The sequence below is a fragment of the Microcaecilia unicolor genome, chromosome 1 (genome assembly GCF_901765095.1).
Source record: "Microcaecilia unicolor chromosome 1, aMicUni1.1, whole genome shotgun sequence".
Lineage (NCBI taxonomy): Eukaryota > Metazoa > Chordata > Amphibia > Gymnophiona > Siphonopidae > Microcaecilia > Microcaecilia unicolor.
Window position 1 is genome coordinate 107,693,574 of NC_044031.1, and position 1,153,433 is coordinate 108,847,006.

A 1,153,433-nucleotide genomic window follows, 5' to 3' on the forward strand; every position below is an offset into this window, starting at 1 on the left:
ATCTGATCTACAGTCTCCACTCATTATTTTATAGATCTCTGTCATATCTCCCCTCAGTCATCTTTTCTCCAAGCTGAAGAGCCATAGCCTCTTTCACCGTTCCTCAGAGGGAAGTCGTCCCATCCCATTTATCATTTTTGACACCCTTCTCTGTACCTTTTCTAATTCCACTATATATTTTCTTTTTTTAACTTTTTATTTATAAGATTACATATTACAGATTCCAAGAAATATTCTTTTCACAGAAAAAGACGAAATTAGGAAAAAAGTTACAAATAAGTAACAAAGGAAAAACGTAATCAAATCCATCTTCCAGTCCTCAATTACCAAAGGGGGGTCAAGACAGATTCAAGGAAATATACTTTTACAGGAAAATATAGAGAGATTGCTCCATACATTATTAATTATGGAGTAGAAGTGGACACTCCTAGAGAGTGGCAAAAAACAATAACAGGTGATTTAGAATTCAAAAAAGTTGACCAAATGTTCTGGATCAAAGAGAGCATATTTTATAGAATTAAGCTTAACACATTTACACGGATAATTCAACCAAATGATAGCACCCAACTGTTGAACATGAGATATCAAAGGCAGAAATTGTTGGCGACGCCTCTGTGTTGCCCTTGCAACATTGGGAAAAGCCCAAACTTTACATCTAAGATGGTAAAAGAAGAACCCAGTCCCAATCAGGATCTAATACCAAGGAGACAGTGTTGCTAGCTTAACAACTGGCAAATCAGTTTCTGTAACTTGAGTCAGATTTAACAAATCATATGAAGCATCTAAATTAGTCCCTTCATGTGATGGTTTAGCAGATTCCTTCTTGGAGAAAGGCGGAACAAAATAAATCCTTATAATTGGTGAATAAGAATTTTTCTTCAACACCTCCCCCAGATATTTCTTGAAGGTAATTAAAGGAGCTTCTGCTGAAACCCTTGGGAAATTTATAAAATGCAAAGTTGTGTGTCTGATATTGTCGCAAGTTCTCAATTCTTCAGTGCAATAAAGTATTATCCTTAACCAAAAAAGTATGAGGTGTATTTTCAAAGCACTTAGACTTACAAAGTTACATAATAACCTATGAGGTTTCAGAGACAGAGAGAGAGAGAGAAAGAATCCAAGAGAAAGCTGTGGGGATGTGTGTGCCAAGAGGTTGGCTGAAAAGGAGAGAAATGGAGAAACAACTGTGGTGGGGAATGCTGGAGAGTGGTGGATTTTCATCCTAGAGAGGGGACAGAGAAAGTTGAGAGTTGAACCTGCAGGAGGAGAGCAGTCAAGTCTTAAGGAAGGTTTCAAGCTGAGCCAGGTAAGTGGGGGAAGGGTTTTAGCCTGAGCAGAAAGAAAGCTGGGGGTGTCAGACCCGAGAGAGGAAGGACCTAGACCTTTATGATGAAGGAATTTTACCTTAAAAAGGTAGTATAAATTAAAAATGCAGAATTTTCAACAAAAAAAGTTGCCGAATTTTGAGAATTTTTGTACAGAATATTTAAAATTTTTATATTTGTTTATTTAGTACTTGATTACCTGCCAATTCTATTACAAGTCTCAGCAATTTACAAACTAAAATTATAATCAATAGAAAAGCACACCATAATTTATAGGACAGAGCAAAATGATCAAACCACATTCACACCAAGAGTACAGCTTACTCCTAATTTTCACTACCGATTGTGAAAGTGTTGCAGAAACGCTGGATCCATCCAACGGTAATTGAATACTGAAAGCCAATTCAGAATTCCTCCAGGAGTAGCAAGGCCAGCATATGTCCGAAGGGGGAAAAGCCTGTTGCCATCTACACAAGCTTTATTCTGCATCCTTGGCTCACATCTTTCTTCTGCATAAAGAAATGCATTCACAGACCTCTAGCCATTTCCCCTTACTCTTCCCAATTAAGCCTCGGTCACTGCACTGCTGTCATGCCTTGTCTCTCAACCCCTTCTCTGCAAGGCAGCAAGGTTAGGATCAAAGTTGTCATTTTAGTAGACTAGAAAGTATTAATTATAAGGTTTTAGCTATTTAAACTAGGTCTGCAGGTTAATTGCAATTAACACTGCAATTAATGCATTAATTGTGATAAAAAAATTTATGTTTCAATCATTTTTATTATCAGAATACAGTTCGAGTTTTGCTTGTAACATGTCTCTTGTCTCATTAAAGTAATAACACGTGTTCATTTTACAATATTAAACATTGTCTGTTTTCCATTTTCCCCCTCTCTCTATCCTTCCCCTTCCCCCTCCCCCCCCCTCCCCCCTACTTCAAGACTATCATGATCTTGTTAATGTCCAGAACAGTCTATTTTGTCTGAGATCCATATTTCTCCAACTGTCTTAGTCTGATGCGTAGCCGCTGGTAAATCCTCTTTTGAGTGCTTGGATGCAGAGTATACAAAAATCTTCTCCATATCTTTCTAAAAAGGCTGATATCTTGTGTTGTAGCCTCCATCAACCCACACAGTTCAATATGCAAGAGTTCTATCATCTTAGATCTCCATAGATCTTTAGATGGGGGATTCTCCTCTCTCCATAGTAGTAATATTACTTTCTTCCCAGTCATGGAGGCTCTCTGTAAAAACCCTGATAGTCCCGCTGGGGCAGGTTGTTGTATGCTGAATGTATCAAATAAAATTAAAGGGTCCGCCAATATCTGTATACTCCAGTACCTTGTAATTTCTTTTAAGATTAAAGTCCAAAAGTGACGGATGTGAGGACAGGTCCAAAACATGTGACCCAGTGTAGCTTGGGCAGCACCACATTTCATACATTCTCCCGTACCAAATCCAGCTTTCCTTGCCCGGGCTGGCGCAATATAAAATCGCACCGCGAACTTATACTGTTGTTCCCAGTCTCTAACATATTTTGATCTGTGTAGGATTGAATGAAGATAACCCTGTATTGTGTCTGCTGATATCTCTCCTCCAATATCTTCCTGCCATTTACTGGCTAGTCCACCATAGTCTATATCCTCTGTGGAGTCAAGTAAGTATCTGTGATGATACCGTAGGGGCACTATATTTTGTGATCCTAGCGTTAGTGCCGTGGCTAAGACCTCCTGTACATCTTCACATAAGTTAACTGCTCCTAGAGATGTCGCATAGTGCCTCACCTGCAAGTAGGCATAAAAGTCTGCCTGCGTCCACTTGAATTCTTGTTGTAATTCCACAAACGACTTTATTTGTCCTTCTTCATTTAAAAGTTGATAAAGATAATGTATCTCCTGCTGTCTCCACCGCACAAAGGTCTTCTGCAGGGTTCCTGCTGGGAAATCTGGGTTCAAGTTTAAAGACAAAAAGGGAGTGGCTCTCGCGGAGAATCCGTGCCTGCGGCACAGCCATCGCCACATTGCCCGAAGTGAGTTAACAAACAGGTTTTTCTTTGGGCGGCTGCCAGGCTTTGTTCCAGTTGTGTGTAATAGCCAGCTGGGGTGTACATTAGGATACATGGAGTTCTCAAGCTGTACATTTGTAAAGTGTTGGCTTCCTACCAGCCAGTCTCTCGCATGACGCATGGCACATGCCACAGTGAGATATCTTAAATTAAGCAGTCCCATTCCTCCATGTGCCTTTGGTTTATACATAATGTTTAAAGCCAGCCGGGGGCGTCTATTGTTCCAGAAAAACTTCCTTAACACAGCCTGTAATTTCCTCTCTTCCCGCCTTCCCAAGTATATAGGCAACATTTGAAATTTATAAAGCCATTTGGGCACCACCACCATGTTATAAAGTGCTATTCGCCCCGTAAGAGACAACGGGCACGACCCCCACAAACCCAGCATCCGCGCCGTATCCGCCAACAGGGGAGACACATTTTCATCATATATCTTATCTAACTGAATTGGTATTGTAACTCCCAGATATTTTAATCTCTCTGCGGCCCACTCAAACGGAAACGAGCCCTTCCATTGCACCCTTGTGGTTTCTGATATTGGGAGTGCCAGAGACTTGCTATAATTTAGTTTAAATCCCGATATTTCGCCATATCTTTTTATTTCTATTAGCAAATGTCTTACCGATGTTTGTGGCTTATCTACTAATAGCAACAGATCATCTGCATAGGCTAATATTTTCAGTACCTCTTTTCCCACCTCTATTCCAAGGATACCCGAATGTTCTCTTATTGCATTTATCAAGGGTTCTAGTGTTATCACAAACAGCAAGGGGGACAGCGGGCATCCCTGCCTCGTGCCTCTTTCTATCTTAAATCCTTGTGTTTTCACCCCATTTACCAACAGGCATGCTATTGGGTCTGTATAAAGTATCTGCACTGCATGTATAAACCATCCCTTCAAGCCTATCCAGTTTAGTGTCTCCCACATGAAAGACCATAGCACCCTGTCAAAGGCGCGCTCTGCATCCAAGCTTATCACCAAGCTCAAAGGCGCTCTGGTGGGAGCTTCAGTTAAGGCCGCCACTAATCGTCGCACATTCATCACGGATTGTCTTCCACGGACAAATCCCACTTGCTCCGCCCCCACTATAGACGGCAATATCAGCGCCAAGCGCTCCGCAAGAACCCGTGATAGGATCTTGACATCTATGTTGATGAGCGATATGGGTCTATACGAGGCTGGGTCTAATAGGTCTCTCCCTGGTTTTGGTATTAAGCTAATCATTGCCTCATTGGTATATCTAGGGAATCTGCCGTCTTCTACAGCCTCTTCATAGAGATTTATCAAGGGCCCCACTACTTGATCTTTTAGGATCTTATAAAATTCGCTAGAGAATCCATCTGGGCCGGGCGCAGAGTGTAATTTTAACTTCTGTATCGCCACCCCCACCTCTTTTGCTTTTAAAGGTAGATTTATTTCTTGTAGTTGTGCCTCTGTAAACTTTGGCATTTTGGATTTTAGCAAGTACTCCCGAATTTTCTCTGTCACATCTCTTTCAGATGCTCCTTTATATAATTCTTCAAAATGTTTCCTAAACACTTCTGCAATGTCTGCTGGGTGGGTGGCTATCACCCCCGCCCTCCCACGGATTCGTGTTATATAATGTGGTTTACGGGCTCCTTTTACCATGCGTGCCAGCATTCCCCCAGGTCTATCCCCATATCTCTTTAAAGCATATTTCCGCATTATTGAGGATCTCATGGTTCGTTCATGGAGTAAACTATTTAATTCTGTTCTTGCATTCATCAGATTCTCAAAAGACCCCTGTTGGGAATCCCTGCTATATTGTCTTCTCAGGAGCCTAACCCGCCTTTCTAATACTATAATTTTTTGCGCTATTTTTCGATTTCTGAGACTAGTGTAGGCTATCACGTCTCCCCTAATCACCGCCTTTGCAGTCGACCAAAATAGGCCAGGGTCTTCCTCATGTTGTATATTATTTGCTGCAAAGTCCTCCCATTTGCCTATTAGAAAGGATTTGAAATCAGGCGCGGTGAACAGGTAGGCCGGGAAGCGCCACCCTCTCCGCTCTTGGTAATATGGCTGCATCTCCAGATCCACCCATATTAGTGCATGATCTGACACTCCCTCTACCCCTATTTCTGCTTCACGAATCTGGGGGATCACATCCTGTGTCACCAAAATATAGTCTATTCGCGATTGGGTTCGGTGGGCCCGCGATGTGTGCGTGTAATCACGCTCCTCCTCATGCAAAAGCCTCCACGGGTCCACCAAACCCAGCGAATCACAAAACCCTGCCAGTAACGTGATCTCATCTGTTGCTCTCCCATCTCTGATTTTTGACCTATCCAACTGAATGTCCATTACTTGGTTCATGTCTCCCGCCATTATTATAGGGTCTTTTCCGTGTCTCTGGCACTCCGCCATTATTTGGCTATAAAATTTTTTCCCCCCTGTTTGTGGGGCATAAACCGCCACCAGTGTACGTGTCTGTCCCTGCAGATTCAGGCTTATCCCCACATAGTGGCCTTCTGTGTCTGCAAATAGCATTTTAGCTTTAGCCTTTAGGTTTTTATGTAGCAAAATTACTACTCCCCCTCTTCTACCCCTAGAAGGGGATCCAAAAATTTCTCCTACCCAGTGTCTCTTAAGCTTATCTTGTTCCCCTGTTGGCAAACGGGTCTCTTGTATACAGGCTATATCTACCCTCTGTCTCTTCAGAGTATCTAATATCTTTGTTCTTTTTATCGGGGACGTGATTCCTCCTACATTCCAGGAGGCTATTCGTATCCCGGGGTTTGTCCCCCTACCCATATTTATGCTTTATAACTTTCCTTACAGTTAAATCCATTCCAACATCCCTCCGGGAGCCCAGCCTCCCCCTTCGGGTTGCTACCACCTCCAAGCATTCTCTCTTATGGATTTGAGCGGCATGTTCTCTTGTTCTATGCCACTGCCTATATGTTCTTTCTAGATCCTGGATCTCAAACTTCTCCCTTCTTTCAGTCTTCCCCCCCTCCCCACTATTCCCTTCCCCCCTCCCTCCGCCCTTCTCTTCTACCCTTCCCTGTATCTTCCCTAGTGCCCCGCCCATCACACAAGGATAGGCTCTGGGGGTTTTCAGTGTCCCCGGGCCCCTGCTCTTACAATTAACAATTTCACCTGCAGTTTTACATTATATATGTTAACAACATCTTACCATAACTTTTTAACCATCACTTCTATTCTTTTATAGAGGTATCAGACGCCCCCTTCCTCTTGCTCTATATTTGATCTGTTCTCTATTAGTGTTTGTACACATTGTTGCGCGTCAGTAGGATTTCCAAACTGCTTCCATGTTCCCTCGAATTTAATCTTTAGCAATGCTGGATATAATAACATAAATGGAACATGTTGGTCATGTAGTTGCTGGCAAATAGGTGTGAATTTTTTCCTCTTCTCCTGTAGCGCAGCAGAGTAGTCCTGAAATATTCTAATTTGATGACCATCATAGCGCACTTCATTACGCTTTAAGCGGTATCCTCTCAAGATTTCAGTTTTGTGCACATAATTATGTACCTTGATGATTACTGTGCGGGGCGTCCGGCGGCCATCTTGGAATCTTCCAATTCTGTGTGCCCTTTCTAAACAGATTTTCCCGGCGTGATCCGATAATGCAAATTCTGCTGCCAGCCATGTTTCCAATACAGAGGCAAGCACACGATCACTCACAGATTCCGGCAGTCCCACCAGCCTTAAATTTCCACGCCGCGATCTGTTTTCAATATCATCAAGTTTTGCTGTTAGCGCCTGTACTGTGTCTTCAAGCACGCGTACTTTCCTCGTGGCGGGGCCTATCTCATCCTCCGCTGCAGATACTCATGTCTCTAGTTCAGTTGTTCTTCTTACTGTGTCTGTAAGCAGCGCTTCGAATTCCGCACTACGTTCACTTAATTTTTCTAATTTCGGCGCCAATGCTGCTCCGACCGCCTCTGTTAGTTGTCTCAGCTGTTCTTCTGTGAACTGCACGCTGCCATTTTGCGTCGGGCCCTCTCCTCCAGTGCACACAGCTTTCGCTTTGTCTTTTTCTTTTTTTGCGTTTCTACTTGCCATATTAGTCGCTGGCGTGCCCAGATATTTTTCCATGTACTCTCTTCTATCAGGCAAGATGTTTTAAAAGCGTCTCCTTGCAGGTTTTACAGGTAAGTAGATGTTTTATTCGAGCAGGGGCCTCACAGAATCACGTCTTCTCCGTTCAGAGCATCACGTGACCCCCTCGATAAAAAAATTTAATTGGATTAATAATTTAGTGCCCTCCCTCACATACCACAAGCATGCATGATCAGTCCGGCATCTCTCTCTCCCGTCCCCTCCCAGTTTACATTTTCTTTTTCTGTAAGTCTTCGTCCTGCAGCAGCAGCCATTGAAACACTGCCTCGGCCTGCAACAGGCCCTTTCCCTCTGTCTGATCCATCTCACCCTCTTCTGAGGCAACTTCCTGTTTTCAAAAGGCCCAGTGCAGGCCAAGGCAGTGTTTCAGTGCAGCTGCAGGATGAAAACTTACTGAAAAAGAAAAGGTAAACTAGGAGGGGAGGGAGACATGCTGGACTGATTGGGTGGGCGGGGGAGGGCACTGAGAGAGAACCATGGAAGGGGATGGGAGGCACATTTGAGAGCGAGAGAATGGGTTGAAGGCAAGAGAAAGTGAATGGTTGAAGGCACAGGGGAGCACATGAGATAGAGAATGAGTGGGGGAGGGGCACATGAGAGAGAGAGAATGGGTGAAGGCATGGGGGGGTGCATGAAAGAGAGAATGGGTGAAGGCACGGGGCGGCACATGAGAAAAAGAATGGGTGAAGGCACGGGGGCACAGAAGGCACAGGGGGCACATGAAAGAAAGAATGGGTGAAGGCACAGGGGAGCACATGACAGAAAGATTGGGTGAAGGCACAGGGGAGCACATGACAAAGATTGGGTGAAGGCACAGGGGGGCACATGACAGAATGGGTGAAGGCACAGGGGGCACGAGAGAGAATGGGTGAAGGCACAGGGGGGGCACATGACAGAATGGGTGAAGGCACAGGGGGGCACATGACAGAATGGGTAAAGGCACTGGGGGGCACGAGAGAAAGAATGGGTGAAGGCACAGGTGCACAGAAGGCACGGGGGCACATGACAACGAATGGGTGAAGGCACAGGGGGCCATATGAGAGTGAGAACGGGTGAAGGCATAGGGGAGCACACGGGAGAATGAGTGAAGGCACAGGGGGGCACATGACAGAAAGATTGGGTGAAGGCACAGGGGGGCACATGAGAGAGAGAGAATGGGTGAGGGCATAGGGGGCCATGAGAGAGAGCGAGAAAATGGACTTAGGTCCCCTCCAGAGCTGCAGTACCTGTACAGTGGCTGGTGGGGTAGCTGAAGCCCCGCCAAGAGAAGAAATCTGCCTGAGTGACCCCCTTCTTCCTCGTACTGTCTCAGGTGTGAGAAAGTCAGTGGGGTGCCTCCAGCCGCTGACACGTGCTTGGTGAGTTCCAGCATCAGTGGTTGGAGGCACCCTGCTGATGTCCTCACTCCTGAAGCAGCACAGTGAGGAAGGGGGCTGTTTTGGTTGTGGGTTTCTGAGACTGGGTGTGTGGGCAAGAAAGGCTGTACCCTCTCCCCAGTCCATCCCTCTGCCCCGCCCCCATGGACCCCTGGCAATGCCCCGGCTTTAATTGCGATTAAAACATTTTTAATCAAACTGCGTCCTTAGTTTAACCTTGGTCCATCTCTCTTGTCGTCCTCCTTCTCCTCCACTGCTAACTCCAGGCTTCGCTCCTTTTCTCTCGCAGCACCTTATGTCTGGAATAGACTTCCTGCACCTATACGTTTAGCTCCATCTCTACCTGTTTTGAAATCTATGCTGAAAACCCACCTTTTCACTGCTGCTTTTAGCTCCTAGCCACAATTGCCCTTCCCTTGTCCCTTCCTCCCTTCTCACCCATTACTTCCCTCACCCGTAACTGTCTTGTCTGTCTGTATTATTTAGATTGTAAGCTCTTTTGAGCAGGGACTGTCTCTTTGTATCAGGTGTTCAGCGTTGCGTGCGTCTGGTAGCGCTATACAAATGCTAATAATAATAATAATTGACACTACAAGTCTTCTAATTTACAAAGTTTGTCTTATCTCTTAAGTGATAAGCTCATGAGATTCTATCAAACCTTTAGCAATTGGTCTAGCACCGCTGTGTTGTATTAGTTTGATTGTACATAATTGCCACTATCGAATCGCTCCCTTATCATAGCAATTTTCTATATAGAAATACAGCAAACATTCAAATCTGGTACTCTCCAGTCAGTAAAGTGTTTTACATAAGGGACTTCTAATAGCTTTTCAAAGTCCCAAACAGTTTTTTGGCTTTAATTAAAGAAGAATAGAAATTAATTCTGGCTATCAAATTAAAGCAGCATGATATAGCCTTTTTGCTGAGTTATCTGCCATTCTCTCACTTCTTTCCTCCTGCCTACTCGTCCATTTTCACATCCACAGGTCTTCTGTAATTTTAGTGACAATGCAATAAAGGTAACTTGTGATCTGAGCTGGGGTTAGCACTGTTTCATAGCTGGTTTGTTATGCAATAGATTACATAATCGGGGTTTGAAATCTTCCCCCAAGCCTTGCTTGCTGGATGCCAAAATTAATACGCAATAGAAGTATTGTGTTCAGTTTTGGAGGCCGTATCTTGCTAAGGATGTAAAAAGAATTGAAGCGGTGCAAAGAAAAGCTACGAGAATGGTATGGGATTTGCGTTACAGGATGCATGAGGAGAGACTTGCTGACCTGAACATGAATACCCTGGAGGAAAGGAGTAACGGGTGATATGATACAGATGTTCAAATATTTGAAAGGTATTAATCCGCAAATGAACCTTTTCCGGAGATTGGAAAGGCGGTAGAACTAGAGGACATGAAATGAGATTGAAGGGGGGCAGACTCAAGAAAAATGTCAGGAAGTATTTTTTCACGGAGAGAGTGGTGGATACTTGGAATGCCCTCCTGCGGGAGGTGGTGGAGATGAAAACGGTAACGGAATTCAAACATGCGTGGGATAAACATAAAGGAATCCTGTTCAGAAGGAATGGATTCTCAGAAGCTTAGCCGAGATTGGGAGGCGGGGCTAGTGCTGGGCAAGACGTCTACGGTCTGTGCCCTGAAAATGGCAGATACAAATCAGGTAAGGTATACACAAAAAGTAGCACATATGAGTTTATCTTGGGCAGACTGGATGGACCGTGCAAGTCTTTTTCTGCCGTCATCTATTATGTTACTATGTTACCTTTACATTAACGCTGTCCCATTCAGTTAATACAGAGGTACTATTACCCTGCATAGCTGCACTACAGACAACGCAGTGCAGTTAGCTACACCGATTTGGGTGGTAGTAATTGCGCTGAATCGTCTGCCATGTTACATTAATTCCTGGTAACTACCTCCACGTTAACAGGAATGCAGGTCCTTTCTCTCCCCCCCCCCCCCCCCCCAACCATTTCGCCATACATTCCATGCCCCTTTGTACATTAACTATTTAGAGCAGCAGTTAGATTTATCATAAGGAAACCCAACGTGACTTTAAGCTCAAGAAAAACAATTTTTTTTTGTGGACCATCAGGAGGTGAAGACCCTAGTAATTCAATTTTGCATTAAGATCTATATAGTTGTCACCATAAATTTTCATTGGTCCCAAATTTTGCATAAGTCCATTCAACATTTAAATGTAAAATGAAACTCTTCAATCAACTCAATTTATTAATAATTTAAAAAGATAACGCAGCTTCAGAAAATCCGGGATAATGACATCAATCAGGTTTTGCAAGTTCTGCATCAGGGAAGATAGCCACCTTAATAGAATCTTTAAAGCTGGCTGCATGAAGTAGCCTAATGGTTAGCACTGTAGGCTGAGAACCAGAGGAAGTGGGTTCAAGTTGCACTTCAGCTCTTTGTGACCCTGGGCAAGTCACCTAACTCTCCATTGCCCCCAGGTACAGAACTTAAACTGTGAGCCAGGGACAGAAAAAGTACCTGCATATAATATATTTCAATCATTTTTATTAAGTGAACATATTCAGCTGTAACATTTCACATTACATAAGCAAGTTCCATAACAGCAATTGGCATATCTTCACATTTTGTCTTTTTATTGATATTAGTATTTCCCCCCCTAAACTACTCCCCCTCCCCTCCCTGTTCCCTACCCCCCTTCCCTCCCCAAAGCCTCCCCCCCTTTTTCCCTTATATCCTGCATATAATATAATATAAACTTTTTTTTTTGTACCACAGAAAGGCAATATATCAAATCCATGACCCTTTAAGTTTGGATTATATTAAGTAGAACAACATACCATCTAAGTGTGGCAGCACACATTAATAGTTATCAGCAAATGCAGCTTAGTAAGTAGGCTCCAGTATGTGACTTGCTATCCCTACTTGTCCTTGCCCACTACCAGGACAGAGTCCTAGCCAGAAACATACCCCTCTGATGGCCCCTCCCTACCCACTGTTCCGCAGCCAAGAAGAAGTAGCAATGGGCAGAGAGCAGTTTTGGCTCTTTCACCTCCCTTGAGCCCTGTGTGGTTGCATCATTCGCACAGCCCTCAGTAGGGCTCTGTCCACTATAGTTCCTATTGTGCAACATTAACAGTGGTAGCAATCACCGCACATTAAGTTTGTGGCAGCGAAAACACCGTATTATTCTTCTGGTTCCTTTTGTTAAAATATTATACCATGGTTGGAAACAGAATTAAAAAATTTTACAAACGGCAAAAATGCTATTTCACAGCTGTCCCGACCAAATATCTATCATTTAATTCAAGAGGCATATGTAAAATTAAATAGTGCTTAATTTCAATGGTTTTACTGGTAGAATAGGCCAATGGAGCTAAATTCTGGTTAAACAACTTTTGGATATGCACAGAGCAGAGATTGTACAGGGCCGGTCGCCTTTGGCATTTTCATGCTAAAATGAGCTTTATTCTGGATACATATAGTAGCACTTTTTTTTAAATCATTGGGCAGGATATCCATTTAGATCCTTGATTAAATACTGTGTACTGTATAATCTATACATGGGCCATCCATGATGCTACTACACCTGTGTTATGACTAAAGCTAGTTGACTTGGTTATTTTTGCCCTTTCGGTGAGTGGTACACAGAGAAGAGTGTAATGGAGAATGGATGATCATGCAGCAGCAGCTGGAGTCACTGGAACTGCAGCTTTGGAGCCTGAGTGGATTTATTTATAGAAATCCTTGTTTCACATTACAAAAGAGACAATTGTACCAGGGCTGAACACTCCGGCGCTGGAGTAATTGTAGGCTAAGCAGTCCCAGTCCACAGAAGGGAATGTAAAAAGTGTTTGTTTAAAAAAATGTGCATATCCTGTAAAGCAGATTATTGTAGTACTGTTTTGAGTATTTTCTTTTTGAAAAAGAGCAGTTAAGGTACAGGAAAGAAATGCATTTTCAGTATTAAATTGCATTGGGATCATTGGACTGTCATGTTCTGAATCTGGAATAGGTGACTGTTGCTGCCATTACAGCTTTTTAAAGTATTAAATGCCGTAAGGCTGTATTAACAATTTCACTGTGATGAAATTATCCTGCAGGAATGTCTCTGCTGGAAGGATTTTTTTTTTTTTTAATTTGAGACAATTCCTAATCCTGGTAGAGATTTTGTCATTCAAATATTATCACTTTTTTTGAATGATAACAGGGCAGCCTTTTGGTTTATTTATTTAGAGAGAGAAAATACGTTGGCCATATAAATGATTTGTGACGGTGTCACAAGAATTTAATAGTGCAAGTAATGGTCAGCTTGGTCTGTTTTGAACAGAGCTATAACTAAATCATTTGAAAGGCAGCAGCCAGCAGCAGCACACACAGTTAAGACAACACAAGCAGAGGATAAAGCGCCGTTTGTGAGCGTTCACAAATTTCAATAGGCTTTTGAGAAGCTTTGTGTGCTAAATTCACAGTACCTAGAAAGTAAGATGCTCACCCTCTCTCTCCTCGGCGCCTCTGTGTTTTTATAATCCGATGTTTAACAGTGGGGACATTTAGGAGATCATTTCAGTCAGTGTATCAAAACGCATGGAGATGCTCAGGCACGTCTGGGAAAATGCAGGATGACCCTTGTGGCTCTAGAACCAGGGAGATGTTGGTTATGTATGGACTGCCATGACTTATACGAGCAGTTAATTGCTGATACAGCTGGTAGGTAGTGGTGCTAACATTTCCTCTATAACTTCAAATATTTCTTTTTCACCAGATTCTTAGAGGGGTTTTCTTGGTAACTTTTTTTTTTTTAAAGGATTTATGTATTTTAAAGTATGTTTCTCAGTATTGAATGTATAACAGGTCAGTCTAGGGCAATAGTGTGTGTGGGCACAAATATATATATATATATATATATATATATATGATTAGAACTAGTGATATTAGTGCAGAGTCTTGAACTGCTAATAATTTGTATTTCTTATGGGCCATCTTTTATAAAGGTTAAAAAGCAGAATGGAATCATTTTCAACTTTCAATAAATAACATGTATTGTGATTGAATATTGAAAAGGAAACAAATGAATCGGACCTTTGTCGTTTTATTACAGTGATTGTGTACTCTCTGAGCTCATTTGCTTCTGTTCCCAGCTTGATACTTAGAACAACAGCCATATAAATTGTCATGATGTTCCCAGTGAACTATTTCCAGTAACCATACAAATGAAGTACGCATGTGTGGAAAGATCGGAGGCACTGGGTTGCGTGGACCCTTAAAATTAGATGCCTGGGCCTGAGAGGATCTGCTGCCGCTGGTCAGAAGAGAAGCAAGTGCTAGCGCAGGCTTGAGTAAAGATAACTGCAAGCATGTTAGGACAACGGGGGGTCAACAAGGAGGGGAGAGAGGTTGACAGTTCAGAATGACGCAGGAAAGAGGATAAAAAAGTGTGGAAGGGAGGGAAAGAAGCTAGAGTAACTGGGAGGAAGATGTGGTAGGAAATAGAGAAAACTTGGGAGGGGGGGAGAGGAGCAGGGAGCAAAGAGAGGCAAAAATTTAAACTGAACTGGGGGGGGGGGGGGTATAAAGCCCATAAAGTTGAATTTTTTTTTATCCCTGGCTTCCAAAATTTTACTAAAAAGCACTGTGAAATGGGCTTAGCACATTTTAACGAGGAATTTTTTTCCTACACATTAAGCCCATTTCTAACCTGGCCCACAAATAGAGCTTTTTTTTCTTTATTTTTGCAGATCCTGCACTAATTTTTCCATTAGCGTACAAGGCCTACAAAAATCTTGACATGTGAGCACTTGACGCCTCCTAAGCCCATGACATGACCCCTCCTGAAAAAAATAACAAAGAAAAAGACATGTGATTTGCGTGCGCTGACAGACAAATTATTGCAAAATGCTTTAATGCATTGTGGTAAGCCTTTTTTCCACGTTAAGCATGTATTAGCACTTAGGGCCCCCCTTTACTGCAGTGGGTAAAAGGTAAGTCTTTTTTTTTTTTAATTAAATGGCCATGCGGCAAGTAAAGCACTTGCCGCATGGCCATTTCGGGGGGAATCCTTACTGCTGCTCATTAAGGTGGCAATAGGGGATCCCGCACTAACCTGGTGGTAACTGGGCAGCATGTGGCACTGCCCGATTACCGCTGTGTACACACCAGTGCTACAAAAATAAATATATTTTTGTAGTGCCGAATATGACTGCTCACTGGGGGTGGGAATTCCTGCAGGGCTGCTGCGGTAACCCGGCAGTACTTCCTTTTTAGCAAGCCACTTTGTAAAAGGGCCCTTTAATGCAGTTAAGTAAAAGGGCCGCAGAGTTCAGGGAATTTTTAACATTGTATTATTTATTTGGATTTGACTCTGGCTCATGCCTTTAGTTGTAGCTCAAAGTGACTTAGACTCATATACAGTAAGTATTTGTCTCTGGAGGCTTCACAATTTGTACTTGAGGCACTGGAGGATTAAGTGACTTACCCAAAATCACAAGGGGCCCCAGTGGGATTTTGAACCCTTGCTTCCCTGGTTCTGAACCTGCTGCTTTAACCATTAGGCTGCTTCTCCCTGATTTATAGATCCTTGAAGAAGGGACTGATGTAGTCTCAAAGACTTGTACACTACAAGAACTTTGTGTTGGTCCAATAAAATGTCACAACTTCCTAAGATTTCCATTTTCTCTAGGACCAGTACAGCCACTGGAACCCTGCTCCCTGCTTCAACCCTAGTATTTCAAACTTTGTTTTCAAATAAGTTGATTCTGCTGTGGCTGTATGAGAATTTGTAAATTAAGTTATGCTGCATGTTTAATATTGTTAATGAAGTGTCCTGTTATCTGCTTCTGGTTCATATTTCTGCACACAACCCTTCTGTGCTTGCAGTGTGCATAAAACAAAGTGATCCCTTAATATTTGACTTTGAATGTTTAAATTCTTATAACCTCTAATTACTGACACAATTCCAGCTTTGTGGATGTTTTTTGTTTTTGTTATCCCAGGCTTTTTAACATCTTAACCTGCTGCTTATTTTCTTCTTCACAGATGAGCCAGCTAGTCCTAGCATTGACCATGAGATTGCCCACATTCCTGCTTCTGCTGTCATTTCCACATCTGCATCCCGAGCACCAACTATTACAACTGTTCCTCCCAGTCCCACTTCTCCAGTCCCTTTACTTCGACGCCAACTGTCACATGACCATGGTAAGTGGAAACAAAATTGTGTTTCTGTGTTCGACTATACCAAATTCATTCAAATCAACAGTTGTATGAATGCCGTCATTGGCTTGATAAATCTGTGGCGCTCAATTTTGGTCACCCAGTGAATCAAGACAAGGAAATACTCAATTTTCTAAATGTAGCACAGTTTTATTAAGTGCTGCTTTAAAATTTCTGCATTACAAACAAGCCACACTGAGGGCCTTGTTTACCAAGGCGCTACCGTTTTTAGTGCGCACTAATGCTCTAGCATTAGTGTGCTCGAAAAACAATAGCATGCCTACAGCGTAGCTTAGTAAACAAGGCCATGAGGGTGCTAGAGACAAAAACTGCCACTGAGCCATATGTTGGGTTTTCAATTATAAATAGCAGTGGCATTAGTTTTGATTGTATACTTATTTCTAGATTGTTAGTCTGCTCTGTCTTAAATGCCTTACGAATTTTCACTGTTCTAACATAGCTGTTTTCTCTAAGCAGAGCATTTCACTGTCGTCACAAATGTGGGTAACCTGATCCCTGTCTTTACCAGTATTCATTATTTTTCCAGAACTTCAGGAATTTCATACCATGATCTCTAATCATACATGTTAGTTCTTTGAAGACCTCTTATTCTGATTTTGTTCCAGTAAAAGCTAAGGCCATTACACTCGAGTTGAAGGTCAAGGGAGAGTTGAAAATGCACCGTTTTGGCCTCTGCAACTACTTGAATCCCTAAAGGCAGGACTTAATTTGTGGAAGAGCAGCCTGGAATGCTTTTCAGACTCGAGAGTGGCAGAGGAGTTCTGATTCAGCCGTATGCACCAACATTTCAAAATGATTAGGGTGCCATAGACAATACAAATAACCCCTCTCTGGTTACAGTGAAGGAGTTGCCCAATACTGGGTAGTCAGCATACATTGGCACTCACAGAGATGGCTGCTATGGCTATCCCCTCCATTTCAGACAGCTTGCAGGGAAGAGGAGGGTAGGGGGTGAGCCTCAAGCAGGGCAGAGAGAAGACACTCTGCTCTGTAATCCAGCCTCTCTTCCCCTGTTGTTTCTTCCTCTGGTCCACCCACCCCATCCCCCAGTTCCACTCTTTTTTTTTTTCCCTCTACAAATTAAGCCCTGTCCAAAAGTGTTGGTGGTAGTTCCTATTGTATATGAGGTACCCTAACTGTGTACTTCTATTGGTAAGAACGTAGGTAGATTTCATTGCTCTGTTTTATAAGAAAACATGAAGAAAGCTTGAATAGTCAACTGCTTGGTAACTAAGTTTTAATACTGGAAAAATGCAATGTTGTGCATTTTGGGCACTGAAATCCAAAGAAGCAGTATACAAAGTATGAGACGCTGATGTTTACAAAACAGGAGGAAGCCCTTTAGGTCATATCTGCTGATTTCAGGGTAGAGAAACAACATAATAGGGTCATAAGAAAGGGTATTACTGGTAGAAAAAAAAGAGGTGATTATGCCATTGTAGAGGTTCTTAAACCTTACCTTAAATACCAACTGGTCCTGGAGACCTTACTTCTGGAAGGGTATAGACAAGAGGCAGTCTAGAGAAGGGCTACCAAAATGGCATGGAGCCTGCATCAGAAACCCTATGAAATGGGCTTTTGAAATCTAAAAATCAGAAGACTACCAGGAGAATATGATAGAGGTGTTCAAATACCTGAAAGCAAGCCTATTTCAGTTCTAGTATAAGAGGTTGTCATATGAGGCTCCAAGTTTGTAGACTGAAGAGCAGTGTCAGGAAATATTCCATTCACAGAAAGGGTGGTAAATACATCGGATCCTCCCAGGATAGGTGGTGGAGGCATAAACATTAACAGTTTGAGGACATTGGATAAGTGTAGAGGATCCTTATTTACTAAAAATAAGAACTCGGAAAGCAAACACTAGTTGCCCAAGTTTAAATCTTATAATGCCATGATTGCCTGAGTCATCAATGATTTATTAGGGCTGCCAGAATGAATGACAAGGTGTTTTAATATGAAAGGTAAAGGTTAATGGGTTTGATATATCGCCTTAAGAAATCGTAATGGAATTACAGGCATCCATGTTATCAACAGGGCTGCCGAGAGACTGAGCAGGGCCCGGGGAAGGCCGCCCCCGGGGCCCGCCCTCGTCTCCCCCCCCCCCCTGAGGTCGCCGCTGCCACTCCCCCCTCACTCCCCCTGAGGTTGCTACCGCTCCCCCTCCTAAGATCGCCGTTGCCACCGCCGGTCTCCCCCCCCCTCCGAGGTCTCCCTCCCCCCCTCCGTCCGCCACCAGGCCAGGCCCCCTGCATTGAAATCGCTGTCTCACCTCCGTGAAAGCAGCGCTGCAGGCAGCAGAATACCTCCCTTCGGCCCGCCTTCCCTCCTTGTGTCCTTGCGGAAGTTACGTCAGACGAGGGCGGGACACGGGAAGGAAAGGGAGGCATTCTGCTGCCTGCAGTGCTGCTTTCACGGAGGTGAGACTGCGATTTCAATGCAGTGTACAGACGGTCGACGACGGAGGGCGGGTGGGACTGCAGCACCAGGTCCCCCTTGGAGGCCCGGGCCCAGGGAATTTTGTCCCCCCTGCCCCCTCCTCTCGGCGGCTATGGTTATCAGGAGTATCTGGCATTCCAAAAACCCTTCCTCGTGGAGCACTCCCACCATATGTGCTCATACTCTGCTTACTACCACACTTTCTACTACTACTTAACATTTCTAGAGCGCTACTAGGGTTACGCAGCGCTGTACAATTTAACAAAGAGAGACAGTCCCTGCTCAAAGAGCTTACAGTCTAATAGACAACACTCCCCTTCTTGGCGTCCTTGTTACTGAGCATGTGCTTTTCTTTTTCCTCTAGGGTCCAATACAACCTGATCAAAAGCATATATTGTAGTTGTTTTTAATTTGTCACTGCCGAGCAGAAGTGTGCATACTAATATGCCTGTTTCCAAAACTTAATGCTTAACTCTTTACCTGATCATTTTTTCCACACTTCTTCATTTGATTTAAAGATTGACCTCTATATTGAACCTATATCCTGTGTATTCCTGTCCCTTGCCCCTGGAGAGGGGAAAACACTTCAGCCCTAGAGGCTGGAATAAGAGAGACAATCAAACTTAGGTATAGGCGCAACCAGTAAAAATCTTTATTGATATCTCACTATTCCAATACAAAATAATTGTTCTCTCTGAGGCAGGTTGTCACACAGAAAACCCAGGCGCAAAGACTGAATAACAAAAACTGCTCAGCAAAAACTTTCTCAGTTTTTGTATATATACTGTTATAAGTTTCGTTTCTCCTAAATCATGTGATTTCTCCTAAAATAACTTATGATCATATATGGATTTTCCTGTTTCCTTCCATTACACAATATAGTACTATACAAAAATGGCAATTTCCTCCATTCTATCATCCTCTCCTGCTTGTGTTCACATGTACACCAAGGGGGGCATTTTCGAAAGAAACGTCCAAGTTGCGATTTGGACGTCTATGCAAAACGTCCAAATCCAGGGGCGGGGAAAACCATATTTTCAAAAAAAGATAGACGTCCATCTTTTGTTTCGAAAATACCGTTAGAGACGTCCAAATCCTTAAATTTGGACGTCCCTAGACATGGACGTTTCTGACTTTAGGTGATTTTCAAAACCAAAGACATCCATATCAAAAACGTCCAACTGCAAGCCATTTGGACGTGGGAGGAGCCAGCATTTGTAGTGCACTGTTCCCCCTGACATTCCAGGACACCAACCGGGCACCCTAGGGGGCACTGCAGTGGACTTCATAAAATGCTCTCAGGAACATAGCTCCCTTACCTTGTATGCTGAGCCTCCCCAACACCCCCCCCCCCCCAAACCCACTACCCACAACTGTACACCACTACCTTACGGGTGAAGGGGGGGGCACCTATATATGGATACAGTGGGTTTTGGAGAGCTCGCTGTTTACTCCACAAATGTACAAGGTTGAGAGGGTATGGGCCTGGGTCCACCTGTCTGAAGTACACTGCAGTACCTACCTACTAAAACTGTTCCTGGGACCTTCATGTGCTGTCATGGACCTGAGTATGACATTTGAGGCTGGCACGAAATATTTTGAAAGATGTTTTTTGAGGGTGGGAGGGGGTTAGTGACCACTGGGGGAGTAACGGGAGGTCATCCCTGATTCTCTCCAGTGGTCATTTCGGGCACCTTTTTGTTGCTTTATTTGTAAAAAAAAAAACACGTCTGGGTGAAAATGGCTAAGTGTTCGTCAGGGACGTCCTTGCTTTTTTCGATTGAGTCAAAGATGTCCAAGTGTTAGGCACGCCCAAGTCCCGCCTTCACTACGCCTCCAACATGCGCCCTTGAAATTTGGACGTCCTTGCGACGGACTGCATTTGGAGACGTCCAAAATCGGGTTTCGATTGTACCTATTTGGGTGTCTCTGGGAGAAGGACATCCATCTTCCAATTTGTCAAAAGATGGACGTCCTTCTCTTTCGAAAATGAGCCTGTTAGTGACGTTTGGCTAATGCCTTATCAGTAAAGCGTGCTCCCAGCGTGCCAAAACCATGTAGCAAACTAGTATGAAACACCTGGTATCTTTCCTCTCTGAACACACATTTCTGTTGGAACATCTTGGACTTTGCAAGGTCCTCAGTCTCTCATCACCATCAAAGTTATATCCGTGTGTGTCTGCCATATATGGCCCGCATAGCCTCAGTTCCTCCTGAGTTTGCACTCGGCTTACATGCAGCTGCAGGAAGAAAGTAAAATTATGCTGATGACAGCAAAACTAGGAAATCTGAGGGCTAGCAGGGCCATGTTGCGGGCCTGGTATTGGGAGGAATATACAACCTTACATAGTCTAGTTACCTTTTTTTTTTTTCTTTTTTTTGTCCGAGGGATTTATAAATATAGTTTTTTCCATCATGATTATCTCCCTATGTAGCTTTGCTTTCATATCTGTCCCCATAAGCAAATCTCATATGTGAAAATATTTTTAAAAAGAGGACAACATGCAATAAGTTCTTGCATCTGCTGTAGGCTCCTGTGAGGGATGAGGTCTTGAGTATCATTCTAGGCCTAACTGTTGTAACTTCTCCCCAAGTGTCACCAGGAACTCCATAGTAAAAGGCCTGAAGTGTCTCAACTGACTATATAGGTTGAGTCCACCCATTATCCCCATCTTCTGAAGAATGTCCTAGCAGTGGAAGCTGCACCAGATCCAGAACATCTAGGTCCTGTCCAGGTTGAAAGACAGTGTTCGACTCCAGAAAATCCCTCTCCAGTGCATCTGTTTGTCTTTTGCTGTATCATGATGATCCCTTGGCGTTTCTCACTGCGTCTTTAAAATATTGCCATAGGCTAGGGGGACCCACCCCATCCTCCTCCTGAGCAAGCAATAGCCACCCGATAGGCCGCTAAAATGACACTTAAGCGTCTATCCGGCAATCCGATGCTGATTATCGCTGGATAGCAGCTTAAAGATAGCCGGTTTTATCATGCGATATAACCTGCTAAATAATTTTTAATACCTGACCGGCCAAGTTTGTTGGCCATATTTGGTACCACAATAGCTGGAATTACTTTGGCTGGTCTCACTTTACAACACTCAGTGCTGAATATCAGCATTGCCAGTTAAAATTGGACCGGCCAAAGTTAAACTGGATATTCAATGCTGGTCACCGAAAACAGACCGACATTGAATATCCAGGTTTAGACAGCCCAGCTATGTCCCCTGGTCTGAATATTGGGACCCAGGTGTTTCAGACTTATTTTATGCCCATTCCAGATGAACCTCCTCACCATTATGTCACAACTCTTAAAGAAATTCTTTGGAATCGCTATAGTCAACTGGATAAATAAAAACAAAATGCATGGAAGAATCATCATTTTAAACACCACAATCCTACCCTACTATGTCAGCATTAAATTATGTCACTCCTCCAAGTTCTTAACAGATTCTACCAATGGGATGTAATTTAGCTTATAAAGGTCTTCCAGTTTACAGATATGCAAATTCCCAAGAATCTAAAAACGTTGAGGCACCTTCTAGAATAGGAAGTCCTTTGGGAGCTCATTTTTAGCAGTGTTAAATAACATTTTTTCAGTCTTATTCTTATTAATTTTATATCCCAAGTATCTTGCTAATTTCTCTATCTCCCAGACCAGAAAAGTTAGAGATTCCCTAGGATTGTTATCAAATAGTAAGGTGGTATCCTATATAATAATTCTCACCTCCAACGTTCTAATGTGCCTGGTACCTTGGTACGGAGGTGGTCTGCTAGGCAGTTTAGAATGCACTGGCGTCAGTGATGTCACTGACAGCTGATTCCCTGCTTGGGAAACAGCTGTCAGTGCCCCCCCTCGGCGCAACACCCAAGTCCCTGCCCTCAAAACCACGAGCTAGGTCCCTACTCATCCCCCTGCCTACCAATCAGCTCTCAGTGCCCCCCCCCCCTCGGCGCAGCACCCAAGCCCCTACCCCCCCTCGACGCATCACCCAAGACCCTCCCCCCGGCGCATCACCAAAGCCCCTACCCCCCCCCCCTCTCGGGCACATCAACTCCCTCGCCACCCGCAGCCGCCAGTACTAACGCCTAAATGCCTAATGCCAGTACTGAAGAGTGCCAGAGGGCCTATAGCACAGACTATATTTGGGATCGCTTGACATGGAGTCAGAGGAGCCGGAAAACAACGTTCCTGTCACCATCTGGGACGTGGGCGAACAGGACAAGCTGCGGCCCAGCTGGAAGGATTACCCGCGACCCAGCCAACAGCAAACAGCGACCAAGGAAGGGGGAAGAGTAGGGAAACACGCGGAGCGTGTTTCCCTACTCCTTCCCTGCCTAGGAATCGCTGGAGACTGGCTGCCAAACTAACGAAACGACCGCACACCGACGCACCACCTCCATCATTCAAAAGGCATCCACTCTTTCTTCAACAGAAATGCAAACTAATAATACAAAACAAACAAAGAATACATGGTTTCTCAGGCGGCTGCAGGTAACTCCCCACCCCCTTCCTCTTCCCCTTTTGCCGAAGCGGCCAAGGACATGCCCAACCATCCCCAGCCTCAGGCAAGCTGTCTCCCACCTTGGGGATTCCCCGAGCACCTGGAAAAAAACAGCGCTGATTCCTGCAGCGCATAAGTGTTCCAGCATTCCCCTGCAGCTGGCCTGAAATGGACCAAACATACCAGATCACCCCCCGACGGCCCGAGACCGTGCTCTTCTCCCTTCCGCCAACTTAAAACAACCATCCCCGTCCTCAGGCAAGCCGTCACCCACCTCCAGGATGCCCAGAACCCCAGCCCAATGGAAAAAGATGGCGCTGCTTCCAACAGCACATTTCTCTTCCAGCATTCCCCTACAGCAGCCCTGAAACGGCCAAAAAATACCAACAGACAAAGAACGTGCTCCTCTACCTTCCGCCCATCTAAAACAACACTGCTGCCTCAGCACAACACAAAAAAAAAACCATGGAAAAAAAAAACAACACTCAACAAAGGCTGACCCCCCCCTACAACCACATTTACATTTCACCAACAGAAAGACCCCCCTCCACAAACCTCCTTGACAGACAAAACCACACACACACAATACAACAGAAACACACCCTCAAAACCACACACCAATCCAACCCACTTTGCCAGCACAGCACATCCCCCAACCCCAAGCAAAAAACAAAACAAAACAAAAAAAGACACACATCAACAACCTGCACACACACCGCACCCTCACACACACACACACACACAAAAACCACATGCTAGCGCCCGTTTCATTGGTTTCGGAAACGGGCCTTTTTTACTAGTATATATATATATACATATACACACACACACACTATGAGTATTATGTATGTTGATGGCATAATCCGTCTAGAATGCTGGTGATAGAGTGGAATAGAAATGTTTAAATAATATTTACAAATACCGAATACGAAGAATGAGCATTGAGCTTTAACATAAATAATAAAAGAAGCAACGTGAAATTGGAGATCATGTTTATTTCAGTAGGATTTAGCACAGTAGAGTCCCAGATTATTTGTATTTGAATTTAAATCACTATTTGGCCAAATACAAATCATGTATTCAGGGCACTATTCAGGGCCAAATTGAATCAAATACGAATATTCGGTACAGCCTTACTTTTTGTATTAAAAGTCCTTGCATATATGCTTTCTCCACTTCCTACACAGAATGTAACTAAACCTCTCCTGTGTCATTGTGAGCGGAAAACTCCTTCCACTCCCATTGTAGCCAGAGGTGTATATTCACATTAGCAAAGAGGTGTTTGTTCTCCAACATGTCTCTTGAGTGGTGTGGCCTGTCCCCCGCCAGAGACCTGTTAACCCTGGGGAGTTAAGTGTATGTCCCGCTCACTGGTGCATTCCAAGAACTCATTCCAGCATCCCTTTCCCTTTTTATATCTCCCCTGCCGCCTTCTCGACCAGATGATTAAAATACCCTTATTCTTCAGTGCACCCTGTTATTGCAATATCAATTCAGTCTTTTCACAATGAAAAGTTAGTATCTAGTCATGTATAGATCCTCCTCCACTGGAAAGACCTGAATGCAGACCATCCAAGACTTGGTCACATTAGGTAGCCTACTCTGTCTTTAGGTGCTTTCCTTCTTAAATCCCTCACAGGGATAACCGGCAAAGCATTCCATTATCTCAGCCGTATGTCCATCATCAAGTCTTGATTCTCTCAAGTCTTTTTTTGTTTTGTTTCATCTTTGCCCAGTTTAATCTGACTGATTATTCAGGCTTTCCGTGTCCAAAGATTTTTGTATTTGCTGTTATGCACTTGTTATCTGGCATTTTCTGTCCTTTAGTCCATTTAGCCAGTATCTTTGGGCTGGATTCACACAACTGTCAGTAGCTAGACTCCGCTTTTAAAGTTCTCCAGGCTTCCACTGTTTGCCCGAAAGAGTAAAAGTGAACCAGAATGGGAAATTCAGCAGTATTTAATTTGCTCTTTTGGTATATCTATCACCGATTTCAACTCTTTTTTGTGAGCGTGAATGCTGGTTTGTCTTGAATAATTTGATCGTGTATTCTATTATACTCCAACTAACTGTTTTTTTGTGAGCGTGAATGCTGGTTTGTCTTGAATAATTTGATCGTGTATTCTATTATACTCCAACTAACTGTTTTTTTGTGAGCGTGAATGCTGGTTTGTCTTGAATAATTTGAACGTGTATTCTATTATACTCCAACTAACTGTTTTTTTGTGAGCGTGAATGCTGGTTTGTCTTGAATAATTTGATCGTGTATTCTATTATACTCCAACTAACTGTTTTTTTGTGAGCGTGAATGCTGGTTTGTCTTGAATAATTTGAACGTGTATTCTATTATACTCCAACTAACTGTTTTTTTGTGAGCGTGAATGCTGGTTTGTCTTGAATAATTTGAACGTGTATTCTATTATACTCCAACTAACTGTTTTTTTGTGAGCGTGAATGCTGGTTTGTCTTGAATAATTTGATCGTGTATTCTATTATACTCCAACTAACTGTTTTTTTGTGAGCGTGAATGCTGGTTTGTCTTGAATAATTTGAACGTGTATTCTATTATACTCCAACTAACTGTTTTTTTGTGAGCGTGAATGCTGGTTTGTCTTGAATAATTTGAACGTGTATTCTATTATACTCCAACTAACTGTTTTTTTGTGAGCGTGAATGCTGGTTTGTCTTGAATAATTTGATCGTGTATTCTATTATACTCCAACTAACTGTTTTTTTGTGAGCGTGAATGCTGGTTTGTCTTGAATAATTTGAATGTGTATTCTATTATACTCCAACTAACTGTTTTTTTGTGAGCGTGAATGCTGGTTTGTCTTGAATAATTTGAACGTGTATTCTATTATACTCCAACTAACTGTTTTTTTGTGAGCGTGAATGCTGGTTTGTCTTGAATAATTTGAACGTGTATTCTATTATACTCCAACTAACTGTTTTTTTGTGAGCGTGAATGCTGGTTTGTCTTGAATAATTTGATCGTGTATTCTATTATACTCCAACTAACTGTTTTTTTGTGAGCGTGAATGCTGGTTTGTCTTGAATAATTTGAACGTGTATTCTATTATACTCCAACTAACTGTTTTTTTGTGAGCGTGAATGCTGGTTTGTCTTGAATAATTTGAACGTGTATTCTATTATACTCCAACTAACTGTTTTTTTGTGAGCGTGAATGCTGGTTTGTCTTGAATAATTTGAACGTGTATTCTATTATACTCCAACTAACTGTTTTTTTGTGAGCGTGAATGCTGGTTTGTCTTGAATAATTTGATCGTGTATTCTATTATACTCCAACTAACTGTTTTTTTGTGAGCGTGAATGCTGGTTTGTCTTGAATAATTTGAATGTGTATTCTATTATACTCCAACTAACTGTTTTTTTTGTGAGCGTGAATGCTGGTTTGTCTTGAATAATTTGAACGTGTATTCTATTATACTCCAACTAACTGTTTTTTTGTGAGCGTGAATGCTGGTTTGTCTTGAATAATTTGAACGTGTATTCTATTATACTCCAACTAACTGTTTTTTTGTGAGCGTGAATGCTGGTTTGTCTTGAATAATTTGATCGTGTATTCTATTATACTCCAACTAACTGTTTTTTTTGTGAGCGTGAATGCTGGTTTGTCTTGAATAATTTGAACGTGTATTCTATTATACTCCAACTAACTGTTTTTTTGTGAGCGTGAATGCTGGTTTGTCTTGAATAATTTGAACGTGTATTCTATTATACTCCAACTAACTGTTTTTTTGTGAGCGTGAATGCTGGTTTGTCTTGAATAATTTGATCGTGTATTCTATTATACTCCAACTAACTGTTTTTTTTGTGAGCGTGAATGCTGGTTTGTCTTGAATAATTTGAACGTGTATTCTATTATACTCCAACTAACTGTTTTTTTGTGAGCGTGAATGCTGGTTTGTCTTGAATAATTTGATCGTGTATTCTATTATACTCCAACTAACTGTTTTTTTGTGAGCGTGAATGCTGGTTTGTCTTGAATAATTTGAACGTGTATTCTATTATACTCCAACTAACTGTTTTTTTGTGAGCGTGAATGCTGGTTTGTCTTGAATAATTTGAACGTGTATTCTATTATACTCCAACTAACTGTTTTTTTGTGAGCGTGAATGCTGGTTTGTCTTGAATAATTTGATCGTGTATTCTATTATACTCCAACTAACTGTTTTTTTGTGAGCGTGAATGCTGGTTTGTCTTGAATAATTTGAACGTGTATTCTATTATACTCCAACTAACTGTTTTTTTGTGAGCGTGAATGCTGGTTTGTCTTGAATAATTTGAACGTGTATTCTATTATACTCCAACTAACTGTTTTTTTGCTACCTGTATGACTTTTTCAATCAAAGAATTTTTCTGGAAGGGAGAGAGAGAAGGAGGGACTTAACTATTCTATTTTCTTGTTATCCTGCTGTTGCAGATGTCCATGCCAAGGCCCTGGCTCCACTTCTCTGTATGCCCTCTTTCCTTTCCACTAATTTTACCTTCCTCACCACTCTGTGGATGCTCTGGGTATCTCCACAGATACTTTTATCATTCAGGGCATGCTAAAAGACTAGTATTTTAGCAGCTTTTCATTAGGATGGGATGAAGTGTTTAGTTCAAGCCACCATTCAGGGTAGTGCTTCTCAAACCAGTCCTCAGGGCACACTCAGCCAGTCAGGTTTTCAGGATATCCACCAATGGATATGCGTGAGATAATTTGCAAGAAAACAGGGCAGTCTGTGCATCGTTGGTTGAATAAATTAATCTTCATAAAGATTTCTTCGTCTGTTCTGCTTTTTGTGTCACCATCTGAGATAATTTGCATGCACTGCCTGCTTGGTTTGCAAATTTATTTCATGTATTTTCAATACCAGTGCATCTCTTATGTACTGCATACACTGATACTGGATCATTGCAGTTAACAAAAAGAGAACTAGGAATACCTAGGAATTACAATATAATCTTTCTCTAAAGTAACATGAGTTACTAAACAGATATAATCTCAAACTTCATGTTTTACATTTCTCTAGAACAGTGGTTCCCAAGCCTGGTCCTGGAGGCACCCCAGCCAGTCTCAGGTTTTCAGGATATCCACAGTGAGTATTCATGAGAGAGATTTGCATGCAGTAGAAGCAGTGCATGCAAATATCGCTCATTAATATTCATTATGGATACCCTGAAAACCTGACTAGCTGGGGTGCCTCCAGGACCAGGTTTGGGAACCACTGCTCTAGAATATATTTTCGAAAAAGATAAGGGTCCCCCTCCCCCCCCCCCCCCCCCCCAAAAAAAAATCCTGTAGTTCACTTCAGATCTTATTTTTGCAGCCTGAAAACTAAGTAATTTCTAATATGTGTGAATAACATAAGACTGCATTGGCTGGGAAATGTAATCTAAAGTGATCTCTCAGACATACATTATTCTTCGTTGATGGAAACTTTAACAATCCAGGTATATAGTACGCTCTCTTCTCAGTTTATCTGAGAATCCAACATATGACAAACTGCAGTTATCCAAGTGTGACAAAATTAAGGATTGAACTATAAATTGAAATTGAGCAAAATCTAAATCTCTAATCTGACTTAGTTTCCTTAGAATTAAAAAAAAAAAAAACACCACCTTTTTGGTTAGATGATTAATATCAGACTCAAAAGATATGGTGCTGTATCACAAACTCAATTGGAGTACATAAGACAATGGCTGGGTGGGACTCAAAAGCAGAACTTACATTTTTTTTCTTCAATTTTAATGAATGTAGAGAGACCCAGTCTTCCACTTGACTTATGTATATAGGATTATGAATGATTGCAAAGTTTGTGGAAGTTTGACTATTTTAGTAATGTCATCTACATAGGTGAAAATGTGCAAATCAAGGTTTGTTAGCTTTTTGCCCAATGATAGTGGAGCGTTCTAATGCTACTCCACTTCTCATGCCACAAATCAGACAAAATCCTCATCATTTTGACTTGGTAAGAAAGATTAGATAGAAAAAAAACCAACAACAAAGTACTAAGATAATACCCTACCACAAATTCTAATTTTATTAAATTTTAATGACAATATCTCATGATCTATTATATCAAAAGCGGATGCTAAGGAGTAGCGTAGTGGTTAGTGCAGTGGACTTTGATCCAGGGGAAATGAGTTTGATTCACACTGCAGCTCCCTGTGACTCTGGGCAAGTCACTTAACCCTCCATTGCCCCTGGTACAAAAAAATAAGTACCTGAATATATGTAAACTGCTTTGAATGTAGTTGCAAAAACCTCAGAAAGGTGGTATATCAAGTCCCATTTCCCTTTCCCTTCCTTTCCCCCTTATTTAATGTGCTCCTAATCTTGGAGGACAGTGTCCCTAAAACTATCTCTGGGCTAAAGTGTTTTTTTCTGAAGCTTGATTGTGATGCATGCAAAGTATTGTATATTATGTCTTTCCTGACTGGCTTGGTGTGTGTCCCAAGGACTGAGTTGAGAAGTACTGATTCTCAGGGAGGTGACATCACTTCCTCTGGGATAGTCCATTCTTAAGAGGCTTAGAGCCCAGCTCTAGCGGGCCCTTTCTGTTGGTAGGGCTGTTTTACTGTTGAATACATACATTAAAAAAAAAAATTTAAGCTTTATAAGTCATCTGCTTTTACAGTAATCTTTGAGAAGCTGTCATGGCTGCTGTTCAGCTTATTGTCACAAGAAGTGGTAATTGCTTTCTTTTTAGAACTCACCATGAAAATATATTATGAGCTTTTTCATAAGTATTTCTAAAAGCCATATAAATGTCAATATAAATTCAGGAGCCCAGCTGAGCAGCATTATTCCCTCAGGTGCAGTCAGCATGGCCACCTTGTTGAATATGCCTGTTTGTTTTTTCTCTGTGCTTATCACCTCCCTTATCTGTAGGTAACTACACAGCACAGCCATAGTGTTGTTCTCTTAGCTCTCTGTGGTGGTCCAGCAGGGGATTAATCTTCAGAGCATTCTGGCTCTTTCTGTCAGGGTTACCTCAAGCTTTCACTTGGCACAGAGCATTTCTTATTTCTATCACCCTCAGTTTCTGGTAGATTTCTATTTGGATGACCATTGAACAGTTCTTTTGTATCCATGTCAGCCGCAAACTCCTTTCTCTCCTGGGTCTCATTCACCATTTCATTAAACTGCCTATATCTGGCACTGCCTCTCCCATGGGGTAAATGCCCAGGGTCCCTGTTTTGGTTCTGGAATATCCTTCCCTATTCTCAGAATATTCTGGAATTGTTTATTTTTAATTCTCCTCCAGTTCTCCAATTGTTCTTGCCTGTAATTTCTGTCATGTGAGGTTGCTTGTTCTGCAGCTCTCTGTAGGCTTCAGGTTTGGCTTAGATGATGGGTTGAGATTGAAACATGGTCTTATGAACTGTTCGGCTCTTTACTAGATTTTGTGTTACACCTTTTAGGTACAGTGTTGCCACTTCGAAGACAATCTATTGATCAGGTGCATTTTCGATTCTTGTATCATCTTCCGCAGTGATTCCTGGTTTCTCTTTGCTGTATATGTCTGAAATCCTGTTCCCCCTTGGGATAGCTCCTGTCCTCTTGTGAGAGAAATATCTGTCTGCAGTAATGACTTAGAATCCTTTTGAATCTGTTGCAAGTGGCAGAAGCTATTCTGTTGAAGGCTGAACTTTAATTTTTGCCTAAAGCAGTCATGAAATGCCTGCAAATTTGAATTTATGTTGCAATTGGGCAAGGTGCTCTTTTCTTCCATAGTTCTAAACTTGCTGGAGCCTTATTTCTCTTCCCTTAAGACTCCTTTTGTCTTGTTTGTTTTTTCCTTTGTATCACTTCAGCTTATTGATAATACACATGATGCTCAAAATCTGAAGGTAATGCCACATCATATCCGATCTTTTCTCATTGTTTGTCCTAAGCAGAGTGAGGATGCAAACAAACTGAAAGAGAAGTCTGTGTTGGGTCTCTCTTCTTCCAATAGAGTGAGGTTTTACCAATTATGAACAAATACATTTATGGACTTCATTTTTTGCCTGTTGACTTTCATTTAGTTTGAAGTCTTGAACATTTGTGTGTTTAGTGACTTCCACTTTTGTTGCTCCTTTATTTACATTGCCACCTGGTTTCAGCTGTGGTTGACATTATTGTTTTAATATTATTGTAGAAGTTTCTAAGAAAATCTTTCTAAAAAGCTACTACTGACCTTTTTCTTCCATCCTCTTGCCTTAACACTCCTCTGACTTAGCAGTAGAACCTATTAATTTATTTTTTCCAGCCCAACAGAAGCTGAAAAGAATTATATAACAAAAGAGGTTGTGAATGTCTGTCTGGGGCAAAATAACTCTCTGGAAATTGAACAATATGGATGAAACCTGGCTTTTGGGGAAAACTGGTAAAAGTGCACAAGTTTGAAAATAGCCAAATTGGACTGAAATAAGGCCCCCCAAAATGGTCAAATGCCATTTCTATGGGAAAAGGAGTTCCAGCTTCTGCAGCATAATTTAGAGTGAAATGTAGCAGTTAGAAAACAGGGCAAGGCAGTTCAAAGGATGGAATTCCCTACTCTTCCATCCCCCCCCCCCCCAAAAAAAAAAACTGCTCTTCCCCCTCCCCAAATGTCTGTACAGCCCAAAACCTATCCTCCAAGTGCCTCACCACCCCAAAACTAACTCTCTGCAGCTGTATGCTATCATCCTGCAAACTACCCCACATCCCCAAACCTACCCCACTTGCAACTGAGACAACAATTCCTCAAACTATAATTATAGGCCAATCACCTCACTGCCTTTTCTGGCAAAAGTGATGGAGAAGATAGTGTATGATTGGTTGAGTAATTTTTCTGGAGCAGCACGATATTTTGGATGCGAATCAGTTTGGATTCCATCTGAATCATGACACTGAGACTTTACTATCCTTATTTGATTTCATTAGAGTGGACTTTGATAAGGGTTAGAGATTTTTGCTGGTTGCTTTAGATATCATGGCGGCCTCTGATACTCTGATCATAATATCTTGATTCAGAGACTGCAATCTATTGGGGAGGGTAGGCACTGTCTTAGGGTGGTTTACTTCATTTGTACGAGGCAGACAGTTTGGGTCATGCAAACATTAGGGAAGTCGTATTTCATTAACATTACCACAGGAGTACCTCAAGGTTCCTATCTATCAGCTGTGTTGTTTAATACAGTGGTTCCCAAACCTGGTCATAGAGGCACCCTAGTCAGTAAGGTTTTCATGATATCCACAATGGATATTCGTGAGAGAAATTTGCATGCACTGCCTCCTTGGTATGCAAATCTCTTATGAATATTCATTATGGACATCCTGAAAACCTGACTGGCAGGGGTGCCTCCAGGACCAGGTTTGAGAACCACTGGTTTAACATCTTCCTTTTATCTTTTTGTACAGTGCTGCATGAGCTGGATTTGCAATTTTGAAATTATGCAGATGACATTCAGTTTTTAGTCCCAATTGATGATGTTCCTGAGAGAGGATTTGATAAACTAAGAGGGGTATTATCTGTGATTCAGAAATGGATGTTTGATAATCACTTAAAATTGAATGTCGTCAAAATGCAAATTTTATTTTTGGCCAACCAGTTGGATTCTAGTTTTCCGAAGTAGTTTGTTTTTGAGGGAGAATCTATCCCTATTGTTAACAAAATGTGCAACTTGGGGGTGATAATGGATACCACTCTGTCAATGAAATATCATGTACTAAATGTGATTAGAAATGTATTTTGTAAACTGAAGACAGTGCAACTTTTGAGAGGTCTACTGAGTCCGGACAATTTTCGTGTAGTAGTACAGAGTATGGCTGTTCCTAGCTTAGATTATTGCAATGGTTTGTTCCTGGGTAGCAAGAAATGTCAGCTCAGGGCGCTGCAAGCACCCAAAATGCTGTGTCAAGGATGGTAGGGAGATGTCGCTTCGAGCACATTACACCTGTGCTCAAGCGAGTATTGGCTGCCAGTGGAATGTAGAATTTGATTCAAGATCTTGTACCTGATTTTCAAAGGGTTACATGATAGGTTTCTGACTATTCTTACTGCCAGACTGTGTGTTTATCAGCCAAAGCGATTGTTATGTTCCATGAATTCTGCTGTTCTAGATGTACCCAATTATTGGGATGTTAGGTTGGAGGAATTTTAGCACTTAATTTTTTTATATCACAGGGCCGCAACTTTGGAATCGGCTTCCTTCATGGATTAGAGAATTGCAGGAGATGAGTTGATTCAGGAAATTGTTAAAAACATTTGTTTTGTCAGGCATACAATGCAGACTGATGTTTATTGAGAAGGGGGGGTTGTGGTGGGGACTTATTTGTATTTACTTTATACTTTAATTATGAAGTATATTTCTGTCTAGTTTAGGTCAGGTTTATGTTAATAGTTTAATTGTTGTGTATTAGATCTTCTTATTGTGCCTGTTTGTTGGACTCCGCGTAGAAGACTATGGATAGAGCAGAATATACATTTTTAAATAAACCCCAACTTCAAAAATTACCCCTTTAACTGCCCCACAACCCCACAAATTGCCCCCTCCCTCAAACCTAGATCCTCAACAACTACCCGTATATGTTCCAAACTACTCTCTCACCCTTTAAACTTTGCTGCCCTGTAAGTGACCCCATCCCCCACTACTCCTCCCCACACACACACATAGACACTTCCACAGATAAACACACAAGGAATGTAAATAAATTGCCTATCCCTTTTTGTTTTAATTCCATTGTGTTATCAATAGAAATCAAACAAAATAAAACATGGAAAAGAAAATAAGATGATACCTTTTTTATTGGACATAACTTAATACATTTCTTGATTAGCTTTCGAAGGTTGCCCTTCTTCGTCAGATCGGAAATAAGCAAATGTGCTAGCTGACAGTGTATATAAGTGAAAACATTCAAGCATTACTATGACAGTCTGACAGGGTGGGAGGATGGGGGTGGGTAGGAGGTATGCATGGGGACATCAAAGCATATCATTGATATTCTAACAGGAGGGGTGGGGTGATCCAGTGGCGTACCTAGGGTAGTTGACACCTGGGGCCGGTCATTTTTTAACACCCCCCCCCCCCCAAAATCCAGTACTAGGCATACCGAGAATACAAAACATCAGGACCTATAGAGAGATTCTACCATACCATAAGCAGTAATTTCTACGAGTCACACAAGGAAAAGGAAAGCATCTTAAACACTACAGTGAGCACTAGAACATCAATTCACCTATTGTAAAACGAAACCAGACAGAATAGTACAGATCGTAGATCCTGCACAGTCAATGCCAACTGAAAGCCATGTCTTTTTCACAAACACAGATACACCCTAATCCACTATAGTATAAGTAGTAATATTTAAACTTTCTATTTAGACAAAAATTAAACTGAACCCTCAAGATGCCAGACTCTGCATACAATGCAACACCACAGAAACAGAAAACGTCCCCTAGTACTGTGCAAAATATAAAGACAGCAGATGTAAATTTGAAAAAAACTAACAAGTACCAATCACCACTTTACAAATTAACAAATAGAAATAAAACAAATAATATCATTTTATTGGACTAATACATTTAGCTTTCAGAGACCAAAATCTCCTTCCTCAGGTCAATACAGTATAGTGCTGTTACATTATCCTATCCTGACCTGAGGAAGGGGGTTTTGTTCTCTGAAAGTTAAGTCAAAATGTATTAAAATTAGTCTAATAAAAAGATGACCTTATTTACATGTTCTACTTATAAACATTTATTAACACAGCTACAATACTATATCCTGAAGCAAAATAATTAAAATATATATTTACAGTTTGTTGTCTCTGGTTTCTGCTTTCCTCATCTTCTTTTCACTGTCTTCCTTCCATCCAGCATGTCTTCGCTCACTCTCTGCCATCCAGTGTCTGCCCTCTCTAATGTCCCTTCCATCCAGTGTCTGCCCTCTCTCTCTGCCCCTTCCATCCACTGTCTGCCCCAGTCTGCCATCTCTCTTCCTTCCATCCACATCTGCCCTCTATTTCTGCCCCTTTCATCCACCATCTGCCCCATTCTGCCATCTCTCTCTCTCTCTTTCATCCACATCTGCCCTCTATCTCTGCTTCTTCCATCCACCATTTACCCCAGTCTGCCCTCTTTCTCTCTCCCCCTTCCACCCACCATCTGCCCTTTCTCTCTGCCCCTTCAATCCGTCTGCCCTCCCTCTCCCATCCATCCAAGGTCTGCCCTCCCTCACGCTCCCCACTTCCATCCAGGGTCTGTCCCCTCTCTCTCTGCCCCCTCTTTTCAGCCCCCTTATTCCACCTGCCCCTAGTTCCAGCCCCAGCCCACATCTCCCACCTGCCCCCCTTTTCAGCCCCACTATCCCACCAGTCCCCAGCCCTTTTCTCCCATCAGTCCCGAGCTTCAGCCCCAGCCAGTTCTCCCTGTCCCCTTTAAAGCCCCCAGTTTCAGCCCCTGCCCCGTATCAGCCCCCAGTTCCAGTACTAGCCCCCTTATCCCAAATACCCTCCTTTTCAGCCCCCAGTTCCAGCCCCCTTCATCCACCACATGCCTTGCATCCCCCCTTTTCAGCCCCAGACCCATTCTCCCACCTGCCCCAGGCATGGACCCATTTTCCCTCCTGCCCCCTTGTCAGACCCCCAGACCCCTTCTCCCATCTGAGCACTCCCCTCCCCAATCCCCTTCTCCCCTATGACCACCCCCACCCTCCCCAATCCCCTTCTTCACTCTGAGCACCCTCACCCTCCCCAATCCCCTTCTTCCCTCTGAGCACCCTCACCCTCCCCAATTCCCTTCTTCCCTCTGAGCACCCTCACCCTCCCCAATCCCCTTCTTCCCTCTGAGCACCCTCACCCTCCCCAATCCCCTTCTCCCCTCTGAGCTCCCCAATCCCCTTCTCCCCTATGAGCACCCTCCCCAATCCCCTTCTTCCCAATGAGCACCCCCACCCTCCCCAATCCCCTTCTCCCCTCTGAGCACCCCCACCCTCCCCAATCCCCTTCTCCCCTATGACCACCCTCCCCAATCCCCTTCTCCCCTATGAGCACGACCACCCTCCCCAATCCTCTTCTTCCCTATGAGCACTCCCACCCTCCCCAATCCCCTTCTCCCCTATGAGCACTTCCACCCTCCCCAATCCCCTTCTCCCCTATGAGCACCCTCCCCAATCCCCTTCTCCCCAATGAGCACCCCCACCCTCCCCAATCCCCTTCTCCCCTCTGAGCACCCTCCCCAATCCCCTTCTTCCCTCTGAGCACCCTCACCAATCCTCTTCTCCCCAATGAGCACCCCCACCCTCCCCAATCCCCTTCTCCCCTCTGAGCCCCCCCTCCGTCAAGAGGCCTGAGCTCTCTTCACCGTAAAGCCACCACCCTGCTTTTTTTTTTTTAATCCGTGCAGCGATGCAGGCAGCGCCTCGCGTGTGCCCTGCATGAACTGAAAAGAGGAAATCGCTTTGCTGACGTCGGGCCTTCCCTCGCTTGTTGTCCCGCCCACTTTTGAGGTAACTTCCTATTTCCTCGAGGGCGGGACAACAAGCGAGGGAAGGCCCGACGTCAGCAAAGCGATTTCCTCTTTTCAGTTCATGCAGGGCAGACGCAAGGCGCTGCCTGCATCGGCGATCGCTGCATGGATTTAAAAAAAACTGTCTGCTCTCGCGGAGCACCCCCCACCCGCTGACACCCGGGGCGGACCGCCCCCCCCCCCCCCCCTTGGTACGCCACTGGGGTGATCAACAGAGACATACAGCTTTATGGTTTATAATGGGCTAGGAACCCCAGATCCTTGTTAAGTCCTTTCTGTTGGGTGTTAAAATATTCAATCATTCTGACTTCAAAGGTTTTACATTCTTGTATGGTTTTAAAGTTACCTTTCAGGATTCTCACTGTGAAGTCACTGGTACAGTGAAAACTACTTCAACAATCCTGCAGTTGTCTTATTGATTGCTACATGTATTACCAAGTAGCATCTGTGCCATGGAACAAGGCTAGATTATGCTGTTGACAAACTTTGCACGTAGTTTGCACAAGTTCAGGACTCGGAGGTCAGCAGAATTCTGCATTAATGCCCAGAAGGTAGAAGGATGGGTAATATGTCTGGACATTTTTCAGTTTAACCCTCCACCCCCACCCAGTGAGCCTGCAGAGGAATGTAAGTCGGATCCAGCCAAAGGGAGGGAGGGCAGTGGGGAGCAGATGTAATCACAGGAAGGGAGGAGGTGGCCTGGAGGAAGTTTCTGTGCTTTAGAAGTGAGATTTCTGCATTTGTTTAGGGGGAGAGGGGTGGAAGAGAAAAGAACCCATAGCAAAAAGTGCCCCAGTACATTTCTGTAGTAGAAGCAGTTCCAGCAACTGCAATATTCATACACTGATTCACTGCAACATTGTGATTAAGGAATTGCACCTTTCAAACTGCCTTCCCCTCTAATATCATCTGGTCACAAATACATAGCGCACATGTCAGGAAGTATTTTTTCACAGAGAGGGTGGTGGACGCTTGGAATGCCCTCCCGCGGGAGGTGGTGGAGATGAAAACGGTAACGGAATTCAAACATGCGTAGGATATGCATAAAGGAATCCTGTGCAGAAGGAATGGATCCTCAGAAGCTTAGCTGAAATTGGGTGGCGGAGCAGGTGGGGGGAAGAGGGGTTGGTGGTTGGGAGGCTAGGATAGGGGAGGGCAGACTTATATGATCTATGCCAGAGCCGGTGATGGGAGGCGGGACTGGTGGTTGGGAGGCGGGAAATACTGCTGGGCAGACTTATGCGGTCTGTGCCCTGAAAAAGACAGGTACAAATTCAAGGTAAGGTATACACATATGAGTTTATCTTGGGCAGACTAGATGGACCATGCAGGTCTTTTTCTGCCGTCATCTACTATGTTACTATGTTACATGGCGCATATGTATTTGCACACACACATCGGACCCGCCCCGCCCCACCCCACCCCCAAGATACACATGTGTTTATATACAGATGAGTTTGAAAGAGTTCCTTGAGCCGTGCTCTGCATGCTTGTTTTATTCTCCAAGAGGGTTTGTTAGTAGAATAGCTGTTTTTCTGGTTTTACTGTTGAAGGCACCTCTTAGAGTATCCAGTAGGTATGACTATGGTGAACTGCTAGTCTTCAGAGAAAGTAAAGTTGCTTATTTATAACCGGATTTCTCTTAAAAAGACAGCAGTTCACCAGTCAATCAAAACCCTTCCTCTTCCTTTCCTAGAGTTGAACTTATTAGCTTAATTAAAGAACTGAGGCATGCTGTGTGGCCGAGGGAATGGGGAAACAACTTCCCACAGAGAATGCTAGGAAATGACCTGGAACGCTCTGGAATAATGTGTCCATCTGTGATTCATCAGGACATCACCTATGTGTGTCTGGAGAACACCTGTTACAAGTAAGCTTTTTTTTCAAGAATTTTCTTTGGGTTTTTTTTTTTTTTTTTTTTTTTTAAGTACACAGAAATCTTTAATTAGAAATGCTGTGTCAAGCTTGTGATACATCCTGGCAGTTCTCTCAAATATCTGTTCAGTTGTATTTATTGATATTTACTTTGGGGGTCTTTTACAAAGGTGCGCTAGAGTTTTTAGCGTGTGCTAATGATTAAGAGCGCACTAAACGCTTAGAGGCACCCATAGGAATATATAGATGTTTCTAACATTTAACGCACGCTAAAAATGCTAGCATGCCTTTGTAAAAGGACCCCTTAGTTATTATAGGGTTATTGTTATTTTCTGATGATTCCTGTTCTGTGTACCAATTTTTAAACTGGTTTTAGTAAGCAGAGGTAGCGATCAGGCATTACTGATATTTGGCTGTTAATTTGCACACATTCCATTCTCTGTTTTGTGGGTGCAAAGGTTTGTTTCTTGTTATAATCTGTTTTTATGTCCTAGGGTTTGGCCAGCATTAATATTTTTAGTTGGGCTTATAGTCTGTCTTTAGGTTTCTTTGTTTGTTTTTACTTTTCACCATATATTATGACTATCTGTGCTATTTTTAATTTGTTTCATATTTTGTATGAATAGATTATTTTAGTGTTCTTTCATAGTTTTTGTTGTTGTTGTTGTTCATTTTTATCATTGTTCCATGTTATGAGACTTCCATGGGGAAGGTGGGCTATGAATAAAATATTGATTGATTTTGAAAAATATCTGTCACTCATTTTTAATTATAGAACCTGTTAGACCTACCATTCTTGACGTTCAACCCAGCTCCAAAACAGAGCGATCAAAATCTTGTGATGAGGGACTGGATAATTATAAAGAAGAAGAAGAATCGTAAGTTAAGAACATAGTGTTATTTATATGTGTAATTTTAAAAAAATGATGTATAGATTGATATTTTCAATATAAGTGTGTATTTCTGTAGCGATAAAAGAGAGATTTTGAGTGTGTACTATGTGTATTTATCACAAATTATTTTTTTCCCAACAGATCCATCAAACACGTTTCTAGCCTGAAGGGAATCAAGGTTAGTAGTTTGTCTGTTTTATGTCTGTGGTTTCTGAATTTTCCTATACCTTTACGACTTCAATGTGTCCTTTATTGGCAATGAATTCTGTTATAACTTCATTGATTATATTGTTTGTAATCAACTTCTGTCTAAAGTGCTTTATAGTCAAAATGGCAAGTGTTTTCCAAGTCTTACTTAGTTGTTTGATGAAACAATCTGACTTGACAATATTCATTCTGTGCAGAGTGTACAACGTGACAGTGTGATTAATATCCATATTCTTGTGAATAGCAGTTCCCCACACTGCACAAAGGACATCCATTTAACACCCCAACACAGCATGCTCCCAGCAATGTAATATCAGTGATCACAGCGCTAGGAAACTATTTCTGAGCTAAATTTAAAGAGAGCGTCAAGTTATGTTTCAGCGTAGCATATACTTTATGCTAGCAATGAAGAATGATTTTGCTTTTAGTCCACTGCAGCGTTTCTGAAGTCCTGTATATTAAGACACTAATTATTTTTCTCACTCAGAGCTGAATTCCCTTTATTGCAACTGGGAAACAGCACATTTTTATACCTTATATATATACTGCATGTAGTGTGCAAGCCCATTGATGAGCAAAGGATTTCTCATTTAAGAAATGAGAAAGATTTGACTTTATACTACTATTTCCACATTAGAGTGTTTGCCATGCCAGCATGGTTGACGAAAGAAGAAATTGTTGAGGTGCTAAATACAGTTTGATTGGATAAGGACTGTTAGTTACTGACTCTCAGAGCAGAGTAAACCAGTTATGTTTGTTGAACTCGGTCGCACGACTTACTGTAATAGCTTTCTTCTCCTTTGTTTTTCATGGGGCTTCCACCAGCCTTCTGCTGGAAGGTCTGAGGTGGTACAGCTCCTCAACAGGCAGCCTGTTTCAGGTGTATCAAATGACTTTTTAGACAAGCCAGCCTCTGTGACTTTGTATGAATGCTGTACTTAGTGCTGGCAGCTTGTGTAAGGCCCTGACTTCAGGTTGCTTTAGGCACACCACATGGTCACTCCCTTTCACACACGTGTGCCATCTTGACTCTTATTTTTTTGGAAACAATAACCAGTAGCTGTAACTTTTCCCCCTCTCGGTTTGGGTCTGTGTCCCAAGAGAAGCAGACCTTGGTTCATGTTCCCAAGCAAAATGTATACTGAGAGTGAGGAATAAAATTCTAATAAAGCTCCCATCCCCATTCTCTACCTACCAGACACAGGCAAAGATACCTCAAAAGGCTCCATTACTCAGCAGAATAATTGCTTTACTAGCTGAACCACAGTCAGTCTCACCACAGCTTTAGCAAGGGAAGTAATGCATTTCTTGCCATAGCCTTCTGCATTTACAGCAGTTGGTACATGAGCTGAGAGAAGGATCTTCAAGACCTCTTAGTGATAGCACTGCTGTCACTGCCTGTGTGTCTAACTGATTTTAAATGATGTAACTTGCATTTACTCCCATGTTTTTAGGCCCCAGAGAGCGTAAAGTCTTCCGAAGATTCTGAGTCCAGAAAAGATTCTTCTTCTGACGTTTTCAGTGATGCAACCAAGGAAGGATGTCTTTATTTTCGACAGCTGATCACAGAGAAGGGAAAGGTAGACCTCGTTTTAAACTGCATGAATCACGGTGTCTTTAGATTGTGGCCAAGCAAAAGGGATGGCTGTAGGAAACCACCATTTCAAGGAATGTTGCTACATTTGGTCCTTCTGTCTAAGGCATGATGAATCTGCAAATCCCCCTACTGTTGATCATGAGATAAGGAGTAATGAGAGGGTGCACACCAGGGGCGTAGCCAGACACCCAATTTTGGGTGGGCCTGGGCCCAAGATGGGTGGGCAGAAGAACCTCGTCCCGTCCCACAGGTGATTTGGTCTCTCCTTCTCTCGCCTGCATGCCATATAGTCTCTCAAACATCCCCCCTCTCCCGTATACCTTTTAAATAGCAGATTTTCACCAGCAGCGAGCAGCAACTAATACACACTGCTCATGCTGGCCCCACACACTTCCCTCTGATGCAGCTTCCTGTTTCTGCCTAGGCAGAAACACATCAGAGGGAAGGCTGTGGTGCCGGTGTGAGCAGTATGTATGTCACTGCTCACTGCAGGCGAAGACCTGCTACTTACAAGGTATGCAGGAGGGACACTTGTTGGGAGTTTTTGGCTGGTGGGGCTTGGGGATCCCTGCCAGCCACATCATAGGTATGCTGCTACTGGGTGGGCCTGAACCCAAAGTGGGTGGGCCTGGGCCCACCCAAGCCCACCCTTGGCTATGCCACTGGTGCACACAAAAGCGGTTAGGCACTGTTCTAGAATGTTCACCTTGCATCTTAAAAACATTGTTTGAAGCCTCTTACTCAAGCTTGCAGTGCAGTGATAGCTAAATGCTTTCTTGGATGTATATCAGATGTCTTGTCTATTTTGTGTATCCTAAACTCAGGAGTAACTCAAACCCATAGGTCTAAGTTGCAAACCTGAATTTGGTTGATAGTAAATTGGTACCAAAGGAAATCTTTAAAACCTGACCATCAGAAATTTATTTTTGCCTCTAATTATTCCAGAACTCTATTTAGGATTTTTAAATGACTATTTCAGACCTGCAAAGACCTTCTGATGGAATCTGAGGGCACTGAAGACTCTTGAGAGAGATTGTGTTGGCAGAGCACTGTATTGCCACACATTACAAATATTTTGCATGGAAGAGAAAATTAGTACCAGTCTTATTAATTAAATTTAACTAGACCAACTTACAAACAAGGAAGACAACGCTACCATTGCTGTAATACTGGCCTGACATAGATGTTGTGGTCTCTACCTTCTGAGAAAATTAGTTCTGACCTTAAAAAAGGCAATAGGCATTTATACAGGGTACAAGAAAGGTGGTCTGTCCTAATCCCTCAAGACATAACAGTCAAGAAATACCACTGACATTTTGATTATGCAGGAATATGCTCATTATTTTAAAAATATCCACTTTGAATGGTAAAACTTTTCCATTCGTGTACAGCCTTAGCAAAAATTACTATTCATGCAAGGAGGAGTTGAGCTCTGAATTCATAGGATTGTTTTTCTTCTCATGAATTCATTATAGTTTTACTGTTCTACAGTTGAATTTGTAAGAAGGGAAGCAGCAGAAGGCAGAATATCTACCTCTCTTTTGTTCAGTATTAAGAGTGAGAGGCAATGCATGGGTAGCTTGCAGCTCTGCCAAAGACCATCATGGCACTAACCAGATAGTGCCATGGTGGTCAGAAAGGCACTGTCCAGTTATGTCCTGCTGAATATCGTGTGGGTATATGGTCAGTGCTGGTTAACCGTGTAGGAGCCTCTAATTACTGATGTGACTCTGGGCAAGTCACTTAACCCTCCATTGCCCCATGTAAGCCGCATTGAGCCTACCATGAATGGGAAAGTGCGGGGTACAAATGTAACTAAAAAAAAAAAAAAAAAATCTAACACTGAGTATCGACCCCATTGTTTTGCATCATGGTACAGTCAAAGGTAGTCAGTGAATAGTTCTGCTCTTTTGTTTTTTTTTGTTGTTGTTTGTTTTTTGTTTTTTTTAAACCTATCAGAAGGAGGTGGACCTGCTCCTTGAACTTGTTTCATTCTGTGGTATCCTTTTTCTATTTTCTTTTTAATTAGTATTATTGTAAAACAAATTCTTACACGCAGCTGTTCATATTTTCCAGCGAGTAGGTGGCAGTATCCGCCCATGGAAGCAAATGTATGTTGTTCTTCGAGGTCCTTCTCTTTACTTGCACAAGGATAAAAAAGACCAAATGGTTCATCCGTCATCTCAGGCTGAAGAAGAACAACCAGTTAGTATCAAGGCCTGTTTGATAGACATCTCGTACAGTGAAAGCAAAAGAAAAAATGTATTTCGTCTTACAACATCCGACTGCGAGTACCTATTTCAAGCCGAAGACAGGGATGATATGTTGGCATGGATTAAGGCTATACAGGACAACAGCAATCTGGATGATGAGGTATGTGCAAAATATTTGTAAGACAGTTTTTTAAAGATGATTTTATTCCAGTTTTGTTTTGTTTTTCTTTAAATTTCCTGTTCTGTCAGAATCTACCCTTACTAGGCCTATGGGGTGCTAAGTCACTTAACCCTCCATTGCCTCAGGTACAAACCAATGATGTAGCCACAGGTGGGCCTCCCAAAATTTCATCTCCCTTTTTGTGGCTAGCAGGGACTCCCTCAAGCCCTGCCAACTGAAGATCTCCTTCCCACCAAACAAGCTTACTTCTTGGGCGGCCACCAACACTGTCCCCAAGCCGCAGGCTCCTCCACTGTGCACATGCTCAGTTTTCATGCATTTGCGGAATTGAGCATAGGCAGAGGCTGGCATCTGGCAGCAGCGGTTTGGGGACAGTGTTGGCGGCCGACCAAGAAGTAAGCGTGTTTAGTGGGAAGAAGGTGATCAACTGGCGGGGCTTGCGGGATCCCTGCCAGCAAAGGTATTTCATTTACTTTGGGAGGGAGGGGGAGCTGGGAGGGGATGCGGAAGTTAAATTTGGGTTTTGCTTTGGGTGGGGGGGGGGGGGGTGGCAGCAGTGGACTTGAAATTTTTGGCCCGCCACTTTGATCTTGGGCCCTCCCTAAATCGTCTGTCTGACTACGCTACTGGTACAAACTTGGAATGTAAGCGCTCTGGGGACAGAATGCTTCCTGTACCCGACTATAACTCTCCTTGCATTACTATTGAGAAAAGTGTATTTTAAATCCTAAACCCCTTTCCATATTTTCCCTCTAATTCTGTAAATTTTTATTTATTAAGATTTATATACCGCCTTTTTGGAAATATTTATGGCAGCACAGTTCCACCTGTAGTTATAGACTAGTACCACTTACGAGTGTAAATTATTTAATTAGACCTAGATTGGCACTTAATTGGTGATAATTGGCCCTTCACTAACACTGATTGTCACTGATTTGCAGTTAAGGTGTATCATTGAGTTATCCTATTCTATAAAATGATTTGATTTAATTAATATACTGCTTAATACAGTTACATTTTAAAGCAGTTTACAATAAAACAGGAACAAGTACAATGAATGTTCTAACAAGTGAAAAACAGTGTAATTGTTCAATCAAAATCACAGTAAATAATCAGCAATCCTCACAATCAGAAATTGACTTAATGTGTCTATGATCTGCAAAAGACATTTTCAAAAACCCTACTGCTCAATTGTGCAAGTAGAGGACCAACGTAACAAAAAGTGCACACACACACTTTCTAGTGCATAACTTCGAAGAGGACATTCACTAGACAGGATTTTCACAGAAGAAAATCCTGGAGAAGGACCGCGATTGACTGGCAAAAGCACAAATGAGAATGGAGTGGATAGAGCACCGTTCACTGAAGAGAGTGTGTATGAACAACTTGAAAATTTAAAGGTGGACAAAGCCGTGGGACCGGACAGAATCCACCCCAGGATATTGAGGGAGCTCAGACAGGTTCTGGTGGGTCCTGTTAAAGATTTGTTTAATAAATCCTTGGAGATAGGAGAGGTTCCGTGGGATTAGAGAATGACGGATGTGGTCCCTCTTCACAAAAGTGGTGATAGGGGAAGAAGCTGGAAACTACAGGCCGGTAAACCTCACTTCAGTTATTGGAAAAGTAATGGAAGCGATGCTGAAGGAAAGGATAGTGAATTTCCTGGAAGCCAATAAGTTACAAGATCAGAGACAACATGGTTTTACCAAAGGTAAATCCTGCTAAACGAATCTCATTGAATTCTTTGACTTGGTGACCGGAGAATTGAATCATGGACGTGCTATAGATTTAATCTACTTAGATTTCAGCAAAGCTTTTGACACGGTTCCCCACAGGAGGCTCTTGAATAAACTTGACAGGCTGAAAATAGGACCCGACGTGGTGAACTGGATTTTGAACTGGTTGACGGACAGACGCCAGAGGGTGGTGGTTAACGGAATTCGCTCAGATGAGGGAAAGGTGAGTAGTGGAGTGCCTCAGGGATCGGTGCTGGGGCCGATTCTGTTCAATATATTTGTGAGTGACATTTCCGAAGGGTTAGAAGGTAAAGTTTGCCTTTTTGCGGATGATGCAAAGATTTGTAACAGAGTGGACACCCGGGAGGGAGTGGAAAACATGAAAAAGGATCTACGGAAGCTAGAAGAATGGTCTAAGGTTTGGCAATTAAAATTCAATGCGAAGAAATGCAAAGTGATGCACTTAGGGAGTAGAAATCCACGGGAGACGTATGTGTTAGGCGGTGAGAGTCTGATATGTACGGACGGGGAGAGGGATCTTGGGGTGATAGTATCTGAGGATCTGAAGGCGAAGAAACAGTGTGGCAAGGCGGTGGCTGTAGCTAGACTGTTGCTAGGCTGTATAGAGAGAGGTGTGACCAGCAGAAGAAAAGAGGTTTTAATGCTCCTGTATAAGTCATTGGTGAGGCCCCACCTGGAGTATTGTGTTCAGTTTTGGAGGCCATATCTTGCTAAGGATGTAAAAAGAATTGAAGCAGTGCAAAGAAAAAGCTACATGAATGGTATGGGATTTGCGTTACAAGACGTATGAGGAGAGACTTGCTGACCTCAACATGTATACCCTGGAGGAAAGGAGAAACAGGGATGATATGATACAAACGAACCTTTTCCGGAGATGGAAAGGCGGTGGAACCTAGAGGACATGAAATGAGATTGAAGGGGGGCAGACTCAAGAAAAATGTCAGGAAGTATTTTTTCACGGAGAGAGTGGTGGATACTTGGAATGCCCTCCCGCGGGAGGTGGTGAAGATGAAAACAGTAACGGAATTCAAACATACGTGGGATAAACATAAAGGAATCCTGTTAAGAAGGAATGGATCCTCAGAAACTTAGTGGAGATTGGGTGGCAGAGCCGGTGGTGGGAGGCGGGGCTGGTGGTTGGTAGGCGGGGCTAGTGCTAGGCAGACTTCTACGGTCTGTGCCCTAAAAATGGCAGATACAAATCAAGGTAAGGTATACACAAAAAGTAGCACTTATGAGTTTATCTTGTTGGGCAGACTGGATGGACCGTGCAGGTCTTTTTCTGCCGTCATCTACTATGTTACTATGGGCGGGTCACGAGCATTCCAACTATTCTAGCGAACGCTTTATAGAATACTAGCAGTTACATGTGCAAGATGGTACAGTTAGGTGTGTGCATTTCTACCTGCCATAGGCATTGCTTAAGTGCTCACTCCTACACTAGTATTCTATAATGGTAATTAACATGCTTAATTGTCATTATAGAAGTCACACTTAGGGCCCTGTTTACTAAGGTTTGTTAGCGTTTTTAACGCGCCTACAATTAGTGCATTCGCTAACCGTGTAGGCGCCTATAGGGATATTGCAGGTGTGTACGTGGCTAACGCGTGTTAAAAACATTAACGTGCCTATAATGCGGCTTAGTAACCAGGGCCCTTAGTGCACAAAATTTTGGCCCCTGACTTTTGGCGACCTTTCTCAAATTGTCTCTTTCTACTCTATTTTTTCCTTCTATCTAGGCAGTCTTCTCAGTGTTAGTCAGTAGCCAGGGGCCACAAATGGCCACTGTTCCTTCCACAGCTTTCTATACAGACAATCCTGATCAGGTTTCTTGTGCCATGGCTGGAGCAATGCCTCACTTGAGGATGGTGAAAACAGGCACTGCAACAGTCTTAGACTTGCCTGGGCACCGAGGAGCAGAAGCCATGCTCAAAAATTTAACAGAATATTTGTGTTCTTGCAGTGCATCGGTTTGATGCGTGTGTTCCGTGTGCACTGGCAGATAACAGAATCTCTTAGATGGCACAGAGTTTCACTCGTATTTTTAAAGGATTATGTGCAATTTTATTTATACACTAGTAAAAAAGGCCCGTTTCTGACACAAATGAAACGGGCGCTAGCAAGGTTTTCCTCGGAGTGTGTATGTTTGGGAGAGTGTATGTGAGAGTGACTGTTTGAGAGTCAGAGTGAAAGTGTGAGTCCAATCCATGCTCCTCTGTCACTTGGGCCCCTCCATTCATCCCTATCGAGCAATTCCCCTCTTCCTGAGTCCTGCCCTTCCAATCCATGCCCATCCATGCTCCTTTGTCACCTGCCCCCTCCATTCATCCCTATCCAGCAATTCCCATCTCTCCCTGAGGCCTGCCCTGCAATCCATATCCATCCATGCCCATCTGTCCCCTCCATTCATCCCTATGCAGCAATTCCCCTCTCCCTGAGTCCTGCCCTTCCAATCCATGCCCATCCATGCTCCTTTGTCACCTGGCCCCTCCATTCATCCCTATCCAGCAATTTCCCTCTCTCCTTGAGGCCTGCCCTCCCAATCTATGGCCATCCATGTTTGTCTGTCACCTGCCCCCTCCATTCATCCCTATCCAGCATTTCCCCTCTCTGCCTGAGGCCTGCCCTGCAATCCATATCCATCCATGGCCATCTGTCCCCTGCCCCCTCCATTCATCCTTTTCCAGCAATTCCCCTCTCTCCCTGAGCCCTGCCCTCCCAATCCATGGCCATCCATGTTTCTCTGTCACCTGCCCCCTCCATTCATCCCTATCCAGCATTTCGCCTCTCTGCCTGAGGCCTGCCCTGCAATCCATATCCATCCATGCCCATCTGTCCCCTCCATTCATCCCTATCCAGCAATTCCCCTCTCCCTGAGTCCTGCCCTTCCAATCCATGCCCATCCATGCTCCTCTGTCACCTGGCCCCTCCATTTTTCCCTATCCAGCATTTCCCCTCTCTGCCTGAGGCCTGCCCTGCAATCCATATCCATCCATGCCCATCTGTCCCCTCCATTCATCCCTATCCAGCAATTCCCCTCTCCCTGAGTCCTGCCCTTCCAATCCATGCTCATCTGTCACCTGGCCCCTCCATTTTCCCTATCCAGCAATTGCCCTCTTTCCCTGAGGCCTGCCCTGCAATCCATATCCATCCATGCCCATCTGACCCCTCTATTCATCCCTATCCAGCAATTTCCCTCTCTCCCTGAGTCCTGCCCTCGCAATCCATGCCCATCCATGCTCCTCTGTCCCCTGCCCCCTCCATTCATCCATTTCCAGTAATTCCCCTCTCTCCCTGAGCCCTGCCCTCCCAATCCATGGCCATCCATGCTCCTCTGTCCCCTGCCGCCTCCATTCATCCTTTTCCAGCAAGTCCCCTCTCTCCCTTCCATGACCCCCCCTCGCATCCATGCTCCTCTCTCTCCCATGTGGCAGCCTGGGCCGGCCTCTTCTCCCCCCCCCCCCCCTTCGCATCCATGCTGTGGTTTCTCCCCTGCCCTCCCGCTCCCATTGTTGTAGTTTACTGGCCACCCTCTTCTCTCCCCCCCAACATGCGTTTTTTTTTTTTTGTTTTGTTGTTTTTAAATTTACCTCCGTGGCGGTTCCGGCAGCGAAGCGTCAGGGAAGGAGGCAGTGCTCTAGACGTCTAGCCTTCCCTTCGCTGTGTTCCGCCTTCTTTTGACGTCATCCTTGACGTCAGAAGAAGGCGGAACACAGCGAAGGGAAGGCTAGACGTCAAGAGCGCCGCCTCCTTCCCTGATGCTTCGCTGCCGAGCGATGCGATTGGTTGTGTCATAGCTCCGCCCTCGACGTCATCACGTTTGACGCGTGGGCGGGGCAGACACAATGGGATCTCACCCCCTTCACTTTGCTAAGAGAGGCTTCAATAGAACGTTGGAGGTGCGTTTTATATAGAGAGATAAGGGGAAGATAAGGATGAGGTTTTAAGGAATTTCACAGAATGCTGTTATGGGGTTACTTTGCTGAAAAAGAAGATATAATACCATCCATATTTTTTCATCACCCCAGAGCTATTGACTGGGTGATTGGGCTGACGAGAGGCCCTGGGTTTTATAGAATAATAATATCTGAGGCTTCTAATCCTTTTTAATAAATCATCTCATACTGATTTCCTTCATCTTCCCCTTGCTCCCTCTCTAACTTGTTCTTCCTTGAAATCTTATTACATAAAATATGCTTCCTGCTTTTGCTTTATCGCACAAATCAAAGTTGTGGTTTAATGTAGTTAAATTCACTGCCTGCAGCCTGTCTTGTCCTCTCCTTATAGCTTATTTGCTTTCATTTTCTTTTCTTTGCCCAACTCTTTTCATCACCTGACCTGGAAAACTAAAGGTTTTATTTACAAAACATTTACTGAGACATAATTCATCCTGGATTGTGACAGTGGTCTGTCTCTCGTAAGAGCGATAGGCATCCAGTCAGTTGCTCTTACTGTGCACGTGGCATTAATATCTTGGTCTGATTTTCTGTAAAGAACTTTTAATTTCTCCAGGTGAGGGCTGCAGAGTTAGCTGCAAGTTACTGTAAGAAAATGGTTTTGTGTTTTTGTGTTTACTTAAAAATATATCTTACATTTTGAAAGACAGTGAGACTATGTTTAATACCTAAGTAATACAACTGCCATTGAATGCAAGGAATGGGGCTGATAGAAACATACAACATTAACTCATAGGTTGTAGTATATTGCCTTTAAGGTAGAGCTTCCCAGACTGTGTCGGGGCCCCCCAATGGTGTCCCATTACCCACATTTGAGTTGATGACCCGGGGTTGGTTCTCTATAGGTGCATTTTATTCTACATATTTGGGGAGGGGGGTGATCACAAAATTTAATTTGGCCACTATCATGTTTCAGCCTTTCCTCATAGGGAAGTCGTCCCATCCATTTTATCATTTTTGTCGTCCTTCACTGTACCTTTTCTAATTCCACTATATCTTTCTTGAGATACTGTGACCAGAATTGAATACAGTATTCAAGGTGTGGTCTCACCATGGAGCGATACAAAGGCGTTTATAACATCCTCATTTTTATTTTCCATTCCTTTCCTTATAATACCTAATATTCTATTTGCTTTCTTTGCTGCCGCTGCATGCTTCATGGTTGCCGTTTACTGGCTATTTTGGGGGGTTAATTTCCTTTACATTTGCTGTCATTTCACTATTAGATCACATTTGCCGTTTACTGTAGTGTAGTCTCTCTCCTGTAATCTGTTAGCAGTCTCAATTGCAGGTTCACAGGTAGTCCATTGTTGTCATACAAGAGGGGAGGCCAAACTGGACGAGACAACTACCTGCCACTGCTGCATAATTACATAAGCGCCGCCATACTGGGAAAAGACCAAGGGTCCATCAAGCCCAGCATCCTGTCTCCGACAGCGGCCAATCCAGGCTTCAAGAACCCGGCACCCCCCCCCCCCCCCCCCCCAAAAAAAAAAAAATAATAATAATAATGTTCAATGGACTTTTCCCTCAGGAATCTGTCCAAACCCCCTTTAAATTCCATAAGGCCAGCTGCTGTCACTGCATTCTCCAGCAACGAGTTCCAGAGTCTAACTACACGCTGAGTTAGATCAGTGAATCTCATTGCTGTCAATGGTCCATTGCTAGCATCAATCTTGTACACTCTCCTGCCTCCCAGATCACATTCAGCATCTCCCAGTCACATAGCATCTGGCAAGGAGAAGGAACAAAGGCAGAGGAAGCTGGTATCTGAGGGAACAATAGAAGCATTAAGTTTCGTCAATGGTTATCACCTCATCGATGGATTTAGAGAAGGGGAAGTCTTGCCTCACCAGTTTATTATATTGTTGTGAATAAACGTGGTTAAGGCTGAGGCAGTTGATATAGGCATATTTTCACTTAGACTTACAAAGTTACATAGCTATGTAAGTTTGTAAGTGCTTTGAAAGTGAGCCCCCATTAGGGTATCTAGATTTTCACAACACTTTTGACAGAGTCCCTAATGAAAGACCAAGGAAGTTTGAAAAAGCCATGGGATATGATGTAATATCCTGTTGTGGACTTGTGAACTGGTTAAAAGATAGAAAACAGGGAAGGATTAAATAGCCAGTTCTCTTAATGGAGGAAAATAAATAGTGGAATAACACAAGAATCTGTACTGCGACCAGTGCTTTTTAGCATATTTAGGGCCCCGTTTACTAAGATGCGTTAGAGTTTTTAACGTGCTTACAATTAGGGTGCATGTTAACTGTGTAGGCACCTACAGGAATATTGTAAGCGTATACACAGTTTACGCACACATGGTTAATACACGTTAAAAATGTTAACGCGCCTGTAACGCGGCCAGGGCCCTTAGTGAGGTGATAAAATTTGCCAGTGACACAAAATCATTAAAAGTTGTTCGATTGTATGCAGATCGGGAGACATTAAAGGAGGAGATAAGGAGACTAGAAGACTGAGAATTGAAATGGCAGATGAACTAGTGCAAAGTGATGCACATAGGGAAGAAAAACCCAGATTATAGCTCCATGATACTAGTAGGTTCCACATCAAGAGTCACCAACCAGGAAAGGATTTAGATGTCATCGTTGAGAACTTACTAAATTCTTCTGCTTAGTGTGCCCAGTGGCCAAAAAAAAAAAAAAAAAGGCAGCTAATCTTTGGAATTATTAGGAAACAAGTAAAGAATAAAACAAAATCATAAATTGAAGAAAACTCAAAACATGATTAGCTCCTAGTCCAAACCCCAACGAGAGAATAAATAACTCAGACAAAAGGGTATATTATGATTGATTAATCAAGAAAAAGATTCAACAAAAAGTATGCTCCTGTGAAATAGTATGTGAACCCTTCATTCACTACCTGGTTGGTACCAGCTTCAGGAGCAGTAACTTCAACTAAACGTTTTCTGTAACCTTTAATCAAACTTGCACAGCAGCCTGGGGTAATTCTGAAACATTCTTCTGTACAGAACTGTTGAAACTATGTGCCCTCTGGGGGCTACTTGACATGAAAATCCCAATTCAGGTCTTGAACCAACATTTCAATAGGGTTTAGACCAGAGCTTTGACCTGGCTAATTCAAAACATGAAATCTCATCTTCAGCCACTCTGTAGTAGATTTGAATGTTTTTGGTTTTTACTGGTTTAGTGTCAGCTCACAGACAAACCATCTAGGCAGAGCCAGCTCAACCTGTTGACCAGGTGAGGCACTGGCCCAGGGCACCGGTCTGTCTGGTCTACCTTCAGACTCCTAAAGGGATAGATGCTGAACTGTGATTTTGGCAACCTTTATCATCAGCACCCTGAGCCACTGCCTTAGCTGGTCCAGCAGGGTGGACGGAACTTGAGAGAGAGAGAGAGAGAGAGAGGAGGAGATACCGGATTACAGACAGGGTAGGAGGGGTAATGGAGGGAGAGAAATCAGATTGCAGATGGGGGAAGGATGCCAATGCAAAGGTTTGTTCCGAGTACCACAGTCCCTTAAGCCGGCCCTGCATGTAGGTCCTGATATGGCAAAGTAGCACCACACCATGATAATTCCATCACTATGCTTGACTGGGATGAGATTCTTACTTCCAAAAGCAGTATTTGGTTTTTACCAAACAGTACATTTTGTTACTGTGACAGAAAAACTCAGTTTTTGACTCACCTGTCCAGAGCATATTATTCCAGATGCTCTTTGGCAATCCTGAGGTGAACAGCAGCGTTCTTTTTCAAGAGGAGTGGCTTATTTCTAGCCATCAACCGAAGAACACCATTCCCACCAAGTTTTTTTTTTCCTGATGGTTGATGCATATCTACCAGATTTGAGAGACCTGCAGATATTAAGATGTTAGTTTGGAGATCTTTGTGACTTTGTGGATGATATTCTGGTTTGCTTTTGTGGTGATCAATACACAACAGCACAATGACCTCTCCTGGGTAGAGTCTTCATAGTCTTCGGTTTTTTCCCGTTTATAGATGGTCTGTCTGTCAGCAGATGGATGGGAGCACCAAATGTTTAGAAATGGTCTTGCTCATCTGTGTGAACAGGATTATATCAGCTACTCTCTTATGTAGGCCCTCTGAAATTTCTTTTGTTCTTTGATGAGTTCCTTTTAACCTTTATGGTGAAGACTGTACTTAAGTCCATTGGGATCTTAATGTAGAATGGTATATTTGTTATTTAAACACCTGATTCTGAATTACTTACTGTTGCTAATTTGTTCATTGTTTCTGAAGAAACGGAAAATTGTTTAATTTATACCCTTTTTATTACAAAAGTAAAGACTGATTTCAATTAAATCAGGATATCATGGTAAGAATTTGAAATTCTCATTATACTTAAGATTTATAAATTTTTTCTGAGCACAGGTTAATTATTGTGGTGCAAGAAATTAATGCCACAGGCTATGGCAAGGTTTACCAGGCAATTAGATCAAATAAGTTTGACATTCTGCCATTTTGGTCTGCAGTAATAACACAGGCTGCCTTTTTTGTTCATTCTTTCTCACCTGTACATACTCTGAGGGCTAAAAATCTATCTGTGTATGTATATTATATGATGATAACTTTTTTATTGGACTCCTTGTAATCCAAACCAATTTTGAGAAGCTAACATTCCCTTCCTTAGGTCACAACAAAATAAAATATTATCAGAAAATGTAAGTAAATCTGTTTAGGGGAGCACTTCAAGAACCAGACCACTGCATTAATGACCTTATGATCAAGATACTTAAAGGAAAGTTTTAGAAACCATCTGCAAATGTGAGACACTTGAGGTTAAAATGATTAGACACTTTGGAACTGTCAAAGGGCTGTATGGAGATCTGTGATATATAGCTCATAATGAGACACAAAATTCTCCTGCTTGTCACCTCTTCACCTGCTAACCTTCGCCCTCCCTCTCCTGCCACCTTTCCCGTTCAATTTATCATTGCAACACTTCATATGATTCACTTAGATTTTCTGGTAACGTCATAGTTTTGAACTGGTGAGTGTGCATCCTGTGTTTTGTAAGCATCAGGTATTTAAGTAAAAAAATGTAGTATACTGTTTATTACTAAAGCATAGTTTTCTGAGTGTGCTATCCAGTTATCTTAATGTGGCCAAACAAAGTAAAGTGATGACAAAAGTTAGAAGGATGCTTGGGTGCATAGGACGAGGGATGGCCTGCAGGAAAAATGAGGTGATAGTAGTGTCACTATATGTCTCTGGTGAGGCCTCATTTGGGGTGTTGTGTACTGTTCTGGTGACCATACCTTTGAAAGGCTATAAACAGGATGGAAATAGTCCATTGGGCAACTATTAGAATGGTTGCCTTCATCATAAAGCAGTTGAGGACAGACGACTTATAGTCTGCATTTAAAAGTACTAAATAGAAATAAAGAAAAGAAGATACCTTTTTTTATTGGACTAACAATACATTTTTTGATTAGCTTTCAAAGGCAATACCATCTTCAGATCAGAAGATTTCTGGTGATGAGAATTGTATCTGAATTTGAGAAAGCATTGGACAAGTTTAGAGGATCCCTGAGGAAGGGAGTGTAGAGCTGAGCACTTGGAGTGGGTGAACAGACTGAGTTGGTGGATATATAATCTTTTTTTTTTTTTCTGCCATCATATCCTGTTTTTCCTGATTTAGTCACCAACTATTTCTGATAGCTACTGGAATTAGTCAAGCTTTCTCTTATTCTTTTTATTTTGTTGGACCCTTTACTCTGAAGCAATCACTTTCACAACACCCACTCGTCTCATTTCTTCTGTTTACTTTTTGTCTCAAAAAGTGTATGTTTAAGCAGGTGTTTTCCAGCCTCAACTTGGAAGGTTTGCCCCCTCCCTTTGCTCCTCTTCACTTCCTTATCCCCATTCATCAGTAAATTGTACAGGGCTGTGGTGTGAAATAAGAAACACACAATAATCTTGTTAAGTGTAAAAATAACTCTGATGTACACAGCAAATCCATAAAGGTAATGCAGGAACAAAACATGAGTTGCCAGTTACACCATGGCAATACCATTACTGTGTTGTTGAAAGGAGTTTTTATTAGCTGAGTGGTGCACTCTTGATTTATAATATATTTTTACACAATAGGCCTTTGTTTTATTAGCTAACCAAAAATACAAACATTTACCCCAATAATATTTTTATTTAAAGTAGATGAATGGAAAATTTCAAAAGGGGTTGCATATTTTTTTGTGTTTTACAGGAGACTGGCGTGACTAGTAGGGATTTAATTAGCCGAAGGATTAAAGAATACAACACCTTGATGAGGTAAGCAGCATGCAGATCATTGTAGCACTGTAAGTAACCAGGCATCATAACTGTTCTCATCTAAATAAGATATTGCCTCAGTTCTAACAGCAGCAAAACAGAGCCATCACCCAAGACATCTCGCCAGAGCCTCAGTATCCGACAGACATTCCTGGGTACGAAAGAACAAAGAAGCCAAAGTCCACATTCTCCAAAAGACCCTGAAAGGAAACTGCTCAGTAAGGGTAGGTATCGTGCAGTAGGTAGATTGATCTTTTGAATCTAAAAACCTACATATGAGTTTTTTACAGTGCCGCTGAAGAAACACATGCAAGGAATGAATCGGCAAGAGCAAAGTGGTACTATTTGATTCCATAGGTTCTTTATGCCACAGCCAGGATGCTGCTTTGTTTCGAGCCAGATTCTTGAATGTACCTGAACCGGGAGTGATGTTAACATAATAAAAGATTTTCTTTTTGGGGGTTTTTTCTTTGTTTTTTTTTAATACCATCTCAGAATGGTTTACAAAGTGAACCAAAAACCTTACATAATCGTAAAACAATCAACACAAAAATAAATTGTAACATTTCATGGTCCAAAAACTATCGCAAATAACCTAGCCTATATATCCTTTGGGCCTTTATTATTAGACACTTAGGGGTCCTTTTACTAAGGTACACTAAAAGGTGGCCTGCGCTTCCTCTAGCGTGTGGGTTTCCCATGCGCTTTGGCCACCTTTAGCATGCCGCGTTTGTGGGTTTAAAAAAAAAATAATGGCCAACATGCGCTAATTTCTCCATTAGCTTGTTGCCATTACTGTGGGAGCCCTTACTGGCACCTGTTTAAGAGGCAGTAAGGGCTCCTGTGATAATTGGATAGTGCGTGGTAATGTTTCCACACTATCCAATTTGCACATACACGCTTTCTCTCCGCCCCCCAGACAAGCCTTCCACACTGGAAAATTAAAAAAAATATTTTCCAGTGTGGGTTTAGCATTCGCTAAGCAGAACACTACCATTGGATGCCTCAGTGTGTCCCACAGTAGTGCTCTTTTAGCAAACAGAAAAATTAGAGGGGGGAAGAAAAGTTATTGGTGGAGGTTGGTTTGCTCAGAATTTAGTACATCTGTTTTTTTTTTTTTTTTTTTTTTGGGGGGGGGGGGGGGGGGGGGTGGAACTAATATTATTTTTTTAGATTGCAAAGTCCTGCCATTTGACACAATGAAAGCTGTGCAACTGTTCTGTGAGAAATGTCCCCACACAATGGGGCCAGCCCCTAGCTTCAGTTGGTCAGAGCTGCTAAGTTAGTTACCAAATTACAGGATGGAGATTTTAGACCAGTATCAGATTTGACTACTGTATCTTGATGCATTATGGGATCTGCAGCACTGCAGTACTGCACCACAATTCAAAACTAGAAGTGGTTAAAGTGTCTCTCTGCTGGAACTAGATAACTTGGCAGTTCTGGTTTATAGACGTGTCTCTGCATCGTAGAGAAAACTGAAAGCAAAATATAATATTCACGCAGAAGCATCTGCTTTAGAATTCATTTCCTCCAGTTCTCTGAGTATAACTTAAAACTTAAATTAATCTACACACAGATGTAATTATGTTTAGTTCCCAGCCCTTGCTCTTAGACTACATTTGCAAGCTTACTTTTTCTTAACATCTTTGTTTGCCTCTGTGATGCACATTAAAGCTATTGGCATGGAATGACTAGTTTGACTCCGCAAAAACACTAAAAAAAATAACCATGGCTTACCTTGGCAGTGTACCGTACAGCAAGATCTCACACTTACAAATTTATAGCCCCCCAAAAAAGGTAAGGGGTCATTAAAATAGCCTTATGTAAATAATGGTTGGATGCTGATCATCCGTTTCAGTAGTTGCTCTTCCATAAATGCCGACCTGAATGATGTCCACAGAGAAAGACTGTACGTGAAGTGAATATTTTCTTTCTTCTTTTTCTCTATTAAAAAATAGATGAGACTAGCCCGCCTAAAGACAAAGGAACGTGGCGGAAAAATATTCCAAGCATCATGAGGAAGACGTTCGAAAAGAAACCGACCACTGGAGGAACCTTTGGTGTTCGTCTTGATGACTGCCCCCCTGCTCATACAAACAGAGTACGCAAACTACAACCGTCTTTGTGGTAAATGTTTATTGTACCAGATGATTCTTTGAGAAATGATTCATATCTCCTCTTTCTGTTCTGCAGTATGTTCCCTTGATAGTTGATATATGCTGCAAGTTGGTTGAAGAGAGGGGCCTGGAGTATACAGGTATCTATAGAGTTCCTGGAAATAATGCAGCTATCTCAAGCATGCAAGAAGAGCTCAACAAAGGAGTGAGTGACATTGATATTCAAGATGAGGTAGGCTAACTGAAAAAAAAAAGTGGTGTCTGGATTTTGAATAACTTCTAGTATGTTTTGGTTACTGAAATGTTGCTTGGTTTCAACTCTTAGAAATGGCGAGATCTGAATGTAATAAGCAGCTTGCTGAAATCCTTCTTCAGGAAACTTCCAGAACCTCTGTTCACTAATGGTGAGTGGGCTCGCATGCTGTTTTTAATGCTGTCTAAAGCTAGATATTTTCTTTGAAGCCTTGCCTTACCTGTTGATTAGCTATTTCTCCTCATTTCTGAAATTTAACTTTTTTTTTTTTAACTCAAACACTTTTTTAATATGACTTTGGGTTCCATATTCAACTTTGAGAATTAATTGGCCTCTTTGAAAATTTACTAGTGCCGTGTGCATAAATATTTACTCAAAATGTCACTAAACTTAAATTTAAGAGCAGAAAAATTGGGTGGTAATGGGCAGATTTAGGGTGGGGAAAAGAAGTTAGGAGCTTATCACTGATTTTCAGTACTAGGATCATAAATTAGGCTGATAAATCCAGGCAAATGAATAGCAGATACAACATTTATAAGTATAACTTTTAACCTCCTAAGTGGTACTTTTACTAAGCTGCACTTATCACAACTTAAAATGATATACTTTGGGATGCACTCAGGCATCCTGCGGTAATTTTCTGATCTGTGTGGTAATTTTCTGATCTGCGTAGTTAGCTCGTGTGATAAAAGTAGTTTGTTTTTTTTTATTATTGTGGAGGGAGAATGTCTGGGGATGGAGAGTAGTGCTCATGCGCTACACGTCAGTGTAATAAAAAGTATGGGAGGCTTACATCGAGTTCTGTGTGGAATTTTCTACACTCTATGGCTGCCCTGTGCATAAGGAGGTTTAGCACACAAGAAAACTGTACACAAAGACTCGTGTAGATATTAGTTAAATCCAGTGGTGGTAAAAGTACTAGCTATTAAACCCAGAGGTGAAGAAGTACATACACAATCCAAAGGCTTTTTTTCTCCTTAGGCTGGGGTGGTTTAAAAAAATTAGGTCACTGTTCTTTGGCTAGTGTTGGGGGTTTTGTTCTACTTTCTTTTCTTTTGTGTTAGCATGAACTACCTGCAATTTTTCTCTGGTTTTAGTGAAGAAAACAACAACAAACAAATTGCAGAGGGATGTGGGGCTGAGGTGAATCGCATTGCCCAAATGCCTGGTTAAGCTGTGGCTATGAAATGGTGGGCCGTATACTCAACTGCAGAAATTTACGTGATACCTTTATAAACAGAATATACATTCCAGACAGTGGCGTTCCTGGCCTAAATGGCACCCGGGGAGGAGCGCCGATGCGCCCCCCCCCCCCTGCTAGATAACACCTCTCTCCCCCCCCCCCCCCCCCGGCGAAATGACACCCCCCCCGGGTGCACGCTGCTGGGGGGGGGGGTACCGCGGCGCGCGCCTGCTCCTCCAAGTTCGCTAAACTTCGTTTGTTCGCTGCAGCTCCCTCTGCCTCGGAACAGGAAGTAACCTGTTCCGGGGCAGAGGGAACTTCAGCGAACGAACGCAGTTTAGCGAACTCAGAGAAACAGGCGCGCACCGCGGCACACCCCAGCGGCATGCACCCGGGGTGGACCGCCCCCACCGCCCCCCCCCCCCCCCCCCCCCCCCCCTTGGTACGTCACTGATTCCAGATATACAGGGTGAGACAAAAAAAAAAAAAGTAACTCTCCAGAGTTTTTTGCTGTTTTCTCAGCAACTTCTTGGAATTCAACGTGAAATTTCACAGCTTTATTTGTTACTAGCTACATTTATGTGATGAATGGAATGAGATTTTCTTTAAACACGGCAAAGTTACCGACTTCTTAGCGTGATCACCCAGTGATTTTTGTGCATTCAAAAATGTTTGCACCGTAAAACTACCATTATTTGAAAAGAAAACAAAAAAGTAAAATTGGGTACCAGCTTACTGTTAATGACATCACGGTGACATAGTCTTTAGTCTGGGGAGCAATGTAGGAGGCCTGTTACAAGCTCCACCCAAAGCCGCAAACAGTCGCCGAACTCAAGGAAGCACTGCAGATGATCTGGGACAGCCTGGCACAGGGACCAATCGACAAGGCTGTTAAGAACTTCCAAAGTGACTGAAGGCTTGTGTTAAAGCTGCGGGTGAACACTTTGAACGTTCACAATGACTGTGTTTGCATATTTCTGTGGCGATTGCATACGATTTCTTTACTGCTTCAGGCATTAACATTTTTTCTTGTGTGCATTGGCATTCTGTTTTTTATTAGCTTAACAAACTATTTGTGTCTTTCCTTGGTATCTTTTATTCGAAACCTTATAAATAATGTCCATTGATTTCTCTTTGTTAATAAAATTAATTAAAAGAAACCCAACAATGTAATTGAGTAGAGGTGATTCTTTTATAAGGCTAACAAATGTTTTAAGATAGGAAGCTTGGGGACTAAGAGGCAGATACAGCAAGCCTTTCAGGAGAGCTACAGCTCTTCCGCAAAGTAGCTCACAAAATGTACCACAGCACGCTGTAATCAATGAGAATACAAATTATTGCCACATTTAAATCGCAGCAGTAATGTGCAGCTCATTGATAAATGTTACCTTTCCTGTTGGTGCCTGAACAGTGATTGACTCATGCTCTGACAGAAAGGGTGACATTTAAAAACAAAACAAAAAGGCTACAGGCACGGCATTGACCCAACCCCCCCCCCCCCCCCAAAAAAAAAAACAAACATCCCTGGTGTCTAGGGCACCACCCCCACATTACCCCTCCATACCCTCCCCCCCCAAAAAAAAAATTCACTAGTGTCTAGTGGCACCCTTCCCTCCCACTCCTATCCCCATCTCTGCCTGACCTGTCTTCAAATTTTAAGAAAAAGTCCCTTGTACCTAATGGGCCCCCTCCCCCACCCCAGATCCCTTGTAGGTGGGGGGGGGGGGGGGCTTGGAAAGGGGGTCAGGTATGTGCCACTAGACAACCAGGGACTTTGTTTTCTGTTTTTCATTGTGGTTGGGTGGAGGGAGGGTTGCCATAGGGGGAAATATTTTTTATATCAGGGGGGGGGGTGTGGGGGGAAACTGGGCTGATTAATTTGGGGGGAATGGACAGTGCTAGAGTGGGGCAGAGGGGAAGGAGATGGGGCTGATGCCACCCGCGGGGTCTCTAGGCCAGCCTCAGACCTGGCGGTAGGTTTCTGCTTTGAAGCCCCCACATTAGATGTCAGTGCACACCCTGTATGCTGCAGAGTAGCTAATCAGCTCATTAGCATGCATTTTTAATATGCTGTGCACTGATGGCTACTGCGGGAGCACAGAAACCCTTTTAGCATACAGTGACCACTGAGCAGGTAAACTGCTTGTTAAGGGTGAGCTGTAGCCTGCGGTAGCTTTTTGCATCGGCACCTGAGAAGATCCCCTCCTCAGGCTATGTGTGAAACAATACACGTTATAACTTTTGGGACTTGATTATCGTTATCTCTACCCAGCTGCATTTCTTTTGAAGAGGGTTTTTTTTTTTCTTGTGGGTTACATTTATTTTTTTTAGTATTTACTGTAGCTTATGCTTTTCCTGTGATACTTCAAGGTGAGTTGCATCATAGAAATCTTCTCTGCTTCCTTTTCTACCTCTTTTAGGAATATGCTGAAGGCAAAAATGATTTGTGTTAGACTATTTTCATGATTTTCAGACTGTTTCAGTTAATTTCACATATTTGGTTTTAATTCAATATTTTTTAAACCTGCATTACAACTTTTTTAACATCTATGACTTAATATGTATTAAAATGATTTAGCATGCACTAGATCTTTTAAGGAACACTACTAAATCAGATGTGCCCGTTCGTTCTGATTAATTTAGGTGCCCTTTAACTAAGCTGCATTAACAGAGTAGACAGTGGTGTGGGCCAGCAGTACTGTCTCCATGTACTAAAAATGGAGCCTTTGCATTAAAAATCCAGTATTAGCTGCCTAATGTGGGAGTGGGTGGGATCTGGGTGGGTGAAGGTGTGGCCGGGCTGCGACAGCTAGTGCTCAGCTCGGCATGGTGCGCTAGTTGTCATTACTATTGATAGTACAGCTGAACTTGCATCACCTCATGAAAAGGGGGTAAGTACAGATGCACTACCAGCAGTCTGGCAGTGCAACTCACTATTAGAGAAGGTGCGGTGGCACAGATCCTGATCCACCTAATCTCATTCCCACCTCCTCATCAGGACCAGACCAGACCCAATCCAACCCCCCATGTCAGTTCCAACCTTCCCTCATCAGTCTCTGCCCCCACCCCAATCACATTCCCAACCTCCCAGTCCAGGCCCCAACCCTCTATGCTGAAGTTCCAAACGTCCCAACCCCTCTGATCGGGTCCATGATCCTACCCCCCTTCCAGATCAATAGCGCCTCCCCATTCATGTGAGTATTTATATACCGCTTAGACCGAAGCAGTTTACAGCTTCACTTTACAGGTACTGGGTCTATCCCTTTTGGGCTCATAGTCTAGGTAGTACATTGTACTACTGTTGTACCTGGGGCAACAGAGGGTTTAGTGACTTGCCCAGGGTCACACGGAGCTGCAGAGGGACTTGTACCTGGTTCCCCAGGATCTGAATTCACTGCTGACCCTCAGGCAGCAACGGGAATCGAAACCAGTTCCCCAGGTCTGCTACCCACTACACTAACCATTAGGCCACTCCTCCACACCATGACAGCAAACCTCTGCCCCCCCCCCCCACCATACACACATCCGCTGACTTACTCAGGGGTCCTCCTCTGCTGCCACCCAAGTCAGTGCCTGATTCCAAAATGGTGCTGATGACCCCTAGTGGTAGTCTTGCAGTACTGTCTTAGGGGGTCATTGGTACCATTTTGAAATCAGGTGTCAACCTGGGCAGCAGTAGTACCATTGTACCGACAATGTAGACCACCAGGTAAATGCTGGTGTTGGGGAGTTTGGGGGGAGGAGTTTGCTGATGGGGCAAGGTGGTTGTTTTGGGGGGGGGGGGGGCTTGGGATCATAGGCTGATGGGGGTCATTGCCTGGATCGGTGGGGGTGGATTGGTACTTTGACTTGGAGGGGCAGAACATTCATCAGGAGGTTGGGAATGTGATTGGGAGGAGAGTGGGGGACTGGACCTCAAACCCATTATACTGCCTTAGCCAGATGTCTTTGTCACTGTTAGCAGCAGGACTGCATTATACTTAGAGGGCCTGCGCTATCGGCCCAGCCATGTAACATGGCTCCCCTGTGTTTGTTTTGTGTGGTAAATGCAGGATAAATAAAATAAATATGCTTCCTACATGTACTGCACAGCCTGTGCTCTTACAGCACGATAATTTTTGCCTTAACTGTGCAGTAAGTGCAATATTTTTTTCTGTGTAGTAAAAAGACCCCTTAATGTCCAGCATATGAGATCACTGTTTTTTTTTTTTTTTTTTTTTGCTTGGGGGGGGGGGGGGGGGGGTCCATTCATTTCCTGGTGTTATCTGCTAGTACAGACCTGTGTGAGGATATCAGGCATCAGATATGTGATCCATTTACCTCAGAATGCACACCACCCTATTTAATTGCAAGATAAAGCTTTTGTAATACAGATTATCATCTTTTCTTATCGTTGACCTTGTTCTGGCCTTGGAGCAGTAATACATTTCCTTTTAGAGATTTAAAACCAGAAAAAGTGGGAGCATGTTCGCATGACATTGTCATTATTTTTGTTATATTTAAGTGCTCTTAGTTTTGTTAGCAGTTTTAAATGTGCTTAATAATACTCTTATCAGACAAAATCTTCAAATTCTGTGCAGTTCTATGGCTCAGAATATCAGGTCCCTCTCTAACACCATGATATAGAACAAAAGGGACCTGATATTGTGAGCCATAGAACTGCACTGTGTTCCACAAAAAATGACACCAGGCTGCAGTATTTTGTCTCTTTATTGCTTTGTTGAAAGAAAATAATTGGTTTTGTATTTGCTTTGTCTGCCTGTAAGCATATCTCCTGAATCATTTAACCCATAACAACCAAATTTAAGGATAGGTGCATCTGTACAAAAATTGGGACCCAAAGTAATGTTTTTCCAGAAAACCCATGGATGCAGCTCAGACTTGGAAAAGGGTTTATTTTGTTCCTTCATTAAACTGAAGAGGAAACGTGTTTGTATGAATTGCGCTGCAGCTCTGTTCGTGTTCACTTTTTTATGTGGACAGTACAGGCCGTAAAATTATGTGTTTATCTTGTCAAATAGATAGATATGCAGACTTTATAGAAGCCAACAGAAAAGAAGATCCTGTAGAACGCCTCAAAACACTCAAAAGATTGGTAAGTTTGTTCGCTTCTGTCTTCTATGAGTAGTAAACTGGTCCAAAAATCTGCCATTGATGTGACTTTTCTTGGGCATGTAGATGTGATGGTTGTGATGTGTGACATAAAATGAATTACAGTGGTCTTCACCAGTTTTCTTACCAGTTCATCATCTGGGCTTCTGGCTGGTTTCTCTTACCTACTGGGCACTGTTCCCTCTAAGCTGAGCAGGACTCTTCCACCTACAGTCCTGCCAGTGGGGGGTGCTGTTTCACTATCTCATTTTCAATAACGAGGGGCAAGCAAGCTCTGCAAGACTCCAGGGAACCTGCTTGTCCTTAGCAATTGAAAATACAGTATTGAAGCACCACCTCAGGGTTGGACTCACAGTGCTTTTGGCCCCCGGGCAGTAAAGGTTATTGCCCCCCCCCCCCCCTCACACACACACACACACACACACTAGTGTGCCCTCCCTGGTCCTACCTTGAAGGGCCCTAGTGGCCTCTTTGGGTGCAGGAAAGAGCCCTACTCTTTCTTGTCCACTGCCGCTACTCTGCCCAGCGTTGCTGTGTTTTCAAAATGGCTTCCGAGACTTCCTATGGTAGTCTCGCAGGTCTCGGCAGTCTCCACAGCCATTTTGAAAATGCAGTGGTGCCGGGCAGAGTAGCAACAGCGGGCAGGAAAGAGGGTTTTTTTTCCTGCTTCCCAAGAGGCTGCTAGACCACCAGGGCCATTCAAGGTGGGGCAAGGGAGGGCCCACTGAGGCTTGGTGGGGGGGAGAGCCGTGGGCCCTTGGACACTGCCTGGTTGCTCATATGGTCAGTCCACCCCTGAATCCCCTGATAGACTAAAATGTTTGTGCCCCATGCCAGCTACATAGAGATGCATAACATTTTAATTCTCAATTCCTGTTTAATGCTATAAACACACATGTCAAGAGCACTTCATCAGATCTGATGCAGTGCAAGCCTTTTTAAAACTGAATTATTACTTTTCTGATAACCTCTTTTGAATTATAATTTTGTCACTTTTAGCTATTGTACTCATGGAAATAAAGTTTAACACAAAGTAACATAAGGTTGTACCTTGTGTTGGACTAATTTCATATTTAGTTGGTTATACCAATTTGTTAATAGTCTCTAATACCTGACCCACAGCAATATGCAATAAAAAAAATACTTTTTGGTACAAAATTTATATTGTGAGCCCACTAGAGACAGAGAAAGTGCCTGAATGCAATATGTAACCTGCTTTGCTTGTACCACAGAAAGGCAGTATATAAAAATAATATAATAATAAAATGTAAATAATTACCAATAATCAACCAATAAAACTACACATGCCCCCTTATTTCAACATATTAAAACTCACATCCCTAAAAATTCCCCTCCCATACCTTAAAATCTGCAGGCACAACCCAAAAATCTACCATCGTCCCTGATCCCACCTGCAATCACACACCACTCGATATAAAATACCAGTTTACTGAAAGAAACCCACTGTCACTTATGCTTATCCAAATAACCACATTTTCACATCCTCTCTAAACTGTGAATAATCTGAACAGCCATGAATTTCCTTCTACAATGCATTCCAACAAATAGGGACAGTAAAAGAAAAGGCTGCCTGCCTGTCTGCAGTTTCCTCTAACTACCAACAGGCCTTGACCTCCCAAATGGAGGGACCTTCCTGGAGCATACCCTTCAAATCAGACTTGCAAGTATTTTGGAGCGCATCCTTGTACTTCGTTAAAACAGTGGGCAGTCAGTGTAGGAAATGAGCACTCTTACCAGTCATGCTGCCATGTTTTGTATCAACTGAATATGATGAAGGATCTGCTGTGACAATACCTAATAAACCAACTCACTGTAACCAAATCTTGCTAGTATAATAGCTTGGGTAAACTGCAGCTAGATTCCCAGCTGTAATATGTTTGTTTTTATGGAAACCGCTTAGGGTATAAGCGGGGTAAAAGTGGTTCTCCGAGGACAAGCAGGCTGCTTGTTCTCACGACTGGGTGACGTCCGCGGCAGCCCCCACCAACCGGAAAGAAGCTTCGCGGGACGGTCGGCACGCAGGGCACGCCCACCGCGCATGCGCGGCCGTCTTCCCGCCCGTGCGCGACCGCTCCCGCCAGTTCCTTTTTTTCCGCGCCTGGAGAGAGTCGTGCCTTGCCGCTCTCTCTGTTCAGCCGCCGGATTGTTCGATCGCGTGTACGCTGATCGTGTTTTTTTTTCTACTTTTACTAACGGTTCGTTACCGCCCGGTTTCCTTTTACCAAAAAAAAAAAAGAAAAAAAAAAAAAAACCCTGCGCGTGTGGGGCACGCGCTCCCTTTTTTCCCTCGCTTCCAGCGGGGCCGCCGCGTTGCGGCCTAGTGGCCGCACGGTCGTTTTGCTTTTTCGTGGTGTGATTTCAGCCACCATTGATGACTTTGACTTCGCCGACGCGATTTTTCCGTCGATGTCCTCGAAGGTCCCGAGTGGATTTAAAAAGTGTGGTCGCTGCGGCCGGCCGATCTCGCAGACCGACACCCACGCTTGGTGCCTCCAGTGCCTCGGGCCGGAGCACAATCTCAAGTCGTGTGCTTTGTGTCTCGGTCTCCGGAAACGGACTCAGGTTGCGAGGCAAGTTCTACGGGACCGTCTTTTTGGAACTTGCGCCGGCCCCTCGACGTCGACCTCGAAGGCATCGGTATCGACGCCCGGTCCTTCGGTACCGGTATCGATGCCCGAGACATCGGCACCGATGGCAGCGACCCCAGGAGAACAGGTCCCGTCGGCCCGCCGGTTCTCCGGTGAGAGTGGGGGTGAGAGGCCGCGTGGGCAGTCGGCCCCGGTCACTCCCTCAGCTCGTGGGCCACGGGACCGAACCCTGTCTGACCCGGTACCTCGAGACCGAGGGGGATCGACCTCCTCCTCCTCCATGCCCTCCGGCGCCGGTGACGGGCATCGGAAAAAAGACAAGAAGCGTCGTCACCGGTCGCCCTCGGTGCAACCCGATGTCGGAGAGGAGGCGACGCCGAAGCGTCACCGTCGAGAGGAGCGGTCTCCGTCGGTTGTGGAGGTACCGACGCGTCGGGGTTCCAGCACCTCGGTGCCGTCTCCTGGCTCCCAGCAGCTTCTGGCACCGACACCCCTACCGGCCCCACCGCCTTTCCCGGCAGCGGGCCTGGACGAGTGCCTCAGAGCCATCCTTCCGGGGATCCTGGAAGGGCTGATGCGCCAGGCTGTGCCGGCGCCGGGGGTGCTTGCGCCCTCGGCGCCGATGACTGTGGCGCCGGCGAGCTCTAGCCCGGCGCCGGGGCCGTCGACACCGCCGCCGCTTGCGGTGCCGGTCTCGACCGCCACGCAGGTGGAGTCCCCGTCGACGTCGATGGAGGGAGCTCCGTCCCCGCCGGCGCGGGAGTCCACCGCTCGACGACACCGAGACCCTGGTGCCTCGACGTCGAGCCGGGCCCGGTTCAGGACTCAGCTACATGAGCTTATGTCCGACACCGAGGATGAGGACTCGTGGGGGGAAGAGGAGGACCCTAGATATTTCTCCTCAGAGGAGTCTACGGGCCTTCCCTCGGACCCCACGCCTTCACCGGAGAGGAAACTCTCACCTCCCGAGAGTCTCTCTTTTGCCTCCTTTGTGCGGGATATGTCTATCAGCATTCCCTTCCCCGTGGTCTCTGTGGAAGAGCCGAGGGCCGAGATGCTCGAGGTCCTCGACTATCCATCACCACCTAGAGAGTCCTCCACGGTGCCGCTGCACAATGTCCTAAAGGAGACGCTGCTTCGGAACTGGGTGCGACCATTAACTAACCCCACCATTCCCAAGAAAGCAGAGTCCCAGTACAGGATCCACTCTGACCCAGAGCTAATGCGGCCGCAATTGCCCCATGACTCGGCGGTCGTGGATTCTGCTCTCAAGAGGGCACGGAGTTCGAGGGATACCGCCTCGGCGCCCCCGGGGCGGGAGTCTCGCACTCTGGACTCGTTTGGGAGGAAGGCCTACCAATCCTCCATGCTCGTGACCCGCATCCAATCATACCTGCTCTATATGAGCATTCACATGCGGACCTATGTGCAACAACTGGCGGACCTGGTCGAGAAGCTCCCGCCGGAGCAGTCCAGGCCTTATCAGGAGGTGGTCAGGCAGCTGAAGGCGTGCAGAAAGTTCCTGTCCAGGGGTATTTATGACACCTGTGACGTGGCATCTCGTGCTGCGGCCCAAGGTATAGTGATGCGCAGGCTCTCATGGCTGCGCGCCTCTGACCTGGACAACCGCACCCAGCAGAGACTGGCCGACGTCCCTTGCCGGGGGGATAACATTTTTGGTGAGAAGGTCGAGCAGATGGTGGACCAACTGCATCAGCGGGAAACCGCTCTCGACAAGCTCTCCCACCGGGCGCCTTCAGCATCCACCTCCACAGGTGGACGTTTTTCCCGGGCCCGGCAGGCTGCACCCTATTCTTTTGCGAAGCGTAGGTACAACCAGCCGGCCCGAAGGCCTCGTCAGGCACAGGGACAGCCCCAGCGCGCTCGTTCTCGTCAACAGCGTGCGCCCAAGCAGCCCCCTGCGCCTCCACAGCAAAAGCCGGGGACGGGCTTTTGACTGGATCCACGGGAACATAGCCGCCCTCAAAGTGTCCGTACCGGACGATCTGCCGGTCGGAGGGAGGTTAAAATTTTTTCACCAAAGGTGGCCTCTCATAACCTCCGACCAGTGGGTTCTCCAAATAGTGCGGTGCGGATACGCCCTGAATTTGGCCTCCCTGCCACCAAATTGTCCTCCGGGAGCTCAATCCTTCAGCTCCCATCACAAGCAGGTACTTGCAGGGGAACTCTCCGCCCTTCTCAGCGCCAATGCGGTCGAGCCCGTACCACCCGGGCAGGAAGGGCAGGGATTCTATTCCAGGTACTTCCTTGTGGAAAAGAAAACAGGGGGGATGCGTCCCATCCTAGACCTGAGAGGCCTGAACAAATTCCTGGTCAAAGAAAAGTTCAGGATGCTTTCCTTGGGCACCCTTCTGCCAATGATTCAGAAAAACGATTGGCTATGTTCCCTGGATTTAAAGGACGCATACACTCACATCCCGATACTGCCAGCTCACAGACAGTATCTCAGATTCCGCCTGGGCGCACGGCACTTTCAGTATTGTGTGCTGCCCTTTGGGCTCGCCTCTGCCCCACGAGTGTTTACAAAGTGCCTCGTGGTGGTGGCGGCGTATCTACGCAAGCTGGGAGTGCACGTGTTCCCATATCTCGACGATTGGCTGGTCAAGAGCACCTCGGAGGCAGGAGCCCTCCGGTCCATGCAGTGCACTATTCAACTTCTGGAGCTGCTGGGGTTTGTGATAAATTACCCAAAGTCCCATCTCCAGCCTACTCAGTCTCTGGAATTCATAGGAGCGCTGCTGAATACCCAGACAGCTCAGGCCTACCTTCCCGAAGCGAGGGCTACCAATCTCTTGGCCCTGGCTTCGCAGACCAGAGCGTCTCAGCAGATCACAGCTCGGCAGATGTTGAGACTTCTGGGTCATATGGCCTCCACAGTTCATGTGACTCCCATGGCTCGTCTTCACATGAGATCTGCTCAATGGACCCTAGCTTCCCAGTGGTTTCAAGCCACCGGGAATCTAGAAGATGTCATCCGCCTCTCCACCAGTTGCCGCACTTCACTGCTCTGGTGGACCATCCGGACCAATTTGACCCTGGGACGTCCATTCCAAATTCCGCAGCCCTCGAAAGTGCTGACGACGGATGCATCTCGCCTGGGGTGGGGAGCTCATGTCGATGGGCTTCACACCCAGGGTCTGTGGTCCCTCCAGGAAAAGGATCTGCAGATCAACCTCCTGGAGCTCCGAGCGATCTGGAACGCACTGAAGGCTTTCAGAGATCGGCTGTCCTACCAAATTATCCAAATTCGGACAGACAATCAGGTTGCAATGTATTACGTCAACAAGCAGGGGGGCACCGGATCTCGCCCCCTGTGTCAGGAAGCCGTCGGGATGTGGCGTTGGGCGTGCCGGTTTGGCATGCTCCTCCAAGCCACGTACCTGGCAGGCGAAACAACAGTCTGGCCGACAGACTGAGCAGAGTCATGCAACCGCACGAGTGGTCGCTCCATTCCAGAGTGGTACGCAAGATCTTCCGAGAGTGGGGCACCCCCTCGGTGGATCTTTTCGCCTCTCAGACCAACCACAAGCTGCCTCTGTTCTGTTCCAGACTTCAGACACACGGCAGGCTAGCGTCAGATGCCTTTCTCCTTCATTGGGGGACCGGCCTCCTGTATGCTTATCCTCCCATACCTTTGGTGGGGAAGACCTTACTGAAGCTCAAGCAAGACCGCGGCACCATGATTCTGATAGCGCCCTTTTGGCCCCGTCAGATCTGGTTCCCTCTTCTTCTGGAGTTGTCCTCAGAAGAACCGTGGAGATTAGAGTGTTTTCCCGACTCTCATTTCGCAGAACGACGGAGCGTTGCTGCACCCCAACCTTCAATCCCTGGCTCTCACGGCCTGGATGTTGAGGGCGTAGACTTCGCTGCGTTGGGTCTGTCTGAGGGTGTCTCCCGGGTCTTGCTTGCCTCTAGGAAGGATTCCACTAAAAAGAGTTACTTTTTCAAGTGGAGGAGGTTTGTCGTTTGGTGTGAGAGCAAGGCCCTAGAACCTCGTTCTTGCCCTGCACAGAACCTGCTTGAATACCTTCTGCACTTATCAGAGTCTGGCCTCAAGACCAACTCAGTAAGGAATCACCTTAGTGCGATTAGTGCTTACCATTATCGTGTGGAAGGTAAAGCCATCTCTGGAGAGCCTTTAGTCGTTCGATTCATGCGAGGCTTGCTTTTGTCAAAGCCCCCTATCAAGCCTCCCACAGTGTCATGGGATCTCAACGTCGTCCTCACCCAGCTGATGAAACCTCCTTTTGAGCCACTGAATTCCTGCCATCTGAAGTACTTGACCTGGAAGGTCATTTTCTTGGTGGCAGTTACTTCAGCTCGTAGGGTCAGTGAGCTTCAAGCCCTGGTAGCTCATGCTCCGTATACCAAATTTCATCACAACAGAGTAGTGCTCCGCACCCACCCAAAGTTCCTGCCGAAGGTGGTGTCGGAGTTCCATCTTAACCAGTCAATTGTCTTGCCAACATTCTTCCCCAGGCCGCATACCCGCCCTGCTGAACGTCAGTTGCACACATTGGACTGCAAGAGAGCATTGGCCTTCTACTTGGAGCGGACACAGCCCCACAGACAGTCCGCCCAATTGTTTGTTTCTTTCGACCCTAACAGGCTAGGGGTCGCTGTTGGGAAACGCACCATCTCCAATTGGCTAGCAGATTGCATTTCCTTCACTTACGCCCAGGCTGGGCTGGCTCTTGAGGGTCATGTCACGGCTCATAGTGTTAGAGCCATGGCAGCGTCGGTGGCCCACTTGAAGTCAGCCACTATTGAAGAGATCTGCAAGGCTGCGACGTGGTCATCTGTCCACACATTCACATCTCATTACTGCCTCCAGCAGGATACCCGACGCGACAGTCGGTTCGGGCAGTCGGTGCTGCAGAATCTGTTTGGGGTGTAAATCCAACTCCACCCTCCAGGACCCGAATTTATTCTGGTCAGGCTGCACTCTCAGTTAGTTGTTCTTCGTAGGTCAATTTCTGTTGTACCCTCGCCGTTGCGAGGTTCAATTGACCTGGGTTCTTGTTTTGAGTGAGCCTGAGAGCTAGGGATACCCCAGTCGTGAGAACAAGCAGCCTGCTTGTCCTCGGAGAAAGTGAATGATACATGCCTGTAGCAGGTGTTCTCCAAGGACAGCAGGCTGATTGTTCTCACCTACCCTCCCTCCTCCCCTTTGGAGTTGTGTGTTTCATCTTTTGCTAGTCATTCAACTGGCGGGAGCGGTCGCGCACGGGCGGGAAGACGGCCGCGCATGCGCGGTGGGCGTGCCCTGCGTGCCGACCGTCCCGCGAAGCTTCTTTCCGGTTGGTGGGGGCTGCCGCGGACGTCACCCAGTCGTGAGAACAATCAGCCTGCTGTCCTCGGAGAACACCTGCTACAGGTATGTATCATTCACTTTATAATAAGTAATAAGGGCATAACGTTCTAACGTATTATTCTAAGGAGCTTGAATGAAAAACTTGCCCAAAATCACTGAGTCCTGTTGACAAAGTACCATTAATCTTCACTCCTAAATCCTTTACCTCCTGAACCCATGCTAATTCAGCCATTTCTGACTTTACCAATCCTTCTGTCCTAACTTCTCCACTCCTTTTGATCCATAATACTTTTCTCTTGATTGGTTGTCGGTTTGGAACCACTCTGCAAACTTTATCAAGAGACTATTCAAAGTTCCCAGCTCTTCCCCTCCTTCCCTTGCCACTGGGATAAAATCTAGATGTCATTCCATAAACCCCTGCTTCTTTAAAAATCTTATATAATGATCTTACATAGATAATTAAACAAAAACGAGGCAACACTGAACCCTGGTGAATACGACTTAACACGTTCCGTGGGCCTGACTCCAGAAACCCAGTGCTATCCTTTGAGGTTGTAACTCCAAAATTGACCAAACCCATCTTGACATAGTTCCTTCTACACCGTAGCCTTCAGTTGTTGTAACAAAAAATTAAAGGCTGCTGTCAAGTCAAACTTCACCAGGAGGACTACCCCTCTCCTTAACTATTCCTCTTTGAAAACTCAGATTGATGATACTGTGTTAGACTCTAAAAGCTCTATTGATCCATGATCACCTTTTCTAACCCCCCCCCCCCCCCAAAAAAAAAAACAAATAGCACTTTAGAGGCGGTCCAAAAATTTTCCAGCCCTACCTCATCTAATCCCTTCTCCTTCAAGAATGGCCTCTCTATCGTTATCTTCAATAACTTAGGAAAAACACCTCTGTTTTTAAACTTGTCCACACAATTTCTAATATGTCAGTACTTTAAACTCGTCTGCCTTCAACAGCCAAGAGGAATATGGATCCTGTGTACAGTACTTTGGCTGCAAACTATTAATTATCACCTGTAACCTTCTACATCGGGTACCAAAAACTTTTCCCACTGGGTATCAACTCTTTCCTCATCACAATCCTAATACCTCCTCTTCCATGTAGCTTAAATATTCACAAACCTTTCTTGAAAAGCATGTGCAAAAGCTTCATATAGTAATACAATATTGTAAGTTAAAATGATCAGAGATTTTGAAACTAATGAGAGGATTTAGCAGAGACCTGGCTTTGGAGCATAACCTTGCACTATCGCCTTTAGATCGCCCTAGCATATCAATCTCTCCCCCTCTTCACATTATCACAGGAATGTACTTTGAGTCACTGATTTTCTGGCAGTTATTTTTTGCTTATTCAGCTCTGTTCTGAGGGAATATCTGCTCCAAAAAGCTAGTCAAGAAATGTATTATGTTTAATAAAATGATATCTTTTTTTTAATCTCTTTAATATCCATGCATTTAACTAGGCTAACACACCAACCATACTACTTTATCCACTACATAATCATCAAACTTTCCAAAATGTTGCAAAGCACATGTATTGCTGTTTTTATTGTGGGTCAGTGGTGTGGTATAATAATGACCAGGGCAGTTAAGAGATCAGAGATCCAAAATAAAGAAGAAAATCCTCACTTAGGTATATTAGAGAAAGGCAAAACTAAAAGAGGGATAAGAATGATAAAGAGGAAAAGTGGGAAGAGAAGAATCTGCAAAAGGCAAATGTTAGGTGAGTTCTTTAGCTTTGTATTTATAGAGAAAGGAGGAAGTAATAGACCTAAGATGGGAAGTGGAATTTTTAAATGTGAAATGACTGATTAAAAATCAAACTACCGAGGAGAAGGTAGCTTGAGATATTTACACAGATGAGTGAATATGACCGTAAACCTGATGGTGTATACCTCATTATACCAAAAAGGCTCCCAACTGTGTCCAGCTTTTCCTTGGAGATGGAAGAGATTTATCCTACTGCTCAAGTGGGAACAGGGAGAAGGGAAGAAAGTACAGACCTGTTAATCTAACTTTATGAAAGGGCGATGCTATGAAAATACTATTAAAGTAAAAGTTAATGCAGGACCTTGAAGTAAAGAGAATACAGATGTGACTTTCTCTGAACATCTGCTGGATAGCTAAAAACAATATGATAAATGCACTTGCAGAAACCACCATCTTATTTTTTTGGATCCTTGATGGCTGTCTTCTGTCACCCTCTTCTGGTTTCCAGACTTGGCAGCGAATATGAAGAGAAACTTGCTGCAGAGACAAAAACTCACAAAAAACTTTTTCAGGTACATCAGAAGCAGAAAGCCTGTGAGGGAATCCATGGGACCATTAGATCATGAAGGAGCAAAAGGGGCACTCAGGGAGGTCAAGGCCATAGCAGAGAAACTGAATGAATTCTTTGCCTCAGTCTTTACAGAAGAAGATGTAAGAAATCTACCTGTACCAGATATGGTTTTCAAGGGTGACATCGTGGAGGAACTGAGTAACTCACCTGGACCAGATGGCCTGCACCCTAGTGTACTGAAAGAACTCAAGCATGAAATTTCTGATCTGCTGATACTTACCTGTAACCTGTTGTTAAAATCATCTGTTGTACCTGAAGATTAGATGGTGGCCAATGTAACACCGATTTTTAAAAATGGTTCTAAGGATGATCCGGGAAATAACAGACCGATAAGCCTGATGCCAGTGGAAACTATTATAAAGAATAAAATTATAGAACACAGATAAACATGGTCTAATGGGACAGAGTCAGCCTGGAGTCAGCTAAGGGAAGTCTTGTCTCACCAATTTGCTTCACTTCTTTGAAGATGTGAATAAACCTGTTGATAGATGATCCACTTGATGTAGTGTTTCTAGATTTTCAGAAAACTTTTGACAAAGTTCCTCATGAGAGATTCCTGAGAAAATTAGAGTCATGGGATAGGAGGCAATGTTCTGCTTTAGATTAGGAACTGGTTATTGGACAAAAAAAACAGATGGTAAGGTTAAATGGTCATTTTTCTCAATTAGAGGAGGGTGAATAGAGGAGTGCCTCGGGGACCTGTACTGGAACTGGTGCTATTTAACTTTTTTTTTTTAATTATTTATACTTTTACCAATAATGTCAAGTATACATAAATCATAAACCTGAAAAGGATCAGAAAAATTCCAGTGCAGTTAAAAAGGAAAAATAAATCCATATTTAGTCCACAATAAGTAAGGGTCAAAACAGAAATTTAAATGAAGAAAAAAAAAAGAATATCTAAAGGAAGTAGCATGAACTAAACAGTAAGCTGCAGCCGGTTCACATCTCTCTCTAAGGTGGCACATCAGAGCTACTTAATACACCAGTTCCTTCCCTGGCCACAATAATTTAAAATGTTTATAAATGATCTGGAAATCAGAAACACAGTGAGGTGATTAAATTTATAGATGACACAAAACTATTCAAACTGTTAAAGTACATGTGGACTGTGAAAAATTACAGGAAAACCTTTAGAAATTGGAAGACTTGGCATCCAAATGGCAGCTGAAATTTAATGTTGACAAATGCAAAATGATGCACATTGGGAAGAATAATCCAAATCATAGTTACCTGATGCTAGGATTCAGCTTGGGGGTCAGCACCCAAGAAAAAGATCTAAGTGTCATTTTAGACAATGCGCTAAAATCTTCTGCCCAGTGCATGGTGGCGGCCAAAAATGCAAACTGGATGCTAGGAACCATTAGGAAAGAGATGGTACAATAAGGCCAAAAATACTTTATCACTCCATGGTGCAACCTCAGCTTGAGTTCAGTTCTAGTTACCTTATCTCAAAAAAGATATAGCGGAATTAGAAAAGTTTCAAAGAAGAGCGACCAGAATGATAAAGGGGATTGAACTCCTCTCATATGAGGAAAGGCTTAAAGAGGTTAGGACTCTTCAGCTTGGAAAAGAGACGGCTGAGGGGAGATATGATTGAGGTCTACAAAATCCTGAGTGGTATAGAATGAGTAGAAGTGAATCAAAATTTTTTTTTTTTTACTCTTTCAAAAAGTACAAAGACTAGAGAACACTCAATGAAGTTACATGGAAATATTTTTCACTCAGCAAATAGTTAAGCTCTGGAACTCATTGCCGGAGAATGTGGTAACAGCAGTTAGCATATCTGGGTTTAAAAAAAGGGTTGGACAAGATCCTGGAGGGAAAGTCCATAGTCTGCTATTGAAAAAGACATGGGGAAGCCACTGCTTGCCCTGGGATTGGTAGCATGGAATGTTGCTACTGTTTGGGTTTCTGCTAGGTACTTGTGACCTGGATTGGCCACTGTTGGGAACAGGATACTGGGCTAGATGGACCACTGGTTTGACCCAGTATGGCTATTCTTACGTTTTTATGGCAGTTCCCATACTGGGTTATACCCACCTAGTGTAGTAACTCTTGGCCAACCACAGCACAGCTGTGACTAGCCCTTTCTTCTTTGGCTGTGCTGTGCCTTTTATTTCTATTTTATACTGGTTTATCACCTTTTTTCCCAAAAGGGGACTGACTCAGTGCGGATTATACCATAAAAAGCAGTGTAATGCAATACACTAGAACAGCATAATATAACAAACATAATAATAAGTTGACATTTTCTTTCTCTGTTTCTTTAACTGAGGATTTGTTGTCTCACAATCAACACAGTTCTAATAGGAGGATTGGTTTGATGGTCTTCTAAGTTGATCATGGTGCTGTGGAGATCAAGATATTTCCCAGATTCTCAATATGTTTGTCTTTTTGAAGCCTCCACGTGGGAGCGCTCTTAAGTCTGTACTGTAGTTTTCAATAGACTTGCGAAATGATCTGTCCGGCAATTGATGTGGCACCGGAAGATGACTTGTCAATTAAAGTCTAAGGTCGTTGCCAACAGATACTGGGGGCAACTTTTAAATAAAGTACATATATGTAAAGTTTGTGGGTACTTTTTACTTGCAGACATTGTATAAATTTTCAAAGGCAAAAATTGACTTGGGAAAAAAATATGTGTAATTTTGCACCTACTGTTTCTTTGCACACTTTCATTTTTCTTTGCACATAGTGCAGTCTTTTGGGAAAAAATATGCATGTAAGTGCAGTCATTCAGCCCCCCCCCCCCCCCCCCCGGAATGTCTCCCCAGTAGATGAGCACACTTAATCACATATTTAGGTTTTGTGTAGAAATTCCTTTGAAAATTGCTCCTAGACAGTGGCTTATACTCTGGCAATAATTGCAGTGAAGAATCCAGCCTGTGCTCATACTTGGGTAGACCGAAGGTCCACCAAGCCCAGCATTCTGTTTCCAACAGTGGCAAATCCAGGTCACAAGTACCTGGCAAGATCCCAAAACAGTGCAATACATTTTATGCTGCTTAGCCTGGAAATAAGCGGTGGATTTTCCCCATGTCCATCTTAATAATGGCTTATGGACTTTTCTTTTAGGATGTTATCCAAACCGTTTTTAAACCCTGCTAAGCTAACTTTTTACCACATTCTCTGACAGTGAATTCCAGAGTTTAATTACATGTTGAGTGAAGAAATATTTTCTCTGATTTCGTTTTCAATTTACTACTTTCTAGCTTCATTGTGCGCCCCCTGGTCCTAGTATTTTTGGAAAGAGTAAACAACCGATTCACATTTACCCGTTCCGCTCCACTCATTATTTTATAGACCTCTATCACATTTCCCCTCAACCGTCTTTTCTCTAAGCTGAAGAGCCCTAGCCGCTTTAGCCTTTCCTCATAGGGAAGTCGTCCCATCCCCTTTATCATTTTCGTCGCCTTCTCAGTACCTTTTCTAATTCCACTGTAATCCCATGACCACTCCATACCTCAGAAAAAAAGCCAGGGCACCCAGTCTCACCCTAGCTATATCATGCTCCTGGTACAACTTATACATATTCAATCTGTGGAAGAAGGAATAATTTATGCATCATAAATTTCCAAAACCTATACAATCCGAAAAAGCCCCAAACACTGCCCCCCTCCCTGATACCCACCCCACAGAAATTCTACTAATCCACAACATCTCACCCACTACAATAGCAGGATCGAGAGGAGAACACCTTAATGCTAGGACCCTTTCCCCACCGACCACCTTCTTAAGTGCTCACAACAGCAGGCATGAGAAGACAGCAGAAAATGACTTGGAGAAGACATGATATGCCACAAGCAGTTGAGCTTCTACAGCTAGTAGCTGGATATATTCTTAGCAATGAAGATAAAAATAACTGGGATTCTCCCGTTCTTTTCTGCTGTGTTACTAGTTTTATCATGAAATTCTCTGACACTATTGACACACTGGCCAAAAATATTTGTGTCTGTGCAATTTAACAATTTAAATCACTTTTATTTTCAGATTTATGATTTACCAGAACATCATTATGAAACACTGAAATTTCTCTCCACACATTTGAAGACCGTGGCAGAAAACTCAGAAAAAAATAAGGTACAGAAATTTGATAATCAAGACAATATTTCATAATGATGCAAATGCTTAATGAATCCCAAGTTCTTAATCATTACCAACATCACTTCATGCATCTCTCTCAGGACATGGTAGGCAGATTCACAGCTTTTCTGGTAATCTTTCAGCAACCATGTTGTAGTTTCTAGGTAAAAGATATGAGAGAATTGAATATACTTGGGTTAATTTTAGAAAGACGTTTTTACGTGTAAAGCAAGCATTTTTTTATGCATAGAAAAGGGCTTTTATAAAATTCTGCAGAAGTATCCACATGTAAAAAGTAGGCATATGGAAAGTTTGAGCTTTTTATGCAATCTCTGCATAAAGGTTCTAGAGGCATAATTTGGACAGAGCTGGGACGGTGCTGTCCTGTGTATGCTTATTTGATAAAATACATGTTCACGCACACATTCACACCTTCAAAGCAGATTTGAATTTGTGTGCACTGGAGGACTGTTATACAAAGGTACATATCACCCACGTCACCTTTATACAGTAGGATGTTTCATATAGGCACAAAATAAAGCCTACCAAGTTCTATCCAGCCCACTTAAAACTGAAACTAATTGCTGTATATCTAGTTCGGGGCCCCTTTTACCAAGCTGCGGCAAAAGGGGGCTGGTGTGTGTTTTACACGCGTGCCCGAGGCTCCCTTTTACTGCAGCTGGAAAAAGGGATGTCTCGCCTTCCTGCAGGAAATGGCCGTGTGGCAAATAAAGCACTTGCTGCACGGTCATTTTTTGGGGGGGGGGGGGGGGGAGGGGGGGGCCTTACCGCCATCCATTGAGGTGGTAGTATGGGCTTCCGCGTTAACCAAGCAGTAACCGGACAGCGTGCAGCACTGTCTGATTACTGTCAGGTACACACCGGCGCTACAAAAATAAATTTTTTTGTGCCAGAAATGACGGCACACTAAGGGTGGGAAGTACCATCAGCTGCTATGGTAGCCCAGCAGTACTTCCTGTATAGCAAGCGGTAAGCCTGCATTGGGCTTACCACCGCTTAGTAAAAAGAGCCCTCAAATCTTTAGTTCAAGATTCCACCAAAAGTTTGGCTGAAAACATAGGGGAAAAATATGTGGGATGTGTCTCCATTTGAAATTACGTGGGAAATATCAATGATATTTCTCATCTTTCATGTTGCAAACTGAGAATGACGGCAGAAAACACAAAATGTTTGGTGGGGGGGGGAGGTCTGAGTCAGTGGTGCAAGCTAGGGTTCAACTATTGCACTATATTAAGACAAACCTTTGAAGAATAGTTTGCACTGTTCACAATTGTGTCCCCGAAATAGAAAACAAGAATTAAAGGAAAAACAAAATGAAAAGTCCTGTAAACAACCAGGAAATCCAACAATAAAAAGATTTTCTGGCCTCTTCCCTTCCCCCCTCCCAGAAAATATATAGGGGTCCTTTTACTAAACTGCGGTAAGCACTAATGCACGCTTACTGCAACTTAAAAGGACTTACTGCAGGGCATGCTGCGGCATCCTGTGGTAAGTTTCATATTTTTTAATTTTTGGCTGAGGGGACGTGTTTGGGGGGGGGGGGGGGTGAATTGGTGTTTCTGCACTATTCAGCGCATTGGCATTGTACTAACTGATTAGTGCAGGATTAATGCACGAGACCTTATTGCCTACAAAATAGGTGGCGTTAAGGGCTCACGCCCTGATTTTTGTTAATGGCCACACAAGGTTTTTACATTAATAATTAATGGAAAGACTGAACATGGTCATGCAATACAAGGTTTACTGCAAGCAGTTGATAATGATACACTTTATCTTCCTCAGATGGAACCAAGGAACCTGGCAATAGTATTTGGCCCAACGCTTGTGAGAACATCTGAAGATAACATGACCCACATGGTTACTCATATGCCAGACCAGTATAAAATAGTAGAGACACTTATCCAACATGTAAGTCAAATCAGGCGTCTCAAAGGAGTATAACCAAGATGTAGTGCTTCTTGGGACCTCTTGTTACCTAGCTGTAGATCTCAATATTCTACATCAGTTGCTTCACCCAACAGTTTTGCCACAATAGTGCCTTTTAACTTGTGTTTTGTTTCCCCCCCCCCCCCCCCCCCCCCCCCCATTATTTTTAGCATGACTGGTTTTTCGCAGACGAAGGTGCTGAAGAACCAATTGTAAGTAGTGTTTCCAGTTTATAAGCGAATTGAAGAGACATTTACTTTCTAAGTTAAATTTGATAGGAGGTCATAATCCAAACATACCAGTCTCTTCCATCTGAATTATTGATTCTGATTGTGCTGCATTGAACATATTGGCAGTGGTTACTGCCTTTCTGGTTTCTTGTAACTGTAATGACGTGGAGAACTGATGTTTCCTGCTGAAGTTTTGTTAGGTTTGTAATAGCACCTTAGTAGATGCTTGTGAATCATAGTGAACTGCTTGTGGAATGACGAAGAGATCTTTGTTTATTAACTGTAGACAGCTGTTCAGGAGGAAAACACTGTAGAGTCTCAACCAGTGCCAAACATAGATCATTTACTTACCAACATTGGAAGAACTGGAGTGTCTCCCGGAGATGTATCAGGTAACTCTTGTCTGGGCAGCGTTAGTCCGAAGGCTCAATTTAACCTGTCCAGTATCCCTTCTTGAACTACACTGTCTACTCATGGATCTCAGTCCCATGAACAGATTTCTTATTATTAAACTAGTTCTTTCTCTCTCTCTCTTTCTTATTTTTTATTTTGGTTGACCTGAGTGTACTGATTCTCACATTACTTGGGTACACAAGCATGCACACCACCATTCCCTTCATTCACAATTCTTCATACAGTAGTCATCACAAGGTAAAACAAATTTGTTCCACTGTCTATATGGTTGCTGTGATGGCAGACGTTTTTATACTTACAGAAATAGTGTCACCCAAAGTACAAAAACAAAATAAATGCACATTATAAAATAGTTATGAGGTACATTTCTGTGGTGGTAAGCCAAATGCAAATTCACACACTGTTTTCCTGAACAAAATATATAAGTATGTATGATTGTGTTAAAGTTAATTCTTTTTACATTTGCCACTCTGTTTGAAGAAGTGGCAGGTGGGCAGGCACAAGTTTCCAGTAGGAATTCTCCTGTTCCCTCTTGCTGTCTTGCCCCAGCATGCGTGCCTGGCAATTGCTGTCCCTTTGTCTCTAGTTCTTGTAGCTTTAAAAGGGTGTTTTTTTCCGCTCTTTACCGATGTTGAAACAGGAGAAGTGGGAGGAGTCTATCACACGGTGATGTCATTAATGGATTCTGTGATGTCACTGATGGACAGCTGGAACTGTAGGAAGAAGGAGGACTGTTGTCCACACTGTAGCTGCCTTGTCTGCAGAAACCCCCGTTTCTTGTAAATGCAAAACTTAGATGATCTGTGCTGTAAATTTTCTGTTAAGAGTATTTTAAACAGATCGATGCTACTTTCTTAAAGTCTTTCTGCTGTTTCTTGTTATTTCTGAAGCAGACCCTGAGGAGAAATAGCATGGTATGATCTACCAGTTTTTCTAGTCATAAAACATTAGCCATGTGTTCAAAGGGGTGTGGCAGGGGGCTGAGCGTTATAGTTCCAGAAAAAGAATAAGTTTAAAAACAGAATGTCAGAGAACATTCTTTAGCTATTTTGCTAGCCCCTTTCTGCCCTCTTTATACCTGTACAGTCTCAGTTTTTGCCCCACAGTAAAGCTCTGGTGTCCATTTCATTTCATAACGCTTGCTTAAACACTAGCAAAGCTGGTAGCTTCTGAAATGTAACCAACAAAAAGTAACAATACATAAGTTAAAAAAGTCAGTGAGGCCAGTTTAATCTTTTCAAGACATAAAGCATGATGCATAATAACTGCCTAAGCAGTCATTGGAGCAGGGTACTGGTAGCCCCGAATAAGCCCAGAAATCACCTGTCTTGATTGTGAGATCATTGGCAGGATGATTTAGAATGTGTCTGGCATAATAGAAACTTCCTGATAACTTGAATTCCTTTCAATTCAAATAGTGGCCTGCACTTGCCCATTGGCCTGTGCCATGTTTCCACCCAAGTATGTGCACATAATGACACTAGAGTGCATAAAATGGGAGTTAGTGTGAAACCTGTTAAGGATTGACGAGGTTTCTTAAAATAAGTTGGGGCTTAGGACCTGATTTGCTAAGATTTCTCCCATTCTATTTCTAAAGGGGGGAGGGGGCTTGATTTAGCAAGGCCCGGAAGCCAGGATTCTAACCTGTACAGTTTCCTGCTGGATTGTGTGCAGTATTTCTGTGGATGCAAATGAGCTCCGTTGAACTGCTTTGCATGCTTTAGCATTCCAGAAACACATTATTTATGAATTGCATAAAATTTCATGCGTAGCAAACTGTGCAAAAGTTTATTATGAGGACAGGCCTAGTTTTTCAATTTAAAAAAATCTTTTTTGAAAGCAGGCCCTACCTGAAAAAAATAACATGCAAAAGCCAGAAATGCTGACATATTTTTGCACATTTCTAGTATTTTGCATATTCCTATGTACTTTAGACTACCCCTTACCCCTTTCAAAGAAAATGTTCACAGTTCTGTACATCAGCCTCTGAAGTTTAACAGCTAGGCCAGCTAAAATAAGATTCTAACTGTCTTTATCAGCCAGTTCAAACCCAGGGCAGCACACTATTCCAGAATGAAACACACTAAACTGATATTTTGTGAGCTCTCTATTTAAAAAGAAATAATAAACCTCAGTGTTTCTGTTTTCTGTTTAGAAGAACAGGGTTCCTTTGCCATTCCTCTCATTGAGCTGGTTCTGCCTACAATTCACAGCATCCTTTCATGGCGGTGGCTTTCTGTGGTGCGGCTTGCATCTTTGTGAGCTCTGACTATCCACTCTGTTTTGTTCTTTTGCTTTTCACATTTCCTGTGCCTGTCTTTTCCACAAGTGTAGCGCTATCTGTCGTACAATTGCTGCTAATTACGAAAAGCTAACCATGTTTTCTTTTATTCAATTCCCCACAGATTCAGCCACTAGTGATTCAGCAAAATCAAAGGTAAATGCATTGCAAATAAAAAATATACAGACTCTTCATTTCTGGTAGCTGTGAATGTGCTTTCTGTTGACACTTGATGTCCACTGAGTCATTGCATTCCCTTCTTTCTAATGAGTAGCATGTTTGTGTGATAGCTAGGGCTAGGTTTGCAAATTGTGGACAAGTCACAGTACATTGTAAGGGCGATTCTAGAATCTAGACACTCTCATTTCTGTATGGTATGAGTGTAAATGTCTTGAATATGAAAACTTAGCATATTGTGCAGTATCCATGTAAATTATAATAGGGCACCTACGTGCTATTTTGAAATACCCATTTAAATTGCGCAGAATGTATTTGCAAGGGTGGGACACAGGTAACTAAGAGAATAGTAAGGTACTCATGTTGCTGCCGCAGTTCGGCATCCCCACTTATGCCTGCTCTGCGGATGTGTAAGCGTAGACACTACGATACCGGGTTACGCTTGTATTCTCTAGTGGAACATTAGTGTCCAGGTTTTGTGATACAGTAGACTCCTACTGCACGGCCTCAGGGTCCCTATTGGAAGCACTCCGTTATAAAATTACCTTTTGTGTATATGACGCAGTGCTAAAAAGTGGGGTATGGGAAGGAAGGGGGTGAAGGTGCTGAGGTAAAGAATAAATAGAAGGGTCCATGTCTTCTACATAGGAAACTCCACTGTAAGCATGGTCTGGACAGAATGTCAACAAAAGGTTTGGGGGTTTATATCACTAATACACATGCTACAGTGCACAAATGTGCTCTTATCTGGGAATTAAAGTGCTGTAATATTGGATGCTCCAGCCAGCCATTTTTCAGATGTACACCACAGAGGTTTGCAAGGTCAAGGCTCTGTAATCATTTGCCCTGTTGTAGTAGCCAACAAAGCAAATTTAGTAGCCAATTTTAACTACATAGTAAACATGTAAAATTGACTAGGAGGCAAGTCTATAAGTGAGCGCGTCCTTTTAGGAGCCTCGATGCTGTGCGGTGAGAGGCTATTCCATAATGGCATCTGGGCTCCCCGATCACATTATAGAATACTGTTGTAAACTGGATTTGGTGCGCCTACAGGGTATGTGACCACATTTACACCAGCTACAGACCCAGTGCAACTGCAGTCGCATAAATGCAGCAGGGATATCGGCAACTGACAGTACTCTGTAAGTTACACACACAAGTGGCAGCCCTGCCATGTGCATGCCCCCTGCATTTACACACTATGCCGCTTGCATGCGCCATTACAGATTTATGCGCAAGAGAGACCGTATTCTGTACATTTATTTACCCATTCAAGTGCTACATAAATATAGTGCCCAGTTTTATTTATTTTATAGCATTTGTATCCCACATTATCCCACCTTTTTGCAGGCTCAATGTGGCTTACAATTCATCGTGGATACTGAACATAGAAAAGAATTTACATTTGGTTTTACAACAGGTATTGGTGCATGGTGGAGAAATACATGGTAATGGAAGTAGAAAAGAATAGACATATGTGTTAGCAGAGGTTTTGTGTGTATGATGGTGAGATACTTGATAGTGTTTAAGTTAAGGGCATTAGGTACATGATAGTGAGAGCAAAAGGCATTAAAGAACGTTCCTAGGTCTCTTAAAGAGTGTAGTGTTACGCATGTTGTCCATTGTGATATATTTTGTCGAAGAGAGAGGTTTTCAGGAGTTTGCGGAAATTAGTCATTTCATAGACCGTTTTTAGATTTCGTGGCAGTGTGTTCCAGAGCTGTGTACTTGTATAAGAGAAGGTTGATGCATGCATTGATTTGTATTTCACACCTTTACAATTGGGAGGGTGAAGGTTGAGGAATGTGCGGGAGGACTTTTTTTGCATTTCTGGGTGGTAGTTCTATTAGGTCTGACGTGTAGGCTGGGGCGTCGCCATGGATGATTTTATGGATCAAGGTACAGAGTTTGAACGTGACACGTTCTTTGAGTGGGGGCCAGTGTAGTTTTTCGCGAAGGGGTGTTGCGCTTTTGTATTTTGGTTTGCCAAATATAAGTCTGGCTGCCATGTTCTGGGCTGTCTGGAGTTTTTTGAGTATTTGCTCTTTGCAGCCGGCATAGAGTGAGTTGCAATAGTCCAGATGACTAAGTACCAATGATTGTACCAGGTAGCGGAAGACATTTCTTGGGAAAAATGGTCTGACTCTTTTTAGTTTCCACATTGAATGGAACATCTTTTTAGTTATGTTTTTTGCGTGGTTCTCAAGTGTCAGATGTCGATCAATGGTGACACCAAGGATTTTCAGGGTGTCTGAGATTGGTAGACTTAGGTTGGATGTGTTGATGGTGGTGAAATCCTTTTGTTGTATTGCGAGGTGAGAACTAAGCATTGGGTTTTTTCAGCATTTAGTTTCAGTCAGAATGCATCTGCCCAGGAGTTCATTACGTGTAGGCTTTGGTTGATTTCATCGGAAATTTCACTTAGATCGTGTTTGAAAGGGATAAAGATTGTCACATCATCAGCATATATATATGGGTTTAGATTCTGATTCGATAGTAGCTTAGCCAAGGGCGTCATCATTAAGTTGAATATGGTCGGTGAGAGGGGGGATCCCTGTGGAACTCCGCATTCAGGTGTCCATGTGGCAGATATAGTCTAATTTGATGTCACTTGATATGAGCGGGTGGTTAGGAAACCCTTGAACCATTTGAGAACGTTGCCTCCAATTCCGAAGTATTCGAGGATATGTAGTAGGATTCCATGGTCAACCATATCGAAAGCGCTTGACATGTCAAATTGTAACAGTAGAATGTTGTTGCTGTTTGCTATCAGTTGTTTGAGTTTGGTAATAAGCGTGACTAGTATGGTTTCCGTACTGTGATTAGAGCGGAATCCTGATTGGGAATCGTGTAGTATCGAGAACTTGTTTAGGTACTCTGTGAGTTGTTTGGTCACCATGCCTTCTGTTAATTTGGTGAATAGAGGGATGGATGCTATTGGTCTGTAGTTCGTTAGTATTTTTCTTTGTATCTTTGGGTATGGGAGTGAGTAGGATTTCCCTTCTCCTTTGGGAAGTGTCCATTTTGTAGCATGAAATTCACATAGTTTGTTAGGTCCCTTATAAATTGTTGGGGGGCCGACTTCATGAGGTTGTTTGGGCATATATCTAATTTGCAGCGAGATTTGGCGAATCTTTTAAGTGTCTGTGAGATGAGATCTTCTGGTAGTATAGTGAATTCGGTCCAGATCCTGTCTGCTGGGTAGATTCCAGGTTCTGGGTCTAGGCATTCTAGGAGTGTAGTATATTCGATTGGGCTGGTTGGTATCTTGAGTTGTAATTTTATGATTTTCTCGTTGAAGTATTTCGCCAGGTCATCGGCTCCTGGGGTGTCTTTGTTGGTGGTGGTGACTGGGGTTGTGTCTAATAGTTTGTTAGAGTTTGTGTGTGTCTTTGTAATTTGGTCCGATTTCAGTTTTGAAGTATTGTCTTTTGGTTTGTCTTATGGCATATTTGTATTTCCTTCGGAGTAGTTTCCAAGTGTTGAGGGTGGGATCATCTTTTTTTTTTGTTCCACGTGCGTTTTAGTTTCCTAACTTGTGTTTTGAGTTTTTTCAGTTCTTCGTTGAACCATGGTGTTGTGTTTTTCCTGTGCGAGGTTCTGGTTTGGATTGGAGCGATGTTGTCTAGTATCAGTTTACATCTGTTGTCCCAATTAGAGAGGAATTGGATTGTGTCTGCATTTGTTGTCCATTCGTCATTGTAAATCTGTTCCCAAAATTTAGCTGGGTCTATTTTCCCTCTTGTGGTGTATGTTTTTCGTATTTGCTTGTTTGGTAGGTTTTTCCGTCTCCATTTGAGGGTGATGTTTGCTGTGTAATGGTCTGACCATAATACGGGTGTCCAATTGGTATTAGTTAGTATAAAGTTAAGGTGGTCGAATTTATGTGTTATGATGTCTAATGTGTGTCCTTTTTCGTGTGTCGGTTGGGTCTTTGGTACTTGTAGGTCCCAGAGCTGTAAGAATTCTTTGCAGTCTTGGGTGCTTGTTATGGTATGATCTTCCAGGTGTAGGTTGATATCTCCAATTATGATGAGGTTTGAGGAGGAGATGCAGGTGTTCGAGATAAAGTCCATGAGGTGTGTTTGACTGTCTCGCCAGTTTCCTGGGGGACTGTAGAGTACAACTGCGTTTAGGTGTTCCTGTAAGTTTGGGTGGCTTATTCTTATGGAAGCGATTTCAAGTTGTGGTAGTATGGATTCTGCTGTGTTTGTGATACTAAATTCGGATTTGTATATAATGGCTATTCCTCCACCTCTTTTTCCATTTTTTGTCCAGTGTGTGATTTTGTATCCCGGTTGTAGAATTACCCTTTAAAGCAGGGGTTCTCGACCCTGTCCTCAGGACGCACCTAGCCACCAGCCCCTACTCTGCGTTCACTTGTCAATAATCACCTTCCAATGTGAAATGGGAATCTACTCACGCATCGGCTTTTTACTTCCTTTCACCAGCACTGTGGAACTTGTTGTCACAACCAATCAGATTGAAAAAATCTTATCCCCCTTTCCATGCTGCTTAAAGACATATATTATTTTAAATTAGCATTTGCTGTCGATTTAACCTCCCCATTCAACATAGAACCATGCAACTACATTTTAAACTGCAATATTTGTTTTGTTTGGTATGATTGCTTGGATGTTTTTATTTGTTTTTCTTGTATGAAAGGTATGTCAGTCTCCTTTCCTATTTTAAATGGATTTCTTAATTCATTGTTGTTTTACTGTATAATTATACTTTGTGAACCATTGTGATTTGCTTTCTAATAAGTTACGGTATAGTAATAATAAACAAACGATATCCACAATGAATATACATGCACTACCTCCATTCTATGCAAATTTCTCTCATGTATATTCTTCGTGGCTATCCTGGAAACCTGATTGACTGGCCTGAGGACAGGGTTGAGAACCCTTGATTTAAAGTACGAAATACATTTTTACCTATATTCTCTTCCACTTTGATAAGCCATTAAGTTTGATTTTATGACTTGCTGCTGTGGTGTGTCCTTAGTGATATTTTTTTGCATGAGCTAATTGTAACATTTGCAGATCTACTAATATTAGTGATTTTTTTTTAAACCACACTTATGATATATTTTATTACTGTTGGTCATTAATTTATAGGAACATATGGTATAGAGCCATTAAAAGTTAATTCTAATAATGCAGAAGTACAAATTATATTTTAAGATAACAGTTCTCATGGGTTACTCAAAGTGACAGCAGTATCATCTCCAGAGGGTACGGATCTAAAGGGTTATTTTCTGTTTGTATCTTCGAAAAATGCTTAGCGTGTTAGGCCCTATTTATCATACCTTCCATGCAGGTGTATGAAATCAGTGGAAAGTGACAGAGTGCCCATTTTTAGTACCTTGATTGTGCCATCCGTAGCTCTGTTTGACAGTCTCAGGGAAGAGAAACCAAGGAGTAATGAATGCTTCCATCTCATCCTTCGATGTGATCCCTGTAAAACAAAGGGATTGGTGGAGCGGGGTCTGGGAAAGTTAACACTTATTTTGTTTTTGCTCAGAGATAAAGAGAAGGATCTTAGGTTTGTTTTACAGCGCTACATTTGCTGTTAGTTTTATGAAAATGCTTCAGTACTCTAGCTTACCACTGAAATCAAATTGCTGTATTTTCAGAGAGGTTATAAGAATATTGTCACATTTACTGTGGTACCTGCAGTACCAGGGGCGGGCCAAGACAATCTTCAACCTCAGGCGAGGGATGAGCTGGCACCCCGGCTCCTCCTCCACAGCCCCCCACCATGATCTGACATCTCCCCCCTTCCTTCCCCAATCCCCTTCTCTGAATTTATCTTTTCTTTTCTTGTTTTTCGAAAGGCAGAGGTGACAGCGGCAGCAGTTATTCCCATGGGCTGCCCTGCTGCTGGTCCCAGCCCCTTCCCCCACCTCCTAGGAAACAGGAAGTTATATCAAAGAGGCACAGTGCAGTAGAGAGAAGGGGCTGGGACTGGCGGCAGGGCAGCCTGTAGGAATTGCTGCTGTCGCCGCCCCCTTTATAAACAAGAAAGGTAAGTTCGAGGAAGGGTTAGGGAAGGAAGGGCGGGGGGGGGGGGGTGAGGCCACCTCAGAAGAGTGCCACCTGAGGCCCCCGCCTCAGGTGGCCTAATGGTAGGGGCGCCACTGTGCAGTACACACATGAGATCATGTGGAAAGTTTTCCCTGAGACACTCAAAATTAGCAGAGTCCTTGGGATACCCTGTACCATGACTTTCCTAAACTAAAGTGAGCTGTCGAGTATCTTTTTAATTTGGTATACTATAGACAAGGAGTTCCCAACTCAGTGCTCGGGACACTCAGCCTGTCAGGTTTTTAGGAAATGCATAAAGAATATGCATGACATTGGAATGTGACTCACTCACTCATATGCAGATCTACCTTATGCATATCCATTGTGGATATCCTGAAAACCCAGCTGGCTGTGTACTGAGGACCATTGCTGTAGAGGAATGCACAAAGTGGAATAGTTTTTTGGACTGACAACTTTTCTGGTTCTTTTGTTTCCCTGCAGGGTTCTTGGGGATCTGGAAAGGATCAGTATAGCAGGGACCTACTTGTGACCTCCATCTTTGCAGCAGCTAGTCGCAAAAGAAAGAAACAGAAAGAGAAGCCACAGCCAAGTAGCTCGGAGGACGAGTTAGATAATGTCTTTTACAAAAAAGAAACTATGGAAGAATCTCAGAGTGACAAACAAGGCACCAATAAAGGGGACTCTGAGAAAGAGAGTGACATGTCCAGTAGAAAACAAAGGAGCTTTGTTTTAAAGGAGAAAGAGAACATTAAGAAGGAGAACAGCACTACAAAAGAAGAGAAGAAATCACTGAGGCAAGATAGCACACCCTCAGCAGAGCCCTCACCATCTCTTCATCACAAATTTACTCAATCCCCTAATCCCAGCCGTAGACTAAGCACCAAATTGGAGGGAAACAAAACGCCTGTTTCGCAAACATCTTTCCTGACTGAGGAGGCGGTATCTGATTCAGGGACAGTGCTAAGCACTTCTTCCCAGGCATCTTTGCACAAGCTAAAATCAAAAAAGCTGGCTAACCCTGAACTCAAAGGCAATGAGCTTTTAGCAGCTGATGTAAGTTCTATCACGTCGGACTACTCTACGACCTCATCTACTACGTATCTCACCGGTCTGGATTCCAGTGTGCTTAGCCCGGAGGTGCAGTCGGTGACGGAAAGCAAAGGAGACGAGGCCGATGACGAGAGAAGTGAACTGATTAGCGAGGGGCGTCCCATGGAAACGGACAGTGAAAGTGATTTCCCTATTTTTGCTTCAAGTTCTGCTTCTGAAAGGTTCTATCGAGGCAAAACCCAAGAACTGGCAAAGATAGGCCGAAGAAAACTCAGAAGGGAGTACGAGCTGCACAGAAGGGAGTTTAACGCCGAAACTTGATAGCCGCAGACTGTTCAGTTCACACAAACTTATCGAATGTGACACGCTATCCAGGAGAAAGTCTTCCCGGTACAAGACAGAGAGTGAGGGTTCCACAGACAGCAAGAATGAGAAGGAGTTGACAACTTTATCCAAAATGTTTGATGTGGTAACAAAAGGAAGATCAACAAGCAGCACAAGTCAGTTACCCAAAAGTGAGCCTGAAAAGCAGGAGCTTGCTTGGAAACTTAAAATAACAGAGAGGTTAAAGTTGCGCTTGAAGGCATCTGCGGATGATATGTTTGGGATAGGGAGTCAAAAAGCTTGTGTTCCCGAGAACCGCAAGAAAAAAAATATTCGTCGAAGACACACTCTGGGTGGGCAGAGAGACTTTGCTGAAATAAGTGTGTTGAATGCTTGGAAAGTTGAAACCCAGGAGAACCCTTTGAAAAGCAAGGATCTGGAAACTGAGTTATCAGCTGTGGACCGATTAAAACCAAAATGTCCTTCACAGGGCCTCTCCATTTCTGAGTGGCTTGCTCGAGAACGTTTGCGCACTAGTATGTCTGACCTTCACACAGGGGAGTCTGGAGAACCTGCTATGGAAAAGGCTAGTTTAGGGGAAGTGTCGAACACAGATCCATCATTCTCGCCACCAACTCAGGTGAATGAAGGCAGTTCAAGCTGTTCAGTTCAACTGAGAGGCCCCCTTTTGCTTCAGCCCTGGAGTCAGGTGACCAAGTAAATGGTGAGGGCTACCAGAGCAAAAACAAAATCAGTTTTCGTCCTGCAGTGGATGCCCATCCACATAAACTTTCTGGCACCCAAGTGGTTAGGTCTCGATTCTACCAGTATCTTTAAGAAAAAATACTCAAAATGTCCCCGCTGTAATAATCATATACTGTTACAGTTCCTAGCTGCCCTGTGTATATTTTGTATGTGACCTGTTTTATCATGCAGCCTTTATTGCGGCTGTTTTAATTTATGCCCTGTGGAACAACTTCACAGTGTGTTATTTCAGCCGGAAGAACATAAAGACGACAAGTGTGTTGGATAGCAGTATGTGCAAATATTGATCAAAGCATCTGATGCAATATGTTATGTAATGTATATGGGTTTTCTGACTGGAATTTGCTGCACACCTTACAGCAGCTGGCATTAGTACATTTTAAACATATATTTTGTTTTAGCCACTAACAGAAGTGCCTCATCATAAGACCATTTGAGTTGGTAGGGTGCCATATTGTTAGATGTTGAATTAGAAAAATGTGATGCGATCAGAGATTTTTTTTTTTTTTGTCAGAAACTTTCCGTACTTTTTTGTGGATTTTAAACACCAGTGGATACAGAGCTTCCATTCTTTAGGCATTCCAGTTGGATCTCCAAGTTTTATATTTGAACTTTTAATACAGATTTTTGTTTTATGTGACTTGAATTTTTAATCTTTCTGTAAAAAAAAAAAAAAAAAGTTAAAAAAGGTAACTTAAATGTATATATTTCATGTGTATCTTTTCTTCAGATACCAGATTTGATATAAATGTTGTAACATAGGCATGTAGATAGAGGATCCTGGAGAAACTGGTTTCTTTTATTGAAGAGAGTATAATTTCTGCATGAAGACCTAATAAATTCAACCTTGTATCATGCCTGTGCACATACCCACTTAAACACTGGAAATAAAATTGTTTTGGTGATATTTTGGTGCCTGAAATTTCTTGTTCAATTGAAAATGAAGGGAATGTTGTATCTAATAATGTTTACTTGCAACTGCAGTCAACAGCTGTGCCCAATAAATTAATACCAAAAGTAAAGACATCGTTTGGGTGGTTTTCTCAAGCCTTTCTTTGGAATTTGGCTAGGTTAATGTTAGCGACAATGGAAATTTCTGAATCGTACTGGACCTTTGTTGGAACTGGTGGCCCAGGTTATAGTTTGCACATCTGCCTTCCCTCAAGGGATAAGCCATTGGAGTGGAGGAGTAGCTTAGTGGTTAATACAGTGGACTGAGAACAAGGGTTCAAATCCCAGTCACTAAACCCTCCTTTGTCTCAGGCTTGTCCAGAATACAGAGTCAGATTGTAAGCCCTCTGGTAACAGGAAAGAACCGAAACTGCCTGAATGTAAACCTCTGCTGAAAATCCATGAACCAAAACTTATAAATAAATAAAATATTGGTGATAATAAGCTGAGATGTAAAACATAGGGCGACTGCGCACTTTTCTTTTCAGTCAAATAGGAATGTTTCCACCAGAGGGCAGCATTGTATAACAAAAAAGAAAACACAGAGCACCAGACTTCCACTGTACCATGGAGGAGAAGAAAAGGCAAAGATGTTTTGCTTCAGCATTATATAATGAGCCAGTTTTGTGTGGCAATACAAATACCTAAATATTAGGTATACTTAACACTTAATACGCTCTCCTATAAGAAAATATTTAACATTTATGTATTTGCTGTTACATATTACATCCCATATTAATACTACTTTAGATCTTGGTAAAAGAGGAAATATTCAGCTGTACAAAGAAAATGACTAATAGTTTCCTAACACCAACAAATATTTTCCCCGTTTGTGATCAGTATGGTAGAATCTGAATTGTTGTATGGTCCTGTGTTGTATAATGTGGTAATCTAATGCCGAGTCTGTGTCGCATATCAAAGGTGTCGGTGCATACTTTTTTTTGTTTGTTACATTTGTACCCTGTGCTTTCCCACTCATGGCAGGCTCAATGTGGCTTACATATTGTATACAGGTACTTATTTGTACCTGGGGCAATGGAGGGTTAAGTGACTTGCCCAGAGTCACAAGGAGCTGCTTGTGCCTCAAGTAGGACTTGAACTCAGTTCCCCAGGACCAGAGTCCACCACCCTAACCACTAGGCCACTCCTCTCTGATAATCAAGTTGGATCAAAACAAACTGTAAAAATACTTTTAGAAAAATGAGATTTCTGTGTAAATGCAAACATTTTAAATATTTTCCTTATTTTAGAGACCATTTTCAATCCAATCTTGAGGGGTACAAAAGGGCCAGTCCAGTGGTTTTGTATCAATGGTGAATATAGCCATGTGGCAGGACCTGGATTTGATGGCCGGCTTATGTCTTCCAACCCATTTTGGACACGGATAGGGGATGCTGGGTGTCCTACATCCCCTGGGGAAGATGGTTTTCCAGTCATGTATGCAATAGTGGCGAACAGAAGAGAAGCAGACGTTTCAGAAGGCAGGCTTTATCAACTATTTAAAACTCCCAGGTATCATATAGCCATGCCAGTCATGGCCATGATTCGCCAGACAGCTGTGTCGGGGACAAAAGATACTAAAGTGATAGAAAACTAGTAATAATAGGTGATAACACCAAAAAGCAATAAAGCAGTTCCAGAAAATATAGTAACACCACATGTGAGTAAAATCATAATTTACATTTTAAAAAATTATAAATAATAAAACTTAAAAGCATACATCTTGGCACCTTTATCTTAAACATAAATAGGAACATATCCAAGGTTCCTACAATAAATTTTAAACTTTAAAAGAGGAGATGGCTACATGAACATTAAAACAATTCCTATGTAATAGAATAAAACCATATAAAATCATAGTTCACATTTAGAATTAAAGGTTTTCTTTGTTAACTTAAAGCATACATCTTTGCATCTTCATCTTAAATGAATCAAGTATAGGAATTTATCAAAAGTTCACAAAGAAAACCTTTTTTAACTCCAAAGGAGGAGATGGCTTATCCAGCTTATCTAAAATCACAGGTTCCACCAGAATGGATAAAAACCTGCTGGCATGAAATAAACTACAAAAATACATTTAAAAGGAGAGGCATTACTCACCAGTTCCTCAGCCTGGGTTCATTGAAAAAGTCTGGCAAACTTAACTTATATATTGTTACCTATGTCATGCATGCATAGTCAGGTGAGAGAGCAGAAAAAAGTAATACATAAAAGCAATCTTATGAGTTACAAAACCGTACACCTTCTCTTCAAAACATCACTAAGATGTTAAGAAATATAAAACCTGGATAAACATGTATAGAAACATTTGTTGTCATCATTTAGGGGCCCTTTTACTAAGCCGCATAGGCACCTACGTGCGCCAAAATGAAGTTACTGCCCAGGTACCGCATGGTCCTTGCAGTAATTTCAATTTTGGCGCATGTCTGAAAAATATTTTTTATTTTCTGATGCGCGTCAAGTGGCTGTCTGTGCATAGGTCATTACTGCCCAGTTAATGAGTAAGAGACCTTACCGCTAAGTCAATGGCTGGTGGTAAGGTCTCGGACCCAAAATGGACATGAGCCAGTTTTGATTTTGCCGCACGTCCATGTAAGGCAAAAATTTAAAAAGGCATTTTTTTTATAGGTGCGCTGAAAAATGAATCTGCGTGCGCCCAAAACCTGCGCCTACACTAGAGCAGGCCATTTTTCAGTGCACCTTAGTAAAAGGACCCCATAAAGTCCATTTGACTATCTGGTTATGCGGCTTATCCAATGAGTAATTGGAATTTAAAAATCAAAAAGAAAACAATGAAATGCATTCTTAAGATGTTTAGTAAACTAATCCTAATTGCATCATAAAACCTTCAAGAAAGTTCTTAAAACATCTCAAAGCATGAAACAGTGGTGCAACGCTGTGTAACTGATGCTGTGCATTCCAATGATGTCACAGTAATTCCAATGATGACATTGAGGCATTCCAATCATGGATGAATCCTGAAAATACTGTAGAACCCATAAAACATATGAGGAACATATTCTGAAGGCACAAAAATAGGTAAAACTTTTTTTTAAATGATATAAACTTATGAAGGGTGATATCTACAGAGCCATAAAATACAAATAAAGTAAAAATGAAAAAATAATCCCAAATCAATAAAATCATCCCTCTGATGGTAAAACTTGCAGAGCAATGATAGATAAAACCCCAAAATATAAACTGAACAACATTTTTAAAAAGAGCTAGAAAGCTGAAATGTCTGCTTTTTTTCTGTTCTCCACCTTGGATATTGTAGACAGTTTGCCTTGTTTTCTGATTTGTGCAACAGTGACTTTTAGAGACTGATCACGGTCCATGATTACAGATATATGGTGAATGGTCCCCAGCCAAGAACCAGCATTGCAGTGACTGGATTAAGGTAAGTGAAATTGTGTGTAAAATATTGGTGGGGGAGGAGGGGGAAATCCCCAGGTAGTTGTGAATCAAGCCACATAATTCCAGATTTCCAGACTGGATTCAAATTAAGCTGTAAAACCAAAGAGGGCTGTTGAGTCAAATCAGTAGTTGTACCTAATCCTACATATACAAGACCAGTGCTTAGCAAAGCATCACATTTGATGTACTATTTATATCCATAGAGCTTTCATTCTTGATTTTTGTACAGTGTGTCCGTTCCTTCATGACTTCAATAATCTCACTTCTCCCACTGATGCTTCTTGTGATCTTGAGCCAAGTTACACTGTCTTGGACATAAACTTGTAAAGGCCCATTTTATATAGGTTGTTGAGATCAAAATTGAGATGTCTAGCTTTGAGTGACTTCTAGCTGTAATCTCACTATTCTTACATCGTAACATAGTAGATGATGGCAGATAAAGTCCTGTACGGTCCATCCAGTCTGCCCAACAAGATAAACTAATTACATATGGTATGCAATACTTTATATGTATACCTGGTCTTGATTTGTCCTTTCCATTTTCAGGGCATAGACTGTAAAAGTCTGCCCAGCACTGCCTTTTTTCTAAAAAAATTTAATTTCATGTCGAAGCCTCTGAAAAGCTCCACTCCTGCCCATCCAAATCTATTCAGCCACAATTAGGGCACAAACCATAGAAGTCTGCCCAGTACTGGTCTTTTTCTCCAACTTTTGAAGCTGAATCTGTCCAGCCACAATCAAAGCGCAGACTATAAAAGTTTGCCCAGTACTGGCTTTGCTTCCTAAATGCCAGTGTTCTTTTAAACCTCCTTTAAGCTTCTTTGGATCATTCCCTCTAAACAGGATTCCTTTGTGTTTATCCCATGCCTTTTGAATTCCGTTACTGTTTTCATCACCACCACCTCCCGCGGAAGGGCATTCCAGATATCTACCACCCTTTCTGTGATAAAAGCCTTCCCATCTCTGGAAAAGGTTTTTGTTTGCGGATTAATACCTTTCAAATACTTGAACATCTGTTTCTCCATTCCTCCAGGGTATGCATGTTCAGGTCAGTAAGTCTCTCCTCATACATCGTGCAACACAAATCCCGTACCATTTTTGTCAAATTTCAACTGCTTCAAGTCTTTTTACATCCTTAGATACGGCCTCCAAAACTGAACACAATACTCCAAATGGGGCCTCTCCAACAACTTGTAGAGGGGCATCAACAACTCCTTTCTTCTACTGGTTATACCCCTCTCTATGCAGCCTGGCATCCTTCTGGCCAGGGCCACCGCCTTGTTGCATTGTTTTGTCATCTTCAGATCCTTGGACACCATCACCCCAAGGTCCCCTCTCCTGAACCGAGCTTACCAATCTCTTCCCACCTATCTGGTACATCTATTTTGGATTTCTGCACCCCAAGTGCATCACTCTGTGCTTCTTAGCATTAAATTGTATCTACTATCCTGGCCCCAGTGAATAAATTCTGATATACGCTAAATATAAAAGCATATATATATTATTTATTACAAAATTTTTATATAAATGTTTTGGTGCTCAGTGTGTATTAAGTGCAAACCACATGAGGTGCCATCACCTATCATTGCATTGTATAGTAATTACATCATTGCACCAGCCCCTTGCTTCCTAGTATATGTCCAAAATTGCCATTGAAATATCACTGTTCTGTTTATTTATACAGTGCAAATATGTTGTCAATTGGATTATTTTGGTGTATTAGACTAACTCCACCAAAATAATTTAGAGAGTCACTTTTCTCAAAAATCCAGTGGGGTTGGTATGTCAGCTGTTAACGTGATTTAATCCTCTTGTGGAATCGTGGTGCTTAACGACAATTTCTCAATCTTGTAGCTTCCAGTTTTGTAATTCCTTCTTGTTCTTAACGCAGTACCATGTTTTGCCATCCACTAGCGTCTTCAGGAGAAATGATATTCTGGGATGGTAACAAATTGCTTAATTTCTGCATTAGCACTCTTTTTTTACAAAGTCCATATCATTACCAACTTTAAATTATTTTACTTAATGTATTATTAACAATACTTGCGGCCTACTTGGATGGGCTTCACCGAACTTTCTGCCCAAAAAACGCCGACATTTGCACTATTATCACATGCGCTTCCTCATTTCTTTCAATCTCCAAAGTCCTCTACCTGATTGGTTCGCTATTCCTTCAACTTATCCATTCAATTTCTCGATTTAAACCTTTGGGTGAAACCGTCATCCAATCAAATATGAAACATTGTTTCTTCTGCATTAGTAAAGCTGTCAAATTGCCTCCCCATCGTAAATGAATTCTTGTCAATACTACATATCGCAATTCATTGTCTAAATGGTTCTGTTCCACCCAGTGATCCACAAGCGGAGCATCCTTTTTGTGAGTTCTAAGATTACTCAAGGGCTCCCCTATTCTCTGTTTGATCTTCCAGCGAGTTTGCCCAATATGCCACTTGGAACAAGGGCACTGAATGCCATATATCACTTGATCTGAGACACAATTAGTGTTGTTATACAGATAATATTTCTTCCCTGTTTGTGAGTATACTACGTATTGAGTAACTATGGCATACTGACAATATACACACTGTTGGCAAGTAGTTTTCCCACTCTTATTGAGGTGGATTGATTTTTCATCCCTGTTTTTGGACAACAGCGCTCCCAAATTACTAGTCCTTGTAAAAGCTATTTGTGGTTCTGTCAATTGAGGATGAAGCTGGACCAATGTTTTGAATAATAAGTGTCAAGTCTGCCCCTTGAGTATTATAAGGTAATATGCATTGCATTGATAGTGCTGATTTTTGTTGATCAGACCTGTCTTATATTAGCCAGCATCTGTGAGCATTCACTCTTTTCAAAGAGCTGCATTAGAGGCTTTAAGCAATGCACTATTAGCTCTGCTTCGCTTTTACAACGAGGAATTCTTATAATTACTCTGTATGCACACATACACTTAAAATGTCTTTGTCATTAGAATCCACTGAGTTATTGCAAGAATTTTCACTCTGTGTTAGCAAGATTTTTCACTGCATCAAATTTTCACTGAGGTAACACATTAGAACATTTAAAGTAATGCACTTGAACTGGAATATACTCTGTTACCCGCACATGGGATACTTTGAGAATTTCCACTATAATCTTTATTAGAAGAACCCAATGGATAATTCCAGAATTCTTCACTGTGCTGTTCTAGGTAAACAATAGAATAGATTCAACAGCCAGCTTAAACCATTCCCAAGTAGAAGCTTTACCAGTAGACTAAATTCTTAAGCAAATCTTCTTATTGTAGTACTCAGAACAAACTTAAAAAAATCCAATTTACAGTTCAATTGCTTAGAAGAGAATTGTTGCCTTCTGCACATAGTCTGTATCTAACCACCCCAGAGGCAAGTTGATGGCCAGACCCTCAGCCCAGCTGAGAGGCACTCAAAGGAGAATAAAGGGGAGAAATTTGGGGGAAATAAATGGGGAGTAACTTGGGAAGATGGTGAAAACTCTTGATGGAATTACAGTAGATCAAGGAGGCATCAGCCCCTAGAACAGTGCTGATTACAAAAGCATGCTAGTAAGACTGGACTCTCTCACAAAGCCCGCAGGAGTAGAGAGGGATAACTGGCCCTAGCTCAGAGCTACTAGGGAAATCTCATAAGGCATCAATCACAGGATACTGCAAACTTTAGGGGGTGGGGAAGCCCCAGTACACAGTGCTATCTATACACAGACAATGCAACTGAATACAAATAATACTCATATTAAATATATATAACATGCACCCTGCCTCCATGAATATGGGGGCAGAACATGATCCACAGAATTAGTCACAGCCTACAGAGTGGCAGGAAGCAAAGTATTCCCCTCAGAAAGCCCCAACTGGTGTAGTTCCCTGGGAAGGGAGTCAGAAGAGTTGCTTATAAGAATCGGTATCTGAGAAATCAGAGGCCAAGTATGTGGGAGGAGCAGGCAACAACTATGAGCATTGGGGAGGAGAAGATTCAGGAGCACTCAGCAAGGCAGCCAAGCCTAGTGAAGATGGGAGGTGTGGGGAGCTTAAGGATGCTAGGAGATGTAATCTTTGACCCCTTCACTGATAGAAGAAGAGGTTGGCTCTGGGATGCAGCTTAAACTACAAGAGACCGGCTGGAGCTACAAACAGCAGTTTCCAGTAGAGCAGGGAGGGGGGCAGGAGCTCCCGCTGAAAGTAGATGGCCTCTTTGAGCTTGAAGACATGGAAGTTAACTTGTTCTGCTCCTGAATCTGCTTCTCCAGATGAGGTGGACATTGAAACCCCATGAATAGAGAGTGAAAACTATTTCTGCTATTTAAGAGCTTTTTCTAATTATTTGTGATTAGTTTTGGGAAAGGTCTGAGGGAGGATCCAGGGAAGGTAAAGGTAAGGAAGGAGAATAAGTGAAAAAGAGAAGAGTGTTTTCAATGTTGGAACTGCAGTAGAGCAGATTTTACCAGCAGTGCTGGAGCACAGCAGCTAATGAAAGTAGCTGAGAGTAGGCTGAGATAACAGCTCTGGAACAAAGGGGGCATGAAGCTAGCAGGCTCAGCAAAAGAACCATTTAAGAGAACTTTGTGATTGTTGCTTACTATTACCTAGCTTTGATCGATTGGTTTATGTTTGGATAAGGATTAATCATTGAAGGGAATATAGGCTTCTTTGAAATTAAGCCAAAGAGCAGCAGCATATCCAGGAATTTTTTACGCATCTGCCCCCTGCACCCATACCTTTAAATCACCTCCACTCCAGTCTTGCCTGGGCAGTGGCACTGGCACTCATAGGCTACCTGCACCAGGATTTTCAATCTTAATCATCTCGCCCTTCACAAAATAGGAAGTTGCATCAGAAAGGATGGCTGAGTGAAAGTCCTGGTGCAGGTAGCCTATGAGTGCCACTGCTTGTGCCCAGGCAAGACTGGACCAGAGGTGATTTGAATAGTGTGGGGGGGGGGGGGGGGGGAATTGTAGAACTGTGTGGGCTGGGAAGGGAAATGAGAGCAGGCAGAGGGAGAATGCAGATAAAATGATGGGTGCATACACAACACATGCACCTTGAATTGATACACAACTGCCTAGTGTGAAAGGGAAATGGGACTTGATATACCGCCTTTCTGTGGTATTTTGCAACTACATTCAAAGCAGTTTACATATATACAGGTACTTATTTTGTACCTGAAGAAGCTTGAAAAATCATCTATGAGCTAAATAAAAAAAAAAAAATTCTCCAAGCTGTGAAACTGTGACATGCCTGAAGCATGGGTCCATTTGAGGAGACCCATGTTCTCCCTCCTCTATTGGAGTGTAGGTGCTAAACTATTATCAATATTATCCACAGTGACTGTAGCTGTAATAAGGACTATTTTTATGTTTCTATTTGAAATCTGACCTACAGCATTGGAAGAAAAAGCTACAGTGTGCCTAATGGGCTACCGCCCCATGATCAGAGCCCCCGAGTGTGTGAAACAACACGCTAGCGGGTTCTGACTGCAATTAGCATGCAAATGCATGCTAAACAGGACTCAGCGCAAGTAGCATGCAAATGCATGCTAAACCTATACCTCCCCAATGATCAAACAGTGCACCAAACATTGGTGCGCTGTCCACAGCCAAATGTATGCCAGCTCAGAGTTGGTGTTAGGGTTTGCAGACCATTGAGGAGGAATGGTGAGCCCTGTCCAGCATGTATTTGCATGCTAGCAGGCCCCTCCTTAATGCAGCTTCCTGCAGGAGCAGGAACCCCGACCCCCCCCCCCCCCACCCCAAGCCAGCAACATGGGGCTAGAGGTCTGGCAAACTTCCAGTCCCCCTGACCCCCCCCCCCCCCCCCGACACAAGTTCACGGGGGGGGCCTGGAGCAGGGGCGTAGCTACGGGTGGGCCTGGACGGGCCCAGGCCCACCCACTTTTGCTCTAGGCCCGCCCCAACCCAACAACATCGCTGCCGGGAGTGTTGCCTGCCTGAAATTCTTCTCCCCGCTGCTGCCTCGGTCCCTGCAGTATTCTTTTTTTTCGCCCGTGGCCAGCAGCGCTACGATTCACAGAGGCCGCTCCGCTCCCCACTGCAGCGTCCATTCGGCCTTACAAAAACAGGAAGTGTATCAGAGAGGGCCGGATGGACGCTGCAGGGGGGAGCAGAGCGGCCTCTGTGAATCGTAGCACTGCTGGCGACGGGTGAAAAAAAAGAATGCTGCAGGGACCGATGCAGCAGCGGGGAGAAGAATTTCAGGCAGAAGTTCTTCGAGAGTTGCTGCACAGGGGGGTAAGGAGTGAGGGAGAAAGTTGGATATGGGATGGGAGGGAGAGATGCAGAAGAAGAGAGAGAGAGAGAGAAAAAATGTTGGACATAGAAGTAGGAGAGAGGGTGACATGTGGGAGTAGGACAGGGGCAGAAAAAAATGTTGTGCCCATCCAATTTGGGCTCAGGCCCACCCAAAATTGGCTGTCTGGCTACGCCACTGGCCTGGAGATCCACCAATCCCCCCCTTGCATCCCCCCCAAAAAGCCCTCTGTGAATCAAGCTCCCCCCAACCTGGTGGTCTAGCAGCCCTCTTCCCTGCCCCCCCCGTACTTTTGTTGGAGGAGGGAAATAGTATACTCCCTCCTCTTCCAGCAGCACCACCTTGAAAATGGCAATGCCCAGCCCTGCCCAGTGCATCCTGGGATGTATTGGGCGGGGCTTCACACCATATAAGGAAGAAACTTCCTTATATGGTGTGAATCCCTGCCCAGCGCATCCCAGGATTCACTGTACAGGGCTTGGGTGCTGCCATTTTCAAGGCGGTGCTGGAAGAGGAGAGAGTGTCTTGGGTTTGGGGTTCGGTGAGGGCACTAGGCCACCAGGACCTTGCTGTTTGGGGTCTTGTGGTCCCATGGACCACCAGCCCCTGGCACAATCCTCCCGCACTTTACCCTATGATCAGAGATAATAGCATTCATAAATTTGCATGCTATTATCTCTGATCATAGGGGCGGTATAGCCCCGCGCTGTTCCAGTGCTATTCTTAGAGCACTGTTTGGAATAGCGCGGGGCTTTCCATCATTTGGGCATATGAGTTGGAACCAGCTATCCTCAACCCCTACAAACTGAACTTACAGGACCTTTACATAGACCCACCACTAGGGGGCTTTAATATGTATGTGTGTGTATAACATATGTATTTAATATACATCCATAACTATATCTGTCTAGAGAGAGAGATACATATATATCTATATATAAAATCTGTGTATGAGGAATTGATGGGCTACTTACACAGGGCTAAGATTAGGAAGCCTAAGCAGGATGGCATGGCCCAAAGCAGAAGGTATAAAAATTCTGAGTAAGGGAAAGTCAGGGACGTCCCGGGAGTAGCTGAACAAAGCCTCTAAATCCTGCTGGCAATAGTTGAGGGACAGCGAAGATGAGAAGGTTGAAGCATTACAGCTTGCAAGGTAGGACAGGCTTCTATATATGGTGGCCAAAACTGCTAGAGAATCTTTTGAGACTGAACTGTTAGGCCTGTTGGGGTGCAGGGCTCCGTGTTTGCATTGAACGTGCGGCTCCCCCACAGCCAGGAGGAGGAGGCATGGTATCGGAGCCTGCCGTTCAGCTCTCCAAAGAAGAGGAGCCGACTGAGCAGGGGGGGAACCTGACTGTGCCTGGTATAGAGGTGGAGAGAGGTCTGTTAGGACAACAATTTTCTAACATTTCCACTATAATGGTTAATTTGAACCAGATCCTCAACACCCCCCCCCCCCCCCCCCCGACTTTACATTGGGCTTAACAAGTAAACCAGCCGTAGTGACTATGGAGTCACTCTGGGATCTAACATTCAACTTGCATTCTTCTTTGCAAACACTGATTTAAAAATATACATTGAAAATTAAAGTTTTATCTGAGGCAATCCTGACCCAGAAACGAATAAACACCCAACAGTACTCTGAAGTTAAACAGATTGTGGAAAAGCTTTGTAAATTGGAAAATTTAAGCCAAGTCTCAAATAAGGAAAAGAACTTTACCTTATGTAGGATAGAATATGTAGAAAACCAATCAAGGAAACTTAATTTGACACTAATTTTCCAAGATCTCCATTGATATCACCTGTGGATATGGTTAAAAGATACATGGTTGAGGTCCTGGGGATGTCAAGTGAATCACTGCCTCCTATAGTTTGTGTATATTATCTTCAGAATGTAAAATCTGGAAATGGAATAGATTTACCTCAAATGGGAGATGGTATGAACTTAACATCCTTTTTTGAATCATCAATAGAAGTTATTACTCAAAGAAGTGCTGCTGTAGTGACTTTTGCCCTGGAGATGGATAGAGATGCCGTTATGAACTTTGGTGCTAAGATAAGAATTTACCCAGATTTATCTAGGGAGACGCAGAAGAAGCGCAAGGCCTTTTTGGCATTGTGTCAACAGATGTCAGTTTTAGGGGCTAATTTTGTCCTTAAATTTCCATGTATATGTCGACTATTATATCAATCAAAAAATTTTCAATTCTTTGACCTGAGGCAGCTTGAGGAATTTTTGGTTTCTAAAGACGTAAGTGTAAACGTGAATGTGTGATCAACAGAAAGGGCACTGCACAAGATAGCTTGGAGGAATGAAATAGAGTGGTGGCAATTCCCGTGTAGATTAGTCTAACTTTATATATTATATAATTGTATAATTATATGATTTTATTTCATTTTCCTTTCTTGGATCTGGTAGGGTTGTTTTCCTTTGTTGTGGTCGATGAGATTTAGATTATTTCACCGTATATAAAGGGAACTGTTTCAATGTAATATTACAAATTTCCAGTTATTCATCTCTGAGTTGTATAAGTAATTAAAATTTAATAAAAACAAAATTAAAAAAAAAATTGAGTGCCCTCTATGAGCCCTAAAGTGACTAACTGGATTAGGAACTGGTTGAGTAGAACGTGACAAAGGATTAGTGGTAAATGGAGCCCACTCTGAGGAAAGGGATAAGTGATGTGCAGCAAGGATTGGTTATGGTTCTTTTTTTTTTACAATTTTGTAAGCAATATTACAGAAGAGCTATCTGATAAAGTTTGCTTCTTTGTGGATAACCAAAATCTGCAATAGGGTAGATGCCTCTGATGGTGGTGGTAGCATGAGGAGAGACCTAGCAAAGCTTGAAGAATGGGCCAGAATTTGGTAGCTAAGCTTTAATGCTAACATAATCAGGGTCCTGCATTTGGGCAACAGAAACCCAAAGGAGTAGTACAGTAAAGGAAGTGAAGTACCTCTGTGCGTGAAAGAGGAGTGGGACTTGGGTGTGATTGAATGTGATGATCTTAAGGTGGCCAAACAGGTAGAAAAGGAGACAACAAAATTCAGAACAATGCTATATAAATGCTATTAGTAGTAGTAGTACTCAGGTGCATAGGAAGAGGAATGGCAGTCAGGAAAAGGAAGTGATGATGCCTCTGTATAAGATTCTGGTGAGACCTCATTTAAAATATTGTGTACAATTCTGGTGATCACATCTTCAAAAAGATATTAACAGGATGGAGTTGGTCTAGAGGGCTGTTATTAAAATGGTCAGTGGTCTTCATCATAAAATATATGGAATAACATTTAGACATCAATATGTAAACTTTGGAAGAAAGGTGGGAGAAGGAAGACATTTATTTATTTATTTATTTATTTATTTGTATCCCACATTTTCCCACCTATTTGCAGGCTCAATGTGGCTTACATAGTACCGTAAAGGCGTTCGCCAATTCCGGTATGAACAAATACAGTAATATTGTGGTAGAATAAGGTTTGTGTATACAGACACATTAGGGAATCGTAGAGAGGAAGAGAATCGTACAGAAGAAGAGTTATTATATGTCCATTATGAGCTTTGGTTTCGTTGTGTTGCAGGGTACAGGCATTTAAGTTGGGTCGGTAGGGTATGCCTTTTTGAACAGGTTAGTTTTTAATGATTTCCGGAAGTTTAGGTGATCATAAGTTGTTTTCACGGCTTTTGGTAATGCGTTCCATAGTTATGTGCTTATGTAGGAAAAGCTGGATGCATAGGTTGATTTGTATTTGAGTCCTTTGCAGCTTGGGTAGTGGAAATTTAGGTATGTTCGTGTTGAACCTGTTGTGTTTCTGGTTGGTAGGTCTTTGATGTCTGTCATGTATCCCGGGGCTTCGCCATAGATAATTTTATGAACCAGCGTGCAGATTTTGAAAGCAATACGTTCTTTGATTGAGAGCCAGTGCAGTTTTTCTCAGAAGGGTATGGCGCTTTCGAATCGCGTTTTTCCAAATATAAGCCTGGCTGCTGTGTTTTGAGTGGTCTGAAGTTTCTTTATAATTTGTTCTTTGCATAAATTCCGTTGCAGTAGTCTACATGGCTTAGTACCATTGATTGTATCAAGTTGTGAAATGTTTCCCTCGGGTAGAATGGTTTCACTCATTTGAGTTTCCACATCGAGTGGAACATTTTCTTTGTTGTAGATTTCACATGGTTCTCTAGTATGAGGTTACGGTCGATTGTAACACCGAGAATTTTCAGGCTGTCTGAGATAAGGAGGGTATAATCTGGGGTGTTTGTTAATGGGTTTGTTTATATTGTATTGGGATGAGAGGATGAGACTGTGTTTTTTTTTCTGTGTTGAGTTTTAGTTGAAATGCGTTTGCCCATGAGTCCATGATATTCAAGCTGAGCTTGATTTCGTTGGTGATTTCTGTCAGATCACGTTTGTAAGGTATGTATATTGTGACATTGTCTGAATAGATGAAAGTGTTAAGGCCTTGGTTGGATAAGGATTTATTTGGCTAGTGGGGGTCATCATTAGGTTGAAAAGGATCGGTGATAGTGGTGATCCTTGAGGTTCTCCGCATTCTGCTTTCCATGGTGGTGATATGTTTGAGCTTGATTTCACTTGATATGTTCTAGTGGTTAGGAAACCCTTGATCCAACTAAGTATGTGTCCACCAATCCCGAAGTAATCTAGGAGTCTTAGTAGTATTTTATGGTTTACCATGTCGCATGATAAGAGACATTTAAATATCTCCATGACTTAAATGCACAGGAGCAGTGGTGTGCTGGAGCCGGCTCGCAAGAGCCAGTTAAATTTTTTGGCATCTTGCGAGCCGGTTGCTGTGGGAGTGCGAGCCGGCTTGCCTCTCCTCCCCCCACCCTGCGAGCTGCAGGGTCACAGACTCCCAGCACCGGTTCACCCGCCCTCAGCTCCCCGATAGCCCTCCTTTTCTTCCTGCTGCCGCCCTGCCTTTAAATATTTTATTTTACCTCGAGTTGCGGCAGCGGCACTGAAAGCAGTAGGCTCAGCTGGCCTCCAGCCTTCCCTTCCCTCTCAGTGTCCTGCCCTCGCGGAAACAGGAAATACATCAGAAGAAGGCGGGACACTGATAGGGAAGGGAAGGTTGGAGGTGAGCTGAGCCTGCTGCTTTCAGTGCCGCTGACGCAACTTGAGGTAAAATAAAATATTTAAATGCAGGGCGGTGGCAGGAAGGAAAGGAGGGCTATCGGGGAGCTGAGGGCGAGCAGGTGAGCCGGCACTAGGGGCTGGAACTGGAACTCGTCTCGGGGGCTGAAATGGGGGGCAGGTGGAGTCTGGGGTGAGTCATTGCATATGGATGGGAGGGGAAGATAGGGGGCAAAGGAGAATCGCTGGACATGGAGGGGAGAGTAGGGGAGGGGAGAGAGGAGAAATCGCTGGACATGGATAGTTAGGGGAGAGCAGAGGAGAATCGCTGGACATGGATGGGAGAAAAGGGCAGGGGTAAGAGGAGAAATCGCTGGACATTGATGGGAGAAGAGGGCAGGGGGAGAGAGAATCGCTGGACATGGGAGAGGAGGGCAGAGGAGAATCACTGGACATGGATGGGAAGGGAGGACAGGGGAGACAGGAGAGTTGCTGGACGTGGATGGATGGAGGAGAGGGCAGGAGAAATGCTGAACCTGGATGGAGGAGAGAGAAGACAGGAAGGAGATGCACATGGATGGAGGGGAAGGGAAAAAGGAGAAATGCTGGACATGGATGGAGAGGAGGGAGGGAAGACACAGGAAGTAGAAAGGCTGGACATGAATGGAGTGGAGGGGAGGGAAGACAGAGTAGGAGAAGCACATGGATTTAGGGGAGAGAGGAGAAATTCTGGACATGGAAGGGAGAGCAGACAGAGGAAGGAGATGCACATGGATGGAGGGGAGAGAGTTGAAATGCTGGACATGGAGGGGAGGGAAGAGAGAGTAAGTGAGATGAACATGGATGGCGGGGAGGAGAGAAGAGAAATGCTGGACATGGATCATGGAGGGGGAGAGGAAAAAAGCTGGACATGGATAGATGAGAGGGAAGAGAGAGGAAGGAGATGCATATGGATGGAGGGGAGGGAAGAAAGAGAAAGGAGATGTCTTGTGAGGCTGCCTTTGTAAGTCTTGGCAGCCATTTTAAAGAAGATGCGGCAGGAGGAGGGTTAACGCTGGCAGAATCCAGTAGACCACCAGGGACGCTGCCTTCAGGTATGTACTGGGACTGGGACCTTTCGGCTCTGGGGATTGGGGAGGAGGTCTGTAATAGGGAGGTGGGGTGGGGAGGATACTGTAAATTAAAAAAAAAAAAAAGTTCTTAAAAATGCCACCGTCTTGTGCATAAGGATGTACACAGAGGAAGTATAATAAGGGAATAACTTTTCATAGGTAAAAGTAAAAATTTGTTATAAATCGTAATCAGTGTGTCATTTGAGAGGCACCTAACCCTGTTATTGGTGCAGAGATTTTTTTCTCCTGGTAAAGTGTTTCTAAAACAGACATCATGTTATGGGAATCAGGTGCTAAACGTTCAGCGTTTCTATCTATTTATTTACTTATTTATGGCATTTTATCCCACATGAATTAGATTGGAGCCTTGGAGCATTAAAAAAAAAATTTGTTCTCGGAGAGATTAATGCATTGCCCCCCCCCCCCCTCAGGCTCTCTCCCCGGGTATAGCCAGCTCTGCAATTTGAGGGGGGGGGGGGCGCAGAGGTGGACCGGGGAGAGAGCCTGTTGTTAAAAATTTACCAGCACACCACTGCACAGGAGGCAAGTCTCTTTCAATTGAAAGGAAACTCATAAATGAGGGGGCATAGGATGAAGTGAAAGGGGACAGACTCAGGTAAGCTAAGGAAATAGTTCTTTATGGAAAGGGTGGTGAATTAATGGAACGGCCTCCCAAGTTTCCAAGTTTATCAAATTTGATATACCGCATAACAGAAATGGAACACCATAAAAACAATAGGATAAACATAAAGAGTCCTGCAAAATTGTGCCCATTGCAGAAACAGCCATGCATCAGCCCACCTACACCTCACAATGACTGTTAAAAAAATAGGTCTTAAGACCCATCTTAAATTTAACATACAACGTCTTGAACCTCAAATATTGTAGCAAAACATTCCACAATATAGGCCCAACAACATGAAAAATGGAATTATGAGTAATAGTAAGACGAATCTGTTTCAAAGTAGGAACCAACTAAAGATTCCACTGAGAGGAATGGATAAGAAAGAAGGGAAGACCAGTCACTTGAATGCTATGAACAGGGCACAAGATTTTAAACTTTATCTTCATCACAATTTGCATGGAAGTGGATGTGGTGGTGGTGGTGGTGAAGACAGACTATATCTGAGTTTAAGAAAGCTTGGGACAACTACATAGGATCTGTAATGGGGAGGAAGTGGGTAGAAGGTGGTATGGATAGGCCATATGGCTTTATCTTCTGTATATGTGTTTATTATATTCTCATTTTTAGTAACTTCGAAACTGTCCTTGGAATGTTTGGTTAGGATTATAACAAATAAGTTTAATTGCTGATAGAATGCTTACAAATAGTTTAAAAGGGAATAAAAACAAGGAAGATATCTTTGGAATTGAATTTTCTTCTTGACCTAGGAAATCCACAAGTATTTTCTATCAGGGACTGCTCAATTAATCCAGAATTTATGTGGCCCACAAGACCATGATTTATATCCACAGAATAGATCATTAACCAGAATGTACATAAGTACATAAGTAATGCCACACTGGGAAAAGACCATGGGTCCATCAAGCCCAGCATCCTGTCAATGACAGTGGCCAATCTAGGCCAAGGGCACCTGGCAAGCTTCCTGAATGTACAAACATTCTATACATGTTATTCCTGGAATTGTGGATTTTTCCCAAGTCCATTTAGTAGTGGTTTATGGACTTGTCCTTTAGGAAACCATCTAACCCCTTTTTAAACTCTGCCAAGCTAACCGCCTTCACCACGTTCTCCGGCAACGAATTCCAGAGTTTAATTATGCGTTGGGTGAAGAAAAGTTTTCTCCGATTTGTTTTAAATTTACTACACTGTAGTTTCATCGCATGCCCCTCCAGTCCTAGTATTTTTGGAAAGCGTGAACAGACGCTTCACATCCACCTGTTCCTTTCCACTCATTATTTTATATACCTCTATCATGTCTCCCCTCAGCCATCTCTTCTCCAAGCTGAAAATCCCTAGCCTCCTTAGTCTTTCTTCATAGGGAAGTTGTCCCATCCCCACTATCATTTTAGTCGCCCTTCGCTGCACCTTTTCCAATTCTGCTATATCTTTCTTGAGATGCGGCGACCAGAATGTGGTTTTAAATTGAATTTTGAAAATATTTTCAGAATAGCCACTCCAGCAGTTTTTTTTATATCATTTAAAATTTTTTTACTTATCTATCACAGGTCGTCTATGGAGCATTGTGCATATCTGGTTAAGACATCATGTAACATTGTGGCCTGCTAGAGATGGTACTGACATTCATGTGGCCTTCTAAGTACAAAGGTTGCCCTCCGCTGAATTAAACTATTTGGAGAACAAATAATTTTCAGTCTGCTGTCTGGGGGAATTTTATTGAGTGATATATAGTGTCAGGTTTTGTAATTTTGTGTAAGTTGATTCTTGACTTTAACATCTGTCCTGTCTCTCCAGCAGAACACCTGTCTTCACGTCTTCTGCAGTATGAACCATTTATGTTAAAAAGCTTTTTCCATGAAGTAACTGTGGGTAATGTGAAATGTGTTGGCACAGTTTGCAGCTTGGTATATTGCCGTGACATGCATTCTCTTCTTTCTGAGCTTCTGGGAGCTGGCTTTTCACTAATTTTTGCTTCAGATTGGGCGGGTGTTCGAAGGCCAGCAAAGATAAAGTTAGTCAGACCCTTAGTTTCCATTTTTTGTTTTCATTAATCTTTAAAGTGAATTTACCCAGCTACTACTTTATCTGTGGATTGTAAAGTTACTCCACTCCATTAGTGCAGTTTTTACAAGGTACTTACCAGCAGGGTCATTTTTACCTATGGGCAAAATGGACAGCTATCCCAGGTGCTGCATAACAAAGGGATCATAAGTGAAAGTGACCACCAAAATAAAACTGTGATCCAGTGGGGTAAATTTAGTATGTTTGCCTTCTGTTTTATCCTCTACAACTGGCAGCAAGAGATGAGCTTAATGGTACATCATTCCCTCTGCAGCAGACCCAGTCTCGCGATGATCCAGGAGGTCTTCGTAGCTCATCCTGTACAACTGGCTCTGTGGACCAACCCAAAGAGTGAAATACAATGCCCAGACAACAAAGGTAGGCAAATAAGAGATGCTGGGTTGATATTAAAAGCCACTGATAGAGATAACTGCCGCTGCTATCTGATTAAATGGCTTAGGTGGCACTTGTCAGATAGTGCTGGGCTGACATTCACTAATCCAGTTAGTGGAAACATCCAGTCTGCTAACCAGATAATTATCCAGATGAAGTAGCAAAAATGCTATCCTCATTTTGTCCAGGTACCTATCCATGTTAGCAGGCTGAGTATCGCTGGTGGTCAGCGCTGAATACAGAGATTCCACACTGACCACTGAGCTTAGTTCAGCTGTGGTGGCTGGTGTTGGTGGGGGTGCAATTATGAAGGCCTAGACCATGCAGTTCCAGTGCTGGTAATGTTTAATATAAGAATAATCATAATCCACAGATGGTGAAGTGTGGAGACATTTGTTTCTTCTGTGGATTACAAAAACAAACAAACAAACAAACAAGGCCATTTGGTGCCCACAGTAAGCACCCACTTCCTCTCCTCTTCTGGCCATGTAATTGAATGAGTCATGCAATTCACTGTTTTCCATAGGTGTGTTCAAAGAGGCCATTTGGAGACCACTTGGCTGCAGCAGGTTTCCACCTGTTGAGAACTAATTACCATTTGAAGGGGGCAAGGCAATGGACATGGAAGGAGAGAGACAAGATTCTTGTAGCTTAAAGACAAGGAAGGAGAATGACATATTGCAAGAGTGGGGACTCTGTGAGACCTGGATCCTGACCCTTTGAAGTGAGGTAAGGATTCTTTTACTTAGGATGTGTTTATTTAACAAAAAGACTGAAATGTATCTTTTAAGGAAATGCTAATTTTTTTTATGTACCTTTTGGCAATTGTAACAAACAAATGACATATCCTATATGATGTATTCCTGGAGAAACCAGCTCTTTGTACTTTGGGCTAAGAAACCCTATATAATGCCTGGTCTGAAAGGCAGGACGGAACGCTGATAGTCTTCCTCTGTTTGTCTCAGCATACTAAGGAATAGGCGTCCATTTCCATGACAAATCCCTGTTGTTTATGTTCCCTTATTACCCTGCTTTTTATTTGCTGCTACTAATTTCTTATTTTTTAATATTCTTGGGTAAGAATAAACTTTATTAACACGAGAATCTTCTTTTCCCAGTGTGGCATTACTTATGTACAGTTGGTTTTGGTACTTATCAGGCTGGTGGTCCTAAGAAATTAGTTGGGGAATCTGTCTGGGTAAGGTGCTGTGTTTTTGGTTCTGAGGCGCAGCACCAACAGGCCCCAAACACTGGCATTTTAAAAAACATACTGACTTGCCCTGGCTGAATATCGACCCGTTTACTTTCAGTGTTTAGGGACTGGATTATGACAGGTTTGATAGATTTTCATCGCTTCTGTTTTACATTTCCTTCTTTTACTTGATAAAAATATGTCTGTTTCTTTTCCTGATATTGCATGGCTCATAATGTGGCTTCTTGGGGTTTCCATCTCAGATTTTGCCTGCCTGGTTCTGTTTTTCATTGGTGGTCTCTTATTCTGTAAAGGTCGTGTTCAACATGTGACTAAGATAGAGGATTCTGCTAACCTATAGTGTGGCATCTGTAGCATTCCAGCTCGGATACACCTCCTTCTAGACTTTGGATCATGTTATTTTATTTATTTTATTTTAAACATTTAGATTCCGCATGGTCCCACAGTTCCCAGCAGATTATAATAAAATATACATAATAAAATGTCTGAAACAACACAATGAAATAGCACACCTAACAAGACAATAACATCTGAGAACTAGTTCTCTTTAAACATCTTAATACTGATGTCACAAATGGAAATGTAGCTTACAGAAATGCCTCTTGAAATTAAAAAAAAAAAAAAGCCTTGAACTGTTTCCTAAAAATAAGATAAGACTCTAATTCTAGTTTATGTAATTCAACAGGCAAAGAATTCCATAAAGTAGGTCTGATTACTTGAAAAATAGATGGTCAAAGACACAATAAACGAACAGAATGAAAGGTAGGAAATTCCAATTCCAATTTGTTAGCAGACCTCAAAGTTCTGACTGGTTTATACAGTTTCAAAGTGGAAGACGTTATTAAAGGTACATCTGGGAGGTTATGTGGCAGTGAAAGTTTGGCTCCTGAAGAAGTGGTTTTAGTTAAACAGATGGTTCCGTTGAGCTATAAAAGGTAAGTGTTTTGCCACTATACTTGTGCTGCATTATAAAACATTTAGCAATAAAGAATTTTGGGGGAGTATAGCAGTTGTATGTATAAAGAATTAAAAAGCAATATATGAGTGATCTATGTTAAGACATAGTAAATTAAGTTAGTATGGGAGGTTTTTCAGACCTATGATGATGTGTTGATTGTAAGGCTATTTTTATTTCCTTTTTAGAGAGATATAGGGCAACTGAAGTCTCTTCCTCCCAGAATAAGGATATAATGTTATATGGTGCAAATTCAGGCTTATAGTTGTGAGCTGGTATGTTATAGTAGTGTAATACCCCATGGAATGGGTATTACTAGAGTGTTAGATTTTTCCAGAGCCCAGGGGGAGGGAGGTCCCTGCTAGAAGGTTGGAGTGGTAGATGTCACTGGGGGGTGGGAGGAGGAGATTGAAAGGATATAAAGCTAGAGTTATGCCCTTTTAAGGGGGGTGGGGTCTTTGGTTGCCTGCAGATCTGGAGTTGCCTATATATCCCCTGCCATTGACAAGGCGGAGAGGGGAGTCCTGAGAATTGGAGAGATCCACTGGCTATGACAAGCAGGTTGTAGCTCCAAGTGGCAACCGGAAGTCAGTGTGCGACCCAGCCTGGGAGCAAGGGACTGGAGCTAGAGAGAGCTCGTCCCAGAACCAGGGTGGACCAAAGGTGGAGTCAGCACTGGAGGAGGGCCAGATCAAAGTGGGTCTGAGTCTGCAAAAGTGAATCAGATTAAGGAGTACAGCCTTTTGGAGATAACATCTCTCTACAGGATGGGCATGGAGAGTAGAAATTGTATATATGTAAACAGCCCTGAATGAAAATTCCCTGTAGATACACCTGAGGAGGATAGTGGCAGAAGTTGGAAGATAAGGTTGTTTTGGAGTTGATTATCGAGTGGCTGTACTGGAAAGGAGGTTAAAGTTAGTCTGTTTGTTGCAGCAGTTTTCAAATAAAAGTCTTGTTATTAAACCTTTGGAGTGCTGTGTGGTTCCTGGGCTGGAACCACACCCCCGAGTTGCTATTCCAGACCGTAAACCCACTCCCAAGCTTGATTGCATGTGCACTGGAATTGACGAGTGAGAGGAGAGTGGCCCTGAATGTAAAACTGAACTCGGCTTTGTGGCCTGGGGCCGGAGCTAGTGCACGGGTGACACCTGGGTTACAGTAGCCATATAGGTCTCTTTCTATCATATTACCTGTAGGGGGTTTCTACCGATGTCATCACCCATCTTGTACAGACCCCAGGCATTACTTCCATATAGGGCTTGGTGGCACACTTAGAGGGAATTCTATAACACAAGCACCTCCTTTCTTTTATAGAATACTAACATAATGGTGAAAATATGCACCTATGTTAGTCACAAGCACTTATCACCTGCCACAAAGCTGAGGTGTGTATGCCTTAACTGCTGGAGATATGCGGGTAACAAGTTATATGAGCGTGATTCCTACCCAGGGTCCATCTATATGTGCACCCACCTGTAAAATACCCACTATGCACGCAGCATTGTGGCCTTAATGTGCATATGGGCGAGTATTCTAATGAATCACCTACATAACTGGCACACAGCTGTTAGTGTGTACTTTGAAGAATCGCTCTGTTACTGCTTCACATTGTTTGTCTTGGGAATTTGGCATCTTTAGACTGGGTGGTTCTGTATCCCAAGATGTTCAATATGACAAAGCAAAGAAAAGAAGGTGAGTCACTATTTACTGGATGCTTAATTTTGGGGAGGGGCAATTTGGGGAAAAAAAAAAAGAAAATAAGAGGAACCATGAACAGAAGCTTGCCCTTAGCCTCATACACTATTAAAATGGTCCTGATTCTCAGTGAAGGGTGTGGAGAATGGGTGGCTTATAGGCATGGACGGTGCACTTGCAACAGAGTTCCAGCTCTTACTGGAGGTTTCTCTGGTGTCAAAGAGGGACAGAAGCAATCCCTGGATGCTCCTGCCCTGTCAGCACCTGGGTGTAAAATGGCTTCTCAGACTCACTAGCAGGATTTTGCTAGAGGCAAGCTACCAAAATGGGGGCATCTAAAAGCTGCTGACAGGTGGGCAAGGGTAGGGGGTTGATCTTTATACCTCCACTTGCCATGGAAATAGCATTTTATGCACTACCAGCAATGCACTTACCATATGGTAAAATTATGTCTTCTGTGGTAACTGCATGGGAAGTCGCTGGCCATGCCCCCCCCCCCCCCCAATCCACAACAGTTACTGCACAGACTTTACATGTTAACTTTATTTTTGCAATTAGTGCACAATAACTGTAAAACTATATCATACTTTGTAAATAGGCCCTTCAGTGTGAGGAAATAAGTCTCCTAAATATGTAACCTACTGACTGTTTTCTACTGGAGCTAGGAGCATGCAACAACGTTCTGCCTGTTTGTACTGCACTGCTCTATGTCCAGAGATCTGGACGGAATGAGTTTAGAAAGACCGTGCAATCTAAAACGTTTGTTGAAAAATGCAAGTAGTACACCTAACGAGAGCTAGAATTGTAAAGGATTCCTTAAAATTATTTTTAATTGTTATAGGGGGAGGCAGGGGATAGGCATCACACACTTCTACTTCAGGCTTATAAGAACATAAGTATTTCCCATACTGGGACAGACCAAAGGTCCATCAAGCCCAGCATCCTGTTTCCAACAGTGGCCAATCCAGATTACAAGTACCTGGCAAGATCTCAAAACAGTACAATACATTTTATGCTAATTATCCCCAAGTCCATTTTAATAATGACTTATGCACTTTTAGGAAGCTATCCAAACCTTTTTTTAAACCATGCTAAGCTAACTGCTTTTACTACATTCTCTGGCAACAAATTCCAGAGTTTAATTACACGTTGAGTGAAGAAAATTTGTTTTAAATTTACTATGTTGTAGCTTCATTGCATGTCTCCTAGGCATCCTCTATTGCAGTAGGTTCTAGGATCTGCTAGCAGGAGCCTTCCTGCACATGTACCTGGGAATTTCTTTCCCTACCTTTAGCCCTTTAGTCAAAAATGGAAATAGACACTAACGGGGATAATTCTATAAGGCACCTAGTATAGGAGACAGGAGCACACATAATTGGCAGTATTCTAAAATGTCTACCAACAAAAAACCCCCGATTGTGTGTTATATATATACTAGTAAAAAAGGCCTGTTTCTGTAGGTAAGGAAACGGGCCTTAGGCAGGCAATCCCCCCCCCCCCCGTGCCAGCGAAAAGTGCCGCCGCCGCCGTTGTTGTGCTACCTGTGCTTACAGCTGAAGTGTTGTTCTTCCCTTCCCGTAGGTTCTTCAATCATCTTGTCTGGAAGTTCCTCTGCGTGCGTCTGACGTCAGATGCACGGAGTTAAACTTTCTGAGATGATTGAGGAACCCACCCGAAGGTAGTGCACAGCGGGGGGGGGGGGGGGGGGCTCCGGTTTTCGGCGTTCCGGGGGGAGGGATCGACAGGTTCGCGGGAGGGGGTGGGTTTTGAGGGGGCCGTAGCGCAGGGGGGTGACAGCTGATTCCGAGGCAGTAGGAGGAGCAGCGTGTTTCCCTACTCCTCCCCTTGCCTTGGAATCAGCTGTGTTGACATCAGTGACGTCCGTGCGTGTCTGCCTCGCAGACCACTTGCAGCCAGGGAGCCACGGTCCCAAGCATAGAACGTTGGAGGTGAGAATTATTATATAGGATATATATAGCCTTAACTAAAACTAAATATATGTTAAATATTGTGATAAGTGCTCAGTTTTTGGTGCATTACACTAACCAAAGTCACCTATTAGTAATACCACCAATCCACCATCATATGTAACAGCACCATTGTCCATTTCTGCCTACCACTGTTTGTTCTCCTTCAACAAGCCTTATTGCAAGATTGAACTTTCAAAATTATAAAGGATTCCACTTAATTTAGAATGATTTTTTTCACCCTAGTGCAGTGGTAAAATGTTCCAGATTGCTGTTCGTTCTAATGTAACACTTTTTAGTGATTACACCTCCCACAGTCCATCGTGATGAACTTCCTAATAGCTCAACTCTTCATTCCTTATATTCTCATTCTCAACATGCTCCACATTTCGCTATGTACTGGCATCCTCAGGAGAACTTAGCTTGAAAAAGTCTAACGCCACCCGAGACTCACTTGTTGAGAATGAAAACACCAATGAAAGTTCAATATTGCAGTGAGGCTTGAAGGAGAACAAACTGTGGTAGGCAGGAATGGACAATGGTGCTATGATGGTGGGTTGGTGGTATTACTAATAGATGACTTTGGTCAGTGTAATGCACCAAAAACTGAGCACTTAACACAATCAGGGTTTCTTTTGTTGGTACACTGAAAGACAATGAGGCATATTTTCAAAGCACTTAGCCTTCCAAAGTTCCATAGAAACCTATGGAACTTTGGAAGGCTAAGTGCTTTGAAAATATGCCTCAATAGGAACCAAAAAGGACTATAACCCAGGATAATTTATGAGTATTCTAAAATGTCCATATAAGAATGACTAGTATACCCGTTAGCTGAAAAGTATGCACAATGTACTTTTCTGATGGATGTACCTATTGGCAAAGTTTGGATGGAGCATGCAAATATGCATATAAACTATATATTAACAGAAAATAAAAGAGGCAAATATGGGCATAGTCGTTCTCCCAAGGTTGCCCAAATCGGCATAATCGAAAGCCGATTTTGGGCGTCCTCAACTGCTTTCCATCGCGGGGATGACCAAAGTTCCCGGGGGTGTGTCGGCAGCGTACCAAAGGCGGGATGGGGGCATGCTTAAGAGATGGGCGTCCTTGGCCGATAATGGAAAAAAGAAGGGTGTCCCTGACGAGCACTTGGCCAACTTTACTTGGTCCATTTTTTTTTCACGGCCATGCCTCAAAAAGGTGCCTGAACTGACCAGATGACCACCGGAGGGAATCGGGGATGACCTCCCCTTACTCCCCCAGTGGTCACCAACCCCCTCCCACTAAAAAAAAAAAAAAAAAATTAAAAAACTTTTTTCCAGCCTCTATGCCAGCCTCAAATGTCATACCCAGCTCCATCACAGCAGTACGCAGATCCCTGGAGCAGTTTTTAGTGGGTGAAGTGCACTTCAGGCAGGTGGACCCAGGCCTATTCCCCCCCCCCCCCCCCCCCCACCTGTTACACTTGTGCTGGTAAATGTGAGCCCTCCAAAACCCACCACAAACCCACTGTACCCACATCTAGGTGCCCCCTTCATCCCTAAGGGTTATGGTAGTGGTGTACAGTTGTGGGGAGTGGGTTTTGGGGGACTCAGCACACAAGGTAAGGGAGCTATGCACCTGGAAGCAATTTGTGAAGTCCACTGCAGTGCCCCCTATGGTGCCTGGTTGGTGTCCTGGCATGTGAGGGGGACCAGTGCACTATGAATGCTGGCTCCTCCCACGACCAAAGGGCTTGGATTTGGTTGTTTTTGAAATGGGCGTCCTCAGTTTCCATTATCGGCGAAAACCGAGGTCGCCCATCTCTAAGGTCGATGATCTCAACATTTAGGTCGACCTAAATGTTGGGATTTGGGCTTCCTTGACCGTATTATCGAAACAAAAGATGGACGCCCATCTTGTTTCAATAATACGGGATGTCCTGCCCCGTCGCGGCGCCATCCTTAGAGATGGGCATCCCCATTCGATTATCCCCCTCAAATGGTCTACATAAAGGAAATGTCACTCAAGAAAGCTCATAATATCTATGAAACAAAAATGTGTTTATAAATTTGTTTAAAATCCACCCATAACAATCTTAAATGAAAACTGTTTTGTGCTCAGTAACAAACACGCCTCAAGACATATAGCTTGGGCAGGCAACATTTTATATCACACTGACATATATATTCCCCAAAAGGTTTTTCAACTGCAGTCTGTTTTTATCAATAAATATATCAATTATGCACTTATGTGTCTATCGAATTGGGCCTTCTTGCAGGAGTAGCCTAGTGGTTAGTGCAGTGGGGAACTGAGTTTGATTCCCACTGCAGCTCCTTGTGACTCTGGGCAAGTCACTTAACCCTCCATTGCCCCTGGTACAAATAAGTACCTGAATATACTATGTAAACCGCTTTGAATGTAGTTCCAAAAACCATAGAAAGGCGGTATATCAAATCCCATTTCCCTTTTCCTATAATCCTACTGAATTTGTTGGCAGGTGTCCTCTAGTATGCATTGCAAACCCAATGCTAATCCATAACCATCCAAAAACTTATTTCCTTTAAACTGAAAAACCTTTTGAGGAATATCCATTCCTACAGCAAAATGACTTTTTCAGATTGGACCCCTTTTACTAAATGTTGTTAGTGATTTCCAGCGTGCCAAACGAAAGGAAGCTCGTTCAATTCTTTTGGGCTTCCTCTCATTTGCTGCGTGGGAATCTCTATTGTGGCTTTGTCAAAGAAGCCCATTGTGTTGAATGTGGACTATCAAGATGACAGTCCTTAGCTGGGGCCAGGCACCACTCATCCTTCAAGAGTTCTGCAATCATGGGCCTCAAATCCAACTTCTAGGTGTCTAATTAAACTGTACCATGATAAATCAATTTAAAATAGTCAACAATTCCACAGCGGGGGTATTAGATTATAAGACTGACAATAACCTAGCACTTAGGCTTTTACTATAGATTAGCTCGAGTTGTCAGCAGTGGGGCTCATTTTAATTCCTGTGGGCCCTGCTGCAGATAACACAAGCTAATCTTTAGTAAAAAGACCCCCTGAATTATTTGATACACATAAAGTGTTGGGGTACTATCCCATAGACCTCACCAGTGACTCTTTTCACACTGGAACACAGCTCAGTGACTCACTGTAATCGTCATCGGTCTATACAACCTTTAATCATTATCTTACAAACTTTTTATGATTTTTTTTTTTTTTTTTAGCTAGGTTAGTCAGTCTTTAAACTGTAAACAGCACTGCAGAATGACTGGCCAGCTGAGAACAGAGCCCAGGCCTCTTATTCAACAATGCACAAGAACTGCCCCTAAACAGCTTCTTCACATCTGTGGATCTCTGAGACTGATGATGTTTTGAACCAAATAAATCTTCATGGAAAAGACTATTAGGACCTGCCTGGGTGGCCAGCTGAGGCAGGAGTAAATATAGTCAGGATTAATAATTCTCAGATGTTCAAAATATCCTAAATTGGGTAAATGGCAATATAGTTGTTAAAAGTTGTTTAAAAAATGGTACAGACGACATAACTAAGCATGCAGCCCTTTATTTATTTTTTTTGAAAAGTTCTCTGTTTATCATAGTTCTGTATATTACAGTAGGGTGTTATACAAATACATTATTTACAAATACACTCTGTGCAAACATTTTTCTTTTTTTTCCATTCATTTTTATTCATCGCTTCCCATCAGACATTTTCTATAAGCATCTGCAAAAATTCAGGTGGGTGCTGTGAAGTTTCATTAATGCTTAGTCACACGACACACACTCTGTACTGGGTGTATATGTATGTGTCTATACTGACATCCATATACCCACACATGTTCTTCACTATAAGAAACTGGGCAGAGGAGTACACTTTAGAATCATGATATAGCACAGGAAAACATAGTAAGAGGGGAGGCAGTTGGATGTAGCTCAGAAAAATTACATATCTTTCTAATCAATAAATGTCAGTGTTCAGAACAGTTCCTTTTTTTTTTTTTTTTGATTGAACGTGTCCATTATTTTATGTCCGTCTATATAACTCTCTCTCTATAGGTGCACATATAGAGATCTCTCTGGCAGTGCAACAGGTGAAAGTGCCCTGTGCACACATTTGTATCACTTCTAGTCTGGTTGTGGGGTGGAGTAATACTATACTGTTCAACAAACACTATATCAGTATCAAAATATTTTGGCAAAACATCTTGAAAGGAACAATGAAGTATCATTGACAAAAATAGAAATCTGTAACAAAGCTAAATAACACAAAAATAAAAGGGAAAAAATATTTTAACTGTCCATTTTGACAGTTTATATAATCATACTTTAGTATATCTCTGTTCAGACTCCTTAAGGAAAAATACTTTTTATACAAATGAACTTACTAAAATTGTGATATTTTAGAGTTTTAATCATGCTTGATAACATTTCCAGCAACACTCATTAGCTGTTCATGTACATGCTGCAATTTTTCTTACTAAAGGGGGGTGGGGGTGGTTATGTAATAACAAAGTTTTGCAATCTAGAATTACTCAAATCTATTCTGCACATAGCACACATTTATTACACTTTCATGAATACATGAAAATCTTACGATGCCCCTGCTAACCCTCTGTGGCAGACTGAAAACTGTTATAAGCCTTGCTGGCTGTGCAGGTCAGTGTATAGTAGCCTTTAAGATGTGTCTTTTCCTGTGGTTGGGGTGGATTTGCTTGCGTTTCCATTCTGTGACTTGTAGCTGGTGAAGCTAGGCGTATGGATTGTCCGGACGCTCTTCATACCTTGATTTGGTGAGGTGGAAGAAGTAGGGGAAGGAGAAGAAGGACAGGAGGAGGAAGAAGGTGATCTGCCATTTGAAGTCTGCAGTGAGAACGAAAGATGGTGACCTTTACCTGTGTGAGTGGGGTTTTGAAACTTCAAAGAGCCATTAGGTACAGCAGGAATGAGAGATGAAGAGTTAATAGAGCGACCTGTTTGAGAACCGTGCGAGTTAGAAGAAATAGGTGATTTAATAGGTGGGTTATGGGGGTTAGAGCTGTCACCACTATGAGCAGGCACAGAGGGGGGAGAAAAGGCTGGAATCTTAGACGTAGATAAGGTAGGGGAAGTAACCTTACAGTCCCCACCAGCTTTCTTAGTACCTCCATTAGCCTGCAAATAAAGATGTTGGGAGACATTTTGTCAGAAAGCTAACAACATGGTACATGAACAGAGCCTGGGAGAACAGTCCAAAATAGAACTAGAAAAGTAACAGACCCAAGACCTCAACTGAGTCTTGCAGAAAGAGATATACTGGACCTGGCAGAATCTGCAAGTTACATAACAGACAGAAAAAGTAAAAACGAAGAGAAAGGAGGAAACGTACAAAGCTTAGGAAAGCCACATCAACCCATCTGTTTACTACAATAGCCATGCTCTTTGATTATTACGAGTGAAAGGAAACATTTTGATAAGTTAATCCACTTCTAATGCAATGCAACAAATACAAGTCAGTTAGTACTGATGATTTTTTTGTTATCGAATTGACAGTGTATTTTCAAGTGTCCTTATATACACCGCTATTTTGCCAAAGGTTTAGCGGTGCTGTATTTCACATTTCAGTTGAATAATGTAGGTTTTGGCAAAACCAAAGGTGTGTTATTGCTGCCATGCACAAGCACTGTGAAAGTATAAGTGAAGTCGTTAGGATTTTCATGCCACCAGATCCAGAATGAAGTTAGGCAACATTTGAAAGAATCCAGTATTTGGTATAAAGTATTTTAGTTACTTGGCTGGCTTTTTTTTTTAATATATAGCTTTAACGTCCATCCTGTGGTTTGGTTTAGGGTAAAACTACCTGTCGATATTGGCGTGAGTCTTGTAGCTTTGGCTGCTTGCCTGGCTTCTCCAAACTTCCTGGCTGTCTACTTTTTGAAGCTACAGGTACTGGCATCCTGCTGGTTTGTGAAGATCCACTGGAGCCCTGCAGTTATTGGGGGGGGGGGGGGGGGAGGGAGAAAGAGAGAGTAAAAGTTTTAAGCAATGAATTTTAAGGGTCTCCTACACACCATGTGAAAACCATCCATTGGACAAGAAGCCATTGGCCTACATGCAGAAGAAGTTTACCAGGCACACCAACCATGTTAATTTCAAGAAGCAAACAGTGGAAACTACTCAGCAACTAATCAAACAGAATTTAATGAAAATGCTAGAAGCAATTATTTCACACATAGCAGATTGTTCACCCAGATTTTCCCATCACCACGTCATAGTAGAAATGACATCATTTGCAATTAGCTGTTAGACACGGGGACAAAAAAAAGCCCAAGCCACCTGACAGGAAGCATATAAATTGTAAGAGACACCTGTGATTCCAGAGGATTTAAAATGCTGATTTTTGATATTGAGGTACCTTACGTGGAATAGAAGGTATTGATGAAGAGGTGTCTACAACCGATTTAGTTTCATCCGTGCAAGAGGATGATACACGCTCTTCTTCAGTGCTAGCCACTGCTTCAGGCGCTGCTTTTGGAGTCATTTCACTGATAGTATTTTCCAGTTGTTTAATAGTCTGCTCAAGACTGTCCAATGTTCTGTATGTGTTTTTTCTGAGCTCATCAGTTCTGTAAGCCTGTGTGATATTCTCAGAATTGTGTTGTTCCTGCTGTTTCTCTGGGACAATTTTAGTGAGGTCCTCTTGACCCTTGGATCTTGTAATTTCAAATCTCTTTGCTTCCTTGTGCTGTTTCACTGTTCCATCTGGCTCTTCCTCCTCTTCATAGACCACCACTTGTAAAGTCTTCTTTCCAGTTTTGGTCCCTGTACGAATAGCTTGAGTTAAGGCCGCTAGCTGTTTCTTGGGGAACTTAAATTTGAATTTTTTTTTAGTATCTTGTCTATTTCCAAAGTGGTAATCTGATGAATCGGACTTGATTTCTGAGCTGGTCTTCTCTTCAACGGTGAAATCTGTCTTGCTGGTTTCCTCCTCTTCAGAAATATTGGTTTCCATGGAACTGGAGAAAGACTGACATTTAAAATTGAGCTGCTCATCTGTCTTAAGATCGGAGAAATAGTTTGACCTGCCATCTTCATTCAGCATTTGAGATGTGCCTTTATGGATAGTAGATTCTTGTGCTTCATCATCTTCCTCTTCTTCTTCCTCCTCCACTATCTTATTTTCTGTCATCATTCTCTCTAGCTCTTCTTCACATTCTTCAAATATTGTTGAAAGTCTCTTGTAAGCAGATCGAATATCCATGGGTTCATCAAATATGATGATGACAGGTTTTTTGTCCATGCCAACCACTGGATCTTCCGTTCCAGAATTGTGCAACACACCTTCTTGTGCTACGACATCACTTCTGCTATCAATGTTAATCGTATGTACATCATCTCCCTTTCTGCTCACAATATCCTGCACTTCTCCACTAGACAAGACTTGTACCTTTGTTTTTGTTATCATAAAAGCAATATTGTCTGTTGGTGAATTTTCTTCACTTGCAGATGTACCTGTTGAATCTGTAAGCTCCATATAGTTAACATTAGCATTTCTAGATACTTTAGGCCTTAGGACAACTTGCTGATCATAGTCTAGAAAGGGCGAGTCTCGTTCCCGGAGTAATCTAGAAGCTAACAAAAGATCGTCGACTTGTGTATCCTCACACTGTTTATCATCAGGTGCAGTGTCACTAGCTGAAGCAAACTTGTCCCGATTTTTCATTTCATTTTGAGGAATTCTTTGTTCTCCTTCTAACATCTCAAAAATGAGCTTCTGTGGCTCTGTTTCATTAACAGGATGATTAATTCTCAAGCCAACATCTAAATCTTTGTGTTTAACATTGTCTTCTGATGAACTTGAACAACTTTCCTTGATGTCAGGCATGTTTGTTAGATATTTGTCACTGTCCATGAACATGCCTTTATTAAATGCAGAATTTTCATTGGCTAAACAATCTCCGCTTGCAAAAATTCCAGAAGCATTAGAAACATCCAATTTTCTTGTCCTCTGATTTTGCAGACTATCTATGGGTTTTGAATGGTGTTCAGTTGACAACCCCATGGAGACACAATAAGCAACCTAAGAGAGAGAAGAAAATGTAAATTATAAATGTAATATTGATAATGAAAGAAGGGCTTTTATCATTTTTAATTGTTGCAGGATCTCGCAGGATAGTAATCTTACCTTTTTATCCTCTGCTGTGGCATTATTTCTGTGTTCATCCAATTTATCTGCTTCTTCATTGAAAAATTCCAATTTCTAGTAGAACAGTGCATTGATATATTGCTGCACAAAATTATATGCAGACCAATATGGATTGTAATTGACGCAGAGTTATCAGTCAATTCATAAGGTTTTCAGAAAGCTGTGCAAAAGCATCCTTATTACACACCATGAACATTGTATGCCATACAGTGTGAGATACACATTAAAATAAGTTTGTTCCCTACACGAAACATTTTTTTCTTTCATTTAAAGTAGCAGCCTCATATGGTCACTGAAGAATGTAAAAGTGCAAGAAGTATATTTTGATGTGTACATTACCGAATCACTTAGCTCTGTTGATTTTGCAGTGACAATTTCCACTGCAAATATTTTCATACTGATCTGCAAAACAGACAACAGCTGTTCTTCTGAATCAGTCTTATAATGCCCCCTCTCATCAACATAATCCGCCCTAAAGTGGATGTAGGTGGCAATATTGATGTGTAGGACATGGCAAGAGTACTCCAAAAGGTGAACTGAGCATCCGTTATTTGCAACAGAATTTACTGAGCTGTAAATCTGAATTCCATTGACTTTTCAATGCACTAGCACTGTTAACAGTCTTAACATTTAGTCTGGGTTCTTTCTGTAAAACTAACAGTTCAGAATATAGTTTTATTTGTGATCCGGGTGCCTTCTAAGGCCACAGCTGTCTGAATTCCTGCAGGTGTTCTCTCAGCTAGGCTTAGCCTTAGTCCCTAGCACAACCCCACTGATCACGATAAAACAAAGCAAACTGGGCATCATCGGAGAACAGGAAAGGGAGACGGGTATAAGTCTTCACACGTTCCCAAAAGATATATTTGCCAATGCTGTTTTATTGTCATAAAAGCAATAATCAGTGTGCCATAATTTACTATGATGGCAATACAGTTCAGATGCATACATGACAACATCTTTCCCCTTGATCTTCAGCCCACAGCGGTTGGCATTTCTTAAACGCTGGCCACCACAGGCAAAAATACCCAGACAGTGGCAGTATCCAGATAGTGGCTGCTGCTGAATATCTGAATACTGAGGTAATTGCCTGGTGCCATCCAGGTGGTGGTGACAACACTCAGCCTCTATCTGTATAGTTTAGGACACTTAGGAGAAGTTTTTTTTGTTCTCCTAAGTTAAGCCAGATAGTCATCTGGGTAGTGGCATTGAAAATCTCTGCTATCCGGCTAACTTTGGTCTGTGCCCTGATTCTGGTCCATACTATTTGGACTATACTGCAGTAGTCTGTAAAGATATTCAGTGGTACTATCCGTATTGTGCACTGACCCCTGGATTCTATATAGTGCACCTAGGAGATCCGCGCCGAAATCCAAGGGGATTCTATAGCAACGCATGTAACTTAATTGGTTTAACATGCTAATTAGCATTGATAACTGCACTTAAGCAATAATGAGCACTAATTGGCAATTAGAATTTATGTGCACAACTCACTAAGCATATTCTGTAATGCACTGCGTCTAACTTCTAACATGTGCATCCAAAAAGGGGTGTGGTTGTAGGCAGGGAAATGGGTATTTCATGGGCATTCTGAAATTTAGTTATATAATATGGCCCTCTGCGCCTAAATCTACACGCCAGGATTTAAGCCATGTTTTCACTGGTGTAAGTAGACATGCGTAGTTTTATGCGCTGGGATATCAACTAAGCATATTCTATATACTGTGCCTAAATCTAGGCGCCACTTATGGAATACACTTAGGCAAAAATGTTTTCCTTGTGGATGTTTTAGGTGCTACATATAGAATACCCCCCTGAATGTCTTTCTCATCAGGATTTATCCAGGTAGCAGGTGTTGTTACCTAGTTTAAATGCTTTTGAAACCTAACACCTTTGTTTATGGGATTTCTTGGATGTGTCCATGCTGTAAGAGCTTGCCACCATTACAGAATCAATAGACATGACAAAAGCAGCAATTTATATTAGCAGGCCTCCTTCACTGATACTGCCCTTATGTGAATATAGTGCTACTATATACTAAGCAGCACTAATTGCCTTCTAGAACAAGGGTGGGCAACTTTGGTCCTCGAGGTCAACAGACCGGTTGGGTTTTTAGGATTTCCCCAATGAATGCCTCCATTGTATGCAAATAGATCTCATACATCTGCATTAGGGAAATCCCAACAAACTGGCTGGGGTGCAGCCTTCGAGAACCAAGGTTGCTCACCCTTGTTTTAAAGGATATGAAGGGACATTTTTGAAAGGATATCAAAGTCAGAATGTCCCAAATGAATGTCCATCTCACATGAATTTTCAAAAAGAATACAGCCTGTTCGAAACAGGTGAGGTGAATGTCCATGTGCTGGAAATATCCAGCATGAATATCCAATTTACAAACTGAAACGTCTACATTTTGATCGAGGGAAAACAAGGGACATGGCTAGTTGTATAGCAGCACTCTTAGAAAATGGCCACGCAGATGTCCATGCAGAGCAGAGGGGCAGCCTACTGGGTTAGTGTAGACTGTGGACCAATCAAAGCACCTGTCTGTAACCTGGATGTTCCTGAAACAGGTCTAAAGAAGGATGTCCTTTTTAGACCTGGACATTTCTTCCCCTTCAGTAATTGCTGTTGGACTTCCAGATTTCAGGCTCTCCCTAGTCACGCCCAGAACACGGTCCCTTGCTATTTGAACATACTGCAGAATTGGATGTCCCTATTCTGCCTTTGCAAAATTGGGATTTGGACGTTTCAAGCACATGGACATCCATTTTGGCCATTTGAGGTGTCCATATGCTTTGAAAATGAGTGCCATGTTACAGCAGCTGGAACATTTTTATAAGTGATAGGAACTGCTGTAAGCCAAAGGCGAGACAATTATAATCTAAAACTTGAAATTAAAATGTAAAATTAGATACAAAAAAAATCCATGAAGAATAGGCCCAACAGAGTTGTCTTTAAAAGGCACCTCATCCACAACAGGTAGAAGAATCAACAAATTTATGAGGCTACCTAGGAGCTGGTGTGGACAAGAATTGCCTCCACTTATTTTTCTTTCCTACCATCCAATATACCACTCGATTTTCCCCTCTGCATTTTGATCAACCTTTCACTGTCCATTCTCTTTCTTGCTTAGCTTCCTGCCTCCATTACCTCTTCCAGCTTTATCTCTTGTCCCTTCTAGCCTTCCACCTTCCTGTCACCACCTCTCTTATCACCCTCCCACCTACCCCCATGTTCACTCCTTAGATCTCCCTCCCCACAGAGGCAGAATAGTGAGTTATAAGGATTCTGGCATGCTGCTGGGGACTGGGGATCCTGCAGCAGTAGCACCAAGTATATGTGGAAGGCTTATGGAAGAGTTACTAGAGGGGCAACTTTAGCAGTAATTGCAATAATCTGGCCACACCTTGTGTGGCATAATCAGTGTGTTTTTTTTTCTAGCAAAAAAGGCGCTGGTACTCAAATGCTAGGCCACCCTTCAGGAGTGGGGTGATCACTGAGGGACCCACCCCATTATAGCCAGGTCCCTGCAACCAGTCACAGAATCTATGACAAGACAGAATTGGTGTGTAGAGTCTAAGCTCTATCAATAAAACTTAGGTTCCATGGGTCAATTTTAGTAGACAATTGAAAAGGTGCTGGTACTCACTACCCCCTCAAAAAAAGCCCTGGGCATAACTGCAAGTGGGTGCTTAAAGTTTTCCTTATAGCTTTGAAGATTAATTTAGCACCTTGCTGCTATGATATTTATGTGCTGGCCGGAATGTTTATCCCACTAGCAATGTATGTATTAAGTGGGTGTGTCTATGTAGATGGTTTCCCCTACTTTGAAGACCATGGGAGAATATAGTAAAATGGGATGATATCTTGTAAAACCCAGAAAGTTGGAGGAATTTTTTTTTTTTGCTTATCCTCCTTTTTTGCCACTCTAGCAAACAAAGCACAGAACCCAAGAGAAGAGCTCCTAGCCTGATGGGCATCAGGACCTGATGTACCAAATGGGTCCAAGGCCATGGGGGAAAAAAAAAAGGATTTGTTGAATTTTCCCCTTCTCCCTCCAGGGGCAGGTTAGAGCTCACCATTGCAGTGGGGAGGGGGTGGGAGGGTTGGTTGGTTGTAGGGTAATTACAAAACTGCTTCAGAGGCGATGATGTCTGTTCTTTTATTTTCCTCCACCTTTGATTATTTGATTCCAATCTGGTGGCAATACCGAACCACTGAGTGGGGGATGCTGGCCTCTGGGACTTTGGAATGGGGGGGGGGGGGGGGTGCATCTTTAAGCTACTGCTGTTCTTGGTACTTGTTACAGTACTGTACCTGAAGTTTAATAAACACAGTTTAAAAAAAGGGGGGGCAGGGGTACCAGCTTACTATTTATATCACAGTGACATAGACTTTTGTCTGGGAAGCAATGTTGGAGTCCTGTCACAAGCTCCACCCAAAGCCATAAGCAATCACTGAACTCAAGGAAGTGCTGCAGATGATCAGGGGCAGCCTGGCACAGGGACCAATCGACAAGGCTGTTAAGAACTTCCTAAAGCAACTGAAAGCCTGTTATTTTATTATGCTTTAGCTCAAACATTTTTAATGAGCAAAAATTGCTAGGTGGTTAACACAAAAATGTTAACATCAATATATTTTATTTATTTGGATTTTGCTCACATCTTTAGTAGCTCAAGGTGAGTTACATTCAGGTACACTGGCCATATATATATCTTGATAATTAAATGTTGTAAATATAATCCCATTGCTTAAAAATGGCTAGAACTAAAGGCCACTAAACAAACCAGGAAGGAAATGTAGCTCTGAAATAAGTAATTTTGCAACAATGTTAGAAAGATTATTACATGAGGGACTAATTGTGGGTGGGTCATGCATTATATAGGGACAGTGGGGAACATCTGACAATGAGCTGTCTTGGGTAAAGTGATCAGTTCAGTACTATAAAGTGGGGGTAGTTGGGGATTCCTAAGTATTAGTTGACCCTCGATGCTCTGTGAGTGAAACCTGGGTCTGAGAAAAAAAATGGGGTTTAGGTACTGATGCCTGAAGAAAAAAAGGATATGTAGGGTGCAGACTAGGACTGTGGTGGGTGAGGTTATGGCCTGCAGCCAGGGAGAAAAATGGTGTGGAAGGGAAGCAGAAACACATGTGTGGGCAGAGAGGAGCAGTCTAGAAGGAGTCAGAAGAGGGGTGGATGGAGGTTAGTATAGGCGTAGTAATAGTAGCTGTTGAGGTAGGGTCCCACAAGAGTCATCTGAAACGAGTAACAGGAGGGGAAAAAAAGGCCCATAAGTGATGCACACTTCTCAAATGGAGTGAAGGCACATACTTGAGAACCACAGTGCACCCTTCCCAGGCACAGTCAGCCAGGAGAAAAATTTGGGACACCAACACCATCTCAAAGGATGGCAGCAGCCTGGCAGTGAAGACCAGAACCATACAGCAACTAAGTACCAATGGTGTGACATTCAACAGGCCACGAGGGAAAATTAGGAGAAACCAAAGTTTTCAGTGTTGAATGGGAGAAGGCACACCATGCAGCCTGGAGCAGCTTATCAGAACAACTTTTCTGCCATCAGAGGTTTCCCTATGGTCACTGGCATGGCTTCATGATGAACTCTGCCCCTGAGCATCAGCATGAGGCAACTTGGGGACTGGGGAGCAGTGTTCCTCAAAGTTAAAAAAAAAATTTTTTTTTAAGGAGGAGACATATCATAAATATGTTTCAATATGCTTTATTTTTGTCTTATTTTACGGGGGATGGGGAATGCAGTCAGCCACAATAGGAATGTCTGGAGATTCAGATCTTCCATCTAGGGGCTAATGTCCCAGTCCCCTCCCAACCCCCTAAAAAGAGAAAAAAATAATTCTGTCTGAAGATGCAGTCCGCTGACCTTTGTTTCCTGGACTGAATTTTCAATGGGTAGAAAGCCAGAATCCAAAGCTCTCTTTCGGGGAACCGTCGTGCCCCAACATCGAGGACCTAGGAGAACCACTGAAAGCTGCACTGTTGGTCAAGGAGCTGCACTATGTTAGCAGTGTGATAGAGGGATGACGTCTCACAGAAATACGATGGAGAAGAGGCCCACCAGTCCTTTCTTTACATGCACGGAGGAATGGCTTTAGCTAGCCTACACAATAATGATCACTGCATACAGTATCTGACCAGGATACTGAACAAAGCAATTGGCCTTATGCTTGCCCTGGGAGCAAGCTCTTCAGCCCACTCAAAAATGAGGCAGTGCAGCAGCTCCCTCTTGCTACGTTGAGATTGAGGTAAAAGGGAGCTATGGCCGGAAGAAACTTCTGCCAGTAGACACTTCCTGCACTGGGCCGAGCTAATAAAATCTCAGAGAATCCAATATTACTGAATCCTCACTTGGATTCCAGGGCTCTGTCTTTTCCTGGTTCTCTTCCTACCTCTCCCTCCGCACCTTTAGTGTTCACTCTGGTGGATCCTCTTCTACTTCTATCCCTCTGCCTGTCGGCGTAACGCAGGGTTCTGTTCTTGGTCCCCTCCTCTTTTCTATCTACACTTCTTCCCTTGGTTCATTAATCTCATCCCATGGCTTTTTCTACCATCTCTATGCTGATGACTCCCAAATCTACCTTTCTACCCCTGATATCTCACCTTGCATCCAAACCAAAGTTTCAGCGTGCTTGTCTGACATTGCTGTCTGGATGTCTCAACGCCACCTGAAATTAAACATGACCAAAACCGAGCTTCTCATTTTTCCCCCCAAACCCACCTCCCCACTCCCCCGGTTTTCTATTTCTGTTGATGGCTCTCTCATTCTCCCTGTCTCCTCAGGTCGAAACGTTGGGGTCATCTTTGACTCTTCTCTCTCCTTCTCTGCTCATATCCAGCAGATTGCCAAGAGCTGTCGTTTCTTTCTTTACAACATCCGTAAAATCCGCCCCTTTCTTTCTGAGCACTCTACCAAAACCCTCATCCACACCCTTGTCACCTCTCGCTTAGACTACTGCAATCTGCTTCTTGCTGGCCTCTCACTTAGTCACCTCTCCCCTCTCCAATCGGTTCAAAACTCTGCTGCCCGTCTCGTCTTCCACCAGGGTCGCTTTACTCATACTACCCCTCTCCTCAAGTCGCTTCACTGGCTCCCTATCCGTTTTCGCATCCTGTTCAAACTTCTTCTACTAACCTATAAATGTACTCACTCTGCTACTCCCCAGTATCTCTCCACACTAGTTCTTCCCTACACCCCTTCCCGTGCACTCCGCTCCATGGATAAATCCTTCTTATCTGTTCCCTTCTCCACTACTGCCAACTCCAGACTTCGCGCCTTCTGTCTCGCTGCACCCTACGCCTGGAATAAACTTCCTGAGCCCCTACGTCTTGCCCCATCCTTGGCCACCTTTAAATCTAGACTGAAAGCCCACCTCTTTAACATTGCTTTTGACACGTAACCACTCGCCTCCACCTACCCTCCTCTCCTCCTTCCTGTACACATTAATTGATTTGATTTGCTTACTTTATTTTTGTCTATTAGATTGTAAGTTCTTTGAGCATGGACTGTCTTCTATGTTTGTGCAGCGCTGCGTATGCCTTGTAGCGCTATAGAAATGCTAAATAGTAGTAGTAGTAGTAATCCAATATTACTATCAGTCTCTTCTTGCCTCATTCATAAAGGATGAAGAGCATGCCTGAAGCTGAATACTTGTGCTCACTCCTGCCTGTGCAAGCACACACCATGTTCAATAAGTGATGGCTTAAGCTGAACCATCAATGTGCAAGCATATCCTCTTGAAACACAAATATCATTGTTCAAATCTTCTCCTAGGGGAAGAGTATCTCTGAGCTGAGACAGAAATACGAGTTACCTCTGACCCCTGAACTAAATTTCTATCATAAAAAGACATATGTTAAGCATGCAGGACTTTAATGCATCTCCCTGCAATAGTAAGTAATAGGTAATTCTTTCATTAACTTGGAATTTGCATGGAAATGTGCTAATCTTTGTGCAATTAATACTTACATTTTAGCATGCATTTTTAAGTACTAAATTGTCAGTTGTCAGTGTTGAATAATTGGGTGCTAAAACGTGAATAAAAATGTGTTCTCTAATTAGTGCATTTTATTATATCAGCCCCTATATATACAGTTGTATAATGCTGCACAAATGTATGATGGTACTACAGAAATTAGTAATACCAAGGGTGGACCGACCATACTGGCAACTAGGCAGTGCCCGAGGACCCAGAGGCTCTCTCCACCCCAGTCTCATTCGACCCTCCCTGGTCCCCACTTTGAAGAGCCCTGGTGGTCTCTTAAAAATGGCAGCTGAGACTACTGCTGGAAGTCTCGGCAGCCATTTTGAAAACACAGCAGCACCGGGCATAGTAGTGGTAGTGGGCAGGAAAGAGGGGGGGGGGGGTCTTTCCTGTCCCCGTAAAAGCCACTAGACCACTAGGGCCCTTCAATGTAGGATTAGGGAAAGGCCCACTGAGGCTGAGGCTCAGGGTTCTGCAGTGTGTGTGGGAGGGGTGGGGGTGGCAGTTGCAACGGTAGGGGGGACCTGATGACCTTCATTGACTGGGGGCCCAGATCACTGTCAGTCCACCCCGAGTAATACTACTGCCCCCTCCCACTTCAGATTCTCCTTCTTTCCTTACCACCTCTTACAGTCTTCCTTTCTTTTACCTCTTTCCCTTTCATGTACCTCTTGGTTCTCTCTCCCAGGCTCTGGCAGTGAAAGAGGAAACAGGATGCCAGCAGCACAAGCACACAATAACTTCAGATTTTTCATCCTCATGTCAAATTTATGACTAAGCGGTCTATAAATTTTATTAAATAGTTTTGATGATATCAAGTTTTATTGTATACGCAGTTGAGTGTTCTGTAAGTGGACCTGTTATTAGAGTTGTCAGCTAAGTGTATGTGGGGTTTGTATTATGGAATATGTATGTTTTAAATTGTAAACTGCTTAGGACCAGATGGTCTATAAATTTTATTAAGTAAATACATTTAAATAAAGGGGGGAAGGGAATGGGGCTTGATATACCGCCTTTCTGTGGTTTTTGTAACTACATTCAAAGCGGTTTACATAGTGTATACAGGTACTTATTCATACCTGGGGCAATGGAGGGTTAAGTGACTTGCCCAGAGTCACAAGGAGCTGCAGTGGGAGTCAAACCCAGTTTCCCAGGATCAGAGTCCGCTGCACTAACCACTAGGCCACTCCTCCACTCGTGTATTTTAATCAAATACACAAAATGTTGAATAGGCTGGTTTTAAATGCTGTGTAACCCTGTGCATTTCATTCACTCTTCCATGGATAGCTCTCCATAAAAACTGATTGTGGTCATGATGCAAATCGCAGAATGATTTCAGTTTTCATATGCTACTACTGAATGAATAATTTGGAATATTCAGAAACTAGGAAAAAAGGCCCGTTTCTGAGCGCAATGAAACGGGCGCTAGCAAGGTTCTATAATGGTAGGGGCCCCCTCCCTCCGTCCCTCCGAGCTGCTTGCCTGCTTCCGTGTGACCGTTGGACATTGTTCGTGGTTCGCTCTGTGTGGGGGAGGTTTTTTTGCTGCGCCTCCGTACCTGTGCCGTTTCCATTTCGGCCCTCGAGTGTCATTGCTCCGCCCTTGACGTCATCAAGTTTTGACGCGAGGGCGGTGCAGACACTCATGGGCACACCGGATATCTCGGGCGCCTCAACTTCCGAGGAGGCTTCATTAGAACGTTGGGGTTGCCTTTTATATAGAGAGATTAGGGATTCTTGAGCAGGTATCTGGTGTCAGTGAGAGTCCCTGTGGTTTGTGAAAGTGTATCAGTAAATTCCAGTGTATACTTCTGATGGGTTGGATTACCAGCATTTGCACTTGTGGCTCTCTCATGGTGAAAAGGTACTAAGATGAGCTGAGAGAAAAACAACACACCCAAATTCCCTTTTGCAATTACTACATGATTCTAGACCAGCTGGGAAGCTGTAGTATTTCTTGAAGAGACTGACATTTGTTCCAGTGTTCCCAAACAAACTTCATACTCACTACATCACAAAACCAGACTGCATGAACGCCTTCTAAAAGCAAGGCAAGGTTGAAACGCAAGAAAGAAAGCCAGATAAAAGTGGTAATGGAATTATCAAAAAATGAAGCACTAGAATGCTCAAGATACAACTTAATGTGTATATATCAAGGAAAGCAAAGGAAACTGTTTTATTAACAGACCATAACTAAATTAGCCCTAGAAAATGTTAACACAGAGCAAGCTGCAGGGGAAGACGCTAAGAAAAGAGTGCCATTGTTATTAACCAGTTGGGTACAAGTAGGTTACATTTTGTAACCTAATATTTAGATGCTGCTTTATGTCCATGCACATAACATTGGTTACAGCCCATACCACAGTGTCTGATATTCCTAGGGTACTTCACAATGTTCCTTCCACCCCTGTGAGAGCTCTACATATTTTGCACTAAGGTAAGATGAATAGTAATTTATGATTCTCCCTATAGAGTAAGCTTGGTATGGCGGGGTGGACCTTGAAGTCTAGGGGAGTGTTTTCTCACAGAGGTTTGATGGTCACGAGTTTGAGGAATGGACTAGAATACTGATGAGCCAATGGCACCATCTTATCTAGCCTGATAGCCACTGTGATCCAGAATCAGGCTCGCTCTAGTCAGAGGAAAGCCTCCCATGGGCCATAATTTTCCCAGCTCTGATTTAAAGTGGGGTTTCAACCCTGAATCTTGTTTATAACCATTCTTTCCTATTTCCCACAATGACTCCAGCAGCCGTCTTTCTCCCTCGGCTTCCATACCCAGAAGACAACAGAATCTGCTGGGAAAAATTATAATTCTCTACCCCTTTACAACAGGCCCTTTTAAACAATCAGTCTCTATCTTGCCTAAAAGTTTTTCACTGTTTCTGAGAGCTGCCCATGCGACTGAATGCTTATGAGAAACGAGTGAGGATACAATAAGTCATAGGAGGGGTGGCACAGTATTAATTGAAGTGGTATTTTTCCACTAAACAATTATTTTTTTTAAGTTTTTTTTTCCATTGGGAATGTTTTATCCGTGTTCTGCAGTGAAAACCTAAAATTAGAAATTGCAAATAGTCTATTCAGTGTAATCTCTCTATTTTCAGGGCTCAGTACAATCAATAAGTAGCAGTAGCGTACCCATGGGAGGCCTGGGCTCTCCCACTTTTGGTTCAGGCTCCCCCCAACCCCCCCCCCCCCCAAAAAAAAAAAAAAAATTGTGGCACAGTCTGCTTCTATGGCTGGCAGGAGGCCCCAAGGCCTGCTACTGAAAGCAGCCCTTCGCCTACAGCCTGTCAGTTGGTGGATCTTTCACTGGACCACTAGCACCACTCCTCCCCATATGCCCAGTTTTCACTAATCGGAGCATGCATGGTGGAGGAAAGGTGGCAACCCAAGGATAGCTGACTGCGAATGGAAGACCACTTCTGCTGGCAGGGTTTGGTATCTGGAAGTTGTTGGGGAGGGGAGGTGCAGAACTTAGGGTGGGGGTGAAGAGTGGGGCAAAATTTTGTGCCCCCTCCTTTAGGCTCAGGCTTCCCCAAAATTCAAGGTCTGGTAGTAAGGTGGATCCAAATGAGGTAATTTTCCCCTGCAGACTTGGGCATAAATAAAGAAGTCAAGCCAAAGAGCGACACAGATAAGTGCTGAAGTGTATGCGGAAGAGAGAGAGAGATTTAGTGGTTATGTGAGGAAAGAAGGTTATGGCACATTTATTCCTGCCACTGTTACCTTCTTTTCTTTGGGATGTACTAAGAGCCCAGGCCTTGCATCTTTGTCCTGAGTATCAGTTCTGGACTGTTCAAGATAAGTTTTTGAATTTGCATCCACCACTGAACACTTCTGAAAAGCCTAAGAAATTAAAATGTGTAATTAGCATAATTTGTTGCTCTCAGTAAAAATATAGGAAGACATTTGCTTTGCAAACTATAACAACAATATACCATCTAAGCTGAGGACTGTTTTTTAACGAGCTATATTCAGCATCAAACGCATTGTTTCTGAGACTACAAAATTGAATATTGTAGCATATTTTAATGTGGCACTTTTGATAAATAAAATGTTTATTACGAAATATACACATTTCAGTTCCATATCATCATGCTGATCAATCCATAGACTGGTGGGTTGTGTCCATCTACCAGCAGGTGGAGATAGAGAGCAATCCTTTTGCCTCCCTATATGTGGTCATGTGCTGCCAGAAACTCCTCAGTATGTTCTCTATCTCAGCAGGTGGTGGTCACACACAGCAGCAGCTCTGGCTAGGTCTCCAAGCCTAATTTTTAGGTTTTGTTGAGTACCTGGGGTTGAGGGCTCTTCTTGAGCAAGTGCAAACCTGGTGGTGCCAGGTCCCTCCTTTTCTCCTCCCTCCCGCTGGCTCCGTTAAAAAAAAAAAAAAAAAAAAAATTTGGACGTCCTTAAGGGCGTTTATTTCAACGTTTATTGCAGCTGCTCACTGGGACACCAGTTCGTTACAGCTCGGAGCGAGAAGCAGGTAATTTTTACCTTTTTATAGCGGGCAGGGGGTTCCCCGTTCGGTCTCCACGTGGCTTATGGCGTCGGAGGGCGAGGGCGCGAGGATTCGCTCCCCGGACCACGTGGGTGCGTCTAGCGGGGATTTCAAAACCTGAATCGCCTTTGTTAGGCATCAGTTTGGAGTCCGGTCAGTGTCCCGGTTCCTCCTCCGGTGCGGCGGTTTTTCCTGCCATAAGCGCCCATCCCCCGCTGCTCGCCCACTCCATGTTGGCCGGCCACTCAGCTCGGACAGCTTCTTCTTGGGCCGCCCTCGAGCTGGGAGACGTTAATACTATGGTCGCCCTTGATTCGGGCGACGGTAAGAAAGCGGCCAAAGTTAAGCGCCGTTCTTCCCGCGTGGCTCTTCTCGGAGTTTCGCGCCGGACGCCATTTTGGATGCGCAGCACGTTTCTCCCCCGCTCTTGCGAGCGCCGGTTGAGGGTGCGGCTAGGGCCGTGGCCCAAGCTGCAGAAGTGCACAGTTCGGGGGGGGGGATTCTCCCCTGAGTTCATTTTGCTGCTGCATCCGGCTTTTCTTATGCAAAACGCTGCCCCTGCCCCCCTGTCAGATAAAGGGGTTGAGGCCTCCGGAAGTAAACGCCCTCGGGTGGATTTCCAGGCCCTAGAGGACTCTGTCTCCTCTGATGTAGATGAGGGCAGCGTATCTGAGTTCTCCCAACGGTCCTTTGGGGATTCCTTGGAGGAGACGGATTCCTGCTCGGATGGAGCGGATGACCCCTCTGCAGCGCGGATCTTTCGCTCAGAGGATTTGCCCAACCTGTTAGTTCAGGCCATGAGCATTTTGAAGATTTCCTCTCCGGAGGACGTCTCTCCCTCAGCCTCTGTTGGCTCTGCCATTATGCTGGGGACGAAGCGCCCGCCTAGAACCTTCCACGTGCATGAAGCCATGCGCACCTTGATTTCGGCTCAATGGGATGTCCCAGAAGCGAGCCTCAAAGTGGCTAGGGCTATGTCCCGCCTCTATCCTCTGCCTGAAGGTGAATGGGAGGCCTACAGTGGATTCTTTAATCACTGCGGTGACTAAGAAAACGGCGTTGCCGGTGGAAGGTGGCACGGCCCTAAAGGACGCCCAAGACAGAAGATTGGAGGCGGCCTTAAGGTCGTCCTTCGAGGCGGCTGCTTTAAGTTTGCAGGCCTCAGTTTGTGGCTCCTATGTGGCCAGGGCGTGCCTGACGATTGTGCAGCGGGCTTCCCCCTCGGATCCTTCCTTGAGGGCTGATTGGCCGGCCCTGGAATCGGGCTTGGCTTATTTGGCAGACTTGCTGTATGATGTCTTGAGAGCCTCAGCTAAAGGTATGGCTCAGACAGTCTCTGCGCGGCGGTGGCTTTGGCTGAAGCATTGGTCTGCGGACCATGCCTCTAAGTCTCGCCTGGCTAAGTTGCCTTTTAAAGGCAAGCTGCTTTTTGGGGTCGAGCTGGACAAAATTGTGACCGATCTCGGCATGTCTAAGGGCAAGAGGTTACCAGAGGTCAGGGCTCGGGCCAGTGGTGCTCGCCCCGGGTCCTCCAAAGGACGGTTTCAGGAAGCCCGTCGGTATCGCCCGGGCAAGTCGGGCTCCTCTGCCCCCTCTTCCTTCAAGAGGAACTTCTCCCCCAAGCAACATTCCTTTCGCAGAGACCGGAGGTGCTTCCTCCGGTCCTCCCCCGGGGTCTCGTACGCAATGACGGGGCCCTGGTCCATGGCCCAGGGCAGATTGGAGGACGCCTGTCCTCGTTTCTGGGCGAGTGGACCAGGGTAACTTCAGACGCTTGGGTCCTGGAAGTCATAAGAGACGGCTACAAGCTAGAGTTCTGCCGACCCTTAAGAGACGGGTTTGTACTCTCTCCCTGCAAGTCTCCGGTCAAAGCTGTGGCAGTGCAGCAGACTTTGGACAATCTGATCCGCCTGGGTGCAGTCGTTCCGGTGCCAGAAGATCAGCTTGGCAAGGGACATTACTCCATTTACTTTGTGGTACCAAAGAAAGGAGGTTCTGTACAGCCTATCCTCGACCTCAAAGGGGTCAATCGGGCCTTGAAAGTTCGGCCCTTCCGAATGGAGACTCTCCGCTCTGTTATAGCGGCAGTGAAGGCAGGGGAGTTCCTGGCATCCTTGGACATCAAGGAAGCTTACCTGCCTATTCCCATCTGGCCTCCTCATCAACGCTTTCTGCGTTTTGCAGTCCTGGGCCGACACTTCCAGTTCAGAGCCCTCCCGTTTGGGTTGGCTACTGCTCCGCGGACCTTCTCCAAAGTAATGGTGGTCATCGCGGCCTTCCTTCGAAAGGAAGGAGTACAAGTCCATCCTTATCTGGACAACTGGTTGATCCGAGCCCCCTCTTATGCAGAGTGCGGCAGAGCTGTAGACCGGGTGATTGCTCTTCTGAGCTCCCTGGGGTGGATCATCAACTGGGAGAAAAGCCAGCTGCGCCCGACTCAGTCCCTGGAATATCTGGGAGTTCGTTTCGACACCCAAGTGGGCAGAGTGTTCCTGCCGGACAATCGAATTGTCAAGCTTCAGGCTCAGGTGGACCAGTTCCTAGTAGCCTCTTCTCTTCGGGCTTGGGACTATGTGCAGCTGTTGGGCTCTATGACGGCCACGATGGAAGTAGTGCCCTGGGCCAGGGCTCATATGAGACCACTACAACTCTCTCTGCTGCAGCGCTGGAGGATTACGCTGTGCGCCTTCCCTTGGACCTAGCGGTGCGCAAGGCGCTGAGCTGGTGGCTGAGGACAGACAAGTTGTCCGCAGGGATGCCTCTTTTGACCCCGGAGTGGGTTGTCGTCACGACGGACGCCTCTTTGATGGGCTGGGGAGCCCATTGCTTGGGAAGGACAGCGCAGGGGCTCTGGTCTCCTGCAGAGGCAAAGTGGTCTGTCAACCTCCTGGAACTCAGAGCCATTCGATTGGCGCTTTTGGAGTTTCTCCCGGTACTGGTGTTGAAGCCAGTACGGGTCCTGTCGGACAATGCCACGGCTGTGGCCTATGTCAATCGCCAGGGAGGTACCAAGAGCGCCCCTCTAGCCAAGGAGGCCATGAATCTATGCCAGTGGGCGGAAGCGAACCCGGAACAGCTGTCGGCAACCCACATTGCTGGAGTCATGAATGTCCAGACGGACTTTCTCAGTCGCCATACCTTGGATCCCGGAGAGTGGCAGCTATCGGCTCAGGCGTTCTTGGACATCACGAAGCGCTGGGGCCAACCGAGCCTAGATATGATGGCGTCATCGGCCAATTGCCAAGTGCTGCGCTTTTTCAGCGGAGGACGGGACCCTCGATCTCTGGGAGTAGATGCTCTTCTCCAACAGTGGCCGACACAGGAGCTTCTCTATGTGTTCCCGCCCTGGCCCATGTTGGGCAGGGTGCTAGACCGGGTGGCAAAGCATCCGGGCCGGGTAATCCTGGTGGGTCCGGACTGGCCCAGACGTCCCTGGTATGTGGACTTGATCAGGCTCTCAGTGGACGGACCTCTGCGACTGCCAGCAGAGCAGGGCCTGTTGCATCAGGGTCCCGTGGTGATGGAGGATCCCTCCCACTTTGGTCTTACGGCCTGGCTATTGAGTGGCAGCGTCTGAGGTTGAAAGGCTTCTCAGACTAGGTCATCGCCACTATGCTGAGAGCGAGGAAGCGCTCTACTTCTACTGCTTACGCCAGGGTTTGGCGTACCTTTGCATCGTGGTGTGAGGCAGGCTTACTTTCTCCCTTCACTGCTCCAATTTCTTCAGTGTTGGCATTCCTGCAAGAAGGTCTGGAGAAAGGCCTGTCGCTCAGTTCCCTTAAAGTCCAGGTAGCGGCTCTGGCTTGCTTCAGGGGCCGCCTGAAGGGTGCTTCCCTGGCTTCACAGCCAGATGTGGTGCACTTTCTCAAGGGAGTTAATCACCTGCGCCCTCCTCTGCACTCAGTGGTACCTGCGTGGAATCTCAATCTGGTGCTAAGAGCCTTGCAGAAGCCGCCTTTTGAACCCTTGTCAAGGGCATCTCTGAAAGACCTGACGTTGAAAGCAGTCTTTTTGGTGGCTATCACTTCAGCCAGAAGAGTTTCCGAGCTCCAGGCGCTATCATGTCGAGAGCCCTTTCTGCAGTTCACTGAGGCAGGAGTGTCTATTCGCACAGTGCCTTCCTTCCTGCCCAAGATAGTTTCTCGCTTCCATGTGAATCAGCAGCTCTGTCTCCCATCCTTTCGTAGGGAGGACTACCCAGAGGAGTATTCTGCTCTCAATATCTAGATGTGAGACGAGTCATCATCAGATACTTGGAAGTGACCAATGATTTCCGGAAGTCGTATCATCTGTTTGTCCTGTTTGCAGGTCCTCGTAAGGGTCTGCAGGCTGCTAAGTCTACAGTGGCAAGATGGGTCAAGGAAGCCATTGCAGCGGCTTATGTGGCCGCGGGGAAGGTGCCGCCTATCCGGCTGAAGGCTCACTCCACTAGAGCTCAGGCGGCCTCGATGGCGGAGGCCGGGTCCGTCTCCTTGGAAGAGATTTGCAAGGCGGCAACTTGGGCATCGGCTCATACCTTCTGCAGGCATTACCGCTTGACTGTGGCTGCTCGGGCGGAGGCCCGGTTTGGAGCTTCAGTGTTGCGGTCAGGGATTTCTATGTCCCGCCCTGGGTGAGTACTGCTTCGGTACATCCCACCAGTCTATGGATTGATCAGCATGATGATATGGAAGGTAAAATTATGTATCATACCTGATAATTTTCTTTCCATTAATCATAGCTGATCAATCCATAGCCCTGCCCAGGATATCTGTACTGTTTTTATTCTAGTTGCATTTCAGGTTCAAGTTTAGTCTTCAGTTCCTGTTCAGGAGGACTTCGTGTTCAAGTTTTTTCAATTGGATTCTTCAGGAGTTGAGACGATTTTGTGTTACAGTGAGCTGCTGCATTCCTCTCCCCTCCGTTTTACGGGGCTGGATTGAGACCTAAATTCTGCTGGCGTGCCCTCCCGCTTCGTGCGGCTGTAGGGCAGCATTGTACCCCTTCCGCTTCGGCGATGGTAGGGTCAGTCAGCTCCTCCCGCGGTTGCAGGATAAGCCAGATCCCCCCGCATTGGCGGGTGTGGTGTCCCTCACCCGCTCCGCGGGGATGAGCTGGACGGATTCCCCTCCCCCACTTGTGTGGGGATGAGCTGGGTTAATTCCCCTCCCCTGTTTCGGCGGTGGTGAGCTGGGCAGAGTGTCCCTTGTGGGTGTAATTCTCTAAGTGCTGAGTCCTGCGGATGGAGCTTTGATATCGACATACTGAGGAGTTTCCGGCAGCACATGACCACATATAGGGAGGCAAAAGGATTGCTCTCTATCTCCACCTGCTGGTAGATGGACACAACCCACCAGTCTATGGATTGATCAGCTATGATTAATGGAAAGAAAATTATCAGGTATGATACATAATTTTACCATAGTTCATAATGAGATAAAATAAAAGGGTATTTAATGATCTAGTACCTTTATCAATAAATGCAGTGTAGTGGGCTTCCAAAATACTCTGCCATTGTTGCTGCAGAAAAGGAATACTCTAGGCTCCTGCTCGACTCTGATCCCCCAACAGGAGCTAACCATGAGCTTTTAGAGAGAAGTATAAAGCCCTAAATTAAGGAAGGAGCCTTATCTTTCCTCCCTCAGAGGGATTCCAGCTAAAAAGGATATAGAGGCGCAGTAGGTAGGGAACCATACCCATGGGGTCCACCAGAGTCTTAGTTCAAAGGAGGAAGAGAGATAGAGAACAGGGACTGTCAGCCTGTTAGTCATTTGTCCCCTGGACTCATAAGGAGTAGGGTCAAATTTTTCCCACCTGCACCAAACTGATACACAGCTGCCCCTTTGAGGCACAGTGTGCCCTAAGGCAGAAGGTCAGTTCTGGGAAGAGTGGATCCTAAACCTTAGAGACAGCAAGGCTGACAACTGTAAGTCTCAATCAGGAAAGGGACTGAAAGCTGAAAGCAGTGGAACCAATGAGTGACCATCACCTTAAGTATCAGAACATAAATCACCCAACACCAGTGCTTATCCTTAACCTCTTCATGTTGCTTAGTACTTTTCATTATCCTTACGCTATACATACTTGTTAAAAACTGGTGTGCCCATTAAAGTGCCTTTCTATTTAAAGTTATCCTGGTCTCAAGTACTCTTTTTGCCTCTTTGCTACTCTGCTGTGCCCAACTCTTGCTATTTGCTTTAGTGAGTTCACTAACTGAAGGGGCCACCTTCACTAGTCTCTGTGTGCGTTGGGAAATAACGAGAGCAGTACTAGAGTACAGTTGTGGCTGTAGACCCTACAAATTGATTATGTACCCATTATGTACGTAGCAACTTGGCCCCAATGATCGAGTGGTTGCTTACAATAGCACTGGTAAGAGTGGACAAAATTAGGAGAAACTGAAGACTGATCATGTAGTAGTTACAATTTGGGCTACTAAGGTTTAAGGTATAGCAATCCAAGAAAATAATACATGAAGGGACCAAGGTGCAATGTACTAATGTGCAAAAATTAGAAAACAAATCTTGGGATGGTCATATCTGGTGATCTCAATCCTGCTATAGAATACGCTTGTTTGAACATCCAAGAACAGGTTACAGCAAGTAGATGAAATAGAACTTTCAGTACATAGGGCTTCTCTTCTGTGAAAGTATCAGTAGTTGAGCAGAAAAAACTTGTATACAGGTTCAGTAGAAAGGAGAAGCAATAAGAGAAAATATTTATTTGAACCCCTAAAGCAATACAGCGAGGCCTGGTCATCAAACATATAAATGGCAAGAGGCGTACTCACTCGCAAATGCGCAGTAGAGACCCTCTCTGTCCCGCCCCCGTGTCAATCCGTGATGACGGGGGTGTGACAGAGAGGGAACCTGCGCACCTGCGAGTGAGAGAACAGCCGTCGTCACCGCTCCCCCCACCCACCCGGAGTCGCCGCCGCCGCCACCCACCCTCCACCCGGCCTGGGTACCTGGCTTCACTATTCAAACCGCCGGAACACAGCACACAGCTCATCTGAGCTACCGTTGGCCTTCCTTATCTGCCTGTGTCCCGCCCTCGCCGACGTTACGTCACATGAGAGTGGAACACACGCAGAGAAGAAGGAAGGCCGACGGCAGCTCAGATGAGCTGTGTGCTGCGTTCCGGCGCTTTGAATAGTGAAGCCAGGTACCCGGCCCGGGTGGAGGGGACTCCGGGGGGGGGGGGGGGGGGGGGGGGGCGGCGACCTATCCGGGGGTGGGCTTTCAAACCCCCCCCCCCTTCCTTTACTAGCCCGTTTTTACGGGCTCAACGGCTAGTCTTAACATAGACAGTGGGTTTAATTGATGGATGTTATTTCTCAACAAACACAATTAAAGAAAGCAGTGGTAAGAGTTCGAAGAATTTTAGGGTGTATAAGGAGAAGGTATTATATAACTATGACTGAAGAAGAAGAATGTTTAACCCCTGTTAGATCATCAATGAGAAGTGTCTATGACAGTTCGCGTAGAAGACATTGGAGAACTCTTAGATATTGGGCTCTTGAAGATGGTGCTGTTAATATTGAGTATAATTTTCAAGAGTTCCTGGACATATTAAATTCACCATCTAAATAAACTTAGCTGTTCATTTGCTGTTAATATTGAGTGGTATTTTCAAGAGGACATCCAAGTCAGAATGTCTCAAACAGACGTCCTTCCCATATGTATTTTCGAACAGGAGGCAGCCTTTTTGAAAATAGATAAGATGGACATCCATGCGCTGGAAACATCCAGCATGAACATCCATTTTACAAACAAACATCCAAATTTTGAATGGGGGAAAACAAGGGACATGGACATCTGTATAGCAGCATTCTTAGACAGAATAGGTGGTCAGCCTAGTGGTTAGTGCAGTGGACTGTAAGCCAAGGAATCCAGGTTCAAATCCCACTTTAACTCTGTTTTTGTACTGTGAGTCATCCAAGAACAGAAAAATACGTACTGTACCTGAATGTACACCACTTCAATAGCCTTCAGGCTTGCAGGTGTCTCATATATTTAGGTATAGTAGATATTTTTCTGTTTCTGGAAGGCTAAAAAAAGAGTGGGGTTTGAAAATAGGTCCCTTGGTTTACAGTCAATTGCACTAACCACTAAGCCACTCCTCAGACCTGCTTTCTGCACTGAAGAATACCCATAATACCTGAAGCTCTCATACAGCCTGGTATCCCCTTCTGGTTTCACTTTCAAGGGAAGAGGGAAGGAGATAGTAGGAGATGTCATGCCTTAATCCCTCTAGTGGACAGCTGCTCAATCAGTGAAACTTTCTGTAACCTGGGCGTTCCTGAAACAGGTTTAAATAAGGACTTTCTCCAGGCTAAAACCCATACTACTCTGGAAGCAAGATTAGTTTGACAAAACTGGAAGTGAATTAGCATGCAAAAGGATAGCGTATCTTGTTACATCTGCCCCACAGAGTGGTGGGTACATCCAGTGCTTTACCGGCACCTTTTTTCTCAGGGCTGGCTCACCTGCCTGCCCTCAGCTCCCTGACTTTCCGTTTGTGCTGCCCTGTGTTGAAATCTTTTATTTTACCTCATCACAGCAGTGAAAGGAGCAGGCAGGCTCACCTCCAGCCTTCCCTTCCCTCTCAGCGTCCCGCCTTCTTCTAATGTAATTTCCTTTCTGGAAGGGAAGAATGCTGAGGGAAGGGAAGCAAGGAGGCGAGCCTGCCTGCTGCAACTTGAAGTAAAATAAAAGATTTCAATGCAGGGCAGCAGGAACAGAAAGTTGGGGAGCTGAGGACGGGCAGGTGGGGGCTGGGGTTGGAACGAACTCGGGGGCAGGTGGAGGCTGGGGCGAGTCACTAGACATGGATGGGAGGGGAGGATAGGGGACAAAGGAGAATAGCTGGACATGGATGGTTAGGGGAGGGCAGGGGAAAATTGCTGGGCATGGATGGTTAGGGGAGGACAGGGCAGGGGAGAGAGGAGAGTTGCTGGACATGGATGGATGGAGGGGAGGAGATGCATATGGATGGGAGGGGATAGAGAAGAAATGCTGGACATGGATGGAGGGGAGGGAAGAGAAGAGAAATGTTGGAGGGAAGGAAAGACAGAGAAAGATGCACACAGATGGAGGGGAAGGGAGAGAGGAGAAATGCTGGACATGAATGGAGGGGAGGGAAGACAGGAAGAGATGCACATGGATTTAGGGGAGAGAGGAGAAATTCTGGACACGGATAGAGGGGAGGGAAGACAGAGAAGATGTACATGGATTTAGGAGAGACGAGAAATTCTGGACACGGATGGAGGGGAGGGTAGAGAGTTGAAATGCTGGACATGGATGGAGAGGAGGGAAGAGAGAGGAACATGGATGGATGGGAGGAGAAAGGAAAAATGCTGGACATAGATGGAGGGGGAGAGGAAAAATGCTGGACATGGATGGATGGATGTGAGGGAAGAGAGAGGAAGGAGATGCATATGGATGGAGGGGAGGGAAGAATAGGAAGGAGATGTATACTGACGGAGATGAGGGAAAGGGAAAAAAGGAGAAAAACTGCACATGGATGGAGAAAATAGGCTAGCCTGGATCCACTCTATACCTCCTCCAGTCAAGTCTGCGGAGGACCCAGCTTTTATTTATGGATGTAGGGCAAAAAATGAAGGAGAAAGGAGGAAAGTAAAGAAATAAATGGAAAGGAAGCCCTGGAAACAGAGTTAAGGAAACAGATAGTGAGAAGCAGATTGGGACCAACATGATCAGAAAAACAAAGTCACCAAACAACAAAGGTACAAAAATCATTTTATTTTCATTTAGTGTTTGGAATATGTCCAATTTGAGAATTTACATCTGCTGTCTTATTTTGCACTGGGTATATTGGAGCTGTAACAGCTTACAGAAATTATTTATAATGAAAAAAAATCACAAGTTATTTTTTTCTCCTATCCTGGTATAGTATTTTCAATGATACCTGTTTATATGCGCCATGGCAGGTATAAGGGGTGTGGCTACCGTGGGTGTGGCTATCATAGGGGCATAGCCATAGATGGTGACCCCGCCCATAATGAGAACCGGTACCTTTTTTCCTACAAAAAAAAAGCACTGGCTACATCCCACAGCTTTCTAGAGCAGGATGCAATGAAAACCCAATGATGCAGTTTATGAAAATATGGGACTGGTACACAGGATCCTCAGGGGTGGGAAAGTGAAGTCACAGCTAGAAAACACATAGCGCCTGCTGAATTTCAGTACCTGCTCAAAGCAGGCAATCGAGATGGAGCTTGTGTGAAGTTCTGTGTCTCTGAGATATACTCTCTGCTTTTCATTCTGTAAGCAAATTCTACAACCCCACCTGGTGAGCTGCAGGCTAAATCTAAACCAATAGTTACCTGTAATTCTGCCATTATTCGCTCCCCTTCTTCATCTTCATCCTTTATGGACGATCTGAGAGGAGACTTTGGACCCTCTGTTTGAGATTTTGTTGTCTTTGACTGCAGAACAAGACCAGTCTCCTCATTAGGCTCCTTGAGAGTTAAAAAAAAAAACAACCCACAAATCAAATAGTGTATACATATATCTATTTTATTATTTCCACTAAATAACACTTATAGTAACATAGTGTATGAAGGTAAAGACCCGAACAGTCTACCTAATAAGTTGGCCGGAGCTGCACCTGCCACTCAGTGCAGACTACACTCCATCATGATCAAGTATTGGCACAACTGTAGAGCAGTCACACAATCATGGAAGAGTGGTTTTCTCATTTTGGTTCTTCTCCAGCGCTACTAGGTGTATAAAGTGCTTTCCAAAAGTCTTCACACCATTGTACTTTTTTAATCATTCTACTAGCCAATATTTAAAACTAAGTAACGGAAATGGCTCCTGGCGTGGTTAAATAGACTTAAGCCGGCTAAGTGCTAATGTTCAGCGCGAGATAGCTGGCTATCTCGGCTGAATATTATGCTTAGCGGCTAACACGGTCACTGGCTATGTCACACAATTATAGCCAGTTATAGCCAATATTCATTGGCTGACTGGCTTAAGTTTAGCAGCCACACAGACCCATGTAAATAGCGGGTGTACTTTGGCTGCTAACTTAGTGGGTCACCCGATGAATGTCGGGGTTAACCGGCTATGTTTTTAGCGGCCAAAAAAAGCTCGAAATTCAATGCCGGTTGCCGGATACAACCCTGGCACTGAATTTCCGGTTCGCCGCTGGCCATGGGAGTTAGCCGGGCTCCCTCTCATGGTTCAATATCAGCCCTCTACTGTCTAAAAAATATAATTGTGAAATGATCTAAACTAGTTGTTTCACTAATCTGTATATTGTGCTCCTCCAATGATAATAGTCACTTTATGTACAAGCAGGAACGTGCTCAGGGGTCTGTGGTGCCCCGAGACAACTTTTGTATCGGCGCCCGCCCCTGCCCGCATTCTGGTCTCTTCCTTACATTCTCTCCCACCCCTCCCCCACTGGTGATCCAGTATCTCCTTCTCTCAAGTTCCCCCCTCAACACAGTGATTGTAAAGTGTGTCAAAGTCCCTCCCCCTCAAACACAGTGATAATAGACATCAAAATCCCCTCCCCCCCACACAGACATACACACAGTGATGATAAAGGGCATCAGAATCCTAGTTCATAATCTCTCCTCTCTTCCCATATTCCTATGCTGCAAGGCAGAGGAAAGGGAAGAGAGACGGAGAGATGGTAGACTGGAATTTTAGAACCCTTATCACGGGCATCCTGGGCCAGTGCCTCATCTGATCCACAGATGGAATCAACCCTATGTACGAATCTGCTATTCAATATGTTGCATAAGATCCCCCCCACCTTTTTTTTTTTTAAAGATGAAGTTGTTTCCTATATACAACACCACCAAGCTTAGAATGTAATTTTTCCATAACTAAGAGCCAGATAATTAGGAAATACTGCTCAACAATGACTGTCCTACGGGGGAGTTGGGAATTTCCACAGCGAGCTTAACTGACGAAGATACATTTAGCATTCTTTCCTGAGCATCGAGGGAAGAACTGGGTTAAGCAACTGCCTCTGAGTTCTTTAAAACTTCTTGAATAGCAGTGCTGGCACTGAAAGACACTTTATGACAATGACATTTTGGGGGCCACTGTGCTCTTAAATCGTTCCAGCTTATTTAGCAGATTAGTGAGGAATCAGTTTTTTTGCCACTTGTAGAAATTGGTGACTCTCTCAGAAGCTAATCCTACCGGACATTGCCAACTAATTGCTTTAGGACATTGGTCCTTGAGAGAGAGAGAGAGAGAGAGTCATTCTGCTCTTTGCTGTTGACAGAGGTCACTATTCCACATCGGATAGATTAGCAGAAAACTTTCCATGAACAGAGTAGTAGAAAACAGAAGAAAAATCTCAACTGGGCATACCAAATGGGTCAGTTAGCCATCGTTCACATCTTAGTATAAGATTAATGTAGGGATGTGCACAGGACAAACATTTGGTATAGAATACCAGTGTACATCAGCAGCAATGTGCCTACATTTAAGGTGTGCCCACCAATGCACTGTCAACAGTGGGTGGAAGTGGACGTGCCTACGTATGGCAATCATCGAGCACGTACCTGGCACTAGACGCTCAAACATACACTTACCTACATAAGTGCTTATATTCTTTAAATGACATGAGGTGCCATATTACAGAATGAGGGGGTTAGCGTACATTAAATTTAAGGAACATCAATGAACCAAATGCTCACTAATGAATGCATTATCCTGAGGATGTGGACTCGGATTATTATTCTGGGTAACATTGTGTAAGGCCAGGATCATACATGTTCCTATTTCTCATTACATTATACAATAAAGATTTTTTTTCCCATAGGACACAATGGAGATAAAAAAAGTTCTTATGAACAAGGAGGCACAAGGAAATTTTAAAGCTCAGATTTAAAGATCAAACCCACTGAAAGCCCTGATAAATCGGTTTGTGTGTATACTTGAAATAAACTTAGGAGCACTGTTCCGTCTAAGCTGAGCGGGAGTCCTACATTCCTAACAGTGTAGCATGCTGTTTCACTATCACATTTTCAATAGTGAGGGGAAGGCAAACTGTGCAAAACTCCAGGGAACCTGCCTATCCCTAGCAATTGAAAGCACAATAGTGAAGCAGCACCCCCTAGTGGCAGCAATTGAGCTGGAGGACTCCTGCTTAGCTTAGAGGGAATAGTGCTTAGGAGTCCTTTTACAAAGGTGTGCTAATGGATTTAGCTCACGCTAAATAATACACACATTATATTCCTACGGGTGACATCATTTAGCGCACACTAATCTGTTAGTGCACCTTAGTAAAAGGACCCCTTAGACTTCTACAGCTTTTGAAAAGAAAATTGTATAAAGTCTTGTGCAAAATAAAAGTCATGACATTTTTGCTCAACTCCTACATTTAGCACTTTGGAGAAACTATCAAACACATCACTCCAATATAGTGTCACACTGGGGATTCAGAATCTGAAAGATAAAATATTTTAAATTTTAAAAATAGCCTCAGTGTAACAGGGAGCCTGACTTTTATGCTCCACTGTAGATATTACCATCACAGGCTTCCAATAAAGTGTCCAATTTATATTATCCTTCTGGCAAAAATGTCCAATTTCCTTGTTTCTTGACAGTAGGAAATCCTTCTGTTTCGCTATCTTCATCAGGAGAAATACATAGCAGTGCATAAAAGTGCACTGCTATGGAGTGATGTCACTTATGGGTGGAGTTTCTCTGAAGGCGTCTCATACAAACGTTAGCCACTTTGAGCACATTGTTTGCTATGGATAACTTGTAAAGCAGTTTTTATGCACTGCTATGTATTTCTCCTGATGAAGATAGCGAAACAGAAGGATTTCCTACTGTCGAGAAACAAGGAAATTGGACATTTTTGCCAGAAGGATAATATAAATTGGACACTTTAATTTTGGAGAAACCCCACAGACTGTGAAAATCTTATGAGGCTGTACTTCTGTCAGGACAATTGGATGTTCTGAGCTAAGTAAAGTTTACTTTTTGTTAGAATTAGAATCCATTCATTAGTAAGGATGGAAGTTTAAGCAATTCTAGTAATGTTATAAGAGTTTTTTGCTCTATTTTGAGTTTTCTTTACTTGCAGGAAGGCTTCTCTTTTTGAATGAGGATTTCAGTCTAGTGAGGGATTGCTAATTAGTGTCTATTTGGGTGATTTATATTCATAGCGAGATTTAGTGTTGTGGGTATTTGGATCTGTATTGTGTTAAATTGTGTTACCCTCCCTTCTGTTTTTTAAACACAAGGACCTTTTCTCCCGCTTCTTACTAAATTTTTGAAATATTCTGGGAGTTTTTCTCTGTTTTTTATTTTTCTCGGAAGGTGGTGAAGCCTGTGATGGTAATATCTACAGTGGAGGATAAAAGTTAGGCTCCCTGTTACACTGAGGCTATTTTTTAAAATTTAAAATATTTATCTTTCAGATCTGAATCCCCAGTGTGACACTATATTGGAGTGATGTGTTTGTTAGTTCCTTTGGTTATAATACACACTCGTTGCAAGATTGTTTATTTGTGAGAATGCACTTTTGGAGAAAAAAATTAGTGTGTGTTCTTTTTTTTTTTTTTGTAGAACATTTACTTGCACAGTTGTGAGTGTGGAAATATTTTCCTCTTTTAAATTGTTGCAGTAAAGTACATCTTTAGTAGAAGATGTCTGTTTCAAAGCTTTGCAACCTAACTTGAAGGCCCTTTCTCACATTCCCTCCCCCCCTCCCCCCCTATTTTTGCATTTTCCTTAAACCTGGCTCTAAACTATTTCTCAAACAGACAAAGCCCTTCTAAACTGCATTTTCTCCTCATTACGTTTATGGTCTAGATACCATAAATCTTGTGTGAGAATGAGTCAGGCTGCAGTTCTTAGCTAGCATTTCAGTGAACTGTTTATTGCTTGTATCATCCAACCTTTGAATTCTCCTTTTTTTGTTGTGTAGGTGACGTCTCCTGCTCTTGCAGCTGGGCCAGATCCTGGTGGATAAATGCGACGTGGAGGTGGTGGTGGTGGAGACTTCCCAATTTTATCATTATCTTGATCTATAGCAGGACTCTCCTCTGTAAAATTCATTGCATAAAAAATATAAATAAATAAATGACAAACTCTTAAGCACTCCTGAGGTGCCAAAGCAGCCACCGAGGACTCTAAGGTCAGTTTATAAAGATTTCTCCACCTGTAAAGCCTGACTTACACACAAAAAGAGCTTTCAAAAATCTGCACAATGACATATGGATGGAAAGTGTGTGCCAAGTTTTATGTGACCTGCAAACAGACACAGTTGGGGAGGAGCAGATGTAGAGTTACAACATATATGTGTATTTTATACCATATTTTGTTTGGGGCTTCTGTCTTTATGAAGGTCCTCTAACACTTTTTGGGGTACTTTTAAATCAGTATGCTTCTAATTTAGTAATGTTTTGAACTATAAGATTTGCTGTTTTAGTTGGCATTACTCTATGCTATTGATCAGCTTTGAGTGACTGTTTTATAAAATAACAATATAAAAACTTCAATAAGAGTCCACAGTTCAGTAATCCAAAATAGACATTTACATATACAAATTTAGACCTCGTATGTAGAGAAGGACATGGGGAACAAAGTTTCTCCCCATGTCCACCCTGTCACTGCAAAACTCCTTCCTCACCCTATTCCCACAACAGTACAAAATCTCACTGGTAGATAAAGCGAGCAATAAAGCTGCAGTTTCGTCATGTGCAAGAGAGGATGGAGTCTGAGTTTGAGGGGACGGGGTGGGGATGGTGTCAAAGCCCATTGGTGGGCTTCCTCCCATCACAGCTCTACCCTGATACCATCCAATAGCTCCCCCCCCCCATCATCAGACCCTGACAGGCACTCTAACCTCACCCCTACACCTGCACTCGACCCCCCCCCCCCCCCCCAAGACATCCCCATGTTGAAACCATGATACGTGTGGGCCTCTCCCAGAGATCTTGCCCCCAGGCTTAAAGCCCTCAAAAACAGATGTTTCACTGCAAGGCCCCAACCCCCACCCCAACTTAGTCCCTGGGCTTACTGGGGCCCTGGTGGATAGTGAGTGGGAGAAATGCCCACTCATTTCTGTCTTGTGGTTGCCTGGGTCTAATAAAGCTGCAATTACCACCACTAGGGACCAGGCTTCCAGCAATCTGTATTGTTGTCCCATCTAGTTCACATTCTCCCCCCCCCCCCCCCTTTCTATTTAAACCTAGGAGCTTCCACATGTCTGAATGGGCTCCTCTTTTGAAATGGCATTTAAACACCTAGGCTTCTCCAGATGTTTAAAGGCTATCATTTGGATGTGTGAATGCTTCTAAAATAACTACCTTAATGGTATAAAATTATTTTCTGGGAGTAAAGATTCAGGCAAGGAGCCTGAAAGCAACCACAGAAAAACCCAGAGAAATCAAAAGCAGCAGCCCAGTGAGGGATGGACTGTAGTGTTTGGAACTAACCACGGGGACAGCAAAGTTGTGTGTTTTCTGGTTTTCATATCTTGCAAGGCTACACAAAAGGAGTCAGAGGTTAACTGAATAGGTATAACTGAGGTGACTAATGTGGAACAGTCAACATTCAAGAGCAGTTCCAAGAACTAGGAGAAACTCTAATTACTTTTACTTAATTGCCGATCCCTCAGGCTCTGAGTACAACAGGTCAGTATAATTATTTATTTATTTATTTATTAGGATTTATTTACCACCTTTTAATAGCAACATGGAGCATATCAGCATAAAACAGAATTGAAAAGAAATACAACAATAATAAAATAAAATTACTGTACAATGAAATAAGATACTACTATGAATACATTTAAAAGAAAACAATCAACAAAAATTACATTTAAAACATAATGATAAGCAATAAAAGCATTTTAAAATCACTGTTTCAGGGACTTTAATGTTCAGTGCCATATATCACACAATAGTAACATTATCAGTAGCAACAGACCTGCTCCTACTGTTACAATAAAATATCTCTGCCTAAGAGATAAGGACTTTCTTAATTAAGTCTTTAAAATCTACCTAAATGTTAGATCAGTTCCCTCTGTCTGGACTTTCTTTGGAAAGGCACTGCATAGGATTTGAGATTATTCAAGAAAAAGCTTGAGATCAAATCCTCACCATCCTGCAGCCCTTAATCAGGGAAAAACATAGCTGAAAATTATCCCCAGACCTTAAAGCAGGGTGGGGCAGATGCAGTCTGGACCATCTGCAGGCCATGCAAGCTGTGGAGTCCCACAGTAAAGAACTATCCATCTGTGGATGAAAAGATGTGAATGTGATACAATCTTTGGTGCGTGACCAAAAAAGGCTTTAATAAGTGCACTACCCCTAGAGCTTAAGCCAAGCCTTCTTGTGGACATAAGAAATATTTTTAGCCAGTTCAAGATAAAAATATAGGAGTACTCCTAAGCTTGTCACATGTGCTTTTTCTGAATGAATTACCCCATCTAAACTGGCCTGGAAGTCTGAGACAGCCATTCTTTCTTACTGACTCATAGTATTTCAGTTAATCACAGCCAGCTAAAAACAGCAGCCAAACATTCCTTGATCTTACAAGAGTTCTCTGTACTGGAGCCAAACGAGCAGTGGATTTGCAGATCATCTGCATGACCCTAAAACCTGAAACTGAAGAACCGAACGCTGAGGAAATGACATAAGTAAATATTTATTTAAAGGGCTGATATTCATAGCTAGTTATGAGTTTGCCAGGAAGTGGTGAATGCATAACCTGTTTATCCATGTTTTTTTTAGTTATTATGAGGGCATTTCTATAACTGGGCATCTAGAATTAGGTATCTTGAGTGCCTGCTTATGAGCCTCTTCTATCAAGGTACATAGGTCCCTACTTTCCTTTATAGAATACTAGCATAAAAGTTAGGTCCTGGCATTTGCGCTAGTTACAGAGCTATTGTGAGAGTTGTCACCTAAATTCTGCAGATATGTGTGTAATTTACTGTGTTTGATAAGTACTGATATAATTGAAAAATGAAGTTGCAGAACTATCATTAAAAATGTGTAATTTATCTTTAAAATCAAGCATGGTACCGGAAGATTGGAGGGTGGCCAATGTAACTCCGATTTTTAAAAAAGGTTCCAGAGGTGATCCAGGAAATTATAGACTAGTGAGCCTGACGTTGGTGCAGGGCAAAATGGTAGAGACTATTATAAAGAACAAAATTACAGAGCATATTCAAAAGTATGGATTAATGAGACAAAGCCAACATGGATTTAGTGAAGGGAAATCTTGCCTCACCAATCTATTACATTTCTTTGAAGGGGTGAACAAGCATTTGGATAAAGGTGAGCGGGTCGATATTGTGTATCTGGATTTTCAAAAGGCATTTGACAAAGTATCTCATGAAAGACTCCAGAGGAAACTGGAAAGTCAAGGGATAGGAGGTAATTTCCTATTGTGGATTAAAAACTGGGTAAAAGATAGAAAACAGAAAGTAGAGTTAAATGGTCAGTATTTTCAATGGAGAAGGGCAGACAGTGGGGTTCCCCAGGGGTCTGTGTTGGGACCGTTGCTTTTTTAACATTTCTAAATGATCTAGAGATGGGAATAACAAAGTTATTCAAAGTTGTTAAATCACAAGAGGATTGTGAAAAATTGCAAAGAGGACATTATGAGACTGACTGGGTATTCAAATGGAAGATGACATTAAACTCCTAGTTCTAAAAATGGCATTTTAAATTGCACGCACAAATTTGGGTGCGCACCCAATTTGCACATGAAATTTAACTGGAGCCAATTAGCACTGATAATTGGATGCTATCAATTATCAGTGCTAATTGCATTAATTAAAAATTACGCACATATATTTACGAAAGTCTATGGGAGGGATATGGGCGGATCAGGGGTGTTCCCACAATTTATGCATTTTGTTATAGAATAAGGGGGTTCCATGCCTAATTTAGGCATGCAAATTTACACCAAGGTTTCGTTGGTGTAAATTGTCATGCCTAAATGTAGTTGTGGTTCTTGGCGCTATTCTATAAATGGTGCCTAACTTTGAGCGCTATTTACAGAATTTTGTTTGGTGCCAATCTTTAATTGCCACTTACTGAATTTACCCCTTAATGTGAGCAAGTGCAAAGAGGAACTCGAATTATAGCTATGTGATGCAAGGTTCCACATTAGGAGTCACCAGGAAAAGGATCTAAGTGTCATCGTTGATGATATGTTGAAACCTTCTGCTCAGTGTGCGGCGGTAGCTAAGAAAGCAAATCAAATGTTAGGAATTATTAGGAAAGGAATGGAAAACAAAAACGAGGACATTATAATGCCTTTGTATTGCTCCATAGTGTGACTGCACCTCGTATACTGTGTGCAATTCTGGTCACCGCATCTTAAAAAAGATACAGTGGAATTAGAAAAGGTACAGAGAAGGGTAAGAAAAATGATAAAGGGGATGAGAAGACTTCCCTATAAGGAAAGGCTAAAGCGGCTAGGGCTCTTCAGCTTGGAGAAGAGATGATCCTAAATTTACAGACTAGCACCTAAGTGTAGTGACTTGTGTAAGTGCAAATTGGTATCAATTATTGGCAGTTAAAAACAATTAGCTTCTGTTTAAACAAATAAGTTAGACCTATGTGCACAATTTTGTGCACTAGTGACACAACTGTGCACCCAAGTTTATAGAATTAGGGGGTACTGGGTATTTTCCAATGTGGTCAAAACTTATACATAAATTTTGTAGCACTTCTTATGTTTCAACAATTTTTATTGATGACATATCACATACAACCACATAAGCATGATAAATTGACAAATAATGCAAATTACCATTTATCGAATGAGCTAGTAATGTAGAAAAGAGAAAAATCTGTCATCAAACTTTCCATTAAGATTGCATCAATGTCCCAACTCTGGTCGTCGTCGTTCCCCCCTTGGAAAAAAAAACCCTCAACAAATCTGGAATGCGTGCGGCATGAGGTCTCCAATCGAAACAAATCTAAACAAAACTGGGGTGTCTCGCTTTGTCCAACAGATGTGCACCTAGTCAAGAAGAATTTAGAATTAAGCTCCTGGTCCTATGCGAAAGGGACCGAATGTACACATCCCACATTGAATCACCTTCTATCAGATGCAGGAATATATGCTCTCTTATGCAGATGGTATTTTTCTATTACTAGAAGAAGGGGGGTCCAATGCTTCCACAAACAAATCAGAAGGATCAGAAAAACACACAAGGTTGGAAGAACGCCAACAAGTCCAAAAATGACCACTTCTGAAACCACGGTAGTAAGAGCTTCAATTGAAAGTTTATTGGGACCCAATAAACTTTCAATTGGTGCTCTTACTACCGTGGTTTCAGAAGTGGTCATTTTTGGACTTTTTGGTGTTCTTCCACCCTTGTGTTTTTCTGGTTTTCTATTACTTCCAGTTTTAGATTGTTTTGTTGAAACTGCTTTTGCTAAACAAGAAGACTGAAATAGTTGATCAATGGACTCAAAAGAATCATCTTAAACAATAAACAAAAAACTAAATTTGTTTGGTTTGGCAAAGCCAGACCCCCAGTGACCCCACTAGGACCACCAGAGAGAGAGGTAGACCTAGGGTAGCCTACCTAGACCTCGAGGAGGGGCTCTGATGCTCATGGGCTGAGGGGAGGGGGTAGAAGAGGAGCAAATTTGGAGGCCAGGAGGCGGATCGGGGGGGCTTTTTAAGGACAAAAATAGTTAAGTGGGTCCCGGCTCATATTCAGCTGGCGTCTGCGTAACTTTCTTGTGCGGAGCCCAGCTGAATATTGGCTAGGACCGCAGAGGCTCTGGCAGCCATCCCCATCTTATTTAATCCTCAATAATCAGAGCGAGTGCCTGGACATGGCCTGGCAATAAATATTAACTCACCGTTGCCAGCTGAATATTGGGGGGGGGGGGGGGGGGGGAAAGAGAGGATTCTTCTTACTAGGCTCAATTCACTAAGAAACAAGTGCAGTTTATCATGCTTTAGAAATTCAGCCCTGTGTTTAAAGATCCCAACCCGAAGAAAAATGTGAGTTTATTGTATATGCAGGCTCCTTCCATTCTAATGTGCCCGCATTGTGTTGAAATTGTAAGTAGTACACTATCCCATAAAGTGTATTGTTACTTGAATGTGTATACGGCTATAATTGTCTACTGCCTATGTTTGACCTGTACACTGCATAGAGAAAGGCAGTTAAATATCCTAATAAATACGATAGGGGCATGACATGATAATGACCTCGCTAGTCATTATGTAGTAAGGCCCCCAAGCAGAAACTAGATTTAGCATGCTTGTCTAAACTTGGTAAATTTAGTTTCTGGCAAGAAGTTGTTGTATACTGCTTGTGTGCTGATTAGTGCGGTGGCAGTTTAATACTGGTAGGATGCTATGTTTTTAGCCACCCCACCCCCAAACAACATAAGCACCCTATGAAACTAAACATCCCACAACTTAATCCAAACAATTGTAGTTTTCCACCCTCCAATACTTAATGGACATACCAAAAAGTGACCACCTCATTCCTTTCCCCCCCCCCCCCCCTCTCCCTGATCTCTAGAAATTTAAGCACACCCCCATCTGCATGTGTTCAAAGACTAAGGGCCTGATGCAAAAAAAGTTGCCGTTCAATACCTTGTGGGTCTATATCCGAGGTTGAACGTACCGATTTTGAAACAGTGATCGGTGCTCAAAGGAAAATCAGATGCACTTGAGATGCACTGAAATTCTGCACGTGGCTCAGTAGGCAAAGCACCTAGCACATATGTAGAACAGTCTCATGGTAAGCATCTATGTTATACACGTGCCCAGGGGAAAAAAGGCGACAACCACGTCATAGAGTTTCACGACTGTAGCAGTGCTATGTGTAAGACATACACACACATATAATATACGCTCATGGCACATATCACACACCTGTGAAGATTCTATTAACAAATGTTCCATGACAAATTTTTGACACTATTACATGCAGCACTCACGCACATGGTACATTTAATACACACATGCAAATACTATTAAAAAATGCAAGCAGACTGTTCCACCATGAAGCTGCCTTCATGCAACAACAGCTCCAGACCTGCTGGAATATTTTGAATGTTAAAGGCAGGTGCTCCTTTCTGTGTATTGTACGGAGTGCTCATTTTAATAACAACCTAACCATCCAGTGGACCAATAGAATCCCGCCCATAAATTTGACAATCTATACGGAAAAGACACAAGCTTACAACAATCAACCTGAGCCAAACATTCAATGCACCCATCCAAGACTCTCAACCCATACTTCCAACATACTACGCATCCACAACCCGTCGGTTCTGGAACCTCCTTGACCAATGATGCAAAACTACCCAAATATAAAGCGCTCTTTTTCGACTTGTCTTTTTATAACTTTCTAACTATAGTCATGTAATACGCAACCCTTCTCGACTTTACAATGTTCTTTATCAACTTTGTTTTTTTATAACTTTCTAATATATAGTCATGTAATACACATAGAAGCTCCTATGTACTTACCCTGGCTCACTTCTTCAACGAGAAAGCTCTACAGACTCTCTGTCTCTACCGACCTGTAACCTCATGCGATACCTTGTAAACGTCCCCCTTTGTTCTATGTAAGCCACACTGAACCTACCAATAGGTGGGAAAATGTGGGCTACAAATGCAATAAATAAATAAATGAGCTTGTTGTAATATATTTGCATAGGATTATTGGTAGCTGCTACTGCAAACAGTAAAAGCAATGAAGAACCCCTTTGTGCATATGACGCTGAATAACACGTGTGCTAGACTGGCTACAACCAGTCTAAATCAAACGCTGCAAGCATGGTAAACTTTGCGCATCGGGGCCTGAAGGTGAGATTAGATCAGCAATGGATGATGGGCTGACAGGACGTAACAAACTGTCCTCCCGCTGGATTGGCAGAACCCTTTGGGTGGGCTTTTGGGGGTCCAAGAGCCAGAGGCTTAACCTTTTAGATGTCCAGACATAGGAGCACTTAAACTTTCAGATGTTGGGAAGCAAGATGGCGGCCTGAAGGGAGTAATGAGAAGTCGCTCCTAAACCCACCTTTGCTTCCCTGGAGAGTTGAAAAGTTTTTTCTTTTCTTATGCCTAAGAGGAGGGGCAGACAACGTGCTAGTCCCGCAGCATCAGTCACGCTAATGGCAGGAATATCATCGGGATCCACATCTTCGCAGCTGGAGGGCGCGGGGAGAGGTCTGCTGCGCCCCCAGCTTGAAGCAGAGACATCACTGAGTCCCGAGGTACGGATTGCACCTCCTATGCTGGCGGATGAACTGAGAAGGGGTCAGGAAACCCTTAGTTCCCAAGAGGCGATAGGGTTTCCTGGCGCGGGATCCAACTCGAGTAGTGCAACGCTGAGTATTTCTGCACAGACAGCCGCGGATCAATGTGGAGAGAGTGCCCTGGATAAAAACAGCGCGTCGAAGGGGACACAGCCGTCAAAGGAATCTTTAGCTGATCTTGGTTCACTAAGTAAGTCTTTTTTGCCAAAAAAACCCAGTTACAATTACCCTAGCCGCCATTTGGGAGGCCCTTTTGGTTCTAGAAACTTCCTTTTCACAAAAGCTTTTACCCTTAACCTAGCAATCTCAAACCCTATCAGAAAAAAAATACCTAAATTCGAGGAAAGAATATTAACAATGGATAAAAAGATTGTATATCCTTAATATTAGTCCCAAACTCTTCAACAAACGCAAGAAAATCTGGTAAAAGAGAATATGTTTCTTCAGAATAAGTTTGAAATTTTGGAAAACCAACAGAGATCCAATACACTGTGATTAATAAATTTTCCTAAACAGGTTTCAATTGCCCCTCTTCTAACATTCAAAAAATATTTGACTGAAATTCTGAAGATTCCAGAACAAGCATATCCTTCCATCTCAAAAATGTATTACTTGTTACCTTATGTGAAAAAGGAGACTGATCAATTTGCTGATGAAGGGACTGAAGTACCCTTTGGGACTTTGAATTTGAACTTAACACAGACACTTGAAGATGATAACTTGGGTTTAACACCAGCAACACTAATAGTGACATTTGTATTACAGCCTGATAGAGATTGGATATTGAAGCAATGTTTCCACCATAGGGAACAGCTTTTCTTGAATTGTAAAGTTAGAATGTTTCCGGACGTTTCTAAAGTGACCCAAAAGAGATGCCAAGAGTTTCTTAAATTGCGCCCAAGAGTTATACAATTGGGCGGTCTTTTCTGGTTGAATTTCCCCTGTAAATGTGTACTGAAGCTAAATTCAGTTAAATATGTATTTTTTGATCCTAAACAATTAAGTTCTTTCTTCGATTCTAAGATAGTTGTGACCCCTTCAGCACATCCAAGAGTTATAATTACATCGACTCCATAAATTTAATAGTAGTAATTCTGGAATCGCCTTTCTAGCATCCTAATTCTTATTTGGTAGAGTTGTTCTTTATCTATCCACAGATATTGTGATATGCCTCCCTTATTGTGGACTAAAGATGAGTAAATTGATAAGTTATATTTTTTATTTATGATATGGAAATTTGTTTTGGTAATAGTCATCTTTTCTGTATCAAGATGTGTTCTTGAATTAATTTGTAAATTTCTTAAAATATAAATAAAAAAATAATAATTAAAAAAAAAAAAAACTTTCAGATGTTGGAATCTTTAACCATTTGGGGTTCCAAGGACTGGGGGCCTCAACTTTTTTGATAGTTCAGGACCTATCTGCTAATTTCTGAGCTTATGCATTCCATTACTTGAGCATATTTTGTACTAAAGTCGTATATGTATATATACGTATATGCTACAAAACGATGTGCTAATTTTTAGCACACACTTAGTATAGGGGCACATTAACGCCATCAAAGCTTACAGTACAAGTGACTCCTAGCAACACATACAAAACCGCCAGTAAGAATCTCTTCTGCCCCTCCAAAATATTTTATAAGTTCCTTTCTTTTTGATACGTCTATTCTTAAGCTACCTTTTAGCACTGTGGGGGGCTACAAGGCACTAATGTGAAAAGTCCAAAAAGGTGTCTATTTTAACGCTCTTCTATAAAAGCACTGTACACGCATGTGCCTTTAAAAACAGGCTCACTCAATGACCCCTAGTAGTACACAAATATATATCTGCTTCAAAGGTGTAAATCCTATGCCTGTACTCGTGGAGGGCATCTGGAAGGAGCCTATTCCATAAAGAACAAAAGCACCTACTTTCTTATATAGAATACTAGTGGAACTGCATATACGTGCTTAACATTTAGGCAGGAGCATTAAAGCCAGCCATGATACTGGTGTAATGCTCACACCTAAATCTGGGAGCGAGGGAGTAGCAAGATCAACAGGTCTCTTCCAAAGACCAAGAGAGACAGGAGGATGATGTAAACAACGGGTCCTTTATTATTCCTTGGAAGAGTCCTGTTGATCTCACTACTCCCTCGCTCCTGTATTGCATAACTAAATCTCAAATACTATGTTATGTGCATATCTCTATCAGTTATGCGAGTATGTTTGAGTTTTGCCCATGAAATATGTGCTAAGTAAAAATGGGTATTTTACAGACTAGTGCTTAGATGGAATTTTAGCAATTACATGCATACCATTATTCTAACATTTAGGCTTTATATGTGGAAAACGCTTATAAAACTACTTCCCTACTTCTACTCCAACATCTGGAGGTTACATGTTTCTTTTTCTGCCTGCTACATCACCAATAGCCCAAATTTCTCTCCTCGTCTTTTGTGTAGCTAACATGAACTATGTTACCTAATGACTACAAAGTAGAAAATGTTTGATGTGTGCACTGGCAGCCATATTTAAACAGGAGCCTCAAAAATATGCTGAAAACTGCTTTTCTACTAGCTCATAGTTGGACCATCTAAAAGATCAATGTGTTCCTCACTCAACACGTGCCCAAAACGTAAAAAGGTAGTGTGCTACCTTATAAAGGGGAACAGCATGATCCTGTTTCATTTGATATGTGCTGTGCGATTGGCATGATTTCTACATATGAAATACCAGTCTTGGATTTTTGGCAATCTACTGAAAGTATCTTACTCTATTCCAAGCTCACTTTAGAGCATAAAATACCTTAAAAATAGTACAAACTTACCTACAACTTCTAATTTGTCCACAGCATCCCTTTTTGGAGGCTTTGGTGGCACTTCCAGACTTGGGATTGACTTCATGATATTGGCCTGCGCTTCTTCCAACAGCTTCTCAAACTCCTTTCCGTTGTAGTGATCGAGATTTTGCCTCTTCTCTTCCCATTTCTTTTCTGCTTCCTGACCCAAAATAGTAGATGTTCAGTTGTACAATTCTTTATAACTAATGAGATTTCACAGGCACAGTTTAGTTCCATCCTGTGCACATCGCATGCATCGGTACTTTCAACAGCAGGATGTGTAAGCACTCTCACAAGAGTTGGTACAGATGCTTTGCCTTTTAGTTTTAAATGAGATCATAGCACATAACGTTTCACTCTAAAAGGCTCACTATGTCCAGTTCTGCATACTCCACTGATTGCTGATCACAGTAATGCAGAAATTATTATTTTTAATTTTTTTTTTCAAATCCTAAGCTGAGATAATTAGACTAAGCCAGTCCAAATGTGCTGATTCAGAATTGGCGCATAGACACAAAGTTTTGAGTGTGGTCAGATGATTCTGTTTAGATCAGGCCCCTCTTGAGTGGCCAAGGAAGAGGCAGGAGTCCTGCAAAGATATTAAAGGATGGAATCACCAAGAAGTAACTTGGCCTGATCATACCCAGCAGCATCTCCCTGACTCTGAGGCTTTTGAACCTAAACAATGGATTAATAAATCCAATCCAATCAACATTCCAAAACTCCAGTTGCAGAGGAAACCACATCTCTCAGTCATGCAGCCTTGGCACATTCCCCCTTTTCCCATCCTTCTTGGTCAGTATGATTACCACCATGAAAACAAAGATATAGGAGAGGCACCAACTTCACCTGTGACAGGATTCTGTGGCTTTTAAAAAAATTGTAAGAGCTGGAAGGTCAAAGGACAGAGGGAACAGAAGAGTATGAAAAAGTAGAAGGAAGGGGAGAAGGTCAGAGTGATGCAAGAGAGAGGTAAGGGTGAAAGACAAAGGGGAATCTATTTTTATTTATCTTTAAAATAAACCATGGTACCGTAAGATTGGAGGGTGGCAATGTAATGCCAATTTTTAAAAGGGGTTCCAGAGGTGATCTGGGAAATTATAGACTAGTGAGCCTGACGTTGGGGCCGGGCAGAATGGTAGAAACTACAGATCATATACATAAGCATAGATTAATGAGACAAAGCCAACAATGATTTAGTCAAGGGAAAATCTTGCTTCACCCATCTGCTACATTTTTTGAAGGAGTGAATAAACACGTGGATAAAGGTGAGCCAGTCGATATTGTGTATCTGGATTTTCAAAGGAGGAGTGGCCTAGTGGTTAGGGTGGTGGACTTTGGTCCTGGGGAACTGAGGAACTGAGTTCGATTCCCGGCACAGGCAGCTCCTTGTGACTCTGGGCAAGTCACTTAACCCTCCATTGCCTGCCGCATTGAGCCTGCCATGAGTGGGAAAGCGCGGGGTACAAATGTAACAAAAAAAAAAAATTTGACAAAGTACCTCATGAAAGAATCCTGAAGAAATCAGAAAGTCATGGGAAAGGAAGTAATTTCCTATTGTGGATTAAAAACTGGTTAAAAGATAGAAAACAGAGTAGGGTTAATTGGTCAGTATTCTCAGTGGAGAAGGGTAGATAGTGGGGTTCCCCAGGGGTCTGTGCTGGGACTGTTGCTTTTAACATATTTATAAATGATCTAGAGATGGGAATAATTAGTGAGCTAATTAAACTTGCTGATGACACAAACTTATGCAAAGTTGTTAAATTGTAAGAAGACTGTGAAAAATTGCAAGAGGCCCATCGAGACTGGGCATCAAATGGCGTTTAATGTGAGCAAGTGCAAAGTGATGCATGTGGGAAAGAGGAATCCAAACCATAGCTATGTGATGCAAGGTTCTACATTAGGAATCACCGCCCAGAAAAAAGGATCTAGGTGCTATCACTGATGATATATTGAAACCCTCTCCTCAGTGTGCAGCAGTGGCTAAGAAAGCAAATAGAATGTTAGGAATTATTAAGAAAGGAATAGAAAACAAACTGAGAATATTATAATACCTTTGTATCGCACCATGGTGCAACCACACCTCGAATACTGTGTGCAATTCTGGACGCCACATCTCAGAAAAGATATACTGGAATTAGAAAAGGTACAGGGAAGGGCGACGAAAATGATAAGGGGATGGGACGACTTCCCTATGAGGAAAAGCTGAAGAGTCTAGGGCTCTTCAGCATGGAGAAAAGACAGCTGAAGGGAGATATGATAGAGGTCTATAAAATAAAGAGTGGAATGGATAGACGTAAATCATTTGTTTACTCTTTCTAAAAATATTAGGACTAGGGGGCATGCACTGAAGCTACAAAGTAGTAAATTTAATACGAATAGGAGAAAATATTTCTTCACGCAATGGACCAAGTAAACTATAGACTCATAAACGAACTCTTCCCCACGGAAAATGGAAACATCCTACTCACTCCGCTGCCTAAAGATGCCAAGAAAAGCACAATGGACTTAACCAACTACCGACCAGTCGCTTCTATCCCACTCACAACAAAATTGATGGAAGGCATAGTAACGAAACAACTCACAGAATACCTGACCAAACACTCAATTCTACATGAGTCTCAATCAGGATTTCAATCAAATCATAGTACTGAAACTGTACTAGTGTTGGCAATGAACTCATTCAAAAAAAACGATCGCTACCGGCAAAAACATACTCATACTACAATTCGACATGTCTAGTGCCTTCGACATGGTGGATCATGGAATATTGTTACACCTACTAGAATACTTCGGAATCGGAGGCCCAGTTCTCAAATGGTTCGAAGGATTCCTCACCACCAGATCCTACCAAGTAATAACGAATACGGACAGATCGCCACCTTGGATACCGGAATGCGGAGTTCCTCAAGGATCCCCCCTCTCACCAGCTATCTTCAACCTAATGATGATACCATTAGCCAAACTCTTAGCCAATCAAAAGCTTAACCCCTACATATATGCCGATGACGTTACGATCCATATCCCGTTCAAAAGTGAATTAAACGAAATAACCAATGAGATCAACCAGAGCTTCCAGATCATGCACTCTTGGGCGGACTCATTCAAGTTAAAACTCAACGCAGAAAAAACTCAGTGTCTAGTTCTCACCTCCCAATACAACACAAACAACTACCCCACAATAACGACACCCTATTGCACACTTCCTATCTCAGAAAATCTGAAAATCCTGGGAGTCACCAGTGATAGAAACCTCACGCTTGATACCCACGCGAAGAACACAACAAAAAAAATGTTCCAATCGATGTGGAAACTCAAAAGAATAAAACCTTTTTTCCCGAGAAACATCTTCCGCACCCTAGTACAGTCATTGGTGATAAGCCACTTGGACTACTGTAACGCTCTGTACGCAGGCTGTAAAGAACAGACCATCAAAAAACTCCAAACAGCCCAGAACACCGCAGCCAGACTCATTTTTGGAACACCCAAATACGAAAGCGTGAAGCCCCTAAGAGAGAAACTGCACTGGCTACCGCTCAAGGAACGAATTGAGTTCAAGATCTGCATGACTGTACACAAAATCATTCACGCAGATGCCCCACTCTATATGTTAAACCTAGTGGACTTACCGCCCAGGAATGCCATAAGATCAGCCCGCAAATTCCTCAATTTAAACTAGCCCAGCTGTAAAGGAATGAAATACAAACAGGCCTATGCTACCACCTTTGCGTACAAAAGCACAGTCTTGGAACGCATTACCCATGGCCCTGAAAACCTTGACCAACCTAACCAGATTTCGCAAAGCTCTGAAAACACATCTCTTCAACAGAACCTACAAAAGTCATCCTCAATGAAACAAATCATTCCTAAACCACCCAAATACACCAAAGAACACCTTTCTCACGACCTTACCTAACACCCTTCCATCTTAATCCTCTTTCACTTCAGCTTATGATCAACTATTTTTGTTAAACATGTAATGACGTTCTCATATCTATACTCTGTAAGCTACATTGAGCCTGCAAAAAAGGTGGGAAAATGTGGGGTACAAATACAATAAATAAATAAATAATTAATTAAATTCTGCAATTCATTGCCAGAAAATGTGGTAAAAGCAGTTTGTTTAGCAGGGTTTTAAAAAAAAGTTTAAAGAAAATCCATAAGCCAATGTTAAGATTTACTTGGGAAAATCCATTGTTTATTTCTAGGATAAATAGCATAAAATCTGCTTTACTGTTCTGGATCTTGCCAGGAACTTGTGTCCTGGATTGGCCACTGTTTGAAACAGGACACTGGGCTTGACAGACCTTTGGTTTGTCCCAGTATGACAAAGCTTATGTTCTTATAATCAGGAACTATGGATAAAGGAGCACAAAAGATGGATGGATGCAGGATAAAGAGCTGGAAGGTGGAGGTAGAAAAGGGGGGGGGGGGGGAGAGGGCAGAGGGGAAGAGGAGGAAAGGACAGAGTCACGGGAAAGATGGCACAGGAATAAGTGATTGTTGAGATGGTCAGAGGCACACCAGAGAGGGCGGGAAAGATGGACACAGGGAAGGGAGAGCAGAATGGCACAAGGGAAGGGAGAAGGAAGGAAGAAAGAACAAGGAAAATGAAGTGAAAAAAACCAGAGGTGCTTAATAAGGAATGAAGAGAGGACAGAGGGAGGAAGGGGAGGAGAGAGAAGCTTGAAAATGTAGAAACTGAAGAAGCAAGGACCATAAGCCAGGAGGAGAACAAGACGACAAGTGTGGGAACGACAAGTGTGGGAACGTTAAGTCCTTGCACAGAGGCATACAGGAAGAGGAATACAAATAGATCTGAGAAAAGTAAGAGAGACTTCAAAAGGGATGAGGAGAGTAAAAGGGGGAGAGGGTTAGGAGCAGGAGAAAGAGGGAGGGAAGAAATCAGGGAAAACAGACTTTTTGGACTCAGTGGTAATTTTGTGGATTGGGCCCCAGCTAAGAGTGCAAATCAAGAATTCCCTAAACTTTGGGGGGGGGGGGGGGGGGGCGGGGAGAAGGTCAAGAAGAATGAGGAAAATATTTAGCATCAATATTCTTGCTTTTTTAACGTTCATTTCTGTTAGAATAGTAATACCGATTTTGTATAAATATTTCAGATTTTCTTTGTTGCCTCTCAATACAGGAGATATTTACTCCTTTGCACATTTGGACAAATAAGAGATGATAGCCTGAATACACTTTACAACTAACTCAAATCAACAAGCATATTGCATGTAACTACACCTACCAAATTGTTCTTTACCATAAATAACATAGCTATAAATGGTATACCAAAAACTTTGATGTAAACAAATAAGAGAAAGTTAGGAGTGAGTATGTTGATTACATCACAAGGCCAAAAGTAAAAAAAAAACCCAAAAAACACCATACCTCTATTGAGACAGCTCTGTTTCTGTAGCCTGCATGGTGAATTTCTTCAATAAAAAGGCTTTGTACGGTGGACCCATTTACCGCTGCCGTAGGTGACTGAGGAGATTCTATCTCCTGTGTTGTGGTTGTCGAGTTCAGTACTTGATGGCCTCCCATCAGAACGCCAACTGAGTGGCTGGTCAATGAGGGGGAATTAGGAGGATGGTTCAACAGTGCTGAGGAGTGTTGGGACTGATGCATGACAACTGGAGAACTCTGTGCGTGGTGAACCGTCATTGAAGGGCAAGGCAGGATTTCCGATTTAACAGAGGAAGTCTGCGATTCAGCAGTCTGCAGGGAGTGACCCTGGCCAGGAATTGCTGTCTCCTGGTCATATAGTCCTTCTGCTGGTGTAGCTTTTTCTGTGGTAGTGTAGTGAACTGTGTGGGTCGAATTGGTGCCCTTTAGAAGCCCCTCAGTAACCTGTCTATAAAACAAAGAGTGCATGGTAGTAAATAAAACAAACAAAATTGCAGGCTTCGTGGCAGGTGTTATGGTTCTTGCAGCTGTCCAGGTGGTGCAGCATCCAGGTTTGCTTGATCAAAGTTTCAGCCATCTTACCGTGGCTTTCTTCAGGGTGATGCTGAAGCAAGATGGCTGAAAAGTCAATTAAACAAACTCGGACATGACGCCACCCAGACAGCTTCAAGAACCATAACTGCAAGACATTCTACCTCACAACCAGCTGCTCCATGGGGTTTCGAGACTTTCTAAACCTATGTAAGAGGTACTCAAGTTTCTATGATGGTGATTCCATTAAATGTAGAGAGGTTAATTATGACTGGGTGATTAACTTCTATGAAGGATACTAACATTATGATAAGTCTCAGTCAAAAATTAAAGTTACAAGTTACCGAAAATTAAAAACTAAACGTCCAATATTGAAAGGGTTTGTCTAACTTTTGGAGTGTAAAATTCCACTCCCTTTCATTCCCTGTCAAATTCTGTCCAGGGAAATCGCTGCCTACCAAAAATTTAGCTGCCCAAAAGACGCAATGCTGGATGTGTGACAATCTCCAGACAGTGTTAATAATCAGTGCTGCCCGAACAAAGCTAAGCAGGTAACTCAGCATCAAAATAGAAAACTCACATTTCATTCCACTGACTGATGATCATAGATATTCAGCTGGGTCCATTTTGGGCTGAATATTACAGATGAGAGAGAGAGATCTGTATACAATGGATCCAGGCAGTCGACATGCAAATTTATCTCATTCATTACAGATAAGCTGAAAATCAGACTAGTTTGCATCCAGTTTGAAACTTCTATCTTAGGTAAAACAGTAAAACGAAATTTGAACTGACCCAATATTGATCAGAGAAAAGATCTAGAACAATGAAAAGTATCTATCAAGAAAACAGGAGATGCTAGAAAACCTTTAGGGTGGACCAGACTAATATTTAGCTTCTCGGGTGATTGATTATCACTAAAGTCAACTGCCGCAAGCTCTATTTTCACAACAGTCTCTTGGAAGTTTGCCAGGGAGTATGTTTTTGGCAAATGAAAACAATTTGGCTGTTAATTAAAGAGCTGCTCAGAGATTTAGGAGAAACAGTCACCTTCTTAAGGTGGTAAGAACATCTGTCATGCTCCGAATTCTTTTCAGTAAACTGTCCAGCTTATGAGGTTCCTCTTTAAGAAATTTCACAGCTTCCACTTCCACACGAAGAACTGCCCGCATTTTATTCTGTAAAGGTGGAAACTCTCCTATAATAAGAAAACACCCCAAAGTAAATTTTCAATAATGCAACCAACTTGCAATGTTATACACTAAGGGCCACATTCTATACATTTTAGCACAAAAGTTATAAAATAATGTCAATTATGCCCTTAACTTAACATATCCAGTTAGGTACTGAATATCAGCGCCTAACCGGATAAATTGTGCAATATAGCTGGTTTTGCGCACGGCGCTAACTGACAATATTCAGCAGGAGATAACTGCTTATTTCCCACTGAATATTGCCGACTAGACCCCGATATGTTATTTAACCGGTTAAATAGCAATGAATATCGGGGGGGGGGGGGGGGGGGGGGGGGGGTTAGTGCCTAAATTCTATAGCACACAACTACAAAGGTGGCATGTCTTGCAGTTTTACATGTTATGTTATGTTATCAGGTGCTTGTAACCTACCAACTCTTCCACAAAGAATTCAAGGCGAGGTAACACAAAGTAAAACTGAACATACATCAGGATATAACAAAAATGAAAAAATAAATAAACAAATGGAGAATTAAAACAGCATACTAAGTAAGTACATTAAATACTATTCAAGAAAATAAATACATCATTAGAACCTTTTGAAAAACAAAGAAATTCTTCAAACAATAAATCATAACGGGAAGACTATTCCAAAGACGAACAGCTAAAAAACAAAACGTATGCGAAAAGGTTGCTTTAAAGCAAACAAATTTAACAGATGGAAAAGCCAATACTAAGCAGTTACAATCGAAATATTACTTAAAATCTTGAATTCGTCTGAAAAATCTTCAGGACAAATACCATACAAAGACTTAGAAACTAAACGAATTAATTTAAAATAAATCCTCGCCTGAACTGGTAACCAACGCAACCTAGTCAGCAGGGGAGAAGCCCTCTTACATCTAGACCTACAAAAAAATATCAGTCTAGCTGCTGAATTTTGAACCTTCTGAAGTTTAGAAATATATTTTGCCGCTACACCTAAATATAAAGAATTACCGTAATCTAACAATGCTAAAATTGACAACTGAACAATTAACCTGAAATGATAATATAGAAAATATGAACGTAGTAATCGGAGTTGCTTGAGTTGCACGTAAGTTCCAGAATTCTACCACTCACCAGCCTTTGACATGGAATCACCTAATGTGCCAACTTATGCTCTAGTCTACAACAGCAATTCCATGGGCAATTGCCATTACAGGACTGGGGCTTATTTACTTATTTAGATTTTGCTCACACCTTTTTCAGTAGTAGCTCAAGGTGAGTTACAGTCAGGTACACTGGATATTTCTCTGTCCCAGGAGGGCTCACAATCTAAGTCTGTACCTGAGGCAATGGAGGGTTAAGTGACTTGCCCAAGATCACAAGCAGCAGCAGTGGGATTTGAACCGGCCACCTCTGGATTGCAAGACCGGTGCTGTAACCACTAGGCCACTCCCAGTTTTTGGTGCACTTTCTTGAATCTACACCTTAGAGGGTAATTCTGTAACAATCAGTGCACCTATAAACAGGCACCTGGAAAGTGGTTGATTGGTGCAGATTCAAGGAAAGCAGGCATCTGCCAGGTGGTCAGATATATACATGCACATATGCACTCAAGACACAACACCAGCCATAGAGCTGGTGTAAATAACAGATACACACATAACTTACAAGTATTCTACAAGCTACGCATGTGAGTCCTGCCCAGACTCCACCTATGCGAATGCCAATCTCTGAAAAATGCATATATTTACAGACTTCTTTTGTTGGGGACCCTTTTACAAAGTAGTAAAAGGGAGTGGGGGCATGCGCAGTATCATTTTTCAATGCACCTGGAAAAAATGTGTTTAAAAATTTTTTGCCGAAAATTGCCGCGTGTCCATTTTGGGTCTGAGACTTTACTGCCAGCCATTGATCAAGCAGTAAGGCCTCACACGGTAATGGTGTACGCACATAAAATGCAGATTACCGCCCAAGCGCCAGAAATTAAAAATATTTTCCAGCAAGCATAACGGACGCGTGTCAAAAATGAAATTACCTCAAGGGTAGCCGGGCGGTAACTCAAAATTGACATGCGTTGGGCACGTGTAGGTGCCTACGCGGCTTAGTAAAAGGGCCCCTAGATTTGTTAAATTGATTTTTGTAAACTGCTTTGACAGTACTCTCTCTTAAGCGGTATATCAAGATTTGCAATAAACTTGAAACATCGCACGATATAGCCGGTTAGCCGCTATGCACTTACCGCGAATATTCAGCAGAGATAACCAGTTATCTCCCACTGAATATTTGCGGTTCGCCAGTTAAATGCTATTTAAGTGGTCAGCAGCCGCTGCCAACCGGTTAAATAGAGCTGAATGGGGGGGGGGGGGGGGGGGCATGTGAGTACTGGGCACTGATGTGACTCAATACATACACATGACTTGTAAAATGAAACATAAATTTATGTATGAAATGCTAGAAACCACAACTTTTAAAGATCTCATTTTTTCAGGCAAATTCACAACACTCCTGCAAAGCCTTTCTTTTTATGTAGCCAAACTTAAGAATGCTAACAAATTCCTTGCATATTTTAAGGCAGTTGAAAGTCTTTGTAAGCTGAGACAGGCATGTTATATGTACATAAACTAACTGAGCTTTTGAAAATGTACCTCCTCAGTATGTTTAGGTAATACTGCTGTTGATGTGTAGAAATCAATTGGTGAAAAAAATGCTCTGGTATTCAATCCTCAAAACAATATTGCATTTTTTAAGCTCTAAAATCCTGCTTTTCACTTCGAAAACAGACTGCAGCAGCTGAGGATAGAGCTATGTCACCGAGAAGAAAGAGTTAATTCACCTTTTAAGTTTGCTACAGATTCGCCTATTTGCCGCAGAAGGAAAGCTCCATCTTCAACATCTTTCAGCGTAACCGTTCTGTTAAAGGCTGTGGAGTTCTTTTTAAGTTCTTCAACAAAACCCTCCAGTTCACTAAATGGAAAGAACAGAAATAGTGCAAGCTAAATATTATGGTTACTAACTGATAGAAACCAAGACCACACTGATACAAGAAACATGAGCGAAAAAATGTGGCCAGCAGGTGGCAGAAGAGCACAATGTATCACTCCATGAATAGAAGAATTTAGGATCATGGCCACATTCACTGAGTGTTAGTCGTACCCCCCCCTCCCCCCCCCCACCAGTTGACTAAGAAATCTGGCTTACAAAGAGTTTTGCTACTGACACAGACAAGATTTTTCTTTCTTGGTAATATTCAGGCAAAATAGTAAATAATACTTTTATTAGGCTCAGTAGCATATTAAAGGCTAGATTTACTACAGTACCAGTATGTTACTGCATTAATATTTGTTATTAATAAATAGGTCCTATTACAAAAAAATGGGACCTGTAACGGCACACATTTATATGATCACTTTTGAGAAAATCTACCAAAATGTTACTTTATCTCATCCATGCACCAGTTTTCCTGTTTTGAATCTTTACTAGTTTGGTTTGCACATCTGAATAGCCAATACTTTTCAGCCAGAGTAGGACACACAAAAGTTTGAGCTTGAAATGTACAGCACTATTGAAGGTGTGTTGGTGCAGGTCAAGGAACATTTTAAGACATACCCCTGACTTTTATCCTGAGTTTAATTAGGTACCTACAAAGGAAAGTGATCATAAACAAAACCTTTGCATATGCATCTAATTAAGCTCAGATACCTGCAATGATCAAAGCAGCCTACATTCAGGTACAGTACTTCATAGAGGTTTAAAGTACTCATTGATGCATTGAACTGCTTGCTGAAAAGAATACTGATTTCCGGTTCTCTTACTTTTCAGCTCCATTTGCTTGTCATGTTCTAGATGGTAACAATGAACACAATTTAGCAGTTCACTGTCGTGTTTAATAACTCTAATGACGCTCCAGGTCAAAACTAAAAATTGAACATTTATTGATTGTTGAACATGACTCGACACAGCTGTGTTTCGGCCCGAGGGGCCTGCATCAGGAGTCTTGTGTGATCTGGAGTTACATTTTCGATTTCGGGTTTACTCTCGGAAACTTCGAAGAGCAAAACTTCAAATTAAGATACAAGATGCTACAGCTCCATGTCAACACTATCTACTGGATTACGAACAAAACAAGTGAACTCTAGATCACACAAGACTCCTGATGCAGGCCCCTCGGGCCAAAACACAGCTGTGTCGAGTCGTGTTCAACAATCATAAATGCTCAATTTTTAATTTTTAGTTTTGACCTGGAGTGTCATTATTTTTAGTCCACTTCGCTGTTTGTTCCATATTCTATATCCTTACCAAGATTTGTTTTCTTCTGTTTTTGCATAGGTTTAATAACTCTACACAGCATATCTTAAATCTGTACCAAAACAGAACACATTCAACGACAATCTTGTACATACTGGATATGTCTAAGAGATTCCTAGAATTGTGGCCATGTGACCAGTGGAGCTGCAGAGGATGCCAGCATTTAAACTGGAAATTGAAAGGTAGTAATTGTGCTGTTTCTGAGATTCAATTTAACCTATACAAGCTCTTTCAGAACAGAAAGGTGCCCGTTTCTCATCCCATTGTTTCCTTTTGTGCTTACTTTTACATCTTTCTTTACTTGGTATATTCAATTTCTTCTGTATTTGTTTTAACAAGGTGTGCATCTTTTACTAGGGCTAAGGAGAAATTAGGTCTTACCTGGTAATTTTCTTTCCAATAGTTCTTCCCATTGTTCCAGAACCTGTGGGTTAGTTGTGCCCATCAACCAGCAGGTGAAGACAGAGAACCGAAAACTGAGCTGAAACATCTTTTTTTTTGTATCAAGTCCAGATCCTTAGTATTTAGGTAGGTAAGCAATAAGAATAAACTCAGAATAAACACAACAACCTTAAATAACTAAACATGTGGACCTCTCTCATCTCTGGACAACTTGTAGAGAACAAGAGCTGTGAGAAAGCACCATGCAAGGTGAGAATCATTATTTGACCAATTACTTCGCACCAACTAAACATCTCAGAAATCTTGGACAGGCCTCTGGAATAGTGAGAAGGAGTAAGAGAAGGAAAATGATCAGGTAAGACCTAATTTCTCCTCCCATTATATAGCTTCCAACTATTCCAGAACCTGTGGAATCCCTAGAGTGGCTGGCATCCTGGTGCCACCGCCCTGAGGACCAAAGCCCTAAAACTGTCTTCCGAGCATGCCACAATGTCCACCCTGAAATGCTTGGAAAAGGTATGCAGCGTTGATCATGTCACCACCTTGCAAATATCCCACTGGAGACAGTAAGATAGTTTCTACCCAAGATGTTGCTGTACATCTCGTAGAATGAGCCCGTAAGGCCTGAGGAGCCTGCTTCCCTGCAAGCAAATAAGCTGACACAATAGTCTCCTTCAGCCATCTAGCAATTACGGCCTTGGAAGCCATGAGACCAAGCCTCTGTTTACCAAAATGCACAAACTGTCCAGTTTGCAAAACTCATTTGTGACTTTCAGATATCTAATAAGGATTTTACGCACATCGAGAAGCTTCAAGGAAGAATACTAAGCCTCCTTGCCTTCTGTGCAAAAGAATGGAAGCTCCACAGATTGGTTGAGATGAAATGCTGATACCACTTCCAGAAGAAAGGAAGGAACTGTGTGCAACGAGACCCCCCTCCAAAAAGCAGAGAAAGGGATTCCAACAAGAGAGAGCCTGAAGCAACGAAATCCTAAGTGCCAATGCGGCAGTCACCAAGAAAGCTGTCTTAGCGTAATATATTTCAAGGAGGCCTTCTAGAATGGCTGAAGAGGAGGCTTAAGAAGAGCCTGAAGGACTAAATTAAGGTTCCACTCTGGACACTGCGTATGAAAGGGAAGCCACAAGCGGCCCGCTCCTCACAAGAACAGAATGATATACACCGCTATTATGTTTTCTCCTTAGCGGTATATCAAACAAAGCTAACCTGGACCTGATTGATATCCAGGTAAGCCGCATGAGACATCTTCTGTAGTTGGCCCTGAAACAGTCCAAAGCCGCAACCTGAAGTTTTAGAGAGCCCAATGCCAATCCTTTCTGAAGACCTGCCTGGAAAAATCCTAGGATGTGTGTGATCTGAGCAGAGAATGGAGAAAATCCGTGCTCAGAACACCAGCCCTCAAAAGTCCCCCACATACCCTTAAATACGTCATTGATGTACAGCATTTCCGAGCCTGAAGCAAGACCAAATCAGAATAACCTTTTCATCCAAACCGAGCCCTTTCAACGGCCAAGCCATAAGACCAAAAGGGCACAGACCCATCGGTCCACTATCAGCTGATAGCCTTGGCTGGATAGTTCCTATTCTCCAGGGTTCAAGGAGTCCCTGCTGAGCAAGTCCACATCCACATTCCAGGACCCAGTGATGTGAGCTGTCGACAAGCAGAGATATTTCTCTGCCCAACTCATGAGGGAGGCCGCCTCCACCGCTATCATATGGCTGCGGATCCTGCCTTACTTGTTGATATAAGCCACTGCTATCGCATTTTCAGAGAAAGTTTGGACTGAGGCCCCTGCCAGAAAGGGACAGACCACGTAAGACATTCCACACTGCCCTGAGCTCCAAGCAATTTATCAATCACTTAGACTCCTGTTCCGTCCAGGTGTCCTATGCCAGATGAACTTATTTATTTATTTGGCTTTATTAACCACCTTTATGAAGAGATTAACCCAACGTGAAGTACAGCAGGTACAGTTTAACATAAAACTTACAATTTTGTTAACAGCATAACAATAGTAAAATGGCCAAGAATAAACATAAATAAAATAAATGAGGCAAACTTGAAAACAGTAAATTGAAACCTAATACAACTACTGTGAAACAGTATCAAAAATATACACATTTAACAGCACTGGAATTCAAATACCAGAGATCAGTGTTAGCATAATACTAATGATACACATTGGAACATTCAACTAACATAAATATGATGCTAAAGATTTTCTACAATATGGCTTACCATATAGCTGAGTGACCAAGATCAGATATATGATGGGAACAAGATGTGTGGTACAGAGCCAGTTGGGATAATTTGATGGTTAGCTAAACTCAAGACAAGTACTTTGTATAGTTAAGCAAGAGATAAGAAAGTTATAGTATGTGTAGCAAGCTAGTTCAGGTGCAGAATGAGTGTATAATCAGTCACCCTATGTATTAAAGGCTTGGGAGAAAAGCCAGACTTTCACCTGCTTCCTGAAGTAGAGGTAGTCTTGAGTTATAAGTAGCTCCTCTAGGAGTAAATTCCAAAGCATGGGAGCTACTTCTGAGAAGGCTCACTGGCAGGTATCACATCGCACAATTTCTTGTAATGAGCTCCCCAACCTGACTTGCTGGCATCCATTGTCACTACCTCCCACTGTATTATCGGAAAGGGATTTCTGACAGTCAGATTCCTGGGCGACAACCACCACTGCATACTCCATCTGGCAAACAGCATCCAAGGAAGAAAGTGGTTATACTTCTATGGCACTGGAAACCAGTGGCTGAGAAAAGACTCCTGTAATGGCCACATATGCACCCTTGCCTATGGCATCACTTCCATTGTCACCGTCATTGACCCCAAAACATGGACATAGTCATCCCAGACCCTAGGCCTGCCTTTCCTGAGAAGACAAGTCTGTTGAACCAGCTTCAACCTCCTGCATTCTGTGAGGAAGATCTTCTCTCTTGCTGTGTCAAGTAGAACGTCCAGATACTGCAGCATCTGCGACAGAGTTAACCCATTAGTGCCCAATGTTCCCATAATAAGCCATATGGAAACATCGGGCACTAACGGGTTAATCTGCTCTTCCCCAAATTGATCAGCCAACTCAACAACTGCAGAAGATGGACAATTTTGTCTGTCACCTACACGCTGTCCAAATAGGCTGCACAAATGAGCCAGTCATCGAGATACAGGTGAACTCTGATTCCCTGGTGCCAAAGGAAGGCCATCACCACCACCACCATAACCTTGGTAAGCATTCTTGGTGCCGTGGGGAGATTGAAGAGCAAAACCCTGAACTGCAAAATGTAGAAGCCTCTGATGTGGCATCCATATGGGTATATGCAAGTACGACTCTGAGATTGAGGGCGCTGAGAAATTATCCCGCTTGTACCGAGGCTATGAATCCTCTTTAGTGTTTCCATATGAAAGCGGGACACTCGGAGGCTGCGGTTTAGACCATTGAGCTCTAAGACCAGATGAAAGTTGCCTTCCTTCTTTGGGACAATGAAGTAGACAGAGTATCTGCCTTGTCCCTGTTTGGTCTAGAAAACTGGAACAATGTTCTGGAGTGCCAGCACAGCTTCTACAGTGACATGAATCTCGACTGCTGGTTCCCATTCAACAAGGAGCCTGCAAGAACACAGGAGTGACCGGGTGGGAGAACTCCATGTAACCTTACGTAAGAATATACAGAACTCACTGGTCTGATGTGATCTTGGCCCGCTGCTCCTAAAACTCCTCCCACCAGAGGAAGAGGACCAGCTTCACATTATTGCAAAGCTCAGGAGTCATTGGGTGCTCTAGCTGAGAGAAAACCTTCCTGTCCACACAAAAGGAAGATAGGTGTGCCTGAAAGCAGGACTTCTGATCACATAGCAGTTACCGTCCTGGTCGTCAGCAGTCTTGAAATCGAGATAGAGAGCCCATGGCTTTCGGTTTATCCTCAGGCAACCACTGTGGCTTAGTTTCCTCCAGCTCTTTCATCAAGTTATTGAGATCTTCTCCAAACAGCCACTTGCCCCAAAAGGGCAGTTTACATTACTTTAATGCTGCATCCACTGCCCAATGCCGCAACCAGAGTTGATGACGTGTCATGACAGCCAAAGACATACTGCGGCCCATAACCTGTAACATGTCATAAATAGCATCTGCCAACTAGGCCAACCTTGCTTCCAGCTGGGTGTTATGGAACCCATCTTATGTTACAGACTGCTGATGCCACTTCAGGCATGCTCTTGCCACGAACTAGCTACCCAAGTTGCTTGAAAGCCCAAACAGGCCACTTCAAATGCTTGTTTCAGAGAGCCTACTAGCTTCCTATCCTGTAGGTCATTTAGGACAATGTCCCTTTCCACCAACAAGGTGGTCTTCTTAGTCACTGCCATAACAAGGGAGTCTACCCTAGGAAGCTGCCATTCCATTCTCCTCCAGAACAAAGGAAGAGGTGAGTTATGGCTCTTTCCCACTCTCGGCCCCTCATCCTGTAAGACCCATTCTGTTGTAAACAGGTCCTGAATGTCTGGATGCATCGGGAACGCCTTAGAAGGACCTCTAAGCCTCTTCATGATTGATGAATATGGAACTCTTGACACCGAAGCAATGGTTCCTCAATGGAAAACCCCGTAGGTGCCTCAGAAATAAAAGCACTGAGCTACTCTTTATGAAACAACCTCAGCACTTTCTGCTCACTCCCTTCCTCAGGAGGGAGCTCTCCTCCTCTAGCATCTCTGAATGGCTCCTCTGAACAGACCGAGGCCACATCAGATAAGGAGGGAGAAGCAAAGATATAGACCCATCTGCCCACTCCTAGATGTGTAAATGAGATCTTTTAGGAGTCAGAGGTGTAGCGAGGTCAGAAACTGAAGCACCTTGCAGCAATTCTGACAGTACCTGTTTCAGTAAATAGGCTTGGTGTAAGAGCAATATAAACTCCGGAGAAAACAGAGATACCAATGCATTTGAATGCTCTGTTGGGCTCTGAGGCTGTAAAACGGCGGCTGTGCTCTGCTCGAGATCAGAGGCTACTCCTCTCTGCCAGTCAGCCCCAACAAAATGGAGTCCAGTCCCATCCTCTCCTGCATCAAACTGCACACTCTACCGGAGAGCCCGAAGTCCTCGGCACATTCAGATGCTGCACCAAATCTGAAGACATGCTGCTGTTGACCATTTCCTCTGTGTCCCGTGGGATTCCTGGCTTGCACACACTGCAATGCCCTGATGATTGCCGGTGGTTCCCACAGTGGGAGTCGCTATTCACCCTATCTGTCACAAGCGCAGCACAATGCAGTTCTAAACTGTGAGTCAGGATCCCTCCCCTGCACCAATTAGAACTTGCAGCCTTCCAAGTGGTTCTGAGTCAAACTTTAGTCAGATTTACCACTGCCAGCTGCTTCGCCTAAGTTCACAGTCTCCACAAATATTCCTCAGAAGAAAGGATCAGGACTGTTCCAAGCTCACGGGTAAACCTCTTTCCTTGTCCTTTCTTCTTCATTTTATTTTTTAAGGTTGTTGTACTGGAAAAGGAAAGCTGCATAGGAAATGGGAAGAGGTGAAGAGAGGGAAAAAGTAAATTCAAAGGGCACCAGAGACAGGAATCTGAAGACCTCCAGAAATGACTCTGCAGACTCAAGTCATCTGCAAAGCGCAACTCAAATATAGCAGAATTAGAAAAGGTACAGAGAAGGGCGTTGAAAATGATAAAGGGGATGGGATGACTTCTCTATGAGGAAAGGCTAAAGCAGCTAAGGCTCTTCAGATTGGAGAAGAGACGGCAGAGAGGAGACACAATAGAGGTCTATAAAATACTGAGTAGAGTGGAACAGGTAGAGGTAAATCGCTTATTTACTCTTTCCAAAAATTCTTGGATTAAGGGGCAAGCAATGAAGCAACTAAGTAGTAAATTTAAAACAAATTGGAGAAAATATTTCTTCATTCAACATGTAATTAAACTGTGGAATTTGTTGCCTGAGAATGTGGTAAAAGCAGTTAGCTTAGCAGGGTTTTAAAAAGGTTTTGCTAATTTCCTAAAAGTCTATAAGCCATTATTAAGATGGACTTGGGAAAATCCACTTCTTATTTCTAGGATAAGCAGCATAAATCTGTTTTATTGTTTTGAGATCTTGCCAGGTACTTGTGATCTGGATTGGCCACTGTTGGAAACTGCATACCAGGCTTGATTGACCTTTGGTCTGTACTGTCCCAATATGGCAACACTTATGTTCTAACTGGGGACCAGTTGACCAACTGGACCAGGAGCAAATCACTCAGAACCAAAGGCTGAAAAGTGTGTCCATCCACCTGCTGGAGAAGGAGTTGGACTGGATGCCACGGAGTCTGTTTACTAAGCTGCGCTAGTAGCTTCCATGCGGCATTGCCAACACAGCCCATTCAAAGTGAATGGGCTGTGTCAGCACTAATGCACAGCCAGCCACGCTACCAGCTTTGTAAACCCAATTTCAAGTGTGATAAGTCTCAGTTCAGTTTTCCGTTCTCTATCTCCACTTGCTGGTTGATAGACACAATTATCTCACAGGCTCTGAAACAGTGGGAAGCTACGTAATGGAAGGCTTGTTTTTAAAAATTCTTGTTTCATTCATCCCCTTTTCTGTTCATTGTGTTATACCCATGCTACAGAGGAGTGTGATCTATGCATGAGGTTTGCACCACAATCAGCTCAGCACCAAATTAATTTACCTTGCTTCAAAACGGTGGGACAGACTATGTGAAAAATACTTAAAAATATATAAACACTAACGCCTCCACAGGACTTCAATCTAATGACTGAAATCTAGTTTAACTGTCAGGTACATATTCTTTTGCATAATTACTGATTGCTGTTTAGTATGCGTGACAGAAGCCACCTCCCAAGGTGCTCAGTCTATTCCACCTGAGCAGTTCCTTCAGTGACTGACAGCCCTGTGCCTGCACTCAAATTAAATTTCTGATAATCCATTAAAACTAACATGTGCCTTGACTCTTATTTTAGCACACACTAACAAGAAAAAAAAAATGAAGCCAAACTTAAAACAGCAATTTTCTGCTTGCACATTCCTAGTTGTAGTCAGTTAACTGAAATTATCTCCCCATCCCCTCTTGCCAAGGTGCCAGGGAGCTTACTAATTCTACCTGATAAACACTGCAATCTGATCCCTACTGCATCTTCTCCCCTCTCTCCTACCCACTGGCTCTGAGCTGCAGCATCTGTTTCCTTTATGGCTTCCTCACTACCCAGGTCCCTTTGCAACTACTAGTGAGATTATTTTGCTTTTGGGGGGGGGGGGGGGGGAGGTCACAGCTGATACTCCTAAATCATAGGTCTGTTGATCAGTTGAGACTCCAATTCAAGCGTGGCTCAAGGTAAGCATTTCATCAGCACCTGCATCCCTGTGTCTGACCAGCAGGTGGCAGAACAGGTGGCAGAATGGTGGGAATGAATGATGGGCCTATTTGCTTTTGTGCTAGGCTGGGGGGACGGGACAGGAACTGTGAAAGCTTTGTCTTTTTAATGCTTTTCATCACATAAAATGTTGGAAACAATTATGCAAAAATGAATTGATGTCTGTCTGTTCATCATTCTGTCTATATGCACAACAATTCTCAAAAAAAATAAAAACATGGAAAAATCACCAGAGCAGCAATTCTGTAAAGGGCGTAAAAGTTAGGTGTCAAAAATCTGGGTGCTAAGATAGTATTCTATAACAGCAAATTTGTATGTCACAGCCATTATAAAATGCTAGCTAAGGGCAGAGCTGCCAAGTGACCCACTCAGCGGGAGATAAAGTGGTTTCACAAGTTAGTACTTTTTTTGGAGGAAACAAATAAGTTGGAAAAAGGTCTGCCTGGCTTTAGAAGGGGCTCAGGCAATACAGATCTGAGGAATAACCTAATGGTTAGTGCAGGGAACCCAGGTTCAAATCCCACTTCAGCTTTTTTTGTTTATTATTATTTTAATTATGACCCTCCCTTCCAAGGACAGAAAAACACCTACTGTACCTGAATATATAAGACATCTGCAAGCCAGAAAGCTATTGAACTGATGTACGTTCCGGTACAATACGTATTCTTCTGTTTGGGGGGGGGGGGGGGGGGTCACAATTTTAAAACAAATCCCAAACTATACATGGAAGTCTACGTAGCCATTTTATACTATAGATGTTCCTATGCTGCCACATAGACATCCATGTGTCTTGTTTTCCCCTGTTCATAATTTGGATGTTTCAGCACACGGACGTCCATCTCACATGTACTTTAGAACAGCCTGTATCCTGTTCTTATATGTGAGATGGACATCCTTTGTGATGTTCTGACGCCCATATTCTGAGTTGGACATCCTTCTAAAATACTCCTTCACGCCTCTTTCTAAAACAGACAAAAAATAGAGGCCTTCCTGTTAACCTAGATGCCCTGTATACAATTAACCTATTTTATAAAATACCCAAGCACATTGCAACTGTGCCCCAGCTGTACCCAAATTGTGCACTGATTGGGTTACCACTCATCCGGATTTCCCTAGACATGTCCTCTTTTTGAGGGCATGTCCGGGGCATCCGGTGGGTTTTGCCCCGCCCGCCTGTCCAGATTTCTGGGCGAGCGGCGCCGTGGGTCTCCCCTCCCTTTCCTTAATATCTGCCCTGGTGGTCTAGTGACCTCTTCGGGGCAGGAAAGAGCCCCCCTCTTTCCTGCCCGGAGCGCTGCCTTGCCCTTCATCCTTCTCGGTCTCAGCTGGGGATTCAAAATGGCCGCCAAGAGTTGAAGTCTCGCGAGGCCGCTTCAACTCACGGTGGCCATTTTGAATCCCCAGCTGAGACCGAGAAGGATGAAGGGCAAGGGCAGGCTGCGCTCCGGGCAGGAAAGAGGGGGCTGTTTCCTTTCCCCGAAGAGGTCACTAGACCACCAGGGCAGTAGATAGTAAGTAAGGGGAGGGGAATATGTGACAAGGGGGATGGGAGGTGATGGGAGGGAAGGTGACGGGGGGCAGGGGAGGGGAATATGTGACCTGGGGGAGGGGAGGAGAGGGGGGGGGGAATATGTGACGAGGCGGGATGAGGATCCGAAAGGGACGTGGTGTGGGCGGGGCAGGGGTGGGTGTGTGGTGTGGGCGGGGCAGGGGCATGGTGTGGGTGAGCAGGGGTGGGGCAGGGGGCGTGACATGTGTCCTCTTTTTCAGAGGACAAAATATGGTAAACCCTATGCACTGAAGAATGCCCACACATGCAGATTTTGTAAAACAGGCATAATCTGGGGTTTCTTAGATTTAGTCTTGATCAGGTGTATTTTATCCTGTTTCAGATCTTATCATTTCGTGCAAAATGAGAACCCGTTCTAGTCTTAAGTTATGAAAATATTAAAGCGAACTAGCCCAGGCCTAACCTCTGACACCCTCCTTTCTTTGGTGTGGACTACATCGATCACTGTCCTCGACTGCTTATTATTCAAGCAGCTGTTAACCAAATTTATTTCTTTAAGGGGAACCCTTAATCCCCCCCCCCCCCCCCCAATGATCATACTGACAATATGCCTGCTTTAGACTTAGCCTGGCCTCAGAATGACAACCTATAGTATATCTCCTATCAAACTGAGCTCTCTTTTTCATCAAGCACTGCCATTTCCTCCCCTCACCCTCCCCACTGACAGTTTGAACTTCGTGGGTGTGGCTTGGATCTCTTTCAGGGAGAGAAAACTAACAACTTATAGCAGCAGCTTCAGAGACAGTGTTGCCAGGTGGGCGGTTTTACCGCCCAATTGGGCGGTTTTCCGCGACCCGCCGCGGGAAATTTTTGCCCGCGGCGGGTTGCGGTTTTTTGGGCTGTTTTTGGCCTTCAGTGCGGTCTTTTCGGCCGCGGGGGGGCGGGGTTAGTGACGTTTTTGGGTGGGGTTAATGACGTTTTGGGCGGGGTTAGTGACGTGGGAGGCGGGGCCGATGACGTAGGAGGCGGGGCCGATGACGGGGAGGCGGGGCCGATGACGTGGGAGGCGGGGCCGATGACGGGGAGGCGGGGCCGATGACGTGGGAGGCGGGGCCGATGACGGGGAGGCGGGGCCGGTGACGTGGAAGGCGGGGCCAGTGACGGCGGGGGCGGGGTTGATGACGGCGGGGGCGGACGTGATGACGCGGGGGTGGGGGTGTCAGGGGCGGGGTTTGTGTTTGGGCGGGTTTTGGGCTGTTTTTTGGGCTCGATCGGGCTGGAAAAAAATTTTCCACCTGGCAACCCTGTTCAGAGAGCATTTTCCATCTCACAGATAGGCTGCAGAGAATACCTTCTCCTGCTTTAGACTTAGCCTGGCCTCAGAATGACATCCTATAGTATATCTCCTATCAAACTGAGCTCTCTTTTTCATCAAGCACTGCCATTTCCTCCCCTCACCCTCCCCACTGACAGTTTGAACTTCGTGGGTGTGGCTTGGATCTCTTTCAGGGAGAGAAAACTAACAACTTATAGCAGCAGCTTCAGAGAGCATTTTCCATCTCACAGATAGGCTGCAGAGAATACCTTCTCCTGCTTTAGACTTAGCCTGGCCTCAGAATGACATCCTATAGTATATCTCCTATCAAACTGAGCTCTCTTTTTCATCAAGCACTGCCATTTCCTCCCCTCACCCTCCCCACTGACAGTTTGAACTTCGTGGGTGTGGCTTGGATCTCTTTGAGGGAGAGAAAACTAACAACTTATAGCAGCAGCTTCAGAGAGCATTTTCCATCTCACAGATAGGCTGCAGAGAATACCTTCTCCTGCTTCCACCCACCCTACCCCTCTACCCACCCACCCCTAGAGTGACATGTCTTATATAACCTCCCTATCAACCCACTCATTACTTTACCTCACCCATTTCTATTCTTCTATCACCTTCTCCCACTACTCCAACCAGAGTTACACCTAATCACACTGACCACCCTTCAACATCTTCTGTCCTTCTGTGACTGTTCTCTTGTGCTTGACTGCTTAAATATTTTAAATTTAAATGCTTTACTTTTTGTCTATTAGATTGTAAGCTCTTTGAGCAGGGACTGTCTTTCTTCTGTGTTTGTACAGCGCTGCGTACACTTTGTAGCGCTCTAGAAATGTTAAATAGTAGTAGTATATATATATAAAGGTAATACAGACAGACAGACACAGTGCTTCAGGGAAATTCTTTATGGAAAAAAGTGACATGTTTGTTACAAAACAGTCTTATCTGTATAGACAGCCGGTGGTGCCAACTGTCTTGCCGTCTGAGGGTTGTATATAGGGGTCTTGGGTTTAATGGATTTTTATTTGGGAGCTAATAGGTTATTTTTGTGCTGACAAGTATGTAATGTATGCATCACTGTGCATTACAAATGTTAAGCTATTCTGAGTGGGGCTTCATATCTATTAAGAGAGCTGCTCTTTCTTGAATTTAGGTAGTAATGGTTATTTTGGTGGGATTTATTTTCTGAGTAGATTTTAAATTCATAGTTGTGAATTTATAAATTTTTGGGCACAGCCCCTGGTGGTCAGTGGTTTTTAAGCTGCCGACAAACAATGGCCAGATTTATTCTCAGATATTCAAGGCCGGGCCATGTTTACAATCAGCACAGAATACCCGAGGTCAGGCAGTGAGCTGCAAGTTCTGTGGGTGCCAACCGATATTTAGTGCTGGAACCTACATAGTTAACTGGTCAAAGATAGGACTGCATTTTGTGCAGTCCTGTCTGCCCACTTAACTACGTGGGCACTGGCACCAAACATGACTGGTGCCTACTGGCTCCTCCCTGACTCCACCTCTACACTGCCCGGACACAACACAGGCAGCGGATTTATTAATTTTTGGGGTTTTTTTTGTTTTGAGGTGGTGGGGAGTGGGTTCTATGGCAGGATGTATATTTTTTTGTACTTTTAAGCCTACAATTTTAGACTATTGTTACAAAGCATAGATAATCAAAAAAATATATATGTTTTGGGGGTTATTATATCCAGTGTACCTGAATGTAACTCACCTTGAGCTACTACTGAAAAAGGTGTGAGCAAAATCCAAAAAAAAAAAAAAATTATAGTTAGCATTAACTGGTTTGTGTTAAGACTTCACTCTTGAGTTATTATATACGTTTATCTTGGTAATGTGTGCATTTTTATATTTGATTTTATTATTTTACATATCTTGCTATACAGCACATAATATAGTACTTTGCTCCTTTCCAAAATCCATAAATAGAAATTTTAAAATCCATAAATAAAATATAAATACATATATTTAAGGTATATTTGAACGATTACCAAAACCAGTCCTTGTGGACGTATATTTATGTATAATTCTATGATAAACAGCAGGAACTCTGATAAAGGGACTGCAGGTGGCCCTGAAAGTTCCTAAAGAACCCCCACTTCAGATAAATCCTACAACAGCGTGTCCTGATCCTGGGGACCTGGGTTCGATTCCCACTGCAGCACCTTATGACTCTGGGCAAGTCACTTAACCCTCCATTGCCCTAGGTACAAATATCTGTATATACTATGTAAACTGCTTTGAATGTAGTTGCAAAAACCACAGAAAGGCAGTATAACAAGTCCCATTCCCTTTCCCCCTTATATTCACCTACCACAGCTTCTTCATAATTTTCTCCTCCTCATTAAGGTACCGCTGCCGCTCTTGTTCCACCAGGGTGCGCTGTCGCTGCACAGGGTCTTCCATCCTCTTGATGGCTTCAATCACCTTGGTATTGATTTCCAACTCTGTTTTCTTCACTATCGCCCGTAGCACCTCTTGGTTCTGCAGCTGTCACACAAAAACAAAATCAACTTCAGTCTCCCTGCCCTGACTAATGTTCTTGGCAACAGATTGTGCCGTGGCTACTCAGAAGTAGGTTTGCAAAATCAAAATAATAAAACAAAAAGCCCTTGAGCTAAGCGTGCTTCGTTTCATATTATTTCATCCAGAAATGTTACTTCAAGGAAAAAGGGCAGAATTATCCCAGATCCTATTAACTTCTAAACAGCGCACCTGACTTCCAGCAATGCTCTGACAAACAAAATATGTTGACTTCATTATGCTGGACCTCGTTGGGAAACAGTGGCTTTGACTGTGTCTGTCACAGAAGCCGAACACTTTCTATTATGTTCATGACAGGAATAGACATCCTTGGGAGAATATCAATGATGAGTTCCAAGTATTACTCTAAAACCTGTTGTATTACCGATTGATTTTACTTGCTGATGCTTCTCAATACATGTCTCTCCTGTTTCATTTGCTGCATTCTACACTTGAATATTATGGACAAATACAGAGTTAGTGTGGCCAAGAGCGCTCATAATGTAGGTTGACATTCACAGGCACAGAGGAGTACAGCACAGACCACAGAGGGAAACCACAGAAGCAGAGACCAGTTGGAACAAGAAAGTCATTTCAGAAGAAATACTGAAGACCAGAGATTATAAGTGTATTATAGAGGTCAGGATAGCAAATGGCTGCATTTCGTTGCACCTTCAAAGTTGTTGTTGATTTTCTGTAAGTCGTCCCTGCATCTGGCAAGATTTAGAACCTTGTTACAAAGTTTGCCCCCTCAGCTGCCTGTTATGATGTTCATAATGTCAGTATGATACAACTAAACATCTTATCTATGTTATCTGAATACTCAAATACATTGCCATCCACATTCTCTGTCTCTGCAAGACTATTTCTCCTTACGGACTGAAGTTTTGGTAAACTTGCAATCAGTAGTAACAAAAAATAGATTTACAACAACAACAACAAAAATCAATTTACAGATTGCAAAGTGATTAAATATTCTCCCTGTACTTTTCAAACTTCATAAAGCAAAACCACCAAAGACCCTTTAGAAATATTTAATACTTGAGAGAGACCGGCAGAGGGCGCTATCTGAAAGCTAACACTAGAAGCCTGAGCAAGAAGTTACAGGGAACACAGCAGCCATAATGTTAGTTAGTAAATAAAGGCTGTTTGTGTGCTCTAAAGGTTTCTCTTTGTTTAAGAAAAGAGGAAAAGGAAGCCTGTCTAAATTAAAAGCCTTATGTTGAAAAGGAAAGCAACAAAACTGTAAATTGGATTAGCAAACCCACACTGGGATTTCATAGTCCAATTTTTCTTTGTATTGTGTAAATGTGCTAAAACTGCCCTGATCAGATCTGGAAGACAGGTACCTGCTCCCATCAGTTTATATCAGTGCAGTTCTAGCTGTTCCCTGCGAGTAAGGAATGGGATACTGGTCTATACCGTCAATTCTTTAGAGAGTTACATCATCTGAGTACAGCCCTATTAAGATCCTGTAAGATACGTAGGAAACATGTATATGTGGTTGGGTTACTTTAAGATACAAGTGGCTAATTATTCTGTTAAATCAATTTGTACCCTCTAAAGCTAAAACATGATTAACCACACAATCTATTAAATGCCAAGCTTTATAATAACATTCAATTATATGGTAATGGGGGGTAATGGACTTATGCACGTGATGAATGAAAAAATGAGAACAATCAGAAAAACACTGTCACAAAGCATTAAATGTATAATTATTAATAGCATTCACTGTAATAAGCAAGAGGTTTTCATAAGGAACAAAGACACTGTGAAAATGTACACATGAAAGAAAGCTCATTATTAATACTCAGTAAAATGTAAATGACTAACACTGGTTTCTTGTTTGAAAGCAAAGTTTGTAGTCATTAAACCCACTTTAAGCTGTCCAGGTCAGCTTTTACAAATCTTTCTCATGGACACAACATGGGATTACCTTTCCCTCCCAATAGCGTACCTTTACACTTTTTAAATAGAGGCCAATGGATTTTATTTTTAGATTTATTGGTTGTGAGCTCAGTATCAGCAATTTACATATACTTTGAGATACATATTTCTTCATCTCTTTTACAATAATCTGTATCTAGCATGTTCTCACTCACTCCGATCCTAATCTATGTCTAGTCTATGATCTCTTCTTCCTCTAGTACAACATTTTTACTGTTCTTAATCTGTCAAATTTTTTCAACCTCCACCCTTAACTCAACCATTGTTTTCTAAGAACAACAAATATTTCAAAACCCCTCCCTTCCCAACTTATCCCCAACAGACCCTGCTCCTCCCCCCCCCCCCCCCCCCCAATTTTGGTATGCTTTACCAGTCACTCATAATGTGTCTTTCCACTCCGGTCACATATATAGAGGCCAATATAGGGTATGATACATACCTGTAGCAGTTGTTCTCCGAGGACAGCAGGCTGATTGTTCTCACGACTGGGTTGACGTCCGCGGCAGCCCCCACCAACCGGAAGAAGCTTCGCGGGACGGTCGGCACGCAGGGCACGCCCACCGCGCATGCGCGGCCGTCTTCCCGCCCGTGCGCGACCGCTCCCGCCAGTTGAATGACTAGCAAAAAATGAAACACACAACTCCAAAGGGGAGGAGGGAGGGTAGGTGAGAACAATCAGCCTGCTGTCCTCGGAGAACAACTGCTACAGGTATGTATCATACCCTTTCTCCGAGGACAAGCAGGCTGCTTGTTCTCACGACTGGGGTATCCCTAGCTCTCAGGCTCACTCAAAACAAGAACCCAGGTCAATTGAACCTCGCAACGGCGAGGGAACAACAGAAATTGACCTACGAAGAACAACTAACTGAGAGTGCAGCCTGACCAGAATAAATTCGGGTCCTGGAGGGTGGAGTTGGATTTACACCCCAAACAGATTCTGCAGCACCGACTGCCCGAACCGACTGTCGCGTCGGGTATCCTGCTGGAGGCAGTAATGAGATGTGAATGTGTGGACAGATGACCACGTCGCAGCCTTGCAGATCTCTTCAATAGTGGCTGACTTCAAGTGGGCCACCGACGCTGCCATGGCTCTGACACTATGAGCCGTGACATGACCCTCAAGAGTCAGCCCAGCCTGGGCGTAAGTGAAGGAAATGCAGTCTGCTAGCCAATTGGAGATGGTGCGTTTCCCGACAGCGACCCCTAGCCTGTTAGGGTCGAAAGAAATAAACAATTGGGCGGACTGTCTGTTGGGCTGTGTCCGCTCCAAGTAGAAGGCCAATGCTCTCTTGCAGTCCAATGTGTGCAACTGACGTTCAGCAGGGCGGGTATGCGGCCTGGGGAAGAATGTTGGCAAGACAATTGACTGGTTAAGATGGAACTCCGACACCACCTTCGGCAGGAACTTTGGGTGGGTGCGGAGCACTACTCTGTTGTGATGAAATTTGGTATATGGAGCATGAGCTACCAGGGCTTGAAGCTCACTGACCCTACGAGCTGAAGTAACTGCCACCAAGAAAATGACCTTCCAGGTCAAGTACTTCAGATGGCAGGTATTCAGTGGCTCAAAAGGAGGTTTCATCAGCTGGGTGAGGACGACGTTGAGATCCCATGACACAGTAGGAGGCTTGATAGGGGGCTTTGACAAAAGCAAACCTCTCATGAATCGAACGACTAAAGGCTCTCCAGAGATGGCTTTACCTTCCACACGATAATGGTAAGCACTAATCGCACTAAGGTGATTCCTTACTGAGTTGGTCTTGAGGCCAGACTCTGATAAGTGCAGAAGGTATTCAAGCAGGTTCTGTGCAGGGCAAGAACGAGGTTCTAGGGCCTTGCTCTCACACCAAACGACAAACCTCCTCCACTTGAAAAAGTAACTCTTTTTAGTGGAATCCTTCCTAGAGGCAAGCAAGACCCGGGAGACACCCTCAGACAGACCCAACGCAGCGAAGTCTACGCCCTCAACATCCAGGCCGTGAGAGCCAGGGATTGAAGGTTGGGGTGCAGCAACGCTCCGTCGTTCTGCGAAATGAGAGTCGGAAAACACTCCAATCTCCACGGTTCTTCGGAGGACAACTCCAGAAGAAGAGGGAACCAGATCTGACGGGGCCAAAAGGGCGCTATCAGAATCATGGTGCCGCGGTCTTGCTTGAGCTTCAGTAAGGTCTTCCCCACCAAAGGTATGGGAGGATAAGCATACAGGAGGCCGGTCCCCCAATGAAGGAGAAAGGCATCTGACGCTAGCCTGCCGTGTGTCTGAAGCCTGGAACAGAACAGAGGCAGCTTGTGGTTGGTCTGAGAGGCGAAAAGATCCACCGAGGGGGTGCCCCACTCTCGGAAGATCTTGCGTACCACTCTGGAATGGAGCGACCACTCGTGCGGTTGCATGACTCTGCTCAGTCTGTCGGCCAGACTGTTGTTTACGCCTGCCAGGTACGTGGCTTGGAGAAGCATGCCGAACCGACACGCCCAACGCCACATACCGACGGCTTCCTGACACAGGGGGCGAGATCCGGTGCCCCCCTGCTTGTTGACGTAATACATTGCAACCTGATTGTCTGTCCGAATTTGGATAATTTGGCAGGACAGCCGATCTCTGAAAGCCTTCAGTGCGTTCCAGATCGCTCGGAGCTCCAGGAGGTTGATCTGCAGATCCTTTTCCTGGAGGGACCACAGACCCTGGGTGTGAAGCCCATCGACATGGGCTCCCCACCCCAGGCGGGATGCATCCGTCGTCAGCACTTTCGTGGGCTGCGGAATTTGGAATGGACGTCCCAGGGTCAAATTGGTCCGTATGGTCCACCAGAGCAGTGAAGTGCGGCAACTGGTGGAGAGGCGGATGACATCCTCTAGATTCCCGGTGGCTTGGAACCACTGGGAAGCTAGGGTCCATTGAGCAGATCTCATGTGAAGACGAGCCATGGGAGTCACATGAACTGTGGAGGCCATATGACCCAGAAGTCTCAACATCTGCCGAGCTGTGATCTGCTGAGACGCTCTGGTCTGCGAAGCCAGGGCCAAGAGATTGGTGGCCCTCGCTTCGGGAAGGTAGGCCTGAACCGTCTGGGAATTCAGCAGCGCTCCTATGAATTCCAGAGACTGAGTTGGCTGGAGATGGGACTTTGGGTAATTTATCACAAACCCCAGCAGCTCCAGAAGTTGAATAGTGCACTGCATGGACCGGAGGGCTCCTGCCTCCGAGGTGTTCTTGACCAGCCAATCGTCGAGATATGGGAACACATGCACTCCCAGCTTGCGTAGGTAGGCCGCTACCACCACGAGGCACTTTGTAAACACTCGTGGGGCAGAGGCGAGCCCAAAGGGCAGCACACAATACTGAAAGTGCCGTGCGCCCAGGCGGAATCTGAGATACTGTCTGTGAGCTGGCAGTATCGGGATGTGAGTGTATGCGTCCTTTAAATCCAGGGAACATAGCCAATCGTTTTTCTGAATCATTGGCAGAAGGGTGCCCAAGGAAAGCATCCTGAACTTTTCTTTGACCAGGAATTTGTTCAGGCCTCTCAGGTCTAGGATGGGACGCATCCCCCCTGTTTTCTTTTCCACAAGGAAGTACCTGGAATAGAATCCCTGCCCTTCCTGCCCGGGTGGTACGGGCTCGACCGCATTGGCGCTGAGAAGGGCGGAGAGTTCCTCTGCAAGTACCTGCTTGTGATGGGAGCTGAAAGACTGAGCTCCCGGAGGACAATTTGGAGGCAGGGAGGTCAAATTCAGGGCGTATCCGCACCGCACTAGTTGGAGAACCCACTGGTCGGAGGTTATGAGAGGCCACCTTTGGTGAAAGAATTTTAACCTCCCTCCGACCGGCAGGTCGTCCGGTACGGACACTTGTAGGGCGGCTATGTTCCCGTGGATCCAGTCAAAAGCCCGTCCCCGGCTTTTGCTGTGGAGGCGCAGGGGGCTGCTTAGGCGCACGCTGTTGACGGGAACGAGCGCGCTGGGGCTGTCCCTGTGCCTGACGAGGCCTTCGGGCCGGCTGGTTGTACCTACGCTTCGCAAAAGAATAGGGTGCAGCCTGCCGAGCCCGGGAAAAACGCCCACCCGCGGGGGCGGGTGCTGAAGGCGCCCGGTGGGAGAGCTTGTCGAGAGCGGTTTCCCGCTGATGCAGTTGGTCAACCATCTGCTCGACCTTCTCGCCAAAAATATTATCCCCCGGCAAGGGACGTCAGCCAGTCTCTGCTGGGTGCGGTTGTCCAGGTCAGAGGCACGCAGCCATGAGAGCCTGCGCATCACTATACCTTGGGCCGCAGCACGAGATGCCACGTCACAGGTGTCAAAAATCCCCCTGGACAGGAACTTTCTGCACGCCTTCAGCTGCCTGACCACCTCCTGATATGGCCTGGACTGCTCCGGCGGGAGCTTATCGACCAGGTCCGCCAGCTGTTGCACATTGGTCCGCATGTGGATGCTCATATAGAGCAGGTAAGATTGGATGCGGGTCACGAGCATGGAGGATTGGTAGGCCTTCCTCCCAAATGAGTCCAGAGTGCGAGACTCCCGCCCCGGGGGCGCCGAGGCGGTATCCCTCGAACTCCGTGCCCTCTTGAGAGCAGAATCCACGACCGCTGAGTCATGGGGCAACTGGGGCCGCATGAGCTCTGGGTCAGAGTGGATCCTGTACTGGGACTCTGCTTTCTTGGGAATGGTGGGGTTAGTTAGTGGTCGCACCCAGTTCCGAAGCAGCGTCTCCTTCAGGACATTGTGCAGCGGTACCGTGGAGGACTCTCTAGGTGGTGATGGATAGTCGAGGACCTCGAGCATCTCGGCCCTCGGCTCTTCCACAGAGACCACGGGAAAGGGAATGCTTATAGACATATCCCGCACAAAGGAGGCAAAGGAGAGACTCTCAGGAGGTGAGAGCTTCCTCTCCGGTGACGGCGTGGGGTCCGAGGGAAGGCCCGTAGACTCCTCTGAGGAGAAATATCTCGGGTCCTCCTCTTCCCCCCACGAGTCCTCATCCTCGGTATCGGACATTAGCTCATGTAGCTGAGTCCGGTACCGGGCCCGGCTCGACGTCGAGGCACCGAGGTCTCGGTGTCGTCGAGCGGTGGACTCCCGCGCCGGCGGGGACGGAGCTCCCTCCATCGACGTCGACGGGGACTCCACCTGCGTGGCGGTCGAGACCGGCACCGCAAGCGGCGGCGGTGTCGACAGCCCCGGCGCCGGGCTAGAGCTCGCCGGCGCCACAGTCATCGGCGCCGGGGGCGCAAGCACCCCCGACGCCGGCACAGCCTGGCGCATCAGCCCTTCCAGGATCCCCGGAAGGATGGCTCTGAGGCACTCGTCCAGGCCCGCTGCCGGGAAAGGCGGTGGGGCCGGTAAGGGTGTCGGTGCCAGAAGCTGCTGGGGGCCAGGAGACGGCACCGAGGTGCCGGAACCCCGACGCGTCGGTACCTCCACCACCGACGGAGATCTCTCCTCTCTGCGATGACGCTTCGGCGTCGACTCCTCTTCAGGGTGCACCGAGGGCTCCCGGTGACGGCGCTTCTTATCTTTTTTCCCGGTGCACGTCACCGGCGCCGGAGGGCATGGAGGAGGAGGAGGTCGATCCCCCTCGGTCTCGAGGTACCGGGTCCGACAGGGTTCGGTCCCGTGGCTCACGAGCTGAGGGAGTGACCGGGGCCGACTGCCCACGCGGCCTCTCAACCCCACTCTCACCGGCGGACCGGCGGGCCGACGGGACCTGTTCTCCTGGGGTCGCTGCCATCGGTGCCGATGTCTCGGGCATCGATACCGGTACCGAAGACCCGGCCTTCGATACCGATGCCGTCGAGGTCGACGTCGAGGGGCCGGCGCAAGTTCCAAAAAGACGGTCCCGCAGAACTTGCCTCGCAACCTGAGTCCGTTTCCGGAGACCGAGACACAGCGCGCACGACTTGAGATTGTGCTCCGGCCCGAGGCACTGGAGGCACCAAGCGTGGGTGTCGGTCTGCGAGATCGGCCGGCCGCAGCGACCACACTTTTTAAATCCACTCGGGACCTTCGAGGACATCGACGGAAAAATCGCGTCGGCGAAGTCAAAGTCGGCAATGGTGGCTAAAATCACACCACGAAAAAACTAGCCGACCGAGCGGCCACTAGGCCGCAACGAGGCGTCCCCGCTGGAAGCGAGGGAAAAGGGGAGCGCGTGCTCCACACGCGCGAAATCTTTTTTTTTTTTTTTTTAACAATACAAAGAAAGAAAAGAAAGAGGAACCGAACGGGAATCCAAAGCAACGATCCGCGTAAACGCGGTCGAAAAATCCGGCGGCTGAACGGAGAGAGAGGCAATTGCACAACTCTCTCCAGTCGCGGAAAAAAAGTAACTGGCGGGAGCGGTCGCGCACGGGCGGGAAGACGGCCGCGCATGCGCGGTGGGCGTGCCCTGCGTGCCGACCGTCCCGCGAAGCTTCTTCCGGTTGGTGGGGGCTGCCGCGGACGTCAACCCAGTCGTGAGAACAAGCAGCCTGCTTGTCCTCGGAGAAATAACATTCCATTTCTAGGAAAACTTATTAGAAGAGACAGTCTGCATTCAATCCAGTGACTGATTAGAAGACAGAACACTGCCTGGGTCCGACCCGTTTACAGCATGGAGAGAGTCCTCACACCACCGCCAGGCAGAGACTGTGACAGGGGGGATCCACTTCAGTGTTATTAATGTTGGATTTCTTAGGAGCGTTTCACATTGTGGACCACAATATCATGCTAGCATGGCTGGCACAAACAGCATTTGCCTGGGCCAGACCCTATCCATAATATTTGGCATCACCTCATTATCACCTTAGGCACTGGCCTCTGTGTTTATTATCTACCTCAAGACACTAGCTGGGATGATTTGATCGATGGATAGAAGTTCTACATCTACACAAATGATATACAGCTACTCATACCCACTGAACCAGAGTCATTTACTGTTCTGAATAAATTCACTAACAGTAACTGAAGAGTGGGCAAAATCCACCAAATTCTGTCCAAACACAAGTACAACAATGCTCCTTTGAGTCCCTAATACAAGTAGTCAGATGTCCAAAATTAAAATCCCTTTTGGGAGTTTAAGCCCGCCCCCTCCCCTTAAATCACAGATCAGGACCTCGGGATACAGCTGAATTTGGCATTTCTGATGCCCCAGATCTAGACAACTTTCATGAGTTGCTTCATAAGTCTAGTCAAAGTGGTCTATGCTGTGATAATGTGGAGGCTGGATTACTGAAATGCATCAGTCTGACTGCAAAAGATTTACACTAGTGTCAATTCATTCAGAACGCTGTGTACAACTAACAGAAGCATAGAGACCCTTAAAGTTTTAGGGGTTCTGGGAAGCAGAGGCCTCTAGCCGTTCTACTAATTATTGTATCTGAGCTTTGTTAATTAGAAATAAATTTAAACACTTCGGGCCTGATATTCAGCTGCTGGTGATTAGCGTTTTGTTGGCCGGCAGTGGTGCTAAACCCAGAAATTTCATGCTTGGCCATGTCTGAGCACCGGCATTGAACTTCCAGGTTTCCAGAGACGGCAATGGGTTACCGCATAGAGACAGGACTGACTTTTATGCAATCCTATTTAAGCAGTTAATGTAGCTGGTTAAGTTCTGAATGTCAGTTGGCCAAGTGCTGCCTCTGGAATGCAACTAATGCGCAAATTTTGAGTTTGGTATGTGAGGAACTTGGGGGGGGGGGGGGGGGGGGGCTCAGAATCCCTAATGTTTGTATATGCAGAGCACTCCTCTGGAAAATAAAACAAGGGTTACCTGTAAGATTTATTTCATCCCCTCCTAATTATTCTGTGTGCTCTTTTCAATCCTTGCCAACTAGATCAGGCTGCAAGGTGGCCTTTTGAAATTGTGCAAAGACACCCATGTGACCCACACGCCTTCTAACTAATCTGGACCCAAAAACATGTTTACACATTTAGTGTGATTTGTTGGGCAAGCAGTGGGATAACGGGAAGTGGACCCTTTTACTGAGACAGATGTGTGTGGGTGAGAGACAGTTATGCAAGATCTTGGGGTGGGAGATGTGTCACAGAATGGAAAAAAACCCTGATTTTCCTGTATTTTTGCTGACCAATGTTAAGGTCACTTCTAGGGCAAGATACTATACAAGACAGCTTAAGAATTTATTGACTGTGAACTTTGATACAAGCTTTTAGAAGATAAGTATATGCATATAGAACGGTCCAATGTAATTAAGATAACTTTAATGGACATTTGGATTTGAATTAATTCATGGGTCAAGATTTCCTATGTTTCATGCAGTTTGAAAGCACATTGTATCTGGATAGTGTAAAAGGGAAGATGGGAACAGTCTGCTAGCTTAACCACAAGCTCAGTTGGTATATAGTTTGAATATGTGATATAAAAAACTGCTGAAGTAGCATGAGGAGGTGGGCTTGGAATTTGTGACAAGGTAAGGTGGGAGAGAAGTTACTAGTAGGTGGATGAAGATAGCATGACTGTGACTCAGAGCCAGATGGAATGGCATAACTGCTATTCTAAGAATTGAGGTATGAACCATAGGTGGGGCCACAGGGGCATGGGCCCCCACAGATTTAGCCTTGGTCCCCCCTGCTTTCTACTACTACTACTTAACATTTCTAAAGTGTTACTAGGGTCACGCAGTGCTGTACAATTTTAACGAAGAAGGACAGTCCCTGCTCAAAGGAGCATACAATCTAATGCTTTCACCCCCCCCCCCCCACTGCTGACCCTCCCCGCCACATTCGACCCCCTCCCACCGCCGCCAACCCTCCCCCGCTGTCAGGTACCTTTGCTGGCGGGGGTCCCAAACCCCTGCCAGCCAAAGTCCTCTTCAGCGCTGGTCTCTGGTGCGTTGCTGTGCAGGACGTCAGGACTCACAGAAACAGAATCCAGATCAGCAAACGCGCCGGACTCGGAGACCGGCGCTGAGGGGGACTTCGGCTGGCAGGGGTTGGGGACCCCCGTCAGCAAAGGTACCTGGTGGTGGCGGGTTGACAGCAGCGGAAGGTCAAAAGTGGTGGTGGTGGGGGGGGGGGGGGGGGCTAAAATGTGCCCCCTGGACCCCCCATCCTGCTGAAGTCTGGCTATGCCCCTGGTATGAACTGATAATTGATAGAAGTCAGATCTGTTGGATTAGGAAAGTAGACGACTGGTTAGTGGGATGTGCTAAGATGGTAATTAGTTTCCGGATTATTGTATAACATGTACTAAATCAATTATATAAAAATGAGGGAAATCTATGTAGGCTGGGCCTCCTTGTTCCCAGGGCAGTGAACTGGCATGGAAATAAGGCAGTCTATCTAATAATTTCTTTTCTGTATTTCAGCCTTGCTATAAGCCTCTGTTTGAGCTACTATTTACTTGTTTCCAGAATAAACTTTTCTTTTTATTTCACTTCTGAGTAAGTATTTGTTTTATTAGAAACTAAACCTAGAACGTGGGTGTTCAAGCAGTAATCAGTTGGGGTTTGGCTAACAACGGTACAGATCCCAACAGCTACTAACCAGTTATTTTCAGCAGGCAATTTAACAAGCTAGGAGCTGTTTCTGGCCGGTTAAATCACATTGATTATCGACCCCTAAATTGTCAGATGAAAGCCTGTTTATCTTTTAGAAGGCAAGCCAGTAAATACAGCACACATGCACACTCCTTCAACATTACATAAGGCTGTGTGCATATTTATAAAGGATCTCTCAGCTCAGGATTCATTTGGACCCTATCAGGACCTTCTGTTTTGGAGTGATGGTTTCCACCCTTTGGAATAAACTTACCCTCTATCTAAGACATGAACATTCCAAAAATAAATTTAAGGCTCTCCTAAAAGCATTTCATTTTTCTATTGCTTTTCAGACCATGGTTGATAGATAACTTGGAGGGGTGATTGATTTAACTGGTTGCTTGCTGAAGTGATGGTGCTGGTTGAACGTCCCTTCTGTTCGTTCCTATCCCCATTTTCCTTACGTTAAAATATTGTAAATTCTCCATTCTCATGTCATACGTTGTGTTGTTCTAGTTTATCTCATGTTAGATTGTGTCTCTGAGACCCTTTTCCGTATTTTTATATTGTAAACTGCTTAGATTGCCTAGGATATACAGCAGTATATCAAATAAAATTGAACTTGAATAGCAGTATCAGGAGACAGAAGAGCTTTGCTCTACCCTAAGGCAGGGGATAAGAACAGTAAACTGTAGCTTTAACTATTTTTCACTCCGCATCTTAATTCCTTTTTGTTCTGAATTCTTAAAGATGTTCAGCAAATTTTAATGATTCAGAACAAAGCCTTGAGTTTGTGGAAGCAGAAGCAACTGGCAGAGTTGAGTGATCCCTAGGGACAACAGCCTCCCAAGCCTTAGCTGGTCCTGTCCCAGAACCCTGAAATCCCACGGGCAGTAGATCTGACAGCTCTGCTACCACAAATTTATGTGCCCCTCTCTGTCTGCAGATGAAGAGTCTCCAGTGAAGAATTCCACACAGAAGGTTGCCAACAGCATGATCGTATCATACCATTTCTGCAAAATCTTCACTGGCTACTAGTATGCTACAGAGCCACATTTAAAACTCTTACCACAAGGCTCTGAAAGGAAAAGCGTCACAGTACTTGAACAGGATTTCTCCTTCCATGGAGCACTCCTAACCATATTGTCACCACAAGAAATCAGGCAATGAAAAGCCTACCAACATGCCTTCTCAACAGCAGCCCCACATTCTGGATCTCAATCTCAGAAGGGCTTTGACTAATGTTCTTGTCCCAAAACTTTAACGAGTGAGGCGGCTGACTAGCTAGCTACTCACATCCAGAGTAACATGAACAGCACATACTGCAGAAGGACAAGCTTGCTACATGAGCTCGGAGATCAGTTACGTGCACCTTCTCCAAATGCCCATACAAATTTTTATTTCAAGTTAACATAAGAACATAAGAATAGCAATACTGGGTCAGACCAATGGTCCATCTAGCCCAGTATCCTGCTTCCAACAGTGGCCAATCCAGGTCACAAGTATCTGGCAGAAACCCAAATAGTGGCAACATTCTATGCTACCAATCCCAGGGCAAGAAGGTCTCCCCCATGTCCATCTCAATAGTAGACTTTGGACTATTCCTCCAGGAACTTGTCCAAACCTTTTTTAAACCCAGATACTCTAACCGCTGTTACCACATCCTCTGACAATGTTCCAAAGTTAACTATTCACCTTCTTTTATTCATCCCAACTCCTTTGTTATATTGTATCTTACTTCATGTCCCCTTTGCTATGTTTTAATGTATATTTTGCTATCATGCTTCAAATTACATGAATGTTTTTCTATGTTTTAATGTCTACTGCTGTATGAATGCTTTACTGCATTGCAATGTGTCGTATACTGATACTATTGTGATTTAATTTGAATATTTTCAAGTTTACTTACTGTTCTTTTTACACATTCTTTATTGAATGGCTTGAGGGGGATATATAAGCATATCATAATATCAACAATAGCTTGCTCTCCTTTATCCTATTCCATGGCACATTTTTTTTGTCTTGTCTCCCATAAAAAAACATTCCTTATTCTTACCCAACAATCATTCTTCACAACAATCACTCCACCTACTCGATCATCCCTGTTCCTCTCTCCTCTTCCTCAAAACACCAGGAGAAATTGTGTTCGCTCTGGTTGTTGAACTATTTCCACTGAATCAACTGGCGTCGACTAAAAGCACGCTAAGTGCGATTTGGTAAAGGTTGTGTTGCCTTGCATCATGGTTTTTGTGCATCATGCAATCCACCTAAAAATCTGCGCTGTTTATAGAATACGCCTATGATATATAGGATCACTAACATTTCCATGCACTGTATAGAAACCAATCAGCGCCGATTTGACGTCAACACGTAAAGACGTCATGATGTGATGCACCTGGGGACACTGGCAAAAATGGCTTTGCACAGAAGGCAGTCTAATTTTTCTCATGCCAATACTGTATTATTGGCTACCCTTTTTGTCTGCAAGGAGAAATGATATTTTGTCCTTCCAGGCCACAGAGAATCTTATCTTGGGTACAGGAGGACCTGGGAGAGATTAACTGTTTCCTACAACTCCCAAGCCTCCTTCCCCAGGGATGAAAGTATACAAATTACTGTGCACAAGTTATATTCATGATGATTGTAGTGGTTAGCTGGCCCTGAGGAGGGATGTTCAAAATCCTAGCAGCTCAGGGGTACAGGGATTTCTGCCTCTTAGAATGGGAAAGCCTGCATCCCTGAAGAAGGAAGTGCAAAATGCTAGCAATCAGGTGAGCAGGCACCAGTAAAGATGCCCACTTGGAGGGGGCATGCCCTTCCAAGTACATGTGCCAGTGAACACAGCCCTGGCCTTCCTGGCAACCAACACCTTTCAAAGGCCTCTGGGAGTTGCAGCAGGAGTGAGCCAGCTAACTGCCTCACGCATCGTAAACCACTTTCTTCAGGCCTTTTTGAAGAAGGGACACCCTTTATATCCAGTTCCCCATTTGTATGGCAGAACAACAACAGACACTGATGGCCTGTTATCAGCTAGCCAACTCCCTTATGTGCTGGGTGCAATCGATTGCACAAATGTGGCCCCCTCAGGCCACCTGCAACTACTGAGAGTACCAAAACTGCAGAATCTAACACTTGCTCAACATGCAAGTGATCTGCAATGGAAATCACAGACGTGTGTGCGAACCTCCCAGGATCATGACATGATTCATATATCTTTTCAAGGTCTGGCATCCATGATGCTTTCCAGAGGGGAGAGATCCAAGGCGGCTGGATATTAGGCGAGGAACATCCTACAATCTCAACACCCTTGTCTTCATTGACTACATCTCTCTTTCACCACAGGTGCGTGGCCAGTGTGGGCCCAGTGGTCTGGAGGTTGAAACAGAACACACTTGTGGAATCTGACAACATGCAACAATACACCATTCAAAATGATTCTCATTCAACTTAAATCAAGCCTACCTATACACAACCCTCCTGTGCTACCTTGTGTCTTAAAACGTCTAGCCAGAAGGATGCTAGGCTGCATAGAGAGATATAACCAGCAATAGAAAGAAAGTGATGATGATGCTGCCCAAGTTGTAAAGACGGCCCCACTTGGAGTATTGTGTTCAGTTTTGGAGGCCTTATCTTGCTAAGACATAAGACTTGAAGTGGTTCAAAGGAAAGAGACAAAAATGAAATGGGGTTTGTGCCAAAAAGGTCTATGAGAAGAGACCTGAATAAGTATACTCTAGAGGAAAGGAGGGATGGGATATGATACACAGACATTGAAATATTTGAAATGTGTTAATATGCAAAGAAAACTTTTCCAGAGAAGGGTAAGAAGTAGAATTAGAGGACAAACAGAGGATACAGGGGTTGGCTTAGGAGTAATGTTAGGAAGTACTTTGTTATGGAGATAGTGGTACATGCCTGAAATGCCCTCCTGCGGGAGGCAGTGGTGATGAAAACAGTAATGGAATTCATAAGCACAAAGGATTCCTATACGGAAAGAGAATGGAATAAAAACAACTTAGCCGTGCTTAATTAGCAAATCGAGTATATGATAAGTAAGAGTACTGCCAGGCAGATTTCTTTGGTATATATCCTGATCATGGCTAGATAGATCTGGTTGGAGTGGAGCGGGTTTTGAAGGCAACTCCACAAGTTGAAAATTAAGCCAGTGCTGGGCACACTTCTATAGTCTGTCACCGGAAAATGGCAAGGACAGCACAAAAATTAAGTATGTATATATTATTATATGATATATAATAGGAATTATCTTGTTGGGCAGACTGGATGGACCATGCAGGTCTTTATTTGCCATCATCTACTATGTTACTTTGAGCTTCTATCCGGATGTGTTGTGAATGATAATTTCATGAAGTAGGGACTAAAATTCTCTTGTACAGTTCAGTCTTGCTCGTGATAAAAATGGAAAAACCAGGCAATTCTGTGCTTGAGATCATAGTACTTTATTCTGATTCTTCAGCTCCAAGATCCTAGTTTCATGAGTTCTCCATGTAATCTTCTTGGCAGGAGATATGGTCTTCTGCATGTTGCAGGTCCACTGCATGTAACTCCAGTCCCTCCTTGATTGAGTCAATGAAGGATTGAACCTTTGAAATTTTATCTATGAAGGTATAAGTCAACTCCCAGAAGGCCTTATCCTGTAGCATGAGCTCTGTTTGCATGATCTACAGTGGCCATCTTGGATTCAACTTGCTTGCTCTTTTCTCTCAGCGTCTTTTGTGCTTTAGCACACTTGCTCAAGTTGCCTATTCTACACTATGATATCATTCAGGGGTTTCACCAAACTCCATAGTCAGTATGTTGATTGATCATTTATTGTAAGACAATAGCTCGTAACTCTCTATTTAGGCATCTGCTCAGCAGTCATCACATGACCAATAATTTGCTGTTCTAAACATGTACTATACTGACACTTGAATGATTTATTATGGTCACATTCTCAGTATAATTGTAAATTGACTATGTTCAGTTTACACTTGATGTACACTGCCTTGGGTGAATTTCTTTAAAAAAGCAGTTAATAAACCTTAAATAAACAATTCTGCAAGAAATAAGCACCGTGCTCCAACTCCTATCAGGAGTTTTGTACTGCATTTTGTTACTCAGCCATTATCCTTCATGTCGTGGCCTTTTTATCACATGAACACAGATACATTATCAGCACCCATGGCAGGGGGTACACAGGTGCATTTTTCTCTACTGAAAAATGGGTTGACTGCCAAGTGGTAAAGGATTTTAACGAAAGAATTCTACAACAATGTTGAGGAACAGACACTGCAGGCAGTTAATTTCCTCGGCGTCAGCTCTAGAAATGAAATGTACATCCACAGCTGTGAATATTTTCTACTGCTTGGCATTTTCATGTGATTTCATTGTATAATTATTCCCATTTACTGGCAAGCATAGCAGATTTTCCATAATTTCACTATTTTATCGTAGGTCACAGCAGAACAGAATTTCTAACACAGTTTTATAATTTTTATACTAATTATTATAGTAAGATCAAATATATCACCAATGACTGCAGGATTATTAAACTTACTATCTTTCTGAAGAAGTATTTGATTTATATAATTTAATTATATGGTGTACCCACTAAAAGAATGCTACCCTGTGCCAGATGTAATCATAGAGTGATCCATATACTAATTTCCCTCCTTACCTGATATAATATACTTAGAGAATGTGGCCATGAATGGAGGGATAAGATGCCTGCACTCTAACTGGTTAAGTAGATGATCTCCCCATGTGGGTGGATCTCAATGTCCTGGGCTTCCTTACAATTGAAAATATGACTGTTTTTAATTACTTATTATGTTGCTATTGTTTTATTGATGTATTAATTTTAGCATATTATAAACTGCCTTGAATGATCGATATATCACACTGGCAGGACATACGATTTCTTAATATATAAATACATTATACACATATCAGTCTCTCCCACAATAAATGGAAAATGGTTGACCAGAGCCAATGTTACACATGCTGTGGCCAAGGGGGCACGGCAATATGGCAGACTGAGCCGTGATGGCATTACCTGCTCCCGAAGAGGCTGTGCATGGTTTTCTGCTCTTGGCATTTTTCCTCTCGAGCTTGTTTGGTTTTTTTTCTTTGATGCCTAACACTAAACGGAAGGGGAGCGTAAAGGTGCAGCTGCTGCTGGCCCAAACTTCCTCCCCTGCACAGCAGACCCTTGACCAGTTTGCTGCCAGTCCTTGAGGACTGCAGGAGCACCCCCAGAAAATTTGGAAAATGCAGACCAGGCCCAGGACTTCCTGAGCCATTACGTCAAGCTCCATCCCTGGCCGCCTTCAAATCCGGGCTAAAGGCCTACCTGTTTGATGCTGCTTTTAATTCCTAACTTGTCACCTGCTCATAACCTTATCTTGTCTTCCTCTCTTCAATAGTCCCTTTTCCCTATGTGTCCTATCTGTCTGTCCTGATTTAGATTGTAAGCTCTTTTGAGTAGGGACTGTTCAATTGTGAAGTGCTGCATATGACTGGTAGCGCTATAGAAATGATTTGTAGTAGTGTAGTAGTAGGATAGGGGTAATAGTTAGCAAGATTTATCAGCAATACTGGAAGATTCGACGTCTGAGGTCAACCAACAAGCAACACTTTTCATCTCCTTTGTCTTTGAACAAGACTTAAAACACTGTGATTAAATTGTTTTTTTTTTTTTTTTGTAATTCCCAGAAACTTCTTTGTTGTCAAAAAGTATGGTTCTATCCTGATTTGACCAGAGTCTACTCAGGATCGACGAAAACAATTTCTGGCTATGAGAGAAGATACACATAGTTTGGGTGCCTCATTTCTGAGTATACTACTGTAAATGTATTGCAAAGTGTCTGGGATTAAAATGTATTTTCTTTGAACCACAACACATGAAGGCCTTCATAGAGTTAAAAAAGGTCTTCAGGGGGACTTAATATCTTGATTATGACTTGGAAGAACTGGTAGACGTTATGTTCGGTTAGAAGGCCTTTCCTTTTATTCTTCCCACTGTTTTTCTCAGCCGTACTCTCCCCTTAGCTTAATTGTGGTCTAAGGAAGAGACTTTTTGCCTTGTCTCTCTGAATTTCATGAACAAGTGTGTACTTGTACTTTGTTCTATTAGATATGAATAAATAATAAATTAAAATAAAAAAACATGCAGCGGCCCCGCCTCCTCTGACCAGCCTTCCTGCTTCCACGAGGGCTGGACGTATCATAAGGAAGGCTGGTCAGAGGAGGCGGGGCACGTCATGCCGTCAGCGTCAGGCCGAAGCCCCGAAGCAAGCTGTAGAACGATGTTGGCGTGCGGCGTGCCTGTGCCGCTACCGGCAGCAATGAGTGATGTAAATCAAATTAAAGGGACCAACCACAGGGAGGGAGTGAGAGGGATAGATGCCGCATCAGGAGCTAAGTGGGGGGATGAGAGAGAGATGCTTGGGGCTTGCGGCTGGGGAGGCTTAGCCTCCCCAAGCCTCTTATACCGGGCGCCTATGGAGCAAGGTACATGAGGTCTTTGGTTGCCTGTACCCCCGGCTAGGACCATTGGGAGTATTGAGGGATCCTGGATTGAGAGAAATAAATACAGGCTGATTACAAGAGTAGTTGTTGCCCCTCTAAGTGGAAACTGAGAAGGAGAAAGAGCTTCAGGTGGATAAGGGGAATCCAGCCTGGAAGAAGGAACCAGAGCAGGGGAAGCCTGTTCAAGGCCAGAGTGTAGCTGTGCGAGGTGCACTGCTGGAAGAAGGACAACCTAAAGGGTCTGTGCCTGAAAGAGTCTGGATTGATTTCAAGAGTAACAGAAACAGCCTTGGAAATTCCTATGTGAATGGAGTCAGGCTCTTCAAAACAGACCAGAGACACTGGATGAGGATAGTGAACTTTAATGGATAATGACTCAACAAGGTGCCTTCTTCAGGAATCTGAATATACACGTCAAAAGATAGAGTCTTCAATGTACGAACTGTGAAAAGACGTGGTCTTTAGAAAGACCTTTGGGGTCGTGGTGAATTCTGCTGCTTGTGTACAGTACTTGAAAGCTCTAAAAAAAAAAAAAAAAAAACTCTGAAAAAAGTACCTTGTTGAGTCATTATCCATTAAAGTTCACTGTCCTCATCCAGCGTCTCTGGTCTGTTTTGAAGAGCCTGACTCCATTCCCACTCCATGTTCTCACTGAGTGACTCCTCATGGGATATTGGTGTTCTTTCATTTATGGTTTTCGTTGTGTCTTGGCATTATTCCTGACACAACAGGATGGGTGAAGGACATGAGTCTGTGTAAATATGTACAGTATTGGCTTAAACCAAGAGTAAAGGAAAGGGACCGAGAAGATCAAAGATAGTCTTGGATGTAACATATACATAAAGGGTTTGAGGAGTTTAATTGCCGGTTACAAAAGTTCCGGTAAAGTTATTTGCATTCTACACAGTCCGGGAGTGCAGAGTGATCTTTGGCATGAAAGATGAATGCCTGGTCTTAGACTAAAAGGAGAGTGTATCCAAGAAGTAGTACTTCCCAACTCCTAATATCCTGGATCTCTATTCCGGACCATTTACTCATTCCCAAGCTCGACTGCAGGCGAACTGGGACTTGAGTGCGGTGTGTGATCTCCTATGACACCATAACCAGAGACAGAATAAATTGTGTTTTCCCAGTAACTCGGGTCGGGTTTTTGCGGATCTGAGCTAGTCAAGGGGCGAGAGCCGGGTTACATCTTCATAGTGGGATGTACACACAATTGAGGAGGGGTTTCATACTTTAGTCAGTTTTCCCATAGCAACGTCTGAATGATGCTTTAAAATCCTACTTCATTTTTGGGGCATACATTTCATTCCGTATGAATAAATGTTTAACCAAAAGAATGCTGAAAATGAAGATGTGAATGGAGTCATTTTAATGTCTACAATGGTATGATGATGCCCAAATGTAATACAAACACTGCATCTGTCTGTGATAGAGGACAATGTCACTCACCGTCTGGCACAGAAGAACCTCTCAGCTGGGATCAACCTCAGCAGAGGCTAAAAGGGCAGGTTCTGTACTATTCCATACCTGTAGCTGTCTCATCTTATGCAACTGCTGCCGGAGGTCGGAGATGTTGTGTTTCAGATCGTACAGGCTGATCTGCATCATGGTGGCACCGGTGGGCAGAGGAGGATGGCTATACTCAACAGTAGTTAATGAATTCTTTCCACCTGGGGCCTGAGCAGCTCCTACAAACAAAAGCCAAGAGAGTTAAGTGAAAGGAAGAGGTGAATAATATACTTTTATTTGGATCTGGCTCACATTGACTTAAATTCAAGTACTCTACATACTTTTGTGTCGAGCTTATAATCTAATAGCTCCTTTTACAAAGCAGCGCTACCAATTAGAGTGTGCTAAATGCGAAAAACCCATTTGATTCCCATATTCAGTGCATGCTAATTCGTGTCGCCGCTTTGTAAAAAGAACCCTAAGTTTGTACCCGCGGCAATGGAGGTTTAAATGATTTGCCAAGACCACAAGGAGAACCAGTAGGATTTAACCCTGGTTGTTAGTTCACTGCTCTAACCAACAGGCTACTTTTCAAGAGGGTTAAGAAAAACAAAGAGCACAATAATATTACTTTTCCTTGCAACATGTCTGCTGTAATTACAACACAGGTCTGGCACATTTTTCATGTTATTACTTAAACTATCTTTTTTTGGTTTTGTGTTTTTTGGAGGAAGGGTTTTTTTAAATTTATTTTTGTAGCCTGGTGATTTCTTGCTACTCCTTTGGGCTTCCAGAACATTTATTTATTTATTAAGATTTCTTTACCGCCTTTTTGAAGGAATTCACTCAAGGTGGTGTACAGTAAGAATAAATCAAACATTAGCAATAGGCAATTACAGCAGTAAAAATATTCAAATAAGAATACAAAGTATGGCACAGTATACTACTTGCAATATCAACACAATATGTAATAGTACATTTTAATTGACAGCATAGGGTATAATGTCAACACAATACATAATAGAACATTTTAATTCACAGTGTAGGGTATAAGCAAGTAAGAGGAGTTAAAAAATAAGGTGATTAATTTAAAGAAAGTTGCACATGAGATCAGAGAGATGGTTAACATATAGGGCTAGGTTTACTAAGCGCCACTATGGGTGCATTAGCGTTTTTAATGCCCATAAATGGTTTACGTGCGTTAAATGCTAACGCCTTTCTTCCAAAACATACACATTTAGATCTTTGTCTGTCCCCATACGTTTTATGACAAAAGAGCACCGATCATTTTAGTAGCCACCCTCTGGACCAATTTATCCTGTTTTTCTTTCTAAGGTATGGACTGCACTGTACACAATATTCCAAATGGGGCCTCACCAGAGACTTACACAGAGGTACTGTCACCTTCTTTTTCCTGCTAGCTGTTCTTCTCCCTATGCACCCAAGCATCTTTTTGGTTTTTGCTATTGCCTTTTCGACCTGTTTGGACATCTTAACATCAAATACGATCACCCTCGGAGCCTGCTATTCTCTACTGCACAGCAGCACAGCATCCTTGCATTATTCCACTGAGTTTCTGCAGCCCAGATGAAGGACCCTGTATTTTGTAGCATTGAACCTTAGCAGTGAATGAAACTTATAAGCCCCCTAGGGTCAGAGTTCCTTCTTTCTGATTCATCTCCTTTCTTATGAAGGTGGTTGGTGACCAGGATCAAAGGTGCTCAGGCTTTCTAGATTACAGAGATATCCTGATGTCCTCACTTGGACTGCTGAGTTATGGAAGGATCAAGAAGACAAAATTGGTGAAGAGGAGTTAACTTCATACTCTAATTTGAGATGGACCTCAGGACTTATCTAGAGAATTTTTCTGTTGGAAGTCATTGGAAAGACAGCTCTGCAAGGAAGCATTCTACTGAATTGTGTTTTGAAGAGTCAACAGGAGAAACTTACTGTTATGTTTCTTAGTGACTGATCTGTACTCAGGATTGCAAGTACCAGAAAGAGGAAACAAAAGGACGGCCTTACTCCATAAAAAGCATATTATAGGTACAAGTGGTCCCAGCGGAGGGGCACAAATGATCTCTAGTAATCTCCGTATAGGTTCATGACACAGCTGCACCTTGAATACTGTGTGCAGTTCTTGTTGTCTCATCTCAAAAAGGATATATAGCAGAAGAAGAGGTTCTGAGAAGGGCAACAAAAATGATCAAGTGGATAGCACACCTTCCTTATCAAGGAAGGCCATAAAAGTTATGGCTCTTTAGTCAGGAAGAGAGATGACAGAGAAAGGACATGACAGAAGTTTCTAGAATAATGAGTGGGATGGAATGGTTGAAGATTATTTAATCTTTCAAACAGCATTAAAACAAGTTTACTCCTCAAGAAAACAATCACCTGCAGATAGAAAGCATTTTTTCATGCATGTCTTAGTGTGTTATTGGTCAATTAGCACAGGTTTTTGGCCAGCAGCACACATTAATCTGTGTTAACGTGGCTATTATATGAAACAATCTTGGCGCAAGGCAGGCAAAGGAGCTGTGCTGCATGCTGATCAGCTAATTATGTTAACATTTAATAAGCTTATACCAACTCTTTTTTCATACATTATACCCAGAGACATAGATAATGCTTCCAGGACTTTTCGAAAAGGATCAGATTTTCCCCCAAAAAGCAGCCCAATGAACTGCCTCTCATTTTGTTGAACAAAACCATGGTAAGCTAGTTGTAAGCCTCACATCTCACCCAACTCCCACCATATCCCTACCTGGCGCTGCTAGGTGGTAAAAAGTGTTTTCCCCCTAAAGGTTTGCCCCTTTCTGAAAATAGTTAGAGCAAGCACTGTCTGACCCTCACCACCACCTCCTGACAGTTCAATATCCCTGGTGGCCGGGAGAGGGGGGGGGGGCAGGAGTGATCTTCAGTCAGTCTTGCCCTGGTGGTGCCATTCTTCAAAATGGTAAGAACACAAGACAAGCCATGCTGAGTCAGACCAAGGCCCACTAAACCCAGCATCCTATCTCTAACAGTGGCCAGTCCAGGTCACAAGTTATCTTGCAGATCCCGAAAAACAGATTAATTCCTCAAAGCTTTCCCAAGTCCATCTACCCTGCTAATCATTCCTTGTGGACTTCTCCGTCAGGAACTTGTTCAAACCTCTGAACCCCACTATGTTAGCCACAACCACATTCTTGGGAAATAGATTCTATAGTTCATTCCCTATTTAAATGTTCCAACCCCCTCATTGGACCTCCTCAGTTGTCTCTTTCCCAAACGAAGAGCCCTAATCTATTTACATTTTCTTTATAACAGAAGTGGTTTATGCCCTTTATAATCTGTTAGAAGTCTCTAAAACTTTTCTATTTCTGCTATATATATCCTGTTTGACAAGGAACTGTACACAATGCCAGAGATAGGGTCATTACTTTTTAAAAGTGCTTAAGTAAAAAGCAAAACTTCTAGATTCAAAAGTAGTGAAATAAAAGTAGAAAGTTTTATCTTAAAAAAAAAAACCCAAGTAATAATGTACAGCTCTTAAAACTGTTTTTTCACTAAAAAGTAAAAAGTATTCTTAACAAGTTGGACCACAGAATCTAGTATGTTTACAAGCTAACTTCCAGGAGGTCCAATAAGGTCCTTCCTACTACTACTAATCATTTCTATAGCGCTACTAGACGTACACAGTGCTGTACATGTCATATGCAGGTACTTTCTCTGTCCCCAAGGGGCTCACAATCTAAGTTCCTAGAAAAAGACCACCATCCTGAGCATTGCAGTGGGCAGAAGAACATTAATACACCTACTGGAAAACAAAACAAGCTAGATTAGTACAGATTAGTCCTACACAGACACTTGATGCTAACAGAAAACCTGGCCTTTTTCACACATTAACAGAGGTAGCCCCTTGTGCAATACAGAATAAGTAACCACACACTAAAAATAGAAATATGTAAACAATCTGAACCCCCCCAAGAAGACATACTTTGCATACAGTGCAAAATATAAAGACAGCAGATGTAAATGTCAAAAATTTACATATTCCAATTGCTACATTAAAAACTAACAAATAAAACAAAAACAGAAAATAAGGTGACTAACTTATTAAATTCTTTTATTAGTTTTTGGAGGCAAAAACCTCCTTTAAGACAAGTCAGAACAAGCATACTATTACACCAGTATACTGTCCAGACCTGAAGAAGTAGATTTTGGTCTCTGAAAGTTATTCAAAAAATGTATATAGTCCAATATAAAGATATCATATTATTTTTTTGTTTTTTTTCTTTTCTTTATATTTATTAACTTTTTTTCTTTATATTTATTAACATTACTTCATCCTAAATTAAAAATAACATTCTTTTTTCTACCTTTGCTGTCTGGCAACTGCCTTCCTGTCTTCTTTTAACTCTCTTTCCAAGAGTCTCCTGTCCATGTGTCATTTTTTCTCTTCTTCTTCACCTCTTCTACTATAAACAACTCCAACACTGATCTGTTCCAGCTCTGTGTGTGCTTGAGCATTCCCAATATTGAGCAAACCCTTTGTGTCCAGGGAGGGGTAATTTCTACTGCATTTAGAACCCCCAATTGTTTAAAAAAAGTTGACTCCACCTATTCAGTCTTGCCCATTTTCTCTCACTCTCCCCAGCCCCCCGTCTCTCCCATCCTTTTATCCAGTATCACCCCATCTCTCTCTCTGTCACTCTCTCTTTCTCCCCATCCATTCAATCTTGCCTAATTTCTCTCTTTCTCCTCCCATCCACTGCAGCCCCACAGCACAGTCTCTCTTCCTCCGTCCCATGCACCTCCGCCAGGCATGAGCTAATAAACTAGTGTGGGAGACATGCTCTCTGTAGTATCGCTACTGCGTCCTGTGCCAGGCCTGCCTCCTCTGATGTAAACTTCTGGGACTGACACAGCAAGCACTAGCAGCAGAGGTGCAACGGGAGGGAGCAAGACTTTGCTGCAGGGCCATGGTGGATGGGAAGGGAGAGGGAGTGGGCCCTGCACGCAGTGAAGGTATGGTTCAGGCTGGGGAGGCAGCTGAGCCTGACAACAACAAAGTAATAGCCATTCAACAAATGTTCTGGGCAGGTATAAAGGGTGGGGACTAGGGTTTTCAGGTGATATCATACCCTGGCTTGCATCTGATTGGGCAAGTCAAACACAGCGAGGGTGACAAATGATAGAACCGCAGACGATGTCCGATATATTGTAGCTTTATTGCAACATCTGAGCTACAATGTATCGGACATCGTCTGCGGTTCTATCATTTGTCACCCTCGCTGTGTTTGACTTGTGTGTTTGACTGCAAGGGTTGCTGCTCTTCTGTTTTTTGCCTTGCATCTGATTGGGCCTGAACTTCCAGCCCCAGTTCAGCTGTTTTGGGGACCAGAAGTTCTGGCCCAATCAGCTACAAGCCGCGTCCGACATTGCTTGGAAAAGCAGAGGGATGGAAAATACTTTTATTTTAAACTACTTTCCAAATTTGTACTTTGTTACTATGTACAAAATACAGCTTAAATGTAACGAGTTACAAGTAAAAAGTATGGCAAAAAAATTGTAACTCGTTACATTTAAAAGTACTGCCAATTGTTCTTAAGTATTTTAATAAAGTACAAGTACTTCATTACTACCCATCTCTGCACAATGCCCAAGGTGCGACTGCATTACTACCTGGCTGAGTCACTAACATTTCATAGCCTGTGATAAGAATTAATGTGTGCTTATTTACCACAGGCCCTATTATTTATAAAGAGAGGCTAGTCAGTAATAAAGTGTGTTAACATTTACCACAGGTTACCATATTGATGAATCAAGTCATTAGCAGGCCTGAATTGGATGAAAGAATTTCAAGCCTACAAAAGCCCTTGTTGATGCCTCTTTCCTGGCTGGGGGGGGGGGGGGGGGGGGGGGGGGGGAGGAATAGTTTTCCTGCTTCCACAACTGTTTTCTATGGCTGTGGGACATGAGTGTTCATGGGTCATGAAGATCCGTCCTCCCTGCAATGTGTACTTGTAAATCTTCACATCCAACTGCTAACATCCACAGGAACAAATTCTTGCTGAAAAGTCAGTAGTCCCAGAGACAGAAATGCCAGAATACTTTTCCCCATTGCCATAGCAACTTGATTAAAGGTTGTGTGGGTGCAATTTATAATACGTTAATGGGATGATATGACTAGAAAAAAATAATTTCCCTGTAGAAACTAAGAAATGGATTTATAGATTTAATATGTACTTTTACAAAACAAACAAAAATATCTTGATCCATTCCAGAAGTGATTTTAAAATAAGTAAATAGTTCTAACCAGACACAATGATACTAACCTTTTAAACTTATGAAGAAGTGAAATCTGCTGCAGATGTAAAATAAAACCAAACCCATTACTAATTGCCAGTGCAATAACCTGAGGCTCTGCAGTCTTCTGCGCATCTGGGTTTAATAGTGCAATGTAATGAGCAGGACACTGATATCTACATGATTCTTTGTACACAGTTTACTCGTACATTAAACTCCTTTCTGCATAAGATGGTTATAATAGTGCAGAACCCATGCAAGCTATGCACCAGGCCTCCCAGACTTCATCACATCGAACTGTCTATGGATTAAACGGGACACATAAGGAGTAGGCATACAGGTGGTTGTAGATCTCTTATTCACATTTGATTGAGGAATCTAGTAGGAGCAGGGCCAGTCGTCGCAATTGCAGGGCCCTGTGCAGACCAGTTCAGTGGGCCCCCTCACCCATGCCCGCCCCCCACCATAAGCCACAATTTATCAGCGTTTAAAAGGCGATTTGGAGCTCTCGGAACCCCACCTCACCCCATACCTTGATGTTCATCCACCACATTTCAGTAGAAAGCGGAAGACAGCAGCAGTGATTTTCATATCCTGTCAGCTGCCAAGCCCAGGGCCTCCTCACTGCTGCATCCCACCCTTGTAGAAGCAGGAAGTGACATCAAAAGGCGGGGGGACGCAGCAGCGAGGAGGCACTGGGCTCGGCAGCTGATGGGATATGAAAAATCGCTGCTGCTGCCTAATGCTCTCTACTGAAATGTATGTGCACATTAAGGTACGGAGCGGGGAGGTGTTCCGAGACAGAAGAACAGACGTGCCAGAAATGCGGGGCCCCTAGGAGCGTAGGGCCCTGTGCAACCGACCCTGTCGCCCCTGCCTAAGACCGGCCCTGAATAGGAGAGTTGGACAGAATTTTGAAAATGCTACCCATGAAAAATATGATGAAGGCAGTAGGCTCATTAAAATAAATGTTTCTGAGCATCTAAGAGGGTAATTTTGAAAGACATTTCACAGGTAAAACAATGTCTTATGTGTGCAAATACCAGTGGAATTGCTGAACAGTTTCCACGATGGGGGTACCGGTGGTGCTGCACAAACAAAAAAACGTTCCTGATGAAGCTAGCATGAAACAGCTATTGAGTGTTACAATGTTGTCTCAAATAAGTACCTGGGAGATTTCAATAATTAAATAAAAACAAATAGCAAAAAAAATGCTTTAAAAATATGCTGATAATATGCTCAACTAAAGCAGGTTTTTCTGGACTGGTGAAAAGTACGGCAGGTCATTAGTCCGAGCTTGTCTCTAGACGTGACTTTAGCCACTGAAGTCCTTTTCCTCCTTATTGTTTCAAATTGTTCAGCAATTCCACTGCTACTTGCTAGTTGGGTATAGTGACATTGGTTGAAGAGCAAGTAAAGCCAACAAGTATAGTTATGTGTGCAAATAGCCATTTATAATATTGTCCAAACCATATGCCTGTAAACTTAGATGCATACATGCTCTATGAGGTAATTCTATGAAGTAGGTGCTAACAGTTGCATGTGGATTAAAACCATCAATCATCACAATATAAAGGCATATGCGCCTATGTGTGTGAGAACTTAAATGCCAAACTTCCAGCTGCTATTCTGTAAATAAAATTCATATCTTACAAAGGGCATATTTTTACAGGTTGGCAGCTGAAAACAGTGTGGTCCCGATGGACCCATTTCGCATTAGCTTCATCAAGAAACTCACTGGTGGTGGCTGTAATGCTGCTGGAGGATAGTCACGCCCTTGTCGATCATGAGCTGCACGGCTGGGGTTGAGCTAAATTCTATACGAACGTTACATTATTCAGATAGGTCCATGTTTCAATTTTTAATGATGTATTTTTGGGACAATATCTGATGCGATTCATATCACTGAGCAATGTTTGATTGAATGGATAACTACTGTAAAAAATTTTCTGAGGGGGTTTTTGATCCATGATTACTTTTTAACTGTGAGCAGAAAAGAAACTGTGGAAAGTATGGTGTGCTGTGATCAATGAGAAGAAACCGTTAGAAGCCCAGTGTGTTGTGATCATTGCCACAGTATGATGAGATCTTTTTTCCTCCGCTAATTGAGAGAGTGTTGTGTTTTCCCTCCCTTTTCATAATAGAGTTATCTCGTATTACCAGTGAAGTGGATCTTTGTGTGTTCCTACCATGTGCTAATGATGCCATTAGCGTACGGCCATTTTTTAAAAATTACTGCAGGAGTACTTAACTGCCTCCTATTTTGCAGGTGGTAAGAATTCCTTATTATCCATGCGCTAACCAGTTAGCACATGACAATGTAGATGCGCTAACTTAACTGGTTAGACAAGGAACACCCATACTCCATCCCCGACATGCCCCTAAAAAAAATGTTTTTTTTAAGCAAGCAGTTAACACATGCAGAGCCCTGTTTACTAAGGTGCACTAGGGTTTTTAACATGCACTAAAAATTATCACATGCGAGACACCCTCTAGCGTTAGCATGTGCTAAAAACGCTAGCACCTACAGTGTGGCTTAGTAAACAGGGCTCGCAGATTGCAAAGTTACCACAGGACGCCTGAACGTGTCCAGCGGTATCATTTTTCCGTGCGCTAAGCCCATTTTAAGGCTAAGCAGACCTTAATAAAAGGCCTCCTTAGATTGTGAGCCCTCTGGGGATAGTGAAATACCTAACAGGGCATAATCAAAAGAGACGCCCAAGTTTTGCTGAGGACATCCTCAGAAAACATTCCGATGGAGGGGCGGGGAAACCCGTATTATCGAAGCAAGATGGCTGTCCATCTTTTGTTTCAATAATATGGATGCCCAAATCTTGAAATTTAGGTCGTCCCTAGACTTGGTCGTTTCTGATTTTCGGCAATAATGGAAACCAAGGACGTCCATCTCAGAAACGACCAAATGCAAGCCCTTTGGTCATGGGAGTAGCCAGCATTTGTAGTGCACTGGTCCCCCTGACATGCCAGGATACCAACCGGGCACCCTAGTGGGCACTGCAGTGGACTTCATAAATTGCTCCCAGGTACACAGCTCTCTTACCTTGTGTGCTGTGCCTCCCAAAACCCACAACTGTCACCACTACCATAGCCCTTACGGATGGAGGGGGGCACCTAGATGAGGGTAAAGTGGGTTTGTGGTGGGTTTTGGAGGGCTCACATTTACCACCACAAGTGTAAGAGGTAGGGGGGAGGATGGGCCTTGGTCCGCCTGCATGAAGTGCACTGCAACTACTAAAACTGCTCCAGGGACCTGCATACTGCTGTGATGGAACTGAGTATGACATTTGAGGCTGGCACACATTTTTAAAGATTTTTTTTGAGGGTGAGAGGGGGTTAGTGACCACTGGGGGAGTACGGGGAGGTCATCCTCGATTCTCTCCGGTGGTCATCTGGTCAGTTCGGGCACCTTTTTGTGTGTTGGTCGCAAGAAAAACAGGGCCAGGTAAAGTCGACCACATGCTCATCAGGGGCACCCTTTTTTTTTCAATTATGGGTCGAGGACGTCCATGTGTTAGGCACGCCCAAGTCCTGCCTTCGCTACACCTCCGACTCCCCCCCCCCCCCCGTGAACTTTGGCCGTCCCTGTGACGGAAAGCAGTTGGGGACGTCCAAAATCAGCTTTCGATTATACCGATTTGGACGTCCCTTTAAGAAGGACGCCCATCTTCTGATTTGTGTCGAAAGATGGGTGTCCTTCTCTTTCGAAAATAAGCCTGATGGTGTACCCAAAAGTAGCTCACCTTGAGCTACAACTGAAAAAGGTTTGAACAAAAATCCAAAATCTCCCTTTCCTCCTCATTAGTTTCTAAGTCATTTTTCACCTCTAATTCTTCAATCACAGTGGTAGTTTATTCAAACTTGGAAAAGATACACGGAGACCTGTTCCTGCTGGGGATCATTAGCTGTCATTTGCTACATTCCTTTCCAAAATTTGGGAGCTAGATATTCAGTTTTAGTTGAATTACATATTTTGATTCTAGTAGGTTTCTTTACCCATTTTATTAAACCCCGTACCAATAATACACACAGTACTTGTATCTAAGTTTAATATTACTTCTAATTTATAAACACAAATCTTCCATTTGTTGGTTCCTCTACATGTCATTGATCTTTTCAAGTCTTGGTTCACAGTTTCTGCTGCTCTGCATCTTTTATTTATACTCATTCTTGATATTATTGTGGCACTTTCTCTTTTGAGTTTAAAATGTTCACAGATGGCTTGTAAATAATATGTTTTAATTCCTGATTTCAGTCTCGTTGACTTTCTGAAGTCACTATTTGGATGTTACCTCATTGTCTTAGGTTTAACATTCCGAGAAGTGTCCCCAGACATAAGGTTACATCTTCCTTTTCTTCCAGACTGTTGCTGTGGGATGATATTCTATTAGCACTTTCACTTACATACAAAAATTCTAACATACTTTTTTGATTCTAGATTTTTCTTCATCTTCTCAAGATGTTACATTGACCACAACTTGCAGATTTCAGTACCCAAATAACTTCAAATTTGAAAACATCTACCTCGAAGAAGTCTGAAGGTTCCTTTTTGAAACTTGACCATACAATCTCAACTCTGGTTGACATTCCTTACTTAATATAATAAGCTACTTCAGGCACTGCAAACCTTGCTGCTTATCACTTTTCCAACATCTTGGATAACTGCACTCTTCATTTTTGACAAAAAACATACTGTCTTTGGTTCACCTAATAGATCATTGTCAAAATACTGCCACTGATATACAAATTGATACCACGTGCACAGCTCTGGTTTACATTTAGCCACAAGACCAAACGTGAAAAAAAGGGGGAAGAAACAGAAACAACTCAAATTCCTACCTCAGTCCCAAGAAAGTTTGTTCTTGTTCCGAAAAAACTGTTCTGTTCATCAGCCCCCTTCCATGGGAACATTCTCTTCCCTTTCCAGCTAGTTAGCTGAAACTCCAATAATTCTGATACTAAGCCAAAAACCACCCACCTATCTCCTAAGGCAATTGCCAAGTCTATAGACCCTGTATTTGCTTTTTAGGTTGCTCTATTCTTGCTTTTTTTTAGCCATACTGGGTCAGACTAATGGTTCATCTAGCGCAATATCCTGTTTCCAACAGTGGCCAATCTAAGTCACAAGTACCTGGCAGAAACCCAAATCGTGGCAACATTCCATGTTACCAATCCTGGGGCAAGCAGTGTCTTCCCCATGTCTGTCTCAATAGCAGACTATGGACTTTTCCTCCAGGAACTTGTCCAAATCATTTTGCTGTTACCACATCCTCCAGCATTTAAATGTTTATTCTGTGGTTTATGCTAGAGTATTTTACATATGTGGCCTCTCATGCTGGGGTTTCACGTTGGATTAGGGGTCAACTTAGTCCATGGGACTGGGATGTGAGACTATCTTCAAAATCTAGGTGAATTCAGGGTATAAAGGCATACTCATATGGGGGTCAATTTTCAAAAAAAGTTCTATTACCAGTCGCCAGTAAACTTATAACTTCCTTATGAGCAGATGCAAAACAGAATCTACAAGACAGATTTGCACTCCAGGCTAAGCAGCTATCTAAGAGCTGAGAATAAACTCTTTGGCTATTGTGAAAGAAAGGTATAATACCTCCAAATTCTAATTTTCACCAAAGAGCACATGACGCGATACCAAGATGCAAATTAAATGTTGTTACCAAGGGCATCCTGAGTGATTTGCTAGGAATCTAAAGAAGTCACCACGATGCTGTGAAAAACATGCTTGAAAGCTCTTACAAGTCGCTATTCAAAAGCACGTGCGTGCTCAGCATTAGGCATTAATGGGCCCTTTTACAAAAGCGTGGGAGGGCTAACACGCGGGTAACAGGCACGTGCCCAGTGGTAATTCTGATTTTGGTGCACGCCGAGTCCCGTGGTAGAAAATAATTTTCTATTTTCTACCACAGGGGCATTCCCGGAGGTAACCGGCAGCACTCCCACGTTGGTGCACACTGCATGGTTACTGTGTGGACAGCGCATAAGCCCTTACCACTAGGTGAATGGGTGACGGTAAGGGCTCAGGCAGTAAACAGGCACGTGTTTGTTTTAGTATTAGAAGAGACCCATTTTCCGGCCCATTAAAAAAAGTTGCCTTTTTCCTAGCCATGGTAAAAATAAATGGCCCAAAATGCACCTAAAAAGATGTGCCCACACTACCGCAAGTCATTTTATGCCACGGCTTTGTAAAATGACCCCTTACTGCATAAATGTTTTTTTCTAAAATAACTTTGTGCCAGCTAATGGATTACTTTTGCTTAGAAAACTCTATGTCCTGCCCAAATGTATCTGTATAAACGTAAGGATCCATGCAGGGCCCTCACTAGCCCAGAGTCATTCAGGACCATATCAGGTCAGACTAGAGAGGTGGAGTACACCATCTGACTATGGCATCACCCTTCTGGGATGGCTGCAATGGTATTGTCTGTCATTACAGAAGCCAGAGACCCCTCAGAGAGTATGTGGTGTGGTGGAATTTGGTGCGTGTGAAGCTCAGTCCTGGGCCCACTTTAGTTTGAGTCTTGTGGGAAGACTCCCTTGACTCTTTTAAGTTTGTGTCCAGTGTGAAGTCAATGTGAAGGACAGAGGTTTTACCCACCTCTTTGCCTGCTGTTTAACTGAGGAGTAGAGCAGCAGCTTGGCCTTCAAACTGAAGGGACAAGGAGATAGAGAAACCCTACTCATGAGCTGGATTACTGGAGGAGGTACTAAGGTATCAGATTATTGCTGTTAGGAAAGATTCGTGTGGAACTGGTTCTCTGAGAGACCATGTGTCTTTCCTATTTTAATTTGTGTTCTTTTTTCCATTCCTTTATTATGTACAGTACCTTGTGATGCCTTTCGGGAAAGGCAGTATATCAAATTTAAAAAACCATAAGGGAAGAGATTTGCACCAGAACCTAGGAAACCCTCTGTCCCTAACTAGATTATTATTTAAAGGGACCACAGATACATTATAAAGGAAGAGTGTGGAGCATCACAGTGTTTATTCAATGCTGTACAATCTCAAAACAGAAAGACTACTTCAAAGCAGTGAACTTCAGTAAAGTGAGGTACAGCACTGTGGTATCTATCTCTGATGGCCCGATGATCAAAGGTAAATGCGGGCACTAGAAGCCACTAGTGCCGGACTAGCGACCGCATTTATTTGCGTCACCATGATCATTGGGCTCAAAGCGCCCAAGTGAAGCAATAACACAGAGCTCATTTAAATTAGATTTAAATAAGCTCTTCTTGTATTCTGCCCCTATGATCAGAGAACAGCGCTCTGATTGTAGAGGAAGAATAGCACCTTAACCCTACGCCCCCTAACCCCTCCACACCCAAAAAATATACCTTGTGGCCCAAGTGCGCTGCCGACACAACCCCCCTACCTGCTGGTTTAGTGCTAAATTGCCCCCCCTGTACCTCTTGTTGGAGGAGGGAGCAACACTCCCTCCTCTTCCAGCCAGCTCTGACTACAAAATGGTGGTGGCCCTGCCCTGCCTGGTGCATCCTGTGGGCAGTGCTGACTAGAAGAGGAGGGAGAGTTTATTTATTTATTTTATTTGTTGCATTTGTATCCCACATTTTCTCACCTATTGTGGCTTACATAGTACCGTAAAAGCGTTCGCCAATTCTGGTATAAAGAGTTACACAGTGATGTTATGGTAGAATAAGGTTCATGTGGAACAAACATATTAGGAAATCATATAGAGGAAGAGTTAAGTTATATCCATTACGTTCTTTGGTTTCGTAGTGTTTCAGGGTTCAAGTATTTAAGTAGGGTCGGTAGGGTATGCCTTTTTGAACAAGTAGGTTTTTAGTGATTTCCAGAAGTTTAGGTGGTTATAGGTTGTTTTCACGGCTTTTGGTAGTGCGTTCCATAGTTGTGTGCTTATATAGGAAAAGCTGGATGCATAAGTTGATTTGTATTTGAGGCTTTGCAGCTTGGGTAGTGGAGGTTTAGATATGTTCGTGTTGATCCAGTTGTATTTCTGATTGGTAGGTCGATGAGGACTGTCATGTATCCCGGGGCCTCGCTGTAGATAATCTTATGAACCAGGGTGCAGATTTTGAAAGCAGTACGTTCTTTGATTGGGAGCCAGTGCAATTTTTCACGGAGGGGCTTGGAGCTTTCAAATCGCGTTTTTCCAAATATAAGCCTGGCTGCCGTGTTTTGAGCAGTCTGAAGTTTCTTTATGAGTTGTTCTTTGCATCCCGCATAAATTCCATTGCAGTAATCTAGGTGGCTTAGTACCATTGATTGTATCAGGTTCCGAAATGTTTCCCTCGGGAACAATGGTTTCAAGCGTTTGAGTTTCCACAATCAGTGGAACATTTTCTTAGTTGTGGATTTCATGTGGCTCTCTAGTGTTAGGTTGCGGTCAATTGTAGCGCCGAGGAGTTTCAGGCTGTCTGAGATGGGGAGGGTGTAATCTGGGGTGTTTATTGGGTTGTTCACATTGTATTGGGATGAGAGGATGAGACAGTGTGTTTTAGCTGTATTGAGTTTTAGTTGAAATGCATTTGCCCATGAGTCCATGATGTTCAAGCCGAGCTTAATTTTGCTGGTGATTTCTGTCGGATCATGATTGTAAGGAATGTATATTGTGACATCGTCCGCATAGGTGAAAGGGTTAAGACCTTGGTCGGATAAGGACTTGGCTAGTGGGGTCATCATTAGGTTGAAGAGGATCGATGATAGTGGTGATCCTTGAGGTACTCCGCAGTCTGCTTTCCACGGTGATGATATGTTTGAATTTTAGTGGTTAGGAAACCCTTGATTCAACTAAGTATATTTCCTCCGATCCCGAAGTATTCTAGGAGTCTTAGTAGTATATTATGGTTTACCATGTCGAATGCACTGGACATGTCGAACTGGAGGAGTATGCTTTTACCTGTTGCTATTTCTTGCTTGAATTTCGCTAAGATATAGTAGAATTGGAAAAGGTGCAGCGAAGGGCGACTAAAATGATAGCGGGGATGGGACGACTTCCCTATGAAGAAAGACTAAGGAGGCTAGGGCTTTTCAGCTTGGAGAAGAGACGGCTGAGGGGAGACATGATAGAAGTATGTAAAATAATGAGTGGAGTGGAACAGGTGGATGTGAAGCGTCTGTTCACGCTTTCTAAAAATACAAGGACTAGGGGGCATGCAATGAAACTACAGTGTAGTAAATTTAAAACAAATCGGAGAAAGGTTTTCTTCACCCAATGCATAATTAAACTCTGGAATTCGTTGCCGGAGAACGTGGTGAAGGCGGTTAGCTTGGCAGAGTTTAAAAAGGGGTTAGACTGTTTCCAAAAGGACAAGTCCATAAACCACTACTAAATGGGCTTGGGAAAAATCCACAATTCCAGGAATAACATGTATAGAATGTTTGTACGTTTGGGAAACATAGAGGCATATTTTCAAAGCACTTTGGGAGGCTAAGTTCCATAGGTTTCTATGGAACTTTGGGAGGCTAAGTGCTTTGAAAATGAGCCTCATAGTAACATAGTAGATGACAGCAGATAAAGACCTGCATGGTCCATCCAGTCTGCCCATGACAAACTCATATGTGTATACCTTACCTTGAATTTGTACCTGTCCTTTTCAGGGCACAGACCATATAAGTCTGCCCAGCAGTATTTCTCGCCTCCCAACCACCAGTCCCGCCTCCCATCACCGGCTCTGGTACAGACCGTATAAGTCTGCCCTCCCCTATCCTCGCCTCCCAACCACCACCCCCTCTTCCCCCCAACTGCTCCGCCACCCAATTTCAGCTAAGCTTCTGAGGATCCATTCCTTCTGCACAGGATTCCTTTATGCATATCCCACGCATGTTTGAACTCCGTTACCGTTTTCATATCCACCACCTCCCGCGGGAGGGCATTCCAAGCGTCCACCACCCTCTCCGTGAAAAAATACTTCCTGACATCTTTCCTGAGTCTGCCCCCCTTCAATCTCATTTCATGTCCTCTCGTTCTACCGCCTTCCCATCTCCGGAAAAGGTGCGTTTGCGGATTTATACCTTTCAAATATTTGAACGTCTGGAAGCTTGCCAGGTGCCCTTGGCCTGGATTGGCAGCTGTTGTGGACAGGATGCTGGGCTCGATGGACCCTTGGTCTTTTCCCAGTGTAGCATTACTTATGTAGTACTATTTCAGTGCTATGGAGGGGGCGAAATCCTGATTGTGATTCATGTAATATTTGTTTAGATAGTCAGTAAGTTGCTTGGTTACCATGCTTTCCATCAATTTGATTACCAGTGGGATAGATGCTACTGGCCGGTACTTGATGATTTTGTTTATATTTTTCTTGGTGTCTTTTGGTATTGGGGTGAGTAATATGTTGCTGTTTTCCTTGGGGAAGAGACCTTGTTGAAGCATGCAGTTTAGATGGGATGTGAGGTCAGTTATGAAGTGGTCAGGGGCAGATTTTATTAGGTAGCTGGGGCAGGTATCCAATTTACAGTGGGTGTTAGAGAACCTTTTGATCGCCTGGGTGACTGTTTCGACGGTGAGAAGAGTGAAGTTTGACCAAGTTTGGTTAGCTGGTTATTATCCGGGGGTTGGGACCAGATTATTGATGAAGTTCTCAATATCAGTATTGTCCTGAGGTAGCCTGTTGCGAAGGTTTGTAATTTTTTCATTGAAATATTTAGCAAGTTTGTCTGCAGATGACATATCTGTATTGGTTGTAGTGGCCGCCGTAGTGTCTAGTAGTTTGTTACAAGTTGGTATAATTTCTTCGTGCCTTTGTGATCAGGCCCTATTTTAATTTTATAGTATGTCCTTTTGGTTTTTCTTACTGCGTATTTGTATTTTCTTTTTATCTGTTTCCATGCATTGAGTGCGTGTTCATCTTTTATTTTTTTCCATGCTTGTTCGAGTTTCCTGGATTGTGTTTTTAATGTTTTCTGTTCATCGTTGAACCATGGTATAGCGTTATTTCTACTTGAGGTTCTTGTTCGTAAGGGTGCTATTTCATCTAGTATACTTCTGCATCTTTTATCCCATTCTGAGAGATAGTGTGTGGAGTCCGTTTGTGCTGTCCATTCGTTATTGTATATCTGTAGCCAGAATGTTTTTGGGTCTATTTGGCCTCTGGTGCTGTAGGTTGTGTGTTCTTGTGTGCGGTTTGAGCCCTTCTCCCGCCATTTTAGGGATAGGTTTAGTTTGTAGTGATCAGTCCATGGTGTTTCTGACCATTTGATATCTGTTATTATTAGGTTCTAGTCTGTTGACAGTTTGTGTGAGATGAGGTCGAGTGCATGCCCTTTGACATGAGTTGCTTGCATTTGAGGCCATTTGAGATGGAGGAATTCCTTACATTCTCGTGTGTTTGTGGAGTTTGGGTTTTCTAGGTGGAGGTTAATGTCTCCTAATATTAGTATATTGGCGTTGGTTGCAGATGTGTTTGAAATGAAGTCAGTGAAGTGTAGGGATATTTCCCTGTGTATCTCACCTTGCTGGTCTTAGCCTGTATAATCCTAATACATCAAGATGGACTCTGCAACCTATATGACCTGCATCAGTGAGACAGCAAATTCAGCTTTCTGCTTGTGGAAAATCACTGGCAGTCATGGAACATCCAAGGACATGCTGTGGGCAACCAACCCCCCTTTATCTCCCTGAGAAGCTGAAAAGGGAGTGAGACATGGCTCCAACAAGCTGGGTGAGAAGCAGAAATGCATACCAAGAAGTAACAGTTTCATGGTCATGAACAACGGCCGTTTCTTGCTCATGGAATGAGATGGACAAGATCAGGATTGGTCCACGCTGGTCACCTGAGGAAAAGGGGCTAAGAAAGCGGGAAGAAGGAAGTTAGTTAGTCGGAATCCATAGAAGAAGTTGGAGCTGGCAAGAGGACGAGTGAGACCTGATGTGGTCCACAACCTTGTGAACTGCCTATCTAGAGAAAGTACCAGTTGGTTCAGCTTTACCCAGACGGAGTGACCCTGCTTGCTGCAGAGACCCTATCCTACTTCTGAGACTAAGACTCGCTGGGAGAGACAGCTCGAGTCTGAGAAGGAACCTGTGCAACCTCATCTGAGAGACTGCCGAGAAACAGCCTGGTGAGATAAACAGTGATTTACTTCTTATAGCCGGAAATTAGTGATTGGTGTTTACCTAAGCAAAGGCTGGTTAGAGTCATAACCCGTGGTCAGGAGATTGCTGCTAATAACCGTATTTACCTCAACATAGTTTCAGTATTACAAATCAGGTTGTGTAATTTACCTAGTAACCAGTAAGAATCAGAGTGTTTAGTTAGTGACAATATCTTTTTGTAATTCTTTTACCAGCAAGTTATTTTTGTATTTAGCTAAGCTTTGCTACAGAGTGGTCTATTTTGTATATCATATTATCTATAATAAATTCTAATATATATATCAGCTGGCTTCTTCAGTTTCGTTTCTCTCTATCGGAAGTATTGGCTTGGTGTCAATCCACGTTCCCTCCTTCCCTAGACAGAGAACAGAGTATTTTGCTTGCAAATAATTCTGTATGGGAATCTGGGTGCAGATGAGACTGTTGGGAGTTGTTTTCCTATAAGCATCATTTGTGATTTACCTACAGAAGATTGTCTGGCCTTCGTTCCAATTTCCTGGTGATCTATAAAACAAGACACAATTCAGGTGATCAAGCAGGGTTTTGTTGTGGATTCTGATTGAGGCAATTTCAAGTTGGGGTTTTATGGACTCGACAGTGGTTTTGATGGTAAACTGGGATCGATAGATTAATGCTATGCCTCTGCCTCTCTTTTCCTTTCTGGTCCAGTGAGCGATTTTACATCCTGGAGGGCAGAGATCTAGGATTTTGGGGTCCTTTAGATCATGGATCCAGGTTTCAGTGATGAAAAGTAGATCAAGGTTTTCTGACGTGATCCAATCTGTTACTATTGTTGTTTTGTTTACTACGGATCTGGCGTTGATGTAGTCCATTTGAATTTTTTGGTGTGGGTCGTTTGTGTTTGGTGTTGTGTGGATTTTTGTTAGTTGTCGTTTCTTTGTTATTGTGGTTGTCCGCATGTTGGTGTTTTTCCTTTGTTTTGGTTGTTGTCAGTTTGATGAAGTGGAGTGTATCTAATCAGTCTTTGGTGATTATGTAGTATGGGGATGGTGTTACATTCTACGAGTGGGGTAGTTAGTGTTAGATGGATCAGTGATAAGGAGTAAATTGCTAGGAGTAATTTGTTGGTATTCATTTTGGTATTAGTTCAATTTGGGCTCTTGGTATGCCGTGTTCGATAGCGTACGTGGTTGGACTTGGGTCTTTTTGTTTGGCTTTTTTTTATAAATAGATACAGATAATTTACTCACAGTCAGGTGAATTGGAGGTGTTGCTCCAGGACGCACAGTCTCCGTGACTCTGAGAGCTGTAACAATGGTTGGAGGTAGGAAATTGTTTAGACATATTCCGGTACATGTTTTTACGTCCTTTGTGCGTCTTTCCAGGAATGTCCTTCCATATACTCGGGCTCAGGTGCGCTGTCAGGTCACGGAGGGTTTGCAGCTCCGGCACGGCGTTTATGGGTGGGCAGGAGCTGGGAAGAGGAAAAGGCAACAGCCTGGGTCACTCCGGGATCTCGCGGTCGTGTGGACCCTGGTATGGAGAGGGCCGGTCGTCTCTTGTTGCTGCAGGAGGGCAGTGGGTGCAGCATGCTTGGTTGCCCGTCGCCAGTGGCATAGCGAGGGTGGGTGACGCCCGGGGCGGGTCGCCGCTGCGCCCCCCCCCCCCGCTGGGTGCAGCATGGCGCACCCCCCCCCCCAGAGCGTATTCTTACCACTGGCGCTCCGCCCCGAATGCACGTCGTCATTGGGAGCTGCGTCGGCTCCGCTGGTTCCCTGCTCTCTCTGCCCCAGAACAGGAAGTAACCTGTTCTGGGGCAGGGAGAGCAGGGAACCAGCGGAGCCGACACCCCCCCAGCGGTGTGCACCCGGAGCGGACCGCCCCACCGCCCCCCTTCCTACGCCACTGCCCGTAGCTATCCGCTCTCTAGCCAGTACCTTTCACACAGTTCGTCACCCACCGCCCTCTGACCGGCGCTGCTCCTCCGAGGCCCAGAGCTCACGTGGGCACTGCGAGGTGCTGCCCATGGCTCCTGGATGCGGGAGGTCAAAGGAGGCAATCCCGAGGGCAGACAGGAGAGAGCCCCTGTTAGGTGTTGGGGAGGCCGCTGGGAAACCGGAGCGCCCCGCCGGCACCACGCCAAACCCCTTCCGACTCCGATCCGCTTCGGGACTGGAGGACCTCAGCTAGAGAGCTGAAGAGAGGGGGTGCCGGTCCATCTCCTCCCCGATTCCGAGCCCGGAAAGGTTAGCGCAGCCGCATGTCTCGATCCCCAGCTCTGATCAGACTCGGGTGTGGCGCATCCGGTCCAATCCTCCAGCCCAGTGAGGGTTCAAGTCCGACCGTCTGGATCCAGTCGGTGGGGAGTTAGCATTAGCGAGCGCTAAAAAGGCTAGTGCACCTTAGTAAACAGGGCCCTTAGTCCTTAATCTATATAATGTTCTAATGCATGTTAAATGCTTTTTTAAATTAAAGAAAATGTGTGAAACAACCTAAACAAACAACCCCAAATTTTCTGTGGATATCCCAATATCTAACTGCTGCATCACTCTTCATAGTATATCACACAACTACAAGATGGTTAAAAATAAAGTGACCAGTTATTATTCATTCGGATTTAGCTTACGGTTTTTCCAGTAATACCTCAGGGTGAGTTATGTTCAGGTGCACTGGGTATTTCCCTGTCCTCAGAGGACTTACAATCTGTACCGGACACAATGGAGAGATAAGGGGCCCTTTTACTACGCCGCGGTAGGGCTAACACTTGGGTAGCGTGCGTCAAGTCGACACTACCGCTGGGGGGGGGGGGGGTTTTCCCAGTGGTAATCGGCAATGCGGCCACATTGTTGTGAGTTGCCTGATTACCGCACGAGTAGCGCATCAGCCCTTACCGCCAAGTAAATATGTAGTGGTAAGGGCTCAGGCAGCAAATAGCCACACGCTGCTTTTAATATTAACCCACAGCCATTTACTGTCCCATTAAAAAAGGCCTTTTTACCCACAATGGTAAATAAAATGACCAGTGCATGCCAATTTCACACACTCAAACTAGCACAGGTCACATTTTACAGCAGCTTAGTACAAGGTCCCTTAAGTGACTTGCTTAATAACACACGGAGCATCAGTGGGATTTGGACCCTTGGTTCTCAACCCAGTAGACCATTCCTTAACTCCTGACAATTTAATCTTTCTTATTGTATTACCACAATACTAACTGTAGTACAGACCACGCCTCTTCTGTGCATGTCGGATAAGCACATACTCTATCTGCACCACAGGGCGCTAATTCCATTTTTCTAGCATCAATTTTAATGAGCAACAACTTCAGTTTAGAACACCAGCTTTAACCACATGCTTCACTTCCATGCATAAACAGGACTGGTCCAGCTGGCAACAGCACTCCATTTAGGTGTACCCTCGATCATTCAATGCATAGCATATCTGGTGTCCTTTCATTGGTATGCCAGCGTCACTGCCAATTCTCCTCTGGTACTCAAAAAAGGTTGAGGAGTGAGGCAGGATTGCGCCACTCTCCCTCATTGACTCCCAGCTCTGTGATGTAAAACTGGCTAGACCAGGTAGTATCTGGGTTTCACAAAGTTGACATTCAGTGGGGGAGGGCAGCACTGTTCTGGCTCATTCCTCAACCTTTCTTTGAGAGTTAAGAGTGATTAAGTGGCTGCAACACATCAATGAAAGGAAATGGGGTAGACTGAGCAATTGAACAATTGTCTGTGCATCTAAACAGCATGATCCTTAGAGAGCCAAAGGGATTGAATGGCTGGGCCCAGGAGCAGAAGCAAGGGCACACTGGAATGGGCATGCCATAATTACAGCAGTGTAATTTTCAACTTTGATAGCATGTTCTACTCAGTGGAAATGGTGGGCAACATGGATGGAAGTGAAACATAGTTGGGAAAAGCAGACATGTTGGCTCAAGAATATGAAAATGGTTTTCATGGCATTTGAAGCAAACCAAAATGCTTGAATGACACAAGAGATTTGGCTTCAGTGGCTAAAGGGGTTGGATAACTTGATGCAAAGGCAGAAGTATAAAAGTCTGATGTTGTACAACAGCTGCGTAGCACACAGCAATGATGTTAGACTACCAAATGCTAAGCTTGTGTTCTTACCACCCAACACAACTTCTCTGGTTCAGCTCATGGATCAGGATATCATAGCCAAGTTCAAGAAGCATAATAAAGTGCTCGTGCTGTGCCATCTGATGGGCACAATGGACAATGATGTGAACATGATCAAATGAGCAGCTGAAATGGCTTGTAAGCTAATACTGCTGGACTCACTACACATGCAGAAGGTGACTGGTGTCATGTTACCTAAAGTATGATTGAAAACTCCTACAGGTGGGCTACCTTTTTGAAAGAACTTAATGATGCTATTGATTTCCCAGTTGGAGTGACAACCAAATTAATTAATCACTACATGGTACTTGATAATGACCTTCATACAGCTGCTGACCTTTGTGCTGAACTGTAGTCAGCAGCCAAAGGTGCTGGATGCTCAGATGATGAACTGGTGATGTAGGAAGTAGGTAACAAGTGGGATATGATAAGCCCCATTATGAGTGCTGCAGCATTAGATTCACAGTTTAAACACTGTGCAGACTTATTTGGAAGGTAATGGGTGTAAGATCTATAAACGTTTTTGTGACCTGCTTGACAACACAAATAGAACACTGTACAGAAAACTATTTCTGATTTCTACCATTTAACATACTTTGAGTGGTTTGACTACATTTATGTATAATAGGAGTAATTCTCAAAAGGTCGCTTAAAGTTAGACACCGGGATGACGTGTGCTAAGCACAAATTCTGTATCAGCAATTAACGTTATAGAATACTAGTGTAAGTCATCAGTTATGCGCACAACTTTAAGTGCAAGCACTTAAGATGGTGAAGTAAATGCTTACACCTAACTGCTGACAGTTACACATATTAACTTGATAGTATTCTGCAGTGCTTTTTTTGTAGAAAAAAAGGTGCCGGTACTCATTGTGGGCAGGGTCACCACACATGGCACCACCCCTATTATAGCCACACCCACATTAGCCACACCCCTTATACCAGCCATAGCGCATATAAACAGACATCAATGAAAATATTATACTAGTATAGGAGAAAAAAATAATGTGATTTTTTTTCATTATAAATAATTTCTGTAAGCTGTTACAGCTCCAGTATACCCAGTGCAAAATAAGACAAATTCCAAACACTAAAATGAAAATAAAATTATTTTTTTCTACCTTTGTTGTCTGGTGACTTTGTTTTTCTATCCATATTGGTCCCAGTCTCTGATTCTGCTGCTCTCTATCTGTTCTCTTAACTCCGTTTCCAGGGCTTCCTTTCCATTTATTTCTTTACTTTCCTCCTTTCTTCTTCTTTTGTTGCCCTGCATCCATAAGTAAAAGCTGGGTCCTCCTCCATGGAATTGACTGGAGGAGGTATAACATGGATCCAGCTTTTGCCTATTTTCTCCATCCATGTGCAGTTTTTCTCCTCTTCCCTTTCCCTCATCTCCATCCATGCGCATCTTCTTTTTTCTTTCCTCCCCTCCATTCATGTCCAGCACTTCTCCTCTCTCTTCCCCTCCATCCATGTCCAGCATTTCTCATCTCTCTTCCCTCCTCTGTATCCATATAAAGCAATAATTCTCTCTCCCCTCTCCTCCATCCAAGTCAGCATTCTCCTCTCTCCTACCCAACTCCTCCATCCATCCATGTCCAGCAATTCTCTTCTATCTCCTGCTCTCCTCTCCATCCATTTCTAGCATTTCTCCTCTCTCCCCTCTCATCCATGTCCAGCAATTCTCTCTTCCCTGTCCTCCCCGTCCAGCGATTCTCCTCTCTCCCCTCCATGTCCAGCAATTCTCTCTTCCCTGTCCTCCCCTCCCCGTCCAGCGATTCTCCTCTCTCCCTTCCATGTCCAGCAATTCTATCTTCCCTGCCCTCCCCTCCATGTCCAGCAATTATCTCATCCCTGCCCTCCCATCCCATGTCCAGCAATTCTCTCTCCCCTGCCCTTCCCTCCCATCCCATGTCCAGCAATTCTCTCTCCCCTGCCCTTCCCTCCCATGTCCAGCAATTCTCTCTCTTGTCCTTCCCTCCCATGTCCAGCAATTCTCTCTCCCCTGCCCTTCCCATGTCCAGCAATTCTCTCTCCCCTGCCCTTCCTTCCCATCCCATGTCCAGCAATTCTATCTCCCCTGCCCTTCCCTCCCATCCCATGTCCAGCAATTCTCTCTCCCCTGCCCTTCCCTCCCATCCCATTGATTTCCAGCAATTCTCTCTCCCCTGCCCTTCCCTCCCATTATTTCCAGCGATTCTCCGCCTCTCCCCTGCCCTCCCATCGACGTGCAGCGATTTTTCCGTCCCTCCCCTGCCCTCACCTCTCCCATATCCAGCGATTCTTCGTCCCCCTGCGTCCTCCTTCACTGCCTGCCAGCCAGCGTCGGACTCAGAAGCAAACGGTGCAGGCAGCGATTGGCTGGCAGCGTCGTAGCTTCTCTTTGCAAGTCCCGCCTACAACTTCCTGTTTACGCATAGGCGGGACTTGCAGAGGGAAGCTACGACGCTGCCAGCCAATCGCTGCCTGCACCGTTCGCTTCTGAGTCCGACTGGCTGGCAAGCAGTGAAGGAGGACACTGGGGGACGAAGAATTGCTGGATATGAGAGAGGTGAGGGCAGGGGAGGGACGGAAAAATCGCTGCACGTCGATGGGAGGGCAGGAGAGAGGCGGAGAATCGCTGGAAGTAATGGGAGGGGAGGGGAGGGGAGGAGGAGAAAAAGGTGCCGGTACGGCGTACCGTTGCATACCGGCACAAAAAAAGCACTGGTATTCTGTAACCTGCACATGTAAGTGCTAGGCACGCCCTTAACTCTCCCCTACCCAGTCCCGATGTCCATGCCCCCTTTGGAGTTGCATGCTATGGATTTTACATGCACAATTTATGGAATCTCAACTATGGGCAGTGGCATGCGTAACTGCTAATTAGAACCAATTAACAATGAGTATTGGTTAATGCCAATTAGCAGCTAATTATTAAGAGCATAAGCGTTGCCATACTGGGACAGACCAAAGATCCATCAAGCCCAGTATCCTGTTTCCAACAGTGACCAATCCAGTTCACAAGTACCTGGCAAGATCCCAGAACAGTAAAACTGATGTTATGCTGCTTCTCCTAGAAATAAGAAGTGGATTTTCCCAAGTCCATCTTAATAATGGTTTAGGGACTTTTATTTTAGAAAGTTATCCAAACCTTTTTTAAACTCTGCTTTAAGCTAACTGCTTTTACCACATTCTCTGGCAATGAATCCCAGAGTTTAATTACACATTGAGTGAAGAAATATTTCCTCTGGTTTGTTTGAAATGTACTACTTAGTAGCTTTATCGCATGCCCCCTAGTCCTACTATTTTTCGAAAGAGTAAACAAGTGATTCACCTCTACTTGTTCCACTCTACTCAATATTTTATAGAACTCTACCATATCTTCCCTCAGCCATCTCTTCAGCTTGGAGAACAGATGGCTGAGGGAGGCTGAAGCTGCATAACTTAATTTCTCCAAGCTGAAGAAATTAATTTATGCACATAACTTTTATACTATTCTATATCTTGCACACTGTGGACTAGAATATGGTGCCGAAAAAGTCATGCTTACCGCTATTCTATAAACCACTCTTACAGTTAAGTGTGATTTATAGAACAGTGCTTAGCGCCGGGAAATGCGACTAAATTTATGTTTCACAATATACACCAAATAAAACCTGGTGTAAATGCCCCCCTAATTCTATAACACTCATACATTTTAGGAGTGCCCCTGACCTGCCCCTCCCATGGCCATGCCCTCTTTTCAGATCTGTGCATTAGAATTTACACACACATCTTAATAGAATACACCTAAAAAGACACATGCATAAATTTTAATTATTGCCACCTAGTGCCGATAATTGCTTGTTGTTGCCCAATTATCATTATTCAATTAAGTTGTGTGCGCAAATTAGATGCACATCCGAGGCTGCGAACACAACTCAAAGTACCATATATAGTATCTGGGGGCAAGCGTAAAATTGCATGCGTAAGTTTATAGAATTAGGGTGGAGAAGTCTAATGGATATTTTTATGAAATTGTCTACTGTCCTATAAATGATGCTGCCCTAGCTTGACTATATTTATATCTGATTAGTCTAACTGATGTATTAGAAAACTGTCTACTGTTCTGTTCATAAATAATTAGTGCTACACTGGCTGGGATGTTAACAAAGGGTCACGGCCAATTATGTGCACACTCCATTTATATGACATTGAACTTTGGACCTGAGGTCATGCACTTAACCAGAATGCACTGTAGTCATAGCTATAATGAATTACACAGGAAACCTTGTGGATTACAGACATACAGGTTGATATTCAACACATTTTAGACAGTTAACTTTGGAATCAATCACAAATTATTTGGACGGAAACTTCTGGGCAACCTGCCACATAACTTTTGGCGAGACACTTCAATATCTGGCCAAATGTTTAGGAGGAGAATTGCCAGGTGACATCCTGGGGTGAGGAAAACCTGAGCTAAAAGTTATCTGTATACTGCTGATGTTCAGCGCTATCATTTTAAGTTTGTCACTACATATTCAGTGGCCCAATTTAATACCAAAAATCCTCTTACAATTATGTAGATAATATGTTAAATTCTAAGCAGATTTTTTCCCACTTAATACTGGCTCCATGGTGGGCAGACCTTCCTCTTGTCTGTCTATGTACATATGCAGGAAGTGCTCTTCCCATCACAGACTCAAGAAAAATGTCAGGAAGTATTTTTTCACGGAGAGAGTAGTGGATGCTTGGAATGCCCTCCCGCGGGAGATGGTGGAAACGAAAACAGTAACGGAATTCAAACATGCGTGGGATAAACATAAAGGAATCCTGTTCAGAAGGAATGGATCCTAAGGAGCATAGCCGAGATTGGGTGGCAGAGCCAGTGGCGGGAGGCGAGACTGGTGGTTGGGAGGTGGGGATAGTGCTGGGCAGACTTATACGGTCTGTGCCAGAACCAGTGGTGGGAGGCGGGGCTGGTGGTTGGGAAGCGGGGATAGTGCTGGGCAGACTTATACGGTCTGTGCCCTGAAAAGGACAGGTACAAATCAAGGTAAGGTATACACAAAAAGTAGCACATGTGAGTTTATCTTGTTGGGCAGACTGGATGGACCGTGCAGGTCTTTTTCTGCCGTCATCTACTATGTTACTATGTTACTTTAGTAAACAATTTAATTGAAGTACTTAATTAAAAAATCTACACCAGCTTAATATTTTTAAAAATTTCGGTAAGGCCAGGAATCAGGTTTATTTTATAGTAGCGGATGGTTGAAGAACAGAGAAGTGACTTGTCTTCATCATTAGGGCACTGCATGGGGACAGTCTACTGGCAAAAGAGATTTGTGCATCTAGTATAAAATGTGAGGCTGCCCCTCCACTTGACAATGAAGAATTTTAAATCTCTCCTTCCCTTTTAAACATACAGAAAAACATGTTATGCAACACTGCAAACTAAAGGAAAATAGTGACAGCTGCTCTATCTACTGTAAGGTTCAGACATGGAGCTAGACTGTTTACCTGCTCGACTGCAAAAAAATCAAAACTTATAGAAATAATAAATTTAAGCAGACTTTTTTTCTTCTTTTAATAGAACTTCCCATCCAAGTTCCCATTCTTGCAATGTCTTGTAACCAGTGGCTGTACACCAGAGCTTCTTCTGGAGCTGTGCATCTACTGTATACTCAGGGGTAGCGGAATGTCTTTTTGTTGGGGTGGGGGGCAAGCTCTGCCCCATCCTCACCCCTCCCTCAGCTCTGCCCCAACCCAGCAACACCCTTCCCTTTCCTATCATTCCATAGACCTTGCCCCATGGTATCCAGCATTTCTCTCCTTCCCTACTGCTCAACCCCCTGTGATGTAACCACTTGTATCCACTCGCCTCCACCTACCCTCCTCTCCTCTTTCCTCTACACATTCATTGATTTGTTTGCTTTATTTTTTGTCTACTAGATTGTAAGCTCTTTGAGCAGGGACTTTCTATGTTTGTGCAGCGCTGCGTACGCTTTGTAGCACTGTAGAAATGCTAAATAGTAGTAGTGATGTCCAGTATCTCTCCCCTCCCCCCGCCTCCTCTCCTCCAAGGTGTCATCTCTCTCTCCTTCTATCTCCCCTCTCACCGATTTCCAGCATCTCTCCTCTCCCACCCCGTGATGTCCAGTATGGGAAAATTAGGTTCTTACCTTGGTAATTTTCTTTCCTTTAGTCATAGCAGATGAAGCCATTACGTATGGGTTGTGTCCATCAACCAGCAGGGGGAGATAGAGAGCACTCAACTTTTCACAGCACCTCATGGCCAGCCAGCTCCACTGCCTCTTCAGTATTTGAAGCTTCCAAAGCAGTATGGCAAACCGCAATGGGAATAACATGAACTTTCCTCACAGCGAACGATGGCCCCTTAACAAGGGCATGACCTCAAAAGGAGGGAATGAACACATCCTCCTGGAGGGAATAAACTCATCTTCCTTATTGTATAACTGGAGGGGATACATGCAACCTCCTGGAGGGAATAAACTCATCCTCCAAAACATAAACTGGAGGGAATGGACTCATCCTCCTATAAGTGAACATGAATCCTGAAGACTGTTTTCCAACTTTCTCCCAAGGAAGGAACTTCAGGAAACAAGAACAGAACCTGAAACAGATTCACAGCATACAGACAATCATACAGGGAGGGCTCATGGCTTCATCTGCTATGACTAAAAGAAAGAAAATTACCAAGGTAAGAACCTAATTTTCCCTTCCTTGTCATCAAGCAGATGAAGCCATTACGTATGGGATGTAACAAAGCAATCCCTATATAGGGTGGGAACAGGTCACACCATGCGTTAGCACTTGTGCTCCAAAATGCGCATCCCTCCTAGCAGCCACATCCAGCTTGTAATGTCGGGCAAAAGAGAGCTTAGAAGCCCATGTTGCTGCACTGTATATCTCTTGACACGAGAGTGCTCCAGTTTCAGCCCAAGAGGAAGAAATCACTCTGGTAGAATGCGCCTTAAAGGCTACAGGCGGAGACCGGCCGGCAAGCAGATAAGCTGAAAAGATAGTTTCTTTGAGCCAGCGGGCAATAGTGGCTTTAGACGCTGGAGACCCTCTGCGAGGACCTGATAGCAAAACAAACAGACGATCATAGATCCTGAAAGAGATAGTAACTCGCAGATACTGCAGCAGAGTCCTGCGCACATCCAACAAGTGCAACTGCCCAAAAGATTCTGGAAACTCCTCCTTATCAAAGGAGGGCAAGAAAATAGGCTGGTTTAGGTGAAACCACCTTAGGCATGAAGGAAGGCACAGTCCGAACCGTGACCCCGGACTCTGAGAATTGCAGAAATGGGTCTCTACAGGACAGCGCCTGGAGCTCTGACACCCGTCTTGCCGAAGTAATGGCCACAAGAAAAACGGCCTTTAGTGTCCAATCTTTCTCCGATGCTCGCCGAAGCGGCTGGGGAGATAGAGAATACTGAAGAGGCAGTGGAGCTGGCTGGCCATGAGGCACTGTGAAAAGTTGAGTGCTCTCTATCTCCCCCTGCTGGTTGATGGACACAACCCATACGTAATGGCTTCATCTGCTTGATGACAAGGAACTTTCTCTTTCTTTCCACCTCTCCCTCCCCATGACATGTTTCTTTCCTTACCTCCTTTCCTGACACTACAATCAGCAGAACAGACATGCGGTCTTGAGCGCCTGCGCATGCTCAAGACCTGCCATCCCCTCCAAACATCCTGTCTGGGAGGGGACAAAAGCTGGCAGGCCTTGGAGCTTGTCATGATGTTTCTGCAGTTCTGTCATTTATAGTGTCACCAACCTGGGACAGGAGGTAAGAAAGGAATCCCTTTGCAAGGGGAGGGGAGGCATGGAGGGAGGGAGAGATGAAAAATTTTGGGAATTCCAAGGCACCCATGGCTCTCCCTGTTCCGATGCCTATGTTTACACTGCCCTACCTAATGGTTAGCAGGCTGAGAAACAGAGAAGACTGGTTGAAATGCTATTGGCTGCGCTTGGAATGCCCTCCTGCGAGAGGTGGTGGTGATGAAAACAGTAACGGAATTCAAAAATGTGTGGGATAAACATAAAGGAATCCTGTTCAGAAGGAGTGGATCCTCAGAAGCTTAACAGAGATTGGGTGGCAGAGCCGGTGGTGGGAGGCGGGGCTAGTGGTTGGGAGGCGGGGCTAGTGCTGGGCAGACTTCTACAGTCTGTGCCCTGAAAATGGCAGATACAAATCAAGGTCAGGTAATACACATAAAGTAGCACATATGAGTTTATCTTGTTGGGCAGACTGGATGGACTGTACAGGTCTTTCTCTGCTGTCATCTACTATGATTGTGATCTTGGGCAAGTCAATTAACCCTCTATTGCCTCAGGGAGAAACTTAGATTGTTAGTCCTCTGTGAAAGGGAAATATCTACTGTTCCTGAATGTAATGCACCACAAGATACGACAGAAAAAGCTGTGAGCTAAATTCAAATTCACTTCAATAGTCGAAGAGACTCATTACAAGTTCATGGGTCACCAGCACAAGATATTTAGAAGATACATAAGGCCTCAATTGCTGTATCTGGTGCATCCACATAAGGAAGCCTGGACAACCAAAGACATCTGGAGAGCTACTTACAACTTGCCATCCAACTGCATCCCTAACCTTTTTAGTATGTCACGGAGAACCAGATCTACACTTTCAACTTGCAGGGGAAACCCATACACACACACACACACACACACAAAATCCTACCTCTCTGACTATCCCAAAGAATCACTGACTAAGCTGGGTTAGGCTTTATATGCCTCCTTTCCAAGCAGTTGGAGACAGAATCCACCTGCTCTGTATCTACTCATCCATTAGAATTATTTGAAGGTGTGGGTTGTCTGCAGCTTCACTGGCAGTTCTGCATACTGTCAAGTGGAAGGTCTCTGGTTTGATTCCAAGACCCAGTTTTCTGCACTCCAGGTTGGCTAGGACAGGGGATGTTGCTGAGGCAATGTTTGTGGACAGGGAGTCTGTCTTTGTATGGGTGACACCTACTGGTTGTATTCAGGCCAAATTTAAGGGATTATTAGATATGCTTATCTAAATAGTTGGCCTGGAGTAAAAAGAGTCCAGACAACATTCCATCTTCGTTGTATTTTCAAAGGATGAAGGTTAGGGGTTAGGAGGTAGTAGCATGTTCACAAAATTGGAATCATCAGTTTCTTCTGTCTTATACTGTATGGTGCTTTGTTCACTGTTTTTTCACTGCACCCTACTTATATCACAGACTATGGACTTTGTTTAGTATTACTGGTCAGTAGTTTGTTGTATGGTTAATGTGATCCTTAATAAAAACTGTTAGATCTTAAAACATTTTGGGCAAGATTCTTGAGGGTGGGTCCATTAACACAACCATTAAACACTCAGAAGTAGCAATTCCTTGCTTCTGAGAGTGCACAACAAGAAATAAACTTCCCTCATTAGCATCTGTCAGGTACTTCCTATTCATTGGATTGGCCACTGATGGAAACAGGATGCTGGGCTCGATGGATCATCAGTCTGTCATGATGTTCTCATTGGATTATAATTTCACCCTGTGGGATTTTGCTGGCTAACTCTATAGTCACTCAGCTAATTATCTTTGAATAGTATCCTCCATATTTTGTTAATATCTTCTACTCTGTGATATACTACATGAAAAGTCTGTATTCACAATCTACCCTTATTCCACACACATGCACACTTGCAAGGATATCCATGAGTTATTTTTAAAACTGGATTGGTGTTATGGGGCAGTGGCTCAATTTTCGTGGACTAACAGGGCCCAGTATTCAAAAAGAAATATTTGGATAACTGCAGCAGCCATCTGGATAGTTCATTTAGCTGTAGCTATATGGGGATATTGAGCAGCACTAACCAGATAATATAAGACTACTCCAACTTTAACTGGATAGCTATCCAGTTAACGGACCGCTATACGGGCTTGCCGCTCTATCCATATATTCAATGGCAGCCAGAATCTCTTCAACAAGGCCTACAAAGAGAACCCATAACCTTACTAAACCACTTCTCCAACCCACCCAATACGACAGTCCATCTTATACACTCACCCTAAATACTCTCTTTTTCCCTACTTATTCTTTCTACATCACTAATTGTATTTGACATCCTGGAATGACAATGCCATAACAGGACTCTGTAAGCCACATTGAGCCTGCAAATAGGTGGGAAAATGTGGGATACAAATGCAATAAAATAAAAATAAATAAAATAAAATCCAAGTCCGGTGCTGAATATCTGTATTTGTTTTGGCAGTCGTAGCTGGCATTAAAATAATGCACCAACCATGTTGGCTGAATATCAGGCAGTTAGTGGCTGAAAATAAGTTTACATTATCGTAAAGTTAACGTGCTTTTTCAACAACAACAAAAAAATCTTACCTCCACTCTCACTACTGGCAGTCATATTTGCTGCAGCTTTTAGTTTCTCACTGCGAACAGAAAACAAAGGTCAAACATGTTCTTCCAAACAGCAAGGTGTTTTTTTATCACTTAATATATATAATTTTTTATTTATTATAAATGTTCTTAATAAATGGGGCCTTTCATTTTTGAGCAACTATAAACAGGTAGTATTTTTATAGGATGTTGCACAACTAGGTATTAATTCAGGCTTTGAACCTGGAAAGGAATGATGTGAAAACAAGCAATGATAAAGCATACTCTGTCATTGAAAACATCCATGAATTCACATGGAGTACCATGTGCTTGACACGAGGGTGTGACTCGGACATGGTTAATCAAGGTTATCACACTCATAATATTTGTTACTGCTGTTGCTCAATTTACAATGCAGATTTCACACTGTCTGACCTGCTGCTGTAAGAACAGAATATTCAGGTAAGCATGAAAGAGGTAATTTTCCATGCTGAATTCCAGCTTCCAAAGCTGCTTACAGAAATGTTACACACAGTGGCGTAGGAAGGGGGGGTGGTCCGCCCCAGGTGCACGCCGCTGGGGAGTGTCGGCTCCGCTGGTTCCCTCGCTCCCTCTGCCCTGGAACAGGATACTTCCTGTTCCGGGGCAGAGAGAGCAGGGAACCAGCAGAGCCGACGCAGCTCCCAGCGACATGCACTGGGGCGGATCGGCCCTCCCGCCCATCCTTTGCCGCTTTACCGATGTGAGTACGCGCTGGGGGGGGGGGGGGGAGTACACGCTCGGGGGGGGGGGGGGGTGCACAGCGGCAACCCGCCCCGGGTGTCAGCTGCCCTCGCTACGGCACTGGTTACACATACATAAGAAGCAAAGGGCCCCAGATTTAGGACTCCTCTGGAGGGACAGAATGCTTTTTGGCTGACACACTGATTCTTTGCCTAATACATTTTTTCAGTACGTGATGTATCAGTACCTGTAACTGTTTCTCGTACGTGTAAATAAGGCATGCTTTAAAAATATGTGCAGGTTTATTTTACTTCTCCCCCTCCAATCTGGCACCTATACACAGGACACCAGGCCACACCACACATTTCTTTTTTGTTATTACCTAGAAACATCCTTAGGATTGCTTGAATTTGGCCCTTTAAACAGAGCAGACTGAACCAGACCAGTTAAACTGGCGATCTGCTTCTCCATGGCTTGCATCCTCTCTCTGTAAGACAAGAGAACAGATCAAATGACAGCCAGATGCCCTTGCTTCCAGAATTGCTTTTCCAGCTGAGTAATCTATTAGCGATTTTACAAAGATAACAAGTAGTGTGCTCAGACTAGCAGAAATCCAACCTCTTAGATTAGAAATATGAAAGGTGCATGCACAGATGCGGCATTCTTAGATACATTTACCACTGGACTTTATACCAGTTTTCAACAGGTAAATTTGAAGAGCACTTTTCAAAAATTCACTCAGGCCATTTTTATCAGTTTTGAGCTATGCAATTAATGTTGTTCATCAAGGCCAAGATTCATTTACTGTAGACTATTCTTTGCCTTGATTAACGAAATTAATCATATAGATCAAAGGTGACAGAAAAAAAGCACCGAGTGAGTTTTGGAAAAGTGCTCTTCAATTGTGAACATGTTTTAGATTTTCACTTCTTTTATCTGCCTGGACTCTTTCACACATAAAACAAATGTGCGTAGATTTGAAACTGTACCCCTTGATATTCCATTTTAAAACCGTTGACTGCCAACATAAGAGTAGCCATACTGGGCCAGATCAATGGCCATCTAGCCCAGTATCCTGTTTTCCAAACAGTGGCCAAGCCAGGTTACAAGTACCTAGTAGAAACCCAAATTGTGGCAACACTACAAATCCGAGGGCAAGCAGTTGCTACCCATGTCTGTCTCAATAGCAGACTATGGACTTTTCCTCCAGGAATTTGTCCAAACCTTTTTTAAACCCAGATACGCTAAACACTGTTACCACATCCTCCAGCAAAGAGTTCCAGAGCTTAACTATTCATTGAGTGAAAAAATATTTCCTCCTATTTGTTTTAAAAGTATTTCCATGTAACAGGCTGAATCTAACCCAGATGACTGTTGTCTATCCTGTGGAATATTGTAGTTCCTTTTCTTCTTTAAAACTTGTTATTATAAACTGTTTTGGCCTGCGAGTCAGTGAAGTGCTGTATATTAGACAAAGATAGCCTAACCTAACATATATATCTGGGTCAGAAGCTATGCCAGTACTGGCCAATATTCAGTGCAGGCACCTGCATAGCTAAGTGGGCCAAAACAGGATTGCCTTTTGTGCAAGCAGCAGCATGTGCCTATAACTGCTGGCTCCTCCCTGACTCCGCCCATAGACTGTCCCCAGTCCTGACAGCACAGTGCCACAGTGGTCACAGGGAGATATTCTGCAGCACTGTTAAGTGCCGGCCTGCTGAGTAGGGTTTAAGCGGGCAGGATATTGACCCCCCAGTTTATACACGTTATTTCTCTCCCTGCACCTAAATACACCCCCAGACCTGCTAGAATAATGCACATTATTCATCCCCACATGTATTTCTAAGCCAGGTATGAGCTAGGTAATTTGCAGACAGCCAATTAAGCTTCAGAAAGTTGCTCTATGTTTAAGTGTGCTAGATTTAATTGATTGTTACTGACATGCACAACCACCCCAATTATATCATCTGGAAATATGTTTTAGTATTTCAATATTTTGTAGCTCAGCCTGAGCTACTCTGTAAACAAATAATAAGCAATAATAATTTTTAAAATAGCACTTGAAGGCTAGCCACAAATATATTACATTAGCCCAGTAAAATGATTTCACATGCAACTCTGTTGTGCCCTATTTCTAAGTAACCTCTAGAAAAGAATAACTATAAGAAAAATTCTCTCTCTTATCTGACTCTCAGTGACAAGAGAGTTTGCTCACAGGAAGATGTGAGACCCTTCTATCACTTTCAGAGGAACCACATAATTAATAAGGTTGTACAGGACAAAAAGTTTCATCTTATGGGGGTTCGGTTTCTTAAAATAGCTGTGACCATCTTTTCTAGTTTCATAATTCTCTATTGAACTTGCTTCCTAATAACATTAGAACTGATATTAATTACCTATTTTTTCATACAAAACTTCAATGTTGACTGTTTTGACCATTTTTATTGTATTAATGAGTTATAACTGTGTGATCACATGCTGTAAACTGCACTGGATTCTTATTGCCGGGAATGTAACAGTATACAAGAAATGTATTACATTAGATTTTTTGTTGTTGTTTCCCATGTTGTTTTTGATAATTTTTTTTGCTCTGTACAGTTTACTATTAATTTTTCTCCCCAGTTAGGGGCGATGTCGTCCTTTTTGCTCCAATAGTGAGAGCATTATTGCCAACACAGAAAACGAAAATCACATTTTGGGATTTTCCCTGTCAATTCAGGTTAAAAATGACATGAAACATCCTAACATTTCCTACAAATGCACATCCCTAATGCTTAATTATCAGAGCTCTTTAGTGGGACCACACAAAATGACAAAAATCAGTGACTCAATCATTTTAAAGCAAGAGAGAATTATTTATGTTCTAATATAACTGAAAGTTCAGGCAATATTGTCTCTAAATGAAAAAAAGATGCATCAGGCAGATCTCACTGAACAAAGACTGAGTAAGTAATAAATTTACTAACACGCTGTTAACATATGTGTTACACATGACTACTGAACACTGACTCTGCTCTCTGACACATTTAAATGGAGAGCTGGGGAAGGGTGGGAAGATAGAAGTTGGGGAGGAGCTGCAGAAAGGAAGTTGTACTGATTTGAGAGCACTTACTCACACCTTTGATATCAGGGAATTTCTTAACCGGAAAAAGACTGCCACAGTAACCTTAAGGGCAGGGCGGTGAAAGGGAGAGGTATTAGAAACCTAGGCACCTGGAGTCTCACATCCTCAAAGCAAAAGCCACCATCTCCACTATTATCTTCCTTCCTGTGGCATCGAGATCCCATGACTTTACTAAGTGTTGCTTTATGTCTTATTTACCACTGGTGATGTAAGCAGGTACTAATTCCCCTTACCGGTGGTAGATTCAGAAGCACAACAGGCTCTACTAAAAATTAGTAACAGTGGGAGGTGGCATTTTATATTTTAATGACATTACCCAGGAGATGAGTGTCTAGAGTTGAGTACAAAACCCCTCGTAAGGAGAGAGTCTGGGTCTTTTCTTTCTCCCCTTACTTGGGGTTCAAAGCGACAGGGACCTGGGGCTTGGGATGCCTTGAAAGAGGAAAACCACCAGGATATGTTAGCAATTTTTGTTGGGTTTAGCATCCCAGTCATTTTGAAAAGTTGGCTCCTATGCCTCAAGTCCTGCAGGAAACTCCTGTTTATTTTAACAGCACCTCAGACTAGACATTTGATGTTTTAGACTGAGTAAGCAGGTTGTTAGAAGGCTGCAGAAGGGAAGTAGTCAATGTGGACTACAGTTAAGACAGGTTATTTTACCATTAGCCCTAGTTATTAGTAACTAGGTCTCATTGCTTAAAATGGCATGAGTTAGTGGTAAAATAACCCATCTTAATGGTAGCCTATGTTGATAACTTCCTTCCTGTATGAATGAGAGGGGAAACCCACAGAGGCCAGGCCTTGAGTTTCTTGGGTGTGGACTGCCACTCCCTATCCACGTAGAAAACCTGGCTACTATTCAGGAGCTACCTCAGGTCTACACTACATTAATGTTAGTGTGTAGCTGTACCATCATATAGGACAATGTGAGCAATCAAACTCCTTATGTGTCGGTAGGAATTTATCAAAAAAAGTAAACATATATAACGCGCAGACATTCCTACCCAAATGTGATTAATTTAAAGGCACACATTGCCCCTAAAAGAGAGTACAGCTACATACCAACACTCACATTGCACCAGTCACCACATATGAAACAAAAAGCAGAAGGGCAAAATGAGGGGAGTACCTTGGTTTGTTTTGTTTATTAGGATTTATCGACCGCCTTTATGAAGAGAGTCACCCAAGGCAGTGAACCACAGGTACAGCTCAGCATACAACTTACAATTTTGTTAACAGATCAATGGTGAAATGATCAGATATAAGCATAAATGTAATCAATGAAGTAAACTTGAAGAAAGCAAACTGAATCCTAGAAACAGGAGCAACATGACGTGGAGGCAGATTTTAGAAAAGACGTCCAACTCAGAATAAGGACAGCCAAGTCAGTACATTGTATATGGACGTTCATTTCTCATGTAGTTTAGAACAGGATCTGTTGACATACAGCCTGTTCTAAAATACATGAGAAAAGGACATCCAAGTGCTGGCTCCATCGAGCATGAACATCTATTTTACAAACGGAAATGTCCAAAGTATGAACGGGCAAAACAAGTGACATGAGCAGCAATGAAGCTGCACAGGAACATCCTAGCCAATACTCAATTGCCCTCCCCTTGTCCCTTCCTTCCTTCTCACCCATTACTTCCCTCACCCGTAACTGTCTTGTCTGTCTGTATTATTTAGATTGTAAGCTCTTTTGAGCAGGGACTGTCTCTTTATGTCAGGTGTTCAGCGCTGTGTGCGTCTGGTAGCGCTATACAAATGCTAATAATAATAATCCATATTATAAAATGGCCACAGAGACAGCCATATGGATGAATAGTCTAATGGTAAGAGCAGCCAGTAGAGAACAAGAGGATGATGGTTCAAATCCCACTGCAGCTCTTTGTAATTTTCTCTCTTTCACACAGAAAAATGCCTGCTGTGACTTTCTTTACTCTCTTCAGTGGAGAAATAGATGTGTTTAAACTACATCCGTGCATAAAATTGATATACATGTGTTTGGCAGATGGGGCAGAGATATATCACCAGCACTCATAGCAGGATTGAACTGAGGCAGGAAAAAGGATACTGAGAGGATGTCATATATGGACAGGGCATATATGGCCCAGCAGTACTCACAAGGGCACATCCCCCTTCACCTGCCCAACACAAGTTCTCGCGTGCAGTCGCTGCTTATATGGAGGGCATGATAGCAATCCTAAAACATGGATCACAATACTCTCTGCCCTCACAATCATGTAAGCGGCTCACATGGTCATCATAAAAGCAGTACACACTGAGAGCGATGGACTAGGATGTGCAAGTGTGAGGACCGTAGCAATACTGCTTGCCATATCAGTGCTCCACGGACAGCCTAGCAGAACCATCCCCGTGCCTCACAGGCACATATTAATCCCTAGAAGTTAGCACTAGGAGGATGAGGCTACAGACATGCTATGATGAGCAGTCTCTGACATTTATGGTGGGCCTAGCAAGGTAGCATAAAGGAAACTCTGTGTACCGACTGTGACTCAACCTCTCTCTCTCCCTTTTCATGCAGATTGAGGACCTGAAGAGGAAGGCTAAGTTCTTGCACCACAGAAGACCAAAATGTCTCCAGAGGATTCATGTCCAGATGCAAGAGCAAGCAGCTCATTACCAACCATGGAGTGGAGGAGTAGCCTAGCGGTTAATGCAGCGGACTTCGGTCATGGGGAACTGAGATCGATTCCCGCTGCAGCTCCTTGTGACAATGGGTAAAGTCACTTAACCCTTCGTTGCCCCAGGTAGGTTGCTTTGGATGTGGTTGCAAAAACTGTAGAAAAGCGGTCTATCGAGTCCCATTCAAAACAAACAAAAAAAAAAAAAAAACCATTCACATCCTTGCATGATTTCTGTAACCACAGCAGACCCAACCTTAATGCCAGCTATTACAGGTACATTGACCAGTGTCCTACCACAAAATAGAGTCCACATCTAGTGTATGCCAGTTGAAAAAAACATGCAGACACAACACACTTTATGCTGCCACCTCATCCCACAGCCTCTCTAGGGTTCCCTCAGCACAGTTCCCCCCCCCCCCCCCCAACGTGTGTCTCATCTATTGGAAACTCTGTAAGCAGAGCACTGTACCAGAAAAGTATTGGGATCACAAGAGAAATGTGGAAAATGAAGAGGTTATGATCACCTGGGACATTCCAATTCCAGCCAATAAAAAAACTTGATGCAGGAAAACCAGACATCATGGTAAAGGAGAAAAACATGAGAACAGCACTGATAATAGAGGTGTCAGCGCCATGTTATTATTCTGTGAATTGTAAGCACCAAATAAATACAGTCAGAGACCAAGAAAATTTGGCAGAAAGATATAGCAATGCTCCCTATTATATTGGGTGCCATAGGTTTGATTAAAAGGAATTTTCAAACAACCTGGATAAGTTGCCTATATATACTACATCTGAACGCCAGAAGGAAGCTGTCTTTGGTATGGTGAAAATATAACAAGCGTTAGCAATAAATCTGAGACTGAGATCACATTCCATATACCCTGGCTTAGTAGTTAGGAGTAAGATTCATTCCTGTCATGGCATGCACACAAAACAAACTCACTTGGAGATAACTACTTCAAAAGAAACCTTTGTGTCTTGATGACACTAGAAAACAAGTGGAGGTGATAGCTTTGAGACTCAAGGTAATAGAGAACAATGTCTGCAAAGATATGGTAATTAACTGGAACTAGGTTGTTTAAAATCCAGATGACTTGGATCTGTAGTTCTACACAGAGCGTGAGGTCATAAGGAAAGAAGAAAACTGTGCATCTCCACTGAATTCAAAGGCCTCTGTGCAATGTACTACCAGCATACCAGAGAAAAAAAAAGTAGCTCAGAAACTTTAAAGCGGTTTCCTCAGCATTCAGTAATATAAATGTTCCTCCATTTATTCATCAGCAAGCCTTTCGAATAGGTTACCTGCTACATAAATTCATAAATAAGATTGTCTTTCTATTTCACGGTTTATAATCTGGAAACAATTTTATAGGTTAATAAATTAGGGTCACACAGAGCTAATCTTGGCTTCTGTCTAGCACCTGCAAGATAAAGGGAGAAAAACTTTTCTTTTGCCAAAAATGAAACACACCTTTTTTTTTTTTTTAGATGGGCTCAGTGGTGTGCTGGAGCCAGCTCGCACCGGCTCACAAGAGCCGCTTGTTAAATTTTGACAGCTCTTGCGAGCCGGTTGTTGTACGGGGCGAGCCGGCTCCATTGCACGAAGTAAGCATGGCAGGAGGGCGCCATGCTTACCTCCCCTCCCGCTCCCATCCATGTGTAGCGATGTCCTTCGCCCCCCCCATCCTCCCCTGCCGCTCCCATCCATCAGTTTCAAATACCTGCCTCGAAGCGCCGCCTTATTTAAAGCCCTGCTGCCCGTCTCCAACTGCCTTCCCTGCTTGCTTCTCAGGAGTTCGGTTCGCGCCCTTAGTCCCGCCTTCTGACGTCATTGTGACGTCATTTCCTTTTCCCGCAGCGGGAGTAAGGGCGCGAACCGAACTCCTGAGAAGCAAGCAGGGAAGGCAGCTGGAGACGGGCAGCAGCCAGGCCTTAAATAATGTGGCGCTTCGAGGCAGGTAATTGAAACTGACGGATGGGAGCGGCAGGGGAGGATGGGGGGGGGGGGCGAAGGACATCGCTAGACCTGGATGGGAGCGGGAGGGCAGGGGAGAGAATTGCTGGGCATGGATGAGCAGAAGGGGGCAGGGGAGAGAACTGCTGGGCATGGATGGGCAGAGGGAGGCAGGGGAGAGAATTGCTGGGCATGGATGGGCAGAGGAGAGAATTGCTGGGCATGGATGGGCAGAGGGGGCAGGGGAGAGAAGAGAATTGCTGGGTATGGATGGATAGAGGGGCAGGGGAGAGAGGAGAGTTTCAGGACATGGATGGCGGGGAGAGCAAGAGAAATTCTGGACATGGATGGAGGGGAAGGGAGAGAGAAGAAATGCTGGACATGGAGGGTAGATAGAGGAAGGAGATTAGATGCCTGTGTCTGAAGTGGGAATCGAATTCAGTTCCTCAGTTCCCCAGTACCAAAGTCCACCACCCTAACCACTAGGCCACTCCTCCACTCCTTGCAGGTGTATATAAGAATTTAAAATAAGTAAAAAAAAAAATTAATGCATCTGAATATTTCAGACCTTTTATTTATTTGTTTTTTTTTTTTATTTTTTTTAGACAGAGGTGTCTGGTTCTGGAAGTAAATAAGCATTTCTTACCCATTAATGCCCTAGTGCTAAAACACACAGTCAAGCAAGGTTACGGGAAAGCCTATTTCAGAATTCTGACCACATCCCTTGAGCTTTATAATTACGCATTACAGCATATGAATTATTTACACTCTTTTTCAAGCTAAAATATCACAAAAAGAAAAGGAACGCTCTTAAGGACCTGTGAATAACTAAATTATTGGCATCCTCTGAATGACATTAATAGGTCCTCAGCCTAGCAAGAGCAACGAGCGCCTTCAGTAGGAGAAAGCACTAGATAAAGACTACAAGACAGGAGACAATCAGTCTGAGTTACATGTATGACACTATCTGGTTGATACTCAGCTGCTGGCAGTTTTTTTAAATGCTCACTGTGGCTGGATAATTTACACTCAGATAATCAATGCCAGACCAGGGCACCGACACTGAATATCCGGGTCATCGGCATGACCCGGAAATGATGCAGTTGCAGCTGATATCATACCCACATAAGCTAAATCAGGCAAAGTTGGGATTGCTATTTAAATGGTCCTACTTGCCGGATTAGCCCTGCAGGCACAGGCATTGAATATTGTCAGTGCTTGCATAACTCCCGAGACTGTGCTGACTCTGCCCCGGACTGTGCCATGGTGATCAGAGATGATATTGAGCCGCACTGTTCTATTAAGTGCAGCTGATTTTCACCTCCCAGCCCCCCTCAGCATGATTTAAACTGGACAGGAGCCTGACCTGCCTGGATAATTGGGCCCTATGGAGGCAATTCCTTAAATAGATGCTCACATTTACCTGGAAAATACACACTTAAATTACTAGAATACCAGCATATACATGTGTAAATGCTAAATCCACTTACACGCTATCCTGTAAATATACACATATCTTAAGGTATTTTACAGGTGGGTGTATATATGGGTGGAGTTTGGGTGATGTGTAGAAAGGACTCCACATGCATATAACTTATAAAACACTATGGACCTGATATTCAAAATGATTTAAACGGCCAGGAGTGGCTCCTGGCTGTTAAATTGCTTAGTCGAGGCTGATCAGCAATATTCAGCGGCACAAGTCCCTGGTGCTCTAGGGGAACATCAGGCAGGGTTTTAAAATGGCTGCCGTGACATCTAGCATCAGCTTCGCGGTATTTCAAGTACTGTGGCACCTAAAGTACTTGAAGCATCGCAAGGCTGCCACTAGAGGTCACGGCAGGCATTTTGAAATGGAGGCTGGTGCCGGGCAGGAACGAGTGGGTATCGCTCTTTCCTGATTTCCCCCTAGATCACCAAAGACTTCTCCAGGTACGTAGGCCTGGGGGGGGGGGGGGGGCTACAGAGGTGAAGGTGTGGGGGACTGGGGCAGCTTTATAATTCTCTTTGGGGGTGGGTGGGAAGGGAGATCATGAGGGGGGGGGGGGCTGCCTGACTTGTTTGTTTGTTTAAAATTTATATGGGTCCTGACCAATTTTCAGTTGGGACTTACACAAGTGTCATATGCGGGTTCCGGCTGAATATCAGCTGGGTCCCACATAAGCTCCAGCAGCCAGGACATGCGTAATTGGCCCCCGATATTCAGTGCTAGTGTTCAGACATGCCTGGCACTGAGGTTAATTTAGCTGGGGTCAGTCAGCGTTTTTAAAAAATGGGTCCGCCGCTGGCTGAATATTGGCTGGTATAAGTTACACATGTATCTCCAGCACCTAGGTCAGTGGTTCCCAAACTGGAGGCACCACAGCCAGTCAGGTTTTCAGGATTTCCACAATGAATATTCATGATAGAGATTTGCATGCACTGTCTCCGCTAAATGCAAATCACTCATGAATATTCATTGTGGAAATCCTGAAAACCTGACTGGCTGGGGTGCCTCTAGGATAAGGTTTGGGAATCATTGACCTAGGTATTACCATTTTTACTGGCTCTATGAGTGGCATAAGTACTCGCACCCAGTCACTTATGTTTTCAACACAGGAAAATAGGCACCTACTTTCCTTTACAGAACAAGCTTCTAATAGGTACCTCTTTATAGAAGTGCACTCCACAGGGGTGATTTTATAAGAGATATGAGCACATAGAGCCATGTTTTACCTGCTCTGGAGGCTTTTGTAATATTGCCTGGCAGTCTATGCGTTTATGTACAATAGGCAAACAGATGAATAGAGAACAATGTGAGAACAGATCTCCTATGTATGAAGCCATGCAGGCAGTTATCTGTACTCTGTTTTATACAGACACATAGGTGCCTTAGGTGTCTCTACAAAAATACTAGGAGTAAACCGGAAGAAACTGCAGCAAGATTGAAGCTACAGATCTGCTCAAGAACCGGCAAAAATGCTAGCTTGTAAAGTACACATGCTTTTCATAAAATATGCACATAAATTACAACTCTACCCCAAAACATGCCAGCAGGCAGGTCACAGAACTACACACCCTCCTGTCACCGTGTATACATTAATGCAAATAACCCCTGGGATAATTTTATAAACGCTTTTTAAGGACAATTCTATAACAGGGTGCCTTCAGTTGGGTGTCCGATAACACGCGATAGGAACATATTCTATGACAACACCTGGGTACTCAGATGTCATTAAACAATATTGGTGTAACCTAGTATTGGCGGCACACCTAATGTTATTCCAGCCATAGACTTGGTGTAACTGCTGCCACCTAAATGTGGCAAGGGAGAGCGTAACTTACAATACTCTGAAAGTTATTCGGAAAATTCTATAAATAGTGCTGAAAAGATCAGCACTCAGCCTGTATTCTATAGAGGACGCCCAACCTGGCACAGCGTGCAGATCATGCCTAACTTTATAAATCTCAGTGGCATAGCTATGTGGGGCCACGGGGGCCTGGGCCCCAGTAGATTTGGCCCTGGACCCCCCCCATGCCGACGACCCTCTCGACCCCCCCCTCCCACCGCCAACCCTGCCCCGCCGCCATGGGCTACCTTTGCTGACAGAGGACCCCAACCCCCACCAGCCGAGGTCCTCTTCTTTCGGCGCAAGGCTTCGTTCTGTTTCTGAGTCTGACATCTTGCACTTATGTGCAGGACGTCAGACTCAGAAACAGAACAAAGCCTTGCGCCAGAAGAAGAGGACCTCGGCTGGCAGGGGTTGGGGTCCCCCGCCAGCAAAGGTAGGCGACGGCAGCGGCGGAGGAGGGTTGGCGGCAGGAGGGGGTCGTCAGCAGGGGGGGGCAAAGTTGTTGTTGTTGTTGACGGCAGCAGGGGGTCGGCAATGGCGGGGGGGGGGGTCGGCGGCACTGGGGGGGGGGGGCTAAAATTTGCCCCCTCACCTTGGGCTCTGGACCCCCATCCCGCCAAAGTCTGGCTATGCCCCTTATAAATCTGCTGCCCAAAATTAGGTGCAGATCAGCCAAATTCTATAACTTGGCATTTAACCTTTGGGAACCCCCATGACCTGCCTATGCCCCTCCCATGACAATGCCCTCTTTTGACTGTATACAAGAAAAAGCTGGGGGCCAAATTACAGATAGCAAGTAGGGGAGATCTGCACAAAACTTCAATTAGGAACAAATTAACAAACGTAGAAACATACAAAAATGTAGGCAGATAAAGACCAGCATGCCATCTCCCCTCCCTATCACTCCCTTAGAGATCTGATGTACTTGTCCCAAGCGCTCTTGAATTCAGATACTGTTTTCGTCTCCACTACTTCCACAGGGAGGTCATTGCAAGAATTCACCACTCTTTCCATGAAAAAGTATTTTCTCAGGTTACTTCTGAGTCTCTCACCTTCATCCTATGCCCCCTCGTTCCAGAGCTTCCTTTCAATTGAAAGAAACTGACCTCCTTTCTGCCATGAAGGGATTTAAATGTCTCTATCATATCTAGTGGTCTAGTGGTTAGGGTGGTGGACTCTGGTCCTGGGGAACTGAGGAACTGAGTTCGATTCCCACTTCAGGCACAGCTCCTTGTGACTCTGGGCAAGTCACTTAACCCTCCATTGCCCCAGGTACAAATAAGTACCTGTATATGTAAGCCGCATTGAGCCTGCCATGAGTGGGAAAGCACAAGGTACAAATGTAAATAAAATAAATAAATAAATCAATCTCTCCTCTTCCGCCTTTCTTCCAAAGTATACATATCGAGAACTTTTAAGTCTGTTCCCATACACTTTATAACAAAGACCACTGACCATTTTAGTAGCTGCCCTCTGTATCAACTCCATCCTGTTTATATCTTTTTGAAGGTGTGGTCTCCAGAATTGTTATGTGGCCAATTGACGCCTATGACCTCGTTAAGCTGTATGGGGATTTTGGATCTGCACTTAAAATTCTGGCACCTAACAATCGGTGCTATATACTGAATCTGGGAGTAACTGCCTAAGTAGCAGTATCATCCATGTCCTGCCTATGCTTCACCCACATTTATGTCCTCTTGCATGCACAACCTTAGAGAGGTTTATGTACGCCAATACTAATTTTCCCTGCATTTGCACACGCAAGGGGTTAAAACCACGGGTACTTCATTATACAATGTCCTTTTTTGTGTGTGAAAATGAGAGTGTGAATGCTTAGCAAATACGCCCAGTTTTTTCCAGTTACAATAAAACTTGATTCCTCTGTGGAAACCATACTCTAATGTATGTTTATAACACAGGGGCACATTTTCAAACTGTGTATTATTTACCTAAATTCCATTTTATACTTTGCACTAACATTTGAGAATAAGAGTACCTGTGCTATAAACACTGATCAGTATTTCTCTTCCAGGATGATGTACTATCAATGCAAAATGTCTGTAGCAGGTGTCTCAAGAGGTGAGTTTCAGTGGGAAAGGAAAAAAGCAAACTACAGAGACATCCATGCATTTCAAGCGCTATAAAATAGGATTCACTGAAGGCTGAGATAGACTTTACAAGACCTAAATTGAGAGTTCTCTAAACGTGATGAGCTCTGGACTGTGTTGTCTTGAAAAATTAATTTACATCCGATCATCTTTGAATTAATTCTTACTTTTACCCAACAAAAAGTATCCTACCATGGAAAACAAAATTGTTAAATCAGAATGGAGAGAACACCGTAATCCACTACATATAGGGCTGCATTCAGTAAATGGCACTCAAAATTCAGCAGGAAAAAAAAAAATTTGATGCTACGCATGATTCTATAAAGGGCACGTGCCCTTTATAGAATCACGCTTAGCATCGATTCCCGCACCTAACTTTAGGTGCTGAACCTGCGCCCACTGAAACCTGGTGTAAATGCTGGTGTCCAAGTTAGGCATGCTGAGGTCATATTTTATAATGCTGCGTGAAACCTTTTGGAACGCCCCTTACACGCCCCCTTTTGAGTTATGCACTAGTAGAGCCAGGCACCAGAATAGCGCACAGTCAGATATGGCTGCAAATTTTAATGAATGCCAATTAACAGTAATTGATTCTTAGCACCCAATTATTGATAATTGGCTTGTTAAATAATTTGCACGCACATCTTGGGCACTCACACAAATTTGGGCGTGCAATTCTGTGCACCATATATAGAATCCAGGGAACAACATGGGAGCTCAGTCAGCTGAAAAATATAGGAAGTCCAACTTGTACACCTGGAATTCCATCAACAACTATAACAACGAATAATTCTGGTCTTGGGGAAAAAATGTCATAAGGGGCCCTTATAAAATAGTGATGCCCCACAGCGAGTCAAAAGGGTGAGTTTTATTGGCAGGCACCTTTGCTATCTAAATTTAATTGTGTGCAGGCAGCCTTGTCTCCACTTGCTGGCAGTAATAGTTCTTCTACTAATAGATATGCATAAATCTCAATGCAAAGCTGGATCAGTTCATCGCGGTTTTCTCATATGAATAAAGTGAACTCAGTTATTGAACTTGCCACAGATTCATGATCTCATCTATGTCTCATTTAAACCTAACTTCTGATGCTATGCCATTTTGCCACCTGAATGACATGCGACATCTCATTCCCCACTGCATAAAAAGTACAGTGATACTGCATCCATGGCTTTCCAATTTCCCTCTTTATTCCTGGGACCTCCATTTCATTTCCACTTTTTATCCTCTCCAGAGCCAGAAACATTTTCAGTCGCACGATAGTTGCCTCCTTTCCTCTTGCTATTATAATATTGACAGCCTGGTTCTCTCCTACCAGACAGTCCCACTTCTCCAGGGCACAAACCAGTCTGGTTGTCAGGATGTTCTCAATGGACATGTGTGATACATATTTGCATGCACTGCCTCTCTCTCTCTCTCATGCTGTTCACTGTGAGCATGCTGACTGCTGAAGCATTTTATTAGTCCTCAAGGAGTGAAATTGCCCAGCTCTTGTCAAGCACTCTGCTTGGTTTGCACTAACAGCTTATATCTTTTCAGTTGAATTACTATAATAGATATTCTGGGTTTCTTCACTTGCATTTCTTTCTCTGCTTACATTACATTAACTTGTGTCTTTGTGCTGCAATTACAGGTCCCCCGAGTGTTATTATCAAGACCTGTTATTGCCAACCCCAGTTCTCCACACTACTGTGCTACAGTTCAGGGTGTTCAGATGTCTCCTGTTCTGAATCCTGGACTTCCCCTCAGCTTATCATTCTCCCCAGAGTTGCTTACTTGTAATAGCTGTTCTTTGTGGACAACATAATTATGGGGAATGGGACTTGATATACCACCTTTCTGTGTTATTTTGAAACTACATTCAAAGCAGTTTACCTCAGATTGATGTGAATGGGCTCAGCTCAAAAATCAACGACACTGCCTCCTCCTCCTCCTCCGATGCTGACCATGTGCTCTCACTGCTAACGCTGCAACCTGCTCTCCTCCAGTGTTTTGACTTTGTGCTCAGCTCGCTGCCTCCTCTCCTCTGGCGTTGACCATGGGCTTACACTGCTCTGCTCAAAACTCGCTGACCCTTTCTCCTCCTCTTCAGTGCTGTTGACCATGTACTCCAATGCTAATGCACACTTATAATTGCCTTCTTCACTCCCATACTGCTGACCATGCACTTACTCCACATTGTGGGCCTATATATCCTGTGTGCTGCTGCTGCTCTCTCACCTCAGTCAGTCAGCAAAAAAGAGAGGGTCCAAAAGTACACTAGACAAAGCAGCAAACAAAGCACAAAATGGCCTCCAGAACTGGAACAATGATACAATCTTTAATGAAATGGACCCGAAACAGGCTGTATTTTGGTACTGAAAGGTTACTGCCTCAGGGGTCAAACTGATATTCCTTTAAGTTGGAAATAATGAAAAAGGTCCTTTTAAAAGAATGTTTTAGTCACTCACAGATTGTACCAGACGCTCCCGAATACACTGTTTGGCGTTTTTTTTCTGACCCTCACCACTGTATTCGGAAGCGTCTGGTACAATCTGACGAGTCGGAGAAACTGAATGAAATCTCAATAGACCTAGAGGATGTAATGGGGCAATTTGAGAAATTGAAGAGTAGCAAATCTCCTGGACCGGATGGTATTCATCCCAAAGTACTGATAGAACTGAAAAATGAACTTGCGGAGCTTTTGTTAATAATATGTAATTTATCCTTAAAATCGAGTGTGGTACCGGAAGATTGGAGGGTGGCCAATGTAACGCCGATTTTTTTTAAAAGGTTCCAGAGGAGATCCGGGAAATTATAGACCAGTGAGTCTTACGTCGGTGCTGGGTAAAATGGTAGAGACTATTATAAAGAACAAAATTACAGAGCATATTCAAAAGCATGGATAAATGAGACAAAGTCAACATGGATTTAGTGAAGGGAAATCTTGCCTCACCAATCTATTACATTTCTTTGAAGGGGTGAACAAACATGTGGATAAAGGTGAGCCAGTTGACATTGTGTATCTGGATTTTTAGAAGGCATTTGACAAAGTACCTCATAAAAGACTCCAGAGGAAATTGGAGAGTCATGGGATAGTGTCACGGAACCCGGGATGGTGAGCCCTTGGGCTGCAGCCAGGCTGCAGCAGACAAGTCCTCTGGGGAGATGCAGAGCAGAGGCAAACCAGGCACTGAATACAAACAGGATACCAGACATGGCAAATAGACAAAGATCACTCAAGACAAGCAACAAGCACCACCAGAAAAGGGAGATAGACCACTCAGGCGGACCTCACGGCCGATCCGGAACCCACTCTTACAGAGTCCAAACGTATGGGCCTCACGGCCGAACTGGAACCGAATCATACCAGAGGGAAGGGGGAAGAAATAGAACAGAATCTCTTGAGCAAATACTACTCAAGCAGTGCACACACACTGCACTTAACAGAGCCACAAACAAGGGGTCAAAAGACCCTACACACAGGCAGAAATAAACTGAAGGGGAAACCACACAGGAAGGCAGCACAGGACTGGACTTAGAACCCTAGATATAAATAAATAGTCCTAACCAAGTCAAACAGACATCACACAGAGAGGTAGCACTGGGCTGGGCTAGTAGTCCCAGCTAAACAGAAGAACCACCCACTCAAGCTCAAACAGAACCAAACAGAGAGGGCACTCAGGGCTGTGCTAGATCCACAGCTATAAACGAATAACCCTAACCAAGTCAACAGAAATCACACAGAGAGGTAGAACAGGGCTGGGCTAGTAGTTCCAACTAAACAGAAGAACCACCCACTCAAACAGAGAGGATGCACAGGACTGTGCTAGTAGACACAGCTAAACGGAAGAATGGCCCACTCGTACCACACAGAGAGACCGCTCAAGGCTGCGCTAGTAGTCACAGCTAAATGAATAAGCAATCCACTCAAACATAACCAGAAACCTCACAGACAGAACTCAAACAGAAAGCACACAGGAAAAACTCAAGACAAGGCCACACAAAGGAACACTCACGGCTATGCCACACAGCACTCAAGGATAAGGGAAGCCATTCATGAAGGAACACTCTAAGCTGTACCATACAGCACTCAGGGAAAAGGGAAGCCACTCAAAGGAATACTCAAGGGTGTGCCACTAGGCACTCAAGGAGAAAAGGGAAGCCACTAATAGGAATACACTATGCTGTGCCACACAGCACTCAAGGGAAAAGGGAAGCCACTCATAAAACTACACAAGGCTGGCCACGCAGCACTCAAGGGTAAAGGGGAGCCAACTATAGGAATACAATCTAGGCTGTACCATACAGCACTCAGGGAAAAGGGAAACCACTCAAAGGAATACACAAGGCTGGCCACACAGGACTCAAAAGTAAAGGGAAGCCACTCATAAGAATACACAAGGCTGTGCCACAGAGTCAAATAACAGACACTAGAGACAAAGGGAAAAAACAAGATAATAGGGAAAGCTGCCTTTACGTACACAAATCAGATAAGGAGCAATGCTCACAAGAATCAGGAGACAGACAAAGCAGACAAAGAGTTAAATCAGGCTAAAGGGAAAGGCTGCTTCTAAAACACAAATCAGCAAGAAGCAGGGCTTACACTGTAGTCAAACGTTTAAAGCAAATAAAGGGAAAAACAAACAATGTTCTTACCAGAACTCAGCCAGCACACAGCTGGGTAGGAAAAGGAAAGGCAGGCTGAGACAGAGCACACCCAGCTGCATGGAAGCAAGGTAATCAAAGAAAGCAGTTGGGCTGGCAACAATCGGCTCTCTAACAGTGAAAGGTAACAAGGAAAACCACACAAGCAAACAGAACAGGCATGCTGGAGAGCCTAGATAACAAGGAAGGAATCTATTCAGGTTGAAACCAGAACCACACACAGAAAAACAGAACAGGGCTTTGCTTGGAAGTAAAGTTAACAGGCTAGTAATCCATACATGTTTAAAGCGGAACAACACACATGGAGAAACAAAAGAGGGCTTTGCTTGAGAGCAAACCTAACAGGAAAGTAATCCATACAGATTCTAACCAAAACCACTCACACACGGCTCAGGGCTGTGCCACAGAGACACAGCTTAACAAGAAGTCTAGTTCCCTCAGAATCAAACAACAGTACAAAAGAAAAGGAAAATAGACCTGTTGCAAAGGCAAGGCAGGAAAGCTCCCTGGGTTCTTATAAAGGAGTAGGCTGATGATGTCACAAGTAGGAAAAGAAACAGAAGCAGGGAGACCAAAGTGAGGCTTGGCTACAGGAAGAACAACAGAAAAAAAGGTAGACAGGAGAGGTCACAGAGCTAGATACAGAGAAACAGTAGGTCTGAACATAAGGGCACGGCCACAACCGTGACAGATAGGAGGTAGTGTCCTATTGAGGATTAAAAACTGGTTAAACGATAGAAAACAAGAGAGTAGGGTTAAATGGTCAGTATTCTCAATGGAGAAGGGTAGTTAGTGGGGTTCCCCAGGGCTCTGTGCTCGGACCGTTGCTTTTTAACATATTTATAAATGACCTACACTATAAATAACTAGTGAGGTAATAAAATTTGCTGACGGCACAAAGTTATTCAAAGTAGTTAAATCGCCGGAGGATTTTGAAAAATTACAAGAGGATCTTACGAGACTGGGCGTCTAAATGGCAGATGATGTTTAATGTGAGCAAGTGCAAAGTGATGCATGTGGGAAAGAGGAACCCAAATTATAGCTACGTCATGCAAGGTTCCACATTAGGAGTCACGGACCAAGAAAGGGATCTAGGTGTCGTCGTTGATGATACGTTGAAACCTTCTGCTCAGTGTGCTGCTGTGGCTAAGAAAGCAAATAGAATGTTAGGTATTATTAGGAAAGGAATGGAAAGCAAAAATGAGGCTGTTATAATGCCTTTGTATCGCTCCATGGTGCGACCGCACCTCGAATATTGTGTTCAATTCTGGTCGCCGCATCTCAAAAAAGATATAGTGGAATTAGAAAAGGTGCAGAGAAGGGCGACAAAAATGATAAAGGGGATGGGATGACTTCCCTATAAGGAAAGGCTAAAGCAGCTAGGGCTCTTCAGCTTGGATTAAACTCGGCTGAGGGGAGATATGATAGAGGTCTACAAAATAATGAGTGGAGCTGAATGGGTAGATGTGAAGTGTCTGTTTACGTTTTCCAAAAATACTAGGACTAGGGGGCATGCGATGAAGCTACAATGTAGTACATTTAAAACGAATCAGAGAAAATTTTTCTTCACTGAACGTGTAATTAAACTCTGGAATTCATTGCCAGAGAATGTGGTAAAGGCAGTTAGCTTAGCGGAGTTTAAAAAAGGTTTGGATGGCTTCCTAAAGGAAAAGTTCATAGACCATTATTAAATGGACTTGGGGAAAATCCAGTATTTCTGGGAGATGCACCAGCCTACATGTCAGACCTGATAGACTTACCATCTAGGAATGCCAGATCATCCCGCACATTCCTTGATCTACACTTCCCTAAGTGCAAAGGTGTAAAATACAAACTAATGCACGCATCAAACTTTAACTACGTGAGCACACAGCTATGGAAAGCACTGCCGCGCAACTTAAAAGTGATCTACGAATTAACGAACTTCCGCAAACTACTGAAAAACCATCTCTTTAACAAGGCATACCTCAAAGACCAACCAATGTGAATATACACAACTCCTACACATATTAGAACTGTCTTACAATATCTGATTGTTATATTATTTTTATGTTTTATCATTATCATGTTGCCCAATATCCTTCTGTAACACTAAATGTCTATTTTTTAGCATATTCCCTCTACACATGATGTATTGTAAGCCACATTGAGCCTGCAAAGAGGTGGGAAAATGTGGGATAAAATGCAATAAATAAATAAATAAGCAGTATAAATGTTTTGTACTTTTTTGGGATCTTGCCAGGAATTTGTGACCCAGATTGGCCACTGTTGGAAACAGGATGCTGGGCTCGATGGACCTTTGGTCTTTCCCAGTATGGCAATACTTATGTACATCTTTCAACATAAATGGGAAGATGGACGTCCTTCTCACAGGGTCATCCAAATCGGTATAACCGAAACCCAATTTTGGATGTCCCTAACTGCTTTCCGTCGCAGGGATGGCCAAAGTTCAAGGGGATGTATCGGAGGCGTAGCGAAGGTGGGACATGGACGTGCCTAACACTAGGACGTCCTCAACTCATAACTGAAAGAAACAAGGACGTCCCTGTCAAACACTTGGATGACTTTACCTGGTCCTGTTTTTCTTACAGCCAAGGCACAAAAAGGTGACCGAAATGACCAGAAGACCACTGGAGAGAATCGGGGATGACCTCCCCTTACTCCCCCAGTGGTCACTAACTCCCTCCCACCCTCAAAAAACATCTTTAAAAATATTGAGTGCCAGCCTCTATGCCAGCCTCAGATGTCATACTCAGGTTCATGAGAACAGTATGCAGGTCCCTGGAGCACTTTTAGTGGGTGCAGTGCACTTCAGGCAGGCAGACGCAGCCCCCCCCCCTCACCTGTTACGTTTGTGGAGGAAACAGCGAACCCTCCAAAACCCACCACAAACCCACTGTACCCACATCTAGGTGCCCCCCTTCACCCGTAAAAGCTATGGCAGTGGTGTACAGTTGTGGGTAGTGGGTTTGGGGGGGGATTTTGGGGGGGCTCAGCACACAAGGTAAGGGAGCTATGTACCTGGGAGCAATTTATGAAGTCCACTACAGTGCCCCCTATGGTGCCCGGTTGGTGTCCTGGCATGTCAGGGGGACCAGTGCACTACAAATGCTGGCTCCTCCCATGACCAAATGGCTTGCATTTGGTAATTTCTGAGATGGAAATCCTTGGTTTTGATTATTGCCAAAAATCAGAAACAACTAAGTCTAGGGATGACCATCTCTAAGGACGACCAAATTTCAGGATTTGGACGTCCCTGACTGTGTATTATCGAAACGAACGATGGATGTCCATCTTGTTTCGAAAATACGAGTTCTCTCGCCCCTGGATGGGGACATTTTATGAGGACATCCTCATCAAAACTTGGACGTCCCTTTCGAAAATGCCCCTCCACGTGTGTTCTCTATACTTGTACCAACATATTTTACAAAATAAACACATACATTGCAACTCCGCCCTTGCTCCAATCAAGCTACACCCCCTAAATACCTAAGCACAGCACATGTATCAGTACATGTGATAAACACATGAAAACGGCTGCACAATTTCGTATATATAACTGCTTTAACAAATGGAAAAACCTTTATAAAATTACCCCACGGTAAAATACGAATCTTCACAATATGTTTTCCAATGGAATTTAAGACTCCAGATGAATTTCACTTCTTCGCAAGATGGTATTCCTATATTTTATTATTGATATCTTCATCTCCGCCCTTTTCTACTTCGATTCCAAACACCATGTGGGGTATGGCTCAGTAAACAGTCTTGAAACAAAGCTATTTTAAGAGCAGGTGGAAAGTAGTGCCACTCCAGGTAGGCAACAAAATTAAAAACAAAGTTTGTGAGATCTTCTTATTGGACTAGCTCAATGTATTCACAACCCGCGTTAAAGTGATATCTTCCCTTGCAAGCTAGTCAACAATACATAAAATTAGTCCAATAATAAGGTATAACCTGAAACCTGTTAACCTTTTTTTTGTTTGTTTTACATATTGCAGTACACTAACTTGCAAGCACACCACTTTATCCAAGCTAACCAGGAGAGCTTGAAACGAAACTCCTAACCTGATCTTAAAGACTTCAGCTCTCTGGAACCTTCTATTAACAATTTTTTTTCAGCAGTTGTCATACAGTACATGAAATTACATTCTGCTCAAGACTTCCACTAGGCAACTTTTGTGCTCACATTGTGGTCTGCCTTGTAGCACTACATTCTTTCCATTGTAAGCTGGCATTACTGGACAAATATTGCATAATGTTACACATTTCTCATCAAGAAAGACAGGCTTTATTTTCTGCTTCCTCTGAGAAACTCTTATGCCCATTAAAAAGGACAGTGTTTCATGTTGATTCAAGCATAAACAAGAGACTCATTCAGTCATAGATGCTCACACTCCGATTTCAACATAATTACAAATCCAAAGGGACAAGTTTGCAAGTACCCAGTTTCTATACTGGATCAGATCAAAGGTTCATCAAGCTCAATATCCTGGTTTCCAACAGTGGCCAATCCAGATCACAAGTATCTGGCAGGATCACAAAAAGTAGATAGATTCCATGCTATTTATCCCTCAGGGATAAGCAGTGAATTTTCCCAAAGTCTACTTTAATAATGGTTTATATACTTTAGTTAGTTATTTATTTAGGTGCATTTGTACCCCACATTTTCCCACAGGAGCAGGCGCAACCTTTTTTAAACACTTTTACCAGGACCTGTGGCAATGTATTCTAGAGCTTAAGCATTGAGGACCTAATTCTATTTATGGCGCCTAAAAAAAATATTGGCATTGATCAAATCATACTTATGTGTATTCTATAAGCCACATCTACGTTAGAATATGCTTAGCAAGTTGTGCGTGTAAATTCTAATTAGTGGCAATTAGTACTGACAATTGCTTGTTAACATCCAGTTGTCAGTGCTGACTGGCTTGTTAACCAATTGAGTTGAGTGCAGAAATCAGAATACACCCAGATTTGCGCACGCAATTCTAATCGCACTACATAGAATCTGGGATGAATGGTTACATATTTTCTCAGTTTTACATGTGCTATTTATCAATTTCATGGAGAAGTCTTTGAACTTTTTGAAAGAGTAAACAATTGATTCGCACTTACTTGTTCCACTCCACTCAGTAGTTTATAGACCACTATCATATTCCCCTTCAGCCATCTCTTATCCAGGCTGAAGAGCCCTAATCTCTTTAGCCTTTCCTCATATGAAAGTCCTTCCATCTCTTTTATCATCTTGGTCACCCTTGTTTGTACCTTTCTAATTATATCTTTTTTGAAGCTATGCTAAGGCCAGAACTGCATACAATGCTCAAGGTGCAGTTGCACCATGAAGCAATACAGAGGCATTAGGATATTTTCCATTCCTTTTCTAGCAATTCCTAATATTTCATTTGCTTTTTCAGCTGCCATTGCACACTGAGCCAAGGATTATCAATGTATCATCCACAATAACTCCAAGACTTTTCCTATGTGGAGCCTCTAAATGTAGAGATTGGTCTGCCTCCACAATTTCTTTCCTTCAGAACCTAGCAGCGCTTGCCTACCTGCTTTTTTGGGACTCCAAATGAGGAGCAAAACATTGTGTACCTATAGTTCAGTTTATTTTTTCCTATGTGCATCACTTTGTAGTTTTCACATTAAATTTAATCTGTCATCTCAGTGCCCAGTATTCCAGTCTCACAGGGTTCTTCTATATTTTCTCACAATCTAGCTAAAAAGTATATGCAACTTTACCATTTTAACTTTCTAGACAATTTTAGCATGGAAAATAAGCTAGTGTAAGTATGCATGCTAAACGTGCCTTCCAGGCAATGTTAGTACATAAGTATTGCCATACTGGGACAAACCAAAGGTCCATCAAGCCCAGCATCCTGTTTCCAACAGTGACCAATCCAGGTTCTATAGTAACTTAAAAGATTTGTCACTTTTACTTGTAAAGAAGTAAAGGAAATATTTGTTACTTTTACCAAAGTAATAATTTCACCAATTTTTACTACTTTTACTCATCTGATGCTTGCAGTTAAAAGTAAAAAGTAAAAGCAAAAGCAAGACAAATGAGAATTTCTCAGTAAACCAAATGGAGCAAAAACCAGAAAAGGATTTTGCCATGACAAACCTCATCACACAAACAGTAAATCATCTCGGGAAAGTCGTAAGAGTGCATGGAGTGCGTAGCAGGCACTGGTATGGACGCCTGCTTTGCCTTGTGACATCAGAAGGAAGTCCTACCTGTTTCTTTAACTAGCCTCCACTACCGCAGAATGAGACCACAGACACCTGCCTGAAGGGGTGTAACCAAAGGAGCAGCTCCCACCCCTTCAGAGCTTCTGAGCAGCGTGGAGCATGGGACCCTACTCCACATTAATGGGGGAAGTAGAAAAGTAGAAAAAGCAAACTGGTTAAGGTAGGAAGAAATAAGGGACCAATGGACCAGCATGTTATTCCAACAATGGGTCCTGTTTCATAGCGAACAGTAAGTACTGCTTTTTCCCTGGAAGTATTGCCATCCCTCGAATGAACAAACCTCACCTATACCAGTTTTAAAATGAGAGAAGCTAGCTTCCTTGCAAATCGAGGTAAAATTACCCTTACAGAAATTAGCTCTGGAGAGGGTTCTTCTCCTGATTCTTTAACCAAGTCAGGATCTATATTGCCGACAATTAAAATTTCTACTCCTGTTTCATTTCCTGTAATTGAACCTGAGCTACCGCTAGTGCGACAGCTATTACAAATATTACTTTAGGTAATGTTTAGTTGGTAGTAACCAGGATTGATACAGTTTTGTAGAATAATTTGTCTTTGTTGAGTAAATTTAAAGAAGAATCTTCTGCAAAAATTGCTGAACATGATGAAAAGGTTCATAGCCTGGAACAATCGATACCCAGATTCCTTCCTTTCAGTTGGCTCTGGCCACAGTTAATAAAGACAGTCTGAAGATTCACTTACAATTAGAGACTCTGGAGAATACGTGTCCAAGGCTCGTAGTCTACGTTTGTTAATTTTCCTAAAACTTATTACTTGGCAATTGCAGAGTTGTTCAAAATGTATGCGAGTAATGTTTTATAGCTTTCTTATGAAACATTGATGGTCAGTAATCTAAATTATTTACTTAGAGACGTTAGAGTGACTGGCCATAACAGAAACCTGGATACAATTAATTCTCCTGATAGTTTGGACATTTATAACTTTAGGCACTGTTTCCTCTAAGCTGAGTGGGAGCCTGCCACATACAATCCTGCCAGTGGGGGTGCAGTTTCACTATCACATTTTCAATATTGAGGGACAAGCAAGTTTTACAGGGAACCAGCCTGTCTATAGCGACTGAACACACACCACCCCCTACTGGTAGCAATGAAGTTGGAGACACCCACTCGGCTTAGAGGGAACAGTGCTCACAGGATAATATTTCAAAAAGGGCAACTTTGCTTGTTACTTTTCATAGTGAGGATTCTAAAATGTTGGTTCTGAAAGCTTATATATTTCAAAGAAGAATGTACCTTTTTGTGGTCAATCAATAATGATGTTCCCAGATGTTTCCAGAGCTATACTTTTAAGGCATAAAGCTTAGTGATAGGAGCTTCTTTTTACCTCACATTCCCTTGTAAGTGTCTGAAACAATGCCTATGTTTTCTTGGATCCTGTACATTTGGAGAAATTTCTTTTAGAACAAACTGTTCTCAGCAAGGTGATGTTAATGTGTCTTTTTTTCCTTTGATTAAAATGGGTTCTAGTAAGATATATACTGCCCGATATTTAAAACCACTTAACCAGTCAGGAACAGCTCCTGGACAGTTAAATGGCACTTAACCGGCAATCTGGAAATATTCAGCCATTATCTCCGGCTGAATATTGCCGGTTAATGTTTAGCAGATAACCAGTTATACTGCACGATATAACTGGCTATCCGATATTCAGCGCATCACCAGGCTAAGTTTGGTGACCAAATTAGGCCGTTGAAATAGCAGACCTATATTTGGTTGGTTTCAACTTAACTGGCCAGCACTCAATATCAGTTTGACCAGTTAAGTTGAAACCGGCCAAAAAAACACCAAAAACGGCCCAGCGTTCATTATCTGGGCTCAGCGCGGACCACAGGATTCAGCCCGACTAACTCCTGCAGTCTGAATATCAGGCCCATATTGTCTGCAGCATACTCTTTTCTTTGTTAGTTTGATTCCTCAGTTATATAATGTTTTGGTTACGCTCTGATCCTCTCCTCTTGAAATAGACAGGGACATGATTTTTGTTTGTATTGTATTTCCTTTTCTGGTTTTTCCTGAGAATGCTATGATGTATTCTTAAAAATTGCAAAACAAAACAAAAAAACCTAACAACAACAAAAAAACAGTGGATCACCTTGTCTTAAATTTTGGTGTTCAGTGAATATAGCCTATAAGAACAGTGGTGTTGCCTGTGTTTACTGAACTGGTTACTGGTTTCCAGCTATATAGAACAGTGATGTTGGATCACTTAGAAGTGGAGATGAAGCTGGTTGCAATTCTTGGTGAGAACCCATACCACAGTTGTCAAGTGGATCACCAAGTCATTTATTCATGCAAAGTCTGATGACTGAATATTTCCCAATTCCGACAGCTTGCCCTGCCCTCCCATCCCATCTAGTGATTTGCCTATGCCCTGCCCTCCCATCCCATCCATGTCCAGCGATTCTGCCCTCTCATCCCATCCATGTCAAGCGATTCTCCCCTCCCCTCCATGGCCAGTGACTCTGTCCTTCCTGCTGCCCTGCCTTTAAGCCGTTCATCTTACCTAAGGTTGAAGTGGTGGCAGGCTGGGCTCGCGTCACCTCCAGCCCTCCCTTGCCTTCCCTCTCAGTGTCTCACCCTTTTGTAAAAACGAAATGAGGGAAGGGAACGATGGAGGCGAGCTGATGTCAGCATGCTGTTACGATCTCAGCTAGCCAGCCATCCAGGGAAGCAGAGTTACAATTTATTATATAGATAAGCTTTTGAGGACCAGAGAACATTTTATCAGGTAAACAGGAAGAAATGCATCTCTTTCTATTTCTCTGATTTTATACTGCATGTGAAGCCTGACTGCTTGGAGTTTAAGGTTAGCTTCTGTCTGCATATTTTCTACTTTTATTGTGTGGTCACTTATCCTGCATCTGGAGAGGATCTATCTGTGTTCTGCATGTGTGACTGAGGCCAGGTATTCTGTTAGCACTGAGTGCCTGTAGAGATCTGTAGCAATCTCGCATTTTCTCAATAGCTGCATTGATGTCTTAGAACTCACTGCAATATTTACGATGCTGCCTTTCCTGGGAATGTCCTTGTTGATGCTGTTATGGAATGGTAAATTTGTTCTGTAGGTCCTGAGTGACTCCTGTAAGGTTCTGTATTACTTCATAATATGTGTGCTACTGAAGAGAGGTTATGTTGCTGCTACTGAGAAGAAACCAGAATCAGATTTTTTGTATAGTGAATTTTATAGGGAAATACTTAGTTTTGCTCTGCGTGGAAGGCTTCTCTACACTTTTTCCAAACAAAACTATACAAACCTTGTTTTATTCATAACTCTGGCAAAACATGACCAATTTTAATAATATTTGGGATATACCATCCTGAATAAATTTGCAATATGCCAGTCACCTCAACTAAACAGCGTTGCCACCACCTAGAGACAACATTTTGCTTTAAACATAAAAAGATACCATGCTTTTCAGTCAAGAGGATCTGATCCTTATTAAAAATTTATATCTGGAGTTGCAAGATTTTCCAAAAAAGAGGTGGAAGAGGGTGAGCATAGAATATGTGTTAAAGAAATTCTGAGAAACAGGCTCAACTGATCACCAGTCAGGAAGCAGCAGGGCCCAATTAGTTTGCACTGAAGAAAACAACTGAACAACCACGTAGTGAAGTGACTTCATTTAGCTAAGATGGCTGGTGTGAGTGAAGGCTTATTGCAAATTTATTCTGGACAATTTATCCCAAATTTTACTGAAAGTGGTCAAATTTTGACAGATGTACAACACTGAGAGGGGGAGGCAAAACTTAAAGATATCATATTAGCAGTGGGGGGGGGGGGGGAGGGGGGTCAATGCAGCATAAGCATCTGCAACATTTAGGGGGAAATTCCCCACCACAAACTATACCTATGTATAAATGCCTTTTCTACCTGACATTCAAACTTTTTGCCCTTGCCCATGGGAAGGTCTCTTGGAAAGTGTAATATGTAAAGCAGCGAACATAACACTCCTGGTGTATGTAATAGTACTCACATTTTTCCACGCACACTGAAGCTGAGTAATGTTTAGAAGTCATCTTTATATCCCATGAGAGAAATAATTACATCTGTATTAAGACTTCAATTAAGGTTTCTGAGGGACAATTTTTGGTAAGATACCAAAAAAGTGCCGTAAGGAAACAAAATTGATTAGTAAATGTCCTGAAATGTTAGTGCAAATTGGTTTTTGAAGCATGACTGACAGAGGAACCAACACACAAATGTAGCAAATTAGAGAGAGAGTGACAGTGACAACAGTAGTTATGAAAAATGAAGCCTGTCGAATACAGAAAACCTTGAGCCAGATTTGACGACTGGGCAGGAGTCCCGCAGTACTTTCTGTACATCTTTTAACGAGATCAAAGGAGTTTTAAACAAATATTTTTGTCACAAATCAGATGAATGACAAGCTGAACTTGGATAGTTTATGTTATATACAGACTCTTTAGTTGTATGACCATTCAGAAAGGGGACATTTCTGTCCATACCACCCATGCTACAGCCAATATTTGTCCTTGTGCAAAAAGCTGAACACTGGATTTTAACAAGAAACAGAACAATCTAAAAGCTCCAGGCAGCCCTGGCTTAACCCTTAGGGAAACTAGTCAGTCACCTAGGGTAGCAGCTGCTGGAGGAACAACAAAGAGGAATCAGCATGTACTTGTACCTGCAGAGAAATAAGATGGGAGAGTTAGAATATATTGCAGTAAATGAAAAATTAGATGTAATAGGCATCTCTGAGACCTGGTGGAAGGAGGATAACCAGTGGGACACTGTTATATCAGGGAACGAATTATATCGTATTGATAGGGTGGATCGAATTGGTGGGAGGGGTGGAATTGTATGTTAAGGACGGCCTTGAATCAAATAGACTGAAAATTCTGCATGAAACAAAACACATCTTGGAATCCCTAAGGATTGAAATTCCATGTATAAAGGGGAAAAGGATAGCGATAGGAGTGTACTGACATCCAACTGGCCAGGATGAACAGACGGCTGTAGAAATGTTATCAGAAATTAGGGAGGCTAACAAACTGGGCAACACAATAATAATTGTTGATTTCAATTACCCAGAAACTGACTGGGTAGATGTAACATCAGAGCATGCTAGGGAGGTAAAATTCCTTGATGACATCAAGGACTGCTTTACGGTACAGCTGGTACCGGAGCTGACAAGAAAAGGAAAAATTCTAGACCTAGTCCTTAGAGAAGGGCATGATCTGGTGTGGGAGGTAATGGTGCTGGGGCCACTTGATAACAGTGATCATAATATGATCAGATTTGATATTGACTTTGGAGTAAGTATACACAAGAAATCCAATATGTTAGCATTTAACTTTCAAAAAGGAGACCATGATAAAATGAGAAGAACGGTGAAAAACAACTTAAAGGATCAGATGCGAAGGTCAAAAATTAACATCAGGCGTGGATGCTGTTCAAAAATACCATCCTGGAAGCCCTGGCCAAATACATTCTCTGTATTAAAAAAGGAGGAAGGAAGACCAAACGATAGCCAGCATGGTTAAAAAGTGAGATGAAGAAAGCTATTAGAGCTAAAAGAAAATTCTTCAGAAAATGGAAGAAGGAACCAACTGAAAATAATAAGAAACAGAATAAGGAATGGCAAGTCAAATGCAAAGCGCTAATAAGGAAGGCAAAGAGAGACTTTGAAAAAAAGATTGCGTTGGAGACAAAAACACATAGTAAAAAATTTTTTTAAGTATATTAAAAGCAAGAAGCCAGCAAAAGAATTGGTTGGACCACTAGATGACCGATGGGTAAAAGGGGCAATCAGGGAAGACAAATCCAGAGCGGAAAGATTAACTCTTTGCTTCGGTTTTCACCAAGGAAGATTTGGGAACGATACCGGTGCCAGGAACGGTATTCAAAGCTGACGAGTCAGAGAAACTGAATGAAATCTCTATAAACTCGGAGGATGTAACATAGTAACATAGTAGATGACGGCAGAAAAAGACCTGCGCGGTCCATCCAGTCTGCCCAACAAGATAAACTCACATGTGCTACTTTTTGTGTATACCTTACCTTGATTTGTACCTGTACTTTTCCGGGCACAGACCGTATAATTCTGCACAGCACTATCCCCGCCTCCCAACCACCAGCCCCGCCTCCCACCACCGGTTCTGGCACAGACCGTGTAAGTCTGCCCAGCACTATCCCTGCCTCCAAACCACCAGTCCCGCCTCCAATCATCGGCTCTGGCACAGACCGTATAAGTCTGCCCAGCACCATCTCCGTCTCCCGCCACTGGCTTTGCCACCCAATCTCGTCTAAGCTCCTTAGGATCCATTCCTTTGGAGCTTAGACGAGATTGGGTGCGCTAGAAAATAATTCTGCATGCGCCCAAAACACGCGTCTACACTACCGCAGGCCATTTTTCAGCGTACCTTAGTAAAAGGAACCCTATATTGGGCAAATATACATTTGTGAGCTTCTATCATGGGCCCCCATTTACCTCTTTTTTTTTGACTCACCCCAAACAGTCTCATTCCCTCTTTTCCAGCTTCCCTTTCCTAGCAAAGATCTTTGTTCATTAATGGCGCAATTTGACAAATTAAAGAGTAGCAAATCTCCTTGACCAGATGGTATTCATCCCAGAGTACTAATAGAATTGAAAAATGAACTTACGGAACTATTGTTAGTAATATGTAACTTATCTTTAAAATCAAGAATGGCACCGGAAGATTGGAGGGTGGTCAATGTAACGCCAATTCTTTAAAAAGGTTCCAGAGGAGATCCGGGAAATTATAGACCGGTGAGCCTGACGTCGGTGCCGGGTAAAATGGTATTATAAAGAACAAAATTAAAGAGAGCATTCAAAAGAGTGGATTAATGAGACAAAGCAAACATGGATATACTGAAGGGAAATCTTGCCTCACCAATCTATTATATTTCTTAGAAGGGGTGAACAAACTTGTGGATAAAGGTGAGTCGCACGATATTGTGTATATGCATTTTCAAAAGGTGTTTGACAAAGTAGTTCTTGAAAGACTCCAGAGGAAATAGGAAAGTCATGGGATAGGAAGTAGTGTCCTCCTGTGGAATAAAAACTGGTCTATAGAAAACAGAGAGAAGGGTTAAATGGTCAGTATTCTCAATGGAGAAGGGTAGTTAGAGGGCAAGGCAGGAAAGCTCCCTGGCTCCTTATAAAGGAGTAGGCTGATGATGTCACAAGTAGGAAATGAAACAGAAGCAGGGAGACCAAAGCGAGGCTTGGCTAACAGGAAGAAGAACAACAACAGGAAAAAAGGCAGACAGCAGAGGTCACAGAGCTAGATACAGAGAAACAGTAGGTCTGAACATAAGGGCACAGCCACAACCGTGACAGATAGGAGGTAGTGTCCTATTGTGGATTAAAAACTGGTTAAAAGATAGAAAACAGAGAGTAAGTTTAAATGGTCAGTATTCTGAATGGAGAAGGGTAGATAGTGGGATTCCCCAGGGGTCTGTGCTGGGACCGCTGCTTTTTAATATATTTATAAATGATCTAGTGATGCGAGTAACTAGTGAGGTAATTACATTTGCTGATGACACAAAATTATTCAAAATTGTTAAATAGCAAGAGGATTGTGAAAAATCACAAGAGGACCTTATGAGACTGGGCGATTGGGCATCTAAATGACAGATGATGTTTAATGTGAGCAAGTGCAAAGTGGTGCATGTGGGAAAGAGGAACTGAAATTATAGCTACATAATGCAAGGTTCCATTTAGGAGTCACCGAACAGGAAAGGGATCTAGGCGGTGTCGTTGATGATACATTGAAACTCTCTGCTCAGTGTGCGGTGGCGGCTAAGAAAGCAAACAGAATGTTAGGTACTATTAGGAAAGGAATGGAAAACAAAAATGAGGACGTTATAATGCCTTTGTATTGCTCCATGATGCGACCGCACCTCGAACATTGTGTTCAATTCTGGTCACCACTTCTCAAAAAAGATATAGTGGAGTTAGAAAAGCTATAAAGAAGGGCGACGAAAATGATAAAGGGAATAGAACGACTTCTCTATGAGGAAAGGCTGAAGTGGTTAGAGCTTTTCAGCTTGGAGAAAAGACAGCCGAGGGGAGATACGATAGAGGTCTACAAAATAATGAGTGGAGTGGAACTGGTAGACTTGAATCGCTTGTTTACTCTTTCCAAAAATACTAGGACTAGGGGGCACACAATAAAGCTGTTTCACCTCTACAGGCTGCTTTAGGGGAAAGATATTTTATAATTCATTTCAGCCAAGAAACTGGCAAAAAACTTATACAGCAACTTTCAAAAAAAGAAGAGCTTCTCAGTGCACTATACAAAATGGCGCCATATATATATGCACATATTTTTAAGAAATTTGATGACAACCCTAGAGATACAGAATCTTTTCAGGTAGTGTTACGTCTATGTGCACCTCGCCCTCTGGTGGCCAGAACCGGTGGCTGCTGTGGACCGTCACCCGTTCCAAATTTCAGCCTAGTCTGGTCCGGATCTTCCGGGCTGCCAGACTTGCTTTCTTGGATTGAACCTACACAGCACCCGTAGTTTCCTGGTGATTGTTGCAGTGAGCTCCAGGTGCTGCTGGGCTTATTAGCCATTCTGAAACCTTGCTGCTTTGCCTTTGCATTGCGTCTAAGGCCCTGGTATGTTGGTGCTTTTGCACTTCAGCCTGAGTTTGTTTCCTTGCTCTAGTTCTTGCCTGTTCTAGTATTGCTTGTTTCCTGTATTGCTTGTTTCCCAGTCTTGTGTCTTGTTTGTATGTCTTGCCTAGTTCTGGGTTTAGCTGTGTTTGTTCCCTGTTTCAGTGGCTGCTTGCAGCTTTCAGTCCTGTCCTTTGGCCTATCCTTTCCCTGCCTTGCTGTCCCTGTGCTGCCTAGCTGTTAACCAGTCCTGCCCTGTCCAGTAAGTCCTGCCAGCCACCTGAAGCCTTGAGCTCAACTCTTGGTGGAAAGTGGCCAGGTGCAGGAGAAGCCTAACTGTTTGTCAGAGATCTGCCATGTCTCTAGCGTGGGGTGGTTTTGCCTGCCACTGGCGCTCCTCGGCAGTGGCCCAAGGGCTCACAAACCCAGTTTCCAGCTTTGAACACTTGACAGGTAGAAACTAAGTGTTGATATATGATATTGAGTTCTACAGATTCATTTCAATAAAAGGGTAATTGAAATCATCCATTATTATAGTGTTGCCCAGTTTGCCTAATCCCTGTAAATATTTCTTCATCCATCTGTTTGTTCTGTCCTGGTGGATGGTAGTAGAGCCTTAAAAGAATACTCCTTCCCTTCACTCATGAAATTTCTATCCATAATGATTCATGTGAAATGCTTATTTTATTTGAACCAATTCCCTCTTTAACATATAGCGCAAACCCCCACCCCCAATTTGATCCTCTCTATTATTGCGATACAATTTGTACCCCGTTACACAGTGTCCGATTGATTGTCCTCTTTCCACTAAGTCTCTGAGATGCCTATTATAGCTACCTCATCATTTAGTGCTATATTCTCTAACTCTCCCATCTTATTTTTTAGGCTTTTAGCATTTGTATACAGGCACTTCAAATTGTGTTTTTTCCTTGGATCTACTTCTGCTTAGAAGTTCAAGGGGTTAATGTGCATCCTTTATCCTGCTCTCTCATTAAGCACACCTGGCTTACTTTCAGCATTGTTGAAACCTCTCTATTGGGATTCCCTAAATGTCCTGTTTCAACAGTATCCTTCAAGGATACTCCATACTGAACCATGCTCTTCCAGGCAACTGTCTGCTTCCCATCCCCCCATTCTAGTTTAAAAGCTGCTGTATCTCCTTTTTAAAAGTTAGCACCAGCCAGGGGCGTATCTGGACTCCGGCGGTAGGGGGGGCCAGAGCCAGAGGGAGGGGGCACATTTTAGCCCCCCCCCCCCCGCCGCCGAGCCCCCGCCGCCGAGCCCCCACCGCCACCAATGACTCTCTCCACCCCCCTCCCGCCGCCAACCCTCCCCCGCTGCCGTTCTTACTTTTGCTGGCGGGGGACCCCAACCCCCGCCAGCCGAGGTCTGCTTCCACCTGCCGCTGCCATAAAAACTTCTTCTTCAGCCGGCAGGGGACCCCAAACCCCCGCCAGCCGCCCCGCGGTGTTTAAAATTCATCTTCGGCCTCCGTGGCCGTGTTGCTGTGATAGGCGCTGTTGAAATCCACTTCGGAGTCTGACGTCGCAGCACGTACAACGTGCAACGACGTCAGACTCCGAAGTGGATTTCAACAGCGCCTATCACAGCAACACGGCCACGGAGGCCGAAGATGAATTTTAAACACCGCGGGGCGGCTGGCGGGGGTTTGGGGTCCCCCGCCGGCTGAAGAAGAAGTTTTTACGGCAGCGGCAGGTGGAAGCAGACCTCGGCTGGCGGGGGTTCGGGGTCCCCCGCCAGCAAAAGTAAGAACGGCAGCGGGGGAGGGTTGACGGCGGTAGGGGGGTCCAGGGCAAAATCTGCGGGGGCCCAGGCCCCTGAGGCCCCACGCAGATACGCCCCTGGCACCAACAGACTGGTTCCATCTCGGTTAAAGTGGAGCCCATCCTTTCAGAACAGTCTCGCCCTTTCCCAGAATGTCACCCAGTTCCTAACAAATCTAAATCCTTCATCACTGCACCATCGTCTCTACACTGACTTCAGAACTCTGCCTGCCTTTTGGGTCCTGCACGTGGAACGGGGAGCATTTCTGAAAATGATAACCTGGAGGATCTGGACTTCAACTTTCTACCTAAGAACCTAAATTTGGCTTCCAGAACTTCCCTCCCACATGTACCAAGACAGCTGGATCCTCCCCAGCATTATCTAATATCCTATCTAGGTGATGTGTGAGGTCCGCCACCGCACCAGGCAGGCAAGTGACCAGGTGATCCTCACATCCACCAACCACCCAGCTATCTACATACATAATGATCAAATCACCAACTACAACAGCTCTCTTAACCCTTTCCGCCTGGGTAGAAGTTCTTGGAGACATATCCTCAGTGCGAGAGGATAGTGCATCTCCTGGTGGGCAGGTACTAGCTACAGGAGTACTTCCTACTTCACCAGGGTGATGCTCTCCTTCTAGGAGCTGCCAGACTGGAGGTGGGATTTCTCTACAACATTCCTGTAGGTCTCCTCTTTGTACCTCTCTTGTCTCCCTCATGTCCACCAAAGTCTGCTACTCTAGCCTCAAGAGAACAGACCCGTTCTCTGAGATCTAGGAGCTCTTTGCATCGGGAACACACATCTAACTGTTCACCAACTGGGAGATAATCATTCATGTGACACTCAATGCAAAAGACTGGATAGCACCCCTCTCGTTGCTGGACTGCTGTCCGTATCTTAGTATTTTTGAGTTTTTAAATAATTTAAAACTTGCTAAGATATTAAGGATATTAGTCTAATATAAAAAAGTGTTCAGCTTATATGGTATATTGTGAGATTTATTTAGTGATTTCTTCTTACAAATTAATGAAATGTAATTAAAGCTCTGTAAGAGCACTTTGCCATTGTTATCTTAATTAGAATAATTGACTATAAATGAAGAGTTGTGGTAGGGATGGGTGGAGTTGGGGAGGGTAAGTGGGATTGAAGACTAAACTAGGTCTTGCTGTGTCTTATAAAGGTTATCTGTTAATGTTGTAGGCTGTGGCAAAAAGTTCAAACTAGCTCAGTAATCAGATTGCCCTTAACCTTTGCAAATATTCTACTTCCTCACACCTTAACACCTACTTTAGGTCAGTAGCAGTGCTACCGCTCCAGCAGCTAAAGAACAGAAATAACTGTCTTTTAGAACAAAATTTGAGCCTTGCTACTTCCTTTTTAATGTTCTTTGGCTGTTTCTACCTCTAGAAAAAGTCTCAGTTTATGGGAAAAGTTTCTACCGCTAGAGAAAGTTTCCGTTTAAATCTAAGGGAAAAGGGTTATACACTATGGAAACTAGTTAATGCTGCTTGCTTCTCTCTTTTTTGCTGTGCCTGCTAGAGGCTCTCTGTTAATGCTGTGGTACAAAGATAAAGTTTTAAAACTAGGGGGAAAAGGTATGAAGACTAGTTAATAAAGTTTTCTTTTTTTCTTTGTTAAAGAATTTTGATTTCTTCAGGTTGTCAGTTTCTGTGTCTGACCAAAACCTGGTTGAAGCCTGGTGAGGAATTATTTCTTTACCAGTGTCTTCCACCAGGGATTGATGTGCTGTCTCTTTCACATTCAACGCAGAAAGGTGGAAGTTTAGCACTTATTTATTCTACTTCTCTACAGGTTACTGAGTTGTCAGACTGTTAGAATACAAGCATGCAATTCCTTTTATCTTTCTCCATTCTACTGTCTACCTTGTCAGCATATTACTGAGACTGCTGCTATCAGGCTATTGTGGACCTAGGTACACGTTACTCTGAATTGATTATTGTTGGTGACTTTAATATTCATGTGGACTATCTGCGTAATTATTGCTCATGTCAATTTTGTTCCCTTCTTCAGGATCTGGCCTTACATCAATGAGTTTCGTTCCTGATACACAGAGTGGGTCATATTCTTGACCTAGTTATTTCCTCACCATCTTCTAGTTTTAATTGTTATTCTTTTTCTGGTCATCCAGTTTCCTGGTCTGACAATTCCATAATTCGCTTTATCTTGCCTATTTCAGAATTATATTGTAGACATTCTGGTCTGCACTGCATAACTAGATGTTCTTTCCCAAAGGATCTTCAGTCATTACCGTCTTTGGGCTCAAGTTTTCAACCTGATTTTTCTATATTACCACTATTGGAACAATCTTCCTTATGGTATTCCACATTCAGTGCAGCTTACAATAAATTTGCCCCTTTGGTAAACATAATCAATGCTGAATCATTTAGTCAGCCTTGGTACCACAGTGGTTTGAAACTGCTGAATATCAGTTTCGGCAGACAGAATGTCAATAGAGGAAATCTAAACATTTATCTGATTTATATCTGTGTCGCATTAGACAATGCCACATAATTATCATCTTTGAAAGACAAAGCAGACTTACTATTCTAACAGAATTAATATATCTATTAACCCAGCAAGGGAACTCCATTCTATTTTTGGTTCACTGGTTCATAAGAATCCTATCTGTTCACAGTCAGTTAATATTTCTTCATCTAATGTCTTGGAAGATTTCTTTGTTGAAAAGATAGATAAACTGCGTTGTTCTTTTACTAATTCTTCTACTTTAATGTCTCCTAGTCAGAATTCGTTAGATGATACTGAGTTAATTTCTGGTCTTTCATCACAGTGGCATACTTTCACATTCAGACCCTATTTACTCTGGATAAAGTCTTAACTGCTACGAGAACTACCGTCTGTCCTTTGAACCTGCTCCCTTCATCTTGGCTTAAGTTGTCGAATTTGCATCTATCTCCTTACCTGTTGACTACTGTTAAATTCCAGTCTGACATCTGGTTTGGTTCCTTCGGACTGGAAAGTAGCCTCAGTGCGACCAGTCTTGAAGAAGACAACTTTGGATCCAGCTATTCCTATTAATTATAGACCTCTATCAAACTTGTGTTTTATTTAAAAGGTAGAGGAAAAAGTTGTCTTTTTACAGTTACACCAATTTGCAGAGCAGAAGCTGGTGTTACACCCTCAGCAATCAGGATTTCGGACACCTTGTAGTATGGAGACTATTTTAGAATCGGTCCTCAGTGAAGACCACAGTTAGATACACATTTTTTCACCTTAGCTATCTCACTTGATCTTTCAGCAGCCTTTGACTTGGTGGATCATTTCATATAACTATCACAGCTTCAGTCACTAGGGATATCAGGTGTGGTTCTTCAGTGGTTTCAGTCTTTTCTTGATGATCGTACTTTTCATGTTATTTCTAATCATTCTACTTCTTCTGATAAAGCTTTAACATGTGGAGTACCTCAGGGTTCTATACTTTCACCTCTTTTACCATCCTTATTCAAGACCTTTGCATCTCTTTTCACATATATGCTGATGATATTTTGCTGTTATATAAAGTCAGTCCTTCAAACTTAATCTTTCACCACTCCAACACTGTTTACAAGCAGTTGTTTTGTGGCTCACAGACCATCATTTCGTTTTGAATTGTAACAAGACGGTGGCCTGTTGGCTGACTGGCCATTAATCTGTTCCAACTACTTCTCTTCTATTATTTGATACCTTAATTACTCCAGTACTGAGTTTTCAGTACTTGGGTGTATTTCTAGATTCCAGTCTTTCATTTGAGCCACAGGTTTCCGTTTTGTGTAAATCACAGTTTTTTCTTTTACGACAATTAAGATTGGTTTGATCATTCTTTGACCATGATGCTTTCCACTCCCTTATTCTATCCCTTTTCATGACCCATATGGATTACTATAATATCTACTTAGGTATCTCTAAATCTTTACTTACAAGACTTCAAATGTTACAGAATATAGCCATTTGTCTCGTTCAGGGCTTTTTTTGAGGGGGTACTGAGTATTGTCACCTTTTCCATTGTCTGCTAAAATTAACCCATAGTCCCAATTTTTAATGAAAGTGCTCAGGCTCTACACACCAATTCTGCCTTGTCATAAATTCTGTTTGGTTGCAGGTGGCCTGGCTATTGTGGGGTTGGTCCCTCAGTGATCACCCCACCCCCTGAAGAGTGGCCTAGCATTTGAGTACCGGCATCTTTTTTGCTAGAAAAAACACACTGGTCTCGTTATACCTGCTCTTCAGGATCACCACTGACTACCAATTTCTTACTGCATTAAATTTAAAGCATTAGTACTGGGTGTAATAGTGTGGGCTAGTAGCCAGGCATGGACCCTTCACAGACACAGGCAGTAGACAAGTTAAACCTAAAGAAAAGTCTTTATTGTGAAAGAAATTTACCAAAAAGTCTATTACTCTCACAGATGCAAGTGGCATTCATTTCACACAAAAAGAGACTTCATCTTAGATATGCTGAAGTCCAATTCCATCAGCTCATACTTGCTAGTACTCCTAGGGACTGTTCCTAGCAGGCTCACTTCAATACTCTACTTGTATTCTGTATCTTCCACGTGGACTCTACTCCAAATTCTAACATCACAGCTTAAGTAAACACTGTAAAATGTGACCCTCCTATCTTGAGCACACTATAATTCTCATGAGAGACTCTTCCTCCTTACCTTCTTCTCTGGGCTTCTGTGTCAGGGCATTCTTCTCGCACCTTCTCCTGAAGCTTCTGTATCAGGGCCTCCCATCTGCTCTGGCCTCAGGGCTTTTAATGTTCCCCTGACCTGAGCCCCACCCCCTTGGCAGGCTAAGCTTCAACAGTCCAGCACCACCTGGCTGAACGCAGAAGACTTGGCAGGTCTGCATCTGGAGGATCGTCTTCTAAAATGTCCAAATACTACCTGGTTCCATGCGCTGCCTCCCCCAATGCTCCTCCTGCCACACCACACTACTTCTTCTTAGCATTTGTGTTAAACTTAACAAACCTGTTAGATTCTCAAGACATTCATGGTTATATGGTTTGATACATTTGCATGCATTTGGAGACTTAGTATGTGCAATCTCAACTCAAGCATATTCAGGGTGGATAACCTGACTGTGGGGTGAAAAAAACAGCTTTGAGAAGCCCTGTTTCAGCACACAAGCCTCATAATCAGGTATGGAGCAGGTTTATCGCACTTCACCAAAAATTTAAAAAGCTACTTCATATCAGGCCAAACTAATCAAGCACATATCAGCCAACTTTTCAAAATTATTGAGGGTGCTAAACCCAATGGAAATTACCTCTCCTTAGACACAGAAAGTTCATTCAATATTGGGGGTGCTTAAGCACCCACAGAGCTGGTTCCTATGATCAAGCAGACCGTACTCTGGACCACTTATGTTTCCAGTTTGTTTTGGGGAGTACAGCAGCCCAAAGTGAAGTGCATTTTTTATTCTGAAAGGCAAAGCTAATTGGAAACATGTGCGTTAAGAACAGATGGCTGCTTGAGTCTGTTATTGATGGGCTGGGGATTAAAATTTTCTTTGGAACTTATAGTAAAATAGCTGGAATCTGCACTTTTTAAAACCCCTTTGTTATTCATACACGTTTTCCTTGGACATTAAAACCACATTAGAATGTCATTAGAATAAAAAGTGAGGGAAACAATAAAACCCGGATGGTGGCTGTATATTTCTAAAACTGGAAAACATTAACCTGAGAGTTTTCTCTTTGTTCTTTTTGCAGCATATTGGAATGAGTTCTGGGAGCCCGTTACAAGTAACTATAAGTGTGGCTGTGTGTATTCCTTAAGGTAAAATCATGGTTTTTCAATATATTTTATGGTGTTATAGGTTTTGGATTCCTGTAATAAAAGTTTTTAATTTTGATTTTTAACTCTAATTTATTACATAATTTATCACGTCACATACAGTCTATATATGTCCATGCCCTCTATGTGGGTTGTGTACTTCATATCCTGGTCACTATATTGTCTAATTGCACCTGATATAGGCACAAAAGTGCCAAAACATGTTGGGCTATTGAATGAACATTAAGAGAGACTGGACGTTTGTGAAGTTTTATGACTATGCTGTATGGTTACCACTGAAAAAATGTTTGCACCTACTGGTTTGTTGTTTACTGCTTTTTGGTAACAGAAATACTACTACTTCTCATTTCTATAGTGCTACTAGACATATGCAGCACTGTTCACTAAACACATAAGAGACAGTCCCTGTTCGACAGAGCTTACAATCTAATCAGGACAAAAAGGACAAATAAGGGATAAGGACAAACAGTAGCAAGATTCCGGAATCCAAAGAGTAGCAAGATTCCGGAATCCTGGGATTTTGGAATTCCAAAGACTACTACTACTTACCATTTCTATAGCGCTACTAGACGTACACAATGCTGTACACTGAACATGAAGTTTCTCGACAGAGCTTACAATCTAATCAAGACAGACAAACAGGACAAATACAGGGTAAGGGAATTACTAAGATGGGAATGATAAAACAGACATTCAATGAATAGTTAAGCTCTGGAACTCTTTGCCGGAAGATGTGGTAACAGCGGTTAGCGTATCTGGGTTTTAAAAAGGTTTGGAACAAATTCCTGGAGGAAAAGTGCACAGTTTGCTATTGAGACAGACATGGGGAAGCAACTGCTGTCCTCAGGATTGGTAGCATAGAATGTTGCTACTAATTGGGTTTCTGCTTGGCCACTGTTTGGAAACAGGATTCTGGGCTAGATGGATCATTGCTCTGACCCAGTATGGCTACTCTTAAGTTCTTATGACAGTGCTGGGCAGACTTTTGCAGTTTGTGTTCCAAAAATAAGAAGCACAGATCAACAACAAGTAGGCGTATTTTATATCACATTCGTATTATATGCAGTGGATGCATCTCTGAGGGGGAGAGGAAGACACCTCAAGGTTGATAGCGAGTAAAATGTTGTCAGCTTGCATCATTGTTAGATTGTTGGATTAATCAAGTACTGATAATGACTGTGACTATGCTACAACCAAAATTATAAAACCACTCTTCCAGGACTGTGTCCAATATAACTGGTTGGTATTGAGGCAAATTGCCGACCGCCCTATTTGTGATGCCGGTTTTGATCATGAAGGGGTGTAACCTGTACAGAGTGGCAGGTGCTCTGGCCACTTTGCTGGGCAGACTGGATGGAAAATGCGGGTCTTTATCTGCCATCATTTACTATGTTACTATAAATGGTGTATTTCATAAACTATAGCCCTCATTTTGCAAGTCCTATTTGCATTCGATACATGCATAAACTGGCACTTAAATGTTTCTCTTGAATGAATGTCTCTAAGTTTCTATTTTACAAAGCCAGGATATGCACATATCAAATCCAAGTGCAAGAAAATGGCAAGGGGCAGTATGGGCGTATTTTGGGCAGAACAAGGGTGCGATGAATTCACAGACCTTTATTCCCCATTTAGAAGAGGACAAAACATCTACATCCAAAATGACATCAGGTGGCACACCTGCTACAAAACATGTTTAGGATTTGGTAAACACTCCACTTGAGGAATTAGGAAAGGTTGTCACCTTAATCCCACAAAAATCACAAATCAAACAAAAAAGGAGGATAAGTACTTCCATAGCAATCAGACAGATAAGCACAGAATGGAAGGAAGAAGTTCCATGAACTGCCAGGAATTCAATGTCTTCAAGAAAAATATTTTACTCTCCGATAAAGGTTGCATAAACAGTCCAGACCCAACACGTACCGTTTTTCAGCAAAATTCCTTCCTCAAGGATCACAACTGTATGTAAAAACAAAATAATCGCTGTGCTGCTGCTGATTGCTGCATTATCTGCTATTCATTGCGGCTATTCTCTGTCCCCTTAATCCCCCAGTGGTTTTGTTCCCCTCCCCCCCCCCCCAAAAAAAAAAAATTCCAAACTGGCAAGGGAAACTGGCCATTGTGAGGACATCTGGATAATAGGATGACAATGTTTCTAAGGTGGGTTATGTACTGGCTTTCACATCGTCATTATTTTCTACAATTTTTTGCTAAACTGAATGTTTATGCTGCATGCACCCCACACATAAATGTTCATTTCTCCTGTATTTTAATACAGGCTCTACGATGGAGAGATTCTGTTCTAAAATACTGGTGAAACAAGAGGCACAGCCTGCATGTCTCAACTTCAACTTCTACGACCCGTTTAAAATGGGGCTGCGTAAATCACGACTCCTCCCATGCAACACCCAAATCCTACCCCTGAATAAACTTACATGCAAGATGCGAATAAGCACACTCTTTCTCATCAACATCTGCACTGTTGCACATGTTACCTCCGAGACAGTTCTATAAGAGCCCTGTCATATGTGTAAAATCCTTTATAAAAATATCTCCTACTAGAGGTACAGGAATAACGAGTAACAAGAACTGAAGACTTGACAAAGGTTTTCAAATTGCGCTACGTCAATCATTTTTGGTGTAACCTCTGCCCATGAATCATCTTCAGCTTTCAGTTTTCTCCACTCTTGAATGCTTTTAAATGTGCAGAATGAAATTATTTTCCTGGTTTCCTACGGACTTTTACAGGTCAAAAGCCACTCTACACAAATGACTGCAACATGCTTAGATTGATCTGCCACTCTGTTTTACACTGATGCTAGAGCAACATTTCATTAGAGGTCTAGATCAATAATAAAAAAAAAAAAAGTCAACCTCCTATGTTTTAAATCTCATTTCTATTCTTTATTTACTCTAGACTTTAACCAACTGAAAAGCAGCAGAGGCTGTGTTTTTTCAGATGTATTCTCAACAGAAATATTCACATTCATGACTCTGTGTATCCAAACGCACTGGTTTAGATAGGGATTTATATTTAATGTGAACTGGGGGATATGCATCATACTTCTCCTAACCATCTCCCCCCCCCCCCCCCCCCCCCCCACTGTTGATACATTTTTTCTAGCCTAGTGCAATGTGTCTGTAGTTTCCAACTCTTGCTTATACAGATAGGTTTTCAACTCTTCCTTAAATGCCTCTATTTGTCGAATATTCCTTAAGGAAATGGGAAGAGTATTCCATAATCTTGGCCCTCCAATCTGAAACACTGTGCCTCGATATTCTTCAAGCCTCACAACACGGAAGGATGGAACCTCCAGCAGCGCCCTCTCAGCTGATCTAAGTACTCTAAAAACTGGTTGGTACAAGAGACGTGGTCTTAGTCAACACAGAGGCAAGCACAACTGCCCCCCTCTCCCCAGTCACTGCTGGAGACCCCAGGTCCAAATGAGCAGCTAGATGAAATTCATGCCTGCCTCACAGCAGGAGGAAATGCCAATGGGCACATTTTTTAAAAAACAGACATGTACATTTTTGCACTGCCTTAACTGTGCCTGAAACACGAACCTTTCCAATCTGTGCTTCATGCATCTTCTACACATGTAAAGAGTGGCAATACAAAATCAGAATGTTTGCACATAGCAGATTTACATGAGCAGAAGCTGTGCAAGCCTTCTAAAATGACCTGCTTTATGGCAGAAACAACCTGGAGGTCTGCACATGCTATAAATACCATTTACAGAGACATTCAGGGCAGGTCTGCACATTTACAGAATATAAAAAGACAAAAGGGGGAAAATTAATCTCTCAAGTAGTTAGTTACCTAAACAGCAAAGTAATTAGTCGCATTACATGGTAATCTATAAAGTGACAAAACAAGTAATTTAATTCTACACAACTCTAATTAACAATGCAAGCAAGAATAGGATTAGTTCAAGCTCTCTGGAGAGTATTGATTTTCTCTGCAAAATACCATTTGCTGTGTTAAAATTAGAGTTCAACATTTTATCCACCTTATTTTTCAGTTTCAGCTTTAAAAAGCTCATCAGCAGTTATGAATATGTTGTCATTTATTGTTTGCACAGATGAAAGTATGGTACACGCACATCTTTACCTATATTTTACCCTTTCAGCAGGAGTGCGCCGACAGTGGTCTGTGCCCCCAGGCAATAAAGGTCATGGGCCCCTAACCACCTATTAAAAGTGACTAAACAATTTAGTAAATTTAAAACAAATCGGAGAAAATATTTCTTCACTCAACATGTAATTAAACTCTGGAATTCGTTGCCAGCGAATGTGGTAAAGGCAGTTAGCTTAGCGGAGTTTAAAAAAGGTTTGGACGGCTTCCTAAAGAAAAAGTCCATAGACCATTATTAAATGGACTTGGGGAAAATCCACTATTTCTGGGATAAGCAGTATAGAATGTTTTGTACTTTTTTTGTGCTCTTGCCAGGTATTTGTGACCTGAATTGGCCACTGTTGGAAATAGGATGCTGGGCTTGATAGACCTTTGGTCTTTCCCAGTATGGCAATACTTATGTAACTAAATGGAGGCTAGGGGAAAGGGGCCCCCTACTACTACTGTGGACCCTCAGGAACTGCCCTATTGTCCCAATGGTCAGTCTGCCCCTGCCTTTTAGAGACTTAGCAGAGGGTACAAGACATGCCTTGCTGGGTCAGACCGATTTCTATTGTGCCCACTATTCCATCTACCACAGTGGCCTGTCCAGGCATTTGGTCAGACCCCGCAGATCCTGGTTCCTCACAAAACCAAGGCTTTGTTGATTTTAACTTGAAGCATCTTATGTGTTTTGTCTGTGTGGTTTGACTATATTGTAAGCTCCACAGAAAAAGCCTAGCTCTTGTGTATCTGCACAACGCTGCATAATGATTCAGAATAATGAGAGATCCCAACGGGAAGATTCATTCCCTATCACTCACTCGCAGAAGAAACAGTGCTCCCAAAGTCTATCTTGCTAATAATTGTTAACAGACCTGTGCTCCAGAAGTCGTCCTAACCTCTTTTTCAACCAGCTATACTATCAACCTTCACTATATCCTCTGAGAACAAAATTCCATATGCTAATTGTGCTGTTTACTTTAAGTTTATTTTCAATCTGCCACCAGTTAGATTACTGTTATTTGAAAAGGTAAATTAACTTGCTCCACCCCAGTCCTGACTTTGTAAACCTCTATCGTATCCTCTCTCAGTTGTCTCTTCTTCAAGCCGAAGAGCTCCTAACCTGTTTAGCTTCTCATCATAGGGAATCTGTTTCATTCCCTCTTACATTCTGGTAGTCCTTCTCTGAACCTTTTCTCGTCCCCCTATATCTTTTTGAAGATAGGGTGACCGAAACTGTGAACAGTACTGAAGGTGTGGATCCTTAGAAATATTATATTTTCAGCTTTATTCTCCATTCTCCTAACATTCTGTTTGCATTTTTGGCCACAGCTGCACACTGAGCTAAGGATGTCAACTTTTTATCCAAATAACTCCAAATCCACTTTATGAATGGTAACTCTTAATGTGAAACCCTGTATTATGTACACGTATTTAGGATTATTTAGCATGTGTCCACTTTAAACATCATCTGCCATTCAGATAGCTATCCTCTGAAATTCTTCACAATCTGCTCATGGTTTAGCTACTTTGAATAATTTTGTTTCATCTGAAAATTTGATCACCTTGCTCCTTGCTCCCTTTTCCATATTATTAATAAATATGATAAACAATGTCTGTCCCACAAGAGATCCTCCGGACACTTCATTAGTTACCTCTTCCATAAGGAAAACTGCCCATTTAGGGAACAATGCACAAAGATCGCAGCTATGAGTGAACTTACCGACTCGCAAAATGCGACCAATGTACGAAGGGGATGGCATGCAAATGAGATGCACAGAAATTTAACAGCGCCCTTTATGCATCGGCCACTGGAAGCGCTAGCACATATGCAGAACAGTTGTTTCCAGGACAAGGGGGGTGGGGGGGAGGGAGAGAGCTCCTGCACTGAACTTCATCTTCGGGACAAACAGGGCTCCTCCTGTGGCTACCTGTGGTAGTGGGGGGACCTGCACAGCCATCCGGTTTGTAAAGACGGCGGCAGGGGCGCGGGTGCACTTTGAAACTGAAGCTCTGGTGTGCATGCAGCTCACAGGGTACCAAGAAAGGGAACCAGGAAAAATAAAAGTCAGGAGGGCTCCCTGCACCAAGCTGTGGGGGTGATCAGGAGACAGAGGCTGAAAAGAGAAGGGAACTGGCGTTGCCATCGTGGATGAGGAGGGCTCCTCTCCGATAACTCCTGACCTGCCAGAGAATCTAGGACGTTAAAGGTAGGCGCTCTTTTCTGTGCATCACACGGAATGTTCATTTTAATACTGATGTACTGCTTGTAATACATTTGCATAGGGTTATCGGTAGCTGCTAAGGCGAACGGTAAAAGTAACGCATAACCCTTTTGTGCATTAAACGCTAAATAACGTTTGCTTTAGACTGGCTACAACCAGTCTAAAGCAAACGTTGCAAGCATGGTAAGCTTTGTGCACTGGCCCATTAGTCCTAACTCTGTTTCTTTTAACCAGCTGCCAGTCCATAATAACACATTGCATTCTATTCCATAGCATTTTCATTTCTTGAGGAGTCTCTCATGAAGAAAAGTGCAATCAGGTACATCTGAGCATGAACATAAACAGGTTCTAATTCTGCCTCTGCTATTTGAACTGGGCCAAATTCTATAAACGGTGCCTTAGAAATTGGCACCAAAAAATCACGCTCTTAGCGTGATTCTATAAACTATGCCTAAAGTTAGGCGTAGTTTACAGAATATGCTCACGTGCCATTCTCGCAACTAAAATTTACATGCACCTATTTAGGCCATCTAAAATCAGGCCTAAAGAGACCGGGTGTAATTTTGAAATGCCCATTCTACGCCCATGGCCACTTGTTGGCTGCACGCATTAGAATTTACATTCATCACACTGCCTAGAAAGGTGTGTGTGTAAATTCTAATTAAAGACAATCAGTACCACTAATTGGTTGTTAAGCACCAATTATCAGTGCTGATTAGCTTGTTAATTAAGTTGTGTGCGCAATTTGGCCGCATGTGCACACAACTTAAGATGCCATTTATAGAATTTGGGGGTCTGTGTGTAATTTTGAATTCCTGTATCTCTATTTACTTAAAGTTTAACTTGAACCAACAATTATTAATTCCTTTCCAGTTCTGAAGCTGTGATATAGTGTTGACTAGATCACATCTAACCACCCCCTGTTAAGAAATGCCTACATGAATGATTGTTAGATTGGGATATTGTATTCATGAAAGAAAGCATAGAAATGGAAATCCATTATTACACTTAGTAGTGTTTTCATTTAATAAATGTAACAATCATTCTAGCAAACAAGATGCACATTCCAGACGGAATTACCGATGCTAGAAGCTTGCTGAAACATCACCATTTATGCTTCAGCCCAACAAGAGATACTTTAAAAAATAAATGTTTATGTCAAATTCCTTTGCTTTTTGTTTTTTTTTCCTAAGTCTCCTTGGCAGCTGGCTTTGTCTTCAGAGTAACTGGCCTCTAACATCCCTTGTTTTGAGCTTGGAATATTTAAGTTGGGAAGCAGATAATTACCTGAAAACAGAGCCCTCCATAACGGAGGTTTTGACTTAAGTCTAGATACACGCATCAACCACTGTAGCCAGCGTATGCATCTGTATGAATGAAAAATAATTAACTAAACACATGAACGTACAGCCCTCTAAAACAACTGCCATCTTATTCCCCTAGAGCTTTCACTCACTTGACTCACTTCTACCTAAGATCCAAGGACACCAATTCCATTTAGCACATCTGTTAAAATTCCATCAGTTACTTTTAATGTTGCTCTTACTTTTGAGCTTTCTTTCTATTTTAAAGTCATTCCTCACATTAAGACAACTGCATCAAGGAAAACTGCACTTATATTAGGATGCGCGTCATCTATTGCTACAACTAGTCTTATCCCGACCATTACTGTAACTCTTTCTTCATAAAATAAAACTATCAGAACTCAGGAGACTTCAAACAATTCAAAACACATCAGTGAAGCTATTATTTGGGGCTAAGAAATTTGACAGTCACTCCTCTGCCATCTTCTGAACACTGTCTATTTCATACGGCATCCTCTTTATGACCCTTGTCATAGCTCACCCAGTCTATTATTCTAGATTACCTCTTTTTCGCTTTAGAAAAATGGTTAAAAAGAAGCTGAAAGGGTCAACAGCAAAGGTTAGGTCTTTAAATCAGGCATGGAAGTTGTACCATCATACAAGCCCAGACCAGACATATTCCACTTATTAACAAAGGTGGAAAGACGAGCAAACGAAAGCCAGCATGGTTAAAAGGCAAAGTGAAAGAGCCTATTAGAGCCAAAAGAGAATCCTTCAAAGAATGGAAAAAGGATCCGATTGAAGAAAATAAGAAGCAACATAAGCAGTGTCATGCTAGATGAAAAGCCTTGATAAAGAACGCCAAGAGAGAATATGAAGAAAAATTTTCTGTGGAGAAAAAAAAAACTCATACTAACACCTTTTTCATGTACATCAGAAGCAGAAAGCCTGTGAAGAAATCTGTGGGGCCATTAGTTCATGAAGGAGCAAAAGGGACATTCAGGGAGGACAAGGCCATAGCGGAGAGATTGATTGAATTCTTTGCTTCAGTCTTTACGGAAGAAGATGCACGAGACCTACCTGTACCACAAATGGTTTTCAAGGGTGATGATGCAGCGTATTGAGCCAAATTGGCAAGTTAAAGAGTGACAAATTACCTCGACCGCATAGTATACACCCCACAGGGTACTGAAAGAACTCAAACATGAAATTGCTGATCTGTTGTTAGTGATTTGTAACCTGTTGTTAAAATCAGCTGTACTACCTGAAGATTGAAGGGCCGGCCAATGTAACACCAATTTTTAAAAATGGTTCTAGGGATGATCTGGGAAATTACAGACTGGTAAGCCTGTCTTCAGTGCCGGGAAAATAGTGGAAACTATTATAAATAATAACATTACGGAATACATAGACAAACAAGGTTTAATGGGACACAGCAGGGGTTCAGCCAAGGGAAGTCTTGCCTTACCAATTTGCTTCATTTCTTTGAAGGCGTAAATAAACATGTGGATAAAGGTGAGCCAGCGGATGTAGTTTATCTACATTTTCAGAAAGCTTTTCATAAGATTACTCATGAGAGACTCCTGAGAAAATTAAAAAGTCATGGGATAGAGGCAATGTCCTTCTGTGGATTAGGAATTGGTTATTGGACAGAAAACAGAGGGTAGGGTTAAATGGCCATTTTTCTCAATGGAGGAGGGTTAACAGTGGAGTGCCACAGGGATCTGTACTGGGACCAGTGCTATTTAACATATTTATAAATTATCTGGAAAACAGAACTAATGAGTGAGGTGATTTGCAGATGATACAAGACTATTCAAAGTTGTGAAAATGCACCTTAGGAAACTGGAAGCCTGGACATCCGAATGGCAGATGAAATTTAATGTGGACAAATGAAAAGTGATGCACATTGGGAAGAATAATCTGAATCACAGTAACCTGATGCTAGGGTCCACCTTAGGAGTCAGCATTCAAGTAAAAGATCTAGGTATTACTGTAGACAATACACTGAAATCTTCTGCCCAGTGTACAGTGGTGGCCAAAAAAGCAAACAGGAGGTTAGGAATACTGTGATGCTTCTGTGTATCGTTCCATGGTGTGACCTCAACTTGAGTATTGTGTTCAATTCTGGTCACTGTATCTCAAAAAAGGTATAACGGAATTAGAAAATGTTCAAAAAAGAGCGACCAAAATGATAAAGGGGGTGGAACTCCTCCCATATGAGGAAAGACTAGGGCTCTTCAGCTTGGAAACTGAGGGTGGAGGGGGGATATGATTGAGGTGTATAAAATCCTGAGTGGTGTAGAATAAGTAGAAGTGAATTGATTTTTCACTCTTTCAAAAAGTACAAAGACTAGGGAACACTCTAAGAAATGGCATGGATGTGGTAACAGCAATTAGTGTATCTGGGTTTAAATAAGGTTTGGACAAGCTCCTGTAGGAAACGTCTATAGTCTGTTATTGAGTTGGACATGGGGGAAGCCACTGCTTGCCCCTGGATTGGTAGCATGGATTGCTGCTACTAACTGGGTTTCTGTCAGGTACTTGGGACCTGGATTGGCCACTGATAGAAGCAGGTTACTGGGTTAGATGGACCATTGATATGACCCAGTATGGCTATTCTTATGTTCTTTTTATTTCCATGCAAGCCCTCCTGTTCTCTTAGATCATCATCTCACTAGTTCATTTATTTAGACTGCACTCATGAATCCTGTTTTACTGTTGTGGCTCCCACACTGTGGAATAGCTTACCGATTGATATTCATACTGAAATTTCACTCAGCAAATTAAAAAAAATATATCACAGAAAATTTATTTTACTCCTGCTTTCCTTCTGATAACCTATAGTAACTCCACGTTTTTCCATCGGACTTATTCTATTCTACCCCACCTCATTCTGCTCGTTCATCGGTGACCCAGCTGCATTGTTCATTACCCTTTCCTAGATATCCTTGTCCTTCCCCCTTTTTGTCTTAAAGAATTGCCCCTTGTATCTTAGTAGCTTAGTTTTTTATGCTTTTTTTACAGCTATATGTTTTTTCTTCAATTGTAACCTAGGCCTGTTCTCAAACTCCCCCCACTCAGCTTACTTTTTTTGTACACCGCTTAGATAAGCAACTTTATAGGTGGTACATAAAAAAAAAAGATGGACTATCATTTTATCTTATACTCTTTGGTCTTACCTGGTGTATGTATCTTTTGGTGATCCTGGTGGCCCGTAAACTCCCAATGCCTGCTTGTCAATCAGAGGCGGACCCATATCTGCCATGCCAGGTAATCCACTAACATTGCGAACTTTATTTCCTGCTGTGTCCACAAAAACAGGGACTCCTGATTCTTTCTTAAATGACTGGCGGATAGGAGACGATCTATCAGGCTGGATAGCATGAGGTGGTATATGTGTATTATGAGAATGAATATCTATCATTCTGATGTCCGCTGCTCTGTGCGGAGAAGGTGGCGGAGTTTTAGAACCCAATGTTGGAAGATGACTATCAGTGTATTTTCTTGATTTTTGTCTGTACAGTGATTGCTCCATCATCTCAGCCTGCATAGCAGGATTTGAATATGTGCTCGTGGATCTCACTGTGCTACGATGATATGCTAGCACATGATCTGGGATGTCAAGAGGATGTCCACTATGTGAAGACGCCACACTCATCCGTCCCTCGTGATACAAGTAAGGGTCAGCATACATGCTCTCATTTCTCAACAACTGAACATTTTTGTTGCTCATATCCTCATCTGGTTTGACATCCCTTCTTTCCAAAATGGCACTGGGACTTGGAGATATGGATCTAGAGACAGGCACACTTGAAAGTCTGTCTCTGGGGATTGTCGCATTGCCTGGTATGCCCATGGGACGAGGTCCTCCATAAGGAATTCTAGATGGAGAAGCGGGCATAGAATGAGGAATAGGTGTAGGGGGTGGCGAGTTTGGACCTCCATGAGAAGGGTGTGTGGCAGATCCTGGTCGATGGGTAATTGCAACTGGATAAGAATTTTCTCTTTGCATCTGAAAATTAAGAGAAAAAAATTATTTAATTCCTATGCAACTTGAAGAGTTCTTTCTTATTAAATCTGAAAGCAATGTGTTTGAGCAGAGCACAAAACTCAGCCAGATTTCATATCTGGTGTTTTTCCTTCCTTCGCTGAGCATCTTCTCAGATTGATTTATATTGTCTGTCTAACTAGAAGTTAAAATAACTTCATCAATACCACAGCAGGCAACCATCCTCCCTCTCCAAGAGTTCATGCACATCACCTGCAAGGTATTCCTGTTCCCAGCAAACAGGAAACAAAGCTATGTCTGTTGTATTCCAGCACAGTCTGCACCTTGTCACAATGACAGCAACCTCAGCTAATTTTAATATTATATGCTATAAAACAATTGATACATGCCTATTCTATTTGTATTTCCTCTGTGATTTCTGGTCTATAGGAAGCACATTTCTACTTTTTAGAATAAACACAAATTACATTGTAAAACCTGTGAATCCTGGTTACACATTCATGCCAGATGGGGAACTTTAAGAGACGACTCACTCATTCACTTAAAGTGTAGCACAGGAATGAAGAGCACATAGGTGCAGGAGACATGGGAGCTCCCATTCATTCAATTCTAAATTGTACGTTTTACGATGATACCCTTTGTTCTAGACCAACTGAGTACAGCTGTGATTGCTGTGTTAGTCGATTTAAATATGTTGCAGGTAGGTTGTCTAATAAAAAGCTATTACTGCTTACTTGATCCTTACTTCTACATGTTCTAATGGAATAACATGCCAACCCCATTTTACCTGATTTAAAACATTGCTGTGGTATTGGTAACATTTATGGACTTTCGGAAGACACGCTGTAGATCATTTAGGGGCTCATTTTTGAAAGAGAAAAAACGTCCAAAAAGTGGCATAAAGTGGCAGGTGGACGTTTTTCTCACAAAATTCAAATCGCTATTTTTGAAACCCGTTTTTTAGACTTTTTCTATGCTGTTCATTTGCAATGCGTCCAGATCACAAGGAGATGTGTTAAGGGTGGGACTCAGACGATTTTCTGCCATAATGAAACAAAACAAAATTGTCCATGGCTAAAAGTTGGATGGTTTGGTCTAGACCTGTTTTAATAATGACTAAGCCACAAAAAAGTGCCCTAACTGACCACAGGACCAATGCAGGAATAAAGAAATGACACCCCTTACTCCATCAGTGGTCAATAACCCCCTCCCTCTCCACAAAGATGTGAATGAAACAGTACATACCAGCCTCTATGACAGCTTCAGATGTTATGGCCAGTCCTATTAGAGCAGCAAGCATGTTCCTGGTGGTTGGTGCACTGCACTGTGGAAGCAGGCCCATAATCCACTTTGTTACAATTGTGAAAAGTGTCAGCCCCCCAAAGCCCTACTGTACCCACATATAGGTGACACCTGCAGCCATAAGGGTTATTGTAGTGGTGTATAGTTGGGTACAGCAAGTTTTTGGTAGGTTTTGGAGAGCTCACCATACAATATAAGGGGAGGGGGGTGACATGTTTACCTAGGACCTTTTATGTGAAGTGCACTGCAGAAACCCCCTAGGATGCCCACTGCTCTGCTGGGATGTCTGTGTAGCCAGTCTACTAAGAATTCTGGCTCCTCCTACATTCCAATGGCTGGATTTTGTATGTTTTTCACTTGGACTTTTTTTTTTGAATGGCCCCAAAAAATAGACATACTAAGTACAAAACATCTAGAAAACATCTTGGAGTTGACCGTTTTTGAAACAAGTAGATAAAGACGTTTTTCAGGTTCGTTTTTCAGGTTCACCACTTTACTTTTGAATGTTTTATGCAAAACGTCCAAAGTTGGATTTAGACATCATATCGAAAATACCCTCTTAATGTTACAATACTCACCATATTATGTCTAGTTATGCCTTTAGAGTAAGAATTTCTCTTTCATGCAGGTCTCCATTGTGTATCATAGCTTTTTTTTTTTTCTGAAATATGTCTCCTGAGAACCTACCTTTTTAGCTACTAAGGGCCCTCTGGAGATATCTCCTTCGAATGGGGATTAAATGGAATCTGTTTACTTACAGTGGTGGAAATAAGTATTTGATCCCTTGCTGATTTTGTAAGTTTGCCCACTGACAAAGACATGAGCAGCCCATAATTGAAGGGTAGGTTATTGGTAACAGTGAGAGATAGCACATCACAAATTAAATCCGGAAAATCACATTGTGGAAAGTATATGAATTTATTTGCATTCTGCAGAGGGAAATAAGTATTTAATCCCTCTGGCAAACAAGACCTAATACTTGGTGGCAAAACCCTTGTTGGCAAGCACAGCGGTCAGACGTCTTCTGTAGTTGATGATGAGGTTTGCACACATGTCAGGAGGAATTTTGGTCCACTCCTCTTTGCAGATCATCTCTAAATCATTAAGAGTTCTGGGCTGTCGCTTGGCAACTCGCAGCTTCAGCTCCCTCCATAAGTTTTCAATGGGATTAAGGTCTGGTGACTGGCTAGGCCACTCCATGACCCTAATGTGCTTCTTCCTGAGCCACTCCTTTGTTGCCTTGGCTGTATGTTTTGGGTCATTGTCGTGCTGGAAGACCCAGCCACGACCCATTTTTAAGGCCCTGGCGGAGGGAAGGAGGTTGTCACTCAGAATTGTACGGTACATGGCCCCATCCATTCTCCCATTGATGCGGTGAAGTAGTCCTGTGCCCTTAGCAGAGAAACACCCCCAAAACATAACATTTCCACCTCCATGCTTGACAGTGGGGACGGTGTTCTTTGGGTCATAGGCAGCATTTCTCTTCCTCCAAACACGGCGAGTTGAGTTCATGCCAAAGAGCTCAATTTTTGTCTCATCTGACCACAGCACCTTCTCCCAATCACTCTCGGCATCATCCAGGTGTTCACTGGCAAACTTCAGACGGGCCGTCACATGTGCCTTCCGGAGCAGGGGGACCTTGCGGGCACTGCAGGATTGCAATCCGTTATGTCGTAATGTGTTACCAATGGTTTTCGTGGTGACAGTGGTCCCAGCTGCCTTGAGATCATTGACAAGTTCCCCCCTTGTAGTTGTAGGCTGATTTCTAACCTTCCTCATGATCAAGGATACCCCACGAGGTGAGATTTTGCGTGGAGCCCCAGATCTTTGTCGATTGACAGTCATTTTGTACTTCTTCCATTTTCTTACTATGGCACCAACAGTTGTCTCCTTCTCGCCCAGCGTCTTACTGATGGTTTTGTAGCCCATTCCAGCCTTGTGCAGGTGTATGATCTTGTCCCTGACATCCTTAGACAGCTCCTTGCTCTTGGCCATTTTGTAGAGGTTAGAGTCTGACTGATTCACTGAGTCTGTGGACAGGTGTCTTTCATACAGGTGACCATTGCCGACAGCTGTCTGTCATGCAGGTAACGAGTTGATTTGGAGCATCTACCTGGTCTGTAGGGGCCAGATCTCTTACTGGTTGGTGGGGGATCAAATACTTATTTCCCTCTGCAGAATGCAAATAAATTCATATACTTTCCACAATGTGATTTTCCGGATTTAATTTGTGATGTGCTATCTCTCACTGTTACCAATAACCTACCCTTCAATTATGGGCTGCTCATGTCTTTGTCAGTGGGCAAACTTACAAAATCAGCAAGGGATCAAATACTTATTTCCACCACTGTACCTGGATCCTTTCTACTGCTAGTTAATTAATACTTTTCCTTAGCTTTTTTCCTTTAGGGGCCCTTTTACTAAGCTGCACTAAAAAATGGCCAGTGGTATTAGTAGCGCAGGGCTTTCACACGCACTGAGGCCATTTTTAGCATGGCTGTAAAATGGCCACATGCTAATTTCCAAATTATCGCGTGGTCATTAGCATTTGAGCCCTTACCACCACCTATTTACTGGGCAGTAAGGGTTCACAAACTAACCCCTAGAAATAAGCAGCTGATTTTCCCAAGTTCATCTTAATAATGGCTTATGGACTTTTTTTTTTAGTGTGTAACTTACAGTATTCTGTAAGATACATTCATAAATGTTAGTCTCATTCATGCCATGTCCATGCTTCTTCCTTGTGAATGACCACCTTCCTTATGCTTCTTCCTTGTGAATGCCCCCTTGCCCATGCTTCTTCCTTGTGAATGCCCCCCTTCCCCATGCTTCTTCCTTGTGAATGCCCCCCTTCCCCATGCTTCTTCCTTGTGAATGCCCCCCTTCCCCATGCTTCTTCCTTGTGAATGCCCCCTTCCCCATGCTTCTTCCTTGTGAATGCCCCCCTTCCCCATGCTTCTTCCTTGTGAATGCCCCCCTTCCCCATGCTTCTTCCTTGTGAATGCCCCCTTGCCCATGCTTCTTCCTTGTGAATGCCCCCCTTGCCCATGCTTCTTCCTTGTGAATGCCCCCCTTCCCCATGCTTCTTCCTTGTGAATGCCCCCTTGCCCATGCTTCTTCCTTGTGAATGCCCCCCTTCCCCATGCTTCTTCCTTGTGAATGCCCCCCTTCCCCATGCTTCTTCCTTGTGAATGCCCCCCTTCCCCATGCTTCTTCCTTGTGAATGCCCCCTTGCCCATGCTTCTTCCTTGTGAATGCCCCCCTTGCATTTAAACTCCAAGTCATTTATAGAACAGCGTTGAGCGCTCGTCTAGCACTGATATGTGCAAATGGACACTTGCGCAAGTAAGTGTTAGTATTCTAAAAATGTAAGCAAATGGCAAGCATAAATTATTTGAATAAGTATACATTACATGTATAGACTAGCCAAATATTGAAGCTTCAATGTATTAGCTAGAAGACTCTGAATAGTGGCACAATGGGGATAATTTTATAATGAGCCACATAGACTTAGGCAGCAAGCATGTGTGTAAATGCTACTATGCTAGTCATTTACATACGTAAATGATAATAACCTGGCTATGCGCTACACGGTATGTGCATGCCTATCTTCTATGGTGCTTACTCAGTAAGTGGGCGTATATTTAAACGCATAACTTTCAGACTACATGTAGCAACTGCACATATACTCCCTAATTCTACAAGTGTGCCCAAGTTTACGCTTAGCTTGCAAGGTTGCATGTGCAATTTCTAGAATAAGGTCAATTGTGCGCAAAACTGAATGTAATAATTGGCTGTTAATTGGAGTTAACTGGTGTTAATTGGCACCAATTAGCATTCTTGGGTTGCTATTCTAGAAGTTGCAAGTGCAATTTCTATCACACACAACTTCTACGGATATGGACATGGGAAGGTCATAGGCGGGTCAAAGGCATACCTAGGAGTAAAGCGCGCAGGTTATAGAATACTACTACTACTACTAATAGCATTTATACAGCGCTACCAGACGCATGCAGCGCTGAACAACTGACATAGAGAGACAGTCCCTGCTCAAAGAGCTTACAATCTAGGTAAAATGGACAGACAAGACATTACGGGCAAGGGAAATTACAGGGTAAAGAGGAACAGGGGGGAGGAGGGCAAATGAGTAGCGGTTAGGAGCCAAAGGCAGTAGTGAAAAGGTGAACTTTCAGCATAGATTTAAAAACAGGTAGAGATGGACCTAGATGTATGGGTTCGGGAAGATGGTTCCAGGCATAAGGTGCTGCAAGACAAAAGGAACGAAGTCTGGAGTTAGCGGTGGAGGAGACGGGGGACGACAAGAGAGATTTTTCAGAGAGCGGAGTTCACGAGGAGGAATGTAGGCAGAGATGAGAGAGGAGAGGTAGTGAGGGGTCATAGAGTGGATGCATTTAAAGGTCAGCAAGAGGAGTTTGAACTGTATGCGGATATATAGAATACTAGAGGTTATGTGCCTAACTGCCAATAGACAGACGCAAGCACTCAGCATTTGGTGCTGAACTGCCATTATAGAATTCACGCTTAGTAAATATCATCCTGGCGCCTAAAGTTTGGCACTCTTTCTTGAATCTACCCCTTATGGGACTCCGAGGCTACACAGTAAGAGCCTAATCTGTACTGGCATCTGGGCGCCCAGATTCTGCTACAGAAAACTAGTGTAACCTGGTATCAGCGTACCTAATATGTACATGCCCACAGCTGCACTAGCCATAGATATGGCATAAGTGTGGAATCTTAAATGTGGGAGGGACTTGCGTAATTTACAGTAAGTAAAATCCCCGCCCATGCTCCACCCCTCTTGCATTTCCACACTATGTAAGTTCAGTGCACCATTACAGAATAGCACTTAGGCATTTTCATGGGCAAATGTACAATTATATGAATATAGATTACAGAATGGTCCTTATGTGGCTTTAGGGGGGGGGGGGGAATTCTATAAATGGCACCCAAAAACAGAGGCTGGAAGAGATCTGTGCTAAAAGCTGTTCTATAAAGGGTAAATCCTGGTACCCAAGTTGGGTGCAGAGACCCATTATTCTATAACACTGCATGCAGTTTTTTTCAAATGCCTCTGACCTGCCCCTCCCATGACCACGTCCCCTTTCGGGTTGGACTCTATAGGATTTAGGTGCCCTGCGTTATAGAATAGTGTGCAGCCAGATGCACACGCAAATCCTAATTGGTGCCAATTAACATCAATAACCGACTGTTAGCATCCAATTATTGATGGTTAACAGCTAGTTAGCCAATTAAGTTGCCTACACATCTCAGAAGCACACCCAAATCTGGGCACCATATATACAATCTGGGGGTATATGTTTAGCACTAATCCCAAGATTCTATGTATCGTGCCTCGCAATCCGTGCCAAATTCTAGACGTATTCTATAACGACGTGGGTAACTTAATTGGCTTAACAAGCTCATCAGCATTGTTAAAAGCACTTAAGCAATAATGAGCACTAATTGGCAATAATTAGAATTTGCACGCAAAACTCGCTAAGCGTATTCTGTAATGAACTGCGCCTAAATTCTAATGCGCGCAGTTCAAAAGGGGCATAGGCAGAGAAATGGGCGTTTCGTGGGCGTTCCAAGATTTACGTGCGCAGTTATAGAATATGGCCCAGCGTGCGTAAATCTATGCGCAGGGCTTTAGGCCCCATTTTCATTGGCCTAAATGTTCCCGCGTAGTTTTAGGTGCTAGGATTTCCGCCTAAGCGTATTCTATGTAGCACACCTAATCTATAGGCACCATTTATACAATACGCTTATCTGTAAATCTTTACTGCATGGATTTTTTTAGCTGCCATAATCTAGCCGTAAGAAAATAACTTTATAAAAGGATGCCTACATTTGGGCAGCTAGAGGGTCTATTATATAAAGAGAAGTAGGTGCCTGCTAGAAAACCAGCACAACTGGAGAAGTATCTGTTTAGGTGCAACACTTACACCAGCCGTAGAACTGTAAATGCTTCACCTAGACTCAGGCGATACATGTATAAGTAACAGCATTCTGTAAGCTACACGCGTGTGTGCCCTGCCCAGATTCTGCCCATGTGATCCCCTATCTGCAAAGTACACGCTTATGAAGGTATCTACGCACTTACAGACTAACATGCAGAAATGGCTAGATTGTTGGCATTTGCCTGCGTCCATGCGTCTGAGGTGGCTCTTTATAGAATCACCATCTGTACATACAAGGCCTCTGAATATTTAAAAAAAGCTGCTACACGTTTGGCACAGCACAAAATGTATAACTGTTTGAATGTTTACCTCATGGTTTTGCAGGTAATTAGCATTGTGGCTTTATTTATTGATGTGAAGGAGGTCACAGAACCACGCACTAAACCCTGCACATGCTCAGAAAGCCTTTTAAATGCCATCACCAGGAAGCAGCTGTTCATGGTGGATGGAATCAATTTCTATTGCATTTTTAAAGCCCCCTCCACTAAAATTTAAGTTAGACAAAAAACAGGTCTTATGTTTCAGCTTTCCAAATAAACACATAGAGCATGTTGGGCTTCAACTACTAAAAACATCCTGCACAAGAAAATTGACACTTGATACTGGTGCATTGATAAAGCAGGGAATTACACAACGATCTTGTGCACCATTTCAGGTCCAGGTTAAGACCCTCTACTGGTAGTCTGTGGTGATGTTTCTGATTCTGTGAACCACGGTTGCTTTCACATTTTGGGGTTGTTAGTGACTAATACCGCTTTAAACATTCCAGCACAGCAGCCATGTGTCCACCCCAAAACAAAATCTAAAAGTCACTAGTAGGGGCTTCCATAGGGAAAGAAATGACTTGCAGCCCACACAAGTGCTTTCAGAGGGGGGCAGTAATTGTTCATAAACAATGCTTGCCTAGCTGCTATATTCCCACTGCAAATGTGATTAGCCTGAAATTTTTAGCCACATGTGGCATCTTGTGTCCAGGACCAAATTTCAGGCTAATCACATTTGCAGTGGGAATATAGCAGCTAGGCAAGCATTGTTTATGAACAATTACTGCCCCCCTCTGAAAGCACTTGTGTGGGCTGCAAGTCAGTGACTATAATACATCTGGTCATTCTCTGATACATCAATTTAAGGTGTCTTTTTACAAAGGCGTGCTAGTGTCTTTAGTGCGCGCTAAACGTAAGCACATGCTAAACGTTAGAGTCACCCATATAATTCTATGGGCATCAATAGCGTTAGCATGTGCTAATGATTAGCATGCCTTTGTAAAAAGACCCCTACGTTTATAACACGATGGAGTAAGAAAAATATATGCAGTGTCTCTTGAAGCCTACTGATGCATCATGCTGGAGAGCAAAACAAAATAGTTGCTCTCCAGCATGATGCATCAATAGGCTTCAAGAGACACTGCATACATTTTTCTTACTCCATCGTGTTATAAACGTAGGGGTCTTTTTACAAAGGCATGCTAATCATTAGCACATGCTAACGCTACTGATGCCCTTATATGGAACGGCTGGGTTCTAGCAGGACAGTCACCATGTAGAAACATGGATTCTCTGCAGGCTGTGGTATCTTAGCAGGACACGCTAACAAGCAGCCAAAGAAGTTGATGTGCCTAAACTTTAGAGACCACCCTAGTTCCCTTTTACAGGCTTGAAGTAAGGACCTTGGGCTTTCATGCATACTTTTCATCACTTAGTTCATCACATATCCGTACAAAAGGGCCTATACAATGTGCACCAAAACTAGGCATCTAATCTGAAAATACAATTTTAGATGTGTATTTACTCTCCTGATTATCAAACATTCCTGGAATGCCTGTTTTTAATGAGGTTAACTGCACACATTGTTAAAACATATGTAACTCTTGTTTGCCCAGTGAGCATTGGGTGTGTTACTTAAAATACCATTTCGGACTGTTATTGGGGTCAGGGCTGGGGCTAGCAAAGCTCAAAGGCTGGATAGCATAATAAATCCACCCATACTCCACATTCCTCTCACCCAATAACATAGTCCAGGCCAGTGTACGTAAACTCCAACCAAATATTTACTGAACCCAGGTGATGCAAAATATCAACAAATCACTTCTTTCAGCAACTATTTACAGACAAAGTATTCACTATAAACTTCTTTGCAAAGCTGGTAATGAAAACTAGGTAGCACTTACAGTTACTTTAGCAAAAGTTAACTGAACTTCAAATGTATTAAGAGTTTGCTGTAGACAGCTCGTACTGGTTCTCTCTCTCTTTCTGGGATCCAGTTCCACAAAGTGCAGTGGTGAGATAGATGGATATACCTCTCAAGAGGCTGAGCTCCCTGAGCCTGTGGGGTACATAGTCCTGATAAATGTTCCCTTCCTCTCTGGGAACTCACTACTGGGTTTTTTGCCCTGGTGCTTCTCCTGGATAGATGGTTCTCCCACTGCTCCTTTCCTTAATGTCTCCTCTGAAGGTCCCAACTTTATAGGTTTTGCCATTGCTCCACACTTCCTTCCTTCCCCTATGCACTGGCTGTTTTAATCAGTCACAAGGTCCTCCTTGCATTTAGCGGTACAGTGGCCAGGAGAGCAGAGAACCAAAGACAAAGCTCCTCCATTGGGCTAAGGTTTTATCATCCTTCAGTTTCCCTCCAAATGGTACCTTCTCCTACTGCTGTTACTGGGCAGATGATCAACCCTATTCTTTTTGAAAACAGCAAGTCTTCAAAGTCAAAATGTCACCCACTTCGCTTTAGTAGAGGCATGGAGATTACTGCTAAGCATTCACATACCCTCTATAAATGCATGCTGCGTTCGGCACCTAACTCTTACCGTTCAGTAAATCCAGATGGCCCCAATTTGACTGCCCCTATCGGACTGACCGTTCACTTGTCTTTTAGATTGTAAGCTCTTTGAGCAGGGACTGTCCCTCTATGTTAAATTGTACAGCGCTGCGTAACCCTAGTAGCGCTTTAGAAATGTTAAGTAGTAGTAGTATTTTAGCAGTCCTGAGAGGTGTAATTCTCATGCCAGGGGATCAAGCAAGTAGAGATGCTCATGGTTAAACTTTGGGTCAGTTTCAGACTATTTTCAGATTTTTGGATATTTTTTTGGTTTGTTTAAAACTAGCAGCATAACCAGATGGCTAATTTAGGGTGGGCCTGAGCCCAAACTGAGTGAGAACAAAACGCTGTCTCTGTCCCTGCTCTCCCGTTTCACCTTACGCTAAAAACAGAAATACCTGGGCTGGCAGGGATCCCCAAAACTCCCCAGCTAAAAGGCCTCCTTCCGACTGGAACTCTTGTAACCTAGGAAGCCTTCACGTATAAAACTCAGCACGCATGGGGGAGGGGGCTGGAGGCAACAGCTTGGGAATGCTGTTTCCAACTGCTCAGATCACCAGGGATCCTCACCAGCCAATTTTAGGTGGGTCTGTCTGAGCCCAAGGTGCTAGGTATTTTTAGGGCTCCTTTTACTAAAGTTTGTTAACTAACTAATGTGAACATTATACAAAGTTATTAGCACATAAGCATGGCAACTGTTACAGCGGTGGCAGGACAGCACATGCTAATTCATGCATGAACTGCATGCTGTGTTGGGGTGGGAACCGGGCAGGTCATGGGCATAGAACGGGAATGGACTGCACACTGCAGTTAGCACAGGTACACTTACCGCCTGCGAACAAACAGTAAAGGTTGTTTCAGCATAGTAACTGCAGAGGACATGCTGGGCACCCCCCCCCCCCCCCAACAATTTCCACACAGTATTCATTTTTTGCTGCTAAAGCAGGGTAACATGAAAACCTTATTGTATTTTAGTAAACAAGCCCCTTCATATGCAAAAATTTGCTTAACCTGCAAATTAAGACACAAAAAAGCTGACAATCAATTTTGTTTACACAATTTTTTGTTACGACAAATAATAAACCAAATGTATATCCCTACAAGAAAGCTAAGACAGTAGTGACCCTCCTAGACCTTTTAAAAATATCTTTCTGCTTTACTTTTTGACAGAGTACATTTTTGCTTTTCGACTTGGACCTCTGTGCTCTCTCTCTCTCACACACATACACGAATATATACATATGGCATGTTGAAAGATCTCATGCTTCAAGACAGTTCACAGAATAATTCTGGCAACAGTCAATTACTGCCTTCTACACAAGATACCGAAATACAGCAATTATAATCATAGGGGAAAGAGTGACTGAGCAGGAAAACCGCAAAAAAGCACTTTAAAAATGTGTGGGTTTGCCTACAAAACACAGATAAATATTAAATCCATGAATTTCATTAGTAGGGTGTGGGGGGGTGTTTGCATGTCGGAGAAAGTTTCCGGATATATAATTGATGGCAAATCAACTTCTTGGCCTGCAGTTTTGGCTTTTACCCTCTCTTGTGCTAATTAAGCAACAGGCTCTGTTTCCATACACCATAAATTCTGAAATCCTGGTCTATTTAATTCTTGTCATTTTAATCTTGACTGGGGTTTTCTCTCAAGGTAACCCATATCTACACTAGAGATAGTATGAGGGTCAAATTTCCACCACTTCCTGTTTCTTCATCAGAAGCTGTGATTCATTTGAAATGTAGAAGATAAAAGATTAACTGACCCATCTAGTCTTCCAGATGTTCTAGTCTACACTGCTAAAGACATAGCCCAGTTGGCAGACACAGAAGTTTCATCACTTGTATGGTCTTATCAGATGCAGATTTTGTTGCCTTTCTGTTTTGTTCCCTACCATACTGAGGGGCTGATGCAGAAAGCCTTGTGATAGAGGCATGTTCTAGTCTAAGCAATGAGCATGCAAATTACTGCCACTTGCAAAATGTCAACCTTCCTGTAGGTGATATGCTGATGATCTACAAGGGCCCCTGATCTCCCATCCTACCTGACTCAGCCTGTCTCCATTCCCTCTGATCCCTAACCCCCCCCCCCCCCCCGATATTTACAAAAAAACAAAAAACATTCTCTGGTGTCTAGTGGTGCTCCCCTACCCAAAAGTGTCAGCAACCACCCCTTAGCCCATTCCAAACCCCCGAAAGGATCGATTATCCCCCTCCTGTTTTAAAAATACTGCCCTGGTGTCTAGTGAAACCCCTCCTTCCCACCCTCCCCAACTTGATTTTAAAAATAGTTTCAGATGTCTAGTGGCACCCCAATCCCTCCCCAAGCCCAGACCCTTGTACCTCAAAAGAGGCAGGAGAGATATACACTCACTCCTGCCTCTGGCACTGCCTTCTTCAAAATGGTAGCGCCCTGTCCCATGTGGTGTATCCTGGGATACACTAGGCAGGGACCAGTCTGCCATATAAAGGAATTTCTCCCATGTATGGTAGACTGGCCCCACCCAATAGGCATTGCTCCTGTCTCTTTTGAGGGACAGGGGTCTGGAGGGCTCAGGGTGGGTGCCACTAGACACTAGGGATTATATTTTCTTTAAATCAGGGTTGGGGGATCAGATCAAGAGTAGGGCCCTTACACAACGGGGGGGGGGGGGGGGGGGAGGTGAAGGCAGGAAGAGAGGGAGCACCACTAACTACTAGGGATTTTTGGTTAGGGGGGGGGGGAGGATCAGATAGGTTTGGGGTGGAAGGAGGTACGGAAGACCTGAATGTGTATACCCTAGAGGAGAGGAGGGACAGGAGAGATACGATACAGACATTTAAATGTTTGACAGGTATTAATATAGAAACAAATATTTTCCAGAGAAGGGAAAATGGTAAAACTAGAGGACATGAATTGAGGTTGTGGGGTGGTACTTAGGGAGTAATATCAGGAAATTCTTTTTCACAGAGAGGGTGGTTGATGCCTGGAAAATCCTTCCGAGGGAGGTGGAGAAAAAAACGTGATGGAATTCAAAAGGGCATGGGATGAACACAGAAGACCTCTAATTAGAAAATGAATGGTATAAAAACAAAACTTAAATGGTTGCATGTGTGTTTGCATGTTGAGTGGTGCTTTAGATGGTGACTCTGGCTGTAAAGAACTAAGGCTGGTGCTGGGAAGGTTTGTACAGTATATAGCAATCCGATTTAGGATGGGCTGGAGAGGGCTTTGACGGAAACTCCAGTAATTTAGAACCGGAGGACACAGTGCTGGGCAGACTTTTACAGTCTTGTGTCCCGCAATTGACAAGATGGATCTGGATAGGCTGGAGTGGGCTTCGATGGCAATTTCAGTAGTTGGGAACTAAGGACAAGGCCAGGTGGACTTCAATACCAAAAAGAGACAATGATCAAGTATTTTATATCACTGTTATTGCTGGTTTGATCATGACTTGATAATGGGCAGACTAGATGGACTGTTCAGGTCTTTATCTGCCTTCATTTACTATGTTACTGTTTTACTAAACTACCAGGCAACAAATGGAGAAAGCTGCCTCCAGTTGCCCCAAAGCAGCTTGTGAAGATGGCTGCTGTGCTGGGGCCCCCCTGAGAAGGGAAATACATTTTTAAAGAAGATAGCAAGGTGATGGGAAGGGAAGAGGAGATGAACCATGGTGGGGAGAAGGGGAAGAGATGACCGAACTGTGTAGTAGCAATGCAGGTGGGGAGATTGGGGGTGGGGGGTGGGGAGGAGATTAGATAAAGGGCCCCTCCTTAATTTCTGCCCTGGGCCCCACCATGTCTAAAACCGGCTCTGAGGAAGATCAAGCAAAATATTGCCTTACATGTAAGTAATATTCCAATATTCACTGGGAAATCCTTGCTCTTTCTTCCATTTTTTTCTCAGGAAGTGTTTGCAATAAAGTTTCTAGATATAAGCTTAATGGAAATAAATCCATTGTGTTGCAATTTAATTTATCAGAGGATTTGGTAAAGAGAATTAGGTCACAATATTATTTCCAGTGGCCTGAGAGACAAATTCAATACTTGGGGGTCACTGTATATTTAAAATTGAAGAATTTATAGACCCTAAATTATTCTCTCTTATTGAAATGCTTTAAGAATGATTTGGAGAGGAGATCTGTGTTGGGGTCATTAACAATTCAGATTAAATGTTACTAAAATGAATATAACACTCAGGCTTCTTTTTGCATAGGTATAAGCATCACCATACTAAGACTGACCAAGTAACTTTTTTCCAACAGTGGCCTATCCAGTCCTAGGTGATGCTTGTTTATCCCAGGAATAAGTAGCAGCTTTTTCAAAGTCCACTTTATAATGGTTTATGGACTTTTCTTTTAGGAACACGTTCAAACCTTTTTTTAAACCTTTATATGCTAACCACTTTCACCACCTTCTCTGGCAACAAATTCCATAAATAGATAGTATTGCCATACTTGGAAGGACCAAAGGTCCATCAAGCCCAGCATCCAGGTCACAAATACCTGGCAAGATCCCAAAAAAGTACAAAACATTTTATACTGCTTATCCCAGAAATAGTGGATTTTCCCCAAGTCCATTTAATGGTCTATGGACCTTTCATTTAGGAAGCCATCCAAACCTTTTTTAAACTCCACTAAGCTAACCGCCTTTACCACATTCTCTGGCAACGAATTGCAGAGTTTAATTACACGTTGAGTGAAGAAACATTTTCTCTGATTCATTTTAAATTTACTACTACATTGTAGCTTCATCGCATGCCCCCTAGTCCTAGTATTTTTGGAAAGCGTAAACAGACACTTCACATCTACCCGTTCAACTCCACTCATTATTTTATAGACCTCTATCATATCTCCCCTCAGCCGCCTTTTCTCCAAGCAGAAGAGCCCTAGCCGCTTTAGCCTTTCCTCATAGGGAAGTCGTCCCATCCCCTTTATCATTTTCATCATCCTTCTCTGCACCTTTTCTAATTCCTCTATATCTTTTTTCAGATGCGGCGACCAGAATTGAACACAATATTCGAGGTGCGGTCGCACCATGGAGCGATACAAAGGCATTATAACATCCTCATTTTTCTTTTCCATTCCTTTCCTAATAATACCTTTCTATTTGCTTTCTTAGCCACAGCAGCACACTGAGCAGAAGGTTTCAACGTATCATCAACGACGACACCTAGATCCCTTTCTTGGTCCGTGACTCCTAATGTGGAACCTTGCATGACCTAGCTATAATTGGGGTTCCTCTTTCCCACATGCATCACTTTGCACTTGCTCACATTAAACGTCATCTGCCATTTAGACGCCCAGTCTCCCAGTCTCATAAGGGCCTCTTGTAATTTTTCACAATCCTCCCGCAATTTAACGACTTTGAATAACTTTGTGTCATCAGCAAATTTAATTACCTCACTAGTTACTCCCATCTCCAGGTCATTTATAAATATGTTAAAAGGCAACGGTCCGAGCACAGACCCCTGGGGAACCCCACTAACTACCCTTCTCCAGTGCGAATACTGACCATTTAACCCTACTCTCTGTTTTCTATCTTTTAACCAGTTTTTGAATCCACAATAGAACACTACCTCCTATCCCATGACTCCCCAATTTCCTCTGGAGTCTTTCATGAGGTACTTTGTCAAACGCCTTCTGATCTTAATTACATGTTGAGTGAAGAAATATTTTCTCCAACATGTTCTAAAAGGTACTACATAGTAATTAATTAATTAATTAATTTCATGCCCCCCCTAGTCCTTGTACTTTTGGAAAGAGTAAACCAGCAATTCTTGTCTATTTGTTCCATCCCACTCATGATTTCTATTTACAGTGCTACCATATTGGGTGCCATAAGATTTTTTTCTGTGCTCATAATAGAATAAGTATTTGACTTTGTGTCGAATCGTAACTGCCCCAGAATTCTGTTGGTTCTGCTGTCCAAGCCATGAGATGCCAGGAGGGATGTCCCTTTTGAATTTTAAATGTTATTTTCAAGCTGGCCGATATTCAGAGTGAGTAAACTGACCAGAAGCTGACACCGACTGATTAACTGGGTCACGGCTGTCCAGTCATTTTACCAGCACTTAACCGGTCAGCACTAAAATTAAAGCAGGTGTGTTCTGGGGACCTAACCGGCCAGGTTTAGCGCATAAATAGCTGTCTTATCATTATGCGCTAACCCATGGCTAGACAAGTCTGAACATTAATTTAACTGGTTATGTGTTAGCCAGCTTTAAAAAAAAAAAAAAAAAAACTTAAATTCAATGCTGAAGCCCACAGAGGGCCGGGCAGTAAATTTCCGGCTTTAGCACCAGTGGTGGACAAAAAAAACCAAAAACACTGTCTGCCACCGGCTGAATATTGGCCAAAAGCTGTACATTTGAAGGTGGCACAAAATTGGTATATGTTTAACCAGGAACAGCACTGTGAAGTAGTCAAAACCTTAAAGTACTGGGTCTCTTTTATTCAGGAACAAGCAAATGTAGAGGAAAAAAAGTTCAGAATCATGCAACGATATCTCCAGTGATTAGGGCTGGGGGGGGGGGGGGGGGGGGGAATTGAAACAGACATGAACGCCCTGGGCTATCCCCATTAATGCTGATACTGGGGAACCATATTTTTCTGCCAGGGTGCAACAATCCAGGTAGATTTGGCTACACAATTGAGATGGGTTGCATCAGGGTTATGGATTATATTAACAAGAGCCAACTTAATAAAAATAGCAAATCTGCAAGAGTGTTAGCTGGAGGTGCATGTTATTTCTGTCAACCTGTTTGTGACTTTGAGTAAGAGCATAAAAGCTTGGTCTCAAAGCCATATTGCTGCCTGACCGTGGAGCAAAGAAAAAATAACCATCATGCCTTATAGGACTATCAGTGGGGATGGATATGGCAGTATGTTAAGAAGGTGTCTATCTGTACTTCATAACTTGCTGCTCAGTTTAAAATTATGTTTCAGGTCTATATCACACTGAGCCAGCTGTTGAAAAAATGATCGGAAAATACAGGTGCTTTTTGGTGGGGGTGTGGGAGCAAGGGTAACTTCAAGTATAAGTGATGGGATTCTCTGAGAGGGCTGCCTTCTGGCAAGACGCATATTAATTGCAGGGCTGTGGAATATATAATGGCACTTTTGTAGCTGGGTAGTACAGACTCCAGAGAATCTTTTACTAGGAAAGACCTAGCTAGTTATGTATTCAGCTGCCCGAACTGCAGCAAAGTGGAAACAAAGTGATTCACCCTCCCAGAAAGTAAGGCTCAAAGTATTACTGGCCTTTTGAAGAAGTCAACTGCAACTTTCATAGTTACTTGGCCTCCCTTTCTGGCTTTTTTTTTTTTTTTTTGCAGAGAGATTATATTTCAAGTTGGGTGATAACTAGCATTTCTTAATCCATAAGATCCTATGTGATGACGGCGTACTGCAACTGTTATGAAAAATTGGAAATAAAGTTACCAAATAAATCACTGAAACAAAAAATGAAAGGAGATTAAAGCCAGATCCAAACACGGACCTATAAAAACAAATATTATGCATATGTGGTCTGTTGTACAACAAACATCCTGTAAGGTTTGGAAAGACATTATGCTCCGATATTCACAAGACCATGTGTGAGAATCATATGGGGGGGGGGGGGGGGGGGGGGGAGAAGAAAGAAAAGAAAAGGGTAAGAGTGTTTCACTAAAAGCACAAGGCACGACCGCATGGGGTGGAGTTGGTGAGGGGAAAATGGAAGATGAAATGATCATATCTCCAAGAAATTATTATAGGCTTTAAACTTCCTTCATCCTCATGCTTATCCCTCCTACCACCCCTCCGATGTTTTACATGTGGTTAAGCTACTGACAGACACTAAGTAACCAGACATGCAAAGTTAACTACAGAGTTCTCTCTTTTATTAGACTAAGACTTAAGCAGTTGGATCATATTTCTTGTCTTAGATTTTTTTTTCCCATGAAGCGGAAAGCACATTTCATATAGGCACTGTAATCTCTTCCGACTTTCCAGAGTCTCTGCTGAGGTTTTTTTTTGATCATATAGTCTGTGTGTGTATAAATCAAGAGGAGAAAGTATGGAAAGAGAGAACTCAGACAAATAAAAGTACCAGATGGAGTCTTGCACCTTCAGTTTCTTTCAGGCTTTTCAATTAAGAGTTATAAATAGTATTTTGTGTGGAACTACTTATGTCTATACTCATCAGAAGCTTCCGATGTAAAATATGTGAGCTCCCTCTGATGTTAGCATTGCTGTGATGGAAGAAAAGGGTGAGAGAGGCAAGACACTAGAGTGCTTACTGCCAGACAGATTTTGATGCTCCTTCTGAAAGGCAACCCAAATATCAGAAAACGTTGCAAATAAAATGGCTCTTTTCCACATACTTCCAAGAGATAACCATCTTAGCAAGTACTAACTTAAGCAAAATAGGAGTGCCTTTCCTGGCACCGAATAGTGTCAAGAGGTCCAAGTACGCACACCATCACCACAGAAAATGGTGACTGGCGAGGAAACGTAAACCTCTCTTATACTAATTACAGAGAAATCATGATGCAGCTCAAGAAGTTAAAAACAGAGCTGGCTTCCTTTACAGCACAAGTCTTCCTATTTCAAGAGAGAATGGATGAACTAAGGACAGGACTTCTTTACATAACGCACACACACACACAAACACATGTACTGTGACACTGCTGCATAACTCTAAAAAAATACAAACAACAGATACAATATGAAAGGAGAAACAGGGGTGATATGATACAGACGTTCAAATATTTGAAAGGTATTAATCCGCAAATGAACCTTTTCCGGAGATGCGAAGGCGGTAGAACGAGAGGACATGAAATGAGATTGAAGGGGGGCAGACTCAAGAAAAATGTCAGGAAGTATTTTTTCACAGAGAGAGTAGTGGATAATTGGAATGCTCTCCTGTGGGAGGTGGTGGAAATGAAAACGGTAACAGAATTCAAACATGCGTGGGATAAACATAAAGGAATCCTGTTCAGAAGGAATGGATCCTAAGGAGCTTAGCCGAGATTGGGTGGCAGAGCCGGTGGCAGGAGGCGGGGATGGTGCTGGGCAGACTTATACGGTCTGTGCCAGAGCCGGTGGTGGGAGGCGGGACTGGTGGTTGGGAGGCGGGGATAGTGCTGGGCAAACTTATACGGTCTGTGCCAGAACCGGTGGTGGGAGGGGGGGCTGGTGGTTGGGAGGCGGGGATAGTGCTGGGCAGACTTATACAGTCTGTGCCCTGAAAAGGACAGGTACAAATCAAGGTAAGGTATACACAAAAAGTAGCACATATGAGTTTATCTTGTTGAGCAGACTGGATGCACCGTGCAGGTCTTTTTCTGCCGTCATCTACTATGTTACTATGTAATATGAACATTTTGGGAATTCCATAGAGAACTGGATGATCCAATGAAGATACAGAAATATTTCTCCAAAGTTCATGGAAATTGAGCATATGAAGGCTTTGGAGAATGAAAAAGCTCGGCCTGAATAATCATTTGACCAGCCACACAAAACACTGCAGACCAGTGGTCATTTCTGTCCTGAAGGATAGGGCCAGTCTTAGGCAGGGGCAACAGGGGTGGTCATACAAGGCATTGTGCTCCCAGGGGCCCTGGTCCAGCCTCGGCATGTCCCTCTCTTTCCCTCTCCCCCCACCTGAAATCCAGCTTATCAACCTCCCTCCCAGCGGGATCTGGTACTAGTCTTTCCCTTCCCGCTTCCCGCTCTCTGCATCGCTGCCCTCATTTAATCTTTCATGCCGTTGCCCAATGGTAATAAGAAGACTGCCTTCGGCGGCTCTTGAAGCTTTCCCTCTGCTACAACTTCCTATCCTGCATAGGTGGGACACATTGTAGCAGAGGGAAAGCTTCTGGGCCCACCAAAGTCAGTCTGCTTACTTCACTGATGGCAGCAACGCAGGGCGCAAGAAGTGCGAGAATAGTACCAGATCCTGCAGGGGGAGGAGTGGAGGAAACAAGATACAGTGCACCTGCCGATTGGGGGGGGGGGGGGAGGAGAGGACCACCACATCGCCAGGAGTGGGAGGGAGGGAAGGATAGAGATACCAGACTGCGAGGGGGGGGGGGAAAGGGAAGGAGAGAGATCATAGACCATGTGAGAGGGGAGGATGGAAGGGGAAGAGGAAGGATATTGATGCCAGAATATGGGGTGGGGTGGGATAGGGCAGGGGAAGGAAATAAATGCCATAAGGACATTGATATCAGACTGGGGGGAGGAAAGGGTACTGATGCCAGACTATGGGATGAGGTGGATAGGAGAAGGGAAGGAGATAGATGACAGGTCATGGAGAGGGGTAAAGGGAAGAGAGAGATGCCAGATTGTGAGGGAGAAGGGAAAAGGAAAGGGAATGAGAGAGATGCCAGTCCATGGAGGGAGAGGAGGGGAAAAGAGAAGGGAAGGAGATTGATGCCAGACTGGGAGGAGAGAAGGGAAGGAGAGAGATGCCAGACCAGGATGGGAGAGGGGGAAGGAGCAGGAGATGGAAGGGGGAGGGGAAAAAGTAAAAGGTGGAGCTAGGAGGTGTGGGGGGGGGGGAAGAGATGGAGTTAGGGGATATGGGGAGGAAGGAGCAGGAGGGGTGGGGTGGGATAGGGAAAGGAGCAGGAGATGGATTGGGCTACGGGGTATGGGTAGAGAGACAGAATGGAAGAGGATGGGGCTAGGCAGTGTGGGTAGAGGGGAGAAGAAGAGGAAGAGCAGGAAATTACGGATGGGGGAGATGGAGTGGGAATTTGAGAGGATAGTGAATTCTTGGCAGTTTTAGATATGAGGAGGGGTATATTGATGGGTTGGTAGAATGAGTGAGGGTGTGAAATGAGAGATATGAGAAGAGGGGCAAGGAAAGGGATGATGTAGGGAAAAGTTGAGACAAAGTGAATGACCTGGAAGACTAGAGAAAGGACCAGAGGCGCTGAAAAGTGATGGGGGTGTACTGGAATATGGAAGGAAGGGGATGGGTTTCTGAAGGGATTGAGTGAGAGTGGAAGTGAGGTTAAAAGGATAGTGACAGAGAGGCTATTGGGTATAGGGTAACAGAAAAAAGAATGGCCTTGGAGGCAAGGGAAGGAAGGAGAGACAGGGATGGAGCTGGGACTGATAGGGTGATGAAATGCAGTGGAGGGTAGATGAGGGCTAAGAGGGTGAGAACAGAGGATGGGAATAGGGGACTAAAGAAGTGGGTAAAAGATGGAGAGGGGTTTAGGAGACTGGTTGACAAAGGGATACAGGGGGCAATGGGAGTGCTTGAAATGCAATGAGAGGGAGATGGTAAAAGCCACTAGATAGATGTGGGTGAGAGAAAAGTGGGGGTAGGGTGGGGGGAACATACAATGAAAGATCAGAGCCAGACAGATATAGAGAAGAAAAGAGGAGAGAAACAAAATTGAAAAGCCACCCTGAAAAAACATTTAGAAGAAGACAGGCAACATGGAGAGTGGAAAAGAGAATAGGCAGATGCTGAACAGAAACACAGAGGAGAGATGCTGGACAGGACAGATGGGATGCAAAGAGAAGATGGATGGCAAACATGGAGACAGAAGAAATGTGAAATGTATAGGAGATCCAGGAAAAGCAGAAGAGACACAGACCGAATCAAATGTATAAATAAAATGCTCAGACTACAAAGGTAGAAAAATGTATTTATTTTTGAATTTATCAGCTGGAACATGTCAAACTTTGGAAAATATGCATCTCTGATCAGGGCCCGTCGTAGTAACTGTAGGGCCCTGTGCAGACCAGTTTAGTGGGGCCCCCCACCCTACCCTGCCTGTAAAAATTGGCACATGTATGCATATTTGATGATTATTTCACAAACTCTGTCTGATGTTATAACCAAACTAAAATTAAAGTTTTGAAGTCACCTCAGTAAGGCCAACACACAATCCCTCCACTGCAAAACACTAAGCATAAACTCGTGCAGAAACACACTCAGAATTTTATTGTACCATAAAATAACAGCACTAACTCCCAGGATATAAGAGAAACAACCTTATCTGTGAAAAGGCAGCTCTGTAAATATTACACAATACCTTAAAACCCCAATAAACTATCTAGTGAGAAAAAAAGAACAAATGGGACTGCTACATATCTCTACACAAAAAACTACATGCTAGCCTAGCAGAATAACACACATAGTAACACAGTAACATAGTAGATGACGGCAGAAAAAGACCTGCACGGTCCATCCAGTCTGCCCAACAAGATAAACTCATATGTGCTACTTTTTGTGTATACCTTACCTTGATTTGTACCTATCCTTTTCAGGGCACAGACTGTATAAGTCTGGCCAGCACTATCTCCGCCTCCCAACCACCAGCCCCGCCTCAGACTGTATAAGTCTGCCCAGCACTATCTCTGCCTCCCAACCACCAGCCCCGCCTCCCATCACCGGCTCTGGCACAGACCGTATAAGTCTGCCCAGCATTATCCCCACCTCCCAACCACTAGCCCCACCTCCCACCACCAGCTCTGGCATAGACCGTATAAGTCTGCCCAGCACTATCCCCGCCTCCCAACCACCAGCCCCGCCTCCCATCACCGGCTCTGGCACAGACTGTATAAGTCTGCCCAGCACTATCCCCGCCTCCCAACCACTAGCCCCACCTCCCACCACCAGCTCTGGCACAGACCGTATAAGTCTGCCCAGCACTATCTCCGCCTCCCAACCACCAGCCCCGCCTCCCATCACCGGCTCTGGCACAGACTGTATAAGTCTGCCCAGCACTATCCCCGCCTCCCACCACCGGCTCTGCCACCTAAACTCGGCTAAGCTCCCAAGGATACATTCCTTCTGAACAGGATTCATTTATGTTTATCCCACATGCTCACACATGCGAAACACAGAAAGTCTATCAACAAATATGAAATGAGGAATCACAGACCAGTAATAGAGATACAAAGGCAAAAATCAGAACTGGAAAACAAGGTGTCGGCCTACATACACAGCAATGCTAAAGAAACAGAAATGGAAGGCAGTCTTCTTACTTCACTGACCCTGCTGGTGGGCAGCGGCACAGAAGATTAAACGAGGGCACAGATGCAGGAAGAGGGAAGGAAGAGAACAGTACCAGATCCCGCAGTAAGGGAGGTTGATAGGCTGGATTTCAGGTGGGGAGGAGAGAGAGAGGGACATGCCGAGGCCAGCGCAGGGCCCATGGGAGCGCAAGGCCCTGTATGACCGTCCCTAAGACTGGCCCTCTCCCTGATATTTTTTGTGTAGAGATCTGTAGCACCTAACTACTACAGCTCTACTCAGGAAATCTAGACTGCCCCAATTTGACATTTCGTCCTTTAGATTGTAAGCTCCTTTGAGCAGGGACCGTCCTTCCTTGTTAATTTGTACAGCGCTGCGTAACCCTAGTAGCGCTCTAGAAATGTTTAGTAGTAGTAGTAGTAGTTCTTTTTTTCCTCACTAGATAGTGTATTGGGGTTTTAGGGTAAATGACAGTAGATAAAGACCTGAATGATCCATCCAGTCTGCCCTACTGTCACTTTCATTATCAATTCATGATTACATCAGCAATTAATGTGATGTTAAAACTGTGTGTTTTTCTTTATAGCTCCTTTTCATTGGAATAATCTCCCTAGTTTTATTTGAGGAGAATTATTTTTTCAAGGTTTTAAAACTTAGCTCAAAACTTTATTGTTCAATCTTTATTTCATTTATTTTACTGTAGGGGGTTAATAAAAAAAGTAAAAAATATATATTTTAAACTGCCTTGACCTGTAATGTCAGTAAAGGTGGTATAGCAAATATAATAAACTATACTGTTTTTATAGGGGCCCTGTGGATAGTGTGACTTGGTAAGGAGACATGGAACCCTCAGAAAACACATCAGAGGGCAGTGTAAGGTCAAAAAGAAAAACTTTATTACTATTTTACCTAGATTGTAAGCTCTTTGAGCAGGGACTGTCTTTTTGTGTATGGTGTATTGCGCTGCGTATGCCTTGTAGCGCTATAGAAATGATAAATAGTAGTTGTAGTATGTACAAGGGAAATAAACAAGCCTGTTCCCTGACAGGTTCAATACTCTTTGTGGAAGTCTCTCAAACACAACCTCATTTTCAATTGTCCACCTCAGGCATGACCACTCTCTTCCATATACAGTGTCTTAATTACTCATAACCACTGCTCTAACCACTCCTCCAATTTGTCAGCTCGCAGAGTTTGCCCGTTTTTTCTTTCTTTCTTTCTTTCTTTTTTTTTTGTGAACTTCGCTGAACCCTCTGGGCTGTTGCAGTCAATAAGAACTCTATGTAATGTAAAGATCTTTCATGACATAAATGCTGAACAGCACATTCCTATGACAGGCCTTGATTCAACTCATTGGGCTAAATATTTGCTCAAGGGGAATTTTACAGTTCATGAGTTTTTTTCTAGGAGGATTAAAACTTAGAAATCATAAAAGATGTGCTGCTTGGTGACACTAAAACGATGCCGTATAGGTCAACTGTGCCATACAATATGGTGGAAGTTTCCTCCCAGACAAGATAATGCTGTTTTGTTCAAACTACATAGCAAAAAGATTCCAGTGAATTCAATCAAAATAGAAAACACAAAAAGCAGTGCCTGTGCAACGCAGTGAAGCTGTTAACCTTACAAAAATGACTCTTGTCCTCTCTTGGAAAGTACTTTTCCATCTACTTATGATTATGCATATTCTATGCACAAAGGGCACGACATTGGATTGATTTTACTTAGAAACACACAGTAGATGTTTTCTTATGTAATTGACAAAATGACCATAAATGACCGGATTGTTTTCTCTTGAATAAAGGCAGCCTATGGTGATTCTACTGGAAAAACCTCTCAGTGTAACTCTTGTGAATTTAAAAGATGCAGTTAAGCTTTTGGCCCCCACTTCTCCTCCTTGGATGGGCCTTTCACCTTTCCCATCCAGCTCACACACCAGGAGGTCAGCACATAACACCACTTGCATTTTTCTCAATGACTCTCATATATTACAGGAAGCAATGGGCTATGGCTGCTTTCTGGGACAATTTACTGCTACTCCCAATTCTGACCACTTCCTGCTAACCTGATATGTGCATTATTTGGGAAGCACTCTCAGTGCTAGAGGGCAATGGGAAGCTACAGGCAGAACTGCTAACTAAGGGCCAGATGCATCAACCAAACGTTAAAAAATCTAAAACGTTAAAGTCCCTAACGAATTTTAAAAAACGAAGAATGCACCAAAAAAACAAGCCGCACATGTTCAGTGCGGTATTGAAAAGTACAAAGTATTAAACATTCGTAATCTCCGTCAGTAATCGGCCCCTAAAGCATGTGCAGAGCAGCCAAGCATTATGCTGGCTGCTCTGCGCATGCCACAAACGTCAAAAAAACAAACAAACAAAAAAACCAAAACACAAACACGTGGATCGGGAGGGGGCAAAGGCGCTTATCAGGAGCGTCCTGTATGGACGGCCTTGCCACCCCTCCGCCGCCCGAGTTTGCCGCTGCTCCCCACTTCCCCCCTGCATCAAAACCAAAATCAAAACATTTAAGGCTGCCCCGGCACCCCTCCCTTCCTCTCTTTCCCAGCTCCTCCCCGCATCCTCCGCCCCCATGCCCCGCCCCCGCCGCCCCCTCTGAGGTCTTCGCCGCTGCTCCCTCCTCCACCAGGCCCCCCTCCTTCTTACCAGGCCCGCGCAGCGCCTCTCACCTCTGTGTGAAGGCGCTGCACCGGCAAGAACACCACCTCAGCTGATGCCTCTTCCAGTCTTCGCGTCTCTCCTTTGCTCCTGGGCCCGCCCCCGTCTGACATAAGTAACCAACGTAGGTTACTTACATCAGACAAGGGTGGGCCTTTGCTCCTGTGCCCGCCCTTGTCTGACGTAAGTAACCTACGTTGGTTACTTACGTCAGACGGGGGCGGGCCCAGGAGCAAAGGAGAGACGTGAAGACTGGATAAGAGGCATCAGCTGAGGTGTTCTTCTTGCCCGTGCAGCGCCTTCACACAGAGGTGAGAGGAGCTGCGCGGGCCTGGTAAGAAGGAGGGGGGAGCGGCGGCGACAACCTCAGGGGGGGCACGGGGCAGGGCACGGGGGCGGAGGATGCGGGGAGGCGGAGCTGGGAAAGAGAGGAAGGGAGGGGGGCAGTTTTGATTTTGGTTTTGATACAGGGGGGAAACGGGGAGCAGCGGCAAACTCAGGCGGGGCGGGGGCAAGGCCGTCCGTTTGTTTGTTTGTTTTTTTTCCAAGTAATTTTGTGAGGGACACAACAGACTGAACAGAGCCATTCTCATATGGCTGGGGGCTTTTTGGTGAACTGTCTTTCAGCTGTAAGATTCTTTCAACTGGTCTAAGATTTGACAGAGAAGCTACTGGGTTGATTTTACTGTGCTGTCAGTGTTACAGATCTGCTGATTGGGGGGGGGGAGGGGAGTCAAGGGTGCAGGAAGCCACAACGAGAGGTACAGACCTCTTGTTAAATTTCACGGCGTTTCGTTTGTTTTTCCTGCATTAAACCAACGCCACCTGAAATTAAATATGACCAAAACCGAGCTTCTCATTTTCCCCCCCAAACCCACCTCCCCGCTCCCCCCGTTTTCTATTTCTGTTGATGGCTCTCTCATTCTCCCTGTCTCCTCAGCTCGAAACCTTGGGGTCATCTTTGACTCTTCTCTCTCCTTCTCTGCTCATATCCAGCAGACCGCCAAGACCTGTCGTTTCTTTCTTTACAACATCCGTAAAATCCGCCCCTTTCTTTCCGAGCACTCTACCAAAACCCTCATCCACACCCTTGTCACCTCTCGTTTAGACTACTGCAATCTGCTTCTTGCTGGCCTCCCACTTAGTCACCTCTCCCCTCTCCAGTCGGTTCAAAACTCTGCTGCCCGTCTCATCTTCCGCCAGGGTCGCTTTACTCATACTACCCCTCTCCTCAAGACCCTTCACTGGCTCCCTATCCGTTTTCGCATCCTGTTCAAACTTCTTCTACTGACCTATAAATGTATTCACTCTGCTGCTCCCCAGTATCTCTCCACACTCGTCCTTCCCTACACCCCTTCCCGTGCACTCCGCTCCATGGATAAATCCTTCTTATCTGTTCCCTTCTCCACTACTGCCAACTCCAGACTTCGCGCCTTCTGTCTCGCTGCACCCTACGCCTGGAATAAACTTCCTGAGCCCCTACGTCTTGCCCCATCCTTGGCCACCTTTAAATCTAGACTGAAAACCCACCTCTTTAACATTGCTTTTGACTCGTAACCACTCGCCTCCACCTACCCTCCTCTCTTCCTTCCCGTTCACATTAATTGATTTGATTTGCTTACTTTATTTATTTTTTGTCTATTAGATTGTAAGCTCTTTGAGCAGGGACTGTCTTTCTTCTATGTTTGTACAGCGCTGCGTATGCCTTGTAGCGCTATAGAAATGCTAAATAGTAGTAGTAGTAGTAGTAGAATAGGGTTTCTACACTAATTGCTCATCTGCATTCCGTTTTCATTAGCTGCTACCGTTGTTGGAAAATGGGCTTTAGTGCATGCAACTGTTAAAAAATTCTTCGTTAAAGGCTCATTTAAGGCTCGTTAAAGTTTAGTGCATCTGGGCCTAAATCCAATAGCAAAAGTGGTTGTCTTTGATTTAAATATAGAACATGTTGTGTACTGAGGTTAGTAACATGATCAGGTATTCAATCCGGAACTAGGATGTATCGTACCTAGTAAACAAGCACAGTAGTCCCTAATGAAGAGGCAGCTTTCATATACAGATCTGAGAAACCTTCTGCTGAACAGCAATAATGCTAACTTTTATTCAATTGTTTATCCCTCAATTTTTGGCGTATGAAGGCGGAGCTCCCGATGAAGCGTTTGGGAAACAGAAGCTTTCTGTTGAGCATACCCTCCAGACAACGCTGTAGCCCAGATAGGTGTTATTACCTTGTTTATTTGGTGCATAACAAAGCATAATACCATAACCAAAGTTTTGGTTAAGTTAGTGGAGGTTTTGACTGATGAGGAACCTGTATCATGGTCTCTAATGCCAAATGTGCACGAGATCTATGACAGTCTATAATTCACGTTTGCTTTATAGTGAATACAGAGTTTCTGAAGTCTTTCTTCCTTAAAGATAACACTCAGCATACTCTTTCTTGCCTATATTTGTACCTTAGGGGCAAGTATCAGCAATCTTCAAATTTTAAGTTGCACATCACTTATAATAGTAAAATAGTGTATAACTGAGTTAGGGATCAGTAGTCAGCTACCACGTGTCCCGGGCAGCAATTCCATTTTCTACGTGCACCCGCAAATATTTTTTATTTTCTAATGCACGGCGCTAACTGGGCAGTAATCGGCATTGTACGCGCACTGACAATTACCGCCAAGCCAATGGGTGGCAGTAAGGTCTCAGACCCAAAATGGACGCACGCCAATTTTTATTTTGCTGCACGTCCATTTTTGGACACAAAAAAGGCCTTTTTTTACAGGTGCACTGAAAAATGGATCTGCACGCATACAAAAGATGCACCTACACTAGCGCAGGCCATTTTTCTGTGCACCTTAGTAAAAGGACTTTTTTGGGCCAAAAATGGACGTGCTGCAAAATAAAAATTGGCGTGCGTCCATTTTGGGTCTGAGACCTTACTGCCACCCATTGGCTTGGCGGTAATTGTCAGTGCGCGTACAATGCCGATTACTGCCCGGTTAGCGCCGCACATTAGAAAATAAAAAATATTTGCGGGCGCACATAGAAAATGGAATTGCTGCCCGGGCCACGTGGTAGCTGGACAGTAGTTCTAAACTGATGCACGCTGTACATGCGTAGGCACCACGTGGCTTAGTAAAAAGGCCCCTTAGTGAACAAACCTCTTTGCTCATATTCATTCGTTCAGAGCCATCTGACTACTGATCCCATCAAGTTTTCTAGCCGAATCAGAACTGGCTTCTACTGTTTGACAATAACCTTGAATTATATTATGTGCAATTAATCAGCAATATTTTTAATAACTTTATTTATATAATTGTACGATAACAGCTTCAAGAGAACACATCTTGAGAAGCAAGCAAAGTCAGTTAGATGGAAAGTAAAGACACATACACCTAAGTACAATTTTAAAAAAGGCAAAAAAAGAAAAGCCAGAAAGGCCTTTTACTGTATGAATTTGCACATGACAACTATTAATACCCTGGAAGCAACAAAAAAAAAGTAGAGAAGAGAACAGAAGTATCAGCTCTGGGAGTATAAATAAGAAGATCCCACACAGGTGATTGTCCAGGAAGAAAACCTTTATTGGAACCAAAATGGACCCAAAACGGAACCCGCCTGCTTCAGGGGTCACAGAAACACTTGTAGATTATAGGATACTAGGAAAACAGGCCCGTTTCAGGAGCAAATGAAACGGGCGCTAGCAAGGTTTTACTCCCCAACCCCCCCTCTCCCTCCCTCCCTCCCGACCCCTTCTCCCTCCCTACCTACAGACCCCTTCGTCGTTCTGACGGCATTGCTCCGTATTCCGCACCTGCCTCTTGGACGCACTGAACGCCATTGCTCCGCCCTCAACGTCATGGCGTTTGACGCGAGGGCGGGGCCCCTAGCCTGGGCGATTTCGGTGGCTTCACCACCATGGTCTTACGAACCGTTCTGGAAGGAAGTGACAGTGACGTCACTGTCCTCAGAACGTTGAGGGTGAGTTTTATTATATAGGATGGTACAAGCATATAATTCTGGAGCGAAAGACACATATGAATGTGGACAAGTGTAGTGGTTTCCTGCAGTGGGTCCGTTGTTTACTACAGCTTTTCAAAGCCTTGCCATTTTCTGCACTATTTTGTGAGCTACACTTGTCCACATTCGTATGTGTCTTTCACTCCAGAATTATTTGCTTGTACCATATCCTATACCTACAAGTGTTTCTATGACCCCTTAACTTGCATCTCTGCAATAATTCATATCTGTCTCTCTAGTCACTCCACATTCACTCCTTCATTCTGGCAGCCAACTGATCAGTATCCAGGTGAAAAGACTCATCCTGTCTGGGCAGAACTACTGGAGTAAGTCACTTGTTTCAACTACTTCAGTAAGCTACAGGTACTTGTTTTACTTATTTAAGTATTTGGATTTTGCTCACACCTTTTTCAGTGATTTAGGTGCACTAGGTATTTCCCGGTCCCTGGAGGGCTCACAGTCTAATTTTTATTAGGGCTACATTTCCATAAAAGTTTTTTTAATCGTGATTAATTGCACAGATAAAGGCAAGGCATAGTCAGTAGTCCATGGGGGGGGGCATGATGTGCAAGTCAGCCACTTTTTAGCATGTCGGTACTGTGCACTAGAAAAGCGTGGCTTACCACGCAGTACACCCCCGTTCCTATGAGCCGTCTCACTGTAAAAAAGACCACAAATATATTGCCTTGTGTGGCACAGATCTCATAAAGATGTTTTCTCTGCTCAGGCATATATTTGTCTCAATTTTCATATATCTATATATATCTATATATATATATATATATAGATATATATATGTTATTTTGATGAAGCATCTTCATAGTAAATCTCTTCTCATTGCTACATAGTTAATTAGGCTGAAAGAAGACTGTAGATTTATTAAGTTCAACTTCTGATGGCCCTGACAGCTCCCTGTTCGAGATATCTAATCCAGAGCAGGTGTAATAGTACAGTGCAAAACTCCTTTGTAATCCCAGATAAAGCGAAAGGCTCAGAAATTGCTGGATTCTCAGTTTTCCCCTAGTGTGTTGCTATATCTTTTTCCCTATTTAAAATTTTCTCCTATTTACTGTAGAGATAATTTAGTACTGTGGCCTCAACTATTTCCACTGGTGAAATACTTTCGAATGGTGGCATCAGGTACGAGTGCCTCACAAAACAGCCCTATGAGGAATGTTGCATGAAGAAACCAAAACTGACAGCTATTCATTCTTTTGGACAGAGGCAATAAAGTATGAATAAGCATAGCCGGGGGGGGGGGGGGGGGGGGGGGGGGGGAAGAGTTCTCCAGCCACATAGATCTGATGTTTCTTCTAGAATGTTCTAGGAAAAGGTTTTCATAAATAATGCCAATTTTAGGTTACATAAAGGGAATTCTATAACAGGGCACATGCATTTACACTCACTTTGAGCACACAAAATTACAAGAACAGTAACATTTACACATATAAATGTGCATCTGCGAGTGCGTAAATGTAAGGCACGCCCATACTGGGTTACACTGGTATTCTATAAATGTGGGTGCCCAGATGCTATAGAATAAGGTAATACTGGGTCATGGACTTGATATACTGCCTTTCTGTAGTACAACCAAAGCAGTTTACATTAATTGAGTCCCTAGTGGACTCACAATCTAAAGTTTTGTACCTGAGACAATGCACTTTTAACTGACTTGCCTAGAGTCACAAGTAGTTGCAGTGGGAACTGAACCCAGTTCCCCTGTTTCTCAGGCCAGTGCACTAACCATTAGGCTACTCCTTCACTCCACAATATGGCATCAGGGAGCCTAAATGGTGACGCCCGTTATAAAATTGCCCCCATAGTGGATATACTACGTAGTTCATTATTTGCTTTTGAACATACCTAAATCTGCACTAACCAAGCTTCAAAGGACTCAAATACAAATCAACTTACACATCCAGTTTCTCCTACATAAGCACAAAACCGTGGAACGCATTACCAAAAGCCTTGAAAACTTTGTACAACCACCTAAACTAAAATCTAACCTGTTTAAAAAAAGCTTACCCTACCGATCCAACATAAATGCCTGATCTCTACAACACCACAAAACCAAAGTACGTAATGGACATAACACAATTCTCCCGAAGTACGATTCCCAAGTGTGGCTGTACCACATGAACTTTAACCTACCATATAATCAGTTTGTATTTGTTTACACTGGAGTCGGCAAACGCCGCTCCGGCACTATGTAAGCCACACTGAATCTACAAATAGGTGGAAAAATGTGGGGTACAAATGTAACAAATAAATAAACCATTGGGGTTTTTTGTTTGTTTTTTTAAGGTACTGTATTACCAATTTCTGCTGACCTGGTACAAGATAAAAACAGGGGTGAAGTCTCCCTGCCAATTTTTAAAGAGAAAGAGAAAGAGAGAGAGAGAGAGAAATTTACCATTTTGCTTTCTCTGCATGCAATCACCTGCACTGCATCTGTCACAAGGACATCGAATTCTGATCCAAGTCGGGCACGTCTTCCGATTTCAAATTAAAATGTAGAAGCTCAAACTAAATGTTATTTTGCATCCTTTGTCCTATTCCCTACAAAGAAGGCTGAACAAAGTTGAACATTTTCTTCTCTGCCTGCTAAAGGCAATGCAGTGCCACTTGCTTCTGCTCAGTTCTCCCAGTCGGGCTGCTTTAATAAGTTGAAGCAGTTTTCCAGACAGCACTCCAGTTTCTCCTCCCATTGGAATTTGGTTACTATCTAACCTCATTGGTTTGATGCTGAACCACAGGCTGCATCACAGATGATTCAACTGCTGAACTATTTTTCCCCCTATGCAAAGAGAAGATTCACAACTGGAGAATAAAATAACTCTAAGTGGGACACCCACAAAAACCAAAAGATCACAAAAGTTGATTTTGGTTTTTAAGTTCAAAGTAGAAACAGGCAGATTTTTTTTGTCTAAAAATAGATAGCAAAAGAAAGTTTAAAACAGAAGACCCTGAATGAATGTTTCTATCAATTCTGACTGGAATTTCACTAAGAAAATGCACGTTTAACACCTTTACTAAAACTTTTGAAACCATCTAGCACTCATCCCTTAGAATAAAATCTGAAAATGTTAACAAACTCATTATCCCTTCATAAAGAACGCCATGAACAGAGAAAGAGACTGGGTACTGATTAACCAGCAGCTGCAAATTAGCAGAATTGTGGCAGAACTCCTAAATCAACACCAGAGCTGCCTTATCATAATATTGAATGAGCAAGCAAGAACTCTCGGAAAACAACACTGGTGACCGGGAAAGGTTCAGACCAACTTACAAACTTTGTTTAGGAACACAGCAAGGAATTCTGCATCACATTTCAAGCAATATAGGGTGTGCACGGTAAGGAATTTTGTCTAGTGATTAGTTATGAAGTCTTTGCACATTCACAGAATTACCAGGCTCAACTCCACCTGCCATATCAAAGTATTAAGAAAAATGGACGTTTTGATATTATACAGAGAGCTATATTGACCAATGATGAGGTAGGTGGATCATGAGAAGCTGCAGCTCCTGTGAAACGAGTCACCATCGAGGTCGTATCTAGCTATCTGTCTAACAATAGCAAAAGGGACAAACCACTTAACCTCCTCATATCTATACTTCGGGATCAATACACTCTCATTTGGGGCTTAGAAAAATGTGTTGAAAAATTATTCACGGCTGGATCAGGCTGGGCCTTATAGAAACTTCAACTATAACCAAGACAGCTACCATGTACAGATGCTTCTAAACCCTGCTCGTCTGACTTGATGGTTAAAACAAAAAGGGAAAGATGAGCATTTTCCCTTCCCAGGAGGATGAACCTGACCGTACTAAAATAACTGCTGGATATGCAGCAAAAATTAGCTGCTGAATCTCCAGCTAAAGACTTCTCAGGCTTGCAAGTATTAGATAATCAGCCCTTCAACTCACATATGATTCAGCCTATCAAGTTTGTATGGGGGTTTGCTAGGGAAATTGCCAGAGCTGCTGAGCTAGATTCAGAGGTGGTTATCAATCATCCCATATTAGATCACTGCCTCAATTTGGATCCATTTGGAACAGGCACTGTGATGACTGCAGGCATGACTGAATAAACACTATTGTTGGTGAATCACAGGGGCTTGGGACTAGTGGTTCTGAAGCTGCTGGGACGCAGACTGTACCTCTTATGCAAATAGACACCATCCTGAGTTTCCAGGATGTTGCTTTGTCCTGCAGTTACACAGGATAAATCTTTGGCTTCCATAGAACTGTGTGGTCATAGGACCTCCTACTTCAGTGAAGACTGTTGTGCTCATACCTTCGGAGGATGCTACGTTGAATATCACTCCCAAAGTGATGCATATAGGGAAAAATAATTCTAACTATAGGTACAAGAGGATGTGTTCTGAAAGGATTCACTAGCCAGGAAAAGAATCATGGAGTCACAGTGGACAACACATTGAAAGTGTGTATGTGTGTGTGATTTTAGAAAATTATTCTTAAAGGGATGGAAAATAAAAATATTATAATGCCTGTGTAACAATCTATGGTGTGAACGCACCTTGCATATTGTGCGCAGTTATAGTTGCCCATCTTAAAAAAAAAAAAAGAAACAAACATAGCAGAACTAGTAAAAGGTAAAGAGAAGGACGACCAAAATGATAAGAACATAAGGATAGCCATACTGTGTCAGACCAATAATCCATCTAGCCCATATTCTGCTTCCAACAGTGGCCAATCCAGGTCACAAGTACTTGGAAGAAACCCCATTAGTAGCAACATTCCATACTACCAATCCCAGGGATAAACTGTGGCCTCTCCATGTCTAATCTCAATAGCAGACTATAGACTTTTCCTTCAGGAACTTGTCCAAACCCTTTTTAAACCCCATGAACATGGGGCTGGAATGGCTTCCCTATAACGAAAAACTAAACAGGTTAGGGCTCTATAGCTTGGAGAAGAGATGGTAGAGAGGAAATATAATAAGTCTATCAGGGCAATTCTATAAGGTGGTGCCTAGAGATACGTGCCGCTTATGCATGTCAAAGGCACCACGGATGGGCATTATACTACAAGGTAGCTTGTAAGACCCATGAACGCAAAGCGTGAATTACAGTTCTGTGCATTGTTTTCAGAATACTATAAATTACGAGGGTGTGCGTAAACATGGCTGCACCAATGCTGAGTTATGCTACTATTTTATAAACTTACAGAATTTGCGTTAAGCACTTGGGGCACCTAAACTGAGGTGCTAATTTAGAATTGCCTTGTATAATATCGTGAGTGACGTGGAACAGGTAAATATTGAAAGATTATTTATCCTTTCAAATACAAGACAGGGGAATACTCCAGGAATTTAAAGGTAGAACATTTAAAGTAAATTAGAGAACACCTTTTTTTTTTTTTTTTTTACTCAGCATACAATTAAACTGTGAAATTTGTTGTTTTAAGATGTAGTGAAGGTAGTTAAGATAGGGGGTTTAGATTAGTTCTGTTGGAAAAATCAATAAACCGTTATTAGCAGCCATGTAAGGCTTGGAAAAGCAACTGCTTTTCTCTGGGTATGAATGATAAGGAATGGATCCACTCCTGGGGATCCTGGATTGTCCATAATCACAGATGGTATGGCTCGGCATGATGGACCTTTGCTCTGACCTAGTAAGGAACATCTCATGTTTTTAATGTTCAGTACTCTGAATGCATGGCTAGAAGAGATTTGTAAAGTTCCATAACATTGAACAAATGGCTGCTTAGGAACTGGAAACTTCGGCACTTTTACAAAATGCAAAAACTAGAAGACTAATTGACGTGTTGCCTTCTGAAAATCTTATTAAATCTACAGGCTTCTAGATGTTTGTGTTTACAAAGTAACATAGTAGATGACAGCAGAGAAAGACATGTATGGTCCATCCAGTCTGCCCAACAATGTTTATGTTTACTTAGAGATATGATATACCACTTTAGCTAAAAGAAGGTCAGAGTGGTTTAAAATAATATAAAACAACACAAAAATCAAGAAAAGAATTCCATTAAAAATAGGAAAGAGACAATCATTCAAACATCAAGAAACAAAACAAACGATAAGAAAAGGTTTGGGGGGGGGGGGGGGGAGGGAAGGGTTAGGAAAGTACCGAGAACAATGTAGCACAATACTTCAGTACAAACTCACAAGGCTAACTGGAATCCAATTCAAAAGCTGTTGAAAAGAAGAAAGGACTTAAGCTTTGCCTTGAATTTGGGTAGGGAAAGCTCAGATTTTAAATCAGCAGGAAAGCTATTCCAAAGGCAAGGAGATACAAAGAAGAAAACAGAGTTCTAGGTTGTCTCCTAATGGGCTTGCTTAGGAGAAGGTGGAACTGACCAGTTAGCGTCCAAAGATCGTAAAGCCAGGGAAGGGGTATATGGAGGGGCATAATTGAACAAAAACGTCTATCTCCATGGGCGTTTATCTCCGAGAACGGGTCCGTGAAGGGGCGGACCGAACCGTATTGTCGAAAAAAATAGACGTCCATGTTTTATTCAACAATGTGTGAGCTGGGCGTTTTTGTTTTTCAGCGATAATGGAAAATGAAAGCGCCTAGCTCAAAAACGAATAAATCCAAGGCATTTGTTCGTGGGAGGGGCCAGGATTCGTAGTGCACTGTTCCCCCTCACATGCCAGGACACCAACCGGGGCACCCTAGGGGGCACTTTTACAAAAACAAAAAAAAAAGGTAAAAGAGCTCCCAGGTGCATAGCACCCTTCCCTTGTGTATTGAGCCCCCAAAATCCCCCTCAAAACCCACTGCCCACAAGTCTACACCATTACTATAGCCCTAAGGGGTGAAGGGAGCACCTACATGTGGGTAAAGTGGATTTGGGGGGTTTGGACGACTAAGCATTAAGCAGCACAATTGTAACAGGTAGGGGGGATGGGCCTGGGTCCACCTGCCTGAAGTCCACTGCACCCCCTAACAACTGCTCCAGGGACCTGCATACTGCTGCCAGGGAGGTGGGTATGACATTTGAGGGTGAAAAAAAAAATTGTGAAACCATTTTTTGTGGTGGGAGGGGGTTAGTGACCACTGGGGGAGTTAGGGGAGGTCATCCCCGATTCCTTCCGGTGGTCATCTGGTCATTTAGGGCACTTTTTGGGGCCTTATTCGTGAAAAAACAGGGTCCAGGAAAAGTGTCCTAAATTCTAGCTAAAAACGCATACTTTTTTTCCATTATCAGTGAAATGTGCCCATCTCTGTTCAGCCGATAACCACGCCCCAGTTCTGCCTTCGCCACACCTCTGACACGCCCCCATCAACTTTGTCCGCATCCGCGACGGAGTGCAGTTGAAAACGTCCAAAATCGGCTTTCGCTTATACCGATTTATTCGTTTTGGGGAGATAAACGTCTATCTCCCGATTTGGGTCGCAATATAGGCGTTTTTCTCTTTAGATTATAAGCTGGATGGTATTTATTTTATTTGTTACATTTGTACCCCACATTTTCCTACCTATTTGCAGGCTCAATGTGGCTTACATAGTGCCATGAGGCGTTAGCCACCTCTGAGGACGAAACAAATGCAGAGTGGTGTTATTGTCAATGAGATAAATGTGTAACAGACTCATTAGGGGATCATAGAGAAGAGAAGTTATATAGTGTTCATTACAAGTATTGGTTTCTTTGTATTGCTGGGTTCAGGCATTAAGTTGGGTCAGTAGGGTATGCCTTTTCGAACAGGTTGTTCTTTAGTGATTACCGGAAGTTGAGGTGGTCATACGTTTTTTTTACCGCTTTTGGTAGTGCATTCCAGAGTTGCGTGCTTATATAGGAGAAGTTGGATCCATAAATTGATTTGTACTTGAGACCTTTGCAGCTAGGGTGGTGAAGATTTAGGTATGTTCGTGATGATCTGGTAGAGTTTCTGGTTGGCAGGTCTATGAGGTCAGTCATATATCCTGGGGCATCGCCATAAATAATTTTGTGGACCAGGGTGCAGATTTTGAAAGTAATACGTTCTCTGATTGGGAGCCAATGTAGTTTTTCTCGAAGGGGTTTGGCGCTTTCGAATCGCGATTTTCCAAATATAAGCCTGGCTGCCATGTTCTGAGCGGTCTATAGCTTCTTTATGAGTTGTTCTTTGCATCCCGCATAAATTCCGTTGCAGTAGTCGGCATGGCTTAGTACCACTGATTGTATCAGTTTGCAAAATGTTGCCCTCGGGAAGAATGGTTTCACATGTTTAAGTTTCCACATAGAGTGGAACATTTTCTTGATTGTAGAGTTAACTTGGCTCTTAAGTGTGAGGTTCCTGTTAATTATGACACCGATGCAATACAGGATGGAGTACCATGGATGAGAATGAGAATTTTAAATTGTGTACCGTATATCACTGGGAGCCAGTGAACCTGAACCAAAAGGGAACTGAGAGAATTGAATAATTTATCTTTAAAAAGTAAATAGCTGAATTTTGTAAGGTTTGTAGACAAAGTTGGGACTGTGGTAGATCAGCACAGACTAGTAGTTGAATCGAGATATAATGAAGGCACATATTAAGGTATACAAGGAGGCAAAATCAAGAAAGTGTCAGATGGAACGTAGTCTGTGAAGCCAACCCCCCCCCCCCCCCCCCTTTTTCACAACTTGGGAGATCTGAATATGAAATGTAATAATGTTGCCAAGGGGCTAATGAAGAAGTTGAAAAGAAGCAGAGAACCAATCCCTGGGGCACCCCACAATGAAGGGGGATTTTAGAGGACTTTCTGCAGGGGGTAACAACTGAAAAACTACAATCAGAGAGAAATGAGCTATGCCAAGCAAGAGTTTGATTATTCAGTCCTACAAGTGTGCACGTCCTTTGTATACAGTCTATGTATAAGAATTTTCGGTGTACAGTTTGGACAGACTGCAGGCAAAGTCCACTGCTTATTTCTAGGATAAGAAGCATAAAATGTGCTGTACTGTTTTGGGATCTTGCCAGGTACTTGTGACCTGGATTGGCCACTGTTGGAAACAGGATACTGGGCTTGATGAACCTTCAGTCTGTCCCAGTATGGCAACACTTATGTTTTAAAACTCATGAAGTTTGTGCCTGGTTTATAACACACATTGATCCATGTACTTAAGCCACATGCATTTATACCTGCTCCCGAGGTGTCTGTGTATCTCTATAAAATAGTCCCAAAATATTGTAGGTGCTTACTTGGACTTCCGGCTAGAGGTGTGCAGAAGGACGGGGACAACGGGAAATCTGTCTGAATGATGAGGGGATGTAGCAATATGATGGAGAAGAATTGGGTGAAGATGGGATGGGATGAGGATCGGGAACCAGATTATGTCCCCATGCATACCTCTACTTCCAGCCTACATCACCTGTTACTAAATTACCCTCCACAAGGAGTTTAGTGTTTTATATAATGGACTGGGAGGTAGTACAGACTGATGATGGAAATACAAAGCAGGCTTCTTCCTCATCACGTTTACCTCATATAGAGGGGTCCTTTTACAAAGGCGTGCTAGCATTTTTAACGCACACTAAAAATAAGCATGCACTAAACACTACATACGCCCATAGGAATATATGGGTGTCACTAGCATTTAACGCACACTTATTTTTAGGGCGTGCTAAAAACACTTGCGCTAAACTCTTTAATAATGGCTTTTACATTCCTCAGCTGAGCAACTTACATTGCAGGTGTTTAAATATTCCTTTTAATGCTCATTCATTAAATTTTTCTTTTTGTGTTCTGTGATAAATTTGTAAGCGGTATTAATTTCCTCCACTCATAGTGACCTTAAGCTTAACCAGGGAGGAGGGAGTCAACAAGTCTTGATGAACATTCTGGAATTTGTCAGCTAAGATTTAATGCAACATGATCCCGGAAGTTCTACTGCTGGCTCACAACCCTGGATTGGAGCCTCCATACCACCCAAGTCCTGATGATTTCAGGACTGGGCTGCCAAGGCACAGATACCTGGTTATTGACAGCACCATCCATCTATCACCAAATTCATTAAAGAAAGACAATATAAAAAGCACAGGTGAAATAAAAGTATCTGTATGAACACTGGAATGCAATACAGCATTGAAACATGGACAAAAGCAGTTGATCTTTCATGGAATCAGGTCATATTACTTCTGAGGAAGTGTAGAAAGTACACACTGTCCGCCTCAGAGACATCTGTTTTATATTTGGCAGTTTCAGATGACCAAAATCAAACTTGTACTTTCCATGAACGGGAACACAGATAACTTCTGAATGACTTTCTTCATATTTAAATGCAACAAAGTCTAAAGCAATCTGTTCACCTCATTCCTTAGAAAGAATATCAGACACACAGATACCCAAATAGGTTGTTGAAGTCCAAGCTCAGTTTTAATTTATATTCCGTGAGGGCCTCAATAAAAGGTTCCAATCCCTTTTAGTTTATTAAGACCCGAGTATTAGCCCTGCCAGTTCCGGAGCCTTCTTTGCCTGTTTGGAGTAAAACCAGAAATAGAGGTACTGCTGCTTTGTAGTGGGTTATGAAGGAAGTATAACTCAAACAAACCCTTCAAGAATCTAAAAACAAAACCTGGATTCAATTCATCTAAACCATGCCAGTGGACCTCAAAGGAAATTGCTAGACTCATTCTGTCCCTGCCAGCAGTGACAGGGTTAACTTCCGCATAGTGTTAGAACTCTGGTATGCCTCTGATTCCACTACAGTGAGGAAAAGAGAGACCAGGTGGAGACCAGAAGTGGCATGGCAACCAGACCTGAGCCTCAGCAAACAACAGGAGGGGTTCTTGATTTCCTGGGATTAAAGCAGCAAAAGGATTTCTATAAAGGAAAAACGATTTGGACTCCCAGCAGGCTCCACCAGGGACAGAAATGAGCCTGCCTGAGATCAAGGACAGATAGAAGGGCATCCAAAGGTAAAAAAAATCCTTACCACTAACCGGAGGTAACCTGCACACAGATTTTATCGACTTGGAGAAGGGGTGAGGTAGACATGGAGACCAGAATAAATTCGAGCCAACCAGAGCTCTGAAAGGATTGTTTCAGCAAAGAGTACCAAAGGACCCCTCTATATGAGGTAAAGGTCATGAAGAAGAAGCCTGCTTTGTAATTCCATCAGGCGACCCTCAGGGGGAGGAATGCTGGCTTCGGCCTAACCCCTGGAATGCCTTTCCTCGGCTGAGAGGTGCCCAGCTCTACCACCGGCTGCCTTTCAGGTGCTGTGGAGAACTTGCAGCTCATCTGCATATCCTTTACAGCCTTCTCCGGGGTGACTTCCAGGTCCACTCCGATCCATTCAGGGACTCTGCTCTAGGTGCCGCGCGCCTAATGGCGTGCGGGGCATTTTTCTCTTTACATTTAATTTTCTCCCAATTACTACTTATGGCTCCAGTACACTTTTTCTTCTTGGTACTGTCCCTTCCTAATCTGTTTCTCCATCTGAAACCACTGTACACTGCAGGAACACGTTGTCCACCCTCTGTATTCATCATCACACCATCTCTTTTTTCCTCTTCCTTTTTCTCAGCTCTCAACCTTCAACATTTCCTTCCTTCCATTCATCCATCTCCTTTCTATCTGAGTACATCTCACCTTCGTCGCTGTCGTCATACCTCTCCTACTCTTCTCCGTACTCTCTTGCTCCTTCTCCTGCTCTCCGCTGGGACATTAATCCCAATCCTGGTCCTCCACATCAGCTCTCATCCTATTTGTGCAGGTCACACTGTGATATTTCCAATCTAATTTCTGCTCCTCTCCTCCCCACTTCTTCCCTGCCTCTCTCTTGTGCTCTGTGGAATGCCCGCTCTGTCTGTAACAAACTTTCCTACATCCATGACCTCTTTATCTCTCGTACTCTCCATCTGCTTACCCTAAGTGAAACTTGGCTTTACCCTGAAGACTCTGCTTCAGTCGCGGACCTATGCCATGGAGTTATCTTTTCTCCCATACTCCTCACCCGGTTGGACGTGGAGGTGGTGTCGGGCTAGTACTTTCACCCTCTTGTAGATTTGAACCTCTTCTTCCACCTCAGTCTCACTGTTTTTCTTCCTTCGAAGTCCACTCCATCCGTCTATTTGCTCCTCTGCCTCTCCGAGCAGCAGTCATTTATCGACCCTCTGATAAGTCCCTTTCTTCCTTTCTCACTGACTTTGATGTCTGGCTTTCCTTCTTTCTTGAACCTTCATCTCCTTCCCTCATTCTTGGGGATTTTAACATTCATGCTAATGATCCCTCCGACTCATATGCTTCTCAGTCTCTTGTTTTAACATCCTCTTTCAATCTTCAACTGTGCTCCACTGCCCCCACTCACCAGAATGGCCACTGTCTTGATCTTATCCTCTTCTCAAACTGCTCACTCTCCAGTTTCTGTGCCTCAACTCTTCCCCTCTCTGACCATCATCTGATAACTTTCACACTTAAACACCATCCTCCCCAGTCCCGCCCAATCTTAACCAATACATTTAGGAATCTTCAGGCTATTGATCCTTCTACTCTGTCCTCCAGTGTTTCAAATCTCTTCTCTACCACTATGTTAGCCAAGTCTGTCAATGAGGCTGTCTCTTCCTATAATACTATTCTCTCCTCTGCTCTGGATACTCTCACTCCTCCCATTCCGGGCTCTGTAAAACGTACCAAACCCCAGCCTTGGCTGACCTCTAGAATCCGCTACCTAAGTTCCTGTGCCCGCTCTGCTGAACGCCTTTGGCTGAAATCCCATGCCGACTTCATACATTTCAAATTCTTGCTGACCTCCTTCCAGTCTGCTCTTTTACTTGCCAAACAGGACTGTTACATCCAGTTGAGAAATTCTCTTGGCTCAAACCCTCGATGTCTCTTTGCCACACTGAACTCTCTCCTCAAGTGCCTTCACCTCCAACTCCCCCTTCATTTTCCCCCCAGACTCTGGCTGAGTACTTTCATGATAAAGTTCACAAGATTAAACTTGAATTCTCAACCAGGTCACCTCCACCTGTCCTTCCCTTAGTCCATTCTCTCAACCCTCCAACCCCTGCCTCCTTTTCTGAAATCACTGAAGCTGGAAACTACACATCTTATTTCCTTCTCGAAACTAACTACCTGTTCCTCTGATCCTTTTCCCACCCATCTACTTAACACTCTCTCTCCTACTGTCATCCCTTTTATCTGTCATATCCTCAATTTTTCACTTTCCACTGCGACTGTTCCTGATGCCTTCAAATATGCCGTAGTCACACCACTCCTTAAAAAACCTTCATTGGACCCTACCTGTCCTTCCAACTATCGCCCCATCTCCCTCCTCCCTTTCCTGTCCAAGATACTTGAATGTGCTGTTCACCGCCGTTGCCTTGACTTTCTTTCATCTCAAGCTATTCTTGATCCACTTCAATCTGGCTTTCACCCTGCAGCTCCTCAGTACCTCTCCACTCTCATCTCTCCCTACATTCCTCCCCGGGAACTCCATTCACTGGGTAAATCTCTCTTATCTGCACCCTTCTCCATTGCTAATTCCAGACTCCGTTCCTTTTATCTTACTGTACTATATGCCTGGAATAGACTTCCTGAGCCGGTACGTCAAGCTCCATCTCTGGCCGTCTTCAAATCTAAGCTAAAAGCCCACCATTTTGACGCTGTTTTAAACTCCTAAGCACTTGTTCAGAACCCTTATTTTATCATCCTCACTTTAATATACCCTTATCTCTTGTTTGTCCTGTTTGTCTGTCCTAATTAGATTGTAAGCTCTGTCAAGCAGGGACTGTCTCTTCATGTTCAAGTGTACAGCGCTGCGTACGTCTAGCAGCGCTATAGAAATGATAAGTAGAACCTACAGACAGTGTGGTTGGGAAGTTTCTCACCCTAAGTTAAAGATATATCCACTATTACAGCACACAGGAAATGCCTGGGGTGAACTAAAATCCCTAAAATCTCACAGTAGCCACAAACTGGACCTTCTGTACACCCTGCAGTGGATTGTAAAAAATTACAAGTGGACCTTACGAGACTAGGAGACTGGGCATCTAAATGGCAATGACTTTTAATGTGAGTAAGTGCAAAGTGATGCACGTGAGAAAGAGGAACCTGAACTATAGCTATGTGATGCAAGGTTCCACATTACGAGTCACCGACCAGGAAAGAGATCTAGCTGTCATCATTGATGATATGTTGAAACCCTCGGCTCAATGTGCAGCGGCAGCTAAGAAAGCAAATAGAATGTTAGGTATTATTAGGAAAGGAATGAAAAACAAAAATGAGGATGTTATAATAACTTTGCATAGCTCCATGGTGTGGCAGCACCTTGAATACTGTGTGCTATTCTGGTCACTGCATCTCAAAAAAAGATATAGTGGAATTAGAAAAGGTACAGAGAAGAGTGACGAAAATGATAAAGGGGATGGGACGACTTCCCTAAGAGGAAAGGCTAAAGCGGCTAGGGCTCTTCAGCTTGGAAAAAAAATGGCTGATGGGAGAAATGATAGAGGATTATAAGATAATGAGTGGAGTGGAACGGGCAGATGTGAATCGCTTGTTCACACTTTCCAAAAATACTAGGACTAGGGGGCACGCAATGAAGCAAAATCAGAGAAAATATTTCTTCACTCAATGTGTAATGAAACTCTGGAATTCATTGACAGAGAATGAGGTAAAATGAGTTAGCTTAGCAGGGTTTAGAAAAGGTTTGGATAGCTTCCTAAAAGAAAAGTCCATAAGTCATTATTAAGATGGACTTGGGGTAAATTCACTGCTTATTGACTGTGTGACAGTATGAGACATCCCCTCATTAAAACATAAATAAGTGTGAGCTGCTCCACTGACAGTTTGTTGTGTATGGTTCAAATTATAAGTGGTGGAGGGTTGCCATTTTTTGTTATATTTTTTGATTATTTCTAGGATAAGCAGCATAAAATGTATTGTACTGTTTTGGGATCTTGCCAAGTACTTGTAACCTGGATTGGCCACTGTAAGAAACAAGATACTGGGCTTGCTGGACCTTCGGTCTGTCCCACTATGGCGACACTTATGTTCTTATTATGTTCGTTAATGTTTTTGAACATTTCATCTCTTTTGTTGTTGGGAAATTTGACCTGGTACTGCAACTGCAGTCTTATCATAGCACTACCTGGAAGGGTTTCCTTGTGTTAGTAACACTGAATGCTTCAAATTAACGTCTGCTTAATGGTTAACCTGATAATTCATTTTCTTATAAGTATACAGTTAATTAGTATATGCAGATAAAGTTGTTTGTTGCTGAACAATTCTCTGGTGAACTCTAGAGTGCAACATGGCTTATCACAGGGAGCAGAGGGCAACCTTCTCTGGATGTAAGCCATCCCTGTTTTATCTGGTTCAAGTCCCAGAACCCTAATCCACGTACTGGAGGGTTCAGCCCAAGGAAAACTCCAGAAGTATAATAGAGTAAAGGACTTGTCTCCTGAAGTACACAAGTAACTACAAGGCAGATAGGGCAGGGCCCCAGTTACACATATGTACCAGCCAATTTTAAAATAATATCATGAAAACACTAAGAAACAACAGAAAATGTACTACAAATACAGTATAAATTCAAATCACATAAATAAGCCCCAAATTAAAAAACAAACAAACAATGAGATAATAAGCAAACACGTAACTATACAATGAGTCTACAAAACTACTAAACCACCTCCAGAATACAGTGAGATATATAAATATAGAACTCCACTGTATGCCATTAAAAGAACAGAGCAAAGAATTTGTTGCCAGAGAATGTGGTAAATGCAGTTAGCTTAGCAGAGTTTAAAAAAGGTCTGGACGGCTTCCTAAAGGAAAAATCCATAGACCATTATTAAATTGACTTGGGGAAAATCCACTCCTTATGTCTGGGATAAGCAGCATAAAATGTATTGAACTTTTTTGGGATCTTGCCAGGTCTTTGTGACCTGGACTGGCCACTGTTAGAAACAGGATGCTGGGCTTGATGGGCCTTTGGTCTGTCCCAGTGTGGCAATACTTATGTAAGCCTCTTTTACCCATTATCGCCTGCTGAACATGGGTCCCAAAGGCTTCCCCCACCCCCATATACATCTTTCCGCACATAAGAAAGGCAGGTGCGCTGTTAGAAACTGATGCCCAATTTTTTAGTATTGTGAACAAAATCAACAGTAAAGTTTTGTAAGCAGCACATACTGTAGAGTTCTAGATGCTGCCACATAAAATCCTCTTCAGGAAAGCTAATAAACAGCTGAAACAATTGCCAGTGAGTTGCAGCAGAAAAGATCTGACTTTTGAAATTTTGTAGTGGGTTATGAGGGAAGTATAACTGTTAAAAAAATTGTATCAAGGATTCAATAATGAGGGTAAATAGCAATAATAACACCATGTTTTAGATTGCGGAGGGATAATATTAAATATTTAGGAGTTAAAATACCTGTTCAGATCCCTCAGCTATATCAGCTAAATTATATACCGTTATTCCATCAAATACGTAAGGACATGGAGGGTTGGATGGGAAAGTGGGTGTCCTGGTGGGGAAGGATAGCATCGATTAGGATGAATGTATTGCCTAGACTTTTGTTCTTGTTTCAGACACTGCCGGTAGCGGTCCCTGGGAGGGAGTTGAGGATCCTACAACAAGCTATATTGAAGTTTATTTGGGGGGGCAGAGCTCCGAGGCTCAGTAGGAAGCTGCTTTGGCGGTCGACAGAGTTGGGTGGGAGAGGGGTTCCGAACCTTGAGTGGTATTATTGGGCAGCACAACTGAAATTTATATCCACATGGGGTCAGGAGAAATGGTCAGTGGTAGCATACATGGATCAGGAGATGGTGCAGCAGCATAGCCTGCAGTCAGTAATATGGGCATCTTCAACTTACCCCACTATTGGCAGGCTCACTACCAATCCGTTTGTTGGGCATTTATTGACACTATGGGGTTCCCTTAGGACACGCTTTTGGAAAACTAGAAATACATCTACATACGCTTATATTCGGGGGGAACCTACATTTAGGGTGGGGTTGGGAAATCCGGTAGCAAAGAGGTGGGCTGAGAGGGGCTTATTGAGGTTTCGAGATTTATTAGAAGATGGGAAAATGAGATTGTTCACAGAGCTCAAGGAAGACTATGGGGTCTTGGATAGGGATAGATTCTTTTACTTACAGGTCCAACATTACATTTATACACAAGGATGGTTACGAAAGGATCCAGAGGATCATGAAGAATTAGAGAACTTGTGGGGCTCTCTGGGAACAATGAAGGGAGTTATATCTAAGTTGTATAAATTTATAAGGGGTAGGAGTTTTGAGAAATGTTTGTATATGACTAGATGGGAAAGGGATTTGCAGAAGGAATTAACAGTACATGAGTGGAAGGCCATTATTTTGGAAGTTAACAAAGCATCGACATGTGTGTTGCTGAAAGAAAATGCCTTCAAGGTACTCTCGAGATGGTATTTTACCCCACATAGACTGCATGTGATGTTTCCAGGGGCCTCACAGTATTGTTGGAGATGTTTAACGGATGTGGGAACTTTTTTGCATATTTGGTGGTCCTGTGGGAAATTACAAGTGTATTGGCAAACTATTACTGCAAAGATAACTGCCCACACAGGCAAGAACTTTTTGTGTGAGCCTCAGTGGTGCCTGTTGGGCTTAGGGAACAGACGAGGAGCTAAATGGCAAAGACGTTTGAAGAGGATGTGCTTGACAGCTGCAAAGAGTGTCATTGCTCGGTTTTGGAAACAGCAAGAGGCACCAACAGAGCAAGACTGGCTTCTAAAACTTTCCCTAATTGAGGAGATGGAGAAACTAACTGACAAAAGGTTAGGAAATTATAATATGAATGATGAACTCTGGACACACATAAGAGCCATGACCCAAGTGAGTTAGCAATAGGTGTGTGATGGGAGAGGGGAGGGAGGGTAAGGGGGGGTTGGGGAAGGGTGGGGGGGGGGGAGAAATAACAAATTAAAGTTTGTATTTGTTCATTTGCAGATTTTTAGTTGCTTAATAAGAGAGAATGTTTAAAATGAGAGATGTATAGAATTGTATACCATTGAGGAAGTATTCAAATGTCTGCTTTGAATTGTGGAAGTAATGTTATTCTGTTGTTCATCAATAAAAAACTATTGAAACAAAAAAAAAAAAATAATAACACCATGTTCAGACACAGGATTTCTGGGCAGGGGTGTGTGGCAGCAGGTGCCCCATTCTCCTCTTAGGCTGGGAAACAAGTGTCCTCTTGATAGAAAACAGACAGGCTATTTATATGCTCTAATATTTATGGCTAATTCAGATTTCAAAGTCAAATCAGATGCTCTGTAAAAATCCTTTTAGAGTCATACTCATACTGAAAATCAATTTCCACAGTTTCAGCCTAAAAGCCTCCACCCTGCTCATCTGGTATGAAGCCTGATCCCATTGTGAGACCAAAGTGTTTTCCAGCAATGCTCATATGTGGCGATCAGATGCTATATATCCCTTGCAGCAAGTGTGTCACTTGTGTCGTACAAGTCTGCAGGATTTATAGCTTTCTGGCTTTGCAATTGATGCTTCTGTTTGCCCTGGAATATCATCTTCACACCGAGGGAACTTCTCACCAGCTGCTTTATGGCAAATTTGGATATTGCAAACATGGTAGTGCTTCATGCTTTCTGATTTAGCATGGCTGTAAGTATCCAAAAAACAAACCAATGAATTCAGCAACTTTCTGCCTTCCACTGCTCACACATTTTCCATATGGATGGGTTTCAATTCACTGGTCCTTATCGTAAACAAAACAGTGCCAACATCACTCTGAAGAAATGGAAGAAGAAGTATAAAAGTTGAGCCTATAAAACCATTAATTTAGGCTCTTCTACTTAAAGTGCGTTCTCTTTCCTTGGGTGCCTTTCACAGCCGAGTTTATTTGCAGTAAAAAAAAAAAACACACTGGGCCCAATCTCCAAAGGGATTTAATCGGGCAGGAGAGGCTCCTGCTCTGTGAAACCTCGCTGAGCTGACTGGCCACCAATATTCAGTGGCACTTAACTGGGCAGTGCCACTGAATATGTCCACTAACCAGCTAGGTGAAGGGCAGTCCAGGGCCAGAGTTTTGGTGGAGCCACAGCTGTCACAGGTCAAGGAAGGTGAACCCTTGGGCAGCAGCCGAGTTAACGCTGCCTTAACTAACCCGGAGGCTAGGTAGGCTTTGACTGGCAGCAGGCGAGTCACACATCCAGGAAGAACCAGGACTGGCCAAGTCTAAAGATTTAGCAGGAGAATAGGAGTACTGGAACAGAGGCTACAGCAGGCCCACATACCAACAATGGTACTGAAGAGGCTCAAGAAAATCTAAACAATCCCAGAGGTTAGGGCAGGCAGCAGGCAGACAAAGTCAGGAACAGGCCAGAGGTCAGCAGGTGACTCTTATAAAAGCCCTTGGGTAGAGGAAACCAGCAGGATGGCACACTGGAGCAAGGCGGGAATACTGGAACAGGGCTAGGCAAGGCAAGCTGGAGATACAAACAGGAACCAGGGCAGGCATAGCAACACACACTAGGCCAAAGCTAGGAGACCTGTTGCAAAGGCACTTGTTACGAGTTAGGAACTTTCTTATATACCGCTAGACAGGAAGCAATGTCAGCGCCCTCTTGCAGGGCTATAAAAGGAAGTACAGAGTTCCAGGAAGTAGAACAGATTCTTCTGGCACAGAATGCTGCTTGAGACCATGGAAAACAGGTAAGGAGCATGACAGTACCCCCTCCCTGAAGCTCCCTCCCCAGACCCATGGGTTCGGGATTGAGGGAATAAAGGTGATGAAAACATCTTATAAGTGCAGGGGCATAAACATTGACAGCAGGTTCCCACGTATTACCCTCAGGTCCAAAGCATTTCCAAGCAAGAATATAGTGTAGTCTCCCCCTAATCCTTATGGCGTCTAGAATATCTTGCATATCACGAGGCATTTTGGGGCCATCAGTGTTGATGTACCCCCAGTTGAAGGATCTTCTTTTTTTCCCCCATTCACCCTGTAGGTTTAAAGTTGCGTGTCCAGCAGAAGACCCTCTTCCTTGATCTCTTAGAGACCGGAGTTTCCCCCCGGACGTACAGTGATCTCTGAGACAGCAAGAATCTTTGCAGGGTCCATGATGAGTTGGATTTGGAGATGGAAGGTGAGGAAACCTTGCCCTGGGGTGGCATCTTCCCCAGCTGGAGGTTGATAGGGCAGTCACACTCCCGGTGAGGCAGTAGTTTCACAACTTGTTTCTGGTCATAAATGTCTGTGTTGGAGGCAGAAGTGGCTAGCAGATCGAGGCAGAGGTGAATCAATCTTAGGTAGGGTTAGCCAATGTTGAACAGGTATTAATAAGCAAGACTGAGGACAAGTTGGACCCCAGGCTAGAAAATCTACGAAGCACCAGTCGATTCGAGGTTCATGCTTCTGTAACCAAAGAAGTCCCAAAATGACCTGATTGACAGATCTGGAGAGTATCTGGGGAGTACATAAAATTCTATCATTTCTTCATGCTGAGGGCCCACCTGAAGAGAAATAGGTCTAGTCATTGCCACAAATGCCCTAGCAGTGGGTCTCCATAGATCGAGGAAATACAAAGAGGTTCTCTGAAGGGATTCACAGAAATGTCATACTGGTGTATCAGCCATTAGTCCACAAAGTTCCCAGTAGCTCCAGAATCAAGAAAGGTTTGGATAATGATTTATCTCCCTATAGATGAGTGACTAGTAGAGTAATGAGGGAGGTCAGAGCAACTTGGAATGGACCTAGGGAAGTCTCCCTTACCAATCCTAGGCCCTGACATTTTCCCAGTTTCCTGTCCTAGGTTAGCACAGTATAAACATAGATATTGTTTCTCCTCATCCGAAAGTCAAGAATTTCTTATCTGCATGGGAACCTCCTCCTCCAGCATGGCAGGAGGAGCTAGCATCTGTGGGTCTATGGGGTTCTGAAACTGGGGTGTCAAACATGTAGAGCAGCATCTGCCTCCATGTTATTTAGCCCTCTGTTGAAAGTGGATGTCAATCTTGATGCATAGGGAAACAAGGTCATCCAAACTGGTGGGAAGATAACGCCCCGCAAGTTCATCTTTAATGTGCCCTGCCAGTCCCTCCCAAAAAACGGCCACATTGGTTTCAGAACTAAAATGGAATCAAGAAGCCTGAGTCTGGAATTGAATGGCATACTGGCCAACAGTTAGTGTCCCTTGTTGTAGGCGCAGGAGCTCAGACATTACTGAGGAGAAATGCTCATCAAATACCTGCCAGAAGCACGCAAGGAAGCCCATCAGCTTGGACGTAAGCGAGTCATCCTGCTCCCACAGGGGAAAAGCCCAAGCCCCAGCGCTTGCCCAGAAAGGAGTGAGAAAATGAAGGTGATCGTGACTGGATCAGATGGAAAGCAGGAGGGCTGTAGTTCAAAGTTCATCAGGCACTGGTTAATAAATCCTCAGCAAGCCTTGGGGTTCCCATCAAAGCACAGCAGTGCCAAGAATTGAGGCTGATACACTGAGTAAGCAGGAGGTGGTACTGCTGGATCAGATCCTGGAAGTGGATTTGGAACTGGGGGGCCTGAGGTTTAGACACCCTGAAGGGTTTCCATAATCTGTTGAAGTTGAATCTGTTGTTGCTGGACCTCCTGGGTGAGGTCCTGGAGAAGATGGAGGTGGTCCTTGCAGGTAGTCAGGTCCTGGACTGAACCAGAAAGTTGCTGGAGTTGGAGGGTGGGTGACTCGCCTGAGATCATGGGCTTTCTAATCTGTCACAGGCCAAGGACGATGAGCCCTTGGGCCGCAGATGAGTTGACACTGTCTTAACTAACCTGGAGGCTAGGCAGGCCCACTGGAACAAAGCAGGGACAGACAGGCAAGACTCTGAAACAAGGCAAGGCAAAGCAAGAATACTGGAACAGGGCTAGGCAAGGCAGGAACACTAGAAAAAGGCAAGGCAAGGCAGGAACAATGGAACAAGGGAAGGCAGACTGGAGACACAAACCAGAACCAGGACAGGCGTAGCATCATACACCAGGCAAAAGTTAGGAGATCTGTTGCAAAGGTGCTGGTTAAGAGTCAGAAACTTCCTTATATACCACTAGATAGGAAGTGATGTCATCAGTCAGTGACCTCTTGCAGGGCTCTAACAGGAAGTACAGAGTTCCATGAAGTACAATAGATTCTTCTGGCAAGGAATGTTGCTGGAGATCACAGAAAACAGGGCGTTACAAAAGCTCAGTCGAGTAGTGGTGATATTCGGTTTGCTACCTGATAAATAATTGCATAACGTTAGGACACCAAAAAGAATGTTCTATGTGCCAAATTAAATGGGCACTGGCCTAAATATCAGCTGGTACCCCGTTAACGTCTGGGTCAACGCACATAACCGAATATTCAATGCCAGGAGCCGTGCATGTCCTGGCATTGAACACGCAGGGTTAGTTCTTCTGGCTGTCAGCAACTTACAAGGCACAGGTTAAATGTCGGCCCCTCTATGGATTAGAGAAAGACAAACTCTAGCATCCAAAGCTATGCTTGTGCTTCCATCTGTATATATGCCACATTTCAATTACATGTTCATGGATAAAGACCTTGTGACCCATCAAATCCACCCAGTTGTTCCTCCCCATTATACGCCAAAAATGCTTCTCAATCAACAGTCTTCTCCCTTCCACTATCTCTTCTAAGCATGCTTGAATGACGCACTTTGTTTTTTGACTGTAAATACCTCAGCTGGTAAACAGTTTCAAGCGTCTATACCAATTTGAAAAAGAAGAATTTCCTCCGAGTCTCCCTTCTTCCTACTTCACATCACGACCTCTTGTTCTTCTACAAAAAACGCTATGCTGCCAGATATTTGAGAGGTTCTATCGTATCTCCCTTTCATTCTTCCTTCTACAGAGTATCATTTGAGTTCCTCTGGGTAGGGTTTGCATTACAAGTCATGTAATATTTTGGCAGAATGCCTCTGAACCGCCTCTTTTTTTTTTTCTTCAATATCCTTACTAAGAAGCTGAAGCGCTGGAGAGAGAAATTTTCACCAAAATGATTCAGCACTTCAGGAGGTTTCTCTCAAAGTACTGGCTCACTTAAATAAATTTGTAAAGTACAGTCTTCAAATTTTTCTTGTGATACAAATCCATACAAAATCAGACACTGCAAAAAAATTAACTACAAGTCTACAGGGTACAGTCAAGGTTTAGAATGATTTCCCTTCTGTGAAATTCTGCATGTTGAATTTAACTGTTGCTGAATTCCTAATGAACTAATTGCATGAGTTTTCAACTCACTTGCTAAACTGACAGTCCTGTAGCCTCCTTATTCCCATTTATTTCTGAAGCAAGACTACATTTTCTTAGCATAAAAAATAAAGACTTATACGAAGGTCCAAGACCCTTTTTGCTGCAGCAGTTTGAAGACTGCAAAGCACTGGCCTGCATCGGATAAAGACCATTATTGTGATTTAAAAGCACATTTAATTTCACTGTTTTTTCCCCCCTCTACAACTGGACATGTTGAGCACTAAAAATTAAGAGGGTTCCCATGAGACATTTTGAGGCTTTTTCCTTCAATAGCATAAATATTTCTTCAGTCACGATTAGTGTATTATAGGGCAGAGGAGGTGCTATATATATAGCTTTGTGAGATATGCTCCAAATTCCTCATTTAGGGGTCCTTTTACCAAGCAGTGGTAAAATGACCCCTGTGGTGGTGTCGGTGCCTGGGTTTACTGCACGCCAAGGCCTCCTTTTACAACCGCTGGTATAAGGACTTTTTTTTAAAATAGAAATAGCAGTGTAGTAAACGTAACACTTGCTGCACAGCCATTTCCTGGGGGGGGGACTGATGGCTCCTGTGCTAACCCTGCACACATAGATTTTAGATAAGCAAATGATCCGCCCATGGCCAAGCCCATTTTCAACTATGTGACTTAGAATTTATGTACACCACATTACAGAATATGTTTAGCAAGCAGTGCACGCAAATTCAACTTAATGCCAATTAGTGCTAATTGGTTAACATTCAATTATCAGCACTGATTAGCTTGTTAACCAATTAGCTTCTGCGCATTATGGGATACGCCTCAATTTCCGCGTGGAATAAAAATACAATTCTTTATAAATTATTCATACTTAATTGAAAATCTTGAACAAAATGTTGACTGGATTGTTTTAAATCTCACCAAACCTTGGCAGCCACCATCTTTTTGATGGTACAAAGGGGATGATATTCAGCTAGCACCACTCAGTGTTTTGCTGTCTGCTACTACCGTTACACCTAGAAATTCAATGCTGGGCTATGTCTGGGCTCCAGCACTGAATATCCATGTTTCTGGGTCTGGCTACCCCATATCCGGTTAAGTTATGGGGCACGGCATAGAGACCACTTAAAGTCAGTCCTATTTATGCGGTGACCTTCACTGGTTAAGTGCTGAATATCAGCACTTAACTGACCAAGTGCTGCCTCCATTCCTATAGCGGAGAGATTAAACGCTTTGCTTCGGTCTTCACCAATGAAGATGTGGGGGAGATACCAGTGCTAGAAATGATATTCAAAGCTGAGAAATTGAATCAAATCGCTGTAAACCTGGAAGATGTAATAAGGCAATTTGACAAACTGAGGAGAAGCAAATTTCCCTGCACCGGATGGTACATACCCCTGAATATTGACAGACTTGAAAAATAAACTTGCTGACGTATTGTTAGTAATATGTAACGTCAGTGCCAGGCAAAATTGTACAGACTATTATAAAGAACAAAATTACTGAGCATATATGTAGGCATGGATTAATGAGACAAAGTTAACATGGATTTAATCAAGTGAAATCTTGCCTTGCCAATCTACTACCTTTCTTTTGAAGGGGTGAATAAATGTGGATAAAGGTGAGTCAGTCAATATTGTGTATCTGAATATTCAGAAGGCAAGTGACAAAGTACCTCATGAAAGGCTCTTGAGGAAATCAGAGAGTCATGGGATAGGAGGTAATGTTCCATTGTGGATTAAGAACTGGTTAAAAGATAGAAAACAGAGAGTTAAATGGTCAGTATATTCTCAATGGAGAAGGGCAAGACAGTGGGGTTCCCCAGGTGACTGTGATAAGACTGCTGCTTTTTAATATATTTATAAATGATCAAGAAATGGGAAAAACTAGTGAATTAAATTTGCTGACGACACAAAGTTATTCAAAGTAGTTAAATCGCAGGAGGATTGTGAAAAACTACAAGAGGACCTTATGAGACTGGGTGTCTAAATGACAGATGACGTTTAATGTTAGCAAGTGCAATGTGATGCATGTGGGAAAGAGGAACCCAAAATATAGCTACATCATGCAAGGTTCCACATTAGGTGTCACAGACCAAGAAAGGGATCTAGGTGTCGTCGTTGATGATACGTTGAAACCTTCTGCTCAGTGTGCTGCAGTGGCTAAGAAAGCAAATAGAATGTTAGGTATTATTAGGAAAGGAATGGAAAACAAAAATGAGGACGTTATAATGCCTTTGTATTGCTCCATGGTGCGACCGCACCTCGAATATTGTGTTCAATTCTGGTCGCCGCATCTCAAAAAAGATATAGTGGATTTAGAAAAGGTGCAGAGAAGGGCGAAGAAAATGAAAAAGGGGATGGGACAACTTCCCTATGAGGAAAGTCTAAAGCAGCTTGCTCTCTTCAGCTTGGAGAGACAGCTAAGGGGAGATATGATAAGAGGTCTATAAAATAATGAGTGGAATGGAATAGGTAAACGTGAATCGCTTGTTTACTCTTTCCAAAAATACTAGGACTAGGGGACATGCAATGAAGCTGCTAAGTAGTCAATTTAAAACGAACAAGAGAAAATGTTTCTTCACTCAACGTGTAATTAAACTCTGGACTTTGGTTCCAGAAAATGTGGTAAAAGCAGTTAGCTTAACAAGGTTTAAAAAAGGCTTGGCTAATTTCCTAAAGGAAAAGTCCATAAGCCAAATGGACTTAAGAAAATCCACTACTTATTTCTAGGATAAGCAAATCTGTTTTACTCCTTTTGGTACTTGTGACCGGGATTGGCCACTGTTGGAAACAAGATACTGGGTTTGATGGATCTTCAGTCTGTCCCAGTATGGCAGCATTTATGTTCTTATGTAATGCCCCCAAATAGCCGATTTTGTGTTAGGCGCAAACTGGACATTTTCAACAGTACCGATTAAGTGCTGCAGAAAATGACTAGTTAGCCCCGAACAAGTGATTTAACCAGCCAGGAGTTATTTCTGGCAGACTAAATCACTTTGGATATTGACCCCAAAATGTTTAATATGGCCAAACATAGTCCCTTTGTTACTGTTGAAGGCTGTGCCATTGTCTACCTGAACTGTCACACCTGCTTTCTTGCACTTTGTCTATAGAATATCTACAAAACTTCTGGCATTTGGCAAGTTTACAACAGGTATTGTATTTCACAATATTTGCAAGCCCTGTGTCAATCAGCCATCCACAGTAATTAGCACACTGAAGCTCCCTGTGACAGGGGAGTAGCCAGAGTGCCACATATTCAATTTTGGGTGGGACTGAGCCCAGGCTATCAAAGGAGTCTCTTAACTGCACTTCCCTAATCCCCTGCTGCCTTTTAAATTCTTCAGTTCTTCACTGGCAGTGACTCAAACCTGCTGTTCACACCAGCTCAGAGTCTTCCCTTTGACATAGGAGTGGAGGAGTGGCCTAATGGTTAGTATAGCGGGTTGCAGACCTGAGGAACTGGATTTGATTCCTGCCGCTACCTGACGGTCAGCAGTGAGTTGAGATCCTGAGAAACCAGGTTCAATTCCCTCTGCAGCTCCGTGTGACCCTGGGCAAGTCACTCTCTGTTGCCCCAGGTACAACAGTAGTACAATGTACTACTTAGACTATGAGAGCCTACTTGGGACAGACTAAGTACCAGTAAAAATGAAACTGTAAACTGCTTAGGTCTAAGCGGTATATAAATACTTAAACTAGTCCCGTGAACAGAAAGTTACATCAGCATGAGTCACTGTTCATTGTCAGCTAAGAACTAAAGAACTTTAAGGTACCAGGGGGGTTGGGGGAGTGCAGCTGAGATCCCCGAAGGAGAGGGAGAGATGCCAGGAGTCTTCAACTGGTGGGTGCTTGGGGCTCCCTAACAGCCATATCGCAGCTGTTCCGCTGCTGGATGGGCCTAAATTCAAAGTGGGAGAGAATCTTCAATAGGGCAGACATTTAAACTGCTAATGAGCAAACATTATGCCATAATTGAGAGCCAGCAGGTGACCGACCAGACAATACCACATCTTTGGGTGGGGAGAAGAAATACGTAAAACCCTCAGTTTGCTACAATTCTGTTTTCTCTGCACATATTTAAATTCAGCACTTTTTCTATCAGACCAATATTTGTTTTATTTTTAGAACCACCCACCTCACTCAGAAGCATGTGCCCAAATTGCGCAGATCCTGGTTTGGCTTCATTGGTGTACAGCGCTGCGTACGCCTTGTAGCGCTATAGAAATGATAAATAGTAGTAGTAGTAGATAGGACAATTATGGAAGATAACAATCCTCAACTGAAAGGAATTGCCAAAGGTGAAGGTTTATTCATTGACCACAACAAGAATGCTCAACTCTATGGAAAAGGACTGCATTGATTGTGCTAAGCAGCCATTTTTGTTTTCATAAGGAAGTTCTATTGCCTTTTTCCCATTTTTACTAACTGTTTTTTTTTACGCATGAGAGAGCTAGGTTGTAGAGAATGCTATATGGTTTGCTCTAATAGTATTTAGGTATTCACTCTTCATGGCATTACTGGTCACACGGTTAATGAAACAGTATGGACTGACCACAGATGTAATTACATGAACTGCAGGAATCCAAGCTAAGGACAGTAGCAGTAAACATGAGGCTTCCTTCAAAACGTATACTATCCTAGGGGACCTCAACCTTTGGGTGAGGCATCAAGCGAGATGCCAGAACACCCAAGTAGTTTAATCTTTTGATTCAATTACTAAACTGCAAATTTATGATCTAGAGATCATGTATTTTGATTGTAGCAAGGAAACCATTGCCTGACCATATTTAAACAGTTAAAGGAGAAGATTAGAAAAGGCTTTTTGGCTAGCACTGCTGAGGCTGTATTGTGGTAACTGAAAGGAGGCCCTTTGAAGCAAAAATAAAGCATACAAGAAGAATCTGCAAATCTCTCACTAATCCCTCTCTTCTATAGCCACATAGTACTGAATTTTAGCTGACACAGACCCTTCAAGCAGAACTAAAAAAAAACCCAAAAACCCTTCCATTAAATTCTCTACAAAAGCCACAATGCCCAGTGGCTATGGAACCTTTATGCAGCCCATATCTCCACAGTCGTTAATAGACAAGAATTGTTGAACTGATAGAACATTATGCCTTGGATTGCGATTTTTGTTGGCTTATAGCAAACATGGGGAAAGTCACAGCATGATAATTTAAAGAAAAAGTCACAAATATGATCCCCCCCCCCTTCTTTTTTTCCCTGCCAACCTCTTCCTTCATTTTCTCCTTGCCCTGATGCATGCCCGGGCACTGCTAGGAACTCCTTCAAATTGATCCCTCAGAGCTACTTTTTTTTCCAGCGGCAGCAGGCCATCACAGTGTTGGTAGCACTCCCTCCCTGGGATCAAGCGTGTTGTCTATTCAACCCCAGTGCCCCCAGCTTTAGATGCCTCTGATGCGGTGTGAATAAAGAAACCCTTCTGTGACTAATCTATTTCCATTTCAGAATATCTATCATTGAAACAGATGATCAATTAAGGCAACATTTTGAAAATCACCGAGTATTCAGAAGCAAACCGATAGCAGATGTGCAAGCTACATGGCCTTTATGATTTTCATATATTTCACAAGGCCTTAGATCCTGTGCGTTCACCACTGAAGGGGATAATTAGGGGAAAATGTAAAATATCATAGGATTTCTATGCTATAAAGAAAGTTGCCTGAAAGCAAGAAATGACCACAGATGCCAACGAAGCAGTAGTTTGAGAAGGATAAAAAATATATTTTTAAAAAACACAGAAATATATTACAAATATCATCAGACCAAGATAAACATATTCATAACTTCTATGAAAACTATTACATGTATATTACCCTAAAGGTTTTAAGGACAATCTATAGCTGTGTGCCAGCTGGTGACTAAACGTCATGCATCATAAAATGTATTGTACTGTTTTGGGATCTTGCCAGGTACTCATAACCTGGATTGGCCACTGTTGGAAACAGGATGCTGGGCTTGTTGGACCTTCGGTCTGTCCCAGTATGGTAACACTTATGTTCTTATGCACGTGTGAATGGCACCTTAATTGATAAACCATATGGGTGTGACATTGCATGCATCTGCGAAGGGGGTGTACACATGGTCAGGATATAGGCGTGTCTCCTAATGACACGTGCAGCTTACAGAATACTATAAGATGCATGCATAAATAATGTCTGCTGCTGACTTGCCATAAATGAGTGCATGTACATTTTGGGGCACAAAAGCCGGTATTCCATAACTGGATTAAGGAACCCACATGCTGATATAGAATTGGTACTAATCATACAGCCTCAGGGCACCCAAATGGAGGTGCCAATTTATAGACTTGCTACCTTTATGTACTGTTACATCTTCCAAAACTGGATATGGCATTTGCAGCCTCTTAGACACACCAGCGAATCAGATCATTGAAGTATGTGGCCTTGTCCCATCTCAGCTATAAGCTAAGAAGTTCTGGTTTGGTTCCAGTTCAGGCCAACAAAGGCTTTGTTACCAGTTCAACACACGTCAATCCCTGTTCACATACAATGAACACAGAAGGACCCTCCTCAGATATTATTAGTTTGTGCTCATTCCGTTTTAAGCCAGTGACTATACCATATCAAAAAACTTTTTTTGCTCAAACGTTTACATTAAACCAGTACACAGATTTTATTTATGTATTTATTTATTTTGTATGTCTGTTCCAGTGCAGGTTCAGCAGAGATTCTAAATAACAGGACTGGTCTGGATCTAGTTTAGCACAAAAGAAAGATTTGGCCTCCTTTAAAGTTAGAGTTGATTTTGATTTGACTCTTTCAGGGTCCCAAGTCTGCCATGACTCTTGGTCTGCAGAAACTGCCATCTTATTTGCCTTCCGCTGTACTGTTTTTCTTGGATCTCAGAATCATAAAAATAGTCCCCGTTGCCTGCAGCTGCTCCAACCCATCATCTCCTACATGGACTCAATCTCCCTGGTGCCCACTTTCTCCCTTGCAGCTGCCAAATGCTTTTTGGCACCTCCCCTTTCCTGTCTCTCACACTGAGGCCAATGCAGAAAGCAACTGCAGGCTCCAGTGTTCAATTAACAAGGGGTGGGCCCGCGTGTTAGGATGATGCAGCAATGGGTCCAGTGTGGAAGTTAGCTTGTGGGGTAACCATCAGTGCATTTTACATTAAAATAAATGTTAAGCAGGCTGTTAGCTATTCCGCCCTAATACAGAGAAGTTTTTTTAAAGTCTGAGGCAGCATAGAAGGGTTCGCTCGCCTTCTGTACTGGGGCAGAAAAGTTAATAAGCCACCCCCTTAGCCCCCAGACCCCAAGGCAGTAGCACCTTCGTTAAGCTCAGCGGCCCCTGTCCTGATCCCCCCCAACTTACCCATCCTGACCTCTCCCCTAGGACCTCCTGACTGCCCTTTAGAGCATGTCTGAAAAAGGCAGGAGCGATGCCCATTTACCAAGAAAAATATTTCTCTGGTGTCTAGTGCAAGTCGGGGGGAGGGTAGGGAAGGGTAGGTGACGTTAGTTCTCATTAAGGAGGAAAAAATGCAAAAGTATGTCGTTACTTGCCTTTTTTTTATGTCACCCTACCGGTCATGAACTGGCAAGAAGGGTGACATTTTGCAATGAACTGCAGATTATTGCCGCATTTTTAATGCATAAGATGTTTTGCATGCTTATCACTTATAGCATGCTGCAGTACTTTTTGGTTGCTAATTTTGTGGTAGAAACCACACACACTGAGCCAGCTCTACTGCAAGGCTTTCCACTTCAGTCCCCACTGTCCCTCTCTTTTGCCATCAGTTGCTCTCCTTGCTCCATCTTCCTGCCACTGACCGTGGCTTTTCTTACCCTGCCCCAGTGCCACCAGTGCCTTTGCCTTTTCCTTTCACCACTGACTGAATGCCACAGGAAAAGGTTCACAGTGGAGACTGTAGGCAAGAGAGTCTGGGAACAGGCAATGCATGATGGGAAGCAGGAGGGTGAAAGATAGACATCAAGAGAAGAACTATGATGAGGAGGAAAGTGGAGGAGAGACACAGAGGCTCATTTTCAAAGCATATAGACTTAGAAAGTTGCACAGGTTACTATCAGAGGCATTTTCGAAAGAGAAAGGCGCCCATCTTCCAACACAAATCGGGAGATGGGTGTCCTTCTCTTAGGGTTGCCCAAATCGGCATAATCGAAAACTGACTTTGGGCGTCAACTGCAGTCCATCACGAGGACGACCAAAGTTCAAGGGGGCGTGTCGGAGGTGTAGCGAAGGTGGGACGGGGGCGTGCTTAAGAGATGGGCATCCTCGGCCCATAATGGAAAACAGAAGGGCGTTCCTGAAGAGAATTTGGTCGACTTTACTTGGTCCATTTTTTTTTCACGACCAAGCCTCAAAAAGGTGCCCACACTGACCAGATGACCACCGGAGGGAATCGGGGATGACCTCCCCTTACTCCCCCAGTGGTTACCAACCCCCTCCCACCCTAAAAAAAAAAAATAATTTTTTTTTTTTGCCAGACTCTATGCCAGACTCAAATGTCACACCCAGCTCCATGACAGCAGTATGCAGGTCCCTGGAGCAGTTTTAGTGGGTGCAGTGCACTTCAGGCAGGTGGACCCAGGCCCATCCCCCCCACCTGTAACACTTGTGGTGGTAAATGTGAGCCCTCCAAAACCCACCAGAAACCCACTGTACCCACATCTAGGTGCCCCCCTTCACCCCTAAGGGCTATGGTAGTGGTGTACAGTTGTGGGGAGTGGGTTTTGGGGGGGGGTTTGGGGGGCTCAGCACACAAGGTAAGGGAGCTATGTACCTGGGAGCAATTTGTGAAGTCCACTGCAGTGCCCCCTAGGGTGCCCAGTTGGTGTCATGGCATGTCAGGGGGACCAGTGCACTACAAATGCTGGCTCCTCCCATGACCAAAGGGCTTGGATTTGGTTGTTTCTGAGATGGGCGTCCTTAGTTTCCATTATTGCCGAAAATCAGAAACGACCAAGTCTAGGGACGACTATCTCTAAAGACGACCTATTATGTCAAAATTTGGGCGTACTCAACCATATTATCGAAACGAAAGATGGACGTCCATCTTGTTTCGATAATACAGGTTTCCCTGCCCCTCCACCGGGACGCTTTGCGAGGACATCCTCAGCAAAACTTGGGAGTCCCTTTCGATTATGCCCCTCCACGAAACCTTAAAAAGTATGCCATAGGCTTTTTCTACTATACAGCATAATAAAGACCTATGCCCTCGTCAAAAGAAATTATTTTCAAAAACTTAAAAGAATGCTATAACCACATTGTAGAATTCCGGTTTCTCTGCTTTCAGCTGGTCTCTACCCTCCTCCATCCCAACATGTCTTGAGCAGCAAGGCACTCAGGGGTCCTTTTACTAAACCGCGGTAAAAAGTGGCTAGCAGTAGTGTAGATGTGAGTTTTGCCTTTTTAAAATTTTGTCCGAAAATGGATGTGCAGCAAAATCAAAATTGCCATGCTTCCATTTTGGTGTCTGACCTTACTACCAGCCAAAGACCTAGCGGTAAAGAATCTGCGCTGTAACAACCTGCGCACGCCCAAAAATAAAAAATATTGTGCGGACACGCGCCAAAAATGAAATTACTGCAAGAGGCATGTGGTAGTTGGGCGGTAAGTTCATTTTGGCATGCATTGGGCATGCATAGACGCTTATGCAGCTTAGTAAAAGGGAAAGGGAAATGGGACTTGATATACCGCCTTTCTGAGGTTTTTGCAACTACATTCAAAGCGGTTTACATATATTCAGGTACTTATTTTGTACCAGGGGCCTTCAAAGTGTTAACTGTATGGTAGGACCAAGGAGGGATTAGAATCAGGCACTTGAACTGTATTTTTAGTACCCCCTGTTAAATGTGTAAGTCCCCTATCTGTGACTGTTCAGCAGTATTATATGGATAATGCTCGAGAAAATTCCTTCTAAACACTTTGGAACTATCTAGCTAGTGCTTGGCTTACGCGAGGGTGCGCTAACTATACATACAGAGCAGCATTTTAAAAAGGAAACCCAAAATCGGAACGGCTGACGTTCTGTTAGTTATCTTAGAACAGGACCTGCTGATATAGAGCACATTCTAAAATATAAGTAAAATGGATATTCATGGGCCAGTGACATGTACAATGAACAGCCATTTTAGCAAAACAGATGTCTAAAATATGAATGGGGCAACACAGGAACTTAAGACACATAGAAACATGATGGCAGATAAAGGCCATATGACCCATCCAGTCTGCCCATCCTCTGTAACCTCTAATTCTTCCTGTTCCTAAGCGATCCCACATGCTTATCCCATGCCTTTTTAAATTCTGGAACAGTCCTCGACTCCACCGCCTCCACCACCCTTTCTGTGAAATAATACTTCCTTAGGTTACTCCTAAGTCTATTCCCTCTTAACTTTGTCATATGCCCCTTCATTCCAGAGCTCTCTTCTTCATTTGGAAAAGGCTCTCTTCCTGTACATAAATGCCCTTGAGACATTTAAACGTTTCTATCATGCCTCCTCTCTCCCTCCTCTCTTCCAGCGTATACATGTTGCGGTTCATAAGCCTGTCCAATATAAATATCCATGTTATGACAAAGGCATTTATTTCTGCCAAGGGTGTCACAGAGCCCAGTATTCCTTACCAGTTTCTTTCGAGGGAAGGGGGCACCAACCATTGGGTGATGAAGGCGACCCCCCCCCTAATTCTTCCAGTGTAACACTGCTCATTATGAGCACTTAATCTGAAACCTGGAGGTCCCGGATAGCAGGTCTAACTCTCGAAACCCTCTTTTTTGGACATCAACGTTTATTCCCCCTCTGAAATGGGGTATAAAGGTCTATTTTTTGGGCCAGCCCTAGTCCCGCCTGAAACATGCCCCCTGGCTAGATGCATGTTCTTCAGTTTTTTGGTGTCCATATGCCTGCTTTGTAAAATTGGAACTTAAAACATCTTTGCATGATAGATGACTCTGTGTCAGTTTATGGATGTCCAAAATGTGAATGACACTTCTGTAATTAGCCACCTTAGCTGTCGCAGCAAGTGCACTTCACCTATGTTCAGTGGCACTACCTAGCCATATAGAAGTTCTGAATACATGGGTTTGAATTTTATTTTTGTTTTTTAACTGGAACAAAAAATGCTTCCCACTGAATTTCAATAGAAACCCAGTTTTGTCTTTTTGTGTGGACTTTTTTCTTTTTAAATTTTTAATGGTACTTTCAATTAGAACGTGAGAAAATATTTTTCCAGTTGTTTACAACACTGATCACGGAATGACAGTGAAAAACTGGCACTAAGCTAGTCTGAACACAACATTACCAAGTCTTGAACATTCAGATGACAGTCACATGTGGGTATTGTTCCAAGAGAGATCATATGAGATCTTCAGCACTTCCAGGTTTCCCTGGCCCTCTAGCCTGTTACCATCAATTTGGGTTTTTTTTCCCCCCAAAACAAAAGAGAAAAAGAAAACTTTGTAAATCTGAAAACAATGGAAACAGGATATCTGTGCTAAGCCTGCACACCTGTGTTTAATGCAGACATGCTTATACAGTTCTCATTACGCATTCTTCCATGCATTACTCAACAGTAAGCCAAACTAGATCAACATCTAAAAAGGAGGCTTGCTTTCTTAGGGGCCCTTCACGTGCTAACGGAATTAGTGCACGCTAAATGCTGAGAAGTCCAAAGGTATAAAATGGATACATTAATTCTGTTAGAACGCACTAAGCTTGAGTAAGAGCGCCCCTTAACTTCCAACTGTTTACTACAAATAAGTAAACAGGTAATTTACTGTAGATCAGTGGTTCTCAACCAATGCGTCAGGACACATTGGTGTGTCACCGTGAGCTGGGAACTTTCTCATTAAGAAGCCCTTTTACGAAGGCATGCTGAAAAATGGCCTGCGGTAGTGTAGACGCATGTTTTGGGCGTGCACAAAATCATTTTTCAGCGCCCCTGTAAAAAAATGGCTTTAACATTTTTGCCTAAAACGGACATGCGGCAAAATGAAAATTGCTGCGCGTCCATTTTGGATCTGAGACCTTACTGCCAGCCATTGACCTAGCAGTAAGACCTCACATGGTAACCGGCCGGTAATGGTCTATGTGCATAGAATGACGATTACCGCTCAATTACCGCCTGCACGCCAGAAAATAAAAATGAAATTACCGCAAGGGCCACGCGGTAGGCAGGCGGTAACTCAAAATTGATGCGCATTGGGCGTACACAGGCGCCTATGCAGCTTTGTAAAAGGACCCCTAAAAATTTGACAGACACATGAACTGTGTTTTCCTTAACAATTATGTGTGCAGTAGGTTGTGGAGAATTGAGAACCAGGAAGTCAGGTACTAGGAATCTCCATAACTAGTCCTTATTTTGGTCACCAGCCCCAATTGGAAACGCTGTAGGCCTCTGACCCACCCTTCTCCTGTAACCTGACAGTCACCACCATTGTTTCTTTACTTCCCTTGCATCATTTTTAGCAACAATGAAAAGATATACAGGGTTTTTAATTTGTTCAGCTGTAAACTATAGTATCCAACGAGTCACACTTTTGAACAGTCTGTCAGGTGTGTCACAACAGTAGAAAGGTTGAGAACCACTACTGTAGATAATTGAAACAAGAGTGCTGCACTAACTCTGGTTCAATACAAGCAAGGCAAGTCTCTTGTGGCTGGATGGTGATCAATTGACTAACAGGTAGAGGCACAAACAGACCTCGATTTTTTTTTTTTTGGGGGGGGGGGGGGGGGGAAGCTGAGCACAAAGTGGGGAGTGACACATTTTGTCCCGCCTCCCCTGCCGCAATCCACCATACCTGGGCTGGTGGGGGTCTCCAAGCCCCGCCAGCAGAAGCCTTTCTGCGGCGATACTCGGCACCACGCTGCCTGCCCTGCTTTCCCACCCCAGCGCACATGCTCAATTTTAGTGAAATTAAGAATAGGCGAAGCTTGCACATACTCAATATCATTAAAACCAAACATGCACATGAGGGAGGGGGAATAAGGGCAGGCAACATGGCGGCAAATATAGCCGCAGAAATGCACTTGTCTTTTTTTTTTTATTACTACTATTTCACAGAGAAGGTAATGAATAATGAGGGAAGGGTTTCCTTCCTGCAGAACTGTCCAGAGTCAGTTTAAATGTGCCAACATCGTCCAGTTCAGCTCACTATTAGCTCAGGCTGCTTGCTGTGTGAATATTCAATCACTGTTTCATTACTGCTACCAAGTATTACATATTAAGGGCATTTGTTTTTAATTCATTTATCCAGTCCTTACATGCACATGGTTTTGCTTTTTAAACCCAAAGGTTTTCTATGATAGCACTGTGCTTATTTGAATTAATTTTTCTGTAAAAGTTTTGCTTGATTTGTCGTTATTTGAAATAAAAAATTTTAAAAACACATCTTGTCAACAAGGGGTGGGGCTAGGTGGGGACAGGAGGCCCCACCAAACTGGTCTGCACAGGGCCCTACAATTGCTAAGGCCAGTCCTGCATATTGAAACTGCCATAACTGCATTCTGCTGCAAGGACAGTTTCCACAGGATCTTTCTCCTCACCCCTCCTCTCTTTCTTGTACATGTTAAGGTAGCTGTTTTCCTCATCCAATTGATTTTGCCAGTAACAATCTTTAACATCCATGTCTGAAAATACTTAATTTAGCCAAGTCTGGTAGCGTTTCTTCCATTGTAGGCACCTGGTAACGAGTGTCGACCAGTGCCTTATAAGTTTAAAAACCACTTTTATTAGTGAACTAGTAAAAAAGGCCCGTTTCCGAAACCAATGAAACAGGCGCTAGCATGTGTTTTTTTTTGTGTGCGTGTATGTGTCACAGAGTTATTTTGTGTGTGTGTGTGAGGGTGTGGTGTGTGTGCAGGTTGTTGATGTGTGTCTTTTTTTGTTTTGTTTTTTGCTTGGGGGTTGGGGGATGTGCTGTGCTGGCAAAGTGGGTTGGATTGGTGTGTGGCTTTGAGGGTGTGTTTCCGTTGTATTGTGTGTGTGTGGTTTTGTCTGTCAAGGAGGTTTGTGGAGGGGGGTCTTTCTGTTGGTGAAATGTAAATGTGGTTGTAGGGGGGTCAGCCTTTGTTGAGTGTTTTTTTTTTTCCATGTTTTTTTTTTTGTGTTGTGCTGAGGCAGCAGTGTTGTTTTAGATGGGCGGAAGGTAGAGGAGCACGTTCTTTGTCTGTCGGTATTTTTTGGCCGTTTCAGGGCTGCTGTAGGGGAATGCTGGAAGAGAAATGTGCTGTTGGAAGCAGCACCATCCTTTTCCGGGTGCTTGGGGAATCCCCGAGGTGGGAGACAGCTTGCCTGAGGCTGGGGATGGTTGGGCACGTCCTTGGCCGCTTCGGCAAAAGGGGAAGAGGAAGGGGGTGGGGAGTTACCTGCAGCCGCCTGAGAAACCATGTATTCTTTGTTTGTTTTGTATTATTAGTTTGCATTTCTGTTGAAGAAAGAGTGGATGCCTTTCGAATGATGGAGGTGTTGCATCGGTGTGCGGTTGTTTCATTAGTTTGGCAGCCAGTCTCCAGCGATTCCTAGGCAGGGAAGGAGTATTCCTCCCCCTTCCTTGGCCACTGTTTGCTGCTGGCTGGGTCGCGGGTAATCCTTCCAGCTGGGCCGCAGCTTGTCCTGTTCGCCCACATCCCAGATGGTGACGGGCACGTTGTTTTCCTGCTCCTCTGACTCCATGTCAAGCGATCCCAAATATAGTCTGTGCTATAGACCCCTCTGGCACTCTTCAGTACTGGCATCAGGCATTTCCATATCATCAAGCTGATCAATCCATAGACTGGTGGGTTGTGTCCATCTACCAGCAGGTGGAGATAGAGAGCAAACTTTTGCCTCCCTATATGTGGTCATGTGCTGCCGGAAACTCCCCAGTATGTTCTCTATCTCAGCAGGTGGTGGTCACACACAGCAGCAGCTCTGGCTAGGCCTCCAAGCCTAATCCTTAGGTTTTGTTGAGGCCTGGGGTTGAGGGCTCTTTTGAGCAAGTGCAAACCTGGTGGTGCCAGGTCCCTCCTTTTCTCCCCCCTCCCGCTGGCTCCGGTAAAAAAAAAAAAAAATTTTTAAACGTCTTTAAAGGCGTTTATTTCGACGTTTATTTAAACATTCATTGCAGCTACTCACTGGGACACCAGTTCGTTACAGCTCGGAGCGGCAAGCAGGTAATTTTACCTTTTTATAGCGGGCAGGGGGTTCCCCGATTCTTCTCCTCGTGGCATATGGCGTCGGAGGGCGAGGGCGCAAAGGGTCGCTCCCCGGATCGCTGGAGCGCTTCTAGAGGGGATGCGGGGGTATTAAAGCCTGATTCGCCCTTGTTGGGTGACAGTTTCGTGACCGATGAATGTCCCGGTCCTTCCTCCGGCGTGGCGGTTTTTCCCGCCATAAACGCCCATCCCCCGCTCCTCGCCTCCGCCATCTTGGCCGGCCACGCGGCTCGGACGGCTTCTTCGTGGGACGCCCTTGAGGTTGGAGACATTAATGCCATGAACGCCCTTAATTTGGGCGACGGCACAAAAGCGGCTAAAGTTAAGCGCCGTTCTTCCCGCGCGGCTCCTTCGTGGAGTGTCGCGCCGGACGCCATTTTGGATGCGCAGCATGTCTCTCCCCCGCTCTTGCGAGCGCCGGTTGAGAGTGCGTCTAGGGCTGTTGCCCAGGCTGCGGAAGTGCACAGTCTGGGGGGTTTCTCCCCCGAGTTTGTTTTGCTGCTGCATCAGGCTTTCCTCAGGCAAAACGCTGCCCCTGCTCCCTCTTCTGGAAAGAGGTTGAGGTTCCCAGAGGTAAACGCCCTCGGGTTGATTTCAAGGCCTTGGAGGACTTTGTCTCCTCCGATGTAGATGAGGGCAGCGTGTCTGAGGTCTCCCAACGGTCCTTTGCGGATTCCTTGGAGGAGACGGATCCCCGCTCGGATGGAGCGGATGACCCCTCTGCAGCGCGGCTTTTTAGCCCAGAGGATTTGCCCAACCTGTTGTTACAGGCCATGGACACTTTGAAGATTTCCTCTCCGGAGGACGTCTCTCCCTCAGCCCCTGTTGGCTCTGCCATTATGCTGGGGACGAAGCGCCCGCCTAGAACCTTCCACGTGCATGATGCCATGCACACCTTAATTTCGGCTCAATGGGATGTCCCGGAAACGAGCCTTGAAGTGGCTAGGGCTATGTCCCGCCTCTATCCTTTGGCTGTGAGTGAACGTGAGGCCTATCTGTGGCCTACCGTGGATTCTTTAATCACTGCGGTGACTAAGAAAACGGCGTTGCCGGTGGAAGGTGGCACGGCCCTAAAGGACGCCCAAGACAGAAGATTGGAGGCGGCCTTAAGGTCGTCCTTTGAGGCAGCTGCTTTAAGTTTGCAGGCCTCAGTTTGCGGCTCCTATGTGGCCAGGGCGTGCCTGACTATGGTGCAGCGGGCTTCCCCCTCGGATCATTCCTTGAGGGCTGATTGGCCGGCCCTGGAATCGGGCTTAGCCTATTTGGCAGACTTACTGTATGATGTCTTGAGAGCCTCAGCTAAAGGCATGGCTCAGACAGTCTCTGCGCGGCGGTGGCTTTGGCTGAAACATTGGTCTGCTGACCACGCCTCTAAATCCCGCCTGGCTAGATTGCCTTTTAAAGGCAAGCTGCTCTTTGGGGTCGAGCTGGACAAAATCGTGACCGATCTCGGCACGTCTAAGGGCAAGAAATTACCAGAGGTCAGGGCTCGGGCTAGTACTCGTCCCGGTACCTCCAGAGGACAGTTGCAGGAAGCCCGTCGGTCGGGCAAGTCGGGTTCCTCTGCCCCCTCTTTCTTCAAGAGGAATTTCTCCCCCAAGCAGCATTCCTTTCGCAGAGACCGCCGTCCCGGAGGTGCTCCCTCCGGTCCTCCCCCAGGGTCTCGTACCCAATGACGGGGCCTTGGTCCACGCCCCAGTGCAGATTGGAGGACGGCTGTCCTCGTTTCTGGGCGAGTGGACCACAATAACTTCAGACGCTTGGGTGCTGGAAGTCATCAGAGACGGCTACAAGCTAGAGTTCTGCCGACCCTTAGGAGACGGGTTTGTACTCTCTCCCTGCAAGTCTCCGGTCAAAGCTGTGGCAGTGCAGCAGACCTTGGACAACCTGATCCGCCGGGGTGCGGTCGTTCCGGTGCCAGAAAATCAGATTGGCAAGGGACGTTACTCCATTTACTTTGTGGTACCAAAGAAAGGAGGTTTTGTCCGGCCTTTCCTCGACCTCAAAGGGGTCAATCGGGCCTTGAAAGTGCGGCACTTTCGCATGGAGACTCTCCGCTCTGTTATAGCGGCAGTGAAGGCAGGAGAGTTCTTGGCTTCCTTGGACATCAAGAAAGCGTACCTGCATATTCCCATCTGGCCTCATCCTGCGTTTTGCAGTCCTGGGACGACACTTCCAGTTAAGAGCCCTCCCTTTTGGGTTGGCTACTGCTCCGCGGACCTTTTCCAAAGTAATGGTGGTCATAGCGGCCTTCCTGCGAAAGGCAGGAGTACAAGTCCATCCTTATCTGGACGACTGGTTGATCCGAGCCCCCTCTTATGCAGAGTGCGGCAAAGCTGTGGACCAGGTAGTTGCTCTTTTGAGCTCCCTGGGATGGATCATCAACTGGAAGAAGAGCCAGCTGCGCCCGACTCAGTCCCTGGAGTATCTGGGAGTTCGATTCGACACCCAAGTGGGCAGAGTGTTCCTGCCAGACAATCAGGCTCAGGTGGACTAGTTCCTAGTAGCCTCTCCTCTTCGGGCTTGGGACTATGTGCAGCTGTTGGGCTCTATGCCGGCCACGATGGAAGTAGTGCCCTGGGCCAGGGCTCATATGAGACCACTATACTCTCTCTGCTGCAGCGCTGGACTCCGTTGTCGGAGGATTATGCTGTGCGCCTTCCCTTGGACCCAGCAGTGCGCAAGGCGCTGAGCTGGTGGCTGCAGACAGTCAAGTTGTCTGCAGGAATGCCTCTGGTGACCCCAGAGTGGATTGTCGTCACGACGGACGCCTCTTTGTCGGGCTGGGGAGCCCACTGTTTGGGAAGGACAGCGCAGGGGCTCTGGTCTCCTGCAGAGGCAAAGTGGTCTATCAACCTCCTGGAACTCAGAGCCATTCGGTTGGCGCTTTTGGAGTTCATCCCGGTACTGGCCTTGAAGCCAGTACGGGTCCTGTCGGACAATGCCACGGCTGTGGCCTATGTCTACCGCCAGGGAGGTACCAAGAGCGCCCCTCTAGCCAAGGAGGCCATGAATCTATGCCAGTGGGCGGAAGCGAACCTGGAGCAGCTTTCAGCGGCCCACATTGCCGGGGTCACGAATGTCAAGGCGGTCTTTCTCAGTCGCCATACCTTGGAGCCCGGAGAGTGGCAACTATCTGCTCAGGCGTTCTTGGACATCACGAAGCGCTGGGGCCAGCCGAGCCTAGATCTGATGGCGTCACCGGCCAATTACCAAGTGCCACGCTTTTTCAGCAGAGGACGGGACCCTCGATCCCTGGGAGTAGATGCTCTTCTCCAACAGTGGCCGACACAAGAGCTCCTCTATGTGTTCCCGCCCTGGCCCATGTTGGGCAGGGTGCTAGACCGGGTGGCAAAGCATCCCGGCAGGGTAATCCTGGTGGGTCCGGATTGGCCCAGACGTCCTTGGTATGCGGACTTGATCAGGCTCTCAGTCGACGATCCTCTGCGGCTGTCAGTGGAGCAGGGCCTGTTACATCAGGGTCCCGTGGTGATGGAGGATCCCTCCCCCTTTGGTCTTAAGGCCTGGCTATTGAGCGGCAGCGTCTGAGGAAGAAGGGCTTCTCAGACAAGGTCATCGCCACTATGCTAAGAGCGAGGAAGCGCTCTACTTCTACTGCTTACGCCAGGGTTTGGCGTATCTTTGCAGCGTGGTGTGAAGCAGGCTCACTTTCTCCCTTCACTGCTCCAATTTCTTCAGTGTTGGCGTTCCTGCAAGAAGGTCTGGAGAAAGGCCTGTCGCTCAGTTCCCTTAAAGTCCAGGTGGCGGCTCTGGCTTGCTTCAGGGGCCGCCTGAAGGGTGCTTCCCTGGCTTCGCAGCCAGATGTGGTGCGCTTTCTCAAGGGAGTTAATCACCTGCGCCCTCCTCTGCACTCAGTGGTGCCTGTGTGGAATATCAACCTGGTGCTAAGAGTATTGCAGAAGCCGCCTTTTGAACCCTTGTCAAGGGCATCTCTGAAAGACCTGACGTGGAAAGCAGTCTTTTTGGTGGCTCTCACTTCAGCCAGAAGAGTTTCCGAGCTCCAGGCGCTCTCATGTCGAGAGCCTTTTCTGCAGTTCACTGAGGCAGGGGTGACTATTCGCACAGTGCCTTCCTTTCTGCCCAAGATTGTTTCTCGCTTCCATGTGAATCAGCAGCTCTGTCTCCCTTCCTTTCGTAGGGAGGACTACCCAGAGGAGTACTCTGCTCTTAAATATCTGGATGTGAGGCGAGTCATCATCAGATACTTGGAAGTGACCAATGATTTCCGGAAATCGGATCATCTGTTTGTCCTGTTTGCAGGTCCTCGTAAGGGTCTGCAGGCTGCTAAGCCTACAGTGGCAAGATGGGTCAAGGAAGCCATTGCAGCGGCTTATGTGGCCGCAAGGAAGGTGCCGCCTATCCAGCTGAAGGCTCACTCCACGAGAGCTCAGGCGGCCTCGATGGCAGAGGCCGGATCCGTCTCCTTGGAAGAGATATACAAGGCGGCAACTTGGGCTTCGGCTCATACATTCTCCAAGCATTACCGTTTGACGGTGGCTGCACGGGCGGAGGCCCGGTTTGGAGCTTCAGTGTTGAGGTCAGGGATTTCAATGTCCCGCCCTGGGTGAGTACTGCTTCGGTACATCCCACCAGTCTATGGATTGATCAGCTTGATGATATGGAAGGTAAAATTATGTATAATCATACCTGATAATTTTCTTTCCATTAATCATAGCTGATCAATCCATAGCCCCTCCCAGATATCTGTACTGTTTTTATTCTGGTTGCATTTCAGGTTCAAGTTTAGTCTTCAGTTACTTCAGAAAGACTTCGTGTTCAAGTTTTTTCACTTGGATTCTTCAAGAGTTAAGACGAGTTTGTGTTACAGTGAGCTGCTGCATTCCTCTCCCCTCCGTTTTACGGGGCTGGATTGAGACTTAAAATTCTGCCGGCACTCCCTCCCGCTTCGTGCGGCTGTAGGGCAGCTTTGTACCCTTCCCGCTTCGGCGGTGTTAGGGTCAGTCAGCTCCTCCCGCGGTTGCAGGATAAGCCAGATCCCCCCGCATCGGCGGGTGTGGTGTCCCTCCCCCGCTCTGCGGGGATGAGCTGGACGGATTCCCCTCCCCCACTTGTGTGGGGATGAGCTGGGTTAATTCCCCTCCCCCGTTTCGGCGGTGGTGAGCTGGGCAGAGTGTCCCTTCGTGGGTGTAATTCTCTAAGTGCTGAGTCCTGCGGATGGAGCTTTGATATCGACATACTGAGGAGTTTCCGGCAGCACATGACCACATATAGGGAGGCAAAAGTTTGCTCTCTATCTCCACCTGCTGGTAGATGGACACAACCCACCAGTCTATGGATTGATCAGCTATGATTAATGGAAAGAAAATTATCAGGTATGATTATACATAATTTTACCTTAAAAATTTCTCCCCCCCCTCCCCCGGTCTATTCTTGCACATACCCACAGCAGGAATATTCTTCTCTCGTTCCAGCGGTGGTTCTGTGCTCTCCGTGCTGCACAGATAATGAGCCATTCTGCTGGGGAATGCTCCTCCCTTATTGTCACGTAGTTTCCTCTGATTGGTCCGTCTTACGTTGCCTAGTGTTGCCTGGGAACGGTGTTGTGATGGTCCTTTGTGTTTCAGCATGTTGAGGGTGTTTTTTCTGATTGGTCCGTCATGCGAGGGCGGGGCAGAGAGACATGGTCAGTGTTGTGGCTTCACCACCATGAATCCATGAACCCTTCAGTGAGTGACTGAGTGACTTCAGAATGTTGAGGGTGAGTTTTATTATAGTAGATAAGCAACAAACAACAAGCATTTAAATCATGGGTATGACAATGTGGAGCTTTACTGGTTTCTCTATGGTCACCAAGCTGCATATCCTTTCTATGGACGGTCGATTTGATAAAGCTGCCACCCTTTTCCATTTATTTTACAGCCTTTCGTATTTTGTATTTCAGTGCTTCAGGGCCCCAGCACAGCAGATGCTGCACAGGCTGAGTAGATCTGTCTATTTGAAGGTATAATATGAACAAGAGATTTCCCAGGCCTTCAATAACATCCTTCTGTTCAGTTATGTCACGGACAGTCTCCCTGCACAAGGTGAGACATTATTTTATGAATTTCTGGCCACCGCCCAAGATTTAATTTTACAAGATTCATGAATTTATTAGAGTTGGCTGACAGAAGTGGTTTCTGTTTAGAGTGCATAGTGTGCGATTCCAGCTGGCTTGCACAGTATGCGATTCCAGCTGGCTTGCACATTGCTTGTAGCACAGGTTGCTCTACTGGTATGATGATTGCGCCATCATGCAGTTCAGGTTTGGAGCAGAGCAGGTAGAAGTGAATTGATTTTTCACTCATCAATCTATATATCAATCTATATAAATGAGCTTGGACCGACTCACCCGCAAATGCACAGCAGAGCCCGAACGTTGAGCGAGCAAAAGTCCAAGCCCCGCCTCCACTAGCAGTACAGGCTGAACGTTCAGAGAGCAACGTTCCACGCATGTGCAACAGGTCACAATGAACCATTGCCGGCATTGCTGTCCCGGCCCTTCCACCAATGGAGGCTATGTGCGTTGCTAAGGGGAGGGAGACAGCAGAAAGAGCAGCAGCAGCAGCCCCCTCTCTGAGAACCGGATGGCCGCAGAATCCACCGTGGGAATCGCCTTTGACAGCCCGGTGTCCCGAGGTCGCCGGCGCACCAACCTTCACCCCCCCTCCCGACATCGCCGCCACCGCTCCCGCCCCCCTCCGTGCCGGGCCCCCTAACTATGCCGCCGCTCCCACCCCATCACCCCTACGAGGTCGCCGGCGCTACCCCCTCCACCCCCTCCCCGATGTTGCCGCCGCCATTCCCGCCCCCCTCCGTGCTGGGCCCCCTGCACTGACATGACAGCGCCTCTCACTTCCGTGTGAAAGCGCTGCAGGTAGCAGAAGATCGATCTTCTGCTGCCTGCAGCGCTTTCACACGGAGGTGAGAGGCGCTGACATGTCAGTGCAGGGGGCCCGGCATGGAGGGGGGAGGGAGCGGTGCAAGGAGGGTAGCTGGACATGGGGGGAGGGAAGGACAGAGGAGGTCTGCTGGACATGGATCGATGGAGGGGAGGGGAGGGCAGGGGAGAGAGGAGGGTTGCTGGACATGGATGGATGGAGGTGAGAATTATTAAATTTACAACAACAAAAAACTCGCCCCTCAACTTTCATTTCTTCCTTTCGCACTTTCATTACATTTTTAAAAACAAAAAGCTTGCACGTTTTAACGGGCTTAATGGCTAGTAAAGTATAAAGACCAGGGGACACTCAATGAAATTACATGGAAATACTTTTAAAACAAATAGGAGTAAATACTTTTTCACTCAATGAATAGTTAAGCTCTGGAACTCTGTCAGAGGATGTGGTAACAACGGTTAACGTATCTGGGTTTAAAAAGGTTTGGAACAAGTTCCTGGAGGAAAAGTCCATAGTCTTCTATTGAGATAGGCATGGGGAAGCCACTGCTTGCCCTGGGATTGGTAGCATGGAATGGTGCTAATAACTGGGTTTCTACCAGGTACTTGTGACCTGTATTGGTCACTGTTAGAAGCAGGATACTGGGCTAGATGGACCATTGGTCTGACCCAGTATGGCTATTCTTATTTCTAATTTTGCTGTTTCAGCTTAGATAATGTTGAGAAAACTTTTGTAGCCCATCACATTCAGTGATGCTCCAGTATTTGGCTCTGGATTTCCTTTTGGAACTCAAACTGCAAGTTTTACAAACCTTTTTGAATTTTGTCCCTGTATTGCATGGATGTTATCTCCCCACTAAGGTTGCTGCTTGGGTCATTATTTCCAATGAACCATGTGACACGTCTAATTCCTTTGCTATTTTGTCTGCAAACTCTGACACAGTGGTATCTCTTACCATTTTCTACATTCAGCACTTGCCAGCTTCTGGTCATTTCTACTGTAACCACAGTTCTCAGTGCCAAGTCTGCTGGTTCTCCCATTTTGCTGCTTTATGTTCACATGATGCTCTGTTTTGGGCTCCAGTGCTTCATCGGTGAAGCTCAACCACTTTGCACATGTCTATGGCTACTTGCAGAGAGTGTGGAGGGTTCTCAACATTCTCAGCTTTGAGGCCTGAAACTGATCATGGGTCAAGTCCTCTTCTAAAATCACAAACTCTCAGGAATCAGCCATTTTCACATTATAACGGTCTCCTGTCTCTGCAGAAGCTTGTGCGCATTTATTAAAGAGAAAACATTCATAATAGCATGTTTCTGGTAGGCTGAAAATGCTTCTGGAGTGCATTAAAATGTTTCCTCTATTTACATATTTATTTTCCAATTTTTTTATACCACTTAAATCAAACTGGTTCACAAAAAAACAAAGCATAAACCTCCAGATTCTATATAGTGCGACTTACGTTACGCACGCAAATCTGGACGTAATCTGGATTTGCATGTGCAACTTAATTAGTTAACAAGCCAATGTCAATAATTACCAATTAACAAGCAATTATTGACACTTATTGGCATTAATTAAATTTACATGCACAACTCTCTTAAGCGTATTCTGTAAAGTAATGCGTGTAAATTCTAAGGTGCATAGTTGAAAAAGGGGCATGACCATCGGCGTGGAATGGGCAGGTCGTGGGCGTATCTAAAAAGTGTGCGCATTGTTACAGAATACACCTGGTCCGTGCCCAATCTTAGGCACAGGCAGTTACACCAAATTTTAACTTCCTGCAACTAAACTTAGTTGCGCAGATGGGCGCTAGGCGTATTCTATAAACCGCACCTAAATTCAGGTGTACTTTATAGTATACACCTAGGTGTATTTTTTTTGGCACAGATTTTTTTAGGTGTGATATATAGAATCCAGCCCAAAATACATATATCAACCGAACATTAAAACTAACTCTCTTAAAAAAGCTGCCACATAAAATGCTAATTCTTACAAACACTGAATACCTACCACAAAAGCTGCACCCACAGATTCAATCCCTCCTTACATAAAGGCTTCCATATGAAGATGGTGCTGCAGCATACAGCTTTCTTTGCCCATTACACTCAGCAGAGTCACAACTTTTCATTTCTTATCCTTTTTATTCAGTCCTCTTGCAACTTAATAATTCCCCTGCCATTTCCATGGGCTAAAGGATAGGAAACAGAGTTGTAGCCACCATGGAGACATGCAGGGCTTCTTTTACAAAACCGTGCTAGCGATTCCCACTCAGTAAATGAGCGGAAGACCATAGGAATTAAATGGGCTTCCTCTCTTTTGCCACACTGAGAATCGGTAGCGTGGCTTTGTAAAAGAAGCCCGCAGTTTGTTAAATGTGTTGTTGTTGTTTTTTTTAAATCACGAGGGGTCCTTTTACTAAGGCACGCCAAAATATAGCCTGGCTTAGTGTAGGCACGTGTTTTGGATGTGTACAGGTCCATTTTTCAGTGCGCCTGCAAAAAAGGCCTTTTTTTTTTTAGCCAAAAATGGACGCGTCAAAATAAAAATTGGCACGTGTCCATTTTGGGTCTGAGACCTTACTGTCACCCATTGACTTAGCGGTAAGGTCTCACGCATTAACCAGGAAGTAATTATCAGCGCAAGTACAATGCCGATTACCGCCTGTTTAGCGTTGCGTGCCAGAAAATAAAAAATATTTTCCTGTGCGTGTATCGGACACACGTAAATATTAGAATTACCGCCCGGGGCACGTGGTAGCCAGGCGGTAGTTGTAATTTGACACGCATTGTAGGTGCATAGGTGCCTACACGCCTTAGTAAAAGAGCCCCTGAGTCTTCTGACTCCATGTTCACATGGCACAGACAAATGAAGTCATACATAGACTAACAACTTAGCCCTTGATATTCAACCCACAGCAGTTTTTAAGCTGCTGACAGCCGTGGACAGAATTTAGCTGGATATTCAATGCCAGGCCATATCCAGCCAGTGACACTTAAAATTAAGAGCCAGCCACCGTCCCAGAAGTTATGCAGGTACTGGGTGATATTCAGTACTGCTGCCTGGATATGGTATCGGTACAGGAAATGAGTTATGAGAAATTGGATCTACTTTTTATGTTCTGCCAGGTAACTTTGATCTGGACTGGCCATTTGGAGAGTTTCTGGACTCGGTACTGGAGCAGGAAAAGACTGAACTGCCTTTTGTGTGCTCCCATGGAAAGACAGCACTATAAACATTACACTAGAGTCTAAAGCACCAATACATTAGAGACATAGAAACATGACGGCAGATAAAGGCCATATGACCCATCCAGTCTGCTCATCCTCCGTAACCCCTAATTTTTCCTGTTCCTAAGCGATCCCACATGCTTATCCCATGCCTTTTTAAATTCTGGAACAGTCCTCGACTCCACCACCTCCACCGGGAGGCCATTCTACGCCTCCACCGCCTTTTCTGTGAAATAATACTTCCTTAGGTTACTCCTAAGCCTATTCCCTCTTATCTTTGTCATATGCCCCCTCATTCCAGAGCTCTCCTTCATTTGAAAAAGGGTCTCTTCCTGTACATAAATGCCCTTGAGATATTTAAACGTTTCTATCATGTCTCCTCTCTCCCTCCTCTCTTCCAGCGTATACATGTTGAGTTTCGTAAGCCTGTCCCTATAATTTTTGCGTTCAAGACCGCTTATTAATTTTGTAGCCACCCTCTGGACCGACTCCATCCTGTTTATATCTTTCCGTAGGTGCAGTCTCCAGAACTGCACGCAGTACTCCAAATAGGGCCTCTCTAGAGACTTATACAATGGCACTATCACCTCCTTTTTCCTGCTGGTCATGCCTCTCTTTATGCATCCAAGCATCCTTCTGGCTTTGACGGTCGCTTTTTCTACTTGTTTGGAAGCTTTAAGGTAATCGGAAACGGGACATCTAAATGGCAGGTGAAACTTTATGTGGACAAATGCTAAGGGATGCAAACAGGGAAAAATAATTCCAACTACCGGTATAAAATTTTGGGCTCTGAGTTAGGAGTTATTACCTAAGAAAAGATCTTGGAATCATTGTAGATGTTACACTGAAATTTTCAGGCTAGCTGCCAGGGCTACCTAAAAAAGGAATTAGAATGTTAGGGATTATCCAAAAGAAGATGGAAAAAACTGAGAATGTCATTATGCTTTTGTATAGGTTCTTGTTGCAACCACACCTTAGAGTACTGTGGCCCAGATGCATCAACCAAACGTAAAAAAAGCAAAAACGTAAAAGCTGTTACCGAATTTAATAAAACAAACAATGCAGCAAAAAAACAAGTCACACATGTTCGGTGCGGTATTGTAAAGTACAATGCATCAATCTGGTGGAATCCCCGTCGGTAATCGGCCCCTAAAGCATGCGCAGTGCAGCCAAGCGTTATGCTGGCTGCTCTGTGCATGCCACAAACGTAAAAAAAAAAACCCCCAAAAAAACACAAACACATGGATCGGGAGGGAGCAAAGGCGCTCGTCAGGAGCGTCCTGTATGGACGGCCTTGCCCCCCCGCCCGTGGTCGCCGCTGCTGTTCCCCGCTTCCTCCCCCAGCATTAAATAAAAACACAAAACTCAAAGCTTTAGGAGCCCTGGCCCCCTTCCCTTCCTATCTCTAAACTCTTTCTCCACACAGCTTCACCTCCCTCCGCCCCCCTGCCCTGCCGCCGCTCCCCCCCCCCCCCCCCCGCATTACCGGGCCCGTGCAGTGCCTCTCACCTCTGTATGAAGGGGCTGCACGGGCAAGAAGACCATCAGATCGCTGCAGTCTTCAGGACATCTCTCTACTTCGTCTTCCCTGACCTGGGCCTACCCCTGTCTGACGTAGGTTTCTTACGTCAGACGGAGGTGGGGCCAGGTCAGAGAAGGAGAGAGACGTCCTGAAGACTGCAGCGATCTGATGGTCTTCTTGCCCGTGCAGCGCCTTCATACAGAGGTGAGAGGCACTGCACGGACCCGGTAATGCGGGGGGGGGGGGGCCCGGTGGAGGGGGGAGCGGCGGCAACGACCTCAGGGGGGTGGCAGGGGCGGGGCACGGGGGCGGAGGGAGGCGGAGCTGTGTGGAGAAAGAGTTTAGAGACAGGAAGGGAGGGGGGCCAGGGCTCCTAAAGCTTTGAGTTTTGTTTTGTGTTTTTATTTAATGCTGGGGGAGGAAGCGGGGAACAGCAGCGGCGACCACAGGCGGGGGGGCAAGGCCTTCCATAAAGGGCGCTCCTGACGAGCGCCTTTGCCCCCTCCCGAACCTTTTTTTTTCTTTTTCACTTTTATAGTGATGCAGGGGGGAGCGGGGAGCAGCAGCAACCTTGGGCGTCAATAAAAGACGCCCCTGACGTGCGTTTTCGCCCCCCTCGCTTTTTTTTTTTTTGTTTTTTACATTAAAGTTTTTAGTTGGATAGTCCTAACGACAGGTACAGACCTGTCGTTAGCTTTCTGGCAGTCTTCCTGCGTTAGGGTAGTCGGAAAACTTTGATGCATCTCGTTTCAATGGGGTTTCTACACAATTTGCTCATCTGCATTCCGTTTTCGTTTTCTGCTACCGTGGTCGGAAAATGGCCTTTAATGCATGCCACGGTTCAAAACTTTTTCATTAAAGGGTTGTTAAAGGGTCGTTAAAGTTTAGTGCATCTGGGCCTGTGTGCAGTTCTGGTCACCCCCCCCCCCCCCCCTTAGAAAAAGTTCAGAGAAGGGAGACAAAAATCATAAAAGAGATAGAACACCTCCCTTGTTAAGAAATGCTAAACAGAAGAAAGCAACAACTGAGAGGGGATTTGATAGACTTTTATAAAATTATGAATGGGGAGGAATGGTTAAAGAGGGAATGGTTCTTATGCAAACATTTGATGAAACTAATCAACTAGGAGACATAAAAGAAAATTGTGGAAAGCATAGGAGCGAAGTTCTCAAAATGATTGGGGATGCTAAACCCATTGAAAATTGCCTCTTCATGGACACAGTCAAGGAGTTGCTCAATACTGGGGGTGTGCAAGCACCCACAGAGCTGGCTCCTATGGCTAGAAAGTATTTTTTCCATGCACCACACAACTAAGTTGTGAAATCTGTTGATGGAGAATGTGGTAGGGATCAAAAGAGGTTTGGACAAGTGCCTGGAGAAACAATTCATAAAACATTATCTGCCAGGTAGGTCTGGGCCCTGGGGAAGCCGCTACTTATCCCTGGACATGAGCTATGAGAAACTGGATCTACTTTTTATGTTCTGCCGGGGTACCTTCGATCTGGACCGGCCATTGACATGAAAAGTTTCTGAGCTTGATGAACCCTTGTATGATTCAGTGTGTTTTTTTAATAGAACAAGCAGGACGGTTTTAGTAGATCCCTACACAGATGCCACACATGAGAAAAATCCATCACCTCAGTCACACAAGCAGAACATGGATATCTTCCACCTAATACAAAATAAAGGCCCATAAATTAAAAACAAACAAAAAAAATGCAAAACCTGAAAATGGATACTATAAGATGCCATGAAAACACTCTCTCTCTCTTGGTTGCACAGGAATGGGCAGTAGTACCCTCTAATCCTCATACCACCAGTACAGTGGTAGGCTGGTGTACAGCTATAACTTTGCCTGTGCAGCTGTGCCGAAAAGAAATCATCTGTTTTGTCAGACATACATATCAGCACAGCATGATGAGGGGGTGGGGTGAGGTGGTGGCAAGTTCTGACATCTGCTTCATCTACTTATTCCTCCCATTTGCTCATCCTCTACGCTCTTCCCTATTCCCACCCTACTCACCCACCTTTTATGATCAGTCTCCACCCACATCACCTCCTCATGAACTCTTCTCCCTCACTCATCCCAAGCATGGTCAGCCCAAGGGTAACTTGCAATGTGATGCGAAAGCTCAGCTATGACACTCCCCAGGCCATCTCATACCCATAGTCTCCTCTCCTCACTACCTCTCTCTTGTATCTAGCTTCTCTTCTTCCCTACTTATCTTCCCTCAGGTGGCACTCACTACCCCCCTTTCCTCTCACGGGACTTCAGTATGCCTGTTGCCACTACTGCTCCCCTACTTTCACCAGGATCAGAAGGATCAGCACAACATGGGCCTTCCAACATGAGCCTGCCATGTCCTGCCCCTTCTGGCACAGACCTGTGCTCAGGGATGGTGAGACCTAGCAACACATGAGTGCAGGCCTCTGTCTCAGTCACCTGCTGCCGTGAAGGATGAGGTGGGACTTTCTGGCATCCCAAGTTGGTGCCTTACCGACTCACCCTTCAACTGGATCTGCTTAATCTTCTCTCTGAAAATTAATTAAGACTGCATTCCTAAATTTATCTCAGAAATCTCATTTTATAAGAATGATAAATGCAGTATCCTAAAGAGTAGGCAGGGCCAGGAAAAAAGTTAGGCCTTAGAACTGATTTTTAGCACTACAACCTAATTTAGGATTCTAAAGCTAGGCATATGAACTGCGCAGACCAACTTTTCAGACTTTAAGGGGCCCTTTTACTGAGCCGTGTAGGCACCTACGCCTGCCCAGCGTGCTCCAATTTGGAGTTACCGCCCCGCTACCGCATGGCCCTTGCCGTAATTTCGTTTTTGACATGCGCCAGCTATGCGCATCCAAAAAATAATTTTTATTTTGACACATGTAGCAGACATGTGTCAAGTGGCATTCTACACGTGTAGGTAATCACCGCCCAGTTAACACGTGAGACCTTACCACTAAGTCAATGGCTGGTGGTAAGGTCTCAGATCCAAAATGGACACGCGCCAATTTTGATTTTGCCGCACATCCATTTTCGGCAAAAATAAAAAAAGGCATTTTTTAAAGGTGCACTGAAAAATGGATCTACGCGCACCCAAAACCCACGCCTACACTACCGTAGGCCATTTTTCAGTGCACCTTAGTAAAAGAACCCCTAAATTTAGCTAAATTTTCAATTGAAAAACAGCCACCTAGCAAAGGTTCCGATATTTAGGAGTGGGCTTTTTCTGAATACCAGTCTCCGAATGCAATCAGTGAAATTCTGTTTGCATTTCAAATTATATTTCACCTGTAAATTTGGGTGTATCACAAATCTTCACTAACACCTTCACCACTTTCCAACTGCATAAAAAGTAACAGTTGGGTCAGTGCTTGTTTTTAGCTCTGACTGCAGACTTTAAACTGTCCACAGAAGCAATGGAAACAGATCTATGGATTCAGTGGTGAACAGCGCTAGCTCGGTGGATAGACATGAAATTTTTACTATCCTAAATTGATCCACATAGCTATCCGGATAGCAGCTGAATATCGCCAACTATATGAAGAGTTAGGAGGATTGCCCCTGCTCCACCCTCACCCTGCCTCAGAACTGTCCAGACAGTGCCGGGGGTCTTTAATCTAATTCCTAAACACTTATAACCTACTTACCACCCAGATTCTATAAATGATGACTACTACTACTACTACTATTTAGCATTTATATAGCGCTATAAAGCTTACGCAGCGCTGCACAAACATAGAAGAAAGACAGTCCCTGCTCAAAGAGCTTACAATCTAATAGACAAAAATAATAAAGTAAGCAAATCAATTAATGTGTAGAGGAAAGAGAGGAGGGTAGGTAGAAGCGAGAGGTACAAGTGGTTACAAGTCAAAAAAAAGTTGTATGCACAAATCTGCACGTGTAGCCAATTTGCACGCACAACTTAAGCTAATCAGCATCAATAACTGGCCAATAACAAGCAATTATCAACACTAATTGGCACCCAAGCAGCAAAGGACTCAAATACAAATCCACTTATGCATCCAGCTTTTCCTACTTAGGCGCACAACTACAGAACGCACTACCAAAAGTAGTAAGAACTACGGTCGACCAACTAAACTTCCGGAAAGCACTAAAAACAGACCTGTTCAGAAAAGCATATCCCACCGACCCAACATAAAAAACCTGGATACCTGCGACATAACGAAACCAAAGGCCGGAATGGACATATCCTAATTCTTCCTCCCCCTCTCTAATGTTCCCCCAATTGTATTTACCACACATGTACCTCTCTCTACCACAATATCACCTTGTAATTGTTCATACTTGTATTAGTTCATATCGGAATCGGCTAACGCCGTTTACGGTACTATGTAAGCCACATTGAGCCTGCAAATAGGTGGGAAAATGTGGGATACAAATGTACCAAAATATAAATAAATAATTAAAATTTACGCATGCAACTTTCTAAGTGTATAGCGGTCCACATAAATTCTAACGTGCAGATCACAAAAAGAGGCGTGGCCATGGGAAGGGCATGGACGGGTCATGGGCATTCCTGACAATTACGTGCAGTGTTACAGAATATGCCCAATTCGCACCTAAATAAGATGTGGGTATTTACACCAGGTTTTAGGTGTCATAAATGACTGTGCGGGTCAGGCGCTATGCATAGTCTATAAACCACGCTTAACTTTAGGCGAAGTTTATAGAATACCGCCTAAGTGCATTTTTTTTGCACTGATTTTCTTGGCACCATATATAGAATCTGGCCCTTAATCACTAAGTAGGTCCAAAGTGGCTTACAAGAAGTACAATAGATGTGGCAAAAATCAAACAATCATAGAAAGATAATTCCAACAGTGAAAAAAATAAAACCCAAGTTTGAAATAAGCGAGTTTTTAAACACTTTCTAAACAAATAATAGAGAGATTGGTGTTTTATGTGTTTATGGTAAATTATTCCAAATTTGGACTGCCTGGAAGAAAAAAAGAGCCTTCTAAAACTTTCTTCACATGTACACCCTTAGAGAAAGGGAAGTTCAATAGGTAATGATCTGTGAACCTAAATTTTGCTTTCCAGAAAGAACTGAAATCAAACTGGACAGACAGGTGCAAGACCATAAAAAAACAAAAACAAGATAAATTAAAAAGCCCAAACCAAAAGTCAATGAACCATGGCAGCAGTCTGATTCTTGAATGACAACCTGGAATAAATAGCATTACAATAGTCTAATTGTGATAGCATCATAGTCTGGAACAACAGGGCAAAATGGTTCCACTCTAGATAGCAGCTGCTGCTGATCAGACAACTGCTTTTCAATATTGAGCCAAACAGAAACATCACATGTGATTTCACGGGAGATGAGACCTCATTTATCCAATGAAAAGGTAAAAATATATTAAATAATCAGATGAGAGACTGGGGGAAAAAGAAAGATTGACAGAGGAAGAACAGTACAAAGAAGCAAACAACTCTGGTATTTTGAAATTAGTCTGAATTTCACAGCAGCAGTGCTAGAAGATTCCTCAAAATATTTAGCTGTACCGAGTTTTCTTTGGGTCTTATATTTGCCTTGCATATTTTAGAGAATTGTGAGTTGTTTACCACATGTAACTGCTGTGGATCTGAATTGCATTACCTCCTACATGGGTATTTAAAAACTTGTTAAAATGACTTTTCCTGTATTTCTGTTTGATTTTTCAAGTATTTTTCTGGTCTCTGTTCTCCCTGCAGCGCTAGGGAGTGGAATACTTCTGTTCTCTATGTGTGTCTTTTAGGGGGTGTCATTTTTTTTTTTTAAATAAAAATAAATGTTCTAATGACATACAAGAGACAGAGCTCTCAAGGGAACTTCCATACAACTTGACAGAACCATCATACACCATTGTATGAAGCAAAAAAGCTATGAAAAGAAATCAAGGAATAATGGCTAGAAAAGGAGTTGTATAACAACTTCAACAGCTTGTCAACAAATCCATAACATGCCTACTTGCTTCAAAGAGCACTCGCATCACGCAAGTCTAAGAAAATGGCAACCTGCAATTTTTATAGGATGCTGCCTGCTTGTCTGGCCTCAGGAGTTTCACAAGTATTACAAATGGTCTATATATATATATATATTTTTTTTTTTTTTTTAATCAGCCAGGAAAGAAAGTATGAACTACCAGAGTCCTTCTCAATCTTACTTTAGCCTTAAGCTAGCGCCTTAGTTTTGAGCTTTTTCAAGTCTACATATACAAACTCATATTCTGGCTTTCAACCTCTTTTTTTTACTCCTGTTGGAATTCTGCACGACTGTGCAGTGCAGAATTTCCGCAGAATTCCCCAGCCATGAAGGATTTACCATTTTTCCTGCAGAATCTACTGCAGGAACGCTGGCTGGCTCGTCACCCCCCACCCCCAAGTGAGCCCTCTCTGGACCTACCTTAACAACCCTGGTAGTCTAGTGGCCTCGTCAGGGCACAAAAGAACCCCACTCTTTCCTGCCCGCTGCAGCTGCTCAGAGCTAGTACCGACGCTTCTTCAAAATGGCCATCAAGCCTTCAAGCGGTAATCTCATGAGGCTGCTGCGGAAAGTCTCGGCGGCCATATGGAAAAAGAAGCAGTACCGGCCCAGAGCAGCTGCAGCAGGCAGGAAAGAGTGAGGTTCTTTCCAGCCCCAAAGATGTACTCCAGATGCAGCTTCTCACCATAGGTCACTGGTGAGTACGGGTGGCTGGTATGTGTGGGTGCAGGACTGGAAAAAAAAAACAAAACTATGGATGGTGTGTGGGTGCAGGGGGGCTGGAAAAAAGGCCAAGGTGGATGCTATGTGTGAGTGCTGGGAAGGAGGCTGATAAAAAGGTGGATGCTATGGGTGCAGGGAGGGGGAATGGAAAAAATATGGATGGTATCTGTATACAGGGAGGGGGCATAATATTGTTTAAATTATGACAAATAAACTTGCAGATTTTGTTTGCAAAAAATTTTTTTTTTTTTTTTTGGGGGGGGGGCGCAGAATTCTGCCAGGAGTAAGAAGACATTGGTATCTTTATGACAGCTTTAAAGTCCATTGCTTTACCATCTCCCTGTCTAGATCATATATATATATATATAGTTTGTGAAGTTGTTCATGATGTAATAGTGATTTTGGATACGTTTTGTTATTTTTCAAAGACTCTTGACGCAGGCTTTGTAACGCCGAAATATAGTTCGTGTTGGGTCTTTGAATATACCCTAGTCTTGAAGGCCCTTTGTGCTGTGTACTTTGATCCTCTCTGCTGTGCTGTTCAGATCATGTTTATGTCACAAGTTTTGCCCTTTCAGTCAGTGGGACCAGTAGCCTAATGGTTAGTGCAGTGGGCTGAGAACCCACTGCAGCTCCGTGTGACCCTGGGCAAGTCATTTAACTCCCCACTGCCCAGGTCCAAACTTAAGATTGTGAACCCACAAGGGACAGAGAAAGTACCTGCATATAATTTCTGTAAACCGCTTCGGTTGTACCCACAGAAAGGTGGTACATCAAATCCACAACCATTGACGCTTCACTGCACAGGAGCCGGCTCTGTGTGTACTGTGGGTGCTTGAGCACCCCCAATATTGAGAAAATTCCTTGTATGTGTCCAGGGAGGGGTTATTTCCACTGGGCATAGCACCCCCAATCATTTTAAAACGTTGGCCCCTATGCCACTGTATTGCAAATCTGAATTCACACACAAAATGCATGACTTCTCAGGGGCATCCGAAAAGCCTTTCTCTCCCTCTCTCTCAGCTAATAGAATACCAGCTGGTGCATTTCATGCTCCTTCCACTTGGCTCTGCTTCTCTAAAATGTCATCCTGCCCCACCCCCTCTCTTAACACATCAGAGGTCCTTCCACTGGATGGAAGTAGCTGAAATTTGGAAAAAGTTATGGTTCTTCTTTAGTAAGGAGACTCTTCTAAACCTCAGTCAAATCCATCCAGGAGGGGGAAAATTGGACCAGTGATATGAGTATAGACTGATTACAGTTTTTATATGAAATTTTTTTATTGCATTTATGAGGTCCATATAATAACATGACAGAAATTGTATTGCAGTGTATGGAACAAACTGCTTAACTGCACTAACAGCAACATCCACTTAAACTCCCCTTAGCCCCTCCCCCACCCCCATGACTTATCTGATCACAGTTTTACGTAGCAGTTTAACAAAAGACTCAAAACAGTTTACAATAAAAATGCCACAAGATGAGCCTTTGACAGAGAATGCTTATATACATTCCTAAAAAGGTAGCAGGAGGGAATATCCTATATAATAAAACTCACCCTCAACGTTCTAAGGACACTGACGTCACTGTCAGGTCCTCCAGGCACTTCCTTCTGGTTCGAAGCCTTCGTGGTGGTGAAGCCACCGAAAGCACTGTGTTGGGGCCCCGCCCTCGCGTCAAACGTGATGACGTCGAGGGCGGAGCAATGTCAGCACATTGAAGGTGGCGTGCCGAGGTCCGCAACAATGGCGGACGAACGCCGACGGGGTGAGTAGGGGGGGGAGGTCCGGAAGGAAACCGTGCTAGCGCCCGTTTCATTGCCGCGAGAAACTGGCATGTTTTACTAGTATATATATATCTCCAAGGGCAAGGTTTCTTTACCATCTGCCACTAAGAGCAGGACCAGAGTAGATGTCCCATCACTCTGTCCCTGAGGAGGCAATGAAAACCCCAATGCTATGGTTGGAAAAATATTACAGCCTATGTATTTTTCTACATAACAGAGGCTTGCAAAGTAAATTAAAGGCTGCCCTTTGGCAACGAAAGGAAAGCGTTCTCTTAGCACGGTAACTGCTTCAATGTGACCATAACATCTCGCTTAACCTTCACTGTTACACCAGACAACAGAAAGTGCATAAGAATCACACACAGACAACTTTCCTTTCAGCCCTCCCCCAGGCAGAAATGAACATTCAAGAGTTAAAACAATCTGGGCCTGGGAACTTATTCGGCTGTTGGCCCAAAGTTTTTGGAACCCTAATTACGAATTACCAAATTATAGCTCAATTCTGAAATAGTATGTTTGTAACTTCTCTGCCTGTATAAACGACGTAATTGCATGATTTGCTTGCCAGTAATTGTAATTATGCTTTTGCAGTCCTTCGGCTTCAGAGTGACCCCGATCAGAGGGTCCAACTTCCCCAAATGATTTGGGATCCTAAACACAATTAGCCCTCCCAGGACAGAGTGAAGGGAGCTGCTCAATACTAGGGGTGCTTGAGCACCCCACTGAGCTGGCACTGAAGCTGAAAGAGATAACCAGCATTGATATCCCAGCCTGAAATATCTAGCAACTTAATTTATTTTATTTTATTTCAACATGGATGCTAAAAAAATATATTTTTAGACAGGATTTTATGGAAGGCATAAGCACAAGAACCATGCAGGGTCTAAGGCAGTGATCCCTAAACCTGTGTTCAGGTTTTCAGGATATCCACAATGAATATTCATTAGATTGATCTACATACACAACCTTCTTGGTATGCAAATCTCTCATTCCTATTCATTGCGGATATCCTGAAAACGTGACCGGCTGGGGTTCCCCCAGGACAGGTTTGGGAACCACTGGTCTAGGGCCTCTGTCATGCACAGAGCAGCTCATAGCCTGTATCTCCAGACACCAATGATAGCCATTGTCACAGCCCTGACTTAATTCCTGCTGCTGTTGAACCTCTTTGATGTATGCTTCAAAATATAAGGTCCAGTCTTCAAACTTTACAAATATAAATACACACCTATGTATGTCTGTGTGTATTTCTAAAGAATTAAAGTAGCAGTCTGCTCTTACAGGTACATACATTCAACTGTATTTTTATTTATTTGGATTTTGTTCACACCTTTTTCAGCAGTAGCTGAGGTGAGTTACATTCAGATACACTGGGTATTTCCCTGTCCCTGGAGAGCTCACAATCTAATTTTGTAGCTGAGGCAAAGGAGGGTTAAGTGACTTGCCCAAGTTCACAAGGAGCAGCAGCACCTCTGGATGTCAAGATTTTGTTCTAACCACTAGGCTACCTCTTCACAACATATTTGGATGAGAGATAGGTCTTCCACTTGTTTTTTATGCTTGTTGATAGCCTCTGCCTTCCACTTGAACCCTCTGGCGCCTGCTAACAGTCAGCAGTTACACAGAGGTCTCTGGAGCTTTCAGGAGGGCTTTGGTCCCACAGGGCGAGACTGAACTCGAGTTGGCCTTTCTTTTAGTGCAGAGTTAAAAGGTTTGCCCTTCTAGAGCAGTTGTTGCATTTTGCTTTTTACTCCGCAGCTGCCCCTGCTGCTTTAAAAGTGAAACAGGCAGGAGCAGCTTCTTCTGATTAAACACAAAATGAAAAGAAAACATGACCTTCTGTCTCACTTAGAGGGACGGGGAGAGGGGGGGAACATAAAAGCTTGTACATATGAAGTGATCAACTCAAAATATGCTTTCTATTACAGCAGTATGGAATGTATTAGGGCATGAACAGCATTACCTGCCAGAGATATTTTCATAGCTTAAATCACAGCACTGGAGTCCATTCACACCTACACCCAGCTGTGCAGGCTAACCATAACCTCAGCAGATACATGAGGAGGCATTAGAGAACTGCCCCTATCGCCACCTCCCACCCCCCTTCTGCATGCCATGAAAATCATAACCTCAGCAGATAAATAGGGAGGCATTAGAGAACTGCCCCTATCGCCACCTCCCACCCCCCTTCTGCATGCCATGAAAATCATAACCTCAGCAGATAAATAGGGAGGCATTAGAGATCAGCCCCTATTGCATTCCATGAGAACAGCTCTCTTTACCACAACATTCTCCACAGCCCACTTTACCTACAGCAAAGTAACTTACAAAAACACAGAACTAGGCTGCAGATTAAGTTGAAACAACTTATATGAACTACCGATCATTTTTTTGTTTTGTTTTTAAACCTGCCTTCCCTCTAACAAGCTTAGGAAGTTGCAGGGTCCTGTTGTGACCCGTGAGATGGTATATAACGATGTTAGATAAACCTTAAAATCTGTCTAAGCTTGAATGTTCCACTGATCTTGCAGGAAAGCCATCTCTGGTTGTCTGAGGTTCGCCTAGGAATAAACACTTACCTTACATCTTATGTGAAAGATTCCTTTATTTTCAAACACGGTGATTTATAGTGTGGCTGGCCGGACAAAATCGGAGCGTGTCCTGTGCTCGTCTTTTCCTTAAGTCCCAGCCCACGGCTCTTTGTTCAGCTCGCAGGAAGGGCTGACTTTGAAAGAATTCGTGGTCTCGGCTAGCTGTGCATCCTCCGCTCTGCACTCACTACATTAAAAGTTCAATCTGAGTAGGAAGGTATTTTCCTGTGCCGGAAATCAGCCTAACGAAACCCAATGCTGAGCTAATGAGAAATGCGTCTTGCATGTGTTCTGTTTTGGCAGACACTGGAAGCCCTACCGAGGAAACACGTGATGTTTATAAATACAGTACAGCTCGTGTTCCTGTAACCTCTCAATGACAAAAAAAGAAAAAGCCAACACACAACAATAAAAACCCCCATGCTGAAAGCAGCTCAGCAGGACCGATTTCATTTTTATAGTTTAAGAAAGTCTATGCTCACTATGTATCATTACGCGCTCATTTTTAACTGCACAGCGGGCAGCGGTCTTATTCGCTACGTGTTATGCACATTGGTGGAGCTCGTTAGGAAACGTTATGTTTTCTTTCCAAATTCAAGAGCGGAATTCCAACTAATAGCCCCGCCTTGCCAGCAAACGCTCTTCACTAAATATAAACATCCTAACGGAAGGTGATCTTTGCCAAACTTTTGCGTTGCACTGATTTCTAAACTAGTAGCTAGCAACAAGGGCAAAATATTATAGCATACTTGGAGCACGATTCGGTAACGCCGCCCCCCCACCCCACCCCACGGTAGATGTAGCATGGGAGAAAAGCATAAGAACATTTTAAGTCAGCTTTTATGGAACAGCAGTACTACTACCACTCAGTGCGTTTTTTCTAGCAAAAAAGGTGCCAGTCAGGGTTGCCAGGTGGAAAATTTTTTCCCACCCAAAACCCGCCCAAAGTCAAACCCCGCCCCTGACACCCCGCCCCCGCCATCATCAACCCCGCCCCCAACATCAGCCCCACCCAGAACGTCACTAACCCCGCCCAAATCGTCACTAACCCCGCCCCCCCACAGCCGAAAAAAACGCTTTAAAAACCGCCCAAAAGACCCAAAAAAAGCCCAAAAAACCGCAACCTGCCGCGGGCAAAAATTTCCCGCAGCGGGTCGCGGAAATCCGCCCACCTGGCAACACTGGTGCCAGTACTGAAATGCCTGGCCATCCTTCGGGGGTGAGGTAATCACTGAGGGACCCACCCCACAATAGCCAGGCCCCCTGCAACCAGTCACAGAATCTATGACAAGGCAGAATTGGTGTGTAGAGGTTGATCTCTTTCATTAAAACTTGGGGACCATGGGTCAATTTTAGCAGACACTGGAAAAGGTGCTGGTACTCAGTACCCTCAAGTACCCCCTCAAAAAACTACTACTTATCATTTCTATAGCGCTACTAGATGTACGCAGCGCTGTTGAAATCCTCAAAGAATTCTTTCCCCCCCCCCCCCAAAAAAAAAGTTTATGCGAACTCTGTGTTCAACTTCGTCTTTTCTTTAACTAGAAAGATTTCTGTCCATCGGCACAGCACAAAGTCCAGAGCGCCGAATCGCATTTTAAGAATGACCAATCCGACTTTTTAAACAAGTCTTTTGCGCTCTGTGACTAGGGTAAACTACCTCCGATACTATCGACGCTGCACAGGCATTTATTAAAACAACAATTGAACATGTCATTGTCGGGGGTGTTGGGTAAGGGAGCTATACTAGGTATCTCTTTGGTGTGATTTTTTTTTTTTAAATAAATAGGGTGATCGCAAATCAGCAAGGTGTTATAACTCAGCACAACTGCAGGGGGCCCGATATTCAAAGGAGTTTAACTGGGCAACCAAAAAGGCTTCCCAGTCAATCCATTTCATGTGAAATCAACACCCCCCACAGGTAGAGGCATTTGTTGCATTACCCTACTAACATACTGTGACAATCTTCCCCACCATCATTAAGGGACCCATTCACTAAGCTGAGTTAGACACTAACACATGCCTAATGCAGTAAAAGTGACCTAAAGTGGAACATGTTAAGCATAAAAACATAAGCGTTATCACACTGGGACAAACAGAAGGTCCTGTTTCTAACAGTGGCCAAATTCAGGTCACAAGTACCTGGCAAGATTCCAGAACAGCAACACAGATTTTATGCTGCTTATCCAAGATAAGTCATTCAGATAATTTAACAGTGACAGTCTAAACAGATATCTTCCTACTGTTATAAGTGTGTGCCCTAAGTACTTTCACATTAATAATTATTTTCACCAAATTTGGATGAGGGGGTAGTCAATGATTAAAGACTGTTATGGCTGACAGACAAGAGTATTTTGTCATACACACAGCCAAATGATAATATATGAGACATCCCCAAAATTCAATTTGTATTGTACTGTGTGACACTCACTTTTCTACTTTTTATTTGCATATGTTTGCTGAGTTTTGATATCCTAGAAATAAGCAGTGGATTTTCCCATCTATCTTAATAATGGCTTATGGACTTTTCTTTTAGGAAATTATCCAAACTTTTTTAAAACCCTGCTAAGCTAACTGCTTTTTAACACATGCTTTTGGCAACGAATTCCAGAGTTGAATGGAGGTGTGGCCTAGTGGTTAGGGTGGTGGACTTTGGTCCTGGGGAAGTGAGTTCGATTCCCGGCACAGGCAGCTCCTTGCGACTCTAGGCAAGTCACATAACCCTCCATTGAGCCTGCCATGAGTGGGAAAGCACGGGGTACAAATGTAGCAAAAAAAAAAAAAAATCACTCAGTTGAGTGAAAAAATATTTTCTCCGATTTGTTTTCAATTTACTAATCAGTAGCTTCTTTGCATGCCCCCTAGTCCTAGTATTTTTGGAAACAGTACACAAGCGATTCACGTCTATCCACAGGAGCCATCTTTTCAGAGTTATTGGGGGTGCTAAGCCCATTGAAAATAACTCTTCCCTGGACACAAAGAATTCTCTCAATAATGGGGGTGCTCAAGCACCCACAAAGACAGTTCCTGTGCGTTTACCCATTCCACTCCACTCGGTATCTTATAGACCTCTATCTCCCCTCAGCCTTCTCTTCTCCAAGCTGAAGAGCCCTAGCTGTTTTAGCCTTCCCTCACAGGGAAGTCATCCCATCCTCTTTATTTATTTATTTGTTACATTTGTATCCCACATTTTCCCACATATTTGCAGGCTCACTGTGGCTTACATAATACCGTAAAGGCATTTGCCAGTAGGGGATAAGTACAAAAGATGTTATAGTGGGATGGGGAAAATAAGATTCAGTCAAGTTGGGTTAGAGGTAGAAGGGTTTGTTAATGTCCAATACGATCTTTGATAGTGAAGTGCTGCAGGGTTGAGGCATTTAAACTGGGTCAGTCGGGAATGCCTTTCCGAATAGGTGAGTCTTTATCATTTCGTAGACATTAGGACTGTCATCTGTGTGCGTTAAGCACACGGTATTTATTTTTTAGAGGGGGTGTGTTGTTAGGGCAGAGAATGGACATGGATGCACTAACCAGCAGGGCCGTGCCTAGGGTCTCTGGTGCCCCCCTGCAGACCATCAGTTGGCACCCCCCCCCCCCCAGGACCTGCCTGGCTCCAAGGCACGTCTGGGGCGCGATGGAGGAAACGGCTGGGTTTGGCCTGAGCCTCTTCTGCTCCATCCCCGATTCCCCGGCGCTTTAAATTTACCTCTCTCCGCCTCTGGCTCCAACGTCTGCGCAGCGTCAGTGAAAGTGCTGCCTGTCTGACGTCTCTCCACCAGCCTTCCCTTCGCTCGTTTGTTCCCTGTGTCCCGCCCTCAAGGAAATGACGTCAGAATAAGGCGGGACACAGAGGGAACAAACGAGCAAAGGGAAGGCTGGTGGAGAGACGTCAGACAGGCAGCGCTTTCACTGACGCTGCGCAGACGTCGGAGGCGGAGCGAGGTAAATTTAAAGCGCCGGGGAATCGGGGATGGAGCGGAGGAGTAAGTTTTTTTTTAAAAATACAGCTCGACGGTGCGGCGCCCTTGAAGGCAGGCTCCCCCCTGCGGCGCTTACCGCGCTTACTGTGTTGGCACGGCCCTGCTAACCAGCTAGTGCCATCACTGCTGCGCTAATTAGTTATCATATCCATTATGCAGGAGTCCTTAGTGCCTCCTACATAAGAGGTGGTAAGTGCTGCTGCAGTAATTTTTTTTTTTTTTAATGGCCATATGCTAATGCTAATATTAACACCCAGCAGTGTTGAAGTTATGGCCCAACCTGCCTGGCTCACCAAAAAAGTTCAGCTGCAGCCACCTCGCTCTCTCCTGCCCTCAGATCTAGCATTTGATTCCTCATCCATGGCCCAGCAACCCCCCCTTGATCTACTTCAGCATTTTCACTGGAGACAGCAGCAGCAGCACACATCCGCTGCTTACGTCAGCTCCGCAGGCTCCTCGCTGCCATGTCCTGCAGACAAGACAGAGGAAGTGATGTCAGCAAGGGCAGGACACTGCAGAGGGAAGCCTATGAGGCTGGGGCAGGTAGCAGATGTGTGTCGCAGGTGCCGCTGGCAAAGATGCTGAGGTAGAAGGGGGAAGTTGCTGGGCCACAGAGGGGGGAGGGGTGGACAAGCAAATGCCAGATATGGGTACAGAGAAGAGAGATGCAGGACAAAGAGGGTAGGGAGGGGAGTTTTGGAAGGTCCACCCACCTTAACTGTACTGAGGGCAGGGCAGTCTACCCGTCAGGCAGCAAGGGGGTGCATGGAGCCGGTTCCCTGCAGAGCCGACAGCCGAGGACTGCTCCGTGCACCCCCAGGTGGTAAGGATTTTGTGCTTTGGAGGAGGAGGGGGTAATGTGCCAGGGAGGTGTAGAATTGACCCATCCCGGGTGGCAGCCAACCAAGGTATGCCACTGCTGTGGGCCCACCCAAAATGAAAGGTCTAGCTGTGCCACTGATACACAGCCAGAAATAAAACAGGAAAAAGCCCTTTTTTGATAGCCATGCTAAACATGGGCATAGCACATAGGAAAAACCCACAGAAGGGATGCACAAGGCCCCATTAACACAGTTTAGTAAAAGGATCAATAAATGATGAGGCAGGTCAAAAGGCATAGCAGAGCATTCCCACTGCTTCAGTACATTGCGCACACGTTTATAATAACCATTTTCTGCATGTAAAAACATGCTCTACATGTGGGAAAGGCTTTAGAAACATCACTCTCTGGGGGTTAATTTTATAACAAGGTGCCCATATAGTTTGCAACTCCTCCTCCATCCAAACTATGCTTCAGGGAATGCCTACGCACAAAATATGGAAAAAGTACACATAGGCTTGTCAGCACATGTATTTGAGCATATAAGAGGTCTTTTCTACTGTAAAATATGGTTCACGCATGGAAGATGCTTTGAAAAACTGCCCATCCAGTAGGGGAGTATGCGGAGGAAAGAACAGCAGTGAAAAATGTTGCTATTTCACAAGCCCCTACACTAGATTTATAGGGGAGTTCGTGCAGGACGTCAGACTCACAGAAACAGAAGTCTTGCAGATCAGCAACGTGGCCGCACCGGAGGACTTCGGCTGGCAGGGGTTGGGGACCCCCCGCCAGAAAAGGTACCCGACAGTGGCGGAGGGTTGGCGGCAGCGGGAAGGGGGGGGGGGGTCAAAAGGTGGTGGTAGCAGTGGTGCCAGCGGGGGGGGGGGGGGGGACTAAAATGTGCCCCCTCACCTCGGGCTCTGGACCCCTCTTCCGCCGAAGTCTGGCTACGCCCCTGCTAACTTTTAGGGGTGTGCCCAGTGTCATGGAGTAAATGCAGAGACAGCACATTAATGGCATTACAGTTAACATGGATGCACTTAACACTGTGCACTGAGGTTATGTTAACTGCTCTACATTACCTGCTAAGTTAACAGTTAACATGCAGTTATCATAGCACACGTTTATTTTATTTGGATTTAACTCACAACTAGGAGTGCAAGTGGACACCACATTATCTATGAAAAAAACATATACAGAAGGTGATCTTGAAAGCCTTCTATAAACTTGTGAGACAGATTAGAACTTTTTGTCCATAGACCATTATTAAATGGACCTGGGGGAAAATCCACTATTTCTGGGATAAGCAGCATAAAATGTATTGTACTTTTTGGGGATCTTGCCAGGTATTTGTGACCTGGATTGGCTACTGTTGGAAACAGGATGCTTGGTCTGTCCCAGTATGGCAATACTTATGCACTTATGAACCTTTTCAGTTCTTTCTCAAGGTGAGTTACATGCAGGTATACGAAGTGCTTCCATGTCCACAGAGAGGCTTACAATCTGTTTAACTCTCCAGTGTCCCAGGTATAGGTGACTTGCCCCAAAATCACAAGGAGCAGCACTGGGACTTGAACAAGGCTTTGCTGGTTGCCAACCCAATGATCTAAGCCAGTGGTTCCCAAACCTTTTTGGTTCACAGCACCCTTAGTGTGAGCAATTTTTCGCGGCACCTCCCCCCCCCCCCATACAGGTCCTACTACTACTACTTAACATTTCTAGAGCGCTACTAGGGTTACGCAGCGCTGTACAAATTAATAACTAAGGACGGTCCTTGCTCTCTCTCTCTCATGCACCATCTCCCCCCTCCAACCCATGCCCCCTTGTAATCCATTATAATCCATTTTTTTACCTTGTTCCCGGGAAGAAGATGAAGAGCCTAGAGCTAAGCACAGGAGGGAGGCAACATAAAGTCCCGCAGCCCCGGCCTCCCTCCCCAACAGCTGAGTAATGAATAGCCAGGGTCCCGGGGCGGGAACAGGCCTCCAAACTTCCAGGCCATCGGCATCAGCAGCAATGTATAAGCGCTGCCTTCAGCCTGCCCCGGAAGCTTTCTTTGTACAAGCACTTCCTGTTCCTGCGTAGGCGGGATGCTGTACAAAGAAGGCTTCGGGGGCAGGCCAAAGGCAGCGCTTATATCGCTGCTGGCAGCCTGCAGCGGGCAGTGGAGAGAGGAAGGTGAACGACACCACAGCAATCTTTGTTCCGGACCCTCGGTGTGTGAACTCCCTCCCATCTGCCTCACGGCACCCCTGTGAGTTTGCCACGGCGAACTGGGGTGCCGTGGTGCACAGTTTGGGAAACGCTGATCTAAGCATTAGGTTACTCCTCCACTCCTGCCCAGACCCCTCCCCCACCCCATACTCTGCTTGACAGTTAATGCAGGAATCAGCCTGCACTGTGTATCAAGTCACTGGGTTAACTGTTAAGGAGGCCATAAGCTAGCAGCTTGCACCAACTCCCATGTTAACTGCTTAACATGTTTTAATAAAAGCGGTATAATGAATCTCCAGGTGAACAGAGGCTAATACAGCCTCTACATGGGACGAAGTCAAACACATCTTAGTTTTTACACAATTTTAATGCATAATAAACTTGCAGGTTTTTGTTTTTTTACAAATTCAGAAACCAGTGAATATGCCAAGTGTAAAAGTTTTGGATATAACAAAAGAGAGGGAACAAAGTACAAACTAAAGTCCAAACAAAAAAAAAAAAACAGCACCACGGGCCTTTAAAAATGGAACACAGTTCTTTAATGAATGAGCCTTGACAAAAAGACCCGACACGGGCCGTGTTTCGGTGACTAGCACCTGCGTCAGGGGTCACAGTGATGACGTGGAAAACTTGGGGAATAACTCGAATATATTCCTCTACAATATATTATTCCTTACCCCACGTCTCATGTAGTGAAAGCTACAAAGCACCAAGGCACTTTCACTTTTTGAGCCCAGTCTCCTTACAGCTTTCAATACTATTCAAGTCTGGAGACTGAAAGCTGTTCCAAAACCCTCATCTTTCATTCTTGTAAGTACTTGATGGTTGATAGTTATTTTTGACTGTTTTGCTGACAGTCATACCCAATCTCTTTTCAGCTTCAGTTTATTCACTGTGGGACATTAGCTTCTAGTTGGGTTCGTTCTTCCTTCCATCCATACAATATTTGTGTGCCATCAGCCGCCATGCAACCTTAACAGATCCACTTCTATGTTTAATGGGTACCATGATGTTCTCTTTCTTCAAATGCTCCACCCTTTTTCTTCCAAATGTATCTTGTGTGGTTGTAGCTGAACACATTAATTTTCATTTCATCAGTCCAAAGCACTTTGTCCTAAAAAGGTTCAGGCTCACCAAGATTTGCTTTTGCATACTATGTGGGTGTAGAAAACGTTTCTCTCTTTTTTCCCCCCAAATAATTGTATTTATCATAATAATCAGAATAATAACAATGCAGCATACCTCTTATTGTATAAACACTGTACTGTGGAACTGGGAACAACTACATTAGTGCCAGTTAACGTTTTTTTTTTTTTTGCAGGTCCTTTGCAATAATTTGTTTTTCAACAATGTTTCCAATAGTTGAAATTGCTAGCTGGAAGTAGATAAAGATTCTGCTGCTTTGAGGAGTGAATTGCTTTCCTTTTCAAATGCTCAAACAGCTGCTTCAAGGACAAGGTGGTTGTTGAAAGTAGACAGAACAACAATCACAACCAGAGAGACTGGAAGACTCACAATATTCGTTCAACCATGGAATTGTCTCTTCACCTGATTAACTCCTCCCCTCCCCCCTTCTTTTACAAAGCCAGGCTAGCTACTGCCACTTAGCAATGCCAACACAACCCATTCACTTTGAATGGGCTGTTGGCATTACCGCACCAGCAGCCGCTAGCCTGGCTTTGTAAAAGGAAGGGGGGCGGTAAATGAGGGCCTAGCAAGTCAATCTACTTTTTCAGCCTTATTGAAAACTTTAAAAATAAGTTGTAATGAATTAATTAGAAAGATATCCAAATTTTTGCATGTAATATTCAATTTATTATTTATTTATAAAGGTTTTTATATACTGCCTACGTGCCTCCAGAGAAGCAATCAAAATGGTGTACATCAATAAAGACTACACGACCCAACTACATCAACGCAGAATACATCATTCAAACAATAATAAAATGACCCAAAAAACGCAACCCCGTCTCCTCACTACCAACCAACCCACTCCCAATCTCCAATCCCTGATAAACCAGGGACCCAGCAGCCTTCAATTTACTCCAAACTCTATCTTCTCCAGCTCATGGAAACTAGCTAAGTTTTTAGTCCCTTTCTGAAACACTCATACTACTCTGCTATTCTGAAATCCTGTGGAAGTTTATTTTAATGTTTCAGTCTGTTCAAATCAGCAAATAAACAGTAAGCTTTGTGCTTAACTTCGTACCATGTACAGATTGTGACAGCTTCTGTTCACTTAGGGTCCCTTTTACAAAGTGTCGGTAAGCACAAAACGGGCTTACCGCAAGCTATACTGGAACTACCGTCGGCCCAATGCAGCCACTGGTGGTAGTTTCGGCTCGAGCGTGCGCCATTTCCAGTGCTCCATACAATTATTTTTTTTTAATAGCGCAGCGCTAACCTTGCGATAATCGGGCATTGACACGCACTGCTCGGTTATCACTGGATTACCGCAGGAACCCCGACAGCCACCTCAATGGGTGGCGGTAAGTGCTCCCCGTCACATGACCATGCGGTAAGAGTCAGCTTACCTCATGGGCATTTTTTTAGGAGCTTTTTTTACCCACTGCGGTAAAAAGGGCCCTGGCACGTGGGAAAAACAGCTACCGCAGGGTCCTTTTTCCCTGCAGCTTAGAAAAAGGACCCCTTAGAGATTCACTGAATTTGACTAGGGACAGCTAAACATTTGCACAGAGCTATAACCACAGCAAGAAGGAAGATGACAGCATGATTAATCTTATCACTGAGAAACTACAACCAAATAAAATATAAATGACAAGATGACAAAAATCATAGAAAACAAATGGATTAGTCCAATAAAAATACAATTAAAAAGATGCGTGTCCACCTCTTATCGCAAGCATAAATCATCAAACCAAATACAACAGTTGGTATATTCACACTCACTCTGCTGCTCCCCAGTATCTCTCCACACTCGTCCATCCCTACACCCCTTCCCGTGCACTCCGCTCCATGGATAAATCCTTCTTATCTGTTCCTTTCTCCACTACTGCCAACTCCAGACTTCGCACCTTCTGTCTCACTGCACCCTACGCCTGGAATAAACTTCCTGAGCCCCTACGTCTTGCCCCATCCTTGGCCACCTTTAAATCTAGACTGAAAGCCCACCTCTTTAACATTGCTTTTGACTCGTAACCACTTGTAACCACTCGCCTCCACCTACCCTCCTCTCCTCCTTCCTGTACACATTAATTGATTTGATTTGCTTACTTTATTTTTTGTCTATTAGATTGTAAGCTCTTTAAGCAGGGACTGTCTTTCTTCTATGTTTGTGCAGCGCTGCGTACGCCTTGTAGCGCTATAAAAATGCTAAATAGTAGTAGTAGTAGAAATCTCCTGCATTGGATTTATTTGACACTCTTGCTATCCAACTTCAGGATACGGGGAAGCTGTTTCTTTCCAGGGAAACAGTAGCATAATCTCACAATAAAAATAAGGGTTTCCACTCATGATACATTAGTAGATACATTCTGCAAGATTCCCACTGTTACACATTAAGCAACAGCTCGTTACATAATTTCTCATCACTACCTACAAAACAGGAGGAACATTTTAAATGTTGTCAATTTAAAGCTGTACTTTTTTTTTTTTTTATATATAAGTACAGTTTATTTATTCCTAGGGCTGTACCAAATATTCATACCTGATTCAATTTGGCCCCGAATACATTATTCGTATTTGGCCGAATAGTGATTTAAATTCAAATACAAATAATCCGGGGTTCTACTGTGCCAAATCCTACTGAAATATACATTTGATCTCTGATTTCACATTGCTTCTTCTATTATGTTAAAGCTCAATGCCCGTTATTTGTATTTGGCGGAATAATATTTTTTGGTATTTGTATTTGGCCGAATAGTAAAATATGCTTTTCGGTACAGATCTATTTACAACTTAATATACCACTAATAGGGGTCCTTTTAGTAAGCGGTGATAAGCCCACTGCGGGCTTACCGTGCGCCAATTGGGGCTACCGCTGTCCAACGGGTAGTTCCACCCCAGCGTGTGGCATTTCCAGCACTAGAAGAAATATTTAACAAAAAAAATAGTTCTGTGTGTGTGTGGGGGGGGGGGGGGGGGGGTTACCCGGCGGTAAGTGAGCAGCGCCGCGCGCTACCCGGTTACTGCCGGAGCCCTTACCACCACCTCAGTGGGTGGCGGTAAGTGCTCCCCCCTGAATGGCCATGCGGTAAGAGCAATCTTACCACACAGCCATGTCTATTTTTGGCCTTTTTACCCACTGCAGTAAAAACGGCCTCAGCGTGCGGCCCTTGTTACCACAGCTAAGCAAAAGGGACCCTTTAGGCAGTAACCAACATTGTGGTTTACAAAAGTTTACAAAACTAAAATAAAATAGTTTTGTTTTTTTTTAAAGAGAAACAATAATAAAAGGAAAAGATTACAATTTATTATTTCATAGTGATGCAGAAGCTTAGTTGCTCTGAATCAGGCCATAGCTTATTGTAGTCCGTCATCCAACAGTTTCTCATTATTAGGATCTAAATTAAAAGCCATTTGAAATAAAGTCTTCGATTTAGTTTTAAATGAAGAGCAAGATTCTAATCGTAAATGATTAGGTAGGTGATTCCATAAAGTTTGTATAACATTAAAAATAGAAATCTAGATGAACTGGAGAAGTGTATGAACACAGGTCACAGACTGCGATGAGGCTTACTGAAGAAATCAATTATTTTTCATTTATCACTCACCTTTCCATTATAAATGCCCACGCCAAGGTACAGGAGCTGGTCCCTTGTGTTGGGTACAAGAAAACAGCTGCAGGTCTTTAACTAAGATCTGCTGTTCCCTCCAGCTTGTCTTCTTTAGCTCATCTTTGAAACCCCCTCGACTGCTCCAGCAGGCTGCAATGCCCTTGTTCATCGCCTGCTAAAGATGACCTCTGATAGACACCGGTGCAACAATAATAGCTACCCTCCAGGTAGCTCCTGCCTATATGTTATGTGGCCAGCAGGATGGCTCTTTTTTTATGCACTGTCACAGTCCTTCCCATAGCCAGGACCAGCTTAACTATTAGACACTAGAAAGTCTCCCTAGTCAACAATTTTTTTTTTTTTTTTGGGGGGGGGGGGCAACAAAGAACAGCTGCACTATTAACACGTACTTTTACCCACAAGGAGGGTGGGCAATTTTCAAATAAACTATTTACCCAGGCAAATGGTTTTTGAAAATTACTATCACTTGGGATAATTTCAGAAGTAACTTCAGTGCGCAGACCAATGCTTTCCACGCTCAAGTACACACTTATGAAACGGCCCTGGGGATACACAAAGCAAATGGAAGAGTAAAAAATAACACACTGGCTTCCACGCGGGGAGTGTCCAAAAATAGATCTTTATTGTGGCACAAACAAAAGACCCGACGCGGGCTGTGTTTCGGCAGGTGTGCCCGCCTGCCTCAGGGGTCAGATACTGTTAAAACAGCAAAGCCATGTCAAATGCCTTGAGTAAAAACAGCTCTGTGTTGACGTAATCATTCATTTTGAACAGTGGCGGTTTTGGCGCCAAGGTGTTTTCACAGAGTGTCTCTTGCTAACTATGGAGCCCTTTTACAAAGGCGCGCCAAAACCTGGCTTGCAGCAGTGTGGGTGCATTTTTGGCAAGCGTCGGACCCTTACTGTACCGCGTTGGGAAAAAAGGGATTATTTTAATGGGCCGGAAAAAGGACGTGCAGCAAAATGAAAAGCAGCGCACGTCCATTTTCAGCCTGAGACCTTACCATCATCCACTGACTTAGCGGTAAGGTCTCATGCGCTACCCGGGCAGTAAGCATGCAGTGCATGCCAACTGCCATTTAGAACTCGGTAGGCGCCCTGCGGTAGAAAAATGTGTTTTCAGTATGTGCCAAATTCACAATTAATGCCCGGGGTACGCGGTAGCCGGGCAGTAATGCTGATTTGGCGCACGCTGGATGCGCACAGACCCTTACGCACCTTTGTAAAATGGCTCCTTTGTTTGATTAAGTCAACATAGAGCTGTTTTTACTCCAGGCACTTGACATAGCTTTCCTGTTTTAGTGTATCTGACCCCTGAGGCAGGTGGGTTATAGAATAGCGCTTATCAACAGGAACCGCAACTACTTTGAGGAACGACCATTTACACCAATGAAGGAGTGGCCTAGTGGAGGAGTGGTCTAGTGGTTAGCGTGGTGGACTTTGGTCCTGGGGAACTGGGTTCAATTCCCACTGCAGGCACAGGCAGCTCCTTCTGACTCTGGGCAAGTCACTTAACCCTCCATTGCCCCAGGTACAAATAAGTACCTGTATATAATATGTAAGCCGCATTGAACCTGCTCTGAGTGGGAAAGTGCGGGGTACAAATGTAACAAAAATAGTAAAATAAAAATGAAACCATAGTGTAAATCCCCGCACTTAATTTAAGCGCAGACCCCCTTTATTCTACAATGAATGCCCATGACTCTTCCATGGCTGCATCCCCTTTTTGGATCTGTGCGTAAAATTTAAGTGCCTACATTTTAATTAATGCCAATTAGCACAATAAATGAATGCTATCAATTATCAGCGCTAATTGGCTCGTTATTCCACTACATTGCATGCTAAGGGGCCCTTTTACTAAGGCACATTGAAAAATGGCCTGTGCTGGTGTAGGCGCATGTTTTGGACGCGCGCAGGTCCATTTTTCAGCACGCCTGGAAAAGGCATTTTTTTGTGGCTCAAAATGGATGTGTGGCAAAATTATAACCAGCGCGCATCCATTTTTAGCCTGAGACCTTACCGCCACCCACTGACTTAGCGATAAGGTCTGTTAACTGGGTGGTAATCGCCAGTGTGCATAAACTGCTGATTACTGCCGGGTAAGCGCCACATGGTAGAAAATAGAAAATATTTTCTACCACATGTTTTGGACGCACGCCAAAAATGGAATTACTGCCCGGGGCATACAGTAGCTGGGCACTAGTTCCATCTGATGCGCGTTGTACACGTGTAGGCACCTACACGCCTTAGTGAAAGGTCCCCTCAATTTTTAAGAACTTTTATAGAATTCGGAGGTTAGCGCATAGCATCTCAGTGTTTACCTTCAGGTGACCTATACTGAATTACCCTCATAGGACTAGATTCTATATATGGCACCATAAAATCAACACTGAAAAAAATATATATACCTAGGTGTATTCTATAAATTACACCTAAAGTTACACGCAGTTTATAGAATATACCTAGCACCTGTCCACCTGACTCAATTCAGTTACAGGTGTTTATGCCAAGTAAAACTTGGTGTAAATGCCGGCAACTAAGTTAGGCGTGAAGCGGGTGTATTCTATAACACTGAACATAGATTTTAGAAATGACCATGACCTGCCCATTCCATGCTCATGGCCATGCCCCCTTTTTGGTTCTGCCAAGTGTCAATAATTGCTTGTTAAGTGGCAATTATCAGCGCTGACTGGCTTAAGATAAGTTGTAAGCGCTAATCAGAATCCGGGGGATAATGCTAATTTTACATAATATACATGTAGACATTCTCAGAAATGTATTTATTTACTTACACAAAGTTACTCCTGCCTTTGGGTGCCATCTTTCAGGGAGAAAATTAATTTCTTTAAGGCACACAAGCCAGTCCTTAACAAAATGTCTTTGAAGCTAGGAGCCAGCCAAAAACTGAGAAGCCAGCACCTCTCACATTTCCCTCTGCAATCCTCTCACAGTTTTTTTTTTCCTCTCTCTCCTTCTCTTATACACACTTCCAAGTAACAAGCCTTTCCTCACCCTCTGACAACCAGCAGGGTTGGTGCATCCTGCTATCTTCTGCCTCATCCAGCTGTCTACAGCTCCTTTAATCACTGCTGAAGAAATAGTGCTGCTGCTACATTCTGCAGGGCTTGGTTTGACGTCAATTAAGTTTGAACTGCACATTGCAGCTGATTCATGAGTATGTAGAAGCTGATAAAGGTAAAGGCTGAACTGCTAAACAAATATTTCTGTTCAGTGTTCATGGACGAAAGGCCAGGGGCGGGACCGCAGAAGACAAACGCTAATGAGGATGGGTGTATGGTAGACCAGGACCGATACTCAGAAGACTGTGTTCACATGTAGCTGGTTAAACTAAAGTAGACAAAGCAATGAAGCATGATGGGATGCATCCGAAGGTACTCAAGGAACTTGGAGAACTTCTGGCGGTTCCACTGTCTGTTCTGTTCAATGCTTTCCTAACATCTGGAGCGGTCCCAGAGGACTGGAGAAGGGCTGATGTGGTCCTCTGCACAAGAACAGAAGCAAAGAGGAGGCTGCAAATTACAGACCAGTCAGTCAGTCAGATCTCAACGGTGAGTAAATTAATGTAAACACGTCTAAAGTGGAGGATTGTGAGGTTTCTCAAATTGAATGGGCTGCAGGACCTGAGGCAGCATGGTTTCACTAGAGGCAGAAATTGTCAGACAAATCTGATTGACTTCTCTGACTGGGTGACCAAACAGTTGGACGTGGGAGGGGAACTAGATGTGGTGTACTTACATTTTAGCAAAGCCTTTGACACGGTTCCACATAGGCGACACGGTTCCACATTGGCTCCCACTCAAAGAACGCGTCACGTTCAAAATATGCACTCTAGTTCACAAAATCATCCACGGTGACGCTCCAGCCTACATGGCAGATCTGATAGACCTACCACCCAGGAATGCTAAAACATCATCCCACACATTCCTTAATCTTCACTTCCCTAATTGCAAAGGTCTAAAATACAAACTAATACATGCATCAACCTTTTCCTACTTGAGCACACAATTCTGGAACGCATTACCACGCAAACTTGAGGGCGGTTTATGAACTAACTTCCGCGGACTGCTGAGGACCCACCTCTTTGACAGTTCATACCACAATGATTAACACATGTGAACTCTTCCACATGGAGCCAGAACTGTCCTACTCTATTACTTGCTAAGATATTATCATGTTTTATTATTATCACCTTACCCTTAGATCCTTTTGCTATACTAAATGTATTTTGTCAGATAGATTTCCAGAACTCATGATGTACTGTAAGCCACATTGAGCCTGCAAAAAGGTGGGAAAATGTGGGATACAAATGCAATAAATAAATAAATTGAGAGCCCTCAGTATGGGACCCAAAGTGACTGACTGGGTTAAAAACTGGTTAAACGGAAGGAGACAGAGGGTAGTGGTAAATGGTGTTTGCTCTAAGGAAAAGGATGTTACAAGTGGTGTACCGCAGGGGTCAGTCCTTGGGCTGGCTCTTTTTAACATCTTTGTGAGCAATATTACAGAAGGGCTGTCTGGTAAGGTTTGTCTCTTTTTGCAGATGATACCAAACTCTAATAGAGTGGACACCACAGAGGGTGTGGATAACATGAGGAAGGATCTGGCGAAGCTTGAAGAATGGTTCGAAAATTGGTAACTAAGATTTAATGCTAAGAAATGCAGGGTCATGCAGTTGGGTCACAAAAACCCAAGGAAATGGTACAGTATAGGGGGTGAAGAGCTTCTGTGTACGAAGAGTGGGACATGGAGGCGATTGTGTCCGGTGACCTTAAGGCGACCAAACAGGTAGAAAAGGTGACCCTCAAAGCCAGAAAGATGCTTTGGTGCATAAGGAAAGGGATGAACAGCAGGAAAAAAAGAGGTGATAGTGCCCTTGTACAAAAGTCTCTGGTGAGGCCCCATTTAGAATACTGTGTGCAACTCTGTAGACCGCACTTATGGAAAGATATAAACAGGATTTAGTCGGTCCACAGCGGTTTCAAAACTGTTCAGTGGTCTCAGTCATAAAACATATAGGGACAGGCTTATGAACCTCAAAATGTATATGATGGAAGAGAGGCGGGAGAGAGGGGATATGATAGAGACGTTTAAATACCTCAGTAACGTTAATATATAGGAGGTAAGCCTTTTCCAAATGATGGAAACCTCTGGAACAGGAGGGCATAAGATGAAGTTAAGAGGAAATAGGCTTAGGACGAACCTGAGGAATCACTTTCACGGAAAGGGTGGTGGATGCGTGGAATGACCTCCCAGAGGATGTCGTGGAGACGAAGACTGTGTCAGTTTAAGAAGGCATGGGACAAACACCTGGGATCTCTTAGGAAAAGGAATTAGTGGTTATTGAGGTTGTGCAGAGTGGTTACTGAGGATGGGCAGACGAGATGGGCCATACAGCCCTTATCAGCTGTCATGTTTCTCTGTTTCTAGCTGAATCACACAGTGCTGACTGCAGGGACACTAGCAGTGGCAGCCAGTTAAATACAAGAATACTGGAGGCATGAAATCTCAGGGAGTAAGATGCGATTTCTAGGCACCACGGCAACCTGGCAGGCAGGATATGTTGAACCCTGACAAAGATACAGTACATATGTTGTGTCTGAAAATATCTATAGAAAAAATGTTCCCTTAAAAATGGCAATCAATATAAATTCCCAAAACAATCTACATTCCAAAATTCATAACTTAATAAATAATGTTATTCATTTTCATTTTTTAATGAAAAATTTAAATCACCAGGAACTATACTGGATTCAAAGGCTGAGACCTATCCAAGCAGAGGATCTGAATGAAGGGATTGAATGGTTGTCCCTTCTTTGATTGGCTAACAAGGAATTCCAACCCATCTGATTGGTACAATTATATTGAATGTTTGTATATAAAGTGGGGCACCATTTTGTTTTAGGTATTAGGCTGAACTAGGGTTACCATTCGTCCGGATTTCCCCGGACATGTCCTCTTTTTGAGGGCATGTCCGGGGCGTCCGGCGGGTTTTGGCCGCACGCACGTTTGTCCGGATTTCTGGACAAACGTGCGTGCGGGAGGGCGTGCACAGCCTGCACAGACCGGCAATAGCGCTCCCCAGTCCGTCCTCCCCACCGCTGTCGTAGAGAACGCCGCTAACGTCAAGTAGGAGCCTGCACAGGCCTCGCGCTCCAACAGCCCACTTAGCTACAGCCTACAATGATTCCCCCAGGACCTTGGAGAAGCTGCTCCTATTGGTGGCCTTGAACATTGCGTCCAATCAGAGGAGAGGAAGGCGGGAGCTGTTGTGTGATTGGCCGGCTGCTGTAAAGTTTGTGTAGTCGTCGCGATGCTAGCGGGTCCGACTCCCGGACTTTGGACGCTTTTAGGCTGCAGCAGTGCATTCTAAAACGCTTCAGAGAGGCAGGCAGTGTGAGAGCTCCGGGGTTAGGGTGAACTGTCTGAGGGGTGTCGGTAACGTCAGTAATCAACAGCAATAAAACATAGAAACGAAAATTAAAAGACACCTTTTTGTTGCTAAAATAACACCGTTACTGCAAAGCTGCCAAGTTACCCAGTAAAGAAGTGATACTTCTTGGAGATGACTGGGGAGGGAAGGTGATGGGGGGAGGAGGGGGGTGACCGGGGGAGGGGAATATGCGTCAGGGGCGGGGCGAGTGTGTGAAAGGGGCGGGACAGGGGGCGTGAAAGGGGCGGGGCAGGGGCGTGAAAGGGGCGGGGCAAGTGTCCTCTTTTTATGAGGACAAAAAATGGTAACCCTAGGCTGAACAACCATGGGCTAATATAGATCATATATTTTTGGATAAAGTCAGAACAGGATGAATTAAATTATAAGTATTGATATTATTTATAAAAGATATATTAAAAAGAGGTGTTTGTTTTTCAGAGTTATTTCACCCTGACACAAAGCACTGTTTGAAACACAATCGTTTTGGTGACTCCTGTTCCGGAAAATATTCAGAATGAAAGCTAAGAAGCACTTTCCTTCTATTTTGTACACATAGATATTAAAGATCTTACAAGCATCCACTTGATTCAGAAATACAGTACAATCCACCACAGGTAAAAATAATTATAATTAATTAGTATACAAGTTAAAGAAAAATGTTATTACCCCAGAAAAATTCATTAGATCACAATCAATATAGGGGAGAGAGAAAAGGAAAAAAAGGTAGACTAATTATAAAGATAATGATTAATAACAGAAAATCAGTACATTTAAAATTTATTTGAAAGCTACAAGGACTTGTGATTATAAAAGAGGCAAGCATTATCAGCATATCCTCCGAATGCCAAAAGTATGAATCAGAAGTGTAGCCAGCCAGGTTTCAATGTCAGGGGGAGTAGACCTTTTGTAAAACAGGTGTCAGTGTGAAGCTGAATGGCTGATCAACATAGGTGCCAGTAAATTCAAAGTCTGCATGTGGGAGCAGACACTCCCCTAGCTATGCTTCTGGTATGAAGGTCCAAAAAACAAACAAAAAAATGAAAATGAACAACATTATTAAGAATCGTATGCATTTTGGAAAGTAAAGATTGTTTTGCCTTTGTAAAAAGGCACATCTGCACAGATTTTGCACCTAGGTACCCTCTAATAAAAATTACCCTCACATGAAAGCTCAAAAAGCCCCCTTTACAGAGGCAATATAGGCATCTATGCGCATTTATAAAATAAGTTTCTACAATGACCCCCCAGTAGCACACTTCTTGCTACCTGCTCCAAAAAGTGTTAATTGTGTACATGTACTATATCCTTGAACTCATATATTTTATAACAAAATATACATGTATCACAATTCTAGCCAAATTACAGTCTTGGGGATGTGTAGACATAGCCTGCATATAAGCACGCAGCATGCTCTGTCCATGAAGCTAAAGTGCTCATTTTCAAAGCAGATGGGTATCTTAAAATGACCCCAAAAATATCTGCCAAAAATGTCTAAACCTTGATTTTCAAAAGACAGAATTTGGACGTTCTACACTGAAGTTCATCCAAATAGCAAAGGGTATGTTGTGGGCATTTTTCGAGTGGGACTAGGCAGGGCCCCAAATTTAGGATGTCCAACAGCGATAATCGAACAGGAAGAAACGTCCAAGTCCAAAAAAAGAAGGGCATCCTAAATTAGACCTGTTTCAATCACATCCAGTGTATAAAAAGTTGCCCTGATTGAGTAAGCAGACCACTGGCGGGATTAAGGCATGACCCCTCATGAATCCCCCAGTGGTTACTGTCCCCTCCCTCACCCCTGAAACTGATACTGGAAAGGGAAACTAGGCTCCCTGACATCAGGTATTATGGACATTCTGAACCAGAAGGTACTATGGTGGAGGGCAAAGGAGGGCCTATTACTCTACAAGGAGTGGGAGGTGGTGGAGATGAAAACGGTAACGGAATTCAAACATGCGTGGGATATGCATAAAGGAATCCTGTGCAGTAGGAATGGATCCTCAGAAACTTAGCCAAAATTGGGTGGCGGAGCAGGTGGGGGAAGAGAGGTTGGTGGCTGGGAGGCGAGGATAGTGGAGGGCAGACTTATACGGTCTGTGCCAGAGCCGGTGATGGGAGGCGGGAAATACTGCTGGGCAGACTTGTACGGTCTGTGCCCTGAAAAAGGCAGGTACAAATCAAGGTAGGGTATACACATATGAGTTTATCTTGTTGGGCAGACTGGATGGACCATGCAGGTCTTTTTCTGCAGTCATCTACTATGTTTCCTACCCCTGAATATTTGGAGCTCTCGTCAAGGCAGCAGAGGGCTCAAAAGTCCAAGTTAACGCCCCCAGTTAGAACAGGGGATGAGCTTTTGACTGGCTACTCCCTACAATTGGAAACAATCCCACCAAATTGCTGAGAAGTTAAGCTCTCAACATCAGGAAAGCACAGCAGCAAACAGATCTAAAGGGTAGCCTAGTGGTCAGTGCAGCGGAGTCTAAACCAGGGAGCCCAGTTTCAAATCTGACTCTGTTATTTTACCTTCAAATTGTGAGCCCTCTAGAAACAGAGATATATGTTGCATCATTGTGAGACACTGAGCTCTTTAGGAGGAGGTCCGCACCAGAGGTCTTTGCCTGCACCTTTACCTTATTATCTGGCCGCAGTAGGGCGTTCTTTATGCAGACGTTCTGTCCAGACAGTCTAAATGTGCCAATATTGTCCAGTTCAGCCCGCTATTAGCCACCAAGTTCATACAAAGTTAATTATGTTCAGTGGAAAATAAATCTGTTGGCTCAGGCTGCTTACTACTGAATCATTGTTTCATTATTGCTACTAAGTATTACATATTAAGGAAATTTGCTTTAAACTTTATTTTAATTCATTTATTCAGTCCTCACATGCACATGGTTTTGCTTCTTAAACCCAAAGGTGAATCCTAAGAGCGGTTGAACAATTAGGTATAAACTGTTTGTTTCTGACTTTACTTGTTTTAGACTGCTTTGGGTCCTACTAATCTGTACATCTGCTGTCTAAAATTTTGCAAGATGGGAATGAGAATATAAAAAATAAGTTTTGGATGCACTCTGTAGAAGTTGTTGTTTTGCAGTGTGTGTATGGATGCCTGTTCTAGTGTGTGCATCTGATAATATTTGAATAATGGTCTATACTTATGGCTATGATTTCTGAACATGCAGCATTATTAAAGGACAGACTTTTAAATCCAAGTTGGGTATATATGCTAATCTCAAGTTTGTCAAATGTTTCAGACATGTCCACGTACTTGCTCCCATGATATAACTGAATTCTATGGTGATGGCACAAGGAAAGGAAGTATGGTCCAGTGAAGACTAACTCAAAATAAATACATAAGTAATGCCACACTGGGAAAAGACCAAGGGTCCATCGAGCCCAGCATCCTGTCCACGACAGCGGCCAATCCAGGCCAAGGGCACCTGGCAAGCTTCCCAAACGTACAAACATGTTATTTTTATATTATACATGTTATTCCCGGAATTGTGGATTTTTCCCAAGTCCATTTAGTAGCGGTTTATGGACTTGTCCTTTAGGAAACCGTCTAACCCCTTTTAAAACTCTGCCAAGCTAACCGCCTTCACCACGTTCTCCGGAAACGAATTCCAGAGTTTAATTACGCGTTGGGTGAAGAAAACTTTTCTCCGATTTGTTTTAAATTTACTACACTGTAGTTTCATCGCATGCCCCCTAGTCCTAGTATTTTTGGAAAGCATGAACAGACGCTTCACATCCACCTGTTCCACTCCACTCATTATTTTATATACCTCTATCATGTCTCCCCTCAGCCGTCTCTTCTCCAAGCTGAAAAGCCCTAGCCTCCTTAGTCTTTCTTCATAGGGAAGTCGTCCTTCGCTGCACCTTTTCCAATTCCATTATATCTTTCTTGAGATGCAGCGACCAGAATTGAACACAATACTCAAGGTGCGGACGCACCATGGAGCGATACAATGGCATTATAACATCCTCACACCTGTTTTCCATACCTTTCCTAATAATACCCAACATTCTATTCGCTTTCCGAGCCGCAGCAGCACACTGAGCAGAAGGTTTCAGCGTATTATCGACAATGACACCCAGATCCCTTTCTTGGTCCGTAACTCCTAACGTGGAACCTTGCATGACGTAGCTATAATTTGGGTTCTTTTTTCCCACATGCATCACCTTGCACTTGCTCACATTAAACGACATCTGCCATTTAGCCGCCCAGACTCATAAGGTCCATCTGTAATTTTTCACAATTCTGTTGCGAGTTAACGACTTTGAATAACTTTGTGTCATCAGCAAATTTAATTACCTCACTAGTTACTCACATCTCTTAATCATTTATAAATATATTAAAAAGCAGCGGTCCTAGCACAGACCCCTGAGGAACCCCACTAACTACCCTTCTCCATTGTGAATACTGACCATTTAACCCCACTCTCTGTTTCCTATCCTTCAACCAGTTTTTAATCCACAATAGGACTTTTCCTCCTATCCCATGACCCTCCAATTTCCTCTGTAGTCTTTCATGAGGTACCTTGTCAAACGCCTTTTGAAAATCCAGATACACAATATCAACCGGCTCCCCTTTGTCCACGTTTGTTTACTCCTTCAAAGAATTGAAGTAAATTGGTCAGGCAAGATTTCCTCACACAAAAGCCGTGCTGACTCGGTCTCAGTAATCCATGTCCTCTGATGTGCTCTGTAATTTTGTTTTTAATAATAGCCACTACCATTTTCCCCGGCACCGACGTCAGACTCACCGGTCTATAATTTCCCAGATCTCCCCTGGAACCTTTTTTAAAAATGGGCGTTTAATTGGCCACCCTCCAATCTTCCGGTACCACGCTCGATTTTAAGGCTAAATTGCATATCACTAGCAGTAGCTCCGCAAGCTCATTTTTCAGTTCTATCTGTTCCTTAGTTGGGCTCTAGTATTACCATAGTGAGAATGCAACAATACCATGCCTCTGTGGTTATGTTCCACTAATAAGTTAAACGATTAACTGACTTTCTTAGAAGGATTATATAAAGTTTGGATGCATGACTAGGGACACAAACATACACTTATTTATTCAACATCACAATTCCTCATGTACAGCCACAAAACAACCTTTTATGTTGGATAGTGTTCATAATGAACTCCTTTTATTATTGACCAGATAGAGATAAGTGTTTTCAGTATTGGCACAGTATAAGTCATCACAAGAACAAAACATAAGAATACCAGTAGACTGGGTTTATAGCCCATTTAGTTATGTTCAAACAGAAGAAATCTGTTTATTTTTATTTTTATATTTATTTTGACTTATAAAACCACTTGTCCCTGAAACATGCTTCAAAACAGAATAATCTAATTGTGTATCTACAATGTAAACTTCTACAAAACTGATGAAGTGAAGATGTGATCCCATGTGCCCCAATGAAAGGAGAGTTTAATTTAATTTTACTTCCATTTAAATTCAATATATTCCATTTTTATAACACCAGCTCTGGAACTCTTTGCCAGAAGATGTGGTAACAGCTGTTAGCGTATCTAGATTTAAAAAAGGTTTGGACAAGTTCCTGCAGGAAAAGTCCATAGTCTGCTATTGAGACAGACATGGGGAAACAACTGCTTGCCCTGGCCTGGGATTTGTAGCATGGAATGTTGCCATGATTTGGGTTTCTGCAGGTCCTTCTGACCTGGTTTGAGCACTGTTGGAAACAGGATACTGGGCTAGAAGGACCATTGGTCTGACCCAGTATGACTACTCTTTATGTTCTAAGTTAGCTGTTGATGAAAAAAATACAGAGGTACACATCTGGTAGTGGGGACATAAAGTGAAAGATCAATGCCAGACAGATGTAGAGAAGGAAAGAAAGAAGACAAGAGGCGAGAGAAGAAATGGAAAGGCCAACCTGGAAAAGAATTTGGAACACTGACTCACAGAACGTGCAAAAAAAAAAAAAAAAAAAAGACTGGGACCAACCCAATTAGAACATTAAATTCTCAGACAACAAAGGTAGAAAAGAAAAAATATATATTTTTATGTAATACTTTGTAAGGACTGAGATGTACCTGCTTTGTAAAATATACATTTTTTTCTTTTTTTCTATTTTTATTTTGAAAAGTACAGAAGAAAATGCATTTCTGTTTCTCTTTCACCAGTATTTCACTGAGTCTGGCTTTCTTGGGCAGAATGGAGGGAGTCACTATTTCAACTTTTGTGGCTCCCTATTCTGTATTAGATAAGAGTCTGTCCATGTGCGACTGAGATGACGGATTCTGCTAGCATGTAGTGTCTGTGTAGGTATATTACTACTACTACTTATCATTTCTATAGCGCTACTAGACGTACGCAGCGCTGTACACTTGAACATGAAGAGACAGTCCCTGCTCGACAGAGTTTACAATCTAATTAGGACAGACAAACAGGACAAATAAGAGAAAAGGGAATATTAAAGTGAGGATGATAAAATAAGGGTTCTGAACAAGTGAATAAGGGTTAGGAGTTAAAAGCAGCATCAAAACGGTGGACTTTTAGCTTAGATTTGAAGACAACCAGAGATGGAGCTTGACATACCGGCTCAGGAAGTCTATTCCAGGCATATGGTGCAGCAAGATAAAAGGAACGGAGTCTAGAGTTAACGGTGGAGGAGAAGGGTGCAGATAAGAAAGATTTACCCAGTGAACGGAGTTCTCGGGGAGAAGTGTAGGGAGAGATGAGAGTGGAGAAGTACCGAGGAGCTGCAGAGTGAATGCACTTATAAGTCAATAAGAGGAGTTTGAACTGTATGCGGAAACAGATAGGGAGCCAGTGAAGTGACTTGAGGAGAGGGCTAATATGAGCATAGTGACATTGGCGGACTATTAGTCGTGCAGCAGAATTTTGAACAGATTGAAGAGGAGAGAGATGGCTTAGTGGGAGACCTGTGAGAAGCAAGTTGCAATAGTCTAAGTGAGAGGTGATAAGAGTGTGGATGAGGGTTCCGGTAGTGTGCTCAGAAAGGAAAGGGCGAATTTTGGTGATATTATAGAGAAAGAAACAACAGGTTTTAGTAGTCTGCTGAATATGTGCAGAGAAGGAGAGGGAGGAGTCGAAGATGACCCCAAGGTTATGAGCTGATGAGACAGTAAGGATGAGAGTGTTATCTACAGAAATAGAGAATGGGGGAAGAGGAGAGGTTGGTTTAGGGGGAAAGATAAGAAGCTCAGTCTTGGTCATGTTTAGTTTCAGATGGCGCTGAGACATCCAGGCAGCAATGTCAGACAGGCAGGCTGATACTTTGGCCTGGATTCCTGCTGAGATTTCTGGTGTGGAGAGGTAGATCTGGGAGTCGTCAGCGTAAAGTTGATACTGAAAACCATGGGATGAGATCAGAGTGCCAAGGGAAGAAGTATAGTTGGAGAAAAGAAGAGGTCCCAGGACAGATCCCTGAGGTACACCAACTGACAGTGGGATAGAAGTAGAGGAGGATCCACCAGAGTATACACTAAAAGTATGCTGGGAGAGATAAGAAGAAAACCAGGAAAGAACAGAGCCCTGAAATCCAAGTGAGGACAGCGTATCAAGGAGTAGGCTGTGATCAACAGTGTCAAAAGCAGCAGATAGATTGAGAAGGATGAGGATAGAATAGAGGCCTTTGGATCTAGCTAAGAACAGGTCATTGGAGACTTTAGCAAGCGCTGTTTTGGTTGAATGAAGAAAGCCAGAATGAAGTGGATCAAGAATAGCTTGAGATGAAAGAAAATCAAGGCAACGACGGTGAACAGCACGTTCAAGTATCTTGGATAGAAAAGGGAGGAGGGAGATGGGGTGATAGTTGGAAGGACACGTAGGGTCCAATGAAGCTTTTTTAAGGAGTGGTGTGACTACGGCGTGTTTGAAGGCATCAGGAACAGTCGCAGTGGAAAGTGAAAGATTGAGGATATGACAGATAAAAGGGATGACAGTAGGAGAGATAGTGGGAATAGGATCAGAGGAACAGGTAGTTAGTTTCAAGGAGGTAAGAAGATGTGTAGTTTCCTGTTCAGTGATTTCAGAAAAGGAAGAAAAGGAGGCAGCGGTTGGAGGGTTGAGAGAATGGACTAAGGGAAGGACAGGTGGAGGCGACCTGGTTGAGAATTCAAGTTTAATCTTGTGAACCTTATCATGAAAGTACTCAGCCAGAGTCTGGGGGGGAAAGTGAAGGTGGGGTTGGAGGTGAAGGCACTTTGAGGAGAGAGTTCAGTGTGGCAAAAAGATGTCGAGGGTTTGAGCCAAGAGAATTTCTCAACTGGATGTAATAGCCCTGTTTGGCAAGTAAAAGAGCAGACTGGAAGGAGGTCAGCAAGAATTTGAAATGTATGAAGTCAGCATGGGCATGGGATTTCAGCCAAAGGCGTTCGGCAGAGCGGGCACAGGAATGTAGGTAGCGGATTCTAGAGGTCAGCCAAGGCTGGGGTTTGGTATGTTTTACAGAACTGGGAATGGGAGGAGCGAGAGTATCTAGAGCAGAGGAGAGAATAGTATTATAGGAAAAGACAGCCTCATTGACAGACTTGAATAACATAGTGGTAGAGAAGAGATTTGAACAGTGCAGCGTGTTCCAGTTTCCCAATAGTAGCTATATTGGTGCTCTAGAGCCCAGTGTAATATATATAGCACTGTCTTTTCATAGGTGGGTTATGGCTGTTAAGGTATGGTAAGTTTGGTGTTCCAGGGCAGTGTTTTCCAAGTTGGGCTGGAGTACCCCCTTGCCAGTCAGGTTTTCAGGATATCCACAATAAATATGCATGAAATTGGATTTGCATATACTGCAAATTTGTGTGCATAGCCTGAAAACCTGAATGGTAAGGGGGTACTCCAGGACCACCTAGGGAAACACTGCTCTAGGGCCCAGTGTAATATTTGTAGCACTGTCTTTTCATAGGTGGGTTAGGGCTGTTATGGTGTTGTAAGTTTTCAGTATAGGTTCTGGGTGTCATTTTGCAGGATTTTGTGTTATTTCACAAAGTGGCCCTATTTGAAAGTAGGCTCTGGGGCAAGGGCCGTCTTTCGTGGCCCTTGTGTTCCAAAATAAAAATGTTCAGGACTAGTGGTCTCCACATCCTGTAGAGTCACCACACAAAGGCCCATCTGATTTAATCAAAGTGTCCAGCACTGGAAGGAGTATGTGTGCTGTTCCTGAGATGATGGTCACCTTGAGTATTGTGTTCAATTCTGGCTGCCGTATCTCCAAAAAGATATAGCGGAATTAGAAAAGGTTCAAAGAAGAGCGCCCAAAAGAATAAAGGGGATGGAATGCCTCCCGTATAAGAAAAGGCTAAAGAGGTTAGGGCTCTTCAGCTTGGAAAAGAGACGGCTGAGGGGGGGGGGGGGGATATGACTGAAGTCTATAAAATCTTGAGTGGTGTAGAACGGCCAACCTAATTGAATCAGAGAACCAAGGTGCTGAATGAAATTTTTGTTTCACACTAAGTTCCATAGGAGCAACAGAATCAAGACTATAAATTAAAGAGGAATCCCACAAGAACATAAGGATAGTTATACTGGGTAAGACCAATGGACCATCTAGCCCAGTATCCCACTTCCAACAGTAGCCAATCCAGGTTACAAGTACCGGGCAGAAACCCATTTAGTAGCAACATTCCATGCTACCAATCCTGGGGCAAGCAGTGGCTTTCCCCATGTCCATCTCAATAACAGACTATGGACTTTTCCTCCAGGAACTCGCTCAAACCTTTTTAAAATCTAGATATGCTAACCGCTTTTATCACATCCTCCAGCAACAAGTTCCAGAGCTTAACTATTCTTTGAGTGAAAAAAATATTTCCTCCTATTTGTTTTAAAAGTATTTCCATGTAATTTCATGGAGTGTCCCCTGGTCTTTGTTCTTTTTGAATGAGTGAAAAATCAGGGGACACTCCATGAAATTACATGGAAATACCTTTAAAACAAATAGGAGGAAATAGCAGTTTATACATTTTTTAAATAAATGAGTACTGTACCTACATATTAAAGACACCTGAAAGCCTGAGAGCTACTGAGGTGGTGTCCAGTCATGTAGAGTAGGTGTTTCCATGTCTCTGGAGGGCTTACTCTTTAAAATAATAGAGTTGCAGTGAATATGAACCCGGGTGCCCTGGATTAAAGTCCACTGCACTGACCACTAGGCTGCCCCTCTGCTCTGCATGGTCTGTATGGCCATTTGTGTACAAACGCTGCCAGACAGACAGTCTTATCCCTGGGTTGCTTTTTTTTTTTTTAATTCATACCTTTGATGTTTTACTTGGGGAAAATGGTTGTTCATTTTGGACTTTCTTACAAATTTTTGTAAAGGAAACCCAACATTTTTCCTGTACAAAAATGGCTGTGAGATTTGGATTTAGATGTTCTTTTGAAAATGCCCCTCTATATGTAACTATTCAGCTGCACAATGTTATAAGAGCCACTTTACATATGTAAAACACGTGTAAAGAACATGCGTTATAAAATTATCCCCACTAATATTTACAAGTATGATGTCCAATTATGTGTTCTGACAGGATCATTTTTGAAGGGATGCTGTTGGATTGAGCATGATTGTTGAGTTGAATTATCAGAATCTCAGACAGGGAGCCCTGACTTGATGAGGACACACGGTAAAGGTTTCCTTAGGACACCTAATACCCTTGCACCAGCTCCAACCTGAAGTACATGCACAAGACCAAATACAGAAAAGAAATATATGCCCTCTCCTTAGCTACTAGTGAGTTGGGTATCCCTGCCAACCCTCTCATCTGGAAACATTTAACATTTTGCTTATCTTGAGATCTGAAGCACGCTTTTAATAAAACGGATCTGGAGATTACCATCCAGGGGTGGAAAAATGTTATGAAAATTTGGGTGCCAGTCAACATTTTTCAGGAGTCAGGAGAGATTTTCTTCCCAGATAATGTCTTGTTGTTTTGTCTAAACATTTTTCTTATATCGTTTTCACTCTTTGCCTTTGTTCTTCATACTATGGTCCATATCTGCAGCCTCTACCCACTTCCTCCCTAACTCTTTCCAGCCTCAAGATCTCTTTCATCTAGACCTAAGCCTCTGGTGTCACCTTTCCCTGGGCCTAGGCTGGTGGCAGTGATGTCTTTTCCTGGACAAACTTCAGCATGGGCATCTTTTGCTGGGGGGGGGGGGGGGGGGGGGGGGGGGGGGGGGGGGGGCGGGGGAGCTGTTACAGCTTCTCTGGGGCTCAGAACAGCGTCAGGCAGCAGTTAAAAACTCTGGCTTATCCGTCACCTGGGATTTTTCCAGTGCTGTTAGTATCACCAATAATTCAACCTACAATTGCTATTTAATTCTTTGCAACCTCTCTGTCTTCTGACACTTGTATCCCTCATTCCTTTTATGTCTTAGCTCTTTTGCACACAACTTTGCTCCTAATTCCCTCTTTCTTACTTTTCTCACATAGTCTCATTGTACCCTCAACAGCAATCTTCAAGCAAATCTCTCCCTTTTCTCCAGTTTGGCTTTATTAGACTAAAGTTGTAAGTGAAAAGCTTATGTCCACAATCAATATGTCCTCAATAATACCATTCACAAATCGCAGCACATCAGGAGCTGAGCAGTGTGTAATTAGGGGACAGATTTTTCAGCATGAGATGTTTATCTGCTTCTGGAAAGGGACAGCTTAACCTCTCTGCTCACGGAAACACAGAGAACATGATGACAGATAAGGACTGAGGTGCCCATTTGGTATAGGGCTCAAACAAAAGTGGAATGAGGTGCAAAACAATTCCACTAGTTAAACAGAAAAAAAATGTTTCTCTTGTTGATTACTTGTCATCTCATAAATCCGTTTATACACAGATTTTGGGCCTCTCTTTCAAAACAGTCCATTTTCTTAATCCCCCCCCCCCCCCCCAACACACAAGTAAGGGTTGGCAGACTCAACCCCCTTTAGGCTACTCCCCCCTCTCCTTGCTGAAGCCAAGACTTGCCAGATGTTTCCTGCAGCACTATTTGAGATCACAGGTCTGCTGCAAAGCAACCACCGGGTGTAGGCAGGAAGAATAAACACATCAGAGGTCCCCACAAAATTATCCTGAGGCCATCAGAGCACCAGGGACCTCCCATCTGCTTCTGACCAGAGAGAAAAGTGGGTGGTGCAATTCAAGACTAAAAGAGAGATGAAAGAATACTGAGAAAGGGGAATGGAGGGGCTGATGATAAAACAGGGTCTGCTGAGAGGGGGGAAAAAGGGTAGAAAGAGACAGGACTTAGATGTAGCCCAGACTGAGAAAAAGGGGAAGGGTGGGAAAAACAAACAAGAGGCTGAGGGTGAGAGAAAGGTAGAAGGGGTCTCCCATGAAGATGAAAATGGGTGAAACTGAGAGGTGCTGGAGAGCAGAAAGAGAAAAAAAATGAGAGGTAAGATGGAAGAAAAGTGGGCAGAGAAGAAGAAATAAATCAAATATAAAAGGAAAGGTAAAATAGAAAGAAAACTAGGGAAAAAAATAAGAAGACAAATAGATGGAAAGATTGCAAATCTTATGATGAGAACCATCTTCTGACACAACAAAGCAGTGGCGTAGCTACGTGGGGCCTGAGGGGGCCTGGGCCCCCGTAGATTTCAGTGGGGACCCCCCTCCTGGCGAACCCGCCCCCGCCTACCTTCCGTTTTGCTGGCGGGGGACCCCACTCCCCGCCAGCCGACGTCCTCTCCCGTAGAACGCAGCGGCACTGACAGAGAAAAGTCTTCTTCCTTGCATACAGACGTCCTCAGAGAACAGTTCTGTTCTCTGAGTCTGACGTCCTGCACGTACAACGTGCAGGACTTCAGCATGCAAGGAAGAAGACTTTCTCTGCCAGACAGTGCCGCTGCATTCTATGGGAGAGGACGTCGGCTGGCGGGGAGTGGGGTCCCCTGCCAGCAAAACGGAAGGTAGGCGGCGGCGGGGGAGGGTTCGCGGCAGGAGGGGGGGTCGGCAGAGACGGGGGGGGGGCAACAATGGCGGCGGCAGGGGGGGGCTAAAATGTGCCCCCTCCCCTCGAGCTGTTGACCCCCCTCCCACGCAAGTCTGGCTACGCCCCTGCAACAAAGGAAACAAATATTTTCAGTATAGTTATTGGCATAGGTAACACTCTGCAGTGTTAAACCATTAGACTAGCTGACATCTATCTCTTGCTTCTGGCTCATATTAATCTCCACTTGAAATCTCATCAGCGTTCCCCCTCCTCCCCTGTGTAACTGATTCCCATCACCGCCTCACCCATCCCTCTCATTATTCCTAATTTTCTGTCTCCTCCCTTCCATATCAACTCTTTACCCTGCCCTTCTTCTTGAACCCCCCCCCAACCCCCCTCTATAAAGAAGTTTTCAGTAGGACATAGTACTACTACTACTACTTAACATTTCTAGAGCGCTACTAGGGTTACACAGCGCTGTACAAATTAACAAATAAGGACGGTCCCTGCTCAGAAGAGCTTACAATCTAAAGGACGAAATGTCAAGTTGGGGTAGTTTAGATTTCCTGAGAAAAGGTGTAGTGATTAGGTGCCAAAGGCGACATTGAAGAGATGGGCTTTGAGCAATGATTTGAAGATGGGTAGGGAGGGGGCCCGGCGTATGGGCTCAGGGAGTTTGTTCCAAGCATGGGGTGAAGCGAGGCAGAAAGGGCGAAGCCTAGAGTTGGCGGTGGTGGAGAAGGGTACTGAAAGGAGGGATTTGTCAAGAGAGCGGAGGTTACGGGTGGGGACATAAGGGGAGATGAGAGTAGAGAGATAAGGAGGGGCTGCAGATCGAGTGCATTTGTAGGTGAGTAGGAGAAGCTTGAACTGTATGCGGTATCTGATCGGAAGCCAGTGAAGTGACTTGAGGAGAGGGGTGATATGAGTATATCGGTTGAGGCGGAAGATAAGACGTGCGGCCGAGTTCTGGATGGACTGAAGGGGGGATAGATGGCTAAGTGGGAGGCCGGTGAGGAGTAGGTTGCAGTAGTCAAGGCGAGAGGTAATGAGAGAGTGGATGAGAGTTCGAGTGGTGTGCTCGGAGAGGAGGGGGCGAATTTTGCTAATGTTATAGAGGAAGAAGCGACAGGTCTTGGCTATCTGCTGGATATGCGCAGAGAAGGAGAGGGAGGAGTCGAAGATGACACCAAGGTTGTGGGCAGATGAAACAGGGACGATGAGAGTGTTATCAATTGAGATAGAGAGTGAAGGGAGAGGAGAAGTGGGTTTGGGTGGGAACACAATAAGTTCCGTCTTGGCCATGTTTAGTTTCAGGTGACGGTTGGACATCCAGGCAGCAATGTCGGATAGTTTGTGCATTTAAAAAAAAAAAAAACCCAGACTGACACTTATTTTATGAGATCCCCTCTGTGAAGCAGTTTTAAGAAGACATGTTTTTGTACTGGGACAGGCTGCTGTTGAAATGTATCTTTTCTTGTTCTCCCTAGCAGCCTCACTCTGATCACAGTGTGTTCTGTGGAAGGGGGAGTGGGTGTCCCAGCTATACGCAAATTACTGAACTTACTGTGTGGATAGATTACTAGCTGTGATCAAATTATACATATAAAAATGAGTATAACTGCTAAAAGTAAATGATTAGAGTATGATTAAAGAAAGATACAAATTTTGCAGGTATAACAGAAGTGTGTTTGATGGTCAGGCAAATGCCTCACCCAGAAGTATAGCCAGATTTTGATGTCAGGGGGAGCAGACCTTTTGTAAAATAGGCTTCAGTGTGAAGCTGATGGGCTGATCTGCATAGGCGCAATTTTATTCAAAATCTGTTTGGGGAAGTGCCCAATCCCCTTGCACCCCACCTAGCTACGCCTCTGGCCTCACCCTGAAACCTAGAGGGGGCTAGTGAAGTGGACCTAGAAGAACTGGTGTGAGGTTCAGGAATGGGAAGTGGGAGTTGAAAAACAAGGAGGTTGGTGTGTGGATTGAATTGGATTGATAGGATAAAGGGTTTGCTGAACGGCTGCATTTGCTAGCCCATAGGGGGCTGAGATTCTAAATGAGCTAAAATAAAGGGAAAATCTCTGGGAGCTGATGCACAAAACTTCCCACTGGGTTACTGCGGTTTCAGCACAATGCTTGCAAGTGCAGTGGGTTAGCTATCCCATGGCATGCCGTTATAAAAAAGATGTGCGATTACTACAGAGAGATTTTCACGAGGTCTGGGACAGCGTAGAAGGGTTGGTACAGAGGAGTGGGTATCTACCGGCCTCTCCTCTCTCCCCTCAACCCATGTACCCTGCCCCAGATACCTCTCAACGGTCCCCCACCCCAGGGCTATAGTTTCCCCTTTCCCTCCCCAGCTACCTGACTCTCCCCCTTACCTACACTACTGACATTTCCCTGGTGGTCTAGTGTCTCCTATCCCTCCAATAACCTGACCCTCTCCCCTACTCATACTTCCAAACATTTCCTTGGTAGTCTAGTAGCCCCCTCCTCACCCTACCCAAACATTTTCCCTGGTTCTCTAGTGGACCTTCCCATGCCTCCCTTCACAACCCCCCTTTCCCCAATTTCAAAAAATTAAATCCCTGGTGTCTAGTGGTACTCAACCTCCACCTATGACCCCTTGCCCAGGTCCCCCTGGGTCCCATACCTCAAATGAGGCAGCCATGATTCCTACTCACTCCCACCTCAGGAACCAGGGGTGTAGCCAGACACCCAATTTTGGGTGGGCCTGGGCCCAAGATGGGTGGGAAGAACTCCGCCTTGTCCCACAAATGATTTGGTCTCTCCCTCTCTCGCTTGCATGCCATATGGCCTCTCAAACATCCCCCCCTCCCTCGTATAAATAGCAGATTTTCACCGGAAGCAAGCAGCAACTAATACACACTGCTCATGTTGACCCCACAGCTTTCCCTCTGATGCAACTTCCTGTTTCCGCATAGGTGGGAATACGTCAGAGGGAAGGCTGTGGGGCCAGTGCAAGCAGTATGTAGTCACTGCTTGCTGCAGACAAAGATCTGCTATTTACAAGGTATGCGGGAGGTACAGTTGTTGGGAATTTTCGGCTGGTGGGGCTTGGGGATCTCTGTCAGCCACATCATAGGTGTGCTACTACTGGGTGGGCCTGGGCCCACCCAATCCCACCCTTGGCTACGCCACTGTCAGGAACCATCATCTTCAAAATGACGGTGTGATGCACTGAATAGGGCAGTGCACAGCAAGAATAAACTGAACATAAGCAACAGAAAAATACAGCAGTAAAAATATTCAAACAACAGTACATAGTATAAATGTCAACACAATATGCAATAAAGCATCTCAACAGTTTGCCTTTTGTGCATTTATTATACCTTTCAGATATCTGAATGTTTTTCACATACTCACTCTCAACTCTTGGGCACTGGTTTTCAGCCCAGCTAGTTGTTTATTTTAAGATATCCATACCAAATATGTACGAAAATATTTGCATACAACAGAGGCAGTGCATGAAAATCTCTCTCATGCATGTTCACAGCTCCCCTTTTCAAGAGGGCTTTCATGCAGACTTGGCAACACTTCTCTGGACTGCTTTTACTCTGTGCTTTCCAGCTTACATCCTCCAGAAATGAACACAATACTTTGCGATGAGATCTCACTGGTGACTTGTATTCTACTGCATATACGTCTTTCTCTGTACCCCAGCATTCCTCTAGCTCTGGCCACAATGTTTTTACAACCTTGAGATCCCCAGATATGGTCATCCTACAATCTATTTTCTGTTTGGTACACACAAGTATCTCACCTCACCCCATTATGTACAACTCACTTGAACTTTTCAACCTCCAATGCTCGGTTATTTTTTCCTGTTGAATCACAGCAGCTCTGTGTTCCTCAAACTTCCTTAGATTACTCATCATTTCTATAGTGCAATCAAAATGTGTGCAGCACTGCTAGAATTTAGTATCATGTGGGGGTACTATTCAGCCCGTAGCAGTCGTAAGTAGTTAGTTAATTTATTTATACCCCACATTTTCCTGTACAATTTCGAGTTCAATGCGGCTAACAAGCTAAAAAGAAGTCATTACAAAATGTGAAACAAAATACACAAACCCACATAATCAATAAGGAAAGAATCATCTCTCTCTATAAAAGGCAACCCCAACGTTCTGAAGCCTCCACGGAAGTTGAGGCGCCCGAGATATCCGGTGTGCACTGGAGTGTCTGCACCGCCCTCGCATCAAAATGTCATGACGTCGAGGGCGGAGCTATGACACTCGACGAGGGCCAAAACGGAAACGCCACAGCGAACAAGGCAAGTAGCTCGTAGGGACGGAGGGAGGGGGGCCCCTTGCTAGCGCCCATTTCATTGTGCTCAGAAACGGGCATTTTTTCCTAGTACATATATAAAGAATTCAATAGTAAGTGGGGAGATTAGGCACCAGGATCAATTGACAGAAATGTTTTGAAAAGGAAAGATTTCAAAAACTTACAAAAAAAAACAAGTAATCATGTTGGAATGTTATATTTCTGGGCAAAGAATTCCACCATCTAGTATCTTGGTATGAAAAAGTAGCCAAATATATAGATTTATAAACTACTTTCTTCCAGGTAGGAAAATAAAGACTCTTATTTCTCAACAACATGGGTTTTTGTTTGGTTTTTTTTTCACATAAATTATTATTGAAAAATAACAGATACAACATCTAAAGGAAAGAGCAACAATGAAAATGAAAACCAAATAGACACAAACCCCCCTATTTACTAGGCTGCATGGCAATGCCGACACAGCCCATTCAAAGCCACTCACCACCGTAGGTTAAACCAAATCCAGATATTCAATGCTGGGTCATGTCCAGGCATGAGAACTGAATATCCAGGTGTGAGTGGTCACCTGGAAGTTAACCGGGCACTGGCCAATATTCAAACTGGTGCCCTGTTAATTCAAACGGATAAAGTTAGGATAGCCATTTTGCTCTCCTAACGTTATCTGCTGGTGGACTGCATATCGCCACTAAATGGTTAACTGCTGGCTCCACCCAAGCAGGGCCGCATTATGACTTTTGAGGGCCCCTCCCTCAGTGGCATTTAACATATGACTCAGCTTTTAATTTGAATTCTTTGTATATTTAATGTATTTGAATTTTATTTATTGTGTATATTTTCAAAGCTGAAAGGCAAGACATGAAAAATAAATAAACTTTACTTCATATTTTATTATTTCTGATTTAAAAAAATTAAACATTTTTGTAGGCCCTAGGTAATATGCCTAATGGATAAATCCAGTAGAAATTAAATCCCCTGTGGCACCTGATGTCAGTAATTCATGGGCAGAGCTTGCTCCCATGCCCCCAGTGAGATGACAACAAGTTAAGGTGGAGCTAACTCCCACACCTGAATGAATAGCAGCAGGGAATTAAGCACAGGAACAAGAGTAAAAACCCTGATGTTTTCTCGCGGAGAGCACACTAGAAATGAGTAAAGATCCCAAACAGAAAGGTATTTTGTTACTTTTTTTGCAGATGTGGTTGCATCTCTAGACTTCTACAATACTAGATTATGGATACAGAAGGCCCAGGACCAAAATGAGGGAGGCTCCGGACTCACCCATAAACATAGCATACACTTCTTCCCCACTATCATAAACTTTCTAAGAGCCTTCCTTCTCTTTGCCCACTACTTCCATCCCCCCCCCCCCCCCCCACAAGTCGGGCAGGACAATCTCCCCAACCTGCACATCTGCACCTGAGTAAGGTAGGCCTTATGGCGCACTCTGAACACACACTCCCTGTGATCTGCTGCCTGAGTTATTTGAGGTATTCTACTAATGGTACCAGCCACATTCCACTCCAGAAGCGGTTTCCCCAGATCTGCTTCCCATCTTGCTTTAACCAACTGAAAATCTTTTCCTTCCTCCAAGGGTTGAGCTGCTTTAAAAAGACCCAAAATAGTTGACTTGTCTGCAACCACCATCTCAAAAAATCCCCTCAATTTATCTCCTAACTTGGATTTTAAACTATCAGGGTTTGAGGATCAGACAGTGCTTGAGTAGGCAGAAAGCAAATTGATTATTCATAATGTATTGTAAGCCACACTGAGCCCGCAAAAAGGTGGGAAAATGTGGGATACAAATGCAATAAATAAATAAATAAAATCCCTTCACTGCCCCTCTGCCTGTTGATGTAAGGACTCAAAAGGCATAATTATCCCCTCCTCAGCACACTTTCCACCAAGCAGTACCCTCGGTTTTACCAATGAACTAAAGTAATGTTATCCATACCTGGCGGGAACTGTATTTTACCGCTGACTAGTATTGGTTCGTATCCGTAGGGGCACTACCTAGCCAGTGTGTTAGTTTAATCCATGTGTCTTTTAAGGGTCTAAATAGTACACTTCTCCCCAACGAGTAAAGCAGGAGGTGATAGGAAACTTGAAAGAGAGATCTAATGCTATGTGGTGCATATAGAAGTTGTTCATATTTATTACTAGTAAAAAAGGCCCGTTTCTGTGAGGAATGAAACGGGCGCTAGCAAGGTTTACCTGCGGCAGCATCGGGAGGGCGCAGGACGGCAGCATGGGGAGGGTGCAAGTGGGTAGTTTTTTTTTTGGCGGGCAGCAGCTTCGGGGTCCCGGCGGATCAGGTGTTCGGACGGCACTCCTCCCCCTGCGTAGCTCGGTGTTTGTCGCTGTGCATCGGGGGGGGGGTGGAGGCCCTGCGTAGGCCGCTGTTTCTCGCAGTGCGTCGGGGGGGGGGTAGCGTCGGAGGGCGGTGGAACTGGCGATTGGCTGAGTGTCATAGCCCCGCCCCCACGTCATCACGTTGTGACGCGAGGGCGGAGCATACACTCATGGGATCTTGCAACTACAAATTTGCATTTAGAATGTTGGGGTTGTGAATTATGTGTGGATGGGGCATGGCTGAGGGCGGGTCTATGAGTGAGAGTGAGTGGTGCTGACAGCCTAGAAGACTACAGGGCTTCAGTGTTTCCCTGCCACACAGTGAGGTTCAGAACGTTGGAGGTGAGAATTATTTATATAGATTATTATTATTATTTATTGCATTTGTATCCCACATTTTCCCACCTATTTGCAGGCTCAATGTGGCTTACATAGTTTAGTTATGATATTGTCATTCCAGGGAATTGGATACAATTAGTAATCTGTAAAGATTGAGTAAGGAGAAGAAGAAGGAAGTGGTTGGGTGAGAAAGTTTAGAAGGTGGACTTTCATAGACAGGAGGAGTATATTGCAATAATTTTAATTGCAGCAGTAATTTGCATGCTCATTGATTATAGCATGCCATGGTATTTTTTATGCAGTAGAGCTATGACTCTACCGTTGGGCTTATTGCATCTCCCCCTCAGAGAGCACCCACCTACCCATAGATCTCTCTCAAACCACCTCCTCTGGAACACTCCAATAGCTTTCTCTCAATCACCCTGCAAAATCCCTCTACCACTGACCATACGTCATACACCCTCATGTGGCATACACCCCCATAGCTGTCTCTAATGACCAAACCCCTATATATAAATCCCACCATACCTTTCTCCAGCTTTCTCATTTCCACCTGCACATTGCTGTCCCGCTTCCCCCTCTCAAAGCACAGATACCCAGTGCTCTCCCCTCCTGCTGCATTCCCCCCACAGCACAAAGACACCCAGTGTTTCCCCCTCCTGCTTCACTCACCCCTAACCCAGTTTTCTCTCCTCCTACTTAATCAGAGCTGTCAAGGGGTCCCAATTTTTGAGAGATTTTAGTACATACCCCAGCCCCGCTCTACTCTGCCTTGGCTCCGCCCACTCTACCTCATGGCTCTGCCCCTTTGCACACCTGAATTCCACGGCCATTCAAGACAATGTTTTATTTACACCAGTGACAGCAGGGATGGTAAGAGGGAGTATTTCAGTTCACTCTATTATACATCTTATCCAGCATCTATTCCCCCCAGGGACATAACCACGAGAGGGCCTTGGCCCCCCTACTTTGAGCGTAAACCCACCCCAAAATTGTGGCACTGGTTGAATCGCTGGCAGAGCTGCCCAAGTCTTGAGGTCCACTGCATGAGCCCCATGCCATGCTATTTCAGCAGTTGGCAGCGTGGTTCAGCCACCGACGCCGGCCCTCCTGCATATGCTCAGTTCAGGCACTTGAAAATGGAACCTTTTTCAATTAGCTTTCAGAGGCCAAACCCTCCTGCTTCAGGTCAGGTCAGGACAGTATACTGCTGTTATGGTATCCTCTCCTGACCTGAAGAAGGAAGTGTTGGTCTCTGAAGGCCAAATCAAAAATGTATTAAAATAAGTCCAATATAAAGGTATCACCTTATTTTCTATTTTGTGTTTTATTTACATTTATTAACCTTTATTAGCACAGCTACCACATTATTTTATCCTAAATTAAAAATAAAATTATATGTCTTTGTCCATTTACTTTTTCTAATTGTGTTTGTCCCAGTCTCTTGATTCTGCTTTCCTTCGTCTTCTCTTAACTCTCTTGCCAGGGTTTCCTGTCCATTTGTCATTTTTCTCTCCTTTTTCTTTGTTTTCTTCAACGTATTTTTCTGCTTCTCTGTCCAGATTTAATTCATTCTTACTATCCAGTCTTTAATTTCCCTCTTTTTACTTCATCTACCTATGGTTTTTCATCTTTTCCTCATCCTTGTTCTCCTCATGCCCCTTCTTCTTATTCTCCAGTCTTTCACTAACTCTATCCTCTCCCCCTTCCCATCCAGCAGTTCCCCTCTTTCTCTTCCTATCCTTCCAGTGTCTCCTCTCTTTCTCTCTGCAACCTTCCATCCAGTGTCTCCTCTCTTTCTCTCCTACCCTTCCACCTATCTGCCCCCTCTCCTGATCCTTACATCCAGTATGTCCGTCTCTCTCCTCCTTCCTTCTATCCAGTGTCTATCTCTCTACCCTTTTCCATTCAGTGTGACCCCTCTCTCTCTCCCCATCCTTCCAGTGTCTCCCCATTTCTCTCTGCATCCTTCCATCCATCTCTCCTCAGTTTCTCTCCCTATCCTTCTATCCAGTGTCTTCCGTCTTTCTCTCCCTATCCCTCCATCCAGCATCTCTCTCCCCATTCCATCCGTCTTCCCTCTTTCTTTCTTTCTCTTCCCATGCAGCATCTTTCACTCCCTATCTTTACATCCAGCATCTTTCTCCAGATCCTTCTGTCTTCCCTCTTTCTCTCCCCATCCTTCCATCCAACGTCTCTCTCTCTCTCTACCCTTTTCCATTCATCATGTTCCCTCTCTCTCCCCATCCTTCCAGTCTCTCCTGTTTCTCTCTCTACCCTTCCTTCCAGGGTCTTCCTTCTTTCTGCTCCCATCCTTCTAATGTCTTCCATCTTTCTTTCCCTCCTTTCATCCAGCATCTCCCCTCTTTCCCTCTCCATCTATCCAAAAAGGGTCCCCCCCTTTCTCCTCATCCTTCTCCCCAGCAGCTTCTGTAGCCCTTTTCCATGTCCCCTCTTTCTCTCCCCATCTTTCCACTCCTCTCTCTCTCTGTACCCCTCTTCCATCCAGCATCTCCACTCTATCATTTCCTTCCCTCTGCTCTCTCCATTCGGCACTTCCTACCTCCCACTCCCTTCCACCTGGTAATCATTTCCTAGCCACTGCTACTGGATGGGCAGCAGCAGCTGCAACAACAAAAAAACCCAAACAAAAAGCAAGCGTGGGGCCACAGCAGCCTTCAGGCATGCGCTGTCGGCTCTGCTGGCCCTCTGCCCCCGCTGTCATCAAATTTCCGTTCCGGGGGCAGAGAGTCCCGCACTTGCTTTTTTCAGTTGTTTTGCCACCACTGCTGCTCACTGGGAGAAGCAGGTGCTGTGGTGGCAGTGTGGGGAAAAAGTGATCACCTGATCCAGTGTCTCAGCGGGAGACTTGGAAGGTCTGATTAATTCATTTCCCAACAGCACATAAACACCCAACTCCCTTCCTGCTGCATACACATACTACTACTACTACTACTATTTAACATTTCTAGAGCGCTACAAAGTACACCCTACTCCTACCAGCACACAGACACTAAGCTCTCTCTCTACTCCCCCCACCCCCCCACAGTATCTCCATGCAGGCACCTATCCCCTGCCCAGCGCTGACCACCACAAGCAGAAGAAGAGAACAGCTGCACATCTGGCCTCCTCCTCCTCCTCTTCTGCTATGGCACTGAATGCAAAATTTTGAATCAGTGGGACAGAGACGTGGTTCAAATTCTGCATTTCCACTGGTCAGCATTGGAGGAGGATTCGGCCTGATGTGCAGCTCTTCTCGTCCTCCACCTTGATGTTCAGCACTGGGCTTGGGACTTGAAAGGGGAGTTGTGTGCACAAACTGGGGTGCCGAGGGCTGGGAGAAGGATGGAACAGGAGAGCAGGAGGACAAGCTAGAGGGTGGAGGGAGGTGCTGTGGAGGGGAGGATAGCTGCCCCTGTCCCTGTGCAGCACTCTAGAACTAGCTGTCTATCGTAGCAAACTTTTTTGTTTACCTATTGATATAGTGTTTCCTATCTTCCAATTATTTAATTGTCTATCACACAACCAAATTCTAACCCAGTCAACCACGCTGAGTCGGGCAACAGTAGCACAGAGTTTTGCAGGATGCTCAAGCTAACCCTTGGACTCTTGCTCTGCAGATCTTCCTCTCCTCTCCCTTCAACCTATCCTTCTCTCTCAGGTTTCTTTTGCACAGCTCCTCTGCCCAGGCCCAGTGCAAGGCCCCTGTGCCCTCCCCAATTCATTTTCTGGCCCCTTGTTTCCACCTCCTTCTCCCTCGTAATTTTGATAACCAAGCTCAATTATGATCAGCCAAACAGCACCCCTCCTAGATGCCAAAAGCATTTCAGCCGTTTTGAAATCTGGATTCAGTTTTGTTTCGGTTTTGGCTTGCCCATAATACCAGGTCTCCAAACCCCAAAAGAGTACCAGCTGCTTCTACCACACGTGGCTGCAGGCCTGAGTTTGTTTTAAGCTACTGGTAGATGATGTCAGTGAAGCGGACACCCCAAAGATCTTCTGAGTACACCACAACAAGCTGTACTGCCGCCACACTCGCAGTTACCAGCTTCAAGTCCTTCTCCCTCTCTCCCCATATTTTTTTTTAATATTTTAAACTTTTGTTTTGTATATACATATATAACGAGATAAAATTATTTGAAAACTGCCGACCCATCCTCCCCACAGGTAAAAGTACACACTGATAGTTTTATCATTATTTATATTCCACACGATCTATACATTCTTGGTGGATAACAATATTAAAACATACAAAATCTTCTTATGCACAGAGTAAATTAAAAAGCAAAACAAAAAACTCCTAAAATACTCCTGATTCCAAACTAAGGCCAACAGACTGTACTTAGCATCAATTTTCACCATATGCTCGAATAATAAAGTCGATGTAATAAGCTATGCACTGAGATAGTACAGTTACCTAATGCACGTGTAAAAGAAATGTCCTACATCCACTGAAGTGAACAAAATCTGTGCAGACATGGGATGGCACAACAGTGCACTTACTTATTTATAACTTTTATATTCTGCCAACAATTGAACTAAAAGCCTAAAACAAATTAAAACACAAACATTACATGAGACCAAACACAAAATTAGTCCAATCAACCAAACACATAACTCAGGGGCCCTTTTACTAAGATGCATTAAGCACTAACAAGCATTTAACGCAGGAAAAATGACCTAATGCAGGACAAGCTAATGCCATTTGCATTCACTAAGCGTGCAGTATTTAATTTTCCCATTTTTGAGGGGGCGTGTCAGGTTTGGAGAATGGGTGTGGAAGTGCCATTCAGCTAGTGCACTGACATTAATGCACTCTAATTGAATAACGTTGACTTAACGCAGGAGACCTTAGCACCTCCTAAATAAGAGGTGGTAAGGGCTCCGGCATTAATTTTTTTCAGTGGCCAGAAAAAGACATAATTGAAAAAGGACCAATTCACGGCTGCAACAGAAGTGGGCTTAGCGTATGGGAAAAGTCCCACGTTAGGATGCGCTAAACTTATTTACTAGCGCAGTTTAGTGGAAGAGCCCCCAAATCAGGTATTCCATCAGTCCAATCAACCAAAAACATATAACTAAACAATAGCATTATGTCACTATTTCTACTTAACGTTAACTCCTGGATTCTATATATATGGCGCCTGGATTTGGGCGTGCTTCAGAGATACATGTGCAACTTAATTGGCTAATGAGCTGTTAGCCATCAATAAATGGATGCTAACAACCGATTATGGACATTAATTAGCACTGATTAGGATTTGCACGTGCATCTGGCTGCCTGTTATTCTGTAATGCTGGGCACCGAAATCCCATAGAGTCTAATCCAAAAGAGGGCGTGGCCATGGGAGGGGCAGGGCAGAGGCGTTCCAAAAAGTTGTATGTGCTGTTATAGAACAATGGGTCTCTGCGCCCAACTTGCGCCCTGAGATTTACACCAGGTTTCAGCAGGAGTTAGTCTAGAGCTCGGAGTTGGGTGCAGGAATTGGCACTAAGCACTATTCAATAAAAGGCTTTATAGAAAAGTGCTTAGCAATGATTATTTCCGGAACCCATTTTTAAGAGCCATTTATAGAATGTAATGAAATCAGTTTCTTCTCTAACAGCCAATTGCAAGCCATTCCAAAACATCAGACCTAATACTGAAAGACTCGGGTTACAAACTCTAACTCCAGGAACCAAGTGTAAATGTTAGGAACACAAATGATGACCACTTGATAAGCACATATTACATGAGGGAACACAGCAAAAAAATCAAATTCATCAAATCCTCAGGCACCAAATTTAGTGCTTTGAACATCTGCAGAGCCAGCTTAAACTCAGTATGCTCCTTATTTGGGTGCTAAGTGTGTAACACAACCAGACTTGGGCTAATGGGGTCTCACCAAGTAGTGCCAGAAACCCAACAAGCCACTGTATTCTGGGAACACAGGCAAACCCAACGGTAACTGAACACAGAAAAAATCCCACGGAGAAACCAACAGGAAGTCCAAAAGTGGAAAATGAAAGACAGCTAGACAGACCACTGGTTCAACCAATCCAATTTATTCTTCAAACGTACATAGACTCGACACGGCAACCATGTTTCGGCATACAAAATGCCTGCTTCAGGAGTCTGCTAGTGTAGAAGTCGAGAATAGTGAATGAATGTCTGCCCTCCAACACTGAGAATTACAGTGCGATATTGCTTAAACCTCTGACAGTCAATGGTCTTTTTAAAGACTCATACATTACTTTTAGTCCTCACTAGCATCATTCACTATTCTCCAGTTCTACACTAGCAGACTCCTGAAGCAGGCATCGTGTATGCCGAAACATGGTTGCCGTGTCAAATCTATATACATTTGAAGAATAAATTGGATTGGTTGAACCAGTGGTGTGTCTAGCTGTCCTTCATTTCCCACTTTTGGAATTCCCACACAGGCAAACCCAAGATATTACAGTAATAGCACACTGAACCACTTGTTGAGTACGATTTTCCCGATAAAATAAAAAGACTTAAAACCACTGGAGAACAAGAGGCCATATAGCAATCTAGACAATCAAATCTGATGCTCAAATGTATCAAAGGTTGAGGTGATATGGAAATGCACACACAGGCGTGCACAAAGATTGTATCGGCACCTGGAGGAGAACTGCACGCAAATAAGTTATATCCCAGATTCTATATATGGTGGCAAAATTTCAACATGGATCCAAGATGCTCAAGCAACTAAATTAGTTAATGAGCTATCAAGTATGAATTAATGGGCCTTAATCATTAATTGCACTTAATTGACACTAATCTGGATTTGCACAAGCATCTGCTTGCATGCTATTCTATAATCCCGAGCACCTGAATTTATTTATTTAAAACAATTTATAGCCCACAAAATACGTAGAGCTGTTGGCGAGTTACAATAAGTACGTTCATAGCGATGAAATGAAAAATCATAACAAAAACATTACCCATACATACTACACCAAGAACTCTACACACAGTAAGCAAACTAGTTTTCAAAGCAGATACGACTCACACCTCAAAAGAGGCTTGCTGGTTGCCAAATGATTCTAAGAATAGCAATATTTTAAGCTCCCTCCTAAACTGATCTAAGGCCTTCAAAGACCTTATGTATAATAAGCAACTCATTCCACAATTCTGGCCCCTCAACTTTAAAAGAAGACCTGTAATTATGCTCTAGATGATAACCTGAAAAGGTGGCACTTTCAAAAGGTTTGCGTTAGAAGATCTTAAAGCTCTTGCAGGTTGGTATGCTCGTAAGGAACAGGATAAACCAGATTATTTTGCACTTTGAAAACTAATAATAAAGTTTTTAAAGCAATCCTCTTTTTAATAAGGAACCAATGTAATGTTTTTAAAGCAGGAGTGACACGTGTCCATAAGGGATTTGAGCAACCTGCAAGGCTTTTAAAATATTCTCATGCAAGCCCAAAAGTAGACCATTACAGTAATCGAAGCATGAATAATACTCTAATTAAATGCCGTTTTGGAAATTAAGACACCGAGGAAGGGACCGGTGTAAGTTTAGGACTATTTCACTGATGCAGAAAAAAGCGAAACATGGTCCATGTTGGTGACAGTCTTATGCACTAATTGAAATTTATTTTTGTTTATCTTTGTTACATTTGTACCCCGCACTTTCCCACTCATGGCAGGCTCAATGCGGCAGGCAATGGAGGGTTAAGTGACTTGCCCAGAGTCACAAGGAGCTGCCTGTGCCGGGAATCGAACTCAGTTCCTCAGGACCAAAGTCCACCACCCTAACCACTAGGCCACTCCTCCACTATGAATACCAGTGAAGATAAGCGACAAGTTATATACTTTTCTTAAATTTACTGAAAAGTATGAAAAGTAAAGTGCTCACACTGAAGTTATATCAGAGCCAATGACAAGTTAGATAAGGCTCAGGGCTGTGGTCCTTTTGTGAAACGAGTTACCACCAAGGCTCTATCAGTGTGTGTGGTGAACACCTTGCATATCATGCATCCAAGTTGGCACGAATCAATATCCTGTGCGCTGGGATTTGCGAGTGTTGTTTATCTAAATTTCTGCAGTCGAGTGCACTGTCCTTCATTTCACATCCATGGCACTTCTCCCTTCCTCTCACTGTCAGCAACATTATCACCTCAGCTCCTCATCCTCAGATATAGTTCAATGCTAGCACAAGAAAAGAAACTTACACAGAACCTTCGTTAACACTCAGACTGCGAACTAAATTCCCAGCATAAGAAAACCAGGCCTTCCAGTCACATTCGCTCTTCTTTACATCCGGTTATAATAGATAAATGTCTTCATTACCACTGGATTTGAATGAGCAATGTGCCAATGTCTGAGCAGTCCTTTGCACCCAGTCACCTTATGCGTTGATCTCCTTGCCCATAATAACGCATAAAATCGTGCGTGGAACCCACATTAAACCGTGCACTAAGGGGCCCTTTTACAAAGGCACATAAGGACCTAAGTGCGCCCAGCACGCAGCAAATTGGCATTACTGCCCGGCTATCGGGTGCCCTGGGCACTAATTCTGAATTTGGTGCATGCCAAAAACACGTGGTAGAAAATATTTTCTATTTTCTACCGCAGGGTGCCTACCCGACGATAAACGGCAGTTGGCGCGTGCTGCATGCTTACCGCTCAAGTAGCGTATGAGACCTTACTTATAGGTCAATGGGTGGCAGTAAAGTCTCAGGTCAAAAATGGACACGCACTGGTTTCAATTTTAGCGTACATCCATTTTCCAGCCCCTTAAAAAAGGTCCTTTTTCCTAGATGCGGTAAAAAAATGGCCTGGCACGCACCCAAAAGACGCGCCTGCACTACCGCAGGCCACTTTTTACCGCGGCTTAGTAAAACGGCCCCTAAGCCTCCCACGCTTTATTACATTACTCTCATTGTTTGCTTTGACTGCAACTGGCTCTTTGCCACTCCCCAAATGCTGCTGTCCGAGGCAACAGCCTAGTCTGTTTAATGGTTAAGCCAGTCCTGCCTCTTCCCCCACTCACCTGCTGAATGTTATTACAAGTGAATGTAGTTTGGAAGGCTGCATTTTAACCTTCTGAACTTAGTGGCCCTTTTATTAAAATATGCTAAAATTTGCAAGTCGTGTGTTAACGGTAGAAGCAATCCAAGCAAGAAAAAAAAAGGGCGGGGAGGGGGTCCTCAAGATTTCCACAAACAATCAAGCAGCAACAACCAGGGTGAAAGTGAGGAGAGTTCCAAAAGACCAAGGCAAACAAGGAGTGAGAGAGCATCCAAGAATTTATTTGCCAAAACTTTCACCTTGGTTCTTGCTGCTTGACTGTGTGTTAATGCTCCCATTAGCACACAGTTCCTGCTGAGAGTTAACATGAGACCACTTTACACCTCCTTTTCAGGAGGTAAAAGTGATCCTGGGTTAACTCTATGGGGTAGATGCATCAAGCAAACGTAAAAAAATCAAAATCGTTAAAGGCCCTAACGATTTTTAAAAAACGAAGAATGCACCAAAAAAAAAAGTCACACATGCTCAGATCGGTATAGAAACGTACAATGTATCAAAGAATCACAATACACATCGTTAATCGGCCCCCAAATCATGCGCAGAGCAGCCAAGCGTTATGTTAGCTGCTCTGCGCATGCCACAAACAGTCAAAACACAGTCAAATCACAAGCACATGGCTCCCAAATCAAAACAAAAATAAAAAAAAAAGGGTCGGGAGGGGGCAAGGGCGCTCATCAGGAGCGTCCTGTACGGACGGCCTTGCCCCCCCCCCCCCCCGCTGCTCCCCACTTTCCGCCGCTCCCCCCACCCCGAAAAAGCAAAATTCGAGCAGCCCCTGCCCCTGCCCCCCTCCCTTCCTCACTACTCTCTCACCTCAGCTCCGCCTCCCGACATCCTCCGTCCTGTGCCCCGCCCCCTTTTGGGGTCGTCGCCGCCATTCCCCTCCTCCATCGGGCCCCCCTCCCTCTTACCGGGCCCGTGCAGCGCCTCTCTCCTCTGTCCGAAGGCGCTGCACGGGCAAGAAGAAAGCCTGATGCCTGCCTTCGCTCAGCTTCGATGGCGCGTCTTTCTCCTGCTGGGCCCGCCCCTTTCTGACGTCAGTAACCTACGTAGGTTACTGACGTCAGAAAGGGGCGGGCCCAGCAGGAGAAAGACGCGCCATCGAAGCTGGGCGAAGGCAGGCATCAGGCTTTCTTCTTGCCCGTGCAGCGCCTTCGGACAGAGGAGAGAGGCGCTGCACGGGCCCGGTAAGAGGGAGGGGGGCCCGATGGAGGAGGGGAATGGCGGCGACGACCCCAAAAGGGGGTGGGGCACAGGACGGAGGATGTCGGGAGGCGGAGCTGAGGTGAGAGAGTAGTGAGGAATGGAGGGGGGCAGGGGCTGCTCGAATTTTGCTTTTTCGGGGTGGGGGGAGCGGCGGAAAGTGGGGAGCAGCGGGGGGGGGGGGGGCAAGGCCGTCCGTACAGGACGCTCCTGATGAGCGCCCTTGCCCCCTCCCGACCCTTTTTTTATTTTTATTTATTTATGTTTTTCTGACGTCCTTTGGACCAATCACAGCGCTTTTAGCTCTGCTAATGCGCTGGGATTGGCTCAAAGTTTGTTTATTTCTTCTCTTAATGATTTTTCCTGGCACAGAGCTGTCCTAACGAGTGGTCCAGACCTCTCGTTAGTTTTCCTGCCTTTTTCCTGCGTAAAGGCAATCGGAAAAGGTTAGTGCATGTCGTTTCAATGGGGTTTTCACACTAATTGCTCATCTCCATTCCGTTTTCGTTAGCTGCTGGCTTCCTCGGTAAAAGCCCTTTGATGCATGCAACGGATCAAATTTTCCTCGTTGGAGAGTCATTAAAGGCTCATTTAGCTTTAGTGCATCTGCCCCTATGTTCGCCAGTTGGTGCATGGTAAGTGTAATGCACTGGCTAAAGCTTCTATGCCCACAATCTGCCCATGCCATGCCCCCCTGATGGCGAAATTCTGAAAAATACAGCAACATCTAGTTTAACAAGGGGAAACAAGCAAGCTACCGCAAAACCCCTTAACACGGTTAACACAATAACCTGTTTCCAAACATTAACCACGTGTTAAGGACTTAAATGTCCTTTAGTAAAGGGCTTCCCAGTGTTTTATGTTGCTTTGCATCCAGCATTTTTCATTTGAGCTGGACACAGTTAACCTTCTATAGCTAATGTTCAGGGTTCTGGCATCATTTTTCAAACCATGATAGCTACTGAAGACTCAAATTGCCAATAAAAATAAAGTAGACTGCAGTGGCTCATTCCTAGCATTTTCCTGTGAATTACTGGGGGGCTTGCTGAGTGTATATAATCATGCAGAGTGTGAAACTATAGGTGTGTGACAGGATTCAGGTCAATAGACACTTTTCATCATTAAAGCTATCATTTCATTTTCTAACATTTGGAATTTTAAACCACAATTTCAGGTTTTGTTTTGTGTTTTTTAGCCAGGCATCTGGAAATGTCTGCATTCCCACCAACAAATTGCCATATAGTTACTGCAAAGTTATAGAAGCTCAGTGTAACACTCAGCCTCAACCCGAACTGCCAGCAATTTCATCCTACCTGTCAGTAAACAAATGTTTAATAAGGCGGAGGAGGGCTGAAGTGCACGGACACACCCATAACATGGTGCTGTGCACCCATACACCAATGGCTGAAGTGAGAGAGTGTGAAAGTGGAGGAGTGGCCTAGTGGTTAGGGTGATGGACTTTGGTCCTGGAGAACTGAGGAATTGAGTTCAGGCACAGGCAGCTCCTTGTGACTCTGGGCAAGTCACTTAACCCTCCATTGCCCCAGGTACAAATAAGTACCTGTATACAATATGTAAGCCGCATTCAGCCTGCCATGAGTGGGAAAGCGCGGGGTACAAATGTAACAAAAATAAAAAATAGACAGGTAGCCCTGCTGACCGGAAGTGAGATTTTGAGCCAAGCTGGGTTCCCTGCTGGAAAGAGAGCGCCTGAGCCATGGGCTTAAAGCCCACTGAGTTACTGGGTGCACCCTCCTTGTCCTTGAGGATACAGATGGGAGCAGCTTACCCTCCCCCGATCTACTGATTGTTTCTTGTAATTTTATGCATGTCACAGTTTGGATGGCGGGGAAAACCCAAGCCCGAGTGTTTGGATAAACACTAATTCATCAAGTTGTGGCTTGGTACAGATGGGTTCATTGCACCTGGGTTAGACGCACCTTGCTGCATGGTGGGACCATCCTGGATAAAGCGTATAGTGCACTGGTCAGTCTTGCTTATGGCGGCAGACTGGGTGCTTTATTTGAGCTTGAAGTGTGGCTTAGGTATACTGTTTTAGTTGTTTGTAATAAATACAGTTAGATCTTTTAATAAAGCTGTAGCCAAGTTGTTTCCCCACAAAGGGGCCCTTTTACTGATACGCGTAGGTGCCTACGCAAGCCCAATGCGTGTCAATTTTGAGTTACCGCCCGGCCCTTGCGGAAATTTCATTTTTGACGCACGTCTGCTAAGCGTGCCAGAAAATATTTTAATTTTCTGGTGCACGGGTGGTAATCGTGTACAGACAATTACCGGCTGGTTACTGTGTGAGACCTTACTGCTAGGTCAGTGGCTGGCAGTAAGGTCTCAGACCCAAAACGGACATGCTGCAATTTTCATTTTGCTGCACATCCATTTTCGGCAAAAATTTTAAAAAAGGCATTTTTTACAGGTGCGCTGGAAAAATGATTCTGCGTCTGCGCCCAAAACGCATTTACACTACCGCAGGCCATTTTTCAGCGCACCTTTGTAAATGGGCCCCAAAGTGAATGTGTTTTTGAGTGCTAAGGGGATAAGGCAGGGTGTCACGGTTGCCTATGTTATTCCATTTCTAAACCTACACTGTGATGTGTCTTCACTACTCAGAACAGCTCACCTGAGCTTCTCCTAAACACAGTCAACACTACAGTGGAGCAGGATAAACAACACCATGGGGGGGGGGGGGGAGGGGGAATGAAGTGGCGGGATCAGGATGGAAAGATCATAGTGTGAGAGCCAAGAAGGATTATGGTAGTATGCAATAGTCCAGTTCACTTACTACACAATTTGGGGGAGGGGGGAGGTAGGCACTATAGCTTTAAGCCTGATTGCAAACAAATGCTTATTTCTAGCACATTCTCACTGGTTCTACTGCAACATTTTTACCAGGGCACAGACATTTATAAGAACTACAGAACCCGTAATATTTTCTTCTAACTAAAAGGGGTATAAAGCACAGTTACAAATAGGAATGTCCCTACAAATGCTGGTGTTCAATAATTCCTAGTACTGTACGTCTGGAAATTCAAGAGTGCAGGTCGAAGAAGTAACCAGGCTGTTACCTCTGCCCTGACATTAAAGGAGGCAATGAATCAGCAAAACCATTCACAAGAAGCACAATAAACAGGCAAAGCAGGAAAACAGCTATTTATTTATTTTTTTTTTCTCTCTGTTCTCTATTGTTTTATACCTGTTCCTAAACTTTCAGCCAAGGGCCCCATTCACAGCAAGACTTACCCTTAGGTCTCCATTCACAGTCCTGGGAGTGTGATTAAATACGTGCGCAGGATCCTTATTGTACACTTTAAGGAGAGCTCTGTCCTGAATGTTCCTGCAATGAAAACACATCAGTCACTCACTGGAGCAGTTGTTGAAAAGAGCTTTCTTGTGAAATCATTTTGTTGCCCCTGCCCCTAGCGATCGGGTTTCAGATAACAGGTCAAATGGCCACTAGGGCAGAAACAGTGCAGCCTTGAAAGAGGCGGAAGTGAGTACCATAGTTAGGCTGGTCCACTCGGGCTCCTGTAAAGTTTCATCCTACCTGGAAAATGCACAGACCAGAGAGTGTCAGAGATCTCGCCAAACAGCCAAAGGATTTGGTTAATATTTAAATACTTTGTTTACTGTCGGCAAGCTGGGGGTGGGGGTGGGGGGGCTTACTCTGCCACTTATCTGAAGAAACACACCAGGAAAAGAACAGGCTCTCTTTTGTTCAGACAGAAAGATCAAACTTGCCAGCCCAGCACCAACACAAGCTGAACCCTTCAAAGATTTAAACTGTACTGCACGCTCCCCAACCTCCAATTCCTGTTTAAATTAATACTGCAGTGCATTGGATCAGTTTTTTCTTTCCAAAAGAACATCAGATCCTTGGTTTTAGTGGACGAGGCAGATCTTTTCCCCAGGCTCTCACTGTAGCTCAAGTCCAGACAGTCCCACCACACACAAGCATTGCAACAGAGAAAAACGCAGAACCTACCTTAAGAGAACCGGGTGCTGAATCCTGTCACTACTCTGCTCAAAAGTAAATCACAGTAGAGAATTTAAAAAAAAAAAAAAAAAAAAGGACGGGGGGAGGGACAGCCACCCTTCAGAAACTTCAAATTCCCTTCAGATTATCTAGTGTCAATCCTTTCAATTTCACAGCCGTGATCTCAGGAGAGCTGGTAAAGGAGACTGAATTCCTCTCCCCACCCACCCAGGTGCAGCTGCAAATTTAGTGGGCTGATCTTACCCAGCGTGAGATTAATATTAGGAGGGGGGGAGGCACAACAGCAGCAGAGGCTTTTGGGGCCGGTCTCACTTTCTTTTCTTTTTTTTTTTTTTTTTAAGCACAGCATAATCGGAGAATGCTCTGAGGAACCGGCTAGTCCAAACTTGCAGGCCGAGTGCAGCTCGTTGAAATGACACCCAACACGAGAGCACCGCGTCCGCACTTATGCTTCTGTTGCTGGAAGCAATTTAACATTTTCACTTGATCATACTTTATTCAAGATGACAGAAAAAAAAAAAGCATTTTAGCTAACAACTGCAGAACTGGAGAAAAAGAGAGCAGCAAAAACAGGGTCATTTAACACTGTCAGGAAAAGCAATTGCTGGTAGCCCTACCCCTTCTGTGTACAAAATAAAATACTATGGAAAGCCCTCAACCGGCAAGACAAAACAGATAATGTTTGCATAAAACAGGCCCAGGTGACAGCAGTTTCTGACTATTGCAGACTGATTAGGTTGCCACAATGATTATGCATGAGATGAGTATTTCCATATCCTTGTGTGGTTTTGAAAACTGAACGTATGATCCCAATGCAGGCTGACTAGAGGCCTCCAGCACTACAGAGTGGCAGCAGCAATGTATTCGAAGCAGGGTGCCTTCAGATCTGATCAGGTCTGCCTGAAATTCAGATCCAGGCTAGCACAGAGCTAGAAGAGACATTAACAGCAGCTCTTAAACATGCAGGGGCGCTTTTCTGAACATGTGTATTACTGAGCTGCCAAGTTAGCCAGTTCTAGAAGGGAGAGTTCTTGGCCATTCCAAAGCATTGTGGTATTTGTAGTACTTGATTCTACCCATTGAAATCAGTGCTGCAAGCAGAGCCGCTGAGAGACTGGGCTGGGGCAAGGCCCCCCCCCCCCCCCCGAGGTTGTCGTCGCCGCCCCCCTCCGTCCACCACCGGGCCGGGCCCCCCCTAAATTGGCTCTGGGGCCCCCGGTTTGGCTGGCAGGGGTCCCCGACCCCAACCCCCACCAGCTGGCGTGTTTATCTGCCCCATGCTGGTCTCGCACTTGCCTCTTTTCCTGTTTCCAGTCACGCCGTGCATGTTCTCATTTTAATGAACGTGTGTGTTCATTAAATGATCATGCAGTGCATGGTGCGCTGAAAACAGGCGAGGAAGCAAGTGCAAGACCAGCGCAGGACAGGTAAATGCTTCTACAGGTGGACTGCTCCTTCTATCTGCCCCAATACCATGCAGTAGAGCCTTGTCTATAAGAGCGTCTGTGCGTCCAGATTCCATTACAGAATACTAGCATAAGCTGCAATTGGCACACCTTACATTTAAGGTGCCCACAGTTACATCACCCATAGACCTAGTGTAACTGTCAGTGCATAAATGCAATAAGAACATGCATAACATACCATATTCTGTAAGTTACATGTGTGACTGGGAGACTTGCCCATGTCCCACCTAATGCTCCACCTACACTTAAGCCCCACTGGCAGTAATGCACCCTTACAGATTAGCACGTAGGGTGCCTTCACATATAAGTGCTACTTTCCCTTGCATTTACATGTACAAGGACACTAATAAGCGCCTACTTATAGAACTGCCTTTTTGGAGGAAAAAGGTTCTGGCCTTTGAAATCTAGTCAAACATTTATTGTTAGTCCAATAAAAAAGTATCATCTTATTTTCTTTTTTTGTTATATTTCTATTTATTACCATTAAAGTGGACTAAAACAGTAACTGCACTCAGGCTTCGACGCTCAAAACCTAACACCAGCACTAAAGACGATTACCACTGGACTAGCACTTGTAGTGTGCCCGGAATGCTCTAGAAACCATTAGCAAAGCCAACATTTAAATGCAGTCATTAAGCACCCTGCACCAATTTACCGCCAGAAAATGAACACCAGGTCCGGGTCAGCATAGAAGGGTTGGATGAGAGGAGCGGATGTCTATTGGCACCCCTGCTATCCCTCCAACCCAACTATACCAACCCGACACAACCCCCCTCCCCTAATTAGAAAAAAAATCTCCAGTGGTCCAGTGGCCGCCCTGCCCTTACTTCCCTCCTTCCTACCCTCCTGTCCAAAAATGCCCTGGTAGTCCTGTGGTGCCTCCCTCTTCTCCAGCCTGGCCCAGCCTACTCAGGGATCCCCCAGATAGGCCAGGCCCAGCCCACCCAGTGGCCACCTGGCTTCCCACAAAACAGGTCTGGTGGTCTAGTGAAGACCCGACCTCTCCCATACCTTTTCATAGGAGGCGGGAGTGACACCACTTGCTCCTGCCCCTGGCCACCATCATCTTCAAAATGGTGGCCGTCTGTACCACACAGTGCATCCTGGAATACACCAGGTGGGGCCAAGTATCATATATGGGGCAAACTCCTTTATATGGTACCTATGCCCTGCCTGGTATGGCAGGGCGCTGTCATTTTGAAGATGACGGCACCAAGAGGTGGGAATGAGTAGGCATCAGGTTTCCACTGGACCATCAGGCTTGTTTCTGGGGAGGCCAAGCCTGGTCTGGCCTAGCCAGGAGCTGGGCCTGGCCTATGTTGGGGGGGGGGGGGGAGAGGACCCTTTGGACCCTTATTTTATATTTTAATTTTATATTATGATTTTTACTCAGTGACTTTTTGCTACACTACAGAAGAGCATCTTACTACGTGGGAACATTTTTAAGCATTTTATCTTCGTACCTGCACCATTGTCAGTGTAATTATATGAAATCTGTTTTTGCATTTTCCATTTATTTGTTTGACACCCTTGGATTTTGTGATCATTGTAAGACCCCTGATGTAGGCAGTGTCACCGAAATATGGACCGTGTTAGGTCTGATCAATAAAATTCTGAGTTGTTGCCCCCTTTCTTGAAGGCTCCTTGTGCTTCTTTTGGTTTGCGACCACACCTCGACTATTGTGCAATTCTAGGTATCTCAAAAAAAGATATAGTGGAATTAGAAAAGGTACAGAGAAGGGTAACGAAAATGATACAGAGGATGGGACTACTTCCCTATGAGGAAAGGCTAAAGTGGCTAGGGCTCTTCAGCTTGGAGAAAAAAATGGCTGAGGGGGAGATATGATAGAGGTCTATAAAATAATGAGTGGAGTGGAACAGGTAGATGTGAATCGCTTGTTTACTTTTTACAAAAATACTAGAACTAGGCAGCACACAATGAAGCTACAAACTAGTACATTTAAAACAAATCTGAGAAAATATTTCTTCACTCAACATGTAATTAAACTCTGGAATTCGTTGCCAAAGAATGTAGTAAAAGCAATTAGCTTAGCAGGGTTTTAAAAAAGGTTTGAATAGCTTCATAAAAGAAAAGTTCATAAGCTATTGTTAAAATGAACTTATTTCTAGGAAAAGCACTGCTTATTTCTAGGAAAAGCAGCATAAAATGTATTGTACTGTTATGGGATCTTGCCAGGTACTTGTAACCTGGATTGGCCACTGTTGGAAACAGGATGCTGGGCTTGATGGACCTTCTATCTGTCCCAGTATGGCAATACTTATGTTCTTATGACAGAAAAATTGACATTTTGTGCATTGAGCTGCATATTTGCTGAGATTGTAGTATAGAATGAATTTACATTCTCATTATTTTAAGCATGCCACAGCAATTTTTCAGTGCTAGCTTCATGGTAGAGTTTCCCTCTACTGTGAATCTTTGAGCATCAGGCCCTCATTTAGGGTGTCTTTTACAAACTGTTAACCTCTTTTATCATGCCACACTAGCGGCTCCCGGCAGTGGCGTACCAAGGGGGGGCAATGGGGGCGGTCCGCCCCGGGTGCACGCCGCTGGGGGGGGGGGGTGCTGTACGTCTGTCGGCAATGCTTGTTCCCTGCTCCTTCTGCCCCGGAACGGGTTACTTCCTGTTCTGGGGCAGAGGGAGCAGGGAACGAGTGAAGCCGACAGGCGCACGGCACCCCCCCAGCAGGTAAAGATACACCCGGGGGGGTCATTTTGCCGGGGGGGAGGTCGTGTCCACCGTTTTGCCGCTGGGGGGGGGGTGCCGTGCGTCTGTCGGCAACGCTCGTTCCCTGCTCCCTCTGCCCCGGAACAGGAAGTAACCCGTTCCGGGGCACAGGGAGCAGGGAACGAGCGTTTTGCCGACAGACACGCGGCACCCCGCCAGCAGGTAAAGATGCACCGGGGGGGGGGGGGTGTCCATCGTTTCGCTGGGGGAGTCGCGCATCGGCGATCCGCCCTGGGTGTCAGCCACCCTAGGAGCGCCACTGGCTCCCGGTGCGGTAATGCAAAGCACATTCACTTTGAATGGGCTCTGTCGGCATAACCGTGAGGGAACCACTAGCGCAGCTTGATAAAAGTGTCTGCTGATGCCATTAACGTGTCTTATTTACAGTGTTCCACTGTATTTTTCTGTATGTCTTTGTCTTTTTTAAAATTAAAAATTGCTGTCTCAATGTTTTATTTACAAAGGAAATCAAATAAGCAGTAACTTTAGTTGAATAGTTCCTAATTTAAAGTCCTCTTTTTTTTTTATTACACACATTTTCATGTCTCCCTTTAAAGTAAGATTTACTGTCTTTGTTTTGAACTGCCCACAACAGGTCCCGCAGTGAGCCTGAAGCAAAAATCCAAGGAGAGGTCTGGCAGTTGATGAAAAGGCGATTTTGCCAAGGCCATGCCCCAACTACAAAGAGAAAGCAGTTTGGGGAGACAGCCTTTTCTTTGGCTTCCAAGGTTACTTGGCTCTGCTCTCAGCTCAGCAGTGTCCAGAACACAGTACAGCAGCTCCTGATATGTGATATGCATCCAGGGCAGAGTGAGAACAGAAGCAAACAGGAGGAGGAAAGAGGGGCTCCTCAAAACTAGGGACAGTAAAGGCTGTGACATTTAGATTTTGGAAACTTTATTGACAAGACGATTAGTCCATATGTTGACAAAGCACATTTCCAGGCATAGGAGCCAATTTTTCAAAATAATTGGGGGTTCTAAACTTTGCAGAAATTACCCCTCCTTGCCCCCAGTTAAATTTGGGTTCAGTACTGGGGGCATTTAAGCACCAACTACATCCATAAAGCTGGCTCAAGTGTCTTCTTGGAGAACGAGCCACAAAAATAGGCTTTTTGAAAACTGCCCACTCTACATATGTGTAAAATTAAACAACTATGTGAATTATGAATACATTTCTATTCAAAGTAGGGGAAGCCATTCCTGGGGAAGGTTTTAAAACTATGCTAGCACTTTTGAATGTTAAAGCTTATGACAATATTTTTAGTTGGGAAACTATCTGCAGAAAAAAAAATGGGGTTCTATGTGTAGAAGTACATTTTCTTCACAGTGATCAGACACGGGCACTTTCACTTTGAAAACTAGTGCAACATTTGATTTGGAGAAAATGTACTCATGGACTTTGTAGTTACGTGGATAGTATGAAAGTTGCTCCCAAAGTTACAAGAAAAGAAGAGAAAAATATACATAAAAATAGTTGTTATACTGGGACAGACCGAAGGTCCATCAACCCAGTATCCTGTTGAAACAGTGACCAATCCAGGTCACAAGTACCTGGCAAGATCCCAGAACAGTAAAACAGATTTTATACTGCTTATCCTAGAAATACACAACTATAAATAGGGAGAGCAATTTACTCCAACTGTGATATGTTATTTGTAGAGGGATGTCTCATACTGTCACGCAGGCACAATGCGCCATATTTGTATCAAACCTTTGCAATTGTGACACTGTATAATCATTGACTGCCCCCAACCTCCAATAGTGCTCGCAATTTGCTCATAGTCTATCAACTATTAATATATTAAAAAAGTCCATATATACCAGGTGCTCACAACAATTTCATTTTTTATGTATTTTTTGCGCAGTACTGTTGAAACTCTGCAGTTTAGAAAACTGAAACACAGTTGAAGAAACTGAATGGTAATGCAAAAATTCAACTTATCTGAATGTTGCTCAGAGCTACAGGCCACTATATTCTCTTTTCAATTCGTATAATTGTGGATCTCTTGTGCTCCAAAGGTTTCACTTGTCAATATTTAATAATATCCAGATAGCAGCAGGAGGAAGGAATTCTAAGTGTAGGAAGTTTATAGACGTGGAGGAAGTGAGACAACTAACCCAGTAAAGCCAGTGGAGGACAGCATGGAGTTATCTGCAGTACCCAAATAGGACACAACAGGAAGAAGTTAATAAGGAAAAGATTTGTGCTGATTTCCCTTGACAAAGCATGAGAGTGTGAAACAGGCTTCTGTCGGGCTGGCACAGACACCGGAGATATTATTAAATGTTGACAAGTGAAACCTTCGGAGCACAAGAGATCCACAATTATACGAACTGAAAAGAGAATATAGTAGCCTGTAGCAGTGGCGTACCAAGGGGGGGGGGGGCGGTGGGGGCAATCCGCCCCGAGTGCACACCGCTGGGGGGGTGCCGCGGTGCGTGCTTGTCAGCTGAGTTCGCTGACTTTGCTAACTTCGCTGCAGCTCCCTCTGCCCCGGAACAGGTTACTTCCTGTTCCGGCTGGGGCAGAGGGAGCTGCAGCGAAGTTAGCAAAGTCAGCGAACTCAGCTGACAGGCGTGCGCCACGGCCCCCCCCCCAGCGGCGTGCACCCGGGGGGGGGGGGTCATTTCGCCGGGGGGGGGGGCCGCGCTGCACCCGGGGGGGTGCATCGGCGATCCGCCCCGGGTGTCATGCTGGCTAGGATCGCCACTGGCCTGTAGCTCTGAGCAACATTCAGATAAGTTGAATTTTTGCATTACCATTCCGTTTCTTCAACAGTGTTTCAGTTTTCTAAACTGCAGAGTTTCAACAGTACTGCGCAAAAAATACATAAAAAATGAAATTGTTGTGAGCACCTGGTATATATGGACTTTTTTAATATGATAATAGTTGATACACTATGAGCAAATTGCGAGCACAATTGGAGGTTGGGGGCAGTCAATGATTATACAGTGTCACAATTGCAAAGGTTTGATACAAATATGGCGCATTGTGCCTGCGTGACAGTATGAGACATCCCTCTACAAATAACATATCACAGTTGGAGTAAATTGCTCTCCCTATTTATAGTTGTGTATTTCTACAAGATTAATAAGGTAGAGCATTGCCATTTTTTCTATTTTTTTGAATATATCCTAGAAATAAGCAGTGGATTTTCCTAAGTCTATCTTAATAATGGCTTATGGACTTTTCTTTTTGGAAATTGGCAAACCTTTTTTAAACCCTGCTAAGCTAACTGCTTTTACCGCATTCTCTGGCACCAAATTCTAGTCCTAGTATTTTTGGAAAGAGTAAACAGGTGATTCACTCCTACCTGTTCCACTCCATTCAGTATTTTATAGACCTCTATCAGCCATCTCTTCTCCAAGCTGAAGAGCCATAACCGCTTTAATCTTTCCTCAGAGGGATGTCATCCCATCCCCTTTATCATTTTCATTGTCCTTCTCTGTACTTTTGTACTTTTTCTAATTCTGCTATTTCTTTTTTGAGATGTGGTGACCAGAATTGCACACAATATTCGAAGTGCGGTTGCCACATGGATCAATACAAACATTCTTATTTTTGTTTTTCATTCTTTTCCTAGTAATTCCTAATATTCTATTTGCTTTCTTAGCCACCACTGCACTCTGAGCTGTAGTTAAATATCTAGAGGTCTATAGTCTTCTATCAAGACAGCATGTACTCACAGAATAAAGAGAGGAACTTTCCCCAAATTATATGTAATGTTGAGGGAGGCAGCAGCCCATTGTCAAAGGTGGTGTTGGGGGGGGGGGGGCAGAGAGTGAAGAGAGGTTATAAAAGAGCCTCAGGAGCTGTCTAGTTCGAGATGTCATCCAAGGAGTTGGGGAAGTAGCAAGGAGCAGCAGTTCATTGGGCTCCATGTAGCTGAAGCTTTAGGGAAGTCCCAGGGCATGGAAGTCCCAGGGCATTCCTGCAGCTTAGTCAAGAGGTTTGAGAAGTGATATGGAGTGGATTGTAATTTTTTATACTCTTAACCTTTGCATTGTTTTGAAGATTGGGCTGTGAAAGATTACAGGCTGTTTCCTGTGATTTTACTGCCTTTTGTACTGTTTGCTGGTGTTTTGCTTCAGTAAAGATTAATTTTCTGGGTTGGAACAACACTCAGTGTGTGGAGTTTTCTTTCAGACACTGAATGAAAGATCCCCTTGGGCCAGAGTCCATGTTACAGCATGTTTCCAGGATTCTGCAGCCTCTGAGGTTGGGTCCTTGTGTTTTCAAGGGTGCCCTGTGAAAAAGGGAGTTGGCAAATAAAATTCTAAATTACAGAAAGGCCAAAAATTGGGAGAACGCCAGGATTCTGGTAAGGTGGAGGAGTGGCCTAGTGGTTAGGGTGGTGGACTTTGGTCCTGAGGAACTGAGTTCAATTCCCAGCACAGGCAGCTCCTTGTGACTGTGGGCAAGTCACTTAACCCTCCATTGCCTGCCATGAGTGGGAAAGCATGGGGTGCAAATGTAACAAAAATAATAAAAATTAACTCTGGTCAGGTTATATATCTGGTGTGATATACTTTGCTTTATAGTTACTGTTTGTTGTTTGTCCCCAAGGATTATCTTGGGGTTTCCCCCACTCATTGTGGGAAATTTTATTTTTTTTATTTTGTCAGTTTTAGGCAGGCCACATCTCTGATGTTTCTTTTTATTTTGCACAGTACATCAGGAAATTAATTTCTGTTTCTAAGTCTACAGTCTGTAGCATCTGGTGTCATGGGGCATTCGGTTTTAGCTTCATTTCCAATCTGTGGTCCCTTGTTGAGGGTCTGTTTGTGTTCTATACGTGACTGATGTGTGACTGATGTAAGGTATTCTACTCCTAAGCAGTTTCTCTTTTCCTATCTGCACTTCCCAGTGTGAAATGTATTGCTGCTCTAGTGTCCTTTGTAACAAAGAGAACATACAAAGCTAACAGTAAAAAATAAGGTTGTACTTTAAATCTGTGAGAAACTGATAATAACTAGGGTGAAGATGGAATCAGTTATTTAGATGCTCACATTTTGTTATTCTGGGTTGTCTTGCTCATATAGATTAACTTCTCAATTCAATTCTTTCTTTCTTTAGGAAGAAATGTTAGGGGGAAACATCTTTTTATGAAGTGCTTTCCCATGTATGGCTTTGTGGTCCACAGCGGAGGCAATGCGGCCTTGCCCGGTGCTTCAACACTGGTGGCTGCAGAGAGGCCAAGGGGGGCCCATCTCAAAGAGTGACATTTACCACCGCAGACTGAAGGTTTTCTAACGGCACATCCAGGGTATAAATTTGGAAAGGTCTACATGTTTTGCTTCCCAAATGAAAGGAGCACTACAAAATGATTTTTTAAAGCTTTCTTCGGTTTGTAATTCTTCAATTCCACATGAAAACTGGATGCAAAACATGCAAAGAGAAACTTGTAAGTTGATACACAAACCCCTTCCGCCACCAAAAAGTATTTCCTCCTACCTGCTGTCAGGGGCGTAGCCAGACCTCGGTGGGAGGGGAGGAAGGGGGTCCAGAGCCCAAGGTGGGGGGGCACATTTTAGCCTGTCTCTCCCAGCCGTCAACCCTCCCCTGCCATTTTCGACCCCCCCCCCCCGCCGCTGCAAGGTACCTTTGCTGGCAGGGGGTCCCCAAACCCCGCCAGCCTTAGTCTTCTTCAGCGCCGGTCTCCGGCGTGTTCGCTGATCTGTGCTGTGAGTCCTGACGTTCCTTAAAGTCAGGACGTCTTGTATCTCCCCTCTCCCTTCCCCCATTGTGCAGCATCTCACCTTCTCTTCCCTCCCACCCCGGTCAAACATCTCTCCATCTCTTCCCCACACCCCCTGCAATCAACCATCTTTCCCTCTCAAGATCCAGCATCTCTTCCTCTCTCTTCCCCCACCCCCAGTAGTCCAGCATCTCCCCCTCTTTTCTCCCACTCCTCCCCAGTATCTAGCATATCTCCTTCCCTCCCCTTCACCCCGGATCCAGCATCTCTTCCTCTCTAGTCCCCTCCCCCTGCCTCTGGTACAGTTCAAACTTATTTATATTGACAGTGATCACCAGCAAAGGTAGTGATTAACACACACTGTTTTCCACTGGCCATAGAGCCGTCTCTCTGTAGGGTACTGCCCTGCCAGCAAACAGGAAGTTGAGTCAGAGGGGGTGGGACTCAGCAGAGCTATGTTTTCTGTAATGGCAAGAGGCAGCGTGTGTTAATCAGTGCAATTAGTGGTGACCACTGACAGTAAGAACAAGTTTGAAGATGGGTGGGGGGTTAAGAGGAAGAGATGTCCAACTGTGGGTGAGAGGGGGGTTAGAGGCAGAAAAAGAAAGACACAGGAATTGGGAGAGCAGAAGAAAAAAGAGGGAGAGTTGCTGGACCATGGGGGGGGGGGAGGTGATACTAGTTCCTGAATGTGTGAGAAGAGTGGTGCTTGGCATGTGAGCATGTTAAGGCAATTGGATTCGTGTAACTTAGTATTTCTGTGGCTGTCTCCTGCATCTGAACTGGATGTGTCTAGGGCTATGCAGAGAAAAATAATATTTTGCTTTAATCTTTTTCTCCATTTGCATTTGTTTGTTTTGTGTTGTTCATTTGTGGCATGCACTATTCCATTTCAGCGCACACTAAAATATATTAGTGAGCACTAAACAAAGCAGTATGGGAACAAACCTTTACTCCTCCTAGATGTGTCTACTAGCCTAGTTTTGCCTCCAGCAAAGGGTTTGAAATAGCCCATGTCTCCTGCCTCACCGATTTCTATTGTGGGGAAGGGACTGCTGGACTCCCTGTCCAGTGCTTCACCCACTGATTTCCTGCTACCTTCTGTGCAGGCAGAAGATGGAGCTGCTGAAGGATCAAAGGGTCTTCTTTGGCCAAGCAGGTATCTGAGTTGATGAAGCATGCCTCCCTGAAGAGAGAGACTGGAAGGGTCTGGTGGGTGTTGATAGGGGATTGGTGATCCAGATTTCTGAAGTTTTCATCCAAATTTGGGCCCCAGCTTGAGCCCCAAGTAGGTGGGCACAGGAACCCTGCCCAGCATCTCCCGACTCCCCTCAGGTGATCCGGCATCTCTTAACTTCACTCCCCAAACCTCCCTCCCCCCTTGTACCTTTTCAATCCTTCAGTGCTGGGCTGGCAGCGAGCAGCAACTAATACCGGCTGCTTATGCGGGCTCTGAGCCTTCCCTCTGGTGCAACATCCAGGTCCTGCAAACAGGAAGTTGCATCAAAAGGAAGGCTCAGGGCCTGCATAAGCAGCCGGCATTAGTTGCTGCTCAGCCCAGCACTGAAGGATTTAAAAGGTATGGGGGGAGGGGGGTTGGGAGATGAAGTTAAGAGATGCCGGATCACTGAGAGTCTTCAGCTGGTGGGGCCTGGGGATCCCCGCCAACCACAAGCCAGCTGTGCTGCTGCTGAGTGGGCCTGCGCTCAAAGTGGGTGGCCATGTGGTCACCCAGGCCCACCTGTTGCTATGCCACTGGTCTGGTCCCCTTGACATTTATGGAGACTTCCTGCTTTGCATGTAAATCTCTTTTTTGCAATTGCACTGGTTGCTTATTTGTGGGATCTGCTTCCATGGTGAAGAGAGAGAGAGAGAGAAGACAAAAAAGCCTCCTAAGGAAATCATCATACAGATTCTTTGGTCTAAGGTTGTGAATGTGAATGGCACGGTCATGGTTGGGGTGAAAACCTCTGGGCAGGACATCTCAGGGATTAAAAGTGAAATATTGTACAATGTCACCAAAATATATGCTGCTACAATAATGACAGAAACTGATGACAAAATATTTGGGCTTCAAATTTATGTGACTCGTTGAACAAGAACAACGAAAATAATATGAAAAATAAGAATCTGAGACAGCAATTTTCCTAAAATAGACTCTATAATCTCTGCTGGTCTCTCGCCCATAATTATTACAAGTGCTCACGTTTTCTAAGAGTCTGTTCCTCTCCACTGTACGTATTTTTATATACCACAACGCTAGAGCAAAGGGACGTAGGTAAGGCAAAGACGCTGAGACCTCCACCACAAATATTTATACAAATATCCTTATTTAGATTGTCTTGTTTTGACTCCTGCTAAGGTTACATTAGTGATAGAGATGGTATTTTTACCAGATAGAGATCTCACATACTTTCAGTTGAAAAAGGAACACAAATATTATCTTTCCATATGAAAACGTTTCTTGATGTTGCCTATCCAACACAGACCTGAGGGAAAAGTTTTGGTGTATGAAGCATGAAATGTTAAAAAGAGGAGCCAGTTTTTCTCTTTTAAATCCTGCTAGGTGTTGTACTGTCTAGAAACTTATTGTATGTCTTTTTAAAGACTTTGAACAATTTAATTGTTTTGTGATCTATCACGTAGGTGAAGAAGTCTACTGGAAGAATGTTTGAAAAGAAGACACCTTGAGGGAAACATTCAATTTCCACATGTATGCTCACTTTGAAAATTACCTACAAATAAAGTATTGGCAGACACTCACAGCTGCTTTTTCTGCAGCTCCTTTTTCTGACTAAAACATGCAGAGCTTTGAAAATCCAGAACTACGGAGCCTACTGAGTAAGTTCCATTAGCTGTTTAACATGGGAAGTAATGGCCAATAATAATAATAATAACAGAACTAATTACCTGCTTAAGATTTCCAGTTCAGAGCGGTTAACAAAGCAAGATACTGGTTACTACCAGGAAGTACAGTAAACCTAAATTACAAAAATGTTTTCATAAATTTTAATTAGACCAATTATGTCATGCAGGGCTTAAAACATACTTCCTAAATAAAAATGTTTTGATATTTCGACGGAATTCCACACAAGAACCAGAAGATCTAATAATAATTGAAATGTCTTTTCCTAATCTCGCATCTTGAAAAGCTAAAGCTGGTGCTAACACTGACACACTGGTCACTAGCTAGCATATAGGCAGGTGTGCCAATATGTGTATACAGCATGCCAAAATTCTGCCCGTGTGCTCTTTTGGAAATATGCACATATCTTGCGTAACGTGTAGATAAGACTGCATCTCTCTCTCTCTCTTATATATATATATATATATATAGAGAGAGAGAGAGAGAGAGAGAGAGAAGTAAATGGTAAATACAGCTAATGTAGGTGATGCTGGGTTGGGTACACAAATATAATATTATGGACTGGTTGAAGGTTAGGGCCGGGGCTAGCAAAAGGCTAGGAGGCTAGTTGTCACATCCACTCACTCCACACACACCTCTCTCAACCAATGAAACAGGCCAAGACAGAGTGAGGCAAAAAAAAAAGTAACTCCCTAGCATTTTTTTTCCTTTTTCTCAGCAACCGTTTTGAATTTCAATTAGAATTTTTACTTATTTAGGGTCCTGTTTACTAAGCCAAGATATAGGTGTGCTAATATTTCTAGCGTGCACTAAAGCTAGAAACACCCATATATTCCTATGGGTGTCTCTAGCATTAGCGCGCATTACAAATGATAGCACATCTTAGTAAACAGGGCCTTTAATTATCATACTGACATATTACTATTAAACAACATTTAATTAACTTAAGCTATGTTGATGTTACTGATATTTTAACATTACTACCTAGCTATTTTTGTGCGTTTAAAAATGTTTGAGCTAAAACACTGTAAAATAACGTCATTCAAGAGATACAATTAACAATGTGTCAGAATTTTGCAGTCACTGTGACTGTTCAAAGTATCCACCCCAGCTTTAATATAGGCCTTCAGTTGCTTTGGGAAGTTCTTAATAACTTCTTGATGATCAGTTCCTGTAGCTATCCCAGATCATCTGCAGTGCTTCCTTGAGTTCGGCGATTGTGATAGGCCTCCAACCTTGCTCTCCAGACAAAACTCTACTTCACTGTGACATCATTAACAGACAACTGGTACCCCATTTTCAAATAATGGTGGTTTTGAAAGTGCAAAAATTGTTGGGTGGCCATGCTATAAAGTCTGTAACTTCACTGTGTTTAAAGATAATCTCGTTCCACTCAGCATATAAACGTGATAGTAACAACAAATAAGACTGTAAAATGTCATGGTGAAGTTCCAAGCGGTTGCCGAGAAAACAGAAAAAAAACTCTAAAGCGTTACTTTTTTTTTTTTTTTTGCCTCATCCTGTATATTCCAAACCAAACTGGGTTTGCTAGAACTTGGACTATTCACACAACAGGATTATGCTTCAAGGGAACTATGTACATTAATTGTATCTCCTTAGGCATACTTGGCAACTTCAGTAACAAAGAACTCTGGTATTCTCTAAGCCAGTTCAATGCAAGGCCCAGGGGCCAATGGTGGCCTCTGGAGACCTTTGGGGCGGCCCTCATTGTCTTTCTGGCTTTTTTTCCCCCTGCTGCTCTCTGCCTCTCTACCCAAGTTCAGGACACAAGGAGAAAGTAGATGGAACAGCCTGTGATTGAAAGACAAAGCATTTCTCAATAGACAAAGAAAATGCATTTGGAAATGCCCATCTCCTTGAGGATACCCCCAATGAAAAATTTAAAGGTAGGCTGGTGAGGATGGATGTCATTGACACACACTGGTCAGCTGTGTTGCAGCCTTACATGGGAAGATATTTGGTGGTCTTCTCAACTCATTCAAATCTCAAGTGGCCAATATTTAAAAATTAGTTAAGACCACTGCTCTAAGCAATTACCCTTAAGAATAGGCTTTCATATTAGATTTGGGTCTTGAAAGCGTGCACCTCCACCCTCCACTGAGCCCCATCCCTGAGAGGACTCCTCCAACAGTCTCTCTCTTTCTCTTTTCCTATACTTAATGCAGGCTCTTTAAGTCTCTACTCACAGAATCCTTATGATCAGTTCCTTCTAACCTGGAACACCAGTTCTAGATCCTATGGAATTGCTGATCAGTTGGTTAAGGCTTAATTTATTTCCTCTTCTTTCTCCTTGTAGGATCTTGGGCTGTAAAGCTGATTCCCCATTCCAACTTTATTCTATAGAAGTGTAGCAGCTTTGCAGTCTTTGGTGCTTACTTCTGTCTTGTTCCTTCCTCCAGGTGCTCTGGCCTGAATGGCCAGGGATCCTTCTCTCTCTTGTAAACAGCTGGAAATTAGGTGAGGTAAAAGCCAAGTCTGGTCCCCCTACTAGCATCCTGGTACAATGGTTGAGTAGTGGATACTAAAGACAAAGACCCTCCTATGGGTTGTGTATTTACAGGGGCCCTACTTTCCCTACAGGGCTGGATCCTCCCACCCTATCAGGCAGAGAAAGCACAAATCCTGTTCTGGAAGTTGCAAGGGTTAGTGAAATGTCAGAATTGCTTTTATTCTAGTACAGTGTTGAAGGTTGTGATATTGCTGCATATGCAGAACGTTAGCTGTGTCTACACTTCCCTCCTTCAAAGGTTAACACAACAGCATATAACATTGAGGTAGTTACTACTACTACTATTTAGCATTTCTATAGCGCTACAAGGCGTACACAGCGCTGCACATAGTGGTGGGTCTATCCAGGGCTGAAGGGAGGCAAGGATGCCAAACTTTGTCTGTAATGCAGCGGGCAGGGTGGGAGGCTAGAGGGCATGGGGGCAAAAGCAAAACTTAAATGGCTGTATGTGTGTTGATGTGTCGAGTGGTGCTTAGATGACAGCTCCGTTGATGAAGAACTAAGGTCGGTGCCAGGTAGACTTGTACAGTGTGTGTCCCATTATATGGCAATCCAGTTTAAGATGGGCTGGAGAGGGTTTCGACAGCAACTTCAGTAGCTGGAATGTGAGGGCAGTGCTGGGCAGATTTTACAGTCTGTGTCCCACAAATGTCAAGATGGATTCAGAAACATTGGAGTGGGCTTCAACAGCAACTCCAGTAGTTGGAACGTAAGAACAGTGAAGGCAGACTTCTACGGTTTATGTCCCAAAAATGCCGAAGAAGACCAGGATCAAATATTTTATATCACATTCATTGTTAGTTTAATCATTAATTGATAATAAGTATGACTGTTGGGCAGACTGAATGGAGCGTTCAGGTCTTTATCTGTCATGATCTACTATGTCGCACAGGGCAGGTTTCCAGCTCAGGATGCTCCTGGTTCTACCTTCAGGCCAGAAATGCCCTTCTTTATATTGTGGTAAAAAAAAAAAAAACCATAGTAACATAGTAGATGACGGCAGAAAAAGACCTGCACGGTCCATCCAGTCTGCCCAACAAGATAAACTCACATGTGCCATTTTTTGTGTATACTTTACCTTGATTTGTACCTGTCTTTTTAAGGGCACACACCGTATAAGTCTGCCAAGCACTATCCCCGCCCCCCAACCACCCGCCCCGCCTCCCACCACCGGCTCTGGCACAGACCGTATAAGTCTGCCCAGCACATCTGGATGCACCAAAGACAAATACTGCAAATGGTCTTGAAAACAAGCCAGGGCCACCACCAGCACCTCCAAGGAGCAAGGCAAACCCCTTGTGCACTCCCATTTGCAGGAAGGCTAAAATGTGAGCAACCAAAGCCGAGAAAGGGGCCACACCCCGCTCCGCACACCAACGTGCACCACGTCAACCGTTTCCGAGCCTGAAGCAAAACCACGACAGCATCTGAATAGCACTTCCCCCTCAGCCTAACCCTTTCAATGGCCAAACCGTAAGAACAAAGGGGGAGGTATTCTCCATGAGGACCAGCCCATAACGAAGAGGTCTGTGTACCACAGCCTGTATGGTCAGTACAGAGCTACCAAAACCATCCAACTCCTGTGTTCCACCACCCGCCTTAACAGACTGCCTATCATTGGCCAGAGAAGCATATATCAAGCCCGGTCACACCTGAAGCACAGCAGCCTGCCGACAGCTGAAAAACCTTGAAATTCGCCCTTGAAGTTATATGGTATAGGGCATCAACGCAGCCGGTCCAGAAAACCTGTTGGGAAATTCCAACTCACCCAGATTGAGGGAGCTTTGGCTGAGGAAGTCAGCTTCCATATTCAGCGACCCCTCAATCTGCATCACCAAGCAGAGGAGATGCCTTTCCACCCAGGCCAGCTGCTTGCCGAGCATCCCCTTGCTTGTTGATGTATGCCATTGCTGTGGCACTGTCCAACTCGCGCACAGGCGAACCTGCCAACAGAAGTGCAAACTTGAACAGTGCCTTGCGTACAGCACAGAGTTCCAAACGATTATCGGCCACCTGGCCTCCACTGAGGACCAGGTACCTAGAGCCAACCAAGGTCTGAAATACGCCCCACAGCCTGTAAGGCTGGCATCCATCACCACTTCCCAATGGGGAAACAGAACCCGTGAGACTCTGCGGCACCAACCACTAGACGGTGCTCTTGCTGCCTGGCTACCGCCGTTCAAGGCAGCCGAACTGTGTAATCCTGGGGATAAAAGATCAAGCCAAGACTGTTGCAACAGGTGCATCTGTGTTCGTGCCCAGGGTACCACCTCCATGGATCCCAGCATCTGAACATAGTCCCAGGTGTGTGACCGACACACCTGAGCAGTGAAAATCTGGTGCACTAGTTTCTGTTGCCCGGCGCCTGTCAGAAACATGTGGTGGTGGTGGTGGTGGGGGGAACCAAAAAGTAGGGACAGACAAGTAGCCTTCCAAGTGAAGTCCATAAGAGCACTCCAGAGGTAGGATCAAAAAGGTCAAATGTTTATTGAGTCACCAAACTGGAGGAGTGGCCTAGTGGTTAGGGTGGTGGACTTTGGTCCTGAGGAACTGAGTTCAATTCCTGGCACAGGCAGCTCCTTGTGACTCTGGGCAAGTCACTTAACTCTCTATTGCCCCATGTAAGCCGCATTGAGCCTGCCGGGAAAGCACAGGGTACAAATGTAACAAACAAAAAAGAAAGAGTTAACATGGAACCATGTTTCGGCATGCACCACCTGTATCAAGAGTTATAAAACTCATACTACTCTTAGAATAGTTTCATCTTCTTTATCCCGGCTTTTCTCAGGCTGGGAGAGAACAGAGTGACGTAGCTGTGAAAGGCTACAGCATGTGGAATCAATATCAACAGAACACAAATTTCGAGAGGGCTGATAATAGCTAAAAGAAGAAACCAATGAGGGAGGAGCATCAGCCTTCCAGGCTTTAAAAATCAAAGTCAGAACCTTGAACCTGATCCAGCAGTACACTGGAAGCCAATGCAAGTCCCTCAAAGTCAGCGGAATACAGTCCGAGTTTGAAAAACTAGATAAAAGCCTGGCGGCAAAATTTTTCACAATCTGCAGGGAATGAATTGTGGACTTTGAGAGGCCAAGGTACAGAGAGTTACAGTAATCCAACACTGTCAGAACAAAATCCTGCAAAACAGTCTGAAAATTTATTTCAGACAGCAGCTTCTTTAAACATCACAAAATTTTCACCTTTTGTTTTTAGGGTTATAGTGGTGCTCTGTGCACCTATGCCTCCATTTAAGTTTTGCTTTGAGTGGGAAAATGCTCCTTGCTGTATAAAGGGAAAGGGAAATGGGACTTGATATACTGCCTTTCTGAGGCTTTTTTGCAACTACATTCAAAGCGGTTTACATATATTCAGGTACTTATTTTGTACCAGGGGCAACGGAGGGTGAAGTGACTTGCCCAGAGTCACAAGGAGCTGTAGTGGGAATCAAACTCAGTTCGCCAGGATCAAAGTCCACTGCACTAACCACTAGGCTCCTCCTCTTCTATGTTTATCTCATACCTTTTGTAATTCTGTCACCATTTTTGTCCCTATCACCTCTCACAGAAGAGCATTCTAGGCATTAGCATTCACCACCCTTTCCATAAAAAAGTATTTCCTGATGTTGCTTTTAAGTTTCCTCCTTGTGGCTTCATTTCACATCCTCTAGTTCTATGGACTCCCTGTTTCTGGACAAGGTTTGTTTCTTCATTAATATCTTTAAAGTATTTAAATATCTGTATTATATCTCCCTCCTCTCCTCCTGGGTATACATATTCAAGTCTCTTTTGGCACAGATCCCATACCACAGTGGCATAGCCAGACAGCCAATTTTAGGTAGGCCTGAGCCCAAACTGGGTGCACACAACATTTTCTCTGTTCCTGCCCCGCCCCCACTCTTCTCTCCTGGCACCTCACAACTCAAAATATAAATACCATAGGCGGTCGGTGGCCCAAATGTTTGGGGAGGCTAAAGGGGGCGGGGTTAGGGGTGGGGCCAGGGGCAAGGCTTACATCCATAATTGTCTGACAACACAGAAAAAAAAAATAAGTAAAAATAAGTCACAATTAATACCTTTTATTAAATTTAGATATTAAATATGTATCATATGTCAAAGAATAAAGTGGTTGCTCAAAGCATGTACTAACCACAATTGCTCAACTGCAAAACACTATGCACAAATTTGTGCAAAAACACACTCAGAACCTTACTGTACCATAAATATTACACTGGGCAGACCTAATACACCAATATACCACCCATACGGAAAATGCAGACCGTCAACAATATGAAACACGGGATCATAATATCACAATTCTCATGTAGAGCCACAAAACACCCTTTTAGGGTGGAAAGTGTTCACAATGAGCTCCTTCTATGAACGGCTATATGTAGATCCTTTAAGAGGTAGTGTTTCATGATTTAGGCTCTAAAACCCTTTCTGATGATTTGGTGCCACCTCAGTAAGCCCAATACACAATCTCCCCACTGCAAAACACTATACACAAACTTGTGCAAAAACACACTCATAACCTTACCAAACCATAACAGCACTAATTCCAAGGACAGGACGAGTACAACCTTATGCGTGGAAAGGCAGACCTGTAATTATACCAGGCTCTAAAACACCAATACACTACCTCGTAAAAAAAACAAGACAAAAAGGGCTGCAAATGCTACACGCTAGCAGGATACTGCACCTTGATCACGCATGAAAAACACATGACACAACAGATATGAAGGCAAAATACTGAACTGGAAAGTTACGTCAAGAAGTCAGACTCAGCATGCAGCAATACTAGAAAAATTGAAACTTACATGCAAAATATCACAGATGCACATTTCCAAAAGCTGACATATTCCAATTAATAAATTCTGAATAAAATACTTTTTTCTACCTTTGTTGTCTGATCATTTGGTTTTTCTATTCGCTTTGGTCCCAGTGTCTTCTGTTTTATGCAGGGTCTTCTTTCCATTTGATATTTTTTCTCTCACCATGTCCACCATCCTCCTGTATCCTTATGCGTCCTGTCTACCATCTGTAGCCCTGTTCCTATCCTTCAGTATCCCGATCTAGCTCTTAAATTCAAAAATTAGCCCTCCATCCATATCCAGCTTTTCTCCTCACTCCCTCCATCCATGTGCATATACTTCCCTACCCTCCATCCATGTCCAGCACCTTCCCTCTTTCTCTCCTACCATTCCATCCAGTGTCATCCCTCTTTCTCTCTCCATCCTTCCACCCATTATCCTCTCCCAATCCTTCCGTCCACTGTCTTCCTTTATCTCCCCTTCCTGTTAGACAGTTCTCTCTCTTGACCCTTTTCCATTCAGCATGTCCTCTCTCACTCCATCCTTCCAGTGTCTTTCCTCTTTCCCTCCCTACCAGCGTCTTCCCTCATTCTGCCCCCTACTTCCAGCATTTTTCCTCTTTCTCTCTCCTTTCATCCAGCCAGCATTTCTCAGTCTGACAGCTAGGGTCTCCCCCAGTTTCTCCCCAGCAGCTTATCTCTCTCTCCTGCCCATGTCCCCTCTTTCTCTCCCCATCTCTCTCTGGCTCTCCCCTGCTCTTTTCCATGTCCCTGGCTCTCCCCTGCTCTTTTCCATGGCCCCTCTTTCTCTCCCCATCTCTTTCTGGCTCTCCCCTGCTTTTTTCCATGTCCCTGGCTCTCCCCTGCTCTTTTCCATGGCCCCTCTTTCTCTCCCCATCTCTCTGGCTCTCCCCTGCTTTTTTCCATGTCCCTGGCTCTCCCCTGCTCTTTTCCATGTCCCCTCTTTCTTTCCCTATCGCTCTCTGGCTGTCCTCTACTCTTGTTCATGTCCCCTGGCTCTCCCCTGCTCTCCTTCTCTCTCCTCCTACCGTTTCCACACGTTCTCTTCTCTCCCTCCGGCCCGGGCCTCTTTACAGCAGCGCTGACATAAGAAGAAAAAGAAGCGGGGGGCCGCAGCAGCGTTCAGACATGCGCTGTCGGCTCTGCCAGTCCTCTGCCCCTGGAACGGGAAATTGACGTCACGGGGCAGAGACCGGCAGAGCCTTGCTTACCCCGCTTACTGCATTGGCACGGCCCTGGCCATGTGCACCACCTCTTTCCTTCCCTCCCTTCCACCCCCAAGTATTTCTCTGCAGCACTTCTCTTTTCTTTCCTTTACTTCCCTCCCCTCCACTCCATGCCAGTGTGAACCTTTCTTCTGCCCCCATCTAGCTTCAAAAACATTTGTCTCAAAGGGTTACAGGCAGCAGCAGTGATTCCAACATGCTGCCTGTGCCTAACCTGGAAGTTTCTTCTCTGCAATGTTACAGCCAGCGCCCAGGCAAAAAAAACAGGAGGTTTCATCGAGTGGGGTGGTATGCAGCAGAGGGGAGGTTTCCAGATTAGCCATGGACAGCATGTAAGAATCGCTGCTACTACCAGTAACCCTTTGAGACAAACCTTTTCGAAGAAAGGAATGGAGGGAAGGAGGGAGGGAGATGCAGGACCGAATGACTGTAGGAGCCTCTGGAGCCCAGCTTGTTCTCCCTATGCTGGTGCTTGTAAGAATGTAGAGCTGCTAGGTGGGCCTGAGCCCAAATTGGGTGGACCCAGGCCCATCTGTGGCTACACCCCTGTCATACCATAGTGGTTGCTTTCCTCTGAACAGCTTTAAGTCTTTTTATGTCCTTGCAAGATATGGCTTCCAATACTGAACACAGTACTCCAAGTGAGGTCTCACCAATGACATTATCACCTCCTTTTTTTCTCCCCTCTCTAAGCAGCCTGGCATCCATCTGGCTTTTTCTCTGTCTTATCACATTGTTTTGCCACCTTGAGATCCTCAGACATTATCACCTCAATGTCTCTCTTCTGATCCATGCACATAGGCCTTTCACCTCCTATAACAAATGCATCACTCTACATTTCTTCACATTAAAGCTTAACAGCAAAGCATTAGCCCAAGCTTCTGATTTTTGTAGATCACTTCTCATGCTTTCCACTCCCTCCAGGACGTTCACTCTGTTGCTAATCATTCTGTGATCCATGAAAAGGCATAGTTTTCCTTCTAACCCTTCATTTTATTCAATTACTGTAGAGATGCTGCCACTAAGGCATATTAACTATAAACCTTGTGCAGTTTAGCAAACAGGCCTTGACGTGATTTGTAGCAATTCCTGTCCTAAGGCCAGCCTCAGCAATGCTCTGCTAAATGCAGGTAAAGAGTGGAACAATGCTCATTATTTTACCAGCACACAGGGTGGGAGATTTATAAATAGCCATTTGCATGGGCAGCTTCTCATAGTTGTCATTTTTGTATCAAATACTGTGGATTTTTATTATTTAAATGTTTAATTGGTATCTTTATCTATCTATGTTGTATTAGGGTTTATGTCTAATTTTTTCTGTTATTTGGTAGACATACATTTTGATTTGTATCTTGCCACTTTTATATGTCTGCCTGTGGTTCATGTATTTGTGTTTTCTGATATTGCTTTACAGGATTTCATTTTCAAGATAATATGGTTTTCTTAAATTTTTTTTCATTAGAACGCGCATGGAACAAAAAGAAAGATGAACAAACACTAAATGCCTGGATACTACTTCGGAGGAAATACAAATATACCATAAAACAGACTAAAAGACTACATTACAAAACAATGATAGGACCCAACTACAAAGACACACACAAACTCTTCTACCTTGTGAATAAACTGCTAGACACCTCACCAGTCACAAATAACAGCAAAGACATACCAGATGTCGACAACCTTGCAAAATACTTTAAAGAGAAAATTATACAACTACGACTTAAAACACCCGCCAGCCCTATTGAATACGCCTCACTTCTAGACTGTCTAGACCCAGAAGACGGAATATACCCAGCAGACAGAACCTGGACCGAATTCAAATTACTATCAGAAGACCTCATCTCTGAAACACTTAAAAGATTTGTTAAATCCTACTGCAAACTAGACATATGCCCAAACAACCTCATGAAATCAGCTCCTCAACAATTTATAATAGACCTAACGAACCACGTAAACTTCATGCTACAAAACGGACTCTTCCCAAAGGAAAAATCTTACTCACCCCAATACCCAAAGATACAAAGAAAAGCGGAAGCGAAATAACCAATTTCAGACCAGTAGCATCCATACCACTAATAACCAAAATAACCGAAGGGATGGTAACAAAACAACTTACAAACTATTTAAACAAGCTCTCAATACTGCATGATGCCCAATCAGGATTCCGATCGAATCACAGCACAGAAACAGTATTAGTTACCCTAATGACTAAATTCAAAGAAATGATCGCAACCGGCATCAATATACTCCTCCTACAATTTGACATGTCAAGTGCCTTTGATATGGTTGACCACGGAATTCTACTGCACATACTTGAATATTTCGGCATTGGAAGAAATGTCCTAAACTGGTTCAAGGGGTTCCTAACCCTGCGCTCATATCAAGTCACATCAAATTCAACTATGTCCGCTTCATGGACACCTGAATGTGGAGTACCGCAAGGATCACCCCTCTCACCAACCATTTTCAACATAATGATGATCCCATTGGCAAACCTTCTATCAAATCATAACCTTAACCCATATATATACGCCGACGATGTAACAATATACATCCCTTTCAAACAAGACATCAAAGAAATATCCAAAGAAATTAACCAAAGTCTACACATTATGAACACCTGGGCAGATGCATTTCGATTGAAACTAAATGCAGAAAAAACTCAATGCCTTATACTCACCTCCCAATACAACACGAATGAATTTACCGCCTTAAACACACCAAAACTAAACCTTCCAATCTCAGAAACTTTAAAAATCCTTGGAGTCACTATTGATCGCCATCTAACACTCGAAACCCATGCAAACAACACAACCAAAAAGATGTTCTACTGCATGTGGAAACTGAAAAGAATAAGACCATTCTTCCCAAGATCCGTCTTTCGCAACCTAGTGCAATCCCTTGTACTCAGCCACCTGGATTACTGCAATTCACTATACGCAGGTTGTAAAGAGCAAATACTGAGGAAACTTCAAACAGCCCAGAACACAGCAGCCAGACTCATCTTCGGAAAACCAAAATACGAAAGTGCAAAACCCTTACGAGAGAAGCTACACTGGCTCCCACTTAAGGAACGCATCACTTTTAAAGTATGCACACTAGTCCACAAAATTATTCACGGTGAAGCCCCAGCCTACATGTCTGACTTAACAGACCTACCACCCAGAAACGCTAAAAGATCATCTCGAACTTTCCTCAACCTCCACTTCCCTAACTGCAAAGGCATAAAGTACAAGGCGCTGCACGCATCAACCTTTTCCTACATGAGCACACAATTCTGGAATATACTACCACGCAACTTGAAAACGATCCACGAACTAACCAACTTCCGCAAACTATTGAAGACCCATCTCTTTGACAAAATTTATTGTAAGGATTAAAACACATGAAGTCCACACTCACTGTTTCAGAAATACACCAATACATTCTCTTCTGAATTCTCATTCCCCATAATTTTATCACATTTATACCGTTACTCACAGAAAATGTTATACCAAATGTTCTTTTGCTAATGTTCTATTACCTTATCAGTTTTTCCGCTGTCTCTTTCCACTGTTCCATTGTTCTTTTCCTCGGTCCTATTCCCTTAATGATACTTTGACTTTGTCTCCGCATAACTTCTCATAATGTAATCCATAACTGAGTTGTAACAAATCGTATTTCCATCATTTACAATGTATTGTAAGCCACACTGAGCCCGCAAATAGATGGGAAAATGTGGGATACAAATGCAACAAAATAAAATAAAATAAATAAAAATATCACTATGTAACAGCAGCTGTACTAACTAAATTCTCGAAATGAACACTTTGTGTGCCTCACAGACATCTTCCATTCTCCTTTTGATCCTTTCCTTTTCCATTATATTTTGTTGTAATTATACATTTCAAAAAGAGTTTTAAATCAAATTATTCAGCTATGGAAATACATGGTGTGTTCATATATGCACCTGATAATTATGATTCTTGGCACTGGCAAAGCAGCCTAATACTTTTCAAACGCCAAAAAAGAATGATCATTTTACACCAAAGTACTGTGTCCCATAATTTTATATCATTGTAGTAAGACATGGATAAAACAATTTGAAAATATGTCACCTTATATTTTTGGGGCTGGGGGGAGCAAGGAGATTTGATTAATAGGAGACTGCAGGAGTAAGGAGGTTCATTATCTGGCCTGAAGCCAGTAGGCTGAGCTTGTCACCCTATCAATTACATTGTTTTGGGTGTACCAAGATGGCAGCAGCTGCATGGGGAGAATTAAGACCTCCTTGGGTGGATGGGCTTCAGCCTTGTGACATCACGCCATCTCTTGTGCATCATACCTTTGGGTGGGAGGGAGGAGTCAGTTGTTATAGGGGAAGAATTGGTTAGGACTTGTCTTGAACTACTACTGAAAAAGTGTGAGTTAAATCTAAAAAGAAAAAAATGTTCAGGGTTAACAGGAAATCAGCTTAAGGGGGTGGCTGAGGAAGGTGATAAGGGGTTGATGTAGGGTTACCATATTTTGTCCTCTCAAAAAGAGGACACATGTCCCGTCCCTGCCCCACCCACGCACCACCCCTTTCACATCATCGCCCCGCCTGTGCCCGCCCCTTTTGCGTCCTTGCCCCGCCCCCTGTCACATATTCCCCTACCCCCAGGTCACATATTCCCCTCCCCTGCCTCCCCCCAACACCTCCCCTCCCCTTACTTACTATCTACTGCCCTGGTGGTCTAGTGACCTCTTCGGGGCAGGAAAGATCCCCCTCTTTCCTGCCCAGAGCTCTGTCCTTGCCCTGCATTCTGTTGCTGTGATGGTCTTGGGATTCAAAATGGGGGCCTAGAGTTGAAGTCTCGCGAGGCCACTTCAACTCTCGGTGGCCATTTTGAATCCCGAGACTGTCACAACAACAGGATGCATGGCAAGGGCAGCGCTTAGGGCAGGAAAGAGGGGGCTCTTTCCTGCCCCAGAGAGGTCACTAGACCACCAGGGCAGTAGATAGTAAGGAAGGGGAGGCTAGGATAGAAATCCGGACAAACGGGCGGACTGGCGAAACCCGTCCGGACGCCCGCACATGTCCTCAAAAAGAGGGCGTGTCCGGGTAAATCCGGACATATGGTAACCCTAGGTTGATGGGATGCATGAGTGTGTTTGAGAGAGCAGAGAGAGGGGATTGATGTGAAGAGTGTGTGTGTTGATGTCAGACACAAGATCAGAAGAAACCTGATCAAAAAGGTGAAAAAGTTATTCCAGACAATATGGCGTAAACAAAGCAGAAATTTATTAGATAAAACAGAACCAGTGACCCGACATGGCCACCTTTCAGCTGCTGCCTGCATCAGGGGTTTAGTAAAATATATTTGAAGCAAGTAAAACAAATTGTGAATCTGTATATAGTTTCTGCTTTATCATACAGTTGAAAATAATGGTCCAGTGCAAGTGCAAATATGGAAGAAACCTGGGAGACCAACAATAAAGGGCCCTTTTACAAAGGCATAGTAGGTTCTACGTGCTTGCAGCATGCGCCAAAATGGGACTACTGCCATGCTAGTGCGCCCCCTGGTGGTAATTTCTGATTTGGCGCATGCCCATACCACCGGGACAGATTACTTTTTTATTTCCTACCACACGCAGCATTTCCGGCGTTAATCGGCAGTTGGCACGTGCCAACTGCTCACCACACATGTACGCTGCTCACCACCGCCTAGATCAATGGGTGGCGTTAAGGGCTCAGGCCGTAAATAGGGGTACGTTGTTTTCAATTTTACAGCAGGCCCTTTTCCTGGCCCATTAAAAAAAGCCCTTTTCCCCCAGACACGGTAAAAACTGGCCCAGCGTGCACCAAAAACACCCATCCACACTACCAAGGCCACTTTTTGCTGCAGCTTAGTAAAAGGACCCCTATGTTGTTTGTTTCTCCTGCCTTAGGTATTCTACCTTTTCACCTTGGTGGCTATCTATGCTCTCATGGTTGCATCAGATCACAAACCTGAAGCAACAGGAATGGAAAGAAGTGAGGTGATCTACTCTGTGTGGAAGGAGAGCTGGCAAGTGACCCAGGTCCAGGAGGCAGTTTTTATCTGGTCCTGGATTTCTGATAACCCTACACTGATGCAATTTAGAACCCATAGCATCGACCACCGGTTAGACTAATTTTTAAACTTAACAGACTAATTTTTAAACTTAACAGATATAGCAGTATTACACCATACATACATTGGGAAATTACACTGGCAACCTGTTAATGAGAGAATTAAGCTTAAAGCAGTTTGTTTAATTTTTAAAATTTTATATGGGTCCACGTCAGAACTATTGATTAAACTTACTTCACTCATTATTGGACATTCTCTGCATCTTTGGGATCAATTGATTTTATGCCCACCTTTATATAAGAATGCCAGGTGTTTAAAATTAGTAAATTCCATATTTTTAGTATTGGGAATCATTGTGGAATTCTCTTCCTTCTTATATTAGGACTGAATATAACCATGTTACTTTTAGGAAGAAGGTGAAAATGTTTTTATTTTCTAAAAATGTTAATGATTAGTAGAATTTTTTTGTTATGTTTGTAATTTGAACTAATTTTTTAATTTATCATCTACTTTGTACACCACAATGAACCCCACAGCTGAAGCGGGGATACTAGCGGTCAACAAGTCAGTATTTGATTTGATTTGACTACAAATATCACACTACTTTGGGATGTAAGTTCAAAGTCAGGACAGGGCAAATATTTGTACATCACTACTAATACTTTCCACTCTCTCGGGAGTATCAACTATGTTGCTAATCTTTGTGTCATCCACAAAAAGGTAAACTTTTCCTAGAACTCAGTAACTCGGCAGCTGTGTGGGAATGCGCGAGGATCCCGGAGCCCCTTATTCCTAATCCTTTTCCCATCTCCTTTCCCCATCCCCCATGTCCAATCCTTTCTTTCTCCTCCCTATCCCTGAAATTCCATCCCCATGCCAATCTTCTTTCCTCTCTTTTATCCTTTTTTGTATTCCGAATCCCTCCCCCAAACAAATACAAATATCTCTCTTCCCCACCTAAAAAAGAATTTTAAAAAAATAATATAAATTACCAGGATACATAAAAATGTTGAAAAAACCCCTCTGTTTTTATAGATGAAAAATGAAAATCTATGCAAAATTATATACATATGAAAGAGAATTTCAGGAACCTTATCATAGAATATTTTTTAAATTCTTGTAAACTCTACCCACTCAAGAAACTCAGGCCTGTGGTTATAGAAACAGAGAAAATGACAACAGGCAATAACTATACTGCCTGTCCACTCTGCTCATCCAAACCAACAGCCCCATGTCTCCAACCATTTTCTCCCTTGGAGATCTTCAGTGCTTGACCCATGCTCTTCAATTCTGACACCGCCCTCTTCACCACCTTCACTGGGCAGCTGTCCTATTTGTTCACTACCTTTTCTGAGGGCTTTGTTCTCCCATCCCCATTGATCCAGTTTAAAATCCTCCTCAGATACTTCTCCCCTTCTTTGATAAGCAGATACCATCTCTGCTCAGCAGCCCTTGGAAAATCATCCCATTATCCAGGATGCATTCATCTCCAGGATGTGGGCTTCTCTACTCAAGTCCTCATCCTCAACTAGGAGGATTGAAGAAAACACCAACTGAAGTCCTGTCTGCATCACCCTATCTTCCAGAGCCATGACATCACTTTTCATATTTGACATTTATCAATACGCCGCCTATATTGAATTCTGATAAGAATCAACAAGGAACTGATTCTATCTACTAACTTTTATAATAACGGGCTTTCAGAACCCTTTAAATACTAATGCACTTCCTGGAATGAAATAAAAATCAGATAAAATATGGAAGCTCCGAATGATTTAGATTTTTTTGTCAACTGCAAATTGAATGATATAATTTGGTTCTTAGCACCCACTGCTTTAAAATATGTGGAGGGAAATTTTCAAAATAATTTGCCTTGGTAACTAACCAGTTAGCTGGGTAGATTCCCCTGACAAAAGGAACAAAACCAGGGATAGTGTTAAGGTGGGAACGAGAAAGGACAAGTGTTTGGGGGCAGGGGAGTCGATCAGCAGAATTTTCAAAGAGAAACTCAAGGACTATGTTTTGTCAAGCCCCAAATCAGAAAGAAAAAACATATTACTCTGTCTTTTGAAATCACTGGTATAGCAGAAGTGATTTTATTTTTACTCTGTTTACAATTGTGGGATTTCTTGTGTCGTTAAAGTTATTAAGAGCTCATCCACAGAGCCAGACTTTTTATTTCTTTGGCTGATTTTCTGAACGAGCAGAATTCACCAAAGCTATTATAGCCGTCAGGCTACAACTCCCTGCACAAGCAAGATGCCACACCCTGACCTGCTTTTTGCTTTGAAATTACTGTAAAAAAACTCTATGTAACAGCCATTCAGTGCATCTAGTTTCTGAACCTGTTACCTGCATCCTTCTCAACTACGGTAATTATGTAACATAAAAACATTTTTGTGGTTTTCATAGCTACCACCATACTTGGTCTTGGTGAATGCAAACTCTCAGACCAGCCATGAAGAACCTTCCAAGATGGTCCTATGGAGGGGCATAATCGAAAGGGATGCCCACGTTTTCCTGAGGACGTCCTCGCAGGACGTCCCGGCGAAAGGGCGGGGAAACCCATATTATTGAAACAAGATGCGCGCCTGCCTGCCTGAAATGCACTGCACCCACTAAAACTGCTCCAGGGACCTGCATACTGCTGCGATGGACCTGAGTATGACATTTGAGGCTGGCATAGAGGCTGGCACAAAATATTTTTAAACTATTTTTTTGACGGTGGGAGGAGGTTAGTGAACACTGGGGGAGTAATGGGAGGTCATCCCCGATACCCTCCAGTTGTCATCTGGTCAGTTTGGGCACCTTTTCGTGGCTTGGTTGTAACAAAAAAAGGACCAAGTGCTTGTCAGGGACACCATTTTTTTTCGATTATGGGTCGAGGATGGCCATCTGTTAGGCACGCCCACCTTCGCTACGCCTCCGGCACGCCCCCAGGAACTTTGGTCATCCCTGCGACGGAAAGCAATTGGGGATGCCCAAAATCAGCTTTCGATTATGCCGATTTGGGCGACTCTGGGAGAAGGACGCCCATCTTCCGATTTGTGTCGAAAGATGGGCGTTCTTCTCTTTCGAAAATAAGCCTGATGGTGACTTAAAGATTCTCCTAAAGCTTGGGTTACAATATGGCTCCAGAAAAAGGAAGTAAAACCCGGCTGGCTCAATCCGTCCTCCTTTTTCTGGAGCCATATGGTAACCCTACCTACAGCTCACTGAAGAGTACCACTGTCAGTTTAACTGAGAGTACTACAGTGAATGTTACAAAGTAATGCTGGCAGAGTACTGGTGGAAAGGAAATGTTAAGAACTGAGGGGCTGATGCAGAAAACGTTCTGCATGGTTACCTTCGGTTTAACACTAACATGGGTAAGCAGTGCAGAAAAGGTTTCAATGTGGATGTTAACTCACATGGAAACCCTGGCCACATGTCCCATTACAATAAGTTAAAATGTGGTGATTAGCCATTCCATGACATGCAATAGCCAGGAGCGATGCACACTCGCTCCTTCCTTTGGTGCTGAAATCTTGAAAAATGGTGGCACCATGCCCCATAGGATGTACTGGGCAGGACCAGTCTGCCATAGAGGGGAATGTGATAGCTGTCCATGACCTGTGAGGTACAGATGGTTCTTTAAATTTGTTCAGCTGTCAGGACCTATTATTTTGCTATCAGTGCTATCACTCTTTGCTGCTTTCTCAGAAGCTGTCACTCTAGTTCATTTAGAGGTCATACTAAATGATAAGACACCCATAGGAATATAATGGGCATCTTATCATTTAGCGTGTGCTAAATCTGTTAGCGCACCTTAGTAAAAGGATCCCTATACGGCTGTCATGAGCTGAAAAGAGAAAGTCACTTGAATACATATATAAAATCATGTTAGACCAAGCGTATTTTAGATATCTGCTTCTACCTCTTATTAAGAGGATTCTTTTTTTAATTTGGAGGGGGGAAAAGTAACTTACCTTATATCGTTTAACTCATAATAAATGTTTCGGCTTTCATCCTTGATGTAAATGGCAACACAGGGGGACTCCAGCATTTTCATGGTCAGCTGCTGGGGAAAGGCACTTACAAAGAGGGCACGAATTGTATCTAGGCTTGTGATTTCATTTGGCATTCGTAACTGCTTTGTCTCATCTCCATACTGCAGGTAAAGAGCACCTGTAAGGAAAAATGAGATAGCTTTCAATTATGGGTGAAAATGGGGTGCATCTAAAAGCTTGCAAGCTATCAGGAAAATGCAGTGTCCAATTTTAATATCTCTACAAAATATTCTCTCCTGTAACAGTAGGCTAGAAGACCATATACTGAACAGAAGAACCTTAATACATACCAGCTGTTTCTCAAAAAATATGCCTACAGGTGCTGATTTTGTAAACATTTTTGCCTTCAAGCTCTCAAAGCAAACTGTTAGTCCAAATCCTAAAAGAACATCTACAGTTCTTCAGGATGACAAGCCACGTGCTAAAAATGACCAATTTACATCAAGTTATACACATCCAGAGGGCAATTCAAGAAGAGACACCTATTCTATAAAGGAAAGAAGATGCCTACTTTCCTTAACCAGTGTACATGTGCATATATTTTAGGTTAAACTACCTGCCCAATGACGATGACAAATGACAAAAAATGTCAATACCAAAATAATATAGGGGTTCTTTTACAAAGCCGTGCTAGCATTTTTAGCGCTCACTAAATGCTAGAAACACCCATATATTCCTATGGGTATCTCTAGCGTTTAGTGCGCGCTAATCATTAGTGCGCAATAAAAACGATGCCACGCCTTGGTACAATACCTCCATAGTTTTTTTTTTTTTTCCCATTGTCTTTTTCCAATGTTTTTCAGTTGATGTCCCATTGTTATATTCCCAATGATATTCGAATGTCTCGCACAACCCTGTTCAATGTAATCCATAACCTAGTTGTAACCAATGTATCTCTATTATTCATATCTTATTGTAAGCCACACTGAGCCCGCAAATAGGTGGGAAAATGTGGGATACAAATGCAATAAATAAATAAATAAATAAATAAATAAATAAATAAATAAATAAATAAAGCTAAAACGCATTCACTTTTGCTGTGTACAGCTATTTAAATAATTGGAATTGGATCGGTTCCAATTATTTAAATTGTTGTACACAGGAAGAGTGGATTTGTTATAGCTTTATTGTCTAACAAACTATATTATTCTGGTATTGGCCTACATTTTAGGTGCCATAGAGCTGGTGTAAATACTCGCACTTAGGGGCCCTTTTACCAAGTTGCGGTAAAAAGGGTCCTGTGGTAGTGGCAGCAGCCGTTTTCCCACATGCCAGGGCCCTTTTTACCACAGAGATTAAAATAAAAACCTGAAAAAAAAAACAAATGGCCAAGCTGTGAGCTTGTGCTTATTGTGAGGTCTTGCGGAGGAGGGGAGCACTTGCCGTCACCCAATGAGGTGGCAGTAAGGGCTCCTGCACTACCCCGGCAGTAACCAATTACCTCTGGGTAACCCGCTGCGGTGGATTTAAAAAACAAAACCCAGCAGCACCGGAAATGGTATGCACTGGAGGCGGAACTACCGCCAGTGGCTGTGTTGAGTCAGCGGTAGTTCTGGGTTGCCACGTGGCAACCCTTTAGTAAAAGAGTCCCTTAGATTGTTAAAAAATGTATGTAAATTATAGTATTCTCTGCATCCTGCTCAGATTCTACCCATATGTATGCTCACCTTCAAAGTACACACCATTACATTTAGTGCCAAGGACATTTGAACTGAGTGGAATAAAAGATTTTTTAAATAAAAATAAATAAATGTGTATGTGCATACATGCCAGCCTAGATTCTATATATGTATGGTGCCTACGAAATCAGCGTCGAAAAATACTTGCATAAACGGTATTCTATAAGCCATGCCTAAAGCTTGGCATGGTTTACAGAATACACACTTAAGCAGAGAGTCATGTGTAAATTTATGCGTGGCCATTTGCACCAATGAAAACATGGTTCAAATGCCCACACCTACATTTATGCACGGAGCACCATTATTCTGTAATTACGTGCATAACTCAAAACCACACCCCCAATCCACCCCAAAACGTCCATCACCCTCCCATTTCCATGCCCCCTTTTTTGGATCATGCGTAAATTTTAGGCGCAGATCCCATGCCTAACTTTATGTGCATTGTTCACAATTAAATCTAATTAGTGTCAATAATTGCTTGTTAAAAAGCCAATTATTGGCACTAATTGACTTGTAAGTTAATTAAATTGTTCATGCAAATTGGGAATGTGCTTAAATTTGCATGCACAATTTTTGGCAACCTTTATAGAATTAGGGGGACCATGTGTATCTAGGGGAAAGAGAAAGGGGATGGAATTTGATATACTGCCTTTCTGTGGTTACAAACAAAGCAAATTACGTATTCCCTCAGATTCTATAAATAGCGCTCAAATTTATGTGTGCAAAATTGCACGCTATTCTGAGATGCATGTGCAACTAAACTGGCCAATGAGCATTTAGCACCAATAACTGGGTGCTATCAATTACTGGTGTTAACTAGCAACAATTTAGATTTGCACACACATCTTGCTAAGCACTATTCTATAAAGATCCATGCTCAAATCTTTTAGCAAGCAATTTGTAAGGGGGCGTGGCCATGGGAGGGGCAAGAGCAGGTCAGGGGTGTTCACTAACGACGTGCGCAGTATTAGTGAATACCAGGGATCCACGCCTAACTTACATGCCAGGATTTACACCAGGTTTCAGTGATGTAAAACCTTGCGCCTAAAGTTTGGCAGGGAAATCGGCTCTAAGTGCTATTATATAAGCCGTGCACAACTCGGAGCACTGTTTACAGAATATCGCTCTGTGCAGTTTTTTTTTATCAGCGTCCAAATCTGGGCACCCTTTACTGAATCTAGTCCATTATGTACAGGTACTGATTTTGTACCTGGGGCAATGAAGGGTTAAGTGACTTGCCAGCATTCTGGTCATTTATGTATGATGCCTAAATGATGGCACCTTCTTTATAGAATTACCCCTCCCCCCATGTCTATTTTATTTTAACTAAAAATGCAATTTCTGACATGCATGTAATGTCCTTGCATATCTTCCCCCATTTCCCAAAATAATTTGGGAGGGGTCTGAGAGCCCACATAACGGGACTTAACAGACAAAAATTCTAGCACACCATGAAGTCAATTTTCAAACACGTTTACTTTGGAAACTAACCAACTTGAGTAACAACATTTTGCTGACTAGCAGGGCCTTTTCCTAAAGTGTGGTACAATGTTGCAATTATGACAGTTACCGCAGAGAAAATACAATTAGTGCACATTAAGAGCACTACAGATGCATTTAGCTTCACCTATTCAGAAGGTGTTAAATGTTCTGCATTCTCTGCTGTGTTAACAATGAACGGTAAGGTACAGTACATTAAGTGTAGGGTGCATTTTACATCCGCTGTCTGCCCCATTCCATCTTGTGCAGTTAACATGGGAATGAGCATGTCCTAAGTGGCATGTTGCCATGTTAAATGTTACTGCAACCATGCAGAAACAATGTGTGCTCATTCCTGTGTTAATTACTTAATACATTTTAGCAAAGTCCCCTAAATAATCATTAAAGAGCTAAACATAGCAGCTCAAATTATGAGTAGGACCAGGGGGGTAGGGTTAGATTATGAGAAAAAATTAGGTGCTAACTTCCTAACTTGATAAGTCATATCTAGGCACTGCCGTAATAGGTTTAAATCTGGCTGTTGAGACATTCACTCATCCTGTCATCCGCTCCTCTCACTGCCTAAAGGTTAAGCCTTGCAGTAGGAATGAGAACTCCCATGATTTCCTCTTCCTTCATGAAGAAAGTCTGAGTCATGAAGGGGGAACAAGAGCTTCCCCTTGTACCCTTTAGATAAGAAGACCCCCATACTCATCAAATTTCAGAGCTGCCAAGGGACATCAATATTACAAAGAGAGATTACCCTTGCAATCAGTCCAGAAAAATACACAGGTAGAAAACCACAACAGATCAACACCACAAACCACAGAAAAAAAAAGATAGAAAAAATGTTTATTATATGTGCTACTACACTTGGAGGTAAATTGAAAATCATAACTGACATGGCATAGTTCGCCCCAACATTGGGCTGCATCAGCGGTTTGTTACCAATCATCAGTTGGGACAATACACTAGAGAACAACATAGGGATGGGGGCACTTGGTAATCCACAGTAACCATAATATTTTAACGGAACTATCATGGGGATGGAGTTTGAATTGCGGAGATGGGGACAAACTTTGTCCCCGTGTCATTCTCTAGGTCCTTCCTATATGCAAAGTCGCATCTTCTTGCCTAACCTCTGCTTAACCTGTTTTGCTGCACAAGACAGTTGCACACTCTGGAGTGTTACATTATGAATGAGGGCAAGATGATGTCAGGGAGTGAGGCAGAAAGCACCGGTACAGGTGTGGGGGCAGGGTTTTGTTCGTATTATGATTTTTTTGTGTGTCTGGTGTGCTTGCTGTAGCTCAGCCAGTCTGAGCGTGTTCCAATGGCCACACTCTCTATATGCGCGAGAATTCTAGTGTCAGCTGCTGAGAAGTTCCAGCTTCATTCCGCCTGTTTCTCTAACCTCGTCTTCCCCAGAGCAGCACAGTATCACCACTGCAGACAGCAACAATGAGGAGCTGGGACTGAACAGTGAGTACGGGGGAAGGAGGCATTGTCACTAATAAACCTTGAAGTGCTTATAGTAATAACGTACGTGAAGGTAAGTGTAGAGGTTATGGAAAAAAGGGGGAGACTAATCTATATGTAGCTACATACATAAATGTATATATAAAAATAAAAAGTCCAGTTATCTCCCTCCCCTCCCTACTCCCTCACGCTATCAACCATCTGTGATACAACAGGTCAATAAGGGTCTTGTTAGCTTGTTGGTTGACAGTGGCCCAAGCCAATCAGCGGAGGGCTCTTCTGTGGATTTTTATTTTTTCTTAATGTCTCACAAACAAGGGGTGGGTGGGATGAGGACAGCTTATGACTATAAAATCTTAATAAGGCAGTCTCTATCATTTTTCTAAAAACTGCAAAGTTGGCTACTTCAAAGGTGGACAGCAAAGAGAAAATTCAAATGTTGATATCAGGGACCTTGTAGGATCATAGCAGTGCTTGCCAAACTTTTATCCTTTATGACCCTATTTGAACACTTAAAAACTTACATGACCCCAGATGGTGATGGGACCAGAATAGCAGATTTCTATACTCTGCTTCTTATCCATCCTCTTGTCCTCCACTTATCCAAAGCAGGAAAGCAGTAGCAGTAGTCAGCACAGCTTCACAGTTCAGCGCGTTCAGTGTCTTTGAATGTTGATTAGTGTGCTGTGGAAGGCATTTGTTATCATTGATATGGATGATGAAAGCTGCAGTTTCGTCAAGTGCAAGGCTTGTTAAGACAACATTGAAATAGAAGTCATAAGAAGATACCAGTGCACTGAAAGTGCACACAAAAAGTTGTGAGCAAAAGCCTACTGTTATGAGAAAAATTGGGGACATCTTCCATAAAGTGATTCAGAAGAACGAACCCAGAATGATTACTGTGCCTACAATAGTGAAAGCAGAAGTTACTGACACAATCGCCTTGATGTGCACCATGGACATCAGGCTCTTCTCTATAGTCAAAGGAATTGACTTCACTCATCTCGCTGAGAAGTTGATTTCAATTGGGGCAAAATATGGCCAATTGATCAGATACTGCCCTCTGCCAGAATATGATTACGTCATCCGCTTGGGTCCGATTCATCTTGCTTGACACAGAAAGTCTAGGGGGAGTCTAATGGAGATGAACACAGGACCTTCATCTTGTTGCTCCTGAAATACCTTGACCTTGGTATACTGAGGGCAGTTTGGGACATCATGGTCTGTTCTAAGAGCAGTAGAAAGTCTGGTGAATGTCTTTGACAAACATTTTCCAGCAGCAAACCACTGCTTGAAATTCCACAACAGTCTTGAAAGACAAAATTTAGAAGGGGGGAAAATAACAAAAAGGAAATTTCCCTCTTCAGTAGCAAATTGACAGACAGCATAAACTACATCTAAGGCAACAACATGGACAAAAATATATTGAGGGGATTTGTGAGGTAACAGTCATGTGGGAAGTCCTTTCTTCATTTTTAAGAACTCTCAGATCCATGCACCCAATGGCGTCACCCACTTGGGTCCGATTCATCTTGCTTGACAAAGAAAGTCAAAGCACCTCACACAGACAGCCCAAAGGTCTTATTTTTGCAAAATGACTTCTTGTTGAAGGCCCAAACCAAAAAACAGTTAAACATCAAAATGCTGTCCACTTTCAGGATACTCTGCTTCTATTTCATGATGAAATGTGATGGTGAAAAATGGAACAGTATCTATACTTTGCTATTATCAATATGTAAAACTTAACACATCTTAAATAACTGGCAACTGAATTCAGTGGTAAAAAAACGACAGAAGCTGCTTTTGGATTTAAATGACATAATTTGTGTCTTGTCTGCCTTTGATGTGGCAACAAGAGTCTTCTGATCAGATTCCTACCATCTGTAACATCCTTCCATCACGTGCCCAGTTACTCAAGCATCTTACTGTTACTGCAACAGATTCATCCATTGTTGCTGGCATCAAGGAACATTTCCAACACTTAATTGACACTTATTTTCCAGTTTATCCACTACACTGTGCTGCTTCTCTTCTAAACCCACATCTGAAAGACAATCCAATTATCTTCCAAGATGATTTAAAAACACAGACAAGAAGGCTGTACCAACAGATCGAAATGGAAAGCTCCATCCATCAACAACTCAGGATCCTCCACAATCCACATTTCCAGAAAGCATCACGTCTGTGGAAAAGCTTTTTCCAAAAGAATGAAAATGGATGTTAGCAGTTTTCTGGGTGACTTTTATGGTACAATATCTTCTCTGAAAGCTGTTGTTAATGAATTGGACAGTTATTTCTCTTCAAGTGATGCTGCTGCTGATGTTTTGTAATTTTGAAAAAATAAGCAAAAGTGCTGGCCAAAACCTTACACGGAGGATCCTGTGCATTCCTGCTACCTGAAACCTTCTAATAGGACATTTTCCATTGCGAGGAGGACTGTGGAAGAAAGGAGAACTAGACTGAATCCTAAGATTGTTCAGGACATATTATTTGTCCACGGATTATAATAATAAGAGTATTTTGATTAAAATGTACTAATATACATGTAATGTTTTTCTTTGGTTATGATACCTATAGGCCTATAAAAGGCTTTACATAATCTATAAAACTGCAAAACATGCAGGGGCAGGGTCAGAGATTGTATGGACAGGGTGGGGTTGGAGTTTCAGTTTGTGGGGATGGGGACAAATTTCATCCCTGTGTCATTCTCTATAAAACATGACACCACAATGTTAAATAGGACAATTCAGCCTGCCTTCTTCTGCACACAAAGTCGCATCCCCGCCCCCCCCCCCAGATCAACTCATATCTCATCGTTATCCCCTTGCCAACAGCACTTACCTGACCCTCCAACATTCACCCCTTCATGCAACATTCACCACAAGAATTAATTCACCCTCTTCACCTCACCCAATATTTACCCCCTTTGTGCATTCTTCTCTTCATCCTCTGTAAGCATTTGCCTCCTATCATTCTCTAAAATATCACTCACAGCCTCCCAATACATTTTTCACTGTTATCTGACTTGTTCCCAAGGTGCCTTCTTCCTCCTGTCCTCTGCACATAGCTGAGTCCCCATCCTGGAATGCAGGGAGCTGCTCCACCTCTTGCCCTACTTTTACCCTAGTGCTCCCTGTGGCAATGGGACAGGAAGGAAAGCGTGAGGATAGAGTGGAATACAGCAGAGTAAAAAACATTTAACTCTTTTCCCTTCTTGAGGCCCTCCCACTCCCTTCATCCCAACTTGTTACCTGTTGACATGGGGACAGGCAGGAGGGGAGGGTCTGCGGCTAGAACAAATGCAGCAGAGAATAAAACAATTGTTCTATTTTTTTTTTAATTATTCTTATTTGGAAATTTCCTTGTGTTAGTCTGGTTGTGAGCCCTTGAGCCCCGGCCGAGGCCTAGTACAGGTGATAGGCCGAGGGTGGGTCGAGCAGGCACTACACACTACCCCAGCTACCAAGCCCTGTACACACATGCAGCAACAAACTTGCACCTCCAGTAAAGGGAAGATAGGGCAATCAGGCGGGCCTCATGGCTTATCGGGAACCCATTCACTCAGAATTCAAGTTTGCAGGCCTCATGGCCTAAACGGAACTGAGTCATACGTAGGGAGGGAAGAAAGAGACTAAACGAGGGGTCCCCCACGGGGACCGGAGCACCAACAACACCCTCAGTGCTGGCAATCAAGGAGAAAGGAAAGCATACACAGAAACACGTCAAGCCGTAGCCCACCACACACAAAGAAAGTGAGGGACTGCAAAATAAAAACACTGTAGGCAGAGACCCTCAGCAGACAGGAAAGGGAAAAATCCGCAAAACAGAGTGTGGAGCCTAACACACACCCAGCAGAGAAAGGGACAGTGCTCTGTAATACAGGAGGTACTTACAGCAAAGAAAGGACTGAAACAGTCACAAAGGGAAGACTGCAGTAAACAGACAACTGCCAGAAGCAGAGAAACTCTGCAGGCAAAGGGTTAAACCAAGCTCAACACACACAGCAACCAGAGGCAGGGAACACTGCAAACAACAGAGAACAATGAAAGAGCAAAAAAACAACCTGGAGGGAGAGAAACAAAGGGTCCGAGTCTGCTACAAGGGCAGGACCTGCAAAGCAGAAAATAAACACAGCACAAAGGGAAGGAAGGGGAAGGAAAACAAACAAACTGGAACGGGAGGAGGAAGGAACTCACCACACAGCACCACAGCCAAACAGAGAGAATCCCAGGTGCAGTGTGGAGAGGTAATTAGACACACACAGGCAGCAGCCAGCAGACAGAGGGCCAGATGCACTAAACTTAACGAGCCATTAACGCGCAAGTAGTAAACCCTGGCATGCACTAAAGACTTTTTTCCGACGACGGTAGCAGCTAACACAAACGGAATGCAGATGAGCAAATTGTGTACAAACCCTATTGTAATGAGATGCACAAACCTTTTCCGATTGCCTTAATGCTGGAAAATCTAACGAGAGGTCTGTACCTCTTGTTGGGGCTGCGCGGGATTGAAAAACTGCTACAAAAGTAACAAAAACAAAAAATCGGGGGGGGGGGGGGGGGGGGAAGTCAAGTGCTAGTCAGGGACATCCTTTATGGACGTCCTTCACTCATCAACAACAAACAAACAAAAAAAGTGCTCCGCTTCAAAAAAGACGTCTATTTTGGACGTCATCCCCCCCCAAGATGCCACGCTGCTCACCCCCTCTGATGTGGCTCAACAATGCAGTTGAGGACACCCATCCCAAACAAAAACCGCCCATTTTGGCCGTCATTCCCCCCCCCCCCAGAAGATGCCTCGCTGCTCACCCTCTCCAATGCGGCTCGATGCAGAGGACAGTGCAGTTGAGGACGCCCATCCAAAAAAAATGTCCATTTTGGCCGTCATTCCCCCCCCACAATAATAAAAACGTCTTTTTTGGCAGTGCTTCACTCAGCTGAGAGAACTGAAAGTCCGCACTGTGACTGGCTCAGAGACGTCCAGGTCTCTCAGCTGAGTGAAGCACTGCCAAAAAAGACGTTTTTATTATTGCGGGGGGGGGGGGGGGGGATGACGGCCAAAATGGACATTTTTTTGGGATGGGCGTCCTCAACTGCACTGTCCTCTGGATCGAGCCGCATCGGAGGGGGTGAGCAGCGAGGCATCTTCCGGGGGGGGGGGGGGGAATGATGGCCACAATGGGCGGGGTTTTTTTTGGGATGGGCGTCCTTAACTGCACTGTCGAGCCACATTGGAGGGGGTGAGTGGCGCGGCGTCTTCGGGGGGGGGGGGGGGGAATGACGGCCAAAATGGGCGTTTTGGGGGGGATGGGCGTCCTCAACTGCACTGTTGAGCCGCATCGGAGGGGGAGAGCAGCACGGCATCTTCGGGTGGCAGAGGGAGGCGTATTTGGCATGCGCAGAGTAGCCAGCATAACGCTTGGCTGCTCTGCACATGCTCGACTGGCCGATTGGCCGACTGTTTAACGATGGAATAGAGAATGCAAGTGAGCTACAACAAGCAGCTCATTTGCATTCCCTTTCCTTAATGCATGCCCGTTCCTTACCGATTCGCTAAGGGAATCGGTAAGAGAAGGGCTCTAATGATTGTTTAGTGCATCTGGCCCAGATAGCGGGGATGGGACGACTTCCCTATGAAGAAAGACTAAGGAGGCTAGGGCTATTCAGCTTGGAGAAGAGACAGCTGAGGGGAGACATGATAGAGGTATATAAAATAATGAGTGGAGTGGAACAGGTGGATGTGAAGCGTCTGTTCACGCTTTCCAAAAATACTAGGACTAGGGGGCATGCGATTAAACTACAGTGTAGTAAATTTAAAACAAATCGGAGAAACTTTTTCTTCACCCAACGTGTAATTAAACTCTGGAATTCATTGCCGGAAAATGTGGTGAAGGTGGTTAGCTTAGCAGAGTTTAAAAAGGGGTTGGACGGTTTCCTAAAGGACAAGTCCATAAACCGCTACTAAACGGACTTGGAAAAATCCAAAATTCCAGGAATAACATGTATAGAATGTTTGTACGTTTGGGAAGCTTGCCAGGTGCCCTTGGCCTGGATTGGCCGCTGTCGTGGACAAGATGCTGGGCTTGATGGACCCTTATGACAGAGCAACAGAAACTGCAAGCAAGGAAAGGAGTAATCAAACTCCATGCAAGCACAGAGCTAATAGCTCAGACAGAGCAAAGGTAAGGCTTCAGCAGAAAAGGAATAATGCCAAAACAGGGGTTGTAGGGAAATGTAAGCTTAAGTAGATCAGATTGACATCAGCGGAGCCCCTGACAGCCAATCAGGAGCGGTTCCAAGCATTCCCCTGCCTGACTAGCAGAATTCTAACAGTCATAACACCTTGATACTGTCAAGGCAAGGATAATATTCACATAAATATCATCCAGGAATATAACATAATATATTATACAGAATATACAATCTAGTTATTCTACTTTATTACTTTGCTCCCTTCCTCAGCACTTCCCCTCCTGTTTTCTGCAGGTTGCCTACAGAAAAGGAGTTGGAGCAGTAAACAGATTAGCAGGGGCCGACTGAGAGTGGTCTGGGTCCCACACCTCCCAACACCTTCCTACCGCCGTGCTGCTGCCCCCCCTACCACTGCAGCTGACGCCCCCGCTGCCCCGATCCTATCTGAAGGGCCCTGGTGGTCTAGTGGTCTCAGCGGGGGAGGGAGGGGGGCCTGCCCACTGCACTGCTGCTATTCCCCACCTGCTGGCACCACTGTGTTTTCAAAACGATGGCTGAGACTTCCCGCGGTGGTCTCAACAGTCTCACGAGACTTCCGCAGGGAGTCTCGGCTGCCATTTTTAAAATACAGAGTTGCCGGGCAGGGGGAACAGTGTCAGCACAATGGGCAGGAAAGAACATGTTCCCCCCTGCAGAGGCCACTAGATCGCCAGAGGCATGCCTTTAAAGGTAGGAATGGCACTGCCCAGTTGCCCAAATGGTCATTAGTTATTTTCTGCAATAGATCATGGTTGGTGGGAGTTGAACTTGCCCCAACAGGAGTTTCGGAGATGACTGGCTAAGGAGTCTCCTGCCAGTTGCAAGAGACTGGGCAGGTCTGCATTCCCCTCCCCCTCCTCCGACCCTTCAATCCTTGCAGCCTGCAGGAGGACACGTACTTCCCTTCTGCCACCTTGATGTCCAGCATTGCTCTGACAACACTATTAGTAGTGCTATTACATCTTTGATGGGGAGGGAAGCAGAGCCCGGGAGGGGGGGGGGGGGTCATGACATTCAGTTCAAGTCTCTTATTTTGACACATATCCAAGAGGCCGGCTCTGCTAATGTATAGTGTTAAATTTTGGTAGAAAGCTAGAAAACCAGGAGGAGGGCATATTTCTCAGGAGAGCAAATATTCTATTTTATTCTGAAATTTCTATTCTGCTTTTAACTTGTAATTCAAAGCGGATCACAGAGCAAAGAGATATCCCAACTGGATAGAATTACATTAAAAATAATAATCTAATCTTAATAAAAAATACACATCTAAGTTATTTTTATAAAACAAAACATTAAGAAGTGAACAAAATAATTTTTAAAAAATCTTTTAAAAAGAACTGTAAGGAGAAATAGTTAAGTCAACTGTTGTAGGTAGACTATTCCATATTTTTGTGCCTTGGAAGGCAAAAGAACGTTCCCAAACAGATATCAATCACATGTTTTTTTTTACAAAAGGGATATCAAGAGACAGATTTTTAGAACTTCTTAGATGCCCTCTATGACACAGGAATATAAGCTAGTTTTCAACCATTTTAAATTGAATTTGAGGTTCTTAGCCAATGTAAGTTATTCAACAGAGGGCTAACCACAAAACCTGCCTGATCCAATGATTAATCTAGCAGCTGTATTCTGCAGAAGTTGGAGTCACTGTATTTGTTGTTTATTTAAGCCACAATATAAAGAATTATAATAATCCAATAATGGAAGCAAAATTACCTGTGCTATTGTTCGAAATCCACCAGGGTTTAAGGATGCCCTTCCCTAATAGCTCTCAATTCCATTAGATGAAAAAAGAATGTCCTTATCAAACCAGTAATCTGGTGGTCATAAAATAGCTTAGAATCTAAAATTATAACTAAAATTGGACCGAGGAAAGATTTATTATTTCAGAAGAGACCTTCTGCTGGTCACCAAACCATACTAACTTTGTTTTCTGCGTATTAAGTTTATGAAAGTTAGCTGAAGCCCAATCTTCTACTATTTTAATATAATGCCTTAGTGCATGCAAATCTATCTCATGAATATTCATTGTGGATATCCTGAAAACCTGACTGTTTGAGGTGCCTCCAGGACCAGGCTTGGGAACCACTTAACCCCTGTTTACAAAGCCACGCTAGTGGCTGCCATGCGCTAATGCTGACACAGCCCATTCGCTTTGAATGGTCTGTGTTGGTATTGCTGTGAGGCTTTGTAAACAGGGGGGTTAGTAATGAAAAGGTATTCTCCAAAGAATCTTGAACAGGCACAAACCAAAAATGTCATCCGAATACGATAATGAAAAATATTTACAGACTGTAAGTAATCTCCCAAATGGCTCATGTAAACATTAAAAAGTTAAGGCAAAAATGCGGACCCTTGAGGGTCACCACGGTTCAGCTTCCAAACCTTTGATGATATACCATTCTTCAAAATGCTATATTGTCTATTTCCCAAGAAGGACGAAAATCATTTAAAAACTGATCCCCCAATACCCATTTCACTAAATCTAAAAAGCAGCAAATCATGATCCACAGCGCCAAACGCTGCGGAAATATCAAATTGCAATAGGAGAACTTTCTTACCCTAGGTTATGTATCGCTTTATTTCTGTTATAAGCACTGTAAGAATTGTCTCCATGCTATGCATCGGGCAAAACCAATATATAGGGGCCCTTTTACTAAGGCACGCTGAAAAATGGGTTGCGCTGGTGTAGGCATGTGTTTTGGACATGCGCAGGTCCATTTTTCAGCACGCCTGGAAAAAAGGCCTTTTTTGTGGCTGAAAATGGACGTGTGGCAAAATTAAAACCAGCGCACGTCCATTTTCAGCCTGAGACCTTACTGCCACCCATTGAGTTAGTGATAAGGGCTCCTGCGGTAACCCGGCAGTAACCGGGCAGTGTGTGTAAACTGCCCATTACCACCGGGTTACCACCACGCTAAGCATTTCCAGGGTTTTCATTTTTTCAACAGAAATGGTGCGCGCTAGACCTGGAACTACCGCTGGTGGCTGAGTTGGGCTGGCGGTAGTCATGGAATAGCACGTGGTAAGCCTGCGTTGTTCTTACCGCTGTTTCGTAAAAGGGCCCCTAATGAAAAAAATATTTTCTCATATTTGATACAAAAGTATAACCTGAATGGCATGTCCTTTTGTCTTACTCTTTGAAAAAGTAAACAATCAATTCACATCCAACTGCTCTATTGTAAGGATTTTGTAGACCTCTATCATATTATTATTATTATTATTAGCATTTGTATAGCGCTACCCCCCTCAACTGTCTCTTCTCAAGCTGAAGAGCCCTAACAAGCAATTCCTCACTTGAGAGCAGTTCTATCCCTTTATTCATTTTGGTTGCCCTTCTTTGAACCTTTTCTAATTCTGCTATATGTTTTATAAGATATGGTGACCAGAATTGCACACAACACTCAAGGTAAGATCGCACTATTATAAGATGCAGAGGCATTACATCTGTTCACTTGTTAATTGCTTTTATACCTCACAAACCTTGAATAAAAATATTGAACTGAAATGTTGTCTTATTTTCTATCCTTTTCCTAATCATTCCTAACTTTCTATTTGCTTTTTTTTTGCTGCCGCTGCACACTGAGCACTGTACAGTAATTGTCCATTGCCAATGTCCCGATTGTTCTTGCTATACACTGCCTTGGGTGAATTTCTTCAAAAAGGTGGTAAGTAAATCCTAATAAATAAAATAAGCAGCATGAATGCTCTTACTTAACAACCTGATCTCTAGCGTTAGTACTGTGAGGATACCCTAGGGGTCAACAGACACCACTTTGAGGCCACCATCCAATGACCAGGAGTAACCGGGGATCGCTTCTGCTTCCTCCTACTAGCCACCAGGAAACCCCCTAGTAGGTGCTGAAGAGTTGTGGAATTGGGGGGAGGGGCATGAGATTTGAATGTTCGGAGGGGGGGGGGGAGTTATTGGGGAGCTAGGTGATTTATTTTACCACTTGCTCATTTAAAAGATAGCAGACCTCAACTTAGCGCCTGCTACCTTTGCATTACTGCAGCCTGGAACATGCAATGTTCTTGGCTGTAGTGATACAAAAAGAAATTTACCGTGTAAGTTATTACCCTGCAGTAATGAAGTGCTACAGATTAGCGACGCCGACTCCCATGGTACACTAAGCTGTGGTAACAAGCATTGTTGTGTTATTTTACAACAGCACAGGAACTACTTCTCTTAATCAAAAATGAGTCTCATTTTATTTTTTTGCTCCAATATCTTTCACCACATTGTTCACAATGACTACAGATGAATGAACAAAGCTGAATGCAGAATATTTCTTTTTCTCTCACAGTCAATGAAGAGTGAATTCAGCCTTCAGGTAATGAAGACAGACAATACTAGCTTCTGTAGTGTTACAAAAATAGCTTAGCACTATTAAACACTGGACTCCTTTCAACTAGTAGATTCTGGCCAAGTGTTTGAAATGCTCTTTGTATTCAATGTGTTGAGTAACAAGTACAAGGTTTTTAACTAAATGCTCACTTTAAAATAAACATGTAATTATGGGCATTTGAAGAAGCCAAGTACAGAGTGTCTTGGGCATTGTGTTTACCCAAATGTCATCCCTGTACTTGAGTTATTCAAATGGCCCCTAATGACATGTTCTTTCAAAACGGGCATTCCCTTATGTTGGTCATGCAGTGCAATGTTTGCATTCTGTTGAGTTGATACAATAACGGCCAGCTTTGGCAAAATGACTCACATTCACATCATACAACACACATTATTCTCCTAGACACTTTAGATATAATTATTAGAAACTTCAATAAGGAAAGATGCTTATAGAGAATGTTGATTCGCAGACCCATCTATGAACCAATATGGTGGTGGAGAGAGTAGTTGTGTTCTGTGGGGCTCTGCACTGTTAGCTGTACTTGTATAGAAACCATGGGAAAGTGTAAGGGGAAGGGGAAGATGATATCCCCAGGGTCATTTATGGCAGAGCTATGTCCAAAAATGTCTCGCCTAACTATCTGCTTCATAATTGGTAGGCTGTAGCTTCTGTCAGGATGGGAGCTTAGGTGTTGCTGGAGGGTGGAATCTTTGAATCCTAATGATGGTTTCCATTCCTTCTTCCAGTGTTTTTCCAGGTGTAGTACCTGCTAGGAGAGGTAGAACAAGTTGGGCGTCAGCTAGCTCTGTTGGAAGACCGCAAGGTAGTTGTGGAGGAACAAGGTCCTATGGTAATAGAGACAGGAGTGTGATGGAGGTGGTGCCAATAAGGACTGTTGAAATGAGTGACCTAGATGTGGGCATGCGTTCTAATTTGTCTTTTGAAGCTGTAGCTGTGGCCTTTTATCTAGCTAAAGGTTTTCCTATGGTTAAACCTGCCTCGCTTTCCCTAGATAATATAAGAACATAACATAAGAACATAAGCATTGCCTTACTGGGACAGACTGAAGGTCCATCAAACTCAATATTCTGTTTCCAACAGTGACCAATCCAGGTCACAAGTAGCTGGCAAGATCCCAGAACAGTAAAACAGATTTTATGCTGCTTATCCTAGAAATAAGCAGTAGATTTTCCAAGGTCCCTCTTAATAATAGTTTATGGACTTTTCTTTTAGGAAATTATCCAAACCTTTTTAAACCTTGCTAAGCTAATTGCTTTTACCACAGTCTCTGGCAATGAGCAGGGGTTTTAACCTGGGGTCCACAGATCGTAATAGATTTCAGGTAGGTCTGTTAACTTAGTTGGGAAAAAAATTAAAACTTTATTTTCACTAACTTCTAACTTAAATTCAGCTTTTCATTCAATAATGAATGTAGGTAACAAAGGGGTCCTTTTACAAAGCTGTGGTAAGCCCAACTTTGTAAAAGGACCCTCAGAACATGTCATATCCAGTGCTACAAAACTTTTAACTTTTGTAGTGCTGGTGTGTACCTGGCGGTAATCGGGCAGGGCTTCACTTACCACATGGCCATTTCCTGAAAAAAACAAAGACCTGCCTTTTACCTGCAGCAGTAAAAGAGAGTCTCGGCGCGTGTCAAAAACATGCACTTATACCAGTGCAGGCCCCCTTTTGCCACAGCTTTGTAAAAGGGGCACAAAGTAATTTCTGGCCTCCAGATTCCAAAAATGTTTTGTTAACTTCAATAAATCAAAATTATTACACCCTAAAACAGACAAAGCACTCGTACTACATATTTATTTTTTAATATTTTGCATTTGAGCATAATTGATTTCCTTGTAATTCAATCTATATCTATATATTGTACTTCATATATGTAGCCCTGGTCCCACCAAAAGTTCCAGGTCGCTACAAAAGTTTTATTTCTTACTGAGATGGGCACACGCCGGGGTCGGAATAACTCTGGTAGGCCATAGGGTTTAAAGCCACACTTTATCTTTATTTCTTTATCAGTCTGGGAGTAAATTAACTTCATTCTCACTCCAAAGAAACTCTCTCCACTCAGGATTTATAAAACAAATGCAAACTTTACTGGAATGCTGCAACAGGCAGATATCCAAACTTCATATTTCTTTTGTAACAAAACAGTTCAATCTGTATACTAATAGTTTAATTTGCTGAGAGAAGTTTTTGTGCCATTGGTACTATTGGTAGAAATACTATTTACTAAGGGCTTCTTTTACCCACTGCAATAAAAGGGGGCCTGTGCTAGTGTCAGCACATGTTTTTGACACACAACGAGACCCCCTTTTATTGCAGCGGATAAAAGGCTGGGGGCTTTTTTCGAAAAGAAATGGCCATGTGGTAAGTGTGTGGCCATTTCTGGGGTAGCCCTTACCGCCATCCATTTAGGTGATGGTAAGGGCTCCTGTGCTAACCCAGTAGTAACTAGGCAGCGCATGGTGCTGCCTGATTACCGCCGGGTAAGCCCTGGCGCTACAAAAATACTAAATAATTTTGCAGCACCGGAAATGGCGTGTCCTGGGAGGTGGAAACTTCCGGATTGGCACATGGCAAGGTCATTGCCTCACGTCAACTCTGTAGTAAAAGGGCCTCTAAATTAACAGTCTCTTATAATCCTAGGGCAGGGGCGTAGCTAGGTGGGGCCACGGGGGCATGGGCCCCCACAGATTTAGCCCTGGCCCCCCTGCTTTCACCCCCCCACCGCCGTCAACCATCCCCCGCCACATTGACCCCCCCCTACCGCTGCCGCCAGGTAACTTTGTTGGCAGGGGTCCCCAACCCCTGCCAGCCGAAGTCCTCTTCAGCGCCGGTCTCCGGCGCGTTGCTGATCTGGATTCTGTTTCTGTGAGTCCTGACATCCTGCAAGTAGGAACGTGTAGGACGTCAGGACTCACAGAAACAGAATCCAGATCAGCAAATGCGCCGGACTCGGAGACCGGCGCTGAAGGGGACTTCGGCTGGGAGGGGTTGGGGACCCCGGCCAGCAAAGGTACCTGATGGTGGTGGGGGAGGGCTGGCGGCAGGAGGGAGGTCGAAAGGGATGGGGAGTGGCAGTGGCACCCGGGGGGGGGGGGGGTCCAAAAGTGGTGGGGGGTTGGCGGCACCTGGGGGGGGGGCTAAAATGTGCCCCCCTCACCTCGGGCTCTGGACTCCTTCCCACCAAAGTCTGACTATGCCCCTGTCCTAGGGTATTACAGCTCCACCAGTCCAGTACCCATCCTTTTGGGCAGAATAACCCACGGCTATGCTTGCCACGCTTTTTGCGGCAAACTGTCCAGCTGCCGAACCCACTCAGGATCAGACCTTCCTGTTTGTCATTCCTCCAAAGGTGCACTTCTTCGAGCTGCTGCCTCTGGCACTGAACAGGCTCTTTCCTGTTCTGCTCCCAGGCTGGGTTAACCCTTCTACACACCTGGAGCGTTCCTCACACTCCACAGTTAGGGCTAGATTCTATATATAGCACTTGAAAATTCCACAAGGAAAAAGATATATCTAGGTGTATTCTCTATAGTACGCCTAAATTTTATAGAATAGGCTTAAATTTCTGCGCAGTATATAGAATTACATTGAAAGCCTCTCCACGAGACCAAATTTAGTCAAGACCATTTACACCATGTTTTACTTGCCATAAATCCCGATGCGTAAATTGGACACAGAGCGGGTGTATTCTATAACAATGTGCATAGATTTTAAAAAAGCCCATGCTTTGCCCAAGGCCACCCCTCCTTTTCAACTATGCGACTGAGAATTTATGCATATCACGTTACAGAATACATTTAGCGAGTTGTGCGCATAAATCTTAATTAATGCCAATTAATGCTGATAATTGCTTGTTAACATCCAACTAACAGCGCTGATTAGCTAAATAATTAAGTTACACGCTTTGTTATAGAATACGCTTCGATTTGCTTGCAGAAATTAAGACGTGATATATAGAATCCCGAGGTTAATGCTTTAGTTGGCATAAACCTCCTCTTTATTCAGCCTTAGGTTTCTGGGCCTATCTAGGACACCCCCCTCTCCTCACGGGTCCTGGTGGGAGTGAAGGCAACCAAAGACCATGTGCTCTGCACAACAACAGCTTTTATTAATTCTTAACTCCACCCCTCTATGATATCTATCCGTCCATCTAAACCCACAAACATCTCCCTCAGCAACTTTCCCATAAACACTCCCCTCTGGGCTTTTCAACCCTCTCTTCAACCTGCTACCCCTCCCCCCAGTAACTCTGGTCTCTATCAGTCCAAGTAATCACCAATATATTAGGGGATTACATGCATTTAAATACATGTTTTCTAAGAAGAGGTCTTTGGGTTTCACTAGACTCCATGGCACAAAAAGGTTAAGAACCTCTGATTCAGAATGCATTAACTATGCTTAAGAATTCTGTTTCTTCTTTGGCTATAATTGCCACTGATAGCCACAAGAGACTCACAAAATGTCTCAGTCCAGGAAGGTTTCCAAGTAGAACAGATATCACAGTGCAAGATATCTCAGCTGTTTTTAGTCTGTGGTAACTATTAGCTAATGGCTACTGCAGGCTAATACCTGGACTGTTTACTACAATTTAGCAAATATGTCTCACGAAAGACATGACGTAAAATCACAAAATGTACATAAGCACCCTAGATAGTTCTCCTATTGCCAGTGGAGTTTGCAGGTTCAGAGTTGCTGGAAGGGGAATTATCTCCTTACTCCTGAGTTTGGTATTATGAATTATGTGTAACAGCTGTATGATCTCCCTTTTATGAATTTTCTTTTTATTATTTTATTTTTTAGTTTGATGGTCCTGATTTCTAATTGGCTTCTCCTTTATTGTAGACACGTGGAGGGGCATAATCGAAAAGGGAGCCCAAATTTCCTGAGGACGTCCTCGCAGGACGTCCTGGCGAAGGGGCAGGGAAACCTGTATTATCGAAACAAGATGGGCGTCCATCTTTCATTTCGATAATACGGTCATGGACGCCCAAATCTTGACATTTAGGTCGTCCCTAGAGATGGTCATCCTTAGACTTGATCATTTCTGATTTTCAGTGATAATGGAAACTAAGGACGCCCATCTCAGAAATGACCAAATGTAAGCCCTTTGGTCGTGGGAGGAGCCAGCATTCGTAGTGCACTGGTCCCCCTGACATGTCAGGACACCAACCGGGCACCCTAGGAGGCACTGCAGTGGACTTCAGAAAAAGCTCCCAGGTACATAGCTCCCTTACCTTGTGTGCTGAGGCCCCCAACCCTCCCCCCAAACCTCACTACCCACAACTATACACCACTACCATAGCCCTTACGGGTGAAGGGGCCGTCTAGATGTGGGTACAATGGGTTTCTGGTGGGTTTTGGAGGGCTCACATTTACCACCACAAGTGTAACAGGTAGGGAGGGGGATGGGCCTGGGTTCGCCTGCCTGAAGTGCACTGCACCCACTAAAACTGATCCAGGGACCTGCATACTGCTGCGATGCACCTGAGTATGACATTTGAGGCTGGCACAAAATATTTTTAAACTATTTTTTTGAGGGTGGGAGGGGGTTAGTGACCACTGGGGGAGTAAGGGGAGGTCATCCCCGATTCCCTCCGGTGGTCATCTGGTCAGTTCAGTCCAGCCACCTTTTTGTGCCTTGGTCATAAGAAAAACTGGACCAGGTAAAGTCATCCAAATGCTCGTCAGGGATGCCCTTTTTTTTTTCCATTATGGGTCGAGAACGCCCATGTGTTAGGCATGCCCAAGTCCTGCCTTCGCTACGCCTACGACACGGCCCCGGGAACTTTGGTTGTCCCTGCAATGGAAAGCAGTTGGGGACGTCCAAAATTGACTTTCGATTATACCGATTTGGGCAACCCTGTGAGAAGGATGCCCATCTTCCGATTTGTGTCGCAAGATGGGTGTCCTTCTCTTTCGAAAATGAGCCTGATAGTGTCAGCCTGTCTAATGTCTTCTTTTTATTTTTCCTGTTCTTAATTTCTGTATGTTTTTCTTGTAAATAAAATAAAATCTTACTATATGACCTGACCTCACCCCAGGGATGGGTCTATCTACTACAGATTACTTGTCTAAGTGCTGTTCTCAGCCCATCCTTGCCACAATTAGTTGTCTGATGTGGTTGTGGTATAGTAAGTGCTGGTGGAACAGGGCTGGTGGAACATGGTAAGCAGGGAATGCAGGGCGGGGGGGGGGGGCAATATTTGGGGGTGCCTGGCTTTAGCCCTACCCATCTGCCCTGCTCTTTTTCACTGCCACCGCTCTGCCTCTAGTCAAATGGTCTGGTGCACCAGCACCGTGTACTCCTCTGAGTCACAAAATTAACTTAATTTGTGGCTTGGAGGAGCACGTATTGCTGGCACCAGCATACCAGACCCGTTTGACTGGAGGCAGAGCTGGAGGTTCGAGCTGATCCAGGGATGGCTGAGAGAATGGAGCTGGAGCTGGGTCTGCAAAAGGGGGTGGGTGTGAGAAATGGGGGAGAGAGAGAAAGGAGATGCTGGGGTGGGCTGGACTGGGGCGAGGGGGGGGGGGGTGACTGATAGTTTGCAGGAGGGTGCCAGAGACCCTAACAGCAGCCTTGAGTGCAACTATCATATTAAATATTCAGTGTATACTGTGGCAAGAGAAAATGAAAGAAAGATATTCCTTATTCATATGAAAACTAAATGGAGTATGTAAAAGAAAAACAAGATGAAGTTTTCCTTAGTTAAAGAAGAATACCTATTACCCTTAAAGACACCGTTAAATAAAGGACACAAAAGCAGTGGCGTAGCAAGGGGGGGTGGGGTGTCAGCTCAGGAGGGGGTGCTCCCTGCCAGCTCCCCCGCCCTTGGCGAATCGACACCCCCCCCAACTCTACCTTTAAAAAGAATATCAGGAGTCGCGCCTGCCCTGCACGTACAAGAAATGTGGACCGTCGGCTCTTCCCTCGCTCTGTCCCGCCCTCCGCTGACGCAACTTCCTATTTCCGCAAGGGCGGGACAGAGCGAGAGAAGAGCCAACGGTCCACATTTCTTGTACGTGCAGGGCAGGCGCGACTCCCGGTATTCTTTATAAAGGTAGGGTGCGGGAGCTGGTCGTCGGGGGGGGGGGGGGGGGGGGTGCAACGGCGAACCGCCCTGCCCCGGGTGGCAGCCCCCCCTGCTACGCCACTGCACAAAAGACATCCATTTTTGAGATCAAAATCTGTTGCATGCACTGCTGAAAATTCATTTACTCTGATGTTTGAGGTGAGCAGCCTTAGCTATGCCTATAAACGTATACGGTGATTACAGCTATACAACTGGATAAAAGAACTTTAAAACTCACAATTTGGCATCCCTGTGGACTGTTCACTTAGTTCCATTTATGGATATGGGACATTGATACAATAAGAACTTTTAGACTGTTGTGGTTTGAAACAGCAAATACTGAGGAAACTTCAAACAGCCCAGAACACAGCAGCCAGACTCATCTTTGGAAAAACCAAAATACGAAAGTGCAAAACCCTTACGAGAGAAGCTACACTGGCTCCCACTTAAGGAACGCATTACTTTTAAAGTATGCACATTAGTCCACAAAATTATTCACGGTGAAGCCCCAGCCTACATGTCTGATCTAATAGACTTACCACCCAGAAATGCTAAAAGATCATCCCGAACTTTCCTCAACCTCCACTTCCCTAATTGCAAAGGCATAAAATACAAGGCGCTGCACGCATCAACCTTTTCTTACATGAGCACGCAGTTCTGGAACACATTACCACGCAACCTGAAAATGATCTACGAACTGACCAACTTCCGCAAACTATTGAAGACTCATCTTTTTGATAAGATTTATGGAAAGGATCAAAACACATAAAGTCCACACTCACTGTTCAGCAATGCATCAATACACTCTCTTCTGAATTCTTATCCCCCGTAATGTCACCACATTCACACCTTTACTCACAGAAAACGTTACACCGAATGTTCTCTTGTTATTGTCTTGTTGCTCTATCAGTTCCCGTTGTTTCTTTCCAGTGTTCCATTGCTCTTTTCCATTGTTGTTTCCCTTAATGATATCTTGACTTTGTCTTAGCATAACTCATCACAATGTAATCCATAACCGAATTGTAACAATTTGTACTCCCATCATTTACAATGTATTGTAAGCCACACTGAGCCCGCAAATATGTGGGAAAATGTGGGATACAAATGTAATAAAATAAAATAAATAAAATAAGCCCTTTTGGGGTATATATATGTGTATAAATGGGAAAGCCTCTATGTGAGCTGTTTATGTATAACTTGCTGATGTATTAATAAGCCCGTGCCGAAAACAGGTGCGAGGTAGCAGGATTAAAAGTGCGGTAGAATTAGGCTAGAAATAAGGAGTACTGGAGTGATTGGTGAGTGAGTGATGATTAGTGACATGTATGTACGTAAGGCATTGTAAACTATTTAAAATAAATGAGTTAAGTGGAACATCATAACATTGGAGTAAAGTGAGTACTTGACAATTGTGAGCATTAAATTTTAACTGCCAGACCCTCGACCATTCTTCTAACATTCGGAGATCCCTTCTCATCATTTCTAGTCCCTCCAGGGTATCCACTCTATTGGCTATTTTCGTGTCATCCGCAAAAAGGCACACCTTTCCTTCCAACCCTTCAGCAATATCTCCCACAAATATATTAAACAGAATAGGACCCAGCACCGACCCCTGAGGAACTCTACTGCTCACCTTCCTTTCCTCCGAGCGGATTCCATTTACCACCACCCTCTGCCACCTATCGGTCAACAAGTTTCTTATCCAGTTCACTACTTTCGGCCCTAAGTTCAACCCTTTCAACTTAATCACGAGTCTTCCGTGGGGGACCGTATCAAAGGCTTTGCTCAAGTCCAAGTAGATTACATCTAGCTTACATCCCTCATCCAGTTCTTTGGCCACCCAGTCAAAAAAAGTCAATAAGATTCGTTTGGCAGGATTTTCCTTTGGTAAAGCCATGTTGCCTCGGGTCCTGTAACCCATCGGCTTCTAGAAAGTTAACTATCCTTTCTTTCAGCAGCGACTCCATTATGTTTCCTACCACCAACATGAGACTTACTGGTCTGTAGTTTCCCACTTCTTCCCTGTCTCCTTTTGTGAAGAGGGACCACATCCGCTCGTCTCCAATCTTGCAGAACCTCTCCCATCTCTAAAGATCTATTAAATAAATCTTTAAGAGGTCCCACCAGAACCTCTCTGAGCTCCTTCAGTATTCTGGGATGTATCCCATCCAGCCCCATAGCTCTGTCCACCTTCAGATTCTCCAGCTGTTTATAAACTCTTTCTTCCGTAAATGGCGCAGTAACCACTCCATTCCACCAGGTTTCAGTTGGTGTAAATCCTCGTACCCAAAATTGGACGCAGATCCCGGCACTAAGGAATATTCTATAAACAGCGCCCAACTCAAAGTGCTGTTTATAGAATAGCAGTCAACGCTCATTATTTCAGAGCCATTTACTGAATCTAGTCCTTTACGTGCATTTTAAAGAATAGGGTCATAACTCATGCACATAACTGCAAATTAGTGCTAATTAATGCTAGTTATGGCTAAGTATTGATAGTTATTATCATTTAATGCCAATTAAGGGCCAAATAAGTAATTAAATTATGTACATAAATGGTACTAATCTATAACTGTGCACACCATTTATAGAATTAGAGGGATAATATATGGGAGATTTTTGTTGTTTTTCTTCTTTTCTGTGACCTTTGCAGAGGCAAAAGACTTAGAAGAGGAGTTCCTGGCCTAATGGTAGTACAATTCTGAAGGCCCCATCCAGGCTAAGGACAAAGGATAAAGAAGACACATTTTCCTTTCACACCCTCCATGCAGAAGAGCAGATAGAGCTCAGAGTCAGGGCATTTGGAATCCCTGTTCTGTGGATAACTGGTTCCAGAGGCTAGAAGTTATGAGAAGGGGAACAAAAGTGTTTTGGAAGAAGCTTCCTACTTCAGAAAAATTTCCTGAAGAGGCTCAGTCCTTGGGGCCAGAGTCCATGGACTCACAAGAGGGTCTGAGGGCCAAGATGGAGAACTGATGGAAAAAGAAAAGGAACCTGTGTTTTGAGATGAGAGAATATGAGTTATTCCCTAAACCTGTTGAAAGAGAAGAGGAAAGGAGAACAAATCATGTCAAAATTAAGGACAGAAGATGTAAAAAAGACCATGAAGAAGTCTGCACCATCCTGCTCAGACATGATTTTGGATGTTTGTCACCTAGTTGGCATCTAATTTTTATTCAGCCAACTCTGACTAGATGCTGGAGTCTTTCAGGAGTGTCTGAGGTGATTTGGGTGTTGAATGGAGCAATTGACAAATGTTTACCCACAGAAAAGGTCCAGGAGCTGAAAGAATCCCATCCTCCCATCAGATTCAAACTTGAGGGTAAGAAAAAGGTTTTCACATACACAGTGCTCTGGATACAGAAATAAAAGAAGGTATAAGGAAGACCTTAAATAAAACAAAAAGGTCAGTATTCAAAAGAACTTGTGAAATCGGCCTTTATGCTGCTCAATACTGACCTCAATGTATATAGATTAGAAAATACAATCTGCTCACATGATTTTACTCTCATGGCCTCAACAAAGCCTCCCCGCCCCCGAACACGTCCTCTTAACATGGCTAAAAGTATGCATGTTGTTGAACCCCAGCACATACATTTATGGGTAGGTAATTTTCAAACAGGTAACGGCTGTCCTCAGTTTTTTTAGGATGCTCACTGGTATGAAAGCTCCTTCCAGGAAGCAAGACAATGGAGAAGATAACTTTCCATCTTGATTCTATAAAACTGTTCTATAAATATAACTAAAAGCAAAGTGTCACAGGCTGAAGCTCTCTCATCCTTTCTATTGCTATTACTAAATGTTTGTAGAATATTACCAAAATCTCAGGAAAAGGAAATATAGAATGGCTGATGTGTCATCATTATCATTCCCTTTCACATGCACAAACATAACTTTTACCCACCATACACATAAGCAAGACCACCAAAATGTTCCCTCTATGTTCAGACATTCTAGAGTCCTTCCTCCTAAGCTAACCTGCCTTCAGTGTGAAGTCATGTACAACGAACCTGAAAAGTCAGTCACTGGTTGGCAGTGTCTCCTTCATTGCTTTTGGAGGGCAGATAAAAGGCCTCAGTCTAGGGGTCAGGCATCTTCTTGTGCCCTCCATAGGAGTCTAGAGGAGGAGGAGAGGCTGCAGGGATGCAAAGGGGTTGGGTGGGGGAGAGGGCTCAATTACACTCTTGGAGGGAGCCTTCCTGATGGCTGGCTAGATCATACAATCATAGGGAAGTTTATACCACAGATGAGTGTAGATATAAAGGAGAAGCAGAAGAGACCCTTGGACGTCTTGGTTAGAGGAGCTGTAGGTTGAAGGAGCAGCCCTGAAAGACCTTAATTGGCACTTAAATGGCAATAACTATCAATAATTAGCCTTAACTAGTATTAAGGTGAGTGGGACCAACCAGGTACATCCCATACTCACATCTGAGGAGCCAGGGACCAGTCACCTCTGTGCATCCCAAACACCCAGTTCAGGGATTGTTTTGAGATTTTTGCAGGTTGGAGATTTTTATCTTTACTCTCTTTTGGGAGAAGATTAAGTTCCCCAGTTTTGTATTTTTGATTAGGAGATATCCAGGGCAATTCTAGAGTATAGAAATAACATTTATGTACGTATTATTATTATTATTTTATTATTAGGATTCATTTACCGCCTTTTGAAGGAATTCACTCAAGGCGGTGTACAGTAAGAATATATGTTAATGGTTAGAATACAGGCATATCCATGCATATATGCCTACATGCCAGCTAAGCACGATTCTGCAACTACCTGCTTAATTTACACAGCACATATTTGCACGGAGTGGAACATGGATGGGACCAAAATTTACATGCATATCTTACAGAATAATGTAAGTTATGCACATATCTGTGGCAATTACTTAAGTGCTCATGCCTAAATGTCAGGCATGATAATACCCTGTTGGATTAGTATGCTATAAAGGACAATAGGTGCTTACATTCCTTTATAGATTAACTTCTACCAGGCTCCACAGTGCTGGAGGAGTTTTTGGATTCTGTATAAATGTTCTGAGCACGGGACAGCGACTGTGCCTGGGTAGGGTACAAAACAGGTCAGGAGTTTTTGCATTCTTCTGTATTCTGCAGAGATTACAGAAGGCGCCTGAGGTGTCCAGATAGGGGCCTAGAAGGAGAGAAGAGGAATTATTTCATGTCCCATGACTTGAACTAGTGATTCTTAGGGTCTTTGTTTAACTTTATCTTTTTTTTATTTCCATTTTTCCCCTGTTGTGTTGTATATACTTAATTTTAAGGATCACCAATAATTTGGCATTTATGTGCATATATGCACTGTGGACACATACATGCGTGTATGCCATTATTCTAATCTTTAATGCCCGTAATTGACACATAAATGTTAGTACCTGCTTGAGGCCCCCTTTTACCAAGCTGCAGCAAAAGGGGGCTGGTGTTAGTGTCAGCGTGTGTTTTACATGTGCACCAAAGCCCCCTTTTACCATGGGTGGTAAAAGGGAAGGCTTGCTTTCCTACAGGAATATGCCGCACAGCCTTTTCAGGGGGGGGGGAACCCTTACCGCCACCCAGTGAGGTGGTGGTAAGGGCTTCCACGTTAACCCGGCAGTAACCGGGCAGCATGTGGCACTACTCGATTACCACTGGGTATACTCCAGCGCAAGAAAAATAAATACATTTTTGTAGTGCCAGAAATGACGGTGCGCTAGGAGTGGGAAGTACCACTGGGCTGCAGCGGTAGCCTGGTGGTACTTCCTGTACAGCGAGTGGTAAGCCCGTGTTGGGCTTACCGCCGTTTAGTAAAAGGAGCCCTTGCAGATTTATTCCCTTGGTACCTAAGGGGCCCTTTTACTATGCAGCACTAAAAAGTGGCCAGCGACATCCCCAGCATGGATCTTTCCCGCTCACTGAGGCCACTTTTAGCATGGCAGTAAAGTTGCCCCCTTTTTCATTATTTCTACTAATGGTCACATGCTAATTTTCCCATTAGCGCATAGCCATTAGCACATGAGAACTTACCGATACCCATTTTCTTGGTGGTAAGGGCTCACATGCTAAGTGGTTAACATGCGGCGATGTAGCTGTTCTAACCAATTAGTGCAGTACACGCCTATTCTCTGCCCTTAGACACACTACCAGTGCTAAAAAATATTTATATTTTGTAGATGTGGGAAGTGCATACCGATCCGAAAACTACCGTGGGACACCTGAGAACTCCCTGAGTTAGTGCTTTTTCATTTGCAGTATGCACATGTTAGTGCTTACCACAGCTTAGTAAAAGGGCCCCTAAGTGTTTTTGTTTATTTGTTTGTTGTTGCTGTTTTGTTTTTTTTTTGAGAGAGAGTTTTTGAATGTTTTGCTTGGTTTGGTTTTTTTTTTTTACTTAGGCCCTGAGGTTCTGCTTCCCCCATTCCAACAGTACCCTGTGTTTTTATTGTATCAGCTATTTATCCTGTTTCCCCATTATTTTTAGAGTCTCAGTGCTCCTTTCTTTTATGTAATGTCTCTGGGGATACCCTCACCCCTTCAGCAAGAGACCCTCTACATAATCTCACAGACTCAGAGAAGCTCCACCATTTCCATTACTGCTGCAGCATGAAAGAATTCTTTGCTTCACACAGGCTTTAGAGCACGTACTTTCAGAGCCACGCCAATATCACTTCCCATATTAAACCTTTGTGGTATTTCTTGCCTGAAGCTCAAAGGATCCTATTCCACAAAAAACTTTTCGCTGATATTATCTAGGCACAAGATCCAAAGAAAAAAGTTTGAAGAATATTGATATTCTTAGTGGTCTCTAAAAAAAACAACATACCATTGACAGGACTGTGGTGGGAAACGAAGCCCAAAATCATACTGCATTCTTTAAAATGTACTTGTACCAAACAATTCATGCAAAGTTCAGCTGCTGTCCTATAATGGATGTGCACAGAAAAGATTTGGTTCATTTTTGGGCCATTTACAGACTATTTCCCTAACCACTTTGATTGTAAGTACAGAAGGTGGTATCAGATCCCATCCCTTTTCCCTTTCCCTTCCCTTAACTCTCATTACAACTATTTTTTAATGCACATCTAATTGATTTACAAAGATGCACTAAGAAATGGGCTTAGTGTTTCCTTATATGGGACTTTCCCGCTCTCTAAGCCCATTTCTAGCACAGCCATCAAAAAGGGCTTTTTCCTATCTGTTTTATTTCTGGTCATGCGCTAATATTGGCATTAGCATATAGCCATTCAAAAAAAATGACTGCGGACACACTTACCGCCTCCTATTTAGGAGATGCTAAGGGCTCCCGTGTTATGGACGCACTAACCAGTTAGCACGGTGCTGACATCAGCACACTAGCTGGATAGCGCATCCACCCACATTCTCCACCTTGCTCAATTTCTCCAAAAGAATAAATAAATGCCGGGTGCTTAGCACATGCACATGACAAAACTAACGCAGAATGCTTTAGTACATCCCTGGTTGGGCCATTTTTGCTGATTTAGATGTACATTAACACCTCAAACAGCTTAGTAAAAGAAACCCTATATTTTTTAAGGCACACTACAAATCAAATGTGCACTAACAAATATGCATCTATATGTATCATCATGGCAGAATACAGAATATTTTATAAACTACAAGAAATAGAAGAAAGAGGAAAACAGGTTACAGTATCTGGAAAAGCCAAGAGAAGCTGACAGACTAGTCAGGAAAGCAAAGATGCAAATGGAAATAAAAATAGCCAATATGGTAAAATGGAGGGGAGGGGGACGACGACATATCAGGTAGGTTCCTGCCCTAGGGCTCTTAGTCTCAGCTGACACCTAAAGCCAATGGCTTGCCCTAGGCTACTTGCTCCATTCATTAAATCATAGCTGGTCTTTGGTTTTAATATGAGTCTTAACCCATTCATTTACGCAGATGTCACCATTTACATACCTTTCAACAACATTATCACAGAAATAATGGACAAAGTCAAAACAGGTCTGGACCTTACGGAAAACTGGGCAGAAACTTTCCAACTCAAATTAAATAGAGACAAAAACAAATTCCTTGTTCTGTCAAGCCTGCACAACCCCACAGCTCACCAAAATGTCACAATCAACCACCAAACAAACCAAATTGAAACACAGTTAAAAATACTGGGACTCATTCTTGACAAACACCTAACACTAGATAGTCAAATATCAGCAGTAACCACAAAATGCTTCAGAATACTATGGAAACTGAGAAGGATCAGAGACTATTTTCCTAGACATTCATTCTGGATAATAGTACAATCGACAATACTCTCACAACTGGATTACTGCATACAGTATGCACTGGTTGCAAGGAAAGTGAACTGAAATTGCTGCAAACCGCCCAAAACACAGCAGCAAGGCTAGTTTTCAAGAAGCTGGAATATGAAAGAGTTACCCCACTATTCGAAACACTATGCTGGCTGCTAATCAAGGCAAGACTGATCTTCAAAATGAGCGCCATCATCTACAAAATATTGTTTGGTTTGTCTCCAGAATACATGTTAGACTTGGTAGAACTATCCCCATGAAATGCAAGCCCAGAAATCAGAAGCTACCTACTTCTTCACCTACCCAACTGCAGAAACATAATTTACAAATCTATCTACATGGCCACAGTGGCGTACCAAGGGGGGGCAGTGGGGGCGGTCTGCCCCGGGTGCACGCCGCTGGAGGGGTGGTGCCGCGTGCCTGTCGGCTCTTCGTTTTCATGCTCCCTTTGCCCTGGAACAGGTTACTTCCTGTTCCGGGGCAGAGGGAGCATGAAAACGAAGAGCCGGCAGGTGCGCGGCACCCCCCCCCCAGCGGCGTGCACCCGGGGGGGGTTTCTTTCACTGGGGGATCGGGGGTTCTTTTGTCGGGGGGGGGCGTCACGCTGTTCCGGGGGGGCGCTGCACCCGGGGGGCGGGGCGCGGGGCGCATCGGCGATCCGCCCCGGGTGTCAGCCCCCCTAGGAACGCCACTGCATGGCCGGATTTAACTACCTGGGCTCCAAATGATGGAAGAAAGATCACAAGAAGCATCACGAACTATCTTCAATTCAGAAAAGAACTGAAAAACATATCTCTTAAAAAACTTCTACAACAAATATCTTAGCTATTGATGTCCATTCCAATTACTAATCATAAACTATCCTCATAAGTCCCAACCAAAATGAAAACTGTATTTGTAAGCCATCACTGTAAGTCTCAGCTGAACTGTAAAATGTAAACCAATAGTGTAACTGTTAACCAGAATGTAATTTGTAAGCCACTTTCAACCAAAACTTGTTTTTGGATAACAGCGGGATACAAGAATGCCTAAATAATAAACTCACATAAACAATGGTAGCCCTGTCTGATGGTTTGTTCCTTACTTGGGAATTAGTGGCACTTTATCTGGTTAAAATTAGGCCGCATAACTGGTTAAGAGGGAAGTTATTAATTTGGGCTACTGTTAAGACGTCTTCAGTTGTGAATAAATAGGTCCAATGTTGCCTCTAAGCTGTCCAGAAGTCCGTCACCTTGTTTACTTTTATTGAGCATAGCTTATATAACATTTTGTCTCCCCTCAAATCCTATATAATAAAACGCACCTGCAACATTCTGAAGCTGACTGCATGGCTGAGGCATTCCTGCTCTCTGTATCCATCTCCTGAATTGACATCACGTACTTCCGGGTTCGTCACAAGCAGAAGTGACCAACCACACGAGGTTTCTCGGCTTCAGAATGTTGGAGGTGCATTCTATTAAATAGGATTGGTCAGTTCTTGAAGCACAGCCAGAGCTCAGCGTCCTGCACAGTAACGCTCAGATACCAGAGGGGGGGAGGTATCTCTGACACACACACACACACTCTCTCTCTCTCTCTCATATTTTCAAAGCACTTAGCCTTCCAAAAAGTGCTTTGAAAATGAGCCCCTCTGTATCACATTCTCTTGGTCTCATACACTGTCTCACAGAGAGTCTGTGTCTCGCACACACTGTTTCTGTGTGAAACACACTGTCTCACATATACACTTGCACACACACTCGCACCCAGACTCTCTCTCTCTCTCACATACACTCTCTCAAACATACACACTCCGAGAAAAACCTTGCTAGCGCCCGTTTCATTTGTGTCAGAAATGGGCATTTTTTACTAGTTTCTTCATAAAACACTTATCTGAACAATATACTCTAAATTGATGAAATGGGAGGTGAATCTCATCGATTTGGAGTATATTGTCCAGGTGAGTATTTTATGAAGAATTTTTTGGCAGGACAACATTTTATAAAGTTATATATAATAAAGTAAACAACTGAAAGGCTGAATATAAAAAAGGATCTATGAAGAGTTATGGTGAAAACATCTATGCCGAGCTGTGTAGCCAGATTAACCTTCTGATGATCCGACTGATTTAAATAATATTAGATGGAAGGTTATATATTGGATTTTGTTAGATTCTTTCATGAATACTATAATAAGATTTTTTATACCACAATATAGTGGCATTTATAAAATAGGCACCTTTTTGGATTTCTCATGTAAGTGTCCTTTATCAAAATTACTCCCCACATATATATTATCCTTATGACACCAAAAAACAAAGGTTCCATGCAAGTGTCCAAAATAACATTAATGTACTTCTGAGGACCAATTATGTGCACAGCAGTAATGAATTTACATACATATATTTTTGGAATAAAAGTCTACCCCGTAGCTCGGAGCTGTTGGTAGGTTTTATTTGGTAGAACATAGGGTTTTGGTATGCCATTTCTCTGAGCATTGGAGAGAATTGCTAATGGCCTCATTTGAATACTAGCAAGCTCATTTGCATAGGGCTTTTGGTCACTGTTTCCATGAATGGTAAAAACAGTGCCAAAAACCTTTGTGCATTAGGCATACAATAATGTTTAATTTAGACAGTCTAAATGGAATTGTGCAAGCCTGGTTTGCTTTGAGCATCTTCCCCTTAGTGCTTACAAATGGGGAGAGTGTTTCTGATGTTATAGTAGGTGATCATCTGGCATCCAGTGAACACCGGATGGTGTAGATTAATATTAAGATAGATGTGGAGAGAGTTCATTCAAAAGTAAAGGTTCTAGACTTAAAAAAAAAAAGAAAAAAAACTTTATTCAGATGTGTGATTACCTCAAACAGTTGCTGTCTGGATGGGAACATCTGGAAGAAGTAGGAATGCAGTAGGCAAAACTGAAAGGAGCTATTGTAAGGCCAGTAAGTCTGACTTCTATGGTAAGTAAATTAATGGAAACACTTTTAAAACTGAGAATAATAAAGTTGTTGGGATCCAATAGATTACAGGATCCAAGACAATATGGTTTCATTAAAAGCAGGTCTTTGTCAGACAAATCTGATTAATTGTTTTGACTGGGTGATTAGAAAGTTGGATCAAGGGAGAGCACTAGATGTGGTATATTAAGATTTTAGCAAAGCCTTTGACAAAGTTTCACATAGATGACTAAAAAATAAACTGACTGCCCTCGGTATGGGCCCTAAAGCGGCTGACTGGGTTAGGAACTGGTTGAGTGGAAGGCAACAAATCAAGCTCATTCTGTGGAAAGGGATATTACCAGTCGTGTGCTGCAGGGTTTAGTTCTAGGGTCAACTCTTTTTAACATTTTGTAAGCTATATTGCTGAAGGGCCATCTGGTAAAGTGTGCTTCTTTGTGGATGATGCCAAACTCTGCAATATGGTAGACACCCCTGATGGTGTGGATAACATGAAGATGGATCTAGCGAAGCTTGAAGAATGCTTCAGAATTTGGCAGTTAAGATTTAATGTTAAAAAATGGAGGGTCATGCATTTGGGCTTTAAAAAACCCGAGGGAATGCTACAGTTTAGGGGGAGAAGTTTTGTGCACAAAAAAAAAAACAACGGGACTTGGGTGTGATCGTATGTGATGATCTTAAGGTGGGCATACAGGTAGAAAAGGTGACGGTAAAAGCTAAAAGGATACTTGGGTGCATAGGGAGAGGAATGACCAGTAGGAAAAAGGAGGTGAGACCTCATTTTAAATATTGTGTACAGTTCTGGACAGCACACCTTCAAAAAGGTTATGAACAAGATGAAGTTGGTCCAGAGGACTGCTATGAAAATGGTCAGTGTCTTTTGTTGTAAAACATATGGGGACAGGCTTAAAGATCTCAATACATATACTTTGGAAGAGATATGGTAAGAGATATTTAAATACCTACATGGCATAAATTCATAGGAGGCAAGTCTCTTTCGATTCAAAAGAAGCTCTGGAACGAGGAGGCATAGGATGAAGGTGAAAGGGGATAGGCTCTGAAGTAACCTAAGGGAATACTTCTTCATGGAAAGGGAGGTGAATTCATGGAGCGGATTCCCAGTGGAGGTTGTGGAGATGAAAACAGTATCTATATTCAAGAAAGCTTGCAATACATACATTGGATCTCTAATGGAGTGATTGGGAGAGTAGATGGCATGGATGTACAGTCTGGACTAGCCATATGGTCTTCATCGTCCTTCTTTTTTCTCTGTTTTTATGTAGTTCTACAACTGGCACCTCCAATTAGATGACCTGAAGTCATGTGGTAGAAGCCTATTCTTTAACGGAACCTAGTAAGATAGGCAACTAGGTTTCTGTTATAGATTGCTAGTGTAATCCAGTATTGATGTGCCTAACATTTAGGTGCCCATAGTTACACCAACTATAGAGCTGTTATAAATGTGGGTGCCTAAATATGGCAGTTATGTATGTATGTGGCTGCTCCTACTGCACATGTCAGCAAATATGCATTCAGCAGATCCTTTTGTAAAGTACCACTGGAATTGAGCATATCCCAGTACTGATCTCTATGACCTATCTAAAACGGAGACAAAAAAAAGAAGAAAAAGTACTAGGAGCCTTCACAAGCGGGACAAAATCTTTATTCACACTACAGGGGTTCCATATATCATTGACCCGACACGGGCCATGTTTCAGCGCTGAGCGTCAGGGGTCGTGCGCTTTCTATTTGTCCACTGACAATTTAGTCCAAATGAGATCAGACCTAAGACTTAGTAAAACCAACGTACATTTATCCTGCCAACCGTACACAGTGTCATGGTTTCTTTTGCAGTTCTGACATAAAAAATGGAGGACATAATGTTCTAAAGAAAGATGGCTAAAGATTAAAAAATGACAAGAGGCAGGTGGCACCTTACAGACTAACCAATTTATTGAGGCATGACACCTGCCTCTGTTACTTTTGTTACACCAGAACAACATGACTGCCCCTTAGAAAGCTTTCAAGATACTAGGAGAAGGCATCCTGGAATCCATGGAACAAAGAAAGCAGAGATGGCCAAGAAGTGAGAGAGGGAAGAAGGATTTGTGATAAGACTGACCCAGTGGCCCAGACTCAGAAGGATTTGTTCACTTCTGGTATAGTTGTGGATACCATGTCTTTCTAAGGGCCCTGTTTACAAAGGCCAACTGATGTTTTTAGCATGCACTAAAAATTAGCGTGTACTGTGTAGACACCCATAGGAATATTCTGGGCATTTACACGGTTAGCGTGTGCTAATTTTTAGCATGCGCTAAAAACGCTAGCGTGCCTTTGTAAATAGGGCCCTAAATTTGTTTTCACTGATGTTTTCATTTCTTTATTTGTTTGTTTGTTCATTAGTTCTTTTACCCCACAATTATCCAAAAACATGTTTCGGTTCAATGTGGCTTACAGTTGACAGTTAATAGGAATTACAATGTTTTATTACAGTTGCAAATTTATCTAGATTTGGAAGAAAGGTGGAACAAGGGAGATATGACAGGGGTGTAGTACATATTAATCACAGAGTATATAGGAAGAAGTAGTTACAGATTTGTCTAGATTACATTTACAAAATTTGTCTAGATCATTGGCGACATATATTATCCACAGAATTTCTTGAAGAGTTACGATTTCAGTTTTTTCCTAAACTGAAGGTAGTTTGTAATGCTTTGTGTAATCTTTGGAATTGAGTTCCACCATTTGGACCCCAGGTAGCTGAAGCCAGCCATATAGGTGGTTTTGTAGACTATGTTTCTGCATTTGGATAGGTGTAGTAGTAACTTCTGGCTTCTGGGCTTGCATTTCTTGGTGGTAAGTCGATTAGGTCTAACATCTAATCGGGGGCCATGTGATTTTACCTTCCTCCACAGATATGCCCTTAGAGGTCTGGATTTCATTTGAAGTAAAAAGCAAGTCTTTTCTTGGGCTTTTTATTAAAAAAAAAAACAACCGAATTTGCTTGGGTAGGAATGTTTATATTTTTATAAATTTTTGTTATTGTTTGTGTCCTTATATATTTTTTTATATTTGTGTCTTCTTGTTTTTTTTTTTTGTTAGATTTACCTTTGACCCAGTTGGAACTGGCTACCAAAAGTATCACTGATCATCTTTGTGCTTCTTACAGTTGTTTTTATGCTTACCCAGGGCCGTGCCAACCCAGTAAGCGGGGTAAGCAAGGCAGGGGGGGGGGGGGCGCCTGCCTTCAAGGGTGCCGCTGCGCCGGTCGAGTGTTATGAAAAATTAAAAAATAAACCTCTTCCATACCGCGTTGGTGCCTATGCGCATGCGCTGCTGCCTTCCCATGTGCAGCGCTCGGCTGTTTGGCACCGCCCCCAGCTCTTCCACGCACAGCACGCGCCTTGGAGCCTCGCAGGCAGTACGAGTCTCCGACCGCCTTCCCGTCGAGTTATTTCGAGTTGACGTTGACTGAACCTTGAAGGACGAGGACCGGGTGTTGCCGACGCCGTTGGAGTGCTGAGAGGAGAGGAGAGAGAGCCGCTGCGCTGCTTGGAGGATCCGCATATATTTTGTTTTTTGCTGACATCATTTGGTAAGACATGAAAGTCACATGATCGCCCCTTGTTTTTGATTACTGTAATGGCCTGGGCCTGTTATGGGGATAACGAGTGCATTTGAAGGCCCTGCAGGTTGGGGGAACTGGGAGTGAATCAGCTGGGATTCGGGAAGAAAGGAAAGACAAGGCAAGGAAATTTCTGTGTGTGGGGGAGGGGGAGAAGACAACAAGCTAGAATCAGGGAGGAAGGAGGGGAGACTACAAGGGCACAGGAAAGGAAAATAAGCACTGTTGTGCCACAAGGGGGGGGGGGGCGCCAACTGATAGTCTGCAGGGGGGCACCAGAGACCCTTGGCACAGCCCTGTGCATACCACTGATGTAGGCATTTGCTGAAACATGTCAGTTTGGATGAACTTCTTTTATATATTAATTAATACTGTTTTTATGATATGTTAATGATGAGCTACAACTTACTGAGTTATTGCAGCAGAGATCTTTACCTTGTCTGTTGTGTAGGCCTACTACTCTTTTGTTTTTTTATTTAAGTTCCTTGAAGTAGGCTTGCTTCTCTTTTCTTGTAAGTTCCAAATACTCAGACAGGTGGCAGCATATTATTATTATTATTATACATTACATTTAAATCCCACATTTTCCCACCTATTTGCAGGCTCAATGTGGCTTACATAGTACCCATTCGCCATATGATGGAAACAGCTGTGGCAAGAGTAAGAGGTTGACAAAAATATGCAGGCAGATTGTTAGATAGAAGGCATTGAAAGAAGAATTTCAGATGAAGCAGTGCACTGAAGCTGGCAGCAGAGATCCCTAATTTAGAGATGAAAGAGCCCGTGTAACCCGGGGCTCACCGACCAGCTCAGTTCTCTGACCGACCTGGGTCATAGCAAACAGATTTCCTTGCTCACTCAATAACATTTTCCTCTTTCAGTCCTCAAGATTCGAGCTCTCTCTCTCTTGAATACGAAGGAGTTCTGATTTTATGCAAACTTTACTGAATTCTGCAATGGCAGTAATCCAAACTTCAAATTTTTTATATTCAGCCAGCATTTGGTTTAAGAAGTTTCTTGTTTCAACTCCAGCCAAAACTATTTGGTACAGTCTTATCCACTACTAAACATTTCCAGAACTATGTACAGATTTACAGCTCCTCCAGTCCATCACCCATCCCTTTGGGCTTTATAATCCAAGGCTGCACTTGATGTATTTGCTCACCATCTATTCCCCTCAGGATCAGACCTCCCTGTCCTCCTTCCATCGATGCACCTCTCCGGGCTACACCCTGGCCTTGAACAGGCTTCTCCTGCTCCTGCTCCCAGGCTGGGTTCCCCTTACCCACCCAGAGGTATTTTCACCCTCACAGTTACTGCTTTTAGGGACAGGAACTCCTCCTTAATTCAGCCTCAGTTTATTCTGCCTTTCCAGGATACCCCCTCCCCTCCTAGGGTCCTAGCGAGAGTGAAGGCAACCAAAGACCATGTGATTAAACAAATAAGAACTTTTATTACCTTAAAACTGTTATAAATTGGCCCCAGATAACCTGAGAACCTATACAAAAATAGGACTCATAAAATCTCCACCCACATTGTCAATCATTTAGCAAATTCACATCCTGTCTGCAAGTTATTTCACAACACACCCCTTGGGCTTCCCTCCCACCCAGGGACATCCCACATGCTCCCCCCCCCCCCCCCCCCCCCGCAGTCATAGAAGCCAATTTTTCAAAATTATTGGAGGTGCTAAACACAACAGAAATGACCTCTCCTTAGACATAGTCAAGGGAAGTGCTCAAGCATCCACAGAGCTAGCTCCTATGCCCCCAGTGACTCCAGGGAAAGACCAACATCACTCAGTAATCCCCATTATAATGAGGAATTACACCCATATAAGGCATCACTAATTTAGGGATGAAAGAGCTCGTATAAGGCTTGGCTCAGTATACAAATCACAATTAACATTTTTTTTCTGAGTATAAGCAATGATTTTCCCTTCAAAACTAGTGTAGTGCAAACACAGGGGCCTTTTTACTAAGCTGTGTAAACGTCTATGCGCGCCCAACACACGCCAAAATGGAGTTACCGCACAACTACCGCGTGGCTCTTGTGGTAATTTCATTTTTGGTGCATGTCCAATACGCCCGGCCGAAAAATAATTTTTATTTTCTGCTGCGTGTATTGGATGCGGTCGTTACCGCCCGGTTACCTAGGTCAATGGCTGGCAGTAAGGTCTCAGACCCAAAATGGACGCGCGGCAATTTTCATTTTGCCGCACGTCCAATTTCGTAAAAAAATTTTAAAAGGCCTTTTTTTACAAGTGCGCTGAAAAATGATTCTGTGCGGGCCCACAACCCGCGCCTTCACTACCGTAGGCCATATTTTTAGTGCACCTTAGTAAAAGGACCCCACAGTGATTTGTGACATGTCTGCATATGCACAGCACACATGGTTTGACTCAAAGCCTTCCCAGGCTGCCTGCAGATTCCTTTTCTCCTATACCTCTTCTCCTGCTTTCTCTCTGCAGCTTCTGCTCTACCTCTGTAAACAGATAATCTTCATCTGTGGATCCTACCAATAAGGGTGCAGATGGCAGTTCCTTTGCCACAGTCAGGATTTTTTACTCATGCTGGCGGATATCTTTCAGTCTCCACCCTCTTTTTTTTTTTTTTAACAGCTTCTGTTCTGTCTGCAGCAGCTTATCTCCCTGGCCACAGCTTTCCATCTCTTGTCTGCTCTCTTATAGTACTAGGCAGAAAGAGGCACCACAAATCCAGAAGTCTTTTGGTTTTGTAACCACTCTCAGTCTGGAGACCCTCACAGTGGTTATTTTCTGCTCTGTTGCAAACTGGGGGAACAACTGCAGGGAGGTAACACTGGCTTGCAAATTTAACTCAGAGAGGTAACCCCGACGTGCAAGTTTAACTCAGGGAGGTAACGCTGGCTTGCAGGTTTAATTCACTGGGAATTTATTCTGGGTTCCAGGTTGGAACCAGTAAAACTGGGAGGCCATTGGCACCAAACTCTACTCACTTCACAGCTTCCCCTTCCCAATAAATCAGTCCAGGCCAGATATTGTTCTGAACCAAGGATTTACTGAAAGTCGTAAGCGGGTTGTTGACAAAAATCAAATAATGGAAGAGTACAAAACATTTGAAGCAGTTGCTTAAGTTATGTCTGGACTCTCCCTTTCCAAGTTCTTTTCCCAGAATACCCTGAAGAGTATTGTGATCACTGGTGCAGTGCCCTGTTGCTGCCTGACCTTCCTTGCCCAAATTCAAGGGACATCTGCTGTGTCCTCTCCTTTTTTTCCAGGATCAATTGTTCCCTACTGCTCTTCAGTGTTCCAAAATGCTTAGCTTCTTTTTATGCCTTCAGGCCTCTACTAGCAATGGTACAATGACTTGGCCAGTCAAAGATACCTTCCCCTATCTGCTTGGTACATTGGCCAGGGGAGCTAAAGACAAAGACTACAGTGGGGCTGGGGTTTTGTAGCAGCAGTCCCAGTCAAAAGGGGTCTCCTCACACCATTACCTCACTGGTCAGGACAGCCCTCCCCTTGTTCTGGAAACTGCAAGGGTATGGATGGGTCACAATACAATACTTTAGTAGAACCACTGGTCTCTGCGATCTAAGCAAGGCAGAACCTTTGGGCCCTATTTACTAAGGTGCGCTAGCATTTCCTATGGGTGTCTCTAGCACACTAAAAACACTAGTGTGCCTATAGCACAGCTTAGTAAACAGTGCCTATAGAGTCCTCTACAGCTGTATCATAGCTATCCAATTGATAAAGAAAGACGACGCTCTACACTCTGGGACAACTACCTCTATGATCTTTATGGAAAAGTATATCCAATCAGCTCCCAGAGGAACAAAGTCATTGGAGGACCAGAATGTTTTACATTTTTTTCTATGATTTCATCTTCCTGCAAAGTTAACCTTGAAGTTCCTCTTTGGCATTATCAGGTAACATATCTACCCATCTACTTTCTTTTAAATGATTTCAGTTTTGGTAGGCTAACAGGATACTCCCTCAAAATGCTATTTACCAACAACGATGCTGGCTTCCATATTCTCTGGTATGGTGAACAGTAACAGTAGTTATCGGTTCACATAACTGGCAGCTTAGGTCAGTTGGTTTATGGGTTTATTGCAATGTTTGTTTCTTAAGTTTTATTGTTTTAATGAGTCATAATATTGTTATTTTTAGTTTAGTTTTATCTAGTATAGGTCATTTGATATTGGAATTATGTATGTTGCATTGTTCTCTGCTTAGAACGATGAAAATAGTGTGGAATACAAATCTTGTGATAAAATGAATGCATAAATAAATAAACAAAAGTGATGTTCTCAATACTTGTTGTCACATGTTTGGAATATTATCAGAACCTATTCAGTTTCAGCCAGAAAAGCAGCAACATAAAATTTGCTGATTTAACCACATATCCAGCTCAACCTGATTCTAAACAGGTTCATCACAAGCATTTTTCTTGTGGGAAAATGTCTGAAAACTTTTCCCCTGGAAGCATAATTTACATTTTTCTACGGGGTAAGAATGTTTTTGGCTTCCTCCGTTTCCTAAACAAATACATATGTGAGAGTTCCACCTGCACAAACACGCACAGCAGAGAAAGTGAGGAGTAACCAAACTGCAAATGTACACACAAAAAGTACAGTTAAATTACACACAGTGCCTTGCCCACATGAGTTATATGCGTAGTCCACTGGTACATGAAATTTCAATAAAGCAAGGATGTTAAATTTTGCAACCTAATGTTACACAATACAACCTCTGAAGATAATTCATAAACTAATTGTTGTAAAGTTTCATATGGCTGTATACAGATTTACTCAACATTTTTCCTTTATCAGAAGATTTATAATATGTATGTACTAAATTGTCTGGATTGTAAACCACATTGAACCTGAACTCTGTTTGGGATAATGAGGGATGCAAATGTCATTATAAATAAATAAATAAAATAAAATAATGTGACTTGATAAACATAAGAGAAACTAGACTCTGCTATCTCTTTCTCTCCTTACAGATCCTCTGTGCATGTTCCATGCTTTCTTGGAATTCATATACAGTCCTCATCTCCCCCATCTCTGCTGGGAGGTCATTTTATCCATCCACCACCCTTTCCATGAGGAAACATTTCCTTAGATTATTCCTGAGTCTATCCCCTTTCACCTTCATGCTATGCCCTGCTCATTCCAGAGCTTCCTTTCAATTGAAAGAGATTCTTCTCCTATACATTTATGCCATAGAGGTATGCAAAAGTCTCTATCATATCTCCCTTAGTAAAAGGACCCCAGTGTGTTTTAAGCCTGTAAAATGTATTGGATATTTTCCTGCCTTAATTATGTCCTGAAGTGTGTTTCTCCTATTTGGCCAGCAGGTGGTGTTTCTTTGCTGTAAAGCTGTTACAGAGAACGGAAGGGTCCGAAAACAGACATGCAACAAAATGAAAATTGCCATGCGTCTGTTTTGGGGCTGAAACATTACTGCCAGCCATTGACCTCGGTAAAGAATCCGGGTGGTAATGACTTACGTGTGTCAAATGCCACTTGGCGTGCGTATTGGACGCGCGCCAAAAATGAAGTTACTGCAAGAGCCACGTGGTAGTCGGGTGGTAATTCCATTTTGGCATGCGTTGGATGCGTGTAGACGCTTACGTGGCTTAGTAAACGGGCCCCTGAATGTTCTTTTCTTTAGTTTAACACAAAGAGGAAGCAAGAAGCAGTATATATTTGAAATCTTGTTGACTGGGCTCTCTGATTGGCCCAGGAGCTCATTTCCTTTAGAGTTTTGCCTCCAGCTTTAGCCAGGAAGAAAAGACAGCAGGAGCTCTTTTGCTGAGGCTTAGTAAACAACAGTTATATGTCCTGATCTTCCTAAGTACTTTTTAGGAGGTAAACAAATGTTTAGTTAATGTAATAATTGATCCATAGTTCAGTTACTTGTTATTGTTTGCTGATTGCACATTTTTTGTTCATTGTTCAATATATTTTTAAGACAATAAACAATTGTTTATTGCCTCTGCCTGTCTGGACTGATAAAGAATCCTGGTGGTTTGTGTGTTGGGTCTGTGAGTGCTTTCTGGGAACTGTGGGACCACTGGGAGTGTGGCCTCCAGTAACCTAGAAATCACTGGGGTTAATTTGAGAGCAGGAGACTCACTCAGAGACGGTTGTGACCCAGTCGGTGGGAGGAGGGTGCTAGTGTAGAGCACAAGTGGCAGGTGCAGGTGAACCTGAGCTATGCTGGGGATAGACCCTCTAAGTGGTCATGAGGTAACCCCAGGCAGGTGGCTAGGCATTTTGTGACAGCACTTACTGTCCTTTATAGCATACTAGCCCAACACGGTATTATTGTGCCTGAGCACTTACGTCATCCATAGAGTTGGTGTAAGTGTTTGCACCTAAATGCCACAGATACGCGCATAACTTACATTATTCTGTAAAGTATGCATGTAAGCTTGGGTCCCGTCCATGCTCCAACCCTGTATCTACTTGTAAATGTATTATAAAATACTAATCCAATAAACATATTTTTTATGAGTGTTCTCATGTAATTGCTTTTATGTGAGAGAATGCTTTAGCTGCAGAAAATGTAAGTTGCCTTGATGCAGAGCATTATACTAGTCGGACCTTTTTTCATATTTAGAGTATACTGTCCAGTTGAACTTAATATTTTTGATATTTGCTTTTAGTGAACCTCTTCCCTGAGGAAGATTTGAAACCTGGCCTTGTCGGTGGAGGTTCATACATTGTGGAAAATAGCTGCAAGTTAAGTACTGCCAGTAACATTTATCAAATTTGAGATGTTTATGGATTCTTTCTAAACATTAGTCAACAAGGAATTAAGGGGTCCTTTTACTAAGCCATGGTAAAAAGTGGCTTGCAGTAGTGTAGGCGCGGGTTTTGGGTGTGCGCAGAAATATTGTTCAGCGCACGTACAAAAATGCCTTTTAAAAACTTTTTTCCGAAAATGGATGTGCGGCAAAATCAAAATTGCCATGCGTCCATTTTGGGTGTCTGACCTTACCGCCAGCCATAGACCTAGCGGTACAGAATCTGCATGGTAATGACCTGCGCATGTCAGGTGACATTTGGTGCGCATCCGCTACGCATGTCCGAAAATAAAAAATATTTTTCAGACGCGCGTAGCGGATGCGCGCCAAAAATGAAATTACTGCAAGAGGCATGCAGTAGTCGGGCTGTAAGTTCATTTTGGCGTGCGTTGGGCGTGCTTACATGGCTTAGTAAAAGGGGCCCGGAGTTATATGGACATTCAAATATCTGAACAAGTGAATTTATTTGAAAAACTGAAATAACTATTCGTAAATTTAAAAAAAAACCCAAAAAATATGGATCGATGAAGATTTGCATATCGTTACTTTGGAAAGTTCAGATTGCAATGTCTATGCTGTTAACTCTGATGTGTGTAGACATACTGAGCACATGCTGAATTACTTATATAAATTTGTTTAAAGTGATGTTTACTCTGCAGGCACCTGAATTTTGAGACAATAGTTGCTTGGGAATTTGATTATTGGTACATACAAGTTCTTGCACAATTAGAAGCTCTAGTCAGTTATATATGGCATCTTGGTGCTATTTTATAAAACTGCAAACAAATTTTCAGAACACCCCTGACCCACCCCTCCCCTGGCTGTGCCCCCTTTTTTAGGTTTCACACTATGGGATGCAGTCAATCAGGGTTATAGAATAGAATGCAAAGAGATGCACATGCAAATCCAATTGATTGTTAAGGCCCATTAAGTCATACTGGAATACTTGTTAACTAATTTAGTTGCGTGCGCATTTTGGATCTGCGCCTAATTTTCAGCGACATATATAGAATCTGGGGTAAGTTCACATAAATTATTAGCTTAAGGTCTTGCCTATTAGGTACTCTTATATTCAGTAAGCTGTTTAATTGGAACTGTGAAGTTCTCCCTCCTCATGCTGGTCTTGCATTGAGTGTGCTTTCACCCTTGTTTTGCTATCCTTTGTTCTTACATAAATGAGGATGAAGATGTCTAGTGGTTATAACAATGGCATGGGAACCACGGAATTCAGGGCAGAAATCCCACATCTTCCACTGATACACCTCGGGCAGGACACATTACCTCTCTTTGCTTTAGGTGTTTATGTAGATTATAAGCTTTTTCAGGCAGAGATGTATTGTATGTGAAATGTTATTGCAATTGTACCTTGCTGCAAATATGATTAAGATCTGATTCAATGCTTCTGCAAACAAGATTTCATGTTCTCTAAACCTGCAGAAATACATAATAATAAAAAATAAAATCTGCAGGATGTGGCCAATTATTTACATGCACACAGGTGGGTGTAGTTTTACAAGAGTTCCCATGTGTAAAACCAGTTTTTGATGAAGAAATGTCCAGGGCTGGCTCAAAGCATGGACCAGGTGAGTACTGGCTCAGGGCACCAAGCCTAAGGGTGCCAAAAAGCCTGCCTCACTGATTCCATTTCAGTGGTCACTTACTGCTCTTGGATAGCAGCAGCATTTCCCTCCCACCCCCCAACATGTCCAGCATCTCAACTTTCTCCCTCCTTCTGCTCCCGGGTCAGGCATCCTCTCTCTCTCTCTCTCTCTCTCTCTCTCAAAACCCCTCTCCCCTTGTGGTCCAGCAGTTCCCCATTCTCTCAAACCCCTTTCCCTTTCAGTCTACCTTTAAGCATGGTTTTCTTCCTTCTATAGGTGACGAGCAGCATTAATAATTCATAGAATGCTGTCTGCGGTGCTCCAGAAGCCTTCCCTTTCCCTTGCCCCCCCTATGATGTAACGTCTTGCATTCCACAGGGGATGAACACAGCAAAGGGAAGACTTCTGGAAAAGTGCACACAGCCTTTTGTGAATTGTTAACGCTGCCAATTGCCTCTATAAGGGAAAAAAAATCGTGCTTAAAGGGGAAAGGGGGATTGAGAGGGGAGCTCTCCAGAAACAGAAAAATACCTAAACAGACACCTGCAAGCCTGAAGGCTATTGAAGTACTATACATTCAGGTACAGTGGGTATAATGATATTTCTGGAGGGCTCATAATTACAAAATAAAACATTTAGGGCTCCTTTTACTAAGGTGCGCTGAAAATGGCCTACGGTAGTGTGGACGCATGTTTTGGGCACGCGCAGAATTATTTTTCAGCGCAACTACAAAAAATGCCTTTTTAAATTTTTTGCCAAAAATGGACATGCGGCAAAATGAAAATTGCCACGCATCCATTTTGGGTCTGAGAACTTACCGCAAGCCATTGATCTAGTGGTAAGGTCTCATGCAGGAACCAGGCAATAATGGTCTACGCACATCAAATGCCACTTGACGCGTGTAGCTGCTGTGCGCCAGAAAATAACAAATATTTTTTGGGTGCGCATAGCGGACATGCGCCAAAATTGAAATTATCGTGGCCACATGGCAACCAGGTGGTAACTCCAATTTGGCGCGTGTTGGGCGCGGGTAGGCACCTACGTGGCTTAGTAAAAGGCCCCTCTGCTCTGTATTGATGTCTATTTGGCCATTTTTCAAAGAATGCCGCCATTAAGATGGCCATATAGCTTGCTTCCCCATTCATAATTTGGACGTTTCAGTTTGTAAACTGGATGTTCATGCTGGACGTTTCCAGCGTATGAACATCCATCTCACGTATTTTCAAACAGGAAATCTTGACATATTTCCTATTTGAAAAAACATGCGTGAAGGATGTTCTGACTTGGACATCCTTTCAAAAATGCATCTCCATATTGCAATATGTTACTAAGCGTACAGAAGTGTGTGCAGCTGGGATATTGCCATTAATGTAAATAAGTGTTAACATACTCTACACGCACGACTAGAATGCTGGCATCGATGCATATATTTGCCTCCTAAATCTATGTAGCTCTTTCTAGAATTACTCCCTACATGCTTGGAACTGTTGGCTAGCACTGTGTATACTTAAATGTCTCCACTAATTGAAAACCTCTGGTTATCTACCATGGACTTCTGCTCATAACAAGTGCTGGCCTTACAAGCTAAGTCTAAATTCATTTAACTTAAGTTTGTTTTGGCCCTTATTAAAACATCCCAGAAGATACTCAATACTCAGAACTACTGCTTTCCTGAAATGCATGGTATGGAGAAAGAAATGAAACACTTAACCTCAGTATGTCTAAATTATTCTTTGCAATATAGTAATCTTTAGTTTTGCAAGAATGTGTCTGAAACGATTCCTGGTTAATTAATACAGGATTAGACTTAAAGCACTGCATTCTCCAGTTCTGTCCTGGCAAGCATTGCACATTCCCACTGCATGTGCTTGGAAATAAGCATTACAGAGAGATCAATCTATTGAATAAATCATGAGAAAATACCAGGTTTTCAGCCTTGCATCAGACTCCAGTGGTTAGATCCAGATTCACCAAGAACATGCTGTGATTGACAGCATCTGTTTGTTCCAAATCTTGCTCTGACATAGAGACTCCCTGCTAATGGTTGACCAGAGAATATCCATTTTTACATTGATAGTACTTCAGTTCCAAAGTTATTCATAAATACAGAAGGATTCTTAGCAGTACCCAAGTGATTACGTAAGTGGCCAGAGAGAAAAAATGCAGACTAAGATGTGAATTATTCATTCTTGAGAGAAAATAAAGCATGAGGTCAATGTAAACAAAACACTGCAATTTATTTAATGATATATGCTAATAAGAACTGCTGAGAGCAATGATAAGTAGACCAACTAAGCAGCAATTCTGTAACTGGGCATCCCCTTTAAGCTGCTCCGATGCTGTGTGGAGAGAGCCTATCCAGCTTATAATCGAAAGTGATCGCTGGCCATCTTCCGACACAAATCGGGAGATGGCCGGCGATTTTTTAAAAGCGGTGAAAGCAGTATAATCGAAAGCGGCATTTTAGACAGCATCGCCGCTTTCCCGTTGCTTTGCCGGCGAAAGTTCAAGGGGGCGTGTCGGTAGATTAGCGAAGGTGGGACATGGGCGGGCATGGGCGTGGCTACCAGATGGCCGGCTTTCGCTGATAATGGAAAAAAAAAGCGGCGTTAAGCAGTATTTCGCCGGCTTTACTTGGTCCTTTTATTTTCACGACCAAGCCTCAAAAAGGTGCCCCAACTGACCAGATGACCACTGGAGGGAATGGGGGATGACCTCCCCATACTCCCCCAGTGGTCACCAATCCCCTTCCAAACTAAAAAAATGAAACTAAAAACCTTTTTTGCCAGCCTGTATGCCAGCCTCAAATGCCATACCACCTCCATGACAGCAGAATGTGTTGTATCCTCCGACAGCCTTTCCCTGGTTGCGATGTGGCTCTCGGGTGAGTGTGACACCTTTTCTGTTAGGTGCCCTGCAGAGTCACATTAGCAATGCATTGTGGTGGGTGTAGGGTACTGGGCTCTACTCCCATGGTGCTTTTCCCCTCTGCTAACTGGGTCAGAGTGTGCCCTGTTTTGTTTCCTGTTGTAGTCCATGCTGTAGTGGCCATTTTTGTAAGCCACTTTTAGATCCCTTTCCTGTGTTACGCACGTTAGAGAACGTAGTTCTTACCTTGCATGGTGCTGAAAGAGGGCATTGTACACCATTGTGCCAGCTCTGACCTACTGCTAATCTTAGTACCAGGGGACTCTTTGCCAGTGGGGCACAACCTCTGATCTGCAGTTAACTGTGAGTAAACGTGCATATTTCAAGAAAGGACTTTTTCAGAGAGATTAGTCTTCAGGTGTGAACTGGTATGCCAAAGTTATACAGCAGCAATAAGTCCTAGAGGCTGTATGCAGGTCCCTGGAACAATTTTAGTGGGTGCAGTACATTTGTGGGTAGTTGGTTTGGGGGGGGGGGGGGTTGGGGGGCTCAGCTCCCAAAGTAAGGGAGCTATGCACGTGGGAGCTTTTCTGAAGTCCAGCGCAGTGACCCCTAGGGTGGCTGGTTGGTGTCCTGGCATGTCAGGGGGGCCAGTGCACTAAAAATGCTGGGTCCTCCCACGGCCAAATGCCTTGAATTTGGCCGGGGTTTGAGATGGCCGACATAACTTTCCATTATCGCTGAAAAACAAACCCGGCCATCTCAAACCCGGCGAACTCCACGGCATTTGGCCAGGCTAAACCATATTATCAAAAAAAAGAGATGGCCAGCCATATTTTTAGATAATACGGTTCTGACCAGCTGTAGCGCCGCCGCCAACATAGATCGCCAGCGATCTATTTGGCCGGCGACGTTCGATTATGCCCCTCTAAATTATATAACAGTCATCCAAATTCCCTTACAGAACCCAGCATTGGTTACTCAGCAGAGACATAGCTGGGGGGTGCAATGGGAAGTGGCTGTTCCCCCAAACGGACTTCCAATGAAAACAGCGCCTATGCAGTTTTATAAACCTACTCATTTTGGCGCCTATTATTTCATACTGTCTGCTCCCCCGATGCCAAAACCTGGCTACACTTCTGTTACCCAGCTATAGATCTGGTGAACTGTGGGCACCTAACTTACAGTATACAGTAAGTTGTGTGCACGCTTCACCCATATGAAGTTTTATGCATGTACACACTCGAAAGGGCCCTTTTACTAAAGTGTGGCAAGTTTTTGCACTTACTGTGGGGTTACTTGTCTCACTAAAAAAGTTTGAAGTGAGGTGCAATACAAATCAATATAAAGTACAAAGCCCTATAGTCATCTCCTTCCCAACCCCCACAAACAGAATATTCAGCCACACCCCTCCCGTGACCAAATAACCATGCCTTCACTCTCGCCACACTGATTGGCTGGTTGAGATTAAGGCATAGGAAATATGGACAATTACCAAGGGCATCAAGTTTTGAAGGTACTACATACTAACCTAAAGAGGATCCTGCTCCCCTTTGCTTTAGAACCCACATCAAAGGGGCACCACTATGATGTTCAAACCTCCTACACCTTCGCATTCTTCAGTCCTGCCTATGGGTGCCAGAATCTTACATCTGACCTTACTGATTGGTCTTGGTATTTATTTATTAGGATTTATTTACCACCTTTTTGAAGGAATTCACTCAAGGTGATACTGGTAGAGCGATCCATAAGTTACAAATGGAATGAAATATTGAATGAATGAATAAATAAATAAATAAATATATACATACATACGTATACACGTAAATGTAGTTTTCTCCTTCAATCAAGTTATGTCTTTGTGAAGGCCTAACATTTAGTGAAGCAAAGGCAATTTTATACAAAGCATGAGATATAGCTGCCTAACTCTGTGGTTAAGTGCTTAGAGTCCCTTTGAAAACTGCCCATTAAATGACCTTAGCCAAAGCAGGATTAAACCTCCCATTAAAAAAATTGAAACTGAAGTTGATATAGCAACACCTGATAAATCTGTGGCATCACCATAGGCTGCCAGCGTATGACTTCATCTAACGCTGTACATGGAACAGTTTTAGCTTAAAGTGCCAGCTCTCTTGTAGGCAATTACATTAGCTCCATTAACTTCAAAGAAGCTGTCCAATTCCTAAAAGGAAACTGTACAGTACACTGCCACTGAACAACTATGCCCTTCATGACTGCAAAGGGCCTCCTCCATCAGTTATTTTTCCACAATGCTGGTTTTTATTATGGAAGTAACAATGCACACAAAAGGATGAGCAGCTTACACTAATGGTGTCCAGCAATCAACATAACACAGGACATAAAGTAGCATCACTATCACACAGTTCCCCTTCAGTGTGCCGTACAGGGATCTTCAACCTGAGCCAATTCAACCAACCCAGGTTATTCACAGATGGTAGATAACTACTCATAACAAGAATTTATTATTTACTTATTTATTGGGCTTGATGAACCACCTTTATGAAGAGATTCACCCAAGGCAGTGCAAAGCAGCTACAGTCCTATATAATAATTCTCACCTCCAACAGGATGTGCTTGGGACCGTGCCTGCTGGAAGTGGTCTGCTAGGCAGGCACGCACTGACCTCAGTGACATCAGTGACAGACAATTTGGCAAAGCAAAACAATCTGAGTGCTGGCCATTAGGACACAGGGTTGATAGGAGAGTTTTAAAAGACTGAAGGAACCGAAAGTGTTAAATGGGGGGAGGGGGGGGGGGGGGAGTTCTGAACGACTGAAAGACATGAACATTTGGGAAAGAAAAACAATCTGAATGCTGGCCATTAGGACACAGGGTAGATATGAGAGTTTTAAAAGACTGAAGGAAACGAAAGTGTTAAACTGGAGAAGGGGGGGGGGGGGGGGGGGGGGGGGGAGTTGTGAATGACTGAGGCCCAGATGCATTAAAGACATTGGTAATTCCCGTTCCCTACCGATTCCATAGCGAATCGGTAGGGAACGGGAATGCATCAACGATAGGGAATGCAAATGAGCTACTCGTTGTAGCTCACTTGCATTCTCTAGTCCTTCAGTACCTGAGTCGGAGAATCGGGACGTCCCTTTAGATTAGGCTCCTCTTCCTGGTCTCTTCAGCCAATCAAAGCGGGCTTAGCTGGCTGTTGTCAGCGAAACGCGCTCTGATTAGCTGAAGAGACCAGGAAGAGGAGCCTAATCTAAAGGGACGTCCCGATTCTCCGGCAACCAGGAAAACATAAAAGTTTTGCTGTGGAGGGGCGGTAAAGACAAAATAGAAGGGGAAAAAAAACACCAGCGCCGGCAGAGCTAAAAAAAAAATGCGAAAAAAAGACGTCTCTCAGAAGCGCAGGGAGAGTACGTCCTTAAAGGACGCCCCTCACATGCGCTCCCTGCTTTTTTTTTTCTTTTTTACCTTTTTTGGGGGCCCTTTTCGTTTCCGATTCCCTCACAGGAGCCCTAACAAGAGGTCAGACATCTCGTTAGGGTTCCTACGGTAAGGGAATCGGAAAAACGGTAGTGCATCTCATTATAATGGGCTGCAACAGTAGTGCAGCTCATTATAATAGCTTTTCAATCATTTGCATTCCGTTTTCGTTGCCTGCTACCGTGGCAGGGAAAATGCCCTTAGTGCATGCCCGGGGTGAACTACTTGCGTTTTAAACTGGCTGGAACCAGTTTAAAACGCAAGTTATGGGCTCATTAGGTTTTGTGCATCTGGGCCTGAAAGACATGCAAATTTGGGACAGGAAAACAATCTCAATGCTGGCCATTAGCACACAGGGTACATAGGACAGTTTTAAAAGACTGAAGGAACCAAAAGTGTTTGGGGGGGGGGGGGGGGGCAAGTTCTGAATGAATGAAAGAAATGAAAATTTACGAGAGGAACACAATCTGAATGCCGGGCATTTGTACACAGGGTAGATAGGACACTTTTTTTAAAAAATGAAGGACGTGAAAGTATTACATCTTGGGGGAGGGGTGAGGAGAAAAGCGATGGGGTATCCGGATACTGGGCGTTAGGGCCACGGGAGTACATAGACTTTTGAAAGCCTTAAGTAACCCAAAGTGTGGGAAGGAGGAGGAAAAGGAGGGGAGGGAACGGGGTGAGGGGCATTAGGAACAGGGGAGGGGGCCCTGTCACATACTCTCATTCTCACACACACACTGTCACACAGACAGTCTCACTCTGTCACACACCCACACATTCACTCTGGTTCTCTCTCTCAAACATACACACTCTCAGGAAAACCTTGCTAGCGCCCATTTCATTCGTTCCAGAAACGGGCCTTTTTTACTAGTTTAAACATAAAACTTAGTTTTGTTAACAGTATAACAATACCAAATATAAATATAAATGCAGTAAATGAGGTAAACTTGGAAACAGCAAACTGAAACTTAATAATAGGATTACCATGAAACAGAATAAAAAAATAGACACATTTAACAGCATTGAAATTCAAATAACAGAGACATAATGCAATGTCAGCATACTACTAATGAAACATCTAATAAGCACACATTAGAACATTCAAATAACATAGATATTGGATTTCAATAGGAATACTGGAATTTTTCAAAATGTATTTTGAAACCACACCTCTCCCTTAGCATTATAAAATGGAAGCTGGTATGGGCTATAGCAGCAGAGCTAGCTGTTTCAGCACTGCCACACGAAAAGCAGTGGCTCAGCGCCCCCCCCCCCCACCCCTCAGAGCACTGCCAGCAGTGCCCTAGTTCCAGCCCCAATGAGCCAATACAGCGATATTACACCTACCCTGACAGAAAGAAAACCAGTGACTAACAACCAGGGGAAAAACTCCTTAAAAAGAAAAAAACAATCTCTCTATATAAAAGGCAACACCAACGTTCTATGAAGCCTCCAGCCGGAAGTGTGAAGGGGGCGAGATATCCGGTTTCCCTATGAGTGTCTGCCCCGCCCTCTTTGTAACACAGTCAGTGAAGGAAAACAGCAGAGCACGAAATCAAATCGCTGGCTCTGTAACAGTGAAGGACTCAGAGGGGGGAGGGGAGAGAGGCCAGAGGGCAGGGACACACACACTCCCACATGCACACAGAAGAAAACATTGCTAGCCCCCGTTTCATTTGCATCAGAAACGGGGCTTTTTTACTAGTACTACATAAAACAAAATACAGAAAGCATTTTTAGAATACAATGGAAGCCATTTTTGAAACTTTCTTGATATTGTCTCTTAGAGGCACAGTTCCATTAAAATAAGAAAATGTGTACCTTTTTAACAGACCCAAAAAACTAAATACTGCAGCAAAAAATAACTTTAAGGAAGTACTTCTGCCATGAATGATTATATACCATTATACTTCATTGCAGGGCCCGGGAGCCAATGAAGGCCCCCATCAACCTTAAGTGTGGTCTCCTGATTCCCCCCCCCATCTACTGGCACTACACCCACTAGCAGTTATTCAATTTTATACCTGCAGCATTTGAATCAGCTCGCATATGTTGTCCAAACTCTTATAAGACTGAGAGAGCAGTGGGGAAGCTTACACTTGCCAGGAGTTTTGTGGTAAGCAGAATAAGGAGTAATTCTAATGTGGCATCTCTAAAAGCCCTAAAACGGACACGGAAACATCAGACTTGCACCAGAAACAAGGCCAATGGATCTCTTATAGCACACAGCTATTTCAAATCCTGGGCCTATTATGTGCAATCAATCACTTGCAACCATGGTCCAATAGTTCTTAAACTTAACAAAAATGTTGTTAAACCTTTATTATTATATATATATATCAAAAAAATCTTTCAATATAAAATGGCCTTGTTTCTGGTGCATGTCTGATGCTTTATGATGCTTTATCTATATTTTATGTTTGAAGGTGCCAGATTACGGAACAACTTGCCACTTGAATTATGAAACATATCTTCATTTCTTCAATTTCGTAAATATTTAAAAACTTATTTTTTTATCAAGACTGTATAGGTATATAGCTGTACATTTATCTGCCTTTAAGATGTTGATCATAACTGCTCGATTCTAACCACTGTTTATAATCTATGTATATGTTTATTGTTGTATGTCTATTTTTAATATTTTATTGTGTATGTAAAATTGTGATCTGCCTAGAATTGTAGGATGGAGCGGAATATAAATTAAAAAAAAAATTCTCAGCACCCAGTTTCTATCAGAATATATTTTTACTGGTTGCCCAACCAATTTAGTTTTGCAACTAAAGAAGACCACAATTCACTAGGCAAGGGGATGCAGTTCTGAGACCCTTATCCTACAAACTCTATGCATGTATACATCAGGAAGTGGAAAACCTGATAATATGCAAAGTCTCTTACATGGAAGTGTAAAACACTAACAATCAAACCAAGATTCATTCTTACATACAATGCCTTGCAAAAGTCTTCATACCCACATTTTCACATGTTGCTGCTTTAAAATACAATTGTAAATGCATTAAAGAAGGAGTTTGTTTTGTTGATCTATAAAACACTCTACACTTTCAAGGTGAAAGAACAATTCTTAACAACTTTTTTAATATTTCTTTAAAAAACCTAAAAGTCTTGATTTTATAAGTTTTCACATGCTTTATAATGCAAAACCAAATTACTGCCTTAGCAAGCTCCAAAATAAGAGAGCCCGCATGTATTTAGTCACAGTAATTGAGCTGATTTGAATACTCTTGAATGCAGAATCCAGCTGCTTCTGTTGTATGAAGTAAATTTGAAGCAAAGGTCTAAACATGCCAAACATGAAGTTACTTAAATGTACTCACTCTGCTGCTCCCCAGTATCTCTTCTCACTCGTCCTTCCCTACACCCCTTCCCGTGCACTCCGCTCCATGAATAAATCCTTCTTATCTGTTCCCTTCTCCACTACTGCCAACTCCAGACTTCGTGCCTTCTGTCTCGCTGCACCCTACGCCTGGAATAAACTTCCTGAGCCCCTACGTCTTGCCCCATCCTTGGCCACCTTTAAATCTAGACTGAAAGCCCACCTCTTTAACATTGCTTTTGACTCGTAACCACTCGCCTCCACCTACCCTCCTCTCTTCCTTCCTGTTCACATTAATTGATTTGATTTGCTTACTTTATTTATTTTTTGTCTATTAGATTGTAAGCTCTTTGAGCAGGGACTGTCTTTCTTCTATGTTTGTGCAGCGCTGCGTACGCCTTGTAGCGCTATAGAAATGCTAAATAGTAGTAGTAGTAGTAGTAGTTTGAGCAGAAAAGTCACAATTACCAACTCTCAACTAAAGAACCAGAGAGGGGATAACTCTCTCCATCATCCAACAGCTGTATTGGGTTTTTAATGTATTGAAATGGGTTGGATAATTGATCTGCTGTTTTGTTTGTTGCATTGAATTGTGCAGATCTTTGCCTCTTTTGTTTTTTTGGTACTGAATGAGAGGGTGGAAAGAAGGAAGTCACTACTGAAAAATGATGTGCTGCATAGCATTTGCAAAGAAGCATTTACAGGTACACTGCACATCTGTGGGAGAAGGTTTTGTGCTCTAGTGAGAACAAAGTGAAATGTGAAAAATGTTCAAGGTGTGAAGACTTTTGCAAGATGCTTTATGCTGAGAACTCCTTATTGAGTAAATAATCACCAACAATGTTACTAAAACCATGACCATATACAGTATAATTCGGTTGCTTCCAGTTAGAGCCTGACCAAAACCAGAATCTTCGGTTTCTGTGAAAACTGAATCTGCGACAGAAATTGGCTGCTCAGTTTTAGCAGAAATTTAAGCTGAAAAAGAAACTGGCCTCTCTCCCAAACAGCCCCCAGCAACCAAAAATAATCTCTCTCCTGGACCCACCCACCAGCAGCAGCCCCCTCCCGGGTTTAATATATCGTTGGTGGCTAGTGGGAGCAGGAGCGATCTGCACTTGCTCCTGCTCACCTTTGCTCCTGCCTCAGAATGACTTGTGAGACTGCTGCTGGAGTTCATGGCAGCCATTTTGAAATTGGAACTGACACGGGTAGGAATGACTGAGGATCACTCCTGCCTGTCCCGAACTGCCAGTTTCAATCTCAAAATGGCTGCTGCAACCTCCAGCAGCAGTCCTGGAAGCCATTTTTTGTCAGAAATAGGCATGGGCAGGAGCGAATAGGGATCGCTCCTGCCGACACTAGCTACCAGTGACACAGTAGGTACAGGAGGGGGCTACCAATGGGGGGGGGGGGGATCCAGGAGGGGAGGAGGAAGGAGGGAGTGGGGACTGTACAGCATAGTTTTGGCTCCAGCTGAAAATATGTAGGCATTTTTGGTTGAAACCGAAACAAGGCCAAATACAGATTTTCTTCATCTAAGTGATTACAGAATATCGTGTTGATATCTCAAGCGCACTGGATCCTCACCTAAAGATCTCTCTTTTGTTTGGTTTGTTGATCTCACAACGGGAAGGCTTGCTCGTGCACGGCTGCCTCTGGAGAAAGGAGTTGGGGAATCGTCCTCAGACATGGCTTCCAAGGAATCAGCAGATGCCACAGACAGTTGTTCTGCCTGATCTGCCAGGCTGGGTTGTGGGCTCACAGGTGGCTTCGGACTTCTTGTCTGTAAACAGAAAAGAAAATAATTGTTCTTTAAATTCAGTTTATCAGTAACCTAATTTAAGCTCAAGTTAATGTACAACAAACACAAAATGATAATAATTAACCACAATCTAACAAACCATACTTTTCACAGCAAAATTAAAATTACATAGCTTTATTTATTTGGTTTATGCCTTTTTCAGTAGTAGTTCAAGGTGTGTTACATTTAGGTACTGTTGGTATTTTCCTATAGAATTACCTCCTGTGAGTACAGTATTGCGCAGGACGCCGAGTGGTGCTATGGGCCAGGTTCAGTAAATGGCGTCCAATGCTATTCTATAAAGGGTGCTCTGGGATCAGCGCTCTTTATAGATTAGCATTAGGCACCAAATCCTGTGCCCAACTTTGGCCACAAGAACTGTCACCAGCTGAAAGCACTGGAGCAAAGCTTCTGCTGGCTGGGCTTGGGGAGCGCCGCCAGTCAAACCAGCAGACCTTGGAGGCCCAAATCCAAATTGCGGGGCCCAGGCCCCTAAACCCCCCTCCTCCCATGGCTATGCCACTGGGCGGAAGTCCATGATTGTTTCTGAAAAATTTGAGCTTCGGGTTAAGGTGTTCCACTGTACAGAAATAAGTGTCAAAACACACTCTAACTCCAAGAATTAATTTTATTTCACCATAGGAAGAAGTTAAGAACATAAGAACAGCCATACTGGGTAAGACCAATGGTCCATCTAGCCCAGTATCCTGCTTCCAACAGTGACCAATCCAGGTCACAAGTACCTGGCAGCAGTGGCGTTCCTAACGTGGATGGCACCCGGGGCGGATCGCCGATGCGCGCCCCCCCCCCGCCTGCGAAATGACACCTTCCCCCCTCCCCAGCGAAATGACACCCCCCCGGGTGCACGCTGCTGGGGGTGGGGGTGCCGCGGCGCGCACCTGTGGGCTCTGACTTTGCGAACTTCGCTCGTTCGTTGCAGCTCCCTCTGCCCCGGAACAGGAAGTAACCTGTTCCGGGGCAGAGGGAGCTGCAGCGAACGAGCGAAATTCGTGAAGTTGGAGCCCACAGGTGCGCGCCGCGGCCCCCCCTCAGCGGTGTGCACCCAGGGCGGACCGCCCCTACCGCCCCCCCTCCCCTTGGTACGCCACTGCCTGGCAGAAACCCAATTAGTAGCAACATTCCATGTTACCAATCCCGGGGCAAACAGTAGCTTTCCCCATGTCCATCTCAATAACAGACTATGGTCTTTTCCTCTGGGAACTTGTCCAAACCTTTTTTAAACCCAGATACTGTAAACGCTGTTACCATCCACCCCCACTCCCTCCATGTGCATCTGTAATATATTTTGTGCAGGTAAAAAATGGCAGGTGTAGGTCATTTCTTTGTGCTACTATGTTAAGCACTTCCACAATTCAAATTCAATTTTATTCTCATGTAAAAAAAAAAGAAAAAAATCAAGCACATAATTAAAAAACAAACAAACCAAAAACCCTCATCAGAGAAGCGACTGCCCCACGCACACCCATCTCACTCTTTCCAAAGCTCTTGTGGGTGGACTGAGATGAATTTGCTGCTGTGATAATATTCTATAATGCAATTTTTCCATGTATGACTTTGGATTTATAAATAAGAAAATCTTTCATTAAATTCTGTCGTCTTGCCATGTGGACTTTCAGATAATCGTCAGCTTCACCTTTTGCTCCCAAATTATAAGTTAGAAATAATGAAAGCTAGTGCTAGACGACAGGGAGGCCACTTTCAGCATTAAAACACCTCCTGTTTCCTGATGGCTGGTTCTTGAAAGGAGCGCCACACTAATAGAGGAGTGGAAGAGGAGTAGCCTAATGGTTAGTACAGTGAACTGAGATCCTTGGGAATTGGGTTCAGTTCCCACTGCAGCTCCTTGTAATCCTGGGCAAGTCACTTAACCCTCCGTTGCTCTAGGTACAAAAACTCAGGGGACCTTTTACTAAGCAGCAATAAGCGCTAACCCATGCTTAACGCACGCTAAAAGGCACTACCGAGGGATGGACTCGGGCAACCCGCAGTAGTTTTAGCATCGTTGTGCGCTAAAAAATAGGTTTTATTGTTTAGTTCAGGGTTGTGTTTGGAGGCAGAGAATAGGCATGTCCTGTGCTAATTGGGTAGCGTGGGTAAATTGCCACGCGCTGCACGATTAGTGCGGAGTTAGCACGGGAGCCCTCATCGCCTAGTAAATAGGTGACAGTAAGGGCTCCCACGTGCTAATTGGGAAGTTAGTGCAAGGCCACTAATGGAAAAAAAGGGAATTGTGGCCATTTTACAGCCATGCTAAAAGCGCAGGCCACTTTTTAGTGCAGCTTTGTAAAAGGGCCCCTTAGATTGTGAGCCCACTAGGGACAGAAAAAGTACCTGTATATGATCTGTACAGCGCTGTGTACGTCTGGAAGTACTCTAGAAATGCAGGGCATTCTCTTCTTTGAGGTTAAACAAATGATGACCTTTTACCCAGGGTCAGATTAACACTATATTGGGCCCTAGGTGAATATACATCTGTGAGCCCAACCCCTACCTTGGCCCCCATTTACTTCTTTTCTTAACCTCCCCAATAGAATTGTCCATGGTCCCCCACTCCCAACTTCACCTCTCTAGAAATAGTGTAGGAAAAATTATAAGGCCTAGTTCTGGGTGGGTTCAGCATGTTGTGAGTTAGCATGGAAACTGTGCAAGGACATGCTTTGAATAGAGTGTATTAATGGTCAGAGCATTGGGCTGAGAACCAGATAGCCGGTAAAGTCATTTGCATCCTCCATTGCCTTTGGTAAACCAGAGAAGCCGAGGATGGACCGATCCAAAGAGTAAGTCTGAAGGCCCAAAGAGTGAGATTTGCTGGTAATGTGTCCAAGGTATAAAGCTAGAAAGATAAGCGTAAAAAGGCGTTACAAATGGAAGAAACAAAAGAAACTTCGATGATTCTGGATGGACATAGAGCGGAGATAGTATTAGGACACTTTTTAAAAGGAATTTGCCCAGGTAATTAATGGTTTCTTTTACAAAGCCACGCTAGCGATTCCTGTGCGCCAAATGAGATGAAGCCCATAGGAACTGAATGGGCTTCCTCTCATTCCCGGCAATGGGATCGCTAGTGCGGCTTTGTAAAAGAGGCCCTAAATTAGACTGAAATCTTCCTTCCATTTAGTATGCACAGGTTACATTTGTAGAAGTGAACTCCTCAAGTCCAAATCTTCAAAGGGAATCAGTGTTACTCTGACACTGACCTATCCACAGTCTCCATTGCTAGTAACCTTTGAAACAGTGATGGCAGGCTCACTCGCACCGGAGGAAGGATTGGAGATCTGAAGACATAGGGAGTAATATTCAGTCATGGTTGTCAGCATTCAATTTAAATATTGGCTGCTACAGTTATTTTATGCCTAAATATTCAGTGCAAGAATCCAACCAGTGCTGAATATCCCCCCCCCCCCAAAAAAAAAAAACCCACAAAAAGACCCTGCCTGCATGCACTTAATCAGATACTGACAACATTCAGACCAGTAAATAAATAAGTAAGCAAATATGCTAAAGACAGTCTTTTTGCAACTCTGGGCAAGTCACTTCACCCTCCATTGCCCCAGGCTCAAAGTAAGTACCTGTATATAATATATAAACTGCTTTGATTGTAACTACAGAGACACAGTATATCAAATCCCATCCCCCTTTCCTTTACCCAGACTGTAACCTGGTTAGTGGGCTGAAAATCACCTCTAACTGGGTAAATAAAAACTCCGCACAGACTCCACCCCTCCCTCGCCTGCCCCACCACCACCCAGATTGTGCCAAGGTGGTCTGTCTGCATTTTTTAGCAGCATAATGCCACTGCAAATCTGAGTATGGACCTGACGAGTGGGACATATCTGGGTTGAAGCCATTCTTGCCCAGATAAGTCTCACTGAATATTGGCCCCAGAGTTTTAAACTCTGAAAAATATCATGATGTTATCCTTTTAGCTCCCAGACACGATTAAAAAAAATCTGAAAAAATATAGTTTTCAATCCTAACCTCTTGACACCTGAGCACAACTGACGGGGACTCACGTATGTTCCTAGATTTCGAATCCAAAAAATATATATATGGGAAAGATATACAGAACACACTTCTTCCTACAAAAAACACCTAAATAACATATGAGAATACTGTTTCCCTTTTAAAAAGCTATTTGTATTATAGTATTTCACCTTAATATTAAAATTGCTTTTTAAAAGGGAAACAGTATTCTCATATGTTATTTGGGTCCTAGATTTCTAACGCCTTAGCCTTACCCTGTCCATAGCAACACAAGTTAGTTGGCAGGACACACAGAAACAATAAGAAAGTGGCATAATCCCATCAGAAGAGTTTATAGTAGAAATAGCTGTGAAGGAAAGGCAGATAGAGAAAAAGACTTTAGGATCTAAAAACCCAGTGTCTAATTCCTGTATCTGTGTACCTCTCTTTTTGTATTGTCCCCTGTATTAACCCACAAATTCAGCCATTGGATTATATTTTAAACATGGCTTAGTGCTCACTGGTATCTTCACACTGAGAGCCTGAATGAATGGCTGTAAGACACGGCAAGGATGAGAGGTCATCCATGTATGAGGGCCTGGATGATATCTCTCCCCTCCACCCCTCTCAAGACCCACACAACAAAATCATCCATTCCTGTTGGTGCAAACACTCAACCTGTCAGAGGATCTACGACATCAGGAATACTCCAGCATCATAAGGATGTCAGGAAAGTCTACAGCAGGGCTTCCCAAACCTGTCCTGGGTACCCCAGAGCCAGTCAGGATTTTAGGATATTCACATTGAATATGCAAGGACTAGATCTGTATGCACCACATAAACCTAAGCCCCCCTTCTCTCTGGCTATCACAACCAAAAGACACATTCGGGACAGGTGGGGTATACTAGTTCCCCTTGTTCCCTATGGATCTTCATGAAGAAGGAAAAAGGGAGTCTTTTCTGGATTTGGGGCATATAACACACCAGGCTAGCGTTGTTCAAAGTTTAAACTTTTAGTGGGAAACTTAATTGACAGTAGAAAAACAAATCAGTATATGTAGCTTGCTCTTGGTGCTGGCACACTCCCAGGGCAAACATAAATGGATACACAGTTAGAAACTCAAACTGAATTCAGAAACCACAGCCCAGGAATTCAGAAGTAAATGCAGCACTCACTGTGCAGAACACAAGAATGAACAGAATCAGAACACACGCCTCTAGCTTATGAGGCAATTTCTAGGGAATGGGATCCTTCCTTACTCGCTTATCGGTATCTGAAATACTGGGTTGCAGAGAATGGTAAGAGACTCTCTCTTCCCGTATTAGAAGTGATCTCTTGCAGTCTCCTTTAGATACAGTAACTCTGAAACAAGGTTCCCTTCTGGTTGTCCTTCCTTTGATTCCAGCTAAAACTTTCCTCTTTGCACAAGTCTTGGCAATCTCTCACAGCAGACACAGAGTAGAAGGCTAACTTCCCTCTGTACATGAGATCACTCATCCTCTCCCTTAGCAGTCCTCACTCCGGGAATTCTCCAAGGTCCTGAAGGCCTAGGCACCTCAACCTTGGGCTGTGGCCACCTTCCCGGGACAAGAGAAGATAAAGAAGGAATATGGAGCACGAGGGCTCATAAGTTTTGTTCACATCTACATTTTGGAGACTTTTCCCAACTGAGAGAGTGTTTATGAATCTCAAACCTGTCATTCTCTTCTACTTCATTACTCAGCCATCAGAAAGGGATTCCAATAACTCTAGTAGAGGACATGTTTGAGGAACCCCTACACACATATATTCTTTTGATTACAGTGCAACAATCAAAACACTTGGCCCAGCATCTTATGATTTATAACAACATAGTAACATAGTAGATGATGACAGAGAAAGACTTGTACGGTCCATCCAGTCTGCCCAACAAGGTAAACTCATATGAGCTACTTTATATGTATACCTGACCTTGATTTGTATCTCAAAAACAAAAATAGAAAGGCACAAAACTGCTTACAGAATAGTAAGAACAAACCAAAAAAGCAGGATTAAGTTAACACATTTATTGGAACAATAACCGACGTGGCCACGTTTCGCCCTCAGGCTGCGTCAGGGGTACAAACTATCAAGAGTGCATATAAATATATTATGCACACTTGTAGTAGGATCAAAAAAAGTTCCAGAAATCAAGTTCCACTTGATTCTTTCCTCCTACTTCCTCTCAACCACTAGCCCTACCTCCCAACCACCGGTGCTGCCACCCAATCTCTGCTAAGCTTCTGTGGATCCATTCCTTCTGAACAGGATTCCTTTGCTTATCCCACACATTTTTGAATTCCATTACCATTTTAATCTCCATCACCTCCTGCGGGAGGGTATTCCAAGTATCGAGCACTTGGACATTTTCACCTGGACTTGTATTTTTCTAAGGTTGTAGACTGCTATTATACACGCAGCTTCTCTGCGTGTATGAAGTCGTCTTTGGCATGCACAGAGCAGCCACGCATAATGCTTGATTGCTCTGCACTGGCTTCCCCTCCTTAGGAAGGAATTCGTGTGCAAATGAGCTAACAGTGAGCAGCTCATTTGCATGCGATTTCCTTCATGCATGCCCACTCCTTTCCGAATCGCTAAGGGATCGGTAAGAGAAGGGCTTTTTCCGTTCAGTTAGTGCATCAGTTAGTCCACTGCAGTGCCCTCTAGAGTGCCCGGTTGGTGTCCTGGCATGCCAGGGGGACCAGTGCACTACGAATGTTGGCTCCTCCCATGACCAAATGAGTTGGATTTGAGATGGGCATCCTCGGTTTCCATTATCGTCGAAAACTGGGGACGACCATCTCTAAGGTCAACCATCTCTAAGGTTAACCTAAATTTTGAGATTTGGGTGTCCCCGACCGTATTATCGAAATGAAAGATGGCCGCCCATCTTGTTAAGATAATATGGGTTTCCCCTTCCCTTCGCGGGGATGTCCTGCGAGGACGCCCTCAGGAAAACATGGGCACCCCGTTCGATTATGCCCCTCCACATGTAAGGACCGCTGGCCGACATGTGGCGTGTTTCGCCAGTGCTGCATCAGGGTTCAGTCCACGCTATATGCCAGCAGACCAACACAGGGATGAAGGAGAAGCAGAAGGGATTCTAAAGGAAGCATTATATACAATCTTGCAAAAGAGATTGACATTGGTCACCATGTAAGCAGTATTTTGGTTACGGCGCTCTGCGTGGACCAAACCCTGATGCAGCATTAGCGAAGCATGCTGCATGTCGGCCATCGGTCCTTACACAGAGTCATTCAATTGATTTCATAAGGCTAAGTTTAACGAAAAAAATGTTTTATATATATTCATCAAGCAACTGTGGAAAATAAAGAATTTGTTATAAATCATAAGACGCTGGGCTAAGTGTTTTGATTGTTGGACATATAATTGCCTCTGTCTTGCAAATGAGATGAATCTTTAAGTGTGTCCGTTTAAATTTGATTACATTGCTGCATATCACCTACATAAAAAGTGTGAATCTGCTCCATTTGACTGAAGTTGTATACCTAACATATGGAACAATATACTAGAACTTTTAAAGACATAGGGGTCCTTTTACTAAGCCGCGTAAGCATCTACGCGCTCCCAACATGCGCCGAAATTGAGTTACCGCCCGACTACCGTGTGGCTGTTGTGGTAATTTCATTTTTGGCGTGCGTCTGATATGCACGTCTGAAAAATATTTTTTTATTTTCGGGCGCATGTAACGGACGCGCGCCAAGTGGCATTTGGCGTGCGTGGGTCATTACCGCCTGGTTGCCATGTGAGTCTTTACCGCTAGGTCAATGGCTGGCGGTAAGGTCTCAGACCCAAAATGGGCACGTGGCAATTTTCATTTTGCCGCACCTCCATTTTCAGCAACAATTTTTAAAAGGCCTTTTTTACGTGCGTGCTAAAAAATGGATCGGTGTGCGCCCCAAACCCACGCTTACACTACCGCAAGCCATTTTTCAGCGCGCCTTTGTAAAAGGACCCCTTAGCAAATAATGATTATTGTAACTGTTAGTATGCGATTTTGCCATAGAAGCATCTGAAACATATACAGCTGGTTCAAAATATTGCTGCCAGACTGCTAAGAAGCTACATGATCATATGCCAGTTTTTTTTTTTTTTTTAAATGAAGGTCTGGTCAAATTTAAGTTGTGTTTGCTTTATCAGGCAGTGCATTATCACAAGCCTAAGTATGTGGAAAGGGTGCTAATGCTGTATGACCTGCAAAGATCCCTCCATTCATGCCAGCATTCACCATTAGTTCTCCCATGTGAAATTACAGTGTATTAGACAGCATTTGCTCTTTTGGGCCAAAGCTGTGGAATTTGTACCACTAGTCGTTAGGTAGATTAAATAAAATTCTGGAAGTTGGTCAAAACATAGCTTTTTATAGAATGTTGACTTACTGGGATGTATAGATCATGCTGATTTTGCTTTAAGGTGTTGAGGGTGCTTAAAATCTGGATGGCATGTGGATGTACTGGGTAGGGACAATCAGGTTGCCTTTATTTTATAGAATGGGGACGTGTGGTTGGATAAGGGAGATACAGATGAAGTACATTTTTGTATTTTAAATGATATTTTATTAAGAATAGCATATTTTGAGTGAGGTAGTAAGGCATGTAATCAAAACAAACAAATAATACATACATACATGCAATAATAAAATTCTAGAACATTCCAGATAGTTGTTGGAAAGTTGACATTTAGCAACAGCCATCAAACTAATGCTTGACCTCAAACTGTATTTCCACATGAAGAAATCAGACACACATTTAGGTCTGGAATAAAACCTGGCAAGTCAGCAGCTGACTGAAACATAACTGCGGCCTTTTGTTTCAGTATTTTTCATCTGTGTGCATTGTTTCCTTTGCTCTGAGATAGCAATCTGCGACTGTCGACACTGCAAAAATCACCACATTGCATCCTGAGCCAGCTGCACAGAGACAACATGGAAATATTGTGCTACAGACTAAAGCGAATCAGGCCAGCAACACTTCACACAGCATCAGGCAAACAATCCAGATAGTCTTTAGACTAACAGGTTACACAAACACATTAGGATATATAGAGGGGCATAATTGAACGAAAACATCTATCTCCATGGGCGTTTATCTCCGAGAACGGGTCCGTGAAGGGGCGGACCGAACCGTATTTTCGAAAAAAATAGACGTCCATGTTTTATTCGACAATTTGTGAGCTGGGCGTTTTTGTTTTTCAGTGATAATGGAAAATGAAAGCGCCCAGCTCAAAAACGAATAAATGCAAGTAATTTGTTCGTGGGAGGAGCAAGGATTCGTAGTGCACTGGTCCCCCTCACATGCCAGGACACCAACCGGGCACCCTAGGGTGCACTTTTACAAAAACAAAAAAAAAGGCAAAAGAGCTCCCAGGTGCATAGCACCCTTCCCTTGTGTGTTGAGCCCCCCAAATCCCCCTCAAAACCCACTGCCCACAAGTCTACACCATTACTATAGCCCTAAGGGGTGAAGGGGGGCACCTACATGTGGGTACAGTGGGTTTGGGGGGGTTGGACGACTAAGCATTAAGCAGCACAATTGTAACAGGTAGGGGGGATGGGCCTGGGTCCACCTGCCTGACATCCACTGCACCCCCTAACAACTGCTCCAGGGACCTGCATACTGCTGCCAGGGAGGTGGGTATGACATTTGAGGGTGAAAATAAAAAGTTGTGAAACATCATGTTTTGTGGTAGGAGGGGGTTAGTGACCACTGGGGGAGTCAGGGGAGGTCATCCCCGATTCCCTCTGGTGGTAATCTGGTCATTTAGGGCACTTTTTGGGGCCTTATTTGTGAAAAAACAGGGTCCAGGAAAAGTGCCCTAAATTCTAGCTACAAACGTATACTTTTTTTCCATTATTGGCGAAAGGCGCCCATCTCTCCTCGGCCGATAACCACGCCCCAGTTCCACCTTCACCACGCCTCCGACATGCCCCCTGTCAACTTTGTACGCTTCTGCGATGGAGTGCAGTTGAAAACGTCCAAAATCGGCTTTCCATTATACCGATTTATTCGTTTTTGTGAGATAAACGTCTATCTCCCGATTTGGGTCGAAATCTAAGCGTTTTTCTCTTTCAATTATAAGGTGGATAGTAACACCTCCTAGTGCTTCTTTAATAGTTTTGCACATTACTTCTTATTATATGAGAACATTAAGTGGAGTGGAGTAGCCTAGTGGTTAGAGCAGTGGGCTGGATATCCCGCGGAGCCCAGTTCAAATTCCACTGCTGCTCCTTGCGACCTTGGGCAATTCACTTAACCCTCCATTGCCTCAAATACAAAGTTAGATTGTGAGCTTTTCAGGGACAGGGAATTTACCCAGGCGTTCTTTTACCAAGCTGCGGTAAAAGGGGCCCTGCGGTAGTGGTGGCAGCGGCCATTTTTGCCGCATGCTAGGGCCCTGTTTACCGCAGAAGGTAAAAAACCTGAAAAAAAAAACACATGGCCATGCGGTAAGCTGGCACTTACCACATGGCTATGTGGGGGGAGAGTGGAGGAGCACTTATTGCCACCCACTGAGGTGGTGGTAAGGTCTCCTGTGCTACCCCGGTGGTAACTGAGCAGCGTGATTACCGCTGAGTAACCTGCTGAGGTGTATTTTTAAAAAAACTCCAGCACCACTGGCAATGGCGTGCACTGAAGGTGGAACTATCGCTGGCAGCTGCTTGGGCTGGTGGTAGTTCTGGGTTCCCACACGGCAACCCTTTAGTAAAAGGCCCCTCTGTGTACCTGAATGTAACTCACCTTGAACCACTATTGAATAAGGGGTGAGCAAAATCCAAATAAATATATTATTAAAAGCCACAAACTGGTGCGTATGGAAGTGGGAAGAAAGTTCTCAGTAATGCCAGGCCTGTTATTTTTGTTTTAAACCTCCAAAACGTATGCTCCAAAATTATACTCCGAAATTAGGCTCCTAAATTTGTGCCCTATTTTCAGTCAAGCTTAGGAGCACATGTTCAATTTAGGAGCTTAAACTTATGCTTATAAATTTAAGCCTTCCTTTCAGTTGCCAGATTCATGAGCCTAGTGGTGAAAATCAGTGCTAAGCTCATACCCTTTTTTACCTGCACCCTAAATCTATCCCTATAGGCACCCATGTTTTATGCTCCTAAATGTAGAAGTTTACTGGTCAATAGTCAAGATGATTTAATTGGCCAGAAATGGCCTGGCCGCCAATCGGAGCTATTGGCTGCTTTTCAGCAGAACCTGAAAATTAGCGTTTAGCGCCTAAATAAAACCGGCTGTTTTGGGGGCATTCAGTTAAATACTGATATTTAGCACTTAACCAGCCATGTTGACTTAACCAGCTAAGTGTTAGCCAGTGCCACATAAACCAGATTTTTTAATACGAAGCCGGACATGGCCCGGCATGGAATATCCAGGAATAACGCTGGCAGCAATCAGCAAAACGCTCACCACTGCCAGTTGAATATTTACCCCTTAGTGAAATTTTGATCATAAATTTTGATACCCACAGCCATACATTTTTGAACAGGTCAATTTAGGAGTGTAACAACTTTGAATATTGAGCTTGATGGGTCCACTATGGACTGCAACAGACCTTGCCAAACTTTCTTTTAATGTAGGAACCAGAGACCGAGATCTTTCAATTTCCCATTCTCTCTATTATCTCTACTGAAGCTAATGAGCGGGGGTGTAAGAGGGGAGGAGAGAGATAGTAACATAGTAGATGATGGAAGATAAAGACCTGTACAGTCCATTCAGTCTGCCCAACAACATAAACTCATGTATAAGGCAGTGGTTCCCAAACCTGGTCCAGGAGGCACCCCAGCCAGTCAGGTGTTCAGGATATCCACAATGAATATTCATGACATAGATTTCCATGCATTGCTTTCACTGCATGCAGATTTCTCATGAATATTCATTCTGGATATCCTGAAAACCTGACTGTTTGGGAGCCACTGGCATAAGGTATGATGTGATACTACATATGTATACTTATCTCCTCCAGGTCTATTGCAGCTTCCCTTGGATTTTATTTACTAAGGCTGTTTTGCCATTTTGTGTTTAAGTGAAAAGGCAGCTTGGTAAATCAAGTTCTTAATGTACTACTGTGGCCACTGGCAAAACTACATGGAGGGGAATAAACCCATATTATCAAAACAAGATGGGCATCCATCTTTCGTTTCGATAATACGGTCGGCGACGCCTAAACCCCAACATTTAGGTCGACCTTAGAGATGGTCGTCCTTAGAGACAGTCGTCCCTGGTTTTCGGGGATAATGGAAACCCAGGACACCCATTTCAGAAACGACCAAATCCAAGAAATTTGGTTGTGGGAGGAGCCAGCATTCGTAGTGCACTGGTCCCCCTGACATGCCAGGACACCAACTGGGCACCCTAGGGGGCACTGCAGTGGACTTCAGAAAAAGCTCCCAGGTGCATAGCTCTCTTACCTTGTGTGCTGAGCCCCCCAACCCCCCCCAAACTCACTCTGCACAACTGTACACCACTACCATAGCCCTTAGGGATGAAGGAGGGCACCTACATGTGGGTACAGTGGGTTTGTGGTAGGTTTTGGAGGGCTCACATTTACCATCACAGGTGTAACAGGTAGGGGGGGATGTGCCTGGGTCCGCCTGCCTGAAGTGTACTGCAGTACCCACTAAAACTGCTCCAGGGACCTGCATACTGCGATTATGGAGCTGGCTATGATATTTGAGGCTGGCATAGAGGCTGGAAAAAATATTACAAAATTTTTTTTAGGGTGGGAGGGAGTTACTGACCACTGGGGGAGTAACGGGAGGTCATCTCCGATTCCCTCCAGTGGTCCATTTTTGTGGATTGGTCATTAAAAAAAAGGACTAAGTAAAGTCGTCCACATGTTCGTCAGGAACGCCCTTCTTTTTTCCATTATTGGCCGAGGACGCTCATCTCTTAAGCACGCCCCAGTCCCGCCTTCGCTATGCTTCCGACACGCCCCCGAGAACTTTGGTCGTCCCCGCGATGGAAAGCAGTTGAGGATGCCCAAAATCGGTGTTCGATTATGCCGATTTGGGCGACCCTGAGAGAAGGACGCCCATCTTGCGACTTGTGTCGAAAGATGGGCGCCCTTCTCTTTCGAAAATAAGCCTGATAGTCAGCAGCCCCCTTCCCACCAAGTCTTTCTTTCTCCATCTCTCTCATCCCCCACCTGTCATTGCATAATCTCTCACATTCCCCTACCCTATTATCACCCAGTCTCTCTTTTCCCTACCAGTCTCTCTCCCCATCCCAACATCTCCTCCCCTATACCATCCAGACAGAATCATCACCCAAGAAGTCAGACAGTCATACCCCAGCCTTTAACGCTTCAGGTAGCTACATGCCCCCAACTAGCCCTTACCCTTAGCTAGTGACTCCTCATAGCCACTGCCCCGAGCTAGCCAGCAAGCCAGCCAGCCCAGACTTCCCATTAGATCCGTTCTATGGAGACTGGATCCTCATCTTATGGTCTGCAGCCACCACCAGAACAAGATCTACTTCCGGTGAGTTTGAACCCAATGACTTGAGACCCTGAAACCAGTACAGGTGTTTCTGCACTGCACAGTTCAAACTCACAGACAGGAGGAAGCTCTTGTTCCAGCAGCAGCAGCAGCAGTAAAAAGAAAGAAACAACATTTGAGGGGAAAAAAGGATAAAGAAAAATCACAGGTGCTAGGGGCATATTTCTAGCTGCCGCAGTGACCTAGAACCTGAGATCAGTCAGGCTCCGGGCTTCATTGTAGAAATGGGTTGTGTGCACAGAGGCATGTTTTTGTTGTTTTATCCAGGATATCAGGTCATCTATTACATATGTATTTACTTTCTTGAAAAACAACTGAGCCTGATTTGAATTTCAAAGTGGACTTTCATCTGAACAATATCCAAATTCATGTTCTAACCTCATCTAACATTGTGGTCTTAAAAGTACTTTGGAAACATGTGCACAGATACTGCCCGAGTATCTGCAGTGCTTGAAAAGACAGGAGGGAAGAAAGACAATGTTTTTATTATCTTTGGGTAAAGTGAAGCATAACGAGGTAGCACAACTTCCCAAGGTCAGTGGAAAAGGGAGTAGCCAGAAGTCACATTCCAGAGCTTTTCCTGGAATGTAATTCTGGGCTATAACCGCTAGACTGCACATGTGCTATAATTCTGGCATTTGGACCTTTAGTAGGTTTTTTTTCACTGGAAATAACATAATTCTTCCTTCCTGCTCTCAGAATGCAGTGGCTAGGTAGAGAACCAAAGTCACCGAACAGTCACATGGGGCCAACAAGAACAACATATGAAATAGTGCCTAGCTGGAGAGGGGCCTGTTTTTTTTCATTACTATACCACATATGTCACTCCCTCAGCACTCCTTGTTCTCACCTCTCTCACCACTCCTTACTCTCATCTGTGCTTCCCTTCCTATCCCTTGGCACCACTGTTTTTTGTGACTGTTGCAGAAACTAAGTGGGGGGGGGGGGGGGGGGGGGGGGGGGGAGCATATCTGAACTGGCCAGTAGTCAGCTGGCTTGATCAGATTTTATTTAGCCAGACCACCTGCTGGCACACACACAAAAAATCAGAAATAGAAGAGCCAGGACTGAACTGTCTCTCTTCATGCTTGCCGACTGTGATAAACAATGCAAAGCTGGAGTGCAGGAGGACTGCAGTGGTTGGATGCACTTGGCATAGCCACGGGGGATTTAGGAGCCTAGGCCCCCTCCAAATATGCACCGCACCCGATAAATGGCTGTCGGGGATGCCAAAGCCCCGCCAGCCAAACGAATTCGCTGCTGAGTTGCTCCCCTCCTCCGTGTGCTGGTGCAGTAATGGAAGTCAGCGGGGGGGGGGGGGGGGGGGGGGGCTCCAGTTGCTGACTCCAGGATTCCTCACGCATGCTCAGTTTGCTCCAGAGTTGGCAACTGGAGGCACCCCGTTGACTTCTGGGTTATTGCAGCAGAGTGAGGAGAAGGGAAGGAACTGGGCAGCAAATTTCTTTAGCTGGGGGGGGGGGGGCGCTTCAGAATCCCCACCAGCAAAGGTATTATTTTTAATGCATGGGGTGGGGGAGAGGCAGGAAATACACTGTCCCTTCAGTCCACCTCTGGACCCCCCCAAAATCGGAGGGCTGGCTATGACCCTGGTTAGATGGGAAGTAGGAGGATGCTCCTGATTGACCTGCATTTTAGATTTAATTACTTGTATTCCCAAATCTGAGTTACATATTCAGGTACCCTTGGCACGGTCTCTTCCCAAGGGCAATTAAGGGTATGGTCGCGTGCCTAAGGTCAAAAGGAGAATGAGTAGAAGAGGAACCCTGGATTTTTGTCTGCTTGACCATTACTAGGCAGTTGTCTAGAATGGCAGCCTTGGGGGGGGGGGGGGGGGGATGACAAAGAACAGCTGCAGTCAAACAAAACAAAATCTTGACACCCACAAAAAGCCCATTTACCCAGAAAAGGCTTTTTACCTTGATAAATGACTTTTAAATTTTGCCCTCATAATGCATGTTTGTGTGTGTGCATCTATGTATAAATACATAAAGTTAATATTTAAAAGTATGATGCCCAATTATCCTTTTTTACATCTGTTAATTAATATGTTCTTCTTAGCTGTCTTTTGACAATAACACCAGTGTGGTTTATAGCAAGGACTAGATTGAGGTATAGACAAACTCAGATTTGTTAATTAACTGTCTCAAAACCAGAATGATGGCTAGAGTCTGGATATTTTCAGAGTTTAGCTCTCTATAGCTCTCTAATCCTCTTCCCTTCTAGTGCAGACATTGTGGTAAAATCCAGCTGTAGGACACAGGAAGGAGGGGGGTGAACTGCTAAGTGCTATGGGGGAGACTGTAATCTGGAGGGTCTTTGGGGAGAGCCAGTGGAACCAGTGAGTGTACTGGGGAGGGGGTGGGGCAGGAGTTATTGAGAAGGGTAGGAATGTAAAGAGGAAGGTGAGAAAATGTGGCAGGAGGGTTTCTGCTGCTGCAGGCTGAGAAAGAGCTGACAGAAAATGCAAGAACTTTACATGATGTTGGGCAGAGCTGGTTGGTTGGGGGTGGGGTGGGGGAGGGGGAGGGCACTAACTGAATGAACATGTGAGAAGCAGACAGCAGCCCAGTACCAGAAGAGAGAGTGTGTGTGTTTATGCCTTTCTGAAAAATGACATAGTATGTGCATGTGTGTACCTGAAGATTGAGAATACATGCATGTGTATATCTGACGAGAAAGAATATGCACCATATGGACAAATTTCTCCTCAAAATGTCCAAATCGGTATTTTCAAAACATATTTTGCAGACGTTTACCTATGCAATTCGTCTCCAGTGGGTCCAAATCACAAGGGGGCATGTGGGAGCATTTTGAAGTTAAGATTTACAGTCATAATGGAACAAAACCAAAATGTCTAGGGTGAAAACGTCAACGTTTTGGTCTAAACCTGTTTTTCTAATGAATAAGCCACAAAAAGGTTCCCTAAATGACCAGATAACCACTGGAGGGATTCAGGGATGACCCTCCCTTACTACTCCAGTTTCACTGACCCCCACCTACCCCCCCCCCAAAAAAATATTTTTGAATAAAAATAGTTCTCACCAGCCTCTATGACAGCTTCAAATGTTATAGGCAAGTCCATTATACTAGTAATGGGTGCAGTGCACTGTAGACAAGTGGACCTAGGCCCATACCACCCCCTACCTTTTACACTTGTGGTGGAAAATGTGAGCCCTCCAAAACTCACTAAAAACCTACTGTACCCACATATAGGTGCCCCCTTCACCCATAATGGCAATTGCAGTGGTGTACAGTTGGGGTAGTGGGTTTTGGAGGGCTCAGAAGACAGGATAAGGAAGCAACAGTGAGATGTATACCTGGGAACATTTATACAAACTCCACAGCAGTGCCACCTAGGGTGCCCCACTGTTATCCTGGAATATCTGGGGGACCAGTCTGTTAAAAATGCTGGCCCCCTCCTACATCTCAATGGATTGATTTTGTGCGTTTTGAACTTGTGTGGATTTCTTTTTCAAAAATGGCCTAAAAAGAAAAACGCATAAAGCACAAAAACCTTGTTCAAAATGGTATTTTTGAAAAAAAAGATAGACGTTTTTCTTTTTTCGAAAATGGTTACATTTGCTATTTGGATTTGGAACATATAGAGGGGCATAATCGAATGGGGACGACCATCTCTAAGGACGTCCCGGGAAAGGGGCAGGGAAACTGCTATTATCGAAACAATATGGGCGTCCATCTTTCGTTTTCATAATACAGTCGGGGACGCCCAAATCTCAACATTTAGGTCGACCTTAGAGATGGTCGACCTAAACGTTGAGATGTTCGACCTTAGAGATGGTCGTCCCCGGTTTTTGGTGGTAATGGAAACTGAGGACGCCCATCTCAAAAACGACCAAATCCAAGGCATTTGGTCGTGGGAGGAGCCAGCATTTGTAGTGCACTGGTCCCCTCAGTGCTGAGCTCCCAAAGCCCCCCCCCCCCAAAACCCACTCCCCACAACTGTACAACACTACCATAGCACTAAGGGGTGAAGAGGGGCATCTACATGTGGGTACAGTGAGTATCGGGTGGGTTTTGAAGGGCTCACATTTACCAGCACAAGTGTAACAGGTAGGGGGGAGATGGGCCTGGGTCCGCCTGCCTGAAGTGCACTGCACCCACTAAAACTGCTCCAGGGACCTGCATACTGCTGTCATGGAGCTGAGTATGACATTTGAGGCTGGCAAAAAAATTTTTTAAAGTTTTTTTTTAGGGTGGGAGGGGGTTCGTGACCACTGGGGGAATAAGGGGAAGTCAACCCCGATTCCTTCCGGGGATCATCTGGTCAGTTTGGGCACCTTTTTGAGGCTTGGTCATGAAAAAAAAAAAGGACCAAGTAAAGACGACCAAATGCTCGTCAGGGATGCCCTTCTTTTTTCCATTATCGGCCGAGGACGCCCATCTCTTAAGCACGCCCCAGTCCCGTCTTTGCTACGCCTTCGACATGCCCCTGCGAACTTTGGTTGACGGACTGCAGTTGAGGATGCCCAAAATCGGCTTTCGATTATGCCGATTTGGGCGACCCTGAGAGAAGAATGCCCATCTCCCGATTTGTATCAAAAGATGGGCGCCCTTCTCTTTCGAAAATGCCCCTGATAGTGCAAAACATCCAAAGTCCGACTTAGACATCATATCGAAAATGCCCCTCCACGTGACCTTGGAAAAGGGCGAGTTTCTTTATTCTTACGCAGATAACATTTTTGTCCTACAGGAAGTGTCCTCTGACACAGATAAGCTGCAGAAGAAAAACTGGATTGTATTGGTAGAATTAAAAATTGGGCAAGCAGTAATTTATTGAAACTGAATCCCATAAAAACTAAAATTCTTTGGTTGGGAAAGTCTTTCCCAACCAATCTTTTAACAGTTTGTTTAAATAGCAATGATCAATTGATGTCAAATCAAAAGTGTTATGAGTCATAACAAATTCCTCTCTAACTTTTGAACCTCAAATAAAGAGCCTGGTTAAGAAATATTTTTTTAAGATTAAAAAATTAAGATTTGTTCGTGCCTATGTTTATTTAAAAAATTTTGCTTTATTGGTGCAATCAACAATTCTTTTATAACTAGATTACCGTAATTCTCTGAACAGTGGAATCACCGACTTGCTCTTTAAAAAATTTTAACTTTTGCTAAATAATAATAAATTAATATTCAATAAGAAAAAGTTTGATTGTGTGTCTCCACTCTTGATCAAGCATCACTGGCTCCCTTTTCAAGCCCGGTTTTTAAAAATTAGCTTGTTTTTAAACTTTTAAATAGTATGGCCCCAGAAAGTTATTAGTTTCCTTTTCTCAAGGGAAGAAATCTTCAAAGTTAAAGGATAGTCATTCCTTAGTATTCCCTTCTTTCAAGTCTGTTTGCTTTAAGTGAATTCCAGAGCAATCTTTCTCTTATAAAGCAATTCAAGCTTGGAATGGTCTCCCTATGTCAATCAAAAAATTTTCCTCTTATTCAGTATGCTGTAAACATTTTAAAACTTTTCTATTTCAAAAGTTCTTAACTAAGCATTGATTTTTGTATCTAACAATATTTTTCTCTTAATGTTTTTCTTGCTGTTATAAACCGTTGTGGGCTCAACTTGTTGGGTAAATGCAATCTAAAAGTGCCAGTATTAGATTAAATTAGATTAAATGTCCAAATGACTCTAACTACTGTAAACCAAATGAAGTGACCCAGCAGTATGGGCGACAGAGATACGTTTTACCTGCTCTAAAGTCACCAACAGTGCTGTTGAAGAAGTTAGCAAAGGACACTGAAAAGTGATTCCTTTCATGAAACAACCAGAGAATACGAGCATCAAACTAGGACTCCATTAAACTCCCTCACAGTAATCACAATTAACACACGTGTTCCTAACATATTGTAGCAGGACATCAAAATGTTTCCCTCTGTGTTTAAAAAGAGGAACATTCTGGAGTCCCTGCTCTTAATGTGACACGAATGCTGTCATGTAAAGGAGGACAGGCCTGCATTTCTCTCACTAGGGCACAGGTGCATCCTTGTGAATGTGGGAGGGACCTATTTTAGACCTTGTATATTGGTGCTAGAGTTCTTCATATATTGAAGTTATTTGCATTAGTTCTAATACATGGTACGCTGGGAGAGAGCCCGAGGTGGGGGTGGGGGGTCTCAGGAGCAGAGTGGGAAATTGTCTCTTCTCATGATCAGCCAGGCCAGCTTGGTCCAACCAAAGGTGAAGATTTAAAAGACCCCCAAGGGAGGGTCTTATATCGAAAAACCAGGAGTGGAGTAGCAGCCTAGTAGTCAGTGCAGTAGACTTTGATCCTGGGGAATTGGTTTCAATTCCCACTACAGCTTCTTGTGACTTTGGGCAAGTCACTTAACCCTCTACTACCCTAGATAGAAAATAAGTACCTGTATATAGTAAAGGCAGTATATCAAGTCCCATTCCCTTTTGAGTATCCCTCAGGAGGTGAGTGGGGCTCATGAAGTACATCCCATCTCAACCTTTGAGAAGTCCTCTTTGTGTGTGAGGACTGAACTCCAGTGCATCTTTAACACTCTGAGCAGGAGTATTAAGAAGAAGGGTATTACAGAATTTTTGATTATCTTGTCCCTTGAGGAGTAGGATAGTTCCTCTCTGTTTTAGTATGTCCCTACAGCTGGTATTTTCTTTTACATGAGGAGTAATTTGGGGATTTTTCTTGTTAAACTGCTTAGATGAAAAAGACTTGAAGCGGTTCAGAGAAAAGTGACGAAAATGGTATGGGGTTTGCATCAGAAGACGTATGAGGAGAGACATGATGCCTGAGGATGTGTACCCTGGAGGAAAGGAGAGCTAGGGGTGATATGATACATACATTCAAATATTTGAAAGGCATTAATCTACAAACAAACCTTTTCCAAAGATGGGAAGGTGGTAGAACTAGAAGACATGAATTTAGGTTGCAGGGGGGTCAACTCAGGAATAATGCCAGGAAGTACTTTTTTACAGAGAGGGTGGTAGATACCTGGAATGCCCTCCTGTGGGAGGTGGTGGAGATGAAAAAGGCAACAGAATACAAAAATGCATGGGATAAACACAAAGGAATCCTATATGGAAAGAGACTGGAACCAAAGAAACTTAATGGTGCTTAGGTGGCAACTCCAGTAACTGGGAAGCAAAGCCAGTGTCGGGAAGACTTCTGTAATCTGTGCCCTGATCATGGCTGCACAGATCTGGATGGGCTGTAGTGGAGCTTTGATGACAGCTTCAGTAGCTGGAGAACAAGGCCAGTGCTAGGCAGACTTCTATGATCTGTGCCCTGAAAATGGCAAGGACAAATCAAGATCAAGTATGCATATGTAGTATTGTATCATACCTTATGCTATGAGTTTATCTTGTTGGGCAGACAGGATGGACCATACAGATCTTTATCTGCCGTCATCTACTATGTTAGATGGGTTTGTTGGTTTTTGTGGATTGTTTCTGTAAGAATGTCTTACATGATTGTCTTGGGGAGTCTGGGGTTCCCAGTCTGAGACCCTGAAAAACAAAAGAAGATGGGGAATCTGCCTAGGACCCAGAAAAAGGTTCCTCAGGAAGACTTGAGTCAGGAGCTTGCTTGGGACCATGAACCTGGGATAAGGAACATTTTGGATTTTGTTCACTGTGTTTCCTTGCAAATACTTCATTCTGGAGCTACATCTCTTAAAGGTTTCCCCTGTTGTGCATTCAGTTTTCTTTTAGGACCTTTGAGAGTTTTGAATGTTATCTAGCAAAGGTCTTGGGACATTCTGCCTCCTCCATCCACCAAAGTCTCTTAACTTTAGTATTTTCCTATCTAGAAACATAGAAAAAGGTAGGCAGATAAAGACCATATGGCCTATCCAGTCTGCCCATCCATGCCATCTACTCTCCCTATCACTCCCTTAAAGATCCTATGTACTTGTCCCAAGCTCTCAGACACTGTTTTCGTCTCCACCACTTCCACCGGGGTGCCGTTCCATGAACTCACCACCCTTACCATACTACTACTACTACTTAACATTTCTAGAGCGCTACTAGGGTTACGCAGCGCTGTACAGTTTAAACAAAAAGGACAGTCCCTGCTCAAAGGAGCTTACAATCTAAAGGACGAAATGTCAAGTTGACAGTCTAGAATTCTTGAATAGAGGTATAGTGGTTATTTCTTCATTCCAGAGCTTCTTTTCAATTGAAAGAGACTTGCCTCCTGTGCATGTATGCTGTGTAGGTATTTAAATGTCTCTATAATATCTCACCTCTCCTGCATTTCTTCCAAAGTATACATATTGAGATCTTTAAGTCTGCCACTGCAAGCTTTATGACAAAGACCACTGACCATTTTAGTAGCTGCCCTCTGGACTGACTCCATCCTGTTTATATCTTCTTGAAGACGTGGTCACCAGAATCCTAAATGAGGTCTCACCAGAATCTTATACAGCAGCATCATCACCTCCTTTTTCCTAATTGCCATTCCTCTCCCTATGCACCAAGCATCTTCTAGCTTTCGCCGTTGCCTTTTCCACCTGTTTGGCACTTTAAATCCCGCTCCTATTTCATGCACAAAAGTTCATCACTCCCTTAACTGTACCATTCCCTTGTTATTTTTGCAGCCCAAATGCATGATGCTGCATTTTTTAGCATTGAATCTTAGCTGCCAAATTCCAGACCATTCCTCTAGCTTCACTAAGACCTTCCTCGTGTTATCCATACCATCAGGGTTGTCTATCCTATTGCAGATTTTGATATCATCCACAAAGAGGCAAACCTTACCAGACAGCCCTTCAGCAATATCGCTTACAAAAATGTTTAAAAAAATACAGCCCAAGAACTGAACCTTGTGGCACTCCATTGGTAACATCCCTTTCCTCAGAATGACCTACATTTACCATTACCCTATATATGTTGCCTTTCACTGAACCAGTTCCTAACTCAGTCTGTCACTTTAGGGCCCGTACCGAGGGGCAGTCAGTTTATTTGTTTAGTCATCTACTCGGAAATGTGTCAAGGGCTTTGCTAAAAGCTAAATGCATCACATCTACTGCTCTCCCTCGATCCAATTTTCTGGTCACCCAAAGAGATCAATCAGATTTGTCTGACGAGACCACGTTGCACTGGGTCCTGAAATGCAGTGGATTCCAGAAACTTCATTATTCTCTTTTTAAAAATTGTTTCCATTAATTTACTTACTATAGAAATCAAAATTTAATTTGTGATTTTTGTTCAATGATTCCCCAAGGAAAAGGTTCAAGTGTAGGGATTACTGTAATCCCCAGTGATCACTACAGGGCCGTTGCAAGGGTATATGACCTATTCCAACAGGATTATCTTGGCCATCTTTACTCACGTTTTCCCTTCTGGTTGCAGCCACTTCCATTCTACATCTTTCAGCTGATAGAAGAAACCTCTGCCCTGGCTGGACGGCTCCCCTCTGGAATCATGGTCTATAGCTTCAGTACACCCTGCCCACTTCAGGATGGTGGTGTTGACCTCAACATAGATAACACTCCCTAATGGATTGACTTCTTAAAAGGTGGTTTAGCTACTACCCATAAGCAGGTTACCCAGGTAAGTGGTCCAGGTTGCCTCCAGCTGGGCGAACAGTCTGCTCAAAGTTTACCAGAAAGTGGTCTGGATCCTTCCCAGGAGTCATTTTTTGTAGCACCTGGAGAGGTCACGGAGCTATAGCAATGTGCATGGCCTGGACCATCTGCATCAGGGAAGTCTACATCAAGTTCTGAAGCTACTGCTGCCCCTCTTTCAGGAACTGGAGAAACAGCTTCTTTATTCTGAAACCAATTCTCTATTCTTTAATGGCACTTTGTTCTGAAATCAATACAACTATATACTGAGGTCCAGAGTCTCGTAAGGTCCTCTTGTAATTTTTCACTGAAGGCGCTTTAAAGTCCACATTTGATTTAAAGTTGGTTATGAAGATTGAGTTCAGTTTGCTTTGGTATTGAAGTTTGTCCTTTTTGGCACATGTTTTGCACAGACCACAATCACATTTCAAAAATGAAAGTTGCCCAAATTTACCCCTCCAAATTTTTATATCCTTTATCTTGTAACCCAACTTTAGGTACCTTTTCACTCAGCGGGTCACATTTTCTTCATGTTCCTCAACACAGAAGCTTTTTGCTTATGACGAACAAAACTTGTCATTTGGTTCTATAACATAAAACTCGAAAATCAGAGCAACTATGGTATAAACTGGTCTCCTAATGGACAGGGCTTACCAGTGGATGTCTCTAGTTCATTAAATCACGGGTTCAGTTCAGAAGCAACATTATACATGCGTAGTGCACAATACAGGGTTAGAGTCTTCACATTAGTAGCGATTATTAAAGCATTTTCTCTGTGGCATGCCATCAGGCTAAAAATTCACGCTGGCAACAAAATCAATAGAACTGTTACATGTGCTAGCCAAAGACGTTTAGCTCAACATGACACTGTTACTGCTTGCAAACACAAAGGGCAAAGACATTAGGGAAGCAGCATTAACACATGAGGTTACTTCTGATGCAAACAGGTTCAAGTTAGAAGCAACAGGCTCACTCCTGGAATGGATGCAGAGGAAAGAAAGAAAAGTACTAACTCTGTGACAGGATTCAATTTTCATCAAGTACCTTTGAATGTCAAGCTCAGAATGGAGAGAGTCCAACATAAAATGCACAGCCTATGGAAGAGAGAGAGAGAGAGAGAGAGAGAGAGAGAGACAGAGGAAAAGGGAAACAAGGAGAGAAAGGAGGAAAGTGTCACAAAGAGAATAAACTGAATCATCTAGGCAATGCTTAAGGAAACACAGCTTGAAGGAAAGATGAAAACAAGTTCACTCAGGGTGCTCCAGAAAGTATCTTCAAGGGCAGATATGAAGACATGATTTCAAGGGAGGTCAGGGAAGCTATAGATACTTCCTCATATTCTATAGATTGAAATTGTGATGTGGAGGGGCATTTTTGAAAGGAAGTCCAAGTCAGAATAGGGATGTCCACCTCATGTAGTTTTGAACAGGATGCAGCCTGTTTTAAAATATGAGATGGACATCCATGCACTGGAAACAACTAGTATGAACATCTAGTTTAAAAATGGAGACATCCAGATTTTGAGTGCAGGAAAACAAAGGACATAGATGTCTATATAGCAGCATTCTTAAAAATGGCCATACAGACATCCATATGAAGCAGAGGTTCAACTTAATAGTTAGCGCACTGGATTGTAAAATACCTATTGTACGTGAATGTACACCACTTCAATGGCCTTCAGGTCTCATAAATATTTAGGTACAGTAGGAATTTTTCTGTTTCTGGACAACTCAAAAAATAAAATTTAAAAAAATTTGAAGCTAGACTTGAACTTGGGTCTCTTGGTTTACAGTCCATTACACTAACCATTAGACTACTACTCAGACCTGCTTCTTATGTTGCTAAGAATGCCCATAATACCTTGACTCTGTCATACAGTCTGGTATCCCCTTCCTGCTTCACTTTCAGGGGAGAGAAAGGGGAAGAGCAACCACTGGCAAATTAAGGCTTTATCATACCTTAATCCTTCCAGTGGTCAGCTGCTCAATCAGAGCACCTTTCTGTAACTTGGACGTTCCTGAAACAGGTCTAAATAAGACATCTTTCTTTTTAGACTTGGATGTTTCTTCCCTTTTGGTAATCGCTGTTGGAGGTCCAGATTTCAGGGCCTCCCTAGTCCCACCCAAAACATGCCTACTCATGCCCCCTTGTTATTTGGACACTGCAGTTTTGAATATCCCTATTCTGGCCTTGCAGAATTGGGATTTGGACATTTCATCTAATTAATATACCACCAAATCAAGTAGGCCACTCCGGCCCCCTCTATGTGCTGTAGAACCTCCCACCCAACCCCCCTCCAAAGGTCAGCATTCCCCCCACCTCTCATCAGGATAGGATCTCCTCTCTTGGGCCCTACCTGACCTCCCTGGTGGTTCAGCTTCCTTCAAAATAGCTGTCACGATCTCTCACTTTTGAGGTGTCCTATGTGGGCATTGGCTGAATATTGCTGGCACTCGCATAAGCCCGGCTCCTCCCCTGCACCACTCCCTGGCCCGCCCCTGACCGGTTCACTTTTTGTTGATGATCTACAGTGTCACTCCCTACTTTAATGCAGCTATAGATGGCGACGGGCGATTTTAGCGGGCAGGAGCCTCTCCTGTTCACTTAAATCGCTTTGAATATTGGGCCTATAGAATATGCATAAGATAGATTTGCATGCAATGGAGGTAGTACATGCAAATTTATCTCATGCATATTCATTGTGGTTATCCTGAAAACCTGACAGGCTATGTGTGTCTGTTGTACTGGGTTGAGAACCATTGGCCTAAATGTAAGCACCCCTTTATAGATTACCCTCCACATATGTATAAAGATAGTAGAGGACAAGTTTCCATTAATACACACAAACTCTCAGTATACGATGTGCCTAGCTAAGCAAAAAGCATGTCAGATTTAGTGCAGTCAGTGTGCACTGCAGTAGAAAAACCCTGCAGGAGAAAGAGAAGATTGATACAAACAGTCCATCACAGTATCAATCTGCACAGAGTGCCTGTAAAACAGAGAGAGGGCAGGTGTTTCTGGTCACCAGAAGCACTGTTTAAACATGAATACGTTTAATAACGATCAAGAAAATACACTTCCAAAAGTATATAGTCTACCATTCATAACATTCTCACAAATATTCTGAATAAAAACAGACTCATTTATGAAAAAAACTTTAAAAAGCTTTTTAGTATTTTTCACCCAAGTGATAGTGCCATTTGGGGAGGCTCCATCCATCTGTCTGTCTAACTAAAGGCATAGATACAAAGACACACACACATTTAAATACACATATACACACAAAGACACACACACAAATATACAAACACACAAAGACAAACATACAAAGACACACACACACACACACACACACACACACACACACACACACACACATATATATATATATATATATATATATATATATATATATTGCCAGGACCCCAGTTATCGTGTTAACTCAATCACCTGGGTCCCAACACACAGGAGCAAGACAGAAACAGACCCCCCCCCCCCCCCGTCCCCCCTCTCGGTAGCCCTGTGTAAATGCCAATATTCTGGATACACATTATTCTATTACCTGGTGCCGAAATGCCATGACATATAGTTTGAAGATGGGCATACACATGGGCGGAATCTGGGCAGAGAGTGGGCAGCACACAAAAATGATGGAATATTATAATTTAAATATGTTCTTTAACAATCTAGGAAAAGGTATTTACACCAGCTCTATGGATGGGGCAAGTACTTGTGTCCAATATATACTCATTTTTTTTCATGTTATTCTAATATTCTATTAAGGAAAGTATGCTCCTACTGTCCTTTTCAGAAGAGCCTCCACAAGGTGTCTCTTTATAGAACTGCACAAACAATGACCACAACACACCCTAGTAAACAAATCTTATACTTTTGTATTTTCAAAATGCCATGGTATTTTCATCTACAGAAAATGTAGGATCAACTATCTGTGAGAACTTTTTTCCTCAGGTCAGCAGTTCCCAAACCCATCCTACAGGAACCCTGACCAGTCAGGTTTTCAGGATATCTGCAACGAGCAATCATGAGTTAACTATGCATATATGGATGCATTCAAATCTAACTCATGAATATTCATTGCAGATATCCTGACTGGCCGGGGTTCTCCTAGGACAGGTTTGGGAACCATTGCCTCAGGCAGTTTTTCAAGGTGAAACCAATCCCCAGATTCTACAAAGGTCAGGTGCCCAAAACTGGGAGCGATCCTAAGTTGTGTGCTCAACTCATAGTAACATAGTAAATGACGGCAGATAAAGACCTGAACGGTCCATCCAGTCTGCCTAACAAGATAAACTCATTTTACATGTTATGTAATACTTTATATGCATACCCAAGTTTGATTTGCCCCTGCCTTTCTCAGGGCCCAGACTGTAAAAGTCTGCCCAGCACTGTTCCTGAACTAAAAGTTCTGAAGATAACGTCGAAGCCCCTTAAAATTTCCACTCCAGCCCCTCCATATCTATTCAGTTACGAGCAGGGCACAGACCGTAGAAGTCCGCCCTGCACCGGTTTTTTTCTCCAAATATAAGCATCGCCACCCAATCTACACTAAGATTCCATAGATCCATTCCTTCTAAACAGGATTCCTTTCTGTTTATCCCACGCATGTTTGAATTCCATTGCCATTTTCATCTCCACTACCTCCCGCGGGAGGGCATTCCACGTATCTATCACCCTCTCCGTGAAAAAATACTTCCTGACATTACTCCTGAGTCTGCCCCCTGCAACCTCAATTCATGGCTTCTAGTTCTATCACCTTCCGTCTCCGGAAAAGGTTAATTTGCGGATTAATACCTTTCAAATATATGAACGCCTGTATCATATCACCCCTATTTCTCCTTTCCTCCAAGGTATACATGTTCAGGTCTTCAAGTCTCTCCTCGTATGGGTAGAGTATGAGTGCATCAGGTGGTGGGTTTTTCTCTTTCAAAAAGTTGGCAACTCTAGTGCTTACCCATCCAACCTGTTGGCCCACTCAAAAATTGCCTTCTGGCTATGTCACTGCTTTAACTAATATCAGACACAGAACTCAACTGTTCACAAACAATTAACAGTCAATAATTGGATGCTAACAATCAATTTATTGGTGTTAATTAGTATCATTTGAGATTTGCATGTGCAATTCACTGCGCACTATTCTATAACAGGTTATGCAAATCTCATAGCATGCAACCTAAAAGGGGTGTGGCCATGGGGAGGCATGGGTGGGTCAGGGGCATTCCAAGAACTTGTGCCATGTTATAGAATTTGACAGAAGCGAATTCAACTTGCGCAGCAGGATTTACACCAAATATTTCTTGAATACAAGATTTGAAGAATAAACTGGAAGCACCCAGTTTATTCTTCAACCCTTTTTTATTCAAGAAATATTTGGATGAAGTCATATGGATACATAAGGAAGCTATTCTTCTGGTCTCTAAAGCATACTATGGGGCTCATCTTCAAAACAGAAAAATGTCCAAAAGGCGGCACAAAGCGGCAGATGGACTTTTTTTTTTTTGCCACAACGTCCAAATTGCTATTTTGAAAATGGTTTTCTATACAGTTCATCTGCAGTGCATCTAAATCACAAGGGGGAGTGTTGGGGGAGGCAGGATTAGGGTGTTTCCCAAATCTCGGGACATTTTTCTGCCATCATGGAACAAAGCAAAAATGCCCGGGGCTAAAATTTAGAGGTGTTTTGGTCTAGACTTGTTTTAATCATGACAAAGTCACAATTTAGATTGTGAGCCCTCCTGGTACAGGGAACTATGTCGTATACCTGAATGTAACTCACCTTGAGCTACTACTGAAAAAGGTAAGCAAAATCTAAATAAATAAATAAAAATAAAAAAGAGGTGCCCTAAATGACCACTGGAGGGATTAAGGCACGACCCTCAACTTCCCCAGTTGACAATGACCCCCTCCCACCCCCCCACTACATACCAGCCTCTTCGACAGTTTCAGTTAATATGGCCAGTTTTATTAGAGCAGCAAGCAGGTCCATAGAGTAGTCTAATGGTCAGTTCAGTGTACTGTAGAGAAGGGGACCCAGGCTCACTTGTGGTGGGAAGTGTGACCCTTCCAAAACCCACCAAAAATCTACTGTACCCACATATAGATGATACCTGCAGATATAAGGACTACTGTAGTGGGGTACAGTAGGGTACAGTAGGTTTTGGAGGGCTCACTACACAATACAAGGTGGTAACGGTGAGATGTATACCTGGGACCTTTTATGGGAAGTCCACTGCAGTGCCGCACTGCTCTGCTGGGGTGTCTGTGTGGCCAGTCTACTAAGAATGCAGCCCCTCCCCAAACATCCAAATGGCTTGTTTTTGAAAGTTTTCTCTTGGACATATTCCTTTTTGAAAATGGTCCAAAAAGATAGACGCACTGAGCACAAAAACATCTAGCAAATGGCCATTTTTAAAACAAAACATTGGCCATTTTTCTAATTTGAAAATGGCCATGCTTGCTACTGGATTTTGGGACATTTTCCACAAAACATTCAAAATCAGATTTAGATGTCATATCGAAAATGCCCCCCCCCCCCCCCACACATCTTCTTGAAGTCTAAATCTTCAGTGCAGCAAGAACCTAATCAAGGAGCTGCCCAAGTTTTGAATTTGGAAGCGATATCCCAGGATAGCTTAGATATAACTGGTTTCTGGAAAAACCTGAATCTGAAGTTGTGACTCGTGCTACTCTGTTAGTGACTTTTGTGTTTCCACAAGACCACGATCATATTATGAAAAAACTTTTTCGCCACAGGCAACCAAAAATTTGGACATATCCTGATTTAACTAAAGCTACACAGGTGCATAGGAAAAAACGTCTAGCTTTGAGGCAACAGGCATTGGCCCTTGGGGGCAAATTCTTGTTATGGTTTCCTTGTAAATACTGTGTAATATATTCCTCCTTTAGAAATGTATTTTGTCACCCAAAGCAATTGAAAATTTTCATAGACGCTAACCCCCGTTTACAAAGCTATGCTAGCGGCTGCCGTGCGGCATTCCGACATAGCTCATTCAAAGTGAATGGACTGTGTCAGCAGTACCACTTTGTAAATAGGTACAGTGGAGGAGTAGCCTAGTGGTTAGAGTACCAGTCTTGTAATCCAAAGGTGGCCAGTTCAAATCCCACTGCTGCTCCTTGTGATCTTGGGCAAATCACTTAACCCTCCATTGCCTCAGGTACAAACTTAGATTATGAGGCCTCCTGGGACAGAGAAATATTCAATGTAACTGACCTTGAGCAACTACTGGAAAAGGTGTGAGCAAAATCTAAATAAATAAAAAGGGGCCTAAGAGATTAGAGCTGCCGATGTCAATGGGTGAGGAAAATAAAGTAGGAGTGTAGCTTGAATATTGTATGACACTCTGCTGAATTTTGATATTTTTCCTTAGCTTCAGGGAATTTTTTCTTCTGATCTTGATCACTTCCCCTTTTACTTTGGGCCCCTTTTACCAAGCTGCAGCAAAAGGGGGTTTGTGCTGGCAACACGCACGGAGGCTCCCTTTTACCACAGCGGGTAAAAGGAAGGTTTTTCTTTTCTTGCGGAAATGGCTGTGCGGCAAACGAAGGACTTGCTGCGCAGCCATTTCGGAGGGGAGCTCTTACCGCCACACACTGAGGTAGTGTTAAGGGCTTCCATGCTAACCGGGCAGAGCGCGGTACTGCCCGATTACTGCCAGGAACACACCGGCGCTACAAAAATAAAAATATTTTTGTAGTGCCGGATATGACGGCGTGCTGGGGGTGGAAACTACCGCCGGGTTGCTGCAGTAGTCCAGCTGTACTTCCTTTTAGCGAGTGGTAAGCTTTTTCCTATTTGTATTATTATTCTTTTCTGAAACTGCTTTTCTGTCTCAAGTTTCATGCTTGGATATATCTTTAAAATTGCAATAAATATTTTTTTAAAAAAAGGCTTTATACCAGGATTCAGCTGGCATAAGTCCTCACAACCAAAGTTAGGTGTGGGAATCGACATTCTACATTATTCTATAAAGAGCACTCATCCCGGAGCGCCCTGTAAAGAATACTGCTCAGTGCTGATTTTTCCTGGCGCCTAATTTTCAGCGCCATTTACTGAATGACATCCCAAGTGCATACCTTCACTTTTAAAACTGGTGCAAGCACTGTGAGTAAATAGTACCTGCAGACTTTGCAGCAATGTGGGCTGTTTGAAAATTGCTCACTATTGGGCCCCTTTACTAAGCATCGGTAGGGCTAATGCATAGGTAGCGCGCACCAAATCAATACTACCACTGGGGTAGCGTGGGCGCCCGGTGCTAATTTTGAAGTCAGCGTGTGCTGGTTCCTACGATACAAAATATTTTTCTATTTTCTACCGTGGGGGTGTTCCTGGCGATAATCAGCATCATGGCCATATTGGCATGCGCTACATGATTACCATGCAAGTAGCACGTGAGCCCTGGGTCAATGGGTGACAGTAAGGGCTCGGGCAGTACACAGCCGCACGCTATTATTAACTTTACCGCATGGCCATGTACTGCCCTCATTTTAAAAAGCCCTTTTTCCCAGCTGCAGTAAAAAATGGCCCAGGGAATGACAATTTCACGCGTCCAAATTACCTTGGGCCACTTTTTACCACTGCTTAGTAAAAGGGTCTCTTCAACGGGCTATGGTTTGCCTATGTCTTGTCTCCAAAGTCTGATCAAAAGCTGAAACATAATTACCACAGAATCAGGCAGTGAAGGCAAAGCTGTCTGTCTTTTTAGACTGCAAGTTTCAATATGCACGGACCATGAGTCTATTATCGGACCGTGCATCTATTATCGGACCATGCGTCTATTATCGGACCATGCGTCTATTATCTGTTGCTGTAACCCTGCTATATTTACCCGGTAGTGCTATTTTAATAGCAACAACAATAATATCAGTGGTGCTCTGGCTGCAGGGGAGGTTGCTTTGCGAGGAAGGAGACTGCTGGTGGAGCTGAAGGAAGGAAGTGGGGGGTAAGCCATTGCTCTTTGGACAATGCTAGGAGTAGGTCAGAATGGCCAGTCATGTTGTTTCCTGACAGTAATACTATTAAAGGTAAGAGGAAATAGGAATATAAGTACTAATTGTAAATGAACCATGTCAGGACTGAGGAAGCTGAACACTTTGATAACACCTCGTTCAGCTGTTTGTCCTACTCATTTTAAAGAACGTTAATGCTGAATTTTCATATCATTTCTTAACCTTCATTGATCGGTCAGCTATATTGTGGAATGAGCTTCCTTTAGAGAATGGTTCTCATCCTTTCTTCTGTTGTGACACAGCTGACAGGCAATGTTCTTGTGTGTGACACATTAACACTAAAATTTGTAACTAAACAAACAAAAAACCCTCCTAAATATTTTATTGGATTGTGGAAAACATACACACAGCTATGTAGCTTGGAGAGCGTAGTGGATCCTTAATACAATCCACCAACACCTCTGAACTCATTAAGAGGTACCTGAGGGGGGGAGGGGGGAGGGGGGAGGAGGGGAGGGGGGGAGAGGGGTGGGGAAGGCATTTCTATAAAAAATGAGAAAAGTCAGATGGGATGTAGATATGAATGATCCTATAAGGAGTGTTGGTCATTTTTGGAGAGCAATGATGGAAAGAATGTCTGCATATATTTTGGACCGTGTATGTATAGAGTTTTCATGTTCAGAAATGCATTATGTGTTCACTCTCCTTCTGGCACCAATAAAGATATTTTTAAAAAAAAATGATGCAAAAGAAATATAAAATATTTCTTAAACCAAATTTATTTTGTCTTATCAACTAATGTTTAAAACTTTAGGGCCCCTTTTACCAAGCAGCGGTAAAAGGGGTCCTACATGCGCAAGGCCCTCTTTTTACTGCCGCCCAGAAAAAGGAAATTCTGGGCGGGGGACGGAAATGCCGCATCGCCATTTCCAAAGGGAGCCCCTTCCACTACCTTTTTAGGCAGCAGTAAGGGTTCCTGCGCTACCCTGGCGGTAACCAGGCAGCACATGCAACTGCCCGATTACCATCGAGCAAACCCCTGGCACAAATGTTTTTTAAAAATCCAGTGTACTGGAAATGGTGCGCATTGGGGGTAGGAGCCCATGGTAGTACCAGATTGGTGCACGGCAAAGCAGCGGTATGGGTACCACCACTTTGTAAAAGGGACCTTTAATAGCCCTGTTTACTAAGGTGTGCTGTAGGCGTGCAAAGTTTTTAGTGCACACTAAAAATTAGCACATGCTAACTAGACACTCATAGATATTGTTAGGATGCGCTAATTTTTAGAGTGTGCTAAAAAGTTAGAGTGCCTACAGTGCAGCTTAGCAAACACGGGCCTAAATTTGTTAAATGTTATTTATTTATTTAATCTCATTTACTTTTATCAGTGAGAAATCTTGAACTAATGTGTTGAGTTTTTCTATATGGGATTGAATAGTAGGACAATTCACAATAAAAACTTATTGTCAACATCATAAAACTTTTATCCATTTTTATAGTATACAATTTATCATACAAAACAAATATATTTTCAAATCCTGATGTCACCTTAGTAACAGCAACAAAAAAACCCTTCTGCTGCCAGACTCTATGGATCTCTGATCCTCCCAATTTTGTAGGCACAGATGGTTTTTAAGGAAAGTACGGGCTTGCTGTTCATGCCAAACGTTTGGGGGCACACCGAGAACCACTGCTTTAAAGTTATGGCAACAAATTATTTATTGATTAGGAAGCAGCTGAAGACTTAATTTGGTAATTTGGGGGGAATTTAAATCAATGCAGGAGGATGCTGCATCCCCTATGTACATATAATTTAGTCACCGTGAGAGGCAGGAAATTAAACCCTCGGTGCTTTTGTGGTGTTTATTTATTTATTTATTTTATTGCATTTGTATCCCACATTTTCCCACCTCTTTGCAGGCTTAATGTGGCTTACAATACATCATGAATGGTGAACATACATTAGAGAATAGACGTTAGTGTTACAGAAGGATTTTGGGCAAGATGATAATGAAAAAACATGATAATAGTATAACGGGCAGAAATTATAAGACAGTTCTGAGTACATGTGGAGGAGTTGTGTGTATTCACATTGGTAGATCTCTGTGGTATGCCTTGTTGAAGAGATAGGTCTTTGGTAGTTTGCGGAAGTTCGTAGATCTTTTTTAAGTTGTGCGGCAATGTGTTCCATAACTGAGTGCTCAAGTAGGTAAAGGTTGATGCATGTATTAGTTTGTATTTTAGACCTTTGCAGTTAGGGAAGTGAAGATTAAGGAATGTGTGGGATGAATTTTTGGCATTTCTGGGTGGTAAGTCTATTAGGTCTGACATGTAGGATGGTGCATCTCCGTGAATGATTTTGTGGACTAGGGAGCATATTTTGAACGTGATGCGTTCTTTAAGTGGGAGCCAGTGTAACTTTTCTCATAGGAGTTTAGCACTTTCATATTTTGTTTTCCCGAATATGAGTCTAATTGCAGTGTTCTGGGTTGTCTGAAGTTTCTTAATTATTTGCTCTTTGCATCTGGCGTAGAGTGCGTTGCAGTAGTCTAGATGACTGCACAAACCTTTTGAATATCAACCCTATTTTTTATAGTGCTACTAGATATATGCAGCCCTATTCAGTTGTGCAAGCATTTGATTACAATAAGATAGTGCTTACTGTCTAAGGGGCCTTTTAACTAATCTTGGTGCACACTAATAGAATTAGTGCACACTAAGGGGCCCTTTTACCTTTTACAATGTGCGTCAAATTAGAACTACTACCCTGAGGTAATTCTAATTTTGACTTTCTATTTTCTACTGTGTGGCGTTTACCTGGTGGTAATCAGCAGTTTACACACGCTGATGCTTACCGCCCGGTTGGCGCATGAGACCTTACCGCTAAGTCAATGGGTGGTGGTAAGGTCTCAGGCTGAAAATGGACGCGTGCTAGTTTTAATTTTGACATGCATCTATTTTGGGTCACAAAAAAGGCCTTTTTTGCTAGGCGCCCTGAAAAAATGTACTTGTGCACATCCAAAACAAGTGGCTACACCAGCGCAGGCCACTTTCGGTATGCCTTAGTAAAATGGTGCCAAAAAGTACCACATGACACTGTAGTGCATTCTGCAGTGGTCCATTTTTTGCCGTGTTAGGTATGCATTAGTGCCTAATGCAGCTTTGTAAAAGGACCCCTAAGTTAGAATCAGATTCTTTGGCCATTAGAAGTTTGATCAAGACCTGATTTTTTTTACAGAAAACTTGCAAGCTTTTATCCTTTTTCTTTTTCTTTTTATGGTTTCTTTGTTGGTTCTTTGTAATTTTTAGTTTAGGACTGCTGTCCAAGTCTTTTATTTCTCGTTGTAAATCTCTTCTGTTTTTTTAAATGGTTTGTATTTTATAACTGTTTTCCACTGTTTTGCTTCTTACTGCAGTTTGCTTTGGGCAAGTTTCCTACTTAGAAAGGCAGCTACAAAACTGATAAATGAATAATAAACTCTATAACCTCCTGCTTCTACTTGAAGTCCTCAGATGTGTCCTTCAAAAAGCCAGACTTTAACAGAATACAGCACAACAGCATTTCATACAAAGAAAAGGCATACTTTGTCAGCACAGTATCAGCTTGGCATTGATTCCTACTGTTAAGAGCAAAAAACAGACCTGCAAGCAGGGTGAACTGGAGCCCACAAATAAAAAGAAATAACTAACAAATGTGGGACTTTATCATTAGGCAGGCTTAGGCAATCACCTAAAGCAGCAACTTCTGCAGTCAAACAAACAAAAAATGATTCTGACAACTACACAAACACAAAGTACTATTAGACTAGTCTGAACGTTTGCCCGTAGGCAGGGTTGGCCATTTTCAAATAGCCTATATACCTTGGAAAAATGTATCTGGACATTTGCCCTTGTACATTTTGCACATTCTAATGCCAAATAATTCAAAATGTATTGAAGTGAGGAAGTGACGTCAGCACAGAGAGATGGCAGCCTGATTCTTTAGCTCCGCCAGAGCGGAAAAAGAAACTAAAACTATACCCAAAGTTGAAAGTGAATTATCCTCTCCACTCACACCTGGCATCTTGTGCATGATGGTCGTGCAGAAATAGCTGGCCAAATTCAAATATACTGCTGAGAAGCGAGCTTGTAGCTCGGGTGAGCTGCAGAAAGATGTGACACTGCGCAAAAAGAAGGCGGAGGTCGACACAGATTTGGATCCAGACCCTTCAGAGCTGCTTGAGAGCGACGGGGATCTTACCAAGCGTGATGTAGCTCTCTGGTTTAAGGAGTTAAAAGTTGAAATGTCTGCGGTTCAGAAAGATATACAGCCAGTGGTCTCAGAGCTCCAAATCGAGGTGAGGGAGATTGGGAATCGCTTAGAGCAAACTGGAGAGGATGGATTGCCTTCTTGATGATTTGCAAGCACTGAGAGCAGAACTTAAAACAGAAAGTAAGACGAGGACTGACCTGAAACTGGTGTTGGAGGATCTTGAGAACAGATTGAGGAACTGTAACTTACGTTTTAAGGTAGTACCTGAGGAAGACAAGTTCAAGGATAGTGCCCAACTGGTCAAAATGTACTGACGTATGAGTTTGTTTCAGAGATAAACACAACCCGCCTGATATTCAGCCTGCAGTGCTAAGCAGAGTCTAAGCCGCTCACAGCTGCAGACTGAACTTACCCTGAATATTCAATAATAGGGCATGCGTACCTCCCGGCATTGAATATCCAGGTATCAGCGGTCACCCAGAAGTTAACTGGGCCTTGGGTAATATTCAGGGCTGAACTTACCCTGAATAATCAATAATGGGGCATGCGTACCTCCTGGCATTGAATATCCAGGTATCAGCGGTCACCCAGAAGTTAACTGGACACTAGGTAATATTCAGACCGGTGCCCGGTTAACTTCATTATTCACCTGATATTCAGCACTATTTAACCAGCCAGGAACGACTCCCACTGGGATAAATATTGTTAAGCCGGCTAAATGCTAATATTCAGCGCGAGATAACCAGCCATTCAGTCCATGTGATTTATCACTCTTTAACTTGTCAATTTGGCTCAGTACATCTTCCAGGTTTGAGATTTCTTTCAGTTCCACCCCATCGTCACCCTTGAAAACCTTTTCTGGTAGAGGTAGATCTCTTACATCTTCTTCCGTAAAGACCTAAACAAAGAATTCATTCAATCTCTCTGCTACGGCTTTGCTCTCCCTGAGTGCCACTTTTGCTCCTTCATGATCTAATGGTCCCATGGATTTCCTCACAGGCTTTCTGCTTCTGATGTACCTGACAAAGGTCTTACTATGAGTTTTTGTCTCCACGGCAAGTTTTTCTTCATATTTTCTTTTAGCCTACTTTATCAATTCTTTGCATCTAGCTTGACACTGCTTATGTTGCTTCTTATTTTCTTCATTTGGATCCTTTTTCCATTATTTGAAGGATGCTCTTTTGGTTCTGATAGCCTCTTTTACTTCACCTTTTAACCATGCTGGTCTTTCCACCTTAGTTAATATGTGGAATACATCTGGTCTGGGCTTCCATGATGGTATTTTGAAACAACATCTACGCCTGATTTAAAGTCCTAACTTTTGCGGCTGAACCTTTCAGCTTCTTTTTAACCATTTTCCTCATTTTCCTTTCAAAAATTAAATGCTGCTACAGTAGATTTTTTAGTGACTTCACTTCAGTCATCAGTTCAAATTTGATCATGTTATGATCACTGTTTCCCAGAAGATCCAACACCGTTACCTCTCGTACCATGCCCTGCATTCCATTAAGGACTAGATCTAAAATAACTCCCCCTCTCCCTCCGCACCTTTAGTGTTCACTCTGGTGGACCCTCTTCTACTTCTATCCCTCTGCCTGTCGGCGTACCTCAGGGTTCTGTTCTTGGTCCCCTCCTCTTTTCTATCTACACTTCTTCCCTTGGTTCATTAATCTCATCCCATGGCTTTTCCTACCATCTCTATGCTGATGACTCCCAAATCTACCTTTCTACCCCTGATATCTCACCTTGCATCCAAACCAAAGTTTCAGCGTGCTTGTCTGACATTGCTGTCTGGATGTCTCAACGCCACCTGAAATTAAATATGACCAAAACCGAGCTTCTCATTTCCCCCCCAAACCCACCTCCCTGCTCCCCCCGTTTTCTATTTCTGTTGATGGCTCTCTCATTCTCCCTGTCTCCTCAGCTTGAAACCATGGGGTCATCTTTGACTCTTCTCTCTCCTTCTCTGCTTATATTCAGCAGATTGCCAAGACCTGTCGTTTCTTTCTTTACAACATCCGTAAAATCCGCCCCTTTCTTTCCGAGCACTCTACCAAAACCCTCATCCACACCCTTGTCACCACTCATTTAGACTACTGCAATCTGCTTCTTGCTGGCCTCCCACTTAGTCACCTCTCCCCTCTCCAGTCGGTTCAAAACTCTGCTGCCCATCTCATCTTCCACCAGGGTCGCTTTACAGATACTACCCCTCTCCTCAAGACCCTTCACTGGCTCCCTATCCGTTTTCGCATCCTGTTCAAACTTCTTCTACTAACCTATAAATGTACTCACTCTGCTGCTCCCCAGTATCTCTCCACACTCGTCCTTCCCTACACCCCTTCCCGTGCACTCCGCTCCATGGATAAATCCTTCTTATCTGTTCCCTTCTCCACTACTGCCAACTCCAGACTTCGTGCCTTCTGTCTCGCTGCACCCTACGCCTGGAATAAACTTCCTGAGCCCCTACGTCTTGCCCCATCCTTGGCCACCTTTAAATCTAGACTGAAAGCCCACCTCTTTAACATTGCTTTTGACTCGTAACCTCCACCTACCCTCCTCTCTTCCTTCCCATTCACATTAATTGATTTGATTTGCTTACTTTATTTTTTTTTTTGTCTATTAGATTGTAAGCTCTTTGAGCAGGGACTGTCTTTCTTCTATGTTTGTGCAGCGCTGCGTACGCCTTGTAGCGCTATAGAAATGCTAAATAGTAGTAAATAGTAGTAGTAGTAGGTTCTTGGAGCAGTTGCTCCAATAAGCAGTCATTTATTACATCTAAGAATTTTACCCCCCTAGTGCTCCATTATGTAGCATTTATTCAGTTAATACTGGGGTAATTGAAATCACCCATAAAAATAATGTTGCCCAATTTGCCAGCTTTCCTAATTTCTGTAAACATTTGTTCACCTGTCTGTTTGCTTTGTCCCAGTGGACAGTAGTACAGCCCTACCAGTATACTCTTTCCCTTTACACATGGAAATTCTATTCATACTGATTTCACCCTGCTCTCTGTTTCATGTAGAATATGTATTTTGTTTGACTCAATTCCCTCTTTAACATATAGCTCAGCCCCCCTTCCAATTTAATACACTCTAACATTGCAATATAATTTGTACCCTCATATCACAGTGTCCCATTGATTGTCCTTTTTTGTTGTTGTTGCATTTGTACCCCATGCTTTCCCACTCATGGCAGGCTCAATGCGGCTTACATGGGGCAATGGAGGGTTAAGTGACTTGCCCAGAGTCACAAGGAGCTACCTGTGCCTGAAGTGGGAATCAAACTCAGTTCCTCAGTTCCCCAGGACCAAAGTCCACCACCCTAAACACTAGGCCACTCCTCCACTCCTTCTTTCACCAGTTCTCTGAGATGCCTATTATATTTACCTCTTAATTTAGTGCTATATACTCTAAATCTCCCATCTTATTTTTTAGGCTTCTAGCATTTGTATACAGTTCAAATTGTGTTTTTTCCTAGCATCTACAAGCTGCTTTGAAGTTGATGGGGATAAGTTGATTCCTTTACTCTGTTCTCCCATTAAACACTCCTGGCTTTCACCATTATTGAAACCTGTCCATTGGGATTCCCTAAAGATCCTGTTTCAACAGCATTCTTTGAGGATACCCCACACTGAACCATGCATTCCTGGGTGACTGTTGGTTCCTCCCCCCCCCCCCCCCATTTTAGTTTAGAATCTACTCTATCTCCTTTTTAAATGTCAGTGCCAGTAGCCTGGTTCCATCCCAGTTAGGGTGGAGCCCATCTTTTTGGAACAAGCTCCCCCTTCCTTAGAATGTTGTCCAGTTTCTAGCAAATCTAAAACCCTCATCCCTGCACCATCGTTTCAACCACGCATTGATACTGTGGAACTCTGGCTGTCTCTTTGGTCCTGCACATGGAACAGGGAGCATTTCCGAAAATGCTACCCTGAAGGATCTGGATTTCAGCTTTCTATCTAAGAGCATAAATTTGGCTTCCAGATCTTCCCTCCCACATTTTCCTGCGTCATTGGTACCCGCATGTACCAAGACAGCAGGCTCCTCCCCAGCATCAATGTTGTAGAATACTGCTGATCATACAGCTGGCACTTATGCACATAATGGTAACAATTACATGTATACCTACACATTTAGACCTTCTTTGGAGCCACTGCAAATTTATACATGAGCATTTGTTTGCTACTGGGGCTAACTCTGGGTGCTTTTTTTTTATAAAGGTACATAGGAGCCTAAGTTGGAGCTCTTACATAGACAACCTCTTATCAACTTACCCCTTCAATTTAGTTTGATAGCAAAGGATTATTGTTAGTGTGTTCTTAACATGTAGTGTTCAAATGTGGCAAGATTATTTCACTTTCTTGGTAGCTGTGGCTCAGGAAAGAGGTGTTTCTGTATTAACAATTGGTCAGATGGTTTGACAATAACTTATTTGGTAGACCTTCTTAAAATCTTGCCAATACATAAACATTTCAACTAGGACTCCTGATGACGGTGTTGATGCCGAAACATGGTCTGTGTTGAGACCGGTTGTCTCACTACAATTTGTCATTCTGAGTATTTGTGTACTGTGCATCACTGCTGAATAAAGGACAATCTTGATGAATTCCTGGTTTATCCCGTTTCACTGTGCTTTTTCTGCATTAGATGGCTACATCATTTTCCTCCAGGAACATGTAAATAAAGTGAAATTATATTATATTTCCCCATTATCATCCCAGTGGAAGTGATAGTAATGAGGACAGTATCTGAATTCAATAAGGCATTGGACAAGCACAGAGGATCTCTGGAGCAGATGGTGTAGATGGGCAGACTGGATAGGCTGTATGGTCTTTATCTACTGTCATTTCTATGTCTGTGTCTCTATTTATTCCCACTTTCGCATCCAATGAGTTCAAAGCACGATACAACAGATCAGACACACATAGTATGTGAAGGGCAATTCTATAACAGGGCACATACAGTTAAGCACCACTTGTACACGCAAATTAGAAAAAAACTGGAACTTATGCAAGTAAGTGGGAGGAAATTCAATAAGCAGTATTCTGTAACGATGAACATAAGTGGCACAGTGTATAAATGTAATGGAGGTGTTCACATGAGTGGAGCATGGACAGGACTTCCACCAACGCACACCACTTAATGATTACTGTGAGTTACACATGCCTTTGCTGTAGTTAGGTGCCTGCAGTTAATTCAGTCTATGGCTGCTATAACTGCAGGTACCTGAATGTTAGATGCACTGATACTGGGTTATGCTAGTATTCTATAATGGAATCCAGGTCTATCTGCTACAAGAGTTGTAGATATCTATACAATTTTATATATGTTTTAGTTTAGTATATACAATTTATTTTAAGATGTGTACCGAATAGATTGTTATTTGTATATGTATTTATCTTATGATCATTTTTGTATCTCTCTTTATTACAGTACATCTGAAACTGACCCCCGAGGCAGGCGGGCTTCGCTGCCGAAACACGGCCAGTGTCAGGTCCCCTTTTGGTGCCTAATAAAGTACATTTTTTGATTGCATTCTGGGCTTTTCCTCTACTTGTTTGGTTTTTAAATGGAATAGGCCCACCACATAGCATCAGGGCACCTAAAAGGAGGTGTCCCACTTTTAGATGTGCTCCCGTGATGTATAACATAATTGTATAAACAGAGTATTAATGAGGTTAAGGCAAACAAAGTAATAATGATTCTGCTAATAGTACAGTTAAGGCTGGTATTGCTTAGGAAGGGTGTGCACTTCCCTACCATTGCCCCTTAGTATGCACAGAGATCTGTGATCTGCACCTAAATTTGGGTGACCTATACAGAATTTGGGGATGTGAATACAAGGCTTAGGTCATAGGAGCCAACGTTTCAAAATTATTGGGGGTGTTAAGTCCAATAGAAATAACCCCTCCCTGGACAAATACAAGAAATTATTTCAATATTGGGGGTGCTCAAGCACCCACAACACCCACAGAGTCGGCTCCTATGGCTTAGGTAAGCAGAAAATGATACTTCTTGAAGGTTTTTAATTAGGTTTTAAAACAAAGGTGGCAAAAGGTCTTCAAAATATCACTTTATAAAAAATAATAAATATTGTGTCACAATAAACCTTTAGGCAAGCTTTCTAAAATTAATAACAATTCTATTTTTTCTATGAAATCACATTCTCCTATCTTGGTTTTACCGACAAAACTGTAAATTTTGTAAAGAGCAAACGAGTTTCTGAAATTATAAATAAAGAAATTAAAGAGATTTTTTTTCTCACTGAACAATTATATTTTATATCTGTAGTAGACAGACATATGGGGGCATCACTTAACTAAACAGTAAGATAGCCCAAGGCCATCTTGAATGTTTTTATAAGTATTTTATATGTTTTTTTTTTCAATATCACAATGCACACCCATTTAGTTAATAGAAAATGTGCACACTCTTTATAACTGTTGGATGGGGTAAATGAGAACAAAACAGCTTTTGGCAAAAGCAGCTCATTGTACTTCTTTAAATACCTCATAAATAATGCAAGCTGGCAAAAGCTAACTTCTCTCTATCTAAAAGAAGGAGACAAAAGGATTTGTTTGACCTCTTAAAACTTTTATATGGTTTATATTAACAGAAAAGAACAGTAAATAACTTATCCACATTGGCTAGCGCCTTTACTGCATAATATGGTAGGTATAACGTTTAATGGAGTTAAACCATTTGGAAATATTTTAATGCTATAGAAGGGGCTAATTTAATGCAAAACATGTTCTTTCATCCATACAACTATCCGACTAATGGATACAGTCAGTACATTCTAGGGCCCCTTTTACTAAACTGCAATAAACGGATCCTCTACCTGAATGTACATCACTTTGATAGCTTTCAGGCTTGCAGACAGTATATAAGAAATTGAAATAAATAAATAAATTTAAAATAATGAGGACATTAGCACGCTCTATTAGTGCACACCCTTAACGCTTAGAGGCCTGTTTAGGAACATGGGCTAAGCAGTTAGGAGGGAATTGTCATTATCTTACTGCTCTGTGGACTTTAGTCCAGCCCATATGTTAAAGAAAATTCCTATGGAGACTCTTACCTGGTTAAATATACTGATGAATAAACTGTTTCAATCTGGTCTCTATCCAAAAGAATGAAGTAAAATTGTTTTAATACCTATTCCCAAAGTACCAGGGGTGGGGGGTGGGGGATATGACTAAAACTGAAAACTACAGCTTGTAAGTGAGATAGCAAAGCTCTTAAAGAAGAGCCTAGGAACTGACCGATATATTGGGTTTGTACTGGGATAAAGAACCTGTCTATTGGTGATACAGATGTAGCCCAACTTATAGTGAAGGAAAGCAGTTAATGTTAATGTTATATTCTTCTTGACACCTTAAAATAGGTTCAGAGTGGATTATAATTCAAAATATAGCCAGTCTACAGAAACTTGGGAGCTCACAATTATAAAATAAGTTAACATAACACTGCATCAATATCTAACTAGAAAGCACATATTTTCTAAATAGATATGTTTTCACTTAAGAAAAACTAAACAGCATGGTTGAGATTTCATGAAAGTTAGTAAAAAAAAATTCAAAGTTTGTGAGGCTTGATATGAGAATAAAGCTGTAAAATATTTCTTTGAACATGAGCCTCTATATGAAGGAACAGATAGATTTAAAATGAAAACAGATAAAGTTAGGATAGTAAAAAGGCTGCCCTAACTTTATCCACTCAGTAACTTGGAAGCCTGTTCAATGAGCTAGTTTAAGTATTTTGATGTACCCAATGGGCTTTTCATGGACAGACTGAAACCGCAAATTTAGCACCTCAGACAGCAGTCTTCGCAAAAAGCTCAGGGTCTGTAATTCAAAGTGATTTAATTGGGCAGGAGAACCTCCCGCCCCGTTAAATTGCTTGTGGCGCCCATCTTTTGACACAAATCAGGAGATGGGTGTCCTTCTCCCAGGGTCGCCCAAATCGGCATTATCGAAAGCCGATTTTGGGCGTCCTCAACTGCTTTCCGTCGCGGGGACGACCAAAGTTCCCGGGGGGGTGTCGGAAGCATAGCGAAGGCGGGACTGTGGCGTGCTTAACACATGGGCGTCCTCAGCCGATAATGGAAAAAAGAAAGGCATCCCTGACAAGCACTTGGCCAACTTTACTTGGTCCATTTTTTCTTGTGACCAAGCTTCAAAATGGTGCACGAACTGACCAGATGACCACCAGAGGGAATCGGAGATGACCTCCCCTTACTCCCCCAGTGGTCACTAACCCCCTCCCACCCTAAAAAAAACTTTAAAAATATTTTTTGCCAGCCTCTATGCCAGCCTCAAATGTCATACCCAGCTCCATGACAGCAGTATGCAGGTCCCTGGAGCAGTTTGCGTGGGTGCAGTGCACTTCAGGCAGCATCCCCTCCACCTGGTACACTTGTGGTGGTAAATGTGAGCCCTCCAAAACCCACCACAAACCCTCTGTACCCACATGTAGGTGCCCCCCTTCACCCCTTAGGGCTATGATAGTGGTGTACAGTTGTGGGGAGTGGGTTTTGGGGGAGTGGGGGGCTCAGCACCCAAGGTAAGGGAGCTATGCACCTGGGAGCAATTTGTGAAGTCCACTGCAGTGCCCCCTATGGTGCCCGGTTGGTGTCCTGGCATGTCAGGGGGACCAGTGCACTATGAATTCTGGCTCCTCCCATGACCAAAGGGCTTGGATTTGGTCGTTTTTGAGATGAGCGTCCTCAGTTTCCATTATGGCTGAAAACCGGGGATGACCATCTCTAAGGTTGACCATCTCTAAGGTTGACCATCTCAACGTTTAGGTCGACCATCTCTAAGGTCGACCTAAATGTTGAGATTTGGGTGTCCCTGACCGTATTATTGAAATGAAAGATGGACGCCCATCTTGTTTCGATAATACGGGTTTCCCCACCCCTTCGCGGGGACTTCCTGCAAGGACGTCCTCAGGAAAACTTGGGCGCCCCGTTCGATTATGCCCCTCCATGTGTTCAGTAATTTTATTCTTATAATAAGTTCCACTATTTTGCCCAGCAAATGATGTAAGGCTTATCGGTATGTAATTTCCTGGATTACCCCTGGAACCCTTTAAAAAAATCGGTGTTACATTGGCCATCTTCCAATCTTCAGGTACTATGGATGATTTCAATGACAAGTTACAGATCACTAATAGCAAATCAACAATTTCATGTTTGAGTTCTTTCAGTACTCTAGGGTGTACACCATCCGGTCCAGGTGATTTACTACTCTAATTTCTTGATTTGGCTCAGTATATTTTCAAGATTCACTAAGATTTCTTTGAGTTCCTCCACATCGTCACCCTTGGGTGGGTTGTGAGTTCAGCAGTGGAAGGGGGTTTAGCACAGAGACAAGAACAAATACCATAGACTTTTTTGGGTGCATCCAGGGCAGGGATACTATGGGGGAGTTGGACGAACTGCTGAATATCCAGAAAGTAAAGGAAGTGCTCAGGAAAGATAGGGTAGTAGCAGAGGGAGTTGATTGTTTCTTTGCCTTGGTGTTTGCTCGAGAGGGTGTGGGTGTTTCGCCTGTGCTAGGGGCCTTCTTTGATGGTGGTGATTTGGTGCAAATAAATCACATCACCCTAAGCCTAGAAAATGTAATAGATCAAATTGACAAACTCAAGAGCAACAGATTACCAGGACCAGATGGGGTCCACTCTAGAGTCATGAAAGAGCTCAAACATGTTACTAGTAACTTGTAATCTGCCATTCAAAATAGCCATGATACCTAAAGATTGGAAAGTGAATAATGTAACACCAGTTTTTAAAAAGGGCTCCAGAAGTGATCCAAGAGGTTATGGAACAGTGGACCTAGCATTGTACACTGCAGGATAGTTAAGGCTAGACATTAGAAAGCAAGGCTACTGTCCATGCAGATAGACAAGGCTTGATAGGATGTTAAATAGTCTGAATGGGTTTGGCAGAGACAGGGTTTTCCTTACCAATTTCTTTGATTTTTTAGTGGACGTGGATGGACCAGTGTACGGTACTGGGCCAGTTGTGACTGGATTTTTACAGGGTATTTTATGAGGTTCCAGGAGGTTGGACAATGATGGGATGGAAGGCTATGCTCTTTTCTTGGTTGCAGACTAGCTGGACAGGAGTTCAGTTATCCACATGAAAGAGATCAATAGTGGAATGTCCCAATGGTCTGTACTGGGACCTGAGCTGTTTAACATAGTCATAAATGATTATAACAAATGAGGTGATCAAATTTACAGATGACACAAAATTACTCAAAGTCATTAAAACAGCAGAATGTGAGATTCTATAGAAGGATCATATCAACTAGGACAGTGGTTCTGAACCCTGTCCTCAAGGCACACCCAGTCAGTTAGATTTTCAAGATATCTACAATGAATATGCATGAGGCAGATTTGCATGCACTGCCTCCTGGTATGCAAATCTCTCTCATGTATATTCATTGTGGGTAGGTCTAAGAAAACAACAGGGTAACCGATCTGCAAACTACAATATGGGAAACAACCAAAGCAGATACGTGGATGATAAAACAATATTTATTAAAAATAGGTGGTAATAAAATCAGTGGCTACAAGACAAACAATTATATGTACATTAATAACTTAAAATTTAAAATATTTTAAATTTGAAGTTATTAATGTACCTATAATTGTTTGTCTTGTAGCCCCTGATGCAGCCCAGTTGGGCGAAACACGGCTGTGTCAGACTTTCTAATTTTATTACCACCTATTTTAATAAATATTGTTTTATCATCCACGTATCTGCTTTGGTTGTTTTCCATATTCATTGTGGGTATGCTGGAAACCTGACTTGCATGGTGTTAAAAACCTCTGATCTATTGGGATTAATCCTCATCAGTTTGGAACAATTGGAGAGACACAAAGAAGTAGAGCAGACTGCTGTGTCTGCAGCCGTAGAGGTTTGGTTACCCAGAAGAGTAGGAGCTTCTCTGGAGTTGAAATACCAGTGGAAATGAAGAGGAGAGTCTACACAATTGAAAAAGAAATTGGCCTCATCCAGGACGTCCTGCCCTTTATACTTTTTTTGAGGGGGTAAGCAAACATGTGGACAATGGGGAGCCGGTTGATATTGTATATCTGGATTTTCAGAAGGCGTTTGACAAAGTGCCGCACGAAAGACTCCTGAAGAAATTGCAGAGCCATGGAATCGGAGGTAGGGTATTATTATGGATTAAGAACTGGTTGAAAGATAGGAAGCAGAGAGTAGGATTGCGTGGCCAGTATTCTCAGTGGAGGAGGGTAGTTAGTGGGGTCCCGCAGGGGTCTGTGCTGGGTCCGTTGCTTTTTAATGTATTTATAAATGACCTAGAGATGGGAATAACTAGTGAGGTAATTAAATTCGCCGATGACACAAAATTATTCAGGGTCGTCAAGTCGCAGGAGGAATGTGAACGATTACAGGAGGACCTTGCGAGACTGGGAGAATGGGCGTGCAAGTGGCAGATGAAGTTCAATGTTGACAAGTGCAAAGTGATGCATGTGGGTAAGAGGAACCCGAATTATAGCTACGTCTTGCAAGGTTCCGCGTTAGGAGTTACGGATCAAGAAAGGGATCTGGGTGTCGTCGTCCATGATACGCTGAAACCTTCTGCTCAGTGTGCTGCTGCGGCTAGGAAAGCGAATAGAATGTTGGGTGTTATTAGGAAGGGTATGGAGTCCAGGTGTGCGGATGTTATAATGCCGTTGTATCGCTCCATGGTGCGACCGCACCTGGAGTATTGTGTTCAGTACTGGTCTCCGTATCTCAAAAAAGATATAGTAGAATTGAAAAAGGTACAGCGAAGGGCGACGAAAATGATAGTGGGGATGGGACGACTTTCCTATGAAGAGAGGCTGAGAAGGCTAGGGCTTTTCAGCTTGGAGAAGAGACGGCTGAGGGGAGATATGATAGAAGTGTATAAAATAATGAGTGGAATGGATCGGGTGGATGTGAAGCGACTGTTCACGCTATCCAAAAATACTAGGTCTAGAGGGCATGAGTTGAAGCTACAGTGTGGTAAATTTAAAACGAATCGGAGAAAATTTTTCTTCACCCAACGTGTAATTAGACTCTGGAATTCGTTGCCGGAGAACGTGGTACGGGCGGTTAGCTTGACGGAGTTTAAAAAGGGGTTAGATAGATTCCTAAAGGACAAGTCCATAGACCGCTATTAAATGGACTTGGAAAAATTCCGCATTTTTAGGTATAACTTGTCTGGAATGTTTTTACGTTTGGGGAGCGTGCCAGGTGCCCTTGACCTGGATTGGCCACTGTCGGTGACAGGATGCTGGGCTAGATGGACCTTTGGTCTTTCCCAGTATGGCACTACTTATGTACTTATGTACTTATGTACTTTAAAAGTATTCTAGAGAGTAGGAGAGGCACAAGAATAAATCAGGTAGAATCGTGTAGGAGTATATGCAGACCATACCTGTCTGTATGCATAAGGCCTGTACAGCATAAGTGGGGCCTATGAACCAAAATCTGACTGCAACATAATCATCCTGTCATGGCTACTACAAGACTTCCTTTGTGCAGTGGTCTGACTGATATTCCAAGGAACATCTGCATTTGCTGTCTGGTGTGAAACCTACAGGGTGAGATTTATAATGACATAGGAATGAGGTAACCCTCATTAGAGGCACCAGCCGCACCAGCTCTGATAAGAAGGGCCATCTTCAAGGCCAGGGGCTTCATTATATCATCTGCCGGATAGACATCCTGGACCAAGCTGATAACAATCACTATCTAGCCAGCTCAGTAGTCCTAATTAGCCAAGGCCTTACTTCATCTACTGTCCATGTGCATACCTATAAAAACAAGTCTTTAGAACTCTTCTACACATTGATACAATGTCCTCTATACCATGGACTCTGGCTGAGTCTCAGACGGTTACTCTCTCAGGCAGACAGGAGAACAAGTAATAACCCTCCATTGCCCCATGTAAGCCGCATTGAGCCTGCCATGAGTGGGAAAGCGCGGGGTACAAATGTAACAAAAATAAAATAAAATAAATTAACAAGGACTGAGAGCCAAACATCAAAAATAAAAATAAATATACAACACCTCACTAAAATTAATGTTCATATGACTATGCAAAAAGCCTCAGAAGCGTAATGGAGAACTCAATTGTGCTTCCCAATTTCAGTCATTGGTAAAAAACCTCCGTGAAAGATCAGTGATACCATGTACAAATTATCAGAATCAAAAGTGCATATAAAGTGTCAAAATATGAAAGTGTCCAAAAAAGGCTCAAAAAACTCTAAAACATATCTGCACATAATAACAGCATGTTTGGCAGGACTTCTGGCGAGTTAAATCTTGCTCAATAATGCCAAACTAGCAAGGTCCCCTCCGTTGATTTGGTCAATACTGCTTAGTCCTATGAATATTAATTTTAGTGGGGTGTCGTATATTTATTTTTATTTTTAGATAGGAGAACAAGATCAAAACAGAACAAAGTAAGAGAGAGAGACTTTCTCTGACGGGTGTTACTTCACCAGCCAACATATAGTTCCTCTGGATACCGGTGAGTGCCTATGCACTGTGTACGTACATGACCCTGAAATACAAGTATGTGCTGTACTGAGTAGGAACCAGTACCAGTAACATCTCAGCCGCAGCTACGACTAGCTCCAGAGAAGGGCTGTGTGCATTCCAGCTTCATTGCTGAGAGAGCCTTCCACAATATGCACAGTCTGAAGACACCTTGGAGCAGAGGCATTCTATCTATAAGACCTTATCCAGGAGCCAGCTGTGAAACATCACCTTGGAGTCCGAGAGGGAAAGGAGAGACCTGCTACACTGGGGGAGCAATGGACGTTTCCAAGTGCATCCAAAAGGTAAGGAGGTTGTAGTTTTCCTATGGTCCGAGGGGCTAGATAGGAAGCATTTCTATGTTTCAAGTGTGAATCAGGACCTGTGGAATGTGGCTCCTTAGGTTTTTACTGTTTGTTAGTTTTGTATAATTATTAGTTGTACTGCTGTTGCTACCTCACTGTTCTGACAAGTACTGATAAGTTTTGCTGCTAAGTTTTGTAATTGCTTTGCCACAATAAAGTACTTGTATGTTTTTATATTACCAATAAATTGTAATATAGTTCCCAAGTGTGGCATTTTTTTCTCGTTTTGCCAGCAAAACCTTCACGAGAACTATTTTCTTTATTTTGGGACTACATCAGGGCAAAATCATACTTCGAAGAGATAAGACAACCCACAAGCTCTAACCAGAGTATTAACTAATTAGCTTATCAGCTTATCAGCGAATCACCTAATTAGCCCTACAATGGGGAGTCCACCAGAGTCAAGGATAAATTCCTTGGGGCAGACTAATGGAGTACCTAGCATTAAGGGAGCAAGTGAGGAAATGATTTAAATTGCTGTTTAAATGTAACTTATGGTCTTCTTAATCATTTTGGTTGCTCTTCTCTGTACCATTTTCTAACTCACTCTGCTATATCTTTTTGGAGATGTGGCAATCAAAATTGCATGCAATACTCAAGATGCGGTCGCACCGTGGATTAATACAGAGGAATTATAATATTCTTCATTTCATTTTCTATTCCTTTCCTAATAATTCCTAACATTCTGTTTGATGTTTTTGGCTACCATTGCACATAGAATTCTGCTACTGATTTTTATTTATTTATTTATTTATTTTATTGCTTTTGTATCCCACATTTTCCCACCTATTTGCGGGCTCAGTGTGGCTTACAATACATTGTGATTGATAGAAGTACAGCTTGTTACAATTCAATATTGGGTTACATTGTGGAGAATTAAGGAAGACAAAGTCAATTCAGAATATCATTTGGGGGATACATCAATGGAATGTAACAAAGGGGGATGATAAAGGAGGTTTCTATCACCTCCCTTCCATACACCCACCATCGTTTTTTTCGTATACTTCCTAAGGTTTCTACCAAGTCTTTCCCCTTAGCATTCAAAATTATGCGCACTTGCTCATATACTTTCCTTTAAATGGAAAAAGGCTTGCTTCTGTCTAAAGTACACATATTTTGGTCCTTGAGTCTCATGTGGAAGATTTTGAAAATGCTTATTAAAAAAAAATCATAACTACTGCTCAGTCTTTCAAAAGTAGAAACACGGAGAAATATATTGATTGAAGATCCAATTTTTATCATTATTTTTGAAATGTATTACAATAGACCCTGAAAAATTCATTGGAACCCTGGGACCAGACAATTTTGAAGAATTATTGGACCTATGCACAGTGGCATACCTAGGGTGGCTGCCAACCGGGGTGGGTCACCGCTATGTACCCCCAGCGCATTGTGTTCACCCGTGGTGTATCACCCCCTCCCCCCAAAGCGCATCACCCTCCCTCACCCCTGAAGCGCATCATCCTCACCACTTGGGGGTACACAGAGCAATTACGCAGCTGTCAGATCCGCCGGTCCCCTGCCCTGGAACAGAAAGTAATGTCAGAGGGGGCAGGGAACCGGCGGAGCCGACAGCCGTGTGACTGCTCCATGCACCCTACTACTACTACTATTTAGCATTTCTATAGCGCTACAAGGCATACGCAGCGCTGCACAAACATAGAAAAAAGACAGTCCCTGCTCAAAGAGCTTACAATCTAATAGACAAAAAATAAATAAAGTAAGCAAATCAAATCAATTAATGTGAACAGGAAGGAAGAGAGGAGGGTAGGTGGAGGCGAGTGGTTACAAGTGGTTACGAGTCAAAAGCAATGTTAAAGAGGTGGGCTTTCAGTCTAGATTTAAAGGTGGCCAAGGATGGGGCAAGACGTAGGGGCTCAGGAAGTTTATTCCAGGCATAGGGTGCAGCGAGACAGAAGGCGCAAAGTCTGGAGTTGGCAGTAGTGGAGAAGGGAACAGATAAGAAGGATGTATCCATGGAGCGGAGTGCACGGGAAGGGGTGTAGGGAAGGACGAGTGTGGAGAGATACTGGGGAGCAGCAGAGTGAATACATTTATAGGTTAGTAGAAGAAGTTTGAACAGGATGCGAAAATGGATAGGGAGCCAGTGAAGGGTCTTGAGGAGAGGGGTAGTATGAGTAAAGCGACCCTGGCGGAAGATGAGACGGGCAGCAGAGTTTTGAACCGACTGGAGAGGGGAGAGGTGACTAAGTGGGAGGCCAGCAAGAAGCAGATTGCAGTAGTCTAAACGAGAGGTGACAAGGGTGTGGATGAGGGTTTTGGTACAGTGCTCGGAAAGAAAGGGGCGGATTTTACGGATGTTGTAAAGAAAGAAACGACAGGTCTTGGCGGTCTGCTGGATATGAGCAGAGAAGGAGAGAGAAGAGTCAAAGATGACCCCAAGGTTTCGAGCTGAGGAGACAGGGAGAATGAGAGAGCCATCAACAGAAATAGAAAACGGGGGGAGCGGGGAGGTGGGTTTGGGGGGAAAAATGAGAAGCTCGGTTTTGGTCATATTTAATTTCAGGTGGCGTTGAGACATCCAGGCAGCAATGTCAGACAAGCACGCTGAAACTTTGGTTTGGATGCAAGGGGAGATATCAGGGGTAGAAAGGTAGATTTGGGAGTCATCAGCATAGAGATGGTAGGAAAAGCCATGGGATGAGATTAATGAACCAAGGGAAGAAGTGTAGATAGAAAAGAGGAGGGGACCAAGAACAGAACCCTGAGGTACGCCGACAGGCAGAGGGATAGAAGTAGAAGAGGATCCACCAGAGTGAACACTAAAGGTGCGGAAGGAGAGGTAGGAAGAGAACCAGGAAAGGACAGAGCCCTGGAATCCAAGTAAGGACAGGGTATCGAGAAGTATGCTGTGATCGACAGTGTCAAAAGCAGCGGAAAGATCAAGAAGAATGAGGATGGAATATTGACCTCTGGATTTAGCCAGTAATAGGTCATTGGAGACTTTAGTAAGCGCAGTTTCGGTTGAGTGGAGAGGGCGAAAACCAGATTGTAATGGGTCAAGAATAGCATGTGAGGAGAGAAAATCAAGGCAGCGGCGGTGAACAGCACGCTCAAGTAATTTGGAGAGAAAAGGAAGGAGGGAGATGGGTCGGTAATTAGAGGGACAAGTAGGGTCAAGTGAAGGCTTCTTAAGGAGAGGTGTGACCACAGCATGTTTAAAGGCAGCAGGGACAGTCGCAGTGGAAAGTGAGAGGTTGAGAATGTGACAGATAAAAGGAATAAGAGTAGGAGAGATGGCATTAAGAAGGTGGGTGGGAATGGGATCAGAAGAACAGGTGGTACATTTTGAGGAAGAAAGGAGAAGTGTAGTTTCCTCAATAGTAACTTCAGGAAAGGAGGAAAGGGAATGAGGGGAAGGAGAGAGAGGGGAACGGACTAGTGGAGGGAGAGCTGGTGAGGTAGAGAAAGCAAGGTTTATCTTTTGAACCTTGTTGTGAAAGAATTCAGCAAGGGTCTGAGGAGATAATGAAGGGGGAGTTGGGGGAGGGGGCACCTTGAGGAGAGAGTTCAATGTGGTGAAGAGAAGTCGAGGATTAGAGCCAAGAGAGTTGGTCAGTTGGATATAATAATCCTGTTTGGCGCGTAAAAGAGCAGATTGGAAGGAGGTCAGCACCCCCTTGCTACCTGTACCTGGGTTGGACTGCCCCCCTGCCCCGCCCTTGGTACGCTTCTGCCAATGCATAGACTGGATCTCACTGGCCCCCACTAGCTGCACAGACACAAGAGACATCAGGGGTAATATTCAGTTCATAGTGGGAAGCAGCTTATAAGCTGCTCACAACCATGGGCTGAACTAATCCCAGATATTCAATGCTGGGGTATGCGTGACTTCTGGTGTTCAATATCTAGGGAACTTGCACTGACCTGGAAATTAACTAGACAATGGCCAATATTCAATTCAAGTCAAATTAGGTCTTATATACTGCTAAAATCCCCTTTCCAGGGTTCAGTATGGTTTACAAAATTAGATCACATTAGATAGAACATATCATGAATGGGACCAGGCAGAAAGCTATAGGGGGAAATACAAACTGATCAGACAGTAGATGAAATACAGGCCAGAAGACTCATCAGTGCAATGAGGTGCTGATAGTTCAAGCAAGAGTTTTAGGGAACCTCTTCCTAAAGCTAAGGTAGATGTTGTCTGTTCTGATGGTGATGGGCAGGAGGTTCCATAGGAAAGTTCCGGCCACAGGGAAAAGCGAGTTGAAGGTCTTCTGAAATCTAATGTCCTTGTAAGACCAAGATGATAGGACTGGTATCTGGTTAACAGTCTTTTTGCTGTCCTAGGGCCCTGTTTACTAAGGTGCACTAATGTTTTTAGCGTGTACTAAAATTAGTGCACGCTAAACGCTAGAGTTGCCCATATGTTCCTATGGGTGACTTTAGTGTTTAGTGCGTCCTAATCATTAGTGTGCGCTAAAAACACTAGCACACCTTTAGCATGGTTTAGTAAACAGGGCCCCTAATTTTATGCGCTTACTTAGCCGGTTAGTGGACTGAATATTGCTGCTAGCCAGCTAATTTGTACTCTGCCCAAACTCCACCAGACCTCCCCTAATCTATCCAGTTAGGGAATGGCCGGTTAGCGGAGTTATTCAGTGGCATTATCCGATTGTCACTGAATATTTGTGGCTGGCCAGCTCACTAGAGTTTAACCAGGCAGGAGCTTTTCTTGCCTGGTTAAGCCTCTTTGAACATCAGGCCCTTCATATACACAGCACAAACAACTCTGATGAAACTGGAAGTGGCAGAGGTGAATTCAGATACCACTGTACACAGAGTTTGACAGTGACATCTTGAAATGAACTAACATCAGGGGCAGACTGACCATTCGGACATCCGAGTAGTGCCAAAGGGCCCAGTGCAGTTAGGGGGGTCCAGTACCTCCTCACCACATGTCCAACATCTCATTTTTCAATGAGCAGCAGACAGCCAGGACTCTGTACAGAAAAAGGGACTTTCGAGGTAAACGCAAGGGGAGAGAGCCAGATCCAAGGTAAGAGAGGAGAGAGGGGGAGATGTTGGACCTGTGGAACGGAGGGAGGAGGGTAGAGATGGTGTATCAAGGGGAGGGAGAAAGAATGAGAGGAAGACATGTATCTGGGTGGGAGGAGAAAAAGATGTTGGATCTGGGGAGGGGGAGACATGTGGGACCCAGGGGTGGGGGAGCTCAGGACTCTCTTATTAACATTTATTCCCTGGGGGCTCAGATTCGTGTCAGTCTGCCCCTGACTAACCTTATATACAGAGCTCTGAAACTTTAGGATATATTACTGGAAAGGCTGTAAGTGTTATAACTTTAATTAATTACCTCATAACCAGTTCATTTGCGTTAAATGCATAGGGCCTCTTAGTTATTAACATGGGCTACCACATATCTGCCATTGGTTCCCATCTCAGAACCCTGCATCCCAAGGATTGTAGTCCTAAGCAAAACAGTGATTGAGGTATGTGTAACCTTTTTCGCTTGGTGAGCATCAGGGCGGCTTATTTTAGTAATTTTGAATAGTTTGTAAGGAGGTCAGGGCCATGACGAGCATGAGTAAGGGGGGGGGGGGGGGGTCATTTATCACAGTAATCCACTCACTCAGCACTATCTTTTCATCTAATAACTCAGTCCAGGACAGTTATTTCTGAACCAAAGGGTTTACTTAACTTGGATTACACATAAAAAGGCCACTTAAATGTGGACAGCTAGGTTATAGAAATGCTCTTCGCACATCTGCCCTGTGTAGTATCTGCAGCTCCCAACAGTCACCACTCAGGCTTTGTAGTTACAGAATATGGAGAAAGGGACAGAGACAGACACAGAGGGATGAAAACAGGATGGACAGGGACTCAAAGAAACGATGGACAGTGGACATGGATAGAAAGGAAATGTCAAATGGACAGTATATCCTGCAAAGACAAGAAAATAAAAAAGCAGATAAGCGATACTGCGACCAAGGCAAATTGAAAAATAAAATGTTCAGACAACAAGGGTAGAAAAAAGTATTTTATTTTGAATATATTAATTAGAATATGTTAGCTTTTGGAAATGTGAAACGCTGATATTTTGCCTTCTCAGTGCTGAGTGCAGAGTCTGACCTTCAGGTTTCCAGTTCGTGTTTTGCCTTCATATCTTTATTACTGATCTGTGGCCCCTTGTTTCTTATTTGTTGGGAGTCTGTCTGTGTTTTGCATGTGTGACCAAGGTGTGGTATTCTGCTATCAATCTAAGCAGCTTACATGATTAAAAGAATAAAATGGGGAAAAAGGAGAGACAAAGACTAATAATGGAAACTATAGAGGAAGGGGGAGAAGGGATAATACATTATTACATGAAGGAGAGAACTAATGTAACTGCACTCACAAAAATGCAGCAGGAGTGTGCATAGCTGACTGTATTCTGGAAGCAGTTCTCATTGTTATGTGCTAAGAATGAGGGTGCTGTGCAGTTCAAGGGAGAGGGGAAGACATCTTGACTGGTAAGTTAAAATATTATCATCAATACTTGAGGATGATGCATGGTTATAACCAAGACTCCACGTTTGGCTGCCTATACGGTTGGTATGTTGGAGACTTGGCAACTAGTGTTTAAGCATGGGTAGCTGGAGCCTGCACAATGGTGAGCGTGGCTCTGGCCAACTTGTTGGGTAGATTAGATGGACGATGAGGGTCTTTATCTGCTGTCATTTACTGTGTTACTGTGTCACTGATCCTAGAGTGTAATTGACCTGGAAGAGCAGTGAGGAGCAGCCAATGGGGCTCTGCATTGTCACCTGTCATAGACATGGCATAACTGGTTGTGCCTAAATTTACGTGCATCATTGCTGACTTATGCTGGTTTTCTATAATGGATTTTGTGTGCAAATTTGCCGTTATAGAATATTAGCTTAGTGCTCTGGGTTTTGGTGCTTAATTTTTAGCGACCTATGCAGAATTGCCCCTGTACCCACAGATTCTATATAGTGCCCCCATAAAGAGCTGTTAACAGCTCTTAACAAGCAATCATGAGAACTAATTGGCAAAAATTTGAATTTAGGTGCGTACATTGCTAAGTGTATTCTGTAATGTACCACGACTAGATTTTAAGCACGCAGACCAAAAGGGGTGTGGTTAGGGGGCATGGAAATGGGCATTTCATGGGCATTCCAAAATCTACACACATTGTTATAAAATATGGGCCAGTACACGTAAATCTACGTGCAGGAATTTACATCAGCTTTTCGGTGGCATAAATAGATTCAAATCACATTAACTAAGCCTAAGCATATTCTAAATACCGCGCACATGCTAATTTTAGGCACCATATATAGAATCTAGTCCATAATGTTGGCAGGGAACACTAACACAAACTGTATTCCCTTGCAGTGTAGTTCTGTGCAGTAGGGCACCATTGACCTTTGCTGTATTGCCACTCTCGCGGAGTAATCATTATACAGCAATTGTTTCCCCCCATCATAGTCCAAAGGCCCCGCTCTCCAATAAGCCTTTAAAATGGCTTCCTTTTCTTTCCAACTGAGATATTTAGTATCACCGTTCTTGGTCTGCGTGCCTCTTGGTTTTTGGGTCTAATTCTATGAGCCCTTTCACAACAGCAGGATGGCACTTCCACTTGAAGGCCAAGTTTTTCAGGCAGCCATTTACTAAATATGTGGTATAACTCAGTGTCATTCACAGTCTCAGGAAGCCCAACCAGGTGCAAATTGTTGTGGTGATTCCGATTTTCTTGCTCTTTTAGCTTTTCCTGCAACTCTGTGATTTCTTTTTTAGCTTCGCTAATTGCTGCGCCATGTGCACACTGTCATCCTCCTGTGCTGACATCCACTGCTCTACCTCCATTAATCACTTACTGTGAGAGTCAAATTTTTAACTGAATTCATCTACAGCTGATTGCAGCTTATTCAGGCTGTCCGCCAAAGCAGCCAACACGGACCAGGTTATTTCCTGAATCCAATCACCAGCCAGTACTGTAAATTATGCTGCCTCCTCTGTCATCTTATCAGCAGAGATCTTTGACTTCTTTCGGTAAATCCTCCGGATTTTTATTGGTATACCATGACTAGTAGAAGCAAAGGACGTCTACTATTCTCTTCTAGGTAAGTTCTCCTTGCTATAAAATAAAGTCAGGTAAAAGTTTATAGAATTGATTTTAAAGAGAATCCATTTGATGAGTGCTGGCCTTTACCAGTGGACACAAGGTGGTGGTGGTGGTGGGGGGGGGGGGGGGGGCGCTATGCTGGCAGTTATAACAAAGTTTTGGGAGAATATCCATATGAGGTGGTGGTGGCCAGATGGACTCCGGATTTTGGAAATTATTCTCTGGATCAACTCCTGTTGGGTTTAAAATTAAGCAATCGATGCACAGAAAGTGCAAAATATAGGGAGTTACATTACAAATTTTTATTATGAATGCATATCCATCCTCATAGAGCTAAGAAAATGGGTTATCTTACCAGGGGTATGTGTTTAAAATGTTCTGCACCAGACGCCTCATATAGACATTGTATATGGGACTGCCCTCCAATACTGTGGAGGAGTGGCCTAGTGGTTAGGGTGGTGGACTTTGGTCCTGGGGAACTGAGTTTGATTCCCACTTCAAGCACAGGCAGCTCCTTGTGACTCTGGGCAAGTCACTTAACCCTCCATTGCCCCAGTTACAAATAAGTACCTGTATATAATATGTAAGCCACATTGAGCCTGCCATGAGTGGGAAAGTGCGGGGTACAAATGTAACAAAAAAAAAATACAAAATTTCTGCGTGACTCTATGGTCACATCTGAGCTTAATGTATGGAAGAACCTGGACAGCATTTCCTCACAGATCTCTCCTTGATCATATGGAGGGTATAGTAGTGGCCTTTTCAGTGCTCCTTCTGCGAAAGGCCTGCTTAATGGCAAAGCGCTATATATTGTGGACCAGGGAAGACCTGCCCACGATCGCGCAGTGGCGTAATCAGATGTCTGAGCTTTTAAGGATGGAGAGGATGACAGCTGTCCTCAGGGGACAAATAGTGAAGAAGAGATTTTTGAAAATTTGGGAACCTTATTTAGGAACCCTATCCCAAAGAGTTTGTTCAGTGATGTTAAATGACTTAGATGTGTCATAGATGAGTTCCTTGGACTTGGTTAAGCATTCTCAGTTTGGGAATGATGGGAAGGGGGTGGGGTAGAATGGTAGGATGATGGGACAGCTGGGTTCTAGCTTTATGTAAAAGGTGCTGATACCTTCAACCATTCTCTGCCAGCTGTGAGTGGGAGGGGGGACGGCATGGGTGATGGTAGATTGTTCTGTACTGGAAAACAGCTGTATGGAACATATTTAATGTTAATGGGGAATAGTATCTGTTCTTTACCATTTTGTATGTTGACATTGTTGCTAATGGCTGAATAAAAATATATTTCAAAATAAAAATAAAGTCAAGTTTATAATGTTAAATGCCAAAAATAAGCAGGTTTTTGGGGTCTCTACCGGAGCTCCACTCTCTCATGTCCTTTCAGGCCGGCTGCATCACGTGACCACTGATGTTTGTTCCTATTTTATGTGTATTTGAACTCCTACAGCAGCAAGGTTAATTTACCTTTTTTGGCAACGATGAATAACTACATTAACTGATACAGTGATGAAATTCACCTCCCCCCCCCCCCCCAAATCATGAAGAACTGAACCTATTTTGCTAGATGAAAAATCAGCAATACATTTGCATTGAAGAACATAGAGCGGGGATGTGAACCTGGAAACGCAATGGCATGTTAAAGTACTTGTAGAGTGATGGCAGACGTGCTAATTGTTTGTCATGTAATATTCACGTTAAGCCTTTTTGTGTATAGATAGAGTGGTGCTCTTTCGCTCTGGGTTCTGTCGAGCACTCTCAAGAACATATTCAAGCTTGTTGAACTTATCAGCTCAAAACACTGCACGAAACCAGAGTTACAAAGAATCAGACAAAGCAAGTCTGGCTGTTGCCATGCTTTAAGAACTCAACTATTTTGCAGGGATTTGAAAGCACCGAGCTTAATTGATGGTTTTATGTTCCTTGAACAGCAGACTTCATTCCAGTGTTTCTTTACTGAAAGCCAGGTGTTGAATATGCATATATCTATCCATGCCTTCACATATACCAAACATATCTGTGTAATTATACCACTGAGCGAGTTAGTTTTGCACTTGGTTTCCTTCTCTCTTTCTCAGGCTCATCGGTATCATGTCAACTGGATTGTGATCCTCACAAGACTAAAGATGAGAAGTTTCAAGATTGTTTGGCACACAACTCTTTAAGCAGGCACAAGCATGTAATGCCACCCAGAGTCTTTTACATTTTTCAACAAGAAAAAAATAGTTTCACTTCTAAATTTTCAAGAATAATAGTAAAACAGATAACTTTCAGGAGGAGCTCAAAAAAGGGTAAAAAATGAAAGTCCGCACATTGGGTATGACTTCCCCCTAATTAAGGACTTCAGAACATTTGTGGGCAAAAGTTATCTGTTGTATCTCATGAACGAAAATATCATATTCAATACTGTAATGGCTTGAAGATTGTGGCTAGCTTGGAAAAGTCAGAGAAATATTTTTGTGCCTTCTAGAACTGGCCTGTGCTTGGCATACAGTAATAGATTATTTGCTCCATTATAACATGCATCTCCCTAATTAACTCTCCCTAATATGAAGAGGTTTTCTCCTAATAATACCCTTATCTACAACAGGGTGGAAAAGGCATGCTTCAACCATTATGCAAGCTTGAACTAATCAAAAAATCTTCCCATGTTTTAATTACCACAGTGTCTCATTCAAATATGGCCAAAATTACAAAGTCCTATGTGAAGTAGAGATGACATACATAGTAACATACATAGTAGATGAAGCCAGAAAAAGACCTGTATGGTCCATCCAGTCTGCCCAACAAGACAACTCATATGTGCTACTTTTTGTATATACCCTACTTTGATTTGTACCTGTGGTCTTCAGGGCACAGACCGTATAAGTCTGCCCAGCACAATCCCCGCCTCCCAACCACCAGCTCTGGCACTGACCGTATAAGTCTGCCCAGCACTATCCCCGCCTCCCAACCACCAGCCCCGTCTCCCACCACCGGCTCTGGCACAGACCGTATAAGTCTGCCCAGCACTATCCCCGCCTCCCAACCAACCAACCAACCCACCAACCAACCAATCTATCGTTTCTGCTGAAAAAGTCCCACATTTTATATTTACCACGAAGTAAATATACAGCAGCTAGAGTTGTGGCAAATCTGGATAAAGAGTTAAAAAGGTTTGATACACATTTCATTCCATTTATATTCTGCCCATCTAAGAAAATAATTCAGAGCAAATTACCTTGTACAATTTGCTTTACCCTCACACTCATAAGCAGCACTACATATGAAAGATTCACTTTCTCTTTACAAACAACTAATCTCTCATTAAAATATCCAAAGCTTCTGTCCTCTTTGCATTCCTCAGCAGGCCTGGTTTTGTACATAGGCAACTGCCTCTGGCATCAGCACAGCACAGCACATTACCCAGACTGCCTTGTCTCATTGTGGGCCAATACTCTATCATGTAACGTGGCCCAATCCCTATGTAGTGGCAGCACCAGATCCACTTACAAAAATTCATGAACCCTTGTGCTATAATAGGTGCCCTGTCCTCTCTCTGGCATGTGTGGGAAGAGGGTGCCTGGTACTAAAAGGGCTTGTCAGCCCCATACTGAATTTCTGAAGTGGATTTGGTGCTGCCGTTCCTGCTTAGGTACTGGGGCGAAGAGGACTGAAATGTAACTTAGATTGTGAACCCTCCTGGGACAGAGAAATATCCAAAGTACCTGAATGTAACTGACCTTGAGCTACTGCTGAAATAAATAAATAAATAAATAAAGTAAGTAAGTAAGTAAGAGGAGATACCAGAATAGGGCAGGATGGGGTGGGGGATGGGGGAAGTGGAAGTAATTAGTCTAATTGATGTCTATGTGAGTTCATGATGGAAATATACCCTGGCATCTCAGAACTAATAAAATGTGATGGCCAGATTTAGGTTTGCTGTTTATGTGATTTAGGTTGCCCACATACACTTATTAGTTTAATGTTGAAAATCAGTGTTAACCAGCTAATTAATACGCACACACAGGGAAACCCCTGGAACTGCCCTGTGGTTGCCTGGGTAAATGTGGCAGCCTTCTGTGTATAGGGAGGCATATTTAGCCAGTTACTAAGGGAAACCTTTGAACGGTAATATAACAACATTGTAAATGGTAGCTGATAAAGATCAGAATGGCTCTAGTCTGCTCATTAAGGTGGTTAATGGTTGTTGCAGCCTCTCTGTGCAGGTTACCCCTCTCTTTGCTGAGAGTTGCAACTGCCATTTCATGCAGGTTGCCTTTCCCTATACCTCTGTTTAGGGTTTAACTAACTAACCTTTCATGTTAGCTGGTTAAACTTTTTTAAAAATTGATTGGTGACTGATAAAAGGGAAATGGGACTTGATATACCTCCTTTCTGTGATATTTTGCAACTATATTCAAGGTGGTTTACATATATACAGTTACTTATTTTGTACCTGGGGCAATGGAGGGTTAAGGGACTTGCCCACAGTCACAAGGAGCTGCAGTGGGAATTGAACCCAGTTCCACAGGATCAAAGACCACTGCACTAACCACTAAGCTACTCCTCCACTCTTCCTCCAAAAGGCTATAAGATGCTCCTGTTAAACAGGAATTTCTCACAGGCATCAATATAAGCAACTCTCATGCTTAAGAGCGGCAAGCTGGTCAAGTTTTCACGCTATCCACAAGCACTTTTCATCGGTGTACAATGGAGGCCGCGCATGCATGTTCACTGTGGATACCGGAAATCCATCAGTTTTGCTGCACTCAGGGACCAGAGATGGCTACCCGGAGTTAAAGGGGTAACCAATTTTGCTGAGTTTATAGAAGAGTCCGTAATGTTTTGGCTAAAGCTACTTTTGATAGTTACTAGAGGTTAAGGTCACATAAAGGTAAAAATTACCATGTAGATAATACTTTCCTATTGTACTAACTTAACACGTTTATCCACAGTTGTATGTATCCAAGCAAGCGTAGATAGCAATCATATTACTTTATTTGGTAGTTTTGAAATTGAATTCAATAATGGGATAAGATCACTAAATTTCCCTTTAAATTGTGAGGATCGAAGTTATCAGTGACTCTGCTGTCAATATGTATTAGTGACTTCAGAGATTAACTCAATCTCTGCTAGCAGTAAATGATAGTTGGCGTGTATAATGAAATACCCTGCTTTGAGGAAGAACAGTGATTATAAAACTCTGTGTCAAGGGAATGATTTTGTCCTTCCTTATCCAACCTTCCTTGAAGATACCAGAGCTAAAGGGGAGAACCCGGGCTCTAAGAAGAGGGTCTTGAGGGTCATGGTGATCTAGGGCTAGTCCCGAACAAGGTCAAATCAGGCCCATATGGTGCATTTTCTTCCAGGGACAAGGTGCATACTACATATTTCTTTATATTATCAACCATGTAACCAGAAAAATTACAGGAATAGCAGTCAGAATTAGGGGTAGAAGTATTTACCCTTCACATCCAATGCACAAGGAACTGTTTTTACAAAAGAATAGAAGAAATGAATTTCTTTCACTCAAAGAGGTCACTATAAACACTGCAAGCTTTTAAGTAGTATATATTCAACTTCATAGCCATTTTGCATATTTTTTTCACTTTCTTTGTTCTAATTGTAACCCCTGGCTCGTCCTTCAGTCAGGGCCACCAGCTAAGGTCCCCAGGCCAGATATCTGGGACCAGGGGTCATAAACAGATGGGGGACTTCTAGTAGGCCGAAGGATACTCTTTTCTGTGCACTCTTTATTTCATTCACACACAAACATAGCAAAAGTCTCCATATTTCAACTTCAACTTGCTTTACTAACAGTAATTTGAAAACAGTTCATAAACTCGTCAACTTAGTCTATATATATCAGGGCTTTTCAGATGGTCAGCAAAGTATCAATCTCCAAATGATATCAGGGCATTCAAATCACAGTTCAGATCTATCTTAAATCTCCTCTATTTGCAAACCAGAACACAGTACTTGGTAATCTGCTCATAGACATCTTACAGGTCCTCGGTCCAGTGGCGTAGGAAGGGGGGGGGCGGGAGAGGTGGTCCGCCCCGGGTGCACGTGCTCGGGGGGTGCCGGCCCCGCTGGTTCCCTGCTCCCTCTGCCCTGGAACAGGTTACTTTCTGTTCCGGGGCAGAGAGAGCAGGGAACCAGCGGGGCCGACGCAGCTCCGAGTGACGTGCACTCGGGGCGGATCGGCCCTCCCGCAGGTAAGAATGCGGTCCGGGGGGGGGGGGGGGCGGTCCGGGGGGGGGGGGGGTGCGCAGCGGCGACCCGCCCCGGGTGCCATTAGCCCTCGATACTGCACTGCCTCGGTCATCTCCACATGATTAACTCGCTCACTCTCTCCCATCCCAGAATAAGGGTCATTCACATGTGCAATGAAAGTCCTGCTGGAAGTGAAGCACTCCCGGTCCCACGTCTCCTACCTGGGATGTCTTTTCCCCCAAGTACCCCTAGTCATTTCCAAGTCAGGAGCAGTCTGCAGTCACCCTCTACCCTGGGGCACAGGCTTCAGTCATCACCCACTGTAAACTCCTCCTGCCTTGGTTCCCAGGACTTCTCCCTTAGCACTCAGGGTCTCGGCGGGGGTGGACTACCAAAGAACACAATTTTTTTCAGACAAACCTTTTTATTACCTCTTGGCACTGCCCGCATGGGTTGGCCCTTCCCAATCCCAGCCCTCCTTGGTTTAGTGACTGCCCTGAAAATCCTTCCTTCTACTACTCCAAGCAGGGGCATTTTCATGGGGTGGGGGGGGGGGGGTCACATAAATTGTCCCCAGTGCACCTGGTCTTCCATGATTTTGTTTTCTCAGAAAGATTACATGAAGAGCACAGAGAAATACAGAACATATATATCCTACTCCTGCCAGAATTTTGCATTAAAAAAAATAAAAATTCTGGGCAAACAATTTCAAAATTCTGCTCACAAAATTTGCAAATTCCGCAAAATTTTACAGATAAAATTTGCAAATTCTACAAAACTCTGTGTGAACAAAATTTGCAAATTCTGCAAGTTTGTCATAATTTAACCAATATTACAGCCCCCTGTACATAGATGCCATCCATATTTTTCCCAGCCACCTCTCAGAACCCATAGTATCCATATTTTTTCCAGCTCTCTCCCTGCACCGACACATAGCATCCTCTTTTACAGCCTTCTCCCTCCCACCCACTCACACATAGCATCCACCGTTATTTTACAACACCCTTCTCTTCACCCACCCACCGCATCCAACTTTATTACAGCCCCCACCCACCCACCTACCCATATACATATAGCATCCATTTTTTTTACAGCTCCCTCCCTGTCTGCACCCACACACCATCAATAATTGTTTTTCAACCCGCACCTGAACTTACCCGTGAGGTAGGTGCAAGAGGAGCTGCATGGGAGTACCTCTTTGTGGCAGGAAAGAACCCCACTCTTTCCTGCCTGCTGCTGTTGCTCTGGGCAACTTTTTCAAATGGCCACCAATTCTTCCTGCGGCACTCACAAGATTATGACTTGAAGTCTCGGTGGCCATTTTGAAAAAGTGGTGGCATGAGCCAGAGAGCAGCGGCTGCGGGCAGGAAAGAGTGGGGCTCTTTCTTGCTCCCAAAGAGGCCACTAGACCGCCAGGGTGTACTCAGGTAGGCCCGGGAAGGTGGCGGGGGAGCCAGCCAGCCAGCCTTTGCTGCGGGCTGGGGAGGGCCCACCGAGGCTTGGGGTGCGGTGGCGAGGAGGCCAGCCAGCCAACCTCAGAATGCAGATTCTTTGCAAAAATGTGGAATTCTGCACAAATTCTGCACTCTGCCGTCATGCAGAATTCTGGAATATACAGTTGTGTGCAAAGGTTCATGCACTTCTGATAAAACCTAGGGTGTATTTATCAATATGAGCTGCTGATAAGATGTCTTATTTTAAAATTAACTAATAACTGCGGTTAGTGATAAATAACACATCTTAATGGTGATCCATGTTGATAACTATGTCCCTGTATGTTTCAATGAAATCTGTAAATGAACACAACCTCTATATGTCATATAGTTAAAAAATAACATCCTCAATAATTGTTAATAGAAAATGATGATTTATTTTGTGAGACCACAAGAAACAGAGAAAGTACCTGCACAAATATAAATGTAAACTGCTTTGGTTATACCACAGAAAGGCAGGATATCAAATCCATGACACTTTCCCCTTTATTTGCTAATTTTAAGAGACTGAAAATGATTAAAAAAGTGAACATGGCATGTGCAAAAATTTGGACATCCTTCTAGTTGATCCACTGCTTTTTTTTTTTCCAAATTGCTAATAAGGTCTACAAGGTTGATTAACTAGTTAGAACGTTAATTAGTAGGCTGAGGACAATTCCAAAGTAGATTAAGTACTCTCTCTTTTCTAACCTCTCAGATTACGATATTGTTTTGTCTACTTTCAGCAATCAAGGGCTCCTCTAAGCATCTGTCTGAGCATTTGGAAATGAAGATAATTCACTCTTCCAGGACAGGAGAAGGCTATAAAATATCTCTAAATGCTCCCAGCTAGCAATTCAACTGGCAGAAAATTTTTTAATAAATGGAAGTCACATGGGGCTGTTGAGGTTAAAGAATGGAAGACCACAAAAACGTTTGGACAGAATTGCCCCAAACTGGTCCAATTTGTAAAACCGAATCCACAGACTGCAAATGACCTGGTGTAAAAGTGCGTTGAAAATCTAGGCATGCCCAGATCCGCTCATGCCCCCCCACCATGGCCATGCTCCCTTTTTGGATCCGACGCCTAAAGATGTGCATGCAAATTTTAATTAATCACAATTAGCACAATAATTGATTACTAGCGCCCAATTATCAGCGCTAATTAGCTCATTTATCAATTACATTGCACATACAAATTAGGTATGTGCCCAAATTTGTGCATGCACTTTTGAACACCATATATAGAATTAGGGTGAGTTTGACCAGTGATGCCAAAACCTTTGCATACGACTATACTCTCTCTCTCTCTCTCAACATGCGCTCAGTTTATAATAATTTATGGTTTAATAATTGTAGACTATATACTTCTTATTATTTCAGTGTAACCAGATACATAACTCAGAGAAATTTTAAAATAAATATTGTTGACATTTTGAGCCAGAAACTCTTAATCAATGGAAAGGGCCACGTGGTCAAAGACAAGACGGCTATTGGGCAATACTGTGCTTATTTATTTAATGAAAATTAATCATACTTCAGTTGCTAAATATTTTCTGAAGTAAAGCAGATTTCTGAAGCTTTCCCAAACCTAATGTCATGAAACATGTAATCAGGGCTGCAAAAGTTCCAGTGAGCTTTGCTAGGAACGCTATTTTTGAAGGAACTCACTCAAGGAAGTGTACAGCAAAAATAAGTCAAACATAAACAATAGACAATTAAAGCAGTAAAAATATTCAAACAATACCAAGTATGACATGGAGGGGCATAATCAAACAGGGTGCCCAAGTTTTCCTGAGGCGTCCTTGCAGGATATCCCGGCAAAGGGGCGGGGAAACCCGTATTATCAAAACAAGATGGGCGTCCATCTTTCGTTACGATAATATGGTCGTGGACGCCCAAATCTCAATATTTAGTCTGACCTTAGAGATAGTCGTCCTTAGAGATGGTCGTCCCCGGTTTTTGGCGATAATGGAAACCAAGGACGCCCATCTCAGAAATGACCAAATCCAAACCCTTTTGGTCGTGGAAGGAGCCAGCATTCGTAGTGTACTGGTCCCCCTGACATGCCAGGACACCAACCAGGCACCCTAGGGGGCACTGCAGTGGACTTCAGAAACTGCTACCAGGTGCATAGCTCCCTTACTTTGGGTGCTGAGCCCCCCCCCCAAAAAAACCCCAAACCCTCCCCAAACCCACTCCCACAACTGTACAACACTACCATAGCCCTAAGGGGTGAAGGGGGGCACCTACATGTGGATACAGTGGGTTTCTGGTGGGTTTTCAAGGGCTCACATTTACCACCACAAGTGTAACAGGTAGGGGGGGGGGGATGGGCCTGGGTCCGCCTGCCTGAAGTGCACTGCACCCACTAAAACTGCTCCAGGGACCTGCATACTGCTGTGATGGAGCTGGGTATGGCATTTTAGGCTGGCAAAAAATATTTTTAAAGTTTTTTTTAGGGTGGCAGGGGGTTAGTGACCACTGGGGGAGTAAGGGGAGGTCATCCCCGATTCTCTCCGGTGGTCATCAGGTCAGTTGGGGCACCTTTTGAGGCTTGGTCGCAAGAAAAATGGACCAAGTAAAGTCGGCCAAGTGCTCATCAGGGATGCCCTTCTTTTTTCCATTATCGGCCAAGGATGCCCATGTGTTAAACACGCCCCAGTCCTGCCTTCGCTATGCTTCTGACACGCCCCCAGGAACTTTGGACACCCAAAATCGGCTTTCGATTATGCCAATTTGGGCAACCCTGGGAGAAGTACGCCCATCTCCCGATTTGTGTCGAAAGATAGACGCCCTTCTCTTTCGAAAATAAGCCTGATAGTATGTTACATTACAATGGCAACACAATACACAATAAAACATTTTAATAGCATAGGTTGTAAGCAAAAATGGGACATATAGATAGATAAGATAGAGTAAGGGTATAAGAAAATAAGTGGGTCTTTTACGTAGGCGTACTGGCATTTTTAGCGTGTGTTAAAAATAGGCACGCACTAAACGCTAAAGATGCCAATATATTCCTATGGGCATCTTTAACATTTAGTGCGCATCTATTTTAACACATGCTAGAAACACCAGCGCGCCCACGTAAAAGGCACCCTAAGAGACTAGTTAAAAAGAGTTGCAAATGAGGTCAGAGAGGTGCTTGAACATTATCTTGGCTAGGGAAGGAGTGGATAAACATGTTCTGCTATATATATGTGCAGCCACTGCTATTTACTTCTTCCATTAAAGGCCTGGTTGAAGAGCCAAGCTTTCACCTGCTTCCTGAAGTAGAGATAGTCTTGTGTTAAGTAAAGCCTTTCAGGAAGTGCATTCCATAGCATGGGGGCTATTCCGGAGAAGGCTAGCTTGCAGGTATCATATAAGTACATAAGAACATAAGTATAGCCATACTGGGACAGACTGAAGGTCCATCAAGTCTAGCATCCTGTTTCCAATCCAGGTCATAATTACCTGGCAAGATCCCAAAACAGTACAATACATTTTATGCTGCTTATCCTAGAAATAAGCAGTGGATTTTCCCCAAGTCATTTTAATAATGGCTTATGGATTTTTCTTTAGGAAGCTATCCAAACCTTTTTTAACCCTACTAAGCTAAATGCTTTTACTATATTCTCTGGCAACAAATTCCAGAGTTTAATTACACATTGAGTGAAGAAATATTTTCTCCAATTCATTTAATTTACTTACTTTCTAGCTTCATTGCGTGCCCCCTAGTCCTAGTATTTTGGAAAGAGTAAAGAAGTGATTCATGTCCACCCGTTCCATTCCACTCATTATTTTATAGACCTCTATCATATCTCTCCTCAGCCATCTATTCTCCCAAATGGAAAAGCCCTAGCCACTTTAACCTTTCCTCATAGGGAAGTTGTCCCATTCCCTTTATCTTTTTTGTCGCCCTTCTCTGTACCTCTTCTATTCCACTATATCTTTTTGAGATGCGGTGACCAGAATTACACACAATATTCAAGGTGCGGTCACACCATGGAGCAATACAAAGGCATTATAATGTCCCTAATTTTTGCTTTCCATTCCCTTTCCTAATAATACCTAATATTTTATTTGCTTTCTTACCCGCCCCGCACACTGAGCAGAGGGTTTCAACGATGACACCTAGATCCCTTCCTAGTTGGTGACGTCTTTCCCACGACACCTAGATCCCTTTCCTAGTTGGTGACTCTTCCCACATGGAATCACTTTGCAGTTGCTCACATTAAACGTCATCTGCCATCTGGATGCCCATGGGCTCATTTTCGAAAGAGAAGAAGCGCCCATCTTTGACACAATTCCGGAGATGGGCGTCCTTCTCCCAGGGCCGCCCAAATCGACATAATCGAAAGCCAATTTTGGGTGCCCTCACTGCTTTCCTGGTGGCTGTCGGAAGCACAGCGAAGGCGGACTGGGGCATGCTTAACACATGTGGCATCCTCGGCCAATAATGGAAAAAAGAAGGGCATCCCCTGAGGAGCACTTGGCCAACTTTACCTTGGTCCACTTTTCTTGCGACCAAGCCTCAAAAAGGTGCCATGCTATCTTTTTTTCAAAGTCCTCTTCATTTATTCATTTATTTGTTACATTTGTATCCTACATTTCCCCACCTATTTGTAGGTTCAATGTGGCTTACACAGTTCCGGAGAAGCGATTGCGGACTCCGGTGTAGACAATACAAATGGGGTTGTGGTTACAATAGTTAGATAAAGCTAATGTGGCGCAACCGCATTAGGGTTGGTTATGTGCAATGAAGATTTGTGTCTTGTCTGTACCGTGCTTTAGTATTTTGAGTTGCAGAGATTGGGCCATTTATGTTGGATCGATGGGGTATGCCTTTTTAAACAGGTGAGTTTTTAGGTTTTTCCAGAAGTTTAGGTGGTCATTCATGTTTTTCAAGGCTTTTGGTAACGCATTCCACAGTTGTGTACAGATGTAGGAAAAACTGGATGCGTAAGTTGATTTTTACTTAAGTCCTTTACATCTTGGGAAGTGAAGATTTAGGTATGTCCTTGCTGATTCGGATGTGTTTCTTGTTGGTAGGTCGATCAAGTCAATCATGTATCCCAGAGCTAGACCATGGATTATTTCATGAACCAGTGAGCAGATTTTGAAAGCAATTCATTCTTTGATTGGTAGCCAGTGTAGTTTTTCGCGAAGGGGTTTCACACTATAAAATTGCGTTTTTCCGAAGATAAGCCTAGCTGCTGTGTTCTGAGCGGTGTGTAGATTTGTTCTTTGCATCCCGTATATATTCTGTTGCAGTAGTCCACGTGGCTTAGTACCATTGATTGCATCATGTTGCAAAATATTCCCCTCGGGAAGAATTGTTTCACACGTTTGAGTTCCCACATTGTGTGAAACATTTTCTTTGTTGTGGTTGTGGCTTGACTCTCCAGTGTTAAGTTGCGGTCAATGGTAATGCTGAGAATTTTCAGGCTATTTGAGATGGGAGGGTGTAGTCTGGGGTATTAATAGTTGTGGGGTGGGCAGCGCTGTGTTGCCTTCCTTATCAGTGCTTTGCATTTGACTTGCCATTCCTTATGCTGTTTCTTATTACTTTCAATCGGATTCTTCTTTCCACTTTCTGAAGGAATTTTCTTTTACCTCTAATACCTTCCTTCACCTCATTTTTTTAACCATGGTGGCTGTCATTGGTCTTTCTTCCTCCTTTTTAATACATCATGTGATGTCTTAAAAGTTCCACAGGTACCTCACTCTTCTCACCATTTAGCTTTCTAGAGTACATTTATACTCCTCTCTTGAGTAATCATTTGTTTCTTTCCCTTTAGAAGTTAGTGGATACTGGTCTGGCCAGCCGGCCAGGTTACATCTGTGAGGCTGGCCCTAGATTAAAGGCTGTTTTCCAAAGGAATGCATTATTACGAGCAGTCTGATAGCCCTGAACAGCTGGTATTATCTGCTTTAGAGCAACGTTTTGTTTGATTTTCAGGATGGCCATTTTCCGACAGGTGAAGAGTCTTTCATGCACCAAAAGATTAAGTTGCACAGTCCTGGGTAATTGATGCTATTTGGACAGAATGTGTTGAAGGCCTCTTTTCTAGTTTCACTTGCCAACTGCTTCATCATTATTTCCACTGAAACAGTTGGCATGGAATGAAGCCTTCAAGTTGGATGTAACCTTATATTTTAAATAAGAAAAATACTCTTCAGCTGGTCTTATGGTTCAAAGATACACAACCACACAGGTCAATTCTTTTTAGATAATTCAGGGTGTAGTTAGGATGGGGTACTTTATCACTACCTCATACTATTTAGCACAAGTCTAATTTAATACAATAAACATAGTTACTAATAACTGGAGTTAACAGTAAATAACACATCTTAATGGTAGCCAGCAGCTAAGAAGAGTTTGTTCATCATGCTCGGACTGCTACCCTTGAGGAACGATCAAAACTTGGCCACTGTCGGCAGCAAGTCCGAATGTTGACAGCAGTGCTAAAATGAGACTACCACCAGGCTAGTGTGCCCCCGGCGGTAATTTCAGATTTGGTGCACAACCATACCGCCAGGACAAATTATTTTTTTATTTCCTACCAGCCATGGCATTCCCAGTGTTAATTAGCAGTTGGTGAGCACCAACCGGTCACCACGGATATAGCGCTTGAGCCCTTACTGCTAGATCAACGAGTGGCATTAAGGGCTCAGGCCGTAAATAGGTGCGCGCTGGTTTCAATTTTACCGCAAGCTCTTTTCCCGGCCCATTGAAAAAAGCCCTTTTCCCCAGATGCGGTAAAAACTAGCCTGGTGCACACCAAAAACATGCCCCACACTACTGCAGGCCATTTTTTGCCTCGGCTTAGCAAAAGGATCCCTAAGTACTTAGTTCTGAGAAGATATAAGACATATTGAAGAAAAAGTTTTGAAAAAATTTAAAATGAGACCGATGATGATTCAACAGTTACTTTAAGCCTGCCATATTTTGATAGTCATAAAAATTAGTTTTATGATGTTATAAGTGATTATGTGGAGGGGCAAATCAAACGGGGGGTCCATCTCTAAGGGCGCCCATCTCTAAGGACGACCCGGCGAAGGGGCGGGGAAACCTGTATTATCGAAACAAGATGGGCGTCCATCTTTCATTTTGATAATATGGTCGGGGACGCCCAAATCTCAACATTTAGGTCAACGTTAGAGATGGGTGCACTTAGAGATGGTCGGCCCCAGTTTTCGGCCATAATGGAAACCAAACATGTCTATATCAAAAACGGCTCAACATTACCACCACAAGTGTAACAGGTGGGGGGGGGGGGATGGGTCTGGGTCCACCTGCCTGAAGTCCACTGCACCCACTAACAACTGCTCCAGGGACCTGCATACTGCTGTGATGGAGCTGGGTATGGCATTTGAGGCTGGCATACAGGCTGGAAAAAAAGTTGTTAAAGTTGTATTTTTTTTTTGGTGGGAGGGGGTTAGTGACCACTGGGGGAGTCAGGGGTGGTCATCCCCGATTCCCTCCGGTGGTCATCTGGTCATTATGGCACTTTTTGGGACTTGTTCGTGAAAAAAAAGGTCCAAAAAAAGTGACCTAAATTCGCGCTAAAAATGGCCATTTTTTTATTATTGGCCAAAGGTGCCCGTCTCTGCTCGGCCGATAAACATGCCCTAGTCCCTCCTTCACCACGCCTCTGACACGCCCCTGTCAACTTTGTTCGTTCCTGCGATGGAGTGCAGTTGCAGGCGCCTAAAATCGGCTTTCAATTATACCGATTTAGGCACCTTTGCGAGATGGGCGTTCATCTCCCGATTTAGGTCGAAATATGGGCGCCCATCACTTTCGAAAATAAGGCTGATAGTGTTTCAACTAAACATAATAAAAAATATCTGCAGAAGATATGGAGTATGTTGTTTGGAGGTCATGAAAGGATTTAATATGTCCCTCAGATGTCACCACTTGTAATAAATACTCTACGCCTTGTCTCTGCCACCTGCGGAAAGCAGAATATAGTTGACCTGGCGGAAATGCCAAATTATTACATATTGATAAATAACATATCACTTGTCTTCCTGAAACAGCAAGTTAACGGCGCAAACAAGGCGCTCTTGTAGAAGAAGAATGAGGATTTGATTATTGTTCTACTCTGATCATGCCCGACACATAAAGAGAACAAATGTGGAGTGCAGGGAAATTGAGGAACTCCGGAGTCTGGTGGACAAAGCAATGAGGAAAAGCGAACGCCACGAACAGAAGAGGAAGGAACATGAAAAGAAACTATTCTTTGACAGATAAGATAAGTGAAGTGGTGCACCACTTTGGGGGGTGTTTGTGTGAAAAATCCCTTGCATGCATAAATTGAAGGGTCGGGTTGTAGGGGTGAGAATTGGATTACATATTTTTCTATTGGAGTTTTTTGGACACTTTTTCTCATAGATACTTAATATTAATTTCAAGGTTTTTTTTAAGGAAACAATGATTTGTCTCCATAACAGGAGTTTTTTTTTCATTGGTTTGTTTTTTTTTATCCTGTATAGAAGATTATATGGACCAATGATAAAATCCTGCTCCTGATATAGTTGAGACATAACCAGTAACGGAGGATTGTTCAGGAATGAACAGTCTCACTGGGAAGCTTTGAGGTCCTGGGATTTGTAAAAGAAGTTTTCTTTGTTCTGTGAGAGAATGGTTCAAATACAAACTGGTTTGGAGTTGGTTTAATTATAGTGATACCAGTTTGGTCCAGTTTTGAATAGTTTGAGGTATCAAAGTATATTTATTAAGCCCATACCCTTCATATTCCACAGGGACATGCAACGTCGACATGAGAATATGAGCTCTTCCACCCCTCCAGAAGAAGTGCCTGAGAAGTTTATTCAATTTCAATCTGACATTTTCAAATACAATGGCAGTAACTGAAATACATACAACCATTGTGGTATAATGAACATATTATATAACGCTATACGCCCAAATAAAAAGATAGGCAAAGCCCCCCATGCCTGCAACCTAAACTGTGTCTCATGTAATAAACACTGTATGTTTATTTTGTACAAGCGTGTAAGATCAGCTGGAATATGTACTCCTAAGTATTTAAGCACTCCTGGTGCCCAACTGATAGGGAAATCCCCTTGCCATTGCTCTTGAGTATCAGGCAACACCGCCAAAGCTTGTGATTTACTAAGATTTAACTTAAATCCTGAGTGCTGCCCAAATTCTTGTAAGCACACTAGTAACGAATCTAAGGATTGAGATGGGGTGGACAACACCGCCAACAGATCATCTGCATATATTAGTGTTTTAACATGTTGCCCAGCTAGTGATACTCCTTCAATAGTTTTTGACAACGCAAATCTTCTTAAAAGTAAAGGGGAGAGTGGACACCCCTACCTAGTGCCTCGTGCTATCGAAAATGCAGCTTCCTTGATATCATTCACCAATAAACAGGCTGTGGGTTCACAATACAAGGACTGTAATGCTTCTAAATACCAACCCTGAAACCCCATACAAGACAATACGTGAAATAAATAGTACCACCTCACCCTGTCAAAGGCTTTTTCTGCGTCTAAACTTAATATCAAAGATGGCAATTTGGTGTCTTGACAGGTGGCGATTGCCAGTAGCAAACGTCTAATATTATGTACTAATTGATGACGCTATACAAACCCCACCTGCTCTAGTCCTAGTAGTCTAGGGAGAAATTGGGCCAAGCGTCCTGCTAAGATCTTAGATTACAACTTAATATCTACATTCAGGAGTGATATTGGTCTATAAGACTCTACATTCTCACTTGGACTTCCCGGTTTTGGCAATAATGTTATCAAGGCAGTGTTAGCATGCGGAGGGGAACTGACCCCTAATTATCACATCTTCATAATACTCCAACAACGCACCCAAGGCCTCTGGAGGCAAGATCTTATAGTATTCCCCTGCAAATCCATGTGGCCCAGGAGCGGAATGTAGCTTTAAGGCCTTGACTGTCACTTGCAATTCAGACATTTGGAGAGGGGCATTAAGGGATTCTAGCTCTGCTGGAGTCAGCTTAGGCAGACCTATTTTGTCTAAGCAATCCGTCAGATATGGCGCAGTTAATGGGGTCTCTGTAGCATAAAGAGAAGAAAAAATAAGCAATAAATATGTGCGCTATTTTATCTCGGCTATTTGTTAAATTACCAGACGGATCTCGTAATGCAGCTATCATCTGCGACCCTCCCCAATTTTTAATCGACTGTGCCAGTAATCGGCCAGGCCGATTACCAAATCTCTGCAGTTGATATATACGAAATAATAAGAAATGAGTTTCTTTCTCATGCAATAAGGTATTAAGCACAACTTGGGTAGCCTTTAAATTCTCTAGATTTATTTGGGTAGGTCTCTGATTATGGCCTGTTTAGCTTTCTTTAGTTTATCTTCTAAATGTAATATACAAGCTGCCAACCGCTTTTACAGGCGTGCACATATGCTATTATGTCCCCCCTTAGGACCACTTTAGATGCTAACCAATACAAAGTCGGCTGGTCCACATGCAGCGCATTATTAAGAGCATAATCAAAACCATTTCTCCTGAACATATTTCCGTAAGTAGGGGTCTGTATACAAATATGAAGGATATTCTCCAGCCTGGACTACTACTTTTATCAGCCACAGTTTCAAAATCTATCCACACTAAAGCGTGGTCAGAGATCTCCTCTGGGCCTATTACCACAGAAAAAATAGAGGCGAACAGTTACCACTGACATTAACTGTAGAAGTTGAGAATCTGTGAAGGCTGTTGGCGCCAAGGAAGGAACATCCGCCATCTTGGAGTCCCTGCTTCCGAGTTTACTCTTCTCTTTTTCGCGGATCTCTGAGCATTGTCAAGGGAGACATCCAAATATTTGTCCATGCAGTACAGTGGCGTAGCCAGACTGCCAATTTTGGATGAGCCTGAACCCAAAGTGGGTGGGCACAAAATTTTCTCTCTACCCCCCTCCCCCAGCAAAATTTAGTCACGCTAATCAGATGCATTTGTCACACAGGGTAAAGTGCTGCTTTTCAGTGCATCAGATTTCAGAAAATTTATTTAATAGCCTAACACCCTTTTCAATGAGCTTCAGAGGCCAAAACCTCCTGCCTCAGGTCAGTATAATGCTGTTACGGTATCCTCGCCTGACCTAAGGAAGGAAGTATTGGTCTCTGAAACTTCACTAACACAGGTACCATATTACTTTATCCTAATTAAAAATAAAATTATTTTCTTTACCTTTCTTTTATGGCCATTTACTTTTTCTCATTGTGTCGCTCCCAGTCTCTAGATTCTGCTTTCCTTCGTTTTCACTTAACTCTTCTGCCACGGTTCCTGGCCATTTCTCATTTTCTCTCCTTTTTCTTTGCTTTCTTCAATATTTTTCTGCCTCTCTCTCTCTCTGTCCTGATTTAATTCATTCTTACTATCCATTCTTTAATTCCTTCATCTACTTATGGCTTTTCATCTTTTTCTCCCTTGTTCTCCCCATGCCCTTCCTCTTATTCTCCAGTCTTTCACTACTCTCCTTTTCCATCCAGCAGCTCTCTTCTTTCTCCCCATCCTTCCAGTCTCCCTCTCTCGCCCCATCCTTCCAGTAGTCTCCCCTTTTCTTTCTGCATCCTTCCATCCAGTGTCACCTCTTTCTCCTACCTTCATCCAGCGTCTTCCCTCTTCTCTCCATCCTTCATAATCTACCCTCTCCTGATCCTTCATCTAATGTCTCTCTCTCCCTCTTTTAACCAGTATCTCTGTATCACTCTACCCTTTTCTGTTCAGTGTCCCTTATCTCCACATCTTCCAGTCTCTCCCTTTCTCTCTGCACTTCCAGTCTCCCTTTCTCTATCTTCCACAGTCTCTCCCATCCATCCGTTTTCTATTCTCTCACTCATTCCATCTGTTTTCCTCTTTCTCTGCCATCCTTCCATCTGTTTTTTTTTTATCTTTTCTCACCCATCCTTCCATCTATTTTCCCTCTTTCTCCCCATCCTTCCATGTTTCCTCTTCTCTGCCATCCTTCCATGTTTCCCTCATTCTCTGCCATCCTTCCATCTGTTTTCCCTCTTTTCTCCCCATCCTTCCATGTTTTCCCTCTTGTCTCCCCATCCTTCCATGTTTTCCCTCATTCTACTGCCATCCTCCATCTGTTTCCCTATTTCTCCCCATCCTTCTGTTTTCCCGCTTTCTCCCCATCCTTCCATGTTTTCCCTCATTCTCTGCCATCCTTCCATCTGTTTTCCCTCTTTTCTCCCCATCCTTCCATGTTTTCCCCTCTTTCTCCCCATCCTTCCATCTGTTTTCCCTCTTTCTCTCCCCATCCTTCCATGTTTTTTCCCTCTTTCTCCCCATCCTTCCATGTTTTCCCTCTTTCTCTGCCATCCTTCCATGTTTTCCTCATTCTCTTGCCATCCTTCCATCTGTTTTCCCACTTTTCTCCCCATCCTTCCATCTATTTTCCCTCTTTCTCCCCATCCTTCCATGTTTTCCCTCTTTTCTTCGACGAGGCCCGCCCTGCATGCCAGCGCCAGCCAGCCCCAGCTCCCATCGCCGGCCACTGCTGCTTTTCCTGTTGAGCAGCAGGGCCGGCGCTACAAAAAGAAGAAGCGCTAACGGCGCTAAGGACGAAAAATTAAAAAAAAAAAAAAAAAGCGCGGCAACCGGCAGGCACTGTCTAGGCAGCCTTGAGGCATTGGCTGCTGGCTCGCAGGCTCCTCCCGTCTCCTACGTCACTAGGAGACGGGAGGAGCCTGCGAGCTAGCAGCCAATGCCTCAAGGCTGCCTAGACAGTGCCTGCCGGTGCCGCGCTTTTTTTTTTTAAACATTTTTCGTCCTTAGCGCCGTTAGCGCTTCTTCTTTTGTAGCGCCTGCCCTGCTGCTCAACAGGAAAAGCAGCAGTGGCCGGCAATGGGTGCTGGGGCTGGCGCTGGGCGGGCCTGGGCTGAAATTGGGTGGGCCTGGGCCCAGCCAGGCCCACCCGTAGCTACGCCCCTGATGCAGTAGCTGAAGGCGGATAAAATTCAGGGCTCGACACTAAAATAGCATATTGAGAAGTGAGGATTCCAGAGCTACAGCTAAAAGCTGCTTCCTCGCTCACTGCATCATGTGGTCTCCATAGCCACTTTTAAAAAAAATTTCTTAGTCATCATGTTATGAAATTGCCCCCTTATGGATATACCTACACTATATCTAATGTGTATTTTTTATGCCCGGCAAGGTTACAAGAATTTGAAAACTGCCTTATTTGAAAATTAGCAATTCATTTACCTCTTTTTTTTTAAAATAAATTCTTCTTGTATTACTTCATGCATTTAAGTAAACATGTCCATCCCCTAGCAAGACATAGAAGGCTAAGGACACAGCGGTAACTTTTGGACTCCTGTACAACCCAGAATTTATTTGGTGGCCCTCAAGTTATATGCCATGGGGGCACTTCAGAGTTCAGCCTTACCCAGGAGTGTTGAAGTGTAGATAAACAGCTATTTCCTTCTGTCCCCTTTTTACTCTATTTTCCTTTAGGTTTGTATCATGAGCACAGGCCTCTATGTAAACAGCTCAAGGCATTCTACAGCTTGACTTTATTAGGAACTGGTTTGAAGCTAAAAGGTCAGTGAGGAGATTTTTAGATTTATTTTCAAAACTGAGGCAATGAAATTATCTGTGTTTTAACAGCTTTTGGTGGACATTAATGTATTTATCTTTGGAAGAGCAGCTGGTTAAGTGGCTGCTAGATCACCACAAAGAAAAAGAACTGTGAATATGTAACCTATAAACTAAAGTAAACACCGGTTCTCTAAAACCTAAGTATCAGCTTCTACATTACTGTCCTGTAAACATTAACTACACTGTGGGTGCAGGGATAATAAAACCAGCCATGTTAACCCACAATTTTCAACAAAGACAACATCGACTGCACACATTCACATTAATTCCAGCTAAATAGATACTGAAACAAAACAGCGAAATTCGTGCCTTAAATACACTGAAATAGTAAGTACGTAAAATGATTATACGACAGGGAACTGTGTTTTTACAGCTTCAATACTGCATACATGTTGAGTTTATAGTAAACAATAAAACTCTACCTAAGTACATAAGCCCCTTAATATCTCTGATGCAAGTAGGTGAAAGCAGTCCATTTGATTATAATAACACTTTTGTCTGGAGTTCAGGGATGAGCCCTTTCATATTCTAGCTCAAGCAAAAGAGTTCAGCCTATGCCAGTGATGGGCAACCTTTTGAGCTTGATGTGTCAAAATTCGCCAAAAAACCGAGCATAACTCGGGTGGTGTGTCACTTCGAGAAAAATCACTGCTACTAGGACCTCCCCCGGGCCCCCCCCCTACCCGAGATCGCTGCCCCCTACCCGAGATCGCTGCCCACCCAAGGTCGCTGGGCCCCCCCCTCCACCCGCTACCGGGCCCAGAACTAACCTTAAAGCCTCCTTTCACGTCGCAGCAAGCAGCAGCAGGGCAGACCTCTCCTCCTTCCTTCTGTGCTCCGCCCTCGCGGACGTACATCAGGTGAGGGGCGGGACACGGAAGGAAGGAGTGGCCTGCCCTGCTGCTGCTTGCTGCGACGTGAAGGAGGCTTTAAGGTTAGTTTCCGGGAGCGAGGAGGGAGGGCGGACCCAGTGCATTTTTTGTAGAAAAAAAGGTGCCGGTACTCATTATGGGTGGGGTCACCACATATGGCTCCACCCCTATGATAGCCACACCCACATTAGCCACACCCCTTATATCAGCCATGGCGCATATAAACAGACATCATTGAAAATATACTAGTATAGGAGAAAAACAATAACTTGTGATTTTTTTTCATTATAAATCATTTCTGTAAGATGTTACAGCTCCAGTATACCCCGTGCAAAATAAGACAACAGATGTAAATTCTGAAATTGGACAAATTCCAAACACTAAAATGAAAATAAAATAATTTTTTTCTACCTTTGTTGTCTGGTGACTTGTTTTCTATCCATACTGGTCCAAGTGTCTGATTCTGCTGCTCTCTATCTGTTCTCTTAACTCCGTATTCCAGGCTTTCTTTCCATTTATTTCTTTACTTTCCCTCCTTTCTTTTTCCATGTCCAGCATTTCTCCTCTCTCCCCTGCCAACCCCTCCATCCATCCATGTCCAGCAATTCTCCTCTATCTCCTGCTCTCCTCTCCCATCCATTTCCAGCATTTCTCCTTCCTCTCCTGCCATCCCATCCATGTGCATCTCCTTCCTATCTTCCCTCCCCTCCATCCATGTCCAGCATGTCTCCTCTCCCCTCCCCTCCCATGTCCAGTGATTCTCCTCTCTTCCCTGCCCTCCTCTCCTATCCAAGTCCAGCAATTCTCTCTTCCCTGCCTTCCCCTTCCATCCATGTCCAGCAATTCTCCCTTCTCCTCTATCCCCTGCCCTACTATCCATCCCCTCCATGTCCAGCGATTCTCTTTTTGCCCCCTATCCTCCCCCTCCCTTCAATGTCCAGTGACTCGCCCCAGCCTCCACCTGCCCCTGAGATCATTCAAACCCCAGCCCCACTTGCCCAGCCCCCCAGCCCCACTTGCCCATACACACATACCCCCAGCCCTACTTGCCCACACACACACCACCAGCCCCACTTGCCCACACACACACACACCCCAGCCCCACTTGCCCAAACACACCCCCAGCTCCACTTGCCCCCACACACACACCCCCAGCCCCACTTGCCTACACACACACACCCTCAGCCCTACTTGCCCACAACACCCCCCCAGCCCCACTTGCCCACACACATACACACACCCAGCCCTACTTGCCCACACAACCCCCCCCAGCCCCACTTGTCCATACACCCCCCAGCCCCACTTGCTCACCCTTCCCTGCTCGCTCCCTGCTGTTGCACCGATCCCTGCCTCGTAAAACTTATTTTTTCGCGAACCGGCAGACTGAGAATAAAACAAACAGCTGACAGGCTTGCCTCCTTCGATCGCGTGGCCGCTTCCTTTCCCTGCATTCTCAGCGTGTCCCGCCCTCGAGGAAAGGAAATGACATCAGAGGAGGGCGGGACGCGCTCAGAATGCAGGGAAAGGAAGCGGCCGACGCGATCGAAGGAGGCAAGCTTGTCAGCTGTTTGTTTTATTTCTTCAGTCTGCCGGTTCGCGAAAAAATAAGTTTTACGAGGCAGGGATCGGTGCAAACAGCAGGGAGCGAGCAGGGGAGCACTGGGCGGACCATACTGTGGCGGCGCCGCGTGTCATCGAAAATGACTACGCGTGTCAGTGCTGACACGCGTGTCATAGGTTCGCCATCAGGGGCCTATGCCAATCGCTGTACTGTCTTGGCCTACTATGTTGATGGAAATATGTCATGCTTATTTTTATCATTTCTTTGAGCTAAAATCCTGCTCTCATTTGTAAATTGCATGCCTGATATAGATGAAGCAGAGTTATATCAATATTGGATTATGTGACTCCTGACCCAGAAACCACTGCTGAAACATGACTGTTTTGAGTCTTGAGTTCAATCCATTGTGCCACTACACCTGTAGATGAGTGAGATTAATTTATTTGACCTCCTGTTGGAATAACATCTTTACAGCATAAGGCTCTTGATTCCCCTGATCTTTGGGACTTCATCCTCACTCTTCTGGCTTCTAGAAGATCTTGTGAGGTTTCATGCCTTCTCCTTTGACTTGCACAACCAAAGAGTTTTCCACATATTATATGCAGGTACTTTCTATGTCCCTAGTGGGCTCTCAACCTAAGACCATTACTAGCACAGCTTAGTAAAAGGACCCCCTCAGTCACTTTTACCAGAAATGTCAAGTTTACAAGGTAATGTTTGAAAAAAAAAAAAAAAAGGGGCTCTATGCAATAAATCTCAGGCTAAAAAGTCTTGTGTGAGTCACTAAAAACAATTAACATGCATGTTAAAGTGCTACCTAATGGGCTATGAATTCAATTTTAGTTTGTGTCTGGTAAAACATTTCTCAGTAGTGTATTTTGATAGATTGCCATTCCTTCATGGTGGTGAACAAAATCATAAACTGTCAACAGCATAAGAACTAAAATAGACAAAAACAAATGCAGGAATAAACCAATTAAGCAAAACCAAGGGGGGGGGGGGGAGGGTTAGGTAGAATAAGAACATTGTCCAAAAGACTACATCTATGCTAGACACATGAGGGGAACAGAGAACTGGAGAATTAAACAGGATAGTCCAAAGACAAAAACAGGAGGTCCAAATCCTCACAAGTGTACAACAAACCTAAAGAAGTGAGCCAACAAAAGATGAGGATTCCAAAGATGTAGGGTTGCACCTTTAATACTATCAACAAGTCCAATCACCTAGTAGCAGACTTAACAGGTCCCTGCAATCCGCTGTCATTTTCACTTTACAAGCAGTACACTGCTGGTTTCCTGCTCAAGCACTGCTAACTGTTGGGTGCTTTATATCCTTGATTGCATATGTTTTGCACATTTTTGCATTTCTGGATGTGACAGATTCTTTCGACTCCTGGTGCAGGCACACACACCGAAATATGGCAGTGTTGAGTCTGACACAGAGTCTGACCCACTAGGTGACTGGACTTGTAATGTAGCAAAATTAATAATATCAACATCTTTTGAATCCTCGTCTTTTGTTGCCTCACTTCTTTTAGTTTGCTGAATTAAATAGGATATCACTAGTCAATTATAAAAATTATTAAATAAAATGCATAATTGCACATGAAACAATTCTCATAGAAATGAACTTGAAGAACCAAGTTTTCAAAGCAACCTCAAATTTTAGATTCTAATCGAAGATTCACTGGTAGTATGTTCCACAAAACAGGTGCCACATGGTAGAAAGTTGTCAAACATGAGGTATCAAGATAGAATCTGGCAAGGGAAAGTTAGTATTTGAAAACAGGTGGGAATGAGACTGTGCATATGAAATAAGCTGATTCGACAAGTGCAATGACAACACTGCATAAAGTGTAGAATACAGGTCAAAATTTTGACCAGTATTCTACTAGTGTTGTGCTGACAACACTAGGAGTTGGGCAAGGGATAATATGGTTAGATTTTTTTGCACGATAAAATGCTGGGCCTAGATATATAGTATGAATTTTGTACTTAGTGTTGGAAAAACATGATAGTTGCATAAGCATGTCAAATGACAGAATGCAAAATTCTATTTCTTCCAGTCTCTGCCACCTCATCTATCGAACTGTATAAAAAGCAAGCCTAGAATATGGATCTGCTTGAGAGCCTTAGAAGTGGAGGTGAAAGGACAAGAAACTTTCAAGAGATGAAATCCAGACCCAAATCACATTTTGAAGATGTCTATCAAATAGGTCAATGACTGAAATACAAATAGAAAAGTACAGACTGCCAAGTAGCCCAGCTCCAGGAGGCACATTCCTGGGTTTATGATAATCCTATCTTGATCCATTATCAGACCTCCAACAGTGATTTCAATGGATAGAATCACACACTACAAATACCACATGTTTTGGGATCTAAGTTCAAAACTAGGAATGGACAAAAAATCCACCTCCTGCAACTGGAAAATGTAACTGGAAGATCAACCTTGAATTCACCACCAAACCAGCTCCTCCTCTTCACCCTATAACCCTCTCCCTCAACCAACCAACCCAGGCCTCCTTCTCCTCGTTTCCTGATATCACCGAAGAGGAAACTGCCCATCTTCTTTCTTCCTCGAAATGCACCACCTGTTCCTCTGACCCCATCCCCACCAACTTACTTAACACCATCTCTCCTACTGTCACCCCCCATCTGTCATATCCTCAACCTCTCTCTCTCCACTGCAACTGTCCCTGACACCTTCAAGCATGCTGTAGTCACACCACTCATCAAAAAACCATCACTTGACCCTACCTGTCCCTCCAACTACTGCCCCATTTCCCTCCTACCCTCCCTCTCCAAGATACTTGAACGTGCCGTTCACAGCTGTTGCCATGATTTTCTCTCCTCTCATGCCATCCTCGATCCGCTTCAATCCGGCTTTCGCCCCTTACACTCGACAGAAACGGCACTTTCTAAAGTCTGCAATGACCTGTTCCTCACCAAATCCAAAGGTCACTACTCCATCCTCAACCTCCTCGACCTATCCGCCGCTTTTGACACTGTCAATCACAATCTACTTCTTGCCACACTGTCCTCATTTGGGTTCCAGGGCTCTGTCCTCTCCTGGTTCTCCTCTTATCTCTCCCACCGTACCTTCAGAGTACATTCTCATGGTTCTTCCTCCACTCCCATCTCGCTCTCTGTTGGGTTCCTCAGGGATCTGTCCTTGGACCCCCTTCTTTTTTCAATCTATACCTCTTCCCTGGGCTCCCTGATCTCATCCCATGGTTTCCAATATCATCTTTATGCTGACGACACCCAGCTTTATCTCTCCACACCAGACATCACTGCGGAAACCCAGGCCAAAGTATCGGCCTGCTTATCCGACATTGCTGCCTGGATGTCCAACCGCCATCTGAAACTGAACATGGCCAAGACCGAGCTTATTGTCTTCCCACCCAAACCCACTTCTCCCCTCCCTCCACTCTCTATCTCAGTTGATAACACCCTCATCGTCCCCGTCTCGTCTGCCCGCAACCTCGGAGTCATCTTCGACTCCTCCCTCTCCTTCTCTGCGCATATCCAGCAGATAACCAAGACCTGTCGCTTCTTCCTCTATAACATTAGCAAAATTCGCCCTTTCCTCTCTGAGCATACCACCCAAACCCTCATCCACTCTCTCATTACCTCACGCCTTGACTACTGCAACCTACTCCTCACTGGCCTCCCACTTAGCCATCTATCCCCCCTTCAGTCCGTTCAGAACTCTGCTGCACGTCTTATCTTCCGCCTGAACCGATATACTCATATCACCCCTCTCCTCAAGTCACTTCACTGGCTTTCGATCAGGTACTGCATACAGTTCAATCTTCTCCTACTAACCTACAAATGCACTCGATCTGCAGCCCCTGCCTACCTCTCTACCCTCATCTCCCCGTACGTTCCTACCCGTAACCTTCGCTCTCAAGACAAATCCCTCCTTTCAGTACCCTTCTCCACCACCGCCAACTCCAGGCTCCGCCCTTTCTGCCTCACCTCACCCCACGACTGGAATAAACTCCCTGAGCCCATACGCCAGGCCCCCTCCCTGCCCATCTTCAAATCCTTGCTCAAAGCCCACCTCTTCAATGTCGCCTTCGGCACCTAACCATTATACCTGTATTCAGTAAATCTAGACTGCCCCAACTTGACATTTCGTCCTTTAGATTGTAAGCTCCTTTGAGCAGGGACTGTCCTTCTTTGTTAAACTGTACAGCGCTGCGTAACCCTAGTAGCGCTCTAGAAATGTTAAGTAGTAGTAGTAACTGGAAAATGTAGCAGCTCTGAAAACGCAGCTGCTAATTTGTCTGTTATCTTTCTCTTCTAACATAGTTAAGGATTTTCTGTGTCTATCCCATGCCCTTCTAAAGTCTGTTACTGATGCTAGTCCTAGTGGAAACACAGGTACTCAAGTGCCTAGTGCGCTAGGGACCTAGGGAGTCAGATATTCAGGTAACAGCTCTGTAGCCTACTGGTTAATACAGTGGCTTAAAAACCAGAAGAACCAGGCTTCATGCCCAATGCAGCTCCTTGTGACTCTGGGCAAGTCACGTAACCCTCCAGTGCCCCAGATACAAAATACATACCTGTATATAATATGTAAACTGCTTTGATTGTAACCACAGAAAGGTGGTATTTCAAATCCCATCCCATCCCCTTTAATATGTGGAATAAAAGACTGTAGAGATAGACATGGGAGAAGTCACTGCTTGCCCTTGGATCAGTAGCATGGAAGTTTGTAACTCATAGGCACCAGTTTTGTGGGTGCTTGAGCACCCTCAATATTTTCCTTGTAAGTCTGTAGATCTGGGGCACCAAGCTCCATGCTGCAGAGCTACAGAAAAACACAGGAAGGAAAGGAAGTGCATCTGCATCCTAGTTACTGCTCCTGCCTCTCCCACAGCCTGCTGGGCTAAGGCAGTAGTGCTCAAACTAAAATGTAACACGTGGCCCAGACAGCTGCTGTATTTTAGGTCTAGTGAGCACTTGCTAGACAGAATGTGAAAAAAGCTTACCATGCTATTTACAGTGCATACGCTAAAGTTTATGGACATCCCAAAATGCCCAAATAGACATCCGTGTGCTTGAAATGCCCAAATCCCAATTTTGTAAAGGCAGAAAAGGGACGCCCAACACTGCATACGTCTAAATAGCAAGGTGGCATGTTGTGGACATATTCTGGGTAGGACTAGGAAGGGCCCAAAATCAGGATTTCCAACAATGATAACCGAACAGAAAGGAACATCCAACTCTAAAAAGAAGGACATCATTAGACCTGTTTCAATCACGTCTAGGGTACAGAAAAGGTGCTATGATAGAAAGTTAGCCACTGGAGGGATTAAAGCATGACACCTCCTTAATCCCCCAGTGGTTGCTGTCCCCTTCCCTCTTCCTTGAAAGTGAAACTGGAAAGGAAGACCAGACTCTCTAGTGTTTCAAGTATTATAAGCACTCTCAACAGAGCTCTATATAGATCTGAGGAGTAGCCTAGTAGTTAGTGCAGTGGACTGTAAAGCAAGAGATCCAGGTTCAAGTCCCATTTTAACTTTTTTTTAAAATTGTGTGCACACCAGGAACCAAAAAAACACCTACTGTACCTGGCGTAGCCAGACTTGAATGTTTGGGTGGGCCCAGAGCTACTATGGGTGAGCACTAGCACTATGTATATAGGTATGAGTAGTGTTTCTTGGGATACTACAAAATAATGCCCTAGAATGCACTTGATGATGGATTTCTCTGCCCAGGAACTTCTCTGCATTAACAAAAACCCAGTGGCATTCCTTGTAGGGCGGTGGGTGCGGTCCGCCCTGGGTGCACGCCGCTGGGGGGGTGCCACGTGCCTGTCAGCCGCCCTAGGAACGCCACTGCAAAAACCACATACATAACTTAAAAGGAAAAAATTATAAATATAGTTACATTATCCCATATCTTAAACTTGATCAGATGTAAGTCTACTATAATGGCAAACATCTCAGCACATGTGACAGGATCCTGCAATATAATTACAGCAATGGCACATATCCTTCAAACTTTGCTTTATAGCAAATGTAAACAGGTAAATACCTCACATTTTTCAAAAATGTTAATCTTTGTCTATTCTTCAGCACGTCAAAAACTGCATGAAGCACAGCCCCAGATTTCTCACTGATGAAATAAGAAAAATCCTATTCTCAACATCAAGATATTTTTTCCACCTACTATGGAATCTGTAGTATACAGAACATAGCTAGAATGTTTCCTCTTACAGCTTTCCATAAGAAAAATGTATTCAAATTTTGATAGCACCTCAATAATGGCAACACAAAATCCCTTCACCGCCAGGTACTTTGTAAAGTAACACTAAATCCTGCAAAGAAGTTTTTTAGAGCCTATATCACAAACCTTAACACCAATTCTGGACACGAATACCAATATAAAACAACAATGCGCATCGCATTGGAAAAGCCAAACAAGTCAGACTCATAGACCCCCACACAAACCACATGCCAGCAGAATCTCTCACATGCAGAAGAAAATCAACCCTCAACAATTACAGAATAAAAGACCACAAATTAGAAATTATCCTGTAGCCCAGCATCAGCCCTTCCCTTCCCCGCCCCCTATCCATCCCTGTAGCCCAGCATCAGCCCTTCCTCACCTTCCATCCCCGTAGCCTTCCCTTCCCCACCATCCATCCTGTAGCTAGGCATCAGCCCTGTCCTACTCTCTACCCATCCCCCCATAGTCTGGCATCTCCTCTGCCCTTCCCAGTATCCCCCCCCCCATCCTGAAGGACACCAACATTCCACCTACATTAAATACTTTAAAAAAATGATTTTAACCTGAGCACTGCTGAGACCATCCTCACCCAAAACCCCACCAACATGAACAAATATACAACTTTTTTTTTTTAAATTTTAAACTGTGGACTGAGCCCACCCCCTCCCAGAAACCCAACATTAAAATGTATTGTTAGTGGGTTTCTGGGTGAGGGTGGGCTTTTCATTGCCTAGGGGAAAAAAAGGTATATGTAATGATTGAATATACATTTTTTTCCCCTAGGCAGTGAAGAACCCACCCCCACCCAGAAGCCCAGCACCAATATCGTAGATATTAAAAAAAAAAATTGTTTTACCTGGGCAGGTGCAGATTCAAAGAGCACTGCATATATGCTCCCTGTGCTGGCTCTGTGCCTATCTGGGACCGCAATGGAGTGCACTGCCTGCAGAGGCTTGAGGGGCTCAATCAAAGGCAGACTGAGCAAGGGGCAAGGTGAAATGAGGGCCTAATAGCTTCTCCAGCTTCTGCTGGCAGCCTGTGGCGGCAGGTGCAGCACTGGCATCTGTGAGCCGCGGCAGTGGCACTAGCAGCAGATTTTTCAGTGTGGCACCAGCGTCCATGCACGCTGCGGCCTGTGGGGGCCCTTGGAGGAAAGGCAAGGCAAAGCATGCAGACTCCATGACCGTCGGAGATCAGAGCACAGCATGCCAAGCTAGAGCGGCCGTTTCCAACCTGGACACACACGTTTAAAAAAATGAGGTAAAAATTTAGGCAGATTACTGCATTGAGGCAGCCGGCTTGCTCTAAAGCTGTTTTTGATGCCGGCTGCCTAAATGCTCGTGACTGAACTGCGGTAGGACTAAAAGGTTGTGCAGTGCATTCCCAGTGCACCGATTGGAGAAGGGCAACCAAATGGGTGGGCCTGAGCCGACAATGGGTGTTCCTGGGCCCACCCGGACCCACCCTTAGCTACGCCCCTGATATAAGACCCCTGCAAGAAGTGACGTATATTCAGTCAGGTACAGTAGGTATTTTTCTGTTCCTGGAGGGCTCACAATTGCAAAATAAAAAAAGAGGTAAAGTGGGATTTGAACCTGAGTCCCTTGATTCAAAGTCCACTGCACTAACCGCTAGGATGCCCCTCTGCTCTGCTGGAGGTCTGTGTGGTCATTTTTGTAGGGATACTGCCAGACAGATGTCTATGCCCCTGCTTTTTTTTTTTTTTTTTTTACCATTCATATATTGGTTGTTCTAGTCTGTAAAATGGCTGTTCATGCTGGAGGTCATCAGCATGCAGATTTCCATCTCACTTATTTTCAAACATGAAATCCTGACGTATTTCTAGTTGGAAAGTTCACGTGAGATGGATATCTCCATTCTGACTTGGACGTCCTTTCGAAAATGCCCCTCCATGTTTCTCCATCTACATTCAAAAACACATGAGCAACCTAGTCTTAAAGTGTCTGTTTAGCTTGATTACATAGACCCCCAAATCTTACCTCCACTATAGGCACAAGGCATGAAGACCCTAGATTTCTTGCTATGCAAAAGAAGGCATGGAATCTGTAACAGTACTTCAGCCTAAATATTCCCAATTTAAAGTTCAGAAACCAAACCTGTATGCCTCAGGCTCAATCCAGTTCATTAATAAGGTAAATGGACAGCTGGCTGTAGCAAAAAAAAGGAGAGCCCTATTATATATCACCTGGATGTTCATTTTGGCTTCTCTTACTACTTCAACCTACTTTATTGTGCTTTGGGGCCCTGCTGAACTGTTTAGCAAATATTAAGAAGATATATAGAAACCTGTTGGTTCCCCCTGCATAAGGGCCTCTGTGACATCTAAATGATCCATGCTAAGCCGTTTACCACTTTGCCCAGTTCAGGCAAATTCCTTTTCTTCTTATATGCACTGGATAACAATTACCATTTCTTTTGTATGACAGTACTGCTCCACTGGAAAAAAAAACAAAACACATTTTTACACTTAACCCCATCTGTTTATAGTTAAGCAACTAAAATAGAGCCTGGAGGAATCTGATAGCTAGTGTTCAAGGATACATCTACAGCTCCTATTCTTAAGTGCTTATAAATTGTAAATGTAGGTGTTTATTTTCCATCTAATAAGGATTTTTTTTTTTTGGAAGGTACTAAAAATTGGGTGTCATCATACCTTTCTGCAGCTGAGTCCTGAAGAAATAGCAACACGGTTATGGGTCAAGGGATGTTGTTAAAGGTGAAGGCTGACCAAACTGACAGACAAGGTTGTAGTTGGAATGGTATGTGCTCAGGAGTTTAGGAAACAGAACATGAGGTAACAGACAGAATAGCAGGGAGTTTCTGGCTGTACAACACAAGAGAAATAGATGATGAGTGAAAGGAATGAAGAAATCTCTCATGAAAGGGCTTTGTATATACTAGGTAAAATAGAAACAGTGTATAAGTAGCTTCAGGATTAGTAAATGCTTGAGACAGTTTTCAGCCAATACTTTTGTATAAGCAGAACTGTACACCTATGAGAAAATTTTTATATTAATTCTGTATACTCTATTGGTAAGTCAATAAATGAATTACTTTTCTCATACTTGTGCAGCCTTGGTGTTTTATCATTCCAATCTTTGGATGAGATACGTATGAACATTGGGATGGTGGTAAAAAGACCTAAAATATTTAACAGTCCTTATCAGCAAATAAAAGGCACAAGAACAGAGTGGAGGAGCCAAAGCAGAGCAGAGAAAGGATGACACAGTACTAGGGGAGGTGATATTGTTTTAATGGATCAATACTGTGACACCTTAGGGTGTCATAGGAGTCGCCACAGGGAGAGAAGGGAATGTAATGATCCTAGGAGCATCACAAATTCTGGTATTGCCCTGAATTAAGGCCGAAGTTGCAGAGGGAACCATAAAGAGTTCCGATTTAGAAGCTGTGGGCAGGTAGCCAAGCCCTGGGGATTATTAGTGCCATCCAGGGGAAAGTGACCCTACTCTCCTTCAGGGATTACTGTGGCAGCCTGGAGGAGAGTGGGGTCAGTTCCACCACAGTGGGGGTAAGTAGCCAAACCCCAGGAAGGGCAGAAGCAGCCTGGGAATTTCTGCACAAGTTCTCTCAGTGTGTTCAACGCGCGAGGATACCTCTATGAAGAAGTTGGCTAAAGTAGTCTAGAGAAGTAAGCCTTAAGTTTCAAGTTTATTAAGGATTTCCACTCATCAAGAAGATGTTTGAGCAGCTTACATGCTAAGGGTACATATAAAAGTTACATAAAAATTACATATGTGCATAGACAGACACTGACAGGCCAGGACGTATAGGGAAGGAGGGTGGAAGTACAATGTAGATAGAAGGAGGGGAGGAACAAAGGGGTAGAAAGTATGTCATACTGTGCACTCTGTTCAGTACCACTATCATGTGTTAAGGAGGACATGGCTAGAAATATGCATCTGTGAAAAGTTAGGTCTTAAGTTCTGCCTTAAATGTTGAAAGCTGAGTGCGATTGCAAAGGCAATTTATTCCATAATTCAGGGCCTTGGACTGAGAATATTACTTTTTTAGTATGTTTGTGTCTAATATCTCAGAAAGATGGGATAACCAGAAGATTTTGGAAAGAGAATTGAAGAGTATTATGATTGTAATATGGGGTCAGAAGTCATGCAAGATATGGTGGTTCGCTGGATGAGTAAATTTTATAAACCAAGAACAGTATCTTGTAGATAATGCGATGTGATAATGGGAGCCAGTGGGCAGCTTTCAATAGCAGGGTAATGTGATCATAATCTCCTTTTATTAATAATTAGTTTAATGGCAGTATTTTGAACAGTTTGTAATCATCTAATATCTACACATTTTATGCTTAAATAGAGTTACAATAGTCCAGTTTGCTTATGACAAAGGAATGTATAAGAGTATTTAACACATTTAATAAATGAATAGAGCTAATTTGTCTATGCCTGTAGAAACAATTCTTTATTACATTTGAGATCTGAGTGAAAAGAAATTAAAACTCTGGATTAAAGACAAATGTTTGGGGGAAGCTCCTAAAATGAGGGATTTTGGCAGAAACCACTCAAGGGAAATGTCTATCTGGCCCAGAGAGAGAGAAAAGCACTAGTTTAGATATAAGTATCCCTATCTGGAACAGCAGCAAAGGAAGGCTCATGGGAGAAAGAGAGAACTGTGTGTCTGTGACCAGTGGGGGAGAGGAGAACAGGCTGAAAGAACCCTCTAGTAGCTAGAACCCAAGAGAGGATTTTCTAGGTCTTCTGGGAACTGTAGTTTTAGCCCATGCACCAATTGGAAGTGAGAAGTCCTCTGGGGTAGTTCTGGTAAACCAGGAGGGAAGGGAGGAGCTTAATCTATATAAGGGTCGGGAGTCTGAGCATTGGAAATGCAAATGTGAGAGAAACACACACAGAACACAGTCCAACTGTTGGAAGCAGAGATCAAATGCTGACCTGGAACTGCTGTAATAGGACTGGACATAACATTTGGAGGAGTAAGGGAGGGGGGATCATGCCTTAGTCTCTCCAGTGGTCATCTGGTCATTTAGGGCACCTTTTTGTGACTTAGTCATGATTGAAACAGATCTAGACCAAAATGTCTAACTTTTATCCCTGGATATAACAAAAGAGAGGGAACGAAGTACAAACTAAAGTCCAAACAAAAAAAAACAGCACCACGGGCCTTTAAAAATGGAACACAGTTCTTTAATGAATGAGCCTTGACAAAAAGACCCGACACGGGCCGTGTTTCGGTGACTAGCACCTGCGTCAGGGGTCACAGTGATGACGTGGAAAACTTGGGGAATAACTCGAATATATTCCTCTACAATATATTTGGATACAGAAAGTGAAAGTGCCTTGGTGCTTTGTAGCTTTTACTATATGAGACGTGGGGTAAGGAATAATATATTGTAGAGGAATATATTCGAGTTATTCCCCAAGTTTTCCACGTCATCACTGTGACCCCTGACGCAGGTGCTAGTCACCGAAACACGGCCCGTGTCGGGTCTTTTTGTCAAGGCTCATTCATTAAAGAACTGTGTTCCATTTTTAAAGGCCCGTGGTGCTGTTTTTTTTGTTTTAACTTTTATCCCTGGACATTTTTGCTTTGTTCCATTGTGGCAGAAAAACATCCAAGTTTTGAGAACATCCAAATCCTGCCCTGCCACACCTCTTTGCGATTTTGATGCACTGCAGACAAACTGCATAGAAAAAGGTCTTCAAAACATGTTTCAAAAATAGCAATTTGGACGTTTTGGACAAAACAAAAGGTCCATCTGCCTGTTTTTTGGATGTTTTTCTTTTTAAAAAATGAGCCTCTTAAGTTTCTGTAATTCCAGTCAAGGGTCACTGTTAGTATTTCCACTTTTATGGTATATTAGAAGTACTTGTTCGAGAGATGTGAAGGGGCATAATCGAACAGGGTGCCCAAGTTTTCCTGAGGGCGTCCTTGCAGGACATCCCGGCGAAGGGGCGGGGAAACCCGTATTATCAAAACAAGATGGGCATCCATCTTTCATTTCGATAATACGGTCGGGGACACCCAAATCTCAACATTTAGTCTGACCTTAGAGATAGTCTTTCTTAGAGATGGTCATCCCCGGTTTTTGGCGATAATGGAAACCAAGGACGCCCATCTCAGAAATGACCAAATCCAAACCCTTTGGTCTTGGAAGGAGCCAGCATTCGTAGTGTACTGGTCCCCCTGACATGCCAGGACACCAACCGGGCACCCTAGGGGGCACTGCAGTGGACTTCATAAAATGCTCCCAGGAACACAGCAGCCCCCCCCCAACTCCCCCTAAAACTCACTACCATAGCCCTTACAGGTGAAGGGGGCACCTAGATGTGGGTACAGTGGGTTTATGGTGGGTTTTGGAGGGCTCGCTGTTTCCTCCACAAATGTAACAGGTAGGGAGGGGTATGAGCCTGGGTCCACCTGCCTGAAGTGCACTGCAGTACCCACTAAAACTGCTCCAGGTACCCGCATACTGCTGTGATGGAGCTGAGTATGACATCTGAGGCTCGCACAACATATTTTGAAAGATGTTTTTTGAGGGTGGGAGGAGGTTAGTGACATCTGGTCTTTTCAGCCACCTTTTTGTGCCTTGGTCATAAGAAAAACAGGACCAGGTAAAGTCGTCCAAGTGCTCGTCAAGGACGCCCTTTCTTTTTCCATTATGGGTCGAGGATGTCTATGTGTTAGGCACGCCCAAGTCCCGCCTTCGCTATGCCCCCTTGAACTTTGGCCGTCTCTGCAACGGAAAGCACTTGGGGATGCCCAGAATCGGCTTTCGATTATGCCAATTTCGGCGACCCTGGGAGAAGGATGCCTATCTTCCGATTTGTGTCGAAAGATGGGCGTCCTTCTCTTTCGAAAATGAGCCTGAAAGCCTTCTTGTAGCTGCCCTCCTCAGCTCCTCAAATTAGATTATAGAGGTTTTAGGAAAGCTTTAAAAAAAAAAAACACACATTTCCATGTAGTGTATTTGAGGAACCATTGGATTTCTGCTCCTCACCTGGAGCCAGCTAGGGGTGGGCTTTTAAAGAAAGGGGAAATAACTTTATTGTTTAGTGGTAGGGCAAAACTTAGTATTTTAGGTTCTATTTGCTGATTTGTATAGGTAGGAGTGGGGGTTGGGAGTTAGTTACAAATAGCTTTTGGGGCTGGATGGAAAGGGGTAGGGTGATTATAATTGTACCCACTTTGATAGTTTTTGCTATAATGTAAGAGAAGTATAAAAATGTAAAATAAGTAGAAACAGAGAAAAATGAAGGCAGATGAAAACCTTATGAAAGTGATTCCCAAACCTGGTACTGGAGGCACCCCAGCCAGTCGGGCTTTCAGGATAAACACAATGAATATTCATGAGAGAGATTTGTATGCACTGTCTCCACTGCAGGCAAATCTCTCTCATGAATATTCATTGTGGATATCCTAAAAACCTGACTGGCTGGGGTGCCTCCAGGACCAGGTTTGGGAACCACTGCTTTAGGAGGAAGACCATTTTTGTAGCTGCAATTCATTTCAGAAAATAATAAATATAAACATAGTAACATACCAGCTTATAATTGAAAGTGATCACCGGCCATCTTCTGACACAAATCGGGAGATGGCCGGCGATTTCTTAAAAGCGGCGAAATCAGTATAATCAAACGCGGCATTTTTGACAGCAACGCCGCTTTCCCGTCGCTTCGCCGGCAAAAGTTCAAGGGGGCGTGTCGGTAGATTAGTGAAGGCGGGACATTGGCGGGCATGGGCGTGGCTACCAGGTGGCCGGATTTCGCCGATAATGGAAAAAAAAAGTGGCGTTAAGCAGTATTTCGCCGGCTTTACTTGGTCCTTTTATTTTCATGACCAAGCCTCAAAAAGGTGCCCCAACTGACCAGATGACCACTGGAGGAAATGAGGGATGACCTCCCATACTCCCCCAGTGGTCACCAATCCCCTTCCAAACTAAAAAAAAATAAAACTAAAAACCTTTTTTGCCAACCTGTATGCCAGCCTCAAATGCAGTACCCACCTCCATGACAGCAGAATGTGTTGTATTCTCCGACAGCCTTTCCCTGGTTGCGATGTGGCTCTCGGGTGAGTGTGACACCTTTTCTGTTAGGTGCCCTGCAGAGTCACATTACCAATGCATTGTGGTGGGTGTAGGGTACTGGGCTCTACTCCCATGGTGTTTCCCCCCCCTGCTAACTGGGTCAGAATGTGCCGTTTTGTTTCCTGTTGTAGTCCATGTGGTAGTGGCCATTTTTGTTAGCCAGTTTTAGTTCCCTTTCCTGTGTTACCCACGTTAGAGAACGTAGTTCTTACCTTGAATGGTGCTGAAAGAGGGCATTGTACACCATTGTGCCAGCTCTGCTAATCTTAGTACCAGGGGACTCTTTGCCAGTGGGGCACAACCTATGATCTGCAGTTAACTGTGAGTAAACATGGTTATTTCAAGAAAGGACTTTTTCAGAGAGATTAGTCTTCAGGTGTGAACTGGTGTGCCAAAGTTATACAGCAGCAATAAGTCCTAGAGGCTGTATGCAGGCTCCTGGAGCAATTTTAGTGGGTGCAGTACACTTGTGGGTAGTGGGTTTGGGGGGTTCAGCTCCCACAGTAAGGGAGCTATGCATGTGGGAGCTTTTCTGAAGTCCACCGCAGTGACCCCTAGGGTGGCTGGTTGGTGTCCTGGCATGTTAGGGGGGCCAGTGCACTAAAAATGCTGGCTCCTCCCATGGCCAAATCCCTTGAATTTGGCCGGGGTTTGAGATGGCCAACATAACTTTCCATTATCGCTGAAAAACAAACCCAGCCATCTCAAACCCGGCGAACTCCATGGCATTTGGCCGGGCTAAACCGTATTATTGAAAAAAAAAAAAAAGATGGCCGGCCATCTTTTTCGATAATACGGTTCCAGCCAGCTGTAGCGCCGCCACCAACATAGATCGCCGGCGATCTAGTTGGCCGGCGACGTTCGATTATGCCCCTCATAGTAACATAGTAGATGACGGCAGGAAAAGACCTGCATGGTCCATCTAGTCTGCCCAACAAAATTTTGGTTAACATGAATAGAAAATGTTTGGACTCACGTAGGCCAACTTTTTGTACATTAATTCAGAGGTTTATGTATGTGCCCTTTATAGAATAGCTCATAGGACATAAACCGTGCCTAACTTTAAACGATGGCAATTATACCTGCTGAAAACAGGTGTAAATACCGGCACCTAAAGTATGAATGGTTCAGCTGAATTGTATATTTACGAGCATAAAAGTTTGGAGCACCCCCCCAAATTTACATGTGTTAGGATTTGCACGCGGATTATTATAAAACATTTTTCTGCCATAATGGAACAAAGCAAAAAAGTCCAGGGCTAAAAGTTAGATATTTTTAGACTAGACCTGTTTCAATCACAGCTAAGTCACAGAAAGCTGCCCTAAATGTCCAAATGACCACTGCAGAGATTAAGGCAAGACCTCCCCCACCTTACCCCTCCCACTCTCCCCCAAAATGTAAAAGAAACAGTACATACTAGCTTCAGATGCCATGGCTAGTCTTATTAGAGCAGCAAGCAGGTCCCAGTAGTAGCCTAGTGGTCAGTGTAGTGGACTATACAGAAGGGGCCCCAGGTCCATATCCTACTCTAACTGGTATACTTGTGGTGGAACGTGTGAGCCCTCCAAACACACTAAATACTTAATGTACCTATATATAGGTGACACCTGGAGGAATAAAGGCTATTCTAGTGGTGTACAGTAGGGTTTTGGAGGGTTCACCATACAATATAAGGGGGTAATGGTGAGATGTGTATTCAGGACCTTTTCAGGGGCATTTTCAAAAGAGAAGGGCGCCCATCTTCCGACACAAATTGGGAGATGGGCGTCCTTCTCTCAGGGTCGCCCAAATCGGCATGATCGTGGGGACGACCAAAGTTCTTGGGGGGGGGGGGGGTGTTGGAGGCTTAGCGAAGGCGGGACTGGGGCGTGCATAAGAGATGGGAGCCCTTGGCCAATAATGGAAAAAAGAAGGGCGTCCCTGACGAGCATTTGGTTGACCTTACTTGGTCCATTTTTTTTCATGACCAAGCCTCAAAAAGTTGCCCGAACTGACCAGATGACCACCGGAGGGAATCGGGGATTACCTCCCCTTACTCCCCCAGTGGTCACCAACCCCCTCCCACCCTAAAAAAAAAATTTAAAAATATTTTTGCCAGCCTCTATGCCAGCCTCAAATGTTATACCCAGGTCCCTGGAGCAGTTTTAGTGGGTGCAGTGCACTTCAGGCAGGCGGACCCAGGCCCATCCCCCCCCTACCTGTTACACTTGTGGTGGTAAATATGAGCCGTTCAAAACCCACCAGAAACTCACTGTACCCACATGTAGGTGCACCCCTTCACCCCTTAGGACTACGGTAGTGGTGTACAGTTGTGGGGGGTTGGGGGGCTGAGCAAACAAGGTAAGGGAGCTATTTAGCTGGGAGCAATTTTTGAAGTACACTGCAGTGCCCCCTAGGGTGCCCGGTTGGTGTCCTGGCATGTGAGGGGGACCAGTGCACTACGAATGCTGGCTCCTCCCACGACCAAATGGCCATGGCGATAATGGAAACCAAGGACGCCCATCTCTAAGGACGACCATCTCTAAGGTCGACCTAAATGTTGAGATTTGAGCGTCCCCAACCGTATTATCAAAACGAAAGATGGACGCCCATCTTGTTTCGATAATACAGGTTTCCCCTCCCCTTCACAGAGCCGCCCTGCAGGGATGGCCCCAGGAAAACCTGGGTGCCCCGTTTGATTATGCCCCTCGAAGTGACACGGGCTGCACATACTGCAGCAGGACATGTTTATCCACTCTTACCCTAGATGAGATAATATTTAACCAACTCTCTGATCTCATGTGAACTTTTCTTTAGTCACCTTATTGTCTAACTCCTCTTACTCTCTTACCTATCCATATGTTTCATCTTTGCTTATACCCTACACTGTAAATTAAAATATTCTATTACGTATTGTGTTGACATTGTAAGTAGTGCACTATGCCATACTTGGTATTGTTGTTTGAATATTTTTACTGCTGTAATTGTCTATTGCTTATGTTTGATTTATTCTTATTGTACACCTCCTTGAGTGAGTTCCTTCAAAAAGGCGATAAATAAATAAATAAATGTATAACTCCTGAAGCTACTGATTTTCAAAGACACTATATGGAAAGTGCCTCAGAGCAATTTCCTCAGCTGAAGCAATCACAAGTCTAAAAATAAAACCTCCTTGCTTTTTCTATTTTACCAGTCTCTTAACCCAAATAAAAAGTATACTTAGCTTCAGAGTGCTGTTGAAAATCCCCTCCAGCTTGAAGGGGGACTTTCTGAACCTCACTGCATTTCACAAAGCCATTGCCAAGTCGGAGAGAAGCATGCTGTTTGAACAAATGCCATGCCTTGGATTAAAGGCTAGTAAAATAGAAAAAGTAAGGTGATGTCTTTTCTTCTTGCCCGGTTTTTTGCCCATAGTCTGTTTTTGTTTTAGGACTGTCATGATGTGCCAGCAAATTATTGTGACTATACAGAGATTTGTTCTAACCACTCCGTCACTATCGTGTGCCGCCACATTTTAGATAGAACATAGAATGTCAAGCAATCCAGCCGCTACAGATAAATGCCACTATGGGATTTATATACGACCTGTTTTATTCCCCTACAAAAACTGATAAAAAAAATCATTTCAAAATTGACATGCATTGTTATGATTAAAATGATAACTTGCATAAGTAAATAATTAATGTCAGGAAGGAGGTTTTTTGACCTGTGATTGATTCATCGCTTAAAGACAGTTTTCCCAATTCGTGATTCACAGGGTGGGTAAAACTCTTTGCAGTTTCTGAGGTCTTTTCCCTCCTGCTATGAAATAGACTTTTAGATTGAATGTTTTAGCATGAATATTTTTCAATCCACTTTTGGTGAATTTCCTAAAATACATTGTGATGAGGCAGTTCTAGAAAGCCCCTCTAGAGGGCGGATTCAAGGTTAAAAAAACAAACAAAACCTCAGGTATAATGCTCCTTTTAGACCTAAGGGAGGGAAAGAAAAACTAGAACGCCCTCAGGAAGAAAGGATTAAGATTTGCCTTCCAAAATAGAGCAAGGTTACCTTGTTTAGCATGCAGGGGATGCCCCAGTGAGGAAGCCCAGTCCCTCTGGGTGGAAAAAAAACAATATGCCATGCCTCATCAAGGGGGAAGCTGGGGGTGGAGAGGCGCTATTCCCATCACCAGCTGAAAACAGGCAGGCTGAAGCTAGAAGGGAGGAGAGGAGACCCAGGGAGAGGAAGGAGGTTCCCTCTCTGAAGCCCTGAGGTTAGGGCATACATGGAGGCAGAGGCAGAGGCAGAGGCAGCCCCCCCCCCCCAGTTCTAGCAGTGAAGCCTAAGGTGCTGAAATAGAATGGGAAGCCGCTGAAGAACAATTTAAGGTACTGCAAAAGGCAGCTATGGAAGGCCACAGACAGTAGAGCTGTGGAGTGGGAAGTGAGCTGCCAGCCCCTCAATTGGTGAGAGAAGTTTATTTTGAACACTTGAAGTTGAACTGGTGTCTTGTATGGAGATCCTGTGAGCCCTTGGGTCCAGCTGGAGGGCAGAAGTGACGGTAGACACCAGCCCTCCAAGGGACAGCCGAGCAATCCCAAGTCTTCACCTGCAGCGACCGCTGTTCCCCAGGGGTTGAGCCCCCAGGTGCGGGCGGCCAACAGGGCTTCCAGAACCGCAGGGGTTGACGGACTGACCACGAATGACAAAGTCCAGGAGGCCGGGTCAGGCTACAGGTAGTGCAGGAACAGGAACCAGCAGAGATCCAGGCAGGCTGTAAGCAGAGAATAGTCAGGGATCAGCAGAAGTCCCGGCAAGCAGCAGGTAGAGAGAAGTCAGGAACCAGCGGATGTTGGGGCAGGCAGCGAGCAGAGAGTTGTCAGGAACCAGCAGAAGTCGGGGCAGGCAGTGAGCAGAGAGTTGTCAGGCAGCAAGCAGAGAGTTGTCAGGAACCAGCAGAAGTCAGGACCAAATAATACTCAGAAGAAACATCAGAAGCGCTGCCACTACTCAGGGAACCAAATAGAAGCCAAAGCAAAGAAGGACTGGTGGCAGGGCTTTAAGTAGTGCAGGCATTAGGCTCAAGCATATGCAGCTGTCACAAGATGGCTGCCCCCCCCCATCAGAGGAGCCACCCTGTGCCCAAATATGGGCTTCCTTCCTGATCTTGTTACCTTAAGATGGCTTCCTAGGAGATGCTGTATACAAGATGGCTGATCCCCTTGAGCTACTCAAGATGGCCACGACCATTGCTCCAACCAGGATGATGGCTGCCAGAAAATAGGAAACTGCAACCGACCTTTCCTAAGACTGATCCTTGTCCCTTTCAGATGATACTGCGGGATGACCTAGTCGGGAGGAGCGTCGAGCAGGCGCGGGACGTGACAACTGGATACCCTTGGGTGGAGCAGTAACAGGTACAAAGACTCTTAGTATTGACTTTGGATTGTTGGACTGGGTTTTTTTTCTTTGGTTTGTTTGCTGAACTTGGTGGAATGCTTGTTGGCTGGAATAAAAGAAGAAAACCCGGAATGGGTCACTTTGTGGCCCTGACCTGAACTCATGGGAATTACGGGGCTGGGAGCATTGTGCGACTGACAGGCGGGCAGGAGGAGCCCAGCACCCAGGGTTATCAGAACATGCAAGAATGCACATGTATGTAGTGGCTACATGCAGTGGTAGCAACCACTCAACATATGTCAATACCTAAAATATCAAAGGAGGCCACTCGGCAACATACATGTCTAAGCGCCTATGTTAGTGTGTCACAACATAGACAGGTAGGAGCTCATTTTCAAAAGAAAAATGTCTCAAAAATGGCATAAAGTGGTATTTGGACGTTTTTCTTTGAAAAACATCCAAATCCTGATTTTTGAAATTCAGATTTGAGACGTTTTTCTCTGCAGTGAGCCCAACTCACAAGGGGGCATTCTGGGCGTTCCCAAAACTTGGACATTATTCTGCCATAATGAAACAAAGCAAAACTATCCAGAGCTTAAAATTAGATGTATGTTTTGGTCTCAATCTGTTTCAATCATTACAAAAAGGTACCTTAAATGACGAGATGACCACTGAAGGTTCTAGGAAATGGTCAGTGGCTACTGACACACTTCTCCCCCACCCCCACGCAAAGGTTGTGAAAGAAACAGTACACACCAGCCTCTATTACGATGTTATGGCCAGTCCTATTAGAGCAGCAAGCTGGTCCCTGGCTGGAGTAGCCTAATCGTCGGTGAAGTGCACTGTAGAGAAGGGGACCCAGGCCCATATCCCACTCTAATTGGTACACTTGTGGTGGAAAGTGTCAACCCTCCAAAACTCACTAAACACTTACTGTACCTACATATAGGTGACACCTACAGGCATAAGGGCTATTGTAGTGGTGTGTAGTTGGGTACAGTAGGTTTTTGGTGAGTTTTGGAGGGCTCACCATACAATATAAGGGGTAAGGGGTGAGATGTGTACCTGGCACCTTTTATGTGAAGTCTACTGCAGTGCCCCCTAGGGTGCCCCACTGCTCTGCTGCATTATCTGTGTGACCAGTCTACTAAGAATGCTACATCCTAATGGCTTGTTTTTGTGCATTTTCCCCTTGGAAGTTTCTTTTAAAAATGGTCCTAAAAGATAGATGCACTGAGCACAGAAACGTCTAGCAAATGCCCAACTTTTAATTTTGAATATGGCCATTTTTCTGGTTTGAAAATGGCCATGTTCGCTACTGGAGTTTTGGATGGTTTTCACAAAACATTCTAAATGTGATTTAGACATCATATCGAAAATGCCCCTGATAAACACTGAAACTGAGATCTATATGTTTGCCATTTTGAAAACCTACACATCTAAATGCTCCTAATTAAGTAGAGAGGCCACAATCCTTTGATGTTGGGAGAAAACACTGGGGTATTACGAGGTGACCTCCCCTAATCCTTCCTGTAGAGCACTGCCCAAAACAAGCACTTTTACAAAACCTATGGACTAAATTCTAAAATGCAAATTGGGCATGCACCCAAATTTACATGAGCAAAATTTTGAGCACCATATACAGAATTATGGGATATGTGTGCCCAGGAGCAGCAGTAAATCCCAACACTGATCTCTGTGATCACAACTGTGCATTCCCCTTCTGCAATGGAGAATACCATAGGCACACAGTTTAGATTTACATGTATAACTCCCGGCTTTCTAAAACTGGGTTTTCCACATCTATTTGCCAAAAACATTTAAATGACAATATTTAAACATGTAAATCATAGATTTTGCTGCTAAATGTATGGCACTCCTAACTACAGAAAAAACAGCAACACATGAAAAATGGTTTAATCTCTACACACACTTCTAACTTGGCAGAACTTTTTAGAGGATGATAAAATGGGAGACTGGCCAACTCTGCAGGAAATCTAGTTAGCTGAGTAGGTTCATCAAATATATGCTTGACATTCTTTTAACTTAACGACATATTTACAGGAGATTTTAACCTGAAACTAGGTCCCAACTGAAAAACTCCTGGAGGGGCATAATCGAACGGCGCCGTAAGCGGGCGGAGCCAAGCGTATTTTCAAAATATGCTTGGTGCCGGCCAAATCGCTCGCTGGGTTTACAAAAGGATCGCCGGCGGATCGCCGGGTTTATATGAGATGGCCGGCTTCGGTTTTCAGCCATAATGGAAACTGGGCCCGGCCGTCTCAAACCCAGCGAAATGCAAGGCATTTGGGCGTGGGAGGAGCAAGCATTTGTAGTGCACTGACCCCCCTGACATGCCAGGACACCAACCGGGCACCCTAGGGGGCACTTACAAAAATTAAAAAAAAAAACCCCAAATAGCTTCCAGGTGCATAGCACCCTTACCTTGTGTGCTTAGCCCCCCAAATCCCCCCCAAAACCCACTCGCCACAACTCTACACCATTACCATAGCCCTAAGGGGTGAAGGGGGCACCTACATGTGGGTATAGTGGGTTTTGGTTTTTTTTGGAGGGCTCTACATTAACCACTACAAGTGTAACAGGTAGGGGGGGTGGGCCTGGGTCCACCTGCCTGAAGTGCACTGCACCCACTAAAAACTGCTCCAGGGACCTGCATACTGTTGTCAAGCAGCTGGGTATGACATTTCAGGCTGGCATACAGGCTGGCAAAAAAGTTTTTTTTTCTTTTTTTGGGTGGGATGGGGGTTGGTGACCACTGGGGGAGTAAGGGGAGGTGATCCCCGCGTCCCTCCTGTGGTCATCTGGTCAGTTGGGGCACTTTTTCCAGACTTGGTCCTAAAAATAAATGGACCAAGTCCGGCCGGCGAAATGCTCATTTGAGCTGGCCTCTTTTTTTCCATTATAAGGCGAAGCCGGCCATTTCGTACCCACACCCCCATCCTGCTCCCCGTCCTGCCTTCGCTACCCTACCAACACGCCCCCTTGAAGGTTGTCTGGCGCCGCAATGAAACAGCAGTTGAAGCCGGCCAAAATCGGCTTTCGATAATACCGATTTGGCTGGGATCAGGAGATCGCCGGCGATCTCCCGATTTGTGTCGGAAGATTGCCGGCGATCCCTTTAGAAAATAAGCCTGCTAGTCTAAATAAAATTAACTTTTTCCTCTCAAGCTGAATGGCCATGGAAACAATGAGAAACATTCATATTTTTAAATTATGAAAGAAAATATCTTTCTTACACAAAAAAAGGCTAAGAAAAAAAATCTCTATCAGAATCTAATACTAAACACTTGTCAGGTTAAGATTATCCTGGGGAGATGAATCTGACTTCCTTCAAGGCCCTCAAAATGCAGAAGATTGTAAAGCTTTAGATACTAGGGTAATGGCTCTCTCAGGAATTTTAAGAATTTCTAATATACACTGCTTGAACAATGCCTGTGGAGAGTGCAACTTAAATTTGGGAAAGTTAATTAAATGCAGGATCCTCCTTTCATCAGATTTTCAACCAATTTCACTTTATTTTGAAGACGATTACCCTTCACCACTGAAATAATACTTTCTTGAAGTAAAAACAATCTGTTTTAAAACTAAAGACATGGCCTCCCATGAGGTTTCACAATGGGAAAAATAAAAATTCTTGAGGTGGTTCTGCAGAAAACTTTTCTACAGAGAAAACAGGATGAATACTTCTCTCCATAGTTAGCGTCCCCATGGTAGAACTGGCTCCTGAGAACCTCCTTCCTGTGGCGCCTCACTATCCTCAGCAGAAACAACTGAACCTCTGCCCAGCTGTAACAACTTATTGCTAGTTGCCATGGGATTTTGACTGATGACTTCACTGGGAGGTGACTCACATCCCACCATACTGCCACTCAATACTGTGGAAGACTGTGGAGGGGGGGGGGGGGGGGGGGAGTGCAGCTCAAGGCTGAAAGATTATCTGAGTAAAGGATGCTCAGCAGCTTTCCTTCCCCTGTTGTACATCCCACCAGCCCATCTGAGCCTTCCAGATCATCTGTTCCCAATACACACTAAACAACAGGGGCATGTATCGGAACCCAAGGAGAAGACAGCATAGCTTTAATAGGGTAAGTTCAGGATTTGTCCTTACGCTTACCCACTGAGGAACTAATAGAAATACTCAGAGATACCTCTGCTCTGGCCTCAATAGTAGGCATGCAGAACACACTAGACCATCTGGACATTCTAGCTTTTTCTGTCTTAAGTAGAGGAGTGTGGTAGCCGTGTTAGTCCACTCTTAAGGTTATCAATAGAAATCAAACAAAATAAAACATGGAAAAGAAAATAAGATGATACCTTTTTTATTGGACATAACTTAATACATTTCTTGATTAGCTTTCGAAGGTTGCCCTTCTTCGTCAGATCTGACGAAGAAGGGCAACCTTCGAAAGCTAGTCAAGAAATGTATTAAGTTATGTCCAATAAAAAAGGTATCATCTTATTTTCTTTTCCATGTTTTATTTTGTTTGATTTCTATTGATAGCTTTTTCTGGAAAGAAAGAGAAGTTGTGAGCCATTGTATAATCAGAGGGGAGAAACTGGTTTGCAAAGCAACTCCCCCTGACTATAAAATATTAACTCTACAGTTACACCATGTCTTAGATTTCGATCCTCTCAGGTTTTTGACCTCTTATTAAGGGACAGCCTCCCAGCCAATGCCTTAGTAATGCAGGTCTCAAAAGCAGGAGCCTATTTACTGTGGGGCTCATTTTTGAAAGAGAAGGACGATCTGGCGGAAATCACTAACGAAATCAAACTAAGCTTAAACATCATGAACTCATGGGCAAATGCATTCCAACTAAAACTCAATACAGAAAAAACACACTGTCTCATTATCTCATCTCAATACAATACATACAAACCCACAAACATTAACACCCCAGGATACACCCTCCCTGTCTCAGACAGCCTGAAAATTCTCGGAGTAACAATCGACCATAACCTATCACTAGAGACCCAAGTGAAGTCCACCATAAAGAAAATGTTTTTCTCAATGTGGAAACTCAAACGCGTAAAACCATTCTTCCTGAGGGAAATAGTTTGTAACCTGGTACAGTCCATGGTATTAAGCCACGCAGATTACTGTAATGGAATCTATGCGGGATGCAAGGATCAAATCATAAAGAAACTTCAGACCACCCAAAATACAGCAGCCAAGTTTATATTTGGAAAAACACGTTTCGACAGTGCCAAACAACTCAGAGAAAAATTGCACTGGCTACCAATCAAAGAACACATCACTTTCAAAATCTGCATGACTGTTCACAAAATTATCTACTGCGAGGCACCGGGCTACATGACAGACCTCATCGACCTGCCAACCGGAAACTCCACAAAATCTGCACGATCATATCTAAACCTCCAGTACCCAAGCAGCAAAAGACTCAAATACAAATCCACCTATGCAACCAGCTTTTCCTACCTAAGTGCACAACTATGGAACTCATTGCCAAAAGCAGTAAAAACTACGCTCGACCACCTAAATTATCGGAAAGCACTAAAACAGACCTGTTCAGAAGAGCATACCCCACTGACCCAACATAAGAATACCGGTCACTTGCGACACAACATAACTAAAGACTGCAACGGACATTACCTGACTCTTCTTCCCCCTTTCCCTCTCTAAATTCCCCCCAACTGTTTCCTACCATACATAAACCTCATTATACCACAATATCACTTTGTATTCATTCATACTATGTATTTGTTCAAACCGTAATCGGCTATCACCGCTAACGGTTATATGTAAGCCACATTGAGCCTGCAAAAGGTGGGAAAATGTGGGATACAAATGTAACGCATTGATGTTTAAAACCAGGATATTGACATCTAAACATCGATAGGTAAAGAGACGTAGTCATGGCATATTGTAGATGTGGCTAGGGTGGGCCCAAAATAGACATCTGTTCTCCATTTCAGAAGGGGAATGGATATCTATGTTTGGTAAGGCAAGACTTCCCTTGGCTGAATCCATGCTGACTCTGTCCCATTAAACCATGTTTGTATACGTGTTCTTTGATTTTATTCTTTATAATAGTTGCCTGGCACTGACATCAGGCTTACCGGTCTGTAATTTCCCAGATCATCCCAAAACCCTTTTAAAAAATCGGCATTACATTGGCCACCCTCCAATCTTTAGGTACTATGGATGATTTTATCAACAAGTTACAGATCACTAACAGCAGATCAGCAATTTAACGTTACTCAGGTCCATAATGATAGGAGAGATTAGGGTGAGTTCTGAGAATCTTTCAAGACAAACACTTCTTTAGGAACAAAATTAAAATCAGAATTTGTTATAAATGCTAACTTAGGGAGGGGCTCCTTAAGCGCAGTATTTGGCCCTTAAAGTGATTTAAACGGCCCTAATGCCACCTGACTAAACTTACTGCGGCAATATTTAAGGTGTCACAGATTAGGCATAATGAGATGAAAAACATGCAAATACCGGTAAAGCAAGGTCCTCCCGGGCTCAAACTGCCCCCTCGGCACAAAATATACCAAGTTGAGTTATGGGGTGCCATTTTACTGAAGGCACCGGACTGGGCAGAAGCAACTGGGCCTCGTTCCTACCCAAAGATCCTCCTGGACCACCAATGCTTTCAAAGGTCACTCTGGTGGAGCTATGCCCATGTGGAGGGTGGGGTGATGGAGACTTCAGCTAGTGGGAGGGGGGGGGGTTTCTTGAGCCGGGAGAACCCTGCTCTACCAGTCCAATGCTCCTGGGCCGCGGGAATAACATTTGTGAAGTGGCTTGCAAGCAGGGTCATTCTTTTATTTTTTTTTTATTTATTTTTTTTTTTTTAAATCATTTATTTATAATTTTTTCATTTTACAAGGATCACTTGCAAAACAGTAAAACAGAGATGATTGTACATTAAAACAATATTTGAAGAAAACAATCTCAACAAGATAAATGGATTTTGTACAATCTTTCTCTTTCTTAGACCACAAAATAAATAGGGAGAGTGAAACAAGACAAGGAGATCAATTTAAGCAACAGCAAACAAAGAAAACGTGGTATTAACCTGATTATCCCCAGTTATTATTTATCTAAATCATTTTTCCACATTGATCATCTGGTTGGTTTCTTCAAGACCATAACGGTGCATAGTCCATCAATTTCATTGGAAACATACTTATTGTCCAATATTAGTGAAAGTAATACACCTGATTTCATTTTTTTTCCCTTTTAAAACCAGAAATTGTTTAACAATACAAACCCTTGAATCTTCAATCCAATTCCCGCTGATTAAAGTAATCCCAGTTTCACAGGCTTCACTCCTTTTGAATTAATATATTAAGAGGAATCATTTCAGAGGAAAAAAAAACATTAGGAGTCATACCTGGAAGTCTGGGAAAACAACAATCTCGATATTAATCATCTACAACAATATTCATTTTGTTCAATTTTTTTCTGGTCTTATTATCATTTTCAAATCTTAACCGTTTCCTACTTCAGTAGAACTTCATTTGCTGTATATTCTCAAATGATTCGATTAGATTATCCATGTGGCTCATTAACAAGACTATATCTGAAGCAAAGTCATTCTCTACCACCGTCAGGTCCTGGAGCACCCTCCAGATGACATTCAATGCAACCTCCACGGGAGCCAAAAACTCCAAGCTGATAACTCTTAAGGGTTTAGAAGTAGCACCGCCGACACGGGTTCAGCTGTAAACGACTTCCGTTTCAGCATACACTCCTGACTCACTCCTCCACCCCTTTGGGCATGGTGGTTAAATGATTTTGAGCGATGAAGTTGTTTCCAGGTCCAAGAGCATCGACGCTCCTTCGTCGGCGCTAATCAAAGGACTCATCAACCCAGTCATCTATGGGCAGCTCGTCATACAGCGGTCCCACACTTGCTGCACAGGGGACAAAACGCTGGTCATCGGCGGCTGACCCCCCATTGTCCCCTTCCTCTGTTAAGGCAACTGCAATGCAGAGAGGAAATTTCAAGTGAACAAAAACTGAACTTCAGAGGACAGCTGGGCCGTTGAGTGTACGAGCTTCAGGTCACCATCTTTCCCCTCTCCCTAATTTGGGACACTCTTTGTCTGGTTTCTCCTCAGAGGCCTGTCTGATATGGGTAACCCTTCAGCATAGCCCTCTGAGTCATTGAAACACGGAAGCCCCTCCACCACTTAGGGTCATTCTTTTAATATGGGATTCAGGAACCTGCGGTACCAAGATCCCACAGGTTGCTGAATGCAGCAGAGGAGAAGGAGATAGGGATATCTGGATTAGGAACGAATGCCAGAGGAAAGCAATAGACAGCTTTAATGAAATAAGGGGGTCCTTTTACTAAGTTGCGCCAAAAAATGGCCTGCTCTGGTGTAGACGTGTGTATTGGACGCACGCAGGTCTATTTTTCAGCATGCCTGCAAAAAAGGCCTTTTTTTGGCCAAAAATGGACATGCGGCAAAATAAAAATTAGTGCGCGTCTATTTTGGGCCTGAGACCTTACAGCCACCCATTGACCTAGTGGTAAAGTCTCATGCATTAACCGGGCAGTAATCGGCATTGTATGCGTGTAGACCATTACTGCCTGGTTAGCGCCGCATGCAGGAAATTTTCTGGTACACCTAGTAGACACGCGTAAAAAATGAAATTACCGCCATGTGGTAGCCGGGCAGTAGTTCAAAACTGACGCACATAGGACGTGTGTACACGCCTACATATCTTAGTAAAAATGCCCCAAGGAGTCTTATCAATAAAGATTTTTTTTCCCAGAGGCACAGAATGGGCATTCTGCAAAAGGAAACAGCTGTTTGTGTAGAGTGAAAGAAATATACTCTCGGAGAACAAACACTGATAGGAAAACGTTTCAAGTTCTGGCTTCCTTACTAGGTTGGCAAGCATTTCTCTTCTATTTTTAGAGATTGTTTCAACAGATGGAAAATACCGTTATTACTATAAAACATCATTTTCCAGATTACTATTTGACTCTGGTCCAGGGGTTGTCTTTAGGTTTCTTTAACAGAATTATTTTTTCTGAGCTGTGCCATTTGGCATGGTGAACTGGGCCTTGGTCCCCGATGAAACTGAACATCTAAATCCCTTCCCCCTTTCCTATCCAAAACAAAACATTCCAGATTCTATCTGAAGCTCAAACAAAGGTTTCATCATATCACAGATTCCTGTCCTGGGAGAGCAGACTGCCAAACAGACAAGACAGCTGCATCTGATTCCTATAACATGCTATATACTGGGCTACATAAGAAACAACTGGCCAGGTTTCCACACACAGCAGCTAGAACTGTAATAGCTTTAACGTTATGTGATCATATTACCCCTGTTTTGGATGGTCCTTACCAGCTGTTTTTTTTATTAAACACTGTTTAAAATGGCCCTCGATATTTGAGAGAGACTGGTTCTGTATGTTACAAAAAGATCCTTAGGATCTTTGAATGCAATCAGTGTCAGAAATTGACTACACACTGACAGTTGGAAGAAAGCTTTTTCCTGCTGCAGACCCGAATTATAGAGGTCTGTTCTGAAAGGACTATTTCTGCCTTTTAGAAAGGGTTGTAAAGCCTTTCCTTTCATATAATTCTTTATTTAATTCCGCTGATTATTCATTTAGATGGATTCTAATGTTTAAGTGATTTTTTTTTAAGTTGAGAGTCTCTTACTGGAGCACATTTATTTTAGGATTTATTGCTGTGATTTCTAATTTACATTTTTTTTATATTGTGATGATGATGTATTGATTTTTTTGTTTATTGTTATGTTGCCTTCAGCCTATCTCCATAAATGTAATTAAATGAATAATCTAAAGACATTTCTTTAATGGTGGAAATGTCAGTGTAGAAGGAAAATGTTCCTTTCTGTGAAACCTTTCTGGGAGTCTCTGGAACTTACTCCCAGAGGGTCTATGTCTAACTCGAGACTACCTCTACTTCAGGACGCAGGTGAAAACCTGGCTCTTCTCCCAAACCTTTAATACATCGGGTGACTGAATATACACCACTCTAGAGAATGATATGGGGACAAAATTTGTCCACATCCCCGCCCCGTCCCCATGGGTTCTGTCCCCGCCCCGCCCCATAATCTGCAGAAGCCTCAAACACTTATGATTTTATATTTAAATATTTTTATTAAAGTATAAAAAGGAATATGCTGTGCAACTGTTTATAAATCACAAATAAAAAACAATAATAAAAGCGAGCAATTTGGTAGCAGGAATGTGCAGGATCCCCCATGCAAATTTTGCTAGTTGTGGCCAGCATGCTTGCTTGTTTCTGCAAAAAATGAAAATATCGTTGTCTGCATCACTCAAACATAAATAACAGTACAGTTCATTAACAGGCTTCAAAGTAGAAAATGACATGGGGACAAAGTTTGTCCCTGTCCCCATGGGCTCTGTCCCCGTCCCTGTGTCATTCTCTACACCTGGACTAGCTTGCTACACACACTTTATCTTAGATCAGCTCCTTATATCTTGTTTAACTGTACAAAGAACTTGCTTTGAGTTTAGCCACCCATTATTTATTCCAAGTGACTCTGTACTACCCATCTTGTCTCCATCTCTACATCTGCACTTGGCCCCTCGATTACATGGCAAGCTACATTGGAGAAAAGCATTGGCATCATATCTGTTATTTGAATGTTCCTAATGCGTTCTTGTTAGGTGTTTCATTGGTATTATGCTGACGTATTATATCTGTTTGTATTGTACTGACATTTATCATGTTTCTGTTATATGATTGTTCTGCAGTACTATTAAATGTGTATATTTTTTATAATGTTTCATGTTAGACCTATTATTAGGTTTCAATTTTCTGTTTCCAAGTTTACCTTACTTAATGTATCTATGTTTGGACATTTTACTATTGTTATGCTGTTAACAAAATTGTGAGTTAACTGTACCTGCTGTACAGTGCCTTGAGTGAATCTCTTCATAAAGATGGTTAATAAAGTCCAATAAATAAATAAAATAAATAAGGCCTTATGAATGGAGAGAAAAGGTTTTCCACTATACCATCTGTAAACAAAAGACATGACAGTGTGTGAGAGATTCTCAGATGTGGTCCATGACATGCTCAGGGAATGCTACCATGGGTCACAGTAATGGATATCACATGACCATTAGGAAAAACACTGACAACCAATGCAGTTGTTAATAGACAGACCTCTCTTGTACTACTTCTATCAGAATGATGATACAGCAGTACATGTAGTAATTAAGGGCCCCTTTTACCAAGCTGTGGCAAAAGGGGGCTGGTGCTGGCATTGGCGCATGTTTTACACACACGCCGAGGCCTCCTTTTACACAGTTGGTAAAATGGAAGGTCTTGGTCAACGAACTGTGGTACATCTGTGAAATGGAGCGTTTATTAGTGGAGAGCAGGCACCAGATACACAAATGGGAAGTCATCTGGGACACTTTTACTTCTCATTGCTCTGCTTGCATCTTACTTGATTGGACCATATTGGACTCTAACCGGGAAGGGAGCCTTCCATATTTTCTTGGCCAGATGAGAGGTGGGGGGTTAAATTTCTTTGTTATATGAAAAGTTCTTAAAGTTTTGAAGTTCCATATGGTTACCTCTTTTCGGTTGGGGCTGGAGGAAACATTCCTTTATTTCCTATTATTGTATAAGTTTTTATATGCATACTACGGCAGATTTCACATTGCTGTTAAAGAGCTGAGAGTCTCTGTTTTCCTCTGTGCTAGAACTATTAATAAAGACTTCTTACAAATTAAAAAAGAAGTCTTGCTTTTATACAAGAAATGGCCGTGCGGCAAGTACATTTTTGTAGCGCCAGAGTGTACCCGGCGGTAATCCACTGGGCTAATGCGGGAGCCTTTACTGCCACCTCAATGGGTGGTGGTAAGTGATCCCCCCCCCCCCCGAATAAATAAATTTTTGTAGCGCCGGAAATGACAGCACGCTAGGGTGGGAAATACCACCGGGCTGCTGCTGTAGCCTGACGGTACTTCCTGTATAGCGAGCGGTAAGCCCAAGTTGGTCATACTGACAGTTAGTAGAAGGAGCCCTAATTTTGTTATGGGAAGCAGAGGAAAAACAAGTACACAATATATATTGATAAATATAGACATAGAGGACTAGATTCTATATATTGCGCCTAAAAATTTGGTGGCAAAATGAAACTTATGCCTTCATTTAGGTGTACTTTATAGAATAAGCCCTAAATTTCTGTGCGGTTTATAGAATGCGCTGAGCGCTATCCAAATGATTAAAGTTAGTCGCAGCCAGTTATGCCAGGTAAAACCTTTTGTGAATTCCAATGCCTAAATTAGGCGCAGAGCGGGTGTATTCTATAACAACTGCTTAGATTTTAGATATGACCCACCCATTCCACGCCCATGGTCATGCCCCATTTTCAACTATGCAACTTAGAATTTACACTCACCACATTACAGAATACGCTTAGCAAGTAGTGCGTGTAAATTCTAATTAATGCCAATTAGTTGGTTAACATCCAATTATCAGCGCTGAATAGCTTGTTAACCAGTTACCTTATGCACACTGTTATGGAATACGCTTCGATTTCTGTGTGGAAACCTCGGCATGATATATAGAATCCCGGGGAGATTGTGGAGACATGATTTTAGAAAGGTTCGATTACACAATCAGAAAGAACCACTCACACATGTAAATTCACATACATATATAAGTACTCAATTTAGAAGAGGAATTATTTGTATATGTATATACATGGCACACACAGAATTAAAGGAGGCGTGTTCTCTGTGTGGTATGAGTAGTCATTGAAAGTACACATGTATAATATTCCAGATTATTACATGAGAAGGTCAGTATTTCTCATATTTCATGTTGTTTACCTAAGCAACCCCCCCCCCCCCCTCCAAATTTCAGGGTATTTTCTCCATGTATCAATAGTGAGCACTGTTGCACAAGAGTGTACCCTCTTATCCAAATAGTGCATCTTATTGTGCACTATTGATGATATTGCTCCCCAAAATGAAAATTATTTAAAAACCTGAACAAAATGAAAAAAATTCATAAATCGCATGGCAATCTAAACAAAGCAAAAACCTTTTTACAATGGCAATACCAAATTTCAGTGTTGACATGCACACCTATGCTGAATTATGCATACCTGAAAGCTAATTTGTTTGGACCTTAACTTAGGAGGAAAGCTTTGGGGTTTAAAAATTATCTTCACATGCCAACAATATCAGTTTTCAAACTTGGCTCTTTAACAGGCTCCCCTTGGATGTGCTGTGCTGCAAAATCTGCCGTTTACACGAAGTGTTATTTTTGCTGTGTGTGTGCCGCCAAATACTTGCACTTGTTCTACAGTCCTGTATGTATTTAAAATTCTCCATGGTTGTCACTGCGCTCCCGGACTCACCCTTCGCGACGGCCGCTCCCGCGTTCGCTCCCTGCGTTTAGCGGGGGGTCACAAGTCCATTGCACAGCCAGCAGTTGACTGTCTGGGAACCCACTGGGCGGCGAGGCCAAAGGCACACATACACACACACTCCTTGCATGCTTCTTGAGGAAGCAGGCGATGCTGGATGATGTCACCACAGGGCCTATTTCAGACGCTTGGCGCTGCACACCACTGCCTTCCCATCGCTTCGCTCCTCTTCCTGCCAAGCCTCATCACAGCCAAGCTCCTGTTCCTGCCAAGCTCCAGCCGAGTCCAGGACCAGTCAAGCTCCTGTTCCTGCCAAGCTCCAGCCGAGTCACAGTCCTGCCCCACCTTTTGGTGACTTGTCTGCCATCGGCGAGAGATCCTGGTCTTCGGGTCAAGCCTCTCGATGGCCCAAGAGCTCGCATCTAGGACTGTAACAATGGTCATCCAGCCTTTTGTAAAATACACTGCAACATCCCAGTTTGGGTGTCCCTTTTCAGAACTAGACACTATACAAATGTATGTGTGTATGTGTAACCATATGCACATGCAAACGTAAGCAAAAACATTACTGCTTTTCCTCCTCCTCTCTCTATAGTTAATAAATGTGATTGTAGATGATAGAGAGTGAAGAAAGTATCAGTTTCTCTAGCAGCAGGATGCCTGCAGGGTTGTCTGAAATATGATAAGACTTGCAAAACAAGCAAGGTAGAAAACTCCTGCAGACTTATTCATAGGCATATTGAAATATTAAGAAGATAACAAAATTGTGGCAAAAATATCAGTGTTATTGGATTTTCTTATCTGCAACTGACAGAATAAACATTGATGGGCCCATGATTTGGCAGAAGTACTGACAGAAGAGCCCCATGGTGATATGATGCCATTTTTAGAACTGGGTTGTCTCTGGGCTTTGGGTATTCCTGGGACGGGATTGCTCAAGCTGATAACTGACTCGCTGAATTTCTTTCACATCTGGTACAAATGATGGCAACTGAGGACTGCCTTCTGTCCTTGAATGTCAAGGAGACCATGTCCCCATTGTGAGGAGTCTGGCCATCCTCAACCTTTTTACGTCATGGTCCTGGGGGCACAGTGCTTTCCCCATGGAATTAGGTAAGTTATAAAAAACCTGTTGGCCCATGACTTTACCTATAGGTTGAGAAGTTGTTCTTGAAGGTAGGGCAGGATTTGCTTTTTTAAGCCTCTACTTTTGGATTTTCAGAAGTGCGCATATATTTTGCTTCAGAAAAATGATATATGCTCCAAAAAGCAAGGATAGAGAATGGATGTGGAAGCCCTAACCAGCTGGCTCATTGTACTTAACACACACTTCCTGCTGTCAGAGCACCCAGCAACTCCTAAATACTGCTCCTGAGTTAACTCTATGCAGGTACTGTAAGAACCTGAGTCATGGATAAAGACTGGGCCAGGCGAAGGGGCATTATTAGTTAGGTTTGTTTTCGAGATTGACAAGATATTTTTACTGTGATCCTTCCTTCATACTAGTAATAAAATGAATCTGGGGTGCAGGATTAGAGCCTTTCTCCATAGATCCGGGACTTATTTTCAGGGAGTACTCAGGGGTACTGAGTACCAGCACCTTTTCCATAGCCTGCTGAAACTGACCCAAGGGACCAAGTTCTGCACACCAATCCTTCCTTTTTCATAGATTCTGTGGCTGATTGCAGGGGGCTGGGCTATTGTGGGATAGGTCTTTCAGTAATCACCATCCCCCACCTGAAAGATCACCTGGCATTTGAGTACCAGCACCTTTTTTGCTAGAAAAAATGCACTGCATATATCTATTACACTTGTAGGTATAGGATATGATACAAAGCAAATAATTCTGGAGCGAAAGACACATATGAATGTGGACAAGAGTAGTGGTTTCCTGCTCTGGCTCTGTTGTTCACTACGGCTTTTCAAAGCCTTGCCATTTTCTGCACTATTTTGTGAGCTACACTTGTCCACATTCGTATGTGTCTTTCACTCCAGAATTATTTGCTTGTACCATATCCTATACCTACAAGTGTTTCTATGACCCCTGAGGCAGGTGGGTTATCCCACCGAAGCATGATCCCGTGTCGGGTCCATTTTGGTGCCAATAAAGGTTTTCTTCCTGGATAATCACCTGTGTGGGATCTTCTTATATATACTCCCAGAGTTGATACTTCTGTTGTCTTCTCTACTTTTTTTTCTTGCTTTTGGATATTCGTAGAGGTGGTCTCTTTTTGAGTACAGCCCCATATGTACATCTTAAAAGTGTGTGGGTTTAAGAGGGCAGTTCAAAATGAAAGGCATGCTCACACAATCCCACATTCTAATAAATGTTCATACAAGGCTGTAAATTGCAATATGGTGAAAGGGGCTTCCTTAGCTTAATTATTCATAAATATAGCTGTCTTTGTGACATTCCATGGCTCTTACTTTCCAGCTTTCTGCAAGAATACCAAGCATCACAGTTTATTTAGCAGCTCATAACAATAGTAAACATGTTCACATGTGGTTTTGTTAAAGCTAGCGTAGTATGGAAATGTAAAAGCCATAACCAGGTGCAGATTCCAGTACTGAGGTTAGAAGTGCGTTCCTTGAAAAGCTCAGTGTAGATATAATGCATGGCTTAGACATACTTTACGTGCCCTATGTAACTCAGTATTCCTGACCCGAGAGGGACCTTCTATTCTGTGCCTCTGGCAAAATTCTTCTGAATAGAACCCCAATTGATACGTTATGCGGAGAATTATTGGAGAGGTTTCAGTTTCCTTTTGGTAGATTAAAATATTATTATTGTGTTGTGCAAGCGAAGCAAGGCAGTTACAGAAAAGATTTTCAGGTGGGCATATTGGCCATTCCCATCAGCAGGGGGCAGCCTGATCTTGAGGCAGACTTAGGGATTGCCCAAAAGGATCCACCAGACTTCCAAGAGACCTCGCTTGGACACTGTGGGTTGGATAGACCATTGGTCTGACTCTGTAAGTTCACGTCACATGCTCTTAAGAGCTGAAACTCTATTTTCAAAGAAAGAGAGTCACAATTTATCAGCGAGTGCTTCTGTTTGAATTGCACAGGTGCTGAATGCCCATATTAAGCAAAAGTAGTTCTTTCCAGAAGTTTTCATTTGAGAAGAGAAGGCAGGAGACTTTCTATACACAACCCCCCCCCCCCCAATTCTATATATGGTGCCTTAAGTTGTACGTGCTAATTTGGCTGCATAGCCAAATTACACGCACAACTTAGTTGATTAACAAGTCAATCAGCATTGATAATTAGTATTTAACCAGTTAGTGGCACTAATTGGCTTTAATTAGAATGTATACACATAACTTTCTAGGCATATTCTACAACGTGGTGCACGTAAATTCTAATGTGCACAGTCAAAGGGGGCAGGACTATGGGCGGGTTGTGGGTGTTTGAAAAAACTGTGCACACTATTATGGAATAAACCTGATCTGCACTTAACTTAGGCACAGGTATTTAGGTTGTTTTTTTGTGGCTTAAATGGGTACACCAACATTTTAGTTGCAAAAATGGTGTATGAGCATATTTTTTCTTGTTACATTTGTACCCTGCGCTTTGCCACTCATGGCAGGCTCAATGTGGCTTACATATTATATACAGGTACTTATTTGTACCTGGGGCAATGGAGGGTTAAGGGACTTGCCCAGAGTCACAAGGAGCTGCCTGTGCCTGAAGTGGGAATTGAACTCAGTTCCCCAGGACCAGAGTCCACCACCCTAACCACTAGGCCTAACTATGCCTAACTTTAGGTGTAGTTTATAGAATCACGCCAACTGAGTGGTTTTTTGGTGTCAATTTTTAAGGCACTATTAATAGAATTTGGCCCTACTTCATAGAGATAGAAATCATAGAAATCCCTAAGTCAATAAGGCCCTTAGGATTCAACAAACACTTTCCAAAAGATATCTGCATTTCATTAAGAGAACTATAAACAACTTAAATTGAGAAAAGAAAAAAAGTATATCTCTGTTTTTTTCATATCCATTTTCACATGTATGAGGAAAACTGAGAAAAGGTGTGAGGAGCAAATTCCAAACATTTAGGGATATTCAAACGGGGTTGAAATAAATCTTTTTGTCCTACTGATACAAAATGGAGGATTTTGGAGATTGGCATGAATTAGCACAGAACAAATGTATATACACCCTCCATACCTCAGCTAATTCATACTATTATCAAGAGGATTAGGACTCTTAGGTTCGCAGGTAAGTATGCACATCTACAGGTACAATCTCAGGAGGATTAGGACTCGTAGGTTTCCAGGTGACTATCCAGCTTATTTTCGAAAGAGAAAAACGCCTATAGTGCGACCTAAATCGGGAGATAGACGTTTGTCTCGCAAAGGCGCCCAAATCGGTATAATTGAAAGCCGATTTTGGGCGTTTCCAACTGCACTCCCTCGCAGAAACGAATAAAGTTGACGGAGGCGTGTCGGAGGCGTGGTGGAGGCGGAACTGGGGCATGGTTATCAGCCGAGGAGAGATGGGCGTCTTTAGCTGATAATTGAAAAAAAAAGGCATTTTTACCGCAATTTTGGGCCACTTTTTTTGGACCCTTTTTTATCACAAACAAGTCCCAAAAAAGTGCTCCAACTGCCCAGATGACAACTGGAGGGAATCGGGGATGACCTCCCCGGACTCCCCCAGTGGTCACTAACCCCCTCCCACCCAAAAAAACCCACTTTAAAAACTTTTTTTCCAGCCTGTATGCCAGCCTCAAATGCCGTACCCACCTCCATGACAGCAGAATGTGTTCGATCCTCTCACAGCCTTTCCCTGGGTCAGATGTGGCTCTTGGGTGCAGTACAGGGTCACATCAGCATTGCATTGTGGTGGGTGTAGGGTATTGGGCTTCGTGATTTCATTAGCTTGTGTTACAGTCTCACGATGTTGGTAGTTGGTAGGCTCTTCTCCCATGGTGCTTTTCCCTCTGCCTACTGGGTCAGAGTGTGCCCTGTTGTGTTTCCTGTTGTAGTCCATGCGGTAGTGGCCATTTTTGTAAGCCAGTTTTAGTTCCCTTTCCTGTGTTAGCCACGTTTGACAACTTAGTTCTTCCCTTGAATGTGGCTGAAAGAGGGCATTGTACAGCATTCTGCCAGCTCTGACCTACTGCTCATCTCAGTACCAGGGAGACTCGTTGCCAGTGGGGCACAACCTCTGATCTGCAGTTAACTGTGAGTAAACATGGTTATTCCAATAAAGGACGTTTTCGGAGAGATTAGTCTTCAGGTGTCAACTGGTGTGCCAATGTTATATAGCAGCAACCAGTCCTAGAGGCCTGTGTGTATGCAGGCCCCTGGAGCACTTTTAGTGTGTACCGCAGTGCACTTCAGCCAGGTGGACCCAGGCCCATCCCCCCCCCACCTGTAACACTTGTGCTGGTAAATGGGAGGCCTCCAAAACCCACTGTACCCACATGTAGGTGCCCCCTTCACCCCTAATAGCTATGGTAGTGTTGTACATTTGTGGGTAGTGGGTTTTGGGGGAGGGGGGTTGGGAGCTCAGCACCCGTGGTAAGGGAGCTATACATGTGGGAGCTTTTTCTGAAGTCCACTGCACTGACCTAGGGTGCCCAGTTGGTGTCCTGGCATATCAGGGGGGCCAGTGTACTACCAATCCTGGCCCCTCCCACGACCATATGGCTCGGATTAGGACGTTTTTGAGCTGGGCGTTTTTAGTTTCCATTATCGCTAAAAAAAACAAACGCCCAGCTCAAAAACGTCCATTTTTTCGAAAATACGGTCTGTCCCACCCCTTCACGGACCCGTTCTCAGAGATAAACGCCCATGGAGATAGGCGTTTCCGTTCGATTATGCCCCTCCACGCATATCTATAGGTACAATCTTAGGTCAGACACTGGGACATTTGTCAAAAGAGAGAAGAGACAATGAATAGAGATATATCATGGGTGTAGCTAGGTGGGGCCACAGGAGCCCGGGCCCCCGCAAATTTAATTCGGGCACCAGCCGAAGCCTTCTTCAGCGACGCGTTCCCTGCCCTGTGCTCTTTTTTCCTCCTGACGTCCTGCACGTTCCTTTACGTGAAACTGAGGTGGTAGGGTGGCAGACTAAAATGTGCCCCCCCACCTCGGGCTCTGGCCCCCTCCCACCTCAAAGTCTGGCTATACCCCTGAGATGTATAAAAAAAAAAGTAATTGAAAAATGGATACTGTCCTATGCAAAAAAAAAGTTGAAATTGGGATAGAAGTTTACCTTTGCCCATGACAAGAACCTGACGCGTACAGCCAACGCTTCAGTGGAGTGACTAAGGAATGGCCAGGTGAGAAGTCAACCTCAATCCAGTTGAGGATAGAACAATGATATTACTGTATTTAGACTTACCCAGAGTCTCTGATTTAGTGGAGGAGTAGCCTAGTGGTTAGTGCAGCGGACTTTACTCCTGGTGAACTGGGTTCAATTCCCAGTGCAGCTTCTTGTGACTCTGGGCAAGTCACTTAACCATCCATTGCCCACTTTGAATGTAGTTGCAAAAACCACAGAAAGGTGGTATATCAAGTCCCATTCCCTTTATTTATGACCTTTTAATAGACAGGCTGGCAGACATATGCATAGCAGATAATATTCTCAGTTGGTTCCGATCTTACTTAACAGTTATTATCCTATGACAAAATTCACGTCCACTGGATTCTCCATTAGCTCCTATTTTAAGATCATAACAACCATACTGGGTTAGACCAATGGCCGCTGCATCTCAAAAAAGATATGGTGGAATTAGAAAAGGTGCAGAGAAGGGCGACGAAAATGATAAAAGGGATGGGACGACTTCCCTTTGAGGAAAGGCTAAAGCGGCTAGGGCTCTTCAGCTTGGAGAAAAAGCGGCTGAGGGGAGATATGATAGAGGTCGATAAAATAATGAGTGGAGTTGAATGGGTAGATGTGAAGCGTCTGTTTACGTTTTCCAAAAATACTAGGACTAGGGGGCATGCGATGAAGCTACAATGTAGTAAATTTAAAACGAATCGGAGAAAATTTTTCTTCACTCAATGTGTAATTAAACTCTAGAATTTGTTGCCAGAGAATGTGGTAAAGGCGGTTAGCTTAGCGGAGTTTAAAAAAGGTTTGGACGGCTTCCTAAAGGAAAAGTCCATAGACCATTATTAAATGGACTTGGGGAAAATCCACTATTTCTGGGATAAGCAGTATAAAATGTTTTGTACGTTTTGGGATCTTGCCAGGTATTTGTGACCTGGATTGGCCACTGTTGGAAACAGGATGCTGGGCTTGATGGACCTTTGGTCTTTCCCAGTATGGCAGTACTTATGTACTTATCTAGCCCAATATCTTGCTTCTAACAGTGGCCAATCCATGTCACAAGTACCTGCTCTTTAATATTTACCTGGCCCCCTTACTCAGCATTATCTAATAATTGGGTTTAACTCCCTGTGTGTATACTGTTCCTAGCCAGATCCAAAGGTCTCTATTCTATCCTCATCCTTCTCGATCTATCTGCTGCTTTTGACACTGTTGATCACAGCCTACTCCTTGATACGCTGTCCTCACTTGGATTTCAGGGCTCTGTTCTTTCCTGGTTTTCTTCTTATCTCTCCCAGCGTACCTTTAGTGTATACTCTAGAGGATCCTCTTCTACTTCTATCCCACTGTCAGTTGGTGTACCTCAGGGATCTGTCCCGGGACCTCTTCTCATCTCCATCTATACTTCTTCCCTTGGTACTCTGATCTCATCCCATGGTTTTCAGTATCATCTTTACGCTGATGACTCCCAGATCTACCTCTCCACACCAGAAATCTCAGCCGAAATCCAGGCCAAAGTATCAGCCTGCCTGTCTGACATTGCTGCCTGGATGTCTCAGTGCCATCTGAAACTGAACATGACCAAGACTGAGCTTCTTATCTTTCCCCCTAAACCAACCTCTCCTCCTCCCCCATTCTCTATTTCTGTGGATAACACTCCTATCCTTCCTGTCTCATCAGCTCGTAACCTTGGGGTCATCTTCGACTCCTCCCTCTCCTTCTCTGCACATATTCAACAGATTGCTAAAACCTGTCGTTTCTTTCTCTATAATATCAGCAAAATTCGCCCTTTCCTTTCTGAGCACACTACCAGAACCCTCATCCACGCTCTTATCACCTCTGGCTTAGACTATTGCAACTTGCTTCTCACAGGTCTCCCACTTAGCCATCTCTCTCCTCTTCAATCTGTTCAAAATTCTGCTGCATGACTAATATTCCGCCAGGGTCGTTATGCTCATATTAGCCCTCTCCTCAAGTCACTTCACTGGCTTCCTATCCATTTCCGTATACAGTTCAAATTCCTCTTATTGACCTATAAGTGCATTCACTCTGCAGCTCCTCAGTACCTCTCCACTCTCATCTCTCCCTACATTCCTCCCCGGGAACTCCGTTCACTGGGTAAATCTCTCTTATCTGCACCCTGCTCCTCCACTGATAACTCCAGACTCCGTTCCTTTTATCTTGCTGCACCATATGCCTGGAATAGACTTCCTGAGCCGGTACGTCAAGCTCCATCTCTGACTGTCTTCAAATCTAAGCTAAAAGCCCACCTTTTTGATGCTGCTTTTAACTCCTAACCCTTTTTCACTTGTTCAGAACCCTTATCAACCTCACTTTAATATTCCCTTATCTTTTGTTTGTCCTGTTTGTCTGTCCTAATTAAATTGTAAGCTCTGTCGAGCAGGGACTGTCTCTTCATGTTCAAGTGTACAGTGCTGCGTATGTCCAGTAGCGCTATAGAAATGATAAGTAGTAGTAGTAGTTACTGCAGTTCTCAAGAAATTGTAGCCCACAACCACAAGCTTACTATAATCGAGCAGTGGTTACATGGAGGGGCATTTTCAATATGACGTCTAAGCAGTGCATTTTTTTCTAGTGAAAAAGGTGTCGGTACTTAAATGCCAGGCCACCCTTCAGGGGTCGGGTGATCACTGAGGGACCCACCCCACAATAGCCAGGCCCCCTGCAACCAGTCACAGAATCTATGACAAGACAGAATTGGTGTGTAGAGCCTGAGCTCTTTCATTAAAACTTGGGGACCATAGGTCAATTTTAGCAGACAATGGAAAAGGTGCCGGTACTCAGTACCCCCAAGTACCCCCTCAAAAAAAGCCCTGAGTCTAAGTCAGACTTTGGACATTTTGCTCAAAACGTCCAGAATCAAATAGCAAATATAGCCATTTTTGAAAAGCAAAATGTCTATTTTTCTTTTGAAAATGGCCACTTGCTAGTACTCTGTGCCACTTGTTTTTGTACTCTGTGCATTTATCTTGTTGGTCCATTTTGGAAAAAAAAACATTTAAGTGAAAAACACACAAAATCAAGCCATTGGGATGCAGGAGGAACCAGCATTCTTAGTAGACTGGCCACACAGTCATACTAACAAAGCAGTGGGGCACCCTAGGGGTCATTGCAGTGGACTTAAATAACAGCTCCCCAGTACACATTTCACCATTGCTCCCTTATATTGCACAGTATAGTGAGCCCACCAAAAATCTACTGTATACCCAACTGTATACCACAATAGCCCTTATGGCTTCAGGTGTCACTTATATGTGGGTACAGCAGGTTTATGGTGGGTTTTGTGGCACTGACACTTTCTACCACAAGTGTAACAGTTAGAGTGGATTATGGCCCTGGGTCACCTTCTCCACAGTGCACTACTCCAGGGACCTGCTTGCTGCTCTAATAGGACTGGTTATAACATCTGAGGCTGTCATGTTTGGGTTGGGGGTGGTAGGAGGTCAGGAACCAATGGGGGAATAGAGGGAGGTCATTTCTTTTTTCCTTCAGTGGTCATCTGATCATTTAGGGCACTCTTTTGTGGCTTAGTCATTATTAATTTCAAAGAAAGGATTCCATATAGCTCACTCATTTAAAACAAATTAGTTTTAAGATATGGCGCCTCTGTAATGAAGATTCCACAATAATTCTTGCCAATAGGATTTTTCTTGCATCCAGTTCTTCATCAGTACCATGGTTTTACTGTCATTTTAAGAATTTTTTAATATTATCTTTGATGTTTTCAACTTTTTAAAAACTTTACTGTGGAAACGATGAATATCACTTATCTGAATAGTTATTTTCAAAAGGGGAATCGGTGCCGACATGTGTTTCACCAGTAGCTGTTTCAAGACGCTCTCTTTTCTGCACTTCAGACTGAATATTGGCTCCAATTGAAATGCAGGTTAACTCTGAAGCCAGAATAACTCGAGACCTCTTGACATCCAGTCCAAATGAACCAGGCTCTACAATGGTTTGTGTGTGTGTGTACGTGTTTGTTCTTCTGTACACAAAACACAGCAAAGGTGACTTGAGAAAATGAATGACAGTGTTGCAGTAATACACAGTTTTATTTATCAACAACCAAGACTCGTATATCATTTTCACATAAAGTCAAGCGTATCCTGCCAACGCTGGACCAAGCAAAAATCTCAAAGCAACTATTGTCAAGCACAATATCTCAATTACACTATAGCAGCAGGATACTGTTGACTTTATGTGAAAACAACACACTGGCATTTTATCAAAACACCCTTCGAAGACTCCTGATGCAGGCCTGATAGGCCGAAACATGACTCGAGTTGAGTCTTGGATGTTGATAAATAAAGCTGTGTATTACTGCAACATTGTCACCTTCACTGTGTTTTGTGTGCTTTTCAGACTACAAAGGTTTCGTGTTCTTCTGTTCTGACGTATGTTCTTTTGTAACCATTCCTTTAAGCAGGGGTTCTTAACCCAGTCCTCGGGACATATGCTTGAGATAAATTTCATGCAGTACTTCGATTGAGCATTCATGCATATGCATTGTAGGTATCCTGAAAACCTGACTCGGTGTGTCCCGAGGACTGGGTTGAAAGCCCCTACTTTGAAGTGATAATTAAAGATCAATTATCACTGCCTATGAATGAGTGCCACAGGGCTCTCCACTATCTCCTGTCCTCTTTAATTAATGTATATTTTATTTCACTAGTAGATCAGATTTGGAAAGTGGACTTCCAACCTTATTATTCTGATGATGATGTCCAGGAATAAAATGGGTCCTGCTGCAGATAACTCGAGCTAAACTTTAGTAAAAGACCCCTTAGAGGCTATGATGATTGCATATATCTGTAGCTATAATTTGGATTATTCTTCCCAATTTGCATCACTTTGCACTTGTCCATATTAAATTTCATTTGCCAGTTGGATGCTCAGTTTTCCAGCCTACTGTGGTTCTCCTGCAGTTCCACAGTTCCACAGAGTCCACTTTCAATAGTTTTGTATCATCTACAAATTTAGGGGTCCTTTTACAAAGACATGCTGAACAATGGCTTGCGGTAGTGTAGGCGTGGGTTTTGGGCACGTGCCAATCCATTGTTCAGCGCGCCTGTTAAAAAAGGCCTCTTTTTTTTCCTGAAAATGGACAAGCGGCAAAATCAAAATTGCCGCGCATCCATTTTGGGTTTGAGACCTTACCACCAGCCATAGACCTAGTGGTAAAGAATTTGGGCAGTAATGACCTGCACACGTAAGCTACACGTGCCAGAAAATATAAAATATTTTTCAGAGGTGCGTAGTGGACGCACGCCAAAATTGAAATTACCGCAAGGGCCACGCGGTAACCGGGTAGTAACTCCAATTTGGTGCACGTTGGGCATGCCTAGGCGCCTACATGGCTTAGTAAAAGGGGCCCTTAATCACTTTAGTCATTGTTCCCATTTCCATATCATTTATAAATATGTTACAACACACCGGTCCCAGTAGAGATCCTTGGGCGAACTCCACTGTTCACCTTAATCAATTGAGAGAAATGCCCATTTTGCCCTACTCTGTATTTACTATCTTTTAAACAGTTCCTAATTCACAACAGAACATTGCCTCCTATCCCATGGCTTTTTAATTTTCTCAGGAGTCTCCCATGAGGGACCTTGTCAAAACCATCTATCTATTTATCTTTCTTGTTATCTATCTATCTTTGGGTGGGTTGGATTTTAGGTAAATGGATTTTGTATTTGAATTGTTATTTGTGTTTTACTCCACTCTACTGTTTTTTGATTGTAAAAGGAAATTGAGGGGTCCTTTTACTAAAGGTGCACTGAAAAATGGCCTGCGGTAGTGTAGGTGTGTGTTTTGGGTGCATGCAGATCCATTTTTCAGCACACCTCTAAAAAATGCCTTTTTAAAATTTTTGCCAAAAATGGACATACGGCAAAATGAAATTTGCCACGTGTCTATTTTGAGTCTGAGACCTTACTGCCAGCCATTGACCTAGTGGTAAAGTCTCACGTGGTAACCGGAAGGTAATGACCTTTGCGCATCCAATATGTGTCTCTGAAATAAAAATTATTTTTGGACGCATGTATTGGACACATGCCAAAAATGAAATTACTGCAAGCGCCATGCGGTAGCCAGGTGGTAACTCCATTTTGGCACGTGTTGGGCGCATGTAGACACTTATGCAGCTTAGTAAAAGAGCCCCTGAGTGATGTAATTAAATTAAATTTTCCATGTCAAGAACATAGAATAGCTATACTGGGTCAGACCAATGGTCCATCTAGCCTAGTATCCTGCCTCCAACAGTGGCCAATCTAGGTCACAAATACCTGGCAGAAATCCAATTAATAGCAACATTCTATGCTACCAATCCCAGGGCAAGCAGTGGCTTCCCCATGTCTAGCTCAATAACAGCTTAAGGACTTTTCCTCCAGGAATTTGTCAAAGCCTTTTTTAAACCCAGATACACTAACTTCCATTACTACATCCTCCAGCAGCGAGTTCCAGAGCTTAACTATTCTTTAAGGGGAAAAAAAAATATTTCTTCCTATTTGTATGAGAAGTAGTTCCATGTAATTTCCATCAAGGGCAGAGAGCTAAACCTTTCTCTGACTGCACTGAGTGAAAGATCCCCAAAGTGAAACAGAGGCTACAGGAGGCACATATTTTAAAAATCATCCTAAGTGGGAATGGCAATCTGACTCATACAAACAACGCACATTTGTTAAGCAGACGATGGAGTAGTGAAGCAGAAACTGCATCTACAGCACAGAAACAGATCTCCATCACCGGGGGCTCTTCCTATTTCTGTTTCAGTGCAAACTCCATCTCTCTGTCAGCTTTATCACCGGAAAATGCAATTCTATTCCGAACACTTGAGAATGTCAAAATGCTTAGTGCGTTGCCTCTGCTACAGGATGGTCTGAGAAAGTTTCCCTGTAAATAAATCCAGCTGAGATCATCTTTCATAGAGACGACATTGGCCAAACATAAAACCAAAACACCCAGCGAAACCAATACAGCGGTGGAAACCTGTCTTGTTTACATGTAACCCCAGTCAGCCTTTCTTAATTCTTTCAGTAACCCACGGGAAGGTATCTTTATTTACAGCTTTTCCTGGTAAAGGTTTTCTTCATTTTTTTCCCCCAATGGCAAACATCTTGAAGAAAGCAATACTGCACTGCTCCGTGGTTCCACACACATGGAGAAGTCCGATATTTATTGCATCATTCTGTTCATTTGAAAAGGAAACGATCTTCGAAGAGAGCGGCAAGAAATTCTCTTAGAAAATGCAACAATAAAATATGCTTCACCATCAAAACATTTGTAACACCTCCTATTTTGGTGGCGGTAGGGGCTCCTGCATAGCCCGGCGGTAACCGGACAGCGTGCAGCGCTGCCCGATTACTAACAGGCATGCCCCCCAGCACTAGAAAATCAAAAATATTTTCTAGTGCTGGAATTGACATGCGGCGGGAGTTCGGAACTACCATAGAGTTCCCCTGGGAGCCCAGCGGTGGGGCTGAATCATCACGCATCAAGCCAGAGCTACGCCTACCTCCCTTTTGTAAAAGGGCCCCTAAGTGACTTGTTATAAAATTACCCACTGGTCCCCCCTCATTCTGTAACTTGGTGCTTACATTTCTACGCCAAATGCGCATGTTATAGAATGCTAGCACTTATAACTGTGACAGTCATACGTGTAAGTACTAGTTGGGTGCTAAGCAGTATTCTACAACTTTAGCACTGTAAATATGAATTAACTCCTTCCTTCAAAATAATCATATCAAGCGTGAACTTGTTGCTCCCATGAAAGGCAAAGACAGTTCAACAGTTAAACTTGCTGCCTCCCATCACTATTACCTTTGAGCTTTTCAGTGGCTACCAGACCTTGCCATGCTCTATTTTGGGGAAGTTATAAGCCATCAATCAGGAGAACAGAGGCACAGCAGTGCTGCAGGCTACACAAAACTTTAAAAACTTCTCTGATTACTTTTAAACATTTAAAATGAAAGTTTTATGGGCCTGCCTGACCAGCAGAAGCATTCGAGCACAGGAATACATTCAAAGCTGGGCATTAAATTGCCATTTTATTAAGACTATTTAATGTCTGAAGTTCTCCTTTGCCTCCAGTGCTGTTGCTCTCCCTGGATTGATGGTCCCCAGCCTGCCATTGTGTAATGAAAGGAAACTTTGTGAAGACTCTTAAACCTGGTGTGTTTGTATATAACTCACATATCTAAGCATTTTGTGCTCTGGTTCACCAGGCAGGGTAACTCTTCACTATTAAATAAAAGATACTGAGGCAGCAAGAGGTATATATTTTAAAATCTGATTCTGGATCTCTGCGCATAAACCATAGAGATACCCAGATAGACTGGTGAAATCTGTATAAGTGGATCTCCAGTCACCTGGATAGAGAGCTGTCCTTTCATGTGTGTGTTTCTGTCCACACAGGAGAGAGGTGCTCTGGCAGTGGCGTAGCCAGAAAGCAATTTTTGGGTGGGCCAACAAGTCAGATGGGTGGGCACCAGGGTTGCCAACTTTTTTGAAATTGAAAAACTTGCCACCTGATACCCCACTCCATGCTCCAGCTCTACTCCACTCCCAATAACTTCAATAAGGGTAGCAGTGCAGGCTTCAGGGGGAAGTACAAGAGATTGCACTCTTCCGCCTCCATTGAGCCCCGGGTCCCTAACACACATACTTAGCCTGTATAGCAAGACCAAACACTTTTCAACATATCTTTCCAGTTACACGCTATAGAAATGATCCCAGAAGGTATAGTCTAGTATTAAAGGCAAATAAATCCTGCATCCACAGAACCCCCTGTCCCTCCCTCAATGGGTACAGAGCAGAGTTAGGACATTTCCCCATAAAACTCACCGTAATCTCAACAGCCGCCATATAGTAAATTAAACAATCTTTAAAACAAAATGTCACTCATAACCTAATGCAAATCTACAATGCCAGCACTAACTTCCAAAAGAAGGATCCTATCTATGAAAAAGGCATTGCCCTACATATTACAGTGGGGCAGTAAAATATCAATACATCTATTGGGAAAACTAAACAAACCAAACTTACTACAGAAGGCTACATAGAAAATTCATGCTAACAGAATACCTCGATCACACACACGGAATACAAATGCCAAATATAGAATAATTGACTAAAATGTATAAACATAAATATAACCAAAACCCCAAAAAGCCAAACCTTGCATGTAATACAATACCAGAGATACAGAAAGAAATGCATTTCCTCCTGTGCAAAATATAAACATAGTACGTGCCAGGGATGGTGTTGGAGTGCAACTAGAGCAATTGCTCTTGGTCCCTTGGCGGCCTGGCCAGAGAGAGCCACAAGCATGATGGAAGCTGAAGGCAGTGCAGTCTGGTGATGGGCTTTGGGGTTCCCTCCCAAATTTATGGCCTGGGCTCCAGCCATGTCTAACACCAGCTCTGGCAAGATGTACATTCCAAATGTGACACATTTTAATCACAAAATTGAAAAAAATGATTTTTTTTTCTACCTTTTGATGTCTGGTTATTTTATTTTTCAAATCAGCTTGGTTCTAGTCTCTGGTTTCTGCTTTCTTCTGTCTTAATTCACTTACCAGGGTCTCCTGTCTATTTGTCATTTCTTCTCTCTCCATGTCCACCATCCATCTCCCATCTCTGTGTCCCAATAGTTCCTTGTCCAGTATCTCCAGTATGTTCAAATTCCTGCATCCATCACCACCCTTCTATCCCCTACCCCTGTGTCCAGCATCACCTCTTGTGTCCCTATGCCCTCACATGCCCAGTATCTCCCTTTTGAGTTCCTAATGTCCCCTATGTCTAGTATCTCTCCCCTGTGACCATATACCCCTCCCTCCAAGTGTCCAGCATAGCCTCTCTATTCTCACATTCCCCCCTCTCTGTCAGGCATTACCCCTCTGTGTTCATATGTTATTCCAATACAGCATCTCACGTCTGTTTCTGTATCTCCCCTTTCTTCCTCACTCACACCGGTGTCTCTCTCTGCTCTCCGATCCCACCTATCCATCTACTCTGCTTCTCTCTTCCAGCTTTTGGCTCTTTCTCCCACTGTGGGTTAAACAATTTGTCTCCCTCTTCCTTCATCCCCTTGATCTGCCATCTCTCTCCCTTCCCTCTAATATCGCCTCCTGGTACAGCACCTCTCTCCCTTCCCTCAAGCCTCCCCTGCAGGCCTTCCCTCCAGCCTCTAGCCCCCTCCCCACAGGTCCAGCACGTCTCTCCCTTCCTTCCAGCCTGCCCCCCTTGCAGGTCTAACAACTCTCTTCCTTTCCTCCAGCCCCCAGCCTCTCTCCCTTGCAGGTCCAGCACCTCTCATCCTTCCCTCCATCTTCCTCCCCCCCTTTCAGGTCCAGCATCTCTCTCCCTTGCCTCCAGCCAGCCAGCCACCCCCCATTGCAGGTCCAGAACTTCCCTTCCTTCCAGCTAGCCACCACCCCCCTTTGCAGATCCAAAACTCTCTCCCTACCTTCCAAGCAGCAACCTCTCCCCTTGCAGGTCCCAAACCTCTCTCCCTTCCCTTCAGCCAGCCATCTCCCCCCTTTTGCAGGTCCAGAATCTCTCTCCCTTTTCTCCAGCCAACCCCCACCCCACTTTTGAAGGTCCAGAACCTCTCTCCAATCCCTTCCCTATGGCCTCAAGCCCCCCCCCACCTCCCACCCCCACGCAGGTGAAGCCACTGTCTCCCAGCCTGTCCCTCTCCCACCCTACAGGTACAGCCACTCACTCTGTTTTCCTCCCTCACTATCGCTGATCACAGATGAAGAGACCTGCTCCAGAGCCTTCCCTGCCACGATCAGCTCTCTTCAGTGCAACTTCCTGTTTCCCAGAGGGCAGATCGTGGCAGAGGGAAGGCTCTGGAGTGCTCAGCGAATCACTGCTGGCCCCGCCCTTAATTTAAACAGATGCTTACGGCAGGAGTGAGGGAGGGGAAAGAGAAAAGAAGACTCAAGTGAAGCTGCGATTGCGATCGCAATCGTGATCGCGGTTGCGGTTTTGATCCGTTATTTTTGGGTGGGCCTTGGGTAGAAATGGGTGGGCCTAGGCCCACCCAGGCCCACCCGTGGCTACGCCCATGTGCTCTGGGAAGCATTTTGGAGGTGTGGTTGGATATTTTAGGTGGGCATGCCAATTATGTATATAAAAAAGAGGGGCCGATACTCAAAGGCATTCATCTGGGAAGGAGCAGCTCTGGTGTCAGTGAGAGGGATATTTGGCAGTACTAACCTGATAGTACCATTAAATATTTTCACTGAACTCCTCAGCACAATCTGGATAGTACCAAGGTGGTCCACGGGAAGAGTCGGAAGTTATCCAATTAGCAGCGATATTGACACAGCTCACAGAATAGCTGCTACCTGGATAAAGACAGGACAACCAAAAGGCCAGACAGCTATCCAGTTTCTGATCTGAATATCGTCACTAACTGGACAGCACAACCAGTCAGAACTGAGTTTGAATATTCATCAGCAGAAGCCATCATCCAGATACCACCCCGAGTATCTGAATATTTAAAAATATATATATGTTTACTCGCGGTGGGTGGCTTTATAAAAATACTGACATCGGAAGGCTCAATAACAGGGGGGGGGGGGGGAGCTGTTCCTTCCATTAACACAACACTTCATTTCATTGTTTAACACAGTCTAAATGTACATACAAGCTTCTAGTCTCTTAAACCAATGTTCAGACACAATATACAGTGGGGGAAATAAGTATTTGATCCCTTGCTGATTTTGTAAGTTTGCCCACTGACAAAGACATGAGCAGCCCATAATTGAAGGGTAGGTTATTGGTAACAGTGAGAGATAGCACATCACAAATTAAATCCGGAAAATCACATTGTGGAAAGTATATGAATTTATTTGCATTCTGCAGAGGGAAATAAGTATTTGATCCCCCACCAACCAGTAAGAGATCTGGCCCCTACAGACCAGGTAGATGCTCCAAATCAACTCGTTACCTGCATGACAGACAGCTGTCGGCAATGGTCACCTGTATGAAAGACACCTGTCCACAGACTCAGTGAATCAGTCAGACTCTAACCTCTACAAAATGGCCAAGAGCAAGGAGCTGTCTAAGGATGTCAGGGACAAGATCATACACCTGCACAAGGCTGGAATGGGCTACAAAACCATCAGTAAGACGCTGGGCGAGAAGGAGACAACTGTTGGTGCCATAGTAAGAAAATGGAAGAAGTACAAAATGACTGTCAATCGACAAAGATCTGGGGCTCCACGCAAAATCTCACCTCGTGGGGTATCCTTGATCATGAGGAAGGTTAGAAATCAGCCTACAACTACAAGGGGGAACTTGTCAATGATCTCAAGGCAGCTGGGACCACTGTCACCACGAAAACCATTGGTAACACATTACGACATAACGGATTGCAATCCTGCAGTGCCCGCAAGGTCCCCCTGCTCCGGAAGGCACATGTGACGGCCCGTCTGAAGTTTGCCAGTGAACACCTGGATGATGCCGAGAGTGATTGGGAGAAGGTGCTGTGGTCAGATGAGACAAAAATTGAGCTCTTTGGCATGAACTCAACTCGCCGTGTTTGGAGGAAGAGAAATGCTGCCTATGACCCAAAGAACACCGTCCCCACTGTCAAGCATGGAGGTGGAAATGTTATGTTTTGGGGGTGTTTCTCTGCTAAGGGCACAGGACTACTTCACCGCATCAATGGGAGAATGGATGGGGCCATGTACCGTACAATTCTGAGTGACAACCTCCTTCCCTCCGCCAGGGCCTTAAAAATGGGTCGTGGCTGGGTCTTCCAGCACGACAATGACCCAAAACATACAGCCAAGGCAACAAAGGAGTGGCTCAGGAAGAAGCACATTAGGGTCATGGAGTGGCCTAGCCAGTCACCAGACCTTAATCCCATTGAAAACTTATGGAGGGAGCTGAAGCTGCGAGTTGCCAAGCGACAGCCCAGAACTCTTAATGATTTAGAGATGATCTGCAAAGAGGAGTGGACAAAAATTCCTCCTGACATGTGTGCAAACCTCATCATCAACTACAGAAGACGTCTGACCGCTGTGCTTGCCAACAAGGGTTTTCCCACCAAGTATTAGGTCTTGTTTGCCAGAGGGATCAAATACTTATTTCCCTCTGCAGAATGCAAATAAATTCATATACTTTCCACAATGTGATTTTCCGGATTTAATTTGTGATGTGCTATCTCTCACTGTTACCAATAACCTACCCTTCAATTATGGGCTGCTCATGTCTTTGTCAGTGGGCAAACTTACAAAATCAGCAAGGGATCAAATACTTATTTCCCCCACTGTATGTATTTTTATTTATTTTTGTTACATTTGTACCCTGTGCTTTCCCACTCATGGCAGGCTCAATGTGGCTTTCATGGGGCAATGGAGGGTTAAGTGACTTGCCCAGAGTCACAAGGAACTGCCTGTGCCTGAAGTGGGAATCGAACTCAGTTTCTCAGTTCTCCAGGACCAAAGTCCACCACCCTAACCACTAGGCCACTCCTCCATTCGTGTATGTATCTTATGTCGGAAAATTGCCGGGACTGAAAAGTATATATATATTAGGCCAGATAGGTGCCTTCTGAAAAATGTACTCCCTTAATGATCTCTGTGGGGTTAATATTAGGAACTTCTGTCATGTGCAAAACTCTGTCTTACATACATAAAAGGCTTTTATAAAATTACTGCAGAGATTATGTGCGTAAAAGCGTGTGCCATGACAAAACAGCAGATGCTTCTATATGATGCACGTATAGGCAGGCTCTGGGGTAGAGTTTGGGCAAAGCACATGTAGAGCCACAAAGTAAAATACATAATATATATAATATTATATATTTATTATCTATCTGCGCACTCATGGATATTATATATATCTTTATATAATATCCATGAGTGCAGCTCATGTAAATATCTGTGGCTTTAATCTAGCCACAATTTCTCCCACTGTACCCTAGTGGAGGACTAGCCTAATGGTTAGTGTGGTGACCTACGAAACTGGGGAATCAGCTCCTTCTGACTCTGGGCAAGTCACTTAATCCTCCATTGCCCCAGGTACAAATAGCTACCTGTATATAATATGTAAACCACTTTGACTGTAACCACAGAGAGGTGGTATATCAAATCCCATCCCCTTCCCTTATTTTATAAAGATATATAAGTGCGTAAAAGTAGGTGTCTTCTTACCAAATGGTGGTAAAAGGGGTCTTGCGGTGGCACTGGTTTATGAGTTTGCTGCATGCTGAGGTTTCTTTTCTTTTAAGGAAGGGGGGAGCTCTTACTGCCTCCTATTTTGGTGGCAGTAGGGGCTCCTGCGTAGGCCGGCGGTAACCAGGCAACATGCAGCTCTGCCCGATTACTGCCAGGCACACCTTCCAGCACTAGAAAATTAAAAATATTTTCTAGTACTGGAATTGACATGTGGCGGGAGTCAGAACTACCATCGGGCCCCCCTGGGAGCTCAGCGGTGAGGCTGAATTGCCATGCACCAAGCTGGTGCTACACCTACCTCTCTTTTGTAAAAGAGCCCTTTACTGACGTGTTATAAAATTACCCACTGGCTCCCTCATTCTATAATTTGGTGCTTACATTTCCATGCGAAATGCGCACAAGTTATAGAATGCTAGCACTTATGCGCATAACTGTGACAGTCATATGTGTAAGTACTAGTTGAGTGCTAAGTGGTATTCTACAACTTTAGCACTGTAAATGCAAGAGGCCATAGATGGGGCGTGGGGGGTATGGGTGTGGCCAACATTTCCATGCATAACTTACAGAATACTGGAAGTTCCTCGCCAACGTGCTTGTGCATTGACACCTGTTACTGACATGCCATAATTGGGTGCAAGTAAATGTGAGCATGTTTCTGCTGACTTACATTCATATGCTATAACAATAGTTACACGCATTTTGATAGAATAGTGCCCAGCACAGATAAATCTGGTGCTTAATTTCCATTTCAGATAAGGGCCATGTTTTCACCTCATCCTGAAGATGCTTATAAATATATGACAAAAAAGTCAGTGAAAGATAAAATGATATAAATGGAAAAAATTGGAGATATGGTTAAAGTTTTGAATAAAGCTTTTTGCTGGGTTTTTTTTGATCAGTGTTTGAGTTGGCACTTAAGATATGTTGAAGAGCGACAAAGCAAAGTGGTAGTTGTAACATCAAGCGATGCCTGAGGTCCTTTTTCCTCCCTGTCAGCACAGTTCGAATGTGGATCTGGGAGATTCTCTGTATATTATAGCTTAATTTCTAGCACCAGTTATATTTATTTATTGGGATTTATTAACCACCTTTATGAAGAGATTCACCCAAGGTGGTGTACAGCAGGTACACCTTAACATAAAACTTACAATTTTGTTAATAGCATAACAACAGTAAAATAACCAAGTATAAACCTAAATACAATGAACGAGGAAAACTTGAGAACAGAAAACTGAACCTAACAATAGAACTACTGTGAAACAGTCTCAAAAATATACACATTCAACAGCACTGGAATTCAAATACCAGAGATATAATACAATGTTTGCATAATACTAATGATACACCTAATAAGCATGAATTAGAGCATTCAACTAACAGAGCAGATATTTGATGACAACAAGATGTGTGGTACAGATTCAGTTGGGATAATTAGATGGTTAGCTAAACTCAAGGCAAGTTCTTTGTATAGTTAAGCAAGAGATAAGGAACTGGTTTAAGTTACAGCATGTGTAGCAAGCTAGTCCGGATGAAGAATGAGTGTATAGTCAGTCACCTATGTATGAATTCTCTATACCTGACTGCTTAAATTACTCTGTCACTTATGAACTTTAGTGCAACACCACTCTGTATTTCTTATTCCGGTAATGACGATTGCCATTACGGCATAATGTAAGCCACATTGAGCCCACAAATAGGTGGGAAAATGTGGGATACAAATGCAACAAATAAATAAATTAATTAATTAAAGGCTTGGGAGAAGAGCCAGGCTTTCACCTGCTTCCTGATGTAGAGATAGAATTGCTTCCTGTATGTATAAAAAAGGTCATTGTGATGCCTTTTAGGGTTAGACAGAGGCTAAAATTATGGTAATGGGAAAATGGATTTACATCATCTTTATATCAACAAGTTCCACCTTCCAGTGGGAGGTACAAAGTTGGAGAAGAGGGAAGGAAGAACAGCAGTTAGTGGTGGTGGTGGTGGTTGGAGGGGAGTTGGAGTAGAAGAATTAGCAAGCAGTGAAAGAGAGGAAGGAGCCACAGCAAAAGAAGTGAGTTATGATCCCCTGTAAGACTTGTAGGCCTTTTTACCTTAGCGCTTATGGAGAAGCAATGGGACAAGGCTGTTTTTTGGGGTGTTTTATTTTTTCATTTCTTCAGGTGTGTTGCCTCATTGGTTGTATCAGTTTTGCAGAGATCAATTTGTTCATCAGGGTCCCAGTTCCTTAATCATCTTTTGTCAAGTTCTTTAGGGTTTAGATATGGCCTGTGTTATATTACCGGGTATATAATTCAGGTGGGATGTAGACATGTCCATCACGTCAGTGAGAGTAGCCAATGGACAGGCTATTACACCGAGTTGTAATTTTGTGTGGCAATTTCACACTGATGTACTGTTAGATACTGTATGCATGTTACTGAACCTATTCTTAATAGGTATGTGCACAGACAAACCATCGCCTATGTTTACTAAGGTACGCTATAGGCGCGTTAGCGGTTAACAGACATTAAATGCTAGCGTACCCATAGAAATATATAGGTGCATTAGCGTTTAACACGCCTTAACTTTAAAGGCACGTTAAAAATGCTAACGCACCTTAGTAAACATACCCCCATGTTTGGTTTGTTTCAGGAGAGTTTTTTTATTTTTACTTTTTCCTGATTTTTTTTTTTTTTTTGGTGCAGGTTTCTATTTATTTCAAACATTTTTTAAACTTTTTATTTATAAAGTTCAAACTAACATTACAAGTTAAATCACTTGCACAAGAAATACAGAGAAATGCTTCCTACAAATCAAATCAAAAGGGAGTCATTACTTCATTTAAAAGAAAAAAACGAAACAAAAACAGAAAAAAAGAAGCCATACATCTTCCTCAGACCACAGAGATTGTGGGGGAGTGGGAAAACAAAAGATGGAGACCATCAGGAAAATATTTAAAGAAAAGGCCTAACCAGACTTCTTCCCAGCCATCTAAATACCAGTTAGCCAAACTATGATGTTCCAACACTAGTCAACTTCTTTAGGTCCAAAAAGGATATAAAATGATTAGATGCGACAAATATAAATTTCAACCCTAGATATTTCACAACACATTTGCACGATATTGTGTTTACCGCTTTGATCTGCTTAGTTAGCAAAGGCGGTATATCAAATGCCAATAAATAATAATAATAAGCCAGTAGAAAAGTAGCTCCCAACTTTTTTGTCTCTTCTCTCATAGCCAAAAAGTCTTTCCTTCTCTCTTGTGAATTTCTAAAATAGTTATTATAGAATTCAAATCTTGTTCACAGACAAAGTTTACAATCAATGTTGCATTTTCGTTCACTTCTGAAAAGGAGCTCTCCAGTACAGCAGAGATTATTCAAATCGTTTCCTTCCACTTGAGACTGAGCTAGAACCCCAGACAATAAATGACCTTCCAAGGGCTAAACTTCTACAGTACTCTTCTTAGAAGCAACTGGTAGATAATAAATTTTATTCAAAGGGGGATTAGCAACTCCAGGAATTTTTAAATTATCCATAAAAGTTTTTAAACATATCCACTGGGGTCATGCCCAGTACTTTGGGAAAGTTCAAAACTCTCAAGTTCAGTCTCCTACTAAAATTTCCAACTGCTCAATTTTCCGTTAAGCAAACTTTTGATCTTGAATTACTGTGGAAACAACTCCTTTTAAGATTACTAACTTCAAGCTGAATTTGTGAAATTTGATCTGAACTTTCCTGCCGAACTTTATCCAAGGACTGAGATAACTTGTCCACTTTACTCACAAGTGTTGCTATATCCTGCACAGTTTTCTCCACCATCCAGTGGCAGTCCTACCATTACACCAACTGAGGCAGGGGCCTTAGGCGGCACTCTCCATGAAGCGGCATCTCCCTCCTCTCCTCCTCCCCATGTTTACCTTCTTTTTTTTCCTTTTCTTTTCCTAAAGGTGGCAGTGGCAGCAATTCCCATAGGCTGCCCTGCCGCTGGCACTGGTCTCTTTTCTCTACTGCGGCCCACCTCTTGATGTAACTTCCTGTTGCCTCAGAGGTGGGATGGAGTACAGCAAAGAGACCAGTGTCAGTGGCAGGGCAGCCTATGGGAATGCTGTTGCTGCCACTGTCTTCTGGAAAAGAAGATAAACATGGGGAAGAGGGTTGAGGAAGAAAGGGGGAGATGCCAGGCTGTGGATGGGCGGGGGTGGGGCAGTAGCTCATCCCAGCCTCAGGCAGCAGAGTGCCTTGGGCTGCCTCTGCCAACATCACATCCAGTTTCCTTATGGCTGTCCAGATTGTCTCCAGCATCAGCAGCTTAGGATTGCCAAGTCCTTGGCTGTCTCAACATTTCCCTGCTCAGCTGCATCCTCCAAGAACTGGACTCCATTGCTTCTAGGCTGCAATATAGTGTCTCCCACTGGATCCAAAGCTGTAGACTTGGATCTGGTTACCGCTGGACAACACAGTGCCTCAACAAAACATCATGCCCCAAAGAGTCAGGCTCTCCTCCACCTGAACTCAATGCAGGGCCCTCACCCAAGCTTGCTGGCTGGCATTGTGCAGTGTAGCGATCTAGCGACTGCTGGAGAGTTTGCTGGAGCTGGGCCGAAGCTACATCTGGCGGTGGAACAGCTTTCACCGTCCCCTTCCTCTTTGTGTGCAGCATCTTGGAAACGAGGAATAAAGAAAATAAGGGGAATTTCTCTCCAGCCTAGCCAGAGTACAAGAACACTGCTACATGTCCGGTTGCCATCTTGCCCACACCCTGACCACTAAAAAATATTTTGAACACTTGTTTTAATAAAAAAAAAAAACCATGGATAAATTGATTATATGTGTTAAAAAAACTGATATGTACAAAGTTGATATTTAAGGTACAATAATAAACTGAACTGTGCATTAATAAATGCACATTCCTAATTCTTGCTGTAAAGCATTTTGGAGTCAATTTTGTATAGGCTACCATAAAATAGACAACAATATGCAGGTGAAATGCTGGACACTAAGTGCTATTCTTGAACAGCATCTGGGAGCCCTGACGCCATTACAGAATATAGCATAAGTCAGCGTTTATGCGCAGGCACTTACGCTTGGACTATGGCAGGTGTAAGTGTGGCACTTAAGCATGTAGCTTATAGTATTCTGTAAGTTATGTGTGTAAGTTTGGGTCCACCCCCTGCCCTGCCCAGGCCCCACCCATGTATATGCTCCCTTACAGATACACGGAATGAGTCAGATTCTATAAATGGTGCTCAAAAATGAGCACTGGAATAGATCAGCATTACATGTGATTCTATAAAAGGAATACACCCTTTTACAGAATCGCGCTTAGCGTCAATTCCCATACCCTAACTTTGGGCACCAGACTTATGCCTGCTTAAAGTTGGTATAAATGCTAGTGCCCAAGTTGGGCACAGAGACCCAAACTTTTCAAAACACCTGTCACATGCCCATGCACCTCCCGTGGCCATGCCCCCTTTTTGAGTTTAACGCTGTGGGATTTGGGTGCCAGATGTTATAGAATAATGCACAGCCAGATGTGTGTGCAAATCATATTTGGTGCCAATTAACATTAGTAATTAGTTGTTAGCTGCCAGTTACTGCTCATTAATGGCTCATTACCTAATTAAGTTGCACGTGCATCTCAGGATTGCGCCCAAAATTAGGTATCAAAATATGGGCACTATATATAGAATCTGGAGGTATGTGTGTTACGCTCTAAGCCTACAGACTATCACTTAGAATGCACATACCCTGAAATTATATATATTGTGCCTTCATTTCCACACGGAATTTGAAGTGTATTCTACAACAATGCATGTAACTTAATTGGTTAGGAGTTACGGATCAAGAAAGGGATCTGGGTGTCGTCGTCGATGATACGCTGAAACCTTCTGCTCAGTGTGCTGCTGCGGCTAGGAAAGCGAATAGAATGTTGGGTGTTATTAGGAAGGGTATGGAGTCCAGGTGTGCGGATGTTATAATGCCGTTGTATCGCTCCATGGTGCGACCGCACCTGGAGTATTGTGTTCAGTACTGGTCTCCGTATCTCAAAAAAGATATAGTAGAATTGGAAAAGGTACAGCGAAGGGCGACGAAAATGATAGTGGGGATGGGACGACTTTCCTATGAAGAGAGGCTGAGAAGGCTAGGGCTTTTCAGCTTGGAGAAGAGACGGCTGAGGGGAGATATGATAGAAGTGTATAAAATAATGAGTGGAATGGATCGGGTGGATGTGAAGCGACTGTTCACGCTATCCAAAAATACTAGGACTAGAGGGCATGAGTTGAAGCTACAGTGTGGTAAATTTAAAACGAATCGGAGAAACTTTTTTTTTTCACCCAACGTGTAATTAGACTCTGGAATTCGTTGCCGGAGAACGTGGTACGGGCGGTTAGCTTGACGGAGTTTAAAAAGGGGTTAGATAGATTCCTAAAGGACAAGTCCATAGACCGCTATTAAATGGACTTGGAAAAATTCCGCATTTTTAGGTATAACTTGTCTGGAATGTTTTTACGTTTGGGGAGCGTGCCAGGTGCCCTTGACCTGGATTGGCCACTGTCGGTGACAGGATGCTGGGCTAGATGGACCTTTGGTCTTTCCCAGTATGGCACTACTTATGTACTTATGTACTTATGCACTGTCAACTGGATGTTAACAAGCAATTAGCAGCACTAATTGGCATTAAGATTCATGTGCACAATTCGTTAAGGGGCCCTTTTACAAAGTGACGGTAAGCTCAACGCGGGCTTACCGCTCGCTCTTCCAGGATCACCACTGGCCCAATGTGGCCCCAAGCGTGCACCATTTCTGGGGGGAAAAAGAAAACCCCTGGAAATGGCTTGCACAGCGGCAATCCAGCGGTAATCAGGCATCGCCACACATTGCCCAGTTACTGCCAGGTTGGCATGGGAGCCTTTATCGCTACATCACTGAGTTGCAGTAAGGGCTCTCCGTCACATGGCCATGCAGTAAGAGTTCTCTTACCGCATGGCCATGTGTGCCTGGGGTCTTTTTACCCATGCGGTAAAGGCGCCCTGGCTCGTGGGAAAAACAGCCCCCGCCACTAGCACAGGGTCCTTTTCCCCCGCAGCTTGGTAAAAGGACCCCTAAGTGTATTCTGTAATGTGAAGGGGGGAGGTGGAATTCCAAATTGCACAGTTGAAAAGGGGGAGTGGTTATAGGCGTGGAATGGGCAGGGTCGTGGGTGTTTCTAAAATCTGTGTGCATTATTATAGAATACACCCACTCTGTGCCTAATTTAGGCATCGGCATAATTGTTGAGAAGTTACAAGATATTTATATGTGCTGCGATTATAATTTTGAAGAGGCATGTTCTAATGGGATCATTGTTTGATCCATGATGGTCTCCTCTACATATGAGCACATTTTTAAACGGTTGGTGATTGGTTAAACAGTGGTGTGAATTATATACTGTGAGTTATAAATACTCAGGTGATTTTGTAGAATTTCTTCCAGTGTACTTAAGAATTATATTTACCCTATTACTTGTTTGGGTTCACCTTTCAAAATTAGGCATGTAGCCACTTTGGGGTAGTTGTTCTAGCAGTTCATTTCTGCTGCTTGGTCTGTACACCAGTTTCTGCAATGGAGGGGAGAAAGGGCTAAACCAGAAAAGTTACCAGAATGTGACTTGCCCACAGTCACAAAATGATTAAGTAGGGAGACTCATAGTCACATTACATGGCTTTTTTTTTTTACAGCTTATAGCACTTAATTACATAGTAACATAGTAGATGACGGCAGAAAAAGACCTGCACGGTCCATCCAGTCTGCCCAACAAGATAACTCATATTTGCTACTTTTTGTGTATACCCTACTTTGATTTGTACCTGTGCTCTTCAGGGCACAGACCGTATGTCTGCCCAGCACTATCCCCGCCTCCCAACCACCGGCTCTGGCACAGACCGTATAAGCCTGCCCAGCACTATCCTCGCCTCCCAACCACCAGCCCTGCCTCCCAACCACCGGCTCTGGCACAGACCATAAAAGTCTGCCCAGCACTATCCCCGCCTCCCAACCACCAGTCCCGCTTCCCACCACCGGCTCTGGCACAGACCGTATAAGTCTACCCAGCACTATCCCCACCTCCCAACCACCAGCCCCGCCTCCCGATCTTGACTAAGCTCCTGAGGATCCATTCCTTCGGCACAGGATTCCTTTATGCTTATCCCACGCATGTTTGAATTCCGTTACCGTTTTCATTTCCACCACCTCCCGCGGGAGGGCATTCCAAGCATCCACTACTCTCTCCGTGAAAAAATACTTCCTGACATTTTTCTTGAGTCTAGAACAGAAGGTTAAATGAAATAGGCAGGAATTACTGCCCAAGGAATCAAAATCAGATTCAGTCAATACAATATTGTTAGTCATTATCTGGGTAATTTTCAGGGCACTACGCATAGGGACCACTAGAGGTGCTATTTTATAAAGAGGCAACACACAGCGAAGGTGGCACCAAAGATGATGTCAAAGCAAAACGTCCAAAGGACTCAGTTTACATCAGGAGTTTTATTCAAAGTATGTAATGGACTCTACACAAATTGTGTTTTGGCCACAAAGGCCTGCCTCAGGAGTCCCTGTAGTGTCGAGTCCATTGCATACTTTGAATAAAACTCCTGATGTGAACTGAGTCCTTCGGATGTTTTGCTTTGACATTATCTTTGGTGTCACCTTCACTGTGTGTTGCCTGCTTATTTTGACCTGTGCAAGGGTCTTTTGTTCTTCTGTGCTTGTTGGCTGTTTTATAAAGATCATTAGGTGCCTACCTTTCTTTAGAAAACTCGAGAGCTGGTGTAAATGTCCACATCCACAGTCTGTGTATAAATTATCTTATAATCTATGTGCATACTTGTGTGCGTATGCGAATGCCCACTGGCAAACTACATGCCATCATGTTGAAGCATGTATTTTTAGGCTGCTCAGTATTTTGTAAGAGGCTATTAATGTGTGTATGTGACCACATATGTGCATTAACGACTAAAATACTGCCAAATGGGTGTTTACTGTATCGCTTAAAGTACTTGCCCCCTTCAACAATTGCTTCCTATCTATAGCAACTAAAAAAGTAGCAGAATTTTTGCACTGGAAACAGAAATATAATCCAACTAATTCAAGCTCCCTTGACTAGCAGTGCCTTACTGCTAAGGTTCAGCACTTGAATTCCAGCTAAATGAATGTGGCAGTTTCCTCTCTAATATTGTTATATTCCTTGCAAAACATCTATCAAATCCCCTTTTAAATGCTATTATTATGTTTGCTGGTCTCCAGTGGTAACTTATTCCACAACATTACCCTTTCTGTAAAAATGACTTCCTTCTGAAGAGGCTAAACGTGCCTTTCTCCGATTTCAGGGTCTGTTGTCTAATTCTGTCCTTCTTCATTTAAACCAAACCATAGTTACGTGTTTACAGAGGCTCTGTATACTTTCACGGCATTTACTGTCTTACCACAACACCAAACATTCCATAAGCAAGAACAACTCTGTTCTCACATAATCAGTGTTTCCAATTCATTCTGTTGCCTGTCTCTGGACTTCTAAGTAATCAGTGTCAGGTTAAACATAATTTTCAGCATGACAGAATCCCAGATGCTATGTCTGCAGTTGCCTGGTAGTAAAAAGTCTTTTGAGTAGCTTATTAACGAGAACCCTAAGGCCCATTTTCTTCTTAGAACCTTTGATTATTTACCTTCCTATGTTGTGCATCATATAAGCACTTCGCTCATCTTCAAAGGTATCATATGTTTACCCTTGTGCATATACTAAGCTTAATTTGATCCTTCATCTCCTTGTTACAAACCATTTTGCTTCCTACTGGAAGTTGAGCCTCAGGAATTCTTGCAATCACACCTATGTCAAAATCATCTGCAGAAATCACCCTGTCAACAACAATCTTTAGCACATAATAAATACCCTAAAGTCAAGACAGAATTAATGGCTAATAAAATAATACTTAAATCCACTTCCGCTCATTCTACTGCTACATGCAACTTGATTGGGAACTGCTGTGTGCAATATGTTTCCTGGGAAGTGAAGAACCTAAAGTGTGCCTCTCTCCATGCTTTCTTTGCTGCAGGAAGTTTAATTTCCTCCTCTGGAATCTTTAGAACAATAGAGCTCGTTCTTAATCCCATTGCTGTGATGCACTGTCATGTTAAACCAACATGATAAATACTCCTTGGCCCAGATGCATCAACCATACGTAAAAAACCCTAAAACGTAAAAGTGCTTACTGAATTTGAAAAAACGAAGAATGCACCAAAAAAACAAGTCGCACATGTTCGGTGCGGTATTGTAAAGTACAATGCATTACAGATTCGTTAAACTGTTGTAATCCCCGTCTGTAATCGGCCCCTAAAGCATGCGCAGAGCAGCCAAGCGTTATGCTGGCTGCTCTGCGTATGCCACAAACGCCAAAACAACAACCACCAAAAAAGAAAAAAACACAAACATGTGGCTCCCCGCTTCCCCCTGCTTAAAATATAAAATCAAATCAAAAATAAAAAAAGGATCCTTTTTTTATTTTTGGTTTGATTTTATATTTTAAGCAGGGGGAAGCGGGGAGCAGCGGCGACTTCAGGGGGGGGGGGCAAGGCCGTCCATACAGGACGCTCCTGACGAGCGCCTTTGCTCCCTCCCAATCCTTTTTTTATTTTGGATTTGGTTTTATATTTTAAGCAAGTGGAAGCGGGGAGCCACGTCTTTGTGTGGGTTATTTATATTTTCAAACGTGCCAGCTTGGATTTTTATGCTGCAGGGAGAAGCGGGGAGCAGTGTCTGTATGACAGCTCAGGCCTTAATGACAGGTCTGATTTCACGTTAAATATATCGCGGTAACTGATTCGGTGCAATCGTCGGTATGGTTAGTGCATTCCGAATTGTCCACAATACAATTGAAAGTGACTCGTTTGCATTCCGTTTTCATTAGCTGCTAGCGTCGTCGGAAAATGGCCTTTAATGCATGCTACGGTTGAAAATGTCTTCGTTAAAGGGTCGTTAAAGTTTAGTGCATCTGGGCCCTCATCAGAGTAGTTAGATTCTCAGCCCCATTGTAGATAGAATGTATACATTGGAATTCCTCCCAGCAAAGGTATGACTTAATGCCAAGGAGGAGGGGTGTGCCCCCCTCCAAAATGGACTTCTGGCTACGCTCCTGCTGCCCTCATTATTTCTGTGTGTGAATTTTATATATATATATATATATATATATATACTTAATATTTAAAACCATGGTATCTTGGGGAGGGGGAGGGAATTAGGAGCCTGGGTCTTGTTATTCAGCCGGTGGCGATTAGAATTTTGCTGACTACCGCTGGTGTTTAAATCTAGAAATTCAATGCCAGACCATATCCGAGCACTGGCATTAAGTTTTCAGGTTTGTGGAGCTGGCTAACATATAGCCAGTTAAGTACAATATTCAGCACTTAACCGGCAATGGACTACCACATAAAGGGGGTCTTTTCTAAGCTGCACTAGTGTTTTTAATGATTAGCGCACGCTAAATGCTAGAGATAACCATAGGAATATATGGGCATCTCTAGCACTTAGTACACGCTTATTTTTAGCGTGCACCAAAAATGCTAGCATGGCTTAGTAAAATATAGGACTCACTTTTATGCAGTTCTATTTATGTGGTTAACCTGACTGGTTAAGTGCTGAATTTATTTTTGTCTGAACACTTGCTATACTGCTTTCACTAACTAGCAGACCAAGGCGGTTTACAATTTAAAAATGACAAACAAAGATGTAAGAAAAGAACTACAATAACTCGATAGGAAAGGAAATTTTATCATCTGTACAGCAGAGTGGTGTGGTAGCCGTGTTAGTCCACTTTTAAAGGTAATCAATAGAAATCAAACAAAATAAAACACGGAAAAGAAAATAAGATGATACCTTTTTTATTGGACATAACTTAATACATTTCTTGATTAGCTTTCGAAGGTTGCCCTTCTTCGTCACTGAAATGCTTTGATGTTTCACTTATATATACTCTCATCTACCAACATTTGCTTATTTCCGATCTGACGAAGAAGGGCAACCTTCGAAAGCTAATCAAGAAATGTATTGTTATGTCCAATAAAAAAGGTATCATCTTATTTTCTTTTCCATGTTTTATTTTATTTCTATTGATCATCCATACAAGAAGGGAACACTAGTGGGAGAGCAGGAGAGATAGTAAGGGGAGGATGGAAAGGGGTAGGAAAAGTATTAAAAAGGGGGGGGGCAGGGGGATAGGGACCACAGGGAAGGAAGAGGGATGGGAGAAGGGGGCTGTAACCTAGCGATTTAGAACCACTCTCCCCTCTAACCAGGGTTAAATGCGAATGTGAAGAGCCAGATAGTTCTGTACAGAACTAATGATAATGAAATAATGAATTCTAAAGAAATGGGGCAGAAAAAAAAAGGGGGCTTGATGCCTAGTTATTTCCAGAGTTGCCTGGTTTGGACCTGGCAAGAACAGATGATGGGTATTAAGGGAACGGAGGGAGCAGGAAGGAGAATATGAAATTGTAAGAGAAGATAAATATGTAGAAAGACCAGTCCATAGGCTCTTAAATGCAAGCTGACTTCAGCCCCAGAACACCCCCAAAATAGCTGGTTTTCAGTTCAGCGCTAGCTGGTTACTTTCAGTGGCACTAACTGATTAAGTGCCACTGAAAATGCGTGGTTAGCCCTGAACAGGTGATTTAACCAGCCAGGAGCCATTTCTGGATGGTTAAATTGCTTTGAATACTGACCCCCCTGAAATTGTAAACCACTTCTTCTGTTACCCTCCTGTTCCATTTCTTTGTCTTTTTTGATCTGCTTTTTCTCTTTTGGTTAGCTATTTCTGTGGCAGCTCTTTGCCTTTTTTTGTTTCTGTCTATTAGGATTTATTTACCGCTTTTTTGATGAAATTGATTCAAGACGGTGTACAAGAAGATCAATCTAAACATAGGAAACAGGTAATATCAACCTAAAAAATATTCAAACGGTACATATTGTGGCACAGTACACAATAAAACATCTTGATGTCAAATCATTATTATGATACGATGTCAGAATTTTTTGACTGGATTCAGTCTGTGTGTGTGTGGGGGGGGGGGGGGGGGGGGAGACTGAAGGTTTACCTACAATGTCCAAATCCTTAAACCGGCCCTGCTTTTAGTTTTACTACTAACGTCACTGCCAAAACCTGTTAGGAGATGGGAGTGGATCTCCGTGGCGTTTGTCACACATACACTGAAAAATCCTGGGGACTACAGATTCATTTCACATCCATTGGAAGCCTCCTTTCCACTAAATTCAGAGCCCAGTGCTTTCCTAGAGAAACTGTGAGATTACGTAGCCTATCCCTGCATATTGTCTCCAGTTCTTGCATATTCTCAGCCCAGTTCTGGCAGGAACTAATGTAGCTTATTTCACTATCCCCTTTTGTCAATGTACCGCCTACAAAAGATCAGGGTGAGTAAATCAAACCTTGCAGCAAAACATCCAGTGCTTCTGTAGATCCCAACAGGATAACTGCATGCAAAGGGTCAATTTTAAAGGACGTTTCCATGGCTAAAACAGTGTTTTATGCACAGTTAGGATTTTATTAAACAGTCTGAATTTTTTGCATTCCAATTTCTTTGCATATGGTATACATGTGCATAAGTGTATCCAAACTGTTTCTGGAGGTGGGGTTGGCATTAGTAATATATGTGTATGAATGTAATGTAAGGATATTAAATAGGAAGAGATAATGTGTGCATATACTTTCCGTTAGGTCAATATGGTATCATAGGGAACGTATGCACATACTTTACTTCAAAATTGACTTAATTTATGCACATAATTACTGCACACACTAGGCAGCTTGTTATAAAATTCTCCTCTTACTTCCCTTGACAGAACTCACTTTCAACAGTTAAACACTCATCTACAGAAGAGACTCGATTTTGTGAAACTAATAATGGGTCTCTCTCACATTTGTACCTGAGATTTGCTCAAGAAGCCTCAGAGTGGAGGTAAACCCTGGAGGAAATGCAGACTCTGGTTCAACACACAAACTGGAACTAGTTGAAAATGTTCAGGAAAGACATGTAGACCGGTCTTGTCAGGAGGACCCTCAATTTACAGAACAAGTCTCAATATGAGTGTTGAATGGGCAGCATTTTTATGAATAAGTTCTATATTGATTCAAGGAAGAAAAGATTAAAAACTTTTGCCTGTAAGAACCTTAAATAGATGATTTTTATTGCACAATTTTATGTTGATACAGAAGGGCATTTTCAATATGACATCTAAGTCGGACTTTGGACGTTTTGCACTAAATGTCCCAAATCCGAATAGCAAAGAAAAATGCCTATTTTCGTTTCAAAAATACCATTTTGAACAAGGTTTTGTGCTTTGTGTGTTTATCTTTTTAGGCCATTTTGGGGAAAATTACCGCACAAAATCAAACCACTGAGATGTAGGAGGAGCCGGCATTTTTAGCAGATTGGTCCCCCAGACATCCCAGGAGTGCAATGGGGCATCCTAGTGAGTTTTAGAGGGCTCATAGTTTTCACCACAAGTGTAACAGGCAAGGGGAGGTATGGGCCTGGGTCTACCTGTCTACGGTGCGCTGGGTCAGTTCCCATCAGACAATTCCCACTCACCAATTCCCATCTGGACAATTCCCACTGAAATAATTCCCACCACACCAGGGAGGACAATTCTCACCCATAACCCCAAAAAATGCAAAACACACTAGGACAATTAATGCCCCTTCCAGATCAATTTGAGGGGCAGTGCCCCCAACCCCCCCCCCCTCCCAAACAGTATGCTTACACATCCCTTTCCCCTTCCAGACAAGCAGTTCATTTGGGGGTGGCATCCAGAGGTGGCTGGTTCAAATCCCACTGCAGCTCCTTGAGATCTTGGGCAAGACACTTAACCCTCCATTACCTCAGGTATAAACTTAGATTGTGAGCCCTCCGGGAACAGGGAAATAGCTAGTGTAACTCACCTTGAGCTACTACTGAAAAAGGTGTGAGCAAATCTAAAAAATAAGATTGGGATATCGGAGGCCTTTTCCTCCTTTTTAGAATATATGGTAACTAAGATGAAGAGAGGTAATTGAGGCTTCTGTATTTTGCACTTTGAACAGTTTTGTTTGGATACAATATTGTACAAAGCAGCTCTTAATATACATAACACTGAATATTGATACAGCACATACTGGGGGTGTATGCAGTGAAATTGTTTTGTTTTCATTTGATTTGTTTGTCAGTGCCATCTTGAATAGCAGGGCAGAAGTGACAGGAGATCATTCCTGACATAAGAAGACTTTACCCTGGGAAAGTAGGGGTCATGAAAGGGATGGGGAAGGGTTTATAAAACATAACTGAGGCAGCAGCAGCATATTTAGAAAATGTCAGTCATAACAAAACAGAAAATGAAATTAAACATAATGTTCAGTATATGTTCTACGAGGGGATGGGACATTGAGAGAAGGTTGGGTTGGGGTGAGAGGTGGCAGTACTTAGTGGGAGGGGCTTGGTGGGGGAGTTCAGAGCTTCTGATTGGGGATGAAGGGACTTGGGATTTCTGATGGGGGAGGGGGGGAGGAATGGATGATTTGGAAACCGTGATTGGGGTTTGGGCCATGGCCGTGCTACTGGATTGTGGAAGTGCTACTTCATTTACTGCCTCCCCTTCAGAAGTGATGTAGTGAAAAACTTCTCAGATGACACTGGTCCAGACAAACGTGCTAAAGGCAACTTTCCTTAGAACAAAGGTGAATAGAACTAAAAACATCCCTCTAACAATGACCATGAGATAAAAGAACTTGAAGAGAAATATCTAGGAGAGGAGGAAAGAGTGCACATACATAAATTACTAAGAGAAATGATCAGCAAAGAAAATTATAGGAGACTCAAGAGGTCAATATTCAGCTGGCGACGGAGAGCATTTATTTTAGCCGCTGGCAGCATTATTCATGGATATTCAATGCCAGGCCATATCTGGACTCCGACATTGTATATCCAGGTTTATGCGTCCCCCTATCTTTTATGTGGCTATGTGCAATATTCAGCACTTAACTGCATAAGTGAACCAGCATGAAGATAGGACTGCCATTTATGTGGTCAAATTTGACTGCTAAACTTAGGCATAAAATAGCCAGCTTAGTGGTCTGTGGTGATATTCAGTGAAACTAACTGGTTAAATGCCACAGAATATCAGCAGATATCCCCGAACAAATGATTTAACTGGCCAGGAGCCCTTTCCCCCTGATTAAATTGCTTTGAATATTGACCTCTAAAATTTATATTGAAGAGTGCATTAACATAGAATAAGAAGATACAAGCTATAAATCAGCTGGTAATTCCTGCACTCTTACTTAGCTTTGGAATTGTAGAATGGCCTCTTAAAGACCCTTTAAAATTGGATATATGAATGAGAAAAGTCTTCCATGCCCACAAGGTCATTTATAAGAATCAGTGTGTGCCACAACTATACATTCCCTGAGCAGGAGGAACAGGCCTCATGGAAATAGCGAGCTACTATCAAAGATCTCCAGGCTTAATTAACAGATCCAAATGCACAAAAGGTGTTGAAATATGAAAGTAAATGTCCAGAATCTATTTCCATCATTAAACTTGGAGAAGCGTTTTGACAAGTAGAAGGAATGACTGAGAATCTACCAGTAACAGAAGTGAAGGAAGCAACACAATTGGTGAAGGAAGAGATAAAGGGCTAGATCCTATATCTGGTGCCAAAAAACTTATCGCCAAAAAAAACGCTATTCTGTAAGCTGCACTTAAAAGTTAGGTGCGATTTATAGAATAGCACTTATGCCCAGGTATCACGCCTAACTTTAGGCATGGCCATTTGCACCATGTCTATATTAGGCACGTATCCCCGTTATTCTATAACAAAGTGCATTAATTTTAGGAACACCCTTGATATGCCCATGACCCTCCCATTTCTGTACTCTCTTTTCAATTCACACATAGGTTTTAGGCACGGATCTCGCGTCTAAATTTATGTGCGTAAATGTCAATTAAATCTAATTAGTGCCAATAATTGCTTGATTAACAAGATGGGTTACAGCAAGCATAGAAAATTCTGGTGCCACAGACGTGTAGAGCTGGAAATGGTCACACATGTCATAGGTGGATCAGAAGTTTTGAAAGCAGAAAATCTCTATACAGAAAGGCACATCTCATCCAATGGAAACTTTGGGGTCTTTTTACTAAACCGCATAAGCATCTACGCATGCCCAGCGTGTGCCAAAATGGAGTTACCGCCCGACTACCGCGTGGCTCTTGTGGTAATTTCATTTTTGGTGCGAGTCTGATACGCACATCTGAAAAATATTTTTGATTTTCGGATGCGCTGGCATTTGGCATGCGTATGTCATTACCACCCAGTTACCGTGTGACTCTTTACCACTAGGTCAATGGCTGGCGATAAGGTCTCAGACCCAAAATGGATGCGCGACAATTTTCATTTTGCCGCACATCCATTTTCGGCAAAATTTTTACAAAGGCCTTTTTTACAGGCACGCTAAAAAGTGGATCTGCACTCACCCAAAGCTACCGCAAGCCATTTTTCAGAACACCTTTGTAAAAGGACCCTTTTGTAAACATTACAACATTGCTGTACTGGAAAAGCACTGGAATCATGACCGTATGAGAATTATGGAGAATGAAGATCTTGTGATCATCTGGGACATCCCCATTCCAACCGATAAAAAGACAGATGCAAGGAAATCGGATACAGTGGTAAAAGAGAAACACCAGAACAGCATTTATTATAGAGATGTTTGTCCCAAGCAATTACTCTGTGAATTATGTAGAGAAAGAAAAGACCCTCAAGTACCGAGAAATGCAGGCTGAGACCAAGAAAATGTTGCAGAAAGATACAGAAATGATTTGCACTGTACTTGGAAGCCACAGGCCTGATTAAAAGGAATTTCACAACACACCTGGATAAATTGCCTATACAACTTACGAACTCCAGAAGGAAGCTCTCTTTGGTATGAATCAAGTACTATGGCAAACGTCAGCAGTAAATTTGAAGGACTGAGATCATATTCTACATACTCTGCTTCAGGAGTGAGATTCATTACTGTCATGGCATACAGCATACACAAAAGTAGCCTATTTGGAAATATACCCCAGAAAAAAAAATCAATTAATTACAGTAGAACTCAAAAAATCCAGACTACTGGGGGATCTGGTCAGTCCGAAATTTTGGATTTTCTGGATTCTTAGGCACCTTATACAGTGCAGCTTCTCTCTCTCCGTTCCCAGCCCTGCACACTCTCCCAGGCCCCCAAGGTCCCTTCCCCCATGGCTACACTTCCCCCCTTCCTTCCCTCTCCCCCTCCCTCCCTGCATGGTTTGGAGTCTTTCCCCCACTCCCAGTCCTGCTCTATTTCTCACCTGTTCTGAAGTCTTCCGTGTTGCAGCGCCGGAAGCATCCTTACTCACAGGCTGCCTCCAGCATGTACCATGCCTTTCCCCTCTGACCAATCCCGCCTCTTCTGGTGCAACTTCTTGTTGTTGGAAGGGCGGGATGGGTGAGAAGGGTAAGGCCCCGTGCACGCTGGAGGCATCCAGTGGGTAAGGTTGCTGCAGCAGAGCTGAAAACTTCAGGAAAGGTGTGAGAGAGAGCAGGGCTGGAGGTGGGGGGAAGATGTTGGACCACGCAGGGAGGGAGGGGCGGAGAGAAAAAAGGGGGCATAGCCACAAGGAGGCCTTGGGGGCCTGGGGGAGTGAGTGATGGGCCTTGAACAGTGTAGAAACAAGTGTAGAGAGTGCGCAGGGTAGGAAACTGAGGGACAGAAGCTGTACTGTGTGTGTGTGTGGGAGGGGGGGGGGGGGATACGAATTCTTAGATGGTCTGGATTTCCTGGATCCAGATTTCCAGATTTCTACTGTATTTGCAGGGATTCAGTCAATTTCTGGATCTGTGAAATGAAAATGCTGTTGTTTTGTTTTCTAAATTTTACAAGTACACTGATGTTTTGAAAGTCACTGTAATAGAAACGACATGAGGAATCTTCACGGGCCAGAGGAGCTCTGAAGGAAAAGTGTAGGGGTCTTTTCATGCTGTCTCACCTTTGCTGGTTAGGCCTGAACCATCTTTTTCTGATTTAAAATGGACTCTACAGCTTGAGGCCTGTATACAACAGAAACCAGCTTTCTAGAAAGGAAAACTACTACTTGGCATAACTGTGCTGGCTTCATCCAAGAACATGTGTATGTGCACTAGCCTGCCCGTTATCTCCTGGGAAGGTGCGAAGGACCATGCCTTACAGAGACAGAGTCTCCGGGAGCATCTGTGAACCATGGAGGGAAGTTTGCTATCATCAGGTGACTGATAAGAGATTCTTGCTGGAATTCTGCTGGACAGAAGTATAAAGTTTGTGATCGGTCCATATGTGTTACCTGACCCAGAGGGTTGCCAATGCTGAACAAAAGAGAAAGAAAGAAAGAAGGAAGAGAGAAGAGGAATTGATGGTGGATCTCTCTCAGAGGAGATAAAGAAACTAATTTGCCCCAAACACCTGTGAACTGAACTCTGTGCTGAGCACTGCACAAAAAATGTCAGAAGCAGCTCTGTGGCTTTCTATGGACCGAGTAACCAGATGCACAGAGCAGGAACCTTGGACTATTCCTATCAGAGCTTGCAGGTAATCTGCTAGAGCCTACAAGAGAAGCCAATTCAACACCCCTTGGACTCTGAACCTAAGGGACCACAAGTGTGAGATTCTGGATTTTTCTTTTATAGCTCAGGGTGTAGTTAGTCTTGGTTTTGCCTATAAAGGACTGATTTGTCCCAGGATCTGTGGTCATTAGCCTAATTTTGTTGCTAGGTGGTAATCCTTTCTCAGGATATATTATAGTTGTGTAATTACCTATTGGTGTAGTAATCAGTATTTTGGTAGTGTACAGAGTTTTGTAACTTTCTTTGCATTTTGCCATGTTATTTTTATATCTATAATAAATAATATATTATTCCTTTCATTGTTGTACAGCCTGAGAGGAACCTAAGGACCACATTTAGGTACTGATCATCCCCTTGTGCCAAACGAGTCCAGAGTAATTACTGCATAAGTGATTTTCTGTTACCTTTCAAAGTACCTTACAAAAGCCACCAAACACTCAAACTCAAGTGAGATTTTCTAGGCCCTGCAAACATGATTAAACAACTTTTAAGATACTAACCCCCTCTTCTTGTAAAACTGGTCGTGTTAGTTTGGCATTCATTATCTTAACCAGGCACAATCTTTATGCCTCTACAGCAAATCCCTACTTGTCTAATTTTATTGAACTGCATCCATTGCCAGTCACTACATGCCTCTAGAACTCCCTCCATGATGTCCTCATGCTGCAGTTTACTTTTTACCAGCTCGGTGAAAGCAAAAACAATAACTACAAAATGCAGAATGAGTGTCGTTAGGGAACCTACTTACAGCTGTCATCTGTCTTATGCATTCCTCTCCACTCTTGAGGAAAGAGAGGCAGAAAAATTGCATTCAAAAGTATTCTGTGATCTGCAACCTTTTCCTCCCCGCACTAAACACATTTTCACAGTGGTGAGAATAAAAGCATTATAAAGATTTTAGCTTTTACTACTGGGAGGTGGCAGGCATTCTACTTTTCACTCCATGAAAACTTGTGATTCTTGAGTGCTCACATGCACTTTGTATATTTATTAGGCTTTAGGAAATGCTTGCCTGTTATGCATTCTTTCTGTACCTTTTACCTTCCGCTTCAGTCAGAACCGGTGCACTTGGACTAAATCAGCATAATTTTATAAAGGCTTTTCTACATGTAAGGCCCGTTTTACATATGGAAAAGGCTTTTGGGCGATTAGAGAGGTCATGTGTATCTGAGCTCCTGATTCCCAACGGACGCTATTGAGGAAGCAGTACTCATACCCCAGAGTTATTATGGGGAAGAGGAAAGGGAAAACCAGGGTAATGCCCTCCTCCAACCCTGAAAGTTCTGCTGTTTGACAGCCGGCATTGGAGAAATTTGGCGTTCAGAAACTGGAAACACAGATGCCAGCGTTGGTTAGATCCGACGTATCTCAGCTGGATCGAAGCATAGAGGCGACTTTGTTGAGTCCGCCCTTGCATATAACCCCTGCACGACCCAGAAGAAGTTTGAGGGTGAATAACCCCATTTCTCCCTTTAATCTGGGAGCTGTATCTCATGGAACTGGAGGCCACAAAAAACCAGCAGTAGTAACGATGGAGACCCTGTGGGATGCTATTCAGGGACTGAACACTACCTTTATTCAGGTAACAAATTCAAACGGGCACGCGTAGGTGCCTACTTGGCTTATTAAAAGGGCTCCTAAGTAAAAGGTGGCTTACGAAAAGTGGGTGAGAGGTAATTATCTTCTTGTGTCATTCCAAGACCAATTACATTCTGACACTCCGCCTTATCCAGCAGCTCCGACTTAGGGGTCAATTGGATCTTTTGTGTTGTGATGATAAAATTTAACTAAGAGAAGATATCAAGATCTTGGCTGCCAAACCGCTCTGTGATCCCCAGTAGGAAATTCTTGCTGTAATGCAAATGACGCCTTGCCGGCTATACCCAATGCAAATCATTCCAAAATCTGACATATTCTAACCACAAAATAGAAAATTATTTTTTCTACCTTTTGTTGCCTGGTTATTTTATTTTTCTAATCATGTTGGTCCCAGTCTCTGGCTTTTGCTTTCCTGTCTTCTCGTAATTCTCTTGCCAGGGTCTCCTGTCCATTTGACATTTCTTCTCTCTCCAATTTTGTTGTGCAGTTACAGCACAACAACAAAAAATGTTTTTGTGTGCTACTGGGCAAAAACCATTTGTCCTATACTAAATTCAGTGTGCATATTCCAAATCCAAAGTCAGAATTGTTGTAACACGTCAGGAAATTTTGTTATGCATAAGTTTGCCCAAATGAATTAAGCACTTGGAAAGCATTGAATAATTTTTTACAGAACAAGTTTTACTCCAACCATTACCTGATCTACATCAAAGTTTTCGTAGTAAACAGTATATGAAAATGTAATGGAATAACAAAATTTCAAAAAAGTCTCGTATTCCAGTTTAAAAGTTTTACTTCAGCAAGGCCCAGTACTGTTAAAAGTGCTTCAGGCATCTGCTTTTGCGTTTTGACCGGTCATATTTTCCCGTTGCAAAAACCAGCAGTAGTCCCCCATCATGTTGGGATTCCAGCAGCCTTGATATCTGTTCTCCATTGTAGAAATGTCTTTATGGAACCTCTCTCCATGTTCGTCACTTACGTGTCCCAAATTGGGTGGGAAAAAGTCAAGATGGGAATGTAAGAAATGCATTTTCAATGACATTCGGCAGCCAAGTTGTTCATATGCTTTAAGTATGTTGTCTACTAGTTCAGCATAGTTTTCAGCTCATCTGTTCCCAAGGAAGTTCTACTACTACTACTACTACTACTACTATTAAACATTTCTATAGCGCTACTAGACTTACTCAGCGCTGTACAAATTAACATGAAAAGACAGTCCCTGCTCAACAGAGCTTACAATCTAAATTGGACAGATGAACAGACAGCTAGGGGTGGGGAAATTGTAGTGGTAGGGGTGATAAGTGAGGGTGTTGAGTAAGAGAGTCATGGTTAGGAGTCGAAAGCAGTAGCAAAGAGGTGGGCTTTAAGCCTAGACTTGAAGACAGCCAGAGACTGAGCCTGACGTACTGGCTCAGGGAGTCTATTCCAGGCATAGGGAGCAGCGAGATAGAAGGAACGGAGCCGGGAATTAGCAGTGGGGGAGAAGGGGGACGACAGGAGACATTTACCCAGTGAATGGAGTTCACGGGGAGGAGTGTAGGGAGAGATGAGAGCGGAAAGGTACTGAGGAGCTGCGGAGTGGATGCACTTGTAGGTCAAAAGGAGAAGTTTGAACCGTATGCGGAAGTGGATAGGGAGCCAGTGAAGCGACTTGAGGAGAGGGCTAACGTGAGTATAGCAACTCTGGCGGAATATAAGACGCGCAGCAGAGTTTTGGACAGATTGAAGAGGAGATAGATGGCTGAGCGGGAGACCAGCGAGAAGCAAATTGCAGTAGTCTAGGCGAGAGGTGATAAGGGTGTGGGTAAGGGTTTTGGTAGCGTCCTCGGAGAGGAAAGGGCGAATTTTGTTAATATTATAGAGAAAGAAATGACAGGTTTTGGCAATCTGCTGAATATGAGCAGAGAAGGAGAAAGCGGAGTCAAAGATGACTCCAAGGTTGCGTGCAGACGGGACAGGGAGGATGAGAGTGTTATCTACCGAAATAGAGAACCGGGGGAGAGAAGAGGCAGGTTTAGGGGGAAAGTTCTGCACTACTAGCACAAATGTATCCCAAGCTGCAAGTTCCAGAGGGTTGAGTTTTGTTCTGAATGTGTCATCATGCAATAGTTTATTGATTTCGGGGCCAATAAAAATTCCGGCCTTTATTTTAACCTCAGTTTTCATTGTGCTAAACATCTCCTTCAAATACTAGAAACCATTTCCATCACATCACGATCAAGTGCAATTACAAAATTTTTTATTAAACCAAGTTTAATGTGAAGTGGTGGAAGATAAACTTGAAGTGGATCGACCAGTGATTTGTGTTGTACATTGTACCGACCAACTGTGTGCTGGACTCTGAGAGGCCACTGTCTCATTTTGTAATGATTTTTGTCATCACAACTGTTCCATAGGCACAAGAAACACATATACTTCGTGTATATGTGATCGGGAGGCGGGGCTGGTGGTTGGGAGGCGGGGATAGTGCTGGGCAGACTTATACGGTCTGTGCCAGAGCCGGTGGTTGGGAGGCAGGGCTGGTGGTTGGGAGGTGAGGATAGTGCTGGGCAGACTTATATGGTCTGTGCCCTGAAGAGCACAGGTACAAATCAAAGTAGGGTATACACAAAAAGCAGCAAATATGAGTTATCTTGTTGGGCAGACTGGATGGACCGTGCAGGTCTTTTTCTGCCGTCATCGTCATCTACTATGTGTACCCTAACTGTAGGCCAAGCAGCAGTGCTACCACTTTCAAGTCAGCACAAATATTCCATTTATGTTCAGAGTATTTGATCATTTTCAAAATTAACTCCATAGAAGCATGGGTCTCTTTCTTTCCAACCCCATGAGCCAATGGAATAGATGTTTTTTCGTTACCATTGTGAAACAAGACAGCTTTCAAACTCATTTTGCCAGAGTCTATGAATAGCCTCCATTCATCGAGAACATGTGTACCATCTAACTCCATCATAAGACCATTTACATCAGTACAGAAACAGACATCGCTTTCCATTGCATAGTATGCAGCTAACTTGGTGTGTCGATGACGAAAGTGTGAAGTTGTGTTCCATTCCCGAAGTCTAGAAGCTAGCAGTTCTGACTTTTCTTTAGATAATGACAGATTTCTTACCAGATCATCTAAATCTGATTGGCTCAGCAAGTGCGGTTGACCCTCCAGTTGTTCTGGATCAGGAAATACATCATGCCAATCAACATCTTCTTCTTCATCAGGATCAGAAGCGTCAGCTTCAACTGCCATTCCTGCTGCGGGAGGGGCAGGCACTGGATTCTCGACATCGTGTGGTACAGGTTTAAGAGCAGACTCAAAGTCAGGATACACTATTTGTGACTTGTTTCTCTTTGAATATCCGGCAATTTTAGTCATGCAAAAATAACAGTCTGAATGGTGATTTTTCTGCTCACGCCAAACCATCGGCACTGCAAAAGCCATTCCTTTCCTTTTACCATTCAACCACTGCGTTAGCCCAGAGTAACACACAGTGCAACAAACATGAGATGCCCAGCTTTCATCTTGATCTCCAATTTGACAGTCAAATTAATACTTGTAAGCAAGGCGCACTCGCTTTGTCAGATTCTTGCGCTGATCAGTGTATTTGCTACCTATAAGAACATAAGTAATGCCATACTGGGAAAAGACCAAAGGCCCATCAAGCCCAGCATCCTGTCCCCGACAGTGGCCAATCCAGGTCAAGGGCACCTGGCAGCTTCCCAAACGTACAAACATTCTATACATGTTATTCCCGAAATTGTGGATTTTTCCAAGTCCATTTATTTATTTATTTTACAGTGCTTATATCCCACAATTTCCCACCTCTGGCAGGCTCAATGTGGCTTACAACATTTGAATAACAAATAGACAGGTACAATAAAAGGAAAGGGGTAAACAGGGCAGAAAGGTAAAGATAAATAGATGGGTCAGTCCATAATAGCAGTGTCAGTCCATACTGGTGGCTTCCTGAGATTAGTGAGGGTGGACAGGATCTTTGGGGTAGGCTTGCTCAAATAAGCAGGTCTTAAGCGATTTCCTAAAAGTCAGATGATCCTGAACCGTTTAGTAGCGGTCTATGGACTTGTCCTTTAGGAAACTGTCCAAACCCTTTTTAAACTCTGCCAAGCTAACCGCCTTCACCACGTTCTCCGGCAACGAATTCCAGAGTTTAATTACGCGTTGGGCGAAGAAAAATTTTCTCCTATTTGTTTTAAATGTACTACACTGTAGTTTCATCGCATGCCCCCTAGTCCTACTATTTTTGGAAAGCGTGAACAGACGCTTCACATCATTATTTTATATACCTCTATCATGTCTCCTCTCAGCCGTCTCTTCTCCAAGCTGAAAAGCCCTAGCCTCCTTAGTCTTTCTTCATAGGGAAATCGTCCCATCCCCGCTATCATTTTCGTCGCCCTTCGCTGCACCTTTTCCAATTCCACTATATCTTTCTTGAGATGTGGCGACCAGAATTGGACACAATACTCAAGGTGCGGTCGCACCATGGAACGATGCAACGGCATTATAACATCCTCACACCTGTTTTCTATACCTTTCCTAATAATACCCAACATTCTATTCGCTTTCCTAGCCGCAGCAGCACACTGAGCAGGTTTTAGTGTATTATCAACGACGACACCCAGATCCCTTTCTTGGTCCGTAACTCCTAACGTGGAACCTTGAATGACGTAGCTATAATTCGGTTTCTTTTTTCCCACATGCACCACCTTACATTTGCACACATTAAATGTCATCTGCCATTTAGCCCCCCAGTCTCGTAAGGTCCTTCTGTAATTTTTCACAATCCTCTCGCGAATTAACGACTTTGAATAACTTTGTGTCATCAGCAAATTTAATTACCTCGCTAGTTACTCCCATCTCTAAATCATTTATAAATATATTAAAGAGCAGCGGTCCTAGCACTGACCCTACTACTACTACTACTACTATTTAGCATTTTTATAGTGCTACAAGGCGTACGCAGCGCTGCACAAATATAGAAGAAAGACAGTCCCTGCTCTGAGGAACCCTACTAACTACCCTTCTCCATTGTGAATACTGCCCATTTAACCCCACTCTCTGTTTCCTATCCTTCAACCAGTTTTTAATCCACAATAGGACATTACCTCCTATCCCATGACCCTCCAATTTCCTCTGTAGCCTTTCATGAGGCACCTTGTCAAACGCCTTTTGAAAATCCAGATACACAATATCAATCGGCTCCCCTTTGTCCACATGTTTGTTTACTCCTTCAAAGAATTGAAGTAAATTGGTCAGGCAAGATTTCCCCACACTAAAGCCGTGCTGACTTGGTCTCAGTAATCCATGTCCTCTGACGTGCTCTGTAATTTTGTTTTTAATAATAGCCTCTACCATTTTCCCCGGCACTGACGTCAGGCTCACCGGTCTATAATTTCCCGGATCTCCCCTGGAACCTTTTTTAAAAATTGGCGTTACATTGGCCACCAATCTTCTGGTACCACGCTCGATTTTAAGGATAAATTGCGTATCACTAACAGTAGCTCCGCAAGTTCATTTTTCAGTTCTATCAGTACTCTAGGATGAATACCATCCGGTCCAGGTGATTTGCTACTCTTCAGTTTGCCGAACTGCCCCATCACGTCCTCCAGGTTTACCGTGAATTCAGTAAGTTTCTCCGACTCGTCCACTTGAAATACCATTTCCGACACCGGTATCCCACCCAAATCTTCCTCAGTGAAGACCGAAGCAAAGAATTCAGTCAATCTCTCTGCTACGTCTTTGTCTTCCTTGATCGCCCCTTTTACCCCTCGGTCATCCAGCGGCCCAACCGATTCTTTTGCCGGCTTCCTGCTTTTAATATACCGAAAAAAACTTTTTACTATGTTTTTTTTGCCTCTACTGCTATCTTTTTTTCGTAATACCTCTTGGCCTTCTTTATCTACGCCTTGCATTTGCTTTGACACTCCTTAAGCTGCTTCTTGTTATTTTCAGACAGTTCCTTCTTCCATTTTCTGAAGGCGTTTCTTTTAGCCCTAATAGCTTCCTTCACCTCACTTTTTAACCATGCCGGCTGTCTTTTGGACTTCCGTCTTTCTTTTCTAATTTGCAGAATGTGTATGGCCTGGGCCTCCAGGATGGTATTTTTGAATAGCATCCACGCCTGTTGTACAGTTTTTACCCTCTCAGTTGCCCCTCTAAGTTTTTTCTTAACCGTTCTTGTCATGTATGTATATATGTAGCAGAAATTGTCCGGATCGTTAACACATTTGCGTCTATCTATCTTGCCTTATATACTTACTGCTGACGTCAGCCAATAGACCTGTCTGAGTGCATCCGGACAGGTCCGGGCATGTCCGTTGGAATATTTCCAATATATAATGCATTAATATTATAAGTGAATAGGCTTTGCATGTATAACTTAAAATCTAGACGTGTCAGGCAAATTCGGAGTTCATATTTGGAATCAGCGGGTTCAATTTAGTATAATTCACATGTTTTTCTCTCAGTAGCAAAATCATTGTATTATTAGACATAGAATCATGATGGCAGATAAAGGCCAAATGGCCCATCCAGTCTGCCCATCCACAGCATCCACTATTCCTCCTCTTCCTAAGTGATCCCATGTGCCTGCCCCACACTTTCTTGAATTCAGATACAGTCCTTGTCTCCACTACCTCCAACAGAAGGCTATGCATCCACCACCCTTTCTGTAAAATAGTATTTCCTTAGAGTACTCCTGAGCCTATAACCTCTTAACTTTATCTTATGCCCTCTCATTCCGGAGTTTTCTTTCATTTGAAAAAGGTTCACCTCCTATACATTAATGCCACAGAGATATTTAAACATATCTATTATATACCCTCTCCTCCTGCCTTTCTTCCACAGTATACTTATTGAGGTCTATAAGTCTGTCCTCATAAGTTTTATGACAATTTTGTAGCCACCCTCTACACCGACTCCATCTTGTTATATCTTTTTGTAGGTGCAGTCTCCAGAATTGCACACAGTATTCTGAATGAGGCATCACCAGAGACGTATTCAACAGCACTATCATGTCTTATTTTCCATTCCTCTCCCTATACACCCGAGCATCCTTCTGGTTTTCTACCTGTTTTGCCACCTTGAGATTACCAGATACCATCACTGCCCCCATCCCGCGCTTCATTCGTATATAGAAGTACTTCACCCCCTATACTATACCATTTGCATGAATTTTTGCTGACCAAGTTCATGACCCTGCCTTTTTTAGCATTAAATCTTAGATGACAATGTCTGGACCGTTTTTTTTTTTTTTTTTTTAGCAATTCAATATACATCAAAAGATGTGAATCAAGATACAAAGCTTCAGTGGATAACTAAGAGGTCTGTTTACTAAGCTACAATAGTGAATGGGCTGTATCGGCTCTAGCACACAGCCAGCCATGTTAGCGGCTTAGTAAACCCTAGGCATAACCACCCCCCCCCCCAGCAGACATTCATCAAAAGAAATTAATGATAACAATCTGACACTTTGGGTAAAATAGGTAGAATATTTCACAAAGACATTATTCATGCACCTCTCTGCAGCGAGGATATATCCATTCTGCCCTCTGATGTTGCTCTGAGGCATGTTTGAGGGGTGGAGAGTAGGCATGTTCTGTGCCAATCGGTTAGTGCAACTACACTGCCATGCACCAACTAATTAGCGTGTGGCTAGTGCAAGAGCCCTTACCATCTAGAAAACAGATGCCAGTAAGTGCTCCCTCAATAATGACCACACACTAATGGAAAATCAGCGAATGGCCATTAACTGACGAAATGTGAAATGCGGCCATTTTAAATCCGCACATAAATTGCATGGGAAAGAAAAGGGCCCCTTCGTATGTACTACAACAGTGGGAGAGTAATTCTAAAATGCAGGTGCAAAAGTAAAATAGTCCTTCACCCACAGACACAGGTTTTCATAAAACTGTTCACCTGAAATGCAGATATCGGTATATATACAGTGCACTCCATTTAAGTGCACGTCGGATAAGCGCATGCTCGGTTTAACTGCATACCGTACTTCGGTCCCATTTTTGGCGCCATCAATTTCTATGCGGACAAACTTCGGTTTAGCGCACCACTGATAAGTGCAAGATTCACTTATATGCATGGTTTAAGACCGCTGCTCTGCAGGAAAGATTCCACATAAGCACACGCACAGAATATGGAAGCCGATTGGCGCGTGACAAAGGGGCGGTAAATTTGAAATCTTGTTGGTTAACTGCCACAGGCAGAAGAAGCGAAAGAATGTTGTTAGAGTGTACACTGGCGACGTCGTTGTCGTCGCGCAACTGTAAGACTTTAACACTGGTTGAACAAATAGAAGTTCTTAAAAAATTAGAAAACAAACAAAGTCAAGCATCTATGCTAAAGAATATGGTGTCAATCCCAGTCAAATTTCATGTATCTTGAAGCAGAAAGACCAGCTTCTGGAAGACTGGCAAAACAATACAAATTCACACCAGAAACGTAAACAGGCAGGAAAAGCTGAGGATGTAGAAGATGCTCTTCTTCGTTGGTTTTCTCAAGTCAGGAGCAGACAGTTTCCTGTCAGTGGTCCACTGCTTATGGACAAAGCTAATCAGCTAGCTGAAAGTCTTGGACTAACTGAATTCAAAGCCACTGTTGGATGGTTGGAAAGATGGAAGGAGAGGAACAACATAAAATTCAAGAAACAGCATGGTGAAAAACAAGACGCTGATGACTTTGGTGCTGAAAATTGGGTTGTTTTAGTTCTTCCTACCATCTTGAATGAGTTTGGACCTCGTGACATTTTGAATGCTGACGAAAACGGTCTCTACTGGCGAGCGATTCCTGATGGAACACTTGCATTCAAACAAGCCGAAAATACAGGAAGTAAAACTACTACTACTACTACTACTACTTAGCATTTCTATAGCGCTGCCAGGGTTACGCAGCGCTATACAAGTTTAAACATGGGGAGGGATAGTCCCTGCTCAAGAGAGCTTACAATCTAACAGTAACATACTACGTAGTCAGTGTAGGTAACAGGAATGGGGAAGGTGGTTAGGCGCCAAAAGCAAGGGAGAAGAGATGGGCCTTGAGTAAGGACTTGAAGATGGGCAGGGAGGGCGCATGGCGTATGGGCTCAGAAAGTCTGCTCCAGGCATAAGGTGCTGCGAGGCAGAAGGGGCGGAGTCTGGAGTTAGCGGTGGTGGAGAAGGGCACAGATAGGAGCGATCCGTCCCGAGAGCGGAGGTCACGGGCGGGAACACACGGGGAGAGGAGGGCAGAGAGGCAATGGGGGGCAGCAGACCGAGTGCACCCGAAGGTCAACAGGAGAAGCCCGAACTGTACACGGTAGCGGACTGGGAGCCAGCGAAGCGACCCGAGGAGAGGGGCGACACGAGAGCAGACTGAAGGACAGACTGACGATCCTCCTTTGCTGCAATACGGATGGGAGTGAGAAGTTGGAACCCCTCGTCATTGGAAAGAGCAAACAGCCCCGTTGCTTCAAGAATGTTAAGCGACTTCCTGTGTCATACGAAGCTAACGCAAATTCATGGATGACTGGGGAAATTTGGAAGCAGTGGCTAAAGAAGTTAGACACTAGAATGTGGGCACAAAAGCGTCAGATTTTGTTGCTTTGTGATAATTGTGCTGCACACAGTGATGATGCCAGGCTACCTAACGTCAAGGTGGTCTTCCTGCCACCAAACGCTACCAACCTATGGATCAGGGGATAATAGCCAATTTCAAACAACATTATCGGGCTCTTGTGCTACGTCATCTGATGAGCATTATGGATGACCAGACTGGCAAGCATAAACGTGCTGTTGAACTGGCTCATAATCTATCACTGTTGGATTCCCTACATATGCAGAAAGAAGCCTGGAATCGTGTTACACAGGCAACCATTGTGAACTGCTACAAGCGGGCAAGCTTTGTTAGGGATGTGGAGAGGGACGAAACAGATGCAGCTATTGCAAACTCGTCAGATGAACAGGCTATTGACATCCCAGCCTGTGTTACTGAAGAGGAGTTTCATCACTACGCAGTTGTTGATTACGATCTACAAACAGCTGACGACAGCACTGATGCCCAGATATGCGCCTACACGCAGGCAACGGCAGATGATGAAACAGATGATGAAATGAGCAGCGAGGCACATGCTGGTGAAATTCAACAACCTACTGTCACTTTTGCAAGAGCACTGGAGAGTCTCAACACCTTGCAGGCCTATCTGGAGGCCACTGGATATCAGTGCTATGACAGTTTTTTACCGTCTGGGAGACATACAAGCTCATTTTCAAAGCACTTAGCCTCCCAAAGTTCCATAGAAACCTATGGAACTTAGCCTCCCAAAGTGCTTTGAAAATATGCCTCATAGTCTATGGAACTCACAGACACAAGAGTGAACAGAGGACTATGACTGATTACTTCAAGTAAGCCTAACGTCAGTTAATGGAGACTGTGTACTGTATGTATAATAAACAGTACTGTACATATGTTTATCAGATGTCAAGCTTCTTTGGGTCACAACGGTTAAGTGCACACTCTGGTTAACTGCATGTATTTCTTTGGTCCCAGACCCTTGCACTTAAGCGGATTGCACTGTATGTATATATATATGTATACACACACACACACACACATGCACAGCTGTAAAAGTGTAACTTTACTCAAATTGACAGGAAGCATTCTTGGGGTCAGGAATGGGCCAAAGACGGTATTTATGAGCACGCTTTGGAAATTCAACCTAAAAAATTTGTTAAGGAGCAAGTGTAAGCACTTACACGTAACTTCCCTAGGATAATATTTAAAGCAAAAATACGTGCAAACTCTCACTTTGAAAATTCAGCAAAGTATGTACATGGAAAAGTATGCATACACTTTTTATGCAAATGTACAGTTATAAAATGACCTTTTGAGGGCATATAATTATAGTCTGATATAGCCCAGACACTGTCAATTCAGTGCTGGTAAGCAACACTGCTAACAAAATCTATACTGTATTGTGGACATAGCCAGTGTAAGATTTCATGAAAAAGCAGAGTATGGAAGAAATATATACAGCATAAGATTTCCACAGATATACAACAAATTGTCTACTCTCTCCAAATCACTCTAAATTAATGTCCTGACTATTCGTCAATGACACTTTTTAACTACAAATGCTTTAACACTGTCAAGAGCCATAAATGGGTTTATGCAATGTCCACAGAAGGTCTGTGTTTATCAAACTACCCCAGTCAGAGGCTAAAGCTACACATATGGCAGACATCACCTCTCAGACTGCCAGACATAAACAGTGTGTAGTCATCCTGCACAAACTGACACCTCCTGTGTGGCAAGTTTTTAAATCATATGGAAACAAGACTTAAGAAGATACTCATTTCTTTTAAAGGACATAATACAGAGTAGCAATTTATTAGTATACAATATATTTTTCTACGAGACTCTTAAAATAGTCACACGGAATTTTAAAGGGCCAAAGACAAAACTTACAAGCCAAAAGTTAAGGATGAACACAGGGTTTATTTTTATGTATCTTAAAAACAATATACAGCTTAGCTTGCAGTTATATACAAATAAAATATTAAAAGGAAAGGAACTACAAAATCAGTAGGAAAGTATCTAATACATTTTCAGACCAATCAACCACAACAAAAATAGTGTAATATCAGAAGGTTACCCATTCCTCTAAAGTGATATACCAAAAGGTAACCTAAAAAAAAGAAGTTTTCAAACTCCTCTCATCTAAAAGAAAGCCCACTCCTGCACTGAAACACAGTGAGAACTAAAAAGATGGGGCAAGAACATCCTACATGCAGAAAAAGATTTTAATGATTTAGTGGGCAGATACAGGGAAACCAGGGAACATGACCATAAAAGCCTTTTGCGCAAGAACCAGCAAGTTGAAATTAATCTGTATTTCACTGGGTAAACGTTTTCTGGTTCATTTTTTGGATAATTTTAGTTCATAGGGTTAACATGAGTTAATCTGTGGGTTCACATGTTAAATCAATTTAGTGGGTTCACGTGTTAAATCAAGCACACGCCACTTCTGGAGGAAAAAGAAAACCCCTAAAAATGGCTTGCACAGCAATAACCTAGTGGTAATTGGGCATCGCCATGTGCTGCCCTGTTACCACCAGGTTATCGTGGGAGCCCTTATCACCACCTTAATGGGTGGCGGTAAGGACTACCTGTTGCATGGCCATGAAGTAAGAGTGGACATGTGTGCTGGGGGGGATTTTTACCCGCTGAGGTAAAAAGGGCCCTGGCACGTGGGAAAAACAGCACCTGACACTACTGCAAAGCCCTTTTTCCTGCAGCTTGCTAAAAGGACCCCTGGATGTTTGCTAATAAATGGATATTGCTAAGGAAAGTGGCCATAGAGCTCCATCAGGTTTCCAAGAAGGTTGGAGTCTCCTGCACATGGTGGCCATAGTTACACCTGCATTAGGCTTCTTGGAATGTTGGGGTAACCTGCCTGGAGTGGCTAAGATTACAGTAGCTATCAGGGTTATTAGAAAGCTTGATAATTAATTATGGGAGGGCTTGGGTTAATAATGGGACTTGTAAGAACAGAAAACAATGTCTGGAAAGGCCTGCCAGTGTAGGTGGAAGCAACCAGCTGTGCAGCAGAATTAAGCAAGCTTGGGACACCTGGAGAGGGCAGTGATAGGAACAGAAAGGAAAATTCTATAAGGCACCAAAAATTGATGCGCTAGGATATTATACTGTAAAGGCATTTGGGCACCCAGGTTCCGTTATAGAGTGTATGTTGACACTTGAGCAGCAGCATTTAGGCCCTGTCACTTATACCATTTAAAAGGCATGTGTAAATATTAGCATCTAAATGTTGGCACATGTGTAATGGCCGGCCCAGGCCTTGCCCCCATCACGCCCACCCTTGCAGTTATGTGCTACCTTATTGAATAGCACCTCGGTGCAGTCACATGAATAACTACGTTTACCTCTGAATTCAATAAAAGGCACTAAACGTTAGGTGCTGAGATAATCCACACTAAGCTAGTATTCAGTGAAGGGTGCTCTGTGCAGAGCAACCTTTACAGAATACTAGTTTAGTGCTCATGTTGCACCTAACTTTGGGTGTCAGCACTTACACCTGCCAAATGTTGGTTTAAATGCTCATGTCCAACTGATGGCAGTTAGGTACGCAAATGCAGGTATTCTATAAATCACGCCTAATCTCTGCGAATGCCCCTGACCCATCCAGGCCACCTTTGGAGTTGTGCACTATGAAATTTAGGATGCAACACAAAATAGAGGGTGACTCACAATCCTCAAGATGGGAGTAGTAGATGAACACTCTTTATTAAGACCCGACATGTGTCCGTGTTTCGGCGGACTTGTCACCTGCCTCAGGGGTCACAGGACTTGGTTGAGCCAGTGTTCTGTGTATGGTACCTTATCTAATGTGTGTGTAAGTGTATACACAGCAAAAGGATCTGCCAGCAGAGGGCATTGCTTTTGATTCTTGCTACTCTTTGATAGATCTTTTTGCCATGTATACTCTTACACACACATTACATACAGTACCATACACAGAATAGTGGTTCAACCAAGTCCTGTGACCCCTAAGGCAGGCGGCAAGTCCGCCAAAACACGGGTCTTACTTTGGTGCCTTAATAAAGACTGTTCACCTACTACTCCCACCTTGAGAGTTATGTATCTCCCTCTACTTTATGTTACATCTTGTGTTCTCCAGTTGTCTGTGTGGACTATGAAATTTAGGCAAAATATTATAGAATAGGGTGTACAGCAGATCCGTGCGTAACTCCTAATTACTGCCAATTAAGTGTTAATGCCAATAATTATCACCTAATTAGCTAATTAGTTTACATGCAGATCTCTGATCCATGTCTAAAACTTGGGGCGACCTATGCAGAATGCAGCGGTGAACTTCCATATAAGTGCCAAAAGATACATACCTAATTGGCACCTAACTTGTGTCACACTATATAGAATTAGAGGGAGGGTTTCCAGGTTGGATAAAATCAAATAAAAACCAATTTAAACAACAATACATGTACTGCCACTGGAATGAGTGTCTTCAGAGATTTCCAGAGCCTCTGCCTTGTGTCTGACATCAGTAGTTGCTAGGCAGAGCACCCACAACACTTGGACAGTCTAGCCTTTTACTGAAGGAAGAAGGAGCTGATGGCTTAATGTTGTAAATAGAGGTAGGGGCAGTTCTGGTAGGAAACTCCCATGACAATAAAACCCAGAATCATTTTTGCCTGTCTTTGGCTCTTTTGCTTCCCTGGCATTGACCATACCTGTTAGGCAAGAACCTTTCAAGCCTAAAGCCCCAAGCCCTAGCCACAGAAATTCAGAAATGCTAAAGACTTCAATATCATGCTACAAGCTAGGAGTGGCCTAGTGGTTAGGGTGGTGGACTTTGGTCCTGAGGAACTGAGTTTGATTCCCGGCACAGGCAGCTCCTTGTGATTCTGGGCAAGTCACTTAACCCTCCATTGCCCGCCACATTGAGCCTGCCATGAGTGGGAAAGCGCGGGATACAAATGTAACTAAAATAAAATATGAAGGTTAGGGATTAAACCAGAAGTGTATAAGAGACAGATGCAGGTTAAGCATCTGAAGAAAAGAGAGCCCTGTGTATCTTTTCTGAGAAACTAAGGAGAAAGGAGAAATTGGGCTACATGTGTATCTTCCAGCAGGGCAACATGGATTTCATCCCATCTACTGGTAGTCCAGAAACATCTAATGAGCTGAAGGAAAATATTACCATCTGGAATCTACACTTTTCCTGAGGATTCTACCATGTCCTTGTTGAACCTGATTTAGAAGGAACTGAGTCCCTGAGCTCCTTTGTATCAACAACCAGAGCTGTAAGTGGAGACTGTGAACTGTGCTGATGACCTGCTACCATCAGTAGTAGGCTTAAGAAGAGGGGGAGAGTTAGACTGTTTTCTGGGATTGAGAATCAGGAGTATAATGCACCAGCGACACTGTAAATAATTTAGCTGCTACTTGTTGTCTCTTGCCTTGTGCTTGCCTCATCCACTTTATTTGTGTTTGTTTTTCCAAGGAACTGATTTCAGAATACCATTGTCATTGTGAGAGTGGAAAAAAAGAAGAGAGTGTGAAAAGCTGCTCATAGCCTCCCAGTGGTTACTGGTCCCAGCCTTGGTCTCAACCAAATAAATAATGTTTATGTAGAGGTTCCTATCACTATCTGAGCATACACTGGGATACAAACATTATACATACAACTGTTTTCATCCTGGCAATCTATATAACAAAATCAATCCAACATGTTAAAAAAAATTAGCCTTCATCTTCTTTCTAAAACTCAGCAGACATCATCACTGCTACTCCCCTGCAGGCAGCAAGCTGGCCATCTTTTTCCTGGCCCAACCTCCACATCAGCCAATCAATCCCATAGCTTTGGCTGGTACCGAATTCAGATTGTGAAATGGGATGACAACTGTTTCTCTCTACAGTCCTTGGAAACCATTCATGTTTCTAATGAGAAGTTGATCCGAGCATATGCCCAAGATGCACACACAAATTAATTGAATAACGAGCTCTTAACTATCAGTAATTGGGAGCTAACAACCAAATATTGATGGTAATGGACACATTAAAATTGGCACGCACATCTGGCTGTGCACTATTCTATGAGACATAGTGTTTTACTGTATTAGCATGTAACAGAAAAGGAGGCATGGCCATCAGCATGTTTGGGGTGCCACTGCCTCAGCATGCCTAAATTAGGTGCCAGCATTTACACCAGGTTTCAACAGGCATAAGTCTGGCACCTAAATTTAGGGTGCGGGAATCAGCTCTAAGCCCTATTCTATATAGGGTGTGTACCTTTTTACGGAACAGCACTTACGGCCAGATTCTATATAAGGCACCTAAAAAATCCACATGGTAACATTTCTGCCTAAGCGTATTCTGTAAGTGGTGCCTAGATTTAGCCTCGGAATACAGAATAAGCTAAGTTGATATCTTAGTGCCTAAAGTGTAAATCCCTGCACATAGATTTACATGCACTGGACCATATTCTATGGCCTAGGCACCAATTACAGAATACTAGCCGTTGAGCCCATTAAAACGGGCTAGTAAAGGAAGGGGGGGGGGTTTGAAAGCCCCCCCCCCGAGATAGGTTGCCGCCGCCCCTCCCCCTCAGAGTCCCCTCCGCCACCCCTCCACCCGGGCCGGGTACGTAGCTTCACTATTCAAACCGCCGGAACACAGCACACAGCTCATCTGAGCTGCCGTCGGCCTTCCTTCTTCTCTGCGTGTGTTCCGCCCTCGTGTGACGTAACGTCGGTGAGGGCGGGACACAGGCAGGTAAGGAAGGCCAACGGCAGCTCAGATGAGCTGTGTGCTGCGTTCTGGTGGTTGAATAGTGGAGCCAGGTACCCGGGCCGGGTGGAGGGTGGGTGGCGGCGGCGACTCCGGGTGGGTGGGGGGGGGGGGGGGGGAGCGGTAGCGGCAACCCTGGGGGGGAGGGAGCGGTGGTGACAGCGGTTCCCTCACTCGCAGGTGCGCAGATTCCCTCTCTGTCACGCGCCCATCATCACGTATTGACATGGGGGCGGGACAGAGAGGGTCTCTACTGCGCATTTGCGAGTGAGTACGCCTCTTGCCATTTATATGTTTGATGCTTACTTGGCATTGATTTCAGCGCCAATTATTTAGGCACCATATATAGAATCTCCCCCTTTATCTCTGATATCTAGGTGCATTTACAGCCTAAATGCTGCACCGAATTGCATAGACACATATATACCTACTTCTGCCAGAACCATATAAACAAAAGCAGACATTTATTCCTTTATAAAATGGGCTTGTAATAGCCCTCTAGGCATCTAAATATTGGAGCACTGTTACAGAAGTGCCCTCATAACGTTGGCAACAACATGACATGCACCTGTTTGGGAGTATGAAAAGGGTACATTACAGGACAGGTCACATTAGCTAGAGAAAGAAGTACAGTAAAAGATTATCGTACTTGAATGCATGCATAAGTCTAAATTACATCACTATTAAAGTGTCCAACAAACCAATGTGCACAACGGGGGTAACACCAATCACTCAAAACAACCCTGTGCTCTTAAATCGCTTCAATCACCCTTAGAAAAAGTGGGTAAATTCAATAATATAGGAGCCTCAGCAGCAACTCGTTTCATACAGGAACTAGTCCCGTGACTTGCCTGCATCGTCATCGGCTTCTATATTATAATTTCTTAATCTCCTTACACTTTACCGATACAATACGTTTATATAAACTTTACAATTTATCTTGTTTTAAATTCAAACAACTGTGCTCGGACTCAGGTTACGGTCTGAGTGAAGTTGTTTGAATTTTTAAAAAAAGAAAAGTTTTAAAGTTTATATAAATGTATTGTATTGGTAAAGTGTAAGGAGATTAAGAAATTATAATATAGAAGCCGATGACGATGCAGGCAAGTCACGGAACTAGTTCCTGTATGAAACGAGTTGCTGCTGAGGCTCCTATATTATTGGATTTACCCACTTTTTCTTATATAGAAGCCAATGATGATGAAGGCAAGTCATGTGACTATATGAAACGAGTTGCTGCTGAGGCTCCTATATAATTGGATTTACCCATTTTTTCTAAGGATGATTGAAGTTATTTAAAAGCACAGGGTTGTTTTGAGTTAATTTAAATTACTGGCATCAATATTGTATAGCTCAGAGGTTCCCAAACCCGATCCTGGAGGCATCTCTGCCAGTCAGGTTTTCAGAAGATCCACAGTGAATATTCATGAGATAGATTTGCATGCAGTGGAGGCAGTGCATGTAAATCTCTCTCATGAATATTCATTGTGGGTATCCTGACATCCTGACTGGCTGGGGTGCCTCCAGGACCAAGTTTGGGAACCACTGGTATAGCTTAACACTGTTGCGAGCTGAGCAAAACTCCACAATTCAGGCAGCTGAGGTAGTCTTCAAAGGAGCAGTATTTTAAGTTTAGGCACTAATCCTGAAGGTGTTTGACCTTTGCTCCCAGTCCAGAATTCAGCATCACACTATAGCCTACAACAGAGGGCAGAATGGATATATCCTCACTGCAGAGAGGTGCATGAATAACGCCTTTGTGAAATATTCCACTTATTTTACCCAAGTGTCAGATCGTTATCATTAATTTCTATTGATGAATGCCTGCGGGGGGGAGGGGGGGATTGATTTGCTTGACAAAACTCAAGATGAAAAAAGACAATCTAGACATTCCATTTGGCTGTGAGGAAATTAAAGATTACTAACACGAACCAGTTTTTGCTCAATAACTGAAACTACAGAATCAGACTTCATGACTGATTTCATGGACCTTGAGTGGAATCTAGAATGCGGTACATTTGACCCCCCCCCCCCCCCCCCCACACACACACCCATCCTTGACACAAAGTGTCACTGATGACTGTGTGAGAGAGCTGTGACTCCCTCCTCACTGGAAGTTGTGACTCCTGCCTCCTCACTATCCCTAAGTCCTGCAGCCTAAGTTCTCCCACATAAGGGCAAACAGCACCCTGGCTGAACCATCAGGCCAGCTTTAGATCTAGGACTATTTGACAAGAATTTAATGGGGATAACCAGAGACAACATTGAACATGTCTATACTTCACTCCAGTTTTTACCGAAACATCTGCTTTTATTTGAATACTTTTAGATTTGCAGAGTCAATAGGTGAAGATTTTGACTAAGTGGAAATCTGCATATGTAGGTTTTTTTTCATAACTGACTGAGGGTGAAGAGATATGAATGAGATGATTGTGGATATTTCAGTCAAATTGTGAACAGATTGGATTCATCAGAAACAATATATGGCCAGCTTTGGTCCTGCTTAAAAACGATCTGATCCAGTAAGGCGCTAACAATTTCTTATCAAGAAGTTTTCACCAGCTCTGTTACACACTGCAAGCCATTTTTAATGTTTCCAAAAAATAAACTTAAATGAGGAGACCAGCATGGCACAGATTTGACTCATCTGCCTTTACCACCCTGGTTTACATTTTTCCCAACTCCCTCTCCCTTAGAACCAAAAAAAAATGTATTTTACTTCTGCAATTAATTAACCTTGAAAATGACACCAGCAAATCAAAAGAAAATAAAAAGATTCCCAATGATTTCTTAGTCAGGAAGTAGTTTCAATAGGGAGATTATGCACTTTGAAAGGAAACACCAAGTGCAATCATAAAAAGAAAGCTGCTTTGTCTTTGAACAGAAAATGACAGATTTTTAAGAGCTCTGGAATGAAATGGAATGGAATCATTGCAAAACTAAAAGTCTAGAAAAGACCAGTATTACAGACAATACCTTCTGTGGGAAAAAATGCTATTTTAATGGCAAAGATAATAATACCACCTACAGTCTATAAGAAGCCTGTTCCTTCAATCTCTTCCAGTAACTCAGATCAGATTAAATTGGTTTAGCCTGCTTTCAGCCTTACAGTGTACTTTTTCCTTCTATTTCCCAGCGAAAACAAATGTCCTCAAACTCAAAGCCATACCTTGCTAATCTCAGATGCTTGATGTAAGCCTGTACAGCAGAGGCATGAAAAGTTCCTTCTTATTTTCACGTTCTTGTCTGGGGAATGAATTTGCTGTTCCATGCCCAGACTTTGAGATCTGGGTTTAGAAGCTTACACTGCTCATGGTGGCTCCTTACTGGTGCTCTGGCAGTCCCATGCCTCACTGAAAGATATTTCTTATATACACAATATGTGAAAGAACACACATCAGGGTGTAGGACTCCAGTGTGTACTCTGTCTATATAAATACTGGTTTTTCATGGGTGCATACCAGCATGTGGGTGGGATTTCAGTGAGCTCATAAAACCCAAACAACTGGAAATGTTTCTTCTGCTTCTAAAAGAACATATCACTGTTGATTTTTTTCTGAAGATCCTTTTCGTTAAAGCCACAAAACTATTCAGCTAAAGAAAAATCGGCTCGCTTTACGGAAGTGGACCAGAATGTATTAAAAAGGATAAAGATTTGACTGACTGCAAATTGGGCAGTGATGTTTTTCTGGGAGGAGCTTTATAGAAGAAATATGTCAAACTAAATGAATGAAACAAGGGTACTAGAAGGTGAACAACTCCATCAAGCTTCTTTTTTTTTTTTTTAGCTCATTTTTCTCAACAGCCCTGAGTTGAGTTTCTCATTATGAGTTCTGCTGACTACAAAGAACGAGCCTGGATCTAATGACGTGAAAGGATTACGAACTGATATTGAAAAGGAGTCAAAGAAAAAGGGTAAAGGGTCATAGTAAGTGATGGCAGATAAAGACTTGAATAGGCCCATCCAGTCTGCCCAACAGTCACACTCATTATCAATTCATGATTAAGCCGACAATGACTGTGATATAAGATACTTGATCATGGTCTTTCTTTGGTATTTCTGGCACACAGACAGAAGAAGGCTGCCTGGCACTGTCCTAATGTTCCACTCCCAGCTTATCAGAATCCATCTTGTCATTTGCAGGACACAGACCATAAAAGTCTGCCCGGCACTGTCCTCACATTCCAGCTACTGAAGTTGCTGTCAAAGCCCTTTCTAGCCCACCTAAAGTGGATTGCCCTATACGGGACACAGGCCATATAAGTCTGCCAGGCACCGGGCTTAGCTGTTCATAGCCACATTGCCATCTAGGCTCCACTCGACACATCCACACACAAGCAGCCATTTAAGTTTTGTTTTCTTTTATACCATCCATTTTCTAATTAGAGATCCTCTATGTTCATCCCATGCATTTTTGAATTCCATCACCTTTTTTGTCTCTACCACTTCCCTCGGAGGGCATTCCAGGCATCGACCACCCTCTCTGTGAAAAAGAATTTCTCCTAAGTCTACCACCTCACAACCTCAATTCATGTCCTCTAGTTTTACAATTTCCCCCTCTCTGGAAAAGATTTGTTTCTATATAAATACCATTCAAGTATTTAAATGTCTGCATCCTATCTCCCCTATCCCTTCTTTCCTCTAGGATATACATATTGAGATCTTCCAATCTCTTCTCATATATCTTTTGGTGCAAGCCCCATATCATTTTTGTTGCCTTCCCCTGGACCGCTTCAAATCTTCTTACATCTTTAGCAAGATACAGCCTCCAAAACTAAACACAGTACTCCAGGTGGGGCCTCATCAATGACTTGTACAGGAGCATCAACACTTCCTTTCTTCTGCTGGTTATGGCTCTCTATTTGCAGCCTAGCATACTTCTGGCTACGGCCACTGCATTGTCACATAGTTTCACCAATATCAGATCCTCGGACACTATCACCCCAAGGTCTTCCTGTCTGTGCATATCAGCCTCTCACCTCCTAGGACATATGACTCCCTTGGATTTCTACTCCCCAAATACATCACTCTGCACTTCTTTACATTAAATTTTAACTGTCAAACATTAGACTATTCTTCTAACTTTTGCAGATCCTTTTTCACGTTTTCCACTCCCTCCAAGGTGTTTACTTCTTGGTATCATCCGTAAAAGACAAACCTTACCTTTTAAACCTTCAGCAACATTGCTCACAAATATATTGAACAGAATCAGCCCCAGCACCGATCCTTGAGGCACTCCACTACTCACCTTTCCTTCCTCCAAGTGAATTCCATTAACCTCTACCCTCTGGCATCTGTCTGCCAACCAGTTTCTAATCCAATTCACCACTCTGGGTCCTAAGTTCAGCCTGTCAAGTTTATTCAAGACCCTCTTATGAGGAACCGTGTCAAAAGGCTTTGCTGAAATCCAAGTAGATTGCATCTAGTGCATGTCCTTGATCCAATTCTCTGGTCACCCAGTCAAAGAATTCAATCAAATTTGTTTGGTACAATTTACCTTTGGTAAAACCATCGGATCTTGTGACTCATTGGAATCCAGGAAATTCATTCCTTCAGCAATGTTTCCATTACTTTTCCAATAACTGAAATGAGGCTTACCTGCCTGTAGTTTCCTGCTTCTTCTCTGTCACTACTTTTGTGAAGGGGGACCACATCTGCTCTTCTCCAATCCTGCAGAACCTCTCCCGTCTCCAAGGATTTATTAAACAAATCTTTAAGAGGACCCACCAAAACCTCTCTAAGCTCCCTCAATATCCTGGGAAGAATCCCACCAAAACCTCTCTAAGCTCCCTCAATATCCTGGGAAGAGTCCCATTTGGTCTAATGGCTTTGTCCACCTTCAGTTTTTCAAGTTATTCATAAATACTTTCTTCCGTGAACAGTGCGATATCCACTCCATTCTCATATGTACCTTTGCCAGCCAATCTTGGTCCTTCTCCAGGATTTTCTTCCATGAACACAGAACAGAAGTATTTGTATAGAACGTTCGCTTTTTCCTCATCACTCTCCACATAGCAGTCCACAGCATCTTTCAGTTTTGCAATTCCATTTTTAGCCTTTCTCCTTTTACTAATATACCTGAAAAAAATTATTGTCTCCACTCCTTATATTTCTAGTCATTTGTTCTTCCACTTTTGCCAGACATATATATCTCTTGCCTTCTTTCAGTTTCATCCAGTATTCTTTTCTGTGTTCCTCTTCTTGAGGTTTTTCTGTATTTCATGAACACCAACTCTTTTGCCTTTATTTTCTCAGCCACTAGTTTGGAGAACCATAACAGTTTCCTTTTTCTGTTGCTTTTATTTTCTCACTAGCCATTTTTACAGCTCCTTTCAACCTGGACCACTATCTTTCCATTTCTTGTATGTTCCCCCATCCCATCGGCTCTTTCTTCAGGTATTCCCTTATTTTACTAAAGTCAGCATGTTTTGAGTGACTGCCCTCCACTTTAGCTGTTATATCCAACCAAGCTGTTTGATGATAGGAGGCAAGGTTCTGGTGTGGATTAGGAATTGGTTATTAGACAGAAAACAGACGGTAGGGTTAAATGGTCATTTCTCTCAATGGAGGAGGGTGAATAATGGAGTGCCACAGGGATCAGTACTGGGACCGGTACTATTTAACATATTTATAAATGATATGGAAGTCGGAACGAGTGAGGTGATCAAATTTGAAGAAGATACAAAACTATTCAAGGTTGTTAAAACATGTGCAGACTGGTGAAATATTGCAGGAAGACCTTAGGAAATTGGAAGACTCTGGTGGATCCTCTTCTACTTCTATCCCTCTGCCTGTCGGCGTACCTCAGGGTTCTGTTCTTGGTCCCCTCCTCTTTTCTATCTACACTTCTTCCCTTGGTTCATTAATCTCATCCCATGGCTTTTCCTACCATCTCTATGCTGATGACTCCCAAATCTACCTTTCTACCCCTGATATCTCACCTTGCATCCAAACTAAAGTTTCAGCGTGCTTGTCTGACATTGCTGTCTGGATGTCTCAACGCCACCTGAAATTAAATATGACCAAAACCGAGCTTCTCATTTTCCCCCCAAACCCACCTCCCCGCTCCCCTCGTTTTCTATTTCTGTTGATGGCTCTCTCATTCTCCCTGTCTCCTCAGCTCGAAACCTTGGGGTCATCTTTGACTCTTCTCTCTCCTTCTCTGCTCATATCCAGCAGATTGCCAAGACCTGTCGTTTCTTTCTTTACAACATCCGTAAAATCCGCCCCTTTCTTTCCGAGCACTCTACCAAAACCCTCATCCACACCCTTGTCACCTCTTGTTTAGACTACTGCAATCTGCTTCTTGCTGGCCTCCCACTTAGTCACCTCTCCCCTCTCCAGTCGGTTCAAAACTCTGCTGCCCGACTCATCTTCCGCCAGGGTCGCTTTACTCATACTACCCCTCTCCTCAAGACCCTTCACTGGCTCCCTATCCGTTTTCGCATCCTGTTCAAACTTCTTCTACTAACCTATAAATGTACTCATTCTGCTGCTCCCCAGTATCTCTCCACACTCGTCCATCCCTACACCCCTTCCCGTGCACTCCGCTCCATGGATAAATCCTTCTTATCTGTTCCCTTCTCCACTACTGCCAACTCCAGACTTCGCACCTTCTGTCTCACTGCACCCTACGTCTGGAATAAACTTCCTGAGCCCCTACGTCTTGCCCCATCCTTGGCCACCTTTAAATCTAGACTGAAAGCCCACCTCTTTAACATTGCTTTTGACTCGTAACCACTTGTAACCACTCGCCTCCACCTACCCTCCTCTCTTTCTTCCCATTCACATTAATTGATTTGATTTGCTTACTTTATTTATTTTTTGTCTATTAGATTGTAAGCTCTTTGAGCAGGGACTGTCTTTCTTCTATGTTTGTGCAGCGCTGTGTATGCCTTGTAGCGCTATAGAAATGCTAAATAGTAGTAGTAGTAGTAGTAGTAGTAGATGCAATTTAATGTGGACAAATGCAAGGTGATGCATATTGGAAAGAATAATCTGAATATAGTTATCTGATGCTAGGGTCCACATTTGGGGTTAGCATTCAAGAAAGAGATCTGGCTGTCATTGTAGATAATATGCTGAACTTTTCTGCTCAGTATGCGGCGGTGGCCAAAACAGCAAACAGGATGCTAGGAATTATTAGGAAAGGGATAGTGAATAAGACCGAAAATACTATAATGCCTTTGTATTGCTCCATGGTGAGTCCACACTACTATTACTAGTACTACTACTTATCATTTCTAAAGCGCTACTAGACATACGCAGCACCTTGAGTATTGCATTCAGTTCTGGTTACCGTATCTCAAAACAGATAAAGAAGAATTAGAAAAGGTTAAAAGAAGAGCGACCAAATTGATAAAGGGGATGGAACTCCTCGTATGAGAAAAGGAAAAAGAGGTTAGGGCTCTTCAGGTTGGAAAAGAGACGGATGAGGGGAGATATGATTGAGGTCTACAAAATCCTGAATGGTGTAGAATGAGAAGAAGTAAATCAATTTTTTACTTGTTCCAAAAGTACAAAGACTAGGGGACACTCTAGTAAGTTACATGGAAATACTTTTAAAACAAATAGGAGGAAATATTTTATCACTCAACGAATAGTTAATCTCTGGAACTCTTTGCCAGAGGATTTGGTAACAGCGGTTAGCGTATCTAGGTTTAAAAAAAGGTTTGGACAAATTCCTGGAGGAAAAGTCTATAGTCTGCTATTGAGACAGACATAGGAAGCAACTGCTTGCCCTGGGATTTGTAGTATGGAGTGTTGCCACGATTTGGGTTTCTGCTAGGTACTTGTGACCTGGCTTGGCCACTGTTTGGAAAACAGAATACTGGGCTAGATGGACCATTGGTCTGATCCAATATGGCTACTCTTATATATGTTCTTATGACCACTACTGTTCAGGTGGGCACCCACTCGAGCATTAGACACACTTTCCCCATTTGTGAGCACCAGATCCAGCAGCGTCGCTCATTCCCTCATGTGCTCTGTCACCATTTGTCTGAGCAGAGCACTTTGAAAGGCATCCATAATCTCTCTACTTCTTTCAGATTCTGCAGATGGAACTTTCCAATCCACATCCAGCAGGTTGCAATCTCCCAGTAACAGTACTTCCCCTTTCTCTCCCAACCTTTGGATATCTACAACCAGATCTTTATCAAGCTGCTTTGTTTGTGTTGGTAGGTCTGTAAACAGCACCCATGTGGATAGAGGTTCCGTCTTCTCTTTTCAAGGCAATCCATATTGCTTCTTCCTTTCCCAAAGTCCCCTGCATTTCAGTTGCTTTGATGTTGTTTCTCACATATAGATCTACTCCTTCACCTTTTAGCCCGAAATGTTTGCATCCCATTCATGGGAGTCATTGAATCATGTCTCCATGACAGAGGCAAATTTAGATATTGTTGCTAATATCAGGGCTTGCAGATCATGAAGTGTGTTGCTTAGACTGCGAGCATTTGTGGTCATTGCTTTCCAGCTACATTTCAGTGGCAGTCTGGTCTTTTGCATAGTTTCTTGTTTAGTCTCACCTGCTACTGTGTTGCTAAGAAGTGAATTGCTAAGATTGTTGTTTACATTGTTTTCTTTACTACTGTCACAGCTTGTCTTTTGCTGGGGGCAACTACCTGAATTGATCTGCTTCCATATGCCACTCCCATCTTCTACTTTAAATGCCTAGAAACATATTGTCTGAATTTCTCATCAAGGATTCCCATCTTAACAATAGTCTCTTGTTTTTTCATGTATTGCCTCTCCTATGTACCTAAAACCTTCTTGGTGACACCAGGCTTTGAGCCACCTATTGAAGTTTTCAGTGTTTTGTAATCTTTCCTCTCCTTTTCCATAAGTAGGTAGAACTTCAGAACTGAATGGGCAATACTGGGAATCACTAGTGCTCATAGTAAAAGGGGCCCTTAGTCTCTTCTCTGATTATATTCAGTATTTGCCTGGTACTCCTGGCAGCTGAAGATCCAGGAAGGCATTTCACGTTGTTAGGTCCCTTGAGCTGTGTTCCAAAGTTAATGCCTCTGATAATGGAAGTCCCTAGGCGCAACATTTTTCTGGTTTGAGCTTCTTTATTATGGCTTTGGGGATGTCTTTTTTTTTTTTCTTGAGCTACCTTCATTGGTTCTGGTTCTACCTCAGTTCTTTTTTCTTGAACACCACAATGCTCTATTGTGAGGATGGATTCTTTTGTGTCATATGTGATAATCAGCTTGAGCCTACTATAACCCATCTATTCCTGGGTTGTTTTACACTTTGAGGCAGTGGTGGTAAATTGGTACAATTCTGTGTAGTGATGGAAGCTGGTTTAATTGAATCCAATTCCTCCTTAAGTTTGCTGAGCTCCGCTATCATACTCGCAAGCTGAAGACAGATGGGGTAAGACCTAAGCTTCCAGATGGCATGCCTTGGAACTAAAGCACCACATTTATTACACTGAATAAAAGTCATCTTGATTGGTTGGTTGGAATGGTATGAACAGGTGTACTATAATCTGCAAGGTTACCTATATGTAGCTGAAGAGTATTGTTAATGATTATTGGGTTGTCTATACTATATATGAGTGCAAACCCAGGGGAGTGTGAGTGGGACTATAACTCTCACAGTGATTTAGTCAAGTACTACTATTAAAAATGTTCTCTAGGATGGGCCAGCAATGAGAAAATCTGGATTCTAGCAGAACTTGATGATTAAAATCAAGTTCTGCTAGAATCTAACTTTTCTCCTTTAAAACCAAATATTCCCAATAAATATTGCAGTTTCTTTAATGTAATATCTAACTGCAAATTAAATCAGTTGTAAGACTGAAGCTACTCTCTTACCTAGGACTGGCAATGGAAAATAAACCTTGCAGAGCTTGTCTACAGTTTAGTAACCAAAGTTAGGAAATGTCAGTAAGAGTTAGTAATGTGAAAGACCAGAGACAGTTTGAAATGCCTATTCTCTCTACTATCAGAGGTAGGCAGAGAGGAAGAGAAAGGTGTGTGTGTGTGGTTTTTTTTGTTTTGTTTTGTTTTTTGGTCTAGGTTAGAAGACAGAGAAGTACACCACAATATGGGTACACAATCAGCACAATTTAACTAAGAAATTAAAGTCTAGAGAACAGATAGGCAGCTAAACCTATAGACAGTCAGTGGAGATATTAAGAATAGAAACCAGCAAACACTTAGCAGTATTGTGGTTCAGGTCCTTGAAGGAGAGCACATGGATTTGATTTAGCACCTATCATGGTATAACCAAAGTGGTGTGATTGTGTGTGTTTATATGTATGTATGTGTGTGTGTGTGTGTGCGTGTGTGTATATATATATAAAATATTATATGCAGGTACTTTCTCTGTCCCTAGTGGACTCGCAATCTAAGTTTTTTTTTAACCTAAAAACACTGAATTTTGCCCATTTAAGCCATAGGACGATGGAAAAATTGAAGGATATTAGGGATCATAGGAAAGTTTTGGCAGGCCAATGAAAAGACCTGATTAATTCACTTTTGGAGTCAGGAGAAGGGTAGAAATTGTGTCCCTTCATGAATGCTGTTTTATGTCACTTTATAGATATATGTTTTTCTCTTTAGAAAATGAGTCCCTACTGTGTACTGCAGTGACTGCTACACTACCGGTGGAAACTGTGACCCCCACCCAAGGTCACTAAAACCTTACTGTACCCACATATAGGTGCCCCCCCCTTCACCCATAAAGGCTATTGTACAGTGGGGGACAGTGGATTTTGGAGGGCTCAGGGGACAAGATAAGGGAGCAAAAGGTGAGATGTGTACCTGGAAGCATTTTTACAAAGTGCACATAAGTGCCCTCTAGAGTGCCCCACTGCTCTCCTGGGATGTATGGGGGACCATTCTACTAAAAATGCTTGCTCCTCCTACATCCCAATGCCATGAATCTCTACATTTTGTACCTATTCACTTTTTTTCTTTTTAAATGGACCAAAAAAACAAAACGTCCCAATCAGAAAACCTTGTTTAAAACAGTATTAAAAAAAAAAAAAAAGATAGACGTTTTTCTTTTTTGATAATAATCTTCTTTCCTATTCGGATTTAAATGTCCAAAATCAGACTTGGAGATCATATCGAAAATGCCCCTCCATGTGTCTTTACAACATAGTGGCTAACTAGTCCTCTACTTGCTCTCTTAAGCCAGACACCCTATCACAAAATTACCCTCAGACTGTTTTTCCTGGCTCCTTTATTGTACAATTCCCTTCCATCTGCAACCATTCTGAATACTCCTACTAGAAAATTAAGGTGGCCTTAATGATGCACTTTTTTAAGTGGCCTTCAGTAGTGGGTGGAGTCAAGGATGCCACACTTGGACAGAGTTGATGCCGCTCCAAATTCTCATTCCTAACTTTTCTGGCTGTGCTATCCCTTTCCTTTAAACTAATTAGTATTCTTTTCCTTTCTTTATAGATTGGTTTTATAAAGTGCTTTGTTGTTTCTATGGTGAAAGGTAGAGTAGCCAGTACTAAAACACAGAGGTTGAACAACGTTGAACACTGTTTCTGCACAGTCACACATCAGACATTTGGGATCTTGCCAGGTATTTGTGACCTCGATTGGCCACTGTTGGAAACAGGATGCTGGGCTTGATGGACCTTTGGTTTGTCCCAGTATGGCAATACTTATGTACTTATGTAGACATATCCTTTATCTCTTTGCGCTTTACAGTCTTTACCAAGACTCTTCCATCCTTTATGGGATCCTCTTCCACACAGATTCTGCAAAACTTTCTCCACAATACCTTTTCTCTTTGGTCAAGCTCCAGGTTGGTGTTTTCTCTCTTCCGTCTTTCTGTGTGTGTAGCCCCAAACCTTTCAAGCTTTTTTCCTTGCATTTTGCAGTCAGGAAGAGGGGGGTGGGTAAAATCTCTTCACAATGAATAATAATTTAAAACTCAAGGGATTCTTGTTCACATATTTAAAAAAAAACAAAACAAAAAACAGGTCTACAAATGGCTGCCAAAAGAAATACACTGTGGCCTCACTGACAAGCAGATGATCAGAAGACCCGTACTGTTCCAAACAGCGCTCTAGAAATTTTGGGGTTATACCACCCCTATGATCAGAGCTAATAGCATGCAAATATAGGCACACTATTAGCTCTGATCATAGGGGGAAAGTGCAATGACCAGTCTAGGTATGCTGGGGGTAGGGGGAGGAATATTACCCAGGCAGGCTGTTGCAAATGAAGACACAAAGCACCAGATTCTAGCTTTGGTTCTGACTGAGCTTGAAATGCAAAGAAGGAGGAAACTACCAGCACAAAGAATAGAACATTAAAACAAAACAAAACAAAAAGCTTGAGGAGTGGTTGAGTTCTTGGCAGCTAAGATGCAATGTATAAAATTACAGAATGCTTCTTTATGGGTGTAGAAATTCAAAAAAGCACTGTGTGATGGAGAAAGAGAGATAAGACAAGGACATATATATACTTACTTAGATTTATCACATGGCTTTCTGTAAAAGCACCCAATGAATGCTATAAACACCTACACCAATAAAAACATGTGCATCCAGTTTCCTAAGTAATGAAGATGTTGGTATGGGGGAGAGAAGAGAAGGACAACTCACAGAGGCATATGAACAAGCAAAAAACACAAATAATAGTAAAGATGCAAACCTTTCTCAGAGGAAAGAGTGGTCTAGGCTGAGGTTCCGCTAATATTTCATCATGGAAAGGATGGTGTATGCATGGAATGACCTCCCACTGGAAGTCAAAAAGAGTAAGGGGTCCTTTTACTAAGGTGTGCAGAAAAATGGCTTGTGGTAGTGTAGGCGCGGGTTTTGTGCGCGCGCCGATTTTGTTTTTTAGCGTGCCTGTAAAAAAGGCCTTTTTTTGTCGAAAATGGACATGCGGCAAAATCAAAATTGCTGCGTGTCCATTTTGGGCCTGAGACCTTACCCCCAGCCACTGACCTAGCAGTAAAGAATCCGGGCGGTAATGATCTACACGCATCAAATGCCACTTGGCGAGCGTCCATTACACGCCCCCGAAAATAAAAAATATTTTTCAGACACGCGTATCGGACACACGCCAAAAATGAAATTGCAAGAGCCATGCGGTAGTCGGGCAGTAACTCCATTTTAGCGCACATTGGGCGCACGTAGACGCTTACACGGCTTAGTAAAAGGGCCCCTAACAATGTTAAGAAAGTACTGATTAAGCACTGAGGAACCTTAGCTGCAAGAAGTGAAGGAAAAGCCAGAGACCAGCTGAGGTCTATAGCAGTGCTCTCAGAATGAAACTGGGTAGACTGGAAGAATATTATGTTATGAATATTTAGAAGAAGGGGCATCAGGCTGGGTGGCATTCAAAAGATATCCTGAGGTTGGATGGCCTAATAAGTGAGAAAGCGTGACATGCACAGCTTTAGAGAAGGTGAGAATTTACAGGACAGTTAATTTCTCCACTTCAAAGCAGTTAACCTCCCCCCCCACCCAAACTATCAGGTTTGGATTTTGTACTAAAGCCAGTCTCATGAAGCAAGTGATGTATAGACCATAGCTTTTCTCTAATTTAAAAATGGCTGTTTCATTCACCACTTTGAGTAGAGAGATGTGGTAGCCGTGTTAGTCCACTTTTAAAAGTAATCAACAGAAATAGAATAAAATAAAACATAGAAAAGTAAATAAGATGATACCTTTTTTATTGGACTAACAATACATTTTTTGATTAGCTTTCCAAGCTAACCCTTCTTCGTCAGTGCAGAAATAAGCAAATAAGCAAGCCAAAAAAAGTACGGTCAGCCACACAGGATAAGGAGGCAATTTGTACTGAAGGGCCAAGGACCTGACATGGCCCTTGTTTTGGCCAATTGCCTGCATCAGGAACCATCAACAGGTCTCAATGCCAAAGTCATTCTTGGACCAACTACTGATTATATCGATCCTAAATTAATGGATTAATCTTGCCACACTCCCTGATCACACTCTCCTTTTCTTTTTAAAAATCTGTATTTTTCTGGCATAGTTCTCCATTGGTTTCAACCTTTCCTTTCTGGCTGTACCTTCCAGGTATCTTACAGCTCTTCTATCTCTAGAAAACACACATCGCTTTGTGGTGTACCACAAGGATCTATTCTTGTGCCCATGTTGATTAATTTTTTTCTAGCATCCCTTCTAACTGTTGTCCAGTCTCCTGATTGTAACCCCTATGCCAAGGACCTTCAACTTCTTTATTCATTTCCAACCTCTTCCTCCTCCACTTCCACCCTTGATTCATGTCTTGTTGCAGTATCATACTGGTTGACGGAGAATTTTTCCACTCTCTCCCCCCCACCACCCTTCTATCTCCAGACAGCTAATTCCTTTTAGTGAGTTTTTGAAAATTTGGGGTCTTACTTTTGGCTCCACGCTCTCTTTTTTTTAATCTAGAGATCAACTGTTTTATTCAATCATCTTTCTGCACACTTCATAGGATATGGGCAGTTAAGCCCTTCCTCCCCAATTCATACTTCATCCTATCTCTAGTAATTTCTCATGTGCATTATTGCAGTTCCCTCCATTTTGGTCTCTCCCTCTTTTCCATTAAACACCAACAACTTGTTCAGTCAGCAGCAGTTAAACTTCTTCACAGAGCTCTACGTTTTGATCATGTTACCCCTGTTCTCCACACCAAGCACTGGTTACCTCCTAGTCCTTGTCTCCAAGATCTGCTTCCCTCGGTGCCAGACTATCTTTCCCAGCTTCTGATTCCACACTCTCCTTGTCACCCTCTCCGCTCTTCCCTGTCATAAATACCTATGTCTTGATGCCATCTAGCACTCTGCTTTTTCTATGCCAGTCCTTTTTTATGGAACAAATTCCCACTAGACATTAGAAACGAATCATTGTTCTCAAAAACTCGAAACTCAAGACCTTGTTGTTCCAAGCAGCTCAACTTCACCTCTCCCTCCTGCCTCTTGGCTAAGAGTTTTTTTCCTCTTCTCTTCTTCCTTCTCTCTTTCATAATTTTTATTTTGTGACCTGCCCAGCAGTGTGATGAGCAGTATAACAAGAGCTTCCAAATAAATAAGAGGGTCTTTTACTAAAGGCACGCTCAAATTTTTGGCGTGCGCTAAAAACATAAGCGCGCCTTAGTAAAAGATGCCCTAAATAAATAAATGTAAAGTGACAAATCATGATGGGAATTGGTACATAGGATTATAGGCTGAGCTTGGACCCCCAACCAAAAAAACATTCCACTGCCCCTGCTTGAAGGGGTGGTGGGTGATGGATTGATCCTGATTACTGAGCTTAATGATAGAAATCTCAGTGGAGGGGGTACAAAACTTAGATTGTGAGCCCACTAGGGTCAGAAAAAAAGTACCTGCAAATGGTAATGTTAACCGCTTTCGTTGTACTCCCAGAAAAGCGGTATATCAAATCCATGACCCTTTTACCCTTTAATTAAGAGGGGTGCATGACAAAAGGTTTCCCTAAGGCCCTAAAACCCATGCACCAGCTCTGCTTGTAGCCCTCACAATAAACAGATTACATAAACTTGAAGAGCACTAAAATTGTAATGTCTCGACCTGATATGGTAGGAAATTCTACACATAGATAAGACTTAAATACTTACAGAAATTGTTCTTGAATATGCAGTATTACTAGTAAAGCACATCTTTCTGTGTATCTCCTGCTTTGATGTTTGAAACTTTGAGTGCTGCTTGCTAAGAGCACCATTTGGAGAATATTTTTTCCTGTTACTCCTCAGTATGACTTGTATTTCTCTCTACCTAATCAAAGAATGAAAATTGAGAGCTTTTCCCCCAGCTTCAGAAGTTGCAGTAGATTGCATACCTTTCTTTCTGGTCATTTACTTAATGCACTAAAGCCACAGCTGAGTACTGTTTATACTTTCTGACAGCACTATGATTTGGTACAAACAGATTAAAGTAACCGTTATTACTATATAATCTAGCTTGCTCACGGCTGCAGCAAAATGGCCGTGATCAACGAATCTCTCTCTTTATCAGTTTCCTCATCTTCACCAATACATATATTTTTACACTTTCCATTCTTCTATTTAATGATTATTTTTATAGCTAAAATTCTCTTCTGGCATTTCCAAAAGTATGTTCACGAGAAAATAAGCATTGCCATACTGTGACAGACCAAAGGTCCATCAAGCCCAGTATCCTGTTTTCAAACTGTGGCAAATCGAGGCAACAAGCACCTGGCAAGATCCCAAAAGAGTAAAACAGATTTTATACTGCTTATCCTAGAAATAAGTAGAGGATTTTCCAAAGTCCATCTTAATTATGGCTTAAGGACCTTTCTTTTAGGAAAGTATCCAAACCTTTTTTTAAACCCTGCTAATCTAACTGCTTTTACCACATTCTCTGGCAACAAATTCCAGAGTTTAATTATATGTTGAGTGAAGAAATATTTTCTCTGGTTTGTTTTAATTTACAACTCAGTAGCTTTATTGCGTGCCCCCTAGTCCTAGTATTTTTGGAACTTGTAAACAAGCGATTCACGTCTATCCGTTTCCTGAACTCTATTAGTGATACAAGAGGCACACAAATCCTAAAGCTGCTCATGGCACAGATCTACTGAAAGCAAACTAGGCTGCAGATTTGACTTCTGACATGCTCATTTTGACTCCAGGCTAGGGCTGAGCTCTTTTACACTTTCATTTTATAGTCCATTCTGATAAAACTAGGATGCTCTTTATTTTCCTCTTTTACTTTATTTTTTATTGAAAACTAGTAAAAAAAAAAAAGGCCCGTTTCTGTGACCAATGAAACGGGCGTTAGCAAGGTTTTCAGCGGAGTGTGTATGTTTGAGAGAGTGTGTGTGTGAGAGTGACTGTGTGAGAGAGAGAGAGACGGAGTGAATGTGCGAATGTGGGTGTGTGTGACATAGTTTGAGGCTGTCTGTGTGAGAGTGTGTGTGTGAGAGTGAGATTGTGTGTGTGAGAAAGAATGAGAGTGTGCGGCAGGGCCCCCCCCCCCCCTCCATCAAGGTGTTTTGGAAAAGAAGCAGGCGATCCCAAGGGGTCACGTTGTGACGCAAGGGTGGGGCAGACACTCATGGTTAAAAAGCGATCTACACCATGACACATTTAGAATGTTGGGAAACTTGAGGCTTCATTAGAAGGAAGCCCTCACAGTTAAGCTGTGAGGGTGTTAACATTGACTGAAGCCAGGCAGCCAGAAGAAGAAAGGAAAGGGGGGGGGGGGGGGAGTTGCAGGAGGGAGTTAGTTTGGAAGTATTTAGTGTTTAGGTTAGCAACAGGAAAGGGAGAAAGGGGATTGGGTAGGAATTAAGGGATAGGATTGGCTGGAAGGGAAATGCTAGGATAGGGAAGATTTGGGCGCTCAGAATTAGTTTTTAGTTAGGTAGGAGAGGGTTAGGGTGAATAGGAGGGAGTGAAAGAGAAGTTGGGGGGGGGGGGGTTTAAAGTAGAAAAAACGAAATGAATTCTTATGTCTAATCAGTGGAGCACTGGCTAGAGCACTGAGCTTGTAATCAGAAGGTTGGTGGTTCGATTCCCCTTTAAAGATTACCTGAGGTGGGGGAGGCTGGTGTTTGGCAGTGGCGTCGTACTTCCGGTTTCGCGGAGGGGAATTTGGGTTGGTTTTTTGATTGCTGGGCGGACAAACGGGGTTTTTTTGAAGTGTGTGTTACGTTGGGAGGGGGTGGGTGAGTTAAAGTGTGTTGGGAAGGCACTTCCGGTTTGCGAGGTGTTAGGGGTAGAATTTTTTATTGTGGCTGCTGTGGCCTAGTGGTTAGAGCACCAGCCTTATAATCATAAGGTTGCTGGTTCAAATCCCACCTAAGGCAAGTCACTTCAGGGACAAAGTTTGACACAAACCCAGAATACTTGAATGTAACACACCTTGATCAACTACTGGAGAAAGTGTGATCACAGCTGCAAATAATGAGCACCATTTTTATTAGGTGTATGTCACATGGCAAAAGCAGGAAGCTAAGCAGGTGCAACCCTGGTCAGGAACTGGATGGGCAAATTAGGGGACCTAAATCAGCAGTGTAACCTTTTTAAAAGGAGAGATTAAGGGACTCAAAATTGAAGGGGTGTTTGCTTGGGAGTGGGGAGAGTGAGTGATTGTGGGTAATTGATTATATTAAATAAATAAATAATTATATATATATATATATATATATATATATATATATATATATATATATATATAATAAATAAAAATACTGTTTAATGGGGCCAAAGAAGATTGTGAAAAGTGGGGGTAAAGTGAGTGGAAAAAAGAAACATGGGATGAATGTGTCTGGAGGGGGGAGTGCTAAAGGGGGTATGGGGAATATAGGGAGAGATGCTGATGTTGCAGAAGGGGTGAATAGTGGACAAGGTGTGGAAATGGGGTGTCAGGTGGGATTGAATATTGAGCAGGAGAGGGGTAGCAGGATGCAATGTGGGACGGCAACCAGCGCGATGGCAGGTGGTATGCGGACCCGTGGTGATGTTCCTTTGCAGGATGCTGCGGCGGAGGATCCGTTGGAGGGGCCTTCTTCTGGGAGAGCAATGGGTGAGTTGGAGGAATTGTGTGTAACTGGATATAGAAGGGGGCGGGGGGAGGGGAAGTACGGGAGGGGGTTAGAGATCGGGGTAGTTGGGAAAAAGGGGTGTCGGGAAAAGGTTTGAGAAAGAAGCTGCGGAATAAAAATTTTTTGCGGAATTTGTGTCATGTGGTAAGGCGGTTGGATAGTGAAAAAAGGCAGAGGAGGGGTGGAACAGGTGATCCTATGCAGGTATGGGAATCTTCAGACTCCTGGGATTCATCAGGGTCTTCTTCATCTTCTTCGGATGAAGTAGAGGTGGAAAGGGGGAATGTTGTAAGTGGGATGCGGGAGAATCAAAGGGCAGGTATATTTATGGGTTCGAGGATGGGTCATACATTATGTAATATTGCCCCTCTGGATTGTTATATAACGTTAAAATGGAAGCAGAGAATTTTAAAAGGAAAATATATAGATTTATTTGCCTTGTTAGTGCGTGATAGGGATGTTAATGGGGGGAAGGATGGGGGTAAGGAAGAAGGAAAGAAGAAAAGAGGGAGGGTACCAAAGACAATCATGAATTGGTTGTTAAGTTTTCAAGTTTTTGCGAGTGTGTTGGGAGGTCAGAAACCTGCTCTTTATCCGGGTTTATGGAATTACTGTGATTTAATTTTGAGATCCACCCTGTGTTTAAATGTCCAAGAGGGGGATTGGGAGGTCGGGGAAGGTCGGGGAGGGGAGGAGCTATGGGCGGCCCAGGTGTGGGCTGGCAAGGCCCCTTCTCCTATTAAGGTAGCGGCGTTACAAAATTGGTTGGGTCTGTATCCATGTGGTGGTGATGCATATTTGCTGTGGGTAGGTTTTTCGGAAGGTTTCCCGATCCCGTTTGAGGGACCGGTGTTGGATCATAAGTGTAAGAATTCAGTATCTGTGATTCAGCATGCGGAGGTGGTTCGGAAGAAGTTGATGAAGGAGTTGAGTCTTGGGCGGATAGCAGGACCGTTTGCTGACCCGCCGCTTAAAAATTTGGTAGTGTCTCCATTGGGTGTGATACCGAAAAAAGAGCCGGGTACATACAGGTTGATTCATAATTTGTCCTATCCTGAAGGTTCTGGTGTAAATAGTTTTATTGATCCGGATTTGTGTACAGTGCAATATGCTAGTTTTGAACAAGCGGTGGATTTGTTGAGGAATTTGGGAAAAGGTGCATTGATGGGAAAAGCGGACATTGAAGCAGCTTTCCGTTTATTGCCAGTGCACCCTACAGCTTTTAGGTTGCTTGGATTTAAGTTTGAAGGTAAATTTTATTTTGATAAATGTATGCCTATGGGTTGTTCTATTGTAATTATTTTGAAGCATTTGCTACATTTTACATTGGGTAGTGGAACAGGTTAGTGGTTGGGATTCTATTGTTCATTATTTGGATGATTTTTTGTTTGGGGGTCCAGAAAATTCATTGCAGTGTGCTTCCTTGATGTCAGCATTTAGAACGGTGGCAAAGGAGTTGGGTGTGCCTTTGGCTAAGGAAAAAAGTGAGGGCCCGGTTACCAAATTGGTGTTTTTGGGGATAGAGTTGGATTCAGTGAGAATGGAGTCTCGTCTGCCTAAAGAAAAGATTGTGGTTTTGCGTCAGGAGATTGATAGGGTATGCATCAAGAAAAAGGTGACGTTGAAGGAGATTCAGTCGTTGTTGGGGCATTTTAATTTTGCAACGAGAGTGATTCCTATGGGACGAGTTTTTTCGAGACGTTTAGCATTGTTAACAGTTGGTTTGCGGAAGGCGCATTTTAGAGTGCGTGTGACACAGGCAGTGCGAGCGGATTTGCAAATCTGGAGAGAATTTTTGTCGGTGTTTAATGGAACTTGTGTTTGGCAAGATGTATTGGTTTCAAGTGTGGATTTACAATTATTCACGGATGCGTCGGGAGAAATTGGATTTGGGATTTATTTTGGAGGGGCATGGTGTGCAGAAGAGTGGCCTCAATGGTGGAGAGAGATGGGTTTGTGCAAGAATATAGCTTTGTTGGAATTATTTCCAATTTGGGTGGCTTTGTGGCTATGGGAACGGAGGTTGTGTAACAGGAGGATTGCCTTGTATTCTGATAACATGTCAGTAGTATGGGCAATCAATAAGCAGTATTCGCGTTGTCCGCTGTTAGTGGAGCTGTTGAGATTGATTGTGTTAAAATGTCTGCAATTAAATTTATGGCTAACAGCGAGACATGTGCCTGGTGTTTGTAATGAGATTGCTGATGCGTTATCTCGTTTACAGTTACATCGCTTCAGAGCTTTGGCTCCGTCAGCAGATTGGGAGCCTACACGGATGTCCGAAGATTTGTGGCACAATTTTCAGGAGGTTGTGAGGCGCTGTTGATGAGAGCATTAGCTCCTAATACTTGGAAGGCTTATGGAGTTGGATGGAGGCGATTCCTATCATTTCTGGCTGACAGAGGTTGGGATTTGGTTTTCCCAATTTGTGAAGAGAGAGTGGTCCGACTTATTGCTTTTGCAGTGGATAATAAATGGTCGTTTGGGATGGTATCTCAGACGATGGCTGCAATAGCATTTGTGTCTAAATTGCTGGGTTGGGGAGATCCAGCTGGGAAATATTTGATTCGTAAGTTATTGTGTGGTTTTTCCAGAGAACATGGGAAATCACGAATGGAGAGGGTGAGGAGGCCGCTATTTTATGCACAGGTAGTGCAATTGTGCAAGGTATTAACCAATATTTGTTTTTCAAAATATGAAATATTGTTATTTCAGGTGGCTTTTGTGGTAGCCTTCTTTTCAGCTTGCAGGGTTGGGGTGTTGGTCGCTTCATCAACGCGAGCTATGGATGATGAAGGTTTGAGAAGAAGGGATGTGGTGGTGGAAAAGGGGGTGTTGCGTATATATTTAAGGAAGTCTAAAATGGACCAAGATGGAAAAGGCATTTGGATTAGTCTGCGAGCGGCTAAGACTTTGGAATTTTGTCCAGTGCAATGTGCAGTGGAGTTCAATGGTGTAAGACCGGTGGGTGGTGAGGTTTGGTTGGTGCATAGCAATGGTATGCCTTTAACGAGGTATCAATTTGCAGCAGTGCTTAAGAAAGGTTTGAGATATATGGGTTTGGAGCCGAAGGAGTATGGGACACATTCCTTTCGAATTGGTGCTGCTTCCAATGTAGCCCAAGAAGGGGGTTCAGTGGCTTTAATTCAGCGGGTGGGAAGATGGAGGTCTAATAGATATAAAGGGTATGTTCGGGATGAGAAGTGATTAGGTTTATGCTAATTGTTCTAGTTTCTTTTACAGATGTATTGCCTCTGGACATATGTGTATGGATCTGCGGACATTCATATGTCTTTTGGGCACACAAGCATGCTCTGGAATCAAAGTGGGGATCCAACCTGGGATTGGTGGAATTCGGTATTCGAATCCGCTGGTTGGCCATACGAGGAATGACTTGGAAGCAGTTGTTGCCAGCATTACTGCAAGCTCGGCGATTTTCTTCTCCAGTTCTAATTTGTATTCATTTGGGGGGGAAATGATTTATGTGCTGTAAAAGGAGTTCAGTTAATTCGTTTAATGAAAGCAGAATTATTGGAGGTGATGAGTTATTTTCCAGGAGCAGTGATTGTATGGTCACAGATTATTCCCAGAAGAGTGTGGAGGGGGGCAGTTAATCCAAAAGGTATTGAGCGGTTGAGGCGCAGGGTGAATTGGGAAGTGTCAAAATTTATGGGGAGAATGGGGGGTTTGGTGTTAGCACATGATTTGATCTCGTCAGATTGTGCAGGTTTGTATAGGCAGGATGGAGTTCATCTGTCCGATATTGGAACTGATATCTTTTTGAGTGCACTCCAAGATTTGTTGGAGGATTGCTTAAAGAAGGATTTGGCGGCAGCTTTGGTTATGGGGGAGCGGTGACAAGATGGAGTCTGTCACCGCTTGTGGCCTGGATGAGGGGTTTAAGAGGCACCAGAAGCGGTTAAAGGAATTGTATGAAATATATGAAATGGAAATGAACTCGTGGGCGGAACCGCCATGAGTAAGAGGTGGCTTGACGGTACCGTAAGTCACCTGGGGGGAGGGGGGTAAGGGGGGAAGAAAGTGAGCCAGTTCGTTACCGAATGGATTAACATTATTATTAATCACACTGTGAAGTGGGGAGAAAGTGAGCCAGTTCGTTACCGAAGGGCTTAACATTATTATTAATCACACTGTGAAGTGGGGAGAAAGTGAGCCAGTTCGTTACCGAAGGGCTTAACATTATTAACCGCATTCTGAAGTTAACCTGGTGGAAAATTATATGTTACTAAGTTGATGTTAAGTAAATGAATTTATTAATATTTGGAAATAAAGCTGCAGCCAAATTTTATTCCAAAAAAGAAATTGTTGTTTGAATTATTTAAAAAATTTTAAGTATGTGTTAAGGGCTGCCTGAAGTGTGAATGTCAATGTTAGGAAGCCCTCACAGTTAAGCTGTGAGGGTGTTAACATTGACTGAAGCCAGGCAGCCAGAAGAAGAAAGGAAAGGGGGGGGGAGTTGCAGGAGGGAGTTAGTTTGGAAGTATTTAGTGTTTAGGTTAGCAACAGGAAAGGGAGAAAGGGGATTGGGTAGGAATTAAGGGATAGGATTGGCTGGAAGGGAAGTGCTAGGATAGGGAAGATTTGGGCGCTCAGAATCAGTGTTGCCAGGTGGGCGGTTTTACCGCCCAATTGGGCGGTTTTCCGCGCCCCGCCGCGGGAAATTTTTGCCCGCGGCGGGTTGCGGTTTTTTGGGCGGTTTTTTAGGCTTCCGGGCGGCTTTTGGGCGGCTTTTTGATTTTTTTCGGCCGCGGGGGGCGGGGTTAGTGACGTTTTTGGGCGGGGTTAGTGACGTTTTGGGCGGGGCCGATGACGTGGGAGGCGGGGCCGATGACGTGGGAGGCGGGGCCGATGACGTGGGAGGCGGGGCCGATGACGGGGAGGCGGGGCTGATGACAGGGAGGCGGGCCCGATGACGTGGGAGGCGGGGCCGATGACGGGGAGGCGGGCCCGATGACGTGGGAGGCGGGGCCGGTGACGGCGGGGGCGGGGCCGGTGACGCGGGGGTGGGGGTGTCAGGGGCGGGGTTTGTGTTTGGGCGGGTTTTGGGCTGGTTTCTGGCCCGGATTGGGCTGGAAAAAAAATTTCTACCTGGCAACCCTGCTCAGAATTAGTTTTTAGTTAGGTAGGAGAGGGTTAGGGTGAATAGGAGGGAGTGAAAGACCCATCCCAGCCCGCCCTTGGTGGGGGGGTGTGGGTGGGGACAAAATTTTGAGATGGTTAAGGAAAGTGGAGGATTTGGGGGTAAAGGGTAGCAGCTTTTAAATGGAAAGGGGTGCCTGGATGAGGGGTTTAAGAGGCACCAGAAGCGGTTAAAGGAATTGTATGAAATATATGAAATGGATATGAACTCGTGGGCGGAACCGCCATGAGTAAGAGGTGGCTTGACGGTACCGTAAGTCACCTGGGGGGAGGGGGGTAAGGGGGGAAGAAAGTGAGCCAGTTCGTTACCGAATGGATTAACATTATTATTAATCACACTGTGAAGTGGGGAGAAAGTGAGCCAGTTCGTTACCGAAGGGCTTAACATTATTAACCGCATTCTGAAGTTAACCTGGTGGAAAATTATATGTTACTAAGTTGATGTTAAGTAAATGAATTTATTAATATTTGGAAATAAAACTGCAGCCAAATTTTATTCCAAAAAAGAAATTGTTGTTTGAATTATTTAAAAAATTTTAAGTATGTGTTAAGGGCTGCCTGAAGTGTGAATGTCAATGTTATGTTGGCGGTGCGTTTTATATAGAGAGATTATAACATATTGAACAAGTGAATTCACTTGAACAGGAAAGTTCAGCCTATAAACAAGAAAATAGTAATACTTTAAAGAAAACAAGTTAACAGTTATTTAAATCTCAATCGCCAGCCCAACCAGTTAAGAAAGTCTATCTCTATACTCACCCACCTAACTCCTTTCTTTTTTCGCTGACTTAATCTCTGTATTTCACTAATTGTATCTGCTACCCTGGAATGATAATGTTATAACAGGACTCTGTAAGCCACATTGAGCCTGCAAATAGGTGGGAAAATGTGGGATACAAATACAACAAATAAATTTCAAGTTTAAATCTGAAGACCACAATATTGGGGGACAGAGCATACTATGGCAGATATATTAAAGGAAAGGATAGATCTATGAAGAAAAACAAAGGCTGCAAGAAGGAGGCATTCCAGAGTATGATTCATATAGATTTAACAACTGGATGTAGGTATAGGGGTTGCTGTTAAGTCAGATGTAAGAAAAGGAGCTATATTTTTACTACTAAGAAAAGCAACCACTTGAGAAGCCTCAAAGAAAACATATTTAAACAATATGGTGCATTAGAAGAAAACAGGCCCCTGATTGAAGGACCCTAAGTCTCGGTAACAAAAATTGCCTATGCCTCAGTTGAGTTATCTTATACACGTCTGGAAAACCCAAATATGCTGAACCCCAAAAAAGTTTCAATCTATGTCTAAAATAAAATTATAGAACATTATCTCTATCCTTTTCCCACTTAAAAGTACCATCTTTCTCTCTCTCTTTCGCTTCCTGCGTTGGTCCAGTCTCTCTCACTCAGTCTGTCTCTCTCTTTCTTTTTCCTTTGCTTTCCACTTCCCTCACCATAATTTCGGAATCTCTCTCCATCTACAGTTCAATCTCTCACTCTCTTCCCTCTACTCCCCCAACCACACAGTCCAGCATCTCTCCCCCTTTCTTCCCCCTGTCATCATTTGGTCTGTACCTTCCCCCCCCCTGCACTCCTCAACAGATATTGCATCTCCCCCTCCCTCTCTTCCCACCCTGAACAATGGGTATGGCATTTCTTCCTCTCTCCCCTACATCCTGCAGGTCTGCCAATTCTTCCTCTTCCTCCCTCCTCCCCCTGCTGGTCCAGCATTTGTCCCCCCCCCATGGATCTGGCCCCCCCCCCCCCCCAAAAAAATGGGTCCAGTATCTCTTCTTCTTTTCTCCTCCTCTCTTCCCATCCTGTGGGTCTGGCAGCTCTGCCTCTTCCTCCTCTTCCCTCATCACTGGTCCAGCATCTGTTCCCCCTTCCTCCTCAAAAACCAGCAAGTCGTGGGCACTGCTAAAGATGCGCTGTTGCTTCTGTCTGCTAGTCCTTCTCTCTGCTTGATCCTACTTTTTTTATGCAACTTCCTGTGTGCGGGGACCAAGCAGAGAGAAGGACCAGCAGCTGGAAGCAGCCCCAAATGTTTAGCACTGCTCATGATTCACTGGTTTTTGCGGAGGGAAGGGGAAACAGATGCCAGACCAGTGATGGGGGGAGGGGATAGGAGGGAGAGAATTTCAGGACCTAGTGGGAGGGAGAGTCCCCTGTGGGGGCAGCTGGGAGCCAATGTGTGAGATCAGGCCCCTTAAGTGTGTGAGCTGTAGTAGGGTCCCAAATGAGGGCAATTTTGGCATGTCTGAACAAATATATGGAAATGGGACTTAATACCACCTTTCTGAGGTTTTTGCAACTACATTGAAAGGCAGTTTACATATATTCAGGTACTTATTTTGTACCAGGAGCAATGGAGGATTAAGTGACTTGCCCAAAGTCACAAGGAGCTGTAGTGGGAATTGAACCCAGTTCCCCAAGATCAAAGTCCACGGCACTAACCACTAGGCTACTCCTCCACTCAGTTTGCAGGCAGAGACTGTATATTTGTAGTTTATAATGTCATAGTATTGCTCTGAAGGGAAGACAATATAGGACAAAAATACCAGTTTTGTGATATAGGAAACAGAAGATCTTTCTTATGCAGGGTGTGTCTATTGCATTCCTGGCTGCTTTTGGGAAACTCTGAATAGGTAATGATAATCTCTCAAATTACAGTAAATAGAGACAGCTGATCCAGAAAGCCTAACTCTTATAAGGGGGAACTGTTTTGTGGCCAAACAACCCCAGAGATCATTGTGGTTTGCTTACTTTGCTCAAGAGTGACATGAACATGATCTTGCATAATGTTGCAAAAGTTACAAAGGGCAATCTCCCTACCTTTCACTCTATGGGGCGCTCTGTCTGGAAGGCAATTCACAGAAAGTTAATTTTGTGGCTTGGGGAAGGAGGAGGAGGGAAGGGCAGGCCCTTCTTCCTCAGTCACAGTAGACTGGGGTTAAAGATTAGAAAGTAAAGACCAGGTGATTTACAGCATCGTATCTGTGCCAGATATGAACTGCAGAGACATGTTCCTCCCCAAACATATAAGTTTATTAAATATTAACTGAAAACATCAGAACGCATTGTGTTAAAATGCAGTGCTATGATCCCTGCTAGAAAGAAAGCAACTTTTCAGTAGAACGTTATTTTCTCTGTGACTCTGGTCCCTGTGTGAAGGCCCCAAACCCTCTGCTCAGCCTCTTGTACCTCTTCTTGCACAGGCTCACTGATAAGCTGAGTGGGAGGTCACAGGAAAGCCAGAAGAGAGTCTTGAAACCAGGGGCGTAGCCAGACTTCGGTGGGAGGAGGGTCCAGAGCCCGAGGTGAGGGAGTACATTTTAGGCACCCCTGGCGCCGCTGACCCCCCCGCTATTGCCGACCCCCCCATTGCCGACCCGCTGCCACCTTTCACGACCTCCCACCCTCTCGACCCCCCCGCCACCGCGAACCCTCCCCGCCACTGCCTACCTTTGCTTTTGCTGGCGGGGGACCCCAATCCCCGCCAGCTGACGTCCTCTTTGTCCTGCAGTCAGTGCAAAAAATTCTTCGTTCTGTTGCATGCTGACGTCCTGCACGTTGTACGTGCAGGACGTCAGCATGCAACAGAACAAAGACATTTTTGCACTGATTGCAGGATGAAGAGGATGTCGGCTGGTGGGGATTGGGGTCCCCCGCCAGGAAAAGCAAAGGTAGGCAGTGGCGGGGGAGGGTTCGTGGGGGGGGGGGGGGGTCGAGAGGGTCGTCGGGAGGGGGTCCAGGACGAAATCTATGGGGGCCCAGGCCCCCTCAGGCCCCACGTAGCTACACCACTGCTTGAAACTGTGAGAAATGAACCTCCTTTTCAAAAAAATAATTTCTTCCTCCAAGCAAATCTAGCTGCAAGATCTGCAAAAGGATATAAACAGAGCAGAGCAGCTCAGACAAGGGATAATATTTGTATGCATTTTAACGACTAGTAGAACTTTGGGGGTCCTTTTACTAAGGTGTGCTAACGGATTAAGGAGTCCTTTAAAAAAGGTGTGCTAGCATTTTTAGCACATGCGTAAAATATGCATGCGCTAAATGCTACAGACGCTCATATATTCCTATGGGCATCTCTAGCATTTAGCGTGCACTAATCATTAGCGCACATTAAAAATGCTAGCGCGCCTTTGTAAAAAAAAACCCTCAGTGCACACAAAATGCTGCATAACCCACTGTATACCTATGGGTTGCATGGCACTTAACGCGCACTAATTTGTTAGCATGCAGTAAGGGGTCCTTTTACAAAGACACGCTAAGACGTGGCCTACACTACTTTTAGCGTATGATTTTTCCCGTTCACTCAGGTCACCTCTTAGCGCATCTGCATAAATGCCCAAATTCTATTAGGATTTTTCAAATATTGACCCTGCATTTCAGCTGACGATATGGCCGCCGCACCAGAACTGGAGATGTTTGGATATTCAGAGGATCAGATGACTACGTTGATCCAGCGAACAGCCATCCAGGAGGACGAGGGCTCAGGTCCTGAAGTGGCATCACGGTTAGATTTGGAGAAGATCAATAGAAGATTGATACAAGCGGAGCTGCACGGTGACACCATGGCACAATATATCAAACACCACATGATCCCTAGGAGTCTGCGGCTTCAAAAAGTACCTTCATTATTTACTTATGATGACAACTTCATAAAGAAATGGAATGCTGTTTTGAATAGATGCAGCAGAGACTTGATGCTCTTAATTGTGGAGACCATCTCTTCTGTTGAACGAGAGCTTAAAAATAAGGCTACTGAGATTTCTGACCAGCTTCAACAGAACATCAAAAGGTGTCTGAGTTAAAAAAAAAAGATGGTAAAGCATTCCAAATATAAACCGCTTGATAGAAAAAAGACCTTTCACACAATTAGTCGTTCATTTTTCCAGATAATTGTGGTTTAAAAAAAAATACAGTAATGTCATGCCCCACTGTGAAGAACAAGGTAGCATCATGAGACAATTAAGCTGCATCTGCAAATTGGACATGCGCCCAGATCTGTGCAGGTAAGTGCCATATATAGAATCCAGGGAAAATATGTCAACATAAAAACATACAACACAAAACAAAATAAAACAAACAAAAATCAATATTAAAATAAAATCTATAACATCAATACATCTTATACCTTCAGAACATCATCATAACGCATGTCTCATACCAGCCCTCACAGTCTTGGTTGTATCCCCGACACTGTCTGCTGCGCCACATGAATTGGAAAGGTAGAAGACTGTCAGATGGTAGCACCTGGGGCTGTCCCTAGTCAAAATGGGTAGACTTAGAAGTAACATTAAGAAATACTTCTTCGACAATCAAACTTTGATAGGAACGGGTGATAGTTGGGGAGGGGGAGGAAGGGAGGGAGGGAGGGAGGGGGGTGGTAGGGAAGGGAGGAACGGAAGAGGAGGGCTAGAGGGGGAAGTGAGGCAATTATATGCTTGAACAAATTTAAGGGGGTAGGACAGAGCTGAGGGTGTAGACCCTTGTTTATAGTGATTGGGAGTTGATAGTTCAATTTTCATCATAAGGGTGACTGGGTTGTTGTTTTGTTCTTTTCTGTTATATTATATGGATGTCCAATATTTTAGGTTAACTTGGCATTATCTGTACTGTCTTGAATGTTGCAAGTTGCTTCATTAATAAAAATATTTAAAGTGAAAAAAAAAAAGAAATACTTCTTCGCTGGAGGAGGTGCAAACCAAGGGGTCATTTTACTAAGCCGCGTAAGCGTCTACGTGTGCCCAACGCATGCCAAAATGGAGTTACCGTACAGCTACCGCATGGCTCTTGCAGTAATTTCATTTTTGGCGTGCATCCACTATGTGTGTCCGAAAATAATTTTTATTTTCGGTCGTGCGTATGGACGCGCGCAGGCCATTACCACCCGGTTACCACATGAGACTTTACCACTAGGTCAATGGCTGGCGGTAAGGTGTCAGACCCAAAATGGACGTGCGCCAATTTTGATTTTGCCGCACGTCCATTTTCGGCAAACATTTTAAAAAAGGCTTTTTTTACAGGTTTGCTGAAAAATGGATCGGTGCACACCCAAACCCCGCGCCTACACTACCGCAAGCCATTTTTCAGCATACCTTTGTAAAAGGACCCCCAAAGCAGTAACAGAATTCTACAGACCAGGAACAGAGCACAGAGGATTCTTGAATGCAAGGATATGAAGTTAAACCCATGACTGGGTAGGATCTGCAAAGTTCATAGCAACAGGAATACTAATTGGGCCTTTGGTCCTTATCTGCTTTCATTATTGATATTTCTATGAATGTAGAGAGTAGAGAGAAATTTTATCTACATAGAATTTATTAAAATTTATGAGCCACCTGCCTAAGACAGCTCCAAATAACTTACAAGCTAGACAGTGTTTAGAAGTTACAGTCTTATTTTTTAATAAATAGATGAATAAATAAATAGGCAATGATTTCATAATTCATAATAGGACATCTATGCAAAATTTACCAGTCACCTGTTCTATGAAGGCAATGTAGGTACCTGTCTGCCTTCGTAAGACAGGTTCTCAGAACTATCCTTAACATAATATTCTCTGGCACAATATCTACACCTGCTCCAAAGGTGTAAATGTGTGCATGTACTTGATGTATGTACTTGTATGCACATATTTTATAAAATACATATCACATCCCTGCATAATCTTCACCAAGTTGCATTCTCAGGAACTACTACTCAATTGCCTCCCCTTGTTCCTTCTCACCCAGTACTCCCTCGCCCTTAATTGTCTTGTCTGTCTGTATTATTTTTAGATTGTAAGCTCTATTGAGCAGGGACTGTCTCTCTATGTCAGGTGTTCAGCGCTGCGTGCATCTGGTAGCGCTATACAAATGTTAATAATAATAATAACATCTACGCACGTTGCAAGCCTATATACACGTAATCTTGACACAGAGAGAGGGGCATAATTGAACGCAAACGCCCATGTGTAAGAACATCCATCTCCGAGAACGGATTTTGAAGAAGTGGGCCGAATTGTATTTTCGAAAAAGATGGATGTTTATCTTTAGTCTCGAAAATACGGTTTGTGCCAGGCAAATGCATTGGATGTGGGCGTTTTTGAGATATGGGCGTTTGTTTGATCTGGGCGTTTTCGTTTTTCAGCGATAATCGAAACTGAAGCATCCCAGCTCACAAACAACCAAATCCAAGGCTTTGGGTCGTGGGAGGGGCCAGGATTCGTAGTGCACTGGTCCCCCTCACATGCCAGGACACCAACCGGGCACCCTAGGGGGCACTTTTAAAAAATAGGAAAAAACATTAAATTACCTCCCAGGTGCATAGCTCCTTTACCTTGGGTGCTGAGACCCCCAAATCCCCCCAAAACCCACTCCCCACAACTCAACACCATTACCATAGCACTTAATGGTGAAGGGAGCACCTACATGTGGGTACAGTGGGTTTTGGGGGGGGGGGGGTTAGAGGGCTCCCATTTACCACCACAAGTGGTACAGGTAGGGGGGATAGGCCTGGGTCTACCTGTCTGAAATGCACTGCATTACCCACTAAAACTGCTCCAGGGACAGGACTTGTTGCTGCTGTATAACCTTGGCACAGCAGTTCACACCGTAAGACTAATCTCGCGGAAAACGTCCTTGATTTCAATAACCGTGTTTACCCACAGTTAACTGCAGATCAGAGGTTGTGCCCCACTGGCAACGAGTCTCCCTGGTACTAAGATTAGCAGTAGCTCAGAGCTGGCAGAATGGTGTACAATGCCCTCTTTCAGCAACATTCAAGGTAAGAACTAAGTTCTGTAACATGGCTAACACACGAAAGGGATCTAAAACGGACTTACAAAAATGGCCACTACCTCGTGGACTACCGGAAACAAAACAGGGCACACCCTGACCCAGTAAGCAGAGAGAAAAGCACCATGGGAGAAGAGCCTACCAACTACCAACATCGTGAGACTGTAACACAAGCTAGTGAAATCATGGAGCCCAATACCCTACACCCACCACAATGCAATGCTGATGTGACCCTGCAGTGCACACGAGAGCCACATCTGACCCAGGGAAAAGCTGTGAGAGGATCGAACACATTCTGCTGTCATGGAGGTGGGTACGGAATTTGAGGGTGGCATAGAGGCTGGGAAATAAGGTTTTTGCAAGTGGGTTTTTTTTGGTGGGAGGGCGTTAGTGACCACTGGGGGAGTCAGGGGAGGTGATTCCCGATTCCCTCTGGTGGTCATCTGGTCATTTAGGGCACTTCTTTGGGACCTGTTTGTGAGAAAAAAGGGTCCAAAAAGAGTGTCCTAAATTCTTGCTAAAAACGCCTTTCTTTTTTCCATTATCGGCCGAGCGCGCCCATCTCTGCTCGGCCGATAACCACACCTCAGTCCCGCCTTCACCACACCTCCGACATGCCCTTGCCAACTTTATTCGTTCCCGCGATGGAGTGCAGTTGAAGACGACCAAAATCCACGGGAAATGGACGCCCATCTTCCGAACATGGGTGTTTTTCTCCTTTCGAAAATAAGCAGGAGAGTCAGCTACACAAGTTTCTAGTAGTCATTTTCCATATGTAAATTATGCTTTATCGGGCCCTTTTACAAAGCAGCGGTAAGCCCATTGTGGGCTTACTGAATGCCAATCTAAAACTACCACCTGGCTACCTCACTGGAACTACCACCAGGTGGCAGTAAGTGTTCCCCCCCTGAAATGGCTGTGTGGTAAGTGTTCCTGAAAAAAAGATGGCCTTTTACCCACTGCAGTAAAAGGGGGCCTCAGCATGCACCAAAAGCACGTGCTGATGCTAGCACAGGCACCCTTTTACCTCAACTTAGTAAAAGGACCCCTAAATTCTGAAAAATATGACATAAAACTATCCCTTAGTGCTAAGCTACAACAGTCCTGTAACTAAATATTGACATTAAACAATAAAATCCCCTTACCCGTATTTGCGCTATGTCAAAGTATCTCCTTTTTTATCCTTTCTGAAATGCAGCAATATTTGAGTACTGACGTATATTAAACCCCCAAATTATATGCAGGAGTAATTGGAATAGCCTGGCAATCTGGGTTCAATTCCCACTGCAGCTCTTTGTGACCTTGGGCAAGTCACTTCACACTCCATTGCTCCAGGTACAAAAAAAAACTTAGTTTGTGAGCCCTCTAGGGACAAAGAAAGTACCTGCATATAATGTGTACAGCGTTGCATACATCGAGTAGCGCTATAGAAAAGATTAGTAGTAGTAGCAGTAGTAATTAGTACAAGTGTTAGGAAGACATCAGTTCTAGGTTAAACAGGGAAACATCTCTTATATAATTTAAAGCCTAGTCCAGGTCCTACCCTTAAATTGTTTGATTACTCGTCTTCCCAAATTTTAGTGCAACCTTCATCATTTATGTTAAATAACAACCAAGTGGTTTAAATATATCAGTACAATTCAAAATGATGGCAAAACCTTATCTGTTTCAATGCTGGTATTAAAGACTGGAGCCAGGGCCGGCGTTAGGGGGTGACAAACAGGGTAATTGCCCTAGGCTCCCATACTACAGGAGGTGCCCAAACCAGCCTCAAGCTGAAGAAGACAGACTGAAGACCAACTTTGGGGCCCCCAGAATGTCTAACACCAGCCCTGACAGGAGCCAACCCTTTCCATTACATTATAAACTTAATAAATCCTCAGAAAACTGAAGGGCCTTTTTACTAAGCTGCACTAAAAGGTGGCCTGTGGTAGTTTTAGCGCGTGGTTTTCCCATGTGTTGAGGTCACTTTTAGTGCGGTGGTAAAAATGGCCACGTTTTTTTCTTTTTGCCCTTAATGGCCATACACTAATTTCCCAATTAGTGTGTGACCATTAACGCAGGAGTCCTTAACATCATCTATTTTGTTGGTGGTAAGGGCTCCTGAGCTAACGTAGCGCTAATCATTTGGCACATAGCAATGCCTCTGCGCTAATCAATAAGCACAGGAACGCCTACTCTCTGACCATCAACATGCCCCTGTGCTAAAAAAATAAAACCTATTTATTATCACAGGATTGGCATGCACCGATCGGTAAATTATCGTGGGAAGCCTCAGCGCGTCCTGCGGCAGTGCTTTTTGGCACGTGGAAGGTACACACTAGTACCTACCACTGCTTAGTGAAAGGGTCCCTGAATTCGCTATTGTAACATGAGCAAGGCCATTGCTAATTGCTCACTATCATTGTCAGTTGAAATTTAGTATGTGAATGAGGATTTCTTTGTGCCCTGTTTTTGTTTTTTAACATTGGGGCTTGTAAAATGCCAGAAGTACCCTTGATGTCTTTCTATAAATGTATTTATTCATTTGAATGCATATTTTTCAACTGCCATGAAAATCTAGAAAGCAAGTAAAATGTTTGCTATGCTACTATATTTCAGCCTGACTTTTTTTTTAATTGACCTTTTAATGACTTTTTTTTATAGGTTGAGTTACATTATTATGGCACACAGATGAATATAAATGAAAGAAAAAAAATCCTAAATCATGATACACCATCCTGAAAGAGTCATCCACTACACTCCCAGTCCAGGGATTCTCAACTCAGTCCTGGGGACACACCCAGCCAGTTGGGTTTTTCAGGATATCCACAATGAATATGCAAGAGATAAATTTGCATGCACTACCTCCATTGTATGCAGATCTAATTTATGCATATTCTAATTTACATATATATACAGTGGTGGAAATAAGTATTTGATCCCTTGCTGATTTTGTAAGTTTGCCCACTGACAAAGACATGAGCAGCCCATAATTGAAGGGTAGGTTATTGGTAACAGTGAGAGATAGCACATCACAAATTAAATCCGGAAAATCACATTGTGGAAAGTATATGAATTTATTTGCATTCTGCAGAGGGAAATAAGTATTTGATCCCCCACCAACCAGTAAGAGATCTGGCCCCTACAGACCAGGTAGATGCTCCAAATCAACTCGTTACCTGCATGACAGACAGCTGTCGGCAATGGTCACCTGTATGAAAGACACCTGTCCACAGACTCAGTGAATCAGTCAGACTCTAACCTCTACAAAATGGCCAAGAGCAAGGAGCTGTCTAAGGATGTCAGGGACAAGATCATACACCTGCACAAGGCTGGAATGGGCTACAAAACCATCAGTAAGACGCTGGGCGAGAAGGAGACAACTGTTGGTGCCATAGTAAGAAAATGGAAGAAGTACAAAATGACTGACAATCGACAAAGATCTGGGGCTCCACGCAAAATCTCACCTCGTGGGGTATCCTTGATCATGAGGAAGGTTAGAAATCAGCCTACAACTACAAGGGGGGAACTTGTCAATGATCTCAAGGCAGCTGGGACCACTGTCACCACGAAAACCATTGGTAACACATTACGACATAACGGATTGCAATCCTGCAGTGCCCGCAGGGTCCCCCTGCTCCGGAAGGCACATGTGACGGCCCGTCTGAAGTTTGCCAGTGAACACCTGGATGATGCCGAGAGTGATTGGGAGAAGGTGCTGTGGTCAGATGAGACAAAAATTGAGCTCTTTGGCATGAACTCAACTCGCCGTGTTTGGAGGAAGAGAAATGCTGCCTATGACCCAAAGAACACCATCCCCACTGTCAAGCATGGAGGTGGAAATGTTATGTTTTGGGGGTGTTTCTCTGCTAAGGGCACAGGACTACTTCACCGCATCAATGGGAGAATGGATGGGGCCATGTACCGTACAATTCTGAGTGACAACCTCCTTCCCTCCGCCAGGGCCTTAAAAATGGGTCGTGGCTGGGTCTTCCAGCACGACAATGACCCAAAACATACAGCCAAGGCAACAAAGGAGTGGCTCAGGAAGAAGCACATTAGGGTCATGGAGTGGCCTAGCCAGTCACCAGACCTTAATCCCATTGAAAACTTATGGAGGGAGCTGAAGCTGCGAGTTGCCAAGCGACAGCCCAGAACTCTTAATGATTTAGAGATGATCTGCAAAGAGGAGTGGACCAAAATTCCTCCTGACATGTGTGCAAACCTCATCATCAACTACAGAAGACGTCTGACCGCTGTGCTTGCCAACAAGGGTTTTGCCACCAAGTATTAGGTCTTGTTTGCCAGAGGGATTAAATACTTATTTCCCTCTGCAGAATGCAAATAAATTCATATACTTTCCACAATGTGATTTTCCGGATTTAATTTGTGATGTGCTATCTCTCACTGTTACCAATAACCTACCCTTCAATTATGGGCTGCTCATGTCTTTGTCAGTGGGCAAACTTACAAAATCAGCAAGGGATCAAATACTTATTTCCACCACTGTAGATCTAATTTATGTATATTCTTACGTATATTCTTTGTTCTGAAGCCCCTCATCAAATACCCGCAAATCCTCCATAGCCCCCCCCCCATAGTCCTTAAACAACAGCTTCATCCCTACCATTAGTACTGCAGGAATACCAACAGGGGTCGCTGACAGCACTTTAGCAAACAGGCCCCTTACCCCCTAATTCTATAAAAGTTGCCAAAAATTGTGTGTGCAAATTAATTGAACAACAAGCCAATTAGTGCCAATAATTGGCTTTTTAACAAGTTAGTGACACTAATTAGATTTAACGCATTGGCAAATTTAGTCGTGGGGGTCTGTGCCTAAATTTTACATGTGAGTAGAAAAAAAGAGGCACAGAAATAGGAGGATCACGGGTGGGAAAGGGCATTCCTAGCATTTAAACACGTTCTTATAGAATAATGGGGAAATGTGCCTAATGTAGACACATAAATTTGCACCATGTTTCAGTTGGTGCAAATGGCCGTGCCTAAAGTTAGGCGCGAATCCTGGGCATAAGCGCTATTCTATAACTGCATCTAACATTAAGTGTGGCTCAAGGAATAGTGCTTGTTTCAATACGAAGTACAGAATTCACCCTTAGTGTGATCATGTGATAAAACAGTACAAATTACAGTGCAAGGCCGATTTTGCAGGTAATAGTCACACCCATGCAGTTGCTTGCTTGCAGTATTAGTCTTGAATCTATTTACTCTGTCACTTTCACTCACATGAGAATTTCTAACAATCCAGGAACATGTCAAAATCTTTAGAACACGATCAGAATACTTCATTTAGCAAAGTTCAGTGTCAGAGTGGAGAAGTCAGCGGCAACCGTGTTACTCCTTTGGAAATATTCAATCTGCTCTCCTATAAATATTAAAATTCAGCAAGCTTAAGGTGCTTTTAACTGATTCAGTTAATTCACTTGCTGCAACACAAGTAAAAGGCAAACCATACTTCAAAGAAATTGGAAAGGCTAGATAGGAAAGTCAGCCCTACCTTAACTAGCGTAGCTGCAGGACAGGGCTCTCGTCCTTTTCCTAGGTATTTCATTTGACACAAAGCACACCATGGCATGCAAGAGGCCGAAAAGGCCTCCACACATTTGTTTCTCAGCGTGAGTCAAGGAAACTTGCTTAAGACATTTTTAACGCCTGTTAATTTACTCATTCTGTCTCAAGATTTACATGCACACTGCAAGTTTCTGTCACTAGCTCACAGTTCACAGGTGTGTTTTGGCCGATTCAGCATTCTCTGGTTTCAACAATCTGTGCTTGTGAACACTACAAACTCCACCCTTCCGTCTCTGAGCAAACTCTTTAAGCTTTGCCGACTTCCAGCACAACCCTAAGTCATTTTTGTTCCTACTCAGGACCAACTAAAGAGGGAGACTGTGAGGCTGTTTGCAGTTTTACAATATAAGCAGAAAGCAGGTTAGAAGAAGTCACTGAGTTCTCCGGCTGTTCTTTATAGGTATGATTGAAGTAACAGTGCATGCTCACTAAAAGCAAAGATGAAGCTGGAATTTTGTGTATATGGGCGGTTTAGAAGTGTTTAGAAGCACTTTGCAGTTACAGCATATCGCTTCAAAATATATTTTATCCAAGCCAATACTTATCAGGTTTTTTTTCTAGTAGTCTGATATGTCCTATAAAAACTTGAAAGGATGATCATGGTATAATAGGCATGGTACAAATAAATATGACCAGTTTCTTGTTAAATGAACTTTTAGATGTCAAAAAGGGTAGAATTATACACGACTTAGAATTAGGGCTTCAGACTTTAGGTTTTAACATCAATAAAACACTTCTAATAAATAAATAAATACCTAAATAAATAAATGTCCTTTTATTAAAGCACATTATCAACCCCCCCCCCCCCCGTTTACAAAGCCATGCGGCATTGTCGACACAGCATATTCAAAATGAATGGGCTGTGTCGACAGTATTGCCCCGTCAGCCGCTAGTGCTTTATAAACAGGTGCCTATGATTTGCACTTATTGCGGTTTAAACTGGGATTTTACCGTGCACTGGCTGCAAAAGGAATTTATACTATTTTTTTTTATTCAGGTCATTTTATTGTAGTTTATTAAAATTTTCTGTACGCCTTATCCAACAAGTGTGTCAAGGCAGTCTACAATAATGTAATACAAAAAAGAACATGCGTTAATGTTCCCATTAGCAGGTGGTACCTGCTCACAGTTAACACATGAGCACTGACCACCTCCTATTTAGGAAGCGGTAAGTGCTCCCATCTTAACAGTGCATTAACCAGTTAGCAGACAATAAGTATAACGTACTAACTGGGTAACCTTTCCAGGCCTTTCCATGCCTCCTGAGTAATTCATCAGCATGTGTACTGCAAACAACCATAAAACTGCTTAATGCAGTAGTGCATTTGTCTGTTTCCATGTGTTAACCACACGTTAAGGGCCTGTTTACTAAGGTGCGTAGGTGCTTGTGTGTGTCCAACACATGTCAAACTGGAACTGCCGCCCAGCTACTGTGTGCCCCTTGCAGTAATTCCATTTTTTGATGCGCATCCAAAACACGCGGTAGAAAATATTTTCTATTTTCTACCATGTGGCACTTACCCGGTGGTAATCGGCATTTTATGCGTGCTGACGCTTACCGCCTGGTTGGCACGCGAGACCTTACCGCCAAGTCAATGGGTGGTGGTAAGGTCTCAGGCTGAAAATGGATGCACGCTGGTTTTAATTTTGCCCCATGTCCCATTTTTGGCCATAAAAAGAAGGCCTTTTTTCCAGGTGCGCTGAAAAATGGACCTGTGTGCGCCCAAAACACACGCCCACACCAGCGCAGGTCATTTTTTGGTGTGCCTTAGTAAAACGGCCTCTACGTGCATAGCAAACTTCATTTATTTATTAGGATTTATTTACCGCCTTTTTGAAAGAATTCACTCAAGGCAGTGTACAATAAGAGTAAATCAAACGTAAGCAAAAGTCAATTACAGCAGTAAAAATATTCAATTAACAATACAAAGTGTGGCATAGTATACTACTTTAGTAAAAGACCCCCTAAGTTTTTATTGGATAAATACCAGAAAAAAAATCATTTCCCCTGTCAACCCTTGTAATCTCTATTCTGTTATTGTGACTTTTCTAAACTGAAAACTCCTAAGTGACACAAGCACACATATTTGATTCCACTGGAAGTTACCTGTGACACAAAAACATTAATAAACACAGATTTTTTTGTGCCCTCAAGAAACACCTAATTATCTGGAAAACAGATACCTAAATTTACAATTCATAAACGCCTAAGAACAGAAGCTGTGTTTTATCATTTGCATTTCAATAAGTTAAGTCCTGGATAAAGTGAAAAAGAGAAAGAGCAGAGAAAAATCCAGAGGGCTGCATTCTTCAGAGGACACCTCCTAGTCTTTTATTCTTTCTGCAAATATGATACCTGAGGCACTTTTTGCTCAGCATTATTCACATCCCCAGATGACACAGTGGCGCATCCTGAGAACGTGCATTATATCACCTTGTCTCCCCAAATCCCAGCACTTAACAACTGGTTAAAATCCTCCGTGCAAAAAAAGAACTCCATTGTAGTCAACCTATAGTTTCATTTTACTTGTCATAAGACAAATGGGCTGAGAAAGAATAAAACACTTTGCAAAGCCCTTTTACAATATTTCTTAGGTTTGGCCATACCTGGGGGTCTCACAGCTGATACACAAGGTAAGTTATATAATCCAAGCGCTGTTCTTCCATAGCAAGAACATAAACTAGTTTTTAGCCCACGAGGAGCTCTGCTGCAATCCTTTAGAGCTGTCAGGAAAGAAACCCTCCATCAGGAAAGAAACCCTCCATCTCTCTGCCCTCTTTCCTTAGCTTTTGCAGAAATACTGTCTCATTTGCATAAAAGTTACTCCCAGCCTACGGGACATTTTTTTTTTTTTGGCAGCTACACGTTGTTGAATTGGTTGCCTTAACATGCTCTTTCAACCATGACATCATCAAATTGCCATGGTTACTTTAGCCCCACCTGCTGACATGACAGTGTTACCTATCAGACCTGACAACTCACCCGGGCCGTACAGGGAAAAGAAACCCCCAAAACACGGACATATATATTATGTTTTTTTACAGAGTCAAAAATGTTAAAATGCACAGACTGTAGACAGAGAAAAGAGAAACCGAACTGTGTTTTTTCACTTGCCAAACAATTTGCAAAGCCCAGCATGGTTCTGCAGGAAAGGCACAACTCACCTTGGAAATCCCAGCTTTCCCTAAGCCGCCCCTCCCTGTCTGAAAATGCATATATTAACTGATGAAAGATTTTGCTGGCCACATGTGTGTCTCTCTAGCTGCCCCAGTGCCCTCCAAGGTTACTCTCCACCAGCAGGGTTATTTTTAAGGTACTTTTTAAAGCTTCCTTTGTACAGATGGCTTTACTTCATTTTTGCTCCTCCTTCATGGTGAAAAACGTATTTTCTTTCTTTGAATACTGTGTCAGGTTCCAGGTTTCACAGGATGTATTTCTCATGTATTACAGGGTGTTTAGGTAGGGTTGGGGATCCCATATTTATTTTTAAGGTTCTAAGGGGTCCTTTTGAAGGAGTGGAACGCCGGTACTACCTGAATACTACTGAGCAACAGGACAACCTCATGTTTTGTGCCTACTGATGGACTTTTACTTATGCACTCTACCTCTGCTTTTGGCTGTTTGGCCACACCTTATTACTGCACTGGACATTTGTGCCTTATCCAGTTTTACTGTTTACTAACAAGACAAGTTTGCTGTTTACTAATGTACAGACAGAATGCAGGGCTATTAGATATATAGCTTGTAACAGTAGTTTGCAAGGCCTATACAAGACCAGCTTGCACGTAGCAACGCCATCTGAATAGGCGACCTTGGAGGGTGCTGACACCCCCCTGCATTCCTGAGCCGCACCTTATCTCCTGTGCTAGAAAGGAGCATTGTGTGTGTACAGAATAAGCTGCTAAGTTTCGTTTTTCTTGCCAGTATCATTTCAGTGTTATGACGTGTGTACGTACTGGGACTACAATTTTGTACTGTAAGAACTACAAATGTTTACTGCGCATGACAAGTATGACGTGTAAGGGGCCAAATGCGCAGGCCCAGTAGGGAAGTATAAATGTAAGCGTCAGATGATTTATGACACACAGTGTCCCGAGGCTACTCGGTGCTGTTCACTTGCTAGCAATAAAGTTGCCTTGTTTGGAACCAAAATTTGCCTTTCGTCTCCTGATTTCCCACCTGTTTCATTGGCGACCCAGATGGGACAGAAGTAGAAAGGGGAATCGGATTATATTCTTCCCCTCCCCCACTGCAGTCGGATCGGGTCATCGATTCCCACCCGAGGAGGTGGTGAGTGGCCACCGCTGATTTCAGCGTCCATCTCCCGGAGGAGGGCCGATCCACTCCGCCTGACTGTAGAGGGGGCTGTGTGGTTCCGACAAGGCACCTTTTTCCATTTCAGGGAGAAGCGCACGACGGCGCGGCCTGCGACCCCGGCGGACAGGCGAGTATACTCTACGTAGTGACCGGCCCAGTAAGGACCGAAGAAGAGGCGTGATCACCCTCTTTTAGCCAGTGACTAATACGGACTATTGGTATCCGACTAGGTCCCGAAACTCACTAGGCTCCGGCGACGAAACCGAGCGGCGAACGAACGGGGGGGTTTCTTGTGGCGTATGAAAGTGTGTGAGTGGGCTTGCAGTTCCAGGCCGGGCGACCGCGTCCTGGTCAGGCCGAGTGTTGACCCTTCTGTGTCTGGTGGAACGAGACCCCTTACTCCTCCACCTCCCCTTTCCCCCTTTGTCCGTCACCTGTCCTTTGGCACTCAGGTTAGGATAGGCGGGGGTGGGTCTTCACCGTTAGATTTAATGACGGAACACTTTAGCGAAGTGTTCGACCTAGATAAATGTAGCAGGGCCGGGATGATACAGAGATGTCAATTTATGTGGCCAGGGCTAGGAATTGCTGGATGGCCCCCGGAAGGGTCATTCGAGTATGAAAAAGTGGCGGCGGTCATGAATATTGTTATAATTGAGGGAAACCCCGGCTGTCCCGAGGACATTCCATACATAGAAGCGTGGTTGGATGTAGTCCGGGATCCGCCGGCTTGGGCCCAACGGAAGGTAGAAAAGGCCGCCCTTATGTTGGTAAAGCAGAGAAAAGGCCGGAAAACCAAACTTAGAACCCTGCCGACCCATGCCTTCGCTCTCCAAAGCTCGGCAACCGCTGCCGTCCCGAAGGCCGCAGGGACCGCCCCCATACGGCCTACCGCCCCTAGCACTGAAGCCACTGAGACCACGCCCCCTGCTACCAGAGTCAAGGCAGGAACTACGCCCAGTATTACCAACACACTTTCTAGAAAAAAACCCCCAAAGAAAACCGCAGGGAAAGTTCAGGGTTCGGCCGAGAAGAAGCCTCCAAAAGCCCCGATACTTGCTACGGCGGAGGCATACGAAGACGACATTGCGCCGCCGCCCTATGCTCCTATGTACCCTGACCTTACGGGCCTAGCAGAAGGCCCCGCTGACGCCGAGACTTCCGGGTCAGAGTCGGATGCCGGGGAGACGTCCCGCCCAGCCTCACCTGAGTCACCTGGCCTCGCAACCACACGGAAGAGTAAACGGGTTGTGAAGAACATTACTCGGTTCCCCCAATCGAGTCCGCAACAGGCCCAGGCCCTTCCATCCAACCGAAAAGGGGGAACCTCCCACTTATTCCCAGTTCGGCAGTCCACCACCTATACCCCTAACCCGGCGGAAGGGGGGGGCCAGCCCATCGAATCAACAGTTTATAGCCACGTTCCCTTCTCAAGTGCCGATTTGTATAACTGGAAATTCCATGGGCCGTCCTACGACCAGAAACCCGAGCAGCTGATAGAGCTGGTGGAAGGCATTATATACAGCTACAATCCAACTTGGGCCGACCTTAGGCAGTTGAGCGCCCACATCCTGACCTCTGAAGAACGCCGCCTTTTACAACAAAATATGGAGCAAGCCATCCGGGATGCGAATCCGGCCCATGCCAATTTACAGAACCTACTAGAAACGGAGGCACCCATCGCTGCCCCCACGTGGGATTACCGAACCGCCGAAGGCCAAACCTTTATCCGCCGATACCAACAGGCGTACCTGGCCGCCTTAAAGAAGGGGAAGCAGAAGGTTACCAACATGGGAAAGATCCACAGTGTAGTCCAACAAAAGGACGAAAGTCCAGGGGACTTCCTTGAACGACTTATAGACCGCTATTAAATGGACTGGAAAAATTCCTCATTTTTAGGTACAACTTGTCTGGAATGTTTTTACGTTTGGGGAGCGTGCCAGGTGCCCTTGACCTGGATTGGCCACTGTCGGTGACAGGATGCTGGGCTAGATGGACCTTTGGTCTTTCCCAGTATGGCACTACTTATGTACTTATGTACTTATGTAAGCATTTAGGAGGCACAGCCCGATAAATCCCGAGGACCCTAAGAACCTCCCAACCGTGGTTATGAGTTTTGTTAGCCAGTCAGCACCGGATATACGAAGAAAGCTACAGAGAACGGAGGGGTTCGAAGGGATGAGCCTAAGCCAACTGAAAGCTATAGCTGATCGCGTGTTCGGATATCGCGACCAGGAGGAGAAGGTGGAGGCCCGGAAGGAATCGACCAGACGGATGCGGGAGAAGGCAGATGTATTGGCTACGGTGTTGGAAGAACGAATGAGGTCTAGACCAAAGGGGAGGGGCAGGAGAACAAGAGGAACGCGGTCCCCCATAGGGCGTAACCAGTGTGCAAATTGCCGACAAGAACGACACTGGTGGGCTGATTGTCCCGAGGAGATACGGGACAACCCGAGAGAAGAGGAATCATGGGACCGGCAGAGAGAGGAGGAGACCGGCGACCGCACGGGGGCCCCTAGGCGAGGCCGTGGAAGGGGCCGAAGAGAGAGAGGACGGGATGACCGGAGGGAATGGCAGATGGCTGTGGACGCTACCCGAGACAGCACAGCATGAAGAAACCGGGAGGGCAGAGTCCCCACTGACCCTCTGGTGGAAATTCGGGTGGGGACAGAATCTATGAAGGCCTTACTAGACACGGGGGCCCAGCGATCTGTTATCACCACTGCCATAGCCCCAGCCACGAAAGAAACTATACCAATTGTGGGAGCCTCCGGGAAATCCCTTGCGGCCCCCCTCCTCAAAGAGCGCCAAGTCCAGATCGGAGGGACGATGGTGTCCCATCAGTTCATACACATCCCTGGATGCCCGGTCCCCTTGATTGGTCGAGACCTACTCTGTAAGCTCCAGGCCACCTTGAAGTTCAAGACTACGGGTGAAGTGGAAGCTCGCTTTGAAGATCGGCCAGTAACACTTATCTGTCCAGTAAGAGAAGAATGGAGACTACATGTTCCCCCAACTGTGGGACCCGGCGACTGCCGTTACGACCAGAACACCCCTTTCGCCCAGCAGAGGCGGGCCATAATGGATGAAGTGCCTGATGTATGGGCAGAATTGAACCCCGGCGGACTGGCCGTTAACGCTATCCCCATCTGGATTGAGCTCAAACCAAATGCTCAAGTTGTCAACCAAGGACAATACCACATCCCCTATGCAGCCCGGCATAGTATGCATACACATCTACAGAAACTCCTTCAACAGGGAGTCCTTAAACCAATCAGATCCGCATGGAACACCCCATTGTTGCCCGTTAAGAAACCAGGAACATCCGAGTACAGACCCGTCCAGGACCTGAGGAAAGTCAACAACCAGGTAGCCGACATAGTTGCCCTCGTACCAAATCCATACTCCATCCTAGCCCAAGTGCCATCTCAGACCAAGTGGTACAGTGTCATTGATTTGAAGGACGCCTTCTTTTCCATCCCTCTTGCTGTCGACAGCCAAAAGTTGTTTGCCTTCACGTGGGAAGACTTGCAGACGGGAACCAAGCAGCAATATACATGGACCCGTCTTCCCCAGGGGTTCAAGAACTCGCCTACCCTCTTCGGCGACCAACTCGCCCAGGACCTGAAGACGTATCAGGACGAGTATGGGCCGGTCGTCCAATACGTGGATGACCTGTTGGTGGCCCGTGAAACGTACACCGAATGTGCTGAAGCTACACTCTACCTCTTGAAGACCCTGGAAGCCCAGGGGTACCGGGCCAGTCGCAAGAAGGCGCAGATATGCGAGATCGAAGTCGAGTATCTGGGGTTTCGCCTCCGAGAAGGAACCCGAAGGCTCGGTATCCCCCGAACCCAAGCCATCCGCAACCAACCCACTCCTGCAAATAAGAAGGAACTACGGGCACTCCTCGGAGCCGCTGGATATTGCCGCATTTGGATTATCAATTTTGCCATCCTGACCCACAGTTTGTACGCCAAACTGAAAGGACCTGAACTCGAGGGCCAAAATCTCCAGTGGGAGAAACACGAACTGAAAGCCCTTCAGGACCTCAAGGAGGCCCTTGTGGCCCCACCAGCGCTCGGACTGCCAGATGTGACTAAGCCGTTCTACTTGTTCATCGACGAAAAGAAGGGATTGGCACTTGGAGTCCTTACCCAACTGGTCGGTACCTGGCAACGCCCTGTAGCATACCTCTCCAAGAGCATGGACAACGTGGCACGAGGATGGCCGGGCTGCCTACGAAGCATTGCGGCTGCTTGTCTCCTGATACACGAGGCCAATAAACTCACATTCGGCCAAACACTTTTTGTGACCACACCCCACACCATCCGCGGCCTACTCGAGAGCCACGGACCCAGATGGATGACCAACTCCCGATTGGTCAAATACCAAGCCCTCCTGTGCGAAAATCCGGAGGTGCGGATCCTGGACACGACCAACCTCAATCCTGCTACCCTCCTTCCGGCCCCTGAACCACCACTCCACGACTGCGAAGAGGTAATGGCCACTGTGCACTCGAGCAGACCTGACCTGAAGGATCAACCCTGGCAAGGGGGCATCACCCTTTTTACCGATGGAAGCAGCCAGGTGATAGAGGGAATTCGAAGAGCTGGCTATGCGGTGGTATCTGAGGACCATGTGATCGAGGCTATGGCTCTGACACCCGGAACATCAGCCCAGAAAGCGGAGCTAATCGCCCTCACCAGAGCCCTCCTGTGGGCTGAAGGAAAAGTTGTTAACATTTACACCGACTCCAAATACGCTTTCCTCACCCTCCAGGTGCACGGAGCCTTGTACAAGGAGAGGGGATTTTTGACAGCAGAAGGGAAAGGACTTGCAAATGCCGCTGAGATCTGCCAATTACTCGAGTCGGTATGGAAGCCGAAGAAGGTGGCTGTGATGCACTGCAGGGCCCACACTGGAAGAACGGACCCTATCGCCCGGGGAAATCAGCGGGCAGACGACGCTGCAAAAAGGGCAAGTCAGCTCCCCTACTCCTCTCACCCTCCTGACCCCGTACTCGTCGTCCAGCTCCCTACGGAGACCCCTATTTACACCCCCCAAGAAACGGAATGGGCCCAACAAGAGGGTCTACAGTCACGCAATGGCTGGTGGATACTACAGGATGGGCGCATATGGATACCCGAAGCCTTGGCCTGGACGGTGGCCAAGGAGGCTCACGACCGCACCCACCTGGGAAGGGACGCCCTGGGGCGCTTACTTGAGAAGACCTACTACATCAACAAACTATCCCTGTGGACCAAAAACGCTTCCAGTCGATGCGCGACTTGTGCCCGGAACAACCCTCGAACGGGGCCCGGCCCTATGCCAGGACATGTTCTCCGAGGCACCAGCCCTTTCCACGTGTGCCAGATTGACTTCACACACATGCCCCCGGCGCGCGGCTACAAAGCTATCCTCGTCGCCGTGTGTACCTACACCGGATGGATTGAAGCCCAGCCTACTAGAACGGAAATGGCTAAAGAAGTTACCTCCCTACTGCTTCATCAAATCCTACCCAGATACGGCCTCCCCAAGCAAATAAACTCTGACAACGGCCCCGCCTTCGCTAGTGAAGTAACACAACAACTCAGTACAAGGCTGGGTCTCGACTGGAAGTTGCATTGTGCCTGGAGACCCCAAAGCAGTGGAGTAGTGGAGAGGGCTAACCGATCCCTGAAGAACCAGCTAGCCAAGCTATGCCAAGAAGCAAAAGCCAAATGGCCCGACCTGCTTCCACTGGCCTTGCTGCATCTTAGGTGTACCCCCAAGGCTACCGGCCTTACTCCCTACGAGATGATGTATGCTAGGCCACCACCACTACCCTCCTTTCCCGACTCCTTGCAGATACAGGGTGAGAGTTCCTTAGTGAAACAGATGAGAGCCTTACACCAGGTAGTGCAAGACATCCAGCAGTACACTGAAAGAGTAGCTCCCTTGGTCCTCACCAATCCTACGCACAGGTTCAGGGTGGGAGACGAGGTCTGGGTAAAAGAGTGGGATGAATCTGACTGCCTAAAGCCAAAATGGAAGGGGCCCTCCCTTGTTCTCCTAACGACCTCCACCGCTGTTAAAATTGCAGGAAGCCCAGTGTGGATACATTGGACCCGATTGAAGCCTGCTGCTCCCACTAGCAGCTCCCTGAAGCGTTGGACTGCGCACCAACATCCTGACGCTCCATTACGGCTGACTCTAAGAAAGACGTGACCACCAGATTCATGCCTGCCCAGCAACAGGAACTCAGTTTCTGGACCCACTGCGTTTTTGGCTCTCTCTTTATCGCAGCCATAATCGTGGGCCTTATCATCTTCTTGCTGCAAAGGCTCGGATACCTTCCACCGCATATATGATGCTGAGCCTACTACTCCTCCTTTGCTCAGTCCCGAGCTATTACCCCTTGAGCCTGAATTGCACTGAATGTTTGCGCCTCGTGCGCCACCGTATAGAGGGAGGATATCACCTAGTCACTACCCTCATTCACCAGACGCAGCCCCCGGAAGGCGATTGCCAGTTTCTCCCGACTTGTGCCCTCATCACTCCGAATGGCCTCCAACAGTTCCACAGATGCCTCCAAGGAAATCTCACTATCTGCCACAGCCCTACCAAACCAAGATACTACAATGTCACCCTCAGCGTAGGACTCCCTGCGTATGTGGCCGGACCTCCGGGAGTCGAGGGAGATGGCATTCTGTATTACATTAATTCTACTCGTATCCTTGTCGGTGGCATCCAAACTGTAGCAACCCTCACCTTCGACGTCTGTGCCGCCATGGACAAGCACCCTTGGTCTCGCAAGTGTGGTAGCCAGAGTTGGCGAGAGGCATACGTTAAGGACCACAAGTATGTCTGCCCCTTCAGTCCAGACATGAGATGCTGCTCCCCGTGGGTGTGGCTCCCATGCGCCGGCGACACTCGAGCCTCGGGCTGGGACCGAGTATGTGCTTATACGGGAGGAGGATATGCCGGATGCGCCGGCCTGGGCGAATTTCGTCGAGGTTCTGGTAACTATGTGTCCCTAGACTGGCCCATCCGAGGACACGACATGCCCTGGAGAGGAACGTGGGGCCTCGGCATTGACGGCGGAGGAATGGATCCGTTGACATATATTACCATATATCAGAGTCTCGAAACGAAGCCTCCTACGCACTACCAGACTACTGTTGTCGGCTACCAAGACGTATTTGATGAAATTGCTCGTGCTGAGCAGACCGAGACTAAATTCCCCATTTCCCCAGAAGCCCGAAATATGTTCCTCAATTTGGCTGAAAACATCGCCCTCTCCCTCGGAATTGCCAACTGTTTCGTCTGTGGAGGCACCGATATGGGTGAACAATGGCCCTGGGAAGCGAGAGAGATCCGACAACACACATGGGATGCACTCAACACCACTAACATTACCTTTCCCCAACGGCCGAAGCCATATGAATGGGCCCTGAGAACAAATATCATAGGTACCCTCTGCGCTAGTCGAGCGCCATCGAAGCGTTACTCTGTACCAGTGGGAGACTCTGCTTGTACGGGGGTTCTTCAGTATAATGGCAGCCGGACGACCTGGTGGCAAACGGACAACCTGCCCGCCCCGGAGCCTATCTGGACAGAACCCACCTTGAACACGACATGGACATACGGAGGGAACGCCTCCCTCAAGTGGGTAGCCCCGGCGGGCTACTACTATATCTGCGGACGCAGGGCCTATGAGCAACTCCCGACCCGCTGGTACGGTACCTGCCTCTTGGGCACGGTCCGACCTAGTTTTTTCCTTCTGCCCATACAAGTCGGCGAAACTTTGGGTATCCCCCTATACGTGGAAAAGGGGCCTGATAACCCTACCCGACGAAAACGGTCTTTCCCAATCATCAAGCCCAAAGTCCAGATTGGAGACTGGAAGGACAACGAGTGGCCGCCTGAACGTATCATTCACTACTATGGACCGGCCACATGGGCTGAAGATGGTACATACGGGTACCGCACCCCTATCTATATGCTAAATCGCATTATTCGCCTACAGGCCGTACTCGAAATCCTCACTAACGATTCTGCCCTGGCCCTCAATATCCTAGCTCGACAGAACACTAAGCTCATTACCGCCGTCTACCAAAATCGCTTGGCTCTTGACTACCTCTTAGCCCAGGAGGGCGGGGTGTGTGGCAAGTTTAACCTCAGTAATTGCTGCTTACAGATTGATGACCAGAGCCATGTCATCAGGGAGATAACTGACCGGATGGTCAAACTAGCCCACGTCCCCGTCCAGACCTGGAACAGTGCGTGGGATTGGACTTCCTCCCTCACCAGCTGGCTCCCAACCTCCGGGAGCCTGCAAGGCCTCCTCGTCATGGGTGGCCTGTTCTTGCTGTCTTGCCTAATAATACCTTTGTCTCTCCCCTTAGTTTTCAGGTGTCTCCGCTCCGCCATGGAAAGCATCGCTGACCGCCGTGCTGCTGCCCAACTTATGGCTCTCCAGATGTACTCCCCCATTCCCCAGTCTGATGAAGCTGACGATGAAGCACCTTGTGGCTGATATGCACTTTGAACCCCCTGAGTCACTCAATGGGCCATCACCCTTGTGCCAGCAAAAGACCGGCTACAAAGGGGGGGGGATTCCACTAGGGGCCCTCCGTCTCAACCCCGGCGAAGCAACCAACGGCTGCGCAAGGGCTTAGGGCTCGCTTGTTGCCTCCCTCGCTAACTATCCTTGTCCTTTCTTTCCTTTTTAGGGTTCATGGAGGTGATACTCTCCACCAGAATGGATGTTCAAGTATCAAAAGGGGGGAATGAAGGAGTGGAACGCCGGTACTACCTGAATACTACTGAGCAACAGGACAACCTCATGTTTTGTGCCTACTGATGGACTTTTACTTATGCACTCTACCTCTGCTTTTGGCTGTTTGGCCACACCTTATTACTGCACTGGACATTTGTGCCTTATCCAGTTTTACTGTTTACTAACAAGACAAGTTTGCTGTTTACTAATGTACAGACAGAATGCAGGGCTATTAGATATATAGCTTGTAACAGTAGTTTGCAAGGCCTATACAAGACCAGCTTGCACGTAGCAACGCCATCTGAATAGGCGACCTTGGAGGGTGCTGACACCCCCCTGCATTCCTGAGCCGCACCTTATCTCCTGTGCTAGAAAGGAGCATTGTGTGTGTACAGAATAAGCTGCTAAGTTTCGTTTTTCTTGCCAGTATCATTTCAGTGTTATGACGTGTGTACGTACTGGGACTACAATTTTGTACTGTAAGAACTACAAATGTTTACTGCGCATGACAAGTATGACGTGTAAGGGGCCAAATGCGCAGGCCCAGTAGGGAAGTATAAATGTAAGCGTCAGATGATTTATGACACACAGTGTCCCGAGGCTACTCGGTGCTGTTCACTTGCTAGCAATAAAGTTGCCTTGTTTGGAACCAAAATTTGCCTTTCGTCTCCTGATTTCCCACCTGTTTCACTTTTACTAAGCAGCAGTAAAAACTGGTCTTAGTGTGTCTTTACAGGGGTCTTTCACTCACCATAGCCATAAAAACCTCAGTTTTCTTTTTTGTATTAATGGCCATGTACTAATGTTAAATACAGATGAGTCTTCCAACACTAAGTAGATTCTGAAGGGTGTAATTTATTAGGCAAAAGGACCTGACACAGGACCATGTTTTGGCTAAAAAAAACCTGAGAGGTCTGTAAACAATACATCTACTATAATAAAACGCAGCCTCAACGTTCTGAGGACACTGACGTCACTGAAGTCACTCACACACCGGTTCGTGGTTTCATGGTGGTGAAGCCACCACAACATCTTCATGCCCCGCCTTCGCGTCACATGTGATGACGTCGAGGGTGGAACACGATAACAAATTAACGCACGGGGAGCAGTAGGGAAACACGCGGAGCGTGTTTCCCTACTCCTCCCCTTCCAACAAATCCCAGCCGCCGCCGATGTGCACATGAATCCGGCCCCTTTCGCCACATACCCCGCCCACGGTAGCACACGCTTAACCTCACCAACCTCCCTCCCCCCCTGTCACCTCCCCTCCCCTTACGCGTGTCTCCCTGGTGGTCTAGAGGTACCTGTTCCGTCGGCCCAGGAAAGAAAGAGCCCCCTCTTTCCTCCCATAGCGGTGGCTTCCTTGCTGCATGGTGTGGGAGTCCGGCTCTTGGCGCTTGAAAATGGCCACCGAGAGTTCAACCTGCCTCGCGAGACTTCAACTCTCGGCGGCCATTTTGAAACGCCGAGAGCCGGATTCCCACACCATGTAGCAAGGAAGCCACCGCTACGGGAGGAAAGAGGGGGCTCTTTCTTTCCTGGGCCGACGGAACAGGTACCGAAAGGGGAGGGGAAGGGAGTCCCGTGCCCGCTAGCGCCCGTTTCATCGGCGCCAGAAATGGGCCATTTTTACTATTTTTTACATAAAACAACATAAAAATGTATTGTTTACAGACCCCTAGTTTTGGAAGACTCGTCTATTTGACCTTACTGTTTCACTGCTTTTATGGACTTCGTGACGCTTCTCTTGTTCCTCCACTTCAGTGTTTTTTTTCCCATGCACTAATGTTGCCATTATCACATGGCCAAAAAATTACCCTATGAGCACTTACCACCACCCATTTTGTAGGCAGTAAAGGCTCCAATGTTATCCGTGTGCTAACCAGTTAGCGCATGGTAATGCAGATGTGCTAATTGGTTAGCACTGGAACTCCCACTCTCTGTCCTTTACACATCCTCACAAAAAAGAAAAAAGAAGAAAACACTTTGCAGATTGCAAAGTTACCACAGGGTGCCTCAACACACCCCACGTTACTCTGTTTTTTTTGCTGCATTAGGTGCATGTTAGCGCCTAACACAGCTTAAGTGAAAGGGCTCCTTAGTTTTTAGCTAGCACTGAAAATACATAGCGAAAAGTACCAGGAAAAATGATTAAATACTTCCCCACTACGAATTCCACAACTAACAGGAATCAATACTATTTCATATTTCTTATTTATTGATTTGCTGTGCGGCCATTCACAACATATCAGGGCAGTTTGCAATAAAAATAATAAAACTAAGGGAGACAGAGGGACCCTTTTATTAAGCCACGCTAAAAAGTGGCCCGCATTACTTTTAGGGGTCCTTTTACAAAAGCGCGCTGAAAAATGGCTTGTGGTAGTGTAGGCGTGGGTTTTGGGCGCGCGCCGATCCATTTTTCAGCACGCCTGTAAAAAAGGCCTTTTTAAACTTTTCGCCGAAAATGGACATGCGGCAAAATCAAAATTGCCACGCGTTCACTTTAGGTCTGCGACCTTATCACCAGCCATTGACCTAGCAATAAAGACACGCGATAATCGGGCGGTAATGACCTGCACGTGTCCAATATACGTGTCCAAAAATATTTTTTCAGATGTGGATATCGGATGCGCGCCAAAAATGAAATTACCACAAGAGCCATGCGGTATCTAAATTTTGGTATGCATTGGGCGCGCGTAGACGCTTACGCAGCTTAGTAACAGGCCCCTGGCCTGAGAGTTTCCCATGCACTGAGGCCACTTTTAATGCGGTGGTAAAATGTCTGTATTTGAATTGTTCCCTGCAATGGCCACGCATTAATTTCACTGTTAGCATGTGACCATTAGTGTGGGAGCCCTTACCATCACCAATTTACTACGCGGTAAAGGCTCCCACCCTAATCAGGCAGCATGCGGCAATTTATCTGTGCTACCCATTTAGCACAGGGCACACCTACTATCCATCCATAGACACATCACCTGCACTATAAAATAAAACCTATTTTTTAAGCGTGGGATTAGCACACGGCAATTGGCACACTACTGCGAGATGCCTCAGCACGTCCTGTGGTAGCACTTTTTTTTTTACACGCAGTAGGCATGCGCTAGTGCCCCAAAGATTTTTAAAACACTAGAGGACAAAATCAGCCAAGCACTAGAGGCAAGGGGAAAGTTACAATTCAACAAAAATAAAACATGAATAGGGCGGAACAGGCACACATGCTTATCTCCTGCCCACTTAATAATATATTCTGATTAAGAAGCCAACCCCCCCCTGTTTACTAAGCTGCGTGGCAATGCCAACATAGCCCATTCAAAGTGAACGGGCTGTGTCGGCATTAGCGCTCCGGCAGCCACTTGCGCAGCTTAGTAAACAGGGAGGTAAATTTTTAAACCTACTTTAAACATTTTACTCAAATTTATGTGGTTTTAGTAGATTTTCTGTGTATGTGTATATTGCGATTATAGTTTGTACTTGTTTCTACGTATGTGATTTATGTATATGACACTTGTAATGTGCTTAGAACTGCAGATAATGCGGAATAGACATTTTATAAATAAATAAATTTTGTTTGCAACTCCATTGGTAGAGAATTCCATATAAAATGGGCCTGAACTCAGAAGGCTCTCCAACATGTAGACTCAAACCAAGAATGTATTTGGGAAGGGATATGAAGTAAATGATATCAGGAAAGACCTGAATGCCCTCCCCACAAGGATGTTAAATGAAGTGGTGGATGCCTATGGGATAAGGCTAGTGAGGAAAGGAATTACTGCCACTGGCTACTTTGGCCATACCCACCTTTGTTATCTTGTCCCATCTCACTTCCTAGAACAGACAAAGGGGGTCCTTTTACAAAGGTGCGCTGAAAAATGGCTTTCAGTAGTGTAGGCGTGGATTTTGGGCACATGCCGATCCATTTTTTAGCACGCCTGTAAAAAAGGCCTTTTTAAAATTTTTGCTGAAAATGGATGTGCGGCAAAATAAAAATTGCAATGCGTCCATTTTGGCTCTGAGACCTTACCGCTTGACCTAGCGGTAAAGACTCATGCGGTAACCGGGTGGTAATGACCTACGTGTGTCAAATGCCACTTGGCGCACGTCTAATATGCACGGCCAAAAATAAAAATTATTTTTCAGACACATGTATCAGACATGCACTAAAAATTAAATTACCGCATGAGCCACGTGGTAGCCAGGCGGTAACTTCATTTTGGCGTGCATTGGGCACACATAGACACTTATGCAGCTTAGTAAAAGGGCCCCAAGGTCTTCCAATAGAAGTCCTACTTGTATAGTCATATTATACAGTTTAAGACCATGTTATATGCCTACAGTATAAAAACTGTACTTGTGACAAATATAATATGATGGGATAAAACATAATTATAGACCAGCTGTAGGACTTTTGAGCCCTTCCTTCTAATAGTCTTTCTATACACAAAGAGCAGGGAAGAAAACCTCTCTGTAAACAGATCCTTAGTTCTGCACCATTTCAATACCACATAATGCCGATGATATTACAAGCTGTCATTTCCCTTCATTTAGCTCTTACATTCCGCCCTCTCAATCATAACAACTGCTTAGTGATGTGTGCAAACTAGGGATGTGGGTGCATTCGGTTCATTAATGATCCTGAAACAATTTGCTGTGTGCTAAATGGATTCAACATGCATTCGTCTATGAATTAATATGCATTAAGTCAATTAGTGTGTGTTAAACAATTCTAACATGTGTTAACAGTTTTATTAAAAGTGTGTGAAACGAACTGAAAATAGTCCAAAAATTGGGAAGAAAGCCCAAACGAAGCAAAAACTTTTATCGTGTGCACATCCCTAGTACACACAATAACAATGAACGTAATCAAAGCAATCGAATGGGGTAGAGTCTCCACGGAGTGGATGAACGCTAAATCCCACGGAGTGAGGATCAAAACAAACACAGTGGGAAGTGGACCAATGACTTCAGGACAAAGAGACTAAGATGATATAAAGTTTACTCCCTGAATATCATCTTAGTCTCTTTGTCCTGAAGTCATTGGTCCACTTCCCACTGTGTTTGTCGTAATCAAGCAATGACAACAGCTTTTCTGTCACAGTGAAAGCAACTGCATCCATTTTGTGTCCATGTAACCTAAAAACCTGGCATGACCTATAAACAATGCAAACACATAACTCGAGACCACTATCCAGAACTATACGCAAAACAACTATCAGTTTGCTAAAAATAAGCCTCAATTAAATGGTTAACATGCTTGTAGGATGATCTGTTGGCATCTGATATCAAGTTAAAGAATGTGTAGGATAGATATCGTAGTCTGCCCAGGTTTGATCTACAGTAACCCGTCCAGTTCAGAATGAGTCACACTGTCAAGAGAAGATTTAGATTTTCATAAAGAGATGAAAATATTTTAAAACATGGCAGCAGTCATTGGTTGTGAACTGAAAGTTATCACAGAATATAATGGCAAATAAGGGCCGTAAAACCCATCTAATCTATCCAATTTTATTCCCATTCCCCTGCTTTGGACTCCAGTTGATGTAACTTTCCCTTCATGCCTTTATAACTATAGATAATTTTACTCCCTTTAAGCCTCATATGGGGCACTTTTACAGAGCGGCAGTAAGCCCAAAGCAGGCTTACCACTCGCTCTTCCAGGACTACCAGTAACCAGTGGTAGTGTCGCCCCGAGAGCATGCCATTTCTGGGGTAAAAAGAAAACCCCTGGAAATGTCTTCTGCGGTGATAATCTGGCATTGCTGCGTGCTGCCCGGTTACCACTGGGTTAGCGTGGGAGCCCTTAACACCACCTCAATGGGTGGTGGTAAAGGTTCCCCACCGCATGGTCACGCTGTAAGAATTATTTCACTACATGACCATTTTTTGGGGGGGAGGGGGCTTTTACTGGCTGCGAAAAATGGCCCCTACCGCTAGCGCAGGGCCCTTTTTCCTGCGCCTTGATAAAAGGACCCCATGATAAGCTCTTGGTTTAGAGTTATAATCTCCCTACTGCTACAAAAGTCACCAAAAATTGAGGGCGCAAATTTGGGTGCATGCCCAATTTGCGCATGCAATTTAATTGAATAATGAGCTAATTTGAACCAATTGGCTTTTTAACAAGCAATTATTGGCACTAATTAGATTTAATTGGAATTTACACATGTACATTTAGGTGCAGGTTCTGTGCCTAAACTTTACACACGAGTAAAAAAAAAAAAAAAAAAGGAGAACAGAAATGGAGGAGTCATGGGCGGAGCGGGGGCATTCCTAGCATTTATGTGTGTTGTTATAGAATAAGGGAGGGATATATGCCCAATTTAGGGGTGTACACTTGCACCACGTTTCAGCTGGTGCAAATGACGGCGCCTATTCAGCGCCAAGTTTTTCAGCACCATTAAAATTAATGAAAATGGCCACCCCCTAACTACTTGAACTTCTCCTCTGCTACACTGAATTGAGTCCTAGCAAGGTCTTTTGTCCCCAAGTGGACCATGATATCAATTTTACCTTTGTTTTGAATACTGAGGTCTAAAACAGTTGCATTATGTGGACACTCAAGCCTCAGCTTTTGTTCCAGTTGGTATCAATTTGCTGTAGCTGTCCCAGACCCAGTACATTCCACAATGTAGTAGTAAAACACAATTTAGAAAGTTGTTGAAAACACAACTGGTTGTGTCTGCCTTTTAAAAAAATCTTTTATAAAGAACTGAACTAATTTGACATTGATTCTGTGGCGTACGTATGTGGTTTTTTATTTTTATTAATAATGTGAATGTTATGTTGTAACAGCAGGCAAAAGTAGAGGCTGAACAAGGACGAATCCACCACTGGAGATATAATCCAACAGTCTTTTATTGACGCAGATAAAGAAAGGACCCGACACGGTCCATGTTTCAGCACATACGAGCGCCTACATCGGGGTCAAACAGTAAACTCTGGAATAAAAGCGCTGGTTTTCAACTCTGCACATATAAAAGAACGAAAATCAAGCTGATCAGAGCGCAATCGTGAGTAAACCAACACTAGCAAAGGCTATAAAGTCTACTCTTGTAAAACCAACGATTTTATTCCAGAGTTTACTATTTCACCCCTGATGTAGGCGCTTGTATGCACCGAAACATGGACCGTGTCGGGTCCTTTCTTTATCTGCATCAATAAAAGACTGTTGGATTATATCTCCAGTGGTGGATTCGTCCTTGTTCAGCCTTTACTTTTGCCTGCTGTGATTTTTCATCGTAGAGGGATCTCCTGCAGTGTTATGTTGTAAACCACCTTGTCATAGGTGGTATAGAAATTATTTTTAATTAAATAAATAAATAAATATGGTTTGTATCCCTCCTAATATCCCTTCTAACTTACACACACAGTAGACACATGGGACTAAATTCTATAAATGGCACCCAAATTTGGGAGCCAAAAAAAATTGAGCACTGAGCACTATTCTATAAGCAGTGCTCAAAGTTGGGCACAATTTATATAACAGTGCCCCAACCATAGCCATGCCCCTTTTGAACTGCGCGCTTTAGAATTTAGGTGCGGTGCGTTACAGAATCCGCTTAGCAAGTTATGTATGTAAATTCTAAATCTTGCCAATTAGTGCTCATTATTGCTTAAGTGCTGTTCAATACACTGATTGGCTTGTTAAGCCAATTAAGTTACACAAGTAGAAACTATGCCTGGATTTTGGCGCGGATCTCTAGGTGCGCTACATAGAATCCAGCAGTTAATGCCGGGATCAGTGCCTAATTTTAAGAACAAGGGTTTACACCAACTAAAACCTGGTGTAAATCCTCATGCCTAAATTAGGTGTGGATTTGCCTTATTCTATAACATCTCATACAAATTCTAGGAATTACTTGACCCGCCCATGCCCCTTCCATGGCCCCTTTTTGGATCCGTGTGCAAAATTTACTTGCGCATCTTTATAGAATACCAACTACGTAGGTGTGCGTAAATTCAATTCGCCTTATTGGCTCTAATTGGCTCGTTCAGTTAAATTATGCATGCAGATTGGGGGGACATGGGCGGGGCTCCCAATTACATATGTATTTGACAGGATACTGTATGTTCCTCATGCCTCTACTGTATTTACACGACCATAGTTATGCCAGGACTATGGCTGGTGTGACTGTGGGTGTGCAAGTGTAAGTAAGGCACACTGATACCAGGTGACACTAGTATTCTGTAATGGAATCTGGGTGCCCAGATGCTATCATAAAATGGGCTCTTGCCACTCAGAATCAAGACACCTAAATGGTGCATTCACTTAGAGATGTGCCTGCCAATCTTGTCCCTCAGGGGCCCTTTTACTAAGCTGCGTAGGCGCCTATGCGCACCCGTGTGTCATTTTGGACTTACCACCCGGCTACCGCATGGCCGTGCGGTAATTTCATTTTTACAGGCATTCACTACACGCGTCAGAAAATATATTTTATTTTCTGGCGCACAGCAAAAATCGGGCGGTAACTCCAACTTGACGCACGTGGGTGATTACTACATGGTTAACGCGTGAAACCTTACCACTATGCCAACGGCTGGCAGTAAGGTCTCAGACCCAAAATGGACGTGCGCCAATTTTTATTTTGCCGCACATCCATTTTCGGCAAAATTTTTAAAAAGGCCTTTTTTACAGGTGCGCTGAAAAATGGATCTGCGCAAGTCCACAACATGTGCCTACACTACCGCAGCCCATTTTTCAGCGCACCTTAGTAAAAGGACTCATCAATCTACTTCTTTATTGAATATAATCCCACAACCAGAAGTAGTTTCCTCCTTGGTTGGGATTTGGTGACATCATTCTTGGGTTCCATTTATGGTGGGTTTCCTCCTTCATATCCATCTCTGCAGCTGATGTCTTTGTGGGACTCTCAGGCATTCTAGTTCTGTTTGTCTATTCTATGGTAAATTTCCATTCAGTATTTTTTCTCTTTTAAATGAACAAAGATCAGGATGGCACTATGGAAGGACACATCAAGCTGTCATGCCTCAGTCTCCCATGACTCCCAAGCCAATTTCTCTCCATTAAAATGTAATTACAATCAGATAACCAAGAACAGACCAAACCAGAGCAACATTTTACATAATAAATTTGTTGTAAATTGCTTTAAGCATTAATTTGAGAAACCAGTCTACAAACTGAAATAAATATATTTCTGCACACTTTGAGGAAATAATACAGGAATACTACTACACTAGTTCTGTAAGGGGTTCTTTTACTAAGGTGCGCTGAAAAATGGCCTGTGGTAATGTAGGCGCATGTTTTGGGCGCGCGCAGAATCATTTTTCAGCGCACCTGCAAAAAAAGGCCTTTTTAAAATTTTTGACGAAAATGAACTTGCGGCAAAATGAAAATTGTTGCACGTCCATTTTGGGTCTGAGACCTTACCGCCAGTCATTGACCTAGCGGTAAAGCCTCATGTGGTAACCAGGCGGTAATGACCTATGCGTGCCAAATGCCACTTGATGCGCGTCTCATATGCGCAGCAGAAAATAAAAATTATTTTTCGGCTGCGTGTATCAGACGCACGGCAAAAATGAAATTACCGCAACAGCCACGCGGTATCTCCATTTTGGTGCACGTTGGGTGTGCCTAGACGCTTACGCGGCTTATTAAAAGGGCTCCTAAACTAGGCCTGTTGGGTTACATGATCTAAAGTAAAACATATATGTGGAGGGGCATAATCGAAGGAAAACGTCTATCTCCATGGGCGTTTATCTCCGAGAACGGGTCCGTGAAGGGGCGGACCGAACCGTATTTTCACAAAAAATAGACGTCCATGTTTTATTCGACAATTTGTGAGCTGGGCATTTTTGTTTTTCAGTGATAATGGAAAATGAAAGTGCCCAGCTCAAAAACGAATAAATCCAAGGCATTTGTTCATGGGAGGGGCCAGGATTCGTAGTGCACTGGTCCCCCTCACATGCCAGGACACCAACCGGGCACCCTAGGGGGCACTTTTACAAAAACCAAAAAAAAGGTAAAAGAGCTCCCAGGTGCATAGCACCCTTCCCTTGTGTGTTGAGCCCCCCAAATCCCCCTCAAAACCCACTGCCAGTGGTGTGCTGGAGCCGGCTCGCTCCGGCTCGCAAGATCCGGTTGTTAAATTTTGGCCGGACTTGCGAGCCGGTTGTTGGAAAGGGCGAGCCGGCTCTCCCTCCCTCCGCCCTCCGGATCCAGTCCCTCACCGATCCTACCTTGACTATCGAATTCTTCGGGGCAGACAGTGTTGCCTGCCCGCTGCTATCGCTGACTTTCCTCCGCCGCCTGTTTGCGCTTTAAAAATGGCCACCGAGACTTCCAGAGGCGGCCTCGCGAGACATCTGTAAGTCTCAGCGGCCATTTTGAAGCACGCTCGGGAGGCGGAGCAAAGTCAGCGATGGCAGCGGGCAGGCAACACTGCCTGCCCCGAAGAATTTGATGGCCAAGGTAGGGTCGGTGAGGGACCTGATCGGGAGGGAGGGAGGGAGGAAGCAGGAGAATTTGCGGAACAAGTCGGGAGGGGGTGGCAGGGGAGAGAAGGGAGCTGCTGGCCATGGGTGGATGGAGGGCAGGGGAGAGAAGGGAGCTGCTGGCCATGGGTGGATGGAGGGCAGGGGAGAGAAGGGAGCTGCTGGCCATGGGTGGATGGAGGGCAGGGGAGAGAAGGGAGCTGCTAGCCATGGTGGATGGAGGGCAGGGGAGAGAAGGGAGCTGCTGGCCATGGGTGGATGGAGGGCAGGGGAGAGAAGGGAGCTGCTGGCCATGGGTGGATGGAGGGCAGGGGAGAGAAGGGTCGTTGGCCATGGGTGGAAAGAGGGCAGGGGAGAGAAGGATCGCTGGCCATGGGTGCATGCAGGGCAGGGGAGAGGAGGGTCACAGCTGGCCATGGGTGGATGGAGGGCAGGGGAGAGAAGGGTCGCTGGCCATGGGTGAATGGAGGGCAGGGGGAGAGGAGGGGAGAGAGAATAAATGCTGGACATAGATGGAGGGGAGGGAAGAGTGAGGAAGGAGATAAGATAAGGGAAAAGGAAGAAAGGAGAAAAACTGCACATGGATGAAGAAAATAGGCAGAAGCTGAGGACCAGAAATGAAGAAGAAAGGAGGAAAGTAAAAGAAATAAATGCAAAGGAAGCCCTGGAAACGGAGTTAGGAGGACAGATAGCAGCAGAATTGGATACTGGGCCAGCATGATCAGAAAAACAGTCACCAGACAACAAAGGTAGAAAAAATCATTTTATTTTCATTATAGTGTTTGGAATATGTTCACTTTGAGAATCAGGTGCTCAACATTAAAAGTTTATATTTATTTACTTATTTATGGCATTTTATCCCACATTAAACATGAATTAGATTGGAACCTGGGATCATTTAATTTTTTTTTTCCTGGCGAGAGTAATGCATTGCCTCCCCCCCCCCCCCCCACTGGCTATAGCCAGCTCTGCAATTTTGGGGGGCGCAGAGGTGGACGGGTGGGGGGGGGGGGCGCAGTGGTGGACGGGGGGGGGGGGGGGGGGCGCCGAGGTGGACCGGGGAGAGAGCCTGTTGTTAAAAATTTACCAGCACACCACTGCCCACTGCCCACTGCCCACGAGTCTACACCATTACTATAGCCCTAAGGGGTGAAGGGGGGCACCTACATGTGGGTACAGTGGGTTTGGGGGGTTGGACGACTAATAAGCATTAAGCAGCACAATTGTAACAGGTAGGGGGGGGATGGGCCTGGGTCCACCTGCCTGAAGTCCACTGCAGCCCCTAACAACTGCTCCAGTGACCTGCATACTGCTGCCAGGGAGGTGGGTATGACATTTGATGGTGAAAATAAAAAGTTGTGAAACATCATTTTTTTGTGGTGGGAGGGGGTTAGTGACCATTGGGGGAGTCAGGGGAGGTCATCCCCGATTCCCTCTGGGGGTAATCTGGTCATTTAGGGCACTTTTTGGGGCCTTATTCGTGAAAAAACAGGGTCCAGGAAAAGTGCCCTAAATTCTAGCTACAAACGAATACTTTTTTTCCATTATCGGCGAAAGGCGTCCTTCTCTGTTCGGGTGATAACCATGCCCCAGTCCTGCCTTCACCACGCCTCCGACATGCCCCCGTTAACTTTGTACGCTTCCGCGATGGAGTGCAGTTGAAAACGTCCAAGTTCGGCTTTCGATTATACCGCGTTATTCGTTTTTGTGAGATAAACATCCACCTCCCGATTTACGTCGGAACTTGGGCGTTTTTCTCGTTCGATTATAAGCAGGATAGTACACTAGTAAAAAAGCCCCGTTTCTGATGCAAATGAAACGGGGGCTAGCAAGGTTTTCTTCTGTGTGCATGTGGGAGTGTGTGTGTCCCTGCCCTCTGCCCTCTCTCCCTTCCCCTGTGCTGTCTGTCCCCCCACCCCTCGGAGTCGAGTCCTTCAGTGTTAAGTTTCTTGCTGTGCTGTGTTTGTGTTACAGAGATAGTGAGGGCTTCTGCCCTCTCTCCCCTCCCCCCTCTGAGTCCTTCACTGTTACAGAGAGAGCGATTTGATTTCGTGCTTTGCTGTGTTTTCCTTCACTGTTTGTGTTACAGAGAGAGCGAGGGCGGGGCAGACACTCATGGGGAAACCGGATATCTCTCCCCCTTCACACTTCCGGCTGGAGGCTTCATTTAGAACGTTGGTGGTGCCTTTTATATAGAGAGATAAGAACTAACCAGGTGGTAATCAGCAGTGTATGCACGCTGACGATTACCGCCCGGTTAACGCGTGAGATCTTACTGCTAATTCAATGGGTGGCAGTAAGTTCTCAGGCCCAAAATGGATGCGCGCCAATTTTGCCACACGTCCATTTTCGCCCCCCCCCCCCAAAAAAGGCCATTTTTTGTAGGCATGCTAAAAATGGATCTACGTGCGTCCAGTACACGTGCCTACAACAGCACAGGCCATTTTTCAGCGTTCATTAGTAAAACAACCCCTCAAAAAAGACACACAGTATGATTATGTAGCTATTTGATTGGATAAATATACAACAGATATATAGGACATTTAAAATAAAGTTCTGCCTTCTAGTTGTCTACATCTTTGATTATATGTAGAACATTTATAAGCAAAAGGATTTTTAAATGATAAAAATGTGGAAAATATATTAGTTTAAATCACACAGGTATCTCTACCCTCTACCCCTCTCCCACCCCCCACAAATCCCCCAACCACTCTGCCCAGTTACAGTACTTATTCATTTTGCACTTCATACCTGATCTCTCAGGCGCTCCTGGTGACCCATTATTGCATTGGCATGATGAGGGTATTTCTGCTTCAGGTGCTCCAAGAAGGCCTCTCTCTTTCTGTCCATCTCTGAAGTCTGCATTCCCAGGATTTCTTTGGAACTGCGTGGCCCACCTACTGTATGCCTTCGAGGAATACTGCGTGTGGCTTTTGGGTTGGGGTAGTGACTGCTCCCATTAGCAAGGTGTTCTTTAGCTCGGCGACATTCAGCATCTTCAAATGATGTCATGCGCACATTTTTTGTCCCTTGGTCTGAAAAGATAAAGAGAATGATGAGCCTGTAATATCTACAATTACAGCTTTTAGAAGAAAACAATTGTATGTATAGCAATAAACTAAGGGCCGTGTACTAAAGTGCGCTAAGCAATTACCTGGATTATATATATTGCACCTAGGGGCCATTTTACTAAGGTACGTCAAATTAGAACTACCACCCAGCTACCATATGCCCCGGGTGGTAATTCTCATTTTTACACACGTTACACGCAGCAGAAAAATTTTTATTTTCTACCATGTGGTGCTAACTGGGTGGTAATCGGCAGTGTATGCACGCTGCCGATTACCGCCCAATCAACACGTGAGACCTTACCGCTAAGTCAATGGGTGGCGGTAAGATCTCAGGCCCAAAATGGCCATGCACCAATTTTTATTTTGCTGCACATCCGTTTCTGGCCCAAAAAAAAAGACCTTTTTTGCAGGCGCGCTGAAAAATGGACCTGCGCGTGTCCAATACACACGCCTACACCAGCACAGACCATTTTTCGGTGTGCCTTAGTAAAAGGACCCCCTAGTGTTCTGAGTACTTAACAAGCTAATCAGCGTCGATAACAACACTTAACAAGCAGTTAAGAGTACTAATTGGCAAAATAATTTAACCACACAACTCAGTAAGGGGTCCTTTTAGAAAGGCACGCTAGCATTTTTAGCATGCGCTAAAAATAAATGTGCACTAAATGCTAGAGACATCCATGTATTCCTCTGGGCCAGGGGCATAGCCAGACTTCAGCGGGAGGGGGGTCAAGAGCCCGAGGTGAGGGGGCACATTTTAGCTCCCTGGCGCCGCTGACCCTCTCCCCCGCCATTTTTAACCCCCCCCCCCCGCCATTTTTGACCTCCCCACCACCACCAGCACCACCTTTGACCCCCCCCAGCGCCAACCCTTTCGACCCCCTCTTCCCGCCTCCGCCAATCCTCCCCCGCCGCCGCACGTGCAGGACGTCAGACTCACAGAAACAGAAGCCTGCCCTTGCAGATCAGCAGCGCGGCCGTGCCGGAGAAGAGGACTTCGGCTGGCAGGGGTTGGGGACCCCCGCCAGCAAAGGTACCCGATGGCGGCGGTGGCGGGAGGGGCCAGGGCCAAATCTACTGGGGCCCATGCCCCCGTGGTCCCACGCAGCTACGTCCCTGCTATGGGCATCTCTAGCGTTTAGCACATGCTAATCATTAGCGCACACTAAAAGCACTAACACACTGTAAAAGACCCCCTAAGTGTATTCTGTAATGCAGAGCACCTAAATTCTAATGTGCGCAGCCAAAAAGGGGCATGGTTATGGGTGAGAAAATGGGCGTTTTGTGGGCGTTCCAAAATTTATGTGCATTGCTATAAAATAGGCCCCTCTGCGCCTAAATCTATGCTCCGGTATTTATGCCACGTTTCCTTGGTGTAAATGGATGCATGTAGTTCTAAACACTGTGATATCAGCTAAGTGTATTCTATATACCGCGCCTAAATCTAGGCACCGCTTACAGAATAAGCTTAGGCAGAATTTTTTTCTGCGTGGATTTTTCAGACAACATATATAGAATCTGGCCCTTAATGCATGAATTAATGTATGCTGTTACCATGCTGCCATGACACTTATTCTCGCATGAAAACTGCATACTATGTTAAGAGGCAGGAACTGGGCAGGTTATGGGTAGAGAATGGGCACAGACTGCACCCTGCAGTTAAAGCACAGTAATTCTACCCCATGCTGTCACTTCTACAGTTAGTGGGGGTACGACTTACTACCTTCTCAGCTGTAAACACTAAGGAGTCCTTTTACTAAGGTGCGCTGAAAAATGGTTTGTGGTAGTGCAGGCGTGGGTTTCGGGCGCACGTTGATCCATTTTTCAGTGCGCCTGTAAAAAAGGCCTTTAAAAATTTTTTGCCAAAAAAGGACGTATCGGACACATGTCAAAAATTAAATTACCGCAAGAGCCAGGCAGTAGCCAGGCGGTAACTCCATTTAGGCGCGTGTTAGGCAGGTGTAGACATGTGGCTTAGTAAAAGGGCCCCTAAGGGTTAGATTCTATATATGGTGCCAAAAAAAAATCAATGCTGAAAAAATAGCTATTCTATAAGTTGTGCTTAAAGTTAGGCGCAGTTTATAGAATAGTGCTTGTGCATAGGAATTGCACCTAACTTTAGACGTGGCCATTTGCACCAACTGAAACATAGTGCGAATGCACACACTTGCATTAGGCACGTATCCCTGTTATAACAGTGTTTCCCAAGTGCAGTCCTGGAGTAACCCCTTGCCAGCCAGGTTTTCAGGATATCCACAATGAATATGCATGAAAGAGATTTGATATAATGGAGGCAGTGTATGCAAATTAAGTTCATGCATATTCATTGTGGATATCCTGAAAACCTGTCTGGCAAGGGACACTCCAGGACTGGACTAGGGAATCACTGTTCTGTAACAACGTGCATTAATTTTAGGAATGCCCCTTTACGACCATGCCCCTCTCATTTCCATACCCCGTTTTACAACTGCATGTAAATTTTAGGCATGGATCCCATGTATAAATTTACATGCATGAATGCTAATTAAATCTAATTAGTGTCAATAATTGCTTGTCAAAACCAATTGTTGGGGCTAATTGGCTCATTCAATTAAATTGAGTGCGCAAATGCTTTTATAGAATTAGGGGGTAAGTGGTTAATTCTCAAAAGGTTGCCAAAATTTAGGTGCTGGGATGATATGTGTTAAGTGCAAATTCTGTAAGGGGACTTGTGTGCATAACTACTGGTTTAGAATATTTATTTAATTTTTTCAAAATTTTAATATACCGCAAAATTGAGCCTAGGTAGGCAACTAAGCGGTTTACACCATGACTTAAAACAATGGAACAGCCAGGGATGGCCCAAAGCAAGATGCCGCCTGAGGCGGAGCTAAGGTGCCACCCCCCTCGGGCCGAGATGCTGCCCCCCTTCCTTCCTCCACCCCATTTGTTTCGTCACGTTACAAAAACCAGTGGCAGAAGCGATTCCCATATGCTGCACTGCAGCCAGCACCCACCTCTTCCCTTTACTGTGGCCGCCTGAGCCTCTGACAAAACAGGAAGTTACATCAGAGAGGCGGCCGCAGTAAAGGGAACAGACGGATGCCAGCGGCAAGGCAGCATATGGGAATCGCTGCCACTGCCGGCTTTTGGAACATGACGAAACAACAGGTAAACGCCACAAACAGGGTGGAGTAAGGGAGGGGGAGATTCTGCTCCCCGAAGAGTGGGGAGATGCTGCTCCCTGAAGAGTGACACCTGAGGCCCCGCCTCAGGTGGTTTAATGGTTTGGCCACCCCTAGGAACTGTGCTGATGAAGTAGGCTCAGGGATAAGGAAAGGACGAAAGGGACTAGTAACTGAAAATGCTATAGATACAGGCTTCAGAAAATAAGTGAGTTTTCAGAAGGGACTTAAATGATTGCAGAGGCATAGGTGTCCTTAGGTAAGGAGGCAACAAATTCCACAGTTTGGGACCCAGATAACTGAAAGCAGTGTCTCGAGAAAGTGAGAGATGAAGAACCAATGGGGAAGGTACATGGAGAAGATTATCTGATGAGGCGTGAAGAGACCGAATAGGACAATAGGGAACCAATAATTTGGATAAGTAAACGAGCTGCAGCCGATCGATTCTTAAAAGAGAAGCAGGAGTATTTTAAAGCGGATCCTAATTGAAACAGGGAGCCAGTGTTCAAATTGAAGGGGAGGGGGAGGGGACATGATCAAAATGGTGTGCACTATGAATAAGTTTAACAGCTGTGGAATGAATCAATTGAAGATGCTTAATAGAGTATAGAGTATAAAGGAAGACCAGCATAGAGTGAGTTGCGTAAAATGCTCAGGGCCTAACTGTAGGCAATTAGATGCATAAATGTGAGTACTCTATAACCCGCATGTGTAACTTTGTGCTCCGAACTGCCCATGCCCCTCCCAGATCAATGTCCCCCTTGAAGTTGCACACTCCAGAATTCGAGCACACAACTTCTAGAATAGTGACTACTGGCATTTACACGTTTTCCCTACTAAGAAAACAGACGAGCGAGATGCCTTTTTGAAACTGATACATTTAGACTCCAATCACTGATATTGTCGAAGCTAGACTTTTACAATTTGATTTTCCTGGGAAACGCAAAGTATAAACTAAGAAAGTTTCAGACAATACAGAACATGGCAGTGAGTTACATTTTTTCTTTAAAAAACTCATATAAGATCTCGGGGGTATTTTGCAAAACTGTACTGGTTGCCGATAGAGGCCAGGGTTTTCTTTAAGTTTGCTTGCTTTTTATTTACATTTTTAGATGGTGCTATTCCACATTATATGTTGGATATTTTTCAGTTTACATCTTTGTCTCTATCTCGAAGTATCATAAACAATTCTCCTTTTAGCTTTCCTTCTCCCAAAGGTTGTAAGAAATTGAAAATTCATGAATTATTGTTGGCTTAACAAGCTTCTAAATTTAGGCAAGAATTCTCATTATGCTTTTCTCAATCTGACTCCTATGTTTTATTTAAGAGAAAATCTTAAAACTTGCCTTTTCCAGAAGTTTGTTCTATTTAAATAACTAGAGCTACTGTTTGTTATCTAATTTGTGTTGTAATTCCTGGGAGATTGTTCTGGTTTCTTAATGAATACTGTGAACTGCTTAGAACTTTGTGGTTATTGCAGTATACAAATACCATTGTTATGTTATGTTAATTGGTACCACTTAAGCCCAATTATAGCTAATAATTGGCATTGACAGTCAATTAATGAATTGTTACGCAACTGGCCTTACTTATTGTATAACTTGTGAATGCACATTTGTGTTCTAGTTGGAAAATCTGAACATGCAAGTTTATAGGATCCATGGTAAATATATCTGTGTGAACTGGGAATATAGTTAATGTGCGGTAAAGACCTTTTCTGTGCCCAGTCCCAACAGAGCACAGCTTTTACACCAAGGGCCCTGTTTACTAAGGTGCTCTAGCAATTTTTGCATGTGCTAACCATGTAGACGCCCATAGGAATATTATGGGCAATTACACGGTTCTGAATCATAGTAACATAGTAGATGACGGCAGAAAAAGACCTGCACGGTCCATCCAGTCTGCCCAAGAAGATAAATTCATATGTGCTACTTTTTTTATTTGTACTGTCCTCTTCAGGGCACAGACCGTATAAGTCTGTCCAGCCATATCCCCGCCTCCCAACCACCAACCCCGCCTCCCACCACCAGCTCTGGCACAGACCGTATAAGTCTGCCCAGCACTATCCCTGCCTCCCACCACCGGCTCTGGCACAGACCGTATAAGTTTGCCCAGCACTATCCCCACCGCCCAACCACCAGCCCCGGCACAGACCGTATAAGTCTGCCCAGCACTAGTCCCGCCTCCCAACCACCAGCCCCGGCACAGACCGTATAAGTCTGTCCAGCACTAGCCCTGCCTCCCAACCACCAGCTCTGCCACCCATTCTAGGCTAAGCTCCTGAGGATCCCTTCCTTCTGCACAGGATTCCTTTATGTTTATCCCACGCATGTTTGAATTCCGTTACCGTTTTCATCTCCACCACCTCCCGCGGGAGGGCATTCCAAGCATCCACCACCCTCTCCGTGAAAAAATACTTCCTGACATTCTTCTTGAGTCTGCCCCCCTTCAATCTCATTTCATGCCCTCTCGTTCTACCGCCTTCCAGTGGCGTAGGAAGGGGGGGCGGGAGGGGCGGTCCGCCCCGGGTGCACACACTCGGGGGGTGCCGGCCCTGCTGGTTCCCTGCTCTCTCTGCCCCAGAACAGGTTACTTCCTGTTCCGGGGCAGAGAGAGCAGGGAACCAGCGGGGCCGACGCAGCTCCGAGTGATGTGCACTCAGGACGGATCGGCCGGATCGGCCCTCCCGCAGGTAACAATGCGCTCCGGGGGGGGGGGGGGGGTCACGCCGTGCTGCACCCGGGGGGGGGGGGGGTGTGCAGTGGCGACTCGCCCCGGGTGCCGTTAGCCCTCGCTACAGCACTGCCGCCTTCCCATCTCCGGAAAAGGTTCGTTTGCGGATTAATACCTTTCAAATATTTGAACGTCTGTATCATATCACCCCTGTTCCTCCTTTCCTCCAAGGTATACATGTTCAGGTCCGCAAGTCTCTCCTCATACGTCTTGTAAAGCAAATCCCATACCATCCTGGTAGCTTTTCTTTGCACCGCTTCAATTCTTTTTACATCCTTAGCAAGATACGGCCTCCAAAACTGAACACAATACTCCAGGTGGGGCCTCAACACCTCTTTTCTTCTGCTGGTCACACCTCTCTCTATACAGCCTAGTAACCTTCTAGCTACGGCCACCGCCTTGTCACATTGTTTCATCGCCTTCAGATCCTCAGATACTATCACCCCAAGATCCCTCTCCCCATCCGTACCTAGCAGACTCTCACCGCCTAACACATACGACTCTCTTGGATTTCTACTCCCTAAGTGCATCACTTTGCATTTCTTCGCATTGAATTTTAATTGCCAAACCTTTGACCATTCTTCTAGCTTTTTCAGATCCTTTTTCATGTTTTCCACTCCCTCCGGGGTGTCCACTGTGTTACAAATCTTAGTATCATCCGCAAATAGGCAAACTTTACCTTCTAACCCTTCGGCAATATCACTCACAAATATATTGAACAGAATCGGCCCCAGCACCGATCCCTGAGGCACTCCACTACTCACCTTTCCCTCCTCCGAGCGAACTCCATTCACCACCACCCTCTGGCGCCTGTCCGTCAACCAGTTCCTAATCCAGTTCACCACTTTGGGTCCTATCTTCAGCCCATCCAGTTTATTTAAGAGTCATTCCTGCATCACTCAAGATCAAGTAAAGGTGAGGAATCTTTCTTTGGGGGGCTGGGATTGGGCCCAGCCCCAGGGGTGGGAAGGAGGGAGCTATAAAAAAAGGAGGGAGCTATAAAAAAGGTGGATGGAGTGTGGGTGCAGTGAAGGGGGCTGGAAAAAAGACTGGTGATGGAGACATACATGGAGGGGGGATGGGAAAAGGGGGAAATGAGCACATGGGTAGAAGGGGATGGAGAGGAGAGGCGGACATGCTGCTCATGGATGGGAGGGAAATGAAAGGGCACATGCTGTTCATGGATGTTTGCTTTTTTTAGAAATGTATATCTTTTATAATTCTTTATTTAGCAGAGTACAGAAGAAAATGTATTTCTGTTACTTTTACCAGTATTTTCACTGCTTACAGAATCTGACTTTCTTGGGGGGGGGGGGGGGGGGGGGTCAAGGTGACTGTACGGCAGGGGCAGGCCAATGGTGGGGCAGAATTTTATATTTTTGTGTCCTCTTTTTTTTATCTCCACAAATATGGTAACCCTATTCAATACAGCCTTCTATTCTCTGTATCCGAGAAAAAGGCTTAAGGCTTAAGGAATGAAGCTTGTAGGGTCATCTGCTCTCAAACATACTTCCTATTTTCTGCCTATGGAAAAGAAAAGCTTAGAGCACAGGCCTATGAATACGTTTACACTGGAAGTTAGTGTGGAAGTAGAAGGCAGGGAACTGACTAATAGACTGTTCAATGAAGGGGAATTTTCAGTAGAGCGCATTATTTGAATGCATATGAGGGACTGCAGTTTTTGTAGCTAATTTTCAAAGCTTTGCTTCGAAAATCCCCTTAACAGTCTGTGGGTATGTGGAGGGCTATTCTACAACACTAAGGCTATATATAGAGACCCTTTCACTAAACTGCACTGAAATCTGGGCTTCATACATTCAAACATGGGACTTTGTCGCACACTAAGCCCAGATTTAATACGCCACTTTTTAGAGCTTTTTATTTATTTATTTATTTATTTATTTGCAGGTTACATAAGTACATAAGTATTGCCATACTGGGAAAGACCAAAGGTCCATCAAGCCCAGCATCCTGTTTCACCAGTGGCCGCCAATCCAGGTCACAAATACCTGGCAAGATCCCTAAAAAGTACAAAACATTTTATACTGCTTACCTCAGAAATAGTGGATTTTCCCCAAGTCCATTTAATAATAGTCTATGGACTTTTCCTTTAGGAAGCTGTCCAAACCTTTTTAAAACTCCGCTAAGCTAACCGCCTTTACCACATTCTCTGGCAACGAATTCCAGAGTTTAATTACATGTTGAGTGAAGAAACATTTTCTCCGATTCATTTTAAATTTACTAAATTGTAGCTTCATCGCATGCCCCCTAGTCCTAGTATTTTTGGAAAGCGTAAACAGACGCTTCACATCTACCCGTTCAACTCCACTCATTATTTTATAGACCTCTATCATATCTCCCCTCAGCAGCCTTTTCTCCAAGCTGAAGAGCCCTAGCCGCTTTAGCCTTTCCTGAAAGGGAAGTCGTCCCATCATCCCCTTTATCATTTTCGTCACCCTTCTCTGCACCTTTTCTAATTCCACTATATCTTTTTTGAGATGCGGCGACCAGAAATGAACACAATATTCGAGGTGCGGTCGCACCATGGAATGATACAAAGGCATTATAACATCCTCATTTTTATTTTCCATTCCTTTCCTAATAATACCTAACATTCTATTTGCTTTCTTAGCCGCAGCAGCACACTGAGCAGGTTTCAACGTATCATCAACAACGACACCTAGATCCCTTTCTTGGCCCGTGACTTCTAACGTGGAACCTTGCATGATGTAGCTATAATTCGGGTTCCTCTTTCCCACATGCATCACTTTGCAGTTGCTCACATTCAACGTCATCTGCCACTTAGACGCCCAGTCTCCCAGTCTCATAAGGTCCTCTTGTAATTTTTCATAATCCTCCTGCGAATTAACGACTTTGAATAACTTTGTGTCATCAGCAAATTTAATTACCTCACTAGTTACTCCCATCTCTAGGCCATTAACGCGTGGTACCTGCCCCCCCCCCCCATTCATATCTTTGCTGGTGGGGTAGAGCATCCCTACTGGCAAAGGTATGAATGGGGGGTGGCAGTAGCTGAGGCAGTGGTAGGGATGGGGGGACTGAGAGGAAATGCTTGACCCCCTCATCTCACCCCTGGCTCCCCCCAAATCTAGTTTTACGCTGTTAGATGTAACATTCATTTATTACTAAAACAGCATTACAGTACAGGAATCCACAAAGAAAATATGCACAACTGTTTCAAATAGAAATGAAATGAATAGCAATGATACTGAAATTCTGCTTCACAAACAAACTATTCCAGCCTTTTGCACATCACTGAATTTACCCAGTGAATCTTTCTGAAAATTATCTACAATGTTTTTGTCAATCATAACTCCTTAATTTGCTTGAGAGATTTTATACAAAATCAATAGGAGAAAATTGTTTTTCCTTTTGCTGCGTGCAGACTGTAATTGTGTTCTGCATTTCATAGATCTCCCCAGATTTTTACTTTTATTCCAGATGGTATCTTCCTAACGCTCCAGCATTTCCATTTGTTTAATTATAATGACTGAAATCACTGTGTGCATCAGAGTGAATATGTATAACAATTTGTAGTCAACTAAAAATATGTATTTTAACACTATTAGTTTTATACAATTTCATAACACTTATAGAAAAAAATATATTAAACAATCTGCTTCTGCATCATTATTGGTTAATAACCCTTTCGTTTAAGGCTTCCATTTTAAGGCTGTATTTGCAGTCTGAATAACTGAAGCAGTTTTTTTTAAACATGTACCTGAATAAAACAGGCTATCAGATCCAGCCCCTACAGCATGCAAATTTTCTAATGCATGTGTATTAGGTGTATCATTAGTATTATGCTAACATTGAATTATATCTCTGGTATTTGAATTCCAGTGCTGTTAAACGTGTATATTTTTGATACTGTTTTACGGTAGTTCTATTATTAGGTTTCAATTTACTGTTTTCATTTTTACCTCATTAAGGGGCTCTTTTACTAAAGCGCGTAGGTGCCGATGCAGTACAACGTGCGTCAAATCAGAACTACCGCCCGGCGCTAATTTTTATCGGAAAATATTTTTTAATTATTTTGCCGCACGGTGCTAACCAGGCAGTAATCAGCAGTGTACAAAACGATGATTACCGCTTGGTTAACACATGAGACCTTACCGCTAAGTCAATGGGTGGCGGTAGGGTCTCAGACCCAAAATGGACACGCGCTAATTTTTATTTTGCCACACGTGCATTTTCAGCCCCCCAAAAAGTCTTTTTTGCAGGCGCACAGAAAAATGGACCTGCGTGCGTCCAAAACACGTGACTACACTAGCGCAGGCCATTCTTCATTGCACCTTGGTAAAGGACCCCATATTGTATTTATGTTTATTCTTGGTAATTTTACTAGTGTTATGCAGTTAGCAAAATTGTAAGTTTTATATTAAACTGTACCTGCTGTACACCTCCTTGGGTGAATCTCTTCATAAAGGTGGTTAATAAATCCCAATAAATAAATAAATGCACCAATTTACACTTGCTCTAAAGGTGTCACTGTGTACAAAGGTACGTGCCATATTTTACGTAGCGTAAATCCCAACACCTAAATTAGGCACAAAGAAGTTGTATTCTATAACAATGCGCATAGTGTTTAGAAACGCCCATGGCCATGCCCCCTTTTCAGTTCTGTGACTTAGAATTTACGTGAACCACATTACAGAATGCGCTTAGTGAGTTGTGCATGTAAATCTTAATTAATGCCAATTAGTGCTGATAATTGCTTAATATCCAATTGATAGTGCTGATTAGCTAGTTAAATGCTACGTGCATTGTTATAGAATATGCTTTCATTTCCGCATGGAAATTAAGGTGTGATATATAGAATCCCAGGAATGTTACCAATTCTACCTTGGAGTGTCCCCAGAAACACTGCTGTATAGATCATATTTAAGCAGGCACACAGTTCCCATGCAATATGAATATATCAGTATCAATATGATGCTTGTCAACTGCTAATTCCCCATAATTTATTTTTTTGTTACATTTGTACCCCGTGCTTTCCCACTCATGGCAGGCTCAATGTGGCTTACATGGGGCAATGGAGGGTTAAGTGACTTGCCCAGAGTCACAAGGAGCTGCCTGTGCCTGAAGTGGGAATTTAACTCAGTTCCCCAGGTCCAGAGTCCACCACCCAAACCACTAGGCCACTCCTCCACTCCTAATGGGTTCAATGCAGTTCAATGCAGTGTACAAATAAATAAACATTATACAATAGAATTATACAATAGAAAATGCAAGAATACAACAGAATACATTATTCAAATTCTCAACCATTATATATCATAATATGCAAAAAATGAAAAAAATGTCAAAATTAAGAAAGAAACAATAAGGAAAACAAATGTTACTTATCAAACAGAAAAGTTTAACCTTTTTGCTAAATTAAAGTAGTTATTTTCTGTTCTGATAAGGAAAAGAATTCCAAAGCGAAGTACCTAATGCTGAAAACTACAGTCTTAGCCACATTATGAAGACATACATTTCTAATAGACGGTGGACGAAAATTGAGCTTGTCACGTAGTCAAGAGGAAAATCTGCCTATGCTGATCGCAGGGGCTCTATGCCAGTCTCAGACTTGGCAGTAGGCTTCTGGCATTGATCCCCTGCAGTAGACAGCTCACAGTCCTGCCTGCTGCAGGTTAGCTGATAGGCTCTCTAGCATGCAGATACCCTTTAAACATGCAATAGCCATTAAGGAGCAAGTAAACTACTCATTATGCATGCACTGTAGCCTGCAGCAGCTTTCTGCATCGGCTCCATATTTATTAAAATGAATGCCTGACAGGAAAAAAGCAAAATGAACTGAACTCAAACCAAAAAAATATTGGCCAGGGCACATCCCTAGTTTTCAGCAGTGATTCTGGTGTTTTCGTTACTCGATGGGATTTAAAATGGTACAGATACAGAAGAGAAGTTATACTGTACTATCTGCCTCAAGCTAGAATGCAGCGCACACTAGACATGCATGATCAGCTGTGATTTACAAATAAACTCCATTACATCTACAGTGCATCTGTATTTTGTTCAAATAGTCCCCCTCACCCACCCATTTTCAAAAGAAAGTCACCAATGTGATTTGTTACCACTGACATCCAGCCAGGCATTTCATTATTCAGTCACCAGAATGTATTTAAGACTTCTCAAAACAGCAACAGGCAGGAGCACACAGGTTTGGGTGAGATCTGGATTTTTAATGCGTGCTGTGTTCGTGGAGTTTAGCTGAGTTACACAACCACAACCTGCCCTGTATTTGGGGGCGGGGTCTCGGCAAAATAGGCTATCTGAGGATTCAGCTGATACTGTGTTTACACAAAAACAAAAGTTCAGGATTGGAAATATCTGCAGTTCTGGACATTATGCCACAGCCAGTCTGCAGATAGCCTTATGTTGTAACTTCCAGTTGATCATTAAACAGTACTCTGTTTTGCTTTGTAGAAAGTTTGTGTGCTCCAGAGTACAGTATTAGCCACCAGAACTGCAGATGGCACTGGATACTTTTCCTGCCCTACTGGGGCACCTCCAGGTATCATTTGATATGTGTAAACAACTCCCGTTTTGGCTTCGATAATTTGGATACAACCAAAATAGAAGAAGAAGAAAAAAAGTAACTTTCCAAAATGAAGTCAAACATGAAAAAAAAATCAAAGTCATTTTTCTGAGCTACAAGTTCTCAGAACAGTCACTAAAATGTACAGCAATTCTATATCTCTGGCGACTTTAGTTACTTACCCTTCATCTGACTGCTCCCGGAATGAGCCAGGCACTCCAGCTCAGATTTCTGGCTTTCCTGTTCTTCCATTGCCCCCCTGACTACACTGGTTTCAGACACTCATGAACAGGGAAAGGACAAGAAACAGCCGACAGAAAGACTACAGTATTCTGGTCCTCAATGGTGGACAGTCTCTCTGCAAAGCAAGCAGCATTCCAGAGGTGTGATTATAGCCCCTGCTGAGCAAGACTCCTGATCCTGGCTGGAAGGGAGGCCTGCACTCCCGGAATTAAAAAAAAAAAGTCTGTAAACTGCTCACACAGCCAGGGCCCCAACAGGTGATGATCTGTCCTGTGGCCAAGAGCTTTCCACTGCTCCCAGCTACAAATATAGCCAGGCACTGTGGCTCTGGAAAACACTTCACGCATGATTATAGACATGCATCTCGGCTGGAATCTGAATCCACAAGGTTATTTTTCTTTCTTTCTCTTTTTAAATCGTTATCATGGGACTGAGGTAGTCTAGATTAATATTGCAAACATAGAACCCCCCCCCCTTGTCCCCGTAGAGATTTCTGCAAAACTGTATAATTGCCTTTAAATAAAAAGTAGAGTTTAATTGAAAAAAATGATGTGAAATCCTTCTTGGATAATACGTTCAGCTGTACAGACGTACAGAATTGTCCATATAATGCTTGGAATTGATGATACATTTATGCACAGTGCTTAGCATTGCTTCAATAGAGCAGCTGGCTGTAATTATTCTTGGGGGGCTTAGGAAATTTAGCAAATGGTGACTTTGTAAGAATGCTAATTTTGCCTCAAGTTACCACATCTAGTTAAAATACGAGAGGATTATATATCCCTTCAGTTTTATTACCATTAAAATCCGCAAAGGGTCATTTGCCTGCCGCATTAGAGAAAAGAGTCCTGTTCTCTGCCCAAACTACCTGCAAATATTTATGTTGTTACTTACCCATGATTTGTACTCACTCACAGGAAACTGGCAAAGGGCCCAGAAACTGGAAGGCGTAAACAATGCCTAAGGGATAAGGAGGGGAAGGGCAACTTGACACCATGAGCCCTGCCACTTCAGACTGGCAGGGTGGGGGAAATAGCACACTGCATTTTATCTTAGCATGGAGAAGTGATTGAAAATGATCCTGTGAGTAGGAAGCTCCATACTCCATTAGTTGAAGACACTTGATGGTCAGAGACTGATGTGATTCCATTTTTAAACTACTTTAACACTGAAAAGAGCTCCCTCCTCAGACTTAAATTCAGTTGCTGTTTACAGTGGTATATAAGGCCGGCTGCAAACGACCTAGGGCTTTTCCCCTTATTCTGTTTATATGGAGGAAAACAATTTGGTAAGATTCTGTACCTGCTATGCAAGAGCCAGGGCAGGAGAGCATGTTTATAGGAGAAACACTTGCAGTTTATAACATCATAGTAAGCAGTTGCAATTATGGTTGATTTGTAAATGTATTTGGTAATTTAGAATCTAGTATATAGCACTGAAGAACAGAGGCAAACTGACCATTCAGGCATCCAGGAAGTGCCCAAAGGCCCAGAGGCTCTAGGGGGCCAGGGTTGCCCACCACCACACACTACAGCCCCCACAGGGCCCTGGTGGTCTAGTGGCCGCTGCCGCTATTCTCCCTGGTTGCACTGCTGTATTCACAAAATGGCTGCCGAGACTCCCGCTCGGAAGCCATTTTGTAAACACGGCACCACACTGGGCACAGAAGAGGCAGCGGGTGGGCAGGAAAGAGAGGATTTATTTCCTGCCCCTGAAGAAGCCAAAGCCACTAGATCACCGGGGCCTTCAAGGTGGGGGGCGGGGGGGGGGGGCAGCGGCAACATGGTGGGAGGGAGCAAGCACAGCGGGGTGGGGGCACTGGTGGCAGGGGCAGCAGAAGCATAGTGGGGAAAGGGTGGTAGCAGCATGACAAAGGGGTCCAGAGTACTCTCAGTCTATCCCTGCTGAAGAATATGACCTTATCAAGCTAGAGGAATTGAATTGCTTTAACAACTGGGAGGCAATATAGGCAGCAAAAACGACTGTTGGGATGTGGGTCTTAGAGGGTATAAAGTGCTCAATTTAGCTGGTATAATCAAAGGTACAGTTACTCCGGGGGGGGGGGGGGGGGGGCAATAGGAGTAGGAGAGATAGGGAGAGAGGCAAGGAAGGAAGAGGCATTACAAGTGCATGAGGAAAATTGATCCCAACTTTTAAAAAAATATTTATTTCTTCAGGAATTTTATTATTTTTTTATTTGTTTCATTTGTATCCCACATTTTCCCACCTTTTTGCAGGCTCAATGTGGCATACATAGTACTGTAAACGGCGTTAGCCGGTTCTGGTATGAACAAATACAGGTATCAGCAAATTCAAGGTGATGAGGAGGAGCATAATTGAACGGTGCCGGCCATCTATTTGGCCGGCGCCACAAAGAGCAGTCCCGAACCGTATTATCGAAAAAGATGGCCGGCCATCTTTCGTTTCGATAATACGGTTGGGGCCGGCCAAATGTCAGAGATGGCCGGCATCAGTTTTCGCCGATAATGGAAACTAATGCCGGCGATCTCAAACCCGGCCAAATCCAAGGCATTTGGTCATGGGAGGAGCCAGCATTTAAAGTGCACTGGTCCCCCTGACATGCCAGGACACCAACCGGGCACCCTAGGGGGCATTACAATCAACTTCAAAAATAGCTCCCAGGTGCATAGCTCCCTTACCTTGGGTGCTGAGCCCCCCAAATCCCCCCCAAAACCCACTCCCCACAATTGTACACCACTACCATAGCCCTTATGGGTGAAGGGGGGCACCTACATGTGGGTACAGTGGGTTTTGGTTTTTTTTGAAGTGCTTAACATTTACCACCACAAGTGTAACAGGTAGGGGGGGAGGGATGGGCATGGGTACACCTGCCTGAAGTGCACTTCACCCACTAAATACTGCTCCAGAGACCTGCATACTGTTGTCAGTGAGCTGAGTATGACATTTGAGGTTGGCATAGAGGCTGGCAAAAAAATATATATTTTTTTGGGTGGGAGGGGGTTGGTGACCACTGGGGGAGTAAGGGGAGGTCATCCCAGATTCCCTCCGGTGGTCATTTGGTCAGTTGGGGCACCTTTTTGAAGCTTGGTCCTGAAAAAAAAGGGACCAAGTGAAGCCGGCCAAATGCTCGTCAGGGCCGGCTTTCTTTTTTTCATTATCGGGTGAAGCCAGCCATCTCGTGAGCACATGCCCATCCCGCCCCGTCCCGCCTTCGCTACCCTACCGACACGCCCCCTTGAAGTTTGGCCGGCTTCGTGACGGAAAGCAGTTGGCACCGGACAAAATCGGCTTTCGATTATACCGATTTGGCCAGGTTCAGGAGATCCCCAGCCATCTCCCGATTTGTGTCAGAAGATGGCCGGCGATCTCCTTCGAAAATAAGCTGGATAGTGGTAGAGTAAGGTTCATGTATGGTAAATACATTGGGGGAACTTAGAGAGGGAGAGGAAGAGTTTGGATATGTCCATTTCGGTCTTTGGTTTCGTTATGTCGCAGGTATCCAGGTTTTTTATGTTGGATCGGTGGGGTATGTAGAACGAGAGGGCATGAAATGAGATTGAAGGGGGGCAGACTCAAGAAGAATGTCAGGAAGTATTTTTTCACGGAGAGGGTGGTGGATGCTTGGAATGCCCTCCCGCGGGAGGTGGTGGAGATGAAAACGGTAACAGAATTCAAACATGCGTGGGATAAACATAAAGGAATCCTGTGCAGAAGGAAGGGATCCTCAGGAGCTTAGCCTAGAATGGGTGGCAGAGCTGGTGGTTGGGAGACGGGGCTAGTGCTGGGCAGTCTTATACGGTCTGTGCCGGGGCTGGTGGTTGGGAGGCGGGACTAGTGCTGGGCAGACTTATACGGTCTGTGCCGGGGCTGGTGGTTGGGCGGTGGGGATAGTGCTGGGCAGACTTATACGGTCTGTGCCAGAGCCGGTGGTGGGAGGCAGGGATAGTGCTGGGCAGACGTATACGGTCTGTGCCAGAGCTGGTGGTGGGAGGCGGGACTGGTAGTTGGGAGGTGAGGATAGTGCTGGGCAGACTTATACAGTCTGTGCCAGAGCTGGTGGTGGGAGGCGGGGTTGGTGGTTGGGAGGCAGGGATAGGGCTGGCCAGACTTATACGGTCTGTGCCCTGAAGAGGACAGTACAAATAAAAAAGTAGCACATATGAATTTATCTTGGGCAGACTGGATGGACCGTGCAGGTCTTTTTCTGCCGTCATCTACTATGTTTACTATGTATGCTTTTCTGAACAGGTCTGTTTTTTAGTGCTTTTCAGAAATTTAGGTGGTCGAGCGTAGTTTTTACTACTTTTGGCAGCATGGTCCATAGTTGTGCGCTTAAGTAGGAAAAGCTGGATGCGTAAGTGGATTTATATTTGAGTCCTTTGGTGCTTGGGTAGTGAAGGTTTAGGTATGATCATGCTGATTTTGTGGTGTTTCTGGTTGGCAGGTCGATGAGGTCTGTCATGTATCCTGGGCCTCGCCATAAATAATTTTATGAACTATCGTGCAGATTTTGAAAGCGATTCGTTCTTTGATTGGAAGCCAGTGCAGTTTTTCTCGGAGTGGTTTGGCGCTGTCGAAATGCGTTTTTCCAAATATAAGCCTAGCTGCTATGTTTTGGGCGGTCTGAAGATTCTTTATGATGTGTTCTTTGCATCCCGCATAGATTCCATTGCAGTAGTCTGCGTGGCTTAGTACTATTGACTGTATCAGGTTGCGAAATATTTCCCTCGGGAAGAATGGTTTCATGCATTTGAGTTTCCACATTGAGAAAAACATTTTCTTTATGGTGGATTTCGCTTTGGGTCTCTAGTGAGAGGTTTCGGTTGATTGTTACTCTGAGAATTTTCAGGCTGTCTGAGATAGGGAGGGTGTAACCTGGGGTGTTAATGTTTGTGAGTTTTTATGTATTGTATTGGGATTGGAATGGGATGCTGTGCTAATCTTTACACTGTACAATGCCAAAGTACTTGCAGAAGAAAAGTAATCATATCACTGATAAAAAGACCAAGACCCCCCAGGACAACGAGGGTGCATGACTGCTGATACTTTCTGAACAGATGGGAGTTTCTTTCTAGAGACGAGAGAGCCCAGGAGGGCAGTTATGGGTGCTGTTGTCCAGCCCAGATGATCAGCAAACACGGGCGCTAGAGACCATTATCAAATCAAAATCAAATCAATTCTTGTATACTGCTAATATCCCCTTTCCAGGATTCAGTGCGGTTTACATTCTAGGTGAGACAAAAGCCGATAATGTTAGTGTGAGGTATGAGAACAATTCGAGACCATTGGTGTAATGCAAGAGACCAAAAACATAAAGCAGTCTTTGTGAACAGAAAGATTTTTAGCCTCTTCCTGAAGCTAAGGTAGCTGTTTTCTGTTCTGATGGCAATAGGTAGAGAGTTCCATATTTTAACTCCAAGAACAGGGAATGGAGAGCTGTAAATCTTCTGATATCGAGTTGTCTTTTGAAACAGTGACGCTAACATCAGTTGTTCTTTCAGTCTGTTAGACTTTATCAAACGTAGCAAAGTGCTCTTAGTCAACAGTTCAGAGGTGAAACCCTGTAAGATTTGAAAAACTAAACAAGCAGCTTTGAACCTGAGTCTTTCTGCTATGGGAAGCCAGTGCAGTTAAGGTGAGTTGAAACATTAGTATATCTATTCAATCTGTATATTAGTCTAGCAGCTGTATTCTCTATGATTTGCAGTTTTTTTTTTATATTGATCCTTAATGCCAAGAAATAGAATGTTACAGTAATCCAAGTGAGGTAGGACTAACATTTGGACTAGTAGTGCAAAGGCTTTTTGGTCGAAGAATGATCTGACTAGATGTAGTTGTCTCATTTTGAATAGTGTTTTCTTTCATAGCTGGTTAATATGGCAAGAGAAGCCCGACTAGTGCCCACGTTTGCTTGTACCCAGGATCAGAGCTGGCAAACACGTGTAACAACGCGCTCGCTGGTTCTGAAGAATGCTAATAGCATGCAAATGCATGCTAAACAAAGGCATTATTATTCCTACCCAATGCTCAGTGGGTAAAACAGTAACATAGTAGGTGACGGCAGAAAAAGACCTGTACGGTCCATCCAGTCTGCCCAACAAGATAAACTCATATGTGCTACTTTATATGTATACCTGACCTTGATTTGCATCTGCCATTTTCAGGGCACAGACCGTAGAAGTCTGCCCAGCACTAGCCCTGCCTCCCAACCACTAGCCCCACCTCCTAACCTCCGGTGCTGCCACCCAATCTCTGCTAAGCTTCTGAGGATCCATTTCTTGGGTAGCGCACCAAATTAGCATGCTGCTACCTCTGTAAACCCTATGCCAGCTTGGAGCTGGTGTTAGGGTTTACAGAGCATTGGGGAGGAATGAGGAGCCCTGTCCAGCATGCATCTGAATTCTAGCAGGCCCCCCATGCCCCCTACAGATGTAACCCCAAGCCCCCCCAGACAGCGCCATGGGGGCCGAAGGTCCCTTAAGTGGTAGAGAAGCCCCGCCCAGTACATCGCCATTTTGAAGGCAGTGCTGAGAGGTACGTGGGAGGGGAAAGGGGAGGGCTCCGCTAGACTACTAGGGAGGATGGAGGTTGGGGTGGAAGCCCACTTGGGCCACCAGGGATTCTTTTTCGGTGTTGGGGGTTAGGGGGGCTGGAGATGCACCAGACCTCCAGTCCCCAGGCCCTCGTGTTGGGGGACTGGAGGTCCATTGGATCTTTTGCCCCATGTCGCTGTTGGGGGGGGGGGGGGATGGGGTGGCACTAGGCCATGGGTGGCAGAGGTCTTGGGGTCCCACGGACCTCCATCTCTTCGTTTGACAGATCTGGGCTTTTGACAGCCTGGACCTATCAAACTACTGTGGCAGGATGGTGCTTGACCAATCCTTCTGCACTTTTCCCCTATGATCAGAGCTAACAGCGTGCCTCTATTTGCATGCTATTAGCTCTGATCATAGAGGCGGTATAGCCATGCACTGTTCCGGCATTATTTTTACAGCACTGTTTGGAACAGCGCAGGGCATCTGATCATCTCCCTGCAGGGGGAAAAGGAAGGAACGTCCTCATGGAGGATGCATTGTGGTCTTTCTTGTCACTGGACACTAAGGGCCAAGAGGGAAGGCCAGCCAGGAGGTGGGCTGTGTATGAGGCATAGAAGGGAGCTAGCTAGCCAGCAATTGGTGAACAGCACTGCATAGGGGGCACAGGTAGAGGCCCTGTAGGAAGGGGCATAAGCTAGTGCAAACTGCCGCACCAGTCACAATATCGGCAAGGCTAGGCCCTGGATGGCGGACTGAGGCCCTTGAATGTGAATTGACATTGTAGCTGTTCCTGGCTCAGGACAGATTATTGTTGTATGCACACCCAATAAAGCTGCAACCTTATATTGCCAATTTGTGTTGTGTGATTATTAAACGTACTAGGGGGTGGGGGAGGTAGCATACAGCTGCCTCAGTTAAGCCCGATGTATTGGGGGGCTCAATGGTTTTTTATAGCTCTTACTGAAACACTAGTTGCACTGTCTTCACATTAATGTGTTTTGTTTCTACTGAATACGTTCAGCTTCTATCAAGCTTTATTTCTATTTCTTCAGTGGCAAGGTATGTTCTCTGTCGGGGAGAACCCTAGGATTAAGAGGTTTGTGTTGTGTGATGTTGAAGATCACCTGGGATTTTAAATGAAGTAATGTGCCCTTGTGTGATGGGTAAAGTACCACTGCTTTGGTTTCTGAAATGACCACTTAGAGCTCTGCCTTACCTACAGCTTGTTTATTGTAAGGATTATTTGCAGTGGTACTCCTGGATGTGCTCAAATGATCAAAGGCAGGGCATGGCTGTGAGTTATTACCTACAAAGCCAGAGCTGATGACAGGCTGGTTTTAATGCAGCTCTTACCACCAGCCTTCTGGGGTTAGGAGATTGTCAGAAAGATAGCTTCCATATTTTAGGGAATGCTTCCAGGAGTCCTCAGCAGTGTTGTAACGAGAGCCTTTGTAAGACCTTTTATATATCTATAAATCCATACATATCTATATATATATTTTTCTCTTACGTCCAACATAAAAATTCCAGCCCAATGAGGCCTCTTTCAAACCAATGTGCAGTAGAAAATATATTCTTTGTGACAAGCCAGGCACAATATTTCAAATCCCCATCCTGAAAATGTTGTTTTGGGAATGTCTGTTGCGGCCAAGCGGATATGCAGAACATATCGAACTTCAAAGAGGGAAGCAGAGTCATAAAATATCCTAAGTGATTTAAGTTATGGAGATGTCCTGGGTTGTAGCATAATAATATCTTTCACTAGCTGCAATACACAGTTTTTATTCACAGACCATTTCTGTGCAGATACCTTGCCTGTTTTTTTCCATTTCCTTCTCATCAGGAATGTACAGAGGGGCTCCATTCACCAAATCTTTTTTTTTTTTTCATCTTTGGAGGATATCAGAACTATTTGGATTTTACTTTAGAGCAATTGCTCAAAAAGGAAATATAAAATAAAATATTTGTCATGGGCTGACTTGCCTCCCCTGTTTACTAAGCTGCTGTAGCACCGACACTGCCCATTCACTTTGAACGGGCTGTGTCGGCACTGCCACAGGCAGTCGCCAGCACGGCTTAGTAAACAGGGCGGATGGTGTGTTAGCACATCTACATTACCACATGATAGCTGGTTAGTGCATGGATAACTCAGGAGCACTTACTGCCTACAAAATGGGTGGTGATAATCACAGACAAAAAAAAACAAAACAAAACAGGAAGAGCACTTCTATGTAAAAAGTGCCTGGAAGAGAGAGTAGGGGTGGACCAAAAGAGCTTCCAGCAGCCAAACTGTACATAAACACCCACATTAAAAAAAAAAAGACCCGACACAGGGCCATGTTTTGGCGAAAGCTGCCTGCCTCAGGAGTCAAAGTGCTCTGTCAGCTGTAGTGTGAAGGGGAGAAATGGTGCCAAAACAGCATACAAATCCAGCAGCATATGTGGACCCTCAACTGGGTATGGAGTAAAAACAACTTCTGGCACCAGTTGAGGCTCAACCTTTGCCTCTGGATTTGTATGTTGTTTCAGCACTATTTCTCCACACTACAGCTGAGAGAGCGCTTTGACCACTGAGGCAGGCGGCTGTCCACCAAAACATAACTCCGTGTGGGGTCTTTGTCAATAACATTTTGTTTATCTACAATTTGGCTACTGGAAGTTCTTTTCTGCCACCCCTACTCTCTCTCTTCCTAGCAATAAGTGCTCACAAAGTAATTTTTAAAAATGGCCGCATGCTAACGATCGTAAAGTTGCCAATTTAATAAACAACAAAACACAAAAATGCAAGTAAAGTTATCAATACTTCAGATAATCAATCATTAGTGCAAAATATGTAGTTTCACTGAGGAGCTTCTTCATATCTTTTATTTGCATAAAATGTAAGACTTGGCAGGAGAATAGCTGCAGGACTTTCTGCCCAGCAGGAAGCAGTGAAATAAAACTGTGAAAGCAGTTTGTTTCTATGAAGGAATCCACTGCGGTTGCTCCTGATGAAGCTTTTGTGAAATGGCAGTGCTCTGTTGAGTACATCTGAGTCCATCATTTTGCCAGATAAGTGGTTCCACCTCAGTGACAATTCTTAAATGTTATGAAAGTAAAAGATATGAAGAAGTTGATCTAAAAGACATGAAAAAAACTGATAATAATATGAAGAAAAGACTTTGTTAGAAAATAATACAAAATAAATTGGAGGTTTTTCTGACTTGTGAAGACGCTCCTCAGTGAAACTGGGCATATTTTGCACTAATAACTGAGGACCCTGTTTACTAAGGTGCGCTAGCGTTTTTAGCGCACATGCTAAAAACTAGCATGCGCTAATGCTAGAGACACCCATAGGAATATATGGGTGTCTCTAGTGTTAGCACATGCTAAAAATACTAGCGCGGCTTAGTAAACGGGGTACTGAGCGTCTGAAGTCTTTTCCTCATGTGCTAATGGCAAAATTAGCACATGGCCATTAATACAAAAATAGAAAATTGGCCATTTTACAGCTGCAATAATAGCCTTAGCGCATGAGAAAGACCCGCGTAAGCATGCACTAAGGCCAGTTTTTGCTGCAGCTTAGTAGAAGGACCCTTCCCCCCCCCCCCCCCCCCCAGTTTACTAAGCCGTACTAGCGGCTGCCGTGCGCTAATGCTGACTCAGCCCATTCACTTTGAATGGGTTGTGTCGGCATTGCCAGGCAGCAGCCTCTAGCACAGCTTAGTAAACAGGGAGGTTAGTTTTCAGCTTGCCATGTCTTAAAATTCTATATTATAGCGCGTTATGCCCAAAGCTTAATGTATTTTAGTAGAAGGGCCTCTTAAATGTGCTATGCAAAATGGGGCTTTAATTATAAGAAGATCTCGACATTCTTCTATACGAATCTATTTATTTATTTGGGATTTAATAGACTCCTATTAGAAACATCATTGAGCTATACAATAATATTAATTAAGGTCCCTTTTACTGAGCAGCGCTAAAAAGTGGCCAGTGCTATCCTCAGCACAGGTGTTTCCCTGCACGCTGAGGCCTCTTTTAGTGTGGCATAAAAAGGTCCCATTCTTCATTATTCCTAATAATTGCCATGCACTAATTTCCCCCTTAGCGTGTGAGTACGTCCAAACACCTATTTTCTAGGTGGTAAGGACTCATGTGCTAACCATGCGCTAATTAGCGCACAGCCTACTCTCTGCCCCAGACATGTCCCCAATGCTAAAAAAACAAAATTCTATTTTTTAGCAAGTGGGTAGCGCATGCTGAGCGCAAAACCACCATGGGAAACTTGAGTGTGCTTGAGTTAGTGCTTACCACAGCTTAGTAAAAGAACCCCCAAATCTGTAAATTTAATAGTTTAATAACTGTTATAAAGGTGCTCGTATAACACAACAATAAGTAGCAAAAGACAAAAGCAGATTACAGAAGGAAAGGGTGGAAACGAGTGGAGTGGAGGAGTAGCCTAGTGGTTAGAGTGGTGGACTTTGGTCCTGGGGAACTGGGTTCAATTCCCACTTCAGGTACAGGCAGCTCCTTGTGACTCTGGGCAAGTCACTTAACCCTCCATTGCCCCAGTTACAAATAAGTACCTGTATATAATATGTAAGCCACATTGAGCCTGCTATGAGTGGGAAAGCACAGGGTACAAATGTAAGAAAAAAACAAAACAGGTTTTTAATGAAAAATAAGAGAAAAAAGGGAATTTACGAACAGTATAACTTTTTTTAAATGCCAAATTTACCAAGACATAGTACTCATCAGTGATGTAGCTAGGACTAAATGGGCCCAACAAAAAAATTAAGAAGGGTCTCCTATAACATCATCTTTCCCCAAGGTAATGGGGAGTGGAGGAGGATTCCTTCCAGCGCTCCAGCAAACAAACCATCCAAAAAAGCAAACATTCCAGACCTATATAGAAAACCTATCATAGTAATAGAAATATAAACTCAAATGTAAGATATCAGAGATTCACATTTCCCAAAGCTGACATATTACAATTAATATATTCAAAGGATCACATTTTTTTTCTACCTTTATTGTCTGAGAATCGCTTTCATTTCAGTGCCTCTTTTCTGCTTTTCTCTGGTTTACTTAACTCTCTTTCCAGGGTCTTCTTTTCATATTTCTTCTCTGTGTCCACCACCCATCTTCGCTCTGCATCCCTTAACCATCCTGTCCAGCATCACCTCTCTGTGTTCCTATGCTCCTTCCATACTCTGCATCTCACCTCTGTGTCCTTTTCCCTCCCCATATCCAGTTTCTACTTGTCTAATCCCTTCCTCCTACACCCCCACCCCAGGTACAACATCTTTCCCTCTCACACCCTGAGCCCCCTCCCCCCTCTCTCTCTGTTGATCCAGCATCTCTCCCCTTCTCTCCCCCACCAGTCCAGTCTCTCTCTCCCTCTCTCTTTCTTTCCACTTCCTTCCCCCAGATCCAGCATCTCGCCCCATCTCTTACCCCATTTTTGGTACGGGTCTCTCTCTCTCTCTCTTCCCTCTGCTTTCCTCAAGGCCCAGCATTTTCTTCCTATCTTTCCCCCCTTCCAGGTTCAGTCTCTTCCCCTGCATCCCAAGCACAGGCCTGACATCTCGCCATCTACCTACCCCTGCGCGGATCCAGCATCACTAGCCCCCTTACCCCCCCCCCCCCAATCCTCTAAACTCGTTGCAGGTGACCGGCAGTGGCAGCAATGAAACCAGGCTGCATCCAGCTGGCTCCTCCAGGGTCTTTCCCGTGCCATGTCTGGCTTCCTCTGATAAAACTTCCTGTGGGCAGGACACGGTGGAGGAAAGGGTCTGGTGGGGTTGGTCAGAGGCAGCCTGTTTTCATTGTTGCCGCTGTCAGCCACCAGCTGTAAGTTTGGAGTACCATGGGAGGGGAGGGAATGTGGCAGACAGAGATGCTGGACCTACTCGGAAGGAGGGGGAAGGAAAGAGGAGGGGAGAAAGAGATGCCGGACAGAAAGCACTTTGGTTTCACAGCAGGCCGCCCCCTACTATCGGGTGGCCCTGGGCTTTTTGCTGGGCTGGCTCATTGGTAGCTAAGCCTCTGCTGATCACAATTTCTTATTCTTGGGTTCAGCATAGTATCAATTTCTTATCAGATGGCTCTCACCATCTCTGTTCTACTCAGTAAAACATGTTTTATTTGAATTAAATAATTTACCAAAGAACTCTAATAATTCTTAGCATTTGTTTAGCTCTATTGAAGGCTGTACAGTGGTGCCATGCATTCAGGAACAATATGTTTCTTTCCCAAAGAGCTTACAGTCTAAATGGATACCTGAGGCAATGGGAGATAGTCATGTGCCAAGGTCACCGTGTGTATCAGGGAAGATACCAGATTCAGACACTGGCTTCCCTGCTTCTCAGCCCAGTGCTTTAGGCCACATCATCTCAGGAGCTTTCAGCAGTCCCCTCCAGCACGTCCGTAGCACAGGGACTGTTCATTGTCAATGTGCAGTGATGCAGAAAAAACAAGAAGGGCCTGACCCACTATTTATTTATTTATTGCATTTGTATCCCACATTTTCCCACCTATTTGCAGGCTCAATGTGGCTTACAGAGGTCTGTTATGGTAATGCCATACCAGGATGTCAGATACAATTATTGATGCAAAGAGATTAAGGATGGAAAGAAGTATTAATAAAATAGGTATAGAAAGATGATATTCGGATTAGAGTGGATTGGTGATGTGGTATAGTTGAGCTATGGGGTCTCTTTATAGGCCTTATTGAAGAGGTATGTCTTCAGGGATTTGCGAAAGTTGGATATTTAAATGGGATGAGATATGTTAATGGCTCTGATTTACAGATAGGTTCTCCTAACTTCTGTACTATGCCAGTATTTTATCTACCAGTTTTCTACTACCTCATTCATATAGAAGAAACAGAGAAACGATGGCAGCTAAGGGCCAAATGGCCATCCAGTCTGCCCATCCTCAGCATCCACTCTCCCCTCCTCTCCATAACAGAGCCCACGTGCCTGCCCCATGCTTTCTTAAATTCAGACACAGTCCTTGTCTCCACCACCTCCACTGGGAGGCTATTCCAGACATCCACAACCCTTTCGATAAAGTATTTCCTTAATTACTCCTGAGCCTATAACCTCTTAACTTCATCCTATGCTGTCTTATACCAGAGTTTTCCTTCATTTGAAAATGGCTCACCTCCTGAACATTAATGCCACGGAGGTATTTAAATGTCTCTATCATATCCCCTCTCTCTCGCCTTTCTTACAGAGTATACATATTAGGCCTATAAGTCTACTTTATGACAGAGACCACTGACCAATTTTGTAGCCACCCTCTGGACTGACTCCATCCTGTTTATATGTTTTCATAGGTGCAGTCTCCAGAACTGCACACAGGATTCTAAATGGGGCCTCACCAGAGACTTATACGAGGGCACTATCACCTCTTTTTTTCTGTGGGTCATTCCTCTCCTTATACACCCAAGCATCCTTCTGGCTTTGACTGTTGCCTTTTCTACTTGTTTGGCCATCTTAAGATCATCACATACAATCACACCCAAGTCCCACTCTTCTTTTGTACACAGAAGTACTTCACCACTATACTATACCCTTCCCTTGGATTTTTGCAACCCAAGTGCATGACCCTACATTTTTTAGCATTAAATCTTAGTTACCAATTTCTGGACCTTCTTCAAGCTTTGCTAGATCCCTCCTCATGCTATCCACATCCTCTGGGAGTTCACCCTATTACAGCATTTGGTATCATCCGCAAAGAGGCAAACCTTACCAGACAGTCCTTCCACAATCACTCGCAAGATGTTAAAAAGAGCTGGCCCAAGGAAAGATCCCTGTGGTACACCACTGATAGCATCTTTTTCCTTGGAGCAAACTTCATTTACCACTACCCTCTATTTCTTTCCACTTAACCAGTTCTTAACCCAATCAATCACTTTAGGGTCCGTACCCAGGGCACTCAGTTTATTTATGTTGCCTATGCGGAACCATGTCAAAGGCTTCGCTAAAATCCAAGTACACCACATCTAACGTCCTTCCCATATCCAACTGTTTGGTCACCCAGTCAAAGAAATCAATCAGATTTGTCTGACAAGACCTGCCTCTAGGGAAACCATGCTGCTTTGGGTCCTGCAGTCCATTTGATTCTAGAAGCCTCACAATTCTCCACTTCAGAAGCATTTCCATTAGTTTGTAAGCTCTTTGAGCAGGGACTGTCTTTCTTCTATGTTTGTGCAGCGCTGTGTACGCCTTGTAGCGCTATAGAAATGCTAAATAGTAGTAGTAGTAGTAGTAGTAGTTACTCATCACTAAGACCAGGCTAACAGGCCTGTAATTCCCAAAACTCCTCCTTACTTCAGCTCTTGTGCAGAAGAACCACATACACCTTTCTCCAGCCTGCCGGAACCACTTTAGACTCTAAGGAAATTTGAAAAGGTCAGCAAATGGAGCTAACAGAACTTCGAGTTCCTTGAGTAACCTTGGATGTATCACATCAGGCCCCATCGCTTGTCTATTTTAAGATTCGCTAGCTCCTCATGAACACAGTCTTCTGAGAATCAGTCCTGGCCAGGCACACATCCACTTCCATTAGTATTTGTTTTCTATGGTCCTACCCCCAGCCTTTCATTCGTGAACACAGAACAGAAATAATTGCTAAGCAGTTCAGCTTTATCCTTATCAGCTTCTACATTACATATTCCTCCCCTTCACCCTTGCCATTTTGGCACTTTCTCCTATCACATATATATCTAAAAAAATGTCTTGTCCCACAATTTTACTGTATTGGCTATCTTGTCTTCTATTTGCATCTTTGCTTTTCTGGCAGCTTTTCCAGCTTCACTTAGCTTTTCCAGATATTTTTACCTGTCTTTCTCTTTCTGCAATCTCTTGTCATTTATGAAGGCTAACCTTTTTTTCCCTTACCTTTTCAGCTACTACATTTGAGAACCAAAGCAGCCTTCTTTTCCTCTTACTTTTATGAAGCTACAATGTAGTAAATTTAAAACGAATCGGAGAAACCTTTCTTCACTCAACGTGTAATTAAACTCTGGAATTCATTGCCAGAGAATGTGGTAAAGGTGGTTAGCTAAACGCGCTGTGATTGGCTGAGAGAGACATAATCAAAAGGGACGTCCAAATAGTTGTGATTTGGACGTCCTCGCACCCCGATCCCCAATTCTCTCTGGCATGGTCATTTCGGGCACATAAGAAAAACACGTTCAAGAGAAGGACGCCCATCACAAAATCTGAAGAAAAATAATGTCCAAGTGTTTGTCAGGGACGTCCTTTTTTTTTTTTTTTTTGAGTGAAGGACATACAGGTGTTAGGCACTTGAAAGGACGTCCCTGACGAGCACTTGGACATTTTTTTCTTCCGATTTTTGCAATGGGTGGCCTCCTCTGCATGGGTCCCACTCACAGCAGCCCCAACGAGAGGTGCAGACCTCCTGTTAGGTTTTCCACGGTGCATTGGGTCGGAAACGGTAGTGCATCGCATCGCATTCACATTATAATAGCAATTAACTCATTTGCAATCTGTTTTCATTAGCTGCTACCATGACAGGAAAATGGCTCGGAGAACCCTTTTGTGCATGTCCCGGTTCCTACTTGCGCGCTAAACTGGCTAGAACCAATTTAAAAACCACGTTGCTGGCTCGTTAAGTTTAGTGCATCTAGCCCTTAATATAAATCAGGAAAAGCACCTGATAATAAAAAGAAAGCTCAAATGGAACTGCAATCAGAAATTATTCTCTCATGGTTGCAATTTAGGTAGGATTCGTTGAAGGAGATAAGCAGTGGATTATACAGACTCTTGGGGTGGGAGGGCCTAAAGAATCAAAGATCTGTGGACTGTGTTAACTGTGAAACTAGGGTTACCATATGTCCGGATTTACCCGGACATGTCCTCTTTTTGAGGACATGTCCGGGCATCTGGACGGGTTTTGCCAGTCCATCCGTTTGTCCGGATTTCTGGGCAAACCGGCGGGCGGCCTATCCTAGCCTCCCCTCCCCTTCCCTTACTTACTATCTACTGCCCTGGTGATCTAGTGACCTCTTCGGGGCAGGAAAGAGCCCCCTCTTTCCTGCCCGGAGCACTGCCCTTGCCCTGCATTCTGTTGCTGTGACGGTCTCAGGATTCAAAATGGCTGCCGAGAGTTGAAGTGAACTCGTGAGACTTCAACTCTCAGCAGCCATTTTGAATCCCGACACCATCATAGCAACAGGATGCAGGGCAAGGACAGAGCTCCGGGCAGGAAAGAGGGGGCTCTTTCCTGCCCCAAAGAGGTCACTAGACCACCAGGGCAGTAGATAGTAAGTAAGGGGAGGGGAGGTGACGGGGGGGAGGGAAGGTGACGGGGAGGGGGCAGGGGAGGGGAATATGTGGCCCAGGGGGAGGGGAATATGTGAAAGGGGTGGGGCGACATGTCTGGGCATCTGGACGGGTTTTGCCAGTCCGCCCGTTTGTCCGGATTTCTGGGCAAACCAGCGGGCGGCCTATCCTAGCCTCCCCTCCCCTTCCCTTACTTACTATCTACTGCCCTGGTGATCTAGTGACCTCTTCGGGGCAGGAAAGAGCCCCCTCTTTCCTGCCCGGAGCACTGCCCTTGCCCTGCATTCTGTTGCTGTGACGGTCTCAGGATTCAAAATGGCTGCCGAGAGTTGAAGTGAACTCGTGAGACTTCAACTCTCAGCAGCCATTTTGAATCCCGAGACCATCATAGCAACAGGATGCAGGGCAAGGACAGAGCTCCGGGCAGGAAAGAGGGGGCTCTTTCCTGCCCCGAAGAGGTCACTAGACCACCAGGGCAGTAGATAGTACGTAAGGGGAGGGGAGGTGACGGGGGGAGGGAAGGTGACGGGGGGGGGGGGCAGGGGAGGGGAATATGTGGCCCAGGGGGAGGGGAATATGTGAAAGGGGTGGGGCAAGGTGCAGGGCAGAGGGCAGGACATGTGTCCTCTTTTTCAGAGGACAAAATATGGTAACCCTATGTGAAACCAGTCTCCAATACTCTACTCATTAAAATTACTACACCTCTGCTTTGAAACTGACCCTGCCTAGTAGACCAGGTGACTGCTTTAGCTATGAGTATGGTGGTTGGGAGGCAGGGATAGTGCTGGGCAGACTTAAACGGTCTGTGCCCTGAAGAGCACAGGTACAAATCAAAGTAGGGTATACACAAAAAGTAGCACATATGAGTTGTCTTGTTGGGCAGACTGGATGGACCATGCAGGTCTTTTTCTGCCGTCATCTACTATGTTACTATGTTACTATGAGTAGAGAGAAGGTGGGGGAGGGGTAGGAAGGCTAGTACAAAATACTTTAAAAGAAATAAAATTAAGTAGGAGTGCCACTGATAAATATCTAATTTCTACCAACACCAGTAGTAAATAATCAAATATCAGAGATTTAACAGTTTTTAAGCAATGTACAAGGTTCACAGCAAGAAAAAAAAGGGTTTGGGTCAGTGGTGTAGCCAAGGGTGGGCTTGGGTGGGCCCAGGCCCACCCACTTTGGGTTCAGGCTCACCCAGTAGCAGCATACCTATGATGCAGCTGGCAGGGATCCCCAAGCCCCACCAGCCGAAAACTCCCAACAAGTGTCCCTCCTGCATACCTTGTAAGTAGCAGATCTTCACCTGCAGTGAGCAGTGACATACATACTGCTCGTATTGGCCCCACAGCCTTCCCTCTGATGTATTTCTGCCTAGGCGGAAACAGGAAGCTGCATCAGAGGGAAGGGTGTGGGGCCAACATGAGCAGTGTGTATTAGTTGCTGCTCGCTGCTGGTGAAAATCTGCTATTTAAAAGGTTTACAGAAGAGGGGGGATGTTTGAGAGACCATATGGCATGCAGGCAAGAGGAGAGACCAAATCACCTGTGGGACGGGGTGAGGTTCTTCTGCCCACCCATCTTGGGCCCAGGCCCACCCAAAATTGCAAAGAAAAGGCTTCCTGTTTTTATGCCATTCCTTGTGCCACTCAGTTGAACTTCTTTCTGGCCATTCTGTGCAAAATCCTCTCCCTGCCATGCCACTATCTCACTTTTTAACAAAAATTATGTAATTTTTCCATAATTTACAGCCAAGAATACACTCATAAGGAAAATTATGAAAGCAGAATAATAATTACCAGCAATTCAAAGACATTGAAATTCTTCATGATAAAAAATAAAAATTCTTTCTACTAACATAATCCATAGTCCACAAAATCAGAAAATGGAACAATTATCCATAGGAGACCCTAAGGTAAACTAAACTAGCAAAAGAAATAAGCAATGCACTTCCAAAGCTCAGCCATTGATTGTGTAGACATTTAGGACAGTTCATCAGAGATGATGTCAATTATCCCCTGCCAGTATTTTACTTAATTCACTCAGCAGATCTTTCACAGGGAAGGAAACCAGGAAAACACTTACTTGCAAACATAAAAATCTCATTTCAGCATGTAGCAGTGGCATAAGATCATTAATTCATTCCCCTTGACTTGTTATTTACATTTGTTTATGAAATCCTTGAGTTTTCACCAAGGGAGTCCAGATCAGAGCTGCAAATGAAAGAGCTTTTACCCTTGAACATTATATGATAGTCTATGTAAACAAGCAAATAGAAAAACAGAACACTTAAGGGCAGTGGTGTAGCCATGGGGGGGGGCCTTGGGGGCCTAGCCCACCCTAATTTTTGTTCAGGGCCCCCTTAAGGTCTGCTGGTTTGGATGGTGGGGGTCCCCAAGCCCCACCAGCAAAAGATTTCCTGCGGCGATATTTGCCACCGTGCTGTCTGCCCTGCTTTCCCCCTGCCCCGTGCACCTGTTTGTTTTTAGTGAAATCGAGCATGTGCGAGTTTCGCACATGCTCAATTTCACTAAAAATGAGCATGCTCACTGGGGAGGAAAAGCAGGGCCGGCAGCACAGCAGTGAATATTGCCGCAAGAAAGATTATACTGGCGGGGCTTGGGGACCCCCGCCAGCTCAGGTATGTGGGATTATAGCGGGGGTTGAGAGAAGCTGGGAGGCGAGGCAAAATGTGCCCTCTCCCCACTTTGAGCTCATGTCCCCTCTCAAATCGAGGTCTGGCTATGCCTCTGCTTAGGGGTAGATATTCAAAAGAGTTTAACTGGGCAGGAGAGGCTTCTGCCCAGTTACACCCCACTGAGCGAGTTGGCAGCTGATATTCAGTGGCACTTACTGGTTACTATTGAATACCTTGTCTGACAAATCTAATTGACTTCTTTGATTGGGTGACCAAACAGTTGGGCGTGGAGGGGCGGTAGATGTGGTGGACTTGGATTTTAGCAAAGCCTTTGACACAGTTCCGCACAGGCAACTGATAAACTGAATGCCCTCAGTATGGGACCTAAAGTGACTAACTTGGAGTTTGCTATCAGTGGTGTACCACAGGGGTCGGTCCTTGGGCCGGCTCTTTTTAACATCTTTATGAGTGATATTGCGGAAGGACAGTCTGGTAAGGTTTGTCTCTTTGTAGATGACACCAGACTCTGTAATAGGGTGGACACCCCGGAAGATGTGGATAGCATGAAGAAGAATCTAGCGAATTTTGAAGAATGGTCCAAAAATTGGCAACTAGGATTTAATGCTAAGAAATGCAAGGCCATAAAAACCCAAGGGAACGGTACAGTATAGGGGGTGAAGTACTTCTTTGTATGAAAGAAGAGCAGGACTTGGGGGTGATTGTATCTGATTATCTTAAGGTGCCCAAACAGAAAAGGTGACACTCAAAGCCAGAAGGATGCTCGGGTGCATAAGGAGAGGGATGACCAGCAGGAAAAAAAGAGATGATAGTGCCCTTGTACAAGTCTCTGTTGAGGCCCCATTTAGAACACTGTGTGTAATTCTGCAGACTGCACCTATGGAAAGATGTAAAACAGGATGGGGTCAGTCCAGAGGGCAGCTACAAAACTGGTCAGCAGTCTCTGTCATAAAACATACAGGGACAGGCTCATGGACCTCAACATGTATAAGCTGGAAGAGAGGCAGGAGAGAGGGGAATATGATAGAGACGTTTAAATACCTCAGTGGCGTTAATGTACAGGAGATGAGTCTTTTTCAAATGAAGGAAACCTCCGGAATGAGAGGGCATACGATGAAGTTAAGAGGAAATAGGCTTAGGAGGAATCTGAGAAAATACTCTTTCACAGAAAGGGTGGTGGATGCATGGAATGACCTCCTGGTGGAGGTCGTGGAGACGAGGACTGTGTCTGAATTTAAGAAAGCGTGGGACAGACATGTGGGATCTCTTAGTAAAAGGAGGAGTTAGTGGTTACTGAGGATGGGCAGACTGGATGGGCCATTTGACCCTCATCTGCAGTCATGTTTCTAAGTAACGAGCCTATTAGCACTAATAATTGGGTACTATCAATTATTGACACTAATAGGCAAGAATTTGAATTAATTTGTGAATCTTGCTAAGCGTAATTTTATAAAGATGCGCGTGTAAATCCTTTAGCATGCAATTGAAAAGGAGGCACGGCCATGAGCAGGTTAGGGGCATTCACTTAAGATACGCACATTACTATAGAATTTGGGGGATCTGCGCCTATTTTTGGCACAGGTATTTACACCAGGGTTCAGCTGGTATAAATTTTCACACCCAACATTTGGGTGCTGATCCCAGCATTATACACTATTCTACAAATGTCATCGAACTCAGAGCACCGTTTATAGAATAGCACTGCACGTTTTTTTTTGGCACCCAAATTTAGACACCATTTACTGAATTTACTCCATAAAAACTAATCACTTAGCAAAGAAGAATGTGATTTTTGAAACAGCATTTATTATGAAAAAAATTGACTTTCTAGAAATTACAGTTCAACCTCTCCCCAACCCCACACATCCATTTCATTTCTTTCAGAAGGTGTCAATTTTGCTGCCTCTGGAGTTCCTACCCTCTCCCAAATCACTCATCAGATGTGACAAGTGGGAAGGTCTGATGTGTCCCCATGGTCTTTCCTTCACACCTAGGGCCAGGGTTACAGATGTGTGTTTATTTATTTATTTTATTGCATTTGTATCCCACATTTTCCCACCTATTTGCAGGCTCAATGTGGCTTACAGAGTCCTGTTATGTCATTCCAGGATATTGGTGCAGTTTGAGCTCCTTTTACTAAAGTGCACTGAAATTTTGGCTCTGTGCATTTTACCATGTGATATTCCAGGCATCAAGCCCAGATCTTACACAGAACATTATCAAGCTATGGCAAAAGGGGGCCTGCGCTGGCGCTTGTTTTTCACATGCGCCGAGGCCCTCTTTTACCGCAGCGGGTAAAAGGCAAGTTTCTCTTTCCTGCAGGAAATGGCCGTGCGGCAATTAAAGCATGACCATTTCGGGGGGGGGGGGGGGAGGCCTTACACACTGAGGTGGCGGTAAGGGCTCCCGCGCTAACCAGGCAGCACTGCCTGATTACCGCTGGGTACACTCCGGCGCTACAAATTAAATATATTTTTGTAGCGCCGGATATGATGGCACACTAGGGGTGGGAAGTACCACCTGGCTGCTGTGCTAGCCCAGTGGTAGCGGTAAGCCCGTGTTGGGCTTACCGCCGCTTAGTAAAAGAGCCCTTAACTGCATTAGGGCTTAATGTCCTTTATTAAAAGGACCCCTTTATTTGCCAGATAACATGCATTAATTGGCAAAAGCATGCTGTAGTTGCCGTTAATGCATACTTTTTTAGCACAATGCATGTTAAATAAAGAGATGCAAAGCATCTATAAATCATACAGCTTGCGTTTAACCTCATAGCTGCATTATTCATGGAAAGAGGATGCCACCATTGAGGAAACTCTTATTCAGCAGCTTCACTCCCTCACAATAGTAACGGGCCTGACTTTGGGTCTGCTATCTTTGCCTTACTGTGGCCAGGAATGCAGGATGGACCCAGCTGGACAGCACAAAACTGAATTTTCCATGCAAGTCACTAACCCACAGAATCAAGATATCACAGCTCACATGGTACATTTTGCAGCAGCAAAATAGTACATTTTTGCCAGAGCTTAGTAACTAGCCCTGATAGTTTGTCGGAATTAGGTTCACGTATTTCACTTTTATAGTCAGGTAGAGTGGGGAGAACATATGCACACACACCGTATGACCCTCCTAATGAAGTCCCACCTGTAGAAAAGTTTAAAAGTCAAGTGTCCCCTCAAAGTCCAATCTCCTGTACTAAGTTTAGTGTAGTCAGGTCTAACTGCTTAATTCTTAATTTCTACCTTAACTCTTTGTTTATGATGGCAATCACTGCACAGTTTAGGTGGCGATAAGTGGAATCTTACTGCATGGCCAGTTCTTTTTTTCGGCCTTTTTACCCGCTGCAGTAAAAAGGGCTTCAGCACACGGCAAAAATGGCCGCCACTGCTAGCGGCCCCCCTGCAGTTTAGTAAAAGGACCCCTTAGTTCTACACTGTTTTCCTAGGAGAAAAGGCAGCAGAATCAACTGAATACAGTATCTAAACAAATAGAAGCCAAACAAGCTTTTCAAGGGAAAAAGAATGAGATGACCTCCAGATATTTGTAGATAGCCAATGGATCACTGGTTTTTGGCACCCCTCCCTTTCTCCCTGCAAAAAAACGTTACTCAATAAGACATCAGTTCCAGCACAAGCTGTATTTCTATAAATGCATAAAATGAACAACAAAACATTCTCTCCGGCTCTGTCCCATCCTTCAAAAAGCGTTCTTAGTGGTACTCCCTCTGAAAAAAATGCAGCTGTAGGCTTTTTTAGCAACATCTCTCCAGTTCAAGGGTAATTACGAAACAGAGAAATTGACAGCAGAAAAAGACCATATGGCTTATCCAGTTTGCCCATCCAACAGTACAGTCTCTACAGCCCCTTCTTCCTCAGAGTTCCTCAGTGCTTCTTCCATACTTTCTGGAATTCTGATACTGTCCTCATCTCTGCCATTTTATTTACTTATTTATTGCATTTGTACCCCACATTTTCCCACCTCTTTGCAGGCTCAATGTGGCTTACAATAATCATGAATAGTGGAAATATATTAGAAAATAGACATTTAGTGATAAGACATGATAGTAGTATAACAAGCAGAAATTGTAAGGCAGTTCTGAATATTTGTGGAGGAGTTGTGTATATTCACATTGGTTGATCCTTGTGGTATGCCTTGTTAAAGAGATGGGTTTCACATGCCTACTACTCTTTCTGTAAAGAAATATTTCCTTAGATTGTCTGAGTCTGTCCCTTTTAATTGAAAGAGACTCGCCTACTGTGCATTTAGACCTTGGAGATATTGAAATATCTCTGTTGTATCTGTTCTTTTCCTGCCTCTTCTTGAGAACTTGTAGCTAAGGAATGAGAACTTAGTCTTAACCTATCCCATAAACTGCCAAAGCTAAGTTGATGGGTAAGTTCCAACTCTGAGATTATTGAGTGGACAGTTCTCAAGTAGCCAAGACCAACATCAGGGCATCCATTTTGTGAACTGTGAGAATTGAGTTTCATTTCTGTGCCAGAGGAAGAACAGCTGACTTCAAATAGCAAAGACTGTAGATGACTCTAAATAACTCTGTAATTACTCACAAGCTATACAAGAAGGATAATAAGGAACATTATTAGCTGTTAAGGGAGGGATCCGCTCCATGGATAAATCCTTCTTATCTGTTCCCTTCTCCACTACTGCCAACTCCAGACTTCGCGCCTTCTGTCTCGCTGCACCCTACGCCTGGAATAAACTTCCTGAGCCCCTACGTCTTGCCCCATCCTTGGCCACCTTTAAATCTAGACTGAAAGCCCACCTGTTTAACATTGCTTTTGACTCGTAACCACTTGTAACCACTCGCCTCCACCTACCCTCCTCTCCTCCTTCCTGTACACATTAATTGATTTGATTTGCTTACTTTATTTTTTGTCTATTAGATTGTAAGCTCTTTGAGCAGGGACTGTCTTTCTTCTATGTTTGTGCAGTGCTGCGTACGCCTTGTAGCGCTATAGAAATGCTAAATAGTAGTAGTAGTAGTAGTAGTAGGATTGGGTAGCAAGCCCCTTAGCACCTACTGTAGCCTTGAGTGACTGTTAATGTAGTTTATACTGAGATTGACTGGTAGCATAGGAGCCGGCTCTGTGGGTGCTTGAGCACCCCCAATATTGAGAAATTTCCTTGTATGTGACCAGGGAGGGGTTATTTCTTCTGGGCTTAGCACCTCCAATAATTTTGAAAAGTTGGCTCCTATGGTAGTAGTTGAGCATAAAACGGAGCAAGAACTCAAACCTCACACATTGGAAAGTTTCAATGAAAGTGCATTTGTGGTTTGGGGATGGCTGGACGTTGTCAGAGACTGTCTGGAAAAATCACCTGGTTTCAGTAAAAGTGGCCAGCAGAGAGCAAAAGACAGTGTGATATAATGTGGAAGCATATTTTCAAAGCACTTAGACTTACAAAGTTCCATAGATACCTATGGAACTTTGTAAATCTAAGTGCTTTGAAAATGAGCCCCGTGAATAACATAGTAGATGACGGCAGATAAAGACCTGTACATCCAGTCTGCCCAACAAGATAAACTCATAATATAAGGTATAATACTTATACTTGGTCTTGATTTGTCCTTGCCATTTTTAGGGCACAGACCATAGAGGTCTGCACGTCACTGGCCTTGTTCTCCAGTTATGTAAGCTAAATCTGTCCAGCCACAATCAGGGCACAGGCTGTAGAAGTCTGCCCACCACTTGCTTCGCTTCCCAATTACTGGTGTTGCCATCTAATCACCACTAATCTTCTTTGGTTCCATGCTTTCTATACAGGATTCCTCTGTGTTTATCCCACATATTTTTGAAGTCCGTTGCCATTTTCATCCCAGGTATGTACCATCCTCTCACTGAAAAAGTACTTCCTGACATTATTCCTGAGTCCCCCTGCCCCCACCCCTGCAACCTCAATTCATGTCATCTTGTTCTACCACCTACATAAGTAGAAAAGTGTTGCCATTCTGGGACAGACTGAGGCCCAGATGCATCAACCAAACGTAAAAAAATGTAAAACGTAAAAGTCCTTAACGAATTTTAAAAAACGAAGAATGCACCAAAAAAAACCAAGTCTTTAATGTTCGGTACGGTATTGTAAAGTACAATGCATTAAAGATTCGTTAAATTGGTGTAATCCCCGTCGGTAATCAGCCCCTAAAGCATGCGCAGAGCAGCCAAGCGTTATGCTGGCTGCTCTGCGCATGCCACAAACGTCAAAACAAACAAACAAAAAAACCAACACAAACACGTGGCTCCCCGCTTTCCCCTGCATAAAATATAAAATCTAAACATCAAAAAAGGATCGGGAGGGGGCAAAGGCGCTCATCAGGAGCGTCTTGTATGGATGGCCTTGCCCCCCCCCCCCCGAGGTCGCTGCTGCTCCCCGCTTCTCCCTGTATTAAATAAAAACTCAAAATAAAAATCAAAACTTTTGCAGCGCCGGGCCCCCCTCCCTTCCTGTCTCTCTCTTTCTCCCACCACTGCTCCGCCTCCCGCCATCCTCCACCCCATGCCCCGCCCCCCTGAGGTCGTCGCCACTGCTCCCCCCCTCCACTGGGCCACCCTCCGCCTTACCAGGCCCACGCAGCGCCTCTCACCTCTGTGTGAAGGCGCTGCACGGGCAAGAAGAACAACAGCTCATCGACGCAAGTCTTCAGGACGTCTCTCCTTCCATGACCTGGGCATGCCCCCATCTGACGTAGTAACTACATAGGTTTCTTACGTCAGACGGGGGCGTGCCCAGGTCAGGGAAGGAGAGACGTCCTGAAGACTCGCGTCGATCAGCTGTTGTTCTTTTGCCCTGCAGCGCCTTCACACAGAGGTGAGAGGCGCTGCACGGGCTCGGTAAGGCAGAGGGGGGGTCCGGTGGAGGGGGGGAGCGGTGGCGACAACCTTAGGGGGGCAGGGCATGGGGCGGAGGATGGCGGGAGGCGGAGCAGTGGTGGGAGAAGGAGAAAGAGAGAGACAGGAAGGGAGGGGGGCCTGGCGCTGCAAAAGTTTTTATTTTTATTTTTTTTATTTAATACAGGGAGAAGCGGGGAGCAGCGGCGACCTCGGGCGGGGGGCAAGGCTGTCCATACAGGACGCTCCTGATGAGCGCCTTTGCCCCCTCCCAATCCTTTTTTGATGTTTGTTTAGATTTTATATTTTATGCAGGGGAAGCGTGTTTGTGTTGTTTATCTCACTTTGTTTTTAAACATGCCAGCTTGGATTTTTATGCTGCAGGGGGAAGCGGGGAGATGACAGCTCAGGCCTTAATGACAGGTCTGACCTCACGTTAAATTTATCACGGTAAATGATTCGTTGCAATCATCGGTATGGTTAGTGCATCCCGAATTGTCCACATTTCAATGGTAGTTACTCGTTTGCATTCCGTTTTCGTTAGCTGCTAGCGTCATCAGAAAATGACTTTTAATGCATGCTATGGTTGAAAATTTCTTCGTTAAAGGGTTGTTAAAGGGTTGTTAAAGGGTCGTTAAGGTTTAGTGCATCTGGGCCTGAAGGTCCATCAAGCCCAGAATCCTGTGTCCAACAGTGGCCAATCCAGGTTACAAGTACCTGGCAAGATCCCAAAACAGTACAATACATTTTATGCTGCTTATCCTACAAATAAGCAGTGGATATTCCCTAAGTACATCTTAATAATGGCTTATGGACTTTTCTTTTAGGAAGCTATCAAAACCTTTTTTAAATCCCGCTAAACTAACTGCTTTTACCACATTCTCTGACAATGAGGGGGAAAAGATTTGTTTGTAAATTAATATTTTCAAATATTTGAATATCTGTATCATATTTATTTATTTATGACATTATTTTCCCATATTAGCCAAGAAGAGCTCAGGTTGAATGTGGCTTACATTACAAATATCAGTAGAATGGTACACATTTTGAAAAGTATCAGTTCTTATAATACATCATAGGTTGAAATTTAAAATGAGCTATTTCAATGTAAGTAACAATAATCCTGAAATATACAATTCAATATTGAGAATTGATAGAATAAAAGGAACTAAGTTGACAATATCATCCCTGTCTGTCCTTTCTTCCAGGGTATACACGTTCAGGTACTCAAGTCTCTCCTTATGCCTTGCAATGCAAACCCCATATCGTTTTGGTTGTTTTTCTCAGAACCACTTCAAGTCTTTCCGTGTCCTTAGTAAGATACGGCCTCAAAAACCTGATCACAATACTCCAAGTGGAGCCTCAACAATGAATTGTACAAGGGCATCAACACCTTCTTTCTTCTGCTGGTTATACCCCTCTATGCAGGCTAGTAACCTTCTGGCTGTGGCCACTGCCTTGTCACATTGTTTCGTCACCTTGAGATCCTCAGACTCCATCAACCCAATGTCCCTCTCCTGAGCTGTGCTTATCAATCTCTCTCCTCCTATCTGGTACATCTCCTTTGGCTTTCTGCACCCCAAGTGCATCACTCTGAACTTCTTGGCATTACATTTTAGCTTATCTACAAACAGCACACTATGGTTTTAATTTAATTAAAAAATACCCCATTCATCAACTGCTAATAAACAAACTATATCAAAGACACTTTTATGTCACAACAAAGACTTTTTCAATAGCATACAAAAAATGCTTGGCATGAAGTTCTTTATTACATAAACATGCACATTGTTGCAAGCTACGTCCAGATACTTATCTAAAAAGATCCTGACAAACTCTAGGCAGTCCATATCAAGATAATAATGTCCAAATAGTGCTATTTTCCTTCACATATTGACGAAATTCAGTTTTCAAATGTCCAATGCTATTAGCATGCTAAATGGTGAAGATATGTAACACATCCCAGATAAATCCACAGTCACTCATCAATGGTAATACAAGAACATAAGAGTAGCCACACTGGGTCAGACCAATGGTCCATCTAGCCCAGTATCCTGTTTTCCAAACAGGTGGCCAAGCCAGGTCACAAGTACCTGGCAGAAACCCAAATCGTGGCAACACTCCATACTACAAATCCCAGGGCAATTTGTTCTTCAAACAAATTCTTTTCCAAAATACAACTCTGTCCTATGGTGACTGTTGTTTGTCATTGAAATCACAACGGCAATCCTTTGCCATTACAAAAACAAATCCTGGGATGTTACTTTGTCACAACAAGGATTTTCTGCAATAGCGTATTTCCTAAAAAACCACCAAGGCGTTTCCTAATAGAATTGGACATTTGAAAAGTGAATTTCATCAATATGTGAACGAAAATAGCACTATTTGGACATTATTATCTTGAAATGGACTGCCTAGAGTTTGTCAGGATCTTTTTAGATACGTATCTGGATGTACCTTACTACAATGAGTATGTTTATGTAATAAAACTGCATGCCAAGCATTTTTTGTATGCTATTGAAAAAGTCTTTGTTGTGACATAAAAGTGTCTTTGATATTTATTTATTTATTTATTTATTTATTGCATTTGTATCCCACATTTTCCCACCTCTTTGCAGGCTCAATGTGGCTTACAATACATCATGGATAGTGGAAATAAGAAGAGGATAGGCATTTGGTGTTACAGAGGGATTTTGGGTTCCATTTTAGTAATGGAATACATGATAGTAATAAAGCAGAAGGCATTAATTAGACATTTCTGGATATATGTGGGGAATTTCACATGTGTTGATCTTTGTGGTATATCTTGTCAAAGAGATGGGTCTTCAGTAGTTTGCGGAAGGTGGTCAGTTCATAGATCGCTTTTAGGTTGCGTGGCAACGCGTTCCAGAATTGCGTACTCATATAGGAAAAGGTTGATGTGCATTAATTTGTATTTTACACCTTTACCATTGGGGAAATGAAGATTAAGGAATGTGCAAGATGATTTTTTAGCATTCCTGGGTGGTAGGTCTATCAGGTCTGACATGTAGGCTGGGGTGTCACCATGAATGATTTTGTGAACTAGGGTACATACTTTGAACGTGATGCGTTCTTTGAGTGGGAGCCAGTGTAGCTTCTCTCGTAGGGGTTTTGAACTTTCATATTTTGATTTTCCGAATATGAGTCTGGCTGCCGTGTTCTGGGCTGTTTGGAGTTTTTTTGAGTATTTGCTCTTTGCAGCCAGCGTAGAGTGAGTTGCAGTAGTCTAGATGACTGAGTACCAATGATTGTACCAGATTACGGAAGACGGTCCTTGGGAACAATGGTCTTACTCTTTTTAATTTCCACATTGAGTGGAACATCTTTTTGGTTGTGTTTTACGCGTGGTTCTCAAGTGTTAGGTGCCGGTTTATGGTAACTCCAAGAATTTTTAGGGTTTCCGAAATTGGTAGGTTTAGTCTAGGTGTGTTGATGGTGGTAAATTTGTTTGTGTTGTGTTGAGAGTTGAGTATTAGGCACTGGGTTTTTTCTGCATTAAGTTTCAACTGAAATGCATCTGCCCAGGAGTTTGTATATTAGTAGTTGATGAATGGGGTATTTTTTAATTAAATTAAAGCCATAGTGTGCTGTTTGTAGATAATCATACAATTGAGCACATAATTATAAGTATTAGATTCCCTGGTATAGTGATTGATTACATTTTAACTGCCAGACCTTTGACCATTGTTCTAATTTTTGGAGATCTCTTCTCAAGGTTTCTACTCCCACCAGGCCATCCACTCCATTGACTATCTTCATGTCGTCTGCAAAAAGGCAAACTTTTCCCTCTCACCCTTTAGTAATGTCTCTCACAAATATATTAAACAGAATCGGCCCCAGTGTCACTCCACTACTCACCTTCCTTTCCTCCAGTGAGTTAAGGAAGTGAGAGATCAGATGTGATGTTTCTCAGCTTTTGGAACTGGAGTCTGTGGGCAGGTTGCAGTTCCAGTCTGCTTGTGAAAGCCAGTTGTCTGTAAGAAGTCAGAAGGAAAGTACATGTCCTGATTCCATGTCTGTGGTGAATCAGAGTCTGAGGAAAAAGAGAAACCTACAAAGGAGGCTGCGCGACATGCCTGCTTCCAGTCCTGAAAAACTAAAGCGTTCATGATCTGGTTTGAAAGGAGCAGTTCCGAACCATTTAGGTCTGACCCAGGAGTCCAGGGGATTTCAGAGAGAAACAGAGGCAGAAGAAGAAAGAACAAAACTGAGGTTCATGTATCAAGAAAGAATCTTTAGGGTCCAGGGAGCCCAGATACAAAAGGGGGCCTGTTTGCCCAGAGGATGGGAAAAGGCAGAAGAAGCAGGATGTACCACATTCCACTGCACTGTACAAATTCCAAATTTACTGTGCTATTTGAACTTAAAGAATGATTCTTCCCAATAAAGTCTTAAATTTTTGAACGCCATATGTGAGTCTAGAGAATCTTTGTGACAGGGGAACTATGTCTACAGATCTGAAAGGAGCGTGCTCCTGGAGTGACTGGAGCAATGCAAGTATACTTACAACAACAACAAAATCTCCCCACCAGCATTTACACTGCTCTGAGTCACACATAACTGCCAGCTAAATGCTTGTTTGGGCCTGGAGTTTGTAAACTTAATTGAGCAGGGAACTGTGACCCTGGGCAAGTCACTAAACCCTACATTGTCCCAGGTATAAAAACCTTAGACTGTGAGCCAACTAGGCACAGAGAAAGTACCTGCCTATAATATATAAACTGTTTTTGTTCTACTATAGAAAGGGGGTATATCAAATGTATGACCCTTACATACTTCCCTGGTGTTTAAAATCACCTCAAAAATCCAAAAATATGAGCTTTGGAGTTTGAGTCTAAATTGATCATACTTGGCCATGAGGTTTTAAAAAACCTGTTACTTTATGCAAATGAAGCCCAATTCACTACACGTGAAGCCCCAACTGTTGTTGCTCTTTTTTATAATGGGTATCCTACATAAGTACATAAGCATCGCCATGCTGGGACAGACCAAGGGTCCATCGAGCCCAGCACCCTGTCACCGACAGCAGCCAAAAGAACAAGCAATCTGTCCCGCCCATCCTAGAAATACTATTCCCTCGTCCATTCAATAACATTCTATGGCTTTTTCCTCCAGGAAGCCGTACAACCCTTTTTTGAAGTCCGCTAAGTTAACCGCCTTAACCACCTTTTCTGGCAGCAAATTCCAGAGTTTAACTACGCGTTGAGTGAAGAAACATTTCCTCCAATTCGTTTTAAATTTACCACACTGCAGCTTCATCGCATGCCCCCTTGTCCTAGTATTTTTGGAAAGCGTAAACAGAAGCTCCACATCGACCCGTTCCATCCCACTCATTATCTTATAGACCTCTATCATATCTCCCCTCAGCCTCCTTTTCTCCAAGCTGAAGAGCCCTAGCCTCTTCAGCCTATCCTGATAGGGAAGCCGTCCCATCCCCTGTATCATCTTTGTTGTCCTTCTCTGCACCTTTTCCAATTCCACTATGTCTTTTTTGAGGTGCGGTGACCAGAATTGAACACAATACTCGAGATGCGGTCGCACCATGGAGCGATACAACAGCAGAATAATATCCTTATTTTTGTTTTCCATCCCTTTCCTAATGATACCCAACATTCTATTTGCTTTCCTAGCCGCAGCAGCACATTGAGCAGGAGTCTTCAACGTATCATCAACGACGACACCTAGATCCCTTTCTCGGTCCATGACTCCCAATGCTGAACCTTGCATGATGTATTTATAGTTTGGGTTCCTCTTTCCCACATGCATCACTTTGCACTTGTTCACATTAAATGTCATCTGCCATTTAGACGCCCAGTCTCCCAGTCTCGTAAGGTCCTCTTGTAGTTTTTCACAATCTTCCCGCGATTTGACTACTTTGAATAACTTTGTGTCATCGGCAAATTTGATTACCTCACTAGTTACCCCCATCTCTAGGTCATTTATGAATATGTTAAAAAGCAGAGGTCCCAGCATCGATCCCTGAGGGACCCCACTAACTACCCTTCTCCATTACAAATATTGACCTTTTAGTCCTACTCTCTGTTTCCTATCTTTCAACCAGTTTTTAATCCTACTCTATCAGGCTTATTTTCTAAAGAGAAGGGCACCCATCTTCCGACACAAATCGGGAGATGGGCGTCCTTCTCTCAGGGTCGCCCAAATCGGCATAATTGAAAGCCGATTTTGGGCACCCTCAACTGCTTTCCGTTGCGGGGCCGACCAACGTTCACAGGGGCGTGTCGGCAGCGTAGTGAAGGCAAGACTGGGGTGTGCTTAAGAGATGGGCGTTCTCAGCTGATAATGGAAAAAAGAAGGGCGTCCCTGACGAGCACTTGGGTGACTTTACTCGGTCCATTTTTTCTTGCGCCCAAACCTCAAAAAGGTGCCCGAACTGACCAGATGACCACTGGAGGGAATTGGGGATGACCTCCCCTTACTCCCCCAGTGGTCACCAACCCCCTCCCACCCTAAAAAAAACTTAAAATTTTTTTTCCAGCCTCAAATGTCATATCCAGCTCCATGACAGCAGTATGCAGATCCCTGGAGCAGTTTTAGTGGATGAAGTGCACTTCAGGCAGGCAGACCCAGGCAGGCCCATCCCCCCTACTTGTTACACTTGTAGTGGTAAATTTGAGCCCTTCAAAACCCACCAGAAACCCACTGTACCCACATATAGGTGCCCCCTTCACCCCTTAGGGCTATGGTAGTGGTGTACAGTTGTGGGGAGTGGGTTGGGGGGGGGGTTGGGGGGCTCAGCACACAAGGTAAGGGAGCTATGCACCTGGTAGCAATTTCTGAAGTCCACTGAAGTGCCCCCTAGGGTGCCCGGTTGGTGTCCTGGCATGTCAGGGGGACCAGTGCACTACGAATGCTGCCTCCTCCCACGACCAAATGACTTGGATTTGGTCGTTTCTAAGATGGGCGTCCTCGGTTTCCATTATCGCCGAAAACTGGGGATGTCCATCTTGAAGGACGACCATCTCTAAGGTCGACCTAAATGTTGAGATTTGGGCATCCCCGACCATATTATCGAAACGAAAGATGGACGCTCATCTTGTTTCGATAATACAGGTTTCCCTGCCCCTTCACGGAGCCGTCCAGCGAGGACGGCCCCAGGAAAACTTGGGCGCCCCGTTCGATTATGCCCCTCTATGTATTGCAAAATAGATATATTTTTCCACATAAAGCTCTGTGTTAGTAGGGATTTATTTATTTACTATTTATTTTATTTAAAAATACTAAGGGGCCCTTTTACTAAGCTGCTTAGGTGCCTACGCGTGCACAACACATGCCAATTCAGAGTTACCACCCCGGCTACCGTGAGGCCCATGCGGTAATTTCATTTTTTACACGCGTCCGCTAAGCAAAAATCAGGCGGTAACTCTGACAACGCATGTAGGCGATTACCACACGGTTAACGCGAGAGACCTTACCGCTAAGACAATAGCTGGCGGTAAGGTCTCAGACCCAAAATGGACCCGCACCAATTTTTATTTTGCCACATGTCCATTTTTGACAAAAATTTTTAAAAGGCATTTTTTACAGGTGCGCTGAAAAATGGATCTGCGCACGCCCCAAACCACGCCTACACTACAGCAGGCCATTTTTCAGCGCACCTTAGGAAAAGGACCCCTAAGTGGCGATGCATGTGTCAAAAAGACAGCCAAATTAATGTGAGGAATGCTTTGGAAAATTTCTAATCTTACTTAAATTCCACCATATAAGAGCTAACAGCTGTTTTTAGAAGAGAAATTACTCCTAATTCAACCAAAAAGATATGTCAGCCAATATTCAGCTGGAAGCAGTCAAAAAGGTTTTTTTTAAGTTACTTTCAGGTGCTAACCATGGATATTCAGTGAATAATCCAGTTAAATGCCGCTGAATATTCACAATTAGCTCTGGACAAGCAATCTAGATGACCTGGAGCCTCTCCTGGCCATTTAAATTGCTTTGAATACCAGGCGGATAATTTTTTTTCCACCCGTTACAGGTTAATTTCCTTTAAAGCATTTTGATAGTCAGTTAAAATATTTCTCTTCATTGTGAAGTATTGTGTCTTAAGGGGCAACAACTGTTGCCACATTTGGGGGCCCTTTTTTCTAAGCCACGGTAGGCACTACTGTCTTCCTACCACATCCCAAGAAGCACTGCGGCGGGACACGCTGAGGCACCCTGTGGTAATGTGAAGATCAACACACGCTAATCCTGTGCTAAAAAATAGTTTATTTTTTGACATGTGAGGCGTGTGTCTGGGCGGAGAGAGGTGTGTCCTGACCTAATCAGGTAGCATGGGTGCATTGCCGCATGGTGTCTGATTAGCGTGGGAGTACCGCAGAAGCCCTTTCCACCTAGTAAATAGGTGGCGGCAAGGGCTCCTGCAGTAATGGCCATGCGCTAATTGGGTGACCATTACAGGAAAATATATAACTACAGCCATTGCACCACCACGCCAAAAGTGGCCACAGCGCGTGGTAAACCCATGAGCTACAAACAGCTCTGGCAGCATTTGTGAGTAACAGCTTAGTAAAAGGACCTCTTGGTGACTTAAATTCAATGAAACCTCACAAAGAAAACCCTTTCATTCTTCTTGTTTCACCTTTTATCAGGGCATAATCCTTTCAAATCAAAGAAACGCAGAATAATTCTTTAGTAATGTTTACATATTGTACTACATTTGATTAAAAAAAACCTTTAATATATTTTTTAATCAAATATCCCTACCTGGCAATGTTCAACCAGATGTTTAGGAAATATGTAAACGGCACTGCAGATCTGTAAAATCTCATTAATTGGTTTGTTTCCTGTACTCAAACTGATACCTTTTTCCAGTAGAGATGAAGACAGAGTGCTTGAAGGGATTAACCATTCCCAGCCTATGTGCTTATGTTCTGTCAAATACAGCAAGTTCTACTGTGACAAGGATGTAGGCTGAAAGCAGAAATCATAAAGGACTCTTAAACCGCATTGAAGATCTAGTGTAGTGGTTAGTGCAGCAGTGCCCTGCGATGGCAAAAGGAAGCAAGTGCCTGAAGCACTTGTTTCCTTTTGCCATTGCAGGGTAGGGCAGGCTGAAAGCCAGGGTTCAAATCCCACCAATGCTCCTTTTAGTACTGAGCAAAAAACTTCACTTTTCATTGTCCCAGGTATGAACTTAGATTGTGAGCCCTCCAGCAACAGAGAAACCTATACTGTACCTATGTGTAACATGCTTTGAACTACTACTGAAAAGGTGTGACATTAAATCCACAGAGTAATTCGGATACTTTGCCTCAGCATGTTGAGTGCATGCTAGAAAACTCTAGCAATAAACACAACCGTTTACAGTCCTGGGTTTGTGATTATCTGTAACTGGTCTGAAGCAGGGACAAAATCAAAACCATTCTGAACAAGAGACAGGCAAGGCTGATGCCTAAAATCTCCTTTACAGAGAGTCAGGAGGCCAAGATGGTATCTGAGGCAGACGCATGTGTTTGAGCACCTATTCCCTGGAGGCTGCCTGGAGTTTTGGAACATTGTCTTTTCATGGGAAAAAGGAAGGCTAAAACCAGGAGTGCTTCCCCTAACCCCGAAGGTCTTACCCCGAAGCAGAGGAGCCTAGAGAGATTTGAAGTCCATCCGTGGAAGGAGGTTGCAAATGCTTCAGTTGGGTCTGCTGGAACAGCGTTGGACTGCAGCATGGAGGGAGCGTTGCTCAGTCCTCTGCTGAGCATAGCTACTCCTAGACTCAGAAATAGCTTTACAACAGATGCAGCCTGGGGATGTGAGACACAAATGGTGGTGTTGGATTCTCCGGTTGTGAGAGGGGGACTGGTTGCTGCATCTTCCTCATTGGTATTTGTCATCTGAGGTGGAGCAGGCTGGATTGGTGCCTTTGTCTCTAAATGGGGGAGCTGCTCCTTTGGGCCCTGGAGATTTGAGGAAACTGGCTGTGGTGACCATGGAATCCCTGTGGGATGCCATTCAAGGTTTGAATTCTTCCCTTCAGTTGGTTTCTGTATTGTTTGGTAATGAAGTATCTAAGGACCTAGCGTTGGTTCACTGGAGAAAGAAGTTAAGAAATTGTTTTTCCTCAGCGGCTCTCATAACATGATTCCAGCATTAGATATGCTTAAGAAATATTTCTGTCAGGAATCTCAAGAAGTCCTACTGATAAACCTTGATCTGAATTAAATCTCACTGAGTTTTTGGAAAGCTCTTTGGAAGTTGTAACTGATTACATTTCTTGTGACTTTTGGCCTGGAACAGGACAGAAATAATGTATTTTGGCTTTACTTTCACTATATGAATGTGGCTTTTTTGGGATTCTAAAATAAAGATTTTTCCTGACTTGGCCAGAGACACTCAGGAGTATCTAAAGCCAAGTCAGTTCTAGAGTTAAGGTCTAGAGTTCTCTCGTTGGATAGTAGTTTTGTACTAAAATTTTCTTGTAGATCTTTGGTGCCTCTATATGCTGTTAATTATGTTTTCTTTAATCCTGAAAAGTTGCTAGAAATCAATATTGCTAATGTAGGGGAAAGAAATGTACCTGTGAGTGAACACGCTTGATAGGGATATGCTGTTAGATTGGCTGTAATTACTAAGTCTCCTGTCTGCCTTATAAATAATTAGTTTTGATTATTTTTTCTTTTCCTTTATTTAATTTCTATGCATCTTTGCCTAGTTATTTGTGTGGGGGGAGGAGGAGTCAGGGTAAGAGAGGGAAGGACCTTTGCTGAATTCCTAGGGAGGAAGGCATGAGGAAGGGTAGTGGCTGGCATTGCTAGAAGAGGCAGCAGTGGAGATGACCTGCGGGCATTGGCAGGAGGTGGGAGGGAAGTAGAGTGGTGGGGGGGAGGGGAGTTGCAATAACTGGAACTGGAACCCTCCTATGGGGGGGGGGGGAGTGGGGATACAAGAGCTGGAACCCTTGCATGCACAGTCTCCAGGAGGGAGTAGCTAGATGGTAAACTGGTCTCTAGCTGCTATCCTTAGAACACATCATGACTGACAAGAATTAGCCGAAACACAATTCACAGTGCAGTGAACCAAGCCATACAGCTTTACATGGTCCTGCTCATCTGAACCATAAGCAAGCCCATTTTTTAGAAACTCAATTAACTAATGTCTGCCAAAGTTTAAAAATAAAATGAGTGCTGCTTGTGTGTGAGGGAACAGCTGGACATTCATCAACTGATCTTTCATTTTTGGATGAAAGTGAAGGATCTGTGAAGGACATGAAAGGGAACAGAGGTTGGGGACCAGAGGCAGCAATAACTGAAGGAGAAGCCTTATCCCCCATCAGAGCTATCTGAAGCATCAGAGGGGGAATTCCCTACACCCGGGACAGCCTGCTTCACATGCATTTTTCCCCCAATCTGGTGAACATTACATTGAATTTGACACCCCTGGTCTATATGTGTTGTGCTGTTAGCAAAGCTCTCTTACCCAGGCCCCGATGCTCGGAAACAAACGCAGGCACTAGAAGCCATTAGAACCAGACTAGCACCCGCATCAGGGCCCCTTTTACTACGTGCACCCAATGTGCGCCAAATTGGAGTTACCGCCCAGTTACCACATGGCCCTTGCAGTAATTTCAATTTTGGTACGTGTCTGAAAAATATTTTTTATTTTTGGATGCGCGCCAAGTGGCATCTGACGCGCATAGGTCATTACCGCCCAAATTCTTTACTGCTAGGTCTATGGCTGGTGGTAAGGTCTCAGACCCAAAATGGACGCGTGACAATTTTGATTTTGCCGCACGTCCATTTTCATAAAAAAAAAAAAAGTTCACTGAAAAATTATTCTACGTGAGCCCAAAACCTGCATCTACACTACCGTAAGCCATTTTTCAGCGCACTTTTGTAAAAGGACCCCTTAGTGAGCACAGAATGCTCAGAAGCTCTAGCGCAGGAAACAATGAGCGTGCCAAAGATTAGCACAAATAGCATGCTAATGTAGTCAAACGGATGTTAATGAGGTCATTTCCTTCCAATGCTCGGAGAACAGCGCACAAAACACAGCCACCTTTACTACTGAAAAAAATAACACCAGCTCAGAGCAGGCATTAGGACGTTTGACGAGAGGCTATCTCATGATTCCGTCTTTAAAATTCACCAGTTTTTCTTTAATTTTGAAGCAGAAGGAAGCCCATGCAAGCCCCCAAGCGTCAGTGATGAGAAACAAATGTGCACAAGTCTGAGCAAATCCGAAAGTAAAAGCGCACATTAGTGCCTATTTCCTGCATTTAAATATAAGCTTTCCAAGTTAAAAAAAAAGAAACCTGAAAAGCTTATATTTAAAGGTGAAGAAAACAGACGCCAATGTGTGCTTCACGTTCGGGTTTGCCTGGCGCATGTGCACAGGGGGCTTTCCGTGAAACTCTTCTGCGCATGTGCCAAGCACATCCCTCTCCTTGCTTTTGCTTAACACAGTGTGCATATGATTTGTATACTATTTCCTTTGAGCATTGGCGAGCTAATTTTCTGCGCTGTTCCAGCGGTATAGTTTCTGCACTGTTAGCTTTCCATGAGAGTTCCAAGTGTTGGGGCACCAGAGTGGCTGAGAAATAAGTGAAAAGTGGGGGAAGGCGAAGACCACTCAGAAATGTGCCCCTGCTCAGATTCCAGGATGGTCTATGCTTTCTCACCTAGACTTTCAGATTGCCAAGCACTAAAACAATGTCCTGCCCCTATGCAAATGACATTCAAGATAGTAGTTCACGATTAGAACAGAACTACTTCTCATAGGCACCAGCTCTGTGGGTGCAGTGGGTGCTCCAGTATCCCCTTCACTATGTCCAAGGAGGGGGAAGGGGAGTTGAGATTGGCGCCTCTGATCATGTTGCCACTTCCTGATGTTTGAAGAAAGCATCACTGTGATCTTAAAAGCTCATCTTTAGCTAATTATTATGTTAGTATAATAAAAGGTTACCACAGTCCACATTGAACCCAGTTTTCTTCAAATTTGGGGTGTTTTGCGGAGTTCTCCTCTATCACCTTTACTGTTTAGCATACTTATTAGTCTAACAGGCCAATTGATAAGGTCTTATGGTCATTTTTATGCATATGCAAATGAAGTTTAACTGTTATTACCAATAGAGGGGAGCAAGAAGTGTCAACAGCAGTTGATATTGGCTTGTTTAGAAGCTGTCAGGGGCTGGCTACTACTACTTAACATTTCTAGAGCGCTACTAGGGTTACGCAGCGCTGTACAAATTAACAAGGAAGGACGGTCCCTGCTCAAAGGAGCTTAAAATCTAAAGGACGAAATGTCAAGTTGGGGCAGTCTAGATTTCCTGAGCAGAGGTGTAGTGGTTAGGTGCCGAAGGCGACATTGAAGAGGTGGGTTTTGAGCAATGATTTGAAGATGGGCAGGGAGGGGGCCTGGCTTATGGGATCAGGGAGTTTGTTCCACGCATGGGGTGAGGCGAGGCAGAAAGGGCGGAGCCTGGAGTTGGCGGTGGTGGAGAAGGGTACTGAAAGGAGGGATTTGTCTTGAGAGCGGAGGTTACGGGTAGGAACGTAAGGGGAGATGAGGGTTGAGAGGTCAGGAGGGGCTGCAGATCGAGTGCATTTGTAGGTTAGTAGCAGAAGCTTGAACTGTATGCGGTACCTGATTGGAAGCCAGTGAAGTGACTTGAGGAGAGGGGTGATATATCGGTCCAGGTGGAAGATAAGACGTGCAGCAGAGTTCTGAACAGACTGAAGGGGGGATAGATGGCTAAGTGGGAGACCAGTGAGGAGTAGGTTGCAGTAGTCAAGGCGAGAGGTAATGAGAGAGTGGATGAGAGTTCGGGTGGTGTGCTCAGAGAGGAAAGGGCGAATTGGATAATACCAATACAGCAGTTTTACGTTTTGAAGGTGCCCTTTTGAAGGGGTTGTCTATGCAGATTTCAGTATGAAGAGTGGATACCCCTTACAATGAGACAGTGACATTTTTAGGAAACATTTTAGAAGAAAAGGAATTGGACAAAAACAGGCTTTTGGAAATTAAGAATGGTGAGGAAACTGGGTACCTTTTTGAGGAGGGGACCTGAGAACAGTAATTTAAGCATTACTAATTAGTTCTCTGGACTATGTAATGGGTTTATGTTGCTTAATCAGATACAGAGAGAGAAACAGAGAATTGGTGGAACGGCCTCCCAGTGGAAGTGGTGGAGACAAAAACAGTATCTGAATTCAATAGATAAGGAAAGTAGATTGCATAGATGGGCAGACTGGATAGGCCATAGGGTCTTTATCTGAATACATTCTTCTAAGTTTTTTCTGTATGATGCTAGGATTAGTGCCCTTTGAAGAGGGAACAATTATTTTCAAATGCTGGACCCATATCTATGTTTATTTAAAACTTGATATACCGCCTTTCCATTGCAATAGGTCAAAGCGGTTAATAATGCAAATATTAAACACAAAATCAAAGAAAAGGAACTCCATATAATAAAGGAAAGAAACCATTCAGTCAAGTACAATAAATTACAAAAAGGTTAAAATCAAATATTATAGACACAAGCTACAGTGTGTGCAAGTCTGACAGGTACTGGTTGTGCAAAATCAATAGGCATTAAAAGGGAAGGCCAATTGAAAAAAATGAGTTTTAAGCTGTTTCTTAAAATTAGTAAGAGAGAGAGTTCCACCCTAATGGTTGCCAGTAAACTATTCCAAAGGGAGGGAGCCAGAAAATAGAATGCTGAGTTTCTAGTTGACTCCTAACAAGCTTGTTTAGGGGAAGGTAACATCAAACGATTAGCATCAAGTGATCGAAGTGAATGGGACGGAGTATAAAAAAAAGTATGCAGGGTTACCAGAATATAAAGTCTTAAAGGTAAGTAACAGAATTTTAAACCAGTTACGGTATGACACAGGTAACCAACAGAGGTCAAGGAATAACAACGTAACAGTGTCAAAACGTTTTGCTTTGAACAACAGATGGATTGCAGAATTTTGGAGAGTCTGAATTCTACATAATTGGAATTCTGGAAGGCCTGCATAATTGATATCTATGTAGGGGAAAAGGATATTTTTTCCTCATGTCCAGCTTTCTAAAATCACTGCTTTATGTTTTACAAAATTGTATAGAAATATTACATATTGGGCTAGATTCTATATATGGCGCCTGAAAAATCTGTGTGGTAAAAAAAATATGCCTAGGCATATTCTTTAAAGTATGCCTACATTTTAAAGAATTGGCTTAAATTTCTGCAAGGTATATAGAATACGCTGAGCGCCTCTCCACATGTCCAAGTTTGATCTTGTCCATTTTTACAGAGCATAAATCCTGATGCCTAAATTAGGTGTAAAGCAGGTGTATTCTATAAGAATGCCCATAGATTTTCGAAACATCCATGACCCGCCCATTCCACACGCATATCCACACCCCCTTTTCAACTATGTGACTTGGAATTTACAGCACATTACAGAATAGACTTAGAGAGTTGTGCATGTAAATCTTAATGCAAATTAGTGTTAGTTTCTTGTTAACATTTAATTAACAGCATTGATTAGCTAGTTAACTAATTAAGTTATGTGCATTATTGTAGAATATGCTTCGATTTCTATGTAGAAATTAAGGCATCATATATAGAATTGAGGATTGTGACTTGGACTTGTATTCCCATCTACACGTCCTTCCTAAACTCTGCCTTCACATGTACCACTGTGGATAAACACAAATCGAAGTGTTTCACGCACAGGGTCCCATGAATGCTATTTCATCCCTCATTTGAAGTGAACACTATCTCCTCTCCCTTCCCAGAGAAAATATTTCTGAAACAGAAGCCTTTGTGCAACTCCGTTTCAATTCCACAAAATACCCACCCTTTTTGCACAGGAACCCCAGTGGTGCGCTTTAAGTCCTGTCTATAAAATACATTTCCTTTCAAGAATTATCTTACTATGGAAAGTCCCAAAACAATCTAAAGGCAAACACGTCAGCCTCCACCCATTTCTAGGGTGATGACTTCCTTCAAGGTTTTTGATTACAGCTTTTGTATGGGATGGAGGGGAAATTAGCTAAACAAAGGGATTAGACTTTGATTACAAAACAAAAACAACACAGGAGAAAACAAGAACATGAGAATGGATGTCAGAGAAGCAAACAACTAAAAAGCTACTGTAACAGGATGTCCTCGATATATATATATTTTTTTGATTAAGCATCCCCTTCAAAATACACAGACTGGCAAAGAGAATGACCATTCACTAAGGCTGGTTATTTGATCTACTTTAGAAGATCCTTGACTTAGGCTGGACTTACTCAATAAGGGGGTAATTTCATTACAAGGTGTCTAAGTGAAATGTCCAAACAAAAAGTGTCCATTTCATAGCTATTTTATAAAGGCAACATAAGGGCAAAGTACTTCATGAAAGATTCCTGAGGAAATTAGAGATTAATGGGATAGGAGGTAATGTAATGTGGATTAAGAACTGGTTAAAAGATAGAAAACAGACAGTAGGGTTTAATGGCCAGTTTTATTAATGGAGATGGGTAGATAGAGGGGTTCCCCAAGGATCTGTGCTGACACCGCAGCTTTTTAACATATTTATAAATGATCTAGAGATGGGAATAACTAGGTAATTAAATTTGCTGATGACAGAAAGTTATTCAAAGTTGTTAAATTGAAAGAGGACTGTAAAAAACTGCAAGAGAACCTTACGAGACTAGGAGATGGGGCATCCAAATGGCAAATGACATTTAATGTGAGCAAGTGCAAAGTGATGCATGTGGGAAAGAGGAACCCAAACTATAGCTACGTGATGCAAGGTTCCACATTAGGAGCCACCGCCCAGGAAAAGATCTGGGTGTCATCTCTGATGATACATTGAAACTCTCTGCTCACAAATAGAATGTTAGGAATTATTAGGAATGGAAAACAAAACTGAGAATATTATAATGCCTTTTGTATCGCTCCATGGTGTGACCACACCTCGAATATTGTGTACAATTCTGGAATTAGAAAAGGTACAGAAAAGGGCAACAAAAATGATAAAGGGGATAGGACAACTTCCCTATGAGGAAAAGCTAAAGCGGCTAGGGCTCTTCAGCTTGGAGAAGAGACAGCTGAAGGGAGACAGGATAGAGGTCTATAAAATACTGAGAGGAGTGAAACAGGTAGAAGTAAAACACTTGTTTACTCTTTCCAACAACACTAGGACTAGGGGGCAGACAATGAAACTACTAAGTAGTAAATTTAACAACAGACCAGAGAAAATATTTCTTCACTCAATGTAATCAATAGAAATAAAAGAAAATAAAACATAGAAAGGAAAATAAGATGATATCTTTTTTATTGGACTAACAATACATTTTTTGATTTGCTTTCGAAGGGTCTGATGAAGAAGGGTTACCTTCAAAAGCTAATCAAAAATATCATCTTATTTTCCTTTCTAAGTTTTCTTTTATTTCTATTGATTACCTTTAAAAGTGGACTAACACAGCTACCACATCTCTCTTCACTCAACATGTAATTAAACTCTGGAGTTCGTTGCCAGAGAATGTGGTAAAAGCAGTTAAAAGGTTTGGATAATTTCCTAAAAGAGAAGACCACAACCCATTGTTAAGATGGACTTGGGAAAAATCCACTGCTTATTTGTAGGATATATACAAATACAAAATCAATGGCTATGTTTTGTTCACAAGAGGGCTCTGTATAAATACACAACAATAGTAGGACAAAACTTGTATGTGGCAATATATATCTTATAGGCTGTAGAGGTTATCTCATAGCATTTTTAGCGACTGTGTATATCAGCGTATCATATGCCTCACACGTCTGCAATTGTAATCATAGACTACCTCCAGCCAGCCAGTAGTTTCGTGTTATATTTAGACTTTTAATTGAAACGTACTGCTGTCTCAAAAACTTAACATTATTGCACACATAAAAAGCAAATAATGCACCAATTCGACTTAACTTAAGGGCTCCAGACTTTATGTGTTGTCTTCGGTAGTGAAAGTTCAACAGTTTGAATCCCAAATTTGTGGAGCCCTTATCGGCAACTCCGTTGTTGTGGTAAGCCCGACAGGACCCTGTTTCGCGGTCTCAAGCTTTGTCAAGGGCAAAAACCTAGCAACAGTGTCTTCTATCTGAATCGCCAGATAGAAGACACTGTTGCTAGGTTTTTGCCCTTGACAAAGCTTGAGACCGCGAAACAGGGTCCTGTCGGGCTTACCACAACAACGGAGTTGCCGATAAGGGCTCCACAAATTTGGGATTCAAACTGTTGAACTTTCACTACCGAAGACAACACATAAAGTCTGGAGCCCTTAAGTTAAGTCGAATTGGTGCATTATTTGCTTTTTATGTGTGCAATAATGTTAAGTTTTTGAGACAGCAGTACGTTTCAATTAAAAGTCTAAATATAACACGAAACTACTGGCTGGCTGGAGGTAGTCTATGATTACAATTGCAGACGTGTGAGGCATATGATACGCTGATATACACAGTCGCTAAAAATGCTATGAGATAACCTCTACAGCCTATAAGATATATATTGCCACATACAAGTTTTGTCCTACTATTGTTGTGTATTTGTAGGATAAGCAGCATAAAATCTGGATTACTGTTTTTGTATCTTCTCCGGTACTTGTTGTCTGGATTGGCCACTGTTGGAAACAGGATACTGGGCTTGATGGACCTTTGGTCTGTCCCAGTATGGCAACACTTATGTGCTTATGGCCTATGTGCCTTTAGAAACTAGGCTTGCACAATAACCCCCAGTAGCCAAAACATTAGCCAGGCACCCAGTCAATGCTATTTAACTGTATAGGACCTTTTTTAACCCAGTTAAACAGCACAAAGTATCAACCTCAAAAATAAATTGCAGAAAGAAGGATGCAATATTTAAAAAAAATATTCATGTTCACCAACATTTTTCCTTCACACTTCACAATTACTAAGATAAAGCTATGCTTAAATCCCAACTAACCCATTACAGCAATATTCAAGGTATGCTGTGCTTGAGATAGAGAAACGAAATTAATCTTGGCAGAAGCAGTGCTTAAATTAAGTAAGGAATCTGAAAAACAGATGCTCCTAGCTAGCGGACAGAATCTTTTCTAACATGCTGACATCTTCTTAATCAATCAGCATATGGTTTGGCTTAAGCAGTACATCATGAAGACTTTGCCTTGCGTCTTCTACCATGAAAACAGCATGTCTGATTACTTTGCTGGAAAGAGAAACACTGCTCGCTATACCTTAGGGAAAATATTTTTTAATGTAAGAACCCATGTCCAAGTTCTGGGCCTACACAGAGAAGAAGATGACGAGTCCCAGGGAGAGGAGTTATGTTCAAGGCTCTCACTGTGTCTGGTAACTGCACCTTGGCCTTCTCTTTAGGAGCGTTCTCTGAAATAAGTTCACTCAACGTTAGGAACGTGCACTTGTTTAAAACCACACAGGAAATGTAAACCAAACCAACAGAAAGAGAAATCTTTGATGCTGAGGTTTTCCTAGTGTTGTTAAATTTCAGCCTTTTTTCCACCTAAGTGCTAATACCTATCTGGCACAACCAACCTTGGATCTGCGACTTTCAGGTTGGAAGGCAACTTTTTTCAGGAGGAGCTATCCTACTTCTTGAGAATCTGCTATAGCTATCCCATACCTAGCTACGTCTTGTATCTCTGTCACTCTTCATCCCTGTTTCCTGATTGGCTCTTTGTTTTCCGTAATCTCTGTGTGCCCTTTTGTGCTAGGATGCACTTCTTGGTGGCACAATGACAATATGGCTTACCTTGAAAACTTATCTGGTGTTCAAGTCTCAGGAGTTCCCACTAAGGATTCTGTGACAGAATGAACCAGCTAAAGTAAAGGTCCTGAAAGATTGATCAGCTAAATAATAATTAAAAAAAAAAAAAAAAAAGCTGATAGAACTCAGCTAAATTTAAGACTCACCAGCAAGGACAGGAGAAAACCTGAATGTCAGATTTCTTTGCAGTGTCAATACATCTCAGTGTTTTATTCCAAGGTTAATATCTATCAGTCTTAAGCTAGCCATGAACCTATGACCTCTGAGTGAAGAAACAGCTGTCTTCCAGGAGGAACTTTCCACCTGTTGGGAATCTGCTATAGCCGGCCCATTCCACTCGATTGTTTAACCCTACTGGAGCTAGGGATCCCAACCTATAAATCCAGCGTTGTTCCCTCTGGACTAGTTGTTGGTCTCTGTCTCCGCCTCTTAGCGATTCTGGAATATGGTCAATCACTATGCACTTGAAATCCTCAAACTTGTGAGTTTTTTCTATACTGTGTGCAACTAAAGGGGCCTCTAGGCGTGAATATTTCAAATTATGCTTATGGTCACTAAGTCTTTGTTTTAGAGACCACGAGTTTTTCCCTACATATAATTTTAATGCTCCAGCAGGGTTAAACAATCGAGTGGAATGGAAGGCTTTCTTATAAAGTACCTATTTTCTAATATGCAAGGAAAGTGAGTAGTTTAATGATGCATTTTGGGAGTAATTGATTCAAAAGATTGAGTCTCTTTTAAATTTCTAGCGAAATTTGATTGGTTGATAAAGTCGGCATTGGTTTAAAACCCGACCGCCATCTTCATTTAGAAAAACTGTTAACACGATAGACGCTGACATATATAGCAGGTATGTGTAAGGATTTATTGAGATACATGCCCATGAGTTCTCTAATCCCTCGGAAAAGTTTTTAAGTTAATGCTGTTCACTTGTTTGCAGGGCATTATAGAAAACTATGGGTTCAGCTCCTTAGGAAGCACCAGCGAAACAGGAGCTCGCTGTCGGGCGTACCCACTAGTTCCAGTGTTACAGCAGCTAAGTGCTTGTTCATTCTTATTATAAAATATAAAACTTTATAAAGAAAAATTATAAAAAGAAGGTTGAATAATGAGTATAAAAAGTAAGGTTTTTGACTTATGAGGATGCTCGCCAGCTGGTTTAAAAAAGAAAATGTTGAACTTCAAAAGTAAACACTGAGCAGCACGGTCCACTGTTCAATACAAAACAGTGAGCACCAAGTATCTGAAGTCTTTTCCTCAGGGTTCTCATGACAATATAGAGAGAAATTTACTTGCAAGCTGTGGATGTATACAAATAATAACTAAAAAGCTCTATTTTAGGGATGTGCTAGAAATAGGCTTAGGGCTAGATTCTATATATGGCACCTGTAAAATCCGTGCAATAGAAAAATGCACCTATGCGTATTCTCTAAAGTACACCTAAGTTATAGAATAGGCTTAAATTCCTGCATGGTATATAGAATATGCCAAGTGCCCCTCCATGTGACAAAATTTGGTCGTATCCATGTAGGCCACGTTTTACTTGCCGTAAATCCCAATGCCTACATTAGGCATAGAGCGGGTGTATTCTATAACAATGAGCATAGATTTTAGAAATGCTCACACCCTGCCCCCCCTTTTCAACTACACGACTTAGAATTTACGCACATCACATTAAGGGAAAGGGAAAAGGGACTTGATATACCGCCTTTCTGAGGTTTTTGCAACTACATTCAAACCGGTTTACATATATTCAGGTACTTACTTTGTACCTGGGGCAATGGAGGGTTAAGTGACTTGCCCAGAGTCACAAGGAGCTGCAGTGGGAATCGAACTCAGTTCCCCAGGATCAAAATCCACTGCACTAACCACTAGGCTACTCCTCCACACAGAATACACTTAGCGAGTTGTGCATGTAAATCTTAATTAAGGCCAATCAGTGCTGATAATTGCTTGTTAACATCAAATTAACAGCACTTATTAGCTAGTTAACCAAGTTATGTGATTATAGACGCTTCAATTTCCATGCAGAAATTAAGGTACAATATATAGAATTTGGGGGTTTATGCATGGGAAGGTCCCGCATTAAAAAGCGCTACGCTTATTTCTTAGCGTGTCTTAAAGAGCTCCTGAGTTTATTGGGATCCTCTTATAGGTTTCCCCAGAGTCTCTCCTGGGGAATGAGTCAACCTGATGTTCCTTCCTCTCCTCAGTATAGAACCTCTCTGTGATCTTATGGGTAGCCTTGGTATGAGCCACCATTTATATGCTGACCTGTTTAACACTAAAGCATGCTTACTGAAGCAAAAATGGCTTACTGCGGGGTGCGCTGAGACATCCTGCAATAATTTTGGGATGTGCACAAGCTACCCCTGTGCTAAGGTCTGGGAGCTGCGAGTGAATGTGTTCTGCACTATTAGCACATGGGCATTGCTATGCGTTAACCAATTAGCGTAGGTTTACTGTCTACATAATAGGTGGCAGTAGAGGATCAGGTGCTAGAGGGAAAATTAGTGCATGGTCATTAATAAGGAAAATGGAAAAAATCAACCATTTTACTATAGCAGAAAAAAATGGGCTTAGCGTGTGGAAATCACCCGCATAAGAGTGCGCTACAGCCATTTTGTACCGCTGTTTGGTAAAAAGGCCTCTTAGTTTTGATTGTTTCAGGCTGGTATAAAATGGATACCTGATCACTGCAAATTAACTTACCCCCCCTCCACACACACACAAAATAACATTTGCTTCCTTAATGTTGCTTTTGTTTACTCAAATCTGTTGACTTTGAATCAAACATCAATACCAGCTACATCCGAGGTAATCTATTTAGGTGTGGTTTTGGATCAGCACTTACGGGGTCGTTTGCAAAGGTGCACTAGAGTTTTTAGGATACGCTACAAATTAGCATGCACTAACTGTGTAGGAATATTATGGGGGTCTACACAGTTAGCGCGTGCTAATGTCTAGTGAGTACCTTTGTAAAAGACCCCCTAAATGCTGATCCAAAATCACACCTAAAGAGATTACCCTTAAATTTATGTCATGTTTTTTTGTTTGTTTCATTTTGTGAAGAGCATTACGACTTCTTCATCCTTATTTCTCCAAATCAGATTTTCAAACAGTGTTCCAGGCATGGCTATTCCCTTGCTTATGCTATTGCAATGCGATTTTTGCTGGTTTACCGACAAGCATGCTTAAGGTACTGCAATTAGTCTAAAATGTCGCCGCACAGATATTAATGAACAAGTCAAGAATGAAACATTTTGCCATGTTTGATCCATCTGCAATGGTAACCTATTGAGCAACGTATTACATTTAAGATCCTAATTCTCATATTTAAAATTAGACATAGTTTGACATCTGCTTATTTGGCCTCAAAGTTGCAATGGCTTATGACTAACTATTCAATAAGGTAGTGCCTTCAGAACTCGATTGTAATCCCATCTTTAAAGGCGGGTAAGTTGCAAATTACATGCGAGCTTTTGCCTTTTTTCGCACCACAATTATTGAATGCACTTCTTGATGATCTTAGAATTATAACAGATACTTTAGAGTTTCTTCGCTATCTGGATAAGTTTCATGACCACTCATGTTCTGCCCAGTATTATCTGGATAGTGCTGAGGTGGTCTGTAAGAATATTCACAGGCTCTACCTGGATTGGGCTTCTGGTCAGAAGCAATTCTCTGGATAGAAGGTGCTGCTGTCTGGATAAGTTCTTTTAAATATTGACCCAAATACTTTCTGACTTCTTGCCTTGTTGTTTTTATTCCAGTTTAGAACCTGAATAAAGTCTCCCTCCACTCTCCAGCACCATTTATTTTGCTTTAGGTGTTCTGTTCATCGATGTTTTGCAACAGGCACCCAATGTTTGTGCAGCACCTCCAAGGCTACCCTCACCCTTTGAGAGGTCAGCTATAAATGTAAGCAAAAGATTTCAAAGTAAACTTCTAAAAATGGACTTAATTAGTAAATTCCTGTTGCATGCCCAGTAAAATAAAATGTATTTATGCCATACATAATTTCATACAGACATTTGCACAATTACTTTGTGTAGAATGTAGGGCAGCAAATGGCTGACCTGTAATTTGCTAGATTGTTGGTTACTTTTACTGTATGTCACAATTATATTGTATATTCAACCCATTATCTCACCTTGGAAAGTAGTATTTTTCAAGAGGAATTTAACATAAATGTGTATTGGTATTTAAGGACATTTTATGGAATGAAATAGAGGGGCATAATCGAACTGGATGCCCATCTTTAAGGGCGCCCCAGCGAAGGGGCGGGGCATCCTGTATTATTAAAACAAGATGGGCGTCCATCTTTCGGTTTGATAATACAGTCAGGGACGGCCAAATCTCAACATTTAGGTTGACCGAAATGTTGAGATTGCCGACCTAGAGATGGCCAACCTTGGTTTACGCGGATAATGGAAACTGAGGACAGTCATCTCAAAATCGACCAAATCCAAGCCATTTGGTCGTGGGAGGAGCCAGCATTCGTAGTGCACTGGTCCCCTCTCACATGCCAGGACACCAACCGGGCACCCTAGGGGGCACTGCAGTGGACTTCACAAAATTGATCCCAGGTGCATAGCTCCCTTACCTTGGGTGCTGAGCCCCCCAAAACTCCCCCAACCCCCCACCAAAACCCACTACCCACAACTGTACAACACTACCATAGCCCTTAAAGGGTAACGGGGGGCACCTACATGTGGGTACAGTGGGTTTGGGTGGTTTTGGAGGGCTCCCATTTACCACCACAAATGTAACAGGTGGGGGGGATGGGCCTGGGTCCGCCTGCCTGAAGTGCACTGCACCCACTAAAAACTGCTCCAGGGACCTGCATACTGCTGTGATGGAGCTGGGTATGACATTTGAGGCTGGCATAGAGGCTGGAAAAAATGTTTTTAAATTAGTTTTTTTGGGTGGGAGTGGGTTGGTGACCACTGGGGGAGTAAGGGGAGGCTTGGTCGTGAACAAAAAGGGACCAAGTAAAGTCGGCCAAATGCTCATCAGGGACGCCCTTCTTTTTTCCATTATTGGCCGAGGATGACCATCTGTCAACTACGCCCCCGTCCCGCCTTCAGTACACTGCCGACATGCCCCCTTGAACTTTGGCCGTCCCTGCAATGGAAAGCAGTTGAGGACAGCGAAAATCGGCTTTTGATTATGCCGATTTGGGCGCCCCTGAGAGAAGGACGCCCATCTCCCAATTTGTGTCGGAAGATGGGCGCCCTTCTCTTTCGAAAATGAGCTGGATAATGACCAAGCAGGCCAGCTGGTTGGCTCAGTGTTAGCGCCAAGTCCCATCACACACATGGACATGGATTCAGTTAGTTATCGGCTCACATTTTCTATTTCCTGGATTGGCTGTGGTTGATGTGAGGTATTATTCACAGCCCCTGACAGGGGAAGGAGCTGTAATGATTCCACAATGACAACACAGACTACTACTACTACTACTACTACTACTACTTATTTCTATAGTGTTATTTGACATATGCAGTGCTGTACACTAAATATGTAAGACAGAGCTTACAATATAATCAAGACAGACAAACAGGACAAATAAGGGATTGGGGGATTATTTATGGTGGGAAATAGTAAAATAGGCATGGGTCTTGAAAAAGTGAAAGGTGTTAGGAGTTAAAATCAGCCTCAAAAAGATAGTTTTTCAGCCTAGATTTGAATAAGGCCAGAGATGGAGCTGGATGTACTGACTCAGGAAGTGTATTCCAGGCATACAGTGCAGGAAAATAAAAGGAAGGGAGTCTGCAGTTGGCAGTGGAAGCAAAGGGTACAGATAAGAGAGATTTACCTGTTTGAACAGAGTTCCCAGGGAGGAGAGTAGATAGAGAAAAGAGTGGAAAGGTACTAAGGAGCTTCATAGTGAATGCACTCGTACATTAATAAGAGAAGTTTGAACTGTATGCAGAAACAGATAGGGAGCCAATGAAGTGACTTGAGGAGAGGGCTAATGTAAGAATAGCAATGTTGGCGGAATATATGTTATGCAGCAGAATTTTGAACAGATTGAAGGAGAGTAAGATGGTTTAGTGGGAGACCTGTGAGAAGCAAATTGCAGTAATCTAAGGTGATAAGACTGTTGATAAGGGTTTTAGTAGTGTGCTCAGAAAGAAAGGGATGAATTTTAGTGATATTATAAAGAAACAACAGGTTTTAGCAGTATGCTGAATTTGGAAAGAGAGAGAGAAGTCAAAGAAGACCCCAAGGTTACGAGCTGATGAGACAGAAAGGATGAGAGTGTTATCCACAGAAATGGAGAATGGGGAAGAGGAGAGGTGAGTTTAGTGGTAAAGATAAGAATCCTAGTTATGGCCATGTTTAGTTTCAGATGGCAGTGAGTCATCCAGGCAGCAATGTCAGAGAGGCAAGCTGACACTTGGGCCTGGATTCCTGCTGAAATTTCTGGTGGTGTGGAGAGGTAGATCTGGGAGTCATCAGCATAAAGATGAAGCTGAAAACCATGGGAGGAGATCAGAGAACCAAGAAAATAAGTATAGACAGAGAAAAGAAAAGATACCAAGACAGAGCCCTGAGGTACACCGACTGATAGTGGAATAGCAGTGGAGGAGGATCCACCAGAGTATATACTAAAAGTGTGATGGGAGAGATAAAAAGAAAACACTTCTTAAAAAGAACAGTGCTCCAATATCCATGTGAGCATAGCATATCAAGGAGCAGGTGGTGATCAGTGGTGAAAGCAGCAGATAGATCGAGAAGGATGACAATAGAATAGAGGCGTTTGGATCTGGCCAGGGCAAGGGCTATTTCAGCTGAATGTAGAGGGCAAAAGCTGGATTGAAGTGGATCAAGAATAGCTGAAGATGCAAGGAAGTCAAGACAATGGTGGTGAACAGCAAGTTTAAATAGCTTGGGGCAATAGCTGGATGGGCAGGTAGGGTCCAACAAAGGTTTTTTGAGGAGAGGTGTAACTATGGCATGTTTGAAGGCATTAGGAACAGTTGCAGTTGAAAATGAAAGATTAAGGATATGACAGATAGTAAAACAGTAGATGACAGCAGATAAAGACCTGCACAGTTCATCCAGTCTGTCCAGCAAGATGAACTCAGTATAAGGTATGATGTGATACTACATATGTATACTTGATCTTGATTTGTTCTTGCCATTTTCAAGGATGACAGTAGGAGAGAAAATGCTGAGTAGATGGGTTGGAATAGAATCAGAGGAACAGGTAGTGAGTTTGGAGGAGGAAAGAAAATGTACAGTTTCCTCCAGAAATTTCAGAAAAGGAAGAAAAGATGGGTTGAACAGAAGGGGTTGAAGGAAAGTTGGCAGAATGAACTAGGGAAAGGAGAGGTGGAGGTGACTTGGTTGAGAACGCCAGGTTAATCTTGTGAACCTTGTGATGGAAGTACTCAGCTATAGTTTGGGGAGAAAGTGAAGGGGGCGTTTGAGTAGAGTTTGGTGTGGCAAGAAGATGGTGAGGGTTGGAGCCAAGACTTTGTCAAATGGATGCAGTAGTCTTATTATTTTTATTTATAAACCGCTTTCACTTTTTTTTTTTTAAAGAAAAGGCGGTATATCAAGTTGTAAATAAATATAAACAAACAAACATTTGGCAAGTGAAAGAAGAGACTGGAAGGAGGTCAGTCAGAATTTGAAATCTATGAAATCAACATGGGCACAGGATTTCAGCCAAAGGCTCAGCAGATTGGGCACAGGAAAGTAGGTAGCAGATTCTAGAGATCAGCCAAGGCTGGGGTTTGGTACACCTTATAGACCGCCGTTCCTAGGGGTTGAGCCCTTGGGTGCAGGCAGCCGGCAGGACTATGGGACAGAAGGAAGAACCAGAACTGCAGGGTCCAGCAGGTGATCAGCAAAATAGCCAAGAACTCCAGGAAACAAGCAGGGTCACAGGCAGGCAGCTACGATAGAACACTCCAGGCAACAAGCAGGGTCAACGGCAGGCAGCAAACAGTAGAGTAGTCAGGTCCAAGCAGAGTCTAAGGCAGGCAGCAAACAGTAGTCAGGTCCAAGCCGGGTCTAAGGCAGGCAGCAAACAGTAGAATACTACAGGAAAAAAGCAGGGTCAAGCCGGAATAAGAAGTAAGCAGGGTAGCACTGCAACAAACACTCACCAACGAGAAATTCATCAGACGACCTCTGTTGCAAAGGCAAAGCCTGAAAGTTCCAAGGTGCTTAATAAAGGCACTACAGATGAGGCCACCAGTAAGGGTGGGGCTTGGCAGCAACAACCGCAGAGCATGGCTTGGCTGGAACAGGATCCCAGAATGGACTAGCCTGGACTGGAATGGATTTCAGGATTTTCCCACATGCTTCAGGATTTACAAACAGATTGGCTTGGCTGGAGGGACCCCAAAGCAAGTCCAACATGGAATATAGTCACAATCGTGACAGTAAGGGAGCTATGCACCTGGGAGCAATTTGTGAAGTCCACTGCAGTGCCCCCTAGGGTGCCCGGTTGGTGTCCTGGCATGAGGGGGACCAGTGCACTACGAATGCTGGCTCCTCCCATGACCAAATGGCTTGGATTTGGTCGTTTCTGAGATGGGCGTCCTCGGTTTCCATTATCGCCAAAAACCGGGGACGACCATCTCTAAAGTCGACCATCTCAACATTTAGGTCGACCATCTCTAAGGTCGACCTAAATGTTGAGATTTGGGCGTCCCAGACCGTATTATCGAAACGAAAGATGGACGCCCATCTTGTTTCGATAATACGGGTTTCCCCACCCCTTCGCCGGGATGCCCTTAGAGATAGTTGTCCCCGTTCGATTATGCCCCTCTATATCATGATATTTCAGTTACTATGATTCAATTGATGCTTATATTTGGTCAGTACTTGGGCTTTCAAATCAAGTTTATAGTTTGAAAGAGATCCCCTATCCTACAACAGATATGCAGGGCTAACTTTAGTGGAGGGCAAGCAGGGAAGTAGCCTGGGGTTCCACACAACAAGGGGTACCACTGGAAGCACCAAGCATGCATGAACCCGGAGTTCCACCACATGCCCCCCCTCTCCCATAAATCCAAACCTCCTTCAGAGTACAGGCAAACTGAGATCCCTGCTCAGTGCCCCAGGTGACTGCCCTGCATGCCTCACATCCAGCAAGTGACAGGTTGGACCATTAGCACCACCAGTGGGAGGGTAGTACCAGTGACACTCCCACCCAGTGCATCATCCTCACCAGAGCTCCAGAGATATGTCAGAAAGTAAGCTTAGCTGTGTTTGTTAGACATTCAGGGGCCCAAGCAGAAAATAGGGAGGGGGCCCTAAGGGGCCCAGGGCAATTGCCCTGTTTACCAGCCCCTAACACTGGCCCTGAAAGCAAGGTAGTTTACGAAAGCAAGGTAAGTTATTTGCCCTGTGCATATATGTACAAAGTGAAAAGGGAGGGGGGGGGGGGGGCAAAGGCTTTCCTGAACATGTTTCTTGCTGTGATTTGATACCCCAGCAACAGAAATTGATTTTCCGATGCACTCTTTTCAAAATATCTATTAACCTGTACGACAAGTGAGGGCGTGTGAATGAAGATCCACAAGAGACTGAAATGTTCTTGGTATATCTGTGTCAACAGCCAAAAGATAACCCCCTCTGCCACAGTACTGACCTCTCTCATTCTACAGCTGACAAAGTTTGTATCCCTCTAGAAACAGAACCCTGAAATGCAGTAGAGTTACTCATCTCGAAACGGAACCAGCAGTTTCCTGGACTAGATTCCTGCAGTAACAATGGGAGTGATGTCAGACACTATCATGTCACCACTAAAGCTGATGATAGCAGAGCCAAAAAAAAAAAAAAACCCCAAACAAACAAGAAGTGTGAGAAAAAAGCTAACTGGTTTGGAAGCTTTATGTCCTGTCTGAGGAAGGACTGGGAATAAGATTGGTGGAGCCTGTGGCATTTCAAAGGCTGCATAAAAAGAGAGGTTAAAACTGGAATCTTTTCTAAGAGGAAGGATGGGAATGGAGAAGGGTGTGGCACTGGTTTCCCACAAGGAGGATAAGGAAAGGATGCAATAAAGTTTGCAAAGACTTTGTGCAGGGTTAGTATTGCTTCACCGCAAAATGCTATGGGTGCAGAGATGTAAAAAAAAGGATTTTGCGCAAGAGCTAACCCTGTGCAAAGCCTTGCTTTAGATACGAGTGTAAACCACTTTGGCCTACTACTTATTAAAAGTGGTGTATCAAATAAACATAAATATATTTAAAAGCAGGGTAGTGAGGCTATTAGCTACTCAGAGCAGATGCGGAGAAGTGCACAGAAGACTTAAAAGTGAGCAACACGCTGGGGCTTTAACGCCAAGCATGAGGAAGTGTAGAAGGATTAGTTCTTTTTATGGTAGGTTGGTGAGGATGTAATGCCTGTTTCTTCTTTTTGCTACAAGCATAACAGTGCCTGTAACTTTTTTGTGACCGCCACGAAAAATATGGATAAAAAAAAAAAAAAAGAGGAGCAGACAGATAATATGAAATCAGTAACACAATGGAAAAAGTCCTAGAAAACTAGAGCTTGGTGGACCAAAAATGGGACAAAGAAGACAGAGAAGAACTGACAAAGCCCATGTTTCGGCAAGGTGCCTGCCTCAGGGGTAGTATGGTGATCTCATGCACTAATGGGCCAATGATCAGAAGCAAACACAGGCGCTAGAGGTTGTTAGCGCCATACTAGCGCCTGCGTTTGCTACCACCCCATGATCAGAGCCCCTGAGTGCGTGAAACAATGCACTTGCAGGCTCTGAATGCAACTAGCATGCAAATGCATTCTAAACAGGGCTCTTAGCACAAGTAGCATGCAAATGCACGCTAAACCTATTCCTTCCCAATGATCAGCAAGCAGCACGCCAAACAGCTCAGAGCTGACATTAGGGTTTGCAGACCATTGGGGAGGAATAGGGAACCCTGTCCAGCATGCATTTGCATGTTAGCAAGCCCCCCCCATTCACTCCAATGTAGCCCCCCCCCCCCGCAGAAGCAGGAACCCCAACCTCCACCCTGACACAAGTTCAGGGGGGCTGGAGATCCAGTGGGTCTCCAGCCCCGCAACCCCCACCCCAAGTAAAGTCCTGATGGCTCAGTGGGCTGTGAATCATGCACCCCTGACCTGGTGGTCCAGCGGCCCTCTTCCCTGCCCCCGTACCTTTTTTGGAGGAGGGAGGTGGGAGTATCATTTGGCGATGCTGCTGGATGAGGAGATAGTCTACCTCCCTCCTCTAACAAAGGTACGGGGGGGGGGGGGGGAAGAGGGCCAGTAGACCACCAGGTCGGGGGGGGGGCTTGATTCACGGCCCACTAGACCACCAGGGCTTTAATTGGGGGGGGGTGATGCTAGGGGGGGTTGACCTCCAGCCCCTCTGTCGTTGGATCTGGGGGGGGGGGGGTACTAGAACAAAAAGTGAGGAGAGTGGATGAGGATACCAACAATTATATATTTATTCATTTGAAAAATAAAAAGTTAAAAAATAGTGTACATAAAAATGACCCAACACGGGCGTGTTTCGGCCCAATGGCCTGCCTCAGGGGTCTTTGTAACCTCGGAAGATGTAACATGGAATGTGTACTCCAAGGGAAATAATGAGACACAATCCTCTCAGATCTCCTCTCTTCAAAAAGATATATATGAAATATATATTAAAAAGCAGAACGGACTTGTAATACTCCTCTCCGAAGAGATGTCTACAATTGTGAAAATATTTTCACATTTTCCAAGGTTACAAAGACCCCTGAGGCAGGCCATTGGGCCGAAACACGGCCGTGTCGGGTCATTTTTATGTACACTATTTTTTAACTTTTTATTTTTCAAGTGAATAAATATATAATTGTTGGTATCCTCATCCACTCTCCTCACTTTTTGTTTTATATCCCACGGTTTCGTGAGGGTTTTTACCTCCTTTTTTTTTTTTTTTATTGGGGGGGGGGGGGGGGTACTAGGCCACCAGGGCCATGCTGTTTGGGGTCTGGTGGTTCCATGGACCTCCAGCCCCTGTGTTTGACAGGTCTGGGCTTTTGACAGCCCAGACCTGTCAATTACGGGAGGGCTCAGGAACAATTCTCTCACACTTTACCCTATGATCAGAGATAACAGCGCACATAAATTTGCATGTTATTATTTATTTATTTATTTGTTACATTTGTATCCCACATTTTCCCACCTATTTGCAGGCTCAATGTGACTTACATAGTGCCAGAGAAGCGTTTGCTGACTCCGATGTGAACAAATACATAGTGAGTAGTGACAAGATAAAGTTCATGTGGCACAGTCACATTAGGGAATCATATGGCGGTAGAGTGGTGTTGGGTCCATGGCATACTTCAGTTCGTTGTGTTGCCGAGATCAGGATCTAAGTTGTATAGGTAGGGTATGCCTTTTTAAACAGGTTAGTTTTTAGAGTTTTCCAGAAGTTTAGGTGGTTGTACATTGTTTTAAAGGCTTTTGGTAATGCGTTCCATAGTTGTGTGCTGATGTAGGAAAAACTGGATGCATAAGTTGATTTGTATTTAAGGCCTTTGCAGCTTAGGTAGTGCAGATTTAGATATGTTTGTGATGATTCGAGTGTGTTTCTAGTTGGTAGGTCGATTAAATCTGTCATGTATCCCGGGGCTTCACTGTAGATAATTTTGTGAACCCAGGTGCGGATTTTGAATGCAATGCATTCTTTGATTGGGAGCCAGTGTAGTTTTTCATGGAGGGGTTTTGCGCTTTCAAATCGCGTTTTTCCAAAGATAAGCCTAGCTGCCGTGTTTTGAGCGGTTTGACGTTTCTTTAAGGTTGTTCTTTGCATCCCGCATAGATTCCATTGCAGTAATCTACATGGTTTATAACCATTGGTTGTATTAGTTTGTGGAATTATCTCTGATTATACTGGCAGTAAAGCCCCGTGCTGTTCCAGCGCTATTTTTAGAGCGCTGTTTGGAACAGCGCAGAGCTTTCGATCATCTGGGCATAAATGCTTCCTGCACAGTTCAATAGTCAACATATGTCAAGTAAACCAAAGCAGGAGGGTGCCAAGTCAGCGTTGCCCTCACATAAAAACAAAGACAGAACTGAAGGGGCAATATGCTGGCTGGTTCTGTGCTCAGGGAAGCTAGAGCTGTGCAAAAGTCTGAGCAGAAAGAAAATTATCGTCACACATCTGCGCATGTGCTGGAATGATGTTCTTTGATATTTCTATGCAGGCCAGGTTCCCAGCACATGCACAGAGGCATGCCGAGACTGCTTTTCTGCTCAGATCCGTGGGCAGCTCTAGCTGCCCTTAGAGCAGAGCCATGTGTACGTGAGTCTGGTGTGCTCTCCTACATTAGTACACAAATTTTGTACAAGGACTATTTGTATACAATTTGGCTACTGTTATCGGTGAACAAAAATTGTATTTCAAGTACAGTTTAAAATGTTATTAATTATTTTTAATGCACTGAAGTAGAGTTCCCCTTATTACTTGGCTGCTGTATTGAAAACTTACCAAACATCCAAGGGATCAGGGTTATTTGTATTTCCTAATTTGCATAAAGTTCATTACGAAGAAACAAGAAAGCATGCCTTTTCCCTAGAAGGTCCTAAAGATTGGAATGCATTGCCATTGCATATCAAAACTACAGACATTTAAGAAATTATTGAAAGGACATCTGTTTGTTCTGGCTTTTGGGAGACGATTATGGTTTGGAATGGTTAAATTCAGGCTCTTTTAGCTTATATATAATGTTTTACGATTTATTTTATGTTGTGATATTGTTTAGTTTGTAGATTTTATGGATGTTTTATTTATGCAGAATGCAAATGGCGAAATAAAACCAAGTAAATAATAAATTATGCTTCTGTTAGGAAGCTACTACTACTTAACACTTCTATAGCGCTACAAGCAGCACGCAAAGCTGTCAGTGCACATCTCTAACCCAAGTTTACCGCATGAACCCCAGTATCAGCCTGAGAACTGGTGGTAGAGAAATGTGTGTGAGTAGTGGTGCATGAGTGGCACTTACAGCAAAGAGAACAGAACTGGGATTAAATTTAGCAGAGTAAATGCAATTAAACTATAATACAATACATTTCAGATAACTCAGGGTAATTCTTTAATAGTGCACCTATATTAAAACTGCCAACTGGATCTAGATTCACAGCACATGATTGATCCAGGCTTGGGTTTAGCCCAGTGCACACTGGGACTTGTAGTCTTGCTTTTCTTAGGGGATGTCATAGGAAATTAGAACTACAAATCCCTACACGCAATAGGGTAAACCCAGGACTGGATCAACCCTGTCCTACGAATGGCAGCAGTAGCCTATATCAGGGGTTCTCAACCCAGTCCTTGGGACACACCTAGCTAGTCAGGTTTCAGGATGCCCACAATGAATATGCATGAGCTAGATCTGCATGCAGCCCAGACTTCGCCTATGTGTATGCTCATTTGTCAAATACATAGGCGCTATGAAAGATATGCACGTGTTTACACAACAGAGCTTAGGAAGAACTGTGGCACACATACATGTATATATGTCATTATGCTAATTATTTATTCATATCTTTAGCAAGTAAATGTTAGCACTCATGCAGAATCACACCACAGAGTAATAGAGACTGCACTCAAAAGGCTTGATCTTCCTCCATATGATACTGTGAGCAAGGTGGGCTCAGGGTCCAGATAAAGTGGCACCACGCAGCAGGTTAGAGTGAGTGACATTAACATGTATTAAGGTGTTGGGAAAGGGGGTCCTGTTGAGTTCACAGGGGAAGGAGAAATCCAGTGTGAAACTAGACTTTGAACATATTACTACTACTACTTCTTATCATTTCTATAGCGCTACTAGACGTACGCAGTGCTGTACACTTGAACATGAAGAGACAATTCCTGCTCGACAGAGCTTACAATCTAATTATAAAAATGTCCTCCTTGGCCTGCGCCTGCAGGGTCATTTCATGCACTTCAGTGTCAGACTTGTGAGTTCTTGTACCAAGTAGAGCGCTGCTGAGCCCGGTACTCGGACCAGGTTCTGCTTGGTGGCTGGACAACCCCGGGTTTCACCTGCGATGACCGCTGTTCCCCAGAGGTTGAACCTCTAGGTGCGGGCGGCCTGCAGGACTTATGAGACGGAGCTGGAAGTGGGGTGGTGAACGTATCGGCCAGGCAGGCAGCAGGCAAGAGAGTGATCCAGGTACAAGCAAAGTCAGTAGGCAAGCAGCAGGCCAAGAGGGTGATCCAGGTGCAGGCAAAGTCAGTAGGCAGGCAGCAGGCCAAGAGGGTGATCCAGGTACAGGCACAGTCAGTAGGCAGGCAGCAGGCCAAGAGAGTAATCCAGGTACAGGCAAAGTCATTAGACAGGCAGCAGGCCAAGAGAGTGATCCAGGTACAGGCAAAGTCAGTAGACAGGCAGCAGGCCAAGAGAGTGATCCAGGTACAGGCAAAGTCAGTAGGCAGGCAGCAGGCCAAGAGAGTGATCCAGGTACAGGCAAAGTCAGCAACGAGGGACAAGTAGATAAGAAGCAAACTACTGAGCAAGTAACACCTACCAATGTAGAAGCCGAAGCATGGAGTCTAGGAAGAGTGCAGCTAATAAAGTGCCGGCATCTGACATCAGCAGGAACCAGCATGGAGAAGGAGCACAGCCATAAGACAAGACCAGAAGACCAATAGGAGAGAAGCAAGGGAAGGCAGGCAGAGGGAGAGCAGACACAGGTGGGTGGAAGCAAAGCAATTAAGGAGCCTGCAACCACTGCTCTCTGAACAAACCCAGAGAAGGACTACTCACACATGGCTCAGAGCAGTGCCAGTCAAGTGTGTGTGTCGATGGGACCACGCGCAGCCTGAGGACGCCGCTTGCATTGAGGTAGGTGACATGACATACAGTCTCTTTGTACAGCAATACTTCCTCTTTGATCTGGGCTTGCTCCTCAGTTATCAGTTCTTAACATTTCATCAGCCAGCCTGCCTCAGGCTGTATCCAACATGCAATGCTACAAAGTCCAAATTAAACTTGGCCTACCTGGCTGTTTTGGTTCCAGTTCACAGGTATTGAAGGTGTATGCAATAGGCATTCACTACTTTCCTGTGGGCCTTCCCAACCCCACTATGGCCCTGCCTTTTATAATTCCTGGTTTTGGCTTTACCCCTCCCATCTCACTTCCTCCCTGGGTGGGACTAAGGGTTTTAAGGTGGCTCGCAGTAACTGAGGGATCATTCTTAAGGGTGAGGGGCAGTGTTCTATCTACCCCCTCACTCTCCATTACTACTGATATTTGGCAAAATAACCCCTCCCCCCCAAAAATGTATTTGGCATGTGTAAGAGGAGCTCCCCCCCTCTATATATTAATACTCTTCGGTCAGTCAAAGGGAGAGGCTAAAACAGAGATCAGACCCAGCGAAAGTGTTCACAAACACACCATTAATGAAAGTGGCAAGTCTCTAACCGACGACTTTTGCACTGTGCACATAGGCAAAGGAAAGCTACTGCATGAGCACATCTCTGTGTAAATGAAGACCCTCCCTCCCAATAAACTGGGAAACATACTATAAGGCCTCAGTGCTTATTACTACTTGTGTGCAATACAACCAGCAATACGTGCTGTGAGCATATGACAGGTTAGGTCAGGACTTGATATTCTGCAGGGCTGGCACAAAGAATCTCTGAGAGACAGGAAGGAACTTGACAGTTGGTATACATTAAGGTTATCATATTTGCCGTAACAAAAAAAGAGGACAGAAGATAAAATTCAGCCCCTTCCCTGCCATGCCCCTACCCCACCTCCGCCATGCCCCTGTGCCATAGTGTCACCTTAACCCCCCCCCCCCCCACCAAAGAAAGCCAGAACCTGTAAGCAGTGAAAATACTGGTAAAGTAACAGAAATGCATTTTCTTCTGTACTCTGCTAAATACAAAATTAAATTAAAAGATGTACATGTCATGCCACGTTTTCGTTGGTGTAAATGGACATGCATAGTTTTATGTGCTGGGATATCAACTAAGCGTATTCTATATACCACATCTAAATCTTATAGAATATGCTTAGGCGAAAATTATTTATGCGTGGATTTTCCAGGTGCCATATATAGAATCTCCCCCATAGTGCATTAATTCATGTAATTATCATTTTGTATTTCTAGAGCATTCTTTCCAACTCTAGCTCAACATTTTTTTCAGATATGCATTGGAGGAAGTAACCTAATGGTTAGTGCAGTGGGCTGAGACCCTGGTGAACTGGGTATTCCCTCTGCAGCTCCTTGTGACCCCGAGGAAGACACTTATCCCTCTACTGCCCCAGGTACAAAACTTAGAATGTGAAAGTACCTCTATACAACATATTAAACCGCTTTGGTGTATCACAGAAAGACTGTATACCAAATCCATGACCCTTTACCCTTATTCCACAAATAGCTTGCAATTCGAGTGCCTGAGGTACAAGGAGTTAAAGCATCCTGGCCAAGAAGTAAAGAAATGCAGTGGGAGAAGCAGGATTTGAACGCTGGTTTCCCCGTGTCACAGCGCCCTATTCTAATCGCTAGGCTGCTTCTTCTCTCACTTATCGCCAGACACATGTGCTAGCTTTTAATAACTAGAAAATAAAGTATTTGCTGCTCAACTGTATAGGTGGAATCCTAACTGCCCATCTTGTGCAACGTACCCTTGGGTCATCCTGTAAGAAGCGTAGCATCCCATGGGAAAGTGCCTTTTACTAATTCCCCTCATAGGGATCCAGCTTTCATGCCCCAGGTAGAAACACAGCAAGGAATTCAACAAACAAGTGTTAAACAAATGTAATCTCTAGTCTCAGACTAGTAGCAGTACAAAAGTGCATGGACAGGACACATCAGCTCCAGCCTAACCTTCTTTGGCTTACATTTATTTCATGTACCATTAGATCTAATCAGGGACAGTGGAAAACCTTTTTGGTTGGGGGAGAGCAAGCGTTATTTCCTCAGCCCTGCCCCACACCAGCTCCCTGTCTCCTTCCGCCAGGCCAGGTTTTAGATTCCTTCTCCAACCCCTATCCTCAGGCCCTGTATTATCTCTGAGCCCCCTTCTCCATACCTCATCATCAAGCCTTTCGCCTAGCCCTAGCATCAGCTTCCTTCTGCCACCTCCCCCCAGCATCAGATCCCTTTTGCCACTCCCATCATCTGCCAGTTTGCCGTCCCCAGACCTCTTCTTCCAACCTCAACCTCTATATCAGACCTGTCTCTAAACCCCAGCATCCTTCTCCTACCTGCTCCACACATCCATTCCCAGCTTCCCATTTCTAGTTCTCAGCATCAGACTTGTTTCCCAGCTCTATTCCCAGCACCAGCCCTCTTCTCCTGCTTGCCCAGCAGCTTTATATTACCTGTAGAGTGATGGAAGCTTGTTTCCACTGTTCCCTCTAGGCTGAGCGGGAGCCAGGTCACAAATACCTGACAGAAACCCAAATAGTAGCAACATTCCATTCTACCAATCTCAAGGCAAGCAGTGGCTTCCTCATGTCTGTCTCAATAGCAGACTATGAACTTTTCATCCAGGAACTTGTTCAAACATGTTTTAAACCCAGATACACAAACCACTGTTACTACATCCTCCGGCAAAGAGTTCCAGAGCTAACTATTCATTGAGTGAAAAAAATATTTACTCCTATTTGTTTTAAAAGCAGTGCTTTTTTGTAGAAAAAAAGGTGCCGGTGCTCATTATGGGCAGGGTCACCATATACGACTCCACCCCTATTATAGCCACACCCACATTAGCCACACCTCTTATACCAGCCATGGCGCATATGAACAGACATCACTGAAAATACTATACTAGTATAGGAGAAAAAAATAACGTGATTTCGTTTCATTATAAATAATTTCTGTAAGCTGTTACAGCTCCAGTATACCCAGTGCAAAATAAGACAGCAGATGTAAATTCTCAAATTGGACATATTCCAAACACTAAAATGAAAATAAAATGATTTTTTCTACCTTTGTTGTCTGGTGACTTTGTTTTTCTATCATATTGGTCCCAGTCTCTGATTCTGCTGCTGTCTATCTGCTCTCTTAACTCCGTTTACAGGGCTTCCTTTCCATATATTTCTTTACTTTCCTCCTTTCTTCTTCATTTCTTGCCCTACATCCATAAGTAAAAGCTGGGTCCTCCTCCGTGGAATTGACTGGAGGAGGTATAACATGGATCCAGTTTTTGCCTATTTTCTCCATCCATGTGCAGTTTTTCTTCTCTCTTCCCTTTCCCTCATATCCATCCATATGCATCTTCTTCTTTTTTCTTTCCTCCCCTCCATCCATGTCCAGCACTTCTCCTCTCTCCTTCCCTCCATCCATGTCCAGCATTTCTCCTCTCTCTTCCCTCCCCTGTATCCATATAAAGCAATAATTCTCTCTTCCCTCTCCTCCATCCAAGTCCAGCATTTCTCCTCTCTCCCCGCCAACTCCTCCACCCACCCATCCATGTCCAGCAATTCTCCTCTATCTCCTGCTCTCCTCTCCATCCATTTCCAGCATTTCTCCTCTCTCCCCTGCCCTCCCCTCCCATCCATGTGCATATCCTTCCTGTCTTCCCTCACCTCCATCCATGTCCAGCATGTCTCCTCTCTCCCCTGCCCTCCCATCCCATGTCCAACAATTCTCCTCTATCCCCTGTCCTCCCATGCCACCCATGTCCGGCGATTCTCCTCTCTCCCCTTCCCTCCCCTCTCATCCATGTCCAACGATTCTCCTCTCTCCCCTGCCCTCCCCTTCCATCCATGTCCAGTGAATCTCTGTTCGCTGACCTCCCCTCCCATCCATGTCCAGTGATTCTCCTCTCCCCTGCCCTCCCCTCCCCTCCCATCCATGTCCAGCAATTCTCTCTTCCCTTCCCTCCCCACCCATCCATGTCCAGCATGTCTCCTCTCTTCTCTGCCCTCCTCTCCTATCCATGTCCATCAATTCTCTCTTCCCTGCCTTCCCCTCAAATCCATGTCCAGCGATTCTCCTTTCTCCCTTGCCCTCCCCTCCCCTCCATGTCCAGCAATTCTCCTCTCTCCCCTGCCCTCCGTCCCCTCCATGTCCAGCGATTTGTTCAAACCCCAGCCCCCCCCCCCCCACCATCCCTCAGCTCCCCGACTTTCCTTGAAATCTTTAATTTACCCTGTCGCAGCGAACCGGCAGTAGGAAAAGCAGGCAGGCAGGCAGGCTTGCCTCCTCATCACTTCCCTTCCCTCTCAGCGCGTCCCGCCCTCGCAGAAAGGAAATTACATCAGAGGAAGGCGGGATGCGCTGAGAAGGAAGGGAAGCAATGAGGAGGCAAGCCTGCCTGCCAGCTGTTTTTACTGCCGGTTCGCCGTGACTTCAGGTAAATTAAAGATTTCAAGGAAAGTCGGGGAGCGGAGGGAGGGGGGGAGCACGGGTGCACGAACGGAAGGGAGCGGGCAGGTGAGCCGGACCTCACAAAAAAGGTGCTGGTAAGCCGTACCGGCACAAAAAAAGCACTGCTTAAAAGTATGGTATTTCTATGTAACTTCATCAAATGTCCACTAGTCTTTGTACTTTTTCAAAGAATTAAAAAAAGAAATCAATTCACTTCTACTCATTCTACACCACTCAGGATTTTATAGACCTCTATCATATCCCCCTCTCAGCCATCTATTTTCCATGTTGAAGAGAGCTAACCTCTTTAGCCTTTCCTCATATGAGAGGACCTCTTTAGCCTTTCCTCATATGAGACGAGTTCCATCCCCTTTATCATTTTGTTCGCTCTTCTTTGAACCTTTTCTAATTCTGCTATATCTTTTTTGAGATATGGTGACCAGAACTGACCGCAATACTCAAGGTAAGGTTGCACCATGGAGTGATACAGAGGTATTATAGTATTCTTGGTCTTATTTACCATCCCTTTCCTAATAATTCCTAGCACCCTGTTTGCTTTTTGGGCTGCCGCCACACACTAGGCAGAAGATTTCAGCGTAATGTCTACAATGACACCTAGATCTTTTTCTTGGGTGCTGACCTCCAAGGTGGACCCTAGCATAAGGTAACTATGATTCGAATTATACTTCCCAATGTGCATCACTTTGCATTTGTCCACATTAAATTTCATTTGCTATTTGGTTGCCCGATCTTCCAATTTCCTAAGTTCTTCCTGCTATTTTTCACAGTCTGCATGTGTTTTAACAACTTTGAGTAGTTTTATGTCACCTACAAATTTAATAGCACTGGTCCCAGTACAGATCCCTGTGGCAGTTCACTATTCATGCTCCTCCATTGAGAGAAATGGCCATTTAACCCTACCCTCTGTTTTCTGTCAAATAACCAATTCCTAATCTACAACAGAACATTACCTCCTATCCCATGACTAATTTTCTCAGAAGTCTCTCATGAGGAACTTTGTCAAAAGCTTTCTGAAAATCTAGATACACTACACCAACTGGCTCACCTTTATCAACATGTTTATTCATGCCTTCAAAGAAATGAAGCAAATTGATGAGGCAAGACTTCCCTTGGCTGAAATCATGCTGACTGTCCCATTAAACTATGTTTATTTGTGTGTTCCATAATTTTATTCTTCATAATAGCTTCCACTGTCTTACCCAGCACTGACGTTAGGGTTACCGCTCTGTAATTTCCCAGATCAACCCTGGAGCCCTTTTTAAAAATCAGCATCACATTTGCCGTCCTCCAATCTTCAGGTACTACGGATGACTTAAACGACACTAACAGGAGATCAGCAATTTCATGTTTCAGTTCTTTCAGCATCGTTGGATTCATGTTTGAGTTCTTTCAGTACCCTTGGATGCATGCTGTCCAGTCCAGGTGATTTACTACTGTTTAATTTGTTGATTTGGCTCTATACGTCTTCCAGGTTCACCGAAATTTCTTTCAGTTCCTCTGCATCATTACCCTTGAAAACCATATATGCCTGTCCCTATCAATTCAAAACATAATATTGAAACAACCCCCCTCCACCCCGTGGTAGCCAAGGACTCCCGCTCAGCTTAGAGGGAACAGTGCTTTCCATTGCTGCCACTCTGCCTGTTCTTGGCCAGCTCTAGCCACCAGTACCATGGTTGATTAGAGCCAGCCAAAGGCAGGCAGAGTGGCGGTAGTGAAAAGACAAGGGAGGAGCTAGTGGGAAACTTTTGGTGGGTCCCATGTGGCCCACTCCTATTCTGACATCTATGGATATAATTTAACAATGGATAAACAAGTATTAACCAAGTTAGGCTCAGAGCACTTTTTGTGGATTCCTATAATTCTACCAGCTAGAAATTAGGGGGTGAGGGGCAGGTTGGTCCCCTGGCTGCAATCCTGCAGGCTAGGCAACAAAGGAAATCACATAAAAGGCTTGACATGAGAGCCTCAAATGGGACCATAAGGACAGTGCTGCAGGAGAATTAAAGAGGCTTTGTCCCTTTCATATAATTAATGCAGACAAGATAAAACATTTCATTAAAGAGAGGATGATAAGGATAGGAAGTGATGATTGATATGTAGGCATGTTTGGCTTCTTAGCATCAGTTCAAATTGATGCTATGCTTGAAGCACACTTATGGTGCTTCTTCCACCCAGCTCCATATGTTGGCCAAGTCAACAGCACAACTCTTCATTTTCATGGAAATCTATGCTTAGAAAATTACCTTTGATGAAGGATTACTGAAGGCCTGATTTTTAAAACTTGTTCTTTATTTAAAGGCTATCTCCTTTTGTTTTTGCATTTAGTACTGTCATTTTGGGTGATGTTATTTTTATTTAGGGCTTGGATTTCTGCGTGGCAAATGAGAGGAAGTCCATTCAATTCCTATGGGCTTTCTCTCATTTGCCGCATGACAATCACTAGCATGGTTGTGTAAAATAAGCCCTTAATTTATTGAGGGGCCCTTTTGCTATGGCATGCCCAAAAGTGATCTGTGCTAGTGTAGGAGCGTGTTTTGGGCGCTCGCTGGTCCATTTCCTGAGCACTCCTGAAAAAAGGGATTTTTTTTATTCTGCCAGAAAATGGACGTGTGGCAAAGTGAAAACCAGCGAGGGTCCATTTTTGGCATGAGACCTTCACACCACCCATTGACTTAGTGGTAAGGTCTCACATGATAACTGGCCGGTAAGTGTCCAGCATGCGTCAACTACCGATTACCGTCAGGTAAGCGCCCCACATTAGAAAATAGAAAATATTTTTTACTGTGTGTTTTGGGCATGCACTAAAAATGGAATTACCGCTCGGGGCATGTGGTAGACGGGCAGTAGTGCCAATTTGACGCGCATAGGCGCTTATGCACCTTAGTAAAAGGGCCACTACAAAAATAACAATTGGATTTCTTTAATCTTTTCTTCTTTCAAATTGTGTAGTTTTGTCCTCTTTTGTTCTTTTTACATCATGGTTTAATATTAGTTTGTGTTGCTATGAGTGTTAATTCATTTTATTATATTACAGATTTGGTTTTTAGTATTGTGCATAGTGTTTTATGTGTTTTCATAATTTTTTTCCTAATTTTACAAAGCCGCGCAGCAATGCCAACACAGCCCATTCACTTTAAATGGGTTGTGTCGTCATTACCACACCAGCAGTTGCTAGCGTGGCTTTATAAAAGGAGGGGTAAATGGTGGATAACAAGTTATAAATAAACAAACAAATAGATAACAGATTATCTAAAAACTCACATTAAGCTGGTTTTCAATATTTTCCTAATTTAAGCAGGGTTCACCTGGTCATTTGCACCAACTGAAATATGGTGCAAATGTACAAGCCTAAATTGGGTTGTATCCCCTGTATTCTATAACGATGAAGGTAAATGCCAAGAATGCCACGGTGCAGCCCATAACCCTCCTATTTCCGCACCCCTTTTCTTTTTACTTGTGTGTAAAATTTAGGCATGCAAGGTCCAATTAAATCTAATTAGTGCTAATAATTGCTTGTTAAGAAGCCAATTATTGGCACTAATCAGTTTGTTATTCAATTAAATTACATGCTCAAATTTGCACACTCAATTTTTGACGAATCTTATAGAATTAAGGGGTGTATGTGCAAAACAATGCCTCTTTTGGAATATCTACTCTGGAACACAGTATGAGTTACTGATTGCAAACACTGGCTGACTATCTTGTACTAAGTTGATTTGCCTCATGAGGACTGGGAATAACCTTAACAATACTTAGTTGACAGCATATGCTTAGTCATCCAGATCGAGCAGTTTAAATTCTCTTCTAACTATAGCAGAATTTGTTATTGTGAAGTTGATTTATGCATGTCATTTGAATTTTATTGCCACTGAGGACTAAGAGCTTAGCGAGTCTAGAAGCAGCTTTGCCGCACGAAAACTGATTAACATTCCTGAGTTTTAATGTAAGATTTTCCAGTCATCTAAGACCATAAGTAAGATTTTCTGTACCTACTGCCTGCTCAGATAAGGAAGAACCAGGAGTGAGAAGGGTTATGAATGCACTAGAGTAGGCATATAATTTTCTGCCAGAAATATTTCTAATCCCTGATGGTGGGTGAATCAAGCCCAAAAGGAAATGGAATAAGTCAGTACTGTAGCCTTAATACTGTGGGCCCAATCTTTAAAATGATTTAACCAGACAGGAGAGGCTACTGCCTGGTTAAATCGCACTGGCTGGGTGACTCCTGGATTTTCAGCGGCATATAACTGAAAATCCAGGGAGACCGCCACTGCACTATTCCCTGATTCTATAAAGGCCACCAAAAATTGTGCATGCAAATTTAGGCACAGTTCAGATTTGCACACACAATTTACTTTAATAATGAGCCAATTAGTGTGAATAATTGGCTTAACAAGCAATTATTGGCACTAATTAGATTTAACCCAGTGTTACGCACGTAAAGTTAGGTGTATGATCCATGCCTAAAATTTACATGTGGCCTGAAAAAAGGAGGTGCAATTAAATGAGTAAAATAATTTGGAAATTAGTATGTGGCCATTCAAAAATTGAAATTCGGCCATTTTAGAGCTGCGATAAAAAGTGGCCAGAGAGCACGGAAAACCCATGCGGTAAAACTACCGCTAGCCACTTTTTAGCGTGGCTTAGTAAAAGGATCCCTTAGTGTGGGACCTGCAAAAAGAAAAAAAAATCCCTGTGTTAGGAACATACTAGAAATAATGTTTTAGCGAGCACTAAGCCCATTTCTTAGTGCATCTTAGTAAAAGGGTCCCAGGGACCCTTAGACATAAACATAGATAGTGGAATGAGGTGGGACCCCACTAGTATTTTGCCCAACACACCATCAATTAGAAAGCTTGGGGCGGGACTAGAGATTGGATTATTTGGCCCCTCTAACCATGGGATGTAAACTACTACTACTACTTATCATTTCTATAGCACTACTAGACGTACGCAGTGCTGTGGGGACAGGGCGATACCTACAGTGTATGAATGCAACATGCCTTGACTACTAAGGAAATCAAAAATATTTTATTATTTACTTATTAAACCATTTATAGCCCGCTTATTAACTAGGAGGGTTACAAAATACAATTAACCAATTACACGAGTAGAATAATTAGCAGAAATTGCTTTATTTGAAAAATAATCTTGCCCCTTTATAAAAGGAATAAATTGTCTTCTCTTAATCTTCCACTGTGTGACAACATTTCACAATTTATTTGGTATTTGATCAGAACATTACACCCAGATACTCACTAAGCACTTATCCTCTGTTCATATGGATTTTAGTTCATTTCAATTACTGAAGCTCAAGTGTAATCTCTCACAGTCAAACACTGACTTTGATGTCTGAAAACACTCTCCCTTCTTTATTCATTCTTTGTCTGAGAAAGACTTACACATTGTATGGTGTGATCCTGGTCCACCTTTGATTTTATCAGTACATTGTAAGATCTCTACCTCTCTCTGCTGGTGTCTTTCATAAAAACTTGATTGTTAGTATCTTGCAGTATTTACAATTAAATTTTAAAATAGACCCCTCGGATTTGAAGAGGGGACTAAAATGTTGCCTGTGTCAGACCTTCCAGGATTACTAGATCCCATAAGATGAAATGCCTTTATAGGATATACAGTTTAATAGCATAGTATGCTGTTGCCATAAGCCAGTATTTTGGGTGATGACGGCTAACAGAGTAACATGAGCATTGCCGTACTGGGACAGACCAAAGGTCCATCAAACTCAGTATCCTGTTTCCAACAGTGGCCAATCCAGGTCACAAGTACTTGGCAAGATCCCAAAACAGTAAAATAGATTTTATGCTGCTTATCCTACAAATAAGCAGTGGATTTTACCAAGTCCATCTTAATAATGGCTTATGGACTTTTCTTTTAGGAAATTATCCAAACTTTTTAAAACACTGCTAAGCTAACTGCTTTTACTACATTCTCTGACAACGAATTCCAGAGTTTAATTACACATTGAGTGAAGAAATATTTCTCAGGTTTGTTTTAAATTTACTACTTAGTAGCTTTATTGCATGGCCCTAGTCCTAGTATTGTTGTCGATTCACGTCTACTCATTTCACTCCACTCTACCTGTAAACACTTCTGAAATTTAGCTGGTAAGGAGGGAGGACTTTGGAAGCTCCTTGAACTACAAGAGCTCTTGCTATAAAGCTGCTGCTCTTAATGCTTAATCTTTTTTTTTCAACTCATTAACCTTTTCCATCAAAGCTTGCCTTTAAAAATAAGATTGCAGTGCCTGCAACTGCCCACCCCCTGCTCTTTAATTACTTTTTCACCAAGAAAGCTCGAGTTGTATTTCAAGACCAGGACATGGGAATGAAATAGTGCAGAAGAACTGAAAATACACTACCCATCGGTCATTATTCCAACACATTAAAGGGAGATCCTGATTAGAAAGCAAGATAGCGTGGAACATTAATTCTTGGGTGACACTTACATAGTGCAAGCTGGAAGCTGGGTAAATTAGCAACTGTAGATTAACAGCGCCAGGCTACTTGGTCTACTGCCTCTTAAATTTTTGGAAGTGGAATTTTAGCTCATGTCTTGGCTGTCAGAAACAACTCTGATCCATAAATTTGACATTACAAGGGGCTGGGGAAAGAAACAAGTCTAATTCACTAAGGTGCCCTTTTACAAAGCTGTGGCAAAAAGCGGCCTTAGGGCACCCTTACTCGGGTCTTTCCCACTTGCTGAGGCCACTTCTACTGCAGCTGCAAAATGGCCGATTTTCCATTTTCCACAATAATAGCCATGCGCTAATGCGTTGGGTTTCTTGGTGCATTTTCATGATGGTTTGCACCGCATTGCAGGGTCCTTTTACAAAGCGGAGGTTAAAAAATGACCTGCAGTAGTGTGGCTGCGTCGTTTAGGTGCGCACTGGGCCATTTCTTATCGCAGCTGGGGAAAATGGCTATTTTTTAATCGGCCATGAAATGGGCCTGCGCTAATATTAAAAATAGCACGCACCTATTTACGGTCTGAGCCCTTACTGCCACCCACTGACTAAGTGGTAAGGGCTCAAGCACCACCCACATGCAGAGGGCACCAACATGGCCATGCTGCCGGTTACCACTGGGAACGCCCCCTGTGGTAGAAAATAGAATTTTCTATCATGGGATTTGGCGTGCACTAAACTCGGAATTACTGCCGGGCACATGTGCTACCCTGGCGGTAGTGCCACTTGGGCATGCACTACCAGCCCGTTAGCCCTCCCGCGTCTTTGTAAAAGGGGCCCTAAGTTTGTGATTCTCCATTCTCAGAGCAGACTGTCAATATTTTGAGCATTACACTCTGAGTAAAGGTTACAGGGGCCATAGGACCGATTGGAACTCCCACTATCATGATTCCCTCACCTTCTAATCACACTACCCCCCCCCCCCCCCGATCAAGACTGCCCCATCTCCCAATCAAGGCTCCCCACAGCAGGACCCCCACTCACCAATTAAGCTCCCTACACCTCCCCATCAAGCTCCCTGGGATCAACAGCCCCCCCCCCCCCCACTCCATCAGCAAGAGCCTAAGGGCCCTATATCTGGTGGTCTAATCTTCCAAAGGCATAAACGATCTCCAGTAGCTTCTGCCCTGCTGGTGCCAGGATCCAAAATGGTGCCAGTGACCCTTAGTGATAGTCTCGCATCACTAAGGGTCATTATCCAGATAATGCTGCTGAAAGTCAGTGGCTGGCCCCAGTGAGTGACACTTATTTGGGCAAAAGCTTGTCCTACTCGGATAAAGGCAATTGTGTATAGGCATACGAACAGCACTGCTAAATATACTAATGGCGTGCTACCACTTAATTTTGAACAACTGCTGCCGCCCTAAATATCAGAATGAAAGTGCCATGTTCTCATGTGGAGAGGCATTTTTGATATGATGTCCAAGGGCAATTGTAGACATTTTACTGAAAACATCTAAAATTCTAAATCTTAACATAGCAATTTTTGAACCAGAAAAACATCTATTTCTTTTTTTTGTTGTTTTGAAAATCACTATTTCCCAGATGCCTGTGTGCTCAGTTCTTATTTCTTAAAAAAAAAAAGACGACAGGCATGTTCTAGAGAGAAACACACAAAAACAACAAGCCATAGGGATGACTGTGTGGCACCATTCCTAGTAAACTGGCCACATAGACAACAGAGTAGAGGTGCAGCCTAGTGGACAGTGCAGTGGACTTCACATAAAGAGACCCAGGTACAAATCCCACATTAACATCCTTATTTTGTATTGTGGGCCCTCCAGGAACACCTAAAAACCTACTGTACACCGCTACAAAAGCCCTCAGGTCTGTAGGTGTCTCCTAGCTATAGGTACAGGTGGTATTTTGTGGGTTTTGGTAGGCTCACAATTTCTACCACTACTGCACTAGAGTGGGATATGGACCAGGGTCCCTTCCTCCACTGGCCACTAGCCTACTCCTGGGACCAGCTTGCTGCTCTAGTAGGAATGGGTATAATATCTGAAGCTGTCACAGAGCCTGGTATGCACTGTCAGTGTCATATCCTTCAGGAATGGGAGAGGGGTCAGTGACCACTGGGGAACTAAAGAGGGGTCATGCCTTAACCAGCCAATGATCAGCTAATCAGTTAGGGCACCTTTTTGTAACTTAGTTGTGACTGAAACAGGTCCAGATAAATACACCCCAGTGTTTGCCCTATACATTTTTATCTTATTCCATTATCCCTGAGAAACGTCCAAATTCTGAGCCTGCCCAAAACCCACCTCCAACACGCCCTCCTTGTGATTTACACGAACTGCAGAGAAAACCGTCTCAAATCTAAGTTTTGAAAATTGCGACTTGGACTTTTCCCATGAAAAACGTTCATCAGCTGCTTTGTGCCGCTTTTGAGATGTCTTTCTTTTGAAAATGAGCGTCGTAATCTTAGTTTAGATGCTGATTTGATTTCCTTTCATACGAAAGTCATAACTTTGCTGTCTACACAGTTTTTTTATGCCTTTTTGGGAGACTGATTTCCTTTAAATGCAGTTCTGTCATAATATCTATTTAATGTCACGTGGCGCTCCATTTTAGAAAGAATATACAAAGTGGAATTGAGATGTCCAGGTTGGGACATATGAGTAGCCACTAGTATTTTACAACAGGATCTACTGACATAGGTGTGTTCTAAAATACATTCTGGAATAGATATGTATGTGCCCATTATCCCCTGTATTCTATATGGCTTGACCGAAATTGCGCGTGCAAATCTGGTCATATTCTGAATTTGCACGAACAATTTAACTTCTAAACAAGCTAATCAATGCTGATAAATGCCACTTAACAAGCAATTACTGATACTAATTGGCATTAGTTAGAATTTACATGCACAATTTGCTAGGCATATTCTGTAAAGTGGTACATGTAAATTCTAATGTGTGATGCCAAAAAGGGGGTGTGGCCATGGTTGGACCATGGGTGTTCCGAAAATCTACCTACATGGTTAGAGAATACACCTGCTCCATGTCTAACTTAGGTGCCAATATTGGCATAAATGGAAGCGCCTAGAGTTAGGCGCAGGCATAGCCAGCAGGCATATTCTATAAAGCAGCTAAGTGTATAATATAAACTGTGCCTAAATATAGGCACAGTTTACAGAATATGCCTATGCAGAAATATTTTTGACGCCGATTTTTCAGGCACCTTATATATATCTGTGGAGCAGGCACACGGCTGTCGGCTCTGTCAGTCCCCTGCTCCCTCTGACGTCAACTTCCTGTTCCAGGGCAGGGAACCAGCAGAACCAACAGCCATGCGCCTGCTCATTGCACCCCCCTGCTTGAAGGTGGGGGTGTGCTCTGGGTGCATGCATGCGCTGCTTGGGGGGGGGGTGCTCTGCAGGGCTGCCAAGAGACAGAGTCGGGCCTGGGGAAGGACCGCCGCTGCTGCTACCCCCATGCCTTTCCACTCAGGACGCAGTTGTTGCCCTTCCCTCACTCATCATTCGGGCCACCCCTCCATGTGCGTAGCGAGACTTGAAAGATTGGGGGAGGGGGGCTGGAGCCAAAAATGGAGGGGGGGGGCTGGAGCCAAAAATGGGGGGGGGGCACATTTTGCCCCACCTTCCTGCCCCCCCCCCCCGCAACTCCATATACCTGCCCCACTAGCAGAAGCCTTCCTCCAGCACTGTTCTCCACTGCACTGCCTGCCCTGCTCAGTGGTGAGTCTCCATTTTACATTCCTCAATGTCTAAACTAACAACAGGGTAAGAAACTGGATTATTTAGCACCTCTTGTCTCTCTCCCTTCGTTTTGCTCCTCTGAGGCAGGGTCAGACAGATTCCCTGTATCTGTGCTCTGTGGAAGCAGTCCAACAGCTTTGTAGGCTCCACTGACAGCAGCAGTAATAGCTGCTACTGCTAAAGTACAAATAGCACACGAAGTCCTGGCAGCAGTGAGATGTGTACCCCACTCAGATTTCTACCTAAATATTGGCCTTAGGGGTCCCCAATCCATCACTGGCTTGAGCCACTGACTAAACTATACTACCAAATAATGTTAACAGCTTTACAACTTTGCTACAAGGTGAGCTGTTTTATAGAACTGACCTAGCAAAAAAAAAGTATTTAGAGAAAGCGAAGTTGCTCAGACCTTGGACAGCCTTGGAAAACTGTTTAAAGTGAAGAAACAGCTACATAAATTCACGCTTGGCCAGCATCAGAAGCAACAGGCTACATTTTGTACTAAGACATGTTGTACATCATTGACCTTGTGGCAGGCAGGAGGTCAGTCACTAGCTGAGTCTCTTAGCTAGTGATAAGCTGTTCACAGGAGCACAAAGACATTCCAAGATCACAGAAAAGTAGGAAGGGGTGATTTCCTCACAGCTGCAGGATACACCAATCATTAACTAACATCACTGTATTTATTTATTTATTTATTTTCAGCACTTGATATACCGCAAGGGATCCCTGAGATGACTATCAGGATTATTTTCGAAAGAGAAGGGCGCCCATCTTTCGACACAAATCGGGAGATGGGCATCCTTCTCTCAGGGTCGCCCAAATTGGCATAACTGAAAGCCAATTTTGGGCGTCCCCAACTGCTTCCTGTCGCGGGGACGACCAAAGTTCCAGGGGGCGTGTTGGAGGCGTAGTGAAGGCGGGACAGATGGGCGTCCTCGAGCAATAATGGCCAACTTTACTTGCTCCTTTTTTTCTTAAGACCAAGCCTCAAAAAGGTGCCCAAACTGACCAGATGACCACCGGAGGGAATCGGGGATTACTTCCCCTGACTCTACTACTACTACTACTACTATTTAGCATTTCTACAGCACTACAAGGCGTATGCAGCGCTGCACAAACATAGAAGAAAGACAGTCCCTGCTCAAAGAGCTTACAATCTAATAGACAAAAAATAAAGTAAGCAAATCAAATCAATTAATGTGTACAGGAAGAAGGAGAGGAGGGTAGGTGGAGGCGAGTGGTTACAAGTGGTTACTAGTCAAAAGCAATGTTAAAGAGGTGGGCTTTAAGTCTAGTTTTAAAGGTGGCCAAGTGGTCACTAACCCCTCCCACCCTGAAAAAAACAACTTTAAAAACTTTTTTTGCCAGCCTCAAATATCAAACTCAGGTCCATCGCAGCAGTATGCAGGTCCTTGGAGGAGGGGGGGGGGGGAGGTGTGTGTGTGTGTCAGCGGAGGCATAGTGAAGGCATGGACGTCCTTCTTTCAAACATTTTGCACGTCCTGAACTGCCCCCCCCCCACAGGGATGGCCAAATTTCAAGGGAGTGGAGGAGTGGCCAAGTGGTTAGAGCACTGGTCTTGTAATCCAGAGGTGGCCAGTTCAAATCCCACTGCTACAACTTGTGATCCAAAATCCAAATAAATAAATAAAGGGGGTGTCAGAGGCATAGCAAAGGCAGGAACATCCTTCTCACAGAAACATCCACATTTTGGCCGTCCTCAACTAGCGAAGGCGCCTAACACTTGGACGTCCTTCACCCATACTAAAAAAAAACGTCCCTGACGAGCACTTGGACGTTTTCACCTGGACCTGTGTTTTTTAAAGGTTGTAGACAGCAATTTATTTAAGGTTGTAGACGGCTATTATACACGCAGCTTGTCTGTGTGTATGAAGCCGTCTTTGGCATGTGCAGAGCAGCAACTCATAACGCTTGGCTGCTCGGCACTGGCTTCCCCTCCTTAGGAAGGAAATCGTGTGCAAATGAGCTAACAGTGAGCAGCTCATTTGCATGCGATTTCCTTCATGCATGCCCGTTCCTTTCCAAATTGCTAAGGGATCGGTAAGGGAAGGGCTTTTTCCGTTCAGTTAGTGCATCAGTTAGCCCACTGCAGTGCCCCCTAGGGTACCCGGTTGGTGTCCTGGCATGTCAGGGGGACCAGTGCACTATGAATGTTGGCTCTTCCCACGACCAAATGAGTTGGATTTGGTCGTTTTTGAGATGGGCTTCCTCGGTTTCCATTATCGCCGAAAACCGGGGACGACCATCTCAACATTTATGTCGACCATCTCTAAGGTCGACCAAAATGTTGAGATTTGGGCGTCCCCGACTGTATTATCGAAACGAAAGATGGACGCCCATCTTGTTTCAATAATACGGGTTTCCCCATCCCTTTACGGAGCCGTCCTGTGAGGACGGCCCCAGGAAAACTTGGGCGCCCCGTTCGATTATGCTCCTCCACGCGGTTTACAATTTCTATTCCACTGCTGTTAAATGTGTATATTTTTGATACAGTTTTACTGTATTTCTATTATTAGGTTTTAGTTTACTGTTTTCAAGTTTACCTCATTAATTTGTATTTGTTTATTCTTGGTCATTTTACTATTGTTATGCAGTTAATAAAATTATAAATTTTATGTTAAACTGTACCTGCTGTACACCGCTTTGAGTGAATCTCTTCATAAAGGCGGTTAATAAATCCCAATAAATAAATCACAGGTACTCTACCCTGTTCCTAATGAGCTCACAATCTAAGTTATTTATTGCACCTGGGGCAATGGAGGGCTAAGTGACTTGCCCAGGGTCTTACGGAGCTGCAGAAGGAATTGAACCTGGTTCCTCAGGATCTCAAACCACTGCTGACAGTCATGCAGCAGTGGTAATTGAACCTTTATCATCCTGCATACATCCAATTCGAATCTGAAATGCTTTGAGTATAAAATATAGGAGAACAGAGAAAACAATCAATTAAATTAAAAAAAAAAAAACAATTTGACAAAACATATAAAGACCCAGAAGCAAGTCATCACAAGCCGGTCAAGGAATCCAAGAAGTGGCCAATCAAGGGACCCATACACAAAGGTCTGAAGTCAGTGTAGAAGTTTTCATTAAATAATGCCTTTGGCTGCATGATCGCTTAGTCTTTTGTAAGATAGAGAATAAAAAAATAGTAGTACACAATAGTTCTCTACTGTAACAGATGTATTTTGATTTTCTGGTAAATGGTCCCTATACAGATTAAGCTTAGCAGAAGAGAGGAGTGATGGGATGGGGGGGGGGGGGGGGGGAGGAAGGAGCATTGTATAATAACTGGATTTGCCCCCAAAGCTTTCATGCTGCAGCTGGGCCCGGTCAACTGTGTCTTGCTTAATTTTAACTGAACTGCCCTCCGGTTCAATGGATTATGGATTTTGAAGTAAATCTGAGCCAGCTTCCTTGCCCACACAGTCTGTGCACACTGGCTGGCTCCACTCCTCCTCCACAGCTGATGAGAGATCACTAGCTAGTTTCAAGACAACAAATGTTAGGGAAAGAAATAAAAAGAATTGGCAGTAGCTAGATAGGGTTGCCTGAAACAACTAACATATTAACATGGAGGGGAATAATCAAACGGCGCCGGCGAAATAGATTGCCGGTGATCTATTGTGGCGGTGCCGCAAACAGCTGGCCGGAACCGTTATCGAAAAAGATGGCCGGCCATCTTTTCTTTCGATAATACGGTTTGGCCCGGCCAAATGCCAGAGTTCGCCGGGTTTGAGATGGCCGGTTTTGTTTTTGAGCGATAATAGAAACTAAAAGCGGCCATCTCAACCCTGGCTAAATCCAAGGCATTTGCTTGTGGGAGGAGCCAGCATTTGTAGTGCACTGGTTCCCCTGACATGCCAGGACACCAACCAGGCACCCTAGGGGGCAATTCTAAAAATTAAAAAAATATATACAAATAGCTCCCTTACCTTAGGTGCTGAGCCCCCCAAATCCCCCCAAAACCCACTCCCCACAACTCTACACCATTACCATAGCCCTTATGGGTGAAGGGGGGCACCTACATGTGGGTAGAGTGGGTTTTGGGGGGGGGGGTTGGAGGGCTCAACACTTACCACCACAAGTGTAACAGGTAGGGGGGGGGGATGGGCCTGGGTCCGCCTGCCTGAACTGCACTGCAACCAACAAAAACTGTTCCAGGGACCTGCATACTGCTGTCAGGGAGCTGGGTATGACATTTGAGGCTGGCATACAGGCTGGCAAAAAAGATTTTTATTTTTATTTTTTTAGTGTGGGAGGGGGTTGGTGACCACTGGGGGAGTACGGGGAGGTCACCCCCCATTCCCTCCAGTGGTCATCTGGTGAGTTGGGGCACCTTTTTGAGGTTTGGTCGTGAAAATAAAAGGACCAAGTAAAACCGGCGAAATACTCATTAACGCCGTGTTTGTTTTTTCCATTATGCATTGAAGCCGGCCATCTGTTAGCCACGCCCATGCCCGCCCATGTCCCGCGTTTGCTAACCACTGACATGCCCCCTTGAACTTTCACCGGCTCGGCGATGGGAAAGCGGCGATGGTGTCAAAAAAGGAGGTTTCGATTATACAGATTTAGCCGCTTTTGAGAGATCGCCAGTGATCTCCCGATTTGTGTCAGAAGATCGCCGACGATCTCTTTCGAAAATAAGCCTCATAGTAACATAGTAGATGATGGCAGAAAAAGACCAGCATGGTCCATCCAGTCTGCCCAACAAGATAAACTCATATGCGCTACTTACCTTGGTTTGTATCTGCCATTTTCAGGGCACAGACCATAGAAGTCTTGCCCAGTACTAGCCTCGCCTCCCAAACACCAGCCCCACCTCCCAATCTAAGCTTCTGAGGATCCATTCCTTCTGAACAGGATTCCTTTATGTTTATCTTACATATGCTTGAATTCCGCTACCGTTTTCATCTCCACCACCTCCTGTGGGAGGGCATTCCAAGTATCTACCACTCTCACTGTGAAAAAAATACTTCCTGACATTTTTCTTGAGTCTGCTCCCCTTCAATCTCATATCATGTCCTCTAGTTCTACCGCCTTCCCATCTACAGAAAAGGTTCGTTTGCAGATTAATACCTTTCAAATATTTGAACGTCTGTATCATATCACCCCTGTTTCTCCTTTCCTCCAGGATATACAGTACATGTTCAGGTCAGCAAGTCTCTCCTCATACGTCTTATAACGCAAATCCCGTACCATTTTCGTAGCTTTTCTTTGCACGCTTCAATTTTTTTTACATCCTTCGCAAGGTACGGCCTCCAAAACTGAACACAATACTCCAGGTGGGGCCTCACCAACGACTTGTACAAGGGCATCAACACTTCCTTTCTTCTGCTGGTCACACCTCTCTATACAGCCTAGCAACCTTCTCGCTATGGCCACCGCCTTGTCACACTGTTTTGTCGCCTTCAGATCCTCAGATACTATCACCCCAAGATCCCTCTTCCCCTCAGTACATATCAGAGTCTCACCGCCTAACACATAAGTCTCTCGTGGGTTTCTACTCCCTAAGTGCATCACTTTGCATTTCTTCGCATTGAATTTTAATTGCCAAACCTTAGACCATTCTTCTAGCTTCCGCAAATCCTTTTTTGTGTTTTCCACTCCCTCCCTGGTGCCCACTCTGTTGCAAATCTTAGTATCGTCCGCAAAAAGGCAAACTTTACCTTCTAACCCTTCAGCAATGTCACTCACAAATATATTGAACAGAATTGGCCCCAGCACCGATCCCTGAGGCACTCCACTACTCACCTTTCCCTCCTCCGAGCGAATTCCATTAACCACCACCCTCTGGCTTCTGTCCGTCAACCAGTTCCTAATCCAGATAACCACTTCAGGTCCTATCTTCAGCCCGTCCAGTTTATTCAAGAGTCTCCTGTGGGGAACCGTGTCAAAAGCTTTGCTGAAATCTAAGTAGATTACGTCTATAGCACGTCCTTGATTCAATTCTCCGATCACCCAGTCAAAGAATTCAATGAGATTCGTTTGACACAATTTCCCTTTGGTAAAATCATGTTGTTTCGGATCTTGCAACTTATTGGCTTCCAGGAAATTCACTATCCTTTCCTTCAGCATCGCTTCCATTACTTTTCCAATAACTGAAGTGAGGCTTACCGGCCTGTAGTTTCCAGCTTCTTCCCTATCACCACTTTTGTGAAAAGGGACCACCTCTGCCATTCTCCAATCGCACCAAACCTCTCCTGTCTCCAAGGATTTATTAAACAAATCTTTAAGAGGACCCGCCAGAACCTCTCTGAGCTCCCTTAATAACCTGGGGTGGATCCCTTTCGGTCCCATGGCTTTGTCCACCTTTAGGTTTCCTAGTTGTTCATACACACTCTCTTCCGTGAACGGTGCTAAATCCACTCCACTCTCATATGTACTTTTGCCAGTCAATTGTGGTCCTTCTCCAGGATTTTCTTCTGTGAAAACAGAACAAAAGTATCTATTTAGCAAATTTGCTTTTTCTTCATCATTATCTACATAGCGGTTCGCAGCATCTTTCAGTCTCACAATTCCCTTTTTAGTCATTTTCCTTTCACTAATATACCTGAAGAAATTTTTGTCACCCTTCCTTACCTTTCTAGCCATTTGTTCTTCTGCTTGCGCTTTTGCCAGACGTATCTCTCTCTTGGCTTCCTTCAGTTTCATCCGGTATTCCTCTCCGTGTTCCTCTTCTTGAGTTTTTCTATATTTCTGGAACGCCAACTTTTTAGCCTTTATTTTCTCAGCCACATATCGGTTTCCTTTTTCTCTTGCTTTTATTTACTCTCCTTACATAAAGGTTTGTGGCCCTATTTATAGTTTCTTTCAGCCTGGACCACTGCCCTTCCACTTCTCGTACGTCCTCCCAGCCCATCAGCTCCTTCCTCAGGTATTCCCCCATTTTACTAAAGTCAGCATGCTTGAAATCCAGGACTTTGAGTTTTGAGTGGCCACCCTCCACTTCAGCCGTCATATCAAACCAAACCGTTTGATGGTCACTGCTGCCCAGGTGGCCACCCACTCGGACATTTGACACACTATCCCCATTTGTGAGCACCAGATCCAGCATTGCTCCCTCCCTCGTGGGTTCCGTCACCATTTGTCTGAGCAGAGCACTTTGAAAAGCATCCACAATCTCTCTACTTCTTTCCGATTCCGCAGATGGAACCTTCCAATCTACATCCGGCAGATTCAAATCTCCCAGCAACAGCACCTCTCTCTTCTTCCCCAACTTTTGAATATCTGCAATCAGATCTTTATCTAGTTCCTCCAATTGTGTTGGGGGTCTGTAGACAACACCCACGTGGACAGAGGCTCTATCCTCTCTTTTTAAGGTGATCCATATCGCTTCTTCCTTTCCCCAGTTCCCTGCCATTTCAGTTGCTGTGATATCATTTCTCACATACAGACAGAGCTACTCCTCCACCTTTACGAACATCTCTATCCTTCCTAAAAAGATTATAGCCTGGTATGTTTGCATCCCATTCATGGGAACCATTGAGCCATGTCTCCGTGACTGCAACTATGTCTAAGTCTGCCTCCAACATCAGGGCTTGAAGGTCATGAACTTTATTGCTTAGACTGCGAGCATTTGTGGTCATCGCTTTCCATCTACATTTCCTAGTAAGTGTTTCAACTTTAGTGATTTGGGGGTGTCTTTTCTCTTTGGGTACCTTCATATCTTTTTGTTCCACCTTCATTGCTTTTTCTTTTTCTTCCGCCTCAGTTCTATTTTTAGGAACATTACAGTGCTGTAATGGAGCAAAAGAATTCTGTAGGGGCAACACTTGTGAGGGCAGATGCTTCTGTTTCACATAACGAAGCCTGCCTGAGCCTACTGTGAACCATCTATTCTTAGGTGGTTTAATCCTTTGAGGCAGTGATGAGAATTTGGTATGATTCTGTGCAGTATAATTTTGTGCAGTCCTAGAAGTTGCTTTAAGTGCATTCAATTCCTGCTTTACTTTGCTGAGCTCCTGTTTTAAACTAGCGAGCTGAAGACAGCTAGGACAAGCTTTAAGTCTCCAGATGCTTGGCCTTGAAACTAAAGCACCACAATTATTATAGAGAATAAAAGTCATCCTGATTGGTTGAAATGGGTATGAACAGGTGTACTATGATGGGGTTGTAATTAGGGTGGAGTTAATTTGTGATACGTAGTATACTTGAGAAAGCTATTTAGGAAGTGTCAGTCTTGGGGTGGGTGGGTTGTGGGGCAGGGTGGGTGGGCTTAAGCTTAAGACCTGTGGAATGTGTTTACTGTAACCTATCTCTAGAACAGCAATGAAATGCCCAGAAATGCCCAGAGCCACAGCTTTAAGGTAGGGGTAATCAGAAAATAGTCTTATCTGTGAGCTCCCAAATCCTTCCAGCTCCTCTGCAGAGACAAAACCTCCTGGAGAGAAGCCACACCTCTACTTTACAAATGACTTACAACAAAAAGCAGGTGGGGAAGGGGAGGGGCTCCACACACTATGGAAACAGAAAAAAAGGAACTAATACCGATTTTAAAGCACTTGTTAAATCCAGTTCTCAGATTATCAACTATCAAATACAAATAGCCAATAAGCAGTTTTAAAATCTGTTACATAGATTACAGATATCAATTAGAAATAGCCACTAAGCAGTTATTTAGGAAACACAGATTATCAGATCACAAGTTTAAGTTCTGATCTAAGAATGACATAGGATAGAGTGTAGAGCAGTACTGTGCTACTACAAATACTTCCTAATTATGTAAATATGATGGTATGTAAAGAGTTTGCATTCAATAACACCTTATATCCAAATACAGTTGGAGTGGAAAAGCCAGGGTTCAAATTCTACTTCTCCCACTGATACTCCTTCAGGCTTATTTTCGAAAGAGAAGGACGTTCATCTTTCGACGCAAATCGGAAGATGGGCATCCTTCTCACAGGGTCATCCAAATCGGTATAATCGAAAGCCGATTTTGGACGTCCCCAACTGCTTTCTATCACAGGGGCGGGCAAAGTTCATGGGGGCGTGTTGGAGGCGTAGCAAAGGCGGGACTTGGGCGTGCCTAACACATGGACGTCCTCGACCCATAATGGAAAAAAAAGGGCATCCCTGACGAGCACTTGGACGACTTTACCTGGTCCTGTTTTTTTTACAACCAAGGCACAAAAAGGTGCACGAACTGACCATATGACCACCAGATAGAATAGGGGATCACCTCCCTTTACTCCCTCACTGATCACTAACCCCCTCCCATCCTCAAAAAAAATCTTTAAAAATATTTTGTGCCAGCCTCTATGCCAGCCTCAAATGTCATACTCTGGTCCATCACAGCAGTATGTAGGTCCCTGGAGCAGTTTTAGTGCGTGCAAAGCACTTCAGGCAGGTGGACCCAGGCTTATCAGCCCCCCCACACCTGTTACGTTTATGGTGGTAAATGTGAGCCCTCCAAAACCCACCACAAACCCACTGTACCCACATTTAGGTGCCCCCCTTCACCTATAAGAGCTATGGTAGTGATGTACAGTTGTGGGGAGTGGGGTTTTTTTTTTGGGGGGGGGGGCTCAGCACACAAGGGAGCTATGTACCTGGGAGCAATTTAAGAAGTCCACTGCAGTGCCCCCTAGGGTGCCTGGTTGGTATCCTGGCATGCCAGGGGGACCAGTGCACTACAAATGCTGGCTCCTCCCATGACCAAAGGGCTTGCATTCGGTCGTTTCTGAGATGGGCGTCCTTGGTTTCCATTATCGCCGAAAATCAGAAATGACCAAGTCTAGGGACGACCATCTCTAAGGATGACCTAAATTTCAAGATTTGGGCGTCCCCGACCATATTATCGAAATGAAAGATGGACATCCATACTGTTTCAATAATACAGGTTTCCCCACCCCTCCATCGGGACGTTTTGTGAGGAAGTCCTCAGCAAAACTTTGGCGTCTCTTTTGATTATGCCTCTCCTTGTGACATTGGATAAGTCAATTAGAGGCCCTTTTAGTAAGTGGCAGTAAGTCTACCATGGGCTTACCGTGCACCAATCCGGAACTACCATTGGACCCAGCGGTAGCGCCAGAACTTAATGGCTCCCCCCTGAAATGGCTGACCGGTAGCCATTTCTTTTCTTCAGAAAAAGACAACCTTTTACCCACTACGGTAAAAGGGGGCCTCCGCGCACATCAAAAACACGCACCAACGCTAGTGCAGGCCCCATTTTACTGTAGCTTAATAAAAGGACTCCTTAACCCTGGGTTATCTGAGACACAAGCATAGATTGTAAGCCCTATGGGGCACGGCGATAGCAACTATACCTGCAATATAACTAGGTTTAAGAAAGGTGAGTAATTAAATCTGAAATTCAAATCCAATGTGTCTTATTATGAAAATATTTCAGGAGCACACCTGCAGCCAGTGCACGTTCACTCATATACTGATGGTTTCCAAAGGGAGTAGGATTAAAGGAAATGAGACACAGAAGATAAAGTGATTCAGAAAAGGTCACAGACTCGAGAAATGTCAGGACTGACAAATTCTCATGCCTCTCAATCATCTCTTGAGTGTGAATGGATTTTGGAGGGTGATTATAAATCAGGTTTAGAACAAGTGGTGGGAAAGGAGGTTAAAACACATATAGGGCATATCTTCAAAGCACACAAAGTTACAAAATTACATAGGTTACTATTATGGTGACAAAAAGTAACAGATCAGGGAGTAGCTGTGGATCTGGCTATCTGGGTTTCAGTAAGGTTTTATATTATTAATTTGTTTTTCATTACATTTGGTATACTAGGTATTCCATGTCCCTGGAGGGCTCACAATCTAAGAGGCTCTTTTACTAAAGCACATTACATTTTGCGGTTACCATGGCTCAACACAGCTATAAATCTAGGGGCCCATTTATCACCCAGCGGTAGGGCTACTGCCGAATTTGTGCACAACAAATCAACTCTACCACCGGGCTCACCCAGGAGCCCAGCAGTACTTCTGAGTCTGCTGCATGCCATTTCTGGCACTAGAAAATATTTTTCATTTTCTAGCACTGGTGGGTGTAGAGTGGGCATGCCTGCCGGTAACTTGACAGTAATCACCACCGGATTACCGTCAGAGCCCTCACCCTCAGAGTTCAGGAGCAAATGGCCATGCATCAATTTTTTAATTACCACACAGCCATTTACTTCCTCCTTAAAAAAAACAAAACATTTTTACTCGTGGTGGTAAAAGGTGGCCTCAGCATGCGGCAGTGCCACTTGCCGCCACCACCGTTTACAGCCACGTGGTAAAAGGATCCCCTAATGGAGTAACTACTGGAGGCATGCCCAGCATTTTGCATTGTAGATTCCTCCTATTTAAGAGGTAGTAAGTGGGCCCATGCTAACTGAAGAAGTGATGCTTAGTGGGTGGAATGTGCCATGTCTTAACTGCAAGATGTCTTTCTTGCTCATTCCACACCTGTGTTCCACCTAGTTATCACCCCTAACACCAAATCCTCTTAATGCATGGTTTAGCATGCAATATCAGTTCAAATATCACAAACTCCATTACTGTGCTAGTGCAGTAATAATCACTGTTAAGTGCCTAAGTGCCGTTAAATTTGTATTTGAGGTAATGGAGAGTTGTAATTTGCCCCAAATCACAAGGAGCAGCAGGAGATGAATTTGAACCAGGCCTCTAGAGTACCTAGGGTAGGGCAGTGGGGGCGATCCACCCCTTGTGCCAGTAGCAGGAGGGTGTGTGGAGCAGGCACACAGCTGTTGGTTCTACCAGTCCTCTGCTCCCTCTGACATCAACGTCTTGATCCAGGGCAGGGAATCGGCACAGCCAACAACCATTCACTTGCTCCGTGCACCCCAAATGCCTGAAGGTGAGGGTGTGCTCTGCCCAGAGAGGAGGTGCGTGCATGCGCTGTCTGGAGGGGTGTGCTCCGCAGGGCCAACAAGACACAGAGTTGAGCCCTGGGCAGGACTGCCGCCAACCCTGGGTCCGCCCACTCTGGACAGTCACAGTCGCTGCCCTTCCCTTGCTCAGGCCATTGAGGTGGTGATAAGTGCTCCCGCGCTAACCCGGCGGTAACCGGGCAGTGATTACCGCTCAGTAAGCACCGGCGCTACAAAAACAGAAACTATTTTTGTAGTACCGGAAATGGCGCATGCTTGGGGTGGGAACAACCGCCAGGCTCCTATGGTAGCCCAACAGTAGTTCTGGATTGGCGCATGGCCCCTAAATGCAGCAAGTTAAGTGCCAAGTCTATAACAGCATCTGGGCACCAAGATTTTATTAAGAATACTAGCCTAATTTGGCATCTATGTGCTTACATTTATGAACGCCCATGATGCTTATTTTAGAAGGTCTATTTGTGTTTTGGACATCTGAAGACTGGCACTGAGATGTCCATATTGCACGGACCTCCAAATACCGATTTTATAAAGCCTGAATATGGCCATCTAAAACTGCTGTATATCCATATGGCAAGGGGACGAAGTCTGGATGTGTTTTTAGTGGGACTAGGGAGGGCCCAAAAGATGGACATCCTACTTTGATTGCAAAAGGGAAGAGATGTTCATGTTCAAAAAGATGGATATTCGCATTTAGACCTGGTACTTGGCACATCCAGGTTACAGAAAGGTGCAATTGAGCAGTTCTCCACTGAATGGAATAAGGGAGGTCACAGCAGGTATTTTCCTGTCCCTGGAGGGCACACAATTAAAAAATAAAAAGCTGCAGTGGGACGTCAATCAGCAACCTCTGGATCTCTATGCTGGTTTTTAGCAGGCTGCTTTAACCATTAGGTTACTCCTCCAAAAGGACAGCTATCTGGCCATTGTATAATATATAAAGATCCAATATCAATGTTCAATCCGCCAAACTATATGTTTAGGAATACTAAAATGTTAAGTGTATTGTAAGTGTATGAAGAGTGTCCTCAGGATCCACTTTTGCAAGGATCTCTGGGTGACTGACAATTTTTTTTTCATAGGATACTCCTCTTATCACTACCTTATAATGTGTATAACTGTGCCCAAATTAATAGTGACGCTAAACTCCATTTGTGCATTCAAATAGTCTCAAAATTTCAAATGACTTATCTGAATGTAAAGAAAGGTTGCCAGCATCTGAAGAAACACAATTACCACAGTGCCTGCCATACAACTTTAAAGCATTTGCCAGTTCCCCCTTCCAATAAACGCCTAACACCGTGGGTTTCATACTACAACTTACTACTACTACTACTACTACTTATCACTTCTATAGTGCTACAAGACGTACGCAGCACTGTACACTTGAACATGAAGAGACAGTCCCTGATTGACAGAGCTTACAATCTAATTAGGACAGACAAACAGGCCATATAAGAGATAAGGGAATAACTAAGGTGGGAATGATAAAATATGGGTACTTAACAAGTGTGTAAGGGTTAGGAGTTAAAAGCAGCATCAAAAAGGTAGGCCTTTAGCCTAGATTTGAAGACAGCCAGAGATGGAGCTTGACGTACCGGCTCAGGGAGTCTATTTGCCACCCGAGTCCTTCTTCAAAGGACTCGGGTGGCGACTTTGGCTCTGATCTTCAACTCTTAATACACTTCCAGAAAAGATGCCTTACCTACTGAGGGTACTGTTCATACAATATTAACATTCAGTATTTAACATTTTAGTATTCCTAAACATATTGTTTGGTTGATTGAACATTGATATTGGATCTTTATGTGTTGTGGAATGTACTAATGGTCCAATAATTAGGTTTCTTGATAAGAGCATTTTATAATATGGACATTCTTATGCTGTCACAAAGACATCCATGTCCCTTGTTTTGCCCCGTTCATAGTTTTGGATGTTTCGGTTTATAAAACGTATGTTCATGCCGAGCGTAGCCAGAACTTGGATGTCCATTTTCTTGTATATTAGAACAGGCTGTATTGTCAGCAGAAATACATGGGACATGGGCATCCATATTCTGAGTTGGGTGTCCTTTCTAAAACTCCGCTCCATGTCAATAGCAGGTGTAAAAAGCAAGCAAAGTGGCACTTTATTGTTTAACTTAGAATATTCTGTAAGTTGTATCCATGCTACTCCCCCCTTGAGTACCCCCTTGCATTTATACGCTACGTGAGTTACACATGTCAATTATACAACAGCGCTGAGCATGCACCTGGCACATACATGCCAGTATTCAATAATTTTAGCACTCAAATGGTGCTTCAATTTAGGTGCCAAGTTATAAAAAGAGGGGTTTGTGGGTAAAACCCTCTGGCCAAGATTGCCTTGAATGTTGGAAATGATTGTGATGGAGTACCTACAGTACCTCTTATCATATAAGAGGACATGAATGCTGTAGTGGCCTCAATACTGTACTGTTTCTTAGAAGCAAGATTATATTATGAAGTGAAAGTCTCAGAGTACAAAAACCACAATGGCCATAAGGAAGGTGGCCCTGGTGATGGTTGGTAAGCATGTCATGCGCTGAAAAATTAAGAGTGTACCAATATATCATGCAAATTATGTCTCTAGTGTACACTATACAAGGACCTATTTGGGAAACCAAGGGCTCCTTTTACTAAGCAGCGGTAAGCCCAACGCGGGTTTACCGCTCGCTATACAGGAAGTACCGTCGGACTACCACAGCAGCCCGGTGGTACTTCCCATCGCTAGCGTGCCGTCATTTCCGGCACTACAAAAATGTATTTATTTTTGTAGTGCCAGAGTGTACCCAGCAGTAATCGGGCAGTGCTGTGCGCTGCCCGGTTACCGCCGGGTTAATCCCGGAGCCTTTACCTCCACCTCAATGGGTGGCGGTAAGGGCTCCCCACTGAAATGGCCAAGCGGCAAGTGCTTTACATACCGCACAGCCATTTCCTACAGGAAGGCGAGACTTCCCTTTTACCAGCTGCGGTAAAATGGGGCTTTGGCGTGCGTGTAAAACACGTGCCAACGCCAGCACCAACCCCCTTTTGCCACAGCTTGATAAAAGGGGCCCCAAATAAATAGAGAGTACACATCAATGGCTAAAAAACATTTTCACAATATGAGAAGCCAGGATGGAATAACTCATTACTGCAACAGACAATTTTATCCATCGCATCCCTCATTCTATCTTAGATGATTTGTCCTTGACCAAGTACCATCACTTTCTTATTCTGGTAACTGTGATGCCAAATTAGCTTGGAAGGAACATTATTGGATCTTTAAATCCCAATCTCAGAATTTAATGAAGACATAGAATGGAATACTCTTATTTGATTTTAATGTCATCTTGCTTTTATATGTAGAGCTTTTTGAGCTGTTCTTTTCAATTTAGTTTTTCATTTCTGGATCTTTGTTAAGCGGGAGGGAAGGTGTGCTTTTTTTCCCCAATTTAAAAAAAAATTTTTTTTTTCAGTTCTACATCCATTTCATGTAATAGGAGTAGCTTAGTGCTGCTCCATGTAACATAGTAACATAGTAGATGACAGCAGAAAAAGACCTGCATGGTCCACCCAGTCTGCCCAACAAGATAAACTCACATGTGTCATTTTTTGTGTATACCTTACCTTGATTTGTACCTGTCTTTTTCAGGGCACAGACCGTATAAGTCTGCCCAGCACTATCCCCGCCTCCCAACCACCAGCCCTGCCTCCCACCACCGGCTAAGCTTCTGGGGATCCCTTCCCTAAGGGGAAGTCACTTAACCCTCTATTGTCTCAGGTACAAATTTAGATGGTAAGCCCTCCAGGGAAATACCTACTGGACCTGAATGGAACTCACCTTGAGCTATTTATTTTGTCATTTATTTACAATTGCGTTACATTTTCTTACACATATTTTAGGCCCATCATTCCCCATGTTTATTTTACGTATGAGCTGTGAAATGTTAACTACAAGTAATGTTTTTTGATGATGTCATTCTAAAGGAAGCAGAAAAGTAGGCCGAGGGGATTGGTTACACACTATTGCACCATGGAGATGAGGCAAGGGGTGCCGAATGAAGCAGCAAATTGGCAAAATGAAGCTTTTTGAAATCCTTGCTGTTCTTCGGCAGAAGTGAATTGATTTTTTACTCGTTCCAAAGACCAGGGGACATTTAAGGAAGTTACATGGAAATACTTTAAAAACAAATAGGAGGAAATATTTTTTCACTCAATGAATAGATAAGCTATGGAACTCTTAGTAACAGCAGTTAGTATATCTAGGTTTAAAAAAGGTTTGGACAAGTTCCTGGAAGAAAAGTCCATAGTCTGCTATTGAGACAGATATTGGGGAAGCTGCTGTTTGCCCTGGGATTGGTAGCATGGAATGTTGCCACTACTTGGGTTTCTTCCAGGTACTTGTGACCTGGCTTGGCCACTGTTGGGAAACAGGATACTGGGCTAGATGGACAATTGGTCTGACCCAGTATGGCTATTCTTATGTTCTTGATGCAGAGATTTGTGTTTCATCACTAAGGCATGCGTTAGCATCTTTGAAGATGGTTGAATAGAATGAGTATCCTTCAGCTATGTCTTGATATAAATGTTGAATTTCTGTCATTTGGTTGACAGCTCCTGTCAGGTCTGGCTACGTCCCTGCTGCACAGTCCACTTTGTGCAAGAGTTTCCTACCATGCAGGGAACTGTTAGAAAGTTACTTATGCTTTATGTAAAAAAAAAAGTGCAAAGCACTAAAATGTTGGCATTTTTATTTATTTATTAGGATTTACTTACTGCCCATGATGGGTTTGTGTGTTTTGCACATTTTGTCACACAAAGCATGCTTCTGAAGAGTGGCTTCACATACTAGATGTTCATATTACATGACCATCCAAATTCTGATTCTACAAAGCCAGGGTATGCTACTACTACTACTACTGAATGTCTACAACTGAAGAATGGGCATTTGGTAAAGGGGCATAGTCTGAGTGGAACTTAGGTGGGTCAAAAATATGGACCTTCATTCCCCATTGCAGAAGGGGAAGGAATGTCCACGTCTATAAAGGTTGACATCAGTAGTTAGGCCTGCTACATGGAACATTCAGGGAGCTCCTAGTCATTAACTGTTTGCATTTATCCTGTGTCCACTGTAAAACATAACACAGGGTAAATACTAAGCAGGTATGGCCGATGCAAAGAGTGCACCCAGCATCTGCCCTGCATGTACTGCACAGGGCATGTGGAGCCCCCCCCCAAACCCTTGTAACCCCCTCTCAGCCCCTCTCTTGGCATGTCCAAATCCCCAATCCACTGCCCAACCCACCAAAGATTTTGATCCACTTCTACCCCCCCCCCCATTATGTCCAATCACCTTCCTGACTTCCCCATGCCATCTGATCCCTCCTACACAAAACCCTGCCCCAGACATGAGAGCAGCAGCAGCAGCCCCGAGACCTACCCTCACCCAACTTGGATCTACCCAAAATGTAGATGTCCCATTACAGAGGCCCCATGAGTCAGTAGTTCCTCTCTGCTACTGCCCAAGAGAGTCCATGATTAAAGTTAGTGCCTCTGCCTTTATGCACTGCTAGAAGGTAGAGGCATCAGGATCCAAGATGGCACCATCTTGAATTCTGGTGCCTCTGTCTTCTAGCAGTGCTTGAAAGCAGAAGCACCATTTTCAATCCTAGCACCTTCCCTGGTAGCAGAAGAGAGGGACTGCTGTTGCCCAGGACCACTGTAAAGTGATGTCTACATCCCAGGTAGATGCCAGGGAGTGTTGGGGGATGGGCGAGGGTAGGGCTCAGGGGTGTCACAGTTCTCGTCTGGGACAATATTTTGTGTGAGGGATTAGAAAACAAGGAGGGGGGTCAGGAGGGGGATGCAATGTGAACATCTATGTTACTATTGCACAACAGACATTCATGTGCTATGAAATGCGCATCCATATTTTGGTGGGTTTATTTTTAAAATGGACATTCCTGATGCAAATAGTGGCACACAGATATCCATTTTGCTATGCCTTTAGAACAGGTTCTGCACTGGCAGATCCCATTCAAAAATTACAGGAGAACTTCAGTCATCCTGACTTGGATGTCTAATTTCCCATTTGAACATTCTTTCTAAAATGCCCTTCTGTATTTTGAAAGTTACCCCAGATGGAGACAAATACAACTGAAAACCGAGAACATTTCTAACCAATATGTTCATGGGAAATTCAGCTTACTATTGATGTGCATACTTGGAGGAGGTCTTGGCAACTTTAATGCTGCATGAATAGTTTGTAAATTTCAACATTTTTTTCTAATATGTTTAACTCAGAGTTATTTTGTGGTTCTATTCTATTCTATTCAAGGTATTTATATCCCGCCAATATCAATACAGAATCTAAGCAGGTTACACAAATTTAAAGCTCACCATTAAGGATCAAGAAGGCCCTAAAGAGTTCTTTTTTTCATGAATAAAATATGATATGCTCTTGAGCTTTGCTTCTTCACAATATTTATAATAAAGATCAATGCACAAAACCCTGACCACTTCACAATTTCTGTCTTATTTCATCTCCTTTTCTTGCTTACTACATTAAAATGTGCACTAGCCGCTGACCCATTTTCTCTCTTCTGTACTCTTGACTATCTAATATGTGTCGTTTTATACCTAGAATAGAATATTATGTTCTTAACTCTGTGGAATACTCTGGTAATTCTTTCCATGCAGAAAAACTGTGCCATTTGCCTCCTTTTCCTGCTACCTAGTTAAGACGTTCATTGTGTTAGTAAAGGAAAAGCTTTAGGCCCCTATTAATTAGCCTGGTTTTACACTAATAACACACAATATTTGCCAAAAACGCAGTTTAATAGGGGATTTTTTTTATTGTGATGTAAGTTAAATAATGAGCAGCAAAACATACAAATGCATGCAAAGCAGTTCATTATTATGCAAATACATAACACAGTTTATGTTAAACTTAACAACTTTCTGAGGGGTTGTTAACTTTCGATAAATAACACAGCTTGTGAACATTTCCCTGGGAGGACTGGCCTACTATTTTGCAAGCTGATGCTTTGAAAGATGCCTAGCAAGGGACTGGTGATTACTTTACAATAGGCCCTATTGCCCCTCTTTAGAAAAATAAACAGTGCCCCCCTTGATAGCCCCAACACTCTCTGCAACCCAATGTATCCTACAATAGAAGTGTTCCTCTTTCAAACCACTACCCCTAATCCATGTTACAGTAGACGTCCTCCACTTTTCCAATCCATGTTGCAATAGAAGGTCCTCCTCCTTCCTGGACCCCTACTCCAGAAATCCCGCTAACATCTACCATGTTTTCCTGGTGGCTAATGGTGGTGGTGACACTTTCACTAGTGTCAAGCTGACAAATGTCGTGACCACTAATGGTAGTTTGGTGAGACTACTGCTTGGTGGCATAAGGCTGCTGGTTTTACTGAGGGGGGTACTGTGGCAGTAGTTACTGGTGATCCTTCCTGCCCCTCCACTGGAATGGAGGGGGGGTCTTTTATTGTAAAATGGATTGAGAACGGGCGGGGATGGGGCTCTTCAGTTGTAATATGGACTGGGAACGGGAAGTTGGCCAATCTGGGAGGGGTACACTGTTTACATTTAAAAGGATTGCGAGGAGTACACGGTTTACTTTTAAAAGCACAATCCAGCCCTTCAGAAGATAGCAGGCTTGACTCTGGACTCTCTATTTTTACATTGCTGCAGCTAGGAATGTGAAATTTTCCATGGGATTCACTAGCCTGCAGTGCTGAACTAATAGAGGTTAGCATCTTCCTTGGTACAATAGTGCAAAAATGCATTATTTTACCATGGGCTAGTTAATAGGGGTCAAAGTCCATAAGAGGGTTCTTGTGTAAAGCCATTTTAATATATTAACAGTTAACATGAGCAAAATATCTTATCAAATTGCACCAGGTGTAAAAGTATGAGCGATGGCATGCCCATATGTAGTTTCACTGTAGGCGTTGCTGGGGGCGTAGTTTGGGCAGAGCACAAGCAGAAATGCAAAGTACGCATATAGACTATCAAATCCTCTAATGTATGTGTGCACCTCAGTAATCTATGCGCAGACATTTACACCTGCTCTCGAGAGCAGGCATAATATCCTCCCTGCAATGTAAGTACAATCTGTGCAGGATTTATGCTAGCATTTTAAAGAGACAAATAGGCACCTTCCAGCCCATTTAACCTAGGCTCCCTATTATAAAATACTCTCTAAAGGGTATTTCCAGTATGTCTCCCCCGGAATGACTGTAGTCAATTTCTATGCCCTGTTTTACTTCCCTGGAAATCTTATTCTCTATAAAGCCTGTAAACTGCCTTGCATCCATTACCAGAAGCCAGTTAAGGTTTTCAATATATTAAGCTATCGGTGAATATTCAAGACGCATTACACCAAGCAAAGCATGTTTTATCTTAGAATTCTGCCTGACAGATGTCAACTGATGAATTCCTCTCTAGGAGAGTTATAACTTGGAATCTTAGTGCCTGGGGCAGGAATGCATATATGTACCTACCACACTCTCCTGACCCCCACCCTGTCCCCTGATTTCCACACCTGTTTTCCCCTACTTCATTCTGATCCCTAATCCCCATCTCTGTCCTTCCCTGCAACCTAGATACAGAAGGACCAGGGCAGTCTTCCTGACTGTTCATCAGGTTCTAGCTCATGCTACCATTTCAATCAGTTTTCCACCCCACTCTATAGGACATTTGAACCTTGGATGGCTGACCCTTTTGCCCACCCTTAGTCAAAGCCCTGTCCTTTATGCAGCCTACTGGCAGGAAGGGGGGGGGGGGGTGAGAATTAATCCCTGAAAGTAGACATCCCTATTTTCCTGAGGGAAGGCAGGAGGAATTAACCCCCAGAAATAGAGAGTCCTATTTTCCAAACAGCTCAAGCACTCTGCAATTATATGGAATATGCACACAGATATAGGGCAGCTATTATAGAAGCTAAGCGTCAATATTACTCCATGCAGATCTCTAGTGTTTCTTGTTCCTTGACTCTTTACAAAATTTTACATTCGCTGACTATACCACCAGGTCCATTAAAGGTTAACATAAATCTCTCATCAGCTCAGGATCTTGCCACTACTTTTCATGATAAAATTACCACACTTCAGACTACAGTCAGCTTACCCAGTGCAAACCCATCTCTCCCACCTACTGACACAATTAGGCATTACCAAAATAAAGATCTCTTTACTTTCTGTATCCTGGACACTGCTATCATCTCTGAAACACTGTCTACTGTGAAAACTACCACCACTTCTCATGATCCCATTATTTCAGTTTTAGTCAAACACCATACAACCATTTTGTTGCCTTTAGTCCATTCAATGTATGTAGGAAGTCTTCGACCAGGCCATGTGCCTACTTTATGGAAGATCACCCACATTATGCCAAAGATTAAAGATTTAAGGCAAGGACCACTCCTGCTCACCAATTATTGGCCTATTTCAAGTCTTCCCTTTGTTTCCATGATTACAGAAAAAATGTTTTTTCTCAGCTACAAGACTATGTTGAGAGTCTACATTGCTATTCTTCATTTGCACCAAATGGGTTTCTGCCTGCACCATAACACAGAAACTTCTCTACTAGGTATTGCTATCTTCATTCTACACCAACTGGATCAAGGCCGTACAGTTCTCATTCTCTCCCTGGATCTCACATCAGCATTTGACCTAGTCAATTGTGCTCTTCTTCTGCATCACCTTAATGCCATAGGGATCAAGGGGAACGCTTTGACCTGCTTCCACTCCTACCTCGAGAATAGAATTCATATGATCAACTGGCAATCTACTCTCTCAGAAAGCTACTCCCTGTGGAGTGCCACAGGGATCCATATTAGCCTTGCTTCTTTTTAATATTTTCTTGGCACCACTACTGATCTTAATACAGTCTTAGGGTTTGACCTCATTTGTATATGCTGACGACTAGTCTCGATCCTACCTTTTCTTCTGCGGTCCAAGCTGTCAATGATAAGCTCGATCTCATAGCATCATAGTTATCTGCCAATAAAATGGTTCTGAATCCCCTGAAAAGTAACGCTCTTTTGGTTCCACACCTTAGCCCTTCCACCTTAAACTCACTACTACTCATCCAGGATACAGTCATGCCCATGGTTCCCACTCTTAAAATATTTAGGCACAAATTACATCTGCTGTTCAGCGTTGTTTCTATAGACTATGTCAAATTAGATCTGTAAGACATTTGTTTCAGCCAGCTGTGCTGGAAACACTCATACTTTTGTAATTAGCAATCTTGATTATTGTAATGCCCTATATCAGGGCTCAGGACCACAGATATTCATCGCCTTCGAATAATTCAAAATGTAGCTATTAAGCTCATCAGGAGTGTGCAGAAATATGACCATGTAACCCCACTTTTGCACGAGGCACACTGTTTGCCGCTCACGCACCGGACCACTGACAAAACCCTGCTTCTGGTCCATAAGCTCTTATACGCTAATATTCCACTTTTTTTGTCCCAGTTGCTGCAATTTTATTCCCCTCAGTGAGCCCTTCAATCCAGTCATCAGAACCTCCTTAATGTACCAACCTTTTAGACAGATACAATTTGAGTATACCAGGAAAAGCATTTATAGTGTAGTAAGCCCTAGTTTTTGGAATAACCTCCCTTTATCCATAAGATTACAGGAGTCTTTACCTATATTCAAAACTGATTTGAAGACCTATTTGTTTAAGGAAGCTTTCCCATAAGTCTTCCCCTATGGTGGGGGAGTGAAGATGCAAATGCAGCAGGATGCCCTAGAGGGCACTGTAGCTCTGTTATACTTTTCCACTTTCTTCTCCTTTTCTTTCCAAATGGAATTCTATTTCATATTGCTCTTGATTTATTTATATTATTAATTATGTAAACTGCTCAAATAGATTTGATGGGTGGTATATCAAGTAATAAAGAAACTTGAAAGGTATTTCCCTAAGGGCAGGAGTCACTATGATTCCAATGTTGGAAACAGGAGATGTCCGTTAAGATAGGGACAGCCCTCAGGCCAGTTAGAAAAGCCCTGTTCCTCAGCAGTTTTCACAGCAAATCGGGATGTGGCCAATAGGAACACATGCAGTCAGGCCCACCCAGGGTGGGGGGGCGTGGGGGGGGCAAAGTTCCCCAGGTCCGGGTCTCTCTCTCTCTCTCCTGCTCCTGAAAGGACCCGGGTGATTACATTCTGACAGGAGCAGGAGAGAGAAAACTCCAGCGCCGGGCCTCCCTTGAAGGCTGGGGAGGACCCGGAAGAGCAGACACAGCAGGCTAGCAGGGGGTCCTGACAGCAAAAGAGATCTTCCTCCAGTGCTGCTCTTCTTCAGTCTGCTGAATTGAATTCTAAGCAGCTGATTTTTCCCTTAGGCCGCGCATGCTCGGTTTTGAAACCTGCATGCGCGACCTGAGAGAAAAGTGGCCACAGGGGCAGACCATGCGGCAAAGAGAAGAAGAGCAGTGCTGGAGGAAAGCTCTTCTGCTGGCAGAGCCTTGGAATCCCTGTCAGCCAAGATATTACAGTTGCGGTGGGTGAGGGGGGGGGGGGGGGGCAGCGGCAGTGACAATCCTTGGAGAAGGTGGGTGGAGTCAGCAGCAGCGACAGCCCTTGGGATGGGGTGACGTCATTGGCAGTGACGATCCTGGGGTGGGGGAGATGGGCCTGGCTCGGTCTCTCAGTGGCCCTGCATGCAGTATGTGTTGCAGTCCAAGGGAAGAGGGACAAACTTCCTGAGAGCCCTCCAGTCACCCAGCCAGAAAAAGAGAATGGGGAAATGGAAACAGACTGGCTGCTAAAGACAGTGGGCCTGGAAACCTGGAAATTCAATGGCCTCAGAACAACCCCAAAATAGCCAGTTCCGGCTTGGGTGCTAACTAGGTCTATTGAGTGGCACTAACTCTCTCCTTCTCTGCACATATTCAGCAGACTGCTAAAACCTGTCATTTCTTTCTCTATAATATCACCAAAATTTGCCCTTTCCTTTATGAGCACACTACCAGAATCCTCATCCACACTCTTATCACCTCTCGCTTAGACTATTGCAACTTGCTTCTCACAGGTCTCCCACTTAGCCATCTCTCTCCTCCTCAATCTGTTCAAAATTCTGCTGCACGACTAATATTCCGCTAATGTCGCTATGCTCATATTAGCCCTCTAATCAAGCCACTTCACTGGCTCCCTATCTGTTTCCGCATACAGTTCAAACTCCTCTTATTGACTTACAAGTGCATTCACTCTGCAGCTCCTCAGTACCTCTCCGCTCTCATCTCTCCCTACACTCCGTTCACTGGGTAAATCTCTCTTATCTGCACCCGTCTCCTCCACCGCTAACTCCAGACTCTGTTCCTTTTACCTTGCTGCACCGTATGCCTAGAATAGATTCCCTGAGCCGGTACATCAAGCTCCATCTCTGGCTGTCTTCAAATCTAGGCTAAAAGTCCACCTTTTCGATGCTGCGTTTAACTCCTAACCCTTACTCACCCGATAAGTACCTGTATTTTATCATTCCCACCTTAGTAATTCTCTTATCTCTTATTTGTCCTGTTGGTCTGTCCTAATTAGATTGTAAGCTCTGTTGAGCAGGGACTGTCTCTTCATGTTCAAGTGTACAGTGCTGTGTACATCTTGTAGCACTATAGAAATGACAAGTTGTACTATCAGGTTAAGTGCCACTGAACATGCCCAGTCAGCCCCAGCCTCGCCAATTTAAATGGCTAGGAGCTTCTCCTGGCCATTTAAAATAATCTGAATATCGGGTTCAGCGAGTTTTGCTTTCCTTTTCTTTTTGGAGGACTGACAAGGAAGAAAAAGAAAAAAGAAAAAAATGAGTGTGGTATATCAATTAGTCTTTAAAATCTTTATTGAGTAGAGAAACATGGCCATGCTTTGCCCATAAGCTGCTTCAGGGGAAACAGACATGCTAAAAACATAAATAGATATACAAAGTAAATGAATAAATAATAATATAAATAATATAACAGAAAATTAAGAACTATACAAATTCAAAATGTAGTTTGAAAAAAAAAAAATCTTCAGACATAACATAACACACCACATACCAATTCTTTGGTTTTCTCAACAGGAATATTAAAGTTCTGATTGAGGGTAACAAGACAGGTTGTTTCTTACACTTCAGTAGAGAACAAAAGGACAATTAAGCATTACTAAGACTATATAAGTCTGAATTTTGTTCCAACACATAAGTATAAAGCATTTCAAACCAGAGTTGACATTTTTAAATTAACCAGAAAATTGAACATAATTTTCTTCTTTTCAGATCAGAGTAACAAATTGATGTCTCTGTTATATGTATAGAATCAAAATGGATTCCCCCAGCAGAAGGCTGCCCGCCCCCCGGCTATATAAATATTTGAGAAGGTAGTTCTTGAAAGAATTAAAGTTTTATTTATGTATTTCTTTTGGTTCCTGGACATCCTGTATTAGTTGATCATCATGTCTCTTGGTTTGGTTGGCCTCTTTAAGAAAGAGAGAAAGGCCTTTGGGAGGTCGGTAACCATAGTGTATGCCATAGGTGGAGGCCTCCCCACCTGCTCATTCATTTTCTTTCCCTAGTGAGAGAGGGAGGAAACAGCATGCAACTGAGAGCAAGATTTTGCCAGCAAATGTGAAAGAAGTTGTGGATGTGTTTGTTGTTGTTAATATGAAAGACATCAGCACTGAGCCCAAGAGAGAAGGGAAGAAGCCTCCTCTGACTGCCCTAAAGACTGCTGTACTGGAAAAGATAAGCAGATAGGGACTCTGGAGAATGAATTCTGTTAAAAGCTCAGTGTGACTTGGAAGATATGATTTCCTTTTGTCTTTTTTTGTTTTTCTGACTAGAAAAAGGCAGGTCTGGTAACAGTCTCAGCTGAAGAAACTGAAAAGCAGATAGGGACACTGGAACCAGGGCTAGTGAGAAGCCCATCTCCCTTTCATTTGATTTCTGATTTATTTACCCAAGTGAGTGGAAGAAGCATTTTGCATTACAACTCAACTATTTCATGTGGAATATTGAAGGCCAGCACAGAATTTAAAAGGGGCAGAATATTTTTGTCTGCAGACTGTCAGCTTGCTGAAACCAATGAATAAAACGAGGGGAAGGGATGAGACAAAAAGATATTCCCAAGTGCCTCTACAATAGGCACTGTTGACTGCATTTTTTCCCTTTATTCATCATCATCAATTGTGGGCTCAGTGCCCATAGATGTCTGCTGCCCTCTTGCCTATTTCTTTCCATTGATTTCTGTGTAGTGCAGAGTGGCTTAATTCTTGAAGGGTTGCTCTACACCATACAATAATGTCATTTACCCATTCACGGTGAGGTCATCCATGTCTATTGGGGCCATCCATCATTCCAAATGCCAATGTTTTAATCTTCCTGTTGCGGTTCATCCTGTAGATGTGGCCAAAAGGTTTCAGCTTCTTCTGAATTATTTTCTCCATTACATTTTCTTTTTCTGTTGTTACCAGATTCAAGCACACCTTAAACTGAGATAGACCACGAGGACTTAGAGTAAAACAGCCAATGCTTTGAGAACCATTTAAATTGCACCTAGAGCTAAGAGCAGGTCAGCACACCTCAAAACACACGGCATCAGAAACTTCCGCCATTCTCTTTGAAAGCTAAACAAGTTTGAAAATTTAAACCAATACGAATTTAAAACAAGATATCAGAGGATGGTACTAAAAAGCTAAATCCATTTAGATGCAAATTTACTAAAGAATGCTAACTGCAGGATGTGGTGGAGATGAAAACGGTAACGGAATTCAAACATGCGTGGGATAAATATAAAGGAATCCTGTTCAGAAGGAATGGATCCTCAGGAGCTTAGCTGAGATTGGGTGGCAAGAGCCGGTAGTGGGAGGCGGGGATAGTGCTGGCAGACTTATACGGTCTGTGCCAGAGCCGGTGGGAGGCGGGGCTGGTGGTTGGGGGCGGGGATAGTGCTGGGCAGACTTATACAATCTGTGCCCTGAAAAAGACTATTACAAATCAAGGTAAGGTATACACAAAATGTGGCACATATGAGTTGTCTTGTTGGGCAGACTGGATGGACCGTACAGGTCTTTTTCTGCCGTCATCTACTATGTTACTATGTTACTATAGATTAAATGCCTCTTTATGAATCAGAAGTGGCTAACGTATTAGCACTTGTAAACCTGCTTGTGTTAACATTGTTGCACATATTAATGTTAACATCTCATATGCTAATGAGGAAGAGATCTAGAAACATGCAAAATAGCTCATTGCCTATTAGTGCAGCAAGAATATATGACTCTTAGAATGTGCAAAATACAACACAGATGCATTTACACAAACAAACTCAATTATATCTTGAGGAGGTATAGTTATGTTTTTGCATTATCATTCCCATTAACAGGTACTTATAATCCTCTCTGGTAATTCTTAAAGGCAGAGTACAAAACACCTCAACATCCTTCAGCTTCCTCGCAGCAAGGCAGCATGAAGAGTCAGCTGATGCTAGTTTTTGAAATTGCTGGCATCAGATTTGAAAGGAGTCCACCTCCCTTTTCCTCTGATCTTCACCTTGTCATTATTAGATGGGACAGGATGTGGGGAAGATTTTCCAGGAGCAAAAGCATAAAGGCAGGGAAGAATCTCTACCTCAGCGAGTTATCAATAGAAATCAAACAAAATAAAACATGGAAAAGAAAATAAGATGATACCTTTTTTATTGGACATAACTTAATACATTTCTTGATTAGCTTTCGAAGGTTGCCCTTCTTCCTCAGATCGGAAATAAGCAAATGAGGTAGCAGATAGTATATATATATGATTGAATATTTTAACACCCAACAGAAAGGACTTAACAAGGATCTGGGGTTCCTAGCCCATTATAAACCATAAAGCTGTATGTCTCTGTTGATCACCCCACCCCTCACCTATCCACACCCATCCTGTTAGAATATCAATGATATGCTTTGATGTCCCCATGCATACCTCCGACCCACCCCATCCTCCCACCCTGTCAGACTATCATAGCAATGCTTGAATGTTTTCACTTATATATACTATCTGCTACCACATTTGCTTATTTCCGATCTGACGAAGAAGGGCAACCTTCGAAAGCTAATCAAGAAATGTATTAAGTTATGTCCAATAAAAAAGGTATCATCTTATTTTCTTTTCCTACTGTTAAAGAGTCCATTTCAAACACTTTTATGAAAGCTCCTTTAATTATCAATCAAGTAAAATCTGGAACTCTATTCCAGTTCAAATTCAAAGCGTACCCAATTATTTGCAATTTCGGAAAGCATTAAAGACCTATCTTTTTAGCAAATATTTTCAATTTCTTTAGCAAGTGTTTTATTGTAGCTGACTTTCTAACCAGCTTTGATTTCATGTTGATATATAAGTGGGATATAAATGCCAGGAATAAAACAGAATAGGAAAAAAACCACACATTTTGGGGTCCTTTTACAAAGCTACGTTCAGGGGTGTGCTGGTAAATTTTTAACAACAGGCTCTTTCTTCGGATGTAGCCAGCTCTGCAGTTGGAAGGGCCAGGGGTGGCCAGGGGGGGAGCAACACTTGCCTCTCTCTCCTCCCTCCCTTCATTCGGGCACACTAGTCATACCTTTGCTGGCAGCCAATAAATGGACTGCCACCATTCCCGTCTTGCTCTGAGCAGCATGCTGGAACTTCTCTCACATGCTCGAGAAGTCCCAGCCTGCTGCCCAGAGCTGGAAACAAGGAGCGGGGAGCAGCAGTAGTCTATTTACTTGACTGGCAGGGCTCAGCATCCTCACCAGCAAAGTAAAAGATAATTCAGCAGGGGGCCCAAGCCCACATTTTGTAAGCCAGTTGTTAAAGTAGCCATGGAGGCCCCTACTTTAAGAACCGGCTCCCAAAATTCTTAAAAACTTAACAACCAGCTCTTGCGAGCCTGTGAGAGCCTGCTCCAGCACACCACTGGCTACGTTAAGCACTAAGCATGCTTACCACAGTATAAAATGGTGTACTGTGGAGTGAACCGAGGTGTCCCACAGTAATTTTTGCATGTGTGAGTGCAAATCTCATGCTAAACGTTTTGGGGGGAAGAAGGCATGTCTGGGGCTGGAGAGTGGACACATCTATGCAAATTGGTTAGCACGTTGGCATTGCCATATCCAGCACACCAGCGTGTACCCAGCGATAATCGAGCTCCCTTTTCCCCCCCGAAATGGCCACGTGGCAAGTGCTTCACTTGCCGCACAGTCATTTCTTTACAAAAAGAAAGACTTCCCTTTTACCCACTGTGATAAAAAGAGGCCTCAGCGCACGCCAGCACAGGCCCCCTTTTGCTGCAGCTTGGTAAAAGGGGCCCTCACAGAGTAAGCAGCGGAGTCAGAACTGAGACCCCTGAAATTTCAAGGGGAATACTACTACTACTATTTATTATTTCTATAGCGCTACAAGGCATACGCAGCGCTGCACAATAAAACACTGCAAAATCTTGATATATTTTTCTGTTTTTTTAAAGGAGGGCTCTGGAGTCAGAGTTGGAAGCAATTTTGGGTGGAGTTGAAGTCAGTAACAACATATTAACTCCAACTCCAAAACAAAAACTTACATTATAATATATTTATCATTTTATACTTATATATTTATTTTGTTCAGGTTCTTTTTCAAATAAATATATTTTGTGGTCTATTAGTCCTAAATTTCTACATTAAAAAATTGCCTATGTTTCTGTAATTCATCAAGGGATCCTTTTACTAAGCTGCGTAAGTGCCTGCGCATGTCCAGTGCGTGGCCCAGACGGTAATTCCATTTTTTACGCATGTCCAATATGCGCGCTGGAAAATATTTTTTATTTTCCAGCGCGCAGCGGTAACCAGGCGGTAATCGGCAGTGTACGTGCGCTGACGATTACCACACGGTTAATGCGTGAGACCTTACCACTAAGTCAATGGGTGATGGTAAGGTCTCAGACCCAAAATGGACGCGCGCCAATTTTTATTTTGCCTCACGCCCATTTTCAGCAAAAAAAGGCCTTTTTTTTAAAGGTGCGCTGAAAAATGGATCCGCATGCGTCCAAAACACGTCTACACTAGCGCAGGCAATTTTTCACCGCACCTTAGTAAAATGACCCCCATATTTCTCTTAGATTTACTATACATAGTAGGAATAGGAGTCGAAATGAAAGGTTCGGTGTATTGACTTCACAGCCCTATTTTTAAGGTATGATGACGTTTCCCAAGGTGGGGGCTATTCTGGGGAAAGGTCACAATTACTCAACGGCAATTACAGCATGATCAGTACCTTGGTGGTCTTTTTAGAGGTGCTTCCCCTGCTCTAAAAATGTTTTTTGTTTACATTTTACAGTGACTAGTCCATCATTTCTCCGTGTGACTCAGGTAGTACTATGTGATGAACAGGGGAGGGAGTAAGGAATCAACCAGACAGGGCAGCTACTGCTGCTGAATGGATATTTGCTTCATTTATTGCAGACCTGCACAGTGTAAAAAATTATCCCTCATCAGTTCTGCTGTAATTATTTTTGGTTTAACGTTTCTATAATGGCCAGAAAAAGGCAAAATTTGGATCCTGATAGGTTGTCAGAAAAATATATTTTAAAAAAATGGCTTATTTGCTTAAAGTCCTCCCTCCTGTGCTCCAGGGTAAATTAAATACTAGATTGAAAGTTATTTGACTAGCTATATTTTTATCAATGCAGGGAAGAAAGAATAAAACAAATGTTTTAACATTTAATTGAACTAAATCTCCTCCTAAATTCTACTGATTGATAAAGCAGGTCAAACTAGAGGGTTTTCTTTTTGCTTAGGGGCCCTTTTACCAAGCTGCAGTAAAAAGTAGACTTAGACTGCCCTTATGCAGGTCTTTCCCGCACGCTAAGGCCATTTTTCCTGCAGAGGTAAAATGGCTAAATTTCAGATTTTTTCATTAATAGCCACACGGTAGTTTTCCCATTAGCACGTGAGCCCCTACCACCATCAATCTTGTAGGCAGTAGGAATTAAGGGCCCAACTCTATATACGGCACCTAAAATTAACGTGCATTATGCAATCACGCCTAAGTGTACTCTAAATACCGCGTGCAAATCTACAAGCGGTATTTACAATACACTGAGGTGTAGTTGATGCAACTAAATCTACATGCATCCATTTATGCCAACGGAAAGCTGACGTAGATCCCTACGTGTAATTTACGCACACTGGCCCATATTTTATAACAACGCGTGTAGATTTTGGAATATCCACTAAATGCCCATTTCCACACCCCTAACCATGCCCCCTTTTGCTGCGCACATTAGAATTTAGGCACAGTACTTTACAGAATACACTTAGCAATGTACACGCGTAAATTCTAAATTTTGCCAATTATTGCTTGTTAAGAGCTGTTAACAATGCTTAACAGCTTGTTAAAACAATTAATTTGCACATGTATTTATAGAATATGCCTACATTTATGCGCAGAACTGTGTGTAACTCCAGGCGCACTATACAGAATCCGGGGGTAAGGGCAGTGCTAAATGCTAAGTCATCCATAGGATCATATGGGCGACTCTAGCATTTAGCGGGCGCTAATTTTAGTGCACACTAAATATGTTAGCTTGGCTTAGTAAACAGGGCCCTAAATCTGTGCTAAATTGGTTAGCGTGTAACAATGCCGATGTGCTAGATGTGCATAGATGTGCATAGATGTGCCCACTCTTCGCTCCCAGACACACCCCCTCCATGAAAAAATTTTAAAAAATATTTTAGTGCATGGGTTGCGTGCACACATGCAAAAATTACTGCAGGACGCCTCAGCGCGCCCCACAGAACATACTTTTAAGCTGTGATAAGCCCGCATTAGGGGCCCTTTTACTAAACTGCCTCAAACCAGGGGCATAGCCAGACTTCGGCGGGAGGAGGGTCCAGAGCCTGAGGTGAGGGGGCACATTTTAGCCCCCCCCGGCACCACCGACTCCCCCCCACCCGCCCGCCCGCCATACCCACTGCTACCACCACCTTTGACCCCCTCCCAGCGCCAACCCTTTTGACCCCCTCTTCACGCTGCTGCCAACCCTCCCCCACCGTCAGGTACCTTTGCTGGCGGGGGTCCCCAAACCCCGCCAGCCGAAGTCCTCTTCTCCGGCACGGCCGCGTTGCTGATCTGCAAGGGCAGGCTTCTGTTTCTGTGAGTCTGACATCCTGCACGTTACAGAAACAGAAGCCTGCCCTTGCAGATCAGCAACGTGGCCGCGCCGGAGAAGAGGACTTCGGCTGGTGGGGTTTGGGGACCCCCGCCAGCAAAGGTACCCAATGGCGGCGGCAGGGGAGGGTTGGTGGCGGGGGGGCATGGCCAAATTTACAGGGGCCCATGCCCCCATGGCCCCATGTAGCTACGCCCCTGCTGCAAACTGTAGCCCTTTTAATGCAGTAGGTAAAAAAGGCTGAAAATAGCCATGGCCATGCAGAAAGAGTACTCTTACTGCATGGCCATGCAAAGGGAAGCACGTACCACCGCTCACTGAGGTGGTGGTAAGAGCTCTCGCACTAACCCAGCAGTAATCAGGTAGCATGCGGTGATGCCCGATTATTGCCAGGTTAACGCCACGCTAAAAAAGGTGCGCGCTGGGGCTGGAACTACCACCGGCACCCGCGATAGGTTAGTGGTAGTTCCAGATTAGTGTGTGGTAAGCCCGCACTGGGCTTACCGCCGCTTTGTAAAAGGACCCCTTAGCTTCCCATGTTGTTTAGAAGAATTTTCATTTTATTTAGATTTACATTTTTTACGATTTATTTTTTCTTTATTTAAGGTTATCATAAAACTTAAACAAGTAAATACTTGGTATAGAAATGAAAGCTACATTAAGAAAAGTTCTTACAGAAGAAAACAGAAAAGAACAATATTTATACTCTGTCCTCAATTAAGGGAGACCTCAGAAATTCAAATGGAAAACACAACAGAAATAATTATTGAAAGCAACATCATGCATACAAACAAAGATTTAAATTATTTCAAAACACTTCAGATGGAGAGGGCCCCTATGTTATCAATTGTTCGCCTATTGTGAAATAGTGAAGGACATTTTTGATATGACATCTAAATCTGATTTTGGATGTTTTGCTGAAAATGTCCACAAATCAAGTGGAGAACATAGCGATTTTTGAACCAGAAAAACATCTATCTTTTTGTTTCAAAAATGGCCAATTGCTAGATGTTTTTGTATTCAGTTCATCTATCTTTTTGGACCACTTTTGTGAAAAAAAAAAAAAAGTCCAAGGGAAAAATGCACAGAAACATGCCATTGAGAAGCATTGGGGATGGGAGGGAGGGAGGGAGGGAGCAGCATTCTTAGTAAATGGCCACACAGACATCCCTAGGGGGCACTGCAGCGGACTTCACATAAAAGCCTCCAGATACAAATCTCACTGTTACCCCCTTATATTTAATGGGGAGCCCTCCAAAACCTACTGAACCCAACTGTACACCATTACAATAGCCCTTAGGGCTGCAAGTGTCAACTACATGTGGGTACAATAGGTTCTGGGTGGGTTTTGGACGGCTCACACTTTCCACCACAAGTGTAACAGTTAGAGTGATATGGGCCTGGGCCCCTTTCTCTACAGTGCACTGCACTGACCACGAGGCTACTCCAGGAAAGAATATGATGGACCAGAGTGTTGAGATGCCCAAGGATGGCCCATCCAGAAGAGTGACACGTACCACCCCAATAAGTGAAACTGAAGGTCAATGAGTGAGGTTTTCCTCACAGGGCATTCAATGTATATATTTTAAGTAGAGGAGTGTGGTAGCCATGTTAGTCCACTCTTAAGGTTATCAATAGAAATCAAACAAAATAAAACATGGAAAAGAAAATAAGATGATACCTTTTTTATTGGACATAACTTAATACATTTCTTGATTAGCTTTCGAAGGTTGCCCTTCTTCGTCTCACCCCTCACCTATCCACACCCATCCTGTTAGAATATCAATGATATGCTTTGATGTCCCCATGCATACTTCCTACCCACCCCCCTCCTCCCACCCTGTCAGACTGTCATAGTAATGCTTGAATGTTTTCACTTATATACACTGTCAGCTAGCACATTTGCTTATTTCCGATCTGAGGAAGAAGGGCAACCTTCGAAAGCTAATCAAGAAATGTATTAAGTTATGTCCAATAAAAAAGGTATCATCTTATTTTCTTTTCCATGTTTTATTTTGTTTGATTTCTATTGATAATGTATATATTTGAAATAGTGCTGAAGGGACTGAAACCCAAGGAAGGGCTGCTGGCTACTTTTATTGACAAGTAATGCCATCATGTGCATGTAAAAATACATTTCTGTATTATGGATGACATGTTGCATACTTTAGACTCAATTATTTCAACACTAAACCACTTACACATCTATGGAAACAATTCAACTGTGTATAAAGATCCTTCATCTGGCAATATCTCATGGGAGCTGAAAAAGGGCAAGGGCAGAAACCGTGGGGACTGGGGGCTGAAAAGGGGACAGGGAGAAGTGGCTGGGACTGCAGTTCGGGACTGGTGGGAGAAAAGGGCTGGGGCTGAAACTGGGGACTGGTGTGGGGACTGGGGGCTGAAGCAAGGACAGGGAGAAGTGACTGGGGTTGAAACTGGGGACTGATGGGATAGTGAGGCTGGAACTAGGGGGCAGTGAGAGAGAGAGAGAGAGAGAGAGAGAGGGGGGATAGATCCTGGATGGATGGGGGAGTGAGAGGGAGGGCAGACCCTGGATGGATAGGAGAGGGAGAGGGAGGGCAAATGGTGGATCGAAGGGGCAGAGAGAAAGGGCAGACAGTGGATAGAAGGGAGTGAAAGAGCAGACAGTGGATGGAAGGGGGAGAGAGAGAGAGGGCAGACCAGGTGGATGGAAGGGGCAGATGCTAGATGAAAGGGAGAGAAAGGGCAAATGTGGATGGGAGAGAGAGCAGACAGTGGATGGAAGGGGCAGGGAGAGAGGGCAGACATTGGGTGGCGGAGATGGGAGCCAGAAGGCAGACACTGGATGGCAGAAAGAGAGAGAAGGCTGATGCTGGATGGAAGGAAGACAGTGAAAAGAAGATGAGGAAAACAGAAACCAGAGACAACAAACTGTAAATAAAATATATATTTTTATTTTTTTGCTTTAGGATAAAGTAGTATTGTAGCTGTGTTAATAAATGCTTATATATAGACCATGGAAATAAGGTAATCTTTATTGGACTAATTTTAATATATTTTGACTAACTTTCGTAGAACAAAACCCCCTTCCTCAGATCAGGATAGGATACTGTAACAGCACTATACTGTATTGATCTGAGGAAGGAGGTTTTGACCTATGAAAGCTAAATGTATTAGTCCAATAAAATGGTATTATTTTATTTTCTATATTTGTTTTATTTCTATTTGTTAATTTGTAAAGTGATTGGTATTGGTTGGTATTGATTAGTTTTTTCAAATTTACATCTGCTGTCTTTATATTTCGCACAGTACTAGGGGACATTTTCTGTTTCTGTGGTGTTGCATTGTATGCAGAGTCTGGCACTGGGGGTTCAGTTTAATTTTTGTCTAAATAGAAAGTTTATGATTACTTATTCTATAGTGGTTTAGGGTTTATCTGTGTTTGTGAAAAAGACAAGGCTTTCAGTTGGCATTGACTGTGCAGGATCGACGATCTGTACTAATCTGTCTGGTTTTGTTTTACAATAGGTGAATTGATGTTCTAGTGCTCACTTTAGTGTTTAAGATGCTTTCCTTTTCCTTATATGACTCGTAGAAATTACTGAGTGTTTTGTATTCTTGGTATGCCTAGTACTGGATTTTGGAGGGGGGTGTTAAAAAATGACCGGCCCCGGGTGTCAACTACCCTAGCTACACCACTGTGTAGTACAATAATTTTTCAGCCAGTTTAGGCAGGAGTGTGCATTGATTATCCAATGCTGAAAGAATTAATCTGTAAATCCCATATAGGACTGCAGTTGGCCCTCAACTCCGAGAAGGGAAAGTTGAGAACATCCACCTACAGTTTCTTCACTTTACCAAGTAAATTTACAATCTGGGAGGGTTCATAAGTTCTCTGGCAATAATGTATACTTTATGAATACACATGAGCCACTGATATTCCAAAAAGCCAACCAGCTACTTCTACACCTACCTGGATAAATTCCTTGTTTTAAAAATGTTGGCATGACAGATAATTTTTCGATGGACTTCTCTGTGTTCAGGCAATAGTTATCTATTAGCAGGGGCGGGTTTCCAGTTTAGTTTGCCAGCCACTATCTGGTTAACGTTATCTGGATATCTTAGTCACAGATATAGCAGGCCTAAGACATCTGAATAAAAAAAATATCCAGATTTAACCTGGACTATTCAACTGTACTGAGATATCTGAATATTTTTGTTGAATACTGCTCCATTTTGACACCTTTAACATGGTATTAGGACAGTAGTGCAAACAAGTTATGCATTTATTTTGTCCATCTGTGATACATCACAGGCAGGGGGGGGGGGGGTAGTGGCAGACAAGTGACCAACTGAGAAGTAATAGACAAAAGACACCAGTTCAGGCCCAATGGTCCTAATTCTGCTGGGCTGCAGAAAACCCAGTAAGACACATTGCTTCAGTATGTAAAAAGAGGCTATTGGGGTTCCCCAGGCTTCACAAATTGCTGCCAATGGCAAAATTAGCAAGACTCCCCAGGCTTTACTAACTGAAGATGTGGAAAGGTGATGGAAACATCTTCCCCTCACCCCTCAACATATACGTCCTACTTATCTCTCCCTGGAGCAACTGCAAGCCACAAATACCTGGAACAAGTATAGCATATGTGCACGTCCTGGAGTCATGTGAAGGGCAATTCTATTCCATAACAAAGTGCATGCAGTGGGGGCATACATGTGGGAGGAGCATTGGAGGGGCATGGGCGTGTCTCCAAATTACACACACCACTTATACAGTGACAAGGGATGCGAGGCACACTTAGGCATACTCGCTTATACCTGCCATTGACCTGGTAAAAATGGTCACACTTAAATTTAGGAACACAATGCCGCTAGTGTTCTACAATGGCAACTTGGCACACAGATGTCGTTACAGAATAGTTGAACCCTGTGCTGCACTGGGGCACCTATAAGACGACATCCTGTTATGGAATTGGGGGGTATTGGGGAGTCTCCCCGATTCCCTCTAGTGGTCATCTGGTCATTTAGGGCACCTTTCATGCGTTGTCATTCTGAAAACAGGTCTAGACCAAAACGTCTTAGTTTTAGTCCTGGACGTTTTTGTTTTGTTCCATTATGGCTGTAAAACGCCCAAGTGTTAGGCATGCCCTAATCCCGCCTTTGAAATGCCCCAACATGCCCCCTTGTGATTTGGATGCACTGCAGATGAATTGCATAGATAAACATCTGCAAAATAGGTTTAGAAAATACTGATTTGAATGTTTTGAGAAGAAAAATGTCCAAATGGTGCGTTATGACACTTTTTGGACATTTTTCTCTTTTGAAAATGAGCCCATTATGATCAACAATCATAATCTGAAGATAAATGGATGGTGAAGACATGCTCAAACACTCCAAAATTCCTAATGGAATCCTTAAGTGAGAGGACCATACATCTCTGATTCTGCTGTACAACTTCAGTGCACTCATATACAACCAAAAGGTAATTTATCCAAAATTAAACACTTAGTTGATCTACTATATAATCTGGATCATCATTTGCAAACAAATGCCCCAGTGACTGCAGAAAGATTTTTAAACAGCAAGGGTGTCAGGTCAGAACCCTGAGATCATTCAAAACTTTCTTTGAGGACTGGTCTAATGGTTAGCTCAGTGGGCTGAGAACCTGGGGGCTGGTTTCAATTCCCACTGCAGTTCCTGGCAACCCTGGGCAAGCCACTTAACCTTCCATTGCCCCAGGTACAAAAACTTCAGACTGTAAGCCCACTAGAGATAGAGAAAATACCTGCATATAATATGTAAAAAAAAAAAACCAAAACAACACACTTTGATTGTACCACAGAAAAGCAATATATCAAATCCATGACTCTATTTCCCAAACATAAACTTGAAATGTTGTGGGGTACTAAATAATGTAAATAAATAAATGTCCTGCCTGTCAAAAATAATCAATCCATTTGAACACAGTATTGGTGAACCCTAAATGTGCACATATCACCAACAGCCCAGGTCATATCAAATTGGCTCAAAGCAATCCATGGCAATTAGCAACCCTGGTGAATTCTTGTTTATTAATATTTTGGTAATATATTGTGTCCATGATTACATTACGCAAGGCCTTGGTCTCACACACTTCCCTAAACCTGACACATGAAATAAATCATTCTCCTCCAAATAAGCACTAATCTGAGGCTACCTCCTTCTCAATTTAGCTAAAAAAAAAAAAAAAAGATGGACTTATGTTTTACACCTATCAAAGCACCCTCATTCGATCTCTTCAGGACTGGGGTAGCCTGATAACAGTGATTGTAACATGATCAGATTTGATATAATCTCTGAAGTAAGTACACATAGGAAATCCAAATATTAGCATTTAACTTTCAAAAAGGAGACTGACAAAATGAGAATGGTCAAAAAAAAAAAAAAAAGAAAAAAAGAGGAACAGCAGCAAAGGTCAAAAATGTACATTAGGAGTGGATGCCATTCAAAAATACCATCCTGGAAGCTCAGACCAGATATATTCCATGTATTAAAAAAGGAGGAAGGAAGGCCAAATGACAGCCGGCATGGTTAAAAAGTGAGGTGAAGGAAGCTATTGTGGAGAGGTGGGGGACGGGCCTAATAAGAAACGGAACACTCCACAGGAAGGAGGTTTACAAATCACCCAAGCATTTAGCTGCCCATCAAAGGAGGGTGAAGCCCCAGGGGAGGGGTTGGAGTACTCCGGTAGGCAGAGAAGAGGAGGGGTGTAAAACAAACAGAGGGGGAAGAAGAGCTCCAGGGGATGGACAGGACAGACTCAAGCAGTGAAGGGAGGTTTGAGGAGATGGATGTAAAAGACAGGTGAACAGGACTGGAGAGGAAACCCCCTTAACTTCAGAGAGGAAGAGGTGGAAACTGAGATAAGTTCCTAAACCTTATTGGATGGTTTTGCTTGCAGAGCTCTGTCGGGCCAGTGTACATAGACACTTCAATGGAGGTGGCTGCCCCTGCCCTGGGGTCGGGGATATAGAAGCCCCCAAAGCTGGATTTTTTTCCTTTTTGCGTTGGTGGTGATTTTCGCTGAAAAAACAGGGGAAGATAACTTTTGTACTTATAAATTGCTAGGGAACTATTGATCTTGGGGAATATATGGAGCTGAAGGACTGTTAAGCTACAAAAGGAGGGGGGAGACCGCAAACCTTGTAGGAGTACATGCCCCCTGTCATTGAAGGCCCTGAGAGAAGGGAACTCCCAGACAAGGCCATTTATACAGAGATGGGAGACTAGAATGCTGCAGACAAAATCTGTCTCTGGAAGCTTAGACTGTGTTTTGGAGGAAACATTTTAATGAACTGTTGGAGTTGGGGGGGAAAAATAATTAATTCTCTGAGACTGTGTTGGTGGATGGTACAGCTGGGAAAGGAAGGGGTTACTTGGGCAGAGTCTTGGAAGCACTGATCCAGATACTGCAGCGTTGAACCGACTGATAGTGCTAAGACTGTGTTTTGCTGTGAGACTCTACTAAGGAGTTGTCACTGCTAAGGAGTTGCTTCATAAAACTTGTGTTGGGGGAAAGTGAGATACTCAGCATCAGAGCCACCCTACCCCTAATACTATTAGAGCTAAAAGAAAATCCTTCAGAAAATGGAAAAAGGATCTGACTGAAAATAATAGGAAACAGAAAAAGGAATGGTAAGTCAAATGCAAAGCGCTGATGAAGAATGCAAAGAGAGACTTTGAAAAGAAGATTGTGTTGGAGGCAAAAACATATAGTAAATTTTTTTTAGGTATATTAGAGGCAAGAAGCTGGTAAAAGAATCAGGTGAATTGTTAGATGGCCAAGGGGTAAAAGGGGCACTAGGGAAGACAAGGCTATAGCAGAAAGTTTAAATGAGGAAGAGGTGGGAGAGATACCACGAGTAGGCTTCACTCTCTATTGTGCAGAGGATGACACCTACTCGTTCTATTCTTGATCCTTGTTCCTCTGGGATAGTGCGGCAATTGGCGCATGAGGTAGCTCCAGTCCTGACTAAAATAGTTAAATCTTTGGTAAGTGGTGAATTTCCTTCAATGTGTAAGCAGGCGACTGTATAGCATTTGTTGAAGAAAGTTGGACGTGATCCTTTTGACAATGAATTATCGTCCAATTTCAGTTCTTCCATTTTTGGGCAAAGTTATTGAAAAGTAGTGTTGAAACAGCTTGAAGATTTTGTTGAACGCAATTTTTTCAGTTTGGCTTCAGAAGAGCTCATGGTGTTGAAATGCTTTTGGAGTCAACTGTAAATGTATTGTGAAAGGGCCTGGACAAAAATGTTTGTCTGGTCTCGCTAGATGTGTCTGAAGCATTCAGTTCAGTGGATTTGGAATTGTTATTATTGAAGCTTAGGAGTTTTGGTGTCAGAGGACAGGTGTATACATGATTCCAGTCTTATTTGTTAAATAGGTCATTTCATGTGAGGATTGGTGAGAAGATCTCACAGGAAATGTCGATCAATAGAGAAGTGCCCCGAGGCTCAACTTTATTGGCCTTACTGTTTAATATTTTTATGGTGCCTTTAAGAAGGATTTTTCAATCTTTGGGAGTATATTATCGGCTTTATGCCGATGATATACAGTTCTTTTTCCCCAATAACTGTATGGGAGAATAAGTTGACCTCTCAGTTACAGGGCTGTATGAGTAAGGTTTGTGTATGGATGTCGAGAATGGTCTTGTGTTGAACCTTGTAAAGACAAAGGTAATGAACGCTGGGAGATTGATGGAGTCCTGAGTTGACTGTGACTGATGATGCTCAATTTGTGGTACGGAAGGAGATAAAGTTGTTGGGTATTGTGTTAGATTCTAAGCTCACTATGATGAAACAGGTTGATAATGTGACTCAGTCTTCTTTTGTTCCAATTACATTTGCAGTACAAATTAAAACCAATGTTGTTGATGTCTGATTTCCGGCATGTAGTGCAGGCTATGGTTTTGAGTAAGTTGGACTACTGCAATGCCTTGTACCTTGGACTGGTGAGTGCAAGGTGCAGGGCACTGCAGATCATTCAAAATGCAGCAGCCAGATTGGTTGCCAGAGTTTCGAAGACTGCTCATATTTCTCCGTATTAAGACAGCTCCATTGGTTACCAGTGTCCTATAGGATTAAATATAAAGTATTATCTTTGATTCATTAAGCAGTATATTCTCATGCACCACAGTATTTTAAAGATGTTGTATGTGTGTGTGTGTATTGCCCAAATTGCAGTATGTTTATCTTCAGATGTGGTAACCATGGTTCATTATGAAAACATGGGTGTCAGCATTTTCTACTGCTGGTATATTGCTCTGGAATGTGCTTTGTGGCCAGATACGCCTATGTGCAAATAGACTGGAGTTTAAAAAATTGCTTAAGACACAATTGTTTGTTGCAGCATTCTTTTGAATTTGTGGATCATGGACTTATAGAAGGTGGAGCAGTGTTGATGCTATAGTTGAATGTCTTTTATGATATTTGCTTACAAGTTATTATGTATGTATTGTTGGAAACTGCCTAGGTTTTAGGCGGGGTATAAGATTTTAAAATAAATACCAGTGCCAGAAATGGTATTCAATACTGATGGGTAAAAGAAACAAACACATCTCTGTAAACCTGGAAGATGTAATAGGGCAATTTGACAAATTGAAGAGTAGCAAATCACCTGGACTGGATGGTATGCATTTCAGAGTATTGATAGAATTGAAAAAAAATTAACTTGCAGAGTTATTGTTAGGAATATGTAATTTATCTTTAAAATCCAGAAGATTGGAGGGTGGCCAATGTAACACCTTTAAAAGGGTTCTAGGGGTGATCTGGGAAATTATAGACTGGTGTCAGGCAAAATGGTAGAGACTAATATAAAGAACAAAATTATAAAGCAAATACATAAGCACGGATTAATGAAACAAAACCCAACATGAATTTAGTCAATGGAAACCTTGCCTCGCCAATCTACTACATGTCTTTGAAGTGATGAATAAACATGTGGATAAAGGTGAGCTGGTCAATATTGTGTATCTGGATTTTCAAAAGGCATTTGAAAAAGTACCTCATGAAAGACTCCTGAGGAAATCAGAAAGTCATGGGATAGGACGTAAATAGTGGAGATCACTCAAAAAACAATCCACTAGATATTAACTTCAGTAAAAATGTATGGAATCCTTCTTAAATGCTGCCCTATACAATTACAGTCTTTTTTTTTTTTTATCATATATGATCTCTATATATAAAAGGCACCACCAACGTTCTAAATGAAGCCTCCAGCCGGAAGTGTGAAGGGAGAGAGATATCCGGTTTCCCCATGAGTGTCTGCCCCGCCCTCGCTCTCTCTGTAGCACAAACAGTGAAGGAAAACACAGCAAAGCACGAAATCAAATCGCTCTCTCTGTAACAGTGAAGGACTCAGAGGGGGGGAGGGGAGAGAGGGCAGAAGACCTCACTATCTCTGTAATACAAACACAGCAGGAAACTTAACACTGAAGGACTCGACTCCGAGGGGGGAGGGGACAGAGAGCACAGGGGAAGGGAGAGAGGGCAGAGGGCAGGGACACACACACTCCCACATGCACACAGAAGAAAACCTTGCTAGCCCCCGTTTCATTTGCATCAGAAACAGGGCTTTTTTACTAGTTAATTCAATAAGCAAAACAGAGGAGGAAAAGCCTCAGAGTTAAATCCAAGACTCACAGACCATAACTAGAATCCTCACAGGCATAAAACCCTTTGCTATTTTTAAATAGTAAAAATTCTTCAGTCTTTTAATGATTATAATTTATAGTTCAGTAAACTTCAAAATTGAAACACTTATCTCAAATGCTTATACAATTAGGTGCAATTGCTGAGAGTGCTGAAAGAGAGATCTCACCGATGGAGGCCAACGTTTCACAAGAAATGCTGCATCAGGGTATCCGGTACCAGCTGGGTTTGTGCTGGGACTGCTGCTTTTTAACATATTTATAAATGATCTAGAGATGTGAAGGGCTTCTTTTACAAATCCTCGCTAACAATTCTGGCACGGCAATAGGAATTGAATGGGCTTTGTCACATTTGCCGTGCTGGAATCTCTAGCATGGCTTTGTAAAAGGAGTCTTAAGTTTGCTGGTGACACATGTTACTCAAAGTTGTTAAATTACATGAAGAAAATCCCTGAAAACGGTCTGCAAATGAGTTTTCTGAATATGTGAGTGTTACAACTCCTGAATTTCTGCAAAAGAAGCCTTCTGAGGTAACGTTAGACTCTTTATGGTATTTAATTTCGGACCTAGGTAGGACTCTCTTCTCACAAACTGGTGTCCTTACACAAAAGCTTTCTAAAATAGAGTTGAGGGTAGAAAAAACTGAAACAGAAGCAAAGGAGTTACTCTCTCGTATAAATCAATTTGATAAAGATCTTTCTACTGTTCAACATTTACAGACGTCATTGGTTAAAGACTTGACTAATTTGACTAATCTTCAGCGCCAGTCTCCGGCACGTTGCTGATCTGGATTCTGTTTCTGTGAGTCCTGACATCCTGCACGGAACGTGCAGAACATCAGGACTCACAGAAACAGAATCCAGATCAGCGAACACGCTGGACTCGGAGACCAGCGCTGAAGGGGACTTCGGCTGGTGGGGGTTGGGGACTCCCGCCAGCAAAGGTACCTGGTGGTGGCGGGAGGGGGGTTGAAAGGGACGGGGGAGGGGCAGCGGTGCGGGGGGGGGGGGGGGGGGTGCTAAAATGTGCCCCCTCACCTCGGGCTCTGGACCCCCCTCTCGCCAAAGTCTGGCTATGACCCTGCACTGGAAATGTTGAAACGATATATGAAATAAATTTTGGGGTTAATGGAAGAACAATTTCCAACTTTTTCACAAGTCTATTATCTACCGAAGAAAGCTGAGGAGCACTGTTAATATGTGTCACAACTTGAGACCCCTCCACTGGAACAGTGGTGGGCCGAGTTCTATAGCCTAAGCTGCTGAAAAGCACTGACTAGGCATGAAAATCTGATGATGGCCTTGTAGCTGAGTGCCTGCGGAAGCAGGACCGCTTGGCAAGCCTTATTAAGATCTAGTGTGACTTTCAGATACAGTGTAAGGGCCAAGATGGAGGAATTAATGGCAAAAATAGCAAAACGTTTGGTTCATAAGATGGAGTCTGCTTTTGTAAAGATGGAATCCTGGTTCATGAGATATGAATACTAATCTCTATATTAGGAAAGATGTTTACACTTCAGGAAATGGCAGTTATTAAGAAATATCAGAAAGGAGGAGGAAGGTGGGCACTTGATCTGCGGTTAAGTATGATTCACAGATGAAAAAAATGTGTTCCCATTGAATTGAATGGACAGCAGATGGTTTATAAGGTTTGCAAATCTAGACGGAGTTTGGAATTTTCCCCAACTCTACCCAGAGGGCAGAACTACGGTTGGTCCACCTGAGAATCTGACTGATGAGTATGCCAGATTGAAGTTCCAATTGGTGAGAATAAAGATCATTTCTAACACTTACTCTCTTAGTCTGTGATTCCTTGACTGCCTATCTGTTTCTCTGAACACCCCAACACAAATAGTGTTCACATAAGTAAGGTGTCTTCTACTCCTCAGTACATTATGTGGGAGAACAGATGGCCAAAGATACACATAGACACCAGAACTCAGAAAGCCAAGGTCCTGGGTCTCAGATTTAAAATGAGCCTTCTGACACCCCCTCTCCACCTCCGTGTCAAAATGAGTCCTCTGAAACCCACCCTTCATCTCCATGGGCCTGGGTCCCCCGGAGGTCTAGAGAGGGGTAAATAAAACAGCACCAACAAGAACCTTTGGATGTTTCCGCAATATTAGAAACTACTGACTCAGAAATAGCCACCAGTGACATTGGTTGCGTCGGTGGCATAATCACCTGACAAACAATGGTTGTTGAGGATGTTCTTTAAAAATTGAGAGAAATTATTCCTAGGTTTTAAGATACAATTATTTCCTGATGTGTCAAGAGATACCCAGCGTACACGAAAGCAATTTCTTTTGTTGAAACCAGGGGTTTTACAAATGGGTGGAACCTTTTTTCTAAATATCCATGTAAATGTATCATTAGATATAAAGATGTTAAATATGTTTTCTTTGAATCATCTCACTTGTCAGCATTTTTGGTATCTAAGAGATTATCAGGAGAATGATTAGGCTCTTCATAAAGTAAATGTCTAGCCCCTGTAATAATATTCCTTAAATTCTTTTTTTTTTTTGTCTTTTCCTGTATTTCCCTCTTCATTAAGTCTTGGATCCAATATTGTGGACTTAAGTGCAATTATATTTCTTCTCCTTTTTTTTTTGTTTGGAGGATTACTTTGTAAGTGTTTATGTTATTATTAGAAGCACTTTTCTTTACAAGTGAAATTGCTTGGATTAAAGTTGTTAAAATTTCATAAAATAAAAAATAACATGTTGATATGAAAGTCTCAATAAATGACAGCATTCTGTCAGCTATGCTATGAAAACGGAGGAGCCGATTTATTACAGTTCTGCATCAGGGCTCCCCTGGGAAACTGTAAACATTGCATCCGATTTATCAATGAAAGAATACCATTATTTTCAATGGAGCAAACACTGACACAAAACTGGCTCAGACTTTAATAAATCAGCTCCCAGAGAGTCCAAGGGGCCCTTTTACTAAGCCATGTTGGCGCCTACGCGCACACAACGCATGCCAATTCGGAGTGACCGCCCAGCTACCGCATGGCCTGGGCAGTAATTACATTTTTTACACGCGTCGGAAAATATATTTTATTTTCTGGCACGCGGTGAAAATCGGGCAGTAATCGGCATTGCATGCGTCTTGATGATTACCGCCCGGTTAACGCGTGAGACCTTACTACTAAGTGAATGAGTGGCGGTAAGGTCTCAGACCCAAAATGGACGCGTGCCAATTTTTATTTTGTTGCACGTCCATTTTCGGTAAAAAATAAAAAAGCCATTTTTTTTGCAAGCATGCTGAAAAATGGATCTGCGTGCGTCCACAACACGTGCCTACACTAGCACAGGCCATTTTTCAGCGCACCTTAGTAAAAGGACCCCCAGGTTTGCTCATTTATGGTTAGCCTTGGCAGCATAAAGCAACAACTTTGATCATGTTGTTTAGGAATAACATATTTGAAAAAAAAATAATCGTTAACCAATGGAAAGTTACACCCATTTGTCCGTGTTATTTGGATTCATACATTCTTCTCCGCAATAGAAATGTATCATACTACTTGGTAAGTTCGGTCAGTAAATTAGGCCTCTATGCAAGATGATATGGGCCTGATAATTAGCCTGCGGAATTCAGTGTTTTGCTGACTGCCGCCGGTGTTAAACCCAGAAATTCAATGCTGGGCAATGTCCAGATTTTCAGAGCTGGCTAACACATAGGTGGTCTTTTACTAAAGATTAGCTCGAGTTATCTGCAGCAGGGCCCATAGAAATAAAATAGGCCCTGCTGCAGATAACTCGAGCTAATCTTTAGTAAAAGCCAGTTAAGGGGTCCTTTTATTAAGCAGTGGTAAAAAGTGGGCTGCGGTAGTGTGGGTGCGTGTTTTTGGCGCAAGCTGGGCCATTTTTTACTGCGTCTGAGAAAAAAGGTATTTTTTAATGGGACATTCCTTGCGCTAAAATTAAAAGCAGTGTGTGGCTATTTACTGCTTGAGCCCTTACTGCCACCCATGGACCTAGTGGTAAGGGCTCACACGCTTCTTGTACGGTAATCAGGCGCTGCCGATTACTGCCGGGAACATCCGCCACAGTAGAAAATAGACAATTATTTTCTCACACAGGAAACAATGCCCGTCAACTTTGAAACTACCGCAGGGTGCCTACGCTACCCCTGTGGTAGTGTTGATTTAGCATACGCTAGCTGCGCGTTAGCCCTACTGCTGCTTAGTAAAAGGGCCCCTCAGTGCGACATTCAGCACTTAACCAGCTCTAGGTTATAGGAGTGGAGGAGTGGCCTAGACAAATCATGTGAAAAATAGGCGCCAGCACCGTCGGAAGTCCATTTCAGGGAGTGGCCACTTGGTATGTAAAATGTTAGAAGGTTACTGTCCAGCCAATATATTACAATTGATTCAAATATTAGGAAATTACACACATTCTCATGCTTGTAACTTTTTATACTACAATTTCCATCATTGAAGTGTGTTAAAGCTAAGGCTTTTTTTGAAGATTCGTTTAGGTATCAATTAGTAAAATGTTGGAATACCCTTACCACCTTACCCAAAGTCATTCCCCATTTATTTTCTCTGTGTTCTCACCCTTATTTTCCTTGAGTGTTACAGCTTTTCCTCTCAGTTGGGCTGAGGTTGTGGCCATCTCCTTGCCTCCGAGGTGGCTAGATATCTCAGACTCTTATGTGCAGAAGACCACAATTCTTTTACAAGCAACTGAAATTGGATTTTCTTTGTTTATTCTGAGCACTACAATAAAGATTTGCTTAAGAATTGAGAGTCTACTGGTGAAGCTTCTGTTTGGGGGAGTGGCCTAAAGGTTAGTGCAGCAGGTCTTGATTCCAGCAACCTGGGTTCAATTCCCATTGCAGCTCCTTGTGACCTTGGGCAAGTCACTTAACCCTCCATTGCCCCAGGTACAAAAACTTAGATTGTGAGCCCCCTAGAGACAGAGAAAGTACCTGCATATAACATGTACAGTGCTGCATACATCTACTAGTGCTATAGAAATAATTATTAGTCTATATTTTCTTATTGTTGTTTTCTCCAGTAGATTTCCTAAACCTTGGATCTGATTTATGGACTTGAATATTGGTTACTTTTGAAAATGTGAATTTTCTTATTTCTTTTTTCTGTTTTAATATTCGTTTCCTTATTAGATACTTTCCTAAGCAAGCTGTTTCTTGTACTATGTTTGAATAAATGAATGAATAAATAAATAAACATAATAATAATTAGTAGTAGTAGGTTTATGCTGGCTGTTAAAGCTACACTATACTTTGCAGAGGCAGCGGAACGCTTTTTTGTTTGGGGATGGCCAAGCTCTGCCCCCAACCCTCCCATTCCATCCTAGTCTCCTCCTAAGGCATTTGCCATATCTCTCCTTCCATCTGTCCCTCTCAACCCCCCATAGTGTCAGGCATTTTTCTCCCTCCGTATTCGCTTCCCCCCATGCTATCCAGCATCTCTCTCCTTCTCTCCCTCTCAGCCCCTCATGGTCTACAGCATCTCTCTCCCTCCCCCATAGTCTTCAGCACTTCTCTCCTTTTCTTCTCCCTCTCCCTGCCTGTAGTCTCCAGCATTCCATCCCCCCAGGGTCTCAGTATCTCTCTCCTCAACCCTCCCCCATGTTCTACAGCATCTCTACACCCCACATGGACTTTAGAATCTCTCTCCTTCCCTCCCCTCTTCTCACCACCTCTCTCCTGCCCTCTCTCTTCAGCATCTCTCTCTCCTTCCCTTCTACTCCCCCTGTCTGTGGTGTCCAGCATCTCTCTCCTTCCCTCCCTCTCAATCCCCATGGTCTCCAGCATCTCTCTACTCCCCTCCTCTTCAACATCTCTCCCCTTCAGCATCTGTCTCTTTCACTCCCCCCCCCATGATGTCCAAATTCTACCCCCCCCCCAACTTCTCTCTTTCCCTCCTTCTCAACTCCCTAGGTCTCCAGCATCTCTCCCTGTCTTCAGCATCTATCTCCTTCCCTCCCACCGCCCACCCCTGCCTGTGGGGTCCATCACCACCACCCTCCATAGTCTCCAGCATCTCTCTCCTTCCCTCCCTCCCTCTCTCCCTCTCTCTCAACCCCCCATGGTGTCCATCATCTCTCCCCATACTCTCTTCAGCATCTGTCTCCTTCCCTCCTCTCTCTGCCTGTGGTGTTCATTATTCAAACCCCCTGTGGTGTTCAACATTCCACCCCCCCCCCCCCATGGTTTCCAGTATCTCTCTCCTTTCCACTTTCTCAAACCTCCATGGTCTTCAGCATCTATTCCTTTCCCTCCCCTCTTCAGCATCTCTCTCCTTCCCTTCACCTTCAGCATTTCATTCCTTCTCTTCTCTCTCCTCTGCCTGTGGTGTCCATCATTCAAACCTCCTTCCCCCATCTTCAGCATTTCTCTTCTTCCCTGCTGTGTCCGCGAGGTATTTTTTTCTCTTACCACACTTCCCTGGGTGGCAACTCTATAAGCTAAGTTGGAGACATCACATGGCTGGCCTGATGCAGGGCCTTCAGATGCTCAAGGCCTGCTGGCTCCTGCCCCCTCCAAACTTCCTGTTTCAGAGGGGACAGAAGCTGGCTGACTAGCCTTGAGTATGCACAGATGCAAGGTATGAAAAGAAAGGCCTCCTGGAGAGAGAAGGGTAGCAAAATGTTGGAGGTGCCACTTGTGGCTGTCCTTGTTCCGGGGCCTATGATACTTTGCCTAGAATGGTACAGTCCATTAATATTTCAAGTATGATTATAAGTGTAAGTTACATAAGTGGCCTAGTGGTTAGAGCACTGGTCTTGCAATCCAGAGGTGGCCAGTTCAAATCCCACTGCTGCTCCTTGTGATCTTGGGCAAGTCACTTAACCCTCCACTGCCTCAGGTACAAACTTAGAGCCCTCCTGGGACAGAGAAATATTCAGAGTACCTGAATGTAACTCACCTTGAGCTACTACTGAAAAAGGTGTGAGCAAAATCTAAATAAATAAATAAATTGCAGACTGTGACAGTAATTACAAGTTACTATAAGATTGAAGATTGCTGGGTTTTCTTGATTTGGAATCAGTTAGGAGCGAGCATTTATACCAGCTTTTGGCAGGTATAATTGCTCAAACCCAACCTTAGGCACAGGAAGTATGCTAAGCTAGTATAGTATTCTGTAAAGAGTGCTCTGTACACTGTGCTGTTTATGCAATACTAACTTGGCACAGATCATAACTGCACCTAATTGTGGGTGCCATTTACCGAATCTAGCCCTATGCCATTTACACACACCCCTACACAATTGTGCCTAGGTGTTACGCTACCATTTACACACACACAAGTATATACCTATTACTTGATTGATGTGTCTTTTTATACTGCTGTTAACCTTTTGAACTAAAGTAAGCCACATTGAGCCTGGCCATGGGTGGGAAAGTGTGGGATATAAATGCCAAAATAAATAAATAAATACCTATCCAGTGGTTCCCAAAGCTGGTCTGGAGGCACCCCAGCAAGTCAGGTTTTCAGGATATCTACAATGAATATTCATGAGAGAACTGCCTGTAAATCTCTCTCATGAATATTAATTGCCCACATATGCTGAGACTAAGAGGCAGGGGTGTGCTGGTAAATTTTTAACAACAGGCTCTTTCTACGGACCTAGCCAGCTCTGCAGTTGGAAGGGCCAGGGGTGGCCAGGTGGGGGGGGGGGGGAGAGCAACACTTGCCTCTCTCTCCTCCCTCCCTTCGTGTGGGCACGCTAGGCATACCTTTGCTGGCAACCAATAAATGGACTGCCACCACTCCCAACGTCTTGCTCTGAGCAGCATCCTGAAACTTCTCACACATGCTGGAGAAGTCCCAGCCTGCTGCTCAGAGCTGGAAACAAGGAGCTGGGAGCAGCAGCAGTCTATTTACTTGGCTGGCAGGGCTCAGCATCCCCACCAGCAAAGTAAAAGAGAATTCAGCAGGGGGCCCAAGCCCACATTTTGGGAGCCAGTTGTTAAAGTAGCCATGGAGGGCCCTACTTTAACAACCGGCTCCCAAAATTCTTAAAAACTTAACAACCGGCTCTTGCGAGCCTGTGACAGCCTGCTCCAGCACACCACTGCTAAGAGGCCAACTGATTAAGAAGTGGAGGTTCAGATACTATATCTCTCTGAACTTAAGTTAGCTGTTGCCTTATTGACAAACATCAGTCAGGTTGGATTGGAAAAGGCAGCTGGATGGGAGAAGCTATCATGTTGATTCAAGTACAAGTATCAAGAGACTTTGTTGTTTCAGTTGTGGAGATTTTTCATCCTGTTCAGATTGGGACACTTTGTTAACTGAATTTCTGAAATGCAGTTCCAGTAGCATCTCTTTTTTTGTAATGCTCAATATTATGTATTTTGTAGAACTGCTTGTATAAGTGGAAATGTGATGAAAAATCTTTTTTGCCATTATTTCTAAACTAGCTAGTCAGTGAGCTAAGCCTTACAGATGTTTTACACTTTGTATTTTATATTATTAAATAAAGATTGTTATCTTGACATATCTAACTTGGTATGTATGATTTCTGTTTTTTGGTACATGAATATTCGTTGTGGATATCCTGAAACCCTGATTGGAGGGGGGGGGGGGCTCAGAGACCAGCTTTGGGAACCACTGGACTTATGCATAAAAGTGACAGGATTCTGTACACTGACATGATCAAGTGTCACAAGTACATATATACCTTGTTACAGACTTGCCCTTTCCAGGGTACTAATTTATTTATTCATGGCTAGTTCAGATTATAGATGTTTAGTGTGCCAACAAATATAGCCAAATATTTCTCCTAAACAACCAAGTGAGGGTTCAGCTTCCAAGAAAGTTAAATATATTTCAAGCCTTAATAGTCCATGCAGTTCAGGCCTTGGGAAGCTAGGGGTATAAACTAAAGCTCACCCTGAAGAATAAGGAGGTCATTCTGCTTCATTTCCTCTGGGATTCCAAGCTCATTAGTCACAGCACCAATTAAACCCTTTGTAGGAAAACCAGGGGAATGTGACACAACACATGTACATGCTGGGAAGCTTCTTTCACACATAATAGGGATCAGTGGTTCTGTATGGAAGCACAGGCATCGCATTAGGAGGTCCTGTGTATCAGCAGGCACAAAAAACTTTAAAGGCTGTGTTTTCATTAACCAGTAGGTTTTTAATTCATAGCAACTGAAATGTTTGAGTGGTTTCTGTCAGCTTCTTCCCTGACTGCATGAAATAAAGCCTGATGTCAAGTTACTGTAAGACTACACTGGCATTGTCCGGCAAAGGTGGGTGGAATTGAATCCAAGGTTAGTTCTTTGGGAAACTGTACATGAACTACAATGATAGCTATTATCAAAGCCGATTACTGGCTTTTCAAACTATAGGTTTGCTACCAATAGCAAAGATTAACTAGAAAACCAAAGACTCAGCATCTGTACTGAACATATATGAGAGCTCTGCGCTGGTCAGGAGGTGGAAATGGGAAAACAGCTCAAGACCAGGCCACTCTATTGTTCTTACACATTGAAACTGTATTCCCTTGGGGGGAGGGGCAATTTTGTGACCTTTTCTCATGGGTAAGCCCCGTTACATGTGGAAAAGGGCTTTTACAAAATTACCCCAGGGGTACACGTGAATAAAGTACACATAGAAAAGGTTTGTGTTTCCTTTTAAGTAAACTGTCTGTAGGTGTGTTCAAGCGAAGAGTTTGGGCAGAGTCACAAAGTACATTCTTCTTAACTTCCTTAAAATATATATATATATATTTAAACAAGATGGAGTCAGTCCAGAGGGCTGCTACTATGTTTCTATGTTATATGTTTATTTTATATCATGGACCAGATACATATGCATATAATTCAATTGTCTACTTTTACAGAAACTCCTAAGCAGGTGCATTTCCTGGCAGATGTTGCAGGTTTTGTGAGGCTATATTATAAAGACAGACACCCATTTTCTATTTATAAAATAGCCCGGAAATAGGTGCCTACCTGGACCTCCTACTTAGATAACCTAGTATAAGATTACCTAGTGTTTTCAGGCTATCCAAAATGAAAATGCATGAGACAAATTTCCATATAATGACGGCAGTGCAAGCAAATCTGTTTGGTGCATAATGGGTTGTGGCTAGCCTGAATACCAGATTGGCTGGGTGTGTACCAAGGACTGGGTTGAGAATGGCTACTCACAAACTTCAGAAACCACAGGAAAGAAAGTGATCAAAATCTTATTATTGACTTGATGTACTAAGTTCTCATAAAATGGGCCACTATGCTCCATTAATTAACACGAATGGTTCACGATAACTGCATGGAAATGAATTAGAGAATGAATGAGCATTGTGACAATGCTGCTAACCCTGAATTATCTCTCCCAAAAAGTTAAGTTTCTCAGGTGAATGGCTCTGCACTGTCATTTGTGTGACATATATGGTACCCTTTATTTTGCGATAAAAGTGTAGGAAAAGATGATGTACTTAATTACCTCAGTACCTATTTTTGCACAGATTTTTACAGCAATGTTCGTAAGAGTTAAGCAAGATCCGGCAAGACAGCAAACAAGTCACATAAGATTTCACAAAAGGAATGGTGCACTTTACTATTAATGCATTTCTGGACATTACAGTTTTATAAACTTCCTCATTTAACTTACACAGGCCCCCTGGCTGCTTCTGGGCTTGATAACAAAAACTGTCAAATTCCAAGAACACCCAAATGGGGTACAATATATTCAGCGTCTGACAGTCTTAATAATATACAGTACACAGTGCTTCATGTGATCTCTCTTGGTTCGTTACTAATCTGTGCCTTTTTTAAATGATTTTCTTTATGAAGAATATGGTTTGGGGAAGTATTTTTGGGCTCTGCTAAATATCATTTTTAAGGAAATGTAACATTGCCCCTTTTTTCCCACACACAGAGCACTCCTTTGACATTTGGATGACGGCTCTGCCGCCAAGTTTTTGCAGGGCTCCGCTTCTCCTTATTGTGCCCAACTGTACCGCCACTCCCAAAATAATCACATGAACTAATTTGTTTCCAGTATTTTGTTTTCCACTTGAGGAAGTAAGACAGCTCTGCAAATTAGCTTCCAAAAATAAGAAAATAAAGTTGAACTGAGAAACAAAACGAAACACCATTATAGGTATAATTGAAAAATCGAGCCACATTTTACCCATGAATGAACAGTAAACTGCACGATTAGCAAATTCCTAAATCCTCCAGGGTTCCCTTTCCGAAAGCCACAGGACTTGAAACATCCTTTTCCAAAGCAGGGTCATGAATGTTTAAAGGGGTCACTGAAGTTAGGGATGCAAAGCTACTCGTTTTCTTTAGTTTGAAAAAGCGTCATGAGAACCATTTAGCACATTACAAAATAAAATAGTAAAATATTAGTGCTCTGAAGGGGGAAAGCTTTCCAGTGTACTCACTTGCACAGTTATTCCGGTAATTGAGATCAGTGAAAGGGAGAGGCTTTAGACATCTGCCCGTGCCATTTCCCTGCAGTAATGATGGGCTGTAGCCCGGGGCTTCTCCGAGCAGCTTCTGAAGTGCCCTCTGCACAAGGAAAACACATGGAGGATTTCCTGCCCTGGGGCCAGGGGGAGGGGGAGCTGGCTTGTTTACTAGGATATTGAACAGCCCCTTCTTTCACCCGGCCAGCACTTCAGACTGGCCCCCTTGTGATCCTGCCATATGATCTCTTTCCATTCCAATCCTGCTGAAAAAAAGAGGCTGCAGATAAAGCTCTTTCATTAGTTATCTCTCCAAGCTACACTGATTGTTCAGTTTCTTGTTTAGGGCCTGTTTCATTAGCTGAAAGAGCCTAAGCTGTCCCCCCCCCCCCCCACACACACACACACACTCTCTCTTCCACCTGGGGAACCTTCTCTCCCTCCTCTTGGGATCTGGCTGAAATTTAGAGGTGTGGTAGCCCTGTTAGTCCACTCTTAAAAGTTATCAATAGAAATCAAACAAAATAAAACATGGAAAAGAAAATAAGATGATACCTTTTTTTATTGGATATAACTTAATACATTTCTTGATTAGCTTTTGAAGGTTGCCCTTCTTCCTCAGATCGGAAATAAGCAAATGTGTTAATTGATAGTATATATAAGTGAAGCTTCAAAGCATTTCAATGACAGTCTAGCAAGGTAGGAGGTATGCATGGGTACGTCAAAGCATTTCATTTCATTGATAGTCTAACAGGATGGGCTGAAATTTAGAAAACTAGCCTCAACATGGCAGCTGTTGTCCTTGTTTATTGTCCCTTTTCTACCCTGTAAATTTGTTTTACTAGGATCTCTATTTTGCAATTTTTTTCCCTTTTATTTTAACCGCTGTGTATATATTACTTTGGCAAGATGCACAAATTGTAATACAAATAAAGTTATCGGAATCTACTACTACTACTTATCATTTCTAAAGCACTACTATACATACGCAGTGCTGTACACTTGAACATGAAGAGACAGTCCCTGCTCGACAGAGCTTACAATCTAATTAGGACAGAAAAACAGGACAAACAAGAGATAAGGGAATATTAAAGTGAGGATGATAAAATAAGGGTTCTGAACAAGTGAATAAGGGTTACCAGGGCCGTGCCGATGCGGTAAGCGGGGTAAGCGCCGCAGGGGGGCGCCCACCTCTGGAGGGCGCCGCCGCGGTGCTTACTCTCGCCCCGCGCTGCCGAGGCCTTTAAATCTTTTACCTGGTCGCAGCAGCGTCAGTGAAAGCACTGCCGACGTCTCCCTTCCCTTGCACTCATTGGTTCCCTCAGTGTCCCGCCTTCTTCTCACGTCAGAAGAAGGCGGACACTGAGGGAACCAAGAGCGTGAAGGGAAGGGAGACGTCGGCAGCGCTCCGCTTTCACTGACGCTGCTGCGACCGGAAGTAAAAGATTTAAAGGCCCCAGGGCGCGGAGGAAAGAGCAGAGAGGCATAGGCGCCCCGTATAAGAGGCTTGGGGAGGCTAAGCCTCCCCAGCCCAACCATGACCTTTAAAACCGGCTCCGGTCCCCACCTGGCAGTGTCGACGGCGTTCCCTGTGCCTTTGGGCAGCTTACCAGCACACGCAGCACTTCTCTTGTTTCTCCTCTTCGTTGCCGTCGCGTCGTCCCACCCCCCTTCACGCGATTCGTGAACCGCGCTGCTGCTTAGCACTGCTTTAAAAAAAAATGTACACGTCAGCAGGAACAGGCTGCTTCAGCCAATCCCAGGAGCCTTACTTCAGCCCTCAGGGGCGGAACACGCTGAAGGAAGGCCCCTGGGATTGGCTGAAGCAGCCTGTTCCTGCTGACGTGTAATTTTTTTTTTAAGCAGTGCTAAGCGGTTCGCGAATCGCGTGAAGGGAGAGGACAATTTGCTGGAAATGGAGGGGAGGGGAGAGAGAGGAGGATTGCTGGCTATGGATGGAGGAGGGAAGGGCAGAGAGGGACAAGGATGGACATGGGGGCCCAGGGAGAGGACAAATTGCTGGAAATGGAGGGGAGGGGAGAGAGGAGGATTGCTGGCTATGGATGGAGGAGGGAAGGGCAGAGAGGGACAAGGATGGACATGGATGGGAGAACAGGACCCAGGGAGAGAGAAGAAATTGCTGGAAATGGATATAGAGCAAGAAATGAAGAAGAAAGGAGGAAAGTAAAGAAATAAATGGAAAGGAAGCCCTGGAAATGGAGTTAAGAGGACAAATAGCAGCAGACTCAGATACTGGGCCAGCATGATCGGAAAAAGAAAGTCACCAGACAAAGGTAGAAAAAAATCATTTTATTTTCATTTTAGCGTTTGGAATATGTCTACTTTGAGAATTTACATCTGCTATCTTATTTTGCAATGTATAGCAATTTGTTTCTAAGAATATTGCTGACAATTCCTGTCAGTGTAGCAAGTGGTGAGCGATCATTTTCACCGGGGGGGGGGGGGGGGGGGGGCTCCAACTGATAGTCTGCAGGGGGGCGCCAGAGACCCTAGGCACGGCCCTGAGGGTTACGAGTTAAAAGCAGCATCAAAAAGGTGGACTTTTAGCTTAGATTTGAAGACGGCCAGAGATGGAGCTTGACCTACTGGCTCAGGAAGTCTATTCCAGGCATATGGTGCAGCAAGATAAAAAGAACAGAGTCTGGAGTTAGCAGTGGAGGAGAAGGGTGCAGATAAGAGAGATTTACCCAGTGAACAGAGTTCCCAGGGAGGAATGTAGGGAGAGATGAGAGTAGAGAGATATTAAGGAGCTGCAGAGTGAATGCACTTATAGGTCAATAAGAGGAGTTTGAACTGTATGCGGAAACGGATAGCATGCCAGTGAAGTGACTTGAGGAGAGGGCTAATATGAGCATAACAACACTGGCGGAATATTAGTTGTGCAGCAGAATTTTGAACAGATTGAAGAGGAGAGAGATGGCTAAGTGGGAGACCTGTGAGAAGCAAGTTGCAATAGTCTAAGTGAGAAGTGATAAGAGTGTGGATGAGGGTTCTGGTAGTGTGCTCAGAAAGGGCGAATTTTGGTGATATTATAGAGAAAGAAACTACAGGTTTTAGCAGTCTGCTGAATATGTGCAGAGAAGGAGAGGGAGGAGTCGAAGATGACCCCAAGGTTACCAGCTGATGAGACAGGAAGGATGAGAGTGTTATCCACAGAAATAGAGAATGGGGAGGTTGGTTTAGGGGGAAAGATAAGAAGCTCAGTCTTGGTCATGTTTAGTTTCAGATGGCGCTGAGACATCCAGGCAGCAATGTCAGACAGACAGGCTGATACTTTGGCCTGGATTTCGGCTGAGATTTCTGGTGTGGAGAGGTAGATCTGGGAGTCATCAGCGTAAAGATGATACTGAAAAACATGGGATGAGATCACTGTGTATATTACTTTGGCAAGATGTACAAATTGTAATACAAATAAAGTTATCCGAATCCTCTTCTTATTGAGGTTTTAACACTCCTATCAGATCTGTTCAGAGAGGAGGATCCCCCTAGGGGACCAGAAGAACGGAATAGTCCATGATTTAGCAGGAGGTGAGCAACCACAGCATGAAACATAAAGGAATCCACATTCCACTAAAATATATCCAGACAAAGCTATAGGGCCAGATCCAGTAAATGACATCTAAGGTGCTGGGAAAAATTCTTGCTCAGCGCTGTTCTATGAAGGGTGCTCTGGACTGAGCACTCTTTGTAGAATAGCACTTACGCTGTGATTCTTTATATCACGTCGAGATTTCTGCGCAGAAATCAAAGCGTATTCATAACAATGTGCATAACTTAGTTAACAAGCTAATCAGTGCTGATAATTAGATGTTACCAAGCAATTATAAGCACTAATTGGCAATAATTAGAATTTACATGCACCACTAAGCATATTCTGTAACGTACTGCGTGTAAATTCTAAGTCACATAGTTGAAAAGTGTGGAATGGGCAGGTCATGAGCGTTTCTAAAATCTATATTCGTTGTTATAGAATACACCCGCTTTATACCTAATTTAGGCTTCGGGATTTATACCAGGTTTTAGTTGGCGTAATTGACCGCGATTAAACTTAGTCGCTTGGACCAGCAGTCGGCACAGAAATTTAAGCCTATTCTATAAAATTTAGGCATACTTTAGAGAATACGCCTAAGCGTATTTTTTTCCCATGCAGAATTTTCAGGCGCCATATATAGAATCTAGCCCATAGTGTGTATTTAATTGCCCAACTTTGGGTATTTACACCAACTGAAACTGGTGTAAATCCTGGCACGCAACTTGGGCGTACAGGCCCAAATTCTATAACACTGTGCGTAATTCTTTGGAATGCCTCTGACCCGCCCATGCCCTTCCCATAACCACGCCCCCTTTGGGTTGTGTGCAAGAGGATCTTCAGAGAATCACGTGTGGCCAGATCCACTTGCAAATCCAAATTAGAGCCAATTAACATCAATAATTGATCGTTAACAGCTCATTAACTAATTTATTTGCATGCAGATTTCAGGATTGGGCACAGCTTAGCCGAGACTGGGTGGTAGAGCCGGTAGTGGGAGGCGGGGATAGTGCTGGGCAGACTTATACGGTCTGTGCCAGAGCCGATGGTGGGAGGCGGGGCTGGTGGTTGGGGGGCGGGGATAGTGCTGGGCAGACTTACACGGTCTGTGCCCTGAAAAAGACAGGTACAAATCAAGGTAAGGTATACACAAAAAGTGGCACATATGAGTTTATCTTGTTGGGCAGACTGGATGGACCATGCAGGTCTTTTTCTGCCGTCATCTACTATGTTACTATGTAATTTATAGAATCTGGGGGATACTGGAGGAGTGGCCTAGTGGTTAGGGTGGTGGACTTTGGTCCTGGGGAACTGAGTTTGATTCCCAGCACAGGCAGCTCCTTGTGACTCTGGGCAAGTCACTTAACTCTCCATTGCCTGCCGCATTGAGCCTGCTATGAGTGGGAAAAAGCACAGGGTACAAATGTAACAAAAATAAAATAAGAAAAAAGTTGTCTTCAAATGGTTAACTCTGTATTTAGAAAGCTATTCTGATAACTCAGTAGCATTGAATATAGAGTTCCTTTTACTAAAAGGCCCAATGTCCTTAATGCACGGTTAGTGTGCGAGAACAGGTTACTGTACAAACTTGTTACAGTATTGTGTGGTATTTTCCCTGTTATTGTGCCACAAACTAAGAATTTTATAAACTTATTTTTGGGAGGGGGTGTGGCATGGGCGAATATGTTTGCGTTAACCAGCTAGCACATTATTATTATTGCATACTAACTGGTTAACACAGCCATAATGTAGGAGCACCTCCTACACAAGAGGCGCAAAGTGCTCCTACATTAAGTTTTTGCAGGTCTTGCGTACTAATGGCAATATTACTAATGAGTTCAATTCCCACTTCAGGCACAGGCAGCTCCTTGTGACTCAGGGCAAGTCACTTAACCCTCCATTGCCCCATGTAAGCCGCATTGAGCCTGCCATGAGTGGGAAAGCACGGGGTACAAATGTAACAAAAAAACAAAAAAAAATCAAAAAAGAAAAATGCCCTACAAAACAAACATGCTACATTTGTAGGTAGCGCACAGCAAAATCCCATGTTAAGCTGAATTACCTGCAAAGTTTAGCAGGGCCACTGAGGGGGGGGGGGGCAGGGAGGCCAGATTCCCCTGGGTCTGGCCTCCAAGGGGGCCCCGGCGCCTGTCTCTCTCTTGCTTCTGATGGGACCCAGATGATCATGTCCTGACAGGAGCAGGAGAGAAAACTCCAGCGCCAGGCCCCCTTTAGAGACTGGGGAGGAGCAGATAGTGGGTTTTGGGGCCTTACCAGCAGAAGCCTTCCTCCAGTGCTGCTCTCCACCACATTGCTTTTCCCCTGATGTTGCGCACATGCATGACGTGAGGGGAAAAGCAGCCGTAGGACAGGCAATGCGGCAGAGAACACTGGAGGAAGGCTTCTGCTCAGGTATCTGGAGGAGGTGGGGCAAAACGCGCCCCTCCACTTTGGGCTCCGCCCCCCCCCCCAATTTTTGTGGTCTGGCTACGCGGCGGTCCAGGGGGGCCAGCAGCAGTAGTCCCCGGGAGGCCAGCAGTAGCAGACCTGGGGAGGGGCCCGGCAGCGGCGGCCCTGCCCCGGGCCCGGCTCAGTCTCTCTGCGGCCCTGCATTTTAGTAAAAGGACCCCATAGCAGGTTAAAGAAACCTAGATAGCTCAGGTCTGCTATATCTGCAACTGACTTATTCACCAATGTTGACTGGATAGTGTCTCAATATCACCGTTATCTAACTAAAGTTTAAACCCTTTCTCTATCATGCTTCCCAAGTCCTCATTTTCAACAGATGTTTGGCCATAAGCAATGCGTGTAGTAGTCCAGGAAATTTAAAAACAAACATTTATCCATTTAACAACTGAAGTTAACCACATAACTACTTTTGAATATAGACCCCCCCAACAAGACTAGGAAACAAGTGTCTTTTGAGTTTCCAGCATCTTCAACTTGTTTTTTTTTTTTTAATTTATAGAAGTCTTTATTAATTGTTCAGAGACACTACAGAAACAAATAAGCCACGGCCTTCAACATAGGCAAATACAACACAAGTGTAAAACAGTACAAAGTCAAATGATCAATGGAAACAAGTAAAAAGTGTAATAAACTCTCAAACCTAGAGTATCCACTTACAATATACTCCTAAGATTTCTAACAAGATTTTGTATTTTACCTCCCGCCCCAAAGAAAGAAGGAAAAAAAACCCCAACCCAAAACAACATCCCCCCATCTCCCCACCCCCCACCTTCCAACCTCAAGCACTCAACACCAACAATGCGACACAAAAGGTTCCCAATTAGCTTCCCACTTGGGCAAAGTTTTACAATGTATGGCCCAAGGCCTCTCCATCTCACAGATGTACCACAGCTTATTTAACCATTTTACCAAAGAAGGGACACGAGGAGACTTCCACTGAGCGGCCAGAGTGACCCTAGCGGCCGACATAGCATGGAGAACCAATAAAGCCTGGGATTTAGTAAGGCCTGGAGGTTTTTTAGGAAAATGAAAAAATTCAGGTGACCACTTTATAGGCTTAGAGAGCCAGCCCTGGAGTCTGTGTTGAATTGCTTTCCAGAAAGCCCGAGCCTTAACACATGACCGCCAGAGATGACCCATGGTACCCTTCTGCCCACACTCCCTCCAACACAATGGTGAAACCTTCGTAAACATGTGGTGAAGGCACGCTGGAGTCAAGTACCACCTATATAAAACTTTTACAGCATTTTCTTTAAAAGGAACAGAGATGGAGATCCTCTTCAACTTGTTTTTTCAAATCACAGTTTACTGAGAACTTCAAACATTTGTAAACATTTTCAGGGCTCTTTGCTGCCCACTGGTTGCTATCCCTATCTGCCACAAACTGTGTGCTGAAAGAATGATCTGGAAAATTAAATCTGGGAAAGATGATTATTTTTGTACGTTTCAAGCATTCAGTGTATGCTTCACGTCCCAGTGCCAGGTTGTTAATATGCCTGGCACACAGTAGCATTTAACTGCATCTAATGGGTGAGTTAGCACAAGTTTCAAACCAGAGCCAAGTCAAATAATTTTTCTCTGTGTTACTGTGTGCCCAGTAAATATGTCTGCACTTCTGTGTGTAGCTAAAAGTGAGGACTGCTTTGATGTTGTCATGTAGCATTTATCCAAGAGTTCAGAGTTCTAGCATTCCCCATAGGGAGGAAAAGGAAAAGTCACTCTATTTGCAGTGCTGGTCACTGATGTGTAAATGGTTTGCCAGAAACTTGCTTGCATTCAGGTCCCAGCAATATTTCCTTCAGAACACTTTTGCATCCATTTGTAAAAGATACAGTGCACTAACGTCTTGAGGATATTTCACTTTCTCAATGTTAAATAACTGTGGAGGAGTGGCCTAATGGTTAGGGTGGTGGACTTTGGTCCTGGGGAACTAAGGAACTGAGTTCGATTCGTGGCACAGGCAGCTCCTTGTGACTCTGGGCAAGTCACTTAACCCTCCATTGCCTGCTGCATTGAGCCTGCCATGAATGGGAAAAGCATGGGGTACAAAAATAAAAAAAATACTAAAGCTTAGTGTGCGCTAATTGATATTAGCATATGCTAAATGCTGCCCATCCAATTTTATAATCTCAGGGTCACATGGCACTTAGCACACACTAAGCTTTTGTAAAAGGGCCTCTATAATAGCTGAAGAAACTCTGAAGAGGTGAGATATAAGTATATAAATACATAAGTGTTGCCATACTGGGACAGACCGAAGGTCCATCAAGCCCAGTATCATGTATCCAACAATGGCTACTCCAGGTCACAAGTTAGCATGATCCGAAAACAGTTCAATACATTTTATGCTGCTTATCCTAGAAATAAGCAGTGGATTTTCCCAAGTCCATTTTAATAACAGCTTATGGACTTTTCTTTTAGGAAGCTATCCAAACCTTTTTTTAAACCCTGCTAAGCTAACTGCTTTTACCACATTCAACACATTCCAGAGTTTAATTACACATTGAGTGAAGAAATATTTTCTCAGATTCGTTTTAAATGTACTACTTTGTAGCTTCATTGCATGCCCCCTAGTTCTAGTATTTTTGGAAAGAGTAAACAAGTAATTCACGTCTACCCGTTCCACGCCACTCAGTATTTTATATCTCTGTCATATCTCCCCTCAGCTGTCTTTTCTCCAAGCTGAAGAGCCCTAGCTGTTTCAGCCTTTCCTCATAGGGAAGTCGTCCCATCCCCTTTATAATTTTTGTCGCCCTTCTCTGTACCTTTTGTAATTGCACTATATATTTTTTGAGATGCGGTGACCAGAACTGCACACAGTATTCAATATGGAAATAAAACATGTGGTGACTGAGAGGTCAAAAAGCAGGAGATGGTGATATTGTCATTGCATTTCTCGACCACCCACTTTGGATATCTCTACATCCCCTCCATTATCTCCTGTCACTGTTATTCTAAGCAAGAGTTTCTCAAACCAGTCCTCAGGACACACCCAGCCTGTCAGGTCTTCAGGATATCCACAATGAATATGCATGAGACAAAATCGAGAAAATTGATTGCATGCATATTCATTGTGGGTATCTTGAAAACCTGATTGGCTGGGCATTTTCTGAGGACAGGTTGAGAGCCCCTGCTGTAAGCTGTGCATGGCATGCATGACTCTGCACAATTTAAATCTCTTCTGCACACAAATTTTGTAAGCACTCATCCCATCCAGTGATTCCAGTCTGCCTGCCTCCCTTTCTTCCTAGCAGGACCGCTGAGAGGAGGGGGCAAAATTCCCCGGGCCTGGTGTCGAGGACTCTCTCTCTCTCCTCTGCTCCTGACGGGACCCGAGTGATCACGTCCCGACAGGAGCAGGAGAGAGAAAACACTGGCGCCGGGCCCCGTCTTGGAGGCTGGGGAAGACCCGGAGGAGTAGACTCTACAGCAGGCTGGTGGGGATCCCCCCCAGCAGAAGAGATCTTCTTTTAGCGCTGCTCTTCTTCACTCTGCTGCATTGCCTGCCAAGCGGCTGCTTTTCCCCTCAGGCCGGGCATGCTTGGTTTTGAAACCGTGCATGCGCAACGTGAGAGAAAATGCAGCCACAGGGGCAGGCCATGTGGCTGAGTGAAGAAGAGCAGCACTGGAGGAAGACTCTTCTGCTGGCTGGGCCTTGGGATCCCTGTCAGTCAAGGTATTTACAGTTGCGAGAGGCAGCAGCGATCCTGGGGGGGTGAGGCGGCAGTGGCGGCGACAATCCAGGGGGGGCCAGCGGCAGTGGCGGTGACAATGCTGGGGGGGGGGGGGGGGCAGTGGCAGCGACAATCTTGGGGGGGGGCAAAGGCGGTGATGATCCTCAGGGAGGCCTGCCCCAGGCCCGGTGGTGGCCCTGCCCCGGGCCTGGCTCAGTCTCTCGGCGGCCCTGCTCCCTAGGAAAGGGCTGGGCTGTTGGGGTAAAGAAGTCGGGGAGGGGGGGAACAGAGAGGATCTTTTTCCAGAGGGGATGGGGGGGGGGGTTGAGAGGGAGTGGCATAGAGAATCAGCTTGGGGAAGGGAGGAAAAACAGAATCAGATCCTGTGGGAGGGAAGAGACAGGAAAACCTGGAGGGGGGAAAAGAAAAATGAAAATTGGAAGGGTCTGGTCAAAGGGAGAGAGAGGAGAGGGGAAGGTTCATCTTTAGGAAGGTGTGAACAGTGCTATTACATCAAGTTCTGGGGCTGGAGGTTCCCTTGGGAGCTGGACCTGCACAAGCCAGAAGATGGGCAGTCAGCAGTGGCATAACTGATCCTCATGTAGGAAAAGCTCTCACCAAATAAAACAATGTGACTCTGTGGTGACCTGAGTTGACATTTTGCATGCTCACTCAGGACTGTACTTGCTCTTAGCCCCTGAAAGGTGGAAGGAACATGCAGAAGGACTGGTATACTTTCCATGGGAGCAGCAGAACTGAGGTGGTTACTGGAATGTGGGGTGAGTACTTCTCCTGTCAGAGGTGTAGCTGGGGGGGGGGGGGGGGGATTGTGTGCAATGGGAGGGGTCGTTCTCCCAAAGGATTTGGAACAGAAACAGCACCTATGCGGATTTTAGCGGACTAGTGGCAGAGCTGCTGAGAGACTGAGCCGAGCCTGGGACAGAACCGCCGCTGATGCCACCCCCCCCCCCCCGGATGCCACGTAGCCAAGCCAGATTGGGAGGCCACAGCCCAAAGTGGGAGCGCACATTTTGCCCCACCTCCCTGCTCCCCACTGCAACTCCATATACCTTGGCTGGGGACATTCCCCAAGCCCTGCCAGCAGAAGCCTTCCCTCCAGCGCTGTTCTCTGCCGCATTACATAAGTACATAAGTAATGCCACACTGGGAAAAGACCAAGGGTCCATTGAGCCCAGCATCCTGTCCACGACAGCGGCCAATCCAGGCCAAGGGCACCTGGCAAGCTTACATACAAACATTCTATACATGTTATTCAGGCCATTTAGTAGTGGTTTATGGACTTGTCCTTTAGGAAACCGTCTAACCCCTTTTTAAACTCTGCCAAGCTAACCGCCTTCACTACGTTCTCCGGCAACGAATTCCAGAGTTTAATTACGCGTTGGGTGAAGAAAAATTTTCTCCGATTTGTTTTAAATTTACTACACTGTAGTTTCATCGCATGCCCCCTAGTCCTAGTATTTTTGGAAAGCGTGAACAGACGCTTCACATCCACCTATTCTACTCCACTCATTATTTTATATACCTCTATCATGTCTCCCCTCAGCCGTCTCTTCTCCAAGCTGAAAAGCCCTAGCCACCTTAGTCTTTCTTCAAAGGGAAGTCGTCCCATCCCTGCTATCATTTTCGTCTCCCTTCGTTGCACCTTTTCCAGTTCTACTATATCTTTCTTGAGATGCGGTGACCAGAATTGAACACAATACTCAAGGTGCGGTCGCACCATGGAGCAATACAACGGCATTATAACATCCTCAAACCTGCTTGCCCAGTGCAGCTGCTTCTTCTCACGTCACACATACTCAGTTTCATCAAAACCGAGCAGAAACGGGGTAGGCAATGTGGCGAACAGCGCTGGAGGGAAGGCTTCTGCTGGCAAGCCTTGGGGACTCCTGCCAGCCAAACCAGGGGCCCTGAACTGTGTCTGCTCCTCCCCGGCATCTAAGGACAGTATTCTATAATGCTGTGCGTGGAACTCCTATAGCGCATAATTTCAAGGAGGTGGGGACAGGGGTGTATCAGGGGGTTTTCCCAGAATTTATGCACATTGTTACAGAATAGACGATCTAAAAGCTACAAAAATGGTATGGGATTTGCATTGCAAACCATATGAGGATAGACTTGCTGACCTGAACATGTATACCTTGGAGGAAAGGAGAAACAGGTGTGACATGATACGGATGTTCAAATATTTGAAAGGTATTAATTCGCAAACGAACCTTTTTCGGAGACGGGAAGGCGGTAGAACTAGAGGACATGAACTGAGGTCGAAGAGGGGCAGACTCAGGAGTAATGTCAGGAAGTATTTTTTCACAGAGAGGGTGGTGGATATGTGGAATGCCCTCCCATGGGAGGTAGTGGAGATGAAAACGGTAATGGAATTCAAACATGCGTGGGTTAAACACAAAGGAATCCTGTTTAGAAGAAATGGATCCACGGAATCTTAGTGGAGATTGGGTGGCAATGCCGGTAATTGGAAAGCAAAACCGGTGCTGGGCAGACTTCTATAGTCTACGCCCTGATCGTAACTGAATAGATATGGATGGGCTGGAGTGTAAATTTTAAGGGGCTTCGATGTTAGCTTCAGAACTTTTAGTACAGGAACAGTGCTGGGCAGACTTCTACAGTCTGTGCCCTGAGAATGGCAAGGACAAAAGTAACTCAGGTATACATATAAAGTAGTTATACACTGTAGTTTCATCGCATGCCCCTATCTGTGTCATTTTGAGGGGCTGGTTAAAGGGACAGGGAGCGGAGGATACAGTAAAAAAAAAATAAAAAATCAAAGGTAATATCTGTGTCACTTGGAGGGGCTTGTTAAAGGGACACTCTTGTAGTATTATATTTGTGCAGCGATTTTTTTTTCTCCTGGTAAAGGGCCACTAAACAGACATGAGAATTAAATGCACAACATTCAGAGTTTCTATCTATTTATTTACTTATTTATGGCATTTTATCCCACATAAACATGTGTCTACATCAAAGAAAAAAAGATGGCATGTGGGAACTTGCTCCTTTTGCTTTGTGGAATGAAGTGGTATATTATAAAAATGCACATGCTTTATTATTATTATTATTATTACTGTTTCACAGAGAAGGTATTGATTAATGAGGGAAGGGTTTCCTTCATGCAGAACTGTCCAGAGTCAGTCTAAATGTGCCAGCATTGTCCAGTTTAGCACACTATTAGCAGACAAGTTCACACGAAGTTAATTATTTTCAGTGGAAAATAAATGTGTTGGCTCAGGCTGCTTACTATGCGAATATTCAATCACTGTTTCATTATTGCTACCAAGTATTACATATTAAGTGGATTTGTTTTAATTCATTTATCCAGTCCTGGCATGCACATGGTTTTGCTTTTTAAACCCAAAGGTTTCCTATGATAGCATTGTGGGCGGGGCTAGGTGGGGATTTTTCCTGCCCCAAAGACTCCACTACACTACCAGGTTGATTTCAGGTATGTGCCAGGAGGGCACCCTGCGGCTCGGGGAGGGGAGGTAAGGAGTCATATCGTGGCAGTGGCGGAGAGCAGGAGGGAGCACTGCTGGGCCCCTGGAGGCGCTGGGCCCTGCGCGACCGTTCCTCTCACCCCTGCCTAAGACCGGCTCTGCTGCCGCACACTGAGCAGAGGGTTTCAATGTATCATCAACAATGACACCTAGATCCCTTTCCTGGTTGGTGACTACTAACATGGAACATTGCATCACGTAGCTATAATTCGGGGTCCTCTTTCCCACATGCATCACTTTGCACTTGCTCACATTAAACGTCATCTGCCATTTAGACGCCCAGTCTCATAAGGTCCTCTTGTAATTTTTCACAATCCTCCCGCGATTTAATGACTTTGAATAACTTTGTGTCCTCAGCAAATTTAATTACCTCACTAGTTACTCCTATCTCTAGATCATTTATAAATATGTTAAAAAGCAGCGGTCCCACCAGAAACCCCTGGGGAACCCCACTAACTACCCTTCTCCATTGAGAATACTGACCATTTAACCCTACTCTCTGTTTTCTACCTTTTAACCAGTTTTTAATCCACAATGGAACACTACCTCCTATCCTATGACTCTCCAATTTCCTTTGGAGTCTTTCATGAGGTACCTTGTCAAATGCCTTTTGAAAATTAGTGCATTAGTGCAAAATTGCATTTTTTTAGCTACCTTAATTTTAGTGCATGCAAAATCGATGGTAAGCAAGTAAACCTACAAATGAATGCAAATTAATGTTTTTTGCTGTGCACATCCCTAACACACAGCTATCCACATGATAAAGTAAGACTAATCTGTGAGCCAGGACAAAAGTCCCTTGAAAGTGGCTAGCTGTAATGTCCACGGTTAGGTTTAGGAGAATTGGGTTCACTTTCTCTCTCACAGCGCAGATGGTAAACAGCTCACATAGCCTTGCTTTCTGCACAATCCTAATAAATCTTTCTTTGCTCCAGTGCAGTACACGTTTCTTCCTTTCGGTCCCAGGGTTGGCTGTACAGAGCACGGAGTGGTTGCAGCGTTAAAAGGGTTTGATATATTGTTATAAACTTAAGTCTCCTGCAGAGGTAAAAGGCAAGGACCAAAATCAATACAAATTTTCTTTCCACATACTTCATCCTGCTTTGCTGTGGCTGATTTAAAAAGAAAGGAAAAAGGGATATGGTGAAGATGGAAAGGCAATATGAAGCAAAAAAAAAAAAAAAAATCAGAAAGTTAATTGAGAGAAAAGAAAGACGGAAGCAGCCAAAGGAAATTCATCCATTCTTAGTGTGCCCCAAATGCAAATATCCCAGCATGAGTAAGTAGAATGGACCAGTTGTGAATCCTGGATTTGAAAATAGCTAGGAAAAGGGAGAGCCATAAATAAGGATCCAATTTACTTCTAAACGTGTAGACTAATGTGGGACTCGGGATATAAGGATTAAAAGAAACCTAATGTGCCACTAGAAAGGATGAGATTCATGATGAATAGGTCAGTGCTTCTGTATTGTTAGGTCAGTCCCTGGACTCAGTTTAGTGTTTCAGGCCTGCAGCGCAGACCAATTTAGAACAGGAAAATGTTCATTGCAAAATGTGATAGGTAAATACAGAAATCCCCAGCCAGTCATAGCAAAGATCTGGTCATAAAACAGACCATCATTTCCTTGATTTTCATATATTTAAAAAACAAAACAGCAATTTACTGCAGATCTGTTCAAATTAAACGAGCAGAAAGAATTAAATTAGCAACTCATGTACTTCCTTCAGTGATAAATCTGAGAGAGACATCCATTGATTTTTTTTTTTTAGCTCTCTGCTAATTAATCCAGCCAGTTCTTACCCCTCCTTTTTCTAAGGACTAATACATTTGAAATAATTTAAACACAGAAGTCTTTTCCAACTTGAAGCTATACCTTTTCTACTAAATAATGGCACCTGGTTTGCCATTTTGCAAACTGCAAGAATGAGGAAGAAACATGAGAGGCATAGTCCATGAGACTAGCTAGGAACCCCCTCCCCCCCTCCCCCCCCCAAAAAAAAACAACAAAAAAACAATCAAACAAATAAAAACAACATAGTACAATACTTAGAGGGAAGAAGCACAAACACCAGTGGGAGGAAAAGGAAACATATTCTAACAGCACATTTGCAATGTGTATAATTTTTTCTCGTCGGGTTAGCGTTGGCGCTCAGCTCAGTCAGCTGAGCGCTTCTTCTTTTTGTAGCGCCGGCCCTGCTGCTCATCAGGAAAAGCAGCAGTGACCGGCAATGGGAGCTGGGGCTGGTGGGCCTGAATGGGAGAGGGAAAATGGATGGCAGGATGGGGAGAAAGAGGGAAAATGGAAGGATGGGGAGAGAAAGAGGGAAAACAGATGGGAGGATGGCAGAGAAAGAGGGAAAACAGAAGGATGGGGAGAGAAAGAGGGAATACAGATGGCAGGATGGGGAGAAAGAGGGAAAATGGAAGGATGGGGAGAGAAAGAGGGAAAAACAGATGGGAGGATGGCAGAGAAAGAGGGAAAACGGAAGGATGGGGAGAGAAAGAGGGAAAACAGATGGCAGGATGGGGAGAAAGAGGGAAAATGGAAGGATGGGGAGAGAAAGAGGGAAAACAGATGGGAGGATGGCAGAGAAAGAGGGAAAACGGAGGATGGGGAGAGAAAGAGGGAAAACAGATGGGAGGATGGCAGAGAAAGAGGGGAGATGGATGAAAGGATGCAGAGAAAAAGGGGAGAGACTGGAAGGATGTGGAGAGAGAAGGGACACTGAACAGAAAAGGGTAGAGAGATAGACACTGGTTAGAAGGAGGGAGAGAGACATTAGATGGAAGGATCAGGAGAGAGGGTAGATGGGTGAAAGGATGGGGAGAGAAAGAGGGAAGACGCTGGATGGAAGGGTAGGGAGAAAGAGGTGACACTGGATGGATGGATGCAGAAAGAAAGAGGGGAGACTATTGGAAGGATGGGGAGAGAGAGGGGAGACTGGAAGGATGGGGAGAGAAAGAAGAGAGCTGCTGGATGGAAAAGGAGAGTAGTGAAAGACTGGAGAATAAGAGGAAGGGGCATGGGGAGAACAAGGGTGAGAAAAAGATGAAAAGCCATAAGTAGATGAAGGAAATTAAAGAATGGATAGTAAGAATGAATTAAATCTGGACACAGAGAGAGGCAGAAAAATATTGAAGAAAGCAAAGAAAAAGGAGAGAAAAATGACAAATGGCCAGGAAACCCTGGCAGAAGAGTTAAGCGAAAACGAAGGAAAGCAGAATCTAGAGACTGGGAGCAACACAATGAGAAAAGTAAATGGCCATACAACAAAGGTAAAGAAATAATTGTATTTTTAATTTAGGATAAAGTAATATGGTGTTAATAAAGTTTCAGAGACCAATACTTCCTTCCTTAGGTCAGGAGAGGATACCGTAACAGCATTATACTGACCTGAGGCAGGAGGTTTTGGCCTCTGAAAGCTCACTGAAAAGGATTAGGCTATTAAATAAATTGTCTGAAATCTGATGCACTGAAAAGCAGCACTTTACCCTGTGTGACAAATGCATCTGAGTGTGACTACATTTTGCTGGGGGGGGGGGGGGGGGGGTAGAGAGAAAATTTTGTGCCCACCCACTTTGGGTTCAGGCCCACCCAAAATTGGCAGTCTGGCTATGCCACTGGTGTACAATGCCCTCTTTCAGCACCATTGAAGGTAAGAACTACGTTCTCTAACATGGGTAACACAGGAAAGGGAACTAAAACTGGCTTACAAAAATGGCCACTACCGCATGGACTACAACAGGAAACAAAACAGGGCACACTCTGACCCAGTTAGCAGGGGGGAAAAGCACCATGGGAGTAGAGCCCAGTACCCTACACCCACCACAATGCATTGCTAATGTGACTCTCTGCAGGGCACCTAACAGAAAAGGTGTCACACTCACCCCAGAGCCACATCGCAACAAGGGAAAGGCTGTCGGAGGATACAACACATTCTGCTGTCATGGAGGTGGGTACGGCATTTGAGGCTGGCATACAGGCTGGAAAAAAGGCTTTTAGTTTTATTTTTTTAGTTTGGAAGGGGATTGGTGACCACTGGGGGAGTATGGGGAGGTCATCCCCCATTCCCTCCAGTGGTCATCTGGTCAGTTGGGGCACCTTTTTGGTCGTGAAAATAAAAGGACCAAGTAAAGCCGGCAAAATACTGCTTAACGCCGCTTTTTTTTTCCATTATCGGCAAAAGCCGGCCATCTGGTAGCCACGCCCATGCCCGCCCATGTCCCGCCTTCGCTAATCTACCGACACGCCCCCTTGAACTTTCGCTGGCGATGCTGTCAAAAATGCCGCTTTCGATTATACCGATTTCGCCGCTTTTAAGAAATCGCCGGCCATCTCCCGATTTATGTCGGAAGATGGCCGGCGATCACTTTCGATTATAAGCTGGATAGTATATACAGGTACTTATTTGTACCTGGGGCAATGGAGGGTTAAGTGACCTGCCCAGAGTCACAAGGAGCTGCAGTGGGAATCAAACCCAGTTCCCCAGGATCAACATCCACTGCACTAACCACTAGGTTACTCCTCCAGTAACCAAATCCTGCAAAAAACACATGCAGTTGGCATAGGGTTACCAAATTTTGTCCCCCAAAAAGGAGGACACATGCCCCACCCCCACCACACCCCACCCTGCCCCCTTTCAACCCACCTGCCCCCTTTCATGCCCTCGCTCTGCTCCCTGTCACATTCTCCCCTCTCCCCTATCACACACCCCGTCACCCCCCTCACCTTACCTTACTACTGCCCTGGTGATCTAGTGACCTCTTTGGGGCAGGAAAGAGCCCCCTCTTTCCTGCCCGGAGCGCTGCCCTGCATGAATCCTTCCTGTTGCTGATCTCGGTGCCGATTCAAAATGGCCGCCGAGAGTTGAAGTCTCATGAGGTCACTTCAACTCTCAGCGGCCATTTTGAATCAGCGCTGAGATCAGCAACAGGAAGGAAGCATGCAGGGCAGTGCTCCGGGCAGGAAAGAGGGGGCTCTTTTCTGCTCCGAAGGCAGAAGAGGTCACTAGACCACCAGGGCAGTAGTAAGTAAGGAGAGGGGAGGCTAGCAATTTGCCCATTTGTCCGGATTTCTGGACAAACGGGCAGGCTGGGGGGTGGGCCGTTCTAGGACAGCCCGCCCGCCAGCCTGCCCGTTTGTCCAGAAATCCGGACAAATGGGTAGATTGGCAAAACCTGCCTGGTTGCCCGGACATGTCCTCAAAAGGAGGACATGTCCGGGTAAATCCGGACATATGGTAACCCTAAGTTGGCATGCTAATTCATATGCTACGTGTATTTTGTGTTAGGGGGTGGGATTTAGGTGGGGCATAGTTGTGGATAGCTAGCATATTGCAGTTAGTTGGTGGGGGGTACATACCGCATGTTGTCACTTGAGCAGTTTGTACATTTCTGCAAGGGAACTGCAGAGAGCATGCTGGTCACACCCCTAACAGTTACCATGTGCCTTTTTACTTACTGTACCTTATTTTGCTTTTTAAGGTCCTGTAAGTGCAAAAACGTAATACATTTTAGTAAAAGACTCCTTAACTTCAGAAATCAAGCATTTCAAATACTTTCACGTCTCTTTGCAACTAACATCAAGCTTATATTTGTCCTAAACTCAAATGCAAATAAATAGAAAGGAAAAACCACATCATTAGTCATGAATTTGACACACTAATATGAATCATTCTTCTGATGAGAAAAATATAACAATCATATCTTAAAAGTTCCTTGTAATTAAAAAACAAAACAAAAACTATGCATTATGTTGCATAGCTTAGAGAACCCATATACCTCAACTTTCTGTTGTCTTAAGTGCTTCATTGTGTCTCTGTTTTTCTCTTCAGGAAGATCTCAAGTCAGTAGGTTCACAGTGCAATCAATGGCAAGCCAGATGTACATGCCCTGCACTATGACTCCTTATGCTCTTTTGAAGCCCTATTATGGCTGGATACCACAGATTTGTGAACAAATTAAATAGGTAGAAACCTGTCCCTTTCCAGGATCCCTGGCACTTAATGCCTGCTTATTGAAGAAAACTTAGAAAAAAACACCCCTGCGCAGCAAAGGTGTCATTAAATAGTATCATTAGGGGTAGCGCATTCCTTTTTTTATATTCATTGAAGAAAGGGTTCCAGCACCAAGCCAAAAGCTGTTTTCAGAAGAATCCCTTTATTCAGCTTCATGCCATAGATTGCTGCCATGGGGGTAGTATATTGCCTGAGAGCTACATTAAAATAATTATTCTTTTAGCTGAGCCATGAGACAACCATTTCATCTGTGCTAATGAAACCAGGTATGCACATCTGCATGCATCGCGATTGTAAGAAGTTACTGTTACTGTTTTGCAAACTTTCTTCCCTCCCCTATCCTAATAGGACACTGTAATAAAACTGATTTGACTCCAGTTAACCAGAATGAATAGCTACTGTTGTAAACATGTTAGATGTTACTGCTGTGTTTGGCTCTGATAAACAGCTTCTTAAACAATGTTGTGCAAAGGAATCTGTACTGCCCAGCTACCTGAAGGAGAAAGCATGTCTTTTGCCAAAGGCTTAAGAATGGAACACATCTAAAGAAATGAACAGGATTTTTGTATTTTGGCAACACTTGAGTAGCAGGACACCCAAATCTTGCCCCATCTGTTTCAATGAGGTAGTTTCTAAGGACCTTGCTATGTGCTGAGTACAGTGGCGTACCAAGGGGTGGGGGGGGGGGGGCGATGGGGGGCGGTCCGCCCCGGGTGCACGCCGCTGGGGGGGTGCTGTGGCGCACGCCTGTTGCCCTGTTTCAGTCCGATTTCACAATTCGCATGTGTTCACTGCTCCCTCTGAGTCTGTCCCGGAACAGGTTACTTCCTGTTCTGGGGCAGACTCAGAGGGAGCAGTGAACACATGCGAATTGAAAAAATCGGACTGAAACAGGGCAACAGGCGCGCGCTGCGGCACCCCCCTCAGCGGTGTGCACCTGGGGGGGGGGGTGTCATTTCACCGGGGGGGGGGGGGAAGAGGTGTCATTTCACCGGGGGGGGGGGGGTCGCGCTGCACCCAGGGGGGGGCGCATCGGCGATCTGCCCTGGGTGTCAGCTAGGGTCGGAACACCACTGGCTGAGTAAAAAGGTGATGTGATGATGGATAGGCCTACGTGTCTATCACTGGTCAGTGGATGTACCCACCTGAATTTTGGAAGGAAGGATAAGAACCTTGCATCTAGGGACCTTAGAACAGCTCTTTAATGGATGGAATGTGACAGAGCTCAGGAATGTGGCAAGGATAAGAATTTGCTGGGAAATTGTTTTTAAACTTGGGGAAAGGTAGACTTAGAATTAAATAGGTAACCTCAGAGACTTTATTTTAAGTTACTCTGCTTACTTAGCCAAGGAGTTTAAGGAGCAGTTTTTCTTAGCATATACAGTCTCTGTTAGAGTTCCATGGGCTATACTATCGGTATAAAGCACAACTAATAGGCACAGGACACAGTGGAGAAGTCCCACTTCCAATCTGGCAACCTTTGTGCTGCCATGGAGGAGAATAGTCTCCCGAAGGAAGAACATCACTGTGGAGAGGCAGGAAGTGATCCTGTAGTCAGGACCTGCCCTCCAGGGAATGCAATATCCTCACACACTGAGGATGTGTCTCCAGGGGCTTCTGCCTAGGAGGGAAGGGTTAGGACTTCCAGTGTAGTTGGAGATTTGATCATTGGGCATGTAGACAGCTGGGTGGCTGGTGGATGTGAGGATTGCTTGGTCACTTCCCTGCCTGGTGTGAAGCTGGTGGACCTCACATGGCACCTACATAAGATTTTAGAGAGGGAGGTTCTGGAAGCCAAATTTAGATTCATAAGTAGAAAGCTCAAATCCAGAACCTCCAGGGTAGCATTTTCAGAAGTGCTCCCCATTCCAAGTGCATCATTCAAGAGACAGGTAGAGTTCTGGAGTCTCAATGCATGGATGAGGCAATGGTGCAGGGAGGAGGTTTTTAGATTTGTTAGGAACTGGGCAACATTCTGGGGAAGAGGGAACCTATTCTGGAAAGATGGGCTCCACCTAAACCAGGGTGGAACCAGGCTGCTGGCATCAAGATTTTAAAAGGAGACAGAGCAGCTATTAAACTAGAAACTGGGGGAAGGCCAACAGTTGCTCAAAAGTGCATGGTTCAGTACAAAGTAACTTTAAAACATATCATCAAAACATGGAAGAGAGGGCATCTTGATAGCGAGGTTGCAATAGAGACCATAGTAGACTGGCAGGCTTATTTTCAAAAGAGAAGAGTGCCCATCTTTCAACACAAATTGGAAGATGGGCGTCCTTCTCACAGGGTCGCCCAAATCAGCATAATCGAAAGCTGATTTTGGACATCCTCAACTGCTGCCTCAACTGCTTTCCTTCGCGGGGATGACCAAAGTTCATGGAGGTGTGTCAGAAACGTAGCGAAGGCGTGACTGGGGCGTGCTTAACACATGGGTGTCCTCAGCCGATAATGGAAAAAAGAAGGGCGTCCCTGACGAGCACTTGGCTGACTTTACTTGGTCCATTTTTTCTTGCGACCAAGCCTCAAAAAGGTGCCTGAATTGACCAGATGACCACCGGAGGGAATTGGGGATGATTTCCCCTTATTCCCCCAGTGGTCACCAACCCCCTACCACCCTCAAAAAAACTTTTAAAATATTTTTTGCCAGCCTGTATGCCAGCCTCAAATGTCATACCCAGCTCCATCACAGCAGTATACAGGTCCCTGGAGCAGTTTTAGTGGGTGCAGTGCAGAGCATCCAGCATGGCAGAGGACATCGCTCCTAAAGAAGCTTATTGCGAAACAGAAGCTTGCTGTAGAGCGTCCCCTGACAGACTGTTGCTAACAGCTCAGATAAGTGCTGCTAATCTTTTTGAATATAATACAACATAGAAACACAAAATTAGCAGCGTTAAATTTGGAGGTTTTTGACTAGTGACGAGCTAGCCTGATATCCACAGTACAAGCAAAATAGTTCTATGTGGGATATTGAAGGCATTAACCCTATAAAGTTAATCAGAGCATTAACAATGAAAGGTTAAGCATCTGAAGTCTTTTCCTCCTATGTAATTCAATATTAGATTAGTGAGAGGGTTATGTGCATTATTTAAGTTAAAATTATAATAGTGTTGAACAATATGAAGAGGGTTTCTATAGCTCATGCTGATATTCATAGGGTTTTTGAAGAGATAGAATTAAATGAAAGGTAGTAGTAGCTTTGTGTATAGCTAGGGTTACCATTTTGTGTCCTCTGAAAAAGAGGACACATGTCACGCCCCCTACCCCGCCCCCACCACGCATCATGCCCCACCCCGCCACGCCCCCTTCGGGTCCTCGTTCCGCCCCTATTCCCCGCCCCCCCGTCACATAGTCCCCTCCCCCCCTCTCACATACCCCCCCCCCCTCACTTACTATCTAGCCCTGGTGGTCTAGTAGCGTCTTCTCTTCGGGGCAGGAAAGAGCACCCTCTTTCCTGCCCGGAGCGCTGCCTGCCCTTGCCTGCTGCATCCTCCTCGGTCTGGCTGGGGATTCAAAATTGCCACCGAGAGTTGAAGCGGCCTCGCGAGAGTTCAACTCTCGGCGGCCATTTTGAATCCCCAGCCAGACCGAGGAGGATGATAGACAGGGGAGGCAGCGCTCCGGGCAGGAAAGAGGGGGCTCTTTCCTGCCCTGAAGACGTCACTAGACCACCAGGGAACATGGTAAGGAAGGGGAGGGGACGGGAGACCAGACCCACGGCGCCGATCGCCCGCCCACACGCACGCGCCTGCCCGCACCCGCGCCCACGTTTGTCCAGAAATCCGGACAAACGTGTGTGCAGGCAAAATCCGCCGGACGCCCCGGACATGCCCTCAAAAAGAGGACATGTCCGGGGAAATCCGGACGAATGGTAACCCTATGTATAGCTTGTAGAGTTTGGTGATGTTAACTCTTGTAGTTTTTGATGAGGTAGATTTGAAAGGAAGGCGGCGATATCATTGTTATTAGCTGAAGAATTTTTTGAAGAGGTAGGTTTTCATTCATTTTCTGAACTGGAGGAAGTTTGTGATGCTTCTTATGGGTTTTGGTATCAAGTTCCACCATTTGGAGCCTTGGAGGGGCATAATCAAACGGTGCCGGCCATCTCCGGGGCCGGCTTCATAAATGGGCGGAGCCAACTGTATTTTCGAAAAAGATGGCCGGCCATCTTTTCCTTTGATAATACGGTTGGCGCCGGCTAAATCTCAACATTTAGGTCGAATGTTGAGATCGCCGGGTTTAGAGATGGCCGGGCTCGGCTTTTGGCCATAATGGAAACCGGGCCCGGCCATCTCAAACCCAGGAAATGCAAGCCTTTTGGTCATGGGAGGAGCAAGCATTTGTAGTGCACTGGCCCCCCTGACATGCCAGGACACCAACCGGGCACCCTAGGGGGCACTGCAGTGGACTTCAAAAATTGCTCCCAGGTGCATACCTCCCTTTCCTTGTGTGCCGAGCCCCCCCCAAATCCCCCCCAAAACCCACTCCCCACAACTCTACACCATTACCATAGCCCTAAGGGGTGAAGGGGAGCACCTACATGTAGGTACAGTGGGTTTTTGGGGGGGGGGGCTTGGAGGGCTCAACATATACCACCACAAGTATAACAGGTAGGGGGGATGGGCCTGGGTCCACCTGCCTGAAGTGCACTGCACCCACTAAAAGTGCTCCAGGGACCTGTATACTGCTGGGATGGACCTGAGTATGACATTTGAGGCTGGCATAGGGGCTGGCAAAAAAAGTTTTTAAAGTTGTATTTTTGAGGGTGGGAGGGGGTTAGTGACCACTAGGAAAGTCAGGGGAGGTGATCCCTGATTCCCTCCGGTGGTTATCTGGTCAGTTGGGGCACCTTTTTGGGACTTGGACCTGAAAAAACAGGGACCAAATAAAGTGGACCAAATTCTCGTCAGGGCCGTCTTTCTTTTTTTGATTATCGGGCGAAGCCAGCCATCTCAACGCAAGCCCCCGTCCCGCCTTTGCTACGTGCCAACTCGCCCCCTTGAACTTTCGCCAGCCCCGCAATGGAAAGCAGTTGGAGCCAGCCAAAATTGGCTTTCGATTACACCGATTTGGCCGGATTCAGGAGATTGCCGGCCATCTCCCTATTTGTGTCAGAAGATGGCCGGCGATTTCTTTTGAAAATAAGCTAGTTGGTAGCTAAAACCTGCTGTGTAGATAGTTTTGTAGATGGTGTGTTTGCAGTTGGGTAGATGTAGCAGTACGTAGTTTCTGTTTTCCAGGCTGGAATTTCTTGATGATAGCTCAATCATGTTAATCATATATTTGGGTGACATTCCAAATAGTACTTTGAAGATTAGGGTGCTTGCTTTGAAAATTATTCTTGCTTTGACTGGTAGCCAATGTAGTGTTTCAAGTTGTGGGGTTGCTCTTTCATATTTCAACTTTTTGAAAATCAATCTTGCTGCCGTGTATTGGACTGTTTGCAGTGATTTCAGTGCGTTTTCCTTGCACCCTATGTATACTGCATTGCAGTAGTCTAGCTGATTGGACTAGTATCTAGAAGGATTGTCTAGGGAAATAGTACCTTATTCTTCTCAGTTTCCATAGTGTTCTGAAGCATTTTGATGCTACTGCTGATATTAGAAGCTATTAGAAGCAAGAAGCCAGCAAAAGAATCAATTGGACCGCTAGATGACTGAGGGGTAAAAAGGGCAATCAGGGAAGACAAGGCCATAGCGGAGAGATTAAATGAATTGTTTATTCAATGTGTAATTAAACTCTGGAATTCACTGCCAAAGAATGTAGTAAAAGAAGTTAGCTTAGCAGGATTTAAAAAAAAAAAAAAGGTTTTCTATTTCTGTTGATGGCTCTCTCATTCTCCCTGTCTCCTCAGCTCGAAACCTTGGGGTCATCTTTGACTCTTCTCTCTCCTTCTCTGCTCATATCCAGCAGATTGCCAAGACCTGTCGTTTCTTTCTTTACAACATCCGTAAAATCCGCCCCTTTCTTTCCGAGCACTCTACCAAAACCCTCATCCACACCCTTGTCACCTCTCGTTTAGACTACTGCAATCTGCTTCTTGCTGGCCTCCCACTTAGTCACCTCTCCCCTCTCCAGTCGGTTCAAAACTCTGCTGCCCGTCTCATCTTCCGTCAGGGTCGCTTTACTCATACTACCCCTCTCCTCAAGACCCTTCACTGGCTCCCTATCCGTTTTCGCATCCTGTTCAAACTTCTTCTACTAACCTATAAATGTACTCACTCTGCTGCTCCCCAGTATCTCTCCACACTCGTCCTTCCCTACACCCCTTCCCGTGCACTCTGTCATGACTCTCGGGGCTTGATAATAAGAAGCCCCAATATCATGGAGCATAACCCTGGCGCAGCAATCACCTGAAGTCTCTATTATTTTGTAAAGTCTCTTTTATTGAATAAATCACAGATAATTTACTCACAGATAGATGTTCAGGATACAGAGACTTCTGAATCTGGAGGCTGTGGGAGGTGGAGATCTGAAGAGAGGTAGTTGTATTGCAGGGGGAGGGGAAAGTAGTTGAACAGGTAGAAATAGTCCAAAGCTGGGTGACTGCAATGTGCAATATCTCATTTGGAAGAAGATATTTACAGGGTAAAAAATCCAGGTTCGTTACAGGGAGTTTGAGCCGGACAGAGCTGTCTGGAGTGAGATGGTGTTATTAACTCCATGTCCCTGGCTGTAATGGAGGAAGAAGCCCCTCGTGGCTGAAAGGACAAGGAAGTGGTGGGGCTTCACACAGGGAGGAGCAGATAGAGACCAATGGGGACAGAGCCTGCTATCAGATAGCAAGGGGTAGTCCTAGAGATAGGAGGGAAAGGTCATACCTGGCTGACCTCTGTGGACAGAATAGTAATACTGAGCAGGAAGACAAAAGAGCCAAGCTTGGCAGAGAGAGAGGGAGAGAGAGAAGGTTTGAGCAGCCTCACAACCAGTGATAGCAGTTCTTACACAGCCAAACAAGTGTGGTTGCACTGCCTGTGAACTACATTACCCACAGTGCATTGCTCGTGTATTTTTCCAGTGGGGAAACTGCAGCAATGATAGTCCTTGGGACTGAGAATAACAGTAAAGGCATTACACACATTTTAGGATCACGTTATAAACTAGTGCGAGGCTGTCGGAGGACAGAACACACTCCGTTCCATGGATAAATCCTTCTTATCTGTTCCCTTCTCCACTACTGCCAACTCCAGACTTCGCGCCTTCTGTCTCGCTGCACCCTACGCCTGGAATAAACTTCCTGAGCCCCTACGTCTTGCCCCATCCTTGGCCACCTTTAAATCTAGACTGAAAGCCCACCTCTTTAACATTGCTTTTGACTCATAACCACTCGCCTCCACCTACCCTCCTCTCTTCCTTCCCGTTCACATTAATTGATTTGATTTGCTTACTTTATTTATTTTTTGCCTATTAGATTGTAAGCTCTTTGAGCAGGGACTGTCATTCTTCTATGTTTGTGCAGCGCTGCGTATGCCTTGTAGCGCTATAGAAATGCTAAATAGTAGTAGTAGTAGGATAGTTTCATAAAACAAAAGTCCATAAGCCATTATTAAGATGGCCTTGGGAAAATCCACTGCTTATTTCTAGGATAAGCAGCATAAATCTGTTTTACTGTTCTGGGATCTTACCAGGTACTTATGATCTGGATTGGCCACTGTGTAAACAGGATACTGGGCTTGAAGGACCTTTTGTCTGTCCCAGTATGGTAATGTTTAGCTTGGCCAGAGAGAAAGAGAGAGAGAGAGGTTTTCCCTAGGTTGGTTTTAGCTAGGTTTGACCCGGGGTGAAGGAAAGTGGATAAGGCTGGCAGACTGAGGAAAGGTTTCAGCTTAGAAATCAGCTGAGAATGAAAGCAACACAGTCGAAAAGATTCAGCACAAAAGTCCTGAAGAAGTCCAACTGCAGGAGACATGTTTGAATATCTCATAGGAAGTGCCCCCGATCTTAGGTTCTGAGAACTCCAGCTGTATTTGAGAAGACTTTCTCCTTATATGGAAGGATGTCTCCAAGTGGTAGTACTTCAAAGGTCATCAGTGTCATTTTGGATGCCAGCACAGTCCTGGGTGGCAGCAGAGAGAGATTACTTTCACCCAGGCCAATTGGAATACCAATGATAACCCCTGAATAGGCCCCAGATGAGTCAAGGGGTGGGGGAGGGTTTTAGACTTCATGGGGCAGGGTCTGAGCTGAAGGGATCTGGGGGATTGTTGGAGGGGAGGGTCAAATTGGAGGTGGTGTCCAAAGGGAGATAGGAGACTTGGGGAGTTAGTATTGGGCAGGGGCGTATCTGCGTGGGGCCACAGGGGCCTGGGCCCCCGCAGATTTCGCCCTGGCCCCCTCCCCGCCGTCAACCCTCCCACGCTGCTTACTTTTGCTGGCGGGGGGCCCCAACCCCCGCCAGCCGAGGTCCGACCCGCAATCTCCATATTTCGTCTTCCTCCGTGGCCATGTGCTTCAAGGAAGTAACGCTGCAGTGCTGATTGGTTGAATCCAGTTCGGCGTCTGACGTCGTTACTTCCTTGAAGCACATGGCCACGGAGGAAGACGAAATATGGAGATTGCGGGTCGGACCTCGGCTGGCGGGGGTTGGGGCCCCCCGCCAGCAAAAGTAAGCAACGGGGGAGGGTTGACGGCGGGGAGGGGGTGGAGAGAGGAGGCAGAGGCGGCGGCGGCGGCGGGGGGGGGGGGAGGGAGGCAAAAATGTGTCCCCCCTCTCTGGCCCTGGCCCCCCCTACCGCCGGATTCCAGATACGCCCCTGGTATTGGGGGCTGTCAAGATGGGGAATTGGACAAGGGGAGTGGAGTACTGCCAAGGAAGCTCTTCTCTCCATCTCCCTCTCTTCTTCCTGGTACCCATTGTGAAAAATAAAATGTCCAGAAGTCCTCCTTCCCTCTCTCCCCGTCTACAGTCCAAGAATTAAAACAAGAAAGTAGACAAGGGATTCAGGGACTTGAGGGTTTTTACATTAGGTGTTATGATGGAGGGAGCAGGAAAGAGACATGAGGGATTTTTTTTTAATTGTTAAAAAAAATTGTTTGTGTGTTAGCTAGGACAGAAGAGGGAGATGGGTCTTTCAATGTATCAGACTGAGTGGAAAGGCTTCTGAATCTCTGTCTGCCAAATTCTCCTCTCTTGACTTAGCCTTACCCTTGAATTCGCATCACATTTGGCTGGCTAACATTAGATTCCTAATGAACTTTAGAGGTTATTTATGAATGCAGGTAACATACAATAATGGGCTAGATTCAGTAACTGGCACCCAAAGTTAGGCGCCATTAAAATCCATGCTACACACCAATTCTATACAGGTCACTTTGCGCAAAGCAAGCTTTAGTGCTTAGGACAGATTGCTGTGCACACCTTTTGATGAAGCTGGTGTAAATTCTCATGCCCAACTGCCAAACATTAAGCATGTAACTTTGGTATTCTATAACCCTGCATCTACAATTTTGAAATGCCCCTGATCTTCCATGCCCCTCCCCTGGCCACACCTCCTTTGGAGTTACATGGAAGGCAATTTAAGTGCACAGCATGATAGAATAGCGCATAGGCAGATGTATGGGTAAGTCCTAATTAGTGCCAGTTAACATCAATAATTGATTAGTTAATGAGCTGTTCACAATTAGTTTCAGTGCAGATCTGGGATCTATGCCCAACTTTGGGTGACCTTTCCAGAATACAGGAGTAACTGTTACATCTATTTGAACATTAACCTCTTTGTGGATAATTTTATAACATCTCAGCAAACATATTACTACTACTACTACTACTATTTAGCATTTCTATAGCGCTACAAGGCATACGCAGCGCTGCACAAACATAGAAGAAAGACAGTCCCTGCTCAAAGAGCTTACAATGTAATAGACAAAAAATAAATAAAGTAAGCAAATCAAATCAATTAATGTGAACGGGAAGGAAGAGAGGAGGGTAGGTGGAGGCGAGTGGTTACAAGTGGTTACGAGTCAAAAGCAATGTTAAAGAGGTGGGCTTTCAGTCTAGATTTAAAGGTGGCCAAGGATGGGGCAAGACGTAGGGGCTCAGGAAGTTTATTCCAGGCGTAGGGTGCAGCGAGACAGAAGGCGCGAAGTCTGGAGTTGGCAGTAGTGGAGAAGGGAACTGATAAGAAGGATTTATCCATGGAGCGTAGTGCACGGGAAGGGGTGTAGGGAAGGACGAGTGTGGAGAGATACTGGGGAGCAGCAGAGTGAATACATTTATAGGTTAGTAGAAGAAGTTTGAACAGGATGCGAAAACGGATAGGGAGCCAGTGAAGGGTCTTGAGGAGAGGGGTAGTATGAGTAAAGCGACCCTGGCGGAAGATGAGACGGGCAGCAGAGTTTTGAACTGTGGCAGTTATGCATGTAAGTTATCTCAGTTTTTTTTAAGGGAACACAGGTGTACTTCTATCATTTGAAAATTACCCCACAGAAAGTATATGTACTCATACACAGTGGCATACCTAGGGTAGTTGACACCCGGGGCCGGTCATTTTTTAACACCCCCCCCCCCCCCCAAATCCAGTACTAGGCATGCTGAGAATACAAAACACTCAGGACCTATAGAGCAATTCTACCATACCATAAGCAGTCATTTCTACGAGTCACACAAGGAAAAGGAAAGCATCTTAAACACTACAGTGAGCACTAGAATATCAATTCATCTATTGTAAAACAAAACCAGACAGAATAGTACAGATCGTAGATCCTGCACAGTCAATGCCAACTGAAAGCCATGTCTTTTTCACAAACACAGATACACCCTAATCCACTATAGAATAAGTAATCATAAACTTTCTATTTAGACAAAAATTAAACTGAACCCCCAATGCCAGACTCTGCATACAATGCAACACCACAGAAACAGAAACTGTCCCCTAGTACTGTGCAAAATATAAAGACAGCAGATGTAAATTTGAAAAAAACTAACAAGTACCAATCACCACTTTACAAATTAACAAATAGAAATAAAACAAATATAGAAAGTAAAATAATACCATTTTATTGGACTAATACATTTAGCTTTCAGAGGCCAAAACCTCCGTCCTCGGGTCAGTACAGTATAGTGCTGTTACAGTATCCTATCCTGACCTGAGGAAGGGGGTTTTGTTCTCCGAAAGTTAGTCAAAATGTATTAAAATTAGTCCAATAAAAAGATTACCTTATTTACATGTTCTATTATAAACATTTAACACATCTACAATACATTATCCTAAAGCAAAAAAAATAAAAATATATATTTATTTACAGTTTGTTGTCTCTGGTTTCTGCTTTCCTCATCTTTTCACCGTCTTCCTTCCATCCAGCATCTGTCTTCACTCTCTCTCTCTCTCTGCCATCCAGTGTCTGCCCTCTCTGCCGTCCCTTCCATCCACTGCCTGCTCTTTCTCTCTGCCCCTTCAATCCACCATTTGCCCTCCCTCTCCCATCCATCCAGGGTCTGCCCTCCCTCTCGCTCCCCCTTCCATCTAGGATCTGTCCCCTCTCTCTCTCTCTGCCCCTTTTTTCAGCCCCCAGTTCCAGCCCCCTTCTCCCCTCTGAACACCCCCATCCCAGTCCCCTTCTCCCCTCCCCTTCTCCTGTCTGAGACCCCCCACCACAGTCCCCTTCTCCCCTCCCCTGTCTGAGACCCCCACCCCAGTCCCCTTCTCCCCTCCCCTTCCCCCCTCTGAGATCCCCACCCCAGTCCCCTTCTCCCCTCCCCTTTTCCCCTCTGAACACCCCCAGCCCAGTCCCCCTCCCCTCTGAAATCCCCACCCCAGTCCCCTTCTCCCCTCTGAACACCCCCACCCCAGTCCCCTTCTCCCCTCCCCTTCCCCCGTCTGAGACCCCCACCCCAGTCCCCTTCTCCCCACTCCAGTCCCCTTCTCCCCTCCCCTTTTCCCCTCTGAACACCCCCACCCCAGTCCCCTTCTCCCCTCCCCTTTCCTTCTCTCCTCTGAGATCCCCACCCCAGTCCCCTTCTCCCCTCCCCTGTCTGAGACCCCCACTCCAGTCCCCTTCTCCCCTCTGAACACCCCCACCCGAGTCCCTTTCGCCCCTCTCCTTCCCCACCTCAGTCCAGTTAAAACCGGCGAAGCAGCGTCGCAGGCAGCGCCACGTGCCCTGCTTGTAAAAAAAAAAAAATCAAATCTCCTTCCTTCTCCTCGTCTTGACGTCTTGACGTCGACTCGGGCCTTCCAATCAAATTGAAGGCCCGAGTCAACGTCAAGAAGACGTCAAGACGAGGAGGAGAAGGAAGGAGATTTGATTTTTTTTTTACAAGCAGGGCGCGCGCGAGGCGCTGCCTGCGACGCTGCTTCGCCGGTTTTTTTAATGTGCGGCGCCGCGGGAATGGCCACGGGAGGCGGTGGGAGCGGAGCACCCCCCACCCACTGGCACCCGGGGCGGACCGCCCCCACCGCCCCCACCTTGGTACGCCACTGCTCATACATGCCTGCTCTTTGGCATTCACAAAATTCCTGTTTTATTGTAAATGTATGCCTGGGTATTTTATAACATATGTGCTACGACCCTGCCCCCAGAAACACAGATTGGATAAATGTATGCACGTAGAAAATGTATATGTATATTGTCAAGAGCATAAATATTAAATTATTTCCTAGACAATTTTAGAAAAGATCGTTTTTACACATCCCACATCAGGATCCTGGTGGTGGGATGTCACCAGGATCCTGATGGTTCCTGGTGAGGAAGAGGCGGCCTAGATTATCAGGAGGTGGATTCCGTTAAGGACTCTCAGATGGGAAGGTAGTTGTCCAAGTACTCTGGACATGCTATTGGCCTCTTAATAACAGGCTCCTGCCTGGAAGGTTCAACATCAATAAAGCAGCAGCCTGAGACATGCCATTTCACATGGACATCGGTTAATGATGGCTAGGAATTGCTCACAAAGCTTGCACACACTGGAGAAAAGTTGCTTTCAAAAAGGCTAACAATAGAGTTGTTGTTGACAAATAGAGCACTGTACACTAATCATGGGATTAAAATGCTGGCAATTAAATGTCTCTTAACATAGTGCACCGATAAATCCTTGCTCTAGATTCTTAATGCTCTCCAGTCCTCTTAGAAACTGGATTTGGCAAATGCTGTAATTTGCTCTTCTCCTTTAGTCTGGAGCACAAGCCCAAAGAAAGACAGAAAACTGGTTGCAGTTTTTTTTTCTGTAACATTACCTGCCTGATCGCACAGCTGGGTTAATTAAGGCTAAGCCATCCTCTCAAGCAGCTCCAGCTGCTCTCTGCTTTTAGATCATGCTTTAAGTCTAAACAAAATGCCCCTCTCCCACTGGGAATATCTTTAGCCTCCAACAAACATCAAAATACAGCAGAACAAAAAACAAATCCTTCTTGTTTATGCAAACATTTATACTGGGTCCTGTTTGCATCAAGCTCACCCTTAGTTCCATGTACTTTACAGCATCCTATCTGGGAGACTGTGCTGCCTTTCACTTCTCTGGTTCTAAGGCTCTGCAGCTTTACCGTCCAGTGACCTGGGTATTAACAACCTGTGCGTTTCTCCAAGTAAGCAGGTTTCCATTATGGACCAAGGATCAGTCCAGACAAATGAGTGTGACCATCTGCCAGCAGGTGGAGAAAGAGAACTCCAATATGTTGTGCCACATAATTCATTTAGATTTTGCTCACACCTTTTTCAGTATTATTAGTACCTCAAGGTGAGTTACATTCAGGTACACTGGATATTTCTCTGTCTCAGGAGGGCTCACCATCTAAATTTGTACCTGAGCTAATGAAGGGTTAAGTGACTTGCCCAAGATCACAAGGAACAGCAGTGGGATTTGAACTGCCCACCTCTGGATTGCAAGACCAGTGCTCTAACCACTAGGCCACTCCTCCATTCATAAGCTCCTGAAGTTAGCAACCAAGCCAGTGGCTCAATGGCTTAAGGAGGCTATTTATTAGGCTTACATTCTGAGGGGTAGATCTGCTCCCATGCACATCAAAGCTTATTCTACCAGGTCTTTGATGACTTCATGGGCAGAGTCTAGGGCAATTTCATTGGCAGAGAGCTGTCAGTCAGCAACGTGGTCTTCTTCTCATTCTTTTGTTAAACATTACCGTTTGGATGTGTCTGCTTGAGCAGATGCTTCCTTTGGGGCCACGGTTCTTGCTGCAGGGATATCACAGTCTCTCTCCTCTTAAGGATTGCTTTTGTACATCCCATTTGTCTGGACTGATCCTTGGGACATAATCCTTTGTTAAGCATTACCATTTGGATGTGTCTGCTCGAGCAGATGCTTCCTTTGGGACCACGGTTCTTGCTGCAGGGATATCACAGTCATAAGTACATAAGTAATGCCATACTGGGAAAAGACCAAAGGTCCATCGAGCCCAGCATCCTGTCCCTGACAGCAGCCAATCCAGGTCAAGGGCACGTGGCAAGCTACCCAAACGTACAAACATTTTATACATGTTATTCCTGAAGTTGTGGATTTTTCCCCAAGTCAATTTAGTAGCAGTCTATGGACTTGTCCTTTAGGAAACCGCCCATCCCCTTTTTAAACTCTGCCAAGATAACTGCCTTCACCATGTTCTCCGGCAACGAATTCCAGAGTTTAATTACACATTGGGTGAAGAAAAGGTTTCTCCTATTTGTTTTAAATTTACTACACTGTAGTTTCATCGCATGCCCCCTAGTCCTAGTATTTTTGGAAAGTGTGAACAGACGCTTCACATCCACCTGTTCCACTCCACTCATTATTTTATATACCTCTATCATGTCTTCCCTCAGCCGTCTCTTCTCCAAGCTGAAAAGCCCTAGCCTCCTTAGTCTTTCTTCATAAGGAAGTCGTCCCATCCCCGCTATCATTTTTGTCGCCCTTCGCTGCACCTTTTCCAATTCTACTGTATCTTTCTTGAGATGCGGCGACCAGAATTGAACACAATACTCAAGGTGCAGTTGCACCATGGAGCGATACAACGGCATTATAACATCCTCACACCTGTTCTCCATACCTTTCCTAATAATACCCAAGATTCTATTCGCTTTCCTAGCTGCAGCATCACACTGAGCAGAAGGTTTCAGTGTATTATCAACGACGATACCCAGATCCCTTTCTTGGACCGTAACTCCTAACGTGGAACTTTGCATGACATAGTTATAATTCAGGTTCTTTTTTTCCACATGCATCACCTTGCACTTGTTCACATTAAATATCATCTGCCATTTAGCCACCCAGTCTCCCAGTCTCGTAAGGTCCTTCTGTAATTTTTCACAATTCTCTCGCGAGTTAATGACTTTGAATAACTTTGTGTCATCAGCAAATTTAATTACCTCACTGGTTACTCCCATCTCTAAATCATTTATAAATATATTAAAAAGCAGCGGTCCTAGCACTGACCCCTGAGGAACCCCACTAACTACCCTTCTCCATTTTGAATACTGCCCATTTAACCCCACTCTCTGTTTCCTATCCTTCAACCAGTTTTTAATCCACAATAGGACATTTCCTCCTATCCCATGACCCTCCAATTTCCTCTGTAGCCTTTCCCTCCCCTCTTAAGGATTGCTTTTGTACATCCCATTTGTCTGAACTGATCCTTGGGACATAATGGAAAGAAAAATTAGTTAATTACCTGATAATTTTCTTTCCTTTAGTCCCAAAGGATCAGTCCAGAGTCCGCCCTTCTGTGATGGTTTCGTTTTTTCCATCACAATTTCCATCATAATTTTGAGTGTTTGTATTGTTCTGGTTAAGTTTTGTCCTTTATTTCCATAGTTCTTTTTCTATCTCGAGGCTGGAGCTTTTTCTCTGGAAGTCACTCTCTTTCACTACTTTGTTATTGAATATTGACTTGGTTGCTAAGTGCAGGAGCTTATGAGGCACAACTCAGAGTTCTCTCCACCTGCTGGCAGATGGTCACAACCCATATGTCTGGACTGATCCTTTGGGATTAATGGAAATAAAATTATCAGGCAATTAACTCATTTTTCCTTCCTTCTGTCCGGCTTCCCCTCTGGCATCCTTATTTAGAGGCTCACACCTCAAGATTCTCCGCCCAATCCATCTCTCCACGCTTCTTTTTCCCCTCTGATCCTTATTATACATCCTAGCTGGGTTCAGGAAGGTTCTTTGCCCCACCCTGTTGATGTAGTTATTGAATTAGATCAGAGTTATCTGGTTTCCTTGTTGGTAGTCAGATCAGGACTCCCATAATTCAGGGTTCCTCCTCCCTCTGAGCTGGGTTTACCTGCACCATCAAGCCAGCCTATGTCTGCCCCGCCCCTGAGGCTCATAGTTTCTAGCTCCTCCTAGTGGGCTGCATCATCTCCTCCCTCCTGAGAGCTGGAACTGTTTGCTTCCTAAAGTCTTTGTAGCTACCTCTCCCCCATGGATCACAGCACTGCCTTTCCTCAGGTTTTTTTTCTCACGTCCTGGTTGCACATTTTGAAGGTAGGTGGGCTTACCCCAGTTTCTTAATTAATGTCTAATACTTCTCCAAACACAGGATTTGAGGAGTGTTTTATGGAAAAGCTTTGCACCCCTAAACCCTTCAGTGAGCAGTGACAGAGGCACTCTGTTGCAACAGAAAACTCTTTTATCCCTGGAAATGTCTTTTATGGTTATCTCCTATGTAAATAAGTTGATAAACTTGCTGTTGCACAGAACTTTATTGAGAATAGATCTTTCCTGTTCTGGGACTACGCAAGAGAAATCCTAAATGAACAAGGCCCTTACACCTCTGTTTACTAAGCTGAGCTAGTGGCTGCCATGCGCTAATGCGGCTTAGTAAATAGGGGGGGGGGGGGGGGTTAGACTGGTAAAGTTTAATTGAGGATCCAAGGAATTGTATAATTATGGTACAGCCAGAGACCCCCCCACTGGAATGGTGGAGGGCCCAGTCATAGAGCTCAGGCCATTACAGACCTTGCCTGAGTCAGAAATCTGATGGCTGACATAACTGGGAGCTTCCTGGAAAAGTATGGCCTAGTTTGTAGCCCAGATTGAGGCCTAAAAGTTAAGTCAATAGATATGGAAACAAAATGGAGGATTTCAACACAAAATGGAAGCCCATATCTGTTACAAAGTGGAATTTTCTCTAATGTAAGTTAGGAAAACAAGTTGAGAAATAAGTGAGTCATAGCAGGTGCAAAGAAAATAGGGAACTAGCTGTTCCAGAGAGGAGGGAGACTTCCTGTGAGCAGGATTGTGGTCAGCTGGTGTGAGAAAGGAAAGGCGTAGCAAGATAGAAGCTACTCATTAGCATGAGCCAATCAGTGACAACCATGACATTAGCATACATCCAATCAGGTATATCTACTGTCATATTATCCATATCCTGAGGGCATCTATAAAAATCAGGGTATTTCCTGGTTTAAGTTAGAGAGACAAGGGTTGCCACTCTCTCTCCAAGGGAAACCGATGTGTCCAGCAGAATTAACAAATTACCTAATTGCTTTCCCTTGTAAAACCTCTAATTGGTAAAATAAATTATAAAAGATTAGCAAATAATTAACACCTGTTTGCAACTTATTATATTCCTATAATTAATTGATTGTACATCACTGATTTGACTTGTACCTTGGCAAATAAACTCCTCATTCCAAATGATGATTCGTGGGCTTCACTTAATAAATCAAAGGCTGTAAGTATAAATGCATTGTATAACCTGTAGCCTAAATCCAGTTTGTCATAAGGCTGGTATCTTTTCCTTAGACCTAACGTCTCCCTTAGAGGCAATAACTCCTTGATTACCCCGGTACTAGTGTTATTTAGAGATGGAGTCAGATTGAGGTCACTCTAGCCTTCTTGGGGGGGTTTGAAACCCCAATTCTCAACAGAATGAATGATCTGATCTTTGTGGAAGGCTGCAACACCTCTTACTCCTCATACAGAGTTACCATACAAACTCTTAAGAGGACGTGTCCTCCTTTTGGAGTTTTTTCGGATATGTCCAGGTTTTTTAATTTGTAGGAAAATATCCCCCTTTTCTTTCATGTGCCTATGACCCACACACCTACCGAAATAATAAGAAAAATCATCTCTGGCCTATTAGTTAGTTTGGACACGTGGGGGTGCTAAAGAGAGAGAAAGGCATTGCTGATCTCCTCGCTGTTTCCCTTCTGGTTCAATCTTCTCAAAATAATTTTGTTCATGCAGCACAACTTTAAGCATATGTGATGAAAAGACTTTCACATGTATCTCAGAAGCTAGCCAAAGTTGTTGAGGGATATTCGCTCTTCTGGTAAGTACACTTGGGTTCGGACTCAGTCAAACTCCAATCTGGACATTTTTGAAAAGTAGATTATTGTCTACTGTTGTACTGTAAGTCTGTCACTGTTTGATGTGTGTCCATTAACTAAAAGCCATTTACACATTTGCTATGAACAGTGGCGTAGCGGGGGGGGGGGGGACTGCCACCCAGGGTGGGGCGGTTCACCGTTGCATCCTTCCCCGGGTGCAGCACGATGACATCCCCCCCCCTCAGCGCATCGACACCCCTCCCCCCGACCAGCTCCCGCACCCTACCTTTAAAAAGAATGTCGGAATCCGAGGCAAGGCGCAGCCCCTCACGCCTGCCCTGCACATAAAAGAAATGTGGACCGTCGGGCCTTTTCTCGCTCTGTCTGTCCCGCCCTTGCAGAAATAGGAAGTTGCGTCAGCGGAGGGCGGGACAGATAGAGCAAGGGAAGGCCCGACGGTCCACATTTCTTTTACGTGCAGGGCAGGCGCAAGGGGCTGTGCCTCGCCTCGGATTCCGACATTCTTTTTAAAGGTAGGGTGTGGGAGCTGGTCGGGGGAGAGGGGGGTGTCGATGCGCCGAGGGGGGGGGGCTGGCAGGGAGCGCCCCCCCGAGCTGACACCCGGGGCGGACCGCCCCTCCCGCCCCCCCCTTTGCTATGCCACTGGCTATGAATAAATATTTCTTTAGCAAAGGTAGCAACCATTTTTATTTTTTTTCTCTGCAAATATGGTATCCCCATCCTTGTAACATCTCCTTAATCTCTTGCTGGAGGTTGAGTCACTAACAAGTAGGTTGTGGAGCAGTTTTTTTTTTTTTTGCTGTTTGTTTGATTTTGTTAAGACAAGATGATATATCTTGATAGCGGGTTCATTTACTTTAATTGCCTCCACAAGGCGCCTCTGATATGAAGTGAGTCAGTATAACCTTATGCTGCCTATGTGTTCAGGGAAAGGATTATCTGCTAGTACAAGCTCTTGCTAGCCGGATGTGAGTAGGTTGTAGCAGTAAGACTCAGTGTAAGCATTACTGGTTCTTCTGGGATTACAAAACAGGGTCAGGTAGGTCAAGAGAAGATGTTCATGCTATCCTGAAATGTCTATGAACAGTGAATATTGCCGAGGGCTCTAGAAGCTGTTAAACTTACATATGTCTAGAGATAACATCTAGATACACAGGACTTTATAAAGCAAAATTTTTTGAAGGAGGCAGACACACCCCACAGCATGCTACTGTTTCAGTTTCACTGTAGGAACTTTCATCGGGTTTACATTATTGTGAGGGAGTTGAGAAAATAGGATTGTTGTAGGGCATCCCACATTTCAGTTTGTTTAGGTACTACCTTGCGACTTTACACCTTTTCCTGGTCCTCCTCAAACACTTATTTGTTTTGTCTGTTTGCCTGTCTGACCTCACTAGATTGTAAACTGAACAGAGAAGAAACAGTCTCTTTGCGTGTATTTGTACAGTTCTGAAGATAAGAATTGCCTTGATGCAGAAAACTGTGTGTTTGAATGCTGCACTAAGCGCCACCAGTGTTCTAATGCAGGCGCTAAAAGTATCTTTACTCCAATTGTAGTCAACTAATGGCATGTAAATTACCACGGCATTAAAAATGTGCACTGTCTGAAAAAACCGTATATACTGCTGCAGTAAGATACAGTTGCTTGTTGCATTGTGAGTAAATATCTGTCTCCCTACTAGAGTGTGAACAGGGACTGGCTCACACACTGACAGACAGGGACATAAAACACAGGCTAGATTCACTGACTCCTTTCCTGATCCCTCTGATTCCCCAGATCCCCTAATCCCCCAACCCACAAAAGACCCCCCAGGTCCCCCATGCCCTTGACCCAGCGAATGGCTCCAGAGGCCGAAGTGGGTGCCCCCATCTGACTCAAATGACCATTATGGCCCCCCCAAGTAGGCAGGACCACTGAGGTGTGGGGGGGGGGGCAAAATTCCTAGGGCCCAGCCTCCAAGGGGGGGGGGGAGCCCGGGCTCGGCACCCACAAGCTTCTTCCTGCCTGCTTCTGGGTCTGTCCTCTCCTGCTCCTGCATTCTGCACAGGACCAGATGATTACATTAATGCGATATCACGTTAATGAAATTATCTGGGTCCTGACAGGAGCACTGGAGGAGGAGAGGACAGAGCGAGGGAGCAGCAGTGACTCAGAGACAGAAAGGGGCAGGGGCGGAGGTGCGTGGTGGTCCAGTCCTGCCCTGGGCCCAGCTGTGTCTCTTTGCGGCCCTGCCAGTAGGCCTCAAAATCCCCATACACTCTAACTTAGGAGACAGGAATGATACTATATATTGTTCCTGCTTCTGCGCTGCCATCTTGAAAAATAACAGTACTTGACTACACGTGGTGCATTCAGGAACACATCAGACAAGGTCATTCTACTACTACTACTACTACCACTTAACATTTCTAAAGCGCTACCAGGGTTACGCAGCACTGGACAATTTAACAAAGAAGGACGGTCCCTGCTCAAAGGAACTTACAATCTAAAGGACAAAAAGTGCAGTCAAACAAATTGGGACAGTCTAGATTTCCTGAATGGAGGTATAATGGTTAGGTGCCGAAGGCGACATTGAAGAGGTGGGCTTTGAGCAAGGATTTGAAGATGGGCAGGGAGGGAGCTTGGCATATGGGCACAGGGAGTTTATTCCAAGCATAGGGTGAGGCGAGGCAGAAAGGGCGGAGCCTGGAGTTGGCGGTGGTCGAGAAGGGTACTGAGAGGAGGGATTTGTCGTGTGAGCGTAAGGGGAGATGAGGGTAGAGAGGTATTGAGGGGCTGCAGATCGAGCTTGATCTGTATGCGGTACCTGATCGGGAGCCTTATTCTGTCAAATAAGGCAATTATTACCTTTTTTGTCAGACTGACCCTGCATGGTGCATCCCAGTACCCAGTGTAGGGTCAAGTGGCATCAGTTTTCAAGATGGTGGGGCAGAGGCAGGAATGAGTGGGCATTACTCCTGCCTCCCAACTTAGATGCGGTGCTTTAAGACACGTTTTCAAGTTCTGTTGACTGTACGTCTGCCTTTTTGTCTAGAAATAAGTCACACTTCTGATATATTTGAGTGATTTCACTGTATTTGACCCCTGACTGTTTATTAACGATCTCTTGATTGTTCCAGTCCTGAAGGCCCTTTTGTGCTTTTTTTCGGCTGTCTTTGCTTGTGTACTTTTGGACCCTCTCTTTTGCTATCAAAGTATTGTATCACAGGGCATGACCAAAACATGTGGCCTAGAGTTGTTTCTCATTCCACACATTTGACACATTGACTACTCCATGCTACTCCCATTAGGAATGCCCTACAACATGATATATAGGCTCTGTAGAGAAAGTTAACCAGCTATGCTGAAAGTCACGCTAACCAGTTAACATTTTAGCAGTTAAAGATAGGACAACTATTTATACGGTCCTATTTGACTGCTAAACTTAGGGTTACCATATTTCCTGTGACAAAAAAGAGGACACAAAATATAATTCAGCCCCGCACCCCTGTCACACCCTACCCTGCCCCCTGTCACACCCCTGCAACTTTGATTCCCCCAAGAAAGCCAGATTCACTCCCTCTCCCCCCATGAATGTCCCCTCACCAATCTTTTTTCCAGTCTCCCTCCATCCAACTTTTTTTTACAGCTCCCTCCCTCCCTCCACCCACATGACTCCATTCACATCCCCTCCCCTCCCCTCCTGTCCCTTATCATCATTCCTTGGTGGTATAATAGCCTCTTTGGGGCAGGAAAAAGCCCCCTCTTTCCTATCTGGTGCTGCCGCAGACCTCTCACTCCCGGCGCTGCTTCAAAATGGCTACTGACAGTTCAAGCGGTGACCTTGCAAGATTTCTGCAGAAGTCTCACAAATCCACCACTTGAACTCTCGGCAGCCATTTTGAAGCGGCGCTGGGAGTGAGAGATGATGATTTGCAGCAGCACCAGGCAGGAAAGAGGGGGCTCTTTCATGCCCTGAAGAGGCCATTAGACCACCAGGGAACAGTGATAAGGTACAGGAGGGAAGGGGAGGACAGGACACCCTGCAGCCCGCCCACCCTGAAGCCAGCCTACCCACCCGCAAACCCGGACAAACAAGCAGGCTGGCAAAACCTGCCCAGACGCCCACGGTGTCCTCAAAAAAAGGACATGTCCAGGTAAACACGGATATATGGTAACCGTAGCTAAACGTATCTGGTTAGGTACTGAATATTGGCACCTAACCAGATAAATTGAGTGATATAGCTGGTTATGCGCTAGGCACTAACCGGCAATATTCAGCAGCGATAACCAGTTATCTGTCGCTGAATATTAGCGGTTAGGCACTGATATGCTGTTTAACCAGTCAGCAGCTGTGTTTGGCCAGTTAAATATCTTTGAATATTGGAGGGATTGTTGATAGACTACAACCTAGAACTTACATGTATAACTGCCAGTCAGTGGTGTAGCTTATGTGCATAAGTGTATTCTATAAACTAGGCGTACTATTGACACCCAAATTTGGGTGCCAGCTTATCGAATTGCAAAGCATAGGAAGTAAAGTTTTGTCTTAGAAGATAATGAATATCCTCAAACTACTCCTAATAATCTACTCCCTAACACTGATCTACTTAACACTAACCACCCCACTTGCAGAAAACAACATCATACCCATACTACACAATCATCATAGATTGATCAAATACACCACACCTCACCAAACTGTTAAAAACCTAAACAAAGGAAGAACACAGAACAGAACAGAAGGGAAAGAAGGGTCCAAACAAACTCACCTCAACAAAGAAACGACAACTAACAAAAGTTCACTTAACACCATATACAGAAGACCCATTCCAAACAATCCAAGTGGGCTACGTCAACGCCAGGTATGCTGTAAATAAAACAGCAATACTAACAGATTGGATCATGTCAGAAAAACTCAACCTACTCTTCCTCACTGAAACTTGGATCCACGACCAAAAAGACCCTATAATCCTAGACCTGTGCCCTCTAGGATACAAAATCACACACTGGATCAGAAAAGAAAAGAGAGGCGGAGGCATAGCACTAATCTATCGGTCCCACTTTACCATCGAAACCACTGCCGAGTCCATAACACCTCAACTTGAAATTGCCTCAATCAGAATCCACAACAAAACCCTACGTGATCATGTGAATTGTGTCTTGTTTTACAGACCTCCAGGTAATTGGAACGAAGGCCAAACCAACTTCATGGACTTCGTTTCAAACACATGTGTAACCAACTCCAATACACTAGTACTAAGAGACATCAACCTTCACTTAGAAAACCCGAACTCTACCAACGCACGAGAATGTAAGGAATTTCTCCGTTTATGCCAGGGACTTAGCCAGACAACAGATTTTGGGTGGGCCTGGGCAAGAAGTGGGTGGGCATCAAGTGTTCTCCCTCCCCCCACCACCACTACCACCACGAAAAAAATATCTCAGCTGGCGGGAAAACACTTCTTTCTACCTTGGCAGTCTGCAGCAGGCTTACGCTGAAAACTGAGCATGTGCAGGTGCCAGTATCATGGAGAGTAGTGTTTTCGTTACCATCAGAGGGAAGTCTTCAGCTGGCAGAGCTTGGGATCCCCACCAACTTCTGCTAAACATGTGCTACTGATGAGTGGGCCTGAGCCTTAAATGGGTGGGCCCCAGCCCACTCAGGCCCACCAGTGGCTATGCCACTGGTTTATGCGATCTCAAATGGCCACAAATGCAAGCAACCCACGTCAAAGGACACACACTTGATCTCATCTCACACAAACTCTCAACAGACCAGAACCTAACAATAACAAATACGAAATGGACAGAGGCACCCTGGACCGACCACTACAAACTAAACTTATCCCTACATTGGCGGAAGAAGGGTATACAATGAAAACTAGAACACACATCCTACAGCACAAGAGGTCAAGTAGACACGAAAACATACTGGCAGCTAATATACAATAACGAATGGACAACACAAACAGACTCCATATACTACCTCATAGAATGGGACAAAAGACGCAAAAGCATACTGACAGAAATCACCAACGAAATCAAGCTTGGCCTGAACATCATGGATTCATGGGCAAATGCATTTCAACTAAAACTCAATAAAGAAAAAACTCATTGTCTCATCCTCTCATCCCAACACAGTGCGGACATCCCCACAATTATCAACACCCCAGATCACACCCTTCCTATCTCAGACAGCTTGAAAATCCTTGGCGTTACATTGGCTGTAACTTAACACTAGAGAGCCAAGTGGCAGCCACAACAAAGAAAATGTTCCACTCAATGTGGAAACTCAAATGCGTGAAGCAATTCTTCCCGAGGGAAACATTTTGCAACCTGATACAATCAATGGCATTAAGCCACTTAGACTACCGCAATGGAATTTATGCAGGATGTAAAGGACAAATCCAAAAGAAACTTCAGACCACTCAAAACACAGCAGCTAGGCTTATATTTGGTAAAACACGATTTGAAAGCGCAAAACCCCTCCGCGAAAAACTACACTGGCTCCCAATCAAAGAACGCATCACCTTCAAAATCTGCACCCTGGTTCACAAAATCATCTACGGAGAAGCCCCGAATTACATGACAGACTTGATCGACTTACCAATTAGAAATACATCTGAATCAACACGATCTTATCTAAATCTGCACTACCCAAGCTGCAAAGGACTTAAATACAAAACAACTTACGCATCTAGTTTTTCCTACATACACACACACCTGTGGAATGCATTACCAAAAGCCTTGAAAACGACGTACGACCACCTAAAATTCCAGAAATCACTAAAAACCAACCTGTTTAAAAAGGCATACCCTACCGATCCAACTTAAATGCCTAATCTCTGCTACACAACCAAACTAAAGCACGTAATGGACATAACACAACTCTCCCGTTCTCCGATTCCCTAATGTGGCTGTGCCACATGAACTTGATCTTACCACAACAACACCCTGTATTTGTTCACACCGGAGTCTGTAAAGGTCTTTCCGGTACTATGTAAGCCACATTTTTTTTGTTACATTTGTACCCCACGCTTTCCCACTCATGGCAGGCTCAATGCGGCTTACATGGTTGAGCCTATAAATAGGTGGGATAATGTGGGATACAAATGTAACAAATAAATAATGGGGCTGAAGTAACATTAAAGCAACAGAAACAGAAAAAAGGAGGTGTTGGTGTCCCTCCACAAGTCGTTGGTGAGGCCCCACTTGGAGTATTGTGTTCAGTTTTGGAGGCCGTATCTTGCTAAAGATGTAAAAAGACTGGAAGACGTGCAAAGAAAAGCTACAAAAATGGTATGACATTTGAATTGCACACTGTACGAGGAGAGACTTGCTGACCTAAACATGTATATCTTGGAGGAAAGGAGAAAAAGGGGTGACATGATACAGATGTTCAAATATTTGAAAGGTATTAATCCGCAAACAAACCTTTTCCGGAGATGGGAAGGCAGTAGAACTAGAGGACATGAATTGGGGGACAGACTCAGGAGTAATGTCAGGAAGTATTTTTTCATGGAGAGGGTGGTGGATACGTGGAATGCCCTCCTGTGGGAGGTGGTGGAGATATAAACAGTAATGGAATTCAAACATGCGTGGGATAAACACAAAAGAATCCTGTTAAGAAGGAATGGATCCACGGAATCTTAGCGGAGATTGGGAGGCAACACCGGTAATTAGGAAGCAAAACCAGTGCTGGGCAGACTTCTACGGTCTGTGCCCTGAGAATGGCAAGGCCAAATCAAACTCAGGTATACATATAAAGTATTGCATACCATGTAAAATGAGTTTATCTTGTTGGGCAGACTGGATGGACTGTACAGGTCTTTATCTGCTGTTATTTACTATGTTACTATGTTACTAAGTTACTTGATTACCGGTGTGAAATCTCATCAGATTTTCTTACTAGGTCATCAGTCATCATCCAGAGGAATATGAGTATCCATCAACAAGTGTAACTGCTAAGAATCAATAGTATGAGCCAAACCACTGGATTCTCTAGAAGATTATGAAGCGTGCATGCCATTAACAATGCATTCAGTCGGAACAGACGGCAATATTAGCTTATTTTCTCTTAAGCAGTTAGAATACAAAAGTTGGCATTCAGAAGCTGAATTACCAAAGCCAATGCCAAGATTTGGTTATGCACCACAGATATTAGAACAATTAAAATTATACTTGGAATTTGTATTTGCAGAATGTCTCTAATCCAGTGAGACCTGCAAATCACTTTCCAATCATATCATTTAGGCCACAGTAGCTAAAACAGTAAATAGTTCCAGAGTAGACAAATACCCCAAAGCTTACTTTACATGTTTATAACTGTTACACTGGGATCTCATGCCTGACTGGATAAAGTCCATGGGGTACAATAACTTAGAGGAATAAAATGTAACCCACGTGAAAGCTTTCCCCAAGAATCATGGGCCCAGTTGATGTCTATGAAAATCTATTTGAAATAATTAAGAACAAATGTACCTGCCTTATACATAGTGCTTCATTAAAATGATCCAAGAGAAAATTCAATGTTTACTATAAAGGAACTGCAATGGTATTAGAAGATCATATTAGAATACAACATATGGTGTTCATATTTGGGAATTTTGATGGTACCTCTCTCCCAGCTAAAAATGTAGATCTCCAAAGTGAGATGTTACTGCTGATTGGGGTCTCAGCATTTGGGGGGATTCAGCTGTTGCTCTTAGCAAGCCTGTTGGTGGTGGGAAGTTATACCTCCCTTCCCTTGTGAGCTGGTTGCTTGTTTCCCAGTTCAAGCATGCCTCTTTCAGCATTGAAGCTATTGTTCTGCTTCTCCCACTGAGCAACTCCTATTTTTTCAGGTGTGTCTCAGCACTCTTTCTGGATCATCAGGCACTCATTTGTCCATTCAGCCGGGCACCAAGCAGGGCACTGGCCTGGAGGTCTGCATCTTGGTCTCACTCCCGAGGGCGTGCAAGTTTCTTGGCTAAGAGAGAGAGGGATGTGCTGGTGCCATCTGATTCCCTTGCTCTACAGCTTGCGCTCCAGGCTATGCCAACTGGACATACTGATCGTTCATCTGGGAGGCAATGATGTTGATGAGTGGTCTGGCAGAAGGCTGGAGAATACAGCGTGTGGGGACCTGCGACTGGCGGGTTCATGGTTCCCAGCGACCAAGCTCATTTAGTCTGATATCATTGCCAGGTCAAAGCTGTCAGGGATTAGGAAATGGACACGGGAATTGACTAAGGTCAATAGGCAGATTGGCAGTTGGTTGGAGGATAGGGGTGGTTACTAGGAGATGCATCAGTGGGAAGATTTGAGTTGCCCAGGTTTTTATCGCAGGGATCAAGTGCATTTGTCTGATATAGGCCTGGAGTTACTGCTGAATGATTTCCAAGAGGCTACTGAGCATTGCCTCCATGTTTGGTTTTGGAACAGGCCGCAGCTTCAGGTTTTTGAGGGGTGGGGCCAGAGCTACAAGGCCTCTAGCTCATGGTGTTGAGTCAGTGTGTAATCGAAGGTCTGGAGACCCGGGTGATTAAACAGGCATGGGGGGGAATGTCTGCTACACAGGCCCTTGCTTGGTATAGTCGGGGCCATGGGCAATTACACCACTTTGCTATAGGGACGAGTGGTATGGGTGAGCTTGAAGCTGGGTAGCTTTGAGTTAGCTTGTGCTAAGATATTCGGTTGTTTTTGTTCCTTCCAAGTTACTTACAATGAAGAAGCTGTGGCCTTTTTGTTCACTCCACACTGTTGAAATTTTGTATTATTTTGGAAATGGGGAAAATGGACGGGTGGGGGTGGGGGTCGGGGAAGAGTTCAAAATTGAAGGTGGTGGTGGGGTATAAGGGTTATAGAGTAAATTAAGGAAAGAGTGATCATTGTCTCTGAAGTTGCACCTCTTAACTAGAGTAAACACGTATTTATAAAACAACAATATCTTTAATCCCTTCTTATAAATATCGTAACTAGGTATATGCCTTAGCTTAAATGTATGGGTGCTCCATAAAGAAGCTACCTGATATGCAAATAAGAAAGTAAACGATTTCTTTGAGATAATCTCCCCAAGGACTGGGAAAATAAACTAAAGATGAACTACGAGTATTATATTGTTGACCTGATTTTAAGTAACATAGCAGAGAAAACATATATTGAGGAATCAAACCTCATACAATGTTCTGTAATAAACATCCCAGTTTAAACAGCACCTTAGCTTCTACAGGAAGACAAAGCAGCATATGTGGCCGGTTAAAACCTATGTTGATAAATACAATATTCAGCACTGAACTGCATAAAGGGGTCCATTTATGAAGCTGCAGTAACAAATGGCCTTAGCATGCCCTTAGGTGGGTCATGTTGCCATTACTGGAGCACAAGGAGCCTTCAAGAGTGGGGGCGTCAAAACTATGCTTTATTAATCAGACCCGACACAGTCCATGTTTTGGCAAAACCACATGCGTCAGGTGTCTAGTGGTAGTATCAGAATCCAATTGTATCAATCATCCAAAGGAGAGCTACTATGTTGCCTTGAAAATAGCAAGTCTTGCGTCACCATACAGATGGCAAAAACTGGTGCACAAACTTCAAACTCGCTGCGAGCGAGCTTCAGGTGCGCTGCCCGTGCAAAATAAATCTGCCGTGTCTGGTACTCTGCCGGGCATGGTTATCGTGCACATATGCAAAACCTAACGCATGATGCTTTAGACTGTTCTGCATTAGACCAGCTTAGCAAAAGGACCCCAAATTTAGGACTGCATTTTATGCGGTCTCATTCAGAGGCGTAGTCAGACTCGATATTTTGGATGGGCCCTTCCACACGCATGTGCCACCCTTCACCACACCACAACACACCACAAATATCTTCCCGGAAATATTTTTTTAAGAATACAGATTTTTTTTTCACCTACCCAACATTTCCTCCCTTTTCTCTGTGGCGTCTCAGCATCTGCGCTCCTGTTTATGAAACCCAACCCTCTCTGGTGTACCATACAGGCATCCTTGGTGCCTTCAGCAATTCATTCTCACTTCTGTCAGGGCACCACAGGCTTCCATCTGCCGTGTCCCACCCTCGCTGACATCATTGCCTGCTTCCTCTCTGGCAGAAGGCACCAAACGGAAGCCTGCAGGGTCAGCACCAGCAGCAAGAATGAATCTCTGCTGGCACCGAGGATGCCTGTACCGACATTGGGGAGGGACGGGGTTCAGAGACAGAAGTGCAGATGCCAGGATGCCGCGGAGGAGGGGGGGGGGGGAGACAGCAGTGGGGCACTGCAGTTGAGTGGGCCTGAGCCAAGAATGGATGGACCTGTGCCCACTCAGGCCCACCCGTAGCTACACAACTGGTCTCATTTATGTGGTTACCTTTTGCAGGTAAGTGCTGAATATCAGCACTTAACCGCATATGTGTTGATTCTGCCCCAGACTGCCCGCAAAATGGACAGTTGCGTCTTAGGCGTAAACTGAACATATTCAGTGACACTATCCAGTTACCCCAGACAAGCTATTTAAACTGCTTTGAATATTGACTTCTAAGTATTTATATTGTGTTTCTTTCCTGTTAAAGAATTGGAAGGCATAAGAATATCTGTAGACGAATCAGCAATGAGTTCTGCACTGAAGTTTCTTGGCAGGCTTGGAAGTTACTTCAGAGGCTGCCGAAGCGTAAAAGTAACGGAAACACACAAGATTTACCGAGTGCAGGATACGCCCCATCACATCCTCACTATGACTCATTCAAGTTTAGACGATGAGCCACATTTCACCTCTGTGTTTTCAAGACACAGTTTTATCTATTTTATTGTCAGAGTTAATTCTAGTTATCCATTGAGCATAAAGGGTTATCTTGTCTGTATTAAAGAGTGTTAGCTTACTGCAATGCTATTATTCAAGAGCAAAGCCAGAATTCCTTTCTAAATATAATTCTAGAGAATAAAAAACCTTCCACTTCTGTGGATTACTTGCTGAATTTCGAAAATGCTACAGTCAACGTGGTAATGAATGAGCTGCTGCAGGGGAAGGACTCCTAGGATTAAGAGCCTATGAAAGCACTCACAATGTCCTCATTTATTCTAAAGTGCAGGAGTTAAAGAATGCTTTACAAACATGGTTATTACTGGGTGACAGAGCAAATAGTTTAGCCAAGTATGAAAAGGAGGAAAAAAAATCAGCAGTGTTCACTCTTAAAGGAAAGTGATACTTACTACACTGCATGGGGGGGAGAGGAGGGGAGAGAGAGTTTGGCAAGTTGCAAAGGACCTGCATAGCACTTTTACTGTCAGAATTTGCACCAAAGGGAAGGAATAAGCAGTACTTTGCCTTTGAACACAGCCTTGGGAAAGAGTATCCATAGAGATGTACACTTACTTTTTCAGTGGGTAATTCTTTCCTTGAACATAATGCATGTGGATTTGAAAATACAATCTAATCACTGTCAGGTCAAAATTTGGCTGCTGTACTCAGTGCTTTTTGCACCAGAGGTATAGCCAGACACCTAATTTTGGGTGGGCCTGGGCCCAAGATGGGTGGGCAGAAGAACACCATCTTGTCCCACTAGTGATTTGGTCTGTCCCCCTCTCGCCTGCATGCCATATGATCTCACAAACATCCTCCCTCCCCCACATATCTTTTAAATAGCAGATTTTCACTGGCAGCGAGCAGTAACTAATACACACTGCTTATGTTAGCCGTACAGCCTTCCCTCTGATGCAATTTCCTGTTTCCACATAGGCGGGAATACATCAGAGGGAAGGCTGTGGGGCCAGTGCAAACAGTATGTATCAGTCGCTGCTCACGGCAGGCGAAGATATACTACTTACAAGGTATGCAGGAGGGAGAGTAGTTGGGAGTTTTCAGCTGGTGGGGCTTGGGGGATCTCTGCAAACCACATCATAGGTGTGCTGCTACTGGGTGGGCCTGGGCCCACCCTTGGCTAAACCACTGTTTCGTACCAGCAGTAGTGGTTAAAAAATCCTGACTGCAGTGCCACATTCCAGATAGCAAGCAGCTCCGAATAGTTGGATAGAACGGTGACTGTCGACATTATCTGGATGCCAGTAATATTTAAACTACTATCTAAATAACATCTGGATAACTTATAACAGCCTAAGGGGTCCTTTTACTAAGGTGCACCGAAAAGTGGCCTGCGCTGGTGTAGACACATGTATTGAACACGCACAGGTCCATTTTTCAGTTCACCTGCAAAAAAGGCCTTTTTTTTAGCCGAAAATGGCCGTGCGACAAAATAAAAATTGGCGCGCATCCATTTGGGCCCGAGACCTTACTGCCACCCATTGACCTAGTGGTAAAGTCTCACACGTTAACCGGGCGGTAATCGTCAGCTCGTGCACAATGCTGGTTACCACCTGGTTAGCGCCGCATGCCAGAATTTTTCTGTGGTACGTTGTGGGTGCGCGTAGAAAATGAAATTACCACCCGGGCCACGTGGTAGCCGGGCGGTAGTTCAAAATTGATGCATGGAGGATGTGCGTATGCGCCTATGCAGCTTAGTAAAAGGTCTCCTAAGTTATCCAGATACCAGACTGAGTATCCCGACTATCTGGATAATTCCTGGCAGCACCATGCTCTCTGTACACTGCATCCCAACACTACCCAGAGAGTACTGGGGAGGTAAGCAATGACTTTCAGCAGCAGCAGTATCCAAATAACACCTCTGAAGATCACTGGATAGATCCAGTCATATCACTTATCCAGACAGCAGGTGCTGCTGGAGCTGGTACTCGGCACCTCTAAAGCAATATAAAGGGTGAGGCCAAAAAAAGAAAAGTAACCCTCTAGGGTTTTTTATTTATTGCTATTTTCTCTGCATCTGCTTAGAATTTCAACATGAAATTTTACAGCTTTGTTTTTTGTTAATCTCATTCCACTCAGCATATAAACATAGATAGTATATTTAAACAAGGTGAAGTTACAGACTTTTTAGCATGACCATCAGTGATTTTCATGCGTTCAAAAATGTTTGCACTGTAACACTTATTACAACCCAATGAACCTATGGCTTAGGGGAAACAAAGGAGTAGCTTTAATATTCCTCACCCTAAGACAAACTCTTCACAAGGTAAATCAACCAAATACACATTTATCAGGACTCAGTGGCACTTCCTACCCCCAAGATGGATAAGGTTGGCCTCACAAATACTCCACCATCATTGGTCAAAAATTAATTAATCTATGTGAAATCAAATGTTATTTAAATTAATTGGAGGTTTTTGACAGATAATGGTGGAATATTTGTGAGGCCAACATACGTACATAAGTATTGCCATATTGGGACCGATCGAAGGTTCATAGAGCCCAGCATCCTGTTTCCAACTGTGACCAATCCAGGTCACAAGTACCTGGCAAGATCCCAAAACAGTACAATACATTTTATGCTGCTTATCCTAGAAATAAGCAGTGTATTCTGCCAAAGTCATTTTAATAATGGCTTATGGACTTTTCTTTTAGGATAACCTTATCCAACCTTATCCCTTATTGGGGTAGGAGGGGCCACTGAAGTGTTTCCTCCTTATAAATGTGTATTTAACTGATTTACATTGTGAAGAGTTTGTCTTACGATGAAGAATATTGCACTGTAAAATTACAATTATTTGAAAAAAAGGAGTACCAGCTTACTGTTAATGAAGTCATGATGAAGTCTTTTGTCGGGGGAGCAATGTTGGAGGCCTATCATAAGCTCCACCCAATGCCACAAACAATCGCCGAACTCAAGGAAGCGCTGCAGATGATCTGGGACAGTCTGTCACAGAGATCGATCGACAAGGCAACTTCCCAAAGCAACTGAAGGCCGGTGTTAAAGCTACGGGTGGACACTTTGAGCATTCACAGTAACTTCAAAATTATGACACATTGTTAATTTTATCATTTGAACGTGTCGTTATCTCTTGGAACAGCATCATGTTCAGTTCTTTGGACTACTGTAATACTATCTATTTGGAATGTTCTCAAATATTAATGTGAAAACCGCAGACATTTCAAAACACTGCATTGAGATGAATTTATTCTCTAAAACATTCTGACCGCTTAACATTCTATTATTCTAAAGTTTATTGTTCACCGGTGGCAGTTCAAGTTATTTTTAAATTGTGTTGTGTGATGTATAAAGTATTGTTTGGATTAGCCCCTTCATATTTGTTAAATTGCTTTCTTCTGTCCAATTTAAAGTGGAACGCACAATTAAAAAATCTGTTCTCTTTCCCATCTTTAAAGGGTAAATCAAGGAAGAAAACAATAGATTCTTTATTAGCCTAGCAAAATGCAAAATTGGAAAAAGATATTTCTCATTTAATAATGCAAGCTTCAAGTTATATTAATTTTAGATACTTGTTGAAAGACATATTTGTTTCAGAAGTTTAGTAAGAAGTGATTGTTACCACTATATTTTGTGTTAATTTGTGCAATATTGCATTTCCTACGTTATTCAATTTCTTTCTTTTTTGTAACCCACATTGAACCACGAGGTATTGCGGACTATGGGGTCCTTTTACTAAGCCATGGTAAAAAGTGGCCTGCGGTAGTGTAGGTGCGTGTATTGGGTGTGTGTTGGACAAGATTTTACCGCATCTACAAAAAAATGGCTTTTTAAAAATGGGACGGGAAAAGGGCCTGCGGTAAAAATGAAAACAACAAGCGCCCAAAACCAGCCTGAGCCCTTAATGCCACCCATTGATCTAGTGGTAAAGGCTTATGTACTACACGCATGGTGACCGGTTGGCGCATGTCAAGTGCTGATTACCACCAGAACTGGCGCGCGTAGGAAGAAATAGATAAATAATTCAGCCACGTGTTATGGGTGCATGCCAAATCTGAAATTACTGCCAGGAGGGTCTGGCAGTAGTCTCATTTGGGCGCATGCCGCACGTGCGTAGAGCCTACAGTGGCTTAGTAAAAGGACCAAAGGTTATGTTATGTTTTAGTTCAAATATTTTTAACACAAAAATTGCTAGGTAGTAACACTAAAATGTCAGTAACATCAACATAGCTTCAGATAACTAAATGCTCTTTAACAGTAATAAGTAAATATGATGACTGAATAAGTACGTAGAATTTCTCGTTGAAATTCAAAGCAGTTGCTGAGAAAATAGCAAAAACCTCTAGGGGGTTACTTTTTTTTGCCTCATCCTGTAGGTGCCTATCAGGCTTATTTTTGAAAGTGAAGGGCGCCCATCTTCCGACACAAATCAGGAGATGGGTGTCCTTCTCTTAGGGTCGCCCAAATTGTCATAATCGAAAGCCGATTTTGGGCATCCTCAACTGCTTTCCGTCGCGGGGATGACCAAAGTTCACAGGGGCGTGTCGGCACCGTAGCAAAGGCGGGACTGGAGCGTGATTAAGAGATGGGCGTCCTCGGCCGATAATGGAAAAAAGAAGGGCGTCCCTGATGAGCACTTGGCTGACTTTACTTAGTCTATTTTTTCTTGCGACCAAGCCTCAAAAAGGTGTCCAAACTGACCAGATGACCACCGGAGGGAATCGGGGATGACCTCCCCTTACTCCCCCAGTGGTCACCAACCCCCTCCCACCCTAAAAAAAAAATTAAATTTTTTTTTTTGCCAGCCTCAAATGTCATACCTAGCTCCATGACAGCAGTATGCAGGTCACTGGAGCAGTTTTAGTGGGTGCAGTGCACTTCAGGCAGGCGGACCCAGGCCCATCCCCCCACCACCTGTTACACTTGTGGTGGTAAATGTGAGCCCTCCAAAACCCACCCGAAACCCACTGTACCTACATGTAGGTACCCCCCTTCACCCCTTAGGGCTATGGTAGTGGTGTACAGTTATGGGGAGTGGGTTTGGGGGGGATTGAGCTATGCACCTGGGAGCAATTTGTGAAGTCCACTGCAGTGCCCCCTAGGGTGCCTGGTTGGTGTCCTGGCATGTCAGGGGGACCAGTGCACTACGAATTCTGGCTCCTCCCACGACTAAAGGGCTTGGATTTGGTCATTTTTGAGATGGGCATCCTCGGTTTCCATTATGGCTGAAAACCGGGAACGACCATCTCTAAGGTCGACCATCTCAACATTTAGGTTGACCTAAATGTTGAGATTTGGGCGTCCCCGACCGTATTATCGAAACAAAAGATGGACACCCATCTTGTTTCGATAATACAGGTTTCCCCGCCCCTTCGCGGGGCTGTCCTGCGAGGACGGCCTCATGAAAACTTGGGCACCCCGTTCGATTATGCCCCTCCACGCTGCCTTTATAACATATATAAATAGGAGCCTTTTTGAACTTCTCAGATAGATATCCTTTTATAAAATTAGGCCCCTCATGGCTTGGTGTAATATACAGATATCAAAAGGTCCGTGTACAGAAAGGCATGATAAGGTAGTACAGGTTATGCACTGGAAACTGTGCAAACATTCAGATCAGTATGGCAGAAAAACATGGCAATCGCACGCTGACAGAGCTGTAGAGAACGAGGAAGTTTTTATGGTCTTAGATATTCCCACTCTCATTTCAAGAGGTGTCACTTTCAACTGACTGTTCTATAAAAGATATAGGGGGAATAAAAGATCCCTAAGAACCAAGAAAAGCAACCAGAAACTGAAAAATTGGCAAAAAATGAAGAAATTGTCCCAATTTGTTACACTTTCAAAGAACTTTCAAATCCATCTGATACGTTGCTTGTACAAATGACATCTAGGAGTGGCCTAGTGGTTAGGGTGGTGGACTTTGGTCCTGGGGAACTGAGGAACTGAGTTCGATTCCCACTTCAGGCACAGGCAGCTCGTTGTGACTCTGGGCAAGTCACTTAACCCTCCATTGCCTCATGTAAGCCGCATTGAGCCTGCCATGAGTGGGAAAGTGCGGGGTACAAATGTAACAAAAACAAACAAAACAATACTGAAGAAGGCTCCCTTTGGCACAATGCAAATATTAAGATGAGCACTAGCAGGAGTTTTGAGCAACTGAGAACGTATGAAACATCAGCAACATTAATTCTTGTTCAGATAAATGAACAAACCAGCCCTTCTGCCCACAGTCCCCTGAGCAGCCAGTATAGAGACAAAATGCTGGGAAAGTAAAGGAAGACAAAAAGAGACTACACAGCTCAAAATATGAGCAATAGGATTTGCAGTTATAGGGTACAAAGGATCACAGAGGGAGGAGACGCGCAACTGGAAAGAACAGTGAAGCCAAGAAGACAATCAGAGGTACAAAGTTGCTGAAATATGAAAAAAGAAACAACAGGTTTTCAAACTATGGGGCCCTTTTACTACAGGGTGTTAAGCCCTAATGCATAGTTTGCATGCCAAAAAGGCTTACTGCAAAACGCGAAAGTGTTTTTCTGGTAATTTGCCTGTTTGTGGCATAGACAGAGAATGGGCATGCCAACATTATCCATTTAGCAAACAACCTTACTCCACAGCAGATAAAAGTAAATTCACGGAAAACATTGTAATATTATTGGATCCATCAGAATCGCATAATTCAACCCTCAGGCAGGTTATCAATAGAAATCAAACAAAATAAAACATGGAAAAGAAAATAAGATGATACCTTTTTTTATTGGACATAACTTAATACATTTCTTGATTAGCTTTCGAAGGTTGCCCTTCTTCGTCCAATAAAAAAGGTATCATCTTATTTTCTTTTCCATGTTTTATTTTTATGTTTTAAGAGTGGACTAACACGGCTACCACAACCCTCAGGCAGTAACTTAGCCATTTAGCAACAGTGAGAATATGTAATCGTCATTGATCCAGTTGTATAAATGTCCAAAGATAAGTGATTTGATATTTTGATAAAAGTTTGGACATTTATACAGCTGGATCAATGACGATTACATATTCTCACTGTTGCTAAATGGCTAAGTTACTGCCTGAGGATTGAATTATACGATTCTGATGGATCCAATATTACAATGTATTCCATGAATGTACTTTTATCTGCGTTGGAGTAAGGTTTTTTACTATGTGGTGATGTATTTTACCTCCTCCTCCTGATTGAAGAATTGATCGTGCTTTGGATTTAATTTAATTTATTATCCATTTAGCACGTTCTGATTAGTGTGCACTAACCACCTGATTCTGTAAAGATCCCAAAAATTGTGCACACAAATTTAGACATAGTCCCAATTTGCATGCACAATTTAATTGAATAACAAGCCAACTAGTGTCAATAATTGGCCTTTTAACAAGGAATTATTGGCACTAATTAATTTAGGGCCCTGTTGACTAATGCACGCTAGCGTTTTTAGCGCTTGCTAAAAATTAGCTTGCGCTAATGCTAGAGACACCCATATATTCCTCTGGGTGTCTCTAGTGTTAGTGTGCACTAATTTTTAGCATGCGTTAAAAATGTTAGCATGCCTACACTGCGCCTTAGTAAATAGGGCCCTTAATTTGTACCAACGTGCACAAAGTTAGGTGTGGGATCTGTGCCTAAAATTTACACATGTTCCAAAAAAGGGTCATGGAAATGGGAGGGTCATGAGCGTTTCAGGGTGCAACAGGGTGGCTTTGATTACGTGCATAATTACAGAATAAGGGTGCTTCATGCGTAAGTTTAGGCGCAGACATTTGCACCACATTTTCACTGGGGCAAATGGCTGCACCTAAATTTATGCACAACTATAAACCATACCAAACTTTAGGCATAGCTTATAGAATACTGCTTACGCAGGGGTTTTCTGGTGCCAATTTTTTAGGCCCCCCCCCCCTCCCCAGTTTACTGAGAATTGTACCTGTATATATCTTGTCGCAGCTTTGGCGGGGTACCCAAGCCTGATGGTATAAGCTAGGCAGCTAGGATAGCTGCGCTTACGGTTGAGCTCCCCTGTTGTGCGGCGGGGAGCAATGTTTACGATTGGTCAGTCTTGCAAATACGGCGGACTCGGTTGGATAATGAGCCGAAGGCTGAATGTTGGATAATGAGCCGAAGGCTGAATTCGGCTTGGGTATACCTAAGGTTTTAAGATGTGTTGTATCTAATAAAGCTGCGACCGAGTTGTGCCATAATTAAGAAAATACCATGTGTCGGGTTATTATTATGGTGTTATTATTGTTAATATCAGATAATCGTTATGGCTGAGGGGTCTCGGCTGCCTATATTAAGTCTGAGTGTAAGCAGTAAGACCAGAGGGCCACATGTGATACATCTGAACAGAAGTGCTGGCAGAAGCCCTGACAGCCCTTCTCAGGGCTAGATGCACTAAACCTTAACGACCCTCTAACAACCCTTTAACGAAGGAAATTCCTAACCGTTGCAGCATTAAAGGCCTTTTTCCTACAAAGCAAGCAGCTAACGAAAACGGAATGCAAAGGAGAAACTACCATTGAAATGTGGACAATTCGGAATGCACTAACCATACCGACGATTGCAACGAATCATTTACCGTCAGAAATTTTATGTGCGCTCAGACCTGTCGTTAAGGCCTGAGCTATCATCTCCCCGCTGCCCCCTGCACCATAAAAATCCAAGCCAGCATGTTTAAAAAGAAAAGTGAGATACAAACACAAACACGTGGCTCTCTGCTTTCTTCTGCATCATTACAAAACAAAACATACTGCTTCTCCCTGCAGCTTAAAAATCCTGTCTCTCTCCTTCTCCCACAGCTTTGAAAATTAACACTCTCTGCTATCCCCTGAGGCCAATTTTCCCAGTACTGTAAACAAGCTGCAAAGAGGTCTTTTGTTACAAAAGGGGATTTATGAGGGTCGTTCTTTTTAGAGTTATCTTCAACTGCACTCTTCTGCTAGATCAGACAGCTAAAAGGCTTGCAGGTCGCGATCCCCCCCTCGCATGCCCCAGTCTGACGTAAGCAACCTACGTAGGTTTAATACGTTTGTGGCTGCTCTGCGCATGCTTAAGGGGCAAATTAACGATGGGGATTACGAATGCTTGATACATTGTACTTTTCAATACCGCACCGAACATTTCTGAGCTGTTTTTTTTGTGCATTCCTCGTTGTTTCAAATTCGTTAAGCACTTTTACGATTTAGATTTTTTAACATTTGGTTGATGCATCTAGCCCTCAGTCGCTTACTGCAAACAGGCCTAGCTCCAGAGGTTTGGAGACAGCCAGTTGTAGTGAGGCAGCCAGGAAGCTGGGAATTACCTCAGCTCTGTGGTGGGAAATTAATGAAATTGCTACTAAAGGAAAGGATTATGAAATATTCCAAAATTAGCATATTGCAAGCCCTGAGGTGGTGCCTTTTTACCAGAGAAAAGCCAGGTTGAACAAATGTGATCAACTCCTTGGACAGGGTAACCACAAAATTAGATTGGGGAATACATTTATGCACTTATCTACTTACATGGGACTTGATATACCACCTTTCTGTGGTCAGCGTGTGCTAGCACTTGCTGCAGCTTAGTAAAAGGACCCCCTAAATATCAAAAACAGTGGAAAAGTTCTGATGCGATCAAAAACTGATATACAAGTACCAAACCAGAACAGTAAACACTCAGAAAAACCTTTTTATCTGTATCTCCATCTATCGATATCAAGTTGACTATGAAAAACATGGAACATCAAACACAGTTCACCCAGAAATGCAAATTTCAGTGCACTATGAGGTGTATTTTCAAAGCACTTAGATTTACAAAGTTACGTGGAAGGCCATTTTCAATATGACGTCTAAATCCGACTTTGGACATTTTGCTGAAAACGTCAAAAAATCAATTAGTGAAAATGACCATTTTCAAACCAGAAAAATGTCTTATCTTTTTTCTTTGAAAATGACCATTTCCTAGATGTAGTTGTGCTTAGTACGTTTATCTTTTTGGACCATCTTAAAAAAACCCAACCAAAATCCACTTGAAAAACACACCAAATCAAACCATTGGGATATAGGAGGAGCCAGCTTTCCTAGTACACTGGCCACACAGGCATCCCAGCAGAGCCCTGGATGTTTTGGTTTTGTTCCATTATGGCAGAAAAACGTCCATGTGTTGGGAACGCCTAGATCCCGCCCTTAATACGCCCCTGACATGCTCCCTTGTGATTTGAATGCACTTCTAACGGACTTCATATAAAAACGTCTAAAAATTGGTTTAAAAAATAACAATTTGGACATTGGTGTGAGAACAACGTCCAAATGCAGATTTATGCCACTTTTTGAATGTTTTTGTCTTTTGAAAATGAGCCCCATAGGAACTTTGTAAGTCTAAGTGCTTTGAAAATGAGCCCCTTTGTATGCTAAACTGGTGCTGCTTCTTTCACATTTTAAATATTAGATTTGTTAAAGGAAAACAAGAAGATAAACATGTCTTTCCTTTATCATGTTTGTTTAATGAACAGCACACAGCACTACAAAGGAAAGACTAAAGAAATGGGGGATTTTTTTTGAATTGCTAACTCATAGACTGACTAAAGTTCAGGTTTGGGTCAGGAGTGATTCATGTTTTTATAATTTACCTCAGAAGAAAGCCCCATGAAAACTACCACTGCTCAAACCAACTCTTTGCTTTTTTTTTTTTTTTTTTTGGTTTGTTTGAAAAGGAGCTTGTTTCTGTGTCTTATGCTTGCCTCACACTAATAGATGTTAATTTATCATAATTGGTGTGTAAGTGGCACTTGGTTTGAACACAAATTACAGTATTCTTCAATCAGTTTGCAGTGCACTGACTTCTTGAAGCAAAGCTTTAGTGTACCAGCCCCCGCTACATTAATGCTAATCTTTCCCAGCCAAAGCTTCATTCTCAGTTAGGCTTCCAAATCAGGACTTCCTAGCCAGATGAATTTACAGGGTATTTGCAATGAGTGTGCATAAGATACATTTGCATGTGCTGTGTCTCTTGTCACAGTTGTGTGCTGTGGACTGTCTCCTCCTTGTTTCCCAGTTGTGTTCCAGAGATCATTCCAGTCCTATTCTGATGTTCCAGCATTCCAGTCTTGCTTTGGTGTTCCTGAAGACAAGCTTCTGTTTGGTGTTCTTGCAGCCAAGTCTCACCCTGGTGGTCCTGCTGCCAAGCCTCATTCTTACTTGTGACATCATCAGTAAATGCCTTTATAAAGCACCTGGGAACTTTCAGGCTTTACCTTTGCAACAGAGGTCTTCAGATGTGTTTTTGTCTCTGTGTGTTTGTTGCAGTTCCAGCCCTGCTTCTTCCTGTCCTGCCAGTCTTCAACTTCAATCCCAACCCTGCTTGTTCCAGCCCTGTCTGTCTTCAGCTTTAGTTCCACCACTGCTTGTTCCATCCCTGTCTGCCTTCAGTGTCAGTTCCAGTCCTGTTTGTTCCAGCCCTGCCTGCCTTCAGCTTCAGATCCAGTCCTGCTTGTCCGAGTCCTGCTGTTCCAGCCCTGCCTGCCTTCAGCTCCAGTCCTGCTTGTTCCATTCCTGCTGTTCCAGCTCTGCCTGCCCTCAGCTTCAGTTCCAGTCCTGCTTATTTGACTCCTGCTGTTTCAGCCCTGTCCGCCTTCAGTTTCAGTTCCAGTCCTGCCTGCCTTCAGCTCAGTGGCGTAGCCAAGGGTGGGCCGGGGTGGGCCCAGGCCCATCCACTTTAGGTTCAGGCCCACCAAGTAGCAGCATACCTATAATGTGGCTGGCAGGGACCCCAAGCTCCACCAGCCAAAAACTCCCAACAACTGTTTGCTGCCGGTGAAAATCTGCTATTTAAAAGGTATACAGGGGAGAGGGGATGTTTGAAAGACCATATGGCATGCAGGCGAGAGAGGGAGAGACCAAATCACTTGTAGGACAAGGCGGAGTTCTGCCCACCCACCTTGGGTCCAGGCCCACCCAGACTTGGGTGTCTGGTTACACCCCAGCTTCAGCTTCCACTCCAGTCCTGCTTGTTCCAGTTCTGCCTGTCCTCCGCTTCAATTCCAGTCCTGCTTGTACCAGTCCTGCCTGTTTTCAGCCTTGATCCTTATTGGGTGGTTCGCCTGCTGATGCCGATCACTGGTAGTGGTCCAAGGGCTCACTATTCCTGACTTTTGTGACATCTCTACTGTATTTAAATTTATTTAATGCATATTCATTGTGGGCATCCTGAAACCTGCCTAGATAAGAGCTCACCTGGACAAACTTGGGAAGGCTTGATTTTTTTGTCTCACATATATTTGTTATGGACCCATCAGTCACCTTCAGTTAAATAGGGTGTCCTTGGACCATGGTTCTCACCTCATCTTCTGGATCATCAAGAGCAGGAATAAGACAAGCTGTAAAGCCCTATGTCAGTGGATGCTTTACATGGGAACAATATCTCCCTCTTCCTCTTTTATTCACCCAGATTTTGGCTGTACATATGGAAACAGAGGAGCTGATATTCAAAGCTATTTCTCTGGGTAGCAGTTGCTCTTACCCAAATACAGGGCTGCTGAGAGGGGAGGAGGGAGGGCAAGATTCCTGGGGCCCAGCCTAAGATTCCCTGGGCCCAGGGCTAGATGCACTAACCCCACGTAAATAGCCCTTTCCTTACTGATCCCTTAGCGAATCAGTAAGGAAAGGGCATGCATGAAGGAAATCGCATGCAAATGAGCTGCTTGCTGTTAGATCATTTGCACGCGATTTCCTTGGAAGCCAGTCGGCCAGCTGGACATGCGCAGAGCAGCCAATCATTATACTGGCTGCTCTGCGCATGCCAAAGACGGCTTCACGTAAAAAAAAAAGGTCATCCCTGATGGGACTTTTTTTTTTCCTACAGATTTTTTGATAGGCGTCCTTCTTGGACGTGTTTTTCTTACGACCACCGCCGGAGAGAATCGGGACGTGCGAGGACTATTTGGACATCCCTTTCGATTATGCCCCTCCTCCAGGTCTCTCTCAGCCAATCACAGCGCATTTAGCTGTCACTGGTGTCAGCTAAATGCGCTGTGATTGGCTGAGAGGCCGTGGGGGGGGGGGGGGGGGCTCACAATCACCCATTAGCCCTCTCAAGGAGCTTCAGCTGGTGATGAGGAAGGGGGACAAATCTAAGCTCCTTCGTTCAACTTTTAAAGCAATGATTAAAATAAGTAGTAGCCCTTCACTTGGAGAAAGCTGCAAACGTCCAAGTGCTCGTCAGGGACGTCCTTTTTTGTTTTTGTGAGTGAAGGACGTCCATGTTAGGGACTTTAGAAGGACATCCCTGATGAGCACTTGGATGTTTTTTTCCCAGATTGTCGTCCTTCTCAGACGTTTTTGGAGCTCGCTATAGGTGTTGTTTAGCTCTGCAAGAATTTTCTGGGGAGGTTTGAGCAGGAAAATAGCCAAAAAAAAAAAAGACAGCCCCAACAAGAGGTGCAGACCTCCCTTTAGGTTTTCCACAGTAAGGGGATCGGAAAACGGTAGTGCATCGCATCACATACACATTATAATACTAATTTGCTCATCTGCATTCCGTTTTCGTTAGCTGCTACCGTGACAGGACAATGCCCTTTTGTGCATGTCCCAGTTTACTACTTGCGCGTTAAACTGGCTAGAACCAGTTTAAAACCCACGTTGCTGGCTCGTTAAGTTTAGTGCATCTAGCCCCCAGTCTTCAAGGAGGGCCTGGCGCTTATGCTGTCCAATTTATTTTTGTAAAATTTGAAGCCCCTCCAATACCTTTTAAAGCAGCAGTTCTTCGTCAGCAGCAAACATGAGCAGCCAGCAACCGATACACACTGCTCATTCCAGCTGCACAGCCTTCCCTGTGATGCAATTTCCTGTTTCTGCATTGATGGGAACATGCCAGAGGGAAGGCTATGGGGCCAGTGGGAGCAGTGTGTATCTGTCGCTGGCTGCTAGTGCTCGCTGCCGGTGAAGAACTGCTGCTTTAAAAGGTATGGGGGGGGGGGCTTCGATTTTTATTTTAAAATTAGGGTGGGCAGCGGGGCAGCAGCAGGCCCATTGTTTGCCCTGTGCCCGGCTTTGTCTCTCAACGGCCCTGCCCAAATAAGTAGCACTGACTGGGGCCATCCATGGATTTTTACAACATTATCTAGACAATGCTACTCTGGCACCATCACTTGGAAGCGTAATATTTCCAATTCTCCGTCCCCCCAATATTCAGCCGGTGGTGGTCAGCATTTTTTTAATCGGTGATTGTTGCTGACTAAATTATCCCCCAATATTCAGTGCCACTCCATGTCTGAGTATCGGCACTAAATATCGGGGGATAATTTTGGGCGGGCAAGCTGCTGGAGCTTAAGTGGGCCTGGCCGATATTCAGTTGAGGCCACATAAGAAAGTTAATGTGGGCCTTGGCTGAATATCGGGCTGGGACCCACATATAAAAGAGAAAGTTTATTTTCCTCTTCCCACAGCCACTGACAACAGCCCCCCAAGGTACTGCTCCCCAACAACATCTCCACTACAATCCTCTCCCCAGCAGCCCCCCACCAACATCCCCCCCCAGCAGTGGCCCCATTCCATCCTCACCTCATGGTCAGGATATGTCCCTACCTGACATCCATGGTGGTCCAGCGGGGCGTTGGGAGCAGGAGCAAATCCCCCTCGCTCCTGCTCCTAGTGGCAGCTTCTTGAAAATGGCTGCCGCGAGAGGTAACAGCAGCCATTTTCAAGAAGCTGCTGCTAGGGCAGGTGTGAGGGGGATTCGCTCCTGCCCTTAATGCCCCACTGGACCACAAAGGAGGTCAGGTAGGCCACGGGGGAGGGTCCTATCCTGACCAGGAGGTGGGGGTGGGATGGGACTGCTGCCGGGAGGGGTACCCCGGGGGGGCTGTTGTTGGGGGCCATGGGAGGGGGAAAAGAAACTTTTTTTAAATACAGGCTCAGCCCAATATTCAGCCAGGGCCCGCATAAAGATAAGTAGGTGAATTTAGGACAGCTTTTGAGCTGTCCTAACTTCACCCACTTACCTTATACGGGCCTCGGCTGAATATTGACAGTGCCTGCATAAACCTTGACTCCTTCCCAGCGCCGCCCCGTGGCCTGCCCCTGACTGGCCCTCTTTTTTGGGGGCCTGTCAGAAGTGATATTCAGTAGCACTCCCTTCTTTAGTGTCATTGAACATCGGCAGTTGGGCTGTGACAGGAGGGACTTCTGCCTGCTTAAATCACTTTGAATATCAACCTCTGGGTTTATGTTTCCCCAGGAATCTGCATACTTTTACATTAATGTCCAGAAGATAGATGGATGGCTAATATGCCTGACTTTAAATCTACAGTTCTGTAAATCTCCTCCCCCACACCCCATGTGAGTGAGCCTCCATTTTACCTAGCAGAAGACACTGAAGGTGGGATCCAAACAATGGGAAGATGGGGGGGGGGGGGGGGGGGTGAAGGACTACAAGGCTGCTCTAGTCACAGGAAGGGAGGAGGTGATCTGGAGGAAGTTCCTGTGCTGTAAAAGTGAAGTTTCTGTTTGTGGTGGGGGCAGAAGTGAAATGAGCCCCATCCCCCCCACCCAAAAAAAGCCCCAGTATATTTATATGGGAGAAGCAGTTCCAACAGCTGCAGTATACATATATATTGGCTCACTGTGAGTTAGTGATTAAGGAATTGCACCTTTCAAACTGCCTTCTCAACACAGATATCAATACACACAAACACAGTGGCGTTCCTAGGCTGGCTGACACCCGGGGCGGATCGCCGATGCGCCCCCCCCCCCCCGCCAAATTACACCCCTCCCGGGTGCAGCACGACCCTCCCCCCCAGCGAAATTACACCCCCCCCCCCGGGTGCATTTTTACCTGCTGGGGGGGGGGGGGGGTGCTGCACGCCTGTCGGCTCCGAGTCTGCTCATTCCCTGCAGCTCCCTCTGCCCTGGAACAGGAAGTAACCTGTTCCGCGCAGAGGGAGCAGCAGGGAGGGAACGAGCGGACTCAGCCAACAGGCGCGCGGCACCCCCCTAGCGGCGTGCACCCGGGGAGGACCGCCCCCACCTTGGTACGCCACTGCACAAACACATCCATGTGCGTATACATACACTCATATCAGCATGCACACACACATACCAACATACAAACATGCATGCACACGCACACACACACACACAAACACACACACAAACATGACCCCCCCCCCCACCTCCAACACACACATTTACATAGAGAGGGATTGGAAGGAATTCTAATAGCCATGCTATGAATGCTTTTCCCACTTGTTAATTCCCAGAGAGGAGTCCATATTTCTTTTCTAATTACAAACAGGCTGATGTTTCCACAAAAGGCAGGGCTTTTTAATACTCCATTTGTGAACAAGATATACAATTTATACTTCATCTGTTCCAAGGTAAAGGTCAAGTTCAATTAATTTTACAGTAGCATGCAGTAAAACTTGTCTCTACAAATGTTTATGCAGTCATAGAAATCAATTGCTGTCTATAGATTGTATTCAGTGAAATTAATACATATGCCGGGGACCCTGTTGAACAGAATATTAATATGTTAATATATCACAGATCAGTCTACAGATATATTAGCTTTCTGCTGAAGAATAGGTTGTAGAAAAGGACCTTTGTTGCACGTCTGCCTTTTCATGCTGTCATAAAAGAGACACAAGGACAATCACTGAATACTAACTAGAGAAACCATGGGTAGAATCTCTGCAGACCAACTAGTTATGTACGAGAAAGTGCACAGAATTTTAGTTATTCCAATGGTTATTCTCTACGATATGATCTTTACAGATGTAGCAGTTCTTTTTGCAGAGGAGATGGTAGACTCCTTCCCCTAGTATTTTATGTCTGTTTTACAGTACATATTGTTCTGCATTTTCTTCACGTGTGTAAGGCGCTGGAATTAAGTGATGGATCAATCTTTTAACAGTTTGCTGTGTAAGTAGTGAAAATAATGCTGAGTGCTGTCATCCATTACTATGTAGCACATGTCACAAACAGCCTTGCAGGAACATTCTGTTTTGAGAAACGCTGCAGAAATATAGAAGTTATTTGTTCATGTTCAGCATATATTGATGTGACGTGTATTCTCGTATGTATAATGGCTTCATATGGTGGCTTCCTAACACTTCCTGACTTCCTAATCATCCAAATTATGCATTCGAAAAGTGACTATGCATGCTCACCGCATGGACTGGCTTTGTTTTGCTTTTCTTACTGTGCCAAATTTTAGGCCGATGCCAACATAACTAGGGAGCCACAAAATCATTTTTTTGTTATTTTATGAAGATTAATGATAGTTTGAGGGTATTTTTTATAATAAGGTGCCTAGGTTAGTAGGATAAGAAGGTGCCTATTTTTAGCTTATTTTATAAATACACATAGGTAGGGTGGATATCAAATTGGAGGGGAGTGATGTTATATGTAAAAGAGGAAATTGAATCAAACAGAATAAATATTCAGCAAAAAAATAGCCAAGTGGAATCTTTATAGATTGAAATTTCATGTGTGAAGGGGAAAAAGAATACTGGTAGGGCTATGTTACCATCTGCTAGGCCCAAACAATCCGACAGATGAAGAAATGTTAACAGAAATTAGGGACGATTGCAGATTTGGCAACAGTATAATAATGGATGATTTAAATTACTCCAATATTGATTGAATCAATATCATATCGGGAAATGCTAGAGAGATAACATTCCTAGACAAAATAAATGACTGCTAATTGGAGCAATTGTTCCAGGAGCTGACCAGGGGGAGATTTTTTAGATTCAGGGGCCCTTTTACTAAGCCACATAAGCGTCTGTGCACGCCCAACGCGCGCCAAAATGGAGTTACCACCCAGCTGCTGCGTGGCTCTTGCAGTAATTTCATTTTTGGTGCACGTCCATTTTTGGCAAAACAAAAAAAGGCCTTTTTTACAGGTGCATTGAAAAATGGATCGGCGTGCACCCGAAACCCGCGCCTACACTACCACAAGCCATTTTTCAGCACACCTTAGTAAAAGGACCCCTTAGTCTTTAGTGGAATGCAGAACTTGGGCCCAGATGCACAAAACTTTAACGACCCTTTAACGAAGAAATTTTCAACCGTAGCATGCATTAAAGGCCATTTTCCGACAACGCTAGCAGCTAATGAAAACGGAATGCAAACGAGTCACTTCCAATTGAAATGTGAACAATTCGCAATGCACTAACCATACCGACGATTGCAATGAATCATTTACCGTGATATATTTAACGTCAAGTCAGACCTGTCGTTAAGGCCTGAGCTGTCATACAGACACTGCTCCCCGCTTCTCCCTGCAGCATAAAAATCCAAGCTGGCATGTTTGAAAAAAAAAAAAAACCCCACACAAACATGTGGCTCCCCACTTCCCCCTGCATAAAATTGAAAAGGCGCTCGTCAGGAGTGTCCTGTATGGACGCCCTTGCCCCCCCCCCACCCGAGGTCGACGCTGCTCCCCGCTTCCCCCTGTATTAAAAAAAAAATCAAAATAAAACTCAAAACTGTAGCAGCCATGGCCCCCCTCCCTTCCTCTCTCTCTATTTCTCCTTCTCCCACAGCTTTGAAAATTAACACTCTGCTCTCCTCTGAAGCCAATTTCCCCCGGTTCTGTAAACAACTTTAAGCTGCCCAGGTCCCCCTCCCTTCCTCTGTTTCCCTCAGCCAGGGGCGGGCCCAGGTCTCTCTGCTGAGCTAAAGGGGATCACAGTGAAAGAGGTCTTTTGTTAGAAAGGGGGGGGGGGGGTTATGAAGGACGTCCTTTTTGGAGTCTTGAGGAGGACGTCTTCAACTGCACTCTCCTGCTAGGATCACAGAGCTAAACGCTCGCACGTCCCGATCCTCCCCCTCGCACACCCCCATCTGACGTAAGCAACCTACGTAGGTTTAATACGTTTGTGTTGACGTTTGTGGCATGCGCAGAGCAGCCAGGATAACGCTTGGCTGCTCTGCGCATGTTTTAGGGGCCGATTACCGACGGGGATTACGAATCTGTAATGCATTGTACTTTACAATACCGCACCGAACATGTGCGACTTGTTTTTTTGGTGCATTCTTCGTTTTTTCAAATTCGGTAAGCACTTTTATGTTTTCGATTTTTTTTACGTTTGGTTGATGCATCTGGGCCTTGGTGTGAGAGGAAATGATGTTGGGTCTGCTGGGAAACAGTGGTCATAATAACATGATCAAATTTGAGAATAAGTGGAGTGAAGACCAGGGGCGTATCTGCGTGGGGCCACAGGGGCCTGGGCCCCCGCAGATTTCGCCCTGGACCCCCCTACCATCGACCCTCTCCACCTCCCCCTCCCTCCTGCATGCCCGCCACCAACCGTCGCCGATCTTTGCTGGCGGGGGATCCCAAGCCCCCGCCAGCCGAAGTCCTCTCTTCCGTGCAGGATGCAAGTTGCAACGCTTCCTGTTCTTCTGAGTCTGACATCCTGCACGTACAACGCGCAGGACGTCAGACTCAGAAGTTGGAACTCAGTCTGACGTCCTGCGCGTTGTACGTGCAGGACGTCAGACTCAGAAGAACAGGAAGCATTGCAACTTGCAGCCTGCATGGAAGAGAGGACCTCGGCTGGCGGGGGGGTTGGGGTCCCCCGCCAGCAAAGGTAAGTGACAGCAGCGGGGGAGGGTTGGCGGCGGCAGGAGGGGGTGGAGAGTGTCATTGGTGGTGAGGGGGGGTCTGGCAGTGGCGGGGGGGGGGGGGTCCGGAAATGGCGGGGGGGGGGGGGATCGGTGGCGCCGGGGGGGGGGCTAAAATGTGCCCCCTCCCTCTGGCTCTGGCCCCCCCCTACTGCCAGAGTCCAGATACGCCCCTGGTGAAGACACTAAGGAAATCTACTGCAGCAACATTTAACTTTCAAAAGGTCAACTATGATAAAATGAGGAAAATGGTTTTAAAAAGCTATAAGGAGCAGCCACAGTAGTTAGCACTCTAAATTGGGCATGGATGTTGCTTAAAAATATCATCTTGGAAGCCCAAACCAGATGTATTCCACTTATTTAAAAAGGTGGAAAGAAGAGCAAATGACAGCCAGCATGGTTAAAAGGTTTAGTGAAAAAGGCTAGTAGAACAAAAAGAACATCTATGAAAAAATGGAAAAAGAATCAGAATGAAGAAAACAAGAATCAGCATAAGCACTGTCAAGTTAAAGGCAAAGCATTGATAAAGAAGGCTAATAGAGAATTTGAAAAACTTGTAGAGGCAAAAGCTCGTAATAACTTTTTCAGGTGTATCAGAAGCATAAAACTGATGAGGGAATCAGTGGGACTGTTTGATCATCAAGGAGTAAAAGGGTTACTCAGGGAGGACTAGGCCTTAGCAGAGAAACTGAATGAATTGTTTGCTTCTATCTTTAAAGAAGAGGATGTAAGAGATCTACCTGTGTCCGAATTGGTTTTCAAGGGTGACGATATAGAAGAACTGAAACAAATTTCGGTAAACCCGGAAGATGTACTGAACCAAATTGACAAGTTAAAGAGTAGTAGATCACCTGGACCACATGGTATACACCCCAGACAGTATAGAGAAAGAACGTAAATATGAAATTGCTGATCTACTACCTGTCTATGGTACCTGAAGAATGGAGTGTGGCAAATGTAATGCGAGTTTTTTAAATTGGCTCCAAGAGGGATCTGGATAATTACAAACTGGTAAGCCTGAGGTCAGTGCCACAAAAAATGATAGAAATTATTATAAAATTACCGAACACATAGACAAACATAGTTTGATGGGACAGAGTTAACATGGATTCAGCCAAGGGAAATCTTAACTTACCAATTTGCTTTGTTTGTTTGAAAGACTGAATAAACAATAGCCGGTTGATATAGTGTATCTAGATTACTGCCCCATCCTTGACCATCTTTAAATCTAGATTGAAAGCCCACCTCTTTAACATTGCTTTTGACTTGTAACCACTCCCCCACGTTAATTGATTTGCTTGCTTTATTTTTGTCTATTAGATTGTAAGCTCTTTGAGCAGGGAATGTCTTTCTTCTATGTTTGTGAAGCGCTGCGTACGCCTTGTAGCGCTATAGAAATGTTAAATAGTAGTAGTAGTATTAGGGTTGTACTGAATATTCATATTTGATTTGATTCAGCCACGAATAGTGCCCTGAATACATTATTCGTATTCGGCTGAATAGTGATTTAAATTCAAATATGAATAATCCAGGGCTCTACCGTGCTAGATTGTACTGAAATAAACACTTGATCTCTGATTTTTTGAAAGCTCAACGCCCATTATTCATATTTGGCTGAATAGTAAAATATGCTATTCGGTACAGCTTTAGATTTTCAGAAAATGTGATAGTGAAACATCCCCCCCCCCCCCCCCCCCCCCCCACACACACACACACACAGGCAGGACTGTAGCTGGAGGACTCCTGCATAGCTTAGAGGGAACAGTGCTTATGAAAGACTCCTGAGAAAATGTTCTGTTATGGATTGGGAACTGGTTAAAAGATGGCCATTTCTCTCAATGGAGGAAGGTAAATAGTGGAGTGCCCTAAGGATGTTCACTGGGACTGGTGCTATATAACATATTTGTATACGATTTGGAAATGGGACTGACGAGTGAGGTAATTAAGTGGCCCTTTTATTAAGCTGCCTTACACACTAAAGTGTGCCTAATGCAACAAAAATGGCTTAAAGGAAGGACATGCTAAAGTGTCCTGCATTAATGTTGCTGTCTGTGCGTGCTAAGCACACGGTATTTATTTTTTAAAATTTTCTGTGGCAGGGCACGGGCAGGGAATGGGCAGAGAGTGGGCATGGAAACAGTAACCAGTTAACGTGTACACATTAGCACGTGTTAACTGCAGGGGCGTATCTGAAAGTCGGCGGTAGCGGGGGCCAAAGCCAGAGTGAGGGGGCACATTATAGCCCCCCCCCCAGCCGCCGCCGCCATTTCCGACCCCCCCCTGCCACCGTGGGTACCTTTGCTGGTGGGGGACCCCAACCCCCACCAGCCGAGGTCCGCTTCCTCCTGCCGCTGCGAGGTTTTTTAAGTTCTTCATCGGGATTCGTCCTCCGTCACTCTGTGCTGCTGTTCAAAGAAGCTGCTAGCTGAATGCAGTTTCGGACTGAGTCTGACGTCGCTGCTGCACGTTGTACGTGCAGGACGTCAGACTCATGTACAACGTGCAGCAGCGACGTCAGACTCAGTCCGAAACTGCATTCAGCTAGCAGCTTCTTTGAACAGCAGCACAGAGTGACGGAGGACGAATCCTGATGAACTTAAAAAACCTCGCAGCGGCAGGAGGAAGCGGACCTCGGCTGGTGGGGGTTGGGGTCCCCCGCCAGCAAAGGTACCCACGGCGGCAGTAGGGGGGTCCAGGGTGAAATCTGCAGGGGCCCAGGCTCCTGTGGCCCCACGCAGATACACCCCTGGTTAACTGGTCAATGCAGGATTAATGCATGAGCTCTTACCGCTGCTTTAATAGTAGAAGATAATGGCTCTTTCGTTAAGAGGATTTTTTTTAAACAAAAGTGCGCTAACATTTTTAGTGTGTTAAACACTGAGATGCCTATAGGAATATAATGGGCATCTTAGCATTTAGCGCATGCTAATTTTTAGCACGCATTCAAAAATCCTATCGCGCCTTTGTAAAAGGGACCCTAATTGTTTTAAAATTGCTGCATGTTAATGGTAACGTTAACCTATGACCACAAATGAACTAAATACAAAGAGGCTTTTTAATGGCCATACTAGAAATGGGCTTAGTGTGCAGGAAAGACCCACTTAATGGTGTGCTAAGCCTATTTATTAGCACAACTTAATAAAAGGGTCCTTCAATTTGCAGATGACACAAACATATTACAATTTTTTAAATCACATGCGGACTTGTGAGAAATTGTAGGAGGACCTTAGGAAACTGGAAGACTGGGCATCCAAATGGCTGATGAAATTTAATGTGGAAAAATGCAAAGTGATGCACATTGGGAAGAATAATTCAAATCATAGTTACATGATGCTAAGATCCACCTTAGGAGTCAGCACCCAAGAAAAAGATCTAGGTGTAATCGTGACAATAAGTTGAAATATTCTGCTTGGTGTGCGACAGTAAACAAAAGTCAACAGAATGTTAGGAATTATTAGGAAAGGGATAGAAAATAAGACCAAGAATATTGTAATGCCACTGTATCATTCCATGGTGTGTCCAGCTCTGATCACAGTATCTCAAAAAACATATAGTGGAATTAAAGAAGGTTCAAAGAAGAGCAACAAAAATGATAAAGGGGATGGAACTCTCTCACATGAGGAAAGGCTCAAGAGGTTAGGACTGTTCAACTTGGAGAAGAGAGGACTGGGGTGAGGATGGAGGATATGATAGCAATCTACAAAATCACGAGTACAGTAGAATAGGTAAAACATGAATCAATTAAAAAAATACAAAGACTGGGGGGACACTCCATGATATTACATTTAAAACAAATAGCAAAAAAATTTTTTTTCACTCAACGAATAGTTAAATCCTGGATCTTGTTGCCAGAGGATGTGGTAACAGCAGTTACTTTATCCGGGTTTAAAAAGAGGTTTGGACAAGTTTCTGGAAGAAAGTCCATAATCTGCTATTGAGATAGACCTGGGAAAAGCCGCCACATATCCCTGGAAGTAAGCAGTATTGGAATCTTGCTACTCTTTGGGATTTTAACAAAAACAAAAGGCAGGAAAGCTGACTCTTTGGGATTTTTCCAGTCTAATGGCCAGTGGTAAAGAGTTCCAAAGACCAAGAGCTGCAACGCCAAACAGTTTCTTATACGATGATTTAAGTCTCAGGATTGAAGCCAATGGCAATTGAGGCTTATTCTTATAGACCAAATGAAACATACAACCAGTCTTTAATGGAATTAATACAGACATGTAGGAGGGACTATTACCACAACAGTGACTTGGGCTAATATTGGGAGCCAATGCAAACATTTCAGTAGTGGAGTAGCATTGTTAAATTTGGATTAAAAAATAATTATTTTAGCTGTTATATTTTGAAATAGTTGCAGCCTTTTTACTGAATTCTCAATAATGCCCAAGTTTAACTAATTACAATAGTCTAATCGAGAAAAGATCACTGCATGAACAATTTTTTTTATAAATCATCTAAAGTGAAATAAGCACAGATCCATCTGACATAAGAAATGCAGTTGCTGAACACTGAAGTTAGATGTTTAATCTGACAGTCTCCTTTCAAGGAGAAGTCCAACCAAAAACCCGAACTCCAAATTGAATACTGAAGAGCAATATTTTTACTGCCTCATACAGGAGCCAATGTAGGGAAATTAGACTTTGAGATACTCACAGCAGAGCCATCTTCTCCATTTTAAAATTCAAGATGATGTAGTGACATTCAGTTTGAGATACATTGAAAACAAAAACTTATACATTCAAAAGTATTATGTACTGTAGATGATAGAGGAAAAATTATTTGTACATCATCTGAGTAGATATAATGTCTCTCCAAGTGATTTTCATTCTGACCCAAGAGAACTAAATAAAGACATTACAGCGCACAGACTTTCCATTTACCAAGCATTGGGTTTTGCATCTAACGAGTGGTAAATGCTAAACTTTACTGCACTTTAGAAAAGGGCCCCTAAGTGTATAAGCAAGATGTGTGTGTGAAAATATGGCTGAATGAATTAATAGTTATAGTTTATTTTATTTGTTATACTGGTAGGCTTTAAATACACAAGACCACAGCGGTTTACAATGCAAATAATAAAAATGCAAGAAAAGAAATCCATTAAAAATACGATAGAACAACATACACTCCAAAAAAATAAATAAATTTAAAAACAATCTAGCCAATTCAAGCAGTCCAAGCAGACCCCCACCCAACCACCCCCTAATTACCTGGGAGAGCTACATCAAATGCTAATTGAAAAAAAATATGCCTTAAATGGGGGGGGGGGGGGGGGGGGGGGGGGAGTATGGATGTACCTTAACCTGACCACGTGCACCTCCTACACCTTTCACTCTCTCAATCAAACCTATGTAACCAATCCTAAAGCTTAATAAAGACAGAACCAGAGGGTAGTGGGAAAACTTGGCTATAGCTTTTAACAGTTAACTAATACAATTGAAATAGGTAACCCAAACGTTTAGCTTATGTTCTGTGGCTAAATTGTGTCATCCTAGTCATGTGGCATGGCATTTTGGAAATGAAATCCAAATCAGTACGACACTGGTGGTGCTAGCATTTTAGAACAGGACCTGCAAACACACAGCCTGTTCTAAAATACATGAGAAATGAATGTCCATGTACAGGTGATGTCCAGCATGAATATCCATTTTATAAACTGAAACATCCAAACTATGAATGGGGAAAAAACAAGGCACACGGGCATCGTAATGGCAATATAGGAGGGTGGCAACTATGAAAGGTTTTTGAATTACAGAATGCAATATTGGATTTTTTAAGTTAAACTCTGAGATGTCATTTGGGCTCAATGCTGTACTTGAATGGATAACCTTAGTTTGACCTGGACGTTCCATGTGATTATCTGGATAGAGTCACATGGCAGGTTCAGTAGATATAAGGAGGTTAGAAAAATGCTGCCACCACCTTGAGAAGAAGCAAGATGACGGAGAGACGGTGACCATTTTAAAAGGTATTTGAGATATACTTTATTGTTTTAAGAGTTGTGTTTGAATATAAAGTTATACTGAGTGCTGTTAATGATTTTGTAGGGGACAGTCCTTGAGGAAGCCTCAGGCGAAACATGATTCATATTGGCTGAGAGTCCCCTTACTGACTTGAAGTTTTGAATCAGAATAACCTAACTGAAAGCATCTTACTTTTTAAAGTTAATGAATAAGATGAGTAGTAATTTGGAGGTCACAAAATATTGGATAAACTCTTAGAAACATTTCAGTAAATAATAGATCAGTGATGATGTGGTGCATAAAGCTTAAGCAGCGATGAGATTGTGAGCTTCTGAAGTGGTACCGCTGAGGTTTGGTGAAATACAGAGTGAATTAGAGCTGAGAATTATTTGCAAAACATGATCATCTGAGTCTGATAATGAAGACAATGTTATAAAGTGGTCACATAGACATCCATGTGCAGTGAAGGAATAGCTTTGTGGTTAGAGCAGAGGGTAGAGAGCTTGGGATCCTGGTTTAAATCCCGCTGCAGCTCTTTGTGATTTTTACAGAAAAATACCTATTGTATCTGAATGTACAATGCTTTAGGGGATCATTTTTGAAACAGAAAATAAGAAAATAAAATAAGAAAAAAAGAACAGCCATACTGGGTCAAACCGATGGCCCATCTAGCCCAGTATCCTGTTTCCAACAGTGGCCAATCCAGGTCACAAGTACCTGGTAGAAACCCAAATAGTAGCAGCATTCCATGCTACCAATCCCAGGGCAAGCAGTTGCTTCCCCACGTCTGTCTCAACAGCAGACCTCCAGGAACGTGTCCAAAGAGTGGCACAAAGCGGCATTTTAATGTTTTATTTGCCACAATGTTCAACTCGTTATTTTTGAAACACATTTTTAAGATGTTTGTCTATGCAATTCATCTGCAGTGCATTCATATCACAAGGGGATGTGTCTAGGGTATGTTAGGGAGGAATTTGTGCGTTCCCAAAACTTGGAAGTTTTTCTGCCATAATGGTACAAAACAAAAACATCCAGGGCTACAATTTAGACATTTTGGTCTAGACCCGTTTTTATCATGACTAAGTCAGAAAAAGGTGCCCTAAATGACCAGATGACCACTGGAGGGATTAAGGCATGACCCCCCTTACTCCCCCAGTGGTCACTGACCTCCTCCCACCCCCCAAAGATGTGAAAGAAACAGTACAAACCAGCCTCTATGACGGCATCAGATGTTATGGCCAGTCCTATTGGAGCAGTAAGCAGGTCCCTGGAGTAGCCTAGTGGTTTGTACAGTGCACTGTAGAGAAGAGGCCCTGGGGCCCAGGCCCCAAGGGTGTATTTAAAGTAGGTGTGTCAGTGGCATATGCACCCCTTGTCAGGTCTGGCCTCCACTCCCACTTTCACCTTAAAATCCTCTCTGTGGTCTTCACCCAGGCAGTGGCACTCATAGGTTGCCTGTTGCTTGCACCAGGACTTTTTCCCTGAAGTCCTTCTGCTCTTGCCAGGCCCATATCCCACATCTCACATTAATTGTTGCACTTGGTTTATGGTTTGATTTATTGGTATTTCCTATACCGACAAGTGGAACAAGGCAGTGTACAATTTAAAATTGAACAGCAAACAAAAAAGGAAAAGGAACTACAATTTGTTGAGCCAGCCTAGGACCAGGCAAGACCATTAGGTGTTCATTAAGAGAACGTAGAAGGCACAAGGGTGTTTAGGAGATTTTCAGGGCTGAAAGATACAAAGGAACACCAAGATGTAAAACTTTAAAGTGAGAAGCAGAATTTTATACTGAATTCAACTGGAAGCCAGTGATGAGACATTAGACGAGGTGATACTCTATCGAATTTCTAGACATGAAACAACAAATGGATTGCCACATTTTGTACTGATTGAAGCTTCTTAAGAGAAATTTGAGGTATTCCAGCAAAAACAAAATTGCAATAATCAATTTTTGAGATGACTGAGGACAAGGTGAGGCTCTGGAAGATGCCATGGCTAGAATAGGGCCAGGGAGCATGAAGTTGTCTAAGGAGAAAAACTGAAGATCTAACAATGGAGGAGATGCACTGTTTAAATGAAAGATGGGTATCAAGTACCGAGGTAACAGAAAGAATCAACGGGCTGGATGGATGAACCTAGCAGGGAGAGTGGTATGGTGGAAAGTGTGATCCCTCCAAAAAAACCACTAAATACCTGCTGTACCTACATATAGGTGACACTTGCAGGCTTGAGAGCTTTTGTAGTGGTGCATAGTTGGGTACAGTAGGTTTTTGGTGGTCTCTACATACAATATTAGGGAGTAACGGTGAGATGTGTACCTGGGACCTTTTATGTGACGCCCACTGTAGTGCTCCCTAGGGTGCCCCACTGCTCTGTGTGGCCAGTCTACTAAGAATGCTGGCTTGTCCTACATCCCAATGGCTTGATTTTGTGCATTTTTCACTTGTTTTTTTTTTTTTAATGGTCCAAAAAGACAGACACACCTAGCATAACAATGTCTAGCAAATGGCCCTTTTCAAAACAAAAAGATAGACGTTTTTCTGTTTTAAAAATGGCCATGTTGCTGGATTTTTTGACATTTTCCGCAAAATGTCTAAAGTTGAATTTAGATGTCATATCGAAAATGGCCCCTTAATAGCCCTTGGGTTTGTAGGTGGCATATAAGAAATTAATTAAAAAAATATTTTGCACCATGAACATTGAAGCAGTCACAGAGCCTAGTATCCCTATGGGAGGTGTCTTCCTTTAATCTCACCAGTGGACAGCTGCTCAACTGGAGCATTTTTCTGTAACCTAGATGTGCTGGGTAGCAGTCTAGCACCAACGTCCATAATTTTGGACATAAATGTCCCTTCCCCTTCTGAAATCAGAGTTGGATGTCCATATTTTGGCCTCTTCCAAGTCTCACCCATATCATATCCCCTTGCCACAGATGGGAGCGTGTAAAGCCTTCTTCTTGCTTGCTGAATGCCCCCTCGGAGGCCCGGGTCCAGGGAATCTTGCCCCTCCGCCCCCTCTCTTGGCAGCCCTGCCCTGAAAGTGAAACTAGAACGGAATACTAGGCTCTAAGACAGCCTCAGGTATTAAAGGTATTCTGAACAAAGCAGGAAGCAAGTATGAGGAGTAGCCTGGTGGTTAGTGCAGTAAAGGGATCCTGGTTCAAATCCCACTTTAACTTTTTTTTTTTTTAATTGTGAGCCCTCCAGAAACAGTAATATACCGACTGTACCTAAATATATAAGCCACCTGCAAGCCTGAAGGCTATTGAAGTGGTGAACATTCAGGTACAGTAGGTATTTTTCTGTTTCCGGAGGGCTCACAATTACAAAATAAGAGTTAAAGTGGGATTTGAACCAGGGTCCCTTGGTTTAAAGTTCACTGCACTAACCATTAGGCTACTCCTCTGTTCTGCTTAGATGTCTATGTGGGCATTTTTTCAAAAAAGATTCCAGACAGAGGTCCCTATTTCTGTTTTTTTTTTTTTTTATGCTGGATGTTTCATTTTGGGAAATGGCTATTTATTTTGATGATCTCAGCACAAAAACGTCCATCTCACAGCCATTTTCGAACAGAAAACCTGGACTTTTTTCTTGTTTGAAAATGGCTGGGAGATTGATGGTTTCGTTATAAGCAGGACGTCCCAATTCTGACTTGGACTTTTTTTTTTTTTAAATGCCCCTCTGAAATTTCTCTGAAATTTCACCACGTATTCCAAATAAATGTATCTAATTTACTTACAATTCATAGTAGAATATCAGGAACTTGCTGCCCCAAGGCAAGAGTCTTTGAATTTCTGAACACTGCTGCTGAGTGAAGAAAGTGAAGAGAAAGCGGTTTATTGCAGAGGTAGAGAGATGTTTGGTAGATGAATTGAAGTAATTTTAGAAGTAGGATGCTGAGATGCCGATGATCAGAAGCCTCGTGCTGTTCCAAACAGCACTCTAAAAATAGAGCCAGAACAGTGCGGAGCTATAACGCCCCTATGATCAAAGCTAATAGCATGTAAATTTATGTGCGCTATTAGCTATGATCATAGGGATACTTCAGCAAGAGGATTGTGCCTGGGCATGCACCCAAGGCACAATCCTCCCGCAGAAGTTCTTTCACAGGTATGGGTAGCGAAAAGCCCAGACCTGGCTGTTATGATCCTACTGGGACAAACATGGTAGCAACAGGGTCTCGGTCCTGATTGGCTATGTCAGGGATTGGGCTGACGTCTGAGGCAAATGATGTCAGATGCCAGACCCTATTTAAACCTACCTCTGCTTGCACAGAACGTTCTAGTGTTAATTCTCTCAGCTGTGAACTTACCTTGTGATTCTCAATGTGAGTTCTCTCTCTGTGTGGTTAGTCTTTAACCCTTTATTTTCTGTATTTGCTGTTTGAGTCTGTGGGAGCTTGCACCTTTGTCTACTTGTGTTGTAGCTCAGCTGTGAGCTGTTTCTCTGTGTGGTTTCCCTGTTACACTTTACTTGCTGAATCTGTTGTTTGAATCCTGTTTGGGCTGCTCTTCCATTTAATCTGTGTGGCACAGCCCTGAGCTGCCTCTCTGTGTGGTTTCCCTTTAACCCTTTACTTGCTGAATTTGTTGTTTGAATCCTGTTTGGGCTGCTCTTCCATTTATGCTGTGGGTTCTAGCACAGCCCTGAGCTGCCTCTCTGTGTGGTTTCCCTTTTACCTTTTACTTGCTGTGTTGTTATTGTTAGTACCTGTGTGTTTGGTCTTGTGACCTTTTGTTGGCGACTGTGTTTTGCGCGGTGTGCATGGCCTAGTTAGTATTCCCTTCAGGGACTTTGCTCTGTTCCTTTTCTCCTTCCTTCTTGTATGCTTGCGTTCCAGTTCAGTCTTTTGGCCTGTACGTTTAGACTCTGTTGTGTTTGGGTTCCAGTTTGGCCTTGTGCCTGTGTGAGTGTTCTATTTTTCCTTTCTGTTGTGCTCTCTGGTCTCCCTGAGAGTGCTGGGCTTTGTAGCCTTTTGTCTCTGTACTTGCATGAGCTCTGTACTTGCAAACGTCTCTTTGGAGAGGAGCATAACAAGCCTGTTCTGTTCTTTTTTAAAAAAATCTTTTTTAGAAGAGAGGAGACCCAAGAGAATTTTGTTTTATCATTTGCCTTGGAGTACATATTTCAAGTCACACTCTCTGAGGTTTTAAAGACCCCTGAGGCAGGCCTTTGGGCCGAAATACGTCCATGTCGGGTCATTTTTTATGAGAATTTCGTCATTTTTTATGTGAATAAACATATTATTTGGTATCCTCATTCATTCTCCTCACTTTTTTTCTCCATATCTCACGGTTTCGTGAGGAATTTTACCTCCTTTTTGTTTTATCTTGGGTTCCAGTTCAGCCTTTTGGCCTGTACGTTTAGACTGTTATGTTTGGGTTCCAGTTTGGCCTTGTGCCTGTGTGAGTGTTCTATTTTTCCTTTCTGTTGTGCTCTCTGGTCTCCCTGAGAGTGCTGGGCTTTGTAGCCTTTTGTCTCTGTACTTGCATGGGCTCAGTCTGCTCTAGGCCTCGGCCTAGGTCCAAGAGCTCATGCCCAAACACAACACTGTCAAACAGCAGGATTTTCTCCCATACCTGTCAAACCTAACCCCCCCCCCCCCCAAACACAAGACCTGAAGGTCCGGTGGGCCTCTAGGCCCCCCACCCCAAGAACACAAAAACCCTGGTGGTCCAGTAGGACTGCTAGCTTTCCCCTCCCAACTCTTACATCAAACAAAAATGTCCTGGTGGTCCAGTGGGACCGCTATCTATCTATTTATCTATCTATCTAGCCCTCCCTCCCCCTCCCCCCCGGTGACCTACCTCTCTGTAGTGGTAGTTGGAGGAGGGAGGGACTAGCACTCCCTCCCTCCCTCCTCCTCGAGTGCCTTCTCAAAATGGCACTGTCCCGCCCTTCCCAGTGCATCCACAGGTCTTGTGCTTCAGGGGGGGGGGGGGGGGGCGGATTTAGGTTTGGCAGGTCCGGGAAAAAATCACGGACCTGTCAAACCTCTTCAGAGTCTCCCCCATTCCTCCCTCACTGGCAAACCCTAACACCAACTCTGAGCTGGCGTAGGGTTTGCAGCTGGAGCAGTGCCCTTGTTTGGTATGCTGTTTGCTGATCATGAGGGAAGGATGTGGGAGACCCTTGTTTGCTTGCATTTGCATTCAATTAGCGTTCAGAGCTGGTGAGCTTGTTATTATAAGTGCTCATCAGCTCTAATCACCAGGCAGGAGCAAACGCGAGCACTAGTATGGCTCTATTGACCTCTAGCGCTCGCGTTTGCTTCTCATCATCGACCTGTGAGTTTGTGCAGTAGGATGCCAACAGAAACAAAACATAGAAAAGAAATAAGATGATACCTTTTTACTAACAGTACATTTTTTGATTAGCTTTCAAAGGTAACCCTTCTTCAGATCAGAAGAAATAACAGTGAAGGTCATTCAGAATCACTGAGGACAGTACTTGATTGGAAAGAGAGAGAGAGTTACATGTAGGGGCTAACCTTATAGCATAGACTGCAAGGGCAATTAGGAGGGGACAGTGAAAAGGTAAAACAACCAAGCTTATCTAGTAGTAGTTATCTGAGAGAAAGAGGAAGGATCAAATGCTAAGGGAATGTCCATTAGGAGTACATTACACCCAAACTGGATTATAATACTGTTCAGAAGGAATGGATCCTCAGAAGCTTAGCGGAGATTGGGTGGCAGAGCAGGTGGGAGGTGGGGCTAGTGGTTGGGAGGCGGGGCTAGTGCTGGGCAGACGTCTATGGTCTGTGCCCTGAAATGACAGATACAAATCAAGGTCAGGTAATACACATAAAGTAGCACATATGAGCTTATCTTGTTGGGCAGACTGGATGGACCGTGCAGGTCTTTCTCTGCCGACATCTACTATGTAAACAGCCTTTCGTTACCTGAACAGTCAATTCTACAACATCCCTTTAATTATGGTGTCAGGATAGCCAAGTACCTTGAATTGACAGTCAGATTAACTAGTGGGTTCACATTAAATACTATGACACTCAGCTTCTCCTGAAATAGTGTATTTTATTCACTATAGCAGTGTTGCTCCCAGAGGTAGGGAGGAAAGAACACTAAGGTTGATGTTAAAATAAAGCAGTAGTATTTAGCTTGCAGAAATTTACAGAATAGATAGTAACATAGGCGGTCGGTGGCCCAACTGTTTGGGGAGGCTAAAGTGGGCGGGGTTAGGGGTGGAGCCAGGGACGGAGCTTATAGCCACAATTAACATAGAAAAAAATAAGTAAAAATAAAACAGTCACAATTAATACCTTTTATTACATTTAGATATTAGATATGTATCATATGTCAAAGAATAAAGTGGTTGCTCAAAGCATATACTAACCACAATCACTCAACTGCAAAACATTATGCACAAATTTGTGCAAAAACACACTCAGAACCTTACTGTACCATAACACTAGGCAGACCCTAATACACCAATATACCACCCATATAGAAAATGCAGACCGTCAACAATATGAAACAAGGGATCATAATATCACAATTCTCATGTAGAGCCACAAAACACCCTTTTAGGGTGGCTAGTGTTCACAATGAGCTCCTTTTATTAACAACTATATGTAGATCCTATATGTAGGTAGTGTGTCATGATTTACGCTGTACACCCTTTCTGATGTTTTGGTGCCACCTCAGTAAGCCAAACACACAATCTCTCCACTGCAAAACACTATACACAAACTTGTGCAAAAACACACTCATAACCTTAGCAAACCATAACAGCACTAATTCCAAGGACAGGATGAGCTATAACCTTATGCGTGGAAAAGCAGCACTGTAATTACACCGGGCTCTAAAGCACCAGTACACAACCTAGTGAAACAAACAAAAAAAAAAAACCAAAAGGGCTGTAAATACTACACACTAGTAGAATACTGCACCTTGATTACACATGAAAAACACATGACACAACATATGAAGGCAAAACTGGAAAGTTACCTCAAGAAGTCAGACTCAGCATGCAGCAATACTAGAAAAATTGAAACTTACATGCAAAATATCACAGATGCACATTTCCAAAAGCTGACATATTCCAGTTAATAAATTCTGAATAAAATACTTTTTTCTACCTTTGTTGTCTGATCATTTAGTTTTTCTATTCGCTTTGGTCCCAGTGTCTTCTTTCCATTTGATATTTTTTCTCTCAACATGTCCACCATCCTCCTGTGTCCTTATGCGTCCTGTCTACCATCTGTAGCCCTGTCCCTATCCTTTCTCCAGTTTCAGCATCTGCCCTCAAAGTGTTCCAATCCAGCCCTTAAATTCAGCAATTTCCCCTCCATCCATATCCAGCATGTCTCCCCTCCCCTCCATCCATGTGCATGAACTTCCTCTGTCTTTCCTCCCCTCCATCCATGTCCAGCATTTCTCCTCTCTCCCTTCCACTCCATCCGTGTGCATCTCCTTCCTTTGTCTTTCCTTCCCTCCATCCTGGTCCAACATTTCTCCTCTCTTCCCTCCCCTCCATCCATCCATGTCTTTCTCTTCTACCCTTCCATCCAGTGCAATCCCTCTTTCTCTCTCCATCCTTCTACCCATTACCCTCTCCCAATCCTTCTGTCTATTGTCTCCTTCTATCTCCCCTGCCTTCTAAACAGTTCTCTCTCTCGACCCTTTTCCATTCAGCATGTCCTCTCTATCCCCATCCTTCCAGTGTCTTTCCTCTTTCCCTCCCTACCCTTACGCCCAGTGTCTTCCCTCTTTCTGCCCTCTCCTTCCAGCATTTTTCCTTTTTCTCCCTCCTTTCATTCAGCATTTCTCTGTCTGACAGCTAGGGTCTCCCCCAGTTTCTCCCCAGCAGCTTCTCTCTCTCTCTCCTGTCCATGTCCCCTCTTTCTCTCCCCATCTTTCTACTAATCTCTCTCTCTCTCTCCTCTTCCATCCAGCATCTTCTCTCTGGCTCTCCCCTGCTCTCTTCCATGTCCCCTCTTTCACTCCCCATCTCTCTCTGGCTGTCCCCTGCTCTCTTCCATGTCCCCTCTTTCTCTCCCCATCTCTCTCTGGCTCTCCCCTGCTCTCTTCCATGTTCCCTCTTTCTCTCCCCATCTCTCTCTGACTCTCCCCTGCACTTTTCCACTTTCTCTCTCTCTCCTCCAGCGTCCTCATGCATCTCTCCTCTCCCTCATGCATCCCACCTTTCTCTTCCCTCCCCTTCTTGCTTCCATCACTCTCACTCCTTTCTCCACCCCCCTTTTCCCATTCCCTGCCATTGCTTTCATTCCTCCCTCTTCCCCTTAGATGTGGCACCTCACATCCTCCTCTCTCCAACCCCTTTCCCTTTGGTCTGGCAGCTGGCTGGCATGATGCATCGCTCCCCCCCCCCCCCCCCCGGACTAGTTCGGTATCGCTCTCCCCCTCCGCTCCTGTCATGTCTTTGAACTTCGAGGCTTCCTTCCGGTAGCAGCAGCAGCATTGGCAATGATATAAGCGCTGCTTTCAGCCTGCCCCGGAAGCACTCTCTGTACAGTTTCCCGCGTAGGAGGGACGCTGTCCAGAGAGTGCTTCCGGGGCAGGCTGAAAGCAGCGCTTACATCATTGCCGATGCTGCTGCTGCTACTACCGGAAGGAATCCTCAACGTTCAAAGACGACGTGACAGGATAGGAGCGGAGGGGGAGAGCAATACCGCAGTAGTCGGGGGGGGGGGGCGGTAAAGATCGCAGGTCCACGCACCAGTCGGGGGGGGGGGGAAGGGAGGGAGATGTTCAAGGCAGCGGGAGCTGCACCCGGGGAGGTCCGCCCTGCCCTTGCTGCACTTCTGGCTGGGGAGGCTTAGCCTCCCCAAGCCTCTTATACCAAGCGCCTATGGATAGTAAAATACTGGATGATTTGGTGCTTGGATGTTATAGCACAGATAAATAAGTGTGAGAGTGCCTTTAGTGTATTTCTAGCACTTTCAAGCAATGAGATTACCATATGGTTTATCACAATAACAAAACAAAACAATTATGAAATATTGCCAACTAAATCAAGTAAGTCTTACATCAATACCCTATATTAAGAACCTTCAAAGAAAACTAGTTCAGTCCTACAATGTTTTTTTTTATCACAGTGCTAAATCAACCTTTCCTTTCATAGGTTTCTTTTACTAACACAAGAGGTAAATTTCACTGGCTTAGTGCAATTTATAATTTTCAACTACTAATCATATGTCTATAAAACTTTCTTTATTTCAGTATTTTTTCCCTTTTATTGAAACACTTCTAGAACCGTCCAGTAAGGATGCAAATTACCATTGCAGTAACATTTTCTCTCAAATTGTACTATAATAAAATGTGAATTAGATTGTATGTTTCTCTATTTCCTTTTAGGTGCAGTCACTTATCTCAGCCCAAGGAAAAAAAAAAATCAATTTTTGCATGCATCGGTTAGCATCCGTTGTCCTTTGGATCTGGAACACTGGCAAATTTTGATTGAAGATTCACAGCAGACCCTTGATACCTACTACCTATGCTTAAATAAAATAAAAGGAGAGAAACTAGCACTCTGTGTGTGTGTGTACTCAGTGTGTCTCATTCACAGGCTACCTTAGAGAATACTGGTGTATCTAAATAATTCAGAAAATAAAATAAAAACAATCCCTGTTTTTTTTCTGACTAACCTTGTTTAACTATCTGTGACACTTTACTCCCTATTTCTATTTGTCTATTATTTCAAACTACTGTCAGGCGCTGTTTCTTTCACTCACCAACCACTTCATATCAGCTAACATTGCAGTTAATCAGAAAGGTATTTCTATTTCTTTGTCTGGTGAGGAACAAAACTAGCTTTTTAGCTTATTCAAACAGTATATCAGATCATTACTGTGTTCAGAACATCTGCAAACAGCAGGGGGCGTGATTGGGGTCAAAAAGTAGGGGTCCCCAGAGCTAAGTGGTTAGCACAGAAACATTGCCACTCACCAATTGATTAGTACATGACTAGCGCGTGAGCCCTTTCCACCTAATAAATAGGTGTCACTAAGGGCTCAGGCGCTATTTCGGAAAATAGTGCCTGGCTATTAATAGAAATAATGGAAATGTGGCCATTTTACAGCCATGCTAAAAGTGTCCTCAGTGTGCAGGGAAACTCATGTGCTAATCATAACACATGGCCCCTTGTAGATCAGCTCAGTAAAGGGCCCCTTTGTTTAAGCTAAATCACCAGATTTCAAAATATGAGGATTTATTATATCCCTCACTGATTAAAAGTCAAACATGGTGACTTTTTCAGGAACCAGTACTCTTGCCACCCTGTTTACTAAGCCGCACTAGTGGCTGCTGTGCGCTGTATCGGCATTGCAGCGCAGCTTAGTAAACAGGGGTTGGTTTCTCTTTCACCTTCTTTCTTTCAGCAGTCACCCACACTCTTCTGTTTGTTTGTTTGTTTGTTTGTTTGTTTGTTGTTTACAAAAGCAATCGGAATTGCACTCACTGGCTCTCTTTCCAGGACAAACACAGCAACAACAGCTCCTGAAATAAATCCTTTTCTACCTAAAAGGGTTTTCCTTTCCTTTAGAGAAGCATAAATAGAAAGCAGCCTTCTCCTCAGAGCCCTACCCCCAGCTCCAACTGTTTGTCACCACACCCAGTCCAAATCCCTCTTTGAATCTACTACTTGTTAAGTTTTCAGCCAGTCTAATTGCTTTTAGCTGTTTCCAGTCTTCTCATGCAAGAGCTTCCCTACAAGCATGCTGTTTTTTTTTTCCAATGTAGATGCTCAGCTCAAAATTTCAACCAATAATACTTGCAGATTTCTAACAGTTACTGGTATTTATTTTTATCACTCCCCAGTCACATTCCGTCTCTTCCAAACCGCTTCTTTCCATTTGGATACTGTACAAGCTCATCCCTAGGTAAGAGTGCTTTCTCTGGCAGGCACATAAATAGGACTGGCTCCAGCCCCTGAAACAGCTTCAGTACTGCCAGAGTCTGCCCCTCCTTCCCTGAAGCCACCAGGACAATCACGTTTTTTCTCCTATTACAATACCTAGAATGTTTTGCTCCCACACTAAAGCAGGATGTAAATATAGCATTAGAACAGGCTCTAGCAAAACCATGCTCCAAAATGCACACTAAAAAAGTTGTCACACAAACACTGTCCACCATGGGATGTAATGTGGTGAAGCCAGACTCATTTCTGGAAAAACAAAATACGAAAGTGCCAAACCCCTAAGAGAAAAATGACACTGGCTCCCACTTAAAGAATGTATTATGTTCAAAATCTGCACCCTGGTACACAAAATCATTCACAGCAAAGCTCCAATCTACATGACAGACCTCATAGATTTACCAACCAGGAACACAAAAAGGTCAGCATGAACATTCCTGAACTTCCACTACCCTAACTGCAAAGGACTAAAATATAAATCAACATATTCATCCAGCAATTATGGAATGCACTACCAAATGCCATAAAATCAATACATGACCTAACAAACTTCCGAAAATTACTAAAAACCAACCTGTTCAAAAAGGCATACCACAATTGATCCACAATAATTATCAGACAAGGAAACCAATACTTGAAATAGACAAAATGAACTTTCAATACTTGACTACTTCACCTACACTGTCAACAACTGAACTTTAACGCAATACTACTTGAATTCTTACCCCGGTAAAAAGTCTTTAACACTTGACTGCTTAATTTACTTTGTGTTGTACGAACTTTACTACAATTCCACTATGTATGTCTTGATCCGGAACTGGCGATCGCCATTAGGGAACAATGTAAGCCACATTGAGCCTGCAAATAGGTGGGAAAATGTGGGATACAAATGCAACAAATAATACCGCAGTAGTCATTATATACCCAAACAAAATAACACAATGCGGGTAATGTCTTCAAAACAGTATTAAAAGAGATCCATCATCCAGTTTTCTATATTTTACATCAAATCCCTTTCCCCCCAAACCCTCCCCTCCCCCCCAAAAAAACAAAAAAACCCCCAAGAGGTCCAAATATAAATCTATAGGTGAGGCACATGTGGCTCAAGTCCAACGACCAACCCAACACCCACCACCCACCAAAACAAGGCAAGGCCGAGGTGGTCCAGCAGTTCACCCCCAAGTCCATTTTAATAACGGTCTAAGGACTTTGCCTTTAGGAAGCTGTCCAAACCTTTTTTAAACCCCGCTAAGCTAACTGCCTTTACCACATTCTTTGGCAACGATTTCCAGAGTTTAATTACACATTGAGTGAAGAAAACTTGTGGAGGAGTGGCCTAGTGGTTAGGGTGGTGGACTTTGGTCCTGAAGAACTGAGTTCAATTCCCACTTCAGGCACAGGCAGCTCCTTGTGACTCTGGGCAAGTCACTTAACCCTCCATTGCCCCATGTAAGCTACATTGAGCCTGCCATGAGTGGGAAAGCATGGGGTACAAATGTAACAAAAAAAGAAAATTTTTCTCTGATTCATTTTAAATTTACTACTTTGTAGCTTCATTCCATGCCCCCAGTCCTAGTATTTTTGGAAAGAGTAAACAAACGATTCACGTCTACCCGTTCTACTTTACTCATTATTTTATAGACCTCTATCATATCTCTCCTCAGCTGTCTTTTCTGCAAGCAGAAGAGCCCTAGCCGCTTCAGCCTTTCCTCATAGGGAAGTTGTCCCACCCCCTTTTTCATTTTCGTCGTCCTTATCTGTACCTTTTCTAATTCCACTATCAGGCTTATTTTCGAAAGAGAAGGGCGCCCATCTTTCGACACAAATCGGAAGATGGGCGTCCTTCTCTCAGGGTCACCCAAATCGGCATAATCAAAAGCCGATTTTGGGCGTCCCCAACTGCTTCCCGTTGTGGGGACGACCAAAGTTCCCGGGGGCATGTTGGAGGTGTAGTGAAGGCGGGACTGAGGTGTGCTTAACAGATGGGCATCTCGAGCAATAATGGAAAAAAGAAGGGCGTTCCTGATGAGCCCTTGGCTGACTTTACTTGGTCCTTTTTTTCTTATGACCAAGCCTCAAAAAGGTGCCCAAACTGACCAGATGACCACCGGAGGGAATTGGGGATGACCTCCCCTGACTCCCCCAGTGGTCACTAACCCCCCCCACCCTCAAACAAAACAACTTTAAAAACTTTTTTTGCCAGCCTGAAATGTCATACTTAGGTCCATCGCAGCAGTATGCAGGTCCCTGGGAGGGAGGTGTGTGTGTGTGTGTCAGCGGAGGCATAGTGAAGGCGTGGACGTCCTTCTTTCAAACATTTTGGATGTCCTGAACTACCCCCCCCCCCCCCATAGGGATGGCCAAATTTCAAGTGAGTAGAGTGGAGGAGTGGCCTAGTGGTTACAGCACTGGTCTTGCAATCCAGAAGTGGCCAGTTCAAATCCCCCTACTGCTACTTATGATCCAAAATCCAAATAAATAAATACAGGGGGTGTTAGAGGCATAGCAAAGGCATGGACATCCTTCTCACAGAAACACCCACATTTTGGACGCCATCGCAGGGACGGAGGCAGAGCAAAGGACGTCCTTCACCCATACTCTTAAAAAAAAAAAAAAAAAAGACATCCCTGATGAGCACTTGGACGTTTTCACCTGGACTTGTGTTTTTCTAAGGTTGTAGATGGCTATTATACACCAAGCTTGTCTGCATGTATGAAGCCGTCTTTGGCATGCGCAGAGCAGCCACACATAATGCTTGGTTGCTCTGCACTGGATTCCCCTCCTTAGGAAGGAAATCGTGTGCAAATGAGCTAACAGCGAGCAGCTCATTTGCATGCAATTTCCTTCATTCATGCCCATTCCTTTCCGAATCGGTAAGGGAAGGGCTTTTTTCATTCAGTTAGGGGCTTTTTTCATTCAGTTAGTGCATCTGGCTGAAGGTAAGGGAGCTATGTACCTGGGAGCAATTTGTGAAGTCCACTGCAGTGCCCCCTACGGTGCCTGGTTGGTGTCCTGGCATATGAGGGGGACCAGTGCACTGTGAATGCTGGCTCCTCCCACGACCAAATGGCTTGGATTTGGTCATTTCTGAGATGGGCGTCCTCGCTTTCCATTATCGCCGAAAATGAGAAACGACCAAGTCCTACGGATGACCATCTCTAAAGTCGACCTAAATTTACTGATTTGGGTGTCTCTGACCATATTATCGAAAAGAAAGATGGACGCCCATCTTGTTTCGATAATACGGGTTTCCCCACCCCTTGCTGGAGCCGTTCTGTGAGGACACCCCCAGGAAAACTTGGGCGTCCCTTTCGATTATGCCCCTCTATATCTTTTTTGAGATGTAGTGACCAGAATTGAACTATTAAAACTATGACTATCTCAAAATAACCAAGTTAAGACCTATAACAATAGTATAACAAAATACTATAAAATTCAGCAACTAATCAATATCAAAACAATATCAATAAGAAATCAAGACATAAAAGAACCATAACTCTCTTGGAAAATTTGTGAAATTCAACAGGTAAGGGAGTTCCTCTTTGGGGGCAGGAACAGACCCCACTCATTCCTGCCCCATGTGCTGCTCCAATCCAAATAGCTGTTGAGTCTACCGTGGGAGGTCCTGGCAGCCATTTTCCGATTGAAAACAGCACAGGTAGAGGATTCAGCCCTGCCTGTCCTGGTTCCAATCTCACAATGGCTGCCAGGACCTCTTGCAGCAGTCTTGGCCACCATTTGGATTGGACCAGCGCATGGGGCAGGAATGAGTGGGGTCCGTTTCTGCCATCAAAGAGGCCATTAGACCACCAGGGCCACTTTGAAGGAGAAGAGGCACAGGGCAGAAAAGAGTGTGGTCTGTTCCTGTCGCCAAAGAGGGCACTAGACCACCAGGGCTTCACTAGGGCATATGGGTGGTCAGGTGGGAAGGAGGCGTGGGAGAGTGATGGGGGGAGGGGAGAGTGAAGAGAGGTTTCAGCTGAAAATGTAAGAGGCATTTTCGTCTGAAACCTGATCTCAGATTTTGGGTCAGTGTTGGTGCTGAATCCGAAACCAAAATTCAGTCAGCCTCTAACACCAGCTGAAACTCTGTGTAAATGCCAGCGTCCAACTGCTGGCATTCCAGTGCATAAATTACACTATTCTATAACACCACCTGTGATTTTCTGGCATGACCTGACTCGCTCCTATCCTTCCCATTGCCATCTGGTCTGCCCAAGAAGAAACTCATTACATAAGGTATGAGGTTATTACAACATAGGTATATCTGATCTTGATTTGTCAATGTCATTTTCAGGGCATAGACAAATCAAGATCAGGTATACACATGTTGTATCATCTCATACCTTGTGTAATGAGTTTATCTTCTCGGGCAGATTGGATGGACCATACAGGTTTTTATTTGCCATCATTTACTGTGTTAAGCTTGCTGTTATGTATACATCTGTTTTGGATGCTGTTAATAATCCTGGGCCTTTATAAAACAGGCATGAGAGGCGCCCTTTTGAACTTCTCACATAGGTATCTTATAATTAAAAACAGTAAGTAGACTCAGAGGATATTTGTAATTCTTACCTCTGTATCCTATAATTAAAATAGTAATTGTAATAATTCTTCAAGCGTTAAAACACCTTTTGTGCTGCTTTTACATTTCAACCAGATGATTAAATTTACAAGCTCCATTCTGAGGAGACACAGGTATCCCAGGAGGAAGAAAAACACGATCTCTGCAGTTTAATTTGATACTTAAAACTGCTAATCCCATTATAACCTGCTACATGAGGATTCCTCTGGTCTTTATTCCTTATATAAAAATATGCCTCTTGTCACTGAAAAACACAGATGCTCATTTTCAAAGCACATAAGCTTACAAAGTCACGTGGAGGGGCATTTTTGAAATGATGTCTAAGTCTGACTTTGGATATTTTGCACAAAAAGTCCAAAATCCAAATAGGAAAGAAGTAATTCTTGAAAAAGAAAAATGTCTACCTTTTTTTTTTAAGTACTGTTTTGTTTTTAAATATTTTTTATTGAGGTACAGGATCTTCACAATCAACACAGTTTTTATATATCCATAACAAACCATGGTTTAACATACATCCTTTTCTAAAATCCAAATCGACTCCTGCTGATTTACACAACAAACTATTAACCATCCACATTATTACCATCCCGTGCACCTTGTTTTATTTTAACCCTGGGGGCGGGGGGGGGGGGGGGGAATACTGTTTTGAACAAGGTTTTGTGCTTTGGATGTTTTGTTTTTTGGTCCATTTTTCGGAAAAAAAAACCTCCAAATAAGTGTAAAACGTAGAGATTCATGCCATTGGGATATAGGAATAGCCAGTATTTTTAGTAGACTGGCCCTCCCAGACATCCTAGGAGAGAAATGGGGCTCCCTAGAGGGTACTTTTGTGTACTTTATAAAAATGCTCCAGGTGCACATCTCACCTCTCCTCCTTTATCTTGTCCCCTGAGCCCTCCAAAACCCACCCAAAATCTACTGCCCCCCACTGTACACCACTACAATAGCCCTTATGGGTGAAGGGGGCACCTATATGTGGGTACAGTAGGGTTTTCGTAACTTTGGGAGGGGGGTCAAAGTTTTCACCACAAATGTGACAGGTAGAGGGAGATAGAGATCTGAGTCCTCCACTCCATAGTGCACTATACTGACCATTACACTACTCCAGGGACCTGCATGCTGCTCTAATAGGCCTGACTTTATCATCTGAGGCTGTCATAGAGGCTGGTAAGTCATATTTTTATTCACATTTTTGGGGGGATGGGAGGGGGTCAGTGATCACTGGGGAGATATTGAGGGGGGTCACCCCTGATTCCCTCCAGTGGTCATAGGGTCATTTAGGGCACTTTTTTGTGCCTTATTTGTTCTGAAAACAGGTCTAGACCAAAACATCTTAGTTTTAGTCCTGGATGTTTTGGTTTTGTTCCATTATGACTGTAAGATGTCCAAGTGTTAGGCACGCCCTAATCCCACCTTTGAAACATCCCCAATATGCCCCCTTAAGATTTGGATGCACTGCAGATGAATTGCATAGATAAACGTCTGCAAAATAGGTTTTGAAAATACTGATTTGGAAATTTTGAGAAGAAAAACATCCAAATTGGGCTTTATGACACTTTTTGGACATTTTGCTCTTTTGAAAATAAGCTCCATAGTAACCTATGTAACGTTGTAAGTTCGTGCTTTGAAAATGAGTCCATGGAGTCTGTCCAACAAGATAAACTCATAGCACAAGGTATAATGCGATACTACATATGCCTACTTGATCTTGATATGTCCTTGCCATTATCAGGGCACAGCCCAGAGAATCCAATACTGTTCTGGTATTAGTAAGGATGCACTGCCTTTGACCATTTCCTACCTTAAATTGTTGATTAGGGTTACTAGAAATATTTCTGTCCCATATCCTGGTTTAAAACCTCACTGATGCATGCAACCATGCTGTCTGGATTTCTTTCTATACTATATCATATTATGGGGCTCATTGTCGAAACAGAAAAATGTCCAAAAAGTGGCACACAGCGGCAGATGGATTTCTTTGTTTTTGCCAAAACGTCCAAATCGATATTTTTGAAACCCATTTTTAGGACACTTTTCTGTGCAGTTTGTATGTAGTGCGTCCAAATCACAAGGAGGCGTGTTTATTTATTAGGATTTATTTATCGCCTTTTTGAAGGAATTCACTTAAAGCGGTGTTAAGCGGAGTCTTTCAGGCAGTGCATTCCAGAATGTGGGGGTTACTCCAGAGAAGGCTCGCTTGCGAGTATCACAAAAATAGCTAGCATACGCCCATTTTTGAAACAAAAAGATAGACGTTTTCCTGGTTCAAAATCCTTATGCTCACTTCTTGATTTTTGGATGTTTTCAGCAAAACATCCGAGGTGGTGGAGATGAAAACAGTAATGGAATTCAAACATGCATGGGATAAATACAAAGGAATCCTGTTTAGAAGGAATGGTTTCGTGGAATCTTAGCAGAGATTGGGTGGCGACACCGGTAATTGGAAACAAAACGGGAGCTGGGCAGACTTCTACGGTCTACACCTTGATCGTGACTGAATAGATAGGGATGGGCTGGAGTATAAATTTTATGGGGTTTCGATGTTAGCCTCAGAACTTAGTACAAGAACAGTACTGGGCAGACATCTACGGTCTGTGCTTTGAGAAAGGCAAGGACAAATCAAACTCGGGTATACATATAAAGTATCACATACCATGTAAAATTAGTTTATCTTGTTGGGCAGACTGGATGGACCGTACAGGTCTTTATCTGCCGTCATTTACTATGTTACTATATAACTATGTTACTATTGTCATCTTGAAAATGCACCTCCACACTATCTTATACTATATTATACCATATAGTTCTGAGTTCTGCAAAATATTTGACTGATGAGGAAGAATCATTCTGTAGTCATTCTTTTCATGGTCAGCTTAGAGGATATTCTTGTTTTTTTTCTTTTACTTTGATGGCCTGTGATCACATTTGTTGTTATTTAAATTGAAGCTTGCTATAATTTTGGTCTGCAGAGTGATCTCTGTTGCATTAATAAAATGTAAAAATATGCAGACACTTTTACATAGCTACATATTTATAATGTCATACTAGGAGAAATGGGCTATGAAAATGACATTCTTTTATAAGTACAAATTACTGTTTTAAATAATTCTTTTTTAATAAACCCTCTAGCTGCTGCTTTTATAATAACAACACTGATACTGTGATGTAAAAAAAAATCCCAATCCACTTCCAACATGGAGGATAAATTATCTTAAAACCTTGCGCTAGTATAAATAAATTCACAGATCTGTACTGCATACAATCAAGGATATTAACAGGAGATGCTGTAATGCAGGCAGAGTACAAATCATACTAGATATTCAAATATGCAAATAATGTGACTGTACTTACAGAGGACTATTTTCAAAGCTCTTCACGAAGGTAAATTGACTTGGCTAAAAATTGTTCTCTTCTACTCAGCTAAAAGTATACAGGAGTGTCCATGGGGCACATGCTTTTAAGTGGGATAAAAAGAGGCATTCCCAGTGCTGTGCGTATACTTAACATTTTCAAAAGTATGTGTGCTACTCAATGACATAGCCAGAGCTCAAGGTGGGAGGGGGCACATTTTGGTCTGCCTCCCTGCCGCCGAACCCGCCACCTCACTGCCCTGCCGCTCCCCATCCACTACTGCTGTAAATACCGTGACTGGTGGGGGTCCCTAACCCCCACCAGCTGAAGCTTTCGTCCAGCACTGGTCTCCGGCGCCGTCACATTGCCTGCACTGCTCTCTCTTCCCCTCACGTCCTGCACGCTCATTTTAGAGAAATTCAATTTCACTAAAAGAAGCTTGCCGGACATGAGGGGAAGACAGAGCAGGGCAGGCAACGCGGTGGCGCCAGAGACCGGTGCTGGATGAAGGCTTCAGCTGGTGGGGGTTGGGGACCTCCGCCAGCAAAACAAGGGGCCCAGAGGAAATTTGGGGGGCCCAGGTCCCCCGTGGCCCACGTAGCTACTCCACTAGTGCTACTCCCTCAGCAATACTTGCCTCCCAGATACCCATAGAAAAAACTGGTGCCATGCATCTTTTGTAGTTGCTAATTGTAAAATAGAAACCGTACATGTGAGTTTTCTTTGAAAATTTGCTATAATTTACAGGGCTAAAAGTTCTAGTCACTAATCTTAACACAGGCAATCCATACAATTGCCGATTGATCTGTTGATGTTCACATTTACGAATGAAGTCTGGTCATTTATTCACCCACAGTGTTAAGCTTGCCTTTGGGCTAAATTGAAATTACACCCTTGATGCAGGCGACTGCCGAAATGTTGCCAAGTTGGGTTACTATTTCTCAATAAACTTTCTTCTGCCATACTGCGGTCTACTGTCATCATTTTTCTTCCATCTTGATGACTGATCGGTTCCTTTTATCTCTCCTTTGGACTGCACACAAAACTGCTACATCTAAGGGTTTCTATAGATTTGTTGACATCAAAGCAGCTTAAAATTCTACACAAACTGAGGGCCTGCCCAGTGGTGCAGTGAGAGTGCTGTGCCTCCAGTGCAGAGGGGTTGGTTTCAATTACTGAGGGACTCTTTTACAAAGCAGCAGTAGGGCTACTGCACGTGTAGCTTGCGCCAAAATCGACACTATCACCCATTTTAGCGTGCCTACCCAGCAGTAATGTCGAAGCTGGTGTGCACTGTTTCCTGCGGTAGAAAATATTTTTCTATTTTCTACCATGTGGGGTGTTCCTGGCAGTAATTGGCAGCATGGCCACATCGGCACACACTGCATAAGTGCCGCGCATGTAGTGAGTGAGCCCTTACCGCTAGGTCAATGGGTGGCGGTAAGGGCTCAGACAGTAAACAGCTGCGTGCTACTTTTAATTCCAGCACACAGCCATTTACTGCCCCCATTGAAAAAAGCCTTTTTTCTCAGCCGCGGTAAAAAAGTAAATGGCCCAGTGCATGCCAAAAACATGCGCTCACACTACCACAGGCCACTTTTTAGCACAGCTTAGTAAAAGGACCCCTGAGTTAGATCTTTGGCTGCCCAGACTTGCAGGGGATAGGGGTATTAGTGGAGCAGCAAGCAATGATAACTCCAGGGGAGTGGTAGTCTAAGTCATTGCTTCATGGTGACACCTAGTGGTCAGATGGCTCCTAGTCAAGAATCATGATCACTATGAAGAGGACATGTGAGAGGCTATAAAAGAGGGGACTATCACTGGGGAGTTAAGGATGAAGGCTCATGGTCCCATTGTCTAGTAGAGGTAATTTTTGATTGAACTGAGTGTCCAAAGGAGCCAAACTAATAATCTTAACATTTTTGTACAAAATCTTAACTAAAAGGGCAATCGTGCTAAAGTAAATGAAGACAAATGATCTTTAAGAACAAGCATGGTATGCAAAAGATATGAGTATGGAGTCAATTCACTCCTCATTCTGGGCCTTCACTTAGGGCCTGATTTACTGATTTTTCAAATTTGTTGTATCTGAGAAACCGCTTTACATTAACATCACAAGGTGGATACAATGAAAGCTTAAAAACACAGGGGTTGATATTCAGGACTGGCTGCTATTTGGATAATTTTTATATTTATTGGTATTTTCAACAGCGTTGTCTGGATAATACCATTGAAAATCTTTACTGACCACCCTGGCTTTATACAGATAGTGTCAGGGCAGTCTGGGTACTGCTGATATCCAGCCCCAGTACCCGGATAACAATCTGGATAAGTTAGGATAATTTCTGTCAACAACTTATACCTAGATATTGAGCACCGGTATCTGGGCACAGCAAGGCACTGAGTATCCAGGTATAGATTAAGTCATGCTAACTGTAGTGTTTAAAAATCGGGGAGGGGGGGGGGAATAATATACAATTAATTTATAACTAAAAGAAAGGAAAAGGCCTCTTTCTCATTATGTTTCTTTGTGAAAAATTCTATGGGGCCCTTTTACTAAGCTGCAGTAAAAGGTGGCCTTAGCACGTCCTTACATGTGCTACTGGTCATTTTTACCACAGGGGTAATATGGCCAATTTTTCCATTTTTAGCACTAATGGCCACACACTATTTTTTCGCCATTGGTACGTGAGCACCTACCGACACCTATTGTGTAGGGCTCATATGCTAACCACACGCTAATTGGTTAGCACATGGCAATATAGTTACGTTAACCGATTACCACAGAACACGCCCACTCTTCACCCTAGACCCACCCCCAGTGCTAAGAAATACATTTTATTTTATAGCACATGGGTAGTTTGCACTGGTCACAAAACTACCACTGGACGCCTGTGCATGCCCCGCAGTAAGGCATTTTTAGCTGTGGTAAGCATGTATTAGTTCTTACTGCAGCTTAGTAAAAGGGCCCCTAAGTGAACAGTGCCAATCATTTTTCTCTTAACTGCTATAAAAGGGTTTATTTGAGGGATGTTCAGGGTCAATGAATATCTAATGGGTATGCAAGAGAAGGCTTAATCTCCTGCTCACTCTGCTTCTAACATGGGTATCCTGTTACCATCCTCTTCTCCAGTCCTGAGCTTACATACCAAAAGTTATTCTCACAGGCACTCTTATGAAGCATTCATTCACTGCCCTGATCCCTCCAGCCTGTATTACTCCAGTCCAGAATACTATAGCTAATGGTTAGTATAGTGGGCTGAAAACCACAGGAGCCCACTTCAAATCCCACTGCAGCTCCTTGTGAGTTTGGGTAAGTCGCTTAACCCTCCATTGCCTCAGGGACAAACTTAGACTGTAAACCCTCCATGGACAGAAAAATACCTACTGTACCTGAATATGCACTGCTTCAATAGCTTTCAGGCTTACAGAGGGTATATAAATATATAAATAATTCAAAATAACAAATAGAAACATTTATGGCCTCATCTGTGTTTGTGTGTGTGTATGAGGGAGTGCAAACATTGGCACCTTTTCCTGTGGGGGTGGGGAGGGGGATACATTCTTCTGCTGCAAGGTAGCTTTTTCCATGAACTTCTGGAGTTGAAGGAACATCTTGTCATGCTTGAGCTCAAGGAAGCAAGAAGCTTTTCAGAAAATAGCAAGAGTATAAGAAAGGTGTCTTTGGTAGAAAGGTGTCTCAAAGGAGTAAGATCACCAAAGATAATGACAGCATTTCAATATCATCAACCAAAACTGAAAGGTTTTGGAGAAATTTATATGAGATCCCTAAAGAGTACAACCAAGAAGAATGGCTACACAGTATACAAGAGAATTTAGAAAAGGCAAACCTCAAAATTATGGAATGGCCTTAAGTAACAAGAGATGGAAAGTAGGTTAAAATGAGCCCCACAATGGAAGAGCTCTGGTCCAGATGGAGTACCCAATTTTTGCCTCAGCTAACATCCATCCACCAAGACCTGATGTGGCCGTGGAGCCAGGTAAGACAAACCACACACACTGAGCAAATTATAGTGGAAGTAAATAATATTTATTAAAGGTGTCGGATAAGGGCTCCTGTTCACAGAAAGTGAGAAACCAATTCTCAAAGCTTGTTCTGTAAACATAATAGTGTCCCCAGGTGGCCTGCTCCTGAAGGGCCACAGCATACATGAATGTCTCTCAGCTCAGCTGCAACTCTTACTGGTCTCTGACTTGGTCCCTGGTTTCAGAGTTACCAGCACAGTCTCTAGCAGGCACACAAGACTTTTCAAGGTTCCAAGTTGAACTTGGCCTGCCTGCATATAGTGGATGCAGTTTCTCAGCTTCAGGGTGGGGTGGAGGCATCTGCAGTGAGTGTCGCTACTTCCCTCCGGGCCTCTTTAACCTAGCTCCGGCCTGGTCTTTTATACTTCCCCCATGGGCGGCACTGTGAGGGAGTGTTCTTAAGGGGAAGTGGGAGCATCTTATAGACCCCTCACATACCCTCATCATCAGCTCAACTAATCCATTACCTGTGACAAAATTTCAGCATTGGTATGATCTCAGACTGCCAGATTTTGAACCTGGAAGCTAAGAAAACCATTGCATGATGCTGGAATGTGTCTCCTTTTGGTGAGCCATCCAATTGAAGTGATATCCCATTAAATAATACTGGAGTGTTTCCAAGGTCCACTTGACAGCTAGAGCCTCCTTTTCAATCAATGCATTGTTGCATTCCATAGGGAACAGCTTCTGACTAATTGAGGCCACAGGGTGTTTCTTGCCATCTATTTCTTGAGCCAAGACGGCCTCGATTCTGGCACCTGATGCATCCGTTTACAATCGGTTGAAGTCTGGGCTGACCAGCACTGGTTCTGAGTAGATGTCCTCCTTCAGGGTCTGGAAAGCAGTGTCCCATTCCAATGTCCATTGCACCTTCTCAGGGGCTTTCTTCCTCAGGAGGCAGGTCAGTGGTTCCGCCTTCTCAGCAAACCCTGGGATAAATTGTTGGTAGCACCCAATGAGCCCTAGAAAGGCTCGCACTTGCTTCTGTGGTCTGTGTGATCGCTTCTGCCTTCTGGACCTAGGATCTCACTTGTCCTATCTCAAAAGAGTACTCCAGGAGTTGGACCTCTTGCCCTTCTAGGAAGCACTTTTTAGCATTTGCAGTCACCCCAGTGGTCCATAAACTATCCAGTACCATTTTCACTTGGATGAGATGGGTTCTCCAGTCTTTACTGTAGATGACGATGTTGTCCAAGTAGGCAGCTGCATAGTCACCATGTAGTTTGAGTAGACAGTTGACAAGGCGCTGGAAGATAGCTGGAGCTCCATGATGGTCAAAAGGTAATGCAGTGAACTGGAATAGACCTTGAGATGTTGAAAAGGATGTCTTCTCCTTGGCAGCTGGAGTGAGGGGCACCTGCCAATATCCTTTGGTAAGGTCTAAGGTCAAAATTGAACCGGGATTCTCCCAGCCTCTCAATTAGTTCATTGACCCTTGGCATCGAGTAAGCCTTCAGTTTGGAGACAGATTTCAATTTACAGAAACTGATGCAGAACTGGAGCCTTCTTTGTGGTTTAAGTATCAGCACAAGGGTAATGACCAATTACTGGTAAATTCTTTGATAACCCTCACGTCTAGCATCTCAACTATTTCTTTTGCCATGGCTGATGGGCTTCTGGGATTTGGTATGGGCATTGATGGACCACCATTCCACATGGATTACAAGGTGTGTCTGGCCTGGCTTAAGAATATAACAGTAGCATACTGGGTCAGACCAATGGTCCATCTAGCCCAATATCCTGCTGGCCAATCCAGGTCACAAGTACCTGGCAGAAATCCAAATAGTATATCCAAGAAAAAAACAAAAGGGATAAAGAGTAACACTCTCAAAATCAAAATCGAAAAGGAGAAGGAGTAATGTAATGGCATAGCAAACATTTACATGAAAAACCTCAAAAAATCTCAAAAAGACTAATAGAGAAAGAAGGGCAGAAGAGCATTAGATGTTTTCTTAGAGAAGGCTATTGGATCTCTAATAACTCCAGTGATTCCAGGCCCTTAGCCTCACACAGTCAATCGCTTACCCAATCCAACCTACTCCCTTTCTTTTATTTACTTGAAAAAACAGTTTTATTAGAAATCTCACATATCATATATATATATACTACATTTAGGGGAAAAACTTCAATAACATAATCGTCATTTCAGTCCAATGACCTGCTTCTGGGTTTATAGAATGGGTCACAAAGAGTAGACCAAGCAGCATAAGCTGCGTCAAACAACTGAACTACTGGCTGGAGTATACATATTGAGATCTTTAAGTCTGTCCCATTTTAGTAGCCACTCTCTGAACTGACTCCATCATGTTTATATTTTTTTTGAGGTGTGGTCTCCAGAATTGTACACAATATTCTAAATGTCTCACCAGAGTGTTACACAGAGGCATCATCCCCTCTTTTTTCCTTCTAGCCATTCCTCTCCCTATGCACCCAAGCATCCTATTAGCTTTTGCTGTCGACTTTTCTACCTGTTTGGCCACCTTAAGATCATCACATACTATAACACCCAAGTCCCGCTCCTCTTTTACTTATAAATGTTCTTCACTCCCTAAACTGTACTCTTTCCTCAAGCTTTTGCAGCCTAAATGCATGACCCTGTATAAGAAACCTGCAAGCCTGAAGACTACTGAAATTTGGGTACAATAGGTTATATTTTTCACCCCTAGAGGGCTCAAAATTAAAAATACCAAATAATCCCAACTAGCTGAAATGGGATTTGAATCTGGGTGCCTGGTTAACAGTCTACTGCTCTAATCATTAGGCTACCTCTGCTCTACATGGCAGACTATCAAGCTTATTTTCGAAAGTGATCGCCGGCCATAAATCGGCCAAATCAGTATAATCAAAAGCAGATTTTTTGACAGCATCACAGCTTTCCCGTCGCCTCGCCGGCGAAAGTTCAAGGGGGCGTGTCAGCGGCGTAGCAAAGGCGGGACATGGGCAGGCATGGGCGTGGCTACCAGATGGCTGGCTTTCGCGGATAATGGAAAACACAAAAGCGGCGTTCAGCAGTATTTCGCCGGGTTTACTTGGTCCTTTAATTTTTACAACCAAGCCTCAAAATGTTGCCCCAACTGGCCAGATGACCACCGGAAGGAATCGGGGATGACCTCCCCGTACTCCCCCAGTGGTCACCAACCCCCTCCCACACTAAAATAATAAAACTAAAAACCTTTTTTGCCAGCCTGTATGCCAGCCTCAAATGCCGTACCCACCTCCATGGCAGCAGAATGTGTTCTATCCTCTGACAGCCTTTCCCTGGTTGTGATGTGGCTCTCGGGTGAGTGTGACACCTTTTCTGTTAGGTGCACTGCAGAGTCACATCAGCAATGCATTGTGGTGGGTGTAGGGTAGTGGGCTCTACTCCCATGGTGCTTTTCCCCCTGCTAACTGGGTCAGAGTGTGTCCAGTTTTGTTTCCGGTAGTCCATGAGGTAGTGGCCATTTTTGTCAGCCACTTTTAGATCCCTTTCATGTGTTACCCACATTAGAGAACTTAGTTATTACCTTGAATGGTGCTGAAAGAGGGCATTGTACACCATTCTGCTAGCTCTGACCTACTGCTAATCTCAGTACCAGGGAGACTCTTTGCCAGTGGGCACAACCTCTGATCTGCAGTTAACTGTGAGTAAACGTGCTTTTTCAAATAAAGGACTTTTTCAAAGAGATTAGTCTTCAGGTGTCAACTGGTGTGCCAAGGTTATACAACAGCAACAAGTCCTAGAGGTCTGCGTGTATGCAGGTCCCTGGAGCACTTTTAGTGGGTACCGCAGTGCACTTAAGGCAGACGGACCCAGGCCCATCCCCCCTTACCTGTAACACTTGTGCTGGTAAATGGGAGCCCTCCAAAACCCACTGTACCCACTGTACCCCTAAGAGCTACGGTAGTGTTGTACATTTGTGGGTAGTGGGTTTTGGGGGGGGGATTGGGGGGCTCAGCACCCAAAGTAAGGGAGCTATGCATGTGGGAGCTTTTTCTGAAGTCCACCGCACTGACCCCTAGGGTGCCCAGTTGGTGTCCTGGCATGTCAGGGGGGCTAGTGCACTACGAATGCTGGCTCCTCCCATGAGCAAATGCCTTGCATTTCGCCGGGTTTGAGATGGCCGGCAGTTTTTTCCATTATCGCTGAAAAACAAAACTGGCGATCTCAACCCCGGCAAACTCTGGCATTTGGCCGGGCTAAACCGTATTATCAAAAAAAAAGATGGCCGGCCATCTTTTTCAAAAATACTGTTCTGGCCAGCTGTTGCGCCGCCGCCAAAATAGATTGCCACCCCTCCACGTGGCCATTTTATAACACAACTGTTCCTATGCTGCCACACAGATGTCCATCTCCCTTGTTTTGTCCTGTTCATAATTTGAACATTTGAGTTTGTAAAATGGATGCTCATGCTGTAAGCTATCAGCACATGGATGTCCATTTCTCACATTTTTTAGAACAGGCAGTATGTCGGCAGATCATACATGAGAAATAGATGTTCATATGTGATGTGCAAACTTGGATGTCCATATTCTGAGTTGGACGACCTTTCTAAAATGTCTGTCTATATGTAACAAACCATAACCATCAAAACTGGACACTTGAAAGGTTAAAATGAGGTGAATTGAAACCTAAGGTGGCCTAGTGGTTAGGGTGGTGGACTTTGGTCCTGGGGAACTGAGGAACTGAGTTCGATTCCCACTTCAGGCACAGGCAGCTGCTTGTGACTCTGGGCAAGTCACTTAACCCTCCATTGCCCCATGTAAGCCACATTGAGCCTGCCATGAGTGGGAAAGCGCGGGGTACAAATGTAACAACAACAAAAAAAAAAGGATGAAAGATTGATAGTTGCAGCCCAGGACAGCGAGTTACAGACAAGATGATTGACAACATTCATACAAAAAACCTGATAAAATAAAGTTATGTAGATTCTGTAAGAAAGAGCTGAAAACAGTTACTCATCTTGTAACTGGCTGCAAAGTTCCGATGGGAGAAAATTGTTATACAGAAAGAAAAATAAAGGGGCACATATTGCCCATTTGGAAAGAGTAAACAGAACATTACCATATTGGAAAAGCACTGGGATCACAACCCAGAGAGAATTATGAAGAGGTTATGACTACCTGGGACATCCCCATTCCAACTGCTAAAAAACTGGATGCAAGAAAACAGGACATAGTGGTAAAAGAGAAAACCACAAGAACTGCCTTAATAATAGAGGCGTCAGTGTCAAGCGATTATTCTTGGAGTCGTGTAGAGAAAAAGAAGAAGATCCTCACATACCAAAGAAATACAGTCTGAGACTAAGAAAATGTGGCAGAAAGTTATTGAAATATTTCCCATTGTACTGAGTGCCATAGGCTTTATTAAAAGCAATTTCCACGCACACCTTAACAAATTTTGCCTGCACACATTATATTGTATGAACTCTAGAAAGAAGCTCTTTCTGGCATGATGCAAGTACTGCAGAGAGCAATAGCAGTTAATTTGAGAAATACAAATTGTATTCCACATACTCTGGCTTAAGAGGGAGGTTCATTACTGTCATGGTATGCACAAAACCAAGCCATTTGGAGACATTGTCCCCTAGAGAAAAAGGATAATTTCGACAATCAAATAGACTGTGTTATTGCAGTAAGCCGGGAAAATTCACAGACTAGTTGAGCCTTGCAGCTTTAGTATACCATCAATATGCATGTCTGTATAGTATAGGAAAAGCATAAATATTTCATGAACAGCTGAAGAGCAAACTCGTGGAAGGCAATTTTTCAAATCAGGGGAATGAAGGCAAAATGAAATCTATATAGTTTTTATTCTAAAAATAAAAGTTTAGAAACAAGCAAACAAAAACTATGAGAAAAGGAAGTATCCTAGTGCTTGGCGCTATGGGTTGAGAACCAGGATAGCATGTCTCTCTCATACAAATGCATGTGCCTTTTCTAGGGAATACCCGATGCACAAATTGTACAGTTTAGGCTTTTGATACCTGACAACATAAAGAAAGTTCTGAACCAATTTTTGGTTGTGTGTATATACAATTGGCTTGTTTATTTTAACATTGTACTTATTGATTTTATGGTAAGGAAATCATAGCACACCCGTATCACATATAGGGCCCTGTTTACTAAGCAGCATTATAGGCGCATTAGCGTCTTTAACGCGCGTTAACCGTGTACACGCCTACAATATCCTTTTAGGCACCTACACGGTTAACGCGCGCGCTAATTGTAGGCATGTTAAAAATTTATTTATTTGTTACATTTAAATGCTAATGCGCCTTAGTAAACAGGGCCCAATTTGTTTTTTTATTGTTGGGGGGAATGTATAGATTTCCTTATATATGAGGCCATTCTTTCATTTATATGTTCATCATTTTTAATTTGTGGCATTTGTTGTTTTATTATTATTATTATTATTTTAATTAAGGTATTGTAAATTAGACAAGCTAGATTTTATGTCCTGTAACACACTACAAGATATGAAAGGTTAGCATTAAGGGAGCAGTTCTATAAGTGGGTACCTGTTCTGTAACGTAAGTCGGCATTGATGTGCTTACAGTTTACACACTTGCAGTTACACAAGCCATTGACCCAGTGTAACTATGGGTGTGTAACTGTGTCGAGGATGCGCGTAACTTACAGAAATCTATAAGTTATGTACATAAATGGGAGACATGCCCATGGCCCTCCTGTGCTCTTCCCAGCTCCAGTTGATTCAGAATGCTGCAGCAAGACTAATAGAGGATTGTAAGTGACATGACCTCATCACACCATTTTAGCAAAACCTTCACTGGTTACCAGTACAATACGGGGCTAATTCTTCAAGGCCCTTAAAGAAATGGTCCAGAGTACTTGAAGAACAAGATCTTCCTCTACACACCTCCAAGGTCACTAAGATCCTCCCAAGGAGTATCCCTTACCACACCCTCTCCAAAGGATATCACGTGATGTGATACCCACCAGCAAGCCTTCTCCGGAGTAGCCCTCACACTCTGGAATGCACTCCCTGAAAAGTGTCACTTAACACACAACTATCTGTACTTCAAGAAGCAGGTGAAAGCTTGGCTCTTCAACCAGACCTTTAATTTTTATGACATTTGAATCCCATATTATCCCAGAGTTTAGGTTCAATGTGGCTTACAATCCAATTACAAGCAGGTACTATCTCTGTCCTTAGAGGGCTCACAATCTTGTTTTGTGTAGATGAGGCAATGGAGGGTTAAATGACTTGCCCGGGGTCACAAGGAGCTGTGGAACTGAACCCAGAATGCTGGGATCAAAGTCTGCAGTACTAACCATTAGGCCACTCCTCCACTGCAGTAACTAACTCCTTAGTCTCTCACACACAAGGTCTAACACTGGCTGCACATGCTGCAGCAGTACTTGCTTATCCGCTTCTACCCTCGCTGAGATAATATTCAAGCACCTTTCTGACTTCATGTGCAACTTTCTTTAAATCAGTCCCCTTATTTTCCAACTCCTGTTACTGTATCTTATCTATCTATCTATCTATCTATCTATCTATCTATCTATCTATATGTTCCATCTTTGCTTACACCCTATGCTATTAAAATGTTCTATTGTGTATTGTGCTAACATTGTAAGGTAGCATACTATGACCTACCTTGTACTGTTATTTGAATAGTTTTACTGTTGTAATTGTCTCTTGCCTATGTTTGATTTATTCTTGCTGCACACCGCCTTGAGTGAATGCCTTCAAAAAGGTGGTAAATAAATAATCATATAAATGTGTATGCTCCCCTTGCATTTACATGCTATACCACAGCGCTTAGAGCTCTTAAGACATGTCCGTGATATATTCCATGCATTTACATGCACAAGTGGCCTTTAAATACAAAAACTGGTGGTGAACAGAGAATCAAGATCATAGGCATATGTATTAGAACAGAGAAGCAGAGAGGATGGCTGGAGAATGAGGGTAGCATGGCCACGTTAAAGGGTGTGTTTAATATGGGAGTTGGGAAAGGGAGGTTTTCTTTGTGCTGCAACACTGGCTTTCTGTGCACGGTGTCATGTTTCCTCAAATTCTTTCATACTGCAGTGTAGAGACAAGTTATTAGGCACAAGAAGACATACTTCACTCCAGCTATTGCGTAATTATATCATATAGAGAATTTGTTCATTTTCAAGCTTCATTGTCTCTGCAGTTATAAGAGAGAGAGAATAACAGACTAGAGGACTTATTGTACATTTTCTGGACTGAGAATTTGGAATTTTCTGCAGAGATTAATGGAAATCAGTGGGGAAGCCTCTGCTTAAAAAACACATACCAACCTGTGCATAAATTGTACATAATAGTCATATCAGAGAAATGGGGAAGGTGTCTTGCTCTTTGATTTATCTAGAGGTTCCCCATGCATTCTTTTGGAGCATAACAGTGCTGTGTTTATGCTGCTCCTTCATTCTACTGACAGACGTTAAGTGCAAATGGACAGACTACTTCTTCACTGTTGCTTGGCTGTTGGTCAATGACTTTCAAGCAGATGTTGTCTCTTACATATGCCCCAGAGAGATGGACAGACACACTCTTCTTTCCATGCTTTTTTAAAATCTCATGGACAAAACAAATTACAAAAAAAGTCCATGACCCTTTTACCTGCTTTTAGTGCAAAAAAAGGAGAAAATGAGCACATAAAAGACTTTGCAGATCCGTTTTCAAAACAAGAAAAACCTCTTTGCAGTATAAATTTACAGTATAAGTTTCAAGGGTCCTAACCCAACTCTCTGCCCCAACACCCCCTAGCACCCAACTTACCCCAAGAGATCTGGTTCAATTGAGATGATCCTCACTTGGTCCTGCCCTAGTAGCTGCCCTTTCTGCCTCGCCTCACCCCACGCGTGGAACAAACTCCCCGAGCCCATACGCCAGGCCCCCTCCCTGCCCATCTTCAAATCTCTGCTTAAAGCCCACCTCTTCAATGTCGCTTTCGGCAACTAACCTCTACACCTCTACCCAGGAAAGCTAGACTGCCCCAACTTGACATTTCGTTCTTTAGATTGTAAGCTCCTTTGAGCAGGGACCGTCCTTCTTTGTTTATTTTGTACAGCGCTGCGTAACCCTAGTAGCGCTCTAGAAATGTTAAGTAGTAGTAGTAAGTAGTAGCTGCCTATATCAAAATGACACTGGCATGGCAATCTGACATCTAGTAGTAGCACCATTCTGAGATAGGCAGCTACAGAGGCAGGCGCGAGTAGGGATAGCTTTGCACCCATTGGCCCCGGACCCTTAGGTGAATCAGAGTTTTGGGAATGCCAGGGCCATGATTTTTGAAAGGGCCAGGGCTTCAGGGAGAGTGTACTTACAACATTTTAGCCCTGTGTCAGGGCTGGGGAGAATGCATTAGGATCACTGGGCCACTAGGGAGCTGAGTTCCCCCTGGGAGTGGGGTTTGGGGGGAGTGGTTCTTTGATTTGGCCAAAGGGCCTTTAAATTTTTCGCTCTACCATATGTGAAGTAATGTTTCTTTTGTTTGTTTTCATGGCATAAGTGCATTTGAAAATCTACCTCATTATTTACTTAGATTGTGAGCCACCTAGGGTCAGAGAAAGTACCTATATATAACATGTAAACTGCTTTGGTTGTACCATAGAAAGGCATTACCCATGCAAAAGTACAACTGACAAGGGTGTAGACAACATTCAAACAGATCTAGTCAGTTAAGTGAGGTCTTAGCTGGCAAACAAAGGGGCCCTTTTACTAAAAAAAAGTGTAAAGAAATAGGCTTAGCATGTTTTAACGTGGGACTTTCCTGAGCACTATGCCCATTTCTAACATGGCCCAAAAATTGGGCTTTTTCAATTTTCTTTTTGCAGGTCCTGTACTAATTTTTCCATTAGTGCATGAGACGTGTAAAAATAATAACATCTATTTAGTAGGTACTATGTGCTCTCATGCTAAGTATGCATTATTCAGTTAGCATATGCTAATGTGAACATGCTAGTTGGATATTGCTTTCATGCCTACTCTCCACTCATGACACGCCCCCTTCCATAAAAATGACAAAGAATAAATTGCACGCTTTTAACACATTTTGTGGTAAGCCTTTTTTCCTGCATTCAACTCACATTTTGTGAGCACCCTCAGTCAATTGTTTTTACTTTGAGACATTCGATAATCCTGGTGGACTCCTAACTTGTCTCTTACCCCCCCCCCCCCCCCCCCTCTGGTTCTCAACGTTCCTTCTTCCACCTCTCCACATGTTTAAATGATGCCATTTAGAAGTCGGTATGCATCTAAAATGAGGGTCTTAGGGTCCTCCTCAGCTTTCTCAGTTGCTATAATATAGGCACGAAAGTCATAAATCTAGTCCAGAACTGTTGTCATCAGTCAATAGCAATGAAGGACATTCCTTAAAAATGGCCAGTCAATAACACACACAGCTGGTTTGTAACCTGAGCCCCTGCTTTCACACTGATGCCTCTTACAGCACATCACTCTGACTTTGACTCTAATGAGTTTGGATCCAATATTTTAGAGCTAGGAGGCTTTCAGTAGTCCTCCAGACAGTAAATACATGTTCATGGGTGTATATTAAATATGAAGATGCATTATTCCAATAGCAGTTTTCATCTATTGCTATTATAGCTTGAAGAAATTGAGTCATAATTTAAATGGAAGTTACATGTTTATAGGAGCATTAAAAAAAAAAAGTAAAACATAAAACCCACTGAAACTAAAAACTACCATAGCTGCTGATATTATAATCTGTATTATGGACAATTAAAACATTAAACAAAGAAAATAAACTCAAATGTTTTTTCCTTACATTTTCTGTAGATTATTGGTATGGTATATTCTGCTGCTCTGGGCTTCCCACCCAGTTAGGATCAGAATCACTAGGTTTACATTAGCAAGGTTTAGACAAATTTCTGGAGGTAAAGTCAACAAATTGTTTGACGTAGACCTGGGGAAAGCCACTGCTTATCCCTGGGGGTTGGTAGCATGAAAATCTTGGTACTTTTTGGGATTCTGACAAGCACATCCTGTATATTGTATTTTAAGACTACATTTTATATTGCCTTTTGAATATTTGGAATAAACTGAGCCTGGTTGGCTAGCCTGATGAATGTGTCTTGGTGTCTTCCACTCTTTCACCAGAAAAGATCACCACTAACTCCCAAATTCTATAAATGGTGCCTTAAGTTGTGCACGATAATTTGGCCCCACGGCCAAATTGTGTGCACAATTGATTAACACCCAATCAGCGTCGATATTTGGTACTTAAAAACCAATTAACGGCACTAATTGTCTTTAATTAGAATTTATGTGCACAGCTTTCTAGGTGCGTTCAACAATGTGGTGCGCATAAATTCTAATTTGCCCAGTCAAAAAGGGGGCACGGTCATGGGCGTGGAATAGGTGGGTTGTAGGCATTTCAAAGAACTATGCTCACTATTATAGAATACACCAGATCTGCGCCTAACTTAGGCCAAGGCATTTAGGCCTGGTTTTAGGTGGCCTAAATGGGTGCACCTAAATTTTAGTTACAAGAACGGCGCATGAGCATAATCTACAACCCGTGCTTAACTTTAGGCATAGTTTATGCAATCACGCTAACTGTGTGGTTTCTCAGTGCCGATTTTTAAGGTTGCAGTTTTAGAATTTGGCCCTAAGTGCTTTTCTAAAATGGGTGCATTCCCTTTATAGAATAGTGCTTGCTGCCAGACTAACGCCTGCTGAACACCTGGTGTAAATGCTGGTGCTAAAGTAGGGCACGGAGACCCATTATTCTGTAACACTGTGCATAAATTTTGGAACACCTCTGACCCACCCATGCCCCTCCCATGGCCACACCCATTTCAAAATGCACGCTATGGGATTTAGGCGCCTAATGTTATAGCATGCAGCCAGATGCACATGCAAATCCTAGTTGGTGCCAACTGACATCAATAACATTGTTAGTGTTCAAGTATTGAGTTGCATGTGTATCTTGGGAACATGCCCAAATCTGGGCGTCATATATAGAATCTGAGGGCTAGTGTAGGCCTGCTATTTACCAAGCCTAAAGTAAATGTTTAAATTATCCAGACAGTGATTGAATATTGCTGCCATCCAGATAATATTACTACTACTGCTTATCATTTCTATAGCGCTACTAGACGTACGCAGCGCTGTAGACTGGACATAAAGAGACAGTCCCTTCTCCACAGAGCTTACAATCTAATCAGGACAGACAAACAGGACAAATATGGAATAAGGGAGTTACAAAGGTGGGAATGATAAAAATGGGTGCTGAACCAGTGAGTAAGGGTTAGGAGTTAAAAGCGACATCAAAAAGGTGGGCTTTTAGCCTAGCTTTGCAGATGGCCAGAGATGGAGCTTGACGTACAGGCTCGGGAAGTCTATTCCAGGTATATGATGCAACAAGATAAAAAGAATGGAGTCTGGAGTTAGCAGTGGAGGAGAAGGGTGTAGATAAGAGAGATTTACCAGTGAACGGAGTTCCTGGGGAGAAGTATAGGAAGAGATAAGAGTGGAGAGGTACTGAGGAGCTGCAGAGTGAAGGCACTTGTAAGTCAATAAGAGGAGTTTGAACTGTATGCAGAAATGGAGTGACTTGAGGAGAGGGCTAATATGAGCAAAGCAACAATATTGTGCCCTATCCTCACTCCTTGCCTCCTCCACTCCTCCACTATGCAAATAGTATCAGGACATTTCGACCCAAAACCATCCATATTTTGAAAATCTACAGATAGTGAAGTTATTTATCCATTGGCCATGAGTGCACATTAAACTGTTTTTGGATATTGACCCAATTGTACTTTTGAACCAGCCAGCTGGTGTTGCTGTTGCCCAATAGCTGGGACCTTGTCTTTCCATATGAGTATTAATATGTGTAAAGAACTTTTCAGTGTGTAACTGCACTGAAACTGAGGACATGCTGGGTGTACTACAACAGTTACCACAGCCTTTGCACTTCCTGATGACACAAAGTTATTCAAAGTTGTTAAATTGCAAGAGGATTGTGAAAAATTACAACAGGACCTTACGAGACTGGGCATCCAAATGGCAGATGACGTTTAATGTGAGCAAGTGCAAAGTGATGCATGTGGGAAAGAGGAACCTGAACTATAGCTATGTAATGCAAGGTTCCACGTTAGCAGTCACTGAGCAGGAAAGGGATCTAGGTGTCATTGTTGATGAAACCCTCTGCTTGTTACAAGAGAGCAGGGCAGAGAGTGGAGAGTCTGTCTGTAGCAGTCCGTGCTGTTTGCCTTTATAATGTCTCCAAGGTATGTGCAGCGGCAGCTAAGAAAGCAATTAGAATGTTAGGTATTATTAGGAAAGGAATGGAAAACAAAAATGAGGGCATTATAATGCCTTTGTATTGTTCCATGGTGTGACCGCACCTTGAATATTGTGTGCAATTCTGGTCACTGCATCTCAAAAAAGATACAGAGGGGCTTAATCGAAAGGGGAGCCCATGTTTTTCTGAGGACGTCCTCGCAGGACGTCCCGGTGAAGGGGCGGGCAAACCCGTATTATTGAAACAAGATGGGCGTCCATCTTTCGTTTCGATAATACGATTGGGGACGCCCAAATCGCGAAATTTAGGTTGACCTTAGAGATGGTCGTCCCCGATTTTCGACGATAATGGAAACTGAGGACGCTCATCTCAGAAACGACCAAATGCAAGCCATTTGGTCATGGGAGGAGCCAGCACTCGTAGTGCACTGGTCCCCCTGACATGCCAAGACACCAACCGGGCACCCTAGAGGGCACTGCAGTGGACTTCAGAAATTGCTCCCAGGTGTATAGCTCCTTTACCTTGTGTGCTGAGCCCCCCAACCCCCCCAAAACCTACTACCCACAAGTGTACACCACTACCATAGCCCTAAGGGGTGAAGGGGGGCACCTACATGTGGGTACAGTGGGTTTTGAAGGGCTCACATTTACCACCACAAGTGTAACAGGTAGGGGGGGGATGGGCCTGGGTCTGCCTGCCTGAAGTGCACTGCACCCACTAAAACTACTCCAGGGACCTGCATACTGCTGTGATGGAGCTGGGTATGACATTTGAGGCTGGCATAGAGGCTGGCAAAATATATTTTTAAAAGGTTTTTATTGAGGGTAGGAGGGAGTTAGTGACCATTGGGGGAGTAAGGGGAGGTCATCCTCAATTCCCTCCGGTGGTCATCTGGTCAGTTCGGGCACCTTTTTGAGGCTTGGTTGTAACAAAAAAAGGACCAAGTAAAGTCACCCAAGTGCTCATCAGGGACGCCCTTCTTTTTTCTATTATCGGTCGAGGACGCCCATGTGTTAGGCACGCCCCAGTCCCGCCTTCACTGCGCTTCCGACATGCCCCCGTGAACTTTGGTCGTCCCCGCGACGGAAAGCAGTTGAGGATGCCCAAAATCGGCTTTCGATTATGCCGATTTGGGCGACCCTGGGAGAAGGATGCCCATCGCCCGATTTGTGTCGAAAGATGGGCACCCTTCTCTTTCAAAAATAAGCCTGATTGTGGAATTAGAAAAGGTACAGAGAAAGGCGACGAAAAGGAAAAAGGGGATGGGACTATTTCCTAGGAAGAAAGGCTAAAGCAGCTTGGGCTCTTCAGCTTGGAGAAAAGATGGTTGAGGGGAGATATGATAGAGGTGATGAGTGGAGTGGAACAGGTAGACGTGAATCGCTTGTTTACTCTTTCCAAAAAAACTAGGACTATGGGGCACGCAATGAAGCTACAAAGTAGTAAATTTAAAATGAATCAGAGAAAATATTTCTTCACTCAATGTGTAATTAAACTCTGCAATTCTTTGCCAGAGAATGTAGTAAAAGTAGTTAGCTTAGTGGGGTTTAACAAAGGTTTGGATAGTTTCCCAAAAGAAAAGTCTATAAGCCATTATTAAAATGGATTTGGGGAAAATCCACTGCTTATTTCTGGGATAAGCAGCATAAAATGTATTGTACTGTTTGGGGATCTTGTCAGATACTTGTAACCTGGATTGACCACTTGTTGGAAACAGGATACTGGGTTTGATGGACCTTCGGTCTGTCCCAGTTTGGCAACACTTATGTACTTATTATTTGCTGTTAAAGTAGGGTAAGTGCAAATGCTTACTGCATTTTGGTAAAAGGGCTCCTGAATTTGTTTACATTTGATTTTTAATATTTTGAATTCACTAAGTTAGTGATTTGTCAGAATGATCACAGCTCTAACATGCTATACCAGGAAACAATAGAAATGCTATTTGAATTGAGCAATTTAATACTACTTCTTATTTTTCTCTCAGGGTAGTGTCTCTAAATAACTTTAACCTCACTTGTGAGCCAGGGTACGTTGGATAATATCTCAGTCTCTCATACTTACTGGCAGCACATTTCTTACTACTTTAATTGTGCCAAAGACAGCTTCCCTTCTGGAGTTCAAAGCATATTTATTTATAGTTCACTCTATCTTATAATTCTAGGCGGATTAGAAATGAAAATATGTAGCAGGTTCCTTGGTGGGTTGGGCTGGGGGGGGGGGGGAATCAGGAAGAGCAGATCCAAGTGCTTCATGGGTTTAGTTTTGTGGGACCCAAGGGGTGTGTGTGTGGGGGGGGGGGAGGTTACTCGTAAAGCCTTGTGTCTATGAGAATACCTTTTTAATTTTTGCTGTGTCTCCACATTCACTTCTCACAGTCCCACAAGATACCAGCCACACCAGTGGTACAGTAAAAATATACATGTTCTGAGTGTTAAAAAAGATAACAGTTTATCTGTTATTTCACAGACAGTACATTTAGGACTAAAATGGAATATCACAATAAAGTTCAGAGGTGGGGATTTATTCCTAGGACTTCTACTGTGTTCTCCTCCTCAAATATGGATCCTTTTCACAGCTCTTGGGTTTTGGATTCTTAGCTGAATGTCACCTCTTCAGATTCCTATGGATTTGTGAAGACCCTTTTCTCATTTTCTCACGTCTGGCCTATAATCTTTGGATTGCATGCCTTCTCTCCAGCTATCCCAGCTGCATCTGGGCTCCCATTTCATTATGGGCCAGATTCAGTAAATGGTGCCCAAAATCAGGCACCAGGAAGTCGCACTAAGTACTATTCTATACTGGGTACTCCAGGTTGAGTATCCTTTATAGAATAGCGATTAGCGCAGATTCCCACATCCAACTTTGGGTGTGAGGACTTACACCTGCAGAAACCTGGTGTAAATCCTAACATGCAAGTTGGGCACATAACCCAATTATTCTATAACACTAAATTTTGGGAATGCCCTTGGCCCTCCCATGGTCACCTCCCCCCCCCCCCCCCTTTTGAGTTGGGTACAAGACAATTTAGGTGTGTAGTGTTAAAGAATAGCTCACAGACAGATCTGTGCGCAAATCCTTAGTGCCAATTAATGTCATTAACTAATTAGTTTGCGCACAGATCTGACATCTGCACCAAAATCTGGACAACCCTTATAGAATCCAGGGGTATATATATGCATTTAATGTTTTCCTTCATTACAAGCACCTCTATTTTCCTCTTTCTTCTCAGCCGGATTGGCTTAAAAATGCAAAGCTAATTAAAATCTTGCTGTGAGTGGAAGTGCTCTATTAATTTGGAGCCAGTGGTGGGCTTGCACCTTCCATTCCCAATGCAATGGTGAAAAGGAAATACATTCCTAAAGGTTCCTGGTCCCTGATGTGGCAAAAAATCCTCACTGCAGGGAATTAACTTGTGTACTTGACTGAACTTACACTGAACTCAAATTTGGAAAGGGTGAGTAATTAAATCTAAAAATCCACAGCAAGGTGTGCTTGGAAAATCTTCCTGATGCAATTTCCACAGCTCTCTGCCATATTGTCTTGGACTCTGATTGCTCCCTGTAGGTAATTCAGAATAATCACTTGGTACTTATACATCTATTAATGATGCCAGTCATTTATTTTTCAACTTGACCATCATGCTCAGTTTTATAGTGTCAAGCTCTTTATTGGTTGGAATGGGAACATCCCAGGCAGGGCCGCCGAGAGACACAGCTGGGCCCAGGGCAGGACTGCTACCCTGTGCCGCCTCCCCCCCCTTGGGTCCCCCCCCCACATTCGCACCACCCCTGCACCTTCCTATCACTGTGTCCAAGGAGGTACTTCCTTGCCTGTATCTGATTGCTCCTCCAGGCTTGGTATGTCATCTACTGCTCCTGCCAGGACCCAGATGATTGCATTAATGTGTTAATGCAATCATCCAGGCCCATCCTGGCAGGCAGGAGTAGGAGAGAGACAGACCTAGAAGCAGGCAGGCAGGAAGAAGCAAGGAGGTTGGATAAAAACCTCCCTGGGAAGAAGCTTGCTGGCACCAGGCCCCTCCCCCCTCCTTGGAGGCTGGACCCAGGGAATTTTGTCCCCTGACCCCCTCTCGTGGGCCCTGATCCCAGGCAATAGCAACTTCTTCATTCTCTATAGCTTTATCAGGGTCACGATCCCAGTGTTTTCTAGTGCAGCGATGTTGTAGTATTGCCCAGTTTCCAGTAGGTAAACCATGCTACCTTACTGTGCCTTTCTGTGTTTCACCTAAAATACCAAGTGCTATGTGTAAGCAATAGCTGGGCGTTATGTAGCTTTGGAAATATTCAACAGAAACAAGTGAGTACTTGTCCTGAGAATCACAGAAAGCAAAAGGATTAAAAAAAAAAAAAGGTCTGCATAATTTCCGCTTTACAAGCGTCAACAGCATGAACTCATGAACTGAGAAAATAAAAGCAGATATGCACTGCTGCTCAAAAAAAAAAAATTGGTTTTATTTTGTTACTGTTTAACTCGGGTTGGAAAGGGCAACAAGCTCAGCGATCCCACAGGAGAAACACAATATGCACATTGTCTAATATTTACAGTAGACACAGCAGGGCATATTCAATGAGCTCTTACCCTGCATCAGTGTCACAGAAAGCTACACACATGGGCTGTACAAGCCACCTGCTGATTCAACAGAAAATCAGCCAGGAAGCCGAAACTGTAAGCCAAATAGCTCTACCTCCTATGTGCCCTGGCAGTTTTTCAGCACTAAAGGGAGAGTCCGGGGCTCTCCAAGCAAAGAGGTGTCATCTAATTCCTTCCAGGGCTGTGTATGACTGCACGTAGCTGTCTGAGAAAATAGTGTATTTATTTTATTTATTTATTGTGATTTATTAACTGCATTTTAGAAGAGATTTACTCAAGGCGGTGTACAGCAGGTACAGCTTGACAGGAAACTTACAATTTTGTTAACAGCATAACAATAGTGAAATCCAAGGCCAGCTCAAGACTTGGATCAGGTGAGGTACTGGCTCAGAGCACGGAGGCTAAAGGGTGCCAAGTCTGCCTCACCTGCCCAGCCTTCACAGCGTGAAAAGCGTATTTTGCTCTTATCACTGTGCTCTCCCTCCCCTCTCTCCCCTTCTCCTCACTAACCCGGTCTACCTTAACATTTCTCTCTCTCTCTACCTGCAGTGATACACAGATGTTGCCTGAGCCTGAGCTGGAGCCTTTCCTCTGATGTGCTCCTCCACCTGTGTGGAAACAGGAAGTTGAATCAGTAGGGACGGGATGCACCAGAGGCAAGAATCGAGATCCAGCCAAAGACAGTATCTGTGTATCACTGCTGATGGAGAGACATTTTAAGGTGCATGGTGGGGGGGGGGGGGGGGGGTAAGAGAGAGAGGGTTTAGCAGCACCACTTTGAAGAAGGCAGCTGCCGGAGAAAGAATGAATGGGTATCGCTCCTGTCCCCATTGTCCTTAGGATGAGTTGGGGTATGTGGCCAGCCATTGGGGGTGGGGAAGTTGAGGGGAGCTGGCTGGAAGGCAGGTGATAAGGGCAGGTGGAGGGGGGAGCTGGCTGGTTGGGAACCGATTTGAGTGGGCTAGTTGGCTGGTTGTAAGGGAGCTGCAGGGGAAGGGGGGATTGCTGATGCAGTAGGACAGTGCTAATGGGAGAGGCATTATTGGTGGGGGGTTACCACTGAAACAAAAGGTGGCTTAGGGTGCCGTGGAGGGGCATAATCGAACGGGGCGCCCAAGTTTTCATGAGGGCATCCTCGCAGGACGGCCCCGCAAAGAGGCGGGGAAACTCGTATTATCAAATCAAGATGGGCGTCCATCTTTCGTTTCGATAATATGGTCGGAGACGCCCAAATCTCAACATTTAGGTTCACCTTAGAAATGGTCGACCTAAATGTTGAGTTGGTCGACCTTAGAGATGGTCGTCCACGGTTTTCGGCCATAATGGAAACCGAGGACGCCAATCTCAAAAACGACCAAATCCATGCCCTTTGGTCATGGCAGGAGCCAGAATTTGTAATGCACTGGTCCCCCTCACATGCCAGGACACCAACCGGGCACCCTAGGGGGCACTGCAGTGGACTTCACAAATTGCTCCCAGGTGCATAACTCCCTTACCTTGGGTGCTGAGCCCCCCAAACCCCCCCCCAAACCCACTCCCCACAACTGTACACCACTAACATAGCCCTAAGGGGTGAAGGAGGGCACCTACATGTGGGTACAGTGGGTTTCGGGTGGGTTTTGGAGGGCTCATATTTACTACCACAAGTGTAACAGGTGGGGGGGGGATGGGCCTGGGTCTGCCTGCCTGAAGTGCACTGCAGTACCCACTAAAACTGCTCCAGGGACCTGCATACTGCTGTCATGGAGCTGGGTATGACATTTGAGGCTGGCATAGAAGCCGGCAAAATTTTTTAAAAAGTTTTATTTAGGGTGGGAGGGGGTGGGTGACCACTGGGGGAGTAAGGGGAGGTCATCCCCGATACCCTCCGGTGGTCATCTGGTCAGTTCGGGCACCTTTTCACAGCTTGGTCGCAAGATAAAATGGACCAATTAAAGTCGGCCAAGTGCTCGTCAGGGACACCCTTCTTTTTTCATTTATCGGCCGAGGACGCCCATCTCTTAATCATGCCCCAGCCCCTGTGAACTTTGGTCATCCCCACAACGGGAAGCAGTTGAGGACACCCAAAATTGGCTTGGGTGCGCGCAGATCCATTTTTCAGTGCGCTTGCAAAAAAAAAAATGCCTTTTTAACATTTTTGACAAAAATGGATGTGCAGCAAAATCAAAATTGGCACGTGCCCATTTTGGGTCTGAGACCTTACCGCCAGCCAATGACCTAGTGGTGAAGTCTCACGCGGTAACCAGGCAGTAATGATCTACGTGTGTCAAACGCCACTTGGCGCGTGTCTGATACGCATTTTGGACATGCATATCGGACGCACACAAAAAATGAAATTACCATAAGAGCCACGCGGTAGCTGGGAGGTAAACTGCATTTTGGTGAACGTTGGGCATGTATAGACGCTTACGCAGCTTAGTAAAAGGGCCCCTAGGTGCATGAGTGCTCATGTGTGTAAATGTGAGTGCCTAGGTTACAGAACTGCTCTTTAGGTGTTGAGGGGAATATAACATTAACATTAACATTAACATTAACATGGGCTGCACATACTGCAGCAGGATATGTTTATCCACTCCTACCCTAGCTAGGATAACATTTAATCCTCTCTCTGACCTCATGTGCAACTCTTTTTAAATTGATCCCCTTATTTTCTAACTCCTTTTACTCTCTTACCTATCTATATGTTCCATCTTTGCTTACACACTACGTTGTCTATTAAAATGTTTTATTATGTATTCTGTTGGCATTGTAAGTAGTATACTAAGCCACACTTTGTTTTGTTATTTGAACATTTTACTGTAGTACATAAATACATAAGTATTGCCATACTGGAACAGGCCAAAGGTCCATCAAGCCCAGCATCCTGTTTCCAACGGTGGCCAATCCAGGTCACAAATACCTGGCAATATCACAAAAAAGTGCAAAACATTTTATACCACTTATGCCAGAAATAGTGGATTTTCCCCAAGTCCATTTAATAATGGTCTATGGACTTTGACTTAGGAAGCTGATCAAACCTTTTTAAAAATCTGCTAAGCTAACCGCCTTTACCACATTCTCTGGCAACAAATTCCAGAGTTTAATTACACGTTGAGTGAAGAAATATTTTCTCAGATTCGTTTTAAATTTACTATTTTGTAGCTTCATCGCATGCCCCCTAGTCCTAGTATTTTTGGAAAGTGTAAACAGACAGTTCACATCTATCTGTTCAGCTTCGCTCATTATTTTATAGACCTCTATCATATCTCCCCTCAGCCACCTTTTCTCCAAGCTGTAATTGTCTATTGCTTATGTTTGATTTATTCCTACTGTACACCGCCTTGAGTGAATTCCTTCAAAAAGGCGGTAAATAAAGCCTAATAAATAATAATTTTTTTAGGTGAAGATGTGATGAAAATACCGCAAAAGATATTGTTTTTCCTTATGAAAGAGTCCACTATGGTTGCTGCTGTTGAAGCTTGTTTGTGAAATAGCAGCATTCTGTTGATCACATCTTTTTATACAAAAAATATAGGTGCAGGATTAGATTACCAACGCCGTAAAGCAATAATAACAAGATAATCCACTACAAGGTTGTGGATTATTTTGTTATTATTGCTTTTGATCACATCTTTTTGCCAGATAAGTGGCCTTCCAGTTCAACTATTGAGTTTTAAATTTAATCAAAAAGCTGCACTTTACATGAAATAAAATGGAACAAAGATTTATAGACAAGGATTTTGAAAAATATTTAAAATAAAATTTAACAGGAGGTTTGTTTTAGACTGGTGAAGAATCTCCTCAGCGAAGGAGTGCTGGCATAGCTCAGGTAGCTGAGCATCTGAAGCCTTTTCCTCCTGTTTTTTTAATATCCTAAGTGAAATTTAATTGCGTTACTTGCTGTTCTATATTTGATATGTATTAGCGCATCCCATATTAGGCTTGTTTTTTGTTGCATTAGGTGTATATTAGTGCCTAAGGGCCCTGTTTACTAAGGCGCGTTAGAATTTTTAACACGCCTACAATCAGTGCACGTGTTAACTGTGTAGGCACCTATGGGGATATTGTAGGCGCGTACACAGTTAACGTTAAAGATGCTAACACGCTTATAACGCTGCTTAGTAAACAGGGCCCTTACATAGATTATAAGAGAGCAGGATGAACTTTAATGGATAATTTTTAAATTTGTACCTATGCAACAAAAAAGTGCATAATCTGGAACTAACGCCGGGCTACCTCAACAGCCCGGCGGTAGTTCTCACCCCTGTGCACTCAATTTCTGATGCTACTAAAATATTTTTATTTTTGTAGTGCCGGTGTTTACCTGGCGGTAATCGGGCACTGCTGCATGCTGCTTGGTTACTGCGGGAGCCCTTACCACAACTTCAATAGGTAGCAGTAAGTGCTCCCCCTCCCGTCCCCAAAAATCAGTAGATTTTCCCTGAAGTTTGGAAGTTTTTGATGGCGATTCTTTTTTCCTCTTACTTTCTTTTAAAGTTGACCGATGATAATAACTTACTCCCATGTATGATAGTGGTTTTTGCAATACTTGATGTATTATTCCCTATCGGGAGATTTGAGGTCTTTGTTGTTTAAAGTGATATCCATTTAGAGCACGTGAATGAGACACAAAGCTCAAACTATTTTAGGTTAGCTTTGTCAATTTATAAATAGTTTGTGGTCCCACAGTACTAGGGTAGGGCCACTTACCGCATGGCCATTTCTTAGGAAATAAATGACAGCCTCTTACCCGCTGCGGTACAAGGGGACCTCAGCATGTGTCAAAAACATGTGCTGACACCAGCGTAGGCCCCATTTTATCACAGCTTAGTAAAAGGGGCCCTTAGTGATGAATATCAGCACTTAACCAGATAAGTGTTATCCAGATATGTCAATGCCAGTGCCTGGACAAGGCCTGCCATTCAATATCCAGTGATACTACTGGCAGCGGCCACAAAACCACTGACCTCTGCCAACTGAATATTGACCCTCTTATGTTTATTGGATTACAAAGTATGGATTCAATATTCAGCTGGCACAGTGAAGGCAATAATTTTAAATGCAGTTGCTAATTTTATTTATTAATTTAGATTTTGCTCACACCTTTATCTGTAGTAGCTCAAGGTGAGTTTTTTTTTTTGTTACATTTGTACCCCATGCTTTTCCACTCATGGCAGGCTCAATGTGGCTTACATATTATATACAGGTACTTATTTGTACCTGGGGCAATGGAGGGTTAAGTGACTTGCCCAGAGTCACAAGGAGCTGCCTGTGCCTGAAGTGGGAATTGAACTCAGTTCCTCAGGACCAAAGTCCACCACCCTAACCACTAGGCCACTCCTCCACTCTCTGGCCCAGAAGGGCTCACAATCTAAGTTTGTACCTGAGGCAATGGAGGGTTAAGTGACTTGCCCAAGATCACAAGGAGCAAAAGTGGGATTTGAACCAGCCACCTCTGGATTGCAAGACTGGTGCTCTAACCACTAGGCCACTCCTCCATTCAGTGCCTCTATCAGTAAGGACCACTGATGAATATATTTTATTTATTTTGATTTATCTCACACCTTTTTCAGTATTAGCTCAAGGTGAGGTACATTCAAATGCATTAGATATTTACATTCCCAGAGGGATCATAATCTAAGCTTGAACCTGAGATAGTGCAGGGCTAAGTGACTTGCCTAAGATCAGAAAAAGCAGCCCAGAGCTCTAACCAGTAGCCTAATCCTTCACCCTATAAATGCATACAGTGTGGTCCCCATACCGTTAGTTATATGATTAGTTTCAGCAAGGCCTAATCTAAATTTGTAAATTATCCGGATAGTTCAGTGACTACCACCGCTAGCTGGATAATTTGAAAGTCTGCCCTTGTTCTGCCCCAAACTTGGCCCTGCATCATACAGATAGAGTAGAATTGGGCTGTTCAGTTGTACATTTGGCATGATAGTATCCATATAGTTTTTGAAAATATATGGCTATGGCTGCTGATGAATGGATAACTTGTTTGAATATAGGTCCCTATATGGTCAGATCATAATATATGCCACAAACAGAGAAATTTTCAGCCATTTAGTAAAGGTGTAAATATAACAATGACTGAGCTCATAGATCAGTTTTAAAATCACATGCTCAGGTAGTGTTTAATAAGAAATAACATTTTTAAAAAAAACAAGATGCCTTGAATTACTTTTGAAATGGTGTGAGCTAAATCCAAAAACTAGATAAGCACATAAGTACATAAGTTTTGCTATATTGGGACAGACCGAAAGTCCATCAAGCCCAGCAACTCGTTTCTAACAGTGGCCAATCCAGGTCACAAGTACCTGGCAAGATCCCAAAATAGTACAATGCATTTTATGCTGCTTATCCTAGAAATAAGCAGTGGATTTTCCCCAAGTCCATCTTAATAATGGTCTATGGACTTTTCCTTTAGGAAGCCATCCAAAACTTTTTAAAACCGTGCTAAGCTAAATGCTTTTACTACATTTTCTGGCAACGAATTACAGAGTTTAATTACACATTGAGTGAAGAAACATTTTCTCTGATTTGTTTTAAATGTACTACTTTGTAGCTTCAATCAGGGCTAACTGCAGCATGAAGGTTTAGGGAATACCCAGTATTTACGAGGTGGTGGTGGTAGTGGAGGACTCTCCCCTTCTCAAATGATCCTTTTGCTGTCCTCCTTGTAACTCTGATAACTCCCTCCCCATGCCCAGTCCACTTTCCCCTGTCTTGCACAATTCTGTTAACCCAGGAAGCTGTATGGTCCTTCCCCTTCCCCATAATCCTCAATATCACACAACATCAGATGTGGCCTAAAAGGTTGAAGCTTTATTGGATGTGCACACAGGAAGGAACCAGGTACAGTTGTAGTTTCCATATATTCACTTAGCCCTCGACCCGCCACCAAGGAATAGCCAGGCTGACACCATGACTGGTGTAGCCATTCATGCTAGCTCGTACCTCTTCCTGTTGTGCTTCCACCAATGCCCCTTGGGCAGTGCTGACCTTCTATCCTTAGATGTACTGTGTCCTCTGCCGTCCAACCCTCTGGAATCCAGTTCACTGATTAAGGAACCCACCACAGCCTTGGGGAAATGGTTCCCCTCTCTTTCCTCCAGGATAGAAAATTGATCTTGATGGGTAACTACTGAGGATTATTACTGTGTTTGACTTTTGGAGAAAACTTAAAGGCATAGCTGTTTATAGCTAATTAGGTTTTATTGACTATATTACCGTTTTCTTTTATATAAAATTCACTTTAAATATTTCAGTTTTAAAATTGTATTTTTTTGCTTATCTCAGCAGCACTTAACAACATCTTGCTTATCTGAAGCAAGTACTCAGGTTTAAAGCACAACTAAGGGGTATAGTTATCAACATGGGCTACCATTAAGATGTGTTACGATATACAATGAGACCTTATTAATAGCTGGAGTTAATATTAAAATAATCCATCTTAATGGTAGCCTGCATTGATAACTTCCCCCTTAAACTTCATAAAAATTGAATCTTGGTCAAGAGAGATCTTAAACACACTTCCTGGGTTCAGCTACCTGGAAGGGCTGCTTGAGGTTAGAGGTGTATAATTAGCAGAAACAAACCACCTCCCATGAGATCTTCCAGGCTCTCCAATAAAGATCCCAATGCGGAAAACCCACTCAGCACAATAGGACATGGGATATCCCACTCTGCCTGTGACTGATATATGCTCTCAATAGCAAGGTAAAAATGATAGACTTTTGGAAGCTTTATAAATTTTTGTTATTAAACTTCAAAAGGTTCTTACTTCATCATTATAAAAAAACATATCCATCTATGGTAGAAAAAATTCTGAATGCTACATCTGACACAGCTTTCAATAATTTGGCTAGGAATGTATGTAAAGCAAAATGTTCAGCTCTAGGTAACCAGAACAGAAACTATCATGCTTCAGAATCCAGAAAAATGCCTTCTAAACCTGCATGGAGTGTTTTCAAATGTGACAATTTGAATTTCTGTCTTAGAAACTTCATTCAAAGTTTTCTTTCTCCAAACAAAGAACATTAACCATAAATGAGATTGGATAAAATGTTATCACTTCTCTCTCTGTCTTGTGTAATTAGTCATGGTGGAAAGCATTCTTTAAAAAAAAAAACCTGTACTTGGCTAGGGGAACAGGAATGTTAACCTCTTGAGGCCAAAGTGTGAAGTGAAAACCTACAGTTTCAAGTTACAGATTCAAGATGGCTTTGTGTTTTTTTTTTTCTAACTGCATGTTTGTGATAGGAAGGGGACAGCAGGTTTTGTTACAGAAGACCAGAAGACTCTACATTAAGTTCATTTTAAATATTCTTAAGATGGTTGATATGAATAAAACAAAACACAATAATTTCCCAGAGGCAGTAACATATGTCAATTCTTAACTTTCAAGCGATAAAGGAGAACCAGAAGCATGCATTCTGTTTATGTCTACCCAGGTAAACACTGCTGCCCACAAATATACATTATTCAAACACTTAAGCAGTGGTCTTTTTACTAAGGTGCGCTAATGGATTCGGGGGGGGGGGGGGAAGTTATCAACATGGGCTGCTGTACTATCATTGCATGAAATGGGACCCTGTGCTAAAATACCCTGACTTGTCGTAAAAGGCCTACCCTACCAATCCAACATAAATGCCTGATCTCTGCAACACAACAAAACTAAAGAACATAATGGACATAGCCCAACTCTTCCATTGTATGATTCCCTAGTGTGGCTGTGCCACATGAACTTTATCTTACCACATCACTTTGTATTTGTTTACACCGGAGTCTGTAACGCCTCTCCGGTACTATGTAAGCCACATTGAGCCTACAAATAGGTGGGAAAATGTGGGCTACTACTACTACTTATCATTTCTATAGCGCTACTAGACGTGCGCAGCGCTGTACACTTGAACATGAAGAGACAGTCCCTGCTCGACAGAGCTTACAATCTAATTAGGACAGACAAACAGGACAAACAAGAGATAAGCGAATATTAAAGTGAGGATGATAAAATAAGGGTTCTGAACAAGTGAACAAGGGATACAAATGTAGCAAATAAATAAATAAATTAACCCGACTTAACAGTAGCTTACGTTGATAACGTTCCCTTTTAGTGCCTGCTAATGAATTAGTGTGCGTTAAGTGCCGTTCAGCCCATAGGCATACAAGAGGCTGCACAACATTTAGGGGCCTTTTAAAGCTGCAGTAAGGCTACCATGTGGGTAGCATGCGCCAAAACAGTCCTACCGCTGGAGTAGCGTGGGAGCCCGGCGGTAGTTCTGAAGTTGGCGTGCGCAGTTTCCCACAGTAGAAAATAATTTTCTGTTTTCTACCACCGGGTGGGGGGAGGGGGAATTCCCGGCGGTAATTGGCAGTGTGGCCTCATTTCCGCTCACTGCCCGATTATTGTACAAGTAGTGTATGAGCCTTTACCTCCTACTAAATAGGCGGCAGTAAGGCCTTAGGCAGTAAATAGCTGTGTGCTAATTTTAATCTTAGTTATGGCCGTTTACTGTCTCATTTAAAAAAAGGCCTTTTTCCCACTATGGTAAAAAAGTGGCTCAGTACGCACCAATTTCACATGCCAAAACTAGCGAAGGCCACTTTTTACCGTGGCTTAGTAAAAGGGCCCCTTAATGACTTTCAGGAACTTACAAATTATAAGGTACAGTCTCTTTCTTTTTATGTATTTTTCCTTTCAAATAATTCAAGGCATGAGCAAACTTGTTGATCATGACAGAAAACTAAGTTGACAATATTGTGACATGTTTGGCCAGATACAGATCTGCGGGTCTCAAGATGAAATTGTTTCACCTTAGAACTAATCAAAACTGTTTTACAGTGAAAGTTATTGCCAGATTTAGGGGTCTCCTGCAACTTGCCCGCTAACTTTCCACCCAGTCAGAGCTTCTAACATAGTTATTGTATTGCTCAGTGAGAACTAATACACTTTGGAGATTTGAACATCGCAGTTAAAAGGCACAGTGGAATCTGGAAAAGGCAAACGAATCCCATTAACACCAGCAAAATCCTCTACAAAAACCAGTACTACAGCTTAAGAGGTGAAAACTTAATATGCCTGGAAAAGTCAGAACTGTGCTGTTACCTCCTAAATCCAGAACTTCTTGATGTGTCGACCCTTGCGCGGTTTGCACCTGCTGCTCTTTCTTGACCAGGGTCCCTTGCTTTCCAGGTCGCAGAACCTTCTCGCCGGCCTTAGGTTTTCTTGATCTGCTGTTCCCATCCTCTTTCCTGGATGAAGATAGTTTTGAGCCGGGACTAACTGCTAGAGGTCTAGCCAAACGTGATGGCTTGGTCATTTTTGATCCAGAAAGAAAATGGTCTGCATTCAGATCAAATTCTACAAGTTCTCGCAGCTTTGTGGCTCAGCAGCCAGGCGTGGTTGCTGCCGAGTGTTGCTGTGCGTTCACTTCTATGCTGTTGCGATCAGATACCGGGGTTTACCAGAGCTGAGGAATGCAGGCTAAGCGGAAGGTAATTCTGCAGTGTCTGGCTTGTGAAACTACCATCAAAGACCAGCTGAAGCGTTAACTGACTCAAAAGAGTGGCTGGCATGCACAGACTAGACAGTGGGCAACATAAAAGTGAAACGAGAGTTCCCCTTGCCCCACCTCCTCAGGTAAAAAGAAAACAATCATCCTGATGCAAGGTTCACATTTTTGCACAACTGTGCTCTCAGAGTCTCTTTCCAGCTGTCATTCCCCCCCCCTCCCCCCCCCCCAAAAAAAAAGAAGCCACTTTCTGTTTGAGCATATCCCCTTAAAGGAAGACAATTACAAACAGTTTGGCACAGTTTAGGTATTCTTTTGATGTCAAGAATATTTATTTCCCCCGCAGTTAAATATGACGGCAAGGGTAATGCTGGTGAGATTTAGAATAGGCTCTTTATTTCATATCTGCTCTCATTGAGCGCTGTGCTGCTTCATCAAAGAAAAGAAAGGTCAATATGAATAATTTCTTACTCCTGGAGCAGCTGCAATCTATTCCTCTAAGCAAATAGAGTGGTTATAATTATCAATGCGTGCTGCAGCAGGAGATTGGAAAGGAAGTAAACATGGAGCATGGAGTCAAACAAAGAATTCTTTCTGTACAACTGAAAATTGATTGATTTACCATATGCAGCTAACCACAGAACACGGTAAACTGGCCAGTATGTCTGAAAATATTGTTTTAGGACTAACATAGTAACATAGTAAATGACGGCAGCTAAAGACCTGTACGGTCCATCCAGTCTGCCCAACAAGATAAACTCATTTACATGGTATGTGATACTTTATACCAGAGTTTGATTTGTCCTTGCCTTTCTCAGGGCACAGACCGTAGAAGTCTACCCAGCACTGTTCTTGTACTAAGTTCTGGAGCTAACGTCGAAGCCCCTTAAAATTTACACTCTCTATCTATTCAGTCACGATCAGGGCATACATAGACTGTAGAAGTCTGCCCAGCTCCCGTTTTGTTTCCCAATTACCGGGGTCGCCACCCAATCTCCGCTAAGATTCCACTGAACCATTCCTTCTAATCATTCCGTGGAACCATTCCTTCTAATAACAAACACCGCAAAATACACTTGGATAAAACCTTCACCGGGTTGACCATGTGACTCTCATGTAATGCTGTCCTGCATCAGACTTGGCTTTGAGCTTGGTTGCACCCTGGTGATGTATGTGTACAAGTCTCAGAGAGGGAAGGAAAGAGGCCTGTTGCTTTTGGTGCAAGAGCCAGGATGCCAAGGATGGGCCACCCACAGGGCTAGATTGTAGGCCAAAGAGTGAGATTTGCTTTTCTTTGATGCCTCCGAAATGAAACACAGTGGAGGCAATATGAGAATCTTCAAAGGAATTTGCTCAGATGACTAAGTAATTACCTGTGTAAACTCTCCAGGCTGGAAATACCCTCCACTCACTGGCTAAATAGGTATAAGGATAATTTCAGGACCCTCACTAGTCCTGTTATGCTCCTGGATTCAGGACCATACCAACTTACTGCAGAGAGGAGGTATATACCAGCTGGCAACATCATCCCTTACTGAGATGGCTGGGATGTGCAGTGGTTCTGCCTGCCCTTACGTGGTGGGGATTTTGGATTTCATTGATGGATTTGTGTGGATTTGCTGACCAAAGCAGCATATGTGTAAGACTCAGCCTTAGGGCCTAATTAGTTTATGTCCAGTTTGAAGCCTCCCTTCAGTTGTAAGGTGAAGAGCAACTCTCTAATTTAGGTGCCTGCACTTACATACCCGTTGCATGCCTAAACATGTAGAAGACTAGCACCTAAGTGCATAACTGTACACTTAACTATGAAAGTACCAGAGGAGCGCTTTAACACTGTTCTGTTACAGCATGATTAAGTGGCGTGGAGAGGCATTTTCAAAAGGGATGTCCAAGTTGCGATTTGGATGTCCTTGCAAACGGGCAAAATCCAGGGGCAGGGAAACCCGTATTTTCGAAACAAGATGGACGACCATCTTTCGTTTCGAAAATATCATCAGGGACGTCCAAATCCTTAAATTTGGACGTCCCTAGACATGGACATTTCTGGCTTTCAGCAATTTTCAAAACCAAAGATGTCCATGTCAAAAACATCCTAATGCATTCAACAGCATTTGGGCATGGGAGGAGCCAGCATTTGTAGTGCACTGGTCCCCCTGACATGCCAGGACACCAATCGGGCACTCTAAGGGGCACTGCAGTAGACTCCATAAAATGCTCCCAGGTACATAGCTCCCTTACCTTGTGTGCTGAGCCCCCCAACCCCCCCTCCCACAAAACCCACTATCCACAACTGTACACCACTACTATAGCCCTTATGGGTGAAGGGGGCACCTAGATGTGGGCACAGTGGGTTTGTGGTAGGTTTTGGAGAGCTCGCTGTTTCGTCCACAAATGTAACAGGTAGAGGGGGTATGGGCTTGGGTCCGCCTGTCTGAAGTGCACTGCAGTACCCAGTAAAACTGCTCCTGGGACCTGCATGTGCTGTCACGGACCTGAGTATGACATCTGAGGCTGGCATGAAATATTTTTAAAGATGTTTTTGAGGGTGGGAGGGGGTTAGTGACCACTGTGGGAGTAACGGGAGGTCATCCCCAATTCTCTCCGGTGGTCATCTGGTCATTTCGGGCACCTTTTTGTGCCTTAGTCGTAAGAAAAACAGGTCCGGGTGAAAACGTCCAAGTGTTCATCAGGGATGTCCTTGCTTTTTTCGATTATGGGTCAAGGACATCCAAGCGTTAGGCATGCCAAAGTCCTGCCTTCGCTACGCTTCCAACATGCCCCCTTGAACTTTGGCTGTCCTTGTGACAGAGTGCAGTTGGAGACGTCCTAAATCGGGTTTCGATTATACTGATTTGGATGTCCCTGGGAGAAGGACGTCCATCTTCCGATTTATGTCGAAAGATGGATGTCCTTTTCTTTCGAAAATGAGCCCAAAAGAGGACTAGGTTATTAGATAATCTGTTCTCATATTGGGTAGCTCATCTAGAGAAAGAAATTCAAACTGTATCGATATTGTAGGTAGATTAAAACTTACCTATTTAAAACATTTGTCTTGAATAGACCGATTTATTTTATTCTTTCATCTTATTTTAAGGATCGCATTTCCAGTAATATCCTACTACTGCTACTACTGCTTATCATTTCTATAGCGCTACTAGATGTAGCATCTTTAATCATGTATATGGCAGAATATAAATCTATTGTTAATGTTAAAGAAGGAAGGGGAGAAGTAGACACCAGGAAAAAAGGAAGGGGACAGCAAAGGACTTTCTGGATTATGGTGGGGGAGATGGGAAGGAAAGAGAGGAAGAGATGCATCATACTGGACATGGGGAGTAGGGAAGAGAAGTGCTGAGCATGGGAAGGTAAGAGGAGAGGATGCTGGACATAGCAGCATGGAAAATAGGAGATGCTGGATTATGTGGAGTAGCAAAAGGAAGGGGACAGAGAGGAAGATTCTGGACTATAGTAGGGGGAAATGGGGAAGGGGAGATGTGTGATGCTGCACATGGGGAGTGAGAAGAGAAACGGAGATGTTGGACTACAGGAGGAGGTGGGAGAAAAAGGGGGTTTCATGCTAGACACAGGAAGAGGGGATATTTTTCCTGTTTGTTTTGAAATTCCATCTGTGTTACCTGAAGCTTCATGGGAGGAGATTGGTGCCCCATGCTGATGTCACCTTACAGCAACTTAAAAGAACACTGATTCCTGAAGCCTTTCCACAACAGCCATTACCTGCGGTTGTCAGCCATATAAGACTTAAGATTCAGCCTTTTTTTTTTTAAAGCAGAACAGTGACTGAAACTTCACCTGTGTTACCCGAAGCTTGGTTGGAGCAGATTGGCGCCCTGTGTTGATGTCATCTTACACTATGTTAAAAGAACACTGATTCCTGAGGGGTTGCACCTTAGGCGTCACACCAAAAGGGCATGGCAAAGGAGCACATATTGCTCCTTCGTGCCCAACTTTGTGTGCAATTTGGTAGATAACTACATGGGCTTGTTTGTAATTGATTAGAAGTTTTTATGTCTAGTTTTATATATATTGAAATTATTTTATCTGACTATGTTTGAGACTTGGAATCAGATGTCACAATGTATCGTTTATTGTGGTACTTGTTTGTGGCTTTTCTGACAGAAGTAGTTGTTTGCCAAATCAAATTGGTTTCACTGTAGAATGGCCTATACCCATAATTTTATCAGCTTATCGGTTAAAGAAAAGTTTTAGTAAGAGATTTTATAATTACGATGCATTGATAGATTAAGAATAGACATACTGGGTCAGATCAATGTTCCATCTAGCCCAGTATCCTCCTTCTGACAGTGGCCAATCCAGGCCACAAGTACTTGGCAGAAACCCAAATAGTAGCAACATTCCATGCTACCATTCCCAGGGTAAGCAATTGCTTCCCCATGTTTATTTGAATAGCAGACAATGGACTTTTCCTCCAGGAACTTGTCCAAACCTTTTTTAAACCCAGATACCATATCAGCGTCTATGGAAATTTGCAAAATCTGAGAATCATCCAGATTGCCCATTTATACTTGGGAGCAATCTGTTCTATTTCATCAGAAGAGGAAAAGTGTTACAACAGGTTACAGATCACTAACAGCAGATCAGCAATTTCATGTTTAAGTTCTTTCTGTACGGAGATAGTAATCGAAAGCTTTTTACTCATGGTGGCAGAAAATGTCAACAATCAGGCTGTAAAGCTGAAAATTTAGTAGGAATACCTTTTTCAAACACCAGGGCTCATGAGAACCTTCCTACCCCTTGTTTGTATCTTAATGTTAGATCAGTTGTAACAAATCCTGGCTCATTAGGGACTGGGTCAATGAAAATCAGCCAGGATTAGTGTTTATTACCAGGGCCGCTGAGAGACTGGGCTGAGCCTGGGGCCCCCACCCGAGGTTGCTGCCATCGTTCCCCCCTCCACCCGCCCCCTCCGTCTGCCACTGAGCCGGCCCCTCTGCATTGAAATCACAGTGCCTATCACCTCCGTGTGAAAGCACTGCAGGCAGCAGGGCAGCAGATCGCCTCCCTTCGGCCCTCCTTCCCTCCTTGTGTCCCGCCCTCACGCAAGTTACGTCATATGAGGACGGGACACAGGGAGGGAAGGAGGCCCGATGGGAGGTGATCTGCTGCCCTGCTGCCTGCAGCGCTTTCACACGGAGGTGAGAGACGCTGTGATTTCAATGCAGAGGGGCCGGCCTGGTGGAAGATGATCGACGACGGAGTGCGGGTGGGACTGCAGCACCGGGCCCCCTTGGAGGCCCAGGCCTGGGGAATTTTGTTCCCCTGCCCCCCCTCTCGGCGGCTATGCTTATTACTGAGACTTGGTTTCAGTCACAAAATGAGCTCTGTCCAGCAGGCTATAAAGTGATGCATGTTCCTTGGGAAAAACGGAGAGGGGGCGATCTTGCAGTGTTCTATAGAGACTTCCTGAAACTGTCATTATGTAATATCTTGAGATCATCTGAGCTTGAAATACTTTCATTTACAGTTGAAGATTCCTCTTTGCAGGACACTTAAGTACATAAGTATTGCCACACTGGGATAGACCAAAGGTCCGTCAAGCCCAGCATCCTGTTTCCAACAATGGTCAATCCAGGTCACAAATACCTGGCAAGATCCCAAAAAAGTTCAATGCATTTTATGCTGCTTATCCCAGAAATAATCAGTGGATTTTCCCCAATTCATTTAAATAATGGTCTATGGACTTTTCCTTTAGGAAGCCGGCCAAACCTTTTTTAAACCCTGCTAAGCTAACTACCTTTACCACATTCTCTGGCAACGAATTCCAGAGTTGAATTATACATTGAGTGAAGAAAAATTTATATTGTTTTATCTTCCACCAGCCAACTCTGCCATAGAGCAGCCTTTTTATCAATTTATTACTAATGAGGTCCTTGATTCAAAATGTTGCATGTTGGTGGGGGATATAAATTTACACTTAGATCAGGAGGACAAGTAGTCAACTTCCATACTATTCAATTTTCTAAAATCCTTAGATTTTGTTAAACTGAAAAGTTGCACAATCCACAAGAAGGACCATCAGTTAGATTTATTTACTTTTATGGTATGTTCATCAGAAACTTGGAAATTTGGTGTTAGAATCCTGTTATTTGGTCTGATCATTATAAATTGGAGTTTACCTTATACTGGAGACTTTCTAGTAAAAAGGTTAATTTTGATAGAAGAATGATTGTTACTGTACTAGAGGCAAAACTGATAATGAAATCTTTTGGAACAATGTTGCTCTTAACTTAGATAATATAGAAAGGGATCCTGTTTTACAGAAGGATAATTGGAATAAGCTAAGTGTCTAAATTTTTGATGAGATTGCTCCTTTTGAAAAAAAAAAAAAAAAGAGATAAAATTGTTGCATGGTTTGATGAAACTTTGCTTCAACTAAAACAGCAATGTAGAAGGCTTGAATGTATTTGGCTGAAAAGTGGCCAAGCTGATGATAAGCACAATTGGAGGACCCAAATTAACATATATAAAAGATTGATTAAAACCTCAAAAGAAACAATATTGTTCAAATTTAAATGGAATTAAACAGCCGGATGTAAAAACATTTTTTTAAGTAGTTAACCAACTATCGGACACAATGAACATTATTCAGGCAGGGAATGATATGCTTAGTTGATAGCCTAGCATCTAAAACTACACACCTCTATTTATACCAACAAAATGGAGGAGTGGCCTAGTGCTTAGAGCACCAGTCTTACACTCCGGAGGTGGTTGGTTCAAATCTCACTGTTGCTCCTTGTGATCTTGGGCAAGTCACTTAACCCTCCATTGCCTCAGGTACAGACTTAGATTATGAGCTCTCCTGGGACAGAGAAATATCCAGAGTACCTGAATGTAACTCACCTTGAGGTACTACTGAAAAAGGTGTGAGCTAAATCTAATAAATAAATAAAAACATGTGTGTCAATTTATGTGCATTGAACCATATTCTATAACTATGCACATAAATTTGGGAACACCCATTTTCCTGCCCATAGCCAAATCCCTTTTGAACTACACACATTAGAATCTAGATGCAGTTTATTACAGAATACACATAGCAAGTTGTGCACATAAATTCTAATTATTGCTAATTAGTGTTCATTATTGCTTGGTAAGTGCCATTATCAATGCTGATTAGCTTTTTAAGCCAATTAAGTTACACACGTTATTATAGAATATACCTGGATCTTGGCGCAGATCTCTAGGCATGCTATAAAGAATCTGGTAGATTGTGTTTACACCAATCCCCCAAAATCCGACGGGACCCTTATCTCTAGTCACTAATTACAGACCAGTGGCATCTATGCCTCTTTGCTATAATAATGGAAGTGATAGTTACTCAGCAGTTTATTAGCAGTCAGATTTCAGGAAGGGCATGAGCATGGAAATAGCTCTTGGTGCAATAGTCTCAAAGATGAATGCAGTCCCAAGCAAAGGCTGGCATGTTTTATTGATCCAGTTTGACTTGGTAGCAGCGTTTGACGTGGTTGATCATGGAATCCTGTTATACTTGTTAGAGGAAATTGGAATTGGTTTTGAATTGGTTCAGGGGCTTTCCTACCCTTAGAATGTATTGTGTGAAAATGAATCATGGATCTCTAACTCTCTTGTTTACAAAGCTGTGCAGCAATGCTAAAATGGCACATTCAAAGAATGGGCTGTGTCGGCATTACAGCAGCTGCTAGTGTAGCTTTGTAAATAGGGGAGTAAGTGTGTTGTTCTACAGGAATCCCTTTTTATTTAGTTAGATTTTGCTCACACCTTTTTCAGCAGTAGCTCAAGGTGAGTTACATTCAGGTACTCTGGATATTTCTCTGTCCCAGGAGGGCTCACAATCTAAGTTTGTACCTGAGGCAATGGAGTGTTAAATGACTTGCCCAAGATCACAAGGAGCAGCAGCAGGATTTGAACTGGCCACCTCTGGATAGCAAGACTGGTGCTCTAACCACTTGGCCACTCCTCCATTCAGCACCTTTGTCATCCATCTTTAATATTATGATGTCATCTTTGAGGAAGGAGCTGGAAAAGCATGCAATAAGAAATATTATGTATGCAGATGACATTACTGATGATACCAATTGAAGATATGTTACTGAATTTTGTGTTAATATAGTGGAAAAATGGGTTGCGGCACACAACCTAAAATTAAATTTACACAAAAACAATAATTTTTTTTTTTTTTACATTCAACTCAAGTCAAACAACTTTATGTCAGACTTTGATGGCTAATAGGTCTTGTTTTCCGGTGAAGACAGATAAAAATCCTGGGAGTGTTAGACAGTAATCTCTCTTTTGAGAAACATGTTAGTCAGCTTACAAAGAAAGTCTTTTTTTCATTTGAGCTGATTGAGAAGAATTAGGCGTTGTTTTGAGCATGTCCAATTGAAAGTGATTGCGCAAGCATTAGTCTTAAGTCAACTGGATTATTATAACTTGTTATTTGTGGGATGTACAAACATTCTTTTGAACAGGCTGCAGACACTGCAAAATTCAGCAGTGATGCAGGCCTACACTGCTGGTAAGTTTGACAGAGTAACACCACTCTTGATTAAGGAGGTGCGCTGAAAAATGGCTTGCGGTAGTGTAGGCATGGGTTTTGAGCATGCGCTGATCCATTTTTCAGCACGCCTGTGAAAAAGGCCTTTTAAAATTTTTTGCCGAAAATGGATGTACGGCAAAATCAAAATTGTGCACATCCATTTTGGGTCTGCGACCTTACCGCCAGCCATTGACCTAGTGGTAAAGCCTCACGCGCTAACTGGGTGTAATGACCTATGCACATCAAATGCCACTTGGCACGCATCCGATATGTGCGTCCAAAAATAACAATTATTTTTCAGCCACACATATTGGATGCGCACCAAAAATAAAATTACCACAACAGCCAAACAGTAGCCGGACGGTAACTCCATTCTGGCGTGAGTTAGGCACGCGTAGATGCTTACGCGACTTACTAAAAGGGTCCTATTGGTTGCCTATTCAGGCTAGAATCTATTTTAAAGCTTGTGTAATGATTTTTAAGATACTTCATGGTACAGCTCCTCAATACATACTTTCTTTGATAATTTTCCCAATACATGATGCTGCTTTTTGGTTAATAGATTACTTGGCCCTGCATTTACTGTCATTCAAAGGAATTAGGTATAAAAAGATGCTTCAGTCTTCTTTTGTTATGGCAATTAAAACGTAGAATGATCTTTGAGGATTTTTAGATATTTTAATAGTTATTTTTGTTTCAGAAAGTTTTGTTTAATGATTACTTAAATTCTTTGGGTTTTGCTTTGAAAGATTGGGTTTTTGTATTTATATATATGCTGATGACACTACAGTATTTCTTCCCACAGTTGGTAATCTAGATTTCCTCTGATTTAAGATTGTTTGTCTCTAAGGATTCTTGAATGTTGAAATATGCATTGAAATTAAACCCAGACAAAACTGACCCCCCTGTTTACAAAGCCGCGCTAACACCAACCTAGCCCATTCACCACATGGGTGTCTCTAGCATTAGAACATGTTAATTTTTAGTGTGCACTAAAATCGTTAGCACGCCTACAGCACAGCTTAGTAAACAGGGCCCTAAGGGCTCCTTTTACTAAGCAGTGATAAGCCTAAGGCGGGCTTACCACTCCCTATACAGGAAGTACAGCTGGACTACCGCAGCAGCCCTGCGGTATTTCCCACCCCTAGTGCGTCGTCATTTCCAGTGCTACAAAAATGTATTTATTTTGTAGTGCTGGAGTGTACCTGTACTGCCCGGTTACGGCTGGGTTAACATGGAAATCCTTACTGCCACCTCAATGGGTGGCAGTAAGGGCTCCCCCCCCCCCCCCCCCGAAATGGCCGTGCGTCAAGTGCTTTACTTGCCATCTGACCATTTGCTGTAGGAAAGCGAGACTTCTCTTTTACAGCTATGGTAAAAGGGGCCTCGGCACATGTGTAAAACACACACCGACGTCAGCGCCAGTCCCCTTTTGCCTCAGCTTGGTAAAAGGGACCCTAAATCTGTTAGCACACCTTAGTAAAATGACCCCTTAAAGAGATAAATCTCCTAAATCACAGAAGAAAAGAAAAAATAAAACTAGCCTTATAAGAGAGAAAATAATAAATTTACCAAATGCATTGCCTGGGATTAAACTGAACCCGAGGTGCTACTTCAGGAGTCAACGTTGTACTGGACAGAAAATGTTACAAATGATCAGGTAACCAAAATATGTATCTCTTCCCCTACAGTTATCAAACACTTGTAAAGGAAATACAAGAAAAATGGAGCTCCACATTACAAGAGGCCTGAAAGCTAGAAATAGTTTCCGTCTTACTTAGGTGTTCTTAGACACTTCAGGGAAAATTAATGATTTGAATCCCACAAATATTGATTCACGGTTACAAAAATATAGTCTTGGTACATGGTCTCTATCAAATGCTAATCAAAAACAACTAATAATATCAAAGGTATCACTTTTACATAAGAACATAAGAATAGCCATACTGGGTCAGATCAATGGTCCATCTAGCACAGTATCTTGTTTCCAACAATGGTCCATCTAGCACAGTATCTTGTTTCCAACAGTGGCCAATCCAGGTCACAAGTATATGGCATAAACCCAAACAGTAGTAACATTCCATGCTACCAATCCCAGGGAAAGTAATAGCTTCCCCATGTCTGTCTGAATAGCAGACTATGGACTTTTCCTCCAGGAACTTGTCCAAAGCTTTTTAAAATCCAGATACACTAACTGCTAATACCATATCAGAGTCTACAGAAGTTTGCAAAATCTGAGAATCATCCAGATTGCCCATTTATACTTGGGAGCAATCTGTTCTAGAGGAAAAGTGTGTAGTAGAAAGATAATATATTTTTTTTCAATTGGAAGAAAAGCTTCAGCAGCAAAGTGAAGTACTTCAAAGAAATATTTCATAAACACTTCTCTTGCTGAGATATGTGGACTTCGAGGAAAGTTTAAAATTCTCAGATTGTCGTCTTTGATAATTCTCCAAGTTCTCGGTTTTAGTAGACAGTCTGATATTACTTTTAAGTAAATTCTGTGTTATCATAAATTTGATATTTCTCCTGAATTTCTTTAATAAGAATGCTTGTTCACAGTACCCTGTAGACCTTCAATAGCTATCCCCATAGATTCCAGTGTACCTACTGAAGATTTTAATACTTCAGGGTAGAATGGTCTTGTGGCAGTCTTTTCGATGCAATCAGAGAGGGCTTGCTAGACAAGCCAAGGAAGAGAAAATCTTTCCCTAAGCCAATCTGTTCAAAAAACTACTCTGGGTTTGTCTAATGGTACTGGAGACCCATTCCCGACAACCATTGAGTCTAGCACTACTTTGGCATTTTCCTCTTCGGAAGTGTCACTCAGAACTCCAATGCCAGGAGCTGCAAGGGAAAAGCACTGATCAGGGCTAAGAGTTGTTTCACACTCCATGCTGCCTTCTCTCAGTACAGCCCGTGGAGTAAGCCTCAAATCTGATCCTTGAATTACAAGATGCTCAATGGTTCCAGTCCCAACTTTCCTCCCGCTTTTCTTTCCCATTACGGTGAATGCTCACATGGAGCAACGAGGTGCAGTTGCTCTCTCATCAGCGGCCAACTTGTCCCTGCCTCCCTTCAAATCCCGATTTTATAAAGCTAGGATACGGATGTCCAAAACTGCAGTATGTCCATATGGCAAAGGGACGTGGTTTGGGTGTGTTTTGGATGAGACTAGGGAGGGACTAAAATATTGGCATACCAATCTGATTACAGAAGGGGAAGAGATGTTCATCTAATAAATATTTAGACTTTGTACTTGGCACATCCAAATTACAGACAGGTGCTCTCTGGAGCGATTAAGGCAAGTAACCTCTTTAATAATCCAGTGATTGCTATTTCCCTCCCTCCCCTGAATGTGAAATTAGCAAGGAATACAGAGCTCTAGGACAGCTTCAGGAACTATGGATGTTATTGGTACTAATTTATTTTTTTAAATTAAGTTCTTAAGAGACTTCATGCAGACTTGAGGAGTAGTCTAATGGGTAGTACAATGGACCGAAAACCAAGGGACTCAGGTTCAAAACTCTCATCAACTGTTTGTGAATTTTTTTTTTTACTTTTAAATTGTGAGCCCTCCATGTATGAGATGTTCTACCACTAAAGTGAATTTCACCATATTGGTCTTTTTCATTCCATTCCTTTGCTTGGCTTGTTTTCCATCTTGTTCACTTGTGGTGTTATCTGCCTCTCTTGTTTACTCTCTGTATGTCACCAGATCCTGTTCCGAATGTAAGAATTTTGAAGTCATTTGGACACCTAATGAAGGAATAGAGGTTCACATGATGATGACAACATGTTTTCCCCAGCAAACAGATTTGATATTCAAGATTTTTTCAGGTACAATGATGATACCTAAGTGTTATTCTGCATGTACCCACTTAATTACATAGCATGTATTTACAAGGTAGAGATACACAGGAGTAGAGCATAGGCAGAACATAGGTGGGGCTCCCTCCAACATGTGTACCTACTGCATATAGGTGCTAGGTTTGTTTTAACTGTAGCAGGACACATTTATCCACTCCAACCCTAGCTAAACACCTTTCTGACCTCATTTGCAACTTTCTTTAAAACGAGTCCCTTATTTACTTACTTCCATTGCTCTATTTTATCTATCTATATGTTCTATCTTTGCTTACACCCTATCCTGTCTATTAAAATGTTTTATTGTGTATTGTATTGACATTGTAATATAGCATACTATATCATACTTTGCATTGTTGTTTGAATATTTTTACTGCTGTAATTGTCTATTGATTATGTTTGACTTATTCTTGCTGTATAACGCCTTGAGTGAATTCCTTCAAAAAGGTGGTAAATAAATCCTAATAAATAAATAATGCTTACACTGTAGACCCTATATAACACAGCTCAATATAATGTGGGATTGCTTATAATGCAGTCAAGGGTTGGACCTCATTTTTTCTTTCTTTTGTTATTACATATATTACATATTACATTGTAGATCTAAGAGAGTTCAGTTATACTGAAACATGGTCAGATATATTGGACTCCCAATGTCTATGTTATACTGAGTGTCCAGTTAAATTCCCTTTTTTTCCCAATGTAATCTGCTTAGAGCTTGGAGGGATTGGAAGAATATAAATATTTTAAATAAATGGTTCTGGAAGCAGTGGCGTACCAAGGGGGGGGGGGGGCTGTGGGGGCGGTCCACCCTGGGTGCATGCCACTGGGGGGTGCTGCGGTGCGCGCCTGCTCCGAGTTTGCTAACTTCGCTCGTTCGCTGCAGCTCCCTCTGCCCCGGAACAGGTTACTTCCTGTTCCGGAGGTTACTTCCTGTTCCGGGGCAGAGGGAGCTGCAGCGAACGAGCAAAGTTAGCAAACTCGGAGCTGACAGGCGCGCGCCGTGGCAGCCCCCCAAGTGGCATACACCCGGGGGGGGTGTCATTTCACCGGGGGGGGGGGGGGTGTCATTTAGTAGGGGGGGGCACTCTGCACCCGAGGGGGGGGGGGGGCATCGGCGATCTGCCCCGGGTGCCATCCAGGCTAGGAATGCCACTGTCTGGAAGAAGTTATGGGTAAGAAGGTATGCTGGACCTCAGAATGGTGAATAATATCAGAAGGAGCTTTTACTAGAATTATTGTCCCTTAATAACAAAACACTATCTCCTGCTTTTTAGATGAGCAAAACAAATCCATTATCAACCCTGAAGAACATTAGCCATACGAAACAACCAAGAACAAGAAAAAAAAAAGTCCTACTCATATACATAAAAAGACCGTCAGCTGTCGATAGTAAACTCTCTTGGGTATCTCTATAGATTTACCCCCCGATATTCAAATCCACTTAACTGGCCAGGAACGGCTATCCAGTGATATTCAGTGGAGGATAACCAACTATCCCCCACTGAATATTCCCAGTTAGTGTCTAGGAGATAACTGGCTATATTGCGCAATATAGCCGACTATCCCCGAATATTCACCACATAGCCGAGTATTGTAAACAGTTGGTTTAAACGTAACTGGCTATCTCCGAATATTAACATAGCTGGTTAAGTTATTCAAAGTTGTTAAATTGCAAAAGGATTGTGAAAAATTACAAGAGGACCTTACGAGACTGCGCATCCAAATGGCAGATGATGTTTAATGTGAGCAAATGCAAAGTGATACATGTGGGAAAGAGGAACTCGAACTATAGTTATGTGATGCAAGGTTCCACATTAGGAGTCACCGACCAGGAAAGGGATCTAGGCGTCATTGTTCATGATATGTTGCTCAGTGTACGGTGCTGGCTAAGAAAGCAAATAGAATGTTAGGTATTATTAGGAAAGCAATAGAAAACAAAAATGAGATTGTTATAATACATTTGTATTGCTCCATGGTGCAACTGCACCTCAAATACTCTGTGCAATTCTGGTCACTGCATCTCAAAAAATATATAGTGGAATTAGAAAAGGTACAGAGAACGGCGATGACAATGATAAGGGGGGACTCTCCTATGAAGAAAGACCAAAGCGGCTAGGGTTCTTCAGCTTGGAGAAAAGATGGTTGAGGGGAGATATGATAGAGGTCTATAAAATAATGAGTGGGGTGAAACGGGTAGATGTGAATTGCTTGTTTACTCTTTCCAAAAATACTAGGACTAGGAGGCACGCAATGAAGCTACTAAGTAGTAAATTTAAAACAAATCAGAGAAAATAATTCTTCACTGAACGTGTAATTAAACTCTGGAATTTGTTGCCAGAGAATGTGGTAAAAGCAGTCAGCTTAGTGGGGTTTAAAAAAGGTTTGGCTAGCTTCCTAAAAGTCCATAAGCCATTATTAAGATGGAAAATTCACTCTTTATTTCTAGGATAAGCAGCATAAAATGTATTGTACTGTTTTGGGATCTTTACAGGCACTTTTAACCTGGATTGGAAACATGATTCTGGGCTTGATGGACCTTCAGTATGTCCCAGTATGGCAACACTTATGTACTTAAGCTTAAAATGGCCAAGAAATAAACCGGATATTCAATGCTGGTCACTGGAAATGGCCCAGCATTGAATATCTGGGCTGACCACCGACCTCGGAAGTTAGCTGGGCTCCCTCCCACAGTCTGAAATATTGGCCCCTTTATGTTTATTTCCTAGACGAGCATAATAAGTCCAAAATTTCATTAATCACTATACAGATCCACCTTTTATAATTTATTTCTGCTGCATGAGATTATTGAGAGAAGTTTGGAAAGATTCTTTTGGAATGCTTTTGGAAAAATGCTTTTTAAAAATCATTGGATTTCTATAATCCTTCCAGATGCCCCATGTAAGCCACATTGAGCCTGCCATGAGTGGGAAAGCGCGGGGTACAAATGCAAAAAAAAAAAAAAAAAAAGATATTCAGCACATTTAAAGCCACTGAGAGTCATGGGCTGAATTAGACTCAGATATTCAATGCCAGGTCATGTTCAGGCACTAGCATTAAATATCTGGGTTCTCAGTGAACCTGGAAGTTATGCAGCTACCGGCCAATATTCAGTCCACGGCGGTTTTTGGCAGCTGCTGCCTTCCTGCTGCCACCTTCGTCCCCCCCCCCCCATGGTCACTACCGCCTCCCAGCTGCCATCCTCCTGCCACTTCCACCCCCCCACAGCCGCTCCCCCCCCCCACCACCACTTCGAAGGTACCTTGGCTGCCCGGGGTCCCCAACCCCCACCAGCTAAGGCATTTCTTCCACGCTGGTCTCACATTGCCAGGCCCCCTGTTCTGTTTTCAGTCGCTGTGCATGCTTGTTTTAATGAGACCAACGCAGGACAAATGCTTTAGCTGGTGGGAGTTGGGGACCTCTGCCAGCCAAACAGTCCCATAGCCAATTTGGGGGGCCCAGCTACACCACTGTTCTGAATGCCTATCTTATAAAGACCCAAAAGCCTGATTTTATAACATGATGGCTACGTGTCTGGGGGTCGCATGCTTTCTGTGGCTAAAGTAATGAGGTCACAGAAAGTTTGATATGCACTGAAATAGCAGTTCTCCCAAGTTTGCCTGCTAAATTATGATTTATGGTCTTTTTTTCCTATAAGCTTGCCAAAACACCATTTTACCTTGTTATTTATAAAAATACTAAGACAATTGTTAAATGGAAGCATATTCAATAAATGAATATTCCTACTTCGACCCCCCCCCCCCCCCGCTGCCAACCCTCCCCCTCCATCGCCGTGGGCTACCTTTGCTGGCGGGGGACCCCAACCCCCACCAGCTGAGGTCCTCTTGCTTCTCGCAGAAGGCTTCGTCCTGTATCTGACATCCTGCAAGTTGTACGTGCAGGACATCAGACTCACAGAAACAGAACAAAGCCTTGCAGATCAAGTTGGTGGCGGCAGCGGCGGTGGGGGGGGGGGGGGTGGCAGCAATGGCAAGGGGGTAGTGGCGGCGCCGGGGAGGCTAAAATGTGCCCCCTCACCTGGGCTGTGGACCCCCCTCCCGCCGAAGTCTGGCTACACCCCTGCTATTATACATACCATGCTTAAAGTTAGGCGCAGTTTAAAGAATAGCACATAGAGCCAGGGAATGTGTCTACATTTAGGCATGGCCATTTACGTCACTGAAAACCTGGTGTAAATACCTGGGCCTAAATTAGCTGCAGTTTCCACGAATTCTATAACTACACACGTAAATTTGAGGAATGCCCCTGACACGCCCACACTCCTCCCAAGGCCATACCCTTTTCAGCTACATGTGCTAGAATTTACACATGCTTCTTTTTAGAATATGCCTAAAAAGAAGCACTCATAAATTCCAATTATTGCCAATTAGTGCTGATAATTTTTTATTCATTTATTTGTTACATTTGTACCCCACATTTTTCCACCTAATTGCAGGCTCAATGTGGCTTACATAATACCGTAAAGGTTGATAACAAATACAAGGTTGTATTGTGGTCGAATGAGGTAGGTGTGTATCAGGAACCGTGAAGGTCGAAGGGAATGAAGATTGTATATTGTCCAGTACGATCATTGGTTGTGCTGTGTTGCTGGGTGTGTGGATTTACGTTGGATCGGTGGGGGTAAGCCTTTTTGAAGAGGTTGGTTTTTAGTGATTTTCTGAAGTTTAGATGGTCATGGATTATTTTTACAGCTTTTGGGAGTCCATTCCATAGTTGTGCGCTTACATAGGAGAAGCTGGATGCGTAAGTTGTTTTGTATTTAAGTCCTTTGCAATTTGGGTAATGTAAGTTTAGGTATGATCGTTTCTGGTTGGTAGATCTATGAGGTCTGTCATGTATCCTGGGACTACGCCATAGATAATTTTGTGGACAAATGTGCAGATTTTGAAGATGATCCGTTCTTTGATTGGGAGCTAGTGCAGCTTTTCTCGGAGGGGTTTAACACTTTTGAAGCGTGATTTACCAAATATCAGCCTAGCAACTGTGTTTTGGGTGGAATAGAAATTTTTTGCGAGTTGTTCTTTACATCCCACATAGATTGCGTTGCAGTAATCTGCATGGCTTAGGACCATTGATTGTATTAGGTTTCGAAAGATTTCCCTCGGGAAGAAAGGTTTTATTCGTTTAAGTTTCCACATTGAATAGAACATTTTCTTTATTAAGGAGTTTACTTGGCTCTCCAGGGTAAGGTTGCAGTCAATTGTGATGCCGAGTATTTTTAGGCTGTCTGAGGTGGGGAGGGTGTGTTCTAGGGTGTTTATGGTTGTGGGTTTGTACTTGTTATGTTGAGATGAGAGGATGAGGCATTGTGTTTTTTCAGTGTTCAGTTTCAGTTGGAATGAATTTGCCCAGGAATTCATGATGTTCAGGCCGTCATTGATTTCATTGGTTATTTCTGTCAGGTCATGACTGAAGGGAATGTAGATTGAGACGTCATCTGCATAGATGAACGGGTTGAGGCCTTGGTTGGACAGGGACTTTGCCAGTGGGATCATCATCATGTTGAAGAGTATTGGTGATAATGGTGATCCTTGAGGTACTCCACAGGTAGCTTTCCACGGTGATGATATGTTTGGGTTTGATTTTACTCGGTAAGTTCTGGTGGTTAGAAAACCCTTTATCCAGTTAAGTACATTTCCATCAATCCCGAAGTGGCCAAGGAGTCTTAGTAGTATATTGTGGTTTACCATGTCGAATGCGCTCGACATGTCGAATTGGAGGAGAAGTATACTTTTACCTGTGGTTATTTCTTGCTTGAATTTGGCCAGGAGCGTGACTAGGACAGTTTCAGTACTGTGGTGGGGGCGGAATCCCGACTATGAGTCGTGTAATATTGAGAACTTGTCCATGTATTCCGTAAGCTGGTTGTTATCAGCCAATTATCAGTGCTGATTGGCTCGTTCCTCAATTAAGTTGCGACATAAATTGGGTGCATGCCCAATGTAATGTGCGCTACTCGCCATACCTTTTATAAAATGCAGGGGAGATTGGGGAAAAGTAGGCCCACTCTTTCTGTGTGTCTATTTTTAACACATATGTGGCCATACAGTTTTCTCAGGACCCTTTTCTGCATGTAAAACAGGGTTTACAAGATGTCAAAGCTATAAGATTAACCTCATAAGGGTTTATGCTCTATAGCTGAACTTTCATGCATGATTAAGCCTCTTGGTAGGTCCTAAAAATAGAGTACTATGTACTGAGGGGGCAGTTCTATAAGTGGGCATCAGGGCGCCCAAATTCCATGATAGAATACTAGCATAACTCCACATCAGCACGGTTACACTAATACTCTGTAAGTTATGTGTGTAAGAAGCAGCTGCTCTCATGCTTTTCCCATGAGAAAACTCCATTAGGCCACCTGAGGTGGGGGCCTCAGGCGGAATTCTTGTGAGGTGGCATTGCCCCATACCATACCATACCATTCCCTCCCCAACCCCCTTCCCCGAAATTACTTTTTTCTTTTCTTTTTTTTCAAAAGAAGGCGGTGGCAGCGACTCCCATAGGCTGCCCTGCCGTCAGTCCTGGCTGCTTCTTTGTATTGTGGATGACCCACCGCCCAGGAAACAGGAAATTACATCAGAGAGGCGGGGTGCCCGCAGTAGAGAGAAGGAGCTGGACTGGTGTCAGGGCAGTCTATGGGAGTTGCTGCCGCCATCTTCTTTTGAAAAAGAAGAATAGAAAAGGTAATTTCGGGGAAGGGTGTTGAGGAGGGAAGGGCGGGGTGGAGTGGTGGCGGATGAGGAGCTGGGGCTGCAGCTCATGTTCTGCCTCAGGTGGCAGATTGTCTTCAGCTGCACCTGCTCCTTTTGCATTTGCACACCTTACCATTTGTGTGCCCTTACAGAATACTGCTTAATCAGTTTCCCACTACTTATGTGCACAAGTGTACCCTTAACTGTGAAAGCGCTGGTATTCTGTTTGTTTATGTGCATTACTCTTAACCATGAAAGTGCTGGCGTTCTGTATGTTTATGTGCACAAGTGTACCCTTAACTGTGAAAGTGATGGTATTCTGTATGTTTATGTGCACAAGTGGGGTGTAAATACAGCTGCCAGTTATAGCATTGCCCTTCATAATCTTAGCGTGTACACTAAACCTGTCTGTAAACATGGAAAGAAGTGAGGCTTCAGTGCAGACATTAAGGAGTTGATATCAGTGGTGTAGGAAGGGGGGGCAGGAGGGGCAGTCCACCCCGGGGTGCACGCCGCTAGGGGGTGTTGGCTCTGCTGGTTCCCCACTCCCTCTGCCCCGGAACAGGTTACTTCCTGTTCTGGGGCAGAGAGAGCGGGGAACCAGCGGAGCCGACGCAGCTCCCAGCGACAACGTACACTCGGGGCGGACCGGCCCTCCCACCCGCTCCCTTTCCTAAGCGTGCGACTGGCAATAATGCACTCCGGGGGGGGGGGGGGGGGGATGCGCGCTGAGGGGGGTGCGCCATGCTACACCCGGGGGGGGGGGGGTGTGCAGCGGCGAACTGCCCTGCGTGGCAGCCGCCCTCGCTACGGCACTGGTTGATATTCAAAGTGATTTAACTGGCCAGAAATGGCCCCTGGCTGGTTAAATCGCAGGTTTGGGGCTGTCCACTGATAATTAGCAGCACTTAACTGGTTCGTGCAACTGACTATCACCACAGAATGCTAAACTGAAGGCCAGCTGTTTTGTGGGCGGTCCGGGGTGGAGTTGGCACCTATGCAGTTAAATACCGATATTCAGCACTTAACCGCCTAAATTTAGCGGTTACATTGGACAACATAAAAGTCTATCCTATCTTTATGTGGTGTTGCTTATGTGGTTAAGTGCTGAATATTGCACTTAACCACATAAGAGATAGCCGGCCGCATAAACCTGGGGATTCAATGCCAGTGCCTGGACATGGCCCAGGATTGAATATCTGGGGAAAATTCCAGCGGCCGCTAATAAATGCTCATTGCTGCTGACTGAATATCGATCCCAAACTTTTTAACACATATTGAAAGGGTTCAACTAACACAATGAATTGGCAGTTTCAGATGAAGGAGATGGGACTACTGCACTTTTTATATTCATATACTAACTATTATTTTATATTTTATATATATTGTCATGGGGTATCTGCAATATAAGCTTTGAAAAGTCCCAGTTCAACACTCCAGTTGCTCTTTTCCAGTTCTTGCACATGCTCCCATGAATGAGGAAGTCACCACAACATCCCCCAATGACACAGTTCATGCAAAAAAACAAAAGAAAGAAACAAATTCCTCCAAAACACTGCCTTTTCTTTAACAGATACTTATTCATGCAGTACGCAGTTCCTTTATTTCACCACTAGGGTGTCCTCATTCACCATCCACCCCTTCTCCCTTTCTCATTCCCCTTCCCTAGCAGTCTTTTAATGGAGAAATAGAAAATCCAATGTCTTTCTCTTGTTTTTCTACAAACCTCAAACATTAAAAAGCACCGGGTTCAACAAAAATACAGCCTTGGCTTTTCTGGTTTTTGCCAAGGCTGTGGAGCCCTCCTCCCTCCCCAGTGTTTGCAATCACACTGGAACCGCCCCCGAGTTGCAGTTGACCCTTTCAAACTAAAACCTTCCAGCTTGGTTTTCTTTACAAAAATAAAGATAGCAGATAATGTTCACAAATTTAACTCCATAGGCAGACCTGTCAAGTCTTTTGGCAGGAGACTCCTACTTTTGTGAGTTATCTCCTGCTGGAGTGCCAGGATCTCCCACTGAACAGCTCTGTCTCTATTTTCCAGGAACAGCAGGAAATGCATTCATTAAATGTAATCTCCTGCTGCTGCTGGTCTCGCAGCAGCAGGAAATGATATTTTACAAGGTGTCTCCTGCTGTCGCTGGAAAGGGAGGTTGTGTCGGGGCAGAACTGTGGTGGTTGTGGGCGGAGCTGTGGGTGGAGCTAGGGGTAGGCTGGGCGGGGCTATGTGTGGGTTGGGGCGGAGCTATCAGTGGGCCCTAAATCTCCCACTCGGGAGGCTGACCAGTTTGGCAGCTCTGCATAGGTTCAGTGGGATTGAGATTGAGTTCTCCTGCCCTTTCGGTCTGCAAGCAGTTTGTCTTCTCCATTTCTACCTCTACTGAGGTTTCATCTGGTTTAAAAGGTGTCTGCTCACAGTCCATGGGCTCAAGATCCTCCCCTTTCTGTCTCAACCTCCTCCCTTCTACTTCTGTCCCTCTATTAGGCTGGGGGGCATGCCCCCTTCTCCCAGGATCCTCTTTCCCTTGAGGGCTGTCCCTAGGCTGAGGATTACCCTCCCCTCCTTTTTTTTTGTTTCTTAGGGTAAGCTTAGGGGTCTTACAGGAATACCTTTGCTGTTCTTCTCCACAATATATTTTATATTCATATACTGACTATACACCCATTCTGCACCTGGACTATATGCTACACATACTATAACTTAGATCAGTTCCTTATCTCTTGCTTAACTATACAAAGAACTTGCCTTGATTTTAGCTAACCATTAAATTAACTGACTCTACCATGCATCTTGTTCCTATCATATATCTGCTCTTGGTCCCTCAGAAATGTGGTAAGCTGTATTGTAGAAAATCTTTAGCATCATATCTATGTTAGTTGATTGTTCCAATGCATGCTTATTAGGTGTATCTATTATATCTCTGGTATTTGAATTCTAGTGCTGTTAAATGTGTATATTTTTGATTCTGTTTCACAGTAGTTCTATTATTATGTTTCAATTTACTGTTTTCAAGTTTACCTCATGCATTGTATTTATGTTTATTCTTGGTTATTTTATTATTGTTATGCTGTTAACAAAATTGTAAGTTTTATGTTAAACTGTACCTGCTGTACAGTGCCTTGGGTAACATAGTAACATAGTAACATAGTAGATGACGGCAGATAAAGACCTGCATGGTCCATCCAGTCTGCCCATGACAAACTCATATGTGTATACCTTTCCTTGAATTTGTACCTGTCCTTTTCAGGGCACAGACCATACAAGTCTGCCCAGCAGTATTTCCCGCCTCCCAACCACCAGTCCCGCCTCCCATCACCGGCTCTGGTACAGACCGTATAAGTCTGCCTTCCCCTATCCTCGCCTCCCAACCACCACCCCCTCTTCCCCCCAACTGCTCCGCCACCCAATTTCAGCTAAGCTTCTGAGGATCCATTCCCTCTGCACAGAATTCCTCTATGCATATCCCACGCATGTTTGAACTCCGTTACCGTTTTCATCTCCACCACCTCCCGTGGGAGGGCATTCCAAGCGTCCACCACCCTCTCCGTGAAAAAATACTTCCTGACATCTTTCCTGAGTCTGCCCCCCTTCAATCTCATTTCATGTCCTCTCGTTCTACCGCCTTCCCATCTCCGGAAAAGGTGCGTTTGTGGATTAATACCTTTCAAATATTTGAACGTCTGTATCATATCACCCCTGTTCCTCCTTTCCTCCAGGGTGTACATGTTCAGGTCAGCAAGCCTTTCTTTATACGTCTTGGAACGTAAATCCCATACCATCCTCGTAGCTTTTCTTTGCACCGCTTCCATTTTTTTAACATCCTTCGCAAGATACGGCCTCCAAAACTGAACACAATACTCCAGGTGGGGCCTCACCAACGTCTTATACAGGGGCATTAAAACCTCCTTTCTTCTGCTGGTCACTCCTCTCTCTATACAGCCTAGCAATCTTCTAGCTACTGCCACCGCCTTGTCGCACTGTTTCGTCGCCTTCAGGTCCTCAGATACTATCACCCCAAGATCCCTCTCCCCGTCCGTGCCTATCAGACTCTCCCCGCCTAACACATACGTCTCCCTTGGATTTCTACTCCCCAAGTGCATCACTTTGCATTTTTTCGCATTGAATTTTAATTGCCAAATGTTAGACCATTCTTCTAGCTTCTTCAGATCTTTTTTCATGTTTTCCACACCCTCCGGGGTGTCCACTCTGTTGGAAATCTTGGTGTCATCCGCAAAAAGGCAAACCTTACCTTGTAACCCCTCGGCAATGTCACTCACAAATATATTGAACAGAATGGGCCCCAGCACCGATCCCTGAGGCACTCCACTACTCACCTTTCCCTCCTCCGAGCGAAACTCCATTCACCACCACCCTCTGGCGTCTGTCCGTCAACCAGTTCCTAATCCAGTTCACCACTTCGGGTCCTATCTTCAGGCCGTCTAGTTTATTTAAGAGCCTCCTGTGGGGAACCGTGTCAAAAGCCTTGCTGAAATCTAAGTAGATGACGTCCATAGCACGTCCTTGATTTAATTCTCCGGTCACCCAGTCAAAGAATTCAATGAGATTCGTTTGGCACGATTTCCCTTTGGTGAAACCATGTTGTCTTGGATCTTGCAACTTATTGGCTTCCAGGAAATTCACTATCCTTTCCTTCAGCATGGCTTCCATTACTTTTCCAATAACCGAAGTGAGGCTTACCGGCCTGTATTTTCCAGCTTCTTCCCTATCCCCACTTTTGTGAAGAGGGACCACCTCCGCCGTTCTCCAATCCCTCAGAACCTCTCCCGTCTCCAAGGGTAAATCTCTTCATAAAGGTGGTAAATAAATCCCAATAAATAAATAAATAAATTTACTTTCAACATAATGCGGAGGAAGCCTCAGCTGGCAGTGAAACCTTCCTAGGGGCCTCTTTTACTAAACCACGCTAGTGATTCCTGCGCAGCGAATGCGAGGCAGCCTATTCAAATTGAATGGGCTGTGTTGCATTTGCTATGCTGGGAATCTCTAGTGTGGTTTAGTAAAAGAGACCCTAAATTTGTTACCATTATATTCATCTATTTACAATGTATTTTCTTTTCACCAGTGTAATACTCACAACTTATATTCAACATATTACTCATGCATGAGAAAGAGCAATTAGGGACATACAAAAATTCTACTAATTAATGGGCACACAAAGCTGTCTCAAGATCGCTTCAGTGCGGTCATAAAGTTAAAGACAGAGCAGGATTTTTCTTGTTCTTTTTTGGGCTTAAAATCAATAGAGCACACCGCTTTGCCCAAGAACCATTAAGCTGACCTTGAAAATGACAACACACAAGTAATCTGCTATCTTTATCATCCTTAGCAATCTGTAGAAAAAGGGCTTTATAGTTATAAATTAACAAAGAGAAAATTATTTGGCCTCGCTTCTATGCACAGGAATTGAGAGGGTCACATCCAATGAAGAAATACGTACAATATATTACTGTCCATAACACTCCTGCAAGTTTTTAGATTATCTCTGGCAGAATCCAAATTAAAAGGATTTAGGAGAAAAAAAATAGAAAATAAGAAATATGAACCCCTGACTTTTGGAAGAGAGGCTTTATATAGATATAGTAGTAGGGTTTTGGTGGGTTTTGGGGGGGGGGGGGGCTCAGCAAACAAGGTAAGGGAGCAATGGTGAGATGTGTACCTGGGAGCATTTTATAAAGTCAACTGCAGTGCCCCCTAGAGTGCCCTACTTCTGTCCTGGGATGTCAGGGGGACCAGTCTACTAAAGATGCTGGCTCCTCCTACATCCCAATGGCTTGATTTTGTACGTTTTGCACTTGGACCTTTTTTTTTTGAAAATGGACCAAAGCACAAACGTCCACATCACAAAACGTGGTTCGGAACAGTATTTTCGAAAATAAAAGATAGACGTTTTTTTCTTATTCAAAAATGACCTTCTTTCCTATTCAGATTTTGGACGTTTTTTGCAAAACATTCAAAGTCGGACTTAGACGTCATAATGAAAATACCCCTCCATGTCACTTAAGCATATTCCGTAAATATGTGACTATCTTGCATATTGTGTATTTGCAAGAGGTTCTATGCATGAGTGGAAGAACATGGGCAGGACATAGGTGAGGGACTTCTACTTATTCATATAACTATAGAATAATATGTAAGTGTAAGTTTCAGGCATCCCTGACACATTTAGGGGGTCTTTTACTAAGCAGCGGTAGTGTTTTTAGCTCACAGTAGATATCAGCTGGTGGTAAACGCTGAGACACCAATAGGAATATAATGGACTTTTTGGCATTTACCGCCAGCTGATTTCTAGAGCGAGCTAAAAATGCTACCATGTCTTAGTAAAAGATCCCCTTAAGCCCTTACATTTAAGATAGCTCTATGGCTGGTGTAAGTGTGGGCAATTAAGTGTTAGACACACTGCTACCAGAATATGCTATTGTATAAGGGAATCTAGATACCTAGGTTCTGGTTTAGAATAGGCTCGGTTCCTCTACATGCCTGTCAGCCTACTTTCCTTTATAGAATACTAGTAAAAAAGCCCCGTTTCTGAAGCAAATGAAACGGGGGGCTAGCAAGGTTTTCTTCAGAGTGTGCATGTGGGAGTGTATGTGTCCCTGCCCTCTGCCCTCTCTCCCTCCCCCTCCCCCCTCCCCCCTCCGAGTCCAGTCCTTCAGTGTTGTTTCCTGTTGTTCTGTGTTTGTGTTACAGAGAGAGTGAGGGCATCTCTCTCCCCTCCCCCCTCTGAGTCCTTCACTGTTTCCTGGGATTTCGTGCTGTGCTGTTTTCCTTCACTCATGGGGAAACCGGATATCCCTGGCGCTTCACACTTCCGGCTGGAGGCTTCAGTGGTGCCTTTTATATATATAGACTAGAATACCAGAGAGCTGATGTAAATGTTCGCAACTAGATTGCTAAAAAAACACATATAAATTGCAGTGTTCTATAATTTATGAATGTAACTGTGCCTCCCACCCATGCTCTGCCCAGATTGCACCTATGTGCTTGCCCACCTTCAAACTATATGCCATTGCATTTAGGTACCCTTTTATACAATTGTACACAGCTGGAAAATTGGTGTTTCGGCATGAATGTGGTTCCTCTTCACAAAAGTGGTGAACAGAAGAAGTGTGAAACTACAGGCCAGTAAGCTTCACTTCAGTAGTTCAAAAAATAATGGAGGTGCTGCTGAAGGAAAGGATAGTCAACTTTCTAGAATCCAATGGGTTGTAGGATCCAAGGCAACATGGTTTTACCAAATGCAAAGTCATGCCAAATGAATCTGATTGTCTTTTTTGACTAGGTGACCAGAGAGCTGGATTAAGAACATTTTATTTATTTATTTACTAGTAAAAAAGGCCCGTTTCTGACACAAATGAAACGGGCGCCAGCAAGGTTTTCCTCGGAGTGTGTATGTTTGAGAGAGTGTATGTGAGAGTGACTGTGTGTGTGAGAGTGAATGTGCGAGTGTGTGTGTGTGTGTGAGAGAGAGAGTGTGTGTGTGTGAGAGAGAGAGTGTGTGTGTGAGAATGAGAGTGTGTGCAAGTGCGTATGTGAGACACAGTATGTGTGAGAGAGAGAGTGTGTTTCACACAGATACAGTGTGTGAGACACAGACTCTCTATGAGACTGAGTGTATGAGACCAAGAGAGTGTGTGAGTGACTGTGTGACACATAGTGAATGTGATACAGTGTGAGACATAGAGTGTGTGAGAGACTGTGTGAGAGTGAGAGAGAGAAAGACATTGACTGTGAGAGAGAGAGAGAGAGAGAGAGAGAGAGAGAGAGAGAGAGAGTGTGTGTGTGTGTGTGACAGAGATACCTCCTCCCCTCTCTGGTGTCAGGCCCCCCTCCCTCCCTCCCTCTCTCTGGTGTCAGGCCCCTCCCTCTCTCTCTGGTGTCTGAGAGTTACTGTGCAGGAGGCTGAGCTCTGGCTGTGCTTCAAGGAACTGACCAATCCTATTTAATAGAATGCACCTCCAACATTCTGAAGCTGAGAAACCTCGTGTGGTTGGTCACTTCTGCATGTGACGAACCCGGAAGTACGTGATGTCAATTCAGGAGATGGATACAGAGAGCAGGAATGCCTCAGCCATGCAGTCAGCTTCAGAATGTTGGAGGTGTGTTTTATTATATAGGATTGGGTTTTATTAACCGCCTTTATGAAGAGAATCACCCAAGGCAGTGTACAGCAGGTACAGTTTAACATAAAACTTACAATTTTGTTAACAGCATAACAATACAAGTATAAACATAAATACAATGAAAAAAAGAAAACTTGAAAGCAGCAAATTGAAACCTAATAATAGGACTACCATGAAACAGGATCAACAATATACACAAGAATGGTAAGGACAAATCATTTTATATGGTATGTGATACTTTATATGTATACCCAAGTTTGAGTTTATCTTGTTGGGCAGACTGGATGGGGACTGTTCAGGTTTTTATCTGCTATGCTACTACATTATGTTGCATTCAAATAATAGATATAATACAATATAAGCATAATAGTGATGGAATATCTAATAAACACATAATTAGAACATTCACATAACATTGCTATAATACTAATGCTTTTTTTTTTTTTTGTTACATTTGTACCCTGCACTTTCCCACTCATGGCAGGCTCAATGTGGCTTACATAGGGCAATGGAGGGTTAAGTGACTTGCCCAGAGTCACAAGGAGCTGCCTGTGCCTGAAGTGGGAATTGAACTCAATTCCTCAGGACCAAGGTCCACCACCCTAACCACTAGGTCACTCCTCCACTCCACTTCTACAATACAGCTTACCATATAGCTGAGGGGCCAAGAACAGATATATAGATGGGGACAAGATGGGTGGTACAGATGTGCTCGATGTAGCCTACTTGGATTTCAGCAAAGTCTTTGATACAGTTCCTCACAGAAGGCTTATGAATAAACTGAGCAGGTTCAAATGTGTCACCGAAACTGCTAAACTGGATTAGAAACTGGTTGACTGACAGACAGACAACAAAGGGTGCAAGTAAATGGATTTCATTTGGAGGAAAGAAAGGTGATTAGTAGAATGCCTCAGGAATTTGTACTAGGGCCTATACCATTCAACATATTTGTTAGCGTCATTGCCAAAGGATTAGAAGAAAAAGTTTGCCTTTTTGTGGATGACATGAAGTTTTGCAACAGAGTGGGTACCCCAGAGGGACTGGATAACATGAGAAATAACCTACAACATTTAGGAGAAAGGTCTAATGTTTGGCAGCTAAAATTTAAAGCAAAGAAGTGCAGAATGAGGCATTTGAGGTATAGAAATCCAAAGGAGCAATTTATGATAAGGGACAAGAGGCTGATATGCACAGACTAGGAGAGGGACCTTGGGGTGATAGTGTCTGAGGATCTCAAAGTGCTGAAATAATGTGAAAAGGTGTGGCTGAAGCCAGGAGGATGCTGCATAGCAAAAGGCATAACCATCAGAAGAAAGGAAAGGGAAAGGGAAATGGGACTTGATATACCGCCTTTCTGAGGGTTTTGCAACTACATTCAAAGCGGTTTACATATATTCAGGTACTTATTTTGTACCAGAGATGTTAATGCCCCATATAAATCATTTGTGAGGCCCCATTTGGAATATTGTGTTCCGTTTTGGAGGCCATTGGGCTCATTTTCGAAAGAGAAGGGCGCCCATCTTTTGACATAAATCGGAAGATGGTCCTTCTCCCATTGTTGTCCAAATCGGTATAATCGAAAGCGGATTTTGGACGTCCCCAACTACTTTCCGTCGCAGGGATGGCCAAAGTTCAAAGGGGCGTATTGGAGGCATAGCGAAGGTGGGACTTGGGTGTGCCTAACACTAGGACGTCCTCGACCCATAATCGAAAGAAACAAGGACGTCCCTGACAAACACTTGGACGACTCTACCTGATTGTGTTTTTCTTACGACCAAGGCACAAAAAGGTGCCCAAAATGACCAGATGACCACCGGAGAGAATTGGGGATCACCTCTCCTTACTCCCCCAGTGGTCACTAACCCCTTCCCACCCTCAAAAAACATCTTTAAAAATATTGATTGCCAGCCTCTATGCCAGCCTCAGATGTCATACTCAGCTCCATCACAGCAGTATGCAGGTCCCTGGAGCAGTTTTAGTGGGTGCAGTGCACTTCAGGCAGGCGGACCCAAGCCCATCCCCCTCCCTACCTGTTACGTTTGTGGAGGAAGCAGCGAGCCCTCCAAAACCCACCAGAAACCCACTGTACCCACATCTAGGTGCCCCCTTCACCCGTAAGGGCTATGGTAGTGGTGCACATTTGGGGGTAGTGGTTTTTTTTGGGGGGGGCTCAGCACACAAGGTAAGGGAGCTATGTACCTGGGAGCAATTTATGAAGTCCACTGCAGTGCCCCTAGGGTGCCTGGTTGGTGTCCTGGCATGTCAGGGGGACCAGTGCACTACAAATGCTGGCTCCTCCCATGATCAAATGGCTTGCATTTGGTCGTTTCTGAGATGGACGTCCTTGGTTTCGATTATCGCCGAAAATCAGGAACGACCAAGTCTAGGGACGACCATCTCTAAGGACGACCAAATTTCAGGATTTGGTCGTCCCTGACCGTATTATCGAAACGAAAGATGGACGTCCATCTTGTTTCGAAAATATGGATTTCCCCACCCCTGGATGGGGATGTTTTGCGAGGATGTCATTAAAACTTGGATGTCCCTTTTGAAAATGCCCCTCCATATCTCACTAAGGACATTAAAAGGTGACACAATTTAGAGGAAAGTGACAAAAATGATATGGCGTTTGTGCAAAAGATGCATGAGAAGAGACCTGAAGTCCTGAGTATCTATAGTCTAAAGGAAAGGAGGGATAGGGGAGATATGATACAGGCATTTAAGTACTTTATTAATATACAAACAAATATTTTTCAGAGATGAGGAAGCAGTAGAACTAGAAGATATGAATTGAAGTTGTAGGGAGGTAGTCTTAGGAGTAACATCAGGAAATACTTTTTTATAGAAAAGGTGAATGCCTGGAATACCCTCCTGTGAAGCTAATGGGGACAAAAACAGTGATGGAACAATGTGCATGGGATAAATACAAAAGGAAAACCTACACAGAATTAGAATGACATCAAAACAAAACTTGAGCGGTCTTCACAGTTTAGACAAGGCAAAGGAGGGTGCAATCTGCATAGAGCAATAGATACAACTCTAGCTAGCCACCTTATTGAGCAGATTAGTTGGATAATACAAATCTTTGTCTGCTGACATTTACTATGTTGCTTTGTTACATACTTGGCACCTAAATGTTAGTGTTCATTTTATAGAATTACCCCCTCACATGTCCATTAATGGCTCCGATGTTAACCAAAAGGCATCCCTTCCCTGTTCCTAGTATGAAATTCTGCATTATGTGTTTAACACAACTCCATGGAACAGCTGGTCTTAAAACCCCTGAGAGCCCCTCCGAAGGGACACCACCTTGCAAGTGGTGGAGGGGCTTCTGTGTTTCAATGACTCAGAGGGCTATGCTGTAGGGTTACCCATATCAGACAGGCCTCTGAGGAGAAACCAGACAAAGAGTGTCCAACCTGGAGGATCCAAGATGGCATTGAGGGAGGACGTACGCTAGTTGAGTTCCCGTTTTACACCAGAATGCCTGAAGAAGAGGGTGCGCTCCCCAGAGAATGGGGAAGAGAAAAGGCAAAGCCGTGGTGCTGTCCTCCTTGAACACGGCTGGGGTTCCCACCACTTCTCAGTTTATTTTGGAGAGATTCAGGGTCATAACATCGGGGATATCGGTTCTTGCTTCGGGGAACAGCAAGGTTTTATTGCCGAATCTCAGTGGAGGGAGTGACTTTGAGTCCCCCTGTTGGCACGACCCCTCCAAGACCCGGAAATAGTAATGCTTCGCTATGGAGGTCAATAATGGAAATGCCCGAAGTGGGTTAGAATTTTCATGTGACCCGAGGAGGTCCTGGCGCAGCATCGACTCTGGATAATAAACCAACTGGGGGATTGGAGAGTGAGCTCTTCCCCCCGAAGATATCTGGAGCGGTTTCTGTGGAGAAATTGGACTTGGTGAAGCCAATAATGTCATAAAGGACGTACTATAGGAACTGCAGCAGAATGTGAATAACTGTCTTCTTCAGATGTTTAAAATTTTTCACTATGTGAGTTAAAGAATTTATATTAATACTTATCTAACAAAGTGGAAGTCCAAGATATAAAAATAGAGACTTTGATTACGGAAATCGCTTCTCTATGAAAATTAGATAATTTGGTAATGAAGAATAGTTATCTTTCTTGTAAAAATTGGAATTTCTGGAGAACCAATTAAGGGAAAAAAACTTGAGAATGATAAATTTACCTATAATATCCTATATGTCAGCTACTGAATTCTTGAAGAAATATTTCTCTGATACTTTGCTAATACCTTCTGATAGCCACCTTTTGGTGACTAAAATTATATTTCCTTTAAAATCTTCTTTATCAGAGAAAAGAGATGTAAGTTTAACTGACATTTTGGAAAATTCAGAAGTTATAGATAGAGTTATATTAGTGACTTTCGTCTTTGATTAGATAGGAACAACGTTTTGAAATTGTATTTCCGATACATGGTTGATAGTTTTTTGGGTTTAAAGATGAATATATTTCCTGACCCATCAAGGGAATCGCAGACTGGGAGGTGTGAAGTCTTGGCTTTTAAGCCAGGAATCATTGCGCCAGATGGGACCTTCCTAGCACGATTCCCTTGTGTTTTATTTTCCTTATTACTTATTTGTTTGAACCTAAGAAATTATAAGAGTTTGTGGAAACAGATGAAGAATCCTCTGCAGCAACTTCCTTCAGTTACCACTGTACCGGCTGCAATAACCAATTGCAGAAAATGTGAAGTGTAAGATTAACCATTTTGAGTTTTTCTTATTTTCTTTAAGATTGTTTTCCTGATCTTGGATCTTCCAATTGTGGACAATTATGTAAATGCATATTGTTGAGAGAAAATGTTTTCCTTTTTATATTAATTTCTGTATTTCCTTACATTTATGTGATAAATGTGAATGTAATTAAGTAAAATGATAAATAAAATAAAAAAAAAATCCCTGAGAGGGGAAATTGTACATCTAGTTCTCATTGCAATGCAGGAGCTGGTGCAAGGGGTAAAGGTGGAAGGACAGCTTGGCAATAGTGATCAAAATGTGATCAAATTCGAGATAATCACTGGAGGGAGGACATTAAAGAAAACCATTGCAGCTGTATTTAACTGTTAAAAGAGAGATTGTGATAAAATGAGAAAATTAGAAAAAGAGAAAACTATTATCCAAACTTGATTACTGCAACATAATGAAGAGCATTTTTGATAAAATGTCTGTCTAATTTTGGATGTTTTGCTAAAAATATCAAAATATCGAGTGGCAAACATAGCCTTTTTTGAACCTGAAAAACATCTTTTTGGTTTGAAAATTGCATTTTTCTAGATGTTTTGAACTCAGCGCACAACCCCTTGGTTAAAAATAAATTTTATTTTTAGCTCACCAGTATTGTGCACATGTGTCAAAAGTATCATGGTACACCTCAGTGTGCCCTGAGGTACGCCATTTTAAGCTATGATAAACATGCATTAGTACTTACTACAGTTGGGTAAAAGGGCCCCTAAGAAAATGAGTATGTGCTGAAACATTTTAACCCATGTTATACATTTTTTTAAATTGAAATCCAAAACTAGGAAAAAGGCCACATAAATAGAAAATGAACTGAAAATTCTTACTTTATGCACATCCCTAGTTTCTTCAACCAGGCCAGGTGATCTTCCCTGTCACTCTGATATAGTGCCCAATTTGTTATCTTTTTCCATTGTTTCTGAAGATGCCTATTATATCTCTCTGTTTGCTGAGTGTTATGCATTCTAAATTTTCCAAGCCTACATTTTAGACTTCTGGCATTTCCATGTAGACAACTAAAGTACATAAGTACATGAGTATTACCATACTGGGACAGACCGAAGGTCCATCAAGCCCAGCATCCTTTTTCCAACAGTGGCCAATCCAGGTCACAAATACCTGGCAAGATCCCAAGAAAGTACAATACATTTTATGCTGCTTATCATAGAAATTTAGGAACTATTGAACCAGGAGGTTTAAACACATACATGCATTGGGGGTGTTTTTTGTAAGGTTCCAGCTGAGAGCATGCAGTTAACTTACTGTCGACGCTCACGCTATCAGCTACGTACAGGAAACACACAGGAGTTCCGGTGCCGGCTTTTTAAAAGAACGCTGCCGCCATTTTTATGTTGATGCAGAGTGAGCACAAGCCATATCAGGAAGTTGAATCCGTAAGTCTCGAGCTTAGTTTTTCAGGAAGAATGTATTTAGAGATTACATATTAATTAATTTTTTGTTGTATATTGATGGTCTTGCAGGATTATCCCTTGACAAAGCAATCTGGCGAAACAGGTCCTGTCGGGATAACGAAGGTTCCTGGATGCTCCTCAATATATACATAAGACGTACAAGATAAGTTATTTTGATAGTCAAACAGTGGCAGTCTAAATAGATATCTTCCTACTGTTTTATAAGTGTGTGCCCTAAGTACTTTCCATACCAATATATATTTTCACCAAATTTGGATGGAGGGGGTTGTCAATGATTAAAGACCGTTATGGCTGACAGACAAGAGCACTTTGTCATACATACAGCCAAATGATAACATATGAGACATCCCCAAGATTCAATTTGTATAGTACTGGGTGACACTCACTTTTCTACTTTTTATTTTTGTATTGAGTTTTGATATCATAGAAATAAGCAGTGGATTTTCCCCAAGTCCATCTTAATAATGATCTATGGACTTTTCCTTTAGGAAGCCATCTAAACCTTTTTTAAACCCCACTAACTTAACTGCTTTTACCACATTCTCTGGCAATGAATTCCAGAGCTTAATTACATGTTGAGTGAAGAAAAACTTTCTCCAATTCATTTTAAATGTACTACTTTGTAGCTTCATTTTGTGTCCCCTAGTCCTAGTATTTTTGGAAAGAGTAAACAAGCGATTCACGTCTACCCATTCCACTCCACTCATTATTTTATAGACCTCTATCATATTTCCCCTCAGCTGTGTTTTGTCCAAGCTGAACAGCCCTAGCCGCTTTAGCCTTTCCTCATAGGCAAGTCGTCCCAGTCCCCTTTATCATTTTCGCCACCCTTCTCTGTATGCTTATTTACGGCCACAACCTGTTTATTATTAGCAGTTGATATAGGCAATTTCTAATCATTTATAGTTCTCTTCTCTTTATTTAAACCATGGGTGAGAACCTTTATACAGAAAGGGCTACATGAATGTTACTACTGTCTTTAGTGGGCTATAACATTATGTAATACTGGAACCAGAAATGCCCTGAGATCTATAGACCTTCTGTGATAAATACATAAATAAGTAAAACTTTAACTAAAAACAACAGAAACAAACTGCTAGAGCATCTATTCTGAAAATATTTGTGAAATAAACAGTATTGGTAGTTCTGTTATTAGGTTTCAATTTACTGTTTTCAAGTTTACCTCATTTATTGTATTTATGTTTATTCTTGGTTATTTTACTATTGTTCTGGTGTTAACAAAATTGTAAGTTTTATGTTAAACTGTACCTGCTGTACACTGCCTTGGGCGAATCTCTTCATAAAGGTGGTTAATAAATCCCATTACATAAAATGAATAAATAAATAAATATTTATTTAAAATCACCAAAACTCAAGTTAATGATGCTTTCTGTGTATATCGCATTGGTTGCACCACAGAAAGATGGTGTATCAAATGCATACTCTTTTCCTTCTTAATGTCATGCAGACCATATAAAATTCAATAGTAGGCCACATTTGGCCTGAGGGCTGCAGGTTGCCCACCTCTGATTTAAACCCACAATAGCTGCCTTAGCCATTACCACAAACTCCCTCAGGATACTCTAACTTTACAATTTAATACCTAGTTTAAATTATGTACACTAATTTTCTGGTCTTTGCATGGAAATGTACCTTTTTTATCTGATGTGGAGCAGTTTATAGAATAGCATGTAAGCAAAGAGGGCACGTGAAACTTTAGGTTCTTCTATTTGCACCAACAAAAATGTGGTGCAAAATGCCCGCACCTAAATTTATGCCTGGAGCACCCATTCTATAATTATGCACATAACTCAAAAACACCCCCCCCCCCCAATCCGCCTCAGAACGCCCAGAACCTTCCCATTTCCATGTCCCCTTTTTTGCACCATGCATAAATTTTAAGCGTAGATCCCATGCCTAAATTTACACATGTAATTCCCAATGAAATCTAATTAGTGCCAATAATCACTTGTTAAAAAGCCAATTAATTGGCTTGTTAGCCTATTAAATTGTGCATGCAATTCAGTGGCATGCCTAAATTTGCACACACAATTTTTGGTATCTTTTATAGGATCGGGGAAAGTGTACAGATACGCACGTATGTGCTGGTATTGTAATGAGCGACTTCTTTAAGTTATAGAGGCAGCATTCACTAATTCCAAGAGGGAGGGTGAATCTATAGCCAGATATAGAGCCCATAATATAAGGTTGCAGAAGCAGCCCTTGTACACGCTTCCAGGCCTTAAGACCGCTATCGACAGTGCGAGGGTGTGTGGAAAAGAAATGACTGAGAGGGGTATCAGATCATGAGTGGGATGAACAAGTAAATGGAAAGTGGTTATTTACCTTTTCAAACTACAGAATGTACTGTTTCATGCAACTTACAAACAAGATGTGGAATATGTTGCTGGAACTAATCAAGACATCTACCATAGTTGGGTTTAAAAGGAGTTTGAACTTGCCCAATAGAATTTAGAATTAATTTTATATTCAAATTTGATGTGTAGGATATTTCTTCAAACTTACACCATTCTTTTTGTCTCATTTTGACTTTGTCTTATTTATTTCTTGACATCTTGCTTCCTCTTATTGTAAGGAATTATATGTGGAGGATTATGGACTAGATTCTATATATCGTGCTGAGATTTCTGCATGGAAATTAAAGCGTATTCCATAACAATGCGCATAACTTAGTTGGTTGACAAGCTAATCAGTGCTGATAATTGGATGTTAATAATCAATTATCAGTACTAATTGTCATTAATTATAATTTACACGCACTACTTGCTAAACTTATTCTGTAACTTGGTGTGTGTAAATATGTCGCATAGTTGAAAAGTGGGCGTGGAATGGGTGGGTCGTGGACATTTCTAAAATCTATGTGTGTTGTTACAGAATACACTCGCTCCACACCTAATTTATGTGTCAGGATTTATACCAGGTTTTACTTGGTGTAATTCACCATGACTAAATTTAATTGCATGAACCAGCACTCAGCTTTTTCTATAAAGTACGCCTAAATTAAACCATATTTTATAGAATACGCTTCGATTTCTGCATGGAAATCTCAGCATGTTATATAGAATCTAGTCTTATATGTGTTTCAGTTGTATTCCCTTCTGACGTATGAATATTCATTTATTGAATATGCTTCCATTTAACAATTGTCTTAATATTTTTATAAATAACCAGGTAAAATGGTGTTTTGGCAAGCTTATGGGAAAAAAGACCATAAATCATAATTTAGCAGGCAAACTTGGGAGAACTGCTATTTCAGTGCATATCAAACTTTCTGTGACCTCATTACTTTAGCCACAGAAAGCATGCGACCCCCAGACACATAGGCCAATGATGTTTCTATTTACAGCCTGCCAAGGTTGTGACCCCAGCTGCAGGCTTTGTGACTCAGTTTGAGAAGGCCTGCACCTACTTATTCTCCGAGATGGGGAGTAACAAGGAATGGCTCAGTGGTTTCCAAACCTGTCCTGGGGGGCTCCCCGGCCAGTCAGATTTTCAGGACATCCACTTCATATAAATCTCTCTCATGAATATTCATTATGGACATGCTGAAAACCTGGCTGGCTGGGAAGCCCTCAGGACAGGTTTGTGAACTATTACCCTGCCTACTTCCTGCTGGAAACAAGATGAGAAACTTGGTTTCACAGTTTATATTTGCAAGAATTGGGCTGCATGAAAGTTTTGAATCATGCTTTAAGTGATGCATATGGAAAATGAAGTACTGGTGAGGGGGCTTTTGCTATCTTGCCCTTAATTCATCCCAGTGAGAACTTATGTCATCCATTTCTGAATATTTGAAAAGGTACGATGGAGGTTATGTTATTGTAGCGAATTATGTGATTATACATAGGGATTGAAATCTAGCACAGAGTGTGTTTAGTTTTTGGGGATATGCAAGGGCTCTCAGTTGCATTCTTTTAACAAACAATATGATTTGTTTTCTTTACCAAACTCATTGACTTTGTTCATACATTTTTCTAAGTCACAAATCTGATTGAATCAAAGCTGATACATTTCACTTTGCTCTGTAGTCTAAGGAAAAACTCCAACAAGTATGAAGATTATAACATCAATAAAGCTACTGTACCTTATTACCTAATTGAAGCAATTTTCTAAGCAATCAAATGCAATGGCATGCTGTACCAGCAAAGTAATAACCCTGAACAAATGTAGCTCAAGCTTTTGATGTTGCCAAGGTCATTGCTTATAGAACTCTGTATATTCCAGTTGAAGTGTGTGTATGAAAGGGATAGTCCTATTAAAAAGAAATGCAAAATGACGTTTTTCTATGAAATCCATCAGAAGTGTGTTCAAATCACAAGGGGGTGTGTTAAAGGCGGGATCTAGGCTTCCTAACACTTGGATGTTTTTGAGCCATAATGGAACAAAACAAAACAAAACCGTCCAGGACTACAACTAAGACTTTTGAGCTAGACCTGTTTTTTTATAAAGAAAAAGGCACAAAAGAGTGTCCTAAATGACCAGATGACCACTGGAGGGAATTAGGGGTGACCCCCCCCCCCGATACCCCTCCAGTGGTCACTGACCCTCATACCATCCCCACAAATGTGAATACAAATATGATTTAGCAACCTCTATGACAGCTTCAGATGTTAGAGCCAGGTCTATTAGTGCAGCATGCAGGTGCCTGGAGTAGTGTAGTGGTCAGTGCAGTGCAGTGCATCATGGCGTGGGGGACTCTGGTCCCTATCTCCCTCTACCTATCACATTTGTGGTGGAAACTGTGAGCTCTCCAAAACTCACCAGAAACCCACTGTACCCACATATAGGTGCCCCCTTCACCCATAAGGGCTATTGTGTACAGCTGTGGGAGGTGGGTTTTGGGGGGCTCAGCAGACAAGATAAGGGAGCAATGGTGAGATGTGTACCTGTTATGGTCCTGTTGTGACTTGAGCAGTGAGCTCTTGTGCCCCGACTGAGCATGGTGGATGAGAGCCGTGCCGCACTCGGTCAGGCAGCTGGACAATCCCTAGCTTCACCTGGGAAGCAACCACCGTTCCCCAGGAGTTGAGCCCCCAGGTGCAGGTGGCCACCAGGACTTCAGGATCCGGATGGGGTTGGGCCGCCCAGACCAGACTAGGTGGCAAGGCAGGCATAACTCTGAGAATGAGCCGGTACAGTCCAGAGAGCAAGCAGGTAGCAACGCAATAGGTAATCAGGTGCAGTCCAAAAGGTCAGGGCAGGCAGCAATCCACGGGTAATCAGATACAGTCCAAAAGGTCAGGGCAGGCAGCAATCCACGGGTAATCAGGTCCAATCCAAAGGTCTAGTAACAGCTGACAGGAAAGGCAATGAAACGCACGAGGTGAGCACCAAACCTCTATAAGCATAGAAGCCGAAGCAAAGTGTGTGGGGAACTGTGGTCTTTAAGTAGTCCCCACATTAGCTGTAACTTTGTGCAGCTGGAGGGAACGCTCCAGATTGGTGCCTGCAAGGGAAAAGGTGGAGCCCCTGGATAGGCGTCCAATCCCGTGCAACCAGGCAAAGCAAACAACCTGCGCCGGAAACTGGTGCTGCTTCCGGAATGCCGCCAGACCGCGTGGCCAACTTGGCTGGCTAATGCAACATGGCCGTCCAATCAGTCATGGTCGACCCTGGTGACTGGGCCTGGCAGGCCCGCGATTGCATTAGCTGGACCTGTGCTCCCGGCTGGAGGGCATGGCCGGCCAACCAAACCAGACCCAGCAAGACTGCTGCCGACGGCTCGGCGGCAATCCAGCCATGTGGACCGCAACTCAGGTGAGGGACGTAACAGTACCTGAGAGCATGTTTTTGAAGTTCATGTTTTTGTGCCTTGGTCGTAAGAAAACTGGACCAGGTAAAGTCATCCAAATGCTTGTCAGGGACGCCATTTTTTTTTCCGTTATGGGTCGAGGACACCCATGTGTTAGGCATGCCCAAGTCCTGCCTTCGCTACGCCTCCGACACACCCCGGGAACTTTGGTCGTCCCGCAATGGAAAGCAGTTGGGGACGACCCTGTGAGAAGGATGCCTATCTTGCGATTTGTGTTGAAAGATGGGCATTCTTCTCTTTCGAAAATAAGCCTGATAGTGTTTAAATCTCAGCTTCTGACTATTTAGTGTGCCTGAAACCAGTAAATGCTTACAGTTTTCTTTTGAAAACTCATGTAACTTGTGTGCATATTCATCACATAAGTTAGATGGATTGTAACAAAATTACCCCGGGGATCCAACTGAAATAATGTAAGAAAGATGGCCTGCATTTCTCAGAAAGTGGAGCACATGTCCTCAGTGAAAGTGAAAGGGGATATGATTTGTTATACCGCCTTTCTATAGTTACAAAGTGGTTCACATCTTATATACAGGTCCTTATTTCATATCTGGAGCAATGGAGTGACTTGTCTGGAGTCACATAGAGCTGCAGTGGAAATCAAACCTGATTCCCCTTGTATGTCAGGCCACTGTGCTAACCATTGGGTTACTCCTTGATTCTAAACGCACAATAGTTTAAACTGTCTGAGGGAGGTGATATAGTAGAGAACCAATCTTTCTCCTTCAGAAGGAATTGAAGACATTAGTGGACTCTCCATTTGTGGGAAAAAATGCTACTAACAGAGCATAAAACAACTCTACTGTACAACTGATCTGGTTGAATTGTGGTACTATATTAGGTTGGCTTTAGATCAACTGGCACCAGTACAGTAAAATTGGTTAAAGTTAACCACTGTTCTTCTTAATAAACAGAAACATTGCACTCTAAAGAAATGTGGAAGATAAATGTAAAAAGGATCAAATCAGGCTCTTATTAAGACAGGGATATTTATAGAACACACTTGAAGATTTATAACAAAGAGGTTATTACTATAAAAAAGATTTTTTTTCTAATAGGTTCCAGATGTCATCTAGCCAACCACGTAATTTTTCTTGTTGATTGATAGAATTTCATATAGTCTCAGATTTACAACTGAGAATCTTGGCCAAGATTTTTTAGACCATCATTCTTTTGAAGATTCTTTTAGAAAAAAAGATCTGGAAGCTTTAACAGGAACTAGGCAATACTGCTCCTTTGGCACTAGACTCTGTGGTTGGCTATGAAAGGGAATAACTTCTTGCCAATTTGCCTAGGCCCAAAATTTAGTATTTCAAGGCTCTGTGGGAACCAGAAAAGCCAGTACATTGGATTAGAGGAAGGTCAGGCCTCTTAGACACAGGTTTCAAACCTATTGACCAATGTAAAGCAAAATGGTATATTTTCCACCTTCTCTGAATCATCTCAGTCTGATACTGAAAAACGTTTGATCATATCTAAACCAACTTCATTAAATTTAGACCCCTGCCCTTTGAGATTGGAAAGAAGCAACAGATTGATGAATAACTTAATTGAGTATTATAATTCCTCTTTGAGGGATGGAGTTTTTCATCTTAGTTGAAAGAAACAATCACTTCTTCATTGCTTAAAAACTTTGGAGACAAACCCTGTAAGATTATAGACCAGTCTCACGCTTGCTGTATTCAAGCAAATTAATTGAGCATAGGGTATGCCACCAACTAATAATCTTCATTGATGTAAACAATACAAAAGATAGGAAGTCTGGTTTCATTCAGTGTTTTAGCACTGAGTTTAGGCTGTGTTTGACAATTTATTGAAAACTCTAAAACATGTCTCAAACACTATTCAATTTCCTATATTTATAGATGATATCAATCACAGCAACGACACATCTCTCGATAGCTGCATATTATATCTTAAACAGGGATCTTCAGATTTCTTTAATCACCTTCTCCCATCTGGGGCAATCCCCAGTATTACATTGGTGACCACCCATTCCTCATTGATCAACCCGTGTATGATCTTAATTATCTTTTCAATTTTTTCTTCTTTTTTTGTATTCAATTTAAAGATATTTAAATTCTTCTTCATAAGGTAACAATCCCATATTTTTGTATACAATTAATATTTAATACTAGTTAGCTACTTAGCTTTTAAACAACGTTCAGCAGCAATGTTTCTCCCAGGTCAAACCTCTGCCAACATGGCCAGGTTTCGAGAATCTTCATCAGGGAAGAGGCATGCTGGAAAGAAGAATACAATTCCTTTTAAGTTTACATAAAAAATCATTTTCTTAATGATAATGTGTCGCGCTGAGATCTTACCATTACTGACTTTGCTCCTGCATATAGAGAAAAATGGCTGCGGCGTCTTGCGCAGCCATTACCATTTATATGAGTTACAGCTGGCTACAAATCTGATAGGTCCACGTATCTCTTATGTTATCCAATCAGATTAGAGACCACCAATCCACCTCCGAGTTCAATCCTCGAGGTTGCAAAGCATGAAGTTTAAAAATCCATCTCTGTTCCTTATAATTCAGTAAAGATCCAGCATCACCACCCTCCCACCCCAACCGGACCTGATCCAAAATCCGCCATTTGATATCCTCTAATTGATGATCTTTATCTAGCCAATGTTGTACCATCAGGGCAGATAAAATCTTATTCTTGATTCGTGATTTATGTTCATTGAGTCTAATTCTAATCGGACGACTAGAATGTCCTATATATATCATAGAACAAGGACATATTATCACATATACAATGTTGCATGAATTACAATTCGTCCGTGAACGTGCTACAATCGGGCAAGAAGACCCAGGAGGTGTCCACACTGCACCTTCAATGGTAAGATCACACCATTGGCATGCTTCACATTTGAAATGTCCCATCAAATCCACAGGTTCCATGATATAATCTAATCTTTTGTATGATAACATTTCCCCTAGAGTTTGGCCCTTTTAAAGGCACAAATAGGGTGTTGTACAAAACAAGTATGAATCTGTAGCATCTTCCAATTATCATGGATGATCTTATTAATCCGGGGACTCAAGCTGGAAAATGGGTTAACTGCCACCAATTTATCTTCTTCCTGTCCCGTATTGTATTGTAAAAGCAATTCACGACAAGAATATTTAGCCCTCAAGTATGCCTTTTTAATAATGGCTTTAGGATAATCCCTCCTCAAAAAACGTTTCGCCATATTAGAAGCTTGGATCTCAAACATATTCAGAACAAATTCTCCTAGCTCTCAAAAACTGGCTTACTGGTAAACTCCTTTTAAGATGGTAAGGGTGGAAGCTTGAAAAATGGAGCAGAGTATTCCGTGTAGTGGGCTTTTGATATAAATTAGTATGTAAATGTCCATTCTGTTTATATACCCATACATCCAAGAACTCGATGCCCACTAGATGATACTTAAATGTAAATTTCAAATTGCGTTGAAAAGAATTCAATTTCAACATGAACTCCTGCAATGATTGAACCGATCCATTCCAAATAAGGAATATGTCATCGAGAAAGCGTTTCCATAACAGAATCTGCTTAAATTCTTCCGACCCATAAACAAAAGTGTCTTCAAATTTCGCCAAATAGAGAGTGGCAATGGAAAGAGCCAATGAAGCCCCCATCGCCACCCCCTGAATTTGTTCAAAAAACTCATTCTGAAAAAAGAAGTAATTCCGACTGATAACCAACTGAGCAAGTTTCATCAAAAATTGTTTAGATATATGCTGTGAGGGAGGGCGATTCTCCAAAACTTCAGCAATAATCTGTAAAGCATCTGCCTGGGGAATGATGGTATAAAGTAAGGTAACATCCACCGTGACCAAAATAGATTCCTGTGATACTTCCATTGTATCTAAACACCGCAAAAAATCAGTTGTGTCCTGGAGGTAAGACAACACCTTCACTGCCTCCGGTTTCAAAAACACATCTAAAAATTTTGATAACGGTTCCAACACGGTGTTGCATAAGGCCACAATCGGGCGACCAGGAGGATCCTGCATATTTTTATGCACTTTGGGTAAGAAATAAATCCTAGGAGTGTTAGGATGATCCTTCACTAAAAACCGTGCCTCCTTCGATGTCGACATTGAACTCTCCAGTGCTTCCGATATTAGAGCTTCAATCTCATGCTTTAACTCCTCCGTAGGGTCAGATGACAATTTTTTATATGTAGTCTCATCCCCAAGTTGTTTCCGCCCTTCCTCTAAATATTTCAATTTATCCCAAATTGTTATCGCACCTCCCTTATCCGCTTTCACTATTAATACTTCAGATTGGTTCTGTAGCGAAATCAAAGCTTCTCGTAATTCTCAAGACAAATTCTGTACTTTAAATTCAGATTCATAATGCTGTTCCAATTGTTCTAATTCATACAATACACATTTTTGAAAAGCAAGGATGGAAGGATCCAAATTCTCAAAAGGCATCCAGGTGGATTTAGGTTTTACATCTTGCCTTTTGAGAATTTGGATCCGGAGGCAGTGAAGGTGTTGTCTTACCTCCAGGACACAACTGATTTTTTGTGGTGTTTCTGACCGTCAGACACCAATTTTGCTACCTTAACTGGGGTCCAGAGTCCCGTGGCTTAACAAGTAAATTGACTGGTCTAATATATTTTCCACTAATTTGGCAAGATTGACCCAACCAAATGCTTATCCCATGCTACTCTAAAACTTGTAGTTTTAGCCCGAATAAAATAACCCATATACCGATAAAAGTAGGAACCCAGGTTCAGAAATGCCATAAGTTTTCAAGAAACTGTTCCCAAGACCCATTCTTCATTTAAGTCAGTGAGATCTAGATTTGAATTCTTTTTTTTTTTTTTAATCAATAGAGAGGGATAAAATCACCCATCTACCTTGATCATCTGCAGTTTGGACCATACCATCAAATGAAAGAGATTTTCTGTACTCTATTTCCAAAAGCAGGGGGAAATGCACCTAAGTGGAATCATGGCAGTATCAACATTGTGTCTCCTAAGATATTACAGTAGTTTTCTGCGCTTGAAGAGGTTGTTTAAACCAGGGGCGTAGCTGCTATGGGCCACAGGGGCCTGGCCCCCATAGATTTGGCCCTGGACCCCCCTGCCGGCGACCTTCTCAGCCCCCCTCCCGCCGCCAACCCGCCGCCTGCTACCTTTGCTGGCGGGGGACCCCAACCCCCACCAGCCGAAGTCTTCTTCCCTTGTTTGGTTTCTCAGTCTGACGTCCTGCATGTGCCCCCTCACCTCGGCTTTGGACCCCCTACCACTGAAGTCTGGCTACACCCCTGGTTTAAACTCTTACCATTAAGGGATAGAATCTTGTAATCTCAAGACTGACATCCTCTAGTGTACCAAGGGTGGAGCGGTGGAGGCTGTCTGCCCCTGGTGCAGGCAGCAAGGGGGTACATAGAGCAGTTGTGCGGCTGTCAGCTCCGTTGGTTCCCTGCCCCCTCTGATGTTACTTCCTGTTCCAGAGCTGACAGCCACGTGACTGCTCTGTACACCCCAGGTGGTGAGAATGATGCACTTGGGGGGGGGGGGGACCCAACGCACCGGGGGGAGGCATAGCGGCACCCTGGGTGGCAGCCAACATAGCTACACCACAGTTGACATCTCTAAATTAAAAAAGAAAGTGAACAGATTCTGTAAGCAACTTCAACAAAGATAATCTGCACCTCCCAACCCACACAGACTATATATACTCATACACACAAATCCCACTCAGCCCCAAACCAGACATGCAACTCAACAAACAACCCAAACCAACCCGACGTTTTTTTCCCAAAATGGACCAAAAAAAAAAAAATGCCAAATCACAAAACATCCAAAATACAAAATGTCCATAGTATTTTTGAAAAAAAAAAAAAAAAGATAGATGTTTTTCTTTTTCGAAAATGACCTTCTTTCATGTTCAGAATTTGAATGTTTTGTGTAAAACATCCAAATTCAGATTTAGACGTCATATCGAAAATGTCCCTTCATATCACTTAACCTCCATGGACGTCTTATAAATGCCTAGAATGCATCTAGATCCTCAAACATATGCATTGAGTTATTGTAGGTAACCCATATAACAGCGGGAAAAATAAGGCTATATTGTTTGCAAATATTGTGAACTGTTATCAGCAAACAAAAAAAACCCCCACCAAATGTATTTTTTTCCTTCTCTTTTTCATTTATCTGCATTCAAAATTTGGATGACTGGGACCTGCACAGAGTGGCAGATGCGACTCTGGCCACTATATTGAACAGACTGGATGGACTGTGCAGGTTTTTATCTGTCGTCATTTATGGTGTGCTATTTCCCATTTTGTTGCAATGACAACCCATCCATACTGTATTTAGTTTCCCAGTCAAGTTAATCAGAAAACTGGAGCAGGTTCAAAGCTCTGCTGCCAGAGCAGCATCCGCAGAAAAGAGATGTAAGCTAATCAATCCCACTGCCAGGGAGCTGCACTGGTTGCTGATTCGAATCTGTCATTTTAAAGGTTAATATTTCAGTTATTTTTAGAAATGAAAATGAGTAGTTTCTATCACCAAACATATAGATGTGTAGACCACTATCCACTGATCAGCACGTTAAGCTTTTCTTCATTTAATACCCCAATCAGATTTCCATTTATCTACGACAAAGTTTCCCCATATGTCTTCAGGGACCTGTCTGAAATTGGAATGCAGGCCTTTTAAACATCATATAAAAATGTGGCTCTTGAACAGTCTCATTGGTTCTTAAGAATTTTTGATTCAGCGACTAGAGAGCAGTTATGGATGTGGGTAATTTTTTTAACAATTTGTTAAGAATGCTTGGAGTTTAGCTAATTTAATTATCCATAGCTTTGGCTTTACTGTTAGAATATTCTCAGCCTTTCGACCCTATTCCTTCTACTGTTCTTTATCTCTCTGCCAAGCATGTTTAAATTCTGCTACACTGTTGGCCTCTGCTGGAAGACCATTACAGGTATTCCCATCCTACAAGTTCCATACTTAATCCAGTCCAACCCCCCCCCCCCCCCCCCAGCTTTACCACCAAACTTTGTAATATATAAACACTGCCAAAACTAGTGAAGCTGTTGCCCAGGACTCCTTGCTTGTTAATGTTAGGGTTATAGGCAGCATGGCTCTTCTATGCAGGTTACAACAAGATTCTAGATTTCAGTAGTAACGAACTTCTTGTGGCCACTACGATAAGAAATGAGTGTTGAATATTAAAATTAGTTCCCTGAAGAGTTAAAGAAGACAAACAATCACCTGCAGTAGAATAAAATCCTTCAAACATTGCCTTTTAAGTAATAGGAGACAGGGGGCCCGATGCACAAAAGTCCCCGTAAACAACCTCCACTATTTCCGCCTTGGTAAAAATTACCAAGGCGGAAATAGCAAGTGATTCTCAAAACAAATCATGTGCAAATAAGCTTTTAGCTTGCAGCTTGGCATGGAAAGTGCTAGCGCATGTGCATAGCAGTCAGTCGGTAAACATGGCTGCTATGCACATGCCCAGAACAGTTTCACTACACATTTCATAAACGTAACAAGCTTATATGCGTGTATGAAAGTCTGGTTGGCGGCTGGGGTACCCCTGACCACTTGTACTGCAGTTACCACAGTTCCCAGGACTCCAAAGCCAGCTATCACAGCATGTCCCAGTGGCTGGCCTAGCTGAGCTGCCATGCACTTCAGTTTCCATGCCTTTTATACACTCCCACTGGCTGTGGAAGGCATCCCTGCAGAGTCTTTGTTGATGATGCTAGCCTGCATGACTATTCCTGTGTGGGTCATAAGGGAGACCTATCTTCCGCCCTACCCCATCCCCTAGCCCCGCACACACGTCAGAGGGCAGAACAATGAGGCGGAAGGGAACGTTGGAGGCGAGATGATGTCAGGAGGAGAGAATCGCAGGACATCAAGGGGAGGGAGGGAGAAAGGGAAGGGAAGGGCAGGGCAGAGGAAAATTGATGGACATGGATGGGATGGGAGGACAGTCATAAGAGCCCCGTATAAGAGGCTTGGGGAGGCTAAACCTCCCCAGCCCAACCATGATCTTCCCCTGGCTGCTGCCCCCCCAAACGCAGGGCTGCCTGGTGCAGCAGCACTGCAGCCAGGCAGCTCTCGGATGGTCCCTCTGCTTCTTCCCGCCCTTAGCTCCCTGATGGACAGCCCTCCTCTCCGTTCCTCCCCCCCTTGCGCGTGTTTAACCCTTTTACTTTCAGGCGCAGCTTAGTAAAAAGGATCCCTTAGCTTGTAAGTCTTTTGGGGAGAGGGAAATACCTACTGTATTTGAATGTAACTCACCTCGAGCTACTACTGAAAAGGTGTGAGCTAAATCCAAATAATAAAAATAAAAAAAAAATACTTCAGAAAACTGAAACTTGTATGAAAAAAGTTGTTTAGGGCCCCTTTTACCAAGCTGCTCCTCCCCCCCCCCTGAAATGGCTGCACAGCAAGTGGTCCACTTACCACACAGCCATCTCTTTTCCAGAAAAAAAGACAGCCTGTTACCCGCTGCAGTTAAAGGGGGGGGGGGGGGGCCTCAGCGCATATCAAAAACACATGCTGATGCAAGTGCAGGCCCTTTTTACCGCAAATTAGTAAAAGGACCCCAAAGTTAACATGGCAATCATTACAATGCATTTATTGTTAACACAGCAGATAGGGCTTCATTGGATCAAATCCACCATAATGATCTAATGAAGCATTTTGAGCAGCATTAAATATAAGTTGCAATTTTTATAAAGCTTTGGCATAATATATAAAATATGTACAAAATGAAATATGAAGAAATAATATGGATGAATGAAAATGTATGACATTGACCTTTTCATTTGAACATCATTGAAAGTACATTTGTATAATAAATCTAAACCGCTTTGTACCACAGAGAGGTGGTATATCAAATCCCATTAAAAAAAAAAAAAAGGAATGTGCAATTGGGTAGAAATCTTTTCTACCTCTAAAGATCCAATACTAAAAACTCTTAGGGGTCAACATGCAAAGCAATTGAACTGGCCAGAAATGGCGTCTCGCTGGTTAAATCACTTATTCAGGGCTAATCAGTCATTTTTAGTGGGACTTTAAATTTAAATTTTCAGTGGGACTAAAAAATTTAGAATAGCCATACTGGGTCAGACCAATGGTCCATCTAGTCTAGTAACCCGTTTTCAACAGTGGCCAATCCAGGTCACAAGTACCTGGCAGAAACCCAAATAGTAGCAGCATTTCATGCTATCAATCCCAGTGGCTTCCCCGTGTCTATCTCAATAGCAGATTATGGACTTTTCCTCTAGGAACTTGTCCAAACCTTTTTTAAACCCAGATACGCTAACCGCTGTTACCACATCCTCTGGCAACGAGTTCCAGAGCTTAACTATTTGTTGAGTGAAAAAATGTTTCCTCCTTTTTGTTTTAAAAGTTTTTCCATGTAACTTCATTGAGTGCTCCCTAGTCTTTTTACTTTTTGAAAGAGTAAAAAATCGATTCATTTTTACCCATTCCACACCACTCAGGATTCTGAAGACTTCAGTCACATCCCCCTCAGTCTTCTCTTCTCCAAGCCCAAGAGCCCTAACTCTTTAGCCTTTCCTCAAATGAAAGGAGTTTCATCCTCTTTATCATTTGGTCGCTCTTCTTTCCACCTTTTCTAATTCCGCTATATCTTTTTTGAGATATGACAACCAGAATTGAGTACAATACTCATGTTGAGGTCACACCATAGAGCGATACAGAGGTATTATAGTATTCTTGGCCTTATTTACCATCTCTTTCCTAATAATTCATAGCATCCTGTTTGCTTTTTGGCCGCTGCCGCACACTGGGCAGATTTCAGTGTATTGTCTACAATTACACTAGATCTTTTTCTTGGGTGCTGACTCCAAGGTGGACCCTAGCATCAGGTGACTATGATTTGGATTATTCATCCCAACATGCATCACTTTGCATTTGTCCACATTTAAACTTCATCTGCCATTTGGATGTCCAGTCTTCCAATTTCCTAAAGTCTTCCGGCAATTTTTCACAGTCCACGTGTGTTTTAAAAACTTTGAATAGTTTTGTATCATCTGTAAAACTTTCATAGGGAGACAGAAGGGGATCTGATATCTCAAATTCATCAGGAGATTAAATATTAATACAGAATGATTTGGATAACAGATTGATAACATCTAGAGAGTTGAAATGCTTGTGTCAACAAACCTCCGTAATCCCCTGTATTTTGTTCCTAAGATCCTTGTTGGAACCTTTATTTACCACCATTAGTCCCCCACAATAGGTCCTATGTAAGGGATTCCACTGATTTAATTAACCAGCTGGTTCAGTGTGATTTTAGCAGCAACTGAGATTTGATACTAGTCACCACGGATGTTACTGCCCTATACACAAATATCCCTCAGGGCAAGGTTATAGAGTTAGTAGCTACAGTCCTGCAAACTGAACAGCATTCTAAGGAACAGATTTCTTTTTTAAAGGCTATTGCAAGATTTGTATAAGAGAAATAATTTTCAATTGGCAGATAAATACTTTTTAAGGAAGTTATTCTTATATGAAAGAGGTTTCTAGGGGATGCATTCTTTATATGGAAAGCAGGCTTGGAGAAGTTAAAGATATTTTTAGATTGGTTTGATTCTCTGGTTGTCAATATACAATTTACAGTAGATTAGCATAAAAATAAGATACATTTTTTGGTCATTACATTCATTTTGGAAGCAGGTTGTATGCAAACTACGGATAGAAACACTCTGTTACATTATCAAAGTTTTCATCCCACATCTTTGGTGTAATATCCCATTGGGATAATTTGTGAGGCTTTGAAGATTATGTTCTGACATGCAGGACTTTCAGATCCAAGCAATCCACATGTTTAATTGGTTTTCAAGCATGGGGCTACCCAAAACCAGTTATTAAACAAGTATATAAAAGAGCTTTACATGTTCAGTGGCAATAGTTTCGATTTCTTCAACAACTACAGAGGATCTAAAGTTGCTTTGTGTTCTGCCCATGTCCATCTCAGGCAAATTTAATTAAAAAAGCATATTCATAAACCTTGGCACATGTTAAGGTATTTCCCGACTTTACAACAACCATTACAATTTGCTTATAGGGGCAATTACTTAGGGACCCTTTTACTAAGATGCATAGGTGCCTATGGGCATCCTACATGTGTCAAATTGGCACTACCACCCAGCTACCGTGTGCCCTAGTCGGTAATTCCATTTATGGCGCATGCCCAAAACACGCGGTAGAAAATATTTTCTATTTTCTACCATGTGGCGCTTCCCCAGCTGTAATCGGCAGTTTACGTGCGTTGAAAGCTTACCACCCAGTTAGTGTGTGAGACCTTACTGCTAAGTCAATGGGTGGCAGGAAGGTGTCAGGCCACAAATAGACGCGCAGTGGATCATCTGGACACAGGATTTCAAGGAGTTAGCAAGAACGCAACTGTGTTCATCTCCCTGGCCTTAAAAACCACCTCAAAAAGCCCCAAACCTGAAGTTTAGAGCTTTGCTCCTTAACTGGCCCCTCTAATATGTGCAGTTTTGTAAAATCTGCAGTTACATATGTAAGTACTGCAGCTTCCACCCCAAGTAAAACCACTGTTCTTTTGCTTTTTGTAAAATTTCTGGGAAATTTTGGATGTCTCAGTTTGGTCATCCTTTTCTTTTTTCTTTAACTTTATATTTATTCAGTTTTAGTAAACTTATAAAAGAGGATCAGATTATATATAAAGGCATCAACATTCTTACCATAAATGGAAGGAAAAGAACACAATTCAAAACACATCACGGAGGTCTAATCTGAAAGTGTAGATTCATAAATCTTCATTAATTTGAAAGTACTGATCCCTTCCTCCCCCTTACCCATTCAAAAAGGAAATAAGTAAAAAAAAAAGACATCATTAACTACTTATTCATCAAAAGGACTTCTAACTGAGAAGGATCATTGTAGGCATATTTAGCTCCTTGGTAGGTAATTAAACATCTACACAGAAAACATTTTCAAAAAGTTGCACCAAGACATAATATTTTAGGTTTAAGTTACAAAAACGGCTTCCTTCTCAGTTTAGTGGCCCTTAAGACATCTGGAGACATAATAATCCTTTGACCACAGTAATTCAATTTTGTTTTTGAAAAAAAAAAAAGCCTTACTAACAGAACCTGTATCAATTTCAGTTATAAATGTGACCACTATGGTTGCCCTGGTGATTAGAATATCCTGAGAAGCTTCAAGAAATCGAGTCAAGTTGGAAATTGTAGGATTAGCAACCACCTGGGCTCCCTCAATTTGGTTAGTAGATAAATAGAAAATATAGTACAATTCAGAAATCAAAATATGTATCCATGCCATGCATCTGCAAAACATCCTTAAGGTAATTTTTAAACAATATCAAAGGAGACATAAGATAGGTTATGGGAAAATTCAGAAGTCTAAGGATATGTGCCCTTAGAGAGTTTTTCAAAAATTCCAATTGCCTATGAAGATCCACATTATCTTTAAACTCATGCGTGCAGCCCCTAGTGATTGCAAAGAAGAAAGTCGAGAAGTAAAAAAACAAAATACAATGTTTCTTCATTCTTGTTAAACCTACTGTCTACCTCAATGAACTTTCTCACAACTTTTTGAGAAAACAGTGTGCTCAGCCCTACTCTTCAATAGGAGATGATTATTAGAAGGTAAAGTCCATATATCCTTTAGGGGACCTTTGGCCAGAACAACAGTCATATCCAAAGAATTAGGTATTGGAACAACAAATGTAACTTTAACTACAAACATATTTTTGACTCCATGATAACATGATTCACCACGAAGAGAACATCTCCCAGGCACCAGAGGAGGGAGTCTCTCAATAGGACTAAATGAAGCCTCTACTGGAAGCAGAATTTGGTTGAGGCTAAGCAGAGGGAGTCAAAACTGCCATCAATTTCACTTTCTTTTTTACCATCTTAAATAACGAGGCCAACAAAGTCTAGGACACACCAAGATGTCATCTAAGGGGCACCACAGGGGCATGACATCCTTTGGCCTTGTGCCCCTTAGGTCACATGCCCATGGCTGTCTAGTTGCAGGTGCACCTCAGGGAGTCTGCTGATATCAGGTCAGTGGTGAATGATGTCACAGCAGGGGGCGGGGCTTTCCACCATACTGATGCTCACCCAAGGCCTTTTTCTCTCCTCCTCATGCCAGATACCTCTTACTGCCAAAGCAACCAGATCAACTACTCCTTGGTATTCCTTTTCTGACCTAGATGTCCTATAGAAAATAGGCCTTGCAATATTTCACAGCAAATTTTGAGTAGAGAGATGTGGTAGCCGTGTTAGTCCACTTTTAAAGGTAATCAGTAGAAATAGAATAAAATAAAACATAGAAAAGAAAATAAGATACCTTTTTTTATTGGACTAACTTAATACATTTTAGTTAGTCCAATAAAAAAAGGTATCATCTTATTTTCTTTTCTATGTTTTATTTTATTCTATTTCAGTAAATTTCAAAATCTTGACGCAAGTCCTCATAAACAGTTTAGCAGATATGAAGTTTAAACAGTTTAACACATATGAAGTCCCAGTCATTCCTGCAAGAATAAATACCAGCACAGGAATACCCAAAGCTACCATAAATCCCTATAGCCAGAAAATTACACATGCAAAATCTCACACAGCTACTATGCTCAAGGGGTTGTGGCACTCTGAGTCAACTTTTACTTTGGTACCCCTAGCTTGGGACCAATCTTGTGGTATGAATCATACAAATATCAGGATTCAGGGGTGGCTCAAGACAATCTGTGCCTGAGACTAGGGATGAGCTAATGACCCCCCTCCACCACCACCACCACCACAGCACCCAAACTGGGGGAGGCTTCCTCAGAGCTCGAGTCAGGGAGTAGGGGGTTCCCTGACTCAAAATACTAGTCAGGTGATTGTCCCATGAAGAAAGAAAGCAACATATTCCGAGGCTATATAGGGATCAGTTTTCAAAAGGCACTTGGACATTTGGCGAATCATTGAATAGCCAACTAATTTTGTGTAAACATTTTCAGAGAAAGTACATGTATAGTTTCACATGTTGGGAAAATGGAGTATGGAACAAGTGTTCCAGGGGCGGCACCAAGTATATGTACATTCCATATATGTAGGTGCCAGTATTCAGCACCTATATATGTAGCTTATACATTTGCCCCGGTATTCTATATATTGCACCTTAATTTCCATGTGGAAGTCAAAGCATATTTTCTGGACAAGTTCTTAGTCACTCAGTTTCTCCCCTGATGCTACTCTACTGCTAACAAGATTTTCCGGGCAAATTCTTAATCACTCCGTTTCTCCCCAGCTGCTACCCTATCACTAACAAGATTTTCTGGGCAAGTTCTTCTCTTTATGCCAGTTTTCCTCTACACTCTCTCAAGCGCCTACAGTTACAGTAATTCAATCAATGGCAGTTAAACTTCTTTACAATGCACATAGATTTGACCATGTTACACCTTTGCTTTCTTCTGAACATTGGCTTCCTTTATCAGCACATATACAGTTCAACATTTTAACCCTCATGTTCAAGTCAAAGCTCTTCTCCATCCCTTCTTATCTTTCTAATCTTCTTATTCCATACACACCTCTATGCTTCCTTTGCTCAGCAAACCACAATCTTCTCACTCTCCCCTCCCCTGTGCAGATCCACCTCACAACTAACCATGACACTGCTTTTAGTTATCTTGGTCCCAAGCTATGGAATAACCTACCATCCAATATCCATAATCAACCCTCTCTCCCGACCTTTAAATGAGCCCTGATGACCCATCTATTCTCCTTGACCTTTCTCATGATATGATTTTTTAAAAACTCTGTTTTTATTGTACATTTTATGTTCAGTGTTTGTTGGGGGTTTTTTAAATGTAGATTTTATATTTTGTAAACCACATTATGCCTTTTTGTTAGGCCACAGTGGTATATCAAGTTTATGAAACAAATAAATAAAATAAAACAACAATGTGCTTAACTTAATTGTTTAACTAGCTAATCAGCGCTGTTAATTGGATGTTAAGCAATTATCAGCACTAATTGGCATTAATTAGGATTTACGCACACAACTTGCTAAACGTATTCTGTAACATGGTGCATGTAAATTCTAAGTTATTTAGTTGAAAAGGGGGCATGGCCATGGGCAAGGTGTGGGTCTAAAACCTATGTGCATTGTTGTAGAATACACCCACTCAGCACCTAATTTAGGCATTGGGATTTACGCCAAGTAAAACATTGCATAAATGGCCATGACTAAATTTGATCGCATGGCGTTGCACTTCGCATAATATACCATGCAGAAATTTAAGCCTATTCTATAAAATTTTGGCGTACATTAGAAAGTATGCCTAGGCATATTTTTTTTCTGTGTGGAATTTTCAGGCACCATATATAAAATCTAGCCCTTGGCTTGGGTGTGTCCTTGTCAAACATATAAGCTTTTCATATAGGCACTGAATATCAGCACCTACATGTGTAGAGTATATATGCAAGTACACATGTAGCTTACATGGGTATTTTCAGCAGTACAAAGTACATTTGCCATACCATTGAAAATATGGCTAAGCTACATAAGATATTTAGATGATGATGGTATTGTATAGATCAATAGAAATTATCTTAACTTCATTCTTTTAGAATCCCCTGAAGACACAAGTGAGTGAAGCATGGAACCATGTCATGGTTCAGGAGCTATTTGAACGATTCATATGCTTGATAAATAGTGTTGGAAAGTTACAGCTTATTGAAAACACAGCACTGATTTTTAAGCTCGATAAGTTTACAAGTATATCTGCTTACATTATTAAATTGCATTGGCTGCCAATACATAATTATATCCTGATCAAAATGGCTTGTTTTGTACACATGGAGGGGCATAATTGAATGGGGCGCCCATGTTTTCCTGAGGCTGTCCTCGCGAAGGGGCGGGGAAACCCGTATTATAAAAACAAGATGGGCAGTCATCTTTCATTTTGATAATACGGTCGGGGATGCCCAAATCTCAACATTTAGGTCGACCTTAGAGATAGTCGTCTCCAATTTTCAGCGATAATGGAAACCAATGACGCCCATCTCAGAAACAACCAAATCCAAGCCATTTGGTCATGGGAGGAGCCAGCATTCATAGTGCACTGGTCCCCCTGACATGCCAGGACACCAACCAGGCACCCTAGGGGGCACTGCAGTGGACTTCAGAAATTGCTCCCAGGTGCATAGCTCCCTTACCTTGGGTGCTGAGCCCCCCCAAAACCCACTACCCACAACTGTACAACACTACCATAGGCCTAAGGGGTGAAGGGGGCACCTACATGTGGGTACAGTGGGTTTGTGGTGGGTTTTGAAAAGCTCACATTTACCAACACAAGTGTAACAGGTGGGGGGGGGGGATGGGCCTGGGTCCATCTGCCTGAAGTGCACTGCACCCACTAAAACTGCTCCAGGGACTTACATACTGCTGTCAGGGAGCTGGGTATGACATTTGAGGCTGGCATAGAGGCTGGCAAAAATAGGTTTTTTTGAGGGTGGGAGAAGGTTAGTGACTACTGGGGGAGTAAGGGGAGGTCATCCCCGATTCCGTCCGCTGGTCATCTGGTCAGTTCGGGCACCTTTTTGAGGCTTGGTCGCAAGAAAAAATGGACCAAGTAAAGTCATCCAAGTGCTTGTCAGGGACGCCCTTCTTTTTTCCATTATCGGCCGAGGACGCCCATGTGTTAGGCACGCCAGTCCCGCCTTTGCTATGCTTCTGACATGCCCCTGTGAACTTTGGACGTCCCCGCGACGGAAAGCAGTTGAGGACGCCCAAAATCGGCTTTCAATTATGCCGATTTGGGCGACCCTGGGAGAAGGACGCCCATCTTGCGATCTGTGTCGAAAGATGGACGCCCTTCTCTTTTGAAAATAAGCCTGTAGATCTTCTATGTTTCAACTCCTGAACTTCTTGTAAATTTTGTTTCCTTTCCGGTAGGTAGATTTTCTTCTCAACTGCATGATAAGCTTATTCTTCGCCCTCCTTTTATTCGAAATGTGTGTTTTTATAGTGTGGCTATGACTATATTTTCCACTTCAAGTACTCTCCACTCAAATTTATATGACTCTAAGGAGTAAAAAACCACAACATGCACTGCATGGCGGTGGACGTAGCCAGAAGTATGCTAGCCTGCATAGAGAGAGCAGTAACCAGCAGAAGAAAGGAGGTGTTGATCATAGGCAGTCGGTGGCCCAACTGTTTGGGGAGGCTAAAGGGGGCATGGTTGGGGGCGGGGTTGGAGGTGGAGCTTAAATCCATAATTGTCTGATAACACACAGAAAAACTAAATAAAAATAAGTCACAATTAATACTTTTTATTAAATTTAGATATTAGATATGTATCATATGTCAAAGAATAAAGTGTTTGCTCAAAGCATATACTAACCACAATTGCTCAACTGCAAAAAACTATGCAAAAACACACTCAGAACCTTACTGTACCATAAATATTATACTGGGCAGAACCTAATACACCAGTATACCACCCATACGGAAAATGCAGACTGTCAATAATATGAAACAAGGGATCATAATATCATGATACGTGTAGAGCCACAAAACACCCTAATTCATGTTTAATGTGGGATAAAATGCCATAAATAAGTAAATAAATATAAACTTTTAATGTTGAGCACCTAATTCTCAAAGTGGGCATAATCCAAACACTATAATGAAAATAAAATAATCTTTTCTACCTTTGTTTTCTGGTGACTTTGTTTTTCTGATCATGCTGGCCCAGTATCCGATTCTGCTGCTATCTGTCCTCTTAACTCCGTTTTCAGGGCTTCCTTTCCATTTATTTCTTTACTTTCCGCCTTTCTTCTTCATTTCTTGCCCTACATCTGTAAGTAAAAGCTGGGTCCTCCACAGACCTATTTTCTTCCTCCATGTGCAGTTTTAAGAACTTAAAGCCGATCAGACCAAACGCACCTTAATCTGCTTACAACTTACTTGTAGTACTTTTGGTTTTTAGGAACAAGTTTTGCAGGTAGCCCCTCTTCATTATCATACTGCTCTCCATGGGTTCCACAGTCACAGGGCATGGAAACGTAGTTAATAATAAGGACCCATCAGCACATTTGTCCAATAACTTCCTGGCAGCAGGTCTCCCAGAAAACTAGATATTGCCTTTCCCAGTGGTCCTTCCTCTGTCATCCACAATCACCACAGCTCTCTCCACTTGGCCAAACATCGAGAAGGCTTCCTCTAGAAGCTCATTGGATACAAACTGGGGCAGGTTGCGGATGGTGAGGGCAGCACTATGGCAGGCAAAGCACACACGTAGCTGCTTCCCACGTATAGGCAGGTTATCAAGTTCAGCCTTCGCAATCTCAGCCAGTGTGCGAGTTTCCAGCCTGATGAATCCAAAGCCCTTATCCTTATGGATGAAGACTTCTCCTGGCTTGCCATATTTCTCAAACATCTTGCGTAGCTCCTCCTCATTGATATCTGGGGACAGATTTCCTACAAAGAGGTGGCTGCGTTGTGTATAGGTCTTCTCTCCTGGTTTTCGGAAGTTTGTCAGATTAATGGTGAGACCTTCACTGACGCTCACAATAGAGGCCTGCTGCCCTTTGGAAGGGGAGTGAGGCTCCATCTCCTCCTGCTCCCGGTGTTGTTGGTGTTGCTGGTGCTACTTCCTTGGAGTATGGTTTTGCTGATCCATCCTGAAGCCCCTGTTGCCCTGCATCATCATCTTCCCTCTGTCCCATCTGTCGTCTCGGCTCTGCATCGCTCCCCCACCCCCCCCCGGTCGTGTCTCGTCTCTGTCTCTGAGCTGACCTTTCCTGTTCTCTCTCCGCTGCATCTGGTGCACCTTGAACCGGATGGAACCTTCCTTCAACGTCTTGCGACGATTTTCAACCAGATAGAACCTTTCCTCAACGGCTCACACCCTCCCTCGCAACACAGTGACCAGGCCCGGATTCATGGTTCTGCCCTCGCGGAAACAGGAAATATGAGGGCGGAACTATGCGGGCAGCTGAGGGCAGACGGGAGATGATTGGCGTTGCTACCTGGCTGGGGAGCGGGAAGCCTGCAGCTCGCGGGGTGAGGGCAGCGGTTGGGCTGGGGAGGCTTAGCCTCCCCAAGCCTCTTATACCGGGCGCCTATGGTGTTGATACTCCTGTACAAGTCATTGGTGAGGCCCCACCTGGAGTATCGTGTTCAGTTTTGGAGGCTGTATCTTCCTAAGGACATAAAAAGATTTGAAGCGGTCCAGAGGAAGGTAACAAAAATGATATGGGGCTTGCACCAAAAGATATATGAGAAGAGACTGGAAGATCTCAATATGTATACCCTAGAGGAAAGAAAGGACAGGGGAGATAGGATACAGATATTTAAATACTTGAACGGTATTTATATAGAAACAAATCTTTTCCAGAGAGGGGGAAATGGTAAAACTAGAGGACATGAATTGAGGTTGTGAGGTGGTAGACTTAGGAGTAATATCAGGAAATTCTTTTTCACAGAGAGGGTGGTCGATGCCTGGAATACCCTCCGAAGGAAGTGAGAGATTCAAAAAAGGTGATGGAATTAAAAAACGCGTGGGATGAACACAGAGGATTTCTAATTAGAAAATGGATGATATAAAAGAAAACAAAACTTATGGCTGCATGTATGTGGATGTGTCAAGTGGTGCCTAGATGGTAATCTGGCTGCGAAGAACTAAGCCCGATGCCAGGTAGACTTGTACAGTCTGTGTCCTGTATATGACAATCCACTTTAGGTGAGCTGGATAGGGCTTTGATGGCAACTTCAGTAGCTGGAACATGAGGACAGTGCCGGGCAGACTTTTATGGTCTGTGTCCTGCAAATGACAAGATGGATTCTGATAGGCTGGGAGTGGGCTTCAAAAGCAACTTCAGTAGTTGGAACATGAGGACAGTGCCAGGCAGACTTCTACTGTCTGTGTGCCAGAAATACCAAAGAAAGACCATGATCAAGTATCTTATATCATATTCATTGTTGGCTTAATCATGAATTGATAATGAGTGTGACTGTTGGGCAGACTGGATGGACCCATTCAAGTCTTTATCTGCCAGCACTTACTGTGTTACTATGCATAACGTATATTATTATTTGTATATAAGAAATCACTCAGTGTGTTACGTGCTCACAACCAATGCATCGTGTATGTGGAACAGAGCTGTCAGCTACTTCACTAACAATGGTGACCATGTTCACACATCATTGTGACTTCTTTTGTGAACATAATTTACCATACATGTGTGCAAACTTCAAAGTTATGTGTATATCCATAAAGCAATATAATATGCTAAATCTTAACTTGCCCAATTTCAAAAATAATCACAACTCAAAAAAAACAAAATGAAGATAAATCGTGTATTACTTATATCACTTAGCTGTGGCATCCTTCAAATAGACTGCAGCTCTATGAGGTGCCCCATTTCGTATTCCTTCATCAGGAGCTATAAGTGCAGCCAAAAAATTAAGTTATGTCTTCACACGATCTTTTCTTCCTTCCATCTAAATTACGGGTTTAACACAATCTGCTGGAACTTCCTTCTTGAACATCACATATCAGCGTCATGGATAACCAAGATCCCAAAACGCATTGTGTACTTAAAGATGTACAGCACAATAAAAAATGAATGAGCTACAGCTAAAAGATTTGCTTAAATCTCACTCATACAAATAATGCTCATGAGAAATAATCCTCCTGGAATTTAAATAAAGGTATTCCATTCCACAACACCATTCATATCCCATTCCGACGTTAAATTCAAATGGAATATCCAAAATTGCTCCCATTCAGTCAACAGTTGTTCTCTGTCACCTCCCAACTGAGATATACATATCTGCTCAATTACCCACCACTCCAGTTCTTCAAAATTGTGGTTGCCATCCATACAATGTTGCAGAATAGGAGCAGAAACAGCTTGATTTTTACATCTGCTGCGATGTTCACTAAGGTGTGTTTTAATTTTTCTTATAGAATGCCTCACATAGTATTTATCATATGGGCATTTGATGATATAAATGACAAATGTTGATTCACAAGTAGTCATTGGCCTCAACATATATTGATGACCTGTGTGTAGAAACGTCCAGTTAGTTATAGTTTTGGTAGAAGAACAAAAACTACATTTGCCACATGAGCCATGTTGCCCTGCTGGCTTGTTCAGCATACAGATGTACACAGAGGAACTGTCAGAACAGAATAACCTTGCATCGAACCCTGACGCAGGCGGTGTCACCAAAACACAGGTCTGATCGATAAAATTCTGAGTTGACGCCCCCTTTCTTGAAGGCTCCTTGTGCTTTGTTGCTCCCTCAGGTGTGATTTGGTTTCTCTCTCTTACAGCCAGTGGTTCAACATTCCTTACATCCTCCAATCATCGATATGGGGCTAAATGTTTCTGTCTGAGTGTGCAGCAGTTTTTTGACTGGGGACTTGAACTTGCTCCTGAGGAAGCTCATGAGAGTGAAATGGGCGCCTCTGTTGAGTCTCTGAAAAGATATGTTCCTGGTTTTTGCATTGCCTCATACTGCTTAAATGTTTTGTTGACACTTACTTTGGACAATTTATTAAGAGTAAAATATAAAAATTAATATTTCAATAAATTGACAGTGGTAGGGAGGAGGTTTTTTGACTGATAATTTGAAGATGTAAGGTGTGTCGAGCCACTGGTTGTCAGGGCTCATACTGCTACTGAGGCCTTTTTCTATAGCACTACTAGACATATGCAGTGTTGTACACATTATGGGCCCAATTCTATATATGGCGCCTATAATTAATGTGTGTTAGGCAATCACACCTAAGTGTATGCCTCTACCTTCTCTTACGTGAGCACGCAGTTATGGAATGCATTACCAACAGACCTGAAAGCAATCAACGAAACAACTATCTTTCAAAAATTTCTGAAGACATTCTTATTCAACAAGGCCTACAATGAGAACCTACAGCCTCACTAAGTCACCCCACCAACCCACTCAATTATGAACGCTTACCTTCTATAACTACCCTAATCACTCTCTTCCTTCTTCTTTTTTTCCCTTCCTAATCGCTACACATTACTAACTGTATCTGATCTGATATCCTGAAATGACAATGTTAACAAATCTATGTAAGCCACATTGAGCCTGCAAATAGGTGGGGGAATGTGGGATACAAATGCAATAAGTAAATAAATAAATATTCTACATACCGTGCATAAATCTACGCGTGGTATTTAGAATACGCTTAGGTATAGTTCATGCAACTAAATCTATGCGCATCCATTTACACCAATGAAAAGCTGGTATAAATCCCTGTGGTTAGATATACGCATACTGGCCCATATTTTATAACAATGTGCATAGATTTTGGAACACCCATGAAACACCCATTTCCATGCCCCTAAGCATGCCCCTTTTTGCTTGTGTGCATTAGAATTTAGGCACAGTACATTAGAGAATACACTTAGCAATATACACATGTAAATTCTAATTTTTGCCAATTAGTGCTCATTATTGCTTAAGAGCTGTTAACGCTTAACAGCTTGCTAAAACAATTAATCTATGTGTGTAGTTATACAATACACCTAAATTTATGCATGGAACCATGTGTAACTCTAGGCATGCTATATAGAATCTGGGGGTATATGCAAGTTCTTTCTCAGTCCCCAGAGGGCTCACAATCTAAGTTGTTGTACTTGGGGCAATGGAGGGTTAGGTGACTTGCCCAAGGTCACAAGGAGCTGCAGTGGGAATTGAACCCAGCTTGCTAGGATCAAAGTCTGCTGCACTAACCAATAGGTTACTCCTCCACTAGTGTGGAATGGCCTCCCAAAAGCTGTGAAAACAATCCATGACCACTTTAGCTTCCAGAAATCACTGAAGACCATCCTGTTCCAAAAGGCATACCCTACTGACCCAACTTAAATGCCTGAATCCAGCAACACAACAAAATCAAAGCCTGTAACGAACACTATATAACTCTTCTTGTCTAAGATTCTCCTAATGTATCTGTAACACATGATCCTCTTTGATAATAACATCACTTTGTATCTGTTTTTCATTGAAGGTGATTAACGTCTCACGGTACTATGTAAGCCACATTGAGCCTGCAAATAGGTGGGAAAATGTGGGGTACAAATGTAACAAATAAATAAATAAATATTTGTTAAAAAAACATTTTGTTTGATTTTGTGGTTCTTCATTGGGTTTGAGTTTGAATTTTTTTCAGTTTTTTGTATGGGGACATTTCATCATCCTATTGTGTGCCGTTAGTACACAGCCATTAAAAAGCATTACCCATGAGCACTTGCTGCTACCCATTTAGTAAGTTCTAAGGGCTCATGGTATTACTGCACTAACTGGTTAGTGCATGCTAATGTAGATGCGCTAATTGTTTAGCGCAGGAATGGCTACTCTCCACCCCTTGACACACCCCCCTCAAAAAATTTTAGTGCACGATTATCGTGCACTCATTTGGCAGTTACCACAGGATGCCTGAGCGCGACCTGTCGTACATCATTTTAAACTGTGTTAGGTACGCATTAGTGCCTAACACAGTTTATTACAAGGGCCCCCATGTCAGGTGTTTGGCAGACTTTTCTAAAGGTCAGTAAATTGATTAATAAATTGATGCTTTATCGGCAAGTATAGCTGAAGAATTTAAAACCTAAAAAATGTTTAGAGTGTAGATTTATATTAGCTCTGCCAGTTTCTTCCTTTGCTTCAGGGCTGTTTTTTTAAAATTTTTTACCACAGATTTAAAAGAAAGTATTCATAGCGCAGAGCCATTTGTCAACTGTGGGAAACTCCCTCTCACATTGCAGACAAGACAACATTGTTTAAAGTAAGTGAACTGTCCCAAAATGTTTCAGGTTTAATTGCCCTGGCAAAAATCCAGTTTTCAATAATAACAATCCAGTTAGAAGCTGCTTCTAAAGGCCCCGGTGTAATAAATGGTGAAAATCACTTCGTTCTTTGAATGATCATCGCCTTGTTCTTCCCAGTCCCAAAGTAGCACAGCTCGAGTTCAAACGTAACCATGCTTTTTTCTTTATAGCCCCTCACTATTGGAATTCTCTCCCTCTCTCTATGTGTTCTGAATCCAAAGTAGCTTTAAAAACCTGGTTATTCAATGAAGCTTTTCATTTGAATACCTAGTTATTTAAGATGCTTGCGATTGGTTCATCACCAGTTCCTTCCCCTTACTACTACTTGGTCCGCCCAGCCTAGTTATTCCTTCCCTCAACCCCCCCCTCAATTTGTTGGTTTCCCTTAGACATTTGTCTCTTTGTTTGCATGTGTCAGCCCCCGCCAACCACACCACACCAATCTTCCCAGAGATATTTTTAAGAACACAGTTTTTATTTTCACCTACCCCACACCTTCTCCCTCTCCTCTGCAATGTGCCGGCATCTGTTTTCCTGTCTCTGAACTCCGTCCCTCCCCGGTGTCGGTACAGGCATCCTCGGCACCTGCAGCAATTCATTTTCACTGCTTGCACCTGCCCTGCAGGCTTCCATCTGCCCCGTCCCACCCTCGCTGGCATCATTATCTGTTTCCTGTCTGGCGGAACAGGACAGATGGAAGCCTGCAAGGCTGGTGCAAGCAGTGAGAATGAATCACTGCTGGCGCCAAGGACGCCTGCACCAACACTGAGGAAAGGAGTTCAGAGACAGGAGCGCAGATGCTGGGACACCGCAGAGGAGAGGGTGAAAGAGAGCAGTGTGGTGCTGTAGCTGGGTAGGCCTGAGCTCACCCAGGCCCATCTGTAGCTACGCCACTGCTAGCCGTGTGCTAAAAATATTTTACATTTTTTTTGAGGGGCATGTCAGGAGGCGGAGAGTGGGTGTTCCTACACTAAACAGTTAGCACTACTACATTACTGTGAGCTAACAGGTTAGCGTAGGAATACTAATCCAAGAAGTAGGGAAGGGACGTTAGGTAACCAATCCAAACAGGATTCCAGAGGTTAATGAAGAAAGAAATGTTCAAAAAGGTTCAGTGGACACTGCCATATGGACTCGACATGGTCCTGTGTTTTGGCAGTAATATGCCTGCTTCAGGAGTCAAAGTCTCTGTATAAACCAAAAATGTTATTTGCCCAAGAGAGATAAAGGTGGCACAAAACCAGAATGTGAAACGCCAAAATGTCTGCTCAAAAAGCGTGTTGCAACATTAACGCATGGCCATTAATGCAAAAAATAGAAAAATGGCCATTTTACAGCTGCAGTAGAAATAGTCTTACCGGTAGCATCTGGGAAAGACCCGCATAAGGATGCCTAAGGCCACTTTTTGCCACAGCTTAGTAATAGGACACCTTAATATTAAAAAACATTTGAAACACAGTGCAGGAGTAGAAGGACTTCATAATTAAGGTCCTGATCTGGTCAAAAGCTAATCAATTAGCTAGGAGAATGTCTACAATGTTTATGCTGTCATGCATCATGATTGGAGAGCTGCATAATTCAGAGTGATTAAGGGAGTAGGTATTGTCAAAGGCAATTAACAGTTGAATATCATCATCATCATATATGTAAGTTGTAAATCCAAGTGTTTACAGTAACATGGCTAGAGGGGTAATAAAATATTAAGAAGCATTGGGGCTAGGATAGAACTCTGGGGTACCCCACACTGAAGGTTATCTATCTTTGACAAAGAGTTATTCAAAATTACTCAAAACCACCTATTGGTTGGATAGGACTGGAACCTGAGAAGAGTTGTGTCTCTCAGGCTAATATCCAGGTTCAAGAGAACAGTGCTCCCCTTATCAAAGAATACCTGTCTTTGATAAGGGTATTAGACTTTTCTCTGAAATAGGTAGAATACTTTTTTGCCTGAGATTATATGTATTTGTTCTATCCAAAAAGTTGGCAAGCTGAACAGCCCGTCTTCTCTAACAGTTTAGAAACAAGCAGTATGTTTGAAACAGGGTGAAAGTTGGGCATGAGTGACATATCAGCCGTAGCATCTTTTATTGAAAGAGGTGTTGGCGACCCCTAGTGGTAACCTCAGCATCTTACCACTGGGAATCACATTGCCAAGTATGACACCAGCGAAGGCAGGAGCTAGTGAGGATCTCTCCTGCCTGGGTCTGTGCTGGACCCCAGGGATGATGTTAGGTAGGCCTGGAGGGGGAGGGGGGCTACAGGTGGGTGGGGGGCTGAGTGAAGGGGGCATTCAGACAGGGAGTCTCTGGCTCAGGTATTTTACCTTGAGGGGGAACCTTAACTGGGAGGGGGCAGATTTGAAAGCTTGATAAGGGGGCCTTTATTTGAGGGGGCTTGACTGGAGGGAGGGTTTTTCGGGAGGGAGAATGCTGTCCACATGCATTTCCTCAAAGTACCGACTCCTTTAAGAGGTGGCTTGGCAGCATTGGGGTGTGGCTTGGCAACCTGATGCTGCCGAGATGATAAAATAACTGCAGAATTTGGATGGGATTATTTTACCATCATTTTAGGGCCATAACACGACTTGCAGGGTGCATCTGGTGTTTACCACAATTGCTGTATGAAATTTATATAGTGATGAGCTGATTTATAATGCCGTTGTATCGCTCCATGGAGCAACCGCACCTTGAGTATTGTGTTCACTTCAGGCCGCCATATCTCAAGAAAGATATAGTAGAACTGGAAAAGGTGCAGCGAAGGGTGACGAAAATGATAGCGGGGATGGGACGACTTCCCTTTGAAGAAAGACTAAGGAGGCTAGGGCTTTTCAGCTTGGAGAAGAGACAGCTGAGGGGAGACATGATAGAGATATATAAAATAATGAGTGGAGTGGAACAGGTGGATGTGAAGCGTCCGTTCACGCTTTCCAAAAATACTAGGACTAGGGGGGCATGCAATGAAATTACAGTGTAGTAAATTTAAAACAAATAAGAGAAAAATTTTCTTTACCCAACGCGCAATTAAACTCTGGGATTCGTTGCCGGAGAACGTAGTGAAGGCGGTTAGCTTGGCAGAGTTTAAAAAGGGGTTGGACGGTTTCCTAAAGGACAAGTCCATAGACCGCTACTAAATCGACTTGGGAAAAATTCACAATTTCGGGAATAACATGTATAAAATGTTTGTACGTTTAGGTAGCTTGCCAGATGCCCTTAACCTGGATTGGCCGCTGTCGGGGACAGGATGCTGGGCTCGATGGACTTTTGGTCTTTTCCCAGTATGGCATTACTTATGTACTTATGATTTATATGCATTTTCTTGTTTTGCATCTCATTATTATGTGCCATGGGGTAACTTATTTTGCGCTGCATTAGGGCAAGAAACCTAATGTTAGAGCCCTTTAGGTCACGTTAAGGGTCTAATAATGTGAGTTATTACCTTACGCAGCTTGATAACTTCCCCCTTGAGTCTGTTATCCTTTTTCTTTATTATTCTCACAAATTGATTAAGAATACACTTCAAGCAAGGAAAATAAAATTTAAAAAAATAGTAAGAAAACAATAGACGGCTTTTTTGTAGGCTTTCAAAGCAATATTTCCATTTATGCCATTATTGAGTTTATGGACCCTTCTACAAAGCATCAGTAAGCCCAATGTGGGTTTATCACGCGCTATCCCGGAACTACCGCTGACCCAACGTGGCTGCCGGCAGTAGTTCCAGACCCAGAGCATGCCATTTCCCGTGCTAGGGAAAATCGGCCCATATTTTTTAGCGTGCCATTAACCCAGTGGTAATCAGGCAGTGCCACACGCTACCCGTGTTAGCATCCCCCTGCATAGCCACATGGTAAGAGTAATTTTACTGCATGGCCTTTTTAAAAGGGACTTTTTACCCAGTGCGGTAAAAAGGGCCCTGGTGCATGGGTAAAACAGCCCCTGCTGCTACAGCAGGGCCCTTTCCCCCGCAGTTTAGTAAAATGACCCCTTAGTTCTTTATAGACTAAAATGTCCAGGAAAGAATGCCTGCACCAAGAGGTACAGGGATGGAATGCTCAATCAAATCAGCTCAAATTGTGCGGGACAGAAAGCACAAACATGAAAAACCACACAATTACAAGCAAGAGGTGGGAGTAATATCAAAAAGATACTCATGGAAAATGTTGAGATTTGTTCGTCCCTGACCATATTATCGAAATGAAAGATGGACGCCCATCTTGTTCTGATAATGTGGGTTTCCCCGCCCTTTCGTGGCGCCGTCCTTAGAGATGGGCGCCCCTGTTCGATTATGCCCCTCCACATGATTGTATTATCTTTGCAATATGTTCATTTTGTTTTAAGTATTTTATTAAAATAACTAGTAAAAGAAGCCTGTTTCAGAGCAAATGAAACGGGCGCTAGCAAGGTTTTCGTTGCCAACACCCTCCTCCCTCTCTGGCCAACCCCTTCGTTGTTCTGGCATTGCTCCGCCCTCGAGGGTGGGGCCCTGAGCGATTTCCCACCCCCCGCCTCCCTGCTTCCCTCCCTGCCAACCCCTTTGTTGTTCTGCCATTGCTGCGCCCTCGAGGGCGGGGCCCGGAGCGATTTTCCACCTATCCCCGCCTCCCTGCCTCCCTCCCTGCCAACCCCTTCGTTGTTCTGCCATTGCTCTGCCCTCGAGGGCGGGGCCCAGAGCGATTTTGGTGGCTTCACCACCACGAACCTTCGAACCTTTTTGAAGGAAGTCAGAGCTTGGCTTCACTGACGTCAGTGTCCTCAGAACATTGAGGGTGAGTTTTATTATAGTAGATGTGCATGCTTTTATTGTACTCCCCAAAGTATAAGGGAATTTCATTTAGATTAAAAAGAAAAGTTTTAATAAAAAATAATTAATTACACTGTAAGAAATTTATATGCAATATCTACTCATGGATGAGACATGTATTGGCAGTTGAGATGGAAGAATAATTGTTTATTGAGCTGAATTACATAGCTATTGGCATGAACAAATTAAGAGCTACCGATGTTAATCGTCTGGAAAGCTTCAGCCTATTCAAGAATAAAAGCTGATTAGTTCAGTGGCTTAAGCTGAAAGTGTTGCATACTGTCTTCTGGACAGAGAATGATGCAGGGACAAAGTTTGTCCCAGTACCCCGCCCCGTCCCCGTGAACTCTGTCCCTATCCACAGAAGCCTCACTGTTTAACCACCCTTAAGATTTACCTTTGGGTTTAAAAAGCAAAATGATGTGCATGTAAGGACTGCATAAGCGAATTAAAACAAATGCCCTTAAAATGTAATACTACTGGACTGGTCTGGCAAGTAATAATGAAACAGTGATAGAATATTCATAGCAAACAATAATGAGCACTAATTTTTCTAATCATTCTACAACTCCAAGCACATTTAATTCTTTTCTCACTATACAAAACAGGGAACCACAGAAAACTGAAATAGAGATCTCCCTCAAGAAAGTCAAGTAAACACTGGTAAAAAACAAACAGAAATGTATTTTCTCCTGGACTCTGCAAAATACAAAAATAGAAAAGACGTACATTTCACAAAGCAGGTACAACTCAGTCCTTAAAAAGTATTAAATAAAAATATTTTTCTACCTTTGTTTGAGCACTTTATTTTTCTAATTAGGCTGGTCCCAGTCTCTTTTCCTCTTTCCATGTGTCAGTCTTCTCTAAATTCTTTTCCACATTGGCGTTTCCATTTCATCTCTCTCTTCTTGGCTTCTTCCTTTCCTTCTCTATATCTGTCTGGCAGTGACCTTTCATTTCATGTCCACCCCCCCCCCCATATTTATGTTTATCCCCTTTCTCTCACCTTAGTCTCTGTTTCACTTCTCATCTACCTACTAGCTTTTACCATTGCTCCCTCTGTCTCTCACTTAATATCCAGTCTCCTAAACCCCTATCTTTCCCCATCTTTCACCCACTTCCTTAGCCCCCGTTCCCATCCTATTAGCCTTCATCTACCCTCCACTAGATCTCATCATCCTATCAGTCCCCAGCTCCATCCTTGTCTCTCTTTCATTCCCTTGCTTCCAAGGCCTATACCCCATGCCCTTTCTTCCTCTCCCCCCCTTTGCAAAGTCGTATCACTCTTCCTCCCTCCCTTCTTCCTTCCCTCCCAAGTTCGGTGTCGCTCTCCCAATCTTCCTGCCTCCCCCCCCCCCCCCCCCCCGCACAGGGTCGGTGTCATTCTCCCTCCCTCTCTCCCTCCTGTGGGGCAGTAAAATAACCTCTGTTTGTACCTGCGGTAACATTTTGAAAATTTCTCCCATTCCTGTGGTTTTACTGCAGTTTACAAGCTGAAGAACCCTAACCGCGTTAGCCTTTCCTCATATGAGAGAAGTTCCATCCCCTTTATCATTTTGGTCACTCTTCTTTGAATCTTTTCTAATTCTGCTATATCTTTTTTGAGATACAGCAACATGAACTGAACCCAATATTCAAAGTGAGGTCACACCATGGAGCGATACAAAGGCTTATAATATTCTTGGTCAGAATGTGGCTTTGGGCTTGCTGGTATGGCATGTTTCTTCAAGTCACATATCTGACAGGCGTAAACAACAGTCTGGCCGACAGGTTGAGCAGGATCATGCAACCCTTGTGGACTAACACGGCTACCACATCTCTTGCCTTCAGGAGGATACCCGACGCAACAGTCGGTTCGGGCAGTCGGTGCTACAGAATCTGTTTGGGGTTTAGAATCCAACTCCACCCTCCTAGGCCAATTTTTATTCTGTTCCAGGCTGCACTCTCAGTTAGTTGGATAAGTAGGTCAATCTCAGTTATGTTCTCACCATTGCGAGGCCCAATTGACCATGTTTGTTGTTTTGAGTGAACCTGGGGGCTAGGGATACCCATATGTGAGAACAAGCAGCCTGCTTGTCCTCGGAGAAAGCGAAAGCTACATACCTGTAGAAGGTATTCTCCGAGGACAGCAGGCTGATTGTTCTCACCAACCCGCCCGCCTCCCCTTTGGAGTTGTGTCTTCCCTTGTCTTTGTCTTTGCTATTTACTGGTCTGATGAGCACACTCGCATTCGGGCGGGAAGACGGTTGCGCATGCGCACTGTGCATGCGCACGCGAGGGCTAGCAAATGCTTTTGCTAGTGAAGATCTCCGATTGGAGGGGCTGCCGTGGACGTCACCCCATATGTGAGAACAATCAGCCTGCTGTCCTCGGAGAATACCTTCTACAGGTATGTAGCTTTCACTTTAGGTGACAGATAAGGGCTCCCATGCTAACCCAGTGGTATGTGATGTATGTGGGTTATTTCTACCTGTGCATATCCCCATCAGAAATGATAACAGTTAAAGCCTACTTAAACAGTTCAATTATAAGAACAATGGATTCCTTTCTCAGGAAATTTCAGGGTGCTGCTGCTGCTGCAAAGTATATCCAACAGAAAAGGATTCCATATGTGGGAGAAATTCCTCAGGACTGGACATGAGGTGATGTGGTCCCTCTTCACAAAAGTGGAGACAGGGAAGAAGTGGGAAACTACAGGCTGGTAAGCCTCACATCAGTGGTAGGAAAAATAATGGAGTTGCTGTTTAAGGAAAGGATAGTTAACTTTCTAGAATCCAACAGGTTATGGAATCCGAGGCAGTATGGCGTTACCAAAGGAAAATCATGACAAACGAATCTTATTGACTTCTTTGATTGGGTGACCAAAGAACTGGTTGAAGGACATGCGCTAGATGTAATCTACTTGGATTTTAGCAATGCCTTTGATATGGTCCCTCACAGAAGTCTCATGAATAAGCTGAGAGGGCTGAACTTAGGACACAAAGTGGTGAACTGGATAGGAAACTGGTTGACTGATAGGTGGCAGAGGGTGGTGGTAAACGGAGTCCGCTCAGAAGGAAGGATAGTGAGTAATGGAGTGCCTCAGGGGTCAGTACTGGGGCCAATTCTGTTTAATGCATTTGTGAGAGACATTACAGAAGGATTGGAAGGAAAAGTTTGCCTTTTTCGGATGACACGAATACAGCCAATAGAGTGGATACCCTGAAAGGAGTAGAAATCATGAGAAGTGATCTCCAAACATTAGAAGAATGGTCAAGGGTCTGGCAGTTAAAATTTAATTACTATAAAACAGGTAAAATATATACACTACCTGTGTTCAAGATAATATCCTAAAATATCACAGGAAAATATAATGTAATTAAATCATATAAAACCTAAATAACCCACATCCATCAAAAAGCAATAAACATGATAAATAAATACAAATCAGGAAAATGAAAGTATTACAAGCGATAACCTATCGCAATGTCATGCAAATATTTATTATAAAATAGCAAGAATACACACTGATTACTCCCATATATTAAACCACCAATCATAAGCTGAGATATTGTCCACAAAGCTTTCCAATTATAAAATGCAGTCTATGTGATTAGATCTCATCTAATCATCTCTCCACCCTTAGGCTCTCTATAATGCTCAATCAAGAAAAACCCCAGGACTTATCTGAAGTCAAGCTCCTTCCCAATTCAGAAAATCAATGATGAATTGAAATGGCAGTTCACTTTTGCTGGTATACATTGCCCACTCAGAAGTTTATCTTGATGACAAAGTCCTTGAACATCTTAGAGTCATGTAAGATCACAATCACAAAATGCACGATCAAATCCAGTTTCCTTTACTTCTAAAACCATTTGGGACTCCAATGTGAATCACTACCATCGCCACTCAAGAATGTAAATCTGGCTGACTTTCGTTTCAAGCTTTATCAAAAAGAACGCTTAATAATCCATATAAATATCTTCAACCTTCACATTTCTCAAGTTGTTTAGATGACTGTTAATCCCACACAGGAAACCAGTCCAGAATGCACTTCACCACATGGCTGCTATTTCAGATATGAAGGGTGGATGGAGGTTCCAGAAGAGGGCATCCTTCTGTCATGCAGGATTCAGGAAGATGGAACAGAAGACCAAGAACAAGGTATAAAGAAAGGCATGCAAGAGAAGAAAATACTAGGGAGTCCTGGCTAAAGAACAGAAGAGAAAATTTCTGCCATCAAAATTATAAAGGATGGAAAAGATTTTTGACCAGGGATGATCAGACTTCTGCAATGAGAAGTTCAACAGTTTTGAGAAGTTGTGAGAACAAAGTCCAAGTCCAGAAAGAGGACGGGATCCCAGCCTGGGGCTGGAAAAATGTATTAGCATTGATAGCAACATGCTAGGGCTCATAGCTTATTACTTGTTAGAGGGCATGTGGAAAGAATTTTGGGAATGGAACCTGAATACAGAAGGATTTGATCCCTTCTACATCAGTCCTGAAAGATATTTGCAATACCTCCAACAGAGAAGGAAAAATCAGGAGGAACAAGATGGAAGAGAGGTGATTTCTGAAAACAGATTGCAAGAAGTTATTTATATTCGCACACAAATAAATTGGGAGGTAGTGGAGTTGGATGAGACATCACCAGAAGAGATTTTTATGTCAATGGGATCCAAAAATGTACATTCAAGGATGGAACTGATGGCAGAATATAATTTGTTTGCTTGGTGTTTTCCAAAAGAAGGAACCAAAATTATATGTTTTCCCAAAAGAACTGATCAGACAAAAGAAAATTATTAAGAAAAAAGAACTTGAGAACGGAACAGGAATACTCCTATACCCAGAGAGACAAGAGACAAGTTTTAAAAAGGAATGCTGAACCTAAAGAGTTTGTCTATAAGAAAAGAATGAAGAAGAATACTCCTCAACGTCAAAACAGTCACCCAGGCGATCAAAAGATTCCCCAGCACCCACTGCAAACTGGATACCTGCCCCAGCCACCTACTAAAATCCACCCCGGACCGCTTCTTAACAGACCTCACATCCCACCTAAACTACCTGCTCCAACAAGGTCTTTTCCCAGCGGAACATGGCAACATCCTACTCACCCCAATCCCAAAAGATACCAAGAAAAAAACAACCAAACTTGCCAATTATCGTCCAGATGCATCTATTCCACTAGCAGTCAAACTGATGGAGAGCATGGTGACCAAACAGATCACTGACTACATGGTCAAGTTCTCAATACTACATGAATCACAATCGGGATTTCACCCCCTCCATAGTACCGAAACTGTGCTAGTCACTCTCCTGGCCAAATTCAAGCAAGAAATAGCCACAGGTAACAGTATACTCCTCCTCCAATTCGATATGTTGAGCGTATTCGACATGGCCAACCACAATATATTACTAAAACTCTTAGACTATTTCGGGATTACTGGAAACGTACTTACCTGGATTAAGGGTTTTCTAACCATCAGAACATACCAAGTGAAATCAAACCTAAACATATCACCACCTTGGAAAACAGACTGTGGAGTACCTCAGGGATCACCACTATCACCAATACTATTCAACATAATGATGATCCCACTGGCCAAATCCTTATCTAAGCAAGTCCTCAATCCATTCATCTACGCAGACGACGTTACTATATACATTCCCTTCAGACACGATCTAACAGAAATCACCAATAAAATCAAACTTGGATTGACCATCATGGACTCATGGACAAACTCTTTTCAACTGAAACTGAACACTGAAAAAACACACTGCCTCATCCTCTCATCTCAACACAATACGTACAAACCCACAACCTTAACCACTCCAGAACACGCCCTCCCCATTTCAGACAACTTGAAAATACTCGGCGTCACAATCGACCGCAATCTTATGCTTGAAAGCCAAGTGAACTCCACAATAAAGAAAATGTTCCACTCAATGTGGAAACTTAAACAAGTAAAACCTTTCCTCCCGAGGGACTCATTTCGTAACCTAATACAATCAATGGTACTAAGCCACGCAAACTACTGCAATGGAATCTATGTGGGATGCAAAGAACAACTCACAGAGAAACTTCAGACCACTTAAAACACAGCAGCCAGGTTGATATTTGGCAAATTGCGATTCGACAGTGCCAAACCCCTCCGAGAAAAACTGCACTGGCTTCCAATCAAAGAGCGCATCACCTTCAAAATCTGCACCCTGTTCCACAAAATCATCTACGGCCAAGTCCCAGGTTATATGACAGACCTCATAGACCTACCACTCAGAAACATAACCAGATCATCCTGAACATACCTAAACCTCCAATACCCAAACTACAAAGGACTTAAATAAAAAGCAATCTATGCATCCAGCTTCTCCTACATAAGCACACAACTATGGAATGCACTACCAAAAGCTGTGAAAACAACATATGACCACCTAAACTTCAGGAAATCATTAAAAACCAACCTGTTCAAGAAGGCATACCCCACCGACCCAACATAACCACTTACACATTGCAACGTAGCAAAACCAAAGATCGTAATGGACATTACACAACCTCCTCTCCTCGATCCCCATTGTAATGGACACTATTTAACCTTCCTCTCCTCTATCCCCATTGTACCTGAAACACATGTATCTATATTCGACTTTATCACCTTGTATTTGTTTCTGTTCCAGACTTGGCGAATGCCTTTACGGTACTATGTAAGCCACATTGAGCCTGCAAATAGGTGGGAAAATGTGGGATACAAATGAGACAAATAAAATAAATAAATAAATAAATGTTTGAAGGCAATAAAAAAAAAGTTCCATGGAGCATATGTTGCTTAAGAGAAGTGTTCTTTTTTACCTACAAAATAAAAACTGTGAAAAATTGTCTTCTAGAAAAGTAGAAAACTGTAAAAGATGGAAAAGAAATGTCGCTGACACTGAGAGGGCTCTAGTCTCATGTGGGGATTAATTGCTACATAGTGAATCATAAGGAGACTATTATAATGGGGATTTTGTAGGTGATACATGCAGGAAAATATTTATATGCTTTATATTTAGATGTGTAAGATCTGGGGTTTTACAGTGTATAAGTGTAAAGCAGGTTTACAGTATATCTAATAGAGTGTGATAGAACTGCCAAAAGAAATAGTGTTAAGGACAAATCGATACATATATAGAAGAGGTCTGAGTATGATGGGTGTGTAAGAACTCTAATGTGTGGAAAATGCAGTTTGGGAGTGAGAGAAAAATAAATGTGCACGGGTGGAGTTTAATAATAAAAAAAAAAAGGTTAAAGACTAGTGTTAAAATTCATAGTAAAAATGTATGTGGCTTGTGATAAAACAGATGGACATGGAATAGAGTTATGTAATAAGAGGTTTATGAAAGTAGTGAAATGTTGGTAAAGTGTGGATATAGGTGGTGTGCTATTTAGTTAAATGTCGGGGACGACATTTATGTTCGCAGGGAGTAATGTAACCAGAGTTTAAAAAAAAACCCTACCAGGTCTCTCTCCTTGCCCTTCCCATGCAGGCAGGCAATGCTGTGGTTTTGGGAGAAACAGAGGGATTACATGAAGATGACAAAACAGTGCAACAAGGCGTGGCTGTGGCCAGAAGGATGCTAGGCTGCATAGAAAGGGGTATAACCAGTAGAAGAAAGGAGGTGTTGATGCCCATCTACAAGTCGTTGGTGAGGCCACACTTGAAGTATTCTGTTTAGTTTTGGAGGCCGTATCTTACTAAGGATGTAAAAATACTTGAAGCGGTTGAAAGAAAAGTGACGAAAATGGTATGGGATTTGCATTGCAAGACGTACGAGGAGAGACTTACTGACCTGAACATGTATACACTGGAGGAAAGGAGAAACAGGGGTGATATGATACAGACATTCAAATATTTCTAAGGTATTAATCCACAAACAAACCTTTTCCAGAGACGGGAGGATACTAGAACTAGAGGACATGCATTGAGGTTGAAAGGGAGCAGACTCAGGCATAATGTCAGGAAGTATTTTTTTCATGGACAGAGTGGTAGATACCTGGAATGCCCTCCCATGGAAGGTGGTGAAGATGAAAATGGTAACAGAATTCAAAAATGCATAGGATAAACACAAAGGAATCCTTTTTAGAAGGAATGGATCCAAAGAAGTTTAGCGGAGATTAGGAAGCAACACCGGTAATTGGGAAGCAAAGCTAGTACTGGGCAAACTTTTACGGCCTGTGCTCTGAATGTGACTGGACAGATTAGGCTTCAGAAGTTGGAGAACAAAGAAAGTGCAGGGCAGACTTCTATGGTCTATGCCCTGAAAATGACAAAGACAAATCAAGACCAGGTATGCATATGAAGTATCACATACCATATGTAATGAGTTTATCTTGTTGGGCAGACTGGATGGACTGTACAGGTCTTAATCTGCCATCATCTACTATGTTACTATGTATGTAATATTTCCTTGGGTGAATCTCTTCATAAAGGCGATTAATAAATCCCAATAAATAAATAAATAACAAAAATTTACCAAAAGCAGAAAAAGGAAACAGCCCTAAAATCTTCTCTATATCGGTTTCCTCAGAGGGCTTGCCCACAATTCCCCTAAAGCAGCTGTCCCTCTAAATTATGCCTTTCTTAAGAAGAGAAGAGTGTCTTAGTACCAGTTGTATACTTTACTTCTCTTCATGTTGACAGGTTTATTGGTGCGTTACCCACTCAGTTTCTACCGTCAGATATCTGTCATGGAAGCAACCAGAGTGCTTCGGTGTCCCTTGAGTGGATTGTATTTTGCCACTCTGTTGGCAGCTTGGCAGGGTGTTATTTAGTATGCTAGAGAATACCCATTCATTTTCTGAGGACAATGATAAAACAGACCCCTCTGGATCTGTTATATATTTTAAGGTACTGTTAGATTATCTGGAAAGATATATGATTTTGAGCAAGTTCTGCATTTTTATGTAGATATAGCTTTTAGACAGCAGTCATGTCAACCTCTGAAAGCTATTGTAAGGAAAAGGGAAATCTTATTATTCTCCACTAAGATGTAATGCAAGAAAGAAAGATAAAAGCATTTATGAGCAAGCATGTGTTTGTTAGACAAACCCTGATGTGCTTCATGAAGCAGTGTTTATTTCTTCTGCAAAGTAGCTTGATGTTCCCTCTTTGGTACTACTTAGAATTAAAATAATCCCTATTGCCAGAGGCACAAAGGAAAATTCTAGCACAGGGATCACAAACCTATGGTCCACAGGCAGGATATGGTTGACTGATCTGCTTTTTATAATCCGCCGGGAAACCCAGAAAAGGAACAAAAGTTAGAAGTAGTGTTAGCAGCCAGTACTGGACAGGAAAAATTCCATGCACACTGCCCCTCCTCTGACTCTAGCCACTGTGGGCATTTCTGTTACTGAACCACAGGAGAGCAAGAAGGGAAAGAGCCAGTGGGATCATGATGGAGGCCTGAGGGGAAAACTTGACAAGGAATACTGGGGGTCAGGAGGGAAAGTTTTTACAACTACATTTAAAGCGGTTTACATAGAATACAAAGATACATATTTGTACCTGGGGTAACAGAGGGTTAAGTGACTTGTCCAGAGTCACAAAGAGCTGCAGTGGGAATCAAGCCCAGTTCTCCAGGATCAAAGTCTGCTGCCCTAACCACTAGGCTACTCCTCCAATCCTAAGGGAAAAATTGACATTGATCTGCCTTGGAAGGGAGAGCTCAAAAGAACTAGAAATTAAGCTAGGAAAGAGAGAGAGAGAGAGAGAGAGAGAGAGAGAGAGTTAGAGAAAATGAGATGAAGATTGGGAGAGGGAAGGAGTCATAGAAGAATAAGTGCAATGGGTATACTCACGAATAAAGATGGGTTGTTGTTTGCGACTACGGGTGAAAGATATCAAGGTGAAGTAAAAGGCAAGATTTTACTGCACCTTGATTTACCATGGGCATCAACAATCTGCGGTATAACATTCCCCCAAGTTGCTGACTACTGTGGTAAATGAAGAATGCTGCTTGAAATCCAATTCATACGCATCCTTATTCCAGTGGACCAGGAGCATCAGGCCTCAAAGCTGGGGTTATTTTACCTTCATTTTATACCAATAACACAATTTGCAGTGTGCACCCAGTGCACACCATAAGTCGTGCTCTGGTTTTTTCATAGTAATGAGCTGCTTTACATGCAACTTGTCCTAAATATCACCACAGTAGGGGAAGACAAGCTACGTTAGAGCCCTTTAAGTCTAAAAGGGTGCAGTCTTCTAACACAGTGTATAGAATGTGAAAGAAGGCTGTCTCTTCTTAAAGAGTATGCATACATGAACCATCCCGGGAGAGAGTCTGCCCTCTACACATAGTGCACAATCAAGAGAGTGTACTATTTTTGGAAAATCAAATTTATGGGGGAAGTTAACAAGCTGCATTAGGGCTTTAATTCCCATTATTTGCACAGAAGTATCATGGGACTGCTGCTAGAGGTTATGGAAGCCATTTTGAAGAGGAAGTTGCGACAGGCAGGAGTGAGTGGTCATTGTTCCTGCCCAATTCTCCCTAGATCACCAGAGATCGGACAGGTAAGCCTGCCGCGATCCTGAAGGAGATGGGGGGTGGGGGAACAGTGTCTGGATGTTGTTCTGGAGGGTGGGAGAGAGGAAGAATTTGGGGAGGGGTCTGAATGTTCATCTGGAGGAGATGGAAAGGAGGGAGGGACTCGGATGCAATGCGGGTGCCGGCTGATATTCAGTTCTGGTGCCACATAACTTGATGACCGATTCAGCTGATACAGCAGATGAAAGTGGATAGATGTGGGGTTAAGTGTTGGGATAGTGTCCCAGCGACTCGTTTTTGGGCTAGATGGGAGCCGCTTTGGGCTACTCTACCTCCAAAAGGGAGAAGTTTTATTTTGAACTGTTAAATTCACACAGACACACGGACACACTGGGGGGGGGGGGGGGCAGGAGGGGGATGAGGTGGGGGGGTTAGAAAGGTAATAACTGGAAAATTGGATGACAATATTGTTGAATGGACAGTATTTACTACAAATCTATAAGGCTGTTCTGTATTGTACAGTTGTTTATACTGCGTTTATTGGTTGTTTATCAATAAAAATTATTGAAACATAACTTGATGACCAAAGAGACACTTTTGCTAAAGGGCGCTAACCCCTTAGGGGTCCTTTTACTAAGGTGCGTTGAAAAATGGGCTGCACTAGTGTAGGCGCATATTTTGGGCATGCGCAGCTCCATTTTTCAGCGCGCCTGTAAAAAAAGGTTTGAAAAAAATTTTTTTTTGATGAAAATGGACGTGCTGCAAAATAAAAATCAGCGCATGTCCATTTTGGGTCTGAGACCTTACCGCCACCCAATGACTTAGCGGTAAGGTCTCATGTGGTAACCGTGCAGTAATCATCTATGTGCATAGAATGATGATTACCACCCAGTTTCTGCTGCGCGCAGGAAAGCAAAAATTATTTTCCAGCACACATAGCAGACGTGCGTAAAAAACAAAATTACCTCCTGGGCCATACGGTAGCCGGGCGGTAACAGCAAACTGTAGGACACATGTACGCGCCTATGTGGCTTAGTAAAAGGGCCCCGTAATGTCCCGTTAGTGCGCACACACAGTCTACTGCAGAAATGTGCTATAAGCATTTTGCAGGGGAGGGGAGGGGACATATCATGGATGGAGAGTAGGTGTGGAAGCGTTAACCAGCCTAGTGCATTATACTTAACATGAACTAACTGGCTAACACTGAGCTAACGGGGGAACACTTAGGACTAGATCCCATAAATGGCGCCCAAAAAAAATGTGCACTGAGTACTAGTCTATAAACATGCTCTAAGGTGGGCACCGTTTATAGAATAGCACATAGCACCCGGATCTGTGCCCTACTTTGGCCATGAGGATTTACACCAACCGAAACCTGGTGTAAATTCTCATGCATAAATTAGGTGCACATCCCCTGAATTCTATAATACTGTGCGCATCTTTATTGAACCCCCCCGATCAGCCCATGCCCCTCCCATGGCCATGTCCATATTCACTTGTGCACTAAAAGATTATGGATCCTGTTTACTTTGCATGTGCTGAAAATTAGTACATGCTAACCTTGTAGATGCCCATAGGAATATTATGGGCATCTACACGGTTAGCGCACACTAATACGTAGCATGTGCTAAAAACGCTAGCACACTTCTAGCGTGGCTTAGTAAACAGAGCCCTATATGCGTGCATCTTTATAGAATAGCACTTAACAAGATGTGCTCCAAATTGTTGACATTTAGCACCAATAATTGATTGTTAGTGTTCAATTATTGGAGCTAATTGCCTCGTTATTCAATTAAATTGCACATGCAAATTAGGCACATGCCCAAATTTCTCCGTACAGCTTTGAGCATCATATATACAATCGGGGGGGGGGGGGGGGGGGGGGTTAACGTCTCCTAAATAGGAGGTGGTATGTGCTCCTGTGTTAACTCTGTGCAGGTAATACGCGCTAACCTGCAATAAAATATATTTACAAAATCCCCCCAAAAGCAGTGCATTAAATGTGGGCTTAATGCATGGTACAAGCCCACATTATTACATATTAAGCCCACATTTTAGAGCTCTTTAGCAAAAGGGCCCTATTTGGTTGCTTTGCTATGGCACAGGATATTGCTGGCTCCCGCATAGCTGCCAGCTCCTCCCTGACTCTGGTCTGGAACACTCCCTCTACTGTCCACTTCAAAAATGGCCAGTTAGAGCTGATATTCAGTGGCACTGCCTGGTTAAGTGTCATGAATATCTGCGGTTGGCCCACAGAATACGATTTAAACAGGCCTCTCATGTCCACTTAAATTGTTTGAGTACTGACTAAATATTTTATTTTTGTTTTTGACCTTGTACTTTTTAAATGTTTTATATTGCTGTTAATTTTTATGACTCTTTTCTGTTTTTTTAAATTCTATTTTAATGTCTTTTTACTGACTTTTTATGTTGGTTGTAGCTAAGAAGGTTTTATGACAGGAGATGGCATGACATCAAAAAGTTGAAGCCATCTCCCCCATGCAGCGGCCATATTGTGTGACCCCAAATATTTGTAGACACTATTGAAAACAATAGCAAACTTCTGAGGTTTATGTGTGTGTGTGTTTTTTTTTTTAATTTGACAGCTTTTTTTTATTTATTTGAAAGCTTCCCATATGTAACCCGGGGTTTTTTAACCTCTGGGGGAGGGGGGTTCCCACAACTCAGACCCGAGGCTCAGGAGTGCCTGCACTCACAGACTGCAGCTCATACCCCAGGACCCCCACAGAGGTAAAACAAGAAAAAACCTCAGGTTACATATGGTAAGTTTTCAAATTAAAAAAACCCCACACATAGGCAGTCATAAACCTCACAAGTTTGCTGTTGTTTTCAATAGTGTCTGCGAATGTTTGGGGGGTCACATAATATGGCAGCAAGCTCTGCCCACTAGCTTCAGCCCACAGAATGGGCCAGATAGGCTCATACCATATCCTGCCATAAAACCTCCTTGGTTGTAAGTCACTTATTTTATTTATTTATTTATGTATCGCCTTTTTGAAGGAATTCACTGAAGGCGATGCACCGTAAGAATAAATCAAACATGAGCAAAAGATAATTACAACAGTAGAAATATTCAAATAACAATACAAAGTATGGCATAGTATGCGGTCTTTCTACAAAAAAGTGTTAAGTTATAGGCTTATCGTGCTATAATGCAGGATCTAACATGTGACAAACCCCAAACTAGCACTCCTATTTAGGAGGCAGTAAGCGATCCCACGTTAACTCCGTGTTAGCTAGTTAGCAATAGAATTTGTTCCTATGTGCTTAACACCCATTATTAGAAGGGTTCCTTAGATTTTTTAGGTAACTCAAGCTATAAACGTTGAAAATATATAAATAAATAAAAATCACACTGTGGCTTTTGTACATCCTCTGAGAGACCCATAAGTGTCATCAAACTGCTTGTTTCAGCCAGAGAATAGAAGATTGAATAAGATGGAACTTGTGCCTAGCCTCTGCTAATTAAAATGCTTTAAAAATGTAAAAATTGGCCTATAGAAACTTGGCTATTTAATTGGCTGAACTTATATGTGGAATATTGAAGAAGTGCCTGTCAGTGGCATAACAAGGACTGAATGGGCCCTAGCTGAACAATTAAGATGCGCTCCATATAACACCATCTCTCCCAAGGTAGTCAATAGAAATGAAATAAAACATGGAAAAGAAAATAAGATGATACCTTTTTTATTGGACATAACTTAATACATTTCTTGATTAGCTTTCGAAGGTTGCCTTTCTTCATCAGATCGTAAATAAGCAAATGTTGGTAGATGACAGTATATATAAGTGAAACATCAAAGCATTTCAGTGAGGCTGGTGGGGGTGGGGGGTGGGGGAGGGAAGGGGAGTAGGAATCACTTCAGACTCCAGTAAACAAACCCTGAAAAAAGAAAACACATTCCAGATCTGTATAGAAAACTCTCTTTCCAGGGTCTCCTGTTCTTTTCACATTTCTTCTCTCTCTATGAGGCAGATGCAGCAACCAAACGTAAAAAAATCTAAATCGTTAAAGTCCCTAACGATTTTAAAATAACGAAAAATGCACCAAAAAAAAAAAGTCACACATGCTGAGATTGGTAGTGAAACGTACAATGTATCAAAGAATCACAATACACATCGTTAATCGGCCCCCAAATCATGCGCAGAGCAGCCAAGCGTTATGTTAGCTGCTCTGCGCATGCCACAAACAGTCAAAACACAGTCAAATCGCAAGCACATGGCTCCCAAATAAAAACAAAAATAAAAAAAAGGGTCGGGAGGGGGCAAGGGCGCTCATCAGGAGCGTCCTGTACTGACGGCCTTGCCCCCCCCCGCTGCTCCCCACTTTCCGCCGCTCCCCCCACCCCGAAAAAGCAAAATTCTAGCAGCCCCTGCCCCCTCCCCACTTTCCGCCGCTCCCCCCACCCCGAAAAAGCAAACTTCTAGAAGCCCCTGCCCCCCTCCCTTCCTCACTACTCTCTCACCTCAGCTCCGCCTCCCGACATCCTCCGTCCGTGCCCCGCCCCCTTTTGGGGTCGTCGCCGCCATTCCCCTCCTCCATCGGGCCCCCCTTCCTCTTACCGGGCCCGTGCAGCGCCTCTCTCCTCTGTCCGAAGGCGCTGCACGGGCAAGAAGAAAGCTGAATCAGCTGATGCCTGCCTTCGCCTAGCTTCGATAGAGCGTCTTTCTCCTCCTGGGCCCGCCCCTGTCTGACGTCAGTAACCTACGTAGGTTACTGACGTCAGACAGGGGCGGGCGCAGCAGAAGAAAGACGCGCCATCGCGAAGGCAGGCATCAGCTGATTCAGCTTTCTTCTTGCCCGTGCAGCGCCTCCGGACAGAGGAGAGAGGCACTGCACGGGCCCGGTAAGAGGAAGGGGGGCCCGATGGAGGAGGGGAATGGCGGCGACGTCCCCAAAAGGGGGCGGGGCACGGATGGAGGATGTCGGGAGGCGGAGCTGAGGTGAGAGAGTAGTGAGGAAGGGAGGGGGGCAGGGGCTTCTAGAAGTTTGCTTTTTCGGGGTGGGGGGAGCGGCGGAAAGTGGGGAGCAGCGGGGGGGGGGGGGGCAAGGCCGTCCGTACAGGACGCTCCTGATGAGCGCCCTTGCCCCCTCCCGATCCTTTTTTTATTTTTATTTTTTTATGTGTTTTCTGAGGTCCTTTGGACCAATCACAGCGCTTTTAGCTCTGCTAATGCGCTGGGATTGGCTCAAAGTTTGTTTATTTTTTCACTTAACACTTTTTCCTGCCACGGAGCTGTCCTAACGAGAGGTCCAGACCTCTCGTTAGTTTTCCTGCCTTTTTCCTGCGTAAAGGCAATCGGAAAAGGTTAGTGCATGTCGTTTCAATGGGGTTTTCACACTAATTGCTCATCTCCATTCCGTTTTCGTTAGCTGCTACTGTCGTCGGAAAATAGGCTTAAGTGCATGGAAAGGATAGGAAATTCTTCCCTGAGGGCTCATTTAACGATGAAAAACGTTTAGTGCATCTACCTCTATGTCCACCATCCTCTGTGTCCCTATCCATCCTGTCTAGTGTCTTGCCTCTGTATCCCTGTCCCTATCTTCCCCCCCATGTTCAGCATCTGTCTTCTCAGTGTCCCTATCTTCCCTCCATATTTAGCATCTCTCCTCTGTGTCCTTATCTTACTCTGTCTAGCATCCCCTTTCTGTGTCTGTGTCTGTATCCCTCCCCTTGTGTCCAGCACTGACTCTCTGTGTCCCTGTCCCTCCTCATGTACAGCTTCTCTCCACTCTATTCCCTTTCTCCTGTACCCCCTCTCCATGGTCGCTTCATTGGTCCAACATCCCTTTCTCCTCCTGGTCCAGTCTCTCTCTCTCTCTCTCTTTTTCTCTCACACTCTCTCTTCCCTCTGCTCTCCCTCCTCCCAGTCCATCATCTCTCCCCCTCTTTTCCCCCTATCCTTTGTTCAGGGTCTCTCTCTCTTTCAATGTCTCTCTCTCTCTCTCTCTCTCTCTCACACACACACTTTGCTTTCCCCACAAGTCCAGCATCTTTCCCCCTCTTTCTCCCCATGTTCTGCAGGTCTGGCATCTATCCATCACCACTCCTTTCCAGTATCTGTCTGTAGCCCACTTCCCCAGAGGGTCCTCCAAAATGTGTGATGGATTGCTGACAGAGGCAGTAAAGAAAACAGGCTGGTTCTGGCTGGCACCACCAGAGCCTTTCTCATGCAGCATCTTACCTCTCTGATGCAACTTCTGTAGATGGGATACTGCACAGGAAAGGACCTGGTGGGGGGGGGGGGGGCAGCTGTAGGCAGCCTGTTTTCATTCCTGCTGGTGACCCATCATGTGCTTGTGTGTGGGCAGGTGGGGCTAGAGAGATGTTGCACCCACAGGGGGGGGGGGGGGGGGCAGAGGAAAGCAGGGATATTGTATTTGCCGGGGAAGGTTCAACTTCAGGCAGCCCCTACCACTGGGCAGCCCTAGGCATTTTGCCAAGCTTGCTCAATATTAGTTACGCTTCTGGTGCTGGTAGTGAGAATCACCATCTACACTTATAAATGTTGGTGCTTGCATAAATCTGGTGCTGAGTAATGCCACTCTTTTTGTGCAAGTGTATATTTCTGAATTGTTTGATCCTGCTGCTTGTTCAAGAAAGTATATATGTATTTCCCATAGCCCTAGACATATTTTATAAAATGCTCTGCATTCAGCCCTCATGTGAAAGTATCCAAAAAGATGCCTATTTTCATAAAGCACAGCATAATACTAAACCCTTTCTTATTACTTAAAAATTATTATGGACCTTCAGAAGAGAGGGCAGTCAACAAATCACATGTAGGTTACTCAGCAGTTACCAAACACCAACAAAATTATTTTTATTATTATTTTTTTTAGAAACAACCACTTATCTATCTTGCTTGCTTATTCAACAGTTCAAACTCATGCTGGCAAAAATGTTGCACTCCACTCTTTTTAACTTTGTATTAGTAAAGATAAGCTTTTGATCTCACCAAGCCCTGCTCCCTACCTGCACATAGTGCAGCTTTACGCATGTAAATACTGGCTTCCAAAAATTATGTTTTCTTCATGTATCGGAGAAACAAGTGTAAATTTTGGTATTTGCACATGGAAATCGTGAATAGGGCTCCTAAAATAGCAGTCCAGCCTTTATCCCGATGTGTACAGTTTTCTAATTACTCCATACCGGGGAGGGGGGTGGTGTCTATAGCACAAGCACTATCTACCCTTTACACATGTAAATGTTTAGAATAATGGCATTTACACATGTGTGTGTGTACAAATATGGGTATTCTGTAAATACTCATTGCCACACCATGTCTGCTAAGCACACCTCATAACACATTAAAGCATTAGATCTGGCTTTATTCCTGTAGTCAGTGCATCAACAGCTCCTTTCCCACTGCAGCAGCATATTCTTACTCACCTTTCTCTTAAGGCTTACAAATTAATGTTCTGAACGCTGAAGTCAGAACCACTCGTTTGGAAACTCAAAAATTTATCAGCCAGAATAATGTTCAGAATACAATCCATAATCAAATAACTTCTTTATACCAAGTCCTTTGAGGTAATCACCATTACATAAATACTGCCATTTCTTCCTCTTGCATTCCTTTATTCTCTAAACCAAGATACTACCCCCCTCCCCTTTAGGAACAACTAATGGCTGAGTCTCCAATTTGGCAGGGCACTAGCCCTCCATAGTTATATATCAGCTCAGCTTTTAGTCCTGTTTATAGTTTATGTCATTCAAACAAAGCAAACTCAAAAAATTTCTTTTTCTTTTTCCAGCAAGTCTTGAGGTAACCCAAAAAAAACATCAGTCCAGTGCTTCAAGACTGTCTGTCTGCCTGCCCAGGGTTGCCAAATAAAAAAAAAATTCCCACAGAAAAAAGCCCAAAAACCGCACACCCCCCACCCCCGCCGTCATCAGCCCCACCCCTTCCATCATCAGCCTCACCCCTTCCGTCATCACCCCCGCCCCACCATCATCAGCCCCGCCCCCCACCATCACCCCCCGCCCAATATGTCACCAAACCCCGCCCAAAACGTCACAAACCCTGCTTCTGTCGCCATTAGACCCACCCCCCGCCGGCCGAAAAACCGCCCCAAAATCCGCACAAAAAAAACAAAACGAGCCCAAAAAACCGCAACCCGCCGCGGGCAAAAGTTTCCCATGGCGGGTTGCGGAAAACCGCCCAATTGGGCGGGAAAACCAACCATCTGGCAACCGTGTGTCTGCCTCAATCTCGGGACAGCCAGCCTCGGCAGTGGGGGTGCTAAGCCCAGTGGAAATAACCCCTCCTATGGCAGTGACTAACCCACTTGTAGCAGAAGCTGCTTTCTTTGCTACCCCTCCTCCTTCACTGCAAACAACCACAGTCTACAGCTGGAAAAAAAATGTCAAGGAAGCTGGAAAAAAGTTCTAAACTGTTTTTTTCCTTGCTATGGATAGTCAGTGTCTGTTCTATGAATTCCATAAATCGGAAGTCCTTCTCTCCAGGGTTGGAGGGAATCCTGTAGGTACTTCCATGAGCTCTGCTGCTGTTTCTGACTCCCACAGCTCTTCTGTATCTCTGCAGACCAAAGCCACACCTCCCCTCTTCCCAGGTGGGAGATTAATGCTCTAATAGGCAGATGCTCAAAAAAGAAAAATACTGCCGGATCAGAGTGGTGAAGGAACTCCCTAATGCTGAATGCTAATGAGATGCAAATTTAGGCGGACTCATAGTATTGACTAATAGGGAGTTCAGCAGGAGGATTGTGTCTGGGGCATGAGCAGGAGTTGTTTGTCAGGTCTGGGCTGTCATAAAAAAGCCTGGACCTGTCAAACACAGGGGCTGAAGGCTTCCCCATCCCACCCTGGGCCAAGGAGACCTCCCTCCACAAGCCACCTGACATGGGTGGATGGACATTTGGTGGACTTCCAGCCCCCCAACCCCTCCTGGAAAGAGAGGGCTAGAAGGCTGAAGGCCTGGTGGATCTTCAGCCCCTCGAACTTCACTCCCTGAACCTCAAAGAAATGGAGGAGGGAGCAGCACTTCCTCCTGCTTCCAGCACCACCTCCAAAATGGCGGCACCCTGCCATACCCAGTGCCCACCCTGCACATCCCAAGATTCACTGGGCAGGGCAGGGTGCTGCCATTTTGGAGGTAGTGCTGGAAGGAGGAGGGAGTGCTACTCCTTCCTCCGTCTGTTCGAGGAACAGGGGGATGTGAGGTTTGGGGGGCCAGATACATATGGAGGTCACCACACTCATGCACCAGTAGATCAGGTGATCTCTGATATTGATGGCACTATAAGCTTCCAGAGATGTGGGAAAGTCAATGGAAGAGGCATGCAGAGGAACTTCCAGAGAAGGTGAGGAAGGAACGCGAAGGCCACAACAACACTTCGGCTGTCAGGGGTTTGGGTCCCCCGTCAGCACAGGTAGTACACAACAGCGGTGGGGGGCGGTTTTCGGCGGTCCGGGGGGGGCGACAGGTTCGCCGAAGGGGGGGAGGGGGCCGTAGTGTGGGGGGGGGGGGAGGAATTGCCTGCCTAGGGCCTGTTTCCTTGCCTTCAGAAATGGGCCTTTTTTTACTAGTATATATATATATATAAAACATACACAAAATTAACATAGTGAATGGCAATAATAATGGAATAATGGAATGTATTATTATCATTCCTTGAATAGGTAGTAGTGATCCTGGTTCTAGTAGAGGATTATATACTATCAAGGGAAATGCAAGCATATTAACAGTTTCTTGTAACCTTCCCTCAGTCTGTACCTTTGAATAACTTTATCCCCAAGTTCTTTCACTAGCTCCTTGTTTGGCAACAATATCACTTCAAAGAACAGAAACAGCTTGATTCTTCAACCAGGAGTAGTCAACTCAATTCAACTACTGGGATTTGGACACAGATGGGCTGTATTTAATTTACTGTGGCAATTTTTGGAAACAGTTTATTTAGGTATGCTATGACAAAGGGTATGAAGACTTATGCAATGAAGATTTTTTTTATTTACTATCCTTAATTACTTTTTAAAATATTTTTTAAATTGTTCTTCCATGTTGAATGTACAGAAAGTAGGTTGTATAGATTAGTGAAACACACTCCTACCTCAATGCATTTTGAACTTTAATAGTTTACAAACATTTGAGATACCACCTTTCAATAATTATCAAGGTGGTTTATAAAAACAATAAAAATGTAAAAAACAGATAAAAAGAACTCCAATTAAAATAGGAAATAATTCAACCAGACATGGGCAAATAGTCAACATACCACAGGTAACAAAGAAAGGTTTAGAACAGTTCTTAAGGAAAAGCTTTTTGAAAGAAATAAGTCTTTATTTCCCCTCAACAATTGTGTGAATGATTTCTCCTGTCTTAACTCCAAAGGGAGTTGATTCCACAGTGTTGGTGCATTCCAACAAAAGGCACATTCCCTGGTAATAACCTTGACTGGGCATTCCCTGGTACCCTTTATAAATTTGCAGTCACTGACCTAAAATTCTTGCCTGGTACATATGAACTTACTAAAGGCACCAAATAACCTGGTACCCCTTCATACAAAACTTTGTGCACCAAAGTAACAATTTTATACATAACCCTACATTTAAATGGAAGCCAATGGAATTGTAAGTATAAAGGAGTCACACTCTCCCTAACCCCAACCCTCCCCCCCACCATACAAATAGCAGAATTCTGCAGCATTCTTAGATGCCGCAATATAGCGCAGTAATCCAAGATACACCACATTGCCATAATCCATACAGGCAATAACAAAGGAATGCACAAGCATATGTAAGGTCGCAGTATCAAAAGATCTTGCTGCCCTTAATATACGTAAAGCAGCACCCCCCCCCCCCTCCAACACCACTCTTGAAAATTGTTGCTCAAATCATAATTTACTATCAACAATTACCCCTAAATACCGGAAGAAACTATGTAGCACTACCTTGCCTTTCCAAAAGTTAGGAACAATTGATGAACAGGGGAGATGGCTGGACAATCAACACAACCTTGTCTTTTCCACATGAAGCACCAATTTATGTCTCCCCACAACTTTAGCAGACACTCATCAAAAACTTCCAACTGAGGGTTATGTGGGGGGAAAAACCTACTAATAAAATTTCATCAGCGTATACATAAGCCTTAATAGGAAACTTGTGTATTAAAGCAATCAAAGGGGCAAGAAACAAGTTAAATAGAATTAAATTATTTTTTAGATGGCTGAATGTACAAGGTTTGAGGACTTTTGCAAGACACAGTAACAACCTGATTTGAATAATTTGACCTGATTGAGATATGAATATTCGTAGTCACATATAATCATAGTAGTCAAAGACTTTTACCACCTTTAAATATTTTGAACACTTTCATTCTGAAACAATTTCCATAATTGTACCTTATCCAGATAAATCTGATTCACATTTGCCTGGGTAAATTCAAGTCACGTATTCAAAAGCTGGATCTGAACCAAGTTGAAGAAGGTTTGCACATTCATAGCAGGTAAAGTTTGACTTTCAGCATTGGTGCATCATACATATTATAATTTTCAAATGGAAAGGTAGTATTATCAATCATCCTCTAATTATTATAAATTTATTTATTTATTTAATTTATTTATTTGTTACATTTGTATCCCGCATTTTCTCACCTATTTGCAGGCTCAATGTGGCTTATATAGTACCGCAGAGGTGATTGCAGACTCCGGTGTAAACAAATACATAGTGAAGTTGTGGTAAGATAATGTTTATGTGGTATAGCCTCATAAGGGAAACGTACTCGGAAGAAACTGCTCAAGGTCATTACTTGGGAAGAGCAGAATTTCTGAAATTTTACTTTTCATGCAATGAGCTAATCACTATCCCCTGAATTCTATATATGGCGCATGGAATTGTACGCCAAAAATAAGCCCTTAACTATCAATAATTGGGTGCTAACAACCAGTTATTGAAGTTAATTGGCACTCATTAAAAATATGCATGCATCTGGCTGCGCACTATTCTATCTGGCATGAGGCTTAACTCTACTAGGTTGTAACTCAAAAGGGGTATGTCTATGGCCATCTCAGGGCATTCCAAACAGGGCCATGCCAACACAGTAAGCGAGGTAAGCACGGCAGGAGGGCGCCTTCCTCTGGGGGGGCGCCCCGCCGCACCATGCTTACCTCGCCCTCCCGCTCCCATGTCCCAACTGCCCGCCCTCTTCTCTCCCCCAACAAGATCCCTTTTAAATTAACCTCCGTCCGGCAGCGAAGGCGCAGCGTCAGTGAAGAAGGCGGCGCTCCCGACGTCTCTACTAGTCTTCCCTTCACTCAGTGTTCCGCCTTCTTCTGACGTCAAGGAAATGACGTCAGAAGAAGGCGGGACATTGAGCGAAGGGAAGACTAGTAGAGATGTCGGGAGCGCCGCCTCCTTCACTGACGCTGTGCCTTCGCTGCCTGACGGAGGTAAATTTAAAAAGGATCTTGGGGGGGGGGAGAAGAAGGAGGGCAGTTGGGACATGGGAGCGGGAGGGCATGGGAGAGAGGAGCGTGGATGGGAGGGCAGCAATCATTTTCATGGGGGGGAGGGGGTGCGTGCGCGCCAACTGTTCGTCTGCGGGGGGCGCTGGGGGCGCCAACTGATCTTCTGCAGGGGGGCACCACAGACCCTTGGCACGGCCCTGATTCCAAAACGTTGTGCACGGAATTATAGACTAGGCCTCAGTATGCCTAACTTGACCACCAGTATCTACATCAGGTTGCAGCAGGCATAAATGCTGGCATGTAAAGTTAGGCATGGAAATTGATACTAAGGGCCTCTTTTATCATGCCGTGCTAGCGGCTCCCGGTACAGTAATGCCGACAAAGCCAATTCACTTTAATGAGCTCCGTCGGCATTGCTGTGCGGGACCTCTTAATTAAAGAGGCTTCAAGTGCGATTCTATAAAGGGCACTCACCATTTAGAGAATTCCGCTTAGTGGTACTCAAACACATTACTTTATGCTTGTCTATCATGACACGCTTTTTCCAGGCACTCTGCTTGCTGGCATTTGGCTTTCCTGTGTTTTACAAGAATTTGCTGTACCAGTGTTTTATATACCTTCCTTGCCTATAGAGAGTTCAATTGTGACCCCTGAGGCAGGCGGGTTGTGCCACCAAAACACGGACTGTGTCGGGTCCTTCAACTGGTACTGTAAATAAAGTGATATTAAGCTACATCTTCTTTGGTGGATCGTCTTTTTGGCCAGCTTCTACTTTCTTCTGTTTGTGCCAAATTTTGAGTACCACTTATAGAATTCTCTCCTATCTCTTAAAGGATGGCAATAGATCTGATTTCCAGTTCATCTCATAAACAGGAAATGCCCTACTGCTTCTAGCTCTGCAAAATCAAGAAAAGCACAAGCACCCAGCAATGATACATCATTAGTGTTTAAAATAATTATTCACATCTTCCACCGCATCTTTCAAGGGCGTTTACAGCAGTGGAAGTGTTTAGTGCTTTCTCTATTATCCATCTGATCTAATTTGGAGCTAGCTCTCTTTTGTAACTGCTTCATTGCGCTCAGCCTGTTGCTCAAACTGCTGCTGGAAAGGAGCCCATTTACTTTCTGCCTCAGTAGGCCCGCTTCTGAAACGTTTTATAATTTAAATAAGCAAAGAACATCATTTCACTGCTTTGAGAGATGCAGTCTATCTTTTAAAATTCTGCTGCCGTCTATAATAGCAAACAATATACTCTCATAGTTAACCTGCTTAGATTTTCTGTGCAAATTATTTTGAAGAAAAGGCTGGCATTTTGTCTTTCTGTAGGTTTGTTATTAGACACTTAAGACCGTGTATCAAATCCTGGACATTTGTTTACTTATGAAATAAACTTGATATACTGCCTTATTCCAAACATTTTCAAGGTGGTTAACCATATACATTATAAGTAATTCAAAAGAAGAAACGCTCACTCAGAAGCTGCCAAAAGAGCTCGAGATGCATAATCACATTCTTCCAAGCTTGTGCAATAGCTTTGATTACTGTTAAATCTAACCAAATCAGATAGACTGATGTACTAACTTCTCTGAAAAATGCACACAAATGTGAATCCGGAACTACCAGCAAAATATCCTATATTTGTAGTGCCAGAACTTAACCTGTGGTAAGCACTGCCTGGTTACTGCTGGGTTAGCACAGGAGCCCTTACCGCTATCTCAATGGGTGGCGGTAAGGGCTCCCCACTGAAATGATTCACTTACTGCACGGCCATTTCTTTTTCTCAAAAATGGACAGCCTTTTACCTGCTGCAGTAAAAGGGAGCCTCAGCGCACACCAAAAACACACACTGATGCTAGCGCAGGTCCCATTTTACCGCAGCTTAGTAAAAGGACCCCAAAATACGTGAGCCAGAGTTGTTTATAGATTTGGGTAGTAACAACATTCTTTGTATTTCAAGTGCTTTTTGTGATTTAATGCCTTTTATATTGTATGAGCTAATGGTGTATTGCACCTCAGACAGGGCCAGCTTAACCACAGGACCAGGTGAGGCTCTGGCTCAGGGTACTGGTGATTAAGGGCACCAAAATACCCAGCTTCTGACCTCACCTGGTCTACAGGTTAAGCTTTTTCTTCTCCCTGCCCCGGTCCAGTCTCTCCCCTTCTCTCCTCACCCTCTCTGTGGGTCCGGCACTGCTCCCTCACCTCTCTCACTCCCCTGTGGTCCTGAAAAGTTTACATGAGTCACTGGCAGCAACAGCAGCAGCAGCATAATAGGCTGCCTTCAAGGAGTCACTACGTCTTCCCTCTGCCATAACCTACCCAAAGGAAATTGCATCAGAGGAGGCAGGACATGGCAGAGGAAGACCCAGGCCAAAGGCAGCCTGTCATGCTGCTGCTGGCCACCAAGGTAAGTTTTACAGGACTGCGACCGCTAGGAAGTGAGAGAGGTGAGGGAGCAGTGCCAGACCCATGGAGAGGAGGACAGAGGAAGGAGAAAGAGAGACTGGATCAGGGGGTGGGAAAAATGCAGGCCCAAGAGCGGGAGAGATGCCAAACCCATGGGGGAGGGGAGGGGAGGAGGGAGGGGGCTGGAAGTGATGCGTGGGGAGGGGGGGTACTAACAAAGCAAGTTGGCTCAGGGCATCACCATCCCTTGAGCTGGCCCTGACCCCCAGAACAGGACAAAACATTTCGCAGTACAGAATGAAGTGGAGGAGTAGCTTAGTGGTTTGAACACTGGGCTTGACATACCGGGGTGCCCATTTGAAATCTCACTGCTGCTCCTTATAATCTTGAGTACGTTACTTAAGTCTGCATTGTCTCAATTACAAGCCCTCCAGGGAGAGGGAAATACCTGGTGTACCAGAATGTAACTCACCTTAATCTACAACTGAAAAAGGTACAAGCAAATTAAGTAAACATTTTGTAGCCCAGGGCAGAACAAAATAATAGTGCACCTCAGAACAGGGCAAAACATTTTGCACAGCAGAATGCAGTAGAGAAGTAGCTTAGTGGTTAGAGCACTGGCTTGACATCTACGAGTGCCTGGCTCAGATCCCTTGTGATCTTCTACCCTCCATTGTCTCAGATACAAAATTAGATTGTGAGCCTAACAGGGGTCGAGCTACTGCTGAAAAAGGTGTGAGCAAGATAAACGTTTTGCACCATTGGGCAGTGCTAAATACAGCCACCACATGTGAAGCCAATGGCATACCTAGGATATTGGACACCTGGGGCCGATCATTTTTTTTTAACACCCCCTTCCAAAATCCAGTACTAGGCATATACTGGGAATACAAAACACAACAAATGTCACTCAGGACCTACAGAGCAATTCTACCATACCATAAGCAGTAACGTCTATGAGTCACACAAGGGTGTACCTAGAAAAAAAGGCAGCATCTTAAACATTGCAGTGAGAACTAGAACATCAGTGCACCTATTGTAAAACTAAATCAGCCAGAATAGTACAGATCATCCATCCTGCACAGTCAATGCCAGCAGAAAACCAAGTATTTTTCACAGACACAGATACACCCTAATCCACTATAGAATAAGTAACCACAAACTAAAAATAGAAATATTTAGACAAAAATTTAACTGAACCCCCAAGAAGCCAGACTCTGCATACAATGCAACACCACAGAAACAGAAACAGTGATAGTGATGTATATCCCCTTGTATTGTGCAAAATATAACACCCCTCCCCCCCCGTTTACTAAGCCGCACTAGCAGCTGTTGTGTGCTAATGCTGACACAGCCCATTCATTTTGAATGGGCTGTGCCACGCAGCTTAGTAATCAGGGGGAAAGATAGTAGATGTAAATTTGAAAAAAACTAACAAATACCAATCACCACTTTACAAATTAACAAACAGAAATAAAACAAATACGGAAAATAAGATAACATTTTATTAAATTAACACATTTAGCTTTCAGAGGCCAAAACGTCTTTCCTCAGGTCAGTACAGTATTCTGTCCTGCCCTGAGGAAGGGGGTTTTGGTCTCAGAAAGTTAGTCAAAATGTATTAAAATTAGTCCGTAAAAAGATTACCTTATTTCCATTTTCTATTTATAAAAATGTATCAACACAATTACAATATTACTTATCCTAAAGCAAAAAAAGCAAAAAACGTTATTTGTTGTCTCTGGTTTCTGCTTTCCTCATCTTTTCTTTACTCTCTCCCTTCTATCCAGCATCTGCCCTCTCTCTGCCCCTTCCATCCAGCATCTGCCTTCTCTCTCTTCCTCCTTGCCCCTGCCATCCAGTGACTGCCATCTCTCTCTGACTCTGCCCCTCCATCCAGCATCTGCCCTCTCTTTCCCTTCCATCCAGTGTTTGCCCCTCTCTCTCTCTGCCACTTCCACCCACTGTCTGCCCTCTCTCTCCCTCTGTCTCTTCCAACCACTACCTGCCCTTTCTCTCTCTTCCATCCAGCATCTACCCTCTGTCTCTGCCCCATTCATCCACCATCTGCCCTCTCTCCCCCTTCCAACGACTGTCTGCCCTCTTTCTCCCCCTTCCATCCAGCATCTGCCCTTGTGCAGCGCTGCGTACGCCTTGTAGCGCTATAGAAATGCTAAATAGTAGTAGTAGTAGTTTCTGCTCCTTCCATCCACCGTCTGGCCTCTCTATCCCTTCCACCAACTATCTGCCCCTCCTCTCTCTCTCTCTCTGCCCCTTCTTTCATCCACTGTGTGCTCTCTTCCCCTTCCATGTCTGCCCTATTTCTCTCCCTTCCATCCGGTGCCCCCCTCTCCTTTTTATCTGATCCAAACTCCCCCCCCCCCCCCCCCATGCTGCTGCTCCTGCTCCTGCTCCAAACTAGCAGCAAAACAAAACAGAACAAAACAAAACAAAAAAAGGTTAAAAAATGTCAGAAAGTTTGCAGGGCCTTACCTAACCATGGCTACTAGCTCTGCTCTGGAATGGAACTGGAAGTGACATCAAAGTGGCAGGATCAGGGGCCGCGGGTAGTGCAGACCCCGCAATATTCCTGATTTATTTGTTTGCTACCACCGCTGTTGGTCTGCGGGAGGAGAAGTAGCAGCGGTAACGGCGGCTGGAAGAAGATGCGGGACCGGCCAGAGGAGAGGCAGCAGCGTCAACCTGACAGGGGTGGAGGCTTGAGGACGGCGTGAGACCGGTCAGATGACAGACAGCAGCGGTGGCACAAATAGAGGGATTGGAGTAGCAGGAGCAGAGCACCCCCTTTTAATTTACACCCGGGATGGACCATTCCCACCGCCTCACTCTTGGAATGCCACTGTGTGGCGCTAGAACTTTTCCCCTGCAGGCACTGAATGGACACCAGGGATGCGGCAGATGCTATCTACTTGTCCTATGAGAGCAAGGTATGATGGTGTGAGCTCATTTGGGCAGTTTTTCAGCTTCATGGGCACCCTTGGGTACACTTTTTTTTAGATGTTTTACATAATTTTAAGTTAGTCTTGCCCCCCCGATATTCAAAATTATTTAACCGGCCAGGCCGGTTAAATAGTGTTTAAGTGCTTAACCACGGATATTAAGCAGAAGATAACTGGTTATCTCCTGCTGAATATCCTGGTTAGTGCCTAGCCACTAACTGGCTATATCGTGCGATGTAGATGGTTAGGCACGGATATTCAGCTCCAAATTGGCTATGTCGAGTAGTCAAAATGGGCTGCTTAAATAGCAGGCCTATCTTTGACCTCTAAAAAAGTTAGCCAGTTAGCGCTGAATATCGGCCTATCCTGTTAACTTTTTAGTGGCCAAAATAAACCCAGATATTCAGTGCCGGTCACCAGATACGGCCCGGCACTACCCAGGTTTAACACCAGCAGTGGACAACAAATGCTCTGCCTGCGATCAGCTGAATATCAAGCCCTTGGTCTTTAGTGTGTATGAAAGTCTAAGGTTTTATCTATCCCCTCTGCCTGATTTAAGAAAAGAAGAGTGAACTGGAGAGCTTGAGCTATAAGCCAAAGTGGCAGAGAGAGAGAGAGAGAGAGAGAGAGAGAGAGAGACAAACACACACACACACACACACACACACACACATACACACAGAGGCAGAAACACAGAGAAAGAGAAGCACCAACCCTGAACATAACTACCGGAGAATGTATTCCTATGAATTCTATATAGTGCACATAAAGATCTGTGCCAAAATCCAGGCGTTTTCTATAACAACATGCATAACTTATTTGCCTTAACATGGCAGCTAGTATTGATAGCACTTAACAAGCAATAATGGGCACTAATTGGCAATAATTAGAATTTACACAAACAACTTGCTAAGCGTATTGTGTAACGCAGTGCGCCTAACTTCTAATGTGCACAGGCAAAAAGGGATGTGATTACGGGCGGGGAAATGGGTGTTCTGAAATTTACGCATGTAGTTATAGAATATGGCCCTCTATACCTAAATCTACACACCGGGTTTTATGCCAGGTTTTCATTGGTGTAAATGGAGGCATGTAATTTTAGGCGACTGGATATCGACTAAGCATATTCTATATACTGCACCTCAATCTAGGCCCCGCGTATAGAATACGCTTAGGCAAAAATGTTTTCTGTATGAATTTTGTAGGCGCTATATATAGAATCTGGCCCTTTGTGGGTAAAATAGCTCCCATGGTGATAATCTGTGTGGAAGAGTATTCCTCGGACCCCAGGTAATTAATTTAAACCCGCCGGGTTACACGAATATCAGTCTTGCAGCTATATTTTGTGCTGTTTGCATTTTCCTTAATAATTGTTCCTTGCATCCGGCATAAATTCCGTTGCAATAATTAGCATGTGAGAGGATCATGAATTGGACTAGTAAGCGGAATACATTATTTGGGAAGTAGTTTTTTATGCATTTTAGTTTCCACATGGTTTGGAACATTTTCTTTGTGGTGTTTGAGATTTGTTTATTGAAGGATAGGTTACGGTCAAAGGTGACTCCTAAGATTTTTAGGTTGCCAGTTATTGAAAGGGATGTGCCCATGACGGTGATGTCTGAGAAGTGATTGGCATTGTGTGGTGATGTGAATATCAGGAATTGAGTTTTTTCTTTGTTCAGTTTAAGCTTGAACATCACAGCCCATGATTCCATTGTGTTTATGCTGTCCGTTATTCTGGTCGTGATTTCGTTAAGATTCTTTTTGAAAAGGATGTAGATTAATATATCATTGGCATATATAAGAGGGTTGAATCCTTGTTTGGGTAGTGTTCAGGCAAGAGGGGCCATCATCAGGTTGAATAGCGCTGGTGAGAGTGGTGAGCCCTGGGGACACCTCATTCCATGGGGGGGAGAGAGATGAATTTGTCTTCAGTTGGTAGGATCTGGAGCCAGTCAAGAACTTTCCCTCTAATACCTGACCAGCAGGCTCAGAGAGAGGGTAAGGGCAAGGTTCTGAAGCATGTGGGGGCGGGAGGGGGGTGTTCATTGGGACAGATAGAAAGAAGGATGGAGAGATGCCAGACCAGTGTAAACAGAGGAAGGTAAGGGAGAGAATAGCTCAGCACAAGAAGGTAAACATGGCTTGTGTTAATCTTTGGCAGGGCTTTTTTTTTTTCTCCAGGGGATACTCAGGGGTACTGAATACCATCACCTTTTCCATTGCATGTTAAAATTGACCCATTGTCTCCATGTATTAATGAAAGAACTCTGGCTTCGCACACGAGTGCTGCCCTTTTATAGATTCTATGGCTGGTTGCAAGGGGCCTGCCTATTGTGGAGTAGGTCCTTCAATAATAACCCCACCATGGCATTTGAGTACCAGCACCTTTTTTGCTAGAAAAAATGCACTAGTTTTTGGCAACCTCCAAAAGTTGGCACCTCCTTGCCATGTTTACCCTGCTTACCGGGTTGTGTGAGCCCTGACTGTGACATAGAGATTAAAGAATTACACCTTTCAAACTGCTTTCCCCTCTCATCTCCTCTCCTGATTGCAGACTCTCAGAAAGCATACGCTTACCAACATACAAAACACACATGCACAGTCATACACAAATCTGCACACCCACCAAAATTCCCCCCTCCCCAGCAAGCTCCCCCCCCTCCTCAACACATACACAAGCATTTACAGGGAGAATTCCCTGAGACATGCTCTGCGTGTTTTCCTCATTTGTTTATACCAGTTGATTCTTCTTAGAAGAAAGAGGAAGTGATGCTTTCTGAGGAAATTATCCTTGAATAAATCTGGTTTTAGTACAGAAAATAAAATGGTCTATATATGATGGTGTTATAAAAAATAAACTAATAAATATACACAAGTGTTTAGCCCTTCTGAGGCATGACTGTTGATATGCAGTGGATAGTTGAATATTGCTCTTTGGGGGGGGAAAGAAAAAACTTTCCAAAAGCATTATTTCTTAAAAAACGTATAAGGTATTTTCTCAAAACTTCCACGTGCTACAGCTGAAAATATTTGCATACATTACATATATCATGAAATATTTGCATATATATTAGACAATATTTTCATTGTTCCTCAGACTGAAGACACTTTTTTCCTACCACACTGTAATTCATATCTTTCACTGGTTACCTTCCTAGCAAAGGCAGAGCAGAAAAAAATATGGACCCCTGAGGAACCATAATTTCAAAGGCATGAACACTCGCAACACGCCTGCATCTGGAATCCTGACTGTGGTTTTAACATTCTTTTGTACAGCCAAGACATGGAACAGCAGTACTCATATTTCATGCTGCCCCTTGCCAAGTAAGTAACAGAGACCAGAAGAACAAAAGGTGCACTAGAAAATGCAGTTTCAGAGGGGTGAGGTAATTCTGTGTATCTAATCACTTAGGAGTCCTTTTTACTAAGCTGTGGCAAAAAGGGCCCTGCGCTAGCAGCGGGGGTCATTTTTGCCACTCGTTGAGGCTCTTTTTACTGCAACTGGTAAAAAGGCCATACAAATACATGGCCATATGGTAAGATTGCTGTTATCAAGTGGCCATACGGGGGAGGGGGGACACTACTTACCGCCACCCACTGAGGTAACCGGATAGTGTGTGGTGCGGTGTTGTCCGATTACTGTTGAGTAAACTCCTGCCAAACGAATCTTATTGACTGGGTGACCAAAGAACTGGATGAGGGACATGCGCTAGATGCAGTGCATATTTTGTGCCGGTACGCGCCGGTACGGCATACTGGCACCTTTTTTGTGAGGTCCGGTGGTGTGCTGGAGCCAGCTCAAACCGGCTCACAAGAGCCGGTTGTTCTTCAGGGTGAGCCGGCTCTCCTCCCTCCCTCCCCCGAGCTATAGGGTCCCAGTCATACCTGAAGAAGGAAACCACCCAGGTTGTCCAGTGGATTCTTCGGGGCAGGCAGGAAAGACCCCCAGTGTTGCCTGCCCGCTGCTGGCACTGACCCTCTCCCGCTGCCGGATCGCTCTTTAAAAATGGCCGCCGAGACTTCCAGCGGCGGCCTTGGCCATTTTGAAGAGCGATGCAGTAGCGCCGTGGGAGAGTCAGTGCCAGCAGCGGGGCAGGAAAGACTGGGGATCTTTCCAGCCTGCCCCGAAGAATCCACTGGACAACCTGGGTGGCTGGAGGAGGGGGGCAGGGGAGCGAGGAGAATCGCTGGGTAGGGGGGGATGGGGGCAGGGGAGAGAGGAGAGTTGCTGGACATGTGTGGATAGAGGGGAGGGCATGGGGAGAGGAGGGTTGCTGGACATGGGTGGATGGAGGGGAGGGCGGGGGAGGAGGGCTGCAGGACATGGGTGGATGGAGGAGAGGGAAGGGAGAGAGAAGAAATACTGGACATGGGTGGAGGGGAGGGAAGAGTGTGGAAGGAGATGAGATGAGGGAAAAGGAAGAGAGAAGAAAAACTGCACATGGATGAAGAAAATAGGCAGAAGCTGGATCCACTGGACAGTCAAGTCTGCGGAGAACCCAGCTTTTACTTTGACTCCTCCCTCTCCTTCTCTGCGCATATCCAGCAGATAGCCACGACCTGTCGCTTCTTCCTCTATAACATTAGCAAAATTCGCCCTTTCCTCTCTGAGCACACCACCCGAACTCTCATCCACTCTCTCATTACCTCTCGCCTTGACTACTGCAACCTACTCCTCACTGGCCTCCCACTTAGCCATCTATCCCCCCTTCAGTCCATTCAGAACTCTGCTGCACGTCTTATCTTCCGCCTGGACCGATATACTCATATCACCCCTCTCCTCAAGTCACTGCACTGGCTTCCAATTAGGTACCGCATACAGTTCAAGCTTCTCCTACTATCCTACAAATGCACTCGATCTGCAGCCCCTCCCTACCTCTTTACCCTCATCTCCCCCTACGTTCCTACCCGTAACCTCTGCTCTCAAGACAAATCCCTCCTTTCAGAACCCTTCTCCACCACCGCCAACTCCAGGCTCCACCCTTTCTGCCTCGCCTCACCCCATGCTTGGAATAAATTCCCTGAGCACATTTGCCAGGCCCCCTCCCTGCACACCTTCAAAGCCTTGCTCAAAGCCCACCTCTTCAATGTCGCCTTCATCACCTAACCACCATACCTCTATTCAGGAAATCTAGACTGCCCCAACTTGACATTTCGTCCTTTAGATTGTAAGCTCCTTTGAGCAGGGACTGTCCTTCTTTGTTAAACTGTACAGCGCTGCGTAACCCTAGTAGCGCTCTAGAAATCTTAAATAATAGTTGTAGTAAATGAAGAAGAAAGGCGGAAAGTAAAGAAATAAATGGAAAGGAAGCCCTGGAAACGGAGTTAAGAGGACAGATAGCAGCAGAATCGGATACTGGACCAGCATGATCAGAAAAACAAAGTCACCAGACAACAAAGGTAGAAAAAATCATTTTATTTTCATTTTAGTGTCTGGAATATGTCCAATTTGAGAATTTATATCTGCTGTCTTATTTTGCACTGGGTATACTGGAGCTGTAACAGCTTACAGAAATTATTTATAATGAAAAAAAATCACGTTATTTTTTTCTCCTATACTAGTATAATATTTTCAATGATGTTTGTTTATATGCGCCATGGCTGGTATAAGGGGTGTGGCTAATATGGGTGTGGCTATAATAGGGGTGCAGTCATATGTGGTGACCCCGCCCACAATGAGTACCAACACCATTTTTTTCTACAAAAAAAGCACTGGCTAGATGTAATCTACTTGGACTTCAGCAAAGCCTTTGATACGGTCCCCCACAGAAGACTTGTGAATAAGCTGAAAGGGTTGAACTTAGGACCGAAAATGGTGAATTGGATAAGAAACTGGTTGACCGACAGGTGGCAGAGGGTGGTGGTAAATGGAATCTGCTCGGAGGAAAGGAAGGTGAACAGTGGATTTCCTAAGGGGTCAGTGCTGGGGCCTATTCTGTTTAATATATTTGTGGGAGATTTTGCTGAAGGGTTGGAAGGAAAGGTGTGCCTTTTTGCGGATGACACGAAAATAGCCAGTAGAGTGGATACCCTGGAAGGAGTAGAAATGATGAGAAGGGATCTCCGAATGTTAGAAGAATGGTTGAGGGTCTGGCAGTTAAAATTTACTCACACTGTTGTCGACCTATCCCACATCCTGCATCTAATGGTGGAGAAAAAAAGCCTCAGTATCACCACCCAGCCAGCCTGAAACTGCAGACTATAAGACGTAGACCTGGCTTAGGAAAAAAACTCCATCTACTGCCTCTAATGTTACTTCTCAACAGTGGCGTTCCTAGGGGCGCTGACACCGGGGGCGGATTGCCGATGCGCCCTGCCCCCCCGGGTGCAGCACCCCCCTGGATGCAGCGTGACCCCCCCTGGCAAAAGGACACCCCCCGCGAAAGAACCCCCCGGTGCACGCCGCTGGGGGGGGGGGTGCCGCGCGCTCCTGTCCTCCGTTCGTTCCATGCTTCTTCTCTGCCCCGGAACAGGAAGTAACCTGTTCTGGGGCAGAGAAGAATCATGGAACGAATGGAGGACAGGCGCACGCGGCACCCCCCCAGCGGTGTGCACCCGGGGCGGTCCGCACCCACCGCCCCCCCTAGGAATGCCACTGCTTCTCAATGTGATGAATATGGAATATTTAACTTTTTGTAACTTCTCAAATAACAGTCGTGTGTGTTTAGAGCTCCTAGTATAGTATGTGTGTGTGTTTGTGTGTGTGTGTGTGCAAAGAGCTCCTAGCTCTCATAGAATGGGTCCGTTCTCTTGAGTCTAGAGTAGCAGACTTGGAGAAGCTGAGGTAGACAGAGAGGTACATAGATGAGACCTATAAGGACGTTATAGAGAAGTCCCTCCTCCAGTCTGGCAGCCCCTGTGCTGCCTTGGAGGAGGGAGGTCTCCTAGAAGGAGATCATCACCCTGGTGAAGTAGGAAGTACTCTTGTAGCCAGGACCTGCCCACCAGGGGATGCACTATCTGCTCGCACTGAGGATATGTCTCGGAGAACTTCTGCCCAGGTGGGAAGAATTAGGACTGCTGTTGTAGTTAGTGATTCGATCATTAGGCATGTAGATAGCTGGGTGGCTGGTGGACGTGAGGATTGCCTGGTCACTTGCCTGCCTGGTGCAAAGGTGGCGGACCTCACGCGTCACCTAGCCAGGATCTTGGATTGTGCTGGGGAGGAGCCAGCTGTTCATGTTCATGTGGATACCAGTGACATAGGAAAATGTGGGAGGAAGATTCTGGAAGCCAAATTTAGGCTCTTAGGTAGAAAGCTGAAGTCCAGATTCTCCAGGGTAGCATTTTCAGAGATGCTGTCCGTTCCACGTGCAGGACCCAAAAGGCAGGCAGAGCTCCGAAGTCTCAATACATGGTTGAGATGATGGTGCAGGGATGAGGAATTTACATTTGTTAGAAACTGGGCCACATTCTGAGAAAGGGGGAGACTGTTCCGAAAGGATGGGCTCCACCTTAACCAGGATGGAACCAGGCTGCTAGTGCTAACTTTTAAGAAGGAGATAGAACAGCTTTTAAACTAGAATGGGGGGAAAGCCGACAGTTGCCCAGGAGTGCATGGTTTGGTGTGGAGTATCCAAGTAAGCCAAGTGTGCTAATTGAGAAAGTAGGATAAAGGATGCACATTATCCCCTTCAACTTCTAAGTAGCTTGTAGCTCAAAGAAAAAAACACAGTTTGAAGTGCCTGTATACAAATGCTAGAAGCCTAAAAAAAGAAGATGGGGGGGGGGGGGGGGAAATAGATTTTATAGCACTAAATGATGAGGTAGATATAATGGGCATCCCAGAGACTTGATGGAAAGAGGACAATCAATTGGACACTGCGTTAACAGGGTAGAAATTGCAACACAACGATAGAGAGGATCAAACTGAAGGAGGGGTTGCGCTATATGTTAAAGAGGGAATTGAGTCAAATAAAATAAACATTCCACATGAAAGAGATAGCAGAAATTTCATGTGTGAAGGGAAGGAGTATTCTTGTAGGGCTGTACTACCGTCCGCTGGAACAGAATGAACAGACAGATGAAGAAATATTTACAGAGATTAAGAAAACTGGCAAATTAGGCAACACTATAATAATGGGTGATTTCAATTAACATGATATTGACTTGATAAATATTATATCGGGGAGTGCCAGGGAGATAACATTTCTAGATGTAATAAATGACTGCTTCTTGGAGCAACTGGTCCAGGAACCGACAAGAGAGGGAGCCATGTTGGATCTGGTCCTTGGTGGTGTGCAGGGCATAGTGCAAGAGGTGGTGGTATTGGGTCCCCTGGGAAACAGTGATCAAGTTTGAGCTACTATCTGGGATGAACCCGCAAAGGAAATCTACTGTAGCAGCATTTAATTTTTAAAAGGGCAATAAAATGAGGAAAATGGTTAAAAAGAAACTAAAAGGATCAGCTGCTAAGGTTAGGTCACTAACCAGCTCATTTTCAAAAGTGATCGCCGGCCATCTTCCGACATAAATCGGGAGATGGCCGGCGATATCCTGAACCCGGCCAAATCAGTATAATCGAAAGCCGATTTTGGCCGGGTTCAACTGCTTTCTGTCGCGGAGCCGGCCAAACTTCAAGGGGGCGTGTCAGTAGGGTAGTGAAGGCAGGATGGGGGCGGGCGGGGGCATGCTCACGAGATGGCCGGCTTCGCCTGATAATGGAAAAAATAAAGCCAGGCTTGACGAGCATTTCGCCGGCTTTACTTGGTCCCATTTTTTTCACAACCAAGCTTCAAAAAGGAGCCCCAACTGACCAAATGACCACTGGAGGGAATCGAGGATCAGTTCCCCTTACTTCCCCAGTGGTCACCAACACCCTCCCCCCCAAAAAACAAAAACCTTTTGTGCCAGCCTCTATGCCAGCCTCAAATGTCATACCCAGCTCCCTGATGGCAGTATGCAAGTCCCTGGAGCAGTTTTTAGTGGGTGCAGTGCACTTCAGGCAGGTGGACCCAGGCCCATCCCCCCCTACCTGTTACACTTGTGGTGGTAAATGGGAGCCCTCCAACCCCCCCCCCAAACCCACTGTACCCACATGTAGGTGCCCCCCTTCACCCCTTAGGGCTATGGTAATGGTGTAGAGTTGTGGGGAGTGGGTTTGGGGGGGATTTGGGGGGCTCAGTACCCAAGGTAAGGGAGCTATGCACCTGGGAGCTATTTAAAATTTTTTCTTTTAATTTTTAGATGTGCCCCCTAGGGTGCCCGGTTGGTGTCCTGGCATGTGAGGGGGGCCAGTGCACTACAAATGCTGGCTCCTCCCACGACCAAATGCCTTGCATTTGGCTGGGTTTGAGATCGCCGGCATTATTTTCCATTATGGCTGAAAACCGATGCCAGCCATCTCAAACCTGGCGAACTGTGACATTTGGCCGGGCCCAACCGTATTAGGAAGAAAAAGATGGCCGGCCATCTTTTTTGAAAAGACGGTTGACTCCGCCCACTTATGGTGCCGGCCCCGGAGATGGCCGCCCATAGAGATGATCGGCGCCGTTCGATTATGCCCCTCTATATCAGGTGTGGATGTTATTCAAAAATACCATTTTGGAAGCCCAGTCTAGATGCATTCCTCATATTTGCAAAGGTGGAAATAAGAGAAAATGACAGCCAGCATGGTTAAAAGGTGAAGTAAAAGTCGCTATTACAACCAAAAGATTGTCTTTTAAAGAATGGAAAAAGGATCCAAATGAAGAAAATAAGAAGCAACATAAGTCATGGGAAGTCAGGTGCAAAGCATTAATAAAGAAGGCTAAAAGAGAATATGATGAGAAACTTGTTGCAGAGGCTAAAACTCACAGTAACAATTTTTTCAAGTACATCAGAAGCAGAAAGCCTGCGAATGAATCCGTGGTACCGTTAGATCATGGGGAAGCAATTGCTTGCCCTGGGATTGGTAGCATGGAATGTTGCTGCTAATTGGATTTCTGTCAGGTACTTGTGACCGGCTTGACCACTGTTTGGAAAACAGGATACTGTTACAGAATTACCCTCCAAAAGACCCTTTTACTAAAGTGTTCCACGTTAGTTTTGCAATGTGTGTGCACTAACCATGCACTACTTATTTCTTTGAATTTTTGGAGGGAGCATGTCAGGGGTGGAGAGTGGGTGTTCCTATGCTAACCAGTTAGCACATCTACATTACCACATGCTAACTGGGTTTTTTTTCAAGCATTGCCATACTGAGACAGACCAAACGTCCATCAAGCCCAGCATCCTGTTTCCAACAGTGGCCAATCCAGGTCACAAGTACTTGGCAAGATCCCAAATGAGTAAAACAGATTTTATGCTGCTTATCCTAGAAATAAGCAGTACATTTCCCCAAGTCCATCTTAATAACGGCTTCTGGATGTTTCTTTTAGGAAATGATCCAAACCTTTTTAAAACCCTGCTAAGCTAACTGCTTTTACTACATTCTCTGGCAATGAATTCCAGAGTTTAATTACATGTCGAGTGAAGAAATATTTTTGCCGGTTAGCACAGGTATAATGCGGGCAGCGGCGTACCAAGGGCAGGGCAGTGGGGGCAGTCCGCCCCGGGTGCACGCTGCTGGGGGGGGGGGGGGGTGCAGAGAGCAGCCACGCGCCTGTCAGCTCCACTGGTTCCTTGCTCCCTCTGCCCCGGAACAGGTTACTTCCTGTTCCGGGGCAGAGGGAGCAGGGAGCCAGGGGAGCCGAAAGCTACGCGGCTGCTCCTAGCAGCTAAAAATGCACCCGGGGAGGGGGGGGGGGGGGTCATTGCGTCAGGGGGGTCACTCTGCACCCGGGGGGGGGGGGGTGCGTATTGGTGATCTGCCCCGGGTGGTAGCTGACCTAAAATCGTCACTGAATGCGGGAGCCCTTACCGCCTACAAAATAAGTGTGATAATTTTTAAAAATGGCTGTGCACTAATGGCAATATCAGCACAAGGCCAGAAATGAAAATAATAGAAAAGGCTATTTTACAGCTGTGGTAAAAATGACCTTAGAGCACAGGAAAGACCTGCATAAGGACACGCTATGGCCATTTGTTACTGCAGCTTAGTAAAAGAACCCTTAAGTAATTTGTTCAAGATAGAAGGTGCACCGGTGGGATTCAAACCTGGCTTCCCTGGCTCTTAGCTTGCTGTTGAACAATTAGGCTACTCTCCAGCCTGCGAGCCATTGCATCTGATGAAATGCAAGTGAAGACGCTGATCCCACTTCTATGATATTATGTAAACATCAAAATTATCTTGTGTCCTTGTCAAAGGCTATGGAAATGATTCCCCTAAGTTGAAACCTTTCTGAGAATATTCCTCTCCTTGAGTGAATTCCTTCAAAAAGATGGTAAATAAAGTAAATACATACTGTCATTTAGTTGTCCATTGCTTTCATCTCTTGGCTGATACCTGCATCTATTGGTGGAAAACTAAAGGCAGTTCTAGCAGTCTTTCAATGGCTGTGGGTATATGGTGAGTTGTTCAATCACTCTAAAGTATAGTCCAAAGCACCACTCCATGAGATATTCCTTCTGCTGTGAGAGCTTTCAGCAATTGAGTTGAGTGCATTAATGAATATTTCAATTTGTTAGCTATTCAGTGCTACAAGGCATCAGTAAAAGGGCAATGTCCTCAGATTAATACACACTGATTAAAATAAAATGAGGTCCATTATTCGTAATCAATGTACGAGGCATCCCATCTAGCAAATAAGCAGGTAAGTTTCTTGCAATCTGCACAAATGTGATGGAACATGCATTTTATTACAGTTTTATACTTTGTTAAAAGATTTTTCTTTTTGAATGTAAGCACACTTGTGCAAAAATCATTTTTAAAGTTTAGAAATCTTTGTCCTTACTTATCTGATTCTGATTCTGATTTTCCCTCTGTATTTCATGTCCTATTGTTTCCTTGTCTGGACTATTGCAATGTAAATCTGATGGGCTTGCTAGCATTCACTATAAGGGTCTTGCAACTTGTCCAAAATGGTGCTGCAAGGATTTTACTGAAAAAGTCAAAAGTGGATCATATAATGCTGTGTTGGAGCCAACTGCACTGGCTACCAGTGGAATACTGTATTTGATTCAAGATTTGAGGGAGACTAAAACCAAAGCTGAAAGCAGCCCAGACCCTTGCTAGGAACAGTCCTCCCTCCCCCCCCTTCCCCTCTGCATGCTGCTCCCCAAACCAAAGGAGCTCCCATTTCCTACCTCCCCCATCAGAAGCCTCCCTTCCACACCTACCAATAGGTCTACCCCCCTCCCCACCCATGCCTACCTTATCACCCTGGAGGTCTAGTGGCTAGTCAGGATAGGAGTTATCCCCAGTCCACAGTCAAAATGGCTGATGTGACTTTCAGCAGCAGTCTTGCAAGATTGCTGCTGGAGGTCATGGTAGTCATTTTGAGATTGAAGCTGGTATGGGCAGGAAGATCTGCAGTTACACTTATCTACACTGACTCCAACCTCAAAATGACCGCTGCGACGTACAGCGGCAGTCTTGCTCTGGAGGTCACGGCAGTCATTTTGAGATTGGTGCTGGTACAGGCAGGAGGATCTGCAGTCATTCTTACCCATGCTGATTCCAACCTCAAAATGACTGCTGCAAACTCAAACAGCAATCTCGCAAAACTGCCGCTGGAAGTCATGGCAGTCATTTTGACTGTGGACACAGGATTGGAAGGAGCAACTGGGGATTGCTTCTGCCATAGCAAGTCACTAGATCACTGGGGTGGTAAGGTAGGCCTGGGAGGGAACAGCAGTGGAGGTCTACATGTGGGTTCAGGAGAGGGGCTTCTTATGTTCAGGGAGGTGAGAGACGGAAGGAAGTGGGAGCTCCTTTAGTTTGAGGGGTTGGGGGAGGAGGAGGGGAGAGCCAAGGAAAATAGAGCAAAAAGTTTTGGTTTCAGCTGAAAATACACTGGCATTTTTCAGCCAAACCCAAAACAAGGCTGAATGCAGATTTTGGGCTTGTTTTGGCACCAAAGCCAAAACCAAAACTGAAATTTGGTCAGTCTCTATTCAAAATACTGTTTCTGATATTTAAGATTAAACAAGGATTGACAGCTGTTTTGTTAATTCTTCCTTCCTTGAAAACAGGTAAATTGCAGATTACAACTGTAACTCCAGAGCACTTATGTTTTATGTATCACAACTGCGGAATGCTCTACCAGATGAATTAAAGACTAACACTGATAATTTTAACTATTGAAAACTTGTGAATGCCTCAGTTATCTAGAAATACATTTAGTTAGGACAGTTCTTTATGTGGTCCTACATAAATGGATAAAGATAAGTGGATAACTCAGAATACCAGCTCTATCCACTTATTTTTTAGCCATGAATGGCTTATTACATCTGAGAGGGTCTGACTTGCAAAATATGCTGGCTCACTGCCTTAAGGTTCATGGGCATTCTAACAATAAAGCTCTGAACAAAAATCCTGTCTGCCTCTGACCCTAGAAGCAGGGACCATCACAAGCCAAAATCATGTTTTAATCTTTTAGAACAACATAAAGGATTAGATGAAAGTGATGGGATAATTAAACACCATTCAGTTCTCTGTAGACCTCAGTCTGAGCCACGTGTCATGATTCTGCTCAACAAAGGATAATTGAGAATGATAACGACATGTTTTGAGCATATGATACAGCAGTACTTTGATAATCAACTGGTTCATCATTATGTAAGCAATTTAAAAGTTCTTATGCCTGTCCTTACAAGAACAGATTTGCATTTATTACGTCACCGGTTTTCCGGAGAGTTGCTTTCTTGCATTGCAGAGTTGTCACTGTTTCTTATATGGGAAAAAGATGGCGATTTACACAACTAAGGACTTTGACATCATTTGGATTCAAGGCTTCTTTCTTATTTCAGTCGAACAGGCTTGTTTGACCCCTGAGGCAGGCCCATGTGCCGAAACACTGCCTTGTCCGGGTCCCTTTATATAACTGCTACAATAAAGATCCTTGCATATTTTGATATTCTCCTGGTATTTGCCTCATTTTTTTGATTTGTTGCTCATGATTGCGTGAGGTTCTTGTTTTCCTCCTTTTTTTTTGTCTTACAAGAACAGTTTCAGATGCACTTACAGAGGTGATACCATTTCATTAATATACGTGTAGAATCCATCAGTAAATTGCACATGATATTTAGATTCTCACTCAGTGAGCTAGTAGAATTCTGCATCTTTTACATAACTGGTGGAATATAAAGACTCAGAATAAGATGCATTTAATACAGTGTTGTGTTCCTGGCTTTACTCTGCTCTCCATACTTCTTCCCTTCTAGGTAATTTCTTCTCCCAGCCTATTATGCTAGAGCAGTGGCGTAGTTACATGGGGCCAGGGGGGCCTGGGCCCCCGTAGATTTGCACCTGGACCCCCCTGCCGATGACCCGCCCGACCCCCCTCCCGCCGCCAACCCGCCATCGCCTGCCTTTGCTGGCGGGGGACCCCAACCCCCGCCAGCCGAGGTCCTCTTCTTCTTGCAAAATGCTTCCTTCTGTTTCTGACATCCTGCACGTACAACGTGCAGGACGTCAGACTCACAGAACGAAGCCTTGCAGATCAGCTGATCTGCAAAGCTTCATTCTATGAGTCTGATGTCCTGCACGTACAATGCGTAGGACGTCAGAAACAGAAGGAAGCCTTTTGCAAGAAGAAGAGGATCTCGGCTGGCGGGGGTTGGGTTCCCCTGCCAGCAAAGGTAGGTGACGGCGGGTTGGCGGCAGGAGGAAGGTCGAGAGGAGGGGGAGGGGGTCAGTGGCGCTGACACCCCCTCACTTTGGGCTCTGGACCCCCCTCCCGCCGAAGTCTGGCTGCTTCTAGCAGCTAGAGAGAGATGGAGGAAGGCAAGGAAAAGTCACTGAGACAGAAGAATACAGAGTTTAGAGATGCCATCTCTTTCCTGAACTTCAGACTCAGATAAGTTCCTGGTAGACTTTATTTTTCCAGTGCATATGATACAGTACATAAGTTGTGCTACAGCCAGACAAGTTTAAGTTGTGGGAATACTTGACTGTTTTTTTCACTTCCTAGAGGAGTGTTCTCCTTGCACTTGGACATATACCAAAAGCGAGCAAATACTTATTAGTTTTTACTTTAAGTTTGTAATAGTGTATTTACAAAAAAATTGGGGAAATACTTTAAAGAGAGTAAACTATGATGCATAGAGCTTGCTAATGGTCCGCTTTGCAGCCACAGTCACTGAAAACCAGCTCAGCTGTGGGAACAGCCTACACTGAACTCTCTGTGCACCAGGGGCGTAGCCACGGGTGGGCCTGGATGGGCCCAGGCCCACCCATTTTCCCTCCAGGCCCGCCCATCCGCATTGCTGTCTCTATCCCTTTTGTCCCACAGAGGCAGCGCTTCCTTCCTGCCCTGTCTTCTCCCCAAGCTCCGCTGCATCGGTCCCTCCCTGCAAGTAGAATCCTCCTTCGCCGGTCGCGCTGCGCTGCCATGCAATTGCACACACAGCTACGCTCCTCCCCCTACCACGTCTATCTGGCCCTCTGTGATGCACTTCCTGTTTAGGGGCGGATGAACGCGGCAGGGGGAGGAGCGAAGCTGCGTGTGCATGGCAGCGCAGCACGACCGGCGAAGGAGGATTCCACTTGCAGGGGATCGATGCAGCGGAGCTTGGGGAGAAAACAGGGCAGGAAGGAAGCGCTGCCTCCATGGGACAAAAGGGATAGAGACAGCGCGAAGGATGCGGATGGGCGGACCTGCAGGAAAAATGGCTGAGCTGCTGGGACATGGGAGGGAGAGGAGGAAGGGGCTGGAGGGAAGGGAGAGAGTTGCTGGGACATTGGAGGGAGAGGAAGAAGGGACTGGAAGGAAGGGAGAGAGCTACTGGATATGGCAGGGAGAGGAAGAAGGGACTGGAGGGAAGGGAGAGAGCTACTGGATATGGGAGGGAGAGGAAGAAGGGACTGGAGGAAAGGGAGAGAGCTACTGGATATGGGAGGGAGAGGAAGAAGGGACTGGAGGGAAGGGAGAGAGCTACTGGATATGGAAGGTAGAGGAAGAAGGGACTGGAGGGAAGGGAGAGAGCTGCTGGACATGGGAGGGAGAGGAAGAAGGGACTGGAGGGAAGGGAGAGAGCTTCTGGGACATGGGAGGGAGAGGAAGAAGGGACTGGAGGGAAGGGAGAGAGCCGCTGGACATGGGAGGATAGGGAGAGAAAGAGGGGAGATGGATGGAAGGATGCAGAGAGAAAGGGGAAAAACTGGAAGGATGTGGAGAGAGAGAGAGAGAGAGAGAGAGAGAGAGAGAGAGAGAGAGAGGAGACTGAACAGAAAAGGGTAGAGAGATAGAGACACTAGACGGAAGGATCAGGAGAGAGGGTAGATGGGTGGAAGGATGAGGAGAGAAAGAGGGAAGACACTGGATGGAAGGGTAGGGAGAAAAAGGAGACACTGGATGTAAAAGAAAGAGGGGAGCTGCTGGAAGGAAAGAGGGAGAGGACAGAGTAGGGAAAGACTGGAGAATAAGAGGAAGGGGCATGTGGAGAACAAGGGTGAGGAAAAGATGAAAAGCCATAGGTGGTGAATGGACAGGAAACCCTGGCAAGAGAAAGACGAAGGAAAGCGGAATCTAGAGACTGGGAGCAACACAATGAGAAAAAGTAAATGGCCATACAACAAAGGTAAAGAAAATAATTTTATTTTAATTTAGGATAAAGTAATATGGTACCTGTGTTAATAAAGTTTCAGAGACCAATACTTCCTTCCTTAGGTCAGGAGAGGATACCATAACAGCGTTATGCTGACCTGAGGCAGGAGGTTTTGGCCTCTGAAAGCTCATTGAAAAGGGTGTTAGGCTTTTAAATAAATTTTCTGAAACCTGATGCACTGAAAAGCAGCACTTTACCCCTATGTGACAAATGCATCTGATTAGTGTGACTAAATTTTAGTGGGGAAGGGGGATAGAGAGAAAATTTTGTGCCCACCCACTTTAGGTTCAGGCCCATCCAAAATTGGCAGTCAGGCTACGCCACTGCTGTGCACCCCTTCACAAATTATTAAGTAGAGTATAGCATTTTGCAGCCTGCGCTTTTGGTATATGCCCTTGTAACCTCGTTTTGAGGAACTTTGAGGGATTGACTTTTTTGCACCTAGATTTGGATTGTGTCTCTCCCACGGATTTCTTGTTTTTGCATTCTCTTTCCTGAAAGCAGGCTTCACACTCACTTGTAAGATCACTTCATATTAACCTGCAGCTCCTCCTCAGCAGTAAGTATAGCCACGTTGATCCTCCCAGGCTCTTAGCTGCTCAGAGAGAGGCACTGTCCATTTTCTGATACTCTTTCCCGTGGTTCTAACATGTAGCATGACAGGCAAGCATGGTTTGCACTATGGATGGGAGTATGGCTGAGGGACAATAATTGCTTTGGAAAGCTTGGCAAATGAGAGTAGAGGCTGACTGAAACCGAAACTGACGAAACTGATCACCTGGTTTCAGCCAAAGCCAAAATGGAAACCAAGACTCAAGTTTGGTTGTGTGAATGTGAATGTGAATGTGCCACTGGTGATTGTCAGAACTTGCGGTCTGCATCCCTCTGCTAAACCCACAGTATCCAAGCCAGAATATAATATTCCGCTCTTTTACTTGGTGGATTGACAAAGAGGGGAATCATGTGAATCCTCTTTATGTCAAATATCATTGGTTGCTAGTGGAGTTCAGGCCCATATATAAAGTGTTAACCATGGTGCATAAAATATTATTTTCTGGGAAACCTGATTATTTGGCTAATTTGTTGCAGCTGTGTATTCCAACAAGGGCTCTTAGATTCCAGGATAGGGGGTTTTTTGGTCCTTCCACCCCTGGCTCAGGCACGACTTACCTCAACAAGAGAAGTTTTTTTTTTGGTTTGCTCCTTTTTATTATGGCACCACCTACCACAATTCACTATTTAAAGTGAGATTGAAGTCTTATTGTTTTAATAATTTCCCTCTCGAGTTGAGAGACTGAGGTTGTCTCCTGTTCGAGTGGTTTGCAAGGAAGAATGATTGCAGATATAGAACATGGGTGAATTTGGCTGGGAGGGTGTTTGACATACAAAATATATACAAAATCTCTCGTTTTCAAAGTGCCTCCCCTTTATTAATCAAATTACACTGGCTTCCCATCAAAGCAAGAATCACCTTCAAATTATATACCTTTATCTTTCAAATCCTAAATGGCACAGCTCCAGACTATATGGTACCATTAATAAACTTACCTCAAAGAAATGCTAAATATGAGGCAAGAAACTATCTCAGACTACACCTCCTAAATTGCAAAAAAACGATCTACAAAACTGCCCATTCTGCAGACTTCATTTACCTAGGAACCAAATGGTGGAACTCCTTAACATTCAAAGTAAGAAATATGCAGGAATATACTAGATTCCGTGAAATCCTCAAATTGTTCCTATTCAAACAAACCCTCACAAAGGACAATCATATCTCAAACAATTATTACCTGAATTGGTTATTACTCTATTTACCATTGACTTTCTATTTGCTTTATGTACAATTTCTCAGTCATAATAGATCTTCTAAATGCTAAACATCCATAGCTATCCCAGTATGTTTATGATACTGTATTGTAAAATTGGATTGTTACAACAAATTACTTTCTTATGCATTATTCTTTGTTATGTATCCTATACTGTTTATTGTAAGCCACATTGAACTGAAACTTGTTTGGGATAATGTGGGATATAAATGTCACAAATAAATAAATAATTTTAAATTTTGTCTTTTTAAATTGGGGTTGCAATCTATGGGAGGACTCAAGAACAAATGGAGGGGCATTTTTGACATGATGTCTAAGTCGGACTTTAGATGTTTTGCGCTAAATATCCCAAATCTGAATAGGAAATATGGCCATTTTCGAAACCGGAAAACGTGTTTTTTTTTAGTACTGTTTGTAACAAAGTTTAATGCTCTGTGTGTTTATTTTTTCAGGCCATTTTCGAAAAAAGAAATGTACAAGTGAAAAACGTAGAAAATCAAGCCATTTGGGATGTAGGAGGGGCCAGCATTTTTAGCAGACTGATCCTCCAGACATCACAGGAGATCAATGGGGCACCCTAGGGGGCATTGCTGTGGACTTTATATAAAAACTCCCAGGAAGATGGCGTCTGAGAGGGAGCTTTGAAAAGACGGTTCATATTTCTTACCTTATTTTCCTGTGAACTCCTGTTCGGTAATGCCTAAGAGGATGGGCAGGCAAAGAACCAGTCCCGCGGTTCTAGCTTCGCCGTCTGTTTCTACTTTGGAGCGTTACTTCACTCCGGGAGTAATGTCGGGAGCCGGTACTCCATTTATGGAGAAAGCGGGGGAAGGAGAGCCGCTTAACCGTCTGGAGAGTGAAACAACATTGAGCCCTGAGCAGCGGTTGGCCCCGCCTATGCCGGCAGACACGCCGGGAAGGGACCGGGAAACCCCTAATACCCAAGTGGTGGAAGGGGAAGTCGGAGCGGGACCCATCTCGGGTGAAGTTCTGCCGAGAGTAACAACACATGAGGTGTTGAAACGGAAAGAGGGACACGTCTTGACAGGAGACCAACTTTCAGAGGAAGCCGGGCAGTTGGAGCACCCTATTCAGATGGAAGTATCAAGTAAGTTCTCACTTGCTGAGAAACCAGAAAATGTAACATTAGACGCCATTTGGGAAGCATTGAAGAAACTGGAAACACTATTTGTACAAAAGCTTACCCCGTTATCAGATCAATCTCAGTTGTTGTTGAATAAAATACCTGCCCTAGAAGAACGAATGCAAACTGTGGACAATCTTGTAGAAAATAATTCGCAAGAAATACAAAGGTCACAACAAGTGCAAAATAATCTAATCAAAGAAAATCAATATCTACAGAATAAAATAGAAATGTTGGAGAATGCGCAGAGAGCTAACACACTCCGAGTGATAAATTTCCCCAAGCAACCAATGATAGCTCCACTGATAACATTTAAAAAGTATTTGGGTGAAGTTTTGAAGATACCGGAAAAGGCATATCCACCCATTTCAAAAATTTACTTTTTACCAGCTAATAAGAGAAAGGAGAGAGTCAACAACCACCAGAACAAGGAAATGAAATTCCATTTGATACTTTGGACTTAAATTTGACTCAAGCCTTGGAAGATGATAGCTTGGGACTAATACCAATGACTTTAATTGTCTCATTTGTATTACAGCCCGATAGGGACTGGGTACTAAAGCAATTTTTCCTTCATAGAGAACAGCTCTTTATGAATTATAAAATAAAAATGTTTTCGGATGTCTCTAAGGCAACCCAAAAACGGCGTAAAGAATTTCTTAAACTATGCCCAAAAATTCAACAATTGGGCGCTCTCTGCTGGTTGAATTTCCCATGTAAATGTGTAGTTAAGTTGCACTCGATCAAACACATTTTTTTTGACCCTATGCAATTTAACTCTTTTCTGGATGCAAAAATTGCCCTGTTGCCCTCTGACCAGTTACGACAAGTTACATCAACTCCGTGATTTATGTAGGATTCCTAGAACTCCCTCCCATTCCCTATTTCCTTATGTAAGAATTTGTAGCTTATTCTTTTATATCTTCTGAATACTTTGACATGCCTCCCATATTGTGGCCTATAGATGAATAGCTAATGTGAGTAAAAATCTCAACTTATATTGCAAATTTATTTTTCCTTCTAGCAAATATTTTATCCTTTAAATGTACTATCATTTCAATATAAGATGGGAATTATAGAATTACTTATTTTTTTTTTCCTTTTTCCTTTGTTAATCATCTTTGCAAAACAAGATATGTTCTTGTAATTATTGTAAAATGTTGAAAATTCAAAAAAAAAAAAATTGCACCTAAAAGCTCCCAGGTGCACATCTCACCATTGCTCCCTTATCTTGTCTGCTGAGCCCTCCAAAACCCACTACCTCCAACTGTACACCACAACAATAGCCCTTATGGGCAAAGGGGGCACCTATTTGTGGGTACAGTGGCGTTCTGGTGAGTTTTAGAGGGCTCACAATTTCCACCACAAGTGTAACAGGTAGGGGGAGGTATGGGCCTGGTCCACCTGTCTATAACATCTGAGACTGTCATAGAGGCTGGTGAGTACTATTTTTATGCACGTTTTTTGGGGATGTGGGAGGGGGGGGGTCAGTGATCACTGCAGGAATAAGGAGGGGGTCATCCCTGATTCCTTCCAGTGGTCATTTGTTAATTTAGGGTACCTTTTTGTACATTATTCATTATTAAAAACTTTAGACCAAAATGTTGATGTTTTCACCCTAGACATTTTTGTTTTGTTCCATTATGGCTGTAAAATGTCCAAGTGTTAGACATGCCCTATGCCCGCCCTAACCCTGCCTCCGCAATGCCTCTGACATGGCCCTCAAGATTTGAATGCATTGCAGACGACATGTATAGATAAAAATCTGCAAAATAGGCTTTGAATATACCAGTTTAGGCATTTTGAGAAGAAATCTGTTCAAATGATGCTTTATGACTCTTTTTGGACATGTTTCTCTTTCAAAAATGAGCCCCATGGAGACTGAGTTGATGATAGCTGCATATGATTGAGATTTAAAAACTGCAAGACACCATAGCTCTTTTGCCTGGAAGGAATATGGTATCTTGTAGCATTTGCAAAATAAAGAGTTATTTACTAGTTAATTCTACACAATTTGAACTTTTCACCAAGTATTCGATAGCTGTTTTCTTTGCTATGATTAATGACATTCTACACATGATATTACATTCTGCAGCTCTCTGGAAGACGCCATTATTATCTTATAGAGGAGCCTGAAGTTTTGATAAGTTAAGAAAGCAAATAGATTATAATGACAAAAAATTAATTAGCTACCTGAGATAAGAAATATTTGAAGGAAAACAGTTTCCATTTTAATGTCACAATGTTGAGTTATTTATTTATTTTTGATTCATTGCAGAAAATGGTTTTTAAAGGTTACTAAAACAAATCAAGATATGGCCCACAAAGCGGCAGGTGAAAACACAGATATGGATTCTTACCACAGCTTATGCTATGCAGATTGACAGGTTAAGTTTAGAGAAAGTCTTAAAAGGCCTCACCCCTGCTGCTTTTCTAAATTGTCCCTTCTTCAATTAATTCAACCTTTGTCTCCCCTTGTTTACTTCGATTG

General features: G+C 43.6%; 2 protein-coding genes and 1 long non-coding RNA gene across 3 annotated transcripts in view; 1 reads left to right on the forward strand and 2 right to left on the reverse strand.

Moving 5' to 3' along the window:
* Positions 1-92,690, forward strand: part of ARHGAP21 (Rho GTPase activating protein 21) — a 546,622-nt gene extending 453,932 nt beyond the window's left edge. Inside the window, 19 exon segments of the mRNA XM_030199291.1 lie at positions 15,904-16,062; positions 39,189-39,291; positions 39,448-39,484; positions 40,968-41,093; positions 43,187-43,483; positions 55,428-55,492; positions 55,574-55,716; positions 57,454-57,596; positions 57,689-57,844; positions 57,938-58,016; positions 64,070-64,143; positions 78,450-78,539; positions 80,346-80,471; positions 80,660-80,701; positions 81,006-81,111; positions 83,539-83,570; positions 90,125-90,961; positions 90,963-91,677; positions 91,680-92,690. Of these exon segments, the coding sequence (XP_030055151.1) occupies positions 15,904-16,062; positions 39,189-39,291; positions 39,448-39,484; positions 40,968-41,093; positions 43,187-43,483; positions 55,428-55,492; positions 55,574-55,716; positions 57,454-57,596; positions 57,689-57,844; positions 57,938-58,016; positions 64,070-64,143; positions 78,450-78,539; positions 80,346-80,471; positions 80,660-80,701; positions 81,006-81,111; positions 83,539-83,570; positions 90,125-90,961; positions 90,963-91,677; positions 91,680-91,855 (3,506 nt within the window). The 3' untranslated portion in view covers positions 91,856-92,690.
* A 28,406-nt stretch (positions 92,691-121,096) lies between these two features.
* KIAA1217 (KIAA1217 ortholog) lies at positions 121,097-777,730 on the reverse strand. Its single transcript, XM_030201398.1, has 21 exons — positions 777,262-777,730; positions 764,298-764,581; positions 526,461-526,656; positions 469,574-469,772; positions 437,409-437,502; positions 294,064-294,896; positions 243,302-243,406; positions 242,200-242,249; positions 209,408-209,568; positions 188,716-188,891; positions 174,281-174,411; positions 171,317-171,464; positions 169,718-170,183; positions 164,312-164,483; positions 153,124-153,284; positions 148,584-148,718; positions 137,479-137,598; positions 125,712-125,786; positions 123,942-125,606; positions 123,387-123,512; positions 121,097-122,701 (listed from the first exon to the last, which is right to left on the reverse strand). The coding sequence occupies exons 1-21, from the start codon at positions 777,329-777,331 to the stop codon at positions 122,225-122,227; spliced, it is 5,844 nt and encodes a 1,947-aa protein (XP_030057258.1). The 5' UTR covers positions 777,332-777,730; the 3' UTR covers positions 121,097-122,224.
* LOC115467808 lies at positions 679,315-695,116 on the reverse strand. The gene is made up of 3 exons (XR_003941760.1): positions 695,106-695,116; positions 689,391-689,392; positions 679,315-679,397 (listed from the first exon to the last, which is right to left on the reverse strand). It is a non-coding gene; the product is annotated as an uncharacterized LOC115467808 (long non-coding RNA).
* Positions 777,731-1,153,433: the final 375,703 nt, after the last annotated feature.

Bases quoted from the DNA above. Each gene is read 5' to 3' on its own strand.
- KIAA1217 (XM_030201398.1), bottom strand. From the start codon at position 777,331: ATGGAAGAACAGGAAAGCCAGAAATCTGAGCTGGAGTGCCTGGCTCAT. The intron at 148,719-153,123 runs GCAATAAACAGT...TTAACTCTCAAG, and splicing joins TCAAAGGTTGGATGATACAA to GAGCCTAATGAGGAGACTGG. The intron at 125,787-137,478 runs GTAACAGTGGCA...CTGTTCTACTAG, and splicing joins TACATCCCAAAGAAAAGAAG to AAATTGGAATTTTTCAATGA.